The following is a 1,153,433-nucleotide window of genomic DNA, read 5'->3' on the forward strand; positions in this document are numbered from 1 at the left end:
AGATCGTGTCTTGTGTTCTTAGATCAGTAATAATTTCTCCTGCCTTTCGCGGCTGTCCACTAAACACTTGTATGTCCCATTTAAAGTAATTTGGAGAAACAGACCGTCTCCCCCCCCCCTCCCCCCGTTATCGCATCTACATCAGCGTGTTTCTTAGGTTGCCTCCACATTCATATCTCATTGGCGAACAAACAAAACTCAATTTTTCAAGCCGAACGTGTACTTATAAGTGGACAACTTTTGTTCATTTACTTTACTTTACAAATTAATGTAATTTTTCGCGGTTTCGCATCCGTCCAGGATCGAAACTCCACCTCACTGACGAGTAGGCAGTATAGTTTTGCAGCTTTTGTCACTCGTGGGGGATATCGTTTGCTACCTTCATTTATGTAATGAACTAAATTAGTATGTGTGCCCCATATATTATCATGTGCGTAAACCAAAATTTTTAAATGCCATACGGTACTATAAACGTTCAATTCAAAGGGGATGTAACGTCTGTGTATTGAAATATATTTGCTTTTTTTGTATCACGCGTGGGAACCATTCTAGCTGTCTAAATGTATGTGTTCCCTGTTTGGTTGGATCAGTTTATATTTGTTAATACATCTGTGTGTAAATTTCAAGAAACTTAAGTTCTGACTCACGAATGTTGCCCAGATCCTTATTCAAAACATTAACATAATGCGTTATTATTTCCTCAAAGTCAAAACGTTATACACACTTCCCCATTGTTTGACTGTAATGGACATTCAAGTCGTTAGCAGTTGTTAAAATCTTCAAGTAACAGGCATCATTCCCAATAGGTATCCTTAGCGTTTTACTTGTCTAATACAGGCAGGCTACATTATTCCAATTTAAGACACAAGCAGACATAACGTACCATATTCCCAGGATCATTTTTCAGAGTTTACAGCTATCAAGTAATGTTTCAACGTCTATCGTTCACTGTGGGCCGAGAGTCCCCCATATCTGAATCACACAACTGCAACCTGCACAGCTCGCTCATTTTCAGCAATGGAGTGCAGGATACGACCAACAGAGACAAAAGGACAACTAAAACAGCAACAAGTTTTACGACCCTTCTCAGAGAAACTGAGTATCAATTTGTGTGCCTTTTAGGGATATGGTATGACGTATTAGTGAAACTGGACTCTACAAAAATGTTTGCGATTCTTTATACGTTTAAAAGAGTTTAGCTGCAAAAACGGTCAGAAAAATGAAGAACTTGGCTGGAGATATAGCCAGATAGGTGGCACACATGGTCTGTACCGAGAAACTGCTTGAGCTGGAGTACTTCAAAGCATTTTATAGAATAATAAGTTAAATGGAAAACAACTGTGACATATATCACTCCATGTCGTCTGGTTAATTTCCTATCAGGAAATGCCTTAAGTGGAAGTTCTGTATCCTGAATAATTTCGGTGTCCAGTATAGCAGACATATTGACACAGTGACACAGCACAGATAGTTAACGAAAGGGATGCTCTCATGTTACAGGTGACAGATTTAATTAAGAGCATGACACGACTTCCCGTATGGATATTTTGAAGTTTCTTCGCAGTGTGGGTTAAGATATGCTATCCAAACAACTAAAAAGATATGAGAATGTTTATGACAATGCCAGTGACAACAACATCTTTCGAACGCATTTTCAGCAATTAAACATGACAAAAAGCTACTGACAATTGAGTATACATGAAAGCACAATGTGGAATTAGGTTATCTTTTCTATAAAATACAACACAGCTGCTAAACTTGTAAACTTGACATCAATGGCATAATCAACGATTTTGCTTCGCACAAAGCAAGGAAATCCAAGCTAAAATTATAAAAGAACTATAATCCCTGGAAAGGAACAATTTCTCGGTTCTTAATTACAGGTCTTTTTCTTGTATTTCTAGTTAATAATTTTATGGACTTTTAACAACCTGTGAATAGCGAACAAAAATGTTTTTTATTATATATTAAAAGCAATGTAAAGTAATTAGTGTAAATAATAATATTTAGATTTTGTTTTATTTTCATTCTTTCAGAAACCTTATGCAATTTATAATTTATTTACAACAATGATACATTTAATTTCCTGCGTGCAATCAAAATAGTTCCTTTAGGTAATGATTTTCATTTCTGTTAAACCTACTCAAAGTAATGAATTTTGCAACATTTGCAGAGGGAGAGGGAGGGGCAGAGCAACCGCAGTTCTGCCAGGGGTGCAGGATCACCTAAGAACGGCTCTGGCCGTGGCGGCGACGTGTTGCTGCTTCGGGCAACCGCCGTGTTAACAAGTGGAACGACGCACGCAGAGATGGCGGGTCCACAGCACGTCCTTTCGTCCTCTGCGCCTCTAGTGGTGATTCGAATCAATGCGTGGCGGAGACGTCCAAGTGATGAGCTACTATTGCCATTCTTTGGTCAAATGCTGAACCGCAAGATTTGACGGATAATGACACTAAACCTCATGATAGCTACCACTTGAGAGAGTTTGTAAGTTTCAGACCTAGCTGAAGGCATAAAACAAGAATCATTTCTTATCACAAAGATTTTACTTCAGTGCTTGGCATCACTGAAGAACCTAAACCATCATCTGAATCATCGTTACTAATAAAATTTTATACATGTGAGTCTTAAATTAATGCAATAGCTATTGTGAAATGAAATGAGAGATCATTTGAGGAAGTATGGGGAGAGACAATCTTTAATAAATCTTGGTGATTACATTTGTGGCATTACCGTGTTGAGGTGTTGTGAATGTTCTGTTACAAATCGGCAAAATGCCGTGAAGCACCTATGTACCTAGAATAATAAGACAAACTATCGATGGATTGCAACACAATTGTGCATTACCTGTTATAGTGCTTACTTTTCATGTTATCATATTAAATACGCATTGTGCTCACTATCGTCCTCTTAAAAACCTGCTGTTGAGTATTCTTCACATGTTTGTAGGCAGAACCCGTGAGACTAAATTCATTACACGTATCCAAAGCGAGTGCGCCTCATCTGTCACGGAACAGAAATGAACCTTACACGTTACACTTGGTAATGGAATTGATTATGTTGTATTGAGGCGCTCTGGTTGCAGAACTTGTCCAAAATACTGCTACAAAATGCTCGTCTATGGATTGCGTGGCAATATTCACCTTCTCCTCTACCCACCAGGTTAGCCGAGAGCGCTAATGCGCTGATTCCTGCACTTAAGTAGGCGCGCAGCCCGCCGCCCAGCGGACTAACGACGAGGATGGATGTGGATTTTAGGCGGTTTTCCCCGTCCCACTAGGTGAATAACGGGCTGGTCCCCACTCGCAGACATTTGAAACATGCTCGCACTATTTCATGTATTACACACTGGACGCAGGAGGCTGGGGTATACTGATTCCGTCCCGGAGGATGGAGGGGGGGGGGGTGTACGAGGTGGTGGGTGGCGGCAGGAAGGGCATCCGGCCACCACTTCAATTAACCACGCCAAATCCGATCCTAACCGTGCCGACCCTGCGGAAACTGCTGCAGGATAAGGCATAAACGAAAGAAGAAGAAAAAGAAAATTCCATATCTCCTCTATCACAAACATATTATCATCTGCAAATACTAACAACACAGTTCAAAAAAAAAAGAATTTCGCTAATATATAGGCGCTAATACATGGCTGCTATACTTTTTATGTGTTTACTGTCCAATCCATCATGACAGTTAGGCAGGTTACACAGCCCATAGAAATTGCTGGATATTTTATCTCGTTTGGCGGCAGTTGTTGCTTTTCTCTGCATTATGTCCTTCAGTTTGTCTAACACAACACAGAAACACTTTTCAGGCATCCTGTAAATATTCTGGAAATGGTCGGAATACCTATTTAGTATGCTATGTTTATTCTCCTTTTTCATCTATAATGGAAGCATCTAATGTATCTTTCACTGGTGAACATGTACGAGTTGCAAACTATCGAGGCTTCATTTTGAGGGTCTGGTCTAAAGGGCATGTTTGCCAGTATTCTGTAGCACGACCGTTTCAATTCTCCTGCCAGCGGCACGCCAGTCTGCTTTGCCCAGTACGTCCTGTCCGAGCCACGTCTCCCACCCGCCCCACCAGCACCACCCCCCTCTCCCCGCCACACCTCACAGACATGGACGCCACGCCGTTTCCGTGTGTCCTGCGCCTCGGGGCCCTCCGCATACGGAGTAACGCAAGTGAAACTCACTGATGGCGTGAGCTGGCTACTGGTGGCTTGTGAATCACTTCCTACGTAGCAGTTGAATAGAACTCCACAGGCGGCACAATTGTAGACTGACTCACGAGTACATCGTTCACTTTGCGTTGCCAGCCAGTTTCCAGCAACGTGGAGTACACCTTTGTCAAGCGGTGTGAGTTGCCTCATCTCCTCGAACACAGCTCCAGATGATATTATTTTGACAACAAACAAACAGGTTTTCAGCAGTAGCTTTGTACAGTATTCTTTGCTGTTGCAGGAGTGGTTTGGCATAGAAAGCATAGTGTGCAGTGGAAAAAGAAGTTCAAAAGTAAGGCACGAGGTATACTGTACGTATACGGTATCGACGCTGTCGTAGTCGACCGCACATGGCTCACCGCACGCATCGTCGTGGAAAACGCAGGGCTTGATTTCGGCCGGAACGGCCGGAGCGGCTGGAGCGGTCTTCCGTACCTCCCAGGGAAATTTTTGTGAATTCACTCGAACAAGTCGGCCTGGAGACTTTAAGTAGTACGCGCGTATTAAATCTCCACTGCGGCCGCACAATTGAGCGTGACAATGATTCATGTATTACAGAGCGTGGGTGTTCAGATGTGTTGCTTATTTGTAGTAATGAATACGAACTTAGGACAGCCCAGTTGTAGTGCAACTCAGTGAGTAGATGGTATATTACATATAAAACATTTGCTAAGCATCTAATTCCGTGTCCCCACGTCACATCGCTTTTTTTCTCGTAGCTGTTCTGGAAGTCGGAATTGTACGCAACCTCGATCATCTAGGAATATCTTCTTCGTCAATAATAGCTAAATACTTTTTTATTCAATACTGGACCATAAGCGTCCGCAGAAATTTCTCCAGAGAGGAACGGGAAAAGGGTCTAAAATTGCCATTTTTATATAAATTACTTGATCGGTTCTGAGATGTGTCATGCCACAAAACGCAAATTTTGTAGATGACACGAAATTTTGCTATATTCCAGATAATTTATGGTTATGTACCCAATATTTATATCTGGAACAGATAGATTTCTTTGATACGTAAAAGGTAAGAATGACTCACGATTATTTTCAAATTAAACCTTTTTATATTATTAAAGTAATTATTGATGTGACACATTTTTCAAGTTGACGATCTAAAATTAAATCTTTTTACGATTACATTTCACGTTTTTCCAACGAAACGATCAAGAGACTGGAAAATAAAGCAGCAAAAATTTTTGAGAAGATATTTTTATTCACACACCAGTAATGTTTATTTATACTGGATATCAAAAGTCTGAAGTAGGAAATAATCAGAAATGAGAATATTGTTCGTTACAGACAAGAGAAGCACTCATGAAGAGTCTTTGGCTAATTTCCCTCTAAAGTGATGATGCAGAAAACAGATTGTAATAAATAGCGGAGTGGAAACGGTGTGCACATGGCATTCTGTGGAACCAAACAAAGCTCCGAGAAGCACTGTATTTAGTTGTGGCAGATTATGTTAAGAAGAGTGTGACGGGGGATTTGATACCACAACAGTTCAGAGTTCAAAAACACTCCGTAGCCAACTTGGCAACCTTATTTCGAAGAAAGTGGTAAAGGAAATCGGCACAGCACGCAAGAGCAGATTTTTTTCCCCCTTCTTTTGATCGGCTAACAACGGCGTGCTCTTTGTTATAGAAAGTAGAGCGACTTACAAACGAATGAAACCAGTGCACCACAAACGAATGAAACCAGTGCACCACAATCGAATGGCTGGTGTTCAATTTTCTAGAGAAAATAGCATTGTCGCACTGCGATCACCCACGTAATGCTACAACTGGGTAAATGAGCGTTTTTATGGAATCACGGGAATTACTTCTAGAAGTGAATGAGAAATCTGTAATGAATAAAAACTCTGCACTCCAGATTCTGGTAGGTGGCGGGGGAGCTCAAATTCCCCCTTGCTCCCTCCTCCTCACATTGCGGAAGCGTATGCACTGGACACTCGTTCGCCGAGCAGTAACACTGCAACTGTCTTGAGTGCTGCGGGTGGCAGCTGTTGCCGGCCGCGGTGGACGTGCGGTTCTGGCGCTGCACTCCGGAACCGCGGGACTGCTACGGTCGCAGGTTCGAATCCTGCCTCGGGCATGGGTGTGTGTGATGTCCTTAGGTTAGTTAGGTTTAAGTAGTTCTAAGTTCTAGGGGACTTATGACCTAAGATGTTGAGTTCCATAGTGCTCAGAGCCATTTGAACCATTTCTTTTGGCAGCTGTTGAAAACATGATGCAGTACTCACGGTAACAACCAGCTTATGCCGGTATGTGACACTGCTACAGGGACAAACAGTAGCACCTATCGTTTATATGAAATCTTGTAGTTTTTTCGTTTTGATTAGAAGAAATTATGTTTCAGAAACGTCAATTTCGGAACAGTATTTTGTAAAAAATAATTTCTCACTGCATATTTTATCACAAGGTTTCATTAATCGAAAACTGTGATTTTTTACAGATAGTGGAGGAGGGAGGTGAGGGGAAGGTTGTATGGTTGAATAGGTGTGCTGCAGAGAATTTTGAGAATTAAGGACTGAGTCATTAAATGCACAGCGCAACACAATTAAAGGATTTCTTTTCGAAACCCCTTAATTGCCTCCCATTGAGGAGGGTTAGGCAACACCTTCGACACCCCTTGGATGGGGTCTACCTGTCTTTAAATGCTAGAGCAGCAAAGCTGAATGTGTGTCTAAGTTTTCCGGCAGGTACATTTTTCCAACCGATCCTTCGATGTTCTATCCAAGCACACATTAATGTTGCAACCCCCCTCCCTCCCTCCTTACATCCTCCAGTGATCACGCCTCAGGACAGCGCCGAACAGAAGGACTGAAAAAGTATAAACACTCTTTGATGCTTCGGATCATGTTCAGATTTCGTCGAATAGTTTTGAAAGGTCCCTAGCGTCTCGGCCCTGTAAACCGGAGAAAAATTGTGGTCGCACAACACTCCAAAGACGTCAGATCACATACAATGGGGCTGCAGCCTCAGGATGTCCTTACAGTAGGGTTGAAACGCCCAGTTGTGAGAGCAGTGTCGGATGCTGTCGAGAACGTCGACCTGCTGCACATCGCGCTGCGAACTTGCCGTATGCGACTGCGGTGCCCTTGCACAATTCGGCTGTACCGCACTGCATACAGCCTTCTGGTGGCTGTCGAGCCACAAGCTGGCTGCTAGAAAACACTCCACGTCCGTGGCCAGTAAACATAAGCATATTTACCGGCCGACTTACGGAAAGCACCGCACAACACCGTGGCGCCAGTATCGCTCCAGGCGGCGCCACAACCACGGACCTAATTCCTACGCTGGTCACGTGCCGCCTGGAAACTTTTCGTGTATGCTTCCGCTAGGTCTGTGCTTAACCAGCCGCCCGGCACATAGCCAGCCAGTCGTTTCGCGAATTCCACAACGGTCGTTATGCGAGAAGCTAAACGAGCACCATCACTATTCGGAGTGAAGGACTTCGCTAGCTGCCCGTTCCCGAGTCGTCTCGACGTCGCCCCCGAGTGGTCGGTGCCTCTCACCGCCCAGAGTCCTGCGAGTGTGGCTCCTTACATTCCGCGAACTGCTACATCGTCACCATACGGTGGTCGCTCACACCACGACCTTGTTGAGCGCCGAATGCCGTACTTCCTTACAGTGCCCCGCTGTCACCGGATTTTTTTTTTTCTTTTCTTAACATCTGAGGTCGTTAGTCCCTTACAACTTAGAACTACTTAAACCTAGCTAACCTAAGGACATCACACACAGCCATGTGCGAGGCAGGTATCGAACCTGAAGCGGCTAGAACTGCTCGGCCACATCAGCCGGCTCACCGGATGTCGTCATCGCTTACTAGCGATCACTGCGTCGTGGGACTTAGCTCTTACGAACGCTGTGAGACAATCCTACCTCAGTGATCGACTCAAGTTTCTGACTGAACCTTCTTACTGGTGGACACAGTGGACCATTTTCTCGTTGTTTAGAAGCGACGCTTTATTTCTTCTCATCAGGAAGTATTTTTTTATTTCCTATCACTCCCATGTTTACTGACTTGAACAGTTGTTCATCGTTGTTTGTGGCACAGCAGTAAGTGTTGTCCCCTGGTGGTCTCAGACATAAAAGGACTATCATATTTTACCGCGAAATGTGTGGAGAAGAATCTCCCCAAGGGAAAAGTTAGTTCGCTGACGCCCTTTATGCCACCCGTCGATTCTGAGCAGCGGTGTGTCTGAAACGTACTTCTCGGCCACCCATAAAAAAAAAGGAAACAGCGTGAGTTCAAGATTGGATGTGATAATTCCGCCATCCGTCGCAAAGGGGTCAAGGAAGGGGTGAAATGCATGTAAGAGGAGCGGGTGACAAACTTCTCGTCGTCTGATACGCTTATAATGGTGCTGGGCAGAACGGTGAGGGTAGTGTAATTTGGTGCAAATGTGACATTAACCCATCTTACATTTTTTTTTCCGCGTGTTGCTGTTTGAAGCGTTTCTGAGGCCGAGTGTGACTTTCCAGGACGCCGCGTCTTCCCATTCCCACCATTTCTGAGGAACTCTGCAGTTACCTTAGAGCCAGATTTCAAACTGCGTCGGAATGGGAGACAGTTGCAGGGCTTCAAAAAAGTGATCCTTTAATTCTGTTGGGCAGTGTAGCCCACCAGCGCGCTGGTGCCACTCTTGCGCTCTCCAGAGTTTGGTGTCTCCCAATGGGTGCAGCCAAATATACTACCACACGACCCCGTCATCGTTTCGAGTCACTACAAGCAAATGAAACTCCCCACGCATCTTTCTAAGTCGCCATACATAAGTCTCCGGCCCAGATATCGGAAAACTTACTGTGAGACGATAAATCTCTAGCTAGCTTGACCAGCTAATCTGATAATAGCCAGCACATGATTGAAAACTGGACTCCAACCAGTGATCGACAGTGCTATCAAACAAAGAATTTGGAAATCACGTCCGAAGATAACAAAGTTATCTATTTATCTTATTCAATTGTAAACAATGTAAATAGTATAAATAAAAATGATTATGTTTAACATATGTTGAAGCGTCTGTGCCATCACGTTCACCTCCAGATATATCACTGAACATCAGTGTCTCATTTCTAAACTGCTTGGCCGGAACGCAATTCTTCAACAACCATACAACTTCCCCCACCCGCATAAAAAAAACATAACTTTCAATTTTTTGAAAACTCAAGATAAAACTCACAATGATAACTTTTTTAAAACATACTCTTCTGAAATCGAGGTTCGTGAAATAGTTTGCTAACAAAGCAATGAAACCACAAGAAGTAAAATTAAAAAATCCCTGCACCAGTGTCCCTTTCCTCCCTAGTTCTGCTCGGTAAATTCGACAGTAGTTGGTCTTCATGACATGTTTTCAACTGCAACATCCAAACGTTGCATATTAGCTATCACTTTTCAGTGTCCTCAAATGTTTTGGTATCTTATTCTGTTTTTTCTACATGTCTGTCCGCTGCATTTTAGCCGCTTGGTGAACGTGTGTCCAGTGCATAGGCATCTCTGGGGTTTGCTGGCATATACCTGCTTTGTTGAATTTATCTGTGGTGGTGTTAGGTGTTTTTAATCTATTCTGCAGTGTATTGTTTGTTTCATATACCAAATATATATCTAGTTTTCTCATAACGCTTCCTATTTTGTGTGTTACTTTGTTATGAAATCTCTTAGTGTGCTACGTTTTCTTGTCTCGTCTTGTGTGTTTTCTGTTGTGTGGTTGTTCTTGGTGTGTTACTTTGATACTGTTGTATAAAAGTGTGACTTATATTTTCATTTTATGGTTTAGTTTGTCAATAATATTTGTTTTTGAACCATTTTGTGTGCCAGTCTATCTGATTTTTTGGATTTGTATGAAACTGTCTGTGTCCATTGGAATTCTGTTCAGCCTGTGTAGGAAGTGTCAGAGGCTGACCTGCTTAGGGACTGCCGGGTGGTTTGCCCTGTTGTGAATAAATATACTGGTTGAAGTCAATGTTCTGGATATTGAGAACCAGTGTTCCTGGTTTTTGTTTCCTATTATTAATGGTAAGGCGTTCTAGGGTGAAGCGTATTTTTGGGTGAGCAGTATTAAAGTCGCTGCGTAACTGTAATATCTGGTCACGTGTTTCTTCTATAAAGCAGATTATTTCTCAAACATAGGGGTACCAATATGTTGCTTTTTACTATTCTGGTTTTATTTCTTCAGAGATTTTGTTATCGAGGTGAATAAGGAGGAAGCTGGCCAGGAGACTCCATGGGTATTCCTTCCTGATGAATGTAGAATTCATATATAAATCTGAAATAATTTTGTCTTGTGATTACTTTACAAATAGTTAACACCTTTTGTCTGTGTCTGTGCAATAATGTTTATCTGTCCTAACTGTCTTTCTGTTTTGTGTCTTTAGGTGATATGTGGGAGTACAAAGATGTTATCTTGAGTTAGAGTATTGGGTATGCAAATATTTTTTATTTTGTTGATTAGGTCGTGGGTGTTTCCTGAGTTTCTTTTGTTTTTCTAAGTGTTATGTGTGTGGCTAACTGATATGCTGGTGTGTTTGTAAAATCTATCACAGGTCTAATCGGAATATTGGTCTTGTAAATCTTTGGTAAACTTCTGCGTAAAGGCGCCTAGAGGTTCCTTTGAGTTGTTCTTTTTATTTGATTTTGTGAGTGTGTAGTTATACTTTTCAGAAGTTTTTGTAAGTCTCTTTGGAATCTTTAGGTCGGGTCACTTTTTAGTTTCGTTATTTGGTTCTCTGTTATGAAATTTAGTGTTTCCTCGGCATAGTCACTTTCATACAGAAGTTCATCACACTTATAATAGACAATCACATTAAACAATCTGCAATACTTCATGACATTACTGAGCAGGTGAAATCGCATGGAGAAACAAAAACAGAAAAGAAGCTCAAGAAACAAGATTAGAAACTAAAGGAACTGTTGGACACAAACCCACACATAAGAACAGACATTAGTACGTAAAACATACCTTCCATGAAAGAGTTGCTAATTCCAACGTTCTCAACTTGAAGAAGAAGAAGTAGAAGAAGTACTCCAAAACGCACCCAAACACAATCTAAACACACGTCTTACGAAGAAAAATAGACAGCATCATAACAGAAAGTGAATATCTAATAAAACTGGACGAAAGGAAAGTTATATGAAATTTCAGTGCATTCAAACATCTTCCTTAAATCACCTCAAAGCAATATCCTTAAAAAATAATAAAACCACAACAGTACAACATATGATTTTACCGTTGTGTTGATCAGATAATCTGCTGGTTAGATGAAACACATGACTGGACACTAGAGTTACAGAGACAATGATACTGCTCACCCAAAAATACACTTCACCATTGAAACTGAAATAGACCAAAAATTTTATTTCCTAGACATCAAAATAGAAAACAAAATCCACAAACACAGTTTCTCAATATACAGAAAAGTTACATTAACCACCACAGTTAATCACAATATGGCAAAGCATCCAGCAACCCACAAGCAGGCCAGCATCAGATACCTCTTACAAAGACTGAACAGAATACCAATGGGTAAAAATAGCTACACAGAGGAAGTAAACATAATCACACGTATTACCACAGAAAACGGTTACAGAATAAACGCTGTTCACAAACTAAACCATAAAATAAAAACAACTGCCACCAAACAATCACACAACATTATTAAAACACTATACACCAGCAACCACCACACAACACAAAACACACGAGGCACACAAGATGAAGAAACCAGTAAACAAGAGAATACGGCACACTCTGACATTCGACAACACAATAACGTAGAAAATAGCAAACAGTAGGAGAAAACAAGGTACACATGTGGTATTTAAACAAATAACACACTGCAATGAAGACTGCACTAAAAAAAAAAAAAAAAGAGAGGAAGACGCACCACGAAGGAAACATCCCAATGGAACGGCAATTTGTATATGTGATGTACGTGTACAGACAAGCAAAAGATTGCAATACCAGAAAAAATGGTTGATTTACTCAGGGGACAAAGCTTCACAGTTTGAGCAAGTCAGTAGCACGTTGGTCCACATTTCGCTCTTAAGCAAGCAGCTTCCCGGTTTGGCATTTATTGATAGAGTTGTTCGATGTCCTCCTGAGGGATATCGTGCCAAACTGTGTCCAATTGCCACGTAAGACAGTCAATATCCCGAACTGGTTGGCGGGCTCTGTCCATAATATTGCAAAGGTTCTCAATTGGGCGTGGATCCGACGACCTTGCTGGTCAGTGTAGGATTTGGTAAGCACAAAGGCAAGCTGTAGAGATTCTCGCCCTGTGCGGATGTGCGTTCACAGACCATCACTCCTAGTTGGCGGGCCGTATGGTGGGTAACAGTCAGACTGGTATCCTACATGTCTTCGCTGGCCATCGAGGCTCATCTAGAAGCGTGACTCATTATTGGAAGCAATTCTACTCCAGTCGATGAGATCCCAGACCGAATAGATGTACTTAGACGCCCGGGACAACAGTGGTATACCAGCCTGACCGACTGTCGGTCCCGCAACCAGGAGTGATAGCCAACAAGCCATTTCTTTTCATAACGGGACCCCTTTCGTTACAAACCGTAGAGCTCCTATAGCACAGCGGTTCGTGTACGATATTATACGACCCGTTTTTTGCCTTCATGGCAAGTCATCTTCAGCTAACATTACAGCAAAAAAATGGTTCAAATGGCTCTGAGCTCTATCGGACTTAACATCTGAGGTCATCAGTCCCCTAGAACTTAGAACTACTTAAACCTATCTAACCTAAGGACCTCACACACATCCATGCCCGAGACAGGATTCGAACCTGCGACCGTAGGAGCAGCGCGTTTCCAGACTGAAGCGCCTAGAACCGCTCGGCCACAACGGCCGGCTAACATTTTAGCAAGATATGGCCGCCTGCACATGACGAGATTTTCTACTGCTTGTCTCTGTGCTTGCCAAACCCAACATACGCCAGTAAGATCGCCGAATCTTTTCCCAGCTGAAAACATTTGGAGCATTAGGGACAAGCCCCCCTACCATTTCGAGATTTTAATGATCTAATACGCTAGTTGGACCAAGAGTGCAAAAATACCCAACACCACCACAGATAAATTCAACAAAACAGCCATTTACCAGACAATCTGCAAAGACTGTGATTCATTGTGCATCGGATAGACATGTAGAAATTTCAGGGTAAGATCTCAGGAAAATTTAAGAGAACTAAAAAGTGACAACACGCATCCCTCATTTACAGACATCATTAAAAACAACGATCACCCCAGTGGCATAGAAATAGACCCCCAAACCCTAAAGCACAGAAATTATCACACACAAATGGTTTCAAATGGCTCTGAGCACTATGCGACTTAACATCTGAGGTCATCAGTCCCCTAGACTAGAGCTACTTAAACCTAACTAACCTAATAACTTCACACACATCCATGCCCGAGGCAGGATTCGAACCTGCGACCGTAGGAGCAGCGCGGTTCCGGACTGAAGCGCCTAGAACCTCTCGGCCACAACGGCCGGCTATCACACACACACACACACACACACACACACACACACACACACACACATTCACACACACACCCGCGCACACGGACCTGGAGCACAGAGTTTCTATTCATCACCGAATCCTCTCACACTCCTAGAAGTAATTCCTTTGATTCTTCAAAACCTCCCATTTACCCAGTGGTAGCATTATGTGGGTGATCCTAGTGAGATAAAGCTATGGCTGTTACCATCTTCTCTTTATAAAATGTAACAGCAGACATTCGATTAAGCAGTACTGGGTTCATTCATTTGTAAGTCGCTCTGTGTTCCATCACAGAAAGCAAGCTGTTGTTCGCGGATCAAAAGACGGCGGGGAAAAAATCTGCTCGTGTGTGCCGTCCCAACTTTCTCTATTACCTTCTTCGAAGCGTTATGGTTCTTAAGTTGGCTACGAGGCGTTTCTGAACTGTTGGGGAATTAAATTTTCTGTCGTAGTCTTCTTAACATAATCAACATTAGCTAAATACAGCGCTTCCTGGAGCATTGTTTGGTTTCACAGAAGCCTTTGTGCATACGGTGTGCACACCGCTATGCGTTTAAATTTGTTCTCTGGCAATATTATGAGAAGGATAGGTCTGAATTAGACACACACACACACACACACACACACACACACACACACACATACACACGCGCACGCACGCACGTTATGTCTAGCTGCCATGGCCAAATGCCAGACCCAGTGATACACTATATATATGAGGACGGGTGCAGGGGCGCGCAAGCGCGCGCTCGTTCGTTGTCTAACTCTGAAGAAAGCTTACTTTTTTGGCAGTCTTTTTGTTCCGCCTGTCTGCGGCTCAGCATCTCCACCATACAGTGAGTAGCGCTCTATCCTTTTCGTAATACTGTCATTAAGCCATCCTGGATTTTCCATTGTTTTAAATTTTCTCTCTGCGCTATCACTTTCGAGGAAAAGCGGTCAGAGGCTCTTTATGAGTGGTTATGTTTGTTAGTGACAAACAGTAGTCACTTCTGATTATTTCCTACTTCGTACTTGTCACATTCAATATCCACAAACATTACTGATGAATGAATAAAAGTATCTCTTCATAGTATTTTGCTGCTTTATGTTCTAGTTTCATCGTGGTTTCGTTGAATATACGTCAAATACAATCCTAAAGGGACATAATTTTAGATCGTCAACTTAAGAAATGTCGCATTCATAATTATTTCAATAATACAAAAAGATTTACGTTGAAGGTCATCATGAGTCATGTTTAACTTCCGAGCATCAAAGCACAAATATAAATTTTGAGTGGATAAGTATCAATTCTCTGGGATATAGAAGATTAGCTTGTGTCAACTACAAAATTTGGTTCTTGTGGCATGACGCATTTCAAAAGTGACCGAGTGATTTATACCAAAAATTGCAATTTCAGAGTCATGCCCGCTCCTTCTCTGGTAACATTTCTGCGGACGCCTATGGTTCAGTATTAAATAATAATTGATTTAGCGATGAATGAAGATGAAGATATTCCTAGCCCGTTGGGGTTGAGCACAATTCCAACTTTCCGAAAAGTATGAAAGAAAAAGAAAAAAAAGAAACACTATGCGACATGGGACACGGAGTTAGACATTTAATAAATACTTTAAATGTCATTTACAATCTACTCACCGAGTTGTATCAGAACTGAATAGATATAAGTTCATAACCATTACTACAAGTAAGCAACACATTTGAACACAAACGTCGCTGTGATACGTCAGCCATTGTTAGTTCACTGCAGCCGGCGCAGCCGCATATTTTACGAGTAGTTAAGTCGCGTCTTAATACATGTGTACTATTTTAAATGTTCGGAACCAACTTGTTCCAGTGAGTTCTCGAAAATTTCCCTGGGAGATGCCGGAACGCTGTTCGGCCGAAATTAAGCCCTGCTGTAAATCGATTGTTTAAAAACAAAGTTACTTCAGTGGAAACAAATATATAAGAAAAAGTGAGCTTTACCTGGAGAATTATTTCCTGTGACTCGTAACGCTAATGTCGCTTTGTAAAATTACATTATGGTGTACAAACGAATGGCGGAAAGCGACAGAGAAGTCACAGATCTCCGATAACTGTAAACACAATGGTGCTGCCATACAAATGATTCTGCAAAAAGCAATGAATTTCGAATCTATCTGCAGCTCCTTGCTTGCTACAAACAGCCTGCAGTTTATGTTTCTCTGGCTGTACGGATGAACCCAAAATTTTCTTCATTTTCTCATTCATGTGTAATAATTATAAAACTACCATATCCTTCTTTGAGCTTGAATCTGCACTCTACCTCTGAAGTGTAACATAAAAATGCTCAGGTGCAACAAACAATACTCCTCCTCCATGTTGGTACAATTAACCGCATTTTTCCATTTCAGAGTTGCGCCGTATTCGCAACTGCGTTGCCAGCCAGTCAGCAACCGGGCACGATCTACATCGCCATTCCGTTCCGTGTGTAGCGTTTCTTGAATTTAATGTGTTTGAAATGATTTGGTTTAATGAACAACTGTCCCAACCCCCAGTCCTGAGCGCTTCACAGACATAGTTCAGGCATAGATAGACGGTCCATTAAACAGGGGCCTAACACACAAAATTCCCGATAATGTATAATGGATAATTGATTGAAAATCATTTAGTGATCAAAATGTTACCTGACTCCACAGAACGTACAATTTCTACCATTATAAAGCTGAAAAGTCAAAGAGTAAATAGCTCAGTCTCAGAACAATAAACGCTCCTTCTTAGCACATTTCAGGTGTCAAATGAAGGTTAATTCGTAATAAATTCAAACTAAGTCCATCTCACAGTCATACACATACTGTCAACTTGCAAAATTCAAACATCAGATTGCTGAACAAGCAATCTGAACTGTATTCTGAAAGATATTTGTACGCTTAATGCGTCTCTTAGCTCCCTAGAAATTTTTTTAGCTAGATTCAGTTAACAACACCAATCAGATACTCTGGCCTTGCGCATCCGATAGCCTTAAGTCAGTCAGATACGGATATATTATAAAGACTGACGTGAAACTTCCTGGCAGATTAAAACTGTGTGCCGGACCGAGACTCGAACTCGGGACCTTTGCCTTTCGCGGGCAAGTGCTCTACCAACTGAGCTTCTCAAGCACGACTCACGCCCCGTCCTCACAGCTTTACTTCTGCCAGTACTTCGTCTCCTACCTTCCAAACTTTATAGAAGCTCTCCTGCGAAACTTGCAGAACTAGCACTCCTGAAAGAAAGGATATTGCGGAGACATGGCTTAGCCACAGCCTGGGGGATGTTTCCAGAATGAGATTTTCACTCTGCAGCGGAGTGTGCGCTGATATGAAACTTTCTGGCAGATTAAAACTGTGTACCGGACCGAGACTCAAACTCGGGACCTTTGCCTTTCGCGGGCAGGTGCTCTACCAACTGAGCTACTCAAGCACGACTCACGCCCCGTCCTCACAGCTTTACTTCTGCCAGTACCTCGTCTCCTACCTTCCAAACTTTACAGAAGCTCTCCTGCGAAACTTGCAGAACTAGCACTCCTGAAAGAAAGGATATTGCGGAGACATGGCCTAGCCACAGCCTGGGGGATGTTTCCAGAATGAGATTTTCACTCTGCAGCGGAGTGTGCGCTGATATGACACTTTCTGGCAGATTAAAACTGTGTGCCGGACCGAGACTCGAACTCGGGACCTTTGCCTTTCGCGGGCAAGTGCTCTACCAACTGAGCTACCCAAGCACGACTCACGTCCCGTCCTCACAGCTTTACTTCTGCCAGCACCTCGTCTCCTACCTTCCAAAGGTCCCGAGTTCGAGTCTCGGTCCGGTACACAGTTTTAATCTGCCAGGAAGTTTCATATCAGCGCACACTCCGCTGCAGAGTGAAAATCTCATTCTGAAAGACTGACGTGTTACAATGTTTTTCAAGTCTTCATTGATCAGCAATGGCCTCTGGAAGATCTTTGCCTGTAGGATCATTGTCAGGTTGCCGTCACCGCTCGCGCTATCTACGAGCAGGTACTACGTTCACTGGCGATTCGAATTACCATAAACTTACAAGACTGAACACTATACGATACAGACAAACTCTGCAGACAATGAAGACATATTACACATTATTCTTTGAATGAATAACTTGTTTTGCGGCTGGTGCTTAGGCACATAGGTTATATTTAGGTACGCATAGAACCATTGCGAGGCGCGGCCAGAGGAGTGTTCTACTCAGAATCTCGGGGGCTTTCGGCACGACCTTGACTGAGGCACTGTGTGTGTGGTACTGGGAGTTTTCCCTGCAGATACTACAATTCGTCACAGAGCAGCTGCCTACTGGCTGAAGAGGGAAGACGCGACGAAATAAGAGAAATAACTGGACAAGACATAACCGACAAAAGGAAATTAAACAAGTGGACAATTGGTACAAGGCCGACAGAATGGGACACAAGGGAAGACGAGCCTACTCTTTCTTCCCCAATATTCGAGAGCGAATGAATCTGAAGTATACAAATCCAACATGCGGCGGGGTGCACTTCTCACGGGCCACAGTCCTTATCCTGTGCATCTCTCCAGGTTTGGCCTAAAACATATTCACATTTGCACCTGTGGTGAAAATGGCACACCTGAACACATAGTGCTCTCAGGGAACCAGGTCGTAGGACAGTTAATACGCAGACAAGATGAATGGAACTTTACAAACATCGGAAACGAAGTATCGCGAACCCTACATGGGGCCTACAAACACGAGAGACCATACACTAGAATAAGACAGGCTTCACATATGACAGATCAGCAACACATAGCAAATGACACAAACACTGAATCGGATGCTACATAACATACAGAAGACGAGATAAACATAGAAACATAGCAAAAGCAAGTCAAGGTTCTCCAACAATAAACCAAATAAGTCTGAAACTGTAACACACTGTGTAGTTGATTGTTATACCATTTCATAGCATGTCACAGTACCTGAATATGTGACATTTCTTCTTCTTTCACATCAGTTGTGACTGGCTCGAAGTTTCAGCGAGCCCTCGCACGTGATACAGGTGACTATGACACTTTAAGCCAACTCCCAATCTCCACTGTTACCATAAGTTTGGAATCTAATTAATCAATGCATTATTAATTATTACCACAGTCAAACCGACATATGTAACAGATACAACCATACACATAGAAGGTATTGGGAAGAACTGTCACATCATTTCTGAGTCAAATTGCATTTCTTGTTTCTACCATTAAATAGACTTTTAAATTAAAATACATCCACAACCTATTATGTATCTCACTGATCATTATCTAAGTCATCAATAAGTGTAAACTGTGGTGTCACCGCCAGACACCACACTTGCTAGGTGGTAGCTTTAAATCGGCCGCGGTCCACTAGTACATGTCGGACCCGCGTGTCGCCACTGTCAGGGATCGCAGGCCGAGCGCCACCACAAGGCAGGTCTCGAGATACGGACTAGCACTCGCCCCAGTTGTACGGACGACGTAGCTAGCGATGCACACTGACGAAGCCTCGCTCATTTGCCGAGCAGATACACTCCTGGAAATGGAAAAAGAACACATTGACACCGGTGTGTCAGACCCACCATACTTGCTCCGGACACTGCGAGAGGGCTGTACAAGCAATGATCACACGCACGGCACAGCGGACACACCAGGAACCGCGGTGTTGGCCGTCGAATGGCGCTAGCTGCGCAGCATTTGTGCACCGCCGCCGTCAGTGTCAGCCAGTTTGCCGTGGCATACGGAGCTCCATCGCAGTCTTTAACACTGGTAGCATGCCGCGACAGCGTGGACGTGAACCGTATGTGCAGTTGACGGACTTTGAGCGAGGGCGTATAGTGGGCGTGCGGGAGGCCGGCTGGACGTACCGCCGAATTGCTCAACACGTGGGGCGTGAGGTCTCCACAGTACATCGATGTTGTCGCCAGTGGTCGGCGGAAGGTGCACGTGCCCGTCGACCTGGGACCGGACCGCAGCGACGAACGGATGCACGCCAAGACCGTAGGATCCTACGCAGTGCCGTAGGGGACCGCATCGCCACTTCCCAGCAAATTAGGGACACTGTTGCTCCTGGGGTATCGGCGAGGACCATTCGCAACCGTCTCCATGAAGCTGGGCTACGGTCCCGCACACCATTAGGCCGTCTTCCGCTCACGCCCCAACATCGTGCAGCCCGCCTCCAGTGGTGTCGTGACAGGCGTGAATGGAGGGACGAATGGAGACGTGTCGTCTTCAGCGATGAGAGTCGCTTCTGCCTTGGTGCCAATGATGGTCGTATGCGTGTTTGGCGCCGTGCAGGTGAGCGCCACAATCAGGACTGCATACGACCGAGGCACACAGGGCCAACACCCGGCATCATGGTGTGGGGAGCGATCTCCTACACTGGCCGTACACCACTGGTGATCGTCGAGGGGACACTGAATAGTGCACAGTACATCCAAACCGTCATCGAACCCATCGTTCTACCATTCCTAGACCGGCAAGGGAACTTGCTGTTCCAACAGGACAATGCACGTCTGCATGTATCCCGTGCCACCCAACGTGCTCTAGAAGGTGTAAGTCAACTACCCTGGCCAGCAAGATCTCCGGATCTGTCCCCCATTGAGCATGTTTGGGACTGGATGAAGCGTCGTCTCACGCGGTCTGCACGTCCAGCACGAACGCTGGTCCAACTGAGGCGCCAGGTGGAAATGGCATGGCAAGCCGTTCCACAGGACTACATCCAGCATCTCTACGATCGTCTCCATGGGAGAATAGCAGCCTGCATTGATGCGAAAGGTGGATATACACTGTACTAGTGCCGACATTGTGCATGCTCTGTTGCCTGCGTCTATGTGCCTGTGGTTCTGTCAGTGTGATCATGTGATGTATCTGACCCCAGGAATGTGTCAATAAAGTTTCCCCTTCCTGGGACAATGAATTCACGGTGTTCTTATTTCAATTTCCAGGAGTGTAGTTAGAATAGCCTTCAGCTAAGTCAATGGCTACGACCTAGCAAGGCGCCATTAGTAACATTGCATGTATCTAAAGAGTCTCACTTGTATCGCCACAATCTCCAGATGTACCAAAAAGGATGGATTAAAGTTAAGTATTCCAGAAGCTACGTACTTTTCTTTATAGCATTCATTACGTATCCTGTTTCAGACCTCACGCACCCTGCTTTGGCTTAGCGCGTGCCTGTCGGCTTCCTCTCATTGTGTCTAGGCTGTCTTGTCTAGACACAACATAAACAACATTTTGTATATACCTACTTTTTATATATTTTTTTATTTTTTCCTTCTGTAAAACTATCAAAAAAAATGTACTAGTAATGAAATGGATTTATATGGTATAATATGTGAAACTACGAAATGTATGACCTACCAAATAACACCAGACAGCAGTTCTTTATTTGAGAAATAAATAAACAAAACAAAAAAATAAATGACTCGAATTACTGCATGGCGGCCCTTAATTTACCATAATAGTTTTATGAAACAAATTAATAGGCTTACTCTCATTTGTAGCTTTAATTCCAACGCTCATCAAATGCTTTTCCATCATTGCTTTAGCCTTATCACTTAAAGTCGTATGGCATGAGCGCGTGGGAGAACGCGAAGGGCAGTTCAGCCACCTAGTTGTGAAGACACAAAGAACTTACAGACATTGGCTGCGAGTGAGCACTGATTTAAATCAAAGGAAAAGCTGAAAATTTGTGCAGGACCGGGATTCGAACCCGCGTCTCATGTCCGAAAGAACAGGCTAGAACGGCCAGTGATCTCTTCACTGTGGGTGCACACCAGACTCGAAATCTTAAGGCAATCGGCGAAATGACGCGGGTAATGAGGATAATGGGCAAGTGGCAATACATTAGTGGTGTGTGGATAAGTTGAGAATTTGGGTCTGACGGGAGCCGTGCTGGGGTGTTCTGTGCTGCTGCGATGCTCATTGTGTCCAGATGGTTTAGGGGTCAGAGCATCTGCCTAGTAAGCGGGAGACCCGCGTTCGAATCTTGGTCCGGCACAAATTTCAACTTTCTCCACCGATATACAGGTACTCTTAAAGCAACTAATTAATGCTTTAAGTCATTCGTAATCAGACTTTTGAAGCTGATTTATGCATGGTTGTTTGGTTATTTGAAGAATCGGTGTTTACTGGCTTGAGCAGATACAACTAGAAAGATGTGCAGCTGGCCGGCGGCAAAGTGAAAGGAAGCGAGACCGTACGCAAACGGAACGACTCTAAATGAGGAACGTGGGACAGTCTGACTATTTCGACCGCACTTGCACCTTTTTATTTGCCCTTTAACATGACAAGTCTACCTGTGTCAGCAGCCAGGGTCGTTGATGCACGCCTGTGTATTGCCGCTCTATTCGGAAATAAGCCGGTTCGAATCCAGGTGGAGGGATGTAGTTTTCACTGCCAGTATTTGGCCGGCAAGGGGAGGAGACGTAACGGGGTAAATTTTTTTATCAGTCCGTGCGTCAGTGGCCTGGATTAAATTTCAAGCCTCTCCGCAATGTCTCGCGAAGTGGGAGCAAGTTAGGGTGGTACGTCCGCCGGATGGGGACATTAAGCTCAGCGTCCTCTTGGTGCTTTTCGAGAGCAGAAGGCTATGTGCCGGCATCGGGTTTCACCCTCTCCCTCCTCTCACATTTCCAACACGAACAGGACACTACGCTACACATACACGCCGGCCGATGTGGCCGAGCGGTTCTGGGCGCTTCAGTCCAGAACCGCGCGCCTGCTGCTGTCGCAGGTTCGAATCCTGCCTCGGGCATGGATGTGTGTGATGTCCTTAGGTTTAAGTAGTTCTAAGTCTAGGGGACTGATGACCTCAGCTGTTAAGTACCATAGTGCTTAGAGCCATTTGATCCATACACAAACACAACCACAGTCACAAACACTTAACAGCTACATTTACGCACACAGCTCACATACTTCGCGAAGGAAAGGTGCCTGCAAGCGCGAAGAATAGTGAAAACCTTTTCAATTCGTTATAAATGTGGTGTCTGTTCATTTGGCCATGTCCGAAAGAGCTGACACCATATTGATCCAGCAGCCACTATGAATTAAGACTCAAAGGAATTACAGACATTGGCTGCGAGTGAGCACTGATGTACAGGGTGTGGTAGATAAGTAATCAGACTCAGTCTAGAAAAACAAATTTATTGATCCAATTTGTACAAAACGTTAATATTCTTCAAAGTACTCGCCTTGGGCGTCGACACAACGTTGCCAGCGCGTTTTCCAAGCTTCATAGGCCCCACTGTAGTCCGTTTGAGTTATCCCAGTTAGTACCTTCGTGACAGCACGTTGGATGTTCGGAATACAGGTATAAGCGAAATAAAGTTTAGAAAAAGCTTGAAATTATGCTTAAGGTTTGTTAGAAGTCTGTAAGTGCTCTCATTATGAAACATTGGATGAATATAAAGAGTGTAAATTGAGCGGCATTTTATGCAAAATCTTTTTTTTTTTTTCACACAGCTGAATGTTTACGACTTCATATTTCCTAAGCTATGTGTCGTACGATGTTATGATTTTGTTGGCACATTCTGTGATGTTTGTAGAGACTGTATGCAGACTGGAATGAGATTTTCATTCTGCAGCGGAGTGTGCGCTGATGTGAAACTTCCTGGCAGATTAAAACTGTGTGCCGGACCGAGACTCGAGCACTTGCCCGCGAAAGGCAAAGGTCCCGAGTTCGAGTCACAGTCCGGCACACAGTTTTAATCTGCCAGGAAGTTTTGTATGCAGACTGTGTTGCGATTAGTCAATAGTAAAGAAATAATAAACTGAAACGTCATGGGTGATGTTGAACTTTCACTGCGTGCCATTTCAAGCAAAAGCTTGTTTTTCATGCACCTAAATGTTCATGACGTCATGTCTCCTAAACTATGAGTCGTACAGTGATACGATTTTGCATATACGTTCGGCGATATATGTAGGTATAGTTTATTACGAACAGAGTTATTAGTAAAGAAGTAATAATTTAAAATATGTCTGATGCTGCCATTTTACAGCATGAACACCGGAAATGTGGTTAGCGATAACTTGTTTCGTTCATCTTTTATGGGTAGTGTTACCGAGAAGAAGTTTCATAAAGGTTTGAAATTATGTATAAAGTTTGTGAAAGCCGCTAAGTGCTCTTGTTCTCAGATTATGAATGAATTAATTCCAGGTATCTCCATGCCATCAGTTACGTTGGCTTGAGACAAACACACAGTTTCTATCTGTAATCCCTGTCCTATTAGGTTAAACTCTGAACATAAGATTATACCTCTTCATGAGTAGGTTTTGAAACCAGTTAAAAGTTTTAAATTTGGTCAGTAACTGCACGAAATACAGAAAATCAAATTTTTGATGCTCCTGCATGTCGTTAGATAGGCAACCTCCAAATGGATTGTGTACCGTGCTGCAGGTGCCGGGGTAGTCATTTCAAAGGAAACTCCACATCGCAGCCCCCTCACGCTTATTGGTAAGATAGCCCAGTGGATAACCCGTCAAAAACTGCAGACAAATCAAGCATGAAAACAGGAAAAAGATGTATTGAGCCGAAAAAGAATCAAAATAGAAACAATGAACGGTCCAAGAATCGAGCGGAATCGAAGGACAACGGCGTCGTGGTGAAGTGGTCACCGTGTTGGACTGCCACGTGAACGAGCCATGTTCAAAATCCCTTACGTAAATTATTTTCATTTATTTATTTTCTCACAACATTATGAACTGTCAATCCCGTCATTGAAATGTTTGTTCTCTTTCTGTAGTCTTGGCAGTTGTCATACTATACATTGGTTATAGAATATGAGTCATGTGGTAAGAATACGTTACCGTCGCAAGTAAATGCGATGAATAGTGAGAGCACGTGAGATATCACATAGACGTGTCACAGAAATGAAAATAACAGATAAACAGCTGTGAACTATGTTACAACAAAGGAATTGAAGGGTCAAGACTTCAAAAACGGAACGCAACTTCAGAAACGTGAGAAAGAAACATATGTTTCGACAGATCACAGAGAAACTTTGTGATTGTGAAACTGTTGCGCTCATTTGTTGCAGCTTATGTGACAAACTATTACGCTTTTTCCATTTTCTTGGAAGTGATCACATTCACATTCATACGAACGCCTATAGCGGGCACGGAGGCATATCTCACCCACTCACCAGGCGCACAAGTTAGGTGCATCGATAGGAGATTCCTATCACGTGACACACGTACATTTCAAATGGCTCTGAGCACTATGAGACTCAACATCTTAGGTCAAAGTCCCCTAGAACTTAGAACTACTTAAACCTAACTAACCTAAGGACATCACACACACCCATGCCCGAGGCAGGATTCGAACCTGCGACCGTAGCAGTCCCGCGGTTCCGGACTGCAGCGCCAGAACCGCGCGGCCACCGCGGCCGGCACACACGTACAGTCACTAATGCCGTGTATGACGTGCCAGACGTATTTTTCAGCGGAGGATTCGGTTGACTTTTCGTCTTGTAATCAAACGTTTGCGGTTCCCACTCGAAAGCCACTTCGTCTCGGCTGCTAATAGAGTAATTGTGCAGAATCAGCTTTCACTATAGATCCCTTCCTTACACCTCGCTTATGCAAACAGACGTTATACCACTACACAGACACAAATTTGAATGCAGCGGGAAAGGAAGGAAATAAAAAAATAATCGGTATGAGGGAGCTTTGAACACGGCTCGCCCGGTTGGCAGTCAAACGCTGTAACCGCTTTTTTATCTCATTTTGTTTGTTATTGCTCGTTCCATTTGTTCGCAGCGCCCGCCTCATGACACCTGCTTAATTTCGTTGTGATCCGTTCACTCAGTTTTTTTTTAATTACAGAGGGCAGCTAACAAACGGAGTGTGCACTGATACCAAACTTCCTGGCAGATTAAAACTGTGTGCTGGACCGAGACTCGAACTCAGGAAGTCAACCTTGACATCGTTACTCTCAGACGCTCCTTTATGTTGCACTCCTGTGCTTAGACCGTTCACTGTCCCTATTTTGGTTTTTTTCGCAGTTCAGTACACCTTCTTCCTGTTTTCGTGCTTCATCTATGTTCAGTTTTTTCACCGGCTGTCCACTGGGCCCTCTTCCCACAAAACCTGTGGTGCGGTGGGGCGGGGTGGGGGGGAGGAAGAGGGGGGCGGTGCGATGGGGAGTTTCCTTGTTAGCATTATAGATGGCTCGTATTTCACGTGCCTGAGCTCTTGTAGCAGTATTCAGTGCGAAGACAACTTCGATGCAGCTCTCCACGTTAATCTATATTGTGCAAATCTTTTCATGTCAGCGTTACCACTGCACCCTTTAAACCTACTTACTGCATTCAAACCTTGCTCTCCCTTTACAATTCCCGTTCCCCCCCCCCCCCCCCCCCTACACACACACTTACCACCGTTATCATGTTAATTACTTCTTGATGCTTGCATATGTGTTTTGTCAAAGTATCTCTTCTTTTAATCAAGTCCTGCCACAAACGTCACAAACCCCTATACTGCCTGATTTGATTCAGTAACTCATCATTGGTTATTCTATCTTCCCATCTTATCTTTAACATTCTTCTGAATGATTTCAAAAACTTCTGTGCTCTTCTTCTCTGTTCTGTTTATCGTACAGAGAGGATAAATACACGTAAGCAAGTTAATCACGATGTGGACTTGACTTTTTATGGTTAGCAACATCGTTGAAGAAACAATATGGAAGTCCGAACAGCTCCTGGCTTTTCATCTTAAAGCACGCGAGGAGGACAGATATATCCTCGATCTTTATTCTTGTATTTACTTTCTTTAATGAAAGTAATTAATCATTGATTCAGGTAAGGAGTACAATTAAGCTGAAGTTTCTCTTTTTTTCCTGGCCAATTTTCTCTAATGAACCGTCATTTTTGTTCAGCTCGAAGCGGCTTTTTGCTTTATGAAAACCAAGTTATTTCCGCAGCTTGTTAGTGCTGCAGTCCATGTGGGTGTCGGCAACTTTTCTTGTACCGGAAGCTCATTCTTACAGATGGCTGACAGTGACCAAATCTACCTTAACTCTCTGTCAGGAAGCTCTCATCAGTGTCGCGTATGAGATTTCGTACTGCCTGGATATACAATGGGATGACAAGTCATCGCACAGCGATATGCACATTTACAGGTGGCTGTAGTATCGCGAGCACAATGTATAAAAGGCATTGCATTAGCGAAGCTGTCATTTGTACCTAGGTGATTCATGTGTAAGGATGTATGGCGTGATTATAGCCGCATGGCGGGAATTAACACACTTTTAATATCGAATAGTAGTTGGAGCTAGACGCAAGGGGCATTCCATTCCATTTCGGAAATCATTCGAGAATTCAATATTTCAAAATCCACAATGTCAAAAGTGTCCCCAGAATACCAGGTCTCAGGCATTACCTCTCACCACGGACACGGCCTTCACTTAACGACGGAGAGCAGCGGCGTTTGTGTAGAATTGTCGGTGCTAACAGACAACCGACATTGCGTGAAATAACAACAGTCATCAATGTAGGAAGTATGAGAACGTATCCGTTCAGCTAGTCCCGCGAAATTTGGCGTTAATGGACTATGGTAGCAAATGAAGCTAACAGCACATCGCCTGCAGAGGCTCTCCTGAGCTCATGACTATATCAGTTGTACCCTAAACGACTGGAAAACTGTGTCCGGGTCAGGTGAGTCCCGATAAGTTGGTACGAGATGATGGTAGAGTTCGAGTGTTGCGCAGACCCGACGTAGCCATGGACACAAGTTGTCAACAAATCACTGTGCTACTTGGAGATCATTTTCAACTACTCATGGACTTCATATTCCCAAACAACGATGGAATTTTTATGGATGACAACGCGCCTTGTCATCGGGATACAGTTCTTCGCTATTAGTCAGAAGAACATTCTGGTCAATTCGAGCAAATCATTTGATCATCCCGATCGCCCGAAATGGGACGTAGTCGAGAGTTCAACTCGTGCACAAACTCCTGCACTGGCAACACCTCCGCAGTTACCGACGGTTATAGAGGCAGCGTGGTTGAACAATTCTGCAGGGGGATTCCAATGACTTGTTGAGTCCATGCCACGTCGAGCTGCTGCACTGCGCCGGTCAAAAGGAGGTGCGAGTCGATAGTAGGAGGTACCGCTGACTTTTGTTAACTCACTGCATTCTTTACGGTGAGAGAAGAACCCTCACAGTTGATGTGAGCTTCGCGCGACTCGTACATAATAACCTCACCCGCACTCGCATAAATGGTACATTAGAGGAGGGGCTAAGGGTTTTGGTGGGGATTGTGTTTTGAACGGCCGCTGCGCGCACGGGATGTGCAGTTCAATAGCAGAAGCCTATTGTACAAATACATATCCCACATAACTTGTGCGTTACAGCCATTGAATCTGCATATGATCATGTTAACAGGTTATATTAGTATGACTAATAATTCGACAAATTCAGATGTTCAAAGCCAATTGTTTCTCACTACAATAACGGAAAGCAAACAGTTTGATAAAAAGAAACAACCAAAGAAATACAAACCAGACCACGCCCAGCCGGATGGAAATCATCCAATACAAAGAAGGGATGAAAATGTAGCGAATGGGCAACGTTGCTCATTACGACACGGATAGTGTAAAATAAACAACATGTTACACATGGAAATTGTCTCCGGCCGGGGTGCCCGAGCGGTTCTAGGCGCTTCAGTCTGGAACCGCGCAACCGCTACGGTCGCAGGTTCGAATCCTGCCTCGGGCATGGATGTGTGTGATGTCCTTAGGTTAGTTAGGTTTAAGTAGTTTTAGGGGACTGATGACCTCAGAAGTTAAGTCCCATAGTGCTCAGAGCCATTTTATTTGGAAATTGTCTGTCCCACAACAACATGTTGGTCAATATCGCCTAAATATAATTTTTTTTCTCCTTCTTCTCGATCTTTCCTGAAGTAATAAGCACTTCGGAAGTAATTATAGCTATTTTCCACTTCCACCTTAGTTCTCTTTATTGTGCGATTGCAACAGTTGGCATTGCTCGCAAACTTCTCAAACATATTTTAATAAGATTTGTTTGTTTCTCCTTTCTGTCTTCCAACATTAATTTAATGGTACAGCGTGTAATCTCACACGCCTGATTTCGAAGAATTTTCCTTGGACTTGCAGAAGTCTCCAGATACGTAGGTCAGCAGGCGACAGCGAATTGAGATGCACTTGCCCAGCGCTCAGGACGAGAATATACGCTGATCAGACAGAAAATTATGACCACCTAGCTAATAGCTGGTATGTCCGCCTTTGGCACGGATAACAGCGGGGAAGCGTAGTGGCATGGAAGCAATGAGGCCTTGGTAGGTCGCTGGAGGGAGTTGGCGCCCCACCTGCACATTCAAGTCCTAAATTAGGAAAATAATAAACTTGCTTAAAAGCAAAAACTCACATGGAATTGATGGCATTTCCAGCAAAATACTAAAAGCTTGTTCTCAACAGATAAGTAAGATTCTCAGCCACCTGTGTAATAGCTCTCTGGAACAGGGCATTTTCCCTGATAGACTGAAATATGCTATTGTTATACCTTTGCATAAAAAGGGGGATAGATCTGATGTCAACAATTACCGTCCAATCTCCCTTCTAACAGCTTTATCCAAAATTTTTGAGAAAGTAATGTATTCAAGAGTAGCTTCACATATCTGTAAAAATGAAGTACTAACAAAATGTCAGTTTGGTTTCCAGAAAGGTTTTTCAACAGAAAATGCCATATATGCTTTCACCAGTCAAATTTTGAATGATCTGAATACCCGAACACCTCCCATTGGGATTTTTTGTGATCTCTCAAAGGCTTTTGATTGTGTAAATCATGAAATTCTGCTAGACAAGCTCAAGTATTATGGCATGAGTGGGACAGTGCACAAATGGTTTTATTCGTACCTAACTGGAAGAGTGCAGAAAGTTGAAATAAGTAGTTCTCGTAACATGCAAAGATCAGCACATTCCTCAAACTGGGGAACTATCAAGAATGGGGTTCCACAAGGGTCAGTCTTGGGTACTTTGTTGTTCTTATTATATATTAATGACTTGCCATTCTATATTCATGAAGAGGCAAAGTTAGTTCTCTTTGCTCATGATACAAGTATAGTAATCACACCTGAGAAACAAGAATTAACTGATGAAATTGTCAATACTGTCTTTCAGAAAATTACTAAGTGGTTTCTTGTAAACGGACTCTCACTGAATTTTGATAAGACACAGTACATACAGTTCCGTACAGTGAATGGTATGACGCCATTAATAAATATAGACCTTAATCAGAAGCATATAGCTAAGGTAGAATATTCCAAATTTTTAGGTATGTCCATTGATGAGAGATTAAATTGGAAGAAACACATTGATGATCTGCTGAAACGTTTGAGTTCAGCTACTTATGCAATAAGGGTCATTGCAAATTTTGGTGATAAACAACTTAGTAAATTAGCTTACTACGCCTATTTTCACTCATTGCTTTCATATGGCATCATATTTTGGGGTAATTCATCACTGAGGAATAAAGCATTCATTGCACAGAAGCGTGTAATCAGAATAATAGCTGGAGTCCACCCAAGATCATCCTGCATACATTTATTTAAGGATCTAGGGATATTCACAGTAGCTTCTCAGTATATATACTCTCTTATGAAATTTGTTATTAACAACCAAACCCAATTCAAAAGTAATAGCAGTGTGCATAACTACAATACTAGGAGAAAGGACGATCTTCACTATTCAAGATTAAATCTAACTTTGGCACAGAAAGGGGTGAATTATACTGGCACTAAAGTCTTTGGTCACTTACCAAATAGTATCAAAAGTCTGACAGATAACCAACAAGTATTTAAGAAGAAATTAAAAGAATTTCTGAATGACAACTCCTTCTACTCCATAGAGGAATTTTTAGATATAAATTAAGAAAAAAAAATATTTAAAAAATAAAATAAAATAAAAAAATAAAAATAAAAAAACACACAAAAAAATAAAGTTGTTATATTAACTTAAGTATGTTGTTAAATTAACCTAATTATGTCATGTATTGGAAAATTCGACTCGTTCCACATCATTACGAAATATCGTATTCATGATCCATGGAACTAGTATTAATCTAATCTAATCTAATCTAATCACCTAAATTCCGTAAATTCTGAGGAGGGTGGAGATGATCTCAGATGCCACGTTCAATCACATCCCAGATGTGTTCGATCGGGTTCAGATCTGGTGACCTGGGGGGAGGGGGGGGGGGGGGGGAAGGGGTGAGGGTCAGCATATCAACTGCAACTCCCTACTGTGTTTCTCCAACCACCCCTTCACACTCCTAGACTTGTGACATGGTGCATTATCTTATTGGAAAATGCCACTGCCACCGGGAAACACGATCGTCATGAAGGGTTGTACGTGGTCCGCAACCAGTTTGTGCTACTCCTTGGTCGTTGTAGTACCTAGCACGAGCTCCACTGGACCCATCGATTCCCATGTGAATGTTCCCCAGAGTGTAATGGAGCAGCTCCCAGCTTGTCTCCGTCTCGTAATACAGGTGTCAAGGAGCTGTTCCCCTGGAAGACAACGCATTCGCCCCTTCCCATCGGCATGATGAAGAAGGTATTGGGATTCATCAGACCATGCAACGTTCTGCCTCTGTGTCAGTGGTCACATGCTCATTTCGTTCGTAGTTGCCGATATCGTGATGTTAACATTGGCACTTGCGTAGATTGTCGGCTGCGGAGGCCCATCGTTATGAGTGGTCGGTGCACTCTGTGTTCATACACAACTGTACTCTGCCCAGCATTAAAGTCTGGTGTTACTTCGGCCACAGTTCACCGCCTGTCCAGCCTACGACGTTCGACATCCGTAATGAGGGATGGTCGCCCAACCCCACTACGTCTGGACGTGATTACACCTCGGTTTCGCCACGTATTCAAGACACTCACCACAGCATTCCTCGAACACCCGACAAGTCGTGCAGTTTCCGAAACCCTCGTGCCAAGACTCGGGGCCATAACAATCTGCCCTCGGTCAGACTCAGATAGAGGCGCGTCTCTCCCATTCTACGCACGGACAGCACGCTCACTAATATTACATGCAACGTGAGTGTTTGACTAGCAGTCATTCCCTTCCAGGTGCCGCTGCTGTCGCCTGGACGAGTTTATACCGACATTAGGTCGGTGGCCATAATGTTCTGGCTGATCGGTTTACGTTTCTCTACACAGACCAATTGTTTTTGATCGAGCCATACTGACAGTAGCCTTTTGAAACCTCTACTTGAAACCTGGGAACAGTGGCAGAACAGTTGGCTACTATCCAGTCCACAGAATGACCAACAGGAACGGAGAGCTCCTTATAGGTCTTTGTGACAAATATGACATGGTCCTCAAGTCAAATGCTTTCAAGCATCTACCTAGCAAGTCCAAGACCGGGAAGAGCACAAATCCCTTGTTATGTAATTTCTAGGTGCAACATGTGGCTACAGACAAGAGGTACCACAGGAAGATGCAGAATGTCAGGGTACTGAAAGGAGCAAACCTAGACTCTGACCAATACCTCTCCCTGCAAAGATCAACCTACAACCATTGACAAGATCATCTAACATTACAAAGAGCTCTAACATACCAAAATTAAACATCCTACAACTGAATGATGAGTCCACGCTAAGGAAAACACACAAAAGACAAGGGTGGCCCAGATTGCAAAAAGCTCTGCCAGACACCTCACAAGAGACCATCCTTGCCTCTTCCAACAAAAGCGAGCATCTTTGGTGGACCATAGAATGAAAGCAGGCTCTGAAGGAAATGCGTAGAGTATGAGTGAAGTGGATCCAGAGTAAGAATTACCACAGCTACGAGGCCTTTTTAACATAAAGAAAAATGAATACTATCTGCAGTACCAAGAGAAACTACACAACATCCCTCATACAACAGGCATAGGAGGACTTCAAGGAGAACAACTCACAAGACCTCTATAGGGTAATCAAGATGCAGACCATGCTGTATATAGGCCCCATTCTGCGGCTTCGGAGACCTAACGGGAAGCTTCAATTACACAATGAATACTGCACTATTACCCTTGAAAGCTAGTTCCAAAATCTCCTCAATTCAGAGAAACGTAAAGAAAGACTTACCTTCCATTATTATAGGAATCCAGACTTCAATTACACAATAAATACTGCACTATTACCCTTGAAAGCTAGTTCCAAAAGCTCCTCAATTCAGAGAAACGTAAAGAAAGACTTACCTTCCATTATTATAGGAATCCAGACTTTATAACAACAAGCAGACTGGGGAGAAATAGAGGAGATAATCAAGAGCCTAAAGAACAAGGCCTCTGGAGATGATAGCATAGAGCTCATCGACTCGCTTCCGATGAGTCTCGTCGGTTGCCATAGGCGGTCGTCCGAGCTAATTCTTCTATGGACTTCAGTTGGAGGCATGTTTCCTGCGGTTAGACACTCGATTATAGCACGCTGTTTCTCACGCACCGGCATAAGTTACGTTACAACTACCATATTGCACGTTACAATTCGAAGCCCTCTAGCTGCAGAGGGTTGTAACTCGCGTCAGCGAAACTTAGAAGTAGACAGATTAGTATGCAAGGCATGTAATACTTCAACCGATATTGAGAGCAGCATAAACAATTCGGAGGAATTACTTTCCAGCACGCGCTCGTGAACGGAGGACTTGGCGATAGATATCAGCTCTGCCAAGCTGGAGAGAATCTACGAAACCTGCAACAGCACTTACATCCCCAAATACATTTGCAAGAACTATAAACTGAAACATTACAACTCAGTAGTAAGGCTCTCCATACTATACACCTCTGAATGTCTTAATGAACAGGGAGGGTCCACTCAGGAAACTAGAACTAAAAGGACGGAAAATTCTAAGGCTAATGTTGGGGTCAATAAGAGAAGACGATACCACCTATATAATCAGACCCAACAGTGAGCTGTACCATCTCCAAGAAGACATAATCACATGTATGAGGAAAAGGTGACCAGCCTTCTGCAGACATTTGAACCATATGAACCCCTACAGACTCACGAACAGGTTCTTCACCACAACAGATTGAAGGAAACACTCCAAGAATAAATGGATCACCACAGTTAAATCAAACCTGGAGCAACATGAAATTTCACGATGAACCTCAAAGGACTAGTCCAAATTCCAACAAATTACTCTAAAGGGGTTTTCCCAGTATCATTTACCAGCAAAAAGAACACAGGAACTAGCAGACTAAAGTGTACAGAGAAGAAGCTCCCTCACAACGAGATAATGAAAACTTCCATGGTAAGAAAAAACCCGTGTAAAGAGTCAAAACGGGCGCCGTGGTCCTGATAAGGCCCAAATGAAAAGACAAAGAAGACTGCTGCTGAACAATGGTCCGTGACAGAAAGGCAGAAGGCAACGCAGGAGGGACAAATGTTTTGTTTAATGGCTTAAATGGACCACAAGTAACAGGTAATACATATGGAAGGCCAAGCTATGAATGACAAATTAACTGATCGGTTCAAATGGCTCTAAGCACTATGGAACTTAACATCTGAGGCCATCAGTCCATTAGACTTAGAACTACTTAAACCTAACTAACCGCCGGCCGGAGCGGTTAAAGGCGCTACAGTCTGGAACCGCACGACCGCTACGGTCGCAGGTTCGAATCCTGCCTCGGGCATGGATGTGTGTGATGTCCTTAGGTTAGTTAGGTTTAAGCAGTTCTAAGTTCTAGGGGACTTATGACCACAGCAGTTGAGTCTCATAGTGCTTAGAGCCATTTTTTTGAACCTAACTAACCTAAGGACATAACACACATCCATGCCTGAGGCAGGATTCAAACCTGCGACCGTAGCAGCAGTGCGGGTCCAGACTGAAGCGCCTAGAACCGCTTGGTCGCAACGGCCGGCAACTGATCGGTAATAATGTAATTTGCATAGAAATTTTATGATTGTATAAGAAGGATATAAATGTATATACAGGGTGGTCCATTGATAGTGACGGGGCTAAATGTCTCACGAAATAAGCATCAAACGAAAAAACTACAAAGAACGAAACTCGTCTAGCTTGAAGGGGGAAACCAGATGGGGCTATGGTTGGGCCGCTAGATGGCGCTGCCGTAGGTCAAACGGATATCAACTGCGTACTGCACGAATACGTAATAAAAAATGGGGGTTCCTATTTTAAAAAACGCAGTTGATATCTGTTTGACCTATGGTAGCGCCATCTAGCGGAGCAACCATAGCGCCATTTGGTTTCCCCCTTCAAGCTAAACAAGTTTCGTTTTTTGTCGTTTTTTCGTTTGACCCTTATTTCGTGAGATATTTGGCCCGGTCACGATTAATGGACCACCCAGTATATCAGGGACACAGATGGCAAAAGTAACCTTTGGGCCACAGTTTAGTTACTGCAGTACGGAATGTAGATGTAGATTCTATTCTTGTGTGGACCATTAGCGTCCGGGTCGTAGCTGGCCACTAGGGTGTAGTAGGTACTATCATTATATAATTGGGGCTATGAGGTGCTGTGGAATAGCACTCTTGACCTGGTGATATTTTAAATGCTACGAATAGTAAAGGTTTATAAACTGCATCATACAGATCCAATCCCACGTACAATTGTGGAATTTTATGCCGCACTGGGTAACTCATAAGTTATCCGGTATGATGTCGCCTTCTGGTCTTATAAGCAGTTGATTAACATTATATGAAGAATGAATTGCTTAACTTGAATCGACGTGCAGTTGGATTAACAATAGATAAACCCAATAAGCTGAGATAAGACTTATGGAATGAATTGGTCATGTATCTACCCATGCTATACGTACGTACATATAATGTTTATGGGTCTTACTCCATCCACCAAATCTACACCGTCGTCCGTTCCACCTCTGGACAGAAATCTAAATGTTGCTATCTAGTGTCAATTATACTAACATAATCAGTTTCATATGTGATAATTTAATATTAAATGGACAGTTCTCGCATTTCCGTTTGTGTCGGAAAGCAACCGATTTTGTTACATTTTACCAGTTCCTAACCAGTAGCGAATTATTTAGTTTCGCCTATGTGCTTCGGTAGTTTAGTTTTTTAATCTCTGCGTATTAACAAATCTTATTCACCAACGTTCCTGCATTTTAGTCTACAGTACGGAAGTCGTTTGCATGTCTGTGCAGTGTAGTTGTCGAATGTCTTTAGTATGGGTGGGGACTGTGATTGCTGCGTGGGGATGCGAGCGGTGTTGGTGACACTCTACTCTCAGCTCCAGGTTGTGTTGTCTTCGCTTATACAACTTGAGAATTTAGTGGATGGACATCTCTGTTATGGCCCGCTGTTGGGATCCAATAGACGTCCAACACAACTCACGAGTCCACTGATCGGTCTGCACCAGTGGTCAGCCCAGTTACTGCTCGCGTTAACGTTGACCCCTCACCAGTGGTTGAATGGGAGGTCACCAAGGGACGTGGCAGGCTGCGAAATATTTCTCAGGGGCCCAACGTAACGCCTTCCCAGATAGTCTGACAAACAGGTTCTAGGTGCTATCTGTGTCTGACAATGTCCCTCAACCAAATGCAACCGTTTGTCCTGTTTCAGAGGAAACCTCTCAGCGTGCAACATCCTGGCAGCGACTTAGGGTGGGATGGAGCTCCAATGTTAGGCGCATTATGGGGCCACTTAGGGACAAGGTTGCCAAGGAGGGGAAGAAAGCTAATGTGCACTCCTTGTGCATACCTGGTAGGATCATTCCGGAGACGGAAAAGCACAGGATGCAGCCAACTGCTAGTGGTGGCTCATATCGGTACCACTGATGTGTGTCGCTTTTATCGGAAGAGATTCTCTCTGGTTTCGAGCGGCTATCAGAAGTGGTAAAGACTGCCACTCTCGCTTGCGAGATAAAAGAGAGCTCATCAGTTGCAGCAGAGTCGATAGGACGTATTGCGAACCTCTGGCACAGAGCCTAGTGGAGAGCGTGAATCAGAAGCTCAGGTGATTCAGCGATCGTGTAGGCTGGAGATTCCTCGGCTTGCGCCATAGGGTGATAGGATTTCGGGTTCCGTTAAATGATCCGCTACACACAAGAGGCGTCTACACGGGTAGCGGGGGCTGTGTGGCGTGGATTGGGCAAGTTTTTAAATGAGAAGGGTTTCAGTTTCAACACGAGAAGAACGTAGATCTAGTAACCAACGGTGTGACAGTTGTAACTTGTCGTAGCTGTGATAGGAAAATACGAGAGCTCCAAGCGCTAATAGAGAGCACTGATGCTCAAATAGTTATAGGCACTGAAAGATAGCTAAAGCTAGTGACTAATTCAGCTGAAATTTTTGTGAAGGACCTAACGGTGTTGAGAAAGAATAAGCTAAATACAGTTAGCGGTGGTGGGTTTGTTACTGTTAGAAGTAGTTTCTCGTGTAGCGAAATTGAAGTAGTCCCTGTGAGTTACTAGGGATAGAGGTCATTCTTGTCAACCGGAACAAAATAACAATTGGATCCTTTTACCTACCTCTCAACTCAGATGATACAATTGCTGAAAGATTCAAGGAAAACTTCAGCCTAATTCAAACACATACCTGACTCACACAGTTACAATTGTGTTGACTTCTATTTATCCTCTGTATATTGGCGGAAATACGTTTAAATCCGGAATTGTGCTAAACCCATTCTTTGAAAATTATTTGGAGCAATTAGTTCATGAGCCCATTTGAATAGTAAACTGTTGTGAAAACACACTTTACCTCTTAGCAACAAAGAGTCCTAAGCTAATAAAGAGTATTAAAACGTATAAAGGGATTAAAGAACACAGGGTTGTCGTAGTGTGATTGAATACCGTAACTCCTAAATCCATCAAAAAAAGAAAAATATATCAAAAGAGCTGATAAAAATTCACTTGACGCCTTCCTGAGAGACAATCTCCACTCCTTCCAAATTAACAATTAAGTGTAGTCCAGACGTGGCTTGAATTCAAAGAAACAGTATCGACAGTAACTGAGATATTTATACCAAATAAAATAAAAAAAGATGGAGCTGATCCCCCATGGTACATAAAGCAGGTCAAAAGATCGCAGCAAGAACAACGAAAGAAGTATGCCAAATTTAAGTGAACGAGAAACCCCCTAGATTGGCGATGTTTTACAGAAGCTCTGAATTTAGCGCGGACTTAAATGCAAGATGCTTATAATAATTTCCACAATAACACTTTATCTCGAAACCTGGCAGAAAATCCAAAGACAGTCCGGTCGTATGTAAAGTATGCTGGCAGCAAGACACAATCAATGCCTTCTCTGTGCGATTGCACTGGAAATACTATGGATGGCAGTGCTGCTAAAGCAGAGTTACTAAACACAGCCTTCAGCAATTCCTTCGCCAAAGAAGACGAAGTAAATATTTCAGAATCCGTGTCAATAACAGCTGCCTACATGTGTAATTTAGAAGTAGATATTCTCGGAGTGGTAAAACAACTTAAATCACTTACTAAAAGCAAGTCCTCCAGTCAAGATTGTACGATAATCCGGTACCCTTCAGAGTATGCTGATGCAATAGGTCCATACTTAACAATCACATACAACAGCTCGCTCGACGAAAGACCCGTACCCAAAGACTGGAAATTTGCACATATCACACCAATATTCAAGAAAGGCAATAGGACTAATCCACTAAATTACAAGCCCATATCATTAACTTCGATATGCAGCAGGATTTTGGAACGTATATTGTGTTCGAACATTATGAATTACCTCTAAGATAACGTTTTATTGACACATAGTCAACACGGATTTAGAGTACATCGTTCTTGTGAAACACAACTAACTCTTTGCTGACACGAAGTGTTGAGTGCTACTGACAAATGATTTCGAACTGATTCCGTATTTCTACACTCCTGGAAATTGAAATAAGAACACCGTGAATTCATTGTCCCAGGAAGGGGAAACTTTATTGACACATTCCTGGGATCAGATACATCACATGATCACACTGACAGAACCACAGGCACATAGACACAGGCAACAGAGCATGCACAATGTCGGCACTAGTACAGTGTATATCCACCTTTCGCAGCAATGCAGGCTGCTATTCTCCCATGGAGACGATCGTAGAGATGCTGGATGCAGTCCTGTGGAACGGCTTGCCATGCCATTTCCTCCTGGCGCCTCAGTTGGACCAGCGTTCGTGCTGGACGTGCAGACCGCGTGAGACGACGCTTCATCCAGTCCCAAACATGCTCAATGGGGGACAGATCCGGAGATCTACATCTACATCTACATCTATACTCCGCGAGCCACCTTACGGTGTGTGGCGGAGGGTACTTATTGTACCACTATCTGATCCCCCCTTCCCTGTTCCATTCACGAATTGTGCGTGGGAAGAACGACTGCTTGTAAGTCTCCGTATTTGCTCTAATTTCTCCGGATCTTTTCGTTGTGATCATTACGCGAGATATATGTGGGCGGTAGTAATATGTTGCCCATCTCTTCCCGGAATGTGCTCTCTCGTAATTTCGATAATAAACCTCTCCGTATTGCGTAACGCCTTTCTTGAAGTGTCCGCCACTGGAGCTTGTTCAGCATCTCCGTAACGCTCTCGCGCTGACTAAATGTCCCCATGACGAATCGCGCTGCTTTTCGCTGGATCATGTCTATCTCTTCTATTAATCCAACCTGGTAAGCAATACTCAAGAATCGGACGAACAAGCGTTTTGTAAGCTACTTCTTTCGTCGATGAGTCACATTTTCTTAGAATTCTTCCTATGAATCTCAACCTGGCGCCTGCTTTTCCCACTATTTGTTTTATGTGATCATTCCACTTCAGATCGCTCCGGATAGTAACTCCTAAGTATTTTACGGTCGTTACCGCTTCCAATGATTTACCACCTATGGCATAATCGTACTCGAATGGATTTCTGCCCCTATGTATGCGCATTATATTACATTTATCTACGTTTAGGGAAAGCTGCCAGCTGTCGCACCATGCATTAATCCTCTGCAGGTCCTCCTGGAGTACGTACGAGTCTTCTGATGTTGCTACTTTCTTGTAGACAACCGTGTCATCTGCAAATAGCCTCACGGAGCTACCGATGTTGTCAACTAAGTCATTTATGTATATTGTAAACAATAAAGGTCCTATCACGCTTCCCTGCGGTACTCCCGAAATTACCTCTACATCTGCAGATTTTGAACCGTTAAGAATGACATGTTGTGTTCTTTCTTCTAGGAAATCCTGAATCCAATCACAAACCTGGTCCGATATTCCGTAAGCTCGTATTTTTTTCGCTAAACGTAAGTGCGGAACCGTATCAAATGCCTTCCTGAAGTCCAGGAATACGGCATCAATCTGCTCGCCAGTGTCTACGGCACTGTGAATTTCTTGGGCAAATAGGGCGAGCTGAGTTTCACATGATCTCTGTTTGCGGAATCCATGTTGGTTATGATGAAGGAGATTTGTATTATCTAAGAACGTCATAATACGAGAACACAAAACATGTTCCATTATTCTACAACAGATTGACGTAAGCGAAATAGGCCTATAATTATTCGCATCTGATTTATGACCCTTCTTGAAAATGGGAACGACCTGCGCTTTCTTCCAGTCGCTAGGTACTTTACGTTCTTCCAGCGATCTACGATAAATTGCTGATAGAAAGGGGGCAAGTTCTTTAGCATAATCACTGTAGAATCTTAAGGGTATCTCGTCTGGTCCGGATGCTTTTCCGCTACTAAGTGATAGCAGTTGTTTTTCAATTCCGATATCGTTTATTTCAATATTTTCCATTTTGGCGTCCGTGCGACGGCTGAAGTCAGGGACCGTGTTACGATTTTCCGCAGTGAAACAGTTTCGGAACACTGAATTCAGTATTTCTGCCTTTCTTCGGTCGTCCTCTGTTTCGGTGCCATCGTGGTCAACGAGTGACTGAATAGGGGATTTAGATCCGCTTACCGATTTTACATATGACCAAAACTTTTTAGGGTTCTTGTTTAGATTGTTTGCCAATGTTTTATGTTCGAATTCGTTGAATGCTTCTCTCATTGCTCTCTTTACGCTCTTTTTCGCTTCGTTCAGCTTTTCCTTATCAGCTATGATTCGACTACTCTTAAACCTATGATGAAGCTTTCTTTGTTTCCGTAGTACCTTTCGTACATGATTGTTATACCACGGTGGATCTTTCCCCTCGCTTTGGACCTTAGTCGGTACGAACTTATCTAAGGCGTACTGGACGATGTTTCTGAATTTTTTCCATTTTTGTTCCACATCCTCTTCCTCAGAAATGAACGTTTGATGGTGGTCACTCAGATATTCTGCGATTTGTGCCCTATAACTCTTGTTAAGCAAATATATTTTCCTTCCTTTCTTGGCATTTCTTATTACACTTGTAGTCATTGATGCAACCACTGACTTATGATCACTGATACCCTCTTCTACATTCACGGAGTCGAAAAGTTCCGGTCTATTTGTTGCTATGAGGTCTAAAACGTTAGCTTCACGAGTTGGTTCTCTAACTATCTGCTCGAAGTAATTCTCGGACAAGGCAGTCAGGATAATGTCACAAGAGTCTCTGTCCCTGGCTCCAGTTCTGATTGTGTGACTATCCCATTCTATACCTGGTAGATTGAAGTCTCCCCCTATTACAATAGTATGATCACGAAACTTCTTCACGGCGTTCTGCAGGTTCTCTCTGAGGCGCTCAACTACTACGGTTGCTGATGCAGGTGGTCTATAGAAGCATCCGACTATCATATCTGACCCACCTTTGATACTTAACTTAACCCAGATTATTTCACATTCGCATTCGCTAATAACTTCACTGGATATTATTGAATTCTTTACTGCTATAAATACTCCTCCACCATTGGCGTTTATCCTATCCTTGCGGTATATATTCCATTCTGTGTCTAGGATTTCGTTACTGTTCACTTCCGGTTTTAACCAACTTTCCGTTCCTAATACTATATGCGCACTATTTCCTTCAATAAGAGATACTAATTCAGGAACCTTGCCCTGGATACTCCTGCAGTTTACCAATATTACGTTAACTTTTCCGTTTTTTGTCTCTGAGGACGGACGTTCTTTATCAACGATGATAATGTCCTCTCTGGTAAGCCGTCAGGTATTTTATCGTTTCGCCCAAGGGGGGGTCCCTCTAATCTAAAAAACCCCCGTGTGCACGCCACACGTACTCTGCTAGCCTAGTAGCTGCTTCCGGTGTGTAGTGCACGCCTGACCTGTCTAGGGGGGCCCTACAGTTCTCCACCCAATAACGGAGGTCGATGAATTTGCAACCATTATAGTCGCAGAGTCGTCTGAGCCTCTGGTTTAGACCCTCCACACGGCTCCAAACCAGAGGACCGCGATCGACTCTGGGCACTATGCTGCAGATATTAAGCTCAGCTTGCACTCCGCGTGCGATGCTGGTTGTCTTCACCAAATCAGCCAGCCGCCGGAAGGAACCAAGGATGGCCTCAGAACCCAAGCGGCAGGCGTCATTCGTTCCGACATGTGCTACTATCTGCAGCCGGTCACACCCAATGCGTTCAATAGCTGCCGGAAGGGCCTCCTCCACATTACGGACGAGACCCCCCGGCAAGCACACCGAGTGCACACTGGCATTCTTCCCCGACCTACCCGCTATTTTCCTGAGGGGCTCCATAACCCGCCTAACGTTGGAGCTCCCTATAACTAATAGGCCCGCCCTCTGTGACTGTCGGGACCTTGCCGGAGAATCGGCCACTGGCCCAACAGGCGAGGCATCCTGTGGTGGCTCGGAAACGATGTCATCACCACTAGGAAGCACCCCGTACCTGTTGGAAAGGGGTAAGGCAGCTGCCACGCGGCCAGATCCCACCTTCGCCTTTCGGCCAGGCACGCGCGAGCCCACCACTGTCCGCCATTCACCCTGGAGTGATGGCTGACCGGTAAGATGCTCACTGCCGGAAGACGCAGCGACATCAGGGGTTCCATGTGATTCCAAGGCCACCGCATAGGTCTCACCACAGTTGCCCCAACGCCACTACGAGCCGACGCCTGCGCCTCGAGCTCGATGAGCCTAACAGACAAAGCCTCCACCTGCCCCCGAAGAGTGGCCAATTCTCCTTGCGTCCGCTCACAACAACCACAGTCCCTACACATGACTATGTTTACCCTACTCTATACGGTGACAAATTCCCAAGATAATCTTCTGATGAGCTACTCTGATAATCAAGAAACACTCACTGAAATACGAGACGCGAAAACTACGCTAGGTTTTCCCAGAAAAACTATTTAAAAGCTAAGCGCAGCAAATAAGTACAAAGACGCTTTATACAAACAGTACTCGCTGCTGCTGGTGCTCTCGCTCTGGCTGTCACAAGAGATCTTGCTGGCCAGGGTAGTTGACTTACACCTTCTAGAGCACGTTGGGTGGCACGGGATACATGCGGACGTGCATTGTCCTGTTGGAACAGCAAGTTCCCTTGCCGGTCTAGGAATGGTAGAATGATGGGTTCGATGACGGTGTGGATGTACCGTGCACTATTCAGTGTCCCCTCGACGATCACCAGTGGTGTACGGCCAGTGTAGGAGATCGCTCCCCACACCATGATGCCGGGTGTTGGCCCTGTGTGCCTCGGTCGTATGCAGTCCTGATTGTGGCGCTCACCTGCACGGCGCCAAACACGCATATGACCATCATTGGCACCAAGGCAGAAGCGACTCTCATCGCTGAAGACGACACGTCTCCATCCGTCCCTCCATTCACGCCTGTCGCGACACCACTGGAGGCGGGCTGCACGATGTTGGGGCGTGAGCGGAAGACGGCCTAACGGTGTGCGGGACCGTAGCCCAGCTTCATGGAGACGGTTGCGAATGGTCCTCGCCGATACCCCAGGAGCAACAGTGTCCCTAATTTGCTGGGAAGTGGCGGTGCGGTCCCCTACGGCACTGCGTAGGATCCTACGGTCTTGGCGTGCATCCGTGAGTCGCTGCGGTCCGGTCCCAGGTCGACGGGCTCGTGCACCTTCCGCCGACCACTGGCGACAACATCGATGTACTGTGGAGACCTCACGCCCCACGTGTTGAGCAATTCGGCGGTACGCCCACCCGGCCTCCCGCATGCCCACTATACGCCCTCGCTCAAAGTCCGTCAACTGCACATACGGTTCACGTCCACGCTGTCGCGGCATGCTACCAGTGTTAAAGACTGCGATGGAGCTCCGTATGCCATGGCAAACTGGCTGACACTGACGGCGGCGGTGCACAAATGCTGCGCAGCTAGCGCCATTCGACGGCCAACACCGCGGTTCCTGGTGTGTCCGCTGTGCCGTGCGTGTGAGCATTGCTTGTACAGCCCTCTCGCAGTGTCCGGAGCAAGTATGGTGGGTCTGACACACCGGTGTCAATGTGTTCTTTTTTCCATTTCCAGGAGTGTATATTTCCAGAAGGCTACTGACACCGTACCTCACAAGCGGTTTGTAATCAGATTTTGTGTTTATGGACTATAGCATCAGTTATGCTACTGGATTCCTGATTTCCTGTCAGAGAGGCGACAGTTCGTAGTAATAGACGGAAAGTCATCAAACAAATCAGAAGTGATTTCTGGCGTTCCCCAGAGTAGTGTTATAGCCCTCTGTTATTCCTTGTCTACATGAACAATTTAGGAGACAAACTGAGCAGACATCTTAGGTTGTTTTCAGAAGAGGCTGTCGTTTGTCGTCTGGTAGAGTCATCGGAAGATCAAAAAAATTGCAAGACGATTTATGTAAAATAGCTGTATGGTGTGAAAATTGGCAATTGACCCTAAATAGTGCAAAGTGTGAGGTCATCCACATGATTGCTAAAAGGAATCCGTTCAGCTTCAGTTACACGATAAATCAACCTATTCTATAGGCCGTAAAGTCAACTAAATACCTAGGAATTACAGTTACGAAGAACTTAAATTGGAAAGAACACACAGAAAATGTTGTGGGGAATGCGAATCAAAAACTGCATTTTATTGGTAGAATACTTAGAAGATGCAACAGATGTGCTAGAGAGACTGCCTACACTACGTTTATCCTTCATCCCTAGGAGTACTGCTGCGCGGTGCGGGATCCTTACCAGATAGGATTGACGCAAGAGATCGAGAAAGTTCAAAGAAAGGCAGCACGTTTTGTATTATCGAGAAACAGGGGAGAGCGTGTCACGGACATGATACAGGATTTTGCGTGGACATCATTAAAAGAAAGGTGATTCTCTTTGAGGCGGAATCTTCTAACGAAATTTCAATCACCAACTTTTTCCTCCGAATGCGAAAATATTTTGCTGACGTCAACCCACATAAGGAGAAACGATCGTCATAATAAAATACGGGAAATCAGAGCTCTCACAGGAAGATACAGGTGTTTGTTTTTTCCATGTGCTGTTCGAGAGTGGAATACCAGAGAATTATTGTGAAGGTGGTTCGATGAATGCCCTGCCAGGCACTTAAGTGTGATTTGCAGAGTAGCCACGTAGATGTAGCTGTAGGTGTGGTACACGAAGTAGTGCGATAGTGCGAAGTAACTTGTCGCTAGATGATGATGATGCTTAACCTGGCTAACAGAACGCAATACCTGTAACGTAATGTTTCTTGAAACTGGAACAAATAAAGCATGATCAGAAAGAATTAATTGTTCCTCGTCGATGTAAAAGATAATGTTACGTATAAAATAAGTGAATTTATATCCATGCCAGTTACACATATGTAGAGGCATGATTTTTAGACACTAATGATAAACGAGGCAGAAGATATTTTGAGGCGATTTTTCGATGTTTTTAAGAATAATATGTTTCCAGTTAAGAAAATAATGATCTTACTTCTGCAAATTAAAGCAATGGGGCAGCTTTAAAGCGAAATTTACTTATTTCGTAATAAACGTGATATTACACCGAGATTTGTGGAGAACAACGAAGCGAAGTTTTGTTCGAAGGTTACATGTATGAAGAGAAAGGGAAGGGGGAACAAATATTCCTCAACAGGACAGAAATAACTCTTGTTTTCACCGAGCGAGGTTCAAAAATGGCACTGAGCACTATGGGACTTAACATCTGAGGTCATAAGTCCCGTAGAACTTAGAACTACTTAAACCTAACTAACCTAAGGACATCACACACATCCATGCCCGAGGCAGGATTCGAACCTGCGACCGTAGCAGTCGCGCGGTTCCGGACTCCGCGCCTAGAACCGCTAGCCGAGCGAGGTGGTGCAGTGGTTAGCACACTGGGCTCGCAATCGGGAGAACGACGGTTCAATCCCCAGTGGCGCCTTGCGCGTCGAGCGAGCAGGTCGTAGTTAACTTCCGCCTTTGTCGCAGCGCCGCTTGTGTCGAAGCTACTCAGTCTTGTTGGTTTATCGGCCGGAGTCACATCGTAGTTGCGTAGCGGCGTTTGTTGTCGTTTTCTCTTGGCAGCGGTGTTTTCTGCCCGCGCCATGGTGTCTGGCGAGTCTCCTAAGTTTGTTCCTCGTCGAGCTACTGTTCGTTTCAGTTTTGGCAAGAGTGCGCGTCGTGTTCCACCCGGCTCTTTAGAAGTTCACGATTGGCTGGCTGATGTTATCCGTGTTACGCCTGATCAGGTAGATACTGCTTACTTTGATTCTGATTTGTATGTGTTCTTTGTGAACTTTTATGATGCCGTTCAAGTCGAACGGCTTCTCTCTCGGGTTGGTTCTAAAGTGTTGTTTCACATCGAGATGGTTCCGTTAGTCAAGTCCTCCTTGAAAATGCGGCAATCGAGTATACTCAGGTTAGAGTTTATAACCTTCCTCCTGAAGTGGACTATTCATTTCTTAAAACAAGCGTTGCTTCCGTTTCGAGTAATATGACATGTCCGATGGGAACGCTGGTCAGCACAACATCGCTTGCAGTGTCATAATGGTATCCGGACTCTGGACATTTGCGTTAAAAAGAATATTCCTTCCCACGTAACTGTTTGTGGCTATCGGATTCATGTTACGTATGCAGGGCAAGAAGGAACATGTTTTCTCTGTAACGAAAGCGGTCATCTCAGATCCGATCGTCCGCGCCGTACTACTGTTCTGACGTCGTCTTATCAAAACCGTCTTCCTTTAACATTAGCAACATAGTGTCTTCGTAGTCTACTGACAGTCAATCTCCAGCTTTAAGCGATGTTGGGACAACATTACCCCCTACTCCTCACGAATTTCCACCGTTACCGGCGCGTCCCAGTGCGGTCTCTGTCCATGTGAGGACGACGGCTCCAGCAGCGCAATCAAACGCCGGCGGACGGAGGACGATACAGATTTCGAGAGCGCCCCTCTCCAGTCTCGTTCTTCTGATACAGCGTTGACAGAGGGTGCACCTTCTGGCGATAATGAGTTAACCGGTCGGGGTGCCCGAGCGGTTCTAGGCGCTATAGTCGGGAAGCGCTTGACCGCTACGGTCACAGGTTCGAATCCTGTATCGGGCATGGATGTGTGTGATGTCCTTAGGTTAGTTAGGTTTAAGTAGTTCTAAGTTCTAGGGGACTGATGACCTCAGAAGTTAAGTCCCGTAGTGCTCAGAGTCATTTGAACCATTTTGCTCAGAGCCATTTTTGGTAATGAGTTGGCTACTGGCGTTAATTGTGATTCCAGTGTTACCAGAGATGATGTAGCTGCTTCTGTTGATGGTGAAATGTGTGTTTTATCTGCGTCCCCCACTTCACCTGAAGACGCGACGGTTCCCGTGAGTTCAGATGTTCCCGCAGAGACGTTGCCTGCTGGCCAGTCTTTACAGTGTCCCAGTGAAATACCAACCCTCCTCCACTCTGAGACGGTGGGGCAACGGGATTCTACGGGTTCTCTTCCTGATGATCAGGTGATGCAATCCGAGGCCGGCACTTCATTACCTGTGTCTTCTGTACCTGATGCTGCTGTAAGTTGTTTTGAGTTCAAATGGTTCAAATGGCTCTGAGCACTATGGGACTTAACATCTGAGGTCATCAGTCCCCTAGAACTTAGAACTACTTAAACCTAACTAACCTAAGGACACCACACACATGCATGCCCGAGGGAGGATTCGAACCTGCGGCCATAGCGGTCGCGCGGTTCCAGACTGAAGCGCCTAGAACCGCTCGGCCACTGCGGCAGGCCCGTTTTGAGTTGTGCTCCCCAATTTCCGATGAGTGCAGTGGAGATGGCTCCTCTATCAAATCGGAGCTTCATGTGCCCCCAACCCTTCCACGTCAAGAATGTATGTTTTCACGGAGTGGTGTGAAACAGCGTTTTCAACCTGCACGTGCAATGGCGCGTCGTAAAAACAAAAACGAGGATTCCTCGGCTTCCGGTGGGGGAGGATTAGAATAATACCATCTTTCCACCGCCTCCGGACGTTGAGGAGAGAAGGGCGGGATGAGTGCTTTTTCCTTGGTGTTCTTTCATTGACCTTACATGTGCTAGCGGATGCACGCATATACATTTCTCACCCTCAATGTTAATAGGATATGTTCCGAATTACGGCTTGCTACGTTACGCCAGTTTATTTACGATTCCCAAGCTGATATCGTGTGTTACAAGAGGTATTATTTGATGTGTTTTGTCTTCCTGGATACTCTATGTTTTTCAATGTCGCGCCTGAAAATTCTACCGGTATGGCTTTGCTTATCGAGATGGAATCCCGCTGATAGAAACGCTAGATGATGGTCGCGGTATAGGCTGTAGTTTTTATGACACCTTAATTCTTCTTTACGCTCCGTCTGAATCCGGTCGTTCATCCGACCGCACGCAGTTTTATAAGGAAGAAGTTGTTTCTTTACTCCGACGGAACACGCGCCAGGTTCTGTTGGGGGCCGATTTTAACTGCGTCTTACGTCGTGTAGATCAGACCCCCAATTATACATATCGTCGTGAACTCAATGATATAGTGACGTCTTTGCCTCTCCGAGATGCTTTGGTTTGCAGATCCTACATTGCTGCGGTTTACGTTTTTTTCAGCTACTCCAAGTAGCCGACTGGACCGCTTTTATTTATCTGCCCCCATAAGTAGTCAGCTTCTATCGATTGATGTAATTCCTGCCAGTTTCACTGATCACTGTGCTGTTTCAGTGGCTTTTAACCACATCCCGCAGTGGGTCCATCTTTCGCGCCCCTTATGGAAGCTAAAAAACTTACATCTCACGGACCCCTCTCTGGAAGGCATCATCGCAGACGTATGGCGGCGGACAATCCAGTCCCTGGTGCGTTATCCCTTAATTTTAGAATGGTGTGTTACCTTTGCTAAACCTCGGATTCGAAATACACTCAAGCATTTTAGCGCTGAAAAAGCGGCCGCAATAAGACGAACTAGGGAATTTTATTATGCCGTCCTTCGCGATCTTCACGACAATGTTCGTGATGCCCCTTGAGAGTCGTAGACGTCCACCGTGTGAAGGCAAAACTTCTACAACTCAAACGTAGGCAAATGGATTATGTTCGATTGCGTTACAAGCCTCGTTCAATCGTACAGGATGAGTTGGCCTCTCTCTATCATCTTCTTCGGCTTCACAAGTAATCTCAAAGGACGTGTCTTACTACCATTCGTTCTCTAAATGGGCGTGAGTGGTCCTCCCAATCTGATATCATGCGTGAACTTTACCAGTACTTTTCCTAACTTTATACTGAAGTGGATTCAGTCGATCCACCGTCTCTTGATTTTACCTCCCTCCTTGATAGTGTTGTTACGCCAGCTCTCCACGAAGAGTTTTTCTCTGTATTCCATCGCAATGATATACGTGATATCGTGGCTCGTTCTCCCTCCCACAAATCGCCTGGCTTCGATGGCCTTCCCAAAGAATTTTATATTCGATTTTGTCCCCTGATAGGAGATACTATAACTTCTATGATGAATGAAGTATTCCACGGAGGCCTTCTCCCGCCCAGCTTTAAGGTTGCTAAAATTGTCCTAATCCTCAAAAAACAGGGACGTTTGTGTGTGGATCGGGTCCACCCGATAACCCTCTTCAATCATGATTATAAAATAGTGGTGCGAGTGGTAAATAGCAGACTATCGGTCTTGTTGGCTACCATCATCGCGAGCCATCAAAGTTGTCTTCCGGGTCGTACTCTCCTGACTCCTGTTGCTGAATGTCGTGATCTCATTTCGATTGCTTCCACCATTCCCGTGCCAAGCGCTTTGCTTTTCATTAATTTTCACCAAGCGTTCGGCCGCGTTAATCGTGGATTTCTTATGCGAGTGACTGTTGCTTTTAACGATGCTGCACGACGGCTGTTTAGCTCTCTAATTACAGGTATTCGGGCGTCCATTGACGTAAATGGCCGTCTTACTTCCCCCATCGCGGTGAGTCAGGGAGTCCTTCAAGGGAGTCCATTATCTATGTCACTCTACGTTCTGTTTCTGGAACCCTTATTGCGGTCTATAGCTGCTCGTTTGGGTGGCTGGTCGCTGTTGGGAGAAAGGTTTACCGTTCGTGCATATGCTGATGACGGTATGGTTCTTCTCCGAACTCATGATGATATACCACTGCTGAAGGAAGTTTTGGATGCTTTTTGTCGTCTTACGGAAGCGCGGGTTAATGACCAGAAATGTCGCTCACTCAGTTTGCGAGGACTTGACGCTGTTGAAATTCCATGGGCTTTGAAGGTCACCTGACGTCAATCATTAGTTGTTATCATTGACAGTTGTCCGCTAAAGATACCTACGATCAACTGGAAGTCTATCACGGATATGATTCACTGAGCAATCATTGAACACGAGCGTCGCTCTCTCTCAGTTCTTCATAAGGTCCGGCCCATGGAAACATATGTGTTAAGTAAGGCTTATTTTATTGCACAAATCTTTCCACTTCCTGCGATGATGTACCGCAAGCTGCAAAGTTTAACTGGCAGGCTTATCTGGCGCAACTCTATTTTTGGCGTGTGTTATGGGGTAACGGAGCGCTCCCGCCTGCTGGGAGGTTTGGGCCTCCCTGACACACGGGTTAAGGCTTCTGCCTTATTCATCCGTCGCACCGTTTTAACATGTCTACGCGCCCTCCAGTCACTTACAGCTCGCCTTCATGACTGTATACGACCGGCGAGTTTAACACTTCCAGTAGATAGTGGTAGCATTAGTTATAAACTAAGGCACGTTAAGGAATTTTTTTCTTGAAGTCAGTTATTTAGGAGTAAATATCCTTTCCCAAGCGAGTCTCTCCCTAAAAATTCTGTTATGCCGCTGGCCAGTTCCTCACAGTATTCCCTCTGTGGAATCCCTGTCACCAGAAACGAATTGGAAGATTGTTTGGTCTAACGTTAGCCTCCCGATTTTTCCGATGGAAGTGGCGTCCTCGTGGTACCAAGTTGTTCATGATATTGTACCTACCAACGTGCGACTTTTTCGTATTTGCCTCAGTGTGACGTATCGCTGCAATCGTTGCCATGAAACTGATACATTATATCATCGGCTGATCCCCTGCAGTCATGGTCATTGGAGATGGCTTCGCTGACAACTGGCTTTTCTTCTCAGGACGTCGGAGGCGGCTATCTCGGGGGAGATTCTCTTGCATCCCGATTCAACCTTCTTTCTCCAATCGAAGAACACTGCCATCATCTGGCTTGTTGGACATTATGTCCACTACGTGATGGTGAGTGGATATGACGCAGATCCGAGTGATTTTTCCCAATATATGGCCACAGCCCATTGGACGTGGCTCAGGATGCCATGTTATCGAGAGATTTTTTCTAATATGCTGCGTCTTGCTTTTCATCGACAAGGAGTTGGATGAGTTGAAATCCCCCCCCCCTTTTTTTGTGTGGGCGCTCTTGTTTGGATTTAAACGTTACTCAATGTAAAAGTGATGGAGGACAAAAGGTGTGTGCACGTTAAAATTAACGCCATATTCCTTTATATATGTTTTTCTGATTTAACCCTTTTGTTTTTGTCGAAATAACTTCTTTTGTTTTATTTTTAATTGATTAAAAGGTATAGAAAAGAAAAAACAGCGTAATGGAATGTGAATCAAATGCCAGCTCATGATTTGTTGGTTCAAATCACTCTAGCGTCGTTTTTTTTTCCTCGTTCAATGAAAAAAAGTGGCTAACGAAAAAAAAAATGCCGCGTCCGGCCATCCTGATTTAGACTTTCCGTGATTTCCCTAAATCGCTTCAGGCAAATTCCGGGACGGTTCCTTTGAAAGGGCACAGCCGACTTCCTTCCCCATCCTTCCCGAATCCGATAAGACCGATGACATCGCATTGCAGTTTTGTCTCCTCCCCCAAATCAATCCAATCCCTCTTATTTTCATAATTTCAGAAAATCTCCTTAGGGTATGACGCCAAAGAGTGAAAGGTTAAGGATGGCCGGGGACAATAAGTAACTCGGCACAAATATTGCTGACTAAATCCGGGCTTCTTACGAAACGAAATGTTTATAATCTTGTTCACAGGATGGCTGAAAATCCCAGCTCAGTCTGTCTTCTCATGCTACAGTGCTAATATTCTTGGAAATCTCTAATGACGTCTTACACACTTAGAAACTAACCTCTCGTCTGACGAAGACAGTCGTAAGACGCAGTGGCAATTTCTCCAGATATGTTGACGACGATATTTTGAATTATCGCTATACTGAGTGACTGAAACGCAGTTCAGATATCTGTGAACATAAGAATACGTTAGAATTCGTTTTCCACACACGAACTTTGCGGTACTGTATGGCTACTTACGTATTAATTACACTGTTAATATTTTCACAATTGTTTCTTTAATACAAAATTAAAGCCAGCGGAAGAACAAATTTAAAACATACTTACTAATGACAGTTTTCTTGAGAAGAAATTTTCTGTGTCGACAAGTGTAATTTTTTCATTAGGTGATAAATCGCAGAAATCGCAGGAGTCACAGAAATCGCAAAAATCACAGGAGTCACAGAAATCACAGAAGTCGCAGAAGTCACAGCAGTCGCAGAAGTCTCATTGGTAGAATGGATTCGTTAACTGCGGTTCTTAACTGCGACAAATCACAGTTAAGAATGACAGATACTGAAAAGTAGCATTCATAGAAATCACTGATGTCGGAAAAACGCAGTTTGGCCCATCACTAGTCAGTACTATGTGGAAGCTATAAGTCGGCGCGCGGGCTCCTTAGTTCTGATCGGGAGCAGTCGGCAACAGTTGGGAGACTTCGTGCCGTAGTGACTATCAGATGTTCGTTGCCAATTGTGCAGCGTACCACTAGCCGTTTTTCTCTGCAATGTCGTCTACTTTGTAGCTGAGCTCTAATATTACAGCTTCCAATATGACAGTTGTGGTTAATACCCCACATGTCTACAGATTTTTGCAATGTTACCACAGCAGAACTCATCTGTATAAGTGTAATGAAATGAAAACAATATTATTGAGTCATATGAATGCCCCACTTTTGTTCTGAGACAGTTCAAGACTCTGGAGAAAAATTTTACGCCTGATATTCTACATGGCAACTGCACATACAACAACTTTTTGTGCTATTTTTTCGAAAAAAGTGATGATGCGGTTGCTAGCGCATTGCAGGGATACCCTCTACTCCAGTTCAAAAAAGGAAGCCGATTATCAGAAGCCCGTGGCAGCTCAAAACATACGTTTCTGTTGCCTGTACTGCATACTTACAGTACATGAAGGCGGAGTTAGTTTCCCTTCGCATCCCACCTCCCTCGCAGCATAACCTATCCGCAACCCCTGCTCACCAAATGCCATGTTACATTTCGCGAGTAGTAGCGAAGATGGATCGTTCGACAAGTGTTACCATGAGCAGCAGAGCTAAACAGTTTGCGAGTGAAAGTTTATAGGTTTCGGTAAGCAATATTTGAAAATTTTATAATGTTCTTATCGAGAGGGATAAAAAAAGGTGCTGTCTCAAAACATTGCCTTAAAAGTAATTATCATTTAGAACATAAATTAAGCATTTCCACATCGAAAGGGCAGCAAAAACAGATTTGTCGTTAGGTAAACAAAAGAAAGCTAGAACTGAAAAGACAGAATTTATTCATGAAACAAGGGCATATTACTCAAAGCCAACATCCCACTGGAGAAGGTAGACGACCTTGCAGTCCGGGAATGGCTTCAAATGCAAATACCACGTATGTACTGTCGATCAATAAAACGTCACTGATAGTAAAACTATGATTTTCAATACCTCTTTCTGATATTTCTATTTCTTTATTCTATTGGATACGGTCTGGAGACCTTCCCACAGCCAAACAACTAAGGGAACAATACATACCACGTTATGCAAACGAAATACTAGCAAGAATAAAAGTACTTAGCAGGGAAATCGTACTTGCCTCGAATCTGTGTCGATGCTACTGACTCTGCAGGCAGCTGTGTGTTCGCAGTCTTGAGCAAGACTCAAGATCCAGTATCTCAACAAGAAATATGTTTGGTAGAATGTGCGTTTCTATATGTTGGGAACATTCTCAAACATGCTTTCCAAATAACCCTGAGAATGTAAACTATTTAGTAACTGATTCTGACCTGTATGTCTTAATACGTTGTTAACTATAGAAGGGAATTACGGGACATTTGATCCACATTACTTGCTGACCTCATAAATTCAGCTTGTTCGGTGATGTCTTGCAAAGGAATCTGAAAGAGCTTAATGCCATTGTGTTATAAACGAAGAACTGTTTTCGTATGTCAATGAAAATGAAACACTCGTTCCGTTCATATCCAAAAGGAAACTTCCCAGATGTTTCAACTTCATTGTATCCCGAGCTTATGTTGAATAGTTGAGGAAGTTGCTTCAAGCCACCTGCTACATATATACAAATTCAGATATCCTACACTCATTTTCCAAAGAATTGTTATTAAAATTGTGTTCCCGTGTCAAACTGGTTGGCAGAAATGGAAGATGCCAGATTTTGCAACATGGTAAAATCCCAAGCAGCATTTTTTTTTTAAATTGTAAGTTTATTGCAGACTTCGTTTTGGAATTATCTGTATTTGGTTTCAAAAATAACAGAACTGGAGAATAGGATGCATGTAATTGCTTCTAGTCATGTTGGCGACATGTTGAGATTATAGAGGGATTTAGTGACTCGTTCAAAAGAGATGCGGTTGTGCTCTTGCAAAATGTTAGTATTTTAAATGTAAACAAAATTGAAAAGCAGATGTCCCCAAGTGACGTTAACATGTTGTTTGGAATTCTGGACGATTTATTTCGTCTATATAATGTAATTCAATGAAACTATACCAACATTTCGGTAATACGTGAATAAACACAAAAATTATCTTCTTTAAACTGTTAAAGTAGTATGGGTCCAAAAGAAGTGAAAATTACTTGTTCGACTCATCATTCAAGAAACATACAGTGGTTGATTACTTACCGTACCAAACAGATAATTATTTTAACTGTGTTGGTTGAAGAGTATTGTAGAGAACTGAAAATAGTATGAGACTGATGATTTTCGGCAATCTGACAGTTCGGTCAGAGTTTATTCCAGAGATAGTCTTTACGACTGACAATGTTCACTGAAGTTAATATTATAACCAGGACAGTTGAAAGTGCTTTTGCTTAAGATAGGAGTCTTTGGACGTTCAAATGTGCTAACTGCTTATCAAAAAATTTAAAAAATTTAGTGGCTTACATCTTGGGTAACAGAAATCTGAACACGGTCAGGACAAATTAATGAAAATTGATCTTCTACTATTTTTATACGTCGGAACCAGCTGCTGCAGCTTCGCATCAACAGATTACCCCTTCGCATCTTAACCAGTGACCAAGAAAGACCTGGGTGAGTGTTTTTCTTTCCACTTGCGAGTTGTCACTCGGGAACCTATAGTACTGGTACCATATACATCTGCGTATTTCAAGTGGTACCTCTTGCAGGAGACTTAGTATCACTTCGGTAAGGAACTGTGATCTTTTACCCGTTAAGATCTCTTCAGTGAAGTAAGGACCAGTCACACAGTGGAATGTCAACGTTTAGTAAGAGATTTTTGGAGACTGTCACTGAAGTTCAATTTTCCTCAGCCAGCACAGATTCTCAGCGACCCAATAACGCATATTTCTTACATTCGGCTTTCCATGATTTGTAAAGGTTCCCTTGTCGATAAAGAGAAGTCTTTGAAAAAAGAACCTACTGTTTTGATGTCGCCTCAGAACCGAGTGACAGAATGGCGAGCGTTTTCTGCAACGCCCCTTGTTAATCTGCGCCACACGAAACGGATGGAAGCTGTTTTCACGCAAACAGCGATCAACGCTGGGCTGACGTATTGCAGAGACACTTGCATACTCCCTGGAGCTAATATGTGGTTTAGGAACAACAGTTGCCAGAACATTTACTTGTTTCGGTGTGCTCGCTACAGACTTGCTCCTTACCCCCTGCATGGAATTCCACTTCCCTTCCAATAACAATTTTTTTGCACATTTATTGAATTGTCATTCTCGTTGAACACGGTCTTAAGGAATACCATTTCGCGTGCAGCTCAACTTTTCCTTCATGGAGTTCCTTCTGCGTACTCCACAAAGAAGTAGCGTACCTAGATTGTCTGGGTTTGTGAAAGACATTTATTTTTTAGAACTAATCAACACTCGACACACGTGAATGACGCAGACATTTCCTCTGTGTCTTTTTATATCGGTATCGCGGTGGTGCAACACTGTTTCCTCGTTATCTCATGTGACGTATTTTCCTACTAAATGAAGTCATGAACTTCCGCATTAGACAGCAATCGGTTTCATGTTCAAAACAGATCAATTTTAAGCTCTAAACCTTGTCGTTATTCCCAAACTAGTAAATGATGTTGAAGAATGAAAAGGCTTTGAATTCTCAATATGAGTAGCAGAAATCATTATAAGGGGTAGTTAAAATGTTCAAATGTTTGTGAATTCCTAAGGGACCAAACTGCTAAGGTCGTCGGTCCCTAGACTAATTAAGCTAACTTAAACTAACTAATGGTAAGAGCAATACAAACACCCATGCCCAAGGAAGGACTCTAACCTCCGGCGGGAGGGGCCTCGCAATATGTAACATGGTGCCCTCGATCGCGCGGCCACTCCGCGCGGCTAAGGGGCAGTCAACTGGAAACGAGAGACATGGAAAAAAGTGAGTAACTGTTTATTATTTCAAAGGTAATCGCCATAACTGTTAATACATTTATCCCACTGTGAGGTAAAGATGGTCAATACCTTCGTGGAAAAATGTTGCGGTTGCCTACGAAACCATGATTGTTCCCAGGCATGCACCTCTTCGTCCGATGCATATCGGATGGAGTATGTGTAAGGGCTTCCCAGCGAATTTTCTGTAGCGCACTCCAAACAACCTTGGCAACGTGCTAGGCGGGTATTACTCTGCAACGGAATGATGCTGTCCGTCAATATTCCTGGGTGTTAGGACTACGTTTTAGAAGTTTCGCTAGGAAGCCCTTACATATCCTCAATACAGTTTCGATCTCTCGCCGTTATGGTTTCCATAAATTTGAAGTCCTGAAGAAAGACATTTATGTCCGTCGATTTGTTTCGAACGATGAGATGTTTGACTGGGTACAATCATGGTTTCGTAGCTAACAGCAAACATTTTTCCACGAAGACATTGACTGTCTTTCTCACAATGTGGTAAATGTATTGACAGCTACGACAACTGCTTTTGAAATAATAAACAATATGCCTACTTTTTTCAGTCTGTCTCGTTTTCATTTCACTGCCCCTTATATACACTGAAGCGCCAAAGAAATTGGTAAAGGCATGCTTAATCAAATACAGAGATATGTAAACAGGCAGAATGCGGCGCCTCGGTCGACAACGCCTGTTTAAGACAAGTGTCTGGCGTAGTTGTTAGATCGCTTGTTGCTGCTACAATGGCAGGTTATCAAGATTTAAGAGTGTTTGAACGTGGTGTTACAGTCGATGCACGAGCAATGGGATACAGTATCTCCGAGGTAGCGATGAAGTGGGGATTTTGCAGTACGACCCTTTCAAAAGTGTATTGTGAATAACAGGAATCCGGGGAAACATCATATCTCCGACGTCTTTGCGGCCGGAAAAAGATCTTGCAAGAACGGGACCAATTACGACTGAAGAGAATCTTCAACCTGCCAGAAGTGCAATAATTCCGCAAATTGCTGCGGATTTCAATGCTGGGCTGTCAGTGAGTGTCAGCGTGCGAACCATTCAACGAAACATCACCGATATGGGCTTTCAGAGCCGAAGGCCCACTCGTGTACTCTTGATGACTGCACGACACAAAGTTTTACACCCCGTCTGGGCCCGTCAATACCGACATTGTACTATTGATGACTGGAAACATGTTGCCTGGTCAGACGAGTCTCGTTTCAAATTGTTTCGAGCGGATGGACGTGTACAGGTATGGAGTCGACCTCATGAATACATGGACACTGCATGTCAGCAAGTGACTGTTCAAGCAGGTAGAGGCTCTTGTAATGATGTGGAGGGTGTGCAGTTGGAGTGATATGGGACCCCTGATACGTCTAGATACGACTCTGATAGGTGGCGTGTACGTAAGCATCCTGTTAGATCACCTACATTCATTCATATCCATTGTGCATCCCGACGACTTGGACAACTCCAGCAGGACAATGCGACACTCCACACGTCCAGAATTGCTACAGATTGGCTCCAGAAACACTCTTTTGAGTTTAAACATTTCTGCTGGCCAACAAACTCCCCAGACATGAACATTATTGAGCATATCTGGGATGCCTCGCAACGTGCTGTTCAGAAGAGATCTCCACCCCCTCGTATTCTTAAGGATTTATGCAGGATTCATGGTGTCAATTCTCTCCAGCACTACTTCAGACACTAGGCCAGTCCATACCACGTCGTGTTGCAGACTTCCGCGTGCTCGCAGGAGTCCTACACGGTATTAGGCAGGTATACCAGGTTCTTTGGCTCTTCAGTGTAGTTCTTACTGAATAACATCTATGGTATTAACATACTTACGAAAAGAGATATCTTTCTCAGGATTCATTTGGGTGAAAATATAACTACGATATCCTGAATGGTTCAGGAAATGTCTGAGGTGAACACTAAGCTGAATCGTCGTCTGTGAAACTTCACCAGTCTCTAGTTGTAAAGCGCAAGGAATTGTTTAATCCAAATTCGTAACGGATGTCTTAAAATGTGTTACGAACTGTACAAATTCTCATATGCGTTTTGTGAAAAAATATTGATGTTTGGCAACTTTAAGTTCACAGTTATTGAACAGGAACTGCTCCTTGTCGTTCCTTGCACAGTTGGAAAATTTGGGCCAGAAGCAAGCGATACGGTATGCGACGTATATGCGAATGGATTATGGCAGTTGCAGAGGAAGAGACTCGCAGTCTGGCGAGCGTGTTATCTGCGAAGTGCATTAGCGAGGCGGCAGCAGCACAGCCACCACTGGCGCGGCATTAGAAGCGGGACACACTCCGCCCTGTGAGTAAGCCCGGAGCGACAGTCCACCAACACGTCCTGCTCGTCGAGGCGGGATTCCGGCCCGCGCATAAGATAGCGGGCTTTAACTGCAAAAGCGGCGGGACAACGGAAACGGGAAACCAGGCCGGGGGTGGGGGGTGGGAGGTGGGAGTGGTGGCGGTGGGGGGGGGGGGGGGAAGAGAAGAAGCCACTGCTCTCTACTTGCTGGACGATGTGTGCCAGACGCTGCATAGCTGCAGTTCCCCCATTCTCAAAGCAACGGATGCGGAAGACTTCGCATACTTCAAAAGACGAAAACATTCGTGGAGGCATGATAATCCACTACCTCAGGGATCAGTTTGGTGTCTTGGTTATTCAAGCCATCACTATCTAAACAGTTATTCCTAAAACACGAAAATTAATAAAGCTGAAACAAAAATTTTTGTTATGAATAGACAGAACGCCTTGCTCAAAGCTCACTTAACAATGAGTGACTGGAGACAGTAATTCCTTCGACCCTAGAGAGTAAAAGTACATCATGTGGAAGATCAAGGAATGATATTACAACCCGAATCTACCAGACAAAGCCTGCTTTTAACAAGTGACGAAACCTTTACACGTCTAACTGCATAGAGAAAAACACTGATATAAAGAAGACTCAACACCGAGACGGTGTTGCGCGATATACACGAAAGTTGTTAGGTGTGTTTCTACATCTGAAAGTTGATGTCAATCAAAATTTCGTGCCAGTCGCATAAAAGTGGCGCTACCAGCGTCACTATGAGGATGTAAATCAGGTTTACTTTAAATACACGCTGTAATTGTCTTGAGCGATAGCAACCTTTCAGATTAGACGTGTTTACTTGATGCTAGAATGCCATAAGGTGGCAAAGGCAACATTATCATCACCTCACCGAGTTTGAACGAGCTGGTGTAATAGAGCTACCAGAAGCTGGATGTCGCTTCTGCGATACTGCAGGAAGACTTGGCAGAAATGTAGCTGCTGTACTTGACTGCCGGCAGCAAAGGCTGCGAGGATATACGGACGAAGGAAGACGGGCTGGATGGCCACATGGCCCTACTGACAGGAAAGGCCGTCGTGATCAGCATATGGCTTTGGCAAGAAGATGGGCTCTGGATGGCCACATGGCACTAATGAGAGGGAAGACCGTCGTGTTCAGGATACGGCTCTCACAAGAAGACCGGCTCTGGATTGCCACATGGCACTACTGAGAGAAAAAATCGTCGTGTTCAGCGTATGGCTCTTGAAAGAAGACAGGCTCTGGGTTGCCACATGGCACTACTGAGAGGAAAGATCGTCGTTTTTGGCGTATGGCTCTTGCAAGAAGACGGTCTCTGGATGGCCAAATGGCACTACTGAGAGGAAAGACCATCATGTTCGGCGTATAGCTCTCGCAGGAAGACCGGCTCTGCATGGCCACATGGCACGACTGAGAGGAAAGACTGCCATGTTGGGAGTATGGCTCTTGCAGGAAGACGGGCTCTGGATGGCCACATGGCACTACTGACAGGAAAGACCGTCGTGTTCAGGGTACGGCTCTCACAAGAAGACGGCTCTGGATTGCCACATGGCACTACTGAGAGAGAAAATCGTCGTGTTCAGCGTATGGCTCTTGAAAGAAGATAGGCTCTGGGTTTCCACATGGCACTACTGAGAGGAAAGATCGTTGTGTTTGGCGTATGGCTCTTGCAAGAAGACGGGCTCTGGATGGCCAAATGGCACTACTGAGAGGAAAGACCATCATGTTCGGCGTATAGCTCTCGCAGGAAGACCGGCTCTGCATGGCCACATGGCACGACTGAGAGGAAAGACTGCCATGTTGGGAGTATGGCTCTTGCAAGAAGACGGGCTCTGGATGGCCACATGGCACTACTGACAGGAAAGACCGTCGTGTTCAGGGTACGGCTCTCACAAGAAGACGGCTCTGGATTGCCACATGGCACTACTGAGAGAAAAAATCGTCGTGTTCAGCGTATGGCTCTTGCAAGAAGACAGGCTCTGGATTGCCACATGGTACTACTGAGAGAAAAGATCGTCGTGTTTGGCGTATGGCTCTCGCAAAAAGGTGGGCTCTGTATGGCCACATGGCACTACCGAGAGGAAACACTGTCGTCTTTGATATATGGCTCTTGCAAGAAGACGGGCTCTGGATGGCTACATGGCACTACTGAGAGGAAAGACCATCATGTTCAGTGTATGGCTCTCACAAGAAGAACGGCTCTGCATGGCCGCATGGCATGACTGAGAGGAAAGACCGTAGGGTTGGTAGTATGGCTCTTGCAAGAATGGCTCCATGGCACTACTGATATGAAAGAGTGTTGTGTTTGGCGCATGGTTCTCGCAAGAAGACGGGCTCTTGATCGCCACATGTCACTACTGAGAGGAAAGACCCTCATGTTCGGCGTATGGCTCTCTCAAGAAGATTTGCTCTGGATGGCCATATGGCACTACGGAGAGAAAAGACCGTCGTGTTCGGCGTATGTCTCTCGTGCTTCGTAGTGCATTTGCAGCAGCAATTCGAGCAGCAGTTCACACCACAGTGACACACCTAAAACAAACCGGTTCCTTCATAGAGACCTCCGAGCCAGAGGCTCTGTAGCGTGCATTCCATTACCCCAAACCACCGCTATTTGTGACTCAGTGGTGTCAAGCGATAGCTTACAGGCGGGAACGATGTAGGTCTGTTGTGTCTCCTGATGCAAGATGGTTGTGCCTCGGCCCCAGTAATGGTCGTATGTTGATTGGAAGGAGGCCAGTTGAGGGCCCACAACGTGTTTAACACTCTGGACCTATACCTAGGGTTATGGCATCAGGAGAGATTTCGTATGACTGCAGGAGCACTCTCTTTATCACGCCACGCACCCTGAGAGAAAATTTGTACAACAGTCTGGTGATTCGACCTGTTCTGCTGCCATTCACGATTAGTATTCCAAGGGGTGTTTTCCAACAAAATAACGCTCGCCCACATACCGCTGTTGTAACGCAACATGCTCTACATAGGGTCGAGATGTTGCCTTGGCCTGCTTGATCACCAGGTCTGTCTCCAGTCGAGCCTATATGGGACATCATCGGACGACAACTTCAGTGTCAACGACAACCATTGTTAACCGTCCCTCAACTGACCGACCTAATGCAACTGACGAAACTCCACCCCACAAACTGACGTCTGGCATCTGTACGACAGATTGTGTGCAAATTTTCATGCTTGCGCTCACTATTCTGGCGGTTACATCGGTTATGAGTGTACCAGAATGTCACATTTGCAATGACTTACTTCGTGCTTATATTAACCTGTGATCTTGCAACGTTAATCACTTAAATATCTTACCTAGACAAATGTATTCCTGAAATTTCGTTTCTGTACATTAATTATTTTTTGCTACTGCGATTTTTTTCCATTAGTGTATCTCAGGAAAGATCCCACAAAGACGTTTGTTTGGAGTGTGCTGCTAAGTCACGTCCTCCATAAACAGCCCTTTTCAATCTATCCCAGGCATGTTCGATAGGGTTCATGTCTGGAGAGCATGCTGGCCACTCTAGTTGGGCGATGTCGTTATCCTGAATGAAGTCATTCACAAGATGTGCATTACGGGAGCGAGAATTGTCGTCCATGAAGACGAATGCCTTGCCAATATGTTACCGATATGGTTGCACTATCAGTCGATGGGTGACATTCACATACCGTAGAGCCATTACGGCACCTTCCATGATCACCAGCGGCGTACGTCGGCCCCACGCAAAGTCACCCCATAACAGCAGGGAACCTTCACCTTGCAGCATTCGCTGGACAGTGTGTTTATGGCGTCCAGCTTGACCGGGTTGCCTCCAATTGTCTGGCTGAAGGCATATGCGACACTCATCGGTGAAAAGAACGTGATTCCAATACTGAGCGGTGCATTTGGCGTGTTGTTGGGCCCATCTGTACCACGCTGCATGGCATCGTGGTTGCAAAAGTGGATCTCGCCAGGGACGTCGGGAGTGAAGTTGCGCATCATGCAGCCTATTGCGCACAGTTTGAGTCGTAACACGACGTCCTGTGACTGCACGAAAAGCATTATTCAACGTGGTGGCGTTGCTGTCAGGGTTCCTCCGAGCCATAATCCGTAGGTAGCGGTCAACCACTACAGTAGTACCCGTTGGGCGGCCTGAGCGAGGCACGTCACGGTTCCTGTCTCATGTATCTCCTCCATGTCCGAACAACATCGCTTTGGTTCACTCTGAGTCGCCTGGCCACTTCGCATGTTGAGAGGCCTTCCTGGCACAAAATGACAATGCGGACGTGACCGAACCGCGGTATTGACCGTCTAGGCATGTTTGAACTACAGAAAACATGAGCCGTGTATCTCCTTCCTGCTGGAATGACTGGAACTGACCCCCTCCGTCTAATAGTCGCTGGTTATGCATAGTTGGTTACATCTTTGGGCGGGTTTAGTATCTCTGAACAGACAAAGGGACCGTGTCTGCGATACAATATCCACATTCAACGTCTATGTTCAGCAGTTCTGGGAACGGGGGTGATGCAGACTTTTTTTAATGTCTGTATTTAAACAAATGATTTTCTATCCTGTGTTCACTGTTATTGTTCTGTGTGTACGTACAAATGGTTCGGTACACTTCCTTTTCCATGTTCCGCCTCTTGCAGGAAATGGAAGCCTCCTATTCCACAAGTGATAAATAGTGGACATGAGTTTCTGCTACGGTTTAACAAAAGGAAGTCACCTCGAGCCCATGTTCTCAGTTTTAAAGATATCCACGTCACAGAGTACCATGTTGTTAGTCGTTGGCCCTTTTTTCCAGCGTCTTAGAGACACACGTTCTCTATTACACCAAAAAATTAAACATTAGAAGTCCTCGATTGGTCCACATGCCTAACGTGAAGGAGTGTTATTATATTTAGTTGATGGAAAAGTGCAGTACAACGCAACTCGAACCATAAGACCGACTGTAAACTATTTAATGCTCAGACTGATATTTTCGTAGGATACCGCGATACAGAAAAGTTTCGCCGAACAACAATGCAACGACTAAGCTGATATCCACAACCAAAGGTCTTTCATCCTTCATATAAATAAATGTTAACATCGCACAAAGTATGCGTTTCCAAACCATGTTTATTTGATATATTTTTCTTGTCAGGGTGAGTACTATCCCCTATTAAAGTAATGTACACTTTTAACACCTTGTATAGGCGACCTTGTTTATTGTTGTTAACGATATATTATACACATATTTTTATGTGATTGTATATAGTACATTACATACGTTACAACTTGAATTAATTATATCGGAATGGGTTGCTATTTATTGAAGCTTCATTCGTCATGGAAACTTCATCTTAACTATTTAATTATTGTAATCTTTGTACAAGCAGATCATTCCCTGAGGGGGAATACTATTATTTTTCGAACGTGTTCTTCAACAGTAGTACACACTTGAATATTTTAATAAAAGACTGCTCCTATCTGTTGTTAACTCATGAAGGATTTGTGAAGAAATTTTGAACTAGTCCAGCCATTAAGCAATGTTGTGAGGGACCAATATTGTCTACTCACAATTATTTTATTTCATTTCATGTTAACAAGCTATGGTTTTCCCTCCCTGCCCACATGACTAACTTTTGATACGCAAGTATTCTCTATTTTCTTTCATGAACTTTGTATTCGAGTCGGCTAAACAATAAGATACATTATGGTGGCGCCTGTATCGGAAAAAAATTGTAACTACACGAAACACCTCAGAGGGCTGAGTGTAACCACTGGCCAACAGATGGTAGTATGTTTATACTAATGTAACCTAGTCAAACAACGAAGACTTTAAAAACAATAAACTGTGATAAAAGAATAATACTCCTTTGGTGGATATATATCTGTGACGTAAAAAAAGGACTTCATATATAATAATGGAAAAATTGCTGGCTTTGCTGTTTGTTAATACAAGAGAAAGCATTGAAGTAAAACATTTTTGCTTTATATTTGCTTCTATCATTTAATGTTATCTAAGGAAATGTTGGTATTTGATTATATTAATTGTGTTTTGGAAGCGACAAACATAAAAGGCGCAGCTGAACGGCATTTTTTTTAATTCAAGCATCTTTCTGCTACATAACGTTTCTTATGCTATCTGCGAGTCAAACGTAGTAAGCTGAGTTGAATTTACGTTTCTGCAGTTTATTGCAGACATAATTTGAATAGAGATAAAAATTAAGTAAGATAACTGAAAATTTTATCAGAGCAATGCACAGCCTTTTTATTTTCATCGGCTTTACTAACTTAAAGATAAAAGAAACGAGCCTTAGACCATATTGATGTTAGAAGAATACGCAGTAGTAGAAAAAAGATAATTCTATTAGCAACACGTTTCAGTTCGTGTAGCTACATAAAGGCAGTCACAGAAACGTAAATGGAGCTGATATTCAGTATACATTTTTATTGTACTATCACACATATGACCGTCTGACCAGGATTCGGGGTTCAAAAACAAAACAGAAGACTTCTGTATTGCAGAATTATTAATTTTTTTTACTGCCAGTGAACGACAGTAGATGACAAGTTCTATAATATTAAATCTGCATTGCCATTTTCTAGTGTTCAAAAAGGGATTCACAAACACTGGCAACAACGGCAGGACTTGCAGTCTTAAGATATCTATTTTTTATATTAACATTGCTAGAAATAAAAATTGCCACTGAGTTTGCTCACTAGTAATAGCTTAGGTACAGACTGAAGCTATAGGTAACAGGTATAAGAGTCATACATAGTGGATGATACTTCCCTTATTTATGTTTTGCTATTTTTGTGATTGGCTTTAGAGGATTGAAGAGTGGATAGAATGTTGTACTGTGCGTTGGTTATATGAAACAATGGACAGTAGAATTGGATTTGTCTTGTATCCTAGAAGTGTGTTTAGTAGAAGGAGGGTACTGGTTTACTTATATTTTGTATGGTTTACTGGTGTATTAATTTTGCAGATTTGTCAAAGTGGCTGAGGAGGAGACTGCGTAAACACTTTTGACTAGATTTATAGCCAATCAACATAAAGAGAAACACGAGGAAACAGAAATTAGAAATAAGGATAGCAAAGACTTAAACCAGTTCGAAAGTTTCTTGGTAGAGGAATGCATCATTCACATTCGCTTGATTGGACGATACTAGTCTTACCGTTCCTATTAGTGTTTATTGCAAAACCGTCTAATGGTGTTTACATGTCAATGGCACGTTAGATGGATACACCGTATTCGGCGAATATTTACTATTTGGACGATATACGAGAGAGAATTGTCAGAGCATATGCTTCTATAATTTCTGATGTATAAGGAATACCACTCAATCTATTATTAGAAGATTGCAGTACTGCATTGATACCAATGGTCATCACTTCAAACACCTTCTGTAAATGGACGTTCATGCCACCTCTTTGACCTTCGTTGACCTTCAAAGACCTCACACATCATTGGATTCGTCTCAATAGACGCCATCAGAATATAAATACCAAACGATACCATCCCATTTTTAAAAAAAAAAAGTTCACCTTCATATCTCTGAAGCCAACCCACCTAGCAACAAAAAACCAACGTTATATTATGGCCCCCGTTGTCCGATGCAACATTTGTCCCACAAATTTTTCAGCTCCTATCATACTTTCGGAGATATTCTTGGTGGCAATAGTTAGTTACTCACCCTGTGTATGTTTCGTCTCTTGTGCAAGGCATCATCAATTGTCTATAGAGATATTTTGAGATGAAATCCATAATGATTAGTAGCAGCTCATTTAAATTTCCTAATTACTGATCACAAGGTTGGTCTTTTACGCTTACGTGCATTTTATGTCATCTTCGTCTATCTATGTGTTCTTCTGTGCGTACTAGTTGCAAATAGTGTTTCCAATTGATATGCCACATTTAAAAAGCTCATTCCATTGAGGTGACAAAAGTCATGGGATAGCGATATGCACATATATAGATGGCGACAGTATCGCTTGCACGAGGTATCATTGGGCAGTGCATTGGCGAAGCTGTCATTCGTACTCAGGTGATACATGTGAAAAGTTTTCCGACGTCATTATGGCCGCACGACGGAATTAACAGACTTTTAGTGCGAAATGGTAGCTGGAACTAGACGCGTGGGACATTTCATTTCGGAAATAGTTAGGGAATTCAGTATTCCAGAATCCACCGCGTCAAAGTGTGCCGAGAATACCAAACGCAGTGGCCAACGGCATTCACTTAATCTCCAAGAGCAGCGGCGTCCGGTAGAGTTGTTACTTATAAGAGACTTCAGCATTGCATGAAATCACCGCAGAAATCAATGTGGGACCCACTACGAACGTATCCGTTCAGGCAGTGCGGTGAAATTAGGTGTTAATGGTCTATGGCAGCAGACGATCGACGCGACTGCCTTTGCTAACAGCACACCATCGCCCGCAGCGCCTGTCCTGGGCTCATGACCGTATTGGTTGGACACTAGACAAATGAAAAACAGAAGGCTGATTAGGTGAGTCCCAATTTCAGTTGGGGAGAGCTGATGGTAGGGTTCGAGTGTGACGCAGACCTCACGAAGGCATGGACCCAGGTTGTCAGCAAGACATTTTGCAAGCTGGTGGTGGCTCCTTAATGGTGTAGACTGTGTTTACGTGGAATGGACTGGGTCCAACTGAACTGATCATTGAAAATGCTTATGCTCGGCTAGTTGGAGGTCATTTACAGCCATTTTTGTAGATGACGATGTGCCATGTCATCATGCCGCAACTGTTAGCGATTAGTTTGAAGAACATTCTGGACAATTCGAGCGAGTGATTTAGCCACCCAAACCACCCCACGTGATTCGCATTGAACATTTATGGGACATAATCTGGGGACCAGTTCGTGTACAAAATTCTGCACTGCCAACACATTTGTAATTGTGGGAGGTTGTAGAGACGGCATAGTTCAATACTTCTGCAGGGGACTTCCAACGACTTGTTAAGTCCACGGTATGTCGAGTTGCAGTACTGCGTCGGGCAGAAGGTGGTCTGACACGATATTAAGAGCTGTCCAATGACTGTTTTCACCTCAGTGTACAATCCAGCACACTGCCGATCGCCTTGCTCGCATACTGTAGGGGTAACTGAGAAATCATGGGTGTTACGTTATAGGTTATGTGCAGTGAAATTTTTAAAGACATGTACTTCGTGCATCTGGTACATATAGAAGAACACATGGCTATATGAAAAGACAGAAAAATGAATGTAAGTGTAAAAAATGCAGCCGTATATTTACAAATAGTAAGACAATTTAAATGAGCTGCCAGAAATCACTACAGATCTTCTATCAAAATATCATAGTTAAATAAATTTCTTTATATTGTTCACCACTGATGATGCCTAGCAGTAAGAGGCGAAAGCCGGCCGCGGTGGCCGAGCGGTTCTAGGCGCTTCAGTCCGGAACCGCACGACTGCTACGGTCGCAGGTTCGGATCCTGCCTCGGGCGTGGATTGTGTGATGTCCTTAGGTTAGTTAGGTTTAAGTACTTTTAAGTTCTAGGGGACTGATGACCTCAGATGTTAAGTCCCATAGTGCTCAGAGCCAAAGTAACAGGCAACATATTTTTGCTAGCCACAATTATATTATATTTAGTTGCAAAAGACGGAATTTTCCTTGAACTGTTTAGTAACGAACCGGGCTTCTCATGGCATCGTATTTGCATGCCTCACCAACTACCTAATTACAATTCGAACTACACTACAGCCCAAACAGTTTTTACTCTAAGACACAATCGAAGTAACATAAATATTCCCAGGTCATTAGAGGCAGAAGACAAGCTGGGAATGGAAAAAGCTGGAGACGAAAATCGGTCTTGTCCGTTCCATTAAAATTACCCCCAACTTTCGTCTTGAGCCTTTAGAGCGTTTTAAAAGTCTGTGATGAAACAGGTACTTGAATACTGCTTTTCTATTGTGCCACTTCACTCGCTTGATGTTGATTATGAATGTAGCGGTATGCCTAGAGTATCATGTTGCTCAGCAAAAAACGCTGTCACTCAGTGTCGACTTCTCTTGTACGTCACATTGCCAGCAAGCTGTCATATAGGCAAACACAATCACTTAATAGATAACACCTTATATGTCATGCGCCTACAAATTTTGAGAATTATTTCGTGATACGGCAACCTGCGATATTTGAATCTAAGGGTTGATGTATGTTTGTACGTATAAATGACACTGAATACACCAGCACTAAAGGCGGCGAATATGGTAGTGAAAGCGTTTGGGGAGGTATCATCTACGGATCCGAGGCTATTCACTGACGAATGCAAACTGATGACCACCTGCTTAATACCGTGTTGGGCCACATTTGGAAAGCAGTGCAGCATCCATTCTGCGTGGCATGCGTTCGACAAGTTCTTGGTAGGTTTCCAGATGTATCTGGCACTAGTCACACAATTCCCCTAAATCACGGGCGTATGGTTTGTGAGAGCGGAGCATTGCAGGTGTGTTCCATTAGGTTCAGGTCACGCGAAATTTGGTGGCCAAGGTGTCAATCTGAGTTCACTTCAGCCCTCCTCAAACCACTGCAGCACGATTCTGGCCATGTGACGAAGATAGTTACCCTGCCGGAAAATGTCGAGATCAAGTATGAAGTATGAAGGGATGGAGGTAGTTAGCAGTAAGGTTCACGTAGTGCACACCCGCCGTGGTGCCTTCGATTACTACCACACGTCCCACGGAAGTACAGATGAGAGTGCCGCATAGCATAATAATGCCCCCATCGACCTTCGTCCTTGGGACGGTACATGTTTCTAGGAGCCGTTCGCCTGGATGCCTGTGTGTCCAGACACCACCATCGACCTGGTGTAAGAAACGTGATCCACCCGACAGGGCGACGCATTTCGATTGATCCACCGGCCGATCTCTATGATCATTAGCCAACGGCAATCGCAACTGACGATATCGTTGGGTCAACTTGAGAACACGTAGCAATCGTCTGTTGAGGAGCTCCATTTTCATCAACGTTAGCAGCAAAAGAACTGCTGAGCCCGATGAAACACGGACTGTCTGTTAAGCTACGGAACGTGGCTTATATCTTCGTTTTCACAGTGATACGAAACTGTGCTCTACTTGTCAGACGTGACTATTGACATACACTCCTGGAAATTGAAATAAGAACACCGTGAATTCATTGTCCCAGGAAGGGGAAACTTTATTGACACATTCCTGGGGTCAGATACATCACATGATCACACTGACAGAACCACAGGCACATAGACACAGGCAACAGAGCATGCACAATGTCGGCACTAGTACAGTGTATATCCACCTTTCGCAGCAATGCAGGCTGCTATTCTCCCATGGAGACGATCGTAGAGATGCTGGATGTGGTCCTGTGGAACGGCTTGCCATGCCATTTCCACCTGGCGCCTCAGTTGGACCAGCGTTCGTGCTGGACGTGCAGACCGCAGTGAGACGACGCTTCATCCAGTCCCAAACATGCTCAATGGGGGACAGATCCGGAGATCTTGCTGGCCAGGGTAGTTGACTTACACCTTCTAGAGCACGTTGGGTGGCACGGGATACATGCGGACGTGCATTGTCCTGTTGGAACAGCAAGTTCCCTTGCCGGTCTAGGAATGGTAGAACGATGGGTTCGATGACGGTTTGGATGTACCGTACACTATTCAGTGTCCCCTCGACGATCACCAGTGGTGTACGGCCAGTGTAGGAGATCGCTCCCCACACCATGATGCCGGGTGTTGGCCCTGTGTGCCTCGGTCGTATGCAGTCCTGATTGTGGCGCTCACCTGCACGGCGCCAAACACGCATACGACCATCATTGGCACCAAGGCAGAAGCGACTCTCATCGCTGAACACGACACGTCTCCATTCGTCCCTCCATTCACGCCTGTCGCGACACCACTGGAGGCGGGCTGCACGATGTTGGCGCGTGAGCGGAAGACGGCCTAACGGTGCGCGGGACCGTAGCCCAGCTTCATGGAGACGGTTGCGAATGGTCCTCGCCGGTACCCCAGGAGCAACAGTGTCCCTAATTTGCTGGGAAGTGGCGGTGCGGTCCCCTACGGCACTGTGTAGGATCCTACGGTCTTGGCGTGCGTCCGTGCGTCGCTGCGGTCCGGTCCCAGGTCGACGGGCACGTGCACCTTCCGCCGACCACTGGCGACAACATCGATGTACTGTGGAGACCTCACGCCCCACGTGTTGAGCAATTCGGCGGTACGTCCACCCGGCCTCCCGCATGCCCACTATACGCCCTCGCTCAAAGTCCGTCAACTGCACATACGGTTCACGTCCACGCTGTCGCGGCATGCTACCAGTGTTAAAGACTGCGATGGAGCTCCCTATGCCACGGCAAACTGGCTGACACTGACGGCGGCGGTGCACAAATGCTGCGCAGCTAGCGCCATTCGACGGCCAACACCGCGGTTCCTGGTGTGTCCGCTGTGCCGTGCTTGTGATCATTGCTTGTACAGCCCTCTCGCAGTGTCCGGAGCAAGTATGGTGGGTCTGACACACCGGTGTCAATGTGTTCTTTTTTCCATTTCCAGGAGTGTAGTTCCTCTTGCGTTGGTGACCTCTGTTTTAGGCCTCTCGAATGGCTAGCGGTCTCGCTCCGCCTGGCGCGTAGGCAGACCCGCGCAACCAGCGTTGCTAGAGGGAAGGCTAGCTTGCAGTGGAGTTATGACCAAGTGATTCACGTTCAAAACACTTAAGCTAAGTTTATATGCATGAATTTACTCCATCGTTCCACTAACTTTCTATAACTCTTCCTTAGATCGTTCTTTAACGTGTCTGTATCTATGCATTCTTTTCATTATATCACCTTACTTTGGCAGACTTTTCTGTCTCTCCTTGTTTCATATGCTTATTTGTACGGTGACTCGATCGAAATACAAGGTATTCATTTAGTAGGAGATCGACGCTTCCTTTCCTCTACGTGTGACTTGCGTCAGTTCTTAAACTTTACGATCCACAGCGACGCAATGCCTATCAGGGCGCTCGTCCATCCACTTTCACAATAATTCCCTATTATTCCAGTCTCGTACATCGCGTGGAAAAAACGAACACGTATATCTTTCGGTGCGGTCTCTGATTTTGCTTTATTTTATTATGTTGATCGATTCTCCCTATGTAGGTCGACGTCAACAAAATATTTTCGGGTTCGGAGGAGAAAGTTGGTGGTTGAAATTTCGTGAGAAGATTTCGCCGCAAAGAAAAACGCCATTGTTTTAATTATGTCCACTCCGAATCCTGTATCATTTCGGTGACACTCTCTCCCCTATTTCACGATAATACAAAAAATGCTGCCCTTCTCTGAACTCTCTCGATGTACTCCGCCAATCCTATCTGATAAGGGTCTCACACCGCGCAGCAGTATTCTAAAAGAGGATGGACAAGCGTAGTGTAGACAGTCTCTTTAGTAGATCTGTTGCATTTTCTAAGTATCCTGGCAATAAAACGCAGTCTTTGGTTAGCCTTCCCCAGAACATTTTCTATGTGTTCCGTCCAAGTGAAGATCTTCGTAATTGTAATTCCTAGGTATTTAGTTGAATTTACGGCCTTTAGATTTGACTGATTTATCGTGTAACCGAAGTTTAACGGATTCCTTTTAGCACTCATGTGGATGACCTCACAGTATTCGTTATTTACGATCAATTGCCAATTTTCGCACCATACAGGATCTTTTCTAAATCGTTTTGCAATTTGTTTTCATCTTCCGATGACTTTACTAGTCGATAAACGATAAACGACAGTATCATCTGCGAACAACCTGAGACGGCTGCTCATTTCGTCTCTTAAATCGTTTATATAAATGTTGAATAGCAAAGGTCCTATAACACTACCTATGGGAACGCCAGAAATCACTTCTGTTTTATTCAATAACTTTGCGTCTGTTACTACGAAGTGTGACCTATGAAGTCACATAACTGACACGATACTACATAAGCACGCAATTTCACTACAAGCCGCATGTGGTCGTACAGCGTCAAAAGCCTTCTGGAAATCTAGAAATACGGAATCCATTTGAAATCCGTGGTCAGTAGCACTCAACACTTCGTGTGAGTAAAGAGCTAGTTGTGTTTCACAAGAACAATATTTTCTAACACCGTGTTGACTGTGTGTCAATAGACCGTTTTCTTCGAGGTAATTCACAATGTTCGAACACAATATACATTCCAAAATCCTGCTGCTTATCAATGTTAACGAATGGGCCTGCAATTTAGTGGATTACTCATACAACCTTTCTTGAATATTGGTGTGACCTGTGCAATTTTCCAGTTTTTGGATACGGATCTTTCGTCGAGCGAACGGTGTTATATGATTGTTAAGAATGGAGCTATTTCATTAGCATACTCTGAAAGGATCCTAAATTGTATATAGTCTGGACCGAAAGACTTGCTCTTGCTTTTGTTAAGTGATTTAAGTTGCGTCACTATCCCAAAGATATCTACTTTTACGTTACTCATGTTAACAGCTATTCTTGATTCGAGTTCTGGAGTAATTACTTCGTCTTCTTTGATGAAGGAATTTCGGAAGGCCGTGTTCAGTATCTATGTTTTGTCAGCATTGTCGTCGATGGTATTTCCATTGCTATCGCGCAGAGAAGGCAGTGATTGTGTCTTGCCGCTAACATACTTCACATACGACCAGAATCTTTTTGGATTTTCTGGCAGGTTTTGAAACAAAGTTTCACTGTGGAAACTATTACAAGTATCTCGCAATGAATTCAGCGCTAAATTTCGAGCTTCTGTAAAACATCGCCAGTCTTGTAGACTTTGCGTCTTTTTAAATTTGGCATGTCTTTTTCATTATTTCTGCAACAGTATTCTGACCCATTGTGTGTACCAAGGAGGATCTGCTCCGTCGTTTGTTAATTTATTTGGTATAAATTTCTCAATTGCTGCCGATACTGTTTCTTTGAATTCAAGCCACATCTTGTCCACACTTACATTGCTAATGTGAAAGGAGTGGAGATAATCTCTCAGGAAGGCGTCAAGTGAATTTTTATCTATTTTTTTAATAGGTGTATTTTTCGTTTATTTTTGGAGGATTTGGGGGTTAAAATATTCAATCTCGCTACGGAAACCCTGTGTTCACTAATCCTTGTACTCGTTTTGATGCTCGTTATTAGCTCCGGATTACATATTTGTTGCCAAGAGGTCAAGTTGTTTTCACAACCATTTACTATTCGCGTGGGCTCATGAACTAATTGCTCGAAATAATTTTCAGAGTATGCGTTTAGCTTAATTTTGGATAATGTTTTATGCGTACCTCCGGAATTAAACATGTATTTTCGCCAAATATCGAGTGTTACTTAAAGTTACCACCAACTATGATTGTATGATTCGGGTATATGTTTGAAATGAAACAAGTTTTCTTTGAACCTTTCAGCAGTTGTACCATCTGAAGTGGGAAGTCAGTAAAAGGATCCAATCATTATTTTATTCTGGTTGCCAAGAATGGCCTCTGCCCATACTAACTCACAGGAACTTTCTTCTCAGTTTTGCAACAAGATAAACTACTTCCAACAGCAGCAAACACGCCACCGCCAACTGTGTTTAGCCCATCCTTTCGGAACACCGTTAGGTTCTTATCTCCAGCTTTAGCCAGTTTTCAGTGCCTATAACGATTTTAGCATCAGTGGTTTCTATTGGCGCTTGGAGCTCTGGTACTTTCTCAACACAGCTACGACAATTTACAACTGTTACACCGACGGTTCCTGCACCCACGTTCAAAGGAAAGAATAGATTTCAGTTCTTTATTACAGACTAACAACAAGACACGGAAATACATTATGCATCTCACCGGTCAGGGGAAGGTTCATAACTTTGACACAGTTGCGCTGTTGTTTGTTTGTAGCAACGTGGCAACTGCATCACAAGAGAAATCATTAGTCTGTTGAAATTCGCGCGAACTCAACCCATTGTTAAAGTGGAACGTGCATTCCGCCGTCGATTCAACAAGAAGCTGCCACTGCACGAGCACATTTATGACTGACATACAAAGTTCTTCGAAGATGGTTGCATATGAGTATCCGAGATGCGTTCACATGGAACCCTTAGAAGTTCACATGACGAACAGTAAATGAACTTCAACTTCCTTAAACAACGGCACGACGTATTCTGAAAAGGAGCTGGTATATGAAGCCCTACAAGTTGCAGTTCTTGCAGCAGTTTACGTCCAGGCGATCATAGTAATTCATAGCATTTCAGTTCTCCAGGGTATGACAGAAGACACTTTTTCCGAACAATTCGTCTTTTCGAAAGAATCGACGTTTCATCTATCGGGTAAAGTAAACCGCCATTATGTAACTTGGTGTCGTCATCAAACATGAAAGAGACTAACCGAAACTCTATGTTTTTTGCGCCGTTTATGCTCACAAAGTTACGGACTTTTCTTTTTTTGCGGATAAAACTAAGACAGGAATGTCATACCTCGAAACGCTACAAAATTGGTTCTTTCCTCAACTTCAAGAAGATTATAATGAACTCATTTTTATGCCCGTTAGCGCCCCGCCTCATCTTCAGCTTGAGGTCTTGCGTAATCTTAACAACACCATCCCACAACGTTGGACTGGAAGAGGTAGACAACAGGATCTTGTTCATTGCTTTCGGCCTCCCAGGTCCCCTCGCCATTTTTTTTTTTTTTCGTGGGGCTACATAAAAGACAGAGTCTTTGTCCCATTTATAGCAGCTACTCTTCAAGAGCCGAGGAATCGAATTGTTGAAACTATTGATTCAATAAAGAGGGGCCTATTCATTCGTGAATGGAATGAAATGACTACTGTTTCGATGTTTCTCGAGCAACGCATGCTGCCCATGTTGAGTGTATGTTATAGTGTCTGTCGAACACGAAACATTGGACCTTCCTCTACCCAGTGACATGCGCTATGTGTTTCTATCTTTCATAGTTTGTCTGGTGGTACACAGCTACTGCTTGAGTTTGTCTAGGAGGAAGAGGAATAGGCCCAAATAAGAGCTGAACCTCATTCATGGCCTAAGTATTTATTTAACTTTTGTGATTAAAGGATCAGTCAAACCCATTAAGAAAAATTTATTGTAAGTTTTCAACAATTAATTTGAAAAACACGTTAAAGACAACAACAACAACAACAACTAATCTCAAGAGAATTTCATAAATATATACTTCCCCAACATGTGCTGGAGTATTTACTTTGCACTCAAGTAAAATATTAATACACGGTCACATTACCCCACATTACACTGTTAAAAACACAGGAAACGCAAAATTTTGTATATTGTTATGGAAATACCTATGTTCAAAGACAACAAATAAGCTTTGCACTTAACTATCACAGTTATGGAAGCCAATATTTTTAACAACGCACGTCGCAGAAGCATGAAATTTGTTGCAGTTCCTTGAGAGTTAATTGCTTGTCACTAAGCTTCAGTTCCTATAATCAGATATCATGTAATTATTAGGGCACCAGAAATGTTTAGTATAAGCTTATGCGACATACGAACGATGCAAAAATTTAATGCAGTATCTACGCTTCAGCACGACATCTATAACAAGGATAATTTGTGTGGCAGGAAATTTAACAGTTTCCCTACTCGTATTTTTTGACAGGCAGTTTACTGATGTACAGTTTGCTTGGTATCACTGAATGTTCCACAACACCGCTCACCAAAGATATGAAAACTTACTAAAACAATTATCTTAAAATTTTACTAAAACAATTATCTTAAAATTTATATCCAGTTCCCCAAAAATGACACACACACACACATTTCAAAAATACATAATTAAAAAAAAGTAAAGAACAAGACAGGTACAACATTACGTCAAGCACATCAGGATCCAACCGACTGCACCCAGGTACTTACTCAGCGAAGGTCAGTTAGGGACAACTCCCGAATAATCGAGACAACTCTGTGCATGGCACTAGTAGCTGCTAGTACTACCTGGCAAGAAAAAGGATCTTTAAGTTCAACAAACAATGAAATCGTAAATTATATTTAATCTCTCAGTCATGAAACTAAACACAATATGGCTAAGAGCGTAATGACACACTCACAAACCAATAAAGGGGCAGAAACCAAGCTCTCCAGCATTAATAGCAAAAACCAATCGTGCCTTATTACTGAACACACACCAAAATCTCAACAAAGAGATAAGGAGATTTGCCCGTCAACCGCAATCCAGTTTGTAAACAACGCCCGATGGCGTAACTGTAGCAAGGGGCTGCTACGCGGGACTGACACTCAGCAAGATTTGAATGGATGCGCACGGTTGGCAAACGAACTTCGGTTGAGTTAGCAGACAGTACCTTAAATACCAAGCAATTGGCACGAATCCTTTTCTCCCAGAATTAACAAATTAGCTAGCATGCATGAAAGCTATTTGCAGCAATAAATGAGGTAACTTAAACCAAAGGGCACGAAGCTATCATATACAAGAAGGTAAAAACACAGTATATCTTAATCACGGAAAGTCCCAAATTCACTGGTGGTACAATAAGCAGTCGGTACAAACACGTGCAGGCCTCTTGAACTAGCACTCAACGTACCCACGACCGGGGCTATAGCAAACAGGAAGACTGAGTCACTATTTTTAGAGCTCTAATAGCCGTGAAGGCGAGTACGGCGCATAAGCAGATGGCGACACACTAGGGGACACAATAACAAGGAACACTTTGCGAGCCTCAAGCTGTCCTCAAGCTCACTCAACAGAAGTAAGGTACCTCACTATAGTTCTAAGACGCCACAATTCCATCTTAACCAAGGCGCCACAACGACGGACTTCAGCTGTAGGAATAACTTCGGTCACCTCGTGTCCTCCAGAGCCGCCAGGATCAAAACTTATTCTCGGACACATCGTCCCAGGGGGAATAATGAAGTCCAGTTGTCCGATAGAGAAATCGAACGAAATCTTTTCCTTCTTCTGAACAGCCCTATACATTGCAGAAAGCTGAAACGTCATAGGTATATTCGTTACTCGATGCATTCGCGGATTTTGCTGAAAAAAATCATGGTTCCAGGTGAAAATATGCCACTGTAACCAGTCAGAATGTGAAATTATCTGTTTTGAAATCAGTATGCTGTTTTCCGGTTGGCGACGCGTTTTGATTTCTTTTGTGAAGTGACTGTTTGTATAAAGGGTTAAGAAGTTTGAAGTTTTTCGTATGAAACGCAATGGAAGGATAGTGTGCTGCTGGTAAAGTTGTTTTACCAAAACGGGGGCTTTAACGGCGCTGCATTGCGGGAATTCGCTGCTGCGAAGAGACCCCATATCAATAAACGAGCTAAAGAATATGATCAAGAGATCTAAAGAAACAGGAGAAATAGGTGGTCCAACAGGGAGAGAGAGGTGGCCCATCCCCATGGCAGTTGAAGATGCCGTAGCTACAATATAGGGGACCGAGTAAAAGATCCTCAAATTCTGCAGCCAGTGCTCGAGCTGTATCACGGCAATTGTTTCCCCCCTGTTCAACAGTTCAAAAGCTTTTATGTAGCAGTTTACACTGGTATCCCTACAAGATTCAGAATGTGCACCATATGAAACCCCAGAATAGGCTATAATGCTGTGACTTTGCTCTTCGTTTTTTTATACACTTGGAAATGGATGACATGTGACCGGAAAATAACTTAATAAATCACTGTTTCATAATTTTCTCGCAGTTTCATCTGCGCAGCCTCTCGGCCAGATGGTGGTGGTGGTTAGTGTTTAACGTCCCGTCGACAACGAGGTCATTAGAGACGGAGCTCATGCTCGGGTTAGGAAGGATTGGGAAGGAAATCGGCCGTGCCCTTTCAAAGGAACCATCCCGGCATTTGCCTGAAGCGATTTAGGGAAATCACGGAAAACCTAAATCAGGATGGCTGGAGACGGGATTGAACCGTAGTCCTTCCGAATGCGAGTCCAGTGTGCTAACCACTGCGCCATCTCGCTCGGTTCGGCCAGGTGGGATTGTGTATAATCCGCTGTGTTTTGGCAAAAGATTCAAATTTTAACACGGCAACAAGAAAAATGTGCAAATTTTACTCAAAGTCTGTGACACTTCACTGAAAGCGGTGAGTGGTTAACAAGCCAGGCGAAAATAAATCGCTGCATTTTCGGCTGGAATTCTTTTCGGATACGGTACTAGCCGAAGCAGAGATGACAGATCCTTCTCAATGCCCAACATGAAGGTGCGGGCGTGGAGGGGCCACTTAATATTTACAAGAAGTGTGAGAGTAGGCTTCAGTTTAGAACAGCATTTCTCCTCCAGCGCTGGACATCTCCCCTACAGCATCTGCCCGCAGCCCCCACCACTACCACTCTCCCCAAACGTGCCCTGACGTCCGCGCATCTACCGCCAACGGTATTCTGTGACATGGCCAGCGTATTTGACATAAATAATTCTTACTTACCCTGTCTACATACATTAAATTTTCATAAACATTAATTACTGACAAAATTTATTAACACATTTGTTTGCAAAAAATGGTTATAAACTTGAGAAATCAAGTAGCGAAAAATTAGGCGAAGCACTGGGTTGTAGAATCTTGGAGTTGTTGAGAGCAAATTTAGTAGTGCATGGTAGCAGCGTATGCGACTATGTCTTGTGCATGGGTGTGAACTTTTGTGGGCAATCGCAGAACACAGCGGGCGGCGAGGTATGTCGCGCCAAAAATGTAGTGCGAGATGCTGAGGACTGTTCCATGACAGATTTTTACACTTTCCACTATCGCCTTGACGCTGATACGGTCTTCTTCGAGCACTAGGTCCTTCACTTATCTTGAGAAATCTGGTTCTTCACAGACATTCGGTTGCCACTTCGTCATTCGAACTTGCGTGACCACTCCGTAAGCGTTTACGCCACCTAGCCATTGTGTTACATGATGGTGCATTGTTATCGTACTCTTCCACCAACTAAGTATGAACTGTTGCAACGTTGTACCCCTTGAAATCCAGAAAACGAACTATCGCACGATACATCACATTATAAAAGAGCTACACCAGACTCCAACCTCGCTGTCTCCCACGGATTGGGGCTGGCTACGTTAACGTAATGGCAGGTAGCACTTGTGCAAAGATGCGGTGGTTACATGAAGAAATGTTTCCTTTATTTAAAAACATGGCGGTTGGAATTTTCTATGGAAACTGAACTCAGCAACTGCTTTGGTAAATGGTTCGACAAACGGTTAACTTCTGCCCTTGTCCACGTCTAAAAAATAAAATAAAACATCTTGCTGTTGCTGACGCTCAGTGGAAATCTTGAAATTTCATTGGGGCGGTGTTAGAAATCTCGGCAAAACTTGGCTAGACATTTAACGGCGGTCAGAATTCATTACCGCCATCGGTGGATGACTTAGAGCTTTTCCGAATCCAGAGAGAGGTTAGAATTTTAGTAAGGACACTATTCCTTCTGCCTCCAAGACCGATGGTCTTGCTGCAGCCTCTTGGGCGACACACACAAAGATGCTAACTTCCACACTGTTAACCGCCACACACGGACGGCGCACACAAAGTCACGAGTACTGGAATTTATTTTGTGCGATTCGAGCAGCAATGATTTTCCGTGGTATAATTTAAGGGGCGCGGTTTTTTTTTAACTTTGCGGAGTTAGTCGTTGCGGTAATTGATGACCGCAGTTAGTTCTGTGATTTGCAAGATGTACTTAGCATCTTTGAACGGTGTTATCTCTTTCGAGTTCACTTTTCATTAGTGCTTCCTGATATACTTTTCGCTTGAACATTGGCTATATTCATTACGCGGTCCCAAAATTAAAATTGGTACCAAGATCGGAACTAAATGTTATTGTTTCTTTAACTTCGTATTTATTGTCATCTGGTTGAAGCTTTTTCCAGTGAAACGCACATTAAGGGAAATAAATAGCATCTTTTATAAGTGTGCATTTTCGTTCGATAGTTAGATCCCTCTCTTAACTAATCTGAGGTGTCGTGTGGTGGTTGATCTGTGTATTTCATGCATGACTATTAACTTTTAAAGGTGGACTTACCGCTGTTAAATTCATATTTAATAAGACGTTGTCCATGCTGCAACTTGTTTTATTACCTTTTAAAAGTAAATTCGCATGATTGCATAGCGAGCAACACTCCGTTTGCCGATCACGAGCACTTTAATTGTTCCATCTCAGTGGTATGCACAACCACAACCCCACTACACTATCTCGCATGGGGATTACGAGATACTCGTTACCTCTACATTGAGTTCTATGACGATTTCTTCTTGTCGCCTTCCACAGTCATGAGTCAGTAGCCTGTGTTACAAAATATACAGGGAGTTTGTAAATTTCCGTTACAGACTTCTACTACTTATAGAGAGGAGTGAGTGCATAATATTTTGAAAACGAACCCAAGCCTGGAAACGTCATCCAACGACGGTACAGAACGTCAAAGTGGTGGGTGCCAGCACTTGTAAATGTATGTATATACAGGATGACTGCGTGATGACGTTACAAACTTTCAAAGGTGATGGAAAAGGAGCTGATGTTTACTAGACATTTTTCCTTCTTTGGTCCATACTACCACCTCTGAAATAGCCTACCCTACCATCTTAGCAACAACAGTATCAGTAAATGTATTCCACTGTCAGAGGTATCAGAACGATTTTAGCTGTAACTTTCGACTCGTTCGTTTCTGTTACAGGGACCTTACCTCAAACTGATACACTTGTCCTTCGCCATCACCCTAGAAAGATTGTAGTATCATCACGGAATCACCCTATAATATACAGGGTGGTTTGAAATTCCCGTTACAAACTTCTAGGACACGTAGAGGGTAGTGAGTACATAACATTTTGAATAGGAAACCATGTCCGGAAACGTATCGTTTCGGTTCTACGACAGTCTCAATGCAGATGATTATCTCATCCACTCCCATGTGAGGAATGTACTAAGGCGTTACCCAGTATAATTGTTGCAATCCATTTGAAAAGAATACTGACTCGTTCCGTTATTACTTACGCATTTGCACTACAACTTATACCTTATGGTTTACATTAGTCGACAACAAGAAGAACCCAGCATCTACGGCACCAGCCGCAACGTACCGATGCATTACAACAGCGGCTTGATGTGGCGACCACCAACGTTGTTACACACATTGTACCTCCGAAGCATGTTCTGGTACACTCCCTCCATCCCACCTCTTCATTGTCTTGTGCAGCGGCCAGAACTCGTGCCAGCAGATCTTCCTCTGTCTCTACAGGTGTCTCATGAATTAGGCTCTTCATACGACCGCACAAGAAGTAGTCCATAAGGGTTAAATCCGGCGATCGTGGCAGCCACGCCGTTGGACCACCACGGCCTATTCATCTTTCACCAAACCGTCTGCTGAGATGTCTCCAGACAGCCAGTGAAAAGTGAGATGGTGCTCCATCATGCTGAAACCACATTTCCTGACGGACATTCAATGGCACAGCTTCCAAGAACGTGTCCAGTACATGTCGTAGGAAGACTAAGTATGCGGGACCTGTGAGCTTGGATGGAAGGAAGTATGGTCCCATCACATGACCGTCCAGAATACCTGCCACACGTTAATTCCAAACCTGTCTTGAAATCCATGAACATGCGTGGCATGAGGGTTATCGTCCGCCTAGAAATGGCTATTTCGAGCATTCAAAACACAACCCCTTGTGAACCTACATTCATCTGTGAAGAGAACTCGACGTGGAGACAGGGGCGCGTCGATGCAACGGTGCAGGAACCATGCGCAGAAGGCGACGCGTTGTGGAAAGTCTGCTGGACCGATAGCGTGCAACCTTTGTAAGTGATACGGATGTAATTGTTGCTCATGCAGGACGTCCAAGACGGTACTGTGACTAACAGCCATTGCACGCGCAATTTATTAGCGAACTCGTTGACGGGCCATCTTCAGTGCGACGCAGTACACCTTCGTCAAATTCGGGAGTGCGGCGTCGCCGTGGAGCACCACAGCCCTGCCTCCTCACGGTGAAGGTACCCGTTTCTCGTAGCCGTTGTGTAACTTGGACAAACAGTTTGTGAGATGGTGTGGGACGGTGTGGAAAACGTTCGTGATACAGCCGACTAGCAGCTCTTCCGTTATCTCCAGCTTCGCCATACACAATGAGAATGTCTGTGTATTCCGCAAACGTGTACTGCACCACGTTTCCTCTGTCGGTGATGCACAGGTATTGACTCGGTCTCACAGCAAAGCGGACAATAAGTGACATCTGGGGATCGTTTGACGTAGTACACGTCATCGTGTCTACCCTGTCGCATACCACGACAGGGAACTCTGAGACGTTTCTCTTGCCCTAAGCAGACGTTGACGAGGTACACATCTGAATTGAAACTGTCGTAGAATACAATTCCGGACATGGGTTCCTATTCAAAATGTTCTGTATTCACTACCCTCTACATGTCCTAGAAGCTTGTAACGGGAATTTCCGACCACCCTGTATAAATACGTTTATAGGGGCTGGCTCCTGTACTCTGACGCTCTGCAGCATCGTTCGATGGCGCTTCTACACTTAGGTTGTTATTTAAAATATAATATACTCACTCTCCTCTGAAAGCACTGGAAGCTTGTAACAGGAATTTTCGAACCCCCTGTATTTCGCGTTTGTATCGATTGCATACAAAAGTGGCTCGATTCGTCCTTCAAACTTCATGTTAGCCATAGTGGCTCTTGACAAACCAAAACGGTTCATAACCTGAAAATTTTCCATCATGTTTCAAACACACGTAGAGACCGTTTTGCCCAGCCCTCATAAAGAAAGTGTACGTAGTTATTCGATTAATAACAATTCCAGCAGAAGGAAAATGACAAATCTGATAACCGCAGTCGCGGGTCGATTACATAAATACACACTGAGACAAAAGAAGAGGCCTCATGACAGAATTATTCGAACGGAACGGAAATCGATAGATGTGATGTACATGTACAGACAAGCAAATGATAACAATCTCAGAAAAATGGATGATTTATCCAAGAGAAACAGTTTCGGAAATCGAGCAAAACAATAATGCGTTGATCCACCTCTGGCCCTTATACAAGCAGTTATTCCGCTTGGCATTGGTTGATAGAATTCTTGGATGTCCTGCTCGATGAGATTTCGGGATTGCAGCCGGATCACAGTGACTTCTTGCCACGATATTTCGGCTGGCAATCGTCCAGCCATCTTCAGGTGGGTGTCCGTCACTGGAGACTGTAAGTTCCCGGAGTCAACTTTATAGTAAAAAATTGGCGAGAAAACGCATGCGCATTGGTCTCCGTCACAGGAGCGTCCTCTATCTATTGTTGGATGTCCTCCTGAGAGACATTGTGCCAGATTCTGTCCAAGTATCGCGTTAGATGGTCAAAAACCTGAGATGGTTGGAGGGTCCTGCCCAGAATGCTACAAATGTTTTCAGGTAGGGAGAGATCCGGCGGCCTTGCTGCCAAAGGCAGGGCTTAGCAAGCACGAAGACAAGCAGTCGACACTCTCGCCGTGTATGGGCGTGCATTGTCTTGCTGTAAACCCTCAGAATGGCTTACTAGGAAGAGCAACAAAACGGAGCGTAGAATATCGTCGACGTGACGCTGTGCTGCAAGGGTGCTGCGGATGAGAACCAAACGGGTCCTAATGTGAAAGGAAATAGCAGACCAGGCAATCGCTGCTGGTTGTGGCCGTATGGCGGGCGACAGTTAGGTTGGTAGTACCCCACTGTTGTCCGGGCCTTTTCCAGACAAGTTTTCGGCCTGGAATCTCATTGACCGGAGTAGAATTGTCTTCAGTGATGAGTCCCGCCTCGAACTGAGACCCGATGACCAACGGAGACGTGTCTGGAGACGTTCCAGACACCTGTGGAACACGAACCTGACTGTCACCCGCTATACATAAAGCACACACACCCGTCATACATAAAGCACACCACTGGCAAGACGCAATCAATACTTTCACTGCGCGATAACAACGGTGAAGTCACTGATGACAGTGCCACTAACGCAGAGTTATTAAACACGGTTTTCAGAAACTCATTCACCAAAGAAGACGAAGTAAATATTCCCGAATTCCAATCAAGAACAACTGCCAAAATGAGAAACATAGAAGTATATATTCTCGGTGTAACAAAGCAGCTTAAATCACTTAATAAAGGCAAGGCCTCCGGTCCAGATTGTATACCAGTCAGGTTCCTCTCAGAGTATGCTGATAAAATACGAGTAGCTCCATATTTAACGGTTATATACAACCACTTGCTCTCAGAAAGGTCCGTACCTAAAGACTGGAAAATTGCTCAAGGTACACCAATACACGAACAGAGAAGTAGGAGTAATCCGCTGAATTATAGCCTATATCACTAACGTCGATTTGCAGTAGGGTTTTGGAACATATACTGTATTCGAACATTATGAAGTGCCTCGAAGAAAACAATTTATTCACACATAGTCAGCACGGATTCAGAAAATATAGTTCTTGTGAAACACAACTAGCTCTTTATAGTTATGAAGTAATAAGTGATATCGACAAGGGATGTCAAATTGATTCCATATTTTTAGATTTCCAGAAGGCTTTCGACACTGTTCCTCACAAGCGTCTTCTAACTAAACTTTGTGCCTACGGAATATCGCCTCAGTTAGTGATTTCCTGTGAGAAAGGTCACAGTACGTAGTAATAGACGGAAAGTCATCGAGTAAAACAGAAGTAATATCCGGCGATCCCCAAGGAAGTGTTATAGGCCCTCTATTGTTCCTTATCTATATTAACGACATAGGAGACAATCTTAGTAGCCGTCTTAGATTGTTTGCAGATGATACTGTCATTTATCGTCTTGTAAAGTCATCATATGATCAAAACGACTTAAAAAATGATTTAGATAAGATATCTGTATAGTACGAATGTATGGTATGAATAAAGAAAAGTGTCAAGTTGTTCACATGAGTACTAAAAGAAATCAGCTAAATTTCGATTACGCGATAAGTCACACAAATCTGAAAGCTGTAAATTCAGCTAAATACATAGGGATTACAATTACAAACAACCTAAATTGGAACGATAACATAGATAATGTTGTGGGTAGAGCAAACCAAAGACTGCGATTCATTGGCAGAACACTTACAACGTGCAACAGGTCTACTAAAGAGACTGCTTACGCCACGCTTGTCCGCCCTATTCTGGAGTATTGCTGTGCGGTGTGGGATCCGCAGCAGGTGGGACTGACGGATGACATAGAAAAAGTACAAAGAAGGGCAGCTCGTTTCGTATTATCGCGAAATAGGGGAGATAGTGTCACAGACATGATACGTGGAGTGGCGATCATTAGAACAAAGGCTTTTTTCGTTGCGACGGGATCTTCTCACGAAATTTCAATCGCCAGCTTGCTCCTCCGATTGCGAAAACATCATCACGGTAAAATAAGAGAAATCAGGGCTCGCACAGAAAAAATTCAGTGCTCGTTTTTCCCGCGTGCCGTTCGAGAGTGGAACGGTAGAGAGACAGCTTGAAGGTCGCTCACTGAACCCTCTGCCACGCACTTTATTGTGAATAGCAGAGTAATCATATAGATGGAGATGCGTGGCAGCCAGGAGCGATGGTCGGGCGTGCCATTTCATAGCAGGACCCCTGTGGTTGTTATCCGGGGCACCCTTACGGCACAGCAGTAGGTCGTCGATATTCTACGCCCCACTTTGTTGACCTTAATAGCAAGTCATCCTGAGCTTACGTTTCAGGAAGGTAATGCCCTCACAAACAGGGCGAGAGAATCTACTGCTTGTCTTCATGCTTGCTAAACCCTCCATTTGCCACGAAGGTCGCCGGATCTCTTCCCAGTTGAAAACGTTTCAGCAGTCTCTTTCAACCATCTCGGGATTTTGAAGATCTAAGGCGCCCTTTGGACATAATGTGCCACATTATCGCTCAGCAGCACAATCATCAGTCAATGCCGAGCTGAGACACTGCTTGCATAAGGGCGAGATGTGGACCAAAGCGTCATTGACTTCTTCGATTTGTGAACTTTTTCCTCTTGACTAAATCATCCAGTTTTTCCGAAATTGCCGGCCGGTGTGGCCGTGCGGTTCTAGGCTCTTCAGTTAGGAACCGCGTAACCGCTACGGTCGCAGGTTCGAATCCTGCCTCGGGCATGGATGTGTGTGATGTCCTTAGGTTAGTTAGGTTTAAGTAGTTTTAAGATCTAGGGGACTGATGACCAAAGATGTTAAGTCCCATAGTGCTCAGAGCCATTTGAACCATTTTTCTGAAATTGTAATAATTTGTTTGCAACGATTTCCGCCACTTTCGGGTAATTCCTTCGTGGTGTGTCTTTTTTATTCTTTGCCTTAGAGTGTATTTAAAAAGTCACAAAATTTCATGCGAAAACTTCTAGTAAAATATCAATTTTTGTCAGTACTCTAGACGCGCTGATGTTTTGTAGACATACAGGACAATCGGATAGTGAAGTAATTTTAATGTCCGCCAGTTACACTGTATAAAAAAGTCACAAGATGGCGTATATCGTTAAAGAAAGAAGCAGTTGCATTCTCGTTGGCTTTGCAGTCATGCTGCAGCGCAGTGAGACCTTTTCCGCAGCGGTTGGCGACTGGCGCACAGCGCCAATGAGTCCCCTCCACCCCCACCCCCACTACACCTAAATAGCCGTAGGAGTGCTCAGCGCAGGCTGTCCAGTAAACCTGGTTGCAGCAACTACATTTTACTGATTTAGACACTTTACTGTGCCTCCACCATGGCAACGCGGTTTGTTCTGCTAGCTGGCTGCACGTCACACACTGATGCTGCTTGGGTAATAATTGCCATGCCTGCCGCACTTTGCGTTCGAATCTCGTATCTCTCATGGTCAATAAGATCTCGCATCTTAGTCTCAAGGTGGTTTCCCACGTTTTATTACTTAGGACTCCCTAACGCTGGACAGACACTTACTTCACCATTGATAAGTTTTATCTTGTAATTTCCATGGACGACTGACAATGCAACGAGTAATCAGGTATAGTAAATTGGTGTAGATCCATGCTGTAAAGCCTATCTTGCATTCTATTGTGTTTTACACTGAAGCGACAAAGAAACTGGTATAGCCATGCGTATTCAAATACAGGGATATGTAAACAGGCAGAATATGGCGCTGCAGTCCGCAAATCCTATATAAGACGACAAGAGTCTGGCGAAGTTGTTAGTTCGGTTACCGCTGCTACAATAGCAGGCTATCAAAATTTAAGGGAGTCTAAACATAGTGTTATAATCGGCGCTCGAGCGATAAGAGACAACATCTCGAGGTAGCGATAAAGCGGAGATTTTTCCATACGACATTTCACGAGTGTACCGTGAATGTTGTATACATGGAAGAACCCTGGAAATACTAAAAGGTATCAGATAGATTATATAATGATAAGAAAGAGATTTAGGAACCAGGTTTTAAATTGTAAGACATTTCCAGGGGCTGATGTGGACTCTGACCACAGTCTATTGGTTATGAACTGTAGATTAAAACTGAAGAAACTGCAAAAAGGTGGGAATTTAAGGAGATGGGACTTGGATAAACTGAAAGAACCAGAGGTTGTATAGTGTTTCAGGGAGAGCATAAGGGAACAAATGGCAGGAATGGGGGAAATAAATATAGTAGAAGAAGAATGGGTAGCTAAGAGGGATGAAGTAGTGAAGGCAGCAGAGGATCATGTAGGTAAAAAGACGAGGGCTAGTAGAAATCCTTGGTAACAGAAGAAATATTGAATTTAATTGATGAAAGGAGAAAATATAAAAATGCAGTAAATGAAGCAGGCAAAAAGGAATACAAACGTCTCAAAAATGAGATCGACAGGAAGTGCAAAATGGCTAAGCAGGGATGGCTAGAGGATAAATGTAAGGATGTAGAGGCTTATCTCACTAGGGGTAAGATAGATACTGCCTACAGGAAAATTAAAGAGACCTTTGGAGAAAAGAGAACCACTTGTATGAATACCAAGAGCTCAGATGGAAACCCAGTTCTAAGCAAAGAAGGGAAAGCAGAAAGGTGGAAGGAGTATATAAAGGGTCTATACAAGGACGATGTACTTGAGGACAATATTATGGAAATGGAAGAGGATGTAGATGAAGATGAAATGGGAGATATGATACTGCGTGAAGAGTTTGACAGAGCACTGAAAGACCTGAGTCGAAACAAGGCCCCGGGAGTAGATAACATTCCATTAGAACTACTGACGGCCTTGGGAGAGCCAGTCCTGACAAAACTCTACCGTCTGGTGAGCAAGATGTATGAGACAGGGGAAATACCCCCAGACTTCAATAAGAATATAATAATCCCAATCCCAAAGAAAGCAGGTGTTGACAGATGTGAAAATTACCGAACTATCAGTTTAATAAGTCACGGCTGCAAAATACTAACGCGAATTCTTTAGAGACGAATGGAAAAACTAGTAGAAGCCGACCTCGGGGAAGATCAGTTTGGATTCCGTAGAAATATTGGAACACATGAGGCAATACTAACCCCATGACGTATCTTAGAAGAAAGATTAAGGAAAGGCAAACCTACGTTTCTAGCATTTGTAGACTTAGAGAAAGCTTTTGTCAATGTTGACTGGAATACTCTCTTTCAAATTCTGAAGGTGGCAAGGGTAAAATATAGGGAGCGAAAGGCTATTTACAATTTGTATAGAAACCAAATTGCAGTTATAAGAGTTGAGGGGCATCAAAGGGAAGAAGTGGTTGGGAAGGGAGTGAGACAGGTTTGTAGCCTCTCTCCTATGTTATTCAATCTGTATATTGAGCAAGCAGTGAAGGAAACAAAAGAAAAAATCGGAGTAGGTATTAAAATCCATGGAGAAGAAATAAAAACTTTGAGGTTCGCCGATGACATTGTAATTCTGTCAGAGACAGCAAAGGACATGGAAGAGGAGTTGAACGGAATGGATGGTGTCTTGAAGGGAGGATATAAGATGAACATCAACAAAAGCAAAACGAGGATAATGGAATGTAGTCGAATTAAGTCGGGTGATGTTGACGGAATTAGATTAGGAAATGAGACACTTAAAGTAGTAAAGGAGTTTTGCTATTTGGGGAGCAAAATAACTGATGATGATCGAAGTAGAGAGGATATAAAATGTAGACTGGCAATGGGAAGGAAAGCGTTTCTGAAGAAAAGAAATTTGTTAACATCGAGTATTGATTTAAGTGTTAGAAAGTCGTTTCTGAAAGTATTTGTATGGAGTGTAGCCATGTATGGAAGTGAAACATGGACGACAAATAGTTTGGACAAGAAGAGTATAGAAGCTTTCGAAATGTGGTGCTACAGAAGAATGCTGAAGATTAGATGTGTGTTCACCGCGATGTCGCCAAACACGGATGCTGTAAACAGAACCCGGATTCGTCCGAAAAAATGACGTTTTGCCATTCGTGCACCCAGGTTCGTCGTTGAGTGCACTATCGCAGGCACTCCTGTCTGTGATGCAGCGTCAAGGGTAACCGCAGCCATGGTCTCCGAGCTGATAGTCCATGCTGCTGCAAACGTCGTCGAACTGTTCGTGCAGATGGTTGTTGTCTTGCAAAAGTCCCCATCTGTTGACTCAGGGATCGAGACGTGGCTGCACGATCCGTTACAGCCATGCGGATAAGATGCCTGTCATCTCGATTGCTATTGATACGAGGCCGCTGGGATCTAGCACGGCGTTCCGTATTACCCTCCCAAACTCACCGATTCCATATTCTGCTACCAGTCATTGGATCTCGACCAACGCGAGCAGCAATGTCGCGATACGATAAACCGCAATCGCGATAGGTTACAATCCGACGTTTATCAATGTCGGAAACGTGATGGTACGCATTTGTCCTCCTTACACGAGGCATCACAACAACGTTTCACCAGGCAACGCCGGTCAACTGCTGTTTGTGTATGAGAAATCGGTTGGAAACTTTCCTCATGTCACCACGTTGTAGGTGTCGCCACCGGCGCCAACCTTGTGTGAATGCTCTGAAAAGCTAATCATTTGCATATCACAGCATCTTCTTCCTGGTGGTTAAATTTCGCGTCTGTATCACGCCATCTTCGTGGTGTAACAATTTTAATGGCCAGTAGTGTAATATGGGTCTTACTACACTACTGTTTGGAAAAGGTGAAGCACCAAGAGCGAGGTATGTGATTACAGTGAAATTTAGTGCACTGATTAGGGACCTGACACTACACAAATGTTTAGAATTACGCACCTGTACAAGCACTTTGACTGTGAAGATTCAGTATGGAGTAGCGCCACCACGTGCTGCAATCATAGTCGTTAAACGTCGTGGCATGGAATCAAAGAGAGCTGGTATATACTGCTGGGGAACACTTTGCCACGCGATCTGTAGACGCGTCTACAAAGCATCAACTGTGGCTACAGGAGGACCTGAACGAACAAGTTGCCAAGTAACCGTGGCCAAGGTATCCTCGACGGGAAGCATGTGGGTCGAGCAGGCAAGCCAGGATGTAGTCGTATTCGTCGTTCTTCGAAGAAGGCTTGCACAGTCCCCACCATATACGGCTGGGTGTTGCCCTCTTGAAATATGGCGTGTGCAACGGCCTGTAAGAGGGTGTAATCTCCCCCCTCCTTCCTAATTTCAATTATTGTCTACAGTAAGCATAGCCTCTGATGAAAAATTTGAGAGGAGCGAAGATTACAATAAATTTTCTAGTTTACTTAGCTCTTCATGTAGAATTGGCTCCAGTTCTTCTTGTCTAGGGGTCTGATTCTTGAAGTTGAAATTCTCACATTTTTGTTGTTACGTTAATATATTTTGTCAGATTTTAGTACATCATACAATCTTTTGATTTTTCACGTTAACAAAGCTGAAATTATATTGATCGCTCAAAATACAAAAATACGTCCTATCACATCAGAGGCATGCTTGCGTATTGAACCAGGGAGCTAGAAACGACGGAGAGGCTTCGTCCTGCCGTAGCCCTCAGTGGTCCACAACCCCAAAACAGGCTACAGCAGTTCACCCACCTCACCGCTGCTCCACGCCGAACCCAGGGTTATTGTGCCGTTTGGCCCCTAGTGGACCCCCACCGGGAACATCTCATACCAGACGAGAGTAACCCCAGTGTTTGCATGGTAGAGTAATTAAGGTGAACGCGTACGTGGAGACAGTGTTTGCGCAGCAATCGCCGACATAGTGTAACTGAGGGGGAATATGGGGAACCAGCCCGCATTCGCCGAGGCAGATGGAAAATCACCTTAAAAACCATCCACAGGCTGGCCGGCACACCAGACCTCGACACTAATCCGCCGGGCTTCCCGCTCAGGAAGCAGTGCGTTAGACCGCACGGCTAGCCGGGTGGGCGAGGAATGCTTCCTCCTACTTCACTCAGCGGAAATAACAATATTCCAAATGGTTTACAATTTTTCTTGACAAATGAATTTCTGTTAGTTTCATAAATGAATCCAGAAATAAACATAATGAACAGTACTAGATTGTGTAATTTGTAAGCGTGCCAAATAATTCGTAATTTCAAATATTTCTAAAAAAAATAATTTAAACTGTACATCCAGAGCTAGTACTTTATTTATTTATTGTTCAGCTAATTCAATCTATACAAGATGTAGCCTCTTTTAGTTATTAAATACATTTTAAGAGGTTTTTCCATGCATCTCTGTCCGCTGCTGTCTTCTGCCAGTTGAAACCCGCACCTTTCCTGACTTCCTTATCCCAGCGATCAAATGGTCTCCCTGGTAGTCTTCGTTTTTCTCTGGGACTCCACTCTAAAACTGATTTTGTCTATTTTCCATCCTTCGTTCTTGCAGTATGTCCTGCCCACTGCCATTTTAGAGTCTTAACCCGTTCTATTATATCTTTTACCCCTGTTGCTGCTCGAATGTCTTCACTTTTCTGTCGATCTTTCTTAGTGAGACCTAACATTGGCCTTTCCATAGCTCTCAGAGCAGTTCTAAGTTTCCTTTTGAAAAATGCATTTAAAGTCCAAGTTTCACACCCATACGTTAAAACCGGTAGGGCACACTTATCAAAAACTTATCGATTGTAAAATCGAAAATAAAGTAATTCCTTTTCATAAATTTTAGCTTGAAATATAACGTATTGTGGATAAAATTATATGAAAGTTTTCAGAAAAGCAGCTGAGATAATAATGACCTGTCCAAAATTCGAAAAATAATACTGGTGTCGACAACTACTGTTGAGGAAAAGTATTGCTAGAGGAGGATGTCCCGTTACAAGGAGCAGTTCCTGGGGCTGTAAATCCTCCTCGATGTAGTGGTAGCTGTTCAAATTGCATTTAAGACGTAGGAGGAGAGATCGTGTGTTATAGGCAATGGCACCTCAAACCATCGCACTTGGCGTTCGTCTGCTATGCCACTCAACAATAGTGTGCCCGAGTACGTTCACTACAGCGGCATTGAACGTGTATTCGGCCAACGCTGGAGGACAAGTTGAAGTGAGACTCGCCCGGAAACACAACGTTTAGCCACTCAGCGCGGCAGTGTTGGCGTCACGTGCCAGTTGCAGCCTGCGGCGTTGTTGGATTCTGGTCAATGGCAGCCGACGCAATGGCAAGCGTGCCACCAGTCTAGCCTGCAGAAGACGGCGTCGAACCATCGACGCAGACATGTCCACACCCGTTACAGTGCTCCAACGTCATGCCAACACTGGGGACGAAGCTGTTCTGCCCGTTACGGCCAAGCGGACAAGATAGTAGTCATCTCGCGCCGTGGTCGCATTGTGTCATCCAGTACCCTGTCGGCGATGCGTATGGCTCTCTTCTCTTCACTGGTTACACATGCGGCTCACTGTTGAAGCAGCTTGCTCTGTTCGAGCCGCAATGTCATGGAACTACAGACTCGCCTCCCGGAGACCAATCATTCTGCCCCATTCAACCGCACTCACACGCCGAAATTCCACCCTGTGATGTCTGCGAGCGGCGAGTTATAGCGGCAGTTGGGTACACATTTCCAATTCATGTGACGGCTTCGCACTGACTAAAGGTACGTTGTCCAAGGCGCGACGCACACTAGCGACTGCGACGGGTCGCTGCGTGACGTCAGAAGTTGTCCGCGGGCGCATGCGCAGTTCGAGTTTGGGATGCGACGCGCGACTGTTGCGGCAGCTGTCGCAGCACTGCACCAGTGAGCAGTGTTGCGACGGATGTCGCACGACACAAAGACGTACGGCTGCCAGAAAGATGTCGAGCCAGTCAAGGAAAACTGAAATGAGCCACTCACAGGATGTGATGCTCTGTGAGCTGGTCTCGCAACAGCCTTGCCTTTACGATTTGAATAACCCTAAATATAGAGACACTATGTTCAGAGACAGAATTTGGGAAGAAATTGGTGCACAGTTGAAACTGGCAGGTGAGTGAAATATATAATATTTTCCCATTAATGCAAATTTTTCAGGCCTGTTATGAAAATCAGTATAATCCATGTAGATGTAGAATTAGAATGATGAAAATGAACTTGAAGGTCAATTTTCGCATTACTCTTTTTTGTGACGATAAAAATTGAAAACGGCAAATACATTATAAAATGAACAATCTAAAGTACAACGAGAAAGTTACATTTTACAATACCTTCACTTTGAAAGTAAACGGTAGATTGGTGTCTTGATGATACCTTCTAGTTGTGAAAAACCACCACCAGATTGTTGTACAGCTTTCTGTAATCAATAGATGTTCGTTTTTGAGGAACGCGTTTCTCAACAGATATCGCAAACAGTATGTTGCAATAAGTAATTTGTCACATTCACTTCAGTTCATTGGTAGAAGATGGTGCTCAAAAAACTTGTGCCAAAAGTGCACTACTGTTTTACAAGGCCCTTCTGGTCTGACACAGTTCACAATTGAAATTCGTCTTTTGTAAATCCTGGAGTCATCTTTTGAGTGCAGCTTGGCAAGATTAAATGTTGATGTCATCCATAACGATGTATGCTGTCAGAATACAAGAATATGGAAGTTCATTTCGATGGGAATAAAGATTCAGTCGGCTATGAAAGTTGCCTTAGCTTGTTCCAAAAGTTTCTGCATGGGAGAAACTGACAAGTATAATTTGGGGAAATTTTGTGAACAAGCATGGACATTATTTCTTCCACATTTCTGCCAATGTATACTGTAGACGTTCAGAATCAAAATTCTAGAGATGTTTAAGGTGTAAACCTATCTTGTTGTCAAGAACTTGAAACAATGCAATGAAGCAAGCGTGCGCTTATTGTTAGTAAACTTATCTTTCATTGGAATTTTAGGTGAAATGTGCAAAAACAGATGGAGGAATATTCAGGACTCGTATCAGAGAAATAAACGAGAAAGAAAGCTTGGAACAGGTTCAGATGCCTCAGCAAAACCAAGAAAATGGGTTCTGCTTGATCATTTGGCTTTAAGAAACCTACGTTTCGTGGCATTTTAAATGAAATTGTCAAGAGCATATGGAGAAATATTAGTAACTCATACCGGAGGAATATGACATAAAGTGGTTTCATTAGGTCCAAATGTGTCAGCGAAACAAAACAAATGCATTCTCTATCGTGTGATGACCACACGATTCTCGTTGCGCGTCGACAGAACTGGCGGCTAGTCGCGACGCTCCCGGAGATATATGAGCCCAAATCTCGGAAACGGAGATCGATATCAATCTGATCTCAACTTAAATAATTATTTCGATATGTTAGCTTCTTTTCATCGGCAACGATGTATGACCTAACGTGAACCATACGTAAAGTAGCCAGCGACCACATTTTTCACTGTACACAATTCAAATTTTATGCAGTAGGTTACTTGTAAATTAAGTATCGGGATAACTGTGACGAATATCGGAAAAATAGACACCTCATTATCAAGCTGTGATGTGAAACTGTAAGATACGCAAACATCAATTTTTTGTGCCTTTTACTTTCCTCACAATTGATTGAGAAGTAATATGCAGCGAAAAAAACACGCAAAACCGGAAGAGATACTTTTCAATTTTTTAAAGTAAAAGGAGAATCTGTATCGAAAAACTAACTCTGGGAGCCGATGTAACTTTGTTGCATTAACATACAGTATTTTTTACAGCAAGAAAATCGGAATTCTTATTTTTCTTATGTATTTGAATCCGCCGCCGCCGACCGGAGCTTGGGAAACGGCGACGACTCCAGTCGTGTTGCGGCCGTGTCGCCGTCTGCCAGGGTGGGAAAAGAGGAGGGGGCAGCGTCGCAGTCGCAGCCAACTGTCGCGTCTTGCACAACGTAACTTAAGCGTTGCGTAACACTGACGTGTCCGGCCACACAAAGGAGGGCGCTGCTGCGCCTACGTGCACGACACCTACGTGCCATTTAAATTATTTGTTGCAGTTACGCTGCTCTACACGTCCTCTTATCGTGGCGTATCGCAAACCACCGCTTCTGAGTGTTTCACTTTTTTCGAACAGTAGTGTACTCATAGCGGAATCTGAACCACTATTTAGCTTGGATTCCTTCGTACAATGTGTTGCAGAAGGAGGATGAAATATATCAAGAGATACCAGGGGACTTCAAAAAGTAAATTACACATTGTCATGACAGCCCAGGTAGCTTTTACACTCCTGGAAATGGAAAAAAGAACACATTGACACCGGTGTGTCAGACCCACCATACTTGCTCCGGACACTGCGAGAGGGCTGTACAAGCAATGATCACACGCACGGCACAGCGGACACACCAGGAACCGCGGTGTTGGCCGTCGAATGGCGCTAGCTGCGCAGCATTTGTGCACCGCCGCCGTCAGTGACAGCCAGTTTGCCGTGGCATACGGAGCTCCATCGCAGTCTTTAACACTGGTAGCATGCCGCGACAGCGTGGACGTGAACCGTATGTGCAGTTGACGGACTTTGAGCGAGGGCGTATAGTGGGCATGCGGGAGGCCGGGTGGACGTACCGCCGAATTGCTCAACACGTGGGGTGTGAGGTCTCCACAGTACATCGATGTTGTCGCCAGTGGTCGGCTGAAGGTGCACGTGCCCGTCGACCTGGGACCGGACCGCAGCGACGCACGGATGCACGCCAAGACCGTAGGATCCTACGCAGTGCCGTAGGGGACCGCACCGCCACTTCCCAGCAAATTAGGGACACTGTTGCTCCTGGGGTGTCGGCGAGGACCATTCGCAACCGTCTCCATGAAGCTGGGCTACGGTCCCGCACACCGTTAGGCCGTCTTCCGCTCACGCCCCAACATCGTGCAGCCCGCCTCCAGTGGTGTCGCGACAGGCGTGAATGGAGGGACGAATGGACACGTGTCGTCTTCAGCGATGAGAGTCGCTTCTGCCTTGGTGCCAATGATGGTCGTATGCGTGTTTGGCGCCGTGCAGGTGAGCGCCACAATCAGGACTGCATACGACCGAGGCACACAGGGCCAACACCCGGCATCATGGTGTGGGGAGCGATCTCCTACACTGGCCGTACACCACTGGTGATCGTCGAGGGGACACTGAATAGTGCACGGTACATCCAAACCGTCATCGAACCCATCGTTCTACCATTCCTAGACCGGCAAGGGAACTTGCTGTTCCAACAGGACAATGCACGTCCGCATGTATCCCGTGCCACCCAACGTGCTCTAGAAGGTGTAAGTCAACTACCCTGGCCAGCAAGATCTCCGGATTTGTCCCCCATTGAGCATGTTTGGGACTGGATGAAGCGTCATCTCACGCGGTCTGCACGTCCAGCACGAACGCTGGTCCAACTGAGGCGCCAGGTGGAAATGGCATGACAAGCCGTTCCACAGGACTACATCCAGCATCTCTACGATCGTCTCCATGGGAGAATAGCAGCCTGCATTGCTGCGAAAGGTGGATATACACTGTACTAATGCCGACATTGTGCATGCTCTGTTGCCTGTGCCTATGTGCCTGTGGTTCTGTCAGTGTGATCATGTGATGTATCTGACCCCAGGAATGTGTCAATAAAGTTTCCCCTTCCTGGGACAATGAATTCACGGTGTTCTTATTTCAATTTCCAGGAGTGTATTAACTGCTGCACTGCACTTCAAAGCGACACAGATACGTGACACTATTTTCAGCATACTCGCTAAGTTTTTTGAATAAAACAGTCTACTGCCACTGAATCTCGGTTTGCAAGTTCCAAGTTTTGATCTGATGATGGCAGTAGCCAAAATGGAATAAGAAATAAAGTAATACCGGTTGTAATGGATATAAGTGCAGATATTTTTATAAGTGGTGCCTTAACATGTACAAACATCAGCGTGTTGGAGTTTTTTCTCTATGTCGAACAGTCTTCCCAAACAAAACAAATGGTTCAAATGGCTCTGAGCACTATGGGACTTAATATCTGAGGCCATCAGTCCCCTAGACTTAGAACTACTTAAACCTAACTAACCTAGAGACATCACACACATCCATGCCCGAGGCAGGACTGTAACCTGCGACCGTAGCGGTCGCGCGGTTCCAGACTGAAGCGCCTAGAACCACTCGGCCACACCGGCCGGCTTCCCACAAACAGATCACAAACTTTACGACCTGATGTTTTCCTGCATAGTCGTATCTGCGCCACTACATGGACTATGTCTGTCAGTATAGAGTAACAGTTTTATGTGCAAGTGTCCACACTTCAACATCTGACCTACTGGCTAAGGAAAAATAAACATTAATGGCTTGCTATTGCCACTTCTGCTTGCAAGTACTAACCAACCTAAAAACGTACGTCTTCTAGTAGCTATAGTTATTAGTCTGTAGATGACGTAAATACTGATGTAATGTTCAGTACACCATGCTCAATGACCAGCAGAAATATCTGCAATTATACCTGTTACACCCTGTATGCCGGCCGTTGTGGCCGAGCGGTTCTAGGCGCTTCTGTCCGGAACCACGTGGCTGCTACGGTCGTAGGTTCGAATCCTGCCTCGGCCATGGATGTGTGTGATGTCCTTAGGTTAGTTAGGTTTAAGTAGTTCTAAGTCTAGGGGACTGATGACCTCAGATGTTAAGTCCCATAGTGCTCAGAGCCATTTGAACCATTTGAGCATCCTGTATATTAGTCGAGTTATACGGTTTCACTCACAAAATATTCACAGTGATCGCAGACTTCTACATGAAATGTACACTGAACCAAAGAAACTGATATACCTGCCTAATATCGTGTAGAGCCCCCGAGCACGCAGAAGTGCCGCAACCCGCCCTGGCATGGGCTCGAATAATTTCTGAAGTAGTGCTGGAAGGAACTGACACAATGAATCCTGCAGGACTACCCATAAATCCGTATGAGTACAGGGGGGGGGGGGGGGGGGTTGGAGATCTCTTCTAAACAGCACGTTGCAAGGCATCCAGGATATGCTCAATAATTTTCGTGTGTGGGGAGTCTGGTGGCCAGCGGAAGTGTTTGAACTCAGAAGAGTGTTCCTGGAGCCACTCTGTAGCAATTCTGGACGTGTGGGCTATTGCATTGTCCTGCTGGAATTGCCCAAGTTTGTCGGAAGGCACAATGGACATGAGTGGATGCATGTGATCAGACAGGATGCATACCTACATGTCACCTACCAAAGCCGTATCTAGACGTATCAGGGGTCCCGTATAGCTCCAATTGCACACGCTCCCCACCATTACAGAGTCTCCACCAGCTTCAACAATCCCCTGCTGACATGCAGAGTCCATGGACTCATGAGGTTGTTTCCATACTCGTACACGTCCATCCGCTGGATACAATTTGAAACGAGGCTCGTCCGACCAGGCAACATGTTTCCAGTCGTCAACAGTTCAATGCCGGTGCTAACGGGCCCAGGCGAGGCGCAAAGCTTTGTTTCGTGCAGTCATCAAGGGTACACAATTGAGCCTTCGGCTCCAAAGGCTCATATCGATGATGTTTCGTTGAATGCTTCGCACCCTGACACGTGTTGATGGTCCAGCATTGAAATCTGCAGCACTTTGCGGAAGGGTTGCACTTCAGTCACGCTGAACGATTCTCTTTGGCTGTCGTTGGTCCCATTCTTGCAGGATGTTTTTCCAGCCGCACCGATGTCGGAGATTTGATGTTTTACCGGATTCCTGATATTCACGGTTGTTGTTGTTGTGGTCTTCAGTCCTGAGACTGGTTTGATGCAGCTCTCCATGCTACTCTATCCTGTGCAAGCTTCTTCATCTTCCAGTACCTACTGCAACCTACACCCTTCTGAATCTGCTTGGTGTATTCATCTCTTGGTCTCCCTCTCCCGGCGTGATGGTATGGGGTGCCGTTGGTTACACGTCTCGGTCACCTGTTGTTCCCATTGACGGCACTTTGAACAGTGGACGTTACATTTCAGATGTGTTACGACCCGTAGCTCTACCCTTCATTCGATCCCTGCGAAACCCTACATTTCAGCAGGATAATGCACGACCGCATGTTGCAGGTCCTGTACGGGCCTTTCTGGATACAGAAAATGTTCGACTGCTGCCCTGGCCAGCACATTCTCCAGATCTCTCACCAGTTGAAAACGTCTGGTCAATGGTGGCCGAGCAACTGGCTAGTCACAATACGCCAGTTACAACTCTTGGTGAACTGTGGTATCGTGTTGAAGCTGCATGGGCAGCTGTACCTGTACACGCCATCCAAGCTCTGTTTGACTCAATGACCAGGAGTATCAAGGCCGTTATTACAGGCAGAGGTGGTTGTTCTGGGTACTGATTTCTCAGGATCTATGCACGCAAATTGCGTGAAAAAGTAATCACATGTCAGTTCTAGTATAATATATTTTTCGAATTAATACCCGTTTATCATCTGCATTTCTTCTTGGTGTGGCTATTCTAATGGCCAGTAATGTATAACAGAGTGAGCCAGTCATAACATCACCTTCAGATAAGGACACAGTACCTCCGACATGAGCATGGCTAGTAAAGGACCGCGACAGTCTCGCGGCTGATTACTGCTTTACTTTGTATAGGAACGATGTGCTGCAGCGAAACGCGGCGTGGGAGCAGGATGGCGCCAGGGGCGTCAGACACGATGTCCGCCGTGTAAGGCAGAGCGTGCGCCGCCTCGCAGATTCTAATAAAGGCTGACAGCTGTGAGGCTCCTCAGGAGCCGCCCGGAGCGCTGCCGCTGGGTGGACCTGCAGATTAAAACGATAAACAAGGCGTGCCCAGGTGCAGGCGCCGCCCGCGCTAATCTCGTGCCGTGAGGCCGACACCTCGCTATGGTGGGTGCTCATCCCGCCTACAGAAACCTCTCCTCACCGGCCAGATCGAGAACGACGAGACCCCAGCCAGCGTCCTAGCATTCCAGCCGGACTGCAATATCTGGTCTTCCCCGGCCGTCTTTTACGTTTAGGGTAGGAGTATCTGCGACCACACTGAGGAGGCCATAGGTGTAGAACAGCGCTGCTCACGAAGCGGTTGTTCCGGAGACGGAGGTAAGTGCGATTTCAGTTGTAGTCTCCGACGGCAGCAGCAAGTGAAAGGACTTAGCGTTGGAGTGAGGCGTTTGGAAATTCTTCAGTGAACTTGCTTATAAATACACAGGGGTCCAAAAAAATGTATCCACTGTTTAAAAGTCCATAACTTGCAAGCTAATTGACGGAGTTGTCTCATTTTTGGTGAAAGTGTAGCTTAAAGTCCAACTTAAAGATATCACTGGAGGTGTTCGAAATGGTCACCATTAACATCCACACGCAAACGATGCCGCCGAACTGCAGCGCGAACTACTGACTGCAACATGTTCAGTTGGATATTTGCACATGAATGTACGATGGATTCTCGAAGTTCGTCCAATGTGCGTGGCTTTTGTCGATAAACGATGTCCTTTAGTGTTCCCCACAGGTAAAAGTCCAGAGGAGTTAGGTCTGGGGAACCTGGTGGATACTCCACAGCACCTCTTCGGCTTCAAATTTGTCTCGAATGCGATGAATCGTCAAACGTGTCTCTGTTTGATACTCATTTCGCCATTGTCGTTGAACCTCATTAATGTTTTCGTACTTAAAATACCACTTCAAAACTGACTTCCTTTCATCGAATGTAAGCCTTGCGCCAGCCATGTTTACTCGAGTAACTAGGTGCAACTAAGAACAAAACACTGGCTATCTGGGGACTGTCATCTGACAAAACAAAACGACGCAATACAACGCATGTGTGGCGATTGCCGGAACTACGAACTATTACACTGCCAAAGCTGAGATAACTCCGTCAATCAGTTTGCCAGTTATGGACTTTTAAACAATGGATACATTTTTTTGAACCCCTCTGTATATTCCGAGATATTCATTTGCATGCAAATATCCTCTGCTGTAGATGAACTTCAAGAATGAACAGAATAACCGTTAAGTTCAGTACATCCGTTTCTTTCATTCCCTCTTGAAACATTAGTTCAGAATGCTATACTAGAGCAATGTATACTGCTCAAAAGAATTAGGGGAACATGACTTTGGGCGTCTGTCATGCTCCACTGAGCAATTCACAAATTAAGCTCGCAACAAAATGTAATTACATCTGCCATCGTTTGCACAAAAGAACTGAACTGTGCGATAGGTGTCGGAAACGAAGTGGAAACAGTCATTCATTCCATCGTCCTAGGTGCTTTTCATTGGACTTTGAGAGCTTCAGTGACCTCCGTGAACGTTTATCACTGCCTTACAGCTACAGAGGTCACCCTATAGTATCCGTTGCCAATCTTCTTGGAGAGTCTGTGTTGGAACAGGACGACGAACGCGTCTATCAAGCATGTCCCACTTACGCACGATGAGTGTTATGTAGGGACTCGCCGGCCGGAGTGGCAAAGCGGTTCTAGGCGCTACAGTTTGGAACCGCGCGACCGCTACGGTCGCAGGTTCGAATTCTGCCTCGGGCATGGAGGTGCGTGATGTCTTTAGGTTAGTTAGGTTTAAGTAGTTCTAGGACTGATGACCTCAGCAGTTCAGTCCCATAGTACTCAGAGCCATTTGACCCATTTTTTTCTTTTTTGTAGGGACTCACTGCCGGCCATTCCATTGTCCAGGCTTCGAACGATATCCCCGTCGCATAGGCCCTGGCTTTGGATGGAATTCAGTGCCACCACCATATGCAGCCACGACACGGTCCAACAGGACCTGGTCGATGTACTGCCTGGCGGTAAGGCGACCATGGACAGCGTCAATATCGTTATGGCCGTCAACACTGAAGCCTCCTCACAACATCACAAGATCTTGGAATTCTGTCGGCTTCCTGGAGAACATTTGGTAGATACCGCTCACCACGAGTCTCTACACACGAACACGGCCATCATCATGCCTCAGAGAACGTCTGGCGTCGTCTGTGGATAAAACATTCCGCCAGTGGCGAAGTTGCCAGTTGACGTCGGAATGGCAGAACTGAAGGCGAGATTCAAGATGTTGTTGTGTGAAGCGGAGTCCTCGAACAGGAGTCTGGGTTATAAGACCCTTTCACGTAACCTGTTCCTTACAGTCAAATCGCACACAGCGTCTCCAGTGGCCCTAGTGAGATCGTCTTGCAGCGCTCTGGCGGTACCCGTACGACGCCACAACACAGAGACGGCCAAATATAGGTGTGGCTGCAATGCGTCGGCGATCTCGTCCAACTCGATTTGTGTGTTGATCTGTCTTTCTGTAGCTTGTCCGCAGTCTAGGGATGGCAGTTGAAGAGACATTATCATCTGCATCAACACGGCTGAAATTCCATTCTTTTTGGATCACACAGACCGCCCTTGCAAACTGCACTGCATTAAGATATCACATTGATATGCTTGGTTGAATACAACGTCCACGAATGACAACCGCCATCTGTGTACCACTCTAGAAAACACTGGGACAGCGGTACTCACTTCCTTCTGAGCGGTCACCTGTTTCTGTAATGCGTAACGGAGACAATAGATGGTAAATGATTTTAGTTGTTGCCTTCATTGAAAGCGAAAATCTCAAGCGATATGATAATACGTGATGTGAGGAAAGTAAGTGGGAAGAAAATCTTTCATCAATCATTGAGTGAAAATCTGTTACATATTCTCGTCGACTAAGAGCTTCCAAGCCGCTACTCATCTTCGAGCTCCAGGAAAAGAATTTCGTGGATAACAGATGCGATCGAGGTGGGGGCACAGAACACTGTCTGCCCGCAGCTTACCCATAACTATTTTCTAGGTCTGTTAAAACATTTCTTCCATAACAAATTTCTTCACAAATGCTGTGTACTTCTGGAGAACCTTCCCTAGAGCTCCGTATCTTCCATTCATATTCTCTGTTACTCATTTGCTGTACTTTTTCCAAATCAAACTATGATATTTCACAGTATTACCCCTAGCTATTTACATCACACTCCAGATTTTTACCTCTTATCTTGTATCTACAGCTGCACTCTTCAGACCATCGTGAAGTGCACGGCAGAGAGTACATATCATTGTACCAATTATTAGGGTTTTTTCTCATTCCATTCAAATGTGGAGCACAGAAAGAATGCTCATATAAATGACTCCCTGTGTGCTTTTATTACGCTAATCATGTCCTCACAATCAGTATGGGAGTGAGATGTATGGGGTTGAGTCATCATGTAAAGCCAGTTCTTGAAACTTTGTGAGTATGATTTATTGAGCTAGTTTATGTCTATCTTCAAGTGTCTGCCAGTTCAGTTTCCTCATCATCTCTGTGACACTCTCCCATGGACCACACACACTTGTGATCATTTGTGCTGCCCTTCTCTGTATACATTCAATGTCCCCTGTTAATCCTATTTGGTAAGCGTCCACAGATTTGGGCAAAATTCTAGAGTGGGTTACGCTGTTTCGTATACAGTGTCCTTTGTACACTAACTGTATTTTCCTAGCATTCTATCAATAAACCAAAGTCTGCTACTTGCTTTGTACATGACTTACTCTATGTGATCATTCCATTTCAGTTCTCTATAAGTATTCCACCGAGGTACTTGTATGAGTTGTCCAATTCCAACTATGACTCATGGGCATTATATCGCAGGAAACTACTTTTTTTCATTTTGTGAAGTGTACAGTTTTACATTTCTGAATGTTTAAAGCAAGTTGCCAATCTGTGCACAACGTCAAAATCCTGTCAAGACTTGAGTGAATATTCGTGCAGTACTTCATTACAGATAAATGTATTATTTCCAAAAAGTCTGAGGCCCATAATGTCATTAATACTGAACATGATCAGCAAGGGTCTCAACATATTTCTCTTGGGCATCCCAAACTTACATCTACATCTACCAATGACTCTTCATCCAAAATAACTTGCTGCATCCTCCCTACCAAAAATCCTCAGTCCACTCACAAATTTCACTTGATATCCTATATGATAGTACTTTTGATAATAAGTGTAGTTGTGGTATTGAGTCAGATGCTTCCCAATACCAAGAAATACTGCATCTACCCGACTGCCTTGATCCAAAGCTTTCAGTGTGATGTATGAGAAAAAAGGCAAGTTGGTTTTCACATGACCAATGTTTAGGAATCCATGCTGGCTGGCATTGAGGAGATCATCCTACTCATGATATCTCGTTATATTTGAGTTCAGGATATGTTTTAAGAGTATACAACAAATCAATACTAATTATTGTAAATGGGTGTGATGTGTTTTCTTCCACCAAATGGGCATGTTTTCTGATATCTATGAGAGATTGTAGTTAAAAAAATTGTTTAACTCAGCTGCAAATTCAATATATAATCTAATAGAGATTCCATGGGCCCTGGAGCTTTGTTCAGTTTTAATTATTTCAGACATTTCCCAACACCACTGACACAAACACACATTTCATTCATCTTTCAGTGGTGTGAGGGATAACTGGGGCAAATGTCCTGGATTTTCCTTTGTAAAGGAACATTTGAAAGTGCAGTTAATCATTTCTGCTTTTGCTTTCTACACTCAGTTTCAGTTCCTGTCTCATCCATGAGTGACTGGATTCTAACTTTGGTGTCATTAACAGTCTTTACATATGACCACAATTTCTTTGATTTTTGTGAAAGATCATTTTACAGCTTCCTGCTACAGTAATCATTGAGGGTTTCATGCATTTCTCTCTGGACAGCTTAATGTGTTTCACTCAGCATCTCTCTATCTATAGCCGTGCTGCAATTATGAGAGCAATTGACTGAAGTGCACTGTGCAGTGTGGTGCAAGGTGATATCTTTACCTTGCTGGTGGCTTTTGTCTTCTGTGTTTGTAATGTGCTTATGTTACCAGTGTCCCTTTCAAAATGTATTTTCTGAATAAATTATGGTTACATATTACAGTATACCATTTCATCATTTGAAGTTATGGTAACACCACAAAAGGGCTCCTACATTGGTGACTTGTAGATTATTTCATGCAGAATATTTACAAACAGAGTCAACAGTTTAATCATCATATACAGTGGATACTCCTCTGAAGACACTTTCTACTGCATCAGAAACCAACAATACTTTGCTCTGTACTCCAACCAACACAAGTCCAAACACATATGTGCAATCACATTCTCACTCAAATTCAGCTGATCAAGATGTTTCTTCTTCGGCAAGCTTGCTAATGTGAAAATCCCACCATTCTGGTCAACAAGCTGTAAACTGAGGTTTCTTCACCTACAAGCAATTTTTCACAAACACTAAGTGCAGAGTGATTTTTTTTGTTCTTTTTTTTTTTTTTTTTTTTTTTTTAGGGCGCAAAACTGCTATGGTCATTAGCGCCCGGTCCGTGACTTAGGAAACAGTAAAAAACCGAAATTGAAAACCAGCAGCAATGGGAACGAAAGTCATAAAATTGGAGAAACTAAAAGCAGAAGGAAGGCTTAAAAATCCACTACAGAAAGGGGTTGGTTGTCCCCAAACAAAGCTTCAAATGACTGACGTCATTTCACTGGCACTAATAAACTTGAGAACACGGTCGGCTGAGCGCGTGTCATCTGCTAAAATCGACGATATATCAGGCGATAGCTGTAGACGGGAGCGTAACAGATTAAAATAGGGGCACTCAATTAAAAGGTGTCTTACCGTCCACAGCTGAGAGCAGTGGGGACAGAGTGGGGGAGGATCGCTGCTTAAAAGATGTCGATGGCTAAAAAGACACTGCCCTATCCGGAGTCTAGTTAAAATTACCTCCTCCCGACGACGCGTTCGGGAGGAAGAGGTCCAAGCACAAGGAAGAGCTTTCACGTCCCGCAATTTATTATGGGTAAGTGTCGACCAATGCGTGTGCCATAAATGAACAACACGTCGACATAAAACGCTCCGTAGATCGGCGAAGGGAATCGATTGAATAGCTGGCCGAAGAAGAGACTGCAGCCTTGGCTGCAATATCGGCCGCCTCATTTCCACAGATACTAACGTGTCCCGGGAGCCAGAGGAACGCCACCGAGACGCCCCCCAGGTGGAGCAAGTGCAGACAGTCCTGAATCCGGTGGACCAGAGGGTGCACAGGATAAAGAGCTTGGAGACTGAGGAGAGAGCTGAGAGAATCTCAGCAGATAACGTACTGTATCCGCTGGAGAACAGCGTAAAGCTCCGCAGTATAAACCGAACACTGGTCGGGAAGCCGAAAGTGATTTGGGGTGTCGCCAACAATATAGGCACTCCCTACACCTAACGATGACTTCGAGCCGTCGGTGTAAATAAATGTGGCGTCCGTCATTTGTGCACATAGAGCAGCAAATGCCCGACGATAAACAAGTGAAGGGGTACCATCCTTGGGAAATCGACAAAGGTCACGGAGCAGGCAGATCCGGGGACGGAGCCAAGGCGGTGCTGTACCCCAAGTTGTCAAGAAGGTTTTAGGAAATCGGAAGGAAAGAGAATGGAGCAGTTGACGGAAGCGGACTCCCGGTGGTAGTAGGGAGGAGGGGCGGCCTGCATACCCGACATCAAAGGAGGCGTCGAAAAAAAGGTTATGGGCTGGATTAGCAGGCATGGAAGACTGATGGCTAGCATAACGACTCAGAAGGACTGCTCGCCGATTGGACAGCGGAGGTTCAGCAGTCTCAGCATAAAGGCTTTCCACAGTGCTGGTGTAAAAAGCTCCAGACACTAAACGTAATCCACGGTGGTGGATAGAGTCGAGACGCGAAGAATAGACGGCCGAGCAGAGGAGTAGACTATGCTTCCATAGTCCAATTTCGAACGCACTTAGGCGCGATAGAGGCGGAGAAGGACCACTCGGTCCGCCCCCCAGGAGGTACCATTCAGGACACGGAGGGTGTTAAGGGATCGCAGACAGTGAGCCGAAAGATAGGAAACGTGGGAGGACCAGCACAGTTTTCTGTCAAACATAAGACCCAAGAATTTAGCGACGTTAGAAAACGGAAGGTTGACAGGACCTAGATGTAAGGAGGGCGGAAGAAACTCCTTACGTCGCCAAAAATTAACACAAACGGTCTTACTGGGAGAAAAACGGAAGCCGGTTTCGATGCTCCAAGAGTGGAGGCGATTGAGACATCCTTGAAGACGTCGTTCAAGAAGGCTGGTCCGTTGAGAGCTGTAGTAGATCGCAAAATCGTCCACAAAGAGGGAGCCCGAGACATCAGGAAGGAGACAATCCATAATTGGATTGATGGCAATGGCAAACAGTACAACACTCAGCACGGAGCCCTGGGGTACCCCGTTTTCTTGGGAGAAAGTACGGGAGAGAGTAGTGTTCACCCGCACCCTAAATGTGCGCTCTGCCATAAATTCGCGAAGAAAAAGGGGCAGCCGACCTCGAAAGCCCCAAGAGAACAGTGTGCGGAGGATGCCTGTCCTCCAACAGGTATCGTATGCCCTCTCCAGATCAAAAAATATTGCTTCTGTTTGGCGTTTCCGGAGAAAATTGTTCATGATATAAGTGAAGAGAGCAACAAGATGGTCAACTGCAGAACGATGCTTTCGGAATCCGCATCGCGCAGGTGTTAAAAGACTGCGGGATTCCAGCCACCACGCTAAACGGTAATTCACCATACGCTCCAAAACCTTACAGACACTACCCGTGAGAGAAATGGGGCGATAGCTAGAGGGGAGATGTTTGTCCTTTCCAGGTTTCGGAACAGGAACGACGATAGCTTCCCGCCATCGTCTGGGAAAAGTACTGTCGGTCCAAATTCGATTATAAAATCGAAGGAGGTAACGCAGACTATGGGTTGATAAATGCAGCAACATTTGGACGTGGATACCATCCGGTCCTGGGGCGGAGGAGCGAGAAGAAGAGAGTGCATGTTGGAGTTCCCGCATGGAGAAAACAGTATTGTAACTTTCGCGATTTTGAGAGGAGAAAACAAGAGGTCGCACTTCCGCTGCACGTTTCTTCGGGAGAAACGCTGGCAGGTAATTTGAAGAGCTCGAAATCTCAGCAAAGTGCTGACCCAACGAGTTAGAAATTGCGACGGGGTCCACTAATGTGTCATGCGCGACAGTGAGCCCAGAGACTGGGGAGAAACTAGGCGCGCCTGAGAACCGTCGAAGCCGACTCCAAACTTCCGAGGAGGGAATGAAGGTGTTAAATGAGCTAATAAAGAATTTCCAGCTTGCCTTCTTCCTATCGCGGATGACACGCGCTCGGAACTGCTTATAGCGGATACAGTTGGCCAAAGTAGGATGGTGGCGGAAAACGCGGAGAGCACGTCGCCGCTCACGTATTGCATCACGGCATGCCTCGTTCCACCAAGGAACTGGGGGGCGCCGGGGCAATTCGGAGGTGTGTGGTATTGAATGTTCCGCAGCTGTAAGAATAACGTCGGTAATATGTGTGACCTCATCGTCGACGCTGGGAAAGTGACGGTCATCGAATGTCGATAGAGACGAAAAAAGTGTCCAATCAGCTTGGGCAAACTTCCAGTGTCGCGGGCGCATGTAGGGCAGCTGAGGCTGCAGTCTAAGGACACATGGAAAGTGGTCACTCGAGTGTGTATCATCAAGGGCGAACCATTCGAAGCGCCGAGCTAGCGGAACAGTACCGACCGCAATTTGTCGTGGAGGCAGACAAAAATGTAGGGACCCCAGTGTTGAGGCAAACTAGATCTGCTTGGTGGAAGACGTCTAGCAATAGTGAACCACGTGGACAAGGATGTGGAGATCCCCAAAGCGGGTGGTGGGCATTGAAGTCCCCAACCAGCAAATATGGGGGTGGAAGCTGACCAAGAAGATGAAGGAGATCAGCTCGTGCCACTGGTGTGGACGATGGAATGTATACAGTACAAAGAGAGAACGTGTATCCGGAAAGGGAAAGACGGATGGCGACAGCTTGGAAGGAAGTGTTTAAATGGATTGGGTGATAATGGAGAGTTTCATGGAGAAGAATCATGAGTCCTCCATGTGCAGGAGTGCCTACAACAGAGGGGAGATCATATTGGACGGACTGGAAATGAGGGAGAACAAAGCAGTCATGGGGACGCAGCTTTGTTTCCTGAAGACAGAAGATGACCGGCGAGTAGGATCGTAAGAGGATCGACAATTCATCCCGATTGGCTCGAATACCGCGGATATTTCAGTGGATAATGGACATAGGGTGAACAGAAACTGGAGGAATGTGACCAAGGTCGCTGTCAACTCAACGACTGCTCAGAGCTTGCGACCGACAGCATGGAATGGCATTCAGCCGAAGGCAGAAGATCCTGATCCATAGGTTGGTCAGGAGCAGCTCCTGCCACCAGCGATCGGCCGGTTGATCGGCCGCCAGCAGTGCGCCTCGGCAACACAGAAGACGGCCGAGGGCGATTTCCGCCAGGTGGTGCTGTAGATGGGACACGCCTTGGCGGAGAAGGAGAGGAACTGGGTTTCTTTGTAGCCTTCTTGGAAGTATGATGTTTAGAGGAAGGAGGAACCGATGGTTGGGAAGTTGCGGTACGTAAAAACTCTTCACGAGTATGCTCTGTTTTCGAAGTCTTGGTGTCTGACTTTTGGGCTCGAGATTTAGCAGAACTTGACGAAGGGTGAGCCAGAGAGTGGGCAGGCGAAAGTGGTGATGTGGAACAGGCGATCTTTGCGCTGGCCGATCTGACGACCATGGCACTAAAGGTGAGGTCGCAAGTCTGCGTGGCCGCCTCCTTTGTTGACCAAGGAGAAGCAAGGACAGTGCTGTATTTTCCTGTCTGAGGCACGGTGGGCTGTCGACTGGCGAATAATTTTCGAGCAGCAAAGGTCGACACCTTTTCCTTTACTCTAATTTCCTGGATGAGCTTTTCGTCCTTAAAACCGGGACAATCTCGAGAGGAAGCAGCGTGGTCCCCCATACAGTTGATGCAGCGAGGGGATGGAGGTGGACAAGCACCCTCATGGGCATCCTTGCCACACGTAACACATTTGGCCGGATTGGAACAGGACTGGCTGGTGTGATTGAACCGCTGACACCGATAGCAACGCGTAGGGTTTGGGACGTAAGGGCGAACGGAAATTATCTCATAGCCTGCTTTGATTTTCGATGGGAGTTGAACTTTGTCAAATGTCAAGAAGACAGTGCGGGTTGGAATGATGTTCGTGTCAACCCTTTTCATAACCCTATGAACAGCCGTTACGCCCTGGTCAGACAGGTAGTGCTGAATTTCTTCGTCAGACAATCCATCGAGGGAGCGTGTATAAACGATTCCACGCGAGGAATTTAAAGTACGGTGCGGTTCCACCCGGACAGGGAAGGTGTGTAGTAGTGAGGTATCCAGCAATTTTTGTGCCTGGAGGGCACTGACTGTTTCTAACAACAGGGTGCCATTCCGTAATCTGGAACAAGACTTTACAGGACCTGCAATTGCGTCGACACCTTTCTGAATAATGAAAGGGTTGACCGTGGAGAAGTCGTGACCTTCGTCAGACCAAGAAACAACAAGGAACTGTGGCAACGATGGAAGAACTGTCTGTGGCTGAGACTCAGTGAACTTACACTTGTGAGCAGACATAGTGGAAGGTGAGGAAATCATTGCGGAAGAATCCCCCATGATTACCGGCGTCTCCGATGGCGCGCTCCTCCCTTGTGGGGGCCCTCTCTGAGGGCACTCCCGCCTTAGGTGATTGTTCACACCTCAGGTCACACCTCCCGACAAACGGACGGAGGGACCAATCGGCACTTTCGGAAGGCATCAGCTCAGGTAATCACCCCTCCCTGGGCCTGGCCATCACCAGGGGGTACGTACGTGTCCTACCTGTCTACCCAGGGCGGGGAATTACGCGTTACCCCGTCACCAGCTACGCATGGAAGTGCGTGGGTCGGCCTTCAGACACACACAGGGAGGAAAAAAGAGAAAGGGAAAGGAAAGAAGAGGGGTCTCAAACGCCGCAGCGGAGAAAAGGGCAAAGAGAAGAGGGAAGGAAAAGAGAAGGACAGAGGAAGGACGAAGACTTGCAAGTGTAGAAAGCAAGGAATTTGTAATAGTTTCAAGCGTCCGTCTCCGGACGTAGGCACAAACCATACTCCCAGAGGGGGAGAAAGGGAAGGAAAGAGCCAGGGGTGAGGGGGGGGGGGGGGGGGCGAAGATGGGGGACGGGGAAGGATGCGGAAAGGGAGGGTATGCAGCCCGGAAAGGAAGGAGGGCCACATTAGCTCGGGGTCCCATGCTCGCTACGCACGTGTCCACAAAAGAGTTGTGGACCCCCTGGGGGGGCATAGTGATTTTGACAGATAAGTGCAAGAAAACATTGAGGATGTGCTAAATGACTAGTCACACACTTCTATGAAACACACATTGATTGAACTTTATTTGTTGCCTCAGCGTGAATGTTTGAAAAACTTCGTGCAACCGAAACCTTCTTAAGATTTAAGGGAACTGCACTTGTTTGCACATAAAGATCTCCTAAAGGAAACTGCATTACATCTCACATGGGTTAACAAACTCCCAACCAAATTATGCCCCCTGTTGGTGGCAGATACTAATCTACCTTTGGTAAAACTTGCAAAGGAGGCTGACATTATGGCTAGCTACTAAGAAGATGATTTCAGTGATGGGGTTTCTCCATTTTCTGGGTGTGACTAGCTTTGAACCACGCATGCCACCTCAGCCAGTGCTACCAATGCCAGTTCATATGACTTATCACCTAGGTCTGCACCTGCCAAAAAAATCTCTTGTGTATAGAGAACTGAACTCTAATGACAATACAAATGCTGCACAAAAGATGCTACTTGATATTGGATCAACAAAAAGTTTTGACAGAAAGCTACAGAACATGCAGTACCACACAATGTTGCTAGTGGGAACTTCAATAAGAACACAGACATTCACCATGTACAGTGCTTCAACGCTGCAGTAGCAGCTCAGACAGTGCAACAGGTTGTTAGTTAAAGACAGAAACACAGGATGCAATGTTTTAGTTGACTGAGGATCTGAGATTAGCGTTTTTTCATGGCATCTGTGATCTGAGCTGATATCAGCTACTTACCATTCCTTGACAGCAGCAAACAATGCACACATCAATTCCTATGGTGCATGAGAGATCTCATTACACCTTTTTGCTGATTTGCCAGAGGCTGTACCACTTGCAGACATCATGGCTGTACTCATTGTCAAGCTGCTTGTCAGCATCTGGTTTCCTCATCATGGAATTTCTCTTATAACCACCATGGGCTGCAGGCAACAGTTTGAGGGTTCTCTGTTCAATGAGCTATGTAACCTTTGTGGTAGTCATCACATTTATACCACAAGCTATCACATGGCCAGTAACAGTAGGACGGAGTTCATGCACCGCTCCCTGAAATCTATTCTCATGTGGCACAAAGATGCTTGGATCACTTAATTGCTGTGAGCTCAGCTAGGGCTATGGACGGCCATAAAGGATGATTTGTCCTTATCATGAATGCAACTGGTATTTGGCAAACAGCTGTGTGTTCCCGGTGACTCTACCATGTTAACACTCCATACAACTTAGCCATCTTGTGACCACACGGGATCTTCAGCCACATAACCGACAACACCACAGACAATGTCATCCTTTCATTTTCAAAGAACTGAAAACAGATTGGTTGTGCAATGACACTCTACATCTGCCTCTTACTCCTCCATATTCCACCCACCCCCACAAGTGACCGAGCGAGGTGGCGCAGTGGTTAGACACTGGACTCGCATTCGGAAGGACGACGGTTCAATCCCGCATTCGGCCATCCTGATTTAGGCTTTCCGTGATTTCCCTAAATCAATCCAGGCAAATGCCGGGATGGTTCCTCTGAAAGGGCACGGCCGACTTCCTTCCCCATCCTTCCCTAATCCGATGAGACCGATGACCACGCTGTCTGGTCTCCTTCCCCAAACCAACCAACCAACCAACCCACAAGTGACATCAAAAGGAACAAATGTCTTCATCATCTGCAAAGGCAGCATGTACAAAATGTATCCATTGAGTGACTTAACGTCTGCTTTCCTTGACAGTTTGACAATTCTCTGGGTTGGCACGAGCATGACACCAACAAGCAGCAGTTATGCTCCTCTTCACTCTAAATCCTGCAATATCTGGGTGGGATCTGTCATACTTTCTGCTCTGCTGCCCCCTCTCTCCCCCTTCCCCCCCATACTCCTCCTGTAATGACTTGCACAGGCAGACTGATCACATGCAAGTACCCGGATGTTCCCAGAATGCCAGGATATCATGCAGACAGACAGTGTCAGGACACTGTCACTTAGCTGAATGAAATTCCTGTAAAAATTTCTACATACTCTGTTGGTTGCCCCCTTTCTTCTTTCCTTGACTGATTCTGAAATGGGCCAGTGATGTACCTGCTCCAGCAGCCTGCCAAGGGGATGTGTTTGTCACCATCCCAAAGTCATCAGTGAGGACAGAAGAAAGTTGAGTTGTGTTTTGTGTCTTTATGTTTTTATTATGCTTATGATACTGGTGTCTCTTTCAAAGTGTATTTTCTGAATAAATTATGGCTACGTGTTATCATGGTTGTGAAAGGGAAGGATTGATTAAGAAATGAGTGAGACATGTTTGTAGCCTATCCCCAATGTTACTCAATCTGTGCATTGAGCAAGCAAGAAAAAAAGCACAGAAAAATGTGGAGTAATAATTTAAGTTCAGGGACAAGAAATGAAAACTTTGAGGTTTGCTGATGACATTGTAATTCTGTCAGAGACAGCAAGGAATGTGGAACAGCAGTTGAATGGTATTGATAGTGTCTTGAAAGGAAGATATGAGATGAATTCAGCAAAAAGAAAACAAGGATAATGGAATGTAGTCAAATTAAATCAGGTGGTGCTTAGGGATAGATCTGTGCATTAGGAAATTTGTGTGGAGTCTGGAATGGAAGTGAAACGTTATCATAAACAGTTCGGACAAGAAGAGAATAGAAGCTTTAGAAATATGACGTTACAGAAGAATGCTGAAGATTTGATGGGTAGATCTTGCAACTAATGTGGAGATACTTGATAGAATTGGGGAGAAAAGAAATTTATGACAGCACCTAAGTAGAAGAAGGGATCAGTTGGTAGCACACATTCTGAGACCTCAATGGATCACCAGTTTAGTGTTGGAGGGAATTATGGGGGTAAAAATTGTAGAGGGAGACCAATAGACGAATATAGTAAGCAGATTCAGTAGAATGTAGGTTGCAATAGTTATTCAGAGACGAAAAGGCTTGCACAGGATTGAACAGCATGGAGAGCTGCATCAAATCAGTCTATGGACTGAAGACCACAGCAACAACAATGAAAATTGAAATCAGAATGTTTGTTTTATTAGCTTTGCAAGCCAGACACTATCAGAATGTGAACATGCTTACTCAGCTACAGAACTGGAAACATTAGCAATAGTCTGGGCATTTAAAAAGTTTAATTATTACATTTGTGCAAAAAGAATTAAAGTTTACTGCAATCATCAAGTGTTAATCTTTGTGCAAAAAGAATTAAAGTTTACTGTAATCATCAAGTGTTAATCTTACTGTTGTCTTGCAACTCTTAGTGCACTGTTTCCACAAGAATACTGTTATATTTCCAGTAAGGTAACATTTTGGTCAATGCATTATTATGATTACCACAGGGAGTACCAGAATACACAGAACTTAATGAGAAATCTAATGATCACAGTGTCACTCTCATGAAAGGTAACAATTGCAGACAATACTACCTAGATATATGCAAAAACATGGCAGAACTATGGAATGCTAAGCCGCTCTGCTACAAGGTTAAAACTTTGCTTACACTAAATCTATCAGATAAGATAAAACAACAGTAAACATCACAAAGTAAGTTCTGTTTTACAGGCATGATCCAAGATTTGATGTGTGCTGTGACTGTGTACCAACTTCATGCTAGAATGCATTAATCTGGAATACCCTTAATTTGTGGAGCCACTATGGTGCATCCATATGCACTAAGATCACCCTATACAGCTACTTTCTGAACATGAGGAGACGTATCCTGCTACTCTTGAAAATATGCCAAATATATCAAAAAGTTAAACTCACAAACAAGTGTTGTCATACAGAACTACACCCATAAAAACATCAAAACTGCTGGAAACCATAATTGCTGTTGCAGGCAACGCCATCAAATAGAGATAGGGTTAAATATGTGAGCACAGTGTATGACGTTTTTATCAAGTATGTTAAGTTACTTGCTACACAGTCCACTGCAGGAGGATTCATCATTAAAAGAATAATAAACAGTTACATTCCAACAGTTGCCAAACCTACTACTCTGCTATCAGATAATACTACAAACCTTACATGCCACAAATGGAAAACATTTTTACATAAAAATAACATTAAACAAATACTTATATGACACTTTCATCTACAAGGAAATCTGACCAGGTGTATTTTTTTGAGAATTCAGTCAGTTCATTAGAACTTATGCATATGGTAATCAATCCAATAGGGTAGAATATTTAGGTCTCTGAGCAGGGTTGAATGATTTGCCACTACACAACACACAAATTACACCAGCAGAACTTATTAGTAGTATGAAGGAGAGCAATGAATGGATTGATCCTCTTCCTCAAATATGCAGAGACTCGTGTTGATGGTAGAAAAGATGAGAAGAGCTCTAATTTCACTTACTGAACAAGCACCTCCAAGGAAGAATTATATTATAACAGAATATTACAATGACAACAGAAGTACCAGGAATGGAAACATATTTTGCTGAAAACTCACCCAGTGTCATCACTTATATGAGAGAAAAACTGCAAACAGCTGTTATACACAGGTCCATATAAGATTGTGATTATTATGCATGCAGGGAGTTATCTTCTGGCACACCCCATAATCAAACAGATTAAGGGGTTGTATGTCAATCACAATCTGAAGAAATACTTTCATAATGTTACTTTAAATCCGTCTTGATTGCAAATTTTTTTTTTATTATTCATATGACCGGTTTCGGTTCATTCAGAACCATCTTCAGATCTGATATTTAAGTTACAGGAGTAACCCGTCCAATTCAGCAACTTTCACATGCTACGTTTTATGTGACGTAGCATGTGAAAGTTGCTGAATTGGACGGGTTACTCCTGTAACTTAAATATCAGTTTTATGTGACGTAGCATGTGAAAGTTGCTGAATTGGACGGGTTACTCCTGTAACTTAAATATCAGATCTGAAGATGGTTCTGAATGAACCGAAACCGGTCATATGATTAATATAAAAAAAAAAAAAATTTGCAATCAAGACGGATTTAAAGTAACATTATAAAATCACTGATTGCTGTTATCCCATAAGACATTATGTCTGTTTTTGTAAAGTGAAATACTTTCACATGTAAAAAGGAATTTATCTTTATTGAATTAATGTTTAGTACTTAGTTTAACTATTAGTTATGAGTGAATTTGGATTAACAAGTGCTGATGGTAAAAGAATTGATGATATTTGAGAAAAGATTTGTATCAACTAAGAAAAGACTTAAGATGTTTTTGCGAGCAGTAGTTAAATGTTCTAGGAGAAAGTTTATGGTAGTGAAGGGTAACTGAACAAAACTCCTACTGCTAGACTAAACACATAGAGTGCACTATTTGCTAGGCATTGCTCTGCCTGGAGTATTAAACATATTAGAAGATGTATGTAAGTAGTAGTTGTAGGCTGAATTGACCAGACACACTGTAGTGCTACATTACATATGCTACTTGATTAGTACACAGTATTTTTGACAATGAGAAAGTGTGAATGAAACATTCTCGGTTTTTCAGCCACATCAATTTGATTTTATTCATGTATGCCGTCGTGAAAGACTCCAAGGACACAATGAGAAAGTGTTCCAGACACTGAGTACATCCTATTTCATTTTTTGTTACCGCAAGTAGTTGTAATAAATCATTTAGATATATTACTGTCTAAGACTTTGTAAATATTAGTCTTAAGTAAAGCAAGCAAGCAAGTCTTGTATGAGTGCAATTTCCTGGCTTCTTGCAATTTTGAACATTCCTCAGCTTTGAGCCTCAATTTTCTCTGGACTTTCATTACCCTATCCATGTCCCATGCATTAACTTGACCTGACACTCTATGTGATGGTTAGACTTGTCACTCTACAACTATACAATGTTAGTCTAACCTGTCAATAATGTGTTCCTAATATGAAGTAAGCACACATGCTGGTCAGGTCTGAATCATAACTGATATGAGAAAATGATAGAGAGTTCCCTTCATTGCAGTGTATGGCAATAATTTTTACACCATAAGATGGGATAAATGTCTTGTAAATATGTTAATAAGGAGTATTATGTTAAAGGCACTTGGATTCTGTGGGGAAGGAAATGGTGTAGACTATCATTTTTCTTTTAGTGTTCAACCCTGAGGTTGGTTTGCAGCAGAGCGCCATTCCTCTCTTCTCTCTGCCTTCCTCTTCATTTCCATGTATGTGTTACATCCAACATCATTCATGATCTGTTGCATGTATGATATCCTTTGTCGCCCCCACTGATTCCTTCCCTCAATAGCTCCTTCTGCTATTGTTCCAATGATGTTGTTGTGTCATAAGATGTGCCCAACAAGTTTTTCTCTTCTTGTTTGGATGTGCCTCCTCAGAGATCTGGTTTCCTGTACTCTTCTAAGAACCTCTTCATTTGTTACTTTGTCTCTCCAGCTGATATTCATCATCCTTCTATAATACCACATATCCAGGGCCTCTAGCTGTCTTCTCTCTTCTCTTCCAATTGTCCGAGTTTCACATCCGTATCGGGCCACACTCCAAACGAAACCTTTCATGATACGTTTCCTTATTTTCAGACTGATGTTGTTGGTGGTGAGTAAGTTCCTTCTCCGATTAAATGCAATTTTGGCCTTTTGTATTCTGCTTGTAATTTCTTTCCGGTTTCTACCATCCCTTGTGATTTTGCTTCCCAGGTAAGTAAATTCTTCTATCACTTCCAACTCCTCTCTTCCACTTCTCATTCTCAGAGGTTCATATTCTGCTCCTGTACTGCATCATCACTTAAGTCTTTTTCTTGTTTATTCTCATTCCATACTGATTACACAGAATTTTTTCCATTGTTCTGAGGACTTCCCCTAAATCTTCTTTTGCCTCCGTGACTCTAGCAATATCATCTGCATAATGTAGGATGTCTTTTTTGCCCATTGATTTTGATCCCCACCTCAGTAGTTTCTCGAACTTGGTCTACAGCTTCCTGGATGTAAGCATTGAATATAAGAGTAGAGAGAGCACATCCTTGTCTTACCACTTTTCTAATATTTGCTTCTTGTTCCTGGTGACAGTTCCCAATCACTTCCACCTCATTCTTATAGAAACTGAGTATCACACGGATGTCTTTGCACTTTATTCCGCTTTTCCTCAGCACTCTGAACATCTCTTGCCAGATAACATTATCAAATGCCTTTTCCAAGTCTACAAAAGCAATATAAGTTGGTTTATTTTTCTGTAATTGCTTTTTGATAACAAGTCTCAGTGCTAGAATCATCTTTCTTGTTCCCAATCCCCTTCTGAAACCAAACTGATCTTCACTCAGCATATCCTCCACCTTCTCTTCAATTATCTTCAGAGCTATTTTTATGAGAATTTTTTATGCACGTGATATTAGGCTTAGAGTTCAGTACTGTTCACATTTTGTAGCTGCTGTCTTCTATGGTATAGGAACAATGATACTTTTCTGGAACTCTGTCGGTATCTCTCCTGCATTATTGATGGAACTAATAAGTTTAAGCAGCATCATTTTCATGCTGTCATCAGCATTCTTTATTAGTTCTGCAGAGATGTCATCAATACCCATTGCTTTGTTGTCCCGTAGTTCTTTTAGAGCTCTGTCAAATTCTTCTTGCGGAATGTCATCTCCCTTTTCATCTTCGTCTACTTGCTCTTCTCTTCCTATTACTTCCTCCGAAAGAGGTGCTCCGGCATACAACTCCTCTGTGTATTCTTTCCATCCCTTCATCCTGTCTTCACCAAACAGCATTTTCCCCTCTTTATTTTCTATTGTGCCTGAAAGTGTTGTTTTACGTTTGTTAAAAAATTGATTTGCTGCTCTGTAGACTAAATCAGTTCTTCCGTTTCGCACATTTTCTTCCACTTCCCTGTACATTTCTTCAAGAAAATTTTCTTTTGCTTTCCTAGCTTCTCTATTAACTAAATTCATTTTCCTTGTTCATCAGTTGCATTTTTGTATAATCTCCTGTTTTCTATAAGCTCAATAATATCTGCTGTAATCCATTTGCCAGCCAGAGTGGCCGAGCGGTTAAAGGCGCTACAGTCTGGAACCGCACGACCGCTACGGTCGCAGGTTCGAATCCTGGCTCGGGCATGGATGGGTGTGATGTCCTTAGGTTAGTTAGGTTTAAGTAGTTCTAAGTTCTAGGGGACTTATGACCACAGCAGTTGAGTCCCATAGTGCTCAGAGCCATTTTTTTGTAATCCATTTCCTCTTATTTTTGGGTTCAGTTCTTCCATCTATCTTTTTGCTACTTTGTATATACGAGATTTAATTTGATCCCGGTCTTCATTTACTCCATCATGTTGAAAATTTTTAGCTGGGTTGTCTGTTTCACGAGCATAGTGCTTTGCCAGTCCCTCAGTTTTCAGTTTTTCTAGTTCACATTTAAGTTTTACTGGCTTCTTCTTCAAACACTTGAATCTCAGTGAACTTTTCATCAGGACCAGGTTATGATCACTGCCTATGTCTGCAGATGGATAGCTCCTGCAATCTTTTATCTGGTTCCTAAAACGTGCTTTCACTGGGATGTAATCAATCTGTTGTCTCCTCTGGTTTCCAGGGGCCTTCCATGTGTATCTTCTTCATTTGTGATGTTGGAAAAGTGTGTTTGCAACAACTAATTGGTGCCTCGAGCAGAACTCAATTAGTCAATCTCCTCTTTCATTTCTTCTTCCAAGTCCATATTTGTCAACAAATCCTTCCTCCGGTTCTTCACCCACAATCACGTTCCAGTCCTCCATGGCAATCAGGTTTTCATCTCCCTTAACATTTCTCATTGCATTACTTATTTCTTCATATATTTCATCAATGACTGCATCTTCTTCTTTGGGTGTTGGCATGTATATTTGTATTATCACAGTGTCCTTTGGTTTAGTTTCAAGTTTGACTAGTATTATTCGAGAGCTATATTGCACATATCCCTTGACACATGAGCCATAGTTTTTCCTCAAAATTATTCCAACTCCTTCCATTCCTGGTCTATCTTTGTCAGTTCCAGTGTGAATGACTCTGTATTCTCCAGACCAGAAATCACCTGGTTGGGGCCATCTCATCTCCTATATGCCTAGGATATAGATTTCCAGTCGTTCCATTTCAAGTTTTACATTTTCTAGCTTCCTACACTGAAGCAGTGTTCTCACATTCCTAGTGGCTATGTTAAAATTGGGATTCTTTTCCTTCACATTGTCTGTATATTTTGCAGTCCCCACCCGGAGATCCGACTGGGGGCTATTTTATCTCCGGAAAATTTTACAGAAGATACTAACTTGGTTTACTGCTGATACTTGGAATAACCACAGTTCTTTAATGTGGTAGTTTCCTGTTGCCTTCCACATCCTATGCTGTTGACCATCAGCTGGTTCTTCCACCTTTGGAAATGATTTCTCTTTTCCAGGGCAAAAGGGTGCCCTGTCCAACAAATGCTGTTGTGATGACCGGTCATCCCTCTGTCCCTTTCTATGCTAGCCATCACATGAAGTGACGTTGCCCACTATCTACCTCGTGGAGGTGTAGATCAGGAGTTTCCCTTCATCGGGTCTAGACTATAAATTGTTAAAACATTGGACTATGATGTTATGAGCTCAGTTTCTAGGAAACAAGATTCTTATGACTGTAAATAAGTGACATGATAAGACAGTGATGAACACTACAAAGGTAATGGTGGCATGGTCAAAGCATGTTGCAGTGGACTTCAAAATAAACCAAAAGATTGCCAGCACATGCTTGTAATGGGATGTGATACTCGCCAGTGGCACACTCATCAATGGGTCATCTGCTGCTGGTGTGATACAAATTTATGACAGTGCTAACCAGTGTGAAATGTGACTTCTGCTTGCTAGGTACACAGAGACTCACACTGAAGGATCCACTGTTATGACGTGCAGGAGTTGGCAACCCCAAATGTGCCCGACCATTGCTGAGCATAGTGCTCACTTGTAATGTCACTGTGGACGTTTGGTGCACCAACATTGTTAAATGGGAAATCATGTTTTGAAAACTAAAAGGACTTGCTGACAGAGACACTAAAGATGTGCATGTTATACACATCAAATAAAGTAATGACTATAGTTCAAGCACTCATTCATCATGAGCTTTAGTAACTGTATTTGTATTTTGTATATTTATTGGTCCTGTGAATCATACACTGTACAGGGGTACATAATGATATAGGACAAGTCAAATGTTATGTAAACAAAAGTGACACTTCAAAAATGAGGAACATAAAAGTATCTTCTTGAAATCCCCTCCCCCCACCTCCTCCCCCCCCCCCCCTCACCCAAATAAAAGCTAAATTCATTCCATGCACCAATTAATGTTATTATTGTGTTTGACATAAGGGAAAAAAACTGTTTTTTGTAAGCTAATGAAATATTCCGTCAACGTAATTTGTGTAAGTTTTCCCCTGCATAGTATTCATCCAGTTGTACGAGCGTCTCATGTGATCCAACTACATAATGCTATATAAGGCAGAAATGAGAGACAAGAAACTCTGGATAAAATATCATGCCCATTCTTCAATGATGAAATCTCCTGCCCAAAATCTAATCATTCAATTGAGTCCAGTCTCAAATGACAATACCAACTCAAACAAATCCCCAGCCTGTCACATCTGATCATATTGCTACAGCCTTCAACATTCAATCACAACACAACCAACATGAACTGTTCCACCTCAATTCTGTAAACAATAAATGAAATTTGTACTGTGTAACCTCTGTAACCACTGATGTAATGATACAACATTTATAAGAACATTAAAAATTAATTAACTTTACTTAAATCACAATTTGTTTCAAAAAGTGTAATTCTCCAAACATTACTTGTTTAAACTATCTGGAGCATAGTGAATTCAAGTCATTAAAGCAAATGCTAGGCACACGATGTGTTACAGATGGAAACATTAAAGCAGGGGTGTGCAACATTTTAGCTTATCTGGGCTATGGAAGAAAACGAGTGTTTCTGGACCACACATAATACACTTTACACTAACAATACCCACTGAGAAAATAAAATTATCATAGCTTTACATAAACTTAATTGGGGCTGCATGTGGGCTGTGAGCTGTGGGCTGTGGGTTGGAAACCTCTACACTAAACTATTTGTAATGACTGTCTTCAGAGCAATTATTCACCAAAACTGTTGTATTATTTATAACAGTTGTTTTGGACTTTTCAAATTAATGCAAGAACCAAGTACAATATAGTGTAACTTCTGTGTAATGAAAAGTGATAGTGAACTGCTACTATGACCTATGTGTACCATGTTATGTGAAAGTAAACCTAAAAAATTATAACTTAATGGTTGCCCCAATATTGTTACCAATAATATCACCACTATTTGAGAGGGCAATGTAAGTAAGTTTATGGTCAGTTTAAGGATGGTCGTTGTAACATAGATGGGAAGATGAAAGAATGTACGAAAAAAGACAGTGTTATCATTCCAGGTGGGGCAAATGATGTCACAAGGAAATTTGAGGATTTCAAATGTGCCCTAACAGATTCTCTTCAAAAGACAGTCCACACAAAAGTAATCTTGTGCACAATTCCATACAGATAAGATGTGCAAAAATTGAACAACAGAATCTATGCTACAAAGAAATTTTCAATGAGCACTGCGAAAAATTACGAGCATGTAATGGTAATGGATGTCAATTCATTTCTCAGCGGAAGTGATTATACAAAGCATGGACTTCACTTACAAATGGAAGGCAAAGAGAAATTATGTAGACATTTACAGCTAGTAATAAGAGACCAGTGTGCAAATACCAGCTCTGATGCACATATAGTATGAAAACCTTTCAATAAAGATGTAAGTGAAAACACAATAAAAATCCACAACAAAAATGGAGTTACAACTCAACAGTGATGAAAGAAAAATGAGGAGCCACAAGAAAGAACCATACAATGCCATCATCACTCAAAGAAGATGCAGCAAAATAAAACTATCAAAGACCAAACCAGGGTGTGATACCAGCAACAGCACCTCGTCCAAAAATAGCAACTCAACTAAGTTCCACAACCAAAGAAGTTCAAGATACAACAAGAAGAAATGTGCAACTTCATTCTGAATCAGCATTGTTGAAGGCTGTGACAAGATCTTCTACACGACAATGCAGACCTCCAGCCAACAACCAGGATTTTCTGTGGGCAGGAACAACAACAGCTCCCAGATAGCAGCTCACCAAAATACAACAGATGCAGAAAGCAAACTCCATAAACATGCATTAGAGTAGAACTTGGTGAGTGGTGGACTAAAACTTTATCTACAGTCTAAAGTGCATAAAAAAGTCATCTGTCCCAAAAGAAAACAGACACTAGTACCTCTTAATATATTACACCATAATGTGCAGTCAATGTTCAATAAATTATTAGAAATAGATCTATTCCTGAAAACTAATTTACAATTAGATATTCTCTGTAATTCTGAGCATTGGCTAACAAAAGATAAAATTGAAAAAAAGTGCTGGTTGGAGAATATAATCTAGCTAGTTTCTCTTGTCAAAATGAAAGTGAAGGAAGTAGTAAAGCTATATATGTTAAAAGGAATGTGAACTACAAACTTCTCACAAAGCATATTAATATGCTGATAGAAAAAGATTTTGAATTTTCTTTAATTGAGCTTGACAGACTTTGATGTACTAATACTGAATGTGTATAGATCTCCCACTGGAAATATCCAGACATTCAGTCACTTGCCTGAAGCGCTACTAAATAAACTTTATGCACTCAATAAAATTTTGCTAATATGTGGAGGTTTTAATATCAACTTCCTTAAACCTGGAAAAAAAAGATGAATTGCTAAATATTACTAATTCATTCCATCTATCCCCAACTATTGGTACCCCAACCAGAATCACTGAAAACTCGAAATCATCTCTCAACCAGATCTTTATAAACATAGGAAAAGATAGACTGCTATTCACCGTAAAGAAGACATGCCAAGTTGCAGACAGGCTTGATTAAAAGACACACGCACATAGCTTTTGGCCACAGCTTCATCAGTAAAGACACACACACACACACACACACACAAGCAAGCACACCTCATGCACACATGACTACTAACTTCGGCCCGAGATACTGGTGTTGATGTCATATGTGTGTGAGGTGTGCTTTCTAGTGAGTGCGTGTGAATGTTGTATGTATGTGTGTGTGTGTGTGTGTGTGTGTGTGTGTGTGTGTGTGTGTGTGTGTGTATGTATGTGTGTCTTTCGTTACTGACAAAGGCCATGGCTGAAAGCTATGTGTGAAAGTCTTTTAATCATGCCTGTCTGCAACTTGATATTCTTCTTTATGGTAAGTAGCAATTTGTCTTTTCCTACATTGTTGATATTCATACCTGGAGTTTCCATTGTTCATATTTATAAATGTAGAATTCAACTGAAATCATTAATACAGGTTACAGTAACCATGAAGCCCTGATGCTAGCAGTGAATTTAAACTGCTAAAAGCAATGTCCTAAAAAAACTATAGTGCAAAGGCAGGTTATTGATGAAAACATAACACTTTTAATTATCTTCTAAGGACTGAGAAATGGTCAAAGATATATGAAGCAAATGATGTTAATATCAAGTTTAATTCCTTTCATAAAACATTTCTTCACTGTTTCAATAGTGCATTTCCATTAAAGTCAAGGAGAATTGGAAATGGAAGCACAAATTAATAGATAACAAAAGGGATAAAAATCTCTAGCCAAAAAAGCACTACCTGAAGAACTAGATGAAACACAATGATGTTGATGACAAGTTTAGAACACATTGTAAGTCTCACTGTACTTTTTACAAAAAAAGTAATTCAGCAAGCAAAAAAGGTATATAATGATAAATTAATAGCAGAATCTAAAAATAAAATAAATGGCACTTGAAAAGTTCTGAAAAATGAAACTAACAATGAGTACCATGCTACAAACAAAACTTTGGAACTGAATCTAAATGATGAGTTGACACCAGAACCAGAAAAATTTGTAAATGTTTTTAATGACTATTTCAGTACAGTAGCTGATAATCTGATAAAGAAGAAATGCTACAGAGCCCACACTTAACACCCAGTGCATGTGGAAACCAGAAAAGCATCAATGTTTCTCCACAAAACCTCAAACACTAAAGTGCTCGCAGTCATAAAAAGAGTAAAAAATAAATACTCCAGTGGCAGTGGCAACTTACCAAACTTTATTGTAAAGAATTGTGGGAAATACATTGTAGAACCATTAACATTTATAATTAATGCATCTTTTAGTAATGAACTTTTCCCTGAGCACCTAAATGTGGCTGAAGTTACTCCACTCTACACAAAGGGACCAGAAAATGATGTAGCCAATTACAGGCCAGAAGCACAACTCAGCACATTTTCAAAAATATTTGAGAAATTGTTTTACACCAGATTAGAAAATTTTATTAACAGATTCTCTTTAATATTGGAGCACTAGCATGCATTTAGAAAGCTAAAAGAATAAGCACAGCAGTGCATGGATATCTCAACACAACTTTAAAATCATGAGCTAATAAAGAAATTAATTATGGTATTTTTTGAGATTTGTCTAAAGCTTTTGATGTTATTGATCACACCATACTTTGTAGAAAGTTAGCTAATAAGGGTGTGAGAGGAACTGCAAACTAGAATCATATCTGTCAAGTAGAGTGCAAAAAGTTGAAATGAAACTTGAAAAAAAGAATACTAATGTTCATCAGTATACTGTGCACTCCTCTGAGAAAATGCATTAGATATGGTGCACTATAAGGCCGACCCTGGGACCCATTCTTTTTCTGCTATTTATTAGTGAAAAAAACATGAAGCTTACTTCAGGGTATACTGCACTATTTGCAGATGACACAAGTATTCTGGTAACAGGCACAGACAAAGCTGAGCATTATGAAAAGATTAAACCACTTGTTCATCACTAAGCGAATGGTTCAATGACAATATTCTCATCATGAATGTGCAAAAAAAACCTGCATAAGTTTCAGGCTCTCATCTCAAAAACAAGAAATCTCTGACTTGCTCCTAAACAACCAAGAACTCTCCAGTGTGATCTCCATTAAGTTTCTTGATATATGGCTTGAAGAAAATCTTAAATGGAACACTTATGTCAATTATATCTCAAACAAACAGTTAACTGTGTGATATTCTAAGAGTACTCAGCAAATCAGTCACAAAATTAGTCCCTACACAAGCAAATATATTGTTCTTACTTTCACTCCATATTACAATAAGGGATCGTATTCTGGGGGAACTCACTTTGCAGCAGAAATATCTTTAAAATGCAAAAAAAAGCAATACATGTAATATGCAATCTGAAATATAATGAATCAGGCAGGCAACACTTGTTTACATTTATAGTATTATAATCATTTGTTAAAACCTACCTATTAAGCAAAGACAGCCCATTAACATTAAATGAACACATTCACAGCTATAAAAGAAGACAGCAGTCTGTCCTACATACGATTCAGTCCATAAAAACTTGTTTTCAAAAAATTCTCCTACATGTTGGGGTACAGATGTATAATAGCTTACCAAGTTAAAGAAAATACAAAAATACCAAGAGTTTTCACATACAAATTAAAAAAAATTCTTTTGGAGCAAAATGTTTACACAGTAAGTGGTTTTTTTTTGAAGACAGTAATAAATGTTAACTTATTTCATAATAATTGGCCACTTAAGCCTGATTACAGTGCATGTTTCCTTCAAATATGAACAAGCAATATTAAACAAACTTTCATGAAACAATTGAAACTGTAAATATATAATTGTAAAACTTACTTGTAAAAATGTATTCTGACCTTTTCAGTATCATAGGTGCAAATTGTACACTATTAAGATTATTTGGAACAATAAAACAAAAGACAATACAATTTCAGTGTGAAAGTGAACCTAAGTTGATGCTACCAAATTAAAGCAGAAATCACTGATGTGAATTATGACATTCCTTTGTAAATAAGAGAGGCATGATTCATCTTCTATCCTTTGTCACTTCCTTCCTGGTTCTCACTTTTTCAGATGCCTAGCATGTAAGCATCATTGTAATTACATGTAAGAAATTTTGTAATAATAATCGTAATTACTATTTTTGTCCATGCTTCATTTGTAGATTATCGTTGTTACCTTTTGCCACTAAAGATATGAAAAATTAACTCTGTTTCAGTGTAAATGAAGTTGGAAGGAGATCATTTTGGTGATATTTTGATTTGTGCACCAATCACACACAATTTTTAGGTACATTTGCACACTACAGAAAAGTTGAAACTTTGTAATTTAAGTTTATTACATGAAGTCCCATTCCAGCACTACACAGCCAACATTTCACCATTGCACTCAGTCTTTCTCCTTTATCCGCTACTTCTTCCTCCCCCCCCCCCCCACCACCACCACCATCACCACCATCACCACCACCACCACCACCTCTCCCCTGCCCTCAGTCTAACCTGCAGCACTTCACAGTCTGCCACCTCCCACCATACTATCCCTCCCCCTCCTCACCTCAGCCTTCTCCTTACCTCCACCCAGTCACGAGTCCCATCATGCACTGGTGCTGCTGCTCGCAATGTGTTTTCTGTTGCCTGAGACTGTGTGTGTTGCATTTCTGCTAGCATTAATGATATGAAATATCAAGCCTTGGTACAGGGATCCCTTCTTTTCTTGATTTTTGTAAGTAACATTAAATACTGCTCCCCAAATCCAAAAGAAATTTTATATGCTGAACTGCAAGCATATTGATTTTGACCAGTTAGAAATGTTGTGAAACTTAATAACAAATAAAACAGTTCAGTATGTCAATGAAAGCTACTTCAGTGTCACAACCGAAAAACAGCAGTAACAGATTTAATTCCAAAAGACAAAATTTGAAATACAGCTGTATATTGGAACTGATATTGCACTAAAGATTCTATGTAAAACTACTGGGAAAAACAGTACAAAATACACTTCTATGGGATATGACTGTCACTCTGGCAAGCAAACTAGCTGAAAATACAGAGCGAGTTGAAAAGGACTTTACAAGTTTGGGGTGATATGGAAATTTCTTAAGACATCTAGCAGAAATGGTAGATGTGTCATTTTGTAGCAAAGAATATTTTGGCTTGATGTGACTATCCTTTGTAATGTGGCAAACGTCCCAACAATGATTAATTTCTTCCCATGTTTATTGCAGCAGATCAGGCATAACTTGTGCAACTGTCAATGTAGATTTGATTTTTCAGGTTGACTAAATTGTTTGGCGGGGGGGGGGGGGGGGGGGGATGAGAGATGGCTATGCAGTTGGCCTTTCATGGTCGGTCTACTGACCTGGGAAGCAATTATTGAGGAAACCTCGAACTTCTGTGAGGAAATGAGGTGGTACACCATCTTTCTGTTAGTGAACCATTTCATGTTAGTCATCTTCATTGATCTGGGAATTAAAAAGTTTTCAAGCATAACCAAAACCCACAGTGAGCAAGCTCCACACTAGTGAATGAAGTCATTTTATTTGTGCACTATGTTGGCACTCCTGGTAGAAGAATGGAATACTGATGCACTACTTGAATCAAACTTGAGGTTGTTTCCTACAAAATGGCACTTCTACAAATTCTGTAAGTTTCTATATCATTCCAAAGTTGTAAAGTCTTTTTGACTCTCATTTGCAATAAATATATTTAACAAATACTGTGATCATACTCATGTACAAAGGACTGCTTATCACACACTGAGGGGGTGGGGTGGGGTGGGGGGGGGGGGTGGAGGTGATTAGAATTGAATGTCCTGTTTATACAGCAAGGTTATTACAGATGGAGCAGAAACTCAGATTACAGAATTATGCGGAAGGAAATTGGGCATGCCCTTTTCAAAGGAGTGATTTAGGGAAATCATGGAAAACCTAAATCTGGATGGCCAGTCAGGGATTTGAATACAATTTACTGATGTCATCCAATATAAATTATGGAACAGCAGTATGTGTTGCTGCAACATAAGCAAACCTTTACAATCTTTTAAAGTTAGAGGAAAAGGCTAAAAGATAAAATTAAAACTCATGCTGCAATTTATTCTATAAAGCAGGTATATTAACCATTATAAAAATGTATATTTTTATTTGATTATGCTGGCTCATACACATAAACAAATCGTAAGCTCTGTCCTTGACAAACACAACACTAGAAACAAAGATCAATTTCATCTTATAAGCCACAGAACTGCATTGTAATTTTAAGAAAAAGAAAGAAACCTTTCCGTGTGCAGGGCTGAGATTTCCCAATGCATTTCCAAGTTCCCACACCTCTCCCCACTCCAAAATTTAAAACCAGACTAAAAAGAATACTAAATGGCAACTCATACTACTCACTAGATGAGTATCTCAGCTATACACAGAATAAAAAAGTTATGTAGGCTTCATGGGTGTATACCAGTATTACTGAATGCAGGGTGTCTGTAATTGAAATTCTAGTTTCAAAATGCTGTAGATAGAAAGCCACTGCTCATAATGACGTCAAATTTGAACAGCACATTATTTGCACAAGGGAAAAGGTCATGGAACAAAAGTTATTGAACGAAAATTTTTACCAATAGATGGTGCTGCAAACATCGAAACGTGAAAGGGGTTGGCTATAGATGACAGATGAATTGCAATATGATGCCTGTGGCTCATGTTGCACATTACACCATCTGTACTGTTCAGTTTGTGTGACTGCACAAATTTGGCAGTTAACAGTTTTGGCATTGCTTGTTAGGTAAGCCCCTCCACCACAGCAAGGTTGTACCAACTTGTATGGGAAAAATCAGTTTTTAATTGTCTTGAAGCCAAAAACTGCATAAAAAAACAAAATGACATCAGTTTCAAATCATCATGAGACTGGCATAGGATATGACCAATACAGCGTCCACTATTTTCTGCCTCAAGTTTAAACTGAGAAATAGCATGTTCCATAACAGACTGTAAAGTCTTGGGGGTCACATTCAGAATGTGTTGCATAATTAGTGCCTTCAGTTCAGCTATATATTTAATTGGAGTAGTGGAAAGTGCATCTTTTAGATAACCCACAGCCAGAAGTCATGCAGATTAAGTTCAGGTGATCTGCACAGTCAAGCTGTAGGGAACTGATGGCTGATAATTCTAGCATTGCCAAAAAGCCTTCAAAGCAGCTGCTACAATGGCTATCTAATGTGTGGAGGAGCTCCATCTTCCACAAAAATAATCCTACCCACACATCCATAGCATTGATATGCAAAAAGACTCTCGTAGTATTTACTAGGGGTGGTACAGGTAACAGATCTCACAGGACTCATCTCCTTGATGAAATATGGCCCTATGATAAATTATGCTGTCAACCCACATTTTTTGTTACCCATTTCTGCAATCCTATGCTCCATGGTCATTCACTGTCCACTTCCACGTGAGCAAGAAATTCCGGAGTCAACATTTGTCTTACTGGTAGGTCAGCAGGAGGCAATTCCTGAAAATGGATGATTTCATTTGGGTGGCAGTTCAGGACATTTCACAGGATTTTATGCACTATGTCCACAGACATGTCCAATGTTCAGACAGTTCGCCATGAACTGCATGTTTGCACTTCATTGTCCGATGCTTTTTGCAATGTTGTGGCCATATCTTTGGCAGACATTAGATCAACAGCTTTCCTGCCCCTGCTACTTACCTTTCTAAATTTTGTGATCTTTTCTCCAAACACATATTAACATCAGAACAATACCTTTATTCATACCTTTGAGTTTCAGTGGCTTCTGGAGGACTACTGGCACGCAGTCACCATTCTTGTAAAAGCCCCAGAGCTGTGTGCCGTGAATCTGTTATTAGTGTGCATATTCTGATACTAACAGTGCCACTTGTTGGTCAGTTTCCCCCCCCCCCCCCCCCTCCCTCCCTCATGACACTCCTCCTGTGCCAGTAACACACTGTTTAAATTTGTGATCATTCTGAGCAGTGATTCTCTTTCTACAGTGTTCTGAAACTGGAACTTAAATTATGGATACTTTGTATAAGAACTCAGCATTCAGTTAGTCACTTCTTAAATAAATAATCTAAAATAAGTCTTACTTACTAAGATGAAGTGTTTTCTACCTTCCAATCAAGCCTTGCCTATAAGAAAATTATTTGTAAACCTATCTTTTCATATCAGAGTTTGTTATAAAATGTATGTAAAAGAATTATGAACTGATGAATTCAGGAGAATAACTATTATTATTATTATTATTATTGATACTTTACATGTCCATATATTTACTGATTGGGAAAAACAATGGCATAGTAAACATTGCCGTGAATTATTTTTCTTTTTTTTTCCAGGGAGTTTGTTGCTAAGCTGCAAACCCATGTGAAATGAGCCCTTTTTGCACTGTGCAGTATTGGTGTGAGTTATGTGAAAGTTTATGTTCAGTTTTGTTTTGCCCTTGGCAACATCACAGTCTTTTGCAGCCTTTTTTTTTTTTTTTTTCTTTGCCATTTACATTTACTTGAAAGAATAGAAATGTTTCTCTAACATAAAAGTGTGAAAGTAGGGTTGCATTGTTCCCTTATTTTGATTCCATTTACTACTGTAATGACTTCTTGTACATTGTAATAATACTAAGTGATACTGGAGAGTTTCTTTGGAATATAAAACCATAAATTATTTGGTAATAAATACAAGCCTAGTAGCATTGATAATTGTTCCCATATTAGTGCTAAATTTCAGAGATCTTAAGAGATACCTCTACAAAGTTAATTCATTTTAGGTCTCCTTGCAGTCACATATCTACACATATTTTTATTGCTCATTCTTAATTGAAACAACAGCAGGTTTATGTGAATCCTTATTTTGATGAGTGCAAAAATTTGTTTTGGCAGTCTTATTGTTTTTTTTTTATGATTAACTGGTTCTCATGTGCCCAACTACTGACTGACAATGTGAAAAAGTTTACAAATTGCTCAAACTCCTCATCATTTTCAGTATTAAGTAGAGCTGTTGTATCACCAGCAAATGGTATAATTTTCTGACAAGAGAATCCACATTTAGGATCATATTATTCATACACTACTTGCCATTAAAACTGCAAAACCAGGAAGTATAGCAAATAATGAAATCTTACTTATTGTGGCTAAACAGTATACTAGCAAGAATACACGATGAAATTTCTAGGAAAATTGGGGATGTACAAATCGCAGCAACAATAACTCTGACCCAGTTGGACAATAAGTGGAACTGAGCTTCGATGACAGACAGATATGAGTACTTCATTCCATAATGCTTTAGCTCTGCACCAGAGTTCATTAATTGTAGTTGCTGGTGAGTGGTGGTGTACTAGTCTCTCAACCCATGACCAGAAGTTTTCAGTGGATGAGAGATCTGGAGAGTGTGAAGTATGTCAGATCAACATACACGAAATGTCGCCCTGTGATACTGTTTTGAAAAATGATGTCACAGAGAGCTCTAATATAGGGCACAGCAACTGGCCTTAACACATCAGAAACATAATGGCTGCTCTCCAAATCACTAATCACGTGAATCAGAGATGAGCATTTTGTGCACTCAATCACATCCCATACCATCATTCTTGATCCTGGGCCCATACGATGATGATATATACAGTCTAGAAATATGGGGTTCTCCTCAGTGTCTTGATCCACAGACCTGTCTACCATGATGGTGCATGCAGATCTGGGACTTCTCTGAAAAGAAGATGTTGTGCCACTCTTGTGACTAATGATGTCATTGGATGTCTCTTGCTGCTGCCACATCAAAGAAAGCCACAACAATGATCACCATGCTGACAATTTACACTGATTTATATGTTGTCACAGTAACTGAAAAGAAGCCCATTTTCTGTGTCAAGATACATGAATTTGGTGTACAATCCTGTACAGCCAAGTAAACTGTGTCTCTGTCCTTTCAGACACTAGTCATGTGTGTCTATAGAGATCCTGCATAGTGTTGAATATAGCCTTCCTGAACCCATCAGTTTCATATTCATATGAGCAATCCTACCATCAGTATAGTGGAATGATGAGTTGTAGTCTTGATAGTCCACACTACTGATGGTTAACATTCAAATGATATTTCTGAATGAGAAAGCTGCTGCATAATCATTCCTTAAATACAGAATATAGACAGCAGTCTTCCACCTCCTGTGTGCAGTTTCGCTGAAATGATAATAATCTGCATGTAGCATACTCCATGCCAATTTGAAATTTTTTTTACACTTCCTTCATGGTGTTTCACTTTTAATGGCCACCAGCATATACAGCAGGAATGGAAGGTGTCTCATAACTGATCCCTAGTAGCACCTTGTTTTTGGCTAGACCCTCACTTGATAATGTTTCAGTGCTTACTTTGATCAGTGTACCTCACCAATATCAATTATTTCTGATTACTAAAGAATGAATTCATCCACATATTGGAGAGGATCAATATACCATAAGTGTAATCAAAATGGATTCTTTGGGTTTTGTGTAGTTTTTGGTTGAATGACAGTTGAACAAACACATAAGTTGAGATAGGTCCAGAGATGATGAACTAGTAACACTCTCCTAAGGAGTTATTTTTTTAATGGCATTGAAGTTGTAGTAACTATGTCTGACCTTGCAATTAAATGTTTCGGCAGTTCCAGTGGCAGTGGGTGTAATTCTAATATGCCACACACAGTTGGAACATTTTTGTAGCATTAAGGATATAAATGTGATGTGTATATCACAGCATTGGCTAACAAGAAACCAAGACGCTAGTTTCATCCCTCAAGGATATGGCGTAGTGGAGGTAATGTGTAGAAAACAAAGAAAAAAATGGTTGTGCTGTAATTTACATCAAGAGTAGTTTAAAATTTTAGTTCTTTAATACTGGTTGAAGAAAACATAATTGTTACCCAATATAGGTCTCCAAATGCTGGTATAAATGTATTTTTCATTCCGTTTGAATTAGCAGTTATGAAACAGTTTAAGTTTAAAACAAACATTGTTGTCTGTGAGGATTTTAATATTGAAATGGAAGATCCAGAGCAACATGATTTCAGAATGTTTTGTAATATATTAAGATCTTTAAATTTGCATTGCCCAGACAAGTGTCCTACATGTAATAATGCATGTCTAGATAATATTATTGTTAATTTACATAGAGAAGAATATGTGATCAGCCTGCCCAGAAGTGATTTTCCAGATTATGATCCATTGCTTTCATCATTTTATCATAAGCAACCACCTTATTCCAATTAATTTATTGTGGGATGAGTAACAGACCAGAGAGATTTATTGACAAGTGAAAGAACACAAATTGGTACTTAGTACACAAGAGTAAAATAGGAAAAGCTGGAAATGAAAATTATTTTCATAATTTTTTAAAATATGGAGACATATAGCATTCTTCTTCCCTTATCTATAAAAGTTAGCTCTATAGGCAAATATAAAAATAAAAAAGTTAACTGGTGTATAAAGAATGGGCATAAGTTAGATAAAAAACATTATCTACTGTACTGAATATACAGGGTGGTCGGAAATAGCCTGAAAAGCTAGGGGAGATACTGCTGGGAGGTAGTTGTTAAGAAAAAATTAAAAATCTATATGTTGCACCATTTCTGAGTTATTTAGCACTGAAGTTCGCCAGTCAGGTCATTGAGCATGCAAATTCAAGCTGCTTGCCAGAGACAGTGTTGCTAAACTTGTTCTTCATTCGGCTTCCTCAGACCAAACAAATGTAGCTTTTGCTCTACTAGCAATTTTACCACTTCCAAAAATTGCACTTTTTTAACCGGTAATAAGCTTTTGCACAAATGGTAACTCACGGCCCCACATCTGTCTGTGCATTATCCTATTTTAGCACATGCAAGTGCTTGAATTTGCATGCATAGTGACCAGATTGTCTAATTTCAATCATAAATAATTTGGAAATAGTGCAACATATCAAATTTTTTCTTAACAATTATTTCTCAGCACAACCTCCCCTGCAACATGCTTACATGCTTTTCAGACTCTTTCTTACTATCCTGCACAAAACTGAGGATAATTGAGGGACTGAGCAGAGGAATGTGGTTTGCAGTGCTTACCTTAGAAGTAAAAAGCTGTCTATCAGTTTTCATCTTTCATTGAATGGAATGTGCAGATCTCCATTTAATATATGCGGATTCTGCTTGTGATATGTGTTATCATCATCTGGCCACCAACTGCACAGAAGTGAGCAGTGAGTAACTGCATGTGCACAACTGACAATGCACAAGTGTGATTAATGCCTTTAGCAGCTTCAGTTCTTCTACCACTTGTTTCAGGATCATCATCAGAATCCTGAGAAATCAGCAGTTGTTAAGAACAGCCTCACAAACAAACAAATTTCTACATACAGGGATTCTGTTATTAAAGAGTGGGTAGAAATAAGAACATATGAGGACAACTTCAACTGGGACAATGTACATAATCTTAATGGTGCATGGAACCAAGCTCTAAATGCTGAGAACCAGCAGAGAAATTTGTCACAATGTTTACACTCCCATGTAAGTGGTGGTGCCACCACTGCATGTGTTGATGCTATGTGTGGGAACATGACATAATTGCCAACCAATCAAAAGCCATCCTGACCTGTATAAGACCACTACAGCAGCAGCCATGCTGCAAGTTTCTCCTGACAAAGACAACAGTGGTAATCATCAAAAGCACAAAGTTTGACTCTCTATTAACATGGCAATAAATTAGAGGACATTTTATACAAGAGTGTTGTCACAAAAAAACTTTGTTCTTATAATTTGCCCTATTGGAACTTTCACTCCTCCATACACTGAGGTGATAAAAGTCATGAGGTGGCAATATTCACATATACATATGGTGGTAGTATTGTAAGCACAAGGTAAAAAAGGCCAATGCATTGGTGGAGCTGTCACTTGTACTCACATGATTCAGGTGAAAGGTTTTCGATGTGATTATGGCTGCATTACAGAAATTAACAGACTTTGAGCACAGAAGGGTAGTTGGCACTAGATGCATGGGATATTCCATTTTGGAACCTGTAAAGAAATTCAATTTTCCGAAATCCACAGTGTCAAGAGTGCACCAAGAATACCAAATTACAGGCATTACTTTTCACCACGGACAATGTAGTGGCCAATGGCCTTCACTTCATGACCAGGAGCAGCATCATTTGCATAGAGTTGTCACTGCTAACTGAGAAGCAGCACTGTGTGAAATAACGTCAGAAATCAATGCGGAAAGTATGACAAATGTATCTGTTAATAAAATATGGCTAAATTCAGTGTTAATGGGCTGTAGCAGCAGATGAATGATGTGGGTGCCTTTGCTAACAGCATAACATGCCTGTAGCACCTCTCCTGGACTCGTGACCATATCAGTTGGACCCTAGATGACTGGAAAACTATGACCTGGCCATATGAGTCCCACTTTCAGTTGGTAAGTTCACATGTGGCACAGACCCCATGAAGTCATGAACACAAATTGTCAACAAGGCATTGTGTTCCATAATGGTGTGTACTGTCCTCTGGTCAAACTGAACTGATCATTCAGTAGAAATGATTATGTTGGTTATGTTTGACTACTCGGAGATCATTTGCAGCCATTCATGGCCTTCATGTTCCCAAACAACAATGAAACCTTCATGGATGACAATGTGCTATGTCACTGGGCCACTATTGTTCACAATATGTTTGAAGAACATTGTGACAATAAAAGAGAATGGTTGGCCACCCACATCACCCAACATGAAACCCACCGAACATTTATGGGACATAATAGAAATATCAGTTTGTTTGCAAAATCCTCCACTGGTCCAGATGTGAATATTCAGAGAGTTTTAAAGTGAAAATAATAAATATCAGTTATTAGCGATACCTGTATCATGAGAGAACAGTAGAACTAAACTTAAAGAGCTCAAAATATAAATTATACCCAGGTGTGAGTATGAAATAATTCTCTCTCTCATGTTAAAATGCACAGGTCAGTTAAACAGATCATCATAAATACAACTATGGCCTAAAGATAATTATAGCTTCAATAATAAAAGATTAAACTGATAGGGACCCAATAAATGCATGGAGTGTATTTTACAACAGACATTTTTAAAAGAATATTAAAGAGTTCTCATCTCTGGATGCTGATATGGCGTGAAACAATACTTACAGCCAAACTTTTAGATTTAAGTAGGAATCACACATAGTCTCTCTCATTAAAACCTATTTATTTATAACTACTTAAGTCCCATGTACCCTCTCACCACCACCTACTCCAGTCCTGTAACCCGGAAGGTGTACATGATCAAAGGCAGAGCCAGATGTGAAAGCACCCATGTGATTTACCAACTGACCTGCCTACACTGTGAAGCTTTCTATGTGGGAATGACCAGCAACAAACTGTCCATTTGCATGAATGGACACAGGCAGACAGTGTTTGTTGGTAATGAGGATCACCCTGTGGCTAAACATGCCTTGGTGCACGGCCAGCACATCTTGGCACAGTGTTACACCATCCGGGTTAGCTGGATACTTCCCACTAACACCAACCTGTCAGAACTCCAGAGATGGGAACTTGCCCTTCAGCATATCCTCTCTTCTCGTTACCCACCAGGCCTCAACCTCTGCTAATCTCAAGTTGCTGCCGCTCATACCTCACCTGTCATTCAACAACATCTTTGCCTCTGTACTTCCACCTCGACTGACATCTCTGCCCAAACTCGTTGCCTTTACAAATGTCTGCTTGTGTCTGTGTACGTGCGGATGGATATGTGTGTGTGTGCGCGCGCGCGAGTGTATACCTGTCCTTTTTTCCGCTCCCGTGATTGGAATGACTCCTTACCCTCTCCCTTAAAACCCACATCCTTTCGTCTTTCCCTCTTTCTTGATGAAGCAACTGTTGGTTGCGAAAGCTTGAATTTTGTATGTATGTTTGTGTTTGTTTGTGTGTCTATCAACATGCCAGCGCTTTAGTTTGGTAAGTTACATCATCTTTGTTTTTGGATATATTTTTCCCACGTGGAATGTTTCCATCTATTATATTCATAACTGTTTAAGTAACTTAGACATGGAACAGACTGAAATTTACCTATTTGTATTTAAACCTGTACTTTTGTATTTGTAGCTGATACATTAAGTGTACAAATACTTACAATGTAAACTGTTGAAGGACACTCGAATAAATCAGTATTCACAGTGGTTTCTTAACTAATGATTCTCACCTGTATATGTCCAAGAACTGTGGACACACACATACTACGTAGTGCATCTTGCTTCTCTGCAGTTATAGACTGCTGTAAATTTTGCCTAGTAAGAAATAATATCTATTTCTTGCAGCTGACTACTGCCACATTTATTATTATATTGCAACTTATATTTCAGGATATTATTGCAAACTTACTCGTCCGAATTATCTGTGAAAGGTTGTATGACAACTGTTTGACAACATGCTAATTTCCTCAGGTGTTCACCTGTGTTCCAGGCAGTATATTAATATTTCATGGATTTCTTTCCACAGTATATTGTAACAATATGCAAAAAGTCCATTTATAGAATATTAAATTAATTTACATTTAAATGTAGCTGCTTCCTAACGATTTACAGGTGGGTTCACGTAACTAACTCATTCATTCATTCATTCCTGTAAATCTCATCATAAAGGAAAGCCTTCAGGAGATGTAGAACAAGTTAAGTTATATATTAACAGACAGAACTGACCACTGAAAGCTACTTCTGTAAAATATAGCAATAAAAAGTTATGAATAACACTAATCTACTCATACCAATAACTACAGGAATTGTTTCTAAATTACGTTATATACATTTATCTTTTCACAAAATACTATTGAAAAAATTTAGAGGAAAAACCTGCTTTGAAATGAAGATAGTGCCCTCCTCTTCCATTCCTTAACTAGTAAGAGTTAGTTATTTGCATTTAATTGTGGCTTTTCACTTTGACATGGAACAAGTTAGTTTATAGCTATAGTGCACTTTCTCAGCGAAAAATATGACAACATTCTGAGCAAATATCATACAAAGCCGTTATGAAACTTTACACAGATCACTATCAGCTGTCCATATACAACCAAAATCAAGTTATGTTCAATACAAACATAAAAGATTTGCAGAATTCACATCCCTGAGTCCAAATATTCTGATAAACTATAGAGAGAGTGGTCAATGAAGTATTCTTTTACAATGATTTTGAAAATCTGGGAATTCTCAATGTCCTGCCTGATGTCTATGGACAATCTGTTGTAGACTTTTTGTGAAAAGTATAAAACTGTATTCTTAACCATAGATAGGAATCCATAGCCAAAAATCATTCTCCCTAGTGTTATGTTTATGAATTGCGCACTTCAGTGATGACTGGCTATTAAATTCCATTAATTCTTCCTAACAGCATCTCAAAAAAGGGCAAAAGTAGAGCACTGAAAGCAGACCTATTAAACTAACAACAGACAGGCATTGCATATTCTACCACCAAACATATTATTTGTACTTTTTTTAATGTTTTTGAAGGCATCAATCTTTGTACATTCTCAATTATTTGTCGAATGTATTCCAATCTCTGTCTTCCACTACAGCTTTTACCCTCTACAGTTCCCTCTACTACAGTGGAAGTTACTTCTCAGTATCTTAACACATGCCCTGTCATTCTGTCTCTGTGTCTTGTCAACGCTTTCCATATGTTCTTTTTTGCCAAATTCTGTGCAGCACCTCCTCATTCTTTATCTTATCAGTTCACCTAGTTTTCAACATTCTTCTGTTTTGTTTTGTTTTGTTTTAGGGCACAAAAACAATTAGGGTCATACACGCCCATGTCAGAAGACAAAAAGAGGAATTAAAAATGACTACAGATTAATCCCAATCAACAGAAGAGAAGACAGGTAAAAACAGGGATGTGGATAAAGGACTATAAAATATGCCATAGAGAAATGGAGGTCCTGAACTAAAGATTAAATATCCTTCATCAAATTACTATGATGCATAAAAAGTAAAACACGGTCAACAGCCTGCGTGTCGTTCACTAAAACAGCTGGTAACTCAGATGGCAAACACAAATGAGAACATACGTGATTAAAAAAAAAGGGCATTCCATCAGGAAATGGTGAATCATCAAAGGTTGAAGACAATGAGCACAAATTGGTGGGGGAGTACCACTTAACAAATGGTGATGGGTTAAGAGACAGTGCCCGACATGCAACCTCACTAAAATGATCTCTTCATAGTGAGAGGGTCAAGAGGAGGTTGTCCAAGCTGCTCGGAAAGGCTTAGTAGCCCATAGTTTGTTCCCATGATGGGAGAACCAGTGGTGATGCCAAAGTAACACCACCTGCTGACAGATGGCAACACAGAGATCATAGGAGGGAATGTAAGAACTAGTAGGCTGAGGTACGAGGATTGCAGCCTCATCAGCAGCCTCATTTCCTGTCAGACCAACATGACCAGGAACCCACATAAACATCACAGTGGCTCCATCAAGAGTGACCAAGTGACAGCATTCCTGGACCCGTTGCACTAAGGGATGGAAGGTGTACAGCACACAGAGGCTTTGAAGGACACAGAGAGAGTCAGAGCAGATGGTGCAATTGAAAAGCTTGTGTCGTCAAGTGTACTGTGTGGCCTGATATAGTGTGAAGAGCTCTGCTGTAAATACTAAGCAGTAATGAAGGCACACCCGACACCTCAATGTACACAAAAGTACTATTGCGAAGTTCCGTGAGAAGGTTGTGAAACTGAAGGTGATAGAGTGAGGCTGGAGTAGTGCCTTAAGAAGTGAGTGAAGGGCAAGGTGAACATGGGCTGCTGCACAAAGCCAAGGTGATGAAGGGTTCACACCCATAGGGAAAGTGGTAGGTAGTGTGAAGTTAAGCTGCCGGAGCAAGAGCTGAAAGCGAACTCCAGGAGGTAACAGAGAAAAGGGATGTGCCCCATACTGGTGATCAAAGGAGTCATCAAAGAAGGAGACATAGGATGGGAGTCCATGAATGGCAGACAAATGGCATGCATATCTGTTGAGGAGAAAGTCACAGCAGTAGGACAGAGGTAGTTCGGCAGCTTCCGCACACAGACTCTCAACTGGTCTAGTGTAAAAGGTGCCAGTGGCCCAACAGATGCCATGATGGTGGCTTGTATTGAGATGTCATAAGAGGGATTGGTGTGCAGGTGCATAAATGAAACACACATAGTCTAGTTTTGAACGGATAAGGAACCAGTACAAATGGAGGAGGATGGTTTGATCTGCTTCCCAGGAAGTACCACTGAGGACATGTAGGACACTGAGGGACCACATATAGTGGGCTGCCACGTAAGACATATGGAAGGACCAAGAGAGTTTCCTATTGAACATGAGCCCCAGAAATTTCGTAGTTTCAGTGAACAAAATGGCAACAGGCCCAAGATGTAAAGACAGTGGAAGAAGCCAATTACACCACCAGAAATTCAAACAAACAGTTTTTTCAGTGGAAACTCAAAAGCCATTGTCAATGCTTCGTAAGTAAAGAAAACTGAGAAATTGCTGAAGACACTGCTCAATGAGAAAGGTCTGTGGAGAACTACAATAGATGGCAAAATTGTCAATGAAAATGGAACCGGAGATGCCAGGCAGAAGACAGGCCATTATAGGGTTAATGGCAACGACAGCAAAGAGGTAGACACTCAGGATGGAACCCTCAGGTGCGCTGTTTTCCTGGATGAAGGTGCCTGAAAAGGCGAAATCCACGCATTCCTTGAAAACTTGATCTTTTAAAAACGCAGATGGATGCGGCCATGGAAGCCCCAGTTGTAGAGAGTATGGAGGATACCAGCCCTCCAGCAGATGCTGTAGACTTCTCCAAATCAAAAAATATGGCCATAATCTGGGATTTCCACAGAAAACTATTCATGACATGGGTGGACAAAGTGACAAGATGGTCAACTGCAAAACGGCGTGCTCAAAATCCACACTGTGTAATGGTTAGCAAATAATTAGACTTGAGCCACCATACCAGCTGGGTATTGTGACATTTGCCTGCTTTATTATCTCATTGCTAGTCCTCGATTATGTACATCATTGCTATATTGGCTGAAAAATGGAGGTATGGAAGTTAAACACTAACTACTGTAAATGATGTAGCCGACAGTTCCATAGTTGTGTTTAACAGTTCTTTACTTTCACTCTTCACAACCCCCCAATATTACACAATTAATATGGCCAGTTCACTATTGGTTAACCTTTGATAAACCTCATTAATAGTTTTCAGGCAAACATCAGCCTACTGCTGCAATAGTTTACTGTTGATTATCTATGAGCAGTAAAACCCTAACCACACAGTTCTTGTAGAATAATATGGTACGTATTGAACAAACACTGACATTGTTTTAACACATGGCCTATTTGTCTTACACTTATTTCACAGTTAAGTTGATGCATTGTTGTTGTTCTAACTAACATATGTTTCGCGTCTGAAACTTGGCCTTGGACTGACTGCCTCAGTACCAAAAATCAAGGGTTAAGCTGAATTATTTGTTTCAATGATGAAATTAACAGATATAGTTACACAAACAATACTTTTGACAAACCTGGTAATTACTTTGGAATTAATTAAGGGCTGGCTTTTCTAACATATATTTGAATAGAGCCAAATAAGTACTTTAAGAATAGTAGTGGTTGTTCCTCCAAATGTTTATAATTAGTACAGAATTTATATTTGTTTGTAAGTCAACAACAGAAATTAAGTTACAAAACGATTACTGATTTCACCCTATAACAAAAGATATTAACTAAGAATAGTCAATATAAATCAGGAAATTAATTACATACACAAAACTCAGCACAAAATTAGATCTGATGCTATATTCTTTAAAACTGAGGGCCATCATTTTTCTTTCATGAAAATGCAGATTATACTTATGTATGTTATTGGTAATTACTAAAAAAAAATGAATTTAAGGAGGCAGATGGCAAAACAGGAGGTAAAAAGATCCCAGCTCACTTTGTCACAGCATGAATCACACATCCCATCACCTTGTGAACATGGCTTGTGAGAGAAATGAGGTAGCAGCTAGAAGGAAAGTGTTTGTCCTTACTAGGCTTAGACATAGTTTAACAGTGGCATTACACCAGCTTCTGAGAAATGTCCCCTCTGCCAGATGCAGTTGTACGTATGAAGGAGAAAGTGCTTGCCCACAAGAGAAAGGTGCTGCAACATGTGAATGTGAACATCATCTGATCCTGTGGCAGAGAACTGAGATGAAGTGAGAGCATATCTAGCTCCCTCATAGTAAAGGTGGCATTGTAGAATTCACTACTCTGAGAAAAGAAGGGTATTGCCCAAACCTCCTCTGCTCATTTCCATTAGAGGAAGGCAGGGTGATAGTGATAGGAGCTCGAAATCTCCACAAAATGGTGGCCCAAGATGTTGTAGATAGCAATAGGATCCACTATGACACTGTCTGCTACTGTCAGGCCGGAAATTGGGATGTGAACCTTGGATATGAACCTTGATTCCAGTGAGCCACCAGAGGTGGGCCCACATGACAAAGAGAGAGTGGAACTGGTAAAATAACTAGTAAATGAAATCCAGCTAGATTTCTTGCTATCCCAAAGAATACATGACACTGTACATATAACTGTTTATAATGAATGTGAAAGGCATCGCGGCACACCTCAGTCCACCAACAGACTGGGACACGGTATGGGAGAAAAGAACTGTGAGGAATGGAATGTTCTGCAGTGGTAAGGATAATGTTTGTAGGATATTGTACCTGGTGATAGTAACTGGTGAAATGTTGTTCGTCAAAGGTTGCCAGAGAGGAGTATAGCCTTCAATCAGCCTTAGGAACCTGCCATCGAGGGGGAGGGGGGGAGGGGGGGTAAGGACACATAGGTGGGGTAGGAGCCAGCAATCGGATGGCGCATGGGAAAAGTTTGCTCAAGTATGTGTCAGAGAGAATGGACCACTCAAGATGTTGGGCAGTGCAGAAGGAGAGGTCCAAATGGGAGTAGGTCAGAGTGAAGTCTGAAAGCCACATTCTTCTATAGCATCACATCACAAGTGCTTTGATTCCCATCTATTCCAGTTTTCCCACCAAATGCACATTCTCAGAAATTTCTTCCTCAAATTAAGGCATAGGTTTTCATGCTTCACCTGTCATTGGTGATTTTGTTACCAAAGTAGCTGAATTCCTTAAGTTCATCAACTTTGTGACCACGAATTTTTATGTTAAGTTTCTCGTGATATTCATTATTTTCAATCCTTAGTCTGTACTCCTTAAATTGTTCATGCCATTCACCAGGTCCTGCAATTATTCTTCCTCGCCTTCACTGGGGTTAGCAATGTCAACAGCAAATCTTATCATTGATATCCTTTCATCCTGAATTTTAGTCCCACTCTTGAGCCTGTCTTGCATTTCTGTTACTGCTTCTTTAGTGTACAGACAGAACAGATAGACTGCATCTCTGTCTTGCGCCATTTTTTTTATCTGAAGACTTCGTTCTAGTTCTTACACTCTTGTTGTTTTCTTTTGATTCTAGTATACATATAATATTGGGCATCTCTTCCTATACCTTACTCCTATTTTCTCAGAATTTAAAACATCTTGCACCATTTTAAACTGTCAAACACTTTTTGTAGGTTGACAAATACTACAGTTGTCCCTCAAATTTTCATAAGTCGTGCTTCCATAATCTAGTGGAACCTCACAACTGCTTCTATTGTGCCTTTACCTTTCTGAAAGGAAGCAGATAGTCATCTAACTTATCTCTGTTTTTTTTTCCCATTCTTCTGGATAATATTCTTGTCAGCAAGTTCTGTGCAAAAGACATTAAGCTCATTGTGTGATAGTAATCACACTTATCTGCCTTGCTATCTTCAGGGCTATGTGGATAATATTTTTTTGAAAGTCTGATGGTGTGTCACTAGACTCATACATTCTACACACGAATTTCAATAGATGTTTGGTTGCCAGATCCCCCAATGATTTTAGAAATTTTTAAGGCATATTATCTGTAATTTTCACCTTATTTAATCACGAGTCTTCCAAAGGCCTTTTAAGCTCTGGCTAATAATGGATTCCCTACGTCCTCCATATCAACTCCCATTTCTTCTTCTATCATGTCATCAGAAAAGTTGTCACCTTCATAGAGGTCTTCAAGTATTCTTTTCATCCGTCTGCTCTCTCCCACCTGTGTTTAACAGTGGAATCCCCATCATGTTCTTAACATTGACACCCTCAGAGGTTGTTTCAATGTTCCTGTAGCCGGAGTCCTCCTGATGACCCTCCTTTTTCAATTTCTTTGCGTTTTTCCTGCAGCCATTTCACATTGGCTTCCCTTCACTTCTTATTTCATCCATTCCTAAGTGATTTATACTGCTGTACTCCTGCCTTTCTTCAAATCTTTTTGTACTTCTTCTATCAACCAACAGAAGTATTTCTGCTACCGAATTTTTATTAGTAGTTACCGTCCTTGTACCTATGCTTGTCTGCCAAGTTTATGAGACTGCCCTTCTCAGATATATCCATTTCACATCAACTGAACTGCTTACTGTACTATTCAGTATTGCAGTATCTACAGCCTCAAGAACTTCAAACATATCTCATCATTCATCAGTATCTCAGTAGCACACTTCTCTCCACACTGACTCTTCTGGAGGATTTTCTTAAACTTCAGTCTCCTCTTCATCATTAGTAAACTGTGATCTGAGTAAATAACTGCTCCTGGGTATGCCTTACAATACAATATTAGATTTTGGAATCTCTGTATAGCTTTGGTGTAATACACTTGGAGTATTTCTGTGTCTCCAGATCTTTTCTCAATATACCACCACCTCTTGTGATTTTTGAACAAAGCATTCACTATTGCTAACTGAAAGTTATTGCAGAACTCAGTTACTCTTCCTTACTTCTAATCCCTACTACCACACCCATATTATCCCATAACTCAGACTTCTATTTCTTCCACTACTACTGTGTTCCAGTTCTCTATGACTGTTAAATTATCATCTCCCTCTATTTATTTCAAACAATATCCCACATGGGCAAGAATAATATCTTCAGTACATCACAGTTTGGATCTCAAAAGAGTTGCTCAGCTATGGTTGCTACATTTTGTAAAATAAAAAGAAGCAGTGTTGATTCATTAATTGTCTATAACAATATTTTAAGACTAAAAGATGTATAATGTCACACACAAAATTACATAGCCATTCCATATATTTAATGGGGAGCACAAAATATTAATGGTGTGGAATTACACATCTAAAGAACACAAAAAGTACATATTTATCAATTTTGAGGATTAGTCAATTAGACTCAGACCAAGTCTAATTGTTTTTCTTTGAACTTTCGGCATGTTTTAATAAATATCAGTCTCCGCAAATTTAAAAATTCTGAACAGTACATGCCTTCATAGTTCAACATCATCTGGATTCTACCTTTAATAAATATGTTGAATATCTATTTGTATCACACCAGTTATTTTTCACAAATCGAAAAATTTGCTCCACAAAGGCACTGACGTCATGGCTACTGAATAAATATCCTATCATCTTGTAAATATTTGGTACACCTTGCTCAGGAACTGAAGAAAAGAATTTAAATCATTTTTCATTGTAATCAGTAGGAAAACAGATTACATGCATTTATTTGCATGTTGCATATGCATTTACATATTTGGCTCCTTTTCAATGATCATTGCATTTTTAACTAAAAACTAGTGACAATATATATTTTTTTCTCTATGTTTATAATATTTTAACAATTTAGATGGGCAGTCTCTAGTTGATCTAGTTTTGATATCTCACGGATTGACTGCGACCTGGAAATGCGTGCTAGTCCCGAGCTCCGGCTAATCCCCTCCACTTTATACCATTCGCATCAGCAACAGTTAACTTAACCTGCACAAACTTTCAGTCACATGTCCATTGTTTCAGTTTAGCTTTCTGTTTTCTTGTACACAGTTGAACATGTTTACAACATGTAGTGTATAATGTGTTGCACACCACCCCACCCAAAAAAAGAAATGTTGTTTCATGGATAGCTGAAAATCCTGGAAAATTTACATATGACAGAATATTTTTATATTGTCGAGTTTGTAAGAAAAACGTTTGAGGGAAAAAAAAAGTTTTAAATAGACCGGCATGTCAAGACAAGTCTTCATATCCCAGGAATGCAGAAGAAAGGATCATGACAACAACTTCTGTCAACAGCAAGTTGCAGTAACAAGGATTTGTCCAAAGGTATCCAGAAAAAGTCGGTTTAACCCGGCCAGAGGTTGCGCTCCTCATGGTAATGGGCGGGGTCGCACCCGGCCCCACAGACCTGAGAGTCATTTTAGCTGTTTAATGTTGTATATTTAGCTGACCTAAGTCATGTCATATGTATACCATCGTTCTAGAATACAATAAAATGAAACTTAATATAATAATATGTATAATACATGTATTTACAAATTATATTTATAAAGAAATGTCATAGGAAATATATGCTAATAAACAACGTTTATGAATGAGAAACAAATTTTAATAGTATGCTTTACGTTTGAACAATCTTTACTTATTATTTCATACATTGGTATTTTGTTTTCATATCAATATTACTCGAACAAATGTAACATCTTTTCCTGCCTTGGTTCGATCTCTTAGAACTGCTTCCACTCGATGGTTGTTGATACAATATTGCAAGTAAGTTGTCAATCGATGATCTCAGTTGCCTGCGAAGATTTTGCATGTACTTCCTCCGTTTCACCTGCTCAGCAACAAGACCAAAAACAAGTTCTTTCAAAAAGGTACGCCTTTTTTCAGAAGATTATATTTTTGCGAACTTACACTACCATTGCATTAATTCCACTAACATTCACTGGCCTTTTGGCAACTGTTTCACTTTAAATCACAGCATCATGATGCATACTATATAAGAGGATAACTTTTTTTTTTTTTTTTTTTTTTTTTTTTGCCTGATATGCAATAAGAGTTTTTGTGTCATCAATCAAGAATTGGGTGCAATACAAATTTTGTTTATTTGCAATTCCAGGTGGTAATTCTTTTTTATTTTTTCTTACCATCCCAACCATTGTCAACCAATTGTTCAACAATTTTTCAGCCAGTGAAAAGCTACTGAACCAGTTGTCCAGAGTAATATTTCTGCCGATATTGTGCATAGGCTTCGTCAGACACATCACCACATCATATGGAGACATGCCAGTCGAGAAGGGTCCAGGCGGTTGTTTTCCAGAATAAATTTCCAAACTGAGGGTATAAAAGGTCCATGCACCGGTAAGACCAAAAATCTTTACATCGTACCTGGTGGGTTTTGAAGGTATATATTGCTTGAAAGGGCACCTTCCTCTGAAGGCCTCAAGCCTTTTGTCAGTTGCAGCTTATTCCCCAATAGTATAGCACTTTTGGAAGTTACCGGCTACTCGTTCAAAAAGTTCTCTAATTGGAGTTAGTTTATCACCTTTTTCTCTCTTTTTACAAGTCCGTTTATCATCAAATCATAAATTTTGTAATAAAAATCTAAACCTCTGCATGCTCATCACTGCTCTGGTAAACTCCTCACCGGTTGTATCATTAGCCCATATTTCCTCAAGGTTTGTACGATTCAGTTTTTTCAAACGAAGCATATATATTACACCCACAAATTATTTCAGATGCTGCTCCCTATATGATCAAAGCAGGAAAAGCCCTCCGAGTATTTTATCCCAATTTGATTTCTGTGACATGCATTTCCCATGGAGTACATTTCCTTGATGAGGAAGTATGTTTCATGTTTGTGAATGTAAATAAACTGATTTGATCCATAAAGAAAGTGTTTCTAAAAGCTCCTGCTCGCATCATGACCTACAAAGAAAAACTACCAAATGTGCCTTTACATCCTGAACCAGTGATAATTCATTGGGTTATGTGGGTCAAAACTGTGTTGTTTTATAAATTGAGGTCATTAGAGGGGTAGTAAATTACTTCGATAGTGCAGAGGCTTTGGCAGTTTGCCAGTGTAAGGAAGCTTTTCGTGATTCTGGCATTAAAAAAGACATTGCAGTGATTAGCACTCATTTTTCCCAAAGACCTGCAAGTATTACAGCTTGAAACTCAAGGTTTGGCATTGAATGAAACTATTCAGCTAATGAATAAAATTATTTTAGTGAACTCCTCATTAGCGGAGGTTTTCCCAAGAAAACTTAAAGAAAAGTTTGAAAACAGTTTAAACAATAACTCAGGCTTTGAACCCTTGTGCCAAATTGATTGTTTTACTAATGGTATGGGTGAACTTTTACCAGAAACAGTAAGTGCCAACATAGCACACAAATTCAAATATTGCCCAGTTACCTTCTCCACTTGTAAAAAATTTTTTGAGTAATCGAAGACACAATCTTCCTACCGAACATTCGAAACAGTACTTGGGTGTTTATGTTTACAATAGTAGAAAAATGTAAAATAAATTGTAAACGATGCTTTGGTCCAATTGTATTAATTAAAAGTTAATGCTGTTCAAAAAAGTTCATGATTGCGTGTTGCTTTTTAAATAAAATATTCGGAGTTTTTGAGGGTGCCCCTCTGCATACAATGTATCTCAAAGTTGGTCCTGTACATATTGATTGTTTCACTGCAACTCACTCGCATTGCATCCACTTGTTATCAACAACAATAGCAAAAAAGGAACAATTCTTGAAACATGGCATGCATCCCCATTTAGCAAATAATCCCAGAAACGCCATCTTCCTAACCTCTACGACAAAGTATTCACAAAATGATATCAGTGTTCTAAATGTACTGATTTTTCGCGTGGCCAGCACTCTTCCTCATAACTGATATGCACAGGTTCGACTTTGAGATACAATGCATGCAGTAACTACCATGTTTTTTTTTATTGTTTGATTGTGCATATTTCAAAACTTTTCGTGCATTTTAAGCATTTTTCGTGCATATTTACATGCATGTTTTAAGATTTTTATGATGGATATAATCTGGTCTCTAGTAATCAATGTCTTTGTTAACACTGCTGCTAACGTAATCTTCATAACAGTGTCTGTATAAATATTTTCACTTTTATAAAATAATTCTACAGCCTTTTCAAAATCCTTGAACTCAATCCCTTTCTGCAGAGAAAATCTTACAAGGGATGTATAGAGGCTGTCACCTGTCATATCTTACCTTTTCTGCAGATACTGAAGCATACTGTTATAAAAGCTCTCAGGGTCTTCAGTTACCTTCTTCTCTTTCATTCTACCTTCTTCTAGTCCATTCAGGGATTCTTTTGCTCTGCTGCCAAAGAAGTTGTCTTTCCTTCTTTGCTTGATTTTAGAACTGAGAAGTCTCATTTGTTTGTATGTCTCAAGTATACTTAAGATCAGACCTTTCTAGCAAAATTCAAATGGCTCTGAGCACTATGGGACTTAACATCTGAGGTCATCAGTCCCCTAGAACTTAGATCTACTTAAACCTAACTAACCTAAGGACATCACACACATCCATGCCCAAGGCAGGATTCAAGCCTGTGACCGTAGACCTTTCTAGCACTTGTAATAGTATTGGGTTTTGGATGCTGTGTATATAAAATATTTGTCATAAAAGGGAAGAACAGCCATCGAGCCGTAGTTGGTAAAATGTTATGCAACACAGCACAAATGTTAGGAAAAGAAATATTTTTGTAATGTGCGTCCGAACAAAGATGCGAGTCCAACATTAACTGCATCAAATAAACACTATGACCTGCCGAGCGCAGATACGCAAATAATTGCTGCAGCGCTCGATCCTAATAAGATACTAAACAAATGAACTATAAAAAATTTTGTCTTTTGTTATGAATAGTTCTAGAGACTTGGTTACCTTTTACTGATTCGATACTGATGTGTTAAGAAGTGCAGTAAAGCATCACAACAAGTTTTATATAGTATTTGTGTACCAGCAAAAAAAAAATTTCGAACGAATGCTTTGATTAACAGTGTGACACTATGAAACATTCATGCGAATGCAAGGACAATTAATTTTGAGCAAATATTGGACATACAAGAAAGGACATTGTCATAGCATGAAATGTGCATAAGAAGTGCATAATGTAAGTTTTATATTCCATGGTTATTTGTTCATGCTTAGTGGTATGGATTATTTCAGCATATACTGATGTGTTATAATGAAATCCCTTCTTCTATTCTTTTCTATGAGTGAGCTCAGTTTTTTTCTGTTGCATGCAAACTACGTTACACGGCAGCTCTTTACAGTGGTATCTTGGTTGTTTTTGGGAGGCTACTAACATATTCAATTGCAGATTTGATAACCATTACCACAGCCCACTTTCCTTCATCCATTTCCCTTTCAATATTCAGTTAGGTCCCTTAGGCATTTGTATCGAAAAATCATATTGCATGAAGGCCATCCGGGTTAAATGTCAGGTTCAAACCACCTTCGCATAATCAAACACTATTCCTCCTGGACACCATCAAGAACCAATGCAATGCAGTTTACAAAATCTGCGCTCTCCCTCTCTCTCTCTCTCTCTCTCTCTCTCTCTCTCCAACCTGCACCAAACTTGGTAAATAAATTATCATGACTGCAAGATCTAGTATAATTACTATTGTGATACGACATTACATACAACTTATAAAAATATATAAAAAAAAAATTACACACACACACACACACACACACACACACACACACTACTTCCTCTGGGTTATCTTCCATGAAAACATTAGATAGTAATTTTGGACATTCGGGAACACACGAGAAGTAAATTTTAAATGCTTCCCAGTTCTGAAATGGTCTAGAAATGGCTATTTCTGTCCATTCGAGATTTATGGAGTCAAAGAATGTGTTTCTCTTCTTCTGACTGAGACAGAAATGATTATATATCTCTGGCACTATGTTTTCAACATTAATCTGTCAATTGTAAACTTAATTATGTTACATACATCATTAGAACAATTGAGCGTTCAGTAAGCTAGGGTTGTTATTTCTTAGCAACTAATACATGGAATGTCTTTCTCCAGTGTTCACATTGGCATTGACGGTGCAGTACTATGACACATAATTCCCACGCAAATTGTGTTTTTCTACATTCTCCAGTACCACATCAATAACTGTCATAGATGTTTTATCAGCACATTCAGTAAAATCTAGAAGTTTATTCTGCACTCCCTTTCAAATAGCAAAGTATCGGACACAAAATATGTACATTTTTTTATTCCTGTATTTTGATGTATCAGTTGCCAATGAAAAACAATGTTACAGTCTTTTCTGGATACCTTAAAATAGACACCAAGCCATTAACACATTTAGAAGCAAGAACATTCTTCACAATCATTTCCATGTTAGTGTGTCCACATGAATTTTCGGAAGCAATTGCAGGACCACTAAAAATATGGGACAAGTTTTTTCAGCAGTCCACACTTGAATAACTTAGATCATATTTCATTGCACAATACACTAAACCAAGTTCACACATAGTGCTTTTATTGAACTCTTCCTTCCTGTCTAAGTTAACAAAACAGCTCAGTAGTTTATTTGATTGTCCAGAATTACCCTTTACCTTAAGTTGACATCCTTTTTATTGTGAATGTTGGCTCAGATCAGTCAATCCATGATTCAAAATACTAATACACTTCCTAAGCACAGAACAAAATATTTGGCTCTTGTCTGGTTCTGGGTTAACCCAAGAAAATGTATCTTCCCATTACTTGAGATATATTTGGTTATGTTTGCCTTGAGATCTAAACTTCTTTGTGGAGAAGTCTTTGATAGATCTTCTTGGCCCTCAAATATTTTTAACTTGAACCTAAGTTTCTAGCAAAGACTGACAGACTAAGAACACACTCCGAACCATGCTTGAATCATACTTGAGCTGCTGGAGAAAGTAATCAAATTACTGTCATTGGTTGTTGCTTTGGTTTGGAAGCTCACTCATTGCCAACATTCATGAAATTCAATATAACCATAGAAACTGCAACAAAGTCATTTTGGAAGAAGGTAAGTTTGAAGATTATTTTTATTCCATAAATAAAATTTGTAGTAGACTTAAATATGAAATAGAGAATTATTCACCCTGAGTAAAAAATATATGATGGAAGAAAATTTGGGTGCAAAAATGGAAGAATACATGAGTGGAAATGGAAGAATACAAGAGTGGCTGATCAGAATCAGATCATCATTGATAACATTAAGACAAATACTGAAGACTGTGAAGCAGAAGTTCTGCAAACAGCAGTCACTGATCATAATGGGTTTGTTGTTTTGCATGTACAAAAACAGGAGTTCAAAAATATAAATGCATCAAGACAAGAGAGAAGTCAAGGTTATAAATCTAGAAAACATGAGCACTTTTAAAATAACACAGAGGAAAGAATACTGGATAGAAGCACTTCAAGAACACAATACAAATGAGAAGTGTGGCGCATTTCTTAACACACTAATGCATTATTTTCATGCAGTCTTCTTCAGAATTACCTGTCAAGAAAAGCATGTTCACAGTAGGTAATGGATTACTAAAGAAATAATTGAACTCAGGATTAGAGTGAAAGGTCTCGAACATGGAACATGGAGGGACAAACTGTATCAGAATAAGTACAGGCAGTCAATAAGAGAACCAAAAGTAAGTTCAATGAAAAGAGCCATAGCAAATTCAAATCATAAAAGTAAAACAGCATGAAACATAATCACCACTGACAAATTAAGTCAATGAGAAGTGAGAACAATGTAGCTTCAGATGGGACAGAAATTGCTAGTATGCTCAACAACAGTTGCTGTGCAAAATTTAAAAGGAGATGAAATCATCACAGGTCAAAGCATGCTAGAACACTTGGGAACCAACCCACTTGATGATTCTGGAACCAGTAACAAAAACACAACTCACAAAAGTAATTCAGAAAATAAAGTGAAAGAAGCCTGCAGAAGGTGATAAAATATCAAATTATTTAATGAAGCATATGAATGAAGAAATAACTGAACCACTTTTGGATATACCAGACTGCTCATCCAGATGAAGATTATTTCCATAAAAATTAAAAAGTAAATGTAGTAGTACCAATATATACCAAAGCCAACAAACATGACCTGAATAACTACAGACTAGTATCTTTAATCTATGGGTTCTCAAAAATATTAGATATGCTCATATACAGTAGGATGGCCACATTCCTACAGAAACATAAAGCTGTATGTGACAACAGAATCTGGATGCAGATGTGAAATCAGGGATATTAAGTAGCGTACACCAAACAGATCTGTACTTGGCCAGTTTGTGTTCACCCTATTTGTAAACAAATTCAAAGCCAGCAAGACAGATTAAAAAATGTATACCAATGACATGATAGCGAATGTAGAAGAAAACCTGTAAGCATTGGAAAGAGGTGTGGTTGTGTCATTAAATAATGCAGCACAACGGCTCGTACAGAATGACTCAACCATGGATCTAAAAAAGACAATGTTCATGGCATTCACAAATAGAGAAAATAAAGCTCATACAGATATATTCATAGCTGAAACAAAATTGAAAGACAGTATCTCTATGAAATTTGTGGGATCTACAGTCAAAAATAATCTCCAATGGAGACAACATATAGACAATATCTCTCGCAAATTAAGCACCATAATATTTATTATGGAACAGCTTGACATTATGCTAGTAAGCAACTCCTATGTACAGTATAACATTCCCTATTTGAAGCATACTTACAGTATAGAATTACTGTTTATGGAAACTCCAGTAGCAATAATATAAAAAGAATTTTTGTATAAGAAATAAGGCTATTAGAACAATTTTGAATAGAAACAAACAAACTCATCCAGAACTGCCTGCTGTAATCTGCAAATATTGTCTTTCCCATCCATGCACATATACAAATCAATACTTTCATTAATCACAGGGAATACATTCCTAGAAAAAGTGCAGACATTCATTCATACACAAGAAAGGCTATCTGAGACATATTCCTCACAGATTGAGAACTGCTCAAAAACGTCCTCGACACCCAAATGCCCAACTGGTAAAGCATCTTCCTAAGAGGCTATAAGACAGTGAGTGAAAGGACACTCCAGAAATGACATTCCAGTAACTTCCAAATGATTAGTTACAGAATTTTTGTAGTGTAGAGGAGTATATGCATAAAGAATGAGGAATGCTGTTATTATTTATCTTTATGTATGTATGTATGTAAGTATGTATGTATGTCCTGTAACCAACTGAAAATATTACAGTATGTGCATGTAAATAGTTCCTTGTTTTATACTGTAATATGACAATAAATTACGTTGACCTGTCCTATATTACAAGTACACATACTGTACACATGTTCAACTGAGAATTCCATTTACCTATTCACTCACCAAATTTTACAAGCATTACATAAAAAACAGTACCAGCTGGTACTTTCTCTGACCTATATGAGGCATTTGTAAATGACAATACCTTTTTAGATAAACTGAGATTTTGTGCAGTTAAACAATGGAAAGTCCAGGGTGGAATATCAACAATAGTAAGAAAAGGATAGCCTGCTTCACACCATAGAGATGATACACTTTCTGCAGTCATGTATGCATGAGGTGTGCTTGTGAGTGTGAATGTGCGTGTGTGTTTTCTTTTCTTTTATGAAGGCTTTGGCCAAAAGATAAATGTGAGTTGTAGTTGTGCCTGTCTGCAACTCAATATGTCATCTTTAAGGTCAGTTGCAATTTATCCTTTTCTCAATATTGTTTTATGGAATTGCTGATATAGCCAATCAATGGATAAAGTCATATCCAACCAAAAGAAAGCAGAAAGTTGTACTTAGTAATTAAACCAATGTAATCAGGAGAGATTCTTAGAATAAACTAAGAAAATTTAACGTAAAAATCTGGACCTTCAAATCTACCGAGTTTTGTTACATCTTCATCAGTTAATGTCTTTGATAAAGTTAATATCTTTGCTTCAAATGTTATCTTCTTCCTTGGGAACGCTGGAAAGGAAGTTGTGTGGAGGCAAGCCATGTATGTGATGTGCTAAAAAGTAGACAATGAAGCTGGAACTAATAGCTTACGGAAAGTGAATGAATGTTAGATTTTGTTATTCTGATGTTTGAAGAGTTAAAAGAAAGATATTTTTCTGATTTGATAGTGTTACATCAGATTTTCATAAACCTAGCATCAGTGGGTGTTCTTTGTACAAAGAAGACCAGCAGCATTATCATACCTTTATAATAAGACAATGAAGCCAACTTCAAGACAATCTGCTAAATATTTAATAAAATGAATATACCCTTCAATGCAAATCCATCCAGGATAATGACAAATGTCCATTCCATGGACAAGTCATTGTGTAACCAGTACTGAATCAGTAACTGCTTCCACAAAGCTCAACTTTATGTCCACTATTGTTCCTCAGATATGTAACAGGCATTCTGTCTAATATACAAGAAGTAGAATTAGTTCTTTTTCCAGATGACGTTAGTATTATAATCAATCCAAACATACATACAGCAACAGAAAAATAGTAAATAATGCTCTTGAAGTATTAACCAATGGTTTTCTGTGAATGATCTCACTCTCAAATTCAAAATGACAACATATTCATTTCTGCACATCTAGAGATATTGCACCAATAATAAGTGCAGCAAATGGTAAGGACATAATAAATAGGGTGGCAACATTTTTAGGTGTCCATATTAATGAGAATTTGAACCAGAAAAATCACATTTTAGAGGTTCTAAAATAACTTGGTTCATCACATCTGCACTTAGAACCATTGTAAGTCTTTGGAAGATACAAATCGTGACGTTGACATATTTTCATTCAGCAATGTCACAAAGAATAATGCTCTTGCGTAACTCATCAGAAAGTCTTCATTGCTCAAAAATATACTGTAAGAATAATGTGCAACTGTCACCAACAACCTTATTGTAGACATTTGTTTAAAGATTTAGGCATATTGACTACTGCTTCACAGTATATTTATTCCCTCATTACATTTGTCCCTTTGGAACTGCAGTTGATCATTTACAACCATGATGTACACAAAAATAATACCAGAGGAGAGAAGTACATTCATTACTTCATATTATGATTGTTTTTAGCACTAAACAATTGCACAATGCAGCAACCAAAATTTTTGATCAGTTACCCAGTGATACAAAATGTCTAACAGAAAGTAAAATTTCAAAACAAATTGAAGAAGTGTCTTCTTGACAACTTCCATTATTTCATAGAAAAATCTTTATTTTTTTTTAACGTGTAAAAGGTAATAAAATAATTTGTTCTGCATCATTGTAATTTGTCATACGAATGACCCATTGAACATGAAACTAACAAATATACTGAATTATCCACTCAATACCCTCATACATTTCCTTTCTCTCTTCATTTTCTGTTTGTGAAATTGGCATGTATAATTGAACTCCTGTTGTTAGCTTTTGCTTGCTGTCAGTGTTCACAGTAGCTCACTTTCTGCTCTACCTTCCTACCCACAACGAATCCTACGCCCATTGTACCATTTTTGTTACTGTTGCTACTGCTAGTACCCTACATGCATCTGATCAGAAATCCCTGTCTTTCTATTTGACTTCACTGATCCCAACTATAGCTAGACTGAGCCTTTCCATTTCCTTTTTCAGATGTTCTTTTTCCCTACCACGTTCAAACTTCTGACGTTCCACACTTGTAGCAGGTTACCCTTTCATTGGTTATTCAATCTGTGTCTCGTAGTTTCTCCCACTTACTAGTCCCCTCTCAAAGACCTGAATGGAGGACCAATCCAGAATCTTTTGCCACTGGAGAAATCACTGTGGCACTTTCAATTACTGGCCACATGTCATGTGGTTATACACTATGTGGCTTTAATGAAGCCATTTCCATTGATTTCTGTATCTGCATGCCATTGATCTGAGTCAATTCATCCACCTCTTACAGGCAGTTTCCCACTCCAAGGACACGAGGTTGACTTGAAATTCTGTCTATTCTTCCACTCTCTTTGACAAGGCCATTGACTTTTTCAAAATGTAAACAATGGACAGGTTTAAACCCAGGCCCCGGTAAGTTTTGATTACTAGTCAAAGATGCAATTCCTGCACTATATTATCCAATTAGCATCACCAAATCATGTATTAGAGAGATCAGAGTGCCTTTAAAAGACAATGGATTTCTGTAGGAACTGAGAAAAAAGTCGCTTCATCTTGATAAGTCAGGGGCCAAGTCAACCATGCCTAGGTGTAGTAAGTAAAATTAATTTTCCATGTACCTACAATTTCATTATAAAATGCACATGTATGTGACACTTACAATAAAATAATCAGAAACTGAGCGGAAGAGGTTAACTGACCTAAATTCTTAAGAGGATAAATGAAATATGTCTGCAGTAAATAAATTCTATAGAATTTACATTACATATATAATAATCACTATTTACTGTATTCTGTATTATTATTATTATTATTACTTGTAAATATAACACTTCACCTTGTCGATTGAAGAAGTAATCAGGTGACAGTGTTTTGTATTTTATTGTAGCAAGAAATGGTCTGTGGTAAATTCTTCACAGGCTTATTATTCAGAAAGATTTACATTATTCACAATAAAGAACATATGTCAGTCTCAAAATATATTAGTGTTATGGAATGTACTATAAATCACATTCTTGATGCTTGAAGAGTTACAGCTTTTTTTAGCACTGTCCCACCAGAAGAATTTACAAAAAAATATTTACAAAGCTCTTTAGTTAACAGTAACTTTCAAGTTCTTCTGTAAAACTAGGCATTAATATTTTTTGCAATATCTCATATGTGGTATTTTGCATATATTAGCTGATACAAGGCACAGTATCTACATAGTATACGTGACAGTACACTTTATCTTGTAGATATTAATACCTTAATCTGAGGCACTTTTTAGATTCCACTTAAGCTTCTTCACATGCATAACTGTCAAATAGGAGTCCTGTTATACTTATACTGAAACACTATCATTCTCTCACATTTCCTTAGAAATTGTGCTGCTGGTAGTTAGAGTTATGGATTCACTGAAAGTAAAATTACATACAGTTCATCAAGAAATGATATCCACTATCACTCAACACTATCACACCAATCTTTTCAGAAATTTCAACTCTTACAATATCAATGTTCACACTTACACTCGTCATTCAAAAAATAATTCCCACTGTATTGCGACATTTGGCCATCTTTGTACACTTCAAGAAAATACCTAAAGAACACTGTTAGCAAAGATGTCCACAATTATCTTCAGCTAAGAGCTGCTTCTCTTAATTCCCTCTCTTCAGGTGTCAGAGCAGCAGAGTAACTTGATGTGGATGACAGAAGTCTTCGCACTGACTGGTGCCTATTGTTTGAAATATGTCCATTTTCTCGTACTACATTGTCCAGTTTGCTTGCTTTTGTGTAGGTTGTGGTAATCTTCTTGGTTGATGAAAACTGGTCTGATGTTTTTACCTGTGAAGTTAATGTACTACTTTAATATAATGTAAAATTTCATAGTGATAAATTAGACAAGGAAAAGGTTAAAATTTATATTTTGAGGAAGTAGTCATTGAAATTCTGTGTCTACACTGGCACATCAAGAGGAAAACTCTCAAATATTTGAAACAACTCAAAATATTTGTTACTACAAATATCTAACTGTAAATAACGATCTATAGACTATCATTAATGGCAGTAAGTTACTTATGAAGATCCCTTCTTGCCTATTACACTTACAAAGATATCAGATTGGGCTTTCACATAATTAACAGGACAACCTCTACTTTGTATAACTTTGCATGTAAATACTCATATAATTCGTAATAGCTGCCAGTATCATAGAACTCTCATTAAGCTGTTAATATCTGTGAATGGTTTTTTATATCTTTTGATTTGGAAAATTTAAATGAAACATGTTATAATATAAATGTGAGGAAGTTGATGACTCTTGGACTTTTGGTGTAGGAATACAATGAGTGAGTACAACAGCTGACCTCTCAACTTCTGATAATGATGCTGTGAAGACAAACATTTGTTTAATCAAGAGACCGATACTACACAACACAGAATTAAGGACATAGTCATTCACAATGATGTCACTTTGTAAAATATTTAGGGGTCATACTACAATGTGATAACTGGGACAATCCTGTCAAATCACTATTAGAGGAATCAAATAGAAAAATCAGATTACTGTAGCTGGAAGGCACTGTTCTCATGAAACCTCACTATACATTCACCATCCTCCCAAGAAATTCCCAGAAATGTTTTATTCCTGGCATATAAGCAATGCCAGTGCAGAAACGATGGTGGCAGCTTGAACTAAAACTGTAAGCATGAGATGTGCACTGGACCAGCCAGTTACGAAAAGGCAGTGTTGTGTGTTAGACTTGTGGCCACATTGTGTCAATGTTGTAGTGTAACAGAGTAACATCTGTATATCAAGAGTTGAAAATGTTTTCCAGACTCTTTTGAGGAAGAGAAAAGTGTGTGTGGAGTTCGTCCCATACAACGTGACCGCCAAACAAAAATGATGTGTGCACCTGCTGCAACTTGATTGTAATGCAAAACAGAAAACATCATCATGTCTGTTGAGACCTTGTGTTATCAACACAAAACTACCACAAAACAAAAAGGTGCAGAAATTCATGTGAGGCGTCACGACTTTGATGACATAACCAACATTCATGCCAATATGATGTACAAGATGAACAAAATTCCAAAGAATGATTTTTCTGATGGCAACTTCACATGGTTTTATGAATGTTCTGTACATTGTACTCAAAGAGGAGGGCAGGTGGGGAGAGGGAGAGTGGGAGGGGTGGGGCGATGTGTGAGTACCTCAGTCACCTGAAGCATTAAAGCCATCATCTTAACTTTTTTCATTAATCCTGTCTCAAAGCATTTTGTACTGATGGTGTACATACTTCACTAGCCATGGTACAGTGCACTGTGGGGGGAGAGGGGGGGAGAAATTGTACCAGTATTATCTGTTTTCATTCCTGTTCCATTCATATTGTTGCAGAAGAAGCTCAGTAGCGCAGTCACTGTGCTGTAGTGGTTATGATACTAGACTGTTGCATGGAGGGTCATGAGTTCAAAACTCACCTGAACTGTAAAATTTTAATTTCTATTTTCGGTACGAGTACATTCTAGAAGTATCCACAAATGTCAAGAATCATTGTACTGTAACCGTATATATACCATATGTGTTCTGGCTGGAGGCAGTTCACTCCGTGCTCTTGTATGTGCAAATGCTGAATAAACCTTTTTTAAGTGACATTAGTGTTCGTCATTCATCTAATTACACCTTCTTCTACCTGACAATATATTGTGGGAGGAAAAAGTAATGTCTTTATGCCTCTTTTCATGCTCTGTTTTTTCTTATGTTATTCTCATCATACCTACACAAGATATACAATAGTGGCAGCATACTGTTCATTGTCTTCTTCAGATACAGATTCTGTAAATTTTCCTAACAGGGATTCACATCAACTACATTATCATCAACTACATTATCATCAACTACATTATCGTCAACTACATTATCGTCAACTACATTATCGTCAACTACATTATCATCAACTGCATTACCATCAACTACTTTATCATCAACTACATTACCATCAACTACTTTATCATCAACTACATTACCATCAACTACTTTATCATCAACTACATCATCAAATATTTCTGTTACACTTTTATGTGTCAAACCAGTGTGTAATGATCCTAGAAACCCATTCCTGGATTTGTTTGAAATCTTGTCATGCCCCATTAATAAGGGCTCCAAACAATGGAAGAAACTCTGTAACTGGTTGCACTGACATATTTGGGTAAATATAGAGAACCAGTATTCGAGGAAGACTATGCAAATATTCAGCTATCCCCATCATTGCATAGGGATGCTGAGAAGAAGATAAGAGACATAAAGGTTTTGACAGAGAAATAAGGTCCGTCAGTTTTCCCCATTCTCAATACACGACTAGCATAGGACAAAAAATCACATATATCGGTACAAATTTCCCTGTCATACTCTGTACAGTGGCCTACAGAGTATAATTTTAGCTTTAGATGTAGATGTAGGTTTTCACAATTCAGTGCTTGAGGTGAAAGGAAGGAAGGAAGGAAATGTAAAATCTAGCAACTAACATTCTAACATTCACTTGATGATCTTAAGAGTAATCTAGATCGCTCGTTCATCAGCTGTGCTTCAAGAAATTGTTTTCATACTTATATGTTTTTTTATAAAAATCTAATTATATTTTACATGTGACATTAAACATACAAAATTTGTGTGGTGAAAAACTTGGAGCACACTTCAATGCTGATCATCTCCGTTTTGCAACTGAGTGCCTATGAAGCACTGCACTATTTTAAATAGATTTTAACAGTTCATTACATTAGATACTACTTTACTGCAAATTACGTAAAACTTTCAGTGACAAACGATGCACAATAAGTACTTACAGTAAATACTGCTAGGCCAAAACCCAACACAAAACCACCCAGCACATCCCACCAGTGGTGCCTGTGGTCTGTTATACGGGTGAGGGAGCACAGGAGAGCCCATGTGAGACACAGACACTGCAGCCAGGGCACCAGCAGGTACGTGATATCTCCTGGCACACGGCACTGCACGAACCACTGTTGGCCGTCATGAAGAATGTCCATAAGTATTACGTTGCATTCTGATCAGTTTTACACATAACTAATAGTGATATAGTCTACGATCTATAACTTCTTCTACATGTATCAAACAATGGGAAATCCAGGATGGAATGTAACAATATTAGAGAAAGAAAGTTGCTACTCACCATATAGCAGAGATGGTGAGTCACGATAGGCACAACAAAAAGATTCACACAATTATAGCTTTTGGCCATTAAGGCCTTTGTCAGCATGGGAGATTTGTTTTTGTGCCTTCTTTCCAGTCTCCCACTGCCTTCCAAAGTCCCACAGTCTGGCCACAGAAGAGCATTCCCCTCATAACTCAGTACATTCCAGGAATGGAGCAATTGAACTACATTCTCCGCTAGAGTTTCAATTACCTCTCGTCATGCCCTGAAATGAGAAATGTCCTCCCATCTAGATCCTAGACCGGTCCCATACATCCTCCCACCACCACCTACTCCAGTCCAGTCACTGACATCACCTATCCCATCAAAGGCAGGGCTACCTGTGAAACCAGTCATATGGTCTATAAGCTCAGCTGCAACCACTGCGCTGCATTCTATGTAGGCATGACAACCAACAAGCTGCCTGTCCACATGAATGGCTATCGACAAACTGTGGCCAAGAAACAAGTGGACCACCCTGTTGCTGAACATGCTGCCGAACATGATATCCTTCATTTTAATGACTGCTTCACAGCCTGTGCCATGTGGATCCTTCCTACCAACACCAGCTTTTCTGAATTGCGCAGGTGGGAATTTTCCCTGCAAGACATCCTATGTTCCCATAACCCTCCTGGTCTGAACCTTCATTAGTCATTGTCCTCATCCATCCAGCCGTCTCCCTGTTCCCATTCCAGCATCACACAGCTGTCATTTCACCACCACACCCATTCTTTTAATTTCTTTTAATTTCTCTCCTTTCTGCTACTTACCCCTCCCCATCCCCACCTTCTCTCCTGCCCTCCGTTTAAACTGCAGCACTTCACTGTCCATCACCCCCACCATACTATCCCTCCCTCTTCCCACCCCTGCCTCCTCCTTACCCCCACCCAGTTGTCACCCCCACATGCACAGGTGCTGCTGCCCACAGTGTGGTGGTTTCTGTTGTCTGAGACTGCAGATGTGTGTGGAAGTTGCATTTTGGTTGTGTGTGTGTGTGTGTGTGTGTGTGTGTGTGTGTGTGTGTGTGTGTGAGAGAGAGAGAGAGAGAGAGAGAGAGAGAGAGAGAGAGAGAGAATTGCTGACAAAGTCCTTAAAGGCCAAAAGCTACAATTGTGTGACTCTTTTTGTTGCATCTATCACGACTCAGCATCTCCGCTATGTGGTGAGTGGCAACTTTCCTTCTCTAATATTATTTTGTCTACATATACATGCATACTCTGCAAATCACTGTGAAGCATGGTATCATTATTAAGTTTTGTTCCTGCTCCAATTCCATTTGGAGAACAGGAAGAATAGCTGCTTAAATAACTCTGTGCATGCCATACCTAGTATAGTTTTGTCTCCATAGGCAATACAGGAGTCATGAATAGGAGCATGAAGAATATCTCTAGGTTCTCCACTTAATACTGGCTCTTGCAGCTTTGTAAGTAGGCTTTTGGGGGATAACTAATTCAGGCTTCCAACATTTCTGTGATGCTTGAATCAAACAAACTTGTGACCATTAGTGGCACCATTCTTTGCTTTAGTCCATTTTAGTATGCATCTTGCAGATTTTAGTAGTATCCTGGGCTGGGTTCCATGATTGTTTCTTAAGAAATCACCTTTGTAGACTAACTACATTTTCCCAGTATCTGCCACTTGTCTTACCTAAACTGAGCCTATATTACATTCCATTTAATATTCCTAGAAACTGTTACACTAAGGTATTTATATGAGTTGGCTGATTCCAGTTGTGAATCACTGGCATTTTAGTTATAGGATACTACTATTCTCTATTTTGTGACATACTTGTGAATCAAGTGGCTGGTCTTTGCAATATTTTAACACTTTCAAGGATCTGACTGAATACGTCTGCAACTTTTTTTACACAGTCCTTGATTATACATAAATGAATCATCTGCAAAATATCTGAGGTTACCATTAATATCAGCTGCAAGCTCATTAATAAACAAGACCAACAGCAAGTCTCCCAACATACTTCCCTGGCAGACACCTGAAATTACTTCTACTTCTGCCAATGATCGTCCATCCAAGATAACGTTCCTCATCCAATATACCAAGAAATATTTGGAAGTCAAAAATACTGCATCCATCCAATCGCCTTGATCCACAGCTTTAAAGATTTCATGTGAGAAATAAACAACATGTGGTTTGCATAATCAGTATCTACATAGCTATACTCCTTAACTAGACGTTTTACACTCAAACTGGGCAGAAGTGTCAATGAAAGACCTATCAGTCTGTCAATGTGTTTAAGTGAATGTGACAATGTTCTGCCGGCCGAAGTGGCCGTGCGGTTAAAGGCGCTGCAGTCTGGAACCGCAAGACCGCTACGGTCGCAGGTTCGAATCCTGCCTCGGGCATGGATGTTTGTGATGTCCTTAGGTTAGTTAGGTTTAACTAGTTCTAAGTTCTAGGGGACTAATGACCGCAGCAGTTGAGTCCCATAGTGCTCAGAGCCATTTGAACCATTTGACAATGTTCTGATGAACACCTAAGTATCAATACCACATGAAATGTTATTCCAGATGCATTATCATAATAGCGTGAGAAGATGTAGATGAAAAACTGATTTTGGAAGTTTTAGTAATTGATCCCACATTGATCCTTCAGCTAAAAGTTATTGGCTAGCTGAAAGGGGGTGGGGGCATGGGGTGTCTGTCTTAATGATCCAACTACAGTAGCATCATGTAAATTATATGTATGAAAATTTACAACAAGAGAGAAGATTATGCTGCTAGATAAGGAAAGTGGAGAATTACAGATACCAAAGTTCTTCACCACCACCACGTTGCATCTACACTCTTAGTTCTTTTCACCTTTTTGCCACATTAGTTAGGCAGTATAGTTAAAACTACATGAAAATTCTACCACACCAGAATAATGAAGACAGCCCCTTTAGCGTTAGAGTGAGCATACAGATTTCCTACAACCCACCTGAAAGATTTGGTTAACATAAACTTGGAACAATGTCATATTTTACTCCAGTATGACACATTTCTAAAGTGGCTATCACGAAAAAGAAACTCAATATTGATTCATTGTTTCTAGTTCACAGAATATCTGTTTTGCCTTGTACAGCCATCTGAATGTCCCAGGTGCAATTATTAATTTCAGCAAAGTATTTTAATGACATTTATTGTAACAACTCACCATTGTAAAAACTGATGCAAACACTGATAATGAAGCATGACCTGAGGGGAAGGATTTTGTTGAGTCTCGTACATACCAGTTCCCAACATCCTTATTGGTACATGTGAAATTATTCACATATCTGAAACGAAAAGACAAGTGTTGCACACATTTAAGAGCTCTCACTCATTTTAAGAATGATGCAGCACCTAACTGCAACAATAAATGACTCAGTTACAGATTTACTTAGACATGAAAAAATACAATAAAACTAGTAAAGAAAAGTAAAACAAGGAAAAACTGAACTGGGGATGAATAATGCTGTTGTGTTTTAATAGGAATCTACTGTTCATTTCTCAGGTTTTTTCAGCAATGATAAATGTTTACATCAGTGTATGAAGGTGCACTGAAAAGTAATGCCTCCAATTTTTTAATGTGAAAAACCTTAAACCTTTTTAAACAAAACAAACTTCATTAACATTCAACATCTTTATTCTTCATGTCTACATATTTATTTCTCAACATAGTCACCAAGGTGACAAACATTTCTCTCAACAAGAGACCAGTTTGTTGAATGTTTGATTTCCCTAGGGTTTTCTTTAACTTTCGGAAACAGATGAAAATTGAATGGGACCAACTTGGGACGGTATGGAGGATGATCAATGTCAGTGAATCCGACACATCTGATTGTTGCAAATGCCGCAGTGCTCATGTGTGGTCTGGAATTGTCATACTGAGAGAGAAGGTGCTCCATGTGTGTATGAATTCTTCAAATTCTGAACTCCTGCTGTTTCTCATAAACCACTGTAATTCATTCCACACTGCCATGTTACAGACTACAATTTGTAGCCATCTAGCTGCAGATGGCTGCAAATATGTGGATCTGAAGAATAAAGATCTCAAATTTCAGAATTTTTTTTATTTGAAAAGCTTTAAGGGTTTTCACATTAAAAAACATTGGAAGCATTACTTTCCAGCACACCATCGTGTGAGTGGCTGCGATGTTTGGATCCTTACATGTTTCAACACTACTTTAGTTCATGGCAGTGGTTCAAGCACATTTTATTGGAGTATGATCTATTTTTCACTTTCCTCCTAAAACGTAATATACACAGAAATAATCTGAAAAAACTATTACCATAATACATCATACAAGAATGCAAAATGAATATGAAAAATTTATCTTTTTTCCACATGTCTCAAAATAGTGGGATGAAGAATGAGATCACCTATAGGAAATAAAGCTTGAAAGGTAGTAGAAAATAGTTTTAGAAAAACACTCTTACATTATTGTTGAATATTTATACATCTGCTAATAACATAGAATAAACAAATAAAACTAAACAACATAAGATCCAAGAAAAAAGGATATGTCCTAGATTTTACACATCAGCACCACCAAAGCACTCCCACAAGAACAATTTACTAATTAATAAACATATATTTCTGTTACAATGTCTGATCCAATAAATATTCTCTTTTTAATAATGTTTTTAAGAGATTATGTAACATTATACTGTATTCTGATCTTTTATCATTCTTTATACCTACTTACAGTATTTTAAAATTGCAACTGAAACAATAATATGCCAGCAGGGGCAGAATTAACATTAATGATTTCTAAACATTCCTCTTTAATTTTGAAAAATGCACTAACATCCTGCCAACAGTGAATGTAAAGCTGTCTGCAATATTTGCTGTCTGAAATTATCTTCCCAAGAATCCTTCATTTCAAAACACTTGAAACTCTTGTTTCAAATGAGAGAAACTGTCATATCCTTGAGTGTCAAGCAGATGGATACCAGATAAAGGTGTCCCTTCAGACAAAATCTCCAAAGGAAACATGGTCAACAACACCACATTGTCCTTCAAAGAAAGATGTCATTGCTTATTTCATTGCTTACAATGAATACATAATGACATTGGTTTAGAGGATCAAAGATTAGTTAATGATGAATGTCACAGCAGTAATTTATATACCCTCAAGTTATCCATGACATCAGGAAAAACAACCAAAAGTTTCACATGATTTTCCCACCATACCAATGGCATCTGTCACACTGCATGTGAAACAACTAATCACTAGATAGAGAGAAACATCAAATTAATGTCTCATTTACCACATTCATCTGAATCATCATCTACAGACTTCTTTTTGTTCCCTTATGTCAAACGAAATGCATGGACTGTGCTTCTGATCATCCCAAGTAGCAGCTGAATCTCTCTAAAACAGTGTTTTTAAGATGTCAACATCAGGGTGGAAAATTTTTTCCAGAATTGATTCAAATGCATGCAAAAGTATATAAAAGATATGTTGGATATTTTTAAAAACAATAAAACAATTTAAACTGAAAAATATTGTTTTTGCATAATTGTTAGGATGGTAAAATATGGGTGTGTAGATTTTTTGTGCCTCATAAGTTGTGTGTGACCAAACATTTTACAGTTAAAATCACAATTAATTGACAATATTCAGTACTGCAGCAAAAGCCTACATGGCTGGGATACTTCAAGACGACAGTTCTGCTGAAATGCTTTGCACCAATTTTGCTGGTTACTACACTGACAGAAATGGGAAGCATTTATCATGAAGCACCATGCTCACCTTTGTGGAGATGTTCATCACATGATAGGTACTAAATGATCAAAGTTTCATTCCACTCTTAACTGATGCCCATTGTCAACATCAGCATTACGTCTTTCTTCTCTGGCAAGAATAGACTTTAGTGCTCATTGTGACACAGAAGCTAACAGCCTCCAAATGCCATCTTAAGGAATTTCTTGCCATGGCTAACACACACGATGTGTCAGTTCATGAAGACTGATGGCTGGAGGTGGGTTTGAAAGTATACATTCTCCTATTGCATCCCACATGGGTTTCATGGGTGATGCAGATGACCAGGTACAGCATTTCAGGGTCCATATATGCCTTCTGGCATTTGTAGTGTGAAATGAATTGCAAAGTCTTGTATTATCCTATTGTAATATGTCACTGGTACCCCAGAAAAAAAAGTTGAGTCCATATCGTCACCACTCCTCCTAGTCACGGTACAACAGCTAACTGTAGGTGCGATCTGTCAAAAAGATGGTGATAAGCTCCACTTGCACTTGTTTTGGTTAGTTACCGTATACTTATCATTCTTCATATGTAGGAATGACTTTTTCCTGTACTGAAATGAGGCTTGCATAAGAATGAAATTTTAAACAACATATCCCACAGGAACAGCAATCCTGGAGTTTGGAAATGTTTGATCAAGGTGTCTGTGGTGTAAAATTTTCCATTTACATTTCCGTGGTTGTAATTTTAAAATAATGTGTGTTGTGACTCACCCGTCACAGTTTGGTGGCTGCGTGGGCCGGCAGGTGTCTAGGAAGTGCGGCCTGGGCTCCCCCACAAGCACCTTGCCCACCTCGGTGGTGAGGAAGACAATGGCGAGCCCCAGCAGGAAGTCGCGGTACCAGCGCGACGCCTCCCACAGGCCCTGCATGCAGCACTGCTTCTTCGTCTTGGGCACGTCATACTCGTTTAGGAATGCCACGCACAGCGTCTCCACCACCCAGATCTGGTCCAAAACAAACCAACAAGATGAAAGTTCTGTTAGACAGGCCACTATCCGCTATCCGGCATTTGGTGTCTATATAGCAAGGTATGCTTCAATGCGGTGTCTAGTAAATATGCAAGTATACTGTTACTGCAGCTCTGAGACAAATGTGTCTCAGGTAATTTTATAAAATAAGGCAACACCATCTTTGAGTGATTAAGGGACCTGCTTCTATTAAAGGAAATGTAAAGTCATTACATAAAGTATATTTCAGATAAGGTTTTTGCGTCCTTAAGTTACCCAATAGTACGGAAAAAGTATGTTTATTTAGATGGATAGACGTAAGAACTTTCTGTGGATGTTCGAACATAGTTTGTTTAGTTATCTTCCAGGGAGTTACTGCAATAAGTTACAGTTTTTTAAACAGAATATTATGTTGTTCTATCAGGTAGCTGTTGTATTGTGTACAAATGAATTCAAAACATTTATATAAATTTAATTTGGGCCTCTAGAAACGTTCGGAGTTTTTGAGATGGGTGCTACATGCTGTACATATTTGGCTGTGTTCGGATGGTGCTCTTGTGTCGGAATGTTCATTTTATGGAAGATGTCCAAAGAAGTGTCCATTTTCCTGAATGCGCAGCTTGATGTGCCATCTTAATGACCCGGTGGCGAGATGTAAATTTAGTGACATCACGGAGCGGCAAGCTTCCTCTACAGACTGTTTGAAGTAACGTTCAGTTACGTTAGACTGTGCAACGTATCTTTACAGTTCCGTATACAAGGCAGGTCGGAATACACGAACAGACGATGTTCGGTCAGCCATGGGCACTGACGGGAATAAACAAGACAAACAAATCCACCGAGTACTATGACATGTTGTTGACGCTCAGCGAATGCCTACACGACAATATAGCAGCCTAGGCTTGTACCGTGAGCAGGCGCGGCTTGTAATTAGAGGCTCTGGGGCGAAGCCACCGCAAAATCTATAATAAAATAAATATCTCTGTAACGTATTAAGGATTGTAAGTAATCAGAATGCATTTCGCATATTCCCATACGGATGTAAAGAACATCGGTTAACGTTTTTGGAACTGCTGATATGTGATATCAAGTGATGTTTTTCGAACAGGTAGCAGCTAGTCATAATGCCACAGCATGCTGCGCCTTGAAATGCCGCTTAGCTCTATGTAGCATAGGTATGGGGGCGTGTCGGAGGCTATGGTGTTTCGGCGTAAAGCTATCCTACCAATCTGCGCACAATTTTCAAGTTCCACTGCTTACCTCAAACGATAATGAACAGAGCCGCTGAAATTTTGCTAACGAATCTTTGTCTCTGTATTATGCTTTCATGCGTCATTAATCGACGTTTAGTATTATTATTTTGATAGTGTTTTAGACAGCTTTTTTGGCTATTCTAATTCTAACCACCGTTGGAATAAGTTTGCAGATGTCTCGCCAGAATGCAATAGAGTACAGTACCATATCACCAACTCTCACTCCCTCTCTCCACCCCTCTCTTTGTTTCTCTCTCTCATATTTATTTATTTATTTATTTCTACAATGGTTTACATCAGTTTACAGCTTGAACATTTAGCTATTTTTTGACATAATCACCACTTCTGTCGATTCATTTTTGTAGACGCTGAGGTAGTTTTTGCATGCCCATGTGATACCAGCTCGCCGCCATGCTGTTCGTCGTCGGAGCTGAATTGCTTTCCGACCAAACGTTCTTTTAACCTAGGGAACAGATGATAGTCACTGGGCGCCAAGTCAGGACTATGGAGTGGGTGGGTGATTATGTTCCACTGGAACTGTTGCAGGAGAGCAACGATTTGCCCAGCGATGTGTGGGCGAGCGTTGTCAATGGAGATTGTGTACGCCCTTGCTCAGCATTCCTCTTCTCCAGTACTGAATTGCCCGTTTGATTTTTTTCAGAGTCTCACAGTACCGGTCAGCGTTAATTGTGGTCCCAGTGGGCATGAAGTCTGCCAACAATACCCCTTTCCGACCCCAAAAAACGGTTGTCATGACTTTACCGGCAGACTGCGTTTGTTTGAATTTACGCGGCTTTGGCGAAGAAGGATACCGCCACTGGCGTGATTGTTGCTTGGTCTCAGGTGTAAAGTGATATGCACAAGTTAAGAAATGCGCGGGAAGCATCAACTCGTTGCCGCATGTGGTCCTCAGTCAGCATACGTGGCACCCATCTTGCGTACACCTTCCGGTAGTTCAGTGTTTCCGTTAAAATTCTGAGAGCGGTGCTTCGGGAAACTTCAGGAACCAACATGCAGTGATCATCCAGGTGATCCGCTGATCTTCACGCACGCTTTGCTCAACCTTCAACACTGTCTCCTCAGAAATTGACGGTCTCCCGCTCCTCTGTTCGTCGTGAATTTCGGTCCGACCAGCTGCAAACTCTCTACACCACTTGCGAACATTTTTGACATCCATGCACGACTCACCATACACTTCCGTCAATTGGCGATGGAGTTCAATCGGCGCAGTGCCCTTTGTGTTCAAAAACCGAATAACTGCGCGCAATTCGCACTTGGCGGTAACATCCAACGGGGGCTCCATCTCAACGGCTACCAAACCAAGACTGACCGCCTCAGCGCAACGTGCGTATGTTTACACACAGCGCGTGAAGCACTCTTCGTAACAGTATGATCAACTGCCACACAAACAGAACTCTGTACTTATAACAAAAAAAAAATAGGAGACCTTACTTTTGGGATTACCCTCGCATATATAGCGAGAGTTTCACGAATGATTAGAGGAAAAAGCGCGCGTGAGTTTCCTTGCTTGCTGACTGCGGATAAAGTGCGTTATTGGCTCAAATGGCTCTGAGCACTATGGGACTTGACAGCTATGGTCATCAGTCCCCTAGAACTTAGAACTACTTAAACCTAACTAACCTAAGGACATCGCACAACACCCAGTCATCACGAGGCAGAGAAAATCCCTGACCCCGCCGGGAATCGAACCCGGGAACCCGGGCGTGGGAAGCGAGAACGCTACCGCACGACCACGAGCTGCGGACAAAGTGCGTTATTAGCAAGTTTCTTTTTGTGAGTGTATTATACATGAGTTTAGAGAGTTTTACTTTCTTGTGAGTAACAGCAGCATACGACGAGTTCGAAAGTAGTACAATATAAATTCAGTGTGCAGTATATCAGAAAAAGTTTGGGACATGCCGTTAGGATGAATGTGAAGGAACTTGAGGCGCCCAGGCCCACCAGTGTAAACCCAAGCAACAGTTATACACTCAATTTTAACCGAGCAATGTACAATCCAGCTAAATAGTTGTGTGCGCTTCGTCACTTAAAGTGCATATTTCTGTAATACACAATTATAAATACGACAAATACGATGTGCAAATTATCACGGCGGTCAGCCAATCATAGGACAACATCCGTGACGTCAAGGAAACACCACTGCTTCGTCACGTGAACTCAAACGCCGCGGTTTGGGCGCACAAAACACTAAACATCTGAGGTTTAGGAATAAAAATACCAAAAATATAAAGCACACAGCGAAGTTAACATACACTGCATTAAATATCTCCGTAAAATGTGTCCTTTATTACAGAGCGGTCTAAGGCGCTGCAGTCATGGACTGTGCGGCTGGTCCCGGCGGAAGTTCGAGTCCTTCCTCGGGCATTGGTGCGTGTGTTTAGGATAATTTAGGTTAAGTAGTGTGTAAGCTTAGGGAGTGATGACCTTAGCAGTTAAGTCCCATAAGATTTCACACACATTTGAACATTTTTGTCCTTTATTACGGTTTGTTGTGGTAAACTGTCGAGAAATGTGACGCTGGAGGATCAATAAGCTACTTGTAGATTGTGTCTTGGAGTTAGCTTTTGATGTCGCTTACTGATTGACTATAAAACGGATAGAAGATACCATATGTTTGGCCAGAGTGTGATATAGCCGCCGCCGCCCCCCCCCCCTTCTGAAATCTTGGTTGTTGTGACAGATTGATCTGTAGCGTGGCTCAAGGTCTAGATCAGTTCCGATCGATAAATGTCTTAGCCTTCCCCAGTATGGAAGTGCTTTCAGGAAAATGGGCCCTCATTTGAATACCTCATTTAAATGAAAATTCAGTCACCACGACATCCAGCTGAACACAGCCATTATGTACAGCAACCTGCACTCACTCCTAATTGTTCTAGCTCCCTAAGTAAAACTGACAGAACTTATGTTTGAACTGATCTGTATACAGTTGGTTTAAATACATCAGCTATATCATAGAAAAAAATACGTCCTATTTTTGAAAAATTCCAAGTCGTTGCTGTAATTCTGGAAAAGTAAATACCTGAACTATGGACATAAATCCGTAAGAAGAGTAGCATTTCTTATGTATTATTTTGAAAGTTACAGACAAAAACGTAAAATATGCCGTATAGATTTCGGGAGTTTCTTCCAACAGTAGTCGGGTGCAATTTCTATGGTGTTTCGGTAGATATGTACAATTTCATTTTGAGTCGCGATCCTACAAAGTCACTACATAAACCAGTCTCTTATTACTGCCGCTCGGCGTCTGCTCCACAGTATGGCTATATAAGCACATCAAGAATAAAGGCCTTGATTGGATTGCACATAAACTATCATTAAAATTACATATACTGTACATTGTGTTTATGCGGCGTCGTGTGTCCGCGCAACATTCAAAGTGCTCATAATTACATCACACAAAATGAGATAAAAAAATAATATTCTGCCATTATCCAGTAACATACAGTATGTAATGCTTAGAGCCCTTACACTAACTGATTACGTTACGGGTCTAACCACTTTGAGTTGTTCATTCTGACTATTTCGGTCGAATGACGCGAAAATGTGAGAGATACAAGGTCTTAGCAACAATTCCCGTTCGACTCAAAAATCGATAGTCCTTCAAGATTTGAAATTTATGCTCCACACAACTTCGCACACGTTCGTGAAAGATCGGGTGACTTTGCAATCCCCGTTTATCACCAAAAACCCAGATATTTTGATATCACTGACTCATGGTGGCACCTTAATAAATTAATTAAGATCCTTTCCCTAAGAAATTCATTAAGCTTCCGAGATATCCAGTGAAGTCACGACCGGAATGCAGATGATCCTGACGTACGATACAGATTACATGGCTGTTGCAATGAATATGAGCTACGAAAAACGAGTAAAAAAACTTCAATTCCACGGAAACTAATTCAGTTTATTGGACTCAATTTGATCTCGCTAAGTCCGTCTCTCCCATTAAATAGCATCCCCAGCTAGTTAATGACTCCACGAGCTGATACAGGCCTCTTCGTGCTAACCACACGGCGCTCACTAAGCTATACGCTTGCCCAAGTTTTCCGAAACGGAAAGAGTTCATCATTCAACAGCCGTGACCAGGAAACGCACCTACACATTTTTATAAATTTTCCGTACTGGAAGAATATTTTGTGAATCACAGTATATCGTCCTTGTCCAAACTTCGAAATCACCGCTGCTATTCAAACAGCACCTTCTTTGCAGACAACCGTGGTTCCTACACCCAGAAGGCCTGTCGACCGACTCTTCCACTTCGCGAGCTCCAAGCATCTCAACGAAATTGTTTAAAAGATTCAGGCCTTTCAGTCAGCATCAAGAGCAGATTGTAGCTATTTCCATACGTCATTTCCTGGTCCCGTTAACAGGACTTGAGATGTAACTGATTCAACAAGGAAATAATAAATTGTTAGACACAGAGTTGCACAGAACTGTAGGACCCCGGCAGGTGCGAGATAGAAAACATTGTTTTTCTGATGTATTGTGTGTCATTAACAATATTATAATAATATAGATCGATTGTTGAGAAACGCATATGGTTAAACTGGACATCAATTGTGCAGAGCAAATATGTTGTATGCCTACCTAAAACACGATACAAATTATTGAAAAAAAAACAAGGGAAATTGTTAAAAGTCCAGTATGAATCTAAATACATGCAAAAGTAATGTAAAGCGCGACAGTATCTCAGGTCTGTCTATATTTGTCATTGTCTTCTCCACTGGCTGTCTGTTTACAGTTGTCAGATTTGACTAAATTATTTTTGTCTTAATGGCAAGAATTGTAATTAAACTGAATATTGTACTACATCTATTTTGGAACTTCTCTATCGAACGGGTACATAAAATCACACAACTTTTTTTTTTTTTTTTCCTTAAGCCCTCGGGACTGGGGTCTTCTGGACCAGGTAACCCTTTCGTTCTATCAGTAACCTGTGTGTGAAATCTTATGGGACTTAACTGCTAAGGTCATCAGTCCCTAAGCTTCACTACTTAACCTAAATTATCCTAAGGACAAACACACACACCCATGCCCGAGGGAGGACTCGAACCTCCGCCGGGACCAGCCGCACAGTACATGACTGCAGCGCCTTAGACCGCAATAACCTGTATTTAATGTTTATTGCTTCGTCTTACGTTCCGTGTGATCCTTGAAAATTCAGTTGACTTTCTTTAGACAAAACGTTATTTGGTGCAAATAAAATTAATTAATTTTCTTCATTAATTTTGTAATCCTACTCGTCCAATGCATTACAGGGGTCTTTCAGACCCCTTAGTAAACATGCCATCTTTCTAATGGTTTACTTTTCTTTTGTCTCAATGGCAAGCTATGTTGGCAAGATTACTTATAACAGTTAACACTTCGCCACTGTTACAGTCATTATTGAATATTCAGAAGTACTGTGGACGCTGCAGTCGAGTATTCTTTTGATAGTAAGTGTTTATCGTTACGCTAAAGTTGTTTCGTTGAGCATAGGTTCAGCTTCATAAACAAAATAATTTTGCAAGGTAGGCTACGTTCATTATTTATTTACAGCTTGAATTCCATACTATCTGTTAGAAGTAAAAGCTCATCGTCTGAAGTCATAGCAAGTGATAAAAATTTTGAATCAACGATTTTTGAATGGCTTGAAGATGAAGCTCTCTTTGATAAAGAAGATGACAGTAGTCCAGTGACTGTCTCCAGGAGAATAAATGTGTCTTCTAGCGCTCCTAGTAAGAAAGTAGTGAAAAATCAAATAAAAAAACTACAGAAATGCTGATTTCTTTATCGCACATGATGGAACTAAGTGGAGCAAAACAGCGCCTCCAACCATGAGAATTCGAGTATGCATCATGAAAATTTCACCTGTTCCAGTAAGAGGTACTGTAATTTTCACTCCTAGGAACGCACGGGACTGCTTTGTCTCACAAAGAACGCTAAATGAGACTGTGCACTGTACTGATTTTGAAGGTGGGCGCATCGCTAGTATAAAAAAAAATGACAAAATGTTACGCCTGAGGAAATGAATGCTTTTTTGGGCTCCTGATTATTGCTGGTGCAGGTAGAAACTGGGATGTGCCAATCAAAGAGCTCATTCACGATAACTTTGCCAATTCTACTTACCTCGCCACATTTTCAGTTAGCAGATTTGAAGATATACGAACAGTCTTGAGTTTTGATGAGAAACGGACCAGTTAGGCCAAGGGAAAGAGTGACAACATGACTCCAGTTTGCTATTTTTGGGAACTTTTCATATAAAACTGTCGACAAAGGATGCATCCCAATGAAACTAACTATCGATGAACAACATGTCCCTGCAGAGACCGTACCAAGTTTATTCAGTACATTCCCAGCAAACCAGGCAAATATGGAATCAAAATACTTTGGCTACGTGATTTTTGACTTCATATGCTAGTGATGGTTTTATCTATACTGCAAAGTCAAAACAAATCAGTGTTTCTTCCACAACAGTAAAAACAATAATGAAGACACTGAGAGACACCTCAGCAAATATTACCATGGATAATTTTTTCACAGCTGTTCCTTTATTTGAAGAACTACTGCAGGACAAGACAACAGCAGTGAGAACTTTGACTCAGACAGACAGGAAATTTCACCACAAATGAAAGCTTCCAAGTCGAGGGAAGTTGTATCATCAGTTGGTTTCAAAGACAATTTATGTGCCCAAAAAGAATAAAAGTGTCATACTGTTAAGTTCTTTGTACCACACTGCCACAGGAGATGGAGGACATAAAAAGAAACCAGTGTTCATTTTATTCTCTAACAAAATTAAATAAGGAGTTGGTCCTCTTGACCAGACGGCACGTAGATACACATACAAGAAGACAGTCAAGGAGACAGCCATTCATCATATGGACAAACATTATGGATGTAGCAGCCATAAATGCCCTGTGTCAAATTTCACAGGAACACCCCAATTACCAGGAAAGAAGATCCGACAAAAGAAGAATTTTACTCAAGAAATTAGGGCATGAAATAATATATTATCATATGGAGTCCAGAGTCAACAACCGACGCCTTCAGACGAATGTTCTACAAGCCATGGCACGTTGTGGAGTTACTCGCTAACGGCCTAATATTGTGGAAACTGGAAGATCACCAAAAACCAAAAAGATGATGTTTCATGTGCCCACATCGACAAGACAGACAAAATGGTCAAATATGCAGTAAATGCTGCACAAACATTAGCAAAGAACATAACGCAATTATTTGCGAAGAGTGTCTCTTTCAATGAACAGAGATCTTCTGGTACTCCCAGTAAAATTAAAAGAAATTAAAAAGCAATTTATGACAACGCTTGTATACTAAAATAAAGGTGACACTAACGTAACAGATATTATGTCATCATTCTGTTATCGTGTGACCGAATTTTAACGAATTCCTTTTAGCACTCATGTGGATGACCTCACACTTTTCGTTATTTAGGGTCAACTGCCAATTTTCGCACCATTCAGATATTTTTTCTAAATCGTTTTGCAATTTGTTTTGATCTTCTGATGACTTTATTAGTCGATAAACGACACCGTCATCTGCAAACAACCTAAGACGGCTGCTCAGATTGTCTCCCAAATCGTTTACGTAGATAAGGAACAGCAAAGGGCCTATAACACTACCTTGGGGAACGCCAGAAATCACTTCTGTTTTACTCGATGAACCATATCCCATTATTTATTATGTGCACGGGACCGCCATCAATCGCCGTGATTTCCGTGTAATTTATTGCCTTTCAATAAAAGTGTCATTTCCGTTTGTCTCACTGCCTACTTCTTTCACTTGCCTTCTGGACTATACCGTAGCCGTTCTTTCTATGTGTGGCCCAAGTTTCATCGAGCTGTGTTACTTTGCAGCGACATATCATGCGAAAGTTACTTTCGTCCATAAGTTCTTCATACCAGTGTATTGTATACCCCGTATATGAATTCCGCATTTGCATACTCGTGGGACAACTCTCAGCTTGGCGCCACAAGCGGCCACTTGTCTTGATTGAGCTTTAAACCCGTCCTGCCTATATGACAGATGCTGTAGACGACAACCTCAAGCCCACTATCGCACTACATTACTTTGCCCCCCCTGTACCTAACAGGCACACAAAATTCCTTTCTCAAAAGCAATGCTGGCAACGACAAACAAATCGACAGTTTTCGTTTCCGCAGGGCGTATTATGAAGCACATAGTGAGGACAATTTGTTATGGCTGACTCAGTTTACATATCTTCAAAAACGGAATTGCAAATATCTACGAAGCAGCAGAGGAAATTCGCCTTATGGCTTAGCAGTACACACCAGGTTTGTTATAAAAGTTCTGTACAAGTCCTTACTGATATTACTGTATGTTGCAAGTGTAATGTGTTGAAAAACAATAATACAAGCATGGAGTTTGTTTAAAGGGGAATATTCTTACGATTTAGATTGCTAACATGAATTGAAGGAAGAATACTCCTCTCATAAGCGCGACGGGCATATAATAGGAATTTCTATGTAGTGAGCATTCAGAGGAGCAAAACGGAATTTTATGTTGCTAGCATACACTTCCTCCAAAGTCACGGTATAAAATTTGGCCGCATACGCCGAACAGAAATTGAATTCGTTACATCGCTTGTAAGGACATATTCCGTTCAGAAGTATCATGGAATTTGTACGCGCAGCTGCTACGCATCGTAACAGTCTGCATTCAGTATCTGGAATCGACTGCTTTTCAAGCTTTAAAGAAAAAAGGCACGGATATTTCGAGAGTTTGCACTAAATGTCATAGCTTACATTATACGTTTTTTGTTACACAAAAGAAGGGATAGGCTCCGTTATTTTTTATAATCTGTGCTGCACTTTATCGTACTACCGAGTCTTTGCTTTAATAAATTAATGCTGCAGAGGCGTTGGGAGTTCTCTTCCTGTGACGCCAAAGTGAAACTGACTCGGAAGTCTGCGAATTTGGACGAAAAACAATATCTTTACGTTTAGTTTAACCTTAACAAAACCAAAATATTAATCACACAATCATTTCTTCACGCCATATGTATTAATAACAGTTTACTATTGTAAACTTTTTTTAAGCAAAGATAGTGGTGGTTGTTCTGAAGCAATGTCAAGCTGTCGTACATAAACCGTATCAGCAGGAGACGATTGCTCGAAATGTTTGTACTTTCAACAGATTGACTGACAGCAAAGTACTGAATTTATCAAAAACTTGTGTCATAAATATGTACATGACCATGTAGTCGCATAAAGAAGCCCTACGGTATTAACTCTTTATTACATCGTATCGCTATGTCTTTCAACACACAAAGTGCTTCTTACTGCTACGATAACCGTAACTGGATATTTTTAGTACTCATCTTTGTAAAGTAACTTTTCGTTCTCTTACCTCTTTCGATTTACATCCGTAGCAGCAACAATTACCATTGCTGAAATGAAATGAAATGAAATGAAATGTCGTACGGCTAGGACCTCCCGCCGGGTAGACCGGTCGTCTTTTGAGCTGACGCCACTTCGGCGACTTGTGCATCGATGGGGATGAGATGATGATGGGGAACGACACAACACCCAGTCCCTGAGCGGAGAAACTCTCCAACCCAGCCGGGAATCGAACCCGGATCCCTTGGCATGACAGTCCGTCACACTGACCACTCAGCTGTCGGGGCGGACACCACTGCTGTTACACACTTAATTCCACGTTGACGTTTGCGAAACGCACACAACGCTGTGCTCACTCCGTAGACATAAGCTTATTATATATTGAGTATTACATATTACTTATATATTAAGTATTATACTCGCTACGGTATATTACACTGTTCCACAGAAAATATGGGTACAATGTAATCAAGCGATAGTTCGCAATTCCAGCCCGCAACGAGTCGTCACAAACTGTAGAACATACGTAACAATCATCCATGTAGCCTGGGTCAAGTTAATCCGTGGAACAGCAACCCATAACGAAGTCCAGTAAACAGTCGTGACTCCAAAGTACTGTGTAAGCAAGGTAAATAACTGGCGGTTATAATTAAAGTGCAGAAAATCACAGAGGTCCAATGTGGGCTGTAATTATCTTACGGCAGCGAAACTTCGTGGGCATTGTAATGCGTCAATGAGGATCCGATTTACGTTGGGAAAAAATTAGCTCCAATTTTGGCCACCAGGAGCAAAACTGGCGCTGGGAATGCTAGAAAGACGAACAGAAATGTTTCCATGTGTAACGGATTAGTAACAGGAGAATAGAAGGTTAAACAAGTGAGAAAGGCATAAAACGTTATCAACAGTTGCTCGCAGCGTTCCGGTGGAATCTGGTCCCTGTATTACTATCTTTCAGAACAGGTAGAGACCGAACGTGTCACTGGTAAACTCGTTCTGTTAGATGTTCCCGAGGGTCAAAAGTCACATAGATTCAAATCAGATGATCCTGCATGCCATGCATCTGGAAGACGTCGGCAGGTATCACAATCGTGGAAGGTTGCATTAAAAAAATCTTTCACTGGGCGAGCGACATCAGGCTTTGCCCCATCTTGCATGAAAACAGTGGTTTCCTCACAGTTGCGCTCTTCCAGAGCAGGAATCACGTGCTGTACAAGGAGGTGTCGATAACGTGCAGACGTCATTCACATACGGCGAGTGCATTGGCACTTCATGCAGAACACGCGGTTTGACAGTACCACAAATTCGGCAGTTCTGTATATTCACTGCACCCTGTAGTGTAAAATGTGCCGCGACACTCCATAGAATATTATTTGGCGGGCACATGTAATCTAACTTCGATCCGTGCCAGAAACCGAAGCGGAAATTCAGAACATGGCTGCGCATCATAAGGTCTCAGTTGCTGCACCGTATGGATCTTGTAATATAGACAGAAAAACTTTGTGCTGTTGACCATGGGATGGACAATTCTCAAGACATTGCAAGACCACTAGCACTCGCTGGGACGCATGCGGAATGGTCAGTTACAGCAATGGCAACCTCGTCAGTAACTTCCACTGGGATAAGAGACCTTCCTCTTCCAGGTGCCACACCTACTTCCCTCATGTTGTCGAATTTTATCACCACCATTTTTAAACGATTTCATGATCGCCCCTCTCTTCAGACCTCTCAGTCGGCGATACTCACTCAATACTGCACTTTAATCGTTCCTGTTCACATAAAACAGTCTCACCAACAGCGCACCGTCTTTCTGCTTGATAGGCATACTTTTCATTCACGTTATTGTTTGTCAAATGACAGCGTGGATGTCATACAGTCATACGAACAGTGTATAGCGCCATATTTGCAAAATGGTTCAAATGGCTCTGAGCACTATGCGACTTAACTTCTGAGGTCGTCAGTCGCCTAGAACTTAGAACTAATTAACCCTAACTAACCTAAGGACATCACACACATCCATGCCCGAGGCAGGATTCGAACCTGCGACCGTAGCGGTCGCTCGGCTCCAAACTGTAGCGCCTAGAAACGCACGGCCACTCCGGCCGGCGCGCCATATTTCCACCTGGTGGTCAAAATTGGAACTAATTTCAAATGTTCAGACGTGTGTGTGAATTCCTAAGGGACCAAACTGCTGAGGTCATCGGTCCCTAGACTTACACAATACTTAAACTACCTGAGGCTAAGAACAACACACACACACACACACACACACACACACACACACACACACACACGAGGGAGGACTAATCTCCGGCGGAGAGGCCGCGCAATCCGTGACATGGCGCCTCAAACCACGCAGCCACTCCGCGCAGCGAACTAATGTTTTCCAGCCTAAATCGGTTCCGCTTTGACATCTGCAAACCTACCAAGTTTGGCTGCATCTTATAATTACAGTCTACACTGCACCTCTGTGAGTAGCCGCACATTGATGATAACCACGCGGTACTTTAGCACAGCATGATGCGATGTGTCTCGCACCGGCCCGGTGTCACGGCTTTATCTCCAGCTCGGCGTCAGCGGCGAGGCCCAGTGGCTATAGAGTTAATGCGGACGTGCTGAAAGTGCGGTGTCGTGGCTGGTGGGAGGCACCGAGACCATGCAGTTTGCTTACAAAAGTGTACCGATTTTGAGTGAAAAGCTAAATAACGTGGACTACCGAATAGTAGCTGCATGTTTCAAAATCTCAAACTTTGACTAGCTGTGTGCTAGCAACATTAAAACTTTGGCGTTGACTGCGTGTGCAGCAGTGAACAGCACACACAAGTAATAGGAAGCTTCTAGCACTTCGAGATTATTTTTTTTTTACTTTATTTAATCTATGGTCTTTTATTGAACGAGCCAGTGCGAAACGATATTTGTGTTTTCGTTGACTACATGAAGCGAATTTCGAGTATTCGAGTAGCAATCCCTGTTGCTAACTACTGCGCGAAAGCCCACATAATTTGAAATTCTCGTTATTTCGTATACGATTAAAAAATGGTTATTGCTCCGAGGTGATTATTAGGACGCGTCAGCTTTGAGTAATGTGAGGATCAGACTATGTGACACGGGACAGATCAGCTGAAATCGTTTCTTCAAGCTACATGCTGAAGTTAATAATGAATGTTCCTTCATATAACAAAAACACCAATTATCGAAGTGCACAGATAATATTCTGAACCAAAACGCTACACTACTCTTAGATGAAATATGGAATAATGTTTATGCTGAGGTTAACGAATACACATTGCGACATATCAGTTTCATTTAGCGAATATTTCGATGATTAAGTACAAATGACAAAATTTTCCCACAGCATACGAACACATTGATTCTACCCTCTATTCACACATGTTGACAACTACTGTACTACATACCTTAATTTCAATACATGCACTCAACATATAAATGGGTTATACAAGTAATTGAACTTTCGTTACCTGAGAGGGCTCCCATGAAAACGAGTGATCGTAGGACACAAACTTTGCGAAAACATGTATAAGGACATACGGAGGAGAGAGAACGAACAGCCCACAGGAAGAACCACATTTTAATTTCCACATGAGAGTAACATGTGTTAATTGTGTACCATGTTTACGTTCCAGGCTCACTCAGTGTACTCACGACAGCCTGGAACCGCATTTCACAACTGTTCGCAGCACTTTTGCGACGGTGGACTATGGAATGTTCAGCTATCGTGGCACGACTCGTACCCTGCTTCAAGATCGCAGATCGCGTCCAGCATTCTCAGCCATGTGAAAGGGGGCTGTCCTATTTACCATGACGATTTTCAGGATGTTTCGGGCATAAATGCGAATGAAGCTGTGAATTTGATAAACGTACTCAATCTCTGTAATATCGATATAATCAAATTAGTTGTAAGACTGTGTTTGAGACCACAGATGTTCGTCAGAGTAAATCAGATAATATGTTTTGAGGAAAGTTATTGAGCAAATAAGATTATGTTAGTGGAAGAATGTGAAAACCAGCCTTTAAGGTAGTCCATTTACAACATTACGTGTGGTTGAAGTTTGCTGCAGAAATTTTACAGTGCAGCATACCGTCCTGTCTTATACTTGAAACAAGTGTCAAGGAAGGTAACTGTACACAGGACTTATCAATAAATATTTTTGTCAACTTTATGAAAAGGTGTATTGTCGTCTTGGGTTAATTAAGCATAGTTAAACTTGGAATCTTTCTTCTCATTTATCAGTTGTTAAAATCAGTTCTCTATTTTCATTTCCTTTCAAGATTGTTTGCACACTCGCATTGCACATCGTGAGTTATTCAAATTGGTAAGATGCCTTCTTGCATTGCACAGCGCAAGTGCGGCAAATGAAATTTGATTTTTAGCAGTCACATGTTATTCGTAACAGCGACAAGTTGCAGAGCAGACGAGCGTTCCGTGCGCACAGGTAGGCCAATAAGTTGAATTATCGTCAAAGTTGACGTCCACCTTCTCTGCCTCGTGATGACTGGGTGTTGTGTGCTGTCCTTAGGTTAGTTAGGTTTAAGTAGTTCTAAGTTCTAGGGGACTGATGACCATAGATGTTAAGTCCCATAGTGCTCAGAGCCATTTGAACCATTTTTTTGACGTCCACTGTAATGCCCAGTGATTGTACTCTGACAATGTGTTTGTGAAAATAATACATCAGATCAGTTCACTTCAGAAGCGTAATACCACTCAGACTTCAGTGAAGCGCTATCTTGTGAATTTTCAAGCAATTCTATCGGAAGTTAGATGCATTAATTTCTATGTTCATTGGCTCTGTGCCGGCCGCGGTGGTCTCGCGGTTCTAGGCGCGCAGTCCGGAACCGCGCGACTGCTACGGTCGCAGGTTCGAATCCTGCCTCGGGCATGGATGTGTGTGATGTCCTTAGGTTAGTTAGGTTTAAGTAGTTCTAAGTTCTAGGGGACTGATGACCACAGCTGTTAAGTCCCATAGTGCTCAGAGCCATTTGAACCATTGGCTCTGTAATTACAATAACAGTTCATATACATCTACATCTACATCTACATCTATACTCCGCGAGCCACCTTACGGTGTGTGGCGGAGGGTACTTATTGTACCACTATCTGATCCCCCCTTCCCTGTTCCATTCACGAATTGTGCGTGGGAAGAACGACTGCTTGTAAGTCTCCGTATTTGCTCTAATTTCTCGGATCTTTTCGTTGTGATCATTACGCGAGATATATGTGGGCGGTAGTAATATGTTGCCCATCTCTTCCCGGAATGTGCTCTCTCGTAATTTGGATAATAAACCTCTCCGTATTGCGTAACGCCTTTCTTGAAGTGTCCGCCACTGGAGCTTGTTCAGCATCTCCGTAACGCTCTCGCGCTGACTAAATGTCCCCATGACGAATCGCGCTGCTTTTCGCTGGATCATGTCTATCTCTTCTATTAATCCAACCTGGTAAGGGTCCCATACTGATGAGCAATACTCAAGAATCGGACGAACAAGCGTTTTGTAAGCTACTTCTTTCGTCGATGAGTCACATTTTCTTAGAATTCTTCCTATGAATCTCAACCTGGCGCCTGCTTTTCCCACTATTTGTTTTATGTGATCATTCCACTTCAGATCGCTCCGGATAGTAACTCCTAAGTATTTTACGGTCGTTACCGCTTCCAATGATTTACCACCTATGGCATAATCGTACTGGAATGGATTTCTGCCCCTATGTATGCGCATTATATTACATTTATCTACGTTTAGGGAAAGCTGCCAGCTGTCGCACCATGCATTAATCCTCTGCAGGTCCTCCTGGAGTACGTACGAGTCTTCTGATGTTGCTACTTTCTTGTAGACAACCGTGTCATCTGCAAATAGCCTCACGGAGCTACCGATGTTGTCAACTAAGTCATTTATGTATATTGTAAACAATAAAGGTCCTATCACGCTTCCCTGCGGTACTCCCGAAATTACCTCTACATCTGCAGATTTTGAACCGTTAAGAATGACATGTTGTGTTCTTTCTTCTAGGAAATCCTGAATCCAAACAGTGATTGTTTGCAAGACTAAGGTTAAAGATTAGCTATATCCAGGTTCAACATTTTGTTTAGTAGTCAGATGGCACATGTAAATTTCATTGAAAACGGATTGCTTTCTCGCAGGCGAATTGTTTGATGTACAGGTTATTATGGATTTCAAGTCTTATTTCCATTCTACGTTAAATCCTCATATGGTTTACGAATTTGATGTTCTAATACGTTTCACGTATATCTCAGACAAGTTGACAAAAGTACTATCTGAAAGCATAAGAATCTTCCATGTAGCATGAGTGTCATCAATAATTTGTGGCGCAATTTTCAGTCGGTGTATCCCAGGAGCAATTCCCAAATCGCCATTAATTCGAACTTATTAATCATGTTCTTCAACCTCGGTACGGAAAGAGAACCTCTCCGTATTCTTTTAACGCGTCGATATTCGCGAAGGGCAGCACCACTATTGCTGTTTATTATAACACAGCTTGACGAGTAAAGCCCTACTCACCTGTCCCAGAGACCCATATCGACTGTCGGCAGTTACAATGTGATTCAATCCTACGTCGCCGTACTAGTACCGGCGCCTAACGGCTAGTCACGACACTAACTGCAGCGCCGAGTCTAAACATCATTCCTGTTGTGTACCCATATGGTAAATAGTTTTCCGTTTGCAAAGGCTGAATTAGCGAAAGTTTAATTGTAACTACCCTGTATAAAACTATTATTACTCACAACCATGGCCAGGTTCCACGTTCGAGACTCGTTTGATCATATTGTTTTAATTTAACGGGAAGCTCCAGAACAGCTCACACTCATTATGTATCCTCTAACTTGTGGTCTAACGTTCCATACTCAGATTTCCATCTGTTAATTTACAATAGTACTTAAACTACAACATCACTCGTAATCGCTGCAATCTTTGTGAAGTCGAGAATTTATATTCGTCCACCTCTTAATTTTCTCTTATTCATTGGATTACAAATAACGTACTGGATCACTGATTTATCTGCGCTTATTGATTCTCCACCGTTGAAAAACTACTTTCGTATTACCCTCTTCTCTTCCCAGCATTTGGCTTCAGCTACGTCTTGCCAGTTACAATTTTCTATTTTTTTCCCTTGAGCTTTCCAATGAACCTTTACTTGTAATGTCCTTTTGTCTTATGTTCATCGAAGTTTCCCCACCGTGATTCTACTTTTACTTCCTTCGAGTCCATTTTATTGTCTGCTCCACGTGCCATAACCTGTGTCTGGACCATGATTGTCGCAGGAATAAAATAGCTTATTTTAAAATCACTTGTTGACATTTATTTTGGGACTCATAACCCTCCACTGACATTGCAATAGGACCCTCCCGCTGCTCTTATAATTTAGCCTCCCATTCCACAATATCTAAGTTCTCGGTATCAGTTCTGGAAGAGTTTCAATATTTTTCCTTGTTCTGTAACCCGCTATTCTTCAGTTATTCCTTCTCTCATCACTTCGTTTATTTTGTTTTTTCCATTCCCCATTCTTCTGTGACTCTTCCTTTTATTTCACACTACAGTGCTTCTGAATTCTGTATGTGTAATAGTAACAGACGATAGTAACTGTCAAGACACATTCTTATCATAAATTAATTGTACCTTAAAATTCTGTTCGACATTCTCTCCCGGTTTGATTCGGGTTTGGCCGTCGCAAGGTTTATCATTTAGCGCGAACCACTTGACAGCCATTTAAATAGGCGACAACAAAAATGTGGATTTATTGTTCTCGGTTCATCATGTACAGTACAGTATAGTATAGCATAGTATAGGTCATGTCTTCTTCCTTTACATCTTTAGTTTTAATTCGTACTTTATCTATGGATGACTGTTATTCAGTTCTTTTTTGCAAGAGGTATCAGGGTTATTCCTCCATGGCTCTGCGTATTCTTTCTCGCCAGTTTTCTGAGTAAGTTTCCTGCATCTCTGAGCAATTTTAAGTATTCTACTCTGTAAGCAATACATAGATGATCTAATTTCTGATTATTTCTGTGCGTTGCGGTTGTACCACCTACAGTCCAACCATTGTCCATAATGCAACTCCTACGGGCCATTAAGACAAGTAATAAACAAAAAATTGCGTTAATACGTCAGTGAAGCTACTTACAAAGATGAGGGGCAAGAAGAACGTTCCCAGAAGAAGTGTGGTAATGCCTATGGTGTCGCCCCTGAACTTGAACGAAATTTTTGGGTCACCACAGTAATACCCTGTCTTCGCACTGGGAATAACTCCAGACTCTATCAAGGCGAGAAGAACAGCAACTGAAACAGACGAAGGAGGAATATAAAGATCAACAGGAGAAATCTCAATTAATAAAACAAGTTGAATTACATATCAAAGTACTGTGTAAGCGTGCACGTGAAACAGAATTTTGTCAATTGCAAAAAATGCATATGCATTACCTTATTAGACATCACCGGATACCAAAGCGTTGGTTAAGGCTATTAAAGAAGTTTACGTTAGCAATCCTTAGATTATATAAAGTAAAAGACTATTTACAGGTCGATAATTTTCAGTACAGAACACTTTAATAGCAATAAAATTCAGTTGAGTAGAGTCTCAACGAAGGAGTGTCAGGTATAAGATAGGGGTTATGTTAAAATCTGTGGCCCCTTAAAACTCCTGTAACATGGTACGTGTCCCTATGAACTGTCTGCGTGATGTTGAGATACTACCGTGACTAGCAAGATTCACATACACTACTGGTCATTAAAATTAGCTACACCAAGAAGAAATGCAGATGATATACGTGTATTCATTGGGCAAATATATTATACTAGAAATGACATGTGATTACATTTTCACGCAATTTGGGTGAATAGAACCTGAGAAATCAGTACCCAGAACAACCACTTCTGGCCGTAATAACGGCCTTGAACGCCTGGTCATTGAGTCAAAAAGAGCTTGGATGGCGTGTACAGGTACAGCTGCCCATGCAGCTCCAACACGATACCACAGTTCATAAAGAGTAGTGACTGGCGTATTGTGACGAGCCAGTTGCTCGGTCACCATTGACCAGACGTTTTCAATTGGTGAGAGATCTGGAGAAGGTGCTGGCCAGGGCAGCAGTCGAACATTTTCTGTATCCAGAAAGGCCTGTACAGGATTATCCTGCTGAAATGTACAGTTTCGCAGTGATCGAATGAAGGGTAGAGCCACGGGTCGCAATACATCTGAAATGTAACGTCCATTGTTCAAAGTGCCTTCAACGTGAACAAGAGGTGACCAAGACGTGTAACCAATGGCACCCCATACCATCACGCCGGGTGATACGCCAGTATGGCGATGACGAATACACGCTTCCAATGTGGGTTCACCGCGATGTCGCCAAACACGGATGAGACCATCATGATGCCGTAAAGAGAACCTGGATTCATCCGAAAAAATGACGTTTTGCCGTTCGTGCACCCAGGTTCGTCGTTGAGTACACCATCGCAGGCGCTCCTGTCTGTGATATAGCGTCAAGGGTAACGGCAGCCATGGTCTCCAAGCTGATAGCCCATGCTGCTGCAAACGTCGTCGAACTGTTCGTGCAGATGGTTGTTGTCATGCAAACGTCCCCATCTGTTGACTCAGGGATCGAGACGTGGCTGCACGATCCGTTACAGCCAAGCGGATAAGATGCCTGTAATCTCGACTGCTAGTGATACGAGGCCGTTGGGATCCAGCACGGCGTTCTGTATTACCCTCCTGAACCCACCGATTCCACATTCTGGTAACAGTCATTGGATCTCGACCAACGCGAGCAGCAATGTCGCGATACGATAAAGCGCAATCGCGATAGGCTACAATCCGACCTTTAACAAAGTCTGAAACGTGATGGTACGCATTTCTCCTCCTTACACGAGGTATCACAACAACGTTTCACCAGGCAACGCCGGTCAACTGTTTGTGTATGAGAAATCGGTTGGAAATTTTCCTCATGTCAGCACTTCTGTGTGTTTTTCTTTCTTTGTCAGGCAGTGAAAATGGATCCTCTGGAGTTTGGGACTGATTTACTCTGAAGTGTGAAGTGAGAACCCCACTTGAACGAAACTGAGCAAGACAAGGTCATTACAGATGGAGCTCGAGCTCGAAACGCACAAAATGGGGAAGAAAATCGGCAGTGAACTTTTCATAATGTATATTTCGACTTTTGCCTAAAGTGATATAGGGAAACCTGAACCAGGGCTTGCTCTCAATCCTCTAATTCCTCCACGCCGACCAAGTGACCAGTTCATTGTAAAGGAGAAAAATTTGCACTTCAGCTAGACAGACAACATTGTCGCGACCCACAGAAAGACTTCACGTCTCTAAGCATTCTGAAATGCCTGAACTTTGTTTCACGAGACGTGGAACGTAAACTTCTGCAGTCATTCGCTCTGCCACACCCCCACTATTAGAGATGTTACTGAAAATATCGTCCGTTTGCATTAATGTACAACTGACATCTGCGAACTGATAACTGTTTATCACGCTCAAAACAACCAGGCGCTTCACGAATAATGGCTGCGGCTTCAGCCAAATGGGCAATCAGCTCTTCTGGGATGTATCAGCGTCTTGTACACCAAACGCTTCATTCCCCAGCCCCCCCCCCCCCAACCCCCCTCTCCCCAAAAAAATGGAATCCATAGGTGCACAGCAGCTTCTCTAAAACAACATTCATTACCTAGAGCTTGACCACCGTGTCTGACATCGCTAGCATTAAAACCTTCATGGACCCCAAGCAGAGAAACGGAGCACCTGTGCCTTTTGCCACATAACAAAGTGTTTCTTTTTGCCTTATCTCAATACTTCGAAATCGTTTATGCGTAGTGTTTTTGGAATTATGTATTTAATACATTACGCTAAATGAATTCTCTAGTAATAGCACGCTTTGTCGCATACCCAGTAGACCCGCTGATCCCTTCTTCTTGACATTAAGGTGAACAGCCGGCCGGTGTGGCCGAGGGGTTCGACGCGCTTCAGTCTGGAACCGCGTGACCGCTACGGTCGCAGGTTCAAATCCTGCCTCGGGCATGGATGTGTGTGATGGTTCAAATGGCTCTGAGCACTATGGGACTTAACTTATGAGGTCATCAGTCCCCTAGAACTTAGAACTACTTAAACCTAACTAACCTAAGGACATCACACACATCCATGCCCGAGGCAGGATTCGAACCTGCGACCGTAGCGGTCGCGCGGTTCCAGACTGTAGCGCCTAGAACCGCTCGGCCACCCCGGCCGGCTGTGTGTGATGTCTTTAGGTTAGTTAGGCTTAAGTAGATCTAAGTTCTAGGGGACTGATGACCTCAGATATTAAGTCCTATAGTGCTCAGACACATTTGAACCATTAAGGTGAACAGATGTTCTCACATCGCAATGATTTTTTAAATAACCTAGAGATTCTGCATGTAGAAGCTGCATATTCGACAATGAACACGTTCTCTAGCTCTGTCACATTATGTAAGGCAGTAACTTAGAAGGTCGCTTCACCACAAGAAGCCGGGGCCCCCCATCGACAATCTGTATCACTCTGCTAGTACGTGGCATTCGCTGAGTCTGAGCGCTTCATAAATAAAGTTTAACGTTCGCTCAGCCTTATCATCACATAAATCCTTTTCAATGTCTAGTTTATTTGAGTTAAGCAATTATCACTGCCTAAGTACAAAACGTGGAATCAAGATTCCATAATTATTCGAAGGACAGAGCTTTTGAAGTAAAACTGGCAGTAGTTATAGCACCTTATCGGCCATCACATTTCGTGTGAATATGTGCGCAGTAAAAACAGTGCACGTAGTACAGGTAGACTAAACTGTTACAAAGTTCTAATAACAGCGAGATAATAGGTTGAAAAAACCTGTGAACTACTTAATCGGTTCCACGTAAGCCACTACGTATGCCGGAACCAACACATTAGTGCATTACTATAGCAACTTTTTAACTGTTTTTGTAGCTAAAAGACCTGATGTAGGACAACAAACGAAGGTGGAGAAATTTTCTCCACAATATATTCCACTCTTGCATCAACAGACAGTTCACATAAAAAAACAGAACCACGTTCAAACAACTTACGGGAAGGTAGACAGGTGAAGTCTTCGGCAACCGCCAATATTTCGACGGGTGTTCACACTGTTAACACGCACGTTATCAGGTGAGTGATGAAAATAACGAGGTGGCACGTAAGTCGATGGCCTACCAACATAATTTGTCGTATTCTGCGAAAACTTATTGTAAGATTTGTTTTTCGACCACCATCTTATATCAGTGCTCTTTTAGGGTCTTCGGAAGAGGAACTTTATTTGCGTACCTAACTCCTTGCAGTCGTGGCATGCCATACGTTGGTCAGACCATTAAGACCGTCGAGGACCAATGCATTAAGCATAAGCACCACAGGCGCATACGCCAGTCGAGCAAATCTGCTATTGCAGAACATTGCCTTGGCACCGGTCATCGTATGGAATATAGCTCGGAGATTCAGACATAAATTTTCCAAAATATGTCCCGTTTGCACAATACACGAAATGGTGCCAATACAACAGAATAAGGTACGACAACATAACAATAGATCCATATCTATAAGGTAACACAGGCGAAAATATCTGTCAATGATTTTCTACAACCTCTCTGACCAAAGTATATAATATAGTCAATACAATATTCGAAAAATTTTCGTCATCCTAGGTTTTCGAGAGTGGATAGCTAACAGTTAATCATCTGTCCACCAGCATGTAATATAAGCGGCGAGCAAATTTTTTTGAATGGGAAGAGAAACGGAAACGATTGTGGGTGATATATCGTGGATATTATACTACAATGCGAGGACGTTACAGAGCTACAGAAATCATTTCAGGATGGACGAGCAAACATTTCGCTTTGGGCCAATGAAAGAGCCCATCATAACTGCAAAGGAGATACCCATTTAAGAAATACTAGGAGGGTAAAAATCGTAGAGCGGGACCAAGAGATGAATACACTAAGCAGATTCAGAAGGATGTAGGTTGCAGTAGGTATTGGGAGATGAAGAAGCTTGCGCAGGATAGAGTAGTATGGAGAGCTGCATCAAACCAGTCTCAGGACTGAAGACCATAACAACAACAACATTTCTGCTAAAGACCGTCTCACTGTTACGGTAAGACTTTAAGCGATAGATGAAATTTTATTTCAAATAAAAGCACAGCCTACGCAGAAAAAGACTTCTTTCAAGAATTTTACACCGGCTATAAACCTATCCATAAAAGAAACTCTTGTTATTTGTCACGTATAGATGCATTCAGCCATTTCAGTTATTCCTAACTTCGCGGTCCAGTACCTGCTTAAACGCCGCTGATCGATGCAGCTAGTTTCTTATATGCTTTTAACCGTCTGTAGCGGCTTTCTTATCCGCATTGTTTGGATAATGCAGCGTTTCATTCTCTCCATATTGCTAAATGGTCAGGGGTGTAACAATCTGTGGCGATATGAAATGGGACGATCACATAGAATCAGTTATGGGTGTAGCAAGGGGGCTGGCTTCGGTTCACACTACGGATACTGGGAAAGTACAGTCTAGAAAGGAGATTGCATGCAAAATATTAGTGCGATCCACCAGGTGTGTGAAATCCATATCAAACAGGAGTATTAGGAAAGGGCAGCACGAACGGTCACAGTTTTGCTTAACCCTCGGGAGAGCGTCATCGTTTTAGGCAATCATTTTTCCAGCGCTCCATAGGTGAATGGAATGGAATAAAGTCCTAATAAATGGTACCAGTGGAAGGAAACCTCTGTGATGTACTTCATAGTGTTTGCAGAGAACATAGACGAACTAACACACAGTACTACGGAAAGCTTCCTCTGCCACGCAGTTCACAATGGTCTGCAGAGTACGGTAAATCTTGATGTCGTTCTAGAAACAGAAGCAAAAGTAGTAGTATTTCATCTGCTCTCAGAAGCACCATATATTTAATGGCTACTTTTTAGAGACAAGATAGGACCATGCTCCAACTTCATCAAATATTTTTATAACAACAATATCTTTTACGAAAGTACCCATCTAATACTGTCAGATATTTACAAAAGGGCTTTTATAAAAGTGATGTTAATATGTTCCAGCGTAATACGCGACTAAGCTGGACGGAGGTCTGCCAGTAGTAGCTTGCGCGGCGGTGCTTGGCGGGCCAGTGTTAATTGCTTCAGTGGGAGTGGAATACCCTCCAAGACAGAAGACCCTGACCGTGCGGAGACAGACTGCGAGACGGAGTTCTGGAGGCTGTCTGTCGCAGTGACAGTGACACGAATTGAATTATTGCACGTTGATGCATGTACCAGTATTAGTGGAGGGAATTTTTAATATTTCATCTAAGAAAGTGTGTCGGGTGCTATGCTCGTACATTGTGCTCCTTTGTTTCCCGCGATTGGTGGACTACGAGATCTAACACGCAAATAAAGCGTTTTCGGATCCATGTCCCTATAAGATATCTTCCTCTTTACGTGAAGACTCAGTACTTAAACTCTCGAGGTGCCTTTTTGCTACGCCGTGTATATTTGAAGCCTATGTTCGTTTCCCATACGGCAGTTACTACAGCTAATAATATTTTGTTTAAAAATTATTGTGCCTAGTTTGTTGAAAGATTAGCTGTCTGTTCGATGTAATATTATAAGCCGTTGACTAGCCAACTTACCAAAGCTAAAATAAAACTAGAGAACTCCGTCCTGAACGTACGTGCCAGCGTGTTTAGTGCCAACAGTAAAATTCGGAGGCAGTGATGTTATGGTGTGGTCGTCTTTTCATGGAGTGAGCTTGCACCCCTTGTTGTTTTGGGTGGCACTATCACAGCACAGGCCTACATTGATGTTTTAAGCACCTTCTTGCTTCCCACTGTTGAAGAGCAATTCGGGGATGGCGCTTGCATCTTTCAACACGATCGAGTACCTGTTCATAATCCACGGCCTGTGGCGGAGTGGTTACACAATAACATCCCTGTAATGGACTGCCTGCACAGAGCCCTGACCTGAATCCTAAGAACACTTTTGGGATGTTTTGAACACCGACTTCGTGCCAGGCCTCACCGACCGACATCGATAGCTCTCCTCAGTACAGCACTCCGTGAAGAATGGACTGCCATTCCCCAAGAAACCTTCCAGCACCTGATTGAACGTATACCTGCAAGAGTGGAAGCTGTCATCAAGGCTAATGGTGGGCCAACACTATACTGAATTCCAGCATTACCGATGGAGGACGCCGCGAACTTTGAAGTCATTTTCAGCCAGGTGTCCGAATACTTTCGATCACATAGTGTACCTCCGAATACTTCACCAGATAATTAACTACAATGTTATCGCAAACTCGCAGCAAATCTATAAGAGACCATGAACCGACAAGTGTTGAATGTCTGAGACTGGAGGTCTCATCGTGTCTCATACGGGCCGTGAACCGAGCAGTAAAGTCAGTAAGTAAAGATGTTACCAGACCGAAGGTTAGTTTGAATACTGCAGTGCTTTAGGTTCATGGTCCTATAGAAGGTGTCATGCCCTTCCTTCCTCCGAGCCAGTTTTAGGGGAACCTACAGTTTAACATGAACTCCGAATTATGGTGTAACTCGCCATTTGACACATTGAGACATCATTAGCCGAGGGGAAAGAAGCGAGAGCTGTCAAAAAGTCCTAGGATCGACTGCCGATCTATATGCAGACTGGCCACATAGCAATGCATACGATGTAGAAACAATATAACAACAAAAGAATTGCTTAAAAAGCTATTTGAGTTCCAAATACCTTGTGGTCTCCTACACACAACGAGGGAAAGCACCTCGTCAGCGTAAGTATACCTGCGACTCGAGCTATCTTTTCATGACTTTTTGTCAGGGCGTTGTAAGTACAGGGTGATCGAAAAGTCAGTATAAATTTGAAAACTGAATAAATCACGGAATAATGTAGATATAGAGGTACAAATTGACACACATGCTTGGAATGACATGGGGTTTTATTAGAACCAAAAAAAAAAAATACAAAAGTTCGAAAAATGTCCGACAGATGGCGCTTCATCTGATCAGAATAGCAATAATTAGCATAACAAAGTAAGACAAAGCCAAGATTATGTTCTTTACAGGAAATGCTCAATATGTCCACCATCATTCCTCAACAATAGCTGTAGTCGTGGAATAATGTTGTGAACAGCACTGTAAAGCATGTCCGGAGTTGTGGTGAGGCATTGGCGTCGGATGTTGTCTTTCAGCATCCCTAGAGATGTCGATCGATCACGATACACTTGCGACCTCAGGTAACCCCTAAGTCAATAATCGCACGGACTGAGGTCTGGGGACCTGGGAGGTCAAGCATGAAGAAAGTGGTGGCTGAGCACACGATCACCACCAAACGACGCGCGCAAGAGATCTTTCACTCGTCTAGCAATGTGGGGTGGTCCCAATAAAACCCCATGTCATTCCAAGCATGTATGTCAATTTTTACCTCTCTATATACATTATTCCGTGGTTTATTAAGTTTTCAAATTTATACTGAGTTTTTGATCACCCGGTATATTAATGGCCTCGTGGATAACGTTTGAAGTCCGATGAGGCTCTTCGCAGATAAACTTTGTATGTAAAACAGCTTCAACGTTAGTGAATTGTAGCGAAATGCAGGAAGACTTGCAGAGGTCAATGTTTGGTGCGTGGATTGGCAGTTGACCCTAGAAGAGTAATCAATATACAGACGAGGGGGGATGGGGAGCAGGGGGGAGGGGAGCTGCGGGGTACTGCTGTAAATGTAGAACATCAGTACTGTAGATGGGCATTCCTTGGCAAATTTGTGAGAGCTTCTGATTACTTCGTTTCTAATTCATTAGCCCAGTGCATCAAATGCCAGCCGTGGTGTAATGCTTATCCACTTGTACGTGTACCACTTTAGAGACTGAGAGGTTAATAATTCAGACGTGAGTGGAACAAGCCGCAGCCGTACTGCTTGCTTCAGTCTGGGAACCATCCAACAGGCGCTTATCTTAACAGGACTCCGGTTGGTCACATATCCTGATAACGCGGTCGCGATATGCCCATCAAAAAGGTGTCGTACCTCATGCGGCAGACACAGTGTACTACAGCAGAGATAACGTGTCTGTCAAGGTCTCCTGTTTTTATCTCAAGGCTATCGCGCACCAACAAATCACATATGAAAAGTATCCTTTTGTGATGAGGGAACGATCACAGTGTAAATACAGAATACAATAATAACAGAAAGACAAGAAAACTAAATTCCTCAGGCATGAAAATCACAATTCATCCCAATATTACAATAGAGACTCCTTACAGAACAAAAGGGGCGAAGGAATATATTGGTAAAAGAGTTTACAGACAACTACCAATATTATGTCACAGTTATGTAGCATGGCAGAATCAAATAGATTGAATTATGCGTCTAAACTCTACTATAATATATTACTAATAATTACAAATCCATGTCTGGAGTATCGACACTCATGAAAGGAAAGCTGAGGAATTATGATCTGCCTGTTCCATTTGAATTTTATATTATACTACAAAAGACCCAATTTCTCAATATTTACAAGATGATAAAAAACGAAAACAAAGTCATGCAATATATGGCTTTGGAACAATTTACTTACTCTAGGGCCAGCGGAAACCAGTTTTCTGGAGAATTCTCCATATTTACAGATAAAAGCGTTGTTATAACATAGGCACTGAAGTTTGATTAAACAATTCCTGCAGCAAGGATATTGATGCTTATAAGACCCAGTCTGTGGCGAAAGCTTTTAAGCCAGCCACAAACTCGAACAAAGAGAAGAACTTCTATTACAAGAATAGTTGAGAAGCTTATAGAATAAAATTTTCTTCCATTATGGCGTATGTTTTTAAGGGTAAATTAAAACGAAGGAAAATCTAACTTGCGTAGCTCACAGAGATTTCACTTCTATCATTATGGATTTTGACAGTCAAGCTAACACATAGGACCACCTGGCCGCAACGTTAACACTGTATTCCAGAAAGATATAAACGAATTCCAATACGCCACATCAAAAGAAAGTCTGCCATAATCACACACACCAGTGATGGAAAACACAAATTTTAGCACAAATGCAGACCTTAAGGCACTGCACACTTAAAAAATCTTTGAACGCTGCGCCGAACAACAACAAAGCAGTTTACGAATACACTGCTGACATAAATCATGGGATGCCACCATGCATTTATTAGACAGAAAAATCATGGGTCGCACAACATTGTTGGCTGGGAGACTGATCACTTTTGTTTTGCCGTGTATGTGCGTGAGTGTATCTGGTTAGAGGGGAACAATGTTAAGATTCATTCTGGGTGGGTGGTGTTAAAAGCTCGGGTCCTGCAGAGGCAGAATGCCAAGAATAAAATAAAAAATAATCTACATGCAAAGTATGTTTGATCCTGAGGTATCATAATATCCTGAAGTAAGTGTTATCTCGTTACTTTACAGCGTCACTAGCCATGTTTTCTTGCGACAAAGAATAACACAGAACATACGTGTCCTTATTGATAGGAATATTCATGGTTCGCTAGGAAAGACTTATCTGTCACTACGATTTCTTAATCACTGTTTCGTCGATTATGCAACAGGTGACGAAAATGCGCTTACAGATCAAAAGCAGGTCTGTGCAATATCGATCACGTTACCGGCAGGAAAATTGAAATTTGAATCAGTAAATATGATTAACGACGCACGATAATTTAGACTTTTCTGTAAAGTAGAAAATAAATCAGGAGATAACATTTTCTTCTATCAACGCCAACAACAGTAACGCCACAAGCACTCATGTTGCATACAGGATACCGTTACAGTTGAGGCATTTAACACGTAGGCCGCGCATGTGACGTCAGCCAGAAAGGCTTCCTTACGGCAGGCTGTTAGCAGTTAGCCACACGATTAGATAATGACGAGAAGGAAGCGGGGTTAGGGTTTAATGTCACATAGCCCACAAAATCCTGACTTCGAGCTCCGACTGGACGAGAATGAACAAGGGAATCAACAGTGGGCTTCCAAATTGAACGATATTAGCTTTTTCATTATACGGACGACACTGAATTATTATTATTATTTCTTTCTTGTCTCAGACGTTATGTCTGGTTAAAAATGGAAGGTAAAGCGGACCTTGATCAAGCGTCACTTCCTTTTAACTGTATGGTATATGTTACATTGCATTTAAGAACTTTCGGGTAATTGAACAAGTGTCAATAATTACAGATTTCTGTAGTTGTATATATAAGTTTGGATGTAGCTGTATTGCATTGATGTACTGGTGGATATTGTGTGGTATGACTCCTGTAGTTGATAGAATAATTGGTATGATGTCAACTTTATCCTGATGCCACATGTCTTTGACTTCCTCAGCCAGTTGGATGTATTTTTCAATTTTTTCTCCTGTTTTCTTTTGTATATTTGTTGTATTGGGTATGGATATTTCGATTAGCTGTGTTAATTTCTTCTTTTTTATTGGTGAGTATGATGTCAGGTTTGTTATGTGGTGTTGTTTTATCTGTTATAATGGTTCTGTTCCAGTATAATTTGTATTCATCGTTCTCCAGTACATTTTGTGGTGCATACTTGTATGTGGGAACATATTGTTTTATAAGTTTATGTTGTAAGGCAACATGTTGATGTATTATATTTGCTACATTGTCATGTCTTCTGGGGTATTCTGTATTTGCTAGTATTGTACATCCGCTTATGATGTGATCTACTGTTTCTATTTGTTGTTTGCAAAGTCTGCATTTATCTGTTGTGGTATTGGGATCTTTAATAATATGCTTGCTGTAATATCTGGTGTTTATTGTTTGATCCTGTATTGCAATCATGAATCCTTCCGTCTCACTGTATATATTGCCTTTTCTTAGCCATGTGTTGGATGCGTCTTGATCGATGTGTGGCTGTGTTAGATGATACGGGTGTTTGCCATGTAGTGTTTTCTTTTTCCAATTTACTTTCTTCGTATCTGTAGATGTTATGTGATCTAAAGTGTTGTAGAAGTGGTTATGAAATTGCAGTGGTGTAGCCGACGTATTTATATGAGTGATTGCTTTGTGTATTTTGCTAGTTTCTGCTCGTTCTATAAAGAATTTTCTTAAATTGTCTACCTGTCCATAATGTAGGTTTTTTATGTCGATAAATCCCCTTCCTCCTTCCTTTCTGCTTAATGTGAATCTTTCAGTTGCTGAATGTATGTGATGTATTCTATATTTGTGGCATTGTGATCATGTAAGTGTATTGAGTGCTTCTAGGTCTGTGTTACTCCATTTCACTACTCCAAATGGATAGGTCAATATTGGTATAGCATAGGTATTTATAGCTTTTGTCTTGTTTCTTGCTGTCAATTCTGTTTTCAGTATTTTTGTCAGTCTTTGTCTATATTTTTCTTTTAGTTCTCCTTTAATATTTGTATTATCTATTCCTATTTTTTGTCTGTATCCTAGATATTTATAGGCATCTGTTTTTTCCATCGCTTCTATGCAGTCGCTGTGGTTATCCAATATGTAATCTTCTTGTTTAGTGTGTTTTCCCTAGACTATGCTATTTTTCTTACATTTGTCTGTTCCAAAAGCCATATTTATATCGTTGCTGAATACTTCTGTTATCTTTAGTAATTGGTTGAGTTGTTGATTTGTTGCTGCCAGTAGTTTTAGATCATCCATGTATAGCAGATGTGTGATTTTGTGTGGGTATGTTCCAGTAATATTGTATCCATAATCTGTATTATTAGCATGTTGGATAGTGGGTTCAGAGCAAGGCAGAACCAGAAAGGACTTAATGAGTCTCCTTGGTATATTCCACGCTTAATCTGTATTGGCTGTGATGTGATATTATTTGAATTTGTTTGGATATTAAGTGTGGTTTTCCAATTTTTCATTACTATGTTTAGGAACTGTGTCAGTTTAGGATCTACTTTGTATATTTCCAATATTTGTAGTAACCATGAGTGGGGTACACTATCAAAAGCTTTTTGGTAATCAATGTATGCATAGTGTAGCGACCTTTGTTTAGTTTTAGCTTGATATGTCACCTCTGCATCTATTGTCAGTTGCTCTTTACATCCTCGTGCTCCTTTGCAACACCCTTTTTGTTCTTCATTTATAATTTTGTTCTGTGTTGTATGTGTCATTAATTTCTGTGTAATGACTGAAGTTAATATTTTGTATATTGTTGGTAGGCATGTTATGGGGCGATATTTAGCTGGGTTTGCTGTGTCTGCTTGATCTTTAGTTTTCAGATAAGTTATTCCATGTGTAAGTGTATCAGGGAATGTGTATGGGTCTGCAATGTAACTGTTAAATAATTTAGTTAGATGTGAATGTGTTGAGGTGAATTTCTTTAGCCAGAAATTTGCTATTTCATCTTTTCCAGGGGCTTTCCAATTGTGAGTAGAATTAATTGCTTGGGTGACTTCATATTGCAAAATTATCACTATTGCTTGGGTGACTTCATATTGTAAAATTATCACTTCAGGCATTTGTGGTATCATCTTCTATGTATCTGTTTCTGCTTGTATCCACCGTGCATGCCTGTTATGTTGTACCAGGTTTGACCATATGTTGCTCCAGAAGTGTTCCATGTCTGTTATGTTCTGTGGATTGTCTATTTTAATGTGTGTGTTATCTATTGTCTGGTAAAATTGCTTTTGGTTTGCGTTGAATGTTTGGTTTTGTTTCCTTCTATTTTCACTTTCTTTGTATCTTCTAAGTCGTTTGGCCAATGCTTGTAATTTCTGCTTCTTTTCATCTAATTGCTCTATCACTTCTTGTTGTGAGATTTTACCTAACCTTTTTCGTTTTTTTTCTGACATTTCATTTCTTATAAATTGTGTTAGCTGTCCGATGTCTTTTCTCAGTTTTTCTATTCTGATCTGTAGCCTGTGTTGCCATGCTGGTTTTGTGGGTTTCTTCTGTGTGTTGGTTGGTTCTGATCTCTGCCTAGTGTGTATATTTAGTGTAGTGAGTGCTCCGATATAAACCAGTAGTTGTAACTCTTACATAGTTGTGTTTTCATTTATTTTGTTGTGTATGATTGTGTTGATAGTTTTTATTGTTGTTTCGACTTATGGGTTATTTGGCGGTCTTTGCAAGAATGGCCTAACGTCTGTATTTGTGTCTTTGTATTCTATATATGTCAGCTGAAATGTGTGTCACTTCGTGTTCTACTTGTGCTCGTTCTGGTGGCTGTCTTAAGATTTCGTTTTCCTCTGACTGTTTAATTGATGCGTGTTGTTCTTTGTTTGTTTGCTCTGGGATGTTTGAGTCCATTACTGTGTTTTCTTCTTCTAATTGCACATTATTTTGTTCCAGTATTTGTTGTACTTGTTGTTTGATGTTTTCTAATTCTGACTGGGGTATCTTGTTATTTTTAATTATTACACGGATCTGATCAGCTAGTCGTTGTTCTGTTAAAAATTTTAATTCTGGGTATCTGGTAATAAATGTTGCGTATACTTTTGATCTGTATCCAGTTGTGTTGGTTCCTAGGTTTGTTGCTTGGTAATAACAGAACATGAGGTGTCGATTAACTTCATCTGACCATCTCATCCTCTGTCTTTGTTTTCTTTCTAGGGTGGTTGCAGGACACTTCTATTTGGATTTGAATCATTTTCCAGTTGGCTAGCAGTGTCGTTACCATTGTGGGCGGGCATAAGGTTCAAGCGTCGTCCCCGACCATGACGGCGCTTGTCCGAGGCTTCTTTAGTTCTGTTCTGAACCAACTAATCACACTAAAAGGGGGGTTAGCCCTATTAGTGGTTTGCTCTTTTCGTCACCTTTTACGACTGGCAGAACATACCGGAGGCCTATTCTTTTCCCGGGCCTTTATTATTATTATTATTATTATTATTATTTCTGAAGGAACGGACACTATTGACGATCTATTATGTACGAAATTACTTCGAAATTAATTCCTTGACTGTGAAGTCGTTGACATCAGCGTACTAGTTCTGATCTACTACCCAACAGTGACATATGGGAATTTGGGCCGGATCAGGATTCGAACCCGGATTTACGGCTAATTGCGAGGTCTCTCTTTAACCACTTTGGCTTTCCGTCCACGCTCCCCAGACCATCCCAAACCTCCACACATCACACTGTCTACATTCTGATATCGTAGTCCACTATATAGCACTATGTAGCAACATTACTTGGATTCCTGGAACAGTGAGAATGAGACAATGGAATCTAAGTAATGTTGGGAGCACTAAATGATTACAGCGGACCACAATACAAGGATTCACCTGCCCTTACCGATATGTTTTATGCAACCCACAACGCCTTTAAACATCACTTATCAAATTTTCATATTTTCTCACTCACTCACTACATGCAAGCTATTAGTTCTACACAAAAAAATTAACTGGACATTTTTGTACGAAATTTAGTTACTTTTTGTACTGTGATACGTTTTCGCTGGAGGCGTCGGTTTCAGAGTTACTGATGAAAAACGCATGTGAGGGTCACTTTTCTACGTTAACAGTTCGTAAACTACGGCCTCTAGCAAAATGTATCCCAGTAAAAAATTTAAGTGCATTAAATCTCCTACAAAAAGGTCATGGTTTTTTCTGTAGGACTAATAGTTTACGCGTAGTGAGCGAGGGAGTATGAAAATCTCGTGCTTGGTATTTGAACGCGTTGTGGGCTGCATAAAACCCACTGGTAGGGGTAGCTGACTCACTCTGTGTGTCTTAACATACACAGGGTGCGGCGCTTAAATCTGGACAAATTTCAATTTGAATTTCGCACCATATCTTAGTTCCGCCGGAGGTCGCAATCGGCTTTCTTGAAAGTCATAGGCATCTAGTAAACAGTCAGAACCTCAAAATGGCCGAGACGTTACGGACGAATGCGGAGTACAACTGAGAACCGCGATTATCGAAAGTCTTCGCGCTGGGCGTTCGCCCTCTGAAATAATTCGATTCTTTGGGTACCCGAGATCACCTGTTTACGATATTGTGGCCAATAATAATGCTTCGGAGAAGTCTGAGGAAGGTTCCGCTAAACCGGCGAAAAAAGCTCATTCGAGGAGACGCATCGCATGTCACGAACTGCGGCAGTTGTCGAAAAGACTCAGGCGCTGATTTCGCAGGACCTAGGGCAATCGCTAAGGAAACTGTAGTCAGTATTGAATGTTAACGAGCGAAAAATGAGTCTGATGGCAGAGGAGGCCCTCATACCAGCCATTTAGTCCAAAACCGTCTCTCGGATAACGTAGGCGTGTTCTGGTCAAAGGAATTTAATATCGCATCTCTACGCACCGCTATCGAAACAGTATTCGTGAATGTGGACAGCGCTGTTTTAAAGAGTTTGAGTTGGTCATTGCGGATGCAGTGGGTTACATCTAGCAACGTTACGCTTGAAAGATACCATTATTTACATGTAAAAAAGATCTTCATTTTCATTAGTATTTTTTTAACAAATCTGCTTTTTTTAAAAGTTCCATTTGTTCGGATTTAAGAGCCGCATCTTGTATCAGCGGTGTAATGCCACATGACTGGATGGTACCAGTTTTACACCATCTACTACGTTCCAAAGCACTTGGTGTCCTCTTTTAAGCGAATGACTGGTATTTTGCCTGGTGAGTTACAAGAAACAAGGAATCAAAATTGAGATTAAACGTCCCATAGGCAACTAAATCCTTAAAGACTGAGCACTAGCTCCGACTGGACGAGGATGAACCAATAAATCTATAGTAGCCTTCCCAAAAGATTGGATATTCACCTTATCAGAAACGTCTGGATGGCTGGGTATTATCATAACCGCTCCTCTCGAACTGATTTCTGGCGCTCCTACCCGTTCAGATAACACAGGAACAAAAACAAATGTATCTTGTTGTGGTAGGGAATTATGACAGTTGAAATGGCTGTGATCCATGTGGCAACAACGGAATCATCGGCTTAAAGTAGGAAAGATATTCGCTTGTGAGCGCAGGTGAGATTCCACAGAACAAAAACACAACCAATGGAATACTACTACGTCGTAATACACGTAAAACACTTTTAAAAATTCGAACTGTGACAATTCAGCGAGAAATCTCTTAAATCACACTAACGATTCACAACAATGAGTGCTCATATACTCGCATATTTTAAATAAACCCTATATAGTTTTCAGGATGTGGAAAATAATTGCATTAACGAAGGGACGTTCTACAAAGTAAGGAGTAGCATGTCTTCAGAAGCCTAACGCTTCAGTTTCTCGTCACGTAAACACTAGGATTTAAAGTAATTTATCAGCTGCAATAGGTCACGGTTCTGGTTAAATCTAAGTACGTATATTAATCACGACTTTCGCTCCCTGAACCAGAGACATTCATCAATTCTACGTTGTACGCTTTCTGCGAGTACACACTGTAGTACCTTGCACCACAGTATGCGATGTTCGCGAAAGAAAAAATTTAATTACCGACGTTCTTCACTATCGCCGTATTGGAACAGACATTTGGGTCCCTGTTACCATCCCGAACGAATTTTCTGTTTTCTGTGGCAAACAAAGCATAATTGAGTATTAGGCGCGAAATACTTGCGAACATATTCATGTCGAAACAAATCTATAGCATACCACCCGTTCATTAACAGACTAATAAAGTATCGTGATATGTATTCACATTTGCCATTGTGGACAACCATCAGCTATATTGGAATGACAATGAAAATTTGTGCTGGGCAGGGACTCGAACCCAGATTTCCCGCTAATCGCGAGCGGTAGCCTTACCATTAGGTATCCGAGTACGAATCACGGCCAGACCCAAATTTCCATACGTCGTCAACCATGTGTCTACAATCTGCACTCGTACATTCATTAACTACATTCCCTTACAGGCGAGTCATTTTACTTGAAAGTCGCATGCCCAATGACGGCGGATAAATACGATATTTCAGTGCCTGTTTTCTTCACAAGTACGATGCAAAGTTCTTTCGGACATGCGTGCAATGAGTGTGGATCGGATTCCAGTAGTTTTTGCAAATGACTACAGCCGCCAGACGATCTATCACCAAGGTATCAAAAGCGCCATTCATTCAGGTAATGCACAATTCAACAGTGTCAATGGAGTGTTCGATAATCAACTAACATGCAACTATGAAACTTCCTGGCAGATTAAAACTGTGTGCCCGACCGAGACTCGAACTCGGGACCTTTGCCTTTCGCGGGCAAGTGCTCTACCAACTGAGCTACCGAAGCACGACTCACGCCCGGCACTCACAGCTTTACTTCTGCCAGTACCTCGTCTCCTACCTTCCAAACTTTACAGAAGCTCTCCTGCGAACCTTGCAGAACTAGCACTCCTGAAAGAAAGGATATTGCGGAGACATGGCTTAGCCACAGCCTGGGGGATGTTTCCAGAATGAGACTTTCACTCTGCAGCGGAGTGTGCGCTGATATGAAACTTCCTGGCAGATTAAAACTGTGTGCCCGACCGAGACTCGAACTCGGGACCTTTGCCTTTCGCGGGCAAGTGCTCTACCAACTGAGCTACCGAAGCACGACTCACGCCCGGTAGTTCTGCAAGGTTCGCAGGAGAGCTTCTGTAAAGTTTGGAAGGTAGGAGACGAGGTACTGGCAGAAGTAAAGCTGTGAGTACCGGGCGTGAGTCGTGCTTCGGTAGCTCAGTTGGTAGAGCACTTGCCCGCGAAAGGCAAAGGTCCCGAGTTCGAGTCTCGGTCGGGCACACAGTTTTAATCTGCCAGGAAGTTTCATATCAGCGCACACTCCGCTGCAGAGTGAAATTCTCATTCTGGGAACATGCAACTACACTGAGGCATCGTTCATAAAAATAAATTGCAAGGATATACAGACAACATCACTTACCTAATGTAACCCTAAAGTTAAACTTTAGACTCGTGTAACTATCTTTCTTACAATCATTAAAATAGAAACAACCTTTAACTGTTGCAACGATCATTAAGTTTACAGAGGGTGCAATTATTTAAGTGATTGGTGGAAGGCGTATCAGTCCACAAGATCTAAAGCCTTTCTTGTAACACGGAAGAGAAGATTCCACACGGTTAGCGCTTTACGCTCAGAGATGAATATTGGATATTCTTTAAAATAAAACCGAGAACACAGGATTTCTGTCGAATTAAAGTGGTGATATTACATCCGGTTATCAGCCGTGCCGCAACTCCACATTGATGCGAAGTGCAGTATCTGAAGATGAGCAGTAAAACTGTTGAAACGCTGTTTCTCAGATGATAACCAGAAACGATTTGATCAGAATATTAAATTATTTTCTAAACGGAAGTAGTCTATAAGAAAAAGTAAATGATTAACATAACGCAGACAGTTTTTAGCGCTGAGAACCTGGCGTTAAGAACCCGTGCTCCAGCTCTTCTACAACTCTGGGTTAAAGATAGACGGCCTCCCTCAGCAGCTCACGTTGCCATTTTTTTGGGGCATCGTCGCTCCGTGCATAGCGGGATTCAGTTATAGTCAGAGAGAAGACTTTTATACCAGAATTTTCGTGACATTGGGGTAGGATGTGTTTGCGTTCCATTGTTAGTGAGCAGACATTGTGATAACGTAGGCAACTCTGTTCAATCTCTAATCTGTCTGCCGCGCCATATGGCAAGATTGTTCCGTCTTATGGGTAAATTAAATTCCGCACCCCTTTTCGACGCTTCGAACACCGTCTGAAGCAGAAGGGGTCCAACACGCGGCCTAAAGCAAGTATCAATGCGGCACACGAGCTGAAGGAAAAAAATAAAAATAAATAAATAAAATAAAATAAATCGCCCGTGCAACTTGAGCCAGCAGTCTCGTTCTTATAACCAGCCAGACCGACCTGTTATCTTACCGTTACTTCAGTTGCAACTGAGAAATTAAAGAGTTAGAGACGTATAATGAAATTAATTTATGCAAACATAAAGAAATTATGTGTTATTTCTGTTCGATTGTGATAAAGAACCTTTTCATCGTAGGTGTGACCATTACAAGTCAGCAGAAGTCAGACTTTTTTTGCTCACAGATTATTATTAGTGATAAGTACACCATGTGCAGCCCTAAAATACTCGTGTTCTTCCAGTGTGGCCCAGGTAAGCTGACTCTGTTGGGCACCTTGGTCTAAAGCTAAGACAGAGTAAGAGAACTAGCACAATTAGGTCAAATAAGAGTAAGAATAGACGTTGTTGTTCCAGCGAAGGTTAAGTATGAGTCGGCGTTTCAAACTAATATCTACAATATAAGAGCAACGTAATGTTGAAAGGAAATTAAAAATATAGTGTATTCATTTTCACTAACGCTGTACGCGCAGTTTTTGTCATTTACGGCCGGCCGGAATGGCCGTGCGGTTCTAGGCGCTGCACTCTGGAGCCGAGCGACCGCTACGATCGCAGGTTCGAATCCTGCCTCGGGCATGGATGTGTGTGTGCAGTCGTTAGGTTAGTTAGGTTTAATTAGTTCTAAGTTCTAGGCGACTGATGACCTCAGAAGTTAAGTCGCATAGTGCTCAGAGCCATTTTGTCATTTACGTGACAACATATGGAGGAACAACTGTAAAAGGCTATTTTGATTTCTGATTACAAACTCTTTATCCTGTTCTCACGAAGCAGTTGGCGGTCTGTCGAAAACAACTAGTAACCGACAATTTTCAACGAAATAAGTGTGATGAAAGATGTCACTCACTGTTTAGAAGTTGTATTTATCGAAATAAAAGACGGAAACTGAAAGGAAAATCGATAAAACGGTTCTTTCATTTGTTATAGAAGAGATGCAACAGTAACTCTCCTTGTGAAGCTCTAACAAATTAATTCTTCATTCACGAAAGACACCCAAGCACTGACTAGTGACAAACCGAAAGAACATAAAGACAATAACTTTGTTGTCGAAACATTTCTTCCGTCTTTTAAGATCTACATCTATATGGATACTCTGCAAATCACATTTAAGTGCCTGGCAGAGGATTCATATATATATATATATATATATATATATATAAATTCAACCAAAACTGAAGACTTATGACTAGCTCAGGGACAAAAAATTTAAGCTCATCTGCAATGACTTGTGGAAACGAAAGGAGAACCTACAACACTATTGGGAGAGTGATAGTAAGGTTGGTTCGTCTTAAATATAAATCCATCATTCATTCAGTTCATTGAGCGTGTATAGTTTGCGTAAATTATTAGACGCCACTTTCGTTCGCCGACAGTCTTTGAACCGAAGACGAGGACGTTAGGCACTAGAAAAGGCTTAACAGGGAACTAGGTGTCTCCTTTTCAAAGGAGCTATGCCGGTAATCGTCACCGTGGACTAATGGAAACTACGGAAAACCTAAATCTGCGTCGGCACGGGGATTTGAATTGCACTCTTCTCGACTGCTCACACAGTGTCTTCTCTTCACCACTGCGCCATCTCACTCGGCAAACATTTTTTTCAATTCTAACGAAATATCTGCCATGCTGCTGTGGACTCATTTTGCGTAACGCGCAGTATCATGGAGGGGGGGGGGGGGCGGGGGGAGGAGGAAGGGAGGGGGTACTTCATGCCCACACTAAAAAAACTGAAAAAATATAAAATCTATTAACTGTTGTTAAAAAAAATTCTTTTTAAAAACGTACAGATGTGTTAGAAGTGTCCTGAAAATGAAAATAATCAACACCCAATAACGTGTACTACCAATGGGTGGTCACTTTACACCCACTAAGAAACTTTAAAAATGAAAATTTTGTCAGTTGTTGTTGACTGTCACTCACAACATACTTTTTGAAGAGATATTGATATGTATTAAGGTCCTGAACCTGATATTCACTGGAGAAACTTACATTTAAACTTTTGGGATCTGGTAGAAGACTTTATTAAAGACAGTGCTTTTTTCAGAATTTTAAAATATAAGGTAACTTACTAGATTACAATATTTTCAAAAGTTGGGCACATAATACAACCCCCGCCCCAGGTATTGCGAGGGGTGAGTATTATGGCAGTATTATGCAACGATTAATTTCTTTTTGTCGGTGTTCCTCGCAAGACGATGAATAGCTGTAGTACTCACTATCAATTCGCCGACTGGAATATGGCAATTCCCGTCGTAAGAGTACACAGTCGAGTTAACTTTCTGGTACTCTTGCAGTTTTACTATTTTTTTTATTTTTTAGCATATGCGGATCTATTGCCTATTCGCCGATAGCGAATCATTCCTATTACGAGCAATGAATTCAAAAACTAATTACACAAAAGCTTCGAGAAAAAAGTACAGCTGCATTACAGTGAACGGCCGCGGAATATACTTTCAAGCAACTTCTTTGTAAACCCAACACCTTCGAGCAGACTTTTCTGCATATTATGACAAATCAAAAAAAAGACAATCAATACCAATCCAGGTTTGACACACCGAAAGCAGTACGCGAGAAGTGATATTAGGAGTAGTCTGCGAAATCAAGCCACAAACGCACAAACCTGTGCTAAAGAATGTACAGCAAATTAAAGCAGCCAAAAAGAGTTATGTAATAACAATGGTGATAACGCCAACTATCTTCCACCGCTGTATCAGATAATGACAGTGTCACGCAGATAGCATAATATCTACAGCATTTGTTCCAAATGCATTAAGTTCGTCATCAATCATCATCTATTTGTAAATAAACTCTTTCAAAGTACAGAATAAAACAACACTACAGTCCGAAAGTGCAAGACAAGCGTGGGCCGTACATTTGGTTGGTTGATTGATTGATTTGGGGGAGGGGAGCGAAACAGCGAGGTCATCCATCCCATCGGATTCCTTTCAAAGGAACCATCCCGGCATTTGTCTGAAGTGATTTAGAGAATCACGGAAAATATAAATCATGATGGCCAGACGCGGGATAGAAAAGTCGTCTTCCCGAATGCGAGTCCAGTGTGCTAGGCATTGCGCCACCTCGCTCGGTGGATTGCAGTCAATTAACTTACGAAATTGGGTTTTTATGTTTGAATGTGTGGTCTCAATTTCAATGTGGTACCAACTCTACCACCGAGCGAGATGGCGCAGTGGTTAGCACATTGGACTCGCATTCGGGAGGACGACGGTTTTCCGTGATTTCCCTAAATAGTTCCAGGCAAACGCCGGGATGGTTCCTTTGAAAGGGCACGACCGACTTCCTTCCCCGTCCTTCCCTAATCTGATAGGACCGATGACCTCGCTGTCTGGTCTCCGCCCCCAAACAACCCAACCAAACTGCGTTCCACCATAAGGGTACACGTTCCACAGTTACTTTATATTACGTGTCGTTCAGCGAAGCTTTGAAACCTATAGCCGCGAAATCTCGGAGGTACAGGCTCGTAAACGACTGTGTACATACAGGAAACTCCGACACATATGTTTGACGTTCGTGATTCCGCAGTCTTCGCAGAGTAAGCGTCAGGCGCTCCTGACCTTGGCAATATCTAAACAGTTTATGTTTTCCAAACACTAACAGGCGACTGCGGGGCTCGTGTGTTCCTTATACATGGGAGTCTCCTGGGAACCTGCCTCCGTCGCAGGGACAACAGTCGTATTGTGTAGTTATTTGCTTTTCAGGAAACCACCACTTGCAGCCACAGAATTACAGAAAAGCTCAGGTTACCTACATTCGTTCTTCGAAAGAATTACGAATATGGAACTTATCATGACCGTTGGCTGAGAAATATTGCGTCCTCCGCACGTTGAATTACAGGGGTTGGACAAAAATATGACAATCATGTGAAAAGTGCATGCTTGAACATAAATGCAGATGTTTACAGAATGAGATTTTCACTCTGCAGCGAAGTGTGCGCTGATATGAAACTTCCTGGGAGATTAAAACTGTGTGCCGGACCGAGACTCGAACTCGGGACCTTTGCCTTTCGCGGGAAAGTGCTCTGCCAACTGAGCTACCCAAGCACGACCCACCGCGAAAGGCAAAGGTCCCGAGTTCGAGTCTCGGTCCGGCACACAGTTCTAATCTGCCATGAAGTTTCATAAATGCAGATGCTAGCCAAGCTTATTAGTGGCGCTGTTGTAATATGATCATGAACGGCACCTGCGCAATGTCATCGATACGTTTCACGTGTCAGTCGTGGTCGGAACAGCGTTCTGTGTTGTAAGTGCATTATGTCGTAGTAAAGCGAATTCGTACGGGGGCAAATTGTTGAGGCTCGTATGGTGGTGCTTCCGTGACAAGAGAGTAGAAGTGTTTGGTGTTTCAAGAGGCATCGTATGGAAGATTTATATCACATACAAGGAAAGCGGAAAACATCATCGACAAAGTCACAACGTGGACGAAAGCGTGTGTTAAGTGATCGTAACAGACGGCCGTTGTGGAGGATTGTGGCGATAAATAAGGGAATGGCATCTGCATAAGTCACTGCGCAACTGAATGTAGCTGAAATGGCTCTAAGTACTATGGGACTTGACATCAGAAGCCATCAGTACCCTAGACTTAGAACTACTTAAACCTAACTAATCTAAGGACATCACACACATTCATGCCCGAGGCAGGATTCGAACCTGAAACCGTAGCAGCAGCGCGATTCCAGACTGACGCGCCTAGAACCGCTCGGCCACAGCGGCCGGCTTTGAATGTAGCATTGGCGAAACCTGTCGGAGCCAAAACAACACGAAGAGAGCTCTCTATAAGCACGGAGCTGCAATTTCAAAACCACTCATCAGTGATGCATATCCCCATAGCAGAAAAAACGCGGGCCCGAAGCTATAGAACGTGGAATATCGAGCAATGGAAGGATGTCTTTTGGTCGCTTGAGTTATTACCTACTGTTTCCAGCTTCTGGCCAAGTCTGTCTCGAAAGAGGGAAACAAGGCGGGGGCTCTGTGATGATATTGGCAGCCATATCGTGGTATTCCATGGGTATTCTGCGACGTCGCATTACTGCGAAGGATTGTGTGACCATTTTGGATGATCAGATCCGTCCCATAGCTCAGTGTTTGTTCCTCAATGGTGATGCTGTGTTCCAAGACGACAGAGCCCCTGTTCAGACAGCTCGCATCGTCTAGGACTGGTATTGCGAATACTAGGATGAATTTTCCTGTCTCCACTGGCCACCAGCCAGCAGATCTCTATACTGTTGAGCCTTTGTGGGCTAGTCTGGAGAGAAGGGTGTGTGATTGCTCTCCACCTCCACCACCGTTACACGATCTTGGTACTACTTTGCAGATAGAATGGTATATGATTCCCTTGAAAACCTTACAGGGGCTGTATTTACCCTCCCCAAGAGGAATGGAAACTCGCTTCAATGCCAACATGTTTTTTGCACCTTATTAGGCATGGTAATGTTGACTGGAATACTCTTTAAAATTCTGTAGGCTATTTACAATTTGAACAGAAACCAGATGGCAGTTATAAGAGTCGAGGGGCATGAAAGGGAAGCAGTGGTTGGGAAGGGAGTGAGACAGGGATGTAGCCTCTCCCCGATGCTATTTAATCTGTATATTTAACAAGCAGTTAAGGGAAAAAAAAGAAAAATTTGGAGTAGGAATTAATATCCATGGAGAAGAAATAAAAACTTTGAGGTTTGCCGATGACATTGTAAAAATGTCAGAGACAGCAAAGGATTTGGAAGAGCAGTTGAACGGAATGGACAGTGTCTTGAAAGGAGGATATGAGATGAACATCAACAAAAACAAAACGAGGATAATGGAATGTAGTCGAATTAAGTCGGGTGATGCTGAGGGAATCAGATTAGGAAATGATACACGTAAAGTAGTAGAGGAGTTTTGCCATTTGGGGAATAAAATAACTGATGACGGTCGAAGTAGAGAGGATATAAAATGTAGACTGGCAATGGCAAGGAAAGTGTTTCTGAAGAAGAGAAATTTGTTAACATCGAGTATAGATTTAAGTGTCAGGAGGTCTTTTCTGAAAGTACTTGCATGGAGTGTAGCTACTATGGCAGTGAAACATGGACGGCAAACAGTTTAGACAAGAAGAGAATGGAGGCTTTCGAAATGTGGCGCTACGGAAGAATGCTGAAGATTAGATGGATAGATCACTTAACTAGTGAGGAGGTACTGAATATAATTGAGTAGAAGGGGAATTTGTGGCACAATTTGACTAGAAGAAGGGATCGGTTGGTAGGACATGTTCTGAGGCCTCAAGGAATCACCAGTTTCGTACTGGAGGTTAGCGTGGAGGGTAAAAATCGTCGAGAATAAAGAAGAGATGAATACACTAAGCAGATTTAGAAGGATGTAGGTTGCAGTAGGTACTTGGAGATGAAGTTTGCATAGGATAGAGTAGCATGGGGTGCTGCATCAAAAAAGTCTCTGGACTGAAGACCACCACCACCACCACCACCACCACCACCACCACCAACAGGTATGGTAATGAGTTGTATTTTTGGTGTTTCCATATTTTTTGTCAACCCCCAACACATGAACGATAAGTAATGCTTAAAATCAATATTGGCGCTGCTTGCGTTTGAAGATGCTCCCTCAGTACTTCAAGTGTACATATGTATAATCAGGCATGTCGAATTATGCCTTCAATATAAATCTGAGCCAAGTCATAAAAAACAGTAATTTTTATAGCGAACTAACTATAAGACAGAGCATTTCTTCGAGAGGTGGAAGAATTAGCTTCTTAAATAAAAACTCAAGATGGGAGAGGACATTGACGATACTGCTACGACTCGTCCACTTAGGCAGTCATAGAATATCCAGCAAAGGATGAGAGAAAACGATGTTCAGGGTACAAAAAGTGTCATTTGGAGTAAAATTGCAGTTTTAATGTACTGTATTTGTCATTCACAATACATCTTTTGAATCCTTTTTCCATGTTGTAGACAGGTGTTTGAAAGGGAGTGTCTGCTGTTCACGGAGTTTTTCTGGACGCGGAGCTTTCGTTCCCGACTGCCTCCGGTTGAACACAATACATGTGATCTTCAAAAGCGCCTACTTCGTAAGACAGGTATCTATAGTTTCCTCGTTAGTCTGATGTACCTGCAGACAAAAAAATACCGGAAATTTTTATGTGTGCATATATTTCTGGGGTATTATAAGAGCACGGAAGTATTCAAATCCCTTGTCATCTTTTGAACGTATGGATCCAGAATGTCCAAATCCATTATGCTCAGATCTGTGTAAACTAGATCGATATTTTGTAGAACATGTTACATTTTGTTCTCCAAGAGAATGAAACTGCCAAACTGGTGGTGAGGTCTGTTGCTCATGATTGAAATAAAACTAACAGGAATAGTTGGTTTTGGCTTGGAAAGAAGAAAAAATAAACTAGCAAAGCAAATAAAGAAACATATTTTAACTCCACCCAAATAATGAAAAATTTACCTGAGCGAGCAGTTATATTAATAAAGAGAACAATATTTTCTCTTCTCCGCTCTTGGAAAAACTGCCACACATGTTTGTAATCATGCAGTACTCTGTGTTACTTCAAGACATAACAAGATAAATACGTCCTCTCTGGATGAGTATTGTGCTCCTTCTACGTCACTATAGAATCTGAAATTCAACTTAAACTGTATAAAACCTCTTCCGCTGTATTTCGTCACAGACCGTTGCCTCCTTTTCCGCGTGGCCTCCTACAGTAGTTCTGCATGCAACCGGAGTTAAGAAACTGTGACTTACTCGACCATTAACCGCATCCGGTGACCAGCTCTAGGCCAGAACAAACAACACGGCCTACCTGGATAACAATGCTTTTGTTTTTTCTTCCTTAGTATTCCTGGACCCTAAAGCGGAAGATAATTACCCTTAGATGCGCCGAGGAGGATTAAGCTTATTAGTTTCATGTTCGGCAGACTTCTGCGTACAGAATAGATTGAAATTTTTTTCTTTAAAATGCTGTAAATTGACATACAATTTTATCGTCATGACGAGTAAAGGGCACTCTAAAAATTAATTACGTTAGCAATTATTAAAACTGTGTGCACTGCCTCCGCCAGTTCCTTGCGATTCCATCTCCAGCTGCCCTAAATACAGATTTGACATGCCACCTTCACTGATTTCAGATATAAAACTGACAGCAGTAAAACTGTGAAAACGTTTGTGTTACAATAAGCTGGAAAATTCCTCTAAATTGACTTCGTTCATACATACCGATAATTTCGATGATTCTTATAATTTTGTGATAATTATGTTAATTTGTCCACTAATGACCTGTCCAAATTAATAGTGTATTTTACGTTGCTGAAAAATGGCACGCACTGTGCCACGGCTACGTAAATGCAAGATGTCACCAAAGAGCAAATTTAACGCGGTTCATGGTTCGCGAACTTGAGTGTTTTATGTTACACGCATGTCATAGTTTTTTGTAGGCCGAATAAGGCAAATGATGATGTCAGCACTGTAAAGAACTGTGCTTCCGAGGGAAACAGAGCCAACCGTCCAATCAGGATAAATTTGCAAATAGAATAGTAAGTAGAAACATTTACAGACAAAACAAACCGTCCAATCAGGATAAATTTGCAAACAGAATTGTAAGTACAAACATTTACAGACAAAACTCTCTTCTCTCAAGAAAGAGTTACAGAAGAATTGAGACTCTGTGGAATAAGGTAGCTCTGAGTGACCGCAAAGGACCATTGTCCTTTCATCCTGCACATCTCATAGGCCAGGTAGTTAACACGTGAAAATATTAAAACATGGCTTGAAAATTCTGGAAAAATACAACAGTGTCATTCTAGACATGTTTCCACAAGTGCTGCAAATATTTTCGTTAGTAGAAAGCATGTTTTAAGAGACTGCTATATTTTTGTCACAAAATTGATTTGAAAAGGTAATTTCTTTAAAAGTTTCGATTTTGTACGGCGTCTTCCACACACATTGCTTTTTTTCTAATAAATCTAGATGAGAGCACTAACATAAGTAAACAAACTTATAGGTAAGTTGCTTCTGCTCGTGGTGGTGTAGGAGGAGGAAGAGCGATGTTTGCGCCTCCTTAAGTCTTCCTTGTTTTACAGTAGAAATTAGAATACCGTGTGTATCTCGCTAGACATCCAAGACACGAAAGGGTGAAAGGAGAGAGTGCGGTGTTGTAAAACATACGTCATCCCACTTAGCAAGGCAGTGTGAAAAGCTCTCCCTCGCCGGAAGCTACCGATTTCCGTAACTAACCCAAACGGTAGCTTCCAATGCAAAATCCGTTTATAATTTGCTTGTATGGACCCGGGTACTTACCAATAAGTAGTTTCTTCCGCGTCTTCATTCTAAGCGTCGCACACGCATACGCCCGGCCGCTGCCGTCCTCGGCGCAAACTGTCAAGAACGAGGCGACAGCTGAAAACGGAAGGAGGGCGCTGATTGGTCTACCCGTCTGACGTCACATCACATGACTCGCGTCTCTCTCCGGCCATGAGTCACGTCGGGAAGAGCTGGAGGTAGGTTACGATTCGCCAGTCTGCCACAGCTGTTGCTTGTGTGCGGACGCTCGGACGTGGTACAATCTCATTTCGATAAGTAGTTGCCCATATACATCAAGCATTTCTTTATATCCGCTGCTCCGTTATTCTCATAATGTGCAAACAAATGTGTACGCCATCAGTAAAATGGGTTATTTGAAGTATTTTACCAGTACTTTAAATGTGGTCTGTGAATACAGTGATTCACAGGTAATGGGGAAAAAATGAAACACGTTTTACGTTATTTATTATCTTGTCATCAAGAGTAAAACATATGATGCTGGCAACAGTTCATTATTTTCACTAGATTTTAAAACCTAAATATTGTCGAACACGTGTTTGGTTCATGTACAAAATGGCCTTAAGAAATGAAATCACCGTTAATGGAGTTTTGACTAAGTTCGGCTCCAATTTTGCACAGTCTTGTTAAATGATCCACTCTAAAATGTGTGAGATAAAGCTCTAGAAGTGTTTAAGACGAACTCTTCTTTCTTAACAGACTAACAAGGGAACCCTCCTTACTGTAAATCACGGATTTTGATGCGCTTCCAATATGTTGTAGAGGCACTTACCCTGAGTACCTGGCTATCCGGTTTTTTAGCAACGGGCCTTGGTTTTAGAGAAAATTGATTTTGAAGTCCATTGCGCGCTTTGTATGCACGTGGCATTACATATTTTCCGAGCAAGTCAGCGTAGCGCAGCGGTAAAGGTTCACGGCTACCGCGCTGGCGGTACCGTGTTCGAATCCTGCTCGCGGAGTAGATTTGCAGCGTATTTAATGGCATTTGTAATTTCGCCTTTTGATTCTTCGTTAACTTCTCTACTTGCGGATCTTCTTCTGGCTGCACTACTGTAGAAACACTTCGTTCTTCCATTTCACAGAATTTTTCGAACACATGGCACTAGAGACGCTTCGCGAGCAACTGACGATGTAGTTAGATGCGAAGGTAAAGGAATGCAACTCGCATCCTCATTGGCCGCAACTAGGAGCTGGGGTTCCCGTTACGTCTAACGATCAAGGGAGAGGGAACGATAATGGGCGGAGATCGATTTCAGGTAATACAAGAAGCGACCGTTGTAGGAACATTTGGAACTCCAACTGCGACCCACAAAAGGAAAGAATATTTGAAAAAATTAATAACTGAAAATATCTTTATAATTTCGCACACCTTACACTGTTTGTTGATATTCTTTGAAATAAAATTGAAAAATTGGTAGATTTTGAAAAAAAAAAAAAAAAAAAAAAAAAAAGAAAGGCACACGAGCAGGTAACTCCAGCGCGGTAGCCGTGAACATTTATCATTGCACTGCGCTGAATTGGTTGGAATATATATTAATGTTACGGGTAAACAAAGTTCGCAATGAACATCAAAATCGATGTTCTCAAAACCCAAGGCCCATCGCTAAAAAACCAGATAGCCAGGTACTCAAGGTAAGTCCTTCTACAACATATTTGAAGCGCATCAAAATCCCTGATTTACGGTATGGAGGTGTAAGTGCAAAACATGCAATACCTTCAGAAATAAGGTAAACATGTGAAACTAACATTCGGGCTGTGTGTTTCCACTAAGGATAAATCTGGTAAATAAAATTCAGCTTTGTAGCTATTGTCCGCAGCGCCCTAAAAAAACCTCTATTGAATTTCTAAGTCAAACCAAACCAAATCAAGAATCCAAAACTACCTCTGCACGATATTAACCTGGCTGTTTACAGTGTATGTGGTAACAACCACAGTCGCTTACTTGGAATGACACACATTTTCACAAAAAACAGGCAATATTACGAGTGATAATGGTAGCGCTAAAAAGGGGTAAAATATAAAGACCAAGCAAAAGAAGCAACGAAAACTAGTGTACTCTGCTTATTTTATCTCATATGGTATCATATTACTGGACAGCTCTTCGCGTTCACAAACAGTATACACAGATGATGGGTGAGCAGTGAAGACGGTCTGCAGTGTCAGTTCCCGAATTTGAAGTGCCATTCCGGCACATAAAATCCTGCATGGGATTTGTGGTTAATAGTAATGACGTATTCAAAAGAAAATGCATCATTGATTCAGTGAACAAATACAGAAAAAATTTGTACTAGGATCACCAATCCTTAAACATTATACACAAACATGTACATAATTGTTTAGGCTCCATTTTCAATAGGTTTCCAACATAACTTGGATATCAGGGTCTGTGTTATCACTCGGATGTCCAAGTAGGAAAGCTTCTTAGCTGTTGACTCAGTAGTGTACAGGAGTTGCTCACAATACTTTAGGTATTTGATTTTCGGACATAAATGTGCATCATAGGTGGTTCCCCCAACCGACATGTGGGTAAATACATTAACGAGAAGTTGCTACGTCCCTGCGAAATTCATTGGAGGATGGAAAAAATAAACAGCTGGAGAGTACAATGGTGTTCTGGACAGCAGATATGATTAACAACTGGCATCCGTACATGGTGATGACTAGCAGAAGGAAACTCCGGACAGAGAATCTAAAACAACACATTTATGAGACTGTTTTAACCCCCAAAGCAACCTTCAGGGGGTCCAGCGTTTCTGATGTAGTGCAGTCCCGTGGATGTAATGGTTTCCGAAATCTAAATGAAATTCCTGGATTTAGAAGAATGACACATTCACGTTACCTACAGGAAGTTTTCTAATAAATGCACCTCTCGCATTAGGACGCACATTGCTGATCACCATTATAGTAACACTATTTGCATCCTGCTATGGAGATGGTTTTTCGACTACCGCCAATAATAGACACGAGAATGTCACTCACCTTCACAAGAAGTACTGTTTCCCTACACGACAGTTAAACGCCATGATATAACACGACCTTAAATAAATAACTTCTTTATGGCCTTTTAATTTCTCTTTTTGTTATCAATTTATTCGGCGCATACAATCTTATGCCTACGGATGTTACGGGATGATAAATGGAATCTAACATTGAAACTTACTCACAAAGTAGTACTCATACATAATGTCCCCATTTTGCATGTAGTTTAGTGGGTCATACTTTCCTCATGGTGGTGTGTTAAATATATTTCTGTGTAGTGTGGATGACTGATGACTCTTTGGGTAGTGCAACGTGTACTTCGGATAAATGTGGAAGTGAAATAAAAGAAAGAAATGAAAACTAGTTCCAACACACAGTCTCTTGCTCTCTGGTAGGACCAAATGGGCAGTCGAGCTTAATATTCCTGTCCGACGAACAGATGATAAATAACAGTTTCATATGCCGCCACCGTCATTCCGTGAGCCGGAGCAAGTTGGTTTGGGTATTAACCCGGAACACTGGCGCATACGTTGTTGACCAGGGATTCTATTACTCTTTCCAATCAGAACAGCAGAGTTTCTTCGACTGCCAAGATTTGGGCCTGCTGCTCCTGGTTCGAACGCCTCCGCAATAGCGAGCGTCAGTGACCTCTCCTTAGGAGAAGAGTCTTAAAATTGATGACTGGAAGAAAATAAATAACTCAGTGGCTCTTGCCAGCAACTCATCGCGACATTGCCTGCCGAACTATACTCGGGCTTTGCGTCATCAGCGGCACAATGGCTTTAGGTAAACAGCAGCAGTGTTTTCCCAGGGATTAGATCCTTCTGTGTTTGCAAGGCGCGTCGTGCCCACTGAAGAGGTAGCGCCGAGAGAAAACACTTGTCATTGTCCTCCCGCTCGAGTCTGGTTTGTCGCTAACCATCTGTTCTCTAAAAGCACAATGGACGTGGCAGGTACAACCATATTCGCAGGTTTCAGCTCTACCATAGGCGTATTATTACATCTTTTTTTTTAATTTGAAAGAATAAGTACCGCCACTTGTCGTACAAGCCTATTGAAAGTGAAGAAATGCCGGACAAGGATACTGCACGAAAGCGACTATAGCAGTATATGCGTAAGAGACCACCACCAAGGGATGGAGGCAGTCTAAAGTGAAGCATGCAGCATTGTGGCGTGATCTTTGGCAGTTTCCTACGTCGTGATTGCTACGGTGGGACGTCGTCAATCCTAGCTATATTTGGATCTAAGTATGAGTTAAATAACCCTGTAGAATTAATAATGCAGAATTAAAAAAGCCACTCACTAGCTGTTTAAGTGGTACAATTTACGTGGTAGTGCAACGGGTGTGTTTGTTTCTGAAAGCTGCATCCAGTGAAATCGCCTGCCTAACCATGTTTCTCCTTTTGTTCTCTGAAGCGAGACGGAGTAGTTGTACCGTGCATCCACGTCGGGCATTAACACTGAGTGCACGCAATCCTACTCCTTAGTGGGGATCTTGCTTGTAGGCTGCACTGTAAGAAACATCCGAGCATGATGTATTTTGTAATAAGGGCGATAAGAGTTTGTTTACTGACTACTCATTTCTTTCCGATATAGAGGCTTTTAAATACCACGTTCACCCAATCTGTCGCCCAGCCGTTATGCCGTCCTCAAATGTGTCGTGATTTGTGGCATTGTAAGACGGAATTTCAGGCTGTGAAGCTTCTACGATAATGAACAACAGAGCAACGCCAAATACTGGATTCCCAAAATACGTTACGAAATGTGAAACGGTGTAACGCAAGTCTGTTTTCCATCTCACAAGCCTAACCGCGCAGACGCCATCTAGGAATACAGTTTTCTGAAGTTAAGATGTCTCATTTGGAGGCTTCTATATTAAAATTTGCGTGCTATGAAAATAGTTGCTTCAAGGCAACGGCGGACTAACGATTCAAAATGAACGCGTCGTTTTTGGTGTGATTTCTTACAATGCAGCCCGAGACCGGTACTTTGGTGGCTGCTACTACTACATCCTTAAGTGCGAGTTTATTGATGGCAATATACGAGTAGAGCTCTGCAGACATTTCACTCGACAGATTTCTGCGTGCATCTCCGGTGATCGTGTAGAAGTAAAGGCTGAGATGACCGTAGAAGATATGGAGGAATAAAAGGAAAGTTTAATGACAGCCATGACCCATGTTCCACTTAACTGATAGTGTACTACAACGAAAACTTTGAATTTTAGATATGCTTCCTGGTCGAGCATAAAATTTTAAATCCTCATAAATGTTCCAAACTTCGTTTGCTTTTCCAAATACGTTGTCATTGATATTCAGTCTAGGGAGAATTGTAAAACGTAAATGTTCCTACCCTTCAGAGATTAGGCCTCAACGTCTGTTCCTACTGGTCGACTCTGTAATAAGGAGCGCTGTATAATCGTGGGCCATGTAATCAGCAGTCGCCAATTCCTACAGCCACTGTTGCCAGTAGATGAATCCCGATGATGCCGCTGCTTCCTTACTCAAACAGCTCCTCATAAGCATCACGAGGCTTATGGCCCACGTTCAAAACATGCCTACACCTCCCGCTGCCCCCCCCCCCCTTTCACACACACACACACACACACACACACACACACACACACACACACACACACACACAAAAGAGAAGCACACACTGAGGCACCGGTAATCGAACCCGGCTTCTGCACCATAGTCAGCGATGCTTACCATTCGGCAGGATCCAGGAAGAATTGTGATGTTATTTAAATTTTTCCACCGTTTTAAGCGCGCTTTGCATCCACCGACGCCTCCAAAATACTCTTCAGGATTTTTTGCAAGGATATTAGATTGTTGCTAATATAGTTATCGCAAAATTAGAGAAACTAGTATAGAACTTTCACCTTTAAGTAAAACAGTGCTCACTGTTTTTCCTTTCACACAACTATTTCATACGTATCCATACTCCGAAACAAAATCTGTGTGTCGTGCTCCAGACACAATCAGATGCCGTTAGAGTGATGCTTAGTGATCTTAGGTAGGAACAAAGAAAGTCTCTTGCGGTAGTAAGGAGGGAGGTCAAGCAGCTGAAACCGCAGTTCGTGGATTTAAGCCATGGCAATTGCTGATGTCAGACACGACGCATTGTCTTGGTGAAAGAAATTTTTCTTCTTCCGCTTGTCGTTTCTTCTTTCAGCTTGTCAAGTAATGCCGTGCTGTAATAGTTTTCTCCTTTTTCTCTAGCACCGTCTGGTGAACTTAAGCAATGTTATCGTCGGCGGTTGCAGTTTGTGCCCAACCCGAATGCTCGTCGTCACGCTATTTGGTACGACCGCGCCACTTAAACTATACTGCCCAAAATTTCACAGTGGCAAATGATGGTACAAAGTCCCCGTACAAAGCGTTTAACTCGTGTTTAATTTGCGCAGGCGTATTGCCTTTCAAAAACAAAAATTTAGTGACAGCTCGATGTTCGATTCTGTCCATTTTCATGAAAACACTCATCGATTCACTAAAACAGCTGTCAAACAACAACTGAGCGTCCAAAATGTACGAAATTTTGATGAGTGCCTTACTAAGCACGCGCAAACAAATTCCTCAACTTTTGTTGACATATGCTGCTATCTCATGTTGAGCAGAGGGGGGCCAACCCGCGGGCCACATGCGACCCATAGTACGTTTCAATACGGCGCAAGAAGTGAGCATCTATCACAATAAAAAAAATAATAAAATTCCGTTTATGTAAAGTTATGATAAACTTAATATTTTCAGCTTGAAACTCCCGCCCAGTGCTCTTCTCTCTTTGGTCCATCCCGTCTTTTTTTCTGCGGTTATTATTAGTGTCAAGTATATTATTTGCGGCCCAAAAATGGTCGTCTTCTTCCAATGTGGCCCAAGTAAGCTAAAAGGTTGGACACCCCTGATGTCGAGGCTACAAACTTTTCAGACTACACCCGCTTTTGTTACGTGTCATACCCGAAGCCCATCGAGGTGGGTAGGGCCTCTAGCAATCAACTGAAAAATATGCTGCGTTAAATGCAGCTTGTAATTCGTGGAATTTCTTGACTTTTTAAAACGTAGTTTTCATGCAACTTTACTCTGTATAAGTTAGGTGTGAAATTTAGAGATTGGTATATGAAGAAATTTAAACGTATCTAATAATATGTAATGGAGGGGGTTGACCCATGACCTTCCTGAACCCACCGTTGAATCCGAGCGTGTTGCGCATTCGATAGTAATGTCAACGCTTTGCTCGACTTGTAATACAGTTTATTTTGTAATAATTCTGTTATGAATGCTCACTACATGGTGCAGCAGAGGTCAAGCAGAAATTTGCGAAAAAGGAAGACCAGTAAACAGAACAATTTGGCACTCTCTTCGTTATTTAGCTGATGCACAGCCATCTATCGGCTGCTCGCCGAAACGGAACCGTGTTGCTCAAAGCTGCCGCCAGATGACTCGACTGCCTGGCGACGCCTCCAGCGGCTAGACGAAAGAGCGTCTGTTTACATAGATCTCCGTATATTGTATCCCATTCAATGTTAATGCTGAATAAATGAAGCACATTAGCTAACAAATTAAAACTGCTAGATTGTTTGGCTTTGCAGCCAATAATATCGGACATTTCTGGGAACGCTTTCGACAGTTAAAACTTTACACATACATACCGACAATATATTCGTTTACAGAATTACCCAGGGAGCACAGTCCCGTCCCATGAAATAAACAACTAGCGAATCGAACTCGCATCCTGCCCAGAGAGACTTATAAATTCAGCAGGGCCGGTTCGAGAACGTATTTCCACAGAAGCGATTAATAATTTGGCGACGCTCCCCTTCTTTTCCTTCGTACATTATCACCCGCATAAACTTACGATACTGACTATGATACGTACTGTACACAATCTTGCACTTGGCCAGGGGCGCCCGACACATTCCCATGGCGTCTCTCTGAACTTTATGCTCCGAGCGGCTATTACCAACTGTGGTACACCAGCTATAGAAATCTTACAGCTGTGACAGCTTGGTACACCTGTTAGCTTCTCGCCCAAAGTGACGGTTTGTGTCGCTTGGGCCTCAAACTGACCCCATCAGTTTGAAGAAATGCATAACATGAAATGAAATGAACGTTGGCTAGCAGAGGAAAGTACCTAGAGCCATTTGTAGTGAAATCTCAAAATTATTTTTCAGTCGCTGCGGAGCGACTCTTGCCGCCACGCCCACCCCCCTTCCCCCTTCTACTACATATGTCCTGGGTATATGTTTTTTCAACACAACAATTTAAATGAGTTCCCTATCCAAAATACGCGTTTCATTTCCATAGGTGCCTGAAAATATGTAATCTATACTGTGTTATCAGATATCGGAAATCTGTTTATGATAACACAGAAGTAAGAGTTTTTTACTCAAGGTTAGGTTGTTGCAGTTCTCCTTTTAATGTTTTGTTTCTGCTGTTCCCGCGGCACTGTTGTTGTGAACACTTACCTATGGAAATCTCTTAAGCTCCGCACTCGCTCACGTGATAGTGATGGTCTTGTAGGGAATAGTATAAGGGATAATCAAATGAAAAAAGTAAGTGAACTGTTTATTATTTCAAAAGTAATCGCCATGACTCAATACATTTATCCCTCTGTGAGACAAGACGGTCAATGTCTTCATAGGAAAATGATTGCGGTTGCCTACAGAATCATGACTGTATGCAGGAGTGTACTGCTTTGTCCGAAGCCAATCGACGGCCACGAATGTCTCTCTTCAGCGTTCCAACATCCAACAATATGGAAATCGCATGGGCAGAGATCGGGACTTTATGCAGGATGTCTAATGGCTTTCCAGCGAAACTTCTGCTGTCTGCTCTAAACACCGTTGGCAATATAATGCATTAAAATATATTAGCCAAGTGGCAGTGGACGAGCAATTTACTACAAATATATGAAGGGATGCAGACCCAGGTTTTCAGACAGAAAAAAAGGAAGCCACGAAAGAAGTAATGGAGATGCAGCAGCTTCATCGTGGCCCTGGCGTCTGTCGAAGAGGTGTGTGTGTGTGTGTGTGTGTGTGTGTGTGTGTGTGTGTGTGTCTCAGAGAGAGAGAGAGAGAGATAGAGAGAGAGAGAGAGAGTTAAATACAAAGGAATCATCTGCTACAAATGCGTCTTATAATTTTTTTTCCTGTAGACCAAATGTGGTATTTCAGCCGAAATTTCTATTCGTCTTTCCCATTTAACAATGATTTAATGTAGTGTATGAAGACATTTAGCCTGTTGTGCAGATTAGTGCGATGTTGCCGAAACTTTTATGTATGGTGCTTGTTTTGCGTTCAAATGTTTACTATATTGGTCTCAGATTTTTTTGTTCAAATTTCCTGTATTCGTTGCAAAATTAACTTTAATTCTTCCTATTGTCTTCCTTTCCTCCCAAATTAGGACTCTCAATTGCGTCTCTGTGCGATATAATCTGTCATGCTATCACTAATACGCGATGACTATGCGTATCTGAAGTAACTTCACATGTCCCATACCTATGTTTCACTGGCGCGACTAGAAACGGTTAAGTCGAAATTTCGATACTGCGCCCTAATTCCATACTTCAGTTGTAATTTAAAACATGTTTTGTTGATGTTTACTATCTGAATTGTTTTACTATAAACAGAACCCGCGACAAATAAATTTCATAATTTGTCAATTTCCAACGCCCCAATCAAACACGCTTTTTCAATTGTAACTGCGTTATGTTCATATCTGTAGTAGGCAGCATCTGGTGCTGAGATTACATTCTTGTTTAATTTCCTTACCGAAAGTGAAAACAAATGAAAAATCTAAATCAAATTAGTATCAGCAGCAGTTCGAAAAGGAATTGTGAAGACATATGTAAAAATTCTATACTGGTGAGGGTGAAAGAATTCTGAGAAACATTTTTATGACCTTCAGTGTCCAAACAAACGAACGTGAGAATTAATTTAACAAAACATAAGGAAATAATAAATTAAATATACGAATAATAGTTGTTCTGTAAGTATCACTGAAAGATATTCTGTGGTATTTGCCAAAACAACCGCTATGTTCTCGACTCATCACGGTTAAAATAACTTTTTCTGTACATTTGGATTTAAAAATGTTGGTGTCATTACATGTTTTACTGATATTTGACCATTTAGTGGATAAGACTACTACGTCTATTTGTTGTTTCTGTTCGAGTATTTTATGAGCTTATTCGGAGTGTATACTTCCAAAACGTATCTATTTATGCTCTAAAAGAGGATTACTGCATAAGAAACAGTAGCAATTATACGTCACTGTACGTTAAACTGTAGGTTCTCCTACAACTGATTACGCCTTTTCATGGGTAGGAGGAAGGAGAGGGAAGCTTTTCAACAGCGTTCGAAACAACCTTAGGATTGAGAATAGGTGAATCTTTTCACGTAGGAATTATTTAACTTTTAATTATGCTCTCTTTCCTAGTAAACTGACTAATACTGTAAAACTCATCCGTGGATAAATATACTACCACTGCCACTACTACTGCTAATTCAAACAAAACTGTAAGCAATAACATATCAAAAATAGAATCTTCCCCTACTGTTCATATGGATTACAGTGTCAATCTGAAGTTATCAGGGATCTAACTTTTCTAGAAACCAGACTGAGGCTCTAAGAATCAAAGGACTGAAAGGGAGGCAGTAGTTTAGAAGGGAGTGAGACAGGTTTGTGCCCTATCTCTCCACGTTATTGTGTCTCTGAAGCTAAGGAAAAATTTCGGAAGGGAAGAAAGGTCCAGGGAGAAGAAACAAAAACTTTCATGTTCGTCGATGACACTGTTATTCTGTCAGAAACGGAAACAGTTGGAGGATCACTTGAATGGAATGTACAATGTCTGGAAAAAAAGATCGTAAGGCGAACACCAATAAAAGTGAATGGAAATGAGCGTTTGGCGTCATTGGCCGGGAGGCCCCTCGCGGGGCAGGTCCGGCCGCCATATCGCAGGTCTTATGACATTCGGCGCCACATTGGGCGACCTGCACGCCGGATGGGGATGAAATGATGATGAACACAACACAACACCCAGTCCCTGAGCGGAGAAAATCTCCGACCCAGCCGGGAATCGAACCCGGGCCCAGAGGACGGCAATCCGTCACGCTGACCACTCAGCTACTGGGGCGGACAATAAAAGTGAAGCAAAGGTAATACAATGTAGTGTAATTGAACTGGGCGATATTGAGGGAATTAAGACTAGGAAATGTGGCAGTAAAAGTAGGTGACAAGTTTTGCAAGCTTGAAAAAAAAACAACGACGGAAGTAAAAACTCAGACTCCCGATATCCAGATATGCTTTCCTGAAAATGAAATATGTTAACATCTGTTATAAATTTAATTGTTAGGTAGTCTTTCTGAGGGTATTTTTGCCGGCCGGAGTGGCCGAGCGGTTCTAGGCGCTACAGTCTGGAACCGCGCGACCGCTACGGTCGCAGGATCGAATCCTGCCTCGGGCATGGATGTGTGTGATGTCCTTAGGTTGGTTAGGTTTAAGTAGTTCTAAGTTCTAGGGGACTGATGACCTCTGAAGTTAAGTCCCATAGTGCCCAGAACCATTTGAGGGTATTTTTTTGCAGTGTAGCATTATATGGAAACCACACGTGGACTCTGAACAGTATAAATAAGAAGAGAACAGAAGTTTTAAAACTGTGGTGCTACAGCAGAACGCTCCAGATTTTATGGGTAAACTAATGAAGAAGCATTGAATGGAGTTGGGGAGAAAAGAGTTCGATGGTACAAATTAGCTGGTTTGGATTGGATTGTGTGTGTGTGTGTGTGTGTGTGTGTGTGTGTGTGTGTGTGTGTTTTGAGAGAGAGAGAGAGAGAGAGAGAGAGAGAGAGAGAGAGAGAGCTGGTAGGGGAGGAGTGGGGTGGGCTGACAAAAACTGCAGAGGGAGACCAATGCTTGACATGACTAAGTATTTTCAAATGTTCGCAGGGTGCAGTAGTTGTACAGATGTGGGAAGACTTGCACAAAATAGAGTAGCGTGGAGCGCTCCATCAGACCTGTCTTCATCAATACTCGTGCAAGCATTGTGACATGTTACAGTGTTAAGGTGCATTTACACAGACAATATTTTACGTCAATATTTGTTCGAAATAGCGTTGCCCTCAGCACTGATATAAAGTGGCTGCAATACACAGCAATTTTGCGCCTGGGCCGGACAATATAGCTGATGTTGCAGACTGTTGAAGGTTTATTGCTGACATATTACCGAGGGGTTGCCAAGGTTGGAGAATATTTCGTACTGAAGGGCACTATGTAATTCTGTCCTTGTCTGTAAGTGGCTCCCTGTTGCTTTCACATTTGTTTCCGGTTTCTCTCACTGACAGCGCTGCACTCACGATTCTGACGAGAAGACCTTACAGTCTCGGGAATGCACTTCCGGATGAGGCGTCGCAGGTTAGCAGTGAACCTCAAAGATGTCCACGCATAAACGTTGAAAGCGCAGTAGTCAGAACATTAAAAGAAGAAGGGCTCTAACTTTCTACGCGCAGCTGCTGTACCGGTGAATTTAAACACTATGGCAGCACAGCGAAGTGGCTGCGTCTGTAGCTGATTCGCTTGCCACGTAGGCGATTCAAGTTCTGTCTTATCTTCGGATAACTTTTTTCATTTTATTTTTTTATTAATTATTTCAAAAAATTATAACAACTTGCAAGTAATGTTAATGGCCTAAAGTGTTGTCAGTTACATCATAAACAAAATTTCATTTATGAAATGATTATTACACATAATTAACATAAAATGTGAATTACAGCTAAGGGTCCATCATCAACCATAACTGCGAATTTTTAATGAAACGTTCCGGTATGCCTGGTATGCTTCCAGGCTTTCTGATGAAAGAGAAGTTTTCACGAATATTAAAGGAGAATGTTTTCCAATATCTCTAAAAAAATGTCCTTCATGTAAACTATCGCCCTTCATAAACTGAGCAAGATATCAAAATATTCTTTCTTGTTTTCGATGTTTCTACGATGATTATCATTCTGGCACTAGTCTGTAAATTACGAGATTGACAAAAAACGACGATATTGCAAACATTTTCGTATAAATAAAACTCTACCAGAAATTTTGTTACAGTGGTTATTAAAGCTTTGATTTACCTCCATTAAAAGTGCGTTTGAAATTAGTCAACTTTTGTAAAAGAAAATATTAATTGGAATTCAATTTTTAATACAAATTAGTTGCAACAGTCATTTCATAAATGAAATTCTTTATGATTTGTTGTGGTTATTGTTGTGGTCTTCATGCCTGAGACTGGTTTGATGCAGCTCTCCATGCTACTCTATCCTGTGCAAGCTTCTTCATCTCCCAGTACCTACTGCAACCTACATCCTTCTCAATCTGCTTAGTGTATTCATCTCTTGGTCTCCCTCTACGAGTTTGACCTTCCACGCTGCCCTCCAATACTAAATTGGTGATCCCTTGATGCCCACAACATGTCCTACCAACCGATCCCTTTATTTAATTTTGCTTTTGTTCGAAAGTTTGCGCTCCTGAATTTGTCCATTTGTTTTGCTAGTTAATTCTTATTGTGAGTTTATTGTGTGCAGCAGTGGCAAAGTGGTCAAACGAGAGAACTTTGAATTTTATAAATGCAATTCATCAACGACCATAGCTGTGGGGCGTCGAAAGTAATGTATAGAAAGTTCGCAGTCTGAAAAATAACATTTGGCAAGTCGTTGCTGATTAGCTCTGAATCACGATTGATTCCGTTGTGAAGTTTATCACTTGTGTTTCCGTGTGCTGGTGAACAGAAAGAAAATACAAAAACTTGTATGCTCGTTTCAAACTTACCTTAATGAAATCCCTCAGCCCTGCTACCAAAGCGTCACATACTTCCGGTACCAAGAGGCTCATTGATGAGTAGTGCCCTTTAAAGATGTATGTTAGAGTTCTGTACGACCCACCGGTAATTAAAAACCGAAGGGTGATCCCCAATCGGGTTGTTATTGGTATATTCGTGCGCTCTCTCAGATTTATATTAGATTAGCAATTATCGGACCAACTGCTTGTACGAGATACTCGGTATCGTGTCCGGACGTTATGGTAAAATACCGGAAAGAGGTATGTAGTTCACGAGTTAAATTTTCCGAAACATTCCGCTTACTTAAGAAAAGAATGCATCCACGAAGTTGAGCTCCTTTTTTTCTAGCTTTATTCCTTGTGTGCTGTAAAAGCAGTAGAATCGTATTCACTTCTATTAGTTCGCGTCCGTCTATTTTGCGGCAGTAGTGTGTCCCCGTGTAAGCACTTCTGCCCCCGAAATGTATTGCCCCAAATGTTGCCGGGAAATAGCGGCCGGTACTGTTGTGGTGCATGTGGCCGCAATCCGTGGAGCCCCAATATTGCTGGACAACATTGTCGGGATATACTGTCGGCAATATGACATTTTTATGGCCCTTGTAAATGTAACTTTAGAAACTGTTGCGACTGAATGAAGCACAAGTGCCCACTATTGTGTACCGGAGCTCGGCTGGTTATAGCGTTGACGCTGCAGGGCGTTGAGCGGTGGGCGTGTGAGGCACGCGAGGGTTTCCCACGGTGCCGCGAATTGGCAAACCGTGGCCCGGAGGGGGCCGCGACAGCCGGGAAGCGCCATTACCACCGCCTGCATTCAAGGGCGCTCCAGGGCCATCCAGCCGCCACGTGCCACACAGGCAGTGCTGGCCGCACCTCGATCGTGACCAGCCTCTGCAACAATAACCACCACGAGTTTTAGGTCGTTAGCCTCTCAATCTGCTCGAAAGATGAAAGGCTGGTCCTTTTTTTCCGTTCCTAAGTCGATAAAAATGAAACCCTCATAGGGTCACTTTTCTGCCTGCCTGTCTGCCTGTATGTCTGTCCAACTGTCACGACCCCTTTTTCTCAAGAATGGGTAGCGATATCAATTTGAAATTTATGTCATACACAGTCTCTTGGCGGTGTAAACAATTTAACATTCTAAGCCTATGCAGTCAAAAGTTACGGCCATTTATGTCACATAGTTTGATTCTCACTAACTCACTAATCAAAACCTGTAGATAAACTATCTATATACAAATCGAGCCTGGTGGTCTAGTACTTTAGCGCGTGCCTGGAAACGGAGAGCGTGCAGAATTTAATCTTTCTCCGGATGGTGTACTGAGGTAGGTTAGGGACAAGCAAGTCGCCGAAGTGGCGTCCAATACAAAGACTTGCACCAGACCATTGAACCACACGAAATTATTGTTCTTATCTACATACATAATTAAGTTTTTACAGACCCCTTAGAGAGCGAAACCTATTCGCACTCGCCTCTATTTTTTTTTAACTGCCGTTCTCGCACTCGATGTCGACAGGACATTAAAGAATGCATTTCAGAATTGTCCCGATATTGTTTAGGGAAACCACAGAAAACTCGGTCTTTCAAATGTAAGTCCAGTGCATGCGAACTGTTGACCATTCTCTTCCTCCTCCCGCAGTCTTAGGTGCCGACAGTTCAGGATCGTGTAGCAGCTTCAGGTCTCCAAGAAGCATTGGACAAGCAGCGGATGTTATGCTACGGTGTCAAATGGGGGAGTTGTGAACATCGATGGTTACAGACTGTTGATATTTCCAATACCGAGTGAGGTGGGGAAGTGCCCAAGTGCCCAACACAGAGGGGGGAGGGGGGAGGGGGGGGGGACCAGGCGGCTGAGTTCATTTAATTAAAATTCCTATCCAACCACGTAAATTCTTCCCATAGTCCTCTTCAAATATGAGTGCCCTGTCTTTAATTACCTCACTGTTTAAGAATACTATACTGTATCCTTCCATCCTTTTTACTGTAAGCAAAATTTCAGTGCAGCAGTAAACACCAAACTAGCAATATTTCTACAGTGCATTACCTCCCAACAAGAAAACGCCCAGCCGCATTACGGTCACAGTAACCATTTCTTTTTACAGTTCAAGAGGAAACTATTTATTGATTTATTCTACCTGTCCGAAAGGTAGGTCGCCAAGTGAGCGTGCATGGTTCCATGTACGGACTGCATTAATTCCATCCCGTCACCTGTAGAGGTTTAGGTTTCAGTTAATAGTAGCATCGTAAAATTCGGATTTCTTCGTGCTAGTCATACCTTAGTCGATTAATTATACCATGCATGTCTTCCCAGCCCATAAAATTGTGAAAGGCATGGCAGTGTTTTGCCCACCAGAGCATACAGGCTGAGGTGTTAAACATTTTCACTTCTAATTACTTCGGCTCAGATACGCTTGTGATCTCTTTTCACCTAGACCAGGGGCTTAATAAACAAAAGCAAACGCGATTTTGCAATTTCATCTACCACTGAGGTACAGGCGTACATTAAAAAAATGAATTGTGGAACTTTTTTGTTGATCTGACAAACTATGGGGTGAAAATACTTTTAATATCTGCTGTTTCAATGGCACATTTTCCAGAAATTTGCTCTATTGCACCTCTCTATCGATACTGATGTAGAGATTACGTGTCGCTTGCCCTGCGGCCGCTTCGGTTTGCGTGAACAGTGCCGTGAACTCCATGGCGGCGTAACATCAACCGGAGACAACAGCATAGAAATGCACATATCGAATGTCTTCTTTTGTCAGACTTACAGAAGAGTTGTGTCACTGAATTTATCTCTCAAAAATCTGCTATTTTAGCCCAAGATATATCACAGTTGTATTTTTTTTTTTAAGTTAAAGCCTGTTTCTCGATAATCAAGTTGCGAAGTTCACGAGCCCCTGGTTACTACTCATCCAGATGAAAGAAGTTGCAAATACATTTAACGAAGCGAAAGTTATTTGAAGTAAAGACCTTAGGCGCCAGTGCACAGCACAGCGGGTGCACAGTCTGATGGGGCAGGGATGGTGGTCAACTCGGCCGCTTGGCAGGTGTGCCGTGGGAGCGCCAGGCTGCGCGGCGCTCCTAATTGCTCTATCTCGGTCACGCCCGCCCGCCGCAGCTTGCCCTAATGCCCTCTGTTCCTGAACGTCCCTGCAGCGCTTACCAGTGCCCATCTCTGCTCAAGCGCGTGTTAATGGCAGTAGTCTCAATGTTTCCCTGTAGGGTACTAGTGGTTTTCCTCACTGTTGAGAGCCAGTGTAGCCTTACGTAACTAATCGTGTGCGTCTAGCGCGATAGCGAAGCATTTTCGAACTTGTATAAGTGCGTGCCAAGTGGTCAGCGCAGTCGTTGCACGTGAGAACAAGAACTGTGTGAACTCAGTAAAAGCATGCACGAGATAAACTTGTGGCAATTACTCCCAAGCGAAGCAATGCGAAACAAAATGTGAACATAAGAAGTGAACTGCCCATCGTGTGAATAAGTTTGATCCAAACTGGTATTCTTAAACGGGCTTTCAGCTAAGGAAACAGAATAGGCATGACGACGTTAGAGGTCCTACGGAAAGATGGGTGCGGGGGAGCATGTTTTGTATCTCCACGCTGACAGGTGCAGATTTTAATACCTGTATGGCTCAAATACAAGGGCATTACTTGAACTGAAGTGTAATTTTCGCCTACCAAATAAGTTGTCAACTAAAGTATTCAAACATTTTCATTAACTTTTCTGCATGTTTTCCTAAGAGAAAGAAAGGGAAAGAGAAGCAGAAGGATGGTGATTAGGATCGATGAGGTAACGGCGACGTAACACATCTAGAATTTCCTCAGAACCCATTTGTAAACGTGATCAACCTTTTTGTAAATACATCCATTTATGGTGGCAGTACACAACAGTGCCAGCCAGCCATGGCACCCTAGTGTTACCGAGCTGAGAAAGTCTTTAAGAAGTAGTCAGTAGGATCACTCACCCTTCTTCACTTTTTTCGGTATTCTAGAGCAGGAAATTCCTAAGTGTCTTCGCATACCTTTGTACTGTACTACATATTGTGCTACCACGAGCACTTGATTTTATAGGAATACCATTTGCAAAATAAGACAAGAATGTCTAGAAGCTGAGAGACGACAATTACCAAAGAAAAGAAAGTTAATTCGAGTTAACAAAACAGATACAGTTAACGCGAAGAAGCGGCGTTACTCGGTCTTCGAGATAGTAATAATAGTAGTTTGAAATATCGTAAGGAAAGCCCTAATCACACAGAAGCTGTCTGCTATCGATGGAATGCTTTTACGCTTTGAAGATGAAAAGATGTTATTAGTGCTACGGAAACAGTGGACGAAGTTGTTAAAAAATGTTAGACTTTTTATATTGAGTGTTACCTTGTATATCGCTGTCAGATTAGTTCATCAGTTTCAGGCGTCTATCCCCTGTTTCTTATATGCATATTCTCTCCTCCTCTGCAAAAGGAGAGTGAAGACGGATTTCAATGTTCCACCTACACCTCTCTTTTTCACGTGCAGTAATTTCTTGTAGCATACAGCCCATATCTCACTCCAGAGCAAAACCCTATACAGCGTTGCTCTCATTGCCAGGTACATACACGTTTGACCAACCTACTGTGTGTAGATTTGTTTGCTTAAGCGAATCGCTTGATATATGTCTCGTACGTCTTACTCTAAGGAATAATACGATGCTACTCTGTGCTATTTAAAGGTGTCCCGCCATATTACCAAGTAGACGTATCTGTGTATCCAGACTAGACACAAAATGTGTCAGTTCACTTCGTTAGTCCTGTCATTCACATTGACAATTCGTAAGAGCCTTTTTTCAGTTTCTCATGATTGTGCAATATTGATAAGTTATGAAACGAAATGTGATACTCAACCATAAATGTGTATGAACCTTTTACATGAACAATAATTCACTCCTCAAAGTCTACAGGGTGTTCAATGATTGCATCCGGCAGACTTTTTCTTACACCGGTGCGCAGACGAACAGCAGTTTCCTGCTCTCGTAGCGAACACTGTGGGTACGTCAGACACTATATTGTAATTTTTCTAGGTATATGATAGGTAACACCAAGAGGACGCTGTAATATACGAACAATGGGACAGCCACCTGCTTTCTTTGAATGTTTTTCACTTCCTTCTTCGCCTTGTCAGAACACGTGGTAGCCATTCCATAATGCTGGAGAGGTTTCACGTTGACTGCTCAAATTCATTTAATCATTTTTTTCGTGATTCTTTTGAGAACATCCTGTGTATAGCCATTTTCGCTAATGAGGTGTAGTTTCTACCTGGACACGTTTGCAGTCAGAATATTCGTCTGACTGAGCTGACAACCTTCAGCAGTGAATTATACTGCATCTGCATCGACCAGAAAATTGCTAACGATGTGTCATAAATCGGCAGCTCTTTATTGGACTAATTTTATTCAATGACGCCATCAACGGAGGATACTACCTCAATCAATTTCTAGAAAATTTCGTGACCTAACTCAAGGACCACATGAGAGTCAACAAACAGAATTGTCCAAACGACTGATGTTTATTCCACTTTTAGACCTATTATTTGCTGATACTGGTAGATATGGTATATCTCCGGATCTTATCCTGTTGGATTTATACCAATGTAGTTCACTATAGAAACAAGTATACGAAACTTTTTGTGTGGTTTTTGGCTACTCAGCCATATAGCCGGTACATCAGTGTTTTTGTAATCTCTGACACATTTTATTCTGTACTTGTCACACAAATTATTTTTTCATTTCATTAATCATCTTATATGAACTTTGAGACGGACATATCTTTTCAATTATATTCTAAATTTATACGCAGGACGTGCACAGTACTAGCATATTGATGACAAACTTATGCACGACGCAGAACTCGAAACAGTGCCCTCCAATTGGCGAGGGAGTGCAACTATTCCGAAACCACGTATCTTAGCTATTCCAATGCAGACACAGACACCCACTACTCAGAAAATAACAAACAGAAAATGTTCGGTGTTGTTAAGCGTCGTGCACAGACACCCCTTAAGAACGCAATTTAGAGCAAAGTGCACTGCCTTACGTACCATTTCAATTTTTTTTTACATGTCACACTTCTGGCGTTCATTTACACTGACATACGCTAGGACAATCTGGGTTAATGCAGCTCCAACACATGTGCGCTGCCTGCTTGTCATACAGAACGCAGTTCTACGAATCATAAGTAATGCCTCACGATACACATGCACTGCGGACATACACAATCAATTACGCTTCGACAGCAACGGAATTCACAACGTGACTGTACACGAACTCGAGACACTAACAACTCCTTCATCCACAACTTTGGAACTACAACCATAACCAAAGGTGAGGCCCAAAAATACTTATCGTTCGGGATTTTTAATCACATATGGCAAGCTTAAACTAGGCGCACAGACCACGCATTGTCGCCGAGCCACTGTATTATGGCAAAAATGACTGGCGTTGCCACTGTAGGTCTTATAACCCACAAACTGACAACAAAAAGAAGCCGAACATGCATTACCCACCCGACATCCTACAATGAGAGGCAATTGTTATGATCAAATTGACCTCTTTGATGGCGACTTTGGCATGTTATAGATAGGCTGACGCCGGAGATGACACATAGGACAAACACTACCGGAAAAAAATTAGTACTCCTGGAAATATGACGTCGATTTCGATGACGGCATAAGTCACCTGGGGGATGCTAGATGTACTGATAATGGTTTCAGCGTCGTTCTCCAACAGATAGTGTAGTGGCACAGCTACACTACTGGCCATTAAAATTGCTACACCACGAAGATGACGTGATACAGACGCGAAATTTAACCGACAGGAACAAGATGCTGTGATATGCAAATGATTAGCTGTTCAGAGCATTCACACAAGATTGGTGCCGGTGTCGACACCTACAACGTGCTGACATGAGAAAAGTTTCCAACCGATTTCTCATACACAAACAGCAGTTGACCGGCGTTGCCTGGTGAAACGTCATTGTGATGCGTCGTGTAAGGAGGAGAAATGCGTATCATGACGTTTCCGAGTTTGATAAAGGTTTGATTGTAGCCTATCGTGATTGCGGTTTGTCGTATTGCGACATTGCTGTTCGCGTTGGTCGAGATCCAATGACTATTAGCAGAATATGGAATCGGTGGCTTCAGGAAGGTAATACGGAACGCCGTGCTGGATCCCAACGGCTTCGTTTCACTAGCAGTCGAGATGACAGGCATCTTATCCGCATGGCTGTAACGGATCGTGCAACCACGTCTCGATCCCTGAGTCAACAGATGGGGACGTTTGCAAGACAACAACCATCTGCACGAACAGTTCGACGACGTTTGCAGCAGCATGGACTATCAGCTCGGAGACCATGGCTGCGGTTACCCTTGACGCTGCATCACAGACAGGAGCGCCTGCGATGGTGTACTCAATGACGAACCTGGGTGCACGAATGGCAAAACTTCATTTTTTCGGATAAATCCAGGTTCTGTTTACAGCATCATGATGGTCGCATCCGTGTTTGGCGACATGGCGGTGAACGCACATTGGAAGCGTGTTTTCGTCATCGCCATACTGGCGTATCACCCGGCGTGATGGTATGGGGTGCTATTGGTTACACGTCTCGGTCACCTCTTGTTCGCATTGACGGCACTTTGAAAAGTGGACGTTACATTTCAGATGTGTTACGACCCGTGGCTCTACCCTTCATTCGATCCCTGCGAAACCCTGCATTTCAGCAGGATAATGCACGACGGCATGTTGCAGGTCCTGTACGGGCCTTTCTGGATACAGAAAATGTTCGAGTGCTGTCCTGGCCAGCACATTCTCCAGATCTCTCACCAATTCAAAATGTCTCGTCAATGGTGGCCGAGCAACTGGCTCGTCACAATACACCAGTCACTACTCTTTTGAACTGTGGTATCGTGTTGAAACTTCATGGGCAGCTGTACCTGTACACGCCACCCAAGCTCTGTCTGACTCAATGCCCAGGCGTATCATGGCCGTTATTACGACCAGAGGTGGTTGTTCTGGGTACCGATTTCTCAGGATCTATGCACCCAAATTGCGTGAAAATGTAATCACATGTCAGTTCTAGTATAATATATTGGTCCAATGAATACCCGTTTATCATCTGCATTTCTTCTTGGTGTAGCAATTTTAATGGCCAGTACTGTATCAGTGTGTCACCTGTGTCAACCCTTTAATAGGGAATGCTCACAGCCGGAAAGCTCAGTGTGGTGCAAACGTGTAAATCGAGCGGGCAACCATGCCACAGAGATGCACTCTGCTTCCTGCAGCTAACTGAGCGAATCTGAAGCGGGTCAAATTGTGGCCCTCCGAGTGGCGGGATGGTTCCTTCGGAGAACTGCTACACAAATTGGACGTGCTGCGTCAGTTGTGTAACGATGCTGCTATCAGTGGTCACTTGAACATTCTGACAACCGTAGGTTGTGGACGTACTCGCAGCACAGACGCCTGCCAGGATGGTCATTATTGTAAGAGCAACAGTGGCAGTGAACTGGAAACTTCTAAAAGGACGCTCTAATTTTTTCCGGCAACGTAGTTGGTGCCCACTGTGAGCATTTCCTCATCACCATGCATGAACTATCGCTGCTAGAAGCATAAATACGCCCGTAGCCGTACTACCCGTCCAGACTTTCTACACGGTGCCTGCCATCACGCTTTCCTGATCTTCCTTTCACCGACATACACCTGCTATTCTGCCATCACTCTTCTATGTTCTAGATGAGGCAGCATTAGTGGGTGATCGCACCCAGACGTTCGGAAATCACACTCGCGCCTCTCATGACTCCTCGATAGAAATACTAACCCTTTTGCAAAGGCGACTGTAGAACTTTTTGTGATGGCCGCCATGCAAGTGCGTACGCGCACGAACGCCATTAAATAATAATTACAATTCACGCTGTACATGGACATTTATAAAATTGGGGCAGAGAGGAACGGAGGGTTGTAGTAACTTTTTTAGACAATTTTTCCATTTTCATTAATGGCATTTCCCTTTTCTTCTCAATCTGGAGATTTGTTAGCAACATACCTCGTCCCCCCTTCTCAGCCCTCTTCTGCAGTTTCTTCAGTTCACATTACATTTGTACTTGACTGGCGTACGGAAGCCTTGGCCTCCCTCGTGCGTTCTGTCCTGGCATTTTTTCTTCCACCATCTGCTCTGCGATAGGACAATGTCTGTACAGGTGCCCACCGCTCCCAGCGGCTGAGACACTGGAATCACCTTCTGAGAAGTGGGGTTCAATGCCCAATCAGTCCACCCAGGTTTAGATTTTCCGTGGTTCCACTTCCACATGCTTAATTTTATCCAGGCTTGTCCATTAGGCAAAAATTTTTCTTCTTTGCTCCAACGGTCTCTCCTACCTTGACAGCCCCCCTCCGCCCCTCCTCCCCCCCCCCCGACCACACACCGGCAATATGTCCTGTTTTATAGAACGCTCCTGTACTCTTTATTCAGTCTCTCCAAGGGTCTTTACTATCTTTCTCCAACACCAAGCATCAAATGCTTGCAAACGTTTTTGTTCTGCTCCCTCTTCTACTCATGTAGCTGAACCAGAGAGGTCAACTTTTCAAACTAAACTACTGAAACAATAGTTTCCTGTTGTTTAACGTAATACTGTTTAACGTTGGTAGTTTCTTCCTCTCACTGAATACTGTTTCAGCGTGTGCAATTCTCAATTCTCAATTTAATTAACTAGCAGTTTCTAGGGTGCTCTTTTATTCTGCCACGTAGATACATAAACCTGGTGACTATTTTCATATTTCCCCGCCCAGCTTTAAGTTTGTTGACACTGACACTTTGCTACCATGGTTTCAATTTTGTACTTGTTTATTACGTATTATGTGCTTCTGAAATGGAACACATTTTCCCTATGTATTATTACTCCCACAAAATAAAGACTTTTACATTAACCCTCCTCCCCTCCATCACCTACACAAGTTATGAAAGAGTAAAGTGAAATGTGGATGACAAATGGTCAGGTTAAGCTGCGGAGAATACTGAAGATTAAATGGATACATCGGATAACTAACGTTGTCGTGAATCGAATTAGGGAGAAAAGAAATTTAAAGAGCAACTTGGCTAAGACAAGTGGTCTTTTCATACGACATTGATTTTTTCTCTTTTTTTGTTTTCGAATCGTGTCCATTCAGTCAACTCAGTAATGATGGACGATAAGATAACGTATTGGAGGCGACTTTCTTGTCAGTTACGACGGTACGAGTGTAAGAACAACACAATGCCCAGTCCAGGAGCAGAGAAAATCTCCGACCCGGACGAGAATCGAACCTGGGTCTCCATGGTTAGCATCTATCACGCTGGGGGACTGATGACCTTCGCTGTTTAGTCCCCCTTAAACATCCCAACAACCACCACCACCATCTATCACGCTGACCGAGCATCTAACGAGGCAGATGAGGGCATTTTGAGACATTATAGAATTGTCAATACGGTAACTAAAGAAAGTGTTGTGGTGGGGGGATGAGAGGGAACTGAGGAACTGTAGAGCGAGACCAAGACTTGCATACAATAAACAAGCTCAAACGGACGTAGGGTGAAGCAGTTAGGCAGAGATTCAGACGACTGGAGAAGATAGACGAGCATGAAAGTTGCATCAAACAAATATTCAAGCTGACGACGACGACGACCACCACCACCACCAACAACAACAACAACAACAACAACAACACCGCCACCGCAGCAATAACAACACAATAGTAGCAGCAGCGGCTCAGTTTACTCCATCTTCATCTTAAATGTTGAGCACGAAGGGAGAAAGGCTGTTCACATCTACACTGATGATAAAATAGAACAAACTGAAAGCTACACATGTTTAAGGAACAATTATACATGGGGAAAACAATAATACGCTTAGATTCGCAGACAACGTGAGACAATTAGCAGAATCCAAACACTGCCTTCAAAAGGCCAATGAAGCACTACATCTACGTGATTACTCTGCTATTCACAATAAAGTGCCTGGCAGAGGGTTCAATGAACAACCTTCAAGCTGTCTCTCTACCGTTCCACACTCGAACGGCACGCGGGAAAAACGAGCACTTAATTTTTGTGTGCGAGCCCTGATTTCTCTTATTTTAACGTGATGATCATTTCTCCCTACGTAGATGGGTGCCAACCGAATGTTTTAATGATTGCCACCCCAATTCACGTATCATGTCTGTGGCACTATCTCCCATATTTCGCGATAGTACAAAACGAACTGCCCTTCTTCGAACTTTTTCGATGTCATCCATCAGTCCCACCTGATGCGGCTCCCACACCGCACACCAATACTTCAGAATCGGGCGAACAAGCGTGGTATAAGCAGTCTCTTTGGTAGTCCTGTAGCACCCTCTAAGTTTTCAGCCAATGAATCGCAGTCTTTGATTTGCTCTACCCACAACATTATCTATGTGATTGTTCCAATTTAGGTTATTTGTAATTGTAATCCGTAAGTATTTAGTTGAATTTACAGCCTCCAGATTTGTGTGACTTGTCGCGTAATCGAAATTTAGCTGATTTCTTTTAGTACTCATGTGAATAACTTCACACTTTTCCTTATTCAGGGTCAATTGTCACTTTTCGCACCATACAGATATCTTATCTAAATCATTTTTCAAGTCGTTTTGATCATCTGATGACTTTACGCGACGATAAATGACAGCGTCATCTGCAACAATCTAAGACGGCTACTCAGATTGTCTCCTATGTCGTTAATATAGATCAGGAACAATAGAAGGCCTATAACACTTCCTTGGGGAACGCCGGATATTACTTCTGTTTTACTCGATTACTTTCCGTCTACTACTACGAACTGTGACCTTTCTGATAGGAAATCACGAATCCAGTCGCACAACTGAGGCGATACTCCGTAGGCACGCAGTTTGGTTAGAAGACGCTTGTGAGGAACGGTGTCGAAAGCCTTCTGGAAATCTAAAAATATGGAATCAATTTGACATCCCCTATCGATAGCACTTATTACTTCATGAGTATAAAGAGCTAGTTGTGTTTCGCAAGAACGATATTTTCTGAAACCGTGCTGACTATAAAATGGGGCAGGGGCTTGACTCGCCTGGAGGGGAGGCTGTTCGTAAGAGACTGGCCTTCAAATAAGGAGAAAAAGAAGTGAATTGGGAGTCCATGGGGTCACGTTACCCAAGGTCGAGGAGGCCGGCTGACCACTAGCGGCTATCTTAATTGCCGGCGCGTTAACTGAAAGGCGTTGCCGACCGTAAATTTGTGGAGGAGCCTTTGTCCGGATGGGGCCGCCTCAGTCGTAACAAACTTGCCGGCCCAACTAGGGGCAGTAAATCCCGCGCTCCAGCCCACAGGGCATTCCCTCACGGCGCTAGGCCAGCAGGCATGCGGCCTGCCCGAATACTAATGCACGGCGGCCGGCGTAACATGCCGTGCTGTACTCACAGTTCAGAGCACGCTACCAGGACAACGCCACAATAGGAAGATTGGTACCCATTGGCCGCCCTCTGTAGCCGAGCGGTTCTAAGCGCTTCAGTCTGGAACCGCGCGACCGCTACGGTCGCAGGTTCGAATCCTGCCTCGGGCATTGACGTGTGTGATATCCTTAGGTTAGTTAGGTTTAAGTAGTTCTAAGTTCTAGGGGACTGATGACCTCAGATGATAAGTCCCGTAGTGCTCAGAGCCATTTGAACCATTTGATACCCATTGCAATAGAGCTTGTCACAGAGGACACGCTTAGAAGGCAGTGGACAATTCAAACTTAAGAACTTGGTAGCAGATAAAAATGTGTACCGGACCGATATTCGAACCCAGAACCTTGCTTGCCTTTCGCGGGCTATGTCATTACCAACTGAGCTATTCTGCCTAACTTCCAAATTTCGCAGAACAGCCGTAGTTAACAACGTTTATAATCTCCCCCCTCCTTCCTAATTTCAGCTGTCATCCACAATATGCAAAATCTTTTATGAAAAATTTGGGTGGAGCGAAGGTTACAATAAACTTTCTGGCTTACTTAGCTTTTCGTGTAGAGTTGGCTCCAGTTCTTCTTGTCTAGGGGTCTGATTCTTGAAGCTCAAATTCTCACATTTTAGGCCCTCATTGTTGAATTCACCAAAATAAATTTGAAGTCTGTTGTCGCAGAACTTTTGTTGTTACGTTAATATATTTTGTCACATTTTAGTATATCATAGACTTGAATTTTCACGTTAACAAAGCCGAAATTACATTGTTCGCCCAAAGTACAAAAATACGTCCGATCGCATCAAAGGCATGGTTACTATTCCTTCATTCTGCGGTAATAACAGTATTCCAAAGGGTTTACAAATTTTCTTGACAAATGAATTTCTATTAATTTCGATTATTTCATAAATGAATCCAGAAATAAACATAGTAAACAGTACTAGATTGAGTAAATAATAACATAAATTTTAAGTGTGCCAAATAATTCGTAGTTTCAAAAGTTTCTTTTAAAAAAATTCATTTTAACAGTACATTCAAAGATAGTACTTACCGATCGTAGCATCGAAAATAAAGGAATTCCTTTTCATAAATTTTAGCTTGAAGTAAAACACATCATGTATAAAATTATATGAAAGTTTTCAGGAAAGCAACTGAGATAGTATTAACCTGCCCAAAATTCGAAAAATAATACTAGTACCGACAACTACTGTTGAAGAAAAGTAACGTTATAGGACGATGTCCCTTTACACGTTATAGCCCACGGTTTATGGACATAGAGCCATGCCGTTGACCTATTCTGCGCAGGATATTGTGGCCGATGCGCAATGACCAATTTTCGTCCGTAGCACTGGGCGAGTTCATTCGCTTTTTCGGAAAGGGAGGCCGACATTACCTTCTCTCGGCCGGTCGGCTTCTCTCTGGAATGACGCATTCGAGACGCACGCCCTGTAGTGTTTCTCAAACGATTTTAAAGAAACTGCTCGGTAAAAAAATTCATTATTGCATTACTAATAGCTTTATATGTTAACTTCATGATGACGTACCCATCATTTCGTTAATCGTCATAGTTATTGTGATATTTGGGTTTAGTAAGACACTGCACGAAATTTGAAAAAGTTTGTAAAGAAAAATAAGGGTCACTATAATTTTGCATTTGCTACATATTACATAAACGTGCTGCAGCATATGAAATTTAGCCAACATATTGAATTTTTCTTTGGAATTGGATACAGATCTCTATCTGTCACCAATCTCGAATAAATTGGTTCAAAAAATGGTTCAAATGGCTCTGAGCACTATGGGACTTAACATCTATGGTCATCAGTCCCCTAGAACTTAGAACTATTTAAACCTAACTAACCTAAGGACAGCACACAACACCCAGCCATCACGAGGCAGAGAAAATCCCTGACCCCGCCGGGAATCGAACCCGGGAACCCGTGCGTGGGAAGCGAGAACGCTACCGCACGACCACGAGATGCGGGCAATAAATTGGTCTGATGTAGCAAACTCATCTGCGATAGCGCGCGCCAACGACAAAGCCAGAATGAAATATCCACAGCATTACTCATATTTCATAAATGGTTTGAGATATCGATATGAGATTTTGGCAAATGACAGCATGCAAAGAGGACAGCATTTTGCCTTATGGTTATTATGCAAAACTTCATTATGTACCGTGTTATTCTAACTACAAACGTTTTTGTTGAAAGAATAAAATTTTTAGGGGCCACCGGTAACTGGTTAAACGAGAATTACTTTGCGTTTTGTAACAGCGTAAGTGAATACATATGGTTAGTTTTGTATCGAGGATGTACTGTTTCATTAGCTATTGACCTTACTTTCCTTCAGTTCCTTAAATTTAACAAGTCATTTTTTTAGAATTCTCCCACAACTGCGTCTGCACGACATATTAGTGGAGTGACATTGTGTAAATTCCGCTGAGTTTTGGCGAAAGGAGCAAATTTTAACATGGCAGAAAGGGAAATGTACGTTTTACTCAAAATTCGCCACTCGTGTCGCTTTTCTGAAATTTGCAAATGGTTAACAAACCAGGCGAAAATAAATCGCTGCTTTTGTTGTACATTCAGCGGAATTCTTTCTAGACTTAACTGTAGCAGAGGTGACAGGCCTTATTGAATGGTCACCATGCAAGTGTGGGCGTGGAGGAGCTCCATTTAATATTTACAAAAACATGTAAGTGCGACCTTCAGTTTAGAAAGGCAATTCCCCTCCAGCTCTCGGTATTTCCCCTACTGCTCCCGCCGGCAACTCCTACCACTTTCGCTCTCCCCAAGGCGTGCCCTGCCGTTTGCGCGTCTACCGGCCACATTACTCTGCGCGCACTCTACTACAGTGACGTCACACGCACGGGTTGCCTACTTGCGGGGGCCAGGCTGCGGCGGTTGCTTTGTCAGCGGGCGCACTCAATCTCACAACATACAGTGGTTGGACAAGAATATGGAAACACTGTACGAAATACGTGCTTGAATATAAATGCAGATGCTAGCCTCGCCTGAATTTTGTACTGTCGTATCTGAGCATAAATGGCACCTGTGCAATGTCCTCAGTACACTGCAAGTGTCAGTCGTTCTGTGTAGTTGTGAGGGCATTATGTCGGAACTAAGTGACTTCGAACATAAGCAAATTGTTGGTCCTCGCACAGTAGGTGCTTCCGTAACCAAGGGAATCGAAGTATTTGGTGTTTCAAGAGGTACGGTATTGAATGTAAACCGCAAACAGGGAAAGCGAAAAAACATTATCCGCTGGTCACGATGCCGACGGAAGTGTGTGTTGAGTCATCGTGAAAACTGGCTTTTAACAGGACTGTTACGAGAAATGAAGATACGACGGTTGGAAAAGTCACTGAAGAACTTTATGTTGCGCTAAGGGAGCTCCAGAAGGTGGAAATTGCCGGGCGAGCTGGATCTCCAGAACCACTCATCAGTGATGCAAATTAACGTAAAAAGGGAAACGTGGGGCCGAAGCCATAAAACCTAGACTATGGAGCGATGGAAGAAAGTCATTTGGTCGGATGAGTCCTGTTTCACAGTGTTTCCATTTCTGGCCGAATTTACGTTCCAAGAGTGAAACATGGCGGTGGTTTGGCGATGATTCGGGCACCGTATCTTAATGTTCCATGGGTCTCACGGTTATTCTGCAAGGTCGCATTACTACCAAGGATTATTCGATCATTTTGGATGATCAGGTTCATCCCATAGAACAAGCTCTATTCTCCAATGGTGATAGTATGTTCCAATTAGGGCCGTTGATAAAATATCGATATACTGATTTTTACCCTATATATTGATATGGCAATATCGAGTGCCGGTATTTTTATTTATATATTTTATTTTTTTTCGGAATTTTCGGTAAATATTTGAAACTGTTCTTTTGAAATTGCAGAAGAACGTAATTGTACTTTCACCGTAAGAACGAGTTACTTCTTTTTGAGCTTTCGTCACGTCCAGTCTTTCTCTTTGACTGTGTGAAGTCAGTATAGGTGGCACAAATTAGTAGTCCGATTGCACAGGGGGAGGGGGAAATGCTGACGTAATCGGCGCACGGCGCCACCAACAGAAACTGCAACATTTAACTTCACCACGCAATTTGGACGCTACGATTGCTACGTCGTTGGCGTTTGCAAAAATGAAAACACCGGGAAGTCGACGTGAAGGATTCCAAACAAACCCCGTATGTGACAAAATGGACCTAGCGGACACCTTTTATTGTGTCATTTAAATGCAGTTACCATTGTGTCTGGGCCCGGTAGTTGAGTGGTCACCGTGACAGAATGTCAATCCTAAGGGCCCGGGTTCGATTCCCGGCTGGGTCGGAGATTTTCTCCGCTCAGGGACTGGGGGTTGTGCTGTCTAAATCATCATCATTTCATCACCATCGACATGCAAGTCGCTGAAGTGGCGTCCAATTGAAAGTCTCTCCTGCAAAAACCTTACAAGCTTTTCAGTCTGTTCCTGATCACCTTGCACATTACTATCTGAATCGTTCACCCCGTCAGCCGATCACAGTTTCAGTATGGTAGCCATTTGCTTTCAGGGGCAACAAAGATTCGATTTTCAATATTTCATTTGATTACTGACTTTAAAAAATTAAAATTTTATCATTCTACTCAAGTAGTGAAGTGAGAAACTAGGTGTGTCTTGAGTAATAGTAAACTCACTGCGCGTAAATTACCCAAACTACATTCAGACAGTGATTAAGAATGAGGGCACTTAGCGACTTGCAACAAATTTTACACATAGTGCCAAACCTTTCTGAAACTTTTTCTCGCTGATACCCCAGCAAAATAATGAAAGGAAAAAGTTTACCACTTACTATATTTTCGCAGTTTCTGCAGGATCAGACATGACTCTCTAATTTATTACTTCCTTGTTACTAGCTCTATTCGGAACAAATGTTGTTCATACAATCTACATATAGCACTGAATGTAATTGCGAAATTATATTATTGTATGACTTGTAGTTCAGGAGATATGACGTCATAAACTTTGAGATGTGAGTAAAAAATGGATGTTGGAAGACATTTTATGCATGACAGTTCGATGCCTCAAAGAACTAGGGATGGAGACAATATTGGTCGAAAGATATTTGATTAATCGTAACAATGTACGCACGGAATTCCTATGACGAGTAATACGGAGTTGCGGATACCGCGCTAAGACACGTATGAAGCTGTACTGCAACAACTAAAGCCTATACTACAAAATAACCGATTTAATCTATAATGAAGCATGAATGTGGCAGTTGCAGGTGTATGGTTCACGAGATCCAACTCATTTTCCAGCGTAATCTGATGAAGACGCAAAGGAATTAATGACATTAGCTGCTAATGGGCTCTGATTTAAATCAATGGGGTAAGTTGAAAATTTGTGCCGAACGAGGATTCGTACCCGGGTCTTCTGCTTAGTAGGCAGATGCGTTGACCACTGCGCCATACGGACACAGTCGTCATCGCAACTGCACGGAGTAGCATAGCACACCACCTGTCAGACCCTAACTCTCAACTTATCCACACGCTACAGATGTAGTACTCCTTACCAATTATCCTAATTACTCGCGGTATGTCGCCGATTACCTTAACAGTTAGAGCCTGGTGTGCATCTGCACTGAAATGATAAATTGGTCGTCCTCACCTTACATATACCATGGAATAAAGGTGTGAGGAAAACTATTTAGAAAATGTAAGTTTTCTTGAACGGTTTAGATTTAATTGGTCATCCTGAAAGAAAACAATGTTCAACATCATTGTACTAGGAATATTTCTTCCTTCCTTGCCCCATTTGACAACTCTTTCCATCCTTACCGCAGTTTGGTTCTTTAAAATGCTATACGAAACAGCAACAGAAACATCAAAAATAAGACTAGAGAATGGTTATGTAATTCTCATTAGTTGTAGTTGTAGTAGTAGTAGTAGTAGTAGCAGTAGAAGAAAAAGGTTCAGAAATAATGCATTCCATGTTCAGATTCATCAGACTCCGCCGTTTAACGTCATTCGACGTAACAGCGCGACGGAGGAGGGCTACGGCAATTCGCAACAGTCTGTATCTTTTGTCTTGACGGTCAGCATTCCTTTCGTCGCCGATAAACAACTTCGCAGAACATTTGTTTTGGTCTGAAGACAGCAGACCTTAAACACAAACATTGCTAGTGTTTGTATGCTGAAATATAAGCAAACTAACGTACGTCAGCTCACTTTTTGCACATGCTTCTGACGAGCAAGTGACGTAACAAATTCAAAGCTAAATACAGGAGACGCTGTACTTGAGTTCAAGTGGCTGAGTTCGAGCATGCACAAAGACAAATCGCTGGTCCCTTATGGCCTTCATACATAAACTTCGCAGGATTCTACGTACTTTGTGCGTGCTCTGCTGGAGCAAATATTCACCAGAAAAAAAAACACATATGCCACATCTATATTACTAAACGGTTAAAACGATCAGCAAGAACCCAGTTGCAGGTAGCCTCTCTAATGGCTTCCAGGAGCATCAGAAATATGATTTTCTGTGCTTCATATAATTATTGGCCGAATTTAAAAGTGTGTGTGCGTGTGCGTGTGCGCGTGCGCGTGTGCGCGCGCGCAGCAGCGCAACTCAGAGCCCGCAAACTACACTGGTTTTTTTATGCAGTATCTGAGAATGAAAGCACTTAGTGATATTCTGAAAAATTATGTGTGAGATGGATTCTATAAAGAATCGGCTGGAGGATTCTTTAAAGAATCGGCTCGAGGGATCACTGGTGTATGACTCACTTAATAAACTATCGAAGTTAAGAACCAACACTACCGCGAGCTGCAGTGAATGAAAGTGTCTTCGTAAAGGTGTCCGCACAGAACTGCTATGTTTCATGATCAGGTCTTAGGACCTGCCGGATTGTTTCCATCAAAGCTTAATATCCTGTGGTAGTGGAAGATTTACAAGAAATGTCTAAAATGTTTGATGCACGTTGTCCAACAAGAAAACAGCAGATACTAAGAAAATACCTTATTCCCCTTCAATCACCAAGTTTCTCCTCCGAATGCGAAAATATCTTGTTGACGCCGACCTACATAGTGAGTAACGATCATCATAATAAAGTAAGTGAAATCGGAGCTCGCACGGAAAGATATAGATGTTCGTTTTTTTTTGCACGCGCTATTCGATAGTGGAATTACAGAATTAATGTGTAGGTGGTCTGCCACGCACTTAAGTGTGATTTGCAGAGTAGCCATGTAGATGTAGATGTAGAAAGTAATTTCTATTGCACGTATTCACGACACAATTTAGCAAGTGTACAAGTCATTATTTGGGGGTAAAGAAAAGGACTGATGTCACACGCATTTGGACGCTTACCGAAATGCGCGTTCGATAACGGTGCACTGCTGCGATCGTAAAGTTTGCCGACTGTATTCTCTGTGCAACTGGTAGCTCCAGGCCTTATCATCCGCCATGATAAATCTGAAATGTAACATAAATGTGTCACATGTCTCACTGAACTCTTCGCCATTGTCTTCTGCATTGTCTTCAGATTGAAATTCAATTTGTATTACTCAAATAGGGAACAAATCTTACGCTTACTCAGATTTTGGCGAATGAAGGCCATAACATGGCCCTCATTCATCCGACGTCAATCTCTGAGACATACACTGAATTTTTTGGCAGGCTCTGTGACATTTGTTCATTCTCGTTAATCGTTATAGGTGGTGATGACCAGGTAATTGGTTTATTACCAAAGGCTTCCTTTTCGTCCTCAATACGTTTTAACTAAACTTAAATACATTTTATATTAATGGGTTTTCTTCCATACACTTTTACCGACATAATATTTGTCTTTGTTGGTTTTTATCACAATTTAAATTTAATTTTACATTTATTCGTTACCTGATTGCGATATGGTAGGAGTCTTCAGCCTTATGATGTCTGGCTGGTCGTAATAGACAAATACACTCCAGCTTGATTTGTTCGATATTTCTCTCCGTGTGTAGGTCAACACAGGCAGGCTATCAGACAAGAGACAGTTGCTCCTATTACTTATGTTACAAAATTATGGGGACCTGATGGTAGTGCATTGCTTTGCTGGATTATACGTCAGCTTCTGAATTGAAAGAAGAATATGACCTTGGATCATACAACTTACTGTTGGGGACATGTGTTATTAGTCGCATTCTAGATCGAGAATGATATGCGATGCACATCATGTCGTCATGTCTGTGATTCTTTCAGCCCGATGCTCCAAAATGTGCGCAGATACTTCAACAGCACAGTTCGCATGTACCCGTTCTTGTAACTTAAGACAAGCGAGAATTTTTCGAGAAACGTAATTTCTCTTCAACACGGATTCTATTGGAGGTATTCCTGCGTTTAATGTAAACTGAGGCGCCCACAGTTCATGTTCATCTCCACACCATATTAGAGCTTTACGAAAGGCTAAAAATGGGGCTGATGGCATCGGGCATCGCGATTGCCGTTCATCCACTTGCTATCACTATACTATCTTGGCGGAATCATCAGTACTGCCCCAGACAGCTTAAGCGTTTTCGGTGAGTAAAGTTTTTGTCCCTTGCCCTCGTTAAGAGCGTTGTACAGGGTTTGTCTGATGGTGGAACTAGACTTCTAGGCCTATTTCTCTGACAAGGTAGCTTCCCTTAGCCAAAATACACCCTGTTTCAGAGCGCCGGAAACTCGTACCGCGCAGGGTTACGCCATTCGCCTTCGAGGACATGGAAGCAAGATTTGCTGCCTGACCCGGCAGTGGCATTTTTCATCGTTTTTGTGTCCTAATGGTAGGAAGAGAAATGTAGATGGCAGGAAAAATTTAATATATTTAATGTGAATGAAGAAATAGTGTAGTATAAGAACAAATGGAAAGAGCATTCAAGAAAACTGCAACAAACCTGAACACCAGACTCACTTCTGAAGTATAAACCAAAACCGAGGTGAAGGCCGTTCGGTCAGCCGACGGAAAGATGTCCATGACAAAAATGACCAACGTGAAGTTTCAGGTGCTAAAGTAAAAAACTTCCTTCTGCACTGCATACCAACAAGAAAACACGATAACACCAGGACCCAAAAATGATCCGAAAACGAACTAAATTTTGTGATGCTAGTCTTCCACATGTGTCAATAATTGAATTTGCACGGCAAACGATATCGCATCTCATAGTACTTCAGAATCTTCCGCAAATAACTAGCAGTGAACCATGGATTTCAGTCGAAACAATCCAGCAGATAATAACTCATACATACATACATACATACATACATACATACACGGATTTACTCAATTTCGAGGTGAAGGTTTTACTTACATTTATTCCAAATTCAGCGATTCGTCTTTCAATGGCAACGATTTAGTGATACGTGTTTAAAAGTTTCATCATTTCGTAGCATCACTATTTGTCATAGTTACAAGGTATCAGATTCTTGTATTCCTTACAGTTTCTTTCTGTTTCTTTCAACTTTTACACTAAATTGTGAACTGTGTGTTAAGAGAGATACCTGAAGAACAGTCTACAACTAAAATACCTATAACAAGGACGAAACCGGAGTTGCATAACATTGACTTCCATTATACTCTCACGTTCATGGTTTCTCTGGTTTTCCCTTGGAAGATTCCATTCTCAGTCAGAATATTGGCCAACGTAAAGCTGGTCTACATAGTTTCATTCTCAATCTGCCGAGCCACGGACAGCTGGAGATCATCGACTGCTCCATATGGAGCATCGTTAGTAGCAGAGGCAACACTGCTATTACGTTTCTGAAACGGGCGCACAATCGTTTCTTCCGTTACATACGGATCACACGTGAGAGACAGGTGGTTCAAATTTGCTAAGTGAAAGAAATTCAGCAATGTGTGCGGGGTTTTCGTTTTGTAATTAGCTCATGGCACTTCTCCTAGCTTCTTAGTAAGTGGAAATGTAGGCCCCTCTAAGCGGCGTTGATTGAAGCGAAGATGAAAACTTGATACTGTAATGATCAGTTATGTTATCCAGTGACATCATCTATCGCGGTTTGACAACACAATTTCACATTTAAGAATGTAAAGGATACAACTGTTAATATTTTATTGATACTCGTATTTTGCGTATCTTAAATGGCCATCAGGAACTGACTAAATGAACATCTTTGACAATATTCAATTTTCTCCAGAAGATGGCCTTTTTAGGTAAACGATATTCGAAAAATAATTGCTAGTAGAACATTCTGCATCTACAATCACAATGCTTAGGAAATATTTTCTGCAACAAACTTCTATACACAATCCGTCCAGCGATTGTGTTAATGTAGATTGTAGAGTAAAGTTTACAGAGCCTAATTTTTTTAATTACTAAGCTCCGTTTCAATTATTTTGTACATAAGTGCCGGCAGTTGTCTACTGCAAAGGCATAAATTTTGTGTTACACTGTAATATTTAATACTACTCCTACATCCAGTGTGGATGGAATTCGTATGAAATATAGCTACGCGTTAGCTGCAAATTCTATTTACATATCCTCGTTTATTAATCAACCTAATGTTCACACACACGTTCCTATTTTAATTGACTCAAATCATTTCTCTTTGGTTTTTTCGCTCATAAGAAAGTGTCATTTACTTTGGAGTTTCTTCCATGCTTTTAAAAAACGTGGCCACGTTAATGAAGTAAAACAAAATTGTCGCACGAAGATGATGATGCTACCCTTTGAAATATGTCATCTAAATAATTGTTTACTTAGCTGGTTTGTATATTCTCATTAGATACGTACGTTTTTATTTCTTATAATTTCCTTTAGTACTGTGTGATTTACATTTGACTTACATACTTTATTGGGACATGATTCTGTTTTGGTTTTCTCAGCTTGGATCTTTCCTCTGCGTTAAGTTCCAAGGATACTCAGTTATTTATCGTAGTGAGTATATTATTCTCTTTGTCCAATAGCATCGCGAGCTGCAGGAAGAAGTAGAATTGCACCTCTGGACGAAACAATAGCTTTTGTGCGCAGATCGTTCGAGCGCAGTCGATCGCCTGAGTTCGTAGCAGTTGTGAGCGGGTGTTACAATGTGTACAGGTCCGATATTATTCTTGCTGTTACATGACTGAGAACAGATTTCATGATTGAGAATTAGGATAGTAAGTTAATGGCCCAATACAGGATCACGACGGCTGTGACCACAAGTTTATTTAAACGTTATACCATAATAATTGTGCAAATCTTACATACAAAACATATATTTGATTGCCTGTTGTAAATTCTAATCTCATTAATGTAGTTTGCCTTCGCTGTCTGGCTATCTTTAGTTATAATACATTCCCAGTCTCGAAAAGTGAAGTGCTTGTTGGCAGACCTTACATGGGTCAATAAATTAAGAACTGTCACACTGAGTTGGAGAAAAACTTGGGTTCAACGAAAAAGGTGAATAGAGAACAACGTAAGAAGTAAATAATCCTAATAAACATAGGTCCGGAAATCAATGGTTTCCTCGATATGATGTATTACGGTTCAAAAAAAGGTTCAAATGGCTATGAGCACTATGGTACTTGACTTCTGAGGTCATCAGTCGCCTAGAACTTAGAACTACTTAAACCTAACTAAACTAAGGACATTACACACATCGATGCCCGAGGCAGGATTCGAACCTGTGACCGTACCAGCAGAACGGTTCCGGACTGAAGCGCCTAGAACCGCTAGACCACAGCGGCCGGTTCTACTTGTTCGTTTTGATTCTACCTATAACGGTTCAACACCTTGTATACACCGGGAGGAGTAGATGTAACATTGATCTCTTTCCGCTTTTTAGTTATCGGCCTCCCGATCCACTTGTTAACATTTCGTCGGCGTACAGTACGAATTGTCACGAATATGCGATGTCGCCCGCGAATAAGTCGGTGTTAGTTGCAAGCTAGACACAACACTCTGCACGCCAGCCTACGGGACGCGACTATCTTTGACCGGCGCTGCGAAACGCGCACAGCGGGTGAAGGGGTTGCATTGTTGCACCGTGGGAAACGGACAGTGCTTGACGTGATTTGGTAACGCAGCAGGGACAGCGCGGCACGCATGACGTGTCCCATTTTTGTATCTGCGCTGTACTGTATTTATAGTAACGAGCTTACCACTGGCTGGGGGAGGTGGCATTGTGGTGGCCACAGCTGCCGCCGTGGGGCATCAGGAGCTCCCTACGTGGGCCCGGCGAGCACATTGTAGGCCTCAGCACGCACACACACACAACCCCCCCCCCTCCCCTCCCTAACACCACGTCATCCCCCTCCTGTAGCCGAAGGACGTGCCACTCGATAAAACAGGACACGATCTCTCTGTCGGTGAAAAAAAAAAGGATACCCCGACATGGGGGAAACAATGGAGCACACCCCTCAGCGGTTCCGTATTTATGTGCCTCGATTTGGAAAAACAATGGCGCGTTTTTAGGAGATGCCAGGCGTTGCTCACTTCCTCTTTGAGTGTCCTTAGCGACTCCGGACGACGCGGGACGACTGTACGTTTGAATGTATTTTCTAGCTCGCTCTTAGTTCTAATGGTTGGCGAAGCTACTGACACCAAAGTTACAGGTTCTATTCCCAGTGGCATACTCTAATTTTTCTGGCAAAGAAACGTCTGGAAGCGTGTCCACCCAGTCTCTTGAGTCTAAAAGAAGCTGTTAAATTAAGTAAGTAGTGAAGTATGCACACAAACTGCGGAATTAACTTCGAATAGAAAGGCTCGCACCCGGCTCTAAGCCACAAGATGTTGGGCTTCTTTCTATCTTTCTAACTAATTTATTCCTTATAGAGCTCGAGAAAAATCAAGTTCTCGTCTTAACAGCACCACCCGATATCAGACAGAAAAAAAGACAGCCTTCTGACTGCTTTGACGCGACCCACTACGAATTCCTCTTCTGTGCCAACCTTTCGAGTAGCAATTGCAACCTACCTCCTAAATTATTTGCTGAATGTATTCCAATCTATGTCTTCCTCTGTAGGGTTTATCCTCTACAGTTCCATCTAGTAACATGTAATTTATTTCCTGATGTTAAAGAGTGAGAGTAAAATGCAAGGTGAAAGGATATAAATGATAAGATTCGCTGATAACATTGCTATTCTCAGTGAAAGTGAGAAAGATTTACAGCATGTGTTGAATGGGACGAGTAAAGAATATGGATTGAGGATCAATCGAAGAAAGACGAAAGTAATCAGATGCAGCAGAAAGGATAACAGTGAGAAATGTAACATCAGAATAGGTGATCACTAAGTAATCCATGAAGGACGGAGCAAGGAGGACATCAAACGCGGTCTAGCATTGGCGAAAAGGGCATTCCTGGCCAAGAGAAGTCTGCTAGTATTAAACGTAGGCCTTGATTTGAGGAAGACATTTCTGAGAATGTAATTTTGGAAGCGAGATGTTCTACCATCCTGTCCCTTCTTCCTCGTTCCATGGCCGATTCTACGGAGAACCTCATCATTCCTTACCTTATCGGTTCACCTAATTTTCAACATTCTTCTGTAACACCATATCTCAACTGCTTCTGTTCTTTTCTGTTTCCATTGTCCCACAGTCCATATTTCACTGCCAAGTAATGCTGTCTTCCAAAATTACATTATCAGATACTTTTTCCTCAAATTAAGACCTATGTAGTAGACTTTCCTTGGCAAGGAATGCCCCTTTTGTCAGTGCTAGTCTTCTCTTGATGTCCATTTTGCTCTGTCCATCATCGATTATTTTGCTGCTTAGGTAGCAGAATTCCCAACTATTTCTACTTCATGATCACCAATTCTGATTTCAAATTCCTCGCTGTTCTCATTCCTGCTACTTCTGATTACTTTCGTCTTTCTTCGATTTACTCTCAATCCATATTCCGTACTCATTAGCCTCTTCAGTCCATGTAACACTTCCTGTAATTCTTTTTCACTTTCACTGAAGTAGCAATGTTATCAGCGAATCTTATCATTTATATCTCACTCTGTAACCTATTTATTTACGTCTTTGCTTCTCCGTTATACAGACTGATACACGTGTAGATAGCTATCCGCCAAATCCGAAAGGAGAAAAGTCAACACTGTTAACAGGCACACACTTCAAGAGCATGAACCTATTGCTCAAAGTCTTCGCTGCAGGAAAGCTTTATTTCAAGTACTGCTCCCCTAATGAACTCAAACGCAGAAGAGAGGCTGCAACGCTGGCAGGATAGAACTGAACGTGGTCGAATACCACCAAAAGATGAGCTACTCTCTTGAAAGCAGCCTGATCACTTAGAGGGCTTCGTTTGAGAATTGGTCGAAGTAAACCTGCCATTCTAAAAAAGGGACTCTGCGATAACCTAGTTGCGTCCTTTGCATGTAGTACTAAGCAGACTCTAGGCGCTACAGTCTGGAACCGCGCGACCGCAGCGGTCGCAGGTTCGAATCCTGCCTCGGGCATGGATGTGTGTGATGTCCTTAGGTTAGTTAGGTTTAAGTAGTTCTTAGTCTAGGGGACTGATGACCTCAGATGTTAAGTCCCATAGTGCTCAGAGCCATTTGAACCATTTGAACTAAGCAGACGATGTGCCACATCGTCGCTACACTTCATTTAAATGTCATACAATGGTTGTCATACACACGCTAAGAAGTAGTAGCCCCCGTCGATACCAAAATGTATACGCTTTCGAAGTTTCTAATAGCAGTAAATTTGCATCAGCTATCCCGGCCTTCGTTACTATCGCTTTAAGGAAGCCATTCTGAGAATCTAGCGCCACCTAGGTTGTTCGTTTGGCTTGAATGAATTATCAGGTCATCACTCATTTGCACAATCACCACTGCCATCAACAAGTAGAGCGGACGGGTATGGCGTTCCAGTGGTGACAAGCATGAGCAGAGGCTCGGTTCCGTCTGTGAAAGCCTCTGGGCTGAGTATGCAGTACAAACTTGCCAGCCCTTTACACCTCACTGTTCTGAAATGAAATGATCGTATAGCATTATTGGCTTCCATCGGTCGCGTAGTGCACGTCTCTTTATTTGACGCCATTTTGGCGATGTGGACGTCGATGGCGATGATGAAGGCAACACAACATCCAGTCCTCGAGCGGATAAAATCTCCGATCCGGCCGGGAATCGAACCCAGACCCCCTGAATGGCAGTCAGGGGCGCTGACCACACAGCTAAGGAGGCGGACGTTTTCTGTTTTCTACGAAGCCTTGGGTGAAACAATTTTCTTCCTCCAAAGCGGCATGCAAATATGCAAGCCTGGAGAGACACGAAGCCAACTCCACCCAGCCGGTTCGAGTTACGCGTAGGCCGCGTAGTTCATTGCGCCAGCGCAGGAGCGGCGAGGGCATTGCCATCCGGTCCAGGCCGGACGTCACATCCGCTCAGATGTCACTTTCCTTATCTGTCGCCGGTCGATTGCTGACGTTTCATCTGCACCGTGCTGAACGGGCTGCGGAGACAGGTTCTCTCGCGACGTTTGTGCGCCGAGGCACTTCCCACTTCGCTGTATTTGCTTCTAATCGGTCACGTTTCGACGGCCGACTCGCAAGTGTCACGGACCAATTTACCTGAGAACGTAGTCTTTCATTAAGGCACTGTTACATAAAACATTCACGGACTTCTTGCAGCCTCAGTTCAGGGCAAAATTTCAAGCTTTCGACGATTACCTCCATCGTCTTCGGCAGGGGAAACTGGCTGTCAAAGCTGCTGCTGTGGTAACCTTATATAGCCCATAGATGGCTTCTGAATGGTCAAAACTAAAGTTTTGTCCCAGGTTCCTACATACTGGGATTCCACTTCAACCGTGACAGCGGATATAACCTGCAAGCGAGCTCTAGATGCAGAGAAGAGACAGACACTCGTAGCATTGTTTACACTACTATGGAAGCGGTGGTGCCACTAGCACAGACGTTGACACCATCTGCGACAGCATTACGTAATTACCGACCAATCAGAAGCGATATATGACTGTGAGGCCCCCACAGTAGCAGTTTTGACAGTCAGTTGCTCATGACACAGGCGATGTAGGCAATCGTCAAAGGCTTCAGTTTTTACCCTGTATCGACGCGGGAAGAAGTCCCGGAATGTTTTGTACACCAGTTTACCTCATTTCACTTTACTGAACTCTGCTAACTTAAAACGCTCTTCTGTACAATATAAAGTAACAGCAGAAATAAATAGTATGCGTATCAAACATTTAGAGATGGTTCCGGGCACATTATGATTTTTCGCAGAGGCTGCCTTTTCAGCAAGAGACGAAATCCATGAGAAGATCGTCTCCGTGGTCTATTGATTAGTGTTATTAGACAGTAATGAGGAGGTCCCAGGTTAGATTCCTGATAGTTCTCAAATTTTTCTATGGACCACACAGCCTTCGGAGGCCAAACAGGGAAATGATTGAATGAATAAGCACCGGTACTGAGATACCGGCCGCCTATGCGGACTTAAATCGAAAGATTTGCAACGGGCTTTATATACCCGAAGAGACACTGTAACTAATTTCAGGGTCTGAGAAGAAACGATCTGATATATAGGGCGTCCGGAAACAATCTGAAAACCTTGTAAGGGTGACTTAAGATCGGTCGTGCTCGGAAAGGACTTCAGAAAAATTCTGATACTTTGCGCCATTTCCGAGTTGATTAGCGTCGAAGGTAGCCAATCAGGCCGTTGCACGCGCAAATTCAAGCGGCTCGTCAGAGACGGTGTCACCAAACGTGCTCTTCATTTTGTTTCCTGAAATCAAACAAGTGAGCGACACAAAAATTTGACATGGGACGGTAGTAAAAATCGAACCCGAGCCAAAGTCTAGGTAGTTTCGTGGGCTATCATACATGTTATGAGAACAACTGGCACTAACTGCTTCGGGCGGGCCGCGTGAATTTGTGCGCCCAACGGCCTGATGGGCTAACTTAAGTACTAATTAGCTCGGAAACGGTACAACATACCAAATTTTTTCTTAACAATTATTTATCAGCACAATCTATGCTGCAATGCCTTTAAGAGCTTTTCAGACTGTTTCTGACCGCACTGTATATTGCTGTAGCTCTATGAGATGTCGTCATTTAGTTGCACTATAAGAACATACCTGTCTTTACCACACTCTATTGTGGTCAAGACAAATAGTGTTATTAGAATACATGTCTGGTACGGTGTGTGAGGACTTATCCTCGTTCCGTATTCCTTGGAAAGAACGATGATATACAGGAAGTTAGTTTGCCCATCATAAACGACGTTTTTTTTCTAAAGGCCGCTGCTGTATCAATAACGACGTATATAATAAAGTTAGTGCACCAATTTTTTTCTTTTTTCTCCAGGCGCAGAGAATTATTTGCTTTCACTTGTGCTGTAGGAAATAATTCTTGAATACAATGTCTGTGTGTTATTCTGCTTCTGTATCGCTGCACTCTTCTTTTTACTTTCTCGCTTCGTTCCGAAACGCGAAAAATATCAGCATCTAATTTCGAAAATATTACGTTGCTCTCGTACATTTCTCAACGATTGTATGTAATTTGTCGTTTGGCGGATGAGCTCTTGGGGTGGAAAGGATGTGGAAAGGGACGCGGGAAGTCCGTTTCAAGCCAACAAGCGAGTGGCCGGGTAACCGAGATCCAGACAGCGTGGTGTCCAGACATGCGTGCTACTACTGCTGCCGGCTGCGTAGCGGCGCGGCCGGAGGTGTGCGCGGCACGCCCACACCTTGCTTCCGGTCACAAGCGGTCGTCGCTAGGCGGCGCGCCATCCACAGTCCGCACTCCGTCTCGATTATTCTGTCAACTACTGTTAACTATTCTAGAAGGAAATATTCTTTGCATTCACTGTCTGCTAATTCCCGTCGATAAAACTTGTAGCTTTAAGTTTTTCAGTGTTATTTTCACCTTCTTATTGGTCAACTGGGATAACTACCAATTCCAGATGATCAGATTACTGTGTGTTTCACTTTTGTCCATTACTTCGTGCTCTCCCTATGTTCTCTTCTATTTTCTTATGTCCATGTTGTTCCTTTCGGCCTTGCCGCAGTGGTAACACCGGTTCCCGTCAGATCACCGAAGTTAAGCGCTGCCGGACTGGGCTAGCACTTGGATGGGTGACCATTCGGTCTGCCGAGCGCTGTTAGCAAGCGGGGTGCACTCAGCCCTTGTGAGGCAAACTGGGGAGCTACTGTTTGAGTAGTAGTGGCTCCGGTGTCGTAAACTGACATACGGCCGGGAGAGCGGTGTGCTGACCACATGCCCTTCCATACCCGTATTCGGTGACGCCTGTGGGCTGAGGGTGACACGGCGGCCGATCGGTACCGTTGGGCCTTCCAAGTCGTGTTCGGATGGAGTTTAGTTTTTAGTTTATGTTGTTCCTTAATTCTTAATTTCTGTTTTTAAAGCCTTCTAAATTTAGTATTTAATTTTCCCGATTCTTTGATATTGTTTCTCTCTAGTTCTTTTCTTACTTCTCCAGTCCACGCTATTGTTGACTTCCTTTTTTCAGAAATACAGTGATGTTTGATTCGTTAGACTGTTCTCATTTACTCGGCAGAGGTGCCCAAAGAGGATTATTTCTCTTACTTTCTGGCCGGCCGGTGAGACCGAGCGGTTCTAAGCACTTCAGTCTGGACCCACGCGACCGCTATGGTCGCAGGTTCGAATCCTGCCTCGGGCATGGATGTGTGTCATGTCGTTAGGTTTAAGTAGTTCTAAGTTCTAGGGGACTCATGACCTCAGATGTTAAGTCCCATGGTCCTCAGAGCCAATTTAACCATTTTGTTACCTTCTGCATATTTTAGCAGTGTTTCTCACTCTCCAACCACCTGTAGCTTGTGTTACATCCATTATTTTTGTAAAAATCCTTCTATCAAGGGTTTCTATGCTGTCCTACGTAACTTTTTCTTAAGTATGCTTTGGGCATCATGCATTTAGTCAGAGATCAACAAGGAGTCAAAATCCAATAATTCAGGGAGTTACATTTTATTGTGCATGTATAGGATACAGCACACAAAATATAAGCCTACCCAGATTATGACATATTCTGATGAATCTGATATATTTGCAGTGTATACACGAGAATGACACTTCAAAACCCTCACAAATTCCCGAACGGGACTCTTAAACCGCGAAACACTACACCTTGATGACGGAGGCAAGCAAAGCGCCAAGTTCACTGTATCATTCATACAATGTTCCGGAGTAAGAATGGCACTAACTCGTCACAGAGCGTAATAATAACAACTTATATTGCTTCGTCTACTTCTTCTTCTTATGCTTGAGGCTGATGAATCTCATTTCTTCTTCACGAATTGTTCAACCATGTCGTTAGTCTTCCTAATGTAAATATATATAAGCTAATGTTAATTTGGGAAGCCATATGTTGTTTCTAATCTGTTACTAACATTTAATGTCAAAGTAGTACGTTTTAAATCCTTTCGGAGTCACCCACCGTTTCTCGTATGACATTCGCAAACATTATCACGTGTTGCGGTAGCCAAACATTGTTTTTTCCTTTTCTCATGTGCTCAGTTCTTTTCAGAAATTGCGTTTCAGCAATTTGTATTTCAGGCATCCCAAGATGTAGAAACCAATTTTTATAAAATTTTATTTTTATTCTTATTTCCCCGTCAGGTCTTACATTTTAGTGAGTCATGGGTGATCCCGAAAAAAAAAAATTTCAAACTGAAAATGTACATTTGTTTTACAAATATTGTAATAACAATGGGAACAAACTTTGACATGGACACCTTATGTAAAATTACAGAATTCGGTTTAAATATACGTAATTAGTTTATGTCGAACTTGGTCGTACCAACAGCTTCCACTATACTTTAACATCGGGTATGTTTCAAGGAATCGTAATAGGACCGCCATCGTTTTCTGAAAACAGAAAATATCAAAATATGGTGTCAGCAGCGCTATCAGATTGTTCGCTGAGGATGGTATTGTCTATAGGAAGATTTCGTCTTTCGACGATCGTAACAAAATGCAGAACAAATTTGACAGAATTTCCACTTGGTGCAATGAATGGTGGCTCTATTTAAATGTGGATAAACACAATATAATGCCAAGGAGAAAGAGGGAAGCAGGCACATCTGATTTAAGGGTAAGTAGTTTCCATGCGGTAATACTACGAAAGGACACTAAACGGAAAGAACAAGTGAAATCAATGGTGGAAGGATGAGTGACAGATTGTTTTTTTTCCTCTCTCCTTATAGTGTTCTTGGAGTGAGCGGTGCGGCTGTAAAGGAAACGCGGGTAAGACTAGCCACATTACTTCTAGAATGCCTACTCCAGTGTTCCAATTCCTTATCAATCAAGAAAAACAGGCATCGAACGACTTCAGAGACGCGTTGCTGGGATTGTAACACATCGGTTTAGCAGATCCAGAAGTTAACAGTAATGTTCGGGAAGCTTCAATGGAATTTTTTGGAGGAATAACGACTTTGTTCCCGGGAAGTCCTGCTGGGCAAATTCAGACCACTGGTTTTAGGGGGAGACTGCCTGCATCGTGCATCTCCTATAGACATCACGAGGAAAATATGAGAGATAGAAGAAAGTACACAGGCACAAAAAGTTATTTTTCTCTTGCTCCATGAGCGAATAGAATAGGACAGAAAATCTCTCTAATATTGGTACGAAGTACTCTTCATCAAACATAGTGTGCGTTGTATTACATGTTGAGACAAATGGTACTGCTAACACCATTCTATGCGACCTTGTCGAGGCCTGAGAAATCGTGGAATTCGATACGCAGGTGACCGTCTCGAGTGACGGTAAGGGCGGTGTGGGACTGAGAGAAGGGCTGGAGGTGGGGGTGGGATGAAGGGCAAAGGAGGAGAATGCAGGCTGAAAAAAATCCATCTCCTGCTAGGGCGCGGCGGTGGTGCACAGTTTCTGTTCACCAAATTGTCATATGTTCTGGGTAGAATCGAAATTCTCTCGTGGGATGTGCATGCGATATTTTTCAGACAGTCCGCTGGACTGTGATCTCACATGACGGCATGAACGAACGCCGCAGTATAATGTGCAGTCAGCACTGTGACACTTCTATACTATGCAAGAACACTGAACGTAACAAAGAACACTGCACTCTTAACTAACCTAAGGTAACCGGTCGTGTCTAAGACCAAGACTGCACTGCAGTTACGTGGTTGAACGAGCAGACGCATACCTCGCTTCTTCCAGTATAGTACAACATCGATCACCCTTGTGAGCATCTTAAATAACCACTTGTTTGATTAACATCGCCTTTTCAATTACCACATCATTTAGTTAGTTAACCTATAATACCGCGATTCTTTAAAAAATCGAAATCGCGCGTATAAAACAGCTTCAAAATCTGATTACTATACTAATGAGTTAATGTGCTAACTGCCTGGTGGCTATCATTAAAGTACAGTGTGGGCTGTAATTATCGTACGGCAGCGAAACTTGGTATATACGCTAATGCGTTAATGTGGAACAGACTTACGCTGGACAAAATTAGTTTCAGTTTTGGCCATCAGGTGCAAATTTAGCGAAGTGAATTTAAGAAAGATGTATAGAAATGTTTCCGTATGTAATGGGTTAAGAATGGGACGTAGGTAGAGAAAGTAAAACTAGCAAGAAAGGCATAGTGTTAATTTCATTAGTAACAGCTGTTTCCACAGCTTGTTCAATATGAGCATAGGAGGCGTCGACGAGATGCTGCATCCGCAAAACAGCGTGATCAGCAGTTGCTCGCAGCACTTCCTGTGGTATCTCTACGCTTGCATGACCTGTCGCAGTCAGCAAGACATCCGCTACTGCTCTTACTACCCGACCTAACTATCGCCCCTTGGCGCTTGGCTTGGCACTTTTTTCCCCCTCTGCCCTTCAAACCGCTACCTTTCGTTTGACTTTCGACCCAATCTATCTCCAGATGAGCGTGTGTTAAGGGTTAACCTTAACCAGACGTACGCAAACATCGCAGTCCCCACATCCTGCGACACCTCACTTTAGTGAAAACTAACCCTTTATGCAGAGATGGCAGTAGACCTTTTGAGTTCGCCATCATGCCGGTGTGGGCGTGGAGAGGCTCCACCTCTTGACGAAAAAAAATGTGAAATCTCAGCTATGTGTTCCTGTTTATAGCCTTCAGACACGGTAGAGATCGAACGTGTCCCTGGTAAACGCGTTATTTGAAGTATCCCAGAGCCAAAAATTACGGTTTCCGATCAGGTGATCTCCCAGGCCATGCATCTGGAAAACATCTGGAGAAAAAACATTCATGGATTGTTGCATTAAACAGATCTCTCACTGGGTGAGCGACATTGCATAAAAACGGTGTTTCCACACAGTTGCGTTCTTACACATGATGTACAAGGAGGTTGCGATAACGTGCAGACGTCACGATACCCCCTACAGGCCGTCTGGTTGCATTTTCTTCAAAGAAGAACGGACTGAGAATAAAGGTGCTTGTAAACCCACCCCACACAGTCACATACGGAGAGTGCAGTGGCTCTTCGTGCGCAACACACGCTTTAGCAGTGCCCCAAATTCGGCAGTTTTGTATATTCACTGCGCCCTGTAGTGTAAAATGTGCTGCGTCACTCCACAGAACATAGCCAGGCCACATGTCATTAACTTCGATCCGTGCCATAATTCGTAGGGAAAATTCAGAACGTTGCTGTAGACCTTGAGGTTTCGGCTGCTGCAAACAGATCGTAAGACTTTCCGTACTGTTGAACATGAGACGTGACAGTTCTCGTGGCACTTCACGAGCACTAGCACTACCAGGGTGACGTACTGCATGATCAGTTACAGCAACAGCAACCTCGCCAATAGCTTCCATCGGCATAGCATGCCTTCCTCATCTAGGTGCCACCACCCAAGCCCAGTATGTTTTCGGAAGTCATTATTATTATTTTCTTTAAAGTAGCCGGCCGAAGTGGCCGTGCGGTTAAAGGCGCTGCAGTCTGGAACCGCAAGACCGCTACGGTCGCAGGTTCGAATCCTGCCTCGGGCATGGATGTTTGTGATGTCCTTAGGTTAGTTAGGTTTAACTGGTTCCAAGTTCTAGGGGACTAATGACCTCAGCAGTTGAGTCCCATAGTGCTCAGAGCCATTTGAACCTTTAAAGTATTTAATGACATCAGGCCTCTCTTCAGACTTTTCAGCCGGCGATACTCTCTCAGAGCAGCACTGTATTTGCTGCCATTCACAACAAACAATTTCACTAACAGCACATAGTCTATTTTCTCGATAGCCATACTGTTCACTCACGTTATGGATTGCACAGTGTATGAATTGACAATATTTACGTATAAAATCACTGGTGGTAGTAATTCCTCGTGAATGTCTGCCGTGAAGGGTAATAATGAAGCAGTAAAGGTGTTCTCGACCTGAATACAGCAGTGCTTTATTAGGTATCGTCCTGTTGGACAGAGTATGCTCTTGCTTTACTCTCGTCTTTTAACTGCCTACCTCTCACCAATTATAGGAACTCATAACCAAGAGATAACTTGGAACTTTTCACTTACACAAATCATACCCAGAGGTGAAAGGAACAGTGAGTTACATAAAAACGTCACAGTACTGACCAGGGAATGAACTCGGAACCTGCGAATTTGTAGTCTTAACGATTATTGATTGACCACTAAGCTGTATAGGTCCGAATCTAAATTAGATGAATGTGTGGTGTTTGTATAACAGTGTGACATCAACGCGGTCAGAACAATGTGTACAGCGCTTGATTTGCACCCGCGGCAACTGGAACTATTTTTTTCCCGAACATAAATCGGTTCCGCATTAACGCATTAGCGTATCTACGAAGTTTCACAGCGTAAGATAATTACAGCTTACAAAGGTCTTCCGTGAGTAGCTACTCTATAATTATAACCACACACTACTGGACGTTACGCACACATGAGAGAAAAAGTTTAGAAAAGGTCTGAAACTACGCTTTCCGTTTGTTGGGAGTCGCTAAGTGCTCTCATTGTGAAACACTGGATGAATATGGTCTGAGTAATCAGCACTCCATTTTAATCAAAAGCTAGTTTCTCAGTCAGCTCAATGTTTACGACATCATCTTTCTTACCTATCTGTCGTAGAATGATAATTTTGCAGGTATAGTCAGTGATATATGGAGATACTGTCTGCAAACAGTGTTGCGAATAGAGTCGGTAGCAAAGAAATAATAAATTAAAACGTCATACCTGATGCGCCATCCGGGAGACATTGTTACCGCAACTGCACGGACTATCTCTGCTCGCCTCACGGCCGACCCACACTCCCATCGTGCACCACCTGTCTGCAGCCCCTGTCCATTTCCCCCATATTCGCTCTTCTGAGATTCCTACGGGAGGTCGGACGTATCTGTTCATCCGCACTGAAGAAGGTGGATTCATTGCCCAGTTACGCGTATCAGATTATAGAAATGTGTGGTGTCTGTTCTTTCCGACATGGCGCAATGGTTATCGCACCTCTCTAGTAAGCTGGAGATCCCAGTTTCGAATCCCGGTCCGGTACATATTTTCACTAGTCGCCGCCGATTCTGCGTAATGTCCCAATGCAGCTGACAACAGTGACCCCTTCCCCCTTTTCCCTTTCCCTTTTCCCTTTCCCTTCCTTTTTCATTATTGCCCTTAATGGCAGACATTCACGAGGAATTACTACCACCATTCATTTCGTAAGTAAATATTGTCAATTCATACACCGTGCTAGGAGATGTGCCGTTCCCATGAAGCGTAACGCTACACGTGCCGGTCAGCATCTAGCCGTACCACGTATAGGCAGTTTTAGGCACAGGGCTAGCTAATTTGAAATGCTGTAAGCAGCAGAAAGCAACTAAGTTTAGAGACGCTACTGCTATCACAGACTGAGGACGTAGGGCCTAAGTAGAATGAAAAAATGAGATTGGCGCAGGATAGACAGACGAAATATCAAGAATGGAACTACGAAACGTAGTACACAAGAATACTGTGATTCTACTACTCTTTAACATTATCAACAGTTACTCAGAATTCACATTCTCCCTACTTGTGCCCGGTATACGAGACGACGCTTTCTGCACTCAGCTTGTTGCATTGTTCTTTCCAGGCCACTCCATTATAAAGCAACTCCTGTCTTAGAGTGAGAAGGTCTCACAGCGCTAGGTGCATTCTGCCGTTGTAGACAGCGCTAGAGCGTAGCTAATTGCCTTCACGGGTTCAGTGGCATTTCCGGGATGCGGGCAGCGTCCTTTCACGTTCTCAGTTGCTGCACACAACAGGGCGATATCTCCATTAAAACTTGAGTAATTGGTTTACATACAACAGTAAGGTGCTTCACTGCAAGAAAACGAAATGAACTTCGTAAACAGTAGGCCTACTCAGCCAATGGACGGACACATGGACTCATAGTTCATCGCAGCAACGCTAGGGGGTCCCAAGCATGTGACAGTTTTAGACCACAACCGTTACATAATTAATTTTACGACTCCAAGTTCACTTTTATCATTTAAATAACTTATTTGTAAACACAATGCCAGGTATGTAAAATAGAAGTCATTCTTGGAAATGAGTACTGTCATAAGAAGTTTTAAGTCATTGTTTTTAACGGTTTCATGTAGTATGTACGGAAAAAGCCGTGACTATCCTGTCACCTGGCTGCTGAAACACATGAAGAGTTAAGCGAAAAGCAAAGGAAGTTTAAAGATTCACGCCTTGTAAATGATCAAGTTGTTAAGAGACGGGAACAAGCTCAGAATGGACATGAATGAGAGAAAAAAATGACAGTTTTCTTTCAAGAGTTTGTCCCAGCAACCGCCTTTGTTGGTTTTGGGAAGTCAGTGTCTTAACAACTGCTCATATTGTTTAAAATATACAGCATTCGAGGTACGATATGTAACTAAGCGCATCAAACTTAATTTTGAAGTTCAGTAAATTTTTTCAAGACTTGGGAACAGCAGTGATTGTTTCTGAAGACTTTTATTTATTTTTGTTTTTAATTAAAATGGTGGTCACAATCTCGCTAGTCGAAGAGTAAGTTCTGTTTTCTGTCATCCGACTTATACGTACGGGATAACTAATATTTGAACCGAAGCATAAAATTATGAAAGCCATTTCCGTTTTCAATGAGTCGATAAATAGACCTCGTCGAGGCATCAGATATACTAGAATCTTCCCTGTTCTATCAGAGAGACGAGGAGCCTCCATATAGTTCTTAAGCAGAAAAAAATAAAGCAAGCGGTTATATTCGCGAAGTACTCTATATTGTTATTTACCAAAGACCAGAAGGAAATTACATACCTGGAACTGTAATGTAAATATGCTCTAACTGCCTACGAATACGTCAAATGTCAACTGGTGTTTTATTCGGTAAGCTCTGAAACACGGCGACAGACTTTTTTTTTATTATTTTTATTTATTTTTTTTTTATTTTTTATTTTATTTTATTTTTTTTTTTACTACTTGGTGGTTCATGGTGTGGGTTCCTGTAGTCATGTCCTAGTTCATGAACCACGGGCAACGTATGAGTGGACAAGTAAGTGGCCCCGACAGTCGGGATACCAGTTACTTTGGAATAAGGCTGGACATCTCGGACATATTCTGAGTCGTGGTCACCTTTGTGCTCATGCGGCAAAGACTACCAAATCCACCGGTTAGTCCCTCAACCGTTAGGGGTAAAACTCAATGGGACTCGGGGCAAGTAAGGCTAGCAACCTGCTTCCCTGGTACTTTAAATATGATGCTGGCAACAATCAGAGCAAAATGCCTCGGACCTTTGGAGGTGACGGAGTCCCACCTCTAACTGACAAACCAGGAACTCCTAAGATACGACTTGGCAAACAAATGGTAATGAGATGGGCAGCTATTAATATCAATGGGGGCTACTCTGGGAAGAAGGTAGAGCTGGTAGAGGCTGCAAGTAAGATGGGGCTGGACGTTTTAGCTGTTAGTGACATTCGGGTAAGGGGCGAGAAAGAAGAGGAAGTGGGAGAATACGAGGTCTACCTGTCAGGAGTCAAAGCAGGAATAGCACAATCGGGTGTAGGGCTTTACATCAGGAAAAAAATAGAACCCAGCATAGTTGCAATAAGGTATGTAAACGAACGACTGATGTGGATAGATTTGACAGTGTCTAGCAAGAAAATTAGGACTGTGTCAGTATATTCGAATTGTGAAGGGACAGATGAAGATAAGATGGATAGTTTTTATGAGGCACTCAGTGATGTAGTTGTTAGAGTAAAGGACAAGGACAGTGTTCTGCTCATGGGTGATTTTAATGCCAGGATTGGAAATCGAACAGAAGTGTATGAAAAGGTTATGGGTAAATTTGGAGAGGATATGGAGGCCAACAGGAACGGGAAACAACTCTTTGATTTCTGTGCCAGTATGGGCTTAGTAATCACAAACTCCTTTTTTAAACATAAGAACATTCACCGGTATACTTGGCAAGGCAGGGGAACCAGATCTGTCATTGACTATATAATAACAGATCAGGAACTCAGGAAGGCTGTGAGGGACACACGTGTATTCAGGGGATTCTTTGATGACACTGATCATTATTTAATCTGCAGTGAAATTGGGATTGTGAGGCCGAAAGTGCAGGTCAGGTCAGGTCCATATGTAGGAGGATAACAGTGGAGAAACTTCAGGATAAGGAAATCAGGCACAAGTACATAACAGCGATCTCAGAAAGGTACCAGTTAGTTGAATGTAGTCAATTACAGTCATTGGAAAAGGAATGGACAAGGTACAGGGACACAGTACTAGAAGTGGCTAAAGAATGTCTTGGAACAGTAGAGTGTAAAAGTAGGATGAAGCAAACAGCTTGGTGGAATGACACAGTCAAGGCAGCCTGTAAAAGGAAGAAGAAGGCGTATCAAAAATGGTTACACACTAGAACTCAGGTAGACAGAGAAAGTTATGTTGAAGAAAGAAACAAAGCCAAACAGATAATTGCAGCATCCAAGAAGAAATCTTGGGAAGACTTTGGAAACAGGTTGGAGACTATGGGTCAAGCTGCTGGAAAACCATTCTGAAGTGTAATTAGCAGTCTTCGAAAGGGAGGTAAGAAGGAAATGACAAGTATTTTGGACAGGTCAGGAAAACTGCTGGTGAATCCTGTGGATGCCTAGGGCAGATGGAGGGAATATTTTGAAGAGTTGCTCAATGTAGGTGAAAATACGATCAGTAATGTTTCACATTTCGAGGTAGAATTGGATAGGAATGATGATGGAAGTAGGATCACATTTGAGGAAGTGGAGAAAATGGTCAATAGATTGCAGTGCAATAAAGCAGCTGGGGTGGATGAAATTAAGTCGGAACTCATCAAATACAGTGGAATGTCAGGTCTTAAATGGCTACACATGATAATTGAAATGGCCTGGGAGACGGGACAGGTTCCATCAGACTGGACAAAAGCAGTAATCACACCAATCTTTGAACACGGAAACAGAAAACATTGTAAAAACTACAGAGGCATCTCTTTAATCAGCGTTGTGGGTAAAATCTTCTCAGGTATTGTTGAAAGGAAAGTGCGAGTATTAGTTGAGGACCAATTGGATGAAAAGCAGTGTGGGTTTAGGCCTCTTAGAGGTTGTCAGGACCAGATCTTTAGCTTACGGAAAATACTGGAGAAGTGTTATGAGTGGAACAGGGAATTGTATCTATGCTTTATAGATCTAGAAAAGGCATATGACCGGGTTCCTAGGAGGAAGTTATTGTCTGTTCTACGAGATTATGGAATAGGAGGCAAACTTTTACAAGCAATTAAAGGTCTTTACATGGATAGTCACGCAGCAGTTAGAGTTGACGGTAAATCGAGTTCATGGTTCAGAGTAGTTTCAGGAGTAAGACAAGGCTGCAACCTGTCTCCACTGTTGTTCATATTATTTATGGATCATATGTTGAAAACAATAGACTGGCTGGGTGAGATTAAGATATGTGAACACAAAATAAGCAGTCTTGCATATGCGGATGACTTAGTTGTGATGGCAGATTCGATTGAAAGTTTGCAAAGTAATATTTCAGAGCTAGATCAGAAATGTAAGGACTATGGTATGAAGATTAGCATCTCCAAAACGAAAGTAATGTCAGTGGGAAAGAAATATAAACGGATTGAGTGCCAAATAGGAGGAACAAAGTTAGAACAGGTGGACGGTTTCAAGTGCTTAGGATGCATATTCTCACAGGATGGCAACATAGTGAAAGAACCGGAAGCGAGGTGTAGCAAAGCTAATGCAGTGAGCGCTCAGCTACGATCTACTCTCTTCTGCAAGAAGGAAGTCAGTACCAAGACTAAGTTATCTGTGCACCGTTCAATCTTTCGACCAACTTTGTTGTATGGGAGCGAAAGCTGGGTGGATTCAGGTTACCTTATCAATAAGGTTGAGGGTACGGATATGAAAGTAGCTAGGATGACTGCAGGTACTAGTAGATGGGAACAATGGCAGGAGGGTGTCCACAATGAGGAAATCAAAGAAAAACTTGGAATGAACTCTATAGATGTAGCAGTCAGGGCGAACAGGCTTAGATGGTGGGGTCATGTTACACGCATGGGGGAAGCAAGGTTACCCAAGAGACTCATGGGTTCAGCAGTAGGGGTAGGAGGAGTCGGGGCAGACCAAGGAGAAGGTACCTGGATTCGGTTAAGAATGATTTTGAAGTAATAGGTTTAACATCAGAAGAGGCACCAATGTTAGCCCTGAATAGGGGATCATGGAGGTTTTTTATAAGGGGGCTATGCTCAAGACTGAACGCTGAAAGACATAATCAGTCTTAAATGATGATGATGATGACTACTTTCTTGGGTGGTCTTGTGCGGCCACTAACTGGCGCTGTAATTCATCGCAGGTACGGTGAGTTGGGTTGGGAACAGTGTGCTAAGGCGATTTCTATTGTGGCGTCATTAGATTATGGCTTCCTCTTCATGAAATAAATCGTTGTTGGGTTGAAAGCTAAACCGGCTAGTTACAAATCATTACCGTAGAGGACAGCAGGCTTATATGCTCCAGCATCCTTGTTTCGACAAAAATAAACAAACCAGTATTTGTAACGCCACCTCCCTGAAATTTCACAATCTGAACATTCCACTCTCATCTGCGACATCTCGTCATTCCACATACGGCTTTCTTACATTGTGTTGGTGTCTGCCAGAATAGTAATTCGTAAACGAGGACAAATAATAATGAGAGAGATGGCGGTGTCATATTTGAATGTAATTCCCATGGTCATTCTGAGTCATCACGTTCCGTCGGTTCCTTAGTCATTCTAGCGCAGAGCCACCGACGATTATATAATGCATCACACATGATGTCAACATTTATCGTGGTAAAAGAGTGCACAGCTAAAGATTATGTAAATGTTCAAATGTGTGTTAATTCCTAAGGGACCAAACCGCTGAGGTGGTCGGTCTCTTAGACTTACACACTACTTAAACTAACTTAAGCTAAGAACAATACACGCACCCATGCCCGAGGGAGGACTCGAACCTCCGGCGGAAGGGGCCGCGTAATCCGTGACATGGCGCCTCTAACCACGGGCCACTCGGCGCGGCGATTTTGTAGATCTGACATGCTTTAGCGGTACTCAAGTACTGGTAGAAGAAGTATTTTTAAGCAATATCTTTGGTAGAGACAATGCAGTTTGTCAGTCAATGAATTTAAGCTAATCATTTGCTTTATCCACCACTCAATTGATATGATCGTGTTACACCATTCGTCACTGTGACATACTTGGGTGGGGGAGAACTACTCGTCTAGAACGTAATTACGGATTAATGTATTCCCACTGCGTGCAGTTCCCAACATTAGAGAGAGAGAGAGAGAGAGAGAGAGAGAGAGAGAGAGAGAGAGAGAGAGAGAGAGAGAGAGAGAACTACGCCTATTCCTTTAGCTTCTTTTTGCTTTTCAGATCATACATCGGCAATCTATCTTCTGATTTGTGAAAAGCCTTTAGTTGGAATTAATATCTTCCAAGTTATTTATATGAGATTCTCAGGTTTGTGAACTTGCCATCGTGTGTCGCTGACAACTGTCTGATAAAATGAGCTCTACGATTTAAAAATCGTAACGTTTAAGCGTCTCAACATTTCTCTGTGTAGGTTATAGTGAAGTAGTAAGGCGCAAACGATCGATGTCTTCCTTCACACTTAATGGCTGTTGCACGTCAGATTACGTACACTGTTGTACGTGAGTGACTGGCCTGTTTGTAGTGTACAGTTCTATTTGTACATTTCAGAACTTACACATTGATTGAATCGTGTATTTTATGTTATAATTTTGGATCTGGGTTGGCATGACAAATTCTTTGTAAATCTGTCTAAGCTCTTTGAAAGTATTGGTTTTATTGCTATATGTAAAACTTCTAATAGCCGATTATGGGGTAAGAATATTTTTTCTCGATTTTCACCATTTATGTCAGTAACCTTCGGTACTGGCTTTTCTTTAAGAAGCTTGACAATGGATGCATGTCTTACACGTACTTTGCCTCTTTGTTGTAAAGATAGAGGATAAAATAACACTTTAAATGGAACTTTATGGAATTTATAGTTTAGTTTTTCGTACGGCCTTCAGAAGATGATCTCAACTGTATCTGCCTGTCTTCGTGCGAAAACATTTTGTTGTAAAAGCTGTGACAACTCAACCAACTTGGCGCGTTTGTATAATGGACCTATGCGAGAATCTGTCAAATTAGCGAAAAAATATAAAGGAGCGGATATCATAGGAAGCTTCGGTGGGAAACAATGGGATAAAATACATCTGTCAACAACTGTTCCCTTGAAGACAGATATAGGTGTCGTTTATTTGTTAAATTTAAAATTAGCCCTTGGACACCCACTCTCCTCCCCTTTCCCCCTTTCTCTCTCTCTCTCTCTCTCTCTCTCTCACACACACACACACACACACACACACACACACACACACACACACATCCACACACATATCCGAGGCTTCGTCTACAGCAACGCTCCGAAGTCATAAGCCAGTTATGATAGATGATAGACTTCCATGCACCATTAAGTTTGCAGCCGCTGTTCCGCTTGAAGTTATTGATAAACGACAGTGCGCCTATAACCTCAGTTGTGAATAAAAGCAACAGGGAAATCTGTTACGTTGTTTCGCTTTAAACATGGGCGGCGACACCACTAGCGTCCCTCCATGGCAAACATCACTTACGACCTCTGGTAGCATCATGGGCCAATTATTCATTCAAAAAGTGTCCCCCTCCCCAACATTTTTGCACTCCTTCTCACGCTCTCTATGCGTATCCCACTTCGTCACACGGATCCCAATCACTTCGATAGTGCTACACATACAATTCAGTAGAAGCGCAAAACCCCATTCACCCCTGCCCTCAAATCTCTCCACTCTGGGCTGCTGTAATGCCAGTATCAAAGACATCTTCCCTATCGCCCACTCCCATACCGCCATACCATATTCGAAGGGAAAACAGACTCCCTCTCTCCAAATAAGAACTCCGTGCTGACATCTACCCGTCCTGCCAGATACAGCCCTGCCCCTACGCCCTACCTAAGATCTAGGTTCCGATGCCTCATCCACTTTCGTGACCACCATAGCGCCAACGTCACTCCTCCGTGTTCCAGCTTCCACCTATGGGTCAAACACTTCTCTCCATCTCATTCCACTCCCAAATATAACAATCCATCCATGAGCCCTTCATTCTGTCCTGCTCTGTCCCTTGCCTTACAGTACTTACTTCTGGAATTCCTGTGAGCAATATCTTCATCTACATCACCGATATGTGCTTTTACAGCAAAACTATAAGCAAACCTATTTTATCGTAATTTAATCTTACTACTGATTACTTCTCAATACTATTAAAGAGCATTTACTTTCTCCCCCTCCCCATTATTGAGTAGGGGATGCGAGTGAGGGGATTCAAAAGAGTAATTAACAAGTCACAGCAGTCAGTTGCTGTGAACGAAAATGACGATGAAGCTATCATCCGAAGATCAAGTTTTTACTCTAATCTGATGGGGCAGGAACACTGAGGTCGTTTTAGCCAAAGACGTCGCCACAAGAACCTTCTTTCCGAGCAACGATCCTATTGCAATTCCAGTTATGAACGACTGACGTTACTTCCGTGAAAGTCCGTGGGCGGTTGCTTCACTGGAATACGTGCCGAATTCGGTACCACTTTTCGCGCGGCGCGTTTAGTCGCGGAATGTTGGGCTTTTAAACGAGGCTGTCCCGTTAGTTGATGGACGCACCCCGCACAGTAGCGCCTGCACAGTGGGGCGGCTCGGCGATCAAAAGGCGTCGTTAAAGGTGGAACGGGGCGTGGGGGCGGCGGACCCACCGCCACAAAGGAGCCACGGCGGCGCACACCTGCGCGCCATTCAGGCCGCCTGCTTTTGAGGTCTCCTGGCGTTGCGCGTAAAGCGGAGGCGCACTCCCACGCACCGAGGGACTGCGTAGGAAACGTGGAGCAGGCGACGCGCAGGTGGCCGTCTGGGTCCAACGTGCGACCCAGCCGCGCTCTTCGCTGCCGCAGGCGCACCAGCCAGTTAGCATACATTCTTGTAGGGTCCGCGCAGGATACGGTAGCCGACGCGCAGTGACCAGTTTTCGTCCAGTGCGCTGCACGAGTTCATTCGTTTGTTCGAAAGGGGAGGCCGATTAGTGTTCTCCAACGTTCGGCCGGTCAGCGATGACAGAATCGAGGCGCACGCACTGCAATCTTTCTCCAACGATTTTACAGAGACTATTTGGAAAAAAATTTCATTTTTGATTTACTTGTAACTTTATATGTCAGTTTCATGATGATGTGCCCATCATTTCGTTAATGACCATAGTTATTGTGATATTTACGTGGAAATAAGGCACTGCGCGAAATTCGGAAAAGTTTGCAATGAAAAATAGAGGTCGGTATGATTTTGCGTTCGGTACGTATTACATGTGTTGTTGCGTATGAAATTTAGCGAACATATTGAATTTTTCATTAGACTCGGGTGGAGGTAGCTGTCACCAAACTCTAGAAAAGTGATCAGACGTAGCACATCCATTTGCGATTGCGCCGCGCCAGCGATAAGGCCATTGTGAAATATCCACATTCCTCATATTTCTTAAACGGTTACAGATATCGAAATTAGATTTTGGCAAATGATAGCACACAAGAGGAGAGTATTTTGCCATATCGTTACTATGTAAAATTTCATAATCTACCGTGTTATTCCACTAACTACAGACTTTTTCGATGAAAGAATGTAAGTTTTAAGGGCCGTCGATAGGTGGTGAAATGAGAAACGTTACAAATTTTGGAACAACGTAAATGAAGACATTACACGTTTTTTGCACCGAGGATGTGCTTCCTCATGAACTATTGACCTTACTTTTCCTCAGTTCCTCACTTAATAAACTTACTAAAACAGTGTTTCAGAATTCTCTCGCAGTTCTGTCTGCACAACATATTACTCAGGTGAGACTGTGTAAACACTGTGTTTTGGCAAAAGAAGCAAATTTTAACATGGCCCCTAGAGAAATGTGTAGGTTTTACTCAAAATTCGCCACTCATGACGCTTCTCTGAAAGGTACAAATGGCCAGGCCAGGTGAAAATAAATCGCTGCATTTTCGGCGGAACTCTTTTTAGATACTACCCAAATCAGAGGTGACAGTAGATATTTCTGAATGATCAGCATACAAGTGTGGGTGTGGAGGGGACCCACTTAATGTTTACAAAGAAAGTGAGCCAGGCTCGCCGTTTCCCCTACTACGCCTGCCCGTAACCAAACCACTACTGCTCTCCTTGCCGGTCGGAGTGGCCGAGCGGTTCTAGGCGCTACAGTCTGGAACCGCGCGACCGCCACGTCGCAGGTTCGAATCCTGCCCCGGGCATGGATGTGTGTGATGTCCTTAGGTTAGTTAGGTTTAAGTAGTTCTAAGTTCTAGGGGACTGATGACCTCAGAAGTTAAGTCCCATAGTGCTCAGAGCCATTTGAACCATTTTTGAACTGCTCTCCTCACGCGTGCTCTGCCGTCAAAGCATCTACCGGCCACGGCATCCTGCGCGGACTATAAAAGGGGTCCCAATCATCTCGAAAATATAAAGTTACGGAATTAATATTTTGTTTGTTTTCCTCGAATAACAAGACAGATACTGAACTTAACTGACGAGAGAAGAAAATATCTTCATATTTATACCAAGGATCTTCGGACTGACAATCATACAAGCCTCACAGAAATCATGGTAAATCACTTTCAAAGCTCATTTCGATTTCACAAAAAAGCAATTGGCTCTTACTGAATTACAAAGATATGGGAAATTTGGCAAATATTACTAAGTAATGTTGCTGAAAATCATTCGTTCTCTCGTATTGACATCCGGTTTATGTATGGTCCGTAGCTATTTTTTCGAACAATGCCAATCTAGCGGCGTACGAGCTTGGCGAAATTTTGCGTTCAGAGGAGACAGACACAATAGTTCAAGTCTCCACTTGTGGAAGGTTCGGGGCGAGAGCCCCATTACCACCACCTAAGCAAAAATACCTTTGACATCTTCATTGAAGGTTTACGCTAATTAGCCTGTTTCTATGTCCACTGTTTCTCTGGTCTCTCAGGGTCCCACTTGGCACCAGCTCGATATGTCGATATTTTCAAAAGGAAGATACATTAAATGTATGGTAATCCTCCAGCGTTCCTACAGTCCCTTACTTTATTCAGCACACTACACTCTTAGTTCCGTCTACACTAACGGAAAATAATCGCAACAACCAAAAATAATGAATATAGGCTAATTAAACTTTGGAAATATATTTGTCTAGATAACGTATTTAAGTGACTGACGTTTCAAGATCACAGGTTTATGTAAGCGCCAGATAAGCCATTGCAAATGTAAAATGCTGGTAAATTACATTAATAATCAGTGTAGCCCGATGGTTAAAAAATGGTTCAAATGGCTCTGAGCACTATGGGACATCACTTCTGAGGTCACTAGTCCTCTAGAGCTTAGAACTACTTAAACCTAACTAACCTAAGGACATCACAGACATCCATGCCCGAGGCAGGATTCGAACCTGCGACCGTAGCGGTCGCGCATTTCAAGTCTGAAGCGCCTAGAACCGCTCGGCCACCCAGGCCGGCTCCCGATGGTTACCCTGCAAGCTCGCATTACTGCCAAGGATTACGTGACGATTTTGGCTGATCAGTTTCATTCGATGGAACAATGTCTCTTCCCCGGTGGTGATTCTGTGTTCCTAGACGACTGAGCCCCTAGCCACAAAACTAGCATCATCCAGGACTGGTTTTGTGAGCACGAGGATGGACGTCGCATCTCACCTGGTCGCCAATCAGCAGATCTCAATAGTACTGATCTTCGTGGTTTACTTTGGAGAGTAGGGTGCGTGGTCGCTATCCACGTCCACCATCGTTACCTGAGCTTGCCATTATTTTGCAGAAAGAATGGCGCAAGATTCCCTTGAAAACCGTACAGGACTCTACTTATCCATTCCGAGACGTCTGGAAGCCGTTTTAAATGCCAACGGTTTACCTACAGCACATTAGGGAAGGTAATGTGCTGTGCTTTTGTAGTTTCCACATGATTGTACACGTCCTATATATTAATTATACGTTTTCCTTCTATTGCTCTAAAGAATGATTTCAGTACACTCCATCATCAACGCTTTCCTCTTCGCATATGTCCACGTTTCGTTTCAACACAGCAGGATCGGAATCAATATTCTGTTGTAAAATTTGGTTCTTATTCGTTTGTTCCGCAGGGCTTTTTGTAGTGTACTATACATCTATCTTATTCAACTAGGTTTTTTCCCTAATGACGTCATTATCTCTACTGAAATTGAAATACATCCTAAATATTTGTAATGTGGCACTTTATTTATTTATTTACACATCAAGTTCCGTAGGATCAAATTGAGGAGCAAATCTCCAAGGTCATGGAACGTGTCAGTACATGAACTTACAACATAAAAGTAACAACAGATAAAAATAAATGTTGATGAACCTCAAAAAAGTCAGACCATAAGTTTAAGTAAACGCTATCAGCAATACAATAAGAATAAGCTTAATTTTTCAAGGAACTCCTCGACATAATAGAAGGAGTGACCCATGAGGAAACTCTTCGATTTCGATTTGAAAGCGCGTGGATTACTGCTAAGATTTTTGAATTCGAGTGGCAGCTTGCTGAAAATGGATGCAGCAGTATACTGCACACCTTTTTGCACAAGAGTTAAGGAAGTCCGATCCAAATGCAGGTTTGATTACTGCCAAGTATTAACCGAGTGAAAGCTGCTTATTCTTGGGAATAAACTAATATTTTTAACATGAAACAACAATAAGGAATATACATATTGAGAGGCCAATGTCAAAATACCCAGACTCGTGAACAGAGGTCGATAAGAGGTTCGTGAACTCACACCACTTATTGCCCGAACCGCCCGTTTCTGAGCCAAAAATATCCTTGTAGAATGGGAAGAGTTACCCCAAAATATAATACCATACGACATAAGTGAATGAAAATAAGCAAAGTAGACTTATTTACGTGTCGAAGTATCACTCACTTTTGATACCTCGAATAGTAAAAATGACAGTAATAAGTCTCTGAACAAGATCCTGAATGTGGGCTTTCCACGACAGCTTACTATGTATCTGAACACCTAGAAATTTGAACTGTTCAGTTTCACGAATCATATGCCCGTTCTGTGAGATTAAAACGTCAGGTTTTGTTGAATTGTGTGTTAAAAATTGTAAAATCTGAGTCTTACTGTGATTTAACGTTAGTTTATTTTCTACAAGCCATGAACTGAGGTCATGTACTGCACTATTTGTTGCACAGCCGGCCGTTGTGGCCGAGCGGTTCTAGGCGCTTCAGTCTGGAACCGCGCGACCGTTACGGTCGCAGGTTCGAATCCTGCCTCGGGCATGGATGTGTGTGACGTCCTTAGGTTAGTTAGGTTTAAGTAGTTCTAAGTTCTAGGGGACCGATGACCTCAGATGTTAAATCCCATAGTGCTCAGAGCCATTTGAACCATTTTGAATGTTGCACACAACATCCTTTACTACCAAGCTAGTGTCATCAGCAAACAGAAATATTTTAGAGTTACCCATAATACTAGGGTGCATATCATTTATATAAATAAGCCATGGTTGTTGGTTGTTTTTGCGGAAGGAGACCAGGCAGCGAGGTCATCGGTCTCATCGGATTAGGGAAGGACGGGGAAGGAAGTCGGCCATGCCCTTTGAAAGGAACCATCCCGGCATTTGCCTGGAGCGATTTAGGGAAATCATGGAAAACCTAAATCAGGATGGCCGGACGCGGGATTGAACCGTCGTTCTCCCGAATGCGAGTCCATATGAATAAGCATACGGTCTTCCAACAAACCAGTATTTTTCTTAGTATAGCCGTAACCATTGGCGGTCAGTAACTAATAAATAAAAAATATTCGTACGCCGTGAACATAAATTTTTTTGATCACCTTGTCATCTATTAGGAATGTCCCAATTTCGAAGAGAAAAAGCTTGGTTCAACTGGATTACGAGAACGCGGTCATCTACTTATCTATAGGCTTGTTCGACAAAGATACATCAGGGAGAGGCTGGCCTTATTAACTCGGGTTAAGTGATTTATAGCGTGTAGAACTAAAATGATCACTCAGATCAGAGTTTGAAACTTCGTGTAACCTGATATGAATCCGCGCGCGTTATGTGGATTAGTGGGAGAGGAGAAGCGGGGTGGAAAAGGGAGGGAAGGGCAACGGAGTGGAGTTGTGTGCGTGTACGTAGGTCGTGAGCGAACGGAACACTGGAGTACTGAAAGAGCCGCAGACAACTTGTGTCGCGCGTGACGGACGCGCTATGCTAACAGCCTCCAAAGACTAATGGTGACGCCCCTGCAGCAGCGGCAGTCAGAGGAGACAACGGCGGTAATTGGGCTTGATTTGTGCCGGGGTTGCCGCTTGTGGGCCATTAAGCGGCGCCTGCGGGGCGTAGCCAGAGACTGCTGCTGGCGCGACAATCACTTTCCCTGGCGTGGCGGCGCACACAGCCGTAGAATCCTGTACGCTTGGACGTACAGCTACGCCAAACGCATCATGCTCTTTGTTTCACTAAATATCACAACTTCGTGAAGACTTAACGGTAGTTACTTTCGATGTCTCATCACAACACCTATTTTTTTGTCGTCAGTCTCCTGACTGGTTTGATGCGGCCCGCCATCAATTCCTCTCCTTTCCCAACCTTTTCATTTCAGAGTACTACTAGCAACCTACGCCCTCAGTTATTTGATGAACGTATTCAAATCTCTGTATTCCTCTACAGTTTTTACCCTCTGCAGTTTTTACGTTATTCACTAATGTCTTACAAAATGTTCTATCATCCTGTTCCTTGTTGCTGTCAATGTTTTTCATATATTCCTTTCCTCGCCGATTCTGCGCTGAACCTATTCATTCCTTACCTTATCAGGCCACGCAATTTTCAAAATTATTCTGTAGCACCATGTCCCTAATGCTTCGTTTCTCTTCTGTCCTGATTTTCCCACAGTCCACGTTTCACTACCACACAATGCTGTGCTCCAAATGTACATTCCTCTAGCAACAGTTTATAATTCAGTATGGTTTGTACACACATGTTTTGCTTTAAGCTTATCTGCATTGTAATGCTTATATGGGATTACTGATAACAGTAAATAAAATAATACATGCGCCACAATGTATTATTATTATTATTATTATTATCATTATTATTAGTAGTAGTTTTGGATAATTAATCCTCTGTCTTTTGGCAAAATATCATATCATGAACAGCAGCAATCGTTCTACATTAACTGTTGCGTAAAGGCCCTCATCTAGACTTTACAAACCATTACGGTCTCCTGCTACATTGTTCTTCCTTATTTTTCTAATACCATCCGTCCAACTTCCATTAGATCTGAGTTTCGAACCTTCTTTCTATATTTCTTCTATCATCTAGAGAAGCAAGTTGGAGGGAATCAAAGAGCAAAGAGGGATAGGGGAGAAATATGATGAGCAAGTGGAGGGGGAGAAAGCAGATGAGCAAGGTTGGACGTTAAATCACAGGAGAAAGGGGAGGGAGAAATCGCAGGATCGTGTGTGTGTGTGTGTGTGTGTGTGTGTGTGTGTGTGTGCGCGCGCGTGAAATTCTAAGGGACCAAACTGCTGAGGTCATTAATCCCTAGACTTACACACTTCTTAAACTAATTTACGCTAAGTTACACTAAATACAGCACACTCACCCATGCCTGAGGGAAGACTCGAACCTCCGGATGAAGGGGCCGCGCAATACATGACAGGGCGCCTCAAACCTCGCGGCCTGGAGCATGTGGGGGGGGGGGGGGGGATGGCGGGAGGATAGAAACCAGAGGTGCAGGTGGTTGGGGTGTAGAAACTACATTAGTAATTGAGGGGGTAGGGGAAGAAACCATTGAAGCAAATGATGGGGGAAAAACCACTGAATCTAGTGGTGGGGGGGCAAGAAACTATTGAAGCAAATGGTGGAGGAAGAAACCACGGAAGAAAGCACTGGAGCAAATGTGGAGGAGAGGAGAAACCACAAGAGCAAGTTTGGAGGGGAGCAAGTGGTAAGGGGAGAAGAAACCACTGGAGCAAGTGGTAAGGGGAGAAGAAACCATTTGAGCACGTAGTGAGGGGAAGAACTGGAGCAAGTGGCGGGGGGGAAAAACCGCTGTAACAAGTGGTGGGAGAAAGAAATCACTGAAGCAAGTAGAGTGGAGAACAAAACCACTGGAGCAAATGGAGGGAAGAAGAAACCACTGGAACAAGTAGAGGAGTGACCAATGAACAAAAGTAGAGAAACCACAAGGACAAGAGCAGAGAAACCAGAGCACTAAAGGGCAGGGAGAAGAAACCCGACAAGCAAGTGGCGTGGGAAAAGAAACCGCAAGAGCAATAGGAGGCTGGCAGAGCGCGGAAACAAAGAAGTGCAGAGGAAGAATGATTAGAATTTATTCTCCAGGATCAAGTCAAAAGCTAAGCGTGTTTAGGTTCGAAAATGTAATCTGCTGTGATTTTGTTGAATGCAAGCTCACAATGTTAAACTGAAGTGATTTAGGGTAACCATAGGATACAAACTAGAGAGGAGGATGTTAAGTTGAGCCCTTTTCCTCCGAGAACGAGACTCACGTTATCCACTTTACCACACAAATAGGTTAATGCTATGGACGAGCTTTCTGGCGTCTCATGACACTTGATGGCATCTTACAAATATGCCTCCTCACATATCTTTAAAATGCTATCTTCCATTGATAACACCAAATAACTAACATGTTTAACAACAGAAAATCACACTCCTTTTTGCCGGCCGATGTGGCCGAGCGGTTCTAGGCACTACAGTCTGGAACCGCGCGACCGCTACGGTCGCAGGTTCGAATCCTGCCTCGGGCATGGATGTGTGTGATGTCCTTAGGTTAGTTAGGTTTAAGTAGTTCTAAGTTCTAGGGGACTGATGACCTCAGAAGTTAAGTCCCATAGTGCTCAGAGTCAATTGAACCAACACTCCTTTTTCGGACAACTAGTAGCATCGGCACTACAAGAGGAGGTTGCCGGAGTCACATAGATGGAAAGCAACTGCAGTGCGTGCCGCGGAACAGAGTCTGGAGCAGGTGGTGCTAAGCACTGTAAATACCTTCCCAGTCCGACAGCACGGAGAGAGTTTTATGGCTCGCTTCCTTTTATTGTTCTCACCAGCCGTTGAGAAAACGGCCGTTCACAGGGTTACGAGTCTGCCCTCCGTTTTATATCTCTGTCTACGCTCAAACTGACAATGAGGATTTGGAATGTCTGTAGTGTTATCCGGTAGACGCGTTAGAACCCGCGCTATTATGCGAGGTTCATGGCCCATGAAACCTTCTACATACATTCCTATTGTATTCTTTTACTTTGGTCCCAGCTATAATTCCCTAAAACTGGCCACAACAGAAAATTATATTTCTTGCACTCCTCTCATAATACATGCATTTTAAGTAGGCTAACAGACAGATGGATGACAAATACTTCTCATGACTTACAACCATTTTATGGTACTATAGCGTCAAGTGTTTTTAAAAATAACAGACCTCAGAAAAGATGCTCTCGTAGTGAAAGTGATAATAGTTTAGTTCATTAGTCATTCATCGTTGTGTTTTCTGTGGAAAACTGTATACTGCTCAAAGTAAGTTGGCGACCATACAAGTTAACCCTTCATCTGGCTCTAGAAGACGTTAAGAAAGTCCCAAACAAATACTGCAATACATCTCACGTAGGAGATGTGTAACCGTGGAACAGCTAACACTTCCAGGTGTCAGACACTCAGATCGGTCCCAAACGTTGTATGTCCATAGAGAATCAACCAAAGCTCCGATTTAGTTCGTATTATGAGCTGTCGTTCAGCAGAGTGGGCGCAAACGTTAATTAAAAATAACACCAGAACTACAGAGCACATCAAAAGCATAAGTGTCAGCAACCAACACATGTTGCTTCCGTGGGAAAGTTGATAGTGCCTTCGATCCTCCTACCAAGACTCCCGAGTTCAAACCCCAATGATGACAATCTTTAACTGTATTATGCGTGGAAGTTTTATATGGGACAACGTGTTTCTGACATGTAAACGGCTGTTTGGAGTTTACAGCTATGTTCTCTTGGCAGTCTGCTTTTGCTCAGTTTCTTTGAAAGTAGTAAACCTGTAGCGTATATCTGCAGTTTGACAGAATATACAGTCAGAATAGAAAAATAAAGAGATAATTGCATCACACGTGCGGAAGTAATAGTAATAATAATAATTAATAATAAACAAAATAATAAGATCAATAATAAGTACATAACGTTCAACTAACGAAGCGAAAGCAGACTGCCAAAAGAACATTGCTACAAACTCCGTGAAACCCTTTTACAAGTCAGGAAAATGTTATCCCCTATAACAATTTCATGCGTTAACAGTTAAAACAAATAGTCACTGGTAGGATTTAAACGCGGCACGTTTGGTACGACGACCTAACGTGCTACCATTTCACCCACGCGAGGTCTACTGTTCTGCCACTCACAGATACGCTTCTCCTGTGCTCCGTGGCTCTGGTGATACTTTTAATTGCCGATTACTTTATCCACATATAACGTTTGGTACTGATCTGAGTGTCTGACATCTGGAGGTGTGTGTGGCAGTATGGCAAGGCTACTACACTCCTGGAAATGGAAAAAAGAACACATTGACACCGGTGTGTCAGACCCACCATACTTGCTCCGGACACTGCAAGAGGGCTGTACAAGCAATGATCACACGCACGGCACAGCGGACACACCAGGAACCGCGGTGTTGGCCGTCTAATGGCGCTAGCTGCGCAGCATTTGTGCACCGCCGCCGTCAGTGTCAGCCAGTTTGCCGTGGCATACGGAGCTCCATCGCAGTCTTTAACACTGGTAGCATGCCGCGACAGCGTGGACGTGAACCGTATGTGCAGTTGACGGACTTTGAGCGAGGGCGTATAGTGGGCATGCGGGAGGCCGGGTGGACGTACCGCCGAATTGCTCAACACGTGGGGCGTGAGGTCTCCACAGTACATCGATGTTGTCGCCAGTGGTCGGCGGAAGGTGCACGTGCCCGTCGACCTGGGACCGGACCGCAGCGACGCACGGATGCACGCCAAGACCGTAGGATCCTACGCAGTGCCGTAGGGGACCGCACCGCCACTTCCCAGCAAATTAGGGACACTGTTGCTCCTAGGGTATCGGCGAGGACCATTCGCAACCGTCTCCATGAAGCTGGGCTACGGTCCCGCACACCGTTAGGCCGTCTTCCGCTCACGCCCCAACATCGTGCAGCCCGCCTCCAGTGGTGTCGCGACAGGCGTGAATGGAGGGACGAATGGAGACGTGTCGTCTTCAGCGATGAGAGTCGCTTCTGCCTTGGTGCCAATGATGGGCGTATGCGTGTTTGGCGCCGTGCAGGTGAGCGCCACAATCAGGACTGCATACGACCGATGCACACAGGGCCAACACCCGGCATCATGGTGTGGGGAACGATCTCCTAGACTGGCCGTACACCACTGGTGATCGTCGAGGGGACACTGAATAGTGCACCGTACATCCAAACCGTCATCGAACCCATCGTTCTACCATTCCTAGACCGGCAAGGGAACTTGCTGTTCCAACAGGACAATGCACGTCCGCATGTATCCCGTGCCACCCAACGTGCTCTAGAAGGTGTAAGTCAACTACCCTGGCCAGCAAGATCTCCGGATCTGTCCCCCATTGAGCATGTTTGGGACTGGATGAAGCGTCGTCTCACGCGGTCTGCACGTCCAGCACGAACGCTGGTCCAACTGAGGCGCCAGGTGGAAATGACATGGCAAGCCGTTCCACAGGACTACATCCAGCATCTCTACGATCGTCTCCATGGGAGAATAGCAGCCTGCATTGCTGCGAAAGGTGGATATACACTGTACTAGTGCCGACATTGTGCATGCTCTGTTGCCTGTGTCTATGTGCCTGTGGTTCTGTCAGTGTGATCATGTGATGTATCTGACCCCAGGAATGTGTCAATAAAGTTTCCCCTTCCTGGGACAATGAATTCACGGTGTTCTTATTTCAATTTCCAGGAGTGTACATTGGCGATAACGCTGTGTGGCTCGTGATCAAGTCAAGTAGGCAACAGAGCATCAAATTAGCCAACAACAGACGAATGAGGATATTGAGCCGCTTGTGGAAGAGCGATACGACTTCCTGGCTGCCATACAGTGGGTCTCTCGAGAACATGCCCGGTATGCTCAATACAACTTAAGCCCTCCGAAAACGCATGGCTCTGACATCTGGTAGGTTTCACCTCCGCACTGTAGCAGGTCATGTACTAGCTTTTGAGGGGACAGGCATCTTCAATGGACAGCAATGAATGACCAGTGACACCGCCTTATGGCAGAACAAATCGATGAGGACATCTTCTCCATCCAGTAAAGTCAGAAAATGATTTTAGAAGATACGGAAATGCTTTTGTCAGATGCTGTTTATTCTTGTTCACGTTGCAACGTCCCGTCTAGTTAAATCCGGGCTCACCAGACCGTGCGATTTTTATCGCTTGACTTAACAGCACATGCGTATGTTTCGTTTAGACAGAACCGTGAGTCGCCCAACAGTTCCTTTACATAGTGCTAACGTCATTTATATAATTTAAAACATGTTTTAGGAGTTGCTGTAACTCTACTCTTCAATGAAACAGAAAGATGTCCAATTTAGTCTTAAATTTCATTAAATTACGCAGAAGGTATTAATATGTATTGAAAGCCCTTTGTTTCTGTTTGTATTCCGAAGTAGCATGTATAAGATAGCTGGTGCCCTTGTGTGATATTATAGCGAACGTCGTCCGTGAGAACTAATAACCACTGTAGCGCTACGTCTCAAATACTGGAATACTAACTTGGGACCATATTTCTGCACGATAACGCTCCAACACTTATTGGACAAAGTGTTGAAACTTTCCTCGCTACGCATAAGAGCTGTGTCATCCCTGGCTAGGTTCCTGGACTGAGAAGTTTTCGACGAGAAATACACTGAAACGCCAAAGAAACTGGTACAGGCATGCGTAATCAAATACAGAGATACGTAAACAGGCAGAATACGGCGCTGCGGTCGGCAACGCCTATATAAGACAACAAGTGTCTGGCGCAGTTCTTAGATGGGTTACTGCTGCAAAAAAGGAGGTTATCAAAATTTAAATGAGTTTGAACGTGGTGTTACAGTCGGCGCACGAACGATGGGACACCGCATTTCCGAGGTAGCGATGAAGTGGCGATTTTCCACGCACGATCATTTCACGATTGTACCCTGAATATGAGGAATCCGGTAAAACAAATTCTCCGCTGCGAGTAGAAAAAGATCGTCCAAGAACGACTGAAGAGAATCGTTCAACGTGACAGAAGTGCAACCCTTTCACAAATTGCTACAGATTTCCATGATGGCCATCAACAGGTGTCAACGTGCGAACCATTCAACGAAACAACATGGATATGGGCTTTTTGGAGCCGAAAACCCACTCCTGTACCCTTGATGACTGCATGACACAAAGCTTTACCCCTCGCCTGGTCCCATCAACACCGACATTGGACTGTTGACGACTGGAAACATGTTGCCTGGTCAGACAAGTCTCGTATCAAATTGAGGTTCAAATGGCTCTGAGCAGTATGGGACTTAACATCTGAGGTCATCAGTCTCCTAGAACTTAGAACTACTAAAACCTAACTAAACTAAGGACATCACGCACATCCATGCCCGAGGCAGGATTCGAACCTGCGACCGTAGCAGTCGCACGGTTCCAGACTAAAGTCCCTAGAACCACTCGACCACTGCGGCTGGGCGTATCAAATTGTATAGAGCGGATGGACGTGTACGGGTATGGAGACAACTTCATGAATCCATGGGCCCTGCATATCAGCAGGGGACTGCTCAATCTAGTGGAGCTCTGTAATGGTGTGGGGTGTGTGCAGTTGGAGTGGTATGGGACCTCTTAAACCTGCATCTATTCATGTCCATTGTGCATTGCGACGAACTTGGGCAATTCCAGCAGCGCAATGCGAGACCCCACACGTCCAGAATTGCTACAGAGTGGCTCCAGGAACACTCTTCTGAGCTTAAATACTACCGCTGGTGACCAAAGCCCACAGACATGAACATTATTGGGCATATCTGGGATGACTTGCAACGTGCTGTTCAGAAGAGATCTCCATCCTCTCGTACTCTTACGGATTTATGGACAGCCCCGCAGGATTCATGGTGTCAGTTCCCTCCAGCATTACTTCAGACATTAGAGAGTCCATGCCAGCCGGCCGCGGTGGTCTCGCGGTTCTAGGCGCGCAGTCCGGAACCGTGAGACTGCTACGGTCGCAGGTTCGAATCCTGCCTCGGGCATGGATGTGTGTGATGTCCTTAGGTTAGTTAGGTTTAAGTAGTTCTAAGTTCTAGGGGACTGATGACCTCAGCTGTTAAGTCCCATAGTGCTCAGAGCCATTTGAACCATAGTCCATGCCACGTCGTTTTGCGGCACTTCTGCGTGCTCGCGGGGGCTCTACTCGATATTAGGCAGGTGTGCCAGCTCCTTTGGCTCTTCAGTGTATAAAATAACATCTTCAAATGGGCTGCGTACTTGGTTCAAAATAATGTGGCCAGATAAACTTCGGAAACATCAAACTCATCTTCAGATTTAAACTGAATAATAACCGCTGTCATCCATCCGAAGCTCGATTCGAAAAGAAGACGTAGAGTTTAACGCAAAGCGCGGTCGTAGAGTGAAACTTCCTTTCTGACGTACATCATTATTTGGGATGTAGGATACTAATTAAGTTCCAGATAAAAACATAGGTCCATCTGGAGATCAAATCACGTATCTTGAACATGTTTTTCCTGTCTTAACCGTATTGCAATTTTAGAATGTGTTACACCTTATAGACGCGTTTCACTTTCATTGACAAAGCATCACTGGTGATTCTGTATTGCATACATTATAAACCTTTTACTTTTTTTTATTCTTATATGTTATGAACTGTTTTTGCTTAGGAATGTGGTACGTAAGTAAACTGTACACTACACTGATTAGCAAAAGCTATTCTCTAAAGCGAGTGAAAATGAGGAAACATTGTTATGTACTGCAATGTGTGCCATACGATGCTTTGGCAATAAAAGCGAAATGCGAGTGATGTAACACACTTAAGCTGCAGCATTCTGAAAACAAAAAAAAAAAAAAAAATATGTAACAGCTGCTGCGGAACATGGCCACACAAACAAACGTATTATAAATCTTTAAATTTGTGAAATGAAACGTCGCCACAGACGCACAAACTTTTTAAAAAGGTATGTGGAAGCCTAGAGTAGCTACACAAAATGCGTGCTTCGTTGCAGTACTGTAGCACTAGCATCACAGTTGTCAGCTAAGCCGTCCTCTCACAGGACGTAGAAATGCACGTGGACGTCATAGCGCATAATTGTTCGATCATCTACACTGCGGAGCGTGAACTCAAGAATCTGGCACGGCAAATTTTTGCCTCGTGGAGAGGGAGCCGCCATATTGTATGGCGCTAAACATCGTGTTTGGTGGGCTTGCTTTGTCAGAGTACGTGGTACGAATACAAGCTGTTTCAGAGCATCAGTAAATTGAGGATCTTTCGAGAACGCCTCGTTTTAGATACGATTTATTATAGTAAAATGACAGCAAGCTACATATCGGTAGGGAAAGATTTTCTGTAGTTGATGTTTTCAATGTTATAACTTGTGTGCTACGAAAGTATACCGTTCCGATGATCTATTAAAAGCACTTCTCTTTGATACAGTTTGCATATTAAATATCAAATAATGACATGACATTTGTAGATATAATCTTTACGTAGTGTATGCATGCCGTATACGGAGCCCAAGATACGAAGTCAGGACTGTGACGTAGTTGACAGCGTCGTGAGTTGTGTGCGGTTTACGGAGTGATAGTGTGACAGTGTCTACCTATGTTCAAAATTTTTTTTCATATTTTGTTTTCTAAAAGATTCTGGGTCTTTCTTATTCATTTAATAGAAGAATTATCTCGAATTCGACGTTATTTATTAGAAACAATGTATTTGCCGCCATGTTGATGGAATTGCCAAAGACTGGAATGTTTCTCTAGTGGTTAGAAATCTTAACGTGACTGGTACTCTATATCAGAAAATAAAACAAACTGCGTACTGGAAGTTTTTGCTATTATGAAACTTCCTGTACAATGTATATATTCCTATCACTGGGTTTATGGACTGGCTCATGTTTGCATCTTGCTAGTGAAAATCTATTTCAGTAATGGTGAGCAGCTTCTATTCGAATGACATTACGAAACGAATCTCAGTCTTGGATTCTACGTGATTAAGTGCGTTATTTGAGAATGATGTTTGTCAATGCAACATCGAGAATAAGGATGTTATGCTTGCGGAAACTGACATTAGACACTATACTTTAACTATATTCAACTTACAACCGAAATTTTTTTGAGAATTTAATTAACTTAACGAATATCTTCTACTAGTATATACCTCAGATCGTTATATAGCATTACGTAGTGTTCCACTACCAGCAATTCAATCGCTGTTCATGACATGACACCGACGAGTCCGTAGTCTTCTTCGCGATTTTATTTGCTTTTGTATGTCCATCCTTTTGACAGGAGGTCTTTGGGACGATGGCTGTTTACTATTGTGAGAAAAAGAAACACCTACAGCCGTCCTTACGATTTTATTTATTTTGTTGCAACCAATGTCGGGGCTTTGGTGTCAATTGGCAGTTGAGGGTTAGAGTGCTGACGCCGAAGTTCTGTCTGCGTAACCAGCTATGCTGGCCACTGATGCGATATATGTATATAGGGATAGTGTCAACTCCTTCCGCATCAACTACAACCCGAAGATGGCGCATTGGAGGACCGAAACTAGTAACAACAAAATAAAATCACAAGGACGGCTGTAGTGTTTCATTTTCTCACAGTTTTTTTTTTTTTTTTTTTTTTTTTTTTTGCTGATCCTCGACAATCGTGAACAGAGCTAACACAGCTGTTGTAACCGCGTCCTTTTTGGTAAGGAAACTGTGGTTTTCGTATAAAATAAAACAGACAACGGCCGCTGGTGAGTGCAAATCACGTCAAGCAGCTCGTCCCATGTGTCGTCGGCGCTGTCTCTCGAGAGGTCGGATGTCCTGTCCGCATCAGTGTCAACTTTAGCTGCCTCGTCGCATGGGAGGACAGCTTTACGTATCACCACTAGACAACTACGGCACAACCTCAACGCTTGTTAGATAGTTCCCCACGAAGGAACTTTTTGTCTAATAACAGATAGGTTGACCAGATGCAATTGTTTAAAAAGGACAAACAGCTTCAAAATGGAGGACAAAGGAAGAAAAAAGAGGACACATCAAACGGGTCAACTGCAGATGAGGATACCACCCGTCAGCTTTGTACAAGTCACGTGACTGCCGGGAATTACCGGTAAAACTAGTAGTTGATTGTTACTGATGGTCAGGTGGTGGTTAACTGAGCAATATAAAACAAATTAAAAACATTGATTGTGGGGACAGTGTGGCGTCAATTGTTTTGTTATGTCAACAACACGGAATTGTTTACAAAGCGAAAAACCATTCACCTCCATTCATTCAACGCACCGCTACCAACATCTACAATTCAAGCAGCAGCTGACGACATGTAAACTGCACTTTAACCTCCTGAATACAAATAAATTGAATGACTATGAAACAATGAAATGAAACCATGACAGTTAATCTGTCGAGTTATTTCTTACCTTTATCGGCCACTCACTAAGACGTACGTTCCAGCTCCACATATCTTACATTCTGGTTCAAATTCATTTCCCCTTTCTTGAAAGCTGGATATTTGCAGGAAAGGACATCAGAAAATGTACACTTTCGTTTAGGCACAGCCAAATATTGTACGTGACTCACTCGATTAAAAATTAACTCACAAATCACACGTGCACTACAGGAAGCCAAGCCAATACAAAGCGAAGATACGAAACGAAAATTTTGAATAATCGATATTTGCATTCGCTTATAGATCGATCAACGATAACATCGACGATCCCGGTGCCACCTACTAACCTTCGTGCGTGTTTATCACGAAGGCTGTGCCAATAGTTAAAGTATTTAAGAAAAGAGCAATAGAACGGGACGAATTGTAAATGTAACTGTATTACGCTCTGCTTTGCGAAAAAGCCGGACACTGTAAAAATCCGCCCGGACCCCGGACAAAGAGCTACAAGGAGGACATGTCCGGATTAATCCGGACTTCTGGTCACCCTAATAACAGATAACTTGCGGTAGGAACGCGGAGTGATACATGGGTGTTGCGAATCCCGAAGTCCGCGGTGCCGCAAACGACAGGGCGGCCATTGACGCGACGCGGGCGGGCTGCAGGCGCCATTCATAAGCGGCGCGGCTTACGGGTGCGTGTGGCATGGGGCACGCGGCCGCAAAAACAGGCGGTGCTGACGTCACGGACGAGTCAACAGCGGCCGCCAGCACACAGCGGCTCGGAGCAGATGCTCGCTGACCGCGACCGCGAACCGGCGCACGCCCGACGGAAGCAGCGCGGAAGCCAGGGGACGACTGATATAGCTGCGTCTGTCGAAAGGTCACCAGCCGCAGTTACGGACCGAGTGCACCCAGCAGAAATATGCAGGGTTCCTGTGTAATTAATGAGGAGGGAGCGGCCGCTATCACAGCCTGATACCGTACTCAGGAGGGACGGATCTCTCACCGTGAAACACGGCAAACGTTGTATTCATTGTGGTTGTTGCACGCTCAGAAACGAGCTGGTACATCATAAGCAACTTGCTCCTCAACGTGATCTGCGTCCGCAGTGTTCTCCGGCGGTACTTGACGGGCGGCTGTCGGGGTCGAAAAGTTGCTAGCCGAACAAATAAAGAATGACAGAAATTTCATAATACAAATTTATTCTTCAACAAAATGCCCGCGTACACCAATACACTTGCGGGCATGCTCAGATAACTTCTGCAAACCATTCAAATAAAAGGTCTACGATTTCGAGTCCAACAAAGCGTTCACAACGTCAATCACTGCATCATCATTGTCAGTTCGGCGTCCTTTAAAATCTTTTTTTTAGGTTTGGGGAAAGAAAAAAGTCTGGTGGAGCCAAATCTGGAGAATATGGCGGACGACGTAACAATTCGAACCCGCAGTGACGCAGTTTCTAGTGTTGCGGGGGATTTGTGCGCCGGTGCCCTGTCCTGATGCAAAAGAACTCCCCGCGCCTTTTTTTAATCTCTTCTCTCAAAAGGCGCAGAAGGTGCAGTAGTATGATGTTTTGATAGTTACGCCCATTTGCAAGTAATCTATCATAATTACCCCTTCTGTATCCCAGAAGACCGATGCCGTCATCTTACCAGCTGATTTTTGCACCGGGAATTGTCTTGGAGTAGAGGATGAAGGATGTTTCCGTTGTTATGACTATTGTTTTGCCTCAGGATCAAAGTGGTGAACCCACGTTTCGTACTTTGTCAAATACCTTGCAGGAAAGCCGTCTTCATCCGCTTCAAATTGGCGGACGATTTCTTCAGAGCATGTACACGCTCCCGTCTCTGATCTGCATTCAAGTCTTTCGAGACCAACCGAGATGAAACGTTCCGCATTCCCAAGATATTCACAAAATTGTCATGATCTCGCCCATGGGAGATTCCAAATGTGGTTTCAAAGTGCTGCAACGTTGTTCGACAATTCTGCAAAATCGTATCGTGAACTGCAGTCACTGTATCATCAGTGGCAACGGAGACAGGCTTTCCCCTCCTTGACGCATCTTCCACACTCCTTCTTCCACGTTTGAAGTCGGACACCCAGTTTTTCACTGCTGCATAAGATGGAGCACTGCCCTTAAGTGTATTCCGCATGTGGTCCGCAATTTCCCTGGGCGCCATTCCCTTCAAATGAAGATATTCAATCACAGCACGGTTCTTGATTCTCTCGACATTCGCCATTTTGCTTATACTGCGGTATAAAACGCATCCTCGAGGCAAAACTAACGAAGCTGGAGCCGTGAAATTTGACTTTAATACCCGCAAAGGGTCACCATAAAAGTAGTTTCAATTGGTTCAATGGCTCTAAGCACTATGCGACTTAACATCAGAGGTCATCAGCCCCCTATAAAAGTAGGTGGTGGTGTTTCTGCGGGACATTACGGTAACTATCTCGGGCTAGAAACTTTTCAACCGCCGCTCGTGTATTTGACTTTCACAAATACGCGAGAAAGTGCCTCAGCTCAGCAATGTGGTTTCTTAATGCCAGTGGTATCTGTTCAGTTGGACATGTTCGACAGAACACACGACACTCGCGATGAAGCAGCTGGGACATATACATGGATATTTTGAAGTGAAAGGAATCGATAGGAAATGGGACGGGAAGGAGATACGAAGGGAATAAGGACTTCCACATTGCGGCAATGCGAGGGCGAAGGCTGAAAATTTGTGTGGGACCGGAACGCTAACCCAGATGCTCCGCTTCTCTAGAACGGTTGCTTTAACAGCCTCGGCCCTCCTGGCACACTTTCCGTCAAACCCAAATTCCCAACTTCTCGCTTGCGACACCGCAACGACCCACGCCCATTAATCCTTCTCGAAGGAGTTCGGACGTTGGTTGTGCATCCGCACTGAAACAAACAGCCGTCGCTCCGATGTAATTATAGACGTGAGGGGTGTTCGGAATTCTGATCTGATGTCAGGATGGACATGCGCTTAGGGCAACCAAACTACAGAAGCGGAGCAGCCGGGTTCGATTCCCGACCCAGCATAAATTTTCAGCTCTCGCCATTGCATTGCCGCAATGTCCTGGGCATCTCGAAGTCATTATTTCCTTCCTTCCTCTTTGCCCTCTCTTTCGCTCTCCATTCCTTCCACCTTAAAATGTTCACGAATGTGTCTACTGTTGTAACTGTTTCAACACTTTACAAGTACTGTTCCTCTTTCACTGCGTCTATTAAAAGGCAAATTTGCTTCCGCGTCCAAGTGCTAGCCTGTTGTTCGTCTGTAGTAAACGCTGCACTGAAATACGAAGGAATCAAACTGCTTCCAATCACAACAGTGATTTATGTTTCTAAACAATGTATTTCGAGCCCTCGGGGCTCATCTTCAGATGCCTGGTCAATTTACATCGTTTTTGAATTTAGTAGGTTACTGCTGGTCTATTTCCAGTCGTGGTTACACAGTTTTCAAGCTTTGTATGAGAAGACATCTTTACATGCGTACTTACTGAATACCCGGGGAATGCCCGAGTATGTAATCTTGTATTAGTCCATCTCCTCCTTCTCCCCCTCTCTTTCCATCTCCTTCGCCCCCTGAATGTCGATCTCCTCCACCACATCTCTATCCACCACCTCCACCTCGCCTCCCACGCTCTTTTTGTCCATCTCCTCCTCCCCTCTCTCTATCCACCACCTCTTTCCATTGCCGGCAGCGGTGGCCGAGCGGTTCTAGGCGCTTCAATCCCGAACTGCGCGACTGCTACGGTCGCAGGATCGAATCCTGCCTCGAGCATGGATGTGTGTGATGTCCTTAGGTTAGTTAGGTTTAAGTAGTTCTAAGTTCTAGGGGACTGATGATCTCAGAAGTTAAGTCCCATAGTGCTCAGAGCCATTTGAACCTCTTTCCATTTCTGTCTGCAAGTTATCACTCTCATTCCAAGAGGAGGCTGTTGGTTCTTAACCCTCCTTTCCAGATCGTAACTAATATATGCACCAAATTTGGTTGAAATTATTTCCGGAGTTTAAAACCAACTTTCTGCTCGAGACTTTGCCCATGTAAGCACATGTAAACTACATTTCACATATTATATTTAACATATTTCACACGTACCTCTTGCGAATTTCGCCCTGGAGTTTCATTTTCTCGCAGTTCAATGTTTATGACGTCATATCCCCTGAACTATGTGCTGTAGAGTAATGTAATTTTGCACGTACATCCAGTGGTATATGTGGTTACTGTTTGCGAAATGTGTTGCCAACAGAGTTAGTAGTAAATAAGTAATAAATTAAAACGCCAAACGTGATGCCGTATTTTTCACGTATCTCAGTGTTTGACGTCATCTCTCCTGAATTATGTGTCGAGAATGATATATTTTTGTAGGTACATTCAGCGACATACGTGGCTACTGTCTTCGAAATGTGTCGTGAATAGAGCAAGTAGTAAAGAAATAATAAATTAAAACGTCCACGCTTCATGCGGCAGTTTTACTGCATGAACATCGAAAACGCAGTAACCGATAAACTCTTTTCCTTTCATCATTTTGTGGAGGTTGTCAACGAGAAAAGGTTTTAAATTATATGTTTAGTTTTTTGCAAGCCACTAAGTGCTCTTATTCTCAAATACTGGTTGCCAAATTTGTGAGTATTCCAGCGTCATGGGCAACATTGCTTTTTCAACCCCACCCTCACCCCTTTGATGGGCAGGTGGTTCTTACGGCACAGCGATTCTTTCCAGACAGTACGTGATATGCGTAACGAGTTTGGCAGAAATTGGACCAGTGGTTTAGCAGGAAATGTGGGACATACATACATACATATATAAATTTTCATAATATGTATGGATACACATTTTACGTATCGCAGCACATTTGTAATCAACATCCAACTCAGTCACAAGACTAGGAGAGGAAAACACACTATTCACAGCAACAGCCAACAGCAAAGGCTGTCACAAAATTTCGTTCAACCTAAACACCTGCGTCTCATCATGAGCTTGTAGCAGCTTGGGAACTAGTCAATGGTATGAAAAATAAATTTTATGAAACATTCAAAAACAGTGACTAGCTGCGTATTATACCCAAATAAATCGCCAATATAAATCACAGTTGGAGTTCGCCATCCACAGAGGATATAGTTAATTGACTTTATTATTTTAACAACCATCACCACCGCTACTTGCACGACTGCATCATTGCAATCCGAGAGAGAGGTGTTGAAGTGCACAGCAGACGTACATAAAGGCCAACTGGCTCCGTGGAACGCGCAACGTGGGGCTCTGTCTGCCTGGCAGCGGCAGGGGAAAGATGGGATCACTGGAAAGTGGTCACTGTCACAAAGATCATCGTGGAGTGACCAAGGTAGGAAAGCCACGAGAGCAGGGGACGAGGTCGTGACATCGATAGCAGAAGAGGTGCTGTGAGTGGCACTGAACTGGACAGGGGAATCGTCACTGAGGAGGCACAAGTCAAAGGCTGGAATAAGTTGGTCAATTAGAAGACTCCTACCCATCGAAGTGGCACTCACCCACAAGGGGTGGTGGGTATTGAAGTCGCTGAGGAGGACGTAAAGAGGCGGGAGTTTATGTACGAAGGTAGGCAGTTCAACGTAAGGAAGTGGCCTACTTAAAGGGAGATACACATTGCTAATGGTGACTGCTGCTGGTACCGCTATTGCTTCCAGGTTGGTATGAATGGGGATCCAATCAATAATGGCATTTGTGAAACCTAGGTTCATACCCCTCCACATGGTGTCACAGACTGCCTGATAACCACGAAACATTGGAGAGAGGTCATCACGGAAGTGTGTTTCACTGGATTAGAGTGTAGCGAGAGTCCAAATTAGTCAAAGAAGCCAATGGAAGGTCATGTCATCGGTCAGTGGTTGTCATCGACAAAAATGGCGTGACATCCATAAAAAAGAAGTCAGACGCAGGTTGTGAGGGAGGAGACAGCACTTCTGGGACCACAGTAGGTGCGTTGTCGTGGGACTTACGTTTCTTCTTCTGTTTTGGAGGAAGAGGAGAGCAGAGCACAGAGGTAGAAAAGGCATCTGCAATATCCGGGACTGAAAGAGAGCGAGCAGCCTTGGGGCGTAACAGATGGGGTGTCTTGTGTCCAAGTTGTGATAGTAGGCTTCTGGCTTGAGAGACGGTCCCAGGGGGGAGCCCCACCATCGGTGGGTGCCGAAGAACGAGGGGCACCTCCTCGGTCGTGGAGGGGTTGTGGCATCTGGAGGACAAGGCACGGGAGCTGCAGAGGAGGGGGAGGGTTGAGGGAGATGAGGCTGGTGTAAGGAGGAAGAGGGGGAAGGATGTAACAGAGGCAAAAGTTGAAGAAAGTGACACTGGGTGGAGTCTGTCACATTTTTGGGAGCCTCAGCATAAAATACGCGATCCAGGGACTTGTACTCTTGGATCTTCTTTTCTTTCTTGTAGGCTGGGCAGTCTGGCGAGCATGGAGAGTGGCGGTTATAACAATTTACACACACAGGTGGTGGAACACAGCGGCTTCCCTTATGAAGTGGAGTCTGCAGTCATCACACAGATGGTCCACCATATAATGGGAAGACATATGCCCAAAACACAAACACTGGAAACACCTTGTGGGTGGTGGGATGTACAGCTTCACATCGTATTGGTAACACATGACCTTGACCTTCTCTGGGAGGGTATCTCCCTCGAAAATCAGATTAAGGGCGCCAGTGTTGGTGCGACTGTCTTTATGACCGTTTTGCACATATCAAACAGAGTAAACGCCGCGTCGCTAGAAATTATTCCAGAGTTCCTTATCAGTTTGCAGGATGAGGTCCCAATGAAAAGTCACTCCGTGGAGCATATTCAGTGCCGGCCGCGGTGGTCTCGCGGTTCTAGGCGCGCAGTCCGGAACCGTGCGACTGCTACGGTCGCAGGTTCGAATCCTGCCTCGGGCATGGATGTGTGTGATGTCCTTAGGTTAGTTAGGTTTAAGTAGTTCTAAGTTCTAGGGGACTGATGACCACAGCTGTTAAGTCCCATAGTGCTCAGAGCCATTTGAACCATTTTTTTGAGCATATTCAGTGACTGGTGATAGGTAATAGACACCGGGACGTCGTCAAGACGATCACAACCACGAAGAGCTGCAGATTGGGTAGCAGAAGAAGCTTTGATCAACAAGAGTCCGACTGCATCTTGCCAAGAGACTCCACTTCCTCAAACATGTCCTTAAAATTCTCCACAAAAAACAATGGCTTTGTGGCATTGAATGGGTTCCCAGGTACCGGGGAAAGTGTTTCATCCCAAGAAGGTGAGTCTGGGTCTCCTCCCAGGGTGTAGCCAGGGAAGGGAAGGTTGCAGGATCATATGAAGTAGCGTTCAATGACCATTTACCACTTGGAAAAAAGGCCTTTGGGAAAAGGCCAGATTTTTGCTGCTTGATACGCTTCATGTGCCAAGCATCCACCCTGACACAACCCACTCTGATCAGGGGTCCTCCCAATGAGCGCCACCTCGCCACAGCAAGGGCCATCTGGCATGGTGGTCATTGCTGGGAGTTCCGATGCTCCACAATAAACAACCACTCCTTGGCATACATGGGGAGGCAACGGCTCAAGTGTCAGCAGTGCGATTCCTGTGTTGTCAGGGGACTGAGCTGTATGGGTACATAACAGCCCCACCACATCGACTGGCTATATGTGCTGGAAACCTAGCGGGACAGAGGGGGGCTATGGTGGGGAAGGAAGGTGGGAGAGGAATCTATGCCGTAGACACTGGGAAGGGAGTTCTTCCCCAAATGGCCGGCCGAGGTGGCCAAGCGGTTCTAGGCGCTACAGTCTGGAATCGCGCCACCGCTACGGTCGCAGGTTCGAATCCTGCCTCGGGCATGGATGTGTGTGATGTCCTTAGGTTAGTTAGGTTTGATTAGTTCTAAGTTCTAGGGGACTGATGACCTCAGAAGTTAAGTCCCATAGTGCTCAGAGCCATTTTTTTCCCCAAATGACTAAAACTGAAATCAGAAAATTTTGAAGTGGAGGTCAAACCCTAAGGGGGGACCAAAACGCCATAAAAGATGAAAGACCAGGCGAGATGAATTGTAAGGAATACAGGGAACCAGGTAGATAGTCAGATCGACATAAATCAGAACACCAAGAAAGAGGAAGGTGGGGAAACGGGGAAGAAGCGATGATGGGGAGGAAGTGAGGGACACGGTGAAGGAAATACAGTCAGGGAAGGGAGAATGGGCTGCAATAGCTCGGGGCCCTGTGTGTGCCATGAATGAGCTCCCACAAGAACCGTGAGCCCCTTCATGAGCCACACAGCTGACAGTGTACGTGTGTGGTTCGAAGGGTACCAGGATGAGTTTACCATATTCCCATGGTCACCAAACTCATCTGACCGAAGCCCAGTCGAAAGTACTGGGACCACCTGGATTGGACAGTTCGCACAATGGATCCTCAACCGAGAAATTTAGCGCAGCTGGCCAAACGTTGGAGTTGACACAGTTCTACATCCCTTTCTTTACGTATCGCAGTGATCTGCACTGCCAAGGATGGTTATTCAGGCTTTTGACAGGTGGTCACATTGATGTGACTGAAAAGTGTGTAAATGACGATGGTTTGGGTTATTAGTTTCCTTGGGCAGTAAGACTTAATGCACATGAAATATGCATTTAGTGAAGTGAATGCGCTCAGTCAGGAATTCCACCTCTGCAGTTACGCAGACGAACTCGTGGCACCAAGTGCGTCAAGAAAACTGGCGAGACAACTATATCAACGAGTAATGAAATGGGCGTGAGTGGGCTGCAAGACCTTGCGTCTGGTGAGAGCAATATTTAAACGGCCAGTGGCTCGGCTTGCTCGCCCTCGGTTGCAGCCCTGAGTCATGCGCTGCTCTCCCAAGAAGGCGTCGCCGTGTGACACCTCCGCGCCCGTGTTTAGAGGCGGCAGTCTGCGCCCGCACGCCCCAGCTGCACTCAGAAGCTGCAAGACCAGCCCGCAGTAATCCCGTCGGACGGCGTGGGATGCTCGGGCCAGCCGGCAACAGCGTCGGTAGGTTCTCCACCAATCGCGGATCTTTCTTGCATACACTGATGAATATACGTTACACACATAGCGCCTTAGTAATTATTTCCCTCAACTTTGGGCGTACCGCAAGGGATTATTTTAGGCCCATTACTTTTAACATAGTACAGACGGACCCCGTTACACGCGGATTCGTTACCCTGTTTTCACATATGCACGATTTTAGTGTTAAGTACAGAGCTGCCATTTGTTTACAGTACGCGGAAGCACTAATGCGTTAGCGCAACTCAACGCCCATCTTCTATCGTGATCGTCGTGACGTGAATCGTCAGTTCTGATCAGTGGAGCTGTGAAGCTGCAGTTGACAGGTCTGTATTTAAAATATCGGATAAAAGGAAGGAATCTGTGCCTGTCTAGGGAAAGACGCGTGTACAAAAGTCTCACTCATTAGAAACGAAGCTAGAACATCTGGATCGCTAGGTGAAAGGTGAGCGTATTGTTGACATTCATCCGGCTTTGAAATCCATTGTGAGAACTATTCGTAGCAATGCGGAATCATTTCGGAAACCGGCTCAATCTTCAACTGGTGTAAGAGTGCCTAGAGTGGCCAGATCTCGCCTGGAAGCGATAGGAAGACTGGAAAAAATGCTCAGCCGTTTGACAAAGAACCACAACCAACAGCACGTGCCTCTATCTGGAGCTGCTATTCAATTTACAGCCAAGAGCTTTCACGCAAATTTAACGAAGGAAGAGGAAAATCCAGCACCGCTTTCGATCAAATCTGGTTGGTTTGCTCGGTTCAAGCAGCGGTTTGGCTTTCACAACTTTAAACTGACATGAGAGCCAGCAGCAGCAGAAAAGTTGGCACCGAGGATTTTAAAAAGATGTTTAATGAAACTGACAGAAAAAGGCTATATTGCGTAGCAGGTTTTTGACTTTGATGAAACAAACTTATTCGGAAACGAATGACTAGACGCAAGTTCATTTCTACTGAAGAAAAAACACCATCTGGCTTTAAGTACCAAGGACTAACACACTCTTCTTTTCGGAGGAAATATTGCGAGGAGTTATAAATTAAAGCCCCTTATCTACAACACAAAATCCTAGGACACTAAAGGGTTTCAACAGGAGCAGCCTTGGATGGAGTAAAAAAGGTTGGATGACTTCTACTATTTTCAGTGACTATTTTGTTATGGAACTGAATAGAGAACTGAAAGCCTACTGTGAGAAAGAAAAAATTCCCAGCCACACAACTTTCATTACTGATTCAAGTCAAAACACTGAAGTCCGTTTCCGCCACCGAACACTACACCTATACTGCCACCCATGGATTTGGGAGTTATTTCTACATTTAAGGTATTATCTGCATAAAACTTTCTCAAATCTCATAGAAGAAAGTGGAACTTACCGTCAAGAGTTTTTGGCGACTGTTTAATATTAATGTAGCGAGTGGTGATATTAGAGACGCTTGGACTGATATCACTCCAAAATGCGTGAATGGTGTGGAGGAGTCTGTGACCCGATGCTGAAACAGACGAAGATGAAGTGATGTCACCACTGCAACGAGAGAAACTGCGGACATGGCACGGCATGTTGCATTCACTGCATTCACTGACGTCTACGAAGAGAATGTCTGTGACCCTCTAAACTCTCCTTCTGAGAATCTGAGCAAAGAAAATTTGCATGCAACGAAATGCGTTAAGGAAACTGAATTGCTTACAGGACCATCAGATTCTTTCGATGTAGATGATCCAGAGGCAATTCAGGTTGTAGATGGATTGAATGATTTGGTTTTCGCTCATTACTGTATGAATCAGCTTCATATTTTTAAGTGTATTACTTTTGCATTAAAATGGATTTCAGAAAGGCGATAATGGTTATTTTTGGTAAAAGTACTAAGAACCTCTGCTACTGCAAACTCAATATGTAAATAAATGAGCCGACCGGTGTGGCCGTGCGGTTCTAGGCGCGTCAGTCTGGAACTGCGTGACCGCTGCGGTCGCAGGTTCGAATCCTGCCTCGGGCATGGATGTGTGTGATGTCCTTAGGTTAGTTAGGTTTAAGTAGTTCTAAGTTCTAGGGGCCTGATGACCACAGATGTTGAGTCCCATGGTGCTCAGAGCCATTTTGTAAATAAATGAGAACATAACCCCATATTTTACATATAAAATTACTCTCAATTTACGCGAATTCGGTATGCGTGGTGGTTCCACGGACGTGACTATCGCGTATAACGAGGTTTACCTGTATATAAATTACCTACTGGATGACGTCGTAGTTCAATGAAGCTTTCCGCAGAGGATGCTGTTGTACACAGAGGAGTCGTAACGCTAGCAAATTGTAGTAAAATGCAAGAAGATAGTCGACTCTTGGTGCAGGGATTGGCAAATGACCCTCAAAATAAACAAGTGTGAAGGATTACGCATAAATAGGGGAAATATCTATTAGTATATGATTACACGAGTATAGTAGAACCACAGGAAGTAGTCAAATTCATAAAATATCTACTAGAATGCGTCTGGAACTTTTTAAAGTCTAATGAGTATATAAACTAATTGCAGGTAAGGCAGAAGCCAGACATAGTCACTGGAAGTATCCTCAGAAAACGTAGTCCACCCGGAAAGGAGATATGTTGCAATAACCTCGTTCGACCAGTGCTTGAATATTACTCGTCGTGAATACTTGGGGTGAAAGGAATGAAAAGAAAATGGCGTGGGAAAGAGATAGGAAGGAAAGAATGACTTCGAGCCACATGGAGCATTGCGACAATGCAGCGGCGAGAGTTGAAGATTTGTATCAGACCGGGACTCTAACCCGAACGCTGCGCTTTTCTAGAAAGGTTGTAAGGGGTTCACCACCCTGCTGGAGCAAATGTAATCTCGATGTATTGCTCACTTGCTAGGACAACAATTCACAGGCGCTGCCTGAGACATAAAATATCTTTGCCCCTGTTAAAAGAGAGCTGCAATAAAGTCCCAGGTCAGAGCACTCTCTGCCACAGTTGCAATCGCTCACTGCTACAGTGTAGTTGTAATCTGTCGCTGGTATAGCGCAGTTTATAGTTAGTAGTTGTTAATGTCACAGTGCAAAACAAATTGTAAAATTTTATCATATGGAATTGAATAATAATTGAGATCAGCCGCAGAGCTAAATGATACCATGGAATGAGATGACGATCAACAAATGAATAATTGTTAATATAATGAAAAATTAACAGTGTAATTAAGTCAACCATCTATTTTATTATTTTTATTGGCATGCGCATAGGTAAGTCACTTGCCTCAGATGTTAATAAGAATTTGTTTCAATCTTTTCTTTTGTGATTCGTCAGCATCAGTTGACCCAGATTTGTAATATATTAAATTTTCCCGTGTAATGGATTGTAGATCTTTATCGATAACGTAAAAAAATTTCAGAATATAATTGTTTCTACCAGGCAACTATAAAAGTATAATTTCCTTTTAAGTCATTGTCAGTCCCGAACCAGTCATTTATCTAAATTAAAAGTATTCCAGAATTTTTGTCAGATCATAGTCATGTGCTCCTTAGTAATCAGACGACCAGCTGTCAGCTGTGTCACTAAGAAAAGTCAGTTTTTCTAGTAATTCAGATCTCAGACAAATGTTATCCAGTATTAGTAGATAGGCCAGCATTGCACTAAGCTGCGCCATTAACGAGCAGATATTTAGACAGCGTTATCCGGCGACACCATCACGAGGTAAGAATTTTTCAGTTTTTTTTTCTCACGAACAGATTCAGATTGATTGCACAGGGCAATGGCGTAGCGCTGTTTATGTCAAAATTTATCAGGTTTTCAGGAGTTAAGATTTATCAGTTTTCATACGTCAGAATTTAATTATCCAAATTTAATTTTTTTTTTATTTTCTGTTCGGGAAGGTTACACATTGCTATTTTTTTTAATTTATACTGGAAGGTTACAGGGTTGCCTTAACCGCTTCGACCATCCGGACACGCTTACCATAAGACCCAAATTCCCAACTTACCGCTCGCCGCACCGCAAAGACCCCCGCCCATTAACCCCCTACTCGCAGGTTTTTGATTCCCGTAGGAGTTCGGCCGTTGGCTGGCACTCTTTCGTCAAACAGCCGTTGTGCCCACAGAATTGTAGATGTGAGTGGTATCTGTTCTGTCACAGTCTAGTATCCGTACCATACAGAGTTGACAGAGGAAACAGGTAAGACCCAAAATAAGAGCAGCGCGTTTCGGTACAGGATCATTTCGTAAGTGCGAAAGCGTTACGAAGATGCTCAGGCAATTGCAGTGGCAGATGCTGCAAGAGAGGCGTTCTGTACCAGGTGTGCTTTACTGTTTATGTTCCGAGAGCATATGTTGCTGAAAAAGTTAACCAATATATTGCTTCCTACTGCGTACATCTCGCTACAAGACCATGAGAGTAAAATTATAGAGACTGTAGCTCACAGGAAGGCTTATCAGCAATCGTTCTTCCCGCGAACCACTCGCGACTGGAACGGAAAAAGGGAGGGAGTCATGGTGGTACACAAAGTACCCTCTTGCAGAATACAGATGTAGGAGCAGACAGTGTTATCGCTGTTTACACCAAGGATGAAGCGGGTGAAATACTATCAGGTTTTGTTAAGCGGCGAGTTGGTTGTAAGCGCTTTACACGACCTCAAGCGTCGCTTAGCATTGGCTTCAGAAATGTGTGGCTCATGAGGAGCTCCTCGATCATTGTACCCCATTATTTTTTTAACTCCCTACACACAAACACTGTGTTAGCAGGACTGGTGGTAGTACTTTGGAACTCACGAATGATTTCTTCCAGTGGTTTCGTGCGACTCTTACAACCACCTTCTGCAGTGCTCGATGGTATCTGTGCGTCAGTACAGGAGATCAGCCTGGTCTTGTTTTAACGGTGCTGGTTCCTTCGCGTTTCCACCTCACAGTAACATCTCCAGCAGTCGATTTAGGTAGCTTTAGAATGACTGAAATCTCCCTGATGACCATGTCTCTCGGATGCCACCCAATGACTAGTTCACGTTCGAAGTCACTGAGCTCTTCTAGCCGACAAATTCTCCTCCTACTGCTTCTCTATTGAAAACTCAATACTCCTTGTCTCCTATTATACCACTGAGTCAACCTCTAGTGACGTCTAGCGGACAATTCCGCTTTGCATAGTGGTGGCCAGATACTTTCGATCCGACAGTGTATCAAACTAACTCTGGAAAAAGTGAGAGCTCTTAGTAACTATGATGCCGTTGTGTTAGTGTAAAATAAAGGTGGAGATATTTTTACATAACGGATGTAAAACGTTCGTCTAAGAATGGGTTGACGAATTTGTGGGTCCATAACAGAATGTGGGAGCCCCTTTCTCAGCGAATAAGTGGTGGAACCTGGGAACTGGGATTCAAGACGTGTCATGACGATTTGAGAAAAAGTACAGTCAATGAAGGTAACTTTTTACCAGTCGTGGTATCTTTGTACCACGTACCACTTACCACTTTTGTTTCAAATGGCTGCTGCTCCACCTACTTGCATTATTTTGTACTAAAAGTAACAGTTTTATTATGTCTCTGATTTCTAGTTAGTGTTTCAGTTGTCGTTATAACTTCCTACAAGTTCTTAGGCTTGTGATTATCCTTTAATTGGGTTGGCTCAGGAGAGTGTTTCTGTCGACAGGGATTTAAGTTTAACAATGCCAGGTCGAAACAAATATTTTGACATTCCGAAGTACATCTGCAGCACTGAATTAACACTTTTTTTTACTACTTCTTAACACCTGATTTCTTTTTTAATGCCTAGTCCAAAGTTATCCTGAATGAAAGCCTAATTTTGTACCAGCATTAAAACTGAAATTTTAGTCTAATGGCTGGCCGGAGTGGCCGAGCGGTTAAAGGCGCTACAGTCTGGAACCGCAAGACCGCTACGGTCGCAGGTTCGAATCCTGCCTCGGGCATGGATGTGTGTGATGTCCTTAGGTTAGTTAGGTTTAAGTAGTTCTAAGTTCTAGGGGACTGATGACCTCAGAAGTTAAGTCCCATAGTGCTCAGAGGCATTTGAACCATTTGAATTTAGTCTAATGGAGCATAGTTAGTATACTTTTTCAGTTTACGAAGCATTCAGTAACTACAGATGTAAAATGTTACGACGGTTGTTCGGAAAGTGAGGTCCGATGGGGTACGAACCCACAATGTGGGAGTGTCTATTAATTCCGTCGATAGTGTCACGTCGCTCTTTTCAGTTCTGAGCGCACAGTGAGTACGTAAAGGTGCTCAGAACAATAGTGTCTCCTGCCAAGTATAAGGGCCTGGTGTGAGATGTCGCCTGATGTTATGCAGTCCACATAATATAACTGTCATACGTTTCATTTTGCTTGACAATTCTCGGCCGCACTCTGAAGGGACATTGAAGATGTTCCTGCAGCGTTTTCGATGTGAAGTGTTTGATCACCCGCAACAGAGCCCGTAACTAGCTCAGAGTTTCATCTCTGCTCACATGAACAACGTTCTGGCACAGACAATGAGTTGTAGACCAGCGTAGAGAACTGGCAGGAAGCACAGGCGGCTTTCTTATATGACGAGGGTATTGGAAAGTTGGTACAGCGCTACGAAAAACGTCTAAATCGGAGCGGTGACTATGTACAGAAGTAGCTGGAATGTGTAGCTAACTGTTGCAAATAAAACATTTTTGATTTTCACACTGGTTTCCATTTTGCGACCGACCGGACCTTACATGCCGAACAGGTCACGTACAATGTCTGTTGCGGTGTGCAACTTATCTTGTGTCCAGTATTTTCAGAAAATACTGAAAAGTTGTACAGCGACTGAACGTTATTGCGTAACGGTCTTGGGCCGTCGAGTTAAAGCAGAGTCGACCGATATTGGCCCGCGACAAAATGGTCTTGAATCACGACGAAGCATCTCTCAGTCATTTGGCATTGCATTGGCAATAGCGCTCCACATGTGCTTTAGAACAGTTCAGAAATCAGCTTTGGCCATTTTGTAGTATTACCTACCTTCAGAAAAATGTCGTGCAAAAACAAACAAATTTACACCGAACAGAATGGAGTTTACGCAGAGATGGAAATATTTTCCTGAGAAAATAATCTGCTGTCGGACGCGAACAGTTTTGTTAAGATTAATGATTTTGCGAAAGTTTTAATGCTGTAAAAAATTACTATGTTTTTACCATACAGTACTGATAGCCACAGTTCCGTCCTCAGTCTCACACTTTCATTGTTATTATGTTATTTGTCTGTGGTACCGGCCATTGTCTGACTGCCAGACCTTGGAGCCGCTATTTCTCATTCAGTCAGCTCCTTAGCTGGCTGAGTGCACTACGTTACAGTGCTCCGACCGGGGAAGAATCCCTAGCACTACCGCGAATTAAAATCTGGGTCCTCTGCATAGCAGCCAGACACACCGACCACTCAGCTACGGAAGCGGACTTAACGACGATGTTAGCAAACTCTTAAATCCACTGCCTTGCAATGCCTGAGTTTGTTACTTGTAGTAGCGAATCGCTTGTGGTAACAAGATCTTTGCACCACTTTCTACTTCTCCCTGTTTTTACACTACAGAAGAGCTCGCTCCCTATTCATTATGACCTCAATAGACCCAAGTAAAAGAAATGGCCCGACTAGGATCAAAATCTGTATAATCAGGTGGAGAAAGAAAGCAATGTGAATCCAGTGTAGCTTTAAGCAGAAGAACGCCTGTCATTAGAGCGGTCGGGTGGTCGTCGGGAGAAGTAAACTATGGAGTAAAAACAAATTTGAAGTCATTTCTCCCAAGGAGATGAAATTATAAAACTAGAATTACACACGTGAACGTACAAACGAAAAAAAACGAAATATGCAAAGAAAGCATTGCCGAAGAGATACTTATCATCCATTTTTCTTCGTCAACCTTTCTCCATCCATTGCTGGACAAAGAGTTCATTTTTTTAAACTATGGCCATATTCCTCACACTGATATACAGTAATTTTTTCGTGTCGAGAAGACATTTAAGGTATTAAGAAGGGACAACTCTGAATTCGTCCGAACAGGAGTGAAATTCTCCATGAAGTTTACAGCACTGCTTACTTGCGTCCCTCGTATTCGACTTTTTATTTCCACCTTTTTATTTCCACTGCTGTATTTCAATCTATCTAGTGGAAACGGAAGTCACGTATATAATACGTTGTGCAATCGTGCAAGATACAGTCCCGAGGCTGGACGCCTGATAAACGCAACTATTCGAGCGCGGTATATTTCCCGGCGTAGATCATGAAGGGATAGTTCCGAAAATCGATTCGCACTTTGCTGCATCCATCAACGCGTTTCGAAGTCGAACGCTCGTTCGTCACGCCCGAGGATACGACTTCACCTTGCAGAGTGGCCATTCGTTACGGACGATTTTACAAGCGGAATTCCTCACTCGTTTCGTGGACGCAGAAAAGAGTTATCCTTGTTTTTTATGGCAGACAGAACAGCGCTACAAGTTCCAGCTCGTCTTAAACACCCCGTGATTACGGTCATCGGAGGACTTCGCTAACAGAAGGAAGGGAGATTAGAGTCCATAATGGGGTCACTAGAGATAGAGCAAAATCCTGAATGGCGAAAGATGGGGAAGGAAATCGGCAATGCTCACTGAAAGGAACCACCATCCAGGCATTCGCCTCACGCGATTTACCGAATTCACTGAAAACTATATCTGGATGTGCACTGTGGGCTGTGGGTGGAGGGGGTAGGATGGGGGCGGGGTAGAGGGCAGGAGGGATTTGAACCGCCATCCTTCCGAATAAAACTTAGGTGTCTTCTCACTGCGACATACCGCGTGGATTGTGATAACGTATTGCGGGAGGTATAACAAATTCGAAACGATAGAGAGAGAGAGAGAGAGAGAGAGAGAGAGAGAGAGAGAGAGAGAGAGAGAGAGAGACAGAGACAGAGAGAGAGAGAGAGGAATACAAGAAAAGACAGAAGAAAATTAAGTCACAGCTGCTACATGCGCGACTCACTAATTTTAGAAATATCGGATGTCATTCAGTAACGGTATCGCAAGACGCTATCTTATGAGAATTGCTAAAAGAAATGACCATTGGCTATTTTTGTGTTTGTCTATCTGACCAGTTTCCTGAAACCATGATTTTACGCACAAATTTCTCACGTTACAATTCAGTAAAATGACAACTAGTATAGCTATTACACAGACCTGCTCGTATAGCTTACAGCGAGCCGAACGACACCTGGATCGAATCCGTATGCTGGATGAACGATCGTATGTTGTCCGTCCAGAAAGTTCTGGGACATATTTGATTCCTGGCGTACAAGGAATGTCGGCGCAGTAACTACGGTAGCAGCTTGAACTAACAACTGTAAGCAAAAGAGGTGCATTCGACTAGTCAGTTGTGAGCAGTTAGTGTTTAGTGGACGAGCGACCTGGTCAGTCATCGTCGTGTAACAAATCGCAGTGGAGCAATATCTCTGCGTTAATTGATCAAGACATTCTCCAGAACGTTTTGGAGAAGGGAAAGGTGTATGTGGTTCGTACCCCACATCATGGCTCCTACACAAAAACAATGAAGCGTGGACGCTTGCCGCGACGTGATTGAAATACAACATACCTACCATTCTCTTCTGGAAAAAATCACGGGTAACTAGATCTGGACTTCGTGTTAGCAATACGAACATATCACAAAACGACGAAGTGCAGAAATTCACATCAAGGGTCAACGCTATGACGATGTAACCGACATTCAAACCAGTGTGACGCATGAGTTGAACAAAATACCGAGAAAAACTTTGAGTGGGGAGATTATGTAGAACACATGAAGCCTTAAAACCACCATCTTAACTTTTCTCTATTTTTATTATTCCAGCCTCTTAAATTTTTGTACTGACGGGGTAGATCTGGACAAGGACATCGACCAATCCGAGTGCGGTTTTTAGAGTTTCCAGCAATAGCCTACGCAAATGGCAGGCTGATCTCCAATCTCTGCCCCAGGAAATACGACACACAAACTGTTCTGTACCTGATTGTATTTTAACGAGGCTGAGGCAGCTCACAGATGACGCACATGACTTTCTTCCGTAGATTAAATGTCAATTGTGGTGGTACAAATGGAATCCAGCCACAAAGATAAAAATGAGTTAATTGCCTAGTCATAAAATACACCGACGGAAAACATCGCAAAACCAAATAATAATTAATGTAGCGTAATGAAATTTGGGAAACACGTTCCTCTAGGTAGCACATTTAAGTGATTAATGCTGAAAGACCACTAGTTAATATAAGCGAGAGATTAGCCATTGCAAATGTGAAATGAAGGCACTCTTCCATTAATAACCGGTGTAACCACCAGAATGTTAAATTCGGTGAATGCAGCGACGGTTAATGCTGGTCGTGGTTGAAGCTGCAGTTATCGTCCGATGATGTCCCATATGTGCTCGATTCGAGACAGATCTCGTGATCGAGCATGTCAAGGCAACATGTCGACACTCCTCAAGGAAACATGTCGACACTCCGTAGAGCGTGTTGGGTTACAACAGCAGTATGTAGGCAAGCATGCTGCAAAACATCTCCTGGAATGCCTTTCACGAATGGTAGCGGCAACACCGTTCGAATCACCAGATTGACGTACATATTTGCAGTCAGAGGGCGTGGGATAGCAATGACAGTTCTCCACATATCAAATAGCACTCGAGACCATAACTTCAGGTGTAGGTCCAGCGTGTGTAGCACGCAGGTAGGCTGTTGCAGGCCCTCAACTGACCTCCACGTAACCAACACGGCCATTACTGGCTCCGAGGCAGAACCAGCTTTAACCAGGAAACAGCATACCTACACCCTGCCTCCGATGGGCTCAAGCTTGACACCGGATATAGCAGTGGTTTGATGTCAGTGGAATGTATGCTACGGGGCGTCTGGCTCTGAGCTGTCCTTGAAGTAACCGATATGTAACAGTTCGTTGTGTCACTGTAGTACCAAATGTTGCTCGGATTGCTGCTGCAGTTACAGTACGGTGTGCCAGTTCCACACGCAGAACAACATGGTCTTCCCTCTCGGTAATGCCTCGTGGCTGTCCGGAGCCTCGTCTCCTTGCGACCGTATATTCTCATGACCAACACTGCCAGACATCATGTACGGTGGCTACATGCCTGCCAGGTTTGTATGCAGTATCGCTGAAGGAACATCCAGCTTCACGTAACCAAATTACACGCCCTCGTTCGAACTCAGTGAGCTGTTGATAATGACATCTTTGTCGCCTTCAAGGCATTCTTGACTAACATGAAATCACGAAGTCCAATCTCAAAGGTAGCTAAAGCTCACGACCGTTACAGCGTGTATTTAAAGCAAACCTGATTTACATCCTACTAGCGCCACTTGTGTAACTGGTGCGAAATTAGACGTCATCTTTCCGATGTAGAGCCACGCTTACCAACTTTCGTTTATGTCGCACAACAACTCCTTGGTGTAGCGACTTTTTTCCAAATGGTTCAAATGGCTCTGAGCACTATGGGACTTAACATCTGAGGTCATCAGTCCCCTAGAACTTAGAACTACTTAAACCGAACTAACCTAAGGACATCACACACATCCATGCCCGAGGCAGGATTCGAACCTGCGACCGTAGCAGTCGCGCGATTCCGGACTGAAGATTTTTTTCCGTTAGTGTAAAAGGTATCCCGTGACAAGAAAGACGGGTGACTGTTACCATAAATAGTAATAGAAATTATAGGAAATAATATAATAAAAACGGGGAAAAGTAAATAACCAAGACTGGGGAGTCAACAAAAAAAAAAAAGAAATGTCAGGAGACCGTTACTTTAGAGGCTACGGTATATAGGAAGAGCTGGGAGGCAGTGGAGAGTAAAGGACGTTTCAGTGTCAAGGAGAAGTGTTATTGTCGTTTCAGCAAACAAATGAATAGCCGTCTTCCGAAGCCAAATTTATCGGTCAATTCTATGCTAAAGTAATAGATTATTCCACAGTAGAGTTCCCGCTAAGGAAAAGGATTTACCAGAAGTTGCCAGGTCATGGAGTGGAACGAAAATAGGTTTGCTCTGATGACAACGATTATCTCTCCTATCTTGTTCAGATATTAAGGCCAAGGAGAGATTGCACCCCCTGATCACGTGGAAAAGCAGTGTGTACGGAAATGTATGTTATTATCCGCACACAATCGGTGTAACTGTGTATAAAATGGTCGAATATGATAGGTATATGACGTTTCGTCCTTTCCTATCTTAAACAGGCGTTCATTAGTAGTTCCAGGTTCTATGACGTGTCCTGAGTAGGTCTTTTCAGGATGACATTTTAATCAGTAATTAAAAGTAAAAGTTGTACATTTTTCAAGTGAGAACGAAAAGGGGCTCTCATATTTTTGAGCTGTGTGGAGAAATGATAACATGTTAGAAGTTGTAATTGCGTTCAACCCAGTTTCGGTTCTCAACAACGTCAATTTTTACATCTACGTAAATACTCCGAATGTCACCATACAGTGCTTAGCGTAGGGTACTATAAACCACAGCTGGTCGTCCCCTTTCTGTTCCACTCGCAAATGCAATGAGGGGAAAATGAAGCTCCCCTGCTTTGTTCCTATGCGATATGAAGCTTTGAGGCAGTATACTATTTCTGCAGTCATATCGCAGCTGTTATTACTGTAAAATTCAATTTATTCTTCTTGTTTTCCTCGTCTTATCCCGCATCTTCACGGTCGGCATGTTAATTACTGGATATGGTAATGTTAGCGGTAAAGGGTGGCCGGGCGTCTTTCCTGCTGCCACCCCTTCCTTCAGGGACAGAATTTGCGTACGCCATCTGCCTGCGACTAGCGTTAACCCCTGTGAAAGTTTGCGAACGTTTTCTAAATGGTTGCTAATCACGTAACCGATACATGACGTGGGCAATAGCCCTGTATTCACCTAGTCGGATGTGGAAAACCGCCTGAAAACCACGTACAGGCTGGCCGGCATACCGGCCCTCGTTAATCGAGAAGAGAAAGGCGTTTTCCCGGATCCCGGAAGCGGCGTGCTAACGCGCGCCGCCATCCGGGCGAGTACTGTAATCTTCGTCAATAGTTCCTTGAATATAAGCTAAGGAAGAGAAATTTAAGACTGAGACCTACATATGGGAGATATTCCCAAAATATCGGTCGAAAGTGCGTCAAATTGCCAGACAGAACTGAATGTGGTTTTCGATGGTATCGAGAAAGACCAGTTGTAACAATGCAGTCATTGAAAGACTTGAAATTATTGGTAATGTCTATGATCTGCAGTTTTTCGAAAAATGTAATAAGGACGTGGCCGAGATTTGCTGCTGGACTATGTAGCTAACTGCAGAAACCGTACGAACAGTCTGGAATGAGAGTGTCTATATCAATTTGAAACACGATCCTTTTGTGCTGGGTAAGCGAGAACGGTGGACTTAAGACACAAAGGAGCGGCAGCGCGTCGCTTTGCTGTGATATGTTTGTTGTGGAGGGAGCGGCAGCGGAGATGGCGCGGAACCCTGACCTAAGCCTTGGCAGCGCTGACGCAACGGGACGATGCCCCCGCGCCGTGCCACCATTGCGCTGATTGGCTGATTTAGGGCGGCCTGTCCCGTACACACGCGGCTGTGCGACAGCTGGACCTCAGATGTCGTCCATTGCCGAGAGCTCCTGAAGCTAAGCCAGCCTGCGGAAGGTCACTCAGTTCGCGTCTCCAGGCCAGTCTGTTTGTCGTTCGGAGAGGCTTCTCTCTTTCCGTAACAGGCCCAGGCAACGGTTTAGTCAACAACGTGTCTTCCAAGTCCAACCAACGAATCGTTTCAGCTCTCTAAGTTGTAACTGTGTATCAAATTCACGTGTCTTACCCTTTGTGGACATAGGTAGTTGCGTGGAACCACTAGTTCTGTGTCTCTCAGAATGCGTGTCGAAGTAAGGCTGTTTTGTAGTGACAGAAGAGCCCTAGTTTGCGTAGACGGAAATGTAGGGAGTAGAGTCCAGGTGTTTCGGAGCAGAAGAAGGAAGGAAGGAAGATAAGGATCATTAGGGACTGAGCGCAAGCTCATATTGGCCCACCATGCTGAAAGAAATCGTCCCTGTCTTTTTCAAAGAAACAATTCCGGTATTGTCATGATTTATGGAACCCACAACTTAAATGCGGTTGGCTAGACTGGGGTTCTACAGAACTAGTCTTTCTGACAATGTGATAAATAAATGGTTTGCACGAGCTCCTAATCTCGTCTGTCGTTTTTGAACGATGCGAGATTAGGGTTTAGTGCCCCGTCCACGACGTGGTCATTAGAGGCAGATTACCACTTGGATACAGCGGGAAAGTAAATCAGATTGTCGTTCTGAAACAGGCATCTTAGCATTCGCGTTAACTTGTTCAGAGTAACCAGGAAAACCAAAATTGGAATGGACGACTAATGATTCGAACCCCACTCCTTTCGAATGCGAGTCCTGAGAGTTAATCATTGCGTAACCTTGCTCGTTTTCTGCCGTTGTATGATTTTCCCCGTACGCAAATGAAGACATGACATTTCATTTCATTTATTACTTATCTTTTGATTAAAATATTTCCGGCGAAATACAGCACAGAGAAATTTTCTCTTATTCACTAACCTGAAATGAGATATCTGCTTGCTACTGAGATCAAATAGACAAAATTTTGAAAATGCTCACCAGCAGTAGACGGAAATTGTCGTCTTTTCAAATTCCATATCAAATGACATTTTCACTTCCATCAAAGGTAGCATGTAAAGTAGTAAACTTCTACAGTAAACGAGATTATAAAATTTCGATATACGTATTTCCATTTACCTCGAGAAGTTACACCTTACATTTAAGCTTCATTCTCTCCCTTCTCCCTCGTGGTCAATAACTGCACAAACAGGACACAAACTCCACACGTCGTCATCACAGTCATCCACATTCAACAGATAGACTAAGACAACGGACGATATGCACGAAAACCAACTTTCCAACAAAGCAACTGGATCTACATCTACGTATATATGCCATAAACCACATTACAGTGTGTGGCAGAGGGTATTTCATGCACTGTTGTGACATCTCCTCTTTCTGTCCTAACAGCGAAAACCAAAATACTGGCTGTTTTCCAAATTTTGACAGTAAACCAAGCTGTGATGCAGGACTGGAGTTGGATGATCACCTCTGTGACGCTTTCACATTTCTCTTGTTTTGATGTTCTCTATTTTCTCTATCAATTTTATGTAATAAGGGCCCCAGGCAATGAGCAATGCTGTAGTATCGGTCGAATGGCAGTTCTGTAAACTACCTACTCCATGGATTGCCTTCACTTGCTGAGGATTCTTTCAATGAATATCAGTCTGGCTTATGCCTTTCCTACGATTAACTTTACGTGATCATTCCGCTTTAAATCGCTATGTCTGCATTCTTTCAGATACTTTGTGTATGCGACTGTTTCCTGTGACTGTTCCCCAACACATTTATCAAATAATAACGGGTTTCCGTCTATTTATGCGCAGTATGTTACGTTTGTTTATGCTGAGGGTGAATTGCCAATAGCTGCACCAAATGTCCATTCCCCGCAGGTCTTCCTGCACTGCACTAAAGTCTTTTAGCATTGCGACTTGTGGTCGTACAACAGCATCATATGTGAACAGCCTCATGCACTTTCTGTCGATGTTCACCAGGCCGTTTATATACACTCTAAGAAAATCAAGAGATGTACCAGGAAGGATTTATTCAAATTGGTGACAAACTGTTACTCATACAGGTACCAATGGAAAAAATGTAAAATTGTAAACTTTAGCTTCCGATGAATGAATGTGTGACGCTGCAGTGCAATACAACCGCGGCTGGCAAGGATAGTAAACAGGGGACATGTTGATACCAGGGCATAAAGTCTCTGCGAATTTCATTCTGCGTACTCAGTTGGACGGTAACTGTGCTTCTCAGACGGTCTTGTGAGCATTAAACGCAAATGTCAGCATTTGAGAGGGGACATGTAGTTGGGCTCAAAGAATCTAGTTGGAATAATCAGCGAATCGTCGGACATTTGAATAGGAGCGATACCATTACTCAACGATGTTGAATTAATGGGTGAACCATGGCCAAACACAGCATCAACAAAGAAGAGGTCGACTTAGAGAGACAACAGAATATGAGGACCGAACAATCGTCAGAGAGGCACTCGGAGCCCTGGATTCATCGTCATCATCGATCCGACGTGCATCTGGTGCTTCAGTGACCACAAGGTCCATTAATAGATTCAAAGAAAGGGGACTGAGCTCGCGGCGCCCCTTGTGCCGACTGCCATTGGCCTCTGCACACCAACAAGCCCGTTTGTAGGGGTGGCGGGAACATTCGCAGTGGAATCTCACTGACTCGAGCAGAATTATTGTCTTCAGTGAAGAATCTCGCTTCGAACTGAGCCCAGATGACCACTGAAGACGTGTCTGGATACGCCCCGGGGAGTGGTGGGATATCAACTAGACTGTGGTCCACCATACGACCCGACAACCAAGAGCGATGGTCTTGAGTGCCATTTCATCTCACAGCAGGACCACTTCGGTTATCATTCGTGGCACACTTACAGGGGTATGTCCACAATATTCTACGCCCCATTTTGTTACCCTTAATAACAAGCTATCTTGGGTTTACATTTCAGCAAGATAATGTCTGCCCACACACGACGAGACTTTGTATTGCTTGTCTTCGTGCTTGCCAGACTCTACCTTGGCCAGCAAGCTCGCTGGATCAGTTGAGAACGTTTGGAGCATTATGGGCCAGGTCCTCCAACCATCTCGGGACTTCGACAATCTAAAGCGCCAGTTGGAGAGAATATGGAACGGTATCCCTCAGAGGACATCCAGCAATGCTATCAAACAATGCCAAGCCGAATAACACTTGCATAATGGCCAGATGTGGACCATCGCGTTATTGACTTGCTCAATTTGCGAAGCTCGTAATCTTAAATAAATCATCCAATTTTTTTTGAAATTGTAACATTTGTTTGTCTATAAATGTACATCGCATGTACCGATTTCTATTTTATTCGAGTAATTCCTCTGTGGTGCGTCTTATTTTGACTTGGAGGGTGTATTCTGGTCAATGAAGGACCTTTAACATTCCCTTGTAGGTAAGCCCAAAGATGCTTTTATGTTAAGAGATATCTCTACGTTAAGAACCTACTAACTAGGATCTTCCGCGGAATGTCATATGACTAATTTTAACGGTAGAAGGCAAACTTCGTCGTAAAACAAGGGCTGTTTCAGAGAAACTGTCAGCCATGTGGGAAAGAAGATATATGAACGGGTTTTTCCAGGCAGACGCAGTGAGTCAGCACCCGTAAACAACCAGCTGTCACTCGCCAGATAGTGTAAGCCGTTGGACTTTCGAGTGGCACTTGCGAGCATGAGCATGTTTCGCTTATATCTTGTTATTGCGCCGCTTCCGTCGCAGGCTAGGAGATAAAATGTGCGCACTTAAGACAATGAGTTCAAAAGCGTGGCACCGTTATCGGTAAAGTTTCCGACAGCTCACTGCCCTCCTGAAGCTGCGCATTGTTGAGGTTCGTCTGCCCTTTCCATCGGTAATTTCGAATAAAAATTATTTTGAGGGCACCGTCATTGTAAAGCACTAGCGACTTTTCGACCATCTTTGCAGCGGTCCTCTTCAATGATTATCAATTACCATTAGGGCCAATATTTAGTTGCCTGAGTGCACACGTGTGTCTACGAAGGTGCAGATGGCCTCACGTACTTTTCACTGACTATACTGGTATTAACGCTTCGTCAAAGGAGCCTGATATTACATCCGGCGTTTCGTGGGGAGGGAATATTTTTCTTAATTTATGGCCAATTTTGAGTTTGATGTCCTGCAATCTATGTTAATGCCATAAACTCAGTCACTTGAAAATGGCATAAAAGGCCGAATCTTGGGTTGTAAATAAATAAACAAAAATAGTCAAATGGCGGTGTGTTCATTTAAAAATTATTGAACGACAGCTGCTCAGCAACATCAAAAGGAGTAGTATAGTTGCGTGGTACATGAAGTTTAAACAGACTGGCAGTGTGTTGGATCTTCCGCGTTCAGGACAGCCTTCGGTCAGTGAACAAAGTGTCGGAGCTGTCAACAGGCGTTCTTACGATACCATTCCAGATCTACTCTAAGCGCATTTCGTGGATTACGGATTCGTAGGACTACTGTGTGAAGAACTCTACAAAACAGATAGTATCTGCTTGCCTGTAAGTTCCAGATATGACACGCATTACAAGCAGATGTGTAACTTGCCGAGCAGCTTTTGCGACTGAGATGTTGGCAGGAATCGACACCAGCAATGAGTATCTTCAACGAATTTGTTTTTTAGATGAGGCTACTTTCCACATATGAGGTAAAGTTAACGACCACAATGTGAGGATTTGGGATTCGGGAGGTCCACACGTTGCCTTAGGTCACTTTAGGGATTCCCAGAAAATCAATGTGTGGTGTGGTTTAATGCACAACGGAGTCATTGGGCCTTTCTTTTTTGTTGAGAAATCAGTAACAGCTAATATCTATGTGGACATGCTAGAACAATTTGTGGAATCGCAACTGAGGGCTTGCAGGCTGATGTGATTTTCCAACAAGATGGTGCACCACCGCATTGGGGACTGCATGTTAGAAATTTTCTTGATGAAACATTTCCTAAGAGGCGGATTGGGCGTGATGGTCCCACTGCCTGTCCTGCAAGATCACCAGGCATAATGCCTTTAGGGAACGTGAAGGACAGGGTGTGCGCTACACTAGTATCTGATCTGGATGCATTAGAAGTATAACAAATGCTGTTGCCAGTGTTACACAAGGAATGTTGTCAAACATATGGCGCAAACTCCAATATCTATTAGACATTCTTCGAGTAACGGACGGGGCACATATTGAAGTTGATTTACATCGTAACAAAAACTTGGGATTCAATATTTCATTGGTCACAAACCACAAATTTGTAAGTTCTGTAGTATTTGCAAAATACATATTGGAAGTTGTACAGTGACGTCAGGCTCATCCGGGTTTCGTTTCAAGCGAGTAAGGAAACATTTGAAAGCAACTGGACTTCCATACACGGTTCCCTTTCCTGTACAGATGCTCTGCTCTATCTAACAATCTCCCAACAAATGTAATTTTTTCGTTTTGTCTTCCTTAGTACTGATTTTATATGTTTGTTCCATTTCAAATGCTCTTTATCATTCCCCCCAATTACTGCAATGATGTGACCTCCTGAGCCACCAGCTCGAAGGTACATGGACCAGAACTAAACACTTCAGAATAAACAATGTCGTCCATCGACAGAGTACTGCCAAAAGTCAGACGGGATAGGTCTTTACTTTCTTACGTAAATCTTGAAACTATGCAAACAGACAATGTTTCTACTAGGACCGAGCGAGGTGGCGCAGTGGTTAGCACACTGGACTCGCATTCGAGAGGACGACGGTTCAATCCCGTCTCCGGCCATCCTGATTTAGGTTTTCCGTGATTTCCCTAAATCCTTTCAGGCAAATGCCGGGATGGTTCCTTTCAAAGGGCACGGCCGATTTCCTTCCCCGTCCTTCCCTAACCCGAGCTTGCGCTCCGTCTCTAATGACCTCGTTGTCGACGGGACGTTAAACACTAATCTCCTGCTCCTCCTTCTCCTACTAGGAAGCGCCGCGCGGGATTATCCGAGCGGTCTGGGGCGCTGCAGTCATGGACTGTGCGGCTGGTCCCGGCGGAGGTTCGAGTCCTCCCTCGGGCATGGGTGTGTGTGTTTGTCCTTAGGATAATTTAGGTTAAGTAGTGTGTAAGCTTAGGGACTGATGACCTTAGCAGTTGAGTCCCATAAGATTTCACCCACACTAGAACATTTTTTACTAGGAAGCATTTAGAAGAGCAGATTAAATTATTTCTCTCCCGCTTGTTTCTGCTTACAACTGACAACGAGACTAAGCACTGTAGTATCTGTGGACAGCGCATGCAACTCGTTATTAACTGACAAAAAACACAAGCTTATACTTATATGGATATGGTGTCTGTTCTTTCGGACATGTCCGACATGATCTGCAGGCGTCTAGAAAGAAATTAGAATTATATTAATACCTTCAGCTGCTAACGGGCGTTGATATATATCAACGGGGACAGGTGAAAATGTGTGCCGCGACCGGGACCCAAACCCGGGATCTCTTGCTTACATGGAAGACGCTCTATCCATCTGAGCCACCGGGGGCACAGAGGATAGCGCGACTGCAGGGACTATCTCGTGCACGCCTGCCGCGAGACCCACATTCTCACCTTGTATGTCCACTCACTACATTCGTAGTGTCGCACCCCAACACACTCATTACTCGTGGAAGACATTCTTACCAAGTCACGTAAGAGTTCGGGGAATATGTGTGCATCCACACAGAAGAAGAAGGTCATGGCTGGTGTTGCCAGAACTATATACTTATATGGATATGGTGTCTGTTCTTTCGGACATGAACGACCCTCGCAGTGTTGCTGGGAAGTGTAAGGGCAAATTTCGTCTGCAAAAAAGTTATTCCCCATGATGTGATCCATCAACCCTAGTCATTCCTTGCAGAATCTTTGAAACACCTTGTGTGTGTGTGTGTGTGTGTGTGTGTGTGTGTGTGTGGTTTTTTCTCTGCATCTAACGGTCTTCTCGCAAACACATCACACAATTTACTATCTGACTTTTTCTGCACGATTGTAAATGCACCACTAATTGAACTGCGCCTGTCAGTATTGGCTAACCGTTTTGCGTCCAAGCATTCACACATTAACACCTGACCTGCTATACAGGGGAAAATAAGCATTAATGGCTTCGTCTTGCCACGTGTGCTTTGAGGTATTTAACCAACCTAAAAAGTACAACTTCTAATAACTATAATTATTACTCTGCAAACGAAGCAAATACTGATGTAATATTGTTAAGTAAGCTGTCCCTGTCACCAATAAAAGTGTCTGGACTTATAGCCCCATGTTATTCAGAACGCTGTCCTCAGTCCCAATAAAAATATCTGATCTTAATGGCCAAATAAATCCTGGTGGCAAACGAGCGAGGTGGCACGGTGGTAAGGACACTTGACTCGTATTCGAGAGGTTGACGATTAACGAGCAAATCCCCATCCGATTAGCCAGCATTAGGTTACTCGTGATTTACCTTTCTCGCTAAAGCCTACTTGGTACGTATGAAAAGCCATGACCGGTATCCTTTCCTAATTCGAGCTTGTGTTGTGTCTCCAATGGCATCGTCGTTGACGGGGCTTCAAACCATAATTATCCTTACTTTTATCTTAGGTACTTTTCTTTACCTGCAGGCGGAAGAAATCGTCTTTCATCCAATACGGAAAGAAGAGCCAGTGCTATATCACTCTAGTTAAAACAGACTGTTTGCCAGTTGAAATTAAAAACCCTGCAGTAACGAATAACACAGGACATAGTGAGCGAAACATTTTTCTTTTTATACCTGAAAAAATTTCGTGACTACCACGTACCCCCCTCCGTCGATAGTCCCCCGCTCGCCACGGGTGTAACTTCCTTTGGCTTGGGAATCACTGCTTTACTGTAATAAGAGGAGATATAAGCTTTTCACTGAATAAGACATTTACGTGCTCGGGAGCAAAAATTTAGTATATGTGAGCTGAGAGGAGCCAGCACCCGAATATACGCCTACGCGGGTAAATACCACGGTGATAAAGTAAGAAAACACGAACACATTGTAATACAAAAATCCTGCAGCGTCATCTCTGTGGTGGGCAGCGTTACGTATGCGATACACGGCCCGAGGCTCTCGACCCAGGGTCACGGCGCATTGTGTGCCGACGGCTGAGGGCCCGGCGCGCCCCCCACGGTCATTACGCCTACTTAAAAATACACGGCGTCCCGTTGTGGCAGCCGACACCCCGCCGCGCGCAGCCTTATTGATGGGCCCATCTTCCGGCTCCTGAGCGCGCCTAGCCGGCCGCCTATCGAAACATCAACGTCCTCCGAGAGGCTGCCGCCCTCCCCCTCGAGTGCTTTGGCCTCGCCGCGTACTGGAGGGCGTCGTTCTCCCGCAAGTACTCTCAGAGACCAACAAAGGAGTGCGTGGCCGAGTGCGCGGCTAGCGGCGTCACAGTATCTGCAGCCGGACGCAATGCACCTTACGAACTTGCTGCATCCACAAAGTTTGAATTATCACCTCGACAGAATCAAGCCGAGACCATGACTCTTGGTGACGGTTTGATTCTTTTCTACATATTCGTCCATCAGTGCGACACATTTTTCCCTAGATAGTAGGCTGGTTAGAGATCTTCGTTATAGAAGTGTATATTTTTTATAATCCATTAAATTTCGGGCATGCAGCCGCGCAAATAAAATTTCCTCCACTGATATTTCGGCCGCGTATCGTCCGGCCATCCTCAGATGCAACAAATGCAACAGCGGAAACTTAAAACAGCTGTTGCATTTGTAGATTTAATCGCTGCATACGATACTGTGTGGAGGCATGGTTTTCTTATCAAGATACTTGAGATTATCCCTTGCCAGACCTTGTACAAATTACTAAGTGATATGCTCAGCAATAGAACCCTTGAAGTTCTTCTAGAAGGAAAGAAGCGTCGAACCGTTGTTTCAAACAACGGTTTACCACAAGGTTCTGTATTGGCACCATTATTTTTCAATGTGTACATAAGCGACATGCCAACAACAAATGCGCGGAAGTTCTGTTACGCAGATGACATGGCACTGGCTGTGCAACATGAAAGTTTTGAACAGTGTGAAAACTCCCTTAACCAAAACCTCGGAGTAATGGGTAAATACTTCAGATCTTGGAGATTAATTCCTAACCCAATAAAGTCAGAAGTTACAGTGTTTCATTTAAACAACCAACAGGCAACCTGATCCCTTAACGTTACCTTTGCTGGTAGAAAGTTAAAGTATAACCCAAACCCAAAATATCTTGGTATTAAATTGGATAGATCGCTTACATTCAAACCATACCTAATAGATACTCCTACTAAGATACGTACAAGAAATAATATTATTCAAAAGCTCGCCAATACTAGCTAAGGAGCTGATGTACATACTCTGAAGATTTCTTCTGTAGCGCTGGTATACTCTGTTGCGGAATATTGCAGCCTTGTTTGGCTTTACAGCAGCCACACGTCTAAAGTGGATACTCAATTAAACAATATCATGAGAACCATAACTGGGACCATTAAATCCACCCCGCTACCTTGGCTTCCTTTCTTTGCAGTATAGCTCCACCACATCTTAGGCGGCAAACCGCCTCAGTTAATGAATGGCGTAAAATATCCTCCAATACCAACCTTCCAATCCATCAGGACATTGCCCCAAATCTTTCCCGCCTAAGATCTAGAAGACCATCATGGAGAACAGCTAAAAACCTTATGGCTAAGTCTTACGATGCTATGGATTCGTGGAAAAATGAATGGTCTCAGACTGGACTATCCAAGAACTGCAATGAAATATCACCTGGTGGAAACCTACCTGGTACAGACCTGCCAAGAAGAACTTTAGTTATACTCAACAGACTCAGAACTGGTCATGGCAGAAGCGGCGAGATGCTCTGTAGATGGGGCATACGAGATTCACCACAGTGCGATTGTGGACATCCAGAGCAAACGATCCAGCACATCATTCAGGAATGCCCTAAACGTGCGTTTAAAGGATCCATTCGAGAACTTTATGCAGCCTCCCCTGCAGCCGTCGAATGGGTGGAAAACCTAGACATAGAACTTTAAAGAGACTCTATAGATGCCATATATGTGATTGCTGAATGACCTTATAGCAACAATTTCTATATGATAATTTTATCTTATCTATGACAAGATACCTTATTGTAACAACCTGTGTTTGCCTACTTTATCCTTAATTGAATGTCCATAAGACGAGACATTATTTATGTGTTATAATGTATGTTGATTTTATCTTTATCTGTTTGTATGTATTTAAACATGAAACCATTTGTACTTGAAAACCACATACGCTAAATAAATAATTCTCTGAGTGAGTCACAGGACTGACGACAAGATGCCAAACGCGGCCTTATATGCACCACCAGGCGGTACTGTGCATGCCGGTCACAGATGCTGGTCGGCGGCAGAGACATACATACGCTTACACATGCGCTGCCTGTGGCGAAGGCGTACAGACATTCGATTCGATTATCGATGTATGATCGGCGGAGGTGACACGATGACGACTTCACTGCAGTTTAATTACTCCAAGAGCCGGATTCCATGCTTTGTCCAAATTAAACCCATATTCATTACGCCGCGAGAAGTTGAAAATGCACATATATTCTTTCTGTTCAGGAAAAGTTCTATCACCTCGCTGTCATTTTGTAGAGGCCTTCCATACAATGATGTCTTCGCCAGAGGAAAGAAGGAGAACTGTAATCCAATCAAAGCGCCAGCTGCACTTTTTTTAACTGTCACGACATGTTTCAGACACCAATATCCAAACCTCCAGATATCAGACACTCAGATCGGTACCAAACGTTGTATACCGATAGAGTATCAACCAAAACACCGATTTAGTTCGTGCTATGTGCTGTCGTTCAATAGCACATGCGTAAACGATAATTAAAAGTAACACTTGATCGACGGAGGACAGAAGGTGACTGAAAGTGGAGATCTCGTCTGGGTGAGTTAATAGAACGTGAGATCATCGTAGCAAAGGCACTCCGTCCAAATCCCACCGATGACAAACGTATTTTAATTGTTCACACGCCAAACTGTTGTATGGGAGAACATTTTCCTGACATGTAAAAGGACTTTTCGGAGTTGGTAGAAATTTTGTTGTGGCAGTTTGCTTTCGCTTCTTTAGTTGAAAATAGCAAACCTGTAGAGCTCATTTGGATACATAGGTGTGATGTTCTGTCGGACATGTGCGACGGAACAGGCACCATTCGTAATGAAACAGCTAGTGCATTCGTAGTTTCAGAGAATTAATATAAATAATAGGAATAGGAGAATAAAAAACAATTGCATCACACGTGCGGAAGTGTTATTAGTCCCATAACACTTTCACTCATAATATTGTAAAAAAAATTGTCAACATAGGGGTTTGAACCCAGGACCCTTCACACGACGGTCATGCGTTCTACCAACTTCCCCACGAAAGCTATGCGTATTAACTACTCACAGTTATGATTTACCTGTGCTCCGTAGTTCCGGTGTTACTTTTAATTAAAGTTTACATCAGTTCTGCTGGACGAGAGTGTGTGCCTGACACCTAGAGGTTTGGGTGTAAGCAATATTGACAAACTAATTACAATCGTACAAGTTGTATGAAAAATACAATAACAGACATCGTCAAAGAACAAAGAGAGAAAATAGTGTTGCATAAAAACTCGTCTACACTTTCAGAAAATAATATACAGGGTATCCCAGAAGGAATGTTTAGTATTCAGAGACATGACAGGAACGATTATTCTACGCCAAAAATTCTACTAAACGTGGGCTCCTGGATGCATGGCTTAAAAGGTAAAAGGTATGAGCACTTGTTCATTTTCGCGACAGTGAAATACCTCTTCTACTGAAGCAGTTGAGCACTGCTTTTGAGGTATTCATTTTTGAGTCCATGTTTAGTGGACTTTTTGCAACGAATGATCGTTCTTGTAATATCCCGGAATATTCATTACTCCTTGGACGCCATGTATATAACTGGAACTTAAGTATCTAACATTGTGGGAGTGCATACACAAGCTGATGAGACATTAGAAATGATGGTATTTACGTAAGCAATGTTATTCACAGATACAGCCGGTAGATGGCAGGGAAGGTCGACAGGGCGAAGTTTTATGAAAATAAATGCAAGGAAACACCTCCACGAGCCATGGCTGAATGTTGTACGTATCTTTTTAAGGCGCAGTCTTTCGTATTCCACTGATGTACGGATTGAGTGTAAGGTTTTTACCCGCCTTTGCATGGATTATGATATCTCGCAGTATTTTCCCCATCAGTACAAGTATTCCGTTTCTCCTGTCTATAAATGACTTGAACTATTCGTTCAGCTTCATACTGCCAACAAACATTAAGCTTAGATATGCGATCTACTTGACATACTAGACAGATATGTCGCTCACACTGCCATCGAATCATGTCTGATTTTCTGAAGTTTACATAGATTATCTTCCATTTATTTTTATTTAATGCGAAATGTTTTTAGTACACGAATTGTAAATATGACTCAATCATTCCTAATTTCCTTACAGTGTACAACCAGGAGATTTCTTTATGATGCATTGATAATTCTTCGATCAAACAGACTACGTCGTCCATTAGACAACAATTCCCAGACGTACCATACACCTGTCTAAAATCTATGAAGTTAGCACTAGCCGTTTCGCTTCGATCCATGATCGTCGTATAAGGTGGACCAAAATTCACAGAGGGGTTTAACTGGGCATAACTCCATTCATCACGACTTTCCACTGATATTTCATAAACAAAGACTAAGGACGGAAGGATTGTTTACACCTGAGAGTATAATGTACAATAGAAAGGAGAAAAGAGTAAATAAAAAGTTATTTACAGTTATAACCATTTAGTGATTTAGGGCCCAAAGTGTATTTGTTTAGGGTGGAGCCTGCCACATGGTTACTCTTAAGTTTTTTCTGACGGGTGGAAGCCTTTCTTTCTCGAGTTTCATCGTCGTATTTGATTACGTGGGCGAGAAAAGATTTTTTATATTGACTGAATCGGTAAGTATTCTTCTGATTAGAAGCGAATTTCTCGAACGAGTATTTACGTAGAGTAACAGGATGCTCCAGCGCGAGTCGTTGACCACCGAGAGAAAGAAGAAAACATATTTCCATGCACGGCGGTATTGAAAGTCAGTGGCAATAAATCTTTTAGACTGACAGCCGTATCTCTGATACCAAAAGTGCTGAACATGACCGTGAACCTTGCCAATATAAATTTTCTCGTGTTTTTGTATTCTGAACACACGAAGTGTCATGATTGTTATTCAAATCGTCACCGTCAACATATTTCTGCGTTATCTTCTAAACGTCCGATCACTGCTGACGCTATTCGAAGTCAATATTTGGTAACGCAGTCCGCTGTGACCTGCTACTTAACAGTCGTGAAATGAGGAAAAAATAAGGCAGGCGCATTGAGTATGACCGTTTAGCGCCTGAGTTTCAAGGAATAATTTGATTATTCACTTTTAACGCTATATTTCATATCTTTGTGTGTACAGTTTCTCGTACGATAATCTAACATATGTTACGCATACCTTACGCACCTTTATTTCCTGATAATACTTGTATGAATTCTCGTCAACATTAAGGTCTGCTGTGAAGATGGACTTAGGCTCGGAAAAAGTTGCGCAAAAAGTTTTCTTTCACCAGACGAAATTTCTATTTCAGAGTTTGTCTCACTCTTGAAATAATGATGTTGTAGGTCCATATTTAAAAGAATCTGATCAAATCTGTTTCGACTTGGTCGTTGCCGCTACGAAGTGCATTTTGTTGCGATGTAGCAGAACGATATTGTATCATTCTGAGAACGTAATTAATACCAACGGTCGCACACTGAACAAAAGCCTGAATTCGCACTTTTAGCGATTCGAATCCTCGTTCATTCATTCTTATTCAGTTATTCTATTTTAATGAATGTAGAATAATGTTGGTCTAATTTCTTGTTCATTTTTCGTGAGTAGAGTTAGATTTACAACGACCTTACCTTCGACGTAACGCTGCACATTACGAAGCTCGCCACATACTTCTTAGTGTATAGTGGACTTGGAAATCTTGATAGTGTTTATCCTGACAACCTTTACAGATTTTATGAGGCTGGTTATTTGTATATGAATGAATCAATGTTTGTTTGTAACATGGGACACTGAGAAATAAACAATTGCGAAAATAGAGTAACTGCAGTTTTAAGATCACCGTTAATCCTTACAATCATAGTTTCACCAGAGTCTTACTTACAAATGCAAACACACAAACGTTAATCTGCATTTACAGGAATACAGGTAAGAATTAGTCGTTGGATGGTAAGGTGTCAGACAACAGATCCACACATTCGGGGTTCATTCCCATGCAGGTCCTAGAAATTTTTCCATTCCTTATCTTTGTTTTACTTCTGGTTATGATGATACGATACCCAGTTACAATTCGATTTTAAGTGCAGACTCAGATGTTGGTTCCCCAGTAATGGTTCAAATGGCTCTGAGCACTATGGGACTCAACTGCTGAGGTCATACGTCCCCTACAACTTAGAACTACTTAAACCTAACTAACCTAAGGACATCACACACATCCATGCCCGAGGCAGGATTCTAACCTGCGACCGTAGCGGTCGCGCGGTTCCAGACTGTAGCGCCAGAACCGCTCGGCCACCAGCGGCCGGCGGTTCCCCGGTAACTGGCTGGTAATTCAGTCGTGAGATCTGATGACCACAAGGACACATCGGTCGTACTAGAGGAAGGTACCTATCAAGGCACTCAAACTAAGGTTGAATGAAAAAAGATTATGATTTAACGACACGTCGATGAAGAGATCATTAGCGCCGGAGCACAAGCTCGGATTGGACATGGATGGGGAGGAAATCTGACATGCCCTCCCAACCAAAAGGATTTTCCGTGAGTGAAATCATTAAAAACCTAAATCTGGTCGTTCTGACAGGGATTTGAACAGCTGAGTTCCCGAATACGAATCAAGACTCCTAACACAGCCCGATCCTTTACGTCGACGACAGCTTTCTATCTTGTTTTAGCCAATTTTAGCATAAATCAAGTGTTTCCGCCCAACGTGAATGTTCCTAGACGCTTTGTGTCCAGTGTTACTACGACCAACAACGGTTACAGAAATATATCCTTCCAAAGCTACAAGAATTAATGACTGTAACAAACCGACGATGGCCGATGGGATAAGGATATAAAATCTAGACTGGAAATAGCAAGAAATCATTTTTGAAAGAGAGACAATTGTTTACAGCAAATACTAATTTAAACGTTAGGAAATCTTTTCGGAATGTCTGTCTCGAGTGTAACATTGCATGAAAGTGAAACGCCGACGATAAGCAGTTCAGGCAAGAAGAGAGTAGAAGCTTATAGAACGTGGTGCTACAGAAGAATGGGGAAGATTAGTTGGTTATTCACCTGATAACCACGAAAAAGGCACTGATTTCGATTAGGGAGAAAATTTTGTGGCGCATGCTCACTAAAAGAGGGGATCGACTGATAATGCACAACATGAGGCATCAAGATATTGTCAGTTTGGTCTTCAGATTGAATACTACAACAACAACGAAATACCCTCACCAGAGGGGTCAATCCAATTAACCTTAGAACGCTGGTGAAACACTGATGAAAATACACCTGGAATGCATTTTTCGGTATGCACGGAATGTGAGCTGATATGAAACTGCCTCCCAGATGAACCGTTTTGCCTGATCGAGAGTCGAATTCTGAACTTTTGCCTATCACGGAAAACTGATCCACAAACTGAGCGACCCAAGCACGACTCACGACCCGTCCTCAATGCCTTACTTCCGCCATTACTTCATCTCTGATCTTCCAAACTACACGAAAGTTCTCTCAGAGGTATACTTTCTTCCAGGAGTGCCAGTTCCGCAAGTTTCAAAATATAGCATATTATTAGTGGTAATAAGTACATCGTTTTGGAGCAAAATCCATCTTACAGTATGCAATAATACGTGTCATCCTAAGGTGGTATCTGAAGTGAATTTCGTTGCATACTGCTTCAGCCCGAATACGTCATGCACCACGGATAAAAAATATGCTGCATTGAAAGTGGGATATTTCCGAAAGAAAGGAAGGAAGGAATACTATGATTTAAGGTCCCGTCGACGACGAGATCATCAGAAAAGGAGCAAGAAACGAGTAAGGAAGGATGTGAACGTAAAGGGCCCGTGCTCTTTGTAGAGGAACATTCTCGGCATTTCGTCCAAATTATTTAGGAAACACAGAAAACGTGGTCTGGAGTGCCAAAAGGGTGTTTGAGCCTCTGCAGATCCCAGGAGGAGACCAGTGTGTTAACTATTGCGCCACCTCGTTCAGTGACATTTGTTGTTTCGTAAGTTAAGATCTCTTTCTCATCCGGCAGTTCTCACACCAAACATCCGCCGCGTGAAAGCCACCTGGCACACGGAAGGAGGTACACAATATTTCCGACACTGCTGAAGAACACATCCTGTTGTTGTCACTCTCCAGTGTCCGGTTGTCGTGGAATTCGTTCCACTTCCTTTCCCGTCGGCCTGCGAATTTTTCTTTGCTCGCTGTGCATAGTCGGCAGCCGGTAAGCCAGTCTGAACCTCATGTACAGCTTCCGCAATATACGAACTACCTACAAACTTTTCCCTTTTCTTTTACGTAGTGTTTTGAATGGAAGTGATGACGTAAGCAACAATTAGCACGTTTAGTTCTATTGGATAGTAGTTGTGTTTGAAGTTAAAATTTATTATTTACAAAGTAAGTAGTCAACACAGTAAACTTATTCAGGAGAAGTTGGTTTAAATGTCCCTGACACCATCTTATTTAAGTTTTCCGAGGTTTACATAAATAGTGGTAACCAAATGCCGGAATGGAATCCTAAAAAGGTGGCAGCTGCTTTGTTCCAAGCGCTTGCTAAAGCTGACACACATAGCTAACGCATGTTGAGTAGTTGGATGTAATTTAAGTTGAAACCTCTGACAGGCGTGGATACGGCTTGCTTAAATGCAGCCACCAAATAATTTGTTAACCATACAGGGCAAATTTTCGAATTCGTTAGAGTTGCCTGTGTGCTTTCGGTTTCTTACCGGATCGCGGCACAAACAACCTTGTTAACAGTTTTAACTATAAATGCGAACATTTTTGGTTAGGCTTTACAGTGACTTATTGACATTAAATGAAACAAGTTTACTGTTACCAGTCACTGTTTATTTGTCTCCACGACTCGTTTCAAGAGGTTTAAACTTCCGTCATCAGGTGGATTTACGTTTGTTGGTATGACATGTGCCTGTGTGTTGTGTTACGATTTTTGGGAAGAACTTGTGGCACTGTCTAGTGGGAGAAACAAAACACTATTTCAGAACATGGTTTTGGGTTTCGTTTGACAAAAAACTAAACTTATATCTAACGGTGAAAATAAAATAAGTAAAACAGAGTACATGTATAAATGTGATGTGTTACGACAGTAAAAGGAACCTGTGACCACTGGAGGTACTCTATTTACTTATTTTATTTTTACCGTTAGATATAAGTTTAGTTTTTTGTGAAAAGAAACCCAAAACTATGTTCTGAAATGTTGTTATGTTTCTCCCACTAGACAGTGCCACAAGTTCATCCAAAAATCGTAGCACAACACACACAAACGTCATACAAACAAATGTAAATCCACCTGATGGAGGTTTAAACCTTTGAAACGCGTCGTGGAGATAAATAAACAGTGACTGTTAACAGTAAACTTCTTGTTTCACTTAACATTTTTATTAACAGAGTATAGTTCTTGGCGAGGACGGAGATAAATTACATATATATTTATGTGGAACAATAGAAGTTCGTCGTCACAAGCACCCGTTGTTCGTGGACGGTTAATATTAATGAATTCCGGTAACATGGGAGAGTGAGAGACGGGGTGGGAGGGGAAGGGGGGGGGGGGGGAGAGAAGGGGCTGCGGCGATCAAGCGTGCCGATGTTCGTGGACCATCGATCAAACCATTCACACAGTTCTGGAGTGGCAGTATGGTGCATTGTCTTTCTGAAGACACGGTCGCCTGCAGGATGCTGTAAATGAAGAAACGCACGTACATGACCGGGTAGGAGACTTCAGTGTCATTCTTAAGTACAGCTGAAGTATTAGGAGGTCCCACACGAGAATACCTGAATTAACTACCCGAATGTTGCCTTGTTATTATGAGGAATACACCATTTAATGTGGTTTTCGACTTACTCTTAAACTTCTAAAAAGAACAATCGCGCTATTAGCCTCAAAGGATTGACTGGAATCACGGGAGTCCTCCAGCTCAATGGCCGCATAAGGATTTGAACCTTGCTCCTCCAGAATGAGAGACCATTGCATTAAGAACTAACCTCACTCGGTAGCGTATGTTAGTGAGCTCTTTGCGGAGGCGTTTATTTGATTCAGTTTATTGGTTTTCGGCTTACAAGGCCATCATCATGCAGTAACTTTCATTGTCTGATGATGGTTTTGTAAGCCGAAAACTGGTTTACTAAGCCAACTGAAAAGGTCGCTGGAATTGGGTTCTAACTCTCGCCCACGTAAGATAGTCTGAGTACGCTATTTGTTGTATTTTTGAATGCACCACAAGCTGGTAACAAGTACAGGGGTGGACAAAAATATGGACACCCCGCGAGAAATGCTTGCTTAAACATAAATGCAAATGCCAGCCAAGCGTGCCGTGTGCAACGTTATATTTGTCCAAGAACGGCACCTTTGCAGTATCCTTAACATGTTACAAGTGTCTCCGTACTCCGTGCAGTTCTGAGTGCACTATCTAGGAGCTAAGTTAACTCGAACATGGGCAGATTGTTGGTGCTCATATGGTGGATGTTTCCTTAACCGAGCGAGCTGAAGTGTTTGGTGTTTTCAGGGGCACCACAACCAAGATTTATACCGCATGCAGGGAAAACGGACTACGATCATCTGCTAAGTCACAACGCAGATGAAAGCGCGTGTTGAGTGAACGTGACGGATGGTCATTGAAGAGGATTGTGACGAAAAAATAACAGGACTGTAGCTGAAAAGGTGAATGCAGAACAGAATGTCGCACTCACGAACCCTATCAGAACCAAAACAATACGCAGGCAATTCCATAAGAAGGGAATTGCAGCAGAGCTGGAATTCGAAAAGGAGTTATCAGTGATGTAGATGCCCGCAACCGGAAAACGTGTTGTAGAAGTCATAAAACCTGGACTATGGAGCAATGGAAGGAAGTCATTGGGTAAAATTAGAGTGTTTCACACAGTTGGCAACTTTCGGTCGAGTGTACGTCGGACGAGTGAAACATGGAATGTTTGCTAATGATTTGGGCAGCCATATCGTTGTAACCCATGGGCTCCATGGTTACCCTGCAAGGTCGCATTACTGCAAAGGTTTACGTGACCATTTTAGCCGATCAGATCCATCCCGTGGTACAATATTTGCTGCCCAATGGTGACGCTGTTTTCCAAGAAGACAGAGCCCCTGTTCACAAAACTCGCATCGTCCAGGACTGGTTCTGTGAGCACGAAGATGAACTGTCGCATCGCCCCTGGCCACGACAGTCACCAGAGTTCAGTATTATTGAGCCTCTGTGGCTTACTTTGGAGAGAAGGGTGTGTGATCGCTATCTACTTCCGCCGCCGTTACTTGAGCGTGCCACTGTTTTGCGGAAAGAATGGTATAAGATTCCCTTGAAAACCATAAAGACCTGTATTTGTTCATTACGAGACGACTGGAGGCATTTTTGAATGCCAACGGTGTAGGAAACCGATTTAGGTATGGTAATGTACTGTGTTTTTGGTGTTTCTATGTTTTTGTCCACCCCTGTAATTCCATATTTGCCGTTGGTAGCCGCGGTCTGCTATATAAATGTTTTCGACTGGTTGTATTTACGTTATTGTTTTCAGGGAACATACACACATCAAAAAAAGTTTTGCATCACCTCGGTACCAAAAGTTCCGGGACCTGTACAGAAAACTGGAATAGAGATCAACAAAATGTCATTTCCGCCCTTATTATTACTCATGAAAACCACACATTGCATGTTGTACCACCATCCTCTGAGAGCTTAAGAGGTGCTGATCCAAACTGCTGTAAACATCGGTACCTCTAATACCCACTAGCACGTCCTCTTGCACTGATGCATGCCTGTATTCGTCGTGGCATACTATCCAAAAGTTCATCAAGGCACTGATGGTCCAGATTGTCCCACTCCTCGACGGCGATTCGGCGTAGATCCCTCAGAGTGGTTGGTGGGTCACATTGCTCATAAACAGCCCTTTTCAATCTATCCCAGGCATGTCGATAGGGTTCATGTCTGGAGAACATGCTGGCCACTAGTCGAGCGATGTCGCTATCCTGATGTTCACGACGGGGACGCGAATTGTCGTCCACGAAGATGAACAGATGAACACCTCGCTATCGGTCGGAGGATAGCACATTCACGTATTGTACAGGCGTTACGGCGCCTTCCATGACCACCAGCTACGTACGTCGGCACCACATAATGCCACACCAAAACAGCAGGGAACCTCCACCTAGTGCACTCGCTGGACAGTGTGTCTAAGGAGTTTAGCCTGACCGGGTTGCCTCCAAACACGTCTCCGATGATTGTCTGGTTGAAGGCATATGCGGCACTCATTCGTGAAGAGAACATGATGCCAATCCTGAGCGGTCCATTCTGCATGTTGCTGGGCCCATCTGTACAACGCTGCATGGTGTCGTGGTTGCAAAAATGGACCTCACCGTGAACGTCGGGAGTGAAGTTGCGCATCATGCAGCCTATTGCGCACAATTTGAGTCGTAACACGACGTCCTGTGGCTGCAGGAAAAGCATTATTCAACATGGTGGCTTTGCTGTCAGGGTTCCTCCGTAGGTAGCGGTCATCCACCGCAGTAGCAGCTCTAAGGCGGCCAAAGCGAAGCATGTCATCGACAGTTCCTGTCTCTCTGTATCTGCTTCATGTCCGAACAACATAGCTTTGGTTCACTTCGAGATGCCTGGACACTTCCCTTGGTGCGAGCCCTTCCTGGCACAAAGTAACAATGCGGACGCGATCGAACCGCGGTATTGACCGTCTAGGCATGGTTGAACTACAGACAACACGAGCCGTGTACCTCCTTCCTGGTGGAATGACTGGAACTGGTCGGCTGTCGGGCCCTCTCCGTTTAATAGGCGCTGCTCATACTCGGTTGTTTACATCTTTGGGCGGGTTTAGTGACATTTCTGAACAGTCAAAGGGACTGCGTCTGTGATACAATATTCACAATCAACGTCTATCTTCAAGAGTTCTGGAAACTGGGGTGATGCAAAACCTTTTTTTGATGTGTGTACAACAGCCAAAAACTCAAAACTGGTTGAATTAGTGCATAGAATATCTACATTTCTGAGCTTTTCATTTATTAAGAGCCAATATGTCTTCAGGTGTATTGCATAGGAGGTGTTACAGAGTGACAATCAGGGGAAAAAGGTCAGGAATGGAAGTGATACAGGATTACTACTTCTCCTTCGACATTTTCTCCTGTCTCTCCATCTCCTCTCCCCTCCCCTCCCACCACCTGGCGAAAGTGAACATCTCCAATGCTGTCAACCCCGCCGGTAACCAAGCGCCGCAGTAACTGGAATGACGTAAGACTAACTGGAGCCCTAGACGTCAGAAATCTATAGCGCGTAACATTGGTAATACATGTGGCTGGCTCTGTAATTTGCAGGCTGATGCTCCTCGTGCTGTCAGCCAGCCATCGCATCACAGCGGCTGCAGGCAGTTAGCATTCCAGCCGCAAACAAGCGTGCTTACGGCAGCCATCAGGGGTCGTTACGGCGGGCAGCCACTGCCGCAGCCGTGCCCGGCTAGGAGTGGAGCGGAGCGTGCTGAGGTCCGCTGCGAGTGGGCAGGAAGCGGGCCGGGACCGCCGGGTCGCGACCTCCGCCCACGACACAGCCGCACACGCTTCCTAGTCAACACGGTTACGTCCACCGCCACGCTGTGCCGTACCCGAACAAAGGCGAATACAGAGACGCTTCCAAGGTTATTCTACGACGGACGTTGAATAAAAAAAGCTTCACATCTTTTTTCTCTGACAGTTTCAGTTGAAGAATATGCCAAATTTGTTGGATATCTTGGAAAATTTCCGCTTCAACCTCTATAGTTTCATTAAGTTCCCGTAGGTGTCGGCGCTATTTGCAGTCTGCGTTCCAAGCAGATAGCTGTCATTGAGTTTCTTTTCGTGGAAAATAAGATCTTCGAAGATAATCAGAGGCAGAAACCTGGCAGTGAACGAAAGTACGGTGAGTAGTTGGGCGAGGCGTCTGTCATCATCGCAGTAAGGTCGCGCGAATGCTTTCATGTTCCGCGTGCTGGCCGGCCGCACACAGCTGTGACTCCTGCAGTGCTGGAACGTGTGGACACACTCATTCGAAATGATCGACGGGTCACAATCAAACATCTCGCTGCGGAACTGGACGTCCCTGTTCTTTGTACTGACACACTCCTCCACAAGTTGGGGTACTCAAAGACTGTGCCCGTTGGGTTCCACACCACCTATAAAACCATAAAGTCATCATATATATATATATATATATATATATATATATATATATATATATATGACTTTTGAACATTATTAAGGTAAATACATTGTTTTCTCTCCATCAAAATCTTTCATTTGCTAACTAAGCCTATCAGTAGTTAGTGCCTTCAGTAGTTAGAATCTTTTATTCAGCTGGCGGTATTGGCGCACGCTGTATTGCAGTAGTTTGAGTAACGAAGATTTTTGTGAGGTAAGTGATTCATGAAAGGTATAGGTTATTGTTAGTCAGGGCCATTCTTTTGTAGCGATTATTTAAAGTGAGACTGCGTTGCGCTGAAAATAGTGTGTCAGTTTAAGCACAGTCATTTATAATTTTTTAAGGGGACGTTTCAACCTCTCCTCCGAAGAAAAACTTCAGAGCCACAGCCTCAGCCGGAAAGTTATGGCGACGGTCTTCTGGAAGTCCGAATGGACTTCATATCTTCCCTCATGATGCAACGATCAAACCTGAAGTGTACTGTACTACTCTCATGAAACTGAAGAAACGACTTCAGCGTGTTCGTCGACACAAAAATGAAAAAGAACTACTACTTCTCCATGACAACGCGAGGCATCACAGAGAGGAGCTCACGAAACTTCATTGGACTGTTCTTCCCCACCAGACCTACAGTCTGGTTCTGGCACGTTCACATTTCCGTCTATTTGTCCCACTAAAGGATGCATTCGGTGGGAAGCAGTACGTGGATGAAGGGGAGGTTATCGATGCAGCATGATGCCGGCTCCAACGTCGACCAGTAGAGTACTAGGATGCGGGAATACCGGCCCTCCCAGTAAGATGGCGTAAAGGCCGTTGCATTAAATGGAGATTACATTGAAATACAGGGTTTTGTAGCCAAAAGACTGAGGAATAATAAAGTGTATTGGAATCTTAAATAAAGCCAAGTTGCTTTCACGAAGAACGTGTTGCGTTACTTATTGAACGTCCCTTGTATAACACGCATCTGTATCACCAACCGGACAGCATGGTCACCCCAGCTCACTTGCAGGTTGCCCATGTAATGGCCTCCAAGGGACAAAAATTTGACTTTGTGTATTTCATACCATTTTGACCGAATTTAAGAATTTAAAATACTGCCATATCTACACATAACGAGATATACCATTATGTAAAAGTTTAACACAGTATGACAAGTTTTACAATAAGTGTATTTCCAGTTGCGAATATGGACAACAATCAGCTGTATAATGGAATGACGACTATGAAAATTTGTGCCGGACGGAGACTCGAACCCCGATTTCCCGCGTATCGTGAGCGGTCACCTCCAGAAAGCGTCATCACTTCTGCCTCTATGCTGTTCATTTTTGGAACACAACCTACGACCAGCTTAGAGACAGAAGTGATGACACATTCTGCAGGACCTGACCATCATTTTGGAGGACAATGCTCAACCACATACAGTGCAAGCTGTTACTGATTTGTTTGACTGATGGGGCTGCTAAGTACTATACCACCTACTGCACTCCCCTGACTTAGGCCTCGTGAGTTCAACTCGGTTTCTAAACTAAACACTTCACGGCGTTCGCTTCAGAACTGCTTCAAATTCGTCGGGAAATGGGACCGCACCGCTCTAACTGTTAACACAACTGGCACTGCTAAGAGTATCCTACGACTTCCACATCGCTGGCAACGGGTTATACACAATGCTGGTGACTACTTTGAAGGTCAGTGAAGTGTTGGCAGAAGAGCCAACACCGTGTTGCTAGAGGAGGCCGAAATGCACGCTTTTAACTCACGCAGACTGGCGTGAGGTCTGGAACAGTTAAAGGAATTAATAGTAGCAAATAAAGTACGAAGATCTTGGAATACTTAACTTTAATCCATAATTGGAGAACATCGCTCTTGTTAGACATTATTACACTGAATATAAACTGGTAATGGCGCCTTGCTAGGTCGTAGCAAATGACGTAGCTGAAGGCTAAGCTAACTATCGTCTCGGCAAATGAGAGCGTATTGGTCAGTGAACCATCGCTAGCAAAGTCGGCTGTACAACTGGGGCGAGTGCTAGTAAGTCTCTCTAGACCTGCCGTGTGGTGGCGCTCGGTCTGTAATCACTGACAGTGGCGACACGCGGGTCCGACGTATACTAACGGACCGCGGCCGATTTAAAGGCTACCACCTAGCAAGTGTGGTGTCTGGCGGTGACACCACAGTCAGTAAAACTTTGAAACACTTATCTATTTTGTACGAGCTGTAAATGAAAAGTTGCCACTGTTAAAATTCCAAACCTCGTATATTCCTGTACTGAGAAGACATTTTACTTGAAAGTCGCTTGCCCGGTGTCGGCAAATAAAAACGATATTCAGTGTCTGTGTCATTCCGAATTACGATCCAACTGCGAATACATTTCGTGTATCTAATAACGCCAGTAATCGGCGCAGTGTCTGTGCCTTTAGACATGCAAGCACGTCTGAAGGAACTTCTCAGAATATTCAGAATAACACAGGCACTCCAATATCAAAGAAGTTATTACAGTTAACAACTTTGTGTATGCCTTGAGGTAGCGTAACTAATGTTGCACTAATTACCCAGACTATTGCATAACGTCTGCAAATAATTGTCTGCAAATGGATATGCAAGTGGTGGACAAAAATACTGGAACGCCAAAAACACAACATTTTACCATCCCTAATACGGTGTAAGAAAACCATTAGCATCCAAAACTGCTTCCAGTCGTCTCGGAATGGATAAATATGCTATGGTTTTCAAAGGAATGTTACAGCCTACCATTCTTTCTGCAAATTAGTGGCAAGATCAGATAACGATGATGGAGACGGATAGCTATCTCGCACCCTTCTCTCCAACGCAGGCCACAAACACTCACTAATACTGCTATCTGGTGCCTGTGGTGACCAGGCCAGATCCGACAGTTCAGCCTCGTGCTCACAAAAACCAGTCCTGGACGATGCAAGCTGTGTGACCAGTGGACCCATCGTCTTGGAACACAGCATCACTACTGAGGAACAAATATTGTACCATGGGTTGGAGCTGATCACCTAGAATGGTAAATAATCTTTGGCAGTAGTGCGAGCTTGCAGAGTACCAATGGGGCCAATGGAATACCACGATATGGCTGCCAAAATCATCACAGATGGTTCAAATGGCTTTGAGCACTATGGGACTTAACATGTGAGGCCATCAGTCCCCTAGACCTTAGAACTACTTAAACCTAACTAACCTAAGAACATCACATACATCCATGTCCGAGGCAGAATTCTAACCTGCGACCGTAGCTGCCGTGCTCTTCCAGACTGAAGCGCCTAGAACCGCTCGGCCACAGGGGCCGGCAAAATAATCACAGTACCCCCGCCAAGTTTCGCTCTTGGGACGGAAACCCGGCCAGAAGCTGGAAGCAGTGTGCAACAAGACTCATCTGACCAAATTATTTTTTCCCCTGCTCCATAGCCAAGGTTTCACGGCTTTGGCGCCACGTCCCCCTTTTTACGGGGATTTGCGGCACTAACGAGTCGTATTGGAATTCAAGCTCAGCCTGCAATTCTCTGGTTATGGAGCCCTGTGTTGTTCCGGTGCCGGCAGGGTACGGGAGTGCGACATTCAGTTCTGCCGCGACTTTTGCAGTTGTCGTCCCCTTATTTTTCGTTACAGTTATCTTCGTTGACCCTCTGTCACGATGACTCAACACACACTTCCGTCCGTGTTGTGACTTAGCGGATGATGTACTTCCTCTTTTCCTTTATGCGGTATAAATCTTCGATAAGATGCCTCTTGAAACGTGTAACACTTCGGATCCCTTGATTACGAAAGCACCCACCATACACAGAAATCTGTTTTGACTACGACTGATACTTTCAACGTAATGAGGACATTGCAAAGCGCTGTTCGTGGTCAAATACAACAGCTCAACATACAGGTTGGCTAGCATCTGCATTTGTGTTCAAGCATGTACTCCTCGAGGTGTTTTTGTCCAACCCCTGTATATTGATCCAATATTCGATCATGACAGCACTTAGCGACTTTCAACGAAGGGGTCATCTGAAAGTTTTTCTTGCTGATATACGCCACAAAATAATGGAAAGAAAATGTTTATTGCTGACTACATTTTCACTTTCCATGCGGTAAAACATCATCGAATACGATTGGTGTTTTAAGGTTGAATAAAAAGTACACTGTTTTTCTTCTACCGATTTTTTGTTTATTTCGAGCTAGTTTTCCGCTTATTAGGCCACATTCAGGAAACAACTGACTAGCGTCTGGAAGGGACACTGGTTCTTGGGTAATCACACCTTATAGTCAGTCGAAGATACAAGTACTTGGATAGCGTGCTGTGCATCAAACTTGTTTTTTAATGTTCAAAAATGGTTCAAATGGCTCTGAGAACTATGGGACTTGGCATCTGAGGTCATCAGCCCCCTAGACTTAGAACTACTTAAACCTAACTAACCTAACGACAGCACACACATCTATGCCCGTGGCAGGATTCGAACCTGCGACCGTGTGTGCGCGTGTGTGTCTGGTCCTTTCCTGACGCCAGTCAGTTGTTTCCCGAAGATGGCCTAATAATCAGAAAACTAGCTCGAAATAAACAAAAATCAATAGAAAGGAAACAGTGTACCTGTTACTCAACCTTAAATACGGAATTGTTTTACCAAGAAGTAACGGAAGAATCCATAAATAAAAAACTGACGTTTTAATTAATCACTTCTTTACTACTATTTGCTACATATTTTGCAGACACTGCTCACGTATACAACTGACTGTACATGCAATGTTATATATGATTATGTGACACGCAATTCAGGAGATACGAAGTCATAAATATTGAAATACGTGAGAAAATAACTGGTCTTAAAACAGAGCACAAATTACTCAGACTACACTCATCCAATGCTCATCCAGTGTATGATACTGAGAATACTTAGCTTAAAATTATTTTTAGTCCGATGCAAGTCGCTGTTTTAAAGAATCGGTTTTATTTATTTTTAAAATTTTCCTTTTCCTTCTGGGAGGAAGGGGGGGGGGAGATAAGGGTGTTATTAGTTTTCGCCTAATGTCTCAAAATGCCTGCGCGAAATTTTTCTTCTGTCCACCTAGATATAGGTCTTTTGTGATTTCCCTAAGAATCTTAAGGCAAATTCCAGGTCATTCCTTTGGAAAGGACACGAGCAATTTCCTTCCTTATCCTTGCCCTATCTGAGCTTGCTTTCCGTCACTAATGACATCCACGTGAAGGGAATTTACCTGGTGATCATCTTGCCTTTCTTAAATTCAATTAAGATGTGGAAAATATGCGGAACAACGGCATTCGATAGTAGATGAAATTAGGATATTGTCGTGTATTCAGGCAATGTGGAATACAGTGAGCCGCGCGGGATTAGCCGAGCGGTCTTGTGCTGCACTCACGGACTGTGCGGCTGGTCCCGGCGGAGGTTCGAGTCCTCCCTCGGGCATGGGTGTGTGTGTTTGTCCTTAGGATAATTTAGGTTAAGTAGTGCGTAAGCTTAGGGACTGATGACCTTAGCAGTTAAGTCCTTTAAGATTTCACACACATTTGAATACAGTGATTTATCATCAGTCGAGCGCTGTTCGGACGGATGAGGCTCGTGAACTATTTGGAAACGTTTCCGTGGTGCTCTGTACAGAGTGCAGTTCGTCTACAGACATCATGAGACTTACGGCGCAGAGAAATTGTTCTCGCAGTTCGACAAAATTTTTGCAGATGAGTTTACAAAAATTTGCAATAATTATTGAAAATTTGTACTAACAATTAAAACTATACAACTTACTAAGTAAAAGAGTAGTAGGTCGTTACGTCTTGTTCGAAATTTGGCTATGGATACAGTTGATTCTGTTTTTATTTTGTGAAGTCCAAGATGGCGCGATGGACAATATGGAATATCTGATATTTCTTTACTGTACAGGTGTTGAGAACGAAGTTCACATCTGTGACCTCTGAAAACCGATGAATGAATTTTATTTTGTTTATTACTGGTAAGTAATCCGTTTAACACTTTAAGACCAATTTGAATTATATTTTATGTACATTAATATGTTTTTCCCCCAAATTATTTGATATCTTTATTTTTACCACTATATTCCGTAACTCCTGACTACTGCATATTAACCCTCAAGTGCAACTTCTTTTTAAAACATCACTTCGGTGGTAAGTATTTTTAAATTTTATCGAGAGATGTACAAAATAATTGAAGTTTATCATAAAGTGCGTTTTCTCAGATCTGAGAATGAGTTCAGTTTTCAGATACGACTGCAGAACTATATGGTGTTTCTCAACACCCGAACTTAATCTGTAACTTATCGAATTCTGTTGGTGATCGTTTTGCACCCTATGACGCCTCATACCACCGTGCGTGGTGCTGGGCAGACAGGACCATGACGATCGCAATCTGGCGACGTTCGTTCTCCTCGGAGACTCCACAAACGGATACATCCATAGAGATGCTGTAAGCAGATCCGCGACTAGTCTGAAAAGACGACGTGATTCCACTCTCGTCGAATTCCGAAACGCGCCGGTAGACGTTTCCCCCATCTCAAAAGAGGCGTCATACGAACTTACCACAATCAATCAATAATCAACCGCGATTTTCCGGTGAATAACCTGCTGTGTAATTTTTGTTTGAATACAGAAGCGGTTGCTCTGTAATGATTATAGTTTAGATTTTCAGGGATGTAGCCACTTCACGACAATCTTGCGTTTCTTTCGTGATATCTTCACGGCGCTGCAATTTTCATGGCCAGCAGTGTACACTGGGTGACTCAGCTGCCCTTACCGCTGTCATTTTATGCAACGTGCAATGTTATAACCGACCTTAGAAACCAATGCGAGATTTTCATGTTGTCTTGGTCGCAACGTGAAAACCTTTAGGCCTACAGAAAAAATGAACAGGACCTTTATGCAGGAAATTTATTGTGGTTAAATTTTTTATCGGGATATGTTTTCGCTGGTGGTCATAGTATACAAGAAAAACGTACAAAACGGAGCTTCAATCGAACCCCCACGGCCACCCCAACATTCGTCCCTCACCAGTCAGGATTTCTAGTACGTTGCTCGTGGCACTCCCTCGTACTGCTGTATAAAAATTTCCAACTAGATGAAGTATTCCCTATTTTCGACATTTCTTTACCTCCATTAGCCGGCCGGAGTGGTCGTGCGATTCTGGACGCTACGGTCGCAGATTCGAATCCTGCCTCTGGCATGGATGTGTGGGATGTCCTTAGGTTAGTTAGGTTTAATTAGTTCTAAGTTCTAGGCGACTGATGACCTCAGACGTTAAGACGTATAGTGTTCAGAGCCATTTGAACCATTTATCTCCATTAGTTGTGCTGTTACGCCACTAACATAGTCTGCAATTTCGTTAACATTATTAATTTAAACGTGCCTGTGAGGGTAATGAGCGAAAAACGACTTTTGTAAACGTTACGCTAAAACTAATTGCGTTGAAAGTTCGATCTTAGTTTAAGCCTTACAAGCACAGTAGTTTTGTAGTCACTAGGCCTGGCGAATAACACGGCGTAATTGTTTGTTTCTTGCTGTTAACATTCACAAAACTGTTAGGTAAAATTTACACAGACATCAGTATTACAGTCTGCAAGTGCTCAACTAGGACAGTGGCGTAGTAGGCCAGCCAGTGAAGACCAAATAAAGGTCGAATGTGGAAAACAATTCGTGTAGTCGCAAACTTTTGTATGTTGTGGGAGGGAGTGGCATGTCCAACATACCAGAAATCCTGACCGGTGAGGTCTGAGTGTGTTAATGGTCGTGAATTTGAAGGTAGTTTTTGCACGTTTTTCCTTGAATAACTCGAAAACTACGGCCTCTAGAGAAGACGTACCCAAATACAAAATTTAGCTAGATTAAATTGCTACAAAAACGTCCTGTTAATTTTTTCTGTAGGACTATTGGTTTGCGCGCAGCGAGTGAGAAAATCTCGCGCATGGTTTTTGAAGGGTAGTTATAACATAGTGGGTCGCATAAATCGACAGCGGCCTGTACATTAAATACGATGTATCCACCACTGTGCCCTTGTCAGCCTGCGATGTATGGGAGCTACGCGAGAGGAGACACGACAGAAGCTTGAGGCACGCCCACGGACAGATGAAATATGGAGTCGTTATTGTTAATGCTGACACGAGGAACGATGTAATGTATGTGACGCATCAAGTGGGAAATGATAAACGGGATGCCTGGGATGTGAATAGGTGATTGAAGGTCACACATTGTTCCGGTCTGCCGAGATGACTACACAGGATCTACGGTGGAATAAATCCTGGACAGGCTTGTTTTAGTCGTCACAAAGTCACGTTCTAAGAGTTTTGCGCCAACAGTGTATTGTGTCGGATTTCAGGTAAAATAACTAAGTATGGTAACACTGGTTTTAATCCTTCAAACAAGAGGCAACGCATAACGTGCTTGTTCTTCTTCAAACCATCGAAGATTGACTTCCCCCTCCGTTCGAATCTCTGTTATTTGTCACAAAATTGCACAGCTTTCAAATAATTGGACGATATAAAAAGGCTGTTTTGGAAACACACACACACACACACACACACACACACACACAAAGTCTAGCACATGATCGCGCCACCAGCTCAAAGTCAAGAGTTAAGAAGTTTCAACATTAATTCGACGTACCATTTAAGAATAAATTATGTTATTGTTGTTGTTTTTGTACTAGTTAGGTATGGGTGTGAATAGTGGTATTGCTTTTTGATTGGTATTTGAGCGTCAATTTTAACACCATACTGCTCCTAACACATCGATCCGGAGGTGGCAGAAATCGTTCTGTGTTACATAGTGAATCTAATTTCAGGGCGAAAGATGTAAATTTGGGTTCAAATGTAAGTGAAGATACAGTTGACAGGATCTGTCAATGTTTTTCCAAAGAGAGCCCAGAAATCAGCATGTCAGCAGTTAGATATCTACAGAAACAGGGTATACCCTACGGAACTGCAGAGGAACCTGTACAAAACGCAGCCAAAAATGGCCAACGTTCGCCCGCTGGGAAGTGGGTCCTAGTTTTAGCGTAGTGGGTGTGCTTTGCGTTGCTGGACCTAGACAATAGCGCAAACTAAAGAAGCAGGAAAGTTCTCAATCGACAACAAGCTACGCTGCTTTGTTCTGTGGAGAATCTTAGTGATGTTGTACTACCTTAGTCTGAGAGGAACCATACTTCTGTGGCTACTACCAGCGCATTTAAATTCACTCATCCACACTTCGTAGTAATTATTCAAGGATAGACTGGGAAAAGAAAGGGACTGCTAATGAAACGTACTCTGTTTCCAGTTACTTAATCAGACAATAGGAAATCCTCTGTGAGACTTTTTAATAAGCTAGCAGGACGCGATAATTAAAAAAAAAAAATGAAAGCAGGCCACAACAGAGTACAGGCACAGCATACACAACTTAATAGTTCCCCTTTTCTAAACTTCACATAATCCTCTCAATTTTTCATTACTTCCCGCACTGCCTGTTCCTTCATATTTCCTCATTCTCCTGTCTTCATTGAGTTCTTTTATTTTATTGAAATTGTCTATGTAATCCATATAGTCTGTAGATGGTATCTGTTCTCTCGGACAGAAGGAACAGATAATGTCCGAAAGAACAGATACCGTCTTCACATAGATAAGGCTTACCGGCCAATGATCTTCTTCAGTGCGGATGCACTCACATTGCTCAAACTCTTATCGGAATCGGTAGATTGAATGCCGCGAGTTATGAGTGTAGTGGGCAGGGGCACTACAAATGTAGTGTGTGGACAGAAAGTTGGAAAAGTGGGTCTCGTGGGGAGCGTGCCAGAGATAAGTCCCTGCAGTCACACTATCCTCTGTGTCCTCGATGGCTCAGTCGGATAGAGCGTCTGCAGTGTAAGCAGGAGATCCCGGGTTAGAGTCCCAGGCGTGGCACACATTTTCAACTGTCCACGTTGATATTTATCAACACCTGTAAGCAGCTAATGGTGTGGATTGCATTGTAATTTCATTCTTCGAGAGCTGCACGATCACCAATGGTACCTATTCTTTCGGACATCTTCATATAGGCGATAATGAGGTCGGAGTGGCAGCGAGGTGTGTGCGGCGGGGGTGGGTGGCGGCTGGCCGGTCCCCGGGACGCAGCGGGCCGCGCCTCAACGAGGACCATTCTCGGCAGCGTGCTAAGTAATCTCCGCTCCAAGGCCGCCAAGGAAGCGCCGCGGCAAAAAAAGCGAGGCGCGTGTCGCCGGTTCACACGCAGCCACCACGCATCGCCGTGCTGGAGCGCGGGGGCGTGTGCGTGCACGAGGCGGCAGGGCCAGCCCACGAACCGCAACATCCAGACACGCTGAGAAGTCCACGCACGTTACTAAAAGAGATAGTCATCAAGTTTTAATTATAAACTCCAAAATATAAAGTTAGTAATTATGTTTGTTTGCGGTTACATGTCTTCAGTCCTCTTATACGTACCACAGTACAGTAGCACGTCGCTAGAGGAGTCAAAAGGAAATGGTGCACCCCACTGGCTGCTTGATTGGTTGGTTGTTGGAGTTAAAGGGCCGGCCGAGGTGGCCGAGCGGATCTAGGCGCTACAGTCTGGACCCGTCCGACCGCTACGGTCGCAAGTTCGAGTCATGCCTCGGGCATGGATGTTTGTGATATCCTTAGGTTAGAAAGGTTTAAGTAGTTCTAAGTTGTAGGGGACTGATGACCTCAGAAGTTAAGTCCCATAGTACTCAGAGCCATTTGGACCATTTGGAGTTAAAGGAACCAAACTGAAAGGTCGTCAGTCCCTTTATCCTATATGTATTGAACCAGGGATAATCCTCGGAAGGAGGATACAAAATGAAAATCCTGGAAAGCCAGATTGTAAGGAAGATACAATAAGACAGAGATAACATCAAGGAGAAGTAATAAGGGAGTGAGAGGGCGTAAGGTGGGGGAGCTGCTCCGGCCAGAATGCAGTTTAGGTCCCCAGAATACGGCATACGGTGGGAGAGACACCCTCTGTATCCCACCATTGTCACCTAACCAACCGTCTACTACTACAAGAAAACGAGCAGCACAGATAAGGTGATAAAATTCTAGGAAAGATGTTGTTGTTGTTGTTGTTGTTGTTGTTGTGGTCTTCAGTCCTGAGACTGGTTTGATGCAGCTCTCCATGCTACTCTATCCTGTGCAAGCCTCTTCATCTCGCAGTACTTACTGCAACCTACATCCTTCTGAATCTGCTTAGTGTATTCATCTCTTGGTCTCCCTATACGATTTTTACCCTCCACGCTGCCCTCCAATGCTAAATTTGTGATCCCTTGATGCCTGAGAACATGCCCTACCAACCGGTCCCTTCTTCTTGTCAAGTTGTGCCACAAACTCCTCTTCTCCCCAATTCTATTCAATACCTCCTCATTAGTTATATGATCTACCCATCTAATCTTCATCATTCTTCTGTAGCATCACATTTCGAAAGCTTCTATTCTCTTCTTGTCCAACCTATTTATCGTCCATGTTTCACTTCCATACATGGCTACACTCCATACAAATACTTTCAGAAACGACTTCCTGACACTTAAATCTATACTCGATGTTAACAAATTTCTCTTCTTCAGAAACGCTTTCCTTGCCATTGCCAGTCTACATTTTATATCCTCTCTACTTCGACCATCATCAGTTTTTTTGCTCCCCAAATAGCAAAATTCCTTTACTACTTTAAGTGTCTCATTTCCTAATCTAATTCCCTCAGCATCACCCGACTTAATTCGACTACATTCCATTATCCTCGTTTTGCTTTTGTTGATGTTCATCTTATATCCTCCTTTCAAGACACTGTCCATTCCATGCAACTGCTCTTCCAAGTCCTTTGCTGTCTCTGACAGAATTACAACGTCATCGGCGAACCTCAAAATTTTTATTTCTTCTCCATTGATTTCAATACTTACTCCGAACTTTTCTTTTGTTTCCTTTACTGCTTGCTCAATATACAGATCGAATAACATCGGGGAGAGGCTACAACCCTGTCTCACTCCCTTCCCAACCACTGCTTCCCTTTCATGCCCCTCTACTCTTATACCTGCTTTCTGTAGGAAAGATAAAACATTAAAAACGACAAACATGAAAGAACAAGAAGAATAAAAAGGTGGGAAGGGTAGGAGTCAGGCAAGACTGCTGAGGATGGGGCGCCATGGGACTCCTGGGCCAGAGCAGGCGAGGGGTGCCCCTCCACCCCCTCTGGCGGTCAGTGAGGCCAGAGTACCCTATCTCGGGTGAAACGTAAAATAAAGCCAGCCGCTTTGGCGTCGTCCACTAGCACGAGAGATCGTGTGTCAGGAGGATTAAGACATCGCCGAAAAGCAATCAGATTTGGGCAGTCTAGTAGGATGTGAGCCACCGCCAGAAAGACACCACATACGCAGTAAGGTTGATCCTCGCGTCGGATAATGTGGTGTGCGTCAGCCGAGTGCGGCCATTGAATCTCAGAGAAAGGACACTGCATTCCCTGCGAGAAGCGCGACAGAAGACTGCCACGTGGTTGTGGTCTTCTTTATTGTCCTCAGTTTGGGAAGTCAGGGCGAACCATTCCGAGTTCCAGGCATCCAACAACGCACACCACTGCTAAAGCGGAGTATCGTGCGGTAATTCGTTTTCTTTATTTGAATGGAAAAAAGATGCAGCCATCCATGCTGATTTGGTGGAAGTGTTGGGCAACAATGCACCATTATATGGCACAGTGGTTAGATGGCGCAGACGCTTCCACAGTGGTAAAACAAATTTGAATGACGAATGACGAAGAGGAGGACCATCTCTACGACAAGATGTGAAGGCCATGCTGCTCGAGGACCGGACTGTTTCACTAGCAAATAGAGCGAGGAAAAAACGACTGTCTAGATGCCTCCGTATGAGCCCTAATTTCTGGTATTTTATCTTTAAGGCCCTTATGCGCAGTGTATGTTGGCGACAGTAGAATTGTTTGGCAGTCAGCTTCAAATGCCGGTTCTCCAAATTTTCTCAGTAGTGTCGCCTTCCCTCCATGGATTCCCATCTGAGTTCCCAAAGGATCTCCATAACACTTGCATGTTGTTCGAACTCACAGGTAACAAACCTAGCAGCCCGCCTCAGAACTGCTTCGCTGTCTTCCTTAAATACGATCTGGTATGATCCCCAAACACTCGAGCAGTACTCAAGAATACGTCGCACCAGCGACCTATATGCGGTCTCCTTTATAGGTGAACCATTCTTTCCTATAATTCTTGAAGTCGACCATTCGCCTTTCCTGCCACAGTTCTCACATGCTAGTTCCACTTCATATCGCTTTTGAACATTACGCCCAGATACTTAAACGACATGACTGTGTCAAGCAGGACTCTAGTAATACCGTATCCGAACATTGCAAGTTTGTTCCTCCTACTGATCCGCTTTCTTCTGATATGGATATGTTACAATTTTCACAGTTTCTGTTCCGTTCTTTTGATGTAGTTGTGTCTAATATCAGACCTGGCTGTCCGATAAAACTAAAAAGAAGGTAATCACGTGCCAGACTACAAAGTCAGATGTCTGTTTAATTCGCGCTCTATTTTGGCGTTTTTATATCACTATTTTATCTCCGGCACTGTTTTTTATGCAAAAATTGCTAAGTTGCGCTGTGGTTCGTAGTCCACAATAACCTGTAGGGCCCAGTAATTGGCAGAGTGAGTCAGTCCGCAGGTCAGCGCAAGGCAAGAGCGTACCAATTCCAATAGGACAATCCGTAGAATAGTACTGCACTGTTCATACCACCTTTGAGGTGGTCATTCAGTTAACTTATTTCTTTGCTTGAATAAAAGTCAGTGTCTTTTTCCTACTCAGTTATTTTACTTATTAGTGAATACCTCTTACATTACGGAGAGGAGGCTGATAAGTCTATATTTCATCTTTCTCCTTTCTTATTGTTATCAGAGGTTTCCAATGACGTGGCGCGTGGATTACATTCGTTACCAAAAATTAAAGTACAAAACTGAAGTCGTCATCAACCCTAAATGTGGTCGTACAAAAAATGTTATAGAAATAGTAATAGCAGAGTTAGTATCACCCCATTTACATCAGCTCTGAGAACTTGCTCACTCTGCTAGTTATCGGGGGACTTCAGTTTAACGTGGAATCCGAACCACGGTACAAAACTGACTTGAGTGGCTACGCGAAGACATGTACATAGCGTAAAGTCCTTGATGACCAGGCTGTGTCCCAATTTCTGGGATTAGGTTCTAAATTTCTCTGCAGTCTGTCATGCAGAAAGCATTGAAAGCAAGCGCCGTACGGCATTCTTGGCTGGGAAATATCGAGAGTTAGGTTCAGCTGCCTAATCGAATAGCGCTTTCTTCCTCCACGCACAGTGACCGCCTGTCCTCATGGTGTGAGAAATGTATCTCTTGAGTGTAGGAGACTAATGGGTGAGAGTATTTTGTTGCTTTGAACAGGATGAGGCATTCAAATAGGAATATTAAGAAAATGGTACATACTGGAGAGTTTATCATATTTATTTTTGATATGAATCCAGACAACGTCCTTGGCTTCGCACACATCGTCGGAGTCTAACGGCGAATCCGACGACGACGTTGCATAGCATCTCTAACGGAACGTTGTTTATTTCTTAGCGAATTAGCTTTTTCAAATTCATCTCTTCTGTGACTCTTGAATGATTTTCCTGGAAAACTTTTGGCTTGAGGCAATCACCAAAGACATCTGGAGGTGATAAATCTGGTGAAATGGGAGGCCAAGGAATACCGCCATTTCTGCTGACGAGACGACAACGAAATGCGAGCCTAAGCAAATCCATTGACGCTGCAGCAGTATGACTTTGTCGCACCGTCCTGCTGGAAGCGTGTTTCTTCACCTGGATCACAGGCATCGAGTTCAAGCAGAGAAAGCGTTACCAACACGCCACCGTGTTCACCCTGAAAAAAGTGAGGTCAGTTTATTGTCCGAGATGATACTGAGCACCAAAGTTACTTTCTTGAATGGAGAGATGTTTTATGGAGACGATGCAGGTTTTCATGAGACCAATATCTAAAGTTCTGCTTGTTAAGAAAACCGGTAAGGTGACAATATGTTTCGTCTGTTGCGTCTAGGGTGGTCACAACAGTAATTCGTAGACTAGGAAGTAGGAGACAGACCTGGATAGCTGGGCACACTACAGAACATAAATAGACAGTGCTCTAATTGAATAATGAAACACATTTACATATTTTGAGAAACAGTTCATGTTGAACATACCAAGCATTTCAAGTTGGTTGGTTGTTTGGGGGAAGAGACCAAACTGCGAGGTCATCGGTCTCATTGGATGGGGAAGGAAATCGGCCGTGCCCTTTCAAAGGAACCATCCCGGCATTTGCCTGGAGCGATTTAGGGAAATCACGGAAAACCTAAATCAGGATGCATTTCAAGTCTCTGAATGTCTTATCAGCTCAACAGAAAGCTATCTTTCTAGCTGCGCTAGTTCTCACAGACCTAACTATGACGTCGGCAACCGCTGTACCGTGCAGTTTAACTGCCGAACTGAGGAGACTATCTGCACTGACAAACTAGCTCCCGATCACTGTCGTCGGCGTCCTTTATGCCAGCGCCGGAGAGGGCATTCGTGTCGCGTGTCCTCCCAGAGAGAGGTGGTGCGGCGTTTGATTTGCGTGTACTGCCATACTGGCGCCACACCTCTAAGTCCGCAGACACTGACGGTCGTCTTGGCGAGCTTTTGACGGCCAGCTCATTCATTGTGAACATTCACCATTTTCTCCAATAACATACAACATAAGTTGGCAAAGGCGCATGCGGCTATTGTAATACTGAGGTTGGAGGGCTTGCACAACCTGCATTCGGTATGGATGGTGGTGGAGATCATTCTTCAAAATCCTTCCCATATCTGTTGCTGAGACCAAGATCTGCGCTGTGCCATCTAGCTGATTTTTGCGGACTTTCAGAAAAGCACACAACCAATATTCTCTTGGTCTCAATGTTTCCTCGTTGCGATTCATAGTGTACTCCCGGGTGTTCTGCCGCGATGTTGTTTCCATTTTATGCACGATATTTCGACGACCAACGCAGTCGTCTTCTTCAGAAGAGCAAAACTCTCAGCGCCTGAATGAGACGGTTGGCCGGTCGTAGAAATATTGTGCATAAAATGGAACCCAAATCCCGGCACAACATTCGGAAGTACATTGTTAATATTCTCTTGGGCCTGGCTATTTTTACACCATCACCTATTTTTACACCATCACCTATTTTTTCTGTGGTTTTACCAGTAGCTTCAAAGTTTCTCACCCAAAGGTCGACACCGTTGAAAAAAATGGGTAGGGAAGTCGTGGGGGTAAATTACGCTCTCAGCGGAAAGCGTGTTGAGCTTCAACGAAACTACAGGCACAAGGTCAACTCGCTCACTCCCATAACTCATCCACCACGCCCGCCAACCAGCCCTCAAATATTACCGTTTGGCTGCCTGCCCATGTGTGATGAAAGAAGGAAGGGGACGAGACCCACAGAAGGCTTGTACTATACAATGAAGACGCCTGAGAGCAGAGTAGATGAATCATATAAATGAGCAGTGACGAAAAGCAGTGATCGGAGTTGTCTGTATCGCTACGGGACTCAGCTCCAGGCTTAGCTGTGGGGCCCCGTCATGGAGAAGTCATTAGAGGCGCGTTAACTTAACGCTGTTTTTGACGTAATGTCGTAACCGATAGTGTAGCCATTTGTTAGTCACTATCTTTACTGTTACTACAGTCAACTCGCCTTGGATATGTGTGTTACGTTAACAACAGCCAATCACATTTGAAAAATTATTGAATATGTCGTTGACACTGTAGGCATGAGTCTCGCAGACCGAGTCATACCTACATGAGAGCGATTAATACACAGAGTAGAATACTGTGGACCTTTCCCGTCTAGCATATTTCTCCGATGTACACCAAGGAGAACACCCTTTTAAAATCCAGTTCATTTTTTGAAACTTTGGGTTGAGTGATAAGACAATCAGAATAGTTGGAACATTTAAGATAGTGGACGGACGCTATAAAATTAACCCTACTATCGAAATATATAAAATTGCAACCAGTCACTTTTTTAAAAAAAATTGGTATTTATTTCGTGAACCGGTTTTTGAACCTTTTAAGGCTCATCTTCAGATGGTATTCCAGCAGTTACATAGCTATTTCAAGCATAGTGCTGGATGGTGGCTCGCGACAGTATGGGCGGGCTTTGTTGTTAGTATCCATCTGTCTTTTTCCGTTGAGATGGCCATTTGGTACCACACCGCTCAGTTTTACACAATATGTATTCATATACACTGTGATAACGAAACTTTTGCCAGCATCCGGCAGAAATGCATAGCACCTGCTGGATGCTGGCAGAGGTTTCGTTGTCACAGTGAATATGCAAACATGTTGTGTAAAACTGAGTGACGTGGTACCAACTGGCCATCACAATGGAAGCAGACTGATGGATACTAGCAACAAAAAATGGTTCAAATGGCTCTGAGCACTATGGGACTTAACAGCTGTGGTCATCAGCTTAGAACTACTTAAACCTAACTAACCTAAGGACATCACACACAGCCATGCCCGAGGCAGGATTCGAACCTGCGACCTTAGGAGTCGCGCGGTTCCTGACTGAGCGCCTAGAACCGCTAGACCACCGCGGCCGGCCTAGCAACAAAAGCCGCCCATACTGTCGCAAGCCAGCACCCAACATTATGCTTGAAACAGCTATTTAACTTCTGGAAAACCAGCTGAAGATGAGCCTGAAAATGTTCTAAAACCGGTTCATGGAATGAATAAATAACGTTTTTTTAAAGTGATTATTTGCAGTTTTATGTATTTACATTGAATAAACAGTCACGGATTATAAAACAGCCATAATGGATAAGCTTACCCTGGCCATATTTTACAGGTTGAAAGCCATATAAAAGTTACGTAATATAAACAAAAATTATTTCAGCTGCTGTCTCTCGACATGAAGGTAGCTGTGCCGCCCAACACGACTAGGTGTATTAATCTTTTATATTACATTGGAGTTTTTCGGATACATGAGATGCGTGATTTCGGCCAAATGATCTCGAGAGGACCTTTCATAGTGGCCAGCGTTGCATATCCTCTACAAGCATGTCAGTACAGGCAATCCTTACTATTATGTAACTTTTCATGGATTTTTTACCCGACACCAGCGAAGATAATGAGACATTCATCATATTCTCAGAAGTTCTGCGCTACAACTTTATGAATGTTAAGTCACATGCTAGGCCAGATGACGACGATGAATGCTGCCTGGCAACGTTCGTTCTCCTCTACGTCTCCACTCAAGAATGTGTGCATGGTTACGTTATACACACAAAAGAAACTCGTCTTAAAAGACGACGCGGTGTCACTTTTACACTGATAAGCCAAAATATTGTGACAACCTGCTTAATAGCGTATTTGTCCAGCCGGCCGGTGTGGCCGAGCGGTTCTAGGCGCTTAAGTCTGGAACCGCGCGACCGCTACGGTCGCAGGTTCGAATCATGCCTCGGGTATGGATGTGTGTGATGTGCTTAGGTTAGTTAGGTTTAAGTAATTCTAAGTTCTAGGGGACTGATGACCTAAGGTGTTAAGTCACACAGTGCTCAGAGCCATTTGAACCATTTTTAAGCGTATTTGTCCGTCTTTGGAACGAAATACATCACCGAATCTGCGTTGTCAGGGATCCGGCAGTTTACTGGTAGGCTTGTGGAGGTATGCGGCATTAGAATGTGTACGCACAGCTTATGTAATTCCCGTAAATAACGGGCCGCTAATTTGCGTACGCGGTGATGGCGCCCGGTAGCAACCCAGATGGGCACCATAGGATTTACATCAGGTTTAGTCGCCGAGACATCAACGTGAGTTCACTACAGTGCTCCTCAAACCGATGTAGCACGTTTCTGGCACCGAGACGTCGCTATCGGGGAAGACATCAAGCATGAACGGATGCAGGTGGTTCGCAGCTGTCAGCGTGCCTGTCATTACTAACAAAGGTCCCATGCAAGTGCAGGAGAATGTCTCCCACAGCATAATGCTGCTCCTAAGAGCCTCCGTCCATGGTGCAATGCACGTTTCGAGCCGCTATTTAACGCGATGAGGGCGTTTGTGGAGAAGACCAGCGACCTAGTACAGCAAAAATGTGATTCACACGAAAAGCCGACATGATTCCATTGATCAACAGTCAAATCCTTATGGTCCCGTGCTCACTGCAATGGTAATTAACGATGTCGCTATGTGAACATGTGAACACATGCGGAGCTCGACGTTGAACAATGTGCGATGAACGGTGTACTCTGAAGCACTTGTGCATGCACCAGCATGGTGCTCTTTCGGCACAGGTGCCATAGATCACCGTCTATCCTACTTTACAGAGCAAACAAGCCTCCGAAACCTACGTTCTGTGAAGAGTCGTGGACGTCCAACCAACCATAGTTTCACTGACCTACCTCGTTCCGTAGACGTTCACGGGAGTAGCACGTGAACATTCGACCAGCTTCGCCGTTTTCGTGATACTCGTTCACAGGCTCTTTGTAATAATAATCTGCCCTTTGTCACAGTCGCTTATCTCAATTGATTTTCCCGTTTGGAGACCATTTCTTCGCTAGGATGATCCCCCTTCCATGTCTGCTCCGCTTGCGTACGTTAGTTACCGCGTCTCATACCCGCAACGCCACCAGGTGGCATCCAACGTTCCGGTGGGCAGTGCACATATTGTTTTGGCTGATCAGTATACGCCCAGTGTTGTTGTGCGCACCACTGCCGGCGCGCCCGTCTGCTGCCGCTCACTGCAAGACTGTAACAATGGTCGCCATGCTGACAGTCTGTGGTGCTTCAGACGTCGTCGCACTCGGGCGCTAGTCGCGTGGGACAATAGAGATTCAGCATGGGTTTCAGTATGGCCCTCCAATTCCGTATTCGCAGGACAATAGCGGGATCCCGACCAAGGCGAGTAGTAGAATCGCCCAACGATAAACCGGAGTCTCGATCCAGCCGCTGTCCAGAGAAGTCACAAAAGATTGTGGAATGAAACAAAATCCAACGAGCAAGCACTAAAAAAGAAGAAGAAGAAAAAAGGAAGAATGGGAGGAATGCATCAGGGAGTGGTGCGGGCCCTTGAAGGCAGCTGTGTGGTAAGACAGGTGACCATTAGACCTGCGTCTGCCTTACGAGCCGTTGACGCTTGAGGGCCCGGGGCGCAAGACGCGCCGCTCCCCCCACCAAAGCGTGGACTGCGGCCGGCGATCAGACCGGTAGGTAGATGGGGAACTTGTCAGCCGCGCCGCGGCCTCCCAACCTGCAGGTATGCGGCCAGGCGCCTCCACTGTTCCACACACCTAATCTCGGGGGAAGGCGTGACGCATTTTCCTGCCCTGACCAGGCGCGCTCTCCGGCTTCTCTCATCGTTCTACCGGAAACGGCACAAGATCTTCGCTAGTTATTTATTATAGTATAGAAGAAATTCCGTTGTAGCCGTTAACGTTACTGAATATTTCCAAATGCTGTCGACTAGCCCTGTGCATAGAAGGATAACAAGTGCAATGTTCTCGCGTGGACAGACAATTCAGACGTAACGCTCTCACGGAATGTCTAGGCAGATTTGTGATTGGCTCTGGGCACAGCCGAATTACACAACACAATACGTTTACTGGACGGCGAATGTACAACAATAACGAACGAAAGTCGGGTTACGTCTAGTGATGCACAATATGACCTCTAATATCCTCAATATACAAAACGCGTTATTGGGCAGGATCAGCAGCAGCGGCAGCAGCAGCAGCAGCAGCAGATTGTTCAGGGACGATGCTGTAGTCTACAGGAGCGTATAGTGGTTGGATAATCATAGGGAACTGCAGAAGACTGACAAAATTATCATTCTTTAAATGTTGACAAATGAAAGAATGCCTACAACACGAAAAAAGAACCCAATAGTACGCGATTACAAGATTAGTGGGCAACACCTTCAGCATGTGACGTATATACTGGTAATACTAAGAAGTGTTGGTTTGGGTCTAGGAAAGTGCAGTCTGTATAGGAAATTGCAGAGAAGGCTATAGTAGGACCAATTTTAGAATGTGGTTCCATTGTTTGAAGTCTTTATCAAGCACGCATAACAGCCGGAGACAACAGATATTGAAAGAATTCAAACGTGCTGCCAGGATCATTTTACCAGAAATACTTGGGAGACTTAAATTGAGAATCCTCACAAGAAAGGCAACGTATTTCTTCTGACACCTTGCTCGGTAAATTTAGAGAACCTGTATTCGTAGAAGATTGTGCGACCGTTATGCTGCCATCTACGTACACTATCTCACCAAACGTATCCAGACACGTATTAGTGGACATTAATATGGGGCGTCTCCACCATTCGCAGTTATGACGGCTTCGTTTGCTGAATGTGGAAAAATGGCAGCACATTCTTCAAGAGCCGGAACCGGAGAAGGGAGTGATGTTGGTCACTGGAGTCTGCAGCGTAACTGACATTCCGACTCACACCGTACGAGTTCCAGTCGGGTCAGGTCGAGACACTAGGAGGCCACTCCGTTTCAGGAATGATACACTCCTGGAAATTGAAATAAGAACACCGTGAATTCATTGTCCCAGGAAGGGGAAACTTTATTGACACATTCCTGGGGTCAGATACATCACATGATCACACTGACAGAACCACAGGCACATAGACACAGGCAACAGAGCATGCACAATGTCGGCACTAGTACAGTGTATATCCACCTTTCGCAGCAATGCAGGCTGCTATTCTCCCATGGAGACGATCGTAGAGATGCTGGATGTAGTCCTGTGGAACGGCTTGCCATGCCATTTCCACCTGGCGCCTCAGTTGGACCAGCGTTCGTGCTGGACGTGCAGACCGCGTGAGACGACGCTTCATCCAGTCCCAAACATGCTCAATGGGGGACAGATCCGGAGGTCTTGCTGGCCAGGGTAGTTGACTTACACCTTCTAGAGCACGTTGGGTGGCACGGGATACATGCGGACGTGCATTGTCCTGTTGGAACAGCAAGTTCCCTTGCCGGTCTAGGAATGGTAGAACGATGGGTTCGATGACGGTTTGGATGTACCGTGCACTATTCAGTGTCCCCTCGACGATCACCAGTGGTGTACGGCCAGTGTAGGAGATCGCTCCCCACACCATGATGCCGGGTGTTGGCCCTGTGTGCCTCGGTCGTATGCAGTCCTGATTGTGGCGCTCACCTGCACGGCGCCAAACACGCATACGACCATCATTGGCACCAAGGCAGAAGCGACTCTCATCGCTGAAGACGACACGTCTCCATTCGTCCCTCCATTCACGCCTGTCGCGACACCACTGGAGGCGGGCTGCACAATGTTGGGGCGTGAGCGGAAGACGGCCTAACGGTGTGCGGGACCGTAGCCCAGCTTCATGGAGACGGTTGCGAATGGTCCTCGCCGATACCCCAGGAGCAACAGTGTCCCTAATTTGCTGGGAAGTGGCGGTGCGGTCCCCTACGGCACTGCGTAGGATCCTACGGTCTTGGCGTGCATCCGTGCGTCGCTGCGGTCCGGTCCCAGGTCGACGGGCACGTGCACCTTCCGCCGACCACTGGCGACAACATCGATGTACTGTGGAGACCTCACGCCCCACGTGTTGAGCAATTCGGCGGTACGTCCACCCGGCCTCCCGCATGCCCACTATACGCCCTCGCTCAAAGTCCGTCAACTGCACATACGGTTCACGTCCACGCTGTCGCGGCATGCTACCAGTGTTCAAGACTGCGATGGAGCTCCGTATGCCACGGCAAACTGGCTGACACTGACGGCGGCGGTGCACAAATGCTGCGCAGCTAGCGCCATTCGACGGCCAACACCGCGGTTCCTGGTGTGTCCGCTGTGCCGTGCGTGTGATCATTGCTTGTACAGCCCTCTCGCAGTGTCCGGAGCAAGTATGGTGGTTCTGACACACCGGTGTCAATGTGTTCTTTTTTCCATTTCCAGGAGTGTATTTTCCACAAACCATTGCCTCACAAATGCTGGTTTAAGAAAAGGAGCTTGTTTCATCACTCCATATCACTCGTTTCCAGTCATCAACTGTCCAGCATTGTCGCATTTTACCCCACCTCAATCTTTGTTTACCACTGGCTACAGATATGCGTGGCTCATGAAGAGCTGCTAGACCATTGTACTACATTACTTTTAATTTCCTGACACAGTCATTGTGCTACCTCGACTGCTAGTAGCTTTTTGGAACTCACGAATGATTTCTTTCGCTGATTTCATACGATTTTTTTAGAGAAACTATCAGCAATGCTCGATGTTCCCTGTCCCTCAGTTCATGACGTCTGCCTAGTCTTAATTCAGCTGTGTCCGTTAGTTCGCGTTTCCACTTCACAGTCACGTCACCAACAGGCGAGTTGGGCAGATTTAGAAGGATTGGAATGTCTCTGTTGAATCTCTTCTAAGATAATACCCAATAACTACTCCACGCTCAAAGTCAGTGAGCTCTCCTGATCGTACGATTCTACTGTTGTTGCTTCTTTACTGACACAAAACACTCCCCGTCTCTTTCATACTGGCAGGTCTGCCTCTCCTAACATCTAGTGGTCAGTTCGGCATTACATAGGAGTGCCCTGATACTTTTCATCAGATAGTGTTTCCCTCGCTTTGCGATCATAAGAATAAGGTGAAAGTAGTGAGGCCGCGTATAGACGCAAATAGAAGTCACTTTTCTCTCACTCAGTATACGAATGCAATCGAACAGAAAATGTGTAATATTAGTACGTAGTTACTTGCGAAGTATAAGCACTGATGTACGAGGGTCGTTCAATAAGTAATGCCTCACATTTTTTTAAGAAAGCCATTAACATACATAGACAAACTTCCTTGTTGGTGCTTCACATTTGATATTTGTTTTGTCCGCCGGTGAAGTTTGGAACCGTTGTGGCAGATGGCAGAGCCGTAGTACAGCGTTAAAATGGCGTCTACATACGAGTCAGGGTACAAGCAGTGTGCTGTTACTGAATTCGTGTATACAGAAAAAGAAACCGTGGTGAACATCCATAAACGTTTTTGTGCAGTGTATGGCGATGCTGTAGCTGATAGGAGTGCAGTTGGGCGATGGCTAAAGAAAGGTACAGCCTCAGGAAATGCAGAAACAGAGCTCCATGATCAGCCACCCTCGGGATTTCCTGTCACAGCCACTGCTCTAGACATGCTGAATCGTGCGGATGCCATTATTCATGCCAACCGACGCATCGTAACTCGACAATTGGCTCCACAGTTGCCGGGCAGCATTGGAAGTTCGTCTGCAATGATCAAGACTCTCTCAAATTCAAAGAGGTGCTCACACTGGGTTCCAAGAATGCTCACAGCGGACCACAAGATTCACAGAAAGGCCATTTCATGTGATCATTAGGAGGTACGAAAGCTGAGTGGACCACTTCGCGCCGGAAATAAAAAGGCAGTCCATGGAGTGGCATTATCATCATTCACCACAAAAGAAGAATCTTTAGACAACCCCCTCTGCCGGAAAAGACATGGTGACAGTCTTCTGGCATCTGTGGCGTCATTCTCGTGGGTGTGGTGCCACGAGGGTCAACCATCAATTCAGTGGTATGCGTGAAGACTTTGAATAAACCCAAGAACCGTTTCCGACATGTTCGTTCGGACAAGACTCCAGAATGAGAACCCGGGAACACATCACCAAACTGGGCACGACATCATTGCCTCATTCACCCAACAGTCCAGACCTGGCACCCTTGGACTTCCATCTCCTTGGGCTGCTTTAAGATTCTCTACGGGGAACACACTTTGAAGATGACGAGAGTGTCAGTAATGCAGTGAAAACATGGCTACGCCTACAAGACAAGCGTTTTTACTAGCAGGGAATACATGCTCTTTCACAACGTTGGCGTACGTCCATAGAAAGCGATGGAGACTACGTAAAAAAATAGGACACGGACAAGACATGCTGATGTACAGTGTCACAAAATTGTGATTCTTAACAATAACTATGTCCTGAGAAAAAAAATGTGGCGCGTTACTTATTCAACGACCCTTGTAGGTGTGGAACGTCCACCGTGGCCTTGTTGGAAACAAGTACAACGAATGAAGGCGATTAGTTCGATGTCACATCGGCGTAGAGCGCATTTGGAGAAGGATGGAGAATAAAAGCGATCGTAACTGTTCGAAGACATCGCACTTGCATTTGCCTCTCATGAATTATGGTAATCACGAGACTCTAAATTAGATTGCAGGACAAGAATTTTAACCCGCTTTCTCTGGAAGGTGAGCCCAGTACCTTAACTGGTGCGTAACCTCACACGGACTTCGTGCGCCTTGTACACCAAGGATTTTCTTTGTCTGCTTGGCGCCGTCATGCTTCGATTACATGGCGCGCACCGTTCGATTCTTGTCCATGTTGGATCTGGTTTTTGTTTCGGTCGCTGGATAACCTTCTTGAAACTACAGCGTTGCCTTTCTTCAAGCGGAGGAATATCGTTTTTCTCAGTGAGAGAAGCGGAGCAGTGGTTAGCACAATGGGCGCACATTCAGGACAAACGTGATTCAGATCCACATCCGGCCATCAGGTTATCTTCGGTTTGTTGCATCGATCGAAACGGAAGTCGGGATGCTTCCCTTGAAAAAGGCACGTCCGGTTCCTTCTCTATTCGCACTGAATCCCAGCTAGTGCTTCGTCTATGATGACCTAGTAGTCAGTGGGATTTTTTTAACACTTAATTTTATTTATGGGTCTACTACCCAGCTATTTGGCCAGCAGTAAAATTACGCACTTATATGTCTCACTCACAGTATTTCGTCGGCAACCAAAGTCAGCTAGGCTCTCAATTGTGATCCGTTGGCAATATAGTGTAAACGACTTTAGTAACAGATTTTTGACTGTAAAAACGGCTACACTACTGACTAACAATCATAACATTCTCGCTTTCTGGATTTCACCGCCACCATTCCCCGCATGGTGAAATGCGACCGCACAAACAACCTACAGCTACATTTATACTCTTCAAGCCAACTTAACGGTTTGTAGTGGAGGACAATTTCCTGTTCCGAAGACGAGTGGTGCGTAGGAAAAACCATATTGGTAATTCGCTGTTTCCCGAATCTCTGTAATTTTAATTTGAAGGTCTTTTAGCGAGATGCCTGTAAGCCAAAGAATTAACAAAAAAAAAAAAAAAAAATATTTCAAATGGCTCTGAGCACTATGGGACTTAACATCTATGGTCATCAGTCCCCTAGAACTTAGAACTACTTAAACCTAACTAACCTAAGGACATCACACAACACCCAGTCATCACGAGGCAGAGAAAAATAATTAACAGCTCTACCAAAATTTACCTTGCGACTTAAACTAACAATGGGAAATATTAGAAAATGTTAATTTTTATGCAGTTTCATTTTTCTGTTAAGTCCTTAAACGTGGTGTACTCAAAATCTGACTGACGTGTGCGCAGGGTGAGGTATTTTTAATTTGCTGTGTGTGAAACTATCTACGAGGAGCGTTCAGAAGTAATTCAACACTTTTTTTCCTTCAAGTCGGTTGTTTTTAGTCGTGATTCCAATACACCATATTATTCCCCTCTCTTTCGGATACAAAATTCTAGTTTTCAACGTAATCTCCGTTCAATGTGACAGCCTTAAGCCATCTTGCTGCGAGAGCCTGTATGCCCGCATGGTAGCACTCTTCTGATGGGCGTTAGAGCCGACGTGGATCCTTCATTGGGCCAAACAGATGGAAGTCGGAAGGTGCGAAATCCAATCTGTAGGCTGGATGACGAAGAACAGTACAACAGAGTTTTGTGAGCTCCTCTCGGGTGTGCAGACTTGTATGAGACCTTGCGCTGTCATAGAAAAGGAGAAGTTCGTTTGAATTTTTATGGTGACGAACACGCTGAAGCCGTTTCTTCAGTTTACTGAGGATAGCACAGTACTTTTCAGAGTTCACCGTTGCACCATGAGGGAGGAAATCAAACAGAATAACCCTGTCAGTGTTGTAAGACGCCCGGGAGTACGAATGGGTGGGGTACTTTAAACTGACTTCTCGTTTCGTGACCGTGCGCCCTGTCCACACCACGTACCTGATAATCCCGCGGCGGTCGTATTGTCCTGCTCCACACTGCTGTTGGCTTGCCTGAAATTATCTATCGAAATATGCAAGCGGGTTTAGGGGAGCCACTCAACGTTAAAACACAACACTGTCCTATGCCTGGTATGAACATCTATGTTCTGAGACAATATGGAACCACAGGTTGCACTGTTTACACTCTAGCTCGTAAATGTTTATCCCAATTAACAATCTTGATGATAAACAGTCCAAAATGTTATACGGACGAGCGTACGCGTAACCGACACGACGCGGCTGATTGTTGATAATGCGGAAACGCGATGATCGAACGCACGTCCTCACGCTCGCTACAAGACACTGGCACTTGACTGCACTCTTTTATGGTAACTCATTTCGACCGATTCACATCAGTTCATTCTGGGAGACCGAATACGGCGCGGTTGATTGATACTGTACGACACGCAACGAGAGGATACACAAATACGTTATCGGCGGCACTGCTCATTTTTAATTACACCTAGACGCACTTTCCTCTGAATTACTTCCATATTTCATCACTTTACTGTAATAGCACTTGTAGCAACACTTCAACCTGAATACTAACAATGCTTTTACATGCAGAGCTACACACTACACAACGTAACACTTTCGTGTCCCGTGCTCGACTCACTATAGACGCGGCTGCCCGCAAAGATACTCCACAACTAAGCCAGCGATATGACAATACGCTTATAGTGTCACAAAAGACTGTCGCCACGACTTTACCTGCTGAGGATGCGGCTTTGAACTTTTTCTTCGGAGGAGAGATGGTGTGGCGCCAATCCATGGATTGTCGTTTTGTTTCTGGTTCGAAGTGACGAACCAATCATCGTCTGGGAAGATAGTCGATAAAAAGGTGTCTTAATCAGTCTCGTAACGCGCGATCATTTCCGCACAGGTGGTCCATCGTTGCTATTTACGGTATTCTGTTATGCTCTGAGGAACACAGTGGGCAGACACCTTTGAGCACCCCAACTGGTGGACTAGTGTGTCAGCACTACCAATAGATACGTCCAGTTGAGCTGTGAGTTGTGTGATTGCGATCCGTCGATCACCTCGAATGAGAGTGACTGCACGTTCCAACAGTGCAGGAATCTCAGCTGTGTGCGGCCGGGACATCGGACAGGTTTGCGCGACCTTGCTACGCATCGTCCAACGACTCACCGCGCTTTTGTTCACCGCCAGGTCTCCGTAGATATTCTGCAAGCGCCTAAGAATATCTGCGATTCTCTGGTTTTCCGACAAAAGGAACTCAATGACAGCTCCTTCCTCGGAATACACCTCCTTTACAGGTGCCATTTTGAAGACACGTAATGCGCCGCTACCTAAGGGAACTTTATGGAACTATACGAGCTGAAGCGGGAATATTCCACGATGTACCACAGAAAATTACGCATTTTTTCAAGAGAAATTGGCCGAGAGCAAAAATGTGTTGCATTACTGATTGAACGCCCCTCGTATATGACGAAATTACCTATTTTTGTGTTTTTTGATGGTTGCAACCGAGACTGCCTTTATTCAAACAATATCATAACCGCTACTGCACCAGACAGCCAATGATGGAATCGGTTGAATATTAATTTTGTCCCACATGCTGACTTATTGTCAGCTTGCAATTGTGTCTATGTACATGGTATATGCTTATGGATTTTACACTGCCTACCGATAAAATTTCAACACCAGCAAAGACAGCAAGTAATGAGTACACTAGGAACAAAACGTGATTAAATTTGTAGGAGATTTGTGTGTCCACAGGGTACGAAATTTAGTTCATAGGCCTGTCAACTCTAGCAGCAACAACGCCTCTAACCGAGGTAGGCACCGAATCGAGCTTTGCTTGGATGACAGTTCCAGACAAGCCATTGAATGCGCCTTCAACTCTGTGCCCGAGTTCATCAATCGCCGTAGCGGTGAAGCGATGGCGTAGTTGGTGTGCCAGTCTGTCGGCAATGTATGGCCAGAAGTTTTCAGTGCGATGAGAGATAAGGAGAATTAGTTGTTTACCGAACAATTGGACACTCTACAAAAAAAGGTTTAAAATGACTCTGAGCACTATGGGACTTAACATCTGAGGTCATCAGTCCCCTAGAACTTAGAACTACTTAAACCTAACCAACGTAAGGACATCACACACACCAATGCCCGAGGCAGGATTCGAACCTGTGACCGTAGCGGTCGCGCGGTTCCAGACTGAAGCGTTTAGAACCGCTCGGCCACTGGACACACTACGTATCGTGATAGTTTAAGAGAGCACGGGCGATATGCGGTCTCTCGTTATTTTATAGAAAGACAACGACACGGATAGCTCGAAGACAGGGGTCAGTCACCGGCCTTAACACTTCGAAAATGTAATGGCTGGTGCCCAGATTATCAGATGTACGAGCCAGAGGTGATCGTGTTGCATTCCATACCATCAGACCAGGCGCTGGACCCTGATGACCATGACGAATGCCTCCAATGAAAAGACGACGTGGTCTCATGCCTCTGTTCAGTGCTGCCATTGGTCAGACCACTGTCAGCCTGCTCTCTCTACTGCCGCGTCAAAGCAGACCGTAACAATGATCACTGTAGTAACAATGTCCATATATCTACGCACTGTCCGTGTTTGTACTTGTGTTACTTCAACAGGCAATTTCCGGAATCGATATGTCTGTCCTATAGCGAGCTAGTTACGTGGGCCCAGTGAGATCTTCTATGGTGTTGGGAATAGCTCTCCTGTACCAATCTATACATATTCGCATAAAGGTCGTTGGATCCTCAGCAAAGGGAACAGAGATATCGCAGGACGATGAACTGCAGTTTCGATACGCCACGGAATTGTTACTGTCTTAATTGCCTTCAAATGTGGTTTCTGAATGAGAAATCCGGTGATTAATCTTTGCTGTGAGTTTATTTATCGATCGTTTTTTTATATTTCTAGTTCACTGTTTCTATTGGAGTTTACATTGACCTTTGTCATTTCGAGATAGTGAGTGGAGCTGTGGACGCTAGAACATTGTAAGCCAAGTGGAAAAATCGGAACATTTGTGACATATACTTCTGCTTCAGGTCAATAGAGGGATGACAGCAGCGGAGGCAGCCAGAAACATTTGCGCCGTGTATGGGGATAATGTCACTGGACAGACCACGGGAAGAAAATTTTATGGACGACCGTTTTGGTTTTAGTGACCCTCCACGTTCAGGAAGACCTTCGGGTTTGATGAAGATTGTTTAAACGCATTAATCCACGATGATCCACGTCAGTGTACTCGAGGACTGCCAAATGTAGTGAACTATTCTACCATCGTGCGACATTTGCATGCAATGGGGAAGGTTCAGAAATCGGGTTTGTGTGTATCGCACGCTCCAAGCCAGAATCAGAAAAATGAGCAAGTGGCCCTACGACCATTCCTATCTTGTATCGTTAGTGGCGGCAAGAAGGGCGTCTTTATGCTATCATAAGGAAAAGAAAGGAATGGTTGAGCCCAAACAGAGCAGCTATTCCCTGTACAAACACTCGCACGCATCCACAAAAGATAACGGTATGCATCTGGTGGAACAGCGACGGTTTGGTGTGCTACGAACTGCTTCCTCGAGCTGTAACCATCACTGCTGACATTTACTGTCAACAACGGTGACATCTTGCAGACGCCACCCAAGACTGCTTGAAGCGGTGCTACTCCACGACACTGCACGCCCGCATTCTACTAGACTGACGACAAACAGTATGCAGGGATTGGGTTGGGAGGTCATTCCGCAATCACCTTATTCATCTCACTTTGTGCCTTCATACACTACTGACCATTAAAACTGCTACACCAAGACGAAGTGCAGATGAAAAACGGGGATTTATTAGACAAATATATTATACTAGAACTGACATGCGATTACATTTTCACGCAATTTGGGTGCATAGTTCCTGAGAAATCAGTACCCAGAACAACCACCTCTGGCCGTAATAACGGCCTTGATACGCCTGGGCATTGAGTCCAACACAGCTTGGATTGCGTGTACAGGTACAGCTGCCCATGCACGTTAAACACAATACCACAGTTCATGAAGAGTAGGGACTGGCGTATTGTGACGAGCCAGTTGCTCGGCCACCATTGACCAGACGTTTTCAATTGGTGAGTAATGTGCTGGCCAGGCCAGCAGTCGAACATTTTCTGTATCCAGAAAGGCACGTACAGGACATGCTACATGCGGTTGTGTATTATTCTGCTGAAATGTAGGGTTTCTCGGGGATCGAATGAAGGGTAGAGCCACGGGTCGTAACACATCTGAAATGTAACGTCCACTGTTCAAAGTGCCGTCAATGCGAACAAGAGCTGATCGAGACGTGTAACCAATGGCACCCCATACCATCACGCCGGGTGATACGCCAGTATGGCGATGACGAATACACGCTTCCAATCTGCGTTCACCGCCATGTCGCCAAACACGGATGCGATCATCATGATGCTGTAAACAGAGCCTGGATTTATCCGAAAAAATGGAGTTTTGCCATTCGTGCACCCAGGTTCGTCGTTGAGTACACCATTGCAGGCGCTCCTGTCTGTGATGCAGCGTCAAGGGTAACCGCAGCCATGGTCTCCGAGCTGATAGTCCATGCTACTGCAAACGTCATCGAACTGTTTGTGCAGATGGTTGTTGTCTTGCAAACGTCCCCATCTGTTGACTCAGGGATCGAGACGTGGTTGCACGATCCGTTACAGCCATGTGGATAAGATGCCTGTCATCTCGACTGCTACTGATACGAGGCCGTTGGGATCCAGCACGGCGTTCCGTATTACCCTCCTCAACCCATAGATTCCATATTCTGCTAAGTCATTGGATTTCGACCAACGTGAGCAGCAATGTCGCGATACGATGGACCGCAATGGCGATAGGCTACAATCCGACCTTTATCAAAGTCGGAAACGTGGTGGTACGCATTTCTCCTCCTTACACGAGGCATCACAACAACGTCTCACCAGGCAACGCCGGTCAACTGGTGTTTGTGTGTGAGAAATCGGTTGGAAACTCTCCTCATGTCAGCACGTTGTAGGTGTCGCCACCGGCGCCAAGGTTGTGTGAATGCTCTGAAAAGCTAATCGTTTGCATATCACAGCATCTTCTTGCTGTTGGTTAAATTTCGCGTCTGTAGCACGTCATCTTCGTGGTGTAGCAATTTTAATTGCCAGTAGTGTATTTTCACCTTCTCCGCTCTCTGTTGAACAACCTTCAAGGAACTTCCCTCCCGGATGAACATCGCTCGACGTGTTGTTCGCCTCAAAAACCACTTGGTTTCTACAGTTGCGGATTCGAAAAGATACGCCAGCGTTGGTACACTGTTGTAAATAGTGAAGGAGAATATATTATTGATGACTTAAGTCTCTGCTGTGTTTATGAAACTTACTGAAAAACACTACCAACTTATGTACCAACCTAATTAAAAGGATGTAGATGGAATTACTACTACCTACTTGTACTCAAAGGTTAACATTTGCCTATCCAAGCATGTGGTAAGTATCGTTCGACAAAATCTGGCATTTCTTGGACTCCACCTTCATGATGTTGCGCTTTTAATGGCCAGAAGTGTATTTTTGACGGTACGTGCGATATGTAGGTCACGAGTATGACCACATATGCGACCTTACTTGATAATGACAATTCGATTGACCTGTAGTGGCGAAGCATTTTGTGTGAGACCATTGATACTGCTGTTCTAGTATTTCTTTCCGCCGTACTCAATAATTTTATACTAGTCTTTTGACTTTTAGATTGTTTATGTAAGATACAAGTATAAAAATGATTTGGCGTCGTAGCATCACGTTCAGAAAATGTCTCCAAATCTCTAACCGTTCACGAAATATTTGCTACTGCCAAACAAAGTACGTATGTTTCACTCGCTGCTCGTTTCTCAAGATCGCCCAGCGTTCCCTTATGGAGAATGTCACGAAATCTGCTCAGCGCTTTAGAAGGACAAAAAGGGGAGAGTATTTCCTTCGGGATAACCGGTTAGTTCACGAGTGGCGAAGGCAAGAAGTGGCGTACAGCTTTAAGCAAAGTGGTACTTCGGCGAGGCAGCCGGAAGCGCTGGGACATGGCGCGTCGGCTGCTTCAGAGGGAGGACAGTGTTCCAGCAGGACACGGGGTAAAAAACACTGAGCGGTCAGCCGAACAACTCGGGAGCCGTCAAGAGTCAGTACAAGGCATGGCCTTGTACGGAGTCATCGCCGTTTATAGCCGGGGACGCAGCAACCCGTTCCGCGATATACGCTTAACGGTAGCCGAGCCAAAACGAGCAACACGGGAATGGGCCGGGATGCGCCTGGGTCCTCGCCCTCAACTTATGTGCACAAGCTGCGGTTGTCGTGTCGCTAAATGTACGTCTGCTGTACCCTGGACAAACATAGGTAGCAATTGTGGGGGGTGGTGGAGGGAGGGGGAGCATTCGGACAATGTTAATACGTTCGTACCATCTCCCACCACATATACTGCGACTGACAACAACGGAGTCACTCTCGTACAATGCAGACATTTGTCCTTCCGTGTAAATTGACGCTGATGACCTAATAATAAGGGGGTTGGAACTTTAATAGAGGCAACTATTTATTTACAGCGGTACAAAATAGATACGTGTTTCAAAGTTTTACTGACCTTCAAAGTAGTCACCAGTATTTTGTATAACCCGTTGCCAGCGATGTGGAAGTCGCAGCATTCCTCTCAGCAGTCCCAGTTGTGTTGACAGTTCGAGCGGCCCGGTCTATTGCCCGACGAATTTGTAGCACTTCTGAAGCGAATGCCGTGAAGTGTTTCCTTCAGTTTAGAAATCGAGTTGAACTTACGAGGGCTTAAGTCAGGTGAGTGCAGTAGGTGGTATAGCACTTAGCAGCCCCATCAGTCAAACAAATCAGTAACAGCTTGCACTATACGTGCTTGAGCATTGTCCTACAAAATGATGGTCAGGTCCTGTAGAAAGTGTCATCACTTCTGTTTCTAAGGTGGTCGCAGGTTATGTTCCAAAAATGAACAACAGAGACAGAAGTGATGACAGTTTCTGCAGGACCTGACCATCATTTTGTAGGACAATGCTCAAGCACGTATGCTGTTACTGATTCGTTTGACTAATGAGGCTGCTAAGTGCTACACCACCTACTCCACTCCACTGACTTAAGCCCTCGTAAATTTGATTTCTAAACTGAAGGAAACGCTTCACGGCATTCGCTTCAGAACTGCTACAAATTCGTCGGGCAATAGACCGCGCCGTTCGAACTGTCAACACAACTGGCACTGCTAAGAGTATACTACGACTTGCACATCGCTGGCAACGGGTTATACACAATGCTGGTGACTACTCTGAAGGTCAGTAAAACTTTGAAACACGTATCTATTTTGTACGCGCTGTAAATAAATAGTTGCCACCATTTAAGTTCCAACCCTCGTATATTTCAAATACTTAATTATTTCTTAATTATCGATTAACAGGAGCAAAGCTATAAAAGGTATTCTGCGTCGCGCGCCCACATCCGATATTTCATAAGAGCTGCGAGATAGTGAATGCATTCGATGTATTGAAAAAAAAATGTTTTAGGCAAGCTAAAGTACGTGGAGGGCGCAGTTATATTTTGGGTGGTTGATATTTAATACCAAAATACGTTAGCAACGGTTTTACAGTGAATCTATACTCTAGCGGCATGTCAATGTTACAAGGAAATAATTTACCAAAAATAGCTTGTAAATCTTCGAAATGAGAAGTCGAAGAATACCGAAGTGATGGAAACAATGCATACATGATCCACACTGACTGCTATTCGTCGAGTACTGGTTCGCATTTAACATACTCCCACGGAATTTTTTTACAGATTTCAGACAAAATATTAAAAAAATAAAAATAGAAGTACACTCGTATTCAGAAAAAAGAATACCTCGGACGACAAGAGATAGGATGTTCGTATTCACAGGGAAAAAATTACTAGCGTTTTACTACCTCTATTTAGCATGTGTCCTGTTGTCTACTACACACAGGGTCCGGCATGGGCCCAGATTTGTGCCATGCGTTATGGCATCAACACGTGTAAGGTGCGAATGACGTCCTGTGGGAAAGCCATCCATGCCACATTCACCTGGTTCCAAGTTTCATCTGTGATGGTTGGCAATGAGTCACAGCACTGCTCTCGTCATTTCAACATACCTCCACACGTTTTCAGTTGGCGACGAGTCTGGTGAGCCAGAGCAAAAGGCTGACATCCTGTGACACCAAAAGGCACGCGTTCCTGCAACATGTTGTCGTGCATTGTCTTGCTGAAAATGGCGTCTGGGGTGTCCAGCAGAAAGGGTATGGCTATGGGTTGCAGGATTTCATTCACGTAGGTCACACAGGTCGCAATGCTTTGGACACGCACCAAATGTGATTCGTGGTTTTACCACCCCCCCTCCCCACCCACCCACCAACCCATAAGGCCTTGAATTGGCGCTGTGTGTCTTGCACGAATGCAGTCACTGAGATGCCGCTCGCTCCCCCTGTCTGCGGCGAACCAAAATGCGGCCATCATTTTTAAACAAACAATCTGGATTCGTCCGAAAACAGTATCTGATGCCATTCCTGTCCACAGTGACGTCGGTCCATACACCACTGCCGTCTAGCACGTTTCTGCACATTCGTCAAATGTAGGCGGGAAAGTGGACGATGAACACGTAACCCATGCCGTAATAAACTGCGGCGGATTGTCACGCCTGATAGTGTACGATGCGTTACATGTTCCTTTGTTGTGCCAGAGACGAGGAGGATGCAGATCTGTCCTGTGATGCTATTCAGACGAGGTGTCGATCTTCTTGGGGGGTGGTTTGGGTGGTGCGACCTGACCCATCTCCTCGTGTTCTACGGCCTTCCGTGAAAAATTCTGCACACACACGTTCCACTGCCGATACCCTTCGTCTCACACCAGCAGCAATTTCCTGAATGGATGCATCACATTATCTTATGCCAATAATGCGCCCTATTTCAACCTCACGGATTGGACGGTACGGTTCGCGCATACGTCTGAGGGACACGTCTGCTCAAGTCACACTGATCCATTACCTTCGGCTTATAGCGACAACGGGAGCAGCAGGCACATTTCACCGGTAGGTGGTGTCGCACCGCGATATGGTTCAAGTGCTACATGGTTCAAATGCTAACCATTTCTGCAGAACATACTAATGTACATGTCCTGTGAATATGAACGTCGTATCTATATCCGTTCAAGGTGTTATGTTTTTCTGAACATGAGTGTACGTTGCATCTATATCGCTGAGGATAAAACAGAAGGATTTAGGTTGACGCCTCCAAGACGATGAGATCATATAGGGAACACAAGTTTGGAACGAGTAAAGATGATGTTGCCCTTTCCAAAAGACCAATCCTGGAAACCAGGAAAAATATAAATCTTCGTGGATAGATTCCCGAATGAGAATGCATTGTCTTTCTATTGCGTCACCTAGTTTTTCTGAAGGAAAAAAAAAAAAAAAGCATTCATCATGCAGCGTAATATTCCCTTTTGTAAATTGTTTGCCAAAAATGTTGTTTCATTATCTTCAATTGTTTATGAAATATTAGATGTGTACAGGTTCCATGGATCGCGCTATATATTATCTGATTAAAAACATCTGGAAATCCATTAGTGACATTAATATGGGGTGTGTCCACCCTTCGTCACCATGACGGCTACTACTCTGCTGGGGACACTTTCAATAAGGAGCCTGAACATCAGTGGAGGAATGACGGCCCATTCTTCCTCAAGAGCCGAAACCTGAACAGGTATTGGTGTTGGATGCTGGAGTCTGGAGCTAAGATGACGGTCTAACTCATCCCAGAGGTACTTGACTGGGTCCAGGTAGGGACTCTGGGCAGGATAGTGGATTTCAAGAATATTGTCGTCCACAAATCATTGCCTCACAGATGTTGCTTTATGAAAGGTGCGCTGTCATGCTGATACAATCATTGCCTCCGAAGAGTTCCTCACCTCCATGCATTACACGGTGCTGTAAAATATGTTTGTATCCTTCCGTACTTAGGTTTTTTTAAGCGCTATTAGGGGACGACTCTCTGACCACAAAAAACCCGTACCGGAAGACCACCTCCTCCGTACCTCACTGTAGGCACCACACATGATGGCATTCGGCGAGCTCAAGCCCTTCCATTGGATTGCCACAGGGTACAGCGTGATTCATCACTCAAATTCACACGTTTCCTATCATCCACTATCCAGATACGTCGCTGTTTACACCAGTTCAAGCGTGGCTTAGCACTGACTTATGAGGTGCTGCTTGATCATTGTACTCATATTCTTTTAACTCCCTATGCACGATCATTACGCTAGGTGGACTGCTGGAAGCGGTTTGGAACTCACGAGTCATTCCATCCTCCGCTTTCATGCGATTTTTTTTTTACAACTACTCTCCGCTATGCTCGACGGTTCCTGCCCGTCACTACATGAGTTCTGCCTGCTCTTGGTTCAGCTGTGGTTCCTTCGCGTTTGCACTTCACAGTCACATCGCAAACAGTCTAATTGGTGAGCTGTAGAAGGGTTGAAATGTTCCTTATAGACTTTTACCCTTGGTGACGCCCAGTGACTAGTCCACGATCGAGATCACTGACCGCTCCTGACTAACTCATTCTACGGTTACGGCTTCTCTTCTGACAACACGATATTCCCCGCCCCCCCTTTTATATTGGCGGGTTCCCCTCTTGTGACATCTAGTCGTCAGTTCCGCATTACACAGGGCTTCCCGTTTACTTTTGATCAGATAGTGTACATATTAACCAATATGTGTGACTGTCACAGTGGCGATCCGACCACACTTTCCGTCTTCAGTGGGGAGAACTAGTATTATCACCGGAATCTCCGTAGAATAACTTAGGGAAGAAATATTGTGGTTTAGTTTAGCAACGACAAAGTGGTCATTGGAGACGGAGCTCCATCACGCACTGGCCAAGGACTCGTCGGTAATTCTGCCGTGATCTTCTCAAAACAACTGTCAAATGATGACAACTGAGAAATTACTTTTAAAAGCTTCATATTCCGAAAAACACCACTGGTAGGTAGGTGAGGAACTTGTTGCCCAGTGGCCACACAGCCCCGCAGTTCTGCCTGTCACTGACGTCCCAGATAAAGGATGAAGGAATGGCCGATTGGAACGCCAGTATATTATAGTGCAATATTTTGACTTAAGTCCTACGGCTGTGCAACTATGTCACTAGTTATATAATAAGATCTGCATTTGTACTCCACAAGATATCTTACTGTTTGTCGCAAAGGATACTTCTGGTATCACCTGGCACCACTGTCATTCCCCTCTTGTAGATCCTTTCGCGAACGGGAAAAACGACTGTCGGGAATCCTCCGTACGAGCTCTAAATTCTTTATTTCCTCATCATCCTAAGTATATGGGAGGGCATAAATGTCGGCCGACTCGTCTTGGATCGTAAACTCCCAAAATCTGCGTGATGCAGAACGTCTCTCTTGTAGCGGCCACTACTAGGATTTTATCATCATCTCTATGACGCTTTCGCGTTTACTGACCATATCCATGACAAAAAAGGCGGCCCTTATTTTTATCTTCTCTATTTTCTGTCTAGTAAGGGTCCCTAGTGACGAGCAATACTGAGGAATCAAGACACAAAGGAATTAGAGACATTCGCTCCGAACGGGCAGAAACAATAACGAGTCTTTCTGCCTATTTATGCGCAATAAGTTAATTTTATTTTGATGATCAACTACTGTTCCTTAACACAAAGCGTCGATTCTATGAAGGTTTTTCCGTACATCGCTATAGTTTCTCTCCTGACGCAACTTCTGAACACCAAGATCGGGGATTTCTGAAGCTACCAACTACATCATCTGTATATAAAGTGATTCTTATTAACGTTTGAAAATCCTCGAAGCGACATAGATGACGCTGAGACAAGTAATTTAAGACACATGGGATCGCAAATGTCGCCAATACCCCCAGAATGGAAGAAATGTTGAACATGTGACATCAGCAGATTACGTACCTCGTCGCACTCGTGCAGCTGTTGGACTTGAGGGTGAGGAGTGACGGAGCGACACAATACTTGTATTCGTGCAACGGTGCAAATTTCGACCACCTTTTGTAAATGATCTCTTGTAAACATAGAAGTTACAGAATTATTGTCCTTACTGCAACTAAGTGCAAGCTGTAGCTGTTCTTATTTTGTGTTTCTTTCCTTCTGTCCCTTCTTTTTTTGTTTACAGTCGTTACATAGTGAAGTAAAAAATTTGGAAATTTGTGGCAAGGCCGTACGGGACCAAACTACTGAGATCATCGGCCTCTAAGCTTACACACTACTTAATCTAACTTACGGTAAGGACGACACACACACACACACACACACACACACACACACACACACACACACACACATGCCCGAGGGAGGACTCGAACCTCCGACAGGGGCAGCCGCACGGATCGTGACAAGACGTCTCACACCGGGCGGCTACCCTGCGAGGCAATAAAATAAAAGTACGTCATTTACAGGTAATGACGCAGTTCGGAAGCTTATAGTTATTTACTTGCGACGCAATACGGTAGTTTTTTGCTGTACTGTACTTTGAAATAAACCAACGGAGACAACGGGACCGGTAAATAAAATAATAAATCTTAGCTCAAAGTAAATACATAACTGTCTAACGCAACGGAAAACGTAATGTCTGCCAGACGCAAGATTCGAACCCCGGGCTCACGCGCTTAAATCGCGCAAGTGGGCTCAGAGCCGTACTGACGGAAATACTTGACTTGGGTTGTGCTGACCATGTGCGACAGACCTAAAGGCTCCACCGCTGCACGTGCCGAGAAGTACGTCATGTGGTGACGTACCATGTTCAACATTTATCTTCCACTTTTGTGGTATTTCCCGATATTTGCGGCCCCATTTGTGTCACATTGAATTACTTGTCTCAGCGTCATCTCTGTCGCTTCGGACGTTTTTAACCGTTAATAATAACCACCCCGTATATTGGAAACAGTAATAGCTCTATAATATTCCTGTATGATACCCCAAACATCTGACGATACAGGCTGGTGCTAACGACGTGCTCAGTTGTATGTGTTGGAACACACACGAAAGCTGTCGATCTTTTTTAAGCAATTTTACTATTGTGGTATTAAATGTATTAAACACGCCTTTCTTTAAGTATGGTTGCGAAAAATTCTGAACTATGCTTTTAGAGTGGAAAGAGTATTTTGATACGCTAATAGCATTTTTTTTTTTCGTTCAGAAGTAGAGACGAATATGTTTCTCCTACGAGAGGAGCAGTTCGTGGGGAGAACACGAGGGCGACGATCACACTTCGTTAATTCCTTTAAGGTTTTTTTGTTTACCCTTTGTAAGTTAGGCCGATATTACACTATCAAATTTCTTTGTCAAACATTTAATCAAAGATGTGATCAAATATTCCGTCAAATATATTTGACAAAGATCTTTGACGTAGCGCTAGAAGGGGCATTACACCGTCATCATATTTTTCGTCAAAGTTCAAGATGGCTGACAACAACAACTTGTTACTAACCGCAGAAATTGCATGTACCACAATTACACTATGTGTTCATGCAGAAGAGAAGCGGGGGAAAAATGGAAACATACCTGGGTGAAGCCGTGGGTTTTACGACGACACGATAAAAGCATTTAACAAAACTTGTTACATGAGCTTTAGTGGAGGACGTCGAGTCGTACATCAATAACTTAAGAATAGATGAGCATACATTTCTGTATGTGCACAGTGAAGTGTATCCTTGTATTACAAAGCACAATATTCACTTAACAACTGCTACATCTGCGGAAGACAGGCTCACTGTAACACTCCTATTCCTTTCCAGAATGAGATTTTCACTCTGCAGCGGAGTGTGCGCTGATATGAAACTTCCTGGCAGATTAAAACTGTGTGCCGGACCGAGACTCGAACTCGGGACCTTTGCCTTTCGCGGGCAAGTGCACTACCGACTGAGCTACCCAAGCACGACTCACGCCCCGTCCTCACAGCTTTACTTCTGCCAGTACCTCGTCTCCTACCTTCCAAACTTAACAGAAGCTCTCCTGCGAACCTGCAGCGAGGCCCTAGATTTGATCAAATGTTGGACGACATTTGACAATGTTCCCTATTACACCGTCAAATATCTTTGACAAAGATATTTGGCAAAGATATTTGACAAAGAAATTTGACAAAGAAATTTGATAGTGTAATACCGGCCTTACAAGCACGGTGCCGGAAGTACGACCATCAGTGCGACCGGTGGCAGCGATTCGGGTCTGTTGGTGGTGTGCACGTGCTGCGAGCTGCGGCTACGAGCGACGTGATGCCTTGTTTAGACTGCAATGCGCAGCTGCTGGCACCACAACGTGATCACGGTTGGAGGCGCCCGCTTCACATGACATCAACATTGCCGCACCAGATGTCAGAGTCCAGTGCGCATGCGTTTCTAACAGTACCCCAGTTACTCACAGATACAGTCCTGCTGGTTTAAATATGGACGACAGTGATAACCGTTATCAAGTGCAGGCTGATGCTGTGCAAGAGAATAGGCCTACCGGGGACCAACACTTCTCTCCAGCATTAACTCCAAAACGACTGTTTCGAGACACTGACCTGCCTTCCTAATCCAAATTTTTGCTTGTTTCTACTAAGACATTGCAGATTCGTTACAGAAATATTCGTTCGATTGTCCCAGGTTTGTTCCTTCATCCAGCTTTTCGAACGGATCTTGGGCTGCTCCTGTGACGACCTCTGCAAGGTCTTGTAAAACCTTAGGGCCAAAATTGTGCAGATGGTAGACCAGCCTGAAATGAGTGCTTTGAGGTAAGAAACTAATGGTCGCAAAAAGAGGTGTATTTCCGAACAGTAAAACGCAGTTAATCTGTTGAACAATATTATGAAACACATTTTATCGTAACGTATTATGACGTTTTCGGGAAACGAAAATCTTTCACCATTGATACCGCAAACAGAGATCTTAAGCAATTCAACCCGCTCTGTATGTCCATGAAAGCCAAAGCGCTGTAGACATCGGCACCCGCGTTAATTCCGCGTTCCTTGACTTACGGAAGACATTTTATACAGTCTCGCATTTCGTTTAGTGAACAGAGTACGAGCTTACCGAGTATCGGACAAGATTTGTGAATGGATATGGGACAGACAGAACTCAACATGTCCTCGGCGGAACAAAATCAACAGAGGTGAAAATTATTTCAGGAGTACCACAAGAAGCCCGCCCGGTTAGCCGTGCGTCCTAAAGCATGCCTTTGCGGATTGGGAAAGAGCGTCTGATCCCCGGCAGTAACCCGTCGGGAGGACGTGTGTCGAGGTCCGGTGAGTCGGCCAGTCTGTGGATGGTTTTTAGGCGGTTTTCCATCTGCCTCGGCAAATGCGGGCTGGTTCCCCTTATTCCGCCTCAGTTACACTATGTCGGCGATTGCTGCGCAAACAAGTATTCCACGTACGCGTACACTACCATTACTCTGCCACGCAAACATAGGGGTTACACTCGTCTGGTGTGAGAAGTTCCCTGCGGGGGTGGAGATCCACCAGGGGCCAAATCGCACAACAACCCTGAAAGAGTGGTTCGTTGTGGGCGGCGGAGGGGTGAAGTGGACTGCAGTAGTCGTCGTGGGGTTGTGGACCACTGAGGCTGCGGCGGGGACGGAGCCTCTCCGTCGTCTCTAGGCCCCCGGTTAACATACAATACAATGTGGAGGAGGAGGATATTAGTGTTTAACGTCCCGTCGACAACGAGGTCATTAGAGACGGAGCGCAAGCTCGGGTGAGGGAAGGATGGGGAAGGAAATCGGCCGTGCCCTTTCAAAGGAACCATCCCGGCATTTGCCTGAAGCGATTTAACCTAAATCAGGATGGCCGGAGACGGGATTGAACCGTCGTCCTCCCGAATGCGAGTCCAGTGTGCTAACCACTGCGCCACCTCGCTCGGTAAATACAATGTAATTCCACAAGAAAGTGAGAAATAGCCGTTACTGTTTACAATATGTATACGCAGTCTAGTCATGTTAATGTGACCACCGCTACTATTCGAGGTCAACGAGGAGTAACAACTCACAGACGGCAGCTGGCACCATAAGCAGTGGAGGGTGTAGAAAACATGTCAGGGATGTGGAAACCACTGCAGTCGTTGTCGTAATGCGGAAACAGAGCGACTTATCTAACGTCCAAAAGGGCAGTATCAATGACTTCCAGGGAAAGAGTGGGAGCATTTCCGAAATGGCTAATCCTGTTAACTGTCCGCGTGGTTAAATTGTAATGTGCATAGAAAAAAGGCACTAACCAAAATCGGCGCCGAGGAAACTGTGGCGCACCACGGGTCATAGATGACATGGGTGAACGATGACTGCGGATATGGGTACGGGTGAACAGACGTGCAACTGCTGAGCAAATAACCAACCACATAAACCAAGGGGCTACCAAGAGCGTATCCTCAACGACCGTTTGGCCGTGCGGGGTAGCCGCGCAGTCTAAGTCATCCTGTCACGGTACGCGTCGGAGGTTCGAGTCCTTCCTAGGGCATGGGAGTGTGCATTGTCCTTAGTTTAAGTTAGATTAAGTAGTGCGTAAGCTTAAGGACCAATGACCTCAGCAGTTTGGTCCCATAAGACCTTATCACAAATTTGCAATTTCAACGACCGTTGAGCAAATGTTGCTGCATACCATCTTTCACAGCAGGCGCCTACTTCATGCACTCAGGCTGACTGCTTTTCGTCAGCGACGAAGGCTGGAATTTGCACACCAACATCGGAACTAGACGTCCATGAGTGGTCACAGCTGGGCTTTTCAGATGAATCAAGTTTTATAATCCATCGGACAGAAAGCAAATACCCTGCAATAATCTTAGGAAGAGTCGAGGTCAAAGGAAGGAGCGTTATGATCTGGAGAATATTTTCGTCATATCTCATCATTCTGAAAGACACGATGGAGCAACACAAGTATGCATCTATCCTTGTGGACCATGACCACCATTACACCCAGTTTATTTTCCTCGGCATAATGGCGTCTACTAGCACCATCATGCGACGCGTTACACAGTTCGCAGTGTACTTAAGTGTTTGGAAGGACATCAGGATGAGTTTCCCGCACTTCCTGGCAACTAAACTCCCCAATCCAGAATCTGTGAGACCACCTCGATCGAGCTGCACATACCATGGGTTCTCAACCGAGAAACCTAGCGCAGCTGGCCATAGGACTGTAGTCAGCATGGCGCCAGATCCCTGTCGGTACCTTCTAGAACCTTGCTGACACACTTCCTGTACGTCTCGCAGCGGTACGCGCTGCAACAGGTGGCTATTCAGGCTTTTGACAGGTGGTCACATTAATGTGAGTGGAGGGTGTGAATGGTCCAGTGGTTAACTTCAGAAGTTTCATGAGAGTATTCGCAGAAAATGTTGTCTATAGGGAGGTAGCAACGCCAGAAGACAGTTGGGGAAGATCTGCAGAAGGTCGATGATTTGCGTAGCAACGGATAGCAGACCCCAAACGTAAATAAATGTAACGTATTGCTCATAAATAGGCGAAGAAATCAATTACTTTTCGATTACACTATGGCGACAAATCATTGGAAATGGTAACTATCAAAAAATGACTCTGAGTTCCCATCTGAAGTGGCGAAATTGGAATGACAGTGTAAACCAAACTGTACGAAAAGTAGATACCACGATGAGATTAAATTGAAGAATTTCAAAGAAAAGTAATTCGTTCACGACAGAAGTGGCTAAAGGAACATTTGTTCAGCCGATTCTTGCGTCTTGCTCGTCAATTTGGGACCCTTGCCAGGTTGGTCTCGTAGAAGATAGGGAAGGTTCGACACAGTTGGGCACGTTTCGTGACGGGATCATATGGTCGACGCGAGAATGTTAGAGATCCTCGGCAAACTCTGTTGTACAAACGTCTACTATTGAAATTCCGATACAGCACATTCCGGGAAGAGTCGGGTAACATATTACTCCCACTCATGCACATCTCATGAAATGGCCACAACAAGAAAATGAGGGAAATTAAAGCTCATACGGAGATTTACCGACAAGCAATGGAACATAGAAGGGTGGGGTGACGGGGCAGGGAGAGGGAGAGGGAGAGGGAGAGGGAGAGGGAGAGAAAGAGAGAGAGAGAGACCACAATCGCCATCAGCAGTCACACAATAAGATGTCTTGCAGAGTATAGATATAGATGAAATCTTAGCATACGATACGAAGAGAGTAGTACACGTAAGAATAAGTTTTAGGGCCGGCCGCGGTGGTCTAGCGGTTCTAGGCGCGCAGTCCGGAACCGCGCGACTGCTACGGTCGCAGGTTCGAATCCTGCCTCGGGCATGGATGTGTGTGATGTTCTTAGGTTAGTTAGGTTTAAGTAGTTCTACGTTCTAGGGGACTGATGACCACAGATGTTAAGTCCCATAGTGCTCAGAGCCATTTGAACCATTTAAGTTTTAGGACACGTGAGATCGCGATTAATAAAAACTCGGGTGACGCAGGATAGCGCTCTGACAGATGAGACACACATGGCCTGTCCCACTAATGCGTACTGTAATGGAAAGTACCGCGAGGACGGTCTACGAACCGCCGACAGTTTTGCAAGTGTTTACGAACAGAAGAGATTGTGACGGTGGTTTGTGCCGCTGTGCGTTACGCAACTGGCTGCGAGTTTTACGTCGTTTTCCCAAATCCGGCAGCCCGCGGTGGAGGACCAGAGCACGAGATTTATAGTGTTTACAGTGAGCAAGGCGGGACTAAAGACAAGTCTACGGCGGTCGCGCCGCCGCCTGCTGTGACAAACGGGGCGCCGGCCTTATGATGTACTGCATGGAGGTCCGACAGCGGGGTCCCAGAGTCAGCGTACTCTGCATCTGAAGAGACAGCGCCACCGTTACGAAGTGGTGGCGCTCTAAGGGACACTGGTGACAAGCATGTTTATTACTGTTTCCATCCAACTTACGTTCGGTGAAAGAAGCGTTGTATGGTACCCTTGCGTTCAACGGCCTAAATTAAGAAGTCTCTCTATTCCTCTCCATCTACATCTGCATCTGCAGTCTGCAAATCACTGATAAGGATGACAGAGGACGCTTCACACTGAACTACATATTGGGGTTTCTTCCCGTTGCATTCTGCTGTGGAGCGCCGGAAGTGTGACTATGTGTTGCCTCTGGCCGGCCTTTGTGGCCGAGCGGTTTTAGGCGCTTCAGTCTGGAACCGCGCGACCGCTACGGTCGCAGGTTCGAATCCTGCCTGGGGCAGGGATGCGTGTTATGTCCTTAGGTTAGTTAGGTTTAAGTAGTTCTAAGTTCTAGGGGCTGATGACCTCAGATGTTAAGTCCCATAGTGCTCAGAGCCACTTGAACCATTTGTGAATAGTGTGATCTTATCTCCGAAGTCGCTAATGGAGTGATACGCAGGAGACGGCAGTATATATCCAGTATCCTCACTAAATCCTGATTCCTGAGGGCTTGTAATCAAGTTTTCGTGGGATAATTGTAATTTTCTTCAAGCGTCTGCAGTTTCAGATTTTCCAGCACCTCCGTGATGGTTCCCCGTGGGCCACACAGACCTATGACAATTTATCGTGCGCCCTTTCCCGTTGGTTCTGTTCACTACAGGGCCCAAATTTTTCTTAGGGACACTTAACAGTCTATTGCAAGCTTCAACTAAGCACAGAGACAACGCTGTTCCGGTGAAATTTTGTACTACAGCAAATATGACTGGCATTGCCATCCAAGTTCATACAATCGACAGACCGGCAACGACAGGGAAGCCGCACACACGAAAACGCAAACAAAACCCACATGACTTTCTACCCCTGACGGCCGTTTTATGATGAAATTGATCGCTCTCGTGGTGACCTTGACCAAAAGGCAAAATCCGACTTCACTTTCCACGTGACACTACAGAAAATGAGAGAAGACGGAAAAGAAAGGAAACAATTACAGCTGTGTCTCGTGGGGTGAGTCACCAGACGAAAGTAGTTTTAACTGCCTTGCAGACCACAGGAGCCGATTACTGCCGCCCGAGCTCCCTGTTATTATCCAGTAACGCGAGGCATAAGCGTGGTTGGCTCCTGCTTTTACTGCTCCACCGCAGTGACAGCGAGGAAACTGAGTCCCACTTTTATTACTCACCAGGTTACCATTAAAAGGAACACAGACAACAAAAGCTAGAAACGCAGAGACTACATTTACTGCTTATCCAGTTCCGTGCGTGTACCTGTTATCAGTGTTAACCAAGATCACATAATAAAGTGATATGCTGCTTAAGTATGTTTGGCAAGTATTAACGCTGCCTTATTTGTTACGGTTCTCTCCCTCCCTTTGAGTGTCCCTCGGAGACCAGAGTCTGAAACTGCAACACATTATCCGCTAAGAATTCCCTCTGTTGGCCTGTTTCGTAATGCAATGGAATGTATTCATTGTACTTAAAGAAATAAATTAGTTGCCTAGCCAGAAAGGGGTAAGAATATTTACAGGGGAAATTACTGCCAGACTTACGCCTTATGACGGAGTACAACTTTTCTTCCAATTTTCTTCCGTACATGTTTTCTGATTTTATCATCAAGCATGAGAAAAGACGCGACTGAAATTCGGGAGAAACGCAATCCTGATGTAGGTGCTCCGTGGTTTCCCTATTGCACTTCATGTGATTTGAGGGATGGTTCCATCAATAAGGCTTCCTTATCCTTGGCGAGCTAAGTTTTTCTCACTCTCTAGTGACTTCGACAATGTGTAGACAAGTTCTGTTCTTTCTCACTTCTTTTACTATCTTCAGAAAATATTTTTGAAAGTGAAATGTTCATGTTGTTGTTGTTGTTGTTGTTGTTGTTGTTGTGGCCTTCAGTCCAAAGACTGGTTTGAATCAGCTCTCCCTGCTACTCGATCCTGTGCAAGCCTCTTCATCTACGAGTAACTACCGCGACCTACATCCTTTTGAACCTGCTTACTGTATTCATATCTTGGTTTCCCTCTTCAATTTTTATCCCCCCACCATACCCTCCAATACTACATTGGTGATCCATTGACGTATTAGTATATTCATAATAACTTTCTTATTGCGAGTAATGAGAAACGTAAGTGTAACTATATGAAAAGTTTAACTGAGAGAAACCATGTACTTCCTCCAAACAAAAAATGTGTTTTCAGTATTTTGCTAGATTAATTTTGCGTGAAAGAGCGTATGAAAATTTTATAGCGTGCGGAAGTAATTGAAAAAATAAGTGAAACGGGGTACTGTTCTCTTCCTGGAGCGAGAGCTGAGCACCACATTGTTTTACAAAACATGTATGAAACGACTTAGCCAGTTGTAGGAATACCTACTCTGACCTGTGACTGTCTTTACATATTTCGCATATAAATAATTGACTGATGTGAAAGAAGCAGTAAGTGACAGAAAAAAAGTCTAGGACCTACCGTAGATCAAACTCGAGATCATTCGATTTATAGTTGGCACCTATATTGTTTTTGTTCCGTCAAATACATTTACAAGCAGTTAACGATTTCTGACAAGCCCTCATAAAGTTAACCAACACAACGCGAAGATCAGAAAAATACATAAAATAATTAACAGCAATTACGCAGACGAATATAATTCAGCAGAGCTGGATGACATTTTCCCTAATAAAATGTTCAAATCTGTCAAGAGTACATGTATCCAACCATTGCTTATACGTTTTGCCCTGGTTCGATTTCCATCATAGTTTTACCGTATCCCTGTCATTTTGATGCATTATTGAAATTCTTAATGTTATTTTTTCCAATAATTTCTTTATAGTACTCTGCTTCAATATAGATATTTATATTCCTCTGTTCTGGCCGGTTCTCTTATGTTTAACATGATTTACAAAATTATTGCGCAGTTACATAGCTACATAATTATTCTGATTTGGGAATTAAATCACTTCCGAGCAATCAGTTCCGCCGCAGTTTTTATGTCTCGTCGTTTCATCTGAAGAAGGCTGCCTGGTCGACATTCGAATCCATACAGCTTTATTGCACTTGAAATTAAAGCGATAAATTAGCATACAAACTAATCCGCATTTGACATACAATATGATTCCACTGAGTCTCCTTGCATGCGGTCTGGCGTTGCCTATTCAACCCTGACGTACTATGTATGAATTTATTATTATCGCTCCTTCTGAAGAGGTTTCATATCCTATCAGTAGTCAATCAAAACCTGACGTATGCTCTTACAAATATTTCCCTAGGTTGTCCTAATGTAATGTCATTTATTTAACAAGTTACTTGTTTTCAAATAATTATCCTTTATTTTAATAATAATAATAATAAGTTTTTTTACAGCTGTTGCTATTTCTAGTATTTCAGTAGTCAGTGCTGTTGATATTCCCTGTTTCCGCTTGTGGACTTTGGGCTTCTATGGAGTCTTTAACTTCTGTACTCCAATTCTGTCAGACAATTTAGTGTTTATGGTGGGTAGAGGAACATTATGAACAAAATCTATTTGATTTACCACCTCGATGTCATCGTCTGGCGATGTTCTGCTAGCGTCCATCGGCCGCGGTTTTTTTCTGTCCAGCATGCACAGATTGCACAAACAAAACAGTGTCACAAACACAATGCGATCCGTTTCGGTACGTGATAGCTGTTATCTGCTGTTTATGGCTCACATTACAACTGCTCAAAATGCAGGGCAATTCTTTTATCTGTCCAGATCACACCACACCAGCTTTGTTTGCGTTACAACAAATGGCTCTGAGCACTAAGGGACTTAACATCTGTGGTCATCAGTCCCCTAGAACTTTGAACTACTTAAACCTAACCAACCTAAGGACATCACACACATCCATGCCCGAGGCAGGATTCGAACCTGCGACCGTAGCAGTCGTGCGGTTCCTGACTGAGCGCCTAGAACCGCGAGACCACCGCGGCCGGAGCGTTACAACAGTTGCCCTATGTTTCGGAAAGCAGTATGAAACTGCTTCGATCATCAGCAGAGTCGCATGCCACTCACAATGAATACCTCGTTTTTTGAGTAAACTGGAAGTGTATATTGTCAAATACGGTACATTTTTGACAATATGCGACAGGAAAAAAACTGAAAATCACTTTTCTAGGACCTCCGCCGAACTGTGTGGCTTGGTAACTACAGAGCGACTTACGCAATAATTAGCGTGGCTAACAGAGGATATGGAATCCTGTTTGAAGGAATTTTTGCAGACAGACCATAAATGTTCACAACTTGGGAAAGTTTTTTGATGATTATGACTATTATTTTATGAAAAAGAATGGGGTGTACAGAGAAAGAGAGAGAAAACGAGGGAGGGAGGGGGCAAAGTGTTACGGCGTAAAGTCAAGCGCCGGCACGGCAGTCGGGTACGATAGAGAAGAGATGGCTATGAGAAGACATCAGCCAGTAGCACGCTGACCGACCCCTCTCCAGGACGACAACGCGACAACAGCGGCCACTATGTGAAGAGGACATAAGCGCCTAGCCCGACTGGCGACAACCCAGTACCATAGTAGCTTCAAGACTACTCACACCGCTCGTACTATCTATGTAGCACAGATTTGTGATTGTCTATACAGAAGAAGTTTCATGATTTCGTAGGTCGCCCTTTGCTTGCGACACATCTGTGTAATTGCAAAGTTAAGTATTGTAGCTTTTCATTTTGTAATAAGACTCATCAATACGATTTGTTTGAATTGTTTGTCTAGCGAACCGAGTACGCAGGAGTCCTAGACTCCACATATTTGACGACAAGCATGGAGACATAATATTTGACGACTAGGCTGTATTTAACACATAAGGAAGGAGATTTGGGGAGAGGAAGAATAGACAAAAGGAGAGAAGATTTGGAAAAACACAACATTTTGTGTATCATTTGTATTTACATATAGCCTACACTGAATCAGAAGTGAGAGTACCCTGCAATCTCTCAAAGTAGTTCGTGCGGTTGTGCGAACCGCTGTGCTAAGATAACTTAGTGACTAATGCAAATGCCTAGTTAGCAGGAGAGCCGGGTTAGATTCCCGTTCTTGGTACAAATTTTCACTTGCTGCTTCAGTGTATTTGCATATTAATTAAAACCGTGGCGGTGAAAGAAATCTATACTGATAGAGGTACATTGTTACACTGCAGAAGATGCCGGTGTTGAAACTGTTGTGACTACATTGTTTGCATGTGTCTGACACATCGTTGGCAGATTCAGGTAATCTGTTGGAAGAAAATCAGATAGTGAGAACGAAAGTGCGGATCGTGGATGTGGAGCTGTGTAGGAATGTGGGTTAGAAAAGTAATTCTCAAGTGAACTTTCCAGCAGGTTCGAGGTAAGGGAAAAGGATGTGCCCATCATTCATCACAACCTTCTACAGTCTTTCCAACCAGAATCATATTGTGGGTCTGTAGATATTACAATATTCTACAGAAAAAGGCACAGAAATACGTTATATCTTTGTTTACTTGACTGCTACTGGTTTTGGAGTGAAATTCTTTGTTTTAAAGTGCTGTCTTTATTCTGGCGTCATCACTGGTCAAAGACCAGACGAATGATCTTTGACTCACCCATCAGAAGGAGCAACTACATCACAGAAGACTTTTGCCCCAGGTGCTGCAATGTCGCTGCATCCCAGTGCAGTAGCCTTAAGCCTGTCCACTGTGGCCTATAGTGGCCATAGTAGTTTTCCCTGCCCATTCCAAACTGCCTTTGCTTATGGCGAATACGGAGACGTTTCCACACTGGACCACGCTCACATATCCCTTGTATGTATGTTGAACTGTGTAAGTGATACATCTCTCTTCACCTGACTACCGATGAGACAATGAACTGTGTCCTACTTACTTGTCTGTCTGCCTCATTTATTTCCTTCCTTCCCCCGTATTTACGTAGTAGTCAGGTGTTGCGTTTACTAGATGATAGTAATTATTCTCAGTCAGTTCCGTGTGTTCATTTCGACGTGTTTTGTATAGGTGTAATAGTCTGAATCTTAACACGGCGAAGGAAGAATATCTGGGAGTTCAAAAAATGGTTCAAATGGCTCTGAGCACTATGGGACTTAACATCTGAGGTCATCAGTCCCCTAGAACTTAGAACTACTTAAACCTAACTAACCTAAGGACTTCACACACATCCATGTCCGAGGCAGGATTCGAACCTGCGACCGTAGCAGCAGCGCGGTTCCGGACTGAAGCGCCTAGAACCGCTCGGTCACACGGCCGGCTATCTGGGAGTCACCAAGATATCACAATGGTATTAAGCACCGAAAAATTTAGCTTTGCTTTTACTATGCAGGTTGCACCCAAATTGTAATATAACGTCTATTATGTAAAGATGTATCAGTACCAAAGTTCTGAAGCGCACAACTTAATTGGTTTCTGAGTTTTGAATTTTTAATATGATTTTTAATGGTACTCTTGAGAAGCAATTTTTGGTACTCAGACCTCAATTTTCACATTCCACTTTTTTTTTAGAAAATTCACAAGACCATTCTGCGCATTCGTTTAATGAGTAATGTTAATTTACTTTCAGTATTTTTTTCAAATTCCAAACTTAAATTTTCTTTAATTATCGGTTTATAAATGTGGTAAAATAGACAAACTTACTATAATATTAATGCATAGAAGCATGCAAATGTCTCAACATTACTTCCTGCAAAAATTTCATTGAGTTTGGTTAATACCCAGGATAAAATAGTGGGCATTGAACTTTGATAAACATATGAGGAAAGGAATTCTAAAATTTTATTTAAAACACCCAAGCCATTAAAATTCACCGGCGCCTTACGTTTCCCCTTCCTACTCTGTAAGGCCGCTTCTTGTAATTTCAAGATAGGGTAACATTTTTCTTGAATTTTTCCTTCTCCAGGCAGCGTCTTGTGGACTGCATCGTTCACCTCCGGACAAGATCTGCTGTGGGGATGATAAAGGAATGGTGGGAAGCCTGCTCTCTCCAGTTTTCAAACATCGCATATATAACTCAGAAACAGCTTCTACAAGACCCAGAAGTATCTTCTTTTTTGACACCAAAATTTCTTTGGAACACTTGAACTAAATGATACTGTGCAAAGTTTCATTTGCATTTTGTGTCTTGGTGTCAGAGCATCTTGCCAGCAGTGGATGAGGTGCTATTCGCTGATAGACAGGTACTATCTTGACTACATCATCTGTACTGAGAGGATTGTGATATTTTCTATGTGAGGACCTGGTACTTCATCTAGTACTTATAATGCGGATACAGCCAGATTGTTTTGGCATCTAAGAGTAAACACTCCAAAGACGTGAACTAGCCATATACTCCTACTACAACCTGCATGTGTCAACACGTGCATCTTATCATTTTATGTTGAAATACCTATTTTCTTTCTGCAATTGCATGTTTTCTCAGAGGAGGAATTCTCCTTATAATTAAATATTGTTTTTCTGCGCTAGAGATTTGCATTTCAATATCATATGCCTCTAAGAGGAAAGACACACTTATGCCATACAGGAAATCTTACATTACTCACAACTACGCATTTTTTTTACTTTCAACTAACATATAAGAAGGAAAGGCGAGTGGGGAGGGGGGTTTGAGAAAAGAGATAAAATATATCATCACGCAGTGCGTCTTCATTTTATCATTATCACGTGAAAATCATGCGAAGATACCTACAGCTATCTGACCGCCAACAGCTCCATTATCGATGTCAACAAATGGTGTGAGTGATACTGTGATTACAAACACTGAAAGCTTGCGTCCTTGCAATTAGACTTATGCAGTTCCTTGTGCCTCTAACCAAGCCACTTCGATGCTCAGCGCTGTAAGGGGCGATCGGTCACAGTCCTGTAACTTCAAGAACTCGCGTTGTGACCACCACTACTCGACTGACCGCGAACAGACTTTGTCGACTGTCCGAAATGCGTCACTGACTGTAAACGTCTGTCTTTTCCTGTTGGAACAACCAGACGCTCCAGACGATTACAAACTACTCGTCGTGCATTAGCGCTATAAATGAAATGAAATGAGCGTGTGGCGTTGATGGCCAGGAGGCCCCATCCGGGGATGTTCGGCCGCCGAGTGCAAGTCTTATAAATTTTGTATAGATGGAAAATGATTCGTTTGCAATTAATAACGAAATAGTTTTGAGATTTCATGATAGTGACAAATGGCTCTTGGTTCATTTGCTACTAGTCAATATCCACTACATATTCTGGTTTTATTCGTATTGATATTGAATTAATAGTCTGTCTAGCGGTGTAGTTGGCAAAAATAATTTCTGTGTGGGAGGGGAGGGAGGGGGGAAGGAACAGCCGGTTCCTGCCTGGCGCTGGGTACCCTTATTGCTAATGGAAGTTTTCAGCATTTGTTGAAAGTTTTTGACTTTAAAACTTCGCAAACATTTCCTTCATTAGCAACTAAAAATCAATGGGTATTCAGACACACAGCGATATGGACTTTTTTCTTTGTTTTGTGTGAGAAATCCGCCTCCAACAGTTGTAAAAATATGACAGATTGCAAAGACGAAACAGACAAGAGGAAAGAAGCAAACAGGTAGGGTATTTGTGTAATGAAGGCACAGATATTCAGTAATGATGGAGAAGCCCTAAGGTAGCAAATTAAGATCGTATTCTGAGCTGCAACTGCACTGTTGGTTTGTTGATATTTTTGAAAAGCGTCATTGGACTGACAATGGTATATTAGAAGTAGAGAGTAAGGCTCTAAAACAGAGTTGCTAAATTATAAGTCTTATTTCTGGAAATAAAAACGTATAAATATTTAAAATTCTAAATCGAGAGCCATTTTTATTCCCGTGAGGAAATGGTTCAAATGGCTCTGAGCACTAAGGGACTTAACATCAGAGGTCATCAGTCCCCTAGAACTTAGAACTACTTAAACCTAACTAACCTAAGGACATCACACACATCCATGCCCGAGGCAGGATTCGAAACTGCGACCGCAGCAGTCGCGCGGTTCCGGACTACAGCGCCTAGAACCGCATGGACACCGCGGCCGGATCCCGTGAGGAGAAAGTAGGCGCATGAATCCGTCCATTGCTTCTCTTTTCAGACTGATGATTATCAAACAGTGTATCAAAAGTATGTTTCAAAGTGTGGTCGTTCGTAGATGGGTACCATGTGAGCATACTGCGCTAGTGAACTTATGTTTGATAACACTTATTTTGCGTGGAGAGGGACGTAGGTAGTTTGGATCACACTATCTGTGCAAAGAATAAAGGAGACAACGTAAATTATTGTGAATAAACACCAGTTTAATTTACTTGCCGAAGGTGCTCAATATGACAATCAACTTCGATATTTTTGTGTATCGCCTGTGTATTGCCAAATCCTTGAGAATATTCCCCGCCTATCACGAATGAGTCCAGCTGTTACTTCTATTCGTGCCACAAGATCTTGTGAGGACTCCATGTGTGTCTCGTACAACTGGGTATTCATATACCCTCGGATCCAATAGCGTCAGGTCCGATGAGTCTCGACGCCTATCTGTTGGCAAAGTTGTCATTCATGTGGCCACGTACCTCATTGTCGAAGTGCGCTGGGGAGCCATCCTGCTGCCTGCAGTTTGCATTGTCTCCTTTACTCCCTGCCTAGCTTGTGTGGTCCAAACTGCCTACGTCCTCCTCCACATTTCACAGATGGTAGCATGCAAACGAAGTGTTATCGAACATAAGTTTATTAGCATAATATGCTCACATGGTGTACCCACTACTTGAAACATACTTTTTGATGAAATGAAATGTCACGTGGCTAGGGCCTCCCGTCGGGTAGACCTTTCGTATAGTACAAGTATTTGAGTTGGTGCCACTTCGGCGACTTGCGCGTCGATGGGGATGAGATGATGATGATCATCATCATCATCATCATGATAACACACAGTCCCTGAGCGGAGAAATCCGGGCCCCTTTGCATGACATTCCGTCGCTCTGACCACTCAGCTACCGAGGCGAACATACTTACACCCTGCATACAGGGTGAAAAGTATTTAAACCGACAAACTCTGGGAGGTTGCAGGGGACATCAAAACAAGTATTTTTCCCTAATGTCATTTTTTCCTATAAGGATTATTTAAACCGGTGGAGGGCGTATTACGCTCTTCAGTTGTTAGAGGGCCGTATTACGCTCTTCAGTTGTAGGCAACTGCTGTCCACCAATGTAGCAATGCATTGTCTCTGTTTACTAATAGAGCGATACACCTGGAGTGAGTACACTGATATGGCTGGTGCGAACTGCGTAGCGCACCACAACGGACGAGCTGCACAGCGGTTTATCAACAACAACATCCTAATCGCCGTATCCCGGATCATACGACCTTTGCTGCTGTGTACCAACGTCTGCTTGAGACCGGGTCATTTGGCAGATTACCTGTACAGGGACACCGTCGCACGGTAAGAACGCTGCAATTTGAGGAAGCTGTCTTGCAGCATGTGGAGCGGGATCTTTCAACCAGCACTCGTGCAATTGCACGTAACATGGGGACGAATCAGACGAATGTAAGAACAGTACTTCGACAGCAGTTGTTACGTCCATTTCACTTACAGTGTGTCCACAACCTGGAACCAGTTGAATGTCCACTCAGAGCACAGTTCGTCTACCGGTTTAAATAGTCCTCATAGGAAAAAAAAAAAAAATGTCATTAGGGAAAAATATTTGTTTTGATGTCCCCTACAACCTCCCAGAGTTTGTCGGTTTAAATATTTTTCACCCTGTATTGCTGAACAGCTAAGCCGGGGCATGATCCCAGCTACACGGTACCTAACTACCAGCTTCCAAAGGCAACAAAAATTTGACTATCGATGTTTCACACAGAAATATCTTATTTTATAAATTTCAAATGCTGACACAATACACTAGTTTAGCGCTATAATCTTATGTTAAGCCTTTAACGCAGTAAATCATATATTACACTTACAAAAATTATGAAAGGAAAGAAGTTTATTGTTCAATATATGTTCGCTGTTAGGTGGTAAAACAGCAGAGTCAGGCACGTCGTTTTAATTTATTACTCCTTTACTAATAACTCAATTCGCAACACATTTTGCACACAGTAGTCTCGTACACCACTGCATGTATCTGCAAAATTATGTGATGCATAGTTCCGGAGTTTGATACATGTGAGTTCGTAAGCTCACAGAACTCAGCATGTCATTCTCAATGGAGAGAAGTCTTCCGAAATAAGAGTGATTTCAGGTGCGCCGCAGGGGAGTGTCGTAGGACCGTTGCGATTCACAATATACATAAATGACCTTGTGGATGACATCGGAAGTTCACTGAGGCTTTTTGCGGATGATGCTGTGGTATATCGAGAGGTTGTAACAATGGAAAATTGTACTGAAATGCAGGAGGATCTGCAGCGAATTGACGCATGGTGCAGGGAATGGCAATTGAATCTCAATGCAGACAAGTGTAATTTGATGCTAATACATGGAAAGAAATATCCCTTATCATTTAGCTACAATGTAGCAGGTCAGCAACTGAAAGCAGTTAATTCCATAAATTATCTGGGGGTACGCATTAGGAGTGATTTAAAATGGAATGATCATATAAAGTTGATCGTCGGTAAAGCAGATGCCAGACAGATTCATTGGAAGAATCCTAAGGAAATGCAATCCGAAAACAAAGGAAGTAGGTTACAGTACGCTTGTTCGCCCACTGCTTGAATGCTGCTCAGCATTGTGGGATCCGTACCAGATAGGTTTGATAGACGAGATAGAGAAGATCCAACGGAGAGCACCGCGCTTCGTTACATGATCATTTAGTAATCGCGAAAGCGTTACGGAGATGATAAACTCCAGTGGAAGACTCTGCTAGAGAGACGCTCAGTAGCTCGGTACGGGCTTTTGTTGAAGTTTCGAGAACATACCTTCACCGAGGAGTCAAGCAGTATATTGCTCCCTCCTACGTATATCTCGTGAAGAGACAATGAGCATAACATCGGAGAGACTAGAGCCCACACAGAGGCATACCGACAATCCTTCTTTCCACGAACAATACGAGACTGGAATAGAAAGGAGAAACGATAGAGGTACTCAAGGTACCCTCCGCCATACACCGTCACGTGGCTTGCGGAGTATGGATGTAGATGTAGATTTAGATTTCTTAAAGAATTGGGGCGGGGTTTTACTGGTTCTTTACCGGATCTACACTACAGCACTGGAAAAAAAAATAAAAAAAGGAGAAGTAGATGGACCACGAACATATCGACGGCACCGTACCAAAAGGTTGAAGTGGATTTGGGCGAACAACGAAAAACCGAAAACAGCTAGGCGGGATGGGCATTCGAACTGCGTTCCTACTCCACACAGGCTATCTCAACGCCCTCACGCGTTCTGTCTGCAGCCACCCTCCGTACTACCAGCACCGCCTCCGCTGCTTTGTGTGCACTTAGCGGTCAGGCGCAGGGCTCGTGATCACATGTAAGAAACCGTGATGACGGCAGGACGCGATGACTGTTGATGCCTCGGAGCCAAAATTGCAATCCGAGTACGTCAGCTCTTGCGACGGTGCGCGCCCAATGTTTACACTACAGAAAACAAGCATGACGCGCGCCGTTCGTATTCATCCCGTAAGGCGATCGCACTCCGAGCGAGGTGGCGCCGGGACAAACCCACTGCACTAGCGTTCCAGACGAGCGGAGGGAGGTGTCAGCTTCCTAACCATCCAGTTTTCTTCAGTAATATCTCCAGTGCCGGGGTAGTTTTCCCAATATCACTGTACACTGTTCCCCAGTCAGTGTTCAACTGGGCTGCTGCTAACCTCAGTGATTTCGACATCACAGGACATTTAGTTCTAATTCTCCTTCCTGAAAATGTAATTCTACTATTTCTTTTCATTCTCAGCTACATTAGATGATTAACAGAAACAGAGACGAGCGATATGCGTCTCTGTCTTCTTTATTTTCACATCACAGCTAACAGGATGGTATGTCTCACCATTATGTTTAGTGGAGATCTTCTGCATCTTCATCTTGTAGCCCCCTTAATAGATTAAGGCATATGTGATAATCGATAGAAGTTGCTTCATTCGACAAGCCGTCAGGTCATTATTAAAACACTTATCGCATTCAATTCCACAACTCTCACAAACAAATATATCGCTTATTGTGGTGTCTGAATCTGTCAACGGCTGCCGTGTGCTTTTTGTGACGATATGTGTACGCTAGAAAGTTACTCAGCCCGATTTTTCCATTACCCAACGGCCATTACATACAGTTTTCTACTCTGTATCCAATCTTCATAATAGATTGTCACCCCAAATAGCATAAAAAAAGGTTCAAACGACTCTGAGCACTATGGGACTTAACTTCTGAGGTCATCAGTCCCCTAGAACTTAGAACGACTTAAACCCAACTAACCTAAGGACATCACAAACATCCATGCCCGAGGCAGGATTCGAACCTGCGACCGTAGCGGTCTTGCGGTTCCAGACTGCAGCGCCTTTAACCGCACGGCCACTTCGGCCGGCCCCGAGGCAGGATTCGAACCTGCGACCGTAGCGGTCGCGCGGTTCCAGACTGTAGCGCGTAGAACCGTCGGCCACCCCGACCGCCAATAGCATTTCCTTGAGTCCATACACCTAGGGACTCTACTACCTTTGTTAAGTATTGAACTGTTTAATACCCTCAAATGCCTGGTTGTGCTTCACACGACACAAGAAGCAGTATCGAAATACATTGACACTGAGTGGTGCAAAAAATAAGCGAGGCTGCCGCTTATTTAGGTATTTATCAAATGCGGTTAGTTAGTAGAGGTTGCCTTTATAGTAGAGGCGATCTGGGTTCATACACGTCCGCATTCCTTCGTTTCACTGCGGTAAACATATCTGCAGCTCGTTTTATGTCAGATTACGCAGGATTTCCGCCATCTCTGCCTTCGAGGTATTCACCTGAAGTGAACCGCTAGTAAACTGCCGCTAGAAAGCTTGTCACAGAATAAGGACACAGCTGAATGCCTGATATCAGACGCACACTAACAACAAGACAAAGTTCCTTTATTTGACATTTCTCCACTAATTGTATGTCCGTCACCGTCTGAGGTTCACATTGTTTTGTGGGTGTACTGATCTCCAAGTCAGCGTCGACGGCCTCGGCAAAGATAGACAGGTTCTCGTCCGGTTACCAAACTTAAGCAACGTAGGGTGCGGCTAGTGCTTGGATGAATGACCACGTGTGAACGCCAGATGCTCTTGGTTCAGTAACGCGGAAGTGGCTTCCACTTGAAAGACTTGTACCAGGCCTTTGAGCCACATGTAATTATTATTATTATCATCATCATCTTCGAGGCTGTCATCTCAAATAATGCTTCTAACTTGGCCGCGTGTGGTAGCCGCGCGGTCTAGGGCAAAGTACAGATCTTAGGCGTGAGCATCAGAAGCACAATGAAGGAAAAAACAGCACCGAGTTCGACTTAAGTACGGTACCAAAATTGTTTCTCATGAGAGCAGTGCGCAAAACCGCTTGTCTTGAAAAGAAGAAAAACTTTCCATTTGTCCCATAAGACACGGATTAATAAAGATCCGGCTACGAAGCAGAAAACTATGAATGCCATGTGTATCAAAGCTGTTAAACAAAATACAGGGTGTTCAAAAAAAAATTGGTCCGATCTCACAAGACTATATGTTCCACATGAATGAAGATAGAAATTTGGGGTGATTTTTAAATTTCGCATAGAACTACAAATGATTTATTTTCAAAAGGACCGTTCGATTTTCAGAAAGTAACTTCTGCATGTGTGTACATGTAACCTCAGCGTACTTTTTATAATTGCATTTAGGATGAATTTTTTTTTTCCATTTACATTTCATTTCATAAATGTTCAATGTGCCCTCCACCGGACGCACTACTAACAACCTGACGATATTCCAACTAGTCGCGTATTTCTGCGAGATGTCTGAAGTTAATAGCCGGCCGGTGTGGCCGAGCGGTTCTAGGCGCTACAGTCTGGAACCGCGCGACCGCTACGGTCGCAGGTTCGAATCCTGCCTCGGGCATGGATGTGTGTGATATCCTTAGGTTAGTTAGGTTTAAGTAGTTCTAAGTTCTAGGGGACTGATGACCTCAGGGGTTAAGTCCCCTATTGCTCAGAGCCATTTGGACCATTTTTTGAAGTTAATATATTCACTGTGCCACAGTTAAAAGTTAATTAAACACGTCGAAATGGTGTACGCAAAACGCCTTTTTATTGTTGTGATGTCGCCATTTCGAGTCTACGCACATTTGGTACCGGAGGAGCTACCTACGGTCATCTAGAAGACGGCTCCTGACAATCATATGAAAGAGCACTTATAACTAGCGCGATCGTTAACTTACAGTTTCGACGCGTAGTTTGTAATTTACTTCATATTTGTCTCCAGGCATGTAGAAGATATTGTCCTGTGACATTGGACGATTTTTTTTTAATACCAACGAGTAAATGTATAAAGAAAATATTTATCGACTCCGCTAACGACAGTAATTGGCCACTTCTGTAGAGATATGTAGGTATAAATGGGTCACCTCAAAATCAGTTTCAGCTAATTAGCAGTGATCTATTAAAAAAAATTCTTGACACTGCCGCACAGAAGCCTTTATCCGATGTCTTCACATATAATTTTAAACATCGTCTCAAAATCTCTTAGCACACTTCGCTTACACAAACAAGATGGCCACTTGCGAAAGCAACGTTGAGAGCCATTTAAAACCTCAGCACCTTCTGCCATTCGCACTGTGGAATTCGTAACCAAGGCCCTTTTACTTAGCCGCACAAAAAGAGAGAGAGAATAACAGTGACTAGCTCAACAGTGAGCGACGTTCTGCAGTGATAGGACGCCGCATTCGGGCTTCAGAGCAGCTGGGTTTTAAATGATTTAAGGTGTCTCATGGCCTCCTTAAATCGTATGGGGCTACTGAAACAACTGCTGTTACATTTGGGAAGCAGAGCTCTTAAAATTTTATCACAGAGGGGAGGATGTGAATGATCCTTTTACCCTTGTCCAGTTAATCTTTATATTTGTGATGTATATATGTAAGCTGAATCGACGAATAAAAATTTGTACGAAGGCCGGGATTCGAACTTGGGTCTGCTTCCACCACAGGTGCTGCTCCTATGAAGAAGCGCTAACCACTACACACCCTGGCACAGTGGTTTTGCCCAACTGTACGGTTTACTCTAACACGCCTCCCTCCTCAGTCCAAATTCCCATTCATGCCTCAGCCCAAACGGTATTCCCCTTAAACTCGAACACCATCCTCTAGAACCATACAGTTTCATTTGCATTAAAACACCAACGCCTGGGTTTCAGGCAGGATCCCCGGTTCGTTCGTTGCGGAGGTCTTATTGCAATACAATTAGGGGAGCCTCTGCAAGGCTGTTCGGGTTTAGGGGCAATACCAACAACGCTGAGGTGTGAATATGAATTTGGATTGAGCATGGAGGCGTACAAGCGTAGTCTGTGCAATTCTGCAAAGCCACTGTGTCAGGGTGGCGTAGTGGTTAGTGCATCTGCGGTGTGAGCAGGAGACCCGGGTTCAAATCCTGGCCTTGGTACAAATTTTCATTCGTTGCTTCAGTCAGCATATATAGGGTGTTACAAGAAGGTACGGCAAAACTTTCAGGAAACATTCCTCACACACAAATAAAGAAAAGATGTTACGTGGACATGTGTACGGAAACGCTTAATTTCCATGTTAAGAGCTCATTTTAGTTTCGTGAGTATGTACTGTACTTCCTCGATTCACCGCCAGTTGGCCCAATTGAAGGAAGGTAATGTTGACTTCGGTGCTTGTGTCGACATGCGACTCATTGCTCTACTGTACTAGCATCAAGCACATCAGCACGTAGCATCAACAGGTTGTGTTCATCACGAACGTGGTTTTGCAGTCAGTGCAATGTTTACAAATGCGGACTTCGCAGATGCCCATTTGATGTATGGATTAGCACGGGGCAATAGCCGTGGCGCGGTACGTTTGTATCGAGACAGATTTCCAGAACGAAGGTGTCCCGACAGGAAGAAGTTCGAAGCAATTGATCGGCGTCTTAGGGAGCACGGAACATTCCAGCCTATGACTCGCGACTGGGGAAGACCAAGAATGACGAGGACTCCTGCAATGGAAGAGGCAATTCTTCGTGCAGTTGACGATAACCCTAATGTCAGCGCCAGAGAAGTTGTTGCTGTACAAGGTAACGTTGACCACGTCACTGTATGGAGAGTGCTACGGGAGAACCAGTTGTTTCCGTACCATGTACAGCGTGTGCAGGCACTATCAGCAGCTGATTGGCCTCCACGGGTACACTTCTGCGAATGGTTCATCCAACAATGTGTCAATCCTCATTGCAGTGCAAATGTTCTCTTTACGGATGAGGCTTCATTCCAACGTGATCAAATTGTAAATTTTCACAATCAACATGTGTGGGCTGACGAGAATCCGCACGCATTTATGCAATCACGTCATCAACACAGATTATCTGTGAACGTTTGGGCAGGTATTGTTGGTGATGTCTTGATTGGGCCCCATGTTCTTCCACCTACACTCAATGGAGCACGTTATCATGATTTCACACGGGATACTCTACCTGTGCTGCTAGAACATGCGCCTTTACAAGTACGACACAACATGTGGTTCATGCACGGTGGAGCTCCTGCACATTTCAGTCGAAGTGTTCGTACGCTTCTCAACAACAGATTCGGTGACCGATGGATTGGTAGAGGCGGACCAATTCCATGGCCTCCACGCTCTCCTGACCTCAACCCTCTTGACTTTCATTTATGGGGGTATTTGAAAGCTCTTGTCTACGCAACCCCGGTACCAAATGTAGAGACTCTTCGTGCACGTATTGTGGACGGCTGTGACACAATACGCCATTCTCCAGGGCTGCATCAGGGATTCCATGCGACGGAGAGTGGATGCATGTATCCTCGCTAACGGAGGACATTTTGAACATTTCCTGTAACAAAGTGTTTGAAGTCACGCTGGTACATCCTGTTGCTGTATATTTCCATTCCATGATTAATGTGATTTGAAGAGAAGCAATAAAATGAGCTCCAACATGGAAAGTAAGCGTTTCCGGACACATGTGCACATAACATATTTTCTTTCTTTGTTTGTGAAGAATGTTTCCTGAAAGTTTGGCCGTACCTTTTTGTAACACCCTGTATACATAATAGATGCAGTGCATTTGAGAGGGAACAACGCTACAACATTCTGAGAAGATGGATGTTTACGGCAACAATGCACCATTATACGTCGCAGTTGCAAGGTGGCGCAGATGCTTCCAGTGCGGTCAAACGAAGAACAAACTAGCAGACTCTCCGTCCAGGAAAGCGCAAGGCAAGTGTAGGTCCTGATGTTCGGAGAACAGCGAATTACATTCGAGACGTTAGCGGGAAAATTGAACATCATTCATTCGTTTTCAACATCTTGCAACACATTTTAAACATAACAGAGGTCACCGCCCACTAGGCTCTGCGACTGTCCACATTCATTCAGATATCCCGCCGAATCGGAGCGGGAGCGGAGCGGGAGCGGAAAGGCCGCATCTGCATCAGGCCAATTCAGATAGCTCGTTTAGCCACCTAATCGTCAAGGACGAGTTTCGGATGTATCAGTACGACACCGAGACAAGGAACGAACAATGCAGTAGGAAGTTGGTTTTTTTTTCTTCTGACCGACTTGGTGCGGCTCGCCCCGAATTCCTCTCCTGTGCCAACCTTTTGATCTCCGAGTAGCACTTGCAACGCACATCCTGATTATTTTCTGGATGTATTCCAATCTCTGTCTTCCTCTACAGCTTTATACCACATATTCCTTTCCTCGCCGATTCTGAGAATAACCACCTCATTCCTTACCTTATCAATGTTCTTCTGTAGCACCACATCTCAAATGCTTCGATTCTCTTCCGTTCCGGTTTTCCCACTGTCCATACTTCACTATCATACAATACTGTGCTCCAAACGTACATACTCAGAAATTTGTTCCTGAAATTAAGGTATATAATTCATACCAGAAGACTTGTGTTGCCCAAGAATGCCCTTTTTGACAGTGCTACTCTGCTTTTTACGTCCTACTTGCTCCCCTGCCTAGGTAGCAGAATTTCTTAACTTCTTCTATATTGTGATTACCAGTTATGATGTAAAGTTTCTCACTGTTCTCGTTTCTGCTACCTCTCATTACCTTAGTCGTCCTTCATTTTAATCTCAGTCTATTTTCTCTGCTCATTAGACTGTTCATTCCATTCAACAGATAGTGTAATTCTTCTTCACATTCTCTGAACATAGCTATGTCACCAGTGAATCTTATCATTGATATCCTTTCTCCATGAATTTTAATCCCACTGTTGAAACTTTTTGAATTTGTCGCTGCCAAAAAAGGACAACCCATCCATCATCGGACATGGTGATACTGCGTATTTTTTAGATTACCATAGTGTGGCGCTAAGAAATGTGTACTACTGTAATCTCCTTAGGAGGTAACAGGAAACTCTGAAGATGAAGCATCATGGGAAAGTATCCAAGGGGGTAGTTTTGCTCCTAATCTTACCTCCACAGGCATTTCTAGAATGACGACGAAGTGTTTTGCGAAGTGGACCGTTTCTTAAACAGTGGCATTGCGGACATCATTCATCGTTTGGAAAAACGTGTCGATCCTTTTCGAGGTGGTAGACAGAACTTTGTGACTAATCACTATATGAAATGCTACCGCTCATTACAGCTGCTACATAGTATGACAGAGAGGTAACAACGTATTTCAGGATATTTTTTCCGTAGTGGACAGCGACACGAACAAAGGGTAGCTAATTTCCTTACCTCTTGGACGTGCTTCTTTAGGTTCTCGTTCGTCTCTACGCTCCACCTTATTAGCAACTTTCTCTTCTTGAGGATTTACACCGCCAACGGGACAGGTTTACACCCTTACTGCTCTCCTCTCGAGACCAGACACGTTTTTATAGCATCTGTTATGGCCTCATCGGTATTTCCAGTTGTTGTAGGGTATGATTTGAAAACCTGACGCCTTTAAAGTTAACGAGTCTTCTGCCTGACTCTCCCCAGTACGAGGACCGTTTCCTCGTGAACACAGTCGTTGACGAGCGACGTGTAAGACGCAAATTACATCAGCCATAAATAAATCGATACCATAGAGTGAAATTTTCAAATCTTGAGTTGCATACTGACGGTCTCACACTAGCTCGAACCGCGAACGTGTTTTATAAATTAAAAGCCTTTACCTATAGTTTCTGCGGAAAATGGCCCGCCAGCCGCTGTAGCCCAGCGGTTCTAGGCGCTTTAGTCCGGAACCGCGCTGCTGCTACGGTCGCAGGTTCGAATCCAGCCTAGGACATGGATGTGTGTGCTGTCCTTTGGTTAGTTAGGTTTAAGTAGTTCTAATTCTAGATGTTAAGTCCCGTAGTGCTTAAAACCATTTGAACTTTTTTTTTTTTTTTTTTTTTTTTTTAAATGGCGCCTCCAACATGTGTGTGCATTTGCCGACTCCATGTTTCAGGATATATTTACGTAATATTTTCGTAGGACGTCACAATCATTCATGTGGAATGATGAGTAAGCGGAAATTGAGAAGGGAGACCTGGTCCGCTAACGGCACAGTCTAAAGATGTATGTGAAAACAAGAGGATTTAAAAGTTACCTATTACCTTCTAAGGAGATTGCAGTAGTAGCGCCACACACTGACTGAATTCCTGTCATGAGCCCCTCTTCAGTGTCGCATAGAAATATTTCCACATGAAGGCACATGCAGAAACTGTGGAGGTAAGATTAGGTCACGAAACAGGACTGCTCATGGTTAACGACTACGCGTTGATCAGATTTGCCCACCTGATAATACTGGCAACTACTCGTTCATCTGTTGGACGACTGTTCACTATCTTAAATCGATATATTTGCCGTTTTATATTGCTGTGTCCGCCGAGAGATACGGAGAACAACCCACATAGTAGATCGCCGAGTTGCTTCGTTTTCGCGTGCAGCTGAGTTAGGGCTAGACTTCACAGCGAGCGCCACACAGCCTGAACTATTTTGTGCCTCCGCAATACGTCACGCAAGTAGTTCCTAAATGGACATCCATCCCCTAAAAGCGGATATAAGCAGACACACGGCTCCATTCAGCAGTCGCCCTGATGTGGCGGTACAGACGACCAGATGTCACGCAACTAAGACCGCAGGACGCTTGCAGAGACAGATTTATGAGCACCAAACTGACACGACACGTTTAGCACTCTCAACACTCCGGCGATTCTTGTCACAAAGTGGCTGTTCAGAGCTATAGCAGACATCACACGTGATCGCCAACTCACGTGGAAACACCACACCGACGACACATGAAGTAAGTTATTACTGTCCTGGGAGACATTTACCGACTGCCTAATGAGGGCTCTGCCCCCTTTGGAGACTGCAGACTGAGGATCTTCCTAGCGATGATGCTATCAATTATGGACTACGCCTGTCCTGTGTGGGTAACTGCAGCTGCAACTGGTACTCGTGAAGCGCTTCGGAGCATACACCACGCTCCCAGCAATTTCCCAGCTTGCTATCTTCACTAAGCTGAAGGAGAGAAACAAGTGTTCTAGAAATCCAAGGAGCATGTAGAACGTTTGTATAGTAAGTCGTGACACTCAGCAAATGTTTTCATACAGCGCTTAGGTCAGCTTAGTGAGAAGACACACCGTTCCAAGCGGCCCGTGGCTCTACTGGAAATGTAGTAGGTCCACATCACATCAGATACTAGCCATTAAAGTATGCTACAAGAGAAGACACGCTAATCACTAGAAGTTCTAATATAACACCCACCACCAGGCCTAGCAGGTAACACCTGCGGGTAAAGCACTGCACCTAACAACTCAACAGAAACTACCCAGAAGCCAAAGAAGGTCACTCAGCAGCCAGTATCAACAGTGTTGCACAGTATCAACAGTCAAGATAGCATCAGGACCACCAAGAAGAGCCACGCTGGACGTTCTACAACTGATCGTAGTTATCGTTCACTGGACTGAGCTCTAGACCAGAGTGAAAGACTGGTCAGTGCATGTAAGCTGTACACTAGTGCCACGTGCCACGCAACGTCTTCATACTAAATCCAAGTATTGTAATATTTCTAATAATAAATTATTGTAAATTCTCGCTAACCTGTGTTGGCAATAGTTTTGTCGTAGCTACTGCTGTGCGAGGCTGCAAACGCGCTGCGCGCAACGAAGCCGCCTCAGTAACAGCACCTACTTTCGGCGGTAAGGGGTTCTCTTCCCACCACATATTTGCGTTTGACGTCAAATGTATTTGATAAAAACAACACGTATTATCCTAGAAAGTTTGTAACACCACGGCCAACACAGAAATGCGATCGCGTCCTCTTCCTCTTCAATAAAAACAAATACAATATTCAGTTCCTATCAAAGTTTTCGGGGTTTTCCTTGCTTGTACGGTGAGTGCCAAAACTGGTAATCCCAAATATTCTCGCGTTGGAATCTTTCTGCCTCTCTCTTAGGTCTCTGGGATTCGGCTGAAAACAATCGAGCTCTACAACGTGCCAGACTTCCAACAGCCCGTTCCACACTTCAGTTTAAGAAATGGAAGGTAAGAAATTTTATAATACGTACGGCTGTGTGGAGCATGTGGTGTATTAGAACTGGATCCTTACACACTGTTTTGTACAACGTAAGTAACTGTGCCTTGTTTTATTTCATTTCTTCGGTCTGCATCTACATCGATACTGCGCAAGCCATAGTAAGGTGCGTGGTGGAGTGTACCCTATAACACTACTTGCCATTCCCCCTCGTGTTCCACTCGCAAATAGAGAGAGGAAAAAACGACTGTCTGTACGCCTCCGTATGAGCCCTAATTTCTCGTATCTTACCTTCGTGATCCTTACGCTCCATGTATGTTGGTGGGAGCAGAATCGTTCAGCAGTCAGCTTCAAATGACCGTTCTCTAAATTTTCGCATTAATGTTTCCCGAAAAGAACGCCGCCCTACCTCCAGCGATTCCCATTTGAGTTCCCGAAGCATCTCCATAACACTTGTGTTCGAACCTACCGGTAACAAATCTAGCAACCCTCCTCTGAATTCCTTCGATGTCTTCCTTCAATCCGACCTGGTACGGATCCCAAACACTCGAGCAGTGCTCAAGAATAGGTCGCACCAGCGTCCTATAAGCGGTCTCCTTTACAGGAGAACAACTCGTCCCTAAAATTCTTCCAATAAACCAAAGTTCACCACTTGCCTTCCCTACCACAGTTTTCACAATCTCGTTCCGTTGCATATCGCTTTGCAACGGTATGTCTAGATATTTAAACGACTTGACTAGGTGAAGCTGGACACTAGTAATGCTGTATCCGAACATTACAAGTTTGTTCTTCCCACTCATCCGCATTAACTTACATTTTTCCACATTTAGGGCTAGCTGCCATTCAGCACATAAACTGGAAATTTTGTCTAAGTAGTCTTCTGTCTTCCTACAGTCACTCAACTTCGACTCCTTACCGTACACCACGGCGTCATCAGCAAACAACCGCAGATTGCTGCCCACCCTGTCCGCCAAGTGTATACAGAGAACAACAACAGCGGTCCTATCACACTTCTCTGGGGCGCTTCTGACGATAGCCTTGTCTCCGATATACACTAGCCGTCGAGGACAACATACTGAGTTCTATTATTTAAGCTAATCACATATCTGGGAACTTATTCCGTATGCTCGTACCTTCGTTAACAGCTGTAATGGGGCACTATGTGAAATGCTTTCCGGAAATCTAGAAATATGGAATGAGCCTGTTGTCCTTCATCCATAATTCGTAGTATATCATGTGAGAAAAGGGCAAGCTGAGTTTTCCAAGAGCGATGCTCTCTAAAACCATGTAGATTCGTGGACATAAGCTTCTTAGCCTCAAGAAAGTGTATTGTATTCGAACTGAGAGTGTGTTCAAGGATTTTGCAGCAAACAGAAGTTACGGATATTGGTCTGTAAGTTTGTTGATGCGGAAATGGATTTTTCAACGTGTACTTTATGATGCCACCCTTAACTTATGTTGTTGTTGTTGTTGTTGTGTCACTAAATGGCTTGGCGCAGCTCTTTCAATTGGACGTCTCTTGGGTGACTCGTGTGTCCCTAACTTACCCCACCTATTCAACCGCGAAAAGGGGACCTACAGTTAAATATTTCATTTCTGGCGAATCTCCAATCCGTTAAGAGATGAATGTTAGGTGAGGTGATCCACATGAGTTCCAAAAGAAATCCGTTGGAATTCGATTACTCGATAAATAGTACAATTATCAAGGCTGTCAATTCAACTAAGTACCTGGGTGATAAAATTACGAACAACTTCAGTTGGAAAGACCACATAGATAATATTGTGGGGAAGGCGAGCCAACGGTTGGGTTTCATTGGCAGGGCACTTAGAAGATGCAACAAGTCCACTAAAGAGACAGCTTACACTACACTCGTTCGTCCTCTGTTAGAATATTTCTGCGCGGTGTGGGATCCTTACCAGGTGGGATTGACGGAGGACATCGAAAGGGTGCAAAAAAGGGCAGCTCGTTTTGTATTATCACGCAATAGAGGAGAGAGTGTGGCAGATATGATACGCGAGTTGGTATGGAAGTCATTAAAGCAAAGACGTTTTTCGTCGCGGCGAGATCTATTTACGAAATCTCAGTCACCAACTTTCTCTTCCGAATGAGAAAATATTTTGTTGAGCCCAAGCTACAGAGGTAGGAATGATCATCAAAATAAAATAAGAGAAATCAGAGCTCGAACAGAAAGGTTTAGGTGTTCGTTTTTCCCGCGCGCTGTTCGGGAGTGGTATGGTAGAGAGATAGTATGATTGTGGTTCGATGAACCCTCTGCCAAGCACTTAAATGTGAATTGCAGAGGAATCATGTAGATGTAGATGCAAAAGGCAGACTCATAAGCCCACGGTCTGACCGGGATTCGAACCCGCAATCTTTCGGGTTCCAGACACGCGCTTTACCGCTACAGCACCGCATACGGGGAAAGCTGAGAAACATGTTCCGCTGAACCACGTAGACGAAAGTGTGTGCTGAGTGATCGTGACGGATGACCATTGAAGAGGATTGTGACGAAGAATAAATGACAGCTGCAGAAGTCGCTGCAGAACTGAGTGTCGCACTCGCAAAGAATGTCAGCACCAAAACGACACGAAGGGAGCTCCATAAGCTGCGAGTTGCAGGGTGAGCTGGAATTCCAAACCCACTCGTCAGTGATGCAAATGACCTTAACAGGAAAATGAGATGTCCAAGCAATAAAACCTGGTACAGTGAAAGAACGTCATTTGGTCGGATTAGTGTTTTTTCACACTGTTTCCAACTTCTGGCCGTGTTTACGTCCCAAGACGTAAACATTGCGGGGGTTCGGTGGTGATTCGGGCAGCCATACTGTGGTATCCCATGGTTTCTCTGAAAAGTCGCAATGGTGTCAAGGGTTTTGGTTCAAAATGGTTCAAATTGCTCTGAGCACTATGGGACTTAACTGCTGTGGTCATCAGTCCCCTAGAACTTAGAACTACTTAAACCTAACTAACCTAAGGACATCACACACACCCATGCCCGAGGCAGGATTCGAACCTGCGACCGTAGTCAAGGGTTTTGGCTTACAATCCCACGGTTCCCCAATGGTGACGCTGTGTTCCTAGTCTGGTCCCTGTTCACATAGCTCGCATCATCCAGTCTGGTTTTGTGAGCACGAGGATGAATTCTCGAATCTTCCCTGGCCATCAGACACTGGATCTCAATATTACTCAGCCTTTGTGATCTATTTTGGAGAGAAGGGTGAGTGTTCGCTCTGCACTTCCATCGTCGTTTCCTGAACTTGCCACTATTTAACAGGAAGAATGGTACAACACTCCCTTGAAAACAGTACAAGACCTGCAGTTACCCATTCCAAGACGACTCGGTGCTGTTTTGAGAGCCAATGGCTTTCTTAAATCGTACTGGGTAGTGGAATATGTTGTTTATTTGGTATTTTCGCGAGATAGCCCGTTTTAAGAGGCTATTAGGTATGGAGAGCCGTCCCGTGTACACTGCAGACTGCGCACGCGGCGGTAACCCACAGCTGAGATGGGGCCGCGCGGTGCCGTGGGAGAGTCGCGAGATTGGATAAGTGGCGCCCAGCCACATCTGGCTCCCCCCGTCGCTTCATTGATGTCGAGCCACTGCTGTGGATCGAAACAAACCAGAGCACCGACATTATGCAAAATATTTCATCTCTAATCTCGTCTCAGACATAGCATTCAACTCCTTCAAGACTTATACCCTTGGAACACTGGACTACTAAAAATCTGATTTTCATCTCGGGTCTCCGTATAGGTTAGAAAGTTATTCACGACCAGTGCATTGTATTAGTGCTAACCTGTTGCTCCGAGATCTGGCATTTGAATGAGAAGCTCAGAACATCAGTTTAATAGCAAGTGCTGAACGGTGCTGGAATTCTGGTGATTGTTTACAATGAACAGTGATTAATTTTCTCACCAATTCGCAGTAATAATAATTTCGTGTGGCTCAATGACGGAGTGCAAGTCTTCCCAATTGGACGCTACTTAGATGACTTGCATGTTCCCATCCAATGTAGCCCATCTTAACCAGGAATCCGCAGCACCTGTTGTCTCTCGCTAATCTTTACATCACTGAGAGGTGAAGGCTCAATTAGAGGCAAACGAAAAATCTCTATGGCGTCTTCGTTTCCAGGCACGTGCCGTACCGCTAGGCCACCAAGCCGGGCTACAACAAGCAATGAAACCTGCCAGGTGAATATTAAAAACAATACCGCTCACTGAGCGCAAGCTGGTACCCAGCATCAAGTAACAAAAATAAATATGTTACTTCTTAAAGCCCCGGCTGAAGGTGAACCTGAAAAGGCTGGAAAACCAGTTTATAAAAACAAATAAATATTTTGCAAATGTCTGATCGCACTTGTTTGAATTTATATTCAAGGTAATACAGTCACGTATTCTACAATACCCATAATGGATAAAGTTTATCCTGAAAATATTAGTGTACGTAACATGGATTGTTTCGGAGTTTTAAGTGATGTGATGGTCCATGTTCGGCCAAGTTTATACGTATGTAGAAGCTATGAACTCCCACGAATTGTCAGCATCATCACAACTTGGGTCAGCTTACATTGCAAATAAGATGATATACTATCCTATAATGCTCTTCAAACAATAACTAAAAGAGGTCATATACGTTATGGCTCGTTTCCTATCGAGTAACCTCCTGTTTTTCCATGTCTGTTTGATAACCTTATTTTATATGGCTGCAGACATTAACATAATCTCTTGTCTGACTGCAGCGCCGAAAACAGTTACAAAAAAAATTAAATTCTAACGCAGATGCCTAAATGAGATTCTGAATACGATAGGATGTCCTTGCAGTTCTACGTGGCGTGTTTTTTAAGTACCGTTTTGAAATTAAAAAAAGACGTTCTAAGATATCTCAATTTTATTTTTACGTGAAAGCCTGTACCTTAATCTACTTTTCTACATAATTTCCGTCAATATTGATGCACTTGTCATAACGTTGTACCAGTTTTTGAATACCCTCCTCACAGAAGTCTGCCGCCTGACTTGTTAACCACTGCATCACCACTCTTTTGACTTCGTCATCGTCTTGAAGACGCTGACCACCCAGGTGATTCTTCAAGATGAAACATGGGTGGCCTACGTCACACAAGAATCAAAGCAACAGTCCATGGAATGGCGGCTTTCAAATTCACCCAGAAACGTGAAGTTTAAGCAAACAATTTCTGCTCGGAAAATCATGTGCACAGTTTTTTCGGACAGCAAACGAGTATTGCTTGTGGAATTTCTGCCTCGTAATGAGACAATCAATGCAGCAGCTTACTGTAAGACAGTGCACAATCTGCGCCGTTCAATTCAGAACAAAAGACGTGGCAAGTTGAGCAAGGGCATCGTTTTGCTGCAAAGACAATGCCCGTCCGCATGTGGCGAATCAGACCAAAGATCTCATCACATCTTTTCGATGGGAAACTCGAAATCATCCTCCGTACAGCCCCGATCTTGCTCCCAGTAACTACCATCTGGTCCTGCACTTGAAGAAACACCTGGGCGGTCAGCGTCTTCATGACGAAATCAAAACAGTGGTGATGCAGTGGTTAACAAGTCAGGCGGCAGACTTCTATGAAGAGGGTATTCAAAAACCGGTACAACGTTATGACATGTGCCTCAATATTGACGGAAGTTATGTAGAAAAGTAGATTAAAGTACAGGATTTCATGTAAAAATAAAATTATTGAGATATCTTAGCACGTCATTTTTTAATTTCAAAACGGTACTTACTTAAAAAAACACGACTTGTACATTATATAAGAAATTTCCTGGTTGCCTTTCAACGTATAATCTCTGCACTCCGTCGATGAGAATTCCACCCACTTCGTTTATAATTCATCCAGGACAAACCAATGGTTTACAGGCGTGCGTCTGATTACAGATGAGCATTCTAGGCACAGTATAGACCAACCCACGTAGACAGTAACTTATTGCTTCCGCCCAAGTTTACTGCTTCCTCTGCAACACTCAGCTCTTTGTCCTGTGCGTATTTAAATAATTCACGCGGATTCCAATGATCTTTTCCACGCGCATATATTTTAATACAAGTTGCGTGTAAACTATCCAGTAAATGAGCCGACATCTCAATATCAAAAACGTATGTGCCCGAGCAGGGACATGTCGACCGGTGCCATGTAGAGCGCCGACACACTATGCTGCAGCAAGTAAATCTGTTGTGGCGAACCAAATGTGTGCCTTATGTCTCCTGACGTAGTGATATGGCGCAAGGCATGTTGTTGTTGTTGTTGTTGTGGTCTTCAGTCCTGAGACTGGTTTGATGCAGCTCTCCATGCTACTCTATCCTGTGGAAGCTTCTTCATCTCCCAGTACCTACTGCAACCTACATCCTTCTGAATCTGCTTACTGTATTCATCTCTTGGTCTCCCTCTACGACTTTTTACCCTCCTCGCTGCTCTCCAATACTAAATTTGTGATCCCTTGACGCCTCAGAACATGTCCTATCAACCGATACGTTCTTCTGGTCAAATTGTCCCACAAACTCCTCTTCTCCCCAATTCTATTCAATACCTCCTCATTAGTTATATGATCTACCCATCTAATTTTCAACATTCTTCTGTAGCACCACATTTCGAAAGCTTTTATTCTCTTCTTATCTAAACTCTTTATCGTCCATGTTTCACTTCCATACATGGCTACACTCCATACAAATACTGCCAGAAACGACTTCCTGACACTTGGATCTATACTCGATGTTAACAAATTTCTCTTCTTCAGAAACGTTTTCCTTGCCATTGCCAGTCTACATTTTATATCCTCTCTGCTTCGACCATCATCAGTTATTTTGCTCCCCAAATAGCAAAACTCCTTTACTACTTTACGTGTCTCATTTCCTAATCTAATTCCCTCAGCATCGCCCGACATTCCATTATCCTTGTTTTGCTTTTGTTGATGTTCATCTTATACCCTCCTTTCAAGACACTGTCCATTCCGTTCAACTGCTCTTCCAAGTCCTTTGCTGTCTCTGACAGAATTACAATGTCATCGGCGAACCTCAAAATTTTTATTTCTTCTCCATTGATTTTAATACCTACTCCGAACTTTTCTTTTGTTTCCTTTACTGCTTGCTCAATATACAGACTGAATAGCATCGGGGAGAGGGTACAACCCTGTCTCACTCCCTTCCCAACCACTGCTCCCTTTCATGTCCCTCGACTCGTACAACTGCTATCTGCTTTCTGTACAAATTGTAAATAGCCTTTTGCTCCCTGTATTTTACCCCTGCCACCTTCAGAATTTGAAAGAGAGTATTCCAGTCAACATTGTCAATAGGTTTCTCTAAGTCTACAAAGCGCAAGGCATAAACATAGCGGTTTTTTTTTAATTAAGAGGAAGTTACGGTATCAGATGCATGCAATGTTGAGACAGAATCTGCGAGCAGGAAATGTGTTCACATATGGTGCAAAAGCTGTAACACCGAAAGGAAATTCTTGTTGATGCATCACGTTCAGCGTGACAGGAACTGTAGCAACAGACCTCGATAAAAAGCGACAGATGTCGGTGCAAAATCTGCGACTGTCTCAGACAGAGTCGTGGAAAATCGGGGATTAGCAAGGAGAGTGTTTAACCATCGTTCACAGGTATGAAATCCATATTGTAATTAAATCCACCAACGCTGCATTTTTTATATTTTAATAAATTTGTTGAGCCTGCAGAACAGCATGCACAAGAAATTAATGGAATATATGTCCTCAGTTTGTGACACACACAAACGCCGGCCGCTGTGACCGAGCGGTTCTAGGCGCTTCAGTCCGGAGCCGCGCTGCTGCTACGGTCACAGGTTCGAATCCTGGCGCGGGCATGGGTGTGTGTGATGTTCTTGGTTTGGTTAGGTTTAAATACTTCTAAGTCTAGGGGACTGATGACCTCATATGTTAATTAAGTCCCATAGTGTTTAGAGCCATTTTGAACACACACACACACACACACACACACACACACACACACACACACACACACGTTTACTAACGACGTGTGACGGGGCTCCACCTTTTCGGAAAAAGGGTCATCGCATGGGATGTAACCTTGTGTGACCAGTAAAGTTCCGTAGTAGGGCAGCCATCTGCAACAGCCGCAGTGCATACTTGAGTACATCACGTTAGGACGGAAAATCAAGAGATATAGAACTATTATATTTATATCGAATTGAGAAGAACCCTTCGCTGAAAGTTTCCAGTAACTTCATAAACGTCGCCAAAGCTTTATTTATTACGTATCAGTTGGTGGCCACGCCGGCCGAGCGGTTCTAGGCGGTTCAGTCCGGAACCGCGCGACCGCTACGATCGCAGGTTCGGATCCGCCTCGGTCATGGATGTGTGTGATGCCCTTAGGTTAGTTAGGTTTAAGTAGTTCTAAGTTCTAGGGGACTGATGACCTCAGATGTTAAGTCCCATAGTGCTCAGAGCCATTTGAACCAATTTGGTGGCTGCGCTCGTCGGCTAGTGCTGGCCGCTATTGTGAACGGCAGCGCCGGTATTCCCGTTTCAACTGGAAGGGGACTATTCTCCAGTCTGGAGATAACGGGCCCGCCTTCCCTTCATCCATCTAAAGGTGGTGGTCGGACTCGGCCCTGCTGTTTTCAAAGGCGAGGGATTCCCACTTGAGAGCCGGTGTTTCTTAATACCTTTTAAGAAACAAACTACTCAGAGGGTTGCCAGGAAGCAGCACCTTACAGCAAGTGCTACCAGTGTTAGTAGGAAACGGGGAATATGACAAAAGTCCCCCAGCAGAACGTTCTACTACTTTCGGGCTTCCCCTGGACAACAGCGACAGCCGGCTAATTCTCTCAAACCAGACGCGCCGCAATCAATAGAGCCATTTCAAACAATCGCTAGCAGCATTTCAAATGCCTCGCAAGGAAACTAAAGGGTCGTATCAGAAATACTTTCGACAATCAGCTTTGTGAACATAGAAGGTCCATCTTGCAAAGAACAACTGCTACACGATTTATGTCGATCAAAAAAATATGACGTACTCTGCGTGCAAGAAACACATAGGGGCATCTGTCTGGAACGATCAAACGTTCTACAGACTCAAAAAGACCACACGCGCATTATCGGAATGCAGTCTGCACCAAACTTGACCTCCAAGAACCACATGCGACACGGACGAGAATAATACCGAGAGCATCACGGTTGAGTTTAGGGATTATACAGTGGTTCCAGCGTATATGTCTCCAAATGAGAAGTTCAGCTTTAAGTCACTAGGAAACAGAGATAAAAAAAGAGTACCTTCATCAAAGGTGACTGGGCAGAATCCAGTCGATTGTCACTTATTCGCGGCAATACACTACCTGCGTTTTTCAAAAGCGGAAGATGGCTCCGTGGATACAACGCTGACCTTTTCGTGAGTGAGAAAGCAGCACAGCATTGTTCCAAATCAGTCTGCCCTCCTCTTCTGAACACATAGCACCGACTAATAACGTGCCAAATGCTACCAGCTATCTGACCACAAAAGGTGCAGATCAGAAGGAGATGCAATTTAGAGACGCCAACTAAGGCAGATTTCGTGGGCTGTTAGGTAAGAAAATCCAGACCACCAACCTGAATCGATCGCTTCATGGACATCGACAGAACTTGCTCTAGAGTGTGGATTCCTACCGAACACCGATCCAATTTTATAAAAGGTTTTGCTCGTGAGACAGCAGTGTTCCTGGGCACGTAATGTGAAAGAGATTCCTATTGAGAAGAAACTCTTGCACAGGTAACCCTCATTATATCCTCAATATCCGAAGCAAAGAAGAAAGAATGGGTCAAGGCAATGGAAGAAAGAAATATGGTTTGAAGCAGCTAGAAGGCATCTTAACCATCTAACCAGCGCCCTCACGAAAAGACCAACACACGCAAATGTCAAATCAGATTAAATCGCATACCGGCTGCCCAAAATGAGAGACCGTTAGATATACGCGATACTAGCTAGCTGGAGACACCCTAGCTGTAGTTAATGTTTGATAACTTGGCGAGGTGTCATACAGGACAATAAATTCCATTTGTTCCAGTGGTGTTTTTGTGCGTGATGTTCTTCCTCATCACATAAGACAGTCAGCGACTTTTCTGTATGGAGGAGATATTACGCAGCTCAAAAGCGTTAGGAGAAAATGTGTATCAACGTCCGGTATGTTAAATCTGTTTTGATACAGGGGGCACCTAAGGTGTTACTGTGTAGTCTGAGATCTTCGCTTTCAATGTACGGAACAACTAGTCATTCGCCATCTATCGGCTGTTCCGCTGTTTTATGCATTCGAGTGTCGGCGGACACCTCAGAAGGAAGTGAGTACCGGTGTCCCAGTGTTCTCTAGTAAGATACGCAGCTGGCCGTTGTCATCGGTCGATGCTGTATGCAACCAAGCGCATGCCGTGCGATATGTTAATGCAGAGCAAGTTGCAACGGCAGTCTGTTTGATCCAAGAAGGGTGGACCACTTTCTGTCCTGCTGCTGCCGATGCCAATGTCTCCCCATCTGTCATCCATAGGTTGTGGATACGCTGCAGGGAGACAGATGAGTACACAAGGCGAGTTGGACGGGGTCACTGGCGTATTGCAGCGCCATGTGGAGACGGATATCTGCCAGAAAAACCACTGAAGAGTACAACGAATAAAGAATCAATAATTTCACTCGTAAAATCACTAAATATACACTACACATACTTTTGAATTATTACGTACGCTTTTATATACTCATAATTAAAGGCATTGCTCTCGAATTTTTTCCTGTCTTAAGCGTACGTTGTACGTAATCCGTCTGACAAACCTATACATTCATAAACTTTCTCTTAAGCTCTGGTTTTTCAAATGTTTCGTATCTTATGTATGTACCTATAGTACTCTTGGAAAATTCAAGTCAAAATATTGCTACGTTAAATTTATCATTATTTAAAATTTTTAATCTCTCTGTTCCTAAGTAGAACATTTAATAAAGGCTACTCGCCTGAGGTTTTCATAACGTCTCATATTCTCTTAATTCGCTCATCTGTTCGACATCTCGTCAAAGTTTCTAAGTTGATGTCGGAAAATTAAACTAAACTGCCGATGTTACCTGCCTGTCATTTCTATTTTATGTCTTAATTTGATTCAGGTTCGTTTTTTCAACATCAATCCGCAACTCTTTTTTCTCGGGCTTAATTCAGTTACACAAGCCACATACGCTTCCAGTAGTAAAAGTAACGTATCACTCAGTGTTTGAGACCTGTGACAGAACTTGAAATTACCTCGCAGTATTTGTAATAGGAACATATTTTTATTGTAACATTCATGAATTCCTCCTCAAAGCGTCGATACTAAGCTGGTGGAGCAAATCACTTCTGAACATTAAGCTATATCAATAATAATTTAGTCTTCGTTAAACCCAGCAAGATTTATTATTGATATTTTCTTAGATAGTTGCTACAAACATGCGTATTTCGCCCAATTACCAAGAAATAATTTCTCATCAAATTTTTATTGTTTGTTTCACCAGAGACTACCTTAAGTCTGAGACATCCGCTTCTCTGGATAGATATTTTGCAGATGGCTAACTGATCAAACCTAGCTGTCAACAATACGAAAAATACTACTAAATGATAATAATAATAATCAATAAATCAACTGCTGCCGCTGAGGAAGGATTGTATGAGACGTAATGGAATCGTGGTCTATTGGTTTTGACCTGGACCCCTGTGGCCTTTCGGAACTGCTCATTTTCAGATCAAAAAAAAAAAAAAAAAAAAAAAAAAAAAAAAAAAAAAAAAAAAAAAAAAAATTGTTCAAATGGCTCTGAGCACTATGGGACTTAACATCTGTGGTCATCAGTCCCCTAGAACTTAGAACTACTTAAACCTAACTAACCTAAGGACATCACACACATCCATGCCCGAAGCAGGATTCGAACCTGCGACCGTAGCGGTCACGCGATTCCAGACTGAAGCGCCTTTAACCGCACTGCCACACCGGCCGGCCCTTCAGATCCAACTTTTTTAAAGTTTCAGACATGGTTTCACTTCCGTTAATGGCTTATGTAGAAGGGAATTACCTCGTCAATAAGTACTTCAGATATCACATTAAACGAGAAGTTCCTAATTAATTTATTTTCTAACTTAACTCTCAAATCGGAGAAACTTATACCGTCTCCAGTATCACCATGCAACCAAAACGTGCAACATTAACCATTAACTTGCTGATTGCTTCGTATACGCATCAGAATTTGTGAGCATTTTTATCAAAGAGCGAGTAACGGATTTACACCAAGTCTTACGCATACAGGCAGGGATTGATATCAGCCTCTGATAGAGTGACGCTAGACGAATGGGCTTTAACGGATAGTGGCGAGGCGCGTGTCCGAAGCCCATCGGGAACAGACGTCCGTGTTAATGCGCTTAACGCGTTGGCTAGTCTCACCATCTCCGATAAGGCGGCACAAAAAGCTGTGCCTTCTCCTCCCCCCCCCCCCCTCCCACAACAGCTCCAGAGGCCAGCCATCGAGAACACAACGTTCCGGTTCCTGAGAGCTAAGCTGTAAGCTTGGAGAAACGATGCCCCTTGAGCGCTCTCTCTCTCTCTCTCTCTCTCTCTCTCTCTCTCTCTCCGCTATGTCTCTCGAAACCAATTTCCATTCAGTAGGCACCACAGCGTGACCGAATCCCGACGGCGTGCCGAGGAGTATGCTGGAGGAGCGCAGAGATAAATATAACACGGCAGGTAGTGGATACGATTGGCAGTGCTCTCCGACATCGAGGACAACGTAGCTGAATGCAGAGAAGCGGCAGCTTCAGCATTCACACAATCAACGCTTGGCCGCGCGGGGTAGTCGCGCGGTCTTAGGCGTCTTGTCACGGTTCGCACGGCTCCCCTCGTCGGAGGTTCGAGTCCTCCCTCGGGCATGGGTGTGTGTGTGTTGCCCTTACCGTAAGTCAGGCTACGTTAGATTAATTAGTGAGTAAGCCTAGGGACCTATGACATCAGCAGTTTGGTCCCATAGTCCTTACCACAAATTTCCTATTTCCAACGCTTGTCACTACGAACAGAAGTAGACACACAATTTAAATTATGGTTGTACACTGAAATAAACGAATATATACGCTAGCGATTCATTACACTATCAGCGGACGATCAATCGAACGAGCATGTATACAAACCTCGCGATTATAATTAAAGTGCAGCTACTCAGAGTTCCAGTGTAGACTGTAGTTGTCGTATGGCAGCGAAACTTAGTAGATCTTATTTTGCGTTATTGCTAAACCGATTTACAATGGAAAAACAATTAGTTCCCATTTTGGCTACCAGGTGCAAATATGGCGCTGTGAATGCAAGGAAGACGTATAGAAATGTTTCCTTGTATAATGGATTAGGAATGGGACGTGGGCAGAAAATGTGAAACAAATGACAAAGGCATACTGTTGATATTGTTAACCGCCGCTTGTGCAGTTTGCTCCATATGAGCATCGAAGACATGAACGACAGCCAATACAGTGTCAGATTTGCACCTGGTAGCTAAAATTCGAACTAATTTGTTTCCAGCGTAAATCGGTTCTGCAGTCATTGCATTACAATATCTACTAAGTTTCGCTGCCATACGATAATTACAGCTCACACTGGACCTCTGCTAGTAGCTGCAGTTTAATTATAACCTCCCGGTACGTTACAGGCACTGAAAAGCCATAAATGGATCATTGGGGACGAAATCAATGAACACATAGTGACATGAGGTGATATCAGTGGAACATTTACACATATGCCGAATATGGAATGTAATGGATATCCTCGTCCAGCACATATTTTCGGTTCTCTTTGCACGTTCATTACATTGCAGGTTCGTCCACTTAGCAGTGATATTTCATATCATTGCGTCTTCACTGATTTCATTTCCATAGCACATTTCAGTGCATTTCATTCATTTCATACATGTTCCTTGTGACAGGGTAAGACCACGGCACTCCACCGACTCCGTTGCCGCAGAACCACCCCACCGTGCCCCGGGGAAAATACTCTGGCCCAACGTGCCACGAACCCGACGCAATAGCCTCTTGTGGCAATGTTTAAACAGCGAAGGTGGAAACGTCCGTGACTCCGGCCTGGAGATCTGATCATACACTGAGGTGTCAAAAGTCATGGGATAGCGATAAGCACATGTACAGATGGCTATGGTCTCGCATATCTAAAGTATAAAAGGGCAGGGCATTAGCAGAGCTCTCATTTGCACTCGGATGATTCGTGGGAGAAGTTCTTCGACGTGATTATGGCCGCACACGGGAATTACGACTTTGGACGCGAACTGGTACTTGGAGCTAGACTCATGGAAAATTCAGTTTCGGAAATCGCTAGAGAACTAAATATTCCTAGATCCACAATGTCAAGAGAGTGCCGAGAATACCAAATTTAGGCATTTCCCATTACCACGGACAACACAGTGGCCGACGACTTTCACTTAACGACCGAGAGCAGCGGCGTTTGTGTACAGTTGTCAGTGCTAACAGACAAGAAACACTGCGTGAGATAACCACAGAAATCAATGTGGGACGTACGACGAACGTATCCGTTAGGAGACTGCGGCGAAATTTTGCGTTAATGGGCTGTGCCAGCAGACGACCGACGGAGTGCCATTTGTAGCAGCACGACATCGCTTTCATCCCCTCTCCTGGGCTCCTGGTCATATCAATTGGACCCTAGACGGAAAACCGTGGCCTGGTCGGATGAGTCCAGATTGAACTTGGTGACAGCTGATGGCAGAGTTCGAGAATGGCGCAGACCCCACGAATCATGGGCCCAAGTTGTCAACAAGACAGCGTGCTAGCTGATGGAGGCTCTATAATGGTGTGGGCTGTGTTCACATAAAATGGGCTGGGTCCTGTGGTCCAATTGAACAGAATATTGTGTGGAAATCGTTATGTTCCGTAACTTGGAGAATATTTGCAGCGGCCGAGCGGTTCTAGGCGCTTCAGTCCGGAACCGCGCGACAGCTCAGTCGCAGGTTCGAATCCTGCCTCGGGCATGGATGTCTGTGACGTCCTTAGGTTAGTTAGGTTTAAGTAGTTCTAAGTTCTAGGGGATTGATGACCTCAGTTGTTAAGTCCCATAGTGCTCAGAGCCATTTGAACTATTTGCAGCCATTCATGAACTTCATGTCCCCAAACAACGATGGAATTGTATGGGGACAAGGCCCCATGTCACCGGGCCATAATTGTTCACGATTGGTTAGAAGAGCATTCTGGACCATTCGAGCAAATGATTTGACCGCCCAGATCGCCCGAAACGAATCCCATCGAACGTATGTGGGACATATTTGAGAGGTCAGTTCGAGCACAAAATTCTGCACTGGCAACACTTTCACAATTATGGTCGGCTGTAGAGACAACGTGGCTCAATATTTCTGTATTGTACTTCGAACGACTTGTTGAGTCTATGCTACATCGCGTTGCTGCACTACATCGGGCAAATGGAGGCCCGACATGATTCTAGGATGTATCCAATGACTTTTGTCACATCATCACTGTATAGGCAATGGTTAAGGCGATTGCTCGCAGAAAGCAAGAAATCCGTCTTCGATTCCCAGTTTCGCATAGATTTCCCATCGCCACTACATGTTCTTTATATACAGTGTGTTTAATGAAAAGTGTCACATTTCTACAAGAGAAATTGGTCAAAACTAGAAGAAAAATTCCTATAATGATATGTCCGGAAACCAATCCTTGTTTGGATACGGGCCATTTTACTTGTGATGAGTAATGTGTAGGTTTCGTTGGTTCAGGCAGGATTTACAAGAGATGGCACAGCAAATTGCTCAATACAACGATTGTGCAGATAGTCAACTATAACTGCACGTTGTATAAAATTAATACACAGTTTTAGAACACAACTTGGACAACACATTATAGACTGACAAGGCAACAAGTCGTGTAAGGAAAGCACTGAGTGAATGAAATGTTACGCGGGCCTGTGCCTTTGGCTCATGCATCTCTCAACGAACAACCTAGTATTTGTTGACATTATTAATAATAAGTCATGGAAAGTATTCAATATAACTTGTTCTACAGTACTAATCAGTGTTCTGGTGCGGTTCAACTACTTTCAAAAGACTCTCACATCCGACCACTGGATTGGACAACTAGCACCGCAAACTATTACTACACCGACTCCAACCGGTTTATACACAGCTGGAAAGAATTAGGGGAACCTGATTGAGGGCGTCTACCACACTCAGATGAGCTATAATTGAGGGGTGGGTGTGCTACCAAATTATACCTTTATCTTTTACAGATTAAGAACATAACAAAACACTACACCCAATTCATTTCCATAACAAGAACGGAAATGACTGACCGAGAGCTTCGGACAGTGATGGACTGTGCGGCTGGTCCCGATGCGAACCCTAGATACGTACACACAATGACACATTACTCTTGATACATTTCCTCAGTTTTTAAGTCGCTGTGGCAAATCACATTCTGGAAACGAATATTTCATTCCATAATAATATTTCCACCTGCCATACGTCACACATGTAATTACTGAAAGCAGAACTATTATTTAATATTCTAAGGGCCAGTTTCACGAGATTTTAAGTAAAATTGACAAAATATGTAGTTGTGTTACAGTTTCTAGATTTCAAAAATACACGTAGCATCGCGTATAATGCAGCAAAACAGAGGAAAATCTCACACTCTGGTATTGTTAATCTGTCAAAAATAATGCAAAAACTACGAAATTTCTCGGTGGTTCGGAGCCCGCGTCAAGCAGTAAGTTCGCCTAGAATGAGTGGGTAAGTCAATATAAATGCCTGAAAAACGTAAGGGCATACAGCTTCCGATAGGACCATCCCTAAAAGCACTGATTTACTGAAGCCAATCTTCCGGTTGAAAACAGCTTCACTTGCAACAGGAGTGGAAATAGTTAGTTTCCGTACTTTAGGCCTAATATATTTGTACCACGTAAGGATTGGAAATTAGAGGTCATACATTTTTTGGGTCACAAGCCATGTAACTGGTTTGATGCGGCCCACAACGGCTTCCTCCCGAGTGCCGACCGCTTCACCTCAGAGTAGCACTTAACATTCAGCGTTCTCAGTTACCTGTTGAATTTATTCCAGTCTCTGCCTTGCCCTTCAGTTTTTGCCCCTACAGCCCCCTCTAGTACCTGATGTCTTAATACATCTGAGCGAGGCGGAGCAGTGGTTAGCACACTGAACTCGCATTCGAGAGGACGACACTTCACACATGCACCCGGCCATACTGCTTTAGGTTTTACGGGATTTCCCTAAATTTCTCCAGGAAAATTTCGGGATGGTTCTCTTGACAGGGCACGGCCGATTTCCTTCCCCAGCCTTCTATAATCAAGAGCTTGTGCTCCGTCTGTAATAACCTTAGTGTCAATTGGGCGCTAAACCCTAATTTGCCTTCCTTCCTTCCTTCCTTCCTTCTTCTTAACACATGTCCTGTAATTCTATTCCTCCTTCTTGTCCATGTTTTCCACATACTTCTGTTGTCACCTATTCTATGGAGAGCCTTCTCATTTCTTAACTTTTTCAGTCACTGCATATAAAAACTTCACTACATTTCTAAAACCATTGCTGTGTCATGCACTCCTGCTTATTTCCACACTGAACGGAAACGATGCGTTTCGGTTGTACACTGACGTGTTATAAAACTTAAATAGGCATGTTGTATGGCATTAATATAGTCAGGTATATATTTTGTGCAGTACATTTTTCGTTTTCGATTCTAATAGAAAATTGGCGAAATGAATACCCGGGAAATGACGTGTTTGTGAGGTTGTTGCCTTATAAAATGTGCGCCGCAGTGACACACCCTGAAGCCTCTTGAGATGTAGCATTAACACATTTTACGCGTTCTGAATGACTCTTATACTCACAGTATAAGTAAACTAGGCTGTGTACGCAGCGCATGTTCGAAATCTAGATTTCCGTCGCATGTAAAGTACGCGATGGAATGGGTGTGAATATATCAACTAGCAAATAAAGTTTGTGCTGGGACTTACATATGAAAGTGGCTGGTCTCCATCTCGCGCGTTGCAGAACTCTTTCGCAAGGGCCTAACAGCTGCGCTTTCCTTCGAGCAATCAAGTGCCCATTTGATGTCACCAGCAAATGGAATACATTAAAGTGCTGAACCAATAAAAATCGTAGACTGTAAATCCGATTTCGGAACGGCAGGTATAAAATCCGTAGCAGGAATTTATTGTGGCTTAAGTCAAATGACGCAGTGGAAATTCTGGTTTTAAACGTCCTGATTTGGTAACATTTTGCTTGAGAAACACGTTGGAAACTGGTAGTATGTCATGACAACTTTGTCACCGACTAAGCAATAACTTTGAAAAAAATGTTTGTCTCAATGAAAACTGTTCTTAGCTGATTAGTCTACGATTATCTTTACGATTGAAAAAACTGTTTCTGCAAGTTGTGAGTGGACAATTGCAAGCGTAGAGTTCGACGGTATGGCGTCGCCTTTGAAAACGCATGGTTCGCTGCAGGCATTGCCCCACTAGTACAGCTTATAAAAAAGGCTGTTTGACATTTATGTAAGATGGTCATGTTACAGCGCATTACGCATTTTTAAAGTATTTGGCTGGAAATTACATTTTTGTAATAAGTATTTTCCAGCGAAAGGCGGATAATGAGTTAATTTTTTAAAAAAAAGTAGGGGAATGTTTTCAGAATGAATCTTTCACCCAGCAGCGGAGAATGCGATGTTCTGAAACTTCCCGATAAATAAAGACAGTTAGGAAACTTTAAAACGACGTACGCAATATGCACCATAGGTTGTGCCAAGCAACTTCTGTGCGGTATCATTTTTTGCAGAAATGCCAGACCAACAATATACCCACCAGAGCTTCTGTGACTTCTCGAAAGTAGGACAAGTATTGACACAACTGAAGCTTTAATGCAAGTTGTGGGCTGTAATCGGATAGATCAGAGGGTAAGGCATTACCTTGTGGAAGCAACGGTCCAACTTACCGTCTCGGTCCAAATCTCAGTCTGGATCTACCATTAAATACTTTTACTTTAAAAGTAACCTACCTCTACGATAATATGAAATGTTCCTTTCTGTCTGTCGCCTCGGGGATTCCGGTAGCGTCTGACGAAGACTGCGGCCAGAATCCACGCGCTCTTGGCAATTTGTGGAGCGCTAGACAAATTGTGCAACTCAACGTTCCGCAGACGGAAACGTTTGTCGACGGACCCAGGTTATTTCTCCGCATTGCTACACATACACCACCGAGCTAAATAAGGGTCACATTGACCCACGAGATATGGTTGACAGGAATATGGAAATCTGTTTAGACTTCAGCGACCCTAAGTCATCAAGGTCTGTTATAAATGGATCATCAGCCATGTTGGAGAAGTATTGGGAAGGAAATCGACGGTAGCGAGATTGGAGAGGCCATCAAGGGATTTGCGGGACATTGGGATATTCCTACACTACACAGAAGTCTTACACGAGTAGTCACAAATATTTGTTTCTGTCAACATACCACCGTAGATCAATAGAAGTCATTAAGAGCAGACCTTCGAATGTTTAGTGTATATCACAATAACAGATAGTGCAGAGTGATAAATAGACGGTATAATTATGTCATTAGTTCAATTATGAAGAGATGGAAAACAAAACCATTATCTACATAACAGCACCATGTGGATATTTAATTTCCTTGTTTTAGATAACCTCCGTCGATATTTTGGACAGACAATCGTATTACACAAGATTCTCTATTACACGTTGCTACTGATGTTGCTGTGAAGTATTTGTAACTCTCCCGCATGATGTTGATGGGTGAATAACACTGGCAGGCTCGGAGGCGCCATCTGGTTTGTGACTCACCGTGTCGTGTCATGTGAGACAGCATATAGTTTCGTAAACCGAGGGGCGACATTCCATATATACAGAGATTACGTACTGCTGTGTGACTGATGCTACATGGATTGAGGGCACCCTCAATAGCTCACAAACTTTTCAAGGTATCTAAACAAGATTTTCGACAAATTGTATTAGGCAAAAGAGTACGAGAATTTTTCTGCGCTATTAATACTCATGATCGGTATATCCATCGTTGAAATGAAGCAAATTTGATTTTTAAAATGAAACGAGGTATCCTGAAAAGCCATATTTCCTTCGAGGCTATAACTGCCTAGAACACAGTTTATTTCAGCCACCATGGTCCAGTTTCGGCTACATATCTATTTTCAAGTCAACATTAGGGGTCTGAATAAACACTTTGCTATGTAAATGTAGTTAAACGGATATAACGTCATTTTTCAAAAAAATTCAAGTTACTTCAGAAACAAACGTCAAAATTAAACATGAAACGACTTAGTTCATTCAGTGACATTCAAGGGGTCATTGAAAGAGGGATAACATGATGAAACGTTTGTTAATGTTTGCAGGAAAATTTCCCATAAAATTGGTAAATAAACTAATATATAATCATCCTAAGCAACCTCCCTAGCTTATCATACCATAAACAGAGACGTAAGGGCGACTGGCGAAATGCAATCCAGCACTGATTGAACATTTACCACATTTCCTAGCTACGTTTGCGAAAATTTTGATGTAGAGCACTAACATGTATTCGTCAATGTATTACTATTTTTAAGAACTGTCGAATTCCATTTTAAAAAGTCACGGTTACTTCAATACTTCCGTAAAGCCACGTGTAATGCTTATACCGCAATTTACTCGTTCCCTTTTCCTGCCAAGTTTGGTCAAAAATATTTGTTCGGCATACTTGACCGCTTTTGAAATATTAGCCGTGTGCACATTACGTTGCGCACCCCGAGTATTATTCATATGCTCGTCAGTAACTGAATAACAAAAACCTACGCAGTAGTGCGCAGCACCAAAAATAGTCCTGGTATAGACTCCTCCTTGAGCCACTAAACTTGAGAGAGTCATCCTAACCTGCAATCGAGCAACTACCGCCGACAAGCGTCAGAGATTGTTTGGAACTGGCTTCGAGAGGCAGAGTTCTCGCTTGATGGTGTTCCAGATGTAATTAATTGGACAGGAATTTTTGGGTGTCTATTGGGGTGAGGGTGCTGATGAGGGTGAAGGTGGAGCGAGCAGAGACTCGCTAAAACCATGTCCAAGAACACTGTTCAAAGTCCCGTAACAATTCACATGCGATGGAGTCGTACATTGTCACAACTGCGGAATGATGACGTGTTTACGCATTAGGTTCCTGTATCGATCGCCGGTGAAAGTTAACAGTAAATTAATATATGGGACCGTTATATCCAAGGTATACGACACTCACACGATATCACAACCACTTGCCTGAGCAATGGCACGATAGCAAGCAGGATGCGTAGCTCCATGTGGTTTTCTACGTACAATAATCATAGCACCGGCGTGTACCAACATGCACTGCGACTTCCTTTCTATGGGCGTACACTGGCGTCCAATCGCTACAAATCTCTGTGCCTTGCGACATCTTTTGAGCAGCGGTAAATGTCTTTCAGCATCGAATGAGCAAGTCGTTTGCTGCAGTGTGTCTCACCTGACTGGTCTTAGAAACACAACAGTCGATGGAGATCCACGTCATTAAGAAAGTAGGAATACTGGGGTTTAACTATCAGTCACCGGAGATGAGCTCAGATTGTAGGAAGGATGGGAAACGAAATAGACCGTATCCTTTTCAAAGAAACCATTCCGGCAATGTATTGGACGAATAGCGGAATCCATGACAAAGCTAAGTGTGGATGGTTGAAAGGGGATTTGAACCGTCGTCCTCCTGATACGAGCCCAGTGTCGCGGATGTGGTTTTCCTTGACTGAAGGTACTGACGGTACACCGCTGATGAGCGTTTATATGTAAAGCGAAGTGCAGGCGTGACGTCGGAAACAGTTTCCGATATGTCAGGCACCCACGATCTGGCGGTGATCAAAGGAGCTGATATCTTTGATATTGTCCATCGTGCACTTACTGTTACACGGACGGCCGTTACATGTTTTGACGACATCCCATTCACGAAACAGGCTGAACCATTTTATTCGCCTTGGCAACAGGAGCACTCTGTCCGTCATGGCGTATGTCTCAAGTGTATTTGAGTGTATCATGAAATAGCTTCTGTTACTTTCAATTTTTCGGTATAGTTTGTATAAATTTCAGTCATACTCAGATAGTTTCAATTCTCATTTTTCAAGACTCATCTGAGCAGCTTTGTCTGTCATCATTCTAAGACTTCAAAGGCGTAGATGTAGGTCGAGGCGGTGTTAGTTTTTCAGTTTTGAACGCCTTTTTCTCTGTGAACTGCCTCTAGTTTTGGAAGCAGGGCAATATCGCGACCACGCTCGGGAGAACTTGAAATTGGAATTCCAGTGATCGGGTCCCAAAAAATGGTTCAAATGGTTCTGAGCACTATGGGACTTAACATCTGAGGTCATCAGTCCCCTAGAACTTAGAACTACTTAAACCTAACTAACCTAAGGACAACATACACATTCATGCCCGAGGCAGGATTCGAACCTGCGACCGTAGCGGATCGGGTTCCAGTTTAGACTTCTCGCTGATGGGAAGGTACTGAGAGTACGTTATTTCAGTGCCTGTGTTATTCCGAATTACGATGCAATGTTTCTTCGGACACACATGCAAGCCTCAGTGTGGCCGAGTGGTTCTAGGCGCTTCAGTCTGGAACCGCGCGACCGCAACGGTCGCAGGTTCGAATTCTGCCTCGGGCATGGATGTGTGTGATGTCCTTAGGTTAGTTAGGTTTAGGTAGTTCTAAGTTCTAGGGGACTGATGACCCAGCAGTTAAGTCCCATGTGCTCAGAGCCATTTTGAACACACCCGGGCAAGTAATTTCCAAGTAAAGTTCTCCCCTGTCCGAGAATATACATAATGGGTGTACTAATACAGGTTGTAGACGCATGGTTGACGACATGTGGAAGTTTGGGTCTGCTCTTGGGTCGTGCTCGGATAGCCAAATGGTAAGGCGACCGCTCGCGATAAGCGGGAAATTCGCGATCGAGTTCCCGTTCGGCATACATTTTCACTGTCGTCATTCCATTATACAGCAGAAGGTTGTCCATATTCGCAACTGCGAAAACATTTAATGTATTACTGGGAGCAGTCTGGCGGCGTCGAAGTATGTGGTTTTTTTTCTGTTTCAGAATGACGTTTCGATAAACAGTAATACGAGTAAATGTTAGCTGGCACTGCTGACAGTCAGAAAGGCAGTTAGTCGTAGAGTAAAGAGAGGGACAAGCAAAAATTTTTGATTTGTTTGTAAGTAATACCAGATGAATTTGGCGAAGAAGAGTGTTGAGTAAGTAAATTACTTTAAGAGCGAAAATTATAATAGTGGTTGCGCCACAACTGATTTATGCAGACGTTCGCTTCGATACTCTGTTTTCTTAAAATTTAAGCTAGGCTATAGGAGTTTTGCCTGAACGTAGGAGTGTCCATAACGGTTACATGAAAGTTTATGTTCAGAGTATATTATCAGGAACTTGCCAGAATAGATAGAAGAAATACTGTTTAGTGTGTGAAAGCTGCTTCGTGAGCTAAAGCACGGCACGTAACCAGTAAATACTCTGTGAACCGACGTCATCTGGAAGAAGAGGAAGAGCAGTTATAAAGTTCCACCCTTTTCAAGATCCTTTGTTGGATAAAAGTCTCTTCAGACCGGAGGCAGACGACAGCGTGGAGAAGGGTTTGCTGCGCGACCGCAGGGTCAAAGACACGGCCGGTAGCCGACGCGAGTCACGCCCGCGCAGGGCCGCGTCGAGTTGACGACGCTGCATATAGAGCGGCCACGGCGACAGAGGGTGTGTGTGTGTGTGTGTGTGTGTGTGTGTGTGTGTGTGTACACGGCACCCACGTGCGTTAAGTCGCTGCATCCACTCTGCAGCCGTGCTTGCAGTGCAGAGCTCTAGCTTGTGTATATGGAAATCGCTCGCTGACAAAGGCCGCGTTTTGTTTATCCACCTGCCTGAATAAGTGTAGCCCTACCAAGTGATGCATATTGTATATGCCTACAGTTGAGTGCAGAACTGTTTTGTATTGTGGTGCGCTTCGCAGGGTAACAGATGGAGCTATTTGCGCACAGTGGTCGCGCCACGAAATGTCCTCAGCTGTCAGTTGGGGGGGGGGGCGGGGGGGGGGGGGGGGAGTACAAGCACGGAAGGAGGAATGTGACCTGTGCGCATGCGTAAGACGAGTAGCGAAGTCCTTGAGGGAAACATCAGCCGTCTCCATGTCACCGTGGTACGCGGGCCAGTATTGATACAGTCCTGGCTGTAGCCTCACTGCCAGCACACATGGGACAAAATTGTAGGAAAATGAAAATCCCGATTCTAAGTTAATATTTTACAGTTGTTAATGTTCTTCACTATGCAGAAAGAATTCAAGATAATGAGAAACGAAGAAGCAATGAGATCACTGCTCCTCACAAAGTTGCAAAACTTTCGTTGATCTTCTGTGCCCCTAGAACACTTGGTTCGGCCTTTACCGTCTTGGTGACAGTGCTCAAGTGCCTTTCTGATAATTCAGCTATTGTCGCTTCAGCTTATTAAGAACTACAATGCGACTATTCCTTAAGGGAGGCTTTTCCTTTTTTTACTAGCTTTCGGGACATGCCCATCCAGCAGTCTCAATATATGAATGCTCGAATGTCAGTTATGACTACACGAGGAGGACAACATAACACCCAGTCCCCGAGCAAAGAAAACCTCCAACCCCACCAGGAATCGAACCAGAGCCCCTTCGGTTAGCAATCCTCCGTTTTGACCGTCTAGCTACCGCACTGGACAAGGCAGGGTGTTACTGCACATAGTATTTCTTTTAAATTTAATTCTTGATAGAATTTCTTCTCCCCCCTCCCCCCGTGTTGAGCATTATTCATTAGTCATAGGTTAAAATTGTGTTCGGGGCCTGAATTTCAATATCATTACACAGCTTGATAATTGCTAAGGAACAGCTGACACTTGCTAAGGAACAACTCCCAATTGGCACGGAACAACTGACAGTTGCTACGGAGCACCCGCCCAATGATAGTAAAAGGAAATGTAAAGGGCGGGACCTCAGCGAAGTGTGTACTCAAACGCTTTGAATGCATTCAACAGTTCATCCAGTACGGTGTTTGACGAAAGTGTGGTATCGATAGCTACGATGCCACGGCGTAATTTAAGTTGGCACTAGTACGAGAGACCGACGACAGCGACCTCTAGCAGGCTCTGTTGAGATCTACGAGCTCCGCTGCAGATTCAGCCCAGTTCATCTAGAGCAGACGGCCGGGACACTTCGCACCTCATTGCAAAGTTATGTACTCTTGCTAGAGTAAAGGTGATTTAAATTCATACTGCAGTACCGACGTGTATTACCTTTACCTGCTCCTACTCACTTCCTTCATTCGGCCAACCTTTCAGTTTCCAGCAGCAGACCCGCACGCGGCCTTCCAGGCGGGATACAAAAGAAAGTGGTTGTTGAAGTGATTAGTGCGACACTCCGTATGGTACGGCAACATATCTGCAACACATTATTTGCTTGCCTACGATCGTGGCCGAGCAGCTGGACGGCTTGAAGCTGGTCAAAGTGTCACTATTCTGGCTACAGTAACAAGTGTGTCCGAATGTGTCATCTCGCGATTAAAAAAAGGCTGCTGATGGAATAAATGCTATGCGAAAGAATGCTGGAAGTCGTAGACGGACCATCACACCGTGAGAGGATCGATATGTAGCCCTAGTGGCGAAAAGGAACAGACATCTCAGTCTTAAGCAGATAGCTGCAGACCTTGCAACTGCTACCGGTACACATGCCTCTGCCAGAACAATTTTGTGGGGATTAAATCAGGCTGCGTTGTTTGCTATGAAGCCTATAAAATGCATCCCACTTCAACCACGCGATTGTCGAGAAATAGTTCTTTGGTGTAGGGAGGATCTTTTCTGGGGGCAGCAACAATGGTCCAGAGTGATTTTCTCGGACGAATCCCGCTTCACTGTGGTAAGTGATTCTGGCCGCCAGTTGGTGTGAAGAGTGAGGTGAAAACGTTATAAACCACAAAATGTTCATGAACATCATCGGTATGTCCCAGGCGTTATGGTGTAGGCAAGCATGATGCACAGTGGCCGAACACCGCTGCATGACTTCACGCGAGGTCCTGTTACAGCACAGCGGTATTGCCGGGAGCTTATTATGAATCATGTCTGTTTAGGGCTGCAGTAGGTTCCGACTTCCTGTTTATGGACGACAATATTCGCCCGCACAGGTTCAAATGGCTCTGAGCACTATCGGACTGAACTGCTGAGATCATCAGTCCCCTAGAACTACTTAAACCTAACTAACCTAAGGACATCACACAACACCCGGTCGTCACGAGGCAGAGAAAATCCCTGACCCCGCCGTGGGGAAGGAGACCAGACAGCGAAGCCATCGGTCTCATCGTGTTAGGGAAGGACGGGGAAGGAAGTCGGCTATGCCTTTTCAAAGGAACCATCCCAGCATTTGCCTGGAGCGATTTAGGAAAATCACTGAAAGCCTATATCAGGATGGCCGGACGCGGGATTGAACCGTCGTCCTCCCGAATGCGAGTCCAGCGTCTAACCACTGCGCCCCCTCGCTCGGTTTGAAACTGCTATTGAGAAAGAAGCGGGACAATATCTCAACGGTTCGGTAGACAGCGTGAATGACAGGCGCAAAATGTGATTAGTGACCGAGGAGGGCATATTTCTTACTGAGTGTCCGATATCGATCTTGATGTTGGGAGACTGACATATGTCAAACATGAACGTTATTTACGTCTGTTAACCTGCTTTCCCTTGTGGTGAAAGGTCTACAATTTTTCGTTGTAAATGTACAACCCCACTTGTATTAAGTATGTACTATGTTTCATATCGCCCATCATTGCCTGGAGTTATTCCTACCCAACAGTTTCTATGTCCTTAGCAACTGTCGAGCAGTCTATCATCTAGAAGCTGTTTCAAAGAGGTTATCTCATTCTCCTACAATCCGCCTTAGCAGCTCTTGGCTAAGGCAGTACTGGCAGACCATGTGGATGTCATCGGCAGCACGAGATAATTCCTGGCATCCAGCGAGAGAAAAGAGCATCCCATCCCACCTATCTCATCAACAGACATTCGCGCGGTACGTCTGGAAATTAGTCTCGCCGGCAATACATGTGAGAGACACCACCCAAAAGTTAAAACATTATGCTAATTAAGATACATCTTCATTTATCGGACGACAATGCGCTACCGCATCGAAATGGGCAGTTGGGGGAGCTCTTGGAACGACAGGATATTCGGCGAACGGTCTGGCCTATCCATATCCCTGACTTAAATCCCATGGAGTAGTATGTGATACGTTGGGAAGACGTACTGCAGCACGTCCATATTCACCAACAATCATCCAGCAACTGTAAACTGCGCTAATGCAGGAATGGAACGCCTTACCGCAAGAACTCTTTATCAAACTTGTAACCAGTATGAGAGCACGCTGCAGAACACGTATTTAGGTTCGTTGCGATCGCACATCCTGTTAAGAATCCTGTCCTGCTTTTTGTAGTGCCTAGGGACCCATCATGAATCGCGGTGGCTTCAGAGTAATTATTGTATTTGAATGAAAGTGTCATTCCTGTTCGCCTCATTATCTATTTCGTAGTTACCTTCTGTATAACTCGTATATTTTGTGCATATTATCCAAGATTCATCTTTTTTTTTTCTTTTTTTTTTTTACTTGGCAAGTAGCACATCATGCTGTGACTTCCGCTCTGAAGGTTTGCACATCAATGTAGTACACCCCAATCCCTCCCCCCATCCACCCAACGATTTCGACAAAAATCGCTGAGTGGCACAATGTGGACTGATATACGCCACTCCCCCCACTGTATTCACATCTAGAAAGGATGCTACGCCCATCAGCTCCACACTTTGATCTGGCCCTGTTGTTCGGGCACTGACGGCTGACTAAGCAACTCCATTAGACGCTAGCCACTCTCATAGGAGACAGCTCTTCTGTGTGTCATCACGTTCCCGTCGCATACGTCTCTCCTTTGAAAGGGTTAGCCGCACATTTTTTTGTTTCTCGGTCACGGCCGCGGTCACTCGATATTTTTCACCGGAGGACAAGAAAGGAAATAAGAAGAGGACCCAAATCCCAGAATCCGGTTCTTCTGGAAGCCGCTTATTAGGGAAGGATTGTCTACTCCACCCTCCAGAGTTATTGCCCCACGTGATGAGATTAAGGATACCTGCGAACGGAACACAGAAAAAAATAATAATAATCCATGAAGCTAAGGTCTGTATCGGAGTGTAGTGGATCGGAGGTAATGCCAAGTTACGTCCCTCCTCCGACCATAGAGTCACGCTCATCTGCTTCACCTGTTGAATATTCGGCAGCAATCAGCTGAACATTCTGACTCGCACTAGAGGTATGAGTTAGCATCTATATCCAGATTGGAATTCTCGTATCGTTGCCAAGAACGTAGCAGGGGTACGACATAATACAGTTTCTTCCTGTTCCATTAGCAGACAGATCATGACAACAAAGTTTACAATATATAATCTGTACTACGTAAGCCACCATACAGTGTATGGAGGAAGGTTCATTTTGTACTAGGTACACTGGACCACTTTTTTCGCTTTGTGATAGATGGCGCTGTAACAGTCACAAACGTATAAGTACGTGGTATCACGTAACATTCCGCCAGTGCGGACGGTATATGCTTCGTGATACATTACACGTGTTAAAATGGACCGTTTACCAATTGCGGAAAAGTTCGATATCGTGTTGATGAAAGGCTATTGTGATCAAAATACCCAACGGGCGTGTGCTATGTATGCTGCTCAGTATCCTGGACGACATCCGGACCGTTCGCCGGATAGTTCCGTTATTTAAGGAAACTAATCCGCACATCAGTGGCAGAAAAACTGCGCGAGAATCGAGAATCTCAAAAACGTCGGTGTTGGGAATGCTACATCAACATCGATTGCACCCGTACCATATTTCTATGCACCAGGAATTGCATGGCGACGACTTTCAACTTCGTGTACAGTTCTGCCACTGGGCACAAGAGAAATTAAAGGACGATGACAGATTTTCTGGACGCGTTCTATTGACCGACGAAGCGTCATTCACCAACAGCGGTAACGTAAACCGGCATAATATGCACTATTGGGCAACGGAAAATCCACGATGGCTGCGACAAGTGGAACATCAGCGACCTTGGCGGGTTAATATGTGGTGCGGCATTATGGGAGGAAAGATAATTGGCCCCCCATTTTATCGATGGCAATCTAAATGGTGCAATGTATGCTGATTTCCTACGTAATGTTCTACCGATGTTACTACAAGATGTTTCACTGCATGACAGAATGGCGATGTACTTCCAACATGATGGATGTCCGACACATAGCTCGCGTGCGGTTGAAGCGGTATTGAATAGCATATTTCATGACAGCTGGATTGGTCGTCGAAACACCGTACCACGGCCCGCACGTTCACCGGATCAGACGTCCCCGGATTTCTTTCTGTGGTGATAGTTGAAGGATATTTGCTATCGTGATCCGCCGACAACGCCTGACAACATGCGTCAGCTGCATTGAGGTTGACGGACATCATTTTGAGCATTTATTGCATTAATGTGGTATTTATAGGTAATCACGCTGTAACAGCATTGGTTCTCAGAAATAATAAGTTCACAAAGGTACGTGTATCACATTGGAACAACCGAAATAAACTGTTCAAACGTACCTACGTTCTGTATTTTAATTTAAAAAACCGACCTGTTACCAACTGTTCGTCTAAATCTGTGAGCCATATGTTTCTTACTATTACAGCGCCATCTATCACAAAGCGAAAAAAGTGGTCCAACTAAAACATTCATATTTCTTTACGTAATACACGAATATGTAATAAAAATGGGGGTTCCTATTTTAAAAAACGCAATTGATATCCGTTTGACCTATGGCAGCGCCATCTAGCGGGACAACCATAGCGCCATCTGGTTTCCCCCTTCAAGTTAGACAAGTTTCGTTCTTTGTAGTTTTTTCATATGACGCTTACTTCATGAGATATTTCGCCCGGTCACGATCAATGGACCACCTTGTATAGTGTCTGGAACTGCGCTGCGGAAACTGGAGAAATGGCAGCGCATTCTTCGTCAAGAGCGGAAATCAGAAAAGGCGGTGATGCTGGACGCTCGGGTTTGGAGCGAAGTCGACCTTCTACTTTATTCCAAAGGCATTCCATTGGCTTCAGGTCGGAACTCTGAGAAACCAGTTCATTTCAGAAATTTTATGGTCACCAAGCCATTGCCTCACTGATACAGCTTTATGACATGATCACAGGTGGACGGCCATGCTTGTAATAGAGCATGTTGAAAAGTAATGCGGCCCCATGTCGCAAAACTTGTCAAAACATACTTGGAAACATTGAAATGGGAAGTCTTACCCCACCTGCCCTATTCTCCAATTAAAGCTCCCTCAGACTACCACCTTTTTCGATCAACAGCACATGGCCTGGCTGACCTTCACTTCCGGTCGTATGAACAAGTGCGTAATAAGATCGATTCATTGACCACCTCAAAAGACGCCCAGTTCTTCCGGCGCAGGATTCGTTTGCTGACCGCAAGATGGGAGAAAATAGTGGCTAGCGATGGCTAATACTTTTAATCTTAGAATTTTCGAGAGCCTTCCCCAATAAAGCCTCGAACTTAAAAAAAAATGGCGAAAGCAAAGTTATAAACCTTTTATTTGTCTATTAAATGTTACAATTTCATACAATTATTTCTTTTTTTTTCTCTGAAGCAAACTTACGGAATATGGTTATTAATGGATAACTGCACAATATAAACTAATGAAGCGTGTCAGGACAGATCACGCTTCAGCAGGAACTCTTGTGTGAGGGGTTAGTGTGAATAAATCGGAGAGCAGTACTGTCCAGAGTTTCCAGACGGGTAACGCCGTTCATGGCATGTCGCCCCTGGCTTTGCGTTCATAAAAGGTGTATGGAGCGGAAAAAGCTGCCGGGGCGACTTGGGGGAGGGGGAGCGAGATTTCAATGATTCACTTGTGGGGAGAGATTACACGTAGGTGTGATATTTTTTCTGTACTAATCGATAGATACACGTGGTTTTGAACTGTTCCAGGCTCCGTTCCCGCGAGATGCTCACAAAGCGCCACTGACTAACGCGAGCAGATGCGAGTCAAACGTACGAGGTACGCTAAAGAAGAAGAAAACGGACATTGTCTTCTGCGGAAGAAGGAAATACTATTGGTGAATACAAGGCAATTGTACTGGCACCGACAAGATCAGCAAAGCACTGTATCCATCTTCCAGTGAAAACCTCAGAACGTAATTATGGACCTTCAAACACGGACAAAGCGATTGTGTAAGATTGCTTGTGTACTTTGTAAACTTAATTCCATATTTTACGAAGTACGTTCATTCCCATCTCATCAGTACTACCTTCAACCGACAGGCTACTTTTTACCTCCACAATAGCAGGGTAATGCATATTCCGTATCACATTTAATTTGTGACCTGAGGCGTGCTCTGGCCAACTGACGTGGTCACTGTACTAAAACAATGAACTCGCATTCGGGAGGGCGGCGGTTCAAATCCCCGTCCGGTCATTCTGGTACAGGATTTCCGCGGTTCCCAAAATGGCTTACTTTCGATTGCCGGGATGGTTGCTTTGAGAAGAACAGAGCCGATTTCTTTACTTACTCTTCCCCACCACAGCTTGCGTTCCATCTTTAACGACACAATCGACGAGAAGTCAGACCCTCATCTTCCATTCTTCTAATCTGTGGCAACGTCCACGAACTCATTTTGTTGAGCGCTTTGGCATATTAGTATCCAGAGGACATTCACCAAAGATTCATTCATAAGATAACCGTTGTTGCTCGGGTTGAGAATGTCGTTTCAAAAGCATTTGACCTCGCATAGGCCAAAATTCAAGATTTATATGCATATATATATACAGGAGTGGATCTGAGCTTTTTTGGATGTCAGAGTTGGTCGTTCTCCGTATTTGGTGGGTGTTCATGTTACGCTGCTGGCCATTAAAATTGCAAGACCATGAAAACAGAATGCAGCAAATGTCAAATTGGCGTGATGCGTACTGCATACTTAGGTACGCAGATGACTAGTATTTTACTACAAGTGCTCAAAGTGCCAGGTGGCTATAATTAAAGTACAGCTATTTACAGAAATCGAGTGAGCGCCGTAATTATCGTATGGCAGCGAACCTTGGTAGATATTCTAATACATTAACGCGGAACCGATTTACGCTGAAAAAAGAAATTGTTGCAATTTTGGGCACCAGGTGCACTGTGAACGAAAAAAAGATGCATAGAAATGTTGCCGTATGTAAAAGCTTAGGAACGGAACGTGGTAGAAAAGGTCAAACAAGTGAAAAAGGCATAATGTTGATTTTATTTTTAACCCCGCCACTTACACAGTCTGCGCCATATTTGCAGCTGGTGGCTAAAATTGGAACTAATTAGTTTTTTCCAGGGTAAATCGGTTCCCCGTTAACGCATTAGCGTATCTACCGATTGCCGCTGTCAGAACACATAGGACCTCCATGAGTAGCGCACTTTAATTATAACCACCCAGCAGGTAGAATATAGAATGTAGGTACATTCCGTATACAAGGCACGATTGAACTGTCAGTTTCCATTTATAAATCGCGGTTTAATATACAGTTTTTTTTTTTTTTTGTGGGTAGATCTTGTTATGCCTAATCTAAGAATCAGAAATTTCTACTAGCACATGTTTGAATCCGACAGTGGCAAGACCGTGGCCTATCGAGAATGCGGTTTACTGTTCTGCGAGGTCTGAATCGATGGGTTCAGGAGACCATCCCATACACAGCACAGACTCTCAGCTGCTCCACACGACTACCGCCCAAGACGGGACGTATTGTTCGCCCTCCTTGAAAGATTCGACAGCCACACCAGGTACCTCAAGTCAGCAACTGGGGTTGTTTGCAGCAAGAACAGTAAGGAAGGAGGAAGGAAGATTAGAGTCTATAGTCTCGTCGATAGCACGGTCATTAGAGACCGAGTACAAGCTCGGTTAACTGAAAGGTCGGCGAATAAAAAAAGGCGCGCCCTTTTCAAAGGAACGAATGGCGGAATTTGCCTGAGACTATTTTAGGGAAATCACGGAAAATCTAAATCTGGATGGCCGAACGGAATTTCAGCCGAGCCGCGCGGGATTAGCTGAGCGGTCTTAGGCGCTGCAGTCACGGACTGTGCGGCTGGTCCCGGCGGAGGTTCGAGTCCTCCCTCGGGCATGGGTGTGTGTGTTTGTCCTTAGGATAATTTAGGTTAAGTAGTGTGTAAGCTTAGGGACTGATGACCTTAGCAGTTAAGTCCCATAAGATTTCACACACATTTGAACAATTTCAGCCGTCGTTTTCCCGAATACGAGTCCAGAGTGCTAACAACTGCGCCATCTCGCTTGGTAGGAAGAAAAGTATCCAAACCGACAGTCCGTCCGCCTCCGGTAGCTAAATGGTCAGCGTGACGGCTTGTCAATTCTCTGTGCCCGGGTTCGATTCGCGGCTGGGTCGGGGAATTTTCTTCGCCCAGAGACTGGGTGTTGTGCTGTCCTCATCATCATCCTATCATCTTCATCGACTGCAGGTCGCTGAAGTGGCCTCACATTGAAAGACCGGTACCTGGTGAACGGTCTGCCCGACGGGGAGCCCTAGCCATAAGATTAAATTAAATTAAAAAAAATTAAAAAACCGACAGTCTGGCGACCTTTGGAGCACCGTGGATGTCTACACGAGCAACATTTTGGCAGCTTCCCTTGTCACGGCATCAGAGAGAGGCACGCTGACAGTGCTACGTGTAACAACACTGCAGACAGTAGTAGCACCACGCCATCTTTCCAGACGAGTTCCGACTGCATAGGATTACCTTTGACGTATACCTGTGTGGAGGCTGCCGTAACGAACGTGGCAATATTGCATTCGTCATCATATGAACCCAGGATGTGATGGTATGGATTGCCATGAAGTACGCAACATTAACTATTCTAGTTAGTATAGAAAGTAATTTTGAGACGAGGCGTCACATTTTTCCGGTGTTTAGGCCAATGGCTGGCATTTCGAGGTCGCCAGCAACAAGATAACGCAAAGCCGCCTGTGCTGTCCTGATCTGTCTTGATACCGAAGGTGTTGACAAGAGAATGGCACGCCAGCCAACAGCCTTATGTCGTTGAATACTCCAGCTGCAGTCAGATCAGCGATGTTAAGCAACGTCGGACGCTGCCGGCACTTGGACGGGTAAAGGCTCGGGTGCGGCACGCTCTGTTTGGAGCTTTGCCTTTCCGGCAAAGGAGAGGAGGGGTTGGTGGCGTAAAGTTCCTGTTCACCAGTCTTCACATCAATGTACTGCATTAAATTCCAAGCCTGCTAGCAGTGTGTCGCGGATTGAGGACGTGTGACTGATAACGACGACCCGTCCGTCGGATGGGGACATTAAGCTCGGCGATCCCCTTCGGTGTTGCTCGAGGGGAGTAAGCTATGGGCTGGCACCACGTTTCGTGTTCTCCCTTCTATCATCATACGACGTAAACATGACACCACAGAACACACACAAGCATTACAGTCACCTACGCGTGTCAGACATACTTTGCAAACTACTCTTACACTTCGCGAAGGAGAGGTGCCAGTGTGCGCAAATAGGAAAAAGCTTCTCAGGCAGCTGAACCTGCCTCTCGGAGTCCCCTAGCTAACGATACCACACGACTTTACTTTTTACTGGCACTCCATCACGCGCCAGCCGTTACAACTGAAGAGGCCTTGACTGAGTGGAAGCAGCATGGAATGACGTATCCGTTCAAGTTGATTTCCAGCCGAGTTAAGGGCACTGTTGCTGAGAGAGTTGGCAGCTGTGTGTACTGAATTTCGCGCCCTGTTTGTTCCGAAAATTGAAATTTGTGGTAAGCTTCTATGGGACCAAACTGCTGTCATCGGTCCCTAGCCCTACACAGTACCGCGCGAACCGTGACAAGACGCCTACCCCGCGCGGCTGTTTATTCCGAAATCACTCCACAATTTTCATATTTTATTCTTTCTACTATACTGCAGACGCAAAATAAGTAAAACTTCTTTATTCAAAGGTTTCAATGACATTAGCCCGATTTTTTCATTGAAATGAATCAATGGTGATAGGTAAAAATTTGTGCCGGGCCGGGACTCGAATCACGATCTCCGCTCATCGCGAACGGTCGCCTTAGTAGACGGGGCCATCCGAGCACCCGTCCCATCCGACACAAATTCCCAACCTGTTGCACGCTACTGACGTAGCGTCATATACCTACGAAAGACTTACTCGCAGTTCCTGATTCCCGTAAGAGACCGCACATGGTTTGCATCTGCACTGAAAGAAAAGAATATAATCAGCTAAAAGTTGCAGCGCAAATGGAAAATGCTATTGATGTGTGGTTTTCACAGAATAAAAAAAATGGCTCTGAGCACTATGCGACTTAACTTCTGAGGTCATCAGTCGCCTAGAACTTAGAACTAATTAAACCTAACTAACCTAAGGACATCACACACATCCATGCCCGAGGCAGGATTCGAACCTGCGACCGGAGCGGTCGCTCGGCTCCAGACTGTAGCGCCTAGAACCGCACGGCCACTAAGGCCGGCTTTCACAGAATCTATTGGCAGTCAGGGGCGCGTATTAACAGCCAATAACCGGATTGCAATAATACTTAGGAAGTGTATTTTCTACGCAAACATACAGATTTTTAAAAGGAACAATGCGTATTGACACTGACAAACTAAAAGTAGGGTAAATTAGAATGTTAATGGTGTTTGTTGTAGGAATCCAATGCAAGTCTTTTATTAGATATCGTATTTTGAAAAGTTTCCACACTGACACTTGTTTGTGCCATTCAAACTGCGTAACTGCTAGATACGTTGCTGTTATGTTTACTTGCAGTGTCGTTCTGTGCCCCTTGAGGGCATCACGACTTACTAATCAGTTAGTGTGTGACTGTCCAGGCAACTAGTCGTGAGCGGACGATGGGATTTACCTATGCAGAAAAAGCATGGTGTATGGAGAGCGTAGGAAAAACGCAGTTCGCACTTGTGCGGTGTTTGCGGCAAGATATCCCAATAGAAGTCAACCATCTCGGCAATTATTCATCAACCTTTTCAGCCGTTACCTGGAAGTGATAGTGTAACACCTAGACAACGTAACAGAAGGAAACAAGTGACATCAGAAGTGGAGGAAATTAATGTTTTTGCTGTTGTTGCAGTTGACGCGCAAGTTAGCTCCCGCACAATTGCACGAGGAAGTGGCATGAGGCAGGGAAGTGCCCTACGCATTCTCCATCGACTTAGGCTCCATACCTATCACATCTCTCTCCACCAAGAGCTGCATGGAAGTGATTATAAGAATCTTGCTAAATTCTGTACATGGGCATTAAGACAGGATACTCCAGATTTATCCGGTATTTTGTTTAGTGATGAGGCCACATTTACAAATCAGGGACAATAAACAGCCGAAACACGCAATTGGACAGAGGTCGCGCACGGCTGCTGAGATTGTACCTATACCCGTCGATTCCATGTTCGTACGACATTCCTGACATTCCAACCGATGCCAGCATCAGTATCGCGGAATAAGGACACCACAGTCTAGACATCCTACGATTCTCTAGCTGTTGAGTGCGCACACATGCTGGTAATACAAGCTCTTCACAAACAACCAATACACAGTGCATAACCGATTTCCGAATAAAAAGCCCGTTGCGTAGTCTTCTTTAGTCAGCGATGACACGTTTAAGTATGCCATATACTTCATGCCATTTCGATGCCAGTTAAGATGTTTGTCGTCACCGCACCCCGTTGGCTTGTTCAGGTGAAACGTCAGCGTCCAAAGAGCGTAAACGGATGGTGTGTGATAGTGAACCATCAGCCCACAGGCTTGTTTTTCATAGACGGAGCACTGAACGCGCACAAGTAAGGCAGCCTCTTACAGACAACCTTCCGCGGCTGCTAGGAGACGTTCCTCCGCAGACTAGGAGGAACCTGTGGCAGCAACACGATGGCTGTCCAGCATGTGCTGCACCAAGTACTACAGCATGTTTTCACGAATTGTCTCCAAATCGTTGGATTGGACGCAGAGGACCTGCACCTCGGCCGGCTCATTGCCCGAATTTGACGCCTGGAGACTTTTTGTTGATGGGAAAGACACCATCTACTGGGACGTATCAACTACATCCGATGACATACAGCAACACATTATTGCAGCCTGTTTGGACATCTCCGCTAAAATTCTAGGACGTGTGCAGTAGTTATTCCATATCACACTGGAAGCGTGTAAGGCCGCTTCCGATGGTCATTATGAACACGACATGTGATGGCCAATTGTATCGTTCGATTTCCAGAATCCAGACAACTAGTGTATGCACTCGTGTTGTTCTTTAGTGTGAGCTACCACAGGTATAGTACAAGTGTCGGAAACTTTTCAAAATACGATATCTCGTAAACGACTCTTACTAGACTCCTGCAACAAACACAACTGACATTCTAATTTATCCAACTTTTAGTTTGTTAATGTCAATAGGCATTGTTCCATCTAAAAAAGTGTATGTTTGCACAAAAAATACACTTTCTATGTGTTATTACAATCTGTTGACTGGATAACAACACGAACCCCTGACTTCCAATCCATTCTGTGGAAACTGCTCCTCAATAACACTTTCCATTTCCGCAATATCTGCGGTGAAAATTTTAGATGGTTTATCCTGTATATATTTTACACTGAAGAGCAAAGAAACTGATACACGTGCCTAATATCGTGTAGGGCCCCCGAGAGCACGCAGAAGTGCCTCAATACGATGTGGCATGGACTCGAGGGGAGGGAATGGACACCATGACTCCTGCAGGGCTGTCCATAAATTCGTAAGAGTACGAGGGGTGGATATCTTTCCTGAGCAGCAAGTTGCAAGGCATCCCAGATATGGTCAGTAACGTTCATGTCTGGGGAGTCTGGTGGCCAGCGGAAGTGTTTAAACTCAGAAAAATGTTCCTGGAGTCACTCTGTAGCAATTCTGGAAGTGAGTCGGAGTGACAAGAGACATGAATGGATGTAGGTGATCGGACAGGAAGCTTACGTACGTACCACCTGTCAGAGTCGTATCTACACGTATCAGGGGTCTCATATCACTCAAGCTGCACACGTCCCACACCATTACAGAGCCTCCACCAGCTTGAAAAGTCCCCTGGTGACATACAGGGTCCATGAATTCATGAGGTTGTCTCCATACTCGTACACGTCCATCCGCTCGACACAATTTGAAACGAGACTCGTCCGACCAGGCAACATGTTTCCGGTCATCAACAGTCCAATGTCTATGTTGACGTGCCCAGGCGAGACGTAAAACTTTGTATCGTGCAGTCATCAAGGGTACACGAGTCGGCCTTCTTCCCCGAAAGCCCATATTGATGATATTTCGTTGAATGGTTCGCACGCTGACACTTTATGAGCCAGCATTGAAATCTGCACCAAATTGCGGAAGGTTTGCACATCTGTCAAGCTGAACAATTCTCTTTAGTCGTCGTTGATCCCGTTCTTGCTGGATCTTTTCCGGCCGCAGCGATGTCAAGGATTTGATATTTTAACGGATTCCTGATATTCACGGTACACTCGTGAAATGGTCCTACCGGAAAATTCCCACTTGATCGCTACCCCGGAGATGCTGTATCCCATCTCTCGTGCGCCGACTATAACACCACGTTCAGACTCATTTAAATCTTGATAACCTGCCATTGACTGGAATACTCTCTTTCAAATTCTGAAGGTAGCAGGGGTAAACTACAGGGAGCGAAAGACTATTTACAATTTGTACAGAAAGCACATGGCAGTTATAAGAGCCGAGGGACATGAAAGGGAAGCAGTGGTTGGGAAGGGAGCGAGACAGGGTTGTAGTCTCTCCCCGATGTTATTCAATCTGTATATTTAGCAAGCAGTAAAGGAAACAAAAGAAAAATTCGGAGTAGGTATTAAAATCCATGGAGGAGAAATAAAAACTTTAAGGTTCGACGATGACATTGTAATTCTGTCAGAGACAGCAAAGGACTTGGAAGAGCAGTTGAACGGAATGGATAGTGTCTTGAAGGGAGGATATAAGATGATCATCAACAAAAGCAAAACGAGGATAATGGAATGTAGTCGAATTAAATCGGGTGATGCTGAAGGAATTAGATTAGGAAATGAGACACTTAAAGTAGTAAAGGAGTTTTTCTATTTGGGGAGCAAAATAACTGATGATGGTCGACGTAGAGAGGATATAAAATGTAGACTGGCAATGGCAAGGAAAGCGTTTCTGAAGAAGAGAAATTTGTTAACATCAAGTATTGATTTAAGTATCAGGAAGTCGTTTCTCAAAGAATTTGTAGAGAGTGTAGCCATGTATGGAAGTGAAACATGGACGATAAATAGTTTAGACAATAATAGAATAGAAGCTTTCGAAATGTGGTGCTACAGAAGAATGCTGAAGATTTAATGGGTAGATCACATAACTAATGAGGAGGTATTGAATAGAATTGGGGAGAAGAGGAGTTTGTGGCACAATTTGACCAGAAGAACGTATCGGTTGGTAGGACATGTTCTGAGGCATCAAGGGATCACCAATTTAGTATTGAAGGGCAGCGTGGAGGGTAAAAATCGTAGAGGGAGACCAAGAGATGAATACAGTAAACAGATTCAGAAGGATGTAGGCTGCAGTAAGTACTGGGAGATGATGAAGCTTGCACAGGATAGAGTAGCATGGAGAGCTACATCAAACCAGTCTCAGGACTGAAGACCACAACAACAACAACAACCTGCCATTGTAGCAGCAATAACCAATCTAAGAACTGCGCCAGACACTTGTTGTCTTATATAGGCGTTACCGACAGCAGCGCCGTATTCCGCCTGTTTACATATCTCTGTATTTGAATACGCATGCTTATATGAGTTTCTTGGGCGCGTCATGTATATCAAAATGACTGTTTGCCATCCTTCCTGGTGTTGCAGAGATGACGGTCAGTAGCGTATTCCTCCTGTATTGAAAGCGGTCAGTTGACACGGATAAATAAGCGAGACTCTAAAGGCGTCTAAACTCCCGTAAACAAGACGCGTGCGCGGTGGTCACAGGGCGGCGTTTTGAAGTTGTAAATTTGCATTCCTGCAGGCCGGCCGGGCCGGCGACCTGGCGGTGAGAGGCTGGCTCGGCGGCTGCGAGCTGTCAGCGCGTGGGCCGCGGTGTTTGTAGGCAGGTGCCTGGGCCGTGGCCTTTGTACGGGGCGCGTCTGCTCTTCCGGCCGCGAGAGATCTGCTCCAGACGCTCGGCCCGGCGTGCCAGCAGGGCGAGCCTTCGCTCATCTGGCCGCGCCGCGCTGTGTTGTTACTGATAACAGCTGCGCCAGCGCCACGCGCTGCGCGAGCGGGTTTGTTTTTGCTGCCCTCTTCCGTATTGCCGACGCCCCGCCACGAAACAAAGGCCCCAGCCGGCACACTGCCTCAAGAGCCTCTCCTCCCGATGACAGCAGCCTGCTGAAAGCTTCCACCGACACACCACTGCTGCTTGAGCAAAAGAACTGCTGCAGCCTTTACGCTCCGGTGCAAACACGGTCGGCGTGGCTGCAAAGTTTCGTTGCATGAAACAACAAGTTTTTGAAGAATGCTTAGAGTTTCCAAATTCGCATAGTAATAAATGTCTGTAAGAACGTAAGTCTGAGACGTTCAACAGCAACTGCCAAAGTTTTTTTCTGTTTACGAGGGGCGTTTGAAAAATTCGTGCAAAAATGAAAACTACTTACGTATTTGGGGCAAATTTTTTTTATTTTTTCGACGTAGTCTCCTTTTAGACTTATACACTTCGTCCAACGCTGTTCTAATAATAGGAATTGTCGAAGTCTGCAAAATCGCTATTAGCTGCTGCAATCACCTCCTAGTTTGAATAAAATCTTTGTCCCGCCAACCATTCCTTCAAATTGGGGAACAAATAGCAGTCCGAGGGAGCCAAGTCTGGAGAATAGGGGGGGGCGATGTGAAACGAGTTGGAATCTTATTTCCATTAATTTTGCGACCACAACTGCTGAGGTGTGTGCTGGTGCATTGTTGTGACGGAAAAGGACTTCTTTGCGGTCCACTCGCCGGTGTTTTTCTTGCAGCTCGGTTTTCAAACGATCCAAGAAGGATGAATAATATGCACTTGTAATAGTTTTACCCTTTTCCAGGCAGTCGATGAGGACTATCCCTTGCGAATACCAGAAGACAGTCGCCATAACCTTTCCGGCCGAAGGAATGGTCTTCGCCATTTTGGTGCACATTCTCCCTTGGTAACCCATTATTTAGATTGTTCTTTGGTCTCAGGAGTATAGTAATGTATCCATGTTTCATCCACAGTGAAGAAACGACGCTTAAAGTCCTGCGGATTCTTCCTGAACAGCTGCAAACCATCTTTGCAATACTTCACACGATTCCGTTTTTAGTCAAGTGTGAGCAATCCCGGAACCCATCTTGCGGAGAGCTTTCTCATGTCCAAATGGTTCAATCCTCTGAGCACTATGGGACTTAGCTTCTGAGGTCATCAGTCCCCTAGAACTTAGAACTACTTAAACCTAACTAACCTAAGGACATCACACACATCCATGCCCGAGGCAGGATTCGAACCTGCGACCGTAGCAGGCGCGCGGTTCCGGACTGCAGCGCCTAGAACCGCGTGGCCACCACGGTCGGCCAGGTCCAAATGTTTATACAAAATATTATGTACCCGTTCATTCGAGATGCCCACAGCACTAGCAATCTCACGCACCTCTGTCATCCACCACCCCACCACCATATCATGGATTTTATCAATGATTTCTGGAGTCGTGACCTCGACAGGGCGTTCAGAGCGTTCAGCATCACTTGTGCCCACATGTCCTCTCCGAAAATTTTGAAACCGCTTATAAACTGTCCTAATCGAAGGTGCAGAGTCAGCGTAATGTTTATCAAGCTTCTCTTTACTCTCCTAAGGCGTTTTGCCTTTCATAAAGTAATGTTTAATCACCACAAGAAATTCTTTTTCGTCCATTTTTTGACAATCACTCGACTTCCTTGATTTACACGAATGCCAAACACAAAGTAATAGACCGGTATGTCTGAAACTTGGTGTGCATTTTTTCCAAACATGCTATAATTAAACATGACAACACGCGCCGGTGGTGCCGCCTCTCGCCGGCTTGAGTGGCCGAGCGGTTCTAGGCGCTACAGTCTGGAGCCGCGCGACCGCTACGGTCGCAGGTTCGAATCCTGCCTCAGGCATGGATGTGTGTGATGTCCTTAGGTTAGTTAGGTTTACGTAGTTCTAAGTTCTAGGGCACTGATAACCTCAGCAGTTAAGTCCCATAGTGCTCAGAGCCATTTGCACGGACTTTTCAAACGCCCCTCGTATGTGTACAAAGAAGAGACCGCGCTTACAAAAGGAGTTAGGCAAGGATGTCCACCATCTCAACATTTACTTAATGTGTTAATTGAGAAAGCTATTCAGATCGTGAAGTAGAAGACACAAGGGAATAGAAGTCAATGGTGAAAGGATTCACAACACCAGATTTGCCATTCTTCAGTACTGCTCGAGTGTTTGCGATCCCCACCAGGCGCACTGAGGGTAAACATCGAAGCAATTCAGAGGCAGATGCTAGATTTGTTACCCATAGGTTCGATCATCACCCGACGGAGATGCTTCGTAAAATCAAGTGGGAATCCCTGGAGGCAAGACGACGTTCTTTTTCGCGAAACACTATTGAAAAAATTTAAGTTAACCCTCATCTGCAGCTGATGCAGAAACGTTATGTTGCAGCCGACGTACATTTCACGTAAGGACTTCTAGAATAAGATAAGAGAAATTAGGGATCGGAGAGATACAGACAGACGTTTTTCCCTCGCTCTGTTTGCGAGTGGAACACTAAAGTAAATGACTAGTAATGGCACAAGGTACGCTCCGCCACGCACCATATGGTGGCTTGAGGGGTACAAATGCGGATGTAGGGGATATCGTAATAGTTGCAGACTCCGAAAAAGAAATGGATCGAATGTTGCAAGCTCCAACACACACTTTTAAACTATGGAAACTCAACGTGAACAGGAAAACTACAATAACGGAGGTGCGAAAAAAAATAGGGAAGGAATTAACACCAATACAAAAATTGATGACGTCAGAACTGATAGGTGAAACAATTTTGTTATCTCGGTAGTAAACTCATAGAGAACAATGAATGCTTAATGGAAGTGAATAGAAGGGTTGAATTAGCAACACACGCATTAATGACTAAGACGAACATTTTAACGAGCAAACATACAAATGTAGATGTCAGAAAATGTTTTACAAAAGCGTTTCAATGGGTCATACTGCTCTGTGGAACAAAGTTGAGCTCTGTGTAAATTTGAAAGAAACGGACTTGAAGCTGCTGAAATGTGAATAAGGCGGAAAATGACAAGAATGAGCTAGAAGGAGATTTTTAAAGGAAATGGAAAACAGAAAAATAGAGTTTATTGGACATTTCATTCGAGACAGAAAGAAGACAAAGCGCTGGGGAAGAAAGGGAGAGGATGGCCTAGGAAGAAGTATTTGAAAGACATCGAAAAGAGGATGGGATGTGAATTAAGTAGAACTGAGACGACAGTCAGTGACAGAACAGAGGCTGCGTCGACAAGGCGTTAGTATTTAGAATTTGTATGTGTATAATATGTAATTTACTAACGTCATCTTCAGAAATCCATATGACGGACCAATCTATGGACATGAAATAGTGCACACAAGGAAGACATTACAGATATTTATCGTGTTGCGAGATACATACATTTGTCTGACAAACCGGCAGTTTTGTGAGGAAAGGAAAGAAGCAAAATGAGGTTTAGGCCCTGTCGACAACGATTTCATTAAGGACGGAGCACAAGCTCGGATTAGCGAACGATGAGAAAGGAAATCGGAGGTGTCCCTTTCAAAGGAACCATTCCGGCATTTGCCTGTAACGATTTACGAGAATAGTAGAAAACCTAAATCTGTATTGCCTGGTGGGGGGTTTGCATAGCCGTCCTCCCGAATCCTAGCCCATTGTGTTAACCACAGAGCCAAATCGTTCGGTGACGGAGTTATGAAGCATGTTTCTTTTTTCTAGTTACTACGAAAAGCTATTCTGAAGTCGACACACGTACGTCTATGACACAACATGTGAAACACATGTTAGTAATAAAAACAGACGAACACCGCAAAATTCCGTTTGATCGCACGACAATGAATCTTTCTCGCTGCCCGCCATCCACCGTGTGTGCTGCACGGATAACTACCGCTGGCGGTTCTGTTGAGTTATTCCGCACGATGCTCTACATCTGCCTCTGTATTGAACGGTCTACCGTTTTATGTGCGGCGGTGGCTACATAATTCACCACGTTATTTTTCCCCCCCTTTTCGATGGTTCGCGTCTAATTCTGTAGGCGTTTAGACTTTTCAGACCTACGCATTTAGTCATAAGACACTTCTGTCTACGTGCTCGTTAGAACTTTTAGTACTATTACCCGTTTTATAAACAGCGTCCTCTCCGCGCAACCTGACAAACTGTGCTTGCATTATGAACTTGCACTGGCGAAGGTTCCACCCTCATTGGAGACCGATGTTTACGAAGAATAACAACGCAACAATGATAGCTACTCAATAATTCTGTTCATTGGTGCTGTATACAGCGATTCGGTCAAGAAAGCACGAAAATAACATCTGTATATACTTCAAGCACGCAAGAAGATATGGTGACTGAGTCGGAGTGTCTCTCGTCTTGCAAAGAAGACACGAAAAGTTCGTTTTCTTCAAATGGATCGAGAGGTGAACAAAAAGGTTAATGAAAAGTGCGGCGCCGTGCGAAAGATGTTCATGACTTTTCTGTCACATGACAGCTTAAAATATTCAGAAAAAGTACCTGCAATAAAGTTAAAAGTCATAAGAAATTACAACAGTCCAGAGCACACTAGTCTTACGGCGGGGGAAGTGGAGACTGTTGTCGATCGCGTTATGCAGAAAGGAATGGCCTTTCACTCTAGATTTAGAGTAATATGGGAGAACAGATCCAAGAAATTTATCCATCGCGTTTCATCTCCGTGACTGTGGATTGAATTACTGGAAGAAATACAACAACCAGCCGCTTTAGACAAGCTTTATTTATGTCAAGATGTGTTTCGGTTTTCCACCGATCTTTAGTTGCTCTAACCAGCACGGTGGTTTTGAAAATATAAAGGTATTACGCCAATTAAAGATTGATGAAAACCCGATAAGGTTCTCTGCAAAAATGTAACTATATACGAGGGGGTTTCAAAAAGCAAGTTACACGTTATTATGACAAGCCAAGTGACGCTTACTGAATGCTGCACTACTCGTCAAAATGACACAGACACAGTACACTACGTATTATTCAACATCGACACAAAGTCTCTGTAAACAATGATTGGAGCGTTCTACCAATCTTTCACTTCCCTGACGATAGAAATCCGTTCCTTGGTGACGGAGCCATTCGAGAACTGCTGTGAGATCCTCCTCATCGTTAGAAAATCTCTTTCAACTTGCCGAAAAGATTGAAATTGCATGGTGGAAGATGAGAGCGTCCCTATCAGTACAACCCACTTCTGTATGGCCTTGGTGAAACTGTTGCCAGCATTTCACTATGGTTGGATGCGGCATTGCATCCGGTCCGTATATCGCCTCAACTTCACAGTGAATGTATGTGCAATTTAGACATTTTGTCTACAAGAATTGTACTGTCACGCGATTTCACAGCTGGTGTAACTTTCCAATTGCCTCGCCATTTCCCTAGCACTCTGAGAAGCACGTGTTATCCGTACCACAGCAGAACTGTGTCTGCAGAAAATTCGGAGCGTGTATTCTTCTCTGACAATGCGCCATTCTTGATGTGCAATGATCGTAGCGTGGGACAACAAGTGCAACTTACTCTCCGAATCCCTACGTAAAGTTTAAGATGTGTAATAACCTAAGGTATTTATCTACAGATACAGATTTTCCAAAAGAAGCGAAGCAAAGAAATTTGCATTATTTTCACTTCCTGCTCTCCCATTCTCTTAAATCTTTCCTCTCTTGCCTAACTAGAAGTTTCATTGCCTAACTAGAACTTGTCACGTTGAAATGAGATGAAATGTCGTGTGACAGGTAGACCTGATCGCCTGCAAGTCTTTTGAGGTGACGCCACTTCGGCGACTTGCGCGTCGAGAAGGATGAAATGACGATGATGAAGACGACAAAAAAAACCAGTCCCTGAGCGGAGAAAATCTCCATCTCAGCCGGGAATCGAACCCGGAACCCCGGCATGACAAGCCGGCGCGCTGTCCACTTTTTTTTTTTGCATTTTGTTCGTTATTGTTCGTTATGTTTGGTCGTAACGCACGTCACATGACATCCGTTGAAGTTCGTTGTTGATCCTTTCACTCAGTTTTTGCATTACAGAGAGCAGCCAGCGCTCTGACCGAGGTACCGCGCCGTCATTATTATTATTATTATTATTGTTCGGGGCGGGTGTTCTATGACAGCTCCTTAAGTTCATCGTTGATCCGTTCACTCAGTTTTTTTATTACCGAGGGCCGGTAACCCTCTGACCGAACACGCTGAGCTACCGTGCTGACACTCAGCTACGGTGGTGGACTACTTGTCTGGTTGGTAGGCCGCGGTAATAATGTACTCTCAATATGCGCCGCAAGATGAAAACCCAAGAGAACGCAAGCGATATATTATGTTAACAAAAACATTGAAATAAGCGATTCTTTAGCTACAGATGGGCCTCCTTAGAGGGTACCTGTAACGTAGTTCTTTTCCTTCATTAGACATGCACCAAAGATTTTTACTACATCTGCACCATTCAAGCGGGGATTTAACAAATGTGTAGTATTTTCTCAGAGACTCTAAAACAAATGGCGAATGAAAGATTCTATGACGTATTCATATAGAGATACTAACCGTTTTTAGAAACGTCCGGAGAATAGTGCGTTCGTGATCTGATTAGATCCTTGCGTATATAAGGGGTGTCAAGCGCACATCTATTCGGTTATTACTACTAAATCTGTACTGTCCACATGCGGATCGCAAAGGATACTGTTCCTCCTGTCGTGTAGCTTCTTTCTTTGAACTGTAATGTCACAAGTGATAAAGAGTTAGACCGACTGAATGCGGAAAACTTCATGCTCCTTCATGTTTATAGTATCCACAACTGTCTGAGTAGTAGTAACTGTGGTAACTGTTACAAAGCGACTGACAGCGTATTATTGACAGCAATGACTAGCTTACGTTCATAAACGTCCAGGATGTCTTGAAATCGCTGTTGTACACACCACTGTTGTCACGGTTTACCATCTAGTTCCATCGAAAGGCGATAGTGGGGCACCGAAGGTTGGAATTATCAATGCCTTTATCAAAAATCATTTGATACGAATGTCATGCAAATATTTAAAATTGCATAGTAACAAGATAAAATCTCATCCGCTGTTGCATCTCGCATCCAATCAGACACATAATAGATATACGCAACACTGTCATTGTGCGTCACTGTCTGCGATAATGTTTCATCTCGTAGCAATATTCCTGTAATCAGGAAAACTAGTAATAATAATACATAATTACTAACCTAATGTATGTTGACCAATTTGTGTTGTGAAGTCAGGATACAGAACGGTATCACGAAATATGTTAACGCGCGCGTCGTTATTTTCTCTGCTGCTGCCGTTGTCAAGCCTGCAACACGTTTATCTGGGAACGCCCGCTACAGCAGCGCTTCATTGTTTGTTTGTGTACCTTCATAATTGTGTCATGAATGAGTTACGATAAACGGTCATTACATCCGACTTAATATTTCACATATCGTCTGCTACTCGTGCTGTAAATACCACATACGAGCCGTTACAGGATTTAAGGTTTTTCCTGTTAGTAGAATGTACCTGCATTACTATTATAACAAAGAAGTACGTGAAATATAAAAGAAATATAACATAACCAACAAAATTTTTCCTTCTGTTTGTTCAAATGGTTCAAATGGCTCTGAGCACTATGGGACTCAACTTCTGAGGTCATCAGTCCCCTAGAACTTAGAACTACTTAAACCTAACTAACCTAAGGACATCACACACATCCATGCCCGAGGCAGGATTCGAACCTGCGACCCTCGCGGTCGCGCGGTTCCAGACTGAAGCGCCTAGAACCGCTCAGCCACTCCGGCTGGCCCTTCTGTTTGTCCTGCAAACATTTCCTGGTCTTGTGACTAAATGATAAATATAACTAAAAGAGGAACTTCCGCGAAGGAACACACGCATTGTAAAATTAATGTACTGTCAAACCTGAGATGTAAACCATTACTTGTATTTTGATACAATGATATTTGTTCTTGATGGCATTATATCGTGAGATTAAGTACGGAGCTACACGATTCTAAAACTGTCAAGACATTCCATAAGGTCTTAGGCACTACTGAGTACTGAAATGTTTTACCTTGTTAGTGATAGTTACATACATTAATGTGCGTGTTATGTTACTTACCGATGTTTGAAGAACAAAACCTTTTCCTACCAGAAACAGAGGTGACTGAAGTAAGTTAGCTTCAAATGTGAATATCATCACAGTACAAAACTGTGAATTTGGAGATTACAACGCACCAATAGTCGAAATGTGTCATTAGCTGTATGCATGGCATGTGCCCGCACGTTCTACATATCGCACTCCGGCAAGAGTAGTGACAACAATGCAGTACTCGGGAAAACTCGACTAAAAGAATTAATTCTGCAAAATCTATATTGGAATAGTATAAGTTTCCTTTAAATTTCAAGTAAGAGTTGTTGGCAATATGTTTTATTATGGTTCAAATGGCTCTGAGCACTATGGGACTTAACTTCTGAGGTCATCAGTCACCTAGAACTTAGAACTACTTAAACCTAACCAACCTATGGACATCACACACATCCATGCCCGAGGCAGGATTCGAACCTGCGACCGGAGCGGTCGCGCGGCTGCAGACTGTAGCACCTAGAACTGCTCGGCCACACCGGCACGCGTTTTATTATGTTTTCCGTCCTCATTTCGGCACTTCACATGTATTTTTCAGTTGACATACACTAAAATTGCCATTTTTGGACTTGTGTCGCTTTTCTTGCTGCGGTGCGATATACACAGCAGGTGCGTCATAATCTCCATAGTGACATCGCGATATAGTTGCATTATGGGTTTAAAACAGATGCATACAGTTATTAAATTATTGATAGACTTCAACTAAAGCTATTCAGGAAGCACGAGACACGGATGGATCACAGAAGTGCAGAACAGTTGCTTTTACGTCATTTCGTACGTATGGCACTGCACACGACGTTATCACAGCTAGCAGCTTACTTGGCAGTAGATGTTCGTGCGTCGTAATTATAAACAGCGGTATGCGATAATGTCCAAACACTTTTCATAAAGCCAACGTAACATCTTTTCCATGACATCTGACTGCATTTCCTCGTCTTTTAAACGAATGGTAAACAACTCGGTAAGAAACATTACGAGATATATCGACAGCTCGAAGGAACATCCGTAATAGAACAGTGTTTACTATTACGCACTTGAAATGACCGTAGGCAAAACGATAGATGTAAGGGACGAAAAAAAAAAAAAAAAAAAACTTACGGGGATGACAGCAGAACTGCGGACGTCAAGTCTTGTAAACAATATGCTGCCGGAACCCGGTGGCACGTCCACACGCACCGGTAGCGGCAATCGCGCGACAGGCTGCGCCGCAGCGGTACTCACCGACGGCGAAGATGGAGAAGTCGAGCATGTACTTCCAGGCGGGTCTACGCGCCGCCATGCGTGCGCTGTCGCCGGCTGCGGCGGACTCGAGCGAGCGGCGGCTGCTGCACCGGCCCTGCGGACACAAGCGCGCGTCACTCACTGCGCGTGCGCGGACCGCCGCTGGCTGCGCCGCCCCCTCCGCTAGCGCCCTCCGCCCCCAGTGGCTGCCGCCGCCACAGGCCGCGCCGCCTCCGACGCCGCTGCGTGGCTATCACTGGCACTCTCCACAGATACCCCAAGTTCGGATGAAAGCTATTCGTACGACGGAAGCAGTGTAAAATGAAATTACCGTATGGCGTATTTGGGGTTGTCTGACCGCCTGGTGCAGGCCTTTCTATTTGATACTTGGGCGTAGAATAGAAGCAGAGAAGAATACGATACGATGTCTCAGTTCTGACCAGTGACCTGCTCGTATAGCGAAACGCGCAGCGCGCTAGCTTGCGAGACAAGGAGGTGGGTCTGACCGACATCGAATCATCCGTGCGGTGGATTAGCTATCGTTGGTTGGTACACAGGCCAACCCGTGTATGATGCTGGGCTAGTACCTAAAAATCCACCTAAGAGAATACAACACACAAACAGTTAAAATGCGCCGTTTCCATGAGTGCCACTCTAATTGTGGTGTGCGTACTGTAAGACCTTCGGTACACACACCATCAGATTATTTGACTTGTCGCTCTAATGAAGTAGGCGAGTGTCAGCAATATGTCTCGTGGTCTTATCGTGGCGTGTTCATCTTCTGCCGTTAGGTCAGACGATAGAAATGCCACTTGCACGCTTAGAGTAGCAGATTGACAATGACCAACTTTAAACAGAACTTTATTAATTTTCACACACATTTATTAAAATAATAAAGAGCATAGACATTACATAACTTGACTCTGGATGCTGTTTACAATCGACAATCTGAAGTTCCTTTGGTCTTGGTATGTTAATCTTATTCTCACATATCTCTGATACTTGACAAAGTGTGTATTCATTTATCTTCATGGCTATGTACAGGAATATGGTAATCTTATTAGGCGCAGACTGAAACTTGACTATAGACTGGTACAGACAAATGTAGAACTAGTACAGACTGGTGCAGACTGACTAATTGGAGGTATGTACACTCGTTATAATGCCTCGCGCGTTCAGGTATCACTGCCCGAGTGTGATCCGCGAGGAGAAAAGGTTCTACGTTAGCAGCGATTTCACTGGCTGCGTTACATATTAATACGCGGATCGGCGGAAGCAGAATTTGGTCCCTCTCTAAGGCAGCGCCATCTCGTAGTGCGGAGACGGACGAGCGCTGCGCCTGCGCTGTTGTGCTTAGCGGGGCGCGCTCTAGTGGGAAAGTTGTGTACGCGCTGACTACGCGGAACTATGTACACAACACTAATCATTTTCTTCTCGCGAAGATGAGCGGCATCGAAACGTCGCGGAATACTAAGGCAGCCACTCCGATGGAAAACTGAGAAAATTTTATCAGCAGTACTGTCGGGAAGGTTTACATTCACTCAGAATGAAGTACACGAGCCATAGACAGATGCACATGAATCTTCCCTGCCCCCTCCCCCCCCCCCACTTCTCCAGACCCCCGCATCCCCCACCCCCAATCCATTGGCCTCAGAAAGAGCATCCGGCGACAAACTTAATAATAAAATGAAATTTACCAAATCGTGAAGAGACGGACCCCATACAGGACGAGATGAACGTTAGGGAAAAGAAAAAAACCTCAGGTTTGACCAATGAGACCTGTCCTATACAGTGAATAGCCAAAGAAACTGGTGCACGTGCCTATTATAGTGTAGGGCCTCCGCGAGCACACAGATGTGCTGCAACACGACGTGGCATGGACTCAACGTCTGAACTAGTGCTGGAGGGAACTGAATGGTTCAAATGGCTCTGAGCACTATGGGACTTCACTTCTAAGGTCATCAGTCCCCTAGAACTTAGAACTACTTAAACCTAACTAACCTAAGGACATCACACACATCCATGCCCGAGGCAGGATTCGAACCTGCGACCGTAGCGGTCGTGCGGTTCCAGACTGTAGTGCCTAGAACCGCTCGGCCTCCCCGGCCGACGAGTAAACTGACATCATGAAGCCTGCAGGGCTGTCCATAAATCCGAAAGAGTACGAGAGGTTTGGAGATGGATTCTGAACAGCTTGTTGCAAGGCATCCCAGATATGCTCAATAATGTTTATGTCTGGGGAGTTTGCTGGCCAGCGGAAGTGTCTAAACTCAGAAGAGCGTACCTAGAGCCAGTCTGTAGGAATTCTGGGCGTGTTAGATATCGCATTGTCTGGCTGGAATTGCCCAAATCCGTCGGAATGCACAATGGACATGAATGGATGCAGATGATAAGACAGGATTATTACGTACGTGTCACCTGTCAGAGTCGTATCTAGACCGTCAGGGGTCCCTTTCACTCTAACCGCACACGTCCCACACCATTACAGAGCCTCCACCGGCTTTAACAGTCCCCTGCTGACATGCAAGGTCCATGGATTCTTGAGGTTGTACTTACTCGTGCACGTCCATCCACTCGATATAACATAAAACGAGACTCGTTCGACCTCGCAACATGTTTCCAGTCATCAGCAGTCCAGTGTCGGTGTTGACGGGCCCAGGCGAGCCGTAATGCTTTGTGTCATGTAGTCTTCAAGTGTTCGCGTGTGGGCCTTCGGCTCCGAAAGCCCATATCAGTGACGATTCGTTGAATGGTTCGCACGCTGACACTTGTTGAGGGCCCAACACTGAAATCTGCAGCAATTTGCGGAAGTGTTGCACTTCTGTCACGTTCAAGGATTCTCTTCAGTCTTCGTTGGTCCCGATCTTGCAGGATCTTTTTCCGGCCGCAGCGATGTCGGAGATTTGATGTTTCACCGGATTCCTGATATACATGGTACACTCGTGAAATGGTCGTACGGGAAAATCTCCACCTCGGAGATGCTGTGTCCCATCGCTCGCGAGCCGTCTATAACACAACGTTCAGCCTCACTTAAATCTTGATAACCTGCCATTGTAGCAGCAGTAACCGATCTAACAATTGCGCCAGATATTTGTTGTCTTATATTTGTGTTGCCGACCGCAGCACCGTATTCTGCCAGTTTACATATCTCTGTATTTGAATACGCATGCCTATACCAGTTTCTTTGACGCTTCAGCGTATATTACTTCTCAAGTCAACATCCGTTGCTCTCAACACATACTATTCGTATGTGCCGCCCGGCGTCTTCTTTATAGCGTCACCTATTCCAGTTTGTAAACATTTCTATGACTTTAACGTTGGCTACACCAACACTTCAATCATCGTACAGCTTGTCTTTGAGTCTGTTCTAACTATTCCACTGACACTATTTGGTAAGGGCTCCTTATTGATGAACGCTACTCGAAAATAGGTCGAACTAGGTTTTGTAAGCGACTTTTTATGTCTGTGGCTTATAATTTCTAGAAGACGCACGTAGGAGAAAGGTGCATAACACATGAAGTGTAATACAGGGCTGTAAACAGTTCCGATACTACTTCTAGACAGCTTTAAACACAAAAAAGTGATTGTTAAGGCAGAGGTAGAACAGTACGGTGTTTTGACGCCATTCGAGAACACACACACACACACACACACACACACAGAGAGAGAGACAGAGAGAGAGAGAGAGACAGAGAGAGAGAGAGAGAGAGAGAGAGAGAGAGAGAGAGAGGGCGTGTCCCCGAAATGTTGTGACAAACTTGAGGATTGTAGAGGGCGTATTAACGGGCAAATCGAGGATAACTTTGTCCATCGACGCTACAGGGTGTCGAAGCCACTGGTGCCAGCGCCTTCCATTAGGTCACCCCTTCGACAGCAAACGTGACTTGTGCGCTGACGGACCATGGCTGGAACGTCTCACGACAATGTTATGCAGAAATTGTGAATGACTTCCACGATCGCCAGTGGAGATGATAGGGCTGGTTGCTGCGTAGCAAGATCTCGTCTCCCATGAATGCGATGCTCTGTTGCCTCGGTGGATGACAGTTACGAACACGAGTTTCTATTCACAGTTTATTTTTCTTCTGGAACACTGTAAAATCGCCATTGTTTTTCCCTATACAGGAGAAAAATAAAATGTATATGGAAACCAGTGCGTCAAACCGTCATCGACCGAGGCAAAATACCATCGCATTCATAGGAGACAAGACCTTCTACACAGTAGCTAGCTCCATCTTCGCCTCTGGCGATCATCGCAATCACTCGTGACCACTGAACCACAAACAACGTTGCGCCTAGTGAGAGGCCGCCGGCCGGTGTGGCCGTGCGGTTCTAGGCGCTTCAGTCTGGAACCGCGTGGCCGCTACGGTCGCAGGTTCGAATCCTGCCTCGAGCATGGATGTGTGTGATTTCCTTAGGTTAGTTAGGTTTAAGTAGTTCTAAGTTCTAGGGGACTGATGACCACAGATATTGAGGCCCGTAGTGCTCAGAGCCATTTGAACCAAGTGACAGGCCTCAGCGGCTGTAACTTCGTCGCACTGTAGCGTTGTTGATGACGTTTCCGGACGCGGGTTCCTGTCCTTGATTTGTTTCTCAAGACATCCCCTACAATCCCTAGAAGTTTGTCGCAACATTTCTGGGACACGCTGTACACAGGGTTTTCTAAAACTTCCCTTACAAACTTCCAGGTCTTACAGAAAGGACTGAGTAGATAACACTTTGAACTGGAACCCATATCCGGTTATCAGAACCTATTAATGTCACTAAAGGTTTCCGACAAGGTTGCAGTATGTCACCCATCTTGTTCAATTGATATGAAGAAGTGGCTCTCCGAAATTGGAAGAGCAGCTGCAGAGGAATGGGAATAACTGTCAACGATGTAGAGATGTTTTCCATTAAGTTTTGCTGACAATCAAGCTATTATAGCACAAGATGATACGACGATTATATCAGGAACACAACATATGGGTAGTACAAATGAGTCTATCAAAAAGAGAGTATCTGGTGGTGAATAGTGATGTTAATTTGAAGTACACATCAGTGACAAAGCAGTTATGAGACAGGTAGAGAAATTTAAATATCTCGGGGCACATATTGATAAAAATGGATTGGGCCATACAGAAGTAAAATATAGAATACAGCAAAGCAGAATAGTGTTAGGGTGTGTGCATTCTTTTTGGTGGGATAAGAGTATTTCAAACAACAATAAGAAAAGATTAAGTACGATAATGGTTGAATCAGTGCTATGCTATGGATCAGAACAATGGATCTTAAATGCGGATCTCAAAAGAAGACTAATAGCTGTGGAAATGGACCATTTGCGTAGGAGTGTCAGAATATCAAGAATCGAAAGGAAAACTAATGATGAAGTAAGACCTAGAATGAAGACATATAATACATTGATAGATAGAATTGAAAGAAAATTACACTACTGACCATTAAAATTGCTACACCAAGAAGAAATGCAGATGATAAACGGGTATTCATTGGACAAATATGTTATACTAGAACTGACATGTAATTACATTTTCACGTAGTTTGGGTGCATAGGTCCTGAGAAATCAGTACCCAGAACAACCACCTCTGGCCGTAATAACGGCCTTGATGCGCCTGGGCATTGAGACAAACAGAGCTTGGATGGTGTGTACAGGTACAGCTGCCCATGCAGCTTCAACACGATACCACAGTTCATCAAGAGTAGTGACTGGCGTATTGTGACGAGCCAGTTGCTCGGCCACCATTGACCAGACTTTTCAATTGGTGAGAGATCTGGAGAATATGCTGGCCAGGGCAGCAGTCAAACGTCTTCTGTATCCAGAAAGGCCCGTACAGGACCTTCAACATGCGGTCGTGCATTATCCTACTGAAATGTAGGGTTTCGCAGGGATAGAATGAAGGGGAGACCCGCGGGTCGTAACACGTCTGAAATGTAACGTCCATTGTTCAAAGTGCCGTCAATGCGAACAAGAGGTGACCGAGACGTGTAACCAATGGCACCCCATACCATCACGCCGGGTGATACGCCAGTATGGCGACGACGAATACACGCTTCCAATCTGCGTTCACCGCGAAGTCGCCAAACACGGATGCGACCATCATGATGCTGTAAACAGATCCTGGATTCATCCGAAAAAATGACGTTGTGCCATTCGTGCACCCAGGTTCGTCGTTGAGTACACCATCGCAGGCGCTCCTGTCTGTCATGCAGCGTCAAGGGTAACCGCAGACATGGTCTCCGACCTGATAGTCCATGCTGCTGCAAACGTCGTCGAACTGTTCGTGCAGATGGTTGTGTTCTTGCAAACGTTCCCATCTGTTGACTCAGGGATCGAGACGTGGCTGCACGATCCGTTACAGCCATGTGGATAAGATGCCTGTCATCTCGACTGCTAGTGATACGAGGCCGTTGGGATCCAGCACGACGTTCCGTATTACCCTCCTGAACCCACCGATTCCATATTCTGCTAACAGTCATTGGATCTCGACCAACGCGAGCAGCAATGTCGCTATACAATAAACCGCAATCGCGATAGGCTACAGTCCGACCTTTATCAAAGTCTTAAATGCGATGGTACGCATTTCTCGTCCTTACACGAGGCACCACAAACGTTTCACCAGGCAACACCGGTCAACTGCTGTTTGTGTATGAGAAATCGGTTGGAAACTTTCCTCATATCAGCACGTTGTAGGTGTCGCCACCGGCGCCAAACTTGTGTGAATGCTCTGAAAAGCTAATCATTTGCATATCACAGCATCTTCTTGCTGTTGGTTAAATTTCGCGTCTGTAGCACGTCAACTTCGTTGTGTAGCAATTTTAATGGCCAGTAGTGTATTGAAATGGTACGGGCATATGATGAGATTGCCAGATCATCGACGGCCAAAGAAGGTTTATGAATGTACACCACACGGCACAGGTAAGCGCGGAAGACCACGACGTTCTTGGACAGAGCACACAAATGCAGTAATGGAACATCGCAGCATCGACAAGGAAGATCCGCTGGATAAAGAGGCTTGGTGGAGGATAACAGGAATACAACAAGATGTTGTTATTAATTAATCTTTGTATTGATCAATCCTGTTATAATAATAACAATAAATCCATATCCGGAAACGGACCGCTTCCGTGCTACAACGATCTGAAAACAGGTTGGTAATTTACTAGGTGTGCCCCAGTACATCAGTTGTTTTACAGTTACGCACATTGATAAGCAAAGAAACAAAAAGGAAACTTAATCAGTTTTCACACACACTGTAGTCTACAGTTAAACTGTTAACATTTTAATCCACTATAAGTAAGCCTCGATGAGGCAACCACCAATTTCAATGCACATATTATACAATGAAGCGCCAAAGAAACTGGTACAGGCATGCGTGACAGAAGTGCCGCAGATTTCAATGCTGGGCCATAAACAAGTATCAGCGTGCGAACCTTTCAACAAAACATCATCGATATGGGCTTTCGGAACCGAAGGCCCACTCGTGTACTCTTGATGACTGCGCCATACAAGCTTTACGCCTCGCCTGAGCCCGTCAGCACCGACATTGGACTGTTGATGAATGAAAACATGTAGCCGGACGAGTCTCGTTTCAAATCGTGTCGAGCGGATGGACGTTTACAGGCATGGAGACTCCATGGAACCTCCATGTTCAAGCTGGTGGATGCTATGTAATGGTGTGGGGCGTGTGCAGTTGGAGTGATGTGGGACTCCTGATACATCTAGATACGACTGACAGGTGACCCGTACGTAATCATCCTGTCTGATTACCTGCATTCATTCATGTCCATTGTGCATTCTGACGGACATCGGCAATTCCAGCAAGACAATGCGGCATCCGAAACGTCCAGAATTGCTACAGAGTGTCTCCAGGAACACTCCTCTGAGTTGAAACACTTCTGCTGGCCACCAGACTACCCAGAACCTTATTAAGCATATCTGGGAGACCTTGTAACGTGCTGTTCCGAAGAGATCTCCACCCTCTCGTACTCTTACCGATTTATGGACAGCCCTGCAGGATTCATGGTGTCCATTCCCTCCACCACTACTTCAGACATTACTAGAGTCCTTACTACGTCATGTTGCGGCACTGCTGCTTGCTCACACGGGTTCTATACAATATTAGCCAGTTGTAACAGTTTCCTTGGCTCTTGAGTGTACCTACGCTATCACACATCGTGCAGTACGGCCTCTTGCAATTCAGATGTATGGTGTTTGCCTGGAGCACCACTGTCACTCCTGTTGAAAGACAAGGTGCCCCTTTCTCGAAGCCGTTGCGTAATTGTAGCGGAAAGGGTATTCGATGGAGTCGGACGTTGTGGAGAAAAATCTTCATCCAGGCGACGATCAGCTCTTCCATTACCGTTAACTTCGCCATACAGAAGGATTATATCGGTGTATTCTGAAAATGAGTACTCAACGATGTCGCTTTAACACCATAGAAATCTGAATGAGGCTTGAACCAGATCAGAGAGGTAGAAAAGGCATCAAATGACATCAGCCGATCCGACGTAAGCACCCCTCCCCCTCTCCCATGACTACCCTGCTGCATACCTACTAGCAAATATATTTCCAAATGGCTGTCGGACATGAGTTCTAATTAAAAATATTGTCCACTCAGTCCTCCTCTACAAGTCGTAGAAGTTTGTAAGAGGGTTAGAGACCATGTGTAAGGGGCAGTCAAAAGAAAACGAGACAGATCGAAAAAAGTACGCAAACTGTTTATTATTTCAAAAGCAATCGCCATAATTGTTAATACATTTATGCCACTGTGAGACAAGACGGTCAATGCCTTCATGGAAAAATGTTTGCGGTTGCCTCCTACGCACCTTTTCGTTCGAAGCAAATCGACGGCCATGAATTGGAAATCACATTAGGAGAGGTGCGACTATATGGAGGACTACTGTAAGGGCTTCCCAGCGAGACTTCTGCAGTGTAGTCGAAAGAAACCTGGCAATATACATAGGATGACTATATTCTCTCAAACTGTTCCTCTCTGCCCTCTGCGCACTTAGAACCAACTCAAAAATAGTTCTTAGTGTTAAATATAGTCTGTCTAGTATGCATTCTCCTTTTTAAACCTCCATTGTCTCTATACATGGGTATATTCTCTCAACTAATTCTTTTGTTGACACACAAAATTTTTTACATTGCTTATAATAATAATAATAATAATAATAATTATTATTATTATTATTATTATTATGTTGAGACACGACTTTTTAATCAGTTGCAAGTAACAACTTCAAAAAATGTTAAAACACGACATATTATATAAATAAAGTACAAAGCAAATATTAGATAAATAAATACCGAAAAATCTGTTACTAATTTTCCGATGCCAAAGGCACAGTACAATGTTCTCGTCTCCATAGCCTAGGTCGCCCTGGTGGGCATGCTCAATGGCGCTCGCTTAGAAGGTAATCGGTTTGATTCTTGAGGTTAGGAAATACTTTCCTTGCCAATGTTTAGCCGGCAAGGTGAGATGATGAGATGGGGACGTAACGTTTATGATCACCAGACAGCCTGTTAGAGCGGTGGGATACACCTCAAAAATTCGCCACAGTGTCTGATGAAATGAACGCGTGTGACATTGTTGCTTGTGATCCGTCTGTCGGATAATGGCATTAAGTTAAGTGGTACCCTTGCTCTTAGACGGGAGGAATAGTCGATGTGCCAGCACCGAGTACTATCCTTTTTCACCCATCGCACCAGTATCAACGTTTATGTATTGTTTGAAGACGTATTGGGTTATGTGCCTATAGCTAATCATATAATATACTATATGATCAAAACCATCCTGACACCCCCAAAAACATACATTAGGTGCATTGTGCTGCCACCTACTGCCAGGTACTCCATATCAGCGACTCAGTAGTCATTAGACATTGTGAGGGAGCAGAATGGGACGCTACGCGGAACTCACGGACTTCGAACGTGGTCAGATGATTTGGTGTCACTTGTGTCATACGTCTGTACGCGAGATTTCCACACTCCTAAATATTCCTAGGTCCACTTTTTCCGATGTGATAGTGAAGTGGAAACGTGAAGGGACACATACAGCACAAAAGCGTACAGGCCGACCTCGTCTGTTGACTGACAGAGAACGCCGACAGTTGAAGAGGGTCGTATTGTGTAATAGGCAGACATCTATCCAAACCATCACACAGAAATACCAAACTGCATCAGGATCCACTGGGGCACTATGAAAGTTAGGTGGCAGGTGGGAAAACTTGGATATCATGGTCGAGCAGCTTCTCATAAACCATATATCACGCCGGTAAATGCCAAACGACAGCTTGATTGGTGTAAGAAGTGTAAACATTGGACGATAGAACAGTGGAAAAACGTTGTGTGGAGTGACGAATCTCGGCACACAACGTGGCGATCCGATGGCAGGGTGTGGGTATGGCGAATGCCTTGGTAAACATCATCTGTGTAGTGCCAACAGTAAAATTCGGAGGCGGTGGTGTTATGGTGTGGCAGCCCGCCCGGCTAGCAGCGCGGTCTAACTCGCTGCTTCCCGAGCGGGAAGGCTTGCCGGTCCCCGGCACGAATCCGCCTGGCGGATTAGTGGCGAGGTCCGGTGGGCCGGTCAGCCTATGGATGGTTTTTAACGTGGTTTTCCATCTGCCTCGGCGAATGCGGGCTGGTTTCCCTTATTCCGCCTCAGTTACACTATGTCGGCGATTGCTGCGCAAACACTGTCTCCAGGTACGCATACACCATAATTACCAGTTCAATACACAATACACACAAAGTGGTGTGGTCGAGTTTATCATGGAGGGGCTTGCACCCCTTGTTGTTTTGCGTGGCACTATCACAGCACAGACCTACATTGATGTTTTAAGCACCATCTTGCTTGCCACTGTTGAAGAGCAATTCGGAGATGGCGATTGCATCTTTCAACACGATCGAGCACCCGTTCATAATGCATGGCCTGTGGCGGGGTGGTTACACGACAATAACATCCCCGTAGTGGAATGGCCTGCACAGAGTCCTAACCTGAATCCTATAGAACACCTTTGGGATGTTTTGGAACGCCGACTTCGCGCCAGGCCTCGCCGACGGACATCGATACCGTTCCTCTGTGCAGCACTCCGTGAAGAATGGTCTGCCATTCCCCAAGAAACCTTCCAGCACCTGATTGTACGTATGCTTGCGAGAGTGGAAGCTGTCACCAAGGCTGAGAGTGGCCCAACATCATATTGAATTCCAGCATTACTGATGGAGGGCGCCACGAGCTTGTAAGTCATTTTCAGCCAGGTGCCCGGATACTTTTGATCACGTAGTGTATATAAATTACACTGATTGTGGCCTATATAATTTTATGGGTGTTGTTCTTATGTGGGATGTCATATTAAATACAGTAATTTTTTATTGTACAGAGAAATTCAGAATTAATGTAGCGATTATAAAAGTTTATAATCATTAATGCATGGCGATACATGGATAAGAATTCCGGAAAACGTAAAAAAGAGTTCAGATTTTTTTCTGCGTAGACGAACAACATTAAGCAATAATCCAATTCACGCCATACATTCTGAATCGTATGTGGAGCTAAAGACACAAACGCATTTTTAATTCTGAAACTGTTTCCGGCAGAAGGGTTACATAAACAAGGCCTTTCACACGTCCTCATAACCAAAAATCCATGGGAGATACAGGTAGCCTAGACTAGAACACAACGTCGTTATGTCCAGTACGACAGATGCGACGGTTTGGACACGTTTACTTAAGAGCGAACTTCCATACCCCAATGAGGGGGTTCTCCATTTTGCTGAAAGACGTAATCGGTGGAATATATATGAAGCTGTGGCATCGGTCTTTGTTCAAGCATGACAAGGAAAATGTTCGTTGAAACACTTAGCTCAATGAAGAAAAATGGAGCGTACATTCCTTGTGCTGACGTGGCACAGAGCGCATTAACTGTCGGCGAGAGTCTCCCACATGTTCAGTTACACACGCAGCCTCTCCCCCATATCATACTGGAGTGTTGCGCCGGTTAACCTTACCTCATCGCTAAAAATGAGATGTTCCTCCATGATTTCCAGTATTGCCATAGCATAGTTCGTACGTTTTCTGTTTTCTTGTTTCAATTCCTGTAAAATCTGCGCCAACTTCACATTCACTGTATTTGTACAACGATCTAAATTCTGAACTTTCCTGTGCAGTCTCTGTAATTCTTATGAATCTATCGCTATGCACCAAATAGTTGTAGCTGTTTGTAATTGCTTTACTCATTTTCAGTTGTCTTGTATAACTGAAGAATAAGTACAAAGGAGTATCATAATGAAAATCATAGTTAAATCAAGTAGAAATGACTGAACATAACAGGTCAATCCAATATAAAAACTGAAAGTCTAGATTAATTATCATCATTGACAACACAAACATTACCCCCAACACAAGCTTATCAGAGTCTTTGCCTACACACAGCTACACATCTAAACTAGCAACCAGTTAAGTGACTTGCATCTGAAAATGAGACAAAAATGGTTCAAATGGCTCTGAGCACTATGGGACTTAACATCTGAGGTCATCAGTCCCCTAGAACTTAGAACTACTTAAACCTAACTAACCTAAGGACATCACACACATTCATGACCGAGGCAGGATTCGAACCTGCGACCGTAGCGGTTTCGCGGTTCCAGACTGAAGCGCCTAGAACTGCTCGGCCACTCCGTCCGGAAAAATGAGAAACATTGGAAGTAAAGTACCTAAAGCGTAACCACAAAATAATAACTGCAACTAAACAGTTGTAGTTTCGAATATACGTATTATCCCCCACAAAATGTAAACGTTCCCAGTTTTCATAACATGTTCGAGATATCGAAACGCGAATTGCGGCAAAATGAATGTACATAATGGTAATGGTTAATGTCAAATCAGTAAGCCCCAGTTATTTAAAGAATCGAGCTTCAATGCTTAAAAGAGCTTCAAACTTCTGATTACTTTAAAAATCATTTAATGTGTTAAATATTTGTCGTTAAGTATGTGAGCGAGGTTAAGTTCCAAAGCGTTGAAATTATGTGTGGAGTTTATTGGAAGTCACTAAGGGTTCTCATTAAGAAACACTGGATACCGGTAGTCGGGGTAATTTGCATTCCGTTTCAAGCAAAAACTAGTTTTTCACGCTTCTCAGTGTTTACAACGTCATATCTTTTGAACTATGTTTCGTACAATGTATATGTGGACACGGTCTGCAAAATATGTTGCGAGCAGAGTTAGTAATAAAGAAGCAATAAATTGAAACATCATACCTGATGCTGAAGTTTTACTGCATGAACAGAGAAAATGTAAAAGTAAGCAATGAAGCTGCTTTCCTCTGATAATTTTGTGCGAAGTTTTAGCGAAAAAAAGGTTTGAAATTATGTATAAAGCTTCTTGGAAGGCACCAAGTGCTCTCATTTTCAAATGCTGGATGAATATAGTCAGAGTAATTTGAGCGTAGTGAGCTATGCGGCCTCACGACATGTACACAATTCCTATCTGTTTTACTTGTGTTAAGCCTTTAACATAAGTTTATAGCTCTTAATGAGTAGATTATGACAGCATTTTTAATTTTTCAAATTCGGTCAATAATTATACGAAATGTTAGGAACCAAATTTTTGTTTTGTCCCTGGTGGACGTTATATATTGCAACCTGGCAGTGGAACCGGGTGATCATGACCGAATTAGCTATTTCTTAATACTGATCTTTACGTATTAATTATGTTAACTTGTTTACCAAGCGAGATACAGCAAAAACGTGTTTTCGTTATAAAGTGGAATGGGGTATTTCGTTATAATGATTTGTAAGGTCTGGAAAATATGAGAACAGCATTATGGAAACTACACTCGAAGACAATAAACGACGCACAACGAAGGAATTATCCGAATGGGACTGCAATCGGTAGACTTGATGTACATGTACAGAAAAACAAATTATAATTTCAGAAAAATTGGATGATTTATTCTAGAGAAAGAGTTTAACAAACTGAGCGAGTGAATAGCGCGTTGGACCACCTCTGCCCCTTATGAAAGCAGTTATTCGGCTTGGCATTGATTGGTAGAGTTGTTGGATGTCATAAGGGATATCGTGCCAAATTCTGTCCGACTGGAGCGTCAGATCACCAAAATCCCGAGATAGTTGGAGGGCCCTGTCCATAATGCTCCAAATGTTCTCCACTGGAGAGAGAGGTGACGACCTTGCCGACTAAGATAGGATTTGGCAAGCAAGAAGAAACTCACGCCATGTGCGGACGGGCATTATCTTGCTGAAATGTAAGCCCATGATAACTTACCATGAAGGGCAACAGAACTGTGCGTAGAATATCGTTCTGCTGTAAGGGTGTCGCGGATGACAACCAAAAGCATCCTGATATTAAAAGAAATTGCACCCCAGATCATCACTCCTGATTATCGGGCCGAAAAGCGGCCGACAGTCAGTGTGGTATCCGAACGCTGTCCGGGACGTCTCCTAACATGTCTTCGGGCTAGAATCTCATCGGCTGGAGTAAAATTGTCTTCAGTAATGAGTCCCGCTTCGAACTGAGCCCCGATGACGTGTTTGGAGATGTCCTGGACAGCGGTGGGAATACGTACCTGACTGTCGCCAGCCTTGCGCTCCGACAGCCAGGAGTGATGGTCTGGGGTGACATTTAATTTCATAGAAGGACCCCGCTGGTTGTCATCTGCGGCACACTTACGGCACAGCGGTACGCCGATGATATTCTATGCAGCGTTTTGTTGGCCTTCGCTGCAAGCCATCCTGGTCTGACATTTTAGCAAGATAATGCTAGTTCACACACGGCAAGAGTTTCTACTTCGTGTCTTCTTGCTTGCCAAACCGTATCTCTCCCGAAATGAGAACGTTTGGTGCATTTTGGGCAGGACCCTCCAACCGCTCAGGATTTTTGCAGATCTAACGTGTCAATTGAACAGAATTCTGGACGTTACGCCTCAGGAGGACATTCAACAACTCTAACATTCAGTGCCAAGGCGAATAACAGCTTTCATAAGGGCCTGAGGTGGAACAAAACGTTATTGGCTTGCTCAATGTGTGAAGCTCCTTATCTTGGATAAATCATCCAATTTTTCTGAAACTGAAACCATTTGTTTTTATGTACATTTGCATCACATACACTGGCCGCTGTGATCGAGCGGTTCTAGGCGCTTCAGTCCGGAACCACGGGGCTGCTACGGTCGCAGGTTTGAATCCTGTCTCGGGCAGGGATGTGTGTGATGTCCTTAGGTTAGTTAGGTTTAAGTAGTTCTAGGTATAGGGGACTGATGACCTCAGATGTTAAGTCCCATAGTGCTTAGAGCCATTTGAACCATTCTTTAACATGACATACATATCATCTTCCGATTTTTCTTTCCATTCAGGTATTTCTTTCGTGGTGCGCTTTTTTTTTCCCCCAGAGTGTCTTGCAGACAAACATCGTCGAGAAAGGATGGAAGTCTGCTGTTACGTCAGCGAGTGGTGGACAACGTATGAGCTAAGCAGGGAATTCTACGAAGACTCCTTAAGCTAAGTCACAGATGATTCTTACAGATTTACGTAAATCAAAACAGGTGGCAGAAGGAAACAATAGTCAGCCGCAGACGGAAGTGTTACGTCTCTCGAAATTTAATTGATTGCATAAAATAAAGTCAACATAACATTTCTTTTTTTTTTTTTTTTTTTTTTTTTTTTTGATGTTCTATTAATGTCTAGTATCTCAAGATATAAAAATTGTATCTCGAAAAATTTTGTGAATCATTTTTCTTTCGACGAAGAATTACAATTTAAAGTGCCCTTCTGAAATCTAAACGGAACAGTCAAAGTGTCAGAAAAGAGGAGAATCAGCAGATGGTTTCATTTTGTGTAGTTTCCACTGTCGCAGGGCGTTCTGTATCACTGCAAGGTAACTTTTGATTCAGGAAACAGGAGACGATCGTTTTCCTCCATGTGTGCTAGTGTTTACATTTTTCCCGTCTATTATGGACACAGATTTCGTTCTCCTGCAGGTAAACATGTCGAGAAGGCATTGCTTGGCTGGTGCGTCGCTTTAAATACCGTGCGTGATGCAGTCGTTCCACGGGGGAACTGGGGTGAGCGGAAGTAGGACGGGTCGCTAATGAGACACAGCTGGCTGGTCCACCCAGTTCTCCGCCCTTCCGGCCGGCGAGAACCCAACGTGCCGGCATAACGTGATTACCACCTCATTCGCTTCTGTCGCTCAGCGTCGGAGGCAGATGTAGGTATTACCGTAAGTGTCTAGGAGACTTCCGTAATACAGCGCTGATGTGGCCTTCTTACGATAATTTAATTCGAGCCGTAGAGGCCTTAAGGACTTTTGAGCTGACTGTTATTTCTCCGCAAGCGCAAATTTTTATGTCCAGAATATGAAATATTCTCACTGCTTGTTGATCGAGGATTCGAACTAGGTTCTTGCCTTTCAGGACTAATGCTCTCACTAGCTCAACTACCCGAGAAAATCTTAAGATTTGACTCATTTTTTCCGTATGCCATTATCTCTCTTCCACTTTCGAACTCCACAGAGGGTCTACATCATATTTCCTTGATAAACGATGTTCAGAAGGCCATATGAAGGTTCTATAAAGGTTGAAGCAGAACATCAGCCGGCCGGGGTGGCCGAGCGGTTCTAGACGCTACAGTCTGGAACCGCGCGACCGCTACGGTCGCAGGTTCGGATACTGCCTCGGGCATGGATGTGTGTGATGTCCTTAGGTTAGTTAGGTTTAAGTAGTTCTAAGTTCTAGGGGACTGATGACCTCAGACATTAAGTAAATGAGTAAATAATATTTTGAACAGGAACCCGTGTCCGGAAATTTACCGTTCTCGTTCTACGACGGTTTCAGGTCAGATGTTTCACTCATTCGCTCCTGCTTGAGAAATTTAATTAGTCCTGACGCAGTACAGTTACTTTGTATTGGGTAAAAATTTGAAAGGAAACATAACGATACATCCATTATCACTTAAGCACATTTGTCTCTGTTAACACTTAAACATTACGTGTGTATATAATTCCAAACAAAAAAGAACCGCCGGCCGGTGTGGCCGTGCGGATCTAGGCGCTACAGTCTGGAGCCGGGCGACTGCTATGGTCGTAGGTTCGAATCCTGCCTCGGGCATGGATGTGTGTGATGTCCTTAGGTTAGTTAGGTTTAATTAGTTCTAAGTTCTAGGCGACTGATGACCTCAGAAGTTAAGTCGCATAGTGCTCAGAGCCATTTGAACCATTTGAAAAAAGAACCCAGCATACTGTACCTACAGAAAAGTGTTGATGCGTTATAACAGCGGCTCAATGTGGCGATCAGCAACGTTGTTACAGACATTGTACCTATGAAGCATGTTACGGTACACAGTCTCCATCCGACCTGCTGTCATTTCAATTTCTTGTGCAGCGACCAGAACTCGTTCCAGCAGATCTTCCTCAGTTTCTCCAGGAGTCTCGTAAATTAAGCTTTGCGTACGTTAAGTGGCAACAGGTGATCGTTTGACGTAGTACACGCCATCCAGTCTACCCTATTGTACACCAGTACAACCAACTCAAGACTTTTATCTTTCCCTCAACAGACGTGGACGCGTTACACATCCGAACAGAAACCGCCATAGAACGGAAATGGTACGTTTCCAGACATGGGTTCCTATTCGAAATATTATGTACTCCTACCCCTCTACAAGTCCTAGAAGTCTGTAACGGGAATTTCTGAACACCGTATATAAGACACACAAATCAGAAGAAAATAAATTCCAAATGGGGAAATCTACCCTTATTTAAGTTAGGTAAATTTTCACCAAGATAAAACAGGGCAAGGGCATCAGAACACGAGCAGCAGACATGGATTAAATATTTGCCCGTCAGGTTCCTTCTTAAAAAATGTAATGAAGTAATTGACACACACACACACACACACACACACACACACACACACACACACACAGACAGATGCTACACATGTACGTGCAAATGTCAGTGAGATACCGTCTCTACAATTCGATAAAGAACTAAAGAGACGTCCAGGAGTATGACTAGCTGTTAAACCAAGTAATACTTCCCAATCAGCACACTGTACACCAATTTCCTGACACAATTTTTTTTATCTTGCCAAGTAATTCTTCTTCTTCCTCGTTCTCATTCACGTAATATTACACTGCTCATACGTACACTACAGAGGTCACAAGTCGCAGACATACATTTCACATTTCATGGAGACGCACAGGAATAAGACAAAGGCGAATCATTTCGACTAGCGACTTTTTTAAGACAGCAAGGCAGAATATATTCGTTGTAGCAAAGATACGTTGTAGTACACGACTTACGCAACACTCACAACTACATAGTATGTTGAATTACTAACGATACAAGTTGTTGCGAGGCCACAGACAACACTGTGGAACAAGCGGTGGAGACACTGCTGACGGCACAGAGGGCGATGGCGACCCCGACGATGTACCGGCATTTCATGGTAGTTACGATTAGAAAGTTTCTCCATTGTGTAAAACTTCGCCACCGTCTGTTTCCCAGGAGATTCTACATCGATGAGTGCCCGGTTGTTGCGTCTGTAGAATACTGGGTGCAGCGCAGGTGCGGGTTGTACACCGGTAACAATTATGTGACACGGACGTTTATAAGATGCTAAGAATCGCTGAACAATTCTTCTGGTCAACGAGACTTCCAGGAGTCCTCAAGCGTCAGGTCTCAGCAAAACGTGTTCTCTCTCTTGTGTCGCACTTTCCTGGGATTCAGCCGGGAACGCTGAAAGAAAAATGGGGGCTTCGTAAGTAATATAAATCGTTTCTCCGCGCTGCAACAGATAGTGGGAAACATCACCACAGTACATCATCAGTGTGTCAAATTAAAGTTCGTAACACTCGCGCCAACAAGAAAAGTTCGCTGTTAACTGCGAATGTTAGGTAAAGTTGAGTAACTTCTCAAGCCAGCAGCAAGTCTCCCATGAGGTACGTCACGGGTTGTAAGTTGGATAGTCTGCTTCCAAGGAGCTCAATTACACTTTAAGTGCCAGGAATCACGAGACAGCTGAGGGAAATAATCTAATAGCGCTACCGTGGTGTGAAACCTGTGTCCACTGTAGAGCCACATTATTATGAAAAGATACTACGGTAGCCAGGAGCAGAAGAATTCCTGCGAGGGGTGAGGTGGGGAGCGAGAAGCCAGTCATTCATCCAGCTGCCTCCCTCCTCGCGGCTCCGCATGGTGTGTGTCAATGACAGTCAGAAAAATACCACCCTAGTAGCAGCCTTCATTTCCAGGCTTGATGTGGTTCTTTGTTCGCCATTTATGGATTCTCAGTTTCTTTTATTTGTTATGTGCTCCTCAAATGAAATGTACATGCATACACTAGATGAATAATGGAAGCAAGAAACAGACGAGGAAAACTAACGATAACTTAGTATAGTGGAACGTGGACACTGACGAAGAAACGCATTTTAGTAATTGCGTACAAATTGCCAGAATTAAGAAATTATTAATACATCTGTTTCTGATACCGTCTACACAGCGAACAATGAGAAAAAACATTATTAGCACCAGCTTAATTCGGTGGTCGTCCACTTTTGGAGCGCAATACAGCAGCGATTCTGCATGGCACGTATTCGACAGGCAATTGGCTGGTTTCCGGAGGTACAGGGACTGAACATAAATGGCGATGCTAGGCAGACTGCAAGTTGTGCTGCTGTATTTGACTAAAAACAGCGCCTGTGAAATGTCCTCAATACGTTGCTAGTGTCAGAGGTAGACCTAACAGTATTCTGTGTAGATGTGAGTGCAGTACATCGGAGCAAAATGACTCAGAAGATGTGCAAATTATTCGTGCTCTTATGGGGCATGCTCCCGTTGTCTAGGGGTAGCGTCTTTACTTAGTAATCAAATGTCCTCGGTCCCGGGTTTGAACCCCGCCACTGTTTAAATTTGGAATAAAAATCATCAGCAATGGTGGCCTAAAACTTCTCGCATAACAAGTCACCCTCTTTCTGCCAATGCCCTTGTCAAAGAGGGCGGAGGAGCCAGCAGAGCTTCAGGGCACCCTGTTGCCCTTGGGATGGAAAACTGTCCCTTAAGGCGGAAGAATCAGCAATGATCAACGGCACAAGAATGCAAAACCAATAGAAATTACGGCATTAACGACACATAATGTGTATCCACAGGACATGTGGCCTGTAACTGAGAAGGTGTAAAGATGAACTCTCCATTGAAAAAAGATGCTGGACTAGTCCGCCATAAGGATTGCCAGAGGGAGGTGACCATGAGAAAAAGATTGAATAAACAACGAAACGATCACGTTCTTTGAGTCGGCGCGTGGAATGTTAGAACTTTGAGCGTGGTAGGGACTTTAGAAAACCTGAAAACGGAAACACTAAGACTCAGTCTATATATAGTGGGGCAATCTGAGCACTATGGGACTAAACATCTGTGGTCATCAGTCCCCTAGAACTTAGAACTACTTAAACCTAACTAACCTAAGGACATCACACACATCCATGCCCGAGACAGGATTCGAACCTGCGACCGTAGCGGTCACGCACTTCCAGACTGAAGCGCCTAGAACCGCACGGCCACACTGGCCGGCAGTCTATATATAGTGGAGGTCAATGAAGTGAAATGGAAAGAAGATAAGGACTTCTGGTCAGATGAGGAAAGGGTAATATCAACAGCATCAGAAAATGGTATAACAGGAGGAAGATAGGATAGTGTATAAGCTGCTGCGAACAGTTCAGTGATAGTGTTGCTCTTATCAGAATCGACAGCCAACCAACAATAGTCCAGGTATACATGCCGGTGTTGCAAGCAGAAGACGAGGATGTAGAGAAAGTAGATGATACTGAACGGGTTATTCACTACGGTAAGAGAGATTAAAATCTAAGTGTCACGGGGGATTGGAATGCCGTTGTAGGGGAACAAGTAGTAGACAGGGTTATAGGGGAAAACAGGATTGGTAGAAGGAATGAGAGAGGAGAAAGACTAATTGAGTTCGGCAATAAATTTCAGCTACTAATAGCGAATACTGTATGCAAGAATCACAAGAGGTGGAGATATACTTGCAAAAGGCCGGGAGATACGGAAAGATTTCAATTAGACTACATCATGATCAGGCAGAATCCCGAAATCAGATATTGGATTATAAAGTGTACCAGGAGCAGAAATAGACTCAGATCACATTTTAGTAACGATGAAGAGTAGGCTGAAGTTTAAGAAAATAGTCAGGAAGAATCGTTGCGCAAAAAAATGGCATACAGAAGCACTGAGGAATGAAGAGATGGGCTTGAAGTTCTCTGAGGCTGTAGATACTGCGGCGGACGAAGTGGGCGTGCGGTTCTAGGCGCTACAGTCTGGAACCGAGCGACCGCTACGGTCGCAGGTTCGAATCCTGCCTCGGGCATGGATGTGTGTGATGTCCCTAGGTTAGTTAGGTATAATTAGTTCTAAGTTCTAGGTGACTGATGACCTCAGAAGTTAAGTCACATAGTGCTCAGAGCCACTTGTAGATACTGCGATAATGAATAGCTTAGTATGCAGTTCAGTTGAAGAGGAATAGACATCTCTGAAAAGGGCAATCACAGAAGATGGAAAGAGAAACTTAGGTGCCAGGAACGTAATTACGAAGAAACCATGGGTAACAAAAGAATACTGCAGTTGATGAACAAAAGACGGATGTATAAAAGTGTTCAAGGATATTCAGGAATACGGAAGTACAAGTGAAGTCAGTAATGAAATGAACTGGAAGTGCAGGGAAGCTAAGGTGAAATGGCCGCATGAATGATGTGAAGAAATAGAAAAATAAATGATTCTCGGAAGAACTGACTCAGCAGAAGGGATGGATAATATTCCATCAGTATTTCTAAAATCGTTGGGTGAAGTGGCAACAAAATGACTATTCATGTTGGTATGCAGTATGTACGAGACTGGCGATATACCATCAGACTTTCGGGAAAACATCATCCACACAGTTGCAAAGATTTGAAGAGCCGAAAAGTGCGAGAGTTGTGGGACAATCAGCTTAGCAGCTCATGCACCCAAGTTGCTGACAAGAATAATAGAGAATAATATACGCAAGAATGGAAAAGAAAATTGAGGATGTGTTAGATGATGATGAGTTTGGCTTTAGGAATGATAAAGACAGAGAGGCGATTCTGAAGTTGCGGTTGATAATGGAAGTCAGAGTGAAGAAAAATCAAGACACGTTCATAGGATTTGTCGACCTGGAAAAAGCGTTCGACAATGTAAAATGGTGCAAGATATTCGGAATCCTGAGAAAAATAGGGGTAAGCGACAGGCGAAGACGGGTAATATACAATATGTACAAGAACCAAGAGGGAACAACAAGACTGCAAGACAAAGAAAGAGGTGCTCAAATGGTTCAAATGGCTCTGAGCACTATGGGACTTAACATCTATGGTCATCAGTCCCCTAGAACTTAGAACTACTTAAACCTAACTAACCTAAGGACAACACACAACACCCAGCCATCACGAGGCAGAGAAAATCCCTGACCCCGCCGGGAATCGAACCCGGGAACCCGGGCGTGGGAAGCTAGAACGCTACCGCACGACCACGAGATGCGGGCAAGAGGTGCTCGAATGAAAAATGGTGTAAGACGGAGACGTAGTCTTTCGCCCCTACTGTTCAATTTATACATCGAAGAAGCAATGACGGAAATAAAAGAAAGGGTCAAGAGTGGCATTAAAATTCAAGATGAAAGGATATAAATGACAAGATTTGCTGATGACATTGCTATCCTCACTGAAAGTGAAGAAGAATTAGAGACTCTGTTGAATGGAACGAACAGGCTAACGAGACAGAATTGAGACAGAGAGTAATTCGAAGTAAGACGAAAGTAATGAGAAGTAGCAGAAACGAAAAAAGCGATGAGCTTAATATCGAAATTAATGATCATGGAGTAGATGAAAAAAGGAATTTTGCTACCTAGGCAGCAAAATAATCCATGATGGACGGCGCAAGGAGGATATAAAAAGCAGGCTAACACAGGCAAAAAGTAGACTAACACAGGAAAAAAGGACATTCCAGGCTAAGAGAAGTCTGCTAGTATCAAACATAGGCCTTAATTTGAAGACATTTTTGGGAATATACGTTTGGTGGTAGCGAAATATAGACTTTGGGGAAACCGGAACAGAAAGGAGTCGAGGCACTTGAGATGTGGTGTTACAGAAGAATGTTCAAAATTGAGTGTTGATAAGATAGGGAATGAGGAGGTTCTCCGCAGAGTCGGCAAGGAAAGGAATAAATGGAAAAACCTGCCAAGAAGAAGGGATAGGATTATAGGACAGATTTTAAGACATCAGGGAATATCTTACATGGTTATAAAGGGAGCTACATAGGATAAAAACTATAGAGGCAGACAGAGCTTGGAATACATTCAGCAAATAATTGAGAATGTAAGGTGCAATTGCTACTCTGAGATGAAAAAGTAGGAATTCGTGGCGGGCCGCATCAAACGAGTCAGACCACTGATGACGGAAAAGAAAAGAAAAGCGAAATAAATGGTGGGTGCTTCCGTAACCAAAGCAGACCAAGTGTTTGATGTCTCAAGAAACGAAAAAAAAAACACCATCCGCTTAGTCAAAACGCAGATAAAAGTATGTGTGTGTGATCGTGACAGTCGGTCACTGAAGAGGATTGTGACGAAAAACAAGGGAACCGCAACTGCAGAAGTCACTGCAGAACTGCATGTAGCACTCGCGAACTCTGTCAACACCAAAACAACACGAAGGCAGCTCCATAAGCTGCGAATTGTGGAAGAAAGTCTTTGGTCGGAGGAGCTCTGTTTCACATTGTTTCCAATTTGTGGCGGAATTTATGTCCAAGATTCAAACAAGGCTGAGTTTCGATGATGATGTGGGTAGCCATATCGTGCTATTCCATGGACCCCACGGTTACTCTGTGAGGTTGCATTACTGCCAAGTTTTATGTCTTCATTTTGGCTGATCAGGTCCATCCCTCGGTACAATGTTTGTTCGTGAATGGCGATGCTGTGTTCCAAGACAACAGACGACTGTTCACACAGCTCGCATCGTCGAGGACTGGTTTGGTGACTTCGAGGATGAATAGTAGCATCTCTCCTGGCCACGCTAGTCACCATATTTCAGTGTTATGGAGCCTCTGTGGTTTACTTTGGGGAGGGGTGCTAGATCGCTATCCACTTCCTTCATCGCTACTTGAGTTTGCCGCTATTTTGCGGGCAGAATAGTATAAGACTCCACTGAAAACTATACATAACTTGTATTTACCCATTACGACATAACTAGAAGCTATTTTGAATGTCTACTGGTTTTCTAGATCGTATTAGGCATGGTGGTATGTTGCGTTTCCACGCCGGTGGTTAATGGGAGCCAAGCTGGCACCCGATAGCGTGCCAGATGAACTGTGTCGGGTTCAGATCAGGTGAATTTGGTGCCCAAATAATCAACGTGAATTGACTATCATGTTCCTCAAAACACTACAGCACGAGTATGGCCTTTTGGCATGGACAGTTATCCAGCTGAATGTTGTCATCGACGTTCACGTAGTCCACAGCTGACATGATGCGTGGCGCCATGGAACCCCATGTGAATGTCCCCTACAGCATTGTACAGGCCCCACCGGCCTGTGTCCGTCGCGCGGTACTTGTTTCGAGCAGCCGTTCCCCTGGATGACAGCATGTCGGAATACATCGACTTTGTGCAACAGTTCCTCCGACCATGCGACACGTTTCCCTTGATCCAGGGTCCCATCTCGGCGTTCCCGTTTCCAGTTCACGATGTCGTTGGGTGAACATGGGATCACACAGAGGTCGTCTGCTGCGGAAGCCCGTGTTCAACAATGAGCGCTGCTTGATGTACTCCGAAACATTTGTGCCCGCAGCAGCATTGCTATTTCTATTTCACGCTCGTATCGTCCCCAGAATGATTCCTCACTTTTCTTTACGTCTTTTCAGCCAATATCCCAGTAGCCTGAGAGTGGGGCAGAGTGGTTTCCTAATTGTGATTACTTAGCTTCCACACCGCATCACGTGTCCGCAACTTCACCAGGGTGCATGCAATCTCACGATGGGCAGCATCGATAAAGTTTTGGCTCATCAATGTAAACTGAAAATTTGATCGAGGCTATTTTGGAATTATCAGTATGCTGTAGATATGACACGCTTTAATATATTTCCTTCGGTCGAATCTCCTCAAATCTGCCACAGTTTCAATACCGCTAAAAGTGAATTCATGAAACTGTTTCTGGAATGGTGTGTGCTGTTCTGCCTGGACCACGTAACCCGCTCGCAGCCTCAATATTGTCGGCTCATTCTTCTTGGCCGCGGACTATGCATACGCTGTGAGTACTATCACCGTTGGAGGGTGGTACGGGACACCGCAACGTCGCTGCCCTATGGTTGAATTTAGTGCCTCACCAGCACAGTTAGACCGCGAAATACGGGTGATGCTGTATCAGAATAAAAAAGCATGTGCTGCAATAGCAAGCGGCTCATTTCACAAGAAGTAGATATGAGACGACCAAATCAAGTGTATATTAATTATGTTAGCTGCAGTTATTTGTGAAAAAGGAGCAAGCGGCTCCATAAGAAGTAGACATAAAAGGCGACCGATGTCATGTCTACATTAATTTTGTTAGCCGCTGTTATTTCTAAAAAAGATGTGTTATAAAAATGGAAGATCGTCGGTTTTTCAGACCGAGGGGGCAATATGTCTGGAAAGCCGAATTTCACCTCCTCATGCGCAAACGTGCTGAAAGCATATCCGGAGTGGAGTAACGATGCCATTCTCAATAACTGTAGAAACAGCGGTACTTCATATTCCACTGACGAGGGCGGAGACTGACTAAGCGTATCCTTCAAACGGACAACGTCAGCCTGGAAAGGCGAGATACGGAATATCTACAGAAAGGTAAAAGATATTTGGAAAGACCCAGGAAACTCTGGAATCATAGACTAAAATCGAGTCACAGGCCAAATGAATGACGTAAACAATAACATCCAACGAAACTCGACACAGAATCAAAAAAATGGTTCAAATGGCTCTAAGCACTATGCGACTTAACTTCTGAGGTCATCAGTCGCCTAGAACTTAGAAATAATTAAACCTAACTAGCCTAAGGACATCACACACATCCATGCCCGAGGCAGGATTCGAACCTGCGACCGTAGCGGTCGCTCGGCTCCAGACTATAGCGCCTAGAACCGCACGGCCACTCCGGCCGACGACACAGAATCATCCTGAGACAAAGATAGACGACAACCATCTGCTAACAGAGAGAAACGTAGCGTTGTCAATTCCACCAAACGTTAAAACTTAGCTGTGTTGAAAAATTCGCTAATTTTTCTCAACTGAAGTAGCAACTTCTGGGTAACAATGTGCAGATAGATGGAGTAGAACGACAATATTCTCTCCGTGATGAACAAATAATAAAGTAGGTAGGCTAAGAGTAATTATTAGAATACTGCGAAATCGTGTTACGTTCGCAGCAGAGGTTACCCACAAAACACTCATTCGATCCCTATCTGGAATGTTGTCTGTGGGATTCACATCGGTCAGACTCAAAATGGACATCTCACGTTCACGAAGAAAGGCAGCGCGAACCCTTTACGGGCTTTCTTAATTCGCAGCTGACACGTTAGTAAATACACATGACATATCTTTTTTCTAATTATGTTATTCGTCTCCTTCTTAATGTTCCTGTGCGGATCGTGAAGATAAAAAACACAAAAACAGACACAGCAACATTCTTAGTGTGCTTCGTCCTTGAACTGAATGTGAAGAAACCTAAAAATAAGCTCATAGGGGTTCGCAAAGGGGTGGGGGAGAAGGGTGCCAAGGGAGGAGGCAGTACCACCCTTTCGGAATCTGCGGTGTAGACTTTTTATTCATTTATTTATTTATAGAAATGGCTGTCTGTTACCCTAGAAACAGCAGATGTAGAATTGCTGAACGTGAAGTGAATACTATGTATTTAGTAGTCGCTACACAACAACTTATGTTAATTGGCTGGTGACACAGTTCAAGGGAAATGATGCTGTCTCCTAGGACTGCTCTGCAGTCAATGTGTAACAGAACACTGTCAAGGTAGTCGCCAGTCTTCCCTCTGCTGCTAGCTTATACAGCCCTTATCAAGCTGGAGGCACAGAGAGTAACTCGCTATGCTAGAGGAAAGGAAGGGTTCAGCACCAAGAGGTTGACACTTTTCGTCCCATTTAGCGATACGCACCCTCCATACAGTCCCAATCTCTCTCCGTGCGATTTTCTTATTTTTGGAGCCTTGAAGAAAGATATTCGTGACCGGCGATTTGCTTCGGACGAAGAGGTGCACGCCTGGGTACAATCATGGTTACCTAGGCAATCACAGACATTTTTCCATGAAGGCACTGACCGTTTTGTCTCACAGTAGGATAAATGTATTAACAGTCATAGCGATTATTTCTGAAAAACCAAACAGTTTACTTACTTTTTTCCATCTGTCTCGTTTGCATTTGACTGCCCCTTATAAATGTACAATCCAATTGGACTGTTTAACGTGTTTAGTTGGAAAGGTGAAGCAGGTCTTGGTTTAGTCATAAGATGTTAAGAGGTGGTTCTACAAGATAATTTGAAGATAATTTACGGAGGTTTTCGCATTCCTCTAGTTGAATGGTGAGCATTTGCTCGAACAATATTAAAGAATGCAGCTTCCAAAACACATTTGCTTTAGCTTTATATCAGTCGATATGAAAAAATAGTTCAAGGAATCCATCAACACGATCAGACGTGAAGCATTGCAAGCAAAGTGTTTTAGATGGTATCAAAATTAAATACGGATTTTTTTAAGTTTATTTACTGAATTACACTTAGAAGAGTATTGCTCAACAGCATCTTTTATCAGTTATATTTTTTAATATTCAACATGAATTTCTCTGTTCTGTTCTTTTTTTCTCCAATTTTGGATTTTCAGTGTAAACCTAGTATTATTGGTATATGAACAGAATAATTTTGTTAATGTTTCTACCTTTTTCAAAACTCATTGAATTATTTAAAAAATATGGCGTTCATAATTTTATTAATGAAACAAAAGGTGCACTTTTTACACGCTACTTAATCTGATTACTTGTTGGGTATCAAAGTAACCCACCTTCCAAAAAAATTGAGTGGACACCTATCACTCCTTTGAGATACAAAACTTTTACGTATTCCCTTCAACATTAAGTTCTCGGGATACTACACTGAATTAGCTATGCTAATAATGGCAGTTTTAGATCTTGCCACCTCCTGGATAAATACCTGCGGCCACCCACGAATAAGGTACAATATAGAGTCTCCTCTTCCACGTACTATACAGCGATCTGCATAGTCAATGTAGATGTACGTGGAGTCATACATGCAGAACATGTAGCAGTAACTGTACTTTCAGTTTCACGTGACAGTTTCCTGAAATATGGTAGTCAGTTTTAATCTATTTAAAAATACAGCCATGTTCTCTTTCATCACTGCTTACATATTATTTCCACGATCTGAATGACTTCCTACTTTGGTTTATCTGCCTCTTTATGTTGCACATATCAGCGAAGCAGCACTCAACTTTTCTTTCTATTAGTGTCCTGAAGTGGAAGAAACACTGTTCCAAATCGCTTCAACATAACTTTTTCTTGAGGATTCTAGAAAGTGGACCAGGAAATCAAAATAAATTACGAATGATAACCTTTCAAGTGTGCTAGAAACAATGCAGTTTTACCTTTATAAGCACTCGCCGAATATTCTCCGCCACAATTTTGAAATAAAATCCTTCTGGTCGTCCTGACCCTGTTGGATCCATTGTGTTGCGGATGCTTCCGCTGTGTGTTCGAAACATTTGCATTAAGTGCTGAAGAACACACGACTACACGCAACAAATGCGTAGAAGGGCGTTAGCGTTCCCAGTAGTACGGGCGCCATCCATACAAATACGTCTTAACGAGATGGCGCGACGAGAATATGGAACACAGGACTGATCAAACAGCAGGATTGTAATTCGGCACATTGTCTTACAGTACACAAGGGATCAAGTCAGGCAACACTGCAGATACATGAATACCAAGGAGAAAAAGGAAGGTGATTTCCGGAACTGTATGAGTTATTGTTTGCTTCCTACACTATAAGCAGAAGAACCGAAGCAAGAAATTAGTCAGCATATAGGCCTATACTTAGCAATTCATTGCAGAGGATATGGTACCTATATTGATATTTTCAACAAGCGAAGTGGCGCTGTTGTTAGTACATTGGATCGGCATTTGCGAGTACGGCGTTTTAAATTCTTGTCCAGCAATCCAAATTTAGGATTTATGTCTTTTCCTGTAATCGCTTAAGGGAGGGTAGGACGTCAAACGGGCCAACTTGGAGCAGGAGAGGCACCACAGAACATTTTAATTTCCACTGTCTATACTTTTACAAATAAATTCATAAAACTTTGAAAGCATGATCAGAAAGGATTCAGGATTCATACTCATAGCAGTGGAAGCTCAAAAACGTAACAAAATAAATTTTTTACATGTGAAATTTCATTATTTTTCACTTACTACTGGCTGCATTTGTTGCTATAGGTACACTTTTCTTGCTAAGTAAGAGAGATTCTTCGATAAATTTTGCACAACATACAAACTATAGTAACATGTGTATGAAACTCTAGAGTTCATATAATTTATGAAAAAAATGAATGAACTGTTACATTTTAAACTTCATGTTTAGAAAAGACTCAAATTTTATAGTTAATTATCACAATTTTTACCACATTTTTTAATAGATTTGGAAAATTCTAGAGTTTCATACACCTGTAAGTACCGCTTGTATGCTGTACAAAATTCAGTGAAGAATCTCTCTTACTTACGAAGAAAAGTGTACCTACAGAAACAAATGCAGCCAGTAGTAAGTGAAAAAATGATGAAATTTCACACGTAAAAAAAGCTATTTTGCTACGTTTTTGAACTTCCACTGCTATGAGTGTGAGTTCTCAATCCTTCCTGGTCGTGCTGACAAAGTTTTGTGAATTTATTTGTAAAAGTATAGACAGTGGAAATTAAAATGTCCTGTGGTACCTCTCCTGCTCCAAGTCGACCCATTTGACGTCCTACCCCCCTTAAGGCAAATGCCAGGATAATTCCTTTGTAGAAGACACGACTGGTTTCCTTTCGTTCTTTTGAAATCGAGCTTGTGCTACGTGTCTGATCACCTCGTCGCCAAGACGTTAAACCTTAATGTTCTCGCCTTCGGCATTTCCCCTTACCTATCCTGTTTTATTTGCGAAAGGAGAGCAGGATGAATGAGCGTCTTAATTTCCTTGACCTCGAATTTTATCGCTTCGCTGGTATCACACATATATGGTTTGATAAAAAAGAAATAGTGATTTTTTAAAAAATTTGCGGGTTGTACCCTTCTAATTCACACATTTGGTTGTTGTTATCTTGGTGTAATCGTTTCTAACGTACATTTTCGATTGCCGGAAAGACTACTCTTGTTTTGGAACGCTCAGTAATTGTGGAAAATCGGAACATATTATTTACATTAAAGTACGTTTTTTTTTTTAGAAAACTGTTTGAGGGTATCTTCTAGGAACGACTCAAGCGTTTACAAATGGTACAAATGCATCCAAGAGGACTTTGAAAATGACGAGCATTCTGGACATCGCTGCACACCATCAATCAGACTACAACATTGGAAGAAAAAATTCGGAAATTCGTGGTAAGTTCCTATGGCACCAAACTGCTGAGATCATCGGCCCCTAGGCTTACACATTACTTAATCTAACTTAAACTAACTTACGCTAAGGACAACACACACACCCATGCCCGAGGGGGGACTCGAACCTCCGACGGGGGAGCCGCGCGAACTGCGGCAAGGCGCGTCTGTTCGCGCGGCTACCCCGCGCGGCGCATTGGAAGAGTGAAGAAATTTACTTTTAATAGTCAGCGAATCGTTGCTGATGCTGGCATAAGGTTTGCCTCCGTGTTTTGGGCATGAAGTGTGTGGCAGCTAATTATGTTCCGGAATTGTTGAAATTCGACCAAAACCAAAGTCCAATCCGTACAGCTCAAGAGTTGGTGAATGGCATTTAAGACGATCCAGAGGTGCTCGCGTGTTTTAGCTACTGATAAAATATGAGCTTATAGGTACAACGTCGAAACTATCGCCTAGTCATCCGAACAGGAAGCTTCATGAAGAGCCTTGAGTGAATAAAGGGCGACTAATTTGAATCCTAAGGTTCTGCACACTTACACACAAAGTACTACACAGTTCCCACTGCAGGTAAAAAGCTTGCTCTCTTAAGTGACACACGACACTCACGTGCAAAATGGATCATACACAAAAAGACTTACTCCCGCAGAGGTCGTCAACGGCTTGCTGTCTCTCCTCAGTCCAGACTGCAGAGTGAGCGAGTAAAGATGCCTAGAAAGTAGTGTCTCCCGCCATGTGTGGATGGCTGCCGGAAGACTTCGCTTGATTGCATGCAATACCACATAACATAACCATCATGCTTTCCTTCTTCATGACAGTTGTCGGCCGCACACTGCAGGGGTATGAGGACGCTCCTACAACGTTTTCGATGGGAAGTATTTGGTCATCGACGATACAACCCAGATTTGGCTCCCTCTGATTTTTATCTCGGTCAGATGGCCCGCTGAGCCTGAAGATAACACTTCCTGGCGGATTAAAACTGTGTGCCCGACCGAGACTCGAACTCGGGACCTTTGACTTTCGCGGGCAAGTGCTCTACCATCTGAGCTACCGAAGCACCACTCACGCCCAGTCCTCACAGCTTCACTTCTGCTGTGAGGACCGGGCGTGAGTCGTGCTTCGGTAGCTCAGATGGTAGAGTACTTGCCCGGGAAAGGCAAAGGTCCCGAGTTCGAGTCTCCGTCTGGCACACAGTTATAATCCGACAGGAAGTTCCATATCAGCGCACACTCCGCTGCAGAGTGAAAATCTCATTCTGAAGCTAACATTTTGGCACACACAACGAGCTGCAGTCCAGCGTAGAAAATTGATGGAAAGGACAGGAGGTTGCCTTCTGTGACGAGGGTATTGGAAGCTGCTCCAACGCTACGACAGATGTCTACGTCGGAGCGGCAACTACATAAAGAAATATCTGGAAGGTGATGCTAACTATTGCAAACGAAACAGTTTTAATTTTCACTGCAGTTTCCATTTCGTGATCGATCGTTCCTTACTTTCCGAAAAGCCAACGTAAGTCTTCTTCTTTATGGCAAAAAAATGAATCCTAGGGGTGCTCATTTAGTGTTATATCAATTGTAGTTTGATAAACCAAACTGTTCTCGACTATTCATCATTTAGATTTGCAGCTCTTGTATTTTTCGTGTTTGCAGTTCAAATTGTTGGGTGAAAGGTCCGCCAGTTACGCAAAACTGCATTTTTTCAAAGTTACCAAACATGTTTCAGTACCTCTGTGCCTCCATCAGTGGGTTTATGTTTTATTTAAATATAAAGATTAAATATAAGAGAGACCCACTGATGATGGCACAGAGGAGCTGAAACATGTTTGGGAACTTTGAAAAAACGGTGTTTTGCATAACTTGCGGACCTTACATCCAACAATGTTCTCGACTATTTTTTTTCAGTAATAGATACACATTTTTAATGCTCCCAACGAATAGGGGTGCGTATTTTGACATTATAATATAAGAAAAGGTGAGTTTTTACCATTGTAATCTATGTGTAACTAGAAAGTCAGTAGGAGAATTCAACACTTCCCACATAGTTTACGTCTATAAAGGAGAGTACAAAACTCTTGTGCAGCCTATTCTTGCGCACTACTCAACTGCGTAAGGAGGCGTGAAGTCAGATTCGCAATAAGTCGGTTCACTGTGTTAGAGAGATAGTGAGGAGTGCTAGGTGGGGAACTTTGGAAGAAAGACCGTGTTCTATATGGAAAGCAGTGATGAGCAAATTTGAACAACCAACACTTGAGACAGGCTGTAAAACCATACTACTGCATGTGTCGTATATCTTACGTAGGGACCGTAAGGGCAAGATAAGAGAAATTAGGGCGCGTCTGGAGGTATACAAACAATCTCTTCCCCGTGCTGCATTAGAGAGACACGAACAGAAAAGGGAGTGATACACAGCCACGTTCAGAAAAAAACAAAACACCTTGAGCGACTAGAGATAGGACATTCATATTCACAGGCTATGTACATTAGCATATTCTGCAGAAATGGTTAGCGTTTGAATCATGGCAGTCCTCTGTTTCGATACCGCGGCGCAACACCACCTACGGGTAAAATGTGCCTGCGGCTCTCGTTGTCGAAGGTAATGGATAAGTGTGACTTCAGCAGACGTGAAGGATGCCTCGTAGACGTATGCGCGACCCGTACCGTCAAATCAGTGAGTTTGAAAGAAGACGCATTGTTGGCACGAGAGAATCTGATGCATCCTTCCAGGAAACTGTTGCTCGTGTGGGACGAAGTGTTTCGGCAGTCCAAAGTGTCTGTGAAGATCGACATTTCATACGAATGGCATTGCAGGACAGATGTGCTTCCTCCTCGGCTTTGGTGCCAAAGTAGAGCAGTGTAACACATCGTACACTCTCAGGACTGACAATTCGTCACCGTTTGTTACAGCATAGGTTAGTGCGCGTCGTTGACTTCTCCGCCTACGTTTAACGAACATGCAGAAACATGCTAGACGGCAATAATGTATGGAACTGGGAATAGAAATGACACCAGACAGTGTTTTCGGACAAATCCAGGTTCTCTTTGTTTGAAAACGATAGCCGCATTTTGCTTTTCCGCAGAGAGGGGGAGTGGCATCACAGTGATCGCACTCGCACAAGACATACAGCGCTAACTTAAGGCCTCATGGCGTGAGGTGCTATCGGATACAACCACAAATCATGGCTGATGTGTGTCCAGGGCACTGTGACCAGTGTGACCTACGTGGCTGGGATCCTGCGACCCGTAGCAATTCCCTTTCTTGCACAACACCCCAGATGCCATTTTTCAGCAAGACAATGCACGACCACATGTTGCTGTGCGAACATGTGCCTTCTTGGTGTCACAGGATCACCAGACTTGTCGTAAATCGAAAATGTGTGGGATCTGATGAAACGACGGGTGCAGCGCTGTGACCCAATGGCAATCCGCACAGATGAACTTGGGAAACACGTGACTACAGCATGGATGGCTATATCACAGGACGCCATTGCGCCCTATGCGCGTCGATGCCATCACACATGGAACAAGTTATCAGAGCCATGGGGGATCCCGTGCCTACTAGGCAACAGGACACAAGCAGAACCGAGTTGACTGAATTGCTAATCATTTCTACAGAACGTACTAATGTACATGTCTTGCGAATATGAAAGTCCGATCTCTATTCGTTCTACGTGCTCTGTCTTTTTCTGAAAATTAATGTATTTATGCACGGAGCACTTTCTGCCTTCCATCCTACATCGACTTACGACATGTATTCATCTCGATGTAGAAAACAGCGATTAAAATTTAGGCTTTATGTATTATTATCAAGCTTGTACACCAAGTCGAATGCCACATTGGATACATTTCAGTAACACTGTACCATATTTATGCAGCAAATCAGTGTCAAATACAAAGACTAATTCTAAGTTCTCAATATTTATACTTGACTATATTAGGTTGCAACAATCAGATGTCAAACTTGAAGTGCCTTACGAAGGTGGCGTATTTTGTTCTACGGTGCGACTTTCAATATGTCCATCGAGGTCTGTGTTTACCACGATGTCCCTGGGTAACTTAAAGTAAGTGTCGGGACACTGGCGACTTTCTTCCCCAAGTCGGGCTTAACCTCAGTCTTAAATGACCCCGTCGTCGACGAGACATTAAATCCTAATTTTCCGTTCTTTCAGCGGCGTCTTCTGATTTCGGGCTACAATACAACCCCCACATCACTCAGTGTAAATAGGGATTTTCTCACTGTCCTTTTCCTTTACATATTTTCTCTTTTGAGAGCTTGTGACCGATTCTACCATAGTATAATATATATGTATTCATTTTATTTACTCACACTTTATCTGTGTTCTGGCTGTAATTGGACAAATTCTAGAAGCCGCAATTTGGCATTGCACTGCGATAACGGAGAACTTCAGAAAGTATTTCTCATACATGGTTGCGACACATGGAGGGAAACAAAAGCTAAAACGACCGTGCGCGGTGAAAGCTTGTTGCGGCAATAATCCTTACATATAAAATTAAAAGCAAAAGCAAAAACACATTTTCTAATAGGAAAAGAATCCTCTTACAAAGAGAGATTTGGATTTTCAGGTAGAAGTTGTTAGTAACACACCGAGCATGAAACAGTGACATAGCTATACGCGAGCTTCCTATGTGTTGAAGTCAGCAGTGTCGTTGTATTGGCAATTGAAGTGCTGTTAATCGCCGGTAGTTAAAATAGTCAGTTACTGTACATTGATCCCATTCTCCACCAGAAGGGAGTCTTTTCCACAATGTTTGCAGTTATAACTGAATCAGCCCTTTGCCACAATTAAGATGCTTTCCATCCAGACTTCCACAGTACTACGTTATAGTTTCGCTAACGAAACGCAGTGAGAGAGCTGTAAATGGATCCGTCTCTCACCTGCGAATTCTTTTTACACCGAACAGTAGCAATCTCTGCAACAGGTACCTCTTGCAAGCTGTTCGTATCGGCCGTCGAAATGCGTCAGTGATACCTAACATCCGTGAGAAAGCTCTAAAGATTATCTGGCGCTACATAATCAACAGCAATCATATCTTCATCAAAATTGCCTTTCTGAAGTATTCGTGAAGTAGTATCTAAGTACTCAACAAATCGCCCGTCCACGTGTTATAGTAAATACCGCGATTTTGGGCATTAAATCACGGAATGCAGTTGTACGAGATCGAGCCTTAGGTTGTTTGCTACTAGTTTTTCACCATCTTCTCCATATTTACCAAGGATAATTTGTGAGTCAGTAGTCGATGAAGTATATTTTTGGAAATAGCATCACCACATTATAAGTGTCCAGTCAAGATACATTAATTGCATTTACATTGTTTTTACAACCATGTTTTGAAGGACAAGTTGAGTTTTAATTTTACAACAACCTGCGTGAAATTCAGTGGAAAAATGTAGGTAATTATCAGAAAGTATTTCTTACAACTGCTTTCACTCTTTCGAACAGTTAATTGGTATCCTCCTTCGTCTAATCTCAGGTGAAAAATTTAAGTAGACCTGTGGTGTCACCGTCAGACACCACACTTGCTAGGTGGTAGCCTTTAAATCGGCCGCGGTCCGTTAGTATACGTCGGACCCCCGTGTTGCCACTATCAGTGATTTCAGACCGAGCGCCGTCACACGGCAGGTCTAGAGAGACTTCCTAGCACTCGCCCCAGTTGTACAGCCGACTTTGCTAGCGATGGTTCACTGACAAAATATGCTCTCATTTGCCGAGACGATAGTTAGCATAACCTTCAGCTACGTCATTTGCTACGACCTAGCAAGGCGCCATTATCAGTTGCTATTGATATTGTAAATAATGTACAGACAAGAGCTACGTTCAACATTACTGGATTAAAGTTAAGTATTCCACCATCTGCGTCCGTTTTCTAAGTTCTAATTCCTTGTCCTGTTGCAGACCTCACGCCAGCCTGCGTGAGCTTAAACGCGAGCCTTTCGGCTTCCTCCATTTATACGGGTTGGCTCTCCTGCCAGCCCACAACAAGACCTAAGGCTGAAAACCTGAATCCAAAGCCAGCAGATGGAGTTTTATTTCAGAAATTCGTCGGACGTCAGACAAAATAACGGTTCATTGTTACTAAATGCGCTAACCTAGGAGTTACCGCCCCGGCACGCGAGCAGGAAAAATTTTGACTTATGACACGTATTTTGCTACAGCGGTTTTCAAATGGCTCTGAGCACTATGGGACTTAACATCTGAGGTCATCAGTCCCCTAGAACTTAGAACTACTTAAACCTAACTAAACTAAGGACATCACACACATCCATGCCCGAGGCAGGATTCGAACCTGCGACCGTAGCGGTCGTGCGGTTCCAGACTGAAGCGTCTAGAACCGCTCGGCCACCCCCGGCCGGCTACAGCGGTTTTCATAATAAAATTCTAATCAATATTTAGTTATACTGCATGAAGTCTGGCAAACGGCTGCTCAGAATAGCTCGCGTTAATCCATTGTTCTGAAGGATAGTTTTGTTTTGAAACGGACTGAAGTACGATAATTCACGATGGCAGCGAACAGAAATCTTATCTTTAGGAAAGATATCTTCATCCAGAAGGTTAGTCTGAACACCATCATTCAGAAAGTTTGTTTGAACTCCACAGTTCTTCTACTAAGCATGGTGACGATGTGTCTTTTACTTCCTCAGATCTTAAAGTTAACAGGAAGTTACAGAAAAACCTACAGTTTAATGTGGACTCCGAACCACCAATTACTTTTAAAGATTGATATTTAGTAGTGCGTAATGTAAAGCCGTTCAGCTGCATACCAGTAACATACTGTTACTGGATAATCCATTCACCTGTTTTTCTATTCGTGTTTAATCCACATCATCGATTCCGATATTGTGCAGGTTCATCTTCAGACGTATTTGCGGCAGTCCAACACAAATGAAACACTGAAGTTCACAAAGATATCCAGAAAGTAACAGCACTGAAAATCAGTAATGCTGCCTACTGTAGCATAAATATGTCAGTTCTTGAGTGCAGCAATATGAAGTAACCTAAGTTTCATGCCTGCCCAACGAAAACTAAGTTCGTTAGTTTTACTTAGATTTCATTCGGCAGTATCTTAATCACTTCACAATGTCCCTCCAAACTTGCTGTCTCCCCATCCAGCATAATCCCTCAGGGGTTTCATAATTACACCGACTCATTTAACAAGGGAACTGCTCCAAGTACTTGGTTAATGGGACGGGAAAACCATTTTCAGCTAGATAACTTTCCTTTGAGCACTGCATATTTTATGTCTACTTAGTTTTCCTTAGGTTTACAACAAAAATTGAAGATCGATGCGATAAAGTTTAGATTTTTCAGCTGTACACTGAGGTGACAAAAGCCATTGGATACCGATATGCACATATACTGATGAAGGTAGTATCGCGTACGCAAGGTATAAAAGCAAAGTGCATTGGCGAGCTGTCATCTGCACTCAGATGATTCATGTGAAAAGGTTTCCGACGCGATTATAGCCGCACGACGTGAATTAACAGACTTTGAACGTGGAATGGTAGTTGGAGGTAGGCGCATGGGACATTGCATTTCGGAAATCGATAAGAAATTTAGTACTCTGCGATCTACAGTGTCAAGATAGTGCCGAGAACACCAAATTTAAGGCATTACCTCTCACCATGAACAGCGCAGTGGCCGATGGCCTTCACTTAACGACCGACAGTAGCGGCGTTTGCATACAGTTGTCAGTGCTAACAACAAGCAACACTGCGTGAAATAACCGCAGAAATAAAAGTGGGACGTACGACGAACGTATTCATTAAGATAGTGGAGTGAAATTTGGCGTTATTTGGCTATGGCAGCAGGCGCCAGTGTCTTTGCTAACAGCTCATCGCCTGCATCGCCTCTCCTGGACTTGTGACCATATCGGTTGGATCCTAGACGACTGGAAAACAGTCAGATGAGTCCCGATTTCAGTTGGTAAGAGTTGATGGTAGGGTTCGAGAGTGGCGTAGACTCCACAAAGCCACGGACCAGATTGTCAACCAGGCACTGTGCAAGCTGATGGTTCTCCATAATGGTGTGAGCTGTGTTTACATTGAGTGTACTAGGTCATCTGGGCGTCCAGCTACTTGGAGATCATTTGCAGCCATTTACGGACGCCATGTTCCCAAACAACGACGTAATTTTTATGGATGTCAATGCGCCACGTCACCGAGCCACAGTTATTCGCGATTGGTTTGAAGAACATTCTGGACAGTTCCAGCGAATGATTTGGTCACCCAGATCGCCCGACATGAATTCCATGGAACATGTATGGGACATAAGCGAGAGGTCAGTTTGTGCACAAAATCCTGGACCGGCAACACTTTCGAAATTTTGAACGGCTATAGAAGCAACGTGGCTCGATACTCTTATTTCTGCAGGGGACTTCCAAAGACCTGTTGAGTCCAATCCACGTAGAGTTCCTGCGCTACACCGGGCAAAAGGAGGTCCGACACGATATTGGGAAGTTTCCCGTGACTTTTGTCACATCAGTGTTTGATGGTTGGGTTCTTTGTAGAATACCTTTCTACTGTTTACGTGATTCGTCACAGTAGCTTACAATCTATCGCTGCGCTGTAATATTCATATCAATTTCCCGTCTGAAATCTCTTGTTTATCGAAACCTTTTGTAACCAGTAGTATGAAAGGCAGTGGTTTTTGTCGTGAGTAACTTTCATACTTCAGGCAACTGCGCACCGTGCTTAAGTCACTTTTAGAGTCACAGGTGATCAGTCACCGGCCGTCCCTGTCGGCGAAAGCGGCACACTTTTACCAAACAGGAAAGAGCACATATCTCTTGTAGCAACGCCAGAGATTTGGCTAATGCTTGCGAATCAGAATGCTGGGCACGCATAGTACGGTTGATCGACTCATGCAGTTTGAAGAACAAAAGCATTTTTCTGTCGTCTTTCGCCCTGGGCAGCACACCGCTGCAGAAGTGTTTCACACTCTTGCCTTGTGTGTTTGATAGTGGCGCATTCGACCATTCAACGAAATCGTGAGGTTACAGCAAGTAGTGAGCATTCGGGTTGTATTCACATGACAAGAAACAATGAGGGTGTTGAAATTCTGTAAAATGGCGTCCTTTTCGCGTTGCATTTTACATTTCGACTTTACCGTGCATGATGTCGTGCTCTGGTTACCCGCCAGGTAAGCCGAGAGCGCTAATGCGCTACTTCCTGGACTCTGGTAGACCTTCCGGCCCCGGATCGAATACGCCCGACGGATTAACAACGTGGGCCGGTGTGCCAGCCAGATTGGATGTGGTTTTTAGGCGGTTTTCCACATCATCCTAGGTGAACACCGGACTGGTCCCCAAATCCCGCCTCAGTTACGCTACTCGCAGACATTTGAAACACGTTCGCACTCTTTCATGGTTTACACTAGACGAAGACAGCTGGGGTACACTGATTCCGTCCCGGGAGGTATGGGGTGGCGGCAGAAAGGGCATCCGGCCACCTCTTTAAATTAACCATGCCAAATCACATTGTAACAATGCCGACCCTGCGAAAATTGCAGGACAAGGCACAAATAAACTAAGAAAAGAAGAAGAATGTCGTGATTTGGTACTCGCTTTCGACTGAATCAGAACACGTCGTGGTCAGTATCCATATCTGAGTTAACTATCTGTAAATTCAGGTGACTTACAGATTCTGTCACTTGCAAGGCTATTTAATGACATTTTGCAAATTTATATTCACGTACTATAATGCCATTATGTTCAGAGGGGATGTTAAGTGTCCTAATTCGAGGTTTGTGCTTACCCATAGTGATTGCCTTTCGTATCAGATTTGTTTACCCTTCATGCTAGAATTTTCATGTATTTGGGCTTCGCAAATTCATTATATTAAACTTTTCCTTTGTTCAAAAATTCAACCTCGGGTACCCTTCCTCCATATCTGAATACTTAATAATTGTTTCACAAAGAACGTGTTCCATTCGCTTGTATTGCAATTTGCTAAGGTCTATGCTACATAGTCTTACCGATCGTATATTTACCTTTCGTAACAACTTTTCAGCAATACAGATAAGGCGATGCTAATGCAGTTCTACGAGCTACACGGCGGCAGAGAGGGAGACGTCGTGAATTAATGCATCCATTGTACAAGTTCCCTATTTTCAGGTTATTAGTTAGTGTACGCAACAGATGACAAACACATCACTCCTGCACAAACTGAACCTATCAAGGCTCGAGTTTACTACACTTTGAGGAAGTTCAAAACTCAATTCTGTTACTTCCGTGTATGGTTCAAATGGCTCTGAGCACTATGGGACTTAACATCTGTGGTCATCAGTCCCCTAGAACTTAGAACTACTTATACCTAACTAACCTAAGGCCATCACACACATCCATGCCCGAGGCAGCATTCGAACCTGCGACCGTAGCGATCGCGCGGTTTCAGACTGTAGCGGCTAGAACCGCTCGGCCACCACGGGCGGCTTACTTCCGTGTAATTCAGCGTTATTCAACATCTTGCAATATATTTCGGGGCAGAATTCGGGTTCATAATCTTGCATGAACACTCACGTACAATTTGAAAAGTAATAGCAGACATGCAACTAAACGAACTACATAATGAATTACTTAGTGGCTCGTCCCATAAACACGTAGCTTTAGCTTAATTTCTCAAACGTAATGTGTGGGTGAAGAAATTGAAGCCGTTTCGACTTTTTCGAGCGTGACTGTCTCAAGAAATATGTAAAGCCTTTTTTATTTTATTTTTTTAAGATTACCGCTACCAGTCACAAACTTTGTCAACTATTGTGTTACTTATTTATTTAGCAACATGTTTCGAGGTAAAACTCATCTTCAGGCTAAATGTCATTAAAAAAACAACTTTAAAATAAGGCCATACTGATGTTACATAGTCTTTTCGAAAATGCTGTGGTCATCTTTAGAATAAGGCCACGGCAGAAGAAAAGAGATGACCACAGTATTTACGAAAACACTGTGTAACATCAGTATGGCCTTATTTTAAAGTTGTTTTTGTAATGTGTAGGTTTTTTTTATCTCTCTCTCTCTCTCTCTCTCTCTCTCTCTCTCTCTCTCTCTCTCTCTCTCTCTCTCTCTCCGTTCCTTTCCCTCTTTTCATCAGATCCATAGAAGAATCTGAGCTAAAGCTATTGGTCCATGGGACGAGCCACTAAGTAACTGATTATGCAGTTCCCTTACTGGGGATTCACGCAAGCTAATATTTACGGTGGCATCACAATGTTTCTGTAGCTCACAAAAACAGACTGGGCGAACATAAAACTAATTAATATCGATGGCAGGCAATTTTGTTAAATTTTGCAGGTGAAGCGAAAACAGTTTCTTAGAAAATAATATAAAGAGATACAAAAAGTTTCCACACGTGTAACTGTATGGTATAAGACTAGTTATCGGCAGTTTACAGAAATCCACGCACTTTCAAACATCTCTTTGATTATGAAGTTACTGGTTACTGGAATTTCAAGTTCTGACAGATTAAGTTAAGAGGTTTTCATTGCCTACTATTGATATGTAAAATGATCAGATTATAAAGATTTAATGAAGTTGTATCATCTAAGAGAAGTTTTTTTGTCGCAAAATGCACGAAAAGTTTCACTGGTGAAGCAAGGAAAGATGGGTAGTAACTTCGGAAGCACCGCACTTAATCTGGGTTTGTCCTGTAGTGCTTATCTTTTCCTTGTGCACGACATTCCCTAACACCTCTGCCGACATGGCGTAAGGCTGCCTGTTCAGGTCACAGGCGGTTTCCAAATGTCTTTCCTACAAACAAAGAAAAATCTGAAACTTCCTGGCAGATTAAAACTCTGTGCCGGACCGAGACTCGAACTCGGGACCTTTGCCTTTCGCGGGCAAGTGCTCTACTGAGGTCCCGAGTTCGAGTCTCGGTCCGGCACACAGTTTTAATCTGCCGGGAAGTTTCATATCAGCGCACACTCCACTGCAGAGTGAAAATCTCATTCTGGAAAGAAAAATCTTCTAAAAAAATTGTTGACTAACCTGTCCGCCAAGCAAAAATGCAAAGGGTATTTTCATCTGCAAATTATCTGCACTTTCTGCAGTCGTTTCCGTAGGTCAGCATTGTTCCGGATAGGCAAAACAAAACTGGCCCAGAACATATTTCACATACATTAAGACAGACAACCCAAATAACATCATACGCACCTGAGGAAGATGATGTAAGTTCGTTGCTATCTTAAGGAGCGCGGAATTTCACCGGGCAAATTTTATTTTGCCCATCCTGTAAATATAGGGTATCCCAAGAAAGAATGATCAATATTCTGGGACACGATTGGAAGATCATACTATGGGAAAAAAACCTAGGAAATTTGGGCTCTAAAATGCACACCTTATGAGCTATAAGCACTACTTCATCTTCGCTATTGTGAAAAATCTCTCTCCTACTGAACAAGTGCTCATAGATCTTAAGGTATAAATTTTAAGGCCCTTGTATAGCGGACTTTTTTCCTTCGAATGATCGTTCTGTCATATTCCTGAATGCTGACTCTTCATCGTGGGACAGCCTGTATAGGTACTAACAGAATGATAACATACGTAGCGGTTCTAGGCACTACAGTGTGGAACCGCGCGACCGCTACGGTCGCAGGTTCGAATCCTGCCTCGGGCATGGATGTGTGTGATGTCCTTAGGTTAGTTAGGTTTAAGTAGTTCTAAGTTCTAGGGGACTGATGACCACAGATGTTAAGTCCCATAGTGCTCAGAGCCATTTGAACCATTTTAGAACATACGTAAACTATGAATTACCTGCGAGCTTCACTAAGCACGACTTTCTAATTACGCAGAAACTAGGGATCGTTGCAAATTTAATTTCACTTCCGTCATCTTTTATCTCACGAGAGAGCGGTTAGAGGAGGACAGTACTCGAGTACCACTTTCCAAACACGCACAGCTGTATTGGAACGTACGTTACTCTAACAACAAACGGACGAGAGCAACAAGTGAAACGTGGAGCTCAGTCCCACACGTGCGACATTAGGACGAGTAACGAGCAACAAACAGACACGGTAACACACAGACGGCGGCCGCGAACAGACGCTGAGGCGCCAGCCGGCTAAGCACGTACCATCTGGCGATGTCTCGCTGGTGTCGGCCGCTGCTGTGTACTGACGTCCCGGCGGTCTCCGCACGCAGATAGCGGAATTAGGTATGTGTAGCGGCCGCACACTTTATCGGCTTCGCAAGGACGCCAGAGCCACGACAAACTGTATCTCTCCACTTGTCGCGGTGCACTAAACTGTCAAATCCCTCTCTTGTCTGTGGACTCTTCGGAGTGATCAGCAGTTAGAACTGACGTAAACATTTCTTGCTTACTGCGTTGTTATAATCTTTAAATCCTTTGCGTCACTAGCACAATCGGTTATCGACGTGTGAAGTTCTGGAGCTGATGTGTGTTGTGACAGATGCCACGTGCATATCGAGCTCGGTATGTTCGAGTATTGGATAATAAGCGACTCGTAGCCCAGCACTGTCAGAGCCAAAGGTGACCGAACATTCAGTGTGTTTGCGGCGCTCTCTCTTACGTCTTTCCCTGACAAATGGACTAGCGACATTCGTAACTTCTGTTAGTCGTCTCAGCACCTCATGTTATAAAGAGAGATTACAGTTCAACTTCCCGTCGATAACGAGGTCGTTACAAAGGGCAAGCCCGTATATGGAAAGGAAATCGGCCGGGTCCTTTTCAAAGGAATCATCCCCGTATTTTCATTAAGCGTTTTCGGGAAACAATGTTAAACGTGAATGTGGATGCCCGACATGAATTTGAATCGCCGTCTTCGCGAAGGTTTGTTTAGGGGGGACCGAATATTACGTTTGAATTCCACTTCCAAGTGTGATAAAAATAATAATTAACAAAAGCTTGCACGGGCCCACGCCCCATTGTTGTTCTGTTTTTCCTCATGTTATTTATTTCTGCGGTGTCTTCTTCCAGTTTTATGCAGTCACAGTGTGGAGAATATTTCGATGTTTATCTAATCTATTACTTCTACAAAAGTATATGCAAGGAAAAACTCAAAATCCTAACTAACATTTACATCTTTCTGATAGGGAAACCATGCCCCAAGACAACATTTGTTTCCACAACTACTGACGAAGCTGCAGAGTATTATGCTTGTTTAGTTTTCAATTGTGCTAATCTTGACTGTCTACCAATTCTAAGGAGCCTAGGATTTGATCCAAGAGCATACACACTGTCGATATTCAAGGTAATCGATAACATACTGATGCAGCTGATATTATTGTCTCTAATTTGAAAATCAGGTTAACCTAAGAGGACAAGCAAAAACAAGACTGCTTGAGTATGAAGAGGAGAGCGCATATGGTTTGCACTAATTCACCCAGATAAGGAAAGGCCAAATACATACACCGTCAAATCTTTGATTCAGGTTTCCCGCAACTTACATATTGGCAAATATATGTCAGTTTTCCTGAAAAACCATTGACATTATAAGTGTAGATTTGGCATGCATTTAGTCAATACTATAATGAAATATTCAGCGGAAGGTATTTTCATTTACTACAATAGTAAGGTAATTATGTAAGAAAAGAGCCCTAAGATTTGCTACATTTTTAATTGATTTTTGGAGAATTGTTCCACAGACATTTGTAATAATGCTGTATCAAATTTTGTACAAAAATACATTTCTTTCGTTCGGACAGATTTCTCAAAAAAGGAACATCTGTGCTCTTCTTGTTGAAAAAAATTAAAATGTTTATAATTAAAAAGTGTAAGTTCGATAAGCATGAAAACGTATGTGTGTAAGCATACAACATTCCTTAACGACTGTGCCAAATTTAGCTACATTACCTTGAAAACTTTGTACTTTATACGGCTTTTGTTTTACGGAGTATTACAACTTCGCATACGTCTTCCCTTAAAGGCAAGGACATTTTTAGAAACCTGAATGTAAGGCTCTTTAAGCTAGACGAAAATTGTTTAGCGAAACCCTACTTACGAAATTTTGAGAATCAGTAGTAAACGAAAAATTTAGATATATTCTTCAATTCTTGGAGTATGGCGTTTGCAGGGATTGTGGAGACAGTATTAGAATAATTACAGAATTCCGGGAGGCATTTAAGCAGACATTCTTAGGATTTATCGACCTATCGACATGAAAATCATTAGAGAGGGAGCACAAGTTCGATTGTGACAAGGATGGGGAATGAAATCGGCCGTGCCCTTCCAAAGGAACCATTCCGGCGTTTGCCCGGTGCAACTGAAGGCAATCTCGGAAGACCTAAATCAGGATGGCCGGACACTAATTTGAACCGTCATCCCACCGAATATAAGTCCAGTGTGCTAACAATTGCGCCACCTTACCCGCTGATCGGAAAGTCGAGAAACCCTCACATATAGTATTACGCTAAATATCCTATGCATTTTTCACAGTGGTCTGCAGAGTATGTATGTGTATGTAGATGGATGAGACTCCCTTGTGTCAAGCATTGTTCCGTCTTGCTTAGCATCTCATGTTGGTTGGACGAAACTCGCACCCAGTTCGTACCCAGATAACATGATAATGGGTTGCGCATGTGGGGTGCATGCTGGGACTTCACAGCCACACACATTATAGTATTTACTTCTATTCGAGATATCTTTTCGTCCACAACGAAGATCTTGGGTAGGTCGCACGGTGTTTACCTCCAAAGCACTGGACTACGCAGTATCTCGTAAAAGGGGAATAGTCGTAACTTGCAGGGTGAATGTGAGGAAGAGGTGATCAATCTCAGTGACGAATCGCCAAACGCGGTGACAGAAGTTTCGCCAGTGCGACTACCGTGAGTCCCTTGGGTACTGCCTGAGGACCTAGGAACAAACTGGGCTCGATACGGGGTAGATCTGGCCTCTTCGAACATAGGGTCAACACTGACTGTATAGATATTTTGTCAGAAGAGTGTCCGTGTAGTTCTCTGCGGGCAATGGTCGGTAATATCGCTGCTGGCTAGCGCCTTAAGGAGATTCTTCTCGGAGGATTTTTATGAGCCAGTTTACTACTGGATGCTAGAGCTAGCGGTAGTATCACCACACGTTATACCAACATACTGACTGACCACTGACTAGGAGAAACACTTTCTGACAAGAGGAATTTTCCAAAATATACGTTACATTCTGCTGCTTAGTGTGGGCTGTTTTGAATCTTACTCACAGACTGAAACTGTGTTCCACCCCAGGACTCGAACCTAGAAGTTCGCATTTCGCAAGCAGTTCTTTTATCCACTGAGCCACCCGGGCACGGGTCACGATTCGCCCTCACTGCTTCGATTGTGCCAGGGTATTTCTCATACTTCCCAAACGTCTCAGAAGTTCTGCTTATCTTGTTGGACCAGCAAATCTGGAAGAGAGGATACTACGGGGAGAGTTAACTGGCTAAGTGATAGTGCGACAGCAGGTAGTGGATCTTGCGTGTACATATCAGCCGATAACAGATTAAAAATACTGTGTTCGAGTCTCCGTTCACCACACAGTTTCGGTTTCCCAGGAAAATTTCCTAGGGAAGATTATCGCCAGTGCCTCGATTGATTTGAAAAGAAGTCTTCACAGACAGTTACTTCTAAACAATATTTTTTGAGCTTAAAACGTAAGTAAGATATTTGTGTAATTTTCTAATTTTTTACAGGCAGGCGTCTAGGGGCCGCCTCCCTCGTTTTCTGATGAGCTCAAATTAGACACAATTCATTTTGAAGTGCAATGGAACCAAACTGGCGGGTAGTATGGAACTTGAGAAATAAGAACAACCATATTCGCTAGTGTAGGCGACCTTTTACCATGCTTCGAGCAGTCAACGGTAGCACTCCTGCGGCCATGCTTATCTCCCTTGGCCTGTGACTTTATACATGCATATGCCCAAGTGACGGGCGCTCTCAGCGTAGCTATGATCATATACTGGAATGTCGCGCCTCTCGGCAATTCTGCACTCGAATATCACGTCAGCGATCGGTGCAAGGTCAGATAAGACACCAGTTGCGGGACACGAGGAACTGTTCTGTTTAAATGATCGTGTAACATTACCGGCCGCGAGACCTCGTCTGGGGTAGATGACAGCCTAGTATCTACATCTACATCTACATCCATACTCCGCAAGCCACCTGGCGGTGTGTGGCGGAGGGTACTTTGAGTACCTCTATCGGTTCTCCCTTCTATTCCAGTCTCGTATTGTTCGTGGAAAGAAAGATTGTCGGTATGCCTCTGTCTTAGCTCTAATCCCTCTGATTTTATCCTCATGGTCTCTTCGTGAGATATACGTAGGAGGGAGCAAAATACTGCTTGACTCCTCGTTGATGTTATGTTCTCGAAACTTCAACAAAAAAGCCCGTACCGAGCTACTGAGCGTCTCTCTTGCAGAGTCTTCCACTGGAGTTTATCTATCATCTCCGTAACGCTTTCGCGATTACTAAATGATCCTGTAACGAAGCGCGCTGCTCTCCTTTGGATCTTCTCTATCTCTTCTATCAACCCTATCTGGCACGGATGCCACACTGGTGAGCAATATTCAAGCAGTGGGCGAACAAGTGTACTGTAACCTACTTCCTTTGTTTTCGGATTGCATTTCCTTAGGAGTCTTCCAATGAATCTGGCATCTGCTTTACCGACGATTAATTTTATATGGTCATTCCATTTTAAATCACTCCTAATGCTTACTCCCAGATAATTTATGGGATTAACTGCTTCCAGTTGCTGACCTGCTATATTGTAGCTAAATGATAAAGGATCTTTCTTTCTATGTATTCGCAGCACATTACACTTGTCTACATTGGGATTCAATTGCCATTGCCTGCACCATGCGTCAATTCGTTGCAGATCCTCCTGCATTTCAGTACAATTTTCCATTGTTACAACCTCTCGATATACTACAGCATTATCCGCAAAAAGCCTCAGTGAACTTCCGATGTTATCCACAAGGTCATTTATATATATTGTGAATAGCAACGGTCCTACGACACTCCCCTGCGGCACACCTGAAATCACTCTTACTTCGGAAGACTTCTCTCCATTGAGAATGACATGCTCCGTTCTGTTATCTACAAACTCTTCAATCCAATCACACAATTTGTCTGATAGGCCATATGCTCTTACTTTGTTCATTAAACGACTGTGGGGAACTGTATCAAACGCCTTGCGGAAGTGAAGAAACACGGCATCTACCTGGGAACCCGTGTCTATGGCCCTCTAAGTCTCGTGGACGAATAGCGCGAGCTGGGTTTCACACGATCGTCTTTTTCGAAACCCATGCTGATTTCTACAGAGTAGATATCTGGTCTCCAGAAAAGTCATTATACTCTAACATAATACGTGTTCCAAAATTCTACAACTGATCGACGTTAGACATATAGGTCTATAGTTCTGCACATATGTACGACGTCCCTTCTTGAAAACGGGGATGACCTGTGCTCTTTTGTAATCTTCTACTTGAAGCACTTCGGAGACTTGCACGTTGATGAAGTTAAGATGAAATGAGTAACATAACCCAAACAGCCGTTTCCAGAGCGAAGAAAATAGCCGATCCGGTCAGGAAAGGAATCCGAGAGCTCGTGATGTAGAGACGCTAACGACTATAAGCACGAGCTGCCGACATTATTCCATTCGAAGTGGCCGTTACTTTCTCTCTCAACAGCGCATGTGCTATTTCAATTTCAAGACAATTCAATGTCCTTATCAATAGGTTGTCCATAATATCATTTGTATTTACGATTGTTTAGATGATGCTGGCTATACAGGGTAGCTTATAGGCGTGGAACCACCCTACTAAAACAAAAAGAGGTGGATGAACAGAAATTTTTAGTGAAGTAGTGTAAGATGGGAGAGGAGGGAAACCTATGTAGCCATTTGAAAAATGTCATATTACCACCTTGAGCTGCTGAAAATATACTTTATTTATGCAACCAGTTTCAGTAGCCTGATCATCAAAAATATACCAAAATATACCAAATAAAATAATACACAAGTAACATTGCACGTTTATACTATCACGAATCTGTTAACCGATGTAAATATGAACAACAACCTGCATGTAATGGAAAGTCACATACTCACATAACACTATTCACAGGACAATGTTAGGTGAAATATGAAATCGTTATCGTCAGATGATGAATCCATGAATAACACACTGCGTAACATTAACAATAGTAATAAAATAATAATAATAATAGTACGCTGAAGAACATGTGATAAGCTGGACCATTCCTTGCAAAGTGCAGATTTTACATCTGATCGAGGGCACTCGATATTGTTGAGTTCCGTGTGCAGAATGGGTGGGAGATATGCAAGCTGGACGAAAACCATAATTTTCTCTTTCACGTATTGTTTATGGATGAAGCTACAAGGGTTGGACGAAAATACGGAAACACCACAAGAGATGCATGTTTGAACGTAAATACAGATGCTGACCTGCGCAATGTCACAGTGACAGTCGTGGGCAGAATAGTGTTCTGTGCAGTTGTGAGTGCATTATGTTGGAGCTAAGTGAATTCTAACGTGGGCAAATTGTTTCTGCTCGTACTGTGAATGCTTCCATAAACAAGGTAGACGAAGTGTTTGGTGTTTCAAGAAGCCCCGTATCGAAGACTTACACCGCATACAGGGAAAGAGGAAAAACGTTATCCGTTGAGTTACAACGCGGACGAAAGAGTTTATTGACTGATAGTAATAGAGGCTCATTTAAGGGGATTGTGACGAAAAAGAAAGAGACTATAGCTGCAGAACTGAATGTCGCACTCGCGAATCCTGGCAACACCAAAGCTACAAGAAAGAAAATTCCATAAACAGCGAACAGCAGGGCGTGCTCGAATTCCATTGCCACTCATCAGTGATGCAAATACCCGTGACAGGAAAACGTGGTGTCAAAGCCATAAAACCTTGAATTTGGAGCAATTCAAGGAAGTCACTTGGTCGGATGAGTGAGAAAGTCGTTTAGTTGTATGAGTGCTTCCACGTTCTGGCCGAGTTTACGTCCCGAGAATGAAACATGGCGGAGGTTCGTGTATTCTCTGGGCAGCCATATCGTGAGCCCCATGGTTACTCTGAACTTCATTAGACTTCTATTTGTTGGGGCATGTGAAAGCAATCTCACATGCGCTGAAGATTAGGAACCTCACGGAGGGGACTGTTGATGACTGAGCTTGCACGTCGGTACATTTATTGGTTAAAAATGGTAATGAATGGGTTCATCAGCTAACAATCACATTACAATGTGCTGGACAACACGATGAGCACGTCCTGTAGCCTTTGTGTACTATCTTCAGCGTTTTCCTTGTTCTGTACGAAATGTGACACACTAAAGACTGAGTAAAAGCTATATACAAATGAAAGAAGCTACTGTTTCTCTCGTGTAACTGGCATGTCACACGACCTCTTTCCATTTCAATATTACGGCTGGTGATATAACGGCTAGTAAAATAGCTTACTCTTCAACCTCAAACTACTTGACTTTAAATGTTTGTTTACCTTCCCGTGTTTCTTTTACAAGAGCTGTGCCATACCTACGGACCGCCCTGTATTTTGTAGTATGAGATCCTATAAGCCGCTCTTTCATTATGTTTAAAAAAGATAGTTACAATGGCCGCCTTAAATTTTAGTTATGAATATTTTCCATTCTGTAAATGATGGGCCTTTTACTAGCAATTATCACGCGCAGGCGGCTGACGTTTATATAACCTTACAAGGTCTCACGTTATCGAGACGTCATATTCAATGTCTTTGGCTACATAACTTTCGTTCTGATTAGATAAAGGTATCATGAGTAGTTGGCGGCTTCTTCACTAAGCCGACATGACAACTAAATGCAATGAACTGAATCAACAACGAAAAAAGAAATCTTGTATGCTTTACTCGGTGACGAAATAATTATAGCAGATGTCAAAACACCCATACACGTTCAATTCATGAATTTTCAACGTGACAATCGTCGAAGAATATCTTAATGGCACTAATATCCTACATTTTGAGCGCATCAAATTCAAACAACAAAAAACATCTCAGCGAGTTCAGGTTCTCTGTTGAGCAATCGTAAAAATCTTTTTTTCAGTAGAGCTATTTAGGCAGAGACTTCGGTAAATATGAAAAAAAACTGTAATCGTAATTTTTTTCCATTTCGCCGAATAATTATTAATTTTGTAATTAGATCAAAGCAAATCTAATCAGGGTTACACGTAGTACAACGAGTAAAAGTAGTCAAAACTGAAAGGGACGCCATCAACTAGGAAGTGTACCAATTTTGCTTTTTGTCATCAGTCTTTACGGCTACAGAGATTTAGCAAATCACAATTATACGTACAACATCTGAAAAAGTACAAAACCTCTAATTTACCTGATGGATTGCTTTAACACCGTAGAGCTTTACTATGAATGACCGCTATTTGTTGTGGTATATTCATGCTTTCCTCCTACCTGAGAATTAATTTTTAATTTATAGTTTCGTGTACAATCCCAAGCAAAGTGGCAACTTGACATTTACCGCATATAAAAAGCACTGTTGAACGTGAAAGTCACGTTTAGCACCAGAAAAAAAAAACCTGGGAGACAACTTGGGAAAGGGAAACAGGGAAACGGACAACACGTTGGTCCAGTCCAAACGGAGTACAAGACCTACAACTTCTGCAGATCTGTTTCTACAGTATTTTGATGATATTCCTTTGACAGCAAGCGTATGCGACGTATCGTCGCCTCTCGCAGTGCTGCCTGCTGTTCTCCTCTCATCAATAATGTTTCATAATGATGACGGTCGGGATGAGGAACCTAATAAGGCGTCTTCTCTACTGCTGAAGAACATCCGTTACCAGAAACAACGCACATATATTCAATTACGGTTGACTATTCTACATACAGATCGATTAGCAAAACAAAGTCAAACTGTCAAACATCGACAGCATTTTGCATACCAAAGACAAGCGTTAAAACATGTCTGTGTTAGGTGGTCGATTAGTAGCTTCCGAACAACAGCATTACGGTGTTTCAGATTTTATTTTTATAACCTCCTTGCGTAGAAAATACTGACTTAGCAACTATTTAAATACAAATGTTCTGTTAATGTGAAACTCTCACATCTTCCTCGCTATCTGCGGCTGGTTGGTTTGTTGATTTGGGGGAGGGGCCCAAACATCGAGGTCATCGGTCCCAGCGGATTAGGGAAGGATGGGGAAGGAAGTCGGCCGTGCCCTTTCAAAGGAACCATCCCGGCATTTGCCTGAAGAGATTTAGGAAAATCCCGGAAAACCGAAATCAGGATGGCCAGACAGTGGTTTAAACCGTCGTCCTCCCGAATGCGAGTCCGGTGAGTTAACCACTGCGCCACCTCGCTCGTTTCGATCTGTGGCATGGATCGTAAGTGAAACGTAGAAAAGTGCTGCTCAGATGGCAGCAGTGTTTTCGTATGGTTACCCAAGACCATTCGATCTTTCTCCGCTACATTAGTTGGTCACATTATACATTTTCGTCTGCAGACAGAACGGAGGAACTATTTGCTCGCGTTTTAAGTGCGTTACAAAAAGAATTTATTGAACTATCACTCTACTCCGCGTGATGGATTGAGGAGGGTTCATTCCATCCGTCCACACTTCACCTTTATGACGGAGTTAATTCTTCTGGGACATTTTCCGTGAGGAAGCCCATTCCTTCCCAAGAGCCGAGTTGTGGACAGCTGACATCGATGTTTCGATTCCATAGAGTGCTGTCATTAAACTCCACGTTAGGGAGGAAATATCTGATCCTCGAATTCATCTGAGATTTGAGCGCAATATGGAAATATGTGTTGAGTGGACGCCAGCAGTATAAAATGGGTGAAACAGTTCAGAGATGGGAACGTGGAATCCGAGATGAACCTCGCAACTGTAGATACCAAACTGTATCACGACATGGAACAAGGCTCTGAGCACTATGCGACTTAACTTCGCTCGGTTCCAGACTGTAGCGCCTAGAACCGTACGGCCACTCCGGCCGGCGGAACAAGGAAGTATTTGACGACTTCATCAAAGAGGACAGACATGTCACTGTGAATGAAATCGCAACAACAATTTAACAATGATGATTACGTTTTAACGCCCCGTCGGAAACGATGTCCTCAGAGACAGAACACAAGCTCGATTGTTTCAAGACTGGGGAAGGAAATAGCCCGTGCCCTTTCCAAGGAGCCATCCCAGCATTTGCCTGCAATGATTTAGGGAAACCACGGGAAATCCTCACTCAGGTGACAAAAGTAATTGGATAGCGATATGCACACATACAGATGGCGGTAGTATCGCATCACAAGGTATAAAACGGTAGTGGATTGGCGGAGTTGTCACTCGTACTCAGGTGATTCATATGGAAAGGTTTTCGGCGTGATTATGGCCGCATGACGAGAATTAACAGACTTTCAGCGCGGAAAGGTAGTTGGAGCAGGACACATGGAATATTCTGTTTCGGAAGTTGTTAGCGTATTCAATATTCCGAGATCCACAGAGTCAAGAATGTGCCGAGAACACCACATTTCAGGCATTACCTCTCACCACGGACAATGCCGTGGCCGACGGCCTTCACTTAACGTTTCCGAAGCGTTGTCGGTGCTAACAGATAAGCAACACTGTGCGAAATAACGGCATGAATCACTGTTGGACATATCCATTGGGAGAGTGGGCGAAATTTGCGTTAATGGGCTATGGCAGCAGGCTAACGATGCGAGAGTCTTTGCAAACAGCACGACATCGCCTCAGCGCCTCTCCTGGGCTCGTGACTGTATCGGTTGGACCCTAGATGACTGGAAAACCGTGGCCTGGTCGGATGCATCCCAGTTTCAGTGGTAAGAGCTAATGGTAGGTTTCGAGTGCGGCGCAGAACCCACGAAGTTACGGACCCGGATTGTCAACAAGGCACTATGCAGCCTGGACGTGGCTCCATAACGGTGTGGGCTACGGTTACATTGTTCGCGATTGGTTTGAAGAACATTCTGGACAATTCGAGCTACTCAGATGGCCCGACATGAATTCCATCGAACATTTACGAGATACAGAGATCATTTCGTGTACACACTCCTGCACCGACGACACTTCAGCAATTAAGGTCGGCTACACAGACAGCATAGCTCAATACTTCTGCAGGAGACTTAGAGTTGATGCACTACGCCGGGCAAAAGGAGGTTAGACACGATATTAGGAGGTATCCGAAGACTTTTGTCACCTCAGTGTAAATCAGGATGGTCGGACGCGAATCTGCACCGTCGTCCTCCCGAATGCGAGTCAAGTTGCTAACTACTGTGTCAAGTCGCTCGGCAAGACACAACAAAAATTGCAGTAGGACATAGTGCAGTGCAAGAAGCGACTTAAAGCCTGCGTCATTGAAAAGGAAAGCAAGAACAGTTCGATCTTCTGGGAAGCGTCTTCTTGCATGTAATGTGTTGCATTTTTATTTTTTTTACTTTAACCTGAGCACGTCACAAATGCTGTCCCCTACATCCAGATGCACATTTCGGTCGAAAAGTCTTCCCCAACATTCCCTATTGTCTGGACTTAGCACCTTCCCAGTGCCAGCTTTTTGGTTATGTGAAAATGCAGTTGCGATGCCAAGACTACGAAACGCTGGATACAACCAGAAAGTGGTGTCAGCGTCTTCGGGCAGCCGGAACGAAGATATGCCCCAAGGGAACTTTCAGAATTGCAATACGGTAGAAAAATGTGTAAAAAGAAATAGAGACTATGTTGAAAAGTAAGAGAGAAGTCTGTAGATTAAGAAGATATACATGGAGCTTTTGCCAATCAGTCTATCTCATTTTAGACTAGTGCTTTGATTGAAGAGAAGCGCCCAAAGATGTAAATAACCATGCGTGACCAGCGACTATTAGACGGAGGGGGTCCGACAGCCGATCAGTTCCAGTCAGTCCACCAGGAAGGAGGTACACGGCTTGTGTTGTCTGTAGTTAACCATGCCTAGACGGTCAATACCGCGGTTCGATCGCGTCCGCATTGTTACTTTGTGCCAGGAAGGGCTCTCAATAAGGGAAGTGTCCAGGCGTCTCGGAGTGAACCAAAGTGATGATGATCGGGCATGGAGGAGATACAGAACGACAACAACTGTCGATGACATGCCTGGCTCAGGCCGTCCAAGGGCTACTACTGCAGTGGAAGACCGCTACCTACGGATTATTGCTCGGAGGAACTATGACAGCAACGCCACCATGTTGAATAATGCTTTTCGTGCAGCCACAGGACGTCGTCTTACGATTCAACTGTGCGCAATAGGCTGCATGATACGCAGCTTCACTCCCGACGTCCATGGCGAGGTCCATCTTTGCAACCACGACACCATGCAGCGCGGTACAGAAGGGCCCAACAACATGCCGAATGAACTGCTCAGGATTGGTATCACGTTCTCTTCACCGATAAGTGTCGCATATGCCTTCAACCAGACAATCGTCGGAGACGTGATTGGAGGCAACCCGGTCAGACTGAACGCCTTAGACACACTGTCCAGCGAGTGTAGCAAGGTGGAGGTTCCCTGCTGTTTGGGGGTGGCATTATGTGGGGCCGACGTACGCCGCTGGTGGTCATGGAAGGCGCCGTAACGGCTGTGCGACATGTTAATGCCATCCTCCGACCGATAGTGCAACCATATCGGCAGTATACTGGCGAAGAATTCGTCTTCATGGACAACAATTCGCGCCCCCCATCGCGCACGTCTTGTGAATGACTTCCTTCAGGATAACGAAATCGCTCGACTAGAGTGGCCATCACGTTCTCCTCTCCTAAAGACCAATTCAAAAATGTACCACAGTGTACCATTCACTGAAACACAACGTTATTAATAACATAACACAACACTGACGTTTTTACTCTCCCAGCGCTTAGTGCAAGTAATGGAACACATCAACGTGCTGACGTTGACATAGGACAAATGTAAACGTAAGTAGAATGCACACCCGTCATTCCGTCAACCATTATCAGTTGAAGAGTTGTGTGAGTAGAATGTACACCAACGAAGACAAGGTAAAAATGCTTCTCATATATGGGGAATGTAAGTTAACAGAACAGTAATTGCAATACTGTTTTCTTATGTACGGGTACATTTAGTACAGTAGTTTAGTACCTTTAAATACTGTTGTGTAGAGTAGGCATACAGTAAAGGTTGTCCTTCCTACAAACAGCATCGACATAACGTTTCTTTTATTGTTGTTGTTGTTGTTGTTGAAGGTAGGCGAAATGCTACGCAGGCAGCGGAACTGTACAGAGAGCAATATTCTGACAAGAACCCACCTTCCCGATGTTTTCTCGTCTTGTTGCGACGCTTCAGGAAACGGGAAGTTTCAACACACGACAACGCAATCGTAGTAGCACTCGCACAGAGGAATCTGCCGAAGTAACTGTTCTCGCTTCCGTTGCTATGAATCCACATGTGAGCACATGACAGCTTCAACACGAGATTGGCAGTCCTAAAACCAGGGTACATCGTATTCCTAACACTTCACTGGTTCCATCCTTACCATGTACACCTACACCAAGAATTGCATGGGAATGATTTCCAGAATCGTGTACAGTTCTGCACAGCAGCAAATCCTCGCCAACCCGAACTTCTTCTCCAACGTTGTGTTTACCGATGAATGTTCCTTCTAAAACAAAGGACAGGTGAATACGAGTAACATGCATTATTGGTCCAGCGACAACCCACGATGGCTTAGACAGGTGGAACATCAGTGTCAATGTAGAGTTAACGTCTGGTATGGGATGCTTGGTCCTAGAATTATTGGCCCTTATTTCATAAATGATATTCTAAATGGCACAGTAAATGCCAACTTCCTCAGACGAATTCTTCCTCCTCTTCTGGGTGAAGTGCCGCTAAGAACCAGAATGCTTATGTGGTGTCAACACGATGGATGTCCAGCCTTGCGTGCACATCGTGTTCGGAACCGAAGGTATCCTACCAGATGGATTGGTCGAGGAGGAACAGTTACTTATCCTACTAGGTCTCCTAATTTGAATCCTCTGACTTTTTTTCTCTGCGGATGCATTAAAGACGTTGTCTACCGCGATATTCCAACAACTCTAGAGGACACGCACGAACGTATCGTGCTTGCTTGTAAATCTCTTCAGCAGGCAACACTGGTAGCAGTAAACAATTCTTTCATTCAACGAGTGCACCAGTGTATTGGTGTCCTGGGTCACAACTTTGAGCATCTTTGAATGTTCTACTCCTTGGAAATTGCACAGGAGAGTCAAAGTCAATTTTGTGTTATGTTTTTACTTGGTTTTCATTTGTTTTCTGACAACTCAAGCAAGTGGACGAGTTTGTGATCTCGGGTTCAAAGTCAATGTTGTGTTATGTAATTATTAACGTACACTGTGATACACTTTTGAATAGATATTTGGAGAGGAAATTAATTACCGAATAAAAAATACAGAGTGCCATTTAAAAGAGTCATACCGCTGTTCATATCTTTGTAAAAAACAAAGCTACAACGAAGGCAATCATACTGGTTGATGTCCCCCTGACGGTTAAAGAACATTTGCTTGAAACATTTTGTAATTTGCATCTGGACAAACAGCTATTTAGGGTTATCAAGATAAATGGGACACCCTGTATATACCCTCAGTGCACGATTCCTACTCGCATTTCGCCAATTTTTCCCGTCTGTCTCGTTTCCATTTGGCTGCCCATTACAGGTGTTGCCCGTGCCGAAAGGCGAAAGAGCCTGTAGCGTGTGGTATCGAGGAATGCGCCGTGACGACAGAACAGTAGCAGCGAAGAGACGATGGATGTTGCGTTGTGTAACATGAAACTGGCGGGCACGCCGCAGAGGCGCACGTGGCCGCATCTTTTTGTTCATTCGGGCGTCAGAGCAGACGTGAAGGATGCAGCCCGCAAGGGACGCGGCCGAGGAGTCTCGGACATCAAAAACCAATCTGTGTCTGATTAACATTCAACGGAGCGGCTGTTAGCCGGCCAGGAGGGAAAGCCGGACTGCCGGCTCTAGAGCCCTAATTAGACGCCGGCACGGCGGGTCGTCATCCGTCATCTCGCCACGGGCTGCCGCCTGCACATGCGCGCAGCGAGCACCAATCCCGGACGCCCGTCGACGGTGACAAACGACAAGCGTGCCTTTTTTTTGGGGGGGGGGGGGGGGGAGGGGCAGATACACCGGATAAACCAGTCAGACCTCCTGAACCCATTTGAGAGTTGGTGTCGTCCGGAGACGCCGATGTTATCGTCAACAGCTAGTTAGCAGCTCACCTCTACTTCCCAAATGCTATTATTTTTGGGTAACTACATTCCGGAAGGGATACGTCGACAGCAGAGCATCGTGTGACTGTGGGACGCGGCGCGTGTGAAATATGGAGGTATCTGATACGCCCCGTACTATCAACTGCAGAAAACAAAGGCATTTTTTACTAGCTGTGTGTACCCATGTACCGGAAGATTACATCAAGATGAATCTGATGACAGCCAAGGCGTGTACTCAGTACTGTTACGACCCACGGCGTGTTTCACAATTCTTTTCACAGGTTTCCAGTTTTTGTAAAGGGGACGTAATAGATAATGATTGATTTACCGTAGTCGCACAAACTGAGAACAGTGCTGTCAGTCCGTGGTTTTTTTAAGAAGAAAGGTACAGCGTTACCAATGGATCTCGGTCAGCCTGTCTTGGTGCAAAGGTCAAATTGTTCTAACCTACAATTACGTCATTCCAATGACATCATTGGAGTGCACGATGAAGATGTTGCGATGGCAGCCGATAGGTAACACAGCTACATGGATACTGATATTTGTGGTCGTATGATGATCGATAAATATCGAGAGGTCGTATCAAGACTGACATCTTATTAGTGGCCGTAACAGGGCTATCGTTAGCCATGGCCTGAATCAGATTCCTCAAGGATATCGTCACATACATTTTCGTCAGACTTCAAAAGTGCTGATAGAGGCTGGCAGGTTCGCAACGATAGAAAAAGGGCTGCAAGTAACTGGTAGGTTCGCAACTATTAGGCTTGACAGTTGGCTGGCTCTGAGCACTATGGGACTCAACTGCTGAGGTCATTAGTCCCCTAGAACTTAGAACTAGTTAAACCTAACTAACCTAAGGACATCACAAACATCCATGCCCGAGGCTGGATTCGAACCTGCGACCGTAGCGGTCTTGCGGTTCCAGACTGCAGCGCCTTTAACCGCACGGCCACTTCGGCCGGCAGGCTTGACAGTGGTGTTCCACTTACGCGCCACACTCTCGCTATCAAGTGGATTTTCTTCGTCACATAGAAAAGAAACCGACGACGAGTACTCGAAATATTATCGAGTCCATAGGCTTCTGTAGAGCAAATTGGCCAGAGATCATCTCCGCTCTGTGTGTACCATAAGTGTATCTTTTGAGTGTAGGTGACTGGTAGAGCAGTTTTAGGCGCGGGCAAGTGCTCTACCATCTGAGCTACCCAAGCACGACTCACGCCCTGTCCTCACAGCTTTACTTCTACCAGTACCTTGGTAGAGCACGTGCCCGCGAAAGGCAAAGGTCCCGAGTTCGAGTCTCGGTCCGGCACACAGTTTTAATCTGCCAGGAAGTTTCAGATCAATCCACTCTTCAGCCATATTCCCTAACTTAGATACTAAACACAAATCAAGAAGACATATTTACAAGGAATTTAAAATTTTATTAAAAGGTGATGTTAATGGGAGAATGTAGGAAATAATGCTGTAAACATGAATAGTTTAAAAATAGTGATAAAAATGTGGATAGACAGCACAGTTAAAAACACTTGAAAAACGCTAAACACCTGTAACAAATACTTGAAAAGCAATAAATGCGACGGAAGGGCCGCTGATCACTAACATCCGAGCGCTGTACACTTTCACTAAAATTGCAAAAGTATCTGCCCTCGGATGGTAGGAGATTTTTGATGGAAAGATGGTACCCGTAGGGAGATAGAGTGGTGGTGACGAGGAGTGAGGACTGGTAAGAGAGGTCGTGATGAGACAGGGGTTGCCATAGGAACGAGGAGAGAGAGGTAGCTGGTATTGGGATCTATAAATTTGATAGGAAAAGGGGGTGGGGTGCGACATGGAAAGGGAAAGGAGGGAGGTGTGGTAAGGGGAGAGGAGGGAGCCCTTTAGGCAGGGATTGGGGAATGGATAGGATGTGGTGGATTCAGAGTTGGTAGGATGGGTATATGTCGGGTCAGAATTCGTGGTCTGGGAGAAGGATGTGGTCGAAATTTCATTGCGAGAGGATGTGGAGGGTATGCAAGTGAAGGGTTGGTGGGATGTGTAGGTAGAGAAGCAGCAGTCTTCTCAAGTGCGGCCGAGGGCGGCCGAGTGCGGCCGAGGGCGGCCGAGTGCCGCCGAGGGCGGCCGAGTGCCGCCGAGGGCGGCCGAGTGCCGCCGAGGGCGGCCGAGTGCCGCCGAGGGCGGCCGAGTGCCGCCGAGGGCGGCCGAGTGCCGCCGAGATTGGCCGAGTACTGCTGAGGATGGTTAAGTCCTGCTGAGTGTGGTGTCAATGCCAGACACCACACTTGCTAGGTGGTAGCCTTTAAATCGGCCGCGGTCCGTTAGTATACGTCGAATCCGCGTGTCGCCACTATCAGTGATTGCAGACCGAGCGCCGCCACACGGCAGGTCTAGAGACTTCTTAGCACTCGCCCCAGTTGTACAGCCGACTTTGCTAGCGATGGTTCACTGACGAAATACGCTCTCATTTGCCGAGACGATAGTTAGCATAGCCTTCAGCTACGTCATTTGCTACAACCTAGCAAGGCGCCATTACCAGTTACTATTGATGCTGTAAAACATGTACCGTCAAGAGCGATGTTCACCAATTATGGATTAAAGTTAAGTATTCCAGCAGCTACGTACGTTTTTTGTTAGTCTCATTTCCTTGACCTGTTCCAGACCTTACGCCAGCCTGCGTGAGCTGAAACGCGTGCCTTTCGGCTTCCTCTCGTAGTTGGTTGGCTGTCTTGCCAATCCACAACACTGAGGATGGTTAAGTACTGCTGAGGATGGGTAAGTGCTGCTGAGGATGGTTAAGTGCTGCCGAGGATGGTTAAGTGCTGCCGAGGATGGTTGGCTCTTCTTTCAATTGTGAAGCTCTCATTCTCTTGGTGAAGTCTAATGTACGCAGTAACACTGATGCACAGGCTGACCTGAAAGTTCGTTAACATTTGAAAATGCATTAATTCACGGAATAATGTTGGTAGACGGGTAAAACCAGACACCCATGTCTGAAATAACGTGGTATTTATTGATACGTAAAGAGAGTGCAAAAAGCAGCCACAGCTGGTGCTGGACAGCAACATGTCAGTGACACAGAGTGAGAATCGCGTATAAAACCATCTGTAGGGAGAGAGGAATTCATACGAACCAGTAATTGCGGCTTGTAAACTTTATCAGAAAAGGCATTGTTAGTGAAGCTTTTCTACCAGAACGAAGGATTCGTTACCACAGCATTACGATCCTATCGGCAAAAGAAGGTATTCGAATGGGCAAAAGTCGTATGTCAACTGCCACTGAGAAGAAAATGATCACGAAGTTTGAAGCCACGGGTTGTTTAAACGATCGGTCTCGGAGTGGGTGACCAAACGCAAGGGCTACTGCTGCTCGGACATTCAGGAAGAAATGAAGACTTCAGGGGGTTCATATCCGCATGTCGGAGTCAGCACTCTAGAGGTCGCACGTCGTACCGGCGTTCCACGTACTAGTCTTTGGAGATCAATACGACGTATCCCCCAATGCTATCCACAGAAAATCGAGCGTCACCATGAACTGTTAGCCAATGATTTTGTGACGCAGAGAGCATCTGCGGTGTGGGCACTTCAGAATATGCGATAAAGTGACGACTAGTTGTCTAGCGTGCTGTGGACCGAGGATCCGTCAATACACACAACTGTCGCATTTGGGATACCGAATATGCTAGAACTGTCGTGGAAACCATATTGAATGACTAGAAAGTCACGGTGTGATCTGGATTTACCACATCAGTCGTGATCGTACCCATTTTCTTCGAGGAAATGCGGGGAACTGGGTTTTCAGACTCTCATCGTGACGGGCGCGATGTACGCCGATATGTTACAGTATAGTATGATCTGCAGCCTGGCTGATAAAGACCTTCTGGAATGTACGACTTTCATGCAAGGTGGTGGTCCACTACATATTGTGACACGCGTGAAAGATTTCTTGCGCACATCGTTTGTTGAGGATAGCGTACTGAGCCGCATTTCTCTCATGCTTGGTCTGCGAGGTCCCAAGACCACAATCCGAGTGATTATTGGTTGTGAAGTTACCTAAAGTCGCCTGTCTACCACGATCGTCCGACTTCATTAAGGAAGTGGAAGACAACATACGACGCTATTTCTCACCATACCTTCTGATACGTGGTACAGTGCTGTTCACATCATTGCCCTTCGACTGCAGGTATTGCTGATGAATGACGGTCGATATGTTGACCATTTCTTACAAAGAACATCGTCTTTGCTACAAATCAACTGTTATACTAATTATTGCTTTTGTACAATATGAATCACCATCTGTTGGTCATTTTGTGAACTTTTTTCGGTTTCAATAAAACCCTATCTCATTTTAAGCATGTGTGTCAATTTTTACCTCTCTATCTATATTGTTCCGTGAATTAGTGTATTTTCATGTGTTAATGTATACTAACACAGGATGAACGAATGCTGTGCTTTTTTTAATAGCTGATAGTGTCGCTTTTGTAGATACGGAGTCAAAGGAGTTTTCAAAACCTATGAATCACAAACAAAACGGTCAATACTACTCGTTCTTCGGGCCAAAATTTCGTTTAAGATTTGCAAGGGTTCCACTGTGCTCTATCCACTTCTGGAACCACCTGTTTCCTTTGATTAAACTCCAGGTTTCCTTCTGTGCGGTTGGTAATGATTATAGTGAATATCTTTACAGTATGTAAATGAGATTTGTGTGTTTCGGCAGACACAGATTTTGTAGAAAATTAATCTACGATTTCCAAACAAAGTTGTAGTTCTTACTTATAACTTCTTTTCTGAATATCGTTCAGGACTTGCAAGTGCTCCACTTATAAATTCAGATTTTTTTTTTTCAAATCACCAGTAAACTTTTAAATATACCGCAAAAGGTCAAATGATTTAGTAACTTGGGTGTTTAATATGAAGTAAGCTACAAAAGATGAAATGCCGAATCCGTTAAGCCGCCTTTCTTTTCGAAAACGCTGTAAAACTGCGGCGTGGAAACTACTGTTTTCTTTTAGTTTGTTACTAAACAATTGAAGATACAGTAAAAGTCCATATGTGCTTTATTGCAGCATGTTCTCTTACAAAGAAGCAATATATTGTCAAATCTGATTTGGTATGACTTATAGCTGCAAAATCTCAAAAACGTTAAAACGTTGGAAATTTCCTCTAGTGACTTAAACGGATTTCGAAATGATACAAATTTCAGAACAGAAATAAGCATAAACTTTCCCAAAAAATATTGTGCAAAATACTAGCTCATTTGGTTCACTAATTTGTGTATGATAGAATGACGTGTTTGAGCAAGGAATAAAGGAAACAAAAGAAAAATTTGCAGTAGGAGTTAAAATCCATGGAGCACAAATAAAAACTTTGAGGTTTGCCGATGACATTGTTATTCTGTCAGACAGCAAAGGAGCTGGAAGAGCAGTTGAACGGAATGGACAGAGTCTTGAAAGGAGGATATAAGGTGGACATCAACAAAAGGAAAACGACGATAATGGAATGTAGTCGAATTAAATCAGGTGATGCTGAGGGAATTACCGAGCGAGGTGGCGCAGTGGTTAGCACACAGGACTCGCATTCGGAAGGACGACGGTTCAATCCCGCGTCCGGCCATCCTGATTTAGGTTTTCCGTGATTTCCCTAAATCTCTTCAGGCAAATGCCGGGATGGTTCCTTTGAAAAGGGCACGGCCGACTTCCTTCCCTAATCCGATGAGACCGATGACCTCGCAGTTTGGTCTCCTCCCCCAACACAACCCAACCCTGAGGGAATTAGGTTAGGAAAGGAGAAACTTAAAGTAGTAGATGAGTTTTGCTGTTTGGTAAGTAAAATAGCCAATGATGGTCGAAGTAGAGAGGATATCAAATATAGACTGGTAATGGCAAGGAAAGCGTTTCTGAAGAAGAGAAGTTTGTTAACATCGAGTATAGATTTAAGTGTGAGGAAGTCGTTTCTGAAAGTATTTGTATGGAGTGTAGCCATGTATGGAAGGGAAACATGGACGATAAATAGTTAAGACAAGAAGAGAATAGAAGCTTTCGAAATGTGGTGCCACAGAAGAATGCTGAAGATTAGATGGGTAGGACGCATAACTAATGAGGAGGTACTGAAAAGAATTGGGGAGAAGAGGAATTTGTGGCACAATTTGACTAGAAGAAGGGATCGGTTGGTAGGATTTGTTCTGAGGCATCAAGGGATCACCAATTTAGTATTGGAGGGCAGCGTGGGGGATAAAAATCGTAGAGGGTGACCAAGAAATGAATACACTAAGCAGGTTCAGAAGGATGTCGGTTGCAATAAGAACTGAGAGATGAAGCTTGCACAGGATAGAGTAGCATGGAAAGCTCCATCATACCAGTCTCTGGACTGTAGACCACAACCACAACAACAACAACAGAACGACGTGCGGACGGATACAATTTCAGTTCTATGGATAGGTAACGTCATATTAGGGAGAAAGCTGACGCAGAATGGTGTTCTTCCGGTGGCAGAAGACTGCATTCTGAAGTCAGATGTTGACCTCTCGAGCACTATATACTAGCTGGAAGCTGAATAACCGGAGCGGTTCCCCGTTTCTCCATCAGGGGTGGTACGCGTGGCAGAGTGTATGCCGAGAGGCTGCGTATTCCATCGTTTTGTGGGCACGTGCGTTCATTAGGCCGACTCCATATACAATCAAGTCATTAGGGGGCATGGCGCTCAAGGTTATTTCCATAATTACGGAGAGGGCCAGTTACTACGGAATTACACGTTTAGAGGCAGCACGCGTGACTTGAATGGGGAATGTTCCCTCCATTGTCGGCACCAGCGGGTCAGGACACATCTCTCATAGCTCGGAGCGACAATCGATAGCCGCCGAGGTCATGCAGCATTCACATACGTGACTGGGATGTTGGATCGGAAGTAATTCATGAGGTACTGCTTTGTCGTATAACTTCATCGGCTAGCTCCGTCGCATTCTTACAAGCGGTAATGAATCTCGAACGTCTACAATTGAATAAAAACGCATTTAAAATTACGATGAAGTGCCTTTTTCTCTGTGATCAATAGCCATCGGTTACTATTTCTTTAACATATTGTTAAGGGATACTTTGTTCATCTCTTTTTATTGATGGTGCTCAGTTCACATGATCGTTTTCGGAAATATACAGTTTCATTTTCAGATGTCTTACAAGCAAAACACATGACAAAAGTGCATACAATCTTACTGCAATGCACCAGCATACAAAAAGACACATGAAATATATAGCCAAAATGTAAAAATAATAATTATTTATTACAGTTTTAAGAAAGCAGATCAAAGTATTGTTCTGTTGGTCTCTCAGCGATGACATAGCCACAACTTAAGTCTCTCATCGAAACACATACAAAAAGTTATCATCATCTGATTAAAGTCTGCATAATAAAGGCCATTGGTAACCGCCATGAAAGTAAAACGAGATTATCATCATCTGATTAAAGTCTGCATAATAACGGTCATTGGTACCAGTCATGAAAGTAAAACGAGATTGTGTGGCTAAAACAGTGGTGTGAAATGTACAATCAAATCTCGGAAGTATCCTGATTTATCTGTCGTCTATCTGTATACAACAACGCCATGTTGTGATGTGAAGGCATGTACCGCCTGCAATGAACAGACCACAGTTATTATGTTGTATCATTCGGTACCTGTATCTAGTAATATCTGTAGTTCAATGGTTCAAATGGCTCTGAGCACTATGGGACTTAACATCTATGGTCATCAGTCCCCTAGAACATAGAACTACTTAAACCTAACTAACGTAAGGACATCACACAACACCCAGTCATCACGAGGCAGAGAAAATCCCTGACCCCGCCGGGAATCGAACCCGGGAACCCGGGCGTGGGAAGCGAGAACGCTACCGCACGACCACGAGCTGCGGACTAATATCTGTAGTCACTCTGCTTATTTTCTTCTTTATTTATATCGAAATCGACCATGCGAATTAGGTAGCATCAGCAAAACAGCAGAATTGATTATCCAATGAAGTCGTATGACGCTGTTGGCTGGGAGACCCCAAAGGGCAGATTAAGCTGCCTAGTGGGAAGGATTTGGTTGGTTGGTTGGTTAGTTGGTTGGTTGGTTGTTGGAATTAAAGGAACCAAACTGCCACGTCATCAGTCCCTTCAGCCTATATATATTGAACAGGAATACCCTTCAGAAGCAGAATACGAAAGGCAAACCCTGGGAAGCCCGATTGTGAGCAAGATATAATAAGAGGGAGAGAAAATAAAGGAGACGTAGGAAGGGAGTGAGAGGGGTAAGGTGGGCGAGCTGCACTGCCGGAATGCAGCTGTAGGTCCCTGGAACATGGTATGCGCTGGGAGATGCACCCTCTGCATCCCACCAGCACCACCTCAGCGTCCGTTATCCCAAGAAAACAAACAACACAGACAAGGCAATAAAAATTTAGCAAAGATAAAATATTAAAAACGGCAAACATGAAATAACAAGGAGAACAAAAAGGTGGGAAAGTAGGGGCCAAACCAGACCTCTGAGTAATGGCATTCATGGGACTCATCAGGCAGTCAAAGAAGCCAAGGTATCCCAACTCACAGACACGAGAAGAAACCATCTTCATAGATGAAATTAAAACCAGGTCAGGTGCTTTGGAATCGTCCACTAGCAACAGAGGTAGCGTGTTAGCAAGTTTAACATATTGCCACAAAGCATGCGAATTTGGGCAGTTTAGTAGAATGTGAGCCACCATCAGGGGGCACTACAATGGCAGTAAGGCAGGTCCTCAGGTCGGAGAATGTGACTGTCGGTCCATGAAGTGCGACCAATGCATAGCCGATAAAGGACAGTTGATTTCTTCTGAGAAATATGAAGGGAAGACTTCCACGTGGTTGTCACCTTAATTGCACTTTGTTTGGGAATTCCGGGGCGAACCATTTCGAGTACAGACATCCAACAACTGATAACAGAGGTCCTGTTCTGGGACCCCATTTCCAAATGGCATCCTGGCAGCCAACGTTGCCAAGCAGACGGCATTTTCATCCCAAGAGATCCCAACATTTCCAGGTGTCCAAACAAAGACGACTGGCTGTCCCATCTAATGGAGGTCAGAAAGAAGGTGGTAGTGACCAATGAGCGACGAGGGTAGCACTGGTTTGTAGCCTGCAGGCTCCTCAGAGAGTCGCTGCAGATTAGAAGCATCCTGCCAGCAAGAGCGAGCATGGCTAAAGGCTCGTTTTGCCCGCCCAGTTAGCCGCGTGGTCTAACGCGCTGCTTCCCAAGTTGGTAGGCGTGCCGGTCCCCAGCACTAATCCGCCAGGTAGATTAGTGAGGCCTGGTTTGCAAGCCAGCCTGCGGATGGTTTTTAAGGCGGTTTTTCATATACCTTGGTGAATGCGGGCTGGTTCCCCTTATTCTGTCTCAGTTACACTGTGTTAGCGATTGCTGCGCAAAGACCGTTTCCACGTATGCATACACCATAATTATTCTACCAGGCAATCATTTGGGTCTATACTCGTCTGGTACGAGACGTTTCCAGGCTGATCCACTGGGGGCCGAACCGCACAATAACCCTGGGTTTGGTGTGGGGTGGCGGTGGGGTGGGTGGGCTGCTGTGGCCTGTTGTTGGGTTGTGAACCACTGAGGGCTACGGCGGGACAAAGCCTTTCCTTCGTTTCTAGGTCCCCGGTTTAATACATACATACATACATACATACATACACACAAAGGCTCATTTGTTGGCCACCAGTTTTCCAGTGAAGACACTGAATACCTTCAACAAGGAGAGTAATTCACTGCACCTTATACACTCCTGGAAATTGAAATAAGAACATCGTGAATTCATTGTCCCATGAAGGGGAAACTTTATTGGCACATTCCTGGGGTCAGATACATCACATGATCACACTGACAGAACCACAGGCACATAGACACAGGCAACAGAGCATGCACAATGTTGGCACTAGTACAGTGTATATCTACCTTTCGCAGCAATGCAGGCTCCTATTCTCCCATGGAGACAATCGTAGAGATGCTGGATGTAGTCCTGTGGAACGGCTTGCCATGCCATTTCCACCTGGCGCCTCAGTTGGACCAGCGTTCGTGCTGGACGTGCAGACCGCGTGAGACGACGCTTCATCCAGTCCCAAACATGCTCAATGGGGGACAGATCCGGAGATCTTGCTGGCCAGGGTAGTTGACTTACACCTTCTAGAGCACGTTGGGTGGCACGGGATACATGCGGACGTGCATTGTCCTGTTGGAACAGCAAGTTCCCTTGCCGGTCTAGGAATGGTAGAACGATGGGTTCGATGACGGTTTGGATGTACCGTGCACTATTCAGTGTCCCCTCGACGATCACCAGTGGTGTACGGCCAGTGTAGGAGATCGCTCCCCACACCATGATGCCGGGTGTTGGCCCTGTGTGCCTCGGTCGTATGCAGTCCTGATTGTGGCGCTCACCTGCACGGCGCCAAACACGCATACGACCATCATTGGCACCAAGGCAGAAGCGACTCTCATCGCTGAAGACGACACGTCTCCATTCGTCCCTCCATTCACGCCTGTCGCGACACCACTGGAGGCGGGCTGCACGATGTTGGGGCGTGAGCGGAAGACGGCCTAACGGTGTGCGGGACCGTAGCCCAGCTTCATGGAGACGGTTGCGAATGGTCCTCGCCGATACCCCAGGAGCAACAGTGTCCCTAATTTGCTGGGAAGTGGCGGTGCGGTCCCCTACGGCACTGCGTAGGATCCTACGGTCTTGGCGTGCATCCGTGCGTCGCTGCGGTCCGGTCCCAGGTCGACGGGCACGTGCACCTTCCGCCGACCACTGGCGACAACATCGATGTACTGTGGAGACCTCACGCCCCACGTGTTGAGCAATGCGGCGGTACGTCCACCCGGCCTCCCGCATGCCCACTATACGCCCTCGCTCAAAGTCCGTCAACTGCACATACGGTTCACGTCCACGCTGTCGCGGCATGCTACCAGTGTTAAAGACTGCGATGGAGCTCCGTATGCCACGGCAAACTGGCTGACACTGACGGCGGCGGTGCACAAATGCTGCGCAGCTAGCGCCATTCGACGGCCAACACCGCGGTTCCTGGTGTGTCCGCTGTGCCGTGCGTGTGATCATTGCTTGTACAGCCCTCTCGCAGTGTCCGGAGCAAGTATGGTGGGTCTGACACACCGGTGTCAATGTGTTCTTTTTTCCATTTCCGGGAGTGTATGTGTGTATGCAAAACCAGTTCATCCATCGACCATTGAACTGTCAGTGTATACCACTTCTGATATGGGAAAGGCATCGAGGACAGCCAGGAACTGGTGGCGAAACACCATAGGGGCAACTGAATCTTTCTGTCCACAGAATAAATCGAGCCAGAGCCGAGAGTACATGCCCTGGGGACATAACTGATTGCTGCTTGACAAGAGGCGACAGTGGGGGAAGTAGGTAATTTAGAGCAGAGACACTGTAGTTGAAAAGTCGATCTGTAATTGTGACCTCAGTTCCAGGTCTCTGCTGTGGGAGACCTCCCTACCAGAAAAAAGGTCACAGTAGTTTGGATGCTTAGGGGGACTGTGAACATGTATTATATAATTGGGTAGCTCTTGTTGTACCTGACCTGTAGAGGAGTGACCCCAGCCTCCATGAATAGGCTGATCACAGGGCTAGTTCTAAAGGCTCAAGTTGTAAGTCAGACCCCACAGTGGTGTGTCGGGTCCAGTGACGCAATGTTGAAGGTGACGCTGAACCATATGCTAGGACTCCAATAATTAAGACGTGACAGGATCAGGGCTTTGGAAAGCTGCAGAAGGGGAGTTTGGCCTTCACCCCAGTTGGTGTTACTAAGGCAGCGAAGTGTATTTAGGGTTTAGCCAGCACTTATGCTTTAGTTAGCTAAGATTGGGAAGCCACATCAGCCAGGCATGAAAGACCAGTCCCTAAAAGCGATAATTCTCCACTACATTGAGTAATTGGTCATAGAGGTAAAGTTCTGGTTGTGGATGAACAGTCCAAAGGCGACAGAAATACTTGATGCGAGTCTTGGCAGTGGAAAATTGAAAGCCATCGGTGAGGGCTCATGACTACACCTTTCAAATGGCGCCCTGCAGTCGGCGTTCAGCAACACTCAAACTAGAGGAGCAATAGTAAAAGCAAAAATCGTCAGCATACAACGAAGGTGATCCCAAAGATCCCACAGTTGCTGTAAGACCATTGACAGCCACTAAAAGGAGATGGAGACATAATACAGAGCCCTGCAGGACATCATTCTCTTCGATATTGCGGGGGGGGAGTACTGTGGAAAGCACCAACTCTAATGTGGGAAGTACAGTGCGACAAGAAATTCTGGCAAAAATTGGAAGTGGCCCCCAGCGACCTAACTCATGTAATGTAGCGAAGATGTGTTGTTGCCATGTGATGTCATAAGCCTTTTGTAGGCCGAAGAAGACAGCAATATGATGTTGATATCAGTCAAATGCTGTCCAGATGGCACAGTTCAGGCAAACCAAATTATCAGCAGTGGAACAGCCTTGCGAAAACAGCTCTGGGACAGAGGAAGTAGGCCCTGGGACTCATGGTGAGAACATAGCCATTGTTTCACCATGTGTTCAAGCAACTTACGGAAAACACTGGTGAGACTAATTGGGCAATGCTATCCATCTCTAGGGGAGACCCAGGTACAGAGCCATTTAAAGGCAATGAGGTGCTCGATTGATTAATGCCACTTATGGCATTGGAGAGCCTGCCTATGATCTCCACTGGCCTTGACGATTTCTGAAGTCCACCAAAGTACAACCTTACAACAAGGGGATCACAAAGAATAGGGGATCGCTAAGTTGGCTGCCAATAGAATGCCTGCTTCTGCATTCTGGACAGTGTCATCAGTGCCTCCATTTAGCATAGAGTTCAGAACGACAGTGGAGGTGAAAGCATCCCAGTCAACATTGTGTAGAGCCCATCTAGGTGGATGGCCAGGTGAGTGATGCTGATGGAGGTGCAAGACTATTTGGAATTGGTCACTACCACACAGGTCATCGTGGACTTTCCAGTGGATCCATGGAAGAAGACCAGGGCTGCAAATTGAAAGATCAATGGCTGAGTAAGTTCCATGTGCCACACTGAAGTGTGTGGAGGCATCAGTGTTGAGGCGACACAGATTGAGACCTAACTGTGAGTTTTTGATGCCTTTACCATGGAGAGTAATCGTGGTTCCATTCATCAAAGGGTTATGGGCTTTGAAGTTGACCATGATTAGGAAAGGTGGGAGGAGGTGAGAAACCAATGCAGACAATACATTCTGAGGCACTCCACCACTGGCAAGGAGATAAACATTACAGATGATAAAATCCTGAAATGTCCTTACCTGAATAGTCACAGCCTCCAAAGTTGTATCAAAAGGCGCAAATTTGCTATATACAGAGTCCAGAACATACGTGTAATCTCCACCTGACACCATATCAAAATCAGCACGGTCCTTAAAATATCTCCAGTAGTCACGAAGGGTAGGGTCCACATTTCAGGAAATCAAATTTTCTGGCGGGCATTGCAGAAAGCAGGGTAGGAGGTTAACAGATGTAGTTCAGCAAGGCAGTTGAAAAAACTACCACAATTCCAATGGAGAAACGTGATGTTGGTATACTCTGAGGGTGTGAAGGGACCAAGCAGACAGCTTATGTCCCAGGGTCCCCTGCTGCCACTGGTTGGAGAGTATGGTATCAAGACACATAGGTTATGAGACACATCTGAAGCTTGAGGGGCCACTGGGATTGCTGGTGCAGCTACAGAAGCAGAACATGTGGGATGCGGTCGGTGATGTGTGGACCACTGGAATTCCCTTCATATTGGAAGACTTCTTTTCTTCTTTTCTTTAGGGGATTTGGATTACTTGCGGGGCTTTCCTGAATGGTTTCAAGGACTGAAGACGATCATGAAGCCCTGCAACCATCAGCCTGTGACTCCTTCAGCCACTGGCTGGTGTCCAGTTATGGATGGACTGGCAGAAATCTTGGAGGGGACTGTCGCAGGGACCCCTTCCCGGTGTGAAAAGCTGGACAAGGATGATGTGTCTCCATTTGGGGGATGGGGATCGGCGTCCCCAGTGGGAGGGGGTCATTGCTCCTAAAGTGGGTGTTGGGGAAGCAGCACGACGAGAGCCACCAACTATTGTGGGGGGAGGGGGGAGGCGGCAAAGTCGACTGGCTCTGAGGGCCTGCTGTACGATGCATAATGGAGGAAAGTACCATATGCAGAGAGAGTGACATCATCATAGCTGTAGCGTATGATATTATCATGCATGCAGAACATGGACACTCATGCTTTTCCTTGGCATCTTGGTGTGTCAGTCTGTCCGGAGTCTTATATTCTTGTAATTTTTTCTCTCTCTGAAAGACAGTGCAGTTTAGTGAAAAAGGAGAATGGTGTTCTCCACAGCTGATATAGATGGGGTGAGGAGCAGAAGGAATGTTCATGTGCAACGCTGGTCCACAACGCCTGCAGAATGAGCTGGCATTGCAGTGAAGGGCGACACGCGAAATAAACAAGCATCTTCAGTATATATAATTCCTAATACAAGTGAAGCAATACAGTTGACGCTTCTATTCAGGTCGCTAGTCCTGAAGCATCTCTTCGAACTGGTTCAAATGGCTCTGAGCACTATGAGACTCAACTGCTGAGGTCATTAGTCCCCTAGAACTTAGAACTAGTTAAACCTAACTAACCTAAGGACATCACAAACATCCATGCCCGAGGCAGGATTCGAACCTGCAACCGTAGCGGTCTTGCGGTTACAGACTGCAGCACCTTTAACCTCACGGCCACTTCGGCCGGCCTTTTCTTCGAACTGGGCCGCTGCCAGTCTGACGGGGTGCTTATGTTCTCTTCGCATAGAGGACGCTGCTGTCGTGTTGTCATCCTGGAGAGGGGTCGGTCAGCGTGCAATTGGCTGATGTCTTGTCACAGTCCTCTCTGCCCTGTCGTTTCCGATGGGCGTGTCGGCGCTTTACTTTACACCATAACAGTTATGAGCAACAGATTCTCAAATCACGAATCAAGTATTACTTGGCAAAAAGTGTAATAGTATAGTACACGCACTTGACAAAGGCAACATGTGGACATAGTACTTTGTTTTCAGTGTGTCTGCATTGCAGCAGTACAATGTTAAAAGCCAGTGATCACATTAGTCAGTTCTCTGTCAGGAGCTGTTTTTTCACTCTACTTTGTTTTAACCCCGTCACTGAAATTCCACATTTGCACTTCGATGACGAATAAGTGAAGAACGTGCAACACCAAAGGAACTTCTATTTTGGGAAACATAGTGTTGTAAGTATTGTAAACAGTGTGTCCCACCTAATTCTGTGACATCATATATTTCTGAAATGAAACAAAATGTGAAAAATGCAAAAATTCAATTGGCCAGGGATGAACTTATGACAGGGGCCCACGCTGTAGACAGTAACGCATAATCCGTAATGGTCAACGAACACCACTTGCAACACAAAGTTTTCTTTAAATGGCACATTTATGTTTCTTCTACAGAATGTTTGACGTTTAGATCAGTAAAACCAAGTCTGGCATCACTAATTGTGCCTTTAGTTTTCATTTTTGTAGAAAAACATATGTGTTCCAGACCCAACTTCGTGCTGAAAGTGGTGTTCGTTGACCATTATGGATGGCGCATTCCTGCCCATTGTGTAAGCCTTTAATATTGATGCATCCCTCGCCAACTGCATTTTTCACATTTTTTTCGGAAATATATGAGGTATTACCCTGTATTATCGTATATTGGGTGTATCATAATTGATGGCGCAAACGCATGTCTTTGGAAGCATGCATCACTAGAAGCAAAAATGTCTAGTAAACGTGGGCTCTATAGAGCATACCTTAGGAGCTATGAGCGCTTCTTCGCTACTGTGAAATACATCTCTTCTACTGAACAGTGATCGTTGCTGTTAATGTATGCATTTCAGAGCCTATATTTACTAGACTTCTTAGCGCCTGGTATCATGTAGTTTCAGCTGTATGCATTGATGCCGTTAATAATGGTACACCATCTATTGTTTCTGTCCAGTAACGCCCAATTTATGACTCTCGTGAATCTGCTAGTCATAACTGTTAGACGGTATTGTTTCTTCAGGGTTTTGGGCTTGTATATTTTTTAGATTCGATAATATTCAAACATCGATTTCACACAAAGGCAGTGTTGTACACATAACTGACCATGACACATCTCGGTATTTTAAAATCAGTTTTATTCACTTTTAGGTGATTTAGCAGGGGTATTTCCCTTGTTAGAGGGACAGAAACGAGAAAGGGCCTTCTAAATGTAGATACCAGCGACGGCACTTCTCGTGCACTTCAGTGAATGGTCGGGCGAGTTATCACACCCTGATAATATGGCTCTGAGCACTATGGGACTTAACTGCTGAGGTCATCAGTCCCCTAGAACTTAGAACAAATTAAACCTAACTAACCTAAGGACATCACACACATCCATGCCCGAGGCAGGATTGGAACCTGCGACCGTAGCGGTCGCGCGGTTCCAGACTGTAGCGCCTAGAACCGCTCGGCCACTCCGTCCGGCCCTGATAATACGCCATGATTTTAATGTACAGTACCTTATATCAAGTCACTAGTGCTTATAGTTTATCTCAGATCGAGCCAAACTGGATTATAGAATCTAATATACTGAAAAGAAATTTATCTGCAGAGGAAGAAGATCAACTGCCGCAACGAGCGGAAAGAATAAGACTGCGTTATCTCTCATTTAAGCTACAGGAGTTCTTGGGCGAACTATTTGCTGCAACAACATAACCCACTGTGATTCTTCACTTTTTCATGTACGAAGAAATCTCGGAAGAGCAGTAGACATATTCAATACTTCCACAACATTAGAGTTGCTGATACGCTGACAGAGCCAGGAAGACGTTCGCAGCGGTTATTATGACACTCTGTGGATCGGCCTGGGACAAGCATAAGATACCAATAATCGGTGTATGAAACAGAATTGATATTTGAAGAAGGTCGATAGAAAGGTTAAGGGCAAGTGGGAGATTTTTCATTACTACGTTACCAGGCCTAGTATAGGCTGATAATCTATCACAGCTAGACTTTGCGGTATGAAAATTAGAATGTTATAGGTATATTGACAAAACATGTTAAAGAAATGGTCAGTGTCTATTTATAACGTGATGACTGACTACACAAATAATACTACAGTAGCTAGTAAACAGAGTAGGGGTGTGGTGTACTACTACCTGGAAGAAATTTAGTATTTGCTATTGTACAAGACTCAATCTGAGATCACTGGGCGTATAAACATAAAACAGAGATGAACTTGGTACGTGCCCACCAATTTAGGCTCTTGGTCGCATGAAATTCCTGACCCCAATTTACGAGAATCCCAGATGTTGCCCCCCCCCCCCCCTCCTCCTCCCACACGGGGTCGTGCGCGTGTTCTGTAAGCGAAGCACACGGTTGAGAAAACATTATGGGGCAGTGCAGAACTAAAACTTTATGAAAAGTCAACAAACTGGTTGTTGACACCATTTGCAACTAACGTCACTTCAAAGTCTGTATTCAACTACGACGCAGATATTCTGATAAACGTAAACCGAGCTAAGTTTTATGACTTTCGTTTTGCCTTGTTATTGCTTGTCATAGATACTAGTACTGAACAACCTGAAACAAAGAAGTACATTTTGTGGGGAAAATGGTTGTTGACGCCAAATATGGTTCATGTAACATTTGGTTAAGTGCTGACCAATCTGACTGATAAGGAGAGTACTTACAGCAGTTCTAAAAATAGAATAATTTATCTTAAAGATAATCTTTGCTGCGATATTAGGGCGAGTTATACTTTTAAGTACTGGGTAATATAGCAAGATAAACCTGTCAACAACATCCAACTGACCGTTACAAACACTTTATTCAGCTAACACGTCTTGTAACATGAAGCAATTTTTTATATTATACCTTCATTACTGATTTTAGAACAAACTGTCGTATGCGCAAATATGTGCAATTTATCATATTTCGGATATGTTTAATGCAACCTCTTTACATGCAGTTCATCGAATATGAAGACAAATATCTGACATTCTTTTCCTGTATCCAATTTAGAATGTACTATTGTTTCTTCGATAGGTGTGCGTTGTTACAACTAATGTTGAATAGCGATTCACAGATGTACTGAAGCGAATATTTTCTTTTCTAGGTTATTGTGTTACATAAATTTAAGAGACAGAGCGAAAAATCAGGTCATATAATGAATAAGTACAAACAAAAAGAAACCCAACTTTATTACTTAAGATTAAATTGTACCACGACAATCCATCATAGTTTACAGATTACATTACACAAAATTATTATTTACTCCAGTGAAGTCTTTAACATTAACACATGCGTTTTGGCTGCATAAATGATAGGCGTTAACAGCCTCGAAACTGAATGCTCTAAACTCAAACGGACCAATTCATAAAAGACCTATCCTTAGTTTCAGACGTTTGCCGTCCACCACACTCCTTTTGTGAGTGACCAGATACACTGAAACGCCAAAGAAACTGCTGCGGTCGGCAACTCCTATACAAGACAACACGTGTCTGGTACAGTTCTTAGATGGGTTGCTGCTGCAACAGTGGGAGGTTATCAAGATTTAAGTGAGTTTGAACGTGGTGTTATAGTCGGAACACGAGCGATGGGACCCAGCATCTCTGAGGCAACGATGAAGTGGGGATTTTCCCGTACAACCATTTCACGAGTGTATCGCGAATAATGGGAATCCGGTAAAACATCACATCTCCGACATCGCTGTAGCCGGAAAAAGATCGTGCAAGAACGGGAAATTTATTTGGAAATTTGTGGTAAGGTCTTATGGGACCAAACTGCTAAGGTCATCAGTCCCTAAGCTTACACACTACTTAACCTAAATTATCCTAAGGACAAACACACACACCCATGCCGAGGGGGACTCGAACCTCCGCCGGGACCAGCGGCACTGTCCATGACTGCAGCGCCTGAGACCGCTCGGCTAATCCGGCGAGGCAATTGTGTACCCTTGATGACGCATGACACAAAGCTTTACGTCTCGTCTGGGCCCGTCAATACCGACAATGGACTGTTTATGTCTGGAAACATGTTGTTTGGTTGGACGAGACTCTTTTCAAACTGTATCGAGCGGATGGACGTGTATAGCAATGGAGACAACCTCATGAATCCACGGACCCTGCATGTCAGCAGGGGACTGTTCAAGTCGGTGGAGGCTCTGTAATGGTATCTGGCGTGTGCAGTTGGAGTGATATGGGACCCCTGATAAGACTCTGACAGGTGACACGTACGTAGGCATCCTGTCAGATAACTTGTATCCATTTATGCCCATTGTGCATTCCGACGGGCTTGGGCGGTTCCAGCAAGACAATGTGACACCCCACACGTCCAGAATTGCTACAGAGTGGCTCCAGGAACACTTCCGCTGGCCATCAAATTCCCCAGACATTAACAATATTGAGCATATCTTGGATGCATTGCAACGTGCTGTTCAGAGGAGATCTTCACCCCCTCGTACTCTTACGGATTTATGGACAACCCTGCAGGATTCATCACGTCAGTTCCACCAGCACTACCTCAGACATTAGTCGAGTTAATGGTTCAAATGGCTCTGAGCACTATGGGACTTAACTTCTAAGGTCATCAGTCCCCTAGAACTTAGAACTACTTAAACCTAACTAACCTAAGGACATCACACACATCCATGGCCGAGGCAGGATTCGAACCTGCGACCGTAGCAGTCGCGCGGTTCCGGACTGAAGCGCCTAGAACCACTCGGCCACCGTGGCCGGCTATTCGAGATAATGCCACGTCAGGTGGCCGAGCGGTTCTAGGCGCTTCAGTCTGGAACCGCGCGACCGCTACAGTCGTAGGTTCGAATCCTGCCTCGGGCATGGATGTGTGTGATGTCCTTATGTTAGTTAGGTTGAAGTAGCTCTAAGTTCTAGGGGACTGACGATCTCAGCAGTTAAGTCCCATAGTGCTCAGAGCCATTTCAACCATTTTGAACCATGCCACGTCATGTTGCGGCACTTCTGCGTGCTCGCAGTACCCTACACGATATTAGGCAGGTGTAACATTTTCTTTGGCTCTTCAGTGTAGTATAATTATGATATGCTTTTAGAGTTCCTCGTCACGTCACATCTTCTGATGTTTTGACATATACTGCCCAGAAAAGTATTAGCGACGCTCTTATGACTCATAATGTATGTGTTTCTTTTTCGGTCGGCAACATCTTTTTCAATACTCTTTCGACGACGGAAAACCACTGCATACGGCCGCAAGTGCAAGGAGGTAAAAGTAAACTTGTATTCTCAGTGAAGTTCAGTGGTGCGCGGGTCTCACATAGTAAACGGGACAATGGTGGCTTGTGTGCACTGTTCATTTTGTCGACACGTCTCGAAAAGTCATTTCAAGCATAGACCGCGCGTGAGTTGTCACTTTACGACACGAAGGTTCGCACCACGCGAAGCAGCCTGCCAGGTTGTCGTACACCAGTGACGTCACTGGAACTCTCTACAAGGAAGACAGCAGGCCAAGGAGCACCCACGTTCATTACAACGCAACGCTGAATTGAATGTCACCAAGCAGAAGATTATGTTTTCACAGATGTACAAAGATATGCAGTTTCAAACAGACTGCCTTTATGTTTGTTATTGATTATTTTTCGTTCCACTGTAGTTATTTTTTTAGTTCATGATGCTTATCCTTTTCGGTACAGAGAATAATTCTCACCGTGTTGAAGTGAGTTTTGTCACTCGATATTGCCAATGGCATGGATAAATGTTACTAAATGTGGCTGAATACTTTTCTTACTTATCAGTAATTTAATTTACAGCAATATAGGAGTTTCTCATACTCTCGGTTGTGGTTAAAATTATAATATCACCGTTTTTCGTTTAAGATTATAGTACATGCGCGGAACAAATAGATTTCTTTAAGTGCAACTTATAGAGGTTTTATTTTCGTGCTTGTGAAGTTAGGGGCGAAATTGCATAGTTGTAAGTTTATCAACAAGTATTGTACGTCTCAGAAGAAACCCTCCCCCTTCCCCCAGCCGGCCGGAGTGGCCGAGCGGTTCTAGGCGCTACAGTCCGGAACCGCGCGACCGCTACGGTCACAGGTTCGAATCCTGCCTCGGGCATCGATGTGTGTGATTTCCTTAGATTTGCTAGGTTTAAGTAGTTCTAAGTTCTAGGAGACTGATGACCTAAGAAGTTAAGTCACATAGTGCTCAGAGCCATTTCAAGCCAACCCTTCCCCCGCACCCCCCACCCCCTCACTCACTCTCTCTCTCTCTCTCTCTCTCTCTCTCTCTCTCTCTCTCTCTCTCTCTCTCTCGTGTGTGTGTGTGTGTGTGTGTGTGTGTGTGTGTGTGTGTGTGTGTGTGTGTAATTTCCCAAGGAACTAGGAACAGCCGAGAAAGAAATTCCGTGCTCTGGCTAATACAATGCAAGATTTCCGATCGAGATGCAGGAAGTTCCTCACAGGCGGCATGTTCACAAGGCCGAAAGCGACTATCGGATGATGACATTTCTTCCGCCGATAACTCGCCACAGTGGAAGGAGGAAACTTTCGTCTCTCTCAAATAACTCCCGAAGATGAGATACAAAACTGAAACAGAGGTGACTGGCGACGTCCGCTTACACCACAAAATTAGTCATCATTCCGCCATTTCGCCAAACGAGTTAGCTACCATAAGGATAGCTGATAGTTTCTGCTATAGTCTCACAGTTTAGACTGCACAGATCCTTAATGTTATGATTTATAAAGCACTAGCGATCCACGCCCCTTCGCACGGGTAGCACTATCGCCAGACAACTTTTTTTTTAATAACATCTATAGATACACATAAACGCTCCTGCTAGAGAAAACCGTATCAAAACCGCTACAATAGTTCCTGAGATTAGTCCTAACATACAGACAGAAAAATACAACGGGGGCTTTATAATATGTATAGATGCCTGTCACTTATTTAATAGATCATAAAGTTGTTAATTGCTCTGATAGAGGAATATAAACAAATAGTTCAGATAACAGACTGGACTGAAAGGCGTAATCATGGTGGCAATAAAAATGGAGTGGAGGCAGGAGGGTTATGTAGCCAGGCGAATGGATTATAGAAAAAAAATTGTTTATTTTTTATACATATACGGTTGCTGACGCGCCGCATGATGTTAAAGATTTGTAAAAGAATGGATTATAGATGGGCCAAGGAAATTCTCTGTTGGATCCAAAATATACGAAACCAAAGATACGCCGACAAAAATTAGGATAGGCAGATGATATTAGAAAATGGATAGGAGCAGCATGGATACGCATTTCTGAAGACCATAACATATGGAAAAGTCTAGAGGAGTTCTTTTATCCAGTAGCCGATATGAAACTGCTGATGGTGATAATGATCGCATTTTCCCATTTAACGTACGTTACTGGTGACCCAGTCTTCACAAAGTACTATTTTCCACTTCTGTTCGTTTTTTAGGGTTCCGTACCTCAATCGCGTACCTCAATCGGTGAAAAAGGAACCATTACAGGATCACTTTATTGCCCGCCGGTCAGTCCGTCTGTTAAGATCCCTTTTTCCTCAGGAAAGAGTAGAGGTATCAAGTTGAAATCTGTGACAAATTCTAAGGTCTACGGTCCCTTGGCGGTGTAAAAAAATTAAGCTTCTAAGTCAACGCAGCCAGGTACGGCCATTTATGTCGCATATTTTGACACTCGCCAACTCACTCATCAAAACTACAGATGAACTGTTCACATGCATAAGTAAGTCTGAACGGAACCCTCAGGCCGCGAGTTCTACTTGCACTTATCTGTTTTTTTTTTTCCTTTTGTTAACTTACACTCAAAAACAGTCCTTGTTTTTCCGGAACTCTCACTTCCAATACACATATATACAGCCATCCTTGTCAATTAACGCCATAGAGGACACACGCCCTGATAATACATCTAAATATCAATATCCAGTCCCGTGTCAGTACTCGAAAAAATGGTTCAAATGGTTCTGAGCACTGTAGGACTGAACTGCTGAGGTCATCAGTCCCCTAGAACTTAAAACTACTTAAACCTAACTAACCTAAGGACATCACACACATCCATGCCCGAGACAGGATTCGAATCTGCGACCGTAGCAGTCACGCGGTTCCGGACTGAAGCGCCTAGAACCGCTTGGCCACCGCGGTTGTCCGGTACTCGAACCTACAAAAATTGCTGTAAAGGGCAGCCAAAGTGGACTGAAGATTAGTGTTTAACCTCTGGTCGATCATGAAGTCACTGGCGACCACAAGCTCAGAATGGACGAGGACGAGGAAATAGATTGGCCGTGATACGTCCAAAGTAACCACCCGTCATTTATCTTAATAGATTTAAGGAAAACATGTAAAATCTAAATCTGTATCTGGATAGCCTACATACTGAACCCCTCAGCATTCAAGTCAAATGTCTTAACCACCACGCCACCTTAAGTTTATAGAGAGGAAAGATGCGGCCGGTTTTCATCTGCAGCCTTCTCGATTCACCATCAACCGTTAAAATGCCATCTACAAACAAACAACAAAATAAAAATTAGAAATAGGACGGCTGTTTTCATGCTGGCTTTTCCCTGTTTTCGGTTTGTAGTAGAATGGAAATAAGAATAACGTACTTCGAAACAGCGTATTTTTACGTACATACTGACGCACCGGACAGCTGAAAACAGTGGGCCCGATCAGAGCTTCAACTAGGATCCTAAGCTTTTCCTGCAAAAGGCAATAACCATCGTTAGAATCCCTGTCAAAAAATGGTTCAAATGGCTCTGAGTACTATGAGACTTAGCATCTGAGGTCATCAGTCCCCTAGACTTAAAACTACTTAAACCTAACTAACCTAAGGACATCACACACATCCACGCCCGAGGCAGGATTCGAACCTGTGACCGTAGCTGTCGCGCGGTTCCAGACTGAAGCGCCTAGAACCGCTCGGCCACTCCGGCCGGCTGAATCCCTGTCGGGACTGAGCCGACTTCAGAGCTCTTTACTCGAACAGACGGGGATAATTCTACACGTAATTTATAAAAACATGCTGATGCACTGAAGCGTTAGGGTAGGAGGAAAGGAAGGAAGATTAGTGCTTACGAGGAGACACTTACGGAAGGAAAGATGGGAGGAGATTTGTGTTTACCGTCCAGTCAATATCTAGGTCACTAGAGATGGAGCACAAGCTCGGATTAGGGAAGGATGGAGAAGGAAAGCGTCCAGATACTTTCGAACACATAGTGTATGTACACGAATAATAGGGACATAAACCACACAAGCATATTTTGTAGAGGAAGTAGCCTACTCAGAATTTTGCCAGTGCATATTATTCATTAGATCGTTCTATCGCACATCTCTTTGAATGGTCGCTGTCATCTACCTGACGATTGTTAAAAATTCCCGTGCTTGCAAATACGCTGTCCTTAAGCTGTTTTCACATTTCCTGCGCCAAGGTGCATGGTGTTTATGTAATACTAATTACTTAAATATAGGCAGTGGCCAATCGGTTTTCGTGAAGACGTACCTCAAGTGTAGTATAATGAAATAAAACAAATTAAGCTAGTTGACTGACGGGATAAAAATGAACTAAACTGTAAAATCTCAATTGTAAATTTCAGGAATACCCTAGGGGGTGTCCGTTTGTATTTGCAATGGATAAATTCGGAAGCTCCGCGAGGCTGCTCACTCACAATGGTTTTCGTCTACAGGAAGGTCGCACCGCTAGAGAACGGTAGCGAAATGCAGGAAGACCTGTGGGAGAATACGACTGGTTCAAAGACATGCGGTTGAAACTTTATGCAAATAAATATAAAATGTTACCAATCAGTAAGCAAAAATATTTGATACTGTCAGGCACACATCGGCTATACATCACCGGAAATAGTAACCACCACAAAATACCTAGGAATATCCATCTGGAGCGACCTGAAGTGAAATGACCTCTTAGCTTTCGGAAAGGCAGACGTCAGACTTATAGTCACTGAAGAATTTTAAGGAAATTTAATTCATCCCCGCAACAAGGGTCACAAAATGCTAAGCTAAAGTCGTATGCCATGAATGGCAGGGAGACCCTAAAGGGCAGATTCGGCTGTGGGCGCCGAGCTTAACGTCCCTATCCGACAGACGATCACCCACAATATGACACTCTGCGAAGAGGTTTGGAATTTTATCCAGGACATTGGTACAAAGATTGGTGGCTCGTTCGGCCAATTCTTGAGTACTGATATCAAGCGTGTAATGCGAATTACTTGTGGTGTTAACTTAAAGTCTCGCAGAAGCCTACGCTAGGAACTGCTTGTACTAGCAAGGGGAGGCCGCCAATTGTGAAATTCAGATTCAATTCATACTGCGCATAATAAAAGCTCATGGCCAGACGTGTAATGTGGCAAAGCACCAAGATGCACTTCTCAGCCGTTGTCGAGAAAATCGACAGTTAAAAGAAACCGTTGCGGTGAAATACTCTCAACGATTAATAATTATCTACAGCGTCGTGGCGCAGCGGTAATCCGAAGGTCGCCGGATCGAGTCTCGCGCTATGCAAGTTTCTTTTTTAGTATTTGTTTTTTGTAATTCAAATGTGTGTGTATACACACACACACACACACACACACACACACACACACATATATATATATATATATATATATATATATATATATATATATATATATATATATATAATTCCCGGCAATCAGTTGCAACAATTATGCAAATAGTAAGTTGTTGAAAGTCGTTTGTCGTGGAAAAACTGGCGACTTCGAACATCATTATGTTTTCCGCAAACAAAGTTGTATTTCACAAATGTTATTAATTGTCTTCATAATGTTAACCACGTATAGTTAACGGAAGACGTAGAAACGATATTCCGAAACGAATACGTATAGCGTAAGTCAAACGTTCGAATTAGAATATTTGCTGTGGCGGGTATGAAATATAAACTCCGTTACTCGCTCGTTACACTTGAAGGACAGATGTTGAATGGGCCGAAACGAGCTGCCGCATAACAGCGTAGTTGCCTGCCAAGTTCGAAAGAAGGTAGATGCGGTCCCTAGCGCAACTTATAACATCGTCGAAAATCAGTGCGGACGTGAGAGCTTTGGTACACCATGTTAAACAAACGGAGAAATGGAGGCGGTACAGTTGGAGAGCGATCCGCCTTCACCAACATGCATAAGCAATTCATTAATAGTTTATATATTTGAATTACAAAAAAATAATAATAAAAAAATGTTGCATGGCGCGAGATTCGATCCGGCGACCTTCGGATTGCGAACCCGAGCGCTTACCGCTGCGCTACGACGCTGTATAAAATTATTAATCGTAGAGAGTATTTCACCGCAACGGTTTCTTTTAACTGTCGATTTTCTCGACAACGGCTGAAAAGTGCATCTTGGTGCTTTGCCACATTACACCTCTGGCCATGAGCTTTTATTATGCGCAGTATGAATCGGATCTGAATTTCACAATTGGCGGCCTCCCCTTGTAAGTACAGTTTCTCAGTTTATTTAATCCTTAATGAGATATGTTGTAAATAATATATCTCTTTTTCAAAAGAACAGCTGAATTCACAGATTCAGTGTTAGCAACAAAAGTAATTTACATGAAGATTCATTGTCATTTACTTTGATCCACAAATGTGTGCATTATTCAGGAATATAAGAAACATACCTTACAATAACATGCTTGCTAACAACCATAAAATGCAGTTACTAATAAAGCTCAGTTTAAAAGGAGTTTGAAATATTTATTGGAGGCCAACTCCTCCTGTTCCAATGGTGAATTTATTAGCATAATCTGTAGAACAATCGGTTGTACCAGTAAATTTGCCAATGGAGTAGAAGAAGATGAACACCAACAAATCGTTCAAAAATGGTTCAAATGGCTCTGAGCACTATGGGACTTAACATCTGTGGTCATCAGTCCCCTAGAACTTAGAACTACTTAAACTTAACTAACCTAAGGACAGCACACACATCTATGCCCGAGGCAGGATTCGAACCTGCGACCGTAGCAGTCGCGCGATTCCGGACTGCGCGCCTAGAACCGCGAGACCACCGCGGCCGGCAACAAATCGTTCATACTCCTCTTAAACTGAACTTTATTAATAACTAAACATTTTTTCGATGACAGCCAGTATGTTATTGGAAATGTGTATTTATTATATTCCTGAATAATGCACACATTTGTGGATCGCAGTAAGTGACGCTGAATCTTTATGTAGATTACTTTTGTTGCCAACACTGAATCTGTGAACTCAGCAGTTCGTTTGAAAAATAAATTTGTTATTTGCGACATATTCACTTATTCATTGTACACTCTGTTGTATAGTGTTTGATTTTAGTGCTTCAATTTGGGCATAAACTACGTAAATAAATAAATTTACGGCACATCTCATTAAGGATTAAATGTACTGAGAAGCAGTACTTACTATAGGAAGTTCCTAAAATAGGCCCCTGTAGGAGTTTCTTAAGGTAACACCGCAAATAATTCATATTACATGCTTTTGGACTCGGAAAACTTTAGTTTGACTTAGTGAGCTATTGCAAAAGCACTTTCCTGTATGACATACGGAATTAAAGTAAGCGAAGCATACAGGCTTACTTTTGTTTGTGTCGCCTGTGTTCGGAAACATCCGCATTGCAACTAAATACTTGTTTAAGTTCTTCACTAGTTCAGTGATATACTCCTTCCAGTTGAATTTATTATCTAGTTATAATCCCAACAGTTTAACATTGTCAGCCTCTGCTATCTGCCTGTCGTAATATTTTAGACATTATATTTATAGTGTTACGTAAACTGCAAATCTTCAGTTGATTAATGTGATGATTTAATGTTTGATTTTATGTGCCTATAACAGACTAAGAATTATGACACGCACCTCAGTGTATTGTACATTTATATGTTTTGTGAAAATTTTATTATTACTTTTCACATGAAAGTATGTTTAAGATTTTTTTAGTTATTCCACGTCCATGAGGACCTTTCACTTAGAGTGTAGGGAAGACATATTAGCATATCTCCATATTTTATGGCATGATCTACAATACTGACGCTTTCCTCACACTCTATCTATAAAACAAAAGTATAATTAATCTTATCTGGAAAGGAAGGCAATGGTTTAAACTCCCGTCGAGAACGAGAACGTATCACGCGGGGCAGAAGTTCAAAAGGACAAAGATCTCACCCGTTCAAAAGTTCGCCTTAATTTTTGTAGAAAAACACGAGAACCTGAATCAACGGAAGGAAATTCGCGATCCGAGTCCAGCGCTTTAAGCACTATCGTAGTCGCATTCTCTTTTAATGTTGATGTTTAACGTGTTTCTTCAATTTTAGTTCATAATCAGTTAAATGAGATTTTAAACGATACGATTCGTGATAAGGACAGTCGACCCGTAACAGTTAAGAATATGGCAGATAGTAGATGATGATTCATAATCGGCCACCAGCTAAATCTGTGTATGCGAATCATCAGTTTTGTTTTAGAATGAAATTATGATCTTTTCTTCCCTTCTTTGAAGCTAGAGAAAACGTTAGTATCCTCGAAATGACGCTTCTGCTGTTGAAACGACGGTGTCGTGGAACCTTCCAAGTTGTGACAAGCAGCGCAGTTTATCACAGTGCTTACTGCGCTGAGATGGAAAACGCAATGCGGCTGGTGTGTAGTAGAGTGCCGAGAAGCCAGCGTGTCCGCAGCCAGACGCAGCGGGCGGCCGGGTCCCCTCCGCTGGCTGCCATCTGGCCCTCTGCCCTGCGCGCTGTTCAGCGGTCCGTGTGTGACGCCCCGAGGCGGCGCGTAATGTCGCACCGCCCTACCCTGCCCATCCCTGCTCTGCTCTGCCGCAGTTCCTGCTGTCCTTGTCTCTCCGGCGCCGCTGTCTAGCTCATGCCTAACGACACATACACTGAAGCGTCAAAGAAACTGGTGTAGGTATGTGCATTCAAATACAGAGATATGTAAACAAACAGATACGGCGCTCCGGTCGGTAACGCCTATATAAGACAACTACTGTCTGGCGCAGTTGTTAAATCGGTTACTGCGGCTACAATGGCAAGTCATCAAGATTTAAGAGAGTTTGAAAGCTGTCTTATAATCGGCGCACGAGCGATGGGACACAGCACCTCCAGGTAACGATGAAGTGGGGATTTTCCCATACGACCATTTCACGAGTGTACCGTGAATACCAGATATCCGGTAAAACATCAGGTCTCCGATATCGCTGCGGTCGGAAAAAGATCCAGCAAGAACGGGACCAACAACGACTGAAGAGTATCGTTCCACATGACAGAAATACAACCCTTCCGCAAATTTCTGCAGGTTTCAAAACTGGGCCAACAACAAGTGTCAGCGTGCGAACCATTCAACGAAACATCATCGACATGGGCTTTCGGAGCCGAAGGCCCACTCGTGTACACTTGACGCACGACACAAAGCTATACGCCTCGTCTGGGCCCGTCAACACCGACATTAGACTGTTGATGACCGAAAACATGTTGCTGGTCGTTTCGTTTCAAATTGTATCCAGCAGATGGAAATATACGGGTATGGAGACAACCTCATGAATCCATGGACGCTTCATGTTAGCCGGGGACTGTTCAAGCTGGTGGAGGCTCTGTAATGGTGTGGGGCGTGTGCAGTTGGAGTGATATGGGACCCCTGTTACGTCTAGATACGACTCTGACAAATGACACGTACGTAAGTATCCTGTCTGATCACCTGCATCCATTCATGTCCATTGTACATTCCGACGAACTTGAGTAATTCCAGTAGGACAATGCGACACCCCACATGTCCAGAATTGCTACAGAGTGGCTCCAGGAACACACTTCCGAGTTCAACACTCCCGCTGGCCACCAAACTCCCGAGACATGTTCATTATTGAGCATATCTGGTATGCCTTGCAACGTGCTGTTCAGAAGAGATCTCCAACCCCTCGTACTCTTACGGATTTATGGACAGCCCTTTAGTATTTGTGGTGTCAAATCTCTCCAGCACTACTTCATGTTATTTGACTGTGTGGTATGGTTTCATAAGCTCTGTCATTCTCTGTCGGTTTTTCTTCAAGGAGAAGACATGTGAAACGACAGACGTACAGCGACATCTGCACATTATATGGACCTCCTTGTGCGACACGTGATTCCAGCTGTGCAAGAACGCAACTGTGTCCACATCACTATTTTCATGCAAGATGGAGCAACGAGACATGTAGTTTGTCAGGTGAGATATTTGTTTCGAGAAACTTTCCATAACGACTGCAGAGTCTCTAGACAAGTTCAAAATATATGGCCTTCCAGACCTCCTCATATAAATCCATGTGACTTCTGGTTGTGGGGATACCTGAAAGATCGTGTCGATCAGGGATGTATCCGGACTCTTCTTGATCTGAAGGATAGCATCCGACGACATATCGCTGTAATTATACCGAATGTGCTGCGAGGAACTGTCGACTGTGCAGCGTTATGAACGCAACGTGTTGCTAAGTCAGGAGACCAGACTGAACATATGTTGTGACTTGTGACCATATCCTACTAAAGGACCCAGAAACACCCTTATGTGGTTGATCGTTCCTTCCTTTTTCCAGCACCCTCACCACATTCTGACTGCTTACAGTGCTACATTTTCAATTGGTGACAAAAAGTGGAACTATTTTCTTCAGCATACTCCGCGAGCGCACTGATTAATGAACATACCTACTCTGTTAGAGCGTTTTGCAATTTATACAGCCTGCAATGCAGCACTCGAAACACAGTCTGTTTAATTATAACCACCTGGTATAACATTCTGGGTTCTATTGATCAAAAATAATTGAACCAATCAGTTATCTTCAAAGATTTCTACAGTAGCAAACGTATTTCGAATGTCTAGTAAGACAAAACGCACCTGCTCTTGTGCAGCTATCGTTTGTAAGATATAATATTCGAAGTAAGCATGTTGTATTTCATATGACTGCTGTTTTTCTAAATTCGCGCTCGTTTGCTTAAACCTTCGACAGTTATGAAATCGAATATTAAAAAACATATAGATCTAGTTCAAATGTTGCGAAGGTCACTTTTGGTCTAGGGGAGTTCCAAAAATGGGTGATACCTGCGCACACGTAACTGCAAACTTGACGAGCATGCGCGATAGAGTCCAAGCATGCACAAATACCCTTCGCCTTCAAACTGTCCAAACAAGGTTGTACAGGCGTCGGTTTGTGCTTAGAATACGCGTATCTACAGTGAAGACTATCTGCTATGTTCGGCCGGTTTTTCCTTTGTGATGCGGAGAAACAATAGAAAAAATAATGAAAGAAGAATTGTGATATGTGTGGTGGAGACTGGTTAATGGAATGGGAATGACATTCTCACACTAAGTCACTTAGTCGTAAAGATGTGTTCATATAATTAGTATTATTATTTGAAGGTAAATAGGGGAACATATTTTAACCTCGTATTATACACAAAATTTTCAATTAAAAAGCAGGACACAGTCACGGGAGAAACAGCACACAAAGACTAACAGCAATACTCCGATTTCTCGCATGCTGAAAGGGCTATGAAGACTTCAGATACGCATATATAACTTACGCATCAGTCATACGCAAGTGTTGACTTCCTGCCACGAATTAATAAACACGTTCGATTTTTTCCCTCTTGTCGTTGGTTTCGGAGAATGCATCTTTTTAATAGTGACATGCTAGTCTATGATTGTTTTGTACACTCCTGGAAATGGAAAAAAGAACACATTGACACCGGTGTGTCAGACCCACCATACTTGCTCCGGACACTGCGAGAGGGCTGTACAAGCAATGATCACACGCACGGCACAGCGGACACACCAGGAACCGCGGTGTTGGCCGTCGAATGGCGCTAGCTGCGCAGCATTTGTGCACCGCCGCCGTCAGTGTCAGCCAGTTTGCCGTGGCATACGGAGCTCCATCGCAGTCTTTAACACTGGTAGCATGCCGCGACAGCGTGGACGTGAACCGTATGTGCAGTTGACGGACTTTGAGCGAGGGCGTATAGTGGGCATGCGGGAGGCCGGGTGGACGTACCGCCGAATTGCTCAACACGTGGGGCGTGAGGTCTCCACAGTACATCGATGTTGTCGCCAGTGGTCGGCGGAAGGTGCACGTGCCCGTCGACCTGGGACCGGACCGCAGCGACGCACGGATGCACGCCAAGACCGTAGGATCCTACGCAGTGCCGTAGGGGACCGCACCGCCACTTCCCAGCAAATTAGGGACACTGTTGCTCCTGGGGTATCGGCGAGGACCATTCGCAACCGTCTCCATGAAGCTGGGCTACGGTCCCGCACACCGTTAGGCCGTCTTCCGCTCACGCCCCAACATCGTGCAGCCCGCCTCCAGCGGTGTCGCGACAGGCGTGAATGGAGGGACGAATGGAGACGTGTCGTCTTCAGCGATGAGAGTCGCTTCTGCCTTGGTGCCAATGATGGTCGTATGCGTGTTTGGTGCCGTGCAGGTGAGCGCCACAATCAGGACTGCATACGACCGAGGCACACAGGGCCAACACCCGGCATCATGGTGTGGGGAGCGATCTCCTACACTGGCCGTACACCACTGGTGATCGTCGAGGGGACACTGAATAGTGCACGGTACATCCAAACCGTCATCGAACCCATCGTTCTACCATTCCTAGACCGGCAAGGGAACTTGCTGTTCCAACAGGACAATGCACGTCCGCATGTATCCCGTGCCACCCAACGTGCTCTAGAAGGTGTAAGTCAACTACCCTGGCCAGCAAGATCTCCGGATCTGTCCCCCATTGAGCATGTTTGGGACTGGATGAAGCGTCGTCTCACGCGGTCTGCACGTCCAGCACGAACGCTGGTCCAACTGAGGCGCCAGGTGGAAATGGCATGGCAAGCCGTTCCACAGGACTACATCCAGCATCTCTACGATCGTCTCCATGGGAGAATAGCAGCCTGCATTGTTGCGAAAGGTGGATATACACTGTACTAGTGCCGACATTGTGCATGCTCTGTTGCCTGTGTCTATGTGCCTGTGGTTCTGTCAGTGTGATCATGTGATATATCTGACCCCAGGAATGTGTCAATAAAGTTTCCCCTTCCTGGGACAATGAATTCACGGTGTTCTTATTTCAATTTCCAGGAGTGTATTTTGTTAAACGTATAACACATGCAACATTCTCCTTTACTTTACCATGATAGGCTTTCAATTTAATTCTTTTCATACATCTGTCGTATACTCGAGTAAACTTTTCGTTTTGGGACTGATTTGCCTCATGGCGCGATACATAATAAATTAGCAGAATTTCCTTAGCGGTTACCAAGATTGTCTCATGAGTGACGATTGCTTGTACAAGCATTCACGCTCAAGCATATTTAGTGTGGTACACTTGCACAAGTTTGCACGACTGAAAATCGATCAAGTTGCAAGCAGCTCAAACTGTTCTAATGCTTGCGTTACATAACCCTACAGTCGGTCAAGCTTGTTTGCCCAAAGTAATTGAACGTACGTACTTGTTATGCTTATAGTTACCTCTGTAGAATAGTGGCCCAATGTACTGAGGCAATAAAAGTCACGGGATTCCACCTAATATCGTGTCGGACCTCAATTTGCGTGGCGTAGTGCAGCAGCTCGGCGTGGCATGGAATCAAAAACTCATTGGAAGTTCTCTGCAGAAATGTTGAGCCATGCTGCCTCTATAACCATCCATAATTGCAAAAGTGTTACTGGTGCAGGATTTTGTGCTCGAACTGACGCCTCCATCAGATCTCATAAATATTCGATAGGATTCAAGTCGCGCGATCTGGGTGGCCAAACCATTCGCTCCAATTGTTCAGAACGTCTTTCGAACCAATCGCGAACAACTGTGGCCCCGTGGCATGGCGCAAGATCATCCACAAAATTCCATCGTTATTTCGGCACATGAAGTCCATGAATGACTAAAATGGTCGCCAAGTAGCCGAACATCCAGAAGGCCCAGTTCATTCCATGCAAACACAGTTGACACCGTTACGGAGGAAAAAAAGATTGCAAAGTGCGTTGTTGACAACTTGCATCAATGGCTGCGTGGGGTCTGCGCCACACTCGAACCCTACCATCGGCACTAACCAACTGAAACTGGGACTCATCTGATCAGGCTACGGTTTTCCATTCGTTTAAGAGTCCAAGTCATATAGTGACAAGCCCAGGAGAGGCGCTGCAGGCGATATCGTGCTGTTAGCAAAGGCACTCGCGTCGATCGTCTGGTACTGTAGTCCATTGACGCTAAATTTCGCCACACTGACCTAACAGATACGTTCGTCGTACATCTCACATTGATTTCTGCGGTTATTTCACGCAGTGTTGCTTGTCTGTTAGCACTGACGACTTTACGCAAACACCGCTGCTCTCCGTCGTTAGGTGAGGGCCTTAGGCTACTGCTTTGCCCTTGGTGAGAGGTAATGCATGAAATGTTGTATTCTCAGCACACACTTCAACAATGTGGATCTCGGAATATTAAATTCCTGTACGATTTCCGAGATGGAATATCCCATGCGCCAAGCTCCAGCTACCATTCCGCGATCGAAGTCTGTTAATTTCCGTCGTGTGACGTTAATCACGTCGGAAACCTTTTCTCATCAATCACTTGAGTGCAAATGACAGCTGTGCCGCCGGCCAGAGTGGCCGAGCGGTTCTAGGCGCTACAGTCTGGAACCGCGCGACCGCTACGGTCGCAGATTCGAATCCTGCCTCGGGCATGGATGTGTGTGATGTCTTTAGGTTAGTTAGGTTTAAGTAGTTCTAAGTTCTAGGGGACTGATGACCTCAAAAGTTAAGTCCCATAGTGCTCTGAACCATTTGAGCCATTTTTGACAGCTGTGCCAATGCACTGCCCTTTTATACCTTGTGTACGCTACGCTACCGCCATCTGTAGATGTGTATATCGCTATCCGAAATGTTTCGCCGCTTCAGTGTACTCTGAAGATCCAAAGGAACTGGTACACCTACCTAAGTACGCAGAACTGCCGCACCACGACGTAGCGTGGACTCCACTTATGTTTGAAGTAGTGCTGGAGTACAGCGGATGTTGCTGCACAAAATGTGACAGAGCAGAACCCCACACGCGACAGTTCCGCGTATTCACGACGCTGTGCAGAGTAAAATGTGCCTCGTCCGTCCGAAGAATATTCCACGGCCACATGTCATTCATTTCCATGCGAGCAAAAAGAAAACAGCGTTGTAGCGTATCTTGGGGCTTCACATTCTGAATCTTGTAGGAGTGTCAGTGTAAAATGCGCCGCAGGATTTTCGTGACACATCTCGAGCACTGGCTGCAGAATTTGAGGCATCTTCTATACTGTCGGCTATAGCTACAGCAACTTCAGCAACAACTGCCACGGGAATGGGCCGCCTCCCTCTCCCTGTTGCCCCAACCAATTCGTCTGGTTTTTCAAATTTTTTGATCGTATTCTTTAGCCCATTTATTGAAATGGGGGCTCCCTGCAGTTGTTTCTGTAGCGATATCCCAGCAATGTGTGCTGTCATTGCTGCCGCTCTGATGAAACATTACCAGCAGTGCACGGCCTTTCTTCTCAATAGCCATTGTTTTCCATACGGAAAAACTTCAACCTCCTTCACCCTTTAGATCCACAGGCACTTCACAAAAGAAATCAACACGCGTCGACAAGCAACGAACAGCACATTGACGTCAAAACAGGAAGCATTTCACATTCAACGCTATATTCTCACCTGGTGGCAGCAAGTGAAACTATTATTCTTTCAGCAAACTCCGCGAGCGCACCGATTAATGGGCATATCTCCTGCAATCGTATACAGCACCACAGCCCTCGGAACGCCGTCAGCTTAATTATATACATGTGGTACTGCAGGTCGAACGCTCAACAATATAAGAAGTAACATCGGGTTTGACCCAAGAATACGTTATAGGATCTCTGTTGTCCTCAGCACACTTAAAAGTTTACCAGATAGGGTCATCAGCACTATCAGATATTTCACTGACGATATCGCTATCTACAGTAAGGAACCGCAGAAAAACTTGGATAAAATTTCCACTTGGTGTAATAAATGATACCTTTGTTTGCATATGGTGGACAGACGCAAGTTAATGACTGTAACACAGAAGAAGGATCCGATAGCATCTTATGAGCGAACATTTTGAGCACGTCACATCATTTCAATATTTAAGGGTAATACCAAAAAGAAACATGAATTGTTGCGAACACCAAAAATCATTTGTAGGAAAGAGCAGTGGAAGACTTCGATCTGTTGGGAGGATTCTGGGAAAGTGTAATGGACCTGTACACGAAATTGCATACAAGAAGCTGGTGTGACCGATTTTGCTCCAGTATTTGGAGTATTTATCAAGTAGGCATGACAACAAACATCGAAGAAACTCAGGGACGCAGCTAGGATCCTAGCAAGTAGGTACAATCCACATGGAATTGTTCTAAAGATGGTCGGATAACTTAAATGGTATCTTTGAAAGGAAATTTAAGTCGTTCTCGCGAAACCCTGTTTGTCGAATTTAGAGAGGCTGCCTTTGAGGAGGACAGAGCAAAAATTCTGATTCCACCCTCGTATTTCTCGTATGGAAGTAATGATATTTAGGTAAGAGAGTATCTATTTTTATTTTATTTATTGATTTACAAGCCTAGATAAAGAAGTGAAACATTCAGAAGGGGAAAAATGAAAGTAAAGTAAACTTCAGGTTTTGAGAGGGTATGTGAAGTTATTTTAGTAATAACAAAATCGAGTTAAATTTGCAACGAAGTGGCCGCATGAACTCACTTTTCAGTATGTCATCGTACTATCCTGACATGCCTTCATGCACCGATTCGAATGGGAAAGGCATCACTGAGTCGTTGTTTCGTCTGCTGAGACAAGCTGCCCCACAACTGTCGTAACTAGTCCTGTTGCAACTGGGACGGTATTGACGCCCATGGTGGTCTCATACCCCCTACTGGGGACAGATGTGCGGATCTTGCTGGCCAAGTGATTATCTGAACATCACGCGGACAGTTTGTAGATACACGTGTCATGTGGGGATGAGCATTGTCCTGTTAAAAAATGGCACCAAGATAGTCCCATGAGAGGTAACACATGAGAACACAGGATGTTCGTGATGTGAAGTTGAGCGCTTAAAGTTCCACCAGTGACTACCAGCCATGACCTGAAGTCATACCCGACGGCTTCCCACATAATGACGCCGGAAGTCACACTGTTGCGCCTCTCCAAGATATTAGAGGAATAAGACCTATTTCCAGGTCGCTCCCATACTCTCCGACGACGGTCATCCAGGGTTGTGTAAAACCGTAATTTATCACTGAACACATTGTGAGATCATTCATCAGCAGACCTTGCTTCCCGATCACAGCATCACTCGAAACGCAGCCTTATGTGTTGTAATGTTAATGGCAACCTACGCATGGGACGGTAATTCTCTAGTCCAGCTGCTGCCAGTCTCCGGCCAGTCGTGCGAGATGTCACAGAATGTTGCAGGCAGCTCATCACCTGTTCTCGGATGGCAGGCACAGATGTAAAGGGGTTACGATTGCTTGGTGCACAATGTGCGGCAGTCCTCCCCTGAGGCGACCAGAAGAGGTCGACTGGAACCTTGACGACGTTTCCATGCAGTTCAACACTGGTCCACTGTGACACCTGAATGCCCCACAAATCTGGATTTTGCGTGAATCTACCAGCCGGCCAAATGAAAACCCACAACGAGGTCCCTTGCAATCTACGTTAGGCACTGATAATAATGTCTCAATTGCGTACGCGGCACCTTCCTGTCCTTGACAGTGACCACTGAACATCTGGCGCTGTTCGCACCAGGCCTGGAAACAACACACATCACGAAAAACACTAGTGCACTCTGGTTGCTGTTCTACATCTCGCACAGAATTGCTTCTCTAATCATTCACGTCCTATCGATAGTGTGTACGAAATTACGCTGACACCGGACCATGCCTTCCTTGTGCTTCACTTTTTTGTCAGGCCGTGTAGGTAACCTGGCAATGATCAGGGTTACAAGCCACACTATTACATCTAACAACGCATAACACATATTTTGAATTAAATTAAGATTGTCCCGTTAGAAGTTACATATAATGCACAAGACTATACAACATCTACATTTACGTCTACGTGACTACTCTGCAATGCCGGCCGGGGTAGCCGAGTGGTTCTACGCGCTACGGTCTGGAACCACGCGACCGCTACGGTTGCAGGTTCGAATCCTGCCTCGGGCATGGATGTGTGTGATGTCCTTAGGTTAGTCAGGTTTAAGTAGTTCTAAGTTCTATGGGACTGATGACCTCAGAAGTTAAGTCCCATAGTGCTCAGAGACATTTGAACCATACTCTGCAACTGACATTTAAGAGCCTGGCAGAGAGCTCTTCGAGCTACCTTCAGGCTATTTCGCTACCGTTCCACTCTCTAAAAGCACGTGGGAAAAACCAACAATTACATCTTTCAATACGAGCTCTGATTTCTATTACTTTATTTTGATCATCATTTCTCCCTAGGTTGGTTGGCAACAATAAAATATTTTCACACTGAGAGGAGAAAGTTGGCGGTTGAAAATTCGTGAAAAGACCTTGCCGCAGCGAAAAACGCCTTTGTTTTAATGACTTCTATCCCAGCTCGCTCACAATATCCGTGACACTCTCCCCCCTATTTCGCGATAATACAAAACGAGCTGCCTTTCTTTGCATACCGTATTTTTCTAAGTAAACAAACCGAATCTGGACTGTGGCCACAAATGAAGCGTATCATACTCTTGAAAGGTATCAGATGCTTCTTCTCGTGCCTGTCCATGACATTTGATTCACTCATCTTCCTGTCTATGCTTTAATCCATATATTCTCCCAATCGTTTACGACCTATTTCTGTAACTTCTCCTTACTGGCGATCTTTCGCTCTGCTTTTGCTGTAAATAGCTATTAAATTTCTCCACGCTTCATGATTGGCGTATTAACTGAATGCAACAGAAAAATCGCGAAAGTAATTCCACTGGCGTAGTCCTGCAAGCTACCACGAGACTGAGGACTACTCTCAACTGCATTCTGCACATGGCTCTATCTGGTCATATCTGCTGAAGCTTATGCTCGCAAGTGCGGCTATAAACAGAACTATGGCTTCTTTGTATAGATGCAATACATTGTCAGGAAGCTTAAAGTTCACAAAGGCTCTTGTGGCAACCATATTCACAATTTTGGAAGACGACAGAAGTGGGCTCTTGGAGTAAATTTGTTCATGTAGTAATACGATTCTTTCAAATGGCTTCAAAGATAATCACTCACGTGTACCCTAGCACAGGTAAGGAGGGCATTGCTCGCCAAAAGAAAAGTCTACTAGTATCGATAGAAGGTCTTAATTTGAGGAAAAAGTTCGTGAGTTTGTACGTTGGAGCACAGCACTGTATGGAAATGGATCATGGAGCAGACAAAAAGAGAATCTAAGGCAAAAACTGAGTACACGGACGATGAGAAATGTAGATGTTCTCCCTAGGATCACGAGGAAAAGAATATGCGTAAAACACAGAATATGCGTAAAACACAGAATATGCGTAAAACACAGAATATGCGTAAAACACTAAATAAAAGAAGGGCCAGGATGATAGGACCTTTGCTAAGATTCCAGAATAACTCCCACAGCAGCAGGGAGGACAGTGGAGGATAAAAATTGTAGGAAAAGACAGAGAGTGTAATGTATCCAATAAATAATCTGGACCTTGGATGGAAGTGCTGCTCTGTGAAGAGATTGGCACAGGAAAGCAAAATTGTGTCAATCCAGTCAGGAGAGTGATGATTCGACAAAACAAAGAAAAAAGCGAATCCCAACGTACATGGATACATTACATCCAAATTACGAAGACGGAACACGATGGCGTCCGCTAGAGAAGCAAAAAAGAGCCTGGCCTCTTTGGAGGGCCTGGAAGTACATCGGAAGACCCTTGGTTGCGAGCAACGACCACGCCCTGCCCATCGTATAATGGCGACAGTGAAACGGCCCCGTCTCTGCGGGCAGTGTTACAAATTGATTTAAAGTGCTGTTTCCGGCCGTAATGAGCCCAGGTACAAAGGGTCACATATCAGCTGCTACAGCGTCAGCCCACTGCCGCTCTTTCTGCCGCTTACTTCGAATAATGGAAGCCACGTGGGGGGTAGACTGCAAGGGCGTAGGCCTGTTCAAGTTGTTTATCGTTACTGCTGTAGGAATAAAAGCTGCCTATATTAAACTGCCAGTGGTGAAGCCACGCAGCGCAGCTACAACGAAGCAGATAGTGTTCTCTATTGAAACGACGGCAACTGAGCCGACACACAGAAGTGAGTTGAAGCCGATTTGCTTGTAAGTACAAGCAGCTCTGACAAAAAGAGGTGATAACTCGGCACAAACTCAAAATAAATGATTATATACATTTAACAATTTGAGCTAAACTTTGCACCGGATACTGATACAATATTCTATCTAAAAAAATAGTTCTTTGAGGGTGGGGTACCCTTAGGCGCAGGGTTTGGATTGGGGTGGGAGAGTTGGTACTACATTTTCACCTATGCTCTGAAGGCCATCTTAAGTCCATGATGAGAACACTTCTCACCATGCCACAAATTAAAGTTTCTTTTCGTTCACTATGCATATGGGGCACAGAAGGGTTACTGTTTAATAAGTGCGCGATGTAATTGGTCTAATATTTTCCTGACGGGTCCTGCGGACTGATATTCACAGGCTTGCAATACTCTTCTATTCACCTCTTGATAGTGGTTCTTCAAACAATGTAAGTAGGCTTTCGCGTAATGTTGAAATGAAATGATTATACGGCATTGAGGACCGAGATTCCCCCACCTCAGGAAGTTCGGCTGCCAAATTGTAAGTCTGTTCAGTTGAGGCCACACTGGGGGACTTGCGTGTCGATTATGATGAAATGATGATGAAGATTACACAATAACCAGTCCCCGAACGGAGAAAATGAGACGGAAAAAAATGAGTCCGATTGCGTGATAGTGGACCATCTTTAAGCGTCTGCCAGTTCATGGTTGCAGCGTATCTGTGACTCTCTCTCACGGGTAAGACCATGCACTGTTCATCAGTATGTGATCCGCACCAGGTAGGACTGATAGCAAGGTAGAGAAGATCCAATGAAGAGCGGGCCGTTTCGTCACGGGATCGTTTAGTCGGCACGAGAGCGTTACAGAGATGTTCAACGAACTCTGTTTGTCGACGTTACAAGAGAGGCGTTATGCATCACGGAGAGGTTTACTATTGAAATTTTGAGAGAGCGCTTTCCGGGAAGAGTCTGACAACATATTACTTCCTCCCACATACATCTCGCGTAACGACCACAATGAAAAAATTCGAGAAATTAGAGCCAATACAGAGGGTTACCCACGATCATTCTTCCCACGCGCCATTCGCGAGTGAACAGGATAGTTCGTGGTACCAGAAGTACCCTCCGCCATACACCATGAGATGCCTTGCGGAATATGATGTAGACGTAGTGCGTGGCCATTCGCACTGACGTTCATTACACACGTTCAATATCCCGTGTTAGTTGTGACTGGTATGGGTCCTACATACTTGAAGCAGCGTTCCAGGATACGTCGCAAATTATTTTGTGAGCAATCTCTTTTGTACATTACCTGCATTTTTCGCAGTTCTATCCGGTATGAGTTGACCAATTCTGATTGTGACTCATTGATACTCTAGTCAAACGAAAAAACATTTTTTCGTTTCGTGAAGTTAGTAATTTTATATTTCTGATGGTATAAAACATGTTGCCAATCTTCGCAACAGTTTGACGCCTTATCAGTTCGTGATTGATTACTTTGGCAGCTTTTTTCAGATAGTAGTTCGCTATAGATACCTGCATCATCTGCGAAAAGTCTGGGGTTACTACTAATATTGCCAGTTAGGCCGTTACTGTTCAATATGAACAGAAAGAGTGTCAACGCGGCACGCCTGAAGGTACTTCTACATCTGTCGATGACTCTCCATCCAAGACAAGGTGCTGAGACCTCCTTACTAAAAAAAATTCTCAATCTAGTCACCAATTTCACAATGCAGATAGAGTTCCGTGCTCGAGACCAAGTTACGGATAGGAAAATCCGACCAGATAAAACCAATACCGGCGTTTTAGTTCTGAATATCCAGTATTTTTCGGCATTTGTTTGGTCCCGTTTATAACAAGTGTTTTTTTTACTAATAATGGAGTAAAAACCCAAAATATAAATTAGCCATAACAGCAGCACTAAATTTTTTTCATTTTTAAAAAAATAGCCTTTTTCAAAAGGAGTAATTTTTATTCGTAATTTTTGCATTGGTTTGAAATATTGTTTTATTATGGGAAATGGGAAAAGCGATCAGCGCTATTTTAATAGCAATGCCGACAGAAACGAACGACAAACATTCGGCGTGAGGATTAGTATAGCATTGCTGGGACAATAATGACCCTGTTGCCGTCTGTCGTGCTTGAAGGTACGGGAATACATGAATTGTGCAAGACTTTTCACCTGATCTATAAGGCAGTTTCTTAATGTCGTAGCCGGCCATCAACATTAGTCTGGAAGCATTTTTACAAAGCGACGTAGCAGTGAAGTTCAATGCTCCATTTGTTTTAAAATATTAAAGATATCTGCCATTTCTGTGAAATAATAACTGAGGAATGATATTACAGTAATAGTAATAAATTAAAACCGTAACAATTCATTCATGGCATACAATAAAAATAGAAAGTAGCTGATCTGCTCCATGTGCCTATATAATATGTCTTTATCCACTTGTAACCCCTGTAAACGGACAAATTAACATGAAAAACAGTTCTTCAAACTCAGTTTTTTCCGTATATTGATAATTTTTATTTATGGACCGTCTGACAGCAACTGAATAAAACAATTTTAGTGCCATACGCGTTTCGCCTTTATTTTCTGCAAGGCATCATCAGTGGCAGGTTGCGTGGGCAATTTCTTACATATTACGCTCCTATTGCGTTTTTGGCGTTGTTCTTCTTCTTATGAATGCCAATTTGCGGTTTTTTCCACATTCCATAGCACTATGCACTGAACACTTGTTTTAAAGCGTTTTTACCCTTTAGCAATGACTATTCGTAATGTCCAAATTATGGTATGATCCCCGCTTACATGATTTTTGAGCATCGTTTCAAAAATTTAGAATCATGGGGGGAATACTGGTGATTTTTTTGTAGTATTCGACCACTTATCACTTTTCGGAAAAAGCAGCAAACAGTAGAGGGGCTAAGTTTTCTTTTATTTGACTATTTAATATTTTGATTCTATATATCTGGAAACTGAGATGGTCAATTTTTTCAATTTTGTTATATTTCTACATTCATTACAAAAAACAATAGAACTAAAAAAACAGAAAATCTGTTATTTCAGAAACCTTTTATTTTGCGCGGTTTTAACGGTCACATTAGAGTGACGTGGGGAAAAAAACGATGTAACCGAAAACAGTTGTTTCGGTGATAACCGCCATCCCTAGACCACGTCCAAGAGGTATTGTTGCGGAAGAATACGAGGGGCGGTTCAAATGTTTCAAATGACTCTGAGTACTATGCGACTTAACTTCTGAGGTCATCAGTCCCCTAAACTTACAACTACTTAAACCCAACTAACCAAAGAACATCACACACATCCATGCCCGAGGCAGGATTCGAACCTGCGACCGTAGCAACAGCGCGGTTCCGAGATGAAGCGTCTAGAACCGCTCGGTCACAGCGGCCGGCCCAGCTAGGATGCGTTGTATACCGTAGTGTAAGCAAAATGGCGAATATCGAGGGAATCAAGAACCGTACTGTGATTGAATATCTTCATTTGAATGGAATAGCACCCAAGGAAATTGCGGAGGACATGCGGAATACACCTAAGGGCAGTGCTCCGTCTTATGCAATAGTGAAAAACGGGGTGGTCGACTTCAAATGTGGAAGAAGGAGTGTGGAAGATGCGCCAAGGTGGGGAAAGCCTGTCACCGTTGCCACTGATGAAACAATGACTGCAATTCACGATACGATTTTGCAGGATTGTCAAACAACGTTGCAGCACATTGAAACCACATTTGGCATCTCTCATAGGCGTGCTCTGACATTGTTGTGGATATTTTGGGAATGCGGGAAGTTTCATCTCGGTGGGTCCCGAGAGCCTTGAATGTAGATCAGAGACGAGAAGATGTGCAGTTTTGTGAAGAAACCGTCCGCCAATTTTAAGCGGATGAAGACGGCTTTCTTGCAAGGTATGTGACAATGGACGAAACGTGGGTTCGTCACTTTGATTCTGAGACAAATCAACAGTCACAACAATGGAAACAGCCTTCATTCCCCTTCCGCAAATAATTCCGGGTGCAAAAATCAGACAGTAAGGTGATCAATCTTCTGGTATGCAGAAGGGGTAATTATGGTGGATTACTTGCAAAAGGACGTAACTATCAGTGCATTATTCTATTGCACCCTCCTGCGCCGTTTGAGAGAAGAGATAAAGAAAAAAAGCTCGGAGTTCTTTTGCACAAGGACAACGCACCAGCGCGCAAAGCCCTCGCAACACTGAAATCTCTGCGTGACTGAAATCTCTGCGTCGTTCGCCATATTCTCCAGATTTGCCTCCATCAGACTGTTTTCTTTTCCCAAACCTAAAAAAATACCACAAAAGACAACGATTTGACAATGATGGAGTGACAGAAACTGTGAACGCTTGATTGGACTCGAAATAGAGGACCTTTTATCTGAATGGTTTGCAGAAGTTATCTGAGCGTTCCCGCAAGTGTATCTGTGTACACGGGTATTATATTGAAAAATAAATTGGTATTATGAAATTTCTGTCATTCTTTATTTTGTTAGGCTAGAAACTTTTCGACCCCCCTCCCTCGTAAGACAGATGCTATTTGTTACGATTTCCTTCCACATTATTCAATTTGTAATTGTTAGACGTACCACTTATGGTGCAATGGGTGTTCGCCACTGGTTAGCTAGGCACCAGCCTGGAGCAGCGACGAGTGCAGTGTCTGCAGAAAGCAAAACACAGCAAAGCGCGCAGGGCGTCCGGGAAGGGCGGCTGCCGCTACGGCTGCGGCAATTCCAGCCCTGTGTGCGCTCACCGTGTCGCGGCCCCATATGGCGCCGGAAAAACACCGCGGGAGGCAGACCGAGAACGCTGTGCAACTGCGCCACGCACTCAAAGCACACATCTCTCACAGACCACATCTTGACAAAATTTCACAGTCCATTCTGTCCTTCTGCTTGTTTCGGTCATGCTCCCGACACTTTCAAACGCGAGATACCGTCTACCTCCAGACCAGTGGAGACTGTGGAAACACGATGGTCCATGACAAGTCCAGAGCCGTGGAGGCCGATGGCGCTGACGTACGACTGCTAGTACCGCGAGTCTAATATAACAGTTCAAAGATGTAAAAAAATATAAGCCAAATACGAGTAGGACTCGCGCACTGAGGGCTCCGTACAAACTTAACTACGTACGTATATACAGGAGATAGGCAAAATAACGTGAACACCTGTACCTACTTGAGAATTATTTATTAATAAGGGGTTGGACCCCATTTGCCCGTAATACAGCTGCGATCCTTCTTGGAATACTAGCATATAATGACTGTATAGTCTCCAGTGGAATGTTATGCCGCTCGTCGACCAGACTCCTGCAGTGACGAAGGAGGCGGAAATATGCTCAGGAGTCTGCGCTCCAATACCGCCCACAAGGGTTCTATAATATTCAAGTCCAGGGAAATCGCTGCAGTTCAGTTGCTTGCTCCTCATATCACGAATGCACTGTCCTGGCTGTGTGAATGGGTGAATTATCGTCCTGAAATATGGCATCAGTGTTGAGGAACGACATCTGAATCATGGGGTGCACCTGATCACCTAATCGTTGGCCGCAAACGGCCTTTGAGAGTAACGATGGGACCAGCAGAATACCATGATATGGCTGCCCACACCATCACATTTCCACCTCCATGCTTAACCTTTGGAATTACGCAATCAGGAGTGTAGGCCCGATGTTGGAAAAAACGAAAACGTTGGCTCGTCGGACCATATGACTTGTTTCCACTGATCAGCTGTCCAGGATTTATGCTCCTGACACGATGTTTTACGCTTCTTTGCGTTGGGTGCCGTCACTAATTGTTCGGTATAGCAGCTCGTCCATGAATGGAATTCTCGGCGGACAGTGTCGATAGATACGGGGTCTCGAAGAAGGCTATTGAGCTCTGCAGTCACTTTAGCCACCATAGTTTTGTGTTGTTTTGACACAATTCGCGTTAGGGTACGACGATCTCTGTCATTTAGTTTTGATTTGTGCCCACTATTACGTTTACACGAAGATGTCTTCCCATGCTTTGTGTAGGCTGTCATGACTTTAAACAGTTGCTCTTGAAACATTCAATAAGTTGGCTGTCTTGGTTACTGATGCTCCAGCTAATCGGGCCCCCAAAATCTGCCCTCTTTGGAACTCTGTTAGGTCTTTCACTGCACGTCGACCTTGACCTCTGAATGCAAATACAAAGTGTGCGCTACTCGTAAACAATCTGCACTGATGGCTAATCCGTACTGAACATCGCTTCCCACGCCCGGGTTCGATTCCCGGCGGGGTCAGGGATTTTCTCTGCCTTGTGATGACTGAGTGTTGTGCGATGTCCTTAGGTTAGTTAGGTTTAAGTAGTTCTAAGTTCTTGGGGACTGATGACCATAGATGTTAAGTCCCATAGTGCTCAGAGCCATCTGAACGTACTGAACACGCAAAGCCTAGCGCGGCACGTGCTTGACCTGCGTTGTTGAGCGTCAAACACAACGATCCCATTACTACCACTATTCACATTATTTTGGCTATCCCCTGTATCTACAGTTCATCGATCCTGGGAATCGATGAGCTCAACGATTTTTTGCTTGTTACCGACATCGAAACTGGCAAGACATTGGTCTCGGGAATTCCAAAACAGTATCAAAAACTCTACAGTAGTTCCTCAGACTAGTCCGGACATAAAAAAGAACGAACAGGGGACGTGACTTTATATGTGTGGAGAGAGAGAGAGAGAGAGAGAGAGAGAGAGAGAGAGAGAGAGATAAGATGTAATAAAACCTTTTTTATTTACTTACTAAAACATGACTGCAATTTACATTTTACGTTTGCATGCAGTAATGTTCGTATATTATGCTTATGACGGATGATGAACGCAGCGTATGTTCAAATGGCAGAATGTTCCAGAGAAAGAGAGATCTTGAAAGACACACAGACAGAAGGATAACAAAATGACCAAAAAATGTTTTTCGTCTCATATAATTACAAAGTAGCACTTTTCGGATTTTTTCCTTTACTTGTACTGTGAACGTTGTTACTTGATTCCGAGTGAACGGAAGGAGTGGATTCTCGAGTATCAGAATGAGTGACAGATGGCCATATTTTTGACTGAAGTGACTTAGAATATTATAATTTTTACACCGCCAAAGAACAATACCCCTTAATATGTGACATAATTTTGAACTTGATAGGCCGGCCGGTGTGGCCGTGCGGTTCTAGGCGCTTCAGTCTGGAATCGCGTGACCGCTACGGTCGCAGGTTCGAATCCTGTGTGATGTCCTTAGGTTAGTTAGGTTTAAGTAGTTCTAGGCTCTAGGGGACTGATGACCACAGATGTTAAGTCCCATAGTGCTCAGAGCCATTTGAACCATTTTTTTGAACTTTATAGTTCTACCCGTTTCTGAGCAAAAATGTTGTTAACAGTCGAACAGACAGACATATAGACGGACAAAAAAGCGATCCTATACGGTTGGCTGGTTGATTTTGGAAAGGGGACCAAACAGCGAGGTCATCGGCCCCATCGTATTAGGGAAGGGTGGGGAAGGAAGCCAGCCGTGCCTTTTTCAAAGAAACAAGTCTGGCATTTGCCTGAAGCGATCTAGGGAAATCACAGAAAACCTAAATCAGGATGGCTGGACGCGGGTTTGAACCGTCGTCCTCCCGAACGCGAGTCCAGTGTGCCAACCACTGCGCTACCTCTCTCGGTCGATTCTATATGGGTTCCGTTTTTACAGCTTGAGGCTTGGAACCCCAAAAACAGGTGGATGGACAGACATTTTAAGTCTAGCAGTATGAGATGCGAGAGGAGGAAAACCTATGAGGCTACGGTAGCAATTAGGTGCCACTTTGGTGTCCGTCATTTGAGTAAAGCTTTATTCATTCTCAAGTTTTGACTGATATTTTTTCCTTACAGGTGACATCAAATCTGAAGGCGTTAACACAAGCCGAACGCATTGAGATCATCTTGGTATCACAAGAGACGAGGACGCACGTTATCGCAGAGTATTTCAACCAGCACCACCCAGACAGACCGCTCATTACCTACAGTGCAGTGGCGAAACTTCTTGTAAAATTCCGTGAAAGTGACTCTGTTGCAGAGAAACCGAAAGGTGGACGACTGAAAACGGCCGGCCGGTGTGGCCGTGCGGTTCTAGGCGCGTCAGTCTGGAACCGCGAGACCGCTACGGTCGCAGGTTCGAACCCTGCCTCGGGCATGGATGTGTGTGATGTCCTTAGGTTAGTTAGGTTTAAGTAGTTCTAAGTTCTAGGGGACTGATGACCTCAGATTTTAAGTCCCATAGTGCTCAGAGCCATTTGAATCATTTGCCTGAAAACAGCTACCGATGAAGAACTATCAACCGCTGTTATGGCAGAAAACTGAGACCAGCTGAACATAAATATTGACAGTTTACCCCACTCATAAATGACACTTGTATAAAATATCTCATCGAACAAGACCCAGATCGTCGGGTTCAGTTTGCAGAAGGCGTGATACGGAAGCTGAACGAAAGCCGTCGCATACCCTACAGCGCACATCCTCCTACGGCGCCTTGTTAATGGATGAAGTTAAAATCCGTGTGAAGAAAGAGTCAAATAAATAGAATCAAACAGACTGGCCAGTTGTCAAACCTCACTGGATATATTCATCGAAGGCAGTTGGCGCATTGAAAGTGATGGTTTGAAGTAGAATGTGTTCTCGTATTGTTGGGTCCCTCTTCGTTCAGGGTACACTGAGAGCAGCCCCTTATCTGCAGTTGTTAGATAAAGATTTGCAACCATTCCAGCTGTCTCAAGACGGGACATTCCCAACTTCCTTTCAGCGAAATGGTGGGGTGGCGGAGTAAAGTTCCTTATCGCCAGACTTTGTGCAGTGTCTTGGATTAAATTCCAAACCTCACCACAGTTTCTCATATTGATGGTCATCCGTCGGTCGGATGGGAAAGTTAAGCTCGGAGGCGCCCTTGGTGCCATTCGAGAGGAGTAGGCTATGTGCCGGCATCGAGTTTCACCGTCTTCCCTTCTTTCATCGCCGTACAATGCAAAAGTGACACCACACTACATACACACCCGTTGCAGTCATGTGCACGTATCAGACACACTTAAACAGATCTCACACTTCGCGAAGGAAAGGCGTCAGTGTGTGCAAAACATGGACGAAATTTTTCCAATTAGGCGGCTGAAGCTGCTCCTCGAGGTCTTCATCCAATCATGTCATACGACTTTACTTCTTTTTTTACTCCGATGGAGCAGGAAGTTATTTGTTGTGAAACAAAAGTAGTTTATACACTCATGCCTCATCGTTTTACTCATCCAAGACCCCGTACCGCCAGATATATTCTTTTCCAGCTTTGGATCCTCTTTCGAAACATACAGTTTAGAGTCCTGTTATGTATATCTGTATTTATGTGACTACAGTTTGGAAATGCGCGACCGCTCCGGTCGCAGGTTCGAATCCTGCCTCAGGCATGGATGTGTGTGATGTCCTTAGGTTAGTTAGGTTTAAGTAGTTCTACGTTCTAGGGGACTGATGACCTCAGAAGTTAAGTCCCATAGTGCTCAGAGCCATTTGAACCATTTTGTATTTATGTGACCCTATCATCGCATTTGAATCCCCAAATAGATAAAAAAAGAAAAAAAAATGAATTTGATAAACAAATAATTGTTGTAAAGTGACTATATTGTTTAGTTTACCTCTTCCTAAGTGCTATTTTACAGTAGCATTCATTCATGTACATACGCTCGTCAGTCTGGTTGACAACGGATGCAGAAACAGGGAGATAAACATCTAACACGCGTTCCCGTCGTTACAGAGACCTGCAGGTCCGTCACAGGTTCTTACGTCAGCTTAAAACATCTGTCCTCTCACCTAGTGAAACAAATCCAGAATCCTAAGAATGCACGTTCCACAGTTTACGAGACGCAATCCGTCATATTGACTTTTACGTCCGGCCGACTCTGCATGTTTGAGAGACACTTGTGGGCCGGGAAAACGTGACTGCGCTACGACGCGCGTGACGGAATCTGAGAGAAGGCGAGAGGTGGCCAGTGTACTCTCGTAGGCCTCGCTTGTTGGCCGTGGCCCATTGGCCGCCACGAGGGCTGTTGGTAAGCTAATAAGAGAGAAAAGTATATTGCTGGTACAGACTGGCCTAACGACTGAAACAAACAAGTTCATCCGCGAAAACGACCGAATCCGTATGGAAAGCTAACGAGGACTCGATGGAAATTCGATAGAGCCGATATCTAACTGAAATGAGAGGGGAGGTGGGGGGAACAAGTTTTCCTTTCTCTACGCTCGCGGTCTACTGCGACGCAAAAGTGGGCACGCTATACCGTGAGTGGAACAAGTTTGTTTCCAAACAAGACACAAGGCGCGTATCATTAACTGTAATTCTTGTCGGGTTCGGTGTTCTAGTGGTAGGGCGAGTGCCTAGAAACCTAGGATTCGTCAGAAACGACACGTGGTACGGTTCCCACGCAAGACGCCTTCTGCCTTTGATCCACTGCTGTGGAGGTATTTTTCAGTGCAACACGGGTTCAGAGATAAATGTGGGTATGAAATCAATCGAAAAGCAATTACTCTGCAACGAACCATGACAGACCGCAGGTTACTCATACCGAAATACACTCATAAAACATACTCTAAGACAAAAACTACGACGCGCCACGAAGCAATATCCGAATGGTACTGAATTCGTTAGATGTGAAGTACATGAAGAGAAAAAAAATGATTACAGTTTCAGAAAAATTGGATGATTTATTCAAGAGAAAGAGCTTCTCAAACTGAACAAGCCAGTAAAGCGTTAGTCCACCTCTGGCCCTTAATGCAAGCAATTATTCGGCTTGACACTTACTGATACAGTTGTTTGATGTCCTCCTAGGGAGATCGTGCCAAGTTTTGTCCAATTGCTGTCGGTTGGATTTTCAAAATTGCGAGATGTTTGGAGCATTCTGCGCATAATGCCACAAGAGTTCTCAACTGGTGAGTTATCATGAGAGCTAGATGGCCGAGGTAGCATGAAGACAAGCAGTATGAACAGTCGTCCTTTGAGAGCGGGCATTATCTTGTTGAAATGTAAAACCAGAATCGCTTGCCATGAAGGGCGACAAAACTGGGCGTAGAATATCGTCGATCTACCTGCAATGGGACTACGTCCCCATCCCTATCTGAAATTCCTTCCTCATGTCAACATTCTTTGAAGAGGTCAGTTTAACTCGAATTTTTAACTTTCTGTACTTTATACTTTTATGTCTATACCCAGTTCCAGTAGTAAACTGCTCTTTCAAATATGAGTACAAATGAGTTTACTATCCCTCATTAAATTTCACATTAATATGTTACCCGATTTATATTAGCAACTAAGATGAGTAAGCCGTTTGTTAATAATCCAACTTCGAAATTTTGTGATATGAACTGTGCAGTCATGTTGCACCACATATTCTTGAAAATTTACTTCTCCCCTATTTCTGAAAAGCTACGATGAGTATTCATTATGATTATTTAAAATTAAAACTCTACTTGGGAGCTATCCAAAATACCCTTAACAATATTTAAATCAAAGTGATTTGTTTATAATTAACAAAAATGAAATTTAAATTGTTGTATTGTAAAACTCGTTGAAATTGTATATGAAATTAAGTAAACTTTTTCAAATTGAATATCAGGTCATGTAGGGTAACATGTGGCCCTTTACTGATGTAAGTAACGAAACGCATCTAATGACTATAAATCTTACATTTAACAATGAATTCGATTGTTTAGTTTTATATAAGAGGAAGTGACGCACGAGTCACGCAGGCAGTAGGCAATAAGAAAAAGGCATATAAAAGATAGTCAGAGACAGTGAGTCAGTGAATCTGCATTATTGCCTGTGTGCGACTCTTTCGGGGGCTGTCAGACAAGAAATGTATGTATCATAAATGTACGTCCAAATCGGTCACAATACAAAGCAAGGAAAGTGATACACTGTGTTTTATCTAAAAATCAGTACATCAGCAACGTCGAACGCTGGGACTTTCTGAAACAACAACCCCCGAGGATATCAAAGTTGAGTATCTTATCATATGGAGCAGCTCGGTTGTTATGGGAACTTTCATTAACTGTGACTGAAAGTTTCTAGTTGCCACTCGTCATCGTACTTGTGAATGGTGGAAGCCTAAACTATTAAGTTGCACCGATGGTATGATTGAGAATTCACTATTGACTCTCCAATTATAGATATTGTTGTTGTTGTGGTCTTCAGTCCTGAGACTGGTTTGATGCAGCTCTCCATGCTACCCTATCCTGTGCAAGCTTCTTCATCTCCCAGTACTTACTGCAACCTACATCCTTCTGAATCTGCTTAGTGTATTCATCTCTTGGTCTCCCTCTACGATTTTTACCCTCCACGCTGCCCTCCAATGCTAAATTGGTGATCCCTTGATGCCTCAGAACATGTCCTACTAACCGGTCCCTTCTTTTTGTCAAGTTGTGCCACATACTCCTCTTCTCCCCAATTCTATTCAATACTTCATCATTAGTTATGTGATCTACCCATCTAATCCTCAGCATTTTTCTGTAGCACCACATTTTGAAAGCTTCAATTCTCTTCTTGTCCAAACTATTTATCGTTCATGTTTCATTTCCATACATGCCTACACTCCATACAAATACTTTCAGAAACGACTTCCTGACACTTAAATCTATACTCGATGTTAACAAATTTCTCTTCTTCAGAAACGCTTTCCTTGCCATTGCCAGTCTACATTTTATATCCTCTCTACTTGGACCATCATCACTTATTTTGCTCCCTTAATAGCAAAACTCCTTTACTACTTTAAGTGTCTCATTTCCTAATCTAATTCCCTCAGCATCACCCGATTTAATTTGACTACATTCCATTATCCTCGTTTTGCTTTTGTTGATGTTCATCTTATATCCTCCTTTCAAGACACTGTCCATTCCGTTCAACTGCTCTTCCAAGTCCTTTGCTGTCTCTGACAGAACTACAATGTCATCGGCGAACCTTAAAGTTTTTATTTCTTCTCCATGGATTTTAATACCTACTCAGAATTTTTCTTTTGTTTCCTTTACTGCTTGCTCAATATACAGATTGAATAACATCGGGGAGAGGCTACAACCCTGTCTCACTCCCTTCCCAACCACTGCCTCCCTTTCATGCCCCTCGACTCTTACAACTGCCATCTGGTTTCTGTACAAATTGTAAATAGCCTTTCGCGCTCTGTATTTTACCCCTGCCACCTTCAGAAATTGAAAGAGAGCATTCCAGTCAACATTGTCAAAAGCTTTCTCTAAGTCTACAAATGCTAGAAACGTAGGTTTGCCTTTCCTTAATCTTTCTTCTACGATAAGTCGTAAGGTCAGTATTGCTTCACGTGTTCCTACATTTCTACGGAATCCAAACTGATCTTCCCCGAGGTCGGCTTCCACCAGTTTTTCCATTCGTCCGTAAAGAATTCGCGTTAGTATTTTGCAGCTGTGACTTATTAAACTAATAGTTCGGTAATTTTCACATCTGTCAACACCTGCTTTCTTTGGGATTGGAATTATTATATTCTTCTTGAAGTCTGAGGGTATTTTGCCTGTCTCATACATCTTGCTCACCAGATGGTAGAGTTTTGTCAGGGCTGGCTCTCCCAAGGCCATCAGTAGTTCTAATGGAATGTTGTCTACTCCCGGGGTCTTGTTTCGACTCAGGTCTTTCAGTGCTCTGTCAAACTCTTCACGCAGTATCATATCTCCCATTTCATCTTCATCTACATCCTCTTCCATTTCCATAATATTGTCCTCAAGTACATCGCCCTTGTATAGACCCTCTATATACTCCTTCCACCTTTCTGCTTTCCCTTCTTTGCTTCGAACTGGGTTTCTATCTGAGCTCTTGATGTTCATGCAAGTGGTTCTCTTATCTCCAAAGGTCTCTTTAATTTTCCTGTAGGCAGTATCTATCTTACCCCTAGTGAGATAAGCCTCTACATCCTTACATTTGTCCTCTAGCCATCCCTGCTTAGCCATTTTGCACTTCCTGTCGATCTCGTTTTTGAGACGTCTGTATTCCTTTTTGCCTGCTTCGTTTACTGCATTTTTATATTTTCTCCTTTCATCAATTAAGTTCAATATTTCTTCTGTTACCCAAGGAGTTCTACGAGCCCTCGTCTTGATCCTCTGCTGCCTTCACTACTTCATCCCTCAGAGCTACCCATTCTTCTTCTACTGTACTTCTTTCCCCCATTCCTGTCAATTGTTCCCTTATGCTCTCCCTGAAACTCTGTACAATCTCTGGTTCTTTCAGATTATCCAGGTCCCATCACCTTAAATTCCCACCTTTTTGCAGTTTCTTCAGTTTTAATCTACAGTTCATAACCAATAGATTGTGGTCAGAGTCCACATCTGCCCATGGATGTGTCTTACAATTTAAAACCTGGTTCCTAAATCTTTGTCTTACCATTATATAATCTATCTGATACCTTCTAGTGTCTCCAGGATACTTCCAAGTATACAACCTTCTTTCATGATTCTTGAACCAAGTGTTAGCTATGGTTAAGTTATGCTCTGTACAAAACTGTACCAGGCGGCTTCCTCTTTCATTTCTTAGCCCCAATCCATATTCACCTACTATGTTTCCTTCTCTCCCTTTTCCTACTTTCGAATTCCAGTCACCCATGACTATCAAGTTTTCGTCTCCCTTCACTACCTGAATAATTTCTTTTATCTCATCATACATTTCTTCAATTTCTGCATCATCTGCAGAGCTAGTTGGCATATAAACTTGTACTACTGTAGTAGGCGTGGGCTTCGTGTCTATCTTGGCCACAATAACCCGTTCACTATGCTGTTTGTAGTAGCTTACCCGCAAACCTATTTTTTTATCCATTATTAAACCTACTCCTGCATTACCCCTATTTAATTTTGTGTTCATAACCCTGTATTCACCTGACCAAAAGTCTTGTTCCTCCTGCCACCGAACTTCGCTAATTCCCACTATATCTAACTTTAACCTATCCATTTCCCTTTTTAAATTTTCTAATCTACCTGCCCGGTTAAGGGATCTGACGTTCCACGCTCCGATCCGTAGAACGCCAGTTTTCTTTTTCCTGATAACGACGTCCTCTTGAGTAGTCCCCGCCCAGAGATCCTAATGGGGGACTATTTTACCTCCGGAATATTTTACCCAAGAGGACGCCATCATCATTTAATCATACAGTAAAGCTGCATGTCCTCGGGAAAAATTACGGCTGTAGTTTCCCCTTGCTTTCAGCCGTTCGCAGTACCAGCACAGCAAGGCCGTTTTGGTTAATGTTGCAAGACCAGGTCAGTCAATCATCCAGACTTAGAACTACTTACGCCTAACTAACCTAAGGACATGACATACATCCACGACCGAGGCAGGATTCGAACCTGCGACCGTAGCAGCAGCGCAGTTCCGGACTGAAGCACCTAGAACCGCTCGGCCACAGCGGCCGGCTCTTCGTAGATCATCGGGGCTCAATTCTACTCCAGTCACTCTATTCCAGGCAGCAGTCATCTTGCATGGAAGCTGTACCACATGTCGTTTCTGACGAATCTTAGGTTCCCAGGCAAGCGCTGTACCGCTGTAACGCCAGGTCCGACAACTATTCCACTTATAAATTGTTTGTATGTCTTCAAGCAGCGTAATTCACGGTGTGAAAATTATCCAGACTATACTGACTCACTAATGGCAATGAAAGCACTTGGCAACATCCAAAAAAACTTTACACATAATTTCCAATCTTTAAAAAACTTGCTGTAGCTGACACCACCACTTGCTTACTACATTTTCGCTGTTCATGTAATGAACTGCAACATCAGGCACGACGTTTTAACGTATTACTTCGTTACTACTATAAATAATTGTATTCGCAGCGCGTTTGCAGACAGTGTCCACGTATACGACTGAACATACCTGCAAAATTATGTTATTGTACGACATATAGTTCGTGAGATATGATATTCTATAAACGTGAGTACTATTCTTTAAAGAATCGGGGGTGTGGACATATTAGACTCCGGCCGGCCGGGCGGCCCGCCGGCCGCAGTGACCGAGCGGTTCTAGGAGCTACAGTCTGGAACCGCGCGACCGCTACGATCGCAGGTTCGAATCCTGCCTCGGGCATGGATGTGTGTGATGTTCTTAGGCTAGTTAGGTTTAAGTAGTTCTAAGTTTTAGGAGACTGATGACATCGGAAGTTAAGTCCCGCCGCGCGGGATTAGACGAGCGGTCTCACGCGGTGCAGTCATGGACTGTGCGGCTGATACCGGCGGAGGTTCGATTCCTCCCTCGGGCATGGGTGTGTGTGTATGTCCTTAGGATGATTTAGGTTGGTTAATGTGTAAGCTTAGGGACTGATGACCTTAGCAGTTAAGTCCCATAAGATTTCACACACATTTGAACATTTTTGAGTTAAGTCCCATAGTGCTCAGAGCCATATTAGACTGAATAACTTACGAAATTTTGGCGGTGGAGTTGGGGTTCACTCTGTTTAGGGACCGAGCAAGGTGGCGCAGTTCAAATGTGTGTGAAATCTTATGGGACCATTGCTAAGGTCATCAGTCCCTAAGCTTACACACTACTTAACCTAAATTATCCTAAGGACAAACACACACCCATGCCCGAGGAAGGACTCGAACCTCTGCCTGGACCAGCCGCACAGTCCATGACTGCAGCGCCCTGAGACCGATCGGCTAGTGCCGCGCGGCTGTGGCGCAGTGGTAAGGTACTGGGCTCGTCTTAAAGGGGACTGCAGTTCAAACCCCTGTCCAGTCCGTCAGATTTACTTTTTCCGTGATTTCCATAAATCGGTTGAGGCACATACCGAAAAAAAAAGAAGGGCATGTCTGATTTCCTCCCCCAATCCGAGCTTGCGTTCCTCTTCTACTGACTTCATCGCCTGCCTCTGTGGCCGAGCGGTTCTAGGCGCTTCAGTCCGGAACCTAGTTGCTGCTACGGTCACACGTTCGAATCCTGCCTCGGGCATGGCTGTGTGTGATGTCCTTAGTTTAGTTAGGTTTAAGTAGTTCTAAGTCTAGAGGACTGATGACCTCAGATATTAAGTCCCATAGTGCATAGATCCATTTGAATTTAATGACTTCGTCATCGACGGGACCTTAATAAATAAAGCAAATGAATAACATTATAATACGCATTTCGCATATAAAAAATGGAAACAGTCTTCCTCACGTGTTGCGGTCAAGCCGACCATGTTCGGGCTCCCGATACAGCACCGCCCATGACAACAAAGCCCTCGGTCCGGCATCTCGCTTCGTATTCGCAGGCGGCCTTCAGCGGGACGCGCGGCGCCTGTGCGGCAGTGCGCAGTGTCAGAGCCGCATACATCAGGCGAGCTGCCAAAAGTCGCGGGCGTGACCTCACATCCACGTTCGCGACGATCGCACGCAAAAGTTTGCAGATGACGCCATTAGACGAGCATCCGTATTACAAACTCAGGCCCCGACGGCATCTCGGATGGCACCGTGACTATTGAAGCAGCGTTTGAATGGCGATGCGGGTGGCTTGCGAACTGAAGGCGCTCGGCGGAATCCTTAACCATTTCTCTAACTTCATAAAAATATAAAAAAACTGACATATAGCTTTGTAAATATGAGATCAGAAGACCGTTCATTAAAATGCTAAATTTTATTTTAACTATTTAAAACCAAAATTTGCTACCGAAAAAACAATCATCCACGAAATTTACGGAAACTTGATTCAGTGCAAAGTGGTAAGTTGCTCCAGGTGTTTCTATCGACGTGCGTTCAAAAGGAACCGGAATTTTGTAATTTTACGTGTTGTATTAGCCAGATTGGTGAGATTTTCTCGTCGTTGTGTTGGTATCCATGTCTAAAAAGTATCTGTACAATGTTAGCCATATCGGATATTTAATCTGTTGTCAGCTGTCAAAAATGTTGCACGTATTTCGGTGGTATTGGCAACTGATTATTCTGTATGAAATGGGTCGGAAAATTTGAATCAGGGTTTACTATAAGAACAGGATAAAGTGCAGTAAAGTTTTAGAAATGTTCTCTTGGTGAGTCTGCCATAAGAAAAAGCTGAGTATAAACATTTTTCGGTAATAACTACTGTGCCAAAAAAGTTATGCCTAAAACATTTAAAGTCTGTTGGGTACAGGGGCAAACACACAGAGCTGCAAACTAAACTCTGTGTCTTTGTGAAGTTTCGAAGTTTTAGTTTGTGTGATCCAGCAGAAGCATGTATTGTGTGTCTGCGAGTGTTTCTACAGAATCTCAGCATATATATATATATATATATATATATATATATATATATATATATATATATATATAGATGCGACGAAAATAACTGTAGGTAATCGCAAAATATAATCGCGAAATTTTTCTGGAAACAAATCACGTTTCTAGAAAAAAATATTTGTTAACTCGCCAACTAACGTCACAATAAAGCCATTTCGTTGCAGATGTCAAGTTATAGAATAATGAAAAGATGGTGTTACAGTTGCTACCTATCCAGATAATAAGGTGAAAGTTACAATAGATTTGAAACGTATTAGGACTAATTTAGTGTTACAATAGTTATTACTTGGATTTCAGAGTCTGAAATAAAAATATCCACTGATTATTACATAAAGATGGTAAAACATGTCTGATCAAAAAATGTCAATGACTGCCAATAAAATTCTTCAGGGTATGCGACCGCATTATCAGTGTATAAAATTCTCTCACAGTCGGTCACTGTTACAGATGGCTTTCCTCAGGGTATTTCACAAAACACCCTGAGAAAGGCCTTTTTAACAGTAGCCGAAACATCGGGGAATTTCATATACTGACAACGCCGTCACATACCCCAAAGAATTTTATTGATAGTGACAACGCCCGCGGTAGTCTACACTTACAAGGCCAATAGTTGTCTGCATAATAGGCGAATCTGAATTTCCAAAAACAAATAACGATGTCTGTATTTTTGTTCCGAAAAGGGAAAGGAATCCACAACTTTGAGAAATCGTACATCCTCAGCTGATGCTTCATTTTTTTTTTCTCTGAGAGCTTCGCAGTCTCCCTTTCTGTTAAAAAGTTGAGAGGCTATCAAACAACTGTCTCCGCACTCGAAAAATCGATTGAACTTGATAGCCTTGTATTTCTTTACTCAGCTTCCAGAAAACACGGAAGCATCAACTATCAGCAAGTCACTTATGAAGCAAAAACTTCGATGCCACCATTCCATTTGTGACAATGCCAACCGATTGAAATCATAAGTTAGTTTAATTAGTGTGTAAGTCTAAGGACCGATGACCTCAGCAGTTTGGTCCCTTAGGAATTCGCACACATTTGAACACACTTGATCGAAATTATCAACGCCTTCCTTTTTATTACATGTATTAAGTAACTGTCCAGTACGCTTTTGAAAAAATTTCGGTATTTTATTTTTTCCTCTTTCATTTTCCTCCCTCATTTGCTCAATTTTTTCGCTTTTTGATTTGAAATTAATTTTATCCGCCATTTGTCGCTCTAGGCGGCCGCCTAGTCTTACATAAAGGTAGAAAAGGCACTGATTACTGCCATTTGGGTAAATTCCTAACATGTAGACAATGCAGTACTGTGCACAGGGAACTCGGATTTTTTTCTGGTGAGAGAGCCCTTGTAGGAAGAGCTGACATGCTTACCAAGCGGGGCAATGAGGCTGTCAGCATTTGTAGCGCCTCTTGACAGGTGAAGAGCGCTAGCGAGATTGCTTGTGAAGGCCGCCGGACCAGCTGCAGTCCTCTGGCGCCCGCTGTCTACCAGACACGGAAGACACGTAGCAGACCCGTGCTGTGCTTTATCTGCCTCTCAGGAGCTGACTAACACTATTCTCAGCTGTCAGCTGCAACCTAATCCGCTGCACGTCGCCTCCGTCTTCGTCTCGTCGTGCCCCACAAAAACCCTACTGCTCTTCTTTATGTTTTCTTATTTCACCCCTTTCTTTCTGCCCCGTCTAGCTTTGAAGGCGCATCAGTTAATGGTATCACAAAAGCCAGAGTTACCAATGAAATACCTTTATTCAGCTCCAGATTAATCACACTGCTCCAGTCACAGTACTGGGAAAGTTGGAACGAATGGGAACAGGAGGGAACTTAGTGGATTCATGTGACGCCGCGCATACGGTGATCTTTGTTTTGGAAGTCGACAGCTACATGATGTTTTTATTTTGTTTATTCACCTTTCGTTCTCTGCGACTAATTTCGGCTACGCAGTCCCAATTTCAAGCAATCTGGGTACAGGAAGGTTTAAAGTTTTATGTTCGCACAGATGCTATACTATATACTCAAAATTGAGCACTGTGCGTTGCTCGAGAAACATCGAACGGTAGTCCATTTCATTCCACACACGAATGAACAGGTCCCCGTTTACTGAATCGACAGCTTCAACAATTCGATTTCTTAGCTGTTGAGAGTAGCTGCCATCGGCGGAACAGAGACTGTGTCTTTTATGTAGCCCCAAATAAAAAAATCGCAAAGTGTAAAGTCTGATGATCTGCGAGGCCAAAAGCAATACTCAAGATTTTGTCGTCCACCTCTTCCACTCCAACGTTGAGGAATGGTGTTAAGATAACGGCTTACCTCAAGGTGAAAGTGAGGTGGGCGCTGTTCTGAATAAAAATGAAATCATTGAAATCTTTATCAAGTTGAGGAAACGCGCAGCATGTCCAGATGTGACATTCCTGTCACAGTTTCCTCCACAACAAAAGAAAGAGCCACAAACTTCAAGAACAGAAACGGCACAAAACACATTCAGTTACGGTGAGTCATGTTCGACGGCGACGCCATGATTTTGTGACGCCCACATCCATCCATAACGGCAGTTTACTTTACCCGATAGATGCAACGTGGATTTGGCCGAAAAGAAGAGTCGTTTGGAAAACGTGTCCTTTGCCATGTCCTGGAGAACTGAAATGTAAACTTCGTACCTTCTGTTACGGTCGCCGAGACGCAACTGCTGTATTAACCGCAACTTTTAAGCCATCGAAAGCATGCGTCGCTTCAGAACGCGTAACAACGTTGTTTGAGTACGTTGAAGTTCCCGGCCTGACCGCCTTGTGGACTTCCGAGGGCTCCGTGTCTCTCGGATACGCTCGACTATTCATCAGACGTGCCTGACCGATCAGTCTCTTCTTTTGCACATACATCCAGCTTCTAAGAATTTTGTATGCCAGTCATAAATATGCTAGTGAAGAAGCAATTCTTGCCGAATCTACGGTGGAATGCGCGTTGCACTTGAACAACGGATTGACTTCGCGCAAATTCCAACACAAAAAATGATTTCTGTGGTGTAGTCACACAGCTGTGTCAAAACTCTGAACTTTCCTCCGTCCAGCGACATGCGCAATGTGTTTATATCTTTTATAGCGAAAAATCTGTTCTTTCTTTTTGAATGAGCCGGTCATTGCTGGTTACGGACCAGCCAGTAAAATCAGTGTAGAAGATCATGCCAAATATATATGAAAGGTATCTTTTCCTGAATTTAATTTTGTTATTCTCTCGTAAGAATTTAAAAGATATGAGAAATGGCTTTTTTTACTACAGTTCTACTAGTTAAAATAATGTATCTCTGACTTGTATTATCTACATAACTAGAAATGTAAATGTTCGTTTTTTAAAGAACGTGTATCTCCGAAATTTCTTGACCAATCCCTTTGAAATTTTGTCACAACATTTGTAAGAGATATGCGCTGCCTGCGATATAGAATCGCTGACCAGAGAGCAGTGTTGACTGCAGTACGAACTGTGTAACTGTAGCAGTTAGTTGTTGCTAGTCGCTAGTCTGAGGTTGTCTGCGCTTGTCTGCAGTCTGCTCTGGTCGGGAATCTGGAGATGGAGTATTATTGTATAAGGTAAAGAAGCAGCGTCGCGCATATCTAGTAATGTATCTGAACTGTCATCCAAATGTTTTAAAAATGTCCTAATAATGATTTTGGTAATATAAAGTAATTTTTTTTAAAAAAGCATTAATTTAAAAAAAATCAGTTGCTTCCTTTCACAAATCACAAATGTATAGGCCAGCACTGCACGGAGCTGTGCTGAAAATTTTTTTAGGTAAGAGCAGATATATTCGCCGTTTTTATTGAGGTAAGAATTTTTGCTTTTTATTCAGAATGATCTTAGAGGGCCACGACGCAGCACTGCTGTGGTCCAAATTTTACCAGGTTACTGAATTTATTTTTTTATTATGAGGTTTAGGAATTTTTTTTGTTTCGTGCTTACATTAAATGAGAAAAGAATTTTGTGGGTACATTAAATGTGAATGCATTTGTGCACGGAGATTATAAATGGGAATAATGTACCCAAAAAATTCTTTTCTCATTTAATGTAAGCACGAAACAAAAAAAATTCCTAAACCGCATAATAAAAAAAAAAAATTCAGTAACCTGGTAAAATTTGGACGACAGCAGTGCTGCGTCGTGGCCCTCTAAGATCATTCTGAATAAAAAGCAAAAATTCTTACCTCAATAAAAACGGCGAATATATCTGCTCTTACCTAAAAAAAATTTTGGCACAGCTCCGTGCAATGCTGGCCTATACATTTGTGATTAGTGAAAGGAAGCAACTGATTTTTTTTTAAATGAACGCTTTTTTTAAAAAAAAATTACTTTATATTACCAAAATTATTATTAGGACATTTTTAAAACATTTGGATGACAGTTCAGATACATTACTAGATATGCACAACGCTGCTTCTTTACCTTATACAATAATACTCCATCTCCAGATTCCCGACCAGAGCAGACTGCAGACAAGCGCAGACAACCTCAGACTAGCGACTAGCAACAACTAACTGCTACAGTTACACAGTTCGTACTGCAGTCAACACTGCTCTCTGGTCAGCGATTCTATATCGCAGGCAGCGCATACCTCTTACACATTGCATTCTACTACAGGCGTCTCTTACGTTCTTATATGCGCGCGCGCGCACCCGTGTGCGTGCGTGACAACGTTGCCCTATTATTAAATTTATAAAAAATTGTATATTAGATTATTAGATGTATGTATACAGATGTTGATTTAGATGTAGCCATACAGTATGGCTAAAGATCATTTTATGCCAATGCCCTCGATCTCTTTCCGAAATACATATTTAAATTCTTACTGTGTGTCATTGTATCCATTACAGCTGCGAAAAAGCCATTATTCGGTTCGTATTTTTTCCGACAGATGTTTCTCTAAATAATTTGTGATTGAGTATCGTAGTTGTACCTCGAAATGTTTCTTTGTAAGATGCAATATATACTTTTAATCAAAACTGAGCTTTCTTTAAATTTCTAAAACCTTGGTCAAGGGTATTTGATGTAGCAGCCATACCGTTCACGTCGTCTGATGTCACAGGTCAACGCCCGTAACCTATTCTGCAATTCCCATTTTTTTCACCATTATTAATGCAAATATATGTAAGTTGATGGAAGCGTATTCCGTCTTGGCAACTAAATGAAAGGCAGTTTTTTTTGCCATATGCGGAAATAGCCATTCTTCTTTTGCCGAACACTTGATAAAACATAAACAAGAACCATCCAACAGCACATCAACATTATACCAGTGAACAATTACAAAAAAGCTCGTGACATTACAGAAAAACTTTTATATACAACGAGACCTTGCCATGAACAAACAAGTAATTAATTACCAAGTCAATATAAGCACTAATCTACTGATCATATTAGCCACTAAAAGAATAACAAACATTGATATAAAATATAACCTGGCTAAATAAGTGATCTCTCTCATTCTCTCTCTCCCCCTCTCTTTAGCCGTACTGTATAGTTCAAATGGACACTGCGATACCCATTTATGAAACTTTGTTATTTTTTATCCAGCATCCCGTGTCTTCACAGAGCCGGCACATTATTCTATATTAGTGATAAAGGGTGGTCAGATGCCTTACACACCCTCCCCCCTCCCCCCCCCCCCCCACCCCACCATACACACTCACAAATAAATCCACTTACCCATACCAACGCAAGCACAGACAAAACAAAAAACTAACCATACATAGACACCACAACACAAACGAAAGATGAAGGATAAGCACTCAACGATAGCTGGCGACACTGCAAACTGTAAACACACACACAAAGTGTGACCAGTGAAGATGTGAGCTGCGTCAAACGACGTAAAAGACATGGCGGCCTCACAGTGAAAAGTGGAAGTGAAGTCCTAAAATAAATGTGATCGGAAAAAGGACAAAAATCGGACATCTGGAGTATGCTAACCGAGTAGATAGATCTCCAGGTCAACACACATGGATTCACATAATCAGAAATCGTAAGTAAAACCAAATGATAATTTAATCTAACGAAACTTGTGTGGCAAAAGTTGTTGTCAACCTGAAAAATAAGGGAACAACAACAGAAAACGTAATATAGTAACATTTTCGAATTATTATATAATCCATTTATTACACGCGTAAAACAAACACCGAGCGAGGTGGCACATCGTACTCGTATTTGGGAGGACGACGGTTCGAACCCGCGTTCTACCATCCTCATTTAGGTTTCCCTTGATTTCCCTAGATCGCTCCAGGCAAATGCCTGGATGGTTCCTTTGAAAGGGCACGGCCGACTTCCTTCCCCATCCTTTCCTAATCCGATGGAGATGAGATCGATGACCTCAGTGTATGGTTCCCTCCCCCCAAATCAATCAACCAACCAATTACACTGAAGCACCAAAGAAACTGGTATACGCATGCGTATTCAGATAGAGAGATATGTAAACACGAAGAATACAGCGTTGCGATTGGCAGTGCCGACACGACAAGTGTTGGGCGCAGTTGTTAGATCGCTTACTGCTATTACAATGGCAGGTTATCAAGATTTAAGTGAGTTTCAACGTGGCGTTATAGTTGGCGCACAAGCGATGGGACTCACTATCTCCCGAGGTTGCGATGAAATGGGGACTTTCCCGAGCGAGCATTTCACGAGTGTACCGTGAATATCAAACATCACATCTGGAACATCGCTGCGACGAAAAAAAGACCCTGCAAGAACGGACCAACGTCGACTGAGGGGAATCGTTCAACGTGACAGAATTGCAATGCTTCCGTAAATTGCTACATATTTCAGTGCTAGACCACCAATAAGTTTCAGCGTGCGAACCACTCAAATAAACATCACCGACATGGGCTCTCGGAACCGAAGGCTCACTCGTGTATCCTTGATGACTGCACGACACAAAGTTTTACGCCTCGCCTGGGCCCGTCAACACCGCCATTGGACTGTTGGTGAATGCACTCATGTTACCTGGTCGGACGGGCCTCGTTTGAAATTGTGTCGAGCGGATGGACGTGTACGGGTATGGAGACAATCGCATGAATCCATGGATCTTGCGTGTCAGCAGGAGACTGTTCACGCTGGTGGAGGCTCTGTGATGGTGTGGGGCATGTGCAGTTGGAGTGATATGGGACTCCTGATACGTCTAGATACGACTGCGGCAAGTGACACGTACATAAGCATCCTGTCTGATCAGCTGCATCCATTCACGTCCATTGTGAATTCCGACGGACTTGGGCAATTCCAGCAGGACAATGCGACACCCCACACGCCCAGAATTGCCACCAACTCACCAAACATGAACATAATTGAGCATATCTGGGATGCCTTGCAACGTGCTGTTCTGAAGAGATTTCCGTCCTTCGTACTCTGGACAGCCCTGCAAGATTCATGGTGTCAGTTCCCTTCAGCACTACTTCAGGCATAATTCGAGTCCTTGCCATGTCGTGTTACGGCGCCACTGAGTGCTCGTGGGAGCCCTACATGATATTAGGCATGTGTACCAATTTCTTCGTTTCTTCGGTGTAAAACGAACATGTAATAATGGGCACTGAATATATCACAAAGAAAAGAAGTGAAACGCATATGGCAAAAAGCAAGCTGCCTTTCATTTACTTGTAAAACCGGAATACATCTCCATGAATTTTGGAGCAGCCAAGTATAGACGCAAAACGGGTAAAATGGCGGTATTTAAACAGGCTAAAACGACCGTCAGCTCAGTGATAGGGCTGCATAGAATTTAAAAAATCTAATCACTTCCATTGGTTGCTGGTGGCAGCTGTTACCAAAAGACTATTGAAACTCACGTCGCAGTACGCCTTAAACACCACTGTTGTCAAACTTATTTTACCCACTGCAACTACGCCCAGTGAGAGGGCTATAAATCGGCGACAATCCAGAGCGTCTTTGAATCTGCTACAAAACAAGGAAGTTAGAATCTAGTCTCTTTGCTACAAACGATATGAGCGATGATCTGATTGTTGCGTTGCCGTACATACCGAAACCGTCGTGTTTCTCTGTCCATCGCTGTTGTGGATAGAAACGGCGACTCCACATCTACCGCGAGTACGTGCGTCTATTAGATCCCTGGAGCCCGGATTTCGGCCATAAACGATAAAAAGTAAATAACGCTGAGTAATAACCATCACGCACCAATTTCTACACAGCAACAACTTCTACTTAATGGACACAGAGAAAACAGAACTAATTGTATGTCAAGGAGTATAAACACGAATCAGGGATAATGTTAACATGGAACACATTTTTATACCAGGGTAGGAATAATAATTATTCTTTGGTAGATGCCACAACCGTGAAATCACAGCTGTTATACTAGTAAGATGAGCTTTATGCGTTGATTGGTAACGGCATATTGTGTAATGAATGAATAAGATAGTACAAGCAACGTACGTGATTGTATGGCTTCGTATGTATGACGGAAATGGTGAAGTAATTCGGTATTGTGGGAGTGTGCTACCAGTCAATCCGTTGAGTGTACACACGTTTCGCAGAATCTTAACCTGCTGATAAGATTTATGTATGACATTCTGGGTTATTTATTTCGTACTAATCAGTTATCCAAATCATTGTCTTTATTTTACAGTAGTCATAAAATACCTATGAAGTGGTGAACGGCTACGTCCGATTAATATTTTAGTTTCCCTAAGGATGAACAAAGATTAAACAGAATGCATCAGAAAGTAAGAATGAAGAACTTTAGTCCCTAAAATATTTAAAATTGTAATAAATCGCTCATTTATTGCAAGTCGTAGCTCCAAGTTTGAAGTTATTCGGGACATTTTCACTTTGGCGAACTAAGATGTCATTTCTCAGTGTTAATGCCAGCTCAACATAATTTATTGAAACAGAGCATACAATCAAATGCTGTACGAAATCTAAAAAATGACAATGGCTGTCACTTCTATTCTTGTATAAAAAAAGCAGCGTCATCTGAACTGCAACACTTGTCTTAAGCATGCCATATCCCGTTGATTTTATCTCTTGAAAACGTTAAGTCATACTAGTCCCAGATATTGGAATCCTACTTTCAAAATGCCTTTGAAACGAGCGGCTATGATTTTGTTCGTAGCTTTAGCTCAGCAGCTGCAGAGTATTCTTTGTGGTGACAACTGACTGTCTTTGTTGAAAGAACATTCACAACCAATAAATCGCTTCAAACCTACCACTGCACCATAAACCTGTGACTTTTGGAGTCAAGGAGGATAATGTAATCAAAAAAATTCCGGACACGTTTGAGTGGACATTAATACACCCTTCGCCTTTATGGCGGCTTGAACTCTGCTGGGAACACTTTCATTGAGGTGTCTGAATGTCTGAAGAAATGGTAGCCCATTCTTCCTCAAGAGCTGTAACCGGAGAAGGTCCGCGAGACCGCTACGGTCGCAGGTTCGAATCCTGCCTCGGGCATGGATGTGTGTGATGTCCTTAGGTTAGTTAGGTTTAACTAGTTCTAAGTTCTAGGGGACTAATGACCTCAGCAGTTGAGTCCCATTGTGCTGAGAGCCATTTGAACCATTTTTTGAACCGGAGAAGGTAATGATGCTGGACGCTGGGACGTGGAGGGAAGGCGACGTTTCTTAATTCATCCCAAAGGTGTTCCATTGGGTTCAGGTCGGAATTCTGGACAGGCCAGTCCATTTCAGGAACGTTATTGTCCACAAACCATTGCGTCATAGATGCTGCTTCGTGGCAAGCTGCATTGTCGTGCCGATATAAACAGTCATCATCTCCGAACTGTTCCTGTAGTGTACGCAGTATGCAATGCTGTAAAACGTGTTCTCACACTTCCACAACAGCGTTATTTCAAGCGCATTAAAGGGATCACAACCTAACCATGAGAAACGCCCCTATTAAGTACCACCACCTCCTCCGTACTTCACTGCTGGCACTACACACGGTGATAAGAAAATTTCTACAGCCATTCGACAAGCCCAAACCTTTCACCGGATTGGTGCAGGTTGTAGCGTGATTCATCAATCTAAATCAATCGTTTCCAGTCATCCACTGCCCAGTGGCGTCGGTGTTTACATCGATTGAAGCACCTCAGCATTGACTAAAGCAATCTGCAGCTAGTAAGGAACTGCTTAACGAAATCGACTTGAGCAGCTCGAGAAGAGCTGAAATGTCCCTGATAGATTTGCTACTCAGGTGACGTCCAATGATTAGTCCACGTTAGAACTCACTAAACTTTAGGTGATCCACTCTGCCGCTACTGCTTCTATTGGCAACACAATACTCCCGCCTCCTCTTATGTGCGGGCCCGTCTCTAGTGGTATCTAGTGGACAATTCCGCATTACCTAGGGCTGTTCGGATACTTCTGATCATATAGTGTACGTTCGGGACAAAAATTTTGCTGTGTACATTTGAATGCCGACTCCAGAATATTATTATTCTACGCTTGATCCGCTATACTTCCATTGTGGAATAATAAGTATGACACCGAGATCGTTAGTGACGCAGCACAAGATGATATTGGGAAAAAATCGGCAATGTCCTTTTCAACGCAACTACATCAATAATCGATATAGAGAAACAAAAGCAAACCTAAATCTAAATATTTAGATGGAGATTTAAACCGTCCTCCTTCAAATACGAGTCCAATCTCTCAGACAGTTTGAGTGCCGTTCAGGCAGCGAAGAAATCGCAGATCACGGCTTGCAATATCCGAACAAGCACACTTCGTCAGTCGTCGAAACACGAATTACGTTCAAAAATGCAATCGTCAAAGCGGTTGTACACGAGAAAATATCAAAATACCATGGAACTGTGCGACAAAAACAAAGCTGGCAGGCGTGTTTCCTCATCTGAAAGATGACATCCATTCAGATTTCGCGCCAGTCGTGTAAGAGTGCTACTAGCAACGCCACTGTGAGGTAGCAAAACACGTTTGCTCTAAATAGAAGCTGTAAGTGTCATGATCGTTAGTTACGTTTGAGACTGGACGTGGTCAGTTGATGTTAGTCAAGAATGCCTTCAAGGGACAAAGACGCCATTCTCAATACCTCACGGACTTTGAATGAGGTCGTGTAATATGGCTACGAAAAGCTGGATGCTCCTTCTGCGATATTGCAGAAAGACTTTGAAGGAATGTACCCAAGAAGACGGGGCTCCGGACGGCCACGTGGCACTACCGAAAAGGAAAATCATCGTGTTCTGTGTATGGTTCTGGTGCACCGTACATCATCTGCAGCAGGAATTCGAGCAACAGTTGGCACCACAATGACACAACGAACTGTTACAAAGCGATTGCTTCAAGGACAACTTCGAGAAAGACATCCTGTAGTGTGCATTCCACTGACTCCAAACCACCGCCATTTCCGACTTCAGCAGTGCCAAGCGAGAACTCACTGGAGGGCAGGGTGGAGGTCTGTTGTGTTTTCTGGTGAAAGCTGCTTCTGCCTCAGTGACAGCGATGGCCGTTTGTTGCTTAGGAGGAGGACAGTTGAGGGCCTGCCAACCAACCTGTCTGTGAGTTAGACAAACTGGACCTACTCTTGGAATTATGGTGTGGGGTGCGATTTCATATGACAGGACGAGCACTCTCTTGGTTATCCCACGCACACTGACTGAAAATCTGTACGCCAGTCTGGTGATTCTACCTGTTGTGTTCCCGTGTGAAGGGCTTATTTCAATAGTGGTACAAGTCCATTTTTGGTCATTGTGAGTAACAGGGTCCTAAAGGTAAATGAGCGCTGAAAAATCTGCAGTTGAGATACCAGAAATACCCAAGCATATGGCTTCTTGCTAGAGGTGAACCTTTGTTTCTGTTTGTTTGGATCATTAATTTCAGAATCATTATAGACAGAAAAGTGGAGGTAATGGACTTGTACCACTATTGAAATAAGCCCTGCATTTGTGAACAGCATTCCAGGGGATGTTTTCCAACAGGATAACGCTTGCCCACATACCGCTGTTTTAACCCAATGTGCTCTGCAGAGTGTCGACGTGTTGCCTCGCCCCCCCCCCCCTCAATCATCAGATGTGTCTCCAATCGAGCACATGCGGGGCATCATCGCACGACAACTCCAGCGCCATCCACAACCAGCATTAACCGTCGCTGTATTGACCGACCAACTGCAAAAGGCGTGGATCTCTATCCCTTAAACTGAGATCCGGCCCCTGTACAACGCAATACATGCACGTTTGCTTGCTTGTAATCAACATTCTGACGGTTACACCGGCTATAAAGATGCCAGCATTTCTCATTTGCAATGGCTTATCCCGTGCTTACGTTAACGGGTGATGTTTTAATGTCAATCACTTAAATTTGTTACCAAGACAAATCTATCCCCGAAATTTCATTACGCTACTTCAATCATTTCTTGGTGCTGTGATTATTTTTCAACAGTGTATAGCTCCTGCCGGCCGGAGTGGCCGTGCGGTTCTAGGCGCTACAGTCTGGAACCGCGTGACCGCTACGGTCGCAGGTTCGAATCCTGCCTCGGGCATGGATGTGTGTGATGTCCTTAGGTTAGTTAGGTTTAAGAAGTTCTAAGTTCTAGGGGGACTGATGACCACAGCAGTTAAGTCCCATAGTGCTCAGAACCATTTGAACCATTTAGCCATTTGTATACCTCCCACTGCTGGATGGGTGCAATGTTAATCATTTAAATTTGGTACCTTGACATATGTATTCCTGAAATTCCATGAATCATTTTGTGGTGCTGCGATTTTTTTCCAACAGTATATACCCACCACTGCTGACTGGATGCCGTCGGCTGTAACGGACGTACATGCAGGAGCTCTGGATCACTTTAAGAGGTATCGTCATGCAGGCCTGGTGACGTGTGACTGTCCACTTGTGCCTCGTTTCCACCGCCTCTGCTCTGGCGCCTGAGACCAGATGTTTCATTCAGCGCAATCAGCGCCTCCAGGCAAGTGTTCATCTCCTGACTCATCTTGGCAACGACACTGTCCTTTAATGCCATTTATTGGCAGTCTGGGCTTAGTATCTGGTAATTTAAAATGAGCTACCGACTACTGTTTAAGAACATTAAACCACAAAATTGAAACAGTTGTTCATAAACTTATTTTTCTTTATACAGCTCTGCAAATGAGTGAAGAAACAAGCACATAAACCTAGAATAACAACCACTAATAACAACCACTACCACGGAAATTAGAGACAGGGAAACAAAAGAACAGGAAAAAGATCAAAATAGAGTACATTAAAACATACTTATCTGTAAAAAAGAAAAATAGGTTAAGACAAAGATTCTGCTTCAAGTATGACCTCCATATCGAGGATGTGGACAACTGAACATTACCCTGAGATCACAAATGTCATTGGATACCTTCTAATAACGTGTCGGTTCTCCTTTTGCCCGGCGTTGTGTAGCATCTCCACGTGGCATGGACTTAACAAGTCAATGGAAGTCACCTGCCGAAATACTGAGCTGCCTCAGTAGCCACCCATAATTGCGCAAGTGTTGCCGTTGCAGATTTTGTGCACGAATTAACCTCTCGACAGGTAGATGTCGTGTGACTAGGGTCTCCCGTCGGGTAAACCGCTCGCAGGTGCAAGTCTTTCGATTTAATGCCACTTCGGCTACTTGCGCGTCGATGGGGATGAAATGAAGAGGATTAGGACAACACAACACCCAGTCCCTGGGTGGAGAAAATCTCCGACCCAGCCGGGAATCGAACCCGGGCCCTTAGGACTGACATTCTGTCGCGCTGACCACTCAGCTACCGGGGGCGGACCTCTCGATTATGTCCCATAAATATGGGATTCATGCCGGGCGATCTGGGTGGCCAAATCAAAAATGGTTCAAATGGCTCTGAGCACTATGGGACTTAACTGCTGTGGTCATCAGTGCCCTAGAACTTAGAACTACTTAAACCTAACTAACCTAAGGACATCACACACATCCATGCCCGAGGTAGTATTCGAACCTGCGACCGTATCGGTCACGCGGTTCCAGACTGTAGCGCCTAGAACCTCACGGCCACTCCGGCCGGCGGTGACCAAATCATTTCCTCGAATTGTCCAGAACGCTCTTCAAACTAACTGCGAACAATTATGGTCCAATGACATGGCGCACTGTCATCCATAATACACTCCTGGAAATGGAAAAAAGAACACATTGACACCGGTGTGTCAGACCCACCATACTTGCTCCGGACACTGCGAGAGGGCTGTGCAAGCAATGATCACACGCACGGCACAGCGGACACACCAGGAACCGCGGTGTTGGCCGTCGAATGGCGCTAGCTGCGCAGCTTTTGTGCACCGCCGCCGTCAGTGTCAGCCAGTTTGCCGTGGCATACGGAGCTCCATCGCAGTCTTTAACACAGGTAGCATGCCGCGACAGCGTGGACGTGAACCGTATGTGCAGTTGACGGACTTTGAGCGAGGGCGTATAGTGGGCATGCGGGAGGCCGGGTGGACGTACCGCCGAATTGCTCAACACGTGGGGCGTGAGGTCTCCACAGTACATCGATGTTGTCGCCAGTGGTCGGCGGAAGGTGAACGTGCCCGTCGACCTGGGACCGGACCGCAGCGACGCACGGATGCACGCCAAGACCGTAGGATCCTACGCTGTGCCGTAGGGGACCGCACCGCCACTTCCCAGCAAATTAGGGACACTGTTGCTCCTGGGGTATCGGCGAGGACCATTCGCAACCGTCTCCATGAAGCTGGGCTACGGTCCCGCACACCGTTAGGCCGTCTTCCGCTCACGCCCCAACATCGTGCAGCCCGCCTCCAGTGGTGTCGCGACAGGCGTGAATGGAGGGACGAATGGAGACGTGTCGTCTTCAGCGATGAGAGTCGCTTCTGTCTTGGTGCCAATGATGGTCGTATGCGTGTTTGACGCCGTGCAGGTGAGCGCCACAATCAGGACTGCATACGACCGAGCACACAGGGCCAACACCCGGCATCATGGTGTGGGGAGCGATCTCCTACACTGGCCGTACACCACTGGTGATCGTCGAGGGGACACTGAATAGTGCACGGTACATCCACACCGTCATCGAACCCATCGTTCTACCATTCCTAGACCGGCAAGGGAACTTGCTGTTCCAACAGGACAATGCACGTCCGCATGTATCCCGTGCCACCCAACGTGCTCTAGAAGGTGTAAGTTAACTACCCTGGCCAGCAAGATCTCCGGATCTGTCCCCCATTGAGCATGTTTGGGACTGGATGAAGCGTCGTCTCACGCGGTCTGCACGTCCAGCACGAACGCTGGTCCAACTGAGGCGCCAGGTGGAAATGGCATGGCAAGCCGTTCCACAGGACTACATCCAGCATCTCTACGATCGTCTCCATGGGATAATAGCAGTCTGCATTGCTGCGAAAGGTGGATATACACTGTACTAGTGCCGACATTGTGCATGCTCTGTTGCCTGTGTCTATGTGCCTGTGGTTCTGTCAGTGTGATCATGTGATGTATCTGACCCCAGGAATGTGTCAATAAAGTTTCCCCTTCCTGGGACAATGAATTCACGGTGTTCTTATTTCAATTTCCAGGAGTGTAACTCTATCAGTGTTTGGGAAAATGAAGTCAATGAATGGCTGCACATGGTCAATGATCGGTTCAGGTGGACCAGAGTACTTAGTCCATTCCATGTAAACTCAGCCCACACCATTATGGAACCACCACCAGCTTCCGCAGCGCCATGTTGAGAACTTGGGCCCACGGTTCCTTGAGGTCTGCACCAGACTACAAACCTACCATCAGCTCTTACCAAGTGAAATTGGGACTCGTCTGACACGGCCACGGTTTTTCAGTCGTTCATGGTCCAACCGATATGGTCACTAGCTCGGAAGAGGCGCTCCAGGCGATGTCGTGTTGTTAGTAAAGGCACTCGCTTCAGTTGCCTGCTGCCGTAGCCTGCTAAAGCCAACTTTGGCTTCACTGTCCAAACGAAGACGTTTGTCGTACGTACCTCATTGATTTCTGGCGTTATTTCACGCAGCGTTGCTTGTCTGTTAGCACTGGCAACTCTGTGCAAACCTTTGCCGGCCGCGGTGGTCTCGTGGTTCTAGGCGCTCAGTCCGCAGCCGCGTGACTGCTACGGTCGCAGGTTCGAATCCTGCCTCGGGCATGAATGTGTGTGATGTCGTTAGGTTAGTTAGGTTTAAGTAGTTCTAAGTTCTAGGGGACTGATGACCACAGATGTTAAGTCCCATAGTGCTCAGAGCCATTTGAACCAGCCATCTGCGCAAACGCCGCTGCTCTCGGTCGTTAAGTGAAGAGCGACGGCTACTGCGTTGTCCGTAGTGAGAGGTAACGCCTGGTATTTGGTATTTTCGGCATACTCTTGATACTGTTGATCTCAGAATATTGAATACCCTGACGATTTCCGAAATGGAACGCCCATGCGTCTAGCTCCAACTACTGTTCCTCATTTAAAGTCTGTTAATTCTGGTCGTGCGGCCATAGTCACGTCGGACACCTTTTCACGTGAAGCACCTGAGTACAGATGACAGCTCTGCCAATGCACTCCCCTTTTACACCTTGTGTACGGGATACTAACGCCTCTGTGTAAGTGCATATGGCTGTCCCATGACTTTTGTACTTCAGTGTTTTTCGAGCAACAAAATTTCGCTTACAGAGAATGTGAGCTGTTAACTCACCAATCAACGTCACAATTACTTCATTGTAGACGTTCTTGCAGATCCTAAAATTCCAGAAGATACAGAAATAGTCACAACAGAAATAAAATGTTAATTGGGCCCGATTTTCATTCTTCAAATTATTGCTTAAAACATGTTTGCATTTTACAGAACTGAATAAAAGTACCCAATGATGCGGCACAAATGAGCCGAAGTAGGTTTGGGCGTCAAACGGAACACCGCTTTGCGTAACAGGTGGACGTGAATTCGCAAAATAACTGATAACGTCGCAAAAGTTCTTTAGCTCTGCTTACGCCATTGTCGCTAAGTGGAATCAATAATATCGAGTTCCGGCTGGATGGTAACACGCGACATTCCAGCGCTGAGGCATTTCTCCGGCTAAGTCCCTCCCTTTACCAAGAATGGGTCCATTGTGTCGAGATACGGAAGAGGTCGAGGCCCGCTGACGTTCCTGAATTAAAATTTCCGGTGCAACGATCTTTTGCCATGTGCAGTCTGTCACGCAGTGTCTGCTTCACATGCCGTGATATCCTTCATACCATATAATGAGGGATGCTATTGTACAGTATTGTCTAGTTGGGTTTTATTCAGACAAACGAAAAAAAAAAAATGGTTCAAATGGCTCTAAGCACTATGGGACTCAACATCTGAGGTCATCAGTCCCCTAGACTTAGAACTACTTAAACCTAACTAACCTAAGGACATCACACACATCCATGCCCGAGGCAGGATTCGAACCTGGGACCGTAGCAGCAGCGTGGTTCCGGACTGAAGCGCCTAGATCCGCTAGGTCACCACGGCCGGCCCGAAAAAAAAAAAAAATGGGAGTTACAAATTTTTACTTTTAACTGTTGTCCCCGTCGTTTCCGGACCAGGACTCCTTATCTCAAATTGATACATTTGATCTCCGTCTTCCTTTTAAGTTTGTATCATCATCATCACCGAAAGACACTGTACATCACAAATTGGTACCCACTCGAAACAACAAGAACTTGAGAATGTTGTCTTCTCACAACGGTGAGTAGTAGATCTATCTAGACACATGGACGGTGTTTTTATTGGAAAGGCCAATACGCGGAGATTGGTTCTATGAGCTTGAATATGGGATAACCCGTTTTCCTAGTCCTGCAAAATTACCAGAAATAAGAATTATCGTGCTTTTAACATACTATTACTGTCCTCCGGGATATCTCAAATAAATAGACCCACTTTTTTATTATGAATGGCATTGAATCCCATTGACCACCATTCAAAGTTTACAGGCACCTATTCTGGACTTTTCCGCATGCTAGACGCTTGCTGACATTATTTTGTACAAACCTTGACATGAGTTCATTGACTTTCACCGTGGCCAGGTGACTGTGTACCATCAGTCAAACAATCTGTTGCAGATCATTTCAGCGCCGTGAACGTAACTAGGCTAATTGTTTCCATGGAGGAAATGGAAACGAAATGAGACGTACAAAGCTAAATGTAAAACGATCTACCATACATTTATCCCTCCACAAACAGTCGAGTTGTACTGTAAAGCCGGCTGCGGTTGCCGTGCGGTTCTAGGCGCTTCAGTCCGGAACCGCGGGACTGCTACGGTCGCAGGTTCGATTCCTGCCTCGGGCATGGATGTGTGTGATGTCCTTCGGTTAGTTAGGTTTAAGTAGTTCTAAGTTCTAGGGGACTGATGACCTAAGATCTTAAGTCCCATAGTTCTCAGAGCCATTTGAGCCATTTTTTTTTTTTTTTACTGTGAAACGTGTGTCATGTAATCGCCAATATCCCAGCACCATGCTCAGCAAAGAACTCCATCATAAAACATTAGCTATTTCTACCAATGTCACTGTTCGGCGCGATTTTCATTTCTTTATTTTTTGCTGGAGTACATGTAGGTCTGCTGTCGAGATAATAAAGTAGAAAGTTATTTTGCACTGCTCATAATAAATGTTATTCTTTAATTATATTTAGCACTTATTTTCAGAAAAATAACATTTTGCAGTTACTTTCCAAATTATTACGATTACACTACTTACTAAATAAATTTTTCTGCATTCTACCTAAGTACTCGGCCCTTTCTTTTGCTTGTATCCTAGTTATACACGTCTGCATGTGTTGACAATAATATTACTGCCTTCTGCGTAGCGTGTTTAAAATTCACACGAAAGTACTTAAAAATTGAGTTACGCACGCTGTCCTACGGCAATAACATTGCGCAACTGGAGTGGCGCATTATCAGAAGAGAGTACATGCTCCAGGTTTCCTGTAGAGAGAGTTCCCTGCGGTACGGATAAGAGGCGCATACAGTGTAGAACTGAAATAGCCCGGCAAACTGGAAAGTACACCAAAGGTAAGGTAAGCAGGACAGTATGATTCTTGTAGGCAAAACTTTTGAATTGTACATAGATTCAGTGTGGAATTCTGGAGGTATACGGTACCAAATGTAATGTAGCGTCTGGCCAAAGTGAAATGGTGTCAATAATTTGACTAAAGTCGCACAGACGAGGCTAAAGTTGATAGGGAAGAAAGGTATCGAGCACAGACGATAATGTGTAAGCCGTCGGGAAACTGATTCACAGCAATCGCAGATTTTCCAACGATGAGGACACTCACAAGCGGATTCTCGAATGGTTCCGTGACCAAGGGGCGAATTTCAGCCGTCGAGGAACAGAACGAATGGTAGTCTCGTTACAGAGAGTTAGTGCCTACATTGCAAACTGCTGTAATTTATCTCTGTGACTTTGAAGTGTAGTGCAAGATTCAATAGAAGCAACCTGGCCTGCTTTAATAAGGAGTAACTTAACGTTTCAAAGTCCCCTCGTAGCTGCATTGCAGTTCAAAGTAAATACCGTACCGGCAGGTTTGCTGCCTCCGGCACTAGCGTAATGTTCCTAGAATTCTGAAGACCTTGACCAACCTGAAGAATCCAAATTTCTTACTTTCTAGATTTCCTTAAACATTTCCACAGTTGTACAATAATTTTAGACGTGTTTTTCGTTCTCGCATCCACACTTTCTGCTGCCATCAGCGGCATGCTTTCTTAGGGTCTGAAGCTGCCTCCGTGACTCAAGAAAGAACTCACACTACACCATAGTGAGGGTTCAGTCTTCTTCTTTCACCCTTCGGTCTCTGTAGCCTAGAGCCCACAGAAACTTTAACTTCTGCTACTCTTAAACGCTCATCACCCCACTCAATGCATCTGAGCTTATGTCTCCGCCTCTTTCTGCGCATCACCTTCTTCACCTACTCCGTCCATCTCCTACACTCCCCTCTCTGGCCATCTCCTCCTCCTCCCCCTCTGTCCATCTCCTCCTTCCCCTTCTCTGCCCACTGTCCCCCCCCCCCCTCCTCTGTCCATCTGCACCTACCCCTCTCTCTGACAGTGAATCTTGTTTACTGTTATTGGAAGTTCAGATTCCGTATTGATGTTCTAATAATATGCCGATTAGCCATGAATACAACTTTACCTTTTTCTGTGAAAATCGACGACGAGGAAGAAAACAAAGCAGCTCATTGTTTTATATACAAGTTTTGTTACAACCCCAAATATTCACAGCAAAGCACAGCACTGTGTTTTCTTTCTCGCAGTAGTTTTTTGCAGAGAACCTGTCATTGTTGTTAAAAAGATATGTAAGAAACTAGTGTAGCTAATTTAACGCTAGCATAATTTTGACTAGAGACGGAGTGACAGGGGGGGCGGGGGGAGGGAGGGAGGGGAAACGGAAATATTGGCTGTGCCGCAGTCTTCTAGAGAGACAGCACATTTATTATGCACGATTTTTAGCACTCCATAATGTGACTTTGAAGTGCAGTGCAGCAGTCAATAGAAGTTCTCTACGAAGTTTATTAGAGTATGCCGTACAAATCTGAAGGAAATAGGTCAATAACTTTTGAGATTTTTGGTAACAACGTTTTCTCCCTTATACATATTTAAGTATCATTTATATTAAGGCATATAAATATCTAAGCTCTCCATAAGACCAGTGGAGTATCATGTAAAAATTTCGAGTAAATCAGCCAAGAACTTTTCGAGGTTTTTGGTAAGAATGTTTCCCCATGATATATCACATAGATATTTATATAGCCTACGTCTCTCTGCAGGTTCCATCTTGGGTCCGTTGCTTTTTCTTGTGTATATTAATGATCTCCTGTCTGTTACGTTGTCAGATGCTAAGTTTGTTTTGTTTGCAGAAGATACAAACACTGCAGTAAGTAGCAGGTCATGTACAGATTTAGAAATGGCTGCTAATCCAATTTTCACTTACGTTAATAAATGGTTTAAAGCTAATTCACTGCCTTTAAATTTTGGAAAGACCAACTATATGCAGTTCAAAGCCTATAAGAGATTTCTTCCAGCATGTCTATAGCATATGAAGACATGCAAATCAAAGAGGTTGACAGTCTTAAATTTCTGGGATTGCATCTCGATAATAAATTCAGTTGGTAAGGGCGCACCACAGAACTGCTGAAGTGCCTAGACAAGTCTGTATTTGCAGTGAGAATGATGTCAGATGTAGGAGATATAAATATAAAAAACTTGCATACTTCGCTTACTTCCATTCTACTGTGTCATATGGAATCACATTCTGGGCTATCTCATCAAACTGAGCAGAAGTTCTTAGCGAGCAAAAGCGTGTAATAAGAATCATTTCTTGTGTAAGAAAGACATCATGTAGAATCCTGTTCAATGAACTTTGTATTCAAACCACTGCTTCTCAGTATATTTATTCCTTAATGAAATTTATTACAAGTAATATATCTCTATTTCCAAGTATTATATCTCTATTTCCATCCAATAGCTCGATGCATAGTATCAATACTAGGAATAAGAAGAATCTACATAAAGACCCAAAACCGCTTACCTTGGTCCAAATAGAGGTCTAGTATTCAGGAATACACATTTTCAATAAATTACTAGCAACAGTTAAAAACGTGGTTTCAGGTGAAACACAGTTTAAACAGATATTGAAAGATTTTTTGATAAGCAACTCCTACTCTATAGATGCATATCTTAATAGGTATTGTTACACCAGGCTACGTAATAAAGTCTGTTAAGATTTCAGTTTTGACAGCACCTGGTCAAAAGAGTCAAAATTAGGTACTTTGTGATGATAAATTCATTAAAAGTGCATAACTATGTTTCAGTCTGACAGTGTATTAACTCTGTAAATATTATCAGTTCTAGTTTCCCTTAATGTATTCACTTATTTTATCCATCTCCTGACAAATGAGTATTATGTTCATATGTTTTATGTTTTTTATGTTGTACTTTCTGAAATGTGCCACATCCACGAGAGTCATCTCATTTTTGGGTCTGTGGAACGAAAACTGAGTCTAATCTAAGCCAAACACTTCCCACTTATATATTACATTAAATGTTATATATACTAAAATATATATAGCTTATGTTCATTAGAGTATCGTGTAAAAATTTGACATAAATCAATCAAGTACCTTTTGAGAGTTTTGGTGATAACGTTCAACAATGACTTGTCTTTATATAGTAACATAGATTATTAGTTGAGGAGATTCGACGCGATGTGTGTAAACTCAGTTATATGTGTCACACTGTTGTAGGTGAATATGTCCAACAACGAGTTTCGCTTAAAACTAATAATAGTCGACGTTCATAATTTCAATCTTTTCTATCGCTAAAACATACCTGGCTGCATTCCTAAAGTAGGCTTAACAAACCAATACATCATGCAGAAGATTCAGACTTTATTTTTCCTTCATACATAGTGAAACAGTTGAGATTTGTAAACATCATCGTGCTTCATAATTACGTCTCTCACCTGTCTGTAACTGGAAGAACAGCCACTCCAAAGGTATTTGTCCACCAACACGACACAGCTTAAGGTAGATAAAAGTTTCGTGCTGAATTACGTTCCAAAGCATTTTGTTCTCATTGAAGCAACTGATAGCAAGTGTTTTGAGATACGCCGGATCGCGGGATCAGTGTGGACATTATTTAAGACGTCAACCAATGAAGACTGAAAACTGCCCATCACTAGTAGCAAACGTTAACATAATTTTGACTAGAGAGAGAGAGAGAGAGAGAGAGAGAGAGAGAGAGAGAGAGAGAGAGAGAAGAGAGAGGGGGGGGGGGAGGGAGGAGGGGGAGGGGGAGTTTTTGCTGACAAAACAAGAGGTAACTACACAAACAGTGAGAATAACTGTTAGTAAACGGGCAACAACAACACAAAATATGTCACGTGTTCGTATGAAAGATACATACCTTACTAATGCACTTTTCTCGTCGTGCGTGAAGTGGATTTAATTACGCGAGTCCACTTTCTGCAACAGCCCTCGTCAGAATAATAACCACATAACCCGGATCACTGTTTCCCCGAATAAAAGCCCTGCTTTCTCTCACGCTGTCAACTTTACTAGAAAATTAACCTCTGTGATTTTGGACGAGTGTTCACAACAGGGGTACTTGACGGAAGTGTGATTTTGTTCTCCATGTATGCAAACGATATGTGATATAACAATAGCAGCACTCTGTTGCTGATGACGCTTAATCTCACATAACGTGTGTCTCTCGATTCCTTGGGATACGCTGGGAGACCCTTGCTCAGTAATCAGCCAGTAAAAATCTGTTTTTCTCAGTCCGTAATTCGACTGTAAAGATTTTGTCATGTTGTTTACACTAATATGTAGTACTTCAACATGTGTATTCATCACTGACAAGATTTCATTGGCTGATACCCCACATCTCACTATCACATTCTTATCATCTCACTTTCGGAATGCATACTGCAACATGTTTTCATTACCTCGTAATAGCCAGCCTGGCGCCCAGTTCAATGGCTTACCTGAAAGTTTTGAGCATAAAAAACTTATCTCATTGGTGTACTACTGGGAGTTTTATTCGTATCGCCATGTCAGTAGTACCAGCACACGCCCTGATGAACTACTTTAGAAAATTTTGTTTTTCAATTTCGTAACAGTTACTCCTACATGCCAGCAAAGCGTAAAAAATGTATTATAAACAAAATTTTTGCGTGTAACAGTCATTAACCTTTAGTCTGAATGAAGCTGCTAAGAAGGGGTACGCCAGCCGTTCATGTTTTATCAGTCGCTTGTGAATTACCTAAAATGAAGGACTAAGAGATTATAGCTCAGTCCCCTCCCGGTTTTGAGGTAATCATTCGTAACGTCCATGATGCGAAAACGACTCAGAATTGATGGAATTGATAGATAATTGAAAACTGAACATTTCTCATCGCCATATATAAGAGTCACAAACTTTATATTTCCCGAGAATTTGAGAAAAGAAAATTTTGCGGCAGAATGTTCATACAAGTATCTGAAACCGTAAAAAAAACTTCTTTTTCTCGTTGTTCAACTCTCACTTCACATTTGCACTTTCTTTGGCTTTGCGTAAGATCAGAGACCCATTCTGCATTTTTTCGTTTTGTGGTAGGTTCGTGTTGGTAACATCACGTTTTGAGACCCGTGGTAATTTTTTCCAGATAAGGTCAGCATTTTTTCACTTCAGTCAAGGTGTGTATAATGCAAACTTTGCACACATTTTTCTCTACTTCATTCTTCAAAACATTCTCGAGAATACATGACATGCATTCCCACTTTAGAATACGAAAAAGCATCAGCTGTATAAAGGAACGGCGACAATGAAAATTTGTGCCAGATCGGGACTCGAACCCGGATTTCCCACTTCACGCGAGTGGTCGCTTCAAGCGCTTTTTTTTTAATGCACGACGATGACTTTTGGTTTTTCTTTTGTTTTATTTTTGAAATGTGGTAAAAAAAATACAGTTGGACGCGAACAGGCGACCACGAGCCTAGAATGCACGACGATTACCACTTTTTTTTATAGCCAGCTATCCTAGTCACTTTTTTTTAACAAAAATGAAAAAAAGGAAAAAGGATTTTGGAAGGTTTGTTTTTCTGCTTTTTTATTTTTATTTTATTTTATTTTTATACAAATGGATAAAAGGAAGGCCGTTCCTCTTTGGCTACATAAACAGACTAACAGGAAGTCGTCCCGTTACGACAAAGGATACTCCATACTATAGCCCGCTGCGAATTTTTCGATGACTGTCGTCTCGTTGCCGTGTTGTTTCCGTTGTTTGTTCAATCTCATTAAAAAAGGAACTGGGAAGAGGTGCTATGGTTATCTTCTCATGTCATCGATAATCCAGCTGCGAGGCGGATTATGGAATGCGCTCCAAAGAAAATTAGAAAAATATTGCCTATATTTAGGGTTCTTGACGATCGCACAATGTCGTTCGTTGAGGTAATACCAAAAATCGGGTACTGTCTTTTCGCCATTACCGAATAGGTAGCGAACAGCGTGGCCGCTGATCCACGTCACAGAGTTCGTTTTTGTTCTTGGGAAATACGTCCCATTGGGGAAAAGAAGTGATTGGGAAGTTATCCTTTCGGGAGTCGTGCGTGTGAGAAAAGCCAGTATCTGACGCACCAAATACCAAACGTCCTTTGCCGACCCGCATTCGAAACGATGTTCATCCGTGTCAATCACTTGGCATGTGGCACACAAGGGTGAATCAGCGAAGTGGATGTGATGTAGGCGGGACTGGCACAACTGTTTCCCATTAACAGTGACGTACCATGCAGATTGCATGTTAGTATCAAGGGTGGTGGCATTCACTGCCTGCCAACAGCGCGCCACTTTGTAGTGGCGTGTTCGCTTTCAATCACATTCGGCGTCCTGTTCATTTGCATGGCAGCATATATCGCCCTCGTCATCATCAAGCGTGTGGGTAGTAGTGCGGTGCGGATGTAGCTTAATTCAAGGAAGAATTGACTAATGTAGAAGAAAGGTGCTGGGATGTCCGATATCAGCACAGGGGGTGTGAGTGAGATTGGTCGTAAGGCTTCCAGTAAGAGACTTGCGAGGCACGTCGGACTTCGTCGCCACAGCTGCGGGTGACAGCTGACGAACAGGGCCTTCGCTCTGTTCTGAACATGACAAAGGCCTATACCCCCTCTGCTCCTCGGGAGGGTTAGGGACTCGTAACGAATCTTAAATAACATGCCCGTATTAACGAAGGATCGCGCTTTGGCTATCCGAGCACGACACACGGCCAGATGTCGTCGGTCCTGCGTCACAGCCTGCTATTCGAACACACCTTATGCAATTCCCTTACACGGGAGGATAATTTCCACTGGAAGTCGCTGCATGGTATCCGCGGATCAATACGATATTACAAAGTGCAGTGTCTGTGTTGTTAAGAGGAACGATACGACGTTCCTTCGGACATACAAGCATGTCCAAAGGAACGTTGCAACGTTCTTCTTAACAACAGAGGCACTGCCATATCATATTCTAGAGAACGTCTTGAACACTTCGTTTAGAGATGTTGAGTTCATACCTCAATAGCGATTTGTGGCAGAAAAACTATGACACACTACGACCCCACATGCACTACTTAACAATTCCTGCTCACAACAAACTGGTCTAATGGCCATCTGCTCTTTGCAGTTGTTTGTTCAAGCTGCCATCGTAGTTACTGTGCTGACGTCGTTTATACGCCAGGAATCAAATCAGTCTGGGAACAACAATGGACGGACAGTCCTATAAGGTTATTGCCGTCCAAGGGAAACGGTGACGACTGAGCGACCAAGGCAACAAGCTGGGAAGTGGAGGATCTTTGTTAAATTACTACCTGTATTCTGTAAATTTTTGCATATGTATTTTTATCTGTACCTAAACTGGTGATAATTATAGGGTTAAGAAAGTAAAGATATCAGCAAGGAAGAGTGACAAGGTAGGTAAATAAATTTCTCTAGTAACTTGGATTAGTGACGAATTAAATTGTTAACAAACAGTTTTTTATGTTGGTGAGCAACAGTTACACAACATTTTTTTAAAGGAACACCCCGCCATTTGACATTTTTTTTATTAATTTAAGCACAGCCCAGGGTTCGGCTTTGAGAACATGTTAAGTGTCCCGCAATATATGTTAAAGACATAAATAAAATCAATACTTGAAATTGGCATAAAAGGCCGAAACCTGGGTTGTACTTAAATAAACAATAAAAAAGTCAAATAGCTGAGTGTTCCTTTAAAAAAAAAAAGTCTTAATCATCGTTGTATGAAAATATATCGGACAAGGATGTTTCGAATTCGTCACAGCCGTAAAATAATATTGGGACAACAATAATTTTATAAAATTTCATGTTTGCGTAACCATAGACTTTCCAAACCAGGGGCAGACTCCTCTATGTCTTAATTTAGGATAAATATCTGTAGTGTTCGAAAAATGTCATAATTACCGCCCTGAGCTACTAATAATCTTTATTTAAACAAACGGACCGACATCATCAACTTAGAAGACTAAAGAGTGAAAATGTTATATTGTTACAAAACCATCGTAAATTTTACTACTCCACACTTTATTCAAAGGAATAATAATTTACATTTTACGCACGTGTTAATTTTTAAAAAATGTTCAAATTTGTGTGAAATCTTCTGGAACTTAACTGCTAAGGTCATCAGTCCCTAAGCTTACACACAACTTAACCTGAAGTATCCTAAGTACGAACACACACACACACACACACACACACACACACACACACCCATGCCCGAGGGAGGACTCGAACCTCCGCTGGGACCAGCCGCACAGTCCATGACTGCAGCGCCATAAACCGCTTTTTTCTTTTTTTTTTTAATCTCATTTTATTCGTTTCAGTTCGTTGCCTCTGCTCGGGGCGGACATCGCAAGACATCCGTTTCAGTTCATCATTGATCCTTCCACTCAGTTTTTTTATTACAGAGGGCAGCTAACACTCTGACCGAACACGCTGATCTACCGTGCAGACGTGCTCGGCTAATCCCGCGCGGCTTGTTCATTCAAATCAGGAAGTCCCTAACGGTACACTATATACAAAATAAGCACTCAATGTCCGGTTTGACACCCTACACTGACGATATCAGATTGGCGAAACTGTGAATTGGTGCCAACTGCAATCGTAAGTTTTACGAGGGTTTAATAGTCCAGGGTTAAAAGTACGTGCAGCATCATATTAGGTGATTATAAACCACTGACATCACATAATGAAACCATGAATTTGTTATCGTTGTCACACCATGGGATTATTATCTGACGTCATTGATTTTATATCTAATTATAGAGACACGTCAAAGCTTTACTACAGTACGCAGATGCAACTGCAACTGCAAGTAGGTTGTAGTAGCTACGCAGAGATGAATGGACTTGCACAGGATAGAGCAATGTGGAGAGCTGCATGTAACGAGACTTCGAACTGAAAGCAGGTGTGGAGCCAACGCGTGAAAAGGAGCAGAGAGGGGGTTGGGGGGAGGGTTGTGGGAGCCATGATCCCCAACCCCACACTCCCATGAACAAGCATCTATATTTTTAGACGAGTGTTTCCAGATTTGCGAATAAAGTTGCGTGAAAACCACAGAGTTTCGGAAATGGCAAGGAACTGGCGAATTATCCACTAAGAAATAATAGTTCCCACTCTTCCTATCATTCACGGTCGCTCTGCCTTTCTCTCTCTCTCTCTCTCTCTCTCTCTCTCAAGCGCGCGCGCGCGCGCGCGCGCGGCTGTGTGTGTGTGTGTGTGTGTGTGTGTGTGTATAAAAATCATTTAAGCGATCGCTACGTTTGTTCCGCTCTGCAGCGACAACGAGGCAGTAACAACCCCTCTCGTGTCCCTGACAAGACTCTCAGACCCTGCTTCACGCGGACGGCAATGAGACAAAGCGCTTCCAGTGTTGTAAACAGAGCGCCTGTCCAGCCTGTAGCTGCGCGCATCTCCACCAGATGGCAGCAGTTCTGCCGGGCGGTGTGCTGAGAGACACCCCGCTGTGTTGGAGGGGCATTCCTAACCTAACAGCAGCCAAGTGTTCTCTCTATGTAAATAGGCCCCCACCTCCTCTCTTGTTAGAGGCCGGCGGTTTATTTGTTAACCCTGCCGTCCCATATCTGGGGCATTAATCTCGGGGACACGTGACCCAATGAAAGCAAACAGCCATCGACAAGTGGGAGATGCGAGCCCCAGCTGCCGCGAGCGGAGAGCAGTATCAAAGTCGGCCAGCTGTGGTGCTTCGTCACGCTGTGGTCTCCAGAACGGGGCTAGCCCAGCCACAATTGCTCTGAACTGCTCAGCGAAACAAAGTACAGATCAAATCGCATTAATTTTACTGTGGTTACCGGTTACGATTGCACAGTAGCCATGATGAGCCCAGTTTTTAAAATACGTAGCACGTAAAGGGTCATAACCACAACAAGAGATGACATAGTATTTTCAACAAGGAACCATAATAAAACAAACTTAGTAACAGGCCCAAATAACTTCAAGTTCAGATGAGGTGTTACGGCAAGTTGACCTAACTAACCTAAGGACATCACACACATCCATGCCCGAGGTAGGATATTAACCTGCGACCGTAGCAGCAGCGCGGTTCCGGACTGAAGCGCCTAGAATCACTCGGCTACAACGGCCGGCTACGGCACGTTGAAAAAGAGACGGAGTGTGATACATACGTGCGTATTATCAACCCTTTCTCTCGCAAATTTCTCTCCTTCATACCTCCTCTGTGTTAACACAGATGACGTGTCACTGACCTCCTTCGTACTAAGATTGCAGTACAAACGAGGTGCCTGTTTCCACCGCCCTGAGTGGAATGCATAAGTTCTAATAAAAGTTCACCAACCTGCAGTCTTCTATAGATGTTGTCCCCTGGGCAGAAAACAGCACGTAGGTCGTGAATCCTTTATCTTGAGGCTGCAATAAACTCTTAGCGAGGAACTTATATTTTATAAATAATTAAATTTCCCAATAGCTCGTTTATACGGGAAGCCACTCGCTTTTTATTAGCAGAATACGAGAAACTGCACAATTATATTCCACTTCATGAATCGCAAATAATCTACAATCATAATTTCATAAGAACATACCAATGAACTGTGTATTTGCGTAATTACTATCAAACTGTTCTCACTTACATGTCCACATAACCAGAAATTGCTAATAAAGTCTTAATTGACATTGACCACGGCAGACAACATGTCTGTCCACCGAGTCTACCGAACCAGCTCTGGTGTTACAGCCGAACCACTTCGCCCGCCATCCAAGTTACGCGCTATCTCCGAAGTGCTTCGTCTGCCTTTTATTTAGCAGTTATTATTCTGCTGATTATTAATACTTATGAAATAATGGAATGATAGCACGTTATTGAGAGGTGCTTCAATATAAAATGCAAGTAAATACGCTGTTTAGTTTTTCTAATGTTAATAACAGAAGATTATCGTTTTGGCGCGCAACTACCGAACGCAGCAACCAATCGCGGAGAAGTTCCACAATGTAGACCGTCTTTCTCACGACACCCGTTCCGAATAAACCATTTGTCATCGGCACCTCAACCACATTACGTCGTCTTCCCACTGCTGCCTTCTCGACTGCTTTAAGAAGAGATTCTTGTAGCCGAATGAGATGGGTGTCAAGCCAGAAATATTACAGGGTCAGTGCACGGCGTCGCTGTGTCACTGCTTTCATTTATTCCTTCTTTTATTAGCGTCAATACCTTCTATAGTTCAATTCTTTTATCTTGGCGGCTCGCGCATGCCCGCCCAGACGCGGGAGATTGCTGCGTTGCCAGTTGTACGCGCCAAGAGAAGCAGCGCCATGGTACAGTATAGTTCGCAAACTTACGTTTGGGGGGGGGGGGGCGCAGTTTATGAAGTAAAGCCACCATGGCCGCATTAACCCTTTCGCTGCTTCAGAGACGTGCTCCACGCATTCCATGCTGTGCGCGATTTTGTCATCACTGCACTGCTCGCCTGTGCAAACACATGGTGTTCCGACTGCTTTGACACACTTATGATTCGATTTCACATGCACATCTTCTTGACTGATACCTTCCCCCCATAAATGACAATTTTGTTTCGATGTTCAACGCAGTTATCGTGCATCATTAAATGTAGTAAACCATTGCACGAAATTTTGAAGAGTTTGCAGAGGTGAAAGTGCACAGAGTATACTTTCCGTAAGGTCGATTTTAGTTGCCACTAGAAATTTCAAAAAATTACATTCAAACGAATAAAAATCATGAAGTAAGAAACTTCGATATTGATTTTTAAATAAAGAAAATATTAGGTACCGAACAAGATTTGAACTCTGAGCCTATTGCTTAACTGCCAAATACCCTCCCCATTACGCTAACGTAACTCGTCGTTTACCTGCGTTCATGCACTACTTTAAAGAGTCACGCTAAACACCGACAAACACTGTTCGTATGACTATGAATTACTCACGTTTCGTCGAAGTACAATAGGAAATAAACAATTACCACTGTTCTTTACAGCGAAAAAGCGGTTAGTGAGAATGAATTTCCTTGCTATCGCCTGAATTAGGAGACTTATTGCTTGTTTGGTTTAATTAATTAATAGAATATGAAGCAGTTGGTATAAAGAATGCTTTTTCCAAACTATCTTTTGTAGAAAGTCTGCTATCAAGACATTGCTTTTGTTCAATTGCTTTATTTATGACTGAACGTTTCTAAAACTGAAGACACTCGTCCGTGCTCTGCACTGCAGTCGAGCTCTGGCAACGTCGTTCTCTGTTCATTGGCTGACTGTCTTGTGACGTCAGATGCGCAGAACGAACCTGAACTCGGCCGCCGTCGTAAATGAAGCGCACTTTTTTTTTTGTTTTGTTTTGTAAGTACATGCTCCGCTACTATACTCAACCTTTGGCAAATTATGTTTTATTTAACTTTAGTGACTCGAAGCCCTTAACTCTCGCCGCAGTCTTCAGTCGCGTGCGCGGCCTGTCTGCTGACTGTGTAAACTTTATTCTGTGTGTGATCGTATTGTAACTATTTGTGTATCATATCTGCCGAGGCAGGAAGTGGGGATTATCCCAAAATTTCCCTAAACGAGCGTCGGAAACCGCCTAGAAACGACACTCAGCTGGCCGGAGCACCAGCCACAGCGTTGATCCTCTGAGTGCATTCGATCCTAGTCTTGCCCACCTCCCTATCTTGGAAGCTAGCAGGCTGCGTGTTAAGCCGTCGGCACAAGTTCGTGCATTCCAACTTGAGCATAAGAAATGCGACGTTCTTGGTGCAGTTTGTTATAATTAAATGTCAGTTGATAATATATCTAAGCTTGAGGCTTTCAGGAGACTGTAAAATAAAAAGTATGGTCCTACAACACTCATGGTCAGTGCAGTGCAATGAGTAGATTCGCAGAATTGTGAGGTGTCGGGTGCTCTGTTGCTGGCTCGCGTCTCACTGCCTGCAAAACGTTTTTATGCTAGCCTTCGCGTTTTCTAATAGGTTCTGACACTTTTTTTTATTAGTTTCGATGTTAAGTAGATGTAAGTGTGCTCTTTCTGAGGAGCGAGATTGTTCTATTAGCTTAATCTGTAAGACAGCTTTCACTATTTGCTGTAAGATATTTTGCACTTTCTTGTTTTACTTTTTGTATTTTACATATTGACAAGATTCTGGTGCTGAATATGAACAGTAATCAAATAAGACTGATCTTAGAATTTTACTAAAAACTGAGAATGATGAATAATTCTTATCTTTCGATAACTATGGTAAATTTGTATCGCACTATTTGTAATGGAACTTTCATAAGCTGATGCCCGTATTGATATTGAGTGGACACGATCCTTTCCTTTTCGGCTTACAACATTCCATGGATATTGAAGTTTTTATTTATGCATACTACAGACAGAACAACATTTCTACTATATGGACAAGGGAACAAATTTGCATTTTAATAGAGCTAACTTAGGAATTCTACGCCCATAATTTTTGTAAACAGTGTGATATGCGAGCCAGATGCACCGTATGCCGACGGCTTTACGCTATACTCGTGCTATAGTAATGACTGCGAAAGTTGATTCCTGATATCTGGCATCCCTGTTGCTAGATTTGAGTTATGAAGAGCTAACGGCTGCAGGCGAAAACAATAGCCATCTGTTGAGCTCCGACAACAATTAGGCCTTGCTATTGAGACGTTTATAAATTCTTGCATCATGACTGGTTGTGGTAGGTGCGCGAAGCTGCTGCACGCACCCCATTGCAAGTGTCAAGATATCATCTTACAGCGACTCGACTGCAGCAGGTCTACTTGATAATTTATTGAGGTTATTTACTACGATTTCTTGCTGCGAATAATATATCATATGCTGCTGGTGTGATGACTCATTTTGTGTTGTGTATTTCAGAAACTGGTTTTATGATGATTATTATTTAACCAGTACTTTTAACCAGAAGAGAGGCTGTGACACGTTATTTAGCACTTCCCGCCATATTTTGTAAGCGCATTCTGCGATTGTTTTGAAAACGGGAGAATTCATGTGTGATCTTGTAAGATAAGCAATTGCCGAATTCATTTTCCAGACCATGCCTGCCGTTTACGATGCGTATAACTGCACGCACAGAAGCATAAAACTAGGAATGTTTTTCGTTTCAAGAGAGTACTGCTTAAAAGTATTAACTGTTAGTGGTTTTGTAGATTTGTCTTATACACCAGCACAGAAAGAAGTCGTCATTTGTTCTGTTTTCCGTCGTTCCTTAGTTTGACTTCTTTCTCTCTTGTTCTTTGGGTTAGAATCAGCTTTTGCAGCACAAATATCGTGATGTGAAACTATCCTTCGCTGTTACTTACGATTTCCAGCATTGTTAGCCCATGTGTGTGGACCTGGAGATGCGTTCATTAGTCTCCATGCTCCAGTTGGCCGATTTCCGGTGTTCTTTCACACACATTGCATACATCACTTGCACTTTACATTTTGTGTTCAACATTTGTGTGTTTTCGGTGTGTAGTGTCGCCAACTGTCGCTGTTGCAAATTGTAAAGTGCAGGTGATGTATGCGTTGTGCTGAATCAAATGTGGGTGAAAGGACGCAGGAAATCGGGCAAATGGAGCATGGAGATTAATGAACACTTCTCCAGGGCCACATACATAGGCTAACAGCTCTGAAAATAGTGACACCGAACGATAGTTTCACATCACGAAATTTTTGCTACAAAAGTTGATTCTATCCTAAACAACAAAAGAAAAAGAAAACAAATGTCACACACTCTTATTAACATATTGTAACTAACACACAATATATTTATTATATGTATAAAAGGAAACATGTATTACAGGCCACAGAAGATGCTTCACAGATAAAAGAAGCGAAACTCTTATGGTAATAAACTGCCTTCAATTAATTGCATAGACGAAATACATCTCCACGAACAGAAAGAAGTTTTGCGTATTTAATTTTGCATACATCTGTTAGTTAATTTTTCACCCTAGTTTTCCACTGCAGAACAAGCTGTTCACGAACGAATGGGTTCTGCGATGACAAAATTGGTTTCCCCCAGAACATACTCATGTTTCGCACCCCAGCAAGGAAAGTGACAAGTCGAAATATGACATCTTCAGTGTGCCACTGAAAAGTACGTCTTGTGAAGTACCCCAACGTGCATGAAAGATATGATGAAATTTTCTGCCAACAATTCTTACTTTAAATTTATGGAAGCTTATACTGTTTCAACATAAGTTTTACAGAATTAATTATTTAATTAGAGTTGTCTCAAGTATTGCATTTTTGAGCTGTGTCATTGTTCTTGTCGGGGCTGGATTTGTTTTCCACATTTTGAAGTCAGTTTATGTACGAAGTGAAAGGGCAACTGTATAACAACGATGTGTCTAGTATTTTAGATTTTCCGAGTCATCTGCAAAACTTCCCTTACTGACTATCACTTATCAAGCCCTCTTTGTTTTGTACAGTAGTGGAGGATTGTCGGGGTGTTGCCTCTCTATGGTATTCTGTCTTTCTGAGACTGATGCTTTTCATTTATAAAAAGTGCAGTCGCTAATTCATTCATTTATTCACTCCAGTTCTAGCACGACGGCAAGAATTCATCGTTCACAACAAGTTTTGCGCCGCCCTCATAACCCACGTAGTTAGTGTTTTCTGTTCAGTGAGACCTTTCTCAACGACCTTTAGACCACAGGAAATCTGTACTGCGTAATAGAGGCAAAGCTAAATCTGCATTCTCAATGCGGTTCAGTAACGTGCGTTGCGTCTCCAATCGTGAATGGAACAACGCGCTATATGTAAACTGTTCCTTCTGTGCCGCGAGGGGTAGCCGCACGGTCTGGGGTGTCTTGTCACGGTCCTTGCGGCTCCCCCGTCGGAGGTTCGAATCATCCCTCGGTCATGGGTGTGTGTTAGTTTTCCATAGCGTAAATTAGTTTAAGGTAGATTAAGTAGTGTGTAGGCATAGGGACCGATGACATCGGTAGTTTGGTCCCATGAGACCTTACCACAAATTTCCAAATTTTTTTTTTTTTTTGTTCCTTCTGTCAACATGCCTCGAGCTCGGCGAATCACTTTGCTGCAATAGGCGTTATCAGCACTTGAGCTTGCTCAACGGATTGGCGAACACCCCAGAGACGTCGTTACAACATGCAAAACTCTGAAGATCTCCCTCGTGGTCGCCCGCAATGAACAACACCTGCTGGTGTCCGCTTCCTACAAATTGTAGTTAGTAGGTACCTCGAGGAGAATGCAACATAACTGGGGACTACCTTTCTGCAGGCAACTGGAAGGGCTGTCGACGTGGACAGTACATCCATGACTAACGACTTTACGTAGTTGAAGATGTAGGATTAAGCTGGTGAGCTGCCTTTTACGGATGGCATTCCCACACAGTCCCTTCTCAGGCATCATGACGCGAGAGGCAATTAGTTGCAACCTGAGGCCACATTTGGCGTTTGTGTAGGACAGAGCAACCATTGCCCGCTACATTGCAGAGCCTTTTATCCCAGTGCTATTGCCATTTCCTCAACAGGAAGGTGATGTGCTATTTCAACTGGACAGTTCACGTCCACATACGGTCGCAGCGATGCAACGTGCTCTGTGTGGTGTACAACTGACCTGCCCAGCACCATTACCAGATCTCTCGCCTACTGAACACGTATGGGACACGAAGAAGCGGAAATTTACTCGTTCTCCAGGCCCTGCAAGCACCAATGCCAAAATGCATCAAAAGGCGAAATATTGTTAGGACAGTCCTTCGCAGGATGCCATTTAGCAAAATGGCTCTGAGCACTAAGGGACTTAACATCTGAGGTCATCAGTCCCCTAGAACTTACAACTACTTAAACCTAACTAACCTAAGGACATCATACACATCCATGCCCGAGGCAGGATTCGAACCTGCGACGTAGCGGTCGCGCGGTTCCAGTCTGTAGCGCTTAGAACGGCTGGGGCCACTCCGGCCGACCGCCATTTAGCACCCTTTATGATCGTTTGCATGCGAGAGTACACGCCTGCCCTGCCACCAGGGGGCAGGGTAGGGGAGGGGAGATTCTGTACTCGTGCAACTGTTTGGTTAAGATTTACGGTAACATGTGTGTTTCATTTGGTATGAATTTGTTATCATATACTCTTACAATTATGAGCAACCTGTCATCTCACTTGGCAATAAAATGACCTTGTCCTTGAAGGTGGTGCACCTTTATCCAGCAGTGTATTTCTTCAACGATTGGTAAATACGCCCAGCGCCAAGCTACTTGAAGGAATGTTAAGTGGGTACCTGGAATGAAACCTGGAATACTGGAGTCGGGTTCTCTTCACAGTCGAGTACAAGATCTGCATGACGCCCGGCGAGAGCTTACATTCCGCTGCACGTCGCAGGCTGTGGTTCGGGACATCGGCAGATCATATCTCCATACAGACATCCAGGTTTGGATTTCCCGTGATTCCCCTATTCGCTTAAGGCAACTGTTGGGATGATTGCCTTGAAGAGGACTATTTGAATGACGTGCTGGAGACCAGTATGATATATGTACACTACCTGATAAAAAATATAAGGGTACTTATTAGTGGACATAAGTATCACCTGCTCAATACTTCACTGTTGGCACTACACATGATGGTAGGTATCATTCTCCAGGCATTTGCCAATCTCGGACCCTTCCACAGGAATGTCACTGGGTATAGCTATTCATCACTCCAAATCACTGATTTCCAGTCATCCATAGCCCAGTGGCGTCGCTCTTTACACACCTCAAGTGTCGCTTAGCATTAACTACAGAAACATGTGGCTTATACAGAGCTGCTTGACCATTGTGCCCAATTCTTTTAAACTCCCTACGCACATTAATTGTGCTAGTTGGTCAGCTGGTAGTTCATGCAACTTTTTGCAACTGCGCTTCGCAATGCTCGACGGTTCCTGTCCGTCAGTTGCTGGTGTCTCCCTTGTCTTTGTTTAGTTGTGGTTGTTCCTTTGCGTTTCCAATTCACAAACACATCATCAACAGCCAACTACGGGGGAGGGGGGGGGGGGGGGAGGAGGGCTTCAGAAGGACTGAAATGTATCTGATAGGTTTGTCACTCAGGTGATATCCCATGACTAGTTCACTTTCGAAATCATTGAGCTCTCTTGACCCATCCATTCTACTGTTCCTGTTTTTCTACTGACAACGCAACACTCCCGCTTCCCTTTACAGTGGCCAGTGCGCCTCCCGTGATATTCAGTGCTTAGTTCCGCATTACATTGGGCTGTGCGCGTACTTTTGATCAGATAATATATCTTGTAAGCAAAGGCTATTCCTTTTTGACGTTTCTCGAAGTGCGGAGCTTTATACTTCTTTGCTCATCTTTCCGTCCGACTAATACATTCTCAACGTATAACTCGATATTTGTAATTTTGTTGTACACTTCACTGTAAGTAACCAAATTATTGGTGGAAAATCCGAGATTACAACTAATATTGTCCACAAAGTCATCTGACCAGTCAGCGTTTCTGACTGCCATGTGGAAGGACCTGGGTGCAATCCCCGGTACAGCCAGGAATTTTTCCATTGTTGGAGGACAGGAAAGACGTGACAGCCTCGTGAAGCAACTTTAATGAGAAGTAGCGCTTCCAACGTCTGGAACGCCGAGAACTACTGGGAGAGCGGTGTGTTGACCCCATGCCCCGCCATGCTGCATCCAATTGACGCCATATAGCACGTGATTACAGGGGCATGCCATGGTCCTGTGAGTCTGATCGGGCGATTACTTGTTTTTCATTAACTGTAATAGTTTCATTACACTTTTTTGCGGTGTACGAGAAATTAAGTCTGTTACATAAGTAAGTTCTGTCGCAAACTCTTGCAAGTAAGAGACTTATCTTCCGAATGCTCCCGCTTAAGCGCCTTAAGCATCTCCTTGGAGCTACAGTGATCTTCGCGCCTTTTAAAGTTTAACGACCCGGCTGTGACGAGGTTAGTACAGACGGAGCCCACTCTCGAGCTGGGAAAGGATAGGGCAGGATATCCGCCGTCTTCTTAGGAAGTAGCTATACCGCTGTTGACATTAACCGATTTAGGGAAACCACGCAAAACCTCAATCTGTATAGTCGGGCGATGTATCGAACCTCAATCTTCCTGAATCCGTGTCCAGTAAGCGGATATTTACAGATTTTTTCGGAAGCACTAAACAGTTTAGTCACAGTATTGGAACTTTCGCGTCCATACGGCCCGCAAGCAGAAGCATCGGCGCTAGGAAAAGCGACTGCAGCACACTTGGGTGGCTACGGCTAGGACGGCAGCGCCTAATGGAAAGCAAACAGGCGGTCCAGGAGAGCTGCAAACAGGAAGGGCGCGCCGGGCCGCATGGCTAATCACCCGCGCGCTCGCACTTGTTTGCCGAGACCATTCTGCGACGCCGTCTGCCGGCGAGTGCAGCCCAGGCGCAACGAGTCTCTAGCGGCGTTCGTGAGCCCTCTCTGAGGATCAACGCATCAAGTAATACGCTCTAAACCTCCCATTAAGGGCCCCAGGGGAAGGAGTGAGCCTGCATGCATCATTGCCCTTGTTACTGTTAATCCTAAGTGTTATCCTACATCTTGTACGAAGCGTTATACAGCCACAATCAACAGATCCTTCTTAAACAGTAAAGATTATAAAACAAGCTGACGGCCGCCAGGTCATTAGATGTCTAGTTCAATTGTAAAAAATGTATTTGAGGGGCAGTCATAAAGTTTTAGTTGTCATCTCGGAGACAAGATACCGGTGCTGAATCACAGGGTGTTTCACAATGTTTTGATGGTTTAAAATTTGAAAACCACATGAACTAACTGCGAAATGAAGCTGAACTTTTTACACAAGGTACATCACCTATTCAAGTTTGCTTACGAAACACTACATCGAACAAATAACGACCATTCGCGGCTATACGATACTCGCGGCGTTTGACCCAGTTTCTGAACACATCTTTCATAACTGCTGATACATTTCTAGAAATTTCATTGTCAGTTTTTTTAACTATTGCAAGCTTCTCGGCCGGTCGTTTGGACACGTATTCGTACCGAACTATGAGGGCTTGCCTGTAAACTGCTATCCTCGCGTTCGATGTTCTCGGGAGTTCGGTTTTCCAAGAGCCGACTGACTTTCGATTCGATGCACTGGCAGTTGCACGCAAATTCCTTACCCAGTTCGATATTGTTCCAGAATAGGAATTGGATATCCCGCACCTGGGTCTTGAAATGCTTACGAAAGGCGCGTTGTACGCGCACGTCAGATACGCCGTAGCGAAAACAGCACTCCAATGTGAACGCATGATATTGCTTCGACCAGTGCGACATGATTACTGACCTGTACATGCGATGAAACGTGACCCTACACACCACTACTAGATGGCACTAGCGTCGTAATATGTTGTTTTCAGCGAGAATTCTTCAAATATGAAACCATCAAAATATTATGAAACACCCTGAATTTTGATGTATCTCTTCAGGCTTTCCCGGCGATCTAATGACATCTTGGGTTGTCGGGTGTTCTGCCGGATATCACTGTCCCCTGTGGTTGCCAACATGTTTATGGAGAGTTTTGAGGAGAGGGCATTGGAGACAGCCACATTTAAACCCACATGCTTCTTTAGGTATGTGGATGACACCTTCGTGATCTGGCCACTTGGGATGGACAGGCTCAATGAGTTTCTTGAACTCATGCCACCCTAATATCAAGTTCACCATGGAACTGGAGAAGAATGGCCAGCTGCCATTTCTGGATGTACTAGTCCAGAGGAAAGCAGATGGATCAACTGGCCACAGTGTGTACCGAAAACCAACACACACTGACTTATATCTGCAGGCCAGCAGCTGTCACCACCCTGCACAGAAGAATGGGGTTCTGAAGACTTTGGTCCACAGAGCACGTGCCCTGTCAGACCGAGAGAATCTACCTATAGAGATAGAACGTCTCAAAACAGTTTTCTCCAAGAATGGATACACGGACAGACAAATTGAGAGGGCACTCCAACCAGCCACTATACCACAGGTTCCTGAAGAAGACCAAGCTGAAGCAAAGGAGGAGGCATATCTGCCCTATGCTGGCTCTATTTCTGCCAGAATCAGTAGGATCCTCCGTAAACACAATATCAAGCGTGTTTTCTGTCCATCCAACAAGATCGGGGGACTGCTGGGGAGTGTCAAAGACGACCTGGGGTTACGAAAACCAGGGATTTACAATATACCTTGTCAATGTGACATGTCCTACATTGGCCAGACGACAAGAACTGTGGAGATCAGGTGCAAAGAATATCAGAGGCACACTAGATTAAGACAGGTGACTAAGTCAGCTATAGCTGAACACTGTCTAGAACTAGATCACGCCATGAAGTATGAGGATACCAAGATTCTAGCACAAACACCCAGATTTTGGGACAGTGTTATAAGAGAATCGATAGAAATAAAAATGGCTGACGATCTTATGAACCGCGACACAGGGTACCAGCTAAGCAGAGCCTGGGATCCGGCTCTGGAATTGTTAAAGGAGCAACGGAGCCAGCTGCAACACTACACAAACAGAAGAACCAGAGACAAGGAGATGGAAAACGAGCCCCTGTCGGACTGCCAGGCGCACCAGACCGAAGATGGAACACCCAGAAGTGGGACTGGTGGGCGCGGACCGCAGAGGGAACATCCAGAGCCGCAGCGGACAAAAAACGGAGCGGCAACGCTCCAACAGGTCGTGGTGAGCGGGCGCGGACCGCAGGCGGAACGCTTGGTACCCCAGACCGTAGATGAAACCCCCAGGAGCGGGTCTGGTGGGCGCGGACCGCAGAGGGAACACCTAGAACCACAGCGGACGGAAAACGGAGCAGCAACGCTCCAGCAGGTCGCAGGGAATGGGCGCGGACCACAGAGGAAGCGCCTGCAGCCGTTGGTGGAGGGGGAAGGCCATAGGCATAAATACTGGAACAGGTCCACTCGAGGAGTACTTGTCGAAATGCATCTGCTTGTTCTGCTTTGTCGAACCGACAACAGACAAAGCAGAACAAGCAGATGCATTTCGACAAGTACTGCAGCAAGTTTACTCCTTCCCACAAGACGCAAAATTTGACGACAACTTCAGACAACACGCCGAGCAACAGCTGACTATAATCCTAAACACCCCAACGACAGCAACAGAAGACGAAAACACGCTGACAGCAGAGATCACTAACGCAGAAATAATTAATGCCGTATACTCAGGACGTAACACAGCTCCAGAACAAAATGACATAAGACGTATACACCTTCAGAAAGCCCCAGCCCACCTCCTGACACCCATCCTCTACCTCATCTACAACTATTGTCTCACATATGAAACGCTACCCGCCACTTTGAAGACTAGCAAAACAATAATGATACCAAAACCTGACAAACCAAGGACTGACCCAAGATCTTACAGACCAATATCTCTACTCGACGTCGTAGGGAAAACTTACGAAAGGATACTAACTGACCGCATAAAAACGTATGTAGAACGCAATGACATCCTCTCTCTGACACAATCAGGCTTCCGACAAAATCACTCCACTAACGACCCGTTAATCAGACTGACCAACGGAATAACACAAGGCTTCAACAGAGGACACTGCACGCTTGCAGTCTTCTTAGACATAGAGCGTGCCTTCGACAAGCTCTGGCATACAGGACTGCTATACAAGCTGAGCAAATTGGGCCTCCCGACCAAGGTTATACGACTAATACGGACGTACATCACAAACAGGAAGTGCAAGGTACATGTCGGCGGAGCCTACTCCCAAGAATTCACACCCCAAGCAGGAGTGCCACAAGGAGGTATCCTATCCCCGCTGCTGTACGCGCTTTACACGGCTGACGTACCAACGACAACAACCCCCAAAGAAACGGTAGGACTGTATGCTGACGACACCGCCTACTGGTGCACAGACTTGAAGACGACAACCATACAACAAAAAACACAGACCTACCTACAAAGATTAGAAAACTGGATGACGACATGGAGAATCCGACCAAACCCAACCAAAACCCAAATGGTTTTATTTAGACACAGACACCTGACGAAAAAACGACAACAAAACACAAATGACATACAACTGACGCTGTGGGACACACCACTAAGACTTAACGACACTGCCAGGTACCTAGGAGTGTACCTAGACAAGTACTTAAACTGGAAGACACACCTCACTTACCTGCTAAACAAGACGAGGAAAAGACAACGCCTAATCAGACAAGTACAAGGACGATTCCATGGATGTGACGACCACACGGCGATACACACCTACCAGACGTACATCAGACTAGTGATAGAATATGCAGCAGCCCCCTTAGGAGGCTTGCACAAACCGGTAGCCGAACAACTTTACTCGACCGAAAGACGACTTTTACGCAGCATCTGTAGACTGCCAAGGCTCACGCCCAGTGACGACGTATATGACATCACAGGCGTGGAGCCGCTACAAAACAGACTGACCAAACTCAGAGCGAACTACGGTAGACACATATTAACGAGACGCCCAGACATGGAAGACATTTTGACAACAAGACCGCGAGTGAACAGACGACCAAAATTTAAGTATACCCAACCAGCGCGTACAGTAGCACAAAACACCAGCCAAGAATACCCAGACCTCGCCCCCACCATGGAACCACTAACACAAGGCATCCAACTTCCCCCACACCTGACCCAAAGACACAGAAGCTGACCCCAGAATATACACACACGCACACACACAAAACACACACAAGAACTGTAGACCTAAGCTACATCTAAAAAGTAGCATAGAAATAACAAATTAAACATTAAAAGAAGCATACACACCAAAACTACGGTACTACTATCGTATGCTACAACCTCCATACACACTAAAGAAGAAAACAAAGAGAATAATCATAACGGAAAATACTATATAATTTATAAACAAACACTATATCACAACATGACTTAAAATCTTTAATACTTAAACCTCAACGTCTAACCTCATTTTATGTAATATTTTTGTACCTATTTAATATCCTTGTACCTACTTTATATTTTGTTTATATTTTGTTTTATTTTGTATTATTGTATTATTTTATATTTCTGCATCTTTATATATACTATATCTTTGTATACTCAATATGATCAAATGAACTTTTGCAAGAAATATTGAACTAATAAATAAATGAATGTACGAGTTATGTACAGCAAATGGCTGAAAAGGGCAATGCAAGCCCTCAAACAGCCCGCCCATCCCCATCAGGGGTGCAAAAAAAAAAAAAAAAAAAAAACACTCGAGGAGCAGTCTCAGGTCGCACCTGATGAAGGTTACGAGCTACGTGACCGAAATATCGTGCAAGTACGACGCTGATATCCGGCAGAACACCCGACAACCCAAGATGTCACCCTGTATTTTGTTTATTTGCAGGTACATGTCTGCACTCGGGTACTCATTTAAGTCCCCGCATCGCTATAATACCGTAACACACCGCTAGAGAAGCCAGAACAAACTGGCCCAGTCCATTGGTAAACTGAAGTATCGTGCGTCAGTTCCTTTTTTTTGCATTTTAAGGGGAGCGACTCTGCCACAATCCATGCCACCGAGCGAGGTGGCGCAGTGGTTAGCACACTGGACTTGCATTTGGGAGGGCGACGGTTCAAACCCGCGTTACACGTTGACATCTAGATATTAATCCATTCAGTGAATTTTCTGATGCATTTTCTATGAAAACTTGAGAAAGTTAAGACGTGAGAAGGGCCCTTGTCGTGTTCCAACGCTGTATTTCGTTGTTCCTCGGTTCTAGATTAGTCACGTTCTACACCTATAGTGACAACTGAAAATTTGTGCCACATCGCGACCCAACCCACGTTACCTTCTTATCGCGACCAATAGACTTAACCATTAGGCTTTATGAGTTCCCCTCCAGGCCTGATTCACACATCGATTGTCACTCGGGTTTCCAGCTATGATTTTCAAACACTACTGAGAGAGTTTCTCCGATGTGGGAATGAAACTAATGTGGGCCAGATTCCCGGATTTTGTCTGTGCTCAGAAGATGAGCTTGCATGTAGAACATACACTTATGAAGATTTGGATTTGATTTGCCTTAACAACAATTCGAATACTACGAGACACTGCAAATGCCGGGGAGCCATCCCGACCCTTTGGCACAAACTGCATCCTTTTGCTCATCTGCTGCACTATGAAAGCAACTGAACCTTCAGCAAGACGACGGATCACCCCAAAGCTCCCGAACTGTATTAGAAGAATACCGTACCGACGTAAGTGTTTCCTCAGGTCAGCTGAGATCAGTACTATTGAGCATATCTGTGATATCTGCATGGCTTGCGCATAGCTCCGAACAATCTCTGTGTGCTGAGGGCAGAGGTTGTGCCAATGCCACGATACGCTTTCGCCGTTATCGAGGTGAAATTTTATACTATGGGTGATTAGGTAGGTGTGTGTGTGTCAATGGCTCAACAGTGTAGCCTCTATAGAACCGAAATTGTAACAGCTTATTCGAAACCCATATCCATACCCAAACCGACGAACACGCACCCCAGAACTGACCCTCACAGTACTCCGGTCGAAATTTGATACTGTCAGCCCTAGGATGCTTTCGAGTTTTTGAGTGAGTGAGTGTTATCGAACGAAAATGCTTTTACTCTAGCTATTTTTGGCAGTTCCTACGTCGTTTGTTAGCGGCGTGTTCTTACCAAGAAGAGAATATTAAGAATGAAGCAAAGGCATTTTGGCACAAAAAGATCCACGGTTATTACGTTTTCTGTGTAAAATGTGTTAATTCCAAATTGCCTTGTGCACCTATCGTTGTCATGCCTCCCAAAATAAAAAAAGAATACTGATGCAAATGAAATGGAACAGTACTATGGGAGATAATATAAAATATTAATTTTATTATTGGTTTATTTTATTTTAAAAATTTGTTTTACCATGTTCCTTCAAAGTTCAGTTTACTCAGAAAGTCTGTTTGAACTTGATACAGCAAACTTTTCTACACTCGTATATGTCACACAACTAACATACTAACGCCAGCTGTTCTTGAGGGAGGCTTCAAGCGTTAAGTACCATTAACAGAAATTAGATGGAAAAATAGCGAAATTCGATACGAATGTGACCAGAGACATGAAGCTTTTCGGATATGGCACAACGTGAGATTGCATGGTCCTTTTGAAGAACTGCCAAACACGTTGCGCTTGAGGTGTTTCGTATGTATTAAACTTGATGCCAATCGATTTATTCGTCTTGCTGCTTCCAGATGGTAACAGGTTCACGTCAGGAATGATTCATTAGACGAGCAGCCACTGCTATGCAAATTACTGCCAGTGTCGCAGCCAGAGTGTCAGCTGGAACTGTATACTGGAAAACAGACTATGAGCAACAATGATCCGTCACCAACCCTTTTATCATACTTCATCAGTATACAACCTGCTTCCGATGGCAGTGCTACTGACTTAGCTGATGAGATGAATAGCGCAAAACTGTGTTTCGTCTTGACAGCACCGCCTTGACTTTAGCGATGGTGATTTGCTAGTGCGGCTTTTACGATGAAAGCAGAAACAAGCGCAGTACATCAGGGAACGGTATACAGGACCACCTACGGGCATTATGGCCCCGCTAAGAGTTGACGGCCTGGTCCAGTGCACGGTTCTAATTCGTCTTGCAAATAATTTTATACAGGTTGCCGCAAGGTGAAAGGCCCATTCTCGAAGTAAGTAAGGAACACTAGGTTTTAACGTCCCGTCGACGTCGAGGCCATTACAGACTGAGCACAAGCTCGCATTAAGATAGACTGGAGAAGGCAATTGGCTATGTCCTTTCATAGGAACTATCCCGAAGTTTGCCGTAAGCGACTTGGGGAAATGACGGGAAATCTGATTCTGAATGGCTTGTCGCGGATTTGAATAGTCATCCTCCCGAATGCTAGTCCAGTGCGTTATCCACTCCGCTACATCGTTCAGTCGATTCATTATCGAACATTTTGTACGAAGTGAGGTAAATTTGATTCAATTCCAACTTTTAGCACATGACTTCAGGAAAAATGGTCACAGATGCGAATTATCTTTTTAACGTATTAACTTGTCAACTTCTGTGCAGCTCGACAGAGGCGAAACTCACGCAGTGATTGAGGAATTATGTTAACTTTTTATATCTGGATCATAAAATGTTGGAATCACCAGACATAGTCATATCTTTAACTTAATTTTTATTCTTCATTCGCACAATCATAAGTATTAATATTCAAGAGTCACTTGTCAAATCTACTATTAAATTATTACTAAAGTGGTACTACGAACGTGACAAAAAAAATTAACTGTTTTCTGACAGTGAAACATTCGACACAGACGAGACCCGTTACCCTACGCAGTGGCCAACCGCGAGTGGTCCTCACATCTGCTGACGATATCCAGCAGTTATCTGTTTAAAGTGTTTATCACAGGTGACATATGTTAACTGCTAGGTCCGACAAATTCAAATCATATTAAGTGGCCCCACCAAAAATTGTCGATTTCAAAGTATCTGTGTTCGAACCTGTTACCACTACCGTGTGATTTCACATCTGTCCATAGTTGCTGCGGATCTCAAAACAAATACACATTTTATCTGGATCCAACAATGTTTCCATTGACATGCTAGATGTCTTAATGCGTATCTGTGCTGCTCAGATCCTCACAGTGTGCGTCATAACATTACCTTACAGTCGTTTAGCTGGTAGGTCTTACCTTTTCTTTACTTTAAAGTTGGGCATACTGCGAAGTGCAGAGCCTGGAAATCCGTAAAGGTTTCTGGACACCCGCTTACCTGAAACAAAACAGACAGTCCAATTTCAGGTATCACATGCAACATGCCGTGGACATAAATACAGCTTGGTTGCTCCGAAAATATGTGCAGCAACAGATGTATACAAAAATAACATGGATCAAAATGTCAGTATGATACTCAGATAAAGAACACACACACCTCCATCCTGGGCAAGGCTTTATTAGAGGTGTTACGAAGTGACAGGTGCGTATCTGTGTCTTAAGGAGAATTGTGATGAGTGTATATACAGTGCTTTGATTGTGTTCAAATGGCTCTGAGCACTATGCGACTTAACTTCTGAGGTCATCAGTCGCCTAGAACTTAGAACTAATTAAACCTAACTAACCTAAGGATATCACACACATCCATGCCCGAGGCAGGATTCGAACCTGCGACCGTAGCGGACGCTCGGTTCCAGACTGTAGCGCCCAGAACCGCACGGCCACTCTGGCCGGCTTTGATTGTGTTGTTAATGGTGGAAGAAAGAGAGAGGGAGGAACCGGTGTCGGAACGCAGCCTGCTCCTGGCTAATAGCACTAACTTTTAAGCGGATTTCCGTCAGTCCAAGAGAGAATGCGGTATTTGGAAAGCAATACAGGACAGTAAAGCAAAGCCTGGAATTTAGCAACTTTACGCCTTCATCTCCTTTATCAACAAAATACTGTGGATGAAACTTTTTTCCACTAGCATGATTCGAACCGGTTACATTCGAATCGAGAACCACTCAAGGAGATGATGAGTCACCAGTAATCTTGTAACTTCTACCTACAACTACATCTACGGCTACGTGATTACTGCACTATTCACAATAAAGTGCCTGGCAAAGGGTTCAATGAGTCACCTTCAAGCTGTCTCTCTACCGTTCCGCTCTCTAACAACACGCAGGAAAAACGAGCACTTAAATTTTTCTGTGCGTGCCCTGATTTATCGGAGGAGAAAACTGGTGATTGAAATTTCATGAGAAGATCCCGTCGTAACGAGAAACGCCTTTGTCTTAATGATTGCCACTCCAATTCATGTGTCATGTCTGTGACACTATCTCCCCTACTTCGCTATAATACAAAACGAGCTGCCCTTCTTTGTACTTTTTCGATGTCATCCGTCAGTCCCACCTGATACGAATCCCACACCGCACAGCAATACTCCAGAATAGGGCGGACAATCGTGGTGTAACCAGTCTCTCTAGTAGACTTGTTGCACCTTCTAAGTTCTGTCAATGAATCGCAGTCTTACGATTGCTCTACCCGTAATATTATCTACGTGATGGTTTCAATAATGATGGAAGACGGCGGGAACATCAGCTGATAAGGATTTAATGAAGGAAAAATAAATATTTGTATACATGGCAGAGGGAAACAATGTAATAATAAGATCAGGGGACATCGAGTGAAGCAAAAATCTTCCGTATGCCATAGGTCAGAAATGCAGTTTGTAGAGGTACAGTCATAAAACGACAACCAATCTGCGACCTGCATTTAAATCAACTTAACACAGATAATATCTATCTGTGCGGTCCTGCCCACTCGTCGCTTATGCGATGCCTATAGAATGCTGCGTTCTTGGAATGCTATATAGAGGATTGACAATACTTAATTTGGAAGTAACAATGTCGCAAGTGATGGGCGACATGCAAACATAAATCCCAGTCCTTTGCTGTATACAATGTTCATGCAAGTTTGACACAGTTTGTGGATCACTAACAACTGTTATCGTAGCGTTCTCTGCTAGGCCTGTCCGTACGCTGTCCTAAACCTTTCCGAATACTGAGCGGCTGAGGTTGGCAGGAGCCGCGCTTATATTCTCCTCTTGTAGAGGCCGCTCCTGTCGTGGTGCGATCCTAATCTGGGCACCATTGGCCGACGTCGTTTCACCGCCTTCTCTTCTCTTGCGTTCTTCATCTTCGTTCCGGCGCTTGTGGTCACGCCACAACATCTATTATGGTAAACAATACAGTACCTGATTAAATTAGCTTTAGATAATGGATTTAGTTAAAACGTCATTGCTAGGTAAACTTTAAATTCCTATTCAAGGCTGGTTACTCTGGATGCTAAACTATTAAGTCAGCTATGCTACAAGTACCGTAGTATCATTAATTTATTAAAATAGTAAGGCGTCTTGCAGAAGCAGCATTGCAGTAAGATAGTCAGTGTATGGTGCTTTAAGGTGTAATGTTACTAATACCGAAATGTAACGGTTACAAGTTTTAATTTTTGCTAAAGTACAGAGAGCATGAATGAACTTTTATTCTAACACGTATAGTAGATCAGTAAGTGTGAACTAAGACAATGGTGAAAAGTAAGCACTTTTTCTTTAAATAACATTTTTAATAGGAAATGCTCGAAATCTCTGCCTCCAATATTGTTACAAGGTTCACGTCGTCGAAGAAATGATTGATAGTGAAACGCCTCCTTAGAAAAATTATAAATGACTGTGCTTAAACTGACACACAATATTTTTAGCGCAACGCAATCTGACTTTCAAAAATCCCTACAAAAGAATGGCACTGACTAACAATAACCTATACCTTTCATGAATCACTTACCTCACAAAAATCTTCGTTACTCAAACTACTGCAATACAGCGAGCGCCACTACTGCCAGCTGAATAAAAGATTCTAACTACTGAAGGCACTAACTACTGATAGGCTAATGAAAGATTTTGATAGAGAACAAACAATGTATTTACCTTAATAGTGTTCAAAGTCATAATATATCCAGTACTACAAATTTACTCTCTCTGATGGGCACACGTCCCGATCATCCGCTCTCAAAACTCCGCCATCTCTCTCCCCACATCGACCACTGCTGGCGGCTCACCTCCAACTGCGCAAGGCTACGCCCTGTTAGCAGCCAATTGCCCAACACTACAATAGCAGCTATTTCAAGAATGCCCACCAATCACAGACTGCACACAGCACAGCCAGTGATTTTCACACAGAGCGCTAGGTGACGTTACCAACATAAAAACCTAAACAGCCTACTTACAATAGGACGACACAGCGTTTTTGGAAATTAAAAACACGGTCGCTTACCGGACTGACTTTCGTGCGCTCTTCGCTTATTGCCTGTCGTTTCATTGCTGTAGCTGCAAAATTGTCCATGGCCGACTTCCGATCACCTGGAAAATGTTACTCTATTCGACATCCCCTGCCCTGCTCTCACCTTATAATCAGCTTGTTTTTCTCCACCCTCTATTCCTATTTTAATATCCCCGCCAACCGGACATCGAGATGGATGCAGATAAGCTGGCGTGGGAGTCGCAGCAGATTAGCGCAGAACGCTGTCACAGGGGGTGCACGCCAATCGTGGCAAGGGCAGCGCCACTGACCCAGGTGTTTACTTGCCCGCGGTAGTAGGCCGGGTCCGGCAGTTTCTACTCTCACATTAATGTGGTTTCGTTCAGAGATGGCGGTGCGACACCAAACTCGGCAACCCACGTCGATGCCACAGACGTTAAGCGTGGTCTCGCTGCCATCCGCAACTACGAATGGGAGAGGCTGAAGAGGACACGCCCATTCTCTCAGCACAGTAGTGTCCTCGAACAGATCCAATATACAACCGAGCATAAAAGAGCTCTGTCCCAGTTGGTGATGTCGGCTGAAGCAGTCAACTTCATCGAAACCGGTCGCGGTGGTCGTGCGGTTCTAGCGCTGCAGTCTGGAACCGCGCGACCGCTACGGTAGCAGGTTCGAATCCTGCCTCGGGCATGGATGTGTGTGATGTCCTTAGGTTAGTTAGGTTTAAGTAGCTCTGAGTTCTAGGGGACTGATGACCTAAGATATTATGTCCCATAGCGCTCAGAGCCATTTGAACCATTTTGAACTTCATCGAATAGATTAAGATGTTATTAAAGTGTGAGGTGGAAACGTACTATTGTAAACTTCGCACGTTGTTCTTGAAAAGAAAGGTTTGTTAATTAGTGCATCAAGTGATACTTTAATAGTTAATGATAGTTGTACATTATCAAGCACTCTTGGGGCATTGTATGAAGCTAAGTAAATAATTTTTTAATTAATCGAATAATAAAGAGAACTAATTTTTATATGCTGCAGTTCATATCACCCATCTGCCAGAGATGTCAAGGAACCCGCAGTTATGACCAGACGACTATAGTTTCGTCTGGTCAAAGCAATTAACAGTTCTCGGACCTGGCTCTCGGTTTGTGTCGAGGCAGGATTCGAACCTGCGACCGTATCGGTCGCGCGGTTCCAGACTGTAGCGCCTAGAACCGAGTTGTTCTGTCGTCCACACTGGTCACATTGCGTTTCCTCGTCGCCCGTCTCTACGCAGTGTTCCGATTCTCTGCTTCCCCGGTAAATTGACTCGAACGTTGAATTTCGTTCCCTCTTCCCGGGTTCAGCTCCCCGGCTTTGCAGTCGAACCACCGCCACGTACAGTTTGCATTTGAGGCGACAGTGGCGGTTCACGGCGTTGTCACGACCCGTGCAGATACAAAACCTATCTTTGCTTTTAGTTCTACTAATTAATTGTATTTATTGATGTCAGTTTAAATGTCGTGTGGGGAATTATGGCACAGTGACTGTTCTGTCACTATCATACGATGACGTAGATTGTGTACTTAGATTGATTCCTGCATCTTGTACGCTGGCTGAAGTTGGAGCTGTTTTACTCCGATATCTCTAGTATGTAACGATGACATCAGTAAGTGCAGCTGAGTGGAAAATAGAAAAAGGAAAATCTGGGAATATAAAAATACACTTCTCGAAAAAAAAAAAAAAAAATATTGCAACAGCAAGGACTTATCCGACATAAATGAAAGTTGGTAGTTGTGTTTATACACATGAAAGAAGATATCTGTTCACATTTCGTGCCAGTCGCATTAAGAGCGGTGCTAGTAGCGCCACTATAAGGATGTAAATCAAGTTTGCTTTTAACGCACGCTCCGAGCGGTCTAAGGCGCTGCAGTCATGGACTGTGCGGCTGGTCCCGGCGGAGGTTCGAGTCCTCCCTCGGGCATGGCTGTGTGTGTTTGTCCTTAGGATAATTTAGGTTAAGTAGTGTGTAAGCTTAGGGACTGATGACCTTAGCAGTTAAGTCCCATAAGATTTCACACACATTTGAACATTTTTGAAACACACGCTGTGATGGTCGTGAGTGTTAGTTCCCTGACACTGGATGTGGTGAGTTGATATTAGTCTAGAACAACTTTAAGGAGACGAAGACGCATCTGTCAGCACCTCACTGATTTTGAATGGAGTCGTGTAATAGGACTACGAGAAGCTGGATTTTCATTCTACGATGCTTCAAAATGACTCGGCAGGAATGCAGCCACTGTACATGACTGCTGGCAGTGGTGATCACGAGAATGTACGGCCGCAAGGAGACCGGGCTTCGGACGGTCACGTGACGCAACGGAGAGGGAAGACCATCGTGTTCAGTGTATGGCTCTGGCAGCTGCAGCTGATATTTGAGCAGCAGTTGCCAGCACACTGACACAACGAACTGTTACAAATCGGTTACTTCAAGGACAGCTCAGAGTCGTACGCCCTATAGCATGCATTACACTGAACCCAAACCAGCGCGATTTGCGGACTTCAGTGGTGTCAAGCGACAGCTCATTGGATGGCAGGGTGGAGGTCTGTTGTGTTTTCTGATGAAAGATGGTTCTGCCCCGGTGCCAGTGATGGCCGTGTGTTGGTTAGGAGGATGCCAGCTGACGGACTGCAACTAACCTGTCTGCCCCCTAGACACGCTGGACCTACACCAGGAGTTGTGGTCTGCAGTGCGATTTCTGTCTGACGATTCAACATGTTGTGTTCCCATTCATGAACACCGTCCCAGGGTGTGCTCTCCAATTGGACAACGCTCGCCCACATACCACCTTGGTAACCCAACATGCCCTACAGGATGTCGACTTGCTGCCTTGGCCTCCTCGATCACCAAATCTGTCTCCAATCGGAAACAACTCCGGCGTCATCTACAAACAGCGTTAACTATCCCTGTCCAAGCTCTACAGGCCTGGAACTCCATCCCACAAACTGAAATCCGACACCTGTGGAGCACAATGCATACGCGTTTGCATGCTTGCATTCAACATTCTGGAGGTTTACACTGGTTATTAATGGAGCAGAATTTTACATTTTCAATGGCTTTTATCATGCTCACATTAATTTGTGATGTTTCAATCTGAATCACTGAAATATGTTACCTAGACATGTGTATTCCCGAAATTTGATTACATGTATTTTTTTGTGTTGCGGCTTTTTTTCAGTGAGTGCATTTATTTTTCCTCTTTGAGGCCACAGCTAGGTTCCGTACGTAGTGATCTATCGAGATATGTACTGAAGTCAAGAACTTTCTTCGCCTCTCAAGGGAATGGTCAATCTCGACCTGCAGAAAATTTGCACGATATGTTATACAGTCCAGCGAAATATGTCTACATTTTAGTTGTCAAAATACACTGAATTATACATTTAATGTTAGAAAGAGCCAATATCGCAGAATTCCATTTTATTGGAAAGGCGGTTATACCCTTTGGAGCTGGGGAACAAATATAATGTTATCTTATAAGTGCAGTTTAGTTTATAGCAAATCTCTCCATAGAGTCGCGTAAATACCATAGACTGAGGACATGTGACGCTGTTGATAGTGATCTGCCTGTCAGATTAGCTCGGTGAACCCTATGGTGCTATCAAGTGGTGACGACTTCCGTTCTCCCTCGTTGTCGTCGTTGTCGTCGTCGTCATCGTCTCTATTGTCATTATCATCATCATCATCATCATCGAGAAAGGAAGTGGTTTAAGTCCCGTCGACAGCGAGGTTATTGAAATTCGACTAAGAGCTCTGGCTGGGAAAGAAATAGGAGAGAAAATGGCTTTCTCTGTAATCGATATAGAGGAAGCAAGGTAAACTTACATGTGTATGATCGGACGGGGATTTGAGTCACACTCCTCCCGACTACGAGTCCAGTGGCTTAAACACTGTGCCTTCTCATTCTGTTTCTTAGTTCGACTCGTAGAACCCAACCTCAGGGAAGTTCAGTCTGGATTACAGAGAAATGTAGGAACACAAGAGAAATACTGATCCTGTGAATTATCTTAGAAGATAGGTTGAAGGGAAGCAAACTTGCGTTTATAGTATTTGTAGATTTAGACAAAATTTTTGACGATTTTGACTGGAATAGACTTTGAATTTCCAAAGGAAGCACCGATAACAAATTCAGGAAGTGAAATGCCACATACAATTTGTACATAAAGAAGACGGCATTAATAACAGTCGGAGGATATGACAAGGAAGCGAGACAGGGTTGTAGATGATTCCGGATGTTACTCAATCTGTATACTTGAGCAAGCATTAAAGAAAACGTGGGGTGAATTTGGAAAGGGAATTAAGGTTAAAGGAGAGGAAATTAAAACCCTGAGCTTTGCCGATGACATTGTAATTCTGTCAGAGATGACAAAGAAGTTGGACGGGCAGTAAAGGAAGCTATGAGACGAACATCAACATAGGCAAAACAAGTGCAATACTACATGTGGTGTCGTTCGCCACAGACATCACACCGGGCGTGTCGCTTCCTATTTCATAGGTTGGTGCCAGACGCTACGAGTTTTGCCGCCAGAGCAGCAACCGGTGGCCCCCCAATCGACGGGTCGGCCGGAGTGGCCGAGCGGTTCTAGGCGCTACAGTCTAGAACCGCGCGACCGCTACGGTCGCAGGTTCGAATCCTGCCTCGGGCATGGATGTGTGTGGTGTCCTTAGGTTAGTTAGGTTTAAGTAGTTCTAAGTTCTAGGGGACTGATGACCTCAGAAGTAAAGTCCCATAGTGCTCAGAGCCATTTGAACCATTTTGGAACCCAATCGACGGCCGGTGCCGGCAGCGCGGCGATCCAAGTGTGTAATGGGGATGGGTAACCTAGATATAAATATCGATATTCGATATAATCGAACGGCATGCTGTCCTATATCGACAGCGACGACTAATCGAACGAAAGATGTTGATATTTCGATATACAGGTGCCTAAACAATAGTACATAGACACTGCTGCCTTGACCTTATTTTCTCCACTGTCTGCAACTACAGCTGTGATCTTATCACGAGGTGTTTTGAACTATTCACAAATATTTTTGAGAACACAAGAAATATGGCCTGTGTTATGCCATTCTGTAAGCTGAAAAAGTTCCAAAGAAACTGAGCTTATCTCATCCCTATCAGAAACCACATTATGGGTAGTGATGACACCCATAAAACTTTCTGTTTTATATCTCGTAGTCCATACATCAGCAATTAATGTTACTGTTGTTAGCTTACTTAATTCTTCCTGAAACTGCTAACGAAGCATTTCGTAAGAAATTTTTTTTCACGACCATCATCTGTAGCAAGCATAGAAATATTCATTTTGTAAATAAAACATGCCTTTTTCTTGCTGCAACGTATTTTATTTATTCCAGAGGCGTTTCGCCATTTTGCTTTAACCCATCTTCAGTGGAATCTAGAATGGTACAGTTTTGTTTTGATATGCCATACTTGTAGAACACAAAATAGTTATTCACTCGTTTTATAACTAAGTAAGTGATCACTTACAGTTATTTGAATTTTTGGTTGGGAACTGCGTTTCCTCCAGCATGTAGATGAGAGGAAATGTAGATGTCAACCAAAAACTGTAAGTGATCACTTATTTACTTAAAAAACAAGTCATTAACTGTTTTAAATTCAAAAAAATCGCATATCAAAACAAAACTATATCATTCTAAATTCCAGTGATGATGCCTTAAAGTAAAAAATCGAAATGCATCTGGAGAAAATACACTACTCTGCAGCAAGAAAAAGGCGGTTTTTATTTATAAAATGAATCATTTCCTATTTGTCTTGCACAAATTTTCTAAGAGTAATGAAACCTTCGTTCTCCACAGTATAAAATACACACAATCTCTGCAAATATGAAATAAATCCGCTTTATTTATTTTTCATCTTTGTTTCCTCCTTCTACAAACAAAGCAGCATTCTTTAAAGCATTGGCGGTACCTCCTTCTGCACAGTCTGAATAAGCAGCTGATGAAGTCGAAGCAAGTACTGGACTGGAAGTGGAATTAAGAGATTTACTTGCTATAGAAACACTATCGGTCTTTCACTTTAACTCGGTGTTTCTGGACGGGTCCGTAGCCGTCCGTTTCTGATGAAAAGCTTTCGGATACTGGGTTTTAAATGAGCTTTTATGGTGTTACCTGAAGTTTGGAGTGTCTTTCCGTAATAATTGCACTTCACACATCTATCGTTTGATTCAAATACTTCCACACACTACTTTTAAGAGTTTCTTTTTTTGTTTCGCACACTGCAAAATCACTACTATAAACACGTGAAGCGAAGTTTCGAGGATTGCATTTCAAACATTTCTACCAACCTTACTTTCTAGCAAGGTGAGGTTACGAAAATACACACTGACAACAGTCAGAATTTCTCTAAGAAGCATGTAAGTAGCCTGTTTGTATGTTGGCAACGCTATAGACTGTGTTAATATCACTGACAGCGCTCTGCGCCCTCGGCAAAAGGTTCTGTGGTCGGACGGACTAGCAGCTAGCGAGTGGATAGAAAAGTGTGTGGATATGTTTTTTCTTAGTGGAGACTGTGTTGGTAGGACAAGCAATGTGCAGTGGGATGAAATTTCTTATAAGAAAATATGCAAGGAAATATGCAAGGAAATGTATGATAATGGATGTATGGTTGATAATGTTTGGGCAGTGGAATTATTGACAACTATACAATTTTTGGAACTGGACGTCAATTGATTTTTTTAAATACATTGTTTGCTCTTCAACAAAAACCTTTCTTTCGCTAACCATATGCATCCTAGTAGTTAGAGCCTATAGTAGAATCTCTTTATTTAGCTATCCGTTGGTGCTACTAGCTGTAATTGCTGTAGTTCGTGTTATGAAGATTTTCTGTGAGGTAAGTGGCTTATGTCCGCAGCTCATGGTCTCGCGGTAGCGTTCTCGTTTCCCGAGCACGGGGTCCCGGGTTCGATTCCCGGCGAGGTCAGGGATTTTTCCTGCCTCGAGATGACTGGGTGTTTTGTGTCGTCTTCATCATCATTATTCATCCCCATTACGGTCGGAGGAAGGCAATGGTAAACCACCTCCACCAGGACCTTGCTTAGCAAGGCGGCGTGGGTCTCCCGCGTAGCTCCTCTACGCTCTGTAAAGGAGTATGGGACTCATCATCAAGTGACTTATTGAAAAGGATGGGGTTTCCACTATCGGGATTCGTGATTGAAATGAGTTTAGGCAATTAACAGAGTTGGGGGCAGTACCATATTTCTTTAATTTCATATTTTTTGGATTTGTATTATTGTTAGGATTTCTTGCAATTCAGGGCCATTCTTTTGTGTTAATTATTGGTAGTTATGGTTTCAATGTACAGCAGTCAGACTGCGTTGGGCTTGTTCATTGTGAGTAATAAATTAATAGGTTACGTTCGAGTTGTCTTTGTCAGGGAAAATTGTGTAGGTCAGTGTTTAATAAAAAAAAATAAAAATAAAAAATTAAAGACTTAGTTTCAACTTCAATGCAAAAAGAACAGCAAATAGAGTTCTCGCGTTTTAAATATTTCAATATTAAAAAGAAAGTAGTGTTGTGTTCTCTCTGTTATGAGTCAGATGATGATGATGATGATGATGATGATGATATCAGATTACGTCGCCACAAAATATTGACGTTACTGATATGTCGGTTCAATTAATGTCGATTAATAATATCGCGTAACTGAAATCGAAATATCGTTATTTCGGTATATCGCTGTTTGTCCTCTCAACCCTATTGTGTAAGAGGCAGCAGCTGTCTATCATCAGCCCCCTTCAATCCAGTGTCTACTAAGCATGGGAGTACTCAGCCTCTCTCTCGGTGATTATTGCATTACTGATCTGGCTACGGACCTGGAACTCTCTGGACTCTGTTTTGATCTGCCAGCATTGTGTGCAGCAACTCTTGAGCTGAGTAAACGATATCACGCTGTAACAGCATGCGTTCTTAGAAATGATAAGTTCACAAAGGTACATGTATCACATTGGAACAACCGAAATAAAATGTTCAAACGTACCTACGTTCTGTATTTTAATTTAAAAAACCTACCTCTTACAACTGTTCGTCTAAAATTGTGAGTCATATGTTTGTGACTGTTACAGCGCCATATATCCACAAAGCGAAAAAGGGGTCCAACTAAAACATTCATATTTCTTTACGTACTACACGAATACGTAATAAAGAATGGGGGTTCCTATTAAAAAAAAAACGCAGTTGATATCCGTTTGACGTATGGCAGCGCCATCTAGCGTGCCAACCATAGCTCCATCTGGCTTCCCCCTTCAAGCTAGATGAGTTTCGTTCTTTGTAGTTTTTTCGTTTGACGCTTATTTCGTGGGATATTTGGCCCGGTCACGATTAATGGACCACAATGTATATGAACAGTGTCAGTTCTTTCGAACATGCATATCCTAAAGACAAATCACCAGCCGTACATAACTGAGTACAGTGCACTGTCAGGCGCAACCTCACTATGCCCTACTAATGATCGTTTGAACTCGTCCTGTTCTTCCCATCACCATGTGACGAAATGCTTCACGTGTTATTGTTGCCTTAACACAGGATGACAGTAACTCACTGATACCAAGCGACCGACGAACTCTGAGGATCCCTGACCCGACGGGTGTGGCTACACCAAAGTTCACCGCTAGAAGAATGAAACACGTGTTTCACAACGAAAATTCCTGCAGGATACCTCTCTTCAAGTCAGCCTCTCTCTCTCACGGAAGCGCAGGGAAAGGAACACGCCTACGCACCTAACAATCTTCCCAAAGTGCTCAGCTTGACCTTCCCGTGGCGAACAGTGGGAGAGCGGGCACGCAGCCCCACGGGTCACGCACCGCTTCTGGGAGGAGGCAGCGCGACTGGTTTGGGTGCCGCCGACGCCGTAAAGAAAGCCACTTACCTGACCGGCTGTGACAGCCACTTTTACTCCTCGGCATGTGGTAACGAGGGACAGAGATGCGCCGCTAAGCAGGAGCGGTCCTCCGCGTTTTGACAGCAGCTGCTGTGGGCCGCGGTCGTTAGCTCCCCGCCCGGCGTTTACGAGTTGGGACACTTTTTGCGCCCGCTTTACTCCTGGCCTTGACTCACTGTGCACGGCCACCAAAGGCCGAAGTCGAACCAACTCTCTCTTTAGGCCGCGAACGCAATGCGGTTGACACATTAGCATCTAATTACTCTACTAATCACACGCGTCTTATCTAGACAGCAGCCATATGCAGTAAGATAACCACTTGGAAGTCTGTTGGTAATAGTGTAGTTGTTACTTTTCTGACAGGACAGTATGTGTGAAGTTACGTAATAGACTGCTATGCAGGCTCATATGAGAAGACACATTGTGTAGGGCCCTACAGTTCTAACAGTAGCTTTTAGTAATTGCTGGTGTGCCACACCATTGGAGGAAACCCAACAATGATCAAATTTATACATTTGGGAATAGTTTACATGAAGGAAAACCAGATAATAGTATCCTATTGTACAGTCTCCAGGCAGCGAATCTTTTCCAGCCAGTAAAGCAAAGACATGAGTGGAGCAGTCTTCAGCTGCGATATTAATATGAAATGTTTAGACTATCTCAGTTGACTTGCTTAGGAATAAATGAAGAGACTTGGACAAATGTTTCTTTTTTTAGGGTTCCGCACTACAGTCGGTAAAAACGGAACCGTTATAGCTTCACTTTATTGTCCGCCCGTCTGTCTGTCTATCTGCCTGTCTGTCCGACTGTTAAAAAACCCTTTCTGTCAGCAACAGGTACACGAATCGAATTGAAATTTATATCTCACACTGAGGTCCACAGTCCCTTAGCGGTGTAAAAAACTGAAGCTCCTAAGTCAATGCTACAATAGATTTGGCCGTTTATGTCACAGATTTTGATACTTGAAACTAACTCATTAAAACCTACAGCATACTTCCGATTGACGTAAAATCATGAAATTTGGCAAGAAGCAAGGCTTCAAGTACAAGTAAAGGAAAAAAAAATCAGAAAATCGTTCATTTGGAAGAAAATAATTCTTTTGATATCTGTAGTTCGTCGTCGAAATTTAAACATTCTCGAAAGTCCTGGAATTTCTGGGACCGACATCTTGCCAGTATCAATGTTGACAACAGACAAAAATTGTAGAGATTTTCGATTTCCGGAAAGGATGAACTGTTTGTACATATAATTAAGTTCGTACGGAATCCTCAGTCCACGAATCCTACTCAGACTTCGCCAATTTTTTTTCTTCTTAACTCCAGGTAACTGTTCACGCCCCAGGTTGTATATTAACATTATGACGAAATGAATCATTCACAAGAGGAGGAATACCATCATTATTCTCGGAATCACTTTAAAACACTGTCACAGCAGCGTAATCATCGCCAAAAACTTCCGAAAGTATTTCTGATTCCTTTATTTCCTTCCATTTTCTGAGTAGAGCCACCTCTAAAATCAGGAGGAACTTAAAGATGAAAACAGGAACTAATTGTGTAAGTAGGCTGTTTAGGTTTTTATGTTGGTAACACCACGTAGCGCTCTGTATGAAAATCACTGACTGTGCTTTGTGCAGTCTGTGGCTGGTTTGCATTGTTGGAATATTCGCTATTGTAGTGTTGGGCTGTAGGATGTGAACAGCGCGTAGCGTTGGCAGTTGGAGGTGAGCCGCCAGCAGTGGTGGATTTGGGAGAGAGATGGCGGAGTTTTGAGAGCGGACGATCTGGACGTGTGCCCGTCAGAAAAATGAAATTTGTGAGACTGGATGTCATGAACTTTATATATATATAATGACTTTTGAACGCTATTAAGGTAAATACATTGTTTACTCTCCATCAAAATCTTTATTTGCTTAACTATGCCTATCAGTAGTTAATGCCTTCCATTGGTAGAATCCTTTATTTAGTTGGCAGTATTGGCGCTCGCTATATTAACGAAGATTTTTGTGAGGTAAGTGTTTCCTGAAAGGTATAGATTATTGTTAGTAAGGGCCATTCTTTTGTAGGGATTATTGAAAGTCAGATTGCGTTGCGCTAAAAAAAAAAAAAAAATATTTTGTGTCAGTTTAGTCTTGATCGGAATAAGTAAAGAGACAAATGTCTGAGTACGTTCAGTTTTACTCAGCTGTTTGAAACCAAAGAACGTAGAGGTTTTCCAGCACCGTCATTTATAATTTTTCTAAGGGGATGTTTCAATTGAAATATCAAAACACAATTAGAATGCTAAATAGGTAAAAAGTACGTGAAGGCAATCAAGTTTGACACATTGACAATAAGTGTAAACACCTAAATAGAAAAAGTAGTAAAAATATATCACAGCAGATGGCATCCACAGACATCTCTCGAGATCCGCACGTAACGTGTGGCGCGCGAAACATGAGTAAACCTGGGATCCGTCCGCGACGTGTTATTGTAGTGCATAGGCTGCAGTGGTTCAAATGGCTCTGAGCGCTATGGGACTTAACTTCTGAGGTCATCAGTCCCCTAGATTAGAACTACTTAAACCTAACTAATCTAAGGACATCACACACATCCATGTCCGAGGCAGGACTCGAACCTGAGACCGTAGCGGTCGCGCGGCTCCAGACTGTAGCGCCTAGAACCGCTCGGCCATCCCTGCCGGCCATAGGTTGCCGCTCGACGTATTACTGCAGTGCTTTCTCACCAATCGTAGCAGGAAGTCCAATGCCAAATGATGTAATGATTTCTCAGCAGACGAGTGTCATCAAACATCTGCTCTCTGTAAGCCACTACACGGCATACAGCGGAGGGTGCTTCATGCATTTTCTCACTTCCCCGTTTTCCTATTCCAACCGCGAATGATGCACGAAAAGAATTACCGTTGGTAAGCCTCTGCGTGAACTTGGCCCCTCTAACTATACCATCATGTTCTTATTACGAGATATGTGTAGGAATAGAGCAGTGTGGTGGTTGAACCTCTGAGCAACGTACGCTCACGGAGTTTTTACAGTCAACCACCCAGTCACACACAACGCCTTCTTTATAGCGTCTGCCAAACCCTGTGCCAAGTTTTGATCCTCTATAGGTCTTTCCGCAATTCACTACAGTTTGATAGCATTGAGAGTTCTCTACATAAACTGCTCGACAATTGCTAAGGAACAACTATCACTTGCTAAGGAACAGCTGCCAATTGCTACGGAACAATCGACAATTGCTATGGAATACCCGACCACTGCTACTGAAGGGAAATATAGAGGGCGGAACGTGTTAACTGTAGCGAAGCTTGTGCACGAACGCTCTGTGTGCATCCGATAGTTCATGCAGAATGGTATTTGACGAAAGTTTCTGCGGCAGCTGTTAGTGCGACATTCCGTGTGGTATGCCAACATACCTGCAAGACATTATTTAGTGCTTACAATGATAGACGAGCAGTTGGACGGTTCGGAGCGGGTAAAAGCGTCACTATTGTGGCCATAGTAATGGATGCGCCCAAAGGTGTAATCTCGCATTTAAAAAGGTCACCGAGGGTGGAAATGCTATGTGAAAACATGCTGGTGATCGTTGATGGACCACCACACCGCCAAGAGGATCGATACATAACCCTGGTGGCGAAAGAGAACAGACATCTCACTCCTAGGCGGGTTGCTGCAGACCTTCCAACCGCTACCGGTACATGTGTCTCTGCCAGAACTATTTCGCGTCGATTACATCAGACTGATATGTGTGCTTGCAAGATTGTTAAATATATCCCACTTCAACGACGGTCAGCAACAGTGGTCCAGGGTGATGTTCTCCGACAAGTCCCGCTTGACTGAGGCAAGTGGTTCTGACCACCAGTTAGTGTGGAGAGAGAGGGGGGAACATGTTACACACCACAGAATATACACGAACGTCTTCAGTATGACCGAGCCGTTACGGTGAGGGGAGGCATGATACGCAGTGACCGAACGCCGCTGCATTTCTTTGCACGACGTACCGTTACAGCACAGTGGTATTCCAGGGAGATTATCCTGGATCGTGTCTGTCTGTTTAGGGATGCGATAGGTCCTGCCTTTCTGTCTGTGAATGACGAAGCCCGCCCACACAGGACCACTGAGGTGGACAGACTGCAAAGTGAAGATACCGAATGCTATGAGGTGCGCGTGTCACCTTGGCTGTTACATAATTGTTAACTTCTTACTTTCAAATACAGATATGCACATATCTGAGAGCAAGCCATGTTGATCCGCAATCTTTGGTTGAGTGGTTACTCGCTTTTCGGAGGACGACGGCTCAAACCCGCGTCCGGCCATCTTGATCTAGATTTTCCGTGATTTCCCTAAACCGCTTAAGGCAAATGCCGACATGTTTCCTTCGAAACGGCGCAGCCGCTTTCCTTCTTTAGCCTTCACTTATCTGAACTTGTGCTTTGTCACTAATGACCACGTTGTCGGCGGGACATTAACTACCAATCTCCCCCTACTCCTCGTGGACCTGTGGTTACGCGGTCTCTACCAGAAGGCGTTCACAGAGGCTGTACTGTTATTAGTCAAGGTGTGCTGGGAAGCAGACGTGGATCTGAAAGTCGTGAGGGATAGGCAGATTTTGGTGAAGTAATATTGATAGCTGCCTTGTATAAGTTTTTATGTGAAGATATTTATATGACTGCATTGCTGAAAGCAACCTTCACACAAAAAGCAAGTGTTACACATGCAATACGATACATTTTTGACCAGTTGTGACATAAATGCTTTTCTACAGTTTATGTGCTGTTATTATTAATAAGTCGTCTCCCAACACTAACAGTTTCGTCTTTTTGTCAGCCCAATACATTTCACGAGGCCACGTGAAAAATATCCAGGTAGATTCACCACGAACATATAACATGATGCAATACATTGTAGTGGCTGTCATGGGATAGGGAAAACCACATGTACAGATAGCCGTATTATCACGTACATAAGGTATAAAAAGAAAGCGCATTTGGGGAGTTTTCATTTGTACTCAGGTGATTCGTGTGAAAAGGTTTCCGTCGTGGTTATGGCCGCACGACGGGAATTAACAGACACTGAACGCGAAATGACAGTTGGAATTAGATGCATGGAACACTCCATTTCGGAAATCGTTAGAGAATTCAATATACCGAGATCCACAGTGTCGAGAGTATGACGATAATACCAAATTTCAGGCATTACATCTGACGACGGACAACGTAGCGGCCGACGGCCTTCACTTAACGACCGAGAGCCAACGGCGTTAGCGTAGAGGTGTCAGTGCTAACAGACAAGCAACACTGCATTAAATAACTGTAGAAATCAATGTGGGATGTACGACGAACGTAATCCTTAGGACAGTGCAGCGAAATTTGGCGTTAATGGGCTATGGCAGCAGACGACCGACGCGAGTGCCATTACTAACAGCACAACATCGCCTGCAGCGCCTCTCCAAGGCTAGTGACCGCCTCGATTGGACCCCAGACGACTGGTAAACTGTCGCCTGGTCGGATGAGTCCTGATTTCAGTTGGTTTGATGGCAGGGTTCGGGTATGGGTGGCACGGACTCCACGAAGCCATGGACCAAAGTTGTCAACAAGGCACTGTACAAGCTGGTGGTGGCCCAATAACGGTGTGTGCTGTGTTTACATGGAATGCGCTGGGTCATCTGGTTCAACTGAATCGATCATTGACTAAATATGGTTTTGTTCCGCTACTTGGAGACCATTTGCAGCCACTGATGGACTTCATATCTCCAAACAATGACGGAATTTTTATGGATGACAGTGCACCATGTCCCCAGGCCATAATTTTTTGTGACTGGCTTGAAGAACATTCTTAACTATTCGAGCGAATGATCTGGCCGCCCAGGTCGCCCGACATGAACGCTGTCGAACATTTATGGGACATAATCAAGAAGTCAGTTACTACAAGAAATCCTGCACCGGGAACACTTTCGCAATTATGAATGGCTATATCTGCATCTACATCTACACTCCGCAAGCGACCTGACGGTGTGTGGCGGAGGGTACTTTGAGTACCTCTATCGGTTTTCCCTACCTTCCAGCTTCGCAGGAGGGCTTCTGTAAAGTTTGGAAGGTAGGAGATGAGATACTGGCAGAAGTAAAGCTGTGAGGACTGAGCGTGAGTTGTCCTTGGGTAGCTCAGATGGTAGAGTACTTGCCCTCGAAAGGCAAAGATCCCGAGTTTGAGTCTCGGTCCGGCACACAGTTTTAATCTGCCAGGAAGTTTCAAGAAACAGTTTATGCCCACTGACTTCACACGATTTTCTATTATTATTATTATTATTATTATCTTTCCTTTCTCAGACGTCATGTCTGGTTAAAAATGCAAAGTGACGCGGACCTTGATCAAGCGTGACTTCGTTTTAACTGTACGGTGTATGTTACATTGCATTTAGGAACTTTCGGGTAATTGAACAAGTATCAATAATTACGGATTTCTGTAATTGTATATATAAGTTTGGATGTAGCTGTATTGTATTGATGTACTGGTGGATATTGTGTGGTATGACTCCTGTAGTTGATAGTATAATTGGTATAATGTCAACTTTATTCTGATGCCACATGTCCTTGACTTCCTCAGCCAGTTGGATGTATTTTTCAATTTTTTCTCCTGTTTTCTTTTGTATATTTGTTGTATTAGGTATGGATATTTTGATTAGTTGTGTTAATTTCTTCTTTTTATTGGTGAGTATGATGTCAGGTTTGTTATGTGGTGTTGTTTTATCTGTTGTAATGGTTCTGTTCCAGTATAATTTGTATTCATCATTCTCCAGTACATTTTGTGGTGCATACTTGTATGTGCGAACGTGTTGCTTTATAAGTTTATGTTGTAAGGCAAGCTGTTGATGTATTATTTTTGCTACATTGTCATGTCTTCTGGGGTATTCTGTATTTGCTAGTCTTGTACATCCGCTTGTGATGTGATCTACTGTTTCTATTTGTTGTTTGCAAAGTCTGCATTTATCTGTTGTGGTATTGGGATCTTCAATAATATGCTTGCTGTAATATCTGGTGTTTATTGTTTGATCCTGTATTGCAATCATGAACCTTCCGTCTCACTGTATAAATTGCCTTTTCTTAGCCATGTGTTGGATGCGTCTTGATCGATGTGTGGCTGTGTTAGATGATACGGGTGCTTGCCATGTAGTGTTTTCTTTTTCCAATTTACTTTCTTCGTATCTGTTGATGTTACGTGATCTAAAGGGTTGTAAAGGTGGTTATGAAATTGCAGTGGTGTAGCCGATGTACACTCCTGGAAATTCAAATAAGAACACCGTGAATTCATTGTCCCAGGAAGGGGAAACTTTATTGACACATTCCTGGGGTCAGATACATCACATGATCACACTGACAGAACCACAGGCACATAGACACAAGCAACAGAGCATGCACAATGTCGGCACTAGTACAGTGTATATCCACCTTTTGCAGCAATGCAGGCTGCTATTCTCCCATGGAGACGATCGTAGAGATGCTGGATGTAGTCCTGTGGAACGGCTTGCCATGCCATTTCCACCTGGCGCCTCAGCTGGACCAGCGTTCGTGCTGGACGTGCAGATCGCGTGAGACGACGCTTCATCCAGTCCCAAACATGCTCAATGGGGGACAGATCCGGAGATCTTGCTGGCCAGGGTAGTTGACTTACACCTTCTAGAGCACGTTGAGTGGCACGGAATACATGCGGACGTGCATTGTCCTGTTGGAACAGCAAATTCCCTTGCCGGTCTAGGAATGGTAGAACGAGGGGTTCGATGACGGTTTGGATGTACCGTGCACTATTCAGTGTCCCCTCGACGATCACCAGTGGTGTACGGCCAGTGTAGGAGATCGCTCCCCACACCATGATGCCGGGTGTTGGCCCTGTGTGCCTCGGTCGTATGCAGTCCTGATTGTGGCGCTCACCTGCACGGCGCCAAACACGCATACGACCATCATTGGCACCAAGGCAGAAGCGACTCTCATCGCTGAAGACGACACGTCTCCATTCGTCCCTCCATTCACGCCTGTCGCGACACCACTGGAGGCGGGCTGCACTATGTTGGGGCGTGAGCGGAAGACGGCCTAACGGTGTGCGGGACCGTTGCCCAGCTTCATGGAGACGGTTGCGAATGGACCTCGCCGATACCCCAGGAGCAACAGTGTCCCTAATTTGCTGGGAAGTGGCGGTGCGGTCCCCTACGGCACTGCGTAGGATCGTACGGTCTGGGCGTGCATCCGTGCGTCGCTGCGGTCCGGTCCCAGGTCGACGGGCACGTGCACCTTCCGCCGACCACTGGCGACAACATCGATGTACTGTGGAGACCTCACGCCCCACGTGTTGAGCAATTCGGCGGTACGTCCACCCGGCCTCCCGCATGCCCACTATACGCCCTCGCTCAAAGTCCGTCAACTGCACATACGGTTCACGTCCACGCTGTCGCGGCATGCTACCAGTGTTAAAGACTGCGATGGAGCTCCATATGCCACGGCAAACTGGCTGACACTGACGGCGGCGGTGCACTAACGCTGCGCAGCTAGCGCCATTCGACGGCCAACACCGCGGTTCCTGGTGTGTCCGCTGTGCCGTGCGTGTGATCATTGCTTGTACAGCCCTCTCGCAGTGTCCAGAGCAAGTATGGTGGGTCTGACACACCGGTGTCAATGTGTTCTTTTTTCCATTTCCAGGAGTGTATTTATATGAGTGATTGTGTATTTTGCTAGTTTCTGCTCGTTCTAGAAAGAACTTTCTTAAATTGTCTACCTGTCCATAATGTAGGTTTTTTATGTCGATGAATCCCCTTCCTCCTTCCTTTCTGCTTAATGTGAATCTTTCTGTTGCTGAATGTATGTGATGTATTCTATGTTTGTGGCATTGTGAACGTGTAAGTGTATTGAGTGCTTCTAGGTCTGTGTTACTCCATTTCACTACTCCAAATGAGTAGGTCAATATTGGTATGGCATAAGTATTTATAGCTTTTGTCTTGTTTCTTGCTGTCAATTCTGTTTTCAGTATTTTTGTTAGCCTTTGTCTATATTTTTCTTTTAGTTCTTCTTTAATATTTGTATTATCTATTCCTATTTTTTGTCTGTATCCTAGATATTTATAGGCATCTGTTTTTTCCATCGCTTCTATGGAGTCACTGTGGTTATTCAATATGTAATCTTCTTGTTTAGTGTGTTTTCCCTTGACTATGCTATTTTTCTTACATTTGTCTGTTCCAAAAGCCATATTTGTATCATTGCTGAATACTTCTGATATCTTTAGTAATTGGTTGAGTTGTTGATTGGTTGCTGCCAGTAGTTTTAGATCATCCATGTATAGCAAATGTGTGATTTTGTGTGGGTATGTTCCAGTAATATTATATCCATAATTTGTGTTATTTAGCATGTTGGATAGTGGGTTCAGAGCAAGACAGAACCAGAAAGGACTTAATGAGTCTCCTTGGTATATTCCACGCTTAATCTGTATTGGCTGTGATGTGATGTTATGTGAATTTGTTTGAATATTAAGTGTGGTTTTCCAGTTTTTCATTACTATGTTTAGAAACTGTATCAATTTAGGATCTACTTTGTATATTTCCAATATCTGTAGTAACCATGAGTGGGGTACACTATCGAAGGCTTTTTGGTAATCAATGTATGCGTAGTGTAGCGACCTTTGTTTAGTTTTAGCTTGATATGTCACCTCTGTATCTATTATCAGTTGCTCTTTACATCCTCGTGCTCCTTTGCAGCAGCCTTTTTGTTCTTCATTTATAATTTTGTTCTGTGTTGTATGTGTCATTAATTTCTGTGTAATGACTGAAGTTAATATTTTGTAGATTGTTGGTAGGCATGTTATGGGGCGATATTTAGCTGGGTTTGCTGTGTCTGCTTGATCTTTAGGTTTCAGATAGGTTATTCCATGTGCAAGTGTATCAGGGATTGTGTATGGGTCTGCAATGTAACTGTTAAATAATTTAGTTAGATATCTGTTCGCTTTCTTGTCTACAAGACAATCTATAGATTTCTTCAATCCCACTGGGACCTAGGATTTTTCTGATTATTCTTTTCTTTAGTTCCTTCATATTTTCTAGTGTACCTTTCCGATCTATGACCAACATTTCTGATGCATACTAGACTTATGGCTCGATGACAGTGCTGTAATATTTCACTTTTACATTACGAGACAGACATAATTTATTGTAGTTGTTACCAGACTACAAGAATGCTCTTGTCATATTTCGATTTCTTTGTTCATGAGATTCTTTTTCTATTCCTTTTACCTGTATCATGTCCCCAATGTATTTGAATTTGCGAATTCTCTTGATCTCACCATACATTGCCGTGATATTTTTTAGTACATCTTTATGGTTTGACATGTGTTCTGCTCCGACCTTTTCAGCCTCTCCTTTCAGGACCTCTATTTTCTTTACCGCTTTTTATGGGTTGTCTGTGAGTATTGCCAAGACATCAGCGACGCCAGACAGTCCTCTGGTTTGCCATCGTAATGTGACTGATTTATGAAGTTCTTGTATCTTCAATTGTTTTTCCCATTCCATGACAAGCTTGTTTAATGGTATATTGAATAACAATGGTGAAATACCATCTCCCAATCTCACTCCTGTTCTTATCTCGAAGAGCTCTGATAACCCTCTATAAGTTTAATTTTGGATTTGGTATCTGTTAGTTCTGATAATGTTCATTGTTTCTCCTCCAAGTCCCTCTCTTCCATTTCTTCGATCAGTGATCTATCTATAGAGTTATACGCCTTTTTCAAATCTAAAAAGATGCACACGGTCTCTCTGCTTCTCATCACTTGGCAAATTGAGTATCTTAAATATTTTCAACATTTCGCGGCCCTGTCAGCAACTGTATAAATATTAATTTTAATAACCAACAGCCTCAGTTACACCGTTTACCTAGAACTTACCTAGGTTTCAGTCGGGATAACCCAGCCTTCTTCAGAATAAAAGTAACTACCATTTGTCCATAGTGGACATCATCAATCTAAAACTAAAAATCCACAAATTCTCGTCAGCTTGTAAAAACTTATCTGAAACTGCCTCGGCCCCACTTCGCGACCGCGATGCGGCAGCCACGAGTGCTGTACTGGAACTCAGAGATGTTATTAACAAAGATAGAAGGCTAGTGCTTCACCATTAATTCCTTTCTCACTCCCAATCTATGCACACGCTACATGCCGTACAGACATTGCTTCACAACGTAACATTACACACACTATCAGCTGATGTCAACCATAGAGACGATGTTTGGTTTTATTTTGTGCGCCGCAGCTTCTCATTTGCCAGCCTGAAAAACTAAGTCAGCTTCCCTTTATAATGAGTGATATGTCAAATTTAGAAAGTAGATACACTCTTATTATTATACGAGTACTTTGCATAGGTTTAGGAATAAGGATTTCGAGTAAAGAAAAGAAGAAGGAAAAACGTAGTGTGGAAGTGTTACGTGAAATGACAGACGCTGTATTAGCGTTATTTTGGTAGCCTTGTCGGACTCTGACTAGTCCAAGCAGTCTGTGATGGCATTATGTTACATCTGCAAAAATTATTACTCGAAAAAAAAAATGGGGGTATGTGAAATTCAATTTTAAATAGAGTTTCTGTTTCATGAAACTCGAGCCAAGATGGAGAACATGGCCAAGAAAATTCGCGAAGTTGTACAAAACAGTTTTTGTTAAATAAGTAAAATCCTATAGTTCCGACCAAAAATTATTAAAAAAGAAAGTAGTAAGCCTCGAAAAGAACTGTCGATTGATCTTTTTAAATGTCAACTGATTTGTTACGTTTCGAGGTATAACGAGAAATCTGTTAAAAAGCTCGTTAACTTTATGTTCTCAAACTTGCAGTTTACTCGAAGTGTAGTCCACGACAAGTCAGAGAGAGACGTATCTGAAAAATTAAAAATATTAATTGTTTTTCGAGATACATCGATTTTTTTTAAAAAAAAAGCTCTCACGATAACAGGCTAGATTAACTCAGTGGAAGGCCCTTCCGGTGACTTATATAAATGTGTGGTGTCTATTTCTTCACAAAAAATTGTACGACGTGCTGTAAGATAATTTCTAACCGATTTTGTTCACTGTAAGATTCAAAAAACGATTTCGAAAAGCTTACAGTTTTATTGGGCGTGTTTTCTCACTACCCCAATTTTTATTTTACGAAAAAACTTTTAAAGATAGTAATTGCTGACATTGTTACACGAATTGAAAAAAAAATTGCTATGAACTTTTGGAGCCTTGATAACAGTGTTAAAAAACAAAGATTTGGTGGAGGCAATTATGTAACATTTTACAGCGATGGGCTCTATGGAGATTAATATTGAATACTTATATTTTCACGAAAAAAATACTAGGATACAGTTTTTAGAGCGGACACGCGCGCCGGTTCCTCGCACTCCGCCGCCCCCTTCAGTTGACGTTCTCCGCGCTTGCAAGCTTCACTTTATTACTCAACCAGCTTTTACCAGCGATTTTGTCCGCCTGGATCACCAACTCACATGAATTTTGAAAAATCCTGAAGCTTATTATCGGTGAGAAAAACGGGTACAAAAAACTGAAGGTGAAGCTGTCAAAAGGGCGTACGGTAAGGAACTGATGTGTTTGTAAGCACCGATACAGATGTTTGAAGTACGAAATACCAGTAGACATGGATAGGGGAAAGGCCTAGTGTTGTACTTCAAGAAACTGCGAAAATTAAAGAAACTATGCTTACAAACCTATAAATTCTTTATAGCTGCGCCGTTTTGACCTGTTTGCCTTCAGGTTTTTATATTCGTTTTTCTCATAGACAATACGCCTCAGTATTTTTTAAAATTCATGCTGGTTCAAGATCCACGCGGACCATGTCGCGGGGAAGTTATTATTACTACTCAACAAACTTATCAACGATTCGTACGCTGAAGCGCCAAAGAAACTGGTACAGGCATGTTTTCTGTTTTTTTTTTTTTTTTTTTTTTTTTTTTGTAGGGTTTAAGGGCGCTCAACTGCTGAGGTCATTAGCGCCCAGTCACTGGTGTTAGAGCACATGGAACCTGCTAAAACTCAAGGGGATGGGGGGACATCAGAAGGACCTGACAAAGACGCGGATAAAATAAGTAAAAAGGTTAAATGTCTTTGGACATGCCAGTCAAAGTTATAAAACGCAGAATACGAGCAGCTGCTCGAGCGTCATCAGCTAAAACATCTGGTAAAGTAGATGGCAGGGACAGGATAACACGAAATTGACTAAAACGGGGACACGACAATAAAACATGGCACACTGTTAATTCTTGACCACAAGGGCACTGCGGGGCTGGGTCACCGGAGAGCAGGTAGCGGTGGCTAAACCGGCAATGCCCAATCCGCAACCTGGTCAGAAGGACCTCCTCGCGCCGAGATGATCGGGAGGATGTTGTCCAAGCAGTTGGGAGCGGTTTAACTGCCCGGAGCTTGTTTCCTTGGAGGGATGACCAAGCATCCCACCACAATGACACAAGCCTCTTACATACATCCCCACGAACGTCAGATGACGGGACACAATGGGAGGCTGGCCGAGGCAGTAGGACTGCAGCCTTGGCTGCAGCATCCGCAGCCTCATTCCCAGGCACTCCTACATGTCCGGGAACCCACAGAAAGCTGACAGAACCACCGTTATCAGCGAAAGAATGGAGGGACTGCTGTATCCGTTGAATCAAGGGATGGACCGGATAGGGAGCTACAAGGCTCTGAAGAGCACTGAGTGAGTCAGAGCAAAGTACATACAATGAATGGCGGTGGCGGCGGGCATACTGAACGGCCTGATGGAGAGCAAAAAGCTCGGCCGTAAAGCTCGAACATTGGTCGAGGAGCCGGTATTTAAAGGTGGCGGCCCCGACGACAAAGGCACAGCCGACACAGTCGTCAGTTTTGGAGCCATCGGTGTAAATAAAGGTGTGACCGGCAAGTCGAGCATGAAGTTCGACAAACCGTGAGCAATACACTGCAGCCGGAGTACCCTTCTTCGGGAGTGAGCTGAGGTCGAGATAAATACGAACCGGAGCCTGGAGCCAAGGTGGTGTCGGGCTCTCACCCTCTCTGAAGGTGGTAGGGAGGGCAAAATCCAATTGTCGAAGCAGGCGACGGAAGCGGACTCCGGGGGGCAGCAGGGCAGACACATACAACCCATACTGACGGTCGAGAGAATCGGCGAAGAAGGACTTGTAAGAGCGGTGTTCGGGCATAGACAACAGCCGGCAGGCATACCGACACAGCAGTACGTCGCGCCGGTAGGTCAATGGTAACTCGGCAGCTTCAGCATAAAGACTCTCGACAGGACTAGTGTAGAAGGCTCCGGTCGCAAGACGTATCCCCCGATGGTGGATGGAGTTGAGCCGGCATAAGAGGGATGGCCGAGCGGACGAGTAGACGAAGCTCCCATAATCCAGCTTCGATCGGACTATGGACCGATACAAGCAAAGCAGGACAGTGCGATCCACTCCCCAAGATGAACCGCTAAGAACTCTGAGGACATTAAGGGAACGTGTACAACGGGCCGCCAAATAAGAGACATGTGGAGACCAACACAGTTTCCTGTCCAACGTGAGCCCTAGAAACTTAGTTGTGTCCACGAATGGGAGAACAACGGGACCGAGATGTAAGGATGGCGGAAGGAACGCTTTATATCGCCAAAAGTTGATACAAACCTCTTCAGAGAACCGGAAGCCATTTGCCACGCTCCATGAGTAGAGGCTGTCTAGACAACGCTGAAGGCAGCGCTCCAGGAGGCATGTTCTCTGGGCACTGCAGTAGATCGCGAAGTCATCGACGAAGAGAGAGCCCGAGACATTAGGTGGAATGCAATCCATAATTGGATTGATCGCGATGGCAAAAAGGGCTACACTCAAGACGGAGCCCTGAGGCACTCCGTTCTCCTGGAGGAAGACGTCGGACAATACGGCACCCACACGTACCCTAAACTTTCGATCCGTTAAAAAGGAATCAATAAAAAGGGGCAGGCGACCGCGTAGGCCCCACCTGTGCATAGTGCGGAGGATACCTCCTCTCCAACAGGTATCATAAGCCTTCTCCAAGTCGAAGAACACGGCTGCCGTTTGGCGCCTTCGCAAAAAGTTGTACATGATGGATGTCGACAAGGTCACAAGGTGGTCAACAGCGGAGCGGCGGCGACGAAAGCCGCATTGGACATTAGTAAGTAGTCGTCGAGATTCAAGAATCCAGACTAACCGAGCATTAACCATGCGCTCCATCACCTTACAGACACAGCTTGTAAGAGAAATGGGGCGGTAACTAGAAGGAAGGTGTCTATCCTTCCCGGGTTTGGGTATAGGAACAACAACGGCATCACGCCAACGCATGGGGACGTTACCTTCGGTCCAGACGCGGTTGTAGGTACGAAGAAGGAAGCTTTTGCCTGCCGGAGAAAGGTGTGCCAGCATCTGAACGTGAATGGCATCTGGCCCCGGAGCAGAGGACCGAGACAGTGCAAGAGCACGTTCGAGTTCCCGCATATTAAAGGGGGCATTATAAGTTTCCAGATTCAGCGAGTGGAAGGAAGGTCGCCGAGCCTCTTCTGCCTCTTTCCTGGGAAGGAAGGCAGGATGGTAATGGGCGGAGCTTGAAACCTCCGCGAAAATGCGGCCAAAGGCGTTGGAGACAGCCACAGGATCAACAAGGACCTCATTACCTGAGGTCAGGCCAGGTACTGAGGAGTGGGCCTTAATGCCCGACAGCCGGCGCAGGCTACCCCATACGACAGAAGAGGGAGTAAAACTGTTAAAGGAGCTGGTGAAAGAGGCCCAACAAGCTTTTTTGCTGTCTTTGATGACTCTACGGCATTGCGCTCGGAGCCGTTTGTATTCAATACAATTCGCCAATGTAAGATGGCGGCGAAAGGTGCGTAAAGCACGTCGTCGAGCACGGATAGCGTCCCTACAAGCCTCGTTCCACCAGGGGACAGAAACGCGACGTGAAGAAGAAGTAGTACGAGGAATGGAACGTTCGGCAGCATTGATGATAACAGCCGTGAGGTATTCGACTTGACTGTCACAACTGGGAAAATCGTGGTCCGGAAAGGTCGCCAGGGAGGAGTAAAGTCCCCAGTCAGCTTTCAGTATGTTCCAGCTCGAAGGACGTGGGGATGGGGTGTGGTGCAGGAGACGAACGACACAGAGGAAGTGGTCGCTCGAATAGGTGTCAGAAAGGACATACCACTCGAACCGACAGGCAAGAGTGGTAGAACAGATCAAGAGGTCCAAGTGGGAGTAGGTATGAGTAGAGTCCGAGAGGAAAGTCGGGGCGCCGGTATTGAGGCAGACAAGATTGAGATGGTTGAAGACATCCGCCAAGAGTGAGCCTCTTGGACAGGATGCAGGAGAGCCCCAAAGGGGATGATGGGCATTGAAGTCGCCAAACAATAAGAACGGCGGGGGAAGCTGAACGATCAGGTGCATCATGTCAGCCCGACTAACAGCAGATGACGGTGGAGTGTAGATGGTACAAACGGAAAAAGTAAAAGCAGAAAGAGTAATGCGGACAGCTATTGCTTGGAGTGGGGTGGTCAATGGGATGGGATGGTAATAAACATTGTCCCGAACGAGCAGCATGACCCCACCATGAGCTGGGATACCGTCCACAGGGGTGAGGTCATACCGCTCCGAGGTATAGTGGGTAAAGGCAATACGGTCAGTCGGGCGCAACTTGGTTTCCTGGAGACCAAGGACGAGCGGACAGTGCAGGCAGAGGAGCAGTTGTAATTCCTCCCGATTAGATCGAATACCTCTTATGTTCCAATGAAACAACGCCATCGCTAGTCAAAAGGTTGGGGGAACGAGACGAGGGAAGAGCTGGTCACCTCGACGGCCGCGGAGGGCCAGGTTGCGAGGGAACAACGCTACAACCGACGGCAGGCGGATCCGGTTCCATCGACTCGTCGCCAGCCGCGGCCGCTTTCCCTGGTTGTGTAGGAGGGGCCGCATCATTTGCCGACGAAAGGCCGGCGGAGCGCCTGGCAGCAGAGCGTCCCGGCGAAACTGAGGACGGCTGGGAGCAGCGACTCACGGATGGAGCGTCAGACGAAACGCGCCGGGGTGGAGAGGGGGATAGAGACTTCTTCTTGGAGGCCTTCTTTGAAGGCCGAGGAGGCACAGGGATGGTGGGCTGGACCCGAAGAAGGTCCTCACGCGCGGGGTCCGTTTTGGAACGCCGGACCTCGGAAGCTGGGGTCCGGAACGTTGCCCCGATGGACGCCTGAGAAGAGGATCGCTTCTCAGGTGGCGTGGGGGGAGGAGGAGGAGGAGGAGGAAGGGTGGCCCCTGGGGCAGAGGGGATGGGGGCCACGGGGGAGGAGGATTTGGAAGGGAGGGATTTGGGAGGCGGAGGCAGAGCCCCCTGATGGGCGGAGGAGGCGGAGGGGGGACAGGAGAGGGGTGAGGATACTGCGGAAGGAGTGGACACAACTGAGGCGAACGAAGTGGTCAATGACACGGGATGGAGGCGGTCGTACTTCTTCCAGGCCTCAGAATAAGAGAGCCGATCCAAAGTTTTGATTTCTTGTATCTTCTTCTCCTTCTGATAGGCGGGGCAGTCTGAGGATCAAGGCGAGTGGACGCCAGGACAATTTACGAACCGAGGTGGTGGGGTGCATGTATGTTCCTCACGAAGAGGACGTCCACAATCGCCACAAAGGGGCTCAGCCTCACACCGGGAAGACATGTGCCCAAAGCGCAAACACCTAAAACAGCGCATAGGAGGCGGGACGTAAGGTCGCACGTTGCACCGGTAGCACATCACCTTTACCTTCTCCGGGAGAACGTCCCCCTCGAAGGCGAGGATAAAGGCCCCGGTGTCGATGCGACGGTCTTTGGGGCCGCGCTGGACTCACCGGACGAAATGCACGCCGCGGCACTCCAGGTTGTCCCTGACCTCCTCATCAGATTGTAGCAGGAGGTCACGATGAAAAATAACCCCCTGCGTCCTATTTAGTGCCAGATGTGGGACAATGGATACTGGGATGTCCCCTAGGCGGTCGCACGCCTGGAGTGCCGCCGACTGTGTGGCAGAGGTGGTCTTGATAAGAGCGGACCCTGATCGCATCTTGCTGAGAGCCTCGATTTCCCCGAAGACGTCCTCAATGTGCTGAACAAAGAACATGGGCTTGGAGGTGGCGAACGTCCCCCCATCGGTTCGAGAACAGACCAAATAGCGGGGGAAGTACTTCGCCCCAAGCCGGCAGGCCTGTCCCTCCTCCCATGGAGTGGCCAAGGGGGAAAGGGCAGGAGAACCAGAACTAGAAATGGTACCTTTTCTTTTGAAAGACTCGGCCGCAGAGCGACCTGATACGTGTTGACGTTTCATCTGCGAAACGTCCGCCCCGATACCACCCACTCCGACCAGGGGCGCTCCCCACGGGCGCCACCCAGCCGCAGCAAGGGCCACCTGGCAGGATGACCATTGCCGGGAGTCCTGATGCCCCAAGGAGACGGGCATCTACTCCTTGGCCAACGTGGGGAGGGTGCAGCTCAGGTATCGGCAGTACGATCCCTGTGTTGTCAGGGGGCTACAACCTAGAGGGTACATGACGACCCCACCACAACGGGCTGGCTACCGTGCTGGATTTCTGGTGCCATGGAAAGTCCATGATCGCTGGTGCAGATGGAGATGCACTATGGGCGTAACTTGGACAACCCATCAGGCGTTTAGGCCCAATTTGAGGAATAGTGGGTATGGTTACAACGCCAGTGCAATGCTGAGTGCCAAGGTCTTAGTGCACTTAGGACCAGTGGTACACCATGTAAGGTGTCCTTCCCCAAAAGGCTCGTACTTCTGTAGAATTTTGAAAAATGGAGGTCAAACCCCAAGGGGGGACCATCACATAGAAGGCCGAAACGGTTGAAACTCCTTTTAGTCGCCTCTTACGACAGGCAGGAATACCTCGGGCCTATTCTTACCCCGGACCCGCAGGGGGGGGGGGGGGTACAGGCATGTGTATTCAAATACAGAGATATGTGAAAAGGGAGAATACGACGCTGCCGTCGGCAACGCCTATATAACAAGCATCTGGCGCAGTTGTTAGATCGGATACTGCTGCTACAATGGCAAGTTATCAAGATTTAAGTGAATTTCAACGTGGTGTTATAGACGGCGCACAGGTGATGGGACACAGCATCTCCGAGGTAGCGATGAAGTGGGGATTTTCCTGTACGACCATTTCACAAGGGTACTGTGAATATCAGGAATCCGGTAAAACAAATCTCCGACATCGCTGCGACTGGAAAGAGATCTTGCAAGAACGGATCAACGACGACTGAAGGATGTCGTTCAACGTGACAGAAGTGCAACCCTTCCGCAAATTGCTGCAGATTTCAATGATGGGCCACCAACAAGTGTTAGCGTGGGAACCATTCCACGGAACATCATCGATATGGGCTTCCGCAGCCGAAGGCCCACTCGTGTACCCTTGATGACAGCACGCCAAGAAGCTTTACGCCTCACCTGGGCCCGTCAACACCGACATTAGACTATTGATGACTGGAAGCATGTTGCCTAGTCGGACAAGTCTCGTTTCAAATTGTATCGAGCGGATGGACTTGCACGGGTATGGAAACAACCTCACGAATCCATGGACCCTGCATGTCAGCAGGGGACTGTTCAAGCTGGTGGAGGCTCTGTAATGGTTTGGGACGTGTGCAGTTGGAGAGATATGGGAGCCCTGATACGTCTAGATACGACTCTGAGACGTGACGCGTACGTAAGGATCGTGTCTGATCACCTGCATCCATTCATATCTATCGTGCATTCCGACGGACGTGGGCAGCTCCAGTAGGACAATGCGACACCCTACACATCCAGAATTGCTACAGAGTGGCTCCAGGAACACTTTCCTAAGTTTAAACACTTCCGGTGGAAACCGAACTCCCCAGACATGAACATTATTCAGCCTATCTGGGATGCTTTGCAATGTGATGTTCACAAGAGATCTTCACCTCCTTGTACTATTACAAATTTATGGACATCCCTGAAGGGTTCATGGTGTCAGCTCCATTCAGCACCACTTCAGACATTAGTCGATTCAACACGACGTCGTGTTGCGGCACTTGGGCGTGCTCGCGGGGGCACTACACGATATTAGGCAGGTGTACCAGCTTCTTTGGCTCTTCAGTGTAGTTACACCAACTGAAGAATAAATTCAAGCATTAAAGAAGTTAAACTAAAGGCACCACTAATACGAAGTCATGGCAATTGTATCATTTCACTTATATTGATAAGGGACGATGGAAATCTCTGAAGAGATGTACGAATGTGATTTTTAGTGGTAACTCGTAGAATTTTTCGACGATAATAGTTACATCGATTCAAGAATGAATTCATGAATGTCTATGGATATGGGGATTAAACAGTTAACATTAATATAATTATGATAAAACGTTAAAAATATTACTTTTACGGATTCAAACATTTCTATCCTCGTTTATTTAGCTTAGCTTTATAAAACTTCCGCTGTCCCGATTTTTTTCTTCCAATATAATGAAATAATCCTTACATAAAAAATGAGTCTATCCACATAACAAAAATATTGCCAGTTTTACTCATTTTCATGGGAAACTCACGCTCAACCAAAAATTTCACCATGGCAAAAGTGTTTGCATAAAAAAGCATCTAAAAAGGTTCCTAAGATAGTTTCCCCGTATATCCTATACATTTTCAATTTACCTTTACCGACCCAGTTCAAGAAAACAGTCAATATGTATGGATAACTCGGCTTGTATGCGGTTGTATCAAGATGGAACATGTACCATATTTTAAGTTAGATCTGCAACAATACAACTGTGAAAACTGTATACAATTTCGTGCAGTAGTTTTTGCGTGATGCGTCATGTGGACGGACGGACAGACAGATAGACAGACACACACACACAAAGAAACAAAAATTCCAAAAATAAATGTTTTGCTTTCTGTTGCTGTTATAAAGATCCCTCATATCAAGTTTTCGTAAATATCTCCTATGTATGGACATTGGCCAGTTACAATTTTATCATACATATAGATATAGATGTATAGATTGCTATTGCTAAGAATCAATTAAACATATTCTAGTATTATTTTCATGAAAATATAAGTATTCAGTATCAACTTCCATCAAGCGCATTGCTGTAAAATGTTAATTGCGTCCACTGGATTTTTTAAAAGTTATTTCACTCCAGAAGGTCACTCTTTTTTAACTATTGAGAAAATGTCAGCAATTTTTCTCTTTGTAAAGAAAACAAGCCTAAAATCAGTACTGTACGGCCATCCGCTGAGAAGATCTAGCTAACCATCGAAAAGCCTTTTTTTCAAAAGATCGGTGCATCTCGAAAAATAATTAATATATTATAATTTTTCAAACAGTTTCTCTTTTGACTTGCTCAGGCTATATTTACAGTAAATATCAATTATGGAAAAGTGCATGTCAACGAGATTTTTAATGTGAATTTTGACGAGATATTTTGCGATTTTTTCGATGTATCTCGGAACGTAGCAAGTCAATCGATACTTTTAAAGACGCATTCGATAGATCTTTGTAAGCCATACACCACTTTTATTTGAGACACCTAAAAGCCAAGGGGTGCTCCGTGGCGTTGCCGCAGTGATAAGACCGGTTACCGTCAGATTACCGACGTTAAGCATTCACTGTTGGGCTTCGCTAGTATATGGATGGGTGGGCGTCTGGGTCTGCCGAGCGCTGTTGCACTCAGCCCCGGCGAGGCCAATTGATGAACTACATGACTGAGAAGTAGCGACTCCGATTATGATAACTCACAACGGCCGGGAGAGAGGTGTGCTGATCACATGCCCCTCCATATCTGTGTCCAGTGACGCCTATCGTCTGAGGATGACACGGCGGTCGGCCATTACAGTTGGGCATTCCGAGGAGTTTTCGGACGGAGCGAGAAGAGTAGTCAAGGGATTTAAGTAACAAAATATTAGTTCTGAGTAAATGATGTTCAAAGTTGAGACATTCCAAAAATCCCATTAACAACTTAAAGGAAAAATAATTATTTGCATACAGGGTTATTACAAATGATTGAAGCGATTTCACAGCTCTACAATAACTTTATTATTTGAGATATTTTCACAATGCTTTGCACACACATACAAAAACTCAAAAAGTTTTTTTAGGCATTCACAAATGTTCGATATGTGCCCCTTTAGTGATTCGGCAGACATCAAGCCGACAATCAAGTTCCTCCCACACTCGGCGCAGCATGTCCCCATCAATGAGTTCGAAAGCATCGTTGATGCGAGCTCGCAGTTCTGGCACGTTTCTTGGTAGAGGAGGTTTAAAAACTGAATCTTTCACATAACCCCACAGAAAGAAATCGCATGGGGTTAAGTCAGGAGAGCGTGGAGGCCATGACATGAATTGCTGATCATGATCTCCACCACGACCGATCCATCGGTTTTCCAATCTCCTGTTACGAAATGCCGAACATCATGATGGAAGTGCGGTGGAGCACCATCCTGTTGAATGATGAAGTCGGCGCTGTCGGTCTCCAGTTGTGGCATGAGCCAATTTTCCAGCATGTCCAGATACACGTTTTTTTCGCAGAAGAAACAGGGGACGTAAACTTTAAACCGTGAGATTGCACAAAACACGTTAACTTCTGGTGAATTGCGAATTTGCTGCACGAATGCGTGAGGATTCTCTACCGCCCAGATTCGCACATTGTGTCTGTTCACTTCACCATTAAGAAAAAACGTTGCTTCATCACTGAATACAAGTTTCGCACTGAACGCATCCTCTTCCATGAGCTGTTGCAACCGCGCCGAAAATTCAAAGCGTTTGACTTTGTCATCGGATGTCAGGGCTTGTAGCAATTGTAAACGGTAAGGCTTCTGCTTTAGCCTTTTCCGTAAGATTTTCCAAACCGTCGGCTGTGGTACGTTTAGCTCCCTGCTTGCTTTATTCGTCGACTTCCGCGGGCTACGCGTGAAACTTGCCCGCACGCGTTCAACCGTTTCTTCGCTCACTGCAGGCCGACCCGTTGATTTCCCCTTACAGAGGCATCCAGAAGCTTTAAACTGCGCATACCATCGCCGAATGGAGTTAGCAGTTGGTGGATCTTTGTTGAACTTCGTCCTGAAGTGTCGTTGCACTGTTATGACTGACTGATGTGAGTGCATTTCAAGCACGACATACGCTTTCTCGGCTCCTGTCGCCATTTTGTCTCACTGCACTCTCGAGCGCTCTGGCGGCAGAAACCTGAAGTGCGGCTTCAGCCGAACAAAACTTTATGAGTTTTTCTACGTATCTGTAGCGTGTCGTGACCATATGTCAATGAATGGAGCTACAGTGAATTTATGAAATCGCTTCAGTCATTTGTAATAGCCCTGTACTTGTGAAGCTTTATTGCCTATATTATACAGAACAATTAATGCTGAGTTTTGGCAGTCAGCAATTTTTTTATTGCTAATTAAAAATCATGGATCACAGTGACATTAATAGGAACGCTTTAATGGCAGGCAGTAACTTAATACTTGAGATGAATATGACTATGAATCCACTCAGAGTCTGTTTCCAGCATCCTGTCATGTTTATTTTCTGAATAAACTTCCTCAGGATTCTGATTAAATGGCTTCAGTCTTCTTGCAGCTGTATGGTGTGGAAGTTTCTGGTAGAATTCGTGATGTATTGGTGGCACAAATGGAAACAGAGTCTGTAGGGCTCTCAGATATTTTAACTAACGTTTTTCATTATTTAGACACTGATATTTCTGCCACAACAATGTGCTTTATTGTTATTAACATTTTGTCAATCTTCCAGCTCTTCATTGAAGGCTTCTTTGTAAAAGAATATGAAGAGCGACTTCTTTTGAAAATATAACCATCGCATTTTTCTCAAGCCTTTCACTGAGTACTTGAGACATTCATTGAGTCCACTTAGTGTGATGAAATCATTGTCATTCATCTGAATTTCCTGCTGGGCTTCGAAATAAGCAATGCCCATTCATCAGATACAAAACTCCAAGGATATTTCCTGTAAACCTTCTCAATAATTCCAAACTGTTGGTCGCATTCCATACAGGAGCGACAAGAAATCAGGAATTTGTGATATCTACGGCTTCAGTGTGTGTACTCTAGGTGATGTAATACCAGAACTTAACAATGAATTAGTTTTATTTTGACCACTAGCGTTGTCACTAAAAGCTGTGATGTGTTTAACTGATGTGAGCAATCTACTCGCATAGTGTAAAAGACAGGAGACAATTTCTTGGCATCCACGAGCAGCTTGACTCAGCCAGGAAAACAAAGAGCTGTTTGCTGTTTGCAGTCACTTGGAAGTCAAGAGATACAGATGCACTTATACATGTTGACTTCGAAAGAAAATATGAGATTGTCTTAGCAGTTTTCTTTTCAGCCACTAGATGTCAGCTCCAGACTGCTTGTTAATTGTATCTTTTATTGTCTTAGAAGTTTTCTTTTCAGCCACTAGATGTCAGCACCAGACTGGTTGTTACTTGTATCTTATATGTCTGCTTTTACTACTGAAATCTTCATTTACCTTCAGAATTAAAAATTTTTAACTTATAGACCTAAGCTCCTAAGTGTCTCATTTAATATTTTAGATAGGAGCTATTTATTTAAGATAAACAGTTTCTTACAATTTTACGGAATATTGTTTTTTTTTTATTGAATCGAGTTCCATGAAACAAATTCTACTTGGAATCTAATTTTCTATACGCTCTCCGTTTTTGCAGTCACTTCTTGATAATACTTGGACTAGACATGATCGAGATGGACGCAGCAGCGTGTCCGTCCAGAGCTGGTTGGCTTCATGGCCGCACCGCGGGAAGCATGAACTACGCGTCGGTCAGCAAGACCCTCTAACGGCGTTAAGATAGGTGGAGAGTGGGCTCGCTTCCCTCGTGCAGTAGTGTTGATATTTCCAAAGCTTTCCGATCGCCGACGTTAATTTGCACAAAGTCACTTGCCTGTTGTTGGTTTTTCCTTTCGGTATCCTACTGTGGCTTTGTGCGCAGTTGACGATTCTTAGTCTCCACGTTTTGGATTACTCTCGGTTTCTCCTTTCGGATTTTGTGTGCGGGTTATGGTGTCGACCACTCGTTCTTTCGGTCTCACGCCGTTTTCTCAGAAACCGACTCGTGCCGCTTCCACGCACCTTGGTATTGTGTTACTAAAGACATTATTTATTTGTGTTACAACCCCGTTCCCTGTGTTATCTAAGAACTGCTTCACTATAGAATGTATTGCTTACTACAAGTAAATCCCCTGATTATGGATGTGGAATTCCATATTACGGACAGCCTAGCGTGTAAGTGAAGCGCGAGTATTGTTCAACGGTGCTGAAAGTTCCGAAACAATTCATTAGGATATCTACAGATGGCGGAGACTGGAGGAGGACTAATTCATTTTATACTACATGTAGTAGATCTGAAATACACACAGAATGCTACTCTTATCAACACAGTGCGGAACAAATTATTGGTGAATACAATGCTAAGGCACACAAGCTCGGATAATTAAACCTGACCTTATATAAAATAACGCCGGCCGGGATGCCCGAGCGGTTCCAGGTGCTACAGTCTGGAACCGCGCGACCGCTACGGTCGCAGGTTCGAATCCTGCCTCGGTCATGGATGTGTGTAATGTCCTTAGGTTAGTTAGGTTTAAGTAGTTCTAAGTTCTAGGGAACTGATGACCTTAGAAGTTAAGTCCCATAGTGCTCAGGGCCATTTGAACCATTTGATATAAAATAGGACCACATAATGGTAAGAATAACGTAAATGTTCATTACGTACGTACAAAGGCATTGAAACAGTTTCGTGCAGTTAACTGTGGCCAACTACGTGTTTTTTGCAGTAAAGTTTGTGAAACTTACTCAAATAATACTTTCTAATAATATTTTCAATAATTAATCCAAAATGAATTTTTTCGCTTCTCGTGTCAGTCTGACTTTATTAACAGCAGTCCAGAAACTAAAAATGGGTAAATGATGCTAGCATTGTTTCTACATAGGTATGGCAACCGTCTTTTGTAAATTTAACTTTAGATTACTAAACCCTCGTAAAATTTACCAAACTGTATTTTCAGCAGTGAATATTGCTTTTATTATGTTATCATTGCACTTCAACAAAAGTGTTTACATAAAATTTAACAATTTCCTATTTGTTTATCTGCAATGATCCAGGAGTAATTATTGGTGACAGTGAGCTTGAGACCTCCTTAATTAACTCCAGTGATTCATCTGTTTACAATATATAACTTGGCTGTACAGCACGATCGCCCTGAAGCAACTGTTGAATTGAAGCTGTGAGCGTGAGGCGTGAATTGTGTTTGTGTAGTCCAGCTCATAAGAGCATTTCCAGCAGTAGGCCAGGAGGTGGGTTCGAGTCGCTGTCTGACACAGAGTTTTAATCTCCCAAGAAATCCAAAACAGCGCACATTCCTCTGCAGAATCAATGATTCGTTATAGAGCAAAGATGGTGAAGATGCAAAAGTAAAGTGATTATTTAACATGACAGTATTTGTAGTGAATTGTAACGTACGTGACGTAAGAGCGATGAAGACACAGCTTCCAGTCAACATATGATCAGAAGAGGGATCTGCGATTCTATTTGGGTGTAATCATTTACTAACGAACGAGAAATGAAATGCAGTACGTAACTGTGTGAAAGAAAATGGTGGAGAATGTAATTTCGTACATTTGCTTCGCAACTAATCAGATGTTTGCTTTTAATGCGTGGTAATGAATTCACAGAACACGTTCTTAAGCTAGAATGACGTCGTAAAAGTGGTGAGAGACGTTTACTTCAAGAGAAAGACGTGTGGAAATATTTATGGAGTGATTAATACGTAACGGTGCGTTTTATGCATGCAAGAGTCCAAGCCATGAGCCGATGACAGTATTTAACGGTGAAGTGCCGTCAACAAGTCTGGGTGGTAAGGCTATCGGCATAACCGGTTACCTAAATCAAAAAATAAATGAAAAAGCGTTTGCCATACTTGTGCGCTTGGGTGACCACGCCTCGATATTGGTCGTGGGAGTCAGATTTCAAAAACATAGTGGGTGGCTTAAAGAGATGTTTGCGCATGACTCAACGGTACTGAATTAACTGCTTCATACTGGACGACCTAAAGCTACAGTTTCTATCTTTTAACGTCGTACAGAGCTATATAGGAGTGCATCAACATCGAGGAACAACACTGTCGGGAACAAACGCAAGTTATAGTTAAAAAGCAGTTATTTTCAATACAGTCGTAAGTAATATCGATCATTGAATTTTTTAAGCCCAAAATAAATGAATTTCTTTTGCATTTCAGTACTGAAAGTTAATCACACCGTCCCGACATAGGACCCTCAGCTTCGTATTAGGTTTTCTATTTTCGTCATTATGTTTTATCCTCTCTTCATGTTGTTTCTATTTATTTTTCCCTCCAACGATTGCTTCTTTATTGAATTCTGTGCCCTTCGGACTCAATCTAATACCCCGTCCTTGAAAGTGTTTCTTTCTGTCGCTGCCAGGTCATTGATTTTATTTCTTTCTGGGTTTCCTTGATCCAAGACATTATACGAGGGTTGCCCACAAAGTAATACACCACATTTTTTTCTTCAACAATTCTTTATTGAACATAATGGGAATTGTACACACGAAAGAATGGCGTTTTATCTACACACCCGACATTTCCACGTAATCTCCACCCCGTACTATGGCCTTCCTCCAGCGCGAAACAAGGGCGTGCATACCCTGTCGGTACCAATCCTTGTCCTGGTGGTGGAGCCAGTGCTTCGCTGCGTGAACTTCCTTTGCTGATTGACTGATGCATCGCCAACTGCCGAGTCGTAATGCGTCTATACTCGCGAATGACAACGTCAGCTCGCTGCAACATGTCAGGTGCAACTGCCGTGGATGGCCTCTCCGACCGCTGCAGATCGTGGAGCTCCGCCGAACCGCCTTCTGATGACCTCAGCCTCCGTGCTCAGCGACTAACTGTACTTCTGTCCACAGCAGATGCTCCATAGACTTCGCACAAGCGTTTGTGAATATTCCCCACAGTTTCTTTCTCTGCAGTGAGAAATTCAATGACGGCACGTTTCTTGTAACGTACATCACCTACAGACGCCATTTTGAAACTGTCCTGCAGCTACGCTATCTGCCGGAAGTGACGGAAACTTTCGCGCTCACTTAGGAGGCTTCAAATAATACCTACGTAACGTTTCGCATTCGTAGCATTGTTTTCGGCTCGACCGTCAAGAATACCATCATAACGACCGGGAGAGCGTCGTGCTGACCACACGCTCCTCCTATCCCCATCCTCAACTGAGGATGACACGGCGGTCGGATGGTCTCGGTAGGTCACTCGTGGCCTGAAGACTGAGTGTGTGTATCTTTTACAAACCGCACTTATAAGAACTTATAAGAAACGTAGGGCATGAAAAGGAAGTAGTAATTCAGATGGGAGGAAGATAGGGTTGTAGCTTCTCCCCGACATTATTCGATCAGTATACTGTGGAGGAGGAGGAAGAGATTAGTGTTTAACGTCCCGTCGACAACGAGGTCTTTAGAGACAGAGCGCAAGCTGGTATTAGGGAAGGATGGGGAAGGAAACCGTTAGGAAAATCACGGAAAACCTAAATCTGGATGGCTGGACCCGGGTTTGAACCGTCGTCCTCCCGAATGCGAGTCAATGTGCTAACCAGTGACCGTCTCGCTCGGACGATCAGTATAGTGAGGAAACAGTGAGGCAAACCAAGGAGGAATTTGGAAACAGAATTAAAGTTAACGGAGAAGAAACAAAACCTTTAATGTTTGCCGACGACAATGTAGTTCTGTCACAGATGAAAAAGGATTTGGAACTGATAATGTCTTGATAATGGAATGTAGTCTAGTTAAATCAGGTATTGCTGATAAAATTAGATTAGGAAGTGAGAGACTAAAAGCAGCATAGCTCTTCGGGCAGCAGAATATCTGAAGATGGCCGAAAAGAGTGGATATGAAATACAGACTCTCAACAGCAAGAAAAGGATTCTGAAAAAGAGAAACTGGTTAACGTCGAACATAAATTTAAAGGTAAGGAACTTTTTTCTGAAGGAATTTACACTGACGTGAAAAAAATCGTGCGATAGCTATGTGTACACATACAGATGGCAGTACCATCGCGCACACACGGTATACAAGGGCAGTGTGTTGGCGGAACTGTCATTTGTACTCAGGTGATTCATGAGAAAAGCTTTCCAACGTGATTATGGGCGCACGATGGAAATTCAGAGTATATTAATGTGGAATGGTAGTTGCAACTAGACGAATGGGACATTTCATTTCGTAAACCGTGCTGTAATCCAATATTCCGAGATCCACAATGTCAAGAGTGTGCCGAAAATACCACGTTTCAGGCATTATCTATCACCACGGACAACTCAATGGCCGACGGCCTTCAATTACTGATCGAGAGCAGCGGCGGTTGTGTAGAGTTGTCAGTGCTAAAAGGTAAGCAACACTGCGTGCAGAAACCAATGTGGGACGTACGATGAACGTATCCGTTAGGACAGTGTGGCGAAATTTGGCGTTATAGGCTGTGGCAGCAGACAACCGACGTGAAAGCCTTTGGCAACAGCGCGACATCGCCTGCAGCGCCTCTCCTGGTCTCGTCACCGTATCGTTTGGATCCGAGACGACTGAAAAACCGTGCCCTATTCAGACGATTCCTGATTTGAGTTGGTAAGAGCTGATGGTAGGGTTCGAGCACGGTGCAGACCCCACGGAGCCATGGGCCCAGATTGTCAACAAGGCACTGTGCAAGCAGACGGTGGTTCCACAGTAGTCTGGGCTGTGTTTGCATGGAATGGACTGAGTCCTATTGATATTTAGCTACTTGGAGATCATTTGCAACCATTCATAGACGTCATGTTCCCAAACAACGATGGAACCTTCGTGGAAGACAATGTACCATATCATCAGGCCACAAGAGTTCACGATTTGTTTGGAGAACGTTTTGGACAGTTCGAACATATGGTTTGGCCATCGAGACCGCCCCGACATGAATCCCATTGAACATCTGTGGGACAAAATCGGCAGGTCAGTTTGTGTACAAAATCTTCCGTCGGCAACATTTTTGCCATTATGGACGGCTATAGAGGCAGCGTGGCTCAGTGTTTCTGCAGGGGACTTCCGACGACTTGTTGAGTCCACGCCACGTCGAGTTACTGCACACCTTCGGGCAGAAGGAGATCAGACACGATATTAGGAGGTATCCCATGTCTTTCGTCACCTCAGTGTACGTGGAGTGTCGCCTTGCACTGAAGTGAAACGCGGACGAGAAACAGCGGAGATAAAGAGAGAATAGGACGTTTGTAATGGTGTGTTATAGAAGGACACTGACGGCTAGAGGGCTAAATACTTCATATGGAGGTACTAGATCGAGCTGGGGAAAAAAGAAATTTGTGGCACAGTGACTGAAAGATTGGATCGATTTGTAGGACTCGTCCTGTTGCCTCAAGGAATCGTCAACTTGGTAACGGAAGGAAGTGTTGGGGTCAGCACTGTACAGGGAGACCAAGGTTAGAGTACGGTAAGCAGGTGCAAATGGTTGTAGGTCGCGGTAGTTATGTAGAGATGAGCATACTCGCACAGAATAGAGTAGCGTGGAGAGCTGCATCAAACTAGCTTTCGGACTGACGACTAAAACCAACAACAACAACATTATGAGCAATGATTTGTTATCTATTATTTCTAAAAGAGGTATATGAGTTAATTTAAACTTACAGATCTCATTATTCTACCCTTCCATCCTCACAACATTCATCAGTGGTAACATTTCATATAATTTCTTACCAAATATCGGGTTTTCTGAAATGAATATACTTTTTAGCCTACGAATATCACATTTATTGGAATCACAGTTCAAACCACCCTGAACTATTGATAAGCTGTCGCTCTGTTTAACCATCATCACAGTTCTCTATTAGTTCTTGGATAAGCAACATCGTTAACTCGTAGTTTACAAAATGATGAGTAAGCTATTTTAGTTCTGAAGCGACATGCATTCCTTTAGCTTCCACGCTTGTATTCCGAAACGAATTACTTTCCTTAATTTACATTTTTAACATGTGTTTTTCACTCGCAATTATCAGTCTTCATTAAAACGTCACTTATTACAATACTTCACGAAAGCTTCGACCAACTTTTTTTCCCGTTCAGCATACTTGATACACTGACACTTCGCAATAGCCGATCACACTTGACTGCTCATTAACTAAAGCGCATAGCCGAAAGCGCTCAACAGTGTCCTGTTGAAAAACGACATACAACACAAGCAAGAACTTTCAGAAGAGTACAGACACTTAATATGTAAATCTACCTACCAAAGACTGTATTACTGCCAGATACTACACGCTTAGAATCTCTCAACATTAATAACGTTTCCCCAATGTAAATCACCTTGCAGTCACTCAGTAAGATTCCTCCCCGCACAAGGACCCGTCGTCGCCAAATTAGTTTCCAGCGATTCCAAGGTTTGGGCCGGTTACTATTTTCCTTTCAGACGAACCACGACAAGAATGGTCATGGAAACCCAAACCGGGTTCTTCCATTAAAAAATACTCGTCTTTGCACTGCCGAACGTCAGGCGCATAGACCAATTGCTTTGAGTTTCGGGTACATATTTTATCAAGATATTGCAACTCTTGCGGCAGTCTGAAGCTTCTAGGCCAATAGTTTTGCTGTTGGATTTCGCCGCGCAGCCCTCCCACGACTTCTGTGATCAACCTGCATGTGGATTTGCAGTCGCTATTCTCCAGCATGTTCTGTCTCCAACTAGTCCCTTAGGCTCGATGTAACTGTTTATCAGTTGAGTGATGTGCTTCAGCCTAAGTCGTTCTCTGCTATTCTTTCCTTCCACTGTTCGTTCCAAAACTGTCTTTACCATTCCTTCATATCTTAGTACATTGACAAACGCAGCTCCAAAGTATAATAATTGCAGAGTAATTAAGTTTTGGGAATAAATTTGTCTCGGTAACATATTTCAATGATTAACATTACAAGATTGCAGGTTATTGTAAGCGCGAGATAAGCCAGTGCAAATGTGAAAGGATGGTACTCTTAATTTAATATCCAGTGTAACCGCCAGATTGTTGAATGCAAGGATACAAACGGGCATGAATTGCGTTGTACATGTGCCAGATGTGAGTTTGTGGGATGGAATTCACATGCCTGTTGCACTTAGTCGATCAATTAAAGGACGTTTAATGTTCGTTTTTGGTGAGGCTGGAGTTGTCGTCCAATGATACCCTGTATGTGCTCGATTGGAGACGGATCTGAGGATTGAGCAGGCTAAGGCAACGTATCGATACTCAGTAGAGCGTGTTGGGTGCGGTACCCTGTTAGAAAACAAACCCTGGAATGCTATTCATGAATCACTGCACAACAATTTTGCAGTTAGGATGTCTGGGATAACCACGACAGTGATCCTGCTGTCATACGAAATCGCATTCCAGACAGTAACTCCATGTGTAGGTCCAGTGTGTCTAGCAGGCAGACAGGCTGGTTGCAGGCCCTCAACTGACCTCCTCCTAACCCACACACGGCCGTCACTGGCACCGAGGCAGAACCAGCTTTCATCAAAAAACTCAACAGATCCTCCACCCTACCGTCCACTGAGCTCTCGCTTGACCCTACTGAAGTCGCAAATGGCGGTGGTTTGAGGCCAGGGCGTCTGGCTCTGAGATGTCCTTGAAGTAACAGATTTGTGTCACCGAGCTGGCAATTGCTGCTCAAATGGCTGCTGCAGATGCAGTACGATGCGCTAGGCCATACGCCGAACGCTATTGCCTTCAGTCTCGGTAGGGCCACGTGGCTGTTCGGAGACCAGTCTTCTTGCGACCGTACAGTCTCGCGGCTTCCGCTGCCAGCAATCATGTACAGTGGCTACATTCCTGCAAATTCATTCTGCAGTATTGCAGAAGCCACATCCCAGCTTCTCGTAGCCCTATTACACGACCTCGATTAAACTCAGCGAGGTGTTGATAATGGCGTCTTTGTCGCCTTAAAGGCATTCTTGATCGACATCACCTCGCCGCGTCCGATCCCAAAGGTAACTAACGCTCACGACGCTTACATTGTGTTTAAAAGCAGACCTGACTTGCAGCCTCATAGTGGCACTACTAGGGCCGCTCTTGTGCGACTGGCGCGAAATCTGAATAGACAGCATCTCTCACATGTAGAAACACACCTACCAACTTCCTTTTATGTCGCACAACTCCTTGTTGTTGCAGTTGTTTTCCGTCAGTACATATTGCTTAAAAATATACTTAGAATCAACCATTTCGAACATTTCGAAACCCATACATTTCTCATTGTTGTTAAAGTGTTCCGCACGTCTACTTTTGCCCCCAGTAGTACGACACCACCTCCGTCGGTAACTCCGTTCTCCGATAGCACCCTGAGTCAAAAGCTTCAGTTCTCATCTTCTTTCTTCCTTCTATCGTATAATTTTCTCTTCCATCGACTGGCACCAGCATTATGTGTCGTACAAAGCACTTGACTGCAATCCTCGTTAAGTTAATTCTAATGCTTTTTTAAAAAAGAAAAAAGCAAAAGAAGGCTTTCTCGTCTTATTAAAAGGGAAACAAGTTTGTAGTTAAGCACAGATATAGGTCCTACTGTGGGATAGTTCCTCTTGGTCGCCCTTGTACTGTGTCTCAGAACCGTGGCGAAAGGCTTGGAACAACGTAGTTTTTCAACACTGCTGCGACTACAGTGTGTATTTACCTGCTTCTATGTTTTCGTGGATTTTGTACCGTAAAACAGGATGAAATTGGAATCTTGGAGGAATTTCGTTCGAAAACAATATACCCTGCTAAGAGAGAAAGAGCATATGCTACTAAGGCTATGTGGGTCTACTCTGTTGCTTTCCGTTATCTCTGAATCGCATATTTACTCGAAGTTAAGATACTTCTTTCTTACGCGCGACACCGATTTGCGGAAGAATCTTGATAGTAATTTCCGCTCTTGCCCTCCTTTTCTCTTACCACTTTCCTCTTTTCTTGATTACGTTTAACGTTTTGATCATGCAATCGATTGTAACCTTACTGAACGAGGCTGAAGTTATTTATAAAACAGCCGAAAAGCTAAATGACGACAAATGAGCAGGTCTTGAAACTCCCTTATAAGACCCAACCCGTTTGTTTTCCTTACAAACGTGAAGTATTATCTCACAAAATGTCAGGGATTCGGGGACAATCGTTGGAGCTGTTGGAAAGTGAATAACACCTCTTTGAGTACGGTTATAAAAATTCATTTTTTTATTTCCCACGGGTGCAGTTCTCTAATCTGAAAAATAACTCTCTTCCCTTCATGGCCAAGCAATGTGCTTGTAACATAAGATGTGTGTGTGTGTTTACTACTACTGCATTTCATAAAAATGTGTTGTACAAGAAACTTCTCTTGATATTTTATTTCGTGTTACAAATTATGATATTTCCTACTGCCAAACATACTGTCTAAATTGGCACAAATAAAAGACGATGGGTTTTTATTTAATAGCTCGTTGTCGCAAACTAAGAGTTATCGGGTATGAAAAATGATCAAAAACTTAAGCGAACTCGTCCTCGGTGGTTAAACTTCTGTACGGCTAACTTGCTACAGGGAACCTGAGGAAAACTCACATAAAGTTCTGTTGGGAATTAAGTTATAGAAAACACCTGCAATTCCTTTTTGCCTTGTGTAGGTGGAGTCAGCCCAAACAAATAACGTTCATCAAGTCTTTCATGCAAAGAAAAGAGTCGGTTTGTTTCCCGTTGCAAACAAAATGATTCTTAAATCGGAATTTTATGTGACCATCCGATCGAACGGTCCCAGATTTGTCTAGTGAAATTTTCCTTTTATTCAACGTATTAACAGGTACAGTACAAACTCAAAGAATAACCAATGGTGACAACACCGCCCTGGCCCGCGCTGATTGCTACAGCCAAGCAAAAGTCGCCGCTGAACTGTTGTTTATTCTTCGCGTTTTACTGTCCCTGTTCATGTATATCTAAAAAATGAATATCGGACTTGACTAATTTCGGAGCGCTCTGTTTAATGGGCAAGTAAAATCTCGATTTAAAAATAATTATGTTAGTAACCGGAAACAAACCGATGCTTTCTGTTAACATTGGGCGTCGCATGAAAGACATGACAAGCAGGAATTGTTTATTTGTTTGGGCTGATGCCAATGCAGAGAAAATGCGTCTGGTATCTCTTAGGAAACACACCTTATGAATGTATGATATTTCGTAGTAGAAGACCCAAAGAAATTGATACATCTGCCCAATATAGTGTAGGGCTCCCGCGAACACGTAGAAGTGCTGCAACAAAACGTGGCATGGACTCATCTAACGTCTGAAGTAGTGCTGGAGGGAACTGACACTATGAATCCTGCAGGGCAGTCCATGAATCCGTAAGAAGAGATCTCTTCTGAACAGAACACTGCAAGGCATCACAGATATGCTTAATAATGTTCATTTCTGGGGAGTCTGGTGGCCAGCGGAAGTGTTTAAATTCATATGAGTCTTCCTGGAGCCACTCTGTAGGTATTCTGGACGTGTGGGGTGTCGCATTGTCCTGCTGGAATTGCCCAAGTTAGTCGGAATGCGCAATGAATATGAATCGGCGCAGGTGATCAGATACGATGCTTACGTGCGTATCACCTGTCAGAGTCGTACGTAGACGTATCAGGGGTCACGTACCACTCCAACTGCACACGCCTCAAACCATTACAGAGCCTCCACTAAGCCGGCCGAAGTGGCCGTGCGGTTAAAGGCGCTGCAGTCTGGAACCGCAGGACCGCTACGGTCGCAGGTTCGAATCCTGCCTCGGGCATGGATGTTTGTGATGTCCTTAGGTTAGTTAGGTTTAACTAGTTCTAAGTTCTAGGGGACTAATGACCTCAGCAGTTGAGTCCCATAGTGCTCAGAGCCATTTGAACCATTTGAGCCTCCACTAACTTGAATAGTCCCCTGCTGATTTGCAGGCTTCATGGATTCATGAGGTTGTCTCCATACCCGTACACGTCCATCCATTCAATAAAATCTGAAACGAGACTAGTCCGACCAAGCAACATGTTTCCAATCATCTGCAGCCCAGTGTAGTTTCGTTGAATGGTTCGCACGCTGACACTTGTTGATGGCCCATCATTGAAATCTGCAGCAATTTGCGGAAGTGTTGCACTTCTGTCACGTTGAACGATTCTCTTCAGTCGTCGCTGATTCTGTTCTTGCATGATCTCTTTCCGGCTGCAGCGATGTCGGAGTTTAATGGTTTATGCAATTCCTGATATTCATGGTACACTCGTGAAATGGTCGTAAGGGAAAAAATCGCCTCTTCGTCGCTACCTCTGAGATGCTGTGTTCTTTTGCTCGTGCGTGGACTATAACACCAGGTTCAAACTCACTTAAATCCTGATAACCAGACATTGTAGCAGCAGTAACCGATCTAACATTTGCGCCAGACATTTGTCTTATTCAGGCGTTGCCGACCGCAGTGCCGTATTCTGCCTGTTTACATACTTGTGTGTTTGAATACACATGCCTATACCAGTTTCTTTGGGGCTTCAGTGTATATGAGGGAGAGATTTCGAAAGACAGTAACGACCTGTTCTTAAAAGTCAGCCGGAAGTCTACAGGAGATGGTGTGTTGCTTTTCTCGCTACGATGGGAGACAAGGGCGTGTTCCGACTGCTCGCTCCGGGACGTTTCATTTCAAAGGGAATCAGATAATGAGCTGGGTAGGCATTGTGATGAACATTAGTAAAACAGTCCATACATTTCAGTATGCGATAGCTCCGGGCTGATAAGTCATAATCGGATTTCTTCTCACAGTAACCTAATTGTGTAGAGGCACTGTTATTCAAAACGCAGTTTCGTGACAATAAGGCAGACGCGAAGGGCACGTGGTGGGAAACACAATGGAATTCTCCGCTGCTTTCTTGACACAATAAGATTAAAATCGTTTCATTTCCTCACTTTTCTTCCATGTTTATTTAATTTATTTCCAGATGTTATACTTCAAAAACGAAATATTAACACTTTCTTGAGATCCAGTTAAGTCACAATCTAAAGAAGTCTCCTCCACCAACAAAATTGTGGACTGATATTAATTTCTTCTTGCTTGCTATTTTTCGTTTCGACCTATGACTTGCTGAAAGACTCTACGGGATTATGACATGCATATTGCAACAACTACCGTTTGTGCCAAAGTCCCCAGCCATATGAATAATTACTTTTAGGATGCCCAATTACTAACATTTACGAAACACATCCAATACAAATTTATTTGCATGCATTACCTCAACAGATATTTCGCATCTCAGACTACTGTATTTTAAAATGGCCAAACACATTCAATGTCCCAAAATGCGGAGCCACATTGCAGATTCGTTGTAATAGGCACACACTAGAAAAGCAAAACACAGGTGAGGGGTCTAAGGTGAAATGATTGCTCCCCAAAGAGCGTCAGCGACTGATTGCTCATCCAAAATCGCCATATCTAGCTGTGGATCGAATACTGCCTGCCTTTCTCAACTAACCAATCTGAACGTGGATAATATGTGAAACTGTATTACAACGTACAGTAGCTCTTTGACAGTATGTATTAAGCTGGCGCACTCTGTAGACGTTGTATTGCACCTACTTAAGAAATTTTCTCATTTGATATTAAATACTACAAATATAGTCAAAGAGACGTATTGTTTAAGCAAACAGCAAAGCAAGCTCGTTAAAAAATAAAAAAACGACAGCGAGTTAATCTTCAGTAGCACCACAGCTATCCATATTTCCGAATTGACGTTGAAGGACATAGTTACAGTGTCACATGCTATGGTATGCTTACTTACGAAACAAAACTATCGATGTGACAGTGTCATTACGTGCATGAGTACTTCATATTGAGTGACATGGCTTCAGGGAAAAATTTCTACTAAGGTCTGATACGAAGGAGGACGTACGTCTTTCCATTTCACTGAAATATTGCTGTGTTTCTGAATTAGTTATGTCCGTTATCTACTCACCTGAAAGCATCTTAAAGGTTTTCGGTACCCCGGTCAAGTACTTTCACGTGATTTCCTTCCGATCACGATGCAACGGTCCTCGCTTCGCGTGCAGGAGAATTCTAATGTTGATAGTAGATCTGCACACACTGGAAGTGTCTTATGTTTCGACGAAATATGCTTTTTTATGTTTTTATATCTTGGTTGGGATTCTCAAAGAAAAGATGACCACAGCTGCGTAAATAGGAAAATATTGACATTTTTTACGTTTCTATATTATTTTGTCTCTCAGTCATAACAAAAGCTACAGGGACGGTAGTCAGACTACATGAATGACCACGTGATCTCAAGAAGCAAACATTGGCTTATCAGTGCTTGTAAGTAAATCTTCTACACGGGGAAAATTATCGGGTAATCACTGGTATTAGCAAAACTCGTAGTCACTTAAGTTGGCATGGATAGCAAAGAAACCGTTGTGCCATGAATTGGCGTGGCTTTGAAAGTAGACCCAAAAATAAATCGACAGCAATTCACGGCCAGTTGAACTTACTATGGCTCAATTATACATGCTATAATCTTCATTTCTCAGTATCGCGGTAATGGAGCCAAATGCACACAGTTTGCCTGTAATGGAAATGTCGTGTGACTAGGGCCTCCCTTCGCGTAGACCGTTCGCCGGGTGCAAGTCTTTTGATTTGACGCCACTTCGGCGACTTGCGCGTTGATGGGGATGAAATGATAATGATTAGGACAACGCAACACCCAGTCACTGAGCGGAGAAAATCTCTGACCAAGCCGGGAATCTAACACGGGCCCTGAGGATTGACATTCTGTCGAGATGACCAATTTTTTTTTTCTTTTTGTAGACGAGGGCTGGAATGTGGTAAAAAAATACAGTTAGACGCGAACACGCGATTATAAGTTTAGAATTCGCGACGATTACCACTTTTTTGCGTTAGGAAAAAGGCGTCTTTCAGTTACGACAAGCAAAATTAGAGTTTACATCCATATCAATAACAAAACAAGAGTACTTTCGAAACTATGAAATAGAATTTAAAACTAATAGTAAAATGATACATTATAGAAAAAGAAATGTAACCAAATCTTGCACGCCATTCCGTGTGCATGGCCCATCTGCGCACAAATGCCATGTTGCGAGTTGATTAACATTTCGCAGCGTGTGGAGCTTCATGACGGCGGTCATCCTCTGCCCGGTACTCCCCAACTGTGAGGGGGGGGGGGGGGGGGGGAAATTATCGATGACACTGCGCAAGTAGTTCGCAAATAGCTGCCAGTATCGGGGTGTACGCTCAAGTGTGCTATGACTGTCCTGGAGAAATTGCCAGTAATCAAGGACCATCTTCTCATCATCTCGAAACAGGTAGTATATGGACATGCCTTTAACCCATGTGAGAGCGTGAGTCTTCGCAGGTGGGAAATAAGTATCCTCCGGACAAAGGAGGAGCCGTGGCTCAATTGTGCGAGGCGCGACACGTAGGTACCAGGCGAGGATCTTCTGCACTAGCAGCCACACTCACCTATTGGGGACGGACATTGCCTGTAATGAAGCCCTCGCTCTGTTTCCTGCATACGACTTTCGTAATATCACGCGATCAAGACCTGATGCACGCCCTTTAAAACTCTATCTGTTTGGCAGACGAAGTCTTGCGTTGCCACGTTCCTCGAGCAATGCATATTCCAAACGTCACGTGAACTATAAACTTATAAAAATATGTATACATTGCGCGACATTCTATCTCAGCAGGCAGTAGGATGACAAGCATACGCGGTCCAGTCACATTAATGTGACCATCTGTCAAAAGCCTCAAAAAACACACCTTTTGCAGTCAAGGACGTTCTAGAGGGTACCGGCAGGGATGGGGAGTCATGCCTACTCCAGTGTGATGGCCAGCTGCGCTAGATCCGTGGCGCAGCGAGCGCAGAGCAGCACGCGGCACGGGGCGCCGGCCTTCAGGAGATCCCAACACGGCCCGCCGTCCCGCCTACACGGCTGCACAACTCTTCCAGCACCTGGCGCACGTGTCCCTCCGATGCAATCCCGCCCACGAGTACGTCGCGCTGCACATGCTGAGACCTTGCAAGCCATATCGCAAAACAAGACACTCGTTACTTTCCAATGTCTGATATCCCATGTTACGCTTGGAGGAGGTCTGTGCTAACGAACGGGCTAGTAAGCGAAATCAATTCTCCTGCACATAGCATGTGTATTTTTTTCTTTTTAAAGCACTTTGTGGTGATGTAGCTCGGTTGCTACAAATGCTGCTGAAAGAAGTCACTGCACTAAGACGTACATAAATCCATACTGAATGGTTATAATTAGACTACACTACCGGCCATTAAAATTGCTACACCACGAAGATGACGTGCTACAGACGTGAAATTTAGCTGACAGGAAGAAGATGCTGTGATATGCAAATGATTAGCTTTTCAAAGCATTCACACAAGGTTGGCGCCGGTGGCGACGCCTACAACGTGCTGACATGAGGAAACTTTCCAATCGATTTCTCATACACAAACAACAATTGACCGGCGTTGCCTGCTGAAACGTTGTTGTGATGCCTCGTGTAAGGAGTAGAAATGCGTACCATCACATTTCCGACTTTGATAAAGCCGGCCGCGGTGGTCTAGCGGTTCTAGGCGCGCAGTCCGGAACCGCGCGACTGCTACGGTCGCAGGTTCGAATCCTGCATCGGGCATGGATGTGTGTGATGTCCTTAGGTTAGTTAGGTTTAAGTAGTTCTAAGTTCTAGGAGACTGATGACCTCAGAAGTTAAGTCCCATAGTGCTCAGAGCCATTTGAACCATTTGAACCGACTTTGATAAAGGTCGGATTGTAGCCTATCGCGATTGTGGTTTATCGTATCGCGACATTGCTGCTCGCGTTGGTCGAGATCCAATGACTGTTAGCAGAATATGGAATCGGTGGGTTCAGGAGGGTAATACGGAACGCCGTGCTGGATCCCAACGACCTCTTATCACTAGCAGTCGAGATGACAGGCATCTTATCCGCACGGCTGTAACGGATCCCTGAGTCAACAGATGGGGACGTTTGCAAGACAACAACCATCTGCACGAATAGTTCGACGACGTTTGCAGCAGCATGGACTATCAGCTCGGAAACCATTGATACGGTTACCCTTGACGCTGCATCACAGACATGAGCACCTGCGATGGCGTACTCAACGACGAACCTGGGTGCACGAATGGCAGAACGTCATTTTTTCGGATGAATCCAGGTTCTGTTTACAGCATCATGATGATCGCATCCGTGTTTGGCGACATCGCGGTGAACGCACATTGGAAGCGTGTATTCGTCATCGCCGTACTGCCGTATCACCCGGCATGATGGTATGGTATTGATACTGCATATGCTTTTAACAAATGACTTAATTATTTCACATTACGTCGCCTACGTTATTTCTGTTAGAGTATTAACTGCCCTGTGACGAGTCTTGCTGCAAGCACGGCACCTTCTGCAGAGCAACTACTTTTCCATGGCACAGGTTTCGCTTCCTGCTACCTTCATGCTGTTCCCAAATTAATTTGGTGGTCACAACACATTTAATACCCGTTATGTGATGAACGCTTCTACAGAGTTCGATGTTTATCGGAATGGCGCTTTATGGAGTAACGCTTCCCCTTTTCCATCAGTGTAGACTCAATGTGAGCAATGATTTACATTCTAACATAGGCTATATAGAGGACACACTAAATTCATGTCTAAGTACTTCAAGAGTTACCTTCTAATCTATTCAAATGGAGCATACGGTAATGAATCATTAAATATGTGCGCTTATCAAAAAAATGGTTCAAATGGCACTGAGCACTATGGCACTTAACATCTATGGTCATCAGTCCCCTAGAACTTAGAACTACTTAAACCTAACTAACCTAAGGACATCGCACAACACCCAGCCATCACGAGGCAGAGAAAATCCCTGACACCGCCGGGAATCGAACCCGGGGACCCGGGCGCGGGAAGCGAGAACGCTACCGCACGACCACGAGCTGCGGGCGTGCGCTTATCCCTGTGACGGAAACCTAACATATTACTCCGCCTTAAAAGGCAACAACGCTACTGCGATACTAATGACTTCGGCTGTTTACGGCAATTTATAGTCTGTGCATAGACATCTGATTATATTTCCGTTCACATAGGTTGCAGAAGCTCTGCCATGACGAAATGCTGCTGTTGCGCAGCCAGAAGGAAATCAATCACATTGCTAATGAGGTGAAACTAGTGTTCTGGTACGTTAGTGCACGCAGGAAAAGTTGAATTATTCCCCTGTGTGTATCGAACTGCGAGTATCTAAATTCAGATGTTAAAAGTTTTCAGCATATTTGTAGCGTCTCTTTCACTTACCCCAATTGCATGACCGAATTACAAGTTGAACGATGGGTCTTCATGCTATTTTGACCTCTTACGGGAGCAGTTAGTATGGACCGCTAATACCGAAACAGTATACAGGAGCGTGTTGCACGAGATGTTTCTAAACGCTCTTCTTCGCAGATGTGGTACACACCTCGAGATGTCTTCCAATGACTGTATCGAGAGGCACTTCAATGATGCAGTTGTGGAGAACTGTCAGCTTCTTACACTTTGTTGCCCAATATCATACATCCACCTTTAGATGAGCTGTCATTCGGCACAAAGCGTGACAGTCTTACAGATGGTTTTAGATGTTATATACCCCATAGCAGAGGTCTAGTCTTGTAAGAAGCATCATTGTCAAAACAGATCTACGAGTACCGCTACCTGTATCTAGTGGTGTTTTTTATTTTATGGAGATGATCTTCGCCGTCGCACACACACACACACACACACACACACACACACACAGTTCTCCGCGCATCTGAAGAAACTTCGGCGTGTTTGAATTTTATTTTCACATATCTTCATCGATGCCTCATAATACTATCGTCAAATATCCATAGATAACCATCGGAGCAATCTGGGATGGTATGAAACGCTTACGTAAATCCAGTTGTTGAAAACGACAAATTCCAAATTGAAGTTCTTTAGAGGAATATAGAATAGCTCAACTGCAAAATGTTCGTCCGACAGATTCGTGAGTGTTATTCGTCAGTTTGAGACTACTTAAATTGGCAAATGAGATAGAGTGAGAGTGCCACAGAAGTTCTGAAACAAGTGCAATTGAATGTATTACGGAAAGGTGGTGGTACATCACAGAAAGACTTACTGTTAACATGCGCAGAGCTGCACATTCCGAAGCAAATCAACAACCGCAAAGTGTTTAGGGAACTCTGGGATAGACTTTACGTAACTATGTATGTTACATACAGAGGACCATTAGTTATTGAAAACACACTTCATTTTTAAAACGTCGTGTATGAATTAGAATTCTGAGGTTTTCGCACAGTTCTGAGAGTGAAAAACGACTAGTGTAGACAAATTGCATTTCATTAAGTTATGATTGAATGTCTTCACAACAATTGCTTAATCACTGTATTCTCAGCCGCATTACATGTTTGTTGTCACAACAGTAGCTGTCCACAGCCATCTAGCCTGGGATCGTGTTTTATGTAGTTCAATACGTCGCTGAGTGAGGAGAACATCTCGGATCTGGTGGTAATTGCAATTAGATAAAAATAATGTGGACTACACACTTATCATGCCTGAAAAAGAAAAAAATCAAGGTAAATCAAGCTAAGGCAATGACCACGTAACAGATCGTAGTCGCCCAATCCAAATTTCCCCTAAGTCAACAGCTGTGCTCGCATATCATTCCGAAATGTGTTGGGACTCCGTCATGCTGGAGCCACGGGTTGATTCACATATCAAATGGTTATGTGTTGACAGGATACGAAAGTGTGATAGGCATAACCTAATAGTACGCTTTTCAAGTTAACAGTGCTAGCGGAAGTACAAGTCCTGGAAGATGATTTACCAACCACTGTAGGCCAAATACTCATAAAAAAAGTGTTGCTGAGATCTGACAGCATGTTGGGTGTCGAATATACCTGTTACAATTGTTAAAATAAACCGAATGAGGTGGAACAGTTGCTAACATATGGACTCTAATTCTGGAGGACCATCCGCACTTCCATGGTTTCCTGTAATCACCAGAGAGATGCTGTATTCGTTTCTTGAAGGAAAAAAAACACGGGGCTCATTCTTTTTGCATCCTTTCGCTAATTTAAGCTTATACTTCGTTGTGATCTCAAATTATGATATTTCTTTCTTCATTAAAGTAGTCGCTTTTGCGAAGTACATCGCAGATGTGAATGAAATGAATGAGTATGTGTGTGTGTGTGTGTGTGTGTGTGTGTGTGTGTGTGTGTTGTGTAGGACAGTGGAGATGAGGACAGCGTCTTTAGCAAAAACAAAGAAGAATAGAGTTTAGCGTCTCGTCCACGAGAAGGTCAATGGGCGATGGAGGTGACAGATTTATTTGTGTGCTTTACACTTGCTTTTAAGCGCCGCGGTCATTAGAGTCGGAGCACAAGTTCGGAAAAGGGAATGATGCGAAAAGAAATCGGCTGTGCTGTTTCAACGAACCATCCCGCCATTTGCCTTAAGAGCTTTAGGGAAACTCCTGAAAAGCAAAATCTGTATTCCCAAGCAATTCTCGTGAATGAAAGTCCGGTGTCTTCCCACTGCGCAACCTCACTAAGTAGCATCTAGATGAAAAAACTCGCCCCACAAATTCCACAAGAGACGCAAAACTGAGTGCTCCCAGTGTTTGTATTCCTACAATGCCGACTAACGTTTACGAGATCTGTGCCTACGGCGCAAGTGACAGGCTGTAGGTGCATTACCAAACCACTTTATCACGGCATCCGGCTTTCTCACATCACGCCTTCTACTGTAAACATCCCCAGGATGAAGACTGTTTCTCGAAGGCGTCGATAAAGTGCAGCAAAGATATTGTCAAGTAGATTTCTCCACCGATGTCCCTCGGCCCACTGTAACTCATGGTGTGACGAACTTCACACGTAGACTTCAACAAATCTTAAGACACGCTAAATGCTTGCAAGTAGGCCAACTACTTAATATAAATTGGCTACGATACTGTGACCAATGCGCTTCTCAGTCATGCGTTAACGAATGAATGACTAGTTCAAATTAACATGTTCCTCAACTGAAAATTATACACTGTGTGTAGCCTCCACGTTTGTCAGTGAGGTCCTGAACAACCTCTATATTGGTTACTGCGACACAAAACTCGCGCAGATACCATGATGAGAATATTAGAGACATTTGTGACTTCCTGGCGGGTTAAAACTGTTTTCCGAAGCGGTTCTCGAATCTGGGAGCTTCGCCTTCCGCAGGCAAGTGCTATACTGACTAGAGAAATTCCTTTCGGGAGCTCATACGCACTTGCTTTCCTGCAGCCAGTGAGTCGACTTATACACTCCATACTGTTGGACCTCGAGTTAAATGTGGAATTTGAATCGCGGTACGACTTGGATTGATCCTAATATTCTTTAGTGTCTGTTTAACGTGAAGTTCATCTCTGCTTTATGTATGTTAAACGCATGAAATTATGCTACGGTTCGGATTTCACATTAGGGTACATGAGACGAACCAAGTCGAGTATCCAATCTCATCTGCTACGTTTTTCGGCCATCAAAGATTTTCTAAATTTCTTTCTAAACTATGTTAATGACAATATAATTAGTACGTAGTACCCAGTGAGCGCATAGTAATTTCAGATTCATAAATAAACTTAGTCTCATTGAATTTCAATGTACATTGCGTACTACCTGGTAATATAGTTGCAGTAATCTAATTAGTTAACTCAGAAATTTTGTTAACTATAAAATATTTTTATTTCAAAAGGTTCATACAGTACGACTACATCATTAGTAGGATGTAGGTAACAGCTAGACTACCCGTGGTCTAGGGGTAGCGTCTTCGATTAATAATCAAATCGTCTTTAGTCCCGGGTTCGAATACCGCCGCTGCTTAAATTTTGATTAGTAATCAGTATTGGCGGCCGAAGTCATAAGAAGCCACTCTCATTCTGCCAACGACGGCGGAAGAGCGGACAGAGGTTCAGGACACTGTCTTGTCCTAGGGGTGGGGAAACTGCTCCTAAAGGCAGAAGAACCAGCAATGATCAATGGCATGAGGATGCAGAAGGCAATGGAAACCACGTCATTAAAGACACGTAACGTGTATCCATAGGACAGGTGACCTGTAATTGAAGAAGTGTCATGATGATCACTCCATTGCCAAAAGATTCCGGAATACTCCCCCTTTCGGATCTCCGGGAGGGGTCTGTCAAGGAGGAGGTTACCATGAGGAAAAGATTGAATAATCAACGGAAGGATAACGCTCTAAGAGTCGGGGCGTGGAGTGTCAGAAGCTTGAACGTGGTAGAGAAACTAGAAAATCTGAAAAGGGAAATGCAAAGGCTCAATCTAGATACAGTAGGGGTCAGTGAAATGAAGTGGAAAGAAGACGAGGATTTCTGGTCAGATGAGTGTAGGGTAGTATTAAGAGCAGCAGAAAATGGTACAACAGGAGTAGGATTCGTTATTAATAGAAAGGTAGGGCAGAGAGTGTGTTACTGTGAACAGTCCAGTGACAGGGTTGTTATCAGAATCGACAGCAGGTTAGCCGTGCGGCACTTGTTTAACACAACGTGAGTTGGTTCAAATGGCTCTGAGCACTACGGGACTTAACATCTATGGTCATCAGTCCCCCAGAACTTAGAACTACTTAAACCTAACTAACCTAAGGACATCACACAACACCCAGTCAACACGAGGCAGAGAAAATCCCTGACCCCGCCGGGAATCGAACCCGGGAACCCGGGCGTGGGAAGCGAGAACGCTACCGCACGACCACGAGCTGTGGACACACAACGTATGAGTTATCTATCATAAATATCACATACATAGTACAATCTTTACCACCACAACCACCAGCATCATTGCAATGATTATTTGACAACACTCGTAGTATGCGTAATATGCTTATTATAATGATTAGTATACTGTCATTATTATCATTATCATTATCTCCTTCTCATAAACAATTCGTATTGTAAAGGGTGTCTGGTTAAATGTAATACAGGTTCTAAATGGCTTAGCCTTTCCAGATGAAATAAATAGATCAATAAACAAGCACTCTTTCTCCCCACTCGCTTTAGCATTCCATCATTAGTGATCTGACGTACCCACTTAACTTTCAGCAAATTTCTATAACACCATCTTTCAAAACCTTCCATTCTCTTCTTGGCTGTATTGTTTGTGGGCCACGCCACACTTTCATATAACGCAACACTCCATAAAATGCTTTCAAAAAAAGACTTCCTAACATTTATATTTATATTTGATGTCAAAAGATTTGACTTTTCCAGAAAATATTTTCTTACCACAGGAATTCTGCATTAATTCTTATAGCTGCTGCCTGGATTCTCTTTACATGTTTGAACCTTATCACCCTTGAGCATAGATTTTACGAACGGAAGGTTTATATTGGTGATAAATGAATTTCTCTGGGCTACAATGAGGTTCAAATACCGATGTTAAAAATCGGTGCGATTTATAGAAATTTTAGATGCTTATAGCGAATAATGCTTGTGCTGTAGAATAACAGAAATATTTGCAGTAGTCAGGAAACTCAATATCATACGTCTAAAAATTATGGAAACAGTGTGAACGTACAGGTCGTTGCTGAATGTAGCCCAAGTGCTGCATCGAAACAAATTATTGCTGTATTATTACGATGAAATAAACGATCACACATTATCGTCCAAAATTACTAACAACTTACAGGAATTACCTTCATTTCCCGAAGGCTTGCTGAGATGGCGATAAACAGATTTCTTTACGCAGATGCTGCTATGTTCTGGGAACACACACAAATGAAAACAAGTAATGCACCGAAAGCACATGGTTTAAGGTACACTGAGGTGACAAAAGTCACGGGATACGTCATAATATCGAGTCGGACCTTCTTTTGCTCAATATAGTGCAGCAACTCGAGGTGGCATGAACTCAACAAGTAACTGGAAGTCCCCTGCAGAAATATTCGGCCACGCTGCTGCTACAGCCGTCCGTAATTGCGAATGTTTTGCCAGTGCAAAATTTCGTGCACGAACTGACCTCTCGATTATGTTCCATAAATGTTTGATGGGTGGACAAATCATTCCCCCGAACTGTCCAGAATGTTCGTCAAACCTATCATGAACAACTATGGCCCTGTGACATGGCTCACTGTCATCCATAAAAATCCCATCGTTGTTTGCGAACATGGGGTCTATGAATGGCTGCAAATGGTCTCCTACCAGCCGAAAATAAACCTTTCCATTCAATGATCGGTTCAATTGGACCAGAGGAAACAGTCTATTTCCTGTAAACACAGCCCACACCATTAAAGAGCCACCATCAGCTTGCAGAGTGCCTTGTTGACAATTTGGATCCATGGCTTCGTGGGGTCTGCGCCACACTCGAACCCTACCATCAGCTCTTACAATAAAATCGGGACTCATATGACCAGGCAAAGGTTTTCCTATCTAGGTTCCAACCGATATGGTCTCGAGTCCAGCAGAGGCGCTGCAGGCAATGTCGTGCTGTTAGCAAAGGCACTGGCGTCGATCGTCTGCTGCCGTATCCTATTAACGCCGAATTTCGCCGGACTGTCTTAACGGATGCGGTCGTCGTACATCCCACATCGATTTTTGAGGTTATTTAACGCTGTGTTGCTTGTCCGTTTTGCGCTGACAACTCTACGCAGACGCCGCTGTTCTTGGTCGTTAAGTGAAGGCCGTTGGGCACTGCGTTTTCCGTGGTGAGGGGCAATGCCGGATATTTGGTATTCTCGTGACTCTCTTCACACTGTGGATCTCGGAATCCTGAATTCCCTAATGATCTCCGAAACTTAACGCGTTTATTTACCGACTGTCATTTGTAGTTCAGTGTTGCCGTTCTGAGTTTACGTATTGTCATTTTGTCATTTGGAGATAGTGATTAGAGCTGTGGACGTTGGAAAGGGGAGTGGCAATTGGAAAAATCTGACCAGTTCGGATATATCCTTCTGTTTGAGATCAATAGAGGGGTGACATCAGCAGAGGCAGCCTTGCCTTGTATAGGGATAATGGCACTGGACAGAGCACGGCAAGAAAATGGTTTTCTCGTTTTAAGAAGGATCGTTTTGACATTTGTGACCCTCCAAGTTCAGGAAGACCTTCGGCATTTGATGATCATTTAAAAGCATTAATCCACAGTGATCCCTATCACGTCAAGGTACTCGAGAACTGGTAAATGTTATGAACTGTGATCATTCCACCATCGTGCGACATTTGCATGCAATGGAGAAGGTTCAAAAATTGGACGTTTGGGTACCGTACGCTCTAAGCCAAAATCAAAAATTTCTGCGGGTGGCCATATGAAGGGGTTTATGGAGTAATGGTGTAAGTCAGTTTTGCTGATTTTGAGAAACTGAACTTTTGTGAAACATTGTACATAAAAATCAGGAAAGTCTAATTGAAGTACGTAGTGAGTCTGATAAGGGATAGTATTAATGCTGGAGCATAAATTGAGTGTATTAATATTAATATAATCAGGGTAATTATTATAAATTCCATCAACTTCATTTTGGTTCAACAATTCACTTCAAATTAAAAATACTCGGGCACAGTTAAGTGTAGTAATATTGATATTATCATAATTGTGTATAAAATGCGTGAATTTCGATTTGAATTATCACAGAAATACGTCTTAGTCATCTTTGTCCTCAAAAGTTTCTTTCAGAGAATGAAACAACACATGGTGAACAGGAGTGTTGTATAGTAACAGTCTAACATGTCGTCCTCCTTTAAGTTATTGTCTAATCGTATTTCACCGTATAGCGGCTCCTGTTATATACAGTTGAGCTGAACTGAACGTCCTTTCTTTCCTTTTTGTATGCCCAAAGCGAAAAACTCCATTCAGCATTTAAAGTTGTAATGTGTCTTTGTAGGTTCAGATCTTTTATGTTGTAACAACTAAATTTGGAGGCAAGACACTGGACACTTTAATTCATTAGTTTTGCGGCTAACTACTGCCTTGTCCAAAGCTACTCTCAATACAGATTCTTCTTGCTTTATCTGCACTACTGCAATTGGCTTCTTTCTTCGTGACTGAGCAATAGTTTTCCCTTTTGCCTGCAATTCCAAACAGTCAGAATCAGCATCATTTGGCAGATACGAGTTCCCACGTGTCATAAAAATATAGTCAAGAACATCCACTTTAAGTAGTGCATCTGTCACTAGTTTCAAACAGAAAAGTGCCATTTTAAAATTTCTATTTTTTCCAGTGAAGGCGTGACTGCACATTATTGTGTTTTTCCTTGTACTAGCCATTTCTTTTATGCGTTGCACTACGCATGATGGCATTTACTGAGATTCTCTGGAAGCTACAGTTCTTTTTCCATTTGTAGAAGAAAGCAGAGTCAGTTCTGAGGGCGTGACTCAGTGATCATAACATTATAAAAAGCATTATTAATAGGCTACTGAACATCTTAACTCTGGAAAAGTCAGGGCTTTCTCAAATAAAATATAAAAGCATTAAAATATTTGGAGTTGGATTTTGATAATTTCTTTTGCACTTTCATCCAATTTTGTGCAGATTCAGCTCTCCTTAAATGTAACTAATGTTGCACTTCTGATTGTTTTTTGTTTTCACCTTCAGCAACTGATATCCGCATCTGATACTTACCACACGCTGTGCACGTATATTTTCTTGGCGGATGAAAACTTAGACTGAAATCGCGATTGAAAATATTTCCATACAAAGCCTCTGACACTGCTTTAACGTTATCTTCAACACATTCTTCTTTATATAAATTGTACATATCTCTTACGTTCAATTCAGGACTCAAGTAATGCTTGTTAGTGCCTTCTGCTCGAGAATAATGTGAATAATGACATGGAAAACTTCTAATGTGGGAATGAATACGACTGACTGTACCTTCTGGAGCTACATTGGAAGGTTTATGACCACCTCGTAAATCACTATCAAGTTCCTATCCTCTTTGCTTTTTGTATACACTGAGTCATCCTGCTATTGTAAATTCGAAAAAGTCTCAGAAAATACTTTTTACTGACTTCATCTGAACAATTTTGAACATGTAAATAGTATTTATTAAAAGTCTTTGGAGGTTGAGATCATGTTCGTGGTCTTCATGCTGCAGTCGATTATCAACTGATTAGTCCACATAGGTAGGCATTTTCAGAATTAAAGGATCCCATTCTTCCAAAAACTATAAAAAAACTCCTTTCCTTCCTTCTTCAGTTATTTTTGAAGCACACTGCAGTCTACAGCGGCAGTCATCTTATTAAGATATTTCAACAGAACTTTGCGGTTTCTGATACTGTATGCTTCACCTTATTCATTTCCAGTTTCATCTCCTGTTTTCTATCTTCTCCCTGTCGTTTTCTTCCGCGTTGGTGCTATCGTTCATCTTCTTCAAAATGGCTCAAATGGCTCTGAGCACTATGGGACTCAACTGCTGAGGTCATTAGTCCCCTAGAACTTAGAACTAGTTAAACCTAACTAACCTAAGGACATCACAAACATCCATGCCCGAGGCAGGATTCGAACTTGCGACCGTATCGGGCTTGCGGTTCCAGATTGCAGCGCCTTTAACCGCACGGCCACTTCGGCCGGCATCTTCTTCATTAGACTCACTTTTGGATGGATGATATTCTGAAGCAAAATAGGGAATTTCTCCCTTTTTGTTCGTGATTTTTTCTAAGACTTTCTGACTTACTTATATTATCACAAACATAAGATCATACAAACACTAGAAACAGTTGCCAAATAATCAAGCTAACACTTTCGACAACATTAAAATAAAACTTCTCTGAAAACAGTCTAGACAATGTCATTTTACAAAACTCACCTGAAAACAGTTTTGATAATGTTAAAATAAAACAAACTTGTCTGTAAACAAATAATAATAATAATAATAATAATAATAATAAAGAAAGGAAAAGTTACCGGTGGTGCCCCAAAAAATCTAATTTTGTTTCATGGCATCGCGGTGCAAGTCAGATTTACTTCACTTTATCATAACATGTATCTCTCAAACCATTTCACAATAGAATTTGTGGTGCCGTATGTGGTGCTATTGTGCATACAGTGACATACACTGCTATGCCATCCCAAAGAGTGCAGTTTCTACTGCATAACATAGTACTTAACTCGTATTCCACAAAATCATTATGCCACAGTCTGCCTCGATAGCCGAGTGGTCAGCTCGACGGAATGCCATGCTTAGGGGCCCGGGTTCGATTCCCGGCTGGGTCGGAGATGTTGTCCGCTCAGGTACCGGGTGTTGTGTTGTCTTCAACTTCATCATGTCATATCCACGGGCGCTCAAGTCGCCGAAGTAGCGTCAAATCTAAAGACTTTCACCATGCGACCGGTCTACCGACTGGAGGCCCTAGCCACACATTTCATTTCATTATGCCACAAACCCCTTCATATGTGATGAACTGTTATCATTCTGCCATCGTGCGACATTTACATATAAACATCTGCATGCAGTGGGGAAGGTTAAAAAATCAGATGTAGGAGTACCCCACGCTCAAAGCCAAAATCACAAAAATCAGCCGTATGTGCATCTCTGCTCGTCATCAATTAGCTCGTGAACAACACCCACTTTTCCTAACCTGTATCGTTAGCGGTGACTAAAAATGGTGTCTTCATGGTAACATAAGGAAAAGAAAGAAGTGGTTGAGCCCAAACAAAGGAGCATCTCCCCGTACGAAGAGCTGCGCGCATCCAGAAAAAATATTGGTTTTGCATGTGGTGGAACAGCGACGGCGAGGCGTACTACGATTGCTTCCCCGAGGTGTAACCATCACTGCTGACATTTAGTGTCAACAACTGAGGAGTCTTGCTGACGCAGTTCGAGAACAACGACCAGGAAGACAGCGCTAGACTGACCGAAAGTACTATATAGGAGTTGGGTTGGGAAGTCATTCGGGACCCAACTTGTTTAGCTGCTCTTGCGCCCTCAGATTTTCACCTTTTCGCTCTCTGTCGAAAACCCAAGGAACTCCCTTTCCGGATGAAAATGCGCTTCGAACATGATTAGAACTTCGCCTCAAAACAAAGAGCTTTTTATAGTCCCTGAATCGAAAAGTTACCTCGTCGTTGGCAGCCTGTTGTAAATAGTGAAGGAGAGTATATTATTGATGACTTAAGTTTCTGTTATGTGTATCTGTTGTGTTCATTAAACTTATGAAAAGACGTTACGAACTTATGTACCAACCTAATACCACAGTTCCTTTATAATCAGGGAACCCTACAGCTTTGGTTGTGTCTCCGCCCCGTGGCCGGCGCTCCTTGAGCCGAGGTGCTGTACGGAGAGCGGAGCCGCCCACGTGGGCACGTGCCCTGCCGGAAGCCCCGCCGCCCACACGTGCCCACGCACCACGCAACACGGTGCTCCGCGCCTTCCGGAGGCTATCGGCCGCGTTATTCACGCCCAAGGTCCCAACGAGAGTGTTACGGGCCATAAATAACTACGCTTTACTGTGCATCTGCTTAAGCTCTAAAGAGAAGTACTTTTTTTATTATTATAATTTTATCCTTCTCTAGCAAGATGTTCTAACGCCTACTCCTTCCGTCCTCGGTCGCCTTTCCTTTTATTTGCTTTGTAGAGCGCTGTTGCAATAAGTCTCCTCCTGCCAGCTGCCCTTTTTCCATTGGTTGCACAGGGTGGGTACAGTAAGACGTAAAACCTCTCGTATTTTGTGAATGGTGCAAGAAATCGAAACGATGTTTTCGGCAAATGATACTGGAAGGTTATAATTCAAGCGCAGCTACTCACAGAGGTCCAGTCTGGGCTGTATCGTATGACAGCGAAACTTGGTAGATATTCTAATGCGTTAATGCGGCATTTACACTGACAAAAAGTTACTTCCAATTTTGGTCACAAGGAACAAATCTGGTGCTGTAAATGCAAGAAAGGCGTATACAAATGTTTCCATACGTAATGAATGAGGGACGGGACGTGTCTATGAAAGGTCAAACAAGTTAGAAAGGAACAATGTTGATTTTATTATTAACCGCCGCTGATGTAACTTATTCAATATGAGCGCTAGATACGTGCACATACGTCGCATCCGTAAAACGGCATGATCAGTAGTTGTTCGCAGCAGTTCCGATGGAATATGAGCAACATGTTCCTGTATACTGTCCTCCAGATCAGGTAGAAATCGAATGTGATCCTCGTAAACGCGTTGTTTTATGCAATCAAGAGCCAAAGAAACTGATATAGGCAAGCGTATTCAAATACAGAAATATGTAAACAGACAGAATACGGCGCTGCGGTCAACAACCCCTATATAAGACAGTAAGTATCTGGCGCAGTTGTTAGGTCAGGTACTGCTGCTATAATGGCAGGTGATCAAGATTTAAATAGGTTTCAACGTGGTATTATAGTCGCGTGAGCGATGGGACACGGCATCTCCGAGATAGCGATATAGTGGGGATTTTCCCGTACGACAATTTCACGCGTGTACCGTGAATATCAGGAATCCGGTAAAACATCAGATTTCCGACATCGCTGTGACAGAATAAAGATCCAGCAAGAACGGGACCGACGACCACTGAAGAGAATCGTTTAGCGTAACAGAAGCGCAACCCTTCCTTAAATTACTGCAGATTTCAATACTGGGCCATCAACTAGTAACAACGTGCGAACCATTCAACGAAGGCCCACTCGTGCACCCTTGATGACTACACGACACAAAGGTTTACGCCTCACCTGGGACCGTCAACACCGAGATTTCACTGTTGATAACTGGAAACATGTTACCTGGTCGGTATTTCACTGTTGATGACTGGAAACATGTTATCTGGTCGGACGATTCTCGTTTCAAATTGTATCAAGCAGATGAACGTGTACGGGTATGGAGACAATCTCGTGAATCCATGGACCGTGCATGTCAGCAGGAAACCGTTCAAGCTAGTGGCGGCTCTGTAATGGTTTGGGGCGTAAGCAGTTACAGTGATATGGGATCCCTGACATGTGTAGATACGACTGACAGGTGATAGGTACATAAGCATCCTATCTGATCACCTGCATCCATTCACGTCCATTCTGCATCTCACCGACTTGGGCAATTCCAGCAGGACTATGAGACACCACACACGTCCAGAACTGTTACAGAGTGGCTCTAGGAACACACTTCTGAGTTTAAACACTTCCACTGGCCACCAGACCCTCGAGATATGAACAGTATTGAGCATATCTGAGATGCCTTGCAACGTGCTCTTCAGAAGAAATCTCCATCCCCTCGTACTCTTACGAATTTATGGACAGCCCTGCTGGATTCATGTCGTCAGGTCCCTCCAGCACTACTTCAGGCATTAGTTGAGTCCATGCCGCGTCCTGTTGCGGCACTTCTTCGTGCTTGCGGGGCCCTCCACGATATTAGGCAGGTGTACCAGTTTCTTTGGCTCTTCAGTGTATATCTCCAGAGCCAAAAATCACATGGGTTCAGATCTTGCAAGCCATGCATCTGGACAACCTCTGTAGATAACACGTCCGTGAAAGGATGCATTAAGTAGATCTTAAAAGGAGGTCTCGATGACAGGCAACCATCGTGGTACACCTGGCAGGCGCTCGGATGTATTCTATTATACACGGTGCAGTTTCTATACGTTTTTCTTCCATTCACAGCGTCAGATTTGCTCCTGGTGACCAAAATCGGTGCCTCATAAACGCATTAGCGTATCTGCAAAGTTTTGCTGTCGTACGATAATTACAGCCCACACTCGTCCTCTGTGAGTAGCTGCACTTCAATTATAACCACCAGCTATTGCGGAAAAAGGCCACATAATTTTGTTGTATGGTTGGTGCCCTGAATCCTTGTACTAACCGAGGTACTGAAATAATTATGTGGTTCCTGTTTTTAATGGTACGATTAAGTCTTTTAACGACATTCTAAAACTCTTGAAAAGACGAGTTCAGTGCAATAAAGCTCGCTAAAGTTGGCGCTGAAACTTCAAGCAACCGTATCCACGGAAAGTGCTAAAATTGTACTGCAGGGCAGCCGGGAAAGGTTGTTACGGTGAAATCTTCCCCAAGTGGGTCTGTCATGACAGGCTCCGTTGTTATTTGCAGGAATGATAGGCCTGTGTTACTGGAGTAAAATGTCATTCCTCTTGGTCCTGGGGTTATACGACACAGGCAGTGTGTCAGCTATAATATTAGTAAATGGAACTGCGTCCTAACTTCTACGTGTCAGAAAGACTTAGAAAACCTATTCCAAACATGTGCATGTAATTATTTTAAATGAGCAGCTTTTTGGAAACGAGCAGGCAGTCGGAGCCTCGTATCTGTGTCCCATTTGGTGTGTTTACAATACAATAGCCGGCCCCGGCAGCCTGGTCTTTAAATTTTAACTCAATTCTCGAACGCCTGGCCGCCCTCATAGCCAAGTAGTTAGGATCTACCTCATTACACATCATCAAATACTGGCTAAGACCACAAAGTAGAAAGCAAAGTACGCAAATTTCTTCAAAATAAAAGTCAGGCAAACATTTCAGCGACCATATACACTACTGACCATTAAAATTGCTACACCACGAAGATGACGTGCTACGGGCGCGAAATTTAACCGACAGGAAGAAGATGCTGCGATATGCAAATGATTAGCTTTTCAGAGCATTCACACAAGATTGGCGCCAATGGCGACACCTACAACGTGCTGACATGAGGAAAGTTTCCAACCGATTTCTCATACACAAACAGCAGTTGACCGGCGTTGCCTGGTGAAACCTTGTTGTGATGCCTTGTGTAAGGAGTAGAAATGCGTACCATCACGTTTCAGAATTTGATTGTAGCCTATCGCGATTGCGGCTTATCGTATCGCGACACTGCTGCTCGCGTTGCTCGAGGTCCAATGGTTGTTAGAAGAATATGGAATCGGTGGATTCAGGAGGGTAATACGGAACGCCGCGCTGGATCCCAACGGCCTCGTATCACTAGCAGTCGAGATGACAGGCATCTTATCCGCCTGGCTGTAACAGATCGTGCTGCCATGTCTCGATGGTTGGTTGGTTGTTTGAGGTGTAAGGGACCAAACAGCGAGGTCATCAGTCCCTTGTTTCAAATATACTCCATTCTGCTAACGAGACATCTCAGAAAAGTCAGAACAATAAAACGGAAAAAGGGAAAAACGTAAAAGGGGCAGTCACGTTGTCATTGGTAAAAACAAATGAGGGAAGTTGGCAAGAAAAACGAACCCAACACTATGCTGAAGCAGCATAGGCAAGACCACCTGTGACTTTAAAGGTACAACTGCTATAATGCAGAAAGTACGTATGGGAATAGAAAAACTAACCAAGCCTTAAAAAGAAGGGGTAAAAACAGAGTAAAAGGGAAAGAAAAGACGATTCCGGTCAGGGAGGTGAATCGGGAATCTCTGAACACTGCCTACAGTGGGAGACACCCAAACACTCACCACCCTGCCCCAACACCAGAGGGAGATTAAAAACTTTAAAACTGAGAATAAAAACCACTCTCCCGGAGGAAACCTAGAACCAGAGAGACCATCCGGGAATCGTCAGCCAACATCAAATGTAAAGTGTGGGGGAGTCTGTACTTAGCACGCAGAGCCAAAAGAAGGGGGCATTCAACCAAAATGTGGGCCACTGACTGGAAGGCTCCACAACCACATAGCGGGGGTGGCTCATCACGCAAAAGGAAACCATGGGTCAGCCTGGTATGGCCAATGCGGAGACGACACAGTGTGGTCGAGTCCTTGCGGGAGAGGCTAAAGGAAGAACGCCATGGGCCTGGATTCACCTTAATGGCACGAAGTTTATTAGACAGTGGAGTAGCCTCCCAAGAATTGGCCCATGACTGTGCAAAGTGGGATTTGATGTGAAGCCGTAAATCCGCTGCAGGAGGGGTTACAGAAAACGGGGGGTAAGTAACTGCTCCCCCAGCCAAACGATCAGCGAGCTCATTACCCGGGATACCCACATGGCCCGGGACCCATAGGAAGTCAATGGAACAAGCAGCACGGTGAAGATCAGCGAGATGGTCATGGATGGCAGAGACCAAGGGATGGCGCGAAAAACACCGGTCAATAGCAAGAAGGCCACTCATCGAGTCCGTACATAACAAAACGCGGTTGTGTTGGGATTGTTTAATAAAGGTAAGGGCCCGGGAAATTGCCATCAATTCCGCAGTAAACACCCCACATGAGGGTGGCAGTAGATGATTTTCCGTTCCAACAAAGGACGTGAAGGCATACCCAACATGATCAGCAGATTTATAGCCATCAGTGTAAAAAACAACAGCATCCCGAAACTCCCATAAAATTTGGCGGAAAAAGGAACGGAACACCACCGGGGGGATGGAATCTTTCGGACCGCGGCGGAGATCCATCCGAATTCGAGGCCGAGGAACTAACCAAGGAGGGGTGGAGGGGAGGGAGCGAGGAAGACAGGACAAAGAAGGAAGCCGAAAATCACGGTTAAGAGACGCAAGGCGCAGCCCAACCGGTAAACCCGCCCGAGGGCGGGAGTCAGGCGGGCGACGTCCATGGTCTGGGAATAGGATAGAATAGGAAGGATGAGCGGGAGAAGAACGGATAGTAAGGGCATAAGACACCAGAAGCTGGGACCGCCGAACAGAAAGGGGGGGGGGGGGGATCCCAGCTTCAACCAGGAGACTATCAACAGGGCTAGTAGGGAAGGCACCGGTGGCCAAACGGATACCACGATGGTGGACTGGATCCAGCACGTGCAGCGTGGAAGGAGCAGCTGAACCATAAACTTGACAACCATAGTCCAAACGTGACAGAACTAGAGCACGATAAAGACGGAGGAGGAGGGAACGGTCCGCACCCCAAGAGGAGTGGGCAAGGAAGCGAAGGACATTGAGTTTACGGAAACATCCTACCTTCAGGAGTCTGATATGGGGCAGCCAAGTGAGCTTGTTGTCGAAAAGAAGACCTAGGAAACGAAACTGTGGAACCACAGGCAATCTTTGTGCAGCGAGATAGAGCTCTGGATCAGGGTGGACCGTAGTACGGCGACAGAAGTGGACCACCCGCGATTTTAAAGGAGATAATTGAAACCCGTGTGAGAGGGTCCATGCAGAGGCACGCCGTATAGCCACCTGGAGCTGCCGTTCTGCAGATGGCATCGAGGAGGAACTAACCCAAATGCAGAAATCATCCACATACAGGGCAGGGGCGACCAAGGGACCGACAGAGGCCACAAGTCCATCGATAGCAATGAGGAAAAGAAGGACACTCAAGACAGAACCCTGTGGGATGCCCGTCTCCTGGGTCCGTGGAGAACTAAAAACAGTACCAACTCGAACTCTGAATGACCGATGGATCAGGAACTGGCGGATAAAAATCGGGAGTGGGCCCCGAAGACCCCACTGATGAAGGGTTAGTAAGATGTGATGGCGCCAGGCCGTGTCATAGGCCTTGCGAAGGTCAAAAAACACTGCAACCAAATGGCGGCGCTGGGAAAAAGCCTGCCGAACTGCGGATTCCAAGCGAAGCAAATGATCGATTGGAGCTCGTCCCTCTCGAAAGCCACACTGGTAAGGGGACAATAGATCCCGAGATTCGAGGACCCAAGTGAGCCGACGGGCTACCAGCCGTTCAAGTAACTTACAACCAACATTGGTCAAACTAATTGGCCGATAGCTGTCAACAGATAGGGGGTTCTGACCAGGCTTAAGGACAGGAACCACAATGCTATCCCTCCACTGAGAAGGGAAGTCACCCTGGAGCCAGATACGGTTAAACACCCGAAGAAGATGGTGCCGTTGTGGAGCACTGAGATGTTGAAGCAGCTGGTTATGAATGGAATCTGGGCCAGGGGCTGTATCATGAGAAGAAGATAGAGCAGAAAGAAATTCCCATTCAGTGAAAGGTTCGTTGTAAGATTCTGACTCACAAGTGGTGAAACATAAGGTGACAGCTTCAGCCTGCTGTTTTTGATGAAGGAAAGCAGCTGGATAGGAGGCCGACGCCGATGCCACTGCAAAATGGGTCGCAAGATGTTCTGCGAGAACTAATGGGTCCGTACAAATGCCATCTGGGAGGTGAAGGCCTGGGAGGGTGGACTGCCGATGGCAACCTTGGAGAGAGCGAAGTGTAGCCCATACCCGTGACAGAGGGACAGTGGAACCAAGGGAAGAAACGAATCGTTCCCAACATATCCGCTTGCTCTGTTTGATTAAATAACGGGCTTTAGCGCGAAGGCGCTTAAAGGTAGAAAGGCTGGCTACAGATGGGTGCCTCTTAAAGTGTTGCAAAGCTCGACGGCGATCACGGATGGCAATGGCAATGGCCGTACTCCACCACGGGACTTGCCGACGACGAAATTGTCCAGATGAGCGCGGGACAGCAAGGTTAGCAGCGCGAACAATCGCGTCAGACACTTCACGTAGGACGTCATCAATACAACCCGACAAAGAGGGAGAAAACTCGACCTGTGCAGTATATAGAGGCCAATCGGCGCGGTGGAAAGACCAACGAGGTAACCTGTCCATCGGGGAGCGGGAAGGGAGCGTGATAATCAACGGGAAATGGTCACTATCACAAAGGTCGTCGTGTGGCGACCAGTGTAATGAAGGGAGGAGAGAGGGAGAAGAAAGAGAAAGATCAATGGCAGAAAAGGTACCATGACCAGCACTGAAATGAGTAGGGGAGCCATCATTAAGAAGGCACAGGTCGTGGTCTGCAATAAATTGGTCTATAAGAAGACCTCGTCTAGATGGAAAGGCACTGCCCCACAACGGATGATGGGCATTAAAATCCCCAAGGAGGAGGAAGGGAGGAGGAAGTTGCTGAAGAAGGGTGGTTAAGGCAGGAGGTGTAAGAGTCCTGTCAGGAGGGAGATAAAGATTGCATACTGTGACTGCAGAGTCTAAGTGGACCCTAACAGCAACCGCTTCCAATGTAGTTTGGAGAGGAATCCACGTGCTAGCAATGTCTGTACGGACCAACGTACAAACGCCACCAGAAGCCCGCAAGGGTCCGACCCGATTTCGACAGAAAACACGGAACCCACGGAGGGTCGGTGAGTGAGCATCAGTAAAATGAGATTCCTGGAGAACCACACAAGCTGCTGAGTAGGACGAAAGAAGGGATTTCAATTCCGGAAGGTGACGATAGTAGCCATTACAATTCCATTGGAGAACCACAGAACGATGGGTTAAATGAGGGCTGAACACGCTAAATCCAGTCATACCGCCGGGTCCCCACCCGTCACCGACAAGGAGGGGGCGACATCCATAAACGACAGGTCAGAATCCGGTTGTGAAGCCGGGGAAGGGACCTCCGGTGACACCAGAGGCTCTTTGTCCCGGGACTTATGTTTCTTCTTCTTTTCAGGCTGAGATCGAGGAGGGCTGTGTGGCATAATGGAGCCAGCTGCAGCAAGACCAGGAACAGAAAGAGACCGGGCGACCTGGGGGCCGATAGACCGCGGCTCTCGCGGTCGCCGCGCTGCAGCAGACCTTTGACCTGGAAGGTGCCGGGAAGGGGCATCCCGGGAGAGGCGCCCTTGACCGGCAGACGCCGAAGGAGTGGGACACTTCTCCGGCTGGGGAGGGGGAGCAGCGCCCAGAGGAGAAGGTGTGGGAGCCGCAGGGGAGGGGGGAAGGAGAGGGGTCCGGGATGGGGGTAAGGAAGGGGGAGGAAGGGATGAAGATGTAACCAAGGCGTAACTAGATGTCATGGACACAGGGTGCAATCGTGCATATTTCTTACGGGCCTCTGTGTAGCTTAAACGATCAAGAGACTTATACTCCTGTATCTTTTTTTCTTTCTTATAGACTGGGCAATCTGCTGAACGTGGAGAATGACTACCATGACAATTTACACATACAGGAGGGGGAACACAGGGACTCCCCTCATGGAGCGGACGTCCACAGTCACCACAGAGAGGGTCCTGGGTACAGCGAGAAGACATGTGGCCAAAACGCAAACACTTAAAACACCGCATAGGAGGTGGGATGTACGGCTTCACATCACAGCGATAGACCATAATCTTAACTTTCTCAGGAAGGGTATCCCCTTCAAAGGCCAGGATAAAGGCACCAGTATCAATACGATTATCTTTAGGACCCTTCTGAACACGCCGAACAAAGTGAACACCCCGCCGTCCGAGATTGTCCCGAAGTTCCTCATCAGTTTGAAGGATGAGGTCTCTGTGAAAAATCACACCTTGTACCATATTTAGAGACTGGTGAGGGGTAATGGACACGGGAATTGTGCCAAGATGGGTACAGGCACGAAGGGCCGCAGATTGGGCAGCCGAAGCAGTTTTTATCAGTAATGAACCCAACCGCATCTTGCTCAGGGAGTCCACTTCGCCGAACTTGTCTTCAATGTGTTCCACAAAGAATAAAGGTTTGACACTGGTGAAAGTATCTCCATCAGTCCTGGTGCAAACTAGATAACGGGGGAAAGGTTTTGCCCCTAGACGACGGGCCTGACCCTCCTCCCAGGGGGTAGCCACGGAAGGGAAGGCCGAAGGGGCAAGAGAAGCAGCACTTGAGGAATCAGAACCACGCAGAGAGACGGCCGCAGAAGAGCGGCCAGAGTTTTGGACCCGTATGCGTTTCATCTGCATAGCGTCCGCCCTGATACCACCCACTCCGATCAGGGGCTCTCCTCACGGGCGCCACCCAGCCACAGCAAGGGCCGTCTGGCACGGCGGCCATTGCCGGGAGTTCCGATGCTCCAGGACGACGAGCAACCACTCCAAGGCATGCATGAGGAGGTCACAGCTCAGGTATCAGAAGTGTGATCCCTGTGTGTTCAGGGGGCTCAACCAAAAGGGTACATAGCGACCCCACCACACGGGCTGGCTACCGTGCTGGCTATGCACCCTAGCATCAGACAACGACGTAAAAGAAAAGGTGGAATGTACTAGGAGGGCACACGTCGGAGACACTAGGTAAGGTGCTCTTCCCCAAATGGCTCACACTACGGAAGAGAAATTTTGGAATGGAGGTCAAACCCCAGAGGGGGACCAAGGAATGCCAAAAGGAGGAGATGATTACGCAACAAAGCCGGAGTGTAAAACCAACAGAACCAGGAGGATAGCGGAGGCCAACATAAGCAAGGACACCAATAGAGGGAGAGGAGAGGGCGAGGGGAAAGGGGTATGGAGGGGAAAGGAGGGGAAGGGAAAGGAAATTCAGCCCGGCAGAGAAAGAAGGCTGCAATGGCTCGGGGCCCCGTGCTCGCCACGCACGTATCCACGAAAGAGTTGTGGACCCCCTGGGGGGGCCATGTCTCGATCCCTGAGTCAACAGATGGGAACGTTTGCAAGACAACAACCATCTGCACGAACAGTTCGACGACGTTTGCAACAGCATGGACTATCAGCTCGGAGACCATGGCTGCGGTTACCCTTGACTCTGCATCACAGACAGGAGCGGCTGCGAAGGTGTACTCAACGACGAATCTGGGTCCACGAACGGCAAAACGTAATTTTTTCGGATGAATCCAAGTTCTGTTTACAGCATCATGAGGATCGCATTCGTGTTTGGCGACATCGCGGTGAACGCATATTGGAAGCGTGTATTCGTCATCGCCATACTGGCGTATCACCCGGCGTGATGGTATGGGGTGCCACTGGTTACACGTCTCTGTCACCTCTTGTTCACATAGACGGCACTTTGAACAGTGGATGTTACATTTCAGACGTTTTACGACCCATGGCTCTATCCTACATCCGATCCCTGCGAAACCCTACATTTCAGCAGGATAATGCACGACGGCATGTTGTAGGTCTTGTACGGGCCTTTCTGGATACAGAAAATGTTCGACTGCTGCCCTGGCCAGCACATCCTCCAGATCTCTCGCCAACTGAAAACGTCTGGCCAATGGTGGCCGAGCAACTGGCTCGTCACAATACGCCAGTTACTACTCTTGATAAACTGCGGTACCGTGTTGAAGCTGTTTGGGCAGCTGTACCTGTACACGGCATCCAAGCTCTGTTTGACTCAATGCCCAGGCGTATCAAGGCCGTTATTATGGCCAGAGGTGGTTGTTCTGGGTACTGGTTTCTCAGGATCTATGCACCCAAATTGCGTGAAAATGTAATCACATGTCAGTTCTAGTCTAATATATTTGTCCAGTGAATACCCGTTTACCATCTGAATTTCTTCTTGGTGTAGCAATTTTAATAGCCATTAGTGTAGACCGTACTACGACGAAGTACAGAAGCTCGACCAAAATGAAGCAGTCACTGAAAAATTCCTGGTCCGACCGGGATTCGATCCCCCGACTTCTCCGCTAGACAACAGCTCCGGCATAATTAGTTGTAGTGTTTCACAAAGATTACAAAAAGACGTTAAATTAAAGTGGCTTCGGAAAAATACTCTCACATTTGCAACTTAGTTTACAGACTTCTTTTGTTAATTTGCTTACACCTGTTTAAACAAGAGTCTTGAAAACTTCAGTTTATGATGGTCATCATAACCTAGTTCCTATAGCGCACTGTCAAAGTCATATTCTACCGCACAGGCCGCAGTTTGTTGTCTATTCTCTCCAAATGTGCGAAACAATATTTTCGTTCAATAAACGAATTATTTTCTGGTATCTTCTAATGAGCAAACTTCACAGATTTTAGTAGGCCTACAACATAGTTTTCATTTCACGCTTGTCACGATTTTAACCCAGAATTTCGATTTTCTACAGATTCAAGCGAATAAAAGGTATAGCGAATCTATGTAATTGAAATAAGACGGGTGTTACAGGAATGAACCTCGGTACTTTACAGGCAGAAATTCAGGAGGTAGTTACGCCTAAGCCGAGAACAACGAGATGGGAAGCAGGAGAACAAATAAAAATACATTTTTATCTTTCATAACGGAAACAATGCGATCATATCTCGACAAAACGTGGGACCAACGCAATGTGTGCACACAGAGTGTGGTAACGTGCCCACGCGACGCACTTGCCCCACAGGTCGGCGTCAATGTTTTCCAATGGAAGGGGGGTGGTGCGGGGGGGGGGGGGGGGGAGCGGCGGGGTATGACACTTCAAACTGTTCTACCTGCAACATTTGTGACACAGATTTGTTTCTGTTCTGCTTATCAGTGTTCAGATTGTGTGAAAGTTGCTTCGAACTGATCAGTGTTCTATGGTAGGACGTTCCTCTAAAGAGGATTACGCCGGTCGGAGTGGCCGAGCGGTTCTAGGCGCTACAGTCTGGAACCGCGCGACCGCTACGATCGCAGGTTCGAATCCTGCCTCGGGCATGGGTGTGTGCGTGTGCGTGTGCGTGTGCGTGTGTGTTGTCCTTAGGTTAGTTAGGTTTAAGTAGTACTAAGTTCTAGGGGACTGATGACCTTAGCAGTTAAGTCCCATAGTGCTCACAGCCACTTGAACCATTTTGTCACGATTACTGATATGGCATACTCACGAAGTCTGCAGAATTCGCAGTATTCTGTCCGTCAGACGAGAGCGTAGCCATGATTTTATCTGCAAGGACGAGGGGATTCGTATTAAGAAGGTGGAACTGATTGTTAATTATAATAAAACAATCATATAGCCGGTTTCGGGGCGTTATTGTCTTGAAATATGGGAACGTCCAAGGACGAAACAGTTTTCAGATTGCAGGACAAATGCGTTCACTTTAACTAGTAGTCAGTATCCATTACATGTTCCGACTTCCTTCAAACTTACAGTGAACTGATGCCTCTGCAGACGTGATGGAGCTGGATGCGAATTTGGATCCCGAAGATTATTACCATATGTTCTGTCCTGCTGATCGCTAGGTACCCCCTTGCTGCCAGAAAATATAACTTGTTCTCGTTTTGCTTAGCTTTGTCAGAGATGAGTGTGGCGTGTGGAAATTGCTAACTTCGTCTCCTTCAAAGCCGCCACGCGAAGGAGAAAGGAGCTTTTTCTCTCATCGTTGCCCACATCCGAAGAAATGGCTACTGTGTTTTGTTCTTTGAGCGAAGCGACTCAGTTTAAAGATGGCCTTCAGAGACAATGAACTCCTGAATATTTCGCATAAACCGAAACCTTAGAACAATCAGACAGTACCATGAAATGAACGACCTGTCAATAACAATAATGGCACTACATGTCCTACTGCACCACCATGTTTGTCCGAAAGGATGGAAAAATCCAAACCATATTCACTCTTCGTCCAAAGACTTGCGACTTGCGACTTCTGCCTGTTGCCGGTTAGAGAGCAGCAAGCTGAGGGTAAAATGAGAAAATATTACTTGCGAATCGACAGCTATAGTATACTGTTTGCAATCTCTATACAATACCGCCGTCAATATCGCTTCATTTGCTGCACCACTCCTACAAAGACTGTCTTTGTATTCTTTACTATTTATTTACTGCGCTCTTAGCTGTCTTTATGCCAAGAAGAATCATATCGGTTTTTAATTAATCACTGAGCTGAGTTATGTTTTATTACAGGTTGTTCTATTGCTTTTGTTCTCCTCACTCTGTGTTGTCGGAGATAGAATCTACATTGTTTAATACGATGTATAAATTGAATAAAATATTGCTGTTGTGTTGGCAGAAGAGCCAACACCGGGTTACTAGAGGAGGCCGAAATTCACGCGTCTTAGCTCGCTCAGGCTGGCGTGAGGAGGGAAGGACTATACTGACGTGAGGTCTGGAACATGACAAGGAATTAGAATTCAGAAAGCGGAGGTAATTAGTTTGATACTTAACTTTGATCCATTAATGATGAACGTCGCTCTTGACGGTACATGATTCACAATATTATCTGTTCAGAATACATTCATAGTTACTGAATATGGCGCCTTGCTAGGTCGTAGCAAATGACGTAGCTGAAGGCTATGTTAAACTGCCGTCTCTGCAAATGAGAGCGTATGTAGTCAGTGAACCATCGCTAGCAAAAGTCGGCTGTACAACTGGGCGAGTGCCAGGAAGCCTCTCTTGACTAGACCTGCCGTGTGGCGGCGCTCGGTCTGTAATCACCGACGTATACTAACGGACTGCGGCCGATTTAAAGGTTACCACCTAGCAAGTGTGGTGTCTGGCGGTGACACCACAATTGTTGTGCTCTAAACTGTGTCTTGGTTTTGTACGGTTACAGCGAAGCAGTTGTGCAAACAGTGCAATTATGATATAGGACTCTGCTGAATTCATCACTGTCAGAATCAGTTTAACGAGTGTATGATCGACTGTTTCTCAGTGGAAACTCTTTACTCCTTATAAACTCAATTTTCACGTAAAAATAGTTGGTTCCATTGTACCACAACAATAATTTTCGGCTAAAATATAAAACTGCTTTCAATTAGCTGCCTTCTTTCAGACCAATCGTTTTACTTATAGAGACACGAATATTTTTAGTCAACGAGTCATGGGCAATTAATTAATCTCAGACGGAGACGGAGAAACGGGCATTACCTATATTTACTCTGACAGTTGCAGTTATTTTATAGATTACGCCTAACATTCCCAAATTTATGAAATTTATTGAAAGGCAGAACCACTTCTTAATCGCAGTTGGATAATAGGTTGGTACACTTGCTGTTGACGGTTTTTGAAAACAATCTTTAGAAACTATTGAGCCATCTCAGTAAAACTTCTGTTGTCCAAAAACCTCAATTAGGACGTTGATGAAATTGACCAAAAATGTTAATTTTCGATTAATTTTTTATTTGTTAGTACAACTCATGGGCAGTAAGTTTTCTAAGTTTCAATGTTGAAATCGCCTGAAAATTAATTAAAGGTGTGACGCGGCCTCCCTGCCACGCCAAGCTCAGAGGTATAACAACCCCTAGATTCACAAGGAGAGGCTTCCAAATTGTATCCTGGATCTTGTCAAGCCCACTTACAGGTTTCTGGCCGATCCTGCACTTCTCAAAAAGTGTGCTCATGGCAAAACCCAAAATCCAAATGAGTCTCTATATTCACTCATATGGAAACGAGGCATTAAAATACATCTGCATCTGCTACAGTTGTCAGAATTGCAACTTATGATGCAGTTATTGTATTTAACGTTGGGAACGTCGGGAGGATGAAGGTATTAGAAAGAATGGGCTTCAAGATAGGGAATTTTACTCAAGACATCCTGAGAAAAATAAATTTACAGCGCGTCTCTGCAGCTGAAAGGTCAGTTGAGGACCTGGTAAAGGAAAGAAGACGGACAACAAGAAACCAGAAGAGAAGCCTTGAAGGTAAAGACGACCCAGAGTACAAATGTGGTGCCTTCTGAAGAAGTGACATAAGGAAAAAGTTAGGTTGAACTTCAAATTTCATTTCCTGAAAAGTTAGTTTTTTAAAGTTTATTTACCTTTTCCTCAGATTCTATGAATGCTAGAATTATGAAATTTTGTACACATATTTCTGTAAAACTAATAAACGTTGTGTGAAGAGCAAATTTTGAAATTCTGTTTGCAAGCTGAGATATCGGGCAAAGTGCTTAGAATTTTGCATGAATTTAAAATTGTACGTGTGGAATTATAATTTAAGAATTATGAAAATTCTCCTATTTGACCTATTCCAAAAATCTCATGAGAGAAGCTTACAACATATAAAGAGATGAAACAGAGAAATTTTTGCAGAAATTTCTTGAATACTTTCTGAGAAAAAGGAACATACATTATTTTTTTAAAATAAAACTTCAAATTTCATTTTAAAAAAGTCGAATATATATAATCAAAGGAATTTTTTATGTAAATGTGCTACTTTCATGTAAAGCGTGGTACAAAATTTCATTGCCATATCTCCAAAACTGTGGATTTGGTGCAATTTTGAAATAGTGTGTTTTTGATCAACGTCCCCCCTTAACAAAAAAGACAATGCTTCATTGACATTGATTAATTAAAACACCAATGAGAATACATATAAATCTTTGCAAAAATACTGCCTTGACAAAATCTCATTCCAGGTACATATTTTGTCAATTTTGAAGTACATTTGTGTCTGAAGGGTTTCACTCCTATCCACATGTCATCACATTTCGATAAAGATATTATAAACGTGATCTGCATGCAAAGGGAATCAGTGCTCTATGAGGAACACCAGTTCCTATTATTATACGCGGAATCGTGCAGAAAAATGGTTCTTACCTTGATTTGAAATTACATAGATATAGACATGGACAGTTAATGTCTCTCACCCCAAATATAGCCACAACGAGTAATACGCCGAGGTGCGGTTTTCGTTAACTTATTGTGTATAATGTGGTGCAGTTATCTGACGTCCGCAACTAATTTATTATGTTTTAGCTGTCGAATTGATATCGAATTTTTTCCAGTTGAAATATACTTTTTTTTCCTTTGGCACTGGAACGAGCCTACCTAAAACACTTCATCGGCATAACGCGTGTGGAGCTTGATTAAATAGTAGCAAGATACCATTGCCGCAACCACTATCCCGCCATCTGGAGAAGAGGTGCCACAAACGTCTGCCCTCCTTTACCAAACGGAAGCAGACACGTAACTTAGCTACGTTTTGTTTGTTTACCTGGCGCTCGCAAGGGAAACTGTCCATCGCACCCCTCTCAGATTTAGCGGTGAAGTGGCCCAGTGGATATACCATCAAAAACTGAACATACATCAACCATGGAAGGTGTACTGAACTGTGAAAAAAGAAGCAAAATAGAAACAGCGAACGGTCCAAGTTCAAGATACGTAACATCGAGCGCACTGCAAGAATCACGGCGTCGTGGCTGTGTGGTTCCGGTGTTAAACTGTAAAGCTCCGTGTTCTAACGTCCCTCGTGTCCCCCCCTTTTTTTTTAAAGCACATAATTCTGAACTTTCCGTCCGGTCACTGACGTTTCTATTCTCCTTCTGTAGTCTTGAGAATTGTCATACTATGCACTGGTTACAGAATATGAGTCGTGTGGTAAGATTATGTTACCGACACAAGCAAATGTGATGAATAGTGAGAGCACGCGAGATGCCGCATAGAGCGCTCACAGAAATGAAAACAACAAATGAAATGGTGTGAACTATGTTGTAAGAAAGGAATTCGACAGTCAGAACTTCCGAAAACGGAACACAAGAGTCATGACATGTGGTACTTGTATAGAACAAATAGGAGGTACGTAAGTGACTTCGTAGGCTTTCCCGGTATAGTAAGTCTTTAAAGTCTCTTAGGGTTTGCTGCCGGATCCTAAAATCAACTCTGTTGTGGCGTAGCAAGACAGCCACGCCACGGAAGTAGCCGAAAGGCACGCGTTAAGCTCACGCAGATGGGCGTGAGGTCTGAAACAGGATACGTAATGAATGCTATAAAGAAAAGTACGTAGCTCCTGGAATACTTTACTTTAATCCATCCTTGTGGTACATCGCTCTTGACGAGACAAGTGAGACTCTTTAGATACAAGCTATGTAAGGCTAATGGCGCCTTGCTAGGTCGTAGCCATTGACTTAGCTGAAGGCTATTCTAACTATCTGCTCTGCAAATGAGCGAGGCTTCGTCAGTGTGCATCGCTAGCGAAGGCGTCCGTACAACTGGGGCGAGTGCTAGTACGTCTCTCTAGACCTGCCGTGTGGTGGCGCTCGGTCTGCTATCACTGAAGGTGGCGACACGCGGGTCCGACATGAACTAATGGACCGCGGCCGATTTAAAGCTACCACCTAGCAAGTGTGGTGTCTGGCGGTGACACCACAAACTCGATTCAATATTTCGGCGATCCAAGTGTTCCCCATCTTCAAGAGAAAGCTGCTTCTGCTGATGAGGCCCCCCTCATCAGCGGCGATCCAACTGTTCGCCATATTCACGAGGACGCTACTTCTGCTGATGAGTCCCGCTGAGAACTGCGAGATTCATCAGCGGGACTCAACAGAAGCAGCGTTCTCGTGAAGGTGGCGACCAGTTGGATCGCCGAAATGTTGAATCGAGTTGATTTTATGATCCGGCAGCAAAACCGAATTGACATTCAAGGTGGTACGTACGTCTGGAGGTTCCTAGCTTACACCTCGCTACTGCAAACGGACGTTACACCACGACACAGACACAACTTGGAATACAGCGAACAGACAAGTTATGACCGGACGGACAGTTTATAGTTTTGTGAAAAAAAGATGTGGGGCACGAGGAAGATTTGAACAAGGATCTCCCTCTTCGTAGCCCAATACCGTAACCACACAACAACGATCTACTGACCATTCAAATGCGGACAATGTTGCACATCTTGAGCTTGGACCGTTCACTGTTTCTATTTTGCTTCTTTTTTCACAGTTCAGTACAGCTTCTTCCTGCTTTCATGCTTGGGCTGTGTTCAATTTTTGACGGGCTATCCATTAGGCCATCTTAACACAACATCTGAGGGAGGTGTGAAGGGCAGTTTCCATTGTTAGAAGCAGATGCGACGGTGCTCTGCTGTTGTAGCGGTCAGGCAACCGGCTCATGAAGCTATTCACACTTGTACAGTAGACACGGTTTTAGTTGATGGCGCATATCGGGATCCGATAGAACCGTTGTGCGGTTATATGCTGGAATGTATCGTGATCGCGTTAAGTCCTCGTGATGTGTGACACACATTTTAAAATATCTGGATGTGAGAGAAATGCAACTAACATTTTAGCAGCGGAAGGCTATTTACAATTTGTACAGAAACCAGTTATAAGAGTCGAGGGGCATGTAAGGTTCAAAATGGTTCAAATGGCTCTGAGCACTATGGGACTCAACTGCTGAGGTCATTAGTCCCCTAGAACTCAGAACTACTTAAATCTAACTAACCTAAGGACATCACAAACATCCATGCCCGAGGCAGGATTCGAACCCGCGACCGTAGCGGTCTGGCGGTTACAGACTGCAGCGCCTTTAACCGCACTGCCACTTCGGCCGGCGGCATGTAAGGGAAGCGGTGGTTAGGAAGGGAGTCAGACAGAGCTGTAGCCTATCCCCAATGTTATTCAGTCTGTATATTGAGCAAGCAGTAGAGGAAACAAAAGATAAATTCGGAGTAGGTATTAAAATCCATGGAGAAGAAATAAAAACTTTAAGGTTCGCCGATGACATTGTAATTCTATCAGAGACAGCAAAGGACCTGGAAGAGCAGTTGAACGGAATGGACAGTGTCTTGAAAGGAGGATATAAGATGAATATCAACAAAAGCAAAACGAGGATAATGGAATGTAGTCGATATCTTCGGGTGATGCTGAGGGAATCAGATTAGGAAATGAGACACTTAAAGTAGTAGATGAGTTTTGCTATTTGGGGAGCAAAAAACTGATGCTCGAAGTAGAGAGGATGTAAAATGTAGACTGGCAATGGCAAGGAAAGCGTTTCTGAAGAAGAGACATTTGTTAACATCGAGTATAGATTTAAGTGTCAGGAAGTCGTTTTGAAAGTATTTGTATAGAGTGTAGCCATGTATGGAAGTGAAACATGGACGATAAATTGCTTGGACAAGGAGAGAATAGAATCTTTTAAAACGTGGTGCTACAGAAGAATGTTGAAGATTAGATGGGTAGATCACGTAACTGATGAGGAGGTATTGAATAGAATTGGAAAGAAGAGAAATTTGTGGCACAACTTGACTAGAAGAAGGGATAGGTTGGTAGGACATGTTCTGAGGCATCAAGGAATTACTAGTGGGAGACCAAGAGATAAATACACTAAGCAAATTCAGGAAGATGTAGGTTGCAGTACGTACTGGGAGATGAAGCAGCTGGCACAGGATAGAGTAGCATGGAGAGCTGCATCAAACCAGTCTCTGGACTGAAGGCCATAACAACAACAAGCACAGAATCTAAACATCACTACGGGGCAGCTTCAACGTCCGACTGAGCTGAGCTAAACGACTAGTCTGCGAGTAGCAATTTCCAGCGTATTTCATCCTTTCCGTCAACGGTTTCACGCCAGTGACTTTCAATATCGGTTACCGTTCCTCGAATGGAGTACAAATCGTCAGAGTGCACTCAGCCTTGGATTTAAAATTCTTCGTACACATTACTTTGCAAGTCATTTGTGAGCGCAGGAAATATGAATCGTTTGTGAAGGTTACAGTAAATAAGTTTACATTCTTTGTCAGTCTGAAGTATTCTAGCCTGTCACTTTTTGTCAAAATCTTCCATCACTTGGACGGGTCTCACAAGGTTCCTCATTTCATTTGCATGTTATTCAGTTTGACATGCTGCAGCGTCGTATTACGAAAATGGTTTCTTCCAAATTTTGTTACTTTTCACCTTATTCACTTCAAATCTCCTTTCCTCCCCGGTAACCACTTCTTTTGTTTCTTAATCTTACTCCTAAATACCTATTGACAGGGCCGCTTCGAAAACATTTTTGCACACAAACGGAATATCATTTGCTGCTTCCTGCTCCCCCTCCTCTATGCAAAGAACATGTCATTTGGCGCCCAACCCCATCTCCCTATCATTCACGTGTGTCAGTTTTCGCCCCTGTTACAACTTGTGTACAGATTGCATACTCAATACCTACGGCGTCCCCTCTCAGTTTCAAGTACCAAGCGGCCGCTTTTGTCTTACGGTTCTTAAACCGCCCCTCTGGCTGTAAGTGGTCAACATAGGGCAGGGTAGAGTGGTAAGGTGGTCAGTCGTGTGGAACATGCAGAATCGCAGTGGCTGCGCTTCGCGCGCGTGGCGCACCGTTGCACTTACTGCTCCATCTGTCGACTAGCCGTCCGTTGCGTCTGCTTTCTGTTTGTTTACCCTCTCGGCTTTCCCGACACTCAGCGCCTGAGGAATGCACCGCCGAGCCGCTCTTAAATCACGTCACTTTAGACGATCTCCATATTATGCAGATGAGTACGGCGACTCGGACGCATTGTTCGCTTACGAGATTAGGAAACATTTGCCTTCGCGGGGCTTCATGTTGCATTTCCCGTATAAGTGAGCGTCATCTATGATAATGTTGGAAAGTAGAGGCAACATACAGGCATTTGAATATAAGTTACAGTAAACGGGTCACGAAACAGGGGTATGTAAAACGTGAAGGCACATACTACCGATGAATTCACCCTTGGCAAACTATCGTTGGACGACGTAAACGTCAACAGCTGCTGAACTTCAAGGTAGCTGATCACCGAATTAATGAAGTAGAAAGAGGCAGAATAAGGCAACTGTTTGGTACCCATTTACCACGCAGCCTATAAACAAGAGTTGGAGACATTAGAAGCGCCACTGAAAAGTACAGCAGTCACACAGGAAACCCACGCACGCTGCACTGTTTGCAGAAGTGCAACATGTAATACTGACATTGTAGAAGCTACTTTTCGTCGCTACCTCCCTCCGTTGTTTCAACCGAAATCATTCCCTCCTGCGTAAATGGAAGACCTCCGTAATTATTGAATACATCGTAATTATTGATTTGGGCCAAAAAGTTGTCATCGGGCGAGGTGCGCCGTTGTTTAGTCACCGTGCGTGGTTTTCGAAGCGGCTGGTTTCATTTCCTCATTTCACCATCCACATTTAAAAGTTCCATGATTTACCCGCCAGGGTAGTCCAGTGCGCTAATGCGCTGCTTCGTGGACTCGGGTAGGCGCGCCAGCACCGGATCGAATCCGCCCTGCGGGTTAATGACGAAGGCCTGCATGCTGCCCAGCCTGGATGTGGTTTTTAGGCGGTTTTCCACATCCCGCTAGGTGAATACCGGGCTAGTCACCGCATTTCGCCTCAGTTACACGACTCGCAGATACCTGAAAATGTTCGCACTATTCCATGGCTTACACTAGTCGGAGACTGCTGGGGTACACTAATTCTGTACTGGGGGGAGGGGGTTTCGGGGTGGCGGCAGGAAGAGCGTCCGGCCACCCTCTGCAACTAACACTGCCACATCAACAGTAACACGGCCGACCCCGCGTGACGCGGGACAAAGACCCTAAGCAAGTAAACAAGCAAGAATTTAAAAGTTCCATGATTTCCATAAATAATTTAAGGCTAGTACCAGGATGGTTGCGTTGAGAAGGACACGGCAAATTCGTCCCTTGTGCAATCTGAACTTGATCTGATGACAGAATGGGACGATATGTTCTGTATTGACACGTTTTTATAACTACAGAATTTGCACTTGAGTGCGGCATTTGTAATTATATTGATGGAAATCTTAGGATCGCTTTCTAGAGCGTTGGTTGCTAATTTGAGTCGAATGAAACATTGGCAGACGTACTTTTATAGGCATATTCCAGTGAATTTCATTTAGCATATGAAAAGTGATGGTAGGCTGATGTTGCGAGACTCGCAGCTTTGGCTGCGTATCAGCAGCATCATTGGGGGGGGGGGGGGATGTCGCCTGTTCGTGGACCGGGTTGCATCACACCCTCGGCGCTAGCGGCGATGATTCTGGCTAACAGTAATCATGCGCTATCTGGCCAAGAGTATCTAGAGGCTTATCACGTGGGTGCGTCCACTCTTCACCTTAATGACACTGCTGGGGACACTTTCAGTGAAGTGTCAATGTCTGAATGTCCTCAATAATCTTTCTCAAGAATCAGAGAAGGTAATAATGTGGGAAGCTCGGGTCTGGAGCGAAGTCGAGGTTCTAACTCATGCCAAATGTGTTCCACTGGGTCCAGATCGGGACTCTGGACAGGCCTGTCCATTTTAGAAATGGTATTGCCCACAAACCATTGCCTCACGAATGCATTACAACAGGGGATACTGTCATTCTCATAGAATCATCCTCTCTGAATCGTTCCTCTACTGTACACTATACACAACGCTGTAAAATATATTCACATCCTTTCGAATTTAGAGTTTTCTTGCGTTCGATGAGAGGAACGCTTACTAACCACGTAACTCGCCCATATATCATATCACCACCTCCTCCTTACTTCACTATTGGGACTACAGACAATGGCAAGTAACGTTCTCCATGCATTCGCCAAACCCAAACCCCTTCATCTAATCGCCACAAGGTATAGAGTAATTTATGACTAAATCACTCGCCTCCAGTCATCCATTGTGCGATGGCGTCATTCTTCACACCAATTCCACTGTCGCTTAGCGTTGACTGCAGAAATGTGTGGCTTATGAGGACCTACTCGACAGTTGTACCCCAGTCTTTTCAACTCCCTACGCACAGTCATTGTGCTAGCTGGATTGCCGGCAGCACTTAGGAACTCCCGAGTGATTCCTCCTCCCGTTCATTTTATGCGATTTTTAGGGCTACCCGCCGCAACACTCTACGGTCTCTGTCCGTTAATATATGAGGTCTGCCTGGTCTTTGTTTATCTGGGGTTGTTTCTTCGCGCTTCCATTTAACAATCAGATCACGCATTGTAGACTTGTGCATCTTTGAGAAAGTTTAAATGTCCCTGACATATTTGTTACTTCGGCAACATCTGGTTGTAATGTCTCTTGCAGCGGTCTCTCCACGATATTTTCAGAAATGTTACAAATTATATAACTCAGTACATATCTCGAAATATCTCTTCTTATCTTACCGATTCTTAAACTTTAATATACGATGATTATCAATGCAAAGTAGTTTCAAGCCCTATTATTCCTTGGAGCATCCATTTACTTCTTGGAATAGCTTCTCTGCTATCTATGTTTTCTCTTATGAAAAGAAGGATTCAGATCTTGCCGATTAGCCGTGAAAGAAGGAGGATGTATATGTATGTATTGTTGAGCTAGTCGCCATCTTGATGAGATTCTGGTTCAAATGGCTCTGAGCACTATGGGACTTAACAGCTGTGGTCATCAGTCCCCTAGAACTTAGAACTACTTAAACCTAACTAACCTAAGGACATCACACACATCCATGCCCGAGGCAGGATTCGAACCTGCGACCGTAGCAGTCGCACGGTTCCGGACTGCGCGCCTAGAACCGCGAGACCACCGCGGCCGGCGATGAGATTCTGTATGAGAAGGAATTTAATACATGAACTAAACTAAAGTAAGTGTGTTCGCGTATTATTTAACTGATTATTGGTTCAAATGGCTCTGAGCACTATGGGACTTAACGTCTGAGGTCATCAGTCCCCTAGAACTTAGAAATACTTAAACCTAACTAACCTAAGGACATCACACTCATCCATGCCCGAGGCAAGATTCGAACCTGCGACCGTAGCGGTCACGCGGTTCCAGACTGAAGCGCCTAGAACCGCACGGCCACACCGGCCGGCAACTGATTATTATTGACAGTGTCTGCTTACTACGCTGTGTTGCACGGGATCAGTGGGGAACGTCTGATTTACACTGGACGAACCTGCCGTTTTGTATGCTCAAGATATCCAGTTCAAATAAATAGGCTAACACGGTCTTACCAGCAGATCTCCGGTCTTCCCCATGTGATCACCGAAAGTTAATAATTATTACAAATGTTTTCAGGAGATCGACTGACAATTTTCGTCGCACCGAGACTTCGAAATTGCTTCACTGCCTTATGGAATTTAAGTTAAGCTCAATTTAATCAGGATAGAACAGTATTGAACTGTGTGAATGTGATAAGCCTGCTTTGTGAATGAAAATTCCCTTAATATACGCATGTTTTTACTATCCTGATCAGTGAAGCTAAATCAGGCCGGTGTGAGAGAGGTTTTTTAAATTTTTTAATTTTTTTGAATACCACAAAAAAAATTAAATGGTGACTAGTCCATGTTCGAAGTTACTGGGGTCTCTTGACCGAGCTACACTGCTGTCACTGCTTCTCTGCTGACAAACACAACATTTCCCACCTCCTTTCACAGTGGCGGATCTGTCTCTCGTGATATATAGCGATCAATTATGCACTTCAGAGGTGGGTCCGGATAACTGCATATGTCATGACCAACGGTAACGCTAAACGGCCCTGCTCACTACGAAAAATCTTGTTTTGTGTTAACTTACTGGCTCTCTCTCTTGGCTAAGCGTCCTGACAGTACTAGCGTTACGTGATATTTGCAGCTGGCTGGGCTAAATAAAAAATCACTTTTTAAAGCATACTGCTTTGTTCCAGTTAAGTGGTCACATCCACAGGCTAGTGCTGCCCCAACGTAAAGACCCCAAGCAACATGTGTCTGGGCCCTTCACCCCTTGCGCTGCTTCCGCCACATTCCGAGACACAATGTAGTCCGTTCAAAATAACAAAGATTTCTACAACTTCCCCACATTCTGGCATTCTAAAACTATTTTCTACGGTTAAATGTCGCTGTTCTTGAGCAAATATAACTATTTTATTTTAATTCTACGGAAAATTCTTGTAAGACATACGGCGTATGGATACACTAGTAAGCATACTGATTTCCTGCGAAAATAACCAACTTGTGGAAATAGTATCTTTGCATTATTTCACAGAGCCTCTATGATGTCTGCCATTGAGTATCGATGTTACTGCAATATTATACAATGTCATTCGCGATCTCCAGAAGGCTCTTTCCGATCCGTCGAAAAGCAGTATATAGGTAAATAAAAAGAGTTTGTGTTTCAGTTCAGCAGCTATAAACGCTGAAAATTACTTGCATACTTAAGAAATTTGGCCGCTTTGTCCTTTGTGTCTCTGCAATAGCTGCAATCGCTCTGAGAATACAGGGTCGTTACAATTAAACTTTCGTTTCTTGAGCCAGTGTAGACAGAAAACTACAGGGTGTTTCAAAAATGACCGGTATATTTGATACGGCAATAAAAACTAAACGAGCAGCGATAGAAATACACCGTTTGTTGCAATATGCTTGGGACAACAGTACATTTTCAGGCAGACAAACTTTCGAAATTACAGTAGTTACAATTTTCAACAACAGATGGCGCTGCGGTCTGGGAAACTCTATAGTACGATATTTTCCACATATCCACCATGCGTAGCAATAATATGGCGTAGTCTCTGAATGAAATTACCCGAAACCTTTGACAACGTGTCTGGCGGAATGGCTTCACATGCAGATGAGATGTACTGCTTCAGCTGTTCAATTGTTTCTGGATTCTGGCGGTACACCTGGTCTTTCAAGTGTCCCCACATGTCTGGCGAATAGGGAGGCCAATCCACGCCGCCTCCTGTATGTTTCGGATAGCCCAAAGCAATCACACGATCATCGAAATATTCATTCAGGAAATTAAAGACGTCGGCCGTGCGATGTGGCCGGGCACCATCTTGCATAAACCACGAGGTGTTCGCAGTGTCGTCTAAGGCAGTTTGTACCGCCACAAATCACGAAGAATGTCCAGATAGCGTGATGCAGTAATCGTTTCGGATCTGAAAAATGGGCCAATGATTCCTTTGGAAGAAATGGCGGCCCAGACCAGTACTTTTTGAGGATGCAGGGACGATGGGACTGCAACATGGGGCTTTTCGGTTCCCCATATGTGCCAGTTCTGTTTATTGACGAAGCCGTCCAGGTAAAAATAAGCTTCGTCAGTAAACCAAATGCTGCCCACATGCATATCGCCGTCATCAATCCTGTGCACTATATCGTTAGCGAATGTCTCTCGTGCAGTAATGGTAGCGGCACTGAGGGGTTGCCGCGTTTGAATTTTGTATGGATGGAGGTGTAAACTCTGGCGCATGAGACGATACGTGGACGTTGGCGTCATTTGGACCGCAGCTGCAACATGGCGAACGGAAACCCGAGGCCGCTGTTGGATCACCTGCTGCACTAGCTGCGCGTTGCCCTCTGTGGTTGCCGTACGCGGTCGCCCTACCTTTCCAGCACGTTCATCCGTCACGTTCCCAGTCCGTTGACATTTTTCAAACAGATCCTTTATTGTATCGCTTTTCGGTCCTTTGGTTACATTTAACCTCTGTTGAAAATTTCGTCTTGTTGCAACAACACTGTGTTCTAGGCGGTGGAATTCCAACACCAGAAAAATCCTCTGTTCTAAGGAATAAACCATGTTGTCTACAGCACACTTGCACGTTGTGAACAGCACACGCTTACAGCAGAAAGACGACGTACAGAATGGCGCACCCACAGACTGTGTTGTCTTGTATATCTTTCACATCACTTGCAGCGCCATCTGTTGTCGAAAATTGTAACTACTGTAATTTCGAAAGTTTGTCCGCCTGAAAATGTACTGTTGTCCCAAGCATATTTCAACAAACGGTGTATTTCTATCGCTGCTCGTTTAGTTTTTATTGCCGTTTCAAATATACCGGTCATTTTTGAAACACCCTGTATTTACTTTTTGGTCACCGCACTGTATAGGAATGATGTTCAGACCGTGCGCTGCAATACGTAGTGTTAACGTCATGACTTGCCGTTAGGTACTAGTACGGCGATGTAGGTTAATTGGTTGAGTAGGGATGATGAAGTCCCATACTCCGTGACAGAGCGTAGGGGAACGATGCGGCAGAACCGCACCAGGGGGAGGGGACCAAACAACGGGGTCGTCGGTCCCATTGGATTAAGGAAGAATAAGGAAGGAAATCGGCCGCGACCTTTCAAAGGAACCATCCCGGCATTCGCCTGCAGTGATTTAGGGAAGTCACGGAAAACCTAAATCAGGATCGCCGGACCAGGGTTTGAACCGTCGACCTTCCGAATGCGGGCGTCATAGGGGTTGAAACAAGAATCAATGTGCGTTACAGTTGCCGACAGTCAACATGGGTCTGGACTAGGTGAGCACGCCTTTACGCGTCAAGTTGTCCTATTAAAGTAACACCAACAGCGCTGCTGCTCTCCTCGAGTATCGATGCAATAAAGGAATGCAGAGAGGTCCTCCTACCGCACCGGGTGCGAAGGACATGATTCCGAAGTTCGAATTAACTGGCGATTTGGGAATTGCTCCTGGGAGACGCCGAAGGACAATTGCGCCACAAGTTGTCGAAGTTACTATTGCAATGGCTGAGAATACTGGACGCAATGTGCGAGCTTCAAGCAGTGCACGAGCTGTGTTTTGACAGATGAACCTTCCAATGTTCACCATTGTTTCGAGCAGCATTACAGCAATCACTAGTGCTGGATGCAGATGGTAGTGACATTGAGCAGCGTTTGTAACCTGGAACATAAATGTGGTATGCAATTAACAAATGCTGCCCTCTCACGTGGAAATTAAAATGTGTTTCTATCAATGGTCTATTCGACATCTCTCTTTCGTATGTCCTTACAAATGTTCCCAGAAAAGTTTCGTAGTCCTGCGAACACTCGTTTTTGACGAGGGCCCCTCTCAAGTAGCGGAAGTTCAGTTGTAACACACTGTATTTTTGGTTGCTTGTGTTGGTTACTTCAATCCGTGCAAGGACGGACACGCAGCTGCCACAAGATAGTCGTCTGGAATGGGGACGGGTGTTGGTGATGAACAAGTGACAGAATGGTCCTGGTTGACCGAAGGCAAGGTCCTCCAGAGAACAGGCCGCGGTCTTGCCTGCCTTTCTGCGGGTCCCTGGGTTCTGATTCGCCCCCCACACCCACCGCCCTCTACCCGCTGCCGCAGCTCACGGTTCCCAGATTCCTGAGCGCGACCTCCCACCTCCCCAAGTGGGTGCCGATGGTAGGTAACGTGTCGGCCGCGGGCCTGGAGGTGGGCTGGAAGTTATCCCGGGCCGTGGCGGCAGATGAGCGCACGATAAGCCACCCGCCATCTCCTGGGTGGTCTGACCGCAGATAGGGAGCCAGATGCCGCTACCTCGATACCTCCCGCAAAGCCAGTTATCACGAAAACAGATTCACTCGTTAAGATTGCTTAAAAGGTATCTGGGCGTTGCGCCGCAAATGGTGTAAAAATTGTGGAGCGTTTCAACAAGGCGGCAGCTTGTTATCTTCAGGTGCGACTGACGGGATAGGGATATTTGGTCTTTAGGTAGCAAACGCTCCACTAGGGATTGGGCCCCTCAGACTTCTGAGAGTGTTGTACAGGGTGAAGGAGAATTCGCGCACTCTGACTTCGCAGCCCGATTCCTCACATACTGGCAATACCAAAATGTCTCAAACAAAATTTCATCCTGCGCTTAATTTCAGCGGTAAACGGACGTTAAAGGCTGGGAAGTTGGCAACACTCTGATTACATGTACGATAACTAAGACTGTCAGCAGATAATACAGTGAAACTTCCTGGCAGATTAAAACTGTGTGCCGGACCGAGACTCGAACTCGGGACCTTTGCCATGTCTCCGCAATATCTTTTCTTTCAGGAGTGCTAGTTCTGCAGGGTTCGCAGGAGAGCTTCTGTAAAGTTTGGAAAGTAGGAGACGAGGTACTGGTAGAAGTAAAGCTGTGAGGAGGGGGCGTGAGTGGTGCTCGGGTAGCTCAGTTGGTAGAGCACTTGCCCGTGAAAGGCGAAGGTCCCGAGTTCGAGTCTCGGTCCGGCACACAGTTTTAATCTGCCAGAAAGTTTCATATCAGCGCATACTCCGCTGCAGACTGAAAATCTCATTCTAGATACTACAGCGCTCTGTAGCTGGTGTAGTGGTTAGCGTTTTGAGTCAGCATGCAGGAGGTGGAGGGTTCGACGCTGGGTCGAGGCTTACTTGTTTTTATTTTCTAAAAGTAGTCTGCATGGTACGATACCTGGCGTCTTAATCGTCACACAATGATTACATTGTGTCTTCTACAAAAAGTTTGCAAAAATTGAAGTACAATCGGTTTCATTTATCAGCGTTTAAAGGAGCTTTTTGCACGTCGTGGACGCGAATTTTTCGCGCCACTGCATCTACTAGATTCCAAACGTGCCTTCTGTGTACACTCCCCCAATGGTCCCGTTGAAATTATTTGCAAAGCACCTTGCTAGCCCTACTGGTGACGTAAGACCTTAACGAATTGTAATGGATATGGACGTGGCAGGAATAATAGTTGGGATTAATCGATGAGACCTTTGGGGGAGGGAACACAGAAAACAAGTTTGGAATCTAGTAGATGCAGGGGTGTGAAACAATTCGGCCTGTAAAAGAATTCTTTAAAAGCTGACCAATGAAAACGATTGTATTTCCATTTTTGTGTTCGCAGTACGTAACTGCAACTATTTTGTAGAGGACCCACTGTAACCGCTGTATAACGATTAAGATGCCAGATACCATACGACACAGACTACTTTAAGCAAATAAAAAGAAATAAGCCTCGAACCAGTTTCGAACCGTCGACCTCCTGCATACTAACCCAACTGCAGAGCACTACTTCTATCCCCTTACAGAGGTACTTACCGTGTACACGTGATTACAGTGTTGCCAGATTGCCAGTCTTTAACGTCCATTTACAGCCCAAAATATGCGCTCGACGAAATTTCGTAAGAGACATTTTTGTATTGCTCCTATGTGACGAATCGTGTTGCGAATTCCGAATGCGCGAATTTTTCTTCACCCTGTATATGCAGGGTATTCCACAATTCCTATTGAAGGCTTCTAGAAGGGGTTGTATAGTGGAATTTGTAGATAGTTTTGATCAGGTATGCATGTCCGGTTCAAATGGCTCTAAGCACTATGGGACTTAACATCTGAGGTCATCAGTCCCCTAGACTTAGAACTACTTAAAACTAACTAACCTAAGGACATAAAACACATCCATGCCCGAGGCAGGATTCTAACCTGCGACCGTAGTAGCCGCGTGGTTCCGGACTAAAGCACCTAGAACTACTCGACCACAGCGGCCGGCTGCATGTCAGGGGCTGTACCGTTTGGATATAAAACAAGTTTTAAGAAAAGATTATTTTCAAATCTCCGCTTCACAGTACAGCACTGGCAGAGCTGCTTAACGCATGTATCAAGGAAGTTTTTCGTTCGCTTCAGTCTATCGCATATCATTTTCATTCGACTACAACAACGGCTGCCAAGAACTGATACATTCTCTACTAAGAGGGTTGACTGTGGTGTTCCACAGAAGCGCACCAGTGTTTGTGGACCTTGTCTATGAAAGAATGTGTCGCAGATAACACCTCTTGCAACGAACTGCAGGTTCCCCTCGTAGAGCGGCTTCTGTAGAACACACATGTCAGAGCTCATCATCTCCGTTGTGTGGGTACCACGAAGCGGCACATCTGAAAGCGATCCGATGTTCAAACTTATTTTACATGTAAACGGTAAATCTCCGGACAGGGATGCCTTATCTGAACTTTATCTAATATGTCGCTTCTATAACTCCCAAAAAGTTGTAACAGAAATTTTTTCTGTACAGAGAAGTGATCCGTGTGGTAGCTTGTGTGTTCTGCCTCTCCTGTATGTGTGTTTGTCAGCGCCCAAATTTTCTAGTGAGAGTTACCTAAGCTGTTTTAAGAAAATGAACGTATGAGATTGTAGTGAGAAGAATTTGTTTCAGTATAAAACTCGGAGTTTTATCTGATGATGTCATGATATGATGAAATGCTTAATATGGCTATTGAGAATATCACTGTCATATTGACATAACATGAAAAATTTTGTTTCGAAGAGACTGCAGACTTTTAAGCAGGAGCGGTTTAGGCGTTACATCTTTGACGCCCCTCTCTCTCCTTGCCATAGTCTTAACTTGCCTTTCTTTGGGCTCTTGGTAAGTTCTTTATGAATAACTCTAAATCTCGTGTTCATGGAAATGGGTTGTATGTTTCATTTAAAATAATATTACATAATACTTTGTAGCAGACATGAATTACTGCATGTTAATCCAGCGCAAAACGTGGAAGAAGACACGATTTCCATTAAAGGTAACTTTTGTGATCTTTAAAAGGTGTTAGCGAAAGCCAAAAGAAGTAGAGGTATTGTATTGTTCTAATTTTAATTAAAAAAGTGCTGTCTATGAAACTGAGTGGAAAGAATGAAAATGTAAAAGTAAATTATTTTAAATTAATAATGGTGCCCTTTAATTCTATAATTTGCAAAATATTTCACTTTCCAGTAAAAAAAAAGTGGCAAAAATACAAAAAGTAACGTCTAATTTTGTCTTTATTGTTAAATATGTGATACTGTTTACCTGCTTAAGTTCTAAGCTGCATACGAGGGAAATTTGCCATGAATGTAGTTGAAAGCCGGCCGCGGTGGTCTCGCGGTTCTAGGCGCTGCAGTCCGGAACCGCGCGACTGTTACGGTCGCAGGTTCGAATCCTGCCTCGGGCATGGATGTGTGTGATGTCCTTAGGTTAGTTAGGTTTAAGTAGTTCTAAGTTATAGGGGACTGATGACCTCAGATGTTAAGTCCCATAGTGCTCAGAGCCATTTGAACCATTTGTAGTTGAAAATTGATAAACATGGCCAAATATTTCATGTATGCAACGGAACAGAAAATGCAAGTATGTTTGTTGGCTGACTGGCGGATTTGGGGGAGGGGACAAAGCAGGGAGGACAATATTTGATACTGCAGTCAGCGACTGCTCGTAAGCAAACATCCGAAACTCGTCTTGCAAACGGCTTTGGTTTTCACTGGAACGTTTTTGCTTCTATTATCATGTACCTCCACTCGATTCTATTTTCGCTACTAATTATTCTTCACCCTGGATACAAATTTCGATTTTGGGCTCCTCTGGGGACCCTCCCGTCATGACGCCAGAAGCGACCGCTTGTGTAGCGTCGGGCTTAAACCGGCCTCGTGCGCCAGATAGCTTTACGTCGTCCGATAGTTCCTCATTTTCTAACGAGCAAGTACAACTTATACAACAGGCCGCAACCTACGTTGACCGCGTTGGTTATATGCGATCGCCAAGTCAATCTCTTGTCAGTGGTGAGGCCAATGTATTTGAGATGCACCAAGTGCGCCGTACTGGTGATTTATAAGCTAGCTAGCTAGAAAAGGCACACGCGCCACAAGGACGAGAGACGCTATACCGTCATCACAGGGGTCGTTACCCTCCAAAGCCGCCAGGTAAGAGATAAGAGCTGACGAGCTCATGACTCCGCACGCGCGGCGCGCGATAAGACCGGTCGCAAGTCGCGGATCCAACCGTAGGCGTGCGGGCATATTGTTACCGACCAGCCTAGATGTCCTGGCTTCGAGCCCCAATTGGCGTGTTTTCGTATTCGTTCCCCTCCGGCTGACGATCTCTTATCACCACCAAAGCTGGCTCTTATTCTTTAGAGAGCTGAACTCCTGTATTTCCCTGCCGCCGTTGGATAAGCAGCTGCAGCAGCAAGTCGTATACTCTTAGCTCACTTATTTGTTACATAGTTTAATCCTTAATTTCTTTGCATGGTTTTGGTACTTGCATTGTTTAATTCATAAATTTCGGGCGTATTATAGTATTTGAGAGTGTAGCATCGCGTTTTAGTACCTGAATAGTGTAAAATCGCGTAGACTCCTTACGCCCCCGAGCAGTGTGCAAGTAGCAGCATTACTGCGTCTATTAGGCAATCTTGTATTTTAATAACCGTTTAAATTTTGTGTTGAATTGTTTGTGCTCTCTGTAGATTCGTTCAGACGTTCTTTGCACAACAGTTTTTAGCATGGATAGGGACTGCAACTGCTGTGTTCGGATGCAGGCTGAGTTGGCATCCCTTCGCTCCCAGCTTCAGGCAGTGTTGGCTTCGGTCACACAGCTTGAGGCTGTTGCCAATGGGCATCACTGTGGGGGTCCGGATGGAGGTTTGTCGGGGACGGCCAGCTCGTCCCACGCATCCCCCAATCGGACTACGACTGTGGCTGCCCGGGATACTGCCCACATTGAGGCTGATCCCTCACCTGTGGTAGAGGTCGTCTCGAGGTGTGGCAGGGGGCGAAAGACATTCCGGAGGGCTGAACGGAAGGCCTCTCCAGTTTGTCTGACGAACCGGTTTCAGGCTCTGTCCCAGGCTGATACTGATTTTCGGCCGGACATGGCTGCTTGTCCTGTTCCAGAGGTTGCCCCTCAGTCTGCAAGATCCGGGCGGTCGCAGAGGGTGGGCTTACTGGTAGTTGGGAGCTCCAACGTCAGGCGCGTAATGGGGCCCCTTAGGGATATGGCAGCGAGAGAGGGGAAGAAAACCAATGTGTACTCTCTGTGCATACCGGGGTGAGTCATTCCAGATGTGGAAAGGGTCTGTCCGGATGCCATGAAGGGTTCAGGGTGCACCCATCTGCAAGTGGTCGCTCATGTCGGCACCAATGATGTGTGTCACTATGGATCGGAGGAAATCCTCTCTGGCTTCCGGCGCCTATCTGATTTGGTGAAGACTGCCAGTCTCGCTAGCGGGATGAAAGCAGAGCTCACCATCTGCAGCATCGTCGACAGGACTGACTTCGGACCTTTGGTACACAGCCGAGTGGATGGTCTGAATCAGAGGCTGAGACGGTTCTCCGACCGTGTGGGCTGCAGATTCCTCGACTTGCGTCATAGGGTGGTGAGGTTTCGGGTTCCGCTGGATAGGTCAGGAGTCCACTACACGCAGCAAGCGGCTACACGGGTAGCAGGGGTTGTGTGGCGTGGACTGGGCGGTTTTTTTAGGTTAGATGGCCTCGGGCAAGTACAGAAAGGGCAACAGCCTCAAAGGGTGCGGGGCAAAGTCACGACATGCGGGGACCAAGCAGCAATCGGTATTGTAATTGTAAACTGTCGAAGCTGCATTGGTTAAGTACCGGAACTTCAAGCGCTGATAGAAAGCACCGAAGCTGAAATCGTTATAGGTACAGAAAGCTGGCTGAAGCCAGAGATAAATTCTGCCAAAATTTTTACAAAGGTACAGACGGTGTTTAGAAAGGATAGATTGCATGCAACTGGTGGTGGCGTGTTTGTCGCTGTTAGTAGTAGTTTATCCTGTAGTAAAGTAGAAGTGGATAGTTCCTGTGAATAATTATGGGTGGAGGTTACACTCAACAACCGAGCTAGGTTAATAGTTGGCTCCTTTTACCGACCTCCCGACTCAGCAGCATTAGTGGCAGAACAACTGAGAGAAAATTTGGAATACATTTCACACAAATTTTCTCAGCATGTTATAGTCTTAGGTGGAGATTTCAATTTACCAGATATAGACTGGACACTCAGATGTTTAGGACGGGTGGTAGGGACAGAGCATCGAGTGACATTATACAGAGTGCACTATCCGAAAATTACCTCGAGCAATTAAACAGAGAACCGACTCGTGGAGATAACATCTTGGACCTACTGATAGGAAGTTCTGGTCTTACGTGAAATCAGACACTCCGGGATGATGATGGCATTGAAACAGAGGATGACACGCGTAAAGCTGAAATACTAAACACCTTTTTCCAAAGCTGTTTCACAGAGGAAGACCGCACTGCAGTTCCTTCTCTAAATCCTCGCACAAACGAAAAAATGGCTGACATCGAAATAAGGAATAGAAAAGCAACTGGAATCGCTCAACAGAGGAAAATCCACTGGACCTGACGGGATACCAATTCGATTCTACACAGAGTACGCGAAAGAACTTGCCCCCCTTCTAACAGCAGTGTACCGCAAGTCTCTAGAGGAACGGAAGGTTCCAAATGATTGGAAAAGAGCACAGGTAGTCCCAGTCTTCAAGAAGGGTCGTCGAGCAAATGCGCAAAACTATAGTCCTATATCTCTGACGTCGATCTGTTGTAGAATTTTAGAACATGTTTTTTGCTCGCGTATCATGTCGTTTTTGGAAACCCAGGATCTACTCTGTAGGAATCAACATGGATTCCGGAAACAGCGATCGTGAGAGACCCAACTCGCTTTATCTGTCCATGAGACCCAGAAAATATTAGATACAGGCTCCCAGGTAGATGCTATTTTCCTTGACTTCCGGAAGGCGTTCGATACAGTTCCGCACTGTCGCCTGATAAACAAAGTAAGAGCCTACGGAATATCAGACCAGCTGTGTGGCTGGATTGAAGAGTTTTTAGCGAACAGAACACAGCATGTTGTTATCAATGGAAAGACGTCTACAGACGTTAAGGTAACCTCTGGCGTGCCACAGGTGAGTGTTATGGGACCATTGCTTTTCACAATATATATAAATGACCTAGTAGATAGTGTCGGAAGTTCCATACGGCTTTTCACGGATGATGCTGTAGTATACAGAGAAGTTGCAGCATTAGAAAATTGTAGCGAAAAGCAGGAAGATCTGCAGCGGATAGGCACTTGGTGCAGGGAGTGGCAACTGACCCTTAACATAGACAAATGTAATTTATTGCCAATACATAGAAAGAAGGATCCTTTATTGTATGATTATATGATAGCGGAACAAACACTGGTAGCAGTTACTTCTGTAAAATATCTGGGAGTATGCGTGCGGAACGATTTGAAGTGGAATGATCACATAAAATTGATTTTTGGTAAGGCGGGTACCAGGTTGAGATTCATTGGGAGAGTCCTTAGAAAATGTAGTCCATCAACAAAGGAGGTGGCTTACAAAACACTCGCTTGACCTATACTTGAGTATTGCTCATCAGTGTGGGATCCGTACCAGATCGGGTTGACGGAGGAGATAGAGAAGGTCCAAAGAAGAGCGGCACGTTTCGTCACAGGGTTATTTGGTAACCGTGATAGCGTTACGGAGATGTTTAGCAAACTCAAGTGGCAGACTCTGCAAGAGAGGCGCTCTGCATCGCGGTGTAGCTTGCTCGCCAGGTTTCGAGAGGGTGCGTTTCTGGATGAGGTATCGAATATATTGCTTCCCCCTACTTATACCTCCCGAGGAGATCACGAATGTAAAATTAGAGAGATTCGAGCGCGCACGGAGGCTTTCAGACAGTCGTTCTTCCCGCGAACGATACGCGACTGGAACAGAAAAGGGAGGTCATGACAGTGGCACGTAAAGTGCCCTCCGCCACACACCGTTGGGTGGCTTGCGGAGTATAAATGTAGATGTAGATGTAATTAAGTCATCTGCTGTAAATTTTTGAGCGCTTCGTTATCGACGGAGACCCATTAAATCGAAATATCAATCGTCGTCGGTCGCACAGCCTGGAATCGATAGGACAGGTACACTGTTTATGTCTAGTAAGTGATCGACTTTACTTTCTTGCATACACATACATATACCGACAAACGAACACACACACACACACACACACACACACACACACACACACACACACACACTCACACACACACACACACACACATATACATATACATATTAGCCCTCACTTTAAGCCACAAGGATACGATATCGACTGCTGTCTCTGGGAGAAGGACTTTTGCAGCGCGGTGCGTGGGTTTCGTAGGTGAGTGCTCGTTTGGTTAGTAGCAACGAGTAGTCAGAACGAGTATGAGATAAAGGAGAGGAACCGAGTGTCGAGCACCGAAGTGTGGCGCAGCGAGAAGAAGGTGAAATCTTAATCGAATATATCTAATACTGTGATTACTGAAGTGATACAAATGGGAGCTAATGAATGAAGGTAATAAATAGAAGTGGAGTAAAAGGAAACATTAATTAAAGAATCCCGTGGAAAGCAACGTACTGAGAAGTTATGAGCGAAATGTGTTCAGGAAGACTGCCATAAATTTTCAAGATGCTGAGAGATGGTACTTGCACGAAACGGTATTACGTTTTAGCTTCAGCCAGTTTTATGGCAAATATTCTAGCGTCGATATCCCAAATGAGTCTCGTATTGTAGCAACCACTACTGTAAGTGCGAGCTGAAAAATTATTAAATTACATTTTTTGTGCAATAAACAGTGATATTGCTTCCAAGTACTACTTATTCATTAGCCACGAGGGCATGCCGAAAAGTAATCTCTACGAATTTTTTACGTGAAAACTCAAAGCCTTTTTAAATAAAAAGAAAACTTTATTAGCTGTCTACATCTTTATTCTTCATGTATATACATTTATTTCTCAACACAGTCAGCCTGACGATGAACACGTTTTTCCCAACAAGAGGCTAGTTCGTTCACTGTAGAATGTTTGACTCTGTTGACGGAGCCACAACCACGCCTCTGCTTGCATCGCTTCATCACTATCAAAATGAAGTCCTAGACGGTGTTCTTTAAGTTCCGTAACAGAAGAAAGTCTATGGGGCCAAGTTGAGACTGTATGGAGGATGATCGATGACAGTGAATCAAAGGCTGGACAAACTCGATTATAGCACGCAGTTTTTCACGCAGCGACATAAGTTACGTTACTCACCGCTATGCTACACACTCGGAGCCCTCTAGGGCAGAGGGCTGCAAATGTATGTATGTAGACATGAAGAATGAAAATGTAAAATGTTAGTGACGATTATTTTTTTAAAGAGCTTTAAGAGTTCCAAATAAAAAATTCGGAGGCATTAATTTTGAATATGCCTTTCATATCAAAAATCTTTATATTATCTCAAACTTCAACATAAGAATACCGCTAACCATATCAAAGATCGGAACAGTTACATGGGATTGTTCACAGGCACATAGAAAAAACTCGTAATCTTTTGTTCGCCCTTATATAGGTTTTTCACCCCAACTAAAACATATTCCCTTGAACTTGATTAAATTTATGACAACTAAACAAACATTTTAAACGCACTACATGATAAAAAATGGGTAAAACCCAGAAGACATGATCGGATGTCATTGGAACTTCGTACACGTACACACCACCGGCGGGTCTGTAAGTGATTAGAGTAGCAGTTGTGTGTTACAGATAGAACGGCTACCATAGAGCATTAGTGTTGTTCGTATTTAGGGTTTTTACCAAACTTGGCAGGATATATAAGAGATCTGAAGAGCATCACATAGTGAGTAATCACTGTGACCGATGCGGTAATACCACGTACTCCTGTGAGACCGCGTTATCAGCGACTGACAGGGTTTTACAAGAGGTCTCATTGCGGATCTCTCTCTAGCTGCTGGTCAGATCGTGCAGCATCCAGATTTGTGGGGTAATCAGATGAGACAATGGACTGATATTGGAATGCATAGCAATGTGACGGCAGGAATACTCGTAGTCGAGATTTCGGTCGACCACGTCTGACCTCCAGAAGGAGCATCGCCGTACTGTGCATCAAGCCCATCAAAACCCCATCACACTTGCGCCTGCCATCCGAGAAATGTGATGGACTCCTTGCAGTCATCCCACATTATTGATCGGAGAATAGCAGCACCTTGACAGGAGAATACCGTCCCATACGTAGGCTGCCGTTAACTCCCCACCATTACGGTTGATTTTGTAGCGATGCCGTGTCCGAGAAGTACTGGCTGCTTATGAATGTAGTCACATGGAGTATTTCGGTACGAGTCGCGGTTCTACACTTTCCCGAGTGATAATTGTCAGCGAGCATGGCGGCGACCTGGAGAGAGATCCCATTCCCCAATGTTTTTGATAGACACAGTGGTGTCATTCCTGATATCATGTCACGGCTGGCAGTCATTAACAGTACTCTGACGGCACAACAGTACGTAAAGGTTTCCCGCGTCCTCATATGTTAAAGCTCATACAACAGAACAATGCTCGTCCGAACATGGAACGCGTCTCTAAGAACATCTGGGTGGTGATGAAGCACTCCTGTGTCCATCAAGATTCACAGCTTTGTCCCCAATAGCACTTGCGTGGGGCCAACTGGAAAGTCAGTTCCGTCCCAGGGCCAGTACCCAAGATACGAAGGACTAGTTGTGGACCAACTTGCCTCAGGACAGTATGCAACGGTACGATGATATCCTTTCCAACGGGATCAGTGGCTGCATCCAGGCCACAGGGGGCGCAGCGTCATACTGATAAGTGGGCTCTTACTCCCACGTTCTTCGTAAATTTGACTCGATTTCGTAATCAGTGATATAATATCGAACATCCTCTGAACCAGTGAAGTTTCCCTCCTCTCCTAAGCGCTCCACTTTTTGGTCAGACATGTACAAAGATATGGCGAGGCATGCTACACCTACTCTTCAGGTGTAGGGAAGACAGAGCTAGAGAAAAAGAGAAGAAAAAGCGTGTTAATCGTACAGAGAATCTCTGGAATGTGTTAGGGAAAAAAATCTGAAGATCGTCAGCCGCCTCTAAGCACACCATACCAGCGCGGGTGTCAGGAGAGGAATCGAACGGCAATACGAGATTTCGGAGCATCACTTAGAGCACGGACAACATTGGATCACCATACACTTTATTAAATGTTTTGCTACTTTAGTAGCGTCTTCCCTTGTTCGTTACATATCAAAAATTTGTTTTCGATTCACAATTTTTAAAATGACGTGCCTGGACATTGTTGTGTGTCATACGTGTTGCAGTTGAGCTTCACCTTAATCCGTAGCCCTTTCTACGTCTTATTCAGCAAATATTGTCTCGTGTATAGATTACAGGATTACAGTTAGCCTTTGGACATTAGAGTATGTCGGTCTTCATAATTGAGAGATCATAAAGAATTTGAACTATTAACTGCAATGCCCAACTTAGAGCTGATACGCACTCGTCATGTAGTGTGTTGGACGAAAATAATTTTGATAATGTCAAGTTACAGCTTAGGATGATAAGTACACTACATGTGAAGCACTTACAGGAATTTTAGATTTAGCTGAAAGCTGTTGAGCTGATGCACATGGAATGTATGTATGTATTCAACTGTCATTCACAAAATTATATTTACACCAGAGACTTTCCCCAGTCTCGCGAGAGACTTTTGTCTGGCGTAGCGTTAATAAATTACATACGAAATCTCTTGTCGTGAATCAGTGTATTTATAACTGAAAACCGTATCAAAGCCCCTATGATAGTTCCTGACATTAGCCTTCACATGCAGAAAGAGAAACATTTCTGGTGACGAGAATTTAGTACAGTGTGTAGATTATGGAATATGAAATTTCAGACTCTTTAATTCTATTTTCAGTTATTTCTTTTCTTTCAGCGAATACATGTGGTTTCCTGTAAGCAGAGGCATTTGTGCATAGTGGTCGCAGTTTGTTACTGTTTTCCACATCATCCTTGCAAAATATTATTTGCGGTCATCCACACTTTTAAAGTGCCACGGATACCTACGATTTTAATAACAATAACAATAAAAATAAAATGATTTAATAGAGTAATAATAATTATTTATTTACATCAGTACTTAGTATATTGCTTTAGTGTAACATCCAAGAAACTGGGTTTGTCCAAAAATTTTAGAACATGAGTCATTTAATTACTTTAAGAACTATAACACTAAATAACAGCTGTGGTGCTACAGAAGAATGCTGAAGATTAGATGGGAAGAGCACATAACTAATGAGGAGGTATTGAATAGGATTGGGGAGAAGAGAAGTTTGTGGCACAACTTGACTAGAAGAAGGGATCGGTTAATAGGACATGTTCTGAGGCATCAAGGGATTACCAATTTAGTATTTGAGGGCAGCGAGGAGGGTAAAAATCGTAGAGGGAGACCAAGAGATGAATACACCAAGCAGGCTCAGAAGGATGTAGGTTGCAGTAGGTACTAGGAGATGAAGTTTGCACAGGATAGAGTACCATGGAGAGCTGCATCAAACCAGTCTCAGGACTGAAGACCACAACAACAACAACAATAACAACAGCTTTAGTAACAACATAATTTACACCTTATAATATCACAGGAATGGAAGAAAATCGAAGCGTTTGAGATGTGGTTCTACAGACGAATGTTGAAAATTAGGTGTACTGATAAGGTTAAGAATGACGAGATTCTGCGCTGAATCGGAGAGGAAAGGAACATGAGTAAAACACTGACAAGAAGAAGGGACAGGATAGTAGGACATCTGTTAAGACATCAGGAAATGAGTTCCATGATACTACAGCGAGCTGTAGAGGGCAAAAGCTGTAGAGGAAGACAGAGATTGAAATACAAAAAAAATGGTTCAAATGGCTCTGAGCACTATGGGACTTAACATCTATGGTCATCAGTCCCCTAGAACTTAGAACTACTTAAACCTAACTAACCTAAGGACAGCACTCAACACCCAGTCATCACGAGGCAGAGAAAATCCCTGACCCCGCCGGGATTGAAATACATCTAGCAAATAATTGAGGACGTAGGTTGCGAGATCCACATTGAGATGAAGACGTTGGCACAGGAGAGGAATTCGTGGCGGGCTGCATCAAACCAGTCAGAAGACAAAGAAATCGAAGTGCGCTCTCATCATTATCAGCATTTCACTTGGCTCTGCGACTGTGAATACAGGTGTGAAGATTACTGCTATCTGAGCGCGTGAATGAGGGAGTGGAGTTTCTTCCTATCATTTCCACATATGTTCAGAATGTCAGACTTTCTGTTGTTACCTTTTCTTAGGGAAGGGTCTTCCTCTTCCTTTGCTCAACTTCCTGTGGTTTGTCGGTTCTACCTGTGGACTCACGAATCATGTCAGTTTTGTTGTTGATTGTAGGTGCGGTCAGCTTGGGAATGTGTGCCTTTACTAGGCTATAATACTCCGGGTCATGTCTGAAGTTCATTCACGTGGACAGACCCTGGCCGGCCGGTGTGGCCTAGCAGTTCTAGGCGCTTCAGTCTGGAACCGCGCGACGCTACGGTCGCAGGTTCGAACCCTGCCTCGGGCATGGATGCGTGTGATGTCCTTAGGTTAGTTAGGTTTAAGCAGTTCTAAGTTCTAGAGGACTGATGACCTCAGATGTTAAGTCCCATAGTCCTCAGAGCCAATTGAACCAATTGACAGACCCTGCACAAAAAATTTAAAAGTTATGTGCTACATGTATTGTATTATATTGTATTGTATGTTAACCGGGGACCCAGAAACGACGGAGACACTCCGTCCCCGCCGCAGCCGCAGTGGTCCACAACCCCACGACGACTACCGCAGTCCACTTCACCCCTCCGCCGCCTCACACCGAACCCAGGGTTATTGTGCGGTTCGGCCCCAGGTGGACCCCCCCCCCCCCCCCCCCGTAAAGTATCATAGCTAGTTTCTACTGGTTTGCCAAAGACATTTATGTTTTACAAGTAACCAGCAGTCGACACTCGTGAACGATATAGAGACAATGAAAGCTGCATTTCCTCCGCGCCCTGTTAGATTGGTATCGCGTCGGTGTAACACTCTTCTTCCTCCTATCCGACGTGATTTATTTCCTTATTTGCGTATGACATGACGAACTTCGACATAAGACACTAATTAGTTCCATGTTCAAAATAGATATATCCTAAGCAGTAAATATTGTTAGTACTCCGAAATCATTAGTAGGATTTTGAAAGAGTGAAACGCCCGTTGAATTCGTCTCACTGAGAACCACTATACTGGTAGTAGACATTACAATGGTTCTATTTGAAAAAAACGAAGTTGATGCCGAAATCTCTGCAATTAATGTTGCTACGAAAAGAGATTATACGTCGTTAAATGACGTCATTTTCACAATTCAAATGGTTCAAATGGCTCTAAGCACTATGGGACTTAACATCTGACGTCGTCAGTCCCCTAGAACTTAGAACTGCTTAAACTCAACTAACCTAAGGACATCACACACATCCATGCCAGAGGCAGGATTCGAACCTGCGACCGTAACAGCAGCGGACTGAAGCGCCTAGAACCGCTCGGCCGCCGCGGCCGGCTGAAGAGGTGAATGCTTGGCTACAATCATGATTCGGTAGGCAAGTGCAAACATTTTTTTTATGAAGGCATTATTCGTCCTCTCTCACAGTGGGATAAATGTCTTAACGGTTATGGCGATTACTTTTCAAATAATTAATGATTTACTTACTTCTTTCCACCTGTCTCGTTTTTATATGACTACCACTTACATTGAATGATTCAGCTGCTCCTACCAATGGGCGTTATGCAACCCTTAACACCTTCAAAAACCACGTGCGAGATTTTCATATTCTCTCGTCCACTGGTTGCAAACTGTTATTATTACAGAAAAAATGAACAGAATCTTTTGTAGGGAATTTATTGCAGTTGAATTTTGTACTGGGATATGTTTCCGCTGAAGGACACGGTTTTCGAGTCATTCACGAAAAAAGCATTCAAAGGTCACTTTTGTATGTTTTTCTTGAATAATGCGGAAACTACGGCCTCCAGCGAAAACGTATGTCAGTACAAAATTTACCTACATTAGATTTCCTAGAAAAAAGATCATGTTCATTTTTTCTGTAGGATTAGTAGTTCGCGCGTAGCGAGCAATAGAATATGAAAACGTTGCATGTGGTATTTGAAGGTGTGGTGTCACCGCCAGACACCACACTTGCTAGGTGGTAGCTTTAAATCGGCCGCGGTCCATTAGTACATGTCGGACCCGCGTGTCGCCACTGTCAGTGATCGCAGACCGAGCGCCACCACACGGCAGGTCTCGAGAGACTGACTAGCACTCGCTCCAGTTGTACGGACGACTTCGCTAACGATGCACACTGACGAAGCCTCGCTCATTTGCAGAGCAGATAGTTAGAATAGCCTTCAGCTAAGTCAATGGCTACGATCTAGCAAGGCGCCATTAGTAACATTGCATGTATCTACAGAGTCTCACTTGTATCATCAAGAACGCTGTATACAAATGATGGATTAAAGTTAAGTATTCCAGAAGCTACGTACTTTTCTTTATAGCATTCATTACGTATCCTGTTTCAGACCTCACGCCATCCTTCGTGTGTTTATAGCGTGCATTGCGGTCCCCGCAAATCACACTGTGTCGGCACTTCTGTCGACACATCAGAAGGTATAGTACATTGAATAAAACCCATAGGTAGGGGCAACTGAATCACACTGTACAAACGTTTCAAGTGAAATTTGTTTTTCAGAAGTGGACAGGAGCAGGGGGTGATGATTCCCTCCACACGTGTCTGTGTGGTTCCTTATATCACTGTAACAAATAGTTCAAATGGCTCTGAGCACTATGGGACTCAACATCTGAGGTCATCAGTCCCCTAGAACTTAAAACTACTTAAACCTAACTAACCTAAGGACATCACACACATCCATGCCCGAGGCAGGATTCGAACCTGCGACCGTAGCAGTCGCGCGGTTCCGGACTGAAGCGGCTAGAACCGCTCGGCCACCGAGGCAGGCTCACTGTAGCAGTGTTAGCCAGTGGGAATGTGAAGTCCATGACAGTAAAACGTTTTGGCTATGTGATGGTTTCGTCATGTTGGTTATAAAGCTTTTGTTTTAGGCATTGTTGTTTACATTGGCCAAAAAGTTGGCTTCATAAGCAACATTACGACGCGGTACCACAACTGGACGCGTTTTATTCAGAATGTGAAGTAGCTCCAAGCGCACAAAAATGTCATTATGTAGCATGGTAACAGCACAATACTTACTGATGTTACAAATACAAATAATTACACACATTCATTTGAATTATCGCAGTCACTTTTTCCTTCCTAACGGATCAGAGCTGATAGGTGCCTCCCGTGTGGACAACACGGCAGTTAATCAAAATCCGGTTGTCAACTGCACAGTTAAGCACAGCTCTAAGAGGGGCCTCGTCTGTGCCGCGCCTTTAGCAACACGGATACGAAAGGCTGCTAAGTGTTTGGCGAAACAGCCAATCACCCTGACAATGGGAGGCGGAGGAGCGAGTTAGCCAGGCGCTCTCTGCTTGTGTGCGCGACTGCTTCGCAGCTGCCGATCCGTTCACAGTACACGCCGACGGCGACAAACAGCTACGCCCCTGGTCAACAATCGGCGTAAACATCGGACTTGCATGTGTGTCCGGACGTTTTACAAAAGGAAACATCTGCGACGTCGTGAGACTCGAGAAAGTTTTCGAGTACCACGTCGATGTTTCCCGCAGAGAAAGAAGAATGTACGATATTTTGATGCACACGTCACGTGCAATGAAAGAGAATGATTTAATTTAAGCAAGCAAAGAAACAGGCTGGTTATAAACTGATAGAGAACAATGGATACTAGCAAGTGGTTGGCGAAATTATGTCACGGAGTTATGAATATGGATTATCGTTTCGTATAGCTTCAGATACTTTGAGAACTTTTTGATTCAATCCCCAGTAAATCTTTTCCAGCAGCCCCTGAGAAGCTAATCGCTGGTCCAACCTCTGAACATACTCAAGAGCAAATACGTCATTATTGCAGTATTCATTCCGTATTCACTGAACTTCATTTAATAGTGAAAAATAGAAAACTGAACAGAGTCAGGCAAGGAGATTCCACATTACCAAAGCAGTTCTCAAGGACTCTAGAGCAAGTTTTCGAGTCCTTAACTCGGAAAGCGAAGAAGGAATATTGATTATTAAAGGAACATATACTCAGGCCAGTCTCAATGTGACCATCGCCTACGTTCAGCGTCAACGAACAACAATCACACACAGACGGCGTGTGGCAGCACTAGCAATGGAGGGTATATACACGACAACGACTGCACTACATATATGTATAAAGGGTGGTATATTGAAATTTGTCTAGCTTGAAGGGGGAAACCAGATGGCGCTATGGTTGGCCCGCTAGATAGCGCTGCCATAGGTCAAACTGATATCAACTGCGTTTTTTTAAATAGGAACCCCCATTTTTTATTACACATTCGTGTAGTACGTAAAGAAATATGAATGTTCTAGTTGCACCACTTTTTTCGCTTTGTGACAGATGGCGCTGTAATAGTCACAAACATATGGCTCACGATTTTAGACGAGCAGTTGGTAACAGGTAGGTTTTTTAAATTAAAATGCGGAACGTAGGTATGTTTGAACATTTTATTTCGGTTTTTCCAATGTGATACATGTACCTTTGTGAACTTATTTCTGAGAACGTATGCTGTTACAGTGTGATTACCCGTAAATGCCACATTAATGCAATAAATGCTCAAAATGATGTCCGTCATCCTCAATGCATTTGGCAATAAGTGTAACGACATTCCTCACAACAGCGAATAGTTCGCCTTCCGTAATGTTCGCACATGCATTGACAATGTGCTAACGCGTGTTGTCAGGCGTTGTCGGTGGATCACGGTAGCAAATATCCTTCAACTTTCCCCACAGAAAGAAAGCCGGGGACGTCAGATCCGGTGAACGTGCGGGCCATGGTATGCTGCTTCGACGGCCATTCCACCTCTCATGAAATATGGTATTCAATACAGTTTCAACCGCACGTGAACTATGTGCCGGACATCCATCATGTTGGAAGTACATCGCCATTCTGTCATGCAGTGAAACATCTTGTAGTAACCTCGGTAGAACATTACGTAGGAAATCAGCATACATTGCACCATTTATATTGCCATCGATAAAATGGGGGCCAATTATCCTTCCTCCCAAAATGCCGACGTTCTAAGTCGTCGCTATGCAATTCCTGGTGCACAGAAATATGGTACGGGTGCAATCGATGTTGATGTAGCATTCTCAACACCGATGTTTTCGAGATTCCCGATTCTCGCGCAATTTGTCTGCTACTGATGTGTGGATTAGCCGCGACAGCAGCTAAAATACCTACTTGGGCATCATTTGTAGCAGGTCGTGGTTGACGTTTCACATGCAGCTAAATACTTCCTGTTTCCTTAAATAACGCAACTACCCGGCGAACGGTCCGGACACTTGTCGTCCAGGATACCGAGCAGCATACACAGGACACGCCCGTTGGGCATTTTGATCACAATAGGCATACATCAACACGATATCGACCTTTTCCGCAATTGGTAAACGGTCCATTTTAGCACGGGTAATGTATCACGAAGTTTATACCTTCCGCACTGGCCGAATGTTACGTGATACCACTCACTTATACATTTGTGACTATTACAGCGCCATCTATCACAAAGCGAAAAAAGTGGTCCAACTAAAACATTCATATTTCTTTACGTACTACACGAATATGTAATAAAACGCAGTTGATATCCGTTTTACCTATGGCAGCTCCATCTAGCGGGGCAACCATAGCGCCATCTGGTTTTCCCCTTCAAGCTAAACGAGTTTCGTTCTTTGTAGTTTTCTCGTTTGATGCTTATTTCGTAAGATATTTGGCCCGGTCACTATCAATGGACCACCCTGTATATGCGTGTCTGGCGTACAGTCGTTGCCGTAATGCGGAAACGCAGCGATTTATCTGACGTTCAAAAGGGCATGACCATTGGTTTTCAGGCCAAGGGCTGAAGCATTTCCGAAACGGCTAAGTCTACAAACTGTTAACCATGGTTAAAGTATACCGTCCATGGCAATATGGTGTCATCCAGAGCCGGCACAGAGGCAACAGTGGTGCACCACAGGCCATTGATGACAAGGCTAAACGACGGCTGCGAAGATGTGTACGGGCGAACAGACGTGCAACAGTCGAGCAGTTGACCACCCAGATGAACCGAGGGTCTACCAATGTTGTCTCCTCAACGACCGTTCAGCGAACGATGCTGCGTATGCGCATCCGCAGCAGGTGTCCGGTTCATGCACCCACCCTGACTGCTGTTCATCGGCGACCAAGGTTGGAATTTGCACGCCAGTAGCGCAACTGGACGTCCACCGAGTGGCGATAGGTGGTATTTTCAGATGCATCACGCTTTATGCTCCAGCGGAAGGACGGTCGTTTGCGTGCATGGCCCCCCAACAATCGTCCTAAGGGTCCAGCCCGGACGAGCGAGCGTTACGGTCTGGGGAATGTTTCGGTGCATTCCCTGGGTGATATCGTCGTTATGGAAAGCACAATGGATCAACAAATGTATGCATCCCTGATTGGAGACCATGGCCACCCCTACATGCAATTCGTTTTTTCTCGGCACGATGGTGTCTACTAGCCAGGACAATGCAACGTGTCACACAGCTCGCAGTGTACGTTCGTAGCTCAAAGAGCACCAGGATGAGTTTACCGAACCCCCCTGGCCACCGAACTCCCCGGATTTAAACTCACCCTGGATCTTCAACCAAGAACTCTAGCCTAGCTGGTGGCGGTACTGCAGTCGGCATGGACCCACATCCCTGTCGGTACCTTCCAGAACCTCACTGACTCTCTTCCTGCATGTGTCTACATCTACATGGATACTCTGTAAATCACATTTAAGTGCCTGGCAGAGGCTTCATCGAACCACCTTCACAATTCTCTATTACTGCAATCTCGGCCGGCCGCGGTGGTCTCGCGGTTCTAGGCGCGCAGTCCGGAACCGCGCGACTGCTACGGTCGCAGGTTCGAATCCTGCCTCGGGCATGGATGTGTGTGATGTCCTTAGGTTAGTTAGGTTTAACTAGTTCTAGGTTCTAGGGGACTGATGACCTAAGATGTTAAGTTCCATGGTGCTCAGAGCCATTTGAACCATTTTGAACTCCAATCTCGTATAGCGCGCGGAAAGAACGAACACCTATATCTTTCCGTACGACCTCTGATTTCCCTTATTTTATCGTGGTGATCTTTCCTCCCTATGTAGGTCGGTGTCAACAAAATATTTTCGCATTCGGAGGAGAAAGTTGGTGATTGGAATTTCGTGAGAAGATTCCGTTGCAACGAAAAACGCCTTTCTTTCAACGATATCCAGCCCAGATCCTGTATCATCTCTGCGACACTCTCTCCCATATTTCGCGATAATACAAAACGTGCTGCCCTTCTTTGAACTTTTTCGATGTACTCCGTCAGTCCTATCTGGTAAGGATGCCAGACCGTGCAGCAGTATTCTAAAAGAGGACGGACAAGCGTAGTGTAGGCAGTCTCCTTAGTAGGTCTGTTACATTTTATAAGTGTCCTGCCAATAAAACGCAGTCTTTGGTTAGCCTTCCCCACAACATTTTCTGTGTGTTCCTGCCAATTTAAGTTGTTCGTAGTTGTAATAGCTAGGTATTTAGTTGAATTTATGGCTTTTAGATTAGACTGATTTATCGTGTAACCGAAGGCTAACTAGTTCCTTTTAGTTCTCATGTAGATGACCTCACACTTTGCGTTATTTAGGATCAACTGCCACTTTTCGCACCATTCAGATATATTTTCTAAAAAGTTTTGCAGATTTTTATCTTCTAATGGCTTTATTAGTCGATAAACGACAGCGTCATCTGCAAACAAACGGCTACTCAGATTGTCTGCCAAATCGCTTATATATATAAGGAACAGCAAAGGGCCTATAACACTATCCTGTTTTACTCGATGACTTTCCGTCTGCTCTGCAAAAGAAGGTTATTCTGACTTTTCACAGGCGATAACATTAATTTGATTGGATTCTGTGTTAGTCACATCTGTTTTGCAGATAAAAATTGTACGGATTGCCCCTAGCGCAAGTAATGTCCCTCTAATAATGGAGTAATGTAACAGGGCAAGTTTTGATGTAGACCAGAAAACCAAGTACAACATCACCATAATAATGTTCAATGGACAGCTCAAAAAGGAAATAGAACAAGTTAACATTAAAATTGCAGAATTTACAATGACATTACGCAGTGGATTTAAAGAAGTATGAAAATTCTTGATTTTTCGTAAAATGTACAGGGCAGCAAAGTACAACAAGAACTACACTCGAGCTTTGTGACTTTAATAAGAAAATAATTCTAAAAGGGAGGTAATGAAAGCGCTAAGACCTAAAACCAGTGAACATTGCTGCCGCGATTATAGGTAATGCAAGTGCACTGCGTATGTCATATGTCTCCTGACGAGCGGATGTATGGAAGTGCAGTTCGTTGGTGATGGGATGCAGAGTGCAACTGAAGGGTACCCAGACTCACTGGAACCGCCCGGACTACTTGATATGCACGAGAGGGCACAAAATTCGGGTGGGACTGGGGTCAACAACTACCGTAAAATTATTTAATTTCAGTGTACTACACACGACTGACGATTCCACGAAAATAACTGCGACATTGTCCGACATTACCTATTTCTTTCTGACAGCCACGACAGAACGAGCCTCACTTTAGCCTGGCGTAGTGTGTAAGAGAAATGTGTCTTATTTTAAAATCTGATTATGTGATAATACCGTGTGGCCCAATGGCCTCTTCGGCGTCTTGTGCGTCCCCGACACACCACAGTTATCGAACCAGGGAAGAGGAACTACATTGTAACATGGAATCCGAACGACGTGTTGTTTGTGATGACCCTCACGTTTTTGAAAGTAGGAGGTTAGATTACAGGTAGACTGAAAACTTCTATGGTCCGACCAGGTTTTGATTCCGCGACCTCTTTGTTTCCAGGCACGCGCTTTACCACCAGACCCGACAAATCTGCTGTAAGCTGACAGTGTGCTCTATTATTCCCCCACTTCGCATCAGGACAATACTACCCTCATGAGTGAAATGGTACTTAAGGTATATATGTATATGGCACATGAAAAGTATTCGCAATTGCGAATATGGACAACCATCAGCTTTATAATGAAATGACGACGATGAAAGTTCGTGCCGAACAAGGGCTAGAACCCTGACTACCCGCTTATTGCGAGCAGTCGCCTTACCATTACGCATCCGATCATGACTCATGATCAGACTCAAACTTCCATTTGTTGTTAAACATGTGTCTACAACCTCCATTCGTACACGTTCATTATGTATATTCCTGTATGGGGGAGACATTTTAACTAGAAGTCGCTTGGCCTGTGTCGGCGGATAAATACGATAATGCAGTGCCTGAGTTGTATCTATGAACAACACAGACACTGCAATATCGTATATGTATATGAGGAAATACTAAAACAACGTCGTCCCGACTATTGGAAGGCTTTTTAGCGCGTGACGCCTACACGCATAGAGTAAACTCACGGCACGACGGGGAAATACGGTTGGTTGCATAGATTCCAGGCGTCAGCTGCCGCATAGCGCTACTGAGATTCGCTGTCGTTACACAGTTCGACCTCAAATCCCACTCTGTAAGAGGTTCAGAAGACACTTCGCCGACTTCTTTGATATAAAAAACTCATGATCTCCAACGGTTGCTTAAAGAGTAATTCTTTAGATTTGCACCTCAGTTACCATTGTGACTAATGCTGCAGGAAACTTTAGTGATATTCTACAGTATTTGTAACTAATATTAGAGAATAATCAAACAAATTAATAGTTTAATTGTTTCGCAAGAAGAAAACAGTGATTTTTTAAAAATAATTTTATGAACATAGCACAGTCTAGACACGTATTTTATGACCAGCTGATGCCAAGTTATCATTCATTCCGTGTTTTACACCTGGAGATGGTCTTACTCTTCCAAAACCCGAATATTACCACTTGTTACAAATTTCACGCAACATATGCAGAGTTACTCAAGAGTAACTCTGGGCTTTCAGGAAAAGACTGCGCGGGAATCACAAGACATACAGAAAACATGACCAGGTGCGAGTAAGACTCGCGCATTGAGGGTACCGTGCAAATTTAGTTATGAATGCAGACAGTTTATCCATTCCGGGAATCGAAGATATTGACGATTTTTGCCTGTTATTAACATTGATTTTGGCAAGACATTGGTCGCAGTGATTCCAAGACTTTTGAGGATGTTTTAACTTCAAGTTTGAAGTCGGATGACAAATGACCAAACAAACGTTTTCACGTGTGATATAATTACCAGTCAACAAGTTAGAATTTTTCGCTTTACATGTACTGTGGAACATTGCTTCTTGCCAAATTTCAGGATTCTAGGTCAATGGGAACTACCCTATAGGTTTCGATGAGTGATTTTAGACATCATTGTTGGTTGGAGTACAGCGATCGGTATAAAATGCTAAAAATCAATTAAAACAGTTTCGATAGCGTTTTCAGATTTTTTATTTGTTAGCAACTGGTTTCGATCCTTTTCTCAGATTATCTTCAAGCTTATCATAGCCATTATGGCTGCTGGTGGCGGCAGAGGGAGCGAGATCCGTAGAAGTACGGCCGTCACTGCAGTACTCACGAACTTCACCGTTAATCGCTTGTTGCTGTTGGTCAGTCACGTGATTCCTTTTCAGTATAAATACGGTTCTTTTTATCGCTCACGTCTGCCCTAAGAAAACAGTTTTTCCAAAGGTAAGACAGTCAACGAAAGAGCGTGCTCAACGTAAACGCCACTTCTCATAATCAATTTCTTCGCAATACTTCGTGTTCTTCCTTCATAGATAAGAATATTTATAAATAATATGAATCAAACCAAATCTCTTCTTCCAATTATTAGTCTTCATATGTGCACAGATCTCTGTAAGTGCCCACAACTATAGCTCCAACAATTTTCAGTGCTGTATGAAGTTTATCAATAGGATCATCTTCAATTAAATTAGTTTCATCCTTCATTGCACACTCCCCAAGAGCAAACACGATTCTGATGGCTGTTTTGTTGATTTGTAGGAGGTGACTAAAGAGCAAGGTCATCGGTCCCTTCGATTTAGGGAAGGTTGGGGAAAGAAGTCAGCGTACCCTTTCGAAGGAAACATCCCTGCATTTGCCTGAAGTGATTTAGGCAAAATCACGGAAAACCTAAATCAGGATGGCCGGATTGGGGTTTGTACCGTCGCCCTCCCGAATGCGAGTCCAGTGTGCCAACCACTGCGCCAACTTGCTCCGTCACGATTCTGAATTTGCTTTAGTACAGCACACCATATGTTTGCTGTCTGAGAGGTGATCCGTAACCCTAATGAGTGTCAGAAGCCTCTTTGCGCAGCGGTCGTCAATTCCGGAAAATGACTTGATTCTGCCAGTCACATAGCGGTATTGGGGGCCTTACTTGTGCAGAGTGTTAACGTATATCTACGAGGGTTGACTGGAAAGTAATGCCTCCACCTTCGTAACTCTTCAACAGTTGGCAGCAGTGGTATGCGGCAGGTACTGGCTTGTTCTGTAGCCTCTTCTCTACACCTCCAGTTGGCGGGAAGCCTTAGCATTGAACGGTTGTGTTGTTACAGTGTAAAGTATGGAACCTAAGGCTTCTCGCCAACTGGAGGTGTATAGAAGAGGCTACGGAACAAGCCAGTACCTGCCGCAGACCAATGCTGCCAGCTGTTGAAGAGTTTCGAAGGTGGAGGCATTACTTTTCAGTCAAGCCTCGTAACTGATGTACAACACTGACGCTACATCCTCAACTCCGATTCTAAAGACATCTTCGTTCCCTGCTCCTTTCCTTCGTCCTCAGTTTCAACGAACGCGTGGATGCTTTCTCCACAGAAAGTGACCTCAGGAAAGATGACTGTCTCACCTAGGACGTTCACATCTGCCATGAAAATGGCAGTGGAGAAAGTGAACTTGTAAGATTAAAATCTACGAAAAAATGCCCATGAACTAGAGATTTACGGAAAATATGGTACTATTGGCTAATGTCAGAGGGACAGCAGTCTATGGTTACTAATTTTACCTCCAAACGTAAGGTAGCAGTGCTCTTTCTGAATATTTAGAAAACGAAATCACGCTGAACTCGCGGGTTGCAGATAGAAACGTTTACACTGACATCTGAAAAAGGCCAACAACTACATATTCTTGATTGGCTCGTGTATGCGAGGGATGATATAAGACCTGAATCTTCTGGTCCATCAAACTAGGGTTGGAAAACATTCAGAAATCGTCACATGCAAGATTACAATAAATCTGAAGAAAACAGTTTACGACCTGTGTGTTACAATATTCCTGACTCATCGTTGCGAGACCTGGACTCCGCTTGAATTCACCAAGGAAAAAGTCAGTCCTGAGACCTATGGAAAGGCTGACGCCAGACCTTTACCGTTACAGGTAGCTTCATTTAGGAGTGATACTGTCACTATGGCGTCTATGTAGTGGGAAGTGCAATCTTTTTTGTGGTATCATGAAACGCGGTCGCCTATTACAGTTCAGTTCCGCAGTGGAAAGCATCATAGAACGAAAAATTTAAAAACAGTGGCAACGGTGGCAAGAAGTCAAGAAGCCGTAGACCTGGAGTGAGTGACTACACTATTGGTACCGTGTATGCGGCATTTCAAGGAAGTCTACGGAAATAGACAAGTTGTATATACAGAGAAGCAGGCGTATTTCAGAGCACTGTAGTGAGCATTTTGCACAAACAGCTGCCTTTAAATGCATACAAAATGAATGCATACAAAATGCAACTCCAAGTTTTGCAGTCAAATGACAGGCCCCGACCTGCTGATTTTGCTACGATACCTTAATAAAGGTCGTTTTTCCGAAGAAGCGGCTTTTCGTATCTCCGAGAGAGTAGACAGGCCTAATGTCCGGATCTGGGTGTCGTGAAAATCGGATAGAGCCAAGTCGGGACTGTATGGGACATGATCGACAACAGTGAACCAAAGGCGCCGGATTGTACGGTAGGGAAGAGACAGGCCGCAACTTAATTTGTGGTGTCGCTTAACGCACGATCACTGAACCGTTCTTTCCCACTCGGCCTACCATTAAAGCAATAGTTTACCTGGGCATATTGGAACTTTACGTTGCATCCGAGTTACTGGAATTTCAACGGTGAGTGGTGTTTCAACAGGATGAAGGACCATCAAACTGGGGTTATTTGATGGCCTGTTCTCTGATGCAATCTTTCCGGACACGGTCCAACACCCTGGCCGCCACGTTCACCAGACATAGTCCCTCTTCACTTTCTGTGGGGTTATGTTAAAGGATGATGTGTCCAGTTCACCAGTTTCTAATAAGCAGTCTCATACAGGAGGAATATAAAACGCTGTAGAGGAGGTGACGGAAGAGATGTTGCCAAATACACGGAGAGAAATTGAGTTTCGCTTAAACGTTCTACGGGCAACTAAAGGAGCACATGTGGAAACGTTTCCATAAAAAAATGCTATCGTTTAAGCTACCATTTTCAGCATAGCGGTATATAGTATAGTTTCTTGGAAATAAATTTTTGTAATCAGGGAAGGACTTTATGCTCATCTTGTGCGTTCTGTAACGCTCTTCAACATTCTGCAAACGGTACTTGGCTGTTCACATCGGCAGAATCTAAGTCTAGCAGGTTTTACTCTTACTGAAACCGTATCTTGCAGAAATGAACACAGAAGCAGTCAAAAGACAGATACACCAATAGCTCCCAACATCAGTTACATAGAAGTAGAAATTCTCAAGGGTAGCGAAATAACTTAAATTACGTATAGAAGGTACGTCTTCTGGTCCAGACAGTACCCCAATTAAGTTAAAGTAGAAAGTTCTCCTAAAAATGATTGGTTACTAAAACTGAATAACTGTGTCTGCTCAAGGCAGAACCACCTTTCTCTATTACATGAAAATCGGATGGGGCCAAGTTGGGACTGTATGGAGGACGATGGATGACAGTGAATCCAAGGCGTCGGATTGTCGCAGTTATCGCTGCGCTCGTGTATGGTCTGGCACATGTGGACAAATTCTTAGAATTCGGAACACGACGACATCACACCGTTTCTCACGCACAGATATAGTTACGTTACACATCGTCAAGTTACATGCTACAATTCGGAGTACTCTAGCGCCAGAGGACTGCAGATATGTAGGCATGAAGAAGAAAGATGTAGAACGTTAATAAAATTTGTTTTACTTAATAGGCTTTGAGAGTTTTTACATAAAAAATTCGAAGACATTACTTTTCAGAACGCTCTCGTAGTAACGTTTTGGAGTTCAGTGCAACTCCTTCTCAAACGTTAATGCAATACTGCAGTGAGTTGAATACAGAGATCTACCTTTCACAGTTATAGTTTTGCCATCTGAGCTAGTCACGAGTGTCTCACCGAAATCTAAAATTTGTCAATAACGGCACTCTCACGGTGTCTTTCCCCAGTGCAGTACTGTTCCTTTCTGGCACTCAGGTCAGTTCTACACAGAGGGCGTGATTCTAGTTCCCAATATTTTGACTGCAAATTCAGAATTTGTCACCGTATTGTTTCACCAAGGAAGATTGACCTTAACAAAATACCAGAAGAGGTCCTGTAGATCCAGAGTGAAACCCGCTCGCGTAATGAAACTAGGCATTATAGCATATTTACTGCTATTTTGCTACTGTCATTTATTCACATGTAGATTACCCACGTAACGCCAAAATTGTACCAAAACATGACTCATTTTGAATATTTTAATAGCAATTGCTCTGAGAACAATGCTTTCATTTTACATCGATCCAAACTTTTTATACACTTTTCGCCGACAGAGAACATTTTCTGCTAATGTAAATTTGAATGAACTAGTAATTATATTCAGTATTTATTCACTATTCCGAATTTAAGGATTTGTATTATTCAAAAATTGGCTCTTGATTGGCAATTTATCACATTTTTCAGAACTCTATATTTCAACAAATGAATTTTAAGTAACACTACAACGTCTGTTTTTGTACATTTTGGAAACTGTTAGGAAAAATTATGATCTGTACACCAATATAATTAAAATTTGGTTAACTTCACAATTTTCGTGCAAAAATGTTATCTGTACAACTAAAGTCAAAGTAATAGATTCTGTTTGCAATTATCGTTATATTAAAATAATCTGACTTAGAATATATAAATAATTAGTTCAGCAGACCACCCAGATAAACTGGTAAATAAAGTAAACATTTACATCAAAAATATAATATTGTTTTGCTCTCAAATGTGAAAGAGTACGAGTAAGATGTGTAGATGAACCGCTCATGCTAAGAAGTGTAGATGTGCAGCTCAATGTGTTCTGTATGACTGAATTGGTCACGATTGGCAGTATTGTATTGTTATTTCATGATGGACGGAATCAAGAACTGAAAACAAACTGTCTGCAGCAAGAACCACGATTTTTTTTATGAATTGGTATTGAACATCAAAGAGCCTTGCAAATATTTTTGGGAAGCAGTCATCTCCTATACAACAAGACAGGTATATTGGAACAGAATTTTATAATTTGTATCCAACTGCTCCATGCAGTAGGTGACTTGTAAGCATGAGAACGAAATTGCTGACATTTCTGTTACACACTGTGAGTTGGAATTGGGAGGATGCTAAATATCCAAATTAGTCTTCTTGGTATGCAAACGAAACACATAAAGCCGCAATTAGAGAGGGACCTGTTAGACACAGTGCAGTGTGGACCTGTCTCACGGGTGAAGACATTAAATCAGGTCGGGACTCTAAATCAGGATCACTGCTGCAGAATTCAGAAATCACGACAGAAGTCCCGGTCCACCACACAGATTAATCACTTGCGGGTGTTGTGATTTCCCGAGGATATTTCCTTAAATAAGTTCCTTACATTCTGGGCAAACCAGCATTTACATCACGCAACGAACTTACTGCTGTTTCCATGACGACTGCCTTTTTTTTTTTTTTTTTTTCGTTGTATGCTCCGTCACGTTAGCTACTTTAACTGTAAGAATGCGGCTTTTATCACCCACGTTTTCAACAACAAACTGTTCTTCGAAAACAGAGGTGAGGTTAGCAAACGAATATGCCTAACATGTGACTCAGTTCTTCACAATCTAGTGGCTATAGTCACCTCAGTTTACTGTAAAACCTACCTCTTCTCGAAACACTCGTAAACTATGTGTTCACCACCTTCGTTAAATGTTACGTTCTATTTACGATGGTTAATGGACAATATGTTATAAGATAGTGGAATATGATTTTATACTTTTTGTATTCACTCCTTCCACTACACGGAAGAATAAACTTTATTGGCTTATATTATTCTGTGGAAGACTTAGTTCCCAAGAGCTAAAATTTTTATTACATCTACACCTAACATCTACATGACTACACTGCAGTTCACATTTAAGTGCTGGCAGAGGGTTCGTCGAACCGCCTTTGTTTTCCTGCTGTAACGCTCTCGAACAGCGTGCGGAAAAACGTACATTTTAATCTTTCCGTGCGAGCTCTATTTCTCTTATTTTATTACGACAATCATTTTAACTTCTGTACGTCGGAGCCAACAAAATATTTTCACACTGTGAGGTGATGAAAGTTAGTGACTGAAATTTCATGAGAAGATCCTGTTGGAACTGCCACCTCAAGTCGCGTATCATGTCCGTGACACTCTCCCCCTTATTTTGAGATAGAACAAAAAGATCTGCTCTTCCTTGAATGTTTTAGATGACCTCCGTCAATCAAAAAATGGTTGAAATGGTTCTGAGCACTATGCGACTTAACTGCTGAGGTCATCAGTCGCCTAGAACTGAGAACTAATTAAACCTAACTAACCTAAGGACATCACACACATCCATGCCCTAGGCAGGATTCGAACCTGCGACCGTAGCGGTCGCTCGGTTCCAGACTGTAGCGCCTAGAACCGCACGGCCACTCCGGCCGACCCTCCGTCAATCCTACTTGGTAAGGATCCCTTATCTCACAGCAATACTCCAGACGAGGGCGAAAAACCGTAGTGCAAGCAGTCTCTTTAGTTGACCTACTGCATTTTCTAAGTGTCTAAATTGCACTTTTTGGTTTGCTTTCCCCACAATTCGTTCTAATTTGAGCTATTCGTAACTGTAACCCCTAATTGCTTAGGACTGTGTGATCTATCGTGCAAAGGAAACTTAGCGGATTTCTCTTAGTACTCATACTTCTCATTGTTTGGAGTCAATTGTCGCTTTTCGCGCTGTACAAATATCTTGTCTAAATCATTTTGCAATTGGTCTCGATCGTGTGATGTCTTTACAAGCTGGTAAATGAGAGCATCACCTGCAAACAATCTGAGACGACTGCTCAGATTGTCTCCTGAATCGGTTATGAATCACGTACAGCACAGGGCCTGTCACAGTTCCTTTGAGAACGCCAGATGTTTCTGGTGTTTTGCTGTATGACTTCCCGTCAGTTACTACGAACTGTGACCTTTCTGACGTGAAATCACCAATCCTGTCGCACAACTTAGACGATACACCACAGACAATTTGATTAGAAGCTGCTGGTGAGGAATGATATCACAAACGTTTTGGAAATCTAGAAATACGGAATCAATTTGACATCCCCTGTCGATAGCACTCACTGCTTCATGAGAACAAAGAGATGGTTGTGTTTCACAAGAACTACATTTTCTGAATCTTTGCTGACAGTTTCTCAACACAGCGTTTTCTTCGAGGTACCATATTTCATAGTGTCTGAACACAGCATATGTTTCGAAATACAACTGCAAATCGACGTTAGTGATATGAGTCTGTGATTCATCGGCTTTTGAGAATCGTGTTGTACTGCTGTAGGAAATTGGTGACAGGGCACCGACTTTCAGATTCTGTAAGTACGAAGAAAATAATAGAGAGAGAATCCGTAAAGTACCCTTCTAATATATTTTATTTGCAAACCAAATAAGGTTTTCCAGAAGGAGATCTACAGCGATCACCAGAACTGCGACACAAGTACGTTTCTTCTTTTATTTTCAAGTTGGCCAGGTACAGTATTTCTCAGTCGTGTGCACGCAATTCAGCAGTACGAGCAATTTTAACCTGCTACATCGAGCACGTGTCTGAATTATAAAAACAGTGTCTGTTGGTCGGTAGCTCAGTGGTAGGACAACAAATTCGTTAAGTCTGGTGTTCAATACTCCATAGGCACACAATTTAATTAGAAGTCGCTTGTGAGGAACAATTAGAGATCCACTGTCGATAGCACTCATTAATTCGTAAGAATCCGTGTTGTTTATTTATCAATAAATCGTTTTCCTCGACGTAACTGTATTGTTCATTCTGCGAAGAAGTTATTAATTGCCAAACGAATAGCTAGTACGTAGGAAGATATTTATTGTGCGTGAATATACTTTCTCCAGCACTCTACATAAAGAGGATGACTGGACACATGTTTTCTGGGAGCTAATGGTATTGTGGTGTTTCCAGAACTATGTATGTCTCCTAATATCAGTGATCTACAAGATACCTGTTATGAGCCGTCGGAAATCTACTGCAAAACAGAGACAAAGGCGTTTTTAAAATATTCCTATACTTAAAGTATACTTGGGACTTCAGCGGCACCACAGGTCAGTGTTGTGTGAAAAAAAAAATGTTCAGTCGGAAAGCAGACAGTCTAAGCATGGGTACTGAACGTCAGAAAATGAAAATCTTTCGTAACAGATACGTGGAAATTGAAATATAAATTACTGCATCTTCGTGTATGATTGCTACGTTGAGTGTAAGGAGACTACGGTATTTTCCTACGAAATATACCAAAATACTCAATAGCAAATACAGGTGTGGAAATCTGAATTAGGTACGTAGGTGGCAGGGATAATTACTTTAAGAGGACGTTCAGATAAGATAGAGACTAGCTTGCAGCGTACGTTCAATGGCCACGGCATAAAGCGACCTCGCATTTTTCCTGCTGTAACTTTCGTCGTCGTGGCAGTGGCAGTGACATGACAATGTTCTGAACAACACAAAGTGAACCTACCTTCTTTAAAAATTGGGGGTAGGACGTCAAACGGGCCGACTTGGAGCAGAAGAGGCACCACAGGACATTTTAATTTCCACTGTCTATACTTCTACAAATAAATTCATAAACCTTTGTCAGCATGACCAGGAAAGATTCAGGATTAACACTCAGCAGTGGATGTTCAAAAACACAACACAATAAATTCATCATAGGTACACTTTTCTTCATAAGTAAGAGATTCTTCGAAGAATTTTGCACAGCATACAAACCATACTTACAGGTGTATGAAACTCTAGAATTTCTTTCATTTATGAAAAAATGAATGAGCTGTTACATTTTAAACTTCATGTTTAGAAAAAAACTCAAATTTTATAATTAATTATCTCAATTTTTATCACAGTTTTTAATAGATTTGGAAAATTCTAGAGTTTCATACACCTGTAAGTATGGTTTGTATGCTGTGCAAAATTCATAGAAGAATCTCTCTTACTCATGAAGAAAAGTGTACCTATAGGAACAAATGCGGCCAATAGCAAGTATAAAAATGATGAAATTTCAGACGTAAAAAAATTATTTTGTTATGTTTTTGGACTTCCACTGTTATAAGTGTGAATCCTGAATCCTTCCTAGTGATGTTGGCAAAAGTCTTTTGAATTTATTTGTAAAAGTGTAGACAGTGGAAATTAAAATGTCCTGTGCCGCCTCTCCTGCTTCAAGTCGGCCCCCTTAATAGCTTTATAGGTGTGCAATTAGGATTTCAAAGTAGCACTGTCACTTAAAGAAGCCTTCATTCGAGATACAGCCACTTCGTTAAAAAATTAAGTTTGATGTTGCAGAATATTTTCACAGTTAAGGAAAATTAAGAGACACTGTTCCACGTGTAAACGTTCTCACACTGGTGAAACACCTACAAAACTACTGATTTACGTTTTAGGTACAAATCTCGCATTTTAAAGAATTAGTTGAAATTTACTTACAGATGCCCAGTGTAGCTTCTAGAACATACCTGCAAAGAAACAAAATGTTATTGAGGTAACTGTTCAACTGTAATTCAAATAGTTCTAATCAATGTTAATATGAATATCAATAAACGACAGAAGCATAGAATTAGGTACACTGCATTAAAATTCGTTTAACTATTAAATATGATAATCACGAACTACCGTATTTCATTACAAATCAGCTGAGTATATCTTGATTCGTCAAAGTACTAAGACACCGCTGACGGAGAATAAGCATGTTATCTACAATTCGTTCTAGCACCAAATCGTATAAATACTGGGAGACGATTCTTGTTATATATTGACAGTAAATACTTGAAAATAGGGATAATGAGAAGTATGAAAAAGTCATAGTAATATAGTTTGTAAAAAAATATTGTCAATAATGATACCTCTAATGAAACACACTTTACAGTTGGTTCTCTACAATTTACTTTTGCTATTGTCTAACATTTAACATCCCATAGCATGTACATGTGACAGCAGTATTCGACATTGTAAACCAAATACCACTTGGCAAAGAAAGGCCTGTCATGGTTTATACAAGTTTAAATTTGCAGCCGAGCTCTAATTTTTTTCTTTCAGTATACTTTGGGAACTTCCGTAGTGGTCTTTGTCCGGTGGCGAAAGCGGATTTCGTTGCTCGCTGTTTGCACTCTAACCGACCAGTGTTTGCACGTTGAAAGAAGAGGGGTTTGGGTTGGGTCGTTTGGGGGAGGAGACCAGACAGCGAGGTCATCGGTCTCATCGGAGTAGGGAAGGACGGGGAATGAAGTCGGCCGTGCCCTTTCAAAGGAGCCATCCCAGCATTTTCCTGGAGCGATTTTGGGAAATCACAGGAAACCTAAATCAGTATGGCCGGATGCGTGATTGTACCGTCGTCTTCCCGAATGCGAATCTAGAGTGCTACGAAATGATCACGACGAAAAAATAGGAGAAATAAGAGTTCATGCAGACACTTGTCAAGCACTGTTCCTCTTGTACACCATTCGCAGAGGAGAAATCACAATGGTACCTGAATAATCCTACACCACACTCTGTATGGTAGTTTGCGGACTACAGGCGTTGATGTAGAAATATTTAAGAAATTAGAATGGACCTGGCGACGCCCTGGGAACAGGCGAAGCGGAAAATAACAGCAAGAACAATAAAAACAGAACTTAACAACGCACAGTAATAGGAAAGTTGGACTGAAACTCAGTCAACAGCACCGGCCACAAGGCCGCCGAAAAAGGTGCAGGGAGCGGAACACCAGCTGAGCTGGAATGAAATGTCTAAAGCGAACAACGGGCAGTAAAAGGGAAACAAAGACGACTTTGTGATTAGCACACTGGACTCGCAATCCGGTGGACGGCGGTTAGAATTCCCGTCCAGTCTTATAGATTCAGGAAAGGGTGCGGTCAATTTCATTCTCCATTCTTCCTCAGTTTGGGCATGTGCTCCGTCTGTAATAGCCCTGTATTGACGGGACGTTAAGCTCTAATCTTTCTTTCACCCTCTGTTATAAGCCTCCATGTAAGGGAACCTCTGTTTCACAGCACGGAGCCTGTAGAGTCAGAGTCATGGTCAACAGATCTAACAGGACAAAAAATTTGTCACCGCCATAAGACGCCTCCCTAATGCAGTATACCTCCACCTCTTTCCTTGATAATGGCCTTAAGTCGGTGAGGAAGAGAGCGCACACGTTTGTTCAGGTATGCCGTTAGGAGGAGGAAGAGGAGGAGGAGGAAGAGAAGGAGATTAGTGTTTAACGCCCCGTTGACAACTAGGTCATTAGAGACGGAGCACAAGATTGGATTAGGAAAGGGTGGAGAAGGAAAGCAGCCGTGTCATTTCGAAGGAACCATCCCGGCATTTTCTCTAGCGATTTAGAAAAAATCATTGAAGACCTAAATCAGGATGGGCGGACGCGGGCTTGAACTATCGTCCTCCAGAATGTGAGACCAGCGTCCTAACCACTGTCACGTATGCCGCATCCGAGTGAAGCCTCTCGTTGATGATTAAATCCTGTAGAGCTACAAAACTACAGGGATGTTCCTGGCAGATTAAAACTGTGTACCGGATCTGGACTCCAGCCTGGGACCTTTGCCTCTTCACAGTGGAAATTCATTCTGGAAACAATACCCCAGGCTGTAGTTAAACCACGAACTTCTTTTCTTCAAGGAGTGCTAATCCCACATGGCATATAGAAAACTTCTGTTTAGTTTGGGAGGTGGGATATGAGGCAATGGCGGAAATTAAGCTGCGAGGGTGGGCCGTGATTCGTGCCTGGATAGCTCAGCCGGTAGAGCACTTGCCCGTGAAAGGCGAAGGTCCTAGTTTCGAGTTCCTGTCCGGCGTACAGTTTTAATCTCTCAGGAAGTTTTAAATCAACGCACACTCCGCTGCAGCGTGAAAATTCATTCTACAAATAGAAGGATGTTGGTTGCTACCTCTTACCGACTATTCCAAATGATCGCAAACATTTTCTATGGAATCAAGGTCGGGAACGTATTCGCGGAACCTGTAAACAAAGCAGTTGCTTCACCTTGGAAGACAGGGGTGCCCACAGCATACTGATCACGAAGAGGTAGAAGAAAGGGAAACACTTGGTCACAGAGAGTGTTCAAATTCACGTTCACGTTAACTTTAATTTTCGTTGTCATTCCATTACACAGCTGGAAGTGGTTAATATTCGCAACTGATAATATATTACATGTCTTTCTTAAAAGCTGTAGTAGCCGCAGTGCCTGTTCTTTCGGATATGCATGCATCAATCTCGAAGGAACATTGATCTCGAAGGAACATTGCATCATGCTGCTTGACAACACAGGCACTACTATTCTATATGTATCGGCCGATACCGGGCCTGCGACTTACAAATGATATGTCTCCCCCGTATGGGATTAATATTAATGGGATTTACGAGTACAGGTACGACATCTACATACATATCTACATAGATACTCCGCAAGTCGCCGTACAGTGAGTGACAGAGAGTACACCGCACCACTACTAGTCATTCCCTTCCTGTTCCACTCGCAAATAGAGCGAGAGGGAAACTACAATCCCCGTGCCTCCGTATGAGCCCTAACTTCTCGTATCTTATCTTCGTGGTCCTTATGCGCAATGTATGTTGGCAGCAGTAGAATCGTTTGGCATTCAGCTTCAAAAGTCGATTTTCTAAATTTTCTCAACAGTATTTCTCGAAAAGAACGTCGTCTTCCCTCCAGGGATTCCCATTTGAGTTCCTGAAGCAACTGGGTAACACTTGCGTGTTGTTCAAACCTTCCGGTACAAATCTAGCAGCCCGCCTCTAAATTGCTTCGATGTCTTCCTTCTATCCGACCTGTTTCGGATTCCAAACACTCGAGCAGTGCTCAAGAATAGATCGCATCAGCGTCCTACATGCGGTCTCCTTTACAGGTGAACCATTCTTTCCTAAACTTTTTCCAATAAGCCAAAGTCGACCATTAGCCTTCCCTATCAAAGTTGTGGGCACCCCCGTCTTCCAAGCTGAGGCAACTGCTTTGTTTACAGTTTCCACGAATACGTTCCTGACCTTGAGTCCGTAGAAAATGTTTGCGACTATTTGGAATAGCGGGTAGAAGGTAACAACCAACATCCCTCTATTTTTGGAATGAATTTTCACGCTGTGCGTTGATCTGAAGCTTCTTGAGAGATTAAAATTGTGCGCCAGACAGGAACTCGAGACTGGGATCTTTGCCTTGCACGGGCAAGTGCTCTACCGGCTGAGCTATCCAGGCACGAATCGCGGCTCACCCTCACAGCTTAATTTCCGCCATTGCCTCATATCCCGCCTCACAAACTTCACAGAAGTTTTCTGTTTGCCATGTGGGATTATCACTCCTTGAAGAAAAGATGTTCGTGGTTTAACTACAGCCTGAGGTATTGTTTCCAGAATGAATTTTCACTCTGAAGAGGCAAAGGACCCAGGCTCGTTCCATCTCATATTGCTCTGGAACTTTACGGCCAAATATTTAAACGACTTGACTGTGTCAAGTTGGACACTAGTGATACTGTATCCAAATGTTACAGGTTTGTTCTTCCTACTCATCCACATAAACTTATATTTTTCGATATTTAGGGCTAGTACCATTCATCTTACCAACTGGAAGTTTTGTCTAAATAGTCTTTTATCTTTCTACAGTCACTCACGTCTACGTCTACGTCATTACTCCTCTATTCACAATAAAGTGCCTGGCAGAGGGTTCAATGAACAGCCTTCAAGCTATCTCGCTACCGTTCCGCTCTCGAACGGCGCGCGAGGAAAACGAGCACTTAAACTTTTTCTGTGCGAGCCCTGATTTCTCTTATTTTATCGTGATGATCGTTTCTCCCTAAGAAGGTGGGTGCCAACAGAATGTTTCCGCAATCGGAGGAGAAAACTGGTGATTGAAATTAACGAAAAGATCCCGTCGCAACGAAAAACGGCTTGTTTTAAAGATTGCCACTCCACGTACCATGTCTGTGACACTATCTCCCCTATTTCGCTGTAGTATGAAACGAACCGCCCTTCTTTGAACTTTTCCTATATCATCCGTCAGTCCCACCTGATGCGGATCCCAAACCACACAGCAATACTCCAGAATCGGACGGACAAGCGTGGTGTAAGCAGTCTCTCTAGTAGTCCTGTTGCACCTTCTAAGTGCTCTGCCGATGAATCGCAGTCTTTGGTTTCCTCGACCCACAACATTATCTGTGTGATCATTCCAATTTAGGTTATTTGTAATTGTAATCGTTAAGTATTTAGTTGACTTTACAACCTTTAGGTTTGTGTGATTAGCGCGTAATCGAAATTTAGCGGATTTCTTTTAGTAATCATGTGAATAGCTTCACACTTTTCTTCATTCAGGGTCAATAGCCACTTTTCACAACATACAGATATGTTATCTAAATCATTTTGCAAATTCGTTTTCGTCATCTGATGACTTTACAAGACGGTAAATAATCTATAGGGCTACTCAGATTGTCTCCTACGTCATTAATATAGATCGTAAACAATAGAGGGCCCATAACACTTCTTTGGGGAACGCCGGATATTACTTCTGTTTTACTCGAATTCTTTCCGTCTATTACTACGAACTGTGACCTTTCCGGCAGGAAATCCCGAATCCAGTCGCACAACTGAGGCGATATTCCATAGGCACGCAGTTTGGTTAGAAGACGCTTGTGAGGAAAGGTGTCGAAGGCGTTCTGGAAATCTAAAAATATGGAATGAATCTGTCGATAGCACTCATTACTTCATGAGTATAAAGAACTAGTTGTGTTTCACAAGACTATGTGTCAATATATCGTTTTCTTCTATGTAATTCATAATGTTCGTGCAAAGTATATGTTCCAAAACCCTACTGCAAATCTACGTTAGTGATATGGGCCTGTAATTCGGCGGATTAGTATTGGAGTAACTTGAGCAATTTTCTAGTCTTTAGGTACGGAACTTTCCTTCGACATCTTACCGTACGCACAGCATCACGAGCAAACAACCGCAGACTGTTGCCCACTCTGTCCGCCAAATCATTTATGCATATAGAGAACAACAGCGGTCCTATCTCACTTTCCTGGGGCACTCCTGACGATACCCTTGTCTCTGATGAATACTCGCCGTCGAGGACAACATACTGGGTTCTATTACTTAAGAAGTCTTCGAGCCACTCACATATGTGTGAACTTGTTCCATATGCTCGTACCTTCTTTAATAGCCTGCAATGGGGCACCGTGTCAAATGCTTTTCGGAAATCTAAAAATATGGAATCTGCCTGTTGCAGTATATCATGTGACAAAAGGGCAAGCTGAGTTTCGCACGAGCGATGCCTTCTAAAACCATGCTGACTCGTGGACGTAAACTTCTCAGTCTCAAGAACGTTTATTATATTCGAAATGAGAATATGTTCAAGGATCGTGTAGCAAACAGAAGTTAGGAATATTGGTCTGTAATTTTGCGGGTCTGTTCTTTTACCCTTTTATATACTGGAGTCACTTGCGTTTTTTCCAGTCGCTTGGTCTTTGTGATGAGCGAGAGATTCGGATAAATGCAAGCTAGGTAAAGGACCAATGCCACGACGTACTCTTTCTAAAGTCGTACTGGGATTCCATCCGGACCTGGTAATATATTTGCTTTCAAATTTTTCATTGACAACGACATATGGAGTTCTGGGTCTGACCATGAGTTATGCTCGCATAGCTGAAGCCGTTAAAGCGACCGTCCGACGGCAAATCCGGTCCGGCACAAATTTTCATTGTCATTCCATTATACAGCCTGAGGTGTGTTATATTCGCAACCGCAAAATCGTACATCTCATCATGTCTTCCGTAGCAGTTGTGGTCGCCGCAGTGCCTGTTCCTTCGAACATGCGTGCAGCAGTAACTGCAATTTCGTTCGTAACTTGAATGAGTGGGCGAAGCCACAGTACGAGAAACACACCCAAAACATCACAGATTCACCTACACCCTGATGTGCGGGTTATATGCCTCATCGGACCTCCCACATTCTCGACGCCTTGCGTCATTTCAAAATAGAGAAAATCACAATCACAATTACAAATAACCTAAATTGGAACGATCACATAGTTAATATTGTGGGTAGAGCAAACCAAAGACTGCGATTCATTGGCAGAACACTTAGAAGGTGCAACAGGTCTACCAAAGAGACTGCTTACACTACGGTTGTCCGCCCTATTCTGGAGTATTGCTGTGTGGTGTGGGATTCACATCAGGTGGGACTGATGGATGGCATCGAAAAAGGCAGCTCGTTTTGTATTATCGCGAAGTAGGGGAGATAGTGTCACAGACATGATACGTGAATTGGAGTGCCAATCGTTAAAACAAAGGCGTTTTTCGTTGCGACTGGATCTTCTCATGAAATTTCAATCACCAGTTTTCTCCTCCGATTGCGAAAACATTGTTGGCACCCACCTACATAGGGAGAAATGATCATCAAGATAAAATAAGAGAAATCAGGACCCGCACGGAAAAATTTAAGTGCTCGTTTTTCCCGCGTGCCGTTCGAGAGTGTAACGGTAGAGAGAAAGCATGAAGGTGGTTCATTCAACCCTCTGCGAGGCACTTGATTGTGAATAGCAGAGTAATCACGTAGATGTAGATGTACTCTCATCCAACATACTGCCATCCAATTTCCTTGTTGTTTGGCCCATTGAAGACGTTTAGGCTTACGTTCAGCTGTGAGTAATGGTTTTTTGCGAGAAAGCTGACTCCAGATGTCCATTGTAAGCAGTTCCTTTCGTAGTGTTCTCTAGGGAAATGGTTGAGACGTGTCTGCATTCACTAAGAGCACTATTCCCGTTGGGTTTGAAACCGACTGTCACTGACAGCCTCCGCTTCCTGCCGGTTACAATCTTTTCACGACTACTATTCTTCCGCCGTGTCATATAACTGCTAGAAAAACATCATTCCTTGTAGACACGGAAGTTTGTCTGCGTTACTATATAACAAATGGGACAACTCCATTCACGGTGTGGCAGTGGGTACTTCCAAAAACGATAGCTGACTTCTGTCTGCTCTCCAAGGCGACTCATCTTACTGTGCTGACTCCATAAAACTGAATGGCACATGGACACCATTTCACCGGCGTGAATTACATGAGAGGTGGAGGGTAACATGGACTGGTTGGTGGCAGTTTTACGCCACCTGAGGCACTCCAAAGTGAGTGGTGTGCTCTTTTAAGGGGTCCTTCTATGAAAAGAAATGTTAGCCCAGAGCATGAGCCTTGGTTGTTGGGCTGTAAGGCGGGCGGGCAACAGTCAGGGTGATATCCCACCATTGCCCGGGGCTTCTACTGACACGTCTTCGCTGATTATCGGGGCTCAGTTCAAAGCGGGATTGATCACTGAAGACGATTCTGCTCCAGTCAGTGAGATTCCAGGCCGAAGACGCGTGTGGAGACATGCCTTACGTGGACTTTGTACGATATCAACGGATGCACTACGCAGGGAAGACGGTCGTCTTCACTGATTATCTGCAGGGGATAAAACCATCACGTTCATGGGAAACGTAGGTGTTGAAACTTCCAAATTCTTCGGAGTCGGACAGAGCGTGGTCTACCATAAATGCACTGTCTATCCTGCATAGTTCGCGTATAATCTTCGCACAGCATTTGGTGGGTTATAATCAATGGGCGGAGTATAGCAGTTGGACCCAGAAATTCCAGTTTACGCAGCTGAACGTTGCATCGGCGTTTGCTTCCTAAAAATCGTGTATTCTGAGCAACATACGTTTATAGCTTACAAACCCGACAAATTTTGGAATGGGGTTATTTGTTTTGCAGCAACATTTTGTTCATGCGAATTGGGAGCGAAGCTCACATGTTTTTCTACTGTTTCGACAAAGTCAAGTTCATAACCGATGGAGCGCGAACTAAGTTTTGCGACAAGAGGAGCGGGAGTAAGAGGAAGGAATCGTCTGTTTTAACTAAATTACAGATTTAGGCACTCACCTGAAATCATTCTCTGAGACCACATAAAATATATATATATCTGGATGGCTGGATCATACAGAGTGCTTTAAGGCGGCTTAATCACCGACTTGTTACACTTACTCTGTAATTGGAATAATCTCTATCCTGGATCTTTCGTATTTTATTAGCTTTAACGTACGAACTATGAAGCAGAAATAGGCGCTCTAGTTCCGTGTTTGTCAAACAGGTCTAGAGAAACAACTGAAAATAACACTCACGCTGTCCGATACACCACACTGGTGCGTTGACCCCGTGCGTGTCTGACTCACACCGCTATCTAGAAAGCTAACGCTCTAAGTGTTCCATTAGCAGAGCAAATGGCGGCCATTAACTACGTCAGACATGAATTCTGATTAATCCTCCGTCGTACCTCTACTTTCATATTCGTCGATGCAGGGGCGACATATACAAAGTAATACAAAGGTCCAGATTCTTTTACATTCATCTGATTAATAAAAGATTTAGTAAGCACAGATCTACCATTATAATTTTTATTACGCAGTTCTTGTTGTCCCAGCAATCACTTTCGAGTTAATGGCCTTCTCGTTAGACACAGAATTCCTCTAATGTTATACTCTGTTCTTACTATTGACCTATTTTCTACAGATTTATTGAGAAAATTTCATCTGCTACAAACAACAGATGAAATTTTCTCATGAAATCTGTATGCTGCCATTACACTACTCGTAATCATAATATTTTTTTACCCTGTGCCTCCTACCAAGTTTTTGTGTTTTACAAACTTTTATTACGTTCACATGTTTGTAAGACTGTTTTGTAGTACCAAAATGTTGAAATTTACAACAGATCAATATCACGCATTCTTAAGAAATAAAGTTATGACGAGGGCTCCGCAATTATGGACTGCCTCTAGTACAATATTCGCCGTCCGATTTGTCTCAACCTGATGTCTGAGTATTTTCAGAATCGCAGATCTCGAATCCGTTTCTAAACAAAAGCGTTCTTCTTTAATAAATCAGTCTTATTTTTTTAATTGTCACATAGTTTCCTTTATTCTTTTTCAGTGTGATTGTAAATTAACATATATTAACAGTTTTATGATTGTTTAAAGGTTTCGCCCTGTGGCAGAGATACGAACTACGAACCTCGCGTCCTCGAGTGAGTTTGCTTCGTGGTTAGGACAATGGACTCCAGGAGGATGGCGGTTGAAATCCTGATCCGACTATCCAGATTTTGGTTTACAGTGATTTCCTTAAGTCGCTTATGGCAAATGCTGGGACAGAACCTTTATAGAGGTCATGGCTGACATCCCACCCCTGTTCCAAATTTGAGCTTTTGTTCTGTCTGTAATGACCTCGTCGTCGACGGTTCATTAAACCCTATGCTTTCTCCCCTTGGAGCCCGGAGCTCGAGACGTGGGAAACCGGGTTTGGAGTCATTGACACCAAAGTATTCGCTCCTACAAGTTATTAGTGCCCAACTCGTTTTTCCTGGCTTCGATGCCCAACAGATGTGTTCCTATCAGTCTATTGATCTGAGGCCAATGAAGTCTTAGAACTGTGAGCTGATTGCCCGAATCCGAATTGGTCAGCACGTTCTTTACAAGTTTCTGAATCATTCTTACATAATTGAGCCAACAGGTTGAGGCGACCAAGGGGATATTTGTCTTCTATACTTCATACTCTGTCCCAAATGGTGAACAGTCCTCAGCAACGATAGATTTTCCTGTCTAATATAGTTTACGTGGCGACTGTGTACGTTGCATTTCCTTTAATTGGGCGATACGTGTGGGCGATGTCCGACCTCCCATACTGGCAAGGAATCTCGTATACTTCTGGCCTACGCAGATTATTTTCAACGGAACCTAGCAACGTTTGCTCTTGACTTAGAGCACTTTTGATTCTGTGTTTCTTGGGAAAAAAAATGTTCCAGGCTTAGAGAAGCCTCCAATGTAAAGTGACAAGAGACCCATCCTACCAGGGTTCTCTTTATCTTGTGGCTACTCATGATGTTTAATAAGCCTGTATCGACATATCCGGCGGATCTGCTCCTCATAATCCCCTTCTGGACGAAGAGGCTAATAAGTAAGCTCTATGATGAAGTTCTAACATAATGTAGGGGGCGAGGACCATCAACTTAGATTAATAAATTTTATTTCATACAGTCACAGTTGCAGTAAAAAACTTTCATTTGTATTGACTAGTTTTGGACTACATTGTTCATTCTCAAAACATAGCCTATGAACAATACCTAGCTGTTAACATATTTTTTTACATTTTTTCATTCAACTCTCATTAGTGTAGTTAACATTACACACGCTTAGTATATCAAACCAAACACCTTTCAGACGCCTAGTTTCCGAACTTATATTATTTCGCTACCAGTTTCGGCGATTTACTACGCTATCTTCAGGCTCCAATAGGACGATTCCACCTCGGTTCTGGTCAAAGCAGGGGCCAGCAATACTGGTATTAGTAGATTTCTGGTTGCTATAGCGATCCTTTCAACTATCATCTGCCGACCAAGACTGTTTGTCTTTGTTCGTCGTAAAGGTTAACATACATTTCCACCAGGCTACACATAAGCAATAGTTATAACTGGCATTTGCACATGTACTGAACAGTAATGCTAATATAAGATCCATGACTTCACAAAGGCCAGCAGTGAAGGCTCTTTCCGAAAGCTGGTGGTGTACAAAAGGTCCATGTTGGGAGCCTGTCGAAGTGAACTCCACAGACGTCGCTAGCGGCTACATGCGATGTTCTTATGCACTGCGAAGAGTTATATAATTCATGCTTGTGAGATGGTAATCATCCGCTGAATCAAATAGCAGCAACCCAACTACAAATTTCACGTCACCTAATGCACTCTACTAAACAGTGAAAGTACCATTAAAATCTTTCAAATTCAGGAAGTATTAAAATTACAACCCCTTAACTCACGTAACACGAATCATATTGCCGGCTGCATCGAAAGATCTCTGAAAATGTTAAATATACCTTCCAATTGAAGCTTGATATTCTGCAAGAATCAGAAATTCGTAAGAGTAAAGTTAAGGAACCTGATAACATATTAAACGAGCAGTCTAAGTTTAAATATAATGGTTAATTTGCCCTTTTCAAAATATTGATTTAACCTACATTCTGTGAATGCGTATTATTCACTTAGGGTGAACTTTTATCTTTGTGTATTTGGATCTCTTAAGTTTTTTCACATCACTGTAATTTGAAATTTAAAAAGAAAAAAACAAATAGCGAATCTGTTACTTCGTGCACAAGAGAAATGTGTCATTAGCACACAGTACTGCAACGCTTCAATTATTCGTTACTGACTATGTTATACTATACTTTTTGATTTAGATTTTGACCACGGCCTATAGCCACTGTACGTGTTCTATTACACCTCAGTAAAGCGTTGCAGTTTTAATACTTCCTGAATTTGAACAATTTTAATGGTGCGTTAACTGTTCAGCAGATTGTATTATCTACCGTGAAATTTGTACGTGGACTGCTACTATTTGATTCAGTGGCTAGTTATCACTGTAGAAGAATGAAGCATCAAAGGCTTCGCAATGCGTAAGTCCGAAACTTGGCATTACAAATAAAAGTTTCGGTGCTTAATCTGCTGCTGCACGCAAACGTTTTGCCAACCAGTTCACGTTTTCAATTCGTGCTCTGCGTGAACGATAAGGTTATGTGCACTCACAGCTTGCATGTCCAAAAGATTGAAGACTAGGGTTTCCTATCCCATGAGCGGTAAGGTCATTAGAGACAGGGCACAAGCCGATATGGTGGAAAGATGGGGCAGAAAATTAGCCGTGCCCTTTCAAACGACTCAACACAGCATTTGCGTTAAGCGATCTATGTAAATCCCGGAAAATACACTACTGGCCATTAAAATTGCTACATCAAGAAGAAATGCAGATGATAAACGGGTATTCATTGGAGAAGTATATTATACTAGAACTGACATGTGATTACATTTTCACGCAATTTGGGTACATAGATCCTGAGAAATCAGTACCCAGAACAAACACCTCTGGCCGTAATAACGGCTTTTATACGCCTGGGCATTGAGTCAAACAGAGCTTGGATGGCGTGTACAGGTACAGCTGCCCATGCAGCTTCAACACGATATCACAGTTCATTAAGAGCCAGTTGCTCGGCCACCATTGACCAGACGTTTCCAGTTGGTGAGAGGACTGGAGAATGTGCTAGCCAGGGCAGCAGTCGAACGTTTTCTGTATCCAGAAAGGCCCGTACAGGACCTGTAACATGCAGTCGTGCATTATCCTGCTGAAATGTAGCGTTTCGCTGGGATCGAATGGAGGGTAGAGCCACGGGTCGTAACACATCTGAAATGTAACGTCCACTGTTCAAAGTGTCGTCAGTGCGGACAAGAGGTGACCGAGACGTGTAACCAATGGCACCCCATAGCATCACGCCGGGTGATACGCCAGTATGGCGATGACGAATACACGCTTCCAATGTGCGTTCACCGCGATGTCGCCAAACACGGATGCGACCATCATCATGCTGTAAAAAGAAACTGGATTTATCCGAAAAATGACGTTTTGCCATTCGTGCACCCATGTTCGTCGTTGAGTACACCATCGCTGGCGCTCCTGTCTGTGATGCAGCGTCAAGGGTAACCGCAGCCATGGTCTCCGAGCTGATAGTCCATGCTGCTGCAAACGACGTCGAACTGTTCGTGCAGATGATTGTTGTCTTGCAAACGTCCCCATCTGTTGACTCGGGGATCGAGACGTGGCTGCACGATCCGTTACAGCCATGCGGATAAGATGCCTGTCATCTCGACTGCTAGTGATACGAAGCCGTTGGGATCCAGCAAGGCGTTCCGTATTACCCTCCTGAACCCACAGATTCCATATTCTGCTAACAGTCATTGGATCTCGAGCAACGCGAGCAGCAGTGTCGCGATACTATTAACCGCACTCGCGATAGGCTACAATCCGACCATTATCAAAGTCGGAAACGTGATGGTACGAATTTCTCCTCCTTACACGAGGCATCACAACAATGTTTCACCAGGCAACGCCGACGCCGGTCAACTGCTGTTTGTGTATGAGAAATCGGTTGGAAACTTTCCTCGTGTCAGCACGTTGTAGGTGTCGCCACCGGCGCCGAGCTAGTGTGAATGCACTGAAAAGCTAATCATTTGCATATCACAGCATCTAATTCCTGTCGGTTAAATTTCGCGTCTGCATCACGTCATCCTCGTGGTGTAGCAATTTTAATGGCCAGTAGTGTATAATTCTGGTGGGCCAGATGGCAATGTGAATTTCCATCCTTCCGAACATGAGCTCGTTTTTCTACCTACAGCGCTGTCCTGCTTGATCATAAATGTCCACCTCACGCGGCACAGTATCCAGGCCCCTGAGACGGTCTTGTGTCTGAGTGGTAAAACTGTAGGCCGGCACTCAATGCAGCGGAGAGCCAAGCACTCTTCAAAGCAGACAGACATCCAGGGTGGAGTCTTGCAATCGGAAAGCACAGATAATTGTCTGGTGTCGCTCATGACAGAGGCCTAGTTTGGCAAAAGCATGACGAACAGCTGAAGTCCAACGCGATGGGAAAGCTACACCATCTCAGGCTGCCGCTGAACCCGATGTCAACACCCCACAGGACCTTGAAACTGCTCTACACGTGACACTGCTGCGCCCAGTTCTGGAATCTGGGGAAATGTTGCTGATAATCTTCTGGGTGGCCTATAGAGGATGCAGAATCGACCTCCTCCACGAGAGTTGTAGCCAATCGGCCGCTGACATCTATGATAAACGTAGACGGCCGAAATATCTACAACCTGGGCATCACAGTGCAGCGCACAATGTCTCAAGGTGATCGCACCTGCAGTCGAGCTAAGCTCGTTCTTGCAACATGCTGACAGTTGGCTGTTTATCGACACTATGGAAAAGCATCCAGATAAAGGCCTAGTCTGCATCATCAACCCTCTGACGGAACCGCCCATCGGGCTAACCATCACGGAAGAACATGAGAATAGAATACATGTAATGACAGAAATCTAGATTACTACAGTTGCGTCTGCATGTAAATGGGACGAGCAACTGGCTAGTACGAATATTGTGGTGATAACAGAAGCTCCGAAGCTACACCCGAGAATTGTTTAAGCAGTTATTAAATTGGAAAATCTTAAACAGCACAGTTTCATGACTTGGAAAACAATAAAAAAATATATATTACAAAAATTTCATCAACACTCAGTTCTTACAGGTAACAACTATGCCTGAAAAGAGACATCATCCTGAAAATATGTTTATTGAAAATACTTTTATTTAAGTGTTTGGATATAAGACGATACTGAACTATTTAAGATATATTTCTTTTATTCTTGAACCATATAAAAACTTTACAAGTGATAGATGCGCCTGTTTTTCAGAACAGTTTATCAAAACGTGGTGTGACTCTCGGAATAATTTAAAGTGGTCATCTCTGATGTCACAGTTCGTTGAAACAAAAGAAAAATCAAGAAAAATCAAATTGGAAAAATTAATATTTGTTTCGTGAAACAGTTCTGTTTAGAGTATTCAGTGTACGGCCTGAGCGTACTACGCATCTAGAGGGTGTTCCAGGAGCTATGGTCAAAATCCAGGGATTTGTAGGAATGATCAGTCGAAGCAAAAATGTCTAGTAAATATGGGCTCTAAAATGCATACCATAAGAACTACTAGCACTTCTTTATATTCGAAATTGTGAAAAAATATCTCTTCCCCTGCGCCCTCTTTGCCTTCCATATTTTGAGAGAAGTTAATATGAACCAGAACAAGAAAAAATCGTATGATAAGAAATGGCTCTAAAATGCATATATTAAGAGCTGCGAGCACTTTCTCAGTAGAATAGATGTGTTTCACAATAGCGAAGATGAAGACGTGCTTTTAGTTCTCAAGGTGCGAATTTAGAGCTCATTTTTACTAGACCTTTTTGCTTGGAATTATTATTCATGTCATGTCCCTAGGTACTGACCATTCTCCCCTGGGACACTTTGTACAGGCGGAGGGACCCTTTACTGGTTAATTACAGGATTGTTGAACAATCACTGGAGGCAGTCGTACCCATTAAATGACTGTAGGCGAACGGAGCGGTTTAAAGTGGAACAAGCACATAAAACTGACCGTAAGAAAGGTAGATCGCAGGCTGAGATTCACTGGTATAATCATGACTTGCCTGTAACATTGCCAGAAGAAACTGAGAAGGTCCAAAGAAGAGCAGCACGTTCCGTCGCAGCCCGTTCAGTAAGAACGAAATCTTCATGGAGATGCTCGTCCAGTTCCAATGATAGATGTCACAAGAAAGATAATGTGCATCGCGGGGTGATTTATTGTTAAAAGTCCGAGAGCGTATTTCCTGGAAGAGTCAATCAATATATTTATTCCTTCCAAATATATCTCACGAAAAGATTTCTAAGACAAAATGAGATTCACGTGACACGCAGTCTTAACTGTCATACTCCCTGCATACCATTTGCTACTGAAACAGGAGGGTTGGAAAGTAAAACTGGTACACGATAGGCATCCAACACCACACGTCCTAACGCAGCTTGCAGAGTATAAATTCACTCGCTTAAATACACTTTATAGATAATTCAAACAGAAACGTCATTTTGAATTATATGAGTGTTAGCAGCTCATGAATGCTCACCCTTCCTCTCACCTTCTGGGAGCCCAATACGCGCTCCTGAGGACGGCGGAAAGGCGTACAGTTCTTTGAATCTAATATATTTGCAATAACAGCCACGAATGCAGTAACAAAGCGTGCATCGACAACTTTCCCTGTTTGGAAGTGTGTAAGATCCAACATAACAACAGGTCAACATCCCACCACAAAGATTACAGACGTGTTGGCGACTCAGCAAAATTCTAGGTATGATATAGCGAGGTCGAAAACAGAATACAATATTGGTAATCTGGACATAATTTAGAAAACGAGCTCCACATATGAGTTAATTCTACAATGATGTTCATATTACTTATTTCAAGGCCAAGATTAACTGGCAAATTTGCTGTGCAAATTCGTGTGAACAAGTGTCAATACATGCAATCGTATGTAGTTCAACAGTGCAAAGAAAGTATATCGCAACATCTGCGTACCAGCACATACGACTTCTAGTTTTTGTTACACGTTCAGTGTGTATAAAACTGCGGTCGTTCCGTTCCGTTTGCGCGTCGTTGAGATTTAACGTCGCGTCGACGGCCTGATCGTAAGAAACTTAGGCGTACTTGGCTGGCATCATTCGACACGCTCGGTGACGTATTGGCGCAGCTGCTTGACCCGCGAGCTCTTTACGTTTTGTACTCACACATCACACTTGCGGATAAAACCAGACGGCCACGTGACTGCCGTCTACCAAGACACACGCAGTATGAACGACGAAATGGCGCCAGAGCGCCGTTCCAAAGACTGCAAATGGAGTATCTTGCCGCACCATTTTGCACAGTGCCACGCAGACCTAGGAGCACGAAAGGAACAATACATTTACATGACTGTTCTCTAGTTCACAATTTAGTGCCTGGTAGAGGGTTCATTATATCACCATCAAGCTATTTCTCTACGGTTCCAGTCTCCAACACCGCGCGGGGATAACAAACACTTCAGTCTTTCCGAAGAGCTCTACTTTCTCTTAATTTATTACAATGATTATTTCTCCCTTTGTAGGTGAGCGCCAACAAATATAATCGCATTCGGAGGATATTGAAATTTCACGAAACGCAACAGAACAGGGCTTTGTTTTAATGACAGCCACTCCAATTCATGTATCTTTTCCGTGACACTCTCTCCACTTTCGTAAAAATACAAAACGAGCTGCTCTTCTTTGAACATTTTCGATGTCTTCCGGCAATCCTATCTGATGAGGATCCAACATCGCGCAGCAATACTCCAGAAGAAGACGGACAAGCGTGGTGCGCGCAATCTCTTTAGTAGACCTGTATCGTCTTCTAAGTGTTCTGCCAATAAATCGCAGTCTTTGGTTAGCTTTCCCCACAATATTATCTGTGTGATAGTTCCAGTTGAAGTCATTCGCTACGGTCGCAGGTTCGAATCATGCCTCGGGCATGGATGTGTGTGTGATGTCTTTAGCCTAGTTAGGTTTAAGTAGTTCTAAGTTCTAGGGGACTGATGACCTCAAATGTTAGGCCTAAGTCCCATAGTGCTCATTTGAACCATTTAAGTCATTCGTCATTGTAATCCCTAACCATTTAGTTGAATTTACAGCCTTTAAATTTGACGATTTATAGCGTAATCGACTCCTCTCAGTACTCATGTGAATGACATCACACTTTTCATTATTTTGAGTCCACTGCCACTTTTCCCAACAGACAAATACCTTTAAATCATTTTGTAATTAGTTTTGATCATCTGATGACTGTACAAGACGGTAAATAACAGCGTCATCTGCAAAGAATCTAAGAGGGCTGCTCAGATTGTCTCATATCGTTTATGTAGACCAGGAACAGCAAAGGGCCTATAACAGTTCCTTGGAGAACGCCACATATTACTTCCGTTTTAATCGATGGCTTTCTGTCAATTACTACGAACTGTGACCTCTGTGACAGGAACTCATGAGTTCAGTCGCACATCTCCATAGGCATGCAATTTGATTAAAAGCTTGGGAAGAACGGTGTCGAAAGCCTTCTGGAAATCTAGAAATAGGGAATCAAATTGTGTGTGAATAAAGAGCTAGTTGTGTTTCACAAGAACGACATTTTCTGATTCTTTGATTATTATGTGTCAATACATCGTTTTCTTCGAGATATTTCATAACGTTGGAACTCAGTATGTTCCGAAATTCTACGGCAAATCAACGTTGCTGATACACGTCTGTAATTCAGCGGATTGTTCCTATTTCCCTTCTTGAGTATTGACGTGACCTTTGCATTTTTTCATTCTTTAGGTACAGATCTTCGGTCGAGCGAGCGGTTGTATATGATTGCTAAGTATGGAGATATTATATCAGCATACCGTGAAAGGAACCTAATTGATGTACAGCCGGAACCGGAGGACTTGCCTTTATTATGTGACTTAAGTTGCTTTGCTACCCCGATCTATTCCGCTTCTAAGTTACTCATGTTGGCAGCCGTTCTCTATTCGCATTCTGGATTATTTAATTCGTCTTCTTTGATGAAGGATTTCGGAAAACCGTGTTTAGTACCTCCGTTTTAGTGGCACTGTCATCGGTAACGTCATAATTACTATTGCTCAATGAAGGTATTTATTGTAATTTTCCGCTTGTGTTTTTTACGTACCAGCAGAATCTCTTTGGAGGTTTGAGACAGAGTTTGGCTGTGGAAACTATTAAAAGCATCTCGCACTGAAGTAGGGGCTGATTTTCGAGCTTTAGTAAAACATCCCCAATCTTGGAGATGTAGCGTTCTTTTAAGTCTGGTGTGATTTTTTTCGCTCCTTCTGCAACAGCGTTCTGACCTGATTTGTGTACCAAGGGGACTAGTATTACCTCTCAATAGTTTGTATATATACAGTATGTATGCAAATTGTTACACCTCTGTATTTGTATAAGTTGGCTGATTCTAAATGTGAATCATTCATATGGTAGTTCTAGGACACAACGCCTTTTTCTCTTTCTGAAGTGCATAATTTACGTTTCTGTATATTTAAGGCAAGTACTCAATCTTTGTACCTCTTTGAAACCTTAATCACAACTCACAGAATGTGTCTGCAGCGTTTTTCAGGCAAGACTAAATTAGAGATAACCACTTCATCTATGGAAAGTCTGAGATTGCTACTAGTATTATCTTCAAGGATCCCAATGCACTTCCCTGGGGCATACTTGAAATTACTTTTACATCTGTCGATAACTCTCCATCCAAGAAAACATGCTGCATCCTGCCTACCAAGAAATCCTCAACCTAGTCACAAATTTTTTTGACTGCACCGTAGCCATCCATGCTTCAGTGATGATGATTCAGTTTCAGTCATCGTTCTCCGCAACAAAACTTGGTGAAATTGACAAACTGGAACTTCTCCCACTTCCTCTTCGCTTCTTTCTCTCTCTCTCTCTCTCTCTCTCTCTCTCTCTCTCTCTGTCTCTCTCTCTCTCTCTCCCCATCTCTCTCTATCCATCTACCTTTCTGTTTATTTATCTATCTATCTATCTTTCCCTCTCTGCAAACCGCCTTCCGACGTGACGTGCACTATTTTTTTTAATAGTTTGCTTTTTAGTGTTTATATTTAGCACCTCTGTACTCCTATTGTTAAAAGATCTAAGCATAAAATTACGGAGCAATATGACGCAATACCTAACCAGAATACTAGTATTGCTGAGGGCGATGAAATGATATTACCTTATTCACAAAATTCTGAAACAGTGTAACACATCTGTTAAAGACACGCCACTAGAGCCTAGTGCAGCCCGTTCATGTGTACTGGAGTACTCGATTGAATGGGATGTTCATCAAGTTAACCAGAATGATGTGTTTGAAATACGCTGAGAGGTATGAAACCGGTCGGTTAAGTCTGCGCGATCATGGTAATAGGAGGTACTCAGCGAACACAAAAAAAAGACCGTCCTTCCGAAAAATGTTACGAGGAATTCTATGACATTTATGAAATTACTATTAAACCTATACTACACCGATTGTTAAAAAATCGCAACACCAAGAAAGAGTTGTGCGACATAAACGAAAGTTGGAAGGCGTGTTTCTACATCTGAAAGATGATTTCTATTCAAATTCCAGCCAGCCGTTTAAGTGTGGCGCTAGAAGCGCCACTATGAGGCTGCAAATCAGATTTGCTTTGAATAAACGCTGTAACGGTTGTGAGCGTTAGTTACTTTTGATATTGGACGTGAGGAGTTGATGTTCGTCAAGAATGCCTTTGAGGCGACAAAGACGCCACTGTCAACATCTCATTGAATTTGAACGAGGTTGTGTAGGGCTACGGGAAGTTGCTTTTCCTTCCTCGATACTGCAGAAAGATTTTGCAGGTATGTAGCCACAGTACTCGTACATGATTGCTGGTGGCGGTGGTCAGAGGAACGTACAGCCGCAAAAAAAAACCGGGCTCCGGACAGCCACGTGGCACTACCGAGAGGGAACATCTTGTTCAGTGTCTTGCTCTGGCGCATCGTACTGCAGCTGCAGCTGCAATCTGAGCAGCAGTTTGTACCACAGTCACACAACGAACTGTTACAAACCGATCACTGTCAAGAACAGCTCCGAGCCAGGCGCCCTGTAGCGTGCATTCCGCTGACCCCAAACCAATGCCATTTGTGACCTCAGTGGTGTTAAGCGAGAGCACATTGGTCTGTTGTGTTTTGTGATGGAAGGTGGTTCACCCCAGGCGCCAGAGACGTCGTGTGTTTGTTAGCAGGAAAACTGGACCTACATCTGGAGTTATAGTTTGGGGTGCGATTTCGTATGATAGTAAGAGCACCCTCATTGCAAAATTGTACGCCAATCTGGTGATTCGGCCTGTTGCGCTGCCATTCATGAACATCGTTCCCGGGAGTATTTTCCAACAGGATACCGCTCGCCACATACCGCTGTTGTAACCCAATGTGCTTTACTGGAAACGTTGCCTTGGCCTGCTCGATCACCAGATGTCTCCAATCGATTACATATAAGACATCATCGGACAACAACTCCAGCGTCACCTACAAACAGCATTAACCGTCCCTGTATTGACCATCCAAGTTCAACAGGCATGGAACTTCATCCCACAAACTAGCATCCGGCTCCTCTACAACACAATGCAAGCACGTTCGCATGTTTGCATTCAACATTCTGGCTGTTACACCGGTTATTAATGTACCAGCATTTCACATTTACAATGGCTTATCTCGCATTTACTTAACCTGTGAGCTTGCAATGATAATCACTTAGCTTACATATGTTTTCTAGACACATGTATTCCCGAAATTTAATTACCCTACAAAAAAATGGTTCAAATGGCTCTGAGCACTATGGGACTCAACTGCTGTGGTCATCAGTCCCCTAGAACTTAGAACTACTTAAACCTAACTAACCTAAGGACATCACACACATCCATGCCCGAGGCAGGATTCGAACCTGCGACCGTAGCAGTCGCACGGTTCCGGACTGCGCGCCTAGAACCGCGAGACCACCGCGGCCGGCAATTACTCTACATTAACTATTTTTTTGGTGCTGCGATTTTTTCCGTCAGAGTATATATCATTTTCATTATCGTATGTTCGCTGAAGCTCGATAACATGATTATTGCACACAAGGAGGCAGGCAAAGATGCATCTTTCCTTGAAATCACAAATAGACCAAGAAAGGGAGACAATATCTATGGCCCGAAATACCGTTCGACGTACGCTGTACAGTGGTCTGCTCAGATGATACGTGACCGAAAATCCAGCTGTATAAACGCTAATCATTCCCGTTTTGTCGTTCTACTCGAGTACAGTGGACGGACTCTGTAGACCCAGGCGGGCGCTCAACTTTTGGGAAGCGCCAAATTTCAGTGGGAAATCTAGAAAACATTCAAGAAATTGCATTGTCTGCACGTTTGCATTGTTAGTGGTTTAACTTCCAGATCAGCATAATATAAAATTTGCCTTTTTGGGGTCACCCAAGCACCAGCTACGTAAGACGCGCTAGTGTTTAAGTAGAACGTAGAAAATAATTAGATATGTTTTCAAGGAGTTCTACACGCATTGAAAATCATTTTTATTGTTTGTCCATTCTAAGCGTTTACTTTCATTTATACCCCAAAATATGTTCTGTTACTAAAATTAGTCGTAGTTCCGGTTAGCTTATTTAGTAATATGATTTCCATGAAACATATTCGCAGGTGCGAATACGAACAACCATCAGCTTTACAAGGGGATGACTACAATGAAAATTTGTCGTGGACCGGGACTTGAACTCGGATTTCGCGCTTTATGGGAGTCGTCGCCTTAAGGACTTTGGCTATCCGTGCACGACTCACGGTCGCACCCAAACTTCCGTTTGTCCTCGTTCGTGCATCACGACCTGTACTCGTACACACATTATGTAATTTCTGTACAGGGGAGGACATTTTAACTGATAGTGGCCGTCTGGTATGGACGGATAAATACGATATTGCTGAGCCTGTATTGTTAGGAAGAACAACGCCATTTCCCTCTTAATAATAACTCAGGCGCTGCAATCTCGTTGTTGTATGATTATTGTTATTATTACTGCCGTCACCAGATGATAAGTGGTTAGAGCGTCAATCAGTAATTCTCAAATGCACAGGTTCAAATTCACTTACGGTCATGATTATTTTCTTCACTCGAACCTAAAACTCCTTGATGTCAGTGACTGTATTTTCAACTCAAGCTGTCAAGTCCCCCACACACCAAGTAGTAAAAGGATCTAGCCACCAAGAGAACACAGGAGAACATCTAATTTACTTCCGGTAAAACTGAAACTTGTAATTTCGCCTTCACATTGTTACTCCTGCCATAAACATTAAACATGCACGGGTATGTGAACGCTGTTCTTTGACACAGAAGATGAAGGCTAGTTATTATTAATATTATTATTGTTGTTTCTCGACTGTATCTACTTCTCAAACTTCGTTAATCTGCAATTTTTCTGCTGTTTTTCTTTTTCATAACCAAACGAACTTCTGACGCACTATAATTTTAATATCGATCTAGAAACATAATGTGTTCAAATGGCTCTGAGCACTATGGGACTTAACATCTGAAGTCATCAGTCCCCTAGAAATTACAACTACTTAAACCTAACTCACCTAAGGACATCACACACATCCATGCCAGAGGCAGGATTCGAACCTGCGATTGTAGCGGCCGCGCGGTTCCAGACTGAAGCACCTAGAACCGCTCGGCTACACAGGCCGGCCTCAATGTGTTATACTGGACACAAGATAATATACTGTCAACATTGTCTGCCATTCTCCTTCGGATACTATTTACGTAGTGTTTATCACCATCATATATTCCTTTTTCAAGAGAATTTTTATTTTTATTATTGCTACTAACCAAACTTATTTCATCAAATTTACTACGTTCCTCCAATGGTTTTTATACCTCCCAACTTTTGTGTGTCCATTGGCTCTTGTATAAGCACCTCTGGACACAAATTTCTTTGATAGGTTTTCGATGAATTGCGTGTCGTAAACTAGTTCTTCACTGCATTTGACTGACACTGGTTAAAATCAGTAATAATAATTTAATAGCAAAAGAAGAATAAGATTCTTGTCTACGAGATAAACAGCATAATGCAGCATACGACAATTTAGAGTTATTTTGTTGGGGGTAGGAATAGGGGACAACAATGAGCGATGAAGGCGAAGGGAGAGGGGGGGGGGGGCGAACACGTTACTCTCCTAGGGAATGTTAATCTAAATTCCTGACCGAGCGAGGTGGCGTAGTGGTTAGCACACTGGACTCGCATTCGGGAGGACGACGGTTCAATCCCGCGTCCGGCCACCCTGATTTAGGTTTTTCGTGATTTCCCTAACTCGCTCCAGGCAAATGCTGGGATGGTTCCTTTGAAAGGGCACGGCCGACTTCCTCCCCCGTCCTTCCCTAGTCCGATGGGACCGATGACCTAGCTGTTTGGCATCTTCCCCCAAACAATCCAATCCTAAATTCCTGCAGCCGGCCCTGTGCCTCACTAATACTAAAGATCTCCAATGTTCGGAGCCAACGTTACAAGCGCCTGCACTTGAGGCGTGCCACGAAGTAATTCCTTTCCTTCCCGTCATATAAACTCCCCCATCCCCTACGGTACAAGCCTTGTCTCCAGCGACTCTGGTCCTCTTCCTCAAATTGCATTTAAGTGCTTCCCCATTTAAGAGTGGAGCGTTCTTAATGCGCGCATGAGAGGTAAATAATTTACACGGGTTAAGTACCACGGGTGACTAATATGAGGAAACCGTACTACTAACGTAGACATTCATTGCGTCGTACACATATGAGCTACCGATCAAGCTGAGGAGGAATCGGTATAACAGAACCACTGTGGTACGACGTAATGCCTATTAAAATTGCCACATTTTCCAAAGAAGCGAACACAACTACGACGCAAGATTTTTCACAGGTACATGATACAATGGGCGTTCAACAAGTAATGAACACATTTTTTTCTCGGCCAATTTCGATTGAAAAAATATAGAATTAGTTTTGGGACAACTGCAGTATTCCTGCTTACTGTGGTTCCTATCGTTTTGCACAGCAGTGACATGAAACAGTAAAGCAAAACCAATTTTCTAATCCACCGGTTAATGTCCGAATCACATCGATGTCTGGCACTGAGACGGTAGAACTGCCACCAGTGTTGCAGTCCATTTGAAACACGTTTTTTCCGGATATTTGGGAAATCTAATGCAATAGAATCTTATAGGGGAAAAACTGGTAAGTATTTTCTTTTGTTTTCTACTTCCACTTAATGGCCACCGTGTTATAAAGAGGCAAGAAACGAAGTAAGACGTTTTTGCCAAGATGCTCAAATAGAGCATCCAGTTTAGGCAGAGAGCACTTGACATAACTGTTGATAAAAATCAGTCTCAGTGCGGTTTTTATTCAGGTTTTCAAACAGATGCAACACACCCTTGTTTGTTAACAGATGACGTAAATAACCGGTGTCTTACGTTTCATAGAAACACAAGGAACTAATACATTACAGTGATACGACATTATGCAGATAAGAACAGCAACACGCAAACATGCTACATCATTCATGGTGTATCCGCGTAGTGGTAATTCTATAGAATTGGGCTACAGATGTTTGAGATGTTATGCACTGTTGCCAGATTTCTGATGATATCACAATGGTATCATGCAATGTTGCGATATTTCAGTCCCTCCTACACCCATCTTTTTAATGTCAGAGTGTGAGATAGGCCAGTTGTCCTATGTATTCAATGGCAAGAAATTCAAAAATCCATGACAGTGGCCTTCTTTCATTTGTCCAAAACATAGAATTCAAAAATGGTTTAAATGGCTGTGAGCACTATGGGACACAACTTCTGAGGTCATCAGTCCCCTAGACCTTAGAACTACTTAAACCTAACTAACCTAAGGACATCACACACATCCACGCCCGAGGCGGGATTCGAACCTGCGACCGTAGCGGTCGCGCGGTTCGAGACTGAAGCGCCTTGAACCGCTCTACCACTCCGGCCGGCTATAGAATACAAGATGGCAGGTCTTAGGGCAGCCTCTATGGTGTCATAATCCAAGATGGCAGTTCTTACAACAGTTTCTATGACATCACATCTCACAACTCCTTCGCTAAAATCCAAGATCGTGGCAGTACAGAACACAGATGGCTACTCGTCCTACTTGGTTTTCCCCGGCACTCTAGCATCAGAGTGCAAGATGCTGGAGGTATAGAATGAAAGATGGCTGATTGTAGGACAGGCTGTGTGGTTGCCAGGCCACTTGTGCTAAGAGTCTAATTGCCCTGAGTGTAAAATGTTGGGAACTTCATAATTCTACGAAGATGTGCTGAAAAATAATGCCTTCGAATTTTTACGTCAAACCTCTTAAAGCTTTTAAATAAAGCAAATGTTATTAACATTTTACATCTTCATTCTTCATGTCTACATATTCATTTCTCAACATAGTTACCCTGGCGATAAACATATTTCTCCTAATGAGAGATCACTTTGTTGATACTGCCACTGCAGAATGTTTGACTTAGTAGACAGAGGCACAGCCTCACCTCTGCTTGCACTTCTTCGTCACTATAGAAGATAAGTGCTTGAAGGTGTTCTTTAAGTTTTGGAAACAGATGACAATCGAGTGTGGCCAAGTTGAGATCGTATGGAGGATGATCGATTACAGTGAACCGAAGGCGTCGGATTCTTGCAGATGTCGCAGGGCACAGAGCTTGTCTGATCTGGCATTATCATCCTGAAGGGGGGGGGGGGGGGGTGCTCCACGTATGGACGGAATCCTGGAATTCGTGCTTTCAGTTTTCTGAGGGTCTCTTCCGCACTGATATAGTAACTACACGCGCAAACAAAGTTGACACTCAGCGCGGCGGCTGATGGGAGCGACCATAAAGGTATTTCCCGTTTACAGTCGCTCTCACCAGCCACCGCGTCGAGTGTCAGCTCTGTTTGCGCGAATTATGTCACACACCACTATCTTAAACGTTACAATTCAGAGTCCTTCTGCGGCAGAGTGTAGCAACTTGCTTCAGTGAAGTGAAAAATTCGGCCGAATAGTATGCAAGACGTGTGATCCTCAGATGGGAGAATGAAAAATTCGTAGGCGTTTGGCGTCTTGTCACGGTCCGCGCGATTCCCCCCGTCGGAGGTTCGAGTCTCCCCTCGGGCATGGGTGTGTGTGTGTTGTTTAGTTAGCTTAAATTAGGTTAAGTAGTGTGTAAGCTTAGGGACCGATGACCTCAGCAGTTTGGTCCCACAAGACCTTACCAGAAATTTCCAAATTTCTGAGACAAGACGGCCGCCCACCTCCTGGAACGGGAATCAGCCACCACCGGCTACCACGTTTCCCCACTGGGCTGCACCGTGCCGGAGAAGTAGCCAGCTAGGCACAACTGCATGCTGCCCAGCTGGCAGGCGACCGCAGAATGGTGAGTCAGCCTGACCAAGACAACGACATTGGAAGTTACGGCTAGCTGGAAGGCGTAGATGTGCAGCGGCCTGTCTTGCCAGGTGCGGCGTGGTGCGCAACCTTAAGCCGTTGGCACACGGGACCAGGTAGCTAACGTTGACTTGCACACGAACAGTATATCCAACGTTACGAGACACAGCGTCGTCAGCACACGGGACGATAGGTTAACGTAATTTTGCGCTCTCAGCGCTCTCCGGTGGCAGTTGTCGGCTTCATTCGGCTCGCAAACTGTACAGTTCTTCACCAAAATACACGTGCGTAGAATTTTCATGTTAGCTCTATTAAGGCGCACACTTTCTCCCTTGTCTACTTGCTAGTCATGTTGTACTGTGGGTCGTATACACACTCGGTGAACATGTAATAAGACAAGAAGGAAAGATACATGACCACCCAGAAGGCCATCAGCTTATAGAAGTTCATCAAATCAAACAAATTCATTATTAATTGAGAACATATTTGTATGGGCATGACAAGTATTTCAAGAAGCGTTTCTATTAATTTCATGACGAAATCCCAAAATTAAAAAATAGTAAATGCAAAGAACCTTTTTTATTATTATTTTTTTTTTTCTAACCCTCTGCCTACCCAATCTCTGTCCCATAGCGTTGTGCCTCTGCTATCTACACTAGGTTGAGCTAGTCTGGAACCGCAAGACCGCTACGGTCGCAGGTTCGAATCCTGCCTCGGGCATGGATGTTTGTGATGTCCTTAGGTTAGTTAGGTTTACCTAGTTCTGAGTTCTAGGGAACTAATGACCTCAGCAGTTGAGTCCCATAGTGCTCAGCGCCATTTTTGAACTAGGTTGAGCTACGCGATAAATGGCATTGTATCTTATGGTTCAAATGGCTCTGAGCACTATGGGACTTAGCTTCTGAGGTCATCAGTCCCCTAGAACTTAGAACTACTTAAACCTAAGGACATCACACACATCCATACCCGAGGCAGGATTCGAACCTGAGACGGGAGCGGTAACGTGGTTCCAGACTGTAGCGCCTAGAACCGCCCAGCCACCCTGACCGTCTGTATCTCATGTAGCAGTTATTTTTATAGGCTTTAATCGGCGCAGTGTTTTAAATTTACATTTAATTGTAACAAATCCTAACGAGAACGACAAGTTTGTCATGAATCTTCAATGTTCCATTGCCTTAAAACGTCTTACTCTCATAAAATGACGAGTTATAATGCGAAAATAACTAAACATGAAAATTCTTTAATCACCAGTACGACGTTACCGCCGTTTCATTGTAACAAATCGTGTCAACAACGATTCGTTCTTCAAGGTGTTGATGCTAAAGAAACAGCATACGTTCGCGTGTTGTATGGTACAATGTGCAACCCACCAAATATGGGCATCTACTGAACACGTAAATACAATATGGCGTCTCGCTTTCTGTGAGGCTCAAGCTTTCTACTTGTGACGTAGGGAGCGCTCTTGTTTCCAATTGCTTCTACTATACATGATAACGTCGCCGAAATATCGCAGAATTTATTTTGCGTTTCACGTGACGAAATGGCTCCTCAACGTGAAACAGCAAAAAGTGACGTCACAAAACTCGGAGAGCGCCACGAGAAAGCCAACTCGTCCCTTGTGCCGACTGCTCTAGCGGCCGCCATGGGAAGCGGGTGGCTACCGAACTCTGTACGCAGCGCGCCACAGTGGGCCTGCCCTGGGCATCCGTATTTGTTTAAGTAACGGGAGTTTCTCGTATCCTGTCCTATTACACACATCCAAACGTTTAAACAGTAAAGATGTGGATTTAATAACGGCCTCTGAGTGCAAGTGATTTGGCAACCATGTAGTTTATCCTAAGGTCCGCCATCTTGGACTTTAAACATAGGGAGAACTGAGCTGTGTTTGCCATCTTGATTTTTTAATTTCTTGCCAATTTTATACTTAGCAAAATTGGCCTATGGTTGGTTGGTTGGTTTTTGGGGGAGGAGACCAGACAGCGAGGTCATCGGTCTCATCGGAGTAGGGGCGGATGGGGAAGGAAGTCGCCCGTGCTCTTTGAAAGGAACCATCCCGGCATTTGCCTAGAGCGATTTAGGGAAATCACGGAAAACCTACATCAGGATGGCCGGACGCGGGATTGAACCGTCGTCCTCCCGAATGCGAGTCCAGTGAATTGGTCTATGTCCACTGTGACCTCAGAGGGGTGTGGGGAACAGGGGGTGAAATCTGAAAATGTTGCGTAATGCCATTGGAAATCCAGACTTCCCATGACGCCCACAGGCTACTATTTTTGATGATTGTGATTTTTTATATTGGACTACTGCTTTTCAGATAGACCAGGGATGACGTAGCATATGAGAAGGCTATTTACACCCTCTGCTAACAAGCAACTGTGTGTTCTATCACTGCCTAAGCTGGATACTGTGCTGTTCGAGTGTTTCGGCCACAGATCCTCATACTTATGCGGTGACCATGAAGTGTAACTGGAATACAAAAGAAAATACCCGCCGATTCTGACTGTATTACTTCGGATGTCCCATATATCTGAACTAAACTGTTTCAGAAAGCAACCCTACAATAATCGAATGACATTACATTCCGCTGTGTTTTCGTCAGTTCATCGCGAGTCTACGTGTATACCTTGATGAAGAACAAAAGGAGTAATGTACCACAACATAACTTATAATCCGGGAAATATGACTCTGTAAGTACTACATGTGTTAAAATACAGCACTGCAGCAAATGTTTAGCGATCTGCCAAAATAAGACTTAATTTATTACTCTTGTGTTTCTGATGTTCATTACTGCCTGTTATACAGTGCTGTTTATGCAGCAGATGTGTTTATGTAGTATCCAAATTTGTTAACTTTCAAATATTTTTCTGTGCCGTATTTATTGTAACTTCGCTTTTTAAGTTAAAATTAAAGAAAGTGAACAGTTTTATCTTTTTTTTTGAAATTATACATGAAAATCATTATTCCAAACTATTAAAAACAAATTTATATTACTCATAGTTTTAATTATATTGTTTCACTTTATTATTTTTAAGTCTATTGGCTGAAGAGCTGGATTTTGGAACCTGTAACAGCTCACCGTCCATGCATGTGGAGCAAGAAGGAAAAATCGTAATAAACTGCCAGTGATCTGCAACTACATAATTAAAAATACACTGCCGACCATGAAGATTGCAACATCATGAACGTGTTTGTAACAAACTTGAAACTGGCATGAAATGTATTATATTCTTGGGTATGCAAACTATTTTAATTTCAGTGCAACTATACAAAGATCGAGTAACACAATCTACATTCATTATTGAAGGAAAGATTATACGCAGGCGTTATCTCACTCAGAAATCTGCATCTGAATTTGGCTCTTTGCGAGAAGATAGCGTTATGCCTGGTGCAAGAAGAAGAAATGTCTAGCCGACCAGATAGCCGTGCATGTTAAAGCGCCGCTTCTGGGATCGAATCCGCCCAGTGGATTAACGACGAGGATTGGTGTCCTGGCCAGGCTGGATTTGGTTTTTAGGCGGTTTCCCCCATATCACTACCTGAATACTGGGCTGGTACCCAAGCCCTCCTCAGTTACCCGTTTTGCAGACATTTCGAAAACTTTCGCCCACCGCACGCAGACAGTTGGGGTATATATGTTCCGTCCCAGGGGGTAAGGAAGGACATCCAGCAACCCCTCAGAATAACGATGTCAAATCCTCTAATGACCATGCCGACCCTGCGCCGACGCGAGACAAAGGCATAAGAAAAAAAAGAAAGAGAAACTTATACCAGGACGTGTTGGAATTCGACAGAGGCAGAATCTTGGCCTGTAGAGAGAGTGGTTTATCGTTCCCCGATACTGCAGCTCGCGTTGGTTGCGATCCTCTAACATCATGCGGATACAGAATCAATGGATTCAGGAGGGCCGTACCAAACGCCACGAAGGATCTGTTCGGCATCAAGCGACGAGCGCTAGAGAAAATAGGACATACTGTTCGCTCGGTTGTGCAGAGTCGTACAGTAACACTTCGTAAGTTCAGCCATAAAATAAGCTTTTTGTAGCAGGACGGGTACGCACATGGACACAGCGAAGTCTGGGACACCACAGTCAGTACAGCATGGCCATCATTGTTGGGGGTTTCCCTAGCAACTGAGAGAGTCGACCTGACCGTGGCCCACCCAATGACAACACTGGGCAGAGGTGTCGCACCACGTCGTCTTTTCAACATCTGAGGTCATCAGCCCCATAGAACTTAGAACCAACTAACTAACCTAAGGACATCATACTCATCCATGCCCGAGGCAGGATTCGAACCTGCGACCGTAGCGGTCGCGCGGATCCGGACTGAAGTGCCTAGAACCGCTCGGTCACATCGGCCGGCTCGCGAAGCAGTTAATTTGAAGAGCAGGGGTTACTTTTCTTATGTGTTAAGGACTGTGGTTGTGCCATATTTCCGAGGTCTCTGAGACATTATCTTTCAACAAGATAACTCGAGCTCGTATGTTTCCCGTGCTGTCCTGACCTGCACAATATAGAGGGTGTTCGACTGACTGTTGCCCTGACGAATACGTTCTCCAGATCTCTCACCCATTAAACACAACGGGTGATAAGTTGCCCAGAGACCGCAACGCCAGCATTTGCCAGTCACTGTGATTGAAGATCTGTAGCACGGCGATGATGCAGCATGGAAAGACTTCCCCTTATTTGTCATTAAAGCTAAGTTCCTCGCAGTGACCAATTGGGCTAGAATCCGCAGTTGCTGCCAGAGGTGGCAGCTTTCCGTACTAAATTTCACTCCTTGTATAACCCCATGTACCTGTATTCTCCCTATTATACTGTATACGCTTAATAAGTAAAATTTCGTAATTTTTTATCCTTCCCGATGTTGCTGTTTTAATGGCCAGTAGTATATGTTAACCACTTATATGAAATAAATATTCACTTCTATTTCAGAAGAAAGTTAGCTATACGCTATCCAATAGCGCCGTGCTACACAATCACAAGAACAAGCCTAAAATACGATGTTTATTCATTTTTTATCAGTCTCCTAGCACGTTTGATGCGGCCCGTCACGAATTCCTCTCCTGTGCAAACTACTTCATCTCAGAGTAGCACTTGCAACTTAACCGAGCGAGGTGGCGCAGTGGTTAGCACACTGGACTCGTATTCGGGAGGACGACGGTTCAATCCCGTCTCCAGCCATCCTGATTTAGGTTTTCCGTGATTTCCCTAAATCGTTTCAAACAAATGCCGGGATGGTTCCTTTGAAAGGGTACGCCCGATTTCCTTCCCAATCCTTCCCTACCCCGAGCTTGCGCTCCGTCTCTAATGACCTCGTTGTCGACGGGTCGTTAAACACTAACCACCACCACCACTTGCAACTTACATTATCAGTTAATGCTGTATGTATTGTAATCTGTCTTCCGATAGAGTTTTTACTCTCTGCAGCTCCCTCTAGTACCGGAGGAGAATGTTTCGTTCGCTGGACAGTCATTTCGCCGTAATATGCAGCTGCACATTTGTAATCCTGATGTCTTAACACATGTCCTATCACCTGCTCCTTCTTCTTGTCAGTGCTTTCCATACATTCCTTTCCTCGCCGATTCTGCAGAGGATCTCCTTATTCTTTACCTTATCAGTCTACTTAATTTTCAACGTTCTTCCGTAGCACTGCAACTCAAATGCTTCGATTATCTTCCGATTCGGTTTTCCCACAGTCCATCTTTCACCACCACACAATGCTGTGCTCCAAACGTACATACTCATAAATTTCTTCCTCAAATTAAGACTTCCGTTTGGTATTAGTGGACTTCTCCCCAGGAATTCAATTCCATCCTCGAAATAGTGGCATCCAGCGCTGTTCAAACAACAGAAGCAAAATTGACTATAGGTCCAAATTAGTGACAGTGTGTGCAGTGCATCAGATTTCTCTTATAAGATATTATTTAAAAAGGAAAGGAAAAGAAATTCACCCCAACCGGAGGAGAATGTTTCGTTCGCTAGACAGTCATTTCGCCGTAATATGCAGCTGCACATTTGTAATCCTTCCGCGTTCCCGTTTTGGAAGTAATTTCGTTTGTTTCTTCACATCGTACAGACTCGTAAAGATAAGTTATTACCCTCTACAGTTCACGAATCGCGCAACACGACGGAACTGCAAACGAGAGTATCCACTATGAAGAGGTTATTATACTATTAATAGACATTTCGCAGTTTTATGCTCAGGGTGACGCGTCTTTTTATATTATGACTATTTTGATAATAACATACCGACAGCATTCAGTACCAAAATTTTGCTTTTCAACGTAAGTGCGATTTCACTGCAGAAGGGTGTCCAGATGCTGACATGTTGCCTTCCCCTGCCGAATTTGGAGTACACAGAGCGTGTCACCATCATTTCTCTGGGATATAAGAAGTATTTTCCGTCACCTATTAAATTTACCTCTTGCAACATGGCGCGCCTCGAAACTAACCAACTAGTTTTTATAACAAATGGCAATTTTAGACTTTCTACCCCTGCCCTGTATAAATTTTTTCGGGCAGTTAAGCAAATAATATCTCATTGCTTTTCCGTTGTTGAATGAAGGTTATATCTATATGACTTCGTTTCCAACACGCTATTGTTGCAAAAATAACTGCTGTCTGTTTTATCTTCATCCCTACGTGAAGTACTGACGTAGTCATGCTATCAAAACTTGAATGTGCTCCTTGAAACTGAGTTTCAGTTCCTAAACGTGTAGCGCGTCAATAGAAAAGTAAAATATTTCGGCTGGAAATGGTAAATTATTATATTTATAAACCGAAGAATTAGCTTGTGCCATCTATTGAGAGCCAGGCAGAAGCGAATCACTCCGGCCATCTCTGGATATCACAAGAAGTATCAAGGCAGGGCCATCTCTCGACGGTTGTGAGAACTACCACGCCGGAGGTACGGAGTAGGTAATTTGTAGTCTCCAGTCTCTTCGCGGGCTGGATTCCATGATCCTTGGTCTACTCCAGTGCGCACCCAACGTTAAACCATTGTTGCCAATCTGAGGAAGAAGTCACTAAATATGGTTTATCTGACAACTGAACAGGGACTGAAATTCATGTTGGCACTGGCGATTTTTTTGGGGTCGGCTTGGATATAATATGTGAAACTTGAAGATCTTTCATTACCATAACTCCAGAATTATACTCTGTACTTCCACAACACTTTTGCAATATAGTAATGTAGAGAGACATAGGGAGAAAATATGTACACCAAGTACTTCTTATGCGATTGTGGGTTCTGTTGTGCGTGAGGGGAAAGAAAGAACTTGTTTTCCATTGTAACAGATGAGTAAGCCTTATTTCCGCGTAGTCCTGACGCTAGCACTCATCTTACATACCAACAACAATCAGTAAGAGCTTTGCTGAGTAAATGAACATGATTCCTTCCCGCATTGCACCACCTACGAAGCAAGAGCAACTTGCACTGTGAACTCCCTTGTTCTAATCTAAAGAACAAAACAAGTTGTAACAATGAGTCTCGCATGCCGCGTAGTGTTATACAGTTTGCTTCCAATGTTGAGTTACGTTCGTTTCGATGTTTGATTCCGTGTCCGTGTGCAAAAATTGTGCATTTCGCTGATGTTTCGCGATGGGACCTAATCCTAAATACGAACGATATTACAGACAGGTTTGGCAGTTCCATCCTCAGTTTAAAGAGTGGTTATGTTCTGTTCAAAATTACACAACAAAAGCCCAGTGTACTTTCTGCAAGTGCGAAATTAATACAAAATTAACTGACATTAAAAAGCATGTTAAAACCTACAAACGTAGTAAATTTTCCGATATTTTCGAAAGTTCTCCCACAACGGAAGCTTCCGTTTCAAAAGGGAGACTAAAACAAATGCCAATAAATTATTGGAATCAGAAATCTGCATGTTCATAGCTGAACACAGTTCATTTCTTTCGTGTGATCGCGGAATTACGTAAAAGACAGTTTCCAGATACCAAATGTGCGAGAGAACTCCATTTACACAGAACTAAGTGCAGAGAAATGGTCGTAAGCGTGTTAGCTCCACACTTTTCGGAAACGCTGCGTCAAGATATTCGTGAAAATGGATTCAGCTTAATTTTAGATGAAGCAATAGATACATACGTTACAAAATTACTCAGCGTTTGTAGGCGCTATTTCAGTGCCTCAAGGCAAATAATAGTGTACACGTTCTTGGGTTTTGTGGAATAAGAAACTGGCACAGTGGAAGCCATTGTTAATCAATAAAAGCTTTGTTAAAATGCCTTAAACTTAACCCAGAAAACATGATTGGGGTCGGGGTTCACATTGCTCCCGTAAACACAGGAATAAACAAAGGTTCATATTCTGCTCCTGTACTGCATGCCATCACTTTAGTAGTCTTTTTCTTGTTTATTCTCGTTCCATACTGATTGCATAGAATTTTTTCCATTGTTCTGAGGACTTCCTCTAGATCTTTCGTCTCCGTGACTATAGCGATATCATCTGCACAACGTAGCATTGTTAAATCAAAATTGCGTAAAAGGATGAATATCGATACTCTGAACTCGATTCTTACATTACGAAGTGCGCTAAAGCTCATAGGAAAGTGTTGTTATTCTAATCAACTACCTGATTCCGTGTCTAAGTTGATAGGTACAACGTCAAGTTTCACCAGACAGTCTGCTTCTGACAGCGGAGCAGTTGGATCTAGTCAGTCATCTTCAAGAGTGGAGGAATATCGAAGGGACGATGAGGTATTTTTAAAAACACCTTATTTTAAGTAGTATCTTATTGTCATTATCAATTTTCTTTAAATATAATAATAAATTTTAAGCGAAATTTGATATTATATTTTTTCTATATTGTTTTAAATTTGGGGTATTTTGACTGAAAACGGCAACATTTTAAATGGCTTTTGGGAACCTTCAGTATCACCAAGTTGACAACACTTCGCTAAACTGAATCTCCATCCGCTGTCCTACACACACATCGTCTCTGCCTAATTCCAATAGCTCATGATCTGGGAGAAACCGGCCATTAGTCGCAACGGTTCATTCAGAAACTCCTGTAATCTGCTGAAGAACTTGGTGTGAGCGTTCTATACTGCAAGGATCACAATGAATATCAACAAGCAGTTTACTAAAGTGAAATTATTCGTATCTTTTCCCGTTAACTGTTTCCACTATCAAAATCTTTCTTCATATGAAAACTGGAATTGTTCTGCCGGTCATTATTGTTAGTTCAAACAGCTGAAATGATTGTACAGCGGTGAAATTAGCTATGCTTTTGTACTCAAAATACATCAAATTTTATACCATTCGCTTAGCTTAGTATATTAAATTCTCTGTTTGCAGCACTCAGGAACAAAACGGGATCTATTAACAAACAGTGTTCAGGATTTCAGTGTCTAATCTTAGGGACGAAAGATCTCACGCAGATGATAGCTTTTTGTTATCGGACGTATTAACTCTTCGTAGATGATTTATGTGCCAGAATGAGACGGTAAGATCATGATATGTGACGCACGGTAGCTCATTCGTTCGGTGTGTTATAAGGGTTGTTGTAATTTGCTGGTGAGGTTTTAGGTCATGGATAGACTATGTATTACTAAAGTCTACGCATGTGTGTACTGGTAACAACTTTTTAACTCTTAATTATCCATAGAATATTTAGTTTCCCAACTGAAATATTCTCTATGCCATAGAAATTCGGTAATCGCTCTTTATAATTATGAACGGATGAAATTTCCTGGCAGATTGAAACTGTGTGCCAGACTGAGACTCGAACGCGGGACCTTTGCCACTCCCGGGCACGTATTCTACCAACTAAGCTACTCAAGCACGACTCACGACCCGTCCTCACGCCTTTACTTCCGCCCGTATCTCGTCTCCTACCTTTCAAACTTCACAGAAGCTCTCCTGCAAACCTTGCAAGACTAGCACTCCTGTAAGAAAGGATATTCAAAACCCTTGATTCGTAAATAACATTTTTTTCGAGTTATTAATGTCTTGTGTTTATAGGGGATGAGCAAAAATGTAGAAATACCAGAACACAACATGTTACAATGCCTAATATGGTGTAGGAAAACCACTGGCATTCAAAACAACTTCCAGTCGTCTCGGAGTGGAGAAATACAGCTGTTGTATGGTTTTCAAGGGAATCTTATATCATTCTTCCTGCAAAACTGTGGCAAGTTCAGGTGACGACTATGAAGGTGGATAGCGATCACGTACCCTTCTCTCCAAAGTGGACCACAAGGGCTGCACAATATTGAGATCTGGTGACAGTGGCGGCCCGGGGAGATGCGACAATTCATCCTCGTGCTCACAAAAGTTGTTCTGGGCGTTGCAAGTTGTGTTAACATGGGCTATGTCGTCTTAGAACACAGAATCATCGTTGGGAAACACACATTGTACCATGGAATGGACTTGATCAGCCCAAATGCTCATGTAATCCTTGGCAGTAGTATGACGTTGGACAGTACGCACAACGATTTGGCTGCCCAAATCATACCGAATCCCCGCCTTATTTCACTCTATGGACCTAAACTAGGCCAGAATTTGGAAACAATGTGAATGAAGCCTCATACGACCAAATGTCTTTTTTCCATTGCTCCATGGTCAAGGTTCTATAGCTTCGGCACCACGTTTTCCTGGTATGGGCATATGCATCACCGAGTGGTTTTCGAATTCCAGCTCGCCCTGAATTCCCAGCTTAAGGAGTGCCCTGCGCGTTGCTTTGTGCTGACATGGTTTGCGACTTTAAAGTTCAGTTCTGCTGTGACTTTTGCAACCGTCGTCTTGGTGTTTTTCGTCACAACCACGCAAGACACACTTTTGTGAGCGTTGCGACTTAGCGGATGATGTTTTTCCACTTTCCACGTATGCGGTGTAACTCTTCGTTATGGTGTCTCTTGAAATACCAAACGCTTCGGCTTCCTTGGTTACAGAAGACCCACCATACGACCACCAACAACCTACCCACATTCGAATTCACTTAGCTCCGACATAACTGACTTACAACTTCACAGAACACTGTTCGGAGTTCTGACCACGACTCATAACAACGTATTGCGGACGTTTCACAAGTGTCGTTTCTGATCAAATACAAACATAAAAAAAACTTTGCATCACCCTGGTTCCCAGAACTCCTGAAGAGAGACGTTGGCTGTGGATATTGTATCCAGACACAGTCCCTCTGAATGTTCAGAGATGTCACTAAAACCGGCCAAAAATGTAAACAACCATGCATGAGCAGCGTCTATTAGACAGAGGGGGTCCAACAGCTGATCAGTTCCAGTCGTTCCACCAGGAAGGATGTACACGGCACTTGTTGACTGTAGTTCAACCATGCCTAGACGGTCAATACCGCCGTTCGATCGCGTCCGCGTAGTTACTTTGTGCCAGGAAGGGCTCTCAACAAAGGAAGTGTCCAGGCGTCTCGGAGCGAACTAAAGTGAAGTTGTTCGGACATGGAGGAGATACAGAGAGACGGAAACTGTCGATGACATGCCTCGCTCAGGCCGACCAAGGGCTACTACTGCAGTAGATGACCGTTACCTACGGATTATGGCTCGGAGGAACCGTGACAGCAACACCACTATGTTGAATAATGCTCATTGAGCAGCCACAGGACGTCGTGTTACGACTCAAACTGTGCACAACAGGCTGCATGATGCCCAACTTCACTCCCGACGTCCATGGTGAGGCCAATCTTCGCAACCACGACACCGTGCAGCGCGGTACAGGTGGGCCCAACAACATGCCGAATGGACCGCTCAGGATTGGCATCACGTTCTCCTCACCGATGACGTCGCGTACACTTTCAACCATACAATTGTCGGAGACGTGTTTGGAGGCAACCCGGTCAAGCTGAACGCCTTAGACACACTGTCCAGCGAGTGCAGCAATGTGGAGGTTCCCTGATGTTTTGGGGTGGCATTATGTGGGCCGACGTACGCCGCTGGTGGTCACGGAAGGCGCCGTAACAGCTGTACGATACGAGAATGCCATCCTCTGACCGATAGTGCAACCATATCGGCAGCGTACTGGCTAGGCATTCGTCTTCGTGGACGACAATTCGCGCCCCGATCGTGCACATCGACATCGCTCGGCTAGAGTGGCCAGCATGTTCTCCAGACATGAACCTTACCCAACATGCCTGGGATGGATTGAAAAGGACTGTTTATGGACTACGTGACCCACCAACCATTCTGAGGGATCTACGCCGAATCGCTGTTCTGGACCAACAGTGGCTTGATGAACTTGTGAATAGTAAGCCAAGACAAATACAGATATGCGTCAACGCAAGAGGACGTGGTACTGGGTATTATTAGAGGTACCGGTGTGTACAGCAATCTGGATCACCACCTCTGAAGGTCTCGCTGTATGGTGGTACAACATGCAATGTGTGGTTTTCATGAGCAATAAATAGGGCGGAAATGATATGTTGATCTATATTCCATGTTTTTACCAAAATGCTCGGTAACCTGACATGTGAAACCTCGCACTGTTACTCACGCGTTACTCGCCGGAAACGGACTATTTAGTCACAAAATTTCACTTAAAGCAAACTGAATTTCGTATCACTTGCTTTCGGATCTCTTTCTAGTAAGTATCATCCAGTGTTTTCTGTTTCCGCTTTTCGTTCAGTTTTCTCCTTATGACAGTTGTCATTTTCCGAGATTCAATACATGGGTACAGTCAAACGTATATTGTTCTACAAACTTTAATAACAGATATACGCATTTCAGTGCCTCAGTGTCCGTGATGCTGGGTTTTTCGACCGCTTGGTCTTCGTTCTCTTCCGAACACACTTGGTTCACTATATTCGCTTCACAAAGCCGATGAAATCCTATCCCTCACGGATGTTTTCGTTGCACTTTTTCACAACAGGAAGTTTGTAATCCAAACGAAAATATTCGTTCTACTTATAACAGAACAGTTGAGGTCTCTTTATTTTTCAAAAATCGCTGAACTACGCACGGATAATCTGCAAGCCGGAAATCGGGAGCCTATTGCATCTACGTCTATATCTACTTGATTACTCTGCAATTCACAATTAAGTGCCTGGCAGAGGGTTCATCTAAGCGCCTTCAATCTATTTCTTTACCGTTCCATTCTCTAACAGCGCACGGAAAAACGAACACTATTTTTTCCGAGCAAGCTCTGATTTCTCTAATTTTATTAGATGATTATTTCTCCTTATGTAGGTGGGCGCCAACAAAATGCTTATCTAATCAGAAGTAGCCGGACATCCCTACGTAACGCGGAATTGACCACTAGACGTCTCGAGAGGCGGCCCCGCCAGTATAAAAGGAGACGAAGGTATTATGTTGTCAGTACAGAAGCAGTAACTGCAGAATTGGTCGATAACGATAGCTCACTAACTTCGAACGGGGACTGGTCATTAGATGTCACCTGACTAATGCATCAGGGACATTTCAGTCTGTCCAGGTCGACTGTTGATGATGCGATTGGGAAGTGGAAGCGGGAAGGACCTGCCGCAGCTAAACAAAGACCAAATAGACATCGTGTGAAAAAGCGAGGCCACTTAACAGTGGGTGACTATACTGTGTAGCGATTCGATGGAAGGATCTGTTTGGCGAAGGCCTGAAGAATGTCACCTCCCATCATGTGTAGTACCAATAGTGAAGTATGGAAGAGGTGGTGTGATGATATAGAAGTATTTTTCGTGCTTAAGATGCGGTCCCCTATTGCGCCTAAGAAATCCCTAAATGCGGAAGGGTATGAAACCCTTTTGCAACATTGTCTACTGTGTAAAGCAGAGGAACAGTTCGGAGACTGATTATTCGTACCAACATGACAAAGTATCCTGTCATAAAGCAACATCTGTGAAGCAGTGGTTTGTGGACAGTAATAACGTTGAAATAGACTGCCCTGCCTAGACCCCGACCTGAACCAAATGGAACACATTTGGGATGATATACGCTCTCTATTTCGCTATCTACCACAACTTCCTGAATCGCTACCTTCTCTGCTTTCGGCTCTTGAGGAAGAATGGGCTGCAGTTCCTCTACAGACTTCCAGACAACCTCTCTGAAATTGTTCCCAGGAGAGCTCAAGGTTTCATAAAGGCGACGGGTCGACACACCCCATATTATTGTTCACTAATAGGTATCCGGATACATTCGATCGGATAGTGAATGTCGTTCATTTACTGCTAGGTGACCAACTGAAGAGGTGTAACGCTAAAAAACGTGAATGTACGTTTGAAACTAGAGTCGTACCTACGAAATGTAATATTGAGTCCTGCCCGCGGTTCTAGGCGCTAGTCTGGAACCGCGCGACCGCTACGGTCGCAGGTTCGAATCCTGCCTCGGGCATGGATGTGTGTGACGTCCTTAGGTTAGTTAGGTTTAAGTAGTTCTAAGTTCTAGGGGACTGATGACCCCAGAAGTTAAAGTCACATAGTGCTCAGAGCCATTTGAACACATTCCAAAAAAACGAACTTATTAATTATATATTATTATTATTATTATTATTATTATAGAAACGCGATCTACTGAAACAGAAAAATAAAATACTGTGATTGAGGCAGTATATTAATAACAAAATATTTCTGTAGTATAAGTTACAGCCACGGACAGCCGCTGGCGAAACGTCCATATTGGTTGTGGAATACGTCAAGACTGCATTAAATAATGGATTGGTGCATAAGATCGTAGCGTTTTTGTTTTTCATGTTGGTATTCTGGTTGGTATGGGTTTATTTATCGAGTGTCATTTTTTATTTGTAGTTCACTGTTGCTGTTTGAGTTTACATATTGTCATTTTGTCGTTTGGAGATAGATAGTGGAGCTGTGGACGGTGGAAAATGGAGTGCCGAATGTAGAAATCGTAACATTTCCGACACATTCTTTTATTTGAGTTCAGTAGAGGCGTGACAGCAATGTAGGCACATTGCGCCGTGGATGGGTACAATGCTACCAGACAGAGCGCAGCAAGAAAATGATTTTCTCGTTTCAAGGCGGATCGTTTTCACATTAGTGACTCTTCACGTTCAGGAAGACCTTTGCAGTTTAATAAAGATCGTTTAAAGGCCTTAATCTACAATGATCCACGTCAGTGTACTCGAGAACTGAGAAATGTGATGAACTGTGATCATTCCACCATCGTTCGACATTTGGATGCAACGGGGAAGGTTCAAAAATCGCGTGTATGGGTACTGCACGCTCTAAGCCAAAATCACAAAAATCGGCGGCTGATCATATGTGCAAGTCTGCTTGCTCGTCATCAATTGGTTCCTGTACAACACCGACTTTTCCTACCCTGTATCGCTACTGCTGATGAGGAATGGTCTCTTTGTGCAAACACAAGGGAAATAAAAGAATGGTTGAGCACAAACAGCCACTCCCCGTACAAAGAACTGTGCGCATCCACAAAAGATAATGTTATGTGTGGTGTCACCGCCAGACACCACACTTGCTTGGTGGTAGCCTTTAAATCGGCCGCGGTCCGTTAGTATACGCCGGACCCGCGTGTCGCCACTGTCAGTGATTGCAGACCGAGCGCCGCCACACGGCAGGTCTAGAGAGACTTACTAGCACTCGCCCCAGTTGTACAGCAGACTTTGCTAGCGATGCTACACTGACAAATACGCTCTCATTTGCCGAGACGATAGTTAGCATAGTCTTCAGCTACGTCATTTGCTACGACCTAGCAAGGCGCCATTACCAGTTTATATTGAGATTATAATTCTGTATCATCAAGAGCGATGTTCTATAATTATGGATTAAAGTTAAGTATTACAGCAACTGCGTCCGTTTTTCTAAGTTCTCATTTCCTTGTAATGTTACAGACCTCACGCCAGTTTGCGTGAGCTTGAGCGCGTGCCTTTCGGCTTCCTCTCGTGGTGACTTGGCTGTCTTACCAAGTCACAACATTATGCATCTGGAAGAACACCGCCGGTGTGGTGCACTACGAATTGCTTCCCCAAGGTGTAACTACCAGTGTCAACAACTGAGGCGTCTTGCTGACACAGTCAAAGGGCAACGACCAGGAAGGCTGCGTGAAGTGATGCTACTTCATGATATTGCCAGCCCGCATTCTGCCAGATCGACAAAGAACACCACACAGTAGTTGGGTTGGGCAGTCTTTTCGCACCCACCTTATTTACCTAATGTTTCGCCCTCAGATTTTCATCTTTTCCGCTGTTTGTCGAACAACCTTCAAGGAACTTCCTTTCCGGATGAAAATGCGCTCCGAACATGACTCGACGAGTTCTTCGCCTGTGAACTACGTAGACTTCTACAGTCGCGGAATCAATAAGTTACCCACGCGTTAAGAGACTGTTGCGAAGAGTGAAGGAAAGCATAATATTCAACTTAAGTTCATTGTTGTGTGTATCTGTTGTGTTTAAACTTATGGAAAACATACACCAACCCATTAATGAAATAAATAAATTAGTTAACTAAGAAATTAAATAAATTTGTCACCAACCACGGATACTGATCCGTTTAACTTGTTTGTATGTCTGAGAACTCACATCTGGACGCCACTCAGTGTTTAAACACTTCCAGTACCGTCCTGGTATGTCAGCAGATAGTGCCAGATTCCAAATCTAGTTCTAGGAGTCAGTTCTTAATCATTTATCGCTTTTCTCCACTTCTAGCAATGATTTGTTAATTTGAAAAATGCCAAACAGTGCCGTGATTCGGAGTCCACGTTATACTCTAGGTATTGCTGTAGTCGTCTGTATAAGTCAGCTGAAAAGTTGGAGGAAAGAAAAGGCATTTCACTGATAATAGGACTATGTCAAGTTAGACACTGTTCTGTTCAAAGCAGCCTGCGGGTTGAGGACAGCTTTAACTTTAGCCATATGTTACGTATATGCAGCTACCCAGAGATGTACTCGTAAATGCACCATCATTGCATCATATATGCAGAACATTATTTATAACTGACAGGTTTTTCGTAAATTAAAATGTATATTGCAAAAATGATACACAATTGTAGCAAATAAAATGACTGACGAGTGAGTACAGCAACCAGTCCTGTTAAGCGTAACGACCAGATACGGTTTGCTGCGGCAGAATTGCCGCGCGGGATTAGCCGAGCGGTCTTAGGCGCTGCAGTCATGGACTGTGCGGCTGGTCCCGGCGGAGGTTCGAGTCCTCCCTCGGGCATGGGTGTGTGTGTTTGTGTTAGGATAATTAAGGTTAACTAGTGTGTAAGCTTAGGGACTGATGACCTTAGCAGTTAAGTCCCATAAGATTTCACACACATTTGAACATTTTGCGGCAGAACTCCTAACACGCCGACCGCCACTCTACAACTGGCAGTCACAGCAGAGCCTCGTGCCTGGCGCCGTGTTTCCGCCGGCGCCTGCGAGCCCGCTGCTGTGTAGTGCTGTACATCTTTCGATGGCATGTTTGCAATATAACCACAGTCTCACACCGCTTCTTGATTAAATGTATGCTGTGGGTGAAAGTAGCTTGTAAATGAGATCTTGGGCTGGCAGGGTATTATCAGTTTAACCTCGGTTGCAGTTTTGGGTTCTTACAGTTTTTATTGCTACAGATTTCTTGCCGGCCATCATCATTACCAGTACAATCGCTGTCATCGTCATTGCTGTCGCTATCAGTTGGGTCCTCAAACGCACGTTCTTCGTCCGAAAATTCCGATAATCCTGGATCATCTTCGTTAAAATTTGATTCTTCCACGTCTCCAAAATCAGTAAAATCAGTCATTTTCAACGGTTACAATTTCGTACCGTCCCATTGGTTCACGGTAAGGGATCCATTTGAGCTAAAACCATTTATGCTCATACTACACTACTGGACATTAAAATTGCTACACCAAGAAGAAATGCAGATGATAAACAGGTATTCATTGGACAAATATATAATACTAGAACTGACATGTGATTACATTGTCAGATAATTTGGGTGCATAGATCCTGAGAAATCAGTACCCAGAACAACAACCTCTGGCCGTAATAACGGCCTTGATACGCCTGGGCATTGAGTCAAACAGAGCTTGGATGGTGTGTACAGGTAGAGCTGCCCATGCAGCTTCAACACGATACCACAGCTCATCAAGAGTAGTGACTGGCGTATTGTGACGAGCCAGTTGCTCGGCCATCATTGACCAGACGTTTTCAATTGGTGAGAGACCTGGAGAATGTGCTGGCCAGGGCAGCAGTCGAACATTTTCTGTATCCAGAAATGCCCGTACAGGACCTTCAACATGCGGTAGTGCATTACCTTGATGAAATGTAGGGTTTCCCAGGGATTGAATGAAGGGTAAAGCCACTGGTCGTAACACATCTGAAATGTAACGTCCACGGTTCAAAGTGCCGTCAATGCGAACAAGAGGTGACCGAGACGTGTAACCAATGGCACCCCATACCATCTCGCCGGGTGATAGGCCAGTATGGCGATGACAAATACACGCTTCCAATGTACGTTCACCGCGATGTCGCCAAACAAGAATGCGGTCATCATGATGCTGTAAACAGAACCTGGATTCATCCGAAAAAATGACGTTTTGCCATTCGTGCACCCAGGGTCGTCGTTGAGTACACCATCGCAGGCGCTCCCGTCTGTGATGCAGCGTCAAGGGTAACCGCAGCCGTGGTCTCCGAGCTGATAGTCCATACTGGTGCAAACGTCGTCTAACTGCTCGTGCAGATGGTTGTTGTCTTCAAACGTCCCCATCTGTTGCCTTAGGGATCGAGACGTGGCTGCACGATCCGCTACAGCCATGGGGATAGGATGCCTGTCATCTCGACTGCTAGTGATACGACGCCGTTGGGATCCAGCACGGCGTTCCGTATTACCCTCCTGAACCCACCGATTCCACATTCTGCTAACAGTCATTTGATCTCGACAAACGCGAGCAGCAATGTCGCGATACGACAAACCGCAATCGCGGTAGGCTACAATCCGCCATTTATCAAAGTCGGAAACGTGATGGTACGCATTTCTCCTCCTTACACGAGGCATCACAACAACGTTTCACCAGGCAACGCCGGTCAACTGCTGTTTGTGTATGAGAAATCGGTTGGAAACTTTCCTCATGTCAGCACGTTGTAGGTGTCGCCACCGGCGCCATCCTTGTGTGATGCTCTGAAAAGCTAATCATTTGCATATCACAGCATCTTCTTCCCGTCGGTTAAATTTCGCGTCTGTAGCACGTCATCTTCGTGGTGTAGCAATTGTTCACTTTGTTAAGCATAGTATTGTTCAGACCAACTTTATGTGTAAAGATTACGTGAAGTTTTGCTCTGTCTTTTTGAATACGAACTTCATTTTAAACTCGTTGTCTTGGAATATCATTTCGTAGGAGTAGTTACTCTCCCCATCCCACTGTTTATCATTACGCATTGCCCCATTGTACCATGTAGTAGACAACAGTGTGAGTATAGTTTGGAAATTTTATTTAGAAATAATCTAGCTTAGCACTGCCTGCTTGCTGTCTGATGTTGTGCTTTCGAGAAATCTGCAACAATGTTGTAAAGGCGCGAAGAAAGGGGAAATTTTGATTAGGGCCAGATAATTGTTTTACTTCAGTTGCACATTTAATTCAACGACAAGTTGCATTCAGATCAGTTACATTTCAGTTCAGATTAGGTTCTGTTTAGTTAAACGTTAGCATACGAGCGAAAGTTGGATAAAAGTTTGTGGGGACATGGTTTGGTAGAACGTAGACTTTTATAGAGTGGGAGGTAAATCAGGGTCTAAATTTCAAATGTTCAGATGTTCAAATGTGTGTGAGGTCTTATGGGACTTAACTGCTAAGGTCATCAGTCCCACACACACACACACACACACACACACATGCCCGCGGGAGGACTCGAACCTCCGCCGGGACCAGCCGCACAGTCCATGACTGCAGCGCTTTAGACCGCTCGGCTAATCCCGACTAAATTTAATTTCAGTCACTAACGAATTGGGGGGGGGGGGGAGGTTACACCTTGAAGCTATTTCCATCACAGTTCCCTGTCAGTTTGTCTCAGGCAAAGCACTATTGTGTGTGTGTGTGTGTGTGTGTGTGTGTGTGTGTGTGTGTGTAAATTTTCCATTCAAACATTCATGGATCCGTCTTGCATCAAAACTGACGATATCAGACAGAATGCAGAAACTTGGGGACTAGTTCAGCGTTCGCCTACACGAATGCGGGAAACCGCCTGAACAGCACACTGAGAGCGGTGTACCATCCCACGGTCGTTAATCTGTGGCGCGTGTTCGATCCGGATCAGACTCACCACCATGTCTCCCACGGCTGCGCGTTACGCTATAGCTGTAGGAGCAGGTCCGATATAAAGAAACAATTAAGAATACTTAAAGTAAACAAGGCACCAGGTTCCGACGAAATTGCAGTTACGTTTTACGTTGAATACGCCTCACAATCAGGTCCTTTCTAGCATAAAAATATCGAGAACGTCTTGCGCAGTACCGTGTGGCTGGAAAAAAGAGCAAGGCCTTCCTGTCTGCAAAAATGTTAAAAGATAGGATGTAAGAATGACAGATCATTATCGCTGAATTCTGTTTGTTGCAGGATCCCACAGTAACCTCTAAGCTCAAATATTATGACCAGAGACCGGAACTATCTCAGCGTGTCTCTTCAAATGTGTTAAATCCATCTTCAGTTTGAACGTGAATATATATGATTGACATCTTTGTGATTGAAACGCTGTATTTCTATGTTGCCTTCTGCCTTTTTCATATGAACGCTTAACTGCCAAAATAAATGCCTTTGTGGTCTTTTTGGTTTTATTTATTGCTTTGTTATTAAAAAAAGCCGAAATAAATGCCTTTTGTGGTCTTTTTTGGTTTTATTTATTGCTTTGTTATTAAAACAACAATGAGCGTCACCGCAAAAATAGGCAACAAGTGGTAAAGGATTTCATTATCACCTGTGTTTACTTGTCTTCCTATGAGATTACAAGTCCTTCAAAAGCATCAATGAGCACCGGAGCTTAAACGTGGTTTCATTATTGTTCTAAATTTCTCTTTCTTTCACTTTTCATTGCGACTTTGTTGAGCAAGGTACGTAGTAACATTCCGAAATGTGGTTTTTCTTTACGCAGAAACTTGTAAAATTAAATTAATACTTTCAGATCCGATGTATTTTCCACTGACAGTAAAACACTTCGGCACAAAATAATTGAGCAGTCAGTGAACTACGAAAAGAAATATTTCATTTCCGACCGGTCGACTGATCCTACGGGTCGCTTTATTGCCAATGTCATTTTTGGACGATTAGATCCTCAACGTGGTGAATCAATAAAAGCACTCTTGCTTACAACAGAGGGTTTGCCAAAAGTTAATAAGTCAACTCTCGCATAGTTATTTACCACTTCATTACAGTTACTGTGCCCTTAAGAATTTCAATACGACAGTTTATTAATTTTCATCTCAGTGTACCAAACGTAAAAACCGCTGGTGCTATTTCGAAACATGTTTCACATAACCAGCGTGGCACATGATTTCGACAGGCTGTTAGAAGAGATACAAAGCTAGTTCTCAGATGTTGACAAATTTCCAATATTAAAATCTTTCTCAAAGCCCCTTTAAGGATTCTGACATTTAAACACATTTCACCAGACATACCTCTGCTCCCTCAGCATACCATAACGATATGGGGGACATTGGTTTCAGCAGCAGCTTGCTACGCTTCAAATTTCCCGAGGTGGTCATCGCTCTAGAGAATGAAGCACTTCCAATTGTAGCATCAAAGAAATGTCTCCAGTCTTCTGAACTCTAGAAATTAATTAAATTTCATCGCAGCTGAGCTGCCACAAGTGATCTTCCAGCTTCAAGAAACAGGGCAGCCCTTGACGAAGTCAGTGAAAATTATGGCTGATGAAATGCAAAAATTGAGGATTGTGACAGGGAAATGGGGTTCATTAGTTAGGGAAAAGTGTAAAACCGTGTTTCCAAAAACCGTGTTCTTGAACTTAGAAACTTTTCAAAATTCCAACACGATGACAATTCTATTGCAGGAGAAACGGACCCTAAATAGTTCGATGTTTCAGATTTGGTCCAATTAACTCTATTCATATCCAGAGGGCATTTTTTCAGATGAAGAAAGTATTATCTGACAGGATACTTCAGAAAAAAAAGTATTTGGTTGTCAAGTACACCCAATAAGCTGATAATGTATTAAAGTTCGTAAGCTTTCATGAAACATTTTTATTTTTTTATGTCAAGTACAGTTTGCATTTTGTTTAAAACTATGAAGTTACGGTAAAAATATAAAACAACACAATGTTAACATAGATGTATAGACTGCTGAATAGTGCAATCTAGTAAAAAATAGACAATGTGAGCACACTGGTTTGTGAGAACACTGGTTTGTCACATGTCGCTAATCGGCAATATATACATACATCGAAAAAAGTTTTGCATCATTCCGGTTCTCAGATATCCTGAAGAGAAACGTTGGCTGTGGATAGTGTATCACAGACACAGTCCTTTTGACTGTTGAGGGATGTCACTAAATCCGCCCAAAGATGTGAACAACCATGCACGCGCAGCGCCTATTAGACGGAGGGAGTCCGACAGCCGATCAGTTCCAGTCATTCCACCAGGAAGGAGGTACACGGCTCTTGTCTGTAGTTCAACCATGCCTACAAGGTCAATACCGCGGTTCGATCGCGTCCGCATAGTTACTTTATGCCAGGAAGGGCTCACAACAAGGGAAGTGGCGATGACATGCCTCGCTCATGCCGACCAAGGGCTACTACTGCAGTGAATGACCGCTACCTACGGGTTATGGCTCGGAGGAACACTGACTGCAATCCCACCATGTTGAATAATGCTTTCCGTGCAGCCACAGGACGTCGTGTTACGACTCAAACTGTGCACAATAGGCAGCATGATGCCCAACTTCACTCCCGACGTCCATGGTGAGGGCCATCTTCGCAACCACGACACCGTGCAGCGCCGTACAGATGGGCCCAACAACATGCCGAATGGACCGCTCAGGTTTGGCATCACGTCCTCTTCACCGATGATGTCGCGTATGCTTTCAACCACACAATCGTCGGAAACGTGTTTGGAGGCAACCCTGTCAAGCTGAACGCCTTAGACACACTGTCCAGCGAGTGCAGCAACGTGGAGGTCCCCTGATGTTTTGGGGTGGCATTATGTGGGACTGACGTACGCCGCTGGTGGTCATGGAAGGCGCCGCAACGGTTGCACGATACGTGAATGCCATCCTCTGACTGATAGTGCAACCATATTGGCAGCATATTGGCGAGGCATTCGTCTTCGTGGACGACAATTCGCGCCCCGATCGTTCACATCTTGTGAATGACTTCCTTCAGGATAACGACATCGCTCGACTAAAGGTTGCCAGCATGTTCTCCAGACATGAATCCTATCTAACATGCCAGGGATAGATTGCAAAGGGCTGTTTATGGACGACGTGACACACCAACCACTCTGAGGGATCTACGCCGAATCGCCGTTGAGGACTGGGACAATCGAACTGACAGTGCCTTGATGATCTTGTGGACAGTATGCCACGTCGAATACAGGCATGCATCAGTGCAAGAAGACGTGCTACTGTACATTAGATGTACCGGTGTGTACAGCAATCTGGACCACCACCTCTGAAAGTCTCGCTGTATGGTGGTACAACATGCAGTGTGTGATTTCCGTGAGCAATAAAAAGTGTGGAAATGATATTTATGTTGATCTCTATTCCAGTTTTCTGTACAGGTTTCGGAACTCTTGGAACCGAGGGGATACAAAACTTTTTTGATCTGTGTATAACCATTTTAAGTTGTATTCTCGTAAACTTTCTGAATGGGAAAACAGGACCTGTGAATTCTGACGTTTTAGCTCGTGTATTTCCCACTTGTTGGAATGTGGCAAGAAAGGACAGCAGCACGCATTAAACGTTTGGTGGGCAATAGTGGAAATCCAGGAGGTTTCCCACCTGAAATCCCACGGGCAGTGAGAACGTGAGTAAATCGCTTTGTGTGGCTTTACGCCAGAGTACTTCTAAAGTACCTTTGAAAGCATTGAAATCACGTGAATTCCCGTGAGAATTACTCAAAATCCCACAGGTTTTCCTACAAGTGAATGCAGAGAAAGAACTACCACTATGTTTCCATAACAGTGGAAGCGAGCTGCATTTTCACGCCCAGGCATCTTTCCGTCAATCACAAGGCGAAGGCCACTACGCTGCCAACCTTCAATTCAGTAACAGGGAACACAACAAGCGGCGGAGGAGTGAACTCTGCAGGTTTTCCCTGCATGACGGAAGAGAGGGGACAATTTTCAGTTGTCACTGTGGCAAACTTCGCAATTTTCTGCTCTTCTACGGCAATTCTTTGGAGTATAGGAGAGTCGAGAGTCAGTCCGTAGCTCGCTTTGGGGCGAGTTCATGTTCCTCTTTAGCTGTTTTGGAGTAAGTGTCGAGTACAGCGTTTGCGTTATCTTTGCACTGCATAGCTGACAATTTGCGAGTCTGCTTTGCAACTTGTGATCGGTTTTTATCGATACTTCTCTACCGCCCTGGTATCAAGAGTCGATGATGTCCAGTTCCCAGACTTTGAAAAGCGATTTGAACCTCAATTTACAGTCTTCCAAAAAGCATTCAGGTGCCTTCTGCACATATATAATGTTCCTGATTTTGAAGATAATCTTGCTGGTTACTAAAATAAAACGTTGACATTGTATGGATATTGGTATGTACATTTTTGATGAAAGTAACTGTATATTCATACAACTGATTGAGGGCAAATAAATTAGTACTTCAAATATAACTTTTCCTCGCTCCATCTTTTCCTCCAAAACGTTATGATGAGGCGATCTTTCTATTATATTAAAAATCGTCCAAGGATTCTGGCTCATTATGTCGCAATCTTACTGTGACGGTGCTTTCGATGTAACACAGGTTCCATTACGAGAAATACACTGAAGAGTCAAAGAAATTGGTACACCTGCCTAATATCTTGTAGGGCCCCTGCGAGCACGCGGAAGTGCCGCAACACGACGTGGCATGGACTCGACTAATATCCGAAGTAGTGCTGGAGGGAACTGACACCATGAATAGTGTAGGGCTGTCCATAAATCCGTGGAAGTATGGGGGCTGGAGATCTCTTCTGAACAGCACGTTGCAAGGCATTCCAGATATGCTCAATAATGTTCATGTCTGGGGAGCTTGGTGGCCATCGGAAGTGTTTAAACTCAGAATAGTGTTCCTGGAGCCACTCTGTAGCAATTCTTGACGTGTGGTGCGTCGCATTGTCCTGCTGCAATTGCCCAAGTCCGTCAGAATGCACAATGGATATGAATGTATGCAGGTGATCAGATAGGACGCTTACGTACGTGTCACCTGTCAGAGTCGTATCTTGTATCAGAGGTCCCGTATCACTCCAACTGCACACGCCCGACACCGTTATAGAGCCTCTACCAGCTTGTGTCCCATCGCTCGTGCGTCGACTATAACATCACGTTCAAACTCTCGTAAATTTTGATAACGTCCCATTGTAGCACCAATAACCGATCTAACAACTGTGACAGACACATGTTGAGTTATCTAGGCGTTGCCGGCCGCAGCGCCGTATTCTGCCTGTTCACATATCTCTGAATTTGAATACGCTTCCTTATACCAGTTTCTTTGGCGTTTCAGTGTATATTTCTTTCTTAGCAGCGTGAATAATTATATTTGTAATAATCGTACGATTGTCTTGTATTCTATCAAAGCACAAAATTGCTTGTTTGGTCATTTGTGTGTTGAGTTCGTGACAGTGGCAGGAAGCTTGCATGAACGAGTGCCGAACTTCAATCGACTCGCACACCACACGATACAAAACGTACGGAATAGACAGCGACATTTCAGCCTTTTATTGCCTTTTTTAGCAAATTATGATGCATTTTTGCCTGTCTGTTTCAGTGATTTATAAAATCTAAAGTTCCGGTGTCTAATTATGCCACAGATAACAGTTGAATAGTACGATTGGCGGTCGGCCACCCTGTAACAACTACCGTAGCAGCTGCAGTGCAGATTGCCAGCTACACCTTCGGGTTTTCGCCAGCAGTAACGTAGTAAACTGTAACGTCCCGCCCTCGTTTGTTAATGTATTTAAGGGATGATCAAAAAATTTCCGTTTGCGGAAGCTACTGCAGGGTATGTGCAACGTAGGGCAACTCCTGTGCGCGTATACAAGCATCGACATGTAGGCAAGGGATTAGTGTGACATTCGTGTCTTTCCTACGTGCGTGCGGTAAAAACGGAAACGTGAACTACGTCTGCGTTATACGTCCAAACGAGACCAACGTGCTGCTGTTCTTTTCTTGGTTGAAAAAGTACAAAAAACTGTGGACATCCATCGAATAATGAAGAATGGATACGGGTCAGCGTGTCTGTGGAAAACCATCGTTGTGGAATGGTGTGCCAAGTTCTGTGCCGGTCGCGATGTGACGCCAGTCAGACGGGGCGGCTAGCCTCACCCATTACAGAGAACAAGTGGGAGATACTCGAGCAGTAGTCCTATAATCATGGTCTCTCGCCATGCGATTATCATACCTTTGGTCCCTTGAAAAAGGCCCTGAAGGGTCGACTATGACAGTCGTACGAGGCTTCTTCACGCAGCAGAACAGGGTGATTTACCAAACGGCTACCTTCAACGTGGTGCGACGATTGCCTCAAAGTGAGGTGTCACCGCCAGACACCACACTTGCTAGGTGGTAGCCTTTAAATCGGCCGCGGTCCGTTAGTATACGTCGGACCCGCGTGTCGCCACTATCAGTGATTGCAGACCGAGCGCCGCCACACGGCAGGTCTAGTCTACAGAGACTCCTTAGCACTCGCCCCAGTTGTACAGCCGACTTTGCTAGCGATGGTTCATTGCCTACATTTCCAGAGACGACAGTTTAGCATAGCCTTCAGCTTCGTCATTTGCTACGACCTAGCAAGGCGCCATATTCAGTTACTATAATTACTTTGTAAATCATGTACCGTCAAGAGCGACGTTCATCATTAATGGATTAAAGTTAAGTATCAAACTAATTACGTCCGCTTTCTGAATTCTAATTCCTTGTCATGTTCCAGACGTCACAGCAGTAGAGTCCTTTCCTCCTCACGCCAGCCTGCGTGAGCTAAAACGCGTGCATTTCGGCCCCCACCAGTAACACGGTTCTGCCAACACAACACAAAGCTCACGTAGATTCTGCCCGATTGGCATACTGATTCTAGACTATACAGCTAACAAACGGAAACTTTTTGATCGTTTCTTATATATCGATTCCCGTGTCTTGCATTTCTCATTCTTCGAGTTTCAGCTCTCGAGATTCTCCCTCTCACCCCCCCCCCCCCTCCCACCCCGCCCCTCTCTCTCTCTCTCTATCTCTCTCACCGTGCCTGTCATCCTCTCCGTCCCTATCACCTCCCCTCTGTCTCTCTCCCTCTCTCTCACCCTCTCATCGTCCCTCTCTCCCCCCCCCCCCCCTCTCTTTCTGTCTTGGTTTTCAATTTTTCAGTATACCTTCTTGCTTCTATAACCGTAATTTCCCTTACTGTACCTTTTCCCTGTCCCTTTCTTTTTATAAATTATATCATCCACTGGACAACCATACGCTGCAAAGAGGTGAGGAAGGCGGATGCCTACACGGTGATGAGGCAGCAGATCAGCAGGTGAGTGACTCTCTCGCTGTCTGAAAGGGAAAAGGTGTTAGGCGACAATTCATTCGTCTTCTCTGTGTCGTCACTGACGTGACGGCAGCGACAATCACTGTAACGCTTCGTTACGACCAAGCGATAAAGTTCCACTCGCTAACTTATGTCGTTTTATTCAATGAACTTTAATTGCGTCGCGATAAAAGTGTGTCATATGCAACCTGTTAGAAGAAAAAGCGGTAGTGCAGTACTATTTCTTATAAATTCACTTTGGTGCAAGTGATATGTCACACAAGTTGAGACTACTCATTGGTGAAATAGCTGTTGCGGTTAAAGCTTGTGATACGATAAAATTGTGTGCCATAAAAGTTGTACAATTAACGGGCTCAGTGTATGCTATGAGTAACATATGTGTTCACTTTGGTCTGGGAAAAACAAGGAAAACATACTATAAATCTGCATACGGAATGTTTTGCGCAGACATGAATGCCATCGAATGTTTATGGGACATAATCGAGAGGTCATTTCGACCACAGAATCCTGCACTGGCAACGCTTCCGCAATTATGGACACCTATAAACGGAACATGGCTCAGTTATTTTGCAGGGAATTGCCATCGACTTGTTGAGTCTGTGATATGTTGAGTTGCTGCACTATGCCGTGCAAAAGGAGGTCCGATACGGTATTAGGAGATATCGCAAGAATTTTTTCATCTCAGTGTATGTCAGCCTGTTTGCGGGAAATTATGCCGATTGCTTGGTAGGTCGCTGGAGGGAATTGGCACCATATCTGCACTTACAAGTCACCCAACTCCCGCAAATTCCGGGGAGAGGGCGATGAGCTCTGACGCTACTTTCAATCACATCCCAGGTGTGTTCGATCGGGTTCAGATATGGCGAGTTGCGGGACCAGCACATAGATTGGAACTCGCCATTGCGTTCCTCGAACCACTCCATCACGCTTCTGGCCTTGTGACATGGCGCATTATGTTGTTGAAAAGTACCACTGCCGTCGGGAAATATGGTCGTCATGAAGGGATGTACGTGGTCTGCAACCAGTGTACGATGCTCCTTGGCTGGCATGGTGCCTTACACGAGCTCCACTGGGACCATGGCTGCCCACGTGAATGTTGCACCGAAAATAATGGAGCCGCCGCCAGCTTGTCTACGTCCCGCAGTACAGGTGTCACGGAGCTGTTCCCCTGGAAGACGACGAAGTCGCGCCCGCCCATCGACATGATGAAGGTATGGGGGTTCATCAGACCCTGCAAAGCTCTGCACTGCGCCAAATGTCCAGTGCCAATAGTCATGAGCCTATTTCCATCGTAATTTCCAATGTCGCGGTGTTAAAACTGCACATGAATGGGTTCCTCTTCTGCGGAGACCCATCCTTAGGAGTGTTCGGTGCACTGTATGTTCAGACACACTTGTAATCTGCCCCGCATTAAAATCTGATTTTAGTTCCGCCGCAGTTCGCCGCATATCCTATTTTACCGGTCTGACATCCGTAATGAGGGACTGCCGCCCAGCACCACGACCTCTGGGCGTGGTTTCACCTTGGTTTCACAACGTGTTGAAGCGAGACACCACAGCACTCCTCGAACACTCGACAAGTCACGCAGTTGCCGAAATGCTCGTACCGAGCCTCCGGGCTATCACTGATACAACATGCACCGGGCATGTGTCTGACAAGCAGTCATTTATCACCAGGTGACGCTGCAATCGCCTGGACGGGTTTATATCGATAGTAGGTCGGTGGTCATAATGTTCTAACTGATCAGTGTACAGTATACACACTATTGGTCATTAAAATTGCTAAACCAAGAAGAAATGCAGATGATAAACAGGTATTCATTGGACAAATATATTATACTAGAACTGACATGTGATTACATTTTCACATAATTTGGGTGCAATGATCCTGAGAAATCAGTACCCAGAACAACCACCTCTGGCCGTAATAAGGCCCCTGATAGGCTCGGGCATTGAGTCAAACAGAGCTTGGATGGCGTGTACAGGTACAGCTGCCCATGAAGCTTCAACACGATACCACAGTTGATCAAGAGTAGTGACTGGCGTATTGTGACGAGCCAGTTGCTCGGCCACCATTGACCAGACGTTTTCAATTGGTGAGAGATCTGGAGAATGTGCTGGCCAGGGCAGCAGTCGAACATTTTCTGTATCCAGAAAGGCCCGTACAGGACCTGCAACACACGGTCGTCCATTATCCCGCTGAAATGTAGGATTACGCAGGGATCGAATGAAGGGTAGAGCCACGGGTCGTAACACATCTGAAACATAACGTCCTCTGTTCAAAGTGCCGTCAATGCGACCAAGAGGTGACCGAAACGTGTAACAAATGGCACCCCATACCATCACGCCGGGTGATACGCCAGTATGGCGATCACGAATACACTCTTCCAATGTGCGTTCACCGCGATGTCGCCAAATGCGGATGCGACCATCATGATGCTCTAAACAGAACCTGGATTCATCCGAAAAAATGACGTTCTGCCATTCGTGCACACAGGGTCGTCGTTGAGTACACCATCGCAGGCGCTCCTGTCTGTGATGCAGCGTCTAGGGTAACCGCAACCATGGTCTCCGAGCTGATAGTCAATGATGCTGCAAACGTCGTCGAACTGTTCGTGCAGGTGGTTGTTGTCTTGCAAACGTCCCCATCTGTTGACTCAGGGATCGAGACGTGGCTGCACGATCCGTAACAGCCATGCGCATAAGATGCCTGTCATCTCGACTGCTAGTGATACGAGTCCGTTGGGATCCAGCACTGCGTTCCGTATTACTCTCCTGAACCCACCGATTCCATATTCTGCTAACAGTCATTGGATTTCGACCAATGCGAGCAGCAATGTCGCGATACGATAAACCGCAATCGTGATAGGCTACAATCCGACCTTTATCAAAGTCGGAAACGTGATGGTACGCATTTCTCCTTACACGAGGCATCACAACAACGTTTCACCAGGCAACGCCGGTCAACTGTTGTTTGTGTATGAGATATCGGGTGGAAACTTTCCTCATGTCAGCACGTTGTAGGTGTCGCCACTGGCGGCAACCTAGTGTGAATGCTCTGAAAAGCTAAATATTTGCATATGACAGCAACTTGTTTCTGTCGGTTAAATTTCGCGTCTGTAGCACGTCATCTTCGTGGTGTAGCAATTTTAATGGCCAGTAGTGTAGTTAAAAATATACATCACTTAGATTTCTTAGTTTGCCATTCCACGCGAGTTCTGTCTGTACTATAGGAGTAGCGTCATGCTAGGTGCGTAGTAATTATCTCACTGCACGTCTTCTGAGATCTGTGCCGGAGCTCGGTGTGCGGTGTCTTGAAAAGCTGGGTGGTGGGTTACATTTGCACGCAGTGGCTCGAAGCGAAGACGGCCACCTCTGGTGGCGTCCGCAGCCACTCCGAGCCTCGGAGTGAGCGTGGCTCAGCGGTGGCGCGCTGGTAGCCAGTTTAACTATACGAGTAACTTCTTCCACCGAGATGTTAGAGGCACGCCGTGAGCGCGTGCGATCGACAAAGACACCGTCGATACTGCGTTAAGTCCTTCGCCGTCTCTGATTCAATAATAATGTCTTCGTCAGATCTCAAAATGCAACAATATGGCAGCAACCGAAGGCAGGAGACACGCGGCTGCACGCTAGCCGGAATGAATGAGACACTGTTTGCCCGCTTCAGCGCAGCTGGTGTCCGACACGCTTCTGTTGCAAATTGGAAGCGCGCTCGGGTCAGTTACTCTGCAGTCTTTCTCAAACGATGTTACAAAAACTATTCTGTGAAAAATTTTGGTTTTTCGTGAATTTTAGCTTCACATATCAGCTTCATTTGGACTGACAATCTTTTCATTAAGAGTCATAGTCATTGTGATATGTCGGGATTACGTACTTCACATCACGAACTTCGAGTATTGTGCAGTGAAAAATAGGAGTCGCTACGAATTGCATTTGTTGATTACACTGAGAGGGTAAAAGTATGGCATACGACGCAGTAGTTTGCTGGACCTCCTTTTGCCTGACGTAGTGCAGCACCTCGACGTGGCATGGACTCAACAAGTCGTTGGAGGTCCCTTGCAGAAATATTGAGCCACGCTGCCTCTATAGCCTTCCATAATTCCGAATGTTTTGCCGATGCAAGATTTTGTGCACGAACTGACTATCGATTATATCCTATAAATGTACGATAGTATTCATTGCGGGCGATTTGGGTAGCCAAATCATTCCCTCGAATTGTCCACAACGTTCTTGAATCCAATTTCAAACAATCGTGACGCACTGACATGACGCATTGTCACCCATAAAAATTCCGTCATTGTTTGGGAGCGTCAAGTCCATTAATGGCTGCAGATGATCTCCGAGTAGCCGAGCGCAACCATTTCAGGTCAATGATCGGTCCGGTTGGACCAGGGACCCCAGTCCATTCCACCCTTTTAAGGAATCACCACCAGCTAGCACAGAGCCTTGTTGACGACTTGGGTCCACGGCGTCGTGGGGTCTGCGCCACATTCGAACCCTACCATCAGCTCTTACCAACTGAAATTGGGACTCATTCTGACCAGGCCACGGTTTTCCAGTCGTCTAGGATCCAACTGATGTGGTCACGAGCCCAGGAGAGGTGCTGCAGGTGATGTCGTGCTGTTAACAAAGGCACTACCGTCGGTCGTCTGTTGCCATAGCCCATTAATGCTGCCACGGATACGTTCGTCGTACGTCCCACATTGATTTCTACGGTTATTTCACTGAGTCTGTTAGCACGCAAACGCCGCTGCTCTCGGTCGTTAAGTAATGCCTGAAATCTGGTATTCTTGGCACACTCTTGACACTCTGGATCTCGGAATATTGAATTTCCTAAAGATTTCCGAAATGGAATGTTCCATGCGCCTAGCTCCAACTACCATTCCGCGTTCAACGTCTGTTAATTTCCGTCGTGTAACCATAGTCAGGTCGGGAATCTTTTCACAAGAATCGCCTGAGTACAAATGACAGCTCCGCCAATGCACTGTCCTTTTATACCTTGTGTACGCTATACCACCGCCATCTGTATATGTGTATATCGCAATCGCTCGACTGTTGTCACCTCAGTTTATCAGACCATACACTGCTGCGTTTAAATGTAGTTTTTATTTTAACTTGATAGGAGGGACCTCATTTTGGATATACGTATCGTATATATCGTGTTCACTTCCACTCGCGCGCTAACTACACAGCTAGAGTGAAATATTTATAACAACCGTCATATCTCATACACAGGTCGAGATATCGAAACGACATTTTGGAGTATGGTAACATGCCAAGAAGAGGGTATTTTGCCATACGGTTAACATGACAAACTTTCTTGTCTACTGCGGTAGACAATTAACAACGGTCTTTTTGATGGAATAATGTAATTTTTAAGCGCCATCGACTGCTGGTGAAATGTCTGCTCACTGCGTCAACAGTGGTTCATAAGGGTCGGTATAACTTTGCGACACACACTGTCGTTGCTTTTCGTGACGTAGTAGGGTGGACAGGTTGGGGAATCATCATCTCTCTCTTCAGACCTGTAAAGACCTGTAAAGGAAGGAGCGCGTGACCAAAATCCGGTGACCTACCTCCACATGCGCTTCTGTCCTCCACCATATTACATCCCCGGGACACAATTTATCCATTAGTACGGTTCTACTGGACTTATAGGGGCACATACACTTAATATTTGTTCTTAAACTACTTCATTTTACAGTAAACATTACTTTTATACCATCAAAACAATATTTTTAATAATATGCGATTTTTTCATCCTGTGCAATGGGGAAACTATTAGTTCTCGAGAAAAATAAATAGGATCTCGTTTGTAGGGAACTTACTGCTTAATTTTGTAGTGGGAACAATTTTCGCTAGAAGCCGCGGTTTTCGACTTGTCCAATAGAAACAACATCCTATTCATTTTTTCTCTAGGAATAATAGTTTCCGTATTGCAGAGGATGAAAAAATCGCCTATTATTAAAATTTTGTTTTTATGGAATAAAATTAATGTTTACGCCTCACATCCACGCTCACATCTCGCCGTTGGGGATACTCCCTCTTATCACTGTTCAAAAATTTGCGACGCCACGACTGTCTTCCCTCCACTTTACCTTCTTTCAGCCTTGGTTGAGTGGGCTAAGTGGCTTTGCTGCACCTTCATTAGGGGCCTCAATCCGAGCTTGTGCTCCGTCTCTAATGGCCTCGATGTCGCCGGGATGTTAAACCCACTCTTCCATCCTTCCTTCTGTATGCACACGCAGGCGCATATAACTGAGCTGGACAGCACGGAGAGTTGGCACGCAGACTACCAGCTTTCTTTGTGTCCCCACGGATAATTCCCTGCATCGTTCGCCTCTTAGGTAACATACTATTTCCCTTTGTGAAGATCTATGAGCTGCTCCGTATTATTGCGACAGCATATCAAGTTGCCTATTGCACAGATCGGCTGAGAATCACTGTGATGATGAAATCTAGCAAGTAGCCTCGAGACGTAGCGTGGGACGGTTAGCTAGACGGGTTGCCTAACCGGCTGTAGTTCTGGAAGCAACGACTGTTGTGTTTGTGTTCACCAGTCACGAACTTAAATCAGCTGCCCAGTATGCGTATCGGTTGCTGTCCACACGCCAAGAGGAATCGCAACAGCTTGTAGTTCGGTCATCTGAATCTGGCGCTGCAACCTGAACTGCCAACCTTGCCCCATCTAGCACGCTAACAATGAGACGGATCATGTTTGTCGCTGAGACTTCGCTAATCGTGATGCCGATGCTCACAGCGCACGTGCCTCTTCCGCGTCACTCGTTCCACTAACAGAGATCATCACAGGCGCAACCATAGTATGAAGCGAGGTTGAACGGAACAGTGAAGGACTTGCGAGCAAGTCTGAAGGAACAGATACTGTTAATTATCCACAGCTCTAAGAAATTTTTCGAAATTAATTCGCTGACAACTAATTCCTTGAGAGTATCTGTATTAGGTATAGACTGACTACCAAACAGAGACAGGAAAATTTGTGCCTCACCAGCACTCGAACCCAGATTTCCCGCTTATCGCGATCGGTCGCATGACTGCTTCAGCTATGTTAAAAATGAAGAAACTCCTCCAGCTGTATTCAAGGTGTCGAATTTTTTTCGGCAACTAGTTTCAACGTTGTAACAACGTCATCTTCAGGTCCTATAACATATACCATACATACAACAACCAATGTGACATCAGTAACCTATGAGTAATGTAAAAAAATACAGTACTGGCCATTAAAATTGCTACACCACTGAAGATGACGTGCTACAGACGCGAAATTTAACCTAGAGGTAGAAGATGCTGTGATATGCAAATGATTAGCTTTTCAGAGCATTCACACAAGGTTGGCGTCTTTGGCGACACCTATAACGTGCTGACATGAGTAAAGTTTCCAACCGATTACTCATACACAAACAACAGTTGACCGGCGTTGCCTGCTGAAACGTTGTTGTGATGCCTCGTGTAACGAGGAGAAATGCGTACCATCACGTTCCCGACTTTGATAAAGGTCGGATTGTAGCCTATCGCGATTGCGGTTTATCGTATCGCGACATTGCTGCTCGCGTTGGTCGAAATCCAATGACTATTAGCAGAATATGGAATCAGTGGGTTCAGTAGGGTAATACGGAACGCCGTGCTGGATCCCAACGGCCTCGTATCACTAGCAGTCGAATTGACAGGCATCTTATCTGCATGGCTGTAACGGATCGTGCAGCCACGTCTCGATTCCTGAGTCAGCAGATGGGGACGTTTGCAAGACAACCCTCTGCACGAACAGTTCGACGATGTTTGCAGCAGCATGGACTATCAGCTCGGAGACCATGGCTGCGGTTACCCTTGACGCTGCATCACAGACAAGTGTGCCTGCGATGGTGTACTCAAAGACGAACCTGGGTGCACGAATGGAAAACGTAATTTTTTCGGATGAATCCAGATTCTGTTTACAGCATCATGATGGTCGCATCCGTGTTTGGCGACATCGCGGTGAACGTACATTGGAAGCGTGTATCCGTCATCGCCATACTGGCGTATCACCCGGTGTGATGGTATGGGGTGCCATTAGTTACACGTCTTGGTCACCTCTTGTTCGCATTGACGGCACTTTGAACAGAGGACGTTACAGTTCAGATGTGTTACGACCCGTGGCTCTACCCTTCATTCCATCCCTGCGAAACCCTACATTCCAGTAGGATAATGCACGACCGCATGTTGCAAGTTCTGTACGGGCCTTTCTGGATACAGAAAATGTTCGACTGCTGCCCTGGCCAGCACATTCTCCAGATCTGTCACCAACTGAAAACGTCTGGTCAATGGTGGCGGAGCAACTGGCTCGTAACAATACGCCAGTCACTACTCTTGATGAACAGTAGTATCGTGCTGAAGCTGCATGGGCAGCTGTACCTGTACACGCCATCCAAGCTCTGTTTGACTCAATGACCAGGCTATCAAGGCCGTTATTACGGCCAGAGGTAGTTGTTCTGGGTATTGATTTCTCAGGATCATTGCACCCAAATTGCGTGAAAATATGATCGCATGTCAGTTCTAGTATAATATATTTGTCCAAAGAACATCTGTTTATCATCTGCATTTCTTCTTGGTGTATCAATTTTAATGGCCAATAGTGTATATTATAACCATATTACATAATGGACGAATTCAATGAAATTAATTACATTTTGTCCGTTTTGATTAAATGCAATCATTCTGGAAATTAATAATTTACTTGGTACGAATAAGTACAAATGAACTTATGTATAGCTGATTGTTTTATTACAGATCATTGTCAAGTATTAAATGAAATGGGAGTATATATAAAAAACGTAGGTGACAAGCCGTTACGCTTACGGATAATAAACAGTGCTGAAGAGAATATGCATTGCTAATCAGACATATGTAGGGTAAGATCCATCATTAAAGAACAGTAAAGGGGAGGGGGGGAGGTAGAAATAGAGTTATGTTTGCATAACACTTCATTGTCATCATACTAAAGTTACAGGGAAGCAAGTTACTTAAACAATGTCAGTCATAACGTCTCAAAACGAATAATAAGAAACCGGAAAACGAATCTGGAACCTAATTAATAAAAGGTAGTCTGTGGTGTAAAAATACGTACAAATCAATCTAAAACCTACTCATTCGACTAAAAAATGTAAGTTAAAATGTCGCTGAAAAACTATTTCAACATCTTTGTCTCTTCAACGGCAGTAATCTTGGTCATACGTAGTGTAATTTTAGTATGCTTACATGGTCAATAGAACGATCAAGTTCATAGCAATACTCCAAACGAAGTAACTAGGTATTGACAGTCGAAACAATTCGTCACACCTGTAAAATATTTGCTGTTCCTCTTATAAACACTTATCAGAACGAAGACACACAGCAAAGTATACAGCGTATAACACTTATTTTAAATGTGATCTAGTCAAAGGTTGATTAGGGTAATTACACTCAATGACATGCTTAATCACTACTTATTAGGACGGCGGAAAGTCTAACAACCAATATCACCAATACACCATGGGTACTCATACATTTCGCTTATCCATATACATCAGTTCTTGTGTAAAATTAATAGTTAAAATATAAGCTATCCACTTATTACGAGAACAAGCATGAGTGGGAAGTAAAATTATTCTGAACACAAGGCCTCTTAAGTGATTAGGATGAAACTGACTCGTAACAGTGAAAGACGATGTGTCCAGTATGGAGTCTGACAAGGGAAAGCGAATTCTCTATCGAATTGACCACATAGTGAACTCCATAGTAGGTATAACCGAGCACAAACACATGAACTACTACCTTATAATCACTACTAACGGACATATCTCCATATAGAGGGGTGTCAATCCAAGTACGTGAATTCACATAATCTCGAGGCTAATCATCAACCACAATATGGGAAACCATGAGAATCTGTACGGATGATTGGCATCCGGTAATCGTTACCACGCCGACGTCTCTCGCGATAACGCGTCATGTAATCAAAGGAATAACATCGGTCCTACTTACAGCAAAATTTTTGTAAATATTTATACTACTGTTTATCTGCACTACCGACAAAATACTATTAACTTCAAAGTGAGTGGTTATTTCCTGTTCATAAAGAAGTCAGTACTGCTCTGTACTGCACGTCAAAGAAAATGGAAAGTAGTATTTAAAACTGTATCGATGTCTACTGATCAAATAGTTTGAAACCAAAATACATAATCGTTGTTATCGTGCAATACTCGTGGAGTAGAACACATCGACATCATTCTTTCATCGTCAAACGCCGATTACACTTTTCGACATTACTAAATCAAGGTGAACATAATCTTATTTTCAGAGATGAGCTCCGTTACTATCACTCCCACTAGTGTATTATAACCATATACTAATCCTGTAGCTTCTACTAATAAGTAACCATAACATAAAATACAGCTCTATATGAAGACAAATCGTTCTAGACGAAAGATATTCTTTACGATAAACACATCATGGCAGTACCATGACTAACATAATTAAACTTCATGTTAATGCCTACAGAGGGATAGCAGGCATAGAGATAAAGTCTATATTGAAAGTGGTATTCCTACTTCGCTTAACCTAACGTTCCTTTACCACTCGTTGTATACTCTTGTAAACGCATTGTGACAGGGGCACTAAATATTTTAAAAAATGTTAACTCTGCAGACTGGCGTATTGTTTCATACTTGTTATCACGCCAAAATCTATTATGCTATCACATTTTGTAATACGTCAGCATACGGTTATTTTGTTAATGTAATCCGGTAAAGTTCTGAAATAACGTAACTAGGGGGAAGCGGATTCTCTGTAAACACGTCGTTTATATGCCTGTGTTCATACCGAACGTCAAACGCGTGAAATTCCAGCCTACAAAAAAGAAAAACAAGTCATTCCGAAAATGTGACAAAACCACATGGTGTACAGCAGAGAAGCGATGTTATTTACCGATACTACTTATGGGACGTCTAACGACGTTCGTAGTAACCGTCGAATGCGTTGTCAACAAGACTTCTAGCAAGCTACGACGTTCTACGATGTGCCACTAATGCGTGATATGAGGATTATTACGATGTATGGGACGTCTAAATAGACATGTTACGGTTAAGTCACCATACACTTGTTGACGTCAACTGCGTGCGGCTGATACTAGAAGTCAGTGGTGAGATATGGACGTGCTCCGTGTGGAAGGTGGGTAATAACTAGTATGAAGTTTAGATCGGTAGTCCAAAGATAGTAACCAAGAGCTTCATCGTCAAAGATGCATCATCAAGGAGTAACCAACTTACACTATCCTGCCGAATACTGAGTGCATACGTATGAAAGTCATGCAAATGGAATGCAAACTACTCCGAAACATCTTCTAACTCTTATCGTACGTAATTCTTATAGTAACTTTATCAATGGCCGACGAACATTAAAAACCTTTCATACGCACAAAAGTGCAGTTGATAAACCTTTTTTTTTTTTTGAAAGGTTGTCATATGGAATACTTCGTCATATGTCTGACTACAATGCGTATATGCTGTATATCAAAGTAGTCTTCAAACTACATAAAGAAAATACAATGGTGTTACATATTTGTACTTAAAAAAATAATAATGGCTCACAACTGTAGTTGTCCGTATGTTCAGATAAGCAAGCTATGTGTGTACATAATTACATCCACAAGAGTAAGATTTCCTGGTTGAATAATGTAACACAATGACAGTCATATAGGTAAAATAAATAAAATAAAACTATAACGTGGGTCATGTGGGTTCTTAGTTACATAAGAGATTCTGAAAAATATCGAAGAATGCCTTATTCTTTGATTCGACTTGATCATTTAGGAGGGTCAATGGTTTTTTCTGTGACGCAATATAAATTTCTAGTGTTTCTAATAGGTCCATAGTACGCGGTATTTTAAAATTCTTGTCAATACTTGTGACATGGTGGTTCTCGATTAGTAAGTGTTGTTTAAATGTTGAATGTTTTACAGTGTGAAGTGTTGTATGTTCTCGGTATCTTTCCTTAAAACTTCTTCATGTCTGGCCTATATATATGCATTCACAATCATCACAGGTAATGCTATAGACCCCAGATTTTTGGAATGGCTCAGGTTGTTCAACCGAATGCGTCAGTAATATAGAAAGCATGTATTTGTTTCTAAAACTTATATGAATGTCGATTTTGTTAAAGGATCGTGCAACGTTGTGAGATATTGGGCCAATGAAGTCCATACTGGCGTAAAATACGTTTTTCTTCGTGTAACGTTCGAGGGTTATTTTCTTCAAGTGACCGGAATTTTTATCTAAAATCTTGGAATAGACGTTGTCAACTACTTCGGGTCTGAAGCTATTAATATATGCAATGTCTTTAAGGATGTGTTTTTCATGTTCAATCTTTTCCAATCCTAAGGGAATTTTTACTAGTCTGCTGATCGCGCTATACAAGAAGGACATCTTATATCTATCGTGGTGTGCAGAATTGTGTGAAATGATTGCATCTGTGGTAGTTAGTTTTCTATAAATGCCTGACATTGATCTGTAATAAAAACGATCATGTATATATAATTTCATTTGTACTTATTGGTACCACATAAATTAATTTCCAGAATGATTGTATTTAATGAAAATGGCCAAAATGCAATTACTTTTTGTTGAATTCGTCCATTGTGTAATATGGTTATAATATATTTGTTTACATAACAATTCGTAGATTACTGATGTCACGTTGGTTGTTGTATGTATGGTATATGTTATAGGGCCTGAAGACGTTGTTACAACGTTGAAACTAGTTGCCAAAATAAAATCGACACCTTAAATACAGCTGGAGGAATTTCTTCATTTTTAATACAAATTTATACCAGCTGGCATCCCACTGTCCTGTATTTCAACTATGGATGTACGAAGACTTCAGCTATGCGTGCACGCTCACTATTGGGTAGTAGATCTATACCTAATACACCTGATGTCCGGCATTTCGCAGTCAGCTAATTAATTCTGAAGCATTTCGTAAAGCTGTGGATCGTCAACAATATCTCCCTTCAGACAGGCGTGTGTCACAAGCATAGGCGGACACGCGACGACAACACTGGTCTCAATTCTATCGTTCTCCCTGTTTCGGGAATCCAAGTGAGATTCCGAGCATTAGGTGATGAATTTAGTGGGCACATAAAAGGGTGCAGACAGTGTGATATGTGGAAGTTTGGGTCGTTCTGGGGAGCGTGTACGGATAGTCAAAGTTGTTAAGGCGACTGGTCGCTATAAGTGGGAAATCGAGTCCGGGTCCGGCACAAGTTTTCATATGTATCTATTAGCTAGTATATCTATACCTAATACAGGTGATGTCAGCGAATTAATTTCGAAGACAATTAAGGACCTCTCTTATCAATACTCTTGATTTGATCAACTTTGCCGGTGCTCACTAACTAATTTAAAAGGGTGTTTCCATATACGCTGACGGAAAAAAAATCGCAACACCAAGAAGGGGTTGAGAGACATAAACGAAAGTTTTTGGACGTGTTTTACATGTCAAAGATGATGTGGATTCAAATTTTGCGCCAGTCGCACAAGAGCGGCGCTAGTAACGCCACTATGAAAATGGTTGAAATGGCTCTGAGCACTATGGGACTTAACAGCTGAGGTCATCAGTCCCCTAGAACTTAGAACTAGTTAAACTAAGGACATAACACACACCCATGCCCAAGGCAGGATTCGAACCTGCGACCGTAGCGATCGCGCGGTTCCAGACTGAAGCGCCTAGAACCGCTCTGCCACTCCGGCCGGCGCCACTATGAAGATACAAATCAGGTCGTGAGCAGTAGTTACTTTGAGACTGGACGCAGTGCGCTGATGTTATTAAAAATGCCTTTAAGCGACAAAGACGCCATTATCAATACCTCACTCAGCTTGAACGAGGTTGTGTAATACAGCTACGAGAAGCTGGGTGTTCCTTCTGTGATATTGCACAAAGACTTGGCAAGAATGTAGTCACTGTACATAATTGCTGGCAGCGGTGGTCACGAGAATGTAAGGTCACAAGAAGACCGGGTTCCGGACGACCATGTATCGAGACGAAATAGCGTCGCGTTCGGCGTATGGCTCTGGCTCATCGTATTGCAACTGAAGCAGCAATTTGAGCAGCTGTTGGCACCACAGTGACAAAACGAACTGTTACAAATCGGTTACTTCAAGGACAGCTCCAAGTAGACACTCTGCAGCATGCGTTCCACTGCCCCTAAACCACCGCCATTTGCGATTTTAGTGGTGTCAGGTAAGAGTTCATTGGAGGGCAGGTTGGAGGTCTGTTGTGTTTTCTGATTAACACTGGTTCTGCCTCAGTGCCAGTGATGGCCGTTTGTTGGTTAGGAGGAGGTCAGTTGAGGGCCTACAACGAACCTGTCTGCGTGCTGGGCACACTGGACCTACTACACCTGGAGTGTCTGGGGTGTGATTTCGTGTGACATCAGGAGCGCTCTCGTGGTTATCCCACATACGCTGACTGCCAATTTGTACGTTAATCTGCTGATGCGACATGTTGCGCTGCAATTCATGAACACGACTTCAGGGAGCGTTTTCCAACAGGATAACGCTGGCCCATCGTTGTTGTAATCAAACATCTCTAACCATGGTCGACGTGTTGCCTTGAATCGAGCACATATGGGACATCATCGGACTTCAACTTCAGCGCCATGCGCAACCTGCAATAAACGTCCCTATATTGACCGACTAAGTGCAACAGGCATAGAACTACAATTCCCAAACCGAAATCCGGCACCTGGACGACACAAAGCATGCATGTTTCCATATCTGCATTCGACATTCCGGCGGTTACCCTAATTATTAATGTGCCAGCATTTTACATTTGCAATGGCTTATCTCACACTTACATAAACTTGTGCGCTTGCAATGTTTATCATTTAACTATGTCACCTAGACAAATACAAGGTCATTTTTTCCACCGTGTACAAACTCTATGTATTGATCGATGAGAGGATACAGAACAAAAAATGTCTAATGAACTTCTGTTCGGAAATGCATGTTTTCCATGCTAGAGATCATTTATTCAATCATACTTTGTTACTGAGACTGCGGACTAATACGCGCTGTTTCTTGCAGCCACAGTTACAGTTTGCATGGTTTCCTCCTAGAGGGTGGTACTGTTCCTCATACGTCATGCCCTAGACCCAGCTGCTGCCATAGTAATTGGTACCGTTGTGTCCGTTTCACTTCTCTTGCTGACTCACCTAGTAGTGGATGTGATGCAGCGTTGTACACAATGACTCCGTATTCGAATCGAAAGCTTGTCGACATGGTGTTTACTTACGGAAAGACAAATGACAGCTGGCGGCAGGCAGCAAGGTTGTATTAGGAGACCTATCCCCGCCGACAGAGACCACAGCATTCAGTGTTTGCAACAGTGTCTCGCCGTTTGTCTGAGACAGGGTCGTTTCAGGAAGCACGAAATCATGACGAACGTACTCAAAATGTTCAGACACCAGATCTGGAGGAAAATGTGATTAACACTGTCGATGGCTACCGCCGTTTCAGTACCAGGCAGATGACCCGCCAGTACAGGGTAAGGCAGACGACCGTGTGCAACATTCTCCATGACAATTGTTATTATTATTTACGGCTTGTGGAGGGCTTACTAGCGACAGACTTTCCACATCGGGAGCAGTTTTGTCACCGTTTTTTTTTTTTTTTTTTTTTTTTTTCACTTGGCAACCACGACTTCGGGATTTGTGCCATCCACTCTATTCACAGATGAGACCACCTTTACGCGGAGTGGTACCTTCAAGTTTCATAACAGTCATCCGTGGGATAGTACGCAGAAACCCCATGATATGATGACAGCGAATCATCAGCATCGGTACGGCCGAAATGTGTGGACCGGAATAATTGGCGACCGTATTTTGGGACCAGTCTTATCTCCACATCGCCTAACAAGCCATAACTATCGGTGTTTTTACGAGTGACTGTGCCTCCCCTGCTCGAGGAAGTGCCATTGATCATTCTAATGATTATGTGGCTGCTACATGATGGTGCTCCAGCCCACTTCACCATTAGCGTCCGGAAATGCGTGGTTTCCACGGCAGAGACCATTTATTCAATCATACGTTGTGACATAGACGGCGATCTAATACACACCGTACCACGCAGCCACAGTTACAGTATGCATCGTTTCCTCCAAGAGGGTAGTGCTGTTCCTCATACGTCATGCCCTAGCCCCCGCTCCTGCAATAGTAATTGGTAATGTTGTGTCCGATTCACTTCTCTTGCTGACTCACCTAGTAGTGGACGTAATACAGCGTTGAACACAACGGTTCCGTATTCGAATCGAGAGCTTGACGAAATGGTGTTTACTTACGGAAAGGGAAAATGACAACGGGTGGCGGGCACCAAGATTGTATCAAAAGACCTATCCCATCGACAACAACTACAGCATTCAATGTTTGCAACAGTGCTTCGCCATTTGTCTGAGACAGGGTCGTTTCAGGAAGCAGGAAACCATGAAGGACGTACCAGAAATGTTCGGATACCAGACTTGGAGGAAAATGTGGTTAACACTGTGGAAGGCGACCGCTGTGCTAGTAACAGACAGTTGGCCCTCCAGTACAGGGTAAGACGGATGACCGTGTGGAACATTCTCTATGACAACTGTTACTACCCTTATCACTTACAGCGTGTGGAGGGCTTACTAGCGACAGACTTTCCAAATGGTTCAAATGGCTTTGAGCACTATGGGACTCAACTTCTGAGGTCATCAGTCCCCTAGAACTTAGAACTACTTAAACCTAACTAACCTAAGGACATCACACACATCCATGCCCGAGGCAGGATTCGAACCTGCGACCGTAGCGGTCGCGCGGTTCCAGACTGAAGCGCCGAGAACCGCTCGACCACATCGGCCGGCCAGACTTTCCACATCGGGAGCAGTTTTGTCACTGGTTTCTTCACCAGGCAACCTGGATGTGTGTCATCGATGAGGCCACCTTTACGCGGAGTGGTATCTTCAACTTTAATAAGTCATCTGGTGGATAATATGCAGAACTCCCATTGTATTGTGACAGTGAATCAGCCGGAATGTGTGGGCCGGGACAATTGGTGACCGTATTTTGGAATCAGTCCTTCCACGACGACTAACAGACCGGAACTATCGGCGTTTTTTGCTAGTGACTTTGGCTCCCCTGTTGGAAGAAGTGCCATTGATGATTCGAAGGGTTATGTGACTGCTACATGATGGTGTCCCAGGCTACTTCACCGTTAACGTCCGGACGCATCTCAATCGTGTTTTCCCTTGTCGACGGGTCGGACGAGGAGGTCCAGTTGCACGGCCCGCTCGTTTACCGGATCTTAACCCGTGCGATTTCTGGTTATGGGCGCTCAAAAGTATCGTGTATGCAGAGCCCATTCCAGATGTGGAGACACTGGAGCAGCGTATTCATGCTGCCTTTGACACAGTTCGGATGGAGCGTGGCCGATGTGAAAGTATGAAAGAGAACACGCTACGGCGCGTACGCGCATGCGTTGAGCCACATGGAAACAATTTTCAACACATACTGTAACTGCGCCTGCATGCTACAGCGCGTATTAGACTGCAGCCTCTGTAACAAGATATGATTGAATAAATGGTCTCTAGCATGGAAAAGGACAAAAGTTCATTCATTTTTTTGTTCCGTATCTTCTAATCAATCAGTCCCCAGGGTTTGTACACGGTGGAAAAAATCACCCTGCGTATTCCCTAAATTTCATTACTCTACACCGAGCGAGGTGGCGCAGTGGTTAGACACTGGACTCGCATTCGGGAGGACGACGGTTCAATCCCGCGTCCGGCCATCCTGATTTAGGTTTTCCGTGATTTCCCTAAATCGCTCTAGGCAAATGCCGGGATGGTTCCTTTGAAAGGGCACGGCCGACTTCCTTCCCCGTCCTTCCCTAATCCGATGAGACCGATGACCTCGCTGTCTGCTCTCCTTCCCCAAAACTACCCAACCCCAACCTCTCCATAGTTCCATCCAGTACCATTGAAGTTATTCGCAGATGTCATTACTCTACATTAATTATTTTTAGTGTCGCGATTTTTTCCTTCATTGTATTTGTAACTACTGTACGAGATGTTTTCAAATCTGATATGCACCAGATTACAAATAGGTCACGTGGAAAAACAGGATTTCACAGTGAAACATTATTGACCTATTCTTAGTACAAATATTTACTATAAAGGCAGTGTAATCACAAAGATTCTTAGTTTCTCACATACCTTGAGACAAGGCTATATTAATATTGTTGCTAAGAATAGTCGAAATATACCTGCATGGCAGAGAGTAAATTTTAGCAGATCCATCCACACGAAAAAATTGCTGAGAGCAATATAGAGGGTGATTTCTGATGATGTTACAGACTTTCAGGCATGATAACGAAGGGTAACTAATCGGAAAAGACCGAATCGAAAGCTATAAGCGAAAATCGTTCTGATAGCTCTGACAGTGGAATACATGTAGCGGTACTGTTGTTGCTAAGGTTATACGGTAGGCAACTTTCAGAACTGGTAGCATGGACCAAAACAAGAAAAAAATTACTAGTAAATATGAGTTCTAAAATGTATATCTTAAGAGCTGTAGATAGTTGTTCAGTAGAAGAGGCGTGTTTCACAGTTCTGAAGATGAAGAAGGGCTCATATCTCGTAAGGTGTGCATTTTAGGGCCCTTATTTACTAGACATTTTATTGTTGGTTCAAGTGGCTCTGAGCTCTATGGGACTTAACTACTGAGGTCATCAGTCTCCTAGAACTTAGAACTACTTAAACCTAACTAACCTAAGGACATCACACACATCCATGCCCGAGGCAGGATTTGAACCTGCGACCGTAGCGGTCACGCGGTTCCAAACTGACGCGCTTAGAACCGCACGGCCACACCGGCCGGCTTTTATTGTTGTTTTGGCCCATACTACCACCTCTCAAAGTTGACTATCCTACGTTCTTAGCAGCAACACCACTGTCAGAAGTATCAGAACGATTTTCGTGTATACTTTCGAATCGGTCGTTTCCGAACCAGCGTCGCTTATGTCACATTGACTCATTTATCCTTCTCCATCATCCCTGAGAATTTGTAACATCATCACAGAATCACCCAGTTTAGTCACCCACAGGCTCGACACTTCGAACACCAAGGTGTCGAGGCACGCGAGGAAAAAGGCCACAGCTCAGAAGTCCATCTGACTTGTAAGATGTGGTAATCATGTCACCTTGGCACCAAATTTCGCCACAATTCTGCGCAACACTACCGTGAACGTTTCACACAATGCGAATATCATGACAGCCCCTCTTGCAAACATTTAATGCTTTCTCTTCACGCCTTTGCGATGGAGGTCAGAACAGCGAAGCCCAGCGCTGAAATCACACTGGTTTCTTACGAGTGACAGAGGAAAACTTTCCGAACACACCGCCGCTCAGAATTGACACGAAAAGCCCTCACGCGGTGGCATAAAGGACGTCGACAAAACCGCCCATTTTCTTCGGACATCGATTCCCACACATTTCGCGGTCGGAAACGACAGTTCGCAGTGCAATGAACAACATGAAGAGTTTTTGACAACCTCTGACAGTACTAAAACCTTCGGATGTTGCAACCCTTTTCCGAGAACAATATGGGGCTGCATCACCATTAAACGTGATCGCACCCGTTTGGAGCGCAGCTTGATCGCAATTTTTGCTCTCATATACAAGGTGGACCACTAGGACCTGTTCAAAACATACGAAGAAATTTGAAAGTGATCCGGAGCAGGAAAGGGTGCTTATGCTTTTCCAGCCCTCCTGTTTTACGTTCTCCTGTGTCGTGGTCACGGAAGAGTGCGGCATTGACACAAGCGTGAATAAAACGACAAAGGCTCCGTCTCAAAACACTCAGTTCTCCAAAATCCTCGATGGCACCCACCTACTTTTACTGAGAACCTTATAAATGAACCTGTGCAGAGATTACCTGTAATGTAGTCTGAGGTGCCTGCAGGTAGGCAACTCCTTGACACTCCCGCAATTCCAGTTGCCTGCCTGCAAGTGCCTCGGACAACTTTACAGGTTCGTAGAGAATTCAATGCAAAACCTAGAATGCAAGTATGTGATGGGGAAGAAGATAGTAATTCCTTCAGATCTAGTGCGTTTTTGCCCTATGTGGGTGCCCTTTCCTCGAAGATAGGCCGTATTCTTGAGAAACACTGTGTTAAGGTGGTCTTCCGACCCCCCCCCCCCCCCCCCCCCTCCCAAGAAGATTGCAGCCTTACTCGGCTGTGTGAAGGACGATTTGCAGCTTCGTAAAGCGGGTGTGTATCAGATTCCTTGCGGAAATTGTGAGAAGTCGTACACAGGTCAAACAACACGCACCGTTAATGAGAGATATGTGGAGCATCGAAGATACACACGCTTATTACAGCCAGACAGGTCAGCTGTGGCCGAATATTGTATTGATACAGGGCATTCCATGAATTACAGTGATGTGAAGATTTTAACATCCTCTTCTTCCTTTTGGGAATCTGTCTTCAAGGAAGCTATAAAGATTAGATTAGCTAATAATTTAATAAATATAGATAGTGGTTTTAATTTGGACAAAGCATGGAATCCGGCTCTTGGGGTAATTAAACTGCAGAGAAGTCGTCATGGTGTCACCGCCGCCGATCACACATCGATAAGAAAATCGAATGTCTGTACTCCTACGCCACAGGCGGCGCATGTGTAAGCGTATTTCTCTGCCGCCGACCAGCATATGTGACCCGCATGCGCAGTACCGCCGCGGTGAAGCATATAAGGCCGCACTTGGCATCTTGTCGTCAGTCTTGTGATTCACTCTGAGGATGGCCGGACGATACGCGGCCGAAATATCAGTGGAGCAAATTTTATTTGCGTGGCTGCATGCCCGAAATTTAATGAACTTTACAGATTGTCTCTACTCACGTTCATTTTTTAAATTTTCAATAAGGGTGTGCGGCTGCCTCCGAGAGTTTTTCTAAACTGGGGGCTCTAAGAGGGACACTTTGCCGCTTTACTCACGCATGTGTCGATGTCGCACCTCTGAGTACTCACGATAGAGGAGGACGCAAGCACCCTTTCCTCCTTCGGATCACGTTCAGATTTTGTCGGTTGGTTTTGAACGGGCCCTTGTGATTCCAACCTGTACATGAGAGCAAAAATTGTGGTCGCGGTGCACTCCAAAAGGATGCGATCAGGTTTGCTGGGGAAGGAGTGTCACAATGTCCGCGAAAAACGGCTGAAACTTCCGACGGTGTCAGCAATGTCAAAGGTTGTCAAAGACGTCTTCCTCTTGCTCGTCACACTGCTAACTGTCGTTTTCTACCGTGAAATGTGTGGGAATTAACGCAGAAAGAAGAGGGGTGGTTTCATTGACGCAGTTTATGCCACCCCCGAGGCCTTTTCGTGTCGGTTATGAACGGTGGTGTGTTTGCGATATTTTCCTCGGCCACTCATAAGAAAACCGCGTGATTTCAAAGCTGAGCTCCACGTTTCTGACCTCCAAACGAAGGGATGCAATGTGTGTAAGAGCGGCTGTGATGACTTTTCCATCGTGTAAAACGTTTACGGTGGCGTTGGGAAGAATTGAGATGAAATTTTGTGACAGTATAACATCATTAATCCACCTCACACCCACATGAATTTCTGAGCCGTGTCCTTTTTCTCGCATGTGGGGTCCCCTAGCAGTTTGAAGCTTCGTCAAGCCCGAGCGTGACGTCACAGGGCGGGTTTGCACCATTACAGAGGAAGGTTGTACCCACCTTTGAGCCAAACTTTAAACCTATGTGTCGCCAGTGGGAGGCAATTACGGGGTTTCGAAAAAGTTATCCTCCAATTCTGTTGCGCATTGTAATTGGCGATTTGGGAATTGCTCATGGAAGAGGCTGAAGGCCACCTGCGCCAAAAACTGAAGAAATTACTGTTGCCACGGCTGAGAATTCTGGACGCAATGTGTGATCTTCTAGCAATGCACGAGCTGTGTCACGTCAGCTGAACATTCCATGGTCCACCGTTCGAAAAGTGCTGCGAACAACTGTGAAAGGGTATCCATAAGAACTGCACACTACTCACCAACTTTTGCCACGGGAAACGGACATTCGAATAGGTTTTGCTCTTACGTTCCTTGGAAGGGTTGAACTTGACGATATGTGGCCTTGTAACTCTTTGCGGGTTGATGAAGCACTCATTACACTCACTGGAGCAGTGCACTAGGAAATCGTCACCGTCATCGAACGTTAATGAAGTTCCCTTGCATAGTGAACGCGTCACAGTGTGGTGTGCAATCACAGTACAGTTCATGATTGGTCCATTTTTCTCTGAGGAACTCCTACCCAAAGGACCAAGGATATGCAGTGGGAAGAACACGTGTCACGTGTTACTGTGATCTACTTCGCCAACATGTGATACTTGCTCTACGGAACACAAGTGCTTTGGACTCAAGCGTTTAGAAGCACGACATAGCTCCTCCTCACATTGCCCATGAGTTCTCTCGGTTACTCCATAACACATTTGGAGAAACCCTAATCAATTGGCCGATCATTCTGTGTGGCCACCAAGATCACTAGATTTGAGCCCTTGCGATTTTTGTCTGAAGGGTTACTTGAAGATAGGGCTTATCAATGGTGCACTAATACACGTTGGAGGTTAAAGATGAGTATAGCAAGAGAGGCACCTAACATCCCACCTAAAACGTTTCGGGCAGCAGTAGAGAAACCTCTAGCGCGTTTCCAGTCTGTCGTGGACGCAGATATTCGTCACGCTGAGCAACGTTTGTAATCTAGATCATAAAAATGGTTTTCAGTTAACACGTGTTACTTTCTCATGTGGAAATTAAAATGTGTTTCTTTCAATGGTTTATGTTGTGTACATAGATCCGCGTAGTCAGCGCGTACACAACTTTCCCACTAGAGCGCGCCCCGCCAAGCACAACAGCGCAGGCGCAGCGCTCGTCCGTCTCCGCACTACGAGATGGTGCTGTCTTAGAGAGGGACCAAATTCTGCTTCCGCCGATCCGCGTATTAATATGTAACGCAGCCAATGAGATTGCTGCTAACGTAGAACCTTTTCTCCTCGCGGATCACACTCGTGCAGTGACACCTGAACGCGCAAGGTATTATAACGAGTGTACGTACCTCCGATTAGTCAGTCTGCATTTGTCTGCACCACTCTGTACCAGTCTGCATTTGTCTGTACCAGTCTATAGCCAAGTTTCAGTCTGCGCCTAATAAGATTATCATATTCCTGTACATAGCCATGAAGAGAAATGTATAGACACTTCGTCAAGTACCAGAGATATGTGAGAATAAGATTAACGTACCAAGACCAAAGGAACTTCAGATTGTCAATTGTAAACAGCATCTAGAATCAAGTTACATAATATCTATGTTTTTTATTATTTTAATAAATGTGTGTGAAAATTAAACATGTTCTGTTTAAAGTTGGTCACCGTCAATCTGCTACTCTAAGCGTGCAAGTGGCATTTCTATCGTCTGACCTAACAGCAGAAGATAAACACGCCATGATAAGACCACGAGACATATTGCTTACACTCGCCTACTTCATTAGAGCGACAAGTCAAATAATCTGATGGTGTGTGTACTGAAGGTCTTACAGTACGCACACCACAGTTAATTCGTTATTTCTTTTCCGCATGACGACCAGGCACACTCACTGCTGGTGAATGTAGAGCGTAGTCGGGTCGTAGCTTCACGGAAGGAGCACTTTCCACCTGTAAATTCTGACGTCCATCAACACCTCTCTACCTTGTAATAAAGGGTAGAAATGGACCTGACTTGAAGTCGGTCCCCTAATGTCCCTAGTAACTAAAACCCAGTAGAGAAAAGCGACCGTGAGATTTTTTATTGATATAATGGGTGTATATTGCTTCTTTTTTAATCTAATTTAGCTATATAATACGATATTTGTTTCAGAAAGAGTTATTAAATGTGTAGAGAGTAACTACGATCAATTTAGGCATGGTCTAATACAGATAAATTTTATGAATGCAAAAGAAAATATCATGGAACATGTTTATTTGTTACCAGAATAATATAATAATAATAATATACTACTGGCCATTAAAATTGCTACACCAAGAAGAAATGCAGATGATAAACGGGTATTCATTGGACAAAGATATTACACTAGAACTGACATGCGATTACATTTTCACGCAATTTGGATGCATAGATCCTGAGAATCAGTAGCCAGAACAACCACCTAAGGCCGTAATACTGGCCTTGATATGCCGGGGCATTGAGTCAAACAGAGCTTGGATGGCGTGTACAGGTACAGCTGCCCATGCAGCTGCAACACGATACCACAGTTCATCAACAGTAGTGACTGGCGTATTGTGACGAGCTAGATGCTCGGCCACCATTGACCAGACGTTTTCAGTTGGTGAGAGATCTGGAGAATGTGCTGGCCAGGGCAGCAGTCGAACATTTTCTGTATCCAGAAAGGCCCGTACAGGACCTGCAACATGCAGTCGTGCATTATCCTGCTGAAATGTAGGGATTCGCAGGGATCGAATGAAGGGTAGAGCCACGGGTCGTAACACATCTGAAATGTAACGTCCACTGTTCAAAGTGCCATCAATGCAGACAAGAGGTGACCGAGACGTGTAACCAATGGCACCCCATACCATCACACCAGGTGATACGTCAGTAAGACGATGACGAATACACGCTTCCAATGTGCGTTCATCGCGATGTCGCCAAACACGGATGTGACCATCATGATGCTGTAAACAGAACCTGGATTCATCCGAAAAAGTGACGTTTTGCCATTCGTACACCCAGGTTCGTCGTTGAGTATACCATCGCAGGCGCTCCTGTCTGTGATGCAGCGTCAAGGGTAACCGCAGCCATGGTCTCCGAGCTCATAGTCCATGCTGCTGCTAACTTCGCCGAACTGTTCATGCAGATGGTTATTGTCTTGCAAACGTCCCCACCTGTTGACTCAGGGATCGAGACGCGGCTGCACGATCCGTTACAGCCATGCGGATAAGATGCCTGTCATCTCGACTGCTAGTGATACGAGGCCGTTGGGATCCAGCACGGCGTACCGTATTACCCTCTTGAACCCACAGATTCCATATTCTGCTAACAGTCATTGGATGTCGACCAACTCGAGCAGCAATGTCGCGATACGATAAGCCGCAATCGCGATAGGCTACAATCCGACCTTTATCAAAGTCGGAAACGTGATGGTACGCGTTTCTCCTCTTTACACAAGGCATCACAACGACGTTTCACCAGGCAACGCCGGTCAACTGCTGTTTGTGTATGAGAAATTGGTTGGAAACTTTCCTCACGTCAGCACGTTGTAGGTGTCGCCAAAGGCGCCAACCTTGTGTGAATTCTCTGAAAATTTAATCACTTGCATATCACAGCATCTTCTTCCTGTCGGTTGAATTTCGCGTTTGTAGCACGTCATCCTGGTGAAGCAATTATAATGGCCAGTAGTGTAAATGTTACTACTGCAGACCCATTTTCTCGAGCTGGATAGTATAAAAATGCTTCACCACCTAAATCAGCTTCCCAGAATGGGCTTAGAAAGTTAACTATATAAATTAGTTTCATTGCGTGGGTCAACACCATATTACACAATACAATATTGCAATATTTACGAAAATCCGGAATATATATTTAAAAAAAAAAACGAAATAACTGGGCCACCAGAAATAAATGCTGTTCGATAATCGTGATAGGAAATTGTGGCCACACAGATACTGTATTTTTCGTATGTTACTGACAACGCGATGCCGGCAGCAGTAATGGGTAGCCTGCGACGTCATGGTACGCGTCACCTCGGCCTCCCCCCCCCCCCCCTTCCCTCTCCCTACTCCCTTTCGCTCTCTCTCTCCTCTCTCTCTCTCTCTCTCTCTCTCTCTCTCTCTCTCTCTCTCTGTATGCGCCTGCCACGGCGTTGGCGTCACGGTGAAACCGCCGCCCAGGCGCAGCCTTGGCCAGTTCCGGTTCCGATGAAGGCGAGACGCTCCATGCGCTCACCGGCAGGTCGCGAATTAGCGCAACGGTTGACTGCACCGTTCTCCGCTTCATGATGCGTTCGACCTGCGCGCAGCCGCAGACCCACAGACAAACGATATTTTCTGCGCAGATGAGACTTCTGTGTCCTGGGCACGAATTAATGGCGCGTTGTCGCGATGGAATCAGCATCCCCCCCCCCCCTTCCTCTCATCCAGCCCTTTGCGCTCTGCAACCTGTTAAATATCGGCCGTGGTAGCGTACCGTCAGTGCCTCGTGAAAGAAATGTCAAATTCGATTCCAACCTCGGACATTTGTGTGTTGTTCAAGCTTCTTTCCTGTGTTCGATTACAACAACCGTGCCACTACATTTCAGCAAGACCGTTAAAACATTATCTTTCTTCCTTCGAACAAGACAACGCCTAAGAAAATGAAGCCCACTGTGTACGCGTCACTTTCGCAGAATACCAACAGCAACAGACTTTTATTGACCTTAATTTGTGAGGCATGTCACGCACTGTGAGTAACGGCCGCTCGGCATAGATCCCATAAGACTGTCCTTCCAGTCAGCGAACTTAGTCTAACATTCAACAGCTCAGAAACACAGTCAGCGGTTCTCTGATTCGCTTCGGTGCGCCTAGAAGCTGCTACAAGAATTCACCGTAGCCAAAAAAAAAAAAAAAAAAAAAAAAAATCATTATTGCACCAATTTGCTAGTATTGACTTATCTGCCTGACATTAGTACTTAGTTCAGCTGCCAATAGTTATTTGCGACGTCAGCTTCGCACGTACCACTTCGTTACAGCAAGTACACGTTATGTGCATCCTCCCTCTAGCAACACAAAGGATATTAACGTACAAAATTCAAGATGAAATAGTTACACTAATCTCTGGACGTGAGAGAACTAGTTTGTTAATTTCATGTTGTAACATGAATAATTCATGGCATCTAGGTTTGAAGTGAAAGTGTCAAATGTTTTAATAACTGTTTATTTATGCCTGCTCTCTTCATACATGATATCTTACAAACAGCAGATGCATACGTGAACACAGAGTCTGCCTTTTTAGAATTTTTTAAAAATGTTCGACCCTGCACCACATCTTCGACTAATAAACAGGATAAGATAATACCGGTTATATTCACGTATTTAGGATTGGTTGGGGATATCTTTTTACTAATAGAACCTACGTTGAAACGCCAAAGAAACTGGTATAGGCATGCATATTCAAATACAGAGATACGTAAACAGGCAGAAAACGGCGCTGCGATCGGCAACGCCTATATAAGAGACAAGTGTCTCGCGCAGTTGTTAGATCGGTTATTGCTACTACAGTGGCAGGTTATCAAGATTTAAGTGAGTTTGAACGTGGTGTTAAACTCGGCACGCTAGCGATAGGACATAGCATCTCCGAGGTAACGATGAAGTGGGGATTTTCCCGTACGACCATTTCACGAGTGTATCGTGAATATAAGGAATCCGGTAAAACATCAAATCTCCGATATCGCTGCGATCGGAAAAGGATACTGCAAGAACGGGACCAACGATGACTGCAGAGAATCGTTCAACGTGACATTGCTGCAGATTTCAGTGCTGGGCTATCAACAAGTGTCAGCGTGCGGACCATTCAACGAAACATCGTCGATGAGGGCTTTCTGAGCCAAAGGCTCACTCGTGTACCCTTGATGACTGCACAAAACTTTACGCCTCGCCTGGACCCGTCGACATCTACGTTGAACTGTTGATGAGCGGAAACATGTTGCCTGGTCAGACAAGTCTCGTTTCATATTGTATAGAGCGGCTGGAGTGTATGGGTGTGAAGACATCCTCGTGAATCCATGGACCCTGCGTGTCAGCAGGGGACTGTTCAAGCTGGTGGAGGTTCTGTAATGGTGCAGGGTGTCTGAAGTCGGAGTGATACGGGACCCCTGATACATCTAGATACGACTCTGACAGGTGACACGTACGTAGGTGTCCTGTCTGATCACCTGCATCAATTCATGTCCATTGTGCATTACGACGGACTTGGGCAATTCCAGCAGGACAATGCGATACCCCACACGTCCAGAACTGCTACAGAGCGGCTACAGGAACACTCTTGTGAATTTAACCACTTCCGCTGGCCACCAAACTCCACAGACATGAATATTATTGAGCATATCTGGGATGCCTTGCAACGTGCTGTTCAGAGGAGATCTCCATCTCCTCGTACTCTTACGAATTTAAGGACAGCCCTGTAGGATTCGCGGTGTCAGTTACCTCCAGCACTACTTCAGACATTAGTCAAGTCCATGCCACGCCGTGTTGTGGCACTTCTGCGTGCTCGCAAGGGCCCTACACGACATCAGGCAGGTGAACCAGTTTCTTTGGCTCTTCAGTGTAGTACGTTATAGTGGACGGCGAATGTCTAACATAAACGAAAATAACAACCTGTAATGTTATCTCATTATACATACATCATGTGATAAGTATCTCGACACTCCGATGTAATACGGAACTGACCATGTGATGTTTCAAGAGGCGGGTTTACCAATATAATAGGAGATGAGGCGCATTGTGTTGTCAATAGAGAAGCATTAACAGGAGAACGGATCGGTCGGAATATCCCAGTGACTTCGAATGTGGACTAGCCATTGGATGTCACCTGAGTAATAAAAGCGTCATGGGACTCCAATCCTTCTAAACCTGCCCAAGTCGACTGTTGGTGGTATGACTCTGAAATGGAAACGCGAAGGAATAATCACAGTTAAACCAAGACCATGCACACCTCATGTACGGACGCGCAGAGACCGTCGAACATTGCGGAGTGTGGTTGTAAAAAAAAAATCACATGAAATCAGGGGAAGAAATAACTCATGATTTACAAAGTGCTACCAGCAGTCTACCCAGCAGAACGACTGTGAATAAGGAGTTAGAAAGGTTGGGATACAATGGCCGAGCAGACCCTCATAAGCCATACATTTCTGTAGTCAAGGCTAAGGCGTAAAGAGCGACGCCACTGGGCAGTGGATGACTGGAAACGAATGGTAGGGAGTGATGAATCGCGCTATGCTCTGGATCCAATGGAAGTGTCTGGGTTTGGCGAATGCCTGGAGAGCGTTACCTGCCGTCAAGCATAGCGCCAATAGGTGGAGGAGGTGGTGTTACGGTACAGGGGTTTATCACGGTTGGGATGTGGTTCCCCGAGTACGCTTGATAAAACGCTAAATGTGGAAGGATACTAACAAGTTTTTCCAGCATTGTGAACTAGGTACAGTAGAGGAACGGTTCGGAGACTATGATTGTTTGTATCACCATGACAATGCACCCTGTCTTCAGGTAACATCTGTGAGGCACTGGTTTGTGGACAACAAGATTCCTTAAATGGACTGTCCTGCGCAGAGTCCCGACCTGAACTCAAAGGAACACATGCAGGATGAGTTCCAGATCCCAGCGTACAACATAACTACCTTCTCTGGCTTCGGTTCTTGGGCTGCCATTCCTCCACAGACATTCAGAGACGACATTGAAAGTGTCCGAGACTGCAAGAGGAGTTCAAGCCGTCATAAAGGCGAAGGGTGGGCACACCCAATACTGTTGTTGTTGTGGTCTTCAGTCCTGTGACTGGTTTGATGCAGCTCTCCATGCTACCCTATCCTGTGCAAGCTTCTTCATCTCCCAGTACCTACTGCAGCCTACATCCTTCTGAATCTGCTTAGTGTATTCATCTCTTGGTCTCCCTCTACGATTTTTACCCTCCATGCAGCCCTCCAATGCTAAATTTGATCCATTGATGCCTCAGAACATGTCCTACCAACCGGTCCCTTCTTCTTGTCAGGTTGTGGCACAAACTCCTCTTCTCCCCAATTCTATTCAATACCTCCTCATTAGTTATGTGTTCTACCCATCTAATCTTCAGCATTCTTATGTGGCACCACATTTCGAAACCTTCTATTCTCTTCTTGTCTAAACTATTTATCGTCCATGTTTCACTTCCATACATGGCAACACTCCATACAAATACTTTCAGAAAAGACTTCCTGACACTTAAATCTATACTCGATGTTAACAAATTTCTCTTCTTCAGAAACGCTTTCCTCGCCATTGCCAGTCTACATTTTATATCTTCTCTCCTTGGACCATCATCAGTTATTTTGCTCCTCAAATAGCAAAACTCCTTTACTACTTTAAGTTCTCATTTCCTAATCTAATTCCCTCAGCATCACCCGACTTAATACGACTACATTCCATTATCCTCGTTTTGCTTTTGTTGATGTTCATCTTATATCCTCCTTTCAAGACACTGTCCATTCCGTTCCGTTCAACTGCTCTTCCAAGTCCTTTCCAAGTCCCAATACTAAAGTGCCCTAATAGGAGTCCGTGTATTTTTGATCAGATAGTCTAGTGCAAAAAAGGATTACGTGGTAGGCTCTGGAGCACTATCAGACTGATCGCTGACGCTGCTGTTGCCTACAGGAAAGTATCATCATTGCACGATCGTAAAGAAATCCACCGAGACGTAGTATAATGATTGGCAGCTCTCTTTAAATGTGGATAAATGTAAAGTAACGTGTATAACAACAAGAAAGAAGCTGGTATTATCCAATTACAAGATTTATAGTAAACAACAGGCGTACGTCACATCGTTTAAATATTTAGGGCTAATGATAGGAAGCGACGTGAAATGGGACGAATACATAAAATATGAAGCCACTGTGATTTTTATGTGGTTTCCTGGTCACGTCGGTCTGACGGGAGATGAGACCGCTGACCCCGATGCCAAGGCTGCAGTTCTCGTACCTCGGCCCGCTAGTTCCCTCTGAAGATCTCTGTGTTGCCGTCTGTCAGCAAGTGGTGTCTCTTTGGCATCACCAATGGTCTTTCCTTCATAGAAACAAACTCCTGGGGATTCAACTCTCCCAGCGGCTCGGACGACCTCCTCTCGGCCCTCTCGCGGCAAGGAGATCATTTTAGCTAGGCAGCGTATCAGGCACTGTGTTTTTAGCCATCGCCATTTGTTAAGTGGTGCTCCCCCACCACTTCGTGCTCATTGCACTCAACCTTTGACGGTTCGCCATTTCCTGACGGAAAGCGCTTTTTTTTAAGCATTTACGTTCTCGTTTATGTTTGCCGTCTGAGTTATCGGCCGTTTTAGCGAACGACGCGCGGCTTGTCGACCGAGTTTTACTTTTTATTCGTCGTAGCAATATGGCGAAGCACATTTAATCTTTAGTTCAGGACCTCCGTTCTTGTATGGCGTATTTTATGGACTATTCTCCAAGTCCCTGTTTTTAGCTTTCCTTCCGGCGATTGAGCTTAACGTGTAGTCGTTTTTTACTCATTTTTCTTTGTCTTCGTGTTCACGGTTCTGACATGGGCTCGTACGACCCAATTGTTTTTGCAGCCTAAAACAAAAACAAAAAAACAAGAAAATATGCAGTAGGTAAGGCGGACGGAAGACAGGTTTCTTAGAAGAGGTCAGGGAAAGTGAAATGCAGTTGTAAAGAAAATCACGTACAAGATATTAGGGCGACCATTTCCAGAGAAGTGTTCCAGAGTTTGAAGTCCTTGACAAGTAGACATGACAGCAGACGTAACAGCTATTCAGAGACGCGCTGCTATGATAAGGACGGTCCAGCACAAACGGAAATGTAACAGAGACTCTCGGGAACTTCAGTGGGAATCTTTGGAATACGGCGACCCTGTTCTCTCTGAGACAGAACGACCGGACACGGGTTTGAATCTCATATCTCACGATGACTAGGCTAGCATCTTAACTACTACCTCACCTTCTGTGGTAACAATTTCATGCAATTCATACGAGAGTTACTACTTCGAATTCCATGCCGATGGTATTTTCTGGTACTCATCTCCTTTCCCCCATTTTTCATTCTGTGTGGCAGAACTAGAATGTAGGCTTAACTTCAAATACGCGCTAAAATACAGCCCAAACTGAAATTAATCTCTCATTATGCTGATTACAGGATTCGAGATAAATAATCCGCCGAGACTGTAACAACACACAGTACAGAAATATAAGTATAACTCTGTTACACCACTTGTCCACTCGTCATTACTATGTTCACTCCTCGCTCAAACAAGTTTTGACATACACTTTGATGATATTACGGACACTGAGATTACAAAAACGTTAGTGTTGAATGCCGCTGCAGAATGTATTGTACAGGTTTGTCAGATATCCCACATTTATCCTATCTAGATGGAACAGCCAAGTTTTGCTGCTGCCAGTTGCATGTTAAACACTGGTTTGGTCAGTTCCTGATAACATGATGATACTGTTCGTCTCTAAGTTGTCGCGAGACATCATTTTGCACCTTTGAGTTTTTATTGTCCTTTGATCTTGACATTAGAAACTGTGATACATGTTTTTATCCAGCGATAAACGCTTGGGTAAAACTTACCTGTCTTTCCAATTGACGGTCTTAACACAAGTCCTCATATGCATATTCCTGTTACACATTAACTTTTCAGTATCTTCATTTTCCTTTTTCGATATTTTAGAAAATAGAAACTTTGTTAGTTGTTACCCTAAAATACACTTCACACAAATTCTTCAGTTACTTTTTCCCCTAATCTGGAATTTCAGTTTACGGTGTCGAAGTCCTTTTCGGTAACATTGTAAGAGGTCCATGATTAAAGAATTTGTTGCTAGCGCACTCGAGCACATGTAATTTCGATGGATTGCCCACGCGCTGCCTGCGATATGTAAGATATAAGAGAATCTGAGACCAAAGAGCAGTGTTGACTGCAGTAGCAGTAAGTAGTTGCTAGCGAGCAGTCGTGTGTATCGAGTTGGCTGGGCCGGTCGTGTGCAGCGGTGGCGGAGTCTCAGCGTTGTAGTATAAGGTAAAAGCAGCCTCGCGCATATGTAGTATTGTTATCTCAAGTCCCATGTAAATGTTTTAAAAAAATCTCTTAATAATAATCTTTCTCATAAAAAGTAACTTTTGACGATCATTCATTTCAATTTAAAGAATTTACTAATTTCTCCAATCCTTGGTCATCGCGATTATTGAAAAGAAAAATCAGTTGTTTCCTTTTATAAATGACAAATTATTCTGGCACAGCACTTTGCAATGCTGGCCGATGGATTTGTCATTTATAAAAGGAAACAACTGATTTTTCTTTTCAATAATCGCGATGACCAAGGATTGGAGAAATTAGTAAATTCTTTAAATTGAAATGAATGATCGTCAAAAGTTACTTTTTATGAGAAAGATTATTATTAAGAGATTTTTTTAAAACATTTACATGGGACTTGAGATAACAATACTACATATGCGCGAGGCTGCTTTTACCTTATACTACAACGCTGAGACTCCGCCACCGCTGCACACGACCGGCCCAGCCAACTCGATACACACGACTGCTCGCTAGCAACTACTTACTGCTACTGCAGTCAACACTGCTCTTTGGTCTCAGATTCTCTTATATCTTACATATCGCAGGCAGCGCGTGGGCAATCCATCGAAATTACATGTGCTCGAGTGCGCTAGCAACAAATTCTTTAATCATGGACCTCTTACAACATCTTAAATCTCATTAGCACTTTCCAACAGGCGAAACTCACATCTGAATTGCATAAAATGAAAATGAAAATATAGAACAGGTAGTACAATAGCGTTCTTGCGTCCACATGTGTAACATTAGCGTTAACTTCGCGTCATGTAACTGAAAAGTGGAAGGTCCTTCCCTAGATCACGTTAATTACGGTCTTACATTTATGCCATACTAAGCGAAAGAAGTTGTCATTTTTCAGCAGTTTTTCTTATTTCATGTGCATTTCAGGTATGGTATAAATGGTATGGTTTTATATGACGTGAGTATAGTACTAAAAGGTACGATAAATGGTTCAAATGGCTCTGAGCACTATGGGACTTAACATCTTAGGTCATCAGTCCCCTAGAACGTAGAACTACTTAAACCTAACTAACCTAAAGACATCACACACATCCATGCCCGAGGCAGGATTCGAAACTGCGACCGTAGCAGTCCCGCCGTTCCGGACTGCAGCGCCTAGAACCGCAAGACCACCGCGGCCGGCAAAAAGGTACGATAGGCAGCACCGAAAACACACTGTGGGTTGGAGACAGCACTGCTAACTTTGTATCAGCTTACAGTACCATAAAGGATTACTGTTCTTTGTCCTCGTTCCTGCAATACGGTGCATGCAAATCCGCGAGCAGTTCGCTTGAAATGTTTGGTTCTTGGCAGCAACCAAATGTTTGGTTCTTGGCAGCACCCAAATGTTTGGTTCTTGGCAGCAGCCAATCTCATTAGCCTCTTGAACTGCAGCATTTTTAAGGATACCATCAACATTTCATATTTGTTAAGTATTGCAATAAGTGTAGTAGCGTACTTCCGACTGTCGCTTGACTGTTCCATTACACGTAACGGAAAGCTGTTGCGGCAACTGACAAGCTCGGATTAGACAATGATGGAAAAAAAACAGCATTTCCTTTTTCAAGGCACATTCACCAAAATCTGAAAGGGAAGCAACAGGAAACCAAAAGTGATTGGTCCTAGGGGGATTTGAACTACACTTTTTTTTCAAATAGCAGGTCAATGTCTGAGCATTCTCTCGACATGTTCGCATTATTTTACATATGCTGTTGTATTGTTTATGCATTAATTTGTTCTGAAAGCGGTGCTGATATTCAAGACAATAAAAGCGGGTTAAAATCTGTGAGCCATCTGGGGAAGTTAACCTTGCATTACTGAGCAACTGTTTCACCAGGTATCCAGTCTAACTTACCAAATTCCCAACCAGACTAACATTAATTATAATCCTTCAGTAGTCATTTTACGATAACCGGTGATATATATATAAAAAGACAATTTAAATAAAAAGAAATAAACCAGTTTATATTTGGACATTTATTTTAACGTTGATCATTGTTCCGTTAAAATTTCAGCATATTAAACTTGATTCATAACTAAACTGGTGCCTAATTTAGGACTCTGAAAATGTGAGTTTGTAATCTTACGGAACACATCAAATATGGAGCCAAGATTGGGAAACTGCATACAACACTGCATTCATAAAATAACACACGAAGAATGTTGAAACATATGCAAGAGGAAATTAACCACAACCAACCGATTCAATTTTCACCCAAAGAAGTAACGTTCGTAGCGCAATCCTGTCCGTCATGAAATTACCACACACTGGTATACTAAATTCATACTAACTCTCTGTGAAATCTTCCCGGAAAGAATAGCTGAGGGCTACTTTGATGATTATACTACATGCTTCACGTGGTCAACTTGGTTTACAACAACAGTGTAACTCCGCAATAATTTTGATAATTAAAATAAATTACATCGAAACACAAATTACAAAAGAAAAACCTCGAACTGGTTACTATTGTCTTACTATTAACCTGATGGGTCAAACAATTGTATAAGCACGCGGTACCGGTCTCACAAAGTACACCCCACGTGGGTTGAACATAAAGAAAAGTTGCTATATACTGAAAAATATTGTCAAGACGAGACGTTACAATCTCACGCACATTCGCATTTAAGATTGATGGTCTTAGTTAGAGTTGCGGTTCATCCACACGTGGTTCCACTTTACTCACAAAGTAGTGACAAAGCAACTACTGGAAGATATTCTGAACTTCACACTCGAATTACACTGCGTTGCAATTTAAGATAACATTAGATATTTCAGATCTAAACCTGAAATAAAGGTGATTAAATTTTCAGTTAGCCTGAACTTAAGAAATCCATTGTCCTACGGACTTAGCAGAGACGCGCTTAGCCGGAGATCTTACCACTTCAGACGCTCGCCGCGGACAGACTGCCGTGGGCCCCTACCAAGGGTGCTTCCAGATACGAAACGGAAGTGACCAGAGAGGCAGCTTCCTATACCAACATGACAAGGGACAGACGGGACCATACTAAGAATAGAAACATCTTTGCTTTTAGAAAGCGTAGCTACCTGTTCCGACGTTGGTCCTACTGTTCTCTAGCAGACAGGCTTGTCTGCTACCATCAAGCATGCAACTAGAAATACATTTGCTCATTCATCCTTTCACACAGAAGGGAAGGGGGATGACAGTATCTTATCATATACAGTATATAAAAGAAAGCGGATGTAGGTTCCGTATGAGACTCTGTGACATGAATTACATATAAACTGTGTTTTAATGTGTAGTAGTGTGACAGATCGTTCTTGATTATGTGTAAAAGTAACACGTTCCAATGCTCAGTCTCCTCCCAGATAGTCAGAAACACCACAGTAAATTTAGAAGTGGAATGTATGCCGTAAATGACAACAGATTTAAGAAATTAACATGAAAGGAATCCAACAGAGACCTTTCACTGTTCAAGTGACATTCTCACAACACATGCATTAAGCCACAGTTGTGTCTTTTATTACCGTTTTCAGCGTTTTCATTCCCAAACATATTACTTCGTCTCGTTTTCACTAGAATGCAATTCCTTATATTCATCTTATGGTCCCTACACCAGAATGAAACGGGAAACGAAAAAAAGGAGTATTCGGATTACACGTCCTGTTGACAACGATGTCATTAGAGACGGAACACATGATCGGACTCTGGGAAGCGTGAGGAGGAAAATCAGCCAGGTCCCGATCGAAGGAATCACCCCATCAGTTGCCTTAGGCGATTTATGCAAACCACGACGCTTAAATGTAGACGGCCGGATGGTGAATGAAATCGTCTTCCCGATTGCGAGTCAAGTGTGTTAACCCACTGCGCCACCTCACACTGTGCAATAGTCAACGAGTCATGCCAAAACGCAACCGGGATAAATTGCACGGCAAGTCCTAAATCTTGCATCCAAACTGACAATTTTGGTAGACGGAAAATGCAATAACTGGGCAGTCATAAGACAAGCAGTGCCAGTTATCCATATTCACCGAACATATCGATGTGAATGTTTCTTATTTTCAAATGAAAGCTTTTTTAGCTCGTAAATAATGGCTGGACGCTTTACGAAAGAAGCAAAGCGAGGTCAGAGATTAATATTTCTTTGACGTGTATTCATTAGAGAAGAAGAGTAATTCAATTAGGAAAAAACATCTGAGAGTCTTCGACCACGACAATATTAAAGGAACCAGGACATATTTCGTCTGAAATGATTTAAGCAAACAATTTAAAACCTAAATGAGGTATCTCGACAGGAAGTTGTTGCCCGCACCTTGCGAATAACAAGCCACTGCCGAAACCACTGTGCTATCTCATTCGATTAGTCGCCCCAAACCCGTGGGAGATTTAAGAGTACTCCAACAGGAAGTTCGTAATCACATAATGAGGAGTCGGGCAATGGACTAGTCAGGAAATTATGTCATATCCGGTCGTGAGTCACATTCTGAAAATTTTTCACACGTCAGGAATTCAACAACAGCAGACTGTTGTATACTACAGTCTTGCTATAGTATTAGGAGGCGTGTTTCCGAATCCGGGTCCGCGAAATGCCTCTATGAAATTTGTACATATGGCAGATAGTGCGTCGGCGTGCTGTTCTCAGTATACTCTGTATCTAATGCCTGTTTCTGTTTACCAGACGTTGGTGTGTGACATTGGTCAACGGCGACAGTTTCTCTTCTTTTTTTCTGTATCCAGAAATTACTATTATTGACATTTTCTTCATTCCTCACCGGCAGGAGGACCAAGACAGCATTATCATCTCTTCTATTAGCTACGAGCTCAACGATACAATCATTCCTGTAAATTCATTCCTTACCAGCAGAAGGACCAAGAGAGCATTATTATCTCTTATATTAGCTCGAGTTCAATACTTCATTCCTACGTAACGAACGATACTAAAATTTACCAAAACAATAAAGGGAGAAAATTAATATTTAAGGGGACCCGGAACGCCCTATACCTCCAATGTTAAATGTAAGGAACATTTTCTTATGAACTATTAACACCAGAATGATGAAACTTTTACAGTATAATATTACATATATTTAATACCATGTACCATATGGATTTTAATTTATTGGTGTTTTTTGGGAAGATATTAATTATTTTGTTACTGAAAATAATTGATACATTTTTTGGCATAGTATCTTTGAAATAAAATCTGTTATCAATTATGTATCTCAAAAAGGCTATGATACAAGGTGTATATTGGCACTGTTTACATTCCTTGAAAATTTTAGTCTTTATCTCTAATAGTTTAGCAGAAAATGTTCCTTATATGGCAAAAAAGTGAACTTGTGGAAAACGAGTTTCAAAGTTTCACTAACATTTTAGTGGAGTCCAGCACCATAAGAGGGATTTTCACTGTCACTACACATCTCCCCATCTAGCCTTCTTTTCACACCTTTCATCCTTTGTCTGGCTTGCCTCTCACACTCCTTTTCTTTCCTTTCAGCATCCCGTTTCCTCTCATTGTCTATCGACATCATTGCACTCCCCATGTACTTTCCGGGCATCACATCCAATTTCTGCAGCACATTGCACTTTATAATGTTACCTTTGTTGTACATAGCAATGGCATCATATACTCCAAAATGAAGAGTATGAATTTCTACAAACACATTTTTTGGGATTCTGGTCCAAATTACATTATTCACACTCTCATTTTGATTTTGTGTACGTCCATGGAGACATTTCTTCAAAACTTCAGTAGCAGAAAGATCTCTGAAAATTGGTTTTATAGCCTTCATGACAGTTTCTGGTAGGCTTGTATACACGTTCAGATCCCTGATATTTGTTGTACTTGCACCAGGAATTGGGTTCCTGTGGGCATAGTCCATGTAGTGGTTCCTCGTCAGTCGATAAGGTGTGGTAGTAAAGTGCCATTACAGCCTTTTCCATTGCAACAACACTGTGAGTATTTTGTCTTATTGCCAGTCCATAGTCTCTCTGCAATCTGTTGATTACCTCGTCTGTCAATCTTTTAGCTCCACCCAAAGGTTTTCCATCACTGAGCACTTGGCCTTTCATTGTGGTCTTCAGTCGACGCAGCCTTGTTCCCATACGTTTCTGGACGTGACCTATGAACACCTGTTTAGTAATGGTAACATCATTTAAGGTTTCAGCTCAGATACAGCAGCAAAAGACTTCAAATCACCGTCACCCAGGAACTGTAGGTATCTGACCTTGTACCACAAAAGAGAGCGACTGAAAATGTCTTTCACACAGGAAACTTCCGTGGCCCCACTAGACCCATTGTAATTCCCTCGACAGTTTTCTGCATGCTCATCCTTCACTCTTGTAGGACACCTACAGTGCTTGGATTTAATTACAACGGAATTTCTTCATTCACCGCCACAGCCTCCTCCACCGCTTCTTTCATGGATTCTTGGGCAATATCTTCAACACAGGATCCAACAACCGAGTTATATTTCGAGAATTTCGTTGGTGGTGGTGGTAGAGTCATTACACCACAAAACATTTGACCAGCAGAGTATCCCTTACCGATTGACCTTAGAGCATAAACACATCTAATATTTACACCATAGTACTTGCTTTTCTCACTATCAGTTTCACCTTGGCCTATTTCGACATATTCTGAGTTCCAAAATGAAACACTGTAATGACAACTACTACAATGGAGACATTTCTGCTGCAAGTCCTATGTGTCGCTTGACATTTACTGACATACTCGATTTGCAACATTCCTTACACAGTACTGAACTCTCAGTCACCTTTGAGAGCAACCAAATGTTAATTATTTCGTTCACATTATCCTCACTACACTTCTCCAATAAACTGCAGTATTTTTCAGTTGATCCATGCAACTTCTTGCTTGTGCTAAAGACAGGAGTAGATTTCACTTCATGAATAACCTCACTATTTTCAGAATCATTTCCCAAGGTCGGAGAAATTGTCACAGTTCCAGTAGTGTACCTCGGAGGAGGCTTCTTCCTCTTGTAAACTCTGTTACTAAATCGCAGCATATTTGATAAGTTCCAGTTACGCAATAGAAATACAACACAAATCGTGCAATAACCACCAAATGCTCAATGTAAACAGCAGTATCCAAAGACTAGAATACGTAGACAAAACAGTTGCCTATCAAATCGTGTTACCAACATAATATAAAATCTTTGGAAAGAGCGGAAGTTTTGAAAAACGATGTTTTCAATGAACATGTATCCATGGAAATTCAATGTCGCGACATGCCCTCTACAGCACATTACTGAAAATAAGATTTTCAATACTTGGAGTTGAGCTACAGGTAAGATTAATATGTCATTTTAAAGAGGAAGATCTGTAGTATTTTATTTCACAATAAACTGAAAACCCAAAATTTGATCATTTTTAGGTTCCTGGTTCCCTTAAATGGTCACTTAAAAAATCCAATGAACGTCGCGCGAACATTGTCTGAAACCTGCAGCCTTCATTGAGTACGAGAGCCATTATGTTAAGTATTATTAAAACTGTTCTATAGAGATCTTTACTTTTATGACGTTTTCATTAACAAGGTGACAGATAGTTCGCTCTGTTAGGTAAATCCTATGCCTTGTTTATTAATGTAGTTAGTTCCAGCCCGAAAGAACTTTGCGTTGATGAATCTCCACCATGGAATATATCATTATACAACGCTGGTCATTAAAATTACAACACCAGGAAGAATAGCAATAACAGAATTTTAGATGTTGTGCGTATACAGTATAGTAGGAAGAATACCTGACTAAATTTGAAGATGACTTAGGGGTGTACAGACTGCGTAATTTTGTACATAGAGCTGCCACATCTGGCAGAAACAACGATTTTTACCCAGCTGGCCATAAAGTGGAAGTAATGACCAGTGAAGGTACGTAATTCCATGCTACTTCAGTTCTGTGTCACGGTTCATCAATCGTAGCAGCTGGCAGCAGGTGGCATTCCAGTCTCTCGACAAAGCATGATTGGTCTGTATAATGTGCTGGCCAGGGTAACAGTCAAACACCTTCTCTATCAAGGTAATATGTTGCAGTCTTGCGTTATCTTGTTGAAAGATAACGACTCAGCGATACTAAAGATACGAGGGGCGTTCTATAAGTAATGCAACACATTTTTTTCCGAAAGCCGGTTGATTTTATTCAGGATTTCAATACATCACACTATTTGTCAGTCTTTTGGCTACAAAACGCTGTTTCTCAACATAACCTCCATTCGAAGCGACAGCCTTTCTCCACTTTATTGGGAGGGCCTGTATGCCCTCATTGTCCCACTTCACTGGTCGACGTCGGAGCCAACGTCTTGCTGTATCAATTGCCTCCCCATTATCCACGTACTGCTTTCCAAGGAATGCATCCTTCATTGGGCCAAACAGATGGAAGTCGGAAGGTGTGAGATCTGCAATGTAGGGAGGATGAAGAAAAGCAGTCCAAGAGTTTGTGAGCTTCTTTCAGGCGCATAGAGTTGAGTGAGGCCTTGCGTTGGCATGGAAAAGGGGAAGCTCGTTTGCATTTTTGTGGCGACGAACACGCTGAAGTCGTTTCTTCAATTTCCTGAGAGTAGCACAGTATGTTTCAGAGTTGATCGTTGCACCGTGAGGGGGTGCATCAAACAGAATAACACTTTCAGAGGCACAGAAGACGTCGCCATGACTTTACCGGATGAGTGTGAAACTTTGAACTTTTTCATCGGAAGAGAGCTGGAGTGGCGCCATTCCGAGGGTTGCCTTTTTATTTTCGGTCCGAAGTGATATACCCACGTCTCATCGCCTTTGACGATGTTTGACAAAAAATCAGGCGCAAGCAATTCCGCACAGATAGTCCTTCGTTGTTTTTTATGGTCTTCTGTTCGGCAGTGAGGAACCTAGCGAGCACACATTTTTAAGTACCCCAACAGGTGAACGAGTGTGTCTGCACTACCAACAGAAATGTCCAGTTGTGCAGCAAGGTATTTGATTGTTATCCGTCGATCACCTCAAGTGAGTGTGTCCGCTCGTTCCGACATTGCAGGAGTCACAGCTGTGTGTGGCCGCCTGGCACGTGAGAGATCGGACAGTTTTGCGCGACCTTGTTGCGATTATGACAGACGCCTCGTCCAACGATTCACGGTGCTATTGTTGACTGCTAGGTCTCTGTAGACATTTTGCAACCGCCAATGCATATTTGCGGTGTTCTGTTTTCCCGCCAAGAGAAATTCACTGATAGCTCTGTACTTGTGACGCACTTCCGTTACAGACGCCATTTTGAAGGCTACGTTTAGCACCGCCACCTATCGGAACTTCATGAAACTGTAGAGCTGAAACAGGTCTAGTCCACGTCCCACTACAAATTCCACATGTTTTCAAACGAAACTGGCCGAGAAAAAAATTGTATTGCGTTTCTTATTAAACGCTCCTGGTTGCTCACAGGCACCTGCCTTAACATGACAAGTATTACGCCTGCTGACCACACTACCGGCTATGTGAAGCAGAAGTGATCGTATTATGTATCCGTTGGAATCGCATATCGTCACGGCAGGGGGTGGGCTAGTGTGACAATTCCACCTATCCTCTACATACCATGCTGCTGTACGCAGAATCGAAACTCGTCTTAAAAGACGATGTGGTGCCACACCTGCGGCCTGATTTATCGTTGGCGCACCTTTCTGCTGCCGCCTCAAGGGAACTTGCAACAATGGTTGTCGTACTGGCATTCTGCGGTCCTCCAGACGTCATCATACTTTCCGTGTGGATACTTTCCTTGCTGCAAACAACAAACGTCCTGACTCAACGTTTGTGACGAGGGTGTACGATCCAGCACGCCCCAGCGAGTTCTGAGCATGTCCTCTCGGGCGCTAGGTACGTAGAAATCGAGCATGGCGTTCAGTATGGCCTTCTTGATTTCATCGAATCCATATTCGCATGAGAATAGTGGGGTCGCGACCAAAGCGATCAGAAATATCGCCGAAAGATGAATCGCAATCTCGATACGATACGATCCCGCCGCTGTCGAATTTCGTCACGTGCTGGTAGAAATTTCTCCTTCTTACGCAACAATAATACGAGCTTCTCACAACCAACCAAAACTGAAATGCGACTTCTGGATGAGAAACCCGCTGCTTATTCTTTCTTTACACGCAGACTGTAGATGGTTTCAGTCTTACCCAATTTGTGCTGTTGCACTGAAATGCTAACGTTTGCGTACCCAAGTATGTAGTATACTTCATACCATTTTGACATTAGTTCCGTGCTGCCTTCATGCTGTGGCAGCTTTAATGGTCTGCAGTGTACAGTCAGGTGAGAAAAAGTCATGTGATAGCAATATGCCTATATGCAGGTAGCGGTAGTATTGTGAACACAAGTATAACAGGGCAATGCATTGGCGCAGCTGTCATTTGCACTCAGCTGCTTCATGTGAAAAGGTTTCCTAGTGATTATGGCCTCTGGACGGAAGTAAACAGACTCTGAACGCGGATTTGTAGTTGAAGTTAGACGCATAGGACATTTCAATTCGGAAATTATTGGGAATTCAGAACTCTGAGATCCACAGTGCCAAGAATGTGCCGAGAATGCCAAATTTAGGGTATTACCTCTCACCACGGACAACACAGTTGCCGACTGTCTTCACTTAACGAGGGAGAGCATTGGCATTTGCATAGAGTTGTCAGTGTTAACAGACAAGCAACACTGTGTGACATAACGGCTGAAATCAGTACGGTACGTACGACGAAGGTATCCGTTTGGTCAGAGCGGCGAAATTTGGCGTTAATGGGAAATGGCAGCAGACGACCGACAAGAGTGCCTTTGCTAACAGCACATCGCCTGCAGCGCCTCTCCTTGGCTCGTGACCATATCGGTTGGACCCTAGACAACTGGAAAATCGTGGCCTGGTCAGGTGAGTTTCGTTTGGTAGGAGTTGGTGGTAGCATTCGAGTGTGGTGCAGACCCCACGAAGCCATGGACTCAAGTTGTCAAGAAAGCGCTTTGCAAGCTAGTAGTGGCTGCATAATGATGTGAACTGTGCTTACGTGAAACTGAACCGATGACTGACTGCAAATGGTTAAGTTCGACTACTTGGAGAGTTTGCAGCTCTTCATGGACTTCATGTTCCCAAACAACGATGGAATTTTTGTGGATGATATTTCGCGATGCCACAGAGCCGCAGCCGTTTGCGATTGGTCAGAAGAATATCCTGGACAATTCGAGCGAATGACTTGGCCACCCGGATCGCCTGGCATGAATCTCATCAAACATTTACGGCACATAACCAAGAAGACTGTTCGCGGACAATATCCTCCACCGCCAACACTTTCGTAATTATGAACGACTCTAAAGGCAGCATGGCTGAGTATTTCTGCAGAGCTTGCCGAGTCTGCGCCACATCGAGTTGCTGCATTACGCCGCGGAAAAGGAGGTCCAACACGATATTAGAAGGTATCCCATGACTTTTGTCACCTTACTGTATATCCTCAACGTTAACGAAGAGGAAATAAGAGAAATATGAAAACGTTAATTGATATGAAAACAATAATAATAATATGATAAATACTAAAATTCTGTCTAGTTTTGTATTAAGGAGATACGAAAACTTAATGTGGAAAGATGGCATTCCTGAGCAATGGCTACAGATTCTGTAGGTGCTGCACACACTTTAACACGATTCTGTCGTTTCTAGTTTTGCCAGTAACAATTTCAACCCACAGAATGGTGTGGAGAACCGTAAGAATCGTTGTCTGTATGTAGAAGACAGTAAGAAACAGAGCTGGAATGAAAAGCATGACACTAAAGTCTCCGAAGAACTGATCTCTGTAGCTCTTAGAAAACTACTTACATGCCTTCCATTGAGCGTTTGAAACGTGAAAATTACAGAAACATAGAGTTCCAATTAATTTATTAATGGAGCAAGTGATTTATGGGACGGTCTTCTAAAGCGAAAAGTCAACTACAAGGACTTCTAAGACTGCGCCTTCCAGAGCTAAGCGATTCCGATGAGACGACGTCGTTCAACAGCAGCACACTACTAAATGCCTCCGTTAGCCTGCGCCACAGCTACGTCATTAACGGTCTGTTGGAGGTGACAAACACTAAGAGTGCGAAGCTGATGCCGCTGGTAGCGGTCACCAACTTTTTTCCAGCACCACATACACAGTGTTACAGATTAAGAGCCGAGCACACTCTGACGAGGAAATATACTGTAAGGATAGTCATATTGTCTGTAGAGAAATTCAGTAAGTGTTCGACAGTTACAAGTGATTATTTGTTACAGTCACAGTTGCTATAAGTGTTTACCCGTCTCGGGCATTATGTGCTAAAATGTTTCAAGTGGCCCTGAGCACTATGGGACTTAATCTGAGGTCATCAGTCCCCTAGAACTTAGCACTACTTAAAAGTAACTAACCTAAGGATATCACGCACATCCATGCCCGAGGCAGGATTCGAACCTGCGACCGTAGCAGTCGCGCGGTTCCGGAATGAAGCGCCTAGAACCGCTCTGCCACAGCGGCCGGCATTATGTGCTCTCTATGCATCCTTTCAGCTTGGTTTCAATGCAATATGTCAAGTTCGTTACTCTGTATAGTTGTCTCCTATTCACTGCTAAGTAGAAATCGCCGACCAATAAATTGTTCACCCTCTAATAGGACATGTCTATTAGTATTAGACGATCGTCAGATAGTTAACGACCAAAACAGGTTACCACCTACTTTTTTATGTCGCAGCTGTGACTGCCACAAAACTCAGTCAGAAATCTGGTGTAGATCATCTGCATTTTATAAAATCTATTAGTTGGTACACATCTTGTCAACTTGCTTCTCTACGCCAATCGGCACAACTGCTACATCGATCCACGAAGAATGTAGTAACGTAACAGACCCTTTGTTTTTAATTGCTAGCTGTGGAAATTTGTTTATTCACTAGTCCATTCAAATGCTGGGGAATATAGTTTTAATTAAAAGTATCGTGACAGGCTCGTTCGCTAAGCGTAAAGCAACAGGGAAGTGCTCATCCAACTCCAGTAACAAACACTACAAGAGGGGAATTATGCATCACGCTTTGTTTTCCTGTTTAAATTCCGATAGCGTATATTCTTAGAAGATTTAACCAATAAATTTCTTCCTCATGCGTACACCTGAATACAAAATTAGAGAGATTCGAGCTCACACAAAAGCTTACCAACAGTTGTTCTTGCGGCGCACCATTCGTGATTGGAACAAGAAAAGGGGGCGGGGGGATAATACAATGATAAAGTAGACATTGTTGGTTGCCACCATACAATTTGTTAGTATCGAACCATCTGAAACTGTTTCTCCAGTCACTCTGCTGGAAACTGGCAAAACTATCCAGAACTATCCGTCACTGCCCAGTGTCCACCTCATCTGAGACGGCTTCTTTTATTATGGTGGCTTGTGATGTCATTCTTATGGCGTTAACTAAGTCCTATATTAGAATTACAGAGTGTTTGGAATCAAACGGTCGTTTGTACAGTTACCAGTGACACTGAAGGCCGATTTTCAGTACGATTCAGTTGATCAAAATAAAATTAGAGTCCCACACAGACTACCGCGTCTGTTCGCATGAAAATAATGTACACAATATAAAGCATTCTGTGATTCAAGTGACATGGGAACAGGAGGGCTAAAAATGTACAGACAGGAGGTGGAGATGTAGATGTAGTCTGTTTCAGTCGCAAACACGCGAACAAAGTTGTGCACAAAAATGAAAGAGTTGCTTATATTTAAAAGTCATTCTTGTAGTAGACACGGGAGAGTATTTGGAGGACTGAATATCGTTCTTCGCTGACGTCCACGAATCCATATGTTAAGTGTATCTGTTCATGCAGATATCTTCCTCCATTAATCTTTACCAAGTTCCGCAGAACCTCCATCTTGTCCAGAGTCGACCTGCAGCTCAATTAAAATCGTCGGAAGACTCTATTTAGCCATTGTTCTTTCTTACGTCGTCCATACCCCCGGCTCGCCGGCTTCACCCACGTGCTATGTCCTGGGCTGTCACGAATATTATCACGTAAAGAGCTCCTGTAGTAGCTAGGCGAAGATGGCATTCAAAGTGCGGAAAAGGCAAAGTGACAACACTCTCTCCTGATATCGTTCTTCGATGAGGGATGCAAGTTTCAGGTGGAATTAAACAAACATTTCGAGTGATAAACACTCTCGGATGAGCGCTTCCGGACGAACGGTTGGGTTTTCGTAACGATCATTCCACAACATACTAAACTGCTGTGACTCATGCAGGCCTTTCAGACAAACTCCTTGCCCTTTTACAGGGAAAGGGGATATGGGTGGTGGAGGGGGGGGGGGGGGGGTGGAGGGAGGCTTCCAACGTCAAAGGTCCACCTTCTGCAGTATTTAAGTCCCTTTCTCACGAGTTAAGTTTAACTGAACGGCTTTAGTTGGTCACAAAAGTTGAGTGAAAAATCTAGTCAGAACCTTTTGTTTCAATAGAGTAGATCAACTTTTTAATATATCAAGAAAAGTTTGACCAAATCACACTTTATCTTTCAAGTGATGAGTCCTCTTTGAGTTGAACCAAGTACTGAAGCGTGTGAACCTTCCAGATCGCTCAAATGGCCTTCAAAGCCATTATAACAGTGAAATCGTTTGATCGATTTCAGTTGAAATGAATGAGCCAAAACCGATTCAAGTTGCATTCAACTTTTGCTGATCAACTAAAATCGGCCATCTTAAGTTCACTCGTGAGAACATGCCTTTCACAAACAGGACATCGCTCGTGAGTGCCAGAGGTGGCATTTCAACACAACGCTACACGAGAGGAAGGGCGCTGCAGGGGTCTGTTCTCGGCCTTCGACTGTACAACACTTGCACTGCCGATGTCCCTGAGGCCACTCGCCTGCATCTGGGGCTATACGCGAATGATAATGATTTCTTTAAACGGAGACGGAGCTATCAACTGCTGTTCACTTCAAGAATCGCGGCTAAATCTGGGTAGCAGAAAGAATGACAAGCTATGCACACTGGCCTCATGGCCTTATACTTGAACCATTGCGTAATATAATAAATTCTATTTTATTCTCCACTCCTTTCGTAAATCAAAAATCGACTACGAGCATCCTATCTGTACCTAATCTATTGCTTCATAAGGAGTGTATTTTGTTCATCATAACCTCATGTAACGAAAGTTGGTCCTGATGTATCATGACAGATACTTCCGAATATAATGTATATTTTCTTGAAACTCTCGATCACTTTCCATATCTATCTTTTTACTTGTATTCACTTTATACACTTTTTAGGATTCCGTGCCTCAGTCAGTGAAAACGGAACCCTTCCACGATCGCTTTGTTGTCCGTCTGTCTGTATGTATGTCCGTCTGTATCAAGTCGAATTTCATGTCACATAATAAGGTCCATTATCCGTTACCAGTGTCAAAAATTGAAGCTTTTGTGTCAATTCAGTCAAAATATACGGCCAAATACGGTCATTTATGGCACATATTTTGATACTCGCAAACTCACTCATCAAAACCTATAGGGCACTTCCCGTTTCCCTAGAATCATCAAATTTGGCAAAAAAGAAGGTTTCACAGTATAATCACAGGAAAAAATCCGAAAACTGCGAATTTGTAATTATAAAACACGAAAAAAATATTTTCTAGTCGTTTGTTAACAGACGGAGGAACTGTCAGTCTGATAACAAATGACGAGGAAATATTTTTTTCGTCAGACTCACTGTCCGTCCGTTTGTTAACACCTCTTTTTTTCTCAGGAAGAGGTGAACATATCAAGTTGAAATTTATGCCACATACTAAGCTCTGCAGTCCCTTGGCGGTGTAATAAACGATAGCATCTAAATCAATGTAACCAAAAGCTACGGCCATTTAGGTCACAGTTTTGACACTCGCAAAGTCAGTCATGAAAACCTATAGGGCGCTTCCCGCTGCCCTAGAATCATGAAATTTGGAAAAAAGGAAGGTTTCACTCTACAAGTAACGGAAAAATATTAGAAAATTGATAATTTGTAATTAAATCGCGCGAAAAAATATTTCTTTTGTTATCTGTAATCCGGCTTGAAATTAAAACATTCTCGAAAGTCTTCGAACCCCTGGGGCCTACGGAGGATTTTTTCACCGTGTACAAACTCTAGGGATCGATCGATGAGAGGATACGGAATAAAAAAGGTCTAATGAACTCATGTCCGAAACGCATGGTTGCCATGCTAGAGACCATGTATTCAATTACACAGTTACAGAGACTGCGGCCTAATAAGCGCTGTATCATGCAGCTACACTTAAGAGTATGTGTTGAAAATGGTTTCCATTTGCGAGTACGCGCCGTAGTATGTTCTGTCTCGCACGTTCACATCAGCCAGGCTGCATGCGAAAAGTGTCAAAGGCAGCATGAGTACGCTGTTCCAGTTCTCCACATCTGAAATGATCTCTGTATACACGATACTTTTGAGATGGCCCCATAACCAGAACTCGTACGGGTTGAGGCCCAGTGAATGAGCAGGCCACGCAACTAGACGTCCTCGTCCGATCCATCGACCAGGGAAGACACGACTGAGATGCGAACGGACGTTAATGGTGAAGTGGGCTGGAGCACCGTCATGTAGCAGCCACAGAATCCTTAGAATCATCAATGGCACTTCCTCGAGCATGGGAGGCAAAGTTACCCATGAAAAACGCCAATAGTTATGGGTAGTTAGGCGACGTAGAGGGAAGACTGGTTCCAAAATACAGTCGCCAATTATCCCGGTCCACACATTCCGCCTGTAACGATGCTGATGAATCGCTGTCACCATATTATGGGGTTTCTGCGCACTATCCAAGGATGACAGTTATGAAACTTGAAGATACCACTCCGCGTAAATGTGGTCTCATCTGTGAATAGAATGGATGACACAAATCCCGTAATCGTGGTTGCCTGGTGAAAAAGCCAGTGACAAAACTGCTCCCCATGTGGAAAGTCTGTCGCTAATAAGCCCTCCACAAGCCGTAAGTGATAACAGTTGTCATGGAGAATATTGCACACGGTCGTCCGTCTTACCCTGTACTGGCCGGCCATCTGCCTGGTACTGACACGGCGGTCGCCTTCGACAGTGTTCATCACATTTTCCTCCAGATCTGGTGTCTGAAAATTTCTAGTACGTTCGTCATGATTTCGTGCTTCCTGAAGCTACCCTGTCTCAGACAAACGGCAAAACACTGTTGCAAACATTGAATGCTGTGGTTGTTGTCGGCGGGGATAAGTCCATTGATACAACCTTGCTGCCTGCCGCCCGTTGTCATTTGCCTTTCCGTAAGTAAACACCATGTCGACAAGCTCTCGATTCGAATACGGAGTCATTGTTTACAACGCTGCATCACATCCACTACTAGGTGAGTCAGCAAGAGAAGTGAATCGGACACAACATTACCAATTACTATGGCAGGAGAGGGCGCTAGGGCATGACGTATGAGGAACAGTACCACCCTCTAGGAGGAAACGATGCATACTGTAACTGTGGCTGCGTGGTACGGTGCGTATTAGATCGCCGTCTCTGTCACAACGTATGAATAAATGGTCTCTGCCGTGGAAACCACGCATTTCCGGACGTAAGTTCATTAGACCTTTTTTGTTCCGTATCCTCTCATCGAGCAATCCGTAGAGTTTGTACTCGGTACACGGTGGAAAAAATCACGCTGTATATCGTGTCGGTATCATGTAGATAACAGGCAAAAATGTCGAGATTCTCGATTCCCGGAATGGATGAACTGTCTATATACAAAACTAAATCCGTACGGATGTGCGAGGCCTACTCGCACCTGGGCAATATTTCTTATGAATCAAGTTTTCGTATTTCATTTCTCTTGTAGAACTGATTTTCGGCATTACTAACATTTGTTGCACGTCAGAATTATCTTCTATTCACTCTGACATGACTTCCACTATCTAATCCCGCGAAGACTGGTCTGAGAGCACTGCTCATCCCACTTTTCGACACTAGATATGAAAAGCACTGCACCCAGAAGACATGATCGGATGTCAGTGTAATTTCGCACATGTACACACCCTCGACAAGTACGTAAATTATTGGAGTTGCAATTCTCTGTGACAGTAGAAGAGCTGCCAGAGTTTATTAGTGTCGTTCATGTTTGGTGTTGCTACCAAGCCTACTACGGTACACAAAGGGCGTGAACAGCGTCAGGTGTTTCATGATTGCTGTGACGGACACATGTGTGAGACAGCGTTATCAGCACCTGACTATGTTTAAAACGGACCTCATTATGGGTCTCCATGTAGCCAGCTGATCGAATAGTGCAATAGCCAGATTTACAGGCTATTTGGATGTGACAGTAGTCAGATGTTGGACTGCATGGGAACGTGAAGTCAGGCAAACATGTCATCAAAATTCCAGTCGCTCATGTCTGACCACCAAGAAGGAGGATCGCGACCCCTTCACAACTGCGCCTGGCATCCGGAAACAGGTAAGGGACTCGCTGCAGTATTCTGTGTCATCCCTCACCACTGGTCGGAGTTCAGCAGTAGCCGGACTAGGGTATAACCGTCCCACGCGTAGACTGCCGTTAACACAACGATACAAACGGCTGCGTTTGCAGCGATGCCGTGGCCAGAAAGCATGTACTACTGCTGATGAATGACGTCGCGTTCTGTTTAATGATGAACCGCGGTTCTGGGGGAAAGGTCCAGTTCCTCCAGTGTTTAGAGAGCGGTACTCCTGGCCTCATAGTGTGGGGAGCCACTGAGTCGGACTTCAAATTACGGCTGGTAGTGATTGAGGGGCCTCGGACAGCACGACGGTACGTCGCGGACATCCTCCGTCCTCACGTGTAACCTCTCGTGTAACAAGGTAGTGGTCCCATTTTCCAACAGGTCAATGCTCGTCCACAGATGGCACGTGTCTCTAGAACTGTCTGTGTGATGTTCAGGTTGTTCCGTAGCCAGCAAGATCCCCAGACCCGTCTCCTATAGAAGAACTGTAGGACCAGCTCAGACGTCAATTCCGCCCTAGTACCAGTAGCCATGATTAATAAAAGATTTATTTAGTTTCAGATGACATCTCAAAACTACTACGAATCTGAAACTATCAGAAGACATAATATTTGCGTCAGATATCGAAGACCAGTTAAAACAGTTGTGGGCCAGCTTGCCTTACGAAACAGTACAATGGCTTTGTGACAGTGTTTCCAGACGATTCAGAGGATCAAAGCCAGAGAGGGTGCAACGTCATGCCGATAAGTGCGGCTCATACTGCCAAGTTCTTTATAAATTTGACTCGATTTTGTAATCACAGAAATAACATCACATATTCTCCCAACCAGGGAAGCTTCAATTCGTTTCCTCTTCTCCTTCTGTGTGCTTCACTTTCTTCAGGAATTAATTTTTATATTTTTGTAGTGATTTTCGCTTTTGTACGTTTTTAGCCATGCTATTCCCATCTCACTCCAATTCAATTAACACATTACACACTGAAGACCCAAAGAAACTGGCACACCTGCCTAATATCGTCTAGGGCACCAACGAGCACGCAGAAGTGCCGCAACACGACGTGGCATGTACTCGAAAAAGGGTTCAAATGGCTCTAAGCACTATAGGACTTAACATATGAGGTCATCAGCCCCCTAGACTTAGAACTACTTAAACCTAAGTAACCTGAGGACATTACACACATCCATGCCCGAGGCAGGATTCGAACTTACGACCGTAGCAGCAGCGCGGTTCCGGACTGAAGCGTCTAGAACCGCTCGGCCACAGCGGCCGGCGCATGGAATTGACTAATGTCTGAAGTAGTGCAGGGGGGAACTGACACCATGAATCTTGCAGGGCTGTCCATAAATCCGTAAGATTACGAGGACGTGGAGACCTTTTCTGAACAGCACGTTGCAAGGCATTCCAGATATGCTCAATAATGTTCATGTCTGGGGAGTTTGGTGGGCAGCGGAAGTGTTTAAACTCAGAAGAGTACTTCTGGTGCCACCCTGTAGCAATTCTGGACGTGTCAGGTATCGCATTGTCCTGCTGGAATTACCCAAGTCCGTCGGAATTCACCATGGATATGAATGGGTGTACGTGATCAGACAGAACGCTTACGTCCGTGTCACCTGTCAGAGTCGTATCTAGACGTATCAGGGGTCCCTTATCACGCCACCTGCATGCGACCCACCCCACTGCAGAGCCTCCACCAGCTTGAACAGTCCCCTGCTGACAGGCAGGGTCCATGCATTCATGAGGTTGTCTCCATACCCGGACACTTCCATCTGATCGATACGATTTGAAACGAGACTGATCCGACCAGGCAACATGTTTACAGTAATCAACAGTCTATGTCGGTGCTGACGGGCCCAGGCGAGGCTTAAAGCTTTGTGTCGTGCAGTCATCAAGGGTACACGAGTTTCAGTTGTCGCTGGTCCCGTTCTTGCTGGATGTTTTTCCGGCCGCAGCAATGTCGGAGATTTGATGTTTTACCGGATTGGTTCAAATGGCTCTGAGCACTATGCGACTTAACTTCTGAGGTCATCAGTCGCCTAGAACTTAGAACTAATTAAACCTAACTAACCTAAGGACATCACACACATCCATGCCCGAGGCAGGGTTCGAACCTGCGACCGTAGCGGCCGCTCGGTTCCAGACTGTAGTGCCTAGGACCGCACGGCCACTCAGGCCGGCTTTTACCAGATTCCTGATGTTCATATACATTCGTGAAATGGTTGTAGGGGAAAATCCCCACTTCATCGCTACCTCGGAGATGCAGTGTCCCATCGCTCATACGCCGATTACAACACAACTTTGAGACTCATTTAAATCTTGATAAACTGTCATTGTAGCGACAGTAACCGATCTCACAACTGCGCAAGACACTTGTTGTCTTATATAGGCGTTGCCGACCGCAACGCCGTATTCTGCCTGTTTACACATCTCCGTGTTTGATAAGCATGGCTATACCAGTTTCTTTGGCGCTTCTCAGTATTATAAAAATGATTTTCATGCGAACAGACGCGGTAGTCTGTGAGGGATTCTCTTTTGATCAACTGAATCCTACTGAAAATCGGCCTTCAGTGTCACTGGTAACTGCACATACGATCGTTTGATCCACAAGACTCTCCGTAATTCTGATAGAGGACTTGGTTCACGCCATGAGAATGATGTCGCAAGCTATCATAACAAAAGGAGCCGTCTCAGATGAAGTGGGTAGTTGCAGTTCGTTCTGGAGAGTGTTCAGTGAGTTATGCCAGTTACCAGCAGAGTGACGGGAGAAACAGTTTCAGATTATTCGAATCTAATAAACAGGATAGTGGCAACACTGAGGCGGCACTATATTAAAGTGGAGTAATACGTTTTTTTTTTTGTGCATTTTGCGCGTATCTGGTCGTGTGACTGTACTGACCGCTTAAAGTTTCAATCTGATGAAAAGACTTCCAGCAACTGTGTCCCATACCCTACAATTCCACGAGACAATGCGGGGAGATTTGGTATGTAGCTCCACATACTTACAGACGATCAGATACTCGGAAAAAGTACCTCATTCTTTCTTCTTACTTTGGTGGCCAAATTTCTTCTACCATCAGCGGTAGTGTACCTTAATGGCATGCGTTACGGAGGCGAGTACAGCACAGTATCACACCGCGCAGAAGTGAAAGTTACATTCTTGGCCCGAAGTAGAAAGTCAGCTACTACACAGCACGTCATTGCACGCAAAGAAATATTTCTTGCTCTTCGAACGAAGTCGTACAGAACAACTGAAGGAAAAAAATGGTACTCCAGATAACCATTTCGTAATACAAACTATGTGACGTGAGCGTACGATTCAGCACCCCGAGTGTCCCTGCTGTAAAGAGCAATGTACTTCAGGCGAAAAGGCGTTCTTGAACTAAGGAAATACACTGGTCAGACACGTGCCAAGTTTTAAGTAATGAGTGGAAAGTAGAACGCAGGTATTGGCAGACGCTGCTAGGGCTACTCTTAAGTCCTGGCAGGACAGGTCAGCTTTACCCGACAAACGCAATGTCCAGGTCCGGCACAAAGTTTTAATCTGCCAGGGAGGTTCATTAAGGAAAAAAGATTAGGATAAAACGGAATTTCGTCATACTGCGCATTCTCGCATTAAAATTTTTCAGTACTATTTAAAATACTGCCCAAGAATACGACCATGTTAAAGTGCACGTTCACTACCGCTGGGAAGGTTGATACTGATGACGGAGTTCGCGGTCAATAACAGTCGCCACGACAAACAGCCGCTTAGAAGCGGGAGCAGCGTCGTCCCTTCTAAGGCGAAAGTACCCCTGGCACTGAGAGACTGCACGCACTCATTTTACAAGGTAGATCTCTTTTTAGGACAAAACAATTTCTCTAAGTTTTTTCCAGTTAACAGAGTCCATCCTTGTAGCGCGATTGTGATCTGTGGGCTAATCCCAGGCTACAAATCAGAAGCTCTATAGGTCGATACCCAGTCGATTCTAGAACTTTTTTCTGTCACTTATCGCTCTTTTTACAGCTACATATACCTACTTCGCAAGCCACGTACGATGCATGGTAGAGGGAACTTTTTACCACTCCCAGTCATTCCCTTTCCTGTTCCATTCTCAAGTGAAGCAAGGGTAAAACGAGCCTCCGTACGGGCCCTAATTTTTCTTGTCTTCGCAGTTTTTACGCGAAACGTACGTTGGCGCTTGTAGAATCATTCTGCTGTCCTTAAATGCCGGTTCTCTAAATTTTCTCAATATTGTTTCGCGGAAATAATGTCGTCTTCTCTCTGGCGATTCCCATTCCAGTTCATGGAGCATCTCTGTGATACTTGCGTGTTGTTGGGATCTAACAGTAACAAATCTAGCAGACTCCTTTGATTTGCTTCGATGTCTTCCTTTAGTCAGATCTGGTGAGGAATCCAATCAATCGAGGAATAACCAAGAATGGGTCACACAAATGTTTTATGTACAATGTCCTTTATAAATTAACTACTCTGTCCTACAAATCGCCCAACGAACCGAAATCGACCATTCGGCTTCCCTGCTACCTACATTACGTGCTGGTGACGTGTCACATCGCATTGCTGTGTTACGTCTACGTATGTCATCGACGCTACTGAGTCTAATAGCACACCACTAACACTGCATTTGGACATTATTGTACTATTTTTCCTAATTATCCGCATTAAGTTACATTTGATTATATTTACAGGGAGCTGCCATTCATCACACTATTAGAATTCCGTCTGAGCCATCCTGTGCGCGCCTGCAGTTACTCAACGACGACACCTGCCCGTATGCTACAGCCTTATCAACAAACAGTAGCTGATTGCTGCTCACGCTATCCATATGGTCGTTTATGTATATAGGGAACAAGAGCAGTCCTATCACGCTTCCCTGGGCCACAGCCGGTGATACCCTACTCTGTGATGAACACCCGCTGCTCAGGGCAACGTACTTGATTCTATTACTCAGGAAGTCGTCGAGTCGCTCACACATCTTGGAACACTTGCCGTATGCTCGGACCTTTGTAAACAGTATGCAGAGGGCACTGTGTCAAACGGTACCTTTGTCTATCATCTGTCAATGGAAAGAACAAGAAGTTGCACCGAGGATCGGAGTCCACGGTAAACTATCATTCCCTGTGTAAGTGGCTCGGTAAATCAGTTCAAGGTTGTTGGAAGGAAAAGGGATACCACCTCCAACAGGAAAATGTCCAGTAAAGCACTGTTGTGTTCAAAGCAACTTTCGGGTTGAACTTTATTTCCTTAGAAATAACTCATATGGGACGGTGGCAACCGTGTACAAATAACCTTCAAAATACAGACATGTGTCTCTTCTGCCTCCTATTACGTTCATATGCCTATCATATACTGCGTTTGTGTACAGTCTGTGTTTGAAGATTAACGAATCCTAAAGGCTATACAGAAGCTCAAGTCGTCGAAGAAACAATAGCGCCTAACAGACGTTTATGACCAACATTTCAGGACTTATTAATGAGGTTTTATTTGCCAAGAGGTAAACATTTGTTTGAAATAATATACGTCAACACACGCATTTCTTACAGTCATATTTCTCAAAATAGTTCTCGTATTGCCATACGTTCTTCGCTTAGTGGAGATGTTGAATTTCAATGAGATGCTTCAAACAGATCAGAATAGAACAGTACGCACTTTCGCAAAGGCAGCATCTGGGCGTCCTGCACTATTTTCTTTGTGTCCGCTTTGCATTAGTCCAACATAAATAGCCATGGTGTTAACATTATCCAAATCTTTGCCACGAACTGTTCCATTCCACTGTGTTTCAATCACTTAACTGAAACTCAACACCTACATTGCGATGAAGAAACAGGAAGAACATACGATAACACAGCATCTTCTATTTCGGAAATATGCCTTTTTAACTACTGCATCTGTTAACATGTATTGTTGAGCAAATTAAAAGCTTTCACATACTCTCGTTCTAGATCGAGTGTCTCTTTCTCAGACGTAATCATGCGGATATCAGATATTACCTTGTCAGGTACTTAAGGTATAATACCTACAACTAGAAATTTGATACTATTATTCAGTGGCCTACACGAAATTAATGAACGGACACAGGAGGTCTTTCCGATAGGCGTTTTCTGGGTTAAAAATATCCTCTGCGACTGTGCAAGATACTACGAAATACTAAATCTTAGAACAGAGTGAAAAGAAGCAAACTAAACAAGTTGCGCAACTAATCCAACCTATATCTATTTAACTTACGTACTACAGACAAGTCTTGATTCCCTCAACAGCTTTTTACTCCATTCCGTCCCACACGTGCGCACACGCACGCACGCACACACACACACACACACACACACACACACACACACACACACACAAAATATCCGCTATTCCTTTTTGCCGCAGGACGACGTGTCCTGTTATCATTTTTTTTACTCAAGTTGTGCCATAAATTTCTTTTCTTCTTTTCTCCTCAATTCGATACAGCACCCCCTCACTAGACATCCAATCTACCCATCTAGTAGCCAGCAGTCTTCAGTAGCAACTTATTTCAAAAGCTCCTATTCTCTTCTTTTTTCTGAACTGCTTGTATTCCACGTTTCACTTTCCTACAAGACTACATTCCACACAAATATATTAAGAAAATACATTTAAAGATTTGCATTTACTAGTATCATCTGTAGTTGAAATTCGAACAACCGTTTCAAAATTTTTGCTAGGGGAGTGTTAACAGGCGTCAAGTAAGTTATGAAATGCATGTTTAATCATAAGTTGATTTATTGAATTTTTTTAGCTGGTTTCAGTCTTAGACCACCTCAACCAATATCCATCCAAAGGTAGAAACATAGGTAAATATAGTGCACAGAAATATGCTAAGAAATTATAAAGAGGTACAAAACGAGCGTAAATACCGACAAGGCTAAGAACAGTTCAAGTAACTACGTCTCTCACATCATTGTTTGACAGTGGATACATCACATGTAACAAATTCCAGTAGAGTGAGCTACACACAGGACATGTAGGGTGCGCTCACCAGTGACATCAGTTAACAGGACAGCACATACATTAATGAGAAGGCTAAAGATGTAAGTACTGTCACGGTGCAAACACTGAAGAATTGGACAAAGTCCTTCACTAAATCTCTTCATCATATGATACGACGTTTATCGATATTGAGTTAACTGCGGATTGCGGAGACTAGATTATCGTTAGTGAACTGCTTTGGTAGAGAAGGTGACACAACAAATACATAAAAACATCTATCCCACAGGAAGAAGGTACAAACCTCTGCAATATCTAGATGCTAAACAGTCGCACAATTATTGCATAATAATCCATGAGGTGTGTAAGTAAACAAAATCAATGACAGCATAAATGTAATGTAGATGGTGTTCATAACATAAAATTGGTTAAAAATAAAGTTCTTAAAAATAGGTACAAGTTGTCAGCTACCATTCATTTATACCCTATTTACAAGGAAACACCTGATATATTCATTTCATAAATCGATCAACTGCGAATATAAAGTTACGAAAGTCAAATCTTTAAAAATAATTAATTGGATCTCAGATAAAAAATATATCGTCTATTTTAAAGCGATACATTCCACGTAAAACCGTCTGAAATTTTAGCCTCAGAAATGACCATAACAAATGCTGCATTGTAGCTAGGAGTATTATTTAAATAATACTTTGATTTCTATTTAATTGTTCGTTCAGTTGAAGTGAGTCCTTGATATAGTGCGTTAAAAATAAGTTTTGTGTTAACAGCGACAAATTATCTTTTCCCCTATGAGAACACAATGTGAATGCCATTGTATCACGTAAAGAAACCTCAGATGCAAATATTTTGCATCACAAAATCCGCACTATAAGATCGTCAAACCACATTTATGACTCTCAAAATTATTTGGAACTACGTTCAGTGTACATTTAAATGTATCTCTCAAAACAACAAAGGAACTATCATTATCAACGACTACATTATTCTTGTTTCTTCGTCTATGCTAAGATTCTCCCTATCTCTTCGTCTTTCTGTTCTATCCTCTAGCTTTCTTCTTCGAGGCATAGTAGTATAAGAAGGGAAGTCGTAGCTACTCAGAACAAAGAAACTGAAGATTAGGAACCTACTTCATATTTTGTGGTAACGGCGTCAAATGAACACTAGGTTAGTTTCGTTTAGTCTTAAACAACAATAAGCGATGAAACAATGCCAGTAAAAAACACCTGTGTTGCTCCCGATGGCTTCGTTACTTTATAGCATATAGTATGTTTTCTATTGCTGACAACATCAACGATCTAGTAGTTGTAGCATTGTAGCTGCCCGGTAAGTACGTATTACTGCACATGAACTATTTGCAATACTTAACAATGAACGCTCCTAGAACGCGATTTCCCGAAACGTTGTTACTTTCGTGTGTCATTTATATCATAGCACCTGATCGGTACGCGGATAGAAGTCGGTAGCAGTACGAGTCACAGAGAAAAACTTCTCTCTTGTATGTTCGTCTACTTCCTTTTATCTCTTTTAACGGCTACGTACACACATGATTTTTTTGTGCACATCATTGACGAAGTACCTTTCGAATTGTATGCGTATACCTAATATTAAAAATCGGTACTTCAGTTTCCGATGTTCATGTTATTATGATGAACCTATTGAATCTAAAACAGTCTTCGATCTTTTCTTTATTTGATGACCGGTTCCTATCAGTCAGATCATCGTCAGATCTGCCTGTCTCCTTAAACTAGCAAATAAAACTTGTAGCCAAGATTGGAGTGTCACAGGATATCAGAACGCGGTAATACTGTGATAAACGCAAACGACCCGTAATGTAGGGTCACCATGAGCATACTGTATTCTTCAGTGTGACCATAACACCCTTCCTTCATATTTATACTAGCGACCCGCCACAGTTGTGCACCGGTAGTCCGACAATTTGTCTGGCGTAGCAGTAATAAAGTATATACGCAAACCTTCTTTATGAATCAGTCTATTTATGGGTGTAAACCGTATCAAAATCTCTACAGTAGTTCCTGAGATTACACTTTACATACAGATAGAAAAGTGTGGCGGGGGGACTTTAATTTTATAATATGTTGAGATAGAGCCGATGTTAACAAAGTTCCCTTTTTCAAGAAATGCTTTTCTTGCGTTTGTCAGCCTGTATTTTATATCGTTTCTTATTTGGTCATGGTCAGTTATTCGGTTCCTGAAATAGCAAATCTCATCTATTAATTTTAATCTCTTTTCCCTAATTTAATTCCCTCGGCATCCATGATACGTGTCGACTACATTACATCGCCTTTGTTTTACTTTTGCTGATATTTCTCTAACAGACTCTTTTCAAGACGCTAACCATTCCGTTCAACTGATCTTCCAAATGCTTTGCAGTCTCTGATATAATAGGTTTTCGTCAGCAAACCTCACAGTTTTAATTCTTCTACATGAATTATAACTTCCTTTCCAAATTATTCCTTGGTTTTCTTTACAGTTTGATCATTGTACTCGCACAGATTGAATAACAGGGGTACAGGCAACAAACCTGTCTCACTTCCTCCTCAACTACTGCTTCCGTTCCATGTGTATGTATCCGTAAGAGTACGAGGGGGTGGAGATCTCTTCTGAATAGCACGTTGCAAGGCATCTCAGATATATAACTGTAGTCTGGTTTCCGTACAAGCTGTAGACAATTTTTGTACCCTATATTTTATGCCTGCTGCCTTCACAATTTCAACGTGTTTAACAATAGAATTTGCTTTCTTTATGCTATCTTTTAATATGAGTCGTAAGGTCAGTATCGTAAGATCAGTACTGCCTTGCATGTTCCCACATTTCTCCACAACGAAACCTGATTTTCCCCGAGGTCGGCGTACACCATTATTCTATATAAAATTTGTGTCAGTATTGTGAAACTGTGATTAATTAAAGAGGTAGTTCAGTAATACTTACAGCTGTCAGGGCCTATCTTCTTTGGGATAGAAATTAATACATCCTTCTTGAAGTCTGAGAGTATTTCGCCTGTCCCATACATCTTGTATACCGGGAAGAATACTATTTTCTGTTCCGCAAGAATCTCAATAATTCCGATGGAATGCTGCTTACTGTGGTTACTTTGTTTCGACGTAGGCCTTCAGTGCTCCATCAAATTCTTGTCGCAGTATTACACTGAAGAGCCACATGAACTGGTACACCTGCCTAATATCGTGTAGGACTCCCGCGATCACGCAGGAATGCCGCAACACGACGTGGAATGGACTCGACTAATGTCTGAGGTAGTGCTGGAGGGAAATGACACCATGAATCCTGCACGGCTGTCCATAAATCCGTAAGAGTACGAGGGGGTGGAGATCTCTTCTGAATAGCATGTTGCAAGGCATCTCAGATATGTTCCATAATGTTCATGTCTGGCGAGTTTGGTGGCCAGTGGAAGTGTTTAAACTCAGAGGAGTGTTCCTGGGGCCACTCTGTAGAAATTCTGGACGTGTGGAGTGTCGCATTACCCTGCTAGAATTGTCAAAGTCCGTCGGAATGCACAATGGGCATGAAGGGATGCAGGTGATCAGACGGGATGTTTACGTACGGGTCACCTGTCAGAGTCGTATCTAGACGTATCAGGGGCCCCACATCACTTCAACTGCACACGCCCCACACCATTACAGAGCTTCCACAAGCTTGAAAAGTCCCCTGCTGAAATGCAGGGAACATGGATTCATGAGGTCGTCTCCTTACCCGTACACGTCCATCCGCTCGATACAATTTGAAACGAGACTCGTCCGACCAGACTTGTTTCCAGTCATCAACAGCCAAATGTTGGTGTTGACGGGCCCAGGCGAAGCGTAAAGTTTTCTGTCGTACTGTCATCAAGGGTACACGAGTGGGCCTTCGACATCGAAAGCCCATATCGATGGTGTTTCTTGAATAGTTCGCACGCTGACATTTGTTGATGGCCCAGAGTTGAAATCTGCAGAAATTTGAGGAAGGATTGGACTTCTGTCACGTTGAACGATTCTCATCAGTCGTCGTTGCTCCTGTTCTTGCAGGATCTTTTTCCGATGTCGGGGATTTGATTTTTTACCGGATTCCTGATATTCACGGTACACTCATGAAATTGTCGTAGTGAAAATCCCCATTTCATCGCTACCTCGGAGATGCTGTGTCCCATCGCCCATGCGCCGACTATAACACGTGCAGAACTCACTTAAATTTTGATAACGTGCCGTTATAGCAGCAGGAACCGATCTAACAATTGTGCCAGACACTTGTTGTCTTATATAGGCGTTGCCAACTGCAGTGCCGTATTCTGCCTGTTTACACATCTCTGTATATACGCGTGCCTATACCATTTTCTTTGGCGCTTCAGTGTATATCTCCCACCTGCTCTTTGATTATTTCCTCTTCCATTGTGTATTAGAGGATGAAGTATCCCGCCATAGCTTTGGCGGCTTTGAGCGCAATCTTGTTGAACGACAGCAGGCGACTGTTGCGTCCACCTACCGCCACACCTTCAACGTGCACTCCAATGATGTCATTGCAATGATGCCATTGTAAGATAGAAAAATTTTTTCACCTACCCCAAGACAGTAAGACCGCTATCCACCGGTGACGCTGTACCACGACCAACCACAAATTAAAAAAAAATCTATATTACTGTTACCATGTCCGTTTCTCGTGTCTAGCCGTTCTACATATTCCTTTCAACTTGCAGCCGTCCCTTCTCTGCTTATTACTGAACTGCTGTCTGAGCTCCTAATATTCACACAGACGAATCTTCTTCCTCAAAAGGTTTCTTTAATTTTCCTATAGGTTCATATATCTTTCCCATGCCAAGCATACTTCTACAGATACTCATTTGTACTCCAGCCATTTCTGCTTTTCCATTTTGTACTTTTTGACAGTCTCATTTTGTAGATGTCTGCATTCGCTTTTGCGTGCTTCATTAGTGCATGTTGTGATTTCTTCTTCCGTCAGTTAAATTCAATACCTCGCGAGTTATCCAAAGCTATCTACTGGCCATTTCTTTTTGCATATTTTATCCTCTGCTGTCTATACTGTTTCATTCCTAGAAAGTTAATCATTCGTCATCTATTTTTTTTCTTTCCCCTATTTCAGTCAATATTTACCTAACGCTGCTTAGCAACTGTGGACGACCACTGATCCTTTCTATTTATCCAGGTATTTCGTAACTTCCTGCAATTTCATAATCAATAAGTTGCGGTCAGATTCCACATCTGCCCTTGGAAATTATGCTCAGTTTCAAATTTGCTTTACAAATCTCTATACTATGATTATATTACAAACATAGAATCCTTTTGGTGTCTCCAGACCTCTTCCACGTATACAATCTCTCACGATTCTTAACCTAAATATCAGCAATGATTAAATTGTGTTCTGTGCAAAATTCCAACAAGGGACTTACTCTTTCATTCCTTTCCTCATGTGAAAGATATACTATTTTTTCTTCATTTCGTTTTCTTGCTATCGAATTCCAGTTTTCCATCGCAAATTTATGTCTCCCTTTTTATTTAATCAATTCTTTCAACCTCTGCAGGGCTAGTAGGCATTTAAGTTTCTGGTTCTGTGATGAGTGGTGGCTTTGTGTCAATCGTGGCCACTGCTTTGCGCTCTCTATATTGCTCGTAGTAGCTCACCCGAATTTATATCTCCTTATTCATTCTTACACAAATTTTGCATTACCCCCGATTTGATTTTGTGTATTTAATCCTGTACTCGTCTAACCAGAATACCTGCTCTTCCTACCGCCTCAACTTCACTAATTCTCGCTATATCTAACTTCAATCTATTCATTTCTCTTTTTTGATACAGGGGAAAGTAATGAGAAGTAGCAGAAATGAGAACAATGAGAAACTTAGCGTCGGGAGATCACGAAGCATATGAAGTTAAGGAATTCTTCTACCTAGGCAGCAAAATAACGCATGAATAACGGAGCATACTAGCACTGGCAAAAAGGGCATTCCTAAACAAGACGAGTTACTAATAACAAACATAGGCCTTAATTTGTGGAAGAAATTTCTGAGAATGCACGTTTGGAGCACTGCAGTGTATGATAGTTAGGATGGACTCTGGGAAAACCGGAACAGAGGAGAGTCGAAGCCGTTGAGATGTGGTGCTACAGAACGTTGAAAATTAGGTGGACTAATAAGATAAGGAATGAGAAAGATCTGCGCAGAATCGACCCTTTCCGGGAACCACATGTTCGTCTGGTCTCTCTGCAGATACGTCTCCTATGGTGAATTATTCTGGTATTGAAGCCGAAAGAATCTGATTTACCTGATTTCACCGATGAGGGAATGTTAACTGTGGTTGTCAGTTGTCAATTTATCTACTGCACCAAATATAGACTACTGGCCATTAAAATTGCTACACTAAGAAGAAATGCAGATGATAAACGGGTATTCATTGGACAAATATATTATACTAGAATCGACATGTGATTACATTTTCATGCGGTTTGGGTGCATAGATCCTGAGAAATCATTAGCCAGAACCACGACATCTGGCCGTAATAACGGCCTTGATACACCTGGGCATTGAGTCAAACAGAGCTTGGATGGCCTGTACAGGTACAGCTGCCCATGCAGCTTCAACACGATAACATAGTTCATCAAGAGTAGTGACTGGCGTATTGTGACGAGCCAGTTGCTCGGCCACCATTGACCAGACGTTTTCAATTGGTGAAAGATCTGGAGAATGTGCTGGCCAGGGCAGCAGTCGAACATTTCCTTCATCCAGAAAGGCCCTTACAGTACCTGCAACATGCGATCGTGCATTATGGTGCTGAAATGTAGGGTTTCGCAGGGATCGAATGAAGGGTAGAGCAACGGGTCGTAACACATCTGAAATATAACGTCCACTGTTCAAAGTGCCGTCGAAGCGAACAAGAGGTGCCCAAGACGTGTAACCAATGACACCCCATACCATCACGCCGGGTGATACGCCAGTATGGCGATGACGAATACACGCTTCCAATGTGCGTTCACTGCGATGTCGCCAAACACGGATGCGGCCATCATGATGCTGGAAACAGAACCTGGATTCATCCGAAAAAATGACGTTTTGCCATTCGTACACCCAGGTTCGTCGTTGAGTACACCATCGCAGGCGCTCCTGTCTGTGATGCAGCGTCAAGGGTAACTGCAGCCATAGTCTCCGAGCTGGTAGTCCATGCTGCTGCAAACGTCGTCGAACTGTTCGTACAGATGGTTGTTGTCTTGCAAACGTCCCGATCTGTTGAGCCAGGGATCGAGACGTGGCTGCACGATCCGTTACAGCCATTCGGATAAGATGTCTGTCATCTCGACTGCTAGTGATACGAGGCCGTTGGGATCCAGCACAGCATTCCGTATCACCCTCCTGAACCCACCGATTCCATATTCTGCTAACAGTCATTGGATCTCGACCAACGCGAACAGCAATGTCGCGATACGATAAACCGCAATCGCGATAGGCTACAATTCGTCCTTTATCAAAGTCGGAAACGTGATGGTACGCGTTTCTCCTCTTTACACAAGGCATCACAACGATGTTTCACCAGGCAACGCCGGTCAACTGCTGTTTGTGTATGAGAAATCGGTTGGAAACTTTCCTCATGTCATCACGTTGTAGGTGTCGCCACTGGTGCAAACCTCGTGTGAATGCTCTGAAAAGCTAATCATTTGCATATCACAGCATCTTCTTCCTGTCGGTGAAATTTCGCGTCTGTGGCACGTCATCTTCGTGGTGTAGCAATTTTAATGGCCAGTACTGTATTTTCTCCTTAGCTGTGAAATTTATCCCCAAGTAATCGACAAAAGCCCCGAGTTAAAATTATCTCAAGAAACCAGGGAAGGTGAAAGCATCGGCGGAGTCTGAATGAGAAACTGACAGGTACCAGCATCACAACCATGTCGCAACTAATGACCACTTTGAGCCTATTTCCACCACAAATATTACATTTGTTAATGAGATCTACGTTTTATGACGAATTTTTAAGACGTCGCTCTCACTGTATTACAACTTTGCCTCACACCACTTGTTCCGAAAGCGGAAATGTTTCGCAGTAAACGTGTATAAGTTAGCAGCATAAAAACGTGAAAGTGAGTTCTGAATTTAGGGGAAAACAAGGAGAGGAGGAATAGCAAGCATTTGGAACTAGTGTATGGGAGGAATGTAATGATTGTGATGACATATGAAATGATGTAGTTCTACATAGAATACGCAAAATCACCAATTGTTGAGTGATCTATATCGGAATGATCATCAGGGTACTGTGCAAAATGGTAATACAGTCAGTTCCGGCTAACTTAATACGTAGGAAGCTACACAGGCCCCAAAGTTTTAAAACAATGCAGTATGAGTGCCGGGGTATTAGTGAGCTCCACGTAAGCGCATACTTCCTGCAAAAACAGTCCTGCAACACATACTTGACTCCTCGGTTACAATGTGCTGTCAGAGCAGTGGCATTGTGTTAAGTTACGTAAGGAGGCGACGTGAATCACCTTCGTGTCACACAACACAGCACCCAGCTTTTTATCGAGCAGTTCACTGTTCCACTAGAGCAGTGGTTCCAACTTTTCCGAGACAAACGTGTCTGAACGGGAACAGTGAATACCGGTAACAAAGTTTAGTACCAAACTAAAATTTACAGTTAATAGCTCCTATTTTTAAAGTGATGAAAGATAATTAAAATTTACTTAATGTTAAATAAAATGTATTTTTTCAGGCTTTTATTAAACCAACAATTAATGAGCCAGTGAGACTTGCGGTACTTTATTCAGTTCCCTTTGTCTTCTTTGTTACCACAGTTGAAAATCTACTGCCACACGTGGTGTCGGTATTCTTAGAACTTTTTTCGATAATAATGAATACTCACCGCCAACTCTGTTGCGAGTTCTGTTTTATCAAATCTGTTTCCATTTTGTGTTGTCATCACTGAGTCCAAGAAAACGGTGCGGAAAGACTGCAAAATATCCCTCTACACCTGCCGTACCCTCATCATAAACATTTTTCTACTATCATAGTCCTGACACATGCTAACAGGTCAGATAACTTTTGGGTCCCTGCATTTGATCCCTGATACTTTCATAAATTCCAGTCAAAAATGTCAAAAGCTTTCTCTGAAACTTAAACATGGCTGCAAAACAGCAACTGTGTAAATCTGAAGAGGTTGAAAACATCAGCCAGCCAGTTTGCAAAACAACGGCTTTTAGCCCTTGACCTAGGTTTCGACATTTCTAAAAATATCTTTTTCAGAATGAGTAGGCCCTAAAATGTAAATAACCAGTTACAAAATTATTTTTACAAACATAACAAAATGTTAATAGAAAAATATTTGTGACGTAAGCATATTCACTTGTTAAATCACATGGTGGTACATTACATTAGCTGAAGCCGAGAGGCTGTTATATATAAAATTGACTGAACAAGAATTATTCCAAACCATGGCTTTAGATAGCAGCCAGATTACATATATGGTACTTCAGTATGAACGCTCACTAGTAAATGCCCACAGGTAGAGGCTCTTGTCAAGATAAAACTGTAACAGCGGTCTTAGGATAAAATATTTCCATAAGTTACGTTTACATCATGCCAGAGACTAAGGCCAGCTGTTACGAATATACAGGCTCAAGCGACCAGGAAAAATTGGGCTGCAGAGGCCACTAAATACATGCGGGTAAGAACTGCGCCTTGCTTGTGTTGAATAACTGAATTTCACATTAAAGCAAGCATGAGATTTCCTCTACCAGGCTGCTAAAAAGTAATAGATTTACGAGTATACATTATTTATAAAATTACTGATACATCTGCTGACAGAGTAACACTGCACACAAATTCAGTGTGCAGAAGGTAGAATTCTGTTTACAAAACAGTCCTATTACAAATGTGTGGGGACAGAAGACCAATTCTCTCCCCCGAGTCCTTTTGCATTTCCCTGCTCTGCCTTTTCCCATTCCCTCTCGCGTCTGCCCTGCCCTGCCCCCCCCCCCCCCCCCCTCTTTATGAGTCCTCTCACTCCTTTTGTTCCCCCCTTTCGTTTTTCCTCTCCTCCCTCCTAGTCCCCCCCCCCCCCTTCATCTGCCCAGCCCCCCCCCTCTGCCCTCGGCTATGGTGTGTTATCTTTGTGCGACATTTTAGTACAGTGTTTACAGTGAGTGTTCAGTGTTGTGTGTCTTCTACGAAGTGTTGCGAACGGACATCATACTGTCGCTGGGTGTGATTTTTATATTTCTTGCGAACAGAAACCAGACTGTCGCCATGTTTTTGAATTGTCTGTCTACTATGTTCCCTGTCTGCTTCCTGTGTATTTTTTAGCTTTGACACCCCTTTGCTTTGCCGGCCGGAGTGGCCGAGCGGTTCTAGGCGCTACAGTCTGGAACCACGCCACCGCTACGGTCGCAGGTTCGAATCCTGCCTCGGGCATGGCTGTGTGTAGCGTCCTTAGGTTAGTTAGGTTTAAGTAGTTCTGAGTTCTAGGGGACTGATGACCACAGCAGTTAAGTCCCATAGTTCTCAGAGCCATTTGAACCATTTGAACCCCTTTGCTTTATGTTTTAACTCTCCACAATTTCCCGCCGCTTTACAATTTCAGTCACCGTTTTATCGCCTGCTTTTATTGTTTCTTATCTTCTTTCTTACGTTTCAAAACGTCTGTAGGGTGCTGCCAGCCCGCCCCCTTGGGGGGGAGGGGGGGGGGGAAGAGATCGAAATAAGATAAAGGAAAAAAAAGAAGACCAAATCTGCACTCCCTCCTGCCTTGTCTTCCCTCTTCATCTCCCACCCCACCTGTCTCCTGCCTCTTGGTGCGCCCCCTGATGCTCCTACTCTTTTCATCCCGCACCCTCCCCTGCTGCACCTTGCTCTCCCCTCCTTTTCCATCCTCTCTGGCCTCTCCCTCGGAAGGTCCCACCTGGCAGTTTTATTCTTCATCGTGTGTGCTCCAAGTGGGTTTTAAGTGTGTTGCTCTGGAGTGTTTTTCATACTGTGGTTGACTTTTAATCTGTGCGTGTGCCTTCAGTGTCTCCTTTGTGTTTTAAGAAATGTGTTTTTTATCTTTATGTCGACCTTTTTTAATTGTCCCCCCATGAATTTCTCTATGTCTGTGTATTTTTACCTCCATTATCTCCCCTTACTGTGTTTTATGTCCCCCTTTTTTATTCTTATCTTAGTTGTCATATCACTCGCCTGAAGAGCGGCGGATTGTGCCGCTGACAGCCCTCCCCTGCCCATGTGGGGCAGGGGAATGAAAACACAATAAAGGAAAAAAAGAAGCCCAAATATACGCTAAAACAACGACACAAAAAAGAAAAAAACTTCCGCTTAACACTACGCAAGCTTAAGCAGCGATAAGGAAAATGGAAAAGCTGTGGGCGCTATATACATGTGCATAAGCACTGCGTCTTGCTGGTGTTATGTAGCATAATTTTACAATAAAGCAATATGACAATTCCAGAATGAGATTTTCACTCTGCAGCGGAGTGTGAGCTGATATGAAACTTCCTGGCAGGTTAAAACTGTGTGCCCAACCAAGACTCGAACTCGGGACCTTTGCCTTTCGCGGGCAAGTGCTCTACCATCTGAGCTACCGAAGCACGACTCACGGCTGGTCCTCAAAGCTTTACTTCTGCCAGCTTTAATATGACAATTTCTTATAGAAGGCCACTAATAAATGCAATAATTTTAGAAGTATAAATAAAATATAAAATTACCTGTAAAGCATTTATGTAGCAAAGTTACACGACAATAACATTCCTGTAACAGACTGGCTTACACAGAGTCCTGACCTTAATCCTATAGAACACCTTTTGGATGTTTTGGAATGCCGACTTCGTGCCAGGCCTCACCGACCAACATAATTCCTCTCCTCAGTGCAGCACTCCGTGAAGAATGGGCTGCCATTCCCCACGAAACCCTCCAGCACCTGATTGAGCGTATTCCTGCGATAGTGGAAGCTGTCATCAAGGCTAAGGGTGGGCCAACACTATATTGATTCCAGCACTACCGACGGAGGGCGCCACGGACTTGTAAGTCATTTTCAAACAGGTGTCCGGATACTTTTGATCACGTAGTGTATATCCGTTTTATGTTTCAAATTATTATTTTACGCTTTAAATTAATTTTTTTGTTTTTTAGTCTACCGTTTCACATACGTGTACTTAGTTATGATATGTAACTCATAATTATGATAGAAAACAATTAAATAATAATAATCTGTAAAGAAATGCATAAAACATAACGTTTTTTACATCATGCACATAAAATGAACGAGTTCTCTTAACATAATATACACGATGGAGGAGACAATACGAAACAAAATTCAGCAGGATTTCAGACTTTCACGTGTAATTCTCTACATTTCCTACACTGTATCAGGCATATTTCAGTACATTATAAGCCTTGGTGAAGGGAACTGATTGTTTACTAATGACTGCAGCTTGATTATATTGTTTCTCAAGTGGAGATTGACATCATAATCACTCAACAGTCTAGATCTGGAAGTCTTCTCACAAAGCTGTATACGTCGCACGGCTGTATCTGTGCCATCGAGCTCTTTGGGATCACCGGATGAACGAATTCCTTGTCCTCAGCTACGATGCTCTAAATGATTTTTTTAACTCTGATAGCCGCAAGAGACTAACGATAATACAGATACTTCTCCCTCACTGGGAAAGAAAATTTTTTTAAATATCTTTTGACCTAGTCAGACATTCGTTTCGCAGATTTCGATGCTGCCACAAGAACATTTGGCGCTTCAAAAAGAGATTCTCTGTCCATACGCACCATTAGTTTCTAAAACTATGAAAAGGCAGGTGTTCAGTGTGAAAAAAAAATGTTTTGAGCGTCTTACCCGAGGACGCAGGCTGGCGTGAGGTCTGGAACAGGACAAGGAAATTAGAATTTAGAAAAACGGACGTAGCTGGTGGAATATTTAACTTTAATCCGTTAATGGTGAACGTCGGTCTTGACGGTACATGGTTCAATATCAATAGTAACTGATAATGGAGCCTTGCTAGGTCGAAGCAAATGACGTAGCTGAAGGTTATGCTAAACTATCGTCTCGGCAAATGAGAGCGTATGTAGTCAGTGAACCATAGCTAGCAAAGTCGGTTGTACAACTGGGGCGAGTGCTAGGAAGTCTCTCTAGACCTGCCGTGTGGCGGCGCTCGGTCTGCAATCACTGATAGTGGCGACACGCGGGTCCGACGTATACTAACGGACCGCGGCCGATTTAAAGGCTACCACCTAGCAAGTGTGGTGTGTGGCGGTGACACCACATAATCAAGCTGTAGTCATTGGTACATTTTGAATTATTCTCTTCGTTAAGGCTTACCAATATACTGAAATATGCCTGATACGAGTAAGAATATTTAGAGGATCGCCCGTGACAGTTTGAAATCTTGCTGAATTTTGTTTTACATTGTTTTCTCCATCGTGTATATTACGTGAAGAAATTTCGTTCCTTTTATGTGCATGGTGCAAGAAATGCTATGTTTTAAGCGTTTCCTTAAAGATTACCACTATCGTTATTACTTTATATTTTAATAATGAGTTACTTATTATTTTCAATTAACAAAACTCACATATGCGAAGTGGTAAACTAAAAAAACAAACCATAACGTAAAATAACAATTTAAACTTAAAACAAATATAATTAAAATACATAATTAGAAAAGTATTGAATGTTTAGATATTTTAATTAAGTATGTTGAAAATATTCTGATAACACATAGTGAACAGCTTATATCCAAAAATGGCATTCAGAAATCAGCTTTATTACACAGGGTATGTGTGGCTTGAAATCTTGTTTATGTTGCAACAAAAGTTTTCATTTATCACAATTAATTATTGGTGGTGGCGTATTTTGAAAAATTTCAAACTATTACAAAAGTTGATTACATAGTTTTGAAAAACGTAAGTTACATATCAACTTTTATATGCAAAATATTTTTTATGTATCATCGTTTCGAAGATATTCCCTCTGAACCTAAAACGCCAAATTGCATTCCCGGGTGCGTTTTACCACTTATAGGGGGAACACTCATAGCAGCACTTCATGACGGGTTTGAAATCGACTGTCATTGGCCGGCCGCTGTGGCCGAGCGGTTCTGGCGCTTCAGTCTGGGACTGCACGACCGCTCTGGCCGCAGGTTCGAATCCTGCCTCGGGCATGGATGTATGTGATGTCCTTAGGTTAGTTAGGTTTAAGTAGTTCTAAGTTCTAGAGGACTGATGACCTCAGATGTTAAGTCGCGTAGTGCTCAGAGCCATTTGAACCATTTTTTACCATGTGCGATGTCTGCATGTGTGTTTTCGTGCCTCTCTTGTATCGTAGTCGTCTTTTTGAGGTTATACTGCAATCGGAAGCAAGTCCGTCCGACAGGCCTTGGAAGGCCCAACGGTACTGACCGACCGCTGCGTCATCCTCGCTAATGACGTCATCGGACGCGGATATAGAGGTTTGTCAGTTTTCGTGACCTGGAGCTGGTCATATTCGGTCAAGTAGCTCATCACGAATCTGTGTGCAATCTGCTCAAGAAATCATGGCGGCCCGGAGGGTCACCCATTCAAGTGCCAACCATGCCCGACGGTGCTTAACTTCGGTGATCTGAAGGGGATCTGTGTATTCACCGCCACACGGCCGTTGACGCAGTCTGAAAACGGACGAAATAAATGTTGGTTTTCGTTACGTTTTGATGTTAGAAACAGCATTTTTATCTGTTTACTTACAGGTAACCTACCTTTTCCGTTACGCAGAATGCCACACACATGCAAATCATCAACCACACTGTTTGTTTTTTGAAACCGTACTGTCATAATATCTTTGTAAAATATTTTGTTTTCAAAAACAAACAATGTGACTGATGATTTGCACATGAGTTTATTCTGCATGGCGGAAGACACACAGTACACGTAAGCAGACAGGCAAAAATACTATTTCTAACTTTAGCAAATAAGAAACATTCCAGACTTCCTGATTGGAGTATAACCTCAAAAAGACACCACAGTACAAGAGAGGCGAAAAAACAGACATGCAAGAATCATACACAATACTCATGTAAATTCTCAAAAATGGTTCAAATGGCTCTGAGCACTATGGGACTTAACATCTGTGGTCATCAGTCCCCTAGAACTTAGAACTATTTAAACCTAACTAACCTAAGGACGTCACACACATCCATGCCCGAGGCAGGATTCGAAGCTGCGACCGTAGCAGTCGCGCGGTTCCGGACTGAGCGCCTAGAACCGCTAGACCACCGCGGCCGGCAAGTAAATTCTCGAAATGCGTTGTGTTTAGCATAAAAAATTACGTAACTGCTGTAGCGATTCGTTATTTAAATTACTCTGTTCTGAACACTAAACAGGGATATATAGTCGATATGAAAATTGCTTTTAGTTATAGCATTTTGGGATTCACAGGTCTACCCACATTCACTCTTATTACTACCCTCAAATACATGTGCAGAGTAAATCTACTGGCACATGAGTGTAAGAATCCCAAGATCCCAGAAGAGACTTCTGCAAGAATTTCAGTTTACAGTTTTACGTAACATTCTCAGTAGATTAAATGTGCTGTAGAATAAATACACATTAGACCTCAATTACATTTTCCCACGAGATGATGCCACATGACAGAATTCAGTGAAAGTATGTACAGTAGGCTAAACTGAGCTGAATTTACTGGTACTGCGATCTTTACTGTAAATGGAAGGGAGCCAGTGTCTACCGTTTCTTCAAGCATTCCACCAGAGAAGATGATAGTTCAAATGGATAAGAGGACAAAAGGAAAACGACGGTGATCTTGTTTTAAGGAACCAGTCTGTTTTTTTACCTGAAGTGTTTCAGAGATATTACAGAAACCCATTCTAATGCTGCCACCAATGTGTCCCCTCACTCTACCTACTTTACAGTGAAACACAGGGGAATGAAAGCGAGCACTCTGTATTTCCCCAGACACCAGGGACGAACGGACATCAACGTGTTTTCTATCACTTCAACTATAAACTAGATTAAGGCTATGCTTGATTGCCCTCCTTAACTAAAACAGCTGGGATAGTGCTGTGTGCCAGGACAGTAGAAATGAACATATCAAAGGCGTAAATGACTGAACAGCATTTCATGTACGGAGTTCCCGAAATTAACGCAACAGAAGTCCAACGGAGAAAATATGATATTCAAACGATTGAATAAGAAAGTGTGAGACAGAGAGACGTTAAAAATCAGAGTGACTCACAGATTCAACAATTTAGAACCCCAAATTTTCGTCTCGAAAGACGGATTTCGAGCACCTTGAATATAATGCACGTACAAGAAGAATGGCGCCAACGGCCTTGTCGCAGTGGTAACACCGGTTCCTGTCAGATCACCGAGCACTGACGGGCTGGGCTAGCACTTGGATGGGTGACCATCCGGTCTGTCCAGCGCTGTTGGCAAGCGGGGTGCACTCAGCCCTTGTGAGGCAAACTGAGGGGCTACTTGATTGAGAAGTAGCGGCTCCGGTCTCGTAAACTGACATACAGCCGGGAGAGCGGTGTGCTGACCACATACCCTTCCATATCCGCATCCAATGACGCCTGTGGGCTAAGGATGACACGGCGGCCGGTCGGTAGCGTTGGGCATTCATGGCCTGTTCGGACGGAGTTTAGTTTTACAAGAGGAATAGCATTAACGAATAAAACAACACAAAGAACGTCGTTAAAAACATTTACCGTAACTACTATTATACCTGTATCAGTTTTATTTAGTACTGTCTCTGACGAACAAAGACATATTTCCAAGAGCGAAGTTATGTTCTTCGTTTCTGCAAATGTCTATCGTGTATTTGAACTTTAACGTCAAGTTCTTATTTCCCGGTAATACTGACTGACAAGACTTGAAATCTTCGAATGCCATTCTACTTATTACTGAGCTGAAGAAATTCATATATCTCTCTTTTAATGGAAAGTTATGAAATTATGAATACCTCCGAAATTGTTTCAGGCATACAACACCAAAATTCACAGCGAATGGTACGCGGGAAATGAGTTTATTAATTCACAGGTTGGTGTGTGATTTAAGAAGACTACTACTGCCTTGTTGCTTGTCGTATCGCTCCAGTGGGAACACAAGTGGCGCACTGACGAGTGTGACGTCGCGCGACGCTTATTACAATGTGTCGCGTCGTTTATCTTGTCACCTCCGTTCGAACCGCGCCTTAAGCGATCACGGAGATGGAATTTAACGTAACTCGTCATGTGGCCTCCGCAAGCCAGTTGAGCAGGCTTTGACTTCATTGCGTGCTTGAGGCCAATAATAACGGATAAAACAAAACAAAGAACGTCTCAAAAAATTTAGGACGACAAATATTTTACCTGTGTGGGTTTTACACTGAAGAGCCACTGGTACACCTCCCTAATATCGTCTAGGGCCGCCGCGAGCACACAGAAGTGCCACAACACGACGTGGCATGGACTCGACTAATGTCTGAAGTAGCGCTGAAGAGAATTGACACCATGAATCCTTCAGGACTGTCCATAAATCCGTAAAGGTACGAGGGGGTGGAGATCTCTTCTGAACAGCACGTTGCAAGGCATCTCACATATGCCCAATAATGTTCATGTCTGGGGAGTTTGCGGGCCAGCGAAAGTGGTTAAACACAGACGAGTGTTGCTGGAGACACTCTGTAGCAATTTTAGACGTGTGGGGTGTCGCATTTCCCTACTAGAATTACCCAAATACGTCGTGATGCACAATGGACATGAATGGATGCAGGTGATTAGGCACGATGCTTACATACGTGTCACCTGTCAGCGTCGAATCTAGACATATCAGAGGTCCCATATCACTCCAACTGCACACGTCCCACACCATTACAGAGCCTCCATCAGCTTGAACAGTCCGCTGCTGACATGCAGGGTCCATGGATTCATGAGATTGTCTCCATACCCGTACACCTCCATCCGCTCGATACAATTTGAAACGAGACTCGTCTGACCAGGCAACATGTTTCTAGTGATCAACAGTCCAATGTCGGTGCAGACGGGCCCAGGCGAGGCGTAAAGCTTTCTGTCGTTCAGTCATCAAGCGTACACGATTGGACCTTCGGCTCCGAAAGCCCATTCGATGATGTGTCGTTGAATGGTTCGCACGCAGACACTTGTTGATGGCCCAGCATTGAAATCTGTAGAAATTTGTGGAAGGGTCGCACTTTTGTCACGTTGAACGATTCTCTTCAGTCATCGTGGGTCCCGTTCCTGAAGGACTTTTTTCCGGCTGCACCGACGTCATATGACAAAATCCCCACTTCATCACTACCTCGGAGATGCTGTGTTCTAGCGCTCGTGCGCCGACTATAACACGACGCGTTTACTCACTTAAATCTTGATAACCTGCCATTGTAGGAGCAGTAACCGGTCTAACAACTGTGCCAGACACTTGTCTTCTATAGGCGTTGCCGACCGCAGCGCCGTATTCTGCCTTTATACATATCTCTGTATTTGAATGTGTGTGCCTATACCAGTTTCTTTGGCACTTCATTGTGTGTATGTGACGAAGAAAGACATATTTCCACAGTAAAGTTATATTCTTTGTTTCTGCATTACTCATTAGGCGTTCAATATCTTACAATAAATTATCTTGGCAGGAATGATGACCGCTGCAATAGGGCGGTGTTTCACGTTGCGACGGAAAAAATAGTCCGAATAATCGCGAATTACGAATTATTTAAGTCTGAGGTAATGAGGGTTTACTGTATAGTTAATCTAGAATTCACTACTACCACTGAAATACTTTGACAGCACACACACGACGGGTGAAAACAGACCTATAAAAACGTTTCTGAAATAGTGTAAGAATTTGTAGGTTGAGAGCTGTACGCTGATTTTAAAATAGCAATTAATTATTGTGAGCAATTTCTGTGCAGGCAAGCATTTCTATCATCACCGCCGCCGCCGAAACCACCACCACCACCACCACCTAATCCCCTTTTAAAGTCAATGGATTTTTTCCAGAGAGTAAGCAAATACACACCACCTCAGAATTGCGACTCTCAGATCTCACCCAAATTGCTATTTTCATTGCACTCAACATTTTAACAGCCACAAACATTTTTATTTGTGAGAACAGGTGAAAGTCAGAGGATGATAAGAGTACTGAATGGTGTAGATGCTTCAATAATTCGTACTTCAGTTTTTCCCTAGCCAAAGCACCTAATGCTATTGTGACGAAAATATGATTTGTTCTTAGTTTTGCAAACAAGGCCTCATTTTATCTATTTTTCCGTCCATTATTCCATTGTTTTCCTGGGTGGCTTAACAGCAGCCATACCAGCAAGGGCAACATGAAATTCAATACAACAATGCGTATGGTCGCATAATGTGTACAAACTCTCCCGGCTCGGAGCCATAACTCTGCAATTGAACTCTTGGGGCAGGAACTTTATTACGTAAGTGTGAGAGTACACTGGAAAAACCAGGGTTCCCATTCAAGAATATATCCCAAGTACTGCATCCGACAAACTAAAATCCAGACAGCAACAAAAATTATTGTAGAACTTCTTGACGAAGTACTAATATGGATAAAGCATGCACCTCCAGGAGTTCAAAATGAACTAAACTACCACATTTAAGCAGCAAGTTTCGATTTACATCAAAGTACATGGAAGACAGCAAATAGAATCCGTACAAACAATGAAGTAAGCATTTTCTTTTCAGAGTGGAAAAAAGTGCAAGATCCATCTTGTAGTTTCGACGAGACAGTACTGACTGTGTGGATGAAATGAAGCACAATTTATTGGAAAATGAACTGAAAATTCTTTATCACCCAACATAGTAGCGAACCATTATATAATAGGTATCTACAACGTACAATGTACAGCACTTAATTAATAGAGTACAGTATTTATGAGGTTTATTCATAATTTTGCTGTTAAGCAGTTTACGTTTAGGTACATACGAATGCTTCCTGTATCCACATTATTAGTAGTTTCCGATATTTACTGATAACAAAAAAACATGGCAACGCTACTTAAATCTGTAACGCAGTGATTTACGTAAGCACAGATAGTGTACGTGGTCAGGCCACAGCAACAGCCCAGACCAGTCCCTGTAGCAAAGGTAGACATAGAAATAACATTAATTATATAATTTCGGTCTCATATTTGGGCTCCTGAAAAAATTTCGAGTAATTTGATACTGAACTCAAAACGGTCATTTGGTTAGTTAAAAGTCGCCAAATTTAATTAGCTTTTTTATAATATCGAGTTAATTTTCCGAGGCCAGCAGACACCGTCGATGTCTTGTCTATGCAAAGGACCATCGGTTGGAGAGGACAGGGTAATTTTAACATTCCATTAAGTTCCTTGGCCATTATTTCAAAGTTAAGTTGAAGCCATGAGGTGGCGGAGTCATAATTACATCCATCGTTCTGAGAATTCGCGCCGACCGTCTTGGCCGAGCGGTTCTAGGCGCTTCAGTTTGGAAGCGCGCGACCGCTAGTTCTAAGTTCTAGGGGACTGATGACCATTGAAGTTAAGTCTCATAGTGCTCAGAGCCATTTGAACCATTTGAGAATTCGCGCCAAAACAAATGTCCCATCCTGGGTGTCAACAGGACGGTGCAAACCCCCTCAGGCCGAGTCTGTGATAACGGCACCACCTCCGGTCCTTGCTATGTTGGTTACGGGAAACTATTTGTTAACCGCGGACACACTCGACTGTGTGGCACCCGAGGTTACAAATAGCGCAGAGAGCCTCTCTTCTGCCCCATTCGATTGCAGTTCCTGAACGAGGCCACATCGCGAGAGGCATAGCGCGGCAATTACCGTCATTTTGCTGCCAGTGTTACCTTCCTACTCTTTGGGAGCTGTCTTGTGTTCAGCCATCCACAGCATGATACGAACGCCTGTCACGCAGGGTCTGCCACTGGAGTCGACTGAGCATCTCCGTGATGATTTCGTGGTTGCTAATGGAACCCGTAACGAAACGCGCTGTTCTTCGTCGGAACTTTCCAGCGCAGTCCTAAAGCATCGACTGCGCACTGACCAGCGCAGCGCCGCGAAACGGCATCAAGAAGGCACTGACCCGCGCGTCAACGGAAAGAGCGGGCAGCGCCACACCTCTAGGAAGACGAGAGTTCAGCGCCCCCTGTCAACGCTGACTCCACAACCCGCCCATCGCTGGTTGGCCCCAGTTCCGTCGCAGACTTCGAGAGCATCTGACTAATAACAAGACGATACTTAGCCTGCGTTCTGCGAGTAGTCGTAGAGGAAAGTAATCACATGTAAGAGGCACAGGAAACCACTTCATATCGAGAATTTAGGTTTCTTTCCTGTTTAGAAATAAAGTGTTTTATTAATTTGAATGTGTGTGTATAGATCATTTTGGATTCCGACCGCCGGCCATCGCAATCTCCTTCCTTGTTTGCGTCGGTGCTGACTCCCGCAGTAGCCGACACAATATTCCCCATCCGCGATTTGTTCTTCTTGATTTGCATACAGGTGTGTTTACACCTGTGTGATTTTCCACACGCACTAGGTGCAAGCAGCTGTTGCACGTAGGAAAAGGCAGGGAGGCGCATGCATCGGCGCAAAGTCCCGCATGCCTCTGATTTGTGCGCACGAGGGTGTAGGAGTCTCTCCACCCGCCAGGGTAGCCAGACGAGAGCGCTAACGCGCTGCTTCCTGGGCTCGGGTAGGCGAGCCAGTCCCAGATCGAATCCGCCAGGCGGATTGACGACAAGAGCCGGTGTGCCGACCAGCCTGGGTGTGGTATTTAGGCGGTTTTCCACATCCCGCTAGGTGAATACCGGGCTGGTCCCCACGTTCCGCCTCAGTTACACAGCTCGCAGACATCTGAACACATTCACACTATTTCATGGATTCCACTGGACACAGACAGTTGGGGTACACTGATTCCGTCCTGGGGGGTACAGGGTGGCGGCAGGGACGACATCTGGCCACCCCTTAAAACTTGTTGTTGTTGTTGTGGTCTTCAGTCCAGAGACTGGTTTGATGCAGCTCTCCATGCTACTCTATCCTGTGCAAGCTTCTTCATCTCCCAGTAACTACTGCAACCTACATCCTTCTGAATCTGTTTAGTGTATTCATCTCTTGGTCTCCCTCTACGATTTTTACCCTCCACGCTTCCCTCCAATACTAAATTGGTTATATCTTGATGTCTCAGAATATGCCCTTCTTCTAGTCAAGTTGTGCCACAAACTCCTCTTCTTAAAACTTAACATGCCAAATCAGGTTAACCATGGCCGACCCTGCGTAACCGCAGGACAAGGTGCAAGCGATAGAAGTAGGGTGTAGGAGTCTCTCCATAGTATACTCCGTTCACAATAAGAATAAACCTGATGTAAGCAAACACAGACGCGATGGCTTGTCAGCAGCCGTAGCTTTCGTACACTGGTGATATTCCGCTCTCGGAAGTAGGTCCAACATTTGTATTAGATACCTTATTACTATGCCACTGTAAATGAAACTTTAAAACATTCTGATGTATTAACAGCCATCAAAGTTTTTCTTGAACCCACTTTATCTGCGTAATTTTTATATCTAATATTGTGTACAGTCACAATCTCTGTAAGCGCTGCTCCTGCTCTGATTGTCTCAGTGATCATATGTAACGCGAATGTGGATGACATTACTTCCTGCTTCATTGTGAAACGCGCGCACGGAACACCGTTACTGGCTAGAAACAAGTTGTTTCTCAATGTTTTTCATAACATTGCAGAGAAAAATCAGCTTTGACGTTTGTCAAGAAACATTATGTAATAAATCTTAGGGATGGTGTCTCGGATATATTCGTGGCGTGACCGGTAGTGTCGTAGATTGATAATGCGTCGGTGGTTCGCGAGGTTCACAACCCGATATGATCTACAATTTTTTTGTTCGGCTTGACTACCTAAATCATTTAAATATGAAATTTATCAAATATGTGTTATTTATCTCATACTTAACCATCATTTTTTCAAGAAAAATCCACATCTTCTGGTTTCTAATTACAAACCGCACACAGAATTCTTGTTTTCATTGTAAATACACATTCTTAATGATCGAAGTATTATAAAAATTGTTAAAGGTTTTGAAGTTAAGAAAACATTACAGAATTAAATTTTTTGGAGAATAATGAAAAGTCAAATACTCTTTGTTTGAATATGCCAATTGTTTTATAGGAAAGATATGGTCTCACACGAGCCAGAGTGATACGCGTCGTAGAAAAACGGGAAACAATAATTTCCACGGTGTGGAGCACACTGTACAAATGATGCATTTTTACAGTTGTCACCTTAAAACTGCAATCTGAATCCAATAGAATTGATGTGGAGCCAGGTTAAAGGATTTGTCGCGAGAAATAACACGACATTTAAGCTACCGAACTAACTGGAACTAATGCAATGAGCTTTGTGACACGTCACTGCCGAACGACGGCGAAATGCAGCACAGCACTCACAAAAGAGGAGGAGGAAATGTGGACTTTTTGGTGACTTGTGGTTCTATTGCTGGTCGCCTCTTTATCAACGTAGCAGTACTGAAATGTAGCGCATTCCTCCGAGTCCGATATGAAGTTCAGAGATTACCAGACGACTGACTGTCATACCTTCAGTGGCTTCAATATTTAACTACATGGTGAAATCTCAGTAGTGCGCTCTTACGCCGTACATAACTCAATTAAGGCATGTTCTTGTGAGTTTAGTACAATTCTAAGTTACTTATGTAACCAGTCAATTATAACTGGGACATTTCCTGACTGGCTAAAATATGCAGATGTTAAGTCTCTATTCAAGAAAAGGGATAAAGAGATACCATCAAACTATTGACCGATTTCACTTTTTCCAGCATTCTGAAAAATTTTAGAAAAAGTAATGTACAGGCAGCTTCTCAACCAGCTCACCGCAAATAACATATTTTCAAGGACACAGTTTGGATTTCTGAAGGGTTCTGATATCGAGAAGGCTATTTACACCTACAGTGAAAATGTGCTTAATTCATTAAATAACAAATTACAAGCAGCAGGTATTTTCTGTGATATGACAAAGGCATTTGATTGTGTGAACGACAACATCCTTTTAAATAAATTAGAACTCTATGGTGTCAAGGGCAGTGCTGCAAAATGGTTCAAGTCATACCTCACTAACAGGAAACAAAGGGTGTCAGTGCAAGGAACTAGTGAATTAAGTCATCAGTCATCATCAGAATGGGAAGAAATTACATGTGGTGTCCCACAATGATCCATCTTAGGGCCATTGCTTTTTGTTGTGTATATTAATGATCTCTCATCAGTTCACTGCCAGAAGCAGAATTCGTTTTGTTTGCAGATGACACAAGTATAGCAATAAATAGTATGTTGAGTGTAGTTCTAGAAAGATCTGCTAATTATATTTTCATGGATATTAATAAATGGTTTAAAGCCAACTCACTGACATTAAACTTCGAAAAGACTCACTATATGCAATTCAGAACCTGTAAGAGGTTTCCACCCAGCATATGCATAAAGTACGAAGAAGAGCAGAGAGAAGAGGTTGACAGTCTTAAATTCCTGGCATTACAACTTGATAATAAATTCAGTTGGGAGGAGCACACCACAGAACTCACCACAGAACTGCAGAAACGCCTTAACAAATCTGTATTTGCAATTCGAGTGTTAGCAGACACAGGCGACATAAAAATGAAAAAGCTTGCATACTTTGCCTACTTTCATTCATAATGTCATATGGTATAATATTTTGGGGTAACTCTTCAAGTCAAACAAAAGTTTTCAGAGTCTAAAAGCGTGTAATACGTATTATTTGTGGAGTAAATTCGCGGGCGTCCTGTAGAAACCTCTTCAAAGAAATGGGTATATACATATACTGCCTCTCAGTATATTTACTCCTTAATGACATTTGTTCTAAATAATATGTCTCTTTTTCCAACAAACAGATCAGTTCATACATACAATACCAGGAACAAAAATGATCTGCACAAGGATTTAAAAGCACTTACTTTAGTTCAAAAAGGGGTCCACTACTCAGGAACACTCATCTTCAATAATTTTCCAGAAAACATAAAAAATTTAGTTACAAATAATGATCAGTTTAAAAGGAGCCTGAAAGACTTACTAGTGGCCAACTCCTTCTACACCATCGACGAATTTTTTAATAGAAACAAATGATGTATTCTATATACTCATATTATTAGTATTGTTATTTCAGCTTAAAAAATGATGATACTATTAGTATTGTATGATGATACTATTAGTATTGTTATTTCAGCTAAAAAAAAATTGACATGTTCCACATCCACGAGGATCTCCTCAGCACGGATCTATGGAACGAAAAACTAATCTAATCTAATCTGCAGAAAATTTCCCTTGTTAAAGCGAGGAATTTTCTTCACCCTCGTTTTTAATTACAATACTATGTTCGCTAAGATCGAGAGTATGTCATGTATTCCATCAGCTCACCTAAGAAGCGTATCGCCTGAGTTTTACCATTATTTCCTTCTGTTCAAAAATTATATGACATTCAAGTTCACTACTCGTCTCTTTTTACGTCTTTACCAAACCCGTTCACACCACTGCAGGTTAGCTGGACCAGGTGGCTGGCCAGTGATTTCCATGTGAAATGCGACGGTAAGCTGTTGTCCCGTGTTATCGCTGATTCGATGTACGCGTAACGCACAGCACAAAACGTATCCTCATTATCGTACTTGACTGTAGTCGAGAAAGCTTGGCTTCTGTTCCACGTGAACCGAAATCCAATGAGGTTCCAGCAAACGCGGAAGAATACATAATGTGATGTTTACATGAGGTTTATTCTTACGATGAATGACGTACAGACGGGGAGCAAGCACAGCCGCACGGAGACTAGCTGCAAGACGCACACGGGTATAAACGCAAATTCTGGGTGAGCGCCGCAACTTCGATGATTGCGACTGTGCTATCGCGACATTTACAGCGCGAGTTACCGGCACTGCAAATCCACATGACGTAGCGTGGCAAGTTTTATCGTCCGACCCCTGATTTCTGGGGTAGTATTCTTTACCCGTGGCTGGCCTCTTTCATCGTCCTGTATCAGTTTGATTTACTTTCTGCACTCTCTCTAGTGATCGGAGTTTACTCTGTTACTGTATCCATTTGCGGGTCTTTTGGTAAGAGGTTATTAATTGTGAGAGATGCCTTAAGGAAGAATTGTAACAAGGTTCCCCCGCAGATGTGAGTTAATTCTGAGCAGAAGATTTCATTACCAGCATCTACTAACTTTCATCGGCCTGGAGCTTCCCTGCTGTCCCTCTTTGTTTAGTTAATTCACAATTAGGTGGAGGTACCCTGTAGTAGGAGACGAAATTCGACGCCTTTGACAGAAGATCAACAGGTGAGAGTGTTCCGTTAAGGAACGATGAACGCTACGACACTTATTCCATTTTTTTCCTTGTCTGCGAATAATAGATGAGTTACAGAGCCCAGAGCCACGTGGTATTTTCAGTTACACGTAGAACAGCGTACAGCGAAATAATTTTTGAAATTTCACGACAAATAGCTCTGGGAGACTTGTTACTGTCTAGCTTTTTTTTTAACTGACACATCTATATCTATATATGGCAACCCCTTTACAGTGTGTGGCGGAGGGTACTTTGGCTACCACTGTCATGTTCCCCTTTTCCTGTTCCAGTCGCGAATGGTTCGCCGGAAGAACGATTGCCGGTAAGTCTCCGTGCGAGACAGCGTGACTCTGAGCACTATGGGACTTAACAGCTGTGGTCATCAGTCCCCTAGAACTTTAGAACTACTTAAACCTAACTAACCTAAGGACATCACACACATCCATGCCTGAGGCAGCATTCGAACCTGCAACCGTAGCGGTCGCGCGGTTCCACAGTGAAGAGCCTAGAACCGCTCGGCCACATCGGCCGGCTGTCACACTGTCGAACTCTAAGCATCGTACTGAAGGCTCGCATTAGATGAATATTCTAAACAGATGGCGCCGATGAATCGCACGGTAGCGATTAACAGTCCTTTAAGTTTTAGTGTACTGTGAGGTACAGCAGGCACCGTGAAATACAGAAGTTCTCCTATTCTTTCTTCTTGTGAACTCATATGATCCTGTCGAAAAAATACGAAATTAAAATAACGTAAGTCAGTCACTCTATTCTCCGAGACAGCAAGCCATTTTTCTCAAAACACGGAGATAAAATACGTCTACCTCGCACTGTGTTGCAGAAACAGCCAGGAACATCAAAAGATCGTTTTAATCTAAGGCAATGAGAGAACTACATACTAACAATTCTGGTCCAATGATGCAAAGGTCGCTTGATAAGGTAGCAGCTAAGCGTCTAAAATCACACAGATAACACACACACACACACACACACACACACACACACACACACACACACACACACACACACACACGCGCGCGCGCGCGCGCACGCACGCGCGCGCGCGCGTTATATAAGTAGGAAAATCTGGGGTAGAATAGGGTATGGGGATGAAACCGGGAACCGTCATATTTCTCGTTACGAATTGGTAACAATTTTTTTCCCGTTAGACCATGAATACAGCCAGCTACTTCAGTACCACCACGAGGTTTGGTAGTGTCAGACGCGTTGTTGTTAAACAAAATAATTTGCTAGATTTTTGTGATTGTATATCTTAATCTGCAATATTTTGTTCTCATAAGGAATTTACACCGTCGTATTACGATTTCAAACTAATAATACAATGAATATTTATGAACATATGCCGTGTTAAACAATTCTTCAGCATCTTTCTTATGCAGAAGTAATTTTACAGACAGGGTACAGTTGGGGTGAAACTGGGTAGAAGCAATAGGGTAAAACCGGAACTATCTGATATTAGCCTGTGGCTCCGTTACATAGCTTGTATGTGTGACGCAAGACGTATATGCTTTTAACGGTAAGCTACTTGCGCGTACGTGTTTTAATAACTACAGTTTAAGAATCACATATTGAATTCAAAATTATCTTGCCTCAATTTTTATATTATTTTGTCACTAATAAAATTATTAATTATCCCTTATTTAAGAGGTACATTTTCTTTTGAGATGAGACCATTAAGCGCTTGATACGGTTAGGAAATTAAGACATAGCTTCATAGTCGTCTGGGAAGAGTGGCAGCACAGTACCAAACAGTTCATTTGCTAGGACTTGCATGCACCAGAACAGCAAACAATGTAAAATAGCCTATCTGGGTTTAAAAAGCTTAATGCAATTCCATTTGGCGAAGAGAAAATTTCACCATTAGATACAACAGATTCACAGAACACAACAGAGTCAGTTACCTCTTCATCTCCATATCCTGGTCCGTCGGCTGATGCGCAAACAGTCTTCATTCAGGGTATCACCGAAGTGTGTAAAGGTAGTTCCTCATTACGAGAGAGCATCATCAACCAGGTGAAGAGGAAAATGCGCAGTGATCACGTAGTCTCCCTACAAAAATGAACTCAATGCAACAAAAGCGTTTTCCCAACTGGTTAAAAAAACTGAAGGACTCCGGGTCTAGACCATAAGAAAGAGTCATAAGAGTCTGAAGACGTGTGAGGCAAACAGCACGTCTGAAGGCAAGAATGAAACACCTTGTGTTGTTTGCAAAGAGACCTACTCGTCAACAAGAAAATCAGATGATTTGGTGAAGCATTTGAAGTGTGAGAAGTTGGCTCTTGAGGATCGTATAGGGTGGACGGAAGATGAATTGCATGAGTATCGGTGTGTCCCTTGCCTCAGACGGAAAGTATAACAGTGCCCGTTTGTACCGCACAGAATACCTGCTTTTACCCCAAAATAGGGGTAAACCATATACTGCACAGTATTGAGTTATAGTAAATATAATTTAAACCATCAAAAATAAGTCCTCATATTTCATATATGTTGTCCATCCCTTGTTTATCTTCACTGAAATAAATTTGAAGTCTCAGCAATGAAATTATAGTTGTTATAAAGCTTTTTCCTTAGGTACCCGATTATAACCAACTTTCCTACTACTGTTGAAGATGTGGACTGGAAGGCTAACGACACAATTTTGACTGGAGAGATAGTTATCAAGTAATACACAATGAAACGTTTTGGCAAATTAAAAGTTCGCGCTAGGGCAGGATCCGTACACAGAACATAGAATTTCACGGACAATGGTCTACTGCCGTTTACCCAGCCATGACTCACGGCCCACACTCAAAGTTGCACTCCTTCCAGAATCCCTCTCCGCAGTGTGATTTGCCCAATTTGCTACAACAACTTAAAAGTGACTAATAAAATTGTTGTGTTCACTATACAGCTTTGAACAGTATATATCTAAGGTAAATACAGAGGGTGACAGAAAATGTATACATATTTCAAGAAAATAACAAGTTCCACGCATATGATAATACTAAACTGATGCAAACATCAGTGTGGAAGAATATAAAGCCGTCCAGTCCCGCACTTACTAAAGTTGCTCGAAATGACCACAACTACTTGAGCAACGTCCATCAGATTGTTCACTGAGGTTGTTCATACACTGAAGCGCCAAAGAAACTGGTACAGACATGCGTATTCAAATACAGAGATATGTGAACAGACAGAACACGGCGTTGCAGTCGACAATGCCTATATGAGACAACAAGTGTCTGGCGCAGTTGTCAGATCGGTTAGTATTGTTACAATGGCAGGTTATCAAGATTTAAGTGAGTCTGCACGTGGTGTTATAGTCGGAACACGAGCGATGGGACGCAACATCTCCGAGGTAGCGATGAAGTGGGGGTTTTCCCGTACGAACATATTTCGAGTGTACCATCAATATCAAGAATCCGGTAAAACATCAAATCCCCGACATCGCTGCGGCCGGAACAGGATCATGAAACAACGGGACCAACGACGACTGAAGAGAATCAACACGACATAAGTGCAACCCTTCCACAAATTGCTGCAGATTTCAGTGCTTGGCCATCAACAAGTGTCTGCGTGCGAACCATTCAACGAAACATAATCGATATGGGCTTTCGGAGGTGAAGGCCCACCCTTGTACCCTTGATGACTGCAAGACATAAAGCTTTACGCCTTGCCTGGGCTCGTCGACTCTGACATTGAACTGTTGATGACTGGAAACATGTTGCCTGGTCGAACGAGTTTCGTTTCAAATTGTATGGAACAGATGGACGTGTACGGGTATGAAGACAACTTCATGAACCCATGGACCCCGCACGTCAGTAGGGGGTTGTTCAAGCTGGTGGAGGCTGTGTAATGTTGTGGGGCGTGCGCAGTTGGAGTGATATGGGACGTTTAGATACGACTCTGATAGGTCACACACATACAGCCATGTCCATTGTGTATTCCGAAGGACTTGGACAATTATAGCAGGACATTGCGACACCCCACACGTCCAGAATTGCTTTAGAGTGGCTCCAGGAATGCTCTTCTGAGTTTAAACAGTTCCGCTGGCCACCAAACTCCACAGACATGAACATTATTGAGCATATCTGGGATTCCTTGTGCAACGTGCTGTTCATAAGAGATCTCCACTTCCTCGTACTCTTACGGATTTATGGACAGGCCTGCAGGATTAATAGTGTCAGTTCCCTCGAGCTGTACTTCAGACATTAGTCGAGTCCATGCCACGTCATGTTGCGGCACTTCTGCGTGCTCGCAGGAACCCTACAAGATATTAGGCAGGTGTACCAATTTCTTTGGCTCTTGAGTGTAGGAACTCAATTTATTGCCCAATGTTATGCCTACGTAGCTTCATTTCTGTGGTAGGGAACGTCCTGTATGCCACCTGTTAGAGAGAAGTGAAGGGGTGCTAGTGTTGCAGAATGTGGGGGAAGCTTACTTATATGTCCTCATTAAACGCAGTGTCCGAGGATGTTTTTATCGAGGTAGTACTAATAAACGTAAATTGAAGTCCAAGAAGGTAAAGAGAAAGCAGTTAACAACGGTAAAACCTAAGCAAGTTGAAGCTATCATAAATTAAGACTGCCTTAAAAAAATAAAAATAAAAAACATAACAATAGAAATAATGCTGCTTAGAGGAGCTACTGATGTGGAAAATCAATGGAATAGCATTAAAATGTGTAGTTAATAAAATATGAAATGTACTAGATTTTAAAAAGTTAGAAAAGAGCCAGCCTTTAACAACAGATGCGCTACTGGGACAGTTCTGAAATGCGAAAACTTTGAAACTGCAGAGCAACTTGTACACCGCATGAGAAAAAATGAAGTACCCAAAAAAATGGTCGGATTTCAATCAAACTTCGTAAACGTACTGGCCATAAGCGGCTATGCAATTGATTAAAAGTTGCAATTTCCTGCTTCTTGTAGAACGGTCACCAGAATGCATGAGTATTGTTCATGTTTATTGTTGTTACCAGGCCTGGTAGAGTAGCAAAAGAGCGTGAACAACGTCAGATGTTAAGTGATCGCTGTGAAGGACGAGGAGACGCTGCATACTCATGTGAGACAGCGTTATCATCACTTGACAGAATTTAAAGGGGTATAATTGTGGGTCTCCATTAGGCCGGCTCGTCGAGTCGTGCAATATCCAGATTTGTGGTGCATTCGGATGTGACAGTAGCCTGATGTTGAAGGAAGGAAGATTAGGGTTTAACGTCCCGTCGACATCGTGGTCATTAGAAAATGGTTCAGATGGCTCTGAGCACTATGGGACTTAACATCTGAGGTCATCAGTCCCCTAGACTTAGAATTACTTAAACCTAACCAACCTAAGGACATCACACACATCCATGCCCGAGGCAGGATTGGAACCTGCGACCGTAGTAGCAGCGCGGTTCCGGACTGAAGCGCCTAGAAGCTCTCGGCCACAACTGCCAGTGAGGTCATTAGAGAGGGAGCATTAAGCCAGAATGTTTTCAGGGTGGGGAAGGAAACATACCGTGCCCTTTCAAAGGAACCATCGCGGCGTAAGGCTGGAGCGATTTCGGGAAAACACGGTAAATCTAAATCTGGATGACTGGACGCGGATTTGAACCGATCGTCCTCCCGAATGCGAGTCAGTCTGCTAGCTCGATGTTAGACTGCTAGGGAGCGTGAGGACAGGAATACTCATCGTCTGAGTTGCAGTCGACTATGTCTGACTGCCACAAGGGAGAACCGCCATGTCGTGCACCAAGCACAATTTAACCGCTTCACGCCTGCGCCTGCCATCCGAGAACTAGAAATGAACAGCCTGCAATGTTCTGTGTCATCCCGCAACACTGGTTGGAGACTAGCAGCAGCGCCGGCTTCCGTGATGGAGAGGCGCACCAACCCCAGCTGCAATCCGCCAGGCAGATTAATGACGAGGCCGGTGTGCCGGCCAGCCTGTACGTAGATTTTAGACGGTTTCCCACATACTACTAGGTGAATATTGGGCCGGTATCCACGCCCCGCCTCGCATACACGTTACACAAACATTTAGAAAACTTTCTCAAACTTGGCCGGCCTAGGTGGCCGAGCGGTTCTAGGCGCTACAGTCTGGAACCGCGCGACCGCTACGGTCGCAGGTTCGAATCCTGCCTCGGGTATGGCTGTGTGTGATGTCCTTATGCTAGTTAGGTTTAAGTAGTTCTAAGTTCTAGGGGACTGATGACCTCAGCAGTTAAGTCCCATAGCACTCAGAGCCATTTCAACCATTTTTTCTCAAACTTGCATACTGGATTTACTCTAGGCGCAGCTGCTGCACATAGAGTATTAATTATTTTAAGCAGAACGCAATGACCCGAGATCAAAAAGGTATCTGAGTGGTGGCAGCAAAAAATAAGAGGAAAAATTGAAAAAAAATACTTGAAGAAATTAGCCCAATTGAAAATATAGACAAGTACAAGAAGATAAGAGCGATTACAAATGAATCTCTAAACTTCAAAAGACTACGCAACCACTCAGAAGGAGCAAATAAACAAGTATTGCTGAAATACTAGCAGAACACTTGTGCGCACCAGGCTGAAAGGCGATGGGAGAAACGCAATTATTACGGCGCCTGAGAGCAACAGAGCGGATGAAAGGGTAAATTATCGTACACTCTGGTACCACGTGCATACAGATATTCACACGAGCAGTTCATAGAAGAAGAAAAGTAAAAACACAGTAGAGGAGTACTATTTGGCTTTAGGAGAAACAGGGCAGTCGAGAAGCAATTTCAGCACTGCAGCTAGTAACAGAGGGCACATTTAGGAAAAAGAATGAAACGTACATTGCATTGGTATATCTGTAGGTGACTTTTGATCACCTCAAACGAATAAAAAGTTCTTCCTTTTAGTCAGGGTGGTCTCAAATTATTTGTGTCACTCAGGCCGTCGGCACTGACGAAATGCTGCAAGAGGCCAAGATCACATTAGGTGTACGACTTCTGTTTTACTCATGGATTTCATTTGTCTGTTGAAGAGACAATGAGGGAAGTAAAGAACTATCCTGATGCTGAAATTGTTTGTCAGAAAATAAGTATGATATCGTTCGCTAATGACACAGCCGTGGTCGCCGAAAGTGAACAGGTATTAAGTGGGCGGTTTATAAGTTGGCCACGATATATAAATAAAGAAAAAGAAAGCTACAGCAATAGTTTGCACATCAGGTGGATATGGGATGCATCCAGATGTTAAAGTAAATCAAGAGACTACTGAAGAGGGGGATAAACTGCTATCTCTGAAGTAGAAAAGAAGAAAAATTCAGGTAGGATACATCTCGGAAACGTCGAGGCTGGTCGCCTATTCACGAGCTACTGTCCTGAGCAGCTATGGAAAGTGGTCTGGACGACGGTGAAAACACGATAGGCAACGCCTTATCACAGAACGTGGAAGTTGTAAGGTACCCCTTCTGATCAAGCCACATGTAATTTCCTTACTTTCCAGTTTGACATTTTTTTGTCACGCCTCGCCTACAAGTATCATTTAGTATTCAGCGAGTAAAGCGGTACTGCAGAATCCACACAGTCAGGAGTAAGATTTCAGTTCCCACGTTGGCTGAAGGAGCCGGTGGATCATACGGCACTGACAGTGGACTGTGGTTTGAGGCGCTGTGGCTAAATATGAAAAAGCCTGTTACTTCAGCAGCGAGGTACGTAGGGAAAGCACAATTATTCTGGTGCGAAGCAAGTATTCTTACTTAATAAATATTTGCTAATAAAAGTTACTTTTCCAATACAGATATTAGGAGACGGCTCAGGTCGTAAGTACCTTTTTACAACAATGTGACAACGCCAGATATCGGTCATCTTAATAAATAAAGGAGTTATGTTCAAGCTAACGAAAATGTACTAACGGCTACGAAACACAACGAATGTAAGTACGAGGTACAGGCTGCGCGCCATCGTCGCCAGTCGCCGACAGGTTGTCTTTCTATCTAGTTCTGTCGTAAGACCATCCTCTCAGGAAATTGTTAGTTTTGAGTTAATCAGTATTAACTGTGTCCATATTATCAGTTTATGGTATTAAGTAAATAAATACATCATAATGGCATCCCTTATGAACGTTATTCCGAAGAACATGGCATCCCGCTTCCATCACTTAGAATCACAGGAAATAGAACTACACTTTACAGGGAACCAGACGGCGCTGATACTTTTTCTGTGAGGGACGTAAACTTCGAGAGCTTCTCGACAAAACAGGTGGGAAGAATCCTACGCGACGACTCACTAAGATAGTCCAAGGACGGATTGACTTCTTCTCCACAAAACTCGAATGGAAAAGCACGGCCGGTCATACTGTACGCCTCTTAAACCATCATCTACAGGCTCACTAGCTAAACTGAGATATTTCTGGTGGTTTAGCACAACTGGGGGGGGGGGGGGGGGTTCTTGCAAGGTCTGAGGCTTGTTTCGCTCTGTATACGAGGATAGGTGGCGATCTGTGCAAGATATGACGAAAGAGTACAATGCTGGTGCACTCGCAAGTGCTTCGGAGCACACCGCTCAGTGCCGACTGTTGAACACGGGGCCTCGCAGCATATCAACCAAGGATATAGTCAGCTACAGTTGTAGTAGGCACAGGATCATCAGGACTGGACCGTGGAACAATGGAAACGTGTCGTCTGATCGCACTAATCACGTTTCTAATCTGGCTCGGATGGAACACACCTGCAACGCTACTGAGCGCTAGCTCCGCGCGCACAATCTACTAGCCCGTAATTTATGGGAATTGGTGACCTGTGGGCCGACATGTAATGCTACATACCGCCGGAAACCTACCAAAGACTTGTCGAATCCGTGCCACACACAGCTGCTGCTGCACTGCGTTCCAAAGGTGGACCAAAAAGCATTAAGCATGTGGTCTAAATGTTTTCGCCCATCGTTGCGTGTTTGGTGCACAGGTTTATAGGCATGTAGAACATGAACAATGTGGAAGACAGAAATGGAACAATTAGGAGCCTTTCAAATGTGACATTGAAGATCGGATGGTCTTACCGAGTAAGACCATCACGTAAACAGTCAACGATAAAAAGTTTCTAATAAAGAACTTAATTAATCAGAGAAAGGGAATCGTTGGACGCGTTCAAAACTACAGTTAAGGAGGGATGTACACAAAATTGATAAAAAATGTTGTTCTCTTTTTCTTTTTTTCTACCAGGTAGTTCTGTAGCATGTTAGAAATTTTGTCTACAGTTCGAGCTACAATTGTTGTAAAAGCCATCTTATTTCAGACGAATAGTGTCTCGTCCCCTTTTCTAAAGGCTCTGTCCTTTTTTTGCCATATTTTATTATTTCCAGCCATCAAAAAAGATATCTGTAGAGTGTAGAAGGGTGTGAGCGAATTTACTATGCGATTTATCAAAGAAATGCAGGCATGGTGGAACAAAAACTCGAACGAAAGCTTAAACAACCTCATTTAGAAGAGACGCCCAAAGACAACATTTTGCCCGTCTACTATTGTCAAAATTAACTCATATAATGCTTGTCTCGCGTTCAAGAACTGGAAGAATCAGGAACTTATGAAACTAGGAGTTGATGCAGGTTGTTTTACTGAAAACCTGTTGAAGAATATTGATGATGGGCGCACTGCTAATTCTGAAATGTCAGTGAAGGATATTGCCACAAGGCCACGCCGAAACGATCAGACTAGAAGAAAAGAGCTACATGAAGACCAAAAAGACCAAATGTATGGTTATGGCCAACATTAATGTTTGTTTCTGGCATAAATGCTAATAAAATCTTTTTTCTGAATTTCCTGCAGCTTTCATTTTTCAGAGAATAGGGATCATTTTCTTCTGAGCCATTGCAATAAAAAGATGAAATTTCCTACAGACTTTTTATGTACGGTAATACAACTTCCTGCGGTACAATTTTTTCAAAGCGTATTACTCTCACATTTATTTAAATTTTTGTGAAGCAAAATTTGCTATGTAAATTTTCAAAAAATGTTGCGAGAGTTCTAAGACTGATATTACAAAACTGGCACACAGATTTGTTTATCTAATTACTAAGAACAATGTACCACATTTTAAAAGAGTTAAGTATAGTAACCTTTGAGAAAATGTTCCTCATGTGACTGAATGTATTCTAAAAGTGCCCAGCTAAAAGAAAATGCAAAATTTGATTCAATTATGTCTCGAACATTAAAAGTGGCAGTTGCTTATAAGTACCCGTGTATTCTCATACGTCCCTCCCCCCGCCCCCCTCCCCAATCCCCCCCCCCCCCCTCCGCCCCATTAAAGAGGTGGTGGAAGGAAAGAATCGCAGGGGAAGCATTATAGATATACAGGGTATTAAAAGAAAGTATTCCACGTTATGAGAGGCTCTGAAATGCATACCTTATGAGCTGTGGTACTTGCTCATTTTCGCTACGAATAATTTTTGTAACACGCCATATGATGTGGACCGTTAATCATGTAGGATGTAGCATTTATACCAATAGATTAGGTTGGTGCATGAGTTCGTTGCGTTTTTACATAAGTTTAATAAACACAACAGAAGCATATAGCAGAGACTTTAGTCATCAACAATATATTCTGCTTCACTATTTACAAGTCTGCCAAAGCTGGATTAACTTTTCGATTCCGCGATTGTAGAAATTACGTGGTTTTGAGGCGAAGAACTTGTGGAGCTATGTTCGGAGCGCATTTTCATCGGGAAAGGAAGTTCCTTGAAGGTTGCTCGATAGGGAGCGGAAAAGGTAAAAATCTGAGAGCGCAAGATCAGGTGAATAAGGTCGGTGCGGAATGGCTTCCCAACCCAACTCCTATATAGCGTTTTTTTCTCAATGCAGCACAATGTGGGCGGGCGTTAACGTGGAGTAGCGTCACATCAATAAGTCTTCTTGGTCGTTGTTCTTGGACTGCGTCTGCAAGACGAGACGCATCAGTAGTTGACAATAAATGTCAGCAGTGACGGCTACCCCTCGCGGAAGCAATTCGTCGTGCACCACACCGTCGCTGTTCCAGCAGACGCATAACGTCACCTTTTGCGGATGGGCGCACGGACAGTTGCTGCGTTGCTTCAGCTTAACCATTTCTTTCGTTTCCATACGTTAGCATAAAGAAACCATTCCTCACCAGTAACGATACGGGATAGGAATGATAGGTGTTGTTCCGGAACAAATTGATGACGAGCAAGCTGAGATGCACATATGGTCACCCGCTGATTTTTGTGATTTTGGCTTAGAGCATGTGGTAGCCACACACCTGATTTTTGAACCTTCCCCGTTGCGTGCAAACGTTTGCATGCAAATGTCGGGCACGATGGTAGAATGGTCACAGTTCATCACATTTCGCAGTTCTCAAGTACACTGACGTGGATCATTATGGATTAATGCGTTTAAACGATCTGCATCAAACTCTGAAGGTCTTCCTGCTGAACGCGAAGAGTCACTAATGTCAAAACGATTCTCCTTAATTCGAGAAAACCATGTTCTTGCCGTGCTGTGTTCAACTGCATTATCCCCATATAAGGCGCAAATGTTTCCGACTGCCTCCGCTGCTATCACCCCGCACTGAACTGAAGCAGAAGAACATGTCGGAAATGTTCCAATTTCTCCAGGTGGCACTCCATTTTCGGCGCCCACAGCTTCACTCACTATCTCAAAATAGCAACATGTAAAACTCAAATACTGTAGCAACAGTCAAATACAAATAAAAAATGTCACTCGATAAATGAACCTATAGCAACCTGAATATCAACATGCAAAACAAAAACGTTACGAACTTATTAAAAAAATAAAATGCACCCGCCTAATACCTGCACTCTTTCCACCTTGTTGAACGCTTTATTTATTTAACCTGACAAAATTAGGACCACGAGGCCCCTTTTTTCATCTAATCTCACATTCTATATGTTTTGCATTATATTCATTAGTACGAGCGCAAGTTACAGGGTGTTTCAAAAATGACCGGTATATTTGAAACGGTAATAAAAACTAAACGAGCAGCGATAGAAATACACCGTTTGTTGCAATATGCTTGGGACAACAGTACATTTTCAGGCAGACAAACTTTCGAAATTAGAGTAGTTACAATTGTCAACAACAGATGGCGCTGCGGTCTGGGAAACTCTATAGTACGATATTTTCCACATATCCACCATGCGTAGCAATAATATGGCGTAGTCTCTGAATGAAATTACCCGAAACCTTTGACAACGTGTCTGGTGGAATGACTTCACATGCAGATGAGATGTACTGCTTCAGCTGTTCAATTGTTTCTGGATTCTGGCGGTACACCTGGTCTTTCTAGTGTCCCCACAGAAAGAAGTCACAGGGGTTCATGTCTGGCGAATAGGGAAGCCAATCCACGCCGCCTCCTGTATGTTTCGGATAGCCCAAAGCAATCACACGATCGTCGAAATATTCATTCAGGAAATTAAAGACGTCGGCCGTGCGATGTGGCCGGGCACCATCTTGCATAAACCACGAGGTGTTCGCAGTGTCGTCTAAGGCAGTTTGTACCGCCACAAATTCACGAAGAATGTCCAGATAGCGTGATGCAGTAATCGTTTCGGATCTGAAAAATGGGCCAATGATTCCTTTGGAAGAAATGGCAGCCCAGACCAGTACTTTTTGAGGATGCAGCGACGATGGGACTGCAACATGGAGCTTTTCGGTTCCCCATATGCGCCAGTTCTGTTCATTGACGAAGCCGTCCAGGTAAAAATAAGCTCCGTCAGTAAACCAAATGCTGCCCACATGCATATCGCCGTCATCAATCCTGTGCACTATATCGTTAGCGAATGTCTCTCGTGCAGCAATGGTAGCGGCGCTGAGGGGTTGCCGCGTTTGAATTTTGTATGGATAGAGGTGTAAACTCTGGCGCATGAGACGATACGTGGACGTTGGCGTCATTTGGACCGCAGCTGCAACACGGCGAACGGAAACCCGAGGCCGCTGTTGGATCACCTGCTGCACTAGCTGCGCGTTGCCCTCTGTGGTTGCCGTACGCGGTCGCCCTACCTATCCAGCACGTTCATCCGTCACGTTCCCAGTCCGTTGAAATTTTTCAAACAGATCCTTTATTGTATCGCTTTTCGGTCCTTTGTTTACATTAAACCTCCGTTGAAAACTTCGTCTTGTTGCAACAACACTGTGTTCTAGGCGGTGGAATTCCAACACCAGAAAAATCCTCTGTTCTAAGGAATAAACCATGTTGTCCACAGCACACTTGCACGTTGTGAACAGCACACGCTTACAGCAGAAAGACGACGTACAGAATGGCGCACCCACAGACTGCGTTGTCTTCTATATCTTTCACATCACTCGCAGCGCCATCTGTTGTTGAAAATTGTAACTACTGTAATTTCGAAAGTTTGTCCGCCTGAAAATGTACTGTTGTCCCAAGCATATTGCAACAAACGGTGTATTTCTATCGCTGCTCGTTAGTTTTTATTACCGTTTCAAATATATCGGTCATTTTTGAAACACCCTGTATATCTAGTATACAACACTGTAAAACATTTAGTAATTAAGAACTGCGGAAAGAAAAAAAGGACAGTTTCCAGTCGTTCATGTGTACAGTAATAGGTTACACGGGGTAGTCTCACACTATGGGGGCTAGCGGCAGCAATGGATACAAGAAAAGTAGGGGAAGAGAGGGAGAAGGAGAATATGATGAAACAGAATATTATGAAGACTGGGGAAAAGGCTGTTTGCGAAATGAAAAGAACAAGAAGCGTCACTGACAGACTGAGAGAGATTTGCTTTAGTGTTTGGCACAGGGAAAACTGGCTATGCGCGTTAATACAGGGGGGCGCACGAAAACCAGCCCCTAGTAGACTCTTCGCCAGTTACGCCCGAATTGTCGCCCGCCGCGAGCAGATACAACAACAAATAGATAATCACGTAATAATGAGATAATAGAGAAATAACAAGCAACAGCTACGAAACTATTGATGACGACTCGCGGGCGACAGTGAGCGGTCTAGTACTCGGAGCCGGTTTTTCGTGCGCAAACTTGTTTTTGGTGAAGCGTAATGAGTTTGTCAGGGGGAACTGTTTCAGCTTCTTAAAACCAATAAGGCATTTAACTATGAGCAGAGTGCAGCACAGCTTGTTCCAGAGGCGGACGGCAGAAACAGAGAAGGAGTCTGCGAATGTTTTTGTTTCATGAATGGCCACAGTTGGGGTACAAACACCTGCTCCTCGATGGAATGTATGAAACACAGTGAATGAAGAGGATACAGAGATGGCTAGGAAGTGGACTGGAGAACTGCGTCAAATCAAACCAATCTTAGCAATGGTGACGAACGACATATTCGTACGTCTCGATGGCAATCTTGCGATTCATCATTCTACTGAAAATAAGTTTGTTTGTTGCCTTATATTCTACGAAAAGTAGCAAGACGGGTGTGCTCAGCATGCCTAACACTTTTAGTCTCTTAATGTTTCTCGAAAACAGAACGGAGCAATTAGAGCTCCATACACACGGTAACATCTACTTCCACAAAACCACATGTGTTGCCTGCTGACCAGTGCGCACAAGGCATGCCTGCCTTTCTGTTCAACAACAACCGGTATTCCTCGGAAAAAGCCAATTTTCCCCATGAATTTTCTGCCTATTGCGTAATGTTACCTAACTGCTTACTGGATCGTCTTCATTGAATACGGGCAAAAGCCATGGGATACATGCTTTAAACACTCTCGTCTTGACAGTGCTCCATCCACTGGTTCCACCAACCTTACTCTTAAAAGAAAATTGTTAGATTTATGCAGTGAGCTCGTAAACTGTTCCAACGCTAGGCTTAGAAATTACAACCCCACAAAATACTACCAGTTTCAAAATTAGCAAGGAAATGCGAATTTATTACTCACTTGTTGAGTAATTTTTATCGACTATCGGCATTGAGCCTTCATCATCATTTCATCCCCATCCAGCACGCAGGTCGCCCAATGTGGCGTCGAATGTAATAAGACCTGCACCAAGGCGGCCGGACCTGCCCCGCAAGGGGCCTCCCGGTCAATGACGCCAAACGCTCATTTCCATTTTTTCGACCTTTTAAAAACTGCATTCTATTGTTGGAGTGACCAAACTGAGGACTGTTAATACCATGTGTAGAAAAGTGTTGTGTCGACTTTTTATAGATGTCGAACGTGTGATATCTCCCGGCGTTTTACGAGTACTACTGCATTGAAGACGCCTGTGTTCATCTGTCGAATGGTTCCGATAACAGCGGCAGAAAGGACTTTCACAGAAGGAAAACGATGTCCTCGCATAGGCGGCTTCAACTTCGAGAGTAGTTCGAACCCTGCAGGAATCATATCCGGACAGTTGGGAGCGTGACGCAAGTTGTGTGCAGCTTTTCGGTTACATCAGTTCCGTCGTGCGGCTGAGCGTCGTACGGAGAATAAATGGTCCAGTACTGGGTAACTGAGACGTGATTTTACGTATTTCCTAGGCGATATTTCATTATGACATAATAATAAATTACCGTGTCACTTGTTTTACGTGGAACTTATCTGTCATGGAAATATGTGGATGACAGTACATTATGTATCGTGATGTAATTCACTGACTGAGCTCGTCAGGTTTCTTCAGTAACAACTCAACAAAAAAAAAGGCTTGATCGTCATTGTTGAAGCATTGTTTCAGCAACATTCAATGTACACACTTTCCGCTTCCGTTCAGCCGTGAGGTCTTCATTGCACACAAAGTTTTCTTCCGTCACATCATTTGTCAGGACTCCGAATTTGGTGGGCCTCTGGTGTCCTCATATGTAGCACAACGAACTTCTTCAAGAGCTTATACACTACAGTTTCGCACATTGTTTATTTGTTGATTGTTTTCGGCCTTCTTGATCTTGGATCTTCACTTATGCTCGTACGATGACTAAGAAGAGAAATAGACCGACGAGAAACTGTTTTACCATGCACTGTCCGCTGTTAATTCACCTCAAACTTTTACTCAAAGCACAGTGTATTTCTGTCAGGGTTTCGTCACAAAGCTTGATTTGTAGAATTCTTGAATGTCCGCCTTGGTCACATCGTAAGTTCCCCACGACAGTTCGGCAAACACACTCGCCACCTTCAGCTCTATTCGGGTCGGCTTCGTAATATACGTTGGCTGTTACCCCATCAAATTTCGTCCACGTAAATGTACTTGATAAGCGATATGATGTTTTCCAACTTGTAGAATTGACTGGTTTCCGTCCAAGTCAAGTGGTAAGTTCTTCAAGTTCGAATCATCTTGATGTTGAAGCTCTTTTGTCTGTGTTTGCTTTAACAATAAGATATGTTTTTGAGTAGGATCTACCTTTAGCAAAACACGATTTTGATTTTTGTCCCAGACATGTTTCACTGCAGTTGCAGCATCATCAGTGGGATTTTTTCATTGTTATGGCTGTTAAACATAAGGAATGTTCTTTACTGTCTAAATGCATACAAATATTAGTTTGTAAATCGTAATTACAGGTTTTTGAGGAGCACATACAAATATGCATACAAATATTAGTTTGTAAATCGTAATTACAGGTTTTTGAGGAGCACATACAATTGTGTATTCATACCCTCTTACCACATATTATGGTTTCTCTGCTGTATTACGTTTATATACTGTTTGTTTTTCTTTACAGTTTGTCACCTGCAACTATATACAACTTAACGTAGGCAAAATATTTACGCAAAAATTACGATTTCCAAACTGTTATCATTTGACTAATCCCACTCGCACTTCCAAGCAGGCTTGTAGTGACGTGTAGATTGTATCTTGCCGCTGCTAAAACTGTTAGTTGCATTTCTTTCATTCGCAGCAGTTCTTTTTCTTTGGCGTGTGTAACTCATCACACTTCCATTCTCTTGAAATATTTTTATAGTCTTTGCGAAGACATATCACGAGGGCTTGGCACTCCTGGCGTACCTTTCAGCATAACATCGCGACATTCGCCGTGAACGAGAACCAAATCTACTTTTTCCGCTGTCGTGTGCGTTTTGAACAGGTTCACAAGCATGCTGTCTGATAGCCACAACAGTAGAGCGCAATCTGATGGGCCTTATGTGTACACGTAAATACACGAACGGTAGCCGAGCTACGTATTTGCTTACATTTGGTGCGGGGCAAACGTTTGTAGGGACTTTTCCCCCGCCAGAGGGGCAGTGATTAGCAGCGCTGTTATCTCGTTAGTATTTGAAGTTCCACACATGTTATGCCGCTGAAGTCCTCTTTGAAGGTTATTTCCGTGTCACAGAAATAAGTACACTGGTGGAAAAAAGTGCAACACTCTCAATGACAAGGTTATTTTATTAACAAGTGATATGACAGGTAGTTCATCATTTTAGGAGTATACGATGACAAATTCAGACACAGTAACGGGTGTCAAAACAGTCGCATCAATATACAGTGTACCCTCCTCTTACGTCAACGCAGGCGTGTATTGTCACATGCAAATTATGATAAAAGCGCCGAACAGTATCCTGCGATAGATTGTCCCAAGCACCGTTCGCCTTTTGTTGGAAATCGACGCCGGCCGCTGTGGCCGAGCGGTTCTAGGCGCTTCAGTCCGGAACCGCGCTGCTGCTACGTCGCAGGTTCGAATCCTGCCCCGGGCATGGATGTGTGTGATGTCCTTAGGTTAGTCACGTTTAAGTAGTTCTAAGTCTAGGGGACTGATGATCTCAGATGTTAAGTCCCATAGTGCTCAGAGCCATTTGAATGTGCAAATCGGCGATGGATGTTGCGGGCTTTGGAGAATGAGTAAATTCCCGCTCCATCATATCTCATACGTGTCCATTTGCCGAGAGATTTGGTGATCTTGCTGACCGAGGCAGTTGACTTACATCACGAAGAGGACGTTGTGTCGCAGCAGACGTATGTGGACGTGCGTTATCCTGCTGAAAGAGCACTTCACCCTTGTGTTGCAGAAATGGCAATGGCACAGGTATAACAATGTATAATGTAGAGGGTGCTGGTTAGTTTTTCCTGCAGGTATGCCAAATGCGAGCGCGAAATGCAACTGATGGCCCCACACACTATGAAGCGGTGTACAGGGCGTGTGTGCCATGGACGAATGTACTCTGGAACAGACAGCTCACCAGGTCTACGCCTATAGGTGGAACCTACGCTCATCACTGATGGCAACAGAGCTCCATTCCACACTCCACTTGACTCTTTCACGACACCAGAGTAGCCAAGCTTGGTGGTGTCACGGTGTCAATTGGAGCCTGCCAGAGGCAGACGTGATCTTAGTCTACTGCAAGCAGACGGTTCCAAATGGACCCTGTTGACACAGCAGCTGCAACTTCTGCCCGGATATCGTCCCTGGATGAAATCTGGTCAGCCATCGCAGCTCGCATATTGCGTCGATCTTGAAGCCCGCATATATAATACTACACGGACCCCTAGAACCTCGTCTACAGGTGTGGGAATGTTCCAGAGACCATTGCTGAAAGCAGCAACACACCGTTGATACACAGTGCCCAACATGTGCAGCAGTCCGTCGATACGTCCGCCATCTTTCAGAAGGCCCACAATGACACCTCATTCAGACGGTTGAAGCTTTTCAGTTGGAGTATGTACTCGTTGGTGGAGCATGGTCATCCCTAGAATGAACGTTGCACAGACTGTTCACCTCTAAACACGGTGCAGTTACTGCCTGCAGAAGAGAAACAGAGGGTGCACAGGTAGGCCTCCTGAGCGCCATCTGATAGCAGATGAGTGTGACAAATGAATCACTAAGACTACAACCCCACAGTAAGCACATGTTGCACCCAGGGGCAATGAACATAGTGCTTGATAGCGTTGTATTTTCTTCCGGGAACCGAGCGAGGTGGCGCAGTGGTTAGCACACTGGACTCGCATTCGGGAGGACGACGGTTCAATCCCGTCTCCGGCCATCCTGATTTAGGTTTTCCGTGATTTCCCTAAATCGTTTCAGGCAAATGCCGGGATGGTTCCTTTGAAAGGGCACGGCCGATTTCCTTCCCAATCCTTCCCTAACACGAGCTTGCGCTCCGTCTCTAATGACCTCGTTGTCGACGGGACGTTAAACACTAACCACCACCATCTTCCGGGAGAGTATATTGTTCTCGTACTGCTAAGTTCTTCGTAAATTGCACGCGATTTTGTAATCACTGAAATAACATCACACACACTCTCAACCCCTGAAGTTTCATTTCGTTTCCTCCTCTCCTACTGGGTGCTCCACTGTTTTCATCTGTCAATGTAATTCGCGGCTTGCTGTAAACATTCCTGTAGCTCGGCTTAACTTCCTCGAAGAGCAGAAATGTGAGCACTGACGCAGAGGACGAACCCATTATCAAGCACTCAAATAATTTTTTAGTCCTCTAGCTTGCTCTGATTGATTGTAAGAGTGAAGGAGAAAATTTCTCAACCTGTCAGTGTTTTGCAGACCAAAAATATAGGTATTTCTCGACGTAGTTCGGGTGACCAAGAGGCCCTGAAGAGCACCACTGCAAAGATTGTCGAAACATGTTTTAACAGTGGTTTTAATCTCAAAATAAAGTGGTCTAATGCCCAAAAGGTTTTTCTTCGATTTGACATTGGCTGTGGAAGTCTTCGCACATACATGAAAAGATATCGGCGACGAACACGTTACATTTTATAGTAAAAGAACGATTAATTTAGCAGTTGTCGCTTAATATGAAGCCAGAGTTATGAGTGTGATTTTTATCAATGGAAGTGAGCGACTGAATTAAGAGCTTAATTATGCTCATCAAATAGTTAGAATGCAAGTACAGCATATACATCAAATTATAAATGGGTCTGAAATGGCAGCAAAGAGTGTATAGAAAAATTGTAGCAATGTCAAAATATCTACTAACAATGTCGTCCATTTACGAAGAAAGCTGCAGTTAAGTATCCCTTCAAAAATTCATTCAAAATGGAAAAGAGGAATAGAAAAATAAGCTATATGTGGAAGAGCACATAACGGCAGTAGAAACATCGACCGACAGACCGACAACCTGGTCAGGCAAACTTGTCGTCCCATGGTTTCGGTGGAAGACATTATTCTGGGTGTGTATTCTGATTCTCGTAATCAGTGAACTCAGAATATTACTTGTGTGTAGGTACTCAATATAAACTTCAGCCGTCGTGGGACGTACATGTAGGTTCACCATGAGAGTCCTCCAGCGAGCCAAGCCTGGTGGAAGGAAGAAAGATAAGAGTTTAACGTCCCGTCGCCAGCGAGGTCATAAGAGACGGAGCACAAGTTCGGAATAGGAAAGGATGGGGAAGGAAATCGACTGTGACCTTTCAACAAAATAGCCTTAGGCTATTTAAGGAAATCATGGAAAACCTAAATTCGGATAGCCAGACGGGGATTCGAACCGTCGTCCACCCTAACGCGCGTCCAGCGTGTTAACCACCGCGCCATCCTGCTAAACAAGCCTGGTAGATGCGTGTCGTCACATCCGCACGAAATGACGAGAGAGAGGATGAACCCTCTTGTTGTGTTGTATTAATATCTCGGTGCTGAGCAAATAAACACGAAAAAACGAAGTTGACTATATTTCTCGCAGGCCTCTGAAAAACAAGTTAACAGTCCGCTGCGGCCGGAGAGAGCGGAATGTGTGCGTGAGGTGTGCTTTCTTTTGTGAATGTATTTATGGAAAAAATGGCTCTGAGCACTATGGGACTTAACTTCTGAGGTCATCAGTCCCCTAGAACTCAGAACTACTTAAACCTAAGGACATCACACACATCCATGCCCGAGGCAGGATTCGAACCTGCGACCGTAGCGGTCGCGCGGTTCCAGACTGTAGCGCCTAGAACTGCTCGTCCATCCCGGCCGGCAATGTATTTATGTTTTCTTTTCTTTTCTGATGAAGACTTTGGTCGAAAGTCCAGTGTGTAACAATGTTTTCGTTGTGCCTGTCTGCAACTCAATAAATCGTCAATTTAATTATACCACAAACACTGTTTTTCTCGTATGTCACTTTTCCTCTGTCATTGAACGTCATTCTGAGCAGTGGTTCTCTTTCTACACCATTTTAAAACTAGAACTTTAATTATGTGTATCAAATTATAAATACGTCTTTTGGGTGTAAAACTACAAGCGTAATGAGTTAGACACGTATTTGCGTCGAGAAGAGGAAGAAAAACAAATCCGTACTGTTCGTATACAGCATCAGTATCATGCTGTTTGACAGACTCACGTCGATTAAATATCGGTGCGTAAAGTTGCAAAGTGATGTGGAATGGAATGTCCATATAATGACTGTAGTAGAGAAGACGAATGGTCGACTTCCTTTTTTGAGAGAATTTTAGGAAAATGTGGTTCATCTGTAAAGAAGACCACATATAGGACACTAGTACGATCCATTCTCAAGCACTGCTTGGGTGTTTGGGATCCCCACTAGGTCGTATTAAAGGAAGTCATCGAAGCAATTCAGAGGCGGGCTGCTAGATTTCTACCGAGCGAGGTGGCGCTGTGGTTGGCACACTGGACTCGAATTCGGGAGGACGACGGTACAAAGCAGGGTCCAGCCATTCAGATTTAAGTTTTCCATGATTTCGCTAAAACGCTTTTCCGTCATTTCCCTAAAACGCTCCATGAAAATGCCGGGATGGTTCCTTTGAAAGGGCACGGCCGATTTCCTTCACCGTCCTTCACACAATTCGATCTCGACGGGGCGTTAAACCAAACCTTTCCTCCTTCCCTTGCTAGAGTTATCAACGGTAGGTTCGAAAAACATGCATGTATTACGGAGATGCTTCGATAACTCAAATGGGAATCCCTGGAGGAAAGACGACGTTCTTTTGGAGGAACAGACGGAAGGAGTGGCCGAGCGGTTCTAGGCGCTACAGTCTGGAACTGCGCGACCGCTACGGTCACAGGTTCTAATCCTGCCTCGGACATGAATGTGTGTGATGTCCTTAGGTTAGTTAGGTGTAAGTAGTTCTAAGTTTTACCATTTGACGCTGAGTGCCGGACACTTCTACTGCCACCAGCGTACATTAGGCGTAAGAATCACGAAGATAAGATACGGGAAACTAGGGCTTGTGCGGAGGCATTTACGCAGTCGTTTCTCCCTCACTGTGTTTGCGAGCAGAACACGGAAGGAAATGACTAGTAGTGGCACAGAATACTCTCTGACAGTAGTGTACGGTGGCCTGCGCAGTATGTATGCAGATGTAGAGTTCTTGTGCAGTGTTTTTTATTGCATTGTGTCGTTATCGATGGTTACCAAGGAGTAACCATGCAGAGCGAAAGAGAGTGGAATGGCCAGATAAAACTAATAGTAGAAAAAGCAGATGCCGAGCTGAGATTCATTGGGAGAAAAAAAAAAGTTCAAATGTGGGTGAAATCTTATGGGACTTAACTGCTAAGGTCATCAGTCCCTAATCTTACACACTACTTAACCTAAATTATCCTAAGGACTAACACTCACACCCATGCCCGAGGGAGGACTCGAACTTCCGCCGGGACCAGCCGCACAGTCCATGACTGCAGCGCCTAAGACCGCTCGGCCAATCCCGCGCGGCCATTGGGAGAATCTTAAGGAAATGTAATTCATCCACGAAAGAAGTGGTTTACAATACCCTTGTAAGGCCGATTCTTCAGCAATGTTCAGCGGTATGGGACCCTTGCAACGTTGAATTAATAGAAGAGGAGAAGAGATTGAGAAGATCCAATGAAGGGTGACACGTTTCCTCAGGAGATCATTTAACAGAGGGAACGTTACTGACCGTGCGCTATTTGGGAGGCGTTGTGCTTCACGAAGAGGCTTCATACCGATAACTCACGTTCCAAGAAGAGTCGGGAAACATTTTTACTTCCCCCCACACACAGTTCGCCAAATGACAAGGAGAAAATCAGATTAACTAGAGCTTATCAGAGGTTTATAGACAGTCGCCCTTCTCAAGCACTGCTGTGTAGACGTAGGTCCAGATCACGGTCATAATAACAACTCCCTCACCGGAAGAACACTTCAATGATTTGTATTTCATATTTATTGATTTTCCAATTTTTCAAGAAATTGCCGATGAATAGAGCAGCAGAAAAAGTAGACGCAGACGTCATGCCGATACCAGTGATAAAATATATGAATCTCTCCTTTAGCTCACCTACAAGTGTACTTATATTGTTTTAAAATTATGGATCTACTACCAGTGAATACAGCAAAAGCAGAATGCACATTCTCAAACTTTTGTCACCTGAAGACTTGGCTTAGGGGCTTGGCTTAGAGGAGAACACGACCTAACGAACTTGCTGTATTGCATTTCTATTGGGATATTGTTACAGTTATTACTGCGCATCAAATGAAAACCTTATGGCCGCGCGGTTACAGGTGCCGTGTCACTGACTGCGCAGCCCCTTCCGCCGGATGTTCGAGTCCTCCCTCGGGCATGGGTGTGTGTGTGTGTTGTTCTTAGGATAGGTTAGTTTAAGTAGTGTGTATGCCTAGGGACCGATGACCTCTGCAGTTTGGTCCCCTAAGAACTCACACACATTTGAACATTTTGAAAACCTTAAAAGTGCAATAATATTCCTAACCGTTGTACTCTCGATATGCCAGTTGGGAGCAGTTATCCTTTTATTTCGACAAATGATAGACAGTTGGCAGCCTGTTGTTGCATCACAGGAAAGGAAGCTATCAGAACAAAGAAGGCTGTCCCATCGTCTATTTGCACCGCGTCGGAGCAGCGATCTGTGTAGTGAAGCTGTTACATCTGTTGAAATGCATCGCAGAATACAAACGCAGCAAGATGATTCGTGTGTGTCCATGCAGCAAGCATACGAGTCGTGCAGAAAATTTTTGGAAGACGATCCGAATCGGACCAGGCACTTCTCATATTGACTAACGAAAACACTGCCGCAGTGGAAGAGCTCGTGAAGGAAAACAGGCGTACTGCAGTAAACGAAGTAGCCACTGTTTAGGATACTGGTGTTGGTTCAGCAGATAAAATTGTGCCTAATGCGCTGCTATTCAATAAAAGTTTCCGGAAGGTGGGTGCCACGTGGGCTGACTGCCGAACTAAGGGATCGTCCGGTGGATGTCTGTGAGAAACGTCTGCGTCATTTCAGGTAAAAAATTACGGATTTCTGGATATAACTGTTACACAAGATGCAAATTGGGTCCACTGTCACCAACCTGAAACGAAAATATCGCCCTGAGAATTACGCCATAGCTCTTCGCCAAAACAAAAAAATTTTGTATTCAACCATCGGCAGGATAAGTCATGCTTATAATCTTCTAAACTGCAGAATGAGTAATTTTGGAACATTTCATGGAAAGGAGATGAGTTAGCGCCATCGTCCGCAATGGAGTCAACCAACCTAAGGAATCGACAACATCAAACCCGTACAGCCTGCTCTTTCTGGGAGACGCATGTAAGTCACCTGTAAATTTTCATTCATTCTGCTGGTTCTGCCGTAGCTGCCACGCTGTTCGTCACGGATCGACTGCTTCCGGTCGTTTGTGTGTAGGAGTTAATTTCGGCGTCGGTGAATGTTTGCTGATATTCACTGCACTCACAGTATTCACTTCAGTATTATCACGAACAATCGGGTGTTTTCTTACAGTGCCCCTATTTTCTAAACCAGGGAACCCGTGCGAAACTTTCGCAGTTTCACAGTTTTAAATAATGACCGTATTTGCAATAAGTTTAGTCGCTGACATAAGGGTAGTCGTTGGTGTAAAAGCCCTACCGCACTGGTCTGCTGGCAGAGACGCCAGACGGAAACCTGGGACACAGTGGAACCTCCTGCATCTGGCATCTGCCTGACTGTGGCAGCTCTCCCGGCAGAGAGGCCGTAGTGAGGTTATGCTGGCAGGCCTGCCAGTGGAACACACGGCAGCCTGTGGCCACGCCAGCAGATCAGCCAAGCGCTACCCGCCGCTAACCCGTACCCAGTTTTATCCGCCAACGTGAGCGCTATGGATAGTTTTGACACAGAAACTTCTATCTGCGAGATTCTGATGAGATCAGCAACTTGGGACAGAACTATTCAGAACGCCAAGTGAGAAAAAAAATGGCTGGGAATTACGAGGACCATAAGTGAAGCACAGTTCGAAGAATAAGTCTCTCCACATTATAACTGCGTTCAAACTACTCACAATACGCACTTTCTGGACTCTGTCTGGCTGGAGATCGTAGAAATTATCGATCCTTAATTTCCTCGCACCCTGTTCCTGATGCTCCACTCTAATCACAAGAGCTTTACACCGCAGACAAAGCACGTTTACTATCTGAGCTATATAAGTTTGCTCTGAGATGAAGCGAAGCCGGCCGCGGTGGCCGAGCGGTTCTAAGCGCTTCACTCCAGAACCGCGCGACTGCTACGGTCCCAGGTTCGAATCCTGCCTCGGGCATGGATGTGTGTGATGTCCTTAGGTTAGTTAGGTTTAAGTAGTTCTAAGTTCTAGGGGACTGATGACGTCAGATGTTAAGTCCCATAGTACTCAGAGCCATTTGAATGTTTTGAGATGAAGAGGTTTTTGGCACAAGAGAGGAATTCGTGGCGGGCCGCATCAAACCAAGGGGACTGATGGCTCAAAGAAACAAAATAACAAAAAAAAAAAAAAACAGTTTTCCTCGACACCTACTTCCAGACCGAAACAGCACAGCTATATATCTTGCTTCATCAAGTGATGCTAATGGGCCAGATACATCAGACATGCTAGAATTATTTAAAAAAAAAAGGTCTCCACTGCAACCTGTCTTCGCTGTTGTTCATATTATTTATGGATCATATGTTGAAAACAATAGACTGGCTGGGTGAGATTAAGATATGTGAACAGAAAATAAGCAGTCTTGCATATGCAGATGACTTAGTTGTGATGGCAGATTCGATTGAAAGTTTGCAAAGTAATATTTCAGAGCTAGATCAGAAATGTAGGAACTATGGTATGAAGATTAGCATCTCCAAAACGAAAGTAATGTCAGTGGGAAAGAGATATAAACGGATTGAGTGCCAAATAGGAGGAACAAAGTTAGAACAGGTGGACGGTTTCAAGTACTTAGGATGCATATTCTCACAGGATGGCAACATAGTGAAAGAACTGGAAGCGAGGTGTAGCAAAGCTAATGCAGTAAGCGCTCAGCTACGATCTACTCTCTTCTGCAAGAAGGAAGTCAGTACCAAGACTAAGTTATCTGCGCACCTTTCAATCTTTCGACCAACTCTGTTGTATGGGAGCGAAAGCTGGGTGGATTCAGGTTACCTTGTCAATAAGGTTGAGGTTACGGATATGAAAGTAGCTAGGATGATTGCAGCTACTAGTGGATGGGAACAATGCCAGGAGGGTGTCCACAGTGAGGAAATCAAACAAAAACTGGGAATGAACTCTATAGACGTAGCAGTCAGGGCGAACAGGCTTAGATGGTGGGGTCATGTTACACGCATGGGAGAAGCAATGTTACCCTAGAGACCCATGGGTTCAGCAGCAGAGGGTAGGAGGAGTCGGGGCAGACCAAGGAGAAGGTACCTAGATTCGGTTAAGAATGATTTTGAAGTAATAGGCTTAACATCAGAAGAGGCACCAATGTTAGCACTGAATAGGGGATCATGGAGGAATTTTATAAGGGGGACTATGCTCCAGACTGAACGCTGAAAGGCATAATCAGTCTTAAATGATGATGATGATGATGATGAAAAAAGGTATGTAAACAAAGGAGGCAGGTTTCTGACTTCTTGTTTGAAACATTTATAAATTTAATTTAAGTTTATTATAACATACGTTTCAAATAAAAGCTAAAGAACACGTCCATGTATACTTTACAGTTACAACTAAAACTGTAAATATCACTGCAGAGAACAAATAATTAGCTACTGAGGGAACAGGTCACGAAAATCTCTTCCTCTGATGGAGTTACTTTCCTTAAAGCGGTGACCTGTTTCGTCAGTTAATCTCGGGAGATCTCTATCACCTCGCAAAGTGAACATAATGACATTCTCAGATTAATGGAAAATTTAGCATTGTAATCTCTTAAATCATTATAAAACGTGTCATATAACGCGTTACTGTCACGATCAGCAATGAAAATATGTGCCCAGAACTCCCTTTCCTGAATTCTCTCTTTATTTCGAACTTGCACACAGAGCTTGTAGCTCTTGTAGTGAACGGAGACTGAAGGCGTTCCTCTGGCGTCTCGTATTGATAGACCTGACCACTGCCAGCAGACCTGCCCTGGCGTCCCAGTACGGTAGAGCCCTAAGGGTAGTCGTTGGGACATGGGTAGTCGTTGAGATCAAGGTTGTTGTGGAAATGAACAGAAGACTTCTTTAAAGATGAACCGAACGATGTGAAATAATAACCATGAATTTATGAGAAATACTTGCATATATACACTGAAGCGCCAAATAAAGTGGTATAGCCATGCGTATTCAAATACACAGACATGTGTAAAGGCAGAATACGGTGCTGCGGTCGGCAACGCCTATATAAGGCAACAAGTGTCTGGCACGGTTGTTAGATCGGTTACTGCTGCTACAATGGCAGGTTATCAAGATTTAAGTTAGTTTGAAAGTGGTGATATAGTCGGCACACGAGCGATGGGACACAGCATCTCGGAGGTAGCGATGAAGTGGGGATTTTCCCGTACGACCAATTCACGAGCGTACCATGAATATCAGGTATCCGGTAAAACATCAAATCTCCGACATCGCTGCGGCCGGAAGAAGATCCTGCAAGAACGTCGCCAACGACGACTGAAGAAAATCGTCCAATGTGACAGAAGTGCAACCCTTCCGACAATTGCTCCACATTTCAATGCTGGGCCATTAACAAATGTCAGCGTGCTAACCATTCAACGAAACATCATCGATATGGGCTTTCGAAACCGAAGGCCCAGTCGTGTACCCTTCATAACTGCCCGACACAAAGCTTTACGCCTCGCCTGGGCCCGTCAACACCGACATTGGACTGTTGATGACTGGAAACATGTTGGCTGGCCGGACGAGTCTCGCTTCAAATTGTATCGAGGGGATGGACGTGTACGGGTATGGAGACAACCTCATGAACCCATGGACCCTGCATGTCAGCAGCGGACTGCTCAAGCTGTTGAAGACTCTGTAATGGTGTGGGGCGTACGCAGTTAGAGTGATATGGGACCCCTGATACGTCTAGATACGACTGTGACAGGTGACACACCGAGCGAGGTGGCGCAGTGGTAGCACACTGGACTCGCATTCGGGAGGACGACGGTTCGATCCCGCGTCCGGCCATCCTGATTTAGGTTTTCCGTGATTTCCCTAAATCGCTCCAGGCAAATGCTGGGATGGTTCCTTTGAAAGGGCACGGCCGACTTCCTTCCCTAATCCGATGAGACCGATGACCTCGCTGTTTGGTCTCTTCCCCCAAACAATCCAATCCAATCCAGGTGACACATACGTAGGCATCCTGTGTAATCACCTGGGTCTGTTCATGAGCATTGTGAATTCTGACGGACTTGAGCAATTCCAGTAGGACTATGCGACACCTCACATGTCCAGAATTACTACAGAGTGGCTCCAGGAACACTCTTCTGAGTTTAAACTCTTCCGCTGGTCACCGAACTCCCCAGGCTTGAACATTTTTGAGCATATCTGGGATGCCTTGCAACGTGCTGTTCAGAAGAGATCTTCACTCCCTCATACTCTTACTGATTTATGGACAACCCAGCAGGACTCATGGTGTCACCTCCAGCACTACTTCAGACATTAATCGAGTCCATGTCACGTCGTGTTGCGGCACTTCTGTGTGCTCGCAGGGGCCCTACACGATATTAGGCAGGTGTTCTGGTTTCTTTGGTTCTTCAGTGTATTTCCATGCATGCAGTTTTGAACAAAATTCCTTACGAAGCATTACAATAGCTCAGTGTAAATGATATTTGCCGTAAAAATGTAATCTCTGCGTACTTTTTTTTTCATTTACTTTAAGGGATACAAAAACGTTGGTTGATTTAGTTACCCTTGAAAAGGCATCATACAGTTGTTCGTGAGTAAAGACGGGATTTGCTTAACACAATTCTGATCTTTGAAGCGTTTGTCCCTACGATTTGTTAATAGTGATCGTAAATGCAATTTCAGTAGTTAACTATCTTCCTGTCAATTGAAAAGAATGTTTGGATCAGATGGTGTTTAAGTTCATTCGTGGTGTTGCAGCAGTTTTCCCAGTATATTTCAGCTCAGAATTAATTGTGAATTCATTGAGTTTTGTTCTTATAAGTACGTTACGCGGTAGTAGCAATAAGGGAATCACAATTCAAGGCGACAATGTCGTTTCGGAAAGTATATTCGTTGATGAAAGTCAGCTTGTACGACGGGCGGAGATAATGGACTAACGCAGTGGTCACAGTTATCATCTATGAGAATGCTGAGTACACAGTATCCATTTAATAAGTACTTTAAAACAAATAGAATGGTATTTGTAATAAGATAATAGGAAAAGGCAAATCTCTTATTCGTGATTAATAAGTTAGCTTCGTAAAATATTAGTATGAAGCTGGGCACCCATGACGCAATTTTGCCTATGATAGTTAATAGTCTCTTTTATGTAAAAAATTTCTACAAATAGTAAATTTTACCGCGGAATCAGTATGTAATGTCAGAAGCCGGTTAAAAAAACCTCTCTAATGATATCTCATTCATCCCTGTACGATTAGTATGTGGTGAGAAAAAGGAATGTTGACTCAAAAAATTATGTTATTTGCCACTTCGTTCACCAGTTGCCATTTGTCTTTGACTCTAACAATGTTACTTACTGCACCAATGTCTGTTATTTTACTCTGCAAGTATTCGTAGGCGGGGAACTCTAGTATGATATGGTCTGGTGTACCAATGTCGCCACATGCACACGTATTTGTCGGACATTTCTCTATATTATATAAATATTCTAGGTACGGTCCATGGCCTGTCAGACAGCGGATCACGCCTCTAGATGGATTTACATGCCTTTTAAACACCCTCTGCTCAATATTTGGAAATATACCATACACTTTGCGACCTGTTGTAGTGCTATCCCATCTCTTTGCCACTCAAGCGCTTTCCATAATTTTAGATCTATTCTGATTTTTAATTCTTTGCCCATAATATGTCTCGCCTTGGGAAGGTTCCCTTTATGAAGTCAGTAGAGAGTGTGGTGTCACCGCCAGACACCACACTTGCTAGGTGGTAGCCTTTAAATCGGCCGCGGTCCGTTAGTATACGTCGGACCCGCGTGTCGCCACTGTCAGTGATTGCAGACCGAGCGCCGCCACACGGCAGGTCTAGAGAGACTTCCTAGCACTCGCCCCAGTTGTACAGCCGACTTTGCTAGCGATGGTTCACTGACAAATTACGCTCTCATTTGCCGAGACGATAGTTAGCATAGCCTTCAGCTACGTCATTTGCTACGACCTAGCAAGGCGCCATTGTCAATTCCTATTTATCTTGTGATGCATGTACCGTCAGACCGATGTTCACCCATTTATGGATTAAAGTTAAGTATTCCAACAGCTACGTACTTTATTTGCTAGACTCAAATCCTTTAACTGTTCCAGACCTCACGCCAGCCTGCGTGAGCTTAAACGCGTGCCTTTCGGCTTCACCTCCTAGTGGCTTGGCTATCTTGCCAAGTCACAACAGAGAGAGCCTCTGTACCTTACAGTAATATCTGTTGGGCACATGCCTAGTATGACTAATAGTCCCTCCACCGGTGTTGTCCTAAAGGCTCTTCTGTGAGTCTCAACAGCACGCACTTCCGTGTACGCCATTGGATTGAACGAATGTACAGTGAGAAGGCTGATTACGGGTATTATTCTAATCCGAAGGAATTTATCGCCGTGGATAAAATTATGAGAAAAACTGCTTAATCTTCAAATCATTTATAACTACAGTTACATATAACTTTCTGTAGCTACGAGAAAATAAGACGCACGCTACATTCTCGGTGACAGGTGTCGAAATTTTAAGTAATAACACATAGATAAATGAATGCACAATCATTCAGCTTTCCTGGCACTATATCCATACTGCATGTCTGCAGGTTCCTGTAACGAATGGTCCCTCACTTTCGGTAACGAGGCATAAACTGCAAACAGTGGGAAATATAGCGTGGACGCATCACACACGATCGAGTATTATTTTCCAAGTAACACTACCGGCGTAAATGCGACATGTAGTAGTTTTTCATGAATCATTAGCAATTCACCAAGATGTGCCATGCACGCATGGCTCATTCAAGACTTAATAACACCGAAAATAATCACTTCCGACCACTGTTTTCTTACGTCAGAATATTCCATTTGGCATCCTCTTCAGTCACAACGTTTACGTGATCTCCCAAACTCAATTCTCCATTCACCGATATCTTAACTCCGCTTGTGACCTGTCATGTACACACTTCAATTTTGATTCTGCAAAGGCAGTTCTGGGTCCCGGATCTCAACTTCCACAATTTGTTTTCAGCTCAATGCAGACACTCTACTAAATTTGTTTCGCTAATGGGTTATCAGGTTGCTTCTTGCTTTTAAAAATCTTGTTTAATGTGGACTAAGTGATATGGTGTGGAGTGGAGGAAATGTAATAGTATTAGACTTACCGGAAAGTTATTAACTGACAACACAATTTTTTTTTCTTTATGGGGCAGAACGAGGTCCATTAACACTGATATTTTCCGATAAGCTAAACAGAACTGCTTGGCAACAACCCTGTATTTTGAGTAGCAGGTTAATTTGTTTATTGGTACACCGACTCACGCATTGAATGGCAAAAGTTCTATGTATCACACAGTCAATGGTCGGGGACAAAATATTGGTTACTTCTATGCGTATGATCAAGAATCTGTGTACTCACTAGGAAGTGTTCCTAGTCATTCCAAATCTCGAAAATCTCTGAGTGTAATAATATTCGAGCAGTTGTCGCTTCGCACTTTTCCCAAAACGCAAGTATTCTAGGTGGGTGTAATAAAACGGTTTCTCATTCATTAACTGCCGTAAATAAGGTTTTGAAACATGTTTCTCTTGATGAACGCCTCTTACGTCGTCCTCATGAGTTCACTGATATTAATAATAAAATCATACTCTCTCTTTATTAAAAAAAATACAGAAAGTACTGATAACACTTCGTCGTGTCAACAAAATGGAAGTGCTTGGTTTACAGGCACCATTCAAGTAAAACAATTGACGCTCGGAAAAACGGTATTTGATCGGGTTAGCGAAACAAGCCCTCGCCTTACATATAAACAATATAGCAAGATGCGGTTTCCGAAATCGGTTTCAGTCTTCCGCAAGTTGTGCTGCGTGCGAACGTGATCTTGCGCGAATCTAAGAATGATACCATACGGGTTGTGAGACCCCACCTGCCGAAACAATATTTTACTAGAAGTGTTTATATTCTTACATATATTAACATCCAAATATTTCAATTAACCTTCGCAGAAAAAAGCAGCTTGAAAACTAGGAGTGTAGAAAATAGCAAAAAATTCTAAAAAATTGGAAACAGGACACATTTCAGTTTCTTTCCCGAGGTCTAGTTCATGTGAACTGGTTTGTGGCCTGACTTTCTGTAGAAACATTTCAGACAAGAAAAGATGCCCACTGGCAGACTAACCATACCTGCAGACAACACAAACCCGACACGGTTCATGAGTCGCAGGTGGAACCGGAAAACCATAAGAAGTTGACTAAGATACAAGAGAAGGGGAAAAACGCTCGACTAGGAAAATAATAACAGTGAAAGGTGGCTACACTGAGCCACAGCGCCAGAGATTGCGCCAAAGAGTTTTATTCCGCCGCCTCCACTGGCAGTTCTTGTCGAGAAGTCGTGGTGGAGTGTGCTTGTCGAGATGTGGCAGTAGTCAGTGCTTGTTGAGAAGTAGTAGTGAGTCGGTGTTGAGATGTTGTAGTAGGGAGTGCTTGTTCCATGTTTTATGCAGTTGTTTGATGGGCTAGACAGCAGATGTTGTTTGAATGGAGATACTGTAATGATCAGAGTGCTTTTCGTCAATATATATGAAGGTAAAAAAATTCCCTTTTCTTTTTATTATTTCAATGTCTTAAATAATGCGTCATTACAGGTTCAGTCAACAAAGCATCTGGCTCGTGTTCTTGTATTAGAGTGTAATTCTGGTTTTCTTACGCAATTTTAGTATTTCTATTTTTTTTAATTACTTCAGTATAAATGGTATTTAAAATTTCTTGTTTTATTGAAGAAGAACCGTGCCAGATGTGTACGTTGAATCACACTTCCACACACAGAACAGTTACACTTGTGCTTTGGTTTCATACGTTTTATAGTTGCTGGGGACTTAATTAATTAATTGTGTTAACGGAAATTTTCTTTCATTCTTTGTTGTTATTCTATGCAGTCAGATTGCGTACTGAAACTAGTCAGGGCCAACCGTTTACGAGACTTCGTAATCGGACAGAGAGCTACTAAAAATTAAAATTATTTGCATTAAATATAATTAAGCCCCCATGCACGTGGCGACCTCTGCTTCGGATCGTCCCTTGGAATTCTTCTGAGTGTAAAAATAGCAGACAGTAGTATTGTTGTAGTAATTTGTAGTTTAGTAATTGTAGTCTATTTTGCATGTGTAGATTTGGTAATTGTTATTCTTCTAATGGTATTTTTTTTCTGCAGAATTTAATTTTTGTTGTCTTGTCTACGAGTTTGACAATTTAGTGCAATTATTTCAATTGTTCGTTAATCGTGTTTGAAGGAAACATTTCGTGTGAATGGCATTGTTGGAGATAAAGAGCCATTGTGTGTAATTTTCGTACAGTAACGAGTTTTGTATGTTTTGTAAATGATTACGCGATCGATGAAACAGGCAAAAATGATGAATAGTCAGAATAACGAAATTGTTGACATGGCGAACTCGCCAACACAGGAGAACAGGATGATGAATAATGAAGTTGAAAACAATTTCATAAGTAGGGAAAATAGTCCGGAAACAGTTCAAAATTTTTCACAATCGAAAAATTTTCAGATTACGTGGTTAACGACAGAAGAAATGGAGCAGTTGATGGGTGCTATACTAAATTTGGGATCTCAGTTAGAATCACTACTAGGAACAATTAAAACCGAATTAAAAACAGTGGGATCGCAGTTAAGATCTGAATTAAAAACAGTTGGATCACAGTTACGATCTGAAATTAAAACTGGTATGGCAACAATGGTAACACGGTTAGACTCACTGGGAGCACAAATAGGAACAAGTAAAACCGAGATGGAAACAATGGAAACACAGTTAGGCTCACGAACAGGGACATGTTTTAAAAACATGAAAGATGAATCAAAGAAAGAAATTAGAGAAGAAGTACAACCGATTTTGAATGCTCACAATAATAGTTTAATTTCAATAGAAATCAGGCAAAAGGAACAGGATAGAGAACAGGAGGAAAGAGATCGCGTGATAGTACAGAAGTTTTCAGAGTTAAATTTACAACGTGCACACGATAAGGAAGAAATATTTGAGAGAATCGAGGAATCCGTACCAAATGACAGAATAAATAACCTAACACAAAAATATGAACAGTTAACTACCAAATGTGTTAATACTGAAACCCGAGTCGTGACACTTACGGAAGACGTAAATAAACGGAAAGAACAAATAGGTGATTTATCGGGAAGAGTTGAGGAGATTTCAGATAAATTGACAAGTCTTAGTTTAAATGGGGACAGAGACTCAGATGAGACAGCTCCATTGCCATTTGCAGAAACCGAAGAATACCAGAACATAAATAAGCATGTTGCAAATCAGGGAAAATTTAATGAACGCGTTAAAAGGGAATTTGAGGCATTACAAAAGCAAGTCAAACAAATTGAAGGCGAAATCGTAGGAAAAGACAGCAAAAGAAATTTAGAATCACAGATAGCAGAGGGGTTTGAAGAAAATAATTTATTTCATTTACGGGATGCAACAAGAGAGCTCCAGGCGCGTGAACTTGACAATAATCGACATTCGGACTGGGACAGACGAAGTAGGTCTTTGTCGCCACGAGGAGAAAACTTTGACTATAAACACTTTTTGACTGTTCAGAAATTTAAGATCTTTCGCAAATCTAAGAATGACATACATCCATGTTCATGGATAGATCAATTTATGTACGCACTTCCACGAAACTGGCCACTAAGTCACAAACTGGAATTTATGTGCGGCTATTAAGGTCCTCAGGGGATTCACTACACTAAGTGAATATGTGCCGTAGCGTGCATAGGGCCCCGAGCTGTAGTGGTGCTATTTCCCTTTTAGTTTTCTGCACCGCTGCCTACTCTTTTACTATTCTTTGCATCTGTCAAAACAACTCTTCGACTATCAATCTATCTAGAGAATCGGTAAAGAATAACCGGATATGACTATTTTACCCAAAAGTGATTTTGGAAATTACCATTTGGACTTACTGTATCTTCAGCAGCATTCATTCGTAGTTTACACGAAATTTTACCTGTTTATCTTCGTGACAATGGTACTTCATATGTTGACGATATTCTTATTGCTAAACGTTCTTGGAGTGAGCACAACAAAATTTTGGATTCATTATTACGTATTTTTGCAAGAGTTGGCATTACAGTGAACTTGGCAAAATCTGAATTTGGTCGTTCTCAGGGAAATTTCTCGGTCACATTATTTCTACAGAAGGTATTCTTCCTGATCCAGAGAAACTAGACGCTATTCGTAATTATGCTGTTCCTACCACAAAACGTGATGTTCGTAGTTTCCTTGGTGTCTGTAACTTTCTTAGACGCTTTGTTAGATTGGACAATTTGGCCACACCTCGTTTATGTGAACTATCTGGAAAGAATTCTAATTGGTGTTGGGATGAGGAGGCTCAGTCAGAATTTGAACAACTTCGTGATGCTTTAGTTGCTGCTCCACTTCTGTCACATCCGGATTTATCTAAAGATTTTTGCTTGGCGACGGACTCATCATACACAGGCCTAGGTGCACATTTATTTCAAGAGATAGAAGAAAACGGCGTTGTAGTACAGAAGATTATTGCATTTGGAAGTCGTGTTCTCTCTAAATCAGAAAAGAATTATTCGATTACGGAACTTGAAGCCTTGGCTGTTGTATGGGCTTTCACAAAATTTCGGACATTTTTGTTTGGCAGACATACTAAGGTTTACACTGATCATCGAGCTCTGGAATTTCTTATGTCAACAAAATTAACTCATAGCAGATTGTCACGATGGGCGTTGTACCTACAGGAATTTGATTTTAGTATTGTTTACGTACAGGGATCTTCAAATATTGTTGCTGATGCTTTATCACGTGCACCTATGGGTTTGAAACAAAGTGCTGAGGAGGACTGCAAAGAAAACAATTATTGTTTGATGTATATTCAAGGTGTTGCGTTTGAGAATTTTATTTCGTCTTCGCTCCAGGACATCGCTAAGGGCCCGCATCTCGTGGTCGTGCGGTAGCGTTCTCGCTTCCCACGCCCGGGTTCCCGGGTTCGATTCCCGGCGGGGTCAGGGATTTTCTCTGCCTCGTGATGGCTGGGTGTTGTGTGATGTCCTTAGGTTAGTTAGGTTTAAGTAGTTCTAAGTTCTAGGGGACTGATGACCATAGATGTTAAGTCCCATAGTGCTCAGAGCCATTTTGAACATCGCTAAGGAGAAAAATAAGGATCCAATCTGGAAGGACATTAAGGAGAAGTGGAGGAGAAAGGAAAGCGTAGCGATTAGACAGCATTATTTAGTTCGCAATGATATTCTTTTTAAACGAAAATCGGTCGACAACTCTGTTTGGTTAGTTTGTATTCCTGATGAGTGGGTTAATAAATTGATTTGGTACACACATTTCAGTTATGCACACTTTGGTCCCAGAAAATGCTTTCATAAATTACGAGAAAATTGCTACTTCAGTAATATGGAAAAACGTATTCGATCTGTTCTTGCCAAATGCAAATTATGTCAAAAGGCTAAGCCACCAACTATTTCTCACAGAACACCGTTGTTTCCTATCATTCCAGCGAAATTAAAGGACATGGCTGCAGTCGATTTGTTTGGTCCAGTGGTTCGTTCTACTAATGGTTTTGCGTACATTTTCGTAGCAGTGGAATTGACATCAAAATATGTGTGTTTTACACCTTTACGCAAAGCAACAGCTCGTTCAGTATCTAATGCTTTCATCAAACATTTTCTTAAAGAAGTCGGTCATGTTGATAAGGTTATATCAGATAATGGATCACAGTTTCGCTCTAAAATTTGGCTTCGTACTCTAATGCGTCGTAAAATTAAACCAATTTTCATTTCACTTTTTCACCCTCAATCTAAGGCTTCAGAGAGATGGATGAAGGAAATCAATAAATTGTGTCGACTTTATTGTCATCAGAATCACAAAACATGGGATCAGTACCTTCATATTTTTCAAAACATTCTGAATGAACTCCCTAATGATTCAACTTCTTTACCGCCGATATTGATATTAAAAAATAAAGCACCGACAAATCGCATTTCTGAAATCGTTCCTTTTCCACCTACACGGAAACTGCGGCATTCTGAAGTTGTGAACCTGGCTCTGCAAAATATTGCATCTGCGGTTGCTAGAAGAGAGAAATCAGCTAAACGTCCTGGTCGTTTAAAAATCTTGTCAGTTGGTCAGAAGGTGTTAATTAAGTCTCATCGTTTGTCTCACAAAGGAAAAGGCTTGTGTCGCAAATTTTTTCTGCTTTATAACGGTCCATATAGAGTTCGCAAAATTATTCATGATAACACTGTCGAAGTAGAAACTCTTAAATCTCGGCGCTCTAAGGGAATACATCATATATCAAACGTTAAAATTTTTGTGGAATGACATACTTTTGAGACATCAACAGTGACATGTAAACATGCAGAGAATATAAGGATACCGCGCCGCGTTCCGGCGGCGGCACATACTCAAAGCAACAGTCAAGTCTGCGCGCCGCACAAGGCAGTCGTTGACCGCAAACAATTACTTCCTACGTCACGCGCCTACGGCTGATCGAGCGCTCAGTGCGAATGCACTGACAGCCGTAAACAAATACACAGTCTAATTTCTCTGATTAAATTCGGTATAAAGCTATAGTGACTTGGTAAATTATGTTATTAACGTTCAGTATTTTTCAGGATACGGTTGTATAAAATATTTAAGAACTTAAGGTAAATTCTGTGTGTGTCCGACGTTAAGAGGACTTGCTATCGAGAAATTTTCAGGAAGAATGTCATTTCGAAGAAGAAAGTAATAAACTAAAAAAGTAACTATTAATTGAGTTTATTTTTCAGGTAACATATTTCCACTTAGGTACGTACTTTAGACGTAATTTGCTGCTCGCGATTACGTGATTTATACTTTGAGTTAACTGATTTTGACAATGATTGATTAATGAACAGGGTTGTTAATTATGTACATTATGCATCGCTTGGCTGCTATGCTTTTTCACTGATATCATATTTTTTAATTATGTGCCTGCTGTGCTTATTTATTTGAATTATAATTGTCGCCTGATTAATTGTGGTAATATGGTTATGTATGTAAGTTATACATTGTGATTTATCTGCTTGCGCCTTAATGTTTACTTATTAAAATTACATATGAATATTCACTTGCTTATGCTGTGATGCTAATGGCCTGTTTATTATGTAAGATATATATTTGCTGCTTTGCGTATGGATTGCATATATACACATTTCTGTTTTGTTGTCATAACTACTCTTTAATTTGGTATGTATAAATGCTGATATGAGGTGTACGAACATGGAGTTTAGGTCACACTATGGTATTAATTATAGATTGTTTGCTTGGCAGAGCCTCGTTGTAGGAATTGTGCTGCATCCACTTGTTGACATTCTGTTCTCTACTGGTATATTTACTCGCTATTGCATGTTTTGCTTACGCTCAGTGCCTTATATTTTTAAGAAAAGAAAATGAACTGCTATAATTCGACGAACGACATTAGTACAAGAAACTTCATAGAAGTCACATGAGCTGGAGGTTTTATGGAAGCTGTATAAATTTATGCTAATAGGAAGGAAGCTAACGACATGACATACCAACACTAGGGTTAGACCATTGACAGTTATTACACTGCATTCTTCGTGAGCAATTGAAACAGAAAGTGTCACTTGACACAAGAAATACTCCACATGTATGTTTCTGATTTGCCATGATTCTTGAAGTGGTGTACACACTGTGAAATATTACGATTTATTCACTCAAAGTCTTATGTGATCTTTCATACTACGTACTCGTAGTTACTTACTGAGAGTTGTTCGAACTAAAGGCTGTTAGAGGTCATGTAGGCATTTCTTTTATTTAATGATGGACAAGGTAACCAAAATGTATTTTATGATTCATAATGAGTAGAAGATTTGGGTCAGATGGATTACACAGAGGTTGTGTGTGGACACTGTGTCTTCGGATTGCATGGGATGATGAATTGAAGTTTGCACTAGGATTTTATCTGTACTTGTTCGAGGAGACTGACTAGAGGAAAGAGTTTTTATGGAAGTGAAATGATATTGGCGATAAGGTTTATATGTGTCGACGTATTGAAGAGGTATTATTGAGGTATTGAGATTGTGTGAAGTTGATGATTATTGGAGTTTTGGTGGACAAGAGGTAAGGTAATTGATATTGATGATAAGTTTTATATGTATCGACGTAAGAGGTATTATTGAAGTATTAAGATTATGTGATGCTGATGATTATTGGAGTTTTGATGGATAAGAGGCAAAGTTAAGTGAGGAGCATATTTTTTTTGTTGGTTTATATGGAACAAGGAGGATGAAGATGGTAGACTAGAACACTAAAGTGGAAGGAAGATTGTCTACACACACTTTGTTAAATCAATAAGCAGTACATACTTTTTTTTTGGAGAGAGGAAGTAATTGCATATCTTGGCACACTGACAGTTGTTCAGCAACCGTACATTTTGATCTGGCTTGGCAAACATTGGTCTTGACATGATGACTATGACATTGACTAACTATTATTGACTGTTATACATTGCTGCCACTACTACTTGATACACATGATGAACATCAAATTTTGACAGAATTGCATTCACATAGTGAACACTATTGAATTACACAGTAGCACTAATGTGGACGAAAGATGAGTGAGTGTGTTTTGTGTGTTTTCACTTCCTAATCCCAGATAATTGGTACCGACCTATCTCCTAAATATTATTTTACTTGTTTGTTGTGGCTTGCACTGACACCCATAAATATTATAGGTTTACTGATATTTGTGTATTTGTAATATTTAATATGACAATTATCTGATATCATTTGTCTGTTTATTATAATTTGTATGTTTAGTGTAAGAGCATTGATAATAATTTTGTAAAAGCAATTGTGTGTGCATTCAAACTGTTGTTCACACCTGCACCTGTTCAACATTGATGCGTGCCACTTGGAAATGTTTAATTTCTGCTGATAAACTCTGATGAACAGTGTGATTAGTGATAGTGAATATTATGGACTGCTGTCTGCACCTGTTCAACATTACTGGGTGTCACTAGTGGAACTGCTTATACTGAAATGATGTCACTTGTTGCTGTCTGCACCTGCTCAACATTGCTGGGTGTCACTGATGGACTGCTTCTACTGAGATAATGTCACTTGTTGGTGTCTGCACCTGTTCAACATTGCTGGGTGCCACTGATGGAACTGCTTCTACTGAAATGATGTCACTTGTTGCTGTCTGCACCTGCTCAACATTGCTGGGTGCCACTGATGGAACTGTTTTACTGAAATAATGTCACTTGTTGGTGTCTGCACCTGTTCAGCATTGCTGGGTGCAACTGATGGAACTGCTTCTATTGAAATGATGTCACTTGTTGGTGTCTGCAACTGTTCAACATTGCTGGGTGCCACTGATCGAACTGCTTCTACTAAAATGATGTCACTTGTTGGTATTTGCACCTGTTGACCATTTCTGGGTGCTACTGCTGGAACTATCAACTACTTGTTTTTTTGAATCATTGAAAGCATTTTATGTGAACATTTGTATAAACTGATTTTTTGTGTATTGTGTAAACTATTATGTAAAGTCACATGTATGAAAGAATTTGTATTGCTTACTGTATTTTATATATTAGGTTATTGAAAGGTCAGTGCAAAGCCAAAATTTTATCTAATTATGTGATATTTACGTATTAATATTATCTTTTATTTTTGTCTGTATTTTTGTGGACGAATTTGGTGGTATTTTCACCACCAATGCTGGCAAAAATACCATCAAATTCTGGCCCGTGGAGGAAGGGCATGTGAAAGGTGGCTACACTGAGCCACAGCGCCAGAGATTGCGCCAAAGAGTTTTATTCCGCCGCCTCCACTGGCAGTTCTTGTCGAGAAGTCGTGGTGGAGTGTGCTTGTCGAGATGTGGCAGTAGTCAGTGCTTGTTGAGAAGTAGTAGTGAGTCGGTGTTGAGATGTTGTAGTAGGGAGTGCTTGTTCCATGTTTTATGCAGTTGTTTGATGGGCTAGACAGCAGATGTTGTTTGAATGGAGATACTGTAATGATCAGAGTGCTTTTCGTCAATATATATGAAGGTAAAAAAATTCCCTTTTCTTTTTATTATTTCAATGTCTTAAATAATGCGTCAATACAGGTTCAGTCAACAAAGCATCTGGCTCGTGTTCTTGTATTAGAGTGTAATTCTGGTTTTCTTGCGCAATTATAGTATTTCTATTTTTTTTAATTACTTCAGTATAAATGGTATTTAAAATTTCTTGTTTTATTGAAGAAGAACCGTGCCAGATGTGTACGTTGAATCACACTTCCACACACAGAACAGTTACACTTGTGCTTTGGTTTCATACGTTTTATAGTTGCTGGGGACTTAATTAATTAATTGTGTTAACGGAAATTTTCTTTCATTCTTTGTTGTTATTCTATGCAGTCAGATTGCGTACTGAAACTAGTCAGGGCCAACCGTTTACGAGACTTCGTAATCGGACAGACAGCTACTAAATATTAAAAAACTATTTGCATTGCATTCATTAATATTTAATTAAGCCCCCATGCAACAGAATGACTAACTTTCCTGAACGTAGGCGAACACTATTGAATGAAAGAGTATTCCGCCTGGTTGCATGTTGGTAGAGCCAGAAACTGCACACTTGTGTTCATAATCTTAGTTTTAAGTAAAATTCTGATATGGCGAGCGCACATGCCAATTTCATACTGTATAAATTATGTTGTCAAAATTGTGAAAGTTTGTTTCTATTATGGTTCTTAAATCATTTGCATGATGCAGGTATTTCTCAAATTTTTGCACGAATGTTATTCAGGTGATGTGTTTCTATGAACTGCAGTTTCTTGACAATTATGCTAAATCGATGAACTAATCACTGTTGTAGAAGACAAGTCGAAAAAAGGCCCAGGAAGTAGACGACATTCCTTCAGAAATATTGATAGCCTTGGGAGAGCCCAAAACTCTTCCATCTAGTGCGCAAGATGTATGGGACAGGCGAAATGCCTTCAGACGTCAAGAAGAATGTAATAATACGAGTAACAAAGGATGCACCTGCTGACAGTTGAACATTATCAAACTGTCAGTTTAATAAGTTAGGGTTGCAAAATTCTAACACGAATGCTTTACAGAAGAACGGAAAAACTGGTAGAAGCAGACCTCGGGGAAGATCAGTTTGGATTCCGGAGAAATATTGGAACACGCGAGACAATACTGACCGACGACTTATCTTAGAAGATAGTTTAAGCAAAGGCAAACTTACGCTTATAGCTTTTGTTGGAGAAAGCTTATCACAGTGTTGGCCGGGACACTCTCTTTGAAGTTCTGAAGGTGGCAGGGCTAAAATACAGGGAGCGAAAGGCTATTTACAATTTGTACAGAAACCAGGCAGCAGTTATAAGAATCGAGGGGCATGAAAAGAAAGCAGTGGTTGAGAGGGGAGTGAGACAGGGTTGTAGCCTACCCCGATGTTATTCAATCTGTACACTGAGCAAGTGGTGAAGCAAACCAAAGAAAAATTTGGTGTAGGAATTAAAGTCCAGCAGCCGCGTGGTTCCGGACTGAAGCACCTAGAACCGCTCGGCCACCACGGCCGGCCACAGGGGAGGGGGGGGGGGGGGAGAGAGAGAGGTGGCGGCAGGAGGGGGGGGGGGGGGAGGGACAAACCGTGGTATCTGCCCCTGACGGCAATTTCAGAGGGCGCCAAATTCATATTCTTGAAGGAAAAACACCTGGTTTCACAAACCGACTAGCATCCAGTGTAAGTTGGTCTATCCATTATTCATACGATTTTGGCCATTATTCATACGATTTTGGTACGCACGCAATTGGTTTCTGAACATTTTTGAATGCATGCATAGTGTACTTGACGTCTCTGCCAGGGGAATACCCGTCACATCTAGAAATAAAAACCTTTCCCGCAGACAAAAGGGGACTGGCTATACGAGCTTTGCCGAATAAACCCGAAAGGGTGAATGTCAATCGCTGTTTGTTTATGTGGGTGATTGGGTGTGCGAATGATCAGCGTTGTTATAATTATCAGCGAAATCCATAGATTCAGACTACCAGAGTCGAAATAAATGACTAACAGGAATATCAGGTAAGAAAGATTACATAGTATTTTCTCGGTGAATCCAAGAGAAAGAAATTTGGACAGGAAATTTTGCCAAAACGCTTCGCTACTAGGGACCAGTTGTACAGTCCCCGGTTAGCAGTCGCTTAAGTTCTATTCTCGGAATTCCGCGAAAACGCGTTTTACAAACACACAATGATGCCTAACCGGCGAAAATACGCGGGATAACTGAACTGTGTTTCTGACAGGGTTAGTGAAGTTACCCGGTGAATAGGTTTTGTCACTGGGAGGAATAATTACAGAATTAGTGATGACAAGATTGCTTGCTAGAACGAGGAAGCAGAGGGAAAGGGGACATCACACAAATTATTTGGAAGAATATGAAGATTCCAAATTTATACAAAAATTTCGCGCTTCAATTTTTCGGTATCATGATTGAGAAACTGGAGCATATGAATGAAATGTAAAACTATTTCCTAATATAAAAATGTCTGCTTCTAGTAGGCCTAACAGGAATTTCATATTGGTACTTCGTGAATCATATTCTGTCATATTGTTTATATAAACAAGGTAGATAAAAATGATCATGTGTACCGAAACAATCTCGCTTATTTGGCGTGTTTTACAATCGCAGCAATATCAGAAAGGCCTACTTCGTTTTTTCTAGCAGACAGTGACAAAATAGACGTAATTATATCGAGAAACCACACCAATCTTGGGTACTATTCGTATTAACAGCTTTTTGAGTATTAGATAACATTTCGATTTTTCATGTAGCAAAACGTTGGACGAATTTTGATGAGGTAACAGATTCTTTCGCAGAAAGGAAGATTAGAGAGAAAAAAATGCTGGGACCTAAGAATTGAAGAAATGTGTACTGACTTGCTTGTCTCTTGTCTTTACTGTTTTATGTTTCCTATATTTAATTTTATGTCACCCAGAATAGAAAGTTGTTGGCTAATAGGCAATAAATAGCGCAAATTTTCTGAAGGTTCATATTCTCCCAGCCACAAATAATTCCACTCAGTATTAATTGCGAGTTTTTTTAAGGAGTGTAGGATGTCAGACCGGCCGACTGATGCAGGAGAGGCACCACAGGAGATATTAATTTACACTGTCCTGAATATAGGTTCGATGGCTTCCATTACAAAATACACACGCTTGAATCCCACACAGCGAAATACAGTGAATGCGATAGAAGAATGCTGTGCTACAAAATGAAAATATTTTTGAAAAATCAATTTTTTGAAAATTTTTGACGACCATCTCAAACGCTTGTCCTGTCACGTTTTCGCCCTGGTTCGGAAATATCGTAGACCTGAGACTGCCCTGGATACGGTATTGTTTTGAATTCAAAGTTTTGGGACGGCCTGTGTAACTGTCGCCTGCGGGCGAAAGCGATGTCAGGGCTCGGCGCGCAGAGTCGCGCCTGTTTTGTTTCGCATGCTGGCACGCGGAATGAGCGCAGTAGAGTAACTCTCTCTCTGGCTGCACAGCTGGCGCGCGCGTCGTGAAGCAGCAACAGCTGTGCCGTTACCTGAAGGACGTCAGTCGAGCCGTACGGAGAGCCGGCCTCCTCGGCGGGGCGCGACACGGTGAACACTCGCTGCAGCCTCATGGCGGCGCTGCGGACAGGTGTTGACTGGGGACCGGCTCCGGCACAGACTGACTGTGCCACCTGTAGCGTGCCGGGCTGCGCTGGCTCCGTGTTGTGGCGCGGACGCGGCCGTGCGTGACTCAACGCGGAACTGCGCGCGGCGCACCGCCACACAGCCTGCAGAACTCGCCGACCACGTGGTGCGCCTCCCACCGGCGCCCCCGAGTCTGCACTGCCCACCCCTGAAGCCCTCCTCCTACGGCAAGTGAAAGCAAACGTGGAGCTGAACGAATTTTGTGACGTCACAACGTTGTCATGGAATGGCTAAGGCCGGTATTACCACAGTCTAACATAACAGTCGCGACACTCACAGCTATAAAAGTTGTTACCATTTGACAGATGGAGCGACACTAGCGCGAGTAGGGTGAACATCAGACGCGTCGTAAGCATAATGCTTGTTTTGCATCCATTTCCTACGTAATTTACGAAATAGTTGAGCTATTTTCTTACCTCCAAGGGTTTGTGTAGTATCAGAAGGCATCTATGTTTCTAAAAATGATTGTAAAATAAGCGCACGTAAGGACAAAAACCACGAATCGAGTGGTAAGCTACAACACATTCGTGAAGAAACACTTGTGACGTTGGAGAGAATTGCACCTTACCTCGTTGATATCAAAAGAATATAAACACACAGCTTCACATGTAAGAAGCACAGACATGTACTTTTACATGCAAAAGCGATCGACAGCTCATTTATCGTTCTGTAGGCCTACTGTGTTTGTCATTGTCGCCTGTTGCCACAAGTACGACATTCATCTCTATATTATTCTAAGTGGGACAAGCAACTGCCAAATAGTGGGTGAAATATGTTGAAAACATTATAATGAGCTGATTACATTACATTTCACGCAACACCAAATATTTGAGTAATTTTCAAACAATCTGTCAGTGAACAAGGTGCTAACAAAATAATGTCATCACACGAAGGAAGCAAGGAAAATTGAGTGACTAACAACAGAAGTGAATGAAATACATACCAAACATTACGCTTTTGTAAGACACGAATAACTGCACTTAATCTAACCACTTCATCGTCAAAGCAGGTCTGTGTTGACGATTCACACGAAGTGTGGCAGTGATACATGGAGAGCTGAACTGGCTGCTTCTGTGTCATAGGGCGGTTTTACAGCTTTAGATGGATTGACGAATCTTTGTGGCAGTTTCTTCTTCATTGTAAGTTGAGGTGGCTTATTTGGGATGTCAAACAGTGTGGGTACTGCATTCCACACGAGTTTATATTGTCTGCGTTCATGAACTGGTTTTGTTCGAAATGTAGCGAACAAAACCTAATATTATTATACAGGTAAACTGGGTCTTTATTCATAACGTCTTCTCATCTGCTATTAATTAGCCATTTTCTGCCCCTAAAACGAAACATTAATCATTAATACACATGTAGTTTGCTAGTGAATCCTGACGATACAGTTTAGTAACAAGATGGTATATACCTTTCAGGATCCTTAGGAAACCTAAAAAAAGATAGCTGTGGCGTCTTCTTCCTGTTGTTGCTGCAATTTATTGCGCTGCAAATGCTCCGGCTTGTAGAAAACCATAGCAGAAATCAAAATAAACAACCACTATTCGCTTTCACGATCGCGCCGAACTCACAGTTTAAATTACTGGCCGCTTGGGGCGCTGCTGGCGGGGTAGGCAACAAAATCGAGGGAAGTGTCGCGACTGCAATGTTAGACTGTGGTATTACACTATCATATTTCCTTGACAAAGATTTGATCAAAGAAATGACCAAATATCTTTGACGTGGCGCTAAAAAGGGGCATTACACTGTCATCATTTTTCCGTCAAAGTTCAAGATGGCTGACAAAAACAACTTGTTATTATGCGCAGCAATAGCATGTACCACAATTGTACTGTGTACGCATTTGGAAGAGAAGCGAAGGAAAAACAGGAAACGTACTTGGGTGAAGGTGTAGGTTTCACGATGAGACGATAAAAGAATTCAACAAAATTTGACACGTGAGCTTAAAATGGAGGACGTCAATTCGTACATATATCACTTAAGAATGGATGAGCATACGTCTCAGTATTTGCTTAGTCAAGTGTCCCCTATTATCACAAAGCGCAAAACTCACTTAAGATCAGTCACATCTGCAGAAGACAGGCTCACAGTAACATTCTGATTTCTTGCTACAGGAGAGAGTTACTCTAGCTAACAGTACAGCACGCGAATACCACAGTGCATATTAACTAAAATAATAACTGAAACATGTGGAGCAATTTGTAAAACACTGAAGGACCAATATCTGAAGGTAAATAAATGTTCAAAACACTTTATATGTGCATTAAGACTCTAGCTTGCAGTACAGCACTAGAATACCACAGTGCACATTAACTAAAATAATATCTGAAACGTGTGAAGCAATTTATAAAGCACTAGAGGACCAATATCTGAAGGGAAATACATGTTCAATACACCTTATGTGCATTAAGAACTATTTTTATTGTAGATCAAAGTATTAATTACATTTTGTATCCCACATCTACAAACTTAATAGAAATGTATGAAGCTGATGAGGCATTCTGAGTACAGAAATAGATTAAGATAGATTCAGAAGACTGGAGAGCTCACAATATATATGTGTGTGTTCTTCTCCTGCATACCAGCTTGCTGGAAGCTTACCTGGATGTGCCCAGAGGTGGATGGTTGTGGCTGTGGAACTGTCGCTTGCAGCAAATCACACCTGTCCATCTCAATAAACGATTTTAACCCTACATAGTGCCCATTGCGAATACTTTAACACGCACATTTTCCATCTCCCGCAGTTCAGCTGCGATGTGGGTGGCAAAGGCACTAAACCGATCTTCCCGGGCAGGCTGGGTCTGAGTTTTGCTCATATCAAAAAGTGGTTCAAATGGCTCTGAGCACTATGGGACTTAACATCTGTGGTCGTCAGTCCCCAAGAACTTAGAACTACTTAAACCTAACTAAGCTAAGGACATCACAAACATCCATGTCCGAGGCAGGATTCGAACCTGCGACTGTAGCAGTCGCACGGTTTGCTCATATCAGCCACAGCCTTCAACGTTTTGGTGGCCTCCACAAGAACGTCTGTCGTCATTTTTCTTCTCTTTGTGGGAGGCCGGTCATAATGCTGGGACTGTTGCTGTGGCTCACTGAAGGCGACATCAGTCTCATCTTGAGACGAATACTGAGTCCGTACTTCATGCTACAAATATAGAAATGAAAGCCATTAGTTACAGACTATCTTACACATACATAAATTTTATTTACAGGTACCCACAACCAGAGAAGAGCGGAAGCAAATTGCAAATGACTTCGAGGAGAAGTGGAACTATCATTACACTGTAGGAGCAATGGACGGAAAGCATATTCGCATTAAATGCCCACAAGACAGTGGATCTCACATTTTCATTTATAAATCCTTTAACAGCATAATTTTATTTGCCATGATAGATGCTACCTACAAATTCTTGTATGTTGATGCACGAACTAATGGGCTTGTTGGTAATGCTGGAGTGTTCTCAAAAAGCAAACTTCTATTCTGAACATTCCTGAAGGCAAAAAGCTCTGGAACACAAACATTACAACTCCAGTGGTTGTACTGGCAGATGAAGCTGTGCCCCTTAAAGGGAATCAGTAAGGAAGAAAAGGTTTTCAATTACAGACTGGTTTTCAATTACAGACTGTCACGAGGAAGAAGATTAGTGGAAAGCAGTTTTGGCATTCTTGCCAGTCGCTCCAGGATTTTTCCTACCACCATTAATCCGCCTACAGAGACAGTTACTACAATTACACTGGCTGCCTGGTCACTACGTAACTTGTTAACTGAGAGAATAAAACTCGTGTACACTCGTCTGGAAACAGTGTCTTCGGCAGTAGGAAACTGAACTTATCTTGAGCCTCAGAGCACTGAGGATCTACAACGAATGGAACCAATAGTTTGCCAAGCTGCTTCTGGACGTTCAGTACATGGGACAGCAGTTAGAGAATGGTTTAAAACATTTTACAACCGGTGCTGGGAAAGTACATTTCGTAATGTACAATGCAAACAAGTGCCTACCTCAAAAATTTCTTCCACGTTATTGCAAGTACCTGCAGTGAACAAATTTATGTAAATCATTTGTATGTCATGTAAACATTACTTCCATAAATAAAATGAAATAAGTAAGTCGATACGTACTTTTACTTTCTCGTGAGAGTACCTTGAACGGCGCCATTAATTTTCTTTTTTATGTCGTCAGCCGTGCACTCGGGCAGTATCTCACGGCTAATGACCTCCGCAATTTTTTGTAGCTCTCCAGCCTTCTTAATCTATTTTTGAACTCAGGGTGCCTCGCGTTGTAAAGCGCCATCAACTTCATACATTTCTATTCATTTTGCAGTTGACGACACACACCAATTAAACTTCGCAGCCATGCTTACAAACACACTATTGGCGACAGAATGCTGCAGCGATGCTAGCGCTCCAAGTGGTAACATTTCACGTTGCAGTCAATAGAAAACAATCTACTTTTGTGATCAAATATACAACGAGGCCCTAGATTTGATCATATGATATTTGATGTTGTAATAAGGAGCTTCGTCAAATTTCGCCCGTCGTCAAGTAATTGACTACGGGCGAGATTTTACGAAGTTCCCTATTACACCATCACATTTCTTTGACATAAACATTTGACATATCAACTTTGACAAAGAAATACGATAGTGTAGTACGGCCTAAGACACCTATAACGTGAGCTGAATTGTCCACCATGTTTTCTCCAAAATGTAGGATATTCATCCTTTCTTACATATGAGTCACCATTCGGTTGGTGATTTCTAATTAAATGAATTGAAGGATTCGTCATAATATGAGTGGTCGCTCGGCTGTGAACTGCACTAACTATTTGCAAAAATGGTTTTCGCATGTTTAGATTTCCAGGAGACTCCGAATGAAGAAAAAGATAGGCCTAAATTGCAGGAGAGACAACTGGGAACCAGGACCTGGTGCTCATCTGCATATTGTAAATATACGTTGCATTTCTTCCCCGAGTCGAAAACTGTACTCAAGCAGCTCGTCTCAAATTTTTTTGTCATGAGATATTTTCGCAGTAGGCAAAGTGGAGAGGAATATTTGTGATGTATTTTTACGTCGTTATCGTAAACATACATATGCAAACTGAATAATTCATAATCCACTACTTATATAGATAATTGATAATTAAGATATTTTTCTACCGGATTGGTTTTTGTGAGGGAACCTGCACATAACATTCAAAGAATAAAGATTTACTACAACTTAAGAAGCAACAAACCTATCCTGAAGTACACAAAATGAATGCTGGTTAAATAATAGGTGAAACTATTAGTAAAAATTTGTTTCATCCTAACATGAAACTATGCCGCCCTCCCCCCTTGTACAACAACAAAGCTGCATTTCTTAAAGTACCTACCAATGATTAAAAAATAAACACCGCTCTTACAAGTGTCTTGCCGAAAAACTAATAAAAAGGAATGGGTTGTTACTGCATAATACCCATATTTGAAGTCATTGGTACCGACTACTTAACTCATTACATTTAATATTTACAAACTACCACGCAAGTTCCGAACCTACATTAATATTGGTGCTTAATATTACATTTCAACCTTTCTGTTTTATGAAAAGATTATTTTAAATATTTCTATACATAATAATTACTCTTCGGTACACTTCATACATGCAATATCTGATATTTTAAAAGTTATCCACCTAAGCCGGCCGGTGCTGCCGAGCGGTTCTAGGCGCTTCCGTCTGGAACCGCGCGAACGCTCCGGTCGCAGGCTCGAATCCTGCCTCGGACATGGATGTGTGTGATGTCCTTAGGTTAGTTAGGTTTAAGTAGTTCTAAGTTCTAGGGGACTGATGACCTCAGATGTTAAGTCCCATAGTGCTCAGAGCCATTTGAACCATTTTATCCACCTAAAATGTAAACATAGCCGAATCCTTAGAGTTTTGGAAAACATGGCGGATGATTCAGCCCATTATATACGATGAAGAGCTAAAGAAACTGGTACATCTGCCTAATATCGTGTAGGCCCCCGCGAACACGCAGAAGCGCCGCATCACGACGTGGCATGGATTCAACTAATCTCTGAAGTAGTGCTGGAGGAATTGGCACCATGAATCCTGCAGGGCTGTCCATAAATCCGTAAGAGTACGAGAGGGTGGAGATCTCTTCTGAATAGCACGTTGCAAAGCATTCCAGATATGCTGAATAATGTTCATGACTGGGGAGGTTGGAGGCCAGCGGAATTGTTTAAATTCAGAAGAGTGTTCCTGGAGCCACTCTGGGCATCTGGGTTATCGCATTGTCTAACTGGAATTGCCCAATTCCGTCGGAACACACAATGGTCATGGGATGCAGTTGTTCAGACAGGATGCTTACGTATGTGTCATCCGTCAGAGTCGTATCTAGACGTATCAGGGGTCCCATATCACTCCAGCTGCACACGCCCCACACCATTACAGACCCTCCACCAGTTTGAACAGTCACCTGCTAACATGCAGGGTCCATGAATTCATGGAGTTTTCTCCGTACCTGTACACGTCATCCGCTCTATTCAACTTGAAACGCGACTCGTCCGACCAGGCAACACGTTTCCAATTATCAACATTCCAATCTCGGTGTTGACGGTCTCAGGTGACGCATAAAGGTTTGTGTCGTACTGTCATCAAGGGCACGCGAGTGAGTCTTCGGCTCCAAAAGCCCACAGCGATGATTTTTCGTTGAATGATTCGCATGCTGATACTTGCTGATCGCCTAGCATTGCAATGTGCAGTAAATTGCGAAAGGGTTGCACTTCTGTCAAGATGAAAGATTTTCTTCAGCCATCGGTGGTTCCGTTCTTGCAGGATCCTTTTCCGGCCGCAGCGATGTCGGAGATTTGATGTTTTATCGGATTTCTTATATTCACGGTACACTCGTGAAATGGACGTACGGGAAAATCCCAACTTCATCGCTACCTCGGAGATGCTGTGCCCCATCGCTCGTGGGTCTACAATTACACCACGTTCAAACTCACTTAAATCTTGGTAACCTGCCACTGTAGTAGCAGTAGCCGATCTAACAACTGCGCCAGACAGTTGCTGTCTTATATCTTCTTCTTAAGTTGCCAATCCTAAGATTGATTTGCTGCAGCTCTCCATTCAGTGCGATTGTCGGCCAGCCTCTTCAATTTCGTGAAACTTCCGCATCCTAGGTCCTGCATTATCTGGCTTATGTACTTTCTTCTAGGTCTGCCTCTTGCCCTTTTGCCCTCCGCAAGGCCTTCCGTTATAGTGTGGAGAAGACTTTCATGTCTCAGAATGTGTCCCATCCATATATCTCTCTTCTTCTTGACCGTCTTCCAAAGAACTGGAACTTCCTCCGCTCTCTGCAGGACTTCTTCATTTGTCATCCTGGCCGTCCATGGAATTTTAACATCCTTCGCAGACACCACATTTCGAATCCTTCAATCCTTCTTCTTTCGTCCTCTCCAAGTGTCCAGGTTTCGCTGCCGTAGAGAAGCACACTCCCAACAAAGGTCTTTATTAACCGCTTCCTTAACGACAGACTTATCATATTTGATGTGAGGAGTCCTTTCCTTTTATAGAATGCAATCTTTGCCTGATTTATTCTACTTATTACATCTTTCCTACTACGACCATCTGATGTTATTCTGCTTCCCAAGTAGACAAAGTCTTGTATTTCTTTCAGCTTCTCTCCATTCAGCCCTATATTCGTAATTACTTGATTATTTTGTTTGCTTGCAACTAAGATTTTTGTTTTTGACTTATTAATTTTCATGTTGTACCGTGTAGCAAGAGTGTTTTCCATTTCCTCCAGCACTACTTGTAATTCTTCCTCATTTTCCGCTAGGACAGCAATGTCATCCGCAAAACGCAGCATATCAACTATTTTTCCCTGGATCCTGATTCCATTAGCTTGTCCTAACTTTTCTCTGACCTCGTCCATTGCTTTCTGTATGTACATATTAAAGAGGACAGGGGAGAGTGCACATCCCTGTCTCACACCCTGTTTAATTTTTGCTTGTTGTTGATGTTCCCCACATCTCACTATTGCCACCTCTTCTTTGTATATGTTCCATATTGTTCTCCTGTCCTTGTACTTAGCTCCAGTTTCCCTCAATATCTGGAATAGTTTTTTCCATTCAACCTTATCAAAGGCTTTTTCGAGGTCAATAAATGCTATGTAGGTGTCCTTTCCTTTTTCCATTCTTTTTTCTATTATGAGCCTTAGGGCCATAATGGCTTCTCGCGTACCTCTCCCTCTTCTAAAGCCAAACTGGTCTTCTGTGAGCATGCATTCCACGTTCCCTTCAATTCTTCTGAGGAGGATGGTCGTCAAAATTTTTGATGCATGTGATGTTAGGCTGAGGGTTCTGTATTGTGCACACGATTTTGCTGGCATTTTATTTGGTAATGGAACAATAATACACTTTTTGAAGTCCTCAGGCAGCTCTCCAGTATCATATATTTGGCAGATTAATTTATACAATTTATCTTTTATTTCTGTTCCAGCTGCTTTGATGATTTCTGCAGGCAATGAGTCAATTCCTGGTGCTTTTCCGTGCTCAAGCGCCTGTAGTGCCTGATCAAATTCAGACCTTAGTATGCTGTCTCGTAGTTCATCTTTATCTACTTCGTCCTCACTTTCAATCATGTCATCTTGTACGTTGCCTCCATATAATTTCTCTAGGTATTCCTTCCACGTAAGTGCTATATCTTCATGATTATACACCATCTTATTATCCTCTCTTATTAGGACATTACATCTAATCCTTTGTCCTCCTGAGAAGAAGCGTTTCACTGTTTTGTATGCTATTTCAAGGTTCCCTTTCTTATATAGGCGTACGGTATTCTGCCTGTTTACATATCTCTGTATTTGAATACGCATGCCTATACCAGGTTCTTTGGTGCTTCAGAAAGGCTCTAGAAGATAGGAAAAATAAAGCCGAAGTTTTAAATTTCGCATTTAAGATGTCGTTCACGCAAGAGAATCGTATAGACAAACCACACCAACGCACAGACTGCTGAATGGAGGACATAGTAATAAACATCGCTGGTGGGGAGAAACAACTGAAAGAGTTGAAAGCAAATAAATCGCCAGGTCCTGATAGAATGGCAGTTCGGTTTTACAAATACACTCCTGGAAATTGAAATAAGAACACCGTGAATTCATTGTCCCAGGAAGGGGAAACTTTATTGACACATTCCTGGGGTCAGATACATCACATGATCACACTGACAGAACCACAGGCACATAGACACAGGCAACAGAGCATGCACAATGTCGACACTAGTACAGTGTATATCCACCTTTCGCAGCAATGCAGGCTGCTATTCTCCCATGGAGACGATCGTAGAGATGCTGGATGTAGTCCTGTGGAACGGCTTGCCATGCCATTTCCACCTGGCGCCTCAGTTGGACCAGCGTTCGTGCTGGACGTGCAGACCGCGTGAGACGACGCTTCATCCAGTCCCAAACATGCTCAATGGGGGACAGATCCGGAGATCTTGCTGGCCAGGGTAGTTGACTTACACCTTCTAGAGCACGTTGGGTGGCACGAGATACATGCGGACGTGCATTGTCCTGTTGGAACAGCAAGTTCCCTTGCCGGTCTAGGAATGGTAGAACGATGGGTTCGATGACGGTTTGGATGTACCGTGCACTATTCAGTGTCCCCTCGACGATCACCAGTGGTGTACAGCCAGTGTAGGAGATCGCTCCTCACACCATGATGCCGGGTGTTGGCCCTGTGTGCCTCGGTCGTATGCAGTCCTGATTGTGGCGCTCACCTGCACGGCGCCAAACACGCATACGACCATCATTGGCACCAAGGCAGAAGCGACTCTCATCGCTGAAGACGACACGTCTCCATTCGTCCCTCCATTCACGCCTGTCGCGACACCACTGGAGGCGGGCTGCACGATGTTGGGGCGTGAGAGGAAGACGGCCTAACGGTGTGCGGGACCGTAGCCCAGCTTCATGGAGACGGTTGCGAATGGTCCTCGCCGATACCCCAGGAGCAACAGTGTCCCTAATTTGCTGGGAAGTGGCGGTGCGGTCCCCTACGGCACTGCGTAGGATCCTACGGTCTTGGCGTGCATCCGTGCGTCGCTGCGGTCCGGTCCCAGGTCGACGGGCACGTGCACCTTCCGCCGACCACTGGCGACAACATCGATGTACTGTGGAGACCTCACGCCCCACGTGTTGAGCAATTCGGCGGTACGTCCACCCGGCCTCCCGCATGCCCACTGTACGCCCTCGCTCAAAGTCCGTCAACTGCACATACGGTTCACGTCCACGCTGTCGCGGCCTGCTACCAGTGTTAAAGACTGCGATGGAGCTCCGTATGCCACGGCAAACTGGCTGACACTGACGGCGGCGGTGCACAAATGCTGCGCAGCTAGCGCCATTCGACGGCCAACACCGCGGTTCCTGGTGTGTCCGCTGTGCCGTGCGTGTGATCATTGCTTGTACAGCCCTCTCGCAGCGTCCGGAGCAAGTATGGTGGGTCTGACACACCGGTGTCAATATGTTCTTTTTTCCATTTCCAGGAGTGTAGTACTCCACAATATTGGCTCTTTATATAGATTGCATTTATCGCGAATCTCTCACCAAGAGGAAAGTCCCAAGCGACAGGAAAAGAAGCGCAGGTGACCCCTCTACGTAAGAAAGTTAAAAGAACGGACACGCAAATTTGCAGACCAACATCCGTAACGTCAGTTTGGTATAGATCCCTTGAACATATTCTCAGATCGAATATCATAGATATCCTTGAGAGGGAAAAGCTTCTGTCCTCAGACCAGCACCGCTTTAGAAAGCATCGGCCATGCGAAACTTAGTTTCCCCTTTTCTCACCTCCTGCGAACTATGGATGAATGGCAACATGCGGATTCCATACTCCTAGATTCCCATAAGGCATTTGAATGGTGTCACACTGGCGACTGTCAGCGGGGGTACAAGTAAACGGAATAGGTTCCCAGGGATGTTGAGTGGCTCTAAGACTTCTTAAGTAACAGAACCCAGTATATTATCTTCGATGTAGATGATCTGGCGGACAGGGTAAGCAGCAGTCTGCTTCTTTTCGCTGACGATGCTGTGGTGTATGGGAATGTGTCGTCGTTGAGTGACTGTAGGAGTATACAAGATGACTTAGGTAAGATTTGTAATTGGCGTGATGAATTGCAGCAGAGCAATATGATATGGAATGAGCATCTAAGGATTGTAGTAGGGAAAGGTGAATGGTCGACTTCAGTTTATTGGCAGAATTTTAGAAAAGTGTGGTTCATCTGTAAAGGAGACCGCATATAGGACGCTAGTGTGGCCCATCGTTTAGTACCGCTCGAGTGTTTTGGGTCGGCACCAGGTCGGATTACAGGAAGACATCACAGAAATTTAGAGGCGAGCTTTTAGATTTCTTACCGATACGTTCGAACAACGCACAAGTCTTATGGAGGTGCTTCAGGAACTCAAACTGGGATCACTGGAGGAAGAGCGATGTTCTTTTCGAGGAATTTAGAGAACCGGTATTTGAGGCTGAATGCAGAACGATTCTACTGTCACCAACGTACATTTCGCGTAAGGACCGTGAAGAGAAGTTCAGAAAGGTTAGGGCTCGTACGTGGGCATATAGACAGACTCATTTTCCTTGCTCTATTTGCAAGTCGGACAGAAAAGGTTTTTTTTTTGTTATGGTTTTAGGGCGCAAAACTGCTACGGTCATTAGCGTCCGGTCTGTGACTTAATAAAAGCTAAAAAAACAGAAAAGGAAATGACTAGTAGTGGTACGGAGTACTCTCCGCCACGCACTATACGGCGGCTTGCGCAGTATATACAGGGTGTTTCAAAAATGACCGGTATATTTGAAACGGCAATAAAAACTAAACGAGCAGCGATAGAAATACACCGTTTGTTGCAATATGCTTGGGACAACAGTACATTTTCAGGCGGACAAACTTTCGAAATTACAGTAGTTACAATTTTCAACAACAGATGGCGCTGCAAGTGATGTGAAAGATATAGAAGACAACGCAGTCTGTGGGTGCGCCATTCTGTACGTCGTCTTCCTGCTGCAAGCGTGTGCTGTTCACAACGTGCAAGTGTGCTGTAGACAACATGGTTTATTCCTTAGAACAGAGGATTTTTCTGGTGTTGGAATTCCACCGCCTAGAACACAGTGTTGTTGCAACAAGACGAAGTTTTCAACGGAGGTTTAATGTAACCAAAGGACCGAAAAGCGATACAATAAAGGATCTGTTTGAAAAATTTCAATGGACTGGGAACGTGACGGATGAACATGCTGGAAAGGTAGGGCGACCGCGTACGGCAACCACAGAGGGCAACGCGCAGCTAGTGCAGCAGGTGATCCAACAGCGGCCTCGGGTTTCCGTTCGCCGTGTTGCAGCTGCGGTCCAAATGACGCCAACGTCCACGTATCGTCTCATGCGCCAGAGTTTACACCTCTATCCATACAAAATTCAAACGCGGCAACCCCTCAGCGCCGCTACCATTGCTGCACGAGAGACATTCGCTAACGATATAGTGCACAGGATTGATGACGGTGATATGCATTTGGGCAGCATTTGGTTTACTGACGAAGCTTATTTTTACCTGGACGGCTTCGTCAATAAACAGAACTGGCGCATATGGGGAACCGAAAAGCCCCATGTTGCAGTCCCATCGTCCCTGCATCCTCAAAAAGTACTGGTCTGGGCCGCCATTTCTTCCAAAGGAATCATTGGCCCATTTTTCAGATCCTAAACGATTACTGCATCACGCTATCTGGACATTCTTCGTGAATTTGTGGCGGTACAAACTGCCTTAGACGACACTGCGAACACCTCGTGGTTTATGCAAGATGGTGCCCGGCCACATCGCACGGCCGACGTCTTTAATTTCCTCAATGAATATTTCGATGATCGTGTGATTGCTTTGGGCTATCCGAAACATACAGGAGGCGACGTGGATTGGCCTCCCTATTCGCCAGACATGAACCCCTGTGACTTCTTTCTGTGGGGACACTTGAAAGACCAGGTGTACCGCCAGAATCCAGAAACAATTGAACAGCTGAAGCAGTACATCTCACCTGCATGTGAAGCCATTCCGCCAGACACGTTGTCAAAGGTTTCGGGTAATTTCATTCAGAGACTACGCCATATTATTGCTACGCATGGTGGATATGTGGAAAATATCGTACTATAGAGTTTCCCAGCCCGCAGCGCCATCTGTTGTTGAAAATTGTAACTACTGTAATTTCGAAAGTTTGTCTGCCTGAAAATGTACTGTTGTCCCAAGCATATTGCAACAAACGGTGTATTTCTATCGCTGCTCGTTTAGTTTTTATTGGCGTTTCAAATATACCGATCATTTTTGAAACACCCTGTATGTAGCTGTAGATGTAGAATCTCATGTTGCGAGGCATCCCCGAGCTTGACAGACAGAAACAGAAGCGTCAGATTTTTGCAGTGTGGTAAGTAGTTAACATAGAGTTAAATAAACGAGGAACCTTCTTAAATCGTTTACTACAGTACCTAGCCTACGCTGACGATGTGACATTACTCGCACGAAACACTGCTGTGCTAGGCGAAGCCTATCAACAACTGGAGAAAGGCGCAAGAGAACTTGGCCTGACAGTCAATGTCGAAAACAGCAAGTATATGGCAATGACCAACCAACAAAACCTGCCAAGTCTCAGGATAGCCGACAGGGAGTTTGAAAGGGTGAGAGACTACAAGTACCTTGGGTCGACTATCACTGAGACAATTTACACTGAGGTGAAAGCCAGAATAGCAGCAGGTAATAGATGCTACTTTGCCGCATTACCCATGCTTAGGAGTTCACTTCTATCACGAAAATCCAAAATCCTCATTTACAAAACAGTTATAAGACCAGTTGCTATGTATGGTGCCGAAACGTGGACCACGACTGTAACTGAGGAAAGTATCCTTAGCTTTTGGAAGAGAAGGGTGCTACGTAAAATATATGGCCCAATATATGATCAAGAAGGTTGGCGCATTCGTACGAATGCAGAACTACTACACCTTTTTGAAGAACCTAACATTGTCACTACCATTAAAATAAGAAGACTGTGGTGGGCAGGTCACGTGGTCAGAATGGAAGAAGACAGAGCATGTAAGAGGATTTTTGAAGACAAGGCTGGAGGCAGACGGCGGAGGGGACGCCCCAGAAAGAGATGGGTGAATGGAGTTGAAGAAGACATGAAAAAGCTGGGTGTCTGAGGATGGAGACGGAAAGCCATGGATCGGATTGAATGGCAGGGTATTGTAATGCAGGCCAAGGGCCTTCAAGGGCTGTAGAGCCGAGGAGTAAGTAAGTAACATGGACAATTAGATGCAAAATAGTTATCCGGCGCAATCACATCTTAGGATATGCCGTACTGAATAAATCGCTCTTACTTGAAGCCCGTTTTAGGGGCTTTTAAATTATAACTCACATGCTATGAATATGTTCTGTTCCAAAGCATCGGCTCACTGAAGATTTCTCGAAAACGCATTGTTTTTGGTACATGTTATAATAAAGTGGCGGGGGACATGAGCATCTGCACAAATTTATCCAGTAGGTGGCAACACTCTGCGAGGGGTCTTCAATAAGTAATGCACACTTTTTTCCTGTAAGCAGGCTGGTTTCATTCAGGATTCCAATAGACCAAATTATTGCCCACTCTGTTGGCTACAAAATCCTATTTGTCAACGTAATCTCCGTTCATTGAGACGGCCTTACGCCACCTTACTGGGAAGGCCAGTACGCCCGCGTCGCGCGACTCTATTGGTCGATGTCGGAGCCAACGTCATAATGCTTCAATAACCTCCCTATCATCCACGTACTGCTTCCCCCGGAGTACTTAATTGAGCCAAACAGATGGAAGTCTTGTATGGTATGGCGAGGAGCCCAGCGGGTAGACATTTTTGAGTCCCCCAGCTGGTGAACCGGTGTATAACAATACCAACAGAGACGTCCAGTTGTGCAGCGAGGTGTTTGATGGTGATGCATCGATCTCCTCGAATGAGAGTGCCCCCAAGTTCGAGCATTGCAGGGGTCACAGCTCTGTGCGGCAGGGCGGCACGCTGGAGATCAGACAGGTTTGCGCGAAGTTGTTGCGATGATGAGACACCTCGCCCAACTACTCAACGTGCTTTTGTCCATTGCCAAGTCTCCGAAGATATTCTGCAAGCGCCTATGAATATCTGCGATGCTCTGGTTTCCCGCGAAGGAAAGTCAGTGACAGCTCTCTGCTTAGAACGGACCTCCGTTACAGACGTCATTTTGAAGGCTACGATAGCACAGCCATCTATCGGAACTTCGTGGAACTATAGGCGCTGAAGTGGGACTATTCCATGGATGTTCCACAACAAATTCCTCAGTTTTCAACCGAAACTGGCCGATAAAGAAACTGCGCTGCATTACTTATTGAACGCCCCTTGTAAAATTGTCATTTTCTATATAAACGTTTCAGTTAGTTTGAAAGTGTGCTGCGCCCCAAACTCTAATATTGGCAGGCAGTTTATGAAAGTATACCTCAAACGATTGCTAATTATCAACTTCGAACATTTACACTAGATTGTGTGTATTGGGTATTGAACTGCGGACCTAGAAACGATGGAGAGGCTTCGTCCTGCCGTAGCCTTCAGTGGTTCACAACCCCACAACAGGCCACAGCAGTCCACCCACTCCACCGCCGCCCCACCCTGAACCCAGGGTTATTGTGCGGCTCGGCCCCCAGTGGACTCCCCCCCCCCCCCCTCCCCTTCCCGGGAACGTCTCATACCAGACGAGTGTAACCCCAAATGTTTGAGTGGTCGGAGTAATTACGGTGTGCGCGTTCGTGGAGACAGTGTTTGCACAGCAATCGCCGACATAGTGTAACTGAGGCAGACGAAGGAGAACCAGCCCGCATTCGCCGAGGCAGATGGAAAACTGCCTTAAAAACCATCCACAGTCTGGCCGGCACACCGGACCTCGTCACTAATCCGCTGGGCGAATTCGTACCGGGGACCGGCACGCCTTCCTGCTCGGGAAGCAGCGCGTTAGACCGCGCGACTAGGCGGGCCGACTTACATATGTAAACAGTTTGCACATTTCTATACAACAGCCTTTTGATATTATTAATATGAAAATGGGTGGTATCTTTTTTTATTCAACAAGCAAATTGGGCCTACATCATCATGTGATTACATACAGGGAAACCACTCAGTTATGAAGTATAGCAAAAAAAAAAACCATATAAAATATATCATATTGTATTAATATTGCACTGAAAATGAATTTAAAATTATAAAATATAAAAATTCGGAACGAATGAGAAAATCCTTTTGCATATCTACAAAAACAACTAACAAGAAAATGGCACTTCAGTGCTCCACAAAGTGGAGAAAAAGGGAATAAACTTTAAAAAAACTTTTTAAACTTTGATCACAACACAACACTAGGTCCTTATGCGAAATGTATGTTGGCGGCAGCAGAATCTATCTGCTGTGAGCTTCAGATGCCAGTTCTCTAAATTTTCTCAATAGTGTTCCTCGAGAAAAACATCACCTTCGCTCCAAGGATTCCCACATGAGATCCAGAAGCATCTGCGTAATAATTAGGATTTTTTTGGGACCTATTGGTAACAAATCTAGCACCCCGCCTCTGAATGTCTTCCTTTAATCCAAACTGTCGCGGGTCCCAAACACTCGAGAGGTAAGAACGGGTCGTACTAGGTTCTATGTGCGGTCTCATTTACAGCTGAACCACACTTTGCTAGAATTCTCTCAATAAACCAGAGTCGACCATTCGCCTTCCCTACAACAATCCTTACATGCTCGTTCCATTTCATATCGCTTTGCAATGTTTGGCCTAGTTCATGTGACTCTGTCAATCAGCACCCTAGTAATGCTACGTTCGAACATTACGGGTTTGTCTTTCCTACTCATCTGCATTAACTTAAATTCTTCTACATGTAGAGACACCAACTAGAAATTTTGTCTGAGTCATCTTGCATCCTTCTACAGTCCCTCAACGACATCTTCCTGTACACCACACCGTCATCAGCAAACAGCCGCAGACAGAAAATAACACACTTCGCTGGGCCACTCTTTTCTCTGATGATGGGGTTAATTGCAATTGTTGCACCTCATAGAGTTTGAGAAGGTCCAAATTCCTGTGTGGGGGGGGGGGGGAAGGGGGGGGGGGGAACGAATGTGGACAGACTTAGTAAAATGGAAGCATACCCGCAAAGAAAGCGGGGAAAGATGAAAAATGCTGTATAAGAAAATAAAACGTAAGGAAAACGAGAAAGGAGCGTTAAGGATGCCACGGGAAATTGTCACTGGTTGGCCACTATATGGGCGACCCAGTCACCCCGTGAACAAATTAAGACCCTCTCCCTAAAACCTTGGTAAAAACATTGGACAAGTTACAGAACTTTAAAACTTTAACCACATTCGTTTGAGTATTTCCTAAAAGAGATGGCAGATCCGCCGGCCAGTCAACCGCGGCCCGCTGGTCGGAAAATAAAACGCAATCCAATAAGACGTGGCGCACAGTGACCTGGACGCCACAAGCACCACACACTGGAGGATCCTCTCGCCCCTCGTTCCGTCTACGTGGCTGGAAGGAAGTACACCACACACGCGTTGTGGGCTTGACTAAACGGAGCTTATTGTCAGTCATTTCCAGCCACTCATCCTCCCACCGACGCATGACTCGTGAGCAACAGCGAGGTGAGTGCGTGCAGGGGGATGTCACACTGAAATACTTGTGGACCGAGACACGCCTCCTTGGCTGCGAGATCTGCCCTTTCATTCCCAGCAATGCCGATGTGCCCTGGAACCCGGCAGAAAGCCACTTCCTTTCCCATTCGTAGTTGGAGGAGAGCATCCTGGATGGTCTGGACTATTTTATCTGAAGACACTATTTCGGTACGGTTCGAAGGTTCGCATTCCTCTTGACCGCAGAAGAGCGCCGAAATCGCCGCCACACCTAGGAATCGACACAATTTTCGTGAAATTCCCTCGAGTGCTCATTATTGCCCTCCCCCCTTGCGGATGCATGTGGCGGGAAATGATATAGGATGAGTCAGGAGGAAAGGTACATGCTTTGAAATGTGATATATTAGTGATTCTGAACAACAAATTTCATAAGGGTGTTATCCCTATTCCGAATGGTTTCCGACATTGTGCACATTTAATATTACTTTTGTATGTCTTCCTCCCATAACTCGAAAACAGCGCCCTCCAGCGAAAACGTCTCTCAGTACAAAATTAAACTACTTTAAATTTCCTACAAAAAAGTCCCACTCATCTTTTTTTCTGAGACTGATATTGGAGCCAAGGGAGCGTGAGAATATTGAAAACCCCGCGCTGCAGCTTACGTAAATTCTGTATGCCAACTTGAGGTTGTTTCCCGACTGATGTTCCACAAGTGTCCCGTGACAAATTTTCGTCTCGACTTCCTCTAGAATGCTGTGGTACGTTGTAAACAGTGACAATGTTTCAATAATACAGAAAATAAGTAAAGTGTACATTAAATGTCTTCCATCTCTGAAAGCATTCGGAATACGGAATACGTCCATGTGAAGTTTTTTTGGTTCAGAATCACCAATATCATCACCCCTCAAAGCATGTACCTTCCCTCTTAACTCAGTCTGTGTATCTGTGGTTAACAGATCTGTGTATTACAACATGCATGCTGCGAAAGTTCGTTGTTCCAAGGTACCGCCTCATTAGAGATTTATATTTAAAAAATTGCATCGCTTTTGATACGATTTGTTGCAATAAAGTGTCAGGTAATGACATACTGGCAACGGCGTTGCCACAGTGAGTACACCGGTTCCCGTGAGATCACCGAAGTCGCGCTGTCGGGCGTGGCCGGCACCTGGATGGGTGACCATCCAGGCCACCATGCGCTGTTGTCATATTTCGTGGTGCACTCAGCCTCGTGATGCCAATTGAGGAGCTACTCGATCGAATAGTAGCGGCTCCGGTCAAAGAAAACCATCACAACGACCGGGAGAGCGGTGTACTGACCACACGTCCCTCCTGTCCGCATCATCAACTGAGGATGACACGGCGGTCGGGTGGTCCCGATGGGCCACTTGTGGCCTGAAGACGGAGTGCTTTAATGGCATACTGACAGTTAAAGCCGTCAGGGCATCGTAAAAGTAAAGACACAGCCTTACGTAATAGCATCTGTCAACCGTTGCGCAGCGAATAACAAAGCGGAATCTGACCTGGAAGGTTGTTGATTTGTGTACTCCTTTTCGAAAATGTTTCTTAAATTTTTATTCTCTTTCATTTTTCCTAAAAGATTCCAAGACCTTTTTTAATCTAATAGAAGTATGTTCTGGAATATTCGATGTTTTGTATAAATAAGAGTGCTCTCCGTTCGGCAGTGAGTACTGTGAATCTTGTGAATATGCTAAGAAACATGGAACACTGCACTGCAAGATTGCTGTCTGATTCACTGGCTGATTCCCTCGCAGTTCAGCACAATCAGTAATACAGACAGACCAAAACGACTAGCTCGTGGACAAGGGAGGAAGTGCGCGTTCTAAAGCAGAGCTATTTTACGGGCGTCCATTTCCGTAAACAAAGTCTGTGGTTTGCGCACCAAACATAATCGACAGCAGTGGAGAGTGCTGCGATTGCAGATCACGATGAACAGTACGTTCCATGTAGTGTACCAGCTCGTTTCTGAGCTTGCACCAACCGAGATAGAAACCATGTTTGGATTAATTTACATTGAGAAACGCGACCCGTGTGATGTCACCATTACTATTAACAAGTTTCACCAGAGGCTCAAAACTTGCCTTGTCTACGCCCAGTGAGCGTGTTCTCTTTTTATATTCTACAGTCAGACTACACTCCACCAGACAACTACATCCAAAAACTAAAAGAGAGAACATCTCGCATCATACCTACGAAGAAACCGGCACACCTGACCTTCATAGAATCTCCACGCATGGTGACTCACGATTCCTGCGGCAAATTCCGAGAATAACAGGCCTCGCAATGAGTCGGTCTCTTCGCCTAAGTCTGTTTGAAACGAACTGACTACCAGTGGTGGGTGCGTGTCATAATCTAGGGTCTAAATCACCACCAGCCACGTCACGAGTGAGTCGATAACGTCAATGATTGTGCCGAGTTTAGAGTTGCAGAATAATGAGTATGCTGAAGACCGCACATCCTCAGGAACAGAGGATAGGGACGCCGTCTGCTAACATTTGAAGTAAGCATATTCTTGCAGCAGCTCACTCATGTTATTGAAATGCGCTTTATGCTTTTGTGTCTTCTTAATCTCTATTTTTATTTTTTACTTTGTTTTCGTGACACAATACAAATAACCTAACTTGGAACGATCGCATAGATAATATTGTGGGTAGAGCAATCTAAGGACTGTGATTCATTAGTAGAACACTTAGAAGGTGCAACAGGTCTACTAAAGAGACTGCTTACACCACGCTAGTCCGCCCTATTCTGGAGTACTGCTGTGCGATGTGGGATCCGCATCAGGTGGGACTGACGGATGACATTGAAAAAGTACAAAGAAGGGCAGCTCGTTTTGTATTATCGTGAAATAGGGGAGATAGTATCACAGACATGATACGTGAATTGGAGTGGCAATCATTAAAACAAAGGTGTATTTCATTGCGACGGTAACTTCTCATGAAATTTCAAGCACCAGTTTTCTCCTCCGATTGCGAAAACATTCTGTTGGCACCCACTTACATAGGGAGAAATTATCATTACGATAAAATAAGAGAAATCAGGACTCGCACAGAAAAATTTAAGTGCTCGTTTTGTGCCCTTCGAGAGTGGAACGGTAGAGTGACAGCTTGAAGGTGGTTCATTGAACCGTCTGCCAGGCACTTTATTGTGAGTAGCAGAGTAATCACGTAGAGGTAGATGTAGACTGCATGATAGCTTGATATCTTTCCTTCTACTGTTCTCCCACAAGAAGGACCAGCTATCTGAAAACAAAAAGTTATTCAATTTTTACAATAACCAGACAAAGACAAAGCCTACATTGTGCATAAACAATAATGTAAACAGATAAACATTTTTACGAAAACTGCATCAATAGTGAAAAAGGTCAGATCTATTGAACGAGAAAAATAATTTTTCGTGTTATTTGGCGGTTATAAGGAAAATATGATAAGAAGGACGAAGTAAACAGGTGCTGTTTATTGTCTTCTAAATATTGTTTGATGTGTCTCTATGCACATATTCTCTCGAGCAAATAAATATTGATGTTTTGAAATGTTTGGACGCGCAGCAGTGTGGAAAATTTATCATACGATCTTCGTTAAGTCAATCCGCCATGAAGTGACTTCGTAGGCTTTCCCGGCGTAGTAAGATTTGAAAGTGTCTTCGGGTTTCCTGCATGATCCTAAAACCAACTTTATTCAATATTTCGGCGATCCAACTGTTCGTCATCTTCAGGAGAACGCTGCTGCTGCTTAGTCCCGCTGAAAACTGATTCAAAATGGTTCAAATGGCTCTGAGCACTATGGAACTCAACTGCTGTGGTTATCAGTCCCCTAGAACTTAGAACTACTTAAACCTAACTAACCTAAGGACATCACACACATCCATGCCCGAGGCAGGATTCGAACCTGCGACCGTAGCAGTCGCACGGTTCCGGACTGCGCGCCTAGAACCGCGAGACCACATCGGCCGGCAACCTGAAAACTGATACCAAGGGTGCAGATCCACATCCCACATAGGCGTCCGTACCGTATACGCCGCGTGGGTCGCCCATCACAGCTGCTGCCCTCCAAGAGTGGGAGAGGTAGAAAACCGGCGGCAACTATATATCGCTCTCAGAGACTATTTTCACTCTCGGACTGACCACATAGAAGAACGTTGTGTTTTGATGTGGACTAGTGCAGGGTTCCAGGTCCTGCTAATGGAAAGCCGTTGTCTGTGTTAATCAAGTTGTCTGACAACCTAATTTCGATTGGCTCTGTACAAAAACTGTCCCAAAAACGGGAAGTGTTGGCAACTATCATCGTCCCGTCAAACTGACGACTGTTCGGCGATTTTTCTTTGGTAAATATCTGACCGGCCGCTGTCCCGTATCAACAGTGGGTCAACAGAGATCTTGAATTAGATTTTCCATGGTATTCCTAAATCGCTTAAGGTGACTGCTGGGATGGTTCATCTGAAAGGCCAAGATCGATTTCCTTGCCAATATGATCTTGTATTTAGTCTCTAATGACTTCGTTGTCAACAGTGCTTTAAATTCTAATCTTCCTTTCTTATTCTTCTCTATCTATTATTCTCCACGCAACTCAACCTTGCACCTGCATATTTAGATACCCGTCTTTTAATTGTTTGTTGCTGCGCAGGAAATATCTTTTATATCACATTTACGTGTTTACATGGCATACTAAAACTACTTATTCGTGGTATTGCTAAGAATGGGGCGCGTGAAGACATTGTCATTAATATCTGTATGTAGTTAAACAAAATGTGACTCAACAGCATTTAAATAATTTTCTTTTTATAGTAAAATGTGACAGTAGCATTAAAAATTAAATTTGTGTCATCATCAGCCGGTCGAGGTGACCGAGCGGTTCTAGACGCTACTGTCTGGAAGCGCGCGACCGCTACGGTCGCAGGTTCGAATTCTGCCTCGGGCATGGATGTGTGTGATGTCCTTAGATTAGTTAGGTTTAAGTAGTTCTAAGGTCTAGGGGACTGATGACCTCAGAAGTTAATTCCTAGCCCGCATCTCGTGGTCGTGCGGTAGCGTTCTCGCGTCCCACGCCCGGGTTCCCGGGTTCGATTCCCGGCGGGGTCAGGGATTTTCTCTGCCTCGTGATGGCTGGGTGTTGTGTGATGTCCTTAGGTTCGTTAGGTTTAAGTAGTTCTAAGTTATAGGGGACTGATGACCATAGATGTTAAGTCCCATAGTGCTCAGAGCCATTTGAACCATTTTTAGTTAATTCCCATAGTGCTCAGAGCCATTTGAATTTTTTTGTCATCATCATCATCATCATCATCAGACATTTTATGTCCATTGACTTTCAAAATTTTCTATTCGAATGGCACAGAAAAAAATCTGCAGAGGGTGAGTGCAGCACAGAGATGAAAATAACCAACAACGTCGGCTGCTGTAGACCACTATATCTCCAATGGACGCAGCATGAATTACGGCGGCACTAAGTTATTAAAACAGAACAACATATTGTGGGCTTGCGTTTCAAAATAATCTGTAGGTATCCGGCTACAGCATAAACTGATAAATAAAGACAGCAGTTTGCAGATAACTAAACTTTGGGGACGCAGCCTTAAGCGTACTCATCGCACAACAACATTCTATTGTTGTTGCTGTGGTCCTCAGTCCTGAGACTGGTTTGATGCAGCTCTCCATGCTACTCTATCCTGTGCGAGCTTCTTCATCTCCCAGTACCTACCGCAACCTACATCCTTCTGAATCTGCTTAGTGTATTCATCTCTTGGTCTCCCTCTACGATTTTTACCCTCCACGCTGCCCTCCAATACTAAATTGGTGATCCCTTGATGCCTCGGAACATGCCCTACCAACCGATCCCTTCTTCTAGTCAAGTTGTGCCACAAACTTCTCTTCTCCCCAATTCTATTCAATACTTCCTCATTAGTTATGTGATCTACCCATCTGATCTTCAGCATTCTTCTGTAGCACCACATTTCAAAAGCTTCTATTCTCTTCTTGTCCAAACTATTTATCGTCCATGTTTCACTTCCATACATGGCTACACTCCATACAAATACTTTCAAAAATGACTTCCTGACACTTGAATCAATACTCGATGTTAACAAATTTCTCTTCTTCAGAAACGCTTTCCTTGCCATTGCCAGTCTACATTTTATATCCTCTCTACTTCGACCATCATCAGTTATTTTGCTCCCCAAATAGCAAAATTCCTTTACTACTTTAAGTGTCTCATTTCCTAATCTAATTCCCTCAGCATCACCCGACTTAATTCGACTACATTCCATTATCCTCGTTTTGCTTTTGTTGATGTTCATCTTATATCCTCCTTTCAAGACACTATCCATTCCGTTCAACTGCTCTTCCAAGTCCTTTGCTGTCTCTGACAGAATTACGATGTCATCGGCGAACCTCAACGTTTTTATTTCTTCTCAATGGATTTTAGTACCTACTCCGAATTTTGCTTTTGTTTCCTTTACTGCTTGCTCAATATACAGATTGAATAACATCGGGGAGAGGCTACAATTCTGTCTCTTACCCCTTCCCAACCACTGCTTCCCTTCATGCCCCTCAACTCTTACAACTGCCATCTGGTTTCTGTACAAATTGTAAATAGCCGGCCTTAGTGGCCGAGCGGTTCTAGGCGCTACAGTCTGGAGCCGCGCGACCGCCGCGGTCGCAGGTTCGAATCCTGCCTCGGGCATGGATGTGTGTGATGTCCTTATGTTAGTTAGGTTTAAGTAATTCTAAGTTCTAGGGGACTGATGACCTCAGAAGTTAAGTGCCATAGTGCTCAGAGCCATTTGTAAATAGCCTTTCGCTCCCTGTATTTTATCCCTGCCACCTTCAGAATTTGAAAGAGAGTATTCCAGTCAACATTGTCAAAAGCTTTCTCTAAGTCTACAAATGCTAGAAACGTAGGTTTGTCCTTTCTTAATCTAGCTTCTAAGATAAGTCAGTATTGCCTCACGTGTTCCAATATTTCTACGGAATCCAAACTGATCTTCCCCGAGGTCGGCTTCTACTAGTTTTTCCATTCGTCTGTAAAGAATTCGCTTTAGTATTTTGCAGCTGTGACTTATTAAACTGATATTTCGGTAATTTTCACATCTGTCACACCTGCTTTCTTTGGGATTGGAATTATTATATTCTTCTTGAAGTCTGAGGGTATTTCGCCTGTCTCATACATCTTGCTCACCAGATGGTAGAGTTTTGTCAGGACTGGCTCTCCCAAGGCCGTCAGTAGTTCTAATGGAACGTTGTCTACTCCGGGGGCCTTGTTTCGACTCAGGTCTTTCAGTGCTCTGTCAAACTCTTCACGCAGTATCGTATCTCCCATTTCATCTTCATCTACATCCTCTTACTTTTCCATAGTATTGTCCTCAAATACATCGCCCTTGTATAGACCCTCTATATACTCCTTCCACCTATCTGCTTTCCCTTCTTTGCTTAGAACTGGGTTTCCATCTGAGCTCTTGATGTTCATGCAAGTGGTTCTCTTATCTCCAAAGGTCTCTTTAATTTTCCTGTTGGCAGTATCTATCTTACCCCTAGTGATACTCGCTTCTACATCCTTACATTTGTCCTCTAGCCATCCCTGCTTAGCAATTTTGCACTTCCTGTCGATCTCATTTTTGAGACGTTTGTATTCCTTTTTGCCTGCTTCATTTACTGCATTTTTATATTTACTCCTTTCATCAATTAAATTCAATATATCTTCTGTTACCCAAGGATTTCTACTAGCCCTCGTCTTTCTACCTACTTGATCCTCTGCTGCCTTCACTACTTCATCCCTCAGAGCTACCCATTCTTCTTCTATTGTATTTCTTTCCCCTATCCCTGTCAATTGTTCCCTTATGCTCTCTCTGAAACTCTGTACAACCTCTGGTTTAGTCAGTTTATCCAGATCCCATCTCCTTAAATTCCCACCGTTTTGCAGTTTCTTCAGTCCACATCTGCTCCTGGAAGTGTCTTACAATTTAAAACCTGGTTCCTAAATCTCTGTATGACCATTATATAATCTATCTGATACATTTTAGTATCTCCAGGATTCTTCCATGTATACAACCTTCTTTTATGATTCTTGAACCAAGTGTTAGCTATGATTAACTTATGCTCTGTGCAAAATCTACCAGGCGGCTTCCTCTTTCATTTCTTAGCCCCAATCCATATTCACCTACTACATTTCCTTCTCTCCCTTTTCCTACTATCGAATTCCAGTCACCCATGACTATTAAATTTTCGTCACCCTTCACTATTTGAATAATTTCTCTTATTTCATCATACATTTCTTCAATTTCTTCGTCATCTGCAGAGCTAGTTGGCATATAAACTTGTATTACTGTAGTAGGCGTGGGCTTCGTATCTATCTTTGCCACAATAATGCGTTCACTATGCTATTTGTAGTAGTTTACCCGCATTCCTATTTTCCTATTCATTATTAAACCTACTCCTGGATTACCCCTATTTGATTTTGTGTTTATAACCCTGTAGTCACCTGACCAGAAGTCTTGTTCCTCCTGCCACTGAACTTCACTAATTCCCACTATATCTAATTTTAACCTATCCATTTCCCTTTTTAAATTTTCTAACCTACCTGCCCGATTAAGGGATCTGACATTCCACGCTCCGACCCGTAGAACGCCAGTTTTCTTTCTCCTGATAACGACATCGTCTTGAGTAGTCCCCGCCCGGAGATCCGAATGGGGGACTATTTTACCTCCGGAATATTTTACCCAAGAGGACGCCATCATCATTTAACCATACAGTAAAGCTGCATGCCCTCGGGAAAAATTACGGCCGTAGTTTCCCCTTGCTTTCAGCCGTTCGCAGTACCAGCACAGCAAGGCTGTTTTGGTTAGTGTTACAAGGCCAGATCAGTCAATCATCCAGACTGTTGCCCTTGCAACTACTGAAAAGGCTGCTGCCCCTCTTCAGGAACCACATGTTTGTCTGGCCTCTCAACAGATACCCCTCCGTTGTGGTTGCACCTACGGTACGGCTATCTGTATCGCTGAGGCACGCAAGCCTCCCCACCAACGGCAAGGTCCATGGTTCATGGGGGGACATTCTGTGAAAAAAAATCCACTCTGACCACGCAAACTGAAGAGCTAAGATCACACCTCGCAGAGGCGCATCAACAGCGTCCCGACTTCTGTGTTGGTACCACAGAGATTGAGGACTACATCCCGTGTCCCAGCCGTGCACTTCCCCCTTCACCTCGCCAGCAGGAGTGGAGGGGTTGTTTAAGACAGTGCATACTGGCGACACAGAAATTACTGGACCACACCTTCAACAACTATTGAATGCCGCATTTAAATTACAAAGAACACCACAATACTGGAAAAACACTCAAGTTAAAATGCTACCGGAACCACAAAAAGGGAACCGAGGGTCGCAAACACCACGGGAGGGCGTTACGGTCACGTGTGAGCTGGCATCGTCGGAGACTGTTTAGTTGGGCCGTTTATTACCCGGACCAGCTTGATGGTCGCACGTATATCTCATATTTCAGCGAGAGGTTCTGCCGAGCATGCTGAATGATGTTCCCACACGTCGCCGCATTCAATTTCAGCACAAAAGAGTCCCCGCGCATTTCAGCTGACAAGTGAAGGCACATTTGTAGGCAGCCTTTTGGTGTCGGTGGCACAGTCGCATGGCCAACACGACCACTCGATATGGCCCAATCTATTTTTTCCTGTGGGGGTATCTGAAGGGCATTGTGTATGAAACAGCCGTTACACCGCCGGAGGAGCTAGTGAGCAGACTTGTTGTGGCAGCAGGATGTCTTCGAGGTACACCAAGTATTTGCGAGAGAGTGCGCCGTTGAATGCAGCGTCGATGTCAGATGTGTCTCGATGCATCTGGACAAAACTTTGAGCATCTCCTGTAATCGGCGTCCATTTTTAACCTGTGACTAAAGAACTGCATCGCTATTTAGTAGCCCCGGATGGCCTTTGCGGCCCCTGATACCTACGTGATTACTGATCCCTGCTGTATGATCGACGTACCACGTCAGTTTGTAAACTTTTTTTTAGTAATTCAGTAGACCAACAGCGTTCCTACCAGTTATCAAAAAACGTCTGACGCCGTCTTTACGAATAGAATACAAAAATTCACAGACAAAAGAACATATTACCGAACGAGCAAGCTTTCATCCGAAAAAGAAATAGAAGCACTGTCGATCTAATACTGCGAGTGGTCAGTAGCAGCGCTGAGGCAACTAACATTGGCAGTATAGCAGCTGCTACTACTAGACACTGAAAGGGTCTTTCACAAGGTATGGCACAAAGGGCTACTCATCAAGGTAATAAAATACGAAATCCGAACAGAGATAATTAAACTGATTAGAAACATAATAACAGAAAGATACCTAAAAACAAAGGTAGGAAATTAATTCTCGGAAACCTGGACTACTGCGAGAGGCGATAATATCACCAGTGCTATACAGTTTATACACAGCAGACATACCACAACCAACAGGATTAAACGAAGACATAGCTCTACATGCCGACGATACGGCTTTCTGATGACAGGCCGCGAGCACAGAACTATTATCGACAAAAACGAATAGAACTAATATCAGCAAAAACGAGCAGATGTATCGAGGCCCTCAAAGAATGGAAGTCAACGTGGAGGATACGCCCTAATCCAACAAAATCACAACTACTGGTAATAAAGCACAGGCCCATTACGCAATACGGACAACAAAATCCAAATAACGCACTAATCACACTCTGGGGAAAAAGAGTAGAGCCAACGACAACAGCAAAATACCTCGGGCTGGAAATCGACAACCTCTTAAATTGAGAGAAAAACACTGCACAAAAAATTGGAGCAGCAAGTATAAAATTAACCAAAATCAGGCTATTCAGCAGTGAAACGGAGGAGCTGCGATTCCTACTGTTCTCCACATTTACAAAATGATTGTTAGACCGGTACTGGAATACGCTGCGATTGCATGGTGCGACACAGAAACACAGTGGAATAAAATCAAATCCGCAGACCGGAGAATGCTGAGAACTATCTCAAAACTACCGTATCAAACAATAGAACACTACACGTCAAACTAGCAACAGAATCCATAGAGTAAAGATTAATAAAGCAAATGACAGCATACGAAGGCAGTGCACTCACCACCTGCAACATCAAGCAACCTTTGCAGAAAATTCCATTCCATTCCAACAGACCAAGATATAAATACCCGTACTCACCACACATCACGGCCATGGCAACAGAAATAATACAGCCAGGCAAACACTCAGAAATGAGGTCAAGCACTGAAGACAAAGAATCACCAGAACATCTACAAATGCAACAAAACAGAAGAAAAGAATAACAAAGAAATGTTAACCAACTCCTGCTTCGGCTTTAAGGGTTTCCCTGAGCCGTGAGGCACATACTGGAGTTGTATGTATCCCACTCAGTAACAAAAATAAAAACAACATAAAGTAAAAATAATGCTAAAATATCGGAAGAAAACCAAAAGACAAATTAGATCCCTTCCCAAAATACAAAATAAATGGTATCAAAACAGCAATACATAAGAGTAAGCCGATGGTCTGAAGGGGCATTAAGATCTACATCCGGTGCAGTATGAAAAGAAAGAAATTGCTACAGATAATGCCAGATATTCGTAAGGACCAGACAGAAAACCACGCAATAAGACTTTAGGTAAAACACAGCGTGTCAAAACTTCATCTTAAACTGGAAGTTGAGAGTGACCAGTACTGAAGCTCGGGTCGTCGTCTACACATTCTACATTTACGTGAAACACAACTTTCGGAAGACGAAAAACGAATTTCGGAAACCGCTTTTTGCTGTTGTGCGTTCAAGACCTAAGGCGGTTTTGGTAGAGTATTCAAATATCGGTTTTCCGTTCGTCAGTTGTTTTACACAAATGGCATCTGGAAATCAGCTTTTCCAGTTCCTGATTGTGTCACCGCAACGGCTGTTTCTCTTCATTTAAATATCGGAGGTGGTGAACTTCATGCTCAGTCCAATATCTCTGCTTCTCCGTCACTACACAAAAGTCACTCCGTCCAGATTAGCCAGAATCTTTTAAAACATAAACGTAGCTTGGCAACCCAAGCACACGCTTCAAAACGATTGTGCTTTTACATTGGAACGGAACTCGACTGTGGTAGAGGAAGTCTGACATCTAGAACTGCATTTCCAGAATTAGTTTTGGAGTGTTTACTTGACTAGCCAGAAGCTGTAATGGGACATTGGTTTGTGGAATTGAGTTTTGGGAGCCCCGTGTAAACGTAGTGACAGTGACACAACTAGATATCTGGGACTTTCTTGTGACAAACCCTTAGACTTGCAACACTTTAGAATAAATACTTAACGAAAAAAGAAAAAAACGATTGGTTAGTATAGCGAATACAAGGGAGGCCCAATAGATGCAGATCCCAAACAGCAGTTCACACACACAAAACCTGTGTACAAGACAACTGCTACAATATGGTACCCGTGGCCGAGGAGGAATGACGACAATAGAAGTAAACAACATGTACTCAGTGGAGACAAGACTGCTATGCATTTTCATGAGAATGAATAACAACACGCCCAGTGAGAAACTACGCGAGACCTTGAAAATTACACCACTTAAAACACGATTAGTAAATCTGGGAGCAACACACCTACTCCCAAGCTCCCCGACTCCAACCAGAGTCCAAGCAGTGAGTACACATGACAGCAAAACTCGCAGCATCTTAAGAAAACGACTGGTCACCAAAATATTGTGTGTAAAATACAAATGACAATCCGGTTGTATAATTTTGGAAACATACCATTAGTCAATCATGCTTAGAAAACCTGAGAGATGACACAGTGTTGTTTATTTATTAAGACTGGTACCAATTGGAGCTAAAACACTAGCGGTTTAGTCTTCCGACTTTTACCGACTGAGAACTAGAAAGCCAATCATTAAATAAAAAGTACACAAAACCAAATTAACAGTCTTCGAATATGCATATGTGTCTCTTAGCTTCATCCAGGTTCACAGCTCCTTCCGCCCTTTCTGTTTGTGGCTGGATGCCCTTCCTGTTTATTAACATTGCCACAGTCTCCAACCTACATAGACTTAATTCTGTTTGTAACTGTGATTTAAGAAGACTGGCGGAAATAGAGAGTGTTACACCATGAAAGGACAAGTCCGATACTCTTCAAACTTAGTGTCGAAAACACTGTTTAGACTCTTGAAAACCATATTCATCGTCATCACCGACATCAGATGTTAAGGGGAGGGGGGGCGGGGAGGATGACCACGACATAACAGATATTAAATGATTACACTTTCATTTGCTTCTGAACTGATGCCCACTGTCAATATTTTTGTAAAGTGTAAATTCCAACTCCACAGGCACAAATATACCTGCCGCACCGTTGTGGCAGGGAAGCAAACAGCCTCAGAACGTCACCCTGAGGAATTTCTTGCCATGTCTGAAATTCATACTGTGTCAGTTCATGAAACTTGGTGGTTGGAGGGTGGTATAAAAGTGTATGAATTCCCACACATGTTCTAATGATGAGAAATAGGGATTGGATAGATTAGTCAAGTGTGAACTGCAGCCTGCGCTCAAACATAATTTTATTAGAATAAGCCATTAGATTCCCTACTATTTTTGTCACATGTAGGAGAGCACTGAGCTTGCCTTCAACAGTTACCTAACCAATACTGCTGCCATATCCAGCAGCTCCTCACGCCATGATTTCAGCGGCTGGAGTGGTCTGGGTCTCAAGAATCACTGCTTTCTGTGACCTTTCGCGAGGTCATCTATAGACACATTGGCCCCGATTTGACAACCACAGACAGAAGCGAGCCTCATCGCTGAGCGCCACAGAATGCCACTGGACGTCGCATTTGACATTGGCTCTACACCATGCAAGTCTCTGTTGTCTGCGATATTGCGTCAGCGGTAAACGACGCATGACAGCTGGAACTCCCAATCCAGCTTCCAGGACTCTGTTGCTGACGGTTCGTGTTGATACTCTATCTATAACATCTGCCAAAATTTCCCCTTTTGTCACCAGTCTCTTCGCAAGAGCCAGTCGATCAATTCTATGCTATTCTCGTGGTGCTGTCCTTGTTCCTTGTGAGAGGACCCCGTGCCTGCTCCTCTTGCCGCACCGTTGTCCACAGCACATCTTGTCACCACTCTGTCTCCAGTCACTGTACTGAAGCCAAGTGTCTGTCCGATCTGTCTGCATTATGCTCCCGTTCCCTCATGTCAATGATTTACCTTCTCAAAGTCCAAAAGACAGCTACAAGCGATACGTACACATTCTCTTGGCATGCTACGTAGCGGTCTGCACCTGAAAATGTCTAGTACGCTAGAGGCCACACCATTCTTCGTCTGTAGGAATGGATGTTTTCTCATATGGCGTTTTTCTGTTATGAAAATACTGTAAATAATGGATGAAACTTTAATCAACATATCCCACAGGCAGTTAAAATAATGGAGTATCAGTTTGGTAGAATTCGATTAAGGTATTCATGGTGAAACACTTTCCGTGTCCGTTAATGTACTCTCTAAGCCAAAAAGAAAAACGACGTGACGCGAAGGAATTATCCGAATGGGACGGAAAGCGGTAGATACATGTACAGACAAACAAATGAGTACGATTTCAGAAAAATTGAATGATTTATGTATTGGAGCAAGTCAATAACGCGTTGCTCCACCTCTGGCCCTTATGAAAGCAGTTGCTCAGCATTGACTGACAGTGTTGTTGCATGTCCTTCTGAGGAATATCGAGTCAGATTCTTTCCAACTGGCGCGTTAGATCTCAAAAATCCCGAGATGGGTGGAGGGCCCTACCCATGCTGCACCAAACGTCCTCAGCTAGGGGAATCCATCGACCTTGTCGGAAAGCACGAAAACAATCAGTAGAAACTCTCACCGTGTGAGAGCGGACATTATCTTTCAGAAACGTAAGCCCAGGACGGGTTGCCGTGAAGGGCAACAAAACGGGGTGAAGAATATCGTCCTCGCACCGCTATGCTATTAGGATCTTGCGGATGACAACTAAATGGCTCCTGATATGAAATTAAATGGCATCTGCAGACCATCACTTCTGAGTGTTGGGGCGCATGGAGGGCGACAGCCGGGTTGGTATCCCACAGTTGTCCAGGGCATTTCCAGTCGCGTCTTCGATGTTCATCAGGGGTCAGCTCGAAGCGGGACTCTTCGCTGAAGACAGCTGTACTCAAGTCAGTGCCATTCCAGGCCGTAGACGTGTATGAAGACGCCCCAGACTGTAGTGCGATAACAGTCTGACTGTTGCCCACTGTATAGCCCGAGAAACGGGAGTGATTGTCTGCGGTGCAATTTCTTCCCCTAGCAGGACCCCCCTGGGTGTCATCCGCGGCATCCTTACAGCACAGCAGGTCCGTCTACGGCTTTGTTGCCCTTAATGGCAGGCCATCCTGACCTTCATTTCAGCAAGATAAATCGCGCCCACAACGGCGAGACTTTCTACTGCTTGTCATTGTGCTAGCCAAACCCAACGCCGGACAGTAGGATCTCTTCCCAATTGAGAACATCTGGAGCATTTTGAGCAGGGCTCTCCAACCGTCTCGGCATTTTTACGATATAACAGAATTTGGCACGATACCCCTCAAGAGGGCCTCGAACATCTCTATTAATCAATGCCAACCGAGTAACTGCTTGATAAGGGCCAGAGGAGAACAAACACGTTATTTACTTGCTCAATATATTAAGCTCTTTCTCAGAATAAATCAAGCAGTTTATCTGTAATTCTAATCCTTTGTTTGTCTGTATGATGTACATTATATCTAACTACTTTGGTCTCATTCTGACAATTCCTTCATTTTGCGTCGTCGGATTCTTTTTTTTCTTTTTTTTTGCGTCTTGTGTTTACGATTATGCAGATGGCGCTACATCACCTCCTTTCATACCAGAAGAACTGCAACTGTGTTATGAATTCATATGATCGATTTAGATGTCCCGTAGTTCTTGCACGACCTGCATCAGCCCCAATCCTCTCAGACAATAACACTCGTATCCGCATTTCCGACGGAGTATGAGATTAAGTAGATTGGTTTTCATATCTGGGTAGTACCATGTGTAAGGTTAACACGCACACCCCTAGTGTGGGGAAGAGGATATGTGTACCTCATACAGCCTTTGGAAGACTATCGTGCGGCGTCTTCATGAACAAAGATCTTAGAGTGCACTCAAATCTTGTGCTGTGTCAAGGTACTGTCTCTACTACTTTACTGTACAGTAGCGAAACCTGAACGCTATATCTTTGTGACGTCAACAAACATCAGCGCTTCCACCAACAAAATCTCCGAACAGTTTTGAGCATCAAGTGGGAGGACTATGTCATCAACACAGTAGTCCCAGAAAGATCGCATATCATATGCAGAGAAGGCACCTTAATCCTACGTCAGCTGAGATGATTTGCACGCTTACTCCGTTTGAGTGAGACATGACTCCCTTTCAAACTCTCTGCTTCGAAGTGTACTGTAGTTAGAAACCACGTCGTGGTTCCAATGATGTGTTACAAAGACCATCTCAAACATACCACGAGGACGACCCATAATCGAAAATTGATTTGGTGAGACCACGATTGTTTAAAGATACAGAATGATCCGTAAAGAAAAACCAGCTACCAGTCACTGTTATCAAAAACAAATGGCACCGTTGCCATTTTCGAATAATCCTGTTCATCGTCAGACAGCAGTTCATGTTTATTTTTTACATTAAATTATGCTGCACACAGGAAATCGAGTATTTTGGACTGTGACGGAACTTTCAGAGCTGTGCACTGCCTGTGTCTCCAAAATTCAGAAAAGTGTTCAATTGTGCATAATATTCTGCGGAATATAATGCTTTTCATAAACAGTCAACAATGTCGTAATAGTGACGCAGAATTCTCGATGGCAACGCTATCCAAAGCCTTTGCTACTACCGAAAACAGACGACACCTTGTATGCTCCATAATTTAAGAACTGCATATTGTCTGTTCAAAAATGGTTCAAATGGCTCTGAGCACTATGGGACTCAACTGCTGAGGTCATTAGTCCCCTAGAACTTAGAACTAGTTAAACCTAACTAACCTAAGGACATCACAAACATCCATGCCCGAGGCAGGGTTCGAACCTGCGAACGTAGCGGTCTTGCGGTTCCAGACTGCAGCGCCTTTAACCGCACGGCCACTTCGGCCGGCTATTATCTGTCGACTAAAGATAAACCTGTCTATTCGTAACCGGTAACGGCGCTTTTGTTTTTGATAAATGGAATTATTAACAGTAGATGGTCGCTGGTTTTCACTTTTTGAAAAGAGTTGAGCTGGAACAAGGTCAGTCAGCAGACCTGAAAGAAACTAACAGGAAAACGTAAATATTGGCACGAATGTGTTTTTCTAGCTGTTAGTACATTTGGCATAAAGACTGCAAGTGACAGACAAGAAAGCTTCACAATACTCATCCACGCCCACCTCCAACCATCCAGGACGCTGAAAGTGAAAGTAAATTTCACCAAAAATTACGTTAAGCGCAATAAGATTGAAACAAGGTACATTCGGAATGATGCATGGCCGTCGACTAATCCTGGAGCGGAGAAGGTTGTGTAGGGTGTAGTGTGTGTAGGGGTGTATTCAAGTATGAGGATGTAGGAAAACCGCTTGGCCTACTGACTGGGACTAATTTCAGAAACCTGTGGGTTGTTGAATTTCAGTAACAAAATGAAAATGAAAGAGAAGGCCCGTTCGACTTGGAATACATGCAAAGTAAGGAAGGAGCATTAAGCTTGATAGTCCTGTTGGTGACTAAGCACAATTTCCCATTGAAGAAGGATGGGACAGGAGATCGGCCATAGTCTTTTTCAAATCATTCATCACGGCATTCCCCTGAAGTAATTTTGGGAAATCATGGAATACCGTGTGTTTTGTGAACTCAGAGCACAAGTAGGTGACGCTCTCCAAATTGATCATACCGACTAGCTTGTCGAAGCTATACGACTGACTGCAATGAGGGAATTGTCTATCATGTTCCATGTTGGCTTCAGCACACTACAATTAATACTGTAACTATTGGAACACTACTAAGTTTTCATAGTGCTGGTGTCTAATAGAAACCAAAAGAAGCCAGCAAGCTATTTCGCCTCTTAAATAATCCACTCCCCCAAGCACAACCAGATTTCTTCACAAGTGGCGAACCTGAAATATAAATAGTATGCACTGAAATTCGTGGATTTCCTTACCACATAAAACAAAATTTTTCGTTTTACCTTGCAGTTTTAGTAATTGATAATGAGAAATATGCTAATTATGATACGCATGTTGGCAACATCTGAGATCGCGCAAAATTAAAAACGGCAGAATGGGTCGCAAAACATTATTCACGCGTGTATTGAATGACGACGAAACGGCATTTATAATCAAAAATAGCATTCAAAATAAGCTAACATCATTGTTCCGAGAGTTACTATTGTCGCGGCTCGTGGTCTTGCGGTAGCGTTCTCGCTTCCCGCGCACGGGGTCCCGGGTTCGATTCCCGGCGGGAATCTCTGCCTCGAGATGACTGGGTGTTGTGTGTCTTTCATCATCATTTCATCCTCATTCACTCGCAAGTCGCCGTAGTGGCGTTAAAGAACTTGTGGAGCGGCGGCCGAACCGCCCCGCGAGGGGTCTCCCGACCACAAATGCCATACGCTCATTCATTCATTCGTTCGTTGCCGACCGCTCTGCTACCAGCAACTCATAATATACTTTCGGGTCCCAATCACATTACCACCTGTGAATAAGAAAAATTTTGGCTCTACTCTATCATTATTGCAATTTTCACTGCCGTCGCTTTGCTCCCAGCAATTAAAGCTCTGCTATTTCCCTCGCCTAAACGATCACCTCAGAATATACAACACATTCTAAGGGAACGACGTAAAAAGTGGCCAATTATCGATGTAACCATCGTTTCTGCTTTATACCCTCAGGTCACAATCTAATCAGCACCTCGATATATGTAGCTTGATCAAAGAGACATTCAGAAAGATGTGTCTGCCGTTATGATAATTTAACATCGTGCAAAAAATCATTACGAATTTGAGTATAAAAATGCTATGGATCTGACGACGATCTTTCTAATTTCCTATAAGCCCCTCATACATTCGTTGCTTCATAAGATTTTACTTTATCAGAGGCGCTTCGACTTAGGGCACTGAGTGTTGTGTCACTGAATCCATATCCGAAACAAAATTATTTATTTAAAGATGGCCAATGACTACAAAGAGTCTACTAAGAGCTGACCGCAATGCTGTCAAATATGAAGGCACGATCTACTAGAGGAGCTTCGCTGGCTACAGAACGCGACAGCGCCGGGTGCTTTTACATACCAGTCTGATTACGACGGTCACGAGGTTTGATGCTGGGGCTGCTAGGGCTGAGATAGGCGCCAGGACTGCTCCAGGGATTCGCCTCATTCGCGCTTCCGTCAATTCACATCGAACCACCACGGACTGCTTAGGCAGCAAAATTTGCCTAGCAACAACATCTCTGTGTCCAAAACAATGGCTGCATTCGCTGGCCTCTATGAGCGTGTTAGTTATCATCGCAGCTGAAGAGAATGTGGAGTCACCAGTCTTTAGTACGTTGAGGCATATTATTTCGTAGAGAAGGTAGATGGATACATCCCTTTTCACTTCCTAAAAGAAGCTCATACCATATTTTATATGAAACTTATTTATTCGTATATACCTTTTATAGTTGATGCAGTTATCTGGAATGAATTAGAAGCTGAAAAAAGTAGCACAAGTATTCAGTCACGTCATGATAAGGTTTCAGAGTGATGCAAAAGATAGGCAGCTTGCTTTAAACGTTCAGAAATGTAAAGTTGTGCAGTTCTCAAAGCACAGAAATGTATTGTCCTATGACTGCAACATGAATCAATGAATCGCAAATGGAATCATTCAAATCATACATTATACAGGTATAATAATTTGTGGGAAAATGAGATAAGTGAAACTGGAATAGAAAAACAACTAACGTCGCTCATTAGTGGAAAGGCGTTTGGACCAGGGGAGAAACCTGTATGATTCTACACAGATTATGCGAAAGAACTTGCTCCACTTCTAGCAGTAGTTTATGGTGGGTCTCTGGGACAACGGAGATTACCAAGCGGAAAAAAAGCGGAGGTCATTCCTGTTTTCTAGATGGATCGTCGAAATGGTGCATATAATTATGGGCCCGTATCGCTGAAATCAATCTACTGCAGAATTACGGAACATGTACGCATTATGATGCTTTTGGAGGACGAAAATCTTTTCTATAAAGACAAGAGTGCAGTAGACAAAGGCACCTAGGTTGATGCCATGTTCCTGACTTCCTGAAGGCTTTCGAAGCCGTTCCGCACTTTGTCTAATGAATAAAATATGAGCTTACCGAGCATCGGACCGGATTTGCGACTGGACTCCAGAATTTCTATGAGACAGAACTCAGTACGTTATTCTTAAGGGAACGAAATCAACGGAGGTAAATACATAGGGTGGCACAAGAGATGTTGAACAATTTAAATTTATTTGGATATTATGACACACAACATTATGAACTACATAAACAAAGAATCACAAACTCATGGAGAATTGATGTCAATGAATAACACGTTCAATGTGGCTACCATTCTTCCACAGCTGTTCAAGGTTAACAGTCATATTCCGCACTACTTGCCGGAACTGATCTCCGTCGAGTGTATTGTCAACTTTCATTACGCGGATTCTGAGTCCACTAGATCTCGACGACGCCGACGAAAGAGTTCTTCTTTTAAATATCCCCACAGAAAATATCGCAGGAGCTGATGTCGGGGCAGTGAGATGGCCGAATTTAAACACATTAAAGGTGCTGAGGAAAGCAATAAGACAACATTCTTTCACCAAAAGTTTCTTGAAGATAGTCGAGAACAACAATGGCGGATTCCATTCTGATTTTCATCACCCAAGCAAGCATTAAGTCTCCTCACACATCCACATTTTTGTCGTATTTACTTCTGTTTTACATATTTTCCATCAATTTTCATAATTTTTCTAAGTTTTCCTTAATTTAATAGCATTTTCACATTACTCGAGTTCCAAACCACCACTCTCGACGACCTGTCACGTCAACAAAACGTCTCATCGCGTCGATCTCGTGATGTTATCAGTCGATGACACTGCAGCATGATTCTCAATTTTGGTATCAAAGCTAAACCACCCCCCTCCACTACTTTGAGAGTGCTACAAACATGTGGAGACATCGCGAACCCTGTAACACTGCCTACATCACATAACACAAATACTGTTTCTTAGTGAAAGAAATAGCTATCAACAGAGATGAGGTGCATAAACTTTGTTCCTTAGCCGAAACAATTTAAAAATTCAGTAATATTTTGCTATAATTACCCATCTCTCGCTGCATCGTCAGGTGTCACAAACCATTCTCGCATTCGTGGATCCTGAGGAGAACACTAGAGGGCCTCTCTCTACATCTTGTAAATGCTCCTCTGTCTGTAACCAGCCCTTCCTGCAACATTGTCTCCGATTTAATTTGGAACTGACTAGAAAAAGGAGGGCACTATACATACTGCATTCGACGTCTCGTGAAGGAACGGAACGAGCTGAGTTCCGCGTAATCAGTAAATTTCGATATTTTGCTCCTGGAAAGAGCATAACACCTGTTCGAAACTGGCACAAACGACAGACGTTAGTGATACAGACTGTTATTCTCATTCCAATACTGTAAATGCCATTCTGCGAAGAGCGAAGACTGTTCCATACCAATCTTGCTCACATCAGCCATCCAAGTTCACACGATGCATTCTAAGGAAGTTAGCACTCATTAGTGGTGTGTGGTTAGATAGAGCCTGATACACTACTGGCCATTAAAATTGCTACACCACGAAGATGACGTGCTACAGACGCGAAATTTAACCGACAGGATGAAGGTGCTGTGATATGCAAATGATTAGCTTTTCAGAGCATTCACACAAGGTTGGCGCCGGTGGTGACACCTACAACGTGCTGACATGAGGAAAGTTTCCAACCGATTTCTCATACACAAACAGCAGTTGACCGGCGTTGCCTGGTGAAACATTGTTGTGATGCCTCGTGTAAGGAGGAGAAATGCGTACCACCACGTTTCCGACTTTGATAAAGGTCGGATTGTAGCCTATCGAGATTGCGGTTTATCGTTTCGCGACATTGCTGCTCGCGTTGGTCGAAATCCAATGACTATTAGCAGAATATGGAATCAGTGGGTTCAATAGGGTAATACGGAACGCCGTGCTGGATCCCAACGGCCTCGTATCACTAGCAGTCGAGATGACAGGCATCTAATCCACATGGCTGTAACGGATCGTGCAGCCACGTCTCGATTCCTGAGTCAGCAGATGGGGACGTTTGCAAGACAACAACCATCTGCCCGAACAGTTCGACGATGTTTGCAGCAGCATGGACTATCAGCTCGGAGACCATGGCTGCGGTTACCCTTGACGCTGCATCACAGAGAGGAGTACCTGCGATGGTGTACACAACGACGAACCTGGGTGCACGAATGGCAAAACGTCATTTTTTCGGATGAATCCAGGTTCTGTCTACAGCATCATGATGGTCGCATCCGTGTTTCGCGATATCGCGGCGAACGCACATTGGAAGCGTGTATTCGTCATCGCCATACTGGCGTATCACCCGGCGTGATGGTATGGGGTGTCATTGTTTACACGTCTCGGTCATCTCTTGTTCGCATTGATGGCACTTTCAACAGTGGACGTTACATTTCAGATGTGTTACGACCCGTGGCTCTACCCTTCATTCGATCCCTGCGAAACCCTACATTTCAGCAGGATAATGCACGACCGCATGTTGCAGGTCCTGTACGGGCCTTTCTGGATACAGAAAATGTTCGACTGCTGCCCTGGCCAGCACATTCTCCAGATCTCTCACCAATTGAAAACGTCTGGTCAATATTGGCCGAGCAACTGGCTCGTCACAATACGCCAGTCACTACTCTTGATGAACTGTGGTGTCGTGTTGAAGCTACATGGGCAGCTGTACCTGTACACGCCATCCAAGCTCTGTTTGACTCAATGCCCAGGTGTATCAAGGCCGTTATTACGGCCAGAGGTGGTTGTTCTGGGTAATGATTTCTCAGGATCTATGCACCCAAACTGCATGAAAATGTAATCACATGTTGGTTCTAGTATAATATATTTGTCCAATGAATACCCGTTTATCATCTGCATTTCTTCTTGGTGTAGCAATTTTAATGGCCAGTAGTGTACATTTGAGAGTACTGTGGCGATATAACAGACGGTTAACAAGAAGAAGAAACGTACAGTTTATGAATGATGGAGCTCCAGACAGAAGGAGTATGAAACATTTTACGTAAATCACTTGGCTGTCAATTCTGTAGTATTGTTGTAATGTTTGGATTCCATACCAAGTAGGCTCTGGAAAGAGAGAAATGATCATAGAACGTAAACACACGCTCCTCAGGTTACTTGGCTCTGTACTTAAACATGCTATAATGTTAAAGCAATGTGGTTTCCGATATAGTAGTGGTGTGGAATGCAACACTGTTAATACAACAATGCAGGAAATAATTTCCAACACCTGACATACATTCACCCTACAAGTTTTCTATCTCACTCACTATGGTGAGAAACTTTAAGATGATAAGACTACTACATTCTACACTAAAGGAAAAAAAGTACATTCTTTGTGATACAAGCATTATATTGCTTTTTAGAGGCTATGACACTCAATGTCCATATCCGATTACCGTTCGGAAATTATGCTACGCTCGCGTCAGTCCTATAAAATGATCGTCAGGAATGGAAAAATGCATGAAAAAACGACATCTAATGAGGAAATACGCAAATGCATAGCAGCGGCGTTTGATGTGTGAAATTACACACCATGCTGTACTAACTGCATGAACAGAATATACCTACATCTCTTCCTCACACATCTGTCAAGCAATTATATACACACGGATTTCAGAACCTCACAAACTTCTGTCACTGACTTACAATCACTGCGGTTATGAAAATGAAGACTCGATTTATGCCCAAGATGTGGCAGCGAAATGGAGTACTTCGCATACATCATCGTTCGTGTAGAGGAGGATGCAGAAGTAGGTTTTCCGTCGGTTTGGTAGACGTGATTCATCACACATGCCTTGGAAGTCCTCTGCTGATCGTGGTATAGGTGGTGGGAGGAGGTTTTTCTGTTAACGACAATGGGTAGATACCGCTCTAAGTAACACGCAGAAAATGCAGTTGCATATGAGTCGAACGCAGGTTATCCCACACAACTGATACAGCCTGAGAGAACAATAGAAAAAAATGGTTCAGTGTGCAATGAATTAACTACAACAACATCATCCTCTCTCTAGAATGCATCATCAGTCTACCATTAAATAATACCTCGTTACAACTCCTCTTAACCGGTTACTCCGTCTACTTTCTAACATCCTTCAACGCAGATCCATGTCAATTTAGAGACAGGTGGTTCTCTTTTCTACGAAAGCATCCAAGATAGCAGTCAACTTGCATGTATTCCTATTGCCCCAGTAGACGTACTGCAGAATTTTGTTAAAAACCATGCAGCAATTGTTCTCTAAGATACCTGTTAGCTGACATTGCACGGTTGTGATTGTTAGAATGTACAGAAAATCGCATTGTATATATTAATTGTTACAGTTTAAAACACTTACACAGTCTTGTACAAGGCCAAACATGCGATCGATTCGGTAGTTGTATGTTGCAGCCCCAAATTGGTAATACAATGCTCTTTAGCAAAGGAGAACGTAAAGTTTATCGTAGCCACATGTTTGATCATTTTATAAAAGTCTGTAAAGTGGTTTCTAAAAACTTTGGGTCACACCTGAGCATATGATCCTACATACACTCCTGGAAATTGAAATAAGAACACCGTGAATTCATTGTCCCAGGAAGGGGAAACTTTATTGACACATTCCTGGGGTCAGATACATCACATGATCACACTGACAGAACCACAGGCACATAGACACAGGCAACAGAGCATGCACAATGTCGGCACTAGTACAGTGTATATCCACCTTTCGCAGCAATGCAGGCTGCTATTCTCCCATGGAGACGATCGTAGAGATGCTGGATGTAGTCCTGTGGAACGGCTTGCCATGCCATTTCCACCAGGCGCCTCAGTTGGACCAGCGTTCGTGCCGGACGTGCAGACCGCGTGAGACGACGCTTCATCCAGTCCCAAACATGCTCAATGGGGGACAGATCCGGAGATCTTGCTGGCCAGGGTAGTTGACTTACACCTTCTAGAGCGCGTTGGGTGGCACGGGATACATGCGGACGTGCATTGTCCTGTTGAAACAGCAAGTTCCCTTGCCGGTCTAGGAATGGTAGAACGATGGGTTCGATGACGGTTTGGATGTACCGTGCACTATTCAGTGTCCCCTCGACGATCACCAGTGGTGTACGGCCAGTGTAGGAGATCGCTCCCCACACCATGATGCCGGGTGTTGGCCCTGTGTGCCTCGGTCGTATGCAGTCCTGATTGTGGCGCTCACCTGCACGGCGCCAAACACGCATACGACCATCATTGGCACCAAGGCAGAAGCGACTCTCATCGCTGAAGACGACACGTCTCCATTCGTCCCTCCATTCACGCCTGTCGCGACACCACTGGAGGCGGGCTGCACGATGTTGGGGCGTGAGCGGAAGACGGCCTAACGGTGTGCGGGACCGTAGCCCAGCTTCATGGAGACGGTTGCGAATGGTCCTCGCCGATACCCCAGGAGCAACAGTGTCCCTAATTTGCTGGGAAGTGGCGGTGCGGTCCCCTACGGCACTGCGTAGGATCCTACGGTCTTGGCGTGCATCCGTGCGTCGCTGTGGTCCGGTCCCAGGTCAACGGGCACGTGCACCTTCCGCCGACCACTGGCGACAACATCGATGTACTGTGGAGACCTCACGCCCCATGTGTTGAGCAATTCGGCGGTACGTCCACCCGGCCTCCCGCATGCCCACTATACGCCCTCGCTCAAAGTCCGTCGACTGCACATACGGTTCACGTCCACGCTGTCGCGGCATGCTACCAGTGTTAAGGACTGCGATGGAGCTCCGTATGCCACGGCAAACTGGCTGACACTGACGGCGGCGGTGCACAAATGCTGCGCAGCTAGCGCCATTCGACGGCCAACACCGCGGTTCCTGGTGTGTCCGCTGTGCCGTGCGTGTGATCATTGCTTGTACAGCCCTCTCGCAGTGTCCGGAGCAAGTATTGTGGGTCTGACACACCGGTGTCAATGTGTTCTTTTTTCCATTTCCAGGAGTGTATATAATTTTATTACTCTACATTTGGTGGTCATCCATGTTAAACAATCTATTCCAGCCATATTATCGCTGTCGACGAAAAATTACTCTTTGCTTGATTCCCAGCGCTCCCATATCGACTTTTTCTCGTATTCCTCTTGCTGTCACAGACTCGTTTCCGTGTACAAGAATTTTCCTGCACCAAGCGCACGTGTAAGCACGCTTTCATTCTCCCTCAATTTTCCCATATTTTGTCGTACTTTCCCTCAATTTATACGTATTTTCCATCAATTTTCGTAATTTTACTGATTTTATGTTACATGTGATCATGACCTTACTTCCAGGCGTGTATTCTAAAATTGCTTGTGAATGTAGTACAGTTGCAACACCTAGTGAAACTACGCTATTGTTCTGTGTGTGTGTGTGTGTGTGTGTGTGTGTGTGTTTGTGTGTGTGTATCGGTTTTGCGTGGGGGCCCCGTGACCGCTGGTGAATCCACCTTCACCCAGAAACATCGCAGGTGGATTCACCTTACAACCCCATAATTGCTGTAGCGCATTGTGGATCTGCTTCTGAACTCTGTCTCAACCATAACTCATGGTGAATACACATTCGAACCCTCTACTGGCCATAATGCGTGGTGGATTCACCTCCGAACATTATCCTGGCCATAACGAACGGTGGATCCACTTTTAAACCCTATCCCAGCCGTATTGCATGCTGGATCCCCCTTGGAACGCTATTCCTGACGTAACGCGTGGTGCATCCTCCTACGAGTTCTACCTCAGGCCCGTCCAAAACCTATCCTATGCCACTGAGGACCCCCACATGAAACCAATACACACACATAAGCATAAAAATAGCAGTTGCGCTAGATGTTGACAACTGTACTACAAGCAATTTTACAATACATGACCGCCGGCCGATGTGGCCGAGCGGTTCTAGGCGCTTCAGTCTGGAACCGCGCGACCGCTACGGCCGCAGGTTCGAATCCTGCCTCGGGCATGATTGTGTGTTATATCTTTAGGTTAGTTAGGTTTAAGTAGTTCTAAGTTCTAGGGGTCTGATGACCTCAGGTGTTTAGTCCCATAGTGCTCAGAGCCATTTGAACCATTTGAACCACATTGTGCAGCATTTCCTTAAGATTACTTAGTTTAGTTTCCTTTATTAGAATTCTTTGCATCACTTATGTGATATAGGATTTGTGATAATACCATAGAGCATACGCTCAGTACAATTGTACATATTAATATAGTAAATATACACTGTAGAGCAAAAGAAGCTGGTACGCCTGTAGGCCCCCGCGAGCACGCAGAAGTGCCGCAACACGACGTGGCATGGACTTGACTAATATCTCAAGTAGTGCTGGAGGGAATTGGCACCATGAATCCTGCAGGGCTTTACATAAATCCGTAAGAATACGAGGCGGTGGAGATCTCTTCTGAACAGGATGTTGCAAGGCATCCCAGACATGCTCAATAATGTTCATGTCTGGGGAGTTTAGCGGCCAGCGGAAGTGTTTAAAACTCAGAAGAGTGTTCCTGGAGATTTTCTCTGCTCAAGAACTGGGTGTTTGTGTCGTCTTCATCATCATAATTTCGTCCTCATCGACGCGCAAATCACCGAAGTGGCGTCATCTCGAAAGACTTGCACCAAGCGATCAGGCCGACCTGCTGGGAGGCCCTCGCCACACGACATTTCATTTCATCCTCCCTATTAGATAATATCTTCACTGTTCAGGCCTAACCTCAAGCACCGGCACGAAGACGAAGAACGCAAGAGCAGAGAAGGCTGTGAGACGGCGTCAGCCACTAGTTTGCTGACTAGGACCGCACCACTACAGGAGCGGCCCCTAGCTGAAGAGAACGTAAGCGCCGCTCCTGCCAGCTCGGCCGCAAAGGAGTAGACCGGCACTAGCATACCAGGGCAGTAGCATCAGCACTGCAAGAGCCGTCAGCTTAACTGTTATACTGAGACCTGTGCCTTATATCAGTTGCTTACATGCACTTGGTCTATAGCGAAGGACATTGATTATTTGCATGTCGCCCATCGCTTGCGACTACTCGTTGTAAATACAAAATTCAGTATTGTCAATCTGCTTTATTGTAATAAAAAACCAATAATGTGATTTGCTTGAATTGTTGTATAGCTATCCGAGAAAGCAGCATCCTCTAAGCACCCTATAAGAGTCGAGTGGGCAGGACCCCATATTCACAAATATGAAAAATGGTGTCACTGAGGCACTAAATTTGAACTTAGGTCTTTCAGATCACATCACACTCATCATATGTATAAATTCATCAACACCCAAGGTGGTAAAATATAATAGGCAATATAAAAGGCACTTCTGCACAGAAAAAGTGAATATTTGTATGCAGGTGTTAGCAAAAGAAACCTAGGAAAATGTATTTGCGAAAACAGCAACGAATGAATCATTCAATGCACTTTCTAGTACTTTCATGTCCCTAAATGAGATGCGTTTTCCAAAGAAAGCTTACAAAAAGAAATGTCAGCCAAGGAACAACAGCCAGTGCATATCAGCTGCTACCAGAGTATCTAGGCAAACTAAAACATATCACTCAACTCAGAAAGGACAACAAAGATAAATACTTCGCAGACTAACTTAAGACAGGGTGACTTATTTTATAAAAAGCATTTAATTAGATCATCAGAATTTCTTTCATGTTTACTTTCAGCTTCCAAACTTGAGGGAAGTATGGTTGGATGTCGTGCAGGTTTTTGAAATGATGTGGAATTCCCTACACTGGGGTCTTTGGACGCCAAACATGTGGTCCTACAGTGCCTACACAACAGTGGAATCAGCTGTTTCAACTATAAGAAAAATGTCAGTCTTGTTTTTTTGGCTGTCGTCAACGCAAACTATTTATTTCGATACTCAAATGTAAATGCTGGACATCTGATGGTGCGATATTTCTCCAAACGTCATTATACTGAACATGGAAATTTAAACGTTCCGTGAAAGAGCCTCTTCCAGGAAGTACTAACTCAACACTATGTGCGTTCATTACACATGATGTCTTTTCGTTATCCTCCTGCGTAATGTAACCATTGCCAAGTGAACTGCACTCTGGATCTCTGTGGCGTGTGTACAATTACAGACAGTCAAGAGCACGGTATCTAGTAGAGAATGCGTTTGTGATTTAGCATCTGTATGGGGAATTTTTAGAAAGTCAATGAATATGAGAACTGATACAGTCGAGTTTATTGTTCTCACATGTGTTTCCCTACACAACATCCTTCGAATAAGTGCAGCTTCATCACATCTATACTATCCTCCTGGATACATAGATACCGGTAGTGAAAATACTTGAGAAGGAAGAGTAATATCATGGAAATGGAAAACATATATTGGGAGTAACATACGACTTATGGGTCTTCAAGGAACTTCACGAAACGCCAGATCTTTCCGAGAAAACTTTATGAATTACTTTACTTCTGATTACGGCCGTGTCACCTGGCAAGACAAATATGTGTACGGTAATTTTACTTGTAAATAAAACTAGTCTTTTACGCACTGCAGTACTTCTTTGACTACGATAAACTGGGACAAGTTTGTCACATTTTTTTCCCTTCAGTCTGGTTTCTTACCTAATAATGCAAAGAAAAACGTTTTTGAAACCATCCTAAAACATGAGTCTTAATCTCCGACTACATAAGCCGTGGACAGATGACAACTTACTTATGTATTTATGTATAAAAAAAAAGAAAAACGCGTTTAGCAAGTTACCTGGAAAACTTTGTAACTTTGCCAACTGTGTTAAAATCAATGGAAATCACAAAAAATTACGGAAAAATACGTTCAAAGCATTGAAAACCATTTACACATTAGTATTAAACACTTTAATGCAAAGATAGATATAAAGAAAGTGATAGAGAAAGGTACACACAAAATTCAAAGTTAAAACAAAAGGTTAGCATTTTCACTAGAAAAGAAAAATTTGCCTCGGTTTTGACTGCAAGGATTATTAATTACGTACACAATGTCTTCTACATTCAGGGATGCTTCATATGGCACATCTGGGAAGTAAAAACTTTTACCCTTGTCTGCCTATCCCGTCTCGACTGGTAAATGATGCAGACCTAGTAATAAAAGTAATTATAAAAGTTGTATGAAGATACGACACCTCGAACTCCCCGTCTCCGCAGAACTGAATAAGTTTGGCAACAAAATGTTTGACACTTTTTTGTAGGGAGTTTTATCACAACGAACATTCCAAGCCTTACATTTGTAAGATCCTGGGCCATTCTGGCATCAATTTCATTATGTTCACGAATGGCTGAATTACGATCCTCTTCACAGCAAAAAGCGAGATCAATAGGGTCAACTAATTCCTGACTACCAAGTTCTTCGGCAGGTTCTGCACCTTGTTCACAATCGGTGTCAGATGTGTCATGTAAAGAAAAAGCACAGTCAGATTCATCGCTGCTGTGATGGCTGTTCCTCTGAGTTTCCTTCCTTCTACAAATCCCCTCAATCTGTTTCGTTAAAGAGGTACTCGGAAGAGATTGGTGCTTCATCAAGTGTGATTCATCAACAGCTTTTCCTGGTGTCACATCATTTCTCCTTTTCTCCTCGACAGTGTACTCTATTATTTGCGCGACAGGCTTGAAGATAATTCATGAGCGAATCACTAATTCTTGTAGGTGTACCGTTACCATCAGCTCTCTCTGTATCTGGGATTCCAGGCTAAACGTCTTCGGGATTTTGTGGCACTGTCACGTTTCTTGAACCCTGGTACAATGTTCGGTTTCATTTTCTCCCCTTCGTCCAAAGCAATGAGAACTTTTGCCAACAGTTTGGGAAATGCTCTTTTCTCGAGCGTCTTGGAGCTAGATGAGTTTCTCATCTTATGATCTGTCAGTACAGCTCTCCATTTTCTTTTACGGGGAACAAAGACTGAAAAATCCAGAGGTTGACACAGATGAGTGGATGCTGGGGGCAAGAACACAAAGCGAACGTCGTGAATTCTGCATGCATTGATAACTAATCATATGGCTACTAAGATTATCTCCTATGGAACATTTGGGGCCAGATAGATTTCTTGCCTATAGCACAAGAACGTGGAAAGACCACTTTTCAAAATGCGGAGTGTGAAAGCATCCACTTGCTGTATTACCGTATGTTGTTCCTTTCAGTCCTTGGGTTGGCGAGAGAAGATGTCTGCTGAAGGTTGTAAGAGAAAGGAAAAAGAACCGGTTGGCACATTCATTGAGAAGGGAGTGCTTGCTAGTATATGCTTTGGAAGGATTGGTTTGCGGGAGACGACTGAGAGGAAGAAGGAGATACAAGATGATAGACAACATAAAGGAAAGAGGAAATTATGCAGACCTGAAGAGGATGGCACAAGACTGGACAGCTTTGAGAACTACCATGTGAAAACCTGCCTTTTGGCAGAACACTGATGATGATGATGATGATGATTCAGTCGTTCTAAAATCCATGTGTCCTATAACGGCTTTGAATGATAAACCACGAAAGGAGGAAGCGGTTTTCCTGATGCCGAAGCTGCAAACATTAAAGAAACACTTGCATTGGTAAAATTTATAACTCTTTCTGGATATTTGCATCACCTACCAAATGACATTGTTTTTACCCTGGATCATTAGTCAAATTTGTTTTGTCATAGTTTAATATGTGGGATGGAGGAATTCCTTCTAACGAGTCTTTCATGTGAGTAAGGTATGCTATAAGCTGTTCCAATGCTAGTTACTTTTAAATTGTGAAATCGGCTTTCTCATCGAATCCAAGAAATTTTACAAGATGAACTGTAGATCAAGGGCATCAAGAGGCGTTCCCCAATCTGCACACATGAGGACTTGTTTGAGGATCTCTTCTTCTTCTGCACTGCACTGTGCAGCCTGACGCCATGGTTTCTCTCTATGGAGACTCTTCACTTTGTTTTCAGTTGTTCTTTGAGGAATATTGAACTCTTTTGCTGCTTTTCCACTGGTCATTCGCTTATAGATCACTGGAGAGACAGTTAGCTGCAGCGTAGTGTCATCATAATTTTGATACCTGCGTGCTCCCAGTTTGGTTCTAATGAGCCTCGGCGTTTTAACGTCCTATACAGAGACCTAAAAATGTTCGATTAAAAGAAAAAAAACCGTGAAAGAGGTAAGAAAACGGCAAAATTCTAGGTTGGCAAAGTTGTCCCATTTTTACCAAGCTTCCTGATGTAACATTGCGAAGTTATGTTATTATATTAAATACACCATACAATTTTATTTCTGAAAGTGATTCTGAAAGGTAATTATATACTGTATTGAACAAAAGAAATAGTTTTCACTTAGGTTAGAACGAGTGTGCGGGACGAGACACTTCTGTAGACCACCAGAAAACGCGTGTCCCACAAGCTGGAAGGAAAAGCACTGTCAAAGACCAGGAAACAGTCAGTAAATGTAAAATGCGTGACATCCGTCGTTCATTGTCGCGTTGTGCAGTGAGAGCACTGGCGAGTGGCGCCTCTATTCGATGAGGCAGGATCTTGGTAGGACGCCAGAGATATTCTTATTCATCTTGGTAGGACGCCAGAGATATTCTTATTCAAAAAGTGGCAAAGTTATTCTGCTTGGCAAAGTTGCCCCAGTTTACGTTAATTTGTTTTATTGTGAGAACAGACACGAGTATTTAAGCGAAACAGTACTGCTCCTACAATTACATTTCACTTATGAAAATTTGCTGCGCCATTCTCAGCATTTGATATACAAATTCTAATACTCCTGAAAGTCTCTGTAGATTTTAGTTACTACAAACATTTAACAAAAAAGGCGAATTTTAATGCACACAGATCTGTATCATCTCAGAGGCTACGATGAAATCCACGCAAGACTGACTTAAAGGGTAAGTTTATGCTGCAGACTCTGGCTGCGCTCACATGCATAATCGCTGATCGCGCGGGTGCAGCTACAACTGCAGATCAAATGCTGCATCTTGAACGTATCCGCTAATGGCAGGCTGAGTGAGGATCACCTGGCGCTTCTTATAAAGCTTACTGTGAGGAACAGCATTTGGTAGATTCAGAACTATTACAACAAACAGGCCAAGAATATACGAGAAAGTGTATTTTATTTCGTACCTCACAACACTTGAATTCATGGTGATAAATTATAAACGAGAGACTGCTTTACGTTAAGAAAAAATTAAAAATCACCAAATCAACAAGGTTGTAAAGTTTATCAGTTTTTCGAAGAACAGGAGGGAACAGTTTCTGTACTGTTTGGAGCTGCACCATAAATGGACTTGTTGGCGGGTGATGAAGTAACTCTATTTGGGAACGCAAGGACACCACACGTTACATCTTGAGTTTCTGATTCCATTTTCAAATCGAAATGCGCTTTCTGCTAGAGACTGGAGACCTCTGCTACTAAGATTTCTAATTTTTTCACAGATACATTCTCCAAAAGAAGTTAGGTGAAATTTTGGTTCACTGAACGCAGGAGGGTAAGTGCCTCGCCATTTGCATGGTCTACGTCGCCAGTTACTCTGCGTTTGCGTTTTACGCAACCCTGAGAATTTGTTGCGTCTGTTTTTTCCTCATATATACCTTTCAGTAGAAACACTACAACTACCATTGTCCAACATTCGAGGCCTGATAGCTCCATTTCCTTGTTCTGCTTCCTCCATTACGATACTTCAGATGTAATTTACACTCAGTGGCAGGATCATCCATGGAGTCACCAGCCTTCTCGCTCTCGCCTCTATGCATACTCTACAATGAATAAATATATTAAAGCAACACTACGTATGCATCTTATAAGAACTCCAAAAATTTAAAATACGCAGTGATATGAAAATATTGGCGGTTGTTTAAACACACACAGCTATTCAAAGATATAATGTTATTTCCTTATACGTTTGTGAAGCGGCATCTCATTTCTGTGTGTGTGTGTGTGTGTGTGTGTGTGTGCGTGTGTGTGTGTGTGTGTGTGTGCGCGTGTGACACACACACACACACACACACACACACACACAGAGAGAGAGAGAGAGAGAGAGAGAGATCGAGTTTTTCGCTTCTACCTAGCTTTCAAACTCTAGAGGAGAATGGTTGTTAAGTTATATTTGATTTTGAAATGATGAGTGGCATTAGAAGCAATCATGTAGTTTTGAAATGATGAAAACTGACCTCTCTGTCCGATGTAATCGTGAAACTGTCTTTGCCAAGCCTTCGCTCTGCCCCAACGAGAATCAACGAACCGGCTCGTAGAGGAACCAGTACGGCTTTGGCACCCCAAGGGCTCCAGAACCACTTTTCTTTTTCGACATGTAGTCGTTATGTACGAAGGTTTGTTTTAACTTTTTCAGTGCTGCTTACGTTATATGTTATTTGCGAAAAACTATATACAGTTATTTCCCTTAATTTTGTCCTTATAATTGGAAGAATTGACGAAACACAAACCAGGAAAGTAACGATAATTCTCCACTAATTCCATTTGTTTCTGTTTAGCCCAAGTAGTCGTTGTGCTAATGCCAACACGGGGCAAAAACTGAATCTTTCAGTTGTCGATGGCAGTCAAAGAAACGAATAAACGGAGAGAACCGCGGGCATGACCACGACTGTTGCGCGTCTCTCCTGACTGAAGGGGAGATTCTTGCGTCTGCGCACGCATCAGAGGCATGCGCAACTGCGTACCGCCGCTGCGCCCCCTTGTCACTGCGTACAATGGCCGCATTCGCCTAGTGGGCTCGAAAAGTCACACCGATTGTTGTTGTTGTGGTCTTCAGTCCGAAGGATGTTTTTATGCAGCTCTCCATGCTGCTCTACCTTGTGCGAGCCTCTTCATCTCTCAATAACCACTGCAATCTACATATTTCTGAATCTGCTTACTGTATTCATCTCTTGGTCTCCCTCTACAATTTTTACCACCCGCACTTTCCTCCAGTACAAAATTGGTGATCCTTTGATGTCTCAGAGTCTGTCCTTTCAACCTATCCCTTCTTTTTGCCAAGTTGTGCCGTAAATTCCTTTTTCCCCAACTCTATTCAGTACCTCGTCATTAGCTACGTGATAGACCTACCTAATCTTCGGCATTCTTCAGTAGCACCACATTTCGAAAGCTTCTATTCTCATGTTGTCTAAATTGTTTATTGTCCATGTTTCACTTCCATACATGGCTACACTCTGGACAAATATCCTCTCTACTCTGGCTCTCACCAGTTATTTTGCTGCCTAAATAACAAAACTCATCTACTACTTTAATTGCTTCATTTCCTAATCTGATTCCCTTAGCATCACATGATTTAATTCGACTACATTCCATTATTCTTGTTTTGCCTTTGCTGATGTTCATCTTATATCTTCCTTTCAAGACGCTGTCCTTTCTGGTCGACTGCTGTTCTAAGTCCTTTGCTGCCTCTGACAGAATTACAATGTCGTTGGCAAACCTCAAAGTTTTTATTTCTTCTCGCTGAAATTTAATTTCTACTCCAAATTTTTCTTTGCTTTCCTTTAATGCTTATTCAATATACATATTAAATAATGTGGGGACAGGCTACAACCCTATCTCACTCCCTTCTCAACAACTGCTTTCCTTTCATGCACCTCGACTCCTATAGCTGCTGTCTGGTTTCTGTACAAGTTGTAAATACTGTTTCGCTCCCTGTATTTTACCCCTGCTACCTTCAGAATTTCAGTCAACATTGTCAAAAGCTTTCTCCATGTTCACAAATGCTATAGATGTAGGTTTTCCTTTCCTTAACCTGTCTTCTAAGAGAAGTCGTAGGGTCAGTATTGCATCACGTATTCCTATATTTCTCTGGAATGCACACTGATCTTCCCCATGGTCTGCTTCTGCCAGTTTTTTCATTCTTCTGTAGAGAATTCGTGTTAGTATTTTGCAACCATGACTTATTAAACTGATTGTTACGTAATTTTCACACCTGTCAGCAACTGTTTTCTTTGGAATTGAAATTACTACATTCTTCTTGAAGTCTGAGAGTGTTTTGCCTGTCTCACACATCCCGTGGATCAGATGAAGAGTTTTGTCATGGCTGGCTCTCCCAAGCCTACTAGTAGTTCTGACGGAATATCGTCTTCCTCTGGGGTATTGTTTCGAGTTACATCTTTCAGAGCTTTGTCAAATTTTTCTTGCATTATCTTATCTCCTACCTCATCTTCATCTATGTCCACTTCCCTTTCTATAATTTTGCTTACAAGTGCAAACATATACTCCTTCCAATTTTCAGCTTTCCCTTTTTTGCATAGGACTGGTTTACCACTTGAGCTCTAGATATTCATACAGTTGCTTTTCTTGCCCAAAGGCCTCTTTAATTTTCCTGTAGGTGGTATCTATGTTCCCCACGTGAAATATGTTTCTAAGTCCTTACATTTGTACTCTAGCCATTATTGCTTAGCAATTCTGCACTTCCTGTCATTCTAATTTTTTAAACATTTGTATTCCTTTTCACCTGCTTCAGTTTTAAATTTTCTCCTTTCATGAATTATATTTAATCTCTCTTGTGATATCCAAGGTATCCTGCTAGGCCTTCTCTTTTTACCTCTTTGATCCTCTGCAGCCTCCACTATTTCATCTCTTAAAGCTACCCATATGGCTTCTACTATATTCCTTTCCCCTGTTCTAGTCAACCATTGTATAATGATCTCTCTGAAGCTCCCAATAACCTCTGGTTCTTACAACTTATTCAGGTCACATCTCCTTAATTTCCTACCCTTTTCCAATTTCTTCAAGTTTATTCTACAATTCATAACCACTAAATTGTGGTCAGAATCCACATCTGCCCCTGGAAATGTCTTACAATTTAAAATCTAGTTTCTAAAACTCTGTCTAACCATTATATGATCAATCTCAAACCTTCAGGTGTCTCCAGGTCTGTTCCACGTATACAACTTTCTTTTATGGTTCTTAAACCAAATATTAAATTATGCACCGTGCAAAATTCTACCATGCAACTTCCTCTTTCATTCCTTTTGCCTAGTCCACATTCACCAACTAGTTTTCATTCTCTCCTTTTTCCTACAATTGAATTCCAATCCCCCATCATGATTAAATTTTTGGCTCCTTTAACTATTTGAATAATTCCTTTTATCTCTCATCTCTTCAATCTCCTCATCATCTACAGAGATAGCTGGCATGTAAACTTGTACTTCTGTGGTAGGTGTGGGCTTGGTGTCTATCTTGGTTACAATAATGCATTCACTATGCTGTTCATAGTAGCTTACCTGCATTCCTATTTTCTTATTCATCATTAAACCTACTCCTGCACTATCTCTATTTGATTTTGTATTTATAACCCTGTATTCATCGTACCAGAATACCTGTTCCTCCTGCCATTGAACTTCACTAATTCCCACTATATCTAACTTCATCCTATCCATTTCCCTTTTTAAATTTTCTAATCTACCTGCTCGAATAAGAGATCTAACACTCCACACTCCAGTTCGTAGGATGCCAGTTTTGTTTCTGTTGATGATGACACCCTCCTAAGTAGTCCCCCCTTGGAGATCTGAATGGGGGACTATTTTACCTCTGGAATATTTTACCCAAGAGGATTCCATCGTCATTTAACCGTACAGTAGAGCTGCATGTCCTGAGGCAAAATTATGGTTGCAGTTTCCTCTTGCTTTCAGCCATTTGCAGTATCAGCACAGTAAGGCCATTTTGATTTATGTTACAAGAACAGATCAGTCAATCATCCAGACTGTTGCCCCCGCAAGTGCTAAAAGGCTGCAGCCCCTCTTCAGGAATGACATGTTTGTGTGGCCCCTTGACACATATCTTTCTGTTTAGTTGTACCTACAGTACGACTGTCTGTATCACTTATGGTAAGGTCCACGGCTCCTGGGGTTTAGTTTATGAGGGACAATTCCTTCTTTCAGTGATGTACTGAATATGTTGCATCAGATAGCACTTACATATTTATAAAAACATTTCAATGTTTTACTAGAAATGTGCGCACCAATGACTTTTTATTTTTTAATGACTTAATTATTATTTCAATCTCATTTAATGTAACAGGAGGTAGGAATATCCGTGAGTTTCTGTTGCTGGTAGCTTTCTATAAAAGAGCAATAGCTTTGTCCACAGATCTGTTACAGCCTTCCTTTTCCACTGCTGTCAAAACATGTTTGTTTAATATTTCTGAAACCATTTGAGGTTTCTTTATAATATTGTCATCTTGCATAATTTCAATCAGTGTCACGTCTCCTGTTTTTCTGCCAGTTTCTCTCCTTATCACAATGCAGATTGTTTTTGTTTTGTTTTATGACTTATCAGTTTCAGACTTTATGCACGTACTCATAGATTTAGGCCTTATTTATATTTTTATTTATCAACCAGAATATTACAATAGCAACAAGAGTTCACTTAGGCAGTGCTTTGAAAAATACATCAACAAGACTCAGTATTGGAGCAGCACTACAAACTTTACTGTAGCACCCAAAAGATTAGATTTGGGTGCTACAGTAAAGTTTGTAGTGCTGCTTCAATACCGAGTCTTGTTGATGTATTTTTCAAGGTACTGGCTAAGCGAACTCTTGTTGCTATTGTAATATTCCGGCTGATAAACTTCCTTTCACAATCATTCCTGTTTATTCTTAGACCAATATTTTGATAGAAAACGTTGCTCAAATTCCACACGTGTTACAATTTTCGCTGGCCTCTGCCACCCAAAGTGCAGCTTCACCAGTGAGTTTGGACACGATGAATTGCAGCTTGTCCTGCTCTGACCAGGTATGTGGAAAAACACATTTAAACTGATTGATAAAAATTCTGGGATGAATGTTGTCCTTTTCTGATGAGAAAGTCGGAAACTGCCAGCCAGCTTTTAAAGATGCTGGTTTCCACTTTCAATCATGACATGCACCTTCTATGTACAAAGGGATCTTGTTCCTGCTCACAACATTCACAAGACATGTCAAGTATTATTCCATCACAGTTGGACTTACTTTCACTTTTCAGTTTGTTGACTGAATGATGATCAACAGTCAACGTAGTATTTGATGACTTCTGGCCCAAATCGGACATTTTAACACTACTGGTTGGTTGCTCCTTCAATATTCCCTCCATATATATGTTTAATTTTTTTTTATTTTTAGTCACTCAGAAGCACCCTGCACCATACTGATCTTTTCCCAAGTTTTTTCTTCTTTTCTTCTTTCTGGACTCCTAAGTGGCCAACTGTGCTGTATACTCTACTTTATCAGTGTGAGCCTTGTCTATCCGTTCAAGTTCTCTGATGCAGTTTGCTCCAAGATTAATTCTCATATGCTGTAGCACTTTCACCCTACCAATGTTGCCATCATTAAAAGCAATAACAGCATCACTGACCCCACACTTCAGTGTCTTCATCCCAACAAAAACATTTTTTGGTAAGCGAGTCCATATAAGATACTGAACGATTCATTGGGATTTTGAGTCTGACCATGCAGACATTTCTTCAGTAATTCAGGATTTGCCAGGTCTCTGTAAATAGGTTTTATGATATCCACGACTGCTGCTGGGATGGAATGTTTATGGCTGTATGAACTGTTTGAGTGCTGAGCATTGCAGTAACTGCACTATGAATCAGGCCCAGGAGGGCAAAGGTGGTGTACTGGTTTTTCATCAGATGACAGTTGGGAAGAAGGTAGCCCATACTGCCTGCTCCACTTTCAGCAAATCCTCAGTATTATTTCTAATGGACATCCCATAATGTTGCTGTGGTTCATCAATCATTTTGTCTGTCAGCCTGCCTCTTATGGTTTTACCATCCGAAAGTTTCTTGTCTCTCAAACTTTGCTTCAACTTCCTCAACCTGGTGCCCATCCTCTTCTGGACATGGCCAACACATTCAAGTTTTGTGATAATCTTCTCACCATGAGGCTGAGCGGCTACTACACTGTTATGTATTTTTAGTCTCCATCACCTAAGAACTTAATGTAACACACTCCCCTTTCATTCACAGATCGACTAAAAATTTCAATAGCTGCAGAGGCCTCCATACCACCACTTGTTCCTTCATAGTTTCTGTCACAGATATGCCTTTCTTCATTTACACTTTTAACAATGTTTGGTTAAAATCTGGAAATCTATTACCGTTCCAGTATCCACACTGGTCACCATAGCAACAGAATTCTTAGAACTGTAGCCGCACTTCTGCCAAGTGCCATCAAACGCTGCAAGTATGTCAGTCATACCATCATTTATTTCAACAGCTTTGTTTGCAGCATCCTTCATTGACTCACATAGCAACAGATTCCACAACAGCTTGAGTAAATCCTGCATACTTGTCGATTCTACAAAGTGGGAGTGGCATATCCACCACGGCACGCATTGTTTCTGCTGCAGTGGGTCCTTTGCCAATAAAACCACCTAATGTTTACTTCAAATTAATTATCTTTACACTTACCAGAATTCCAAAATGAATGAGTATATTTACAACTAGCACAACTAATGATAAGTTTCCTGGCTAGTCCATTTGATACCTCACTGTCTTCATGTAAACTAACTGGCCTTCCACATATTTTACAACACATACTTTAACCTAGCACCCTTGTTAGGATGTGTAAATCTACCTGAATATAACCTAACCTACCATTTACATCACTTTCGTTTTGAGAAAACTGTGTACCACAACGTTTTATTTTAATCTTCGAAGCACTGATGTGTGTTTCTCTAGATACAATCAAGTTTGCCTGTATTTCATTGTCTGTAACTTCACACGCCGCATGTTGAACACAATGTTTCCCTTCATTCGAAAATATATTACCATGAAACTCATGTTTCTTAAAAAGACTTCATTTTGGCATTGTACTTTACTTTTTGAGAGATTTAGGTACCTAATTCATAATTTAATCTTTATAACACTGCAATCCATAGACTTCTATATAAAAAAAATTACCGATTTTATTAGATCTTGATGTAAAGTGTGTAAAAATTTTAACATTTTCAACTGGTGTAGTTTATATTTAAAAAAATAAAATAAAATACTTCTCAAGAGATATACATATATATCATTTTATTTGGAAAATTGCAAATTTTATAATGAGATAAAAACCTGAAAATGCGAAAAAAAAAAATCCATTCTAACTCCCCTTAAGCATCTGCTTCTGTCTATTAATACATAGTAACTTCATTCATTCCACAATCTTGAGGGTTCTCCTTCTTGACGGAATGTATGTAACAAAATGAGTGAATCCATAGTCATTTCATTTAACCTGTACTAAACCGCTTCCATCTAAGTTTCATGCAGTATTTCGTTTCAGTTATCTTGCTTTCTGCATCCGAACTGACTACAAGCCTTCTTTGTTACATTACTACTGCTTCTTCATTATATCCTGTTTAGGGCTTCAGCTTTGCCTCACCACTTCTTTTCTCAATTTTGGTCAATCTTTATGTAACTACTGGTGTTTTGCTTTCTTTCTGATTAAAATGTTCCATAAGGAAAGGTTCCATGAAAGTATGCAACAGTTAATCTCAGAACTAAGGTCCACTGCACAGTGACTTCTAGCTCTGACTAGTTGTGTAAAGTGCAGTCATACAGTTGTTCAACTGGTTGACAGTGGCTAGAGGGAAACTTGGTCTGGCTGAATGTTGAAATTCATGGTGTGATGAGGTGAGGACTTGAAGAATAAAACTCATTGGAGTTTATTTATTTTTACATTTAGCTAGCACCCATCACATTTGTGACACTGGACTTATCAAAGTACAAATCAGTATTAAGTGTTACCTATTTACATTCATGCACAAAATAAAGTCACATATAACTAGAAATATTTCATGAAGGTTAGATGCTTTCTTATCAACACATCTTCATGACTGTATTAACATAAGTAGTTTCCTACTTAACTAGGCAGAAGAAAATAAATTTTTGTACATACATATAGAGAAAATGGACATATTGCTGAGAAGTTACTGAAATGTCTTGGTCAATTTTACTAAAGTATAATAGTGAAATAGGCATAATAACATGTAGAATTTCATATCCACATACGAGGATTGTTTTTTTAAGTAAGGGCCGTTTTTATTTTTTAAAAAAGATACAAATACTTTTGTAAAAAAACTTTTAGTTTCTGATTCTACACACTTTTACCTATTTTTTCTATATAGTTGCCTTGTTTATTTAAGCACTTGTCATACCATACAACTAAGTTTTTAATTCCCTCTTCAAAGAATTCGACCACCTGCTCCGACAGCCAAGAGTTCACGGCCGCTTTCACTTCATCGTCGTCATTGGAGCGCTGCCCGCCAAGATGGTGTTTCAGGTACCGGAAAAGGTGAAAATCGCTAGGAGCAAGGTCGGGGCTGTATGGTGCATGGTCCAACACTTCCCAGCCAAAAGAATCAATCAAATCCTGAGTCTTTTGAGAGGTGTGAGGCCTAGCGTTATCGTGCAGGAGCAAAACTCCTTTTGTCAGCATGCCACGCCTTTTGTTTTGAATTGCTCTGCAGAGCTTCTTTAGAGTTGCACAGTAGGCATCTGAGTTGATTGTCGTTCCTCGTGGCATAAAGTCCACTAGCAAAACACCGCGCCGGTCCCAGAACACAGTTGCCATAATCTTGCGCTTTGACAGCGTCTGTTTGGCTTTGACCTTGACGGGTGAGGTTGTGTGTCGCCATTCCATCGATCGTCGCTTGCTTTCGGGAGTGATATGGGATACCCATGTTTCATCTCCAGTGACAATTTGACTCAACATGTCATCCCCTTCTTCTTCATAACAAATCAAAAAGTCAAATGAAGTGGCAAATCTCTTCCCTTTGTGGTCCTCTGTGAGGAGTCTGGGTACCCACCGAGAACACAGTTTCTTAAAGTTTAGGTTCTCAGACACAATTTTGTACAAAACCTATCTTGAAACTTGTGGAAATTCCAAAGAAAGAGTGGAAATTGTGAATCTTCTGTCCTCACGAATCTTTGTTTCGACTGCAGCCACCAAATCATCAGTGATCACAGAGGGCCGGCCTGAGCGTTCTTCGTCATGGACGTTTCGACGGCCATTTTTAAACTCTCTAACCCATTGACGCACTTTACCTTCACTCATTGCATTCAAGCCATAAACTTCTGTTAACTGACGATGAATTTCTGCAGCTGATAGGCTTCTCGCGGTCAAAAAATGTATCACTGACCGTATCTCACACGCGGCGAGCGATTCAATAATCGTAAACATTATAAAGTAGCACAGCGATGCGTACTCGTCAGCTACAGAGCTGCAACTTGCATCAGTGTGAATGGGAAGGATGGTGGCAAGTGGCACGGTGGCTTGTTGCGGCGTCCGCGCGAACTACGGGACTATATGCGCGAACGGCCCTTACTTAAAAAACAACCCTCGTATAACGCTCAACAAAAGTTTGGAATACTATAGTAAAATACAGTCTATAATACTAGAGGACTCACTGACCTAGGCATTTCATGCCAGTTAGAACCCATATACTGCATGGTGTTTACAACTGGCATGCTTTGCGGCCATTTCTTAGTCGTGCTAACATACCACTGCCACAGTGGCACACCGCGAGCAGTCCAGTATCAACAAAAACTTCATTCAGTTTGTGTTCAGCTCTGCAGTAACATTTAATGTAGAGGCATACAACACTTTGATAGTGTCAGGATAGCGACTTTACTTTCAGCAGATTATACACAGCAAGATGTTTTCGATTGGTTTCAAGTTACTCCAAGCGGTGTGCTTAAAGTGTGGAGAAAGTAAGGAAAACGGGAAATATGAACGATGGACCTCGCAATGATCGTGCTCGTACAACAACACCAATGCAGGATCACTTCCTCCAACTGTCAGTTAGCAGGCCTCCAACACCAGCTTCTAGAAATATTGGAAACGACATCTCCTGGACAACAGGGATTCATATCTCAGGCCAGATAGTGCATAGAAGATTGCATCAGGGTGGTTGTCATTCCAGAAGACCAATGAGAACATCTGCACTGAACCAATGGAACCAAAGCAATTGAAGGACCTGAACTCTTGCACATCAACATTGGGCAGTTGCAGAATGGAGTAATATCATGTTTGCTGATAAGAGCAGGATTGGTCCGCGACCAGACACTAGACATGTTAGGTTTGGAGAAGTGCTACGCAACACTAGGAATGCCAATACGTTCGGAAAGTTCATCCATTTTCAGGTGTAAGTGTAATGTTCTGGGTGGCAATACTAATCTACATCTACATATATGCTCTGCTAGCCACCAAGCAGAGTGTGGCAGAGGCACAGTTTGCACCAGAGCAATATATCCCCCCCTCTGTTCCACTCGCGGATGGCACAAGGGAAAAACGACTGTCTGAATGCCTCAGTATGAGCTCTAATTTCCCTTATATTTGAATGGTGATCATTGTGTGATTTGAAAGTTGGTGGTAATAATAGATGCTCTACATCCTCGGGGAAGATCGGATTTCAGAATTTAGTGAGCAGCCCCTCCCGTTTAGCACGCTGTCTATCTGCAAGTGTGTCCCACATCAAACTTTCTATGAGATTTGTAATGCTCTCACGATGGCTAAATGTACCAGTCACAAATCTTGCCACTCTTCTGTGGACCTTCTCAATCTCTTGAATCAGACCCAACTGGTAAGGGTCCCATACAGATGAACAGTGCTCTAAGACTGGGTGAACTAATTTATTGTAAGCTATTTCCTTTGTTGAAGGACTGTATCACTTCAGGATTCTACCAATAAACTGTAATCTAGAGTTCACCTTACCCGTTAATTGTGTAATCTGATCATTCCATTTGAGATCATTTTGAATAGTCACACCCAGATACTTGACGGATGTTACTGCTTGCAAAGACTGGGCATTTATTTTGTGCTTGTACATTACTGGGGATTTTTGCCTTGTTATATGCAGTAGGTTACTCTTACTAATATTGAGAGATAACTGACAGTCATTACACCACGCATTTATTTTCTGCAAATCCTCATTGATTTGTTCACAGCTTTCATGTGATACTACTTTCCTGTAGACTACAGCATCATTGACAAACAGTCTAATGCTACTGTCAATACCATCAACCAGATCGTTTATGTAAATCGTAAAAAGCAGCGTACCTATTATGCAGCCCTGGGGCACATCTGAAGTTAAACTTGTTTTTGTTAAAGTCACCCCATTCAGGATGACATACTGCTCCCTGTCTGTTAGAAAACTTTCTATCCAACCACGTAAGTCATCAGATAGACCATACGTGCACACTTTTTGGAGCAAGCGACAGTGCAGAACTGAGTCGAATGCCTTTCGAAAGTTGAGGAATATGGCATCAGCTTGGGAGCCGGTGTCTAGAGCCTGTTGTATATCATGCACAAAGAGAGCCAGCTGTGTCTCGCATGACCGCTGTTTCCTAAAACCATTCTGGTTTCTGCAGATGAGCTTCTCAGATTCTAGGAAGGTCATTATGTCTGAACACAAAAATATGTTCCATGAGTCTACAATAAATCGATGTCAGTGAAATTGGCCGGTAATTATGTGCATCTGATTTTCTACCCTTTTTATAGATTGCTATGACCTGGGCCTTCTTCCAGTCCCGTGGAATTTTCTGCTCTTCCAATGATCTCTGATGGATGATGGATAAAAATGGTGCTATATTTGTAGCATAGTCAACATATAATCTTACGGGGAGACCATCTAGGCCAGATGCCTTCCTGGCATCTAAGGATCTTAACTGTTTTACAATACCAGATACACTAAACACTATGTCAGCCATCCGTGCGTTTGTTTGATAATTGAAAGGGAGAATGGTGCTGCAGTCCCCTACCGTAAATGAGTTTTTGAAATCTAGGTTTAGAATTTTAGCCTTTTGTTTATCATCATCAGTTACATTAGCCGTACTGTCAGTAAGAGAAGGTATTGAATTATTTGTAGCATTCATAGATTTTACGTATGACCAAAATTTTTTGGGGTTATTTTTAGAATCTGCAGATAAAATATTGCTTTCAAATTTGTTAAAAGACTCTTTCATTGTCCTTTCATTTTGCTTAATTTCTGTTTGTCAGTGGGGCAGTGACTACATTTAAAACAACTGTGAAAAAGTCTCTGCTTTCTCAGCAACTTCCTAATATGTTTGTTGTACCGAGGTGTATCTTTTCCCTCCCCTATATCTTTGCTAGGCACATTCTTCTCTAGAACATGGTGGACAATACCTTTAAGGGGATACGGAATCGGATTTTGGGTTAAAAAATCGAATTTTTTTTTTATTGGCGTATTATATTCTGCCATGTTTCCTCTTTAAAATGACGTATCATACATAGCTCTACTACAATTATAACTATTTTATTTTTATATATTTGTGAGATCGGGTATTGCGCTTTAGTTATACACGTCTCTCGTGGCTGACCATGAACTTTTTGGCAGTACCTTTAAAGTGACATGAATTCAAATATCCCGGTTTCCAGCGACTATTTATACACTAGTTGCCCGAAAATGTTTCTCTCTGGTTTCCTCAAGTTACTCTTTGACTTTGTGGCGGGACTGTTTTGTAAACACTAAACAGTGTGATATAAGAAAGTAGTTGTTGTTGAGTTATTTCGTATTTAGTGCTTCATTTTTCGCAGTGAAAATGCCTAGAGCTAAAGCAAAAGTATTTAAAAAGCGTGTGAACTGGCAAAAGAAAAGAAATAATGATTCATTAGCAAAGCAAAGCAGTTCATCATCATCACTGTTGGAAAATGTGAATCCACTTATTACTGATTTGCCGAACGAACTTACACCAAATGAAAACAGTGCTTCTCATAAAAAACTAAGAGATTTGGAAGAGAAATATAATTTACTTGATAGAGGGAATGAAGTTTTTGAACTCATTGATACGAATATATTGTGTGAAGCTCTTGAAAACAGTTTGTGCTGCAAAAAATGCCATGGAAACGTTTCTCTGAAAGTAGAATCCCATGTTGGCCTGGCTGCCCAGTTTAATTTAATATGCAGTGTTTGTAAATACAGCTGTAAGTTTCCAAGTTCGGTTTCAGTAACTGTAAATAATGGATACAAGAAAACTGAACTTTATAGTGTAAATATTAGGTTAGTTTATGGATTGCGAGCAATTGGTAAGGGCAAAGCAGCTGGTGATATGCTATGTGGTGTTCTAAATCTTCCAAGTGCACCTTCAAAGTTTGAAGCTTACAATTATGTACTAGGATCTGCAGTTGAAGATGTAGCACAGAAGTCAATGCAGGTTGCTGTGGAAGAAGCAGTGGAAGAAAATGACGGCAGTCGTGACCTCACAGTGGCGTTTGATGGCACGTGGCAGAAAAGGGGCCACACCCCCAACAATGGTGTTGTAACAGCAACTAGTGTTGATACTGGCAAGGTTATTGATGTTGCAATAATGTCTAAATACTGTAGGTGCACAGGCAGGCTGAAAAATGAACACAGTGATGACTGTATTGCTAATTATTATGGTAGTAGTGGTGGCATGGAGGTTGCTGGGGTGAAGAAAATTTTTCATCGCTCTTCACAGTGGTATAATGTTCGCTATGTCAAATATCTGGGAGATGGTGACTCTAAAGCATTCAAAGAAGTTTTGGAAAGCAAACCATATGGGAACAGTGTAAATATAAGCAAACTTGAATGTATAGGACATGTGCAGAAGAGAATGGGTGCCAGGCTGAGAAGGTTAAAATCAGTTATGAAAGGGAAAAAACTAGATGATGGGAAAACCTTGGATGGCAGAGGAAGATTGACTGATTCCATAATAGACCACATTCAGAACTGCTATGGCCTTGCAATCAGGCAAAATACAGGCAATCTTGAAGAAATGAGGAGAGCTATATGGGCTTTATATTTCCACACCGCATCCACGGATGAGCATCCACAACATGGTTTGTGCCCCAAAGGTGAAAACAGCTGGTGTAAATACAATAGGGGACTAGCAACAGGAGAGAAATACATTCACCACCACAGTCTACCATCAGTCATCATGGCAGAAATAAAGCCCATTTTCAGAGATCTGGCTGACAGAAGTCTTCTGATGAAATGTCTTCACGGAAAAACGCAGAACCCCAACGAGTGCTTGAATAGTGTGATATGGCATCGTCTCCCAAAAACAGTGTTTGTCGGAATTAATACACTACATTTTGGTGTGTATGATGCTGTGGCAACCTTCAATCTTGGAAATATAACTAAATGCCAGGTCCTTCAAAAGTTGGGTATGTGTGTTGGTTCCCGTACGGTACGTGCTATGTTCTTTTTAGATCAGCACAGACTAAGGCATGCTGATAATATAATCAAGACATTAGTGAAAAAAGCAAGACAGGTGCAGAGGGGTGCCAAAAGAAGACTTGAAGATGATTATGAAGACTGTGAAGGGGGTATTAGCTACGGATCAGGAATGTTTTAATCTTCTTTCCCCGTTTCCCGTAAGTTTACTTTTTACTTCATCTAGGAACATTATCTCAGGTACTGGTCAACCTAGAAGTCTGAAATTTTTATGACGTAGTGACATAGGTCCCTATTACATACTGAAACAACGATTTTTTAATTACTTGATTTACAAAAGACTTAGGGGTGATAGTCTAGTAAAAAGCGATGGAAAAAATTTACTTAAAAATAAATGTACAATATCTCTGTAAGAAAATACTTTGACAATAAACTGTTGTTTCAGTATTGTTGTAACATATGAATGCACATACAGTAAAATTTTTACCTCTCTGTCTCCAGTAGTTTGTGAGAAAATGTTCCCTATAGTAGGCATATATTAACATTGCGGGGATAGGTGATTCCGTATCCCCTTAAATTCCAACCAAAGATGCTCAATATCTCTGTGTCCTGCAGTGAATGCTTGGAGCTGACTATGAAGATATTCATTAATGACACTTTTATTTGCTTTCCCAAACAAGAAAACTCTATGCTGTTTCTTTGATTTTTTTGCAACTTCCACTGGCATAGAAGCCACAACAACATTATGGTTGCTAATACCTTCTTCTAGATTAACTTCCTCAAAAAGATCAGGTCTGTTTGTCGCCAAGATATCTAATATGTTCCCATCTCGAGTTGGTTTTCTAACCAATTGCTCATGGTTGTATGTTGAGAGCGCTCCTAGAATAACTTCAGATGGATCTTTGCTTCTGCCCCCTGTGATAAATGTGTAATTTTCCCAGTCAATGGATGCGAGATTAAAGTCTCCACCTATAACTAATGGATAATTTGGATATTTACTTCCTATGTACTCAAGACTTTCCCTGAAACATTCTGCGACGTTTGTTGTGGATCCTGGTGGTCTATAAAAACATCCTAATACATGTCAGGTCCCACTAACTCCCATCTACAGCAATTTTACTGGTTCACAATACCTCCAAGATGTCCTACAAATGATTGTAAGGCCCTACAGATGTACAGTCAGTGACAACTTCATCTTAGTCAATGACAATGCCAGACCGCATTGTACTTTAGCAATGTCTTGGTATCTTCAAAGGTGCAACATCAACTGAATGCATTGGCCAGCACAGTCCACAGGCATGAATGCAACTGAGCAGCCATGGGATTGTTGAAAGTAGCCATTGCACAGTGTTGAATCTACCTTTTAATCTTCAGGACCTCACTGAACTCACCATTGAGGAGTGGGATCTCATACCCCAAGATAAAAATGATGGTCTCATCCAGAGCATGCTTTGCTGAGTGGAAGAACTCATCCATGTGTGAGGAGGGCATACTACTAAAGACTGATAATAATCATTATAAAATATTTTCACTGCTTTTGTTTTTAAGATGTACACTTAGGAGAGATGCTGCTTTGTTTTGTAATGATTTTTTTGTAACTAACCAAAATCGTTTTTGTTTTCAGAAGTAATTGTGTTAACAAGTTACTGTAAAAACCTCAAAGGGTATACTATAAGAAGTCATTGTAGTAAACTCCGTGATGCACAAAACTTTTGTTGAGATGTGTATATGGCACAAAAGATAGGTACATAATGAGACACTTGAGTACATTAGGGAAAAGAATTTAGTTCTACATAGGAATACATTGATAATTACGATTTTTTTCTTTAGAGAGATGAGACCATTGGTCCCTATCAATGACGAACTAGCTAGTAACAGTACTGAAACGAAATTCCTAGGATGTTGGCTACAGAGCAATGTTAAATTGAATAAGCATATCGAATACCTTAATGTAGAACTGAGCAAGGCATGTTACCTTCCTTGTTCACTAAAATCATGCTGCAGTGAGAAAACAGTTATGAATGCCTACTTCCATTCTCACCTTAAATATGGAGTCATTTTCTGAGAAAACTCTAAACAGCTAATAGCACTTTCAATCCAAAAAACAGGGCCATTAGAATCATGTTTGGATGCAAAACTAGAGACTCTCGCAAACCTCTGTTTAAGATGTCTGATATTATTCCCTTAACATGTGTATACATTATGGGAACCCCTATATGCATTAAAATAATTGTAATAGGTAAGGATTGAAGACTGCAAAAAACTGTGATATACATGATCATTTTACAATAATAATAATAATAATAATTTACATATAAAACAAATCAACATATCTCTGTGCCTAAAGGTACTTTCCACATAGGAATTAAACTTTATAACAAAATTCCCAAAAACATAAAAGCTATTACTGAGGTTAAAAACCTTTGGACAATCTCTAAAGTCGTATTTACAGCATCATTGCTTTTACTGCATTGAAGAATATATAAATTTTTGAAGTGTGCTATACTAATACTTAATGCATATAGTGTTTTATTGTGATCCTTAAATAAGTATGCCTAGAAATCACTTTCAGAAGTGTACTTGTAACTTGACTTCTCCAATGTCTTATGCAAAAGATGCTTTGTAGACAACCGGACAAATAAATACAAAACAATACAAATACAAATACAGACTTGAGCACCATTCCAGATATTCATTAATACTGTAGAAGCTGTTGTTTATTGATGGATTTTTAGTTCTTTTTTAAAATGTATTAATGGTTTTTTGATGTTATGTGGCAATGCACAGTAAAGGATTTTTGGTTTGCAAACTACATATCCTGATATATTGATTTTCTTTGTACATCCTTGTCATGGTCAACCCTATTCCTTGTTTGATAATTGTGGATCTCATGGTCAGTAAAATTCTTCTGGGTTTGTGACCACATTGTCAGAAACCAAGAAGAATTTTATTGGCTGTGTCAATGACCACAGAAGCCTATGTTTACACTTAATGTGGATCTCACTGTTCAATGCTGAAAACTCTGTGGCTCTTATTGAAGCCTATACTTCCAAATCTAAACATAGATGGTAGGGTCATAATTTTTAATTCCTTAAAAACACCTCTACATGGTTCTCTGTAAGCAGCATCCTTTATTAACAGCTTTCTGTTGAAGTTGAAAAGACTGCTTTGCAAAAGAGATATTCCTCAGAATAATATGCCATACCTTAGCAGACTATACATGTAGGTCTAATAAGCACTTAACACTGTTTCATCATTGCAACAATCTTTAAGCATTCTTAATATGTAATAGCACTTGCTTAATTTTTTGTTAAACATTTGTGTGTGTTTTTTCCATGTTGGATGTTCATCCACCCATAGTCCCAAAAATTTTATGTGATTCTTTAGCTGAATTTGACTATTCCATAACGTAAACTTCACATTGGTCCTATTTTGTTTCTTATATGCTTGAAGTTAACCCATACTGTTTTTTGTCATTAACAATCACACAGTTATCTTTAAACCATTTTCCATCACTTCTATTGTTTTATCAATTTTTGTTGCAACTCATAACCATTCTTTCCTTTCATAAAGAAGCTGGTATCATCAGCAAATAATATAGTATCAGCTACTGAAAATTGTTGTGGTATGTCATTAATAAAAACAAAGAACAACAAGGAGCCCAATACTGAGCCCTGGGGCACCCCATAATTAACCTTTTTATATTCAGACTAGTACATGTTACCATCCTGAAAAATTCGCACTCTTTGCTTCTTATTCGATAAATATGACTTGAACCACTCATAGGAAACACCTCAGACACCATAACTATATAGTTTTAAAAGTGATAGATTATGATATATACAGTCAAAAGCTTTGAAAAGTCCAAAAACAACCCACAAATTAGTTCACTGCCCTCAACAGCTCTGTAAACAAGTTTTAGGAAATTGAAGAGGGCTATCTGTGTTGATTTGCCTTTCCTGAAACCATTCTGTGTATTTATAAAGAACTTTGTTTTTGTTTAGGGAGTCTAACAATCTATCATACATTATTCTTTCAGTTATTTTTGAAAATACAGATAATAATGATAATGGCCTAAAATGTCTAATTGTATTACTCCTCAGTTTACTCTGAAATCTCAGATACAATGTCAGTTGCCATGGCTGCTATGTACTCACAAAGTGGCCTAGTCTTAACACAGTGGTGATGACAGTCTTTCACTGTTCTTTCAACTCTCAGTGAAATCTGTCAATGGCTCCCACAGGAGTACAGAGACCGCTGTTTTCTCTTAGTCCCCATGAACTGACTAATATTTGCTCCAGCTGCCAACCAGTTCGCAACTCTGTCAAATTCTAACTTCAGCTTCAACCTTAACTCCCCATCTGCAACTCCTGCTTGGTGTGTCCAAGCTGCAATTTTTGTTTGCTTTTCCTCTCACACCTCCCCCGCCATAGCAGCGATGTAATATGAAATGCTTCTCTCTTCTTCATTAGCTGCAAAGAAGTTATGTTGTACCTTCCACTTTTGGCTATGTCCAAGGGCTATATAGAGATAGGAAGTGCTCTTTTTAGTATGGGCTATGGATGAAGTAACACTGCTTCTCAGTTCTTTCAGTGGTCATCAATGGTGTGATGGATTCTCGCCGTGAGCCTTCTCTCTTTGTCTCTCACCTCCCACACCCTCTGTATCACCAAGAATGCTAGCTTCAGCATTATTGTGTCGTAATAGTAGTTGGTTGTGATAATCTTTTTCGCAGTAAACATTAATGCATTGACTTTCAGAGCCCACTGCCCCAGTAAAGATGTGGCCCTCCTCTGTTAGAGACTCTGTCTGTGTCTTTTATTGTGTGCAAATTGTCCAGCAGCCTGGGATCTCTGCACTGTCATGGCTTGACTAAAAAATGCTCCGTGGCTTAGCTTATCTTGCTGCTCAGACACTTGTCTTTCATTTCTAGCTGTTACTATGTCTAAGAATTGGCTTTTTTCCTGTTGACTTGGCACTATGTTACAACATCCAAACTACAGCGTGCCATAGGTTTATCATTATCATCATCTGATCAGCACAATACAAAATAAATACTAACAACAAATAGAAAATACATTCCTTCTCCTACACACACATTCTCACATTAAAATGAAGTTTTCAGAAACTTCTTACAATAAAGCCGTGCTTTGCAATATTTATATCAGTCTTAAAGTATTGTTTATAATAGAAGGAAACATTCCACGTGGGAAAAATATATATAAAAAACAAAGATGCTGGGACTTGCCAAACGAGAAAGCGCTGGTAGATAGACACAATAAAAAACACACAAACACACACACAAATTTCAAGCTTTCGCAACCCAAGGTTGCTTCATCAGGAAAGAGGGAAGGAGGGGGAAAGATGAAAGGATGCGGGTTTTAAGGGAGAGGGTAAGGAGTCATTCCAACCCCGGGAGCGGAAAGACTTACCTTGGGGGGAAAAAGGACAGGTATACACTTGCGCGTGCGCGCGCGCGCGCACACACACACACACACACACACACACACACACACACACACACACACACACACACACACACACACAGACATATGTAAATGCAAAGAGGTTGGGCAGAGATATCAGTCGAGGCGGAAGTACAGAGGCAAAGATGTTGTTGAATGACAGGTGATGTACGAGGGGCGGCAACTTGAAATTAGTGGAGGTTGAGGCCTGGTGGGTAACGGGAAGAGAGAATATATTGAAGGGCAAGTTCCCATCTCCGGAGTTCAGGATGGCCACAAACTGTGCCCACTGACAACACTGCTCGAGTTTACCAAATGGTGCTGGGGAAAAACGACAAAAATATTACAGTATCATACTAAGTGACATTACTTGACAAGCTGAAATTGAGAAAAAATTGGTCCCATTTGCAAACAAAAAAAAAAAAATTATTTCACCAAGATAACATGTTGACTCATACCTCAGCAGTTGCCATGGCAAAAATTCACGAATTGTGATTTAAGCTTCTTGACTGCTACTCTTAATCACCAGATCTAGCCCCACGACTTCATATTTGTTCCCTTTGCTAAAAGATGAGTTTGGAGGGCAAAAATTTTCATCGAATGAAGAGTCCATCACCTTTGTAAGCAACAATTTTGCAGAGAAAGACACTAATTATTATTTAGGTGGGTTAAAGAGATGGAAGAATCACTGGGAGAAGCATATAGACTCACATGAAGATTATGTTGAAGAATAAAAATAAATCTGAAGAAAATGTGTGTTTTTTTTAGGTTGGAAACTTTTCAAACCATCCTTATGTATCTAACTTCAGCCTATCCATTTCCCTTTATAAATTTTCTAGCCTACCAATGCAATTAAAGGATCTAACATCTGACACACTGCCCAACAGGGTGGCAGATTTGTTTTTCCTTATGAAAAGATCCTCCTGAGTAGCCTCTGCCTATAGATCTGAATGGGGAACTATTTGACATCTAGAATATCCTACGATACCCTCGTAACTACTGAAAAGATTGCTGCCCCTCTCCAGAAACCATAGGTTAGTATGATCTCTCCACACTTACCCCAACATTATAGTTGTACCTGTCATTTGGCTCTCTGCATCACTGAAGCATGAAAGCAACCATACATCTGCAAGGCTCATGGTTCATGGGGGTATCATGTGTGGTACCAAACATTATTTGTCACTGGACTGAGGAAATATTGGTATGTAGCACACAGCATGTTATCTCAGATGGAGGGTCATTGACAGATGTAGAACTCATCGACAGATGTAGAACTCATCGACAGATGTAGAAGTAACATCAGGAAGTGTGTTGGGACTCTTGCTGACTGTGTTGCATACTAATGATATGGCCGGCAGTTTTAATATTAATCCCAGACTTCTCGCAGATGATGCAATTATCTATAAAGGGGTTGTTCAGGGATATTGTCTGAGTATTTTGGTGTAAGGAACCAGCGGTCTCCAATGGCTACTTGTAGAGTAATTTCATTTTGCGGATTTCTTACTCCCATTTATCCTTTTGTCTATACTGCACTGTAAATATCTGTTCAACAGTGGACATGTTGACAGTGTGTGTTGTATGTCTTGTTTGGAAACAAACATGTTCCATTCGCTCACAGTTCTTGCTGTTGATACCAGTAATACCACTTTACTCTTCGCCCTTAAGCTTGCATTCAGTGCTACTCAACTCTTGTTTCACATTTGTCTTTCTGGCAGTTTTAGCTGTTGATTAACAGTGATACACAACAGTACAAGTAATATTACTGTTGAATTGTTGGCTAACTCATACCTCATGTATGGGTCCAATGAATGCAATTGAAGAGCAGCACAACAATACTATATTGAGCTGTTTCTGCAGCAACAGAAATCACATTCAAGTACTTTTGCATCTATCTCAGGGTTACTGTCTTCTGTGTTCTACATTTTTGTGATTCCATATTAAGGCTTTTTTACTGTTGTAAGGGAAAAAAAAGATAACTGGATAACAAACCAAATAAATTATGATTACATTATTGCTCTATAATAAACCAGCAGAGACCTTACACAAAAAGTCAAGAGAATATCACTAAACTACCCCCAAGATTTTGTCACTTGAGTTTGGGTTCACCCCATATATAGTTGCTCCTTGAGGTTTCAAAAAATTATCAATAATTCCTGATGCAGGACAAATTGCATAACTAACTTCTGCATTTCTCCCCCCAGGGGACTTCATCTAGAAGTAACGTGGGTGGCATCTGCGGGGCCCTGAGCTCAGTCTGACATTGCTTCCACTTACTTTTGTCTGGCTCCTTGTTTCTCCTTCCCTGTTGGCCTCCCTTGCTTTTTTGAGCCCATCAATATTAGGTTTTGAGGCCAGAGGGTGTCTTTCCAATTTTCTTATTCCTATCTCTAACCCAACTCCTGAGGCGAGCCCACCCCTTAAGGAAAGTCAGCAATCCTGTATGCTGTGAGGGTAACACTGCAGGTTGAACAAGAGGCTAGCACCCTCTCTTCATAGAAAAAAAAAGAAACATGCTTTCAAGACTACAAGTAAGCCTTGGAACATTACTGATAATACTAGATGACGTCAATGGCAAAGAAACGGTATACAATTTGGAACGTGGAATGTAAGGAGTCAATACAAGACAGGAGTTGCAATCAGTGTTGTCAAAGAAATTCAGAGGTACAAACCAGACCTAGTTGCACTGCAAGAAATCCGGTGGGAGGATGCTGGCAGCATAGATGTTGAAATCCGTACTATTTTGTATGGAGCCTGCAAACAAGTTCATCTGTTAGACACTGGTTTCTGGGTCAGTAAGACTTTGGCCACTAATGTTTCAGAGTTTGTGTCAGTCAACCCAAGAATATCTGTTTCCAACAGTGGACGTAAAGCATGTTAAGGCAGCTTTTGTGAACTATCATGCTCCCACAGAAGACAGCAAAAGTGAAGTAAAAGACGAGTTATATGCACAGATAGGAGGCATTGATGGACGCTATACCAAATGAGCGCCTGAGGATCCTCCTTGGTGATATGAATGCCAAGGTGGGAAAGGACAAATATTCCAAGACACACCAGGAAGGCACAGTCTACATGACCTAAGCAATGACAATGGGGTGAGGTTCATCAGCTTCGCTACATCATCAGGGTTGTTCATCTCCAGTAATAACTTCCAGTGGAAAAACACCCATCTCTTGGCTCGTAGTTATAACTATAAATCAAATAGACCATGCTATCATGTATCTACGAGCCAAGAGATGGGTGTTAGATGTTGAGACAGCACAGGGTGCCGAAGGTGGGAGCGGTCATTTCCTGGTAGAGGCCTTTTAAATGTGCAGTGTAAAGGAAGAACAGGGCCTAAGGTAAAGAGAGTTGAATGGTACCATGTGGAGAAACTAAAAGATGAAGCAATGACGACCGAATACCATGTACAACTTAGTAACCGCTTTGAAGCACTCAGTGAAATGGACGCGAATCAGGACCTTGAACTAATGTGGGGAAACATACAGAGCTCAGTTAGGGATGCAGCAAAGAAAACACTTATGGGAAACACAGTGGGCAAGAAGATCTGGTTTGGAAAGGGATGTGCAGATGCTCTGGAAAGGAGGAAGGAAGCCAGGAACAAGTTGCTGAAGGGGAGAAATCTGGCACAGGGCAAAGCTCAGTTTGAGGTGGTCTGAAAGACTACACAAGCAACTCTGAGAAGAGCAAAGAGGAAATATAAGGGATATCATCATTGAAGCAGAAACAGACTTCAGAGGACAAAAGGCTAGGAAAATGTGTCTGAAAGTGAAGTACCTCTGCAAAGTCAACAGGCCAAGCAGAAATTTGTCAAACATTCCCATGATAAGATCCTGACGAATGATAGCAATATAGCTGACAGATGGAAAGATTATTTTCGACAGGTGCTAAATTGTGATGAACCTGAACTGCAGTTTCATTTCCAGTATCCAATTACAGCCGATGCAGATTACCCTCCACCTATCCTGGATGAGATAAAAACCAGAATCACACACCTTAAGCAGAATAAGAGTCCAGGTGAAGATCGAATATAGGCTGAAATAATCCTGGCAGGGGGAGAGAAACCCGCAGAAAGAATACACTGACTGATGCAGGTAAAATGGACCAAAGAAGAACTACCAGCAGTATGGAAAACAGCTCCGATTTGTCCAATACATAAGAAGGGCGCCAAACTGAAATGTGACAACTATTGAGGAATCACCCTGCTTAATGTCTGCTATAAGATCCTGTCTAATTGACTCGTAAATAGAATTCAGCCAGTGGTTGAATCGGCGATTTTGGAGTACCAGGGAGGTTTCCGGCCATGGCGGTCAATAGTAAATCACTTTTTCAATCTGCGGCAGCTCACTGAGGAATTGTGTGAATATGGTAAAGATTTGCATATTTTTCATTGATTTTAAGGAGGCCTATGACTGTGTACATCGCAAGAGCCTCCTCAGCTGTTTAAGGGAGTTTCGCATGGCAGAGAAACTCATCAATCTGATAAAGATCTGTCTGAGTGAAACACGTGCAAAGGTGAAGATGGGAAATCGCGTTTAGTGAGGAATTTGAAATTGTGGCAGCACTCAGGCAAGGAGATGGTTTGTCTCCTATCCTGTTCAACTTTGCCCTTCAGAAGATCGTACGTGAGACCTTCCAAGGGAACGAAGGGATTGAAATCAAAGGAAAGAGACTGACATGCTTAGCCTATGCAGACATCTGTTTACCCTCTAAGTCTGGAGAGGAGTTGGAGCAAATGACCAGAGCACTAAAGGAGGCTGCAAGCAAATTTGGGCTAATCATAAACAAAGTACAAAAAACAAGAGTACCTCATTACGACACGTGGTCAAAGTCAGACTTCTGGTCATCTACAATCACTGCTGGTGGGAGACCAGTCGTACAAGGGAGTGCACGAGTTTAAATATCTCAAGGCACTTTTCACTGAGAACTTGTCATGTGAAGTGGAGATCAATGCCAGAATATAAGCAGGAAACCAATCTTGCCACGTCCTAACACAACTGCTTCAGTCCAGATATATCTCCAGACAGTTCAAGATTCGACTATACAAAACCCTGATCCAGCCTGTTGTTCTATATGGCTGTAAGACATGAAGTATCCAGAACCAGGACTTCCACAAGCTCCTCATTTTTAAGATAAAAGTGCTTTGGAAAATCTTTGGTCTGGTTCTGGGTGCAGACACAGGGGAATGGAGGATCAGACACAACCAAGAGCTTGAAGAACTATACCAGCAGCCCAACATAGCAGAAACTGTCAAAGCCAAACAAATGCAGTGGGCCGGCCATGTGGCCGGGATGGAAGATCACAGATGGCCTCGGAAGCTGCTAGATTTCACACCTACAGGAAAGGGATCCCCAGGGAGACCCAAGAGGTGTTGGAGGGATGGCCTGCGTGACGATTTAAACCAAGCACGTGGGCAGATCGCGGATAGCAGCAATGGACAGAATACAATGGAGGAGGGAACTTGTAGCAGCATGCGGTCCACTGGGCCTGATCATGTAGAAGAAGAAAAGAAGAAGAACTCCTGCATTTCAGCTCCATCTGCATACCACTTTAGATCTGCTTCTATAGATCTGTGTAAACTTTGACCATTTACTTGCTATGTAATCCACAAATTCATGTTAGCCAGGGGGGACCTTGACTGGTTTAGATGATCTGGTGAGTAAAATATATCAGGCTGAAAGACAGACTTCATACAGGCTGCTGAAGACACTTAAAAAGATGAATCTTCACTAGCGTTTTTTCCTTTCATGATTAAAATACTATTTTTACTTCTAAAAGCTGTTTTAGCTTTTCGACAAGCTGATGTGTAATAGCAGAGTCTCTTTGCAGCAGGAATTCTAGAAATTCACACTTTATGGCAAGCAGAATTTCTCTGGCTTCCACTAAAACAGTATTTGTCGCTAATTATTTGATGGATCCTAAAAGGTCTTGGGACTTAATATCAAGCTTCATTATGCTCTGATTAAAATTACTTTGTGACTGATGTTTCAATAAGCCAAGCAGCGTGAGCCAGCCGCCATCCAATCGTAGCAATGCTTTGAGCGCCACATACTCACCATGTTGCAGGTAAGTGCAGCACCTTGAGAAGTGTGGCCGGCTGTACACCAACAACACTGTATGTGTCAGTCAATTTTAAGCATGGTATAGTACATATTGTGGGGAATTTCTATAGATAAAACATCCATAGATAAGGAGAGACTGTATGACAGCATTCAGCAATCATAACATTTCATTCCATGCCCCACTGTACATGACAAACATGCTTTCTCAAACTTGGAGCAGGGGTACTTTATTTGTCATTGTCAATTATGCCTGCTATCCAGGCGGAGTCCCACTAATTTCATCAAAATTTTCACATTAAACAGAAAAGGGCCAGGATAAAGTCTGCATGAGCCATACATCAAGCATTGTCTGGTAAAGGTAAAAAATGATTCTTAAATTACTTGACTTAGAGTGTTTGCAGTAGTTAATGGCAACTTTGATTTTTGCTGCAATGCTCGTTTTTTAGATTCCTACATCCAATCTATAGATGCCGTTCACAGTCAGGCTAAACTGCTGATCTAAATCAGTAACGAACATGACGTATAGGTGGCGGCTCAAGATTTCACCTTTCGAGGTCCTCTTACTATAAATCAGGGTTCATATAATTCATTATGTGCTCACTTTACAAGATAGAGCACTGCTGTGATATATGGTAAAGCCCTCAAAGATAAATATGTTAGCCAAAGTAGACTTAGAAACAGTGATGCATCTGCTTTGGCTCGAAAATGGTTCAAATGGCTCTGAGCACTATGGGACTTAACATCGGAGGTCATCAGTCCCCTAGAACTTAGAACTACTTAAACCTAACTAACCTAAGGACATCACACACATCCATGCTCGAGGCAGGATTCGAACCTGCGACCGTAGCAGTCACGCGGTTCCGGACTGAAGCGCCCTAACCGCACGGCCACCGCGGCCGGCCATCTGCTTTGTCATATGCACTTCCTACATCCAGGACCAGAGTAGTAGTAAACCTTGAATAGCAAAGGTTATTTTGAAATCCAATGTGAAAATGTTCTTTTCAAAAACAAAATTCTGTAGTTGTTGACAACATAACATAATATAATTGGATAGAAAAAAATCTACTCACCAAGCAGTGGCAGGAGAAAAGGTTTTATGAGTGCAAGCTTTCAGAGCCAGTGGCTCCTCCTTCCGGCATAAAGGTTGAAGGGGAAGGAAGAGGATGAAGGAAAAGAACTGGAAAAGCTTTGTATAGTTGGTAAAGGATCTTGTGTTCTACCCCTCACTTGAGGCAGTTTTATTAAGCATCCAAATGTCTAAATCACAGACGAAGCCAATGTTAATGGTTGATATAATTAAGCAAGGAGTTGATAGTCTCCCATCGGGCGCCTCCCCAGGTGGCGGATAGGGCAATGCTCTCCAGATATGGAGGGTACCGGGGAAATAAAATACCCGGGGTGGACCAAAACTATCAACCGAAATCCACTAACGTCTGCCTGGTATCCAGCGGTTAGGGGTCAGCGTCTGTTCGCCTAGATGGTGCGGCTGCAGCAACCTTCTTGATCTCAACAATCAAGTCGTATTCCTCGTGATCTTTCCTCGGAAGGACCACCACCAAGTTAGTTTTCAACTTGAAAACCAAACATGATGATAACACAAGGAATGAATCCACTACCCCGGGCACCAGTCGCAAGGCTGGCTTTACCTGGTCATCGGATTCCGGGGGACCAGGAGCATCATGTTACGCCTAAGGTTGAGAACCAGACGACGTCCAAATTATTACACACAAAACAAAGACACTTCATCGGTACACTTAATACTAATACTCTTTTCAAACTGGGCAAGATCAAACAACTTACAGACGTGCTGCAAAAATTCCAGATCAAAATCCTTGCAATCCAGGAAACACGATTTACGGACGAAACCCATTTTGATACAGACAACTACAGGATCTACAAAGGAAAACCAGCAGTTAAAACTAATGAGAAAGGACTCAAACAGTTTGGCACAGCATTTGCAGTCCACAAATCTATCAGTGACTCTGTCATTGACTTCCAGTCTGCCTCAGAACGTATATCAACGCTCTCCGTCAAATCGGCCAACAAAGCATATACCTTGATCAACGCACACACACCCACAAATAACTATAACAAGAAGAACTGCCAGAAAGTGGATGACTTCTGGAATGACCTTGAAGAGACGACAAACAAAATTGCCAAACACCATGTAATAATCTTGTTAGGCGACTTTAACGCACAATTAGGTAAAGAGAAAAAATACAGGAAAATCACCGGAATCCATACAGCTCACAAGAGAACTAACAAGAATGGGGAAAGATTGATAAGCTTTTGCGAAAATTTCGGCCTCGTAATTATGTCAACACAATTCAAAAAACCCAACAAGAAACTGTATACTTGGAAGTCGCCCAACACAATGTTGGGTGAATTCCAGATAGACCATGTGGCCATCTCCAAGAGTAACACAGCAGAAATTCTGAATGTGAAAACGAGAAGAGGATTTTTTGACTCAGACCACCATCTTCTACAGATAAAGACCAGATTACAACCCAATAGAAAAAAACCAAAACTAAACAAAGTGCTGAGACCAGACCCCGAATACATAAAACTCAACAAGGAAAACATCTTACAGGAAATTAGTCAGACAAACACCACAAACTGGACAGAACTTGTGGACGTCCTCAAATCCACAATGAAATTGGGTCAACCCCCGAGAAGGAGAAAACACAGGTGGTGGAATATAATATGTGACCAAGCAATAGAAGAAAGGACCAATGCCTGGAAAAACTTCAATAGTCACAAAACATCAGAAAAATGGCAACAATTTCTAGTAATCCGAAAACAAACATCGAAAACTATTCGGAGGGAAAAAAGAAATTATGACAAACGGCGACTAGATGAGATAGAACAAGACTTTAAGAAGAACAACACCAGGAATTTTTATAAGACGTTTAAAGAACATATTGCAGGATACCAGCCACCCAATCTTTGCTTCAAGAAACTGGATGGTTCACTAGAAACTAACACGAAGAATAACTGCCAAATCCTCGCAGACTATCTCAACAAACTTCTCAACTGTGAAAGACCTACAGAGGACATTCACTACGAGACGTCTACACCAAATCCTGACGCTAAACTGCCAACCATCAACGAAATTGTAGAAATTATCAAGACACTGAAAAACAATAGAGCCCCAGGAGAAGATGGAATTATTGCAGAACTATGGAAACTAAATGATGAAAGATTAACAGGAAAAATTCACAAAATCATATTAAACATTTGGGAAACAGAACAGATCCCTTCTGAATGGAAATGCGCACTCATCCATCCACTCCACAAAAAAGGGGACAAAACTGAACCAAATAATTACAGGGGTATCTCACTCGTACCGGTCACATATAAAATCCTATCAAAAGTTCTCATGAATAGATTAGAAGAACAAGCTGACCCACAAATAGGAGAATACCAGGCTGGTTTTCGCAAGGGACGATCATGCATAGAGCAGATCTGGAATCTGAAAATGATTCTCCAGATGAGAAACACCCGAAACACAGTGGTTACTTTTGTAGATTTTAAAAAGGCCTACGACTCAATAGACAGAGTAGTGCTCTGCAAGACGCTGGAAGAATTCAGCATTGACAGAAAGACAAGAGCAATCATTCAGGAAACATTAACTGACACAGTCTCCAAGGTTAAATTTATGGGGGATATCTCGGAACCATTTGTAATCCAAACTGGAGTGCGACAGGGTGACGGACTTTCACCATTACTCTTTAATATCATTCTTGAAAAAATCATCAGGACATGGGAAAAAGAAGTCAAAGGAATCCAAATTGGCATTAGAAAAGATAATAGATTCAATGTGAAGTGTTTAGCTTTTGCAGATGACCTTGCAATCCTCACAAATAATAGAAAAGAAGCCACTAACGCCATAGAGAAGTTACACGAAATTGCACAAAGAACTGGCCTGCAAATCTCATATGAGAAAACCCAGTACATAGAAAGAGTGCCACAAGACAAATTGCCTATTGTGACAACCCATGGGAAAATCATACAAGTACCACATTTTAAATACCTGGGAGAAATCATTCAGCCATCAGGGATCAACCTAAAGGCCAATGAGGAAAGAATAAAAAAATTACAGAAAGCATATAAACTCACGTGGAACTATTATAACAAAAAGTCCATATCCACTAACGCAAAATTGAGGCACTACAACACTGTCGTACTTCCGGAGGCACTGTATGCATCTGAAACAACACAAATAGGTGGGCAAACTAAAATCAAAGAAATAGAGAAACAAGAAAGGAAAATTCTCAGGAAAATTTTTGGCCCGATACAAGAGCAAGGAATCTGGAAGAAGAGACCAACATCAGAATTATATAAATACACAGACAAGATTACAGATACAGTAAGGAAAAGAAGAATGCAGTTCTACGGACATATCCACAGGATGAATGAAAACAGAATTTCAAAGCGAATTCTTAAAGTCACAACTCAGGCAGGGGAAAAACAAAATGGATAAAAGAAGTTGAAGAGGACCTCAGACAAGCACAAATAACAGTAAACGATGCAGAAAACAGAACTGAATTCAGGAACATCATCAAAAAACATAAATTTGACACCACAACACAGAAGAGACCAGGATGCAAATGGACAGCAGAGCGAAAGAAACAACACAGTGAACACATGAAGAAAATTTGGGCTCAGAAAAAACACAAACAATCATCATAAAGGAATTCAAGTTCAAACGCTCTCTTAAATGGGAATAATCGAAAATAATAATAATAAGCAAGGCTTTGGTCTTTACCCAGACTGGATATCAGAGTAATTACATATGTGGTCCATTCAAATAGTGTGTTGTCTTATAACTAAATTTCATTAAAATGTTCTAACAGAATTCTCTGGTCATGGGCAATTTGCTTAACTGCTTAGCACAGTTTAATGACACTCAAGAGTTATTTCAGGCTTCACCCAATTCTTTTGTAAAAGGTTCCACACACATTTTTGATGACCTGTTTGTTGATCCTTTGTGACATTGCCAACTAAGAGAGAGGAGGCGAGTGGGTGGTGGAGGGGGAGCAAAGAGGTTGGGGGAGCAAAGAGGTTGGGTATGCCGGACACCCCCCCCAGAAACTGAAGTACAGAGTGTTTATTCATTGCAGAATTCTCACAGAGTTGTAGGAGTGAGTGGATAACCACCATACCTCTGGGGTAAAAGTGATTTTTGTATGATCTAAAACATTTAAGTTTTTGTGGCACGACTTGTCTCAAAACTGACAAACTCATTTGTATCAAAATTGTCATTTTAGACTCTTGCCTCCCACCTCCTGGATAAATTTCTGGGGCATCCATGTAAGGGGGTATACACAATCCATTTAAAAATTAGTTTTACAAAACAAACCTTTAGTAATTGTGGAAAAATTAAACAACTTACAGGAATTTCTGGTACAACACTGTCGTATCTGTAATCAGTTTCCTGCCAAATCCTACAAGGGAAATCTTGATGTATAGCTTGTCTTATCCGCTGTGGCAGTTCATCGTTTCCCTGATCTGGAGGAACAAACACACTTGTCTTTAACATAATCCCTTACACAGAAGACCACTGGGGTTAAATCAGATGATTGTGGTGGCCAAGATACTGCTCCACCCCATTCAATCCAAGTCAGCATATTCCTACGGAGGTACGCAACAACTTCTGAATGACAGGCATTTCATACCTTCCACACTGCAGCATTAGACATATTTAATTCTAAGCTTGCACATCTTGTTGACTTACCCGGGCTACAATATAGGACTAGTTCAATTGCTGCATCAGACAACTGGCTTACCCTGACATGGCATCCTATGTGACACACAGACAGTTTTGGTGAAATGACTGTCAATTAATAAATACCCTGTATGTTTGACTTCCTCTTTATACTGCTGTTGGAGAAATCTTATTAGAAAAATCTTCTAACCAGTTGCTCATGCCATTTCTAAGGGCACATATATCTTGCATTTCACTCAATATATGAGACACTGTCATGCATCTTGATATCTTTTTACAGTACTCTCTCCAACTGGGCTTCTCAGAGACTTAAAGGAAGACTCAGATACATTTTTGCCATTTTCCTAATTGAAATATTTTTCACATGTATCGTTTCATTCATATTTTGTATAAGCTAATCTTCATTGCGCTATCACACGCGGATATTCTGAACTGCTATAGGATGATGCTGGTTCTTACAGATTTTGAACAGGCGCCTGTAGGAAGAAGCTTCATTTAAAATGTTTATAAATTTTTTCTTTCAGAACAAGGTGCAATGAGATTTTACTACTAATTGAAATAAAACTGCACATCATATTTCTTTCAAACAGGCAAAACATTTTATTGTGTAACAACATAGTCTTAAATTCTATAACAGTCACATGATTGACAATAAACAAATGCATGACAAATACATCATGAAACAATGTGTTCAAATAATATAAATACAATAACTGAAAAATTAAACTTGTGTACTTTTTCTCGTAAGGGCTAGACATTTACCTAAGTTAAAGCCCATGAATGATACATTTGAACTTTGTTCTTAACACCAAGCAAACATCACACTAACCAAAGAGCACCATGAAGAGTAAAACAAAATTTATTATTATTGCTAAGTAAGAGAATCTACTACTTCCTGGTGTGCAAAAAAAAATCTCAGCACACATTACAAGAACTCTTTAACAATTTTGAACAAAGCGCACAAATTTTTTGAAGGGTTAATTATCATTTCTTATAAATAACTGGAAGACAAGGCACTGGCAAAAACTGTTCACTATATTATGCTCAAAATGCAGTAAAATAGCTGTGCAACATCTCTTGGAATAACTAAAATAACATTTTAAATACATATAAATTGTGTACAAAATATAAAATAGAATCATTACATACCACTATAAGGTGTTGACAAACACAAAATTCTCTGCTTTATGGGCTCCCAGATTTATACATTTCAGATGAAGGCATTTCAATTCCTTCCTAAATTTCAGCCTAAGCCTTAATATCCCAAAGCTTACACGTTTTCAGGCATAATGCAATTGTCAACATAAATGAATGATCAATAATAAATGAAAATGTAATTTACATAATTTTTACACTATTTACACATAAATACCATATTTAGTGGAAAGTTATATGTACAATTCTTACACTGTACACATGAATCTATAGCATGCACAGAAAGTGAGGGAAGCTTTCAGTGCATTGAGCATTTATGTTTGAGGCGAACTCTTTTTGGACAAACGTGAACACACACACACACACACACACACACACACACACACACACACACACACACACAGAGAGAGAGAGAGAGAGAGAGAGAGAGAGAGAGAGAGAGAACAGAAGGGCAGGGGACAGAATAATGAATTCATGAATTAAGAGGTTAAAACTGTAAGTCAAATTAATTGAACGCACTTTCAAGCTTACTCTGTCAACAAACTCACTTCAGAAAACACACTTACACAGACAATGTGTAAACAGAATGCACAGGCAAGGATTAACAGTTTATGTATATTGTTGAGTCACACAAAGAAACACATTATTTATGTAATTTGTGTAACTTGGATGCTTTTAGTCGGATGAAAACAACCAACCCTAAAGATAATAACAGAAACAATGCACATACTATGTAACAATTCTTTTGTCCAGGACACATAGATACTGACACTAATTCAATGAACAAAGTTAAACTGTTCTTGAAAGTTAAGTGTAGAAACACTGTGGTAGTCCTGATATTAATTATAAGGCAGTCAGTACTAATTCTATCATTAACACAATTATTTTAAAATATCTTAAATTCTTACATTTAACTGTAATACCACCACTACAGCAGCAGTGTCTTACACATAACTGACATTAGAAAGTTAAAACTTTACATACACAATGGTAGCTTAATATTAACTTTATACCTAAAATCAGTCTTATTATTTGTGAAGTGTAAGAATGCATCAGATTTCAACAGCATGTTATATTACTTTATGAATGCAACATTCCACTTAAGACCCATGTGCATCACAAATGGACACAAATTGATACAGCACATTCAGAAATTTGAATGAAAATATACTGAAAAGTAACAACCATGTGAATAATTCATATTCTCCAAAATTATTGGTCATAAATCTTCATTTATGGCAGTAATGTACTGTATTTTCACATTTTCACAATTATTGTACAATGATTAAAAAATCCTAACACAAGATGAAGGGCTTTATATGTGCTCCATCAATACACTGATTGACAGCAAAAAAATCCTTGTAAATTCTGAATTCTGGATGAATGCTATATGTCTGATCAGTAAGATACACTGGCTAGTGGAAGACATAATTATTAGTAAATTTTTATGCATACTGCCATTATCTACATTTTCAGCAATAGTGCTTTTAACACAGGAAGACATCATTTGTAAACAATTGTGCATTGGAAGTAATGGGTCTCTGTCCTTAACTTTCTGGTTCCAAATTATAAAGCACCTGAAACCCTATAAATAACTATGTAGATACGTAATCAACAACATTTATATTTAACTGTGATACAGTCATTACAAAATTATGTTATTCTTCATTACGATGACATTATGAATGGTTTTAGAATACAATATTTGTAACTGTCTCAGAAGAAAAATGCACAGTGGAACATAAAGGCGATACAACAAAAAGTGATATAACAATAAGTTTAATTACTTATATCTCAGTACATATATTTCCATTTCTAGAACACTATATTACACACATTCACAAAGCCCCTCCCCTATACACAAACAGCATCTCTTGGAATCTGGGAATTAACAACTTCATTTAAAACATGGGTAAGTCACTTCAACCTGAATATCAAATGTATAAATTATTTTAACAAATGCATATAAAAATACAATTTATCTTAAAAGCAAATGAGAAGTATTCAATGATTTGAGAATGGATCAAAAAATACTACATATCATAATTGATGCTCTCAAGAAAGTGACATGTGGTAATGAAATGTTTAAGCAGCATTACCAAAAGTACCTACATTACTAATTGGTATGTACTGACCTTGACTAAGTCATCTGATGAAATGTGCATCAAATTCAAAAAAATTGAAAATCAATTATAATGAAACAATGTCAGCATTCTACTATAAATTTCAAAGATTAATTAGTCTCTTATTTGGGTACATAATTACCAGTGGCATGTTATACGTACTGAAAATGGTGTTTCATTATTGCCAAACAAGCAGCTTACCATGAATGTCTGACATCACAATGAGCTCAGATGTGACATACTTCAAAATTGGGCATATGTCTATGGTGGATGAGATGACAGTTTCGAATGTTCTATGAATTAAAACAGGTGAAAAACTCAGTCACCTGCTTTTATCTGCCACTCATTTAAGGCACCATTTAGTACCACGACAGGGACGCACAATTAGGTATATTTACTAATCTGAATTGCCATTATTTAAATTTCTTGAGGCTTAAATTGTTTATTCAGTGTTGTGCAAATAAACTAATCTGTTTCTACATTTGCTCCAGTCAGAAATTACAACAATGTGTAAAGTTACCATCCCAACAAAGTGGAAAATATTTCTTACACATTCATTACGGAATGTCCAAGTAAATGCATTGAACATGGAATGTTCAACATCAAATATATCCAGAGTTGAAGAAGTCAATGCAGAGGTTCAAACGTCAGGAGACGCGGGAGTTGATCGAGTTGATGGCGAGGGTTTAGTTCCTTCGAAATGCTTTACTTAATGTAAATGCAGAACTCAACATCGCTCTCGAGGTGGAACAAACGAAGAAGAGAAGAAGGTCGCTACTCAAACGAAGCGATGAGGGATTCCCCGCCAGTTTGAAGTGCTTCCGAGGCCCGCCGACAGTACGATCTATCGGAAAGGTGCTCTTCTCAAACAGACATGAGGAAATTGCAGACGGGAAGTTCGATCTGCTCCAACTAGACAATGGAAGTGAGTACTTTGGAGATGAGACGATCACACAAACATTGTTTCAGTATTGTCATCATGCAAGTATCATATTTCATATGTCAGTTCAGTCTATTCCGGGGATGGTTTATGATGAATGTGGAAAGAAAAATTTTTTAATTGATTTGAACTATAAGCTTTTGGTGAGCCGTAATTTTTCTTGAAAGTGACCAGAGGGATCTGATAACTTACTAAAACAAGGATAGTCCAGCTGGATTCCTAGTCTGAAACAAATTATCAGAGGAATTAAATGCACACTGAATAAAGATGAATGCTTGTTAGTTTTTCATTTGCTTCAATCCTATACTAGACATTACTTTCAGATTTCCTAACAATGCTTATCTACCTTCTTGATCTTTACTTCTCAATTTTTGCAGTACAACTACTGTTACATTCAGGAACTATCTACAAAAATATCTTACAAATAATAATAATAATAATAATAATAATAATGTAGTCATAAAAATGAAAATAGGCAGCATTTAAACCACCTGCTATCAAAAATAGATTGTATGAAACTAGAAATTAAATGCCAACAATTGTAAAATTTAGAAACAAGACATTTCAAGTAGCAAATTACTATCCCGTGATACAGTATTAAAATTAATTTTTTTGGAATACAATTTAACTGCGCGAAAGAAAAACAATTTCAATATTAAGTTTCAAATGTGGAATAAATTCAGCCATTTAGTTCAATTCTTTTAATTTAGTATGTATTTCTGAATTCTAATTTAGCACAGAGGAGTAAAACTACTACACTAGCTCAGATAAAAATCAGTATTATCTGTTAGAAACCAGATCTTTGAACACATTTTTTTGAGCTGATCTCCATAAAACACACTTAATATTACAAAAATAATAAAATTTAATTGACACAACTGACAAAGAGATAACAACCTAGATTATAATGGTTACATCTAATTCTAGTGCTGAAAAGTAAGGCATCTCATGAGTACATGTGAACAGGTTCACAGTCTCTAAAGGCCCTAATTAAGACCATTTTGTAAATAAGTTAAATGCTATTTCCTGTCAAGTAGTCATATTAAAAGGCATCACAACAGAACTGGTTATCGATACAGATGTTAGTTCTGATAATTTACACTAGCCATTTAATGTTTACAATTTTTGGCTTAAGCTTTGGTCTTTGAAAGTTATCGTTAAGCTCACAAAATAAGGTATTCATGAGCTAAACGAAGATTCTTACACACTCCAGTAAGGAGATTCTCAAAAATAGTATGTTGTAGGCTTAAAAATATTACAAAACATGTTATGGAAACCTTCTATAAAAATTCAGTACAGAAATGTTCTTTTATGACAGCACTTAGTAAGGCACATCGTTTTTAATGTATGTAACAACACTTGCTTACACTGTTTCTTTCCAACATCAAAAAATATGAACATTTTTAATGCTTCAATATACAATATAAAGTAGTCCCATAATGAATATACAGTGCAGAAACTCATATTGTGCTCCCTGATAAAAACTAAGTTTCAGTGGAGCATAAGAGATTCCAAATTTCTATGTAGGATTGTATCCTTTACGGCATTAAACACAACCTTGATGTTTTCAGTGTCAACAGCTGTTGTAAAATGATGAAAAAGTGGCTTCCTTGGATCACGTTTCACATTAGAAAACATGTTTAGAATAAATGTCTGTACACTAACCAAATTATGTGGGTCTCCTACATACTGTGGAAAATGTTTTCTAATGTCCGTTTTTCTAGACTTCAGTTTTTCAATTAACAAATCTGTTTTATTCATGAATAAAATGATTGAGACACCACGAAATACAACATTGTTAACAATTGTATCAAAAATGTTTCGAGATTCTTCCAACCTATTTGTTTTCCTGCAAAAGAAGAAAAATTAAATCTGAATTAGTGACCAACATTCACTGAAGAGCTATATTTAAGTGTAGCAAAAATATAAATGAATCGTGTATAAATTAACACTGCCAAGAAACATCACACAACAAATTCAAGTCATGTCATTTCAAAAATTTAACAGATTATATTAGTTAAGATTTCTACTCAAAACTGAAATAGTGATAACAGTACAGACGTTGTCACAAAAAAGAATTTTTGTTACAACTATCTTTTACTCTAAGCCCAGACAAAGGTTCTTGCAATATTTCCTTCAGGACATTTTGTCACAGCATCACCCAACTGGATGTCAAAGAATGATGTATGTTACACATGATATTGGTATGAGCAGCAACAGTATGTATTTCCTGAATCTATATGTAGAAGGGAAAACTGATATTTATGCAGTCACTTATTTTGAAGTCTACTTGACCCAGTAAAATCAGAGTTAAGAGGCTCATCTCTTGTATACAAACCGTCATTCTACAATAAGTTACTTTAAAACAGTATTCAACTAAAAACAAAAGTTCAAGTTAGGTGTTACTAATTTTGTAATGATGATTAGAAATACAACATTGGCACTATTTGAAATATAAAATCTATTTTGGATGAGTAAAATTTATGCTAACAGAGTAGTAATAACTGAAAATGAAGGAAGCAAGTCTGTTTTGAACTAGCCAATTTTGCTTTTTATGATCCAATTCGGAGTATTTACACATCCATCATCAAACGGTTAATTTCAATACATTACATAAGTTGTCAACTTAAAAAATTTCTTTAGACAACATGAGGGGGTTCAATGCTCAAAATCCATTCTCAAAATTATGCACAATTAAACATTTCAGTTTCTGGGTGATACTGTTTTTGCATTCCGCATTGTGCCATGGTTACAACTAAAGGTAAAATAATAGTAGTATAACAAAAAAGCATTCAATTTTTAGTATATCTGTAAAATATGGCTACATTAGATGATAAGGGAATCACAAATACACAGCATAGATTCCAGATCAGACTTGAGGTAAACTGCATGCAAGAGAAGGTGGAGATGAAATTGTGATGACATAATTTACAGAAAGATAAGAAATTAAAAAAGAAAGAAAGAAAGAACAAATGGAACAACAGACTGATTTATATATTGGACAAGAAGGATGGGTTAGCCACTGAAAGGAAAATTTTCACGGGTAACATAAGATGCTCCACACTCCTCTTGGAAAGCAATGTCGTTCTGGATAACATGGAAATCACTGAGAAATTGTTTCAGGGATGGGTAGATGTAGCAGTGGGGTAGTTAAAGAATGTTCTACAGTTTTCATAGGTACCAGTAACCCCCCCCCCCCCCCCACACACACACACATTCTTAAAAAAAAAAATTGGTGTATAAAATGCATATCACTTTCATGACACCAAATCTCCTGAATACAATGATATAATTTTGCAAGCACATTCAGTGACATACGTGGATGCTGTATGCAAAATGAGCTGAAAATAGATTCAGTTGTATAGAATTAACAAATTAAATCATCATTCCTAATGCTGAAGTTTTACTGCATGAACAGGGAAAATGCATTACACACTTTTCCTTTCATTATTCTGTGTGGGCTGTCAGGGAAAAAAAGTTTTGAAAAGGTTTAGTATTATACATGAAGTTTTTTGGAAGTCACTGAGTGCTCTCATTCTCAAATACAGGATGAATATAGTCTGCCTCAAGACACATACATGGTTTCTAACCTTAATACTTGAATTATTGTGTTGAAAGTTTAACGTAAGATTATACTCCTAACGAGCTCATTATGATAGCATTTAAATTTTTTTAATTCAGTCAATAATTATATAAAATACTAAAAAATATGGTTTTGTTTCCCCTGGAAAACATTACAGGCAACCTACCACTGGGACTGGGGAACATGAACTGGGATAGCAGTTTATCAATTTAGATTGCCAAGACATTAGATAAATCAGATACAGTGCTACACTCATTACAAATTTTAGTTAGCTGGGTAATATCACTGTAAAATAATCTGTGGATGAATAGATATGTCAACTTAATATATGAACAAACAACAAAAAGTAAAACAACATTAAAAGTTAATAAAACCATTCCTGTAGGCAATTACTAATACTAAACAGGTCTAACTACACAGTGATTTACACACTGTGAACAATGCTCTTTTATAAACAGTCCAGTCACATTAATGTGACCACCACCTACGTTCAACATCAACTTGCAATAACCACTTACAGATGGCAATGCTAGCAGTGGAGGGTATAAAACATGTCGAGAGGATGCAGAAAACAGTGCAGTCGTCATCACAATACAGAAACGCAGAGACTTACATGAATTGGATAAAAACTGATGGCAATACTGTCGTCACACAAAGATATGTGTCACATGGCATGCCTGCTGTCTGTAGCTGATAGTAGAAGGTCAGTTGAAGTAGTGCAGTGAGAGCTGGCAGCTGTTCAAATGGCTCTGAGCACTATGGGACTTAACATCTGAGGCCATCAGTCCCCTAGAACTTAGAACTACTTAAACCTAACTAACCTAAGGACATCACACACATCCATGCCCGAGGCAGGATTCGAACCTGCGACCGTAGTGGTCGCACGGTTGATGGCAGCTGTATTTGAGTCAGTTACTGTGTGTACTGTCTGAAAGCATGGAAGGCCAGTTCAAAGGCCCAAACAATATGTTTAGGAAATGCGAACTATATGCGTGGTTCATGATTGATGTGGTAGGTGCTCGGAGTGCAAAACGTTGCCTTCTGGCACTGCATTCCGTCATCCTTTAAGACAGTGCATTATGCCACATGACGAATCCCATGCAGAAGCTCCTGCATTCGTAGGGGTGGGGGATTATGGAACATCCAGCATATTCACCCAATATGAGTCTGTACGATTATGGGATGCTTGCCAAAATGAAGGAACCTCTACGTGGCACACACTATAACACAAAAAAAGACATCATCCCTGCCATTGGGCGACCTTGCAAGATGTCAGAGATGGATGTGCCAAAGATGTACGTGCCAAAGATATACGATGCCTTCCATTTGTGTGGAAGAAGGTGATCGAGATGCAGTGCGATTATACTGAAGGCATGTAACAGTGAACGCCTGACAAAATGTGATTTGAATTACAACCGTGTTTCCATTATTTTTTATCGAACCATGTAACTGACATCCAAGAGGGCACAATCAGTGGCTTTCGGGCCAAAGGTGAAAGCATTTCCAAAATGGCTAAGTTTGCAAAGTGTTCATGAGCCAGTGTGGTTAAAGTATACTGATGGCCTATCCCGAACCAGCACAGAGGCAACTGTGGTGTACCGCAAGCTATAGATGACAGGTGAACAATGGCTGCAGAAATGTGTATGGAGCAAAAGATGCAACTGCCGAGTAACTGATTCTCCAAGTGAACAAAAGAGTACCAACAGTGTCTCCTCAAAAACCATTTAGGGACCACAGCTGAGTAAGGGCCTCTGCAGCAGGCACCTGGTTAAGGCAGTCTTGTTGACTGCTGTTCATCGACGACAAAGGCAGGAATTTGCATTCCAATCTGCGACTGGACGTCCACTGAGTGGTGACAGTAGGCCTTTTCAGATGAATCACGTTTTATGCGCCATTGGACAGGTGGTCATTGGTTTTGTTTTTGTTTTAAGCGCCCACATATCAACCTTAGAAAACTAATACAAAAAGGAAGTTAAAAAGAGACTAAAAGTTAAGCCCAACTGATGGAAGGAAATAAGAGCTAAGAACAAGGACTTCCTCTTGGTGAAAGGTTCACAAAATACACTGTAGAGACAACAGAGGTCCCAAACCAAATGTCCTTTACCATATCTCTTTGATGGATAACAAGTAAAATACAATCAGCAGCCCACATGTTGTTCACTATAACGGCCAATAGCTCACACAGCAAACACACACTAGAAAGTAAGCAGTTAAAAAAACAGGATTCAGTCAGGAAATGGCAAATGGCAATGAGCACAAACTAGTGTGGATCACCATTTAATAAATGGCAATGGCTACAAAGACTGTGTCCAATACACAATGAAGCTAAAATGGTCTCCTTGTGGCGAGAGGAGGTTGGTTAAGTCGCTGGGAAAGGTTTAATTCCCCGAAGCTTGTTCCCATGAAGAGGAGACTAGTGGTGATGCCAAAGTGACACCACCTGCTGACAGACGGCAACATGGGGATTGTCCAAAGGAATGAAAGAGCTAGCAGGCCAAGGAGCAAGGACTGCAACTTTGGCAGCAGCCTCATTTCCCATCAGATCAATGTGACCAGGAACCCAGGTGAACATCAGAGCAGCTCCCTCAACAGCGAGCAAGTGGAAGCTTTCTTGAACCTGTTGCACTAAGGAATGGACTGTGTACAGCACACACAGGATCTGAAGGGCACTGAGCAGAGTATACAACACAATTAAAAAGCCTGTGTCACTGGATATACCGGGCGGCATGATAGAGGACGAAGAGCTCTATTGCATATATTGAGCAGTTTTCTGGAAGCCAATACCGAAAATGAGTCAGTGTCAGTGACGAAAGCACACCCGAAACCACAGTCAGTCTTAGAGCCATCAGTATACACAAAGGAGCTATTGCTAAGTTGCGTGTGAAGGTTGAGACACTTACAGCGATAGACTGGATCCAGAGTAGAGTCCTTAGGAAGCAAATGAACTCCAAGATGGACACAGGCCACCGTATGAAGCCAAGGTGGTGAAGGGTTCACACCTGTTGGGAATGTGGCAGGTATCATGCAGTTAAGCTGCAGAAGCAGGAGCCGAAAGCTAATTGTGGGAAGTAACAGAGAAGAAGGGCGCAGCCCATACTGAGGCAGTCAAGTGAGTAATCGAAAAAGGAGGCGTAGCATGGGTGGTTGGGCATGGCAGACAAAAGGCATGTATATTGGCTGAGGAGAACATCACACCAGTATGACAGTGGTAGCTCAGCAGCTTCTGCATACAGCCTTTCAATTGGGCTAGTGAAGAAGGGGCCAGTGGCCAAACGAGTTCCACAATGGTGGATTGTATAAAGACGGTGTAAGATGGATGGACATGTGGATGAATGAACAAAACACTCAGTTTAGTTTGGAACAGACATGGAGTTGGTACAAACGGAACAGGGTGGTCCAATGAACTCCCTAGGAAGTAATGCTTAGGAGACGGTCACTAAGGGACCACCTATAGTATGCAGCCACATAAGACATGTAGGAGGACCAACACAGAATGGGTGCTCCACAGAACTCACGGACTTCGAACGTGGTCAGGTGACTGCGTGTCACTTGTGCCATACGTCTGTACGCGAGATTTCCACACTCCTAAACATCCCTAGGTCCACCATTTCCGACGTGATAGTGAAGTGGAAATGCGAAGGAACATGTACAGCACAAAAGCTTACAGACTGATCTCATCTGCTAACTGACAGACACTGCCTACAGTTGAAGAGGGTCATAAAGTCTATTAGGCAGACATCTATCCAGACCATCACACAGGAATTCCAAACTGCATCAGGATCCACTGCAAGTACTATGTCAGTTAGGCAGAAAGTGAGAAAACTTGGATTTTATGGTCGAGTGGCTGCTCATAAGCCACACATCACACCAACAAATGCCAAACGATGTCTTGCTTGGTGTAAGGAGCATAAACATTGGATGATTGAACAGTGAAAAAACCTTGTGTGGCGTGATGAATCACGATACACAATGTGACGATCTGATGGCAGGGTGTGGGTATGGCGAATGCCCTGTGAACGTCATCTGCCACTGTGTGTAGTGCCAACAGTAAAATTCGGACATGGTGGTGTTATGGTGTGGTGGTGGTTTTCATGGAAGGGGCTTGCACCCCTTGTTGTTCTGCATGGCACTATCACAGCAATGCACAGCCTGTGGCAGAGTGGTTACATGACAATAACATTCCTGTAATGGACTGGCCCACACAGTCCTGACCTGAATCCTTTAGAACACCTTTGAGATGTTTTGGAACGAGGACTTCATGCCAGGCCTCACCGACAGACATCGATTCCTATCCTCAGTGCAGCACTCCATGAAGAATGGGCTGCCATTCCCCAAGAAACCTTCCAGCACCTGATTGAACGTATGCTTGAGAGAGTGGAAGCTGTCATCAAGGCTAAGGGTGGGCCAACACCATTTTGAATTCCAGCATTACCAATGGAGGGTGGCATCAACTTTTAAGTCATTTTCAGCCATGTGTTCGGATACTTTTGATCACATAGTGTAGCTCATGGGAGAAATGGTGCAGTAGCTAGAAGGAGGGTTTTTGTCCTTACCGGGCTTATGTATAGGTGTGACAGTGGCTTCACGCCAGTGTCTGGTAAACATGCCATCTGCCCAAATGAGATTGTATGTATGAATGAGAAATTGCTTGCCTGAACGACATATGTGCTGCAACATCTGAATGTGATCATCATCTGGCCCTGCGGCAGGCAGAAGATCGGGATGAAGTGAGAGCATGATCTAGCTTGCTCATAATAAAGACGATATTGTAGGATTCATGATTCTGAGACGATAAGGGTATCGCCCGAGCCGCCTCCACTCGTTTCCGAGGGAGGGAAATGGGGAGATAGTGAGTAGAGTTCAAAATCTCCACAGAATAGTGGCATGAGGTGTTGGAGATAGCAATAGGGTCCACAATGACATCATCTGCTAAGGTTAGCCCGGGAATCAGGAAATGGACCTTGGTCCCAGAGAGCTGACTGGAGATTACCCTACACAACGGAAATGGGAGTGAAACTGTTGAAGGAATTAGTGAATGAAGCCAGCTATTTTGCTATCCCAAAGAATGTGAAGACACTACACACGCAACTGTTGATGATGAATACAGTTTGCCATTGTAGGATGATGGTTAGAAACGCGGAGAGCACGTCTCTACGTGCATGCCTGAGTCCACCGGGTGAACAAGATACGGAGCGGCAAGGATGAAGTGCGAAGTATGGAATGTTCTGTGGCAGTAAGGATAATGTTCATAAGGTACTCTACATGGTCATCACAAGTGGGGAAATGTTGTTTGTCAAAGATCACCAAGGAGGAGTAAAGCCTCCAGTTGGCCTTAGAAAACTAACAGCTGGGTGTACACGTAGGTGGGGTAGGAGTCAGCAAACGGATAGCACGCAAGAAATGGTCACTTGAGCACATGTCACGGAGAACAGACCACTCGAGATGATGAGCAAGCTGGGCAGTGCAGAATGAGAGGTCCAGATGAGGACAGGTGTGTGTGGAGTCTGAAAGAAACGTGGGTGCTCCAGTGTTAAGGCTGATGAGGTTGAGTTGACTGAGGTCAGCCAAAAGGAAACCTCTTGGAAACATACTGGAAGAACAAGCTGGAGGGAGTCTGCCTTGGTGACACTGAAGGATGGAGGGATGCAGCATTGCAAAGAGAAAAGGTTAAGCAAGGAAGGATAATGCTGACTGCAACAGCTTGCAGCCAAGTGTTCATTGAGATGATATGGCTATGACTCCCCCACAAGGTCAAAGCATGCTGGAAGGAAACTCGAGAGGTCAAAGTGGTCGTGAAGACGTAATTTTGTTTCTTGGAGGCAGAGAACAAGTGGATGCTGTGATTTCATGAGCAGCTGTAATTTCTCCTTGTTGGATCTAATGCCGCAAATGTTCCATTGCAGAAGAGTCAGAAAGGGGAATGGAAAGGAGAGAACAAATGAAGAGAATTTACCTTGGCAGCTGCCAAGTGCCAGCCTTCAAAGACTCACTACTACAAGGCACAGAGGCTGGAGGATCCTGTTCCATAAGATCTACCGAGGCATTGGCATACTACCTGAGTCAGTCTGGGGATTCCAGAGCAGAAAAACGGTAGGCAGTACAGACTAGTGAAACTGAGGTTGGCTGGGTAAAGAGTATCATGTGGCGACACCATTGAAGATGATCTCCTAGTCTGGGAAAGAGAAGACTGTTTGCGTTTGATTGATTTCTTAGAGACTTTGCAGTTGGACAGATGAAGACTCAGATGTCTGTCAGCTGGAAGGATTTAAAAAGTCTTCACTGGAGTAGTCTTTTTGTCCTTTCCGGCCTGCTAGTTGTGTAGCAGATAATTTCGCCACCAGGGGCGAACATTTGGTGGCTTGTTGTGCAGCAGTAGGAGTAGGAAGAGGAGGACATGGGGATGCTATCGAGATACTGGATGATTTTACAACTGCAATGCTGAACTGGAGGTCGCAAGTACAAGTATGCACGACCATATCCTTCATGGACTGAGGCATACCAGGAACGATACTGTAAGTGCCAGATGGTAAGATGAAAGGCTTTCGATTAGCCAATAACTTGCGAGCGACAGGGTAATATACTTTTTTTCTTCACCCCGATCTGCACTGCCTGCTCATTAAGATACAAGGGCCATTCACAGGATGAGGTGGCATGGTCGCTATTACAATTGATACAGTGGTGAGAAGGCGGTGGACAATCACCCCCATGAGCATCCCTACCACAACAACACATTTGGCCATTTTGAGAGGACATGCGAGTGTGGTTGTAATGTTGACACTGGTAGCAACGCAGTGGGTTTGGGATATATGGTTGGACCATAATGACTTTATAGCCTGCTTTGATCGTTGGTTGAAGCATTACACAATCAAATGTGAGAAAACGAGTGAGTGTGGGCACTGAGGTTGCATCAACCCCCGATCAGAGTGACAAGTTTGGATTTCTACCTCATCAGCCCATCAAGCACCCCAGTGTAAATGGCACCACCCGAGGAATTCAGCATTTGGTGAGCCTTGACGTGAGCAGGATAGCCATGGAGGAGTGAAGCTGTAAGCAGTTGCTGGGGTTGCTCATCACAACTGGTCTCACTAAGTTCCATTACGTACACAAGAGTAGGAGTTCACTGGGCTGCAAGTGCATCAACACTTTTCTGAACAATACATGAATTAACTGTAACAAAGGACTGACCTCCTTTGGTGTGTAATACCACGAGGAATCGAGGTGCACCTGGGAGTGTCTACGAATCTTTAGCCTGACAGACAGACTCAGACGAAGGTGACTGGTTCATAGTGAAGAAATCCCCTATGGCTGCCAGCATCTCTGATGGTGTGCTCCTAACTAGCCCCCCCCCCTCCCACCCCACTCAGAGGGAGGCTCACCTGCCTTAGGTGATTTTTCACACCTGAGGTCATAACTCCCATACTCCTGACAAAAGGGACCAATCGGCAATCTGGGAAAGTAACAGCTCAGGCAGTTACCCCTCCCTGGGCCTGGACTGTACCAGGGGATACATGCAAACCCTACCTGTCGACCCAGTGCTGGGAATTATGAATTATGCAGTCACCTGTTAAATGTGTAACATGTGGGCCAGCCTTCAGGAGTGTACAGGGAGGAAGAAGAAGAAGAAGAAACCTCAAATGCTGAAGTGGAGGAAGGGTAGGAGATGAAGAACGAAGGAAGAAAGAAAGAAAAAACAGATGAGGGACTGGTCTGAAAGGCAAGCTGGAAGGCTATCGAAACTTCAGAACACATTCCTAAAAATATCCCAGACATGTTCCCCAATGGAGAAGATACATCTACATCTACATTTATACTCCACAAGCCACCCAACAATGTGTGGCGGAGGGCACTTTACATGCCAGTCATTACCTCCCTTTCCTGTTGCAGTCGCGTATGGTTCGCGGGAAGAACGACTGCCGGAAGGCCTCCGTGCACACTCGAATCTCTCTAATTTTACATTCATGATCTCCTTGGGAGGTGTAAGTAGGGGAAAGCAATATATTCGATACCTCATCCAGAAACGCACTCTCTCAAAACCTGGACAGCAAGCTACACCGTGACATGGAGCGCCTCTCTTGCAGAGTCTGCCACTTGAGTTTGCTAAACATCTCCGTAACGCTATCACGATTACCAAATAACCCTGTGACAAAACACGCCGCTCTTCTTTGGTTCTTCTCTATCTCCTCTGTCAATCCAACATGGTGTGGATCCCACACTGATGAGCAATACTCAATAGCAGGAAGATAGACATGAAGCATGGCAAGGGAAGAGGTGCTGCAAAGGCTGGGACACTTTGGCAGCCATGTACGAACTCACCAAAGAGTAGCGAGCCCCCTGGGGGGAGATGGCCATTGGCTTGTACAATGTGGAAAGTCTGAAATCATACACACAGCAACAATTGCTGGAAGTGATCATGCCAGAGGAGGGATCGTTATGGTCTGGGGAATGTTTTCATGGCATTCAATGGGTGATTGTCATTCTGGAAGCCACAATGGATCAACACATGTATGCACATTTCCATGGGGACTATGTCCGCCCTTATATGCAGTGCGTTCATCGACATGTCGATGTTGGCATATACCAGCAGAACAATGCTCTACATATGCAGATCGCTTCATAAGTGTGTGGTTAGAGAAGCACCTCAAAAAGTTTACCGTACTCCACTGATCACCAAACTCCCTGCATTTAAACCCAATCAAGAATCTGTGGGACCACGTCAATCGGGCCATTCGCACTTTGGATCCTCAACTGGGAAACCTAGCACAGATAGCCACGGCACAAGTCGGCATGGCTCCACATCCCTGTCAGTACCTGCCAAAACCTCAATGACACTCTTCCTGCACATTTCGCAGTCAGTTATTCTGGCTTCAGACAGGTGGTCACATTAATGTGACTGGGCGGTGTGTGTATAAACTTCCAAACAAACTAGCTGATAATGCTAAAAATAATGTTTCAATCCTAATTTCCATCTCATAAGTTGCCACTGCAGTTACTTCACATACCCCTTTTAGCTGACATCAGTGCCAAACAAAGGACACACATGATCTTATACAAGTTTTGCTGATTGGTTTCGGGATGTCTAAACTTTATACTTGTCATGTTGCATCAAATTATGTAACTATTGTAAGGATCTGTATAATATATGACTGGAGAAGTTTGTAGTAAATTGTTAAGACCACAGTATGAGAAAGAGCTTTTCCTATATGATATGATCGCCAAACACTCTTCTTAGTACTTCAAGAACGAGGTGTGTATTACAACACACACCCCCTCATCAGACAGACACTGACAGATACAGCTTCTACGGTGAAGTTCAGAGGAGAACTATCTCCGGGTTCCAACATCAAAATTGGAGCACAACACCCATTCTGTTTAATCTAGAGCCTGAAAAAGTCATCAAAACCTGGGAATGTACACTAAGGGATCAAACCAGTTACCATTGGAGTCGAGACCCAAAGAATTGAGATAAGGTGCCTTGCTGATGATGCTGCCACTGTTGTCCAAGCCCTGCATGAGACAGCGGTGAAGTCCGGGCTACAAATATCGTTTGACAAGACCAAATACTTTGAGAACCGGCACTCCACTAACACGCCTTTGATGACCATACATGGAACGAATGGGAGCGTCAATCACTTTCTGTACCTTGGTGAAAGGGTCCACCCCAATGGTAGAGAAAGCTCAACGCAGCATACCATCTATCCTACAATCTGTACAGTAAGAAGTGCATTTCAGAGACTGCTTATGTCTGTCGTTACAGAACTGCTGTCACACCACAGTTTCTGTAAGCCACAATGAATGACCTGGAGAAGACGTATTCTCAGAAAAATTCATGGCCCAAGATTGCTCCCAGATGGAACCTATCGACTGAAGTCTAATCCTGAACTGTATCAACAGTTAGAATCAGCCAACACCGGTATGCGACGTAGGAGGCTCAAGTTCTATGGCCACCCACAATGATGAACAACAATAAGCTTACCAAGAAAATCTTCTCATTGGCTAAAAGCTAGAAGACTGGAAGCTTGTGGCTTAATGAAGTACTAAAAGACTTGGATTCAGCTGGGATATCTGATCTTGAGGTAGAAGGTCATTCCAAATTTTGTGCTATGGTAGAGTCTTGGACCCATTGCCTAGAGTCCCTAAACATCGGAAGCCCCTTTCACAGGAGAGGAAGGAGAAATTATCAGCACGGCTCAAGAAATATTGGGAACGGAAGGGAGCATCGAAGATTAACTAGTCATAAGCACTCCTTAGTGGACTTAAATTAATAATAATAATAATAATAATAATAATAATAATAATAAAAGAATAGGCCTCCGGTATGTTCTGCCAGTCGTAAAAGGCGACGAAAAGAACAAACCACTAATAGGGCTAACCCCCCTTTTAGTGTGATTAGTTGGTTCAGGACAGAACTAATGAAGCCTCGGACAAGCGCCGTCATGGTCGGGGACGACGCTTGAACCCTATGCCCGCCCACAATGGTAATGACACTGCTAGCCAACTGGAAAATGATTTAAATCCAAATAGAGGTGTTGTGTAGGATATGCTTCCTGCAACCACCCTAGAAGGAAAACAAAGACAGAGGATGAGATGGTCAGATGAAGTTAATCGACACCTCATGTTCTGTTATTACCAAGCAACAAACCTAGGAACCAACACAACTGGATACAGGTCACAAGTATACACAACATTTATTACCAGATACCCAGAATTAAAATTTTTAACAGAACAACGACTAGCTGATCAGATCCGTGGAATAATAAAAAATAACAGGATACCCCAGTCAGAATTAGAAAACATCAAACAACAAGTACAACAAATACTGGAACAAAATAATGTGCAATCAGAAGAAGAAGAAAATACAGTAATGGACTCAAACATCCCAGAGCAAACAAACAAAGAACAACACACACCAATTAAACAATCAGAGGAAAACGAAATCTTAAGGCAGCCACCAGAACAAGCACAAATAGAACACAAAGTGACACAGATATTAGATATAGAAGAAAAATTTCAGCTAACATATATAGAATACAAAGACACAAATACAGACATTAGACCATTCTTGCATAGACCACCAAATAACCCACAAGTCGAAACAACAATAAAAACTATCAACACAATCATACACAACAAAATAAATGAAAACACAACTATGGAAGAGTTACAACTACTGGTATATATAGGAGCACTCACTACACTAAATATACACACTAGGCAGAGATCAGAACCAACCAACACACAGAAGAAACCCACAAAACCAGCATGGCAACACAGGCTACAGATCAAAATAGAAAAACTGAGAAAAGACATCGGACAGCTAACACAATTTATAAGAAATGAAATCTCAGAAAAAAAACGAAAAAGGTTAGGTAAAATCTCACAACAAGAAGCGACAGAGCAATTAAGACGAAAAGAAGCAGAAATTACAAGCATTCGCCAAACGACTCAGAAGATACAAAAAAAGTGAAAATAGAAGGAAACAAAACCAAACATTCAACACAAACCAAAAGAAATTTTACCAGACAATAGATAACACACACATTGAAATAAACAATCCACCAAACATAACAGACATGGAACACTTCTGGAGCAACATATGGTCAAACCCGGTACAACATAACAGGCATGCACGGTGGATACAAGCAGAAACAGACACATACAAGATGATACCACAAATGCCTGAAGTGACAATTTTGCAACATGAAGTCACCCAAGCAATTAATTCTACTCACAATTGGAAAGCCCCTGGAAATGATAAAATAGCAAATTTCTGGTTAAAGAAGTTCACCTCAACACATTCACATCTAACTAAATTATTTAACAGTTACATTGCAGACCCATACACATTCCCTGATACACTTACACATGGAATAACTTATCTGAAACCTAAAGATCAAGCCGACACAGCGAACCCAGCTAAATATCGCCCCATAACATGCCTACCAACAATATACAAAATATTAACTTCAGTCATTAAACAGAAACTAGTGACACATACAACACAGAACAAAATTATAAATGAAGAACAAAAAGGCTGTTGCAAAGGAGCACGAGGATGTAAAGAACAACTGATAATAGATGCAGAGGTGACATATCAAGCTAAAACTAAACAAAGGTCGCTACACTACGCATACATCGATTACCAAAAAGCTTTTGATAGTGTACCCCACTCATGGTTACTACAAATATTGGAAATATATAAAGTAGATCCTAAATTGATACAGTTCCTAAACATAGTAATGAAAAAGTGGAAAACCACACTTAATATCCAAACAAATTCAAATAATATCACATCACAGCCAATACAGATTAAGCGTGGAATATACCAAGGAGATTCATTAAGTCCTTTCTGGTTCTGCCTTGCTCTGAACCCACTATCCAACATGCTAAATAATACAAATTATGGTTACAATATTACTGGAACATACCCACACAAAATCACACATTTGCTATACATGGATGATCTAAAACTACTGGCAGCAACAAATCAACAACTCAACCAATTACTAAAGATAACAGAAGTATTTAGCAATGATATAAATATGGCTTTTGGAACAGACAAATGTAAGAAAAATAGCATAGTCAAGAGAAAACACACTAAACAAGAAGATTACATATTGGATAACCACAGCGACTGCATAGAAGCGATGGAAAAAACAGATGCCTATAAATATCTAGGATACAGACAAAAAATAGGAATAGATGATAGAAATATTAAGGAAGAGCTAAAAGAAAAATATAGACAAAGACTAACAAAAATACTGAAAACAGAATTGACAGCAAGAAACAAGACAAAAGCTATAAATACCTATGCTATACCAATATTGACCTACTCATTTGGAGTAGTGAAATGGAGTAACACAGACCTAGAAGCACTCGATACACTTACACGATCACAATGCCACAAATATAGAATACATCACATACATTCAGCAACAGAAAGATTCACATTAAGCAGAAAGGAAGGAGGAAGGGGATTTATCGACATAAAAAACCTACATTATGGACAGGTAGACAATTTAAGAAAATTCTTTCTAGAACGAGCAGAAACTAGCAAAATACACAAAGCAATCACCCACATAAATACATCGGCTACACCACTACAATTTCATAACCACCTCTACAACCCTTTAGATCACATAACATCAACAGATACAAAGAAAGTAAATTGGAAAAAGAAAACACTACATGGCAAGCACCCGTATCATCTAACACAGCCACACATCGATCAAGACGCATCCAACACATGGCTAAGAAGAGGCAATATATACAGTGAGACAGAAGGATTCATGATTGCAATACAGGATCAAACAATAAACACCAGATATTACAGCAAGCATATTATTAAAGATCCCAATACCACAACAGATAAATGCAGACTTTGCAAACAACAAATAGAAACAGTAGATCACATCACAAGCGGATGTACAATACTAGCAAATACAGAATACCCCAGAAGACATGACAACGTCGCAAAAATAATACATCAACAGCTTGCCTTACAACATAAACTTATAAAACAACACGTTCCTACATACAAGTATACACCACAAAATGTACTGGAGAATGATGAATACAAATTATACTGGAACAGAACCATTATAACAGATAAAACAACGCCACATAACAAACCTGACATCATACTCGCCAATAAAAAGAAGAAATTAACACAACTAATTGAAATATCCATACCCAATACAGCAAATATACAGAAGAAAACAGGAGAAAAAATTGAAAAATACATCCAACTGGCTGAGGAAGTCAAGGACATGTGGCATCAGGATAAAGTTGACATTATACCAATTATACTTTAAACTACAGGAGTCATACCACGCAATATCCACCAGTACATCAATGCAATACAGCTACATCCAAACTTATATATACAACTTCAGAAATCCATAATTATTGATACATGTTCAATTACCCGAAAGTTCCTAAACGCAATGTAACATATACCGTACAGTTAAAAGGAAGTGACGCTTGATCAAGGTCCGCGTCGCTTTCATTCCGAGCCAGACCTAAGGTCTGAGAAAGGAAGGATAATAATAACCATTTATACTCAATTTAAAATTATTTTGTGATTGACAGATTGCAGTACTGGGGGACAGTGTTGCTAGTGCACAGCCAGCCACACTTCCCAAGGTGCTGCATGTGTTTACAAAACAGTCAACACAGTGAGCACATGGTACATTGAATGATGGATGGCCCTTACTACTAAACTCACTGAAACATCAATTAAAGTATCTCTCATAATGATTATTAATTGATCTTTCATTTCTTTTTGGAGTGTAATGGGTTATCAGTGGCAAGAAGTTCTCAAGAGAAAAATTTTCTAATCACCTCATTTGCTATAGCAAGGCTCTCATAATAAAAACAGCACGATACAAGAGAAATGTTCATTGCTCTGCAGTCACAATCAAATTTTGGACTGTGGTTCTTTCTGCACCTACATAGGGTTATTCAAAATTATCACTTTCGAGTAATTGTAAAAACTTTTGTATTGGGGTAAGGTACTATATGATTATACAGGGTGTTTATAAATAAGTTAAATAAAAGTAACCTTTTGTTAAAAGGGTAAAGAACTTGCAGAAACATTTGACAGAGCACTGAATGCAGTGTATCTTTAAGTTTTATTTCTGCCTAAAACTCTTAGTTCCCAACATTCCTGCTACATGGAAAGTGCAAATGAGTTATTCCAACATTCATCGTGGAGTCATATAACAGTGATGACATAACAGCGCAGAGTGCGTGCAGTGTTGTTTATGGTTTCATGAATCCAAATCTGCTACTACAGTTCAGAAACAATTCAGGACAAAATAGCACAAACCACAGCATCAAAGATGAACTAGTATAATTATTTAAACCAAACTAGCTGCATATCACATAGGGCAGCACGTCAGGGTTGGCCAGCTGTCTCTGATGCACCAATTTAAGAAATTCAGCAGTTTCACATTTGTAGTCCAGGTAAATCAGCGAGACATGTCGCTTATAATTGAATGTGCCTAGTGTTACAGTGTGCAAGGTATCAACAGTTATCATTCAACCCTAAAAACTAGAAATGTTGCAAGCTTTAAGAGAAAGTGACAAAGAAAAATGCAATTAGTTTTGTGCAGAAATGTTTAACAAAATGCAGACTGAAGATGATTTTATTAATAAAATCGGATTCAGTGATGAAGTCGCCTTCCATACCTGCGGTAAAGTTAATCACCATAATGTTCGGATATGGGGTGAACAGAAACCATGTCACATAATTGAACACGCACGAGATTCGCCTAAGATAAATGTTTTTGCACTTTAAATTGTAACAAGATTTACAGTCCTTTCTTTTCTGCCAAGTCAACTGTGACTGGCACATCGTACCGGGACATACCTGAACATTATCCGATTCCTCAGTCCCAACAGGACATGGGCAAAGAATTTATTTTCCAGCAGAATGGCACACCACCACATTATCATATGGAAGATGTCACATATTTCCATAGGAATGTGTGGACTTAGACTGGATATGATGGAACAATATCCTGGCCACCATGATCACCAGATTTAACCCAATGGTCTTCTGTGTATGGGATTACACTAAATACAGAGTACTTGTTCCTCTGCTTCTGGGAAACAGCAATTATCTGTGGCAACAGATAACAAAAACAGTTGCCACAATACATCAAGACCTACTTCACAGGATTTGGCAGGAAACTAATTAGAGGTGGGGCATTTGTCATATTACAAAAAATAGCCACAGCGTACATTTTTAAATAAAACTTGATGATATACTGCATTCAGTGGTGTATCAAACATTTTTGGAAGCTATTTATCTTTTTCACAATTAAAAGATACTTTTGCACAACTAATTTATAAATGTTCTGTATGTATGGATGCAGCAACTCAAACTTTTTTTTCCCCCACAGTGACTTACAATAACATGGCTGCCAGACCAACAGAGATGGCATTTTACATGATGGAGTTCTGCAACAGTGAGTCCCCAACTGCGGCGCACCGGAAATACAGGTCCACATTAAACAAGGCTCTATCGACCAGATGTTTCAGTTATCAGTGGATGCAGAAGTTTAAGGAAACAGGATGTCTTTGTAAACACACACATATCAGGGCACAGCATATGAAGTGCACACTTCATATGGTACACGACAGAGTTTCTTTCCATGTGTACTGAGCTTAAATTGAAATTAGTTTATCGTAACTGAAAAACGAATGATTAATAAAAGAAGTACACACAGAGTACTAGCCTGTCAATGTTCATTTCTTAGTTTAGGGTCATTCCATGTAAAGTCATCCAGGACATACTCCCACCACCTCAGATTTGGATGAAACTTAACTCATTTATTCTCACTATGGAGATAAACAACCACAACAATTTTCAGCATTTTTATTTCTGTTTCTATTTCATGACACTTAAAAGTTTGGATACTTTGTCCTTTTCAACACTGTTATGACACAAAATGACACTTGTTAATATTTTGAAAATAAGTTACCATTTTATTTAATTTTCATCCAAACACATACAATTTCAGGTTGCACACACTATAATACAAGGATTGTATGAAAACCCCTCATATATTTAAGTATAAGCATAAAGGGAGGCACAAATGACATTTTAATATTTTATTTTCCAAAAAACATGGTTTGCCATTACATTGAATATCCCATAAATGAAGAGAGAGAATCTGTAAAAAAGCTTTTATAAAATAATCAATGGTCAATCAAATGAAAAATAAAATTAATGGTTTTTCCTTTGTTAGTTTTTTATTTTGTAATAAATGATAGCTTTTAATTTTTTCTTAAAATGCTAAAATACACAATTGAAATTTCAAAGGTCTTGAATAATGTACTTTGACCCAACTGAAATTTTAAGTTTTAAACTTATAGAAATATAGATGCAACCAAAATCTTTTTAAAAACAGCTCAAGTTAGTTTAACTTTCTGAGCAATACTAGACACAGTAGACTCATTTTTTCCTGAATGAAGCATATACAGTCATCTAAAAATTGGGAAATACTTTCAGTTGATGTTTTAGGACATTCGATAATGAGCACACTAGGAATGAAACCTGGGCAGATATTCTCCCATTTCAGCCAACGGAATGATGACTACTGTTCTGAAGGATACAGAAATTTTACAGTAACATCATGTTCTATTCCATTTAATTAAATGATTGTGTTAAAGTACCAAAGATTGGAAATATTTACAAGCTATATGTCTTGATGGAATATGGACTTGCTGACTGGTAACATAACCATAACAAGTTACACTTAGGTACAAAGAAGAAACAAATTCAGTTGCTGACTATCCCCAGGTAACTGAATTGTTCTCAGCAAAAATTTCAAAATACTTCCAATGTTTCTGAATACCAGCACATCAAGCACAAAATATTTTTAACAAAAAGGGTTCTAGCAGAACCAAGCCTGAACAACAGAAGAAACTAAAAACTGAAGTCATAAATATTGTATGTTATGCTGCTCATGCTGTACTGGTAGCGAATAAGGGGGGCAATTTACAAAGATTACTTCACCAATTTAATAACACAAAAGGAATACGACAAGGAAATCTCATCTAAAAAAACTCAAAGTAATATCAAAAGCTCCTGTAAAATGTAAATTAAAATTAGATAGTGTTGGTTGGTTGATTGATTTGGGAGAGGGGACCTAACAGCGAGGTCAGCGGTCCCATCGGATTAGGGAATGACGGGGAAGGAAGTCAGCCGTGCCCTTTCACAGGAAACATCCCAGCATTTACCTGATGCAATTTAGTGAAATGACGGAAAAACTAAATCAGATAATGTAAAGAGGGTTTGAACCGTAGTCCTCCCGAATGTGAGTCCAGTGTGCTAACCACTGTGCCACCTTGCTCAGTAGTAGATAGGGTGCCAATTGAACAAGTGATGAGCTTTAATTATTAAAGAACTGTTATCACTTGCTGAGAAGACTTAACCAAGGAAGTGGAAAATCAAGTGACAAAGGCAGTAAGGCTGGCCGGATGCCGGCAAAATACTGTATGCAGAAACAAATTTATGACAACTGAGGTGAAAATAAAAATACGTATAGGCATGGTACGTTCTGATTTATCATATGCAGCAGGAACTACAGCAGAAACAATAAAGATAAAACAAAAGTTAACGGCAGTGGAAATTAAGGTGCTGAGACAGATCCAAGGAGTAATCATGTGCGACAATAGGACAAATGTGTTGATAAGGGAACTGCGTGGGATACAAAATAAAAATAAATGTAATTGGAATCAAACAATGGAAAATCCACGATGGAATGTAACAATATTAGAGAAAGAAAGTTACCACTCACCATATAGTGGATATGCTGAGTCGCAATAGGCTTTTGGCCATTAAGGCCTTTGTCAGCAATAGACACACACACACACACACACACACACACACACACACACACACACACACACACACACACACACACACAAAACCTCAACTTGCACACATGTCTGCAGTCTCAGACTACTGAAACCACAATTACTGAAAGTAATTGGAAGGATGATATGGAAGAAGAAACTGAAAGAGGTTGGTTTTAGACAATTTATACAAAACTTACTCAAATTTTAAAAGTGAATATCCAAAAGGTAAAGTAGATTTTTCTACATTTGGTTCACTTTGCCCAAAATGATGTGTTTTGCCGGGGGCTAACGGTATCCTCTCAGTATGTACCTGTACCATTTATCACAACATAAATGTATCATTATTTCAAGAAAGCTGTAAACATCTCACAAAAATGGCAGTATATGAAAGCACAACCTCTGCATGTATCTACTGTGCTATACCAAGTGTCCTAAACAACTGTGCGGAAGATGAAATCATCATTTTCATTATCAGATTATAATAGGCAAAACACAAACGATTACATACACACAAACTTTACTGACTTTCTCATCTAAATTGGAAAAGGTTGCTCCACATTATATATTACCAATTCTCAATCAAAATATTATACGACACTTTAAGAATCATCTGATGCAAAAGTCGCTGTACAGTGTCAGTGGACTTTAGTGAAAATTACCCTTGTACTACCCAGGATGAAGCCCAATGATACCAATGAACATTCTTGCACTGCACCGGTCTCTACGGTCCACAAATTCAGGAAACTGTGTCTGAATTTGCCAAAGAAACATCCAAATGCTCAAATATCCAACAATTTGGAATGGATGTGCAGGCCAATAAAAGAATAAATTTAATTTTATAAAATTAGGTCTTCATTAAAACAATGTTCATACCAGTGCTGAGTAGTCATTCTTCACAACTAGCCATGGAAGAACTGAGTGTGAAGATGTAGGAGAGACAGTTACCAGATTAGCACAAAAGGGGAATTTTACAGGGTGTGAAGGTGACATGGTATGTTACGCTTTCCACCTTCTAATACCATGTCACCCTCACAACATCCCCACAACGACCCCATTAAGTTTTATTTACATTCCCAACAAGCTTTTTTGCTATCTCTGATAAAGTGACAACACTCTGCATACAATTGTTCATAATGAATACAGTTCTCCTCTGTGTGATGGCATTCAAAGACGCATGTGCCTGTGTGCAAAGCCCATCACGGCATTCCTCAGCCCACCAGGGGACTGGGATATGTCGAGGTAAAGAATAGGATCACAAGATCGAACATTCTGAGGCAGTAAGGATAATATTCGTAAGGTACTCTACGTGATCGTACCTGCCGCGGAAATGTCGTTTATCGAAGGTTGCCAGTGAAGAGCAGAGCCTCCAGCCAGCTCTAGCAAGCTGACAGCTGGTCTTCCACACAGATGAGACACACATTAGCAGATGAATTATGCACAGATAATGGTCACTGACATATGGGTTTGAGAGGACGGACCACTCTAGATTGTGGGCAATCTGTGCATTTCAGAATGAGAGATCCACGTGTGGGAAAGTGTGTGTGGAATATGAAAGAAATGTGTATTCACCAGTGTTGAGAAAATGAGAGTACACTGGTTGAGAATATCTGACAGGAAAGAGCTTCTCAGACAGGCTCTCAGAGAGCCCCAAATGGTATGGTGGGCATTAAAATTGCCGAGTAGAAGAAAGTGTTGAGAGAGCTGAGTGATAAGCAGCAGTGTGTGTAGTGTGGTGAGATCAGATGACGGGTGTATGTAGATATTACAAAGAGTAAAGGTATAACGGGGGAGAGAAAGACAAAATGGCAACAGCTTGTAACTGGGTGTTCAAAGAAATGGTTTGACTATGGATGTCATCCAGAATGAACATCATGATTCCCCCATGAGCTGCAGTTCCTTCCTCTGAAGGAAACCCAAAACATAACTGGAGTGAAGTGTAAGAGGACAAAGTGGTCTTGAGGGTGTAATTTCGTTTCTTAGAAGCACAAATCAACTGGGCATTCCAATTGCAAAAGGAGTTGTAAGTCTGCTCTGTGTGATCTGATGCCACAAATGTTCCATTGCAAAACAGCCATGTTAGATGATAGGAGATATTTCTCTCCTAAGGGACAATTAGTTCGGTCGCTGCAAGGTGCCAGATTTTGGCTGCATACTTCTACAGGGTCCTGAGGCTGGAGAATCCCATTTCATTATTTTTTCAGAGGTACCAGTAACCTTCCAGGTGGAGAATCGGTTGGTGATTCACACGGGTGAAATGGAGGTGTAGCGGACAGATATGTTGTGCGGTGTCAACATTAGAGGGGATCTCTGATTTGGAGACGGGGAAGAACGTTTTGTCTTTGTTCGACTTCTTAGTACCTTTGTGTTTGTCAGATGTGGACCCAGATGTTTGCTCACTTGAGGTGCGCAAAAATTATCTCCAGATTATTTCTTTTTCAATTTCAGTTGTTCTGGTCGCACCACACCACAGGTGACTTCACTGGTGTGGGCAAAGGTTCTTTTGCGCGTTGAGCAGCTTTTGTGGATGGAGATGAGAATGTCACCTTAGCACCAGGCAATTTCACAACTGTAGCACTGAACTGGAGGTCTCAGGTCTGTGTGATCCTATCTTTCGTGGATCATGATGTAGCAACAATGACACTGTAACTGCTGGATAGTGGTAGGCAAGGCTTTCTGCTAGCTAACATTTTGCAACATTGAAGGGTACCTTATCATTCCCTGAATCTCCTGAATGGCTTGCTCATTGAGGTACAAAGGGCATTCGCAGGATAAAGTGGCACAATTGCCACGGCAGTTGATGCAGCAGGGAGAAGGTGGTGGGCAGTCTCCTTCGTGAACATCCTTGCTAAAAGTTACACATTTGGCTGTGTTTTTACAGGAAATGCAAGTATGGTTATAATGCTGACATTGGTAGCAACACATTGAGATTTTTATGTAGGGTCAGATGATGATGACTTCATAGCCCACCTTGATCTTCGATGGGAGCTCTACTGTACCAAATGTTAAGAAAAGAGTGCGGGTAGGCACTAATTCTGCATCAAACCTATTCATAACCTCGTGGACTATTGTTGTTATGCCCTGATCAGAGAGATAATGTTGTGTATCTCCCTCAATCACACCATCAAGCAGCCGAGTGTCTATGACACCATGTGAAAAATTCAGTGTTGATAGACCTTTACATGAACAGGTTATCCGTGAAGGAGCGTTACTTTAAGCAGTTTTTGAGCTTGAAAGGCATTGTCTGTCTAGAAGCAAAGATAGACTGTGTACGCAAGTGCAGGACTTTGGTGGGTCTGCAATTGTATCCACACCTTGCTGAATGATGAACAGGTTCACTGCAGCAAAGTTCTGACTTCCTCCTGAGCTTGATACCATGAGGTGGTGGGGTGCAACTGGAAAATTCATAGGGTCTTTGGCCTCATACCATTTCCATTTAATAGACAGAAGCGCGGGTGAATCCCCCATAACTATCCGTGTCTCTGATGGTGCGCTCCTTCCTTCTGGGAGGGCCCCACAGAGGGAGAACATACTCATCTCAGGTAACTGTTGCCACCTCCGGTCACACCTCCTGAACTCCAGACAGAGAGACAAACTGGCAATTGAGAAGGTAAAAGCTCAGGCCTTTACCAGGGGTATGCATGAGCCGTACCTCTTGATCTGCATGCTGGGAGTTACGCATTACCCAGTTTCCCTTTATGTATCAAAGTCATGGGCCAGTCTTCAGGCGTACACACAGGGAGCAAAAAAGGCAAACAGGGAGACCACAAACACCAATGAGGAGGAAGAACAGGTTGGAAAAAGAAAAGAGAGAGACAAAAATGAAATCCACCTAAGTCTTCCGATACTTTCACAAGTTTCGGTTTCCTTATTGTACACTAGACATGGTCCTTACAGGAGGGGAGAAAGAATAGGAGGAGGATAGACATGCAACATGGAAAAAGGAAGGTATATTGCAATGACACAGGCCCCATGTGTGCCACGCACATACAAAAGAGTTGTGAGTCCCCTGGTGCATTTAGCTGGGGCTGGCAGATGAGAGGAAGGGGAGACTTGGACAGGGGAGAAGAGGGTGTGGGTGCAGGATAAGTGGAGTTAGGGTCTTGGGAAAGGGGAGATGTAGGTGCAGGGTGGGGTAAGTGGAGACTGAAGCCAAGAGGATTACAAGAACAAAGGATGTGTTGCAGGGGTGATTCCAGTCTACGTAGTTCAGCAAAAATCGTGCTTCGGGGAAGGGAGAGATCCAGATCGCATAGGTAATGAAGCAGCTATTGAAATCGAAACATGCTGAGCACTATGTTCAGTGACTGAGTGGCCGACTCGGCTTTGTTCACAGTTTGTCATGGTCATTCATTCGGGTGGAAATTCTCATAACTGCTGAAGTGCCATGTTTCTGGCCATACCCATTATAAAATGCTGTTCAAAAACTGCAGCAGATCTACTAAATGATGTGGCTGCTTTCACAGGTGGCACTGCCTCTGATGGAATACAATAAGCCTATGCTGGAACTGGGGTAGGTTACGCTGGGTAGGTGCACTCTACAGGTCCTGCACCTGGGCCTTCCACATGGATATAGCTCATGTGAAAGGGGCTGGGAGAGTGTGTGATGGACTAGGACACTGTATAGATTGGGTGGGCAGCAGACTACCACTTTAGGAGAATTGGAAAAGCATTGCAACATTCCTTATTTCCTGGCAGAGGACATTATCAGTTGTCAGGAGTTGCTCCTTTGCAGCTCGTTCTTGGGGACAACAGAAGGATTAAGGGTGCCTGAGGCAGGAGATGGGATTCAGATTGCGGACTAGGTTTCGGGGATAGTGTGTCTGCGATGAACTTAGTGACACCTTAAGCATACTGGGCAAGGAATTTCTCATCACTGCAGATATGCCATCCACAGGTAGAAAGACTATATGAGAGCAGTTTTCTGGGGAGGGAAGGGATGACAGCTGTCAAAATGCAAGTATCATTGATGGTTAGTGGCCTTGCTATGAATAGTAGTATGTATGGAGTCATCACAGAAGTAGGTAGAGGTCAACATCAGAAAGATGACATGTTCGACTGAGGAGGATTAGCTGCAGCGAATGGATGAGGAGTTGTTGAGGCTGGGAGGAATGAGGACAGGGTGTCTAACTGGCTAAAGATCATGATGATATCATCAATGAACCTCAACCAAACAAGGGCTTTGTCAGCACATTCTGCCCGAACTTTCCATACCATATTTATAAAATATAACTAAAGGAACTGCTGACCTGTCATAAAACATGTTTCTCCATTTCAAGAACTAATTTAATTATTTATGCATCAGGCTACCACAGTGAGTCAAGTTTACAATTTGTACAGCACATGAATAATAGACAGGGTGTTTGTTTTAATTAACTTCAAAGAACTAAATATCTCGAAAATGGCACATTATACAAAAGAAATGTTGTAGGTTAAAGTTGATATTAGTAAAGAGGACATCTGCCTGTGCTGCAACCAGCCTACCTCCTAACTAACCCGGCCCGGAGTGGGTGGGATCAACTTTGCATTTTCAAATGGAAAACACCCCCCCCCCCCCCCTTCCCATTTTATTGCATATTTCGATTATACGGCAAAAATTATGTTCATTTAACAATTGTTTCCCATTCATGATAGATGGTACTATAATCAACAGACATCAAGTATGCCTGTTTTTGGAACCAATGCATTTGGGTCTACATTTCATTTATGATGTAAATGTAAAACTATGTTCAAAATTTACTTTAGTGATGCAAAGTTGATTGTACACTACAATATGGCCAGCTGTTTTAATGTCTGGTTAGAAACTACATTTAGTGTGATCCAGGCACAATGACATGGATGTCATGGTTTTCTGTGCCAATTGGGAGTTCGATCCCAAACAGTAGGGGTAGTTAGGAGGTGGCCAATTGTGGCATAGACAGATGTCCCCTTTGCTGATACTAACTTTTCACCTAGAACAATTTTTTTCCGTAGGATCATCTTTTGAGATATACAGTTGTTTCACATTAAAACAAACACCTTCATAATTATAATGATAAAAATGTTATGTGGATTTATGAAATGTCTTTCTTCTTAACATTCAGAAATTTCCTCAGTTCATTCTCGCTGAATGTGAGTAGTGAAATCTAACAGAAGTGACACCAGTATGGTGGTAATAAAAACAAAGGAGTTGACTGGCCAGATAAAGGGTGAGAAACAAAGCGATAATACCAAAAAGAAGATGAGATGGAAGGAGGGATGAGAAAAGCATAAATTGTTTACAACACGGCAGAGATACTCGTTCCCTGTTGGACAGAAAGAAACCAGCTGAGATACGCTGGGAGGGAAGTTACACTGATGGCAACAATTGGAGCTTTGGGTAAGTTGCAAGTTGCAGATTAATTTGTTCCCTAGTTGTATGGCTTAAATGGAAATAGAGATGAAAAAAAGACTTAATTTTACGCAAAAGTATGGCCAAGGTACTGGGCATATCTGATCTGGAACTGCAGTTATGGAATGATGATAAATCTGATATGTGTGAAGGAGAGGTACTGAGGATATCAGAGACTACGAAACAAAAGAAGTGAAAAAAGCGTGTGAAAACTGAACCGCATATCAAGTCGCACACAACATCAGTATAGGAAAGACTGATTTCATTTAACACTTGAATGTTGCACGCATCTTAGGCAAGTATTCATAGTTCGCTCGAGTCATCTACAGTTTACACTATTTGTGTAATGTTGAACTATACTAAAGCAGTAAAGATTTCGCAGGACTAAGGACTGGACTAATTTTTGTTTAATCTGAAGAAAAAATATTTTCCTACAGTTTTGGATTGTATATAGGCACTAAAGAGATTTCCAGTATACTGCAACAGTTTGTTCTTCACAATTCAGATGCTCATCCAAGATTATGCGATGGTCTTTTACTGTTTTTTTGAAATGTTAACTGGGTACAGCTGAGGAGTGATGGAGGAACTGTTTCACAAAAATGTCTGCTGATCAACTTTCTGTGCGATATGAGTATGACCTGTGACTTCCTAGGATTCAGTTTAAGATCCAGATGTTGTGAGCTTTGTGATACTGAACAAAAACCATCACTGTATGTAAGTGGTTGTTAAAAGAGTGAAGCATTGAAGACATGTCACTGATATACAGCACATATCACTTTTCTATCCAAACTGACACAATGTTTAAAGCGCTAGGATGACATTCTAAAAAAGTGTCAAAGTTTCTGTAGCAGATTTTGATTTCGTGCCAACCCTGTGAGTCCCTACAGGTAAATATCAAAATGCTTCCTCCAATCTCAAAAAAGCATTGATAAGATGATGATGATGTGTGAATACCTATTCTTATTAGTCAACAGATTTGAAAGATCATTTATTCGCCAACTCAAGTCCATTAAGAACACTTAGTAAAGAGCAAGAAGAATTGAAATCTCCAAATCTTTTGGTTTGTATTTCTTTTAGGTCAGTACAAAATAATAATACTGTATCCTCCAGCTTCCTGAGAAGCAATATTCATTTCTGTAGTTCCTGATAGTTAAGGACACATTAGGCATCTTCAACTGGTTTTTTAGTGTGCTACTCTTTTGGAATGTTATTTCACATTGATTTTAAACAGTTAAAAAATCATGTAAATAACCTTTTAACTGGTCACTGTGCTTGACTGTATCTCACTGAACTTTCGCACAGTACATGTTATGCCCTGTCGTACTCTTCTTAGTTGATCTGAGGGACAATGGTATAAGATTAAAACTAGTGGTATATTGAAATTGTATAACTTGCTTCTTCAACAATGAAAGAACAAAATGCAATGAACAAATAGTTTATAATGAGATACAGTCAGCATAATACTACTTGTACAGTATAAAAGAGAGAAACCAAGGAAATCTGAAATTTAAAAATAAAAACTCAACAGCATAAAAATTTAAAGAGAAATTTGAAAGACTAAATGCATACTTGTGTACGACTTCATATCATCTGGAGAGCCAAATCCTCATCATTTATGACTGAAGATTGTACTGGTAGCGGAGCTTGAAGTATTCGATACAAAATGACGAATATAAGAAGTTCATCTAATTCACACTAGCATGTATCCAAAACCATAAGAGTGCTTATCTCTAAACTCACCTATCTTCCAACAGAACTTGGTCAAATTCTGATGATGATACTAGAAAGAGTATTGATGTGACACAGTCAAAACACTGAAACCATTTTTGTCTCTGAGATCGCTGGCCCCCAACATCAACAAATTGGAATGGAATGTTATTGATCAGAACTACAAACTCTGAGATTCCTTTGGTTGCTTTACGACAATGCAAGATGTCTTGATGTGTGGGTACATAATCCTGAAAAAATAAGAAATAAAAACATATATAAACTAATAGTTGGCTGAAACACAGATGGAACAGAATTTATTTGGTAAAGTAACAGTCAACCAAGAATTTTCTAGAGGAACTGACTTTTATACAAATGGTTGTCATTATTAAAGAAACAATACCACATAACTGATTTTTCCAATTTTCCTGGTTTCGGTCAGTTGGGAAACTTGCCTTCTTTTACCATAGAATGACAAAATTTCACTTCTTTACAATGAAAATGAAGCTGGAAGAATACTATGTACGCCACACAAGTAGTTTTTATGTGTAAATTCTGTGAAAATGCAAAAGAATGAAATTTTGCGTCACACCAATGTCAGAAGCATTGTGAGGCTGTTCACAGATGATGCTTTTGTCTATAGGGAGGATGCAACATCTGTAGACTATAACAAAATGCCGGAGGAGCTGCAGAGAGTAAAAAGTTCTTGGCTTATTTGCCACATCAAATTCGGATAAAATCACAGGCTTTTGTTGATCGCCTCCATCATTATCATTGTCATTATCAGGGACATATTTGACTGGAGTGAAACAGGCAAGGCTCCCACTTTTACAATCTGAGGAGGGCATGAGATTGGCTGGATTACGTCATAACAACAACATGGAGATAGCACATATGGAAGCGGGCCTCTCTACGTCCATAAATTGCTTGCAGCACCACCCATGACAACAAGTGGTAGACTTCCTCTTTGCTTTTCCTTTATCAACTGCAAGCTTCCATGCATTGCTAAGTGAACAGCAAGTACCTCTACCTACGTTGTTTTCACAAAGTCTAATTTTAACTGCTGCCCTGACCACAGAGTCCCAGTAGTTAAATTAATGAGAAAGTATTCTTATTCGTTCAAACCAAATTTTGTGTTTATTTAACTGGCTGTGATTGGTCACCACAGATTTTTCCAAATACCTGTATTTAAGGTGACACAGCAATGGTTAATAGTCCCTATAGAGTGGCACAGTAACTTTTGCCACAACTGGAAGGACTATTACAAATTTCTGGCACTCTCAGGTCGAGATTATCTCTAACGGGTCGCAATATTTCTTTAAGTTTCTTGGCTGTTTAGAACTCTACCTATCTTAGTAGCTGTTGTGCCACTGAATGGAAACTGTGGTACATGCTGGTCTTCTCGGCTTGTTTGAAAGGTGTCATGCCTGTTTCCTCGACAGCACTGACCTAATATAAATGGCAGAATACCGTTCCTTCTGAACACTATTGTCATATGGTTAATCTTGAGCCGATATGATCCTAGTCTGAAATAATCCTGCCTAAGCTATGCAGCATAGCTAGCTCTCTTTTGAATTGGATGATGGAAGGTACACTCATTGAGATACAGGTCTATATGCAACAGTTTTCTCTATGCAGAATGCCAAATTGTCCATCAGCTTTTTGTTCGATTAGCACACCTAGGAAAGTCACTTTCCACCGTTTTCCACCTTCATTGTAAATCTTATGATTTATATCATTCAAATAGTCAATGAACTGCTGCAGCACCTCACTGCCATGTGATCAAATTAAAAATGTTTTATAAACATATCTAAAAAAAAAAAAAAAAACAGGATGGACAGAAGGGAGCATTTTTTCAATGCTTGTTCTTCAAAATACTCCAAGAATCCTTGATATTTTATCCAAATTTGAGGAAACAAGTAAAGCAGGAACTTTTTATGTAAGGACACTGTCACGAAAGACATCATAGCCAGGTCTGCTGAGAACTGATGACTGGGTACTGACTGACAGCTGTCAACGACTCTCAAAACAACTCTTCACTTTCTCATTTTACTGTCAAGTGAGCCACAATTTATTTCCCAGTCTACACATCATATAGTGAAATGCTATTCATACTTATTAATGAAGGCCTTGACTTTAGAACTGCTTTCTAACATGGTATTGTTTCTTAAATAACAAATTCTGCAATTATTTTCCTCTAAGTGACAAAATGCCAATTTCAAAGACTTTATTGTTCTCTGTAAATGGCCAGTTTACTCACCATTCTTGCTATCCTCTCCAAATTATCAAAGAAGTACTGAACAGAATCGCTCTGGAAAGAAGCAGATGAATATCAGCTAATTACTCCGAAACAGGTAGCACTTCTAAATAAAAAAAAGAGGTATTGTATAAGAATCAATCTGATACAGCCAGTGTTGGACAACATACATGCTGACAGTTTCCATGCATCTAAATGCACCTGCAACATTGTTGCAACAACTAACTACAATTATTTCACAGTGTAAGGAAAGCTTAAACAGGCCAATTGGTAAACATGGACAGCTAATTCTGGGATTTCAGACTCTCAAACTCTTCCACAGTGAAAAACCTAGCATTCTGACCAATGTCTCCAACATTCAACACTTCAATTCAAATCAAGAACTTGTTAGCTGCAGTACATCGCACCATTCTAGATACGGACCATCTTCCCAATATCTACACTCGTTTACATCTGGATCACTCCATAGCAATCAACCAATTCTGCCTAATTTTTAGAACTTTTTGTCTTACATTTCTCTAAATTTTTGTTTGGTGCACCCATATAGTTAAAAAATACTGCAAATTTGAAGAGCTTTTGAGCATGCCAATGTTTCATTATTGAGAAATACTTGTCAGATTTTCCAAACATTTTGAAGAGTTAATGGGAGTATAGCTCCTAAAATACTACAGCTACAGGTAACTGGTGCCTTTTTAAAGCTGTGCTTCACTTTGATATGTAACAACAATACTGTAAGATTAATTTTCCAAAAATCTCAAGTTTTTATTTATTCATGTTTTTTAAAACCTCAAATCATTCATTTTATTTTTCCTCAAAAATATATGTCTGTGTCACCTGTTTCTGACTGTTAATAATAAAATTTGAAATGGGGAAAGGATGTATTGAACGTGAAGCTAATTTTTAAGTGCAGTACAACACTACATCAATTTTTCTTAGCAGTTGATACTCCAAGAAACAGTCAACTCTAACTCTTATTGAGTAGCGTTTTACTGGTGTAGAACTAACTTGAGGAAAAGGAAGAGTTGTCACATATATTAAGACAGAACAAAAGTTCAAAACCATTGAAACGAGTAGATTTATTACGAATAAGCGCACAGAAGTTTGTGCTTGTGAATTAAAAATGAAAATAGTTAACTTTTAATTGTAACTGTATACAGATCCATCATAGGAAATTTTAAACTCTTTTTGAGGCTTACGGATTTCTTACTATGCTCTGCGCCAGACAGCAACAAGCTGTTCTTAGTCTGTTGTGATTTCAGTACACATTTTGTAAAGAAATCTGATAGGTAAAATGATTTGGAAAATTTATTTGGTCCAACAATTTGATTTCAGTAATTAATTTTCCAACACAGCGTGTAAAGAAACTAGGACTCTGATAATGTTTTCTTTGATGTAGCTCAAAGCATGAAAAGAACCATACATAAAGTAACAAATGTTCTGTCTTATCACAATGCACAGTTAGTTAGGATAAATAAGATACTCCCTCACTGTACAGATATTACTCAGCAGAAATTTAACAATATTTTACAAGAAATGCTACAAGGACAGAAGGGAGTTATCAAAGATATTGAAAATGAACTCCCAACATCGTATGGTTACCTTACAAGGAAACATCACCAACTTAACATATTTTAAGGAGAAGAAAGCACACTCACGGTATATCAATCCTAGCAATGGATACTGTGTGAAAATTTGGCCAGTTATGACTTTCTGACTGCGCAGCGTTTAAATTTGATGAATACAGGTTGTTTGTTATTCACTCCATCCCACTGCAGCCTCTTAATTAGCCGAGTGTGAAGTAATGTACAGCAGAGTGTCAACCAGAGCCCTCCTATTAATGGGATGTTAATGGCAAGGGAAGATGAGGGGAGAGTGGGTCACTTCTGCTGAACGTGTTTTGAAATCTTGTTCACAAACACATTGTTTTACAGGAAAATAGTACCTAATATGCCAACTCACACACATGCACATTCAATATTACTTTGCCTGAAAATCAAACTGAATAAACCTAAGAAACCAAAGAATAATTTTGAAAGAGTTGACGATTTTTGATGTACAATTTAATCATGTCAATCACATTGAAGAATATTGCATCTCCTGCATATGTACTTCTCTTTAACAGTGTCAGATTTCCCATTCAAAGATAATAATTCACAACAGTGATGTTAATAATTTAATAGTACTATGCTACTTCTTTAATGATGCACTCATTCATTTTGTTAATTTGAACTTCACTTGCAAAACACAACATAAGTGTTCAAAGTAGAGAGACCTCTGGCACCAACTATACTGAGGTGACGAAAGTCATGGGCTAGCGATATCCACATATACATATGGCTGTAGTAACGCATACACAAGGTACAAAATGGCTGTACATTGGAGCACTTGTCATTTGTAATCATGTGATTTATGTGAAAAGATTTCAACGTGATTATGGCCATACAATGGGAATTAACAGACTGAAGGCAGAATGGTAGTTGGAGCGAAGTACATGGGACGTTCCATTTTGGAAAGCATTAGAGAATTCAATATGCCACGATCCAGTGTAAAAAGTGTGTGGAGAATACCAAATTTCGGACATTACTTCTCTCCACGGACAATGTAGTGGCCGACAGCCTTGACTTAACAACCAAGAGCAGTGGAGTTTATGTACAGTTGTAAGTGCTAACAGACAAGGAACACTGTGTGAAATAACTGCAGAAACTAATTTGGTACATCCAACAAATGTACCTGTTTGGACAGTGTGGCGAAATTTGGCATTAATGGGCTATGGTAGCAGATGATTGATGCAAGTGCCTTTGCCTACTGCACAACATCGCCTGCAGTGCCTCTTCTGGGCTCATGACCATACCGGTTGGTACCTATACGACTGGAAAATCGTGGCATGGTCAGATGAGTCCCAATTTCAGTTGGTAAGAGCCGATGGCAGGGTCGAGTATAGTGTAGATTCCAAGAAGCCTTGGACCAAAGTTGTCGAAAAGGCACTCTGCAAGCTGGTGGTGGCCCATAATGATGTGGGCTGTGTTTACATGGAATGGACTGGGTCCTCTGGTCCAACTGAACTGATCATTGACTCGAAATGGTTATGTTCGGCTACTTGTAGATGATCTGCAGTCATTCATGGACTTTGTGTTCCCAAATAATGATGGAATTCTTTTGGATAACAATACACCATGTCACCAGTCCACAATTCTTTATGACTGGTTTGAAAAACATTCTGTACGGTTTGAACAAATGATCTGGCCACCCATCAAACATTTATGAGACATGATTGAGAGGTCAGTCATACACAAAATCCTGCACCGGCAACACTTTTGCAAGTATGGATAGCTATAGAGGCAGCATGCCTCAATATCTCTGCAGAGGATTTTCATTGACTTGTTGAGTCCATGCCACATCAAGTCGCAGCATTATGTTGGGCAAAAGGAGGTCCGAGTCGATATTAGGGTGCATCCCACGACTTTTATCACCTCAATGTAATTGTTGGAAACTGCACACCACGATGCCTATGAACAACACACTATCACTTGTTTGTTCATTGACATATGAACATGAACCTCTTGCTCGCTCTGCTGTAGAGCATTTCACACTTGGGCTTAGGTGGCTGCATTGGGCTTGAGTGAGTGGCAAACAACTGGTGAGTGTGAAATTTAAAAGCTGTACACTCAGTCAGCCATAACTGCATACTTTCAGAATTATGAACCAAATTTTTGTGCGAGATCGACTGCTGGGGCTGGTATCTTGACGTGTGCGTTTTTCTCCTTAAAATATGAGGTTCAGTTGGTGATGTTTCCTTGTTAGGAGACCACCAGAGGAAATATGACCTCCTAAAATTAGCACTGGAAATCTCCATGATACAGAAGGAGAGGAAGACCCAAACTAAACTGGGAAACTGGAGTGAGGCATGCAATGCAGAATAGAGCTATGTACGACGAAGATTGGCAAGATAGGTTATGAAAACCTAGGTGCAAGAGACACCACATGGTGTATGAAACTCACAAGAAGGAGAACTTTACAAGAGATAATCTGGGATCATATTTACAAGTCGACAATAATTAAACTATATGAAATTAAATCATCATAATTTCTGAACAGTTTGTGTTAGGACATCCAAACTTCATGTTTGATCATGTGGCATGACAGGAATTAGTATGCACATTCAAGGTTTGGTTTAGAAATGAAGCTCACTATCATTTGGATGGGTTCGTCAATAAGCAAAATTGGCTCATTTGGGGGATTGACAAACAGCATTTTGCAAGCAAGAAGCCTCTTAACCCTCAATGGGTGACTGTGTGATGTGCAATGTCCAGTCATGGAATAATTGGTGCGATATTCATTGATGGTATGGTGTCTACCAAACGGTACATAAAACTTTTGGAAGATGATTTCATCCCAATTCTCCAAAGTGACCCTGATTTTGACAAGATGTGGTTCATGCAAGATGGAGCTCAACCCCATCGAAGGAGGAGAGTGTTGGATGCCCTGGAAGAGCACTTTGGGAACCACATTCTGGTCCTGGGGTACCCAAAGGCCACTGGCATGGGCCTTGATTGGCCGCCATATTCTCCGGATCTGAAGAACATATGCAACTTATTTTTGTGGGGCTTTATTAAAGACAAGGTGTACAGCAATAATCCCAAAACCATTGCTGAGCTGAAAACATCCTGGACAACATTGATGTTCCAACACTTCAGCAGATCATGCAGAATTTCGCTATCCGTCTGCGCCGCATGATCGCCAATGATGGCCAGCATAGCGAACGTGCCATTACCTAAATTCGAATATTTATGACGACGTTTACATGTTGAACAAATTGTGTGGACCCCATAGTTTTTAGTAACTTACTTTTTTTCACATAGTTCAATAATTGTGATCCCATATAATGAACCAAATGCCGACATAAAATTTATTTTGTTCACAATAAATTCATATCATTATCTGAAAATAGTTGTTCTCATAAACAAATCACCCATGTAAAAAAGATCATGGATCACTAGAAGGTTTAAAGTATCTCTTGAAGGGAAAATAGGAATCTGCCTATTGTCAAGAACAAGTAAAATCCTAGTAGTTGCAAAACCACCCAAAATTACTACAAAAAGTTTTTTAAAAACTAAGAGCATGCATATTATGTCAGAAACCAGTATTTCAACAACAAATTTAAATCAATAATGAAAATAGTAAAATGAAAGAAAGGACAACAGGCCAGAGAATAGGATAACATCACTGTTGACTTAAACTGAAGGGCTATAAATGAAAAGTCACACATAGCGGCCTTGTTTAATATTCATTTCTTAAAAGTAGTAGGAATTTTAAGAACAAGCAACTCGGGAGAGAAATCCAAGCAGTTTGTTGAAAAAGCAATATTCAATTCTTAAAAGTAGTAGAAAATTTAAGAACAGGCAATTCAAGATAGAAATCATATTTATGTCTTGCCCACTTCTCATTCTAAAATTAAGAAAATTTCATTTTGAAAGAAAAGCTACCTTCATCTCCCATAAAATAGTGCAGTCTTCTAAAATGCATAATCTATAACTAAATCAGGACATTTTTTCGGAGGGATTGAATATAATTTGTAAACAACTCTATAATGAAGGTAATACAGATATCAATAACTGCCGACAGTTTCATTACTTACATTTTCCAAAATATTTGAGGAGATGTATTCTAGAATAGTATCCCACCTGAGCAATAGTAGCATCCTCAGCAAGTCACAGTTTGGATTAAAGAAGAGTTCTCTGCTGAAAATGCTATCTGGGAGTTCACTCCTCAAATTTTACAGGCATTCAATAACAAAACAGCATTGGTTGGTATTTTCTATGACCTAAGGCATTTGACAGTGTGAATCACAATTTTCTCCTAAATAAATTGAGGTTTTATAGAATTCAGCCAACCAAAGGATAATTATACATAATCAAAAGAAGGCAAAAAGCTATATTTAATGATTCAACCAATGTAAATAGAGGAGATTCATCTGACCAGGGAGAAACCACATAGGGGGTTTCACTAGTCCCAATCTTAAGTCCATTATTGTTTCCCTATTATGTAAATTACTACCTGTCTAATATACAAGTAGTTCTTTCCGCAGATAACACTAGCACTGTAACCAATCCAAATATATATGCAACAAGATAACAACAGGTAAATACTGTTCTCAGAAGTATTATTGAATGGTTTTCTGCAAATGGCCCCACTATCAATTTGAAAAGGCACAACATTTTAAGTTCTGCACATTTAGAGGTACTACACCAATGATAAGAGCAAGGAAATAGTAACTAGGATGGGACCTTCAAAATTTTTAGGCATCCAGGATAATGAGAATTTAGACGAAAAAACACATTCTAGAGCTCCCAAAGTATAACGAGTGTTCGAATGAAAAGGTATGAGATGCTGTAACATCCAAACCTACTGAAATTTGTATACACCACTTTGGGACAACATAGTGAGACATCTAGGGACATGAGTGTCACTTTCGGCACAGTTGTGTACATGCTCGGGCACATGGTGCAGGAAAGAACAAGGCAGTTGTATGTTCCATCCATTTGATGCAGCAGTGCGTGTGATGACACCATGGGTCACACTGCAAAAATTCAATTTAACGACTGAGTAGCAGCAAGATGTTATCAGATTTCTGACTGCAGAAGGGGTTAAACCAACCAATATTCGTAGCCAGATGGTGGTTGTATACATGTGAGCCTGTGCGTCCAACATACCAGTGAGAAAAAGGAGTGCCCATTTTTGTGATGTGTTTAAGTGAGGACGCAACACTAGGCACTAGGCCAGGCGAACTATGGCTGAACTCATTGTCAAGGTGCACGACCTGGTACGAAGTGATCAGTGTGTCACAATACGAATGCTGATAGAGGTGGTGGGGACCAGTGTCTGAACAGTGTGGGCAACTGTGCACAAGTTGCATTACCGGAATGTGAAGGTGCAATGGATTCCAAAACAGTTCAGCAAACCACAAATGCAACACTTGTTCCAGTATCTTCAAGATATCGCTTTCTTGGAGCGGACTGCTGCTGGACATACGAGCTGGTGCCGTTGTTTCAAGCCAGAGACAAAGCAGGACAACATACAATGGAAGCATGTGTTGTCACCTCCCCTAAGAAATTCAGAGCTGTGCCTTCAGCAGGCAAGGTGATGCTCATCATCTTTTTCAATTTTTGAGATACAAAACCCATTGAATTCCTTGAACACAGAAAAACCATTAACAGTAATGTGTACTGAGAGACACTCCATAGCCTATGCCAGTCCATCAAGAGCAAACATCCTGAGTTCGTGGAGAAAGTGATTCTGTTCCACGATAATGAATCTCTACACATCTCCAAGGTCACACAAAGTGTAATGGCCTAGATGAAGCAGTAGGATAATTGTGCTCAAGCCTCTAGTGATTACTTTTGACTAAAGACTTCATTTATACCCACCGTTTTGTGGGCGTCTTTTCTTTTGAACACCTGTCATAACTTAGTTCAGCCGTATTAGCACTCTGAAATGCTGCAAATTTTTGGGAGAGACAAATCAGTAAGTTACGGTATTCTGTGTATTTTCATATGGATTAATGTTTTGGGTAATTCACCTTTAACCCATGAGTGGGTGCGTGCCAATGACAAGTAACACTGTCTTGTACCATTCCACTGTTTTTTACAACTGCGAGTCTGTACCTATTCCTTCATCATTGCTTCAGCTAACACAGCAATAAATGGTACTGTAATACATCTAAATGAGCAGCAGTAATATAAAATAATAGCGGTGAGAAAAAATTTACTATCCAAGCGAGAAAATGACCCAGATTCTGAGCTAGCAGCACAATCTCACAATGAAGCTGTTCTCTAAGACATAGTTATTAAATGTTTGGCAGGGAGCTGATGGAACTAGGCTGTTTAATGCTCCGAGGGGGTCATTGCTGTGGGGTAACACTTGTACATGGCAACTGAGCAAGAAAATGCAAGTTTATTTTATTATTGTTTAACTACACTCTGATAAGTTTATGTTATTGTTGTCTAATTAAATTATGATTAAATGGAGATTTCTCCCATACATGTTTACCTTGGTAACATAAAAACAGCTAATCTTTAGTGCACACAAAGTACGCCACACGTCAACTTACGTTATGTAAATCAACATGGCCACTCGACGGTTATGAAAGTCTTCATTGCTTAAAAGAATGCTGTCAAAATAAAGTGGTGCTCCCCATAATCACCTTGCCGACATCTGCCTATGGGGTTATGCACACTGACTTCTTCTACAACACGGTATATTTATTCCCTCATAAAGTTTGTTGTAAATAACCCACTACAATTCAAAAGAAACAATGATGTATGTAATTACAATAACAGAAGAAAAAATGTCATTCACTGTTCTGAATTAGGATTGTGTTTAGCACAAAAAGATGTTTACAATACTGCCACAAAATTTTTTGTCTCTTATTCAAGGGCACAGAAAGTCTGACCGACAGCAGTGATAAGATCGAAAACAAATGTAAAAAGTTCCACCTTGAGAAGTACTATTCTGTATAAAAATTCCTGTTTCTGCCATGTGTAGAAGGTGGGTAGGAAATAAATAAAACTTTGTGAATTGTCAGCATGTTTAAATATTTACATATGAACGTGTAGTGTGAATGTAAAACGATTTGTTCCATATCATTACAATTAATAGTACGAACCAGTCATGGAATATGGAACTAACTAACAAGAGAAAGTTTATTCCACCTTTTATTCTACTATGAGGCAAAAGTTTTTGTATTGTAGTGTTTACAGATATTGCTAATTAATTGGTTTATGTACTTATTGACAATATTAATACAGTCATTGCTGAAGCTGCTTCTGAAAATAATTGGCCTCAGCTTCTAGTTCATGTAGAAAATGAGGCAAACCAGTTTTCTGGCTAAACGAAAAACTTACAAACAGAAAATGTTCTCATGATCTGTTATTTTGCTGAAAATTACTCTTTACTCCTTCAATATGAAACTCAGTCGTACAGCTGGATGATCAGCTAAACCTCTTTTTGTTGTGTACTGCAATGATGATAACGCAAACATCTGACTTAGGCCTTCGTGTTTTATTGTTTTAAACACAATACAGTGGCATTTTATGTTCTCCAGTGAAAGATGCCCAACATAAAAAGTATGTTCTACTTTCCTAGTGGTAGTGTTGCACCATATAAAAACAGAAAGAAATTTTTGACACAAAATTCCACAAGACTGATTACATCGCTGAAATAAAATTGCACTATTATGCCACAGCACATGGCAAAAGTGCTCTCTATGGACACGGTGGACACTAAAAAACCCACTGCTAAAACCAGTTTACAAAGGCCAAATGAAAATCAAATCAATTTTTAATTACATACAGCACAGAAATACAAGAAAAATGAAACAGGGCTACTATCACAATTCAGTAATTCAAAAATAATCCCACGGGCTCACAATGTGCTCTCTCATTCCAGCGACTGATTTTTCAGGTTGCAATTAAGTCTTACTTCTTGAATGGTAAATCAAGCACACAAACCAATTTTAAACACCATGCTTTCTTAGATGGTTCGGGCATGATTGAAAATGGATTTGTTACAACTATCTTAAGCAAATTATGCCAGTTGGTGGTACATTGCGTAAAATCTTGAAATGGACAATAATCCTACAAAATTAAAGTTTAGTGCCATTCGTCCTAAGAGGTTTATGCAGTTTTTTTAATCCTTACCTAAACAATGAAATCTTAGAAGCATTACCTACCTGACTGTAACATGAGAAGGGTTGAAGCCTGTATGTTAACATCAAGAATCTCTACAATGAAAGTTGATTTAGATACCATATCATGACTTATTTGTAAGACTTCACTTATAGCTCAAGTGAGTACTTTTGATTTCCTTGTGTACCTTCTTTATTTATTGTTATTCTCCATTTCAGAAAAATATTGCTTAAAACTTTTCTAAAAAAGAAAATGGTGTTCATTAAAATGATTATTACACACGTGATTCTGTTTCAGGTAACTTTTATTGCTTGAATATTTTATCAGGTTTCAACTCAAGGATTATCTAGCACTAAAGCATGTGTCTGGAAGCAAAGATCACAGGATTGAATCCTGGACAGACCAAAGATTTTTTCAGTCTGTCTTTAACCTAGAATTCACCTCTCAGTGATATTAAGATTTGTCAGAATCAACTAGCATTTCGTGTGGTGGGTGTCTAAAATGAGGTCTCATGCAAAAAGTTTGTACCTCATGATGGCACCATAAGTAAAGACAGTTCCTGCAAGACACAGTAACGAATAAGAGAAGTTGGCATAGACACGCCCCCAAATGTTTCCTTATGCTGACACTGCCAAAAGTGGAAGTTATTTATGTCCGAGCAAAGTGCCGCTCGCCCCTATCACTATGTAATCCGCAGTCAATTTACTACGCCAGTCTCGCCATTGTAGATCTGACTATATGTGAATAGAAAAGTTATTCTGAGCTTATTATCAGTTAAAGACCCCGACAGCATCAATTTCATGTCATCTGTATGAACACTAATTGTTTCTAAAGTTAAGTATTTACCATGTTCAAGTTCTAATAAATTACTAATAATTTGCATGGGTGGTGTATTATCTGCTCCCCATTAAACGGTAAGTCCCACTCACCAGTTAAAGTAGCTTACGGACATGCAAGTCGCTGAAGTGGTGTCCAATTGAAAGATTTGCATCAGGCTACTGAGTCATATGAAATTATTACTATAATAAACATGTAACCTTTTTCTCAATAAGCTTACTACCACAGCTCAGTTTTGGAGGAAAGTAGTAACTTCACGATTTGATACAAAAAAGTTTTAGTTCTGAAGTATGTAATACGACGTTCTTAATTTTACATCTCAAAAAGCCATTCTTTTTCAATCTTATAATTTAAGACATACTTAAAAATAAAAGTGATGTTTTTATATTTTCCACAAGAGATTTTTCAGATTTCCGTGAACTCAACCAAACGTTATAGCATTATCTAATATATAAGGGGGAAACATTGTTTCCAAAGATCTTTCAATGCACCTGACTGATTTACTTCATATTTTTACACAATACTCACATACATTTGAACAAACAAGTGCTATATATTTCTTTAATCAACAATTTGCAGGTTTTCTATTAAAACTGTGTGAGAAAGAAAATGCTGGTCTGTAAAAAATGCGCAGTTTTGTTTTCTTCTTGCAGGAAGTTTCAACAGAAAAACTACATACCGTATTTACTCGAATCTAAGCCGCACTTTTTTCCGGTTTTCGTAATCCAAAAAAATCGCCTGCGGCTTAGAATCGAGTGCAAAGTAAGCGGAAGTTCTGAAAAATGTTGGTAGGTGCCGCCACAACTAACTAATGCTGTCGAATATATGTAGCGCTACACAGGCATGCTTTGCAGGCAAAAAGATAAATACTGGCGCCAAAACCTCTGCTTCAGTAAATAAATTAAAAAAAAGGTAGAAGACGAGCCTTTTTCTCCGTCCCGAGTTTCGACCACTGGATTTTCATACATTATCCAGCGAAGTAAATACAAATTCCGTATTGTTCATCTTCGAATGTAGCAGAATTTCAATGAACTACGAAAATCCGACTGGCAAGACTGTTTGGGATGTTTGTCAATCTGGCCAACTCTACGTTCTGAATTTTTCCCTACGTGTGAGAAGAGATGGTTGCTAATAGGAACTTCTATGAATTGTGAATCACATGCAGTATTCTCTTCACCATGAGAATAATACGAATATAAACACTTTGCCATGTAGTCTTTCGTGTTTGCTGCTATCTCATTTAAATCCTGTCTGCCTAATAAACTACGAAACTACGGTGAGACAACAGCAAACGCGGAAGAAAATACATTTCATGTCATGTTTATATTCGTATTATTCTTATGCCCAATAGTGATAGTCAGAAATGAAGTACGGCAATTGACTAGATTTTTAAATCTAAGATGACCCTAATTTCTGTGCAGAATTGTAATGTACAAAAGAGGCGTCTGCAAAGATTTTCAAACGGAGAAAAATTTTAGCTAAACTCTCGTTCAGAACATCATTGGTTCTTGCTATTCATTATCGAAGAAAGCAGCAGTGTAAGTAACAACAAATAGCAGTCTCTTGCCATTGTTTCGCTAATGAGTGAATTCCTCCCCTTTTTTATTGTAAGCGACGGTAGCGCGCACAAAAGCAAGCCATGCCGCGAGCGGCGCGACAGGTCGTAAACACACATTATCAGCATGCGACAAACAATGCATGACAATTCAATAATGCATTTTCAGCTTAGAGTGACGTAAACACCTATAACAAAGAGAACGGCACTTATCAGATCGAAGAAAAATAAGCAATCGATTCAAACCAGACGAAGCACGTGAAAAAGGAAGGGTACCCGTATAAATAAGGACGGAGCGCCTGACGCAAAGCAATGGCAACCTGATAAAGCTTAACTGCTAAGCGTAAGTCTCGAACCAAGCTACTGTAGCTGTATCGTCATTCATTCGACCTAAATTGTGTCTCATATTACGATGGACCAACTTTGTTTCGATTTTGAGGTGCGGCTTAGATTCGGAATTTTTTTTTCCTTGACTAAGAGTATCATTTTTCTGGTGCGGCTTAGATTCGAGTGCGGCTTAGATTCGAGTAAATATGGTGTTAAGAAATTTGTATCTGTGCTTATCAAAAGGTCAACAGGTAAATACATTTGGATTTACTTACAAAAAGAGTGCTCTTACCATGGTCAATTTTAAATATACTTTCACTAGTAGTTTAGAAAATAAGTTCATATTCCCACCATGCACATTAAAAAAGTGAAAAGTGTATATTCTGAACTTATGTAGTTTTGTTAATTATAAATAATTAAAGAAAACCTTAAATACAAGAAAAACCAAAATCACAGGACTTTGTTTCATTCATATTATATAGGATTTATTATAGTTTCAAATGATACAATTAAAGTGGGCGAAGCTGCGACAAGGAGCCGAAATTTGCATTCTGACAGTTCCCCAGGGGACCACAGTTAGGACGTATGACGTCTGATAAAGAATCATGGGATTTTTTTTTGCGAACACCTGATGGATTTGAATCTAGTGCACTTGCACGAGTCTACCTTAAACCTTCATGTACATGCACGAATTTTTTCCTGCCTGTTGATAGAATCTGCTGCTGGTAAGCAACAGTTGTGTCAGGTAGTATGTAGTGCTCACGTCGGTTTATTGTAAAAGAAATGATGGAACAACTGGAGCAGCACTACTGCACCAAATTTTCCAGAAAACAGGGCGACAGCCAGGTGGAAGGTTCAGATGGCTTTTGGTAATGATGCTATGGGCATCGAACACATTAAGGAGACGTTCAATAGGTTTAATGATGGCTGCACATTGGTGGATAGTGAGACATGCATTGGTCAGCCGTCCACATGCCAAAATGACAAGGTCATTGCCAAAGTGAGCACTGTGACACTATGAAACCATCGTGTGACTATCAGAAAATTGTGAAAGAGGTGGGCATCAGCACTTTTTCGGCACATTTCACTGTGACCAAAGATTTGGCCGTGAGGAGAGTGTCAGCAAATTGATGGAGCAAACACAACTTCATGTAGAAGTTTCACAGGACATTCTAAGTCTCCACAAACAGTGACGCCGACTTTGTAAACACCATAATCACTGGTGACGAGGCCTGGGTGTACGGGTACGGCCCAGAAACCAAATTCCAGTCATCACAATGGAAGCATTCCTTATTACCATCACCAAAGAAGGCCCGTCAAGTGCACAAGAATGCCAAATTTTTGCAGACTGCTTCCTTTGACTCCTGCGGTGTGGTGCACCAATAGTACGCACCACAGAGTCAAACAATCACCAAGGAGAAGTACAGGGATGTCCTCCTGTCACTTATGTGATGCTGTGCAGAACAAGAGACCGAACTTGCAGCCAACAGGAAATTGGCGCCTCCATCACAACAATGATCCAGCACATTTCTCGCACTTGATTCAGACTTTTTTGGCAAAAAGCAAATGCCTGTGCTTCAACAGGCTTCTTACTCTCCTGATATGGCTCCCTGCGACTTCTGGTTGTTCCCCAAACTCAAGAGGCCCCTGAAAGGAATGTGATTTTAGACAAGAGAGGGCATTACGCAGCAACAACAGCCAAGCTAAACTCCATTCTGAAATAGACTTTCTTATTTTGCTTCCAACAATGGCAGTGCTGCTGGGAGAAATGTATGGAGTGCCGGAGTCCCAAGGGAACTACTTTAAGAGTGATTAGGTGTCCAACGCTCCAGGTAAGCCTGTCCCCCCCCCCCCCCTGCCAGTCAAAGGCCAGATACTTTTCTAACAGACCTCTTATACCCAATTCCCACACATATTTGCTGGATTCACTAGATGTATTATGTCAGACTAAAACTTAAGGGCTTTACAATGACTTCTGATTCATCTTCCTAGCATCTCTAGAACAATTTCTTTTGCATTGCACTCACAGAAAAATGAAAAATTTTCACTTCTTGAAGATTACAGAAACGTGATGTTCGCATCAAGAGTATATGAATTTTTGTTTCATTTTTTTTTTTTTAATTTTATTCTTTTTGCAAAAAGCCATGTATGCATCATGAGCATATGAAAATTTGTACTTTTTGTCATCTCTATAGGCATGACGAAGGAGTATATAGACGGTCTATACAGGGGCGATGTTCTTGAGGACAATATTATGGAAATGGAAGAGGAGGTAGATGAAGATGAAATGGGAGATATGATATTGCATGAAGAGTTTGACAGAGCACTGAAAGACCTAAGTGGAAACAAGGCCCCAGGAGTAGACAACATTCCATTAGAACTACTGACAGCCTTGAGAGAGCCAGTCCTGACAAAACTCTACCATCTGGTGAGCAAGATGTATGAGACAGGCGAAATACCCTCAGACTTCAAGAAGAATATAATAATTCCAATCCCAAAGAAAGCAGGTGTTGACAGATGTGAAAATTACCAAACTATCAGTTTAATAAGTCACAGCTGCAAAATACTAACGCGAATTCTTCACAGACGAATGGAAAAACTGGTAGAAGTTGACCTCAGGGAAGATCAGTTTGGATTCCGTAGAAATGTTGGAACTCGTGAGGCAATACTGACTTACCTTAGAAGCTAGATTAAGGAAAGGCAAACCTACGTTTCTAGCATTTGTAGACTTAGAGAAAGCTTTTGACAATGTTGACTGAAATACTCTCTTTCAAATTCTGAAGGTGGCAGGGGTAGAATACAGGGAGCGAAAGGCTATTTACAATTTGTACAGAAACCAGATGGCAGTTATAAGAGTCGAGGGGCATGAAAGGGAAGCAGTGGTTGGGAAGGGAGTGAGACAGGGTTGTAGCCTCTCCCCGATGCTATTCAATTTATATATTGAGCGAGCAGTAAAGGAAACAAAAGAAAAATTCGGAGTAGGTATTAAAATCCAGGGAGAAGAAATATAAACTTTGAGGTTTGCCGATGACGACGTAATTCTATCAGAGACAGCAAATGACTTGGAAGAGCAGTTGAATGGAATGGACAGTGTCTTGAAAGGAGGGTATAAGATGAACATCAACAAAAGCAAAACGAGGATAATAGAATGTATTCAAATTAAGTCGGGTGATGCTGAGGGAATAAGATTAGGAAATGAGACACTTGAAGTTGTAAAGGAGTTTTGCTATTTGGGGAGCAAAATAACTGATGATGGTCGAAGTAGAGAGGATATAAAATGTAGACTGGCAATGGCAAGGAAAGCGTTTCTGAAGAGAAATTTGTTAACATCAAGTATTGATTTAAGTGTCAAGAAGTCGTTTCTGAGGGTATTTGTATGGAGTGTGGTCATGTATGGAAGTGAAACATGGACGATAAATAGTTTGGACAAGAAGAGAATAGAAGCTTTTGAAATGTGGTGCTACAGAAGAATGCTGAAGATTAGATGGGTAGATCACATAACTAATGAGGAGGTATTGAATAGAATTGGGGAGAAGAGGACTAGAAGAAGGGATCGGTTTGTAGGACATGTTCTGAGGCATCAAGGGATCACCAATTTAGTATTGGAGGGCAGCGGGGAGGGTAAAAATCATAGAGGGAGACCAAGAGATGAATACACTAAGCAGATTCAGAGGGATGTAGGCTGCCGTAGGTACTGGGAGATGAAGAACCTTGCACAGAATAGAGTAGCATGGAGAGCTGCATCAAACCAGTCTCAGGACTCAGGACTGAAGACCACAACAACAACAACAACAACAACATAGACACACAGATCCTAACATCTGCCTGGAGCGATTTAGGGAAAACATGGAAAACCCAATTCAGGATGGCTAGATGAGGGGTGAACTGTCTCCCTCTCGAATGCGACAACACTGTGCTAACCACTGAGCTGCCTCACTCAGTTCCTTAAAATATATGATGCACTCTTCCAATACGGCGCATACTGACTGGCATGTGTCGTAGCAGCATACTCCAGAGTCCTCTCATTACAGAAGGAATCTTTATGTCCAAGAGAAATGTATAATACAGAAGTGATATGAGCATTGTGACAATATATCTACACCACAGATAGCTTTTACCAACCAGTTTGTTGTTCCTCAGTTTTAGCAGATCCTCCTCACAAAAAGGCATAAACTTAAGCCTAAAAAATACATTGTTGCACGAAAGAGGACTCTCCTTGCACAACAGGAGGTATTGTGCAAATCCTGTAGCAAATGCCAGTTAGTTGCCCGAAATTCTCACATGCCTGCAAAACCAGCAAAATATCACCTTCTGTCCCGGATATTTAAGGCCAGGCCTCCGCAAAATTTGTGCTCCTGTGCTATTCAGAAGAGGTGTGCAAGTGACACAGTTACATGTCGAAGGCTGCGGCAAGCAGAAAAAGGTGCAGGATGTGCTCATAAATCAGTGTAACTACTTCTAGGAGGTAAATGTATCCATTCATACAGTGCATTACAAGCATGTAATGTTGTGATTATTAAACACTATGCTCAGACTTCAAATAACATGAAAAAATAAATCAACTTACACTTCACACTTCAGAAGAAAATGCTCATAAAAATATACCTCTACTAATCTTCAAAAGCTTCTATTTCTTAGAAGTGGACAAGAATTAAAGGATGCCATAAAATTAAATACTTAGTAAAAATCTAAAATGTGCAATAAATACAAAATCGTGACATTAAAACTACTACAAACATCAACTTTATACTTTTTGAAGTACCTCTCATTAATTTTAGAAACAGTCCAACTCAGTTGATATTGTATTATTCAGTATTTGAGTACTGTTAGGATGCTGTAATAGAATGTTACTATTAATTCAGACCAAGCAAGCACAGTAGCAAAAAACTTGTTTATTTTTTAGTTCATTAAAATGGGTGGCAGGATGTACACTAGTACTATCGCTAATGACACATTTGCTTACAGGTCGGCACTAGAACAGAAATGTGGTAGCACAATAGGAAATAATCAATAATATTTATTTAGAATTATGATAAAAACTTTACTTTACTTCTGGTAATTGTGTGACTCATGGCACTTGATGCTGTGTATCTAATACAAAGAAATACAAATAATTTTCCAGTCTCTTGCAGTCTATGAAACAGTCAATTTGACTGACTGTCATTGTGCACACTCTAGGTTGACTGCATCTAGTTCTCCAAAAATAACAAACACTAAGTTGGGATGTAGTCTTCAGAATGCAACTCATGGAACTGCGCTCTGTAATTTAACTGCAAAAATTGTACTGAGCTGGCTGACTATGCATGTGTCTATGCCTGTAGGCAGAATGATCTCCACTCTAGCAGCACTAGGAGCTACCATAGTAATCCCTCGATCTCAGCTCTGTCTTTGCTGATGAATACAAAGTTCTGATGGACGTGGCAGCACAAGTGAGCCCCATTTGGAGGATGCTGTTTGGAACTGAGAGGCGCCAGGCAAGTGGTTCTTCTTGTGTGGTGGCCGCTTCTCATGATATTTGCTGTGTACTTTTGAACTTGGTACACAAGTACAAGGATTGTCCGTAAAATAAGGTTCCCATGACGCTACAGTCCCGAAAAGCGCTGTTACAGTGGATCCCACGATTCTGTAGTGTATCTTGGTTCCCCCACTCCAAATCTCCTGCCTAGCGAGCTGCCTGCGGAGCTCAGTCTTGGCTTGGCAGCCGTATGTGATGGATCTCCCCCTCGCTTCACCTGCCAGGTGTGAGCTGAGTTCGGTGATCTGTTTCCTGTCTGCAAAAAACATTTCGCCGGCAGAAATCCACTCTCAGCTATGCAAAATCTATGGAGACAAGTGTATGAGCATACAACACGTGCGCAAATGGTGCAGAGAGTTCAAGAACAGGCATACTGACATCCATGATGAGCGTTCTGGACGGCCATCTGTTTCCGATGAAACAATTGCAAAAGTGGAGGCAGCGGTGCTCTCAGATCAAAGAGGGACGGTTCACGAGCTCTACGAAATGGTCCCTGATATCAGCAAAACCTCTACTGACAAGATTTTGACGGAGCACCTAGGGTATGCTAAGGTTTGCGCGAAGTGGGTGCCAAGAATGCTGACTGAAGACCAGAAACATCAACACGTTGAAGAGGCCCAAGAACTACTTCAAGATCATGGAACTCATGGCGAGGAATACCTCGACTCCATCGTCACTGGAGATGAAACTTGGGTGCACTACCGCACACCGGAAACCAAAGAACAGTCCAAACAATGGAAGCACCTACAGTCACCGAGATCCCGAAAACTCAAACAAACGTAAAGTGTCGGCAAAGTGATGCCAACAGTGTTTTGGGACAGGAAGGGGGTATTGTTGTGAGAGTTCTTGCCCACCGGTACAACAGTCAATGCTGCCGGGTACTGCGAGACACTGCAAAAATTGCGCCGTGCAATTCAAAATAAGAGGAGGGGTATGTTGTCCAAGAGGGTGCGTTTGCATCAGGATAATGCTCGACCACACACCACTACAGCCAACAACGAGCTCATCGCGAAATTTGGATGGGGTATTGTCAAACACCCACCCTACAGCTCGGACTTAGCCCCCAAGTGACTACCATCTCTTCCCTGACATGAAGGAACACCTGGGTGGAACGCATTTCGACGACAGAGAAGAGCTGGAAGAAGTGGTTCTCAGTTATCTGCACGGCTTGGTGGCAGCTTCTTTTTTTTGACTCGGGCATTAAAAAGTTCATACACCGCATGCAAAAACGAATTGACCTCAGTGGCGACTATGTAGGAAAATAGGTTAAAGTCTGCACTTTTCAAAAATGTACACATTCATGAAATAAACATTTTACACTGTGGGGGGGGAAGAAAAGAGAGAAGAAGAAAAAAAAATGGGAACCTTATTTTACGGGCACCCCTCGTACATACTGCACATATAAAATAGGGCTGATCTGTGTCAAGTGAAAAATTCTAGAAAGATACACGCAGCTCAACAATTTTCAGTTTTGATGAGGTATGTCGTGGTGGTCTAGCAGCTAAAGCACTAGACTCTGGTCCTGGAGGTCCCGAGTTCAATCTCGGATAGGGATGGGAACACTTCCTTGCTCCCATCCCTCCAAAACAGTGCCAGGTCCACTCAGTCTGCTATCAAATAAGTAACAGGTATCTTCTGAGGGGGTGAAATGTAGCCAGGGTGATGTGTCCGCCAAACTCGCATCGTGGCAAAGAAAAGGCAAGCATGTATCTCCAGTGGCCCAGGAGAAGGACTGAACAGCTCCACAATGACACATGAAATAAACATAACTTAGGCTCCTATGAAACTGCAGAAACACTTCAAATCCACTCTCTCTCATAAACACAAGTGGTATACTGGGTGGGTGTAATGTCTATATAATTACTTTACCAGTCCAATCAATACTGATCACAAATGATACTTTATCATTTGACACACTGTCAAGTCAAGTCTTGTTTCATCAACTGACACAAAGTAGCATTGATCCTATGATCAGCTTTGGCTTTTTATTCTTTTTAAACAAAATAAGTTAAATACCACACATTTTCTTTGTAATATTTAAATAAATCACTTGGCGTTAAAATTTGGCTTTTTACGGAATGCTAAAGTCTAGGTCATGACGCTAAACATTTAACTGCAACTACAATTCAAGCAGTGTGATTTGCCAGAGGTTAATTCAAATAATTCCATTCTGTACTAACATTAAAATCCATATACTGCTAGCACAGCCAACCAAAATCTCTTAATAATGTTTAATGGCAAACCTCTTAATTACATTTAGAAATGGGGAATCCACTGAATTATATCTTTTTAAAATTTTCCAGTGTCATATGTAGTGTGCAAATATAATGAAATGTTCAACTATTCATGATAATATGTGATAGTAAGGCTAGCTTCAAGACATTTGGATCTTATAAAAAAAAACTGTATCCCAATTCCATGATTATCATTTTTCAATCTATTTTTGTATTTATTTCATGTTTACAGTACTGCAGGAAACAGATGGTTATAAATTATTTCGTAACTTTTAATGCTTCTTTGCTAATGGAGACTTGGTAGCAAATGAAGTAAAAAAAACTCTGTAATATTCCATTTCTTTAAAATTCTTTTCACGGCTCCCCCTGTAGACATTTACTGCTAAAATTCTGAGAACCCACGTGTGTTGTGTACCTCTAGTGTACAGGCCAGGTGCTCTGTTACTGCGCACTACTTCTCCACAGGACGTAGCATGAATAATGACTGGACCACAGTGTTCTGACATGCCAATACATTCTGGGATTACATCCTAAAGGAATTGGAGATCTCCCTTATAAATAAGGACATCCGTAGTATCCTGCCCACTCATCTACTAAAGGGTGCCTGGGAAGCTGTTTTCTCGGATTACTAGACAACAATTCTAGAAAATTATATTAATGGAATTTCTTACAGGAAGTTAAATTGACAATACTTAACTTTGCGTATTGACAAAGATGTGCCACAAGCAAATGGTGACATGTAAATAATCAATGTCCTTTGGTATATACAATTTCAATGCAAGCAAAACAAAACAGTTCATAAGTCATTGCTATAGCGTTTGAATGATGGCTCGTCATCCACTCCAGCCGCGGCGCTTATATTCTGTCCGCCCCTGTCTTGGTGTTGTCTAGTCAGTGTACTATGGCTGACATAATCTTACAGCCCTCTCTGCTGTAACATTCCAGGCCGATGTGCCAGCACTTGATGTTACACCAGAACACCATCAGTTACTGCTAAGTGAATTCTGAAGTTGCTCCAAGCAAAACACCTGTGAATTAGTAGCTTTGTTCACATCGCACCAACTGCCATGAAAACATGCTGCCTCTGCTACAGCTCTTCCCTGAACATGGCAGTGACTTACTGATTGATCGTTATAACTTGTGCTCTGATGCTTCACTTCCTGCTCCACCTTGTCAACTGAGCCACACCCAGTTGCCAAACGCCTGACCTCAACAGCTGGTGGGTGCACATGTGTAACATAGAACACAAAAAGATATTCAGTCATTAGGAATACTTGCGGATGGCACGAAGTCAATTTTCCAAAATATTGTGTCATACAGGTATGACACACACACACACACACACACACACACACACACACACACACTCGGAAAGCTGATGATCGTACGTCAGCTTGATAATGCTCATAAGCCTCCCATTTTTATTCCAATGCCAGCTACCTATTCAGTTAATGATGCTCCACGAAATATACAATGGTATCTATATTCGAGTCAGTGTGTCATGCCACTGCAGAAAATAAAAATTAAGACGCGACTACAGAATGTGTGTCATCTGCTAAAACAACTGACAAAGTAGACAGCAAACATAGACGTAAACAGTTAAAAAAAAAAATGGGCACCACATCAGAAAGTGGTGCACCCTCAAGGGTTGAGAGCAGTAGGTACAGAGTGGGGCAAGGTCATCACTTAATAAATGGTGGTGACTAAAATGACAGTGTCCTATACACAGCTGAGCTAAAATGATTTTCTTGTGACATGAGTGCTGAGAGAAAGTTAGTCATGCTACTGGGAAAGGTTTAATGTCCCGGAGTGTGTTCCTCTGGAGAGAAGACCATTGTGCACTCCAAATCAATACTACATGTCGACAGACAGCAACAAGGAGATCATCCGAGGAAACAGAATGACTAGCATGCCGAGGGAGGAGGGCTGCAGCCTTTGCAGCAGCATCAGCAGCTTCGTTCCCTGGCAAGCTGACGTGATTAGGAACCCACAGGAACATCATGTTGGCTCCCCGCACAGTGAGTGGGTGAGTGGAGACATTCTTGGATCCACAGTAAAAAAAGGGTGGACTGGGTACGGTGCACGAAGGCTCTGAGAAAATCTGAGTACGTGACACAATTGAGAAGGCCATGTCGTCGGATGTACTGGGTGGCCAGATAAAGGGTGTAGAGCTCCACAATAAAAATCGAGCACTGGTCAAGAAACTGATAGTGAAAAGGATTATTAAGCACAGAAGCACACCCGACACCACGGTTGGTCGGTGTAAGCGAAGACAGTGTCCCCAAGCCGCTTGCTAAGTGCAAGAAACTTGTTACGATACACCAGGCCAGTAGTAGTGTCCTTAGGAAGCAAATGAAGTCCGAAGTGAACACATACCTTGGCACAAAGCTGGGAACTCCTGGAGGCAACACAGATGACAGGCACAGCCCATACTGGCGGTCACGGGAATCATAAAAAATGTGAGCATAGGATGGATGACCGGGCAAAGAAGACAGATGGCTCATATAATGACTGAGGAGAATATCCCACAGGTATGGCAATATTAAGTCAGCAGCCACAGCATGAAGACTCTCAACGGGACTATAGCCCGTGTCACTTAGGATGGCTCTTCTTCACATAGAGCCAGAGCATTAAGGAAGCATGCAAGGATGAGGACCATGCAAGCGGAGCAGCAGAGAGCGGGTAAAGTCCACACTGCCGAACTGCACTGCTGTGGACAACAGTCAGGCTCATTTGCCTACGGTACATCATATTATACGTTCAAATCTATGAGGGGAACAGTAAATATTAAAAACAAATTCTATCAATCGTCATAAGAGAAATATTAATTCACGTCTTGAAGACGTCGCATCCACCGGCGCCATGGATTTACTCCTTGTGGCGTTGGGAGATGAGAACAGCTGACACAGCTTTGTGAAGACGTGAAGTACAATTTCTCTCTCTCTCTCTCTCTCTCTCTCTCTCTCTCTCTCTCTCTCTCTCTCTCTCTCTCTCTCGTGTGTGTGTTTCGACTAAAGTTAAGTGTAATCACTGTGCATAAAAAAGAATTAGTGGTAGAAAAGACTAATGTAACAGACTATCGCAACAAGTGGTCAGTAAGGTGTCATATTATTCGCTGTTAACAGGCATTATGAGTGTAAAGTAACTCGTTTGACATTATAGTGACAGACTGCATTTATAAACCACAATTAACCATCATCTGCAAATAACTCCATGGAATGCTGACTGACAACATCGAAAACCTCTGATAACTCAACAAGTAACATTTTAGGGCCTTATTCCGTTCGTGCCTTGAAAATGACAGAGGTTTGCATGTGGAAGTCTCAGACTTTGATGAATTTATCCAGCCGCATTCTCGCATGTTATTACAGCATATAACATGGTGGGAGAAGCTTAACTTCTCCTTGGATGATATGTTGCACATTATAGGCTGCATAATTCAAAGGATACAAAGTCATAATCTAAAGGCTAGGAAGTTCTCATAATTATGTATGCAACTGATATGTTGACAAACACATTTTGTAAACAAGTAGTCCTTAAAACTAAGAAATATTATTAATTTGTTCCAAAGTCTACATCATAATACCACCACCACTTCTATTTGAGTGTTTCTGAACAACCTGATCGTAAATTTACGATGATAGGTTCAAGGCTTATCTCCATCATCACTTCCCAGTCAAATTCTTCTTTCTGAAGCTTTTCAGCATGTCGCACAGACTGTACCCATGCTACAGGTGGGATGTTGTCTATTGCCTAATGCACTAAGCGATTCAGTGTACATTATCTTTAATGTTCTGTTTTTATCTCCCACATAGCCTTAATTAACCCTTCACCCAAATTAATTCCATGGGGCTACAATGATGACAGACTGGTTTGATGCGGCCCGCCACGAATTTCTTTCCTGTGCTAACCTCTTCATCTCAGAGTAGCACTTGCAACCTACGTCCTCAATTATTTGCTTGACGTATTCCAATCTCTGTCTTCCTATACAGTTTTTGCCCTCTACAGCTCCCTCTAGTACCGTGGAAGTCATTCCCTCATGTCTTAGCAGATGTCCTACCATTCTGTCCCTTCTCCTTATCAGTGTTTTCCACATATTCCTTTCCTCTCCGATTCTGCGTAGAACCTCCTCATTCCTTACCTTATCAGTCCATCTAATTTTCAACATTCGTCTATAGCACCACATCTCAAATGCTTCGATTCTCTTCTGTTCCGGTTTTCCCACAGTCCATGTTTCACTACCATACAATGCTGTACTCCAGACGTACATCCTCAGAAATTTCTTCCTCAAATTAAGGCCGGTATTTGATATTAGTAGACTTCTCTTGGCCAGAAATGCCTTTTTTGCCACAACGAGTCTGCTTTTGATGTCCTCCTTGCTCCGTCCGTCATTGGTTATTTTACTGCCTAGGTAGCAGAATTCCTTAACTTCATTGACTTTGTGACCATCAATCCTGATGTTAAGTTTCTCGCTGTTCTCATTTCTACTACTTCTGATTACCTTCGTCTTTCTCCAATTTACTCTCAAACCATACTGTGTACTCATTAGAATGTTCATTCCGTTCAACAGATCATTTAATTCTTCTTCACTTTCACTCAGGATAGCAATGTCATCAGCGAATCATATCATTGATATCCTTTCACCTTGTATTTTAATTCCACTCCTGAACCTTTCTTTTATTTCCATCATTGCTTCCTTGATGTACAGATTGAAGAGTAGGGGCGAAAGGCTACAGCCTTGTCTTACACCCTTCTTAACACGAGCACTTCGTTCTTGATCATCCACTCTTATTATTCCCTCTTGGTTGTTGTACATATTGTATATGACCCATCTCTCCCTATAGCTTATCCCTACTTTTTTCAGAATTTCAAACAGCTTGCACCATTTTATATTGTCGAACGCTTTTTCCAGTTCGACAAATCCTATGAAAGTGTCTGATTTTTCTTTAGCCTTGCTTCCATTATTAGCTGTAACGTCAGAATTGCCTCTCTCGTCCCTTTATTTTTCCTAAAGCCAAACTGGTCTTCACCTAGCGCATTCTCAATTTTCTTTTCCATTCTTCTGTATATTATTCTTGTAAGCAGCTTCGATGCATGAGCTGTTAAGCTGATTGTGCGATAAATCTCGCACTTGTCAGCTCTTGCCGTCTTCGGAATTGTGTGGATGATGCTTTTCCGAAAGTCAGATGGTATATCGCCAGACTCATATATTCTACACACCAACGTGAATAGTCGTTTTGTTGCCTCTTCCCCCAATGATTTTAGAAATTTTGATGGAACGTTATCTATCCCTTCTGCCTTATTTGACCGTAAGTCCTCCAAAGCTCTTTTAAATTCCGATTCTAATACTGGATCCCCTATCTCTTCTAAATCGACTCCTGTTTCTTCTTCTATCACACCAGACAAATCTTCACCCTCGTAGAGGCTTTCAATGTATTCTTTCCACCTATCTGCTCTCACCTCCGCATTTAACAGTGGATTTCCCGTTGCACTCTTAATGTTACCACCGTTGCTTTTAATGTCACCAAAGGTTGTTTTGACTTTCCTGTATGCTGAGTCTGTCCTTCCGACAATCATTTCTTTTTCAATGTCTTCACATTTTTCCTGCAGCCATTTCGTCTTAGCTTCCCTGCACTTCCTATTTATTTCATTCCTCAGCAACTTGTATTTCTGTATTCCTGATTTTCCCGGAACATGTTTGTACTTCCTCCTTTCATCGATCAACTGAAGTATTTCTTCTGTTACCCATGGTTTCTTCGCAGCTACCTTCTTTGTACCTACGTTTTCCTTCCCAACTTCTGTGATGGCCCTTTTTAGAGATGTCCATTCCTCTTCAACTGTACTGCCTACTGAGCTATTCCTTATTGCTGTATCTATAGCGTTAGAGAACTTCAAATGTATCTCGTCATTCCTTAGTACTTCCGTATCCCACTTCTTTGTGTATCGATTCTTCCTGACTAATGTCTTGAACTTCAGCCTACTCTTCTCTGAGTCTATATCTGCTCCTGGGTACGCCTTACAATCCAGTATCTGATTTCGGAATCTCTGTCTGACCATGATGTAATCTAATTGAAATCTTCCTGTATCTCCCGGCCTTTTCCAAGCATACCTCCTCCTCTTGTGATTCTTGAACATGGTATTCGCTATTACTAGCTGAAACTTGTTACAGAACTCAATTAGTCTTTCCCCTCTTTCATTCCTTGTCCCAAGCCCATATTCTCCTGTAACCTTTTCTTCTACTCCTTCCCCTACAACTGCATTCCAGTCGCCCATGACTATTAGATTTTTGTCCCCCTTTACATACTGCATTACCCTTTCAATATCCTTGTACACTTTCTCTATCTGTTCATCTTCAGCTTGCGACGTCGGCATGTATACCTGAACTATCGCTGTCGGTGTTGGTCTGCTGTCGATTCTGATTAGAACAACTCAGTCACTGAACTGACTGCTAGCTGCTCAGAAAGAGAATGAATATTATTGGCTGCCAGTGGCTAGAGGAGGGGAATGCACAGAACAGCTGAAATTTGGGCTGCCTTCCTGCATGACACAGACTATAGGCCTAGTATAGGAGGCACCAGTGGCTAAAAATCCATAATCCAATTTCAAATAGATGAGGGACTGGTTTAAATGGAGGAGGATGGTCGATCCACTCCCCACATGGCACCGCATAAAACACTGAGGGAGCGAGTACAACGAGCTGCCAGGTAAGAAACGTGGGAAGACTACCAGAGGTTGCTATCAAATGCGAGTCCCAAAAATTTCGATGTGTCAACGAACAAAAGAAGGAATGGGCCGAGATGTAAGGATGGGGGAAGAAATTCCCACCACCACCATAAGTTCATACAAACAGCCTTGTCAGCAGAAAAGCTCCATGAATAAACATGATCCCAGGCACTGCTCAAGCAGACAGTTTAAATGAGAGCTGCAATAGATCGCAAAGTCATCAACGAAAAGAGAGCCTGAGATACCTGTTGGGAGACAATCCATAACAGAGTTAATGGCTATGGCAAATGAGATGATGCTGAGCACAGAACCCTGAGGCACCATAAAAGTGTCCGACAGAGCTGCCCACATGTACCTTAAAAACCCAGTCTTTTAAAAATTCCCAGACAAAAAGGGGGAGGCAACCCTGGAAGCCCCACTCGTACATAACACGGAGGGTACCCATCCTCCAGCGGGTGCCATACACCTTCTCCAAATCAAAAAACATGGCCACAGTTTGGCACTTTCACAAAAACAATGTTCGTAATACGAGTTGACAAGGTGGTGATCAACTGCAGAGTGGTGCCTGTGGAATCCACATTGGGCTTTAGGGGGGAGATTCCAAGACTCAAGCTATCACACCAGCCCACCATTAATCATATATTCTATCACCCTGCATATGCTACTGCTACTGGTGACAGAATACGGGTGTAGCTATGGGTATGACAATGGCCTCCTGCCAGTAACTGGGAAGTATGCCACCTGCCAAAATGTTGTTACAACTATGGAGCAGAAAGCATAGGCCCTCAGGAGATAGATGTTGCAACATCAGAATGTGAATGTCGTCCGGTCCTGATGCAGATGGCTGGGACAAAGAAAGTGGATGCTGAAGCTCCCTCATGGAAAAAGCAGTATTGTAAAATTCATGATTCTGGGAGGAAAAGATATCATACTTGGCACCGCTGCCCATATCATTTGGTAGTAGACATTTTTGAAATGTTTGCAAAATATCAAACCAAAGTATTAGAGGTATCAAGATGGTCTACAATAACACTGCTTTGGTCAAACTAGGAAGCAGGGAATGAACCACTGTTCCTAAACGCCAATGGAGATTACCCCAAACAGCAGAAGAGGGTGTAAAACTGTTAAAAGGGCTTTGGAAAGGAAGCCAACTAGGTTTTTGCCATCCCTGAAAATGTGTTGACACTGTGCACAAGACTGTGTACAAGGGATACAGTTTACCATTTTGGGATGGCGTTTATAAACACGGACAGCTCATCTCCGTATGCATATTGTGTTGTGACGTATCTCAGTCCACCTGTGAGGAAGAGGAACGAGGTATGGAAGATTCTGCAGCAGTAGGGATAGCGTTTGTAAGGTATTCTACCTCGTCATCAATGCAGGAATGTTGATCAAACATGGCTTGTGAGGAATAGAGCTGCCAGTAAGCTTCGGAGAATTGCCAGTTGGTTGAAAACACAGATGGGATAGGCGATAGCAAATGAATGACACAGGGGAATTGGTCGCTTGAGTGTGTGTCAAAGAGAACAGACCATTAGAGATGACAAGCAAGTTGAGCAGTACAGATCGAAGGTCCAAGTGGGAAAAAGAGTATGGAGTCAGAGAGAAATGTGGGTACCCATGTTCATTGAGTTGGATGAAGATATCCACTAAGAGAGAGCCTCTCAGACGGGTGTGGAGAGCTCCAAAGGGATGGTTGGCATTTAAGTCGCTGAGCAGCAACAAAGGAGGAGGAAGTTGTGCAATAAGTTGCAAAAAGTCTGCCCTGGAGACAGAGGAAGATGAGGGTGAGTAGATGTTGCAAAGAGAGAAGGTGATACTGAGAAGGGAAAGAGGGAGAGCAACAGTTTGAAGCTGGGTGTGGAAGGAAATGGTGTGACTATAGACATCATCCTCAATGAGCAACATGACTCTCTCATGAGACAGAGTCCTCACCTTGGGGTGTGACCAAAACTGACTGAAGTGAAGCGTAGGAGATGAAAGCGATTGTGAGGACGTAATTTTGTTTCCTGGAGACAAAACAACTGGACAGTACGGCAGTATGATCACAAGAGGAGCTGTAATTCAATCCTATTGGATCTGATGCCACGAATGTTCTATTGGAGAATAACCATATCCGATGATAGACAGGAGATGGGCCAAAAAAGGGGACAATCACGGCAGTGGCTTCCAAGTGCCATAATTCGAACACGCAGAACGACCAGGTTCAGAGGTTGGAGGATCCTGGTCCATCAGTTCCGCAGAGATGTCGGTACTTGCCTTCGGTTGGCCAACGAACTGGCTGTTGGCAAAGTACCCACGCAAAACCGAGATTGGCCAGGTGAGGGTATTGGGTTGTGACACAGCTGAAGAAGAATGCTGAGGTGGAGAAGGGGAAGATTGTCTACCTTTGTTCAACTTCTTAGAGCCTTGGCATCTGTCAGGCGCAGACCCAGACGTTAGCTGGCTAGATGTACGCAGAAAGTCATTGCGGGAGTACTCCTCTTTGGATTTCCTAACTTCTGTTTGTGAGGCATGTAATTTCACTAATTCAGGCAAAGGTTTATTGGTACAGTGTGCACCTGGAGCAGCTGAAGATGAGGGTGTGGCTACTGAGCTGGACAATTCCACAACCAATGCAGATAAAGTCACACATCTGCATAGCCATGTCCACCCTAGGTCGAGGTGTAGCAAGAACTGTACTGTAATTGCAAGAGTGTAGTGTACAAAGATTGTGGTAGTCAAAATTTTCCGAGCAATGTGAGTAGGAACCTTTGAAACTTCACCTGGATCTTCTGAATGCCTCTCTTTGAGGCAGGTTGGACAGTCACAGAAACAAAAATGCTGCATTTTCATAAGACTCACAGGTGTAGTTGTAGCGCTGACATTTATAGCAACTTGTGGGGTTCAGGATACATGGTCTGACATTAACTGCTTCATAGCCAGCTGTAATTTTTGACTGAAGTACCACTTATGGTCAAATGCGTGGAATAGGGTGCGGGTTGGCACTAATTCTTTATCAACTCTTTTCATGACATGGTGAGTTCAACCACTACCTTGACAGCAAGATAGGCTGTTATTTAAGCCTCGGTTAGGCTATCAAGCAGCTGAGTGTATATGACACCAGGGGAGAAATTCAGAGCACAGTCTACCTCTAATAGGATAGCTGTGGAGAAGCGTTGCATTAACCAGTTTCTGTGCGTGAAGAAGCTCTACCTGTCTCCAGAAGCAAGGTCCCATTATGCAACCAAGAATAGAACTTCACAGGACCGGCAAGGGCCTCTACAGTCTTCTGAATTAACAAATGGAAACCACCATGAAATTGTGACCATCTTCTGTGCATGACACCCCAAATTACAGGGTGCAGCCATGAGAGACATCAATTCTTTCATCTCAACCCATTTATGTTTCTGAGATGAGGAACTCTTTGCAGAAAAATCCCCATGCTTGCCAGCGTCTACAATGGTACGCTCCTTCCTGCTGGCGGCCCTCCTTAGGGAGGCTCACCCGCCTTAGGTGATTCACCACAACTCAGATCACACCTCCCAGATTCCAGACAGAAGGACCAATCGGCATAGAGGAAGGTACCACCTCAAGCAATCAACCCTCCCTGGGCTTGGCTTTACCAGAGGGTACATACAAACCCTACTTGTTGACCTGGGGTTGGAAATTACGCTTTACCCAGTCACCTTTTGCATGTCAAATGTATAGGCCAGCCTGCAGGAAAGCACAGTGGGAAAAAGAGGCTTCAGAGACTTAAAATGCCAAAGCAGAGGAAGAGTAAGAAGAGGACGGGCAGGGAAAGAACGATAGGTGACAGGACAAATCCATACACAGTTTTACCAAGAACTTCAGTTTGCCGAAGGAGGCATATGACTCGGTCCCCAAGCGAGGGAGGAAAAATATAGCAGGAGGATTCACACGCAGCACGGGGAGGAAAGTAGTGCTGCAAAGGCTGGGGGCCCCATTGTAGCCAAGCACATACCAAAGAGTGGTGAGCCCCATGGGGGAATAACAACTTGGGAGTCTGGTGGGTTAGCGTTCATCAGAGGCAGGGGTATCATCAGGAGTACCCCAGGGAAGAGTGATATAGGACCGTTGTTATTTTCTATATACATAAATGACCTGGCAGAAAGGAAAAGCAGCAGTCCAACTGTTTGCCAATGATGCTGTTGTGTATGGGAAGATGTCATTGTTGAGTGACTGTACAAGGATACAGGACAACTGATAAAATTTCTAGTTGGTGTGATGAATGGCAGCCACCTCTAAATGTAGAAAAATGTAAGCTAATGCAGATAAGTAGAAGAAACCAACCCATAATGTTCAAATACAGTATTTGTAGTGTACGGCTTGGCACCGTCACATCGATCAAATATCTACGAGTAATGTTGCAAAGCAATGTGAAATGGAATGAGCAAGTAAGGACTGTAGTAGGAAAAACGAATGGTTGACTTTGGTTCACCAGGAAAATTTTAGGAAAGTGTGGTTCATCTGTAAAGGAGACAGCATGTAAGATACTAATGTGACCCATTCTTGAGTACTGTTTAAGTGTTTCGGATCCATACCAACCAGTCTGGCTCACCAACATACCAACCAGTCTGGCTCACCAACATGTTACAACATAAATTTAAACTTGGGAACACTTCTCTAAAATCTACACAGAGTTATACTGAACACTGTTCTCATTCTATACTTCTGTGAAAGAAATGCTGTGTTCCTCAACGGCAAGTTACACCAGAATATTACGCCAGAAGCCAACAGCGAATGAAAAGTAGATTTTAGTTAATTTTTTGACATTTCCATCTCCAAAAACTGATATTATCTGTAATGCAAAAGTTGCACAGCTTTGATGTTTAAGAGGATCTGGAACATGTGACTTCTACTCCAGGTTCTTAACGACATCAACACTTCAGGCATAAATTTCGACTACTGTTTTTCATTTACTTATTTATTTATGGCTCTGAGCACTATGGGACTCAACTGCTGTGGTTATAAGTCCCCTACTTATTTATTTATGCTTGCGGATTATTCCCAATTAGTTTTTGGCTTGCGCAGTACAGAATTCCTTGTCATTCAGTGACAGTCCATTGAGTCAGCTATTAATTTCCAACAAAATTTATTCACTTTCAAGTATTAAAGTCTCTTCATTATGTTCCATTATAATACTTGCACAATCAAAAAATAAAACTATTTCTGTTCTTAGATACTTGATGGTAGCTCATTTACATACAACAAGAATGACTGCGACAAAATGTCTGTAGCACACTTTTTACTTGTTATTCCCGATTCTGAAGATTTTATTTCACTGTGTACACCCCCTGAATTTCTTAATGCGACACTCTGCATGCTTTTAGTTAGATGGGATGGAAACCAGCTACCAGTCAGATATTTTATACCATGATATTTGAGTAGCAGGGTACTGTAAACTGAACAATCAAAAGATTGTGACAATTCACAGGAAACACCAGCTGCCAAAATTTTGTATAATTTGATTTAAAAAACACATTATGTACAGAAAAGCTTTTCAAATTCAAATAAAGACCGAACATCTTTATTTTTGAGGGAGATATGTTACTGTTTCCTGTAAATCAGAGAGAGGTAAGCAATGGGATGGGTCAGTAACAATTAATGGCTGTCTTACTTCATTTCTTGTGAAAGAGTGACAATGGTATTGTCTGGAAATATCTCTTATGATATTGAATTCTTCCTTTTTTTTAGGTCATCAGTCTTTTGCCAAGTGGGCTACTGCGACTTCTCCTCATTTGCCAAGCTCTCACATTAGCCTTTCCATCCAATGTTTTCAATTATTAGTTGAATATATTACAATCTCTATCGACCTCTACTGTGTTTCCCCTCTACAGCCCCCTCTAGCACAATGGAAGTTATTCCCTGATGTTCTAACACATGCCTCCTCTTCTCCTCAATTTCTTGCCCGCCGATTCTGTGGATAAGCCCCACATTTCTTATCATATCAATCTGCCTAACTTCCAACATCCTTCTACAGGACCACATCTAATGTGCTTTGATTCTCTTCTTTTCTGGTTTTGCATATGTAACTCAATATATCACTTACGTGAGACGAATAGGATGTCTCAAGTCTAGTACAGAGCCAGCAGCCATTTCAGCTTTTCTACTGCTCACAGGTTGGCAACACATCAGTTTGGGATGATACTACCACATAATCAATGAGAAGGTGAGGCAATGAATCTCTAGAGCCGAAATAGGAACCATTCTCTTCTTCGCTGTTGTTGTAAATATTTCACCTTTTTTTAAAAAAATTATTCTCGAGTATGTCACGAATTACTAGGTTATGGTTAGACAACAATATTATGAAAAGGTCAGAGATTGCTACTCACCATATTGCAGAGATGGTGAGCCACAGACAGGCACAACAGAAAGACTACTAAACATGAGAGAGAGAGAGAGAGAGAGAGAGAGAGAGAGAGAGAGAGAGAGAGAGAGAGAACCACTGTCTTTGGCTGCCAGACTGTGTGTATGTTGGTCTATTTTACTACTTTATCCATTAAATTCTCCACATCAATCTTCTGAGATAATTCCAGCAAGCAGTTACTAAACACGTGACAACCCAAATGCTATAATTTATTAATTGGCCATTTCCTTAAATAATTACTCCTCACATTTGGCTTCACCCAGAAATCCTAAAGGCTTTTAGTGCATTAAATACTGACCCAAAAATAGTGTATACAAAACAAGAAATCTATTACAAGAGCCTCCTCTCAGCTTACTGGTTGAAAGGGGCACAGGAAAGAATGATATATGTTACTTAACCGAATTTTTACTTTTTGGCAGTTCCATAATTTGTATAATACCTGCAACTTTGGAGTCAGTCAAAAGATTCAGCACGAGTGCCCCAGCATTCAATATACGCAAAATAATGGTTCATACTGCAAATATTTCTTATTCATTATAAGAAGTATACTGTCTGTGGCAGGAAATATTCAACAATAAATCTGAATACATAGTATGTGCTGACAATGTGTGTTGTTCTGATAGGTGTTGGTATTTGATTTCTCCCGTGGAGAAAAAAATCTGCTAGAGTTTCTAAGGGTTCATTTACTCCAAGTGCAATGGAAGAAATAAACGCTCAGCTACACAATAGTGTCAGCACAAGGATATGCCCTCACCAAGGTGCTGCAGGTAGCACGTGTTATACAATGCTGAATGCCCATTCTTCTCCTCTATTATAGACATGGAATTCTTGTGAAAGTTTGCACTTCTTTTATGAGGACCAAAATGAGAAAATTACTTCCGGAGGGCACGATAAATAATCAGGGGGTTTTAAAACATATTTTAACTTATCTATGCCAGAAAAATTTCTAAAATTAACATCTACATAGGCCTACTATCTCACAGATAGAATATCAAATAGGAGGTTTTGGTTGCCCACCAACAGCAAAATAATTTACAGTAGCCCAATGTTTTTGGGTTGTGTACTTCAGAGCTTGTCTATTTAGTTCGTATCATCCACATATTCTCCAAACGGGCATGAACAGCAGTGTGGTGAAACTGTTTGTCATGTAGTTCATGAAGGATTCCCCAGCAAACAAATTTTCTTCTGCCATCCTAAGATTGATAGCTACTTTTCTCAGAAAACAACATTTTTCAGATAATCCTTATTCTTATTCCATTCTCAATGGAACTTAGTCTTTCATAAAGCTAACACCTTAAGCATAAGACTGCTATAGCAACAATCTCAGTCATGTTACCATGGAATAGACCTATAGTTCCATTGGCGGGCTGGGCGTGGCAGCTTCAAGGGCCTACCACAACCAAAAACATAACACAATTTTGTAAACATCTCTATGGCAACACCTCAGTGTTGTAAGAACTCTGTATACGGCTGCTGTTTTCGCATACAGCCATTAACACTCTGCAGTTAAAAGCTGGCAACAGTGGTGCGGGCTGTCACGGTTCTACTTACACTGTCTTGATATAATATAGCCTATGCCTAATACAGATATCAACAATAAAGTAATAGAGAACATGATGTTCAAGAAAATGAGGCAATTTTATGAAGAACAACTGAAGGGCACAGGTTATTTGCACAGAACACACTTAGATGAACACAAGAATTGAGAGTCTTCCACGCTATATGCCAGACGAAATTATATATTCGGCAAGCACTGCTACTATCTGAGAGTAAAAATTTATTACTGAATGAAAGTTAGAAATGCAACAGGACCAACGTATAGGAGAGTCATTTTGTCATTCCATGGAGCATGTAAAAATAGCAATCTTCTCAGACACTCATAAAAAAGGATTGGATACCATTCTTGAATCGACCTTGTCACAAAGATACATGTACAACTGATGCCTTACAGTATCACCTTCAACAACGTACTATTCGGAGGCTCTATCACGTGCTATGTTAACTAACCAGTCGTACACAATAAACCTCTTATAGTGACTATCCTCCCATCCAACTGTAGGCTTATTTTGTACAGAATATGCAAATCCAAAAACATTAGTCACAAATAGGTTCCACAAGCTGTATCCGTTCACATATTTCTCTAGTTTTCTGCCACTAATGGTAATGACCATTGAAGTATAATTAGCATGTACATGGTTACAATTTTTACACAGGAAATCAGTGAGTCATATGTCACTCATTTTAATTCATACTACATGTTTGTTGAAAACAAAGAGGGTGAGAAAGACTAAAGTACAGATTACACCGAATTCAAGCAATGCCTCTATTAATAGAAAGACCAATTTTGCATCTAGGGATAGTTGGCAATTTGTTGGTCATGAATTACTGTCCAAATTACATACAAGGCAATGGAAGGTTTACAACAAGCCTTCTCAATGACAGTTACATTACAATGTAAAGTCTCTTAATTATCAAAATTATCAAGTCCCGCCCGCTTCTCTAGTCAGCACGGGTATGAATTACTTTGATGATGATACACATAACCATTGCTATACAATAAAAAATTAAATAATAGATTGATCATTCTCAGTACCATAACTGAACTGCACACAGAATCATTTCTATTCAAAGACATTAAGTTCTTTTTCTAAAAGGAGTAAGGAAAAGTGAGTACAAATACCAATGCCACACCCACTTATGGGCAGTACAATGGGAAAAAAATGTTAAATGAACTTTAACAAGCTAGATTTTCTTCCCCATACATTATCAAAGTGGACATAAAATTGAATTTACTGATAGGCCTAAGCTAGTAATCCAGGTAAAGACATGAGAAAAATGGTAAGTACACTTTAATATTTGTGTCTACGGGAACAAAGTACTTGTCACACAACTGCACAAACATTACGCTGACATTAGCTCCTACCAGTCAATACCTCCACTTCACAATCACCAAATGCCATGACTTTATTATAATGTAAACAATGGAAAAATCTCCTGGGTTAACAAGCTCTCACTACTGGGACGATTAAAACATGCAGTTAGCAAATAAAAAAGGTAATAATAATTAGAATACGATACACTTACAAGCTGGAATTCGCTTCTTCTATCGTAGGCATGCCTTATTCCAGCGTCCTTCCACAAGTTACTTAGGGACGATGCGTACTGTAAAAACAATCTAGCATCTAGAATCATGCTGTTTTCGAAACTCAAGACGTGTTTTCCACTTTCACTGTTTTCTGGCCTTTCCCATGGAATTTGTAATTTGTCTCTCGCATCAACTAAAACTTTCATACCTTTCACAATGTTAAGATATATCACTTGTTGATATTCTTTAATAAGTTCAGGTTCGAACTTTACCCCATGGATGATCCGCATTTGTTTAAGAAAAGTTGACTTCCCACTTTCACCAGCACCTAACAGCAGCAGCTTCACTTGCCGTCGGAACGTCTGCTTGTCTTTTTCAATAAGTCTGTCAATTTCTTGGCTCTTGTGTCGCTGTTCTATTTCTTCAGGACTAAATTTAAACTGCAGACAGCAAGCACACGACCGCACACCGGCCGCCATCTTGCCTAACACTGTTACTCAACAGATCACCCAGCATTCACAGAAACTGTTTAGCTTCATGACGTCATAAGACCGACGTATCATTGGACGCCAAACGCCCAGTGTCAATGAATAGCGAATTGTTGTGGTGAAATTATAATAATTTCACTTAACAACGAAAGCGCTGACGCCCAAACTTCAACGTCAATGAAAATAACCAAAGCCTATATGTTAGTTAATTATAATAGACATAAAAGAATTAAAACACAACGCTTTCTGTGGAACATCATCCCCACACGGCAAACTGACATGGTATTTACGCTTATTTTATTGTTCGAAAATGGTATTCATGTTTCATCTTTACCATTCGCAACTATCATAAATTCTGACTTTCAGATGAGCGTAAAGTTGTAATTGTGACAGCTGAAGCACTAACAGAATGGGGATTATTTCTCCTTATGAAATAATTTCCTATAACAATGGTAAGAATTTGACTAAACATTTCAAAACGTAAGTCGATAAATTCACGATATTGCTGTTATGGTACGACAAAAACTTATTATTAGTTACCTCCTGTTACGAGAAACAAATTCTCATAAAGGAATCATGACGACAACACGCAAAAAATATCCTTCGCGTCAACCGCATTACGTAAAATGATTAACTTCGTATGAGCTCTTTTTATGCAGCATACAATAAAAGATTAATCTTTTAGCTAGAAATAATAATAATAATGTTGATGAAGCTGTGTATTTACGCAGGGCATGAGCAAGGTTTTTCACGTGGATTCAGTGAGTAATACTTAAACTCTTGTTACCGGTACTGCTGAACTTCCGCCTTTGGATAAAATATTCCTGCTACAGGAAAACAAATTTTCAAATAAAATAACTGCAATTAATTTTACTCTCGATGGATTAGCAATAAGTATGGTAAGCTATTGGGTGATGGTGGGGAAGGAGAGTAGAGCAGATCATTCGTCAAAATTTTCGTTTAATCATTCAATTACATTTCAGTCTTCTGCTGCGCAGCTTCGTGTCAGGACTGATTAAACTATATCGCAGATTAAATTAATACCTCACTGGAATTTGTGTCAGCTATAGACTAGTGGAATTAAAGTCACCCATGATGTCAGCTGATGGATCTTGTCAAAAATCACCCTCTAGGACGATGCCTTAAATGCATCGTTATTGGAATCTATTGAGTACTATGCCTTTGGCAATAGTTTAACCTCTAAGTCTCTGTGTCCCCTGTAGGAGACAAAGAACATATACTATTAAAAAAATTGTGGTGACAAAATTCAAGCATTGTTCAGAGTGTTAGCCATTTCAACGCGTAAACGGAAGGTGGCAGAACATGCTGGAACTGAAACAAGCCACGCAGATTGCCTTCTGTTTGCTCTACGGCAGTGCCAAAATGGCTGACAGAAGAGGAAGGCATTTTGTCGGTGCTCAAGCATGTAAGTAGTTTTTATCAGTCATAGTTCACTAATTAAGACGATAATTTCAATGCAGTTACAGTGTTTAATATTCAAACTAAAAACATTACAGTAAAATAACATAAAAATAAGTTTTGCATATACATACCATGCTGCAAATTTTGGATGTCCCATGGAGGGGACAATTGGACTCAGCACTATAAAAAGTCATGTTTATTTTTCTTGGATTAGAAACGTATTGGCCGAGGTTTCTTGCATTTTCATTCTACTTTGTAACAGGTTTTCATCATAAAGCTTAGAACAATTCTAAAATGTAAGCAAGCAGTTAAAATTTTGCGAAATTTTTAAAATTTCTGAAAATTTAGTGTTCTTCTTTCCTTTAAAATTAGAAATAATTTGAGGCTTTTGTTAGTGAAGTTTTAAATGAAGATGATAGTGAGATAGGAGTCTCTGATGACAACGATGATACAGGTGGAGATTTTGAGGTCACTGATACCGCTCTCAGGAATGAAAATATAGATAGCAGGGAAGGAGAGGAAGATGGACAAGAAAAGTATGGTAATTCCACAGCTTCTAAACCATTCTACCAATATAAGGACATTCTGGAAGAAAACTTTAAACTTTGCTCCACTCCCAGCCGCACTTGAATACAAGCAACCAGTGATAATTCACACGTATTTCAAACCTCAACAATATGCGAATAAATATCTCCTTGAATATATCTTTGTTACACTGACTGACTGTAGTAACTGAAGATATTTAAAAGAAACTCGTAAACCTCTAAAGTGTGTACTTGTAGAAACGGAAAAGATTATTCTGCAACAATAATGGTGTCATTTCTCAAATATCCCAGGATTAGGATGTATTGAGGCAATAAAACTAGAGTTAAGGGCTACTGCAGAAAATATCTGCCATGGCAGGTATTTCTTCATAAGGAAGCACCTCAAACTTATTTATGACAATGAAGTTTGCACAAACCAACAAAGAAAGGAACAAGTTCCGAAAACCCATTTATCAGTTTGATCTGAATGGATGTAGATTAAATCAAAGACGTCCAAAAGTTGGAGTGGGTGAGCAGATGATTTCTTTCTGGAGCTATATATCAGTGTGGCAGGTTATCAAAACAAAAAATACCCCTGTGGTTTAAAGAATTTTGTCTTAGCTGCCCCTGAAGAACAACAACTGAATCTCCTTATTCATCAAGGAGAAGGTGATCTGACTTTAGGTGACGACCATTATAAAAATTTTAAAGTGTGTCGAAGAGCGGTTTTAAAACTTTCAGAAACTCCATGTATAACAATATATGTGGATAGATACTTTATGTCTGAACTTCTGTTGAATATGCTACACAGTGAAACTGAGTGTCAGGGTATTCCATAAAAGTAAAATTCTTCAACTATCAAAAGACATGTGCAACAAAGAGATTCTGAAAATAGAACGGAGTTCAGTGTATCTGTTGGACAGAAATGATGGTTTGATAATCGGGGCAATGACATCCAGCAAGGAAGGAGGGAAGGAGTCAATCATGTTGGCAAGTGCCAGTGCTGGTACCAAAAAAAAAAAAAAAAAAAAAAAAAAAAAAAAAAAAAAAAAAAAAATTACAAAGAAGTAAAAGGTACTCATATCATAAAAGCATACATCACAAGTATGGGCAGTGTTGACTTCTTGGATAGGCTGATTAGTCTGTATAGAATAACAGCAAGAAGAAGGAAATGGACTCTACAAGTGATTATGAATTTCATCAATTTTGCAATCTTTGCTTCATAGATAGAGTAAAGATGTGACCAGAACCCCTAAAAGCCCCCAACCAAGAAATTTTAGTCTGTCTAAAGTTGAGAGGAATATATGAAGAATCTCTCTGCCATACTGTCCAAAACGATTTGTCATCCAAGGCTGATTCAAGCTGTGAACCTCCAGCACCAAAAGACTACACAGATGGAAGACCATAGTTCCTCAATCATTAGATATTCTATGAGAAATGTATGGTTTACATCTCTCACAATTCCCCAAACGTGTCACCAGAAACGGCTGTCATTTTACAGAATGTTCACCACACATATGTTGTTGTATCTGCAAAGTGTTATTGTGTTTGCAAGACGCACACGACTGTTTCAAACTGTATCAGGAGCTTTGATAATGGTTGGTTCAAAACGTGAAAAAGTTATGTTACACATACTCAGTCCAGAATTATGGACTTAAGTCTTTGATTTAAGTAATGCTATTTTAGTTACATGTCAAAAATTTTTGTAACTAGATCTTTGTCTCTATGTATGAGTATAGGAAGGGAACTCCACTCAAATATCCATGGAACACTTTATTTGGTGTACAGTCAGTTTATACTATCATTAACAAAGTAAATAAAGGGAAAGTAACATAAAGTGTAGTATTACGAGGGCAGTTCAATAAGTAATGCAACACATTTTTTTTCTCGGCCAATTTTGGTTGAAAAAACCGGGAATTTCTTGTGGAATATTTTCAAACATTCCCGCTTCGTCTCGTATAGTTTCATTGACTTCCGACAGGTGGCAGCACTGTACGGAGCTGTTAAAATGGCGTCTGTAACGGATGTGCGTTGCAAACAACGGGCAGTGATCGAGTTTCTTTTGGCGGAAAACCAGGGCATCTCAGATATTCATAGACGCTTGCAGAATGTCTACGGTGATCTGGCAGTGGACAAAAGCACGGTGAGTCGTTGGGCAAAGCCTGTGTCATCATCGCTGCAAGGTCAAGCAAGACTGTCTGATCTCCCGCGTGCGGGCCGGCCGTGCACAGCTGTGACTCCTGCAATGGCGGAGTGTCCGAACACACTCGTTCGAGATGATCGACGGATCACCATCAAACAACTCAGTGCTCAACTTGACATCTCTGTTGGTAGTGCTGTCACAATTGTTCACCAGTTGGGATATTCAAAGGTTTGTTCCCGCTGGGTCCCTCGTTGTCTAACCGAACACCATAAAGAGCAAAGGAGAACCATCTGTGCAGAATTGCTTGCTCGTAATGTGGCTGAGGGTGACAATTTCTTGTCAAAGATTGTTACAGACGATGAAACATGGGTTCATCACTTCGAACCTGAAACAAAACGGCAATCAATGGAGTGGCGCCACACCCACTCCCCTACCAAGAAAAAGTTTAAAGCCATACCCTCAGTCGGTAAAGTCATGGTTACAGTCTTCTGGGACGCTGAAGGGGTTATTCTGTTCGATGTCCTTCCCCATGGTCAAACGATCAACTCTGAAGTGTATTGTGCTACTCTTCAGAAATTGAAGAAACGACTTCAGCGTGTTCATAGGCACAAAAATCTGAACGAACTTCTCCTTCTTCATGACAACGCAAGACCTCACACAAGTCTTTGCACCCGAGAGGAGCTCATAAAACTTCAGTGGACTGTTCTTCCTCATGCACCCTACAGCCCCGATCTCGCACCGTCGGATGATGAAGGAGTTATTGATGCAGTACGACGTTGGCTCCGACATCGACCAGCGGAATGGTACCGTGCAGGCATACAGGCCCTCATTTCAAGGTGGCGTAAGGCCGTAGCACTGAATGGAGATTACGTTGAAAAATAGTGTTGTGTAGCTAAAAGACTGGGGAATAACCTGGTATATTTCAATGCTGAATAAACAACCCCTGTTTCAGAAAAAAATGTGTTGCATTACTTATTGAACTGCCCTCGTAAATATAATGCCCATACTGAGTATTGTGGTACCTAATGTCCTGATGTCTCCTATTGGGGACATAAGTTGTTATAAACAGTAAAGAGGTAGGATTCATTAAAATCATTTATGAAGCATTTTTAGAAAATTATTACTCATAAAATAAAACAAAATACAAACACACTGAAAAAAAATCCCCAAGACTGAGGAGGCTAATTGCAAATAGGAAGATAGAATTGATAACAACTGATATTTTGAGATTTTACACAACAGATAATTTTAGAGTATTATTCAAAAACATATATAGTGCCATTAATTTTAGCTTCTGCATCATGTACTGAGCTTTTTAGCTGTCTATTGAACTCAGGCACCCCTTATTCACATTTGCTCTGTTCCTAACACTATCAGGTAAATTTTAGATATTGCTCTCATGTAAATTGTCTTTCTCTTCTTCATCCTTGTGGTCACTGACAGTAGTGTATCGATGGGCACACAAGTGCAGATAATGATCTACGTCAAGGTCACTGCACCCGACTCTCAGGAAATTGTGAGTGGTAAATTCAAGGTCACAATTTAATTTATACTTGTCATGTGACAAGACAACCCCCTACCCGTTTGCCCACACCAGTTGTATTACATGAAATAGGTGAGAAAATGAAGGTCACCCAGCCACAGAAGCTCACTTTCATGGCCACCCTTTCCCCATTGATCTAAGCCAATAGGAGGCTTAAAATGGCAGGAATGTAAACCCCTCTCCATTTTCCTTTCTCTCAATCACTAATTATGCAAGTCTTGTCATTTGAGCTCTCGCTACACTGTAGTGAAAGGATCACCACGAATTGCCAGCAGCAGAGTTATGCTACTTAAAAAATCCATCAAATATTATCTTAATTTATGGTCCATAATGAGGTAAGACATTTTGATATTACAGTGTGTGACTAAATATTTCGGGGATGTTATGACATTTTCTCTAAGCACTCTAACATATGATCACATACTATTGCTGTTTACAATTTAGGAGCAGTTACTACATTTACTAGTGTGTCCCCCCTCCCTGATATTTTAATATCCACTTTTCAAGATAGTAAGCCAATGTCATACAAAAATATAGAACCTGTAATGTTTAGCAGTTATCACAGAGCATTATTAAACCAAATAAACTCTTTGTATGTTTCACTGTAAGGAACTCACACTAGAACATTAAAAAATACTGACATCATAGTGCTTTAAAAACAATAATGGCACTATAATGCTGCCTTATGGGAGTCAGAGACTGTAGGATTATAGTAGACTCGTAAATAATATGGAAAATCCAAATATACATACACATGCATGATATTGATACATTACCCTCAAACCCCTGCAACCAAAACCAACATTGGATAGGAATGGTAGAGACATGCACTTTATTTAAAATAAACTAAAAGTGTGTGGTGGAGTCCTGGATGTAATCGTCTTTGTGATCATGTGAGACTCTTCAGATAGCCATCTCAGGACCCAATGCTGCAACTGCTCACTGCTGCTGGACACTGACCACCCATGTCAGAAGCTGCAGCGTTGATAAGAGTCAGCAGATCACGACCAGAAGATCGCAGACATCACATGCTGACCAGCAACCATCAGAATCACACACATGCCTGAAAGATAATACTATTGGAGAGTGACAGAGATGGAGACGGTCTCTAGGCCACCATTTGTTGCATCAGCAAGTGCCTCAGTGACTGCTAGAGGTGAACCATCCATGAATTACAGGGCCCAAATGAACAGTTGACTAAAGTGAACAAAAAGACCAAGGGGCAACTTCAAAGGAACAAACGTTCCCGTTCGTTATGGTTATTGTCAGTATAGTTTTCAGGAGCGGTCATTCACCATTCTGTTTGGTCAGCTGGTCTCGTTCCTGGGAATAGTCTTTCACTGTTCACTATGGCTGGTCTTGTTCCTGCCTTGATCTCGTTCAGGTAGTCTCATGCCTTGATCCAATTCCTCCATTCCTCATCCCCATTTCAGTCTCATTTGGCCTGCTTTGTTGTTTTTTGTGTAGTGACTAATTTCTTGTTCCATTTTAAATTTCTTATAATTAATTGTTATGTACAATATTAGTTTTATGTAATACATACTGCGTGATTGTAATTAAAGTTCCAGTTTCAAAATGCCATAAGAAAAGAACCACTGCGCAGAATGTTGTCACCACTGAACGGAAGAAGAATGGGGAAACGTCGTGGAAACAAAAAAAATTAATGAAAGTTTTACCACTAGATGACGCCGTAAGCGACAAATATGCAAAATAAAGACGTGGAGTATACGACAGTCCCTCAGCTTATGTCTGAACTGTTCGGCATGACTATCTCAAGGCATGATTGCAAACTGCTGGTAAAGCTCTCTTACAAGAAGGTGACTTGGCAGCAGTAGCTCTACAGAAGTTCCCGACATACAAAGAAATGAAAATAGACATTTCTCTGTTGCCTGCCATGAGTATAGAGTAAGTGCTTGCGAAATTCGAAAAGGCAGGTTCTTTTCAATTACAGTGTGTCAGAAGACAGAAAACAGTTGATTTGATGTTAGCAGAAGCTTCGATTAAAAGAAAATGTACGAATATTTTTCACTGTACTTCAGGGACATTGCAGCTTCTTATCAACATCTCCACAAAGGACAGCAATTCTCGAAGAAATAGTACGAAAACGACTGCCCCATTCAGTGACTACATGATGGAATTTCCCGTCAAGGAGTGTCAGTACAGAGCTGTAATTGAATGTTATTCTTGTTTGGTAGCAGAGAAACTTTGACAGAACGCTCTGTTATTTATGGAGGAGAAGAGTTCAAAAGTATATGTGGAGCTTTAAGCTTGCTCGATTACGTAATAGATAATAATTTTTGTGATACATTGAGCGAAACTGTGAAACTCTTGAAAGCGGTAATTACAATTACAACGACCACGTCAAAAGCGTTGTTGTTCATCACCGAATCACATCAAAACCTTCTTGCAGAATACCGAGAAATACTATCAGCACTCTCAAAGCCCCCTGTTTAGGTATTCCTGAATTTGCAAGTATAGGACTATAGGAAAGAATAACGTATCTCTTGTACAAGTGTTCATCACTACATCAAAATGCAGATATATAATCGGACAATGTTAACACCGGTTCTGCTGAAAAAGGTTAGTAAAGCAGCCTACTGTTTTTTGCTGACAATGAGTAGCAGTTCATTTTAATTTCTTTTGTTCTGCAAAGTAGTATTTTATTCTGTGTACATGTTTTGGTGTTATTACGAGTAGATTCTGCAGTGACATGAGCGAGCGATTTGTTTACACCAGGCATTACACAAACATAGTAAGTACCCTAATTTTCTCTCCTTTGTCAATGTATTTCTTGGCGTGCAAAGTGCACCACCGTCTTTTTTGGTCACGAGTCGCCACTGCTTTTTATATTGGAAGAGTTTATTTTCCTGTATAATGCACTGTGGTAATTCTGAAATATTACAAGTCCTGTATTTTCGTGTGTCTTTGGATTAAGATTTTGAAAATTGGGTATTTGCAGTACTGGACTGGGAAAATAGACCAGAAATGTTACAAATTGCCTCAAAATTGTCAATAGCAATGGGAACTGGTCATACAATGGAGTGCTTACAAAAATGCCATTACGTCATTAAATTATAGTAATTCAGCCAATAGGATAATAGTGCACCTTCAAATTCCTCACATTTTTTTACTTACATATGGTAAGTTTCTTACGAGATTTTGGATCATAAATTAAGGTAATATTTCCTGTCATTTTTAAGTAGGATAACTCAGCTGGTTTCATGTCATGACGATCCTTTCACTACGGTGTACAGAGCCCAAATGACGAAACTCGTACAAATGGACTAGTGAGGGAATGGAGAGGGGAGGGGCTTGATCTTCCCGCCATTTTAAAGTCATCCTGTTGGCCTAGCTCAGTGGGATGAAGGTGGTCTTGAAAGTGAACTCATATGCTGGCAGTAGGTGGAAGGGGGAAGGGTGTTGTTATCTTGACACGTGAGAGACACAGGGTTACATCGTAAACCTGTATTTACCGCACGCATTTGCTCCCGAGGCGTTGGCGATGACATTGACTTAGATAATTATCTGTCCTTGTATGCCCTTTGATACCCACTATCATTTTAATTATCTACTGTCGGAATCATCATTAGAACTAGCAGGCGTATCATGAACACTAGCATCAACCTTTATTTCCAGCTGCATTCTCACTCCAAGTATTATGAGGTAAACTATTATTAAGAAAAGTTGGTCGATTCAAGAGTTCGAGGGCAAGTTATTAAGAAAAAGCGATCTCTGCTGAAACACTCCACCTAGCGATGATATTAGTGATTAATGCGTATGCTTTCAAACCCAATCAGTGAGAGCTTATAGAAGCAAAACATGTGCCACTTTCAAAGAAGTAACCAACCTCACGCTTAATCCCTATGGGCAGTACGCTAAACCACAGATGAGGGCCTAACAACATGTTCACAGCAGTCGTCGGTATTCGGCTAACTGAGCAAGCTTTCAGGACCAACTCAAACTTTCCTTTTAATGTTTCCGACTCTGATTTCCGAGCAGTGCTATCAGAGGATCTCCTACTGGGTATGTGGGGACAGAGACAAAGGGCGAATGGAGTCGGTTAAGTTCTCGGTTTGCCCTGTCATGAGGGATATATACTGATGAACCAAAATATTACGACCCCCTGCTTAATAACGTGATGGCCCTCCTCTTGAATGCAGTGCAAGAGAGATTCCACATGCCAGCTATTTCATAAGTTCGTTGGCTGGTACCAGATGACTACACACCGGTCAAGGAATTTCTGTAAATTAGAAGCTGGTGGCGCCCAGGAGCGAAGCTGGGCCCCAATGGCTTCCCACATGTGTCCCATTGGAGTCTGATAAGGCCAATTTGGTGCTAATAAATCATCGTTTGTTGACTATCTGGCTCCCGAAACCACTGTGGTACTACCCTGGCCTAGTGATATGGACAGTTATCCTGCTGGAATATGACTTCCTACTGGGGAAGACACCAAGCATAAAAAGATGCAGTGATGTTCAGGTAGTCCACAGCTGTTAAGATGCATTCGATTACTACCATAGGTCCACGGAAACCCAGGTGAATGTTCCCCATAGCATATGAGTAATACTGCCTCCATACACCTGCATTCCATAGTGTGGTGTATGTTGCCCAAACACCCTTTCGCCTAGATGGCGGCGAGTACAGACACGACCATCGACCTGGTGTAGCAATGAATGTGTGTAATTCGACCAGGTGATACGTTTCCACTGAGCCACCGCCTAGTCTCGACGATCATTTGCCTGCTGCAATCATAACTGGTAATGCAATTGGGTCTACATGGAAACATGTAGAGGTAAAGTGCTCCAGGGTCTCAGTTCAACAATATGTGCAGAACAGTGTGGTTCGAAACTCTGTTGTTCAGATGTGCCACAGATCGCCTCTCATCTTGATTGACAGAGCAGGAAAATCTCCGACCTCCGTTTCCGAGATGCACGTCCCTAGGTGCTGGGCCATAACAATCTGCTCTTTGTCAAAGTCGTTTATGTCAGTGAATTTCACCATTCACTTCTCGTATCATTTCAATACAATGCTTCAGCCAAATGCCTGTATGGTACCTACTGTAAGATCATGGACGATTACCTTCCCCAAACGTGTCGAATGAGAGCTGTAGGTATGTGAATACCAGTATGTATTAAATATGTTCTGGTGACGTGTGTTGTGCAGTTGGTGATGGATGCATAACTCATAAATACATTCTAAGACAAAAAAAAAGCAACAACGTCTCACCACGAAGGAATTGTCCTAATGGGACGAAAATCAGTAAACGTAATGTATATGTACAGAAAAACGAACGATTGTTTGTTTTGCGGTCTTCAGTCCAAAGACTGGTTTGACGCAGCTCTCCGTGCTACTCTATCATGTGCAAGCCTCTACATCTCCAAATAACTACTGAAACCTACATCCTTCTGAATCTCTTTAGCGTATTCATGTCTTGGTCTCCCTCTACGATATTTACCCTCCACACTTCCCTACAATACTAAATTGGTGATTCCTTGATGCCTCAGAATGTGTCCTACCAACCGACCCCTTCTTCTAGTCAGGTTGTACCACAAATTCCTTTTCTCACCAATTCTATTCAGTACCTCCTCTTTAGTTAACAAATAATTACAATTAAGGAAGAAATAGTTTATTCCAGGTAAAGAACTTCCCACAATGTTGTTGTTGTTGTGGTCTTCAGTCCTGAGACTGGTTTGATGCAGCTCTCCATGCTACTCTATCCTGTGCAAGCTTTTTCATCTCCCAGTACCTACTGCAACCTACATCCTTCTGAATCTGTTTAGTGTATTCATCTCTTGGTCTCCCTCTACGATTTTTACCCTCCACGCTGCCCTCCAATACTAAATTGGTGATCCCTTGATGCCTCAGAACATGTCCTACCAACCGATCCCTTCTTCTGGTCAAGTTGTGCCACAAACTTCTCTTCTCCCCAATCCTATTCAATACTTCCTTATTAGTTATGTGATCTACCCATCTAATCTTCAGCATTCTTCTGTAGCACCACATTTCGAAAGCTTCTATTCTCTTCTTGTCCAAACTATTTATCGTCCATGTTTCACTTCCATACATGGCTACACTCCATACGAATACTTTCAGAAATGACTTCCTGACACTTAAATCAATACTGGATGTTAACAAATTTCTCTTCTTCAGAAACGCTTTCCTTGCCATTGCCAGCCTACATTTTATATCCTCTCTACTTCGACCATCATCAGTTATTTTGCTCCCCAAATAGCAAAACTCCTTTACTACTTTAAGTGCCTCATTTCCTAATCTAATTCCCTCAGCATCACCTGACTTAATTAGACTACATTCCATTATCCTTGTTTTGCTTTTGTTGATGTTCATCTTATATCCTCCTTTCAAGACACTGTCCATTCCATTCAACTGCTCTTCCAAGTCCTTTGCTGTCTCTGACAGAATTACAATGTCATCGGCGAACCTCAAAGTTTTTATTTCTTCTCCATGAATTTTAATACCTACTCCGAATTTTTCTTTTGTTTCCTTTACTGCTTGCTCAATATACAGATTGAACAACATCGGGGAGAGGCTACAACCCTGTCTTACTCCCTTCCCAACCACTGCTTCCCTTTCATGTCCCTCGACTCTTATAACTGCCATCTGGTTTCTGTACAAATTGTAAATAGCCTTTCGCTCCCTGTATTTTACCCCTGCCCACCTTTAGAATTTGAAAGAGAGTATTCCAGTCAACATTGTCAAAAGCTTTCTCTAAGTCTACAAATGCTAGAAACGTAGGTTTGCCTTTCCTTAATCGTTCTTCTAAGATAAGTCGTAAGGTCAGTATTGCCTCACGTGTTTCAGTGTTTCTACGGAATCCAAACTGATCTTCCCCGAGGTTGGCTTCTACTAGTTTTTCCATTCGTCTGTAAAGAATTCGTGTTAGTATTTTGCAGCTGTGACTTATTAAGCTGATCGTTCGGTAATTTTCACATCTGTCAACACCTGCTTTCTTTGGGATTGGAATTATTATATTCTTCTTGAAGTCTGAGGGTATTTCGCCTGTTTCATACATCTTGCTCACCAGATGGTAGAGTTTTGTCAGGACTGGCTCTCCCACGGCCATCAGTAGTTCCAATGGAATATTGTCTACTCCGGGGGCCTTGTTTCGACTCAGGTCTTTCAGAGCTCTGTCAAACTCTTCACGCAGTATCATATCTCCCATTTCATCTTCATCTACATCCTCTTCCATTTCCATAATATTGTCCTCAAGTACATCGCCCTTGTATAGACCCTCTATATACTCCTTCCACCTTTCTGCTTTCCCTTCTTTGCTTAGAACTGGGTTTCCATTTGAGCTCTTGATATTCATACAAGTCGTTCTCTTATCTCCAAAGGTCTCTTTAATTTTCCTGTAGGCGGTATCTATCTTACCCCTAGTGAGATAGGCCTCTACATCCTTACATTTGTCCTCTAGCCATCCCTGCTTAGCCATTTTGCACTTCCTGTCGATCTCATTTTTGAGACGTTTGTATTCCTTTTTGCCTGTTTCACTTACTGCATTTTTATATTTTCTCCTTTCATCAATTAAATTCAATATTTCTTCTGTTACCCAAGGATTCCCACAATGAGCAAGTCAATAATGTGTTGGTTCACCTCTGGCCCTTATGCAAGCAGTTATCCGATTTGGCACTGACTGTCAGAGTTGTTGGACTTTCGCCTGAGGGATAGCGTGCCAAATTCTGTCTAATTGGCGCGTTTGATCGTCAAAATCCGGAAGTGGTAAGAGGGCCCTGTCCATAATGCTCCAAACGTTCCAATTGCGGAGAAATCCGGCGACCATGCTGGCCAAGGTAGGGTTTGTCAAGTACGAAAACGAGCCATAGAAACTCTCGCCGTGTGCGAGTGGCCATTATCTTGCTTAAATGTAAGCCCAGGATAATTTTCCACAAGGTCAACAAAACGGGGCATAGAGTATCACCGACGTACCGCTGTGATGTAAGAGTGCAGCAGATGACAACCAAAGCGGTCCTGCTATGAAATAAAATGGGACCCGAGACCATTGCTTCTTATTGTGGGGCGGTATGGCGGGAGACAGTCAGGTTGTTATCCCACCGCTGTCCAGGGCGTCTCTAGACACGTCTTCGGCACGGAATTTCATTGACTGGAGTAGAGTCACCCCACTTAGATTTGAGCCCCAATGATCAATGAAGAGGTGGCTGGAGAGAGACCAGACAGCAGTGGAATACCACCAACCACCCTGACTGTCGCCCGTCATAGTGCTCAATAATCAGGAGTGATATTCTGTGCTGCCATATCCTTTCATAGCACAAGCCTTTTGGTTGTCATCCGCGGCACCTTTACACCACAGCGGTACGTCAACGACACGCCAAGTCATCCTGCGCTTACATTTCGATAAGATAATCCCCTCCTGGACTCAGTGAGAGTTGTTGCTGCTTGTCTTTGTGCTTGCCAAACCCTACCTTGGCCAACGAGGTGGCTGAATCTCTTCTCAATTGGAAACGTTTGGAGTGCTATGTGCAGGGCCCTCCAACCAGTTTGGAATTTTGACGAGCTAACGTGCCAATTGATCAGAATTTGGCGCATTAGCTCTCAGGAGGATATCCAAGAACTCTGTCACTAAATTCCAAGTCGAATAATTGCCTGCAAAACGGCTGGAGGTGAACCAACGAGTTATTCACTTGCTCAATTTGTGAAGCTCTTTCTCTTAAATGAATCATCCAATATTTCTGAAATTGCTTGTCTGTGTATGTAAACGCATCTACATATTTCTGTCCCATTAGGATCATTCCTTCGTGGCGCGTCCTTTTGTTATCTTAGAGTATGATGAAAGTCATTTTTTGTTTATGACTATGAGCTGCTGACAAAACACTTTCCTTTGCTACCAGTTTCAGTTGAACTAATTGTGTCCTGCTGGGACGTCGTTGGACCCTATGGCAAAAAATGTACACTGAAAACCACAGACACTGGTGAAAGTTTTAATATAATTGTATAAGCAACTTTGTAAAATGATTCCACTGAATGTTCTAATAAGAGATGCCTGAGTCTGTTACACTTGTACTCGCAGCTCTAACGTAGACCAAAGACTGAAGAAGCTGGAGAGTCAAATGCTATAGCCAGAACGCTGGAGCCCGAACACTGGAGGCTCCTTGAGGTGGCCTCTTATCGATCTGGTGGAGGGCGCTGGCGGTGCCAGTCCGAGGGAACGTGTCCCAGAGGCATCCGGCGGTTGGAGGAAGCGGTCGCCCATGGCTGCCCCTCGCGCTAACCTAGACAACTGCAATTGCCAACTTCGTATAGCGGAATGATGCCCCTTACGTGGTATTGATTGCTGATGGTACCACACTGATCAGCATTAGACAACATGTAATTCTTATAGCAGTGTCTCCATCTGTGGCTTCAATAAGAAAAATATAATTATAAAAAGGCATTCTGCATCACCGGTGTAAAATAGACAGTTTCCCAGATTATTTAATTGTGTGGCCAGCAGTGGACAGTAGTGACTGGCCGTTAAAATTGCTACACCAAGAAGAAATGCAGATGATAAACGGGTGTTCATTGGACAAATATTTATACTAGAACCGACATGTGATTACATTTTCACGCAATTTGGTTGCATAGATCCTGAGAAATCAGTACCCAGAACAACCACCTCTGGCCGTAATAACGGCCTTGATACTCCTGGGCATTTAGTCAAACAGAGCTTGGATGGCGTGTGCAGGTTCATCCGAAAAAATGACGTTTTACCATTCGTGCACCCAGGTCCGTCGTTGAGTACACCATCGCAGGCGCTCCTGTCTGTGATGCAGCGTCAAGTGTAGCCGCAGCCACGGTCTCCGAGCTGATAGTCCATGCTGCTGCAAACGTCGTCGAACTGTTCGTGCATATGGTTGTTGTCTTGCAAACGTCCCCATCTGTTGACTCAGGGATCGAGACGTGGCTGTACGATCCGCTACAGCCATGCTGATAAGATGCCTGTCTCTCGACTGCTAGTGATACGAGGCCGTTGGGATCCAGCACGGCGTTCCGTATTGCCCTCCTGAACCCACCGATTCCATATTCTGCTAACAGTCAGTCGATCTCGACCAACGCGAGCACCAGTGTCGCGATACGATAAACCGCAATCGCGATGAGCTACAATCCGACCTTTATCAAAGTCGGAAACGTGATAGTATGCATTTCTCCTCCTTACACGAGGCATCACAACAACGTTTCGCCAGGCAACGCCGGTCAACTGCTGTTTGTGTATGAGAAATCGGTTGTAAACTTTCCTCATGTCAGCACGTTGTAGGTGTCGCCACCAGCTCTGAAAAGCTAATCATTTCCATATCACAGCATCTTCTTCCTGTAGGTTAAATTTCGCATCTGTAGCAGGTCATCTTCGTGGTGTAGCAATTTTAATGGCCAGTCGTGTATAAATGCATAAGAAAATGTTTTTTATTCTTATACTGTAGTACCTTCACACATCCAATATCCTTGTAAAAGCGACCTACAGATGAATGCTTCTACTACTACTACTTCCACCACCACTGCAGTCAGTTACACAAGGCAGTCATAAAGTTTTAATTATCAGATAAAATAAAATTACGTAACTGTTTTTATGTTTGTTAGCAGGTATGTGTCTGTAATCCTGCTTCACACTGAAATCCCCATGCCCCCGTACCGTAGCACGCCGCTAGGGACCCAAACACAAAGGCGCAGCACGATGATAAAGTGAACTATTGTGCGATAACTCGTTTTCAGTATTTGAAGGGAAATAACGCTGCTACAATCTATGTTGAGTTGGTAAAAGAGTGCAGCAACAATGCATCGTGACTTGACAAAGTGGTTAGAAGGCGCTGACGCTTCCAGTGTTGTGAAATAAGTCTGAATGATGACGAACGAAATGGCAGACATCTGTCTGTGAAGGACCGGTAACAACAAGAAAAGTGGAAGGCGTAATGCCCGAAGACCGGCGTATCTCAGTCAGAGCGACCGTAGAGAAAGTGGAAATTGGTCGCGGATCAGTTCTCAGCATTGTGAAGGACGTTTTGAACATGACAAAAGTCACCGCCCACTGGGTTCCACGACAGCTCACATCCACTCAAAGAGCCTGGCGAACCCAGGACGAAGCGACAATGTTCCAGATATGTCAGGTCTGTCCACATGACTTGTTTAGGCGCTCGACCACCATGGACGAGTGCTAGATGTATCATTTATACTCCGAGACGAGAAAGCCAAGCAGTCATTAGAAAAGTGGATCCACCACCGCCAAAAAAGTGAAGATTCGAGGCAAGGTGATTCCGAGTGTCTTTTGGGACTGCCATGCTGTGCTGCATGGACTATGCTTGTAAGAGGCAAACCGTGATAAGAATATACTACCAAAAGATCCTGACGAATTTTTGAAAGCTGTGAAGATGAAACTTCGTGGGAAGCTGTGCAAGGGGGTGCTTTTTACTCCACAACAACAGCCCTGTTCACTCTGCACAGGACACAGTCACACGTGTTACTCATTTGGGTTATCAAAATTCGCCTCCCCTCCCCCTCCCCCCTTCCAGAGTATTCTGACATGACACCTAATGACTTCTTCCTGTTTTCTCAGGTGGGGAAATCATTGCGTTGTTGGCATATCCAGAATGATGCCAAGGCTATTTTCAAAGTGTAATGTTTCCTGAATGACCAAAACACAGACTTCTACAACCAAAGTCTCCATCTACTAATCTGTCACTAGAGAAATTATGTCGAACTGATTGATGAATATGTAGAGAAGGACTCACTTCGTCACCAAGTTTTGTGGTTGCCCTTTTTTGTGGCGATGAATGGCAGACTTTAGATCCATTGGCAGGAGTTTAGAAAACAGTTGGAAATGAAAAACATTTGAATGTGGAGGAAACGTAAATGGACCTGGTTAGGCACCCACTATATTCTGTATCGAATAAGCGGAAACGCTAACCTCTCTTCTAGCTTTCTCAGATTTATGGAACAATAGAGTGGCCGATGTGATCGTAGAAAGGTGCAGGTTGTTTCAGTCATTAAGAACAGTCGCAGCGCAGAACTTCATACATCACTGAAGACAGTTTGCTGTAGAGTTATGGATCATATTTTGTGGTCGCATGCGAAGCCTTTTTTGATGACCGAAGAAATCCTGTGTAGAAATCAGCACGGATTCTGTAAGCATTGCTCGAGTGAAAATCGGCTTCTTCCGATTGTAAACGAGTTTTAGAAGGCTTTAAATTAGCGGTACTCATACTGATGCTGCTGTGTCGGCAGTTATACAATACACGGCGACAGCACCGGGAGAGGGCCCCAAAGCACACACTCCTGGCGCATCGCTGCATAGATAGCGCACATAATCTGGAACCAATATCTGCTTCCCACACGGAACCCTGAGAGAGTTAAAATGAAATGATAATTAAATCAAGATCCAACGCTGTCGACAGGCGTAGGTATAAATCAACGGGGACAGTTGAAAATGTGTGCCCCGACCGGGACTCGAACGCGGGATCTCCTGCCTACAGGGCAGACGCTCTATCCATCTGAGCCAGCGAGGGCACAGAGGATAGTGCGACTGCAGGGATTTATCCTTTGCACGCTCCCCGTGAGACCCACATTCCCAACTTAATGTCCACACACTACATTTATAGTACTCCCGCCCGTTGCACTCATTACTCGCGGCAGACAATCTTACCGAGTCCCTTTGGAGTTCGGGCAATACGTGTGGATCAGCACAGAAGAAGAAGTTCAATGGCCGGTTGTCCGAAAGAACAGATATTATCTTCATATAGTTAAGGCTAACCGGCCATTGACCTTCTTCTTCTGTGCGGATCCACACGTATTGCCCGAACTCTTAAGGGACACAGTTAGATTGTCTGTCGTGAGTAATGAGTGTAATGGGCAGGGGCACTACAAATGTAGTGTGTGGACATTAAGTTGGGAATGTGGGTCTCACGGGAAGCGTGCAAAGGACAAATCCCTGCAGTCGCGCTATACTCTGTGCCCTCGGCGGCTCAGATGGATCAGCCGACACGGTAGCTCAGCTTGTTCGGTCAGAGGGTTAGCTGCCCTCTGTAATAAAAAAACTGAGTTACTCGATCAACAACGACCTTAAACGGATGTCTTACGACGTCCGCCATGAGCAGATGCAACGAACAGAATGAGGTATTTTAAAAAAAATTGGATAGAGCATCTACCATCTAAGCAGGAGATCCCGGGTTCGAGTCCCAGTCTGGGCACACATTTTCAACTGTCCCTGTTGATGTATATCAACGCCTGTAGACAGCGTAGGGTCTTGATTTAATTATTATTTCATTCTAGAGCGCTGCATATTCACCAATGTTATCTGTTCTTTCGGACATGTCTGAAAGAACAGATACCATCTTCATATTGAGAGAGTTAGATCCATCCCCTGATAGTTCCTTCAGTCGCCACAGAGGGCGCTGATACCAGAACTACTTTTCTGTTTTCGCCAACGAGATTGCAAATGCAAGATTATCTAACCGGTCGAGGAAAAATGGAGAAGCGCGACGCCACTCAGCCAGTTCCTGCAGTTCCACAGTTGCGGATCAAATTGCTGTCCATTATTTCTTCAGCGTAAGACTTCCAGTCTATAAATCCAGTCTACACTGATCATCCATTGTTGCCTTAATAGAGAGTTGGTTGGTTGGTTGATTTGGGGAAGGGGACCAAACAGCGAAGCCATCGGCCCCAACAGATTAGGGAAATATGGAGAAGGGAGTCGGCCGTACACTTTCAAAGGAACCATCCCGGAATTTGTTTGAAGCGATTTAGGGAAATCACGGGAAACCCAAATCAGCATGGTTGGACGCGGGTTTGAACCGTCGTCCTCCTGAATGCGAGTCCAGTGTGCTAACCATTACGCCACCTCGCTTGGTAATAGCAAGTTACTGTCTACGAGTGAGCATGAGATAATTAAACGCCGAATGTCTTGCGAAATTCAGATTCAAATACTACACTTAATAACTGTTTACAGAACACTGTAGATTAGATAATCAACTTTTAACGTATTGGGGTAGTTACTGGTCGGAACTAGCGGTGCAAAGCAACGCATCTATCAAAACTTCACACTGCGTGGCGTCCCTCCTACGAATCGTCAGACGATTTTTCTCTGAAGCTTCGGCAGATATCTGCAGTGTCGTGTTTACATCATGTTGCTGGAGTTAGCGGGAAGAAATACTTCCCATCACATGTTTCATGTGTCGCCCAGTGTCGACGGAGAGCGTCAGTTTTTTCCTTTTCATTTCAAAGTGGAATTTTACGTGCCCATTCGACAGAGCGGTGACAAATTAGTCTAGTGCGATATTCGTTTTATCGATGTGTGTTAACAGGGATAATCGATACTCCAGCATCGACTCAGCAGCGCTGCTGCATGGCGGTGCTGTCGCTACTGGAGTACTGGTTTTCTTCGTGTTTTACTGTCCCTGTTAAAACATATCAATAAAACGAAGCTTAAATATGATTTTGTTTGTGACGAGAAATAAACTGACGCTTTTCGCGTGGCATGAAAGACGTGATGAGCAGTATTTGTCACATAGGACACAGAGCGTGCAAGCCAACTACCTTGTACAGCAACGAATACTCTGTAGTAGTAGGTTCGCCACTTGATTCCTCGGATTTTGGCGCTCGACTTGCTTTAGTGAATATAACAGGTGCTTTATATCTTGACTTTCAAATATCTTTCGATAGAGTTCGCCATCGACGCCTAGCAAACAAAACATGTCGTTAAGGGATATCCCTACAGGTTAAAACTGGACTGAAGACGTCCTAACAAAACATTTCTCAGTACGTCATACTTAGTGGAAAGCTATCGTTGGCTGACAGATGAAGCAGCTTCAGAACGTTAATGAAGTGCGATATGATGATGTATGAAGGATAGTAAAGAAACATGAGAAATACTTTTAGAAGGAAGAAAGGGACATTACACTTTAACATCCCGCCGATAGCGCGGTCGTTAGAGGCGGAGCACAAGCTCGGATTACGAAAGCATGGGGAAGGAAATCGTCCGTTCCCTTTTGAAAGAATCATCCCAGCATCTGCTTGGAGCGATTTAGGAAATTCACGGAAAACCTGAATCTGGATGACGGGATGGGTTTGAACCGTCGTCCTAGCGAATGCGACTCAGTGCGCTAACTAGTGCTCCATCTCCTTGAGTCGGATACTTTGGGACGTAGTAGTATCCATCTAAACAAGAAAAAAGTCTAGTCAACAAGGCTCCAGAAACACATACTTTCTGAGATCTATTCACAGGAAGGGCACAACGTGGCGCGGGTACATCACACTTGTTCATAGGAGATGCTGTGCGTAACGTCCATTCAGAGCAATGCATCATTCTGCCCTTCAGAGTAAAGAATGACGTACTCGTTTTGCTGTTGTACCTGCTAACATGCATAATCTTGTAATGCATTAGCTTATAATGTCTGCACATTCGGTTCCTTCAAGGTCTTCACAGCGTAAGTTTAGGCAACGATGGCTGGGAAACGGGGAGGCCAAAGACTGTGGTCTCCCCAAGTAATGGAGTGGCCCTGGAATGTTAGTATCAGATGTCCACACGCATTACTGAACGGACCATATCCCTAGCCTTTGCTGATATGGCGCTTTTCCAGTAAGTTCGGCAACACCTGAACGAGGAAGTCCTGATAATGAATTAGTTTTAATATCTGTGGTAGCACTTTTTGCCAGTCTTAACCTGTCACCAAGAACGCCTGCCCATACATTAAATGAAAAGCCCTCTTTCTGCAATTTGGTATGTCATTTGCGCCACCTGTTTCCGCAGCAACCGACCACGTGCATCTACACTGACGGAAAAAATCGCAGCACAAAAAAAATTATTAGTGCATAGTAATGAAATTTCGGAAATGCATCCGTCTAGGTAACATATTTTAGTGATTAACACTGCAAGATCACAAGTTAATGTGAGCGCGAGATAAGCCATTGCAGATGGGAAATGCTTGAACGAAATTACAATGAAATGAACACCATTAGCTGCTTACAGGCGTTGACATACGTCAACGGGGACAGATGAATATGTGTGCCCTGACCGGGACTCGAACCCGGGGTCTCCTACTTTCATGGCAGACGCTCTATCCAGCTGAGCCACCGAGAACACAGAGGATAGCGCGACTGCAGGGATTTATCTCAGGCATGCCTCTCGCGAAACCCACATTCTCAACGTATTGTCCCGCACTACATTCGTAGTGCCCCTGCCCATTATACTCATTACTCGCGGCGCGTTGCCGATTCCCGTAAGAGTTCGGGCACTATTTGTGCATTCGCACAGAAGAAGAAGATGGTCAAGTGGCCGGTGAGCCTTAACTATATATATACTAAGATGGTATCTGTCCTTTCGGAGAAGTATATATACTTGACCATCTACTTCTTCTGTGCGAATGCACGAACAGTGCCCGAACTCTTACGGGAATCGGCAACGCGCCGCGAGTAATGAGTATAATGGACAGGGGCACTACGAATGTAGTGCGGGACAATACGTTGAGAATGTGGGTTTCGCGAGAGGCGTGCCTGAGATAAATTCCTGCAGTGGCGCTATCCTCCGTGTCCTCGGTGGCTCAGGTGGATAGAGCGTCTGCCATGTAAGCAGGAGATCCCGGGTTCGAGACCCGGTCGGGGCACACATTTTCATCCCCTCCCCGTTGACGTATGTCAACGCCTGTAAGCAGCTAATAGTGTTCATTTCATTGTAATTTCATTGTAACGAGCTGCATGGTCACCGATGGTATCTGTTCTTCCGAAAGGACAGATACCATCTTAGTATATATCTTAGCATATAAATGCTTGTACATTAATAGCTGGTGTAACCGCCAGAATGTTGCATGTAAGCACGCAAACGTGCATGCGTTGTGTTGTTCGGCTGTCGGATGTCAGTTTGTGGGATGGACTTCCATGCCTGTTGTACTTGGTCGGTCAATACAGGGACGGTTAATGCTGGATTAAGGCTGTTTGTGGAATGTTCTGGAGCTGTCGTCCGATGATGTACCGTATGTGCTCTATTGGAGACAGATCTAGTGTTCGAGGAGGCCAGGGCAACATGTCGACCTTGTAGAGCGTGTGGGCTACAACAGCGACATGTGGACGAGCCTCATCCTGTTGAAAAACGTCCCCTGAAATGCTGTTCATGAATGGTAGCACAACAGTTCGAATCACCAAATTGGCGTACAGTCCTGCAGTCAGGGTGTGTAGGATAACCACGAGAGGGCTCCTGCCCTCATACAAAGCCATATCTGAGGCCGTAACTCCTGGTTTAGCTTCAGTGTGTCTGGCACGCAGACAGGTTGGTCGCAAGCCCTCAACTGGCCTCTTCCTAACCAACACACGACCGTCACTGGCACTGAGGTAGAACCAGCTTTCATCAGAAAACACAACAGAATTCCACTCTGTCTTCCAACGGGCTCTCGCTTGGCACCACTAACTCGCAAATGGCGGTCGTTTCGGGTCAGTGGAATGCACACTAAAGAGCGTCCGTCTTTGAGGTGACCTTGGAGCAATCGATTTGTGACAGTTCGTTGTGTCACTGTGGTGCCGATGCAGTACGATGCGCGAGAGAGACAGGCCGAAAACGATGGTCCTCCCTCTCGTTAGCGCCACGAAGTCGTCCGGAGACTACTCTTCTTGTGACCATACATTCTCGTGACCACCTTTGCCAGCGAGCATATACAGTGGCTACAATCCTGCCAAGTCTTACTGCATTATCGCAGAATGAACATTCGGCTTCTCGTAGCCCTGTTACAGGACCTCGTTCAAACTCAGTGAAGTGTCGATAATGGCGTCTTTGTCGCCTTAGAGGCCTTAGAGGTATTTAAAGCAAACGTGATTTGCATCACCATAGTGGCGTTACTAGCGCCACTCTCTTATGCGACTGGCGCGAAATATGAATAGATATCATCTGTCACGTGTAGAAAGACATCTACCAACTTTCGTTCATGTCACATAAGCCCTTCTTGATGCGATTTTTTTCCGTCAATGTATTTTAACGAGGTTTATTATGTTTTAAAGGGACGTATGTTGTAACTAGAAAAGATTGTGTTCTGTTTGTTTTTCATTTTTACTGGCGATCACGGAGACACTACATGGCGCCTCCGTAGACAGAGCCATGTCGAGTAGCTGGTCACCTGCTGCAAATGCGGCGAAGGCCATCGCTCCTCGGAGAAGCGCACACGTTTCCTGGGACGTTGCGTTCTTTATAAAACACTGGAAACCTGTTATTTTCTGTTAACGAGATTGGACATTGTATCACTCTTGACGGATAAAATTGTTCAGTTATTGTTGTTGAAATTTTGTAGAGAAATTGTCAGATCTGTTTCAGAGTGAACGAAAATCAGTGTTAATCTGAGGTTGGCATATTTATTTCTGTGCTGATAGATATAACGACGAGCTGAAAAGTAATGCTTCCCAATTTTTTTATGTGAAAACTCTTTAAGGTCATTCTCAATGGAGAGAAGTCTTCCGAAGTAAGAGTGATTTCAGGTGTGCCGCAGGGGAGTGTCGTAGGGCCGTTGCTATTCACAATATACATAAATGACCTTGTGGATGACATCTGAAGTTCACTGAGGCTTTTTGCGGATGATACTGTAGTATATCGAGAGGTTGTAACAATGGAAAATTGTACTGAAATGCAGGAGGATCTGCAACGAATTGACGCATGGTACAACGAATGCCAATTGAATCTCAATGTAGACAAGTGTAATGTGCTGCGAATACATAGAAAGAAAGATCATTTATCATTTAGCTACAATATAGCAGGTCAGCAACTGGAAGCAGTTAATTCCATAAATTATCTGGGAGTAGGCATTAGGAGTGATTTAAAATGGAATGATCATATAAAGTTGATCGTCGGTAAAGCAGATTCCAGACTGAGATTCATTGGAAGAATCCTAAGGAAATGCAATCCGCAAACAAAGGAAGTAGGTTACAGTACACTTGTTCGCCCACTGCTTGAATACTGCTCACCGGTGTGGGATCCGTACCAGATAGGGTTGATAGAAGACAGGGAAAATCCAACGGAGAGCAGCGCGCTTCGTTACAAGATCATTTAGTAATCGCGAAAGAGTTACGGAGATGTTAGATAAACTCCAGTGGAAGACTCTGCAGGAGAGACGCTCAGCAGCTCGGTACGGGCTATTGTTGAAGTTTCGAGAAGATACCTTCACCGAGGAGTCAAGCAGTATGTTGCTACCTCCTACGTATATCTCGCGAAGAGACTATGAGGATAAAATCAGATAGATTAGAGCCCACACAGAGGCATACCGACAATCTTTCTTTCCACGAACAGTACGAGACTGGAATAGAAGGGAGAACCGATAGAGGTACTCAAAATACTCTCCGCCACACACCGTCACGTGGCTTGCGGAGTAGGGATGTAGATGTAGATCTGTTTGTTGATAGGTCCCTGCCGCCAGTGTAGAATATTTGACTCTGTTGACGGAGCCACAACCTCACCTCTTCTTGCAACGCTTCATCACTATCAAAGTGAAGTCCTCGAAAACAGCTGAAAATCGAATGGAGCCAAGTCGGGACTGCGTGAAAGATGATCGGTGACAGCGAACCCAAGGCACTGGATTGTTGCGGATGTCGTAGCGCTCGTGTGTGATCCGACACTGTCATGCCGAAGGAGAGAATACTCCGTGTGTGGACCAACTCTTCGAATTCGTGCTGTCAGTTTTCTGAGGGTCTCGCGGAATACCGACATAATTATGTAACACACTACAATGCCTTCTAGCAGCAGAGGGTTGCAACTTGCGCCAGAAAAGCGGAAAGGTCGACCGAGTAATATGTGTGACATGTAATATGAGGGACATTTCATGAAAAATGAACACCAATTTGTTTTTACTTGCAATTTTTTTTAATATCTCATTACAGTCCTTCAGTATAATCTCCCTGCTTCTCTATGACTGAATCCCATCGTCTCGGAAGTTCTGCTATTCCATCCAGGACACCACTTCTGTTCATCTGTCGAATAGCTCGGGTGACGGTGGTAGAAATCTCTTCCAGACAAAGATATCGACGTCCAACCATTTGTTTTTTCAACTTCGGGAACAAGCTGAAGTCTGGTGGACACATGTCCGGGCTGTAGGGAGGTTGCGGGAACACTTCCCATCCGTATTCGCGTAGTTTTTGGGCGATATGCGGGCGAGCACTGTCGGGAGAACGAGTGGCCCAGCCTTGACCAACAGAGATCGGGTTTGTGCATTATTCTCCGCAGGTTTTTCATGAAGTAACGATGATACACTGTTGTGACACTTGTTCCACATGCGACTCTATCTGTCATGATGATTACTTGGTGATCATAAGCAAAAATCATCATTTGCTTGAGCTTTGATAGAGCAAATCGAATTTATTGTTATATATATATATATATATATATATATATATATATATATATATATATATATATATATACGTTAAGAATTTGAAGCTCTTCATTCATTGGACTGTGATTTCAACTCCTGTTCTAATTCACATTTCATTAATAGCGACAATTAGACACAAGACTCCTTGACCTTCACGGTCGAATCGTGTTTGAGCAAGGTTGCAAATGGCTCTGAGCACTATGGGACTTAACTTCTGAGGTCATCAGTCCCCCAGAACTCAGAACTACTCAAACCTAACTAACCTAAGGACATCACACACATTCATGCCCGAGGCAGGATTCGAACCTGCGACCGTAGCGGTCGCACGGTTCCAGGCTGTAGCGCCTAGAACCGCTCGACCATCCCGGCCGGCCAAGGTTGCAATGTCTAGGCGTTTCTGCTTCTCTTCAGCAGTTAAACAGTTTGAGACCCATTCCGCACAAATTTTTGTCTTCTTCAAATCATTTGTCAGAATACGGAATGTTGAGATGGAGCAATCCTGTGGCTTCAGAGAGTTCCTCACAAGTCACACTGCGATCTTCTATGAGCATGTGCCAGAAGCTTCACATTTCGTTCATCTGTTGACGTTTTCAGCCTCCCGAATCTTGAATTATCGTTTATGCTCGTACGACCACCACGAAAACGATTAACGTGAAACTGTACTATGGTCCGTTGTAAACTCACCAAAAACTTCGCTTAACGCACTGTGGATTTCTGACGGGATTTTACCGCGTAAAGTTTCGATCTTGATGTATGCCCTCTGTCTGGTCTTCAACGGACACAATACCCAAGACCCCTGCAGGGTCCATTTCTACCTCTCGACAATTTTGTGTTAGAGTACACAGCGAAAAAAGCTTGACGGAATTTTCATTGTTTTTGCATCAACCACTCCACATTAATAAAAACTTGTGCGTTATTAATGAAATGCCATTCGTACGTCAGCCGATGGCGAGAACAGTATAAAAAACTCGGATCATTTCTTTTCAGCAAGCCCTTGTAACATCACAGACCACTCTATCAAAGTGACCAAGAATAAATTTAATGTATGATTTATTTTTATTTCTTCGCCTGAGAGGGTTTTATCACGAGAAATTTGTGGAAGTTTTTGCATATACATTCTTTGCCTATCTGAGGCAGAAATTTGAATGATTGACGACAGCTTAACTGGAAGAAGTTAATCACTGCTGTAATCCCTGCTATTTCTGATATGTGTTAGTTTTTCTCGTGGTGATAAATGAACATGCAATAATATTCTGGAATTAATTGAATCAGAGAACTAAGTTTGGATAGAAACAAAGAGATTATACAGAATGAAATTACAGAGTTTCGTTGACGTACAGAGTTTGCTTTATGTGGGTTATACAAGCAACAGTTACATATGATTCTTCATTTTCTCATGCTTGAATGTTTATGTGTACTCTGCAGCGAATAGGTACTGATAATTGTCACGGAGATACACTGCGACGATGCATATTTCAGTTTTCATTTGCGTTATGACCTTTGTATAAATATCCTTACAACTAAATTGTTTACTCGAGGTGCGGCCCCGTTTCTTCATTTGGTACTTGCTACTCTCGACGTAATTCTCTTCTTCTGCGCAGTGACGATGCACTGGTCGCTGAAAGAAAAAAAACTTAAAAACTAATTGCACTACGTAGCTCGGTGGCCACTGATACATTTGGTCATTGCATACGTCCGCAGATATTTCCATACTTTGTTAAAATGCATAGACATTCGTTTATTCTGTTACTCATTATGATCATTTACTCTGCAAAGAAAATTATTTGACATTTTTAATGGTATTTTGTCGTTTGCCCTTAGCTTAGACGTCTCGTATAATTTTTCATAATGCTTCCTTTTGCTTGTAGATATGTTGTATATAGCTTAGTATTTAAATAAATCTCTGTGTACACGTACCAATAGGTTCCTTAGTTCTTAGGCAGTAGATGTATTTGCATAGTATTTCCATTTACTTTGTATTTAAGTTAGGTACTTATACATATTGCATTCCTATTTGGTTGCGCCTTCTGCCAGTTTGTCGCCTTCTCTCCTACTACAGACGTCAGCGCGTATTGTTGAGCGCGGACAGCTGAGCCATAAGCTAATTTTGTTTATACCTTCGCTTCGCATTAAGCGGTGTATTACTTCTCATTGCTGTTAATTTTATGCCTACGTGTAAAAATTAAAAGAATTACTTATATCTATAAACGATAAATTTTTCGGCCATGTTATATGAATATGCAAAAAAAAAAAAAAAATAAAATAAATAAATAAAAACAAAAACAAAAAAATTCACGCGATGTCAAAGCCTGTTTTACGTCTATTATGATGTGCAAACTATTGTATTGCATTACGGTATATTAATAATTTTTACTTATGGACCGTCTGACAGCAACTGAATAAAACACAATTTTAGTGCCATACGCGTTTCGCCTTTATTTTCTGCAAGGCATCATCAGTGGCCTGGAATATGTACATATGTTAGCTATTTTATTTACATTTTTGTCATTGTGCCTATAGGTTATAAATTCTTTATGTTTTACTGACAATATGTATCACCCTGAAAAATTCCTGTAAATTTTTCACAATAAAATTCAAGGAAGAGAATAACGAGGAAAAGGTTTCTATCTACGGTACATCAAAAGAGGCGCCGAACAAAACAGCTTACTATGGAAAATTTTACGTAAGCTGCGTACAGCTCTTACTAACTTCCTGAATTTCTCCTTAATTTTTGCCTTTTTGCTTTACTTGCTCCCCGTCGTGATCCATACAAACAGAAAATACAGAGAGTTAGTTTTTATGATTTATAACAATGTCATAGAAATTTCTTGCTATAACAACAGTTAACAAACCCTACTCACAACTGGTCCTGAAGTCCTGGCACGCAGGTGGACAGTTGAGTTGTAAATAAAAATAAATAAATAAAAATATACATATGAAAAACATTTAAAAGGGATAATGCAATTGCGTAATTAGAAATATTCTGTGCTTATACGAATTTTTAGACTATCCGACGTCTTCTCTTACTTTTCAATTGTAAATGCAGGCAGCGGACTCCAAGTACACCAGTGCGTGTCATAATTAAGAAAATCCTCCTTACTTGGTTTCATTTCCCTTGAATAAAAAATGCTTAATACTGGTATCAATTTTTTTCTTATTTCGAAACATGTATGATACAAAACACTCGTAGCCCGTCATCCTCCGCAAGGTTCTTCTTAACAGAAGTTCTACATACAAGAGAGTGAGAAACAAAATCATGTACAAAAAATGAATGATGGTTTTTTCATTTGTCTGCGCCTTACCACGCATTCATAATTAACGTCTTTGCCAACGCTTACGGTCGATCGGTGTTTCATTTTTTGTTTTTAATAAATTTTAACCTTACGATATCCTAGGGGTCTTTCATGTACCTACACACTCTCGGAACCACACAGAATGGATTACGACCAGAACAAGGATCTGATGCAGATGTCCAAATACTGGGGCTGTGTCATTAAAGAATCTATCGAGATACGGGAACCGCTGATCAACCGAGATAGCAGTTACATCCTTAATAAGGCCTGGGAACCCGCTTTGAATCTGATTAAAAGGAGAAAGAAGGCATCCCACCACGAACTGACTTCGAGAACAGGCAGAGATACTAAGAAGACGCCGCCGGCAGGGGGCCTTGGCGTGGACTGCGAAAGGGACGGATGCTGGACGCTCCGCGCTTGCGGACCGCGTGCGGGGGGGTGGGGGGGGGGGGGGGGGGTGAGGGGTAGGAGATACAAGCCTGACGCCGGCGCCTCGTCGGTCAGTCGTCAGAGCACCTGATGATGGCAACATGGTCGCTTGCCGAAATATTGTGCCTGTTGGACACTAACACCCAGCTGTTCACCCATGAACTCTTTCGTCAACAGTTTAATTAAATAATAGTGACCTACTACAATTCCATAGGGATTGTCATGAGCTCTCACTTTCTGAATACGAAAATTCACAGCACTATGTCTTGTAAACAACGTTTTATTAGCAAATAAAATCTTAGCGGTAAACAATGGAGCCTCATCTCACTTTCGCAAGAGCTATTGACTGTGTTCAATTCGATTTCTAAACTGAAGGAAACACTTCACGGCATTCGCGTCAGAACTGCTACAAATTCGTTGGGCAATAGACCGCGCAGCTCGAACTTTCAACACAAATGGCACTGCTAAGAGTATCCTACGACTTCCACGTCGCTGGCAACGGGTTATACACAATGCTGGTGACTACTCTGAAGGTCAGTAAAACCTTGAAACACGCATCTATTTTGTACGAGCTGTAAATAAATAGTTGCCACTATTAAAGCTCCATCCCTCGTACATAATGGACGTACGAGTACCGGCTCTAGACACATGGTTGATGACATGTGGAAGTTGGGGCCTGGCCGTGAGTGCTGCGCAGATAGCCAAATAGTAAGGCGATCATTCGCAATAATCGGGAAATCCGGGTTCGAGTCCTGGTCTAGCACAAATTGTCATTGCCGTTATTCCATTCCAATTCAGTGTAAAACACCAGACATGTCATAGGAGCCCCTGACGAAGGACCTGTGCAATCTTGGTCGTAGAAGTTACCCAGAGGTTCAAATGGCTCTGAGCACTATGGGACTCAACTTCTGAGGTCATCAGTCCCCTAGAACTTAGAACTACTTAAACCTAACTAACCTAAGGACATCACACACATCCATGCCCGCGGCAGGATTCGAACCTGCGACCGTAGCGGCCGCCCGGTTCCAGACTGTATCGCCCAGAACCGCACGGCCACTCCGGCCGGCTTACCCAGAGGAATCGAACACAAAACAGAAAGGAATGGAAGCAGTTTGTGAAAGCAGCACGTGGTCTGCAGGACCTGTGATTTCTGGGTGTGTATGTGTGTATTCAGAGTGATGCAGCTGTCCCTATCGCTGGGTTTTATGTAACCCGCAATGCCTGCTAAAACCACATGTGAGATTTTCATATTCTTTCGCTCGGTCTGTACAAACCATTAGTCCAACAGAAAAAAATGAACAATACCTTTTTGTAGGAAATTTAATGTAATTAGCCGGCCGAAGTAGCTGTGCGGTTAAAGGCGCTGCAGTCTGGAACCGCAAGACCGCTACGGTCGCAGGTTCGAATCCTGCCTCGGGCATGGATGTTTGTGATGTCCTCAGGTTAGTTAGGTTTAACTAGTTCTAAGTTCTAGGGGACTAATGACCTCAGCAGTTGAGTCCCATAGTGCTCAGAGCCATTTGAACCATTTAATGTAATTAAATTTTTTTTTACTGGGATACATTTTTGCTGGAGGTCATGGTTTTCGAATTATTGAAGAAAAACTTTTTGAACGTCACTTCAGTGCGTTCTTCTTGAATAATTCGAAAACTACTGTCTCTAGCGAAAACGTATCCCCGTACAAAATTTAACTACTTTAAATTTCCCACGTAGACGTCCTGTTCATTTTTTTCTGTAGTTTGCAAGTAGCGAGCGAGAGAATAAGAAAATCTTGCCTGTGATATTTGAAGGTGTTTCAGGTTGCATAAAACCCATAGATAGAGCAGCTGAATCACCAGTATGTACTGGCAACGGGAAGCTCTAAATTGAAGAACCTGCTGGGATCCTACGTGCCACGCCGAGTAGAGGCCACATCACCAAGTGATCGAATTGACTGATGATGATAATGACGGTATTTACTCTGCGACGTGGATATTTTTCAATGTAGGGGGTACGGCTCTCAACCTGCTTCCCTTTGCTAAACCATACTAGAAAATTGCATCCGCTATACCACTCGTGGAGCAGCAGGATCCTATTGCTAACAAGTAGTCGAAAAGAGAGAAAAAATGCACTGAGCCGTTAGTGCGTACCAATCACAATAACACTGCTGAAAATGTAGTGCAACACATCTCGAACCACACAAGTGACTGCAGACTTCCTGATGCTAAGATTCATGAGTACCTAGAGTACTGTGATACAGCAAAACATCAAAATACTGCAACCAAGGCTGCTTGCTCTAACGACACTGGGGAGAAGGCGCATCGGATATAGTCACAGACTGCAGTCCCCAAGTAGTAACAGTTCCGTGTGTGGGTAGCACTGTGATTTCGACTGTCACTGTTGCTTTTCTAGTGAAAACTGAATTTCCGGTGAAGTAAATAAGAGCAGGCACAATTGGTCCATAAAACGAGGTTATTATGTGTCATCGTTTAAAAAAAAACGAGGATTGAGCCACATTAGCAACAGACGAATAAAATAAGGACCTCAGAGGACAATTAGTAAAAATAAAGTTAAGGTTAAATGGCTGTGTCACGTCTTAAGAAGCAACAAATTGAAATATAAGACTGTTCGTGAAAGCGTTTCCAATCACTGAAGATTCGATGTGTACTAAGAAAGGGAAAGTGTGTTACCTCGAGTACTATCTTCCGCTTTTGTTAAAACGTCAGTGGAAGTAGAGACATATGGCTGAAATTTCTTCACAGTGACTATAGCATCATTAGAAAAAATAGCGTTTCCATTTATGGTGAGGAGTATTTTCTGTACTAAGATCTACTGTCCCTTCGCGATGTAAAAAATTTAAGTTTCTAAGTCAGTACTGTCTAAAAACACGACCATACAGGTCACAAATTTTGATACTCGCAAACTCACTCATCTAAAACTATAGATGCACTATCTATATGCACGGACGAGTAAGTAAAGCGGGAGGTCGCGGGATCGAATCCTGGTCGGACCACGGATATCTGAGTCTTCGATTTAACCTAGCCTTCACATCTCAACCATTTAAGGGGTCGCCACAAACAACACGTGGTTCTGATCCCACGTTAACTGTAGTTTATTCTTCCCCAGTTTGATAACTGGGGCAGCTTAGGGACACACAAGTCGTTGAAGTGGCGTCCTATAGAAAGACTTGCACCAGGCCATTGAGCCACACGAAATTATAATCATTATCTATATAATTATTATCTATATACATAAGTTTATGTGGACCTTGAGAGCGCGAATCCTACTGTCACGTGTCCGTTTCTTTTTTTTTTTATCCGAACAAATATCCCAAAATCTTCTTAAAAATTCTCCCATTTTTACGGAAAATCATGTCTTTTTGGGGTATCTCGTGTTCAGCACGTATCGTTTACTAGCTCAATGAAATTACCTTCGCAACTTTTTCAGCACATATTTCACAGCTTGTGCAGAGTATCGTGGAGGTAATTGTGCAGTTATCCTCGCTTTGGTGTGCATTTCCAGTCTGAAATACGAAACATCATCGAAAGACCATACTTCTGATGGTCTGATGAACTTCTTTGTCACGGTCATGACATCGGCAAAACGAATTCTTATTCTAGTAAGTGGTTTCTTGGTAATTTCAATAACAATTTCAATACATTACAGAATATCCTTATTATCATGTTACGAGCCGTGTGGTTTGAAGTACTTTTTATTTGTGGACAGCCTAAGTAACTTCGACTTTTTCTAACTTTGGCACCCACGTCACAAGCAGTAGTTACAGTGAGTAGTTCAGCTCCTTCTGGTTCTTTTATTGTTCTTTCTAAGAGCTCAGTGGTCGTTGTGACGTCGAAATTGTAACATACTGGCTGCTTCCATGTCTCATTTAAATTCAAGGTACTATTACCTGTAGTATCACATCAGCATATATAACTTATTCGACTGTCAATGTTCATTTTGTCGAAGGAAAGAACACTAACTTCTTCGAAGGTTTTAAACGGTTCTCTTAGACTTCTAATTAAGCTACTTCGTTCACGTTTGGAACTTCGAACAGCAGGCCAAATGATTCTTCTATCTCCTCATATAATTGTGTGCCTTGGGAGAAAACAACGCAGATTATGAAAACTGTGTGTGTAGTAAGTTATGCGTAAAATAAGGCGCCAATTTAACCTGTAAATTAAGCTACTTCGTCCACGTTTGGAACTTCGAACAGCAGGACAAATGATACTTCTATCTCCTCAAATAATTGTGTGCCCTGGGAGAAAACAACGAAGATTATGAAAACTGTGTGTGTAGTAAGTTATGCGTAAAATAAGGCGCCAATTTAACCTGTAAATTAAGCTACTTCGTCCACGTTTGGAACTTCGAACAGCAGGACAAATGATACTTCTATCTCCTCAAATAATTGTGTGCCCTGGGAGAAAACAACGCAGATTATTAAAACTGTGTGTGTAGTAAGTTATGCGTAAAATAAGGCGCAAATTTAACCTGTAAATAGTGTTATAATAGTTCTGAAGTCAGAAGCGAAGACAACTTGCTTCCATATATTGTATGCAAATATTCGGTACGTCCCAGTGAAGATGGGACAGTTAGTATGCTGAAGTATCTGGGAGATTGTCTTCAAATGCGAGAATGTTGAAAGTTCACCGGGAGATCAAATAAAAAATTGTCAGCCTGTTGCAAAAGAATCGGATCGTGGCTAGATTTCTGTGATTTCCAAAGCAGGTTTCAAATCTCCATCAACTGTATGCCTGAGTACATCGCTAGAGTTCAAGCATATGTTCGCAAATATCGTTAAAGTAACATCACCATAATTTATTAACTTACATAATATATCTGCAGTGAATCAGCGCTACGGTTAAAAAGGTACGCACTTTGGTCTGATAATTAATATGTAGGGTAAACATTGTGACTGTGAAGGAGTCAGAATAGCAATTTTTTAAATCTGCCATTGCTAAAAGATATAAGTATTTACGTTCAGTGTGAAAAATTCGCCTATTTAAAAACGTCGCGGTCACCGCTTTGCGCGACGGAGAACAGATGTCCGCAACACTGCTCTCTCTCCGCGGCCGGACTCCGGTGTCAGACGAATAGCAGTGAATCACACGAGAGTGGCCTACCTGCCAAGTGTCTGCTTGGCCCTCGTATGAACGAATGTCATTATCTCATAAAACAGGCGTTTGGTGGGCCCGTATCTATTGCACTTGAGAAAACACAACAATCAACCACTTGTTGTGTAGTTTTATGTCAAGATGCGTTTAGGCCTGCCATGTATCTTCAATAGCTTCACAGATTTATACATGGTGACTGAGCTTCCTCTACCTATGGATTTTATGCAACCCACAACGCCTTCAAAAACCAGCGGTAGATATTCATATTCTCTCACTCGTTATGCACAGACTAGGTAAATACTGTAGTGGGATACGTTTCCGCTGGAGATCACGGTTTTCGAGTTATTCAAGAAAACCTGTTTGAATGTCACCTTTGCACAATTTTCTTGAATAACTGGAAAATTACGGCCTCTAGTGAAAACGTATCCCTATACAAAATTTAACTACATTAAATTTTCTACAAATAGGTCATGTTCATTTTTTTTCTGTAGGATTAATAGTTTGTGTATAACGAGCGAGAGTGTATGAAAATCTCCTTGAAGACGTTGTAGGTTGCATAAAATCCATCGGTAGGGGCAGATGAATGACGCTGTATAAATGTATGAAGCTACTTAAGACCACAGTTTTCGACTTATTCACGAGAAACGCGTCACTTTTGTACGTTTTTCTTGAATAATTTGAAAAATAAGGCCTCTGGCGAAAACGTACCCCAGTAAAAAATTTAACTATATTACATTTCCTAGAAAAAGTTTATTTTCATATTTTCTGTAGGGCTAATAGTTAGTGTTTTGGTTGGCAGGAGAGCCAACACCGTGTTACTAGGAGGCCGAAAGGCACGCGTTTCAGCTCATGCAGGCTGGCGTGAGGCCCGGAACAGGACGAGGAAATTAGAATTTAGAAAAACGGACGTAGCTGGTGGAGCTGGTGGAATACTTAACTTTAATCCGTTAATGGTGAACGTCGGTCTGGTCGGTACATGATTCACAAGATCAATAGTAACTGATAGTGGCGCCTTGCTAGGTCGTAGAAAATGACGTAGCTGAAGGCTATGCTAAACTATCGTCTCGGCAAATGAGAGCGTAATTTGTCAGTGAACCATCGCTAGCAAAATCGGTTGTACAACTGGGGCGAGTGCTAGGAAGTCTCTCTAGACCTGCCGTGTGGCGGCGCTCGGTCTGTAATCACTGATAGTGGCGACACGCGGGTCCGACGTATACTAACGGACCGCGGCCGATTTAAAGGCTACCACCTAGCAAGTGTGGTGTCTGGCGGTGACACCACAGTTAGCATGTAGTGAGCGAGAGAATATGAAAATGTTGTTCTTGGTTTTTGAAGAAGTTGTGCATTGAGTAAAACCGATAGGTAGGCGGAGTTGAGCCACCCTGAATATTCGTCAGTATAAAGTTTTTATCATCTGACTTTTTAACTCTGCAGCTGCCCTGCGACGAATACTTGACGCCAGTTGAAGATGGATGAAAGCCCAAAACGCGTCTTGGCACAAAATACAGCTAAACAAAAACTGGTTGGTTGCTCTGTTTCTTCTGGCAATTGAATCCACTGCCACAGAGCTCAACCACTACAAACATGGATAATTTTATTGGAGTTGTTTACTTTCGATGAGCACCACCATCTCACAAAATATTTGACACTTTCTTTTAGCATCTTATAAGAAAGATGCTTTTAGGTCATGTGGCTGTTCTCAGACAACACAGATATGAACTCGGAAAGCAGGGTCCTAGGAAATTATTGGTAAATGGAGGAATACTTGTGGAGTATGAGCACTTGGTGCAAAGGGTGGCAGCGGAGCCTTATTATACACGGTCGGACAAAAATATGAGAATACCAGAAACACTACAAACTACCATGCCTAATGATGATGAAGTCCCATACTCCGTGACGGAGCGTAGGGGAACGATGCGGGAGACCCGCACCGCCGTACTAGGCAGGGTCCTAGTGGAGGTGGTTTGCCATTGCCTTCCTCCGACCGTAATGGGGATGAGTGATGATGATGAAGACGACACAACAACACCCAGTCATCTCGAGGCAGGTAAAATCCCTGACCCCACCGGGAATCGAACCCGGACCATGCCTAATACGGTGTAGGAAACCCGTTGACATTCCAAACAGCTTCCAGCCGTCTCGGAATGGATACATGCAGGTCCTGTCGGTCTTCGAGGGAATTTTGTACCATTCTACGTGCAATATAGTGGCAACTTGAGCTAACAGTGATGTAGATGTATAACGAAACAGTGTTAATATCACTGTATGAGAGCTGCAGATCCAAAAGATGAATATGCATGTAGTGTGTTGTCAGACCTGACATGTTTATTTAGTACTTTAGTAAAAGTTTATTTAAGATGTAAATTCACGAATAAATTGTCGTTCTCAAATTAATAAGATAAAATAAATCATTTCTCTATGGTATGAGCTCCTCCTTAAGTTGGTATTAATTATTATTACGAAAAGTATAATATCGTACATGAGAAAGAAGTAAGCTATTCGGCCTAAGAGAGACCAAGCTTTTATCCTTGTCGTTTCCGTTTTGTGAACGCGTTTTCTGCAAGGGAGAAGGCGAAGAAAGCGGGCCCAGGGGACAATGCTGAGATAGGGGTAACAGGTGGCTTTGTCGCGTTCCATTTTGGGGAACACCTTTTCTGTGGTTGAAAAGTTTCCCGCAGCAGCCTGAACAGTGAGTGTAGCCAGTCAGCAGTGATAGTGAGAGCTCGTGTTTTGGTCCGCTCTGCAAGACATTACTGTTTGTGCTAATATAAGCACGTGTTATAGGAAGACTAAGTTTATTAATGCTTCTGCATTAAGAACTCGTCTCTGATAATTATTAGCCAGGGTTGCAAGATTTACCAGGCTTAATCATGGTGCTCCAAAGTTTGTACAACTTGACTTCAAGCAGGCTTAATAACGGTAGCCATTATGACGTCATTGTCATTTCATTTTAACCAGAGTCGCGAAGAATTTGCAGAAGCTCCTCAATTGCACTGTTCATAACGAGGCAAGCTACACACTATTTGTTTCTTGTTCTTGTAAAAGGAGAGAGAGATTTAATTCAACATGTACTGTTAACAAGTATATTTTTGGTCAGTATAGAGACATTTAATTTACATACTTGTGACTTATTTCAAGTACCAATTTCATTTTCCTTGAATCTTAAATCCTATATCAAAATTTATCAATGCCGAGTGTTAAAGCAGTAACAGTAATTTTTGTGTGTTACAGGCAGTTCTTTGAGACAGAGTATTCCACATGTTTTATGGATCGCCTTGTTGCAGCAGCTGAGTAAAATTTTGTTTGTATAAAATAGTTTTCTTAAAGTTTCAGGAGTATATTAACTTTATTCATCTTTATTCAAATGACAAAACGTCTTTTGGAAGGACTTAAAGTAACGAAAGGAAGTCGATAGTTATCTTATAAGTTTCATTCTGGTTCTGAATAGCAAGTTATAAAGTTATTAAACATTAATTAAAAAACTGTTACAAGTTCAATGAACAGATTTAACTTTCTAAATTTGTTCCATCAGGCCTTGGTGGCCATAAATAGCAAATTGTGGAGTTAAATTTCAGGAGGAACTGCTCAAGGTGAGTTTAATCGCGATTCCTGTTCCTATGGTGAATGCAGTCATTAGGTTTAGTGGTAAACATAAATTATCAACGAATACTTTGTCGCTAAATACAACGTCCCAATAGTTTGTCTATTAAACAAAGTAGTTCTATAGCCACATTAAAATTCTGTCAGGTAAATTCGCAGTCAAGATTAGTCAAAGAGTGCATTAGTCTACCATGGTGTTCAAAGTGTTAACATTTTTACCTGGATTCTCGAGTCCGGATTTAGTGACGACAGAAGACAGACAAAGTCGTAGCAAGGCTCGTAAAAACAGACGTAAAGAGAATACTATATCCGAGAGTATGAAAGAGGGCGTTAGGATTATTATAAGGAGATGTCACGCGCCCTTGTCTCCAAAATAGACCACAAAGGCTCAATAATATTAAGATCTGATGAGTTTGGTGATCAGGACAGATACGACAATTCACCCTCCTCATGCTCACTAAACTAGTCATGGACGACGCGAATTATGTGAACGGCGGCCCTGTCGTTTTGGAATACAGCATTACCATTGAGGAACAAACGTTGTTCCACGGGATGGACTTCATCAACCAAAATGGTCACGTAATCCTTGGTAGTAATGCGGCTTTGCAGAGCAACCACGGATCCCATGGAATACACGACATGGGTGCCACAATCATAACGAAACATGTTTCACTCATAGAGACGTAAACTCGGTCAGAAGTTGGAAACAGTGTGAAACTAGATTCATCCAACCAAATGACATCTCCCACTGAAATTTTCACTCTGCAGCGGAGTGTGCGCTGATATGAAACTTCCTGGCAGATTAAAACTGTGTGCCAGACCGAGACTCGAACTTGGGACCTTTGCCTTTCGCGGGCAAGTGCTCTACCATCTGAGCTACTCAAGCACGACTCATGCCCAGTCCTCACAGCTTTACTTCCGCCAGTACCTCGTCTCCTACCTTCCAAACTTGCCTGTGAAAGGCAAGGAGCCCGAGTTCGAGTCTCGATCCGGCATACAGTTTTAATCTCCCAGGAAGTTTCATATCAGCGAACACTCCACTGCAGAGTAAAATTTCAATCTGGAAACATCCCCCAGGCTGTAGCAAAGCCATTTCACCGCAATATCCTTTCCTCCAGGAGTGCTAGTTCTGCAAGTTTCGCAGGAGAGCTTCTGTGAACCAGAATGAGATTTTCACTCTGCGGCGGAGTGTGCGCTGGTATGAAACTTCCTGGCAGATTAAAACTGTGTGCCGGACCGAGACTCGAACTCAATATCCTTTCTTTCAGGAGTGCTAGTTCTGCAAGGTTTGCAGGAGAGCTTCTGTAAAGTTTGGAAGGTAGGAGACGAGGTACTGGCGGAAGTAAAGCTGTGAGGATGGGGCCTGAGTCGTGCTGGGGTATCTCAGATGGTAGAGCACTTGCCCGCGAAAGGAAAAGGTCCCCAGTTCGAGTCTCGGTCCATCACACAGTTTTAATCTGCCAGGAAGTTTCATATCAGCGCACACTCCGCTGCAGAGTGAAAATCTCATTCTGGAAACATCCCCCAGACTGTGGCTAAGCCATGTCTCCTCGCAATATCCTTTCTTTCAGGAGTGGTAGTTCTCCAAGGTTCGCAGGAGAGCTTCTGTAAAGTTTGGAAGGTAAGAGACGAGGTATTGGCAGAAGTAAAGCTGTGAGGACGAGGCCTGGGTCGTGCTTGGGTAGCTCAGATGGTAGAGCACTTACTCGCGAAAGGCAAAGGTCCCGAGTTCGAGTCTCGGTCGGGCGCACATGTTTAATCTGGCACGAAGTTTGATATCTCCCATTGCTCCATAGCCCAGGTTTTATAGTTTCGCATCAAGTTTTCTTGTTACGGCCATTTGCATCAATGGATGAGTAGCTTTGTAATATTCCAGCTCGCTCTGCAATTCCCTGGTCAAATCCTTATTGTTTTCGTGCTGATAGGGCCACGAGTGCGACATTCAATTCCTCAATGGCCTTTGCACCTGTCGTCCTCTTACTTTTCGTCACAATCCTCTTCAATGACTGTCCGTCACAGTCAAAAAATATACACTTTCGTCCGCTTTGTGACTTAGTGGAAAATGTTTCCTCTGTTTCTCCCTATACGGTATAAATCTTCAATACGGTGCTTCTTGAAACACCAAACACTTGGGATACCTTGGTTACAGAAACATCCACTATACGAACACCAACAATTTGCCAACGTTTAAGTTCACTTAGCTCCGACACAGTGCTCTCACAATTATACGGAACAGTGCTCTACGCACGACTGAAATTTGCAACGTATTGAGAACGTTGCACAGGTGCTATTCGTGGTCAAACACAACAGCGGAAGCTGTATGCTTGCCTAGCACCTGCGTTTATGTTCAAGCATGCATTTCTCGGGGTGCTACCATATTCTTGTCCAACTCGTGCAAATAAGTGTCAAGAGTTGCGCATAAACAGACAGAAAGAACTGAATCATTTCATTAAACGATCGTCTATCAGTCACGGGAATCAATTACAGACATCATGAATATACTGTCTGATCAAAAGTATCCAGACGTATCCAGATACCTATTAATGGACGTTAATCTGGTGTGTATCCACCCTTCACCTTAATGACTACTTCAGTTTTGCTGAGTAAACCCTCAGTGATGTGTTTGTATGTCCGTGGAGGGGTGGTAGCCCATTCTTCTTCAAGGGCCGAAACCAGAGAAGAGAGTGATTGTGGATACTACGATATGGAGCGAACTCGACGTTCTGACTCATCCCACCGGAGATCCACTGGACTCATGGCAAGCCACTCCAATTCAGGTACGTTATCGTCTACCACAGAAGTACAAGTTTATATGCCAACTGGCTCCGCAGATGACGGAGAGATTGATGAAATGTATGATGAGATAAAAGAAATTATTCAGATAGTGAAGGGAGACGAAAATTTAAGTCACGGGTGACTGGAATTCGATAGTAGGAAAACGAAGAGAAGGAAACGTAGTAGGTGAATATGGAATGGGGGTAAGGAATGCAAGAGGAAGCCGCCTAATAGAATTTTGCACAGAGCACCACTTAATCATAGCTAACACTTGATTCAAGAATCATAATAGAAGGTTGTATACATGGAAGAAGCCTGGAGATACTGAGAGGTTTCAGATAGATTATATAATGGTAAGACAGAGATTTAGGAACCAGGTTTTAAATTGTTAAACAATTCCAGGGGCAGATGTGGACTCTGACCACAATCTATTGGTTATGAACTGTAGATTAAAACTGAAGAAACTGTAAATGGTGGGAATTTAAGGAGATGGGATCTGGATAAAATGACAGAACCAGAGGTTGTAGTGAGTTTCAGGGAGAGCATTAGGGAACGATTGACAAGAATGGGGGAAAGAAATACAGTAGAAGATGAATGGGTAGCTTTGAAGGATGAAATAGTAAAGGCAGCAGAGGATGAAGTAGGTAAAAAGACGAGGTCTAGTAGAAATCCTTGGGTAACCGAAGATATATTGAATTTAATTGATGAAAGAAGAAAATATAAAAATGAAATAAATGGAGCAGGCAAAAAGGAATGCAAACGTCTCAAAAATGAGATCGACATAAAGTGAAAATGGCTAAGCACGGATGGCTAGAGGACAAATGTAAGGATGTAGAGGCATATCTCACTAGGGGTAAGATAGTTACCGCCTACAGGAAAATTAAAGAGACTTTTGGAGAAAAGAGAACCTATTGTATGAATACCAAGAGCTCAGATGGAAACCCAGTTTTAAGCAAAGAAGAGAAAGCAGAAAGGTGGAAGGAGTATATAGAGGGTCTGTACAAGGGTGATGTACTTGAGGACAATATTATGGAAATGGAATAGGATGTAGATCAAGATGAAATGGGAGATACGATATTGCGTGAAGAGTTTGATAGGGCACTGAAAGACCTACGGCGAAAACAGGCTCCGAGAGTAGAGAACATTCCATTAGAACTACTGATAGCCTTGGGAGAGCCAGCCCTGACAAAACTCTACCGTCTGGTGAGCAAGATGTATGAGACAGGCGAAATACCCTCAGACTTCAAGAAGAATATAATAATTCCAATCCCAAAGAAAGCAGGTGTTGACATGTGTGAAAATTTCCGAACTATCAGTTTAATAAGCCATGGCTGCAAAATACTAACACGAGTTCTTTACAGACGAATGGTAAAACTGGCAGAAGCCGACCTCGGGGAAGATCAGTTTGGATTCTGTAGAAATGTTAGAACATATGGGGCAATACTGACCCTACGACTTACCTTAGAAAATAGATTAAAGAAAGGCAAACCTACGTTTCTAGCACTTGTAGACTTAAGCTTTTGACAATGTTAACAGGAATACTCTTTTTCCAATTCTGAAGGTAGCAGGGGTAAAATACAGGGAGCGAAAGGCTATTTACAATTTGTACAGAAACCAGATGGCAGTTATAAGAGTCGAGGGGTATGAAAGGGAAGCAGTGGTAGGAAGGGAGTGAGACGGGGTTGTAGCCTATCCCCGATGTTATGCAAAACAAAAGAAAAATTCGGAGTAGGAATTAAAATCCATGGAGAAGAAATAAAATCTTTGAGGTTCGCCGATGACACCGTAATACTGTCATAGACAGCAAAGGATCTGGAAGAGCAGCTAAACGGAATGTACAGTACCTTGAAAGGAGCATATAAGATGAACATCAACAAAAGCAAAACGAGGATAATGGAATGTGGTCGAATTAAATCGGGTGATGCTGAGGGAATTAGATTAGGAAATGAGACACTTAAAGTAGTAAAAGAGTTTTGCTATTTGGGGAGCAAAATAACTGATGATGGTCGAAGTAGAGAGGATATAAAATGTAGACGCAATGGCAAGGAAAGCGTTTCTGAAGAAGAGAAATTTATTAACATCGAGTATATATTTAAGTGTCAGGAAGTCGTTTCTGAAAGTATTTGTATGGAGTGTGACCATGTGAGGAAGTGAAACGTAGACGAGAAGAGAACAGAAGCTTTCTAAATGTGGTGCTACAGAAGAATGCTGAAGATTAGATGGGTAGATCACGTAACTAATGAGGAGGTATTGAATAGAATTAGGGAGAAGGGAAATTTGTGGCACACCTTGACTAGAAGAAGGGATCGGTTGGTAGGACATGTTCTGAGGCATCAAGGGATCACCAATTTAGTATTGGAGGGCAGAGTGGAGAGTAAAAATCGTAGAGGGAGACCAAGTGATGAATACGCTAAGCAATTCAGAAGGATGTAGGTTGCAGTAGGTACTGGGAGATGAAGAAGCTTGCACAGGATAGAGTAGCATGGAGAGCTACATCAAAGCAGTCTCTGGACTGAAGGCCACAACAACAACAACATTGTCTATTAACTATTGCCTCACAAATGCTGCCTTATGAGATGGTGCATTGTCATGCTGTTACGAACAGTCAGCGATCTGAACTGGTCCTCTACTTTACGCAGTAGACAATAGTATAAAATGTGTTCACATACTTAGGCATTTAACGATTTTGCAAGCGGAATAAAGGTAGCACACCCTAGGCACGAGAAAGACCCCCACATCACAACACGACCTCCTCCGTATTTCAATGTTGGCACTACACCTGATGACAGTTAACGTTGCTCAGCCATTCGTTAGCTCTAAACCCTTTGATCTGATTGTCAGACAGTATACCGTAATTCATTATTCCAAACAACTCGTTGCACTCAACCACTCTCTAGTGGCATCGCTTGTTACACCATCTCAAGTGTGCTTGGAACTGACTACAGAAATACACTGAGGTGACAATAGTCATGGGATGCTTCCTAATATCCTGTCGAACCTGCTTTTGCCCATCCTAGTACAGCAATTCGACGTGGCATGCACTCAGTAAGTCGTTGGAAGTCCACAAAAGAAATATTGAGTCGCGCTCTCTCTATAGCTGTCCGTAACTGTGAAAGTATTGCCAGGGCAGGTTTTTGTGCACGAACTGACCTCTCGATTATGCCCCATAAGTGTTCGATGGGATTCATGTTGGACGATCTGAATAGCCAACTTAGCCGTCGAACTGTCTAGATCATTCGCGGACAAGCCGCAGACAACTGTGACCCAGTGACATGATATACTGTCATCCATAAAAATTCCATCCTTGTTTGGGAAAATGAAGTCCATGAATGGCTGCAAATGGTCTTCAAGTAGCCGAAAATAACCATTTCCAGTCAATGATCGGTTAAGGTGGAGCGGACGACCCAGCCCATTCCATGTAAACACAGCCCATATCATTATGGATCCACCACCAGTTTGTACAATGCCTTGTTGACAACTTATGTTCATGGCTTCGTGGGTCTGCGCCACACTTGAACTCTACCATTAGCTCTTACTAACTGAAATCGGGTCTCACCTGACCAGGCCACGGTTTTCCAGTCGTCTAGGGCCTAACCAATATGAACATGAGTCCAGGACAGGCGCTGCAGGCAATGTCGTGTTGTTAGCAAAGGCAGTCGCGTCGGTCGTCTGTCACCATAGCCCATTAACGCCAAATTTTGCCGCATGGTACTAACGGATACGTTTGTCGTACGTCCCACATTGATTTCTGCGATTATTTCACGCAGGAATTCCATGAACTGTGTACAAAGCCAGACCAACAGGCATTACAAGCATTGACCAAAAAAAGGATAGTGCACTGAGAATGCCTAGTTGCTAGCTGAAATCTAGATCTTCCAATAAACATTCCAAAGGACGACTGATAGCTGAAATCTATTACTTACAAATCAAAATAACGGTCGCTGCGTGCAACAGCCTCTGAATGGAGGGTAACCTAATAAACTTTGTACTAAAAGTATCGCTGTCAAGGTGGGTGCCGCCCCCAACTATTTAGTAGTGCACTGAAGCCCCAAAGAAACTGATATATGCGTCCGAATTCAAATTCAGAAATATGTAAACAGGCAGAGTACGGCGCTGCGGTGGGCAACGCCTATATAAGACAAGTGCCCGGGGCAGTTGTTAGATCGGTTACTGCTGCTGCAATGGCAGGTTATCAAAATTTAAGTGAGTTTGAGCGTGGTGTTATGGTCGGCGCACGAGGGATGGGACACAGCATCTCCGACGGAGCAATGAAGTGGGGATTTTCTCGTACGATCATTTCACGAGTGTACCATGAATATCAAGAATCTGGTAAAACATCAAATCTCTGACATCACTGCGGCCGGAAAAAGATCCTGCAAGAATGGCACCTACGACGACGGAAGAGAATCGTCCAATGTGACAGAAATGTAACCCTTCCGCAAATTGTTGCAAATTTCAATGCTGGGCCATCAAAAAGTGTCAGCGTGAGAACCATTCAACGAAACATCATCGATATGGGCTTTCGGAGCCAAATGTTCACTTGTGTACCCTTGATGACTGCACGACACACCGCTACGGTCGCAGGTTCGAATCTTGCCTCGGGTATTGATGTGTGTGATGGCCTTAGGTTAATTAGATTTAAGTAGTTCTAAGTTCTAGGGGACTGATGACCTCAGATGTTAAGTCCCATAGTGCTCAGAGCCATATGAACCATTTTTGCACGACACAAAGCTTTACGCCTCACCTGGGCCCGCCAGTATCCACATTGGACTGTTGATGACTGGAAACAAGTTGCCTGGTCGGACGAGTCTCGTTTCAAATTGTATCGAGCAGATGGATGTGTAGACAACTTCAAGAATCCATGGACCTTGCATGTCAGCTGGTGACGGCTCTGTAATGGTGTGATGCGTGTGCAGTTGGAGTGATATGGGACCCCTGATACGTCTAGATACGACTCTGACAGGTGACACGCACGTAAGCATACTATCTGATCACTTGCATTCATTCTTGTCCACTGTGCATTCCGACGGACTTGGGCAATTCCAGCAGGACAATGGACACCCCACACGTCCATAATTGCTAAAGTGTGGGTCCAGGAATACTCTTCTAAGTTTAACACTTCCGCTGGCCACCAAACTCCCAGACATAAACATTATTGACCACATCTAGGATACCTTTGCAATGTGCTGTTCAAAAGAAACCTCCATCCCCTCGTACACTTACGGATTTATTGACAGCCCTGCAGGATTCATGATGCCAATCCCTTCCAGCTCTTCTTCAGACATTAGTCGAATCCATGCCATGTCGTGTTGCGGCACTTCTGCGTGCTCGCGGGGGCCCTACACGATATTAGGCAAATGTACCAATTTTTGTGTGTCTTCAATGTATATCCTGTGTGCCGACTAACTTGCCATGCCTCATCACGATAAGCTCGGTCATAGGGACTGGTTGTCTTATACATTTGACCAGTACAATCAGGGACAGGTGACCTGTCAAGCTGCAGGCTTGTAATAGCCATGACCTCATGGCGCAGGTGAGTGACGTGTGCGTTTGCGCCACTTGGCGATATCATCATTTGGCACATGCTTTATGTGTTCTGGCTCGCTCCGAAAAGCTTCTCTTGTGGTACCTGATTCAGGTGATGTCTCAGCTTCAGCTCGCTGTATCGCATCTTTCCATTTGGTGTTTAACTTTTCATTGACATGTTTGTCCTTTTCATCAGACCACTTCACAAATTCATTAGAAAATATTTTCCCTTGAGCGTCTAGCCACTATCGTAACACTTTTTTCAGGTTCATGCACTACATTTTGAACCCGTAGAGACAGTTGCTGCACTGTACTTTCAGTTGTATCCTGAGCTGTCTGTAGTGACTGAACACCACATGTTAATTTCTTTACGGCTTCGGGTATGCCCTCATAAGATTTCTTTGGGTCTGAAATTTCAGTAGAAGCGTTAACAAAACCAAATCTAATTGGCTTTGCTAATTGTATTTATTTGCGTGGTACACTCTTTGTCTCGCGCATCCAGTTACGTTGCTTATTCTTTGTCATTTTCTTCCATTCGCGTGGATAATTCTTCGTCACGCTCCGTAAGTGTGGTACTCACATAAGCAGAAATTCGTGTGGTTGAGTTTTCGTTCTACTCTGTGGTGTTTATTTGCGTGTCAAACTACTTATCGCCATTCTCCATTTGCATTGCTAATGCTTGATCATGAGTATTTATCATAGCTGCAATTTTCTTAAACAGTTCTACTAACAGATCTACATTTTTCTCAGGTTTCTGGATTTTCCTCATTATGCGACGATTGGAAATTTAACTCGAGCTTGGAAATGGCGGGATTCGTATGCTCTACTGTTGGATCGGCGTTACTGCTGCAGTCGACAACAGATTCAAGATTTATTTCGTCAACATTGTCCATCTTTACTATTCTCCAAATCTTAAGCGTGCGACACTAATAAATCTTGTGATACAGAGAATAAATCTTAAAACCAAGCGCAGAAAATTATCTTAACATTAAACTATGCAAGGTGGATATTACTACATGAAACAGCAGAATGACATCTTCAATCCATCTTGCGTTCATGCTGCTCAAAAGCTGCCATCTTGGTCATGATCACTCGCAACAGTGTAACGTATACGTTTTAGACTTTTTCAAAACCGGACGCTTAATAATTAGACATGCGTCACGAACGGCTCAACGATATGTTCGAAAAAAAAATCTTGAGAAGCAAAATGCAAGCAACCAAACAATAGTATCTTTTATCTCCAATTCTTCTACCCGTGTTGTATCGATGCTTCCTGTTACATTAAACATTCCTTTTAAATGTAGTTAATTCATTTTTTAGTATAGCTGCTCTCTCTTAGTAATTCCTCTTCAGACAACATGGATTTTTGCTCCAGAATTGATTTTTGAACATTGAACAGAAAACACATCTTGTAGTTACAGCTGGCCGTTGTGGTCGAGCGATTCTAGGCGCTTCAGTACGGAACCGCGCTGCTGCTACTGTCGCAGGTTCGAATCCTGCCTCGAGCATGGATGTGTGTGATGTCCTTAGGTTAGTTAGGTTTAAGTAGTTCTAAGTCTAGAGGACTGATGACCTCAGATGTTAAGTCCCATAGTGCTTAGAGTTATTTGAACCATTTGTAATGACAAGCAGTATTGGAATTTTACACATCGGAGACCACGCTGGGCGCAAGATGTGGCGTTGCCTTCTGGCTCACACTGAGATTTTCGATTGAAGTTTCTCAAAGGGACGGTTTTAGAAAGAAAAGAAAGTGATTGTATTTAGTGAAAGTGAAAGTGATTGTATTTAAGTTGACTGTTGCGATATAAAGGCAAGTCACATTCATCTACATCTACATCTACATCCATACTCCGCAAGCCCCCTGACGGTGTGTGGCGGAGAGTACTTTGAGTACCTCTATCGGTTCTCCCTTCTATTCCAGTCTCGTATTATTCGTGGAAAGAAAGATTATCGGTATGCCTCTGTATGGGCTCTAATCTCTCTGATTTTATCCTCATGGTCTCTTCGCGAGATATACGTAGGAGGGAGCAATATACCCCGGTGAAGGTATGTTCTGCAAACTTCAGCAAAAGCCCGTACCGAGCTACTGATAATAGGCCTAATCTCCTTTAACAGTATCATATGGTACAGCTCACTGCAATGTCTGTTACTCTGAATTTTATCTGTTTTATTCCTTCAGCTTACTATTTTTTTATAACTATTGCCACTTCAGGCCAATGAATAGGTTAGTAGGCGTGAGGAGGCAACCTACCACACACATACACACACACACACACACACACACACACACACACACACACACACACACACAAACAAACAAAAATCTCACGATAAAATGTTAATTATGGCAAGGGAATTGATCGAAAAAATATCTCACGTTGGTTCTAGCTTCCGATAAAGAAGAAGCTAACGAAAGATCGAGAATAGTGTTTGGTAGTTCACCCTCGAACAATAAGCCTCCAACATCTCCTATCTCGCCACTGAAAAACATTCAAAACACCTTACAGGTTATACGTATGAATAAGAAACAGGGTATCAGTGCTTTTTTAAATAATTAACTCGACTAATTAAAGTGAAATAAGTAATTGTAAAGCCAGCAAACTATGACTGAATCGAACTTACATGTTGTCTGTACAAGCTCACAAGACATAAAGACAAAATGGTGGTCAGGTGACAAGTGATGTAGCCTCTGTCATTTTTTTCTCAGTGACATTACTTTACCATCTTCCTCATATCTAGCGGCTTTGCTAAGCATAAATGTTGATTATAATTACGAAAATGCTCGCTGGTTTATTGACAAGCAACATATTTTATCAGATATATATATATATATATGAATAAATTGCCTTTTCTCTATAGTGAATCATTTCGAAAATCAGTTATATAAAAGGAAAATATAAAAATGAAAGGAAACGTTTTAACGACATTCCCAGTAAAACGGAGTATTGCAGAAACGTATGCAGAAATGGAGGCTGCTTGTTAGGCATAGCACACGGTACGTGACATAAATTTTTGGTGCACACAGGCGCTCCTGTGTCAGTAGCTAGTCTGGTCATCTTGTGTAGGAAGAGACTGAAGTCTCCACGGTATAGAATACATGGAGAAGGTGACAATGACGTGACGTCATTGGGGAGAGCACCACTCAGTTTTAGTGTTGGAACTAAAAGTTTTCAGAAGTATTTTGAAGTGTTTCCATGTGATGTTGAAGGGAAGTGAGCGATTCTGGAAGACCACTTCCTCGATGAACATCATGCAAGTACTGACCTTCGCCAGTGTTCATTTGAACTCGATGGGACATTGTTTCACTGGGTACAACGACTGCAATTGGGACAACGTTGCAAAGTTTACCAATCGTGGAGGTGCTACCAAATGAACTGCGAACATTTACGCTGAAGATCATTTTGCATGATAATATACCGCAAGATACAGGGAAATTAGCCTTGGATAGTGTAGGTACAGACTTACCAAAGGAAGCATTATGTGTTGTACAATCATTAAGAAGCAATGATGAGTTGGATAAGTCACATTGTTTTCTACTCAAAAGTGTAGTACACATCAAGGAAATAGACGGGGATTTTGTGGTTCCTTTTAGTCTTGATAATTTTGGAATGGACAAGTTGAGTCTGCAGTAGGGGTTACCGACTGCTAATTTAGATGTCCTATAGGAGGAGTATATAGATATGTGAAGTGAGGACCTCAGCTGCAAGCAAACTGTCGATACATGGGCTCTACATGAGAAGTGATAGGAAAGCAATAGAAACCTTTTTACTGCAATTTACAGAGTTATTTAATCCAAAAGGTCCACTTCCAGAAAAACCAGTCACACAGTACAGAATACTAACTGGCAACAATGTGCCAGTATACAGAAAAATATACAGTATCGCAAGATGTCTGCAATAATTGAAGGAAGAGTTCATTGATCAGCATTTGTCTGATGGGATTCTTGAACATAGTGAGAGGCAATGAGATACAGCCATTGTATCACTCCTGAAAAAGATCACAAGATGACACTTAAAAAACATAGATTTAGTTGTGCTTATTGGTACCTTAACGCGGAACTGGTGTCAATGTACTACCATACCGAACATAAGATAAATTCTGGAAAAGCTGGAGCAGTCTAAATAGTTTTCAACAATGAATTTGAAAAATGACTGTCACCAACTGGAGGTGATGATGGACGACTGGCCAAAGACAGCTTTTAGGGTCCAATGGGGCCATTATCAGGACCGCTGAATGGCCTTCAGAATTAAAACTGCACTGACTACTTTTCAGAGACTATAGGTTGGGAACTTAGAAGGTTAAAACCAAAATGATGCATGGCGCATCTGGCTGACATCATAGTGTTTTTAATGGACTTGGAGAAGCATGTATGATGATTGGAGGTGTTCAAGAGACCGTGCACAGCACGTTTATTGCAGAGTATTGATAAATGTCGTTTTACAGTAACAGAAGTAAACTTTCTCAGGCATGTGATCAATCATAATTTTGTTCCCCTGGCATCTCATGAAATATTCTGTGAGAAATACGTCCAGTTCAATGCTTCTCTGTAATTGTTTAGTGCAGAAACTTTCTACTATTTCATTACCTCCACTGTCATTTAGAATGCAGATTCTCAGATTTGTCTGCTCCACCTGGATACTATAAGTATATCTGTTGACCAGTTTGGTAGACATGATTTGTCAAATGCACTCTTGTGTTATGAAAGTGTGCCTATCACCTACATTAAATTTCAATATATATTGATCCATCTTTTTAATATGACTGTGTACAATATTTAGAAACTCATTATCATGCATATAAATTGATTTCATGGTTATTGTTCGATATAATATTCAGTTATACTGCTCAATTATTTGTGGAAGAATATCCATCCATTTGTATAATCTATGGAGATAAAAATGCATCCATATAATGGGTTTTTATCGTTCTCTTCAAACATTCCATCACACTTGCTTTTCATCTAGGAGAATGTTGAATAGTGCTGTGTATCATACTGATCCGATATTGTCTTGAAATGTCTATTATGTAACTGACCACCATAAACAGTTTGAAGACTTACTAGACAGCAATTCGTCCACATCTGCACCAATTGGATCAGCGCCAGTGTAACTGCCTTCCCTGTCTTCGTTTTAACAGGTAAGTCCCAAGCGACTTTAAATACATATCAAAGAGCATAAAAATATATTTGAAGCCTTCGTTTCCTTCATATCTAGTAGATCAGCCAGCCATAAGTCATCTAATGCTTTTGCTGTTTATTGCCTACGCAAGAATGTTTTGTGTGCTGCTTTGTGTAGTTGTCGAATAACCATCTTCATAATCTCTGTGCTCTGAAGTCATTGACAAGACTTCATTAATATAAGCAGTATTTCCTGGAGTGGCCATTGATGTGAGCAGTATTAATCGTTCTACTAACTGATTGCAGTCACGATATATTTACTGCAGAGACCAAATGTATGCTGAATGTCAATACAGGCACCACCACCACCATGTTCACTTAATGTTGGTTTAATAATTTTTTATATAATTTACTGTGTAGACTTTTTATTGGTCGTACTGGGGAATTGTTTTTCCTATGTACATTAGCCATACATAATATATCTACATACATTTTTGATTCTTTCATTAAACATTCATCACGCTTTGAAAATCTGTAGAATATTAGATTCAACAAAGTAGGTATTCTTTCAAATTCTCTCTTTCCAGTCGATGTTTTGTGCTTGGTGACACTAATGGGTAATGCACCCAACATTTGTGTTTTTTTTCCTACTGACTCCGTATGTTCCATGTATCTCGGTATTGCTATGATGTTAATGAACTCGCCAGTCATATCATCTTGTACACCATTGCATTACTGGTCATTTTCGAGAGTCATTCAGGAGTTTAAGTAGCAAGCTTAAATGTTTCTCTGGTCTCTCTCCAAGTGACATGCACTTAGCAATCGCAGTTTCTGTCGAACTGCATTATGTGTTTGAGGACTTTGTGTTTTGTCATTACAGCTGACAGATGTTGTGCACTAAACAGACTTTGTGACAATGTGCAACTTATATACTCTCAGACTATCTGATTTTCTTTTTTACTTTCTGTTAGTACATTTTCTAGTACTACAACTCTTGCAGCTAACATTTTTGTTACACTCAAAAAATTCCCGAATTTTGTGTTAATGATCCTAATATGGTTTTTCCCGGGACGTTTCTATCCCTGATGGTTTTACACTCATTTCAATTTTCGCAACAACATATAAGGATGTTCTACCTTAGAACTCTCTCAGTCTGAATGTGACATGTGTGGGAATTTGTCCATAGTGTATTGTATTATGACGTAATGTATTATGGTGTAATTTTGTATAAAGTTCTTCCACAGCTTTTCATAGCTGATTTCATGCTTTGTATCAGTAGTTTAACATTTTTGTGTAGATGTATAAGAATATTCAGTAATAATTGAACTGTGAGGGCTATATATATTTGCTTGCAAGGATGTACCGTACGACCATATTTATCCATGATGTGTTATAATACATATACATTCAGTTACAAGTACGTGTTGTACAACTGTATTTGGCTGTTATGTGATATATACTGACATCTTAGCTATTGTTGCATTGCATTTTTTTTAACTGGACATATTGCTCTCAATTCCATGAACATCATGTCAGTTTCTATATGTGCTTGATAAATGTCTGAAATCAAAATAGATTTTGTGTCATACCTCACCAGCTGTTTTGGAATTCACAAGTATATTTGGCTGAAATGAAAAAAAAACAAATATTTTTGTATCTGTTTCTCTTTTCCCACAGCAACATCACCAATTATAGATGCACTATTTGAGTTTGGCCTTTCTGGTGATGGAACAGCATCACTTTCTTGTAGTGTCTTGCATGTCACACCATCAATGATTGACGATCTCTCGTAATAGCTGTTAGAGGAGTTGAAATAATGTTTTTGATAGTACCTATTCATATTCAAAGTGAACTCCATAGAGATATGATAACTTACGTCTTGACCTAATACAAAGGACCGACAATCGTTGAATGTATATTGTCAAGCAGAATTGGACCATTCTTAATTTTTTCTGTAGTATGGAGGACCAGTCAGTTGATAAAAGTCCATTCATCTAGTCATGATATTGACTACATGATTACATTTGGGAACAAGGGATTTTATAGGAAGAAACAATAGGAAAAACATGGCTAACACCTTTTTGTTTATTGTGCATAGACACATCATAAATTGCATATAGGTGAATATATGAACTTGCTTAAATATGGTGGTAGTTCTGTGCCAACATCTATCATGGAGGAGTCATACATATTATTACATACTGATGCATAGCATGCATCAAAATGCTCGCTAACGAAGAGGTATATTCTGAAGTGCGAGATCCACTAAATTCTTTCAGAGATTCTCATAAAAGCAATTTATATTTGGCTGTCAGTTGATGCATTCATCGACAGCATACTGGGTAGCAAAGCTGGCATATATTCTTTAATGCACAAGTATGATTTTGTAAATGCATGTATTTTCTGTCCATATATATCTTCAATTTTAATGGGATGTCGTTACTGCAGACAGTATGATCATGTACTACCACTAAGGGAGTTTGAGTGCTTCTGCTGAACATGGCTGCAGTTAACATTGCATTACTGCATAGATCAGAGATCTCGATTTTTTCCTGGCTATGCTGCATGGGGAAGAGTGAGAAGGGAGGAGAGGAAGAGGAGAGGGGAGGAGAGAGTGGATGGGTTGGTCTTGAGGGGGAGGGGTCATCCCTCATGACGCTGGTATCGAAGAATTCCTATTGTCTCCACCAGCACTCTCCTTCATCCACTACTTGTTTGCTGCTGTGAGCAACGATCTTTTGCGAGGTACCGCACACAAAATTTTCACTTCATGCTGTTCTTTTCGCAATATTCAGTTAGGGAATGGTTGAGATGAACCTGCGTTTACTAACAGCACCAGTCCCTGTTGAATATGAAACCGATTGTTATTGACTAGGTATGACACCTGTCTCCCATTCCTGTCAGTTAGATCTTTTATACAACACCGTACTTAAGCCATTGTACATGGCTATAAGAGTTGTCGTAGATACATTGCACAGTCAGTGTCGACACACCAACAAACTCGGCAACTTCATTGACGATGTGGTTATGGGCATGTCCAAACACGAAAGCTCTTTCCTGCCATTATGTCGCTCTCCACGAGGACATATCGTGCTGTGCTGTTACCTTGATTTCTGGGGTCGATTCAGTCAGTGTTACATGGCTATTAGCACCAACTGCTATAGGCAAATGCTGCTGCTCTCGATCGTTAAGTGAACGTCGTCGGCCACTGCGTTGTCCGTCGAGAGAGGTAATGCCTGAAATTTGGTATTCTCGGCGCACCCTTCACTCTGTAGAGCTCGAAATATTGAATTCCCCAGCGATTTCCGAAATGGAATATCCTATGCTTACAGCTGCAGTTAACATTCCGCCTTCAGTGTCTTTTAATTCCCCTCGCGCGGCCATAATCCGTCGATAATGCTTTCAGGTGTCTCACACGAGTACAAATGACAGCTCCGCCTATGCACTACCCTTTTACACCTTGTGTACGCGATGCTACCACCATCTGTATAGGTGCACATCACTGTCCGATGACTTTTGTCACCTGAGTGTAATGTTACGTCTAGGGAGAATATTGGTGCCACCATGGTTCGTTTGCAGAACTGACAGGATAATAAGATGGAAAAAAATCACTCTCCAGGCTAAACCCATCTCTTACGTGCAGTTTGTTACTGTTCGCACCTTGCCCTCAGGTCCACTTTTAACGAACCATAGGTATTAAGGTTTTTTTAACAATAACAATGGAATATGTGAAATGTTTAAATATAGTAATAACAATTTGCTTGCCTCAGTGCTTAGCACATTGCTGTAGCATAACTTCCACAAAGTTGCAATTCAAATAAATATAACTTTAGAAAAACATTTCCCCATAATTTGAGACGTACTTTTGTAATGCAATGTTTTAGAAACTATAATAGCAACAAATGTTTTACAATTTTGGCAGCTTCATTATTTATACGTCGTAAAATCGAAATGCGCAATCACCGTTATCAGTATTTCTCATAGCACTAAGATTGTAAACAAATGTCTGACACAATGGCTATGTGAACATGTAAATGAATGCTGCATCATTCAGTGATTTTCCACTTCTGTCTTGCCTTACTCAGTTCCCTGTGATTTGCCGGCTCCGTCTTTGAACTGACGAACAACGTCATATTCCTTGTTCATAGCAATTGTGGTCAGTCAGTGAATGGTAGCCTTTTCCAGACTGGAATGTTTTCTGCTGCCAGTCAGGCAGAAACCAAACCACATGGGAGAGGTTTTGTTAGAAGGGTATGCGTATGTCATCAAGCACAAACAGCAGCCTAGAAGCGGGCAATACCCAGTTCGATGGGATGGGAGATGTGGAAGCCAATGTTGCTGAGTTCTCCAGGAGGTGTATATTCCCGCTGATTGACTCAGTATTTGCCTTCTCTTACTTTACTGATGTTAAATGAGGAGAGTATTCCTGAGTTTTAACGATCTTTACGTAATAGATATAGCCGGAATGTGCCGCAACAAATCTCAATAACCTCAGATAATTTATCTCTGAAATAAACAGCCCCTTATACAGTCTTTTGCTTTCTTTCTCGTATTGAATTTCAGGTTCTCGGTATCGACAATACAGAACGAAGAAAATTTCATAGAAAGACTAATTAGTAAAACTTAAAAAAATCGGAGCTATTTAATGTCAAAACAGGTGCCAGTAGTTTCTAAAATAAACTCCGGAATACAATATCTTAAAAATTCAAATTACTCGCTTTACATATATTCCAGTTTGCTCAGTCATAAAATGCTAATAAATCAGTTTTCAAATGTTCAAATGTGTGTGAGTCCTTAAGGGACTAAACTCCAGAGGTCATCGGTCCCTAGACTTACAAACTACTTAATCTAACTTAAAGTAACCTATGCTAAGAACAACACACACACCCATGCCCGAGGGAGAACTCGAACTTTCGGCGGGAGGGAATCAGTTTTCAGTTTCGTGAAATGACACCAGCTAATAGCTCAAATACAAAACAAACATGAACTCTGTCATTCGACAGACGAACAACGACAAAGCTTTTTTTACTGCACATTACAAGGTTTATTTACAATGAATATTTCTATCGTATTTGTACAATTACGAACAAAGGATCTCTTGACCAAGCAAATGCCATCATCTTGTTGTCGCTGGCTGTGAGGTAAAGGATGGCGTTGTCCGGCTCTCTGAAGGTCCATCTCAAATGAGATAGACGGTACAGAGTTCTCACGATTCCCGTCAATGCCACGTAAAAAAGAAGATACACGTCTGCACGAATGTACTGAAATATATCTACAAGGTGTACAGCTTTGCTTCCGCAATTTTTCTGCAACATTTGAAGCTCTAATGAAATAAATTGGTTACACACATAATCATTAATAGTATTTTCCAACATGGCCACTACTTTCTCCCATCTTTCGGGCCTTGTACGAATCCCGCGTTGAAAAAATCGTTCGTCTTTTGAAGCGATTCACGAATCGATCCAATTTATGACTTCTCCATGAGATCGGAAGTTTTGGTCAGCCAGGCCATGCGCCATTGATCTACGTTTCCAAATACATTTTGATCTCTTTTGCAACGTGGGGTCGAGCCTTGTCGTGCTTAAAAATCACTTTATCGTGCCTCTCGCTGTATTGCGGCCGTTTGTCTTTTAATGCTCTGCTCAGACGCATTAATTGCGTTCGATAACGAGCACCTGCAATTGTTTCACTTAGTTTTAACACCTCATAGTACGCGACGCCGAGCTGGTCCCACCAAATGCAGAGCATGATCTTGGAGCCGTGAATATTCGGTTTGGCGGTCGACGTGGAAGCATGGCAGGGATATCCCCATGATTTTTTGCTTTTAGGGTTATCGTAATGAACCCATTTTTCGTCCCCGGTCACAACGCGATGCAGAAATCGCTTCCGTTATTGCCTCTGAAGCAACTGTTCACAGCCGCGCGGGATTAGCCGAGCGGTCTCAGGCGCTGCAGTCATGGACTCTGCGGCTGGTTCCGGCGGAGGTTCGAGTCCTCCCTCGGGCATGGGTGAGTGTGTTTGTCCTTAGGATAATTTGGGTTAAGTAGTGTGTAAGCTTAGGGACTGATGACCTTAGCAGTTAAGTCCCATAAGATTTCACACACATTTCATTTCAACTGTTCACAAACACGCAAACGCCATTCAACGTCTCTTGGTTTCAGCTCTCACGGGATCCAAGTTCTTTCTTTCTGAATCATGCCCATAGCCTTGAGGCGTTTTGAAATGGCTTGCTGTGTCACTCCCACTAATCGTGCCAATTCTTCCTGATTTTGACGTGAGTCTTCACTCAGCGATGTCTCCAATTCTGCATCTTCGAAAACATTCTCTCTTCCACAACTATACAGGTCTACGACGTTAAAATCACCGTTCTTGAAGCGCTGAAACCACTCACGACACGTTCTTTCACTAATAACGTCCTTACCATACGTATTTAAGACCATTAGATGAGACTCAGACACTGTTTTCTTCATGTTGAAACAAGACAGTAACACCTCCCTGAAATGACGAGAATTAGGCTCGTAAAATGACATTTTCAATCAAGAACAACTTTATGATGCAGACACAAATCGACTAATGTTTGAATGAGGTTATGTTGACCAAGGTCGAAGCTAACTGTATGAAGTCTGCGATCTGTTTCTTTCGAACTCTACTTACCGTTGTCGCCACCTATCGGCAAACGGCGGGAGCAAAGTTGTACACCTTGTAGATATACTGCCGTCCATTAAAATTGCTAGTATCAAGAGGGAAAACAAATAAGAAATTTTGCGTGTTGTATCTATACAGTATAATAGGAAGAGTTCATGATTAAGTTCGTAGGATATACAGGGTGTGAAATACGAGTATGCATGCAGTACACAGAGCTGCCTGCTCTGGTGGCAACAATGGCTCGAGTCCGGCTGTGCATTTGTGGGATGTTGGTTGTGCTGTTTTGCATACGCCTATGAAGCTGGAGACGGATCTCTTGTGACCTACAGAGCAGGGAAGCACCCCACATGATCATGCAATTTAATTACAGGAAGTCATAGTATCATGCAAATGGAAACGTCTTAATGAATGACAATTAATAGGGTGGCCCAATCAAACATAACAATGGGGCTAACAGACCATGCACACAGACATGTTAATGACAGGAGGGATGATCTACTCTATAACAGAAACAACTGGTCACTATAAAAATAAGATTTATCATCGCAAAGTAAAACACGTGAGTTAATCATTGAGTTAAACAACTGAACGAAATACGCTCATGTAAAAAAAAAAAAAAAAAAAAAAAAAAAAAAAAACACCGTGGCTGGCGAGAGATAGGACGTTCATATTCACATGAGATGTACATCAGCATGTTCTGCAAAAATAACTAGTATTTCAGTCACTCGGTTCAGCATGTTTCCTCTCGCCTAGTAGGCACAGACCTGCCATGGACTCTAATAACTTGTTCCGTGCGTGATGGAATCGATGCGTATAAGGCACGAATGGCAGTACTGCAGCAGTCATTTCACAATAACCTACACATTTTCGATTGGCGACAAGTCTGGTGATCTGGCAGGCCAAGGGAACAGGCTGACATTCTATGACACCAAGATGGTACCATGTTCGTGTAGCAAAATGTGGTCGTTCATTGTTTTGCTGAAAAATTACGTCTGGTGTCTTGTGCAGAAAGGGTGCGGCTACAGGTCGCAGAATGTCACATAGGTCACACTGGTCACAGCGTCCTGGACACGCACCAAGTGTGATTTGAGATTGTACCTACTAGCACTCCACACCTTAAGGCCTTGAGCTGGCGCTGTATGTCTCGTGTGAATTGCAGTAACTGTGATGTCGCTCCCCTTGTCTACGGCGAACCAAACTGCGGCCATCATTTCCAAACAAACAGAACGTGGATTCACCCGAAAACACTATCTGATGCCATTCCTGTCCCCAGTGACGTCATTCCGTACACCATTGTCGTCTAGCATGTTTCTGCACATTCGTCAAAGGTGAGCGGAGAAGTGGACGATGCGCACGTAACACATGCGACACATGCGACGAACTGTCACCTCTGGTAGTGTACGATGTGTTACACTGTTCCACTATTGCGCCAGAGCCGAGGAGGACGCAGATCTGTCCTGCAATGCCATTCGGATGAGATGTCGAGCTTCTCGGGGTGTGGTCTGGGTGGTGTCACTAGACCTATTTCGTCGTGTTCTACGGTCTTCCGTGATGCATTCTGCACACACGAGTGCACTGCCGAAGCTCTTCGTCCCTCACGAGTACCAATTCCCCGGATGGATTCATCACATTCTCTCATGACAATAATGTGCCCCATATGAAACTCACTGACTGGACGGTACGGTTTGGTCATACGTCTGCGAGGCATCCTGCACGTCTGCTCAAGTCACAATAATGCATTACCTTCGGTCTATAGCAACAACGAGAGAGAAATAGATCAAATTAAATTATTTACATGTTAAATCATGACATGGACAGGAGCAAATATTCCTTGTCTATGAGTAAATGACGCAATTAACGAATAATCAGGGATGCAGAAAGTATTGGTCCAGGGTACCTCAAGCGTTCCTAAAACTTTTTCTTAATTATTAGAACAGTCAAGAAATATCAGCCTAACCTAATGCGATATAAGTCCAACAGTGGAATAAACAGCCAGTCAAAAATAAAAGTTTAAAAGACCTACAATGAATCTGGAACAGGCGACACTAAGCCAAACATAACTGGTTGATAATTGGATATAGGGTCACAATCCATCCACAATGCCTAAAAATTAATAAAATTGTGTGAGAAGTGTAAACAAGAACCCATTTAGTACTAAAAACAGTAAAGAGACGATAACTAATGGGGAAATTTGTATGAGAGTGGCATACCATAAATAAAGCAGACCGTAACGCATGGAGATGCAGGCGGGAATGTGGTCACATTCGTAGACAAAAAATATCGGGATCCTGCCCCAAATAGCATAACAGACACTTACATATTGTATCTATACAGTATAACAGGAAGAGTTCATGATTGAGTTCGTAGGATACACGGGGTGTGGAATACGAGTATGCATGCAGTACACAGAGCTGCCTGCTCTGGTGGCAACAATGGCTCTAGTCCGGCTTTATCGCGTTAGGTTGGGCAGATATTTCTTGACATTTCTTATACACTGAGATGACAGAAGTCATGGGATAGCGATAGACACATATAGAGACGGCGGTAATGTCGCGTACACAAGGTACAAAACGAAAATGCATTGACAGACCTGTCATTTGTACTCGGGTGATTCATGTCAAAAGGTGTCCAACGTGATTACGGCCGCACGACAGGAATGAATAGACTTTGGGCGCTGAATGGTAGTTGGAGCTAGACGCTTGGAACATTCCATTTCGGAAATCGCTAGAGAATTCATTATTCCGAGATTCACAGTGTCAAGAGTCTGACGAGAATACAAAATTTCAGGCATTATCCCTCACCATGGACAACACAGTGGTCGACGACCTTCACTTAACGACAGAGAGCAGCGGCGTTTGCGTACTGTTGTCAATACTAACACACAAGAAACAATGCGTGAAATAACCCCAGAAATCAATGTGGGACATACGACGAACGTGTCCATTAGGACAGTGCGGCGAAATTTGGGGTTAATGGGCTATGGCAGCAGGTGACCAGCGCAGGTACCTTTGCTAACATCACGACATTCCCTGCAGCGCCTCTTCTGGGCTCGTGATCATATTGGTTGGTACCTAGACGGCTGGAAACTCGTGGAATGCTCAGATGAGAGCCGATTTCAGTTGGTAAGAGCCAATGGCAGGGTCCGAGTGTGCCGTAGACCCCACGAAGCCATTGACCAAAGTTGTGAACGAGGCACTGTGGAAGCTGGTGGTTTCTCCGTAATGGTGCGGACTATGTGTACGTGGAAAGGAGTGGGTCCTCTGACCCATCTGAACCGATCATTGACTGTAAATGGTTGTGCTCGGCTACTCGGAGATCATCTGCAGCCATTCATGGACTTCATGTACCCAAACAATGACGCCATGTCACAGGGCGACAATTGTTCGCGATTCGTTTGAAGAACATTCTGGACAATTCGGGTGAATGATTTGGCTACCCAGATCGCCCGATACGAATCTCATCGAACATTTATGAGACGTAACCGAGAGGTCAGTTCGTGCACAACATCCAGCACTGGCAACCCTTCTGCAGCTAGAGACGGTTATAAAAGCAGCGGGGTTCAGTATTTCTTTAGGGGACTTCCAACGACTCGTTGTGTTCATGCGCACTAAGCCTGGCAATAGAAGGTCCGACACACTGTTTGGAGGTACCCGATGACTTTTGTCATATCAGAGTAGTTAAAAAAATGGCGTTCTTCAGGGACTGTGGACCCACGCTTCTGGCTTACTTGATGGTTCTCGAATTCTGTCATTTAGTTGTAAGCTAGGAATGTTCAGACCCATCCATGTTGCAAATAATGTCATGATTTAACATGTCAGTAACGGACCAAAATCGTAGCGGACGATTTTTTTTGTTTTGTTTAACAGATCTAGCCTGATGATGTGGCTTCTAGGCTATGAAATTGGCTGTTAAATAAATTAACTACAAAAGCAGCCAAGATGTTATTATTGAAGACATTCAGATGAACTGAGCTAGGATGCTCCTTATCGGGGCATCGCTGGCCACACCAATGAGACGGAAGTAACAAGACATGTCCACAGACGTTCTCCGCGCCACCGTCTGTGGTCTGTCTTGAAATAGACCAACAAACTGACACGAGGTCAGTTCTATGCCGGGCTACGTTCCAATCAACGCCTAGTCCACAGCGAGCATCGAGAATAGTACAGCGACCGGCGACATCAGAGTTAAAAGTCAGTCTGTGCAACTTCAACTCTACGCGAGAGTTCATCAGTTGTAGTGGCTCGTGACTGCATGTGGTCCATTCCTTTGGCAATCTATGGCCAAATGTTTTCAATAGGTGAGACACCTGGAGAACGTACTGACCCAGGTAGTAGACAAACACCAGGTCAGGACAGCCCGGGCAACATGGGTCCTGCGTTCTTACCATGCCAGAAATGTAACAGCTGTTATGTGATCCAGAGAAGCTGACGAGTGTAATCTGGCAACAATTGTTATCCTCGGCACCTACACACACACACACACACACACACACACACACACAGATGCGATTAACGTGTTGGTTAACGCCTAACTGGGACTCGTCTGACGTAGTGCGGCTCCTCTGATTGGTTTTGTTATTGTGCACAGCACTGTCGGCATGCCACTCTCTACCGTTCTGTCAAGGGAAGTCGCAAAAATGGTTGTCATGGTGTTGGTGCAGGAGTGCTCCAGACCCTGTTCTTTCTGTGTGGATACTGGTCTTGTTACATACAAGCCTATTTCCTGACTGAAGATAATGTAATGCGGCTGTACTATCAGGCATAACCCATGTTACATAAATGGAAGGAGGGGAATGCGGCTGGTCGATGACTTGGAGAAAATAGGTGTTGTTGCGACGGGCTGTCACACATGAACAGCTGATAACTGAGATAATTACTGTATGAATAAAATGTAAGAATTGCAATACACAGGGTGTAACAAATATGTACGGCACAAATTGCAGGATACATTTCTCACACATACACGAAGAAACTTATGTTATAAGAACATTGGCCTGGAAACACTTTGTTTCCACGTTTCACCTCATTTTCTCCAACTTATTAGTCACAGGAAATACACAAGAACAGAACGTCAGAATCATGGGGAAAGGCACTCTAAGTGACGTCTGGTCACGT

The 1,153,433-nt window shown here is 43.0% G+C and overlaps 2 protein-coding genes, 1 non-coding gene and 1 pseudogene across 3 annotated transcripts; 2 read left to right on the forward strand and 2 right to left on the reverse strand.

The window, feature by feature from the left end:
• Positions 1–159,944: 159,944 nt before the first annotated feature.
• On the reverse strand, positions 159,945–933,273 carry LOC124607126 (phospholipid phosphatase 1-like). The gene is made up of 7 exons (XM_047139330.1): positions 933,088–933,273; positions 458,254–458,368; positions 189,425–189,579; positions 170,410–170,642; positions 167,101–167,221; positions 163,580–163,756; positions 159,945–160,582 (listed from the first exon to the last, which is right to left on the reverse strand). Exons 1-7 carry the CDS (start codon positions 933,166–933,168, stop codon positions 160,376–160,378), a joined length of 1,089 nt encoding a protein of 362 aa, XP_046995286.1. The 5' UTR covers positions 933,169–933,273; the 3' UTR covers positions 159,945–160,375.
• On the forward strand, positions 262,559–262,676 carry LOC124608499 (annotated as a pseudogene).
• Positions 933,274–1,021,306: 88,033 nt separating the features above from the next.
• LOC124606862 (guanine nucleotide-binding protein subunit alpha homolog) lies at positions 1,021,307–1,089,871 on the reverse strand. The gene is made up of 4 exons (XM_047138949.1): positions 1,089,392–1,089,871; positions 1,053,067–1,053,117; positions 1,050,840–1,051,057; positions 1,021,307–1,022,629 (listed from the first exon to the last, which is right to left on the reverse strand). Exons 1-4 carry the CDS (start codon positions 1,089,869–1,089,871, stop codon positions 1,022,272–1,022,274), a joined length of 1,107 nt encoding a protein of 368 aa, XP_046994905.1. The 3' UTR covers positions 1,021,307–1,022,271.
• Positions 1,089,872–1,112,036: 22,165 nt separating this feature from the next.
• Positions 1,112,037–1,112,110, forward strand: Trnat-ugu. The gene has a single exon. It is a non-coding gene; the product is annotated as a tRNA-Thr (tRNA).
• The last annotated feature ends 41,323 nt before the right edge of the window (positions 1,112,111–1,153,433 follow it).

The sequence above is a fragment of the Schistocerca americana genome, chromosome 3 (genome assembly GCF_021461395.2).
Source record: "Schistocerca americana isolate TAMUIC-IGC-003095 chromosome 3, iqSchAmer2.1, whole genome shotgun sequence".
Lineage (NCBI taxonomy): Eukaryota > Metazoa > Arthropoda > Insecta > Orthoptera > Acrididae > Schistocerca > Schistocerca americana.

What these genes read in the sequence shown, in the direction of transcription:
- LOC124606862 (XM_047138949.1), bottom strand. Translation starts at nt 1,089,871, where the DNA reads ATGGCGGCCGGTGTGCGGTCGTGTGCTTGCTGTCTGCAGTTTAAATTT. An exon ending in GAAGAAGCGAATTCCAGCTT is followed by an intron (nt 1,053,118 to 1,089,391) that starts GTAAGTGTATCG and finishes GCTTCTTTCCAG; the next exon opens with AGCGATTCTGTTCAGTACTT. An exon ending in CAAGTTCTGTTGGAAGATAG is followed by an intron (nt 1,022,630 to 1,050,839) that starts GTGAGTTTAGAG and finishes CTTCTTTTGCAG; the next exon opens with GAAAACAAATAGGTTGGAAG.
- LOC124607126 (XM_047139330.1), bottom strand. Translation starts at nt 933,168, where the DNA reads ATGAGGCTGCAGCGAGTGTTCACCGTGTCGCGCCCCGCCGAGGAGGCC. An exon ending in GCTCGACTGACGTCCTTCAG is followed by an intron (nt 458,369 to 933,087) that starts GTAACGGCACAG and finishes TTGTGTCCGCAG; the next exon opens with GGCCGGTGCAGCAGCCGCCG. An exon ending in CAGCCACCAAACTGTGACGG is followed by an intron (nt 167,222 to 170,409) that starts GTGAGTCACAAC and finishes TTTTCGTTTCAG; the next exon opens with ATATGTGAATAATTTCACAT.